We start from the raw sequence: 1,135,626 nt of genomic DNA on the forward strand, positions 1-1,135,626 counted from the left end.
GCACCCCAGACTCCTGGCTGATGAAATGGATTTCGAGTCAGTGTGAATAGCTTGCTTGCCCAGCAGCTGTGTTCTTGAAAAGTTTCTTGTAAATCAAATCCTTTTAAAATGCATGAAACTTTCTGTTTAAAAGGAACCCTGTGATTAATCCTTTTGTAAGGCAAAAGAATCTTTCTGTAATATAAAAACACCACACCACCTGCCCCCCATCTCGCTCTTTCTCCCCCTGCCACTCTACCCTTCCTGTGGCCACCTGCCCCCACCCATTCCGTTCTGTAAGGTCAGCTTTAGGCATAAATAACATTTTTTTAAAAGATTTTATTTATTTATTTGACAGAGACAGCGAGAGAAGGAACACAAGCAGGGGGAGTGGGAGAGGGAGAAACAGGCTTCCCGCTGAGCAGGGAGCCCAATGCGGGGCTCAATCCCAGGACCCTGGGATCATGACCTGAGCCGAAGGCAGCCGCTTAATGACTGAGCCACCCAGGCGCCCCATAAATAACATTTTAAAAAGAGAACTTATGTCTTTGTGACTTGGAAGCAAACCAAAGACCCATCTTTTTAACATGTATCTTACAGGCATCCTGATAGAGAGGCCTGCAGAATATATATCACTTGTTTGCAGATACCACAATGCACAATCACCAGAAATGCTGATGAGCTTGACTATGAAAGGAACTAGCTGATGTTCTCTGCAAGAATGCCTCATCATTCCTCACTGGGGACAAAACTGAAGAAAGCATTGAGGAAGACAAGCGGAGACACAGTGAAGACGCCCTTATGTCCCCTCCTCAGCTCCCCCCATACCTGCTAGTGAAGACTGAAATATAGGATGAATCATGCAAAATACCATGCTCTGAATGTTATTGGTAACATCAGTCTACAATTTTGCCCAAGGGTGAGGCCAAAGACTAGCCTGATGTTTCTTAGTCTTTAGTTATTTGGGATTTTTACCATGTCCATGTACCACCTGCAGTATTACCTACTAGATATTTTCGTTAAATTGACTCGCTGCTTTTTACGTGGCCGCATAGGAAGCAATGAGATTCATGAACACACAGTTTTAAGATGTAGTTATATTTTTTGCACACGTTAAAATAAATGTATAATTATTTTTTAAAAAAGGTGTCCATCCAAGCTGCCACCTAAAAGTAATCCTGTGGATCACTATTGATACACAAACCATGCTTTGCCAAGACTAGACTGGGTGGCCTCACCGAGTCTGATTGAGTCATGATAGTCTCAGTTCCCTTACTGTGGTTTGCATACCTGTGCCCGCATTCGTTCAACAGGCATTACTGAGTACCTACCATACATGGGCTCTGTGTTAGGGACGGGTGACAAGAGGAAGAGCCATGTGCCTTTGGGAGCTTACAATTAGTGGAGGGAGCAGGCTGTAAAAACACAGTCCCAAGTTAGTGTGTTGTACAAAGAACTGGTGGAGCACAAATAGGAGAAATGAACTCTCCCCGAGGAGCAGAAGCCTTGAAGAGAATATTTTGGGTAAGCTTAGAACAATGGATGAGACTCCCCCTGATGGGAGAAGTGAAGGAAAAGTATTCTAGGAGAGAGAAGAGATGTGTGCAAAGGCATGTGACAGGACAGTATATGGTTAGGAGGGGTGAGTGTTCTGGGTGCAGGAGAGGCAGCAGATTCTAAGAGCAAATCATAGAGGTCTTCTGTGTAGGATATTAAGTGATAATGTCCTCAAGGCTCACCCATGTGGTAGCATGTGCCAGGATTTCCTCCCTTGTTAAGGCTGCATAATATTTTCTTGTGGGTTGTTATGAACTCAATTGTGTCTCCCCCAAATTCTTTTTTATTTTATTTTATTATGTTATGTTAGTCACCATACAATACATCATTAGTTTTTGATGTGGTGATCTATGATTCGTTGTTTTCGTATAACACCCAGTGCTCCATATAGTATGTGCCCTCCTTAATACGCATCATTGGGCTAACCCATTCCCCCACACCCCTCCCCTCTAAAACCCTGTTTGTTTCTCAGAGTCCATAGTCTCTCATGGTTCCTCTCTCCCTCCAATTTCCCCCCCTTTATTTTTCCCTTCCTTCTCCTAATGTCCTCCATGCTATTCCTTATGTTCCACAAATAAGTGAAACCATATGATAATTGACTTTCTCTGCTTGACTTATTTCACTTAGCATAATCTCCTCCAGTCCCATCCACGCTGATGCAAAAGTTGGGTATTCATCCTTTCTGATGGCTGAGTAATATTCCATTGTATAGATGGACCACATCTTCCTTATCCATTCGTCTGTTGAAGGGCATCTCTGCTCCTTCCACAGTTTGGCTATTGTGGACATTGCTGCTATGAACATTGGGGTTCATACGGCCCTTCTTTTCACTACATCTGTGTCTTTGTGGTAAATACCCGGTAGTGCAATTGCTGGGTCATAGGGTAGCTCTATTTTTACTCCTTTGAGGCACCTCCACACTGTTTTCCAAAGTGGCTGTACCAACTTGCATTCCCACCAACAGTGTAAGAGGGTTCCCCCTTTCTCCACAACCTCTCCAACATTTGTTGTTTCTTGCCCTGTCCATTTTTGCCCTTCTAACTGGTGTTAGGTGGTATCTCAATGTGGTTTTGATTTGAATTTCCCTGATGGCTAATGATGATGAACATTTTTTCATTAGTCCATTAACCATTTGTGTGTCATCTTCAGAGAAGTGTCTGTTCATGTCTTCTGCCCATTTCTTGATTGGATTCTTTGTTCTTTGGGTGTTGAGTTTGAGAAGTTCGTTATAGATCTTGGATACCAGCCCTTTATCTGTAGTGTCATTTGCAAATATCTTCTCCCATTCTGTGGGTTGCCTCTTTGTTTTGTTGACTGTTTCCTTGGCTGTGCAGAAGCTTTTTATCTTGATGAAGTCCCAAAAGTTCATTTTTGCTTTTGTTTCACTAGCTTTTTCTCCCCCAAATTCTAATGTTGAAGCTCTAACTTCCATGTGACTATATTTGGATATAGGTCTTTAAAAGAGGTAGTTAAGATTAAATGAGATCATGAGGGTGGAGCTCTGACCTGAGGGGACTGGTGTCCTTAAAAAAGAAGAAGAGAGACTAGGGAGGCACGGGCACAGAGAAAAGACATTGTGAGGACACAGCAAGCAGGCAGCCTTCTGCAAGCCAGAGAAGCCTCAGGAGAAACCAACCCTGCTGGCACCTTCATCTTCAACTTCCAGCCCCCAGAACTGTGAGAAAATAAATTTCTGTTGTTGAAGCCACTCAGTTTGTGCTATCTTGTTATGGCAGCTCAAGCAAATTAATACATATGTATGTACCACATTCTGTTTATTCATTCATTCATCAGTGGACATTTGGGGTGTTTCTACATTTTGGCTATCAGAAATAATGCTGCTGTGAACATGGGGGTACAAATATCTCTTCAAGACATTGCTTTCAATTCTATTCGATATGTAACCAAAAGTGGAATTATTGGATCATTATGATGATTCTATTTTTAACTTCTTGAGAAAACTACATACTGTTTTCCATATGGCTGAGCACTTTTTCATGGTATTGTAAATGGAATTGATTTGTTAATTTCCTTTTCTGATTGTTCATTGTTAATGTGTAGGAGCACAACTGATTTTCATGGGTTGATTTTGTATCCTACAACTTTGCTGAATTTATTTATTAGTTCTAACAAATTTTTGTGTGAAATCTTGAGAGTTTCCTACATATAATATCATGTCATCTTCAAACAGAGATAATTTTATTTCTTCCTTTCCATTTTGGATGCTTTTTATTTATTTATTTTTCTTGGCCAGTTGCTCTAGCTAGGAATTCTACTTATTCAACTTTGTTGAATAAAAGTGGTGAGAGTAGGCACCCTTGTCTTATTCCTGATCTTAAAGGAAAAGCTTTTGTTCTTTCACCATTGAGGATCATATTAGCTGATAGCTTTTCATATATATCCTTTATTGCATTGAAGTTGTTTCACTTTATTCCTAATTTGTTGAGTGTTTTTATCATTAAGGGGTGTCAAATTTTGTCACTCCTTTTTTTTTTTGCACCAATTGAAATGATCATGTGTCTTTTTCCTCTTCATTCTGTTAATGAGATATATTAAATTGATTGATTGATATTTTTGTTATTGAACCATCCTTGAATTCCAGGAATAAATCCCACTTGGTCATGGTGTATAACCATTTTAATATGGTGTTGATTTAAGCTTGCTAATATTTTGTTGAGGATGTTTGCATCAATATTCATCAAAGATATTTTTTTGTAAGCTTGTTGGGTGTTTAGGGAAGTTTTCTATTTGTTTTTGTTTGTTTGTTTTATCTTATAGTATCTTTGTCAGGCTTTGGCATCAGGGTAATGCTAGCCCCATAGAATGAATTTGAAAGCTGCCCTTCTCTTCAGTTTTTTGTAAGAGTTTGAGGAGAATTGGTGTTAATTCTTTAAATATTTGATAGAATTCTCCAGTGAAGTCATGTCATTCTGGGTTTCTTTGTTGAGAGGTCTTTGATTACTGCTTTAATCTCACCAATTATAGGTGTATGCTGATTTTCTATTTCTTTCTGATTCAGTCTTGATAGGTTATGTTTTTCCAGTAATTTATCCATTTCTTCTAGGTTATCCAATTTGCTGCATTTAATTTTTCATATTAGCCTCTTATAATTATTTTTATTTCTATGGTATCACTTGTAATGTCCTCTCTTTAATTACTGATTTTATTTATTTGAGTCTTCTCTCTCTTGTATTAGTTAAACTAGCTAAAGGTTTGTCAATTTTGTTGATCTTTTCAAAAAGATTCTTAGCTTCCTTGATTTTTTCTATTGTTTTTCTATTCTCTATTTATTCCTGTTCTAATCTTTAATATTTTCTCTCTTCCACTAGATTTGGGTTTAGTTTGTTCTTCTTTTTCTAGTTCTTTGAGGTATAGGTTAGGTTGTTGATTTGAGATCCATACCTCTTTTTTAATGTAAGCACTTACAGCTACAAACTTCCCTTTCAAAATTGCTTTCACAGAATCCATAAGTTTTGCTATATTGTGCTTTCATTTTCATTTATCTTGAGATTTTCTAATTTCTCCTGTCATTTCTTCTTTGACTTATTGGTTGTTTAAGAGTGTACTGTTTAGTTTCCACATATTTGTGGATTTTCCAGCTTTCCTTCTGCTACTGATTTCTAATTTCATTCCATTGTGATTGGAAAAGATACTCTGCATGGTTTCAGTTGTTTTAAAGAATTTAAGATACTACAATGTTAATTAAAATGTTAAGAGTTGTAGGGCACCTGGGTGGCTCAGTTTGTTAAGTGCCTGACTCTTGATTTCAGCTCAGGCCATGATCTCAGGGTCATGAGACTGAGCGCCAGGTTGGGCTCCTCGCTGGGTGTGGAGCCTGCTTGGGATTCTCTCTCTCCCTCTCCCTCTACCGCTCTCTGCCACCCCACCACCTCCCCACCCCCTGCTCACATGTGTATGAACACTCTCTCTCTAAAAAAAAAATTTTTAAGAGTTGTTTTATGTCCTAACAGATGCTTAATCTGGAGAATGTTCCACACCTACTTGAGAAGAAGTGTATTCTGCTGATTTGGGGTACAGTGTTCTGTATGTCTGGTAGGTTTAATTGGTCCATAATGTTGTTCAAGTTCTCTGTTTCCTAATTGATCTTCTGTCAGGCTGTTCTATTATTGAAAGTTTCTTACTATTACTGTAGAAATATCTATTTCTCACTTCAGTTGTGCCAAGTGTGCTTCATATCTTTAGGAGCTCTGATGTTTGGTGCATATAGGTTTATAATTGTTATATATTCCTGGTAAATTGACCATTTTTTATTATTATATAATGCCATACTTGCCTCTTGTAACAGTTTGTGACTTAAAGTCTGATATTGGGAGAACTACTCCTGCTCTCTTTTGGTTAATATTTGCAGGGAATATTTTTCTATCCTTTCACTTTCTGCTCATGTGTGTCCTTAGATCTAAAGTGAGTCTCTTATAGATGGCACTTAGTTGAAGGCTGTTTTTCTATCAATTCAGCCTGTCTATGTCTTTTGATTAGGAAATTTAATCCACATATGTTTGAAGTAATCACTGATAAAGAAGGACTTCTATTGCCATTTTAATTGTTTTCTGTATATCTTCTAGCTTTCCTGTCCTTTCTTTCCTCTCTTACTGCCTTCTTTTGTGTTTCATTGATTTTCTTGTGGTTACATGACTTGACTCCCTTCTCATTTCCTTTTGTGGATATTTTATAGGTATTTTCTTTGTGGTTACTATTGTAATTACATAAAACATCTTAAAATTATAATAATCTATTTTAAACTAATAACAGCTTAACCTCAAGGACATACAAAATCTCTGCTCTTTTGCAGCTCTACTCTTACCGCATTTCATGGTATTAATGTCACAAATTATATCTTTATATATTATGTGCCCATTGATACAGATTTACAATTATTTTTATGCTTTTTAAAAACCATATGCAATAATTAAAAGTAGACTTATGCACCCAATTAAAATGCTACAGGTTTCTCTATTTTTCTGTATATTTATCTTTACTAGAGAAATTTACAGTCTCATATAGCTTCATGTTAATGTCTAGCATCTTTTCATTTCAGCTTGAAGGATTCCTTTTAGCATTTCTTGTGGGACAGATCTAGTGGTAATGAACTTCCTCAACTTTTGCTTATCTGGAAAACTCTTAATTTCTCTTTCATTTTTGAAGGACAGTTTCTGGATATAGTATTCATGGTCGACGGTTTTTTTCTTTTTTTCTAGCACTCTGAATTTATCATCCCACTGCCTTCTGGCTTATAAAATTTCTGCTGAGAAATCCACAGATAATCTTGCAGAGGCTATCTTGTATATGATAAGTCACTTTTCTCTTGCTGATTTCAAGATTCTCTTTGTTGTTGAATTTGACAGTTCGATTATAATGTGTCTTGGTATAGGAACCTTTGGGTTTATCCTACTTAAAATTCTTTGAATCTCTTGAATTTTTATGTCCCTTTATTTCCTCAGACTTGGGGAGTTTTCAGACGTTATATCTTCAAACAAACTTTCTGCCCCTTTCTTTCTCTCTTCTTTTTCTGGGGCCCCCATATTTATCGGCTTCATTGTGTTCTATAAGTCCTCTAGGCTCTCTCCACTTTTCTTCATTCTTTTCTTCTTTTGCTCGTGACTCGATAATTTCAAGTGACCTGTCCTCAAGTTTATTGATTCTTTCTTTTGCCTGATCAAGTTTACTGTTGAACTTCTCTAGTAATTTTTTTAAATTTTTTATTGTTATGTTAATCACCATACATTACATCATTAGTTTTTGATGTAGTGTTCCATGATTCATTGTTTGGGTATAACACCCAGTGCTCCATGCAGAACGTGACCTCTTTAATACCCATCACCAGGTTAACCCATCCTCCCACCCCCCTCCCCTCTAGAACCCTCATTTTTTTTTTCAGAGTCCATCGTCTCTCACAGTTCCTCTCCCCCTCCAATTTCCCCCCCTTCATTTTTCCCCTCCAGCTATCTTCTTCTTCTTTTTTTTTTTAAACATATATTGTATTATTTGTTTCAGAGGTACAGGTCTGTGATTCAACAGTCTTGCACAATTCACAGTGCTCACCATAGCACATACCCTCCCCAATGTCTATCACCCAGCCACCCCATCCTTCCCACCCCCACCACTCCAGCAACCCTCAGTTTGTTTCCTGAGATTAAGAATTCCTCATATCAGTGAGGTCATATGATACATGTCTTTCTCTGATTGACTTATTTCACTCAGCATAACACCAGCTCCAAAAATTTTGTTTGGTTCTCTTTTATAGTTTCTATCTTTCTGTTGATATTCTCATTCTGTTCATGCATCTTTGTCCTAATTCTGTTTAGTGTTCTCTTTTATGTCATTTTCAAGAGAGTTGTTTTAATTTTTTTGTCAATGATTCAGAGATCTGTGTATTTTTAGGGCCAGTTTCTGGTGATTTATTTATTTATTTTTCCGTTGGGGTGACTATCCCTGTTTCTGTGTATGCTTTGTGATCTTTTGTTGAGATTTGAGCATTTGACTAAACAGACACTTTCTCAGTCTTTATAGACTGACTTTGTGCAAGGGAAGACCTTTACTAATCAGCCTTCCTGGAGGTTCAGGGACCTCTCAAAACTTTTCTTAGTATTCATATTCTCTGGGCTTGTGTGTGTGCTTTTATTTCAGTACAAATGACTGCTTTCAACTATCTTAATTTCTCTAAGAGGACCACCCCTGATTCTTTTCAGGAGTTTGTGTTTCTGCTTCTATTGTATTCCTCTGCCTATAATCTCTTGCTCCCCTGATGCCTGCCTGTGGAACTTCAGACTCCCTGCTGCTCTAACATGCTGCAGTGCTTGCCTCTGTTTTCAGCATGGACTCCCACCTGTTATTTAAACAATGCCACTGTTGCCATCAGTGCTCCAACTCATTCAACAGAAACCAGTCCCTCAGGCAGCCACCAGACTGAAGCCAGAATGTTGAACACAAGTTCCACTCTTTCCTTTCTCTCCCAAGGGAGGAGCCAGGACTTCGGAGGTTTTCTCCCAATTGGGATGCACCACACTGGGTGGGGAAAGGGCTAAAGTGTGCAAAATGCCACAAATTTTCCTAATATTTTCAGTAATTTTTTTCTTGGCTACATGTTCTCCTGGGTTCTTCAGCTACCCAACTGATTTTTGGAATACTCAGAATAGTATTTGGGCCAATATATAGCTGCTAATTTGGTGTCTCTGGTGTGTGTGGGAGAATGATGGCCAGAAGCTTCTTATTCTACCATCTTGCTGATGTCACCCTCATCTACTGTTTTTTGCAAAAGGTAAAAAGCCAATTCAATGGAGAATTATAGTCTTTTCATTAAATGGTCTGGGCTAATTGGATATACATATGCAACAAAATGAATCTTTACCCATCCTTCACACCATGTACACAAATTTACAGATTGAATTGTAGGCAAAATTGTTAAACCTAAAACTATAAAATTTCTAGAAGAAAGGAGAAAATCTTTGTGACCTTGGGTTAGACAAAGGTTTTATGATATGATACAAAAAGCATGATCCATAAAGAAAAATCTAATAATTTGAACTTCATCAAAATTTAAAACTTCTGCTCTTCAAAGATTATGTTAAAAAGAAAAGACATTTCAGTTGGTAGGTTTTATGTAAATTAGAATGGATAGATGAAATTGGTGTGAACTTAAGGTTTTACATATATATATATAAAAAGATATGGAAATAAATATAGATATAATGTGTAAATATAAATTCCCTAACTCATCACTGTAAAGGCCTAGGAGCAGTAACACCCTAGTATCAGTAGTCACACTAGATCTGGGTTTCTAAATACCGTTCTTCTGTAAAAGGGCCAGGGCTCCTTGAAGAAATGATTTATTTTAGGGCTGGGGTAGGACAGGTGCAATATAAATCTAGGTGTTCAAATTGATGGGGACACGCCAATGGGGCACAGAAGCCATCTCAAAGGGGCTTCCACTATTCAAATCTAAGATAATTTGTGCAACAAAATGAGTGATAGTAACAGGCTATTGTTAATTTACTAAATAAGAAATTGATTAATCCATATCAATGGACACAATAAATTGAAAGTTTGAGGAGAAATAAAATATCAACATAGTCTCAAAGCATCTCCCTCCCAAGAAAAACTTGTAAGTTACACAGGGAAGAAAAATAACTTTATAAATCCTAATAGATAGCCCTTTATTAAATGATCAAAGTTAACATCACCAGTAATGAGATGAGTCATTGTGTGCCACCTAATAAGATACAATAAGAAGCACATTTTATCACTTCTGTCATATTCCTGCCAAATATGCATAACCTGTCTAATCATGAGGAAACATCAAACAAATCCAAATCAAGGGACGTTTTACAAAATAAGTGGTCTATAATCTTCAAAAGTGTCAAAATCTTAAAAATCAAGGAAAGACAGGCACTATTACAGTGTGAAGAAGACTTAAATAGACATAACAACTAAATACATGTAATCCTGAACTGCATCTTTTTACTAAAAAGGACATTGGAACAACTGGGAAAACTTGGAGTCTGAGGATTAGATTGCAGTGATGTATCAATTTTAATTTCCAAATTTGACGGTTGTATTATGGTTTTCACAGTTACCAAAATATTCAAGGATAATGGAGCATCATATTAGCAATGCATTCTCAGATGGTTTATATTGTTTTTACAACTTCCTGTAAGGTTGAGTTTGTTTCAGAAATGAAGGCTGATTGTAACAGTTGTTCAGATAAGCCTCAATGAAAATAGGAGGATGGAGTCATCAGAACTCTTTCCAGAGAGAGGACAAGATGAGGAGGGTGAAACTGGCAAGACTGTTGAGATGAGGGGGCAGCAATAGCAGGTGGAGACTAAGATGACTGTCAGTTTGTAGGCCTGGAAGATTGAGAAGATATTGGTGCCCCATTAGAAAAAAGTAGAAATGTGTAAGTCAGGCAGAAGATTAGGGTTGAGTGAGGACAAGAATGAGTTTGCGTTTTGGATATTTTGGACATGTTTGAGTTGAAAGAGTAGTTCACAGCCTGTTCAGACTCCAGGTTCCTCTGAGGATTTGGATAAGAACAGATGCTAAACACAATATGTGTGTGTTGGAGCGGGACAGATCAATGCTGGGCTTCGCTTGTTCTGGGTTCACCTCCAATAACTGTCTGAATGTGCTGCATTCCTACATGAGTTATCCTCTTTCCCAGGACCCTGATTGTCCACACCTGTGAGGAATGAGCCTAAATATATAACTGATTATTCTTGGAAGTTTGCCAAGAGTAAAAGCTAAAGCCAGAAACTCCCCAAGCTGTCTCCAGAGCATAATGTATTTTCAGCTCACACAAACTGCTTGTTGCCAAGTGATCTGTCAATGGCCTGGATAGTTAAAGAGATGGAATGCATTTCAGTTGCACAAATGTGTCCTTTGTTAACCTTGTTATTTAGATTCCTATATAAAGGCAATTTGTGGCCCCAGTACCTTATCTTGGCATTTGAGACTCTCTCTAAATATAATTCCATAACCCCATTTCCTTTCCTTTCCTATCTAAGACCCCATTGCAGCCAGCCCTCTGTCCTTTTATTGTCAAAGCTTGTTTTGCTTTTCCCCACTTTTGAGACTTTACTCATCTTGTGGGTTGAAATTCAACTCATCGTGTCTATAGAAAGCATTGTGCTAGGCACTCTAGAGACACTGAGTTGATTAAAACATGAACTGTGTCCTCAAGGAATTTGCAGTCACAATAGAAAAATATAAGGGAGCAGAGGACCTTTATGAAGGCAGATGTGGGAGAGGAGTGGGCATGTGGACTCAAGACTGGACAGACGCTTACTTTTACAATTATGATGAGAAGACATCAAACCAACCTGTCCCCCAAATCTCCCATTTACAACTGGCTGCTCCCACTGCCTAGAGAATGTGTACTATATATACCATCCTCACCATCCCTCATTCTTCATGCCTCAACTAAAAATAAACATGTCCCTTAGAGTGGCCTTTCCTGATCCACCCCTCCCACCAATTACAGTATGATAAATGAGAAGATCTACATTCACGCTTTTCTTTCTCACCAGGGAAAATGGCCAGGTGCATTATAAAGAATTGGAAGCAAAAGATCAAAAAGTCTCAGAATCTCAAAGCTGGAATGGAGTTTAGCCAGCCCAGGCCCTTGTGTGGCAGATGAAGAAACTAAGGTCCAGACAGGGAAAATAATTTACCAAATATGACATGGCAGTTCAGATGTTTTTGGTTGCAAGAAATACAAATCTCAATCCAAACTGGCTTATGCAAAAAGAAGTTATTGGCTCATGTAATTGAATAGTTCTGTGGTATATCTAGCTTTAGATAAGACTTGATTTGGGACCCCAATGATGAGATTGGGATTGGGATCAAGGTCTCTCTCTCTCTCTCATTCCCCCTCCTCCCTCCCTCTCTGGCTTCCTATTGTGGCACCAAATCGGGCCCTAAGACACCCCAGAACTACAACTACATATTTTCCCACTGGACTCCATTTCCCCAATAATTCAACCCATGTTCCAGAAGCATTGTGCACATTGTTGGCCTTAGCTTGGCCCTCACATGATTTGGTATGTGGTGTACCTCTGAACTCATCATTGTGGCCACTACAATGGGATATACAGGCATGTTTGAGGCAAACTGGGCCTGGCCCTAGAGCTGGAGGTAGGATCAGTTCACCCAAACCTCATGGCTGAGAAATGTTGGATGCTATTATGAAGAGGAGAGAAAATGGATACTGGGGATACAGTCCATAGTTGTCCGCCATAGAAAGTTACTGGCAAAGTCAGGGCTACAAGCCAGGTCTCCAGTCTCCCAGCTCTATTTAATGGTGTCATCACATTCTGGAAAAGCCTGCTAAGGTTCTGTGGCACCAAGACATAGCCACACGGCTGATGGAGCTTTGCATTCAAACAATTCTGTACTGACTCTGGAGTGGCAATGCTAAATTCACCATTCCTCAGGCAAAGAGAGAGTAACCCCAGGACCTGAGTCCAGATGGAGATGGGGTGCAAGAAGAAGAGAGGTGATCAAAACAAGCTGCAGATCAAAATCAGGAATGAGAGGTAGAGAACCTGGTAATAACTGTCCCACATGTGCTGCCAATGGAATTGAATCAGCATAATTGATTTGATCTACACAAAGTGAGACAGGTCTCCTGGAAACCTGCCCATGAGTAGATCAGTAAGACTCAATAGGCATATCAAATGAAAATAAAGTGAGACTAAAGGTGGAGTTCTTCCAACCTGAAATACCCAGAGCAAATGGAGACTGGCTGGTTGGAAGAGAGCAGGGAGAAGGATGGCAGGTGTGATTTATTCCAAGGGACCATGGTTCAGAGCTGGCTCCACTGGCAATCTTTATTTGTGTATTTATTATATTAAAAGTGAAGTTCAGACAGAATACTTTTTATTCCCAGTAACATACAATTTAAAATGTGCTTATTTCTTGGTTTAATCACAAAAATATTGTATCTGCTAATCCTCTCGGGGATTTCCAGTCCCATAATGATAACCCCTTTTGGCACATAATACTATCACCAAATAAGCAGGAATGACTCAAGTCTTTTGATAATTTTCATCTCCATCATTCCTAAATGTTCTCTTGGAAAGAAGGGCTAGGGAGTTATAGGACAACTCTACCTTGCAAGGACCCTTTTCTGGCATATACTCAATAAGAAGGAAACCTCCAATTCTTTGGCAAGTCTCTTCCTAGTCCTGGCCCACCTTTCAAATTCAATCTCTCAGTTCTTCTGTTCAGTCTCTATTGCAACAAGCCCGGAGCAGTTTTTCTATACAATTTCTATGCTTGTCTGATGTGGTCTCATGCAGGCTATCCTTTATCTTTCCCACATCTATGGGCTAGATTCAGATGTTGGCTTCTAGTTTGTGATCTCTAGATTAAAATTCCACCTTTTTGGTGAAGCCTTCTTTGGTTCCCAACAAAAAGAGATGACCACTCTCTCCTTTAGGTACCTCATTATTTTGCTTCTCTTTCTCTTAGACCATTTGTTACATGTCCTGCCTTGAGTTATTGTGATTCATGCATCCATCTTATCTTTCATTTTGATCTCTTGATCTCTTTGATCTCTTGATCTCCAGGCAGAAATGACAGATGATTTATCCCTCTGGTCCCATGATACCTAGCCTGGATGGATTTCTTGAAGACCTTTCATAGGGCAGAAACTGTGTGTATTTTATTAACTATAGCACCTTGAACAAGTACAGTCAGATACCACAGGAAGGTAAATAAATGGGTAAATAAATGGAGAGAGACCCTGGGTTCATTCTCTGATGGCACTCCCTAAGACCTTATTTTCATTGCCCTAGCCCTGAGCCTTTCAATGTGAAGGATATTTATCATCCTCAACCCAGAAGAACCTTCACTTATTAAATTACCATGACCCTGGACAGTTACTAATCTGTGAGGCAATTTCAGGCTAACATTCTTGGTGGCACTAATCATTTGGAAAAGTTATTGTGAAGTGACATCCAGCTGGTAACATGCCCTTGAGTGGGATGTTCCCCAGAAAGTTGTCTAGATTAAAAAAAATAGACTCTGAAGCCACCAGTTATAGAATTAGATTCTGGTACAAGGGACCATTTGGGGGGTTTTGTTTTGTTTTGTTTTCACCTGTGCTCCTGCTACTAACTTACCCCAGGACTCCGGCTACCCAAACTGCCCTAATCTCCCAGGAGTAAATGGCATACAGAAGATCTGAAGACAAAAGACTCTTAGCTTCAGCAAAAACTAATCAACAACCCATATGTGTCATTAAAATTAAAGTGGAAGTCAGTGTTATGCTAACCACTAAAAATATATATTCTAGAGTTAAAGTTTAAGGTTTGGAACTAGTTCCCTTATTTGAGGGACCTTGAAAAAGTTATCCAACCTCTCTGAGCCTCAGTGAATTTATCTGTAAAGTAATGACAGCAATAGTGTCTACCACATAGAATTGTGTTAAAAATTAAGTGAGATCATGCAAGGAAAGTCATTTGCACAGTACCTGGCACACAATGGCATCAAAAATGTTAGCTATTATTTACCTGCTTTATCATCATTATTACTAAAATTCCTTGTGCTAAACTTCCTGGTTGATAGCTAAGAAGAGCTGTAGGACAGGTTCTTAACCACCATCTTTCCTGAAACTGAAACACTCATAGACCGTCAAGACCCTTCTTTTGCCTGCAGGAACGTCTGTTTTCACACATCTTTGAAAGAATGTCCCTCATCTTTTTGTCAGGTACCCCTGGATCTTTCATTCATAGATTCCAAGGACCAGAGCTAGAAACATCAGTTGGAAAAACATGCAGAGGCTTAGTTTCAGCTCAATATAACAGAAGAACTTTCTCACAAGTAAGACTGTCTAAATATGAGACAAACGGCCTCTAGAGGTAGTGAATTCCCCATCACAGGAAATATTCAGGCAAAAGCTGGGTGAACTTATTGGAAATACTGTGATATAATTCAGGTATCATATACAGAATTTAACTAGAAGACCTATGAGAACTTGATTAACCCTAGGATTCAATGCTATCTCTTTTTTCACTCTTAACACTTCCATACAGAAAAATAATTTGATAACATTGAAAAGCATCTAAAACACATTTCAACTAGGGACCTTCTCTGTGGAGCAGAGCATTTTGCAAAGCAAAGATCCCCAAGCTGTTATCTTTGGCTGATAGAAAAGAATGTCTAGTAAACACACTACTAACACCTACAAAACTCAAACTTGAGAAGTCAAAGAAAATTCTGCTTAGTAACTCTTATTTTAAAAAGGGCATTCACTGGGCGCCTGGGTGGCTCAGTTGGTTAAGTGACTGCCTTCAGCTCAGGTCATGATCCTGGAGTCCCGGGATCGAGTCCCGCATCGGGCTCCCTGCTCGGCAGGGAGTCTGCTTCTCCCTCTCCCACTCCCCGTTTGTGTTCCCTCTCTCGCTGTGTCTTTCTCTGTCAAATAAATAAATAAAATCTTTAAAAAAAAATAAAACAAATAAAATAAAAAAAGGGCATTCACTGAATTGCTTAGCTATATGCACCTTGAGTTGAATTAAATTCAGGAACAAAATGATTTTTTAAAAAAATGCTTTCCTTCTATCTTTTACTATAGCATGCCTTCTGGCTTTGAAACGTGTCTTTTATCTTCTGGGGAGGATAGAATCTCTCATCCTAATCAAAGAGTACTTATTAGATGTTGTGGTATGATAAAGAATTTGTGTGCTCTGGGTCCCAGGTTCCTGGCAGGGAGCTTCCAAAATCCTTGGAATTTCTTAAGTGACAGGAGTATCTTTGTAATGCTAATAAGGTGACTAATGGTGGGTGCTTAAAGAGCTTTAGAATGGACCTTGGTCACCATAAAGACCACCAGGTGATTAAAAGGTAGTGACATTGGGCCAGAAAAATCTCTGGGGAGAAGTTGGGGGCTGGAGATTGAATTCAATGACATGGCCAAGGATTTAATCAATCATACCTATGTAATGAAACACAATTAAAAATGCTGGGTGCCAAAGCTCAGTAGAGCTTCCTGGTTGGTGAACACATTGATGTACCAGGAGGGTGACATGGCCTCAATGGACAGGAAGAGGGCATGGAAGATCTGTATTCAGGACCCTCCCAGATCTCACCCTATATGTACCCTTTATAATAAAGTAGTAATTGTAAGTATAGCACTTTCCTGAGTTCTATGAGTCATTCTAGTGAATTATCAAAACTGAGAGGGTTGGGGAAGCCCTCAAATTTATAAGCAGTTGGCCCTTAAGCCCTTAACAGTTGGTTATAAGTACAGCCTGGGGACACTTGAAGTGTGGCTGGAACCTCAAGCTCTGCTTTCCAAATTTTGCAGTATTATTCAGATATATTCAGAATGTGCTACTTAGGGGTAGCTGGGGACCTGGATGGTGGTCCTCAACCAAAGTTCATTTCTCAAAGTTAGTCAGTATGCTGTTTAGAATCAATCCACACATTTGCAGCTTGGAGGTTGGGATCCAAAGCTCATGCACAACAACTTCATGGGATCCCTTTGTCAAGCTTCCTCCTCTCCATAGCTTCCACACTCTCTCCCAGGAGCCCCTTTCTGTCCTCTGGCTAGAAATCCAATGTTTTTTCTCCCTAAAGTGCTGTGCATTTCTCACCGTTGGGTTTGCTGCCAGGGACAAATGGTGGGAGGATAGAGAGTGAGAGAAGCAATGGGAACCTCTCCTACTCCTCAGACAACAGTTAGGGTTCAGAGAAGGATTCGTCTTCCTCAGAATTTTAGATGCCTGCTTGGCCACTGATGCCACGATTTGCCTCCACCTGATTTCACTTTCAGGACTGGGGAGAAAAAGAAAAAAAAAGGGGGGGAATTTCCCCCATTCTCTGTGTAATAAGGGTTCCTCTTCCCACCCTTCTGAGATGAAAGAGAGATCTTCTCTTAGAGTGCTTTCTATCCACATTATGTGAGCTGTTCCAGGATTCTGGTTCCTTGGAACTAATACCAGAATATACAGATGAGGGAAAAGGCAGGAAAATCACCAACACAGCAATCTTACTTCAAGTTCACATTTTTTTTCCTCAGTCAGCCTGATACCATTTACTCTTTGGAGTCCTCAGATAGCCATTCCATCTATTCTGCCTCGGGGCTTTTAGTTATGTTCAGTGGGAGAAAAATCTTAACTGGAAGTATTTTGTGTATCTCTAAATTTTTGTATAAATAGTCTCAGATTATATCATTCACTGAATCTAATATTTTATTTAATTTTATATTACCATATTATCTCATATACACGTGTGTTAACTGCTATACATATTTCCTTACTAATAAATGTTTAGCTTGTTTCTAACTTGTTACCATTATAAACAATATTGTAATGAACATTCTTAAAACATGTTTTCTTGTGTCCATTGTAAGAGTTTTTCTAGAACCTATGCCTAGAAATGTCACTGCTGAGTAAAAGGATATATCCTGTGTATTATAAAATACTCTCTAAAGTAGTTGTATCAGTAAAAACTCCTGCTGGCAATGGATAGACATTCTCTACTCTTTCCTCACACCCTTGCAAACAAATAGTGTTGTTATATTTTTAAAATATTTTCTAGCCTGATGGGTGCGAAATGGTATCTTGGGATTATTTTATCTTGTATCTCTCTTTTAAATCATTTTATAACTGCAAAAGAATATATATACACTATAAAAATAGTATAGCTAATATAGAAATGTAGAAAACTTGAGAGAAGATAGAAAAGTATAAAGAAGGTTTTTTAAAAAATCCAATACACCAAGCTAATACAAGTGATTATCTCAGAGAGGGAGGACAGATGGTTAAGACTGAGCACCATGGTCAAAGGGGATTTAGCTATATTTTTTTAAATTAAAAAAATGTATTCATGCATTTCTTATAATCAAAAATTAATTTGCTATGTGTGGTGATAGATGTTGACTAGATTTTGTGATGATCATTTAGCAATATATACAAATATCAAATCATTATGTCATATACCTGAAACTAATATAATATGTGAACTATATCTCAATTTTTAAAATTAATTTAAAAATAAATTGTGATTATTTTGTTTGGCTATCTTTCCATTTGATGTATTATTATATGTTTATATATTATTACATAGATACAAATAAACTATATTTGCAACTTAAAATTTGGGTTTTAGTAATCATGCCATAATAATTTATTTTTTAAAAACTTTGTAAATGGGGCGCCTGGGTGGCTCAGTTGGTTAAGCGACTGCCTTCGGCTCAGGTCATGATCCTGGAGTCCCGGGATCGAGTCCCACATCGGGGTCCCTGCTCAGCGGGGGGGTCTGCTTCTCCCTCTGACCCTCCCCCCTCTCATGCTCTCTGTCTCTCATTCTCTCTCTCAAATAAATAAATAAAATCTTAAAAAAAAAAGGCATTAAAAACTTTGTAAATGTTTTTAAAAATCTGCCCATAGAAGTTTTATTTTTTAAGTTGAGACATAATTGACATATAATACTGTGTAAGTTTAAGGTATGCAATGTGTTGATTTGCTACATTTATATATTGCAATATGACTGCTACCTGTGTTAACTAGCACTTCTGTCACATCACATTATCATCATTTCTTTCTTGTAGTGAGAACATTTAAGTCTACTCTTAGCAGCTTTAAAGAACACAATATACTGTGGTTAACTATAATCACAATGCTGTGCAGTAGATCTCCAGAATTTACTCATCTTCTAACCCTTTGACCAACATCTCCCCAATTCATCACCTCCATTCTTTGTTTCTATGCTCCCATGTAAGTGAAATCATACAGTATTTGTTTTTCTCTGCCTGACTTACCTCACTCAGCATAATGCCCTCAAGATCCATCTATGTTGTCCCAAATGGCAGAATTTCCTTCTTTCCTTTTTTTACGGATTTTATTTATTTATTTTTGTGAGAGAGAAAGAGAGAGAGAGCACAGGAGCAGGAGGGAGGGGCAGAGGGAGAAACAGGCTCCCCGCTAAGCAGAGAGCCCAATGCAGGACTGGATCCCAGGACCCTGGAATCGTGACCTGAGCCAAAGGCAGACACTTAACCGACTGAACCAGCCAGGTGCTCAAATTTCCTTCTTTCTCATGGTTGAATAATATTCCTCTGTGTGTGTGTGTCTGTGAGACATTTTCTTTACCTGCTTATCCATTGATGGACACTTAGGTTGTTTCCATATCTTGTCAAATGTGAATAATGCTACAATAAACATGGGAGTTCAGTTATCTCTTTGAGATAATGATTTCATTTCCTTTGGGTACATACTCAGAAGCTGGATCATATGGCAGTTCTATTTTAAATTTTTTGAGGAACCTCCATACTGTCTGCCTTAATGGCTATAGCAGTTTACATTCCCACCAACAGTGCACAAACTTTCCTTTCTCTCCACATCTTCACCAACACTTATCTCCTGTCGTTTTGGTGATAAGTATCTTAACAGGTAACAGGTGACATCTCATTGTGGTTTTGACTGACATTTTTCCTGATGATTAGTGATGTTCAACATCTTTTCATGTATCTGTATCTTCTTTGGAAATATGTCTATTCACTTTCTCTGCTCATTTTTAAATTGGTTTGGGCTTTTTATTGTTGTTGTTACATTGTACACATTCTTTATATATTTTGATATTAGCCTCTTATCCAATATATGGTTTCCAAGTATTTACTACCATTCCATAGATTGCCTTTTCATATTGTTGATTGTTTCTTTTGCTGTGTAAAACCTTTTTAGTATGATGTAGTCCCAGTTATTTATTTCTGTTTCTTTTTTCTTGTGCTTTTGGTATCATATCTAAAAAATTGTTGCCAAGACCTGATGTTTTCTTCTAGCAGTTTTATGGTTTCAGATCTTATATTTAAATCTTTAGTCCATTTTGTGTTAACTTTTGTGAGTGGTATAAGATTGGGGTCCAATTTCATTCTTCTGCATGTGGTCATCCAGTTTTCCCAACACCATTTATTGAAGAGACTATCCTTTCCCCATTGAATATTCTTTGCTCTTTGTCAAATATTTTGACCAAATATGGAAGGGTCAACTTCTGGGCTCTCTATTCTGTTCCATTAGTCTATGTGTCTATTTTTAATGCTAGCACCATACTATTTTAATTATTATAGCTTTGAAGTATAGTTTGAAATTAGGAAGTGTGATACTCATGGCTTTGTTCTTCTTTCTCAGGATTGCTTTGGCTATTCAGAGTCTTTCATGGTTCCATACAAATTGTAGAATTTTTTTCTATTTCTGTGAAAAATGTCATTGGAATTTTGATAGGGATTACAATGAATCTATAGATGGCTTTGGGCAGTATAAACATTTAAACTATATTAATTCTTCTGACCCATGCACACAGGCTATTTTTCCATTTGTTTGTGTCTTCTTCAAGTTCTTCCATCAGTCTTGTGGTTTTCATTATATAGGTCTTTTGCTTCCTTGGTTAAATTTATTCCTAAGTATTTTATTGTTTTTGTAAACTAATGGTTGCACAAAAGCCCATCTGTATAAGTGTGTTATAATTTACTAACCATTCACCACTTAAGGGCATTGGAGTTAGTTTAAGTTTTTCCCCCTTGGAGGGAAAAGTAACACTTTAAAGGACATCTTTGTCAACATTCTGGGTAATTTCCTTAAGTTAAATTCCCAGAAGAAGAATTAATGTATTGAAGCGTATAAACATTGCTAAGGCTCTTGATATATTCTGCCTGTTGTTCTCAGAAAGATTGGGTCACTTCAACCAGCAGTACATGAAAGCGGCTTACCAGGATTGGGAAGTTTTACTTTTTAACAATTCTCTAATTTTTTTTTAAGTTTCTTGTAAAGGAAATCGATAAAACAGGTCTTCAGTTTATCTAAGATATAGCTTCACTGTAGAAAGAAGGGTGTGTATGTGTGTGTGTGTGTGTGTGTGTGTGTGAGAGGGAGAGAGAGAGAGACAGACAGAGATAGAGAGACAGACACAAGAGAAATAGCTCTCTTCTCCCAGCCAAAATAATGGCAGCGGGCAAACCCTGACTGAATCAGCTCCCAGGAAGGGCATATAGAACAAAATTAACTTTCTTCTTGGTAGAAAGCTTTGTGTTTCAACTACATATTACTTCAGTTGTCATGTTACTTCTCTTAATCTAAGACCACCCTCTAAGCCCCAAATGTCATTGGTAATAGCATCTGAACAAAGTCCACTTGCCCAAACCTGCAGGAGAGTGGAAGAAACAGGAACTCCAGTCCGGTATGGCAGAACTAACCTTTACCCCAAATAACACAGAATGCTCATGTTATTTTACAGCAAGACATTTTAAATCCCTTGAGAAGTGCTTTTATCAAGTGGTTGAATTCAAAACATCATTTTATATTATATAAACAAAAAAACCCAGCTTTTTGCCCCCAAGAAACACACTCACAGTTGGTTTTGTTGTTGTTGTTGTCGTTGTTTGCACCTTGCTTTTTTCAGGTAATAATATATGTTAGCTATTACTCCATAGCAGTACAAAGAGGGAGTTCTCATTGCTTTATTTAGAAACAGATTTTTATATTGAGGTAAAACACACAACATAAAATTAACCATCTTAACCATTTTAAGTGTATAGTACAGTAATGTTAACTATATACACATGGTTGTACAACAGATCTCTAGAACTTATTTATCCTGCAAAACTGAACCTCTGTATCCACTCAACAACTCCCCCTGCCCCAGCCCCTAGCAACCACCATTCTATTTCCTTATAGGTTTTCTTTGAAACATTTGGATCATATGAAAATCAAACATACATAAGATGTAGTCACATAAAACAGTTCATAATTCCAGAAGCTAGTATAAAACACTGAACATAGACCCACTTTGCAAAGATGAAAATAATTTGTGAGTTTACTGTTGAGAATACTGTTCACAATAATACTTCCAGTTTTTCACTATGCATATTTTTAAGTTATTGGGATAATAACATTTAGACAATTTTTTATCTTCTTTTTTACTTAATTTTTAATGTAAGCATTTTACCTGCCATTCATCACTCATCATAACACTATTTTTAATAGCTGCACTAAACATTATAATTTGCTACTTGTCTTTAGTTATCTGGAGAGTTCCTATGAGGCAGGTACCAAGATCATCTCCATTTTACAGATAAGACTGTTGCACAGAGTTTGGTATCCCACATCAGCGATGAAAGAAAAAAAAATCTAGTGATTCTTGACTGCTAACTGTGATTTCCATAGAAACTGAGAGTCCAAATAATAACTGTTTTAAAACCTCAGTTACCTTGTTTTAGTTGAGCTGGTGTTCATTTCCATGGAAACAGAAGTGATAGCAGCAAAGGAGTGAGAATTGGCTTTGGTGAGCATCCGAGACAATTGCTGCCTGAGAGCAGGACTGTTGCTTCCTAAATTACACCTGCCCAGCCTGCGGCATAAGCCACACAGCTGGAGTCTGTAGATTATTGACTTTGGAAAGTAAAAAAAAAAGAGTTCTGCCATATTTGACACCCAACTCCCCAGCTGAGCCTTGCAAGTCAGTCTAAATAATTTAGACAAAATTAAATTTTTTTTAAGATTTTATTTATTTATTTGACAGAGAGAGAGCAAGAGCGAGTGCACAAGCAGGGGGAGCAGAAGGCCAAGGGAGAGGGAGAAGCAGGCTCCCTGCTGAGACCGACAAAGGGCTCAATCCCAGGACCCCAGGATCATGACCTGAACCATAGGCAGATGCGTAACTGACTGAGCCACAAAATTAGATTTGTTTTTAACCCGAAGTTTGCAGAGAGACTATGTAGTTATCATCAACATTTTTGAGATAATTGATGATATTCTACTTCATTCATAGAAAAAAGCTTATTTTACCAAAATGTGATTATGATTAAGTGACCTGTGTTCTGTGCATAGCAACAGAGGGTAAGAATTTTATAACTATGGTTTCACACCTTAAGAAATTATCACCTCTAACTTCAGGCACACATATTTTAATGTTTTACTATGAAAAATTTAAAACGTCCACTAAACTAAACAGAATAAAGCATGGAAAGGCAAATTTTATCCTACAGGCCAAATCTGGTCTGCCACCTGTTTTTGTAAAGTTTTACTGGAACACAGCCTTGTTTATTCATTTACACATTGTCTATGATTGCTTCCATGCTACAATGGCACAGCTGGGTAGTTGCAACCAGGACTATATGGCCTGAAAGCCTGAAATATTTACTATCTGGTCCTTTGAAAAAAAAACGTACAGGCCCCTGATCTAATGAACCCCATATATCCATCACTCGGCTTCAGCAATTATCAACACATGAGAGGCATACGCAAACAGGTGAGCTTTATTGTTTTAAGTCTCCCTGTGTGCCACTTAAAAAGCATTCAGTGATTTATATAACATAAATATCAAGAGTCAAAAATAATTGCAACTCCAAACACAATAACTAAATCAAGCAAATGTTTGGATAGCAACGTGGTCTTGTTGTCATTCCTCTTGCTCTTCTTGACTGGTGTCCCTCTGGACTTGGCACCGAGGAAAAGAGGGCGGGGTGGACAGAACACAGGGCTGAGAAGATGTAAAGGTGCTTCAGAAAGGTATGTGGCAGCTTAGAAGGGAAGGAAGAACTGAAAGCTGACAAGGAAATCTCCAGAGTCTTCTCCCCATCACTGCAAGCCCTAGAAGCCTGCCTGCCCAGCACACACTGCCAGCACTGATTTCAAGATTTCTTTATACCGAAACTTAGTGTAGGCATGAGACTGTGGGGTATGTGGATAGAACACATAGCCAGCGGAGGAGGGCTCTGCTCTGCTGCTAGTGTGTTGTGTAAGGTTGGGCATGTCATTCATCAGTTCTGGACAAATCAGTCTATGGGAGACTTGCTTTGCCAGAAATAAAAGGGCATCATCCCTGCTTTCAAAATTTAGAGGATCTGATGGGAAGGATATGCATAAATGTGCTTTTTAAAGCACTGTAGTTTGCCTACATGGTAGATATGAGGGATAACTTGTTGAGACCATCTAAAAGATACTCAAGAATTTGGAATGAAATAAACTAACAACGACAAGACAAAGGGAAAAAAAAAACCTTCCTTTGTTTTCCCCACTCAGAACCTACCTTTAAGGCATGTAGGCAATTTATCTAAACCCATATTTTATAGATGAGAAATATGAGGCACTGAGAAATAAATGTCATTTCTCAAGGCCACTTGAAGGCATGATCTTGTTCACAGCACAGACGGTGGGAGCTTGCCAGTCAGACCTAGATTTCTGACTCTAACACATGCCATCTCTGTCTCCTGGAACAAATTTCTTAACCCCTTTTTTACCACTTTTCTCTCCTTTGAAAAATGTGGATAATAGCTAACAGGTACTTAACAAATATTTTTTTCCCATAATGTGTATCCTAAGGGCAAAAAGCTCAACATGATTTTTGTTGATGTGTTTGGGGCTTTTTCTAGGAGAGGTGTGTAGGGGTGCTGTGAAAGCAGAGTCCAGTCCTAACTCTGCGTGACAAGTAAACATAAACCACCACTTTGAATGGCAGAGAAATATTCAGCCTTTTAGAGAATGTTCTCTGTTCTGTTCTTTTTTTTTTTTATGTTATGTTAATCACCATACATTACATCATTAGTTCTTGATGTAGTGTTCCATGATTCATTGTTGGCGTATAACACCCAGTGCTCCATGCAGAACGTGCCCTCTTTAATACCTATCATCAGGCTAACCCATCCCCCACCCCTCCCCTCTAGAACCCTCAGTTTGTTTCTCAGAGTCCGTCGTCTATCATGGTTAGTCTCCCCCTCCGATTTTCCCGCCTTCATTCTTCCCCTCCTGCTATCTTCTTTTTTTTTTTTTAACATATAATGCATTATTTGTTTCAGAGGTACAGATCTGTGATTCAACAGTCTTGCACAATTCACAGTGCTCACCATAGCACATACCCTCCCCAATGTCTATCACCCAGCCACCCCATCCCTCCCATCCCCCATCACTCCAACAACACTCAGTTTGTTTCCTGAGATTAAGAATTCCTCATCAGTGAGGTCATATGATACATGTCTTTATCTGATTGACTTATTTTGCTCAGCATAACACCCTCCAGTTCCATCCACGTCATTGCAAATGGCAAGATCTCATTCCTTTTGATAGCTGCATAATATTCCATTGTATATATATGCCACAGCTTATTTATCCATTCATCTGTCAATGGACATCTTGGCTCTTTCCACAGTTTGGCTATTGTGGACATTGCTGCTATAAACATCAGGGTGCACGTACCCCTTCAGATCACATTTGTATCTTTGGGGTAAATACCCAGTAGTGCAAATGCTGGATCATAGGGTACCTCTATTTTCAACTTTTTGAGGAACCTCCATACTGTTTTCCAGAGTGGCTGCACCTGCTTGCATTCCCACCAATAGTGTAGGAGGGTTCCCCTTTCTCCACATCCCCGCCAACATCTGTCGTTTCCTGACTTGTTAATTTGAGCCATTCTGACTGGTGTGAGGTGGTATCTCATTAAGGTTTTGATTTGGATTTCCCCGATGCTAAGCGATGTTGAGCACTTTTTCTTGTGTCTTTCGGGCATTTGGATGTCTTCTTTGGAAAAATCTGTTCACGTCTTCTGCCCATTTTTTGATTGGATCATTTGTTCTTTGGGTGGTGAGTTTGATAAGTTCTTTATAGATTTCGGATACTAGCCCTTTATCTGATATGTCATTTGCCAATATCTTCTCCCAGTCTGTTGGTTGTATTTTGGTTTTGTTGACTGTTTCCTTTGCTGTGGAAAAGGTTTTTATCTTGATGAAGTCCTGATAGTTCATTTTTGCCCTTGCTTCCCTTGCCTTTGGCAATGTTTCTAGGAAGAAGTTGCTGCGGCTGAGGTCAAAGAGGTTGCTGCCTGTGTTGTCCTTTAGGATTTTGATGGACTCCTGTCTCACATTGAGGCCTTTCAACAATTTGGAGTCGATTTTTGTGTGTGGTGTAAAGAAATGGTCCAGTTTCATTCTTCTGCATGTGGCTGTCCCATTTTCCCAACACCATTTGTTGAAGAGACTGTCTTTTTTCCATTGGACATTTTTTCCTGCTTTGTCAAAGATGAGTTGACCATAGAGTTGAGGGTCCATTTCTGGGCTCTCTATTCTGTTCCATTGATCTATGTGTCTGTTTTTGTGCCAGTACCATACTGTCTTGATGATGACAGCTTTGTAATAGAGCTGGAAGTCCGGAATTGTGATGCTGCCAGCTTTGCTTTTCTTTCTCAACATTCCTCTGGCTGTTCGGGATCTTTTCTGGTTCCATACAAATTTTAGGATTATTTGTTCCATTTCTTTGAAAAAAGTGGATGGCATTTTGATGGGGATTGCTTTGAATGTGTAGATTGCTCTAGGTAGCATTGACATCTTCACAATATTTGTTCTTCCAATCCATGAGCATGGAACGTTTTTCCATTTCTTTGTGTCTTCCTCAATTTCTTTCATGAGTATTTTATAGTTTTCTGAGTACTTTGCCTCTTAAGAAAAAGAAAGGTCTCAAATACACAACCTAACCCTACACCTAAAGGAGCTGGAGAAAGAACAGCAAATAAAGCCTAAACCCAGCAGGAGAAGAGAAATCATAAAGATCAGAGCAGAAATCAATGAAATAGAAACCAAAAGAACAGTAGAAGAGATCAATGAAGCTAGGAGCTGGTTCTTTGAAAGAATTGACAAGATTGATAAACCCCTGGCCAGACTTATCAAAAAGAAAAGAGAAATGACCCAAATCAACAAAATCATGAATGAAAGAGGAGAGATCACAACCAACACCAAAGAAATACAATTATAAGAACATATTATGAGCAACTCTATGCCAGCAAAATAGATAATCTGGAAGAAATGGATGCATTCCTAGAGATGTATCAACTACCAAAACTGAACCAGGAAGAAATGGAAAACCTGAACAGACCTATAACCACTAAGGAAATTGAAGCAGTCATCAAAAATCTCCCAACAAACAAAAGCCCAGGGCCAGATGGCTTCCCAGGGGAATTCTACCAAACATTTCAAGAAGAATTAATACCTATCCTTCTGAAACTGTTCCAAAAAATGCAAATGGAAGGAAAAATTCCAAACTAGTTTTATGAGGCCACCATTACCTTGCTCCCCAAACCAGACAAGGACCCTATCAAAATGGAGAATTACAGACCAATATCCCTGATGAACATGGATGCAAAAATTCTCACCAAAATACTAGCCAATAGGATCCAACAGTACATTAAAAGGATTATTCACCACGACCAAGTGGGATTTATCCCTGGGCTGCAAGGTTGGTTCAACATCTGCAAATCAATCAGTGTGATATACATTAATAAAAGAAAGAACAAGAACCATATGATCCTCTCAATAGATGCAGAAAAAGCTTCTGACAAAGTACAGCATCCTTACTTGATCAAAACTCTTCAGAGTGTAGGGATAGAGGAAACATACCTCAATATCCTAAAAGCCATCTATGAAAAACCTACAGCAAATATCATTCTCAATGGGGAAAAACTGAGAGCTTTCCACCTAAGGTCAGGAACACAGCAGGGATGTCCACTATCACCACTGCTGTTCAACATAGTATTGGAAGTCCTAGCCACAGCAATCATACAACAAAAAGAAATCAAAGGCATCTGAATTGGCAAAGAAGAAGTCAAAGTCTCACTCTTTGCAGATGATATGATACTTTATGTGGAAAACCCAAAAGACTCCACCCCAAAACTGCTAGAACTCATACAGGAATTCAGTCAAGTGGCAGGATAGAAAATCAATGCACAGAAATCAGGGACATTCCTATACACCAACAAGACAGAAGAAAGAGAAATTAAGGGGTCAATCTCACTTACAATTGCACCCAAAACCGTAAGATACCTAGGAATAAATCTAACCAAAGAGGCAAAGAATCTGTTCTGTTCTTTTCAAAACAGCAGCTCTAAATGATTAGACTACTTAACCTGAGCTACCAGGCTTGACTTTAGGAAACTTAATCTTCACCCAGAACTTGAGCCTGATGACTTTGGGTTGGCTGAGTAAGGTGACTTCTCCATCCAAAAGTTACCAAGACATTAGGAATTCAAGGATATTCATGCTCACAGTCTATAGAGAACTACACCTCCCCAGCCATGGTACCCTCCTTTTGGGAAGCAGATATTCTACAGGTTTTACTACAAAGACTCTCAATGCAAACAGAGGCTAAGGTAGACACCCACAGCTGCTATGGCACAAAACTAGCAGGACTGCAGCCTGGCACATAAATAGCCAAGCACACACACCATCAAAATCTTTCTCATCAGTCTTTTGAGTCACATCTCTGCATTCTGTTTGCAATGATGAGATTTTCTCCTCTTCAGCCTATTATCCTAGCATTCATCTGTCCTGTCAACACATCATAAATTGTTTATAATGCATCGCACCAGAACAGCACTGAAGTAATGAGAATAAATAGATCCTGATAGACATATTGCTACCCACCAAAACTGAACCATTAAACAGCTCATGAATATTTAGAAAGTGTTGACTTGCTTCTCACCTCATAAGGCATTTGGGAAATTTTGCCACAAATGGGAATCTGCTGTTAGAGAGCCATGGAAAAGCAATGAATAGAAAGAGTTGGGAGTGGGGCATGTTCTAAGCTCTGTCACTAACTGGGGCAACTGGCTGTGAATTTATTTAGCAAGTCCCTTAAACTCTGTGTTTTAATTAATCAGAAAAGTATCCCTAAGGTTTCTTCTAGGTTTGAAATTCTGATTCTAGGGGAAATAGAGACTTCTCCTCTGGACCTCATGTGCCACAGTGCTTGGGTCACTTGTTCTAGCCCTAGCCATACAACACTGTGATGACCAACTCAGCTGGACTCAGCCTCAGCCTCACACAGATGCAGCCACAGGCCTGCACTGCCCACCATCAGCCTCTTGTCCTGGGACTTCCCCACTTGGTACTGAGGTAAGAATACCCATGCTGAAAGTTTGAGGGCATTCAAGCCCTGTTGGTCAAACATTGGACTGATGGGAGATGGGATCTGGCAAAAATTCTCCCTTACTCAACCAGATGGATTATTTTAAGAAGCATTTTTTTATTTGGCATTGTAGAAGATGGTCCCGTGAGATAGAACAATGAGTTACATTTAGCAAGTGGTGGCCAGTTTATTAAAACACCTCATCCTGCCTTTCCCTCCTTCTCTGCCTCATCCCCTTTATTCCTCATGTCTGCTTTCTGGGATTTTACTCTCTAATAAAGAGGAAACCTGTGAGTTTGCCTCAGGCTTCGCTTAGGGGCAACTGAGCTAAGATACTGGAGCTATTCATGGATCAAATTAGACAATGTGAAATTTATGGTCCAATAGAAGCACCCAATGTTCTCTACTTGATTTGTGACTATTTTAGAAAGTAGAGTATCATTGGGCAATTGTTTTTGTTTATTTACCCAGAGAAAGAGATAAAATTCCTTTCAGAAATTTTAAGTGAAGCTAGAAAAGGTAAGACATGGATTTCACCATCACTGAGACTTCTGAGTGGGGGAAAATAGTCAATATTCTTTCTTTCACTGCTGCCTTGCTTGGCTTGAACCCAATAAAACAGTAACTCCTACCACTGGTTCCCTGAGGCTTTGCCTGTTCTCACCATCACCATTCACTGCCACCATATCTAAGGTTTTGTTGTTAGCTCTCTTCTAAAAATAATTCTGCCTGAAATTCTTATGCATTTCTGTGTGGTCTCACTAGGGTCCAGGTCATAAGGGAAAGTACGAATTCCATTAGAAAACTGGATTCTAAGATTGTACACAAAATGACTTCACTTCAGTATACTTTGGATTATTACCTTGGACCCTGAAGATGCTCTCCTAGTTTGCACAAATGCATATTTGGGTGCTTTGGTGCTATTGTTATATCTCCCCAGCATGCTTTCTCCTGTCCCAGCCCCCACCTTCTGGTTATAAACCTTGCTCCCTGCACAGGGTTGGGTATATGACTCAGACTGGGCCAGTCTTAGTGCCTTAGCCTACTCCTCAAGCCAGAAACTGGTCCAGAGACAGGTACTTGACCCAATCTAGGTCAGAGTACTTCACTGTTGTTTTTCCTTAACAGAAGTAACATGAAAGACTCCCTTTTTCTCTGGATAGGAGTTTCAGAGATATGATCCCAGAGTTTCCAGTAGCATGATCACTGCCAAATAGAGAAAACTTTTCTGATATACAAAAGAATAAAGCCAAGACAGAGAGAAAAACAAAGAAATGGATAGAGGAAGACAAAGTCTTGGTACCAAGTCTTCAGTTCCAGTCTGAGCTTCATGTATTCCTGCAGCATTTTATTCTCTGAGATGCTCCAGTATCATGTTACTAAATCTCTTCTTTGTGTAAGCTGGCTGGAATTGGGTTTCTGTCACTTGCTATCAAAAGAATCCTGGTTAATATAAATGTGTACAAAAAGCAAAGCCCTTTCTCTACTTTAATATGGCTTGCTATTCTTTTCTTCTCTGTGCCAAAAAAAAAAAATGAATTTGATGTAGAGATAGTAGGACCTTTCAGCTACCCTGTGATTAGTTAAGTTGGATTTATGGATCATCTTTGGACTCTGATCTATCATTCTTTTTTTTCATACCATATAGAAGTTTTATTTAGATGTCTACACAAACCAGAATAGCAAGCCATAGCTTAAGATGATAAAGAAAAATCAACCAAGCCAGTTTGTTCTGCTTACTAGTCCAAAATTTTGTTCATGAGTATAGCAGATGGAGGAAAAACCAAATGTTTAAATTTTATTTTTTCTGATTCAGACACATTGTCAGGTAGATAGAAAGCCCAGTCTCATTCTTTGGATGGGGGCTTTTCACTATGGACTTTCATGATTATTTATTTTCATATCTTTCAGAGACACAGATAGCTGAGTAATTATGCAGCATGGAATATCTAATTGTATTCAATAATTACATGGGAAGCTGCAGTGTGGAAAATAAAGAGTTACCAAAATAACACTTTGTTTCTGACAAAAGAGAGGAAAGTATAGTTCAGGCTCCAGCAGGAACAGCTGCCTGCCATGAGGCTAGTGCCCTTTCTGCTCATCTGGGCAGCTCTGCCACCCATGTGCACAGATGTGAAACCACTCAAGACATTCTGAGAGCTGACTCTTGTGGCTGGGACATGTCTTTCTTTGAAAAAAATTATGTGGGCTCCTTTCATACTTGAAAAAGATTGTGTTTCAAAAAATTGATTCTCAGGCATCTGTCATTCTAGCTTCTGAAATGTTTTCTTCAAAGATATAAGCACTTCAGCATGGGACCTAACAGCTACACATCCTGATGTCTTAGTTATCGAGCACTGGCAGACCTGTCAGCCATGCACTCTGGAACCCTATGTGAGCCCCTTTGCTCCAATAAACAGCAGAAAATCAAAATCCTTTGCATTTGGATAGCATTGTCTTCTTCTCAAACTTCTTCCATTTTAAATTTGGTTTATAAGGCAGGAGTTATTATCACCATTTGATGGAGAAGAAACTTGTGGACTATGAAAAGGTCCAGGATGAGTTAGGATGCATCTTAGCTCATATAGAAAATATGAACTCCCTATTACTGTACACATATATGCACACACACACATATACACACACATCAGTGGGAGGTATCAATTAGTAGTAATTATCTGCTGCCTGATTATTTTCCCCTGGAGATATGAGATCCTTCCCAGCTCTTCCTTATCTTGACCATGGTTAATCCACCACTGAATAAAAAATTTAACTATTAATCAAAGTATGAATCTGTGATCTCCTTCCTTCCTGTAATCACCAGCCAGTTTAAAGTTGACTATAAATTGTGTCAATCTTCACATCTTTGTAAGAAGAAAAAATTCATAATGCTATGCTTTACCGGTCTACTGTGAGGATTCCTAGCATTGGTGGGTTAATTCCACAAAACTTAAAATACCGGGGCACCTGGGTGGCTCAGTCAGTTAAGTGGCTGCCTTCGGCTCAGGTCATGATCCCAGTCAGTGTCTTGGGATCGAGCCCCGCACTGGGCTCCTTGCTCAGCGGGGAGCCTGCTTCTCCCTCTCCCTCTGCCTGCTTGCTGCTCCCCCTGCTTGTGCTCTCTCTCTCACTCTCTCTCTCTGTGTCAAATAAATAAATAAAAAATCTTTAAAAAAAAAAGCTTAAAATACCAACAAAGATCTTTAGAAAATTCTTCTAAAGATAGTATAGAGATAAGCAAAGAAAATATAGACAAGGCACTAGATGGTCACTGAAAAAAAAAAAACCCAAACAATTCTCTTCAATAATTATTAAAAGAATACCAGCAAAATATTACCAAAAATTTTACAAAAAAAATATTACTCAAAAATATTGCAAAGCCTCCTCTCATAAAATGAGACCTAGATTTCAAAACTCTCAAACAGGAAAGTTGGGGCACCTGGGTGGCTCGGTCGTTAAGCATCTGTCTTTGGCTCAGGTCATGATCCCAGGGTCCTGGGATCGAGCCCTGCATCGGACTCCCTGCTCAGCAGAAAGACTCCTCCTCCCTCTCCCACTCCCCTGCTTGTGTTCCCTCTCTCGCCGTGTCTCTCTCTGTCAAATAAATAAATAAAATCTTTTAAAAAAATATTTAAAGTCATTATGGTGAAATCTATCAAGGAGAAAACAAAGGCAGTGATGGCAGTGGAAGGCCAACATCCAAAATAAGGGAGGAATAGACCCCCAAGAGATCTTGATATACCTTTGTGGTTTTGCACAATATGAAATGTCATCACAAAACAAAACTACTAGAAGGCTGGTGTTCAGAGACATCCCCACTTGCTCTGATGAAGCATGGTGTCCACTAAGGGCCCATGGTGGTTCTACTACTTAATGTCAGTGGGCTAAGGAAGCTGTGACAAACTGAAACCTGAATTCATCAGACAGTGGGTCAGCAAAGAGGAGCTGTCCCTGCTGCTCAGTGTTCTATGACTTTCTAGCTTACTGGTTATTGTTCTTCTGGGTGCTTAGAGACCATTTCTGAGAGGCATTTTGTAACTCACTAGCTTCAAAAGAAAAGGAAAAGAGGCTCTGAGTAATGTTGTGAAGAAAATGGAAAAACAGTTTTCTGCTCAAAGAAGACAGTTTTAAAATGAGGGAGCAGAAAGGGAGGGAGTTGAAAAGAGAGAGAAAGAGGGAGAGGGAGAGAAACAATCTCTATTTTCTTTATGGTTAGGGTGTTGTATTGTATGTATTCAAATTGTCATTGTTGGTGTTTCAAGTCAACCCACATTGAGATAGAAGAGCCAGGACCATGCATAGATGAAGTAGGTAGATATCTACATAATGTGACTTAAGGGGTAGGCAAGCTCCAAACACTAAAATAGTTCTTCCCCAGGCTTGACAGGGCACATTAAGTAGTGATTGCTTCAGGTTCCTCTCTATTTAAATGCAAATAAGTCTGGAAAAGATAATATATTATGATAGTTATTAAGCATTAGTGTGATTAGCTTATCAGATCACTTCCCCACTAGATTCCTAAGAGATCCTGGTTCAAGATTTACCTTGACTTAGGTACTAGTTTGCAATCTTGGGTAAGTTTGCTAGCCTCAATGTGCCTCAGTTTCATCATGGTTCTAGACACCATTGTTTGCCCCATCTGCCTCTCAGGACACTTGTCAGAATTGAATGAGATAGTCACCTTGGTGGTTCAGTGGGTTAAGCGTCTGCCTTTGGCTCAGGTTATCCTGGGATCAAGTCCTCGATTGGGCTCCCTGCTCAGTGAGAAGTCTGCGTCTCTGCCTCTCTCCCTTACTCATGCTTTCTCTCTCTCTCAAAAGTAAATAAATAAAATCTTTAAAAAAAAAATTTAATGAGATAATGTATAAGTAATAAAGCAACATAGACACTAGTGCATCCTCACACCTGGAATGGGAACAGCACTGAGGGAGAAGGGCCTAAAGGCCAAGAACCACTTTACAACCTAAGGACAAGTGCTGGACACATAGATAGTTTCTTAACAGCTGTACCTTTAGTTCAAAGAAAGAGCATTGAACTTAGAATCGGAAGACCTAGATTTCAAAACTCTGAAACAGGAAAGTAGGCAAAGATTATGAGAAGGAAGTTAAGGAAAGAAAGATTCAAATGGCCCAAAATACTTTAAAAATATCTAATCTCACCAGTAATATTAGAAAGACAAATTAGAATAGCAAGATGCTATTTCCACCCATAAATTTTTAAAAATATATATTTTTAAATAGCATACTCAGAGTGTATGAGTATTGAGGAAAATGAGGTGCCAATGGTTGTACAAATTGGACTATTGGATCAAAAGATCTTAAATTGTGTGACCCAGAAATTTCAATTCCAGAAATTTTCTTGAAGAAATAAATAAGAATATACATAAACATTTAGCTACAAGAGTTCTTATTACAATATTGCTTGTAATCACAAAGATAATAGAAATTATCTAAATGTGCCAATTGGTTATAAATTATGGTACAAACCCACAATTATATACTATTCACCTATTTGAAAAGCTGTGGAAATACATTTACTAATATAGAAAAAATATCTAATAACTCTCTAAGTGAAAAATATGGTTGTGAAACAGTATACACAAGATTAGATCATGTGTCTTCTTTCCCTCTATTTATATATCTTTACCAAGGAATATTTATCAAATGTTGATGGTAGTTCTCTCTGGGTGTGGGACCATAAGTATTTTCATTTTCTTCTTTATTTACCTTTCTGAAATTTCCACAATTAACTTTTTTTACATATGTAAAAAATATTTGTTTTAAGAGATATCTGTCAAATGAAAGAAATTCCAATAAAAATAGAGCTTTTTTTTTTTTCTAAAGTAGAGCTTTTTAGATTTGAGCCAAGGATTCCCAGTCTATAAAATGTAGAAAGAGGGACCTACTTTCCTTAGAAAGTTTACAAAACTCTCAGGAAGAAAACTAAGATATGTGTGAAAAGAGTTTCAAAACCCATAAATCTCTCAGTAGCATCAAAATGGAAGATGGCAGAAACATTATTTCTTCTCAGTTGCCTGCTATAAGAAAAATGTTTCAGAACCACAAATAGTGAAACTACTCAGTTACGTTGAAAAAACTACCCATACCAAAGCAAGTAAAGGAAATTTTAAACCAGCTTTTAAGTGCAGGTGTGTGTCATTTAATGCAAGAACTTATTTCATTAAAGTGGTTGCAGAGTGATTAGTCAATCCAGTCACTAAAATAACCCCTCTCTCCATAAGCATCTGCTACTCCTACTCTGGTGTGAATAGGTAACAGCTAGCAAGAAATCCTATTATGCAGGGCTCTCTGAGAGCCTCACAAAAGAGAGGACAGGATGCTCACAAGCAATTTGTTTGCTCAACAGCAACAACAACTACCCTTCCTGCTTTTTCAGACTTTACCTCTTGGACAAAATTTAGTTCATGCTTCATGTGAACACAATGGGTTCTAGAGTACAATGCTGTTGCTGGCATTGTACACCACCACCCACTGAATAGTCCCCAAACACCTTGCAGAGAATAGCCACATGCATTTATCAGCTTTGAGATTCCAACCACAGGTCCAGGTCAGCAAGGGGTTCTAGCACCAGAGCTAAGAAAGGGTCTGCACTTTAGTAGATGAGGGAGAGGTAATCAGCTGCCTTTACAGATGTTCTCTGACTTCCAAATTCCTACTCCCCTCTCCTGTTTCTACAAAGATCTGGACTTCACCTTTGAATATATTCATTCATTTTACAGATATTTACTGAGCATTTACTATGCCAGGCAGTGTTGTGGGCATGGGAGATACCAGCAGTGATGAGGGAAGATAAAGTCCCTGCAGAGTGTTTTAATCCTAGTAGGAGTGACAGGCAGCACACAAATAAATAAGATAATGATAAATGTTATAAATAAATGAAAAGAAGATCAGGGAATAGAAAATGACTGGGAATGGGAGGCAGCTTTGGATTGGGTAATAAAGGAAGCCTTCTCAAAGGAGACTTGAAAAATGGTAAGTAGGCAGCCATGGAAAATATTCAAGGGAAAATCATTCCAGGCAGAGGGAATGGTGAGTGTCAGGCTCTGGGTTGTGAATAAGTCCAGTGTGTTCAGGGAACCAAAGAGTTTAGTAATCAAGAAGACAGAGGAATGAGATGGAGTCAGGGAGGCTGACAGAGACCAGATCATGTAGACCCTTGTAGGCCATGGTGTAGAAGTTGAATTGTATTCCATATGCAATGGGAAGCCAATTGGGAGATTTTAAGATGGGGAGTGATACTTAGGCTGTTGAGAGAACATATTTCAGTGACTTAAATGTTCATGCAAATACCCTTGATGGAGGAAGCATCTTAATTGGAATCTATTGATCATATCCCTTTTCCCATTCCCATCGCAGTCCGGGAAGGGTGAAAGCACTGGATGTCTGAGGTTCTGAATGCAGGGAGAAGTGTTTCAATAGGCAAAAACACATGTGCACCTGAGACCAAACAAAATTGCTAAGGGTAGACCTTGAAAACAGATCCTCTAGCATGGTGAGAGGAAGGAATAGTAAACTTGGGAATCAAACAGTATTAAATTTAAAATCTGGTTCTTCAGTCCTCCTACCTACTAACCTGGGACAAACTCCATCCTTAGAAAGTTGATTACAAAAGCACATAGAATAGACATCACTAGGTGTTATAAACTGAATGTTTGTGTTCCTCTCAAAATTTATATATTGAAAACCCCACCCTCAGTGAGTGCTATAAAAAGTGGGGCCTTTGGAAGGTAATCAGGATTAGATGACATCATGGGGGTGAAGCCCGCATGATGGGATTGGCGTCCTTATAAGAGTCACCAGGGAGCTTGCTTCCCCTCTCTGTTGTCCATCCCATGAGAATACTGTGAGGAGCCTGCAACCCAGAAGAGTGCTCCCACCAGAACCTGACTGTGCTGGCACCCTGATCTGGGACTTTCAGCCTCCAAAAAGATAAAAAATACATTTATGTTGTTTATAAGCCACCCAGTTTATGGATTCTGTTATAGCAGCCTAAATTGACAAACACTTGGAAATGTACTGAAATTTATCTCAGTTATCCCTGTGAATTCCTGAATTGACTACTGCACTAGAGGAGCACTCTGATTTAATTCAATATCATAACAACTGAGTGTTTACAATATGCCCAGAACTATGCTAGGTGATGAGGTTTCAAAAATGAATGAGACAGCAATAATAGCCACATGCTTCCATGCACATTATTTTTCTCAGAAAGCGATGAAATTTTGGAAGCAGGCTTTGGCAAAGAAATCTTCTTAAGCTAAAAATAACAGGGTGGATATTCCAAGAATTTTTTAAATGTCTGTGTTACTCCCTACCAGTATGAAAAGTGTACTGCTTTTTGGGATATCTTCTTGTTCTGAATTAATTAGCAAGGTGAGTTGGAATCCACATCTAATTCTTAGGGCATTTGGCAAGATGGCAGGAGTTCTGCGGTATAAATTGTTTACCACTGATGCTAATGCCTGCTCATTTGATTTAATGCGTGGTGTGGTATTCAGTTGCTCCCAGGGAGGTGGGAAGGGGGAGGATGTCTCCTAATAGTCAATCTTGTCCATAATTGCAATGTCTGCCTGCCAAATGAATTCGCAAATATTAAAAAACAATCCTATGAAACAATGAATAGAGGAATTTGGAGAAAATTTGCTACAACATGAACAGGAATGTAAATGAAGAGACAGAAGCTATATGAGAAAGGATCCTGCTCAAGTTGAGGGTCAAAAGTTCTACCAAACATTTAAAGAAGAATTAATACCTATTCTTCTGAAACTGTTCCAAAAAATACAAATGGAAGGAAAAATTCCAAACTCATTTTATGAGGCCACCATTCCCTTGATCCCAAAACCAGACAAAGACCCCATCAAAAAGGAGAATTACAGACCAATATCCCTGATGAACATGGATGCAAAAATTCTCACCAAAATACTAGCCAATAGGATCCAACAGTACATTAAAAGAAATATTCACCACGACCAAGTGGGATTTATCCCTGGGCTGCAAGGTTGGTTCAACATTTGCAAATCAATCAGTGTGATACAATACATTAAGAAAAGAAAGAACAAGAACCATATGATCCTCTCAATAGATGCAGAAAAAGCATTTGACAAAGTACAGCATCCTTTCTTGATCAAAACTCTTCAGAGTATAGGCATAGAGGGTACATACCTCAATATCCTAAAAGCCATCTATGAAAAACCTACAGCAAATATCATTCTCAATGGGGAAAAACTGAGAACTTCCCCCTAAAGTCAGGAACACGGCAGGGATGTCCACTATCAACACTGCTGTTCAACATAGGTCTAGAAGTCCTAGCCACAGCAATCAGACAACAAAAAGAAATCAAAGGCATGCGAATCAGCAAAGAAGAAGTCAAACTCTCACTCTTTGCAGATGATATGATACTTTATGTGGAAAACCCAAAAGACTCCACCCCAAAACTGCTAGAACTCATACAGGAATTCAGTCAAGTGGCAGGATAGAAAATCAATGCACAGAAATCAGTGGCATTCCTATATACCAACAACAAGACAGAAGAAAGAGAAATTAAGGAGTCGATCCCATTTACAATTGCACCCAAAACCATAAGATACCTAGGAATAAATCTAACCAAAGAGGCAAAGGATCTGCACTCAGAAAACTATAAAATACTCAAGAAAGAAATTGAGGAAGACACAAAGAAATGGAAAAATGTTCCATGCTCATGGCTTGGAAGAAGAAATATTGTGAAGAGGTCAATGCTACCTAGAGCAATCTACACATTTAATGCAATCCCTATCAAAATACCATCCACTTTTTTCAAAGAAATGGAACAAATAATCCTAAAATTTGTATGGAACCAGAGAAGACCCTGAATAACCAGAGGGATGTTGAAAAAGAAAAGCAAAGCTGGCGGCATCACAATTCTGGACTTCCAGCTCTATTACAAAGCTGTCATCATCAAGACAGTATGGTACTGGCACAAAAACAGACACATAGATCAATGGAACAGAACAGAGAGCCCAGAAAGGGACCCTCAACTCTATAGTCAGCTAATCTTCGTCAAAGCAGGAAAGAATGTCCAGTGGAAAAAAGACAGTCTCTTCAACAAATGGTGTTGGGAAAATGGGACAGCCACATGCAGAAGAATGAAACTGGACCATTTCCTAACACCACATACAAAAATAGACTCAAAATGGTTGAAAGACCTCAATGTGAGACAGGAGTCCATCAAAATCCTAAAGGACAACACAGGCAGCAACCTCTTCGACCTCAGCCACAGCAACCTCTTCCTAGAAACATTGCCAAAGGCAAGGAAAGCAAGGGGAAAAATGAAGTATTGGGACTTCATCAAGAGAAAAAGCTTTTGCACAGCAAAAGAAACAGTCAACAAAACCAAAATACAACCAACAGACTGGGAGAAGATATTTGCAAATGACATGTCAGATAAAGGGCTAGTATCCAAAATCTATAAAGAACTTATCAAACTGAATACCCAAAGAACAAATAATCCAATCAAGAAATGGGCAGAAGACATGAACAGATATTTTTCCAAAGAAGACATCCAAATGGCCAACAGACACAAGAAAAAGTGCTCAACATCACACAGCATCAGGGAAATCCAAATCAAAACCTCAATGAGATACCATCTCACATCAGTCAGAGTGGCTCAAATTAACAAGTCAGGAAATGACAGATGTTGGTGGGGATGCAGAGAAAGGGGAACCCTCCTACACTGTTGGTGGGAATGCAAGCTGGTGCAGCCACTCTGGAAACAGTATGGAGGTTCCTCAAAAAGTTGAAAATAGAGCTACCCTATGACCCAGCAATTGCACTACTGGGTATTTACCCCAAAGATACAAAAGTAGGGATCCAAAGGGGTATGTGCACCCCAATGTTTATAGCAGCAATGTCCACAATAGCCAAACTATGGAAAGAGCCAAGATGTCCATCAACAGATGAATGGTTAAAGAAGATGTATATATATACAATGGAATATTATGCAGCCATCAAAAGGAATGAGATCTTGCCATTTGCAACGACGTGGATGGAACTGGAGGGTATTATGCTGAGCAAAATAAGTCAATCAGAGAAAGACATGTATAGTATGATCTCACTAATATGAGGAATTCTTAATCTCAGGAAACAAACTGAGTGTTGTTGGAGTGGTGGGGGATGGGAGGGATGGGGTGGCTGGGTGATAGACATGGGGGAGGGTATGTGCTATGGTGAATGCTGTGAATTGTGTAGGACTGTTGAATCACAGATCTGTACCTCTGAAACAAATAATACATTATATGTTAAAAAAAAAAAAGATAGTAGGAAGGGAAAAATGAAGGGGGGGAATCGGAGGCAGAGACAAACCATGAGAGACTATGGATTCTGAGAAACAAACTGAGGGTTCTAGAGGGGAGGGTGGTGGGGGGATGGGTTAGCCTGGTGATGGTATTAAAGAGGGTACATATTGAATGGAGCACTGGGTGTGATACGCAAACAATGAATCGTGGAACACTACATGAAAAACTAATGATGTATGGTGATTAACATAATAATAAAAAAAATTTTATGGGCGCCTGGGTGGCTCAGATGGTTAAGCGTCTGCCTTTGGCTCAGGTCATGATCCCAGGGTCCTGGGATCGAGTCCCGCATCGGACTCTCTGTTCCTTGGGAGCCTGCTTCTCCCTCTGCCTCTCTCTCTCTCTGTCTCTCATGAATAAATAAATAAAAATCTTAAAAAAAATAAAAATAAAAATAATAAAAAAAATTTAAAAGAAAGAAAAAAAGAAAAAAAAAGTGAGAACCAAGTCCCAGGAAGGATTAGAGTAAAGGAAGTTATGTTAATTCTAAAGAAAAAATGAAGGGAAGGAAGGAGGGAAGGGTCTATCCTTCTAACAAGAACTCTCCCACTGACTCTACATGCCTTCCATTGCCCTGCCATAGCCATCCACAACCTCAAAGCAAGGGAAATGCATTGTTGGGATGGAACATTCAGGGGCAAACACCACAATGGTTGGATGTCTGACTAACTCCTCATTTGCTATTTCAGATAAATAGTTGGCATCCTGGTCCATGTATTAAAAATCTCAAACATACTTTGGCCCCCTTTCCAAACCACAGCCTTGTCCTCAGTGACTTTCACTGATCTGGAGTAAACAGACTCTCATTCCTCTATCTCAGCTAACTGTAACAGAAACATGTCTGGCCATAGCCATCTTTCCTTTAAAGGAATAAAATTTTTAAATTTTCCTTTAAAAGTTAGCTAATAAAGGAGACAAAAATGTTAATGTTTTGTTTGTTCCTAGTTTACCACTAAATATATTTTAATTTCAGATTTTTATATGACAAAATAAAATATGACTCAAATAAGTGACTTTATCAATCTTTACCAAAAAAAATCAATCAGTTCATAGTTGAGGGGGTGTGACCGTTTGGCAGTGGCCTTGGGCCACTAACAGAATTCCAGAAATGATAAAAGAAACTTCAAGAATCTGTGAAGTTGATCTTGGCAGCTGTGTCCAAGGAAGTATATTCCATTCTATTGAAAACATTGCGATGGAAATGTAAGCCTCGAAGATTTGCCTTAGATCATTTCTCTGGGAAACAGACTCTGAGATGGAGATTTGCATGCTGGAAATGTATTTATTAGATGGTGACTTAGGAATTGATACCTGTTTGGGAGTGCAGGAAGTGGGAATGAGTAAGGGAAGAAGCTGAATTCTGTTGTGAATACCAAAAAAAGCCCTCACCTCGCCCCATGTGGAGCTCTGGTGCTGGGAGGGCCCTTTAGTGTTGCCCAGTCTTGAGGAAAGTGGGCTGGACATTTATACCCCTTCATTGACCAGTCATTGGATGGGGGATGCCCTTAGGAAGAGGCATGAACTTGGAGGAGGGCTTACCTTGCCTGTGGGCAGTTCTCAGAGAGTGACTCAACTGAAAGCCAATGGCTGTCATACTCCCAACAGCTGGGGGATGAATGTCTCAATCCTAAAGTGCAGATCTGGGCTGTAAGCCATGGTATTCATTATATTACTGAGGGCCAGTGGCATGCCTTGTTAGTCCAGACCGGGAGTCTGTTCTCACAGATTGCCTTCAAACATTTGATTTCCATCCTGCCTTCTTTCCTTGGATGAGATTCTCTTCCAACAGTAGTCTCTGATTACTGACTCTATGTGTTATCCAAACTGCATCTCTTATACACACTTCTGTTCTCACTTTCTCAAGTTTCCTTTGTAGAGGGAAAGGGCTCATGATCCAGTGCATGTTGGCTTTCTCCTTATTCTCATTCTTCCATTTTAACAGCACTAGAAGGGGTCCTGATGTTCTTGGCACTGCACTCAGCCTGGGACTTGCAAAGATGAAAAGGACACCAAACTTCTCCTTGAGGAGTCTGTGGTCTGTTAAAAGAAACAGTGAAAAAAAAAAAGATTTCAGAACAATGTGGTAAGAGCAGTGATAAATGTCTTGAAGAAAATTGTTTCAGAAGGAATGACCAACTTCTGCTTGAAGAACATTTAGATGAAGCTTTCCTCTGGAATGGATGTTGGATATTGGCTTTGAAAAGTGAGTTGGTCTACCAGATGGGGAGATGGAGGTGGACATGCAAGGCAGGGCATGTGCAGAGGTATGAGTAGTGTCTAGAGTCATTTGGGTTAGGGTTTGGGGACCTATAAAGTTCAGCATGGCTTGGGTATAGGGTGTGGAGGGCCTATTGTGTCAAGCAATAAATTCAGATTTTATTCTGTAAGAAATGGGAAATTAATGTAATAGAGGTTTTCAAGTGGAGAATGACAAAATTAGATTTTCTTTCTTTTTTTTAAAAGATTTTATTTATTTATTTGACAGAGAGAGACACAGCAAGAGAGCGAACACAAGCAGGAGGAGTGGAAGCGGGAGAAGCAGGCTTCCCACGGAGCAGGGAGCCCAATGTGGGGCTCGATGCCAAGACCCTGGGATCAAGGTGGACACTTAATGACTGAGCCACGCAGGCGCCCCTAGATTTTTCTTATTCCTAAAATATTTAGTGGAATTGTGAAGGAAGGATATGAATGTAGGGGAACTTCCAGAAAGGAGATGAGACAAGACACCTGAAACATTTTTATTATTAAATATTCAAGATATAGAGAAAAATATAGAAAATGTAATGAACATCCTGTCCATACTAGAGTCAATAAACCTTAACCTTTGGGGATATTTGCTTCAGGTCTTCTAAAAAATAAGAAAAAACTCAGAGACACTGTTGGAGCCTCGCTCATATCTCTCTCCTCAATATAGCTCCCCCCTCTTACTCAGCATCCTCCCAGGTGAATGGCCTGTGATAGGAGACTGGTAATTCAGAGTGAAAATATAAGGGGTGGTTTAAGGCAATGGCAACTAGAAAGAAGATGAGAGAAATGGATTCAAGAAGCTTCTATATTGTATACCTGAAACTAATATAACACTGTATGTTAACTATCCTGGAATTAAAATAAAATAAAATAACTAAAAAAAGAAAAAAACCCACAAAGAAGCTTCCTGATGTATAATTGACAAAATTTGAGGTAAATAGATTAAATGAAGGGGAGGAGAGTTGTCTTAGCCCTTTCAAACTCCTAGAACAGAATACTGCAGACTAGTGGCTTATAAACAACAGAATTTCTTTCTTACAGTTCCAGAGGCTGGAAGCCCAGGACGGTTGTGCACCAGATTTGGTGTTTGGTAAGGGCCCACTTTCTGGTTCATAAGCAAAGCCTTCTCACCATGTCCTCACATGGTGGAGAGGGCTAGGGATCTTTGTGGGGTCTCTTTCATAAGGCCCTCATCCCATTCATGAGGCCTCCACCCCTATGATTTAAACACTTTCCAAAGGCCTTACCTCTTAATACCATTATCTATAGGAATTAGGATTTCAGCATATGAATTTGGGGGAGTGGGGGACACAAATATTTAGACCATGGCAAGGAGGAAAGGGTAATTTCCAAATTTTTAGCTTGGATTACAATTTAGCCTGTGATACCATTAAGGAAACATGAAAACAGATGTGACAAACGAGATTTGGAGAAAATAATAAAGAGTTCAACTTGGGGTAGTTCTGGAACTCCAAAAAGAAGTCAGGGCTGGAGAAATGTTTCTGGTGTCCACATGGAAGTGATGTTCTGAACTTTGGTCACCTGTACTCTCTGCCTTCTTGTTTCAATTTTTTTCTTTATTGCAAACAATATATAAATATAACTTCAGAGAGAATTGATTGCCAGAACTGGAATTACAGAATTAGGGAAAGGGAAAGGAGCATTTGAACATACTTATGTGCAGGAATTCCTCTTATACCTCACTCTTGCCAGAATCAGCTATTATCATTTTGACAAACATTTACTAATCTGATAGGCAAAGAATGGTTCTCTTACTGTTGTTTAAATTTGCATGTCTTTGATTATACTGGAAGTTGCACATTTTTCCATATGTTTGTTTACTGTTTTACATTTCTTATTTTGTGAATCATCTGTTCATGTCCTTTGCCCATTTATCTAGTTCAGTTTAAATGTTTTCATAATCAGTTTTAGGAGTTCTTTATATAACAAAGCTATTAACCCAATGTTGTATGGCTTGCAAATATTTTTTCGCAGTGTGATTGCCTTTTCATTTGAGTTGTGGGTTTCACTTTTGTTTTACATACATATATTTTTTCATATTTATTCCTTTGTTTAAGGTCTTTCTGCACTCAACTTCTGAGCATGGTATATAAGACCCTTAGAGGTTTGACTCCTTCCACTTCTCCCTTGGCAATTCATCCCACAAAAATACAAAGGTAGATGTCCTCAATGATCTCTCCCTGCGTAAATGCAAAAAGCTCTCTCATATGTCTAGGACTTAACACATATGCCCTCCCTTGGCAATTCATCCCACAAAAATACAAATGTAGATGTCCTCAATGACCTCTCCCTGTGTAAATGCAAAAAGCTCTCTCATACATCTAGGACTTCACACATATGCCCAGAACACCCTTCCTGCCCCCATCAACCAAGATAACTTCTGGTCCTTCAGAAGCCAGCTCCAACATCACCTCTAAAGCAGTGTCATGAGGGGGTTGGTGAATGAACTCTGGAATGAGAAGTCCTGAGTGGGATTCCTAGCTCTACAACTTCTTTACCTGTTAAGTGAGAATAAAAGTAGTGGTTCCTCAAGACATTAAATGTGGAGTTACTGTATGACCCAGAAATTCCACTCCTAGGCATAAATCCAAGAGAATTAAAAACACACTTTCAAACAAAAACTTGTACATGAACATTCATAATAGCATTATTCACAATAGCCAAAAAGTGGAAACAACTCAAATGTCCATCAACTGATGAATGGATAATCAAAATGTGGTATATCAACAAAAATGGAATATTATTCAGGCATAAAAAGAACTAAAGTACAGATATATGCTACAACATGGATGATCCTTAAAAACATTATGCTAAGTGAAAGAAGTCAGATATTAAAAGCCACATATTGTATGATTGCACTTACATGAAATGTCCAGAATAGGCAATTTCATAGAGAAAGAAAGCAGAGATTACTGTTTGCCATGGGCTGGGGGTAGGAGGAATGGGGAGTGACAGAGTTTGGTTTTGGGTGATAAAAATGTTTGGAACTTGATAGTGGTGATGGTTGCACAATATTGTGAATGTACTAGAAGCTGAATACCTTCCTTTGGAAACTTCCTTTATCTCTACCCCCACAAGATATGTGTTGGCAGTCATCCCCCAAGCATATGGACCCACTAATATTCATCTGAAGGGTCTCATGACTAAGGGTTTATTAGACAGTAATAAATGACATTTTCCCAACAATAGCTAGCCCCCTCAAGGTCCTGGAAACCTTGCTTCCAAATTCCTTAGATATTTACACTATCCCTAACCCCCTCCCAACTTGAAAATATATAATGGGCCACTCCTCATGACCCCGGTGCAGCTCTTTCTGCCCACAGGTCCTGTCCCCTTGCTTTAAAAAAGTCACCTTTTTGCACCATAAAAGTGTTTAAAATAGTGAATTTCATGTTATACAAAATTTACCTCCATTAAAAAAGAGTACCTATACATAGTGAGAATTGTGCATATCTAGAGCACAGGGTATGGTTGGTTTCTGTGCCAAGCTAACAGGGCAGTTGGCACAGGGAATGGCATGGAGTGAGTGCTACTCCCATCTCACTAAGAAGGAGCTGTGCCTCTTGAAAGATCTTTTACTCTCCTCTAACCCAGCACTTATATGTATAGCAGCAGCCCTTGTTTTAACTGTGTGTGGGCTTCTTATGAGAGAGGCTGGGTTATGGCCAGCTATATGTCCCTGGTGCCCAACATAGGGTCTGAAGTACACATTTATTATTGGGTAAGCTTAGAGAAAAACTGGGAGTGAAGCTGGGTCTAAACCCTAGGAATATATGTGTCTAGTGAGTATGAGTCCAAAGGGTCAGCTGGAATCCCAGAATTATCACTATATAATTTCACCTTTTATTACAGGAAGAAACCAAGACCTGAAAGGCTGTATAATATACTCACTCAGGCCACATGGGGGATGAAAAGAGGGGATCGATTCAAGACACTTTTCTGAGAACCCCCCCCACACACACACGCGCAAACACTCAGCACCTATAGGACCATGATTACTACAATGGATTGAATGGCGTCTCTGCAAAATTCATATGTTGAAGCCCTCACCCCTAATGTGACTGTATTTGGAGAAAGGGCCTTTAAAGAGGTCGTTAAGGTTAAACAAGATCATAGATGAGGCCCTAATCCAATATAATTCGTGTCTTTATAAGAAGAGGAAGAGACCCCAGAATGTGTGCTCACAGAGAAGGCCAAGTGAGGACATGGTGAGCAGATAGCCATCTGCAAGCCACGGAAGAGGCCTCAGGAGAAACCCACCTGCTAACACCCGATCTAGGACTGATAGCCTCCAGGACTGTGAGAAATACAATGTGTGTTGTGTAAGCCCCCCAGTCTGTGGCATTTGTTATGCCAGCCCAAGCAGGCAATATGGTCACTAAGAGCCTGCTGGATGCCTGCTCAGAAGTATGAATCTGGAACACCACATCAAAAACTAATGATGTACTGTATGGAGACTAACACAACATTTAAAAAAAAAAAAAAAAAAAGAAGTGTCCTACCCCAAGAAGGAAGAAGCCCCAATGATGGATCAAAGTGAGGGTGAATACAAAGGGAGTGGAGTCTCCAGATGTTCCTGTTCTCTTCCTTTCCTCTCACCTCCTGTCTTTGCCAACATCTGTGGCCCCTCTGGCTGCAGGAACATTTCTCTACCATTGCTTAATGAAACGAGAGCTGGCTCTGTGAAGGGCCAGGGAGAAGTAAGATGGGACATATCTGAAGGCTTGTAATTCAGAGCAGCATCCTCCTCCCACCCCTAGGGTGACCTTCCCCCTGTGAATGGTTAATTAATCCCATGAATGGTTTAAGATACAGGCACTAAATTAAACAGATCATTTTCTTTTGCGAATTCTCCTACTGTCTTAGTTACTTTTTATGCCTGAAATTAGTTTATTTTTAGTTAACACATTTTTTTAAAAACAGAATTAAATGCGAATCCTTACAGAGCTTGTCCGACTCCTGTAATGCTTAACTACATAAAAATTTCAATGTATTATTTATATCCAGATATGCTGCAGCTGAATTTTACATGTAAATGTTCAGAATTCCAAATTCCTTAACTGGAAAAAAAAAGAACGTCTTCACTGCCACTTGCTTTCTCTCATCTTTTATTAAAGAGTCTGTTAACACTTTAAAATGTGGCCCTTATACACACCAGATACTCCAAACCAAGTTAACATCTTGCTTTAATTCACAAAAGAATGAAAATCCAACATCTGAAAAATGTTCAACCTGTATGTAAACGCTCTAAGTGGAGAAAAATCAGCAAGAAATGTCCTGGGTCCTGAATAAGTACTCTCCTTGCATTCAGGGAGACAAGAAAAGCTTGGCTTCTTTAATAGCATCTATAAACTGTGAATTTGTACCCTTAAAATCAGTTATTTAAGCCCTGAGCATGTGGTGAGATGGAAAGAGAAATCAAACAGATAGACTGAGGCTCAAAATCTTCAGGCCAATTATAATCATGGAAGCAATGATGCCAATGGGAGGCTAACCTGCCTTGTAAAGAAGCACCAGGATGCTGGGAATAGCACATACCACACTGCAAGGAGAAGGCAGAGCCAGCTTTTAGCAGCCAGTGAGCAGGGCTGGGTTGTGGGGGAGGAAGTCAAGAAATACTCCGCACTCCTATCCGCCACATCCATAACCTTGTCTAGGTTCCCTCCATCATCCTGTTAATGCTCCAATTGTTATTGCGTATTGAAGAGACTGACTCTTGCTCTCACACAGAGAAGGGAGAAAGGAGGAAAGCCACACTGCTTTCGGAAAATGGGCTTGGGGAGAGAACGACTTCTCTAGCAATGCTTCTGACCAGGAGAAGGAAGACCCAATTCTAAGGCCCCTTTTTGCTCCAGCCATGTGACCTCGCGATGTCCACATGATCTCACCCATAATATGAATCTATCTTTAGAGAAAATAGGTGATTGTTTGATGTTCCTTGAAATTCTGAGTTCTAGGAGTCTATGAATTTGCATTAGGATCCTACAGCACTACAGTAGGAAGATGCCCAGGAGCTTCCTCCCTCTCCTCCTGACAGGTGAGTTGGCTGCATCTCTGGGAAGAATCATCACTGTTCTGTCAGCTATTCAGAGAACATTTCCTGGAGGCGATGGGTTGCAGGAGCAGGCAGGTAGAGAACTTTAAGTAAGAGTGAATGAAAAAGCCAAGAAGTCACAGAGAAGCCTGAAGCTCTCAGGGGTTAAAGCAGCGGGACTTTCTCCACAGAAATAGAGAGGCTAAGAGAATAGCTATAGAGGGAAGCCCCTGAAGAAGGTGCCCCAGTGCAGGGCACCCAGAGTTACATGGGTTCATACAGGGAGGTGTGTGTGTGTGTTTATGTGTGTGTGGCCAGGTTGGGTGCACAGAGGAGACACTCAGTGCAAGGATGGGAGATTATTCCCAAAGGATGGGCAAAGACTTGAATGTTTTACTACCAAAAGTCACAGGAAGAAAGGCCAAAGGGCTGGAAAGGGACCTTCCTGAATCATCAAAGCTCATGAGTGTGGGGGAATGAAAAGATCCTATAACTACAAACACTAATCTAATAATAATAACAATCATATAGTAGTTCATATTGAAGCACTTATATGAAGAAATAATACTATGTACCTTATGTTTGTTATCTCATTTGACTGTCACAAAATTTCTGAGATATAGGTATTATTATTGTTGCATATTTTCGATGAGAACCTGGGGGCATGGATGATTTAGTAACTTGCCCACAGCAACACAGTTAGGAAATTCCCAGACAGGGGTTTGATCCACAGGATCAAAGAGAACTTGAATTTTAATCCTTATAAAGATTCCTTAAGCTTATTATCATTGTTACCACCTAATACAAGTGTGTGGGTGTCTGTCTTAAGAAACCAGAAGGTGGGAGTTAAGGAGGTACTGCCTTTAGGCAGCCAGTTCTGGGGAAAGAAGTATTCCCTTCATGAGGGGCAGGAGAAATGGTTGCACTCTCTAGAAGCTGTGTTCACGGCCTCCTTTATAAGTCTTCAGGAAAATGGCAGAGAAACTGTTTACTACTGGGCTGCTATAACATACTAAGCCCCTAAATTTAGGGGTTGGATCAATCCTGGTCTGTTTTTAGCTGAATGTTTGTTTCCCCCCAAAATTCTTATGGTGAAGCCCTAACTCCCTCCCACCATGTGATGGTATTAGGAGGTGTGGTCTTTGGAGGTAATTAGGTTTAGATTAGATCATGAGAATGGAGCCCCTAGGATGGGATTAGCACCCTTAGGAGAAGAGAAAGAGACAAGAGAGCTCGCTCTCTCCACATGCACATAAAAGAAGAGATCATGTGAGCACACAACAAGTAGACAACCATCTGCAAGCCAGGAAGAGAGCTCTCACCAAGAACTGACTCAGCCAGCACCTTGACCTTGGACTTCCCAGCCTCCAGAACTGTGAGAAATAAATGTCTGCTGTTTAAGCCACCCTGTCTGTGGTATTTTGTTATGGCAGCCCAAGCTGACTAAGACAGGGTTCTTGGCTGTGAGCAACAAAAACAGAGGGAATCTGCTGAGGATTTCAGGACACTTGTGGAATCTGTGGAACAGTGGACTTGGGAAGGGCAGGAAACAAGAGGGTGACACAATGCTAGGAGATGGGCATCAAAAGCCCAGAATTTTCTCACATCTGAACAGCCTGCATGGGACACCAGTCATCCTCTCTGTGTGTCCTCCGCTCTGAGTCTAACTCCCAAGAAGCCATGTTCCATTGGCCAATCCCCAGCAAACCAGGGTGGGGAGAGAAAGGCTCTGTCCTCATTTTCTGCAATGTACGCAGGACCTGGTACAAGCCCCCTTCTAAGGCAACAAATGCTGGGGGAGAAGAAACTCCCCAGAGAAATCTGGATGCTGCTGGGCAGGGAGATGAATCTGGGCGGGAAAAGTAAGAACACGTACTTCAATGTGAAGTGTGAATGAACCTGAACTAGGAAAGTCTGTGGCGAAGGTGGGCACCATCCTCCCTGGTCCACCCCACCAGGGAAGTACTGCCCTCCCACTTCCAGATCCCAGAGCCTCTGAGTCCACAGGAAATCCCACCATCAAGGGACACCATTGTCTGTCCAGGGGGCAGAAGTCTGCAGGGAATGGAAATGAGGGCCAGGGAGACTCCAGTCTAAAAGAAGCCGCAGGCAGGTGAGAAGGCACCCCAAGGAAGGTTCACCAAGATGGAGTGAATAAACCTATTCCAGGGAAACAGGGAGGTAAAAAGAAATCACCAAATTATCCATTAAAGCAAGTCCTTTTAGCTACATCTGTCAGGGTGCCAGGAACCCAACGGCATCAATAAAGAGAAGCAAGCAGCACTCACCCCCGCCCCCGCCCCCCGAAGAGCCTCAGGAAGAGAGAATCCCATCTTTCTCTATATGCATACCTTTCTACCCTGCCTGCATAAGCCACTGATGTTTTTCTAAAGCCCATTACATTTCTGTTATCACTTCCACATGACCTCCCTTTGCATTACTTTTTTTTCTTTCTCTCCCCAAGGCTATTGAATTTAGAAGGCAGGGTGGGAAGGTTATAGGCAGAGACTAAGGATAACTGAAGGTGGATAGGGACAGAGGATATGAACAGTGGGTATGATAAAGGAACTGCAAGAATCTGGAGACCTGGCCTCTCCTCCCAGCAATGCCCCTGACCTACCTTCCCATCCTGGGCACCAGGCCGCATCAAGACTTATGTTTCCTGGAAAACAGAAAATGGTACCCCTTCTCCCAGGTAGCTGCAGCCCATGGACAGCTTGGCTATATCTGGCACAGGTTATATTTCAGCTCTATTTACCTGTCTGCTAAGTTCCTTATACAGTGAAAAACCTGCACAATTGGATGTGGCAACTCTGTTCAGTCAAATCATGCAACTTCTGTGCCTCTGTTTCCCCATATGCAAAAAGGGAAGAATACCAGCTGCCCTGTTTGAATTGTAGATATGTATTCTTTTACTTTTTCTCTGTGAAATATAACATACAAACTGAAAAATGGATGAAATAAATGTAAAATGCCCAGGGTTATTTCAGGAGAAGATGAAATAATGCCAGGCAAGAGATCTGGAGAATTAAAAGTGCTAATTTAACTGTTTATTGAGCCAGAGCCAAGGGTTTTCACACCTTCAGAGGGGGAGTCTAGGCTGAGTGTCTGCTTCCCATTCTTTATTAAGTTCTTCCTGGGCTCTCCTAGGGGACTCCTGTGACTACTGAGTTAGGCCTCAGAGGGGGCTCAGGTTTGAGGAGATCAAGACGGGTTGTCAGGGGGGATGATTGGTAGTTGAAGGGACTGGCCCCTTCCTCCTCCCAGCCTCAGTTGCTGTTTTGTGGTGCTGGGTTTGTGGGGAGATGTTGCAGGCATTGGCCAGCATCATAGCTTCCTCTCCTCCCTCCACAACCAAGTATGACTCACTGTGGGGTGGGGAGCCTAAGTCACTCGCCCACTCACACACAGCAACTCTCAGCATCACAGATAGGAACTCACAGGACAGAGTCAGATTGGCCTGACCCACTGCCTCTGAGCTGTGTGGCCTGGGACAAATCACCTTACCTCTCTGAGCTTCAGTGTCCATATTTGTAAAGCAGGAATAGTAAGACCTGTCTCATAGGCTTATGACTATTTTACATGAGATAAGCAGTAGACAGACGCCAGCCATCATTGTGATTGTACAAGACTACAACAGGCTTGCTGCTCTTCTTGACTCCATGTTGCTCATTATCCACCCTCACTGGAAGTTGTGGGGTTGTTCCAATAAAAGCTAGCTCTTCACCTTACCCCTGGGAGGAAGCCACCAAGAGAACTTCTTCCTCTAGTCACAATGGTGATATTTAACGAAAATAATCAACAGCTTGTAAGAGTAAGCAACCATATGCTGATTCTGGCCTCTTGGAAGAACCCTCTTCCTCTTCTGACACTGAATGTGGTTGGAAAGAGGCTTGTCCCTTAGGAAATGTCTCTTTTCTTTACAAGGACAGGAAACAGTTCGATAGCAATGCCTGTGTTCAGTGTTCATCCAGAATCTAGCAGAAGTCAATCCTTTCCTGGATCTCTGGGAAGAAGTACTAGGACCTTCAACCCAACTCTCCTTATGCTTGCTCTTCAAGGGCTGTGACATCACAATAACCACTTGGGTAGTTATCTGGGGATGACTGTGACTGAGTGTGCTCCACCCCAGAGAACCTGAGAATTGTCAAGAATCTCCCAGCTCCAGGCCAGTAAGGGGCTTTGAGATAATATAGATGAAGGGCTTCATGCACCTCTGGGAGGGGCTCATCCATGGATGGATCCAAAATGTTTTCTAAGTACCATGAAATTATATACAAAATTTTATCTATGTGAGATATGTAAGTCATTTTAGGAAGAGAATAGAGAGTTTTCACTCCACATCCACATCCTCCAAAGTACCAAGAATAAATGACCAAGAATCAGGAATCAAAAGTACATCCCTATAAGGACCACAAAGACAGTATAAATGTATGAAGCAGGTCAGGTGGAGATATGAAAAGGATACAGTGAGCTGGAAAGCACATTCACATTTAAAATATATATAGTAACAGCACTTTTTAGGACAAAAAGAATATCTTGGGCCAGATCTGGTCCATGGGTCCAGTGTGAAGACCCCACCAATCAACAAGAGAAAGGATTTATCTAAAGTCCCAGAGCCATCTGGAGCTACACCACACCTGGACCCTCCCACACCCAGGCGGGGGTCTTTCTACAACACTCGCTTCCACAACACCACTCTCATGTTCAAAGAAGAAGAACAACCAAAGACTGGGCTTAGATGTACACTGTCACCAAAAAAGAAGTAGGAATTAGGATGTCCAAGGAAGACTTTCATCAAAAATGAGGCCACAGCTAGCTTTTGAAGGATGGAGAAAAACTATGTTTGGCCAAGAAAATATACTGAAACAGAAACCTGCAAGGGAATTGGCTAAAAGAGCTAAGAGTAAAGGTAAAAAGTCCATCAAATGCTTTCACTGAAACCTGCTGTTGCCTAATTAGCACAGAATGTTTTTAAGGAGACAGAGGCTTTTCAGGACATTAGTGCTCTCATGGGCATTGGATAGAAAGTTTCGAGGCACATTTGGTTTGGAAAATCATTCCACCCAAAGATGCCAATGCCTGACTCACACCCTGTGCCAGACAGCAGCCCAGCCAGAGTGTTAGTCCCTATGGTCTGATTCAGGAAAATAAAGGTAGATTTTATCCATCTCACCAGCTGCTTATATCCTGCAGAGAATGAGAGGCCAGTTAAGTCCTTCCACAGGGAAATATGGCTTTTCTGTGCCCCTCCAGATGACTGGACTGGCTTGGGACAGAGGGAGGGGTGACCAAGGAACAGGAAGTAGACAGCAAAGGGAAATAATTGAAAGGATAATATTCCACTTAGCCCAGCCTTCGGGCAAGGGCAGGGATAGTGCAACTGATGCATGACTGCAAGAAGTAGATCACAGGTCACCATAAGTTTAGGACACATAAAATAAACCATCTGTAAATGATTCCACTCCTTTCCTGCAGAAGTGATGGCGCAGGGGGATAATATGAAGATATTCCATCAAACTACCCTGACCAAGTTGGAGAAAGTGATTGTGGGATCCATGCCATCCATGACTACTCTTTACACAGTGCCCACAAGTAACGTTCTCCTCTCTTCTCCCTGGTCTCTCTGGACTGAATATTCTCCTTTACCCCCTCAGGTCTCCTCTCCACACTGCCCTCTATGCTAGAGGCTGACCTGTATATGTCTCTTCAACAGGCTTCCCTGCCCTCTCAGTCGATGGGGAGCCCAGCAGATCAGCGGGAGAGGGGAAGGGAGGCCAAGGTGTTTACTCTCCCTCTCTGCACATCACCATGGTTGGTTGCCACAATTTAGTAGCATACCATTTATGTAAAAAGCTAGTACATACACACATGTACAAATGCATGGAAAATGATTTGGAAGGGTTAAAAACACGGGTTAACTATGGGGAGGTTGGTAAGATTTCATTGGAATAGGAGGTGAAAATAAACTTTTCTTCCTTAAGTATTCATGTTTGAATTTTTTTGATTAGCAGGTATTTGAGAATTCTTTCTGTAACTTAAACATTAAATAACTACAGTGGACATTTGTTGCGTTTTGGGATACCAAGGATCAGTCCTCTTTCCAATAGCCCATAACTGTTTTTTCAGGGCACTGTGATTTGGTTCAAACATTCCAACTGCATCAGGACATACCTTTCTGTACTGCAGAGTTTGGAGACATCAAATCTACTCCTCGCAGCCTAGGGTTCTAGACATGGCTTAGGTTCTATCAGATGCATTCACTTGCGACCAGTTCAGAACAGTGTTTTATGTGGAGATGGAGTTTAAAGGAACAAGGTGTTCATTTTATTGGCATGGTTACTGCAGAAGAGGTTGCAGCTTTGGTGGTAGCTTCCTGTTTGGACAGGAGCAGCAATTCTTTGGTTGGCCAGTGCTACAATTTAGTTTTCAGTTATGCCTAGAAGATCAACTTAAACTTTTGTATCATTATCTTTGTTAGGGTTCTCCAGAGAGTGTGTATATACACACACATAGAGTCAGAGACAGAGAGAGTGAGAGAGAAGGAGGGAGAAAGGGAGAGAGAGGAAAAGAGGGAAGGAGGAAGGGAAGGAGAGAGAGAGAGATTTATAATAAAGAATTGGTTGCATGATGATGAAGGCTGACAAGTCCCAAGATCTGCAGGCCAAGTTGTAAGTTGGAAACCCAGGAGAGAGAATAGTTTAGTTCAGTCCAAGTCCAGAAGCTTGAGAACCAGGAGAGCTGATCATGTGGTTCTGAAGGCCAGTAGAATTAAGACCCAGGAACAGCCAATGTTGTACTTTGAGCCCAAAGGCAGGAAAAGCCAATGTCCCAGTTCAAAAGCATTCAGGCAGGGACAATTCTCTCTTCCTTGGAGTTGGGGTAGGGAAGGGTCAGGCTTTCTGTTCTATTTGGGCCTTCAACTGATTGGATGAGGCCCACTCACATTAGGGAGGGCAATCTGCTTTAGTCTACTGATTTAAATGTTAATCTCATCCAGAAGCACCCTCACAGAAACACCCAGAATAATGTTTGGCTAATACCTGGGTACCTCATGGCACAAATTGACACATAAAATTAACCATCGGTTCATTAAGCCCTGTAAATGATTCTGTGATCTACTTATAGCACTTAATAAATGTATTTTCCTTAAACTACCTTAGTGAGACTAAGAATTTCAACCATTAGACTAAACCACAAAAGTGGTTGCTTCAAGACCAAAAAAGTCCTTAAGGAAATGAAAATAGGAAAGGAAGTAGGTAACTGATGTGGTTGGGTTTGAAGACAGAGAAGATCTGGTGACCATTAGAAGGCTATACCTGGTGGTCCTTGGCTCCACAGATAAAAGTTATGTGGTCACTTGGAATCAAGAGCCTATTGAAATCAGCACTTAGGTGGACAGAATCGCTGATGGGATACATCATCGTGCACTCACAAAGAATGCAAGGTATTTCTCACTGTATAAGAAAACTTAAAGGGAAAAATTATAGGCTCTGAGCTATACATTTTTGGCTCGAGGCATGATAAGAGAGTTTTTATAACTCCTACAAAAGAATCCTTTTTTTTAATATCCAGAGGATAGATATGAGCAAAAATGAGAAGCAAAGTCTGACCCTGTGGGCTGCTGAATTCATACTCCTTTCCAATTCTAATGGACAATTATGGCATTGAATGAAGGGAAATGGCACCTTGAGAACTGCAATATTTGGGAGGAGTTGGTTGACTTTGAATATTCTAAACTCCTAAGCCATTTGCAATATTTGGGAGGAGTTAGTTGACTTTGAATATTCTAAACCCCTAAGCCCCACTGATACCCCTTTTGCAGCAGAAACAGCCATTCTGACTCCATCTGAAGGTTGTGATGCCTCAGTTGAAGAGCCCATAATGACCTCATCTGAGGTGGTTACATTACAAGGGGATATTAATTCTCCTTATATCCCACACCCAGCACTTCCCATTGTGTTTAGGCTGAACCCCAGACCTATCAGATCAAACTCAAAGTCAAACCAAAGAGAAGGCCAAAACACTAAAAATTATTGCAGAATTAGCAAATTTATCATCAAAAACCTAGGTGAAATATACAAAATAGATTCTGAAGGTGCTAAACATGGAAGGCAGAACAAGTTTTAGTTCAGGCTGCATCTATCTATGTGGATGTTCTTACCAGAGACTCTGGATTCAGTGTGTTAGCTACAGCTAATTGTGGTTGTTGAGTGTTGATTATTTGGTTGGGTAAAACTGGATTAAATGGTGGTTGCTTTTTTTGTTGTTGTTTTTTAACGCTTTAATTATCTCACCCCACTCTCTTCTTACTTGCACAGCTTCTGAAGAGAAATTAAATGTAATTCTTATCCCTGTTTCTCAATAGGTTAAATATTTTTGTCTCCCAGCTTCTTTCAAGATTTTCTCTTTGTCTTTATTTTTCTGTAGTTTGTATATGATATGCCTGGGTGTATTTTTTTGGTATTTATCCTGCCTGAGCTTCCTGGATCTGTGGTTTGACATCTGTCATTAATTTTGGAAAATTCTCAAATATTATTGTTTCAAAAATTTCTTCTGTTCCTTTCTCTCTTTTCCTTCTAGTATTCACAATACATATATGTTATACCGTTTGTAAACGTCCCACAGTTCTTGAATAGTCTGCTCCATCTTATTTATTCTTTTTTCTCTTTACATCTCAGTTTTTGGAATGTCTATTGACATATCTTTATTTTTTTCTAATTTTTATTTAAATTCAACTTAGGTAATATATACTGTATTATTAGTTTTAGGAGTAGGATTTAGTGATTCATCAGTTGCATATAACACCCAGTGCTCATTACATCAAGTGCCCTCCTTAGTGCCCATCACCCAGTTACCCCTTCCCAGCACCCACTTCCCCCCCAGCAACCTTCAGTTTGTTTCCTACAGTTAAGAGTCTCTTATGGTTTGCCTCCCTCTCTGTTTTCATCTTATTTTATTTTTCCTTCCCTTCTCCTGTGTTCATCTGTTTTGTTTTTTAAATTCCACATATAAGTGAAATCATATGGTATTTGCTATTGACATATCTTTAATTTGTCCTCCCTTCTGCCTGATTTGGATTTATTTTTCTATTTTCTTTTCTAGGCTCTTAAAGTGGGAGCTTAGATTATTGGTTAGAGATTTTTCCTCTTTTCTAATGTATACATACTGTGCTATAAATTTCCATTTCTGCACTTCTTTAGCTGTGTTACACAAATTTTGATATATTTTCATTTTCATTTAGTTCAATGTATTTTTTGATCTGCTTAAGCACTTCCTTCTAACAATAACCAATTGATGGTTTGGCAAATTGATTGTTTAGAAGTACATTGTTTAGTTGCCAAATGTCTGGAGATTTTCCTGTTTTTTTTTTTTTTTCTTTTTATTGATTTCTAGTTTGGTTCTTTTGTGGTTGTACACACACTCTGTATGACTTCAATTTTTAAAAATTTTGTTGGAGTTTGTTTTATGGCTCAGGTCTGATCTATCTTGGTATATATTCCACAGGCACTTGAAAAGAATGTGAATTCTGATGTTGTGGGTAGAACCTTCTATAAATATCTATTTGTTCCTGGTAGTTGATGATGCTGTTCAGTTCTTCTATATGCTGACATATTTTCTGTCTAGTTGTTCTAGCACTTCTTGAGAAAAGTGTATTAAATCTCTAACTATAATTGTGAATTTCTCCTTTCAGTTCTATCAGTTTTTGCTTCACATACTTTGAAACTCTGTTGTTTGGTTCATACACAATTAGGATTGCTATGTTCTCTTGGTAAATTGACCCTTTTATCATTATATAATGTCCCTCTTTGTCTCTGGTAATTTTCTTTGCCCTGAAGTCTACTTTATCTGATATTAATATAGCTACTTCAGCTTTCTTTTGATTAATTTTTACATAATATATCTTTATCTTTTTTCTTTCAACCTATCTGTATCATTTTATTAAAGTGAGTTTCTAAAGGGAACCCTCAAGCACTGTTGTTTAGAATGTAAATTGGTGCAGCCACTATGGAAACAGTATGGAAGTTCCTCAAAAAGTTATATTAAAAATAGAACTATCAGGGGTGTCTGGGGGGCTCAGTCATTAAGTGTCTGCCTTCGGCTCAGGTCATGATCCCCGGGTCCTGGGATCAAGCTCCACATCAGGCTCCCTGCTCAGCAGGAAGCCTGCTTCTCCCTCTCCCACTCCCTCTGCTTGTGTTCCCTCTCTTGCTGTGTCTCTCTCTGGCAAAATAAATAAATAAATAAAATCTTTAAAAAAAGATAGAACTCTCATATGATCCAGCAATTCCACTTCTAGTATATATCTGAAGGAAACAAAAACATTAACTTGTAAAGTTATCTGCACCACCTTGTTCATTGCAGCATCATTTACATTAGCCAAGATATAGAAAAAACCTAAGTAACCATCGATAGGCAAATAGACAAAGAAAATGTGGTCTATACCCATAAATGTATATTATTCAGCCACAAAAAAACAAGGGAATTCTGCTATTTGCAACAACATAGGTGGACCTTGAGGGCCTTATGCTAAGTCAAACAAAGACAAATACCATATGATTTTACTTATATGTGGCATCTAAAAAAAAAAAAAAGCCTGAATGCAACAGAAAACAGATTAGTGGTTAACAGAAGTGGTGAAGAGTAGAGAGAATGAACTGTATGAAAGTGGTCAAAAGGGGCGCCTGGGTGGCTCAGTTGGTTAGGCAACTGCCTTCAGCTCAGGTCATGATCCTGGAGTCCCAGGATCGAGTCCAGTATTGGGCTCCCTGCTCAGCGAGGAGCCTAATTCTCCCTCTGACCCTCCCCCCCTCATGTACTCTCTCTCATTCTCGCTCTCTCAAATAAATAAATAAATCTTAAAAAAAAAAAAAGAGTGGTCAAAAGGTACAAACTTCCAGCTCTAAAATAAATAAGTCCTGGGATGTAATGTACAGCATAGTGACTATAGTTTACAGTGGTATATGTTATATTTGAAAGTTGCTAGGAGAATAAATCCTAACAGTTCTCATCACAAGGAGAAACATTTTTTGCAACTACATGAAGTGATGAATATTAACTTATTGCATGATCATTTTGCAGTGTATGTACATGTCAAGTCACTGTGCTACTCCCCTTAAACTTATACAATGTTGTATGTCAATCATATCTCAATAAAACTGGGGAAAATTTTTAAAAAGAAGAGTTTCTAGTAAACATCATATAGTTAGGTCATGTTTTTTATCCAGTCTGCCAATCTCTTTTAATTGGATTATTCAGAGTATTTATATTTAATTAATTATGTAATTATGGATGTGTTAGGATTTAAGTTTATTTTTTGCTTTGGTTTGTTTTCTGTTTGTTCTTTCCATTTTTTGTTACTCTGCTTTCTTTTCTCTGTCTTCCTGTGGGTTACTTCATTTTTTTACAATTCCACTTTGATCTATTGAGATTTAAGTTTAAAAGTGTATTAAATTCTTAGTGTAGCTTTTTTAGTGATTGCTCTAGATATTACATTTTATATACATAATTTGTTGCAGTCTACTGGTGTCATAATTTTACCAGTTTGAATGACATATAGAAACCTCACCTCCTTTTACTTCCTTTAAGCCTCCCCATTTGTAACATAATTGTCTTAAATATTTGTCCTATGTACATTTATATCCACACCAGAGAGTGTTATAATTTTGCTTCAAAAATTAAACATCATTTTGAAAACTCAAGAGGAGAGGAAATTCTGTTTTTTCTACCCATATTTTTTCCTTTCTGATGTTCCTAGATTCCTGCTTTTATGATTTCCCTTAATTTAAAGAATTTCCTTTAGTCATTCTTTTAGGGTAAATCTGCAGATAACAAATTCTCTGAGGTACTTTCTCTGAGAATATATTGATTTCCCCTTCATTCTTGAAAAGTATTTTCATGGGGTATAGGATTATGGATTCATATTTCTTTCAGCTCTTGGAAAATATTGTGCCACTTTTTTCTGACCTTCATTATTTCTTTTAGAAATCTGCTGTCATTCTAATATTTTTTTTCATTGTGGTTAAGGTGTCATATTTTTCTCTGACTTTCAAGACTTTGTCTTTGTCTTTAGTTTTCAGCTTAATTCTGGTGTGTCTTGACATAGATTTCTTTGAAATTATCCCAGTTGAAGTTTGTTCAGCTTGTTGAATCTGTAGGTTTACATCTCTTGCCAAATTTGGGGAATTTCCAGTCATTATTTCTTTAGGCACTTTTTCAGTCATGCTCTCTTTCTCCTTCCTTTAAAGACTGATGACACAAATGTTAAATCTTTTTTTACAGTCCCATAGATCCCTGAAGCTCTGTTCAATTATTTTCACTCTATTTTTTCCCAAAATAGAGAAAGATCTAAATCTGTTGTTTAGATTATGTACTTTGTATTGTTCTGTCTTCACTTATTCTTTCCTCTGTTCTCTTCATTCTGCTGTTGATCTTATCCACTGATTTTTCTTTCAATTATTGTGTTTTTCAATTTTAAAATGTGCATTTAGTTGTTTTTTATATTTTCTATTTCCTTTCTGGTGCTTTCTATTTTTTCCCTTAATATAAACATGTTCATAATTACTCACTGAAGCATTTTTATCATGGCTGCTTTCAAATCTTTGTCAGTTAATTTTAATATTTCTGTCATTTTGGTGTTGACATGTATTAATGGAATTTTCATTCAATTTGAAATCTTTCTGTTCTTCCTGGTATGATGAGTGATTTTTTAAATTGAAAATTGGACATTTTCATGTTGTGTGATGAAACAGGATACTTTACTTTAAATGTTTTTTGGTTGGCTTTTTTTGACACTGCCCTGGCTGGTGAAACAGATGCACTGCCTTGTTACTACCAGATGGGAGTAGAAGTCTAGGTTCCCCACTCAGCTTCCACTGACACCTGTGCATTGAGAGCTCCTCAGTACTGCTGAGTAGCAGTGGGAGTTCCAGCTTCCCACGTCTCCACTGACACTGTGGCGGGGGTAGCGTCATTACCACTGTGCAAGTGTGAAAGTCCTGACTCTCCACTAGTCCTGCTTTGACAGCAATGGGTACCTTATAACTTTGGGTGGAGTGGATATACAGGTGGTCTAGTGACACCACAGGGGTTAGGCATCATTAGCTGCCAGCAGGTATGAAGTCCCACATTCCTACTTGGCCTTCCCTGACACCACTTCATTGGGGATGGTGGGGGGCGGTGCCTCTCTACAGACTCATGAGAGTGGAAGTCTAAGCTCCCCACTAGGCTCCCATGGGCTTTGATGGCGTGGGTGGGGATACGAGCCATAATTTTTGCTATGGTATTTGGCTGGAGTAGAGCCACATGCTTTCTATCTTGCTAGACTGCCCCTTTCCTGGACCTTTGTTGGGACTTTTTTTTAAATCTGTACCCCTTATTATTTCCAGATTGCCAGCTTCTTCAGCTCCAAGTCTGAGACAGCTGAGGCCAAAAGAAAACTCAGGTAACTCATCATCATGTTCTTTATTAGGTACAGAGGTCTGCTTTCTTCTCTCCATATCTGAGTCTTCCATTTGTTTTATATATGATCATTGATTTAGTTGTACTTTGAAAGGAGAAAGAGTAAAGAACATCTATTCTATCTTCTCAGAAGTGAAAGAACCACTTTTGTCTGTTTTTAAAAATTGGTTTTGTCTTCTTATTGAATTGTAAGGTTCTTTATATTTTCTGGGTAAGCATCTTCTTTTCATATTTTTTTATTGCAAAGTTCTTTTCTTTCAGTCTGTGGCTTACTTCCTAAAGAGTCTTCTTAAGAGTATCTTTTGAAGACAATTTATGATTTAGAGTGCTTTTTTGTGTCATATTTAAGAAAATTTCCCAAGGATAGTGTCTAAGATTTTTTAATGTTTTCTTCTAGAACTTTTACCATTATAGGTTTTATATTTAGTCTAAACTCCATTTTGTGTTACTATCCATATTTGTGTATTTATATGTGATTTGAGGTAAAGGTCAAGGGTCTCCTCTGCCCTGTGAGGTTATCTAATTCTTCCAGCACCATTTGTGAAAAGTTGAATGGTCATATATATGTGGGTGTATTTCTGGACTCTATTCTGTTCCACTATTCTATATATCTGTCTTTAGGTCATTACCACACCATTTTGATTCCTGAAACTTTATAATAAATCTGGAAATCAGGTAATAAACTCCTCTCTTTTTGTTCTTTTTCTTCAAAATAATTTTGGTTATTTCAGGTTCTTTTCATTTCGCCGTAAAATTTTAAATAAGTTTGTCCATTTCTACAGGCAATGCCTGTAGGTTTTGATTGTGATTGAATTGAATCTAGAGATCAGATTGGGAAGAACTGATATCCTAATAAGTTGAGTCTTCCAATGTGTGAGCATGGTATATCATTCTATTAATTTCTGTCAGCAGTGTTTTGTAGTTTTTGGTGCACAGGTCTTGCACATACTTTGTCAAGTTTGTCCCTAAGATAGTTCATATATTTTACTATTGTAAGTGGTATCATTTTTTAAATTTCTAATTTGATTTTTATCATAAATATTTAGAAATACAATTGACTTTTCTAGATTGATCTTGTATTCTGCAATTTAACTAAACTCACTTATTTGTTCTAATAGATTCCACAGGATTATTTGCATAGATGATCATGCCATCTGCCAATAAAGACAGTTTACCTCTTCTTTTTCAAGCTGCATGCCTTTTATTTCTTTTTCTTGCCTTCTTGTGCTGGCTAAGACCTCAAACAAAATAGTCAATAAAATTGGTGAGATTTTAGGAAGAAAGTATTTGGTTTTTCACTATTAAATATAACATTTATTATATGGGGGTTTTTGTAGCTGCCCTTTACCAGGTTAAGAACATTCCCTTTATTACAAGTTTGCTGAGAGGCTTTTCTTTCTTTCTTTCTTTCTTTTTTTATCATAACCAGATGATGGATTCTGTCAAATGCTTTTTTACACATCTATTAAAATGTGGTTTTTTCTTTATTAGTCTGTTAATAAATCATACAATGTTTATTTTCAAATGTTCAAAGAGTTTTGCATTTCTGGCAGAGGAATATATTTACTTTTGAAAAGGATGTAGAGGTTATCTTTTGCAAGTAGTAGACTAAAATGGTTAAGGCCACACTTCAAAGGAGATCCTTTTTCCAGGAGGATGATGCTATCCAGGAGTGACAGAACAGAGCTGGCAGCAGTTAAACATTGCTGCTAGCTGAACATAGTAACAGGCAGCAGAGCCCAAGTAGTGATTAGAAATATATGAAATAGTATTTGATGGAAGACAATTGATCATTGGAATCTCTACGACCAAAACAGATGAGCAGCTCTATGGTCTTACTTGTTCAAGGCAAACAAGACTTATTTGAGTCACTATGAAAAGAATCACATTACTTAATTCCAAGGCCTGAATCAATTTATAGATCTAAAGCCCCTGGAATTAAGGGGAGACCAGGAAATACTGAGTAAGAATATTGATATAGCACAATTGTGTACGGGAAATCTCCCTCCTTGCCATAGCCAATGAAACTAGAGACCAGGGTAACTGATCATTAAAGAAATGAAAATATTGGGATCATTCAGAAATTGCTGGACTTCAGCTGCGGGCCAGTACTACTTGCTGGAGACCCAAAAGGTTTTATGATCCATTTGTCAGAGTGCAGACTTACAAAATTTTCTTCCCATCTCTGTAACTTTGGACTCTGTTAAAGTTAGAGGTTTTAGAATTTAAGAGAAAAAGTCTTTTGCCCGGAGATTGCAATAATGCTTACATTAAACTGAAATTTGAAAATTCCACATGATTATTCTGAACTGCTCATGCCACTGGAAAAACAATGAAAAGGCAGTTGTATTGGTTGGGGTCATTGATCCTAACTGTCAAGAGGAAATGGTAGTGCTCTACACAATAGGAAAAAGGAGGAAAATTTCTAAAACTAAGAGATCCTTGAAGGAAGCTCCTAAGCAATACTGACTCTGAACGGTCTCGGTGGGCATATAATCCAGGTACACAAAGAGGTTCCATGATCCTTCTTCCTGCTTCCCCAGTAGCTATCAATGGGTACATTGTACACATGGCCTAAGACTAACTTATCAAAAATTTCTATCAATCTCATTTTTTAGTGAAAAGATACTTGGATGAAATAAAGAAGTTGCTGGAGCTTAGTCATCTCCAGCTGTGCCACCCTACAAAGGAAACCACTAGCTGTCCGTTAATATCTATATGACCATCTTCCATAGTAATGGAGTTGAATATGGGATGTGGCAACCCAGCTAGGAACCATATTTCCCAGCTCCCATGGTGCCGAGTGACTAAGTTCTCATAAATAGAATGAGCAGAATAATTCCTGCCTCACATATTGAAAAAAAGTCCCTAGCCCTGAACTGTTCTCTCTCCCCTCCTGAGACCGGAATGGGAGTGAGCAGAGGGACCTTACAAGCCATATGTTGAAAACAGAAGCACTATAATAAACCTGAATCTTTGTATAGAGCACAGAACAAAGCTTCACCAACATTGTACCACACATCTTAGACTGTTAGGGGAAAAAGAAATTTATTTGTTTTTACAGCTACTGAATTACAGGGCCTCTGTTATAATCCTAATACATCTCTAATAGTCAATTAATATTGACTGATCTCAGGTCTGATGTTCAGTCTTTCTGTCAATTCTAGGATCTCTATAAATAATCTAGTAATTACAATTTTAAATATCCTCAAGAAAATAAATACCATAATTAGTCTCCAGCCATTGCATTATGTAAAAAGAAATTATTTGACAGCCCCTGAAAACAACACTCCTTTGGAGGGAATGAAAATTCTGGCAGACACCACTGGTCATTACCAGTATGTGTTCTCCTCTTTTCCCCTAATAGTTCACCCTTTTTTAGCTGATCACATAGCTGTAGAACTATAGGTACAACTATAGGACTAAGTTCTTGTCAATGACATGAAAACAGAAGTGATATGCACAGCGTTCAGACTGTGCTCTTAAAATGTGACGAAATGCTCTCTCCTTCCTCTGCCTGGAATGCAGATCTGGTGTGTGATATGCTGTGCTAGCAGATGAGGTCAACTAGTAGAGAGAGCAGAAAAATGACATAGAAACAGCCTGGGTCCCCGACCCCATAATCCCTGATACCTGGGACTGGGTCCCTAACACCTACTTTGGGAGAGAGAAAAACTTCTACCCTGTTTAAAACACTTTTATGGGGTGCCTGAGTGGCTCAGTCGGTTAAGTGTCTGCCTTCAGCTCAGGTCATGATCCCAGGGCCCTGGGATCGAGCCCCACATCGGGCTCACTGCACAGCAGAGAGCCGGCTTCTCCCTCTCCCTCTGCCTGCCATTCTGACTATCTGTGCTCTCTATCTCTCTGTCAAATAAATAAATAAAATCTTTAAAACAAACAAATAAATAAATAAATAAAATACTTTTATGTGAGAGGGAATCTTATTAGAGTGACCAAAGCAATGTCCTAATTGGTGCATAATTATGTGCTCAAAGAGAAACTGAGACAGTGAAAAGGAAACTAAACTGTGTGGATTGGAAGTCAGGAGAAGGGCTCTGGCTTCAACAGGTCTGCTAACAAGCAAGTCAGTTCCCTTCTCTGAGCCTTAACTTCACCATTTGAAAATGTGACCTCTGCCAAGATGAATAAGCTGAGAACATGCTGTGCTAAACACAACAATGAAAATGAATAGGCAAAACTGAGTCCTGCCGGAGGTGAACAAAAAACAAGTCATGCATAATATAGGGGCAACTCCATGTCCCTTTTTTTTTTTTTGCCTTGATATTATTCTCTAAGACATTTGTGTTTTTAAATAAATCTTACAGATTCAGTGCCAAAATTCCATCTGCCTTCTCCTGCTGAGAAGTCATAATGCCGTGTTTATGACACCAGGCTCTGTTTCCATGGGGACGATTGTGTCAGTGTAATTCTAGCATCATGACTTCTGGGTATGTTTGAGAAGATGGTTGAAGGCAATGAAAAATCTTCGAATATACACATTTGTTGTTATTCTGATAACTCGCAGCTACATGAATGATGATGCTGAAAATAGAGAGTAGGAACCAGACAGATGCCCACTGAAGGCTGAGATCATTTTTCTGACTGCTGAAAAGGTCGTGTAACCCCTCACCCCTTCCTTCTTGAAATTTTTGTTCTGCTAATTTTTAATTTCTTCGTTAAGTTTTTAATACAACATAGTTTGCATAAGGCAACTGTCAAGCTTTTATGTGCTCCATTTCATTGCCTGAATCTTTCAGCTGGGTGGGAACTGCATTAAACTAAACCTGAATAATGGCTTCTATTATTTAAATCTATTATTTAAATTCAATTTTGCCAAGAAGCTATCACTCCTACTCTATCTGCAAATATGGAAACTTAAATGTAGAAGTTCCTCCTGAAATTTTCCACAGGGAAAAAAAAAGTCATCCTTTTAAATACACGCCTTGAGCACATTTTGCAAACTCTGTGAGCAAACAACTTTAAGCAAACTATTTCCTTTTCATATCAAAATTGGGATTTTTAAAAATTAAAAATTTTGCTGATTATAAAAGTAATTTGTGCTTACTATAAATAAATCAAAAACGAAGAATTTAAAATGCAGTGTCTACTCAAAATTGCTATGCCCCAGAGAAACATTGCTTTGTCTTTATATTTTTTCTAGATTTTTAAATATAAAGAACCATCAATATTTACATATATTGAATCATATGACACTATTGCAGACTGTATTTTCCAAAGATGGCCACAACAATATCCCCATACTGTATGCTTTACTGCAAGTGTCCTTGCCACTCTCTCATCAAGAAATGCTATTTCTCCACCCCCTGGAATTTCAGCAGGCCTTTGGACTACTTCCATCAATTGAATAAGGCTACCATATGATACCAGTTCTGCACATAACCCTTAACTGGACTGGCAACTTCCACTTTCTACTTCTCAGAAGCTGGCCACTGTGTAAGAATTAAGACTATCCTGAGACCACCACCCTGTAAGTCCAAGAAGGCCTGGAAGATTAGATTCCATGTTGAGAAGTCAAGAAACCAAAGTTCACCAAGGCACCAGACATGTAAATTAAGAAGCTGCCTTGGGGGCCACCTGGGTGGCTCAGTTGGTTAAGCGTCTGCCTTGGGCTCAGGTCATGATCCCACGGTCCTGGGATGGAGCCCTGCTTCGGACTCCCCGCTCAGCAGGGAGTCTGCTTTTCCCTCTCCCTCTGCCCCTCCCCCCACTTGTGCTCTCTCTCTCTCTCTCTCTCTCTCTCTCTCAAATAAATAAATAAAATCTTAAAAAAAAAAAAACAAAAAAGAAAAGAAACTGTCTTGGAAGTGGAAACTTCCATCCCAGTGGACCCAGCTGAATACATGTAGCAAACCACCCAGCTGAGCCCTTCTTGATTATAGGTAAAAAATTATAAACAGAGTAAAATCATTGTTTTAAACTCTTAAGTTTCAGGGTTGTGGGTAACAAACCAATTAGATAACCAAAACATATTCTTTGAACATTCTTTATGTTAAAACAAATTAAATTCATCTTGTCCTTTTTAGCGACTCTCATAGTATTTAGTTATATGCATTTACCATATGTTAACTCATCCCTAATAAATATACTTTTAGATTGTGTTCCCTTTTATTAATCATAAATAATGCTTCAGTGAACATTTCTTTTTTTAAATGATTAAAGTACATTTATTTTTTATTTTTATTTTTTTATTTATTTATTTTTTAAGATTTTATTTATTTATTTGAGACAGAGAGAATGAAAGAGAGAGCACGAGAGGGGTGAGGGCCAGAGGGAGAAGCAGACTCCCTGCCGAGGAGGGAGCCCGATGCAGGACTCGATCCTAGGACTCCAGGATCATGACCTGAGCCAAAGGCAGTCACTTAACAAACTGAGCCACCCAGGCGCCCTTCAATGAACATTTCTTTACCAATGCACCTATCTGATTGTTTTCAAGGGTAAATTTTCATAAGTCATATTACTGGACCAAAAGATAATTCAAAAATTACATTTTGATATCCAGCCTGATGATATTTATGAAATGCACAAATTTATTCTCACACCAGGAACATATGAGAATTTCTTTTTTCCTACACTTTCATCATCACTGGGCCTTATCAATCTTTATAATCTTAACTAATCTGCTAAACTATGTGTAATTTCATTTTTATTGACCATTTTCTTGTATTTTATAAATTGCTTGTTCATAAATTTATTTCACAGGCATCTTAAAACTTAGTTTCTTTATATTGTATAAACAATAATTTCATAAATGTGTATGTAGTAGATATTTCTGCTCACTATTATTTCCATTTCTCCTCCCCTTCCAAAGGAGCGCAGGAGTAATAGATTTTCTTAGCTCCATGAATTTATGTATGGCTATGTGCCTGGATTTGGAAAAAAAAAAAATAGAAGAAGAAAGAAATGACATGCATCAAATCCAGGCAAAAACCTTTAATTACTGGTGCACAATTCTCCATGTTCTTTCTTCCCCAGCTGCAGCAATAATAAAAATACAGGTTGATAGGAAGATTCCATAAAATCTAAATGGCCTGGAGGTCTAAGCCGACCTGTTGAGAAAATTGCTCTGGAGAGTCTCCCAGACCCTCAGACTTGGTGTGAGCAAGAATTAAATGTTTTTTTATATTAATGCTCTGAGCTGTTAGTCTGTTTACCACTGAAGAATTACCTGACCTATCCTGGCTAATACAATACACATCTGATTATATACATGCTTTCCAAATGCAGACTTTGTTGTTTGGCTTACTCGCTTGTTGCTTGATCTTATACTTTACCTTCATATATATCAGCACACACAACCTGGATCACCTTAGTAAAAGGATTTAAAAATCTGGTATGTGGGGCACCTGGGTGGCTCAGTTGTTAAGCGTCTGCGTTTGGCTCAGGTCATGATCCCAGGGTCCTGGGATCGAGCCCCGCATCAGGCTCCCTGCTCCACGGGAAGCCTGCTTCTCACTCTCCCACTCCCCCTGTTTGTGTTCCCTCTCTCGCTGTGTCTCTCTCTGTCAAATAAATAAAATCTTTTAAAAAACAAATAAATAAATAAATAAAAATCTGGTATGTGTCCTTCCATACTTTTCCTTCATGCTCACAATACTATACAAATATACAAATATGCAAACATAACAATGCATGTATGTATGTAAAGTTTTAGTCTTTGTTTTACAGAAAAAGAAAGTGGTCTGTATCTTGCATTTCTTACTCAACAAAAAGTGGTAAAATAAAGTCACCTACTATAGTTCTAATACACTCATTTTACTGATTGTTCAACAGAATGTAGCACACATACAGCAGGATTTATTCAACCAGTCCCTTCTTGACCAGCATCCACTTTAATCTGGTATTGTGCCGTTAGAAACAATGCTGCAATAAACACTTTAGTGCCCATGTCCCTTAATACCTCTGCTTTTATTTCTATTAACATTCTGGGGAGAAGCCTAGTAAAGTTAAATGATATACGTGTTTTTATTTTTAATAAATGCTGCTATTTGCTTCTGCCAAAGGCTATAACACTGCACATTTCCACCAGGAATATGAGAGTATTATTGTCTTTAAATCGCCAGGAGTATTAAGTGTATAGCTTTTTCTAATGAATGTAAACTGCTATCTCATTGCTCTTTAAATTTGCATTCTCCTGGTTACCAGGGAATTTAAGCATCTTTTCATATATCTGTGACCATTTACATTTGCTCTTCTATGACTTTTCCTTAGTCAATTATTTAACAGTACTGTATTTTTCTTCTCAGTTTGGAGAAACACTTTGAATAATATGGACAGCTTACACCTTGTTTGCATTTACATTACACTATCTTTTCCTGATCTATTTATCCATTGATTTTAATTGCTTCTTTAGCCACACAAGGTTCTCTTTTATAGAATCCAAGTTTCTGTTCTTAGTTAAGAAGTTCTGTCTGGGGGTGCCTGGGTGGCTCAGTCGGTTAAAGCGACTGCCTTCCGCTCAGGTCATGATCCCAGGATCCTGGGATCGAGTCCCGCATCGGGCTCCCTGCTCGGCAAGGAGTCTGCGTCTCCCTCTGACCCTCCCCCCCTCTCATGCTCTCTGTCTCTCATTCTCTCTGTCTCAAATAAATAAATAAAATCTTTAAAAAAAAATTAAAAAAAAAAAAGAAGCTCTGTCTGATCCTTACATTGCAAGATTTTCTTTCAAGAGTTATTATTATTTTTTTTTTTTTTGGCTTTTTACACTTGAGCATTTAAATCACGAGGAACCTATTTTCCCTTTCTTGATTTTTAAAAGTTAAGGTATAATTTATATAAGATAAAATGCATTTATTTTAAGTGCATAGTTTGATGAATTCTGGTTAATTGTATGTGATAAAGTAATCATAATCAAGATACAGAACAGTTTCATCACGTTAAATGTTTCCTTAGGCCTCTTTATATTCCCCGTCAGTGGTTGTCCCAGGCAACCACTGATGTTTTCTGTTTTGTCTTTTTCTAAAATTTTGTATAAGTGGAAATCATCTGTATAGACTTCTTGTTTGACTTCTTTCACTTACCATAATGTTTTTGAGATTCAATGATGATGTTGAGTGCATTTTGTTACTTTTTATTGCAGTGCAGAATTTCATAGTACAGATAAGTCACAATTTACTTATCCACTCACCAGTTTTTGTCTAATATAGATTGTCCTGCTATAAACACTTGCATACATGTCTCTATGTATGTAAACTTTTCTTTCTCTTGGGTAAATATCTAGAAGTAGAATGTCTGGGTCATATGGTAAGTATATGTCATATAGTTAGGGATACTATCAGTATAGTATCTATACTGTTTTTCAAGGTGATTATACCATTTAGTATTTCAACTAGCAATGAATGAGACTTACAATTGTTCCATATCTTCAGCAACATTTGCTATTGTCAGTATTTTTCAATTCAGCCATTCTAGTATGCATGTCATTGTGGTTTTTAATTGACATTTTTGTGATAACTAGTGATGTGGAGAATCTTTTTATATGCTTATGACTTCATATATCTTCATTTGTAAAATATCTGTTCACATATTTGGTCCTTGTTTTAGAAATACCTTCTTGTTTATTGGGATGTTTGACTTCTTATGTATGAGTTATAAGAGTTCTTTATAGATACAAGTCTTTCTGATGCATATTTTGCAAAAAAAAATTTTCCCAGTCTTTGGCTTGCACTTTCATTTTTCTTAACTGTGCTCTTAGATCTGAATGAAGTCTATTTTATCAAATTTTCATTTGTATTTTAATGTTTTTTGTATACTGTTTAAGAAACCTTAGTGTACCCAAAGGTCACAAAGATCTCTGTTTTCTTCCAGAAGTTTTATAGATTCAGTTCTTACATTTAGGTCTGTAATCCACTGAGGATTAATTTTTTTGTTTAACGTTCGGTAAGGGTATAAGTTTATTCTTTTGTATATGAATATTCAATTATTCTAGTATGTTGTTAAAAAGACTATCCTATCTCCATTGACTTGCCTTGGTACTCAAATGACCATATAATTGTGGGTCTAGTTCTGGACTTTGTTCTGTTCCATTGGTCTATATGACTATCCCTATGCCAATCTTGATTGTTATAGATTTATAGTAAGTTTTGAAATCAGGTAGTGGTTAGTCTTCAAAATTGATTCTTCTTTTTCAAAATTGTTTTAGCTATTTTATGTCCACTGCCTTTCTACATAAACTTTTAAATCTGCTTGTCAATTTCTTTAAAAAGCCTACTGTTTTTCATCTTCTCAGATACTGGAGCATCCCAGATGTAGAGCCCAGAACAGGGAGGATGTGGCTACTAAGGGGGGCCAGAGTAGGTGGAGTAACAAGAAACTGATTTGCTTTTCTGCCTGAAACAACTAACAAACTGGACAAAATATATGAAAGAAAGCTTCTCAAGACATTGAACATCAAGTAAAGAAGGACACTGATCCCTGAAAAATGAGAAACAAATGAAATAATCGCTACAATTGCTCTAGCTATGGCCTGGAGAGAATTTCCAGGCAGCAGCAAAGGGAGGGACAACCCACATGGAGCACAACTATCTTCCTAAGTAGAAAAGGAGTGGGGAACCAGAGATGCTAAGGCAGCTAGAATTAGGAGGGCAGAGTGTTGAAGAGGAGAGAGCTACAAGGAAAGAGAACTCTAGAGACCTGTGAGAATGCCAATGTTCTTCACACATGCGTGTGAGAAAAGTACCAAAAGGATTGGGAGGGAAGGTCCTTGAGGATTGCCAAGGGCCAGAATAGTGCCTGGTCATACCATCTGGAGTGGAAAATCCTTATATTTTAGGATTGGTAGAATGCTGAAGAGTTTTGCCTCAGTAGTGGAGAAAATTTTACCCTAGGTCAAACATTGCTCTGTTCCCTCTTAACAAAACTTAAAGTCAGACCTAAACAGATCAAATTGTTTCCAAGTAACTTAATTGCATCCCAAAATGAAGCTCAAGTATATTGTATAGGAATACAATAATGTACAGCACTCAACAAGAAAAATTTCAAAGTCTGGAATACATTCAAAATTCATGAAGCATGCAAAGAAGTAGAAAAAAATGTAACCCATGAGGAGAAAAGTAAATCAATCAACTGACCAGATGATACAGTTAGGAGACAAGGACATTAAAATACTCATTATAACTGCACTCCATATGTTCAAAAAGCTAGAGGAAGATTGAACATGGTAAGTAGAGACATGAAAAGTACTTCAAAATAACACCAACACATCAAACTGGTTTTTCTTTTCAATCCTCTTTCTATTCTCCTTGGATAATATTTATTACTCTATCTTCAAACTCATCTACATTTCTCTCTGTCATATCCATTTGGATTTTAAGTCCATCTAGTAAATTTTTAACTTCAGAATTGTATTTTCCATTTTTAGAATTTCTATTTGCTTCCTTTTTACTGTTTCTTTTTCCTCTGCTGAGATTTCCTTTTATATGTTAAAATTTTCATTAAATGAAAATATGTTTTATTATACTTCATTGAGGACAGTTAAAATAGTCACTTATTACCTTGTCTGTTAGTTCCAACATCTGGTTCATCTTGAGTGTCATGCTTGATTGATTATTTTTTTCTCTTGAGAATATGTTCCATTTTTTAAATTATATAAGATAATTTGGTATTATATCCTGGACATAATGAATGTTAAGTTGTGAAAATTCTGGATTCTGTTATATTCCTCTTATAAGTGTTTTTAGCGGATAATGTTCTTGCTTAGTTCTTTTTTTTTTAATTATGTCATGTTAATCACCATACATTACATCATTAGTTTTTGATGTAGTGTTCCAAGATTCATTGTTTGTGTATAACACCCAGGGCTCATTTCAATACGTTCCCTCTTTAATACCCATCAACAGGCTAACCTACCCCCCCATATGCCCCCTCTAGAAACCTCAATTGGTTTCTCAAAGTCCATAGACTCTCATGTTTGTCTCACCCTCCAGTTTCCCCCCTTCATTTTTCCCTTCATACTATCTTCTTCTTTTTTTTTACCATATAATGTATTATTTGTTTCAGAGGTACAGGTCTGTGATTCAACAGTCTTACACAATTCACAGTGCTCACCATAGCACACACCCTCCCCAATGTCTATCACCCAGCCACCCATCCCTCCCACCCCCCACCACTCCAGCAACCCTCCGTTTCTTTCCTGAGATTAAGAATTCCTCATATCAGTGAGGTCATATGATACATGTCTTTCTCTGATTGACTTATTTTGCTCAGCATAACACCCTCCAGTTCCATCTACATCATTGCAAATGGCAAGATCTCATTCCTTTTGATGGCTGCATAAAATTCCATTGTATATATATACCACCTCTTCTTTATCCATTCATCTGTCGATGGACATCTTGGCTCTTTCCACAGTTTGGCTATTGTGGACATTGCTGCTATAAACATCAGGGTGCATGTACCACTTTGGATCCCTACATTTGTATCTTTGGGGTAAATACCCAGTAGTGCAATTGCTGGGTCATAGGGTAGCTCTATTTTAAACTTTTTGAGGAACCTCCATACTCTTTTCCAGAGTGGCTGCACCTGCTTGCATTCCCATCAACATTGTGGGAGGGTTCCCCTTTCTCCGCATCCCCGCCAACATCTGTCGTTTCCTGACTTGTTAATTTGAGCCATTCTGACTGGTGTGAGGTGATATCTCGTTGAGGTTTTAATTTGGATTTCCCTGACGCTGAGCAATGTTGAGCACTTTTCCATGGGTCTGTTGGCCATTTAGAAAAATGTCTGTTCATGTCTTCTGCCCATTTCTTGATTGGATCATTTGTTCTTTGGGTGTTGGAGTTTGATAAGTTCTTTATAGATTTTGGATACTAGCTCTTTATCTGATATGTCATTTGCAAATATCTTCTCCCATTCTGTCGGTTGTCTTTTGGTTTTGTTGACTGTTTCCTTTGCTGTGCAAAAGCTTTTTATCTTGATGAAGTCCCAATAGTTCATTTTTGCCCTTGCTTCCCTTGCCTTTGGCAATGTTTCTAGGAAGAAGTGGCTGCGGCTGAGGTCGAAGAGGTTGCTGTCTGTGTTCTCCTTTAGGACTTTGATGGACTCCTGTCTCACATTGAGGTCTTTCAACCATTTTGAGTCTATTTTTGTATGTGGTGTAAGGAAATGGTCCAGTGTCATTCTTCTGCATGTGGCTGTCCAATTTTCCCAACACCATTTGTTGAAGAGACTGTCTTTTTTCCACTGGACATTCTTTCCTGCTTTGACGAAGATTAGTTGACCATAGAGTGGAGGGTCCATTTCTGGCTCTCTATTCTGTTCCATTGATCTGTGTCTGTTCTTGTGCCATTACCAAACTGTCTTGATGATTACACCTTTGTAATACAGCTTGAAGTCTGGAATTGTGATGCCACCAGCTTTGCTTTTCTTTTTCAAGATTCCTCTGGCTATTCGGGGTCTTCTTGGTTCCATACAGATTTTAGGATTGTTTGTTCCATTTCTTTGAAAAAAGTGGATGGTATTTTGATAGGGATTGCATTGAATGTGTAGATTGCTCTAGGTAGTATTGACATCCTCACAATATTTGTTCTTCCAATCCATGAGCATGGAACGTTTTTCCATTTCTTTGTGTCTTCCTCAATTTCTTTCATGAGTATTTTATAGTTTTTTGAGCACAGATCCTTTGCCTCTTTGGTTAGATTTATTCCCAGGTATCTTATGGTTTGGGGTGCAATTCTAAATGGGATTGACTCCTTAATATCTCTTTCTTCTGTCTTGTTGTTCGTGTATAGGAATGCCACTGATTTCTGTGCATTGATTTTCTATCCTGCCACTTGACTGAATTCCTGTATGAGTTCTAGCAGTTTTGGGGTGGAGTCTTTTGGGTTTTCCACATAAAGTATCATATCATCTGCAAAGGGTGAGAGTTTGACTTCTTCTTTACCAATTTGGATGCCTTTGATTTCTTTTTGTTGTCTGATTGCTGTGGCTAGGACTTCTAATACTATGTTGAATAGCAGTGTTGATAGTGGACATCCCTGCCATGTTCCTGACTTTAGGGGGAAAGCTCTCAGTTTTTCCCCATTGAGAATGATATTCGATGTGGGTTTTTCATAGGTGGTTTTTGTGATATTGAGGTATGTACCCTCTATCCCTCTACTCTGAAGAGTTTTGATCAAGAAAGGATGCTGTACTTTGTCAAATGCTTTTTCTGCATCTATTGAGAGGATCATATGGTTCTTGTTCTTTCTTTTACTAAGGTATTGTATCACATTGATTGATATGTGGAAGTTGAACCAAACTTGCAGCCCTGGAATAAATCCCACTTGGTCGGGGTGAATAATCCTTTTAATATACTGTTGGATCCTATTGGCTAGTATTTTGGTGAGAATTTTTGCATCCATGTTCATCAGGGATATTGGTCTGCAATTCTTTTTGATGGGGTCTTTGTCTGGTTTTGGGATCAAGGTAATGGTGCTAACAGGGTAACAACATCCCAAGAAAAATATATCCTAAACAAATCAGAAGAGACCTGAAAACAGGGGGAAAGAATGGGAAAGAAAGAAAAAGATAAAAACAAACAAACAAACAAGAAATCACCAACAGAATATGATCAAATATGATCAGGCTGGTGCATAGATCAGGGCCACACACTAGATTCTGGGTGTATTTTGGTCTGTTAGAAGAAAGTGCCTCCCAAAATTTGAAAGAAAGAAACACTTATATATGTTAAAAAATGAGGGTAAATATGATGAAGGGATGGAATATGACTGTAAAGATGAAAATTATAAAAGATTTTATAAAAGGAATTGATAAGAAGTTGGTTAAAAAAAGAAAGAAGAGAATAAAAAAAAGAGAGAGAGAGAATATGATCAGACAGAAGACTAGAACAAAGCCATATACTAGAGATTTAGGGTATATTTTGATCTGTTAGAAAAAACTGTATCCCAAATTTTAAAGAGAGAACAACTTATAAATATATACCAAAAATAAGGTTAACTACTACGAAGGGATAGAATATGAGTCTAAAAAGGAAAAATAAAAAAGATTTTATAAAAAAGGGATTGATAAGATGTTGGTTGGAAAAGGGAAAAAGAAAAATTCAAAAAGAAAAAAGGAAAAGAAAAAGAAAGTTAAAAAAAAATTAACTTTGAAAGACTAAAGAATCATGGGGAAAAAAGCCATGAATTCTGTGTGCAGTATTCCCCTAGCACTGGAGTTCTGCCATTCTCATTGATGGGTTAACTTGGCCTTGGCTGGCTGTTCTCACTGATCTTCTCAGGGAGGGGCCTGTTGCCATGGTTCCAAAATGTCTTTGCCGGAGGCGGTATTGCCCCGCCCTCACCGGGTCCAGACTAAGTAATCTGCTTGGGTTTGCTCTTGGGAGTTTTTGTTCCCTGCAAGCTTTCCGTACAGCTTTGGAGGAAGAAAGTGAAATGGTGCCTCTGAACCTCCACCCTAGAGGAGCCAAGAACTCGGGGCCCCACTCCTCAGTGAGCCCCCAGAGAAAGGCAGTCAATCACTCCTGTCTCCCCAGTCTCTGGCCGCATTCTGTGCTCACCTGGCCTGTGGCCAAGCTTTTCTATCTCTGGCACATGACCCCGTGTGGAGTCTCCAAACCCAGTAGATCCCTGTGGTGCACTCCCACGCCACTCCTGGGGGAGGAAAGGGAATCTCCCCAGATCTGCCGCTTGTTGGGTCCCTGCTGGAGGAGCAGTGGCCCGACTGTGCCATGGATCACAGTTTATGGCAATGCCAAGCTGAGAATCCATGCCTTGGCTCCATCTCTGCAGCTGGCTTCCCTGCTAGGATACCTGGGAGCTCTGCCACACTCAGGCACCCCCAGTCTTTCTGTGACCCGAGGGTCCTGAGACCACACTGTCCCGCGAGGGTTCCACCCACCGCTTAGCCACTGGAGCGACGTCCCTCAGTAGAGCAGACTTCTAAAAGTTCTGATTTTGTGCTCCACTGCTCTATCACTTGCCAGAAGTGGCCGACGGATGCCCCCTCCCCCACCGTCTATCCTCCCAAATATCGCCTTGGATTCACTTCTCCCCATGTCTTACCATCCAGACAGTGGTCACTTTTCTGTTCAGAGTTGTTGCTATTCTTTTCTTTGATCTCCTGTTGAGTTCAAATGGTGTTCAAATGGTTTAATCCCTATCCAGCTGAATTCCTGAGACCAGATGAAATCCAGGTCTCCTACTCCTCTGCCATCTTCTTATAAGAACATATTATGAGCAACTATATGCCAACAAATTAGATAATCTGGAAGAAATGGATACATTCCTAGAGATGTATAAACTACCAGAACTGAACCAGGAAGAAATAGAAAACCTGAACAGACCGATAACCACTAAGGAAATTGAAGCAGCCATCAAAAATCTCCCAACAAACAAAAGCCCAGGGCCAGATGGCTTCCCAGGGGAATTCTACCAAACATTTAAAGAAGAATGAATACCTATTCTTCTGAAACTGTTCCAAAAAAATAGAAATGGAAGGAAAACTTCCAAACTCATTTTATGAGGCCACCATTCCCTTGATCCCCAAACCAAAGACCCCATCCAAAAGAAAAACTACAGACCAATATCCTTGATGAACATGGATGCAAAAATTCTCACCAAAATACTAGCCAGTAGGATCCAACAGTACATTAAAAGATTATTCACCATGACCAAGTGGGATTTATCCCTGGGCTGAAAACCTGGTTCAACATCCTCAAGTCAATCAACATGATACAATAAATTAACAAAAGAAAGAATGAGAATCATATGATCCTCTCAATAGATGCAGAAAAAGCATTTGACAAAGTACAGCATCCTTTCTTGATCAAAACTCTTCAGAGTAGAGGGATAGAGGGTACATACCTCAATATCATAAAAGCCACCTATGAAAAACCCACATCGAATATCATTCTCAATGGGGAAAAACTGAGAGCTTTCCCCCTAAAGTCAGGAACATGGCAGGGATGTCCACTATCAACACTGCTATTCAACATAGTATTAGAAGTCCTAGCCACAGCAATCAGACAACAAAAAGAAATCAAAGGCATCCAAATTGGCAAAGAAGAAGTTAAACTCTCACTCTTTGCAGATGATATGATACTTTATGTGGAAACCCCAAAAGACTCCACCCCAAAACTGCTAGAACTCATACAGGAATTCAGTCAAGTGGCAGGATAGAAAATCAATGCACAGAAATCAGTGGCATTCCTATACACCAACAAGACAGAAGAAAGAGAAATTAAGGAGTCGATCCCATTTACAATTGCACCCCAAACCATAAGATACCTGGGAATAAATCTAACCAAAGAGGCAAAGGATCTGTGCTCAGAAAACTATAAAATACTCATGAAAGAAATTGAGGAAGACACAAAGAAATGGGAAAACGTTCCATGCTCATGGATTGGAAGAACAAATATTGTGAAGAGGTCAATGCTACCTAGAGCAATTTACACATTCAATGCAATCCCTATCAAAATACCACCCACTTTTTTCAAAGAAATGGAACAAACAATCCTAAAATTTGTATGGAACCAAGAAGACCCCGAATAGCCAGAGGAATCTTGAAAAAGAAAAGCAAAGCTGGTGGCATCACAATTCCAGACTTCAAGCTGTATTACAAAGGTGTAATCATCAAGACAGTATGGAAATGGCACAAACCCAGACACATAGATCAATTGAACAGAATAGAGGGCCCAGAAATGGACCCTCCACTCTATGGTCAACTAATCTTCGTCAAAACAGGAAAGAATGTCCAGTGGAAAAAAGACAGTCTCTTCAACAAATGGTGTTGGGAAAATTGGATAGCCACATGCAGAAGAATGAAACTGGTCCATTTCCTTACACCACATACAAAAATAGACTCAAAATGGTTGAAAGACCTCAATGTGAGACAGGAGTCCATCAAAGTCCTAAAGGAGAACACAGACAGCAACCTCTTCGACCTCAGCCACAGCCACTTCTTCCTAGAAACATCGCAAAGGCAAGGGAAGCAAGGGCAAAAATGAACTATTGGGACTTCATCAAGATAAAAAGCTTTTGCACAGCAAAGGAAACAGTCAACAAAACCAAAAGACAACCGACAGAATGGGAGAAGATATTTGCAAATGACATATCAGATAAAGAGCTAGTATCCAAAATCTATAAAGAACTTATCAAAAATGATCCAATCAAGAAATGGGCAGAAGACATGAACAGACATTTTTCCAAATGGCCAAAAGACCCATGGAAAAGTGCTCAACGACGCTGAGCATCAGGGAAATCCAAATCAAAACCTCAATGAGATATCACCTCACACCAGTCAAGTTGATGGTGTGGCTAAAGAATGGCTAAAATTAACAAGTCAAGAAATGACAGATGTTGGCGGGGATGCAGAGAAAGGGGAACCCTCCTACACCGTTGGTGGGAATGCAAGCTGGTGCAACCACTCTGGAAAAGAGTATGGAGGCTCCTCAAAAAGTTTAAAATAGAGCTACCCTATGACCCAGCAACTGCACTACTGGGTATTTACCCCAAAGATACAAATATAGGGATCCGAAGGGGTACATGCACCCCAATGTTTATAGCAGCAATGACCACAATAGCCAAACTATGGAAAGAACCAAGATGTGCATTGACAGATGAATGGATAAAGAAGCTGTGGCATATATATACAATGGAATATTTTGCAGCCATCAAAAAACCCTGAAATCTTGCCATTTGCAATGACATGGATGGAACTGGAGGGTGTTTTGCGGAGCGAAATAAATCAATCAGAGAAAGACATGTATCATATCACCTCACTGATTTGAGGCATTCTTAATCTCAGGAAACAAATGGAGGGTTGCTGGTGTGGTGAGGGGTGGGAGGGATGGAGTGGCTGGGTGATAGACACTGGGGAGGATATGTGCTATTTTGAGCACTGTGAATTGTGTAAGACTGTTGAATCACAGACATGTACCTCTGAAACAAATAATACATTATATGTTAAAAAAAAAAAAAAGAATAAGATAGCAGGAAGGGAAGAATATAGGGAGGGAAATCGGAGGAGGACATGAACCATGAGAGACTGTGGACTCTGAGAAACAAACTGAGGGTTCTAGAGGGGAGGGGGGTGGGGGGATGGGTTAGCCTGGTGATAGGTATTAAAGAGGGCATGTACTACATGGAGCACTGGGTGTTATACACAAACAATGAATCATGGAACACTACATCAAAGGCTAATGATCTAATGTATGGTGATTAACATAATAATAATAAGAGAAAATGAACGGACAGTAGACAGTAACTTGAGTCCATATGTAGAAATAAAGAGCACCAATAAAGTTAACTACATAGTTAAATATAAATGGTGTTACAAAGGTATTTTTTTGTTTGTAACTCCTTTTTTCTTGTCTGATTTTAAAAAACAACTACATAAAATAAGAATTATAAATCTAGGTTGATGGGCACACAATGTAAAAAGATGTAAATTATGACAATAGCAGCACAAAGGAGTGGGGTAGAGCTTATATAGAAGCCAAGGTTTATATACTATTTAAATTAAGTTGATGTTGATCAAAGTTAGATTAGTATAATTAAGATTATAAATGGTAATTTTCAGGTAAAATACTAAGAAAATAACTCAAAAATATATAATTGGGGTGCCTGGATGAAGGAGTTGGTTAAGCACCTGACTCTTGGTTCCAGCTCAGGTCATTATTACAGGATCGTGAAATTAAGGCCCGAGTTGGGCTCTATACTGGACAGGGAGCCTTTTTGGATTCTCTCCCCTCCTCCCGGTGGCCCTCACTCTCTCTTTCTCTAAAAAAATAAATTAATAAATAAAACTTAAAAAATATTTGTATTAAAAGAAATAAGGAAAATTAAATGATAACTAAAAATCTACCTAACACAAAAGAAGGCAGTCATAGAGAAAACAAAGAACAAAATAGACATGACAAAGAGAATACAAAAAGCAAATGGTAGACATAAATCTTACCTTATCAGCAATTACATTAAATGTAAATGAATCAACCTCTCCAATTAAAGATAGAAAATGGCAGAATGGATTAAAAAATATGATCCAACTTTATGCTGCTTACAAGAGACCACTTTAGAAATAAATAGGTCAAAAGTAAAGCATGGCTAAAGAAATAAATAGGTCAAAAGTAAAGCATGGCAAAGGATAAATCTTGGAAAAAATAACAAAGAGAGTGACTATACATATACGAGACAAAATAGACTTTAAGACAAAAATTGTTACTGGGGACAAATAAGTATATTTTATCATGATAAAAAGATCAATCCACCTAGAAGTTTTAACAATTATAAACATGTAGTCAGAAAAACAAAGATGGTGGAGGAGTAGGAGACTTAGTTTTGTCTGGTCCCAGGAATTCAGCTAGAGAGCTATCAAATCATTCTGAACACCTGTGAACTCAAACAGAGATCTAGAAAAGAATTGCTGCAATTCTACAAATAGAAAACTGACCACTTTCTGCGAGAATGACAAGACAGAAAAACTCACCTCAAAAAAGAGAACAAGAGGCAGCACTGACTGTCAGGGACCTAATTAGTATGGATATAATGAAAATGTAAGAATTAGAGTTCAGAATAATGATTCTAAAGATACTAGCTGGGCTTGAAAAAAGCATAGAAGACACTAGAGAATCCCTTTATGGAGAAATAAAAGAACTAAAATCTAATCAAGTATAAATCAAAAAGGCTATTAATGAGATGCAATAAAAAAAATGGAGGCTCTAACTGGTAGGATAAATGAGGCAGAAGAGAGAATTAGTGATATAGAAGATAAAATTATGGAGAACAAAGAAACTGAGCAAAAGAGAGAGAAACAATTACTGGACCATGAGGGGAGGATTTGAAACATCAGCGATACCATAAAGAAAAACAATATTAGAGGAAATAGAGAGGGGGCAGATGGTATATTTGAGCAAATTATAGCTGAGAACTTCCCTCATCTGGGGAAGGAAACAGGCATTCAAGTCCAAGAGGCAGAGGAAAAACCCCCTCAAAAACAATAAAAAGACACAGGGTATCATATTGCATAAAAAAGCAAGACCCATCAATATGCTGTCTACAAGAAACTCATTTTAGATGCAAAGACACCTCTAGATTGAAAGTGAGGGGTGGAAAACCACTTATCATGCTAATGGACCTCAAAAGAAAGCGGTGGTAGCAATCCTTATATCAGACAAATTAGATTTTAAAATAAAGACTGTAAAAAGAAATGAGGAAGAACACTATATCATAATTAAAGTGTCTATCCAACAAGAAGATTTAACAATTGTAATTATTTATGATCCTAACATGGGAGCAGCTAGTTATATGAACAAATTAATAACAAAATTAAAGGAACACATTGATGATAACACAGTAAGAGTAGAGGACTTCAACAACCCACTCACTGCAATGGACAGATCATCTAAGCAGAAGATCAACAAGGAAACAAAGGCTTTGAATGACACACTGGACCAGATGGACCTCACAGATATATTCAGAGCATTCCATCCTAAAGCAAGAGAATACACATTCTTTGCAAGTGCACATGGAACATTCGCCAGAATAGATCATATAATAGGTCACAAATCAGGACTCAACCAAAAGATTGGGATCATTCCCTGCATATTTTTGGACCACAGTGCTTTGAAACTTGAACTCAATCACAAGAGGATATTTGGAAAGAACTCAAATACATGGAGGTTAAAGAGCATCCTACTAAAGAATGAATGGGTCAACCAGGAAATTAAAGAAGAATTAAAAAAATTCATGGAAACCAATGAAAATGAAAACACAACTGTTTAAAATCTTTGGGATGCAGCAAAGGCAGTCCTAAGAGGAAAGTATATAGCAATACAAGCCTTTTTCAAGAAACAAGAAAGGTCTCAAATACACAACCTAACCCTACACCTAAAGGAGCTGGAGAAAAAACAGCAAATAAAGCCTAAACCCAGCAGGAGAAGAGAGTTACTAAAGATCAGAGCAGAAATCAATGAAATAGAAACCAAAAGAATAGTAGAATACATCAATGAAACTAGGAGCTGGTTCTTTGAAAGAATTAATAAGATTTAGAAACCCCTGGCCAGACTTATCAAAAATAAAAGAGAAAAATCCAATTAAATAAAATCATGAATGAAAGAGGAGAGATAACAACCAACAACAATGAAATACAAACAATTATAAGAACATGTCACGAGCAACAAATCAGGCAATCTGGAAGAAATGGATGCATTCCTAGAGACATATAAACCACCAAAACTGAACCAGGAAGAAATAGAAACTGAACAGACCCATAACCAGTAAGGAAATTGAAGAGGTAATCAAAAATCTCCCAATAAACAAGAGTCCAGGGCCGGATGGTTTCTACCAAACATTTAGAGAAGAATTAATACCTATTCTTCTGAAGCTATTTCAAAAAGTAGAAATGGAAGGAAAACTTCCAAACTCTTTCTTTTTAAATTTTATTTTATTATGTTATGTTAGTCACCATACAATACATCATTGGTTTCTGATGTGGTGATCTACGATTCATTGTTTTCGTATAACACCCAGTGCTCCATGCAGTATGTGCTCTCCTTAATACCCATCACCAGGCTAACCCATCCCCCCACCTCCCTCCCCTCTAAAACCCTCAGTTTGTTTCTCAGAGTCCATAGTCTCTCATGGTTCATCTCTCCCTCCGATTGCCCCCCCTTCATTTTTCCCTTCCTTCTCCTAATGTCCTCCATGCTATTCCTTAGGTTCCACAAATAAGTGAAACCATATGATAATTGACTTTCTCTGCTTGACTTATTTCACTTAGCATAATCTCCTCCAGTCCCATCCATGTTGATGTAGAAGTTGGGTATTCATCCTTTCTGATGGCTGAGTAATATTCCATTGTATATATGGACCACATCTGCTTTATCCATTCATCTGTTGAAGGGCATCTCGGCTCTTTCCACAGTTTGGCTACTGCGGACATTGTGCTATGAACATTGGGGTGCATATGGCCCTTCTTTTCACTACATCTGTGTCTTTGGGGTAAATACCCAGTAGTGCAATTGCTGGGTCATAGGGTAGCTCTATTTTTAATTTTTTGAGGCACCTCCACACTGTTTTCCAAAGTGGCTGTACCAACTTGTATTCCCACCAACAGTGTAAGAGGGTTTCCCTTTCTCCACAACCTCTCCAACATTTGTTGTTTCTTGCCCTGTCCATTTTTGCCATTCTAACTGGTGTAAGGTTGTATCTCAGTGTGGTTTTGATTTGAATTTCCGTGATGGCTAATGATGATGAACATTTTTTCATGTGTCTGTTAGCCATTTGTATGTCATCTTCAGAGAAGTGTCTGTTCATGTCTTCTGCCCATTTTTTGACTTACTGGTCTTTTGGGTGTTGAGTTTGAGAAGTTCTTTATAGATCTTGGATACCAGCCCTTTATCTGTAGTGTCATTTGCAAATATCTTCTCCCATTCTGGGGGTTGCCTCTTTGTTTTGTTGACTGTTTCCTTGGCTGTGCAGAAGCTTTTTATCTTGATGAAGTCCCAAAAGTTCATTTTTGCTTTTGTTTCACTAGCTTTTGGAGATGTATCTTGAAAGAAGTTGCTGTGGCTGGTGTCAAAGAGGTTATTGCCTGTGTTCTCCTCTAGGATTTTGATGGATTCCTGTCTCACATTGAGTTCTTTCATCCATTTTGAGTTTATGTTTGTGTATGGTGAATGATCGAGTTTCATTCTTCTGCATGTGGCTGTCCAATTTTCCCAGCACCATTTATTGAAGAAACTGTCCTTTTTCCATTGCATATTTTTTCCTGCTTTGTCAAAGATTATTTGACCATAGGAAACTTCCAAACTCTTGATCCCAAAACCAAAGTCTCCACCAAAAAGGAGAATTACAGACCAATATCCATGATGAACATGGATGCCAAAATTCTCACCAAGATACTAGTCAATATCTTGACTAGTACATTAAAAGGATTATTCACCACAACCAAGTGGGACTTATTCCTGGGCTGCAAGGTTGGTTCAACATGTGCAAATCAATCAATGTGATACACTACATACATGAAAGAAAGGACAAGAACCATATGATCCTCTCAATAGATGCAGAAAAAGCATGTGACAAAGTACAGCATCCTTTCTTGTTTAAAACTCTTCACAGTGTAGGGATAGATATCATAGAATATCATAGAATCCATCTATGAAAAACCTACAGCAAATATCATTCTCAATGGGGAAAAACTGAGAGCTTTCCCCCTAAGGTCTGGAACACAACAGGAATGTCCACTCTCACCACTGTTGTTCAACATAGTACTAGAAGTCCTAGACTCAGCAATCAGACAACAAAAAGAAATCAAAGGCATTCAAATTGGCAAAGAACAAGTCAAATTCTCACAGGTCAAACTCTCACAAATTCTTTGTAGATGACATGATACTTTATGTGGAAACCCCAAAAGACTCCACCCCAAATCTGCTAGAAGTCAGACAGGAATTCAGTAAAGTGGCACAATATAAAGTCAATGCACAGAAATCAGTGGCATTTCTATATACTAACAATAAAACAGAAGAAAGAGAAATTAAAAAGACGATCCCATTTACAATTGCACCAAAAACCATAAGATACCTAGGAATAAACCTAACCAAAGAGGCAAAGGATCTGTACTCTGAAAACTATAGAACATTCAGGAAAGAAATTGAGGAAGACACAAAGAAATGAGAAAACATTCCATGCTTATGGATTGGAAGAATAAATATTGTTAAAATGTCTATGATACCTAGAGCAATCAATACATTCAATGCAATCCCTATCAAAATACCATCCACTTTTTTCACAGATCTGGAACAAATAATTTTAAAATTTGTATGGAACCTAAAAACGACCCTGAATAGCCAAAAGAATGTTGAAAAAGAAAAGCAAAGCTGGCGGCATCACAATTCCAGACTTCCAGCTCTATTACAAAGCTGTCATCATCAAGACAGTATGGTACTGGCACAAAAATAGACACATAGATCAATGGAACAGAATAGAGAGCCCAGAAATGGACCCTCAGCTCAATGGTCAACGAATCTTTGACAAAGCAAGAAAGAATATCCAATGGGAAAAAGACAGTCTCTTCAACAAATGGTATTAGAAAATTGGACCCAGCCTCATGCAGAAGAATGAAATTGGACCATTTCCTTACACCATCCACAAAAATAGACCCAAAATGGATGAAAGACCTAAATGTGAGACAGGAGTCCATCAAAATCCTAGAGGAGAACACAGGCAGCAACTTCTGTGACCTCAACCTCAGCAACTTCTGGCTAGACACGTCTACAGAGGCAAGGAAAGCAAAGGCAAAAATGAACTATTGGGACTTCATCAAGATAAAAACTTTTTTCACAGCAAAGGAAACAGTTGACAAAACCAAAAGACAACCAACAGAATGGGAGAAGACATTTGCAAATGACATGTCAGATAAAGGGCTAGTATCCAAAACCTATTAGGAACTTATCACACTCAAAACCCAAAGAAAAAATAATCCAGTCAAGAAATGGGCAGAAGACATGAATAGATATTTCTCCAATGAAGACATCCAAATGGCCAACCAACACATGAAAAAATAGTCAACACCACTCGACATCAGGGAAATACAAATCAAAACCTCAATGAGATACCACCTCACCCCAGTCAGAATGGCTTAAATTAACAAGTCTGGAAATGACAGGTATTTGTGAGGATGTGGAGAAAGGGGAACCCTCTTACACTGTTGATGGGAATGCAAGCTGGTACAGCCATTCTGGAAAACAATATGGAGTTTCCTCAAAAAGTTGAAAATAGAGCTACCCTATGACTCAGCAATTGCACTGCTAGGTATTTACCCCAATGATACAAATGTAGTGATCTAAAGGGGCACCTGCACCCCAATGTTTATAGCAGCCATGTCCACAACAGCCAAACTATGGAAAGAGCCCAGATGTCCATTGACAGATGAATGGATAAAGAAGATGTGGTATATAGATACACAGCAATATTACTCAGCCATCAAAAAAATGAAATCTTGCCATTTGCAATGATGTGGAAGGAACTAGAGGGTATTATGGTAAGCAAAATACATCATAGAGAGACAATTATCATATGATTTCATTCATATGTGGAATTTAAGAAAGAAAACAGAGGAGCATAGGGGAAGGGAGGGAAAAACTAAACAAGATGAAATCAGAGAGGGAGACAAACCATAAGAGACTCTTAATCATAGGAAACAAACTGAGGACTGCTGGAGGGGAGGGGGATGGGGGGATGGGGGAACTGGGGGATGGACCTTAAGGAGGGCACATGATGTAATGAGCACTGGGTGTTAATATACAACTGATGAATCACTGAACTCTACCCCCAAAATGAATAATACACTATATGTTAACTAATTGAATTTAAATTTTAAAAAAATGTATCCACCTAACTAAAAAGCTCCAAAATACAAGAAGCAAAGAATGACAGAACTGGTGGGAGATGTAGACAGTTATATAATAATAGCTGAAGGTTTCAGTACCCAACTTTCAACAAAGGATAGAAAAACTAAACAAAAGTTAAACAAAGAAATTTAAGATTTGAACAACCTTATAAACCAGTTAGCCCTAACAGATATCTATAAAGCACTCCACTCAATGATAGCAAAATACACATACTTCTCAAGGACTCAGAACATTCTCAAGTATAGAACACATATTAGTCCATAAAACAAGTCTCAGTAAATTTAAAAAGTTTGAAATCATACAAAGTATGTTCCATGATACAATAAAGTGAAATTAGAAATAAGAAACAGATGGAAATTTTTTTTTGGTCTTTGTCCTTGTTCCTTTTTTTTTTAAATTATGTTATGTTAGTCACCATACAGTACTTCATTAGCTTTTGATGTAGTGTTCCATGATTCATTATTTGCATATAACACCCAGGGCTCATTGCAATATATGCCCTCCTTAATACCCATCACTGGGCTAACCCATCCCACACACACACACCCCTCCCCTCTGCAACCCTCATTTTGAACCATGAGAGACTATGGACTCTGGGAAACAGATGGAAATTTAAGAAATTCACAAATATATCTATGTAGAAATTAAACAACACACTCTGAAATAAACAATGAGCCAAATATCACAAGAAAAATTGGCAAATACTTTGAGATGAATGAATACAAAAACACAACACAAAAAAACTTAACACATTAAAAAAGAAAAATAATCTCAAAACAATAACCTAAATTTCCACCTCAGGAGATTAGAAGAAAAAGACCAAATTAAATCCAAAGTAAGCAGAAGGGAGGAAATAATACAGATTAGAATGAAAATAAATGAAGACTAGAAAAATAGAGAACATCAATGAATTTTGAAAAGATCAACAAAATTCAAACTTTTAGCCAGCCTGGCCAAGAAAAAGATAGGTTTCAAATTACCAAAGTTAGGAATGAAAGAGAGTACATTACTCCCAACCTTACAGAAATAAAAGGATGATAATGGAATACTATGAACAACTGTACACCAACAAACTGTATAACAGGTAAAGTGGACACATTTCTAGAAAGAGACTAATTACCAAAACGGACTCAAGAAGAAATAAAAATTCTGAATAATAGAGTTTAAGTTAGTAATCAAGACACTTCCCACAAAGAAAAGCCCAGAACCAGATTACTTCACTGTTTAATTCTACTAAACATGTAAAGAAGACTTAACACGAATCCACCTTAAACTCCAAAAAATAGGACAGGAAGGAATATTGATTACTTCGATACCAAACCAGACAGATACCACATGAAAACAACATGAAAATAGATGCAAAAATCCTCAACAAAGTGCTAGCAAACAGAATCCAGCAGCATATAAAAAGGATTCTATATCATAACCAAGTAGGTTTTATCCCAGGAATCTAAGGTTGGCCCACATCTGAACAGTACTCAATATAACACACAATATCAATAGAATAATTTTTTTAAACCACACAATCATCTTAATAGATGCAGAAAACATTAGAGAAAATTCAACATTCCTTCATGATTAACTAAGAAAAGGAGGGACCCTCCTCAACCTGATAAAGAGCATCTATGAAAAACACACAGCTAACATAACACTTATGGTGAAAGAGTGAATGCTTTCCCAAAGATCAGGAAGAAAACATGGATGCTTGCTCTTAACAATTCTATTCAACATTTACTAGAGGTTCTAGCTGGAGCAACTAGTCCTGACAAAGAAAGAAAATGTATCCAAATTGGAAAGGAAGAGGTAAAACTATTTCTACACACAGATAATAAAATCCTATAGGAAACTCTAAAGAACCCATGGACACAAAAACTAGTAGAGCTAATAAATGTGTTCAGAAGGGTTGTATGATACAAAATCAATATGCAAAAACAGTTGTATTTCTGTATACCGTTGACCCTTGAACAACACAGGTTTGAACTACATGGGTTCACTTATATGCAGATTTTTAAAATAAATACAGTATAGTACTATAAATGTATTTTCTCTTCCTTATGATTTTCTTTATTTACTTAAATTCAATTAATTAATACATAGTGTATTATTAGTTTCAGAGGTAGAGTTCAGTGATTCATCAGTTGTATATAACACCCAGTGCTCATTACATCATGTGCCCTCCTTAATGTCCATCACCCAGTTACCCCATCCTCCCACCCACCCCTTCCCTCCAGCAACCCTCAGTTTGTTTCCTATGATTAAGAGTCTTAACAATGAATCATGGAACACTACATCAAAAACTATGTAATGTATGGTGATTAACATAACACAATAAAATAAAACAAAGAAAGGAAAAAAGAGTCCTTATGGTTTGTCTCCCTCTCTTGATTTCATCTTGTTTAGTTTTTCCCTCCCTTCCCCTATGCTCCTCTGTTTTCTTTCTTAAATTCCACAATGAGTGAAATCATATAATTGTCTCTCTCTGATTGACTTATTTCATTTAGCATAATACCCTCTAGTTCCCTCCACATTATTGCAAATGGCAAGATTTCATTTTTTTGATGGCTAATATTCCATTGTATCTGTATACCACATCTTCTTTATCCATTCATCTGTTGATGGACATCTTGGCTTTTTCCACAGTTTGACTATTGTAGACATTGGTGCTGTAAACACTGGGGTGTAGGTGCTCCTTTAGATCACTACATTTGTATCTTTGGGCAACAAATGGTGTTGGGAAAATTGGATAGCCACATGCAGAAGAATGAAACTGGACCATTTCCTTACACCATACACAAAAATAGACTCAAAATGGATGAAAGACCTAAATGTGAGACAGGAATCCATCAAAATTCTAGAAGAGAACACAGGCAGCAACCTCTGTGATCTCGGCCACAGCAACTTCTGGCCAGACACAACTCCAAAGGCAAGGGAAACAAAGGCAAAAAAGAGCTATTGGGAATTCATTAAGATAAAAAACGTTTGCACAGCAAAGGGAAGAGTCAACAAAACCAAAAGACAACCTACAGAATGGGAGAAGATTTTTGCAAACGTTTTATCAGATAAAGGGTTAGTATCCAAAATCTACAAAGAACTTATCAAATTCAACACCCAAAGAACAAATAATCCAGTCAAGAAATGGGCAGAAGACATGAACAGACATTTCTCCAAAGACATACAAATGGCCAACAGACACATGAAAAAGTGCTCAATATCACTAGACATCAGGAAAATACAACTCCTTATGACTTTTTAAATAACATATTCTTTTCTCAAGCTTAATTGATTGTAAGAATACAGTGTATAATACATTTAGTGCTAATTGACGTCATGACATTGGTAGTGCTTCCTGTCAACCGTAAGCTATCAGTAGTTAAATTTGGGGGAAGTCACAATTTATACATAGATTTTTGACTGTGGGTGACAAGGTTAGCATACTTAACTCCCATATTGTTCAAGGGTCAACCATACTTTCAATGAACAATCTGAATATGAAATTAAGAAAAATAATTCTATTTACAATAGCATAAAAAAGAATAAGATACTTGGAAATAACTTAACAAAAAATATGCAAGACTTGTACACTGGAAACTATACAATGTTGAAGGAAATTAGTAGCCATATTCATAATAGTCATAAAGTAGAAACTACCCCAGGGCACCTGGTTAAGCAATTGCCTTCTGCTCAGGTCATGATCTCAGGGTCCTGGGATGGAGCCCCATATTGGGCTCCCTGCTCAACAGGGAGTCTGCTTCTCCACCTCCCTCTGCCTCTCTTCCTGCTCATATGCTTTATCTCCCATCCAAGTACTAACCAGGCCCGACCCTGCATAGCTTCCAAGATCAGTAAAGCTGTTAGCAAAATAAAACAAGTAAATGAACAATGGTCTAAGTCATCAAAAACAAGGAAATTCTGAGAAACTGTCACAGCTAAGAGGAGCCTGAAGACACATGATGACTAAATATAATATGGTATTCTGGATAAGATCTAGGTGTAGCTATACTCAGATAAAATAGACTTTAAAGCAAAAACTGTAATAAAAGACAAAGAAGAACATTACATAATAATAAAGAGATCAATCCAGCAAGAAGACATAACATTTACAAATATGTAAGCACCAACATAAGAGCACCAAAATATATAAAGCAGATATTTAAAGACCTAAAGGGAGAAATTGACAGTGATACAATAATAGTAGGGGACTTTAACATCAATGGAGAGATCATCTAGACAGAAAGTCATAAGGAAATATCCACCTTAAATGACACATTAAGGGCTGCCTGGGTGGCTCTGTCAGTTAAGCATCTGCCTTGGGCTCATGATCCCAGAGTCCTGGGATCAAGCCCCACATTGGGCTCCCTGCTCAGCAGGGAGCCTGCTTCTCCCTCTCCCTCTACCCTTCCCCTTGCTTATGCTCTCTCTCTTTCAAATAAATAAATAAATAAAATCTTAAAAAAAGAGAGAGACACATTAAGCCAGATGGACATAATTGGATTATACAGAACATTCCATCCAAAAACAACAGAATACACATTCTTCTCAAGTGCATATGCAACATTCTCTAAGATAGATCACATGTTAGGCATAAAATGTCTCAATTAATTCAAGAAGATTGAAATTCTATATAAAAATTTTTTTGTCTACAATGATATGAAACTAGAGATCAATTATAAGAAGAAAACTGGAAAAACAATAAAAAAGTGAAGATTAAACAAAATATTTGGTTTTATCATTATGTAATATTCCTTTTTTATCATGTTTAGTTCTTTTGCCCTAAATCCCACTTTAACTGAGCCATTGCAGCAGCCACATGGCACACATGGTTTCTGCATGACCACAGTAAAGTGGGATCTTTGCTTTTACTTCTCACCTTCACTCCCTCTTCTCCATAGTCTATTTCATAGACACACTCACTTTAAGACTTCTAGAAATCTTTACTTCACCTGTGTCTCTGCCTCCCAACTCATAAATTTACTGAGCATTTATTAGAATTCCACCCCCCCAATACCCCTACTGTCCTCTCTTATCACACAATATCAATCCATCCATATCTATTTATAGATATTCTGTTGTTCACCTAATTTTTCTGGTTTTCCTCTATTCTTTTTCTGTGGTTAGTAATTTCCTTATTCTTTAGATGAAGCAAAAAAAGAAATATTTTTAGACCCATTTTTTAAAGCATGTACTACTTCAGAAATCACAAGGATCCTGAGTTTATGGACAATTTAAGAAATCATTAGTGAAGAGAGTGATTCAAACTGTCTCTCCATCCATTGATTTCTTCAGAAAGGTGCAAAGACCTACTTCCTGCCAGGGAAAGGTGGAAGTTTTCTCTTCTATGAAAGACTTAAAAATCACGTGTGAAGGCAGAAGCTGGAGGTGGCTGGAATTTACCTGCTTGGAATAGCCGGAAAGTATTGCAAATGTTAGTGTAACCAGCATAAATGAAAGGTCAGTTTGGCCTGTCAGAAAGGGAGTGTTTAAGCGAAATAGAGCAGAGTCCTACGCACTGGCTAAGGGAAGAGAGCCAGCCAAGCCAGCCCAGATAATAAGAGATAGGTAGTCCTTTTCCTGCTCTCATTTCAGAGACCTCACCAAGCAGGATTTAGTTGTCTGAATAGCCTTCCTTGTAGAAAGAAGACATGCCTCAGTGAAAACAAATTCTTGTTCTGGTGCCACTCAGATGTATTTTAATGCATTGTTACAAGGGTCTGATTCTAAGTAAAGGAAGGGGAGAAGAAAAAAAGAGCCAGGGAGAAGTTTCCATATCTGTCTCCATGTGAATCCACTAGGTCTTTGTAGGAATTAAACCCAACCTGAGATTATTTGGGAGAAGGTACCACTTTAAATTTTCCAGAGAGAATGGCCAGTACCTATAGATTTAATAGAGCCAAAGACAAACAGATAAGCTTGAGGACCCCTGATAAGCTTAACTGAAGATTTTACCCTGGGTCAAAAGGGATTTCAATATTTCCTTCCTACATTTTGATGTGCATTCTCTCAGCCTTGCAAGGCAACAGTCTGGGACCACTGGTCTGGGCCCAGTGACTCATTATAATTATTAGTACAATCACATTTTTTCAATCTCAAGAAAGAGCCTTAGGGTATATTTTTATTTGAATGGTAGACTCAGCACTTGGCCTTATGTATTATGAAACATCTTGATCAAAGTCAGACAGGTGAGTCCTAGGACCAGGTGGGAGTATTCATATAGTCTTATATTAGGCACTTTAGTTCCTCTATCCTCAAATCTGCTCTCACCTCGTCATTTGAATATACAACATCTGTGCGTTGTTCTCAATTGCACTCTCTGATGGGAAGCTATATGACTTGATCTCTTACACATTATAGGTGTTTCATTAGGATTATCTTTTGAAATAAGGAAAAACAGCACACTCCAGGGTGCCACATATTAAACATTTTATCTCTTCTCTTTAAAACAATCAGTTAAATGTTTTTACAGATAATCCCAGATCTCATTATAGGGGAGTAAACACACACTCTTATGAACCACTTTTCAGATTCCTCAATAACCTGGTTTATTAACATTTTTCTCTTCTCCTTCCTTTTCACATTTCACCTAGTTTCCTTACCATCTGAAAGTCAGCAGGAGCATCTCCACCTTGTGTACTTTGGACTGGGTTCCCCTGACTTCATTTCTGGAAATGATTTCTGTGGGTTATTTACTTAATGCCACCCACACTGTCACACTCATAACAAAAGTTGGCCTGTAGTGGGCTGTACGGAGTTGACATCTTTAAGTCATTTTCTTGCTTTGCAGTGTATTTTAGGGAGGGGAGAAATCAGTGAAGCTAGTAAGGGCTGCCCTTACTTCCCCCTTAAGTATTATTGTTATCATTATAGTTGAGTCTGCAATGTGACTCCTCTTTTGTAAAGGGCAAAGATGCTTCATGATTGAAGGAGTCCATAGACCTTCACGTCTGTCCCCCTGCCTCTGTCCGCCAGGACAGGCTGGGGTACCTCTAGACTTCCAGAGCATTAGTTCTCCCTCTCTGCGTGGGAGGGTTCAACTTCCTGTTCGATGGCAGTAAGTTTCCTTAGGGGAGCAGAAGAGTCTCAGGTCATCCTGCATGCTGAGCCAGTCATAATCCTTTCCTTGGGAATGTGGGTTGGGACTCATAGCAAGATCCTCAGCATGTCAACCCAGTTATTGCTGGTGGCCATGTCTTACACCAGATGAACTATAGAACTCAGAAGCAAGTCATGGTATGAGGAAGATGTGCAGAGGGGAGCCAAGATGAGGGCAAAGAGGTCTGCCTTGGTGACATCCATGTCCTTGAGTTTATTCTTTTCTGAAACGCAGCTGCATCATGGATCCATGAGCTGCCCTTATATAATAAATTCTCTCCAGTTGGCTTCTGATGCAACCAATAGGGTCCTTACTAACAAATATTTCTAAGTCTTAAGGAATTATTCCTCTTCTCCTCTTCTTTCACCTTTTCCCATTTAATTGCTTGGCTTTGCCTTTATGGATTTTGCTGAGCATGCACATGTACACTTATGTCTTGTATATAGATCTGCCAGTCCATATGGAAAAAGATACATTTATCCTAGTCATAAACAAGCACAGGGGAGAACACTTCAAAGCCTCCCTTGGTGAATCCTTTGCAGGGGCAATCCCTCTTCAGCATTCGTCTATGTGGAAATGCAGAGCTTGTGTTGTGAGATCTTTCACTTTTTTCATGAAAAATCAGAAATATGTATTTTTATGAGAAATCTCTCAGTTTTCAAATGTTTACTCAATTTGTGTTTAAACATGCAATAGATGAACCAAAAAAAAAAAACCCCACAAAATTATCTGTGGGCTCCTTGCGATCTTGACTTTAGATCCTCCTTATTCATAGTATGGTCTGAAAACTAATGGCATTGGCATCACTCAGGAACTCACTAAAAATGCAGAATCTCATTCCCACTCTAGACCTGATGAATCTGAATTTTAATCTGAATCTGAATCTCCAGGTCATTTGTCCACATATCAAAGGCTGAGACATCCTGGCTTAATTCATTTGTTCATAAACTGGGCTGCACATTGAAATTACCTGAGGAGCTTTAAATAATACTGATAACTGTTTCCCAGTCTCAGAGATTCTGTTTTAATGACTCTGGAATATAGCCTGGGAACTTTTTTCAAAGCTCCCCCAGTAATTTTACCATGTAGCAAATGTCAGGAACTGCTGGTCTACCACAGGATTCCCCCACTTCCTATTGCCTCTGAGATAACACACCCAGCATTTCACTCAGACGGTATCTGCCTTGGTTTGTGAGTTGGCAACTCCTGGCCTGCAGTCTCAAAGGCACACGACATGGGTAGAGCTAGAGAGTATAATGTTGAGTGAAATAAGTCAGTAAGAGAGAGACAGATACTATATGACTTCACTCATGTGTAGAATTTAAGAAACAAAACAAAGGAGTGAAGGGAAAGAGAGAAAGAGACAAACCAAGAAACAGACTCTTAACTATAGAGAACAGATGGTTACCAGAGGGGAGGTGGGCAGGGGGCTGGGGGGGAAATGGGTGGTTGGTATTAAGGATGAGAACAGGGTATTATATGGAAGTGCTGAATGACTATATTGTACACCTGAAACTAATATTACACTGTATCTTAACTATACTGGAATTAAAATTAAATTAAATTAAATTAAATCAAAAAGACTTTCATAGGAGTTGCAAATTGAAGGTCCACAAATATTGCCAGATCTTTTTTTTTTTCACCCAGAACAGTGTTTCAAAAACATTTTTAATTTGTTGGTACTAAATAAGAAGACAGGACCTCATTAAATGCTGTAAAGAAACATTGAGTATAAACATCTTAGAAAAATAAACTATTATAGCCAAAAGTAATCAATTACACAGTACAAAGATTCTAAACACACATTTAAGACCTGCATCTTCAATGATCTCAGGCATCTGAAAATCCCAGTCCTTTGAAAATGTGGCCAAATGAGAAGAGAGAGCAACAATAGCAAAATAACCAAGGTCAAACCCTGAGAGAATGGACACCTAAAATTAGAGTACAGGAAAAGCATCTTCTTTTAAATTCTGACACCTAATTTTGTATGCTGATTACTACTCCTACATTTCAGTAGCTAAAATAAGCTTTTTTGTTTGTATTTGTGTATGTATAAAATTCTCCCAAAGTGATAAACTGCAAACAAAAGCCAAACTGACAATTCTTTACCCTCCTTGTATCCATGCTCTTTGCAATGTGACTTGTGGCTCCTCCCCTCCAGAGTTAGAGTCTAATACCCCACCCTTTGAATCTGGGCTGGCCTAGTGAGTTCCTTTGCCCAACAGAATGGGCAGAAGTGACATTGTGCCAGTTCTGAACCTAAGCATCAAGAGACCTTACGCACAGCTTCTCTATCTTTGGACCCCTGCTACTGCAGTGTGGGCAAGCTGGATTATCTGAACCGGGAGAAGACCCAAGCCCTTCCTAAACCACCTGGTAGCCAGCTGACTCCCACCATTTGAGAAGCCCCAGCTAGTATCTGCAGTCAACTATCTGAACCATAGTTGACCAAAGGTGCCAAAGGTGCATGAGCAAGCCCAGATGAGACCAAAGGAATTATCCAACCAACCCACAGAATCATGAGTTACATAAATGATTGATCTGTTTTGGAGTGGTTTGTTGCACTGCAATATCTGACATATCTAGCCCAGGGAATTTCAACATAGATATTAAATTTCTAAAGAAATGGAGTCTATAGAAATAATTAGAAAATGGTTAAGCTAAACTAAAAAGGCTAAGGAAAGAATGACAAGGTCTTCTTGTCAACTTCGTTCCTCCATTGGGCCATATTGTAATGTTGAATTATTTAGCTAGGTCAGGCAGTTGAGCAGAAATGGAGCCAGCTGTTTGGAGGTGGTGCATATTCAGAGGATGTCCCTAGTGACCAGCATCTGATACCAATATCTATCTACTTCTTAATTCTATCACCACCACTGCTCCTTTTATATTTCCATCCCCATGTTATTGAGCATCTTATTTGGAGACTATATTTAAATGTGAACAATGGCTCATGTTCTGAATAACACGAATATACTAATTAAGACTTAGATAACTCAATGACTTAGTAAGAATTACCATCAGAACTATACCCGTTGGCAGTGCTGATCTACACATCATTGTTCTCAGGTATGTCCAGCTTGTAAAATTAGTATGATTTCCCAAATAATGGTAGCATTACATACCTTAAGGTTTTTCTACAAACTTCCTAAGAAAACTGAACTGTTTTTTTTCTTTCAGAAAAAAAAAAAGAGAAGAAAAAGAAAAACTGAACTGTTTTCTTTCTTTCAGAAAAAAACTACTTTCAATATTCTTGCTAGTTCTGAAAATCAGTTTAAAATTGGGCTCAAATGGCAAAAGAATAGAAAAAGAAAGTCAGCATTTAAAAGATACCACATGAACAACAGACTTGGTCCTTCCTCCCCTCTAACAAATTATGAGTGGTGTTCAATCATTTAACAGTAGACAGCTTTGTAGAAAAGAAAATTATTCTGCATGTAGCTCTCTGTCATACAGGATGAAAACCAGATTTCTGCAAACTCCTTGTAGCTTTCATAGCTAACTTGAATTTGTTAAGAAGGGAATAAAATCAGCCACACAATCCCAATTTAAGGCCATCCATGGCTTCTGAGGAAGGTTGGGGGCTGCTTATAATAAGAAGCCACCCAAAGATGAGCAAGATCCATATGGAGAAGCCAGGTCTACATCAATCTCACTTCTAGGTAAATAGAAGACTAAGGAAGTTGCTTTTTCTTCCCCCTCCTAATAATGAAGCCAGCAAGCTAAGTACATGATATGCATATGGATCTTTATCCTACGTATTATGAGGGATAGAGAAGCCATTTCCTATGTAGTTACTGCTGTCAAGGAGCTAATAGGCTGGCTAAGGAGACAAGATGGACATATCTGAGAACAGTAGTGTGTAGATCAATGCTGCTAGGTGGTGTGGTTCAGGAGAATGGTAACAGAGTTATCAGAGTTAGGGGACAGCAGGGCCACTGTGAACTGGGCAGGTCAGGGAAGGCCATGGGAGAAATCAGGTAGTCCTCAAAGGACCCTGTTTATTTATAACAGCATGATTGAGATATAATTAATAATAAAAATGTATATATTTAAGGTGTATAACTTGATGTTTTGATACATAATATGAATCTTGTGAAATGATCACCACAATCAAACAAAATCAACATCCATCACCAATAGTTACCATTTTCTTTTGTGTGTGTCTTCCCTCATAGCAAATATCAAGTATACAATACAGTATTGTTAACTATAGTCATCATGCAGTACATTAGATCTCCAGATCTTATTCATCTTGCATCACTGAAACTCTGTACCCATTGATCAGCCTCTCCCCATTTCTTCCTCCCCCCCAGCTCCTGGCAACCACCATTCTACTCTCAGCTTCTATGAGTCTGCCTCTTTTAGATCCCAAATATAAGTGAGATTATAAGGATTCTGTCTTTCTGTGTCTGGCTTATTTCACTTAGCATAATGTCCTCCAGGTTCATCCATCATATTCACTGATATGTGGAATGTAAGAAAAGAAATGAACAAAAAGAAGAGACCAAAAAAATCAAATTATTAAATATAGAGAACAAACTTGTGGTTTTCAGAAGGGATGGGTGAAATAGGTGAAGGGGATTAAGAGCACACTTATCATGATGAGCACTGAATAATGTATAGAATTATTGAATCATTATATTGTACACCTGAAACTAATATAACACTGTATGTTAATCATACTTGAATTTTTAAAAAAGCAAACAAACAAAAAACAGACTCTTTTTAAGATTTATACACAAACAATCACGGAACACTACATCGAAAACTAATGATATACTGTATGGTGACTAACATAATAAAATAAAATAAAAATGCAAAAGAAAAAAAGATTTAATTTATTTATATGAGAGAGAGAGAGAGAGTGCACATCAGGGGGAGGGGCAAAGGGAGAGGGAGAAACAGACTCTCTGCTGAGTGTGGAGCCTGATGCTCCATGCTGGGCTTGATCCCAGGACCTGAGCCAAAGTCAGACAAAAAAACAGACTCAACAGAAAACATCTGGTGGTTGCCAGAGCCGGTTTGGGGGGTGGGGGTGGGAGGGGGAAAGATGTGCAAAATAGATTAAGGGGATTAAGAGGTACAAACTTGCGGTTATAAATAAGTCACAGAGATTAAAAGTACAGCATAGGGAATATAGTCAATAATATTGTAATAACATTGTATGGTGACTACACATCATGGTGAGCATTGAGGTAATCTGCAGAATTGTTAAATTTTTGTGTTGTAGAATTGTAGAACTGTTGTGTTGGTAATTCTAGTTTTATTTTTTTGCAGAACCTCCATATTGTTTTCCATATGGCTGTACCAATATACATTCCCACTGACAGTGTATAAGGACTCTCTTTCTCCACATCCTCACCAATACTTGCTACCTTTTGTCTTTTTGATAAGAGGCATCCAAACCTGTGTGAAGTGATACCTCATTATGTTGAAATCTTTTCATGTATCTGTTGGCCATTTGTACACAGGACCCTGTTTATTAAATACTCCTTTAGAGGTATGTCCTCAAAATCTGCCTCTCTATTCACTCACACACACACACACACACAGTGAAAATGCTATATTTATCTCATTGAGTCATCCCTGTCTCCTGAGAGATAGCTTGTAGTAGGTCACTGTTGTCATTTCTTCACATTATTCTGAGCTGACACAATCTGGGACAGGTGAGCTCCCAGAGAAAGAAATAGTCCCAAGTGTTACCAATGAGACAAGAGCAACCCAGACAAGTGAATCAGGAATACACAACAAAAGCATCCTTGATAAGTTCCCGTGAATAGCAATTCTTAGAAAGCTTTCTATGGGATGCCATCTGGATGCATAAGTATCACCATGATAAAATAGCACTTGCTTCCAGTCTAGCCATGCACATATCTTATAATTATCTATACTCCCAAGTTTTCTGAGCCTTTATTTTTAAAATTAAGGGAAACTTTATCTTTGCACATTTGGTTTTCAATACAATTGTAGCACATTTTCCAAAATGCCAAGTAATCTAAAAGTAATTTACATCTGAGTTAGGAATATGTTAAATTTTAAGGATACTTTCCTTAACTTCCTGAATTGTGCTCTGACTAATCTAGTAGTAAAACTGGTTAAATATTCAACTAGGCACAAACTGCATGATTAGAGAGGATATCTGTGAGGGCTGGAAGGAAACCAGACTGATTTAAAATTTATCAAGAGATCATTTAATTCCATGCAATGAGCATTCCCCAACTACTAGGGAATTGGTCATCATTATTCATTAAGACATGACCCACATGCGGCTAGATTGAGGGGTGATCATTCGAGGTCTCACTACTTCTTACATACAAATGCAACCCCATAGTTTTAACAGCACAGACCAACCTACAGATGGCAATTTCACCTTGTAGGTTATTAAAATAAGCCTCTCCGAGCTTTATCTAGCAGACAACCACCTAGCCTTACTACAATCAGCCTGAAATGTGCTGCATGTTGCATCTCACTGCCTTAATTAAAGTACACCAATCATCCAATTACACTGCATGATTTCTCAAGCCTTTCTTGAAACAAGCCCCTAGAAAACCAGGAGGAAAAATCAAATTGAAGAAGGAAGCCCTGGGACTTGAATAGGCTCTAATTACAAAGGGTTCAATTTGCTCCTAGGAATATTAGGGGTAGAAGTGAAACAAGATTCTTCTCCTGCATGGTCCTCCACAAGAAGAGGATGTAGCCTGGCTCAAGAAGGTAAATGTGAAGATGCTCATGAATGCCTCATTGTGAAGTTACACCTGGTTTAATCTCCTTTCAATCCCTTATTGGAGAAGCTAAAGATGAGAGCTTTAGCTAAAGCAACTTCCAACAGATGGATGTGAGAAACAACTGGAGATCATTTGCCATGATGGTGGTCAAACAGTAATTAAATGGGAATTACCACCCAAATGCAACTTGTTTCTCACTCCTTAGGCTGACCAAGCTGGGTGGGCTCACCTTGGCTACTAAAACATAACTCTTTGAGAAGAAACAGCTTACCTCATTGACTACATTATTCACTAACAAGACCATTCTTTACATTTGAGAAAGTGACTTTCAAAAGAGATCTTTCACAGTATGTGCACATCCAAATGTCTCTTTACAAATAAAAACCAAGCATCCATATAGACACCTGTTAAGAAATGTAACCAGCATTTTCTTAATCTCTGCTCTGTGGCTGGCACAATGCTGACAAAGTGCTCAGTGCATGTGATACCTTTACTCTTAACCATACACATGGGGATCTTAAAGTTCAGAGTGGGTCAATCATTTGCTTACAGACAGGCAAGAGATAAGATGCAGAATAAGAAAATGCCATTGGACAATTTGAGAAAACAAGTCCTGGGTTCAGCTCTTCCCAGAGAACTGAGACATGGTTAGGAGCATGGATTCTGGAAGCAGACCAACTTTGGCTTGAATTCTGATTTTACCACTTTATAGCCGTATGACCTTGACAAAGCTGTTGAACCCCCACTGAGACTTGGTTTCTTCATCGGTAAGATGGAGATACTCCCCTCTGCCTTATAAAGTTGCAATGAGGAATGAATTAAGTAATAATTCGTGCAAAGTACTTAGCACATTACCTGACACACAGCATATTCAGTCAGTGTTGGCTATTATTATTTATTATATTATCTTCCTTGGTTTAATCTCCTTTCAATCCCTTATTGGAGAAGCTAAAGATGAGAGCTTTAGCTAAAGCAACTTCCAACAGATGGATGTGAGAAACAACTGGAGATCATTTGCCATGATGGTGGTCAAACAGTAATTAAATGGGAATTACCACCCAAATGCAACCAGGCAGGAGGGATTGGGTAGGAAATCTGGTCTATTGGTTTTTGGGTTTTTGTTGCTGTTGTTGTTGTTGTTGTTGTTGTTGTTTACTCAGAAGCAGCACTGTGTTCACAATAATGCTGGAGCTGGAAGCAGAGGAATGTGGAGCTGGAGGAAGTGGAAACCCTCATCACCTATGGCTTTCACTTTGATTAAGATTCCATTCTTTGTCCTGTACCCTTGTACAAGATGATCCTTGAACACAGGGTGTGCTGCAAGAGACTCAATTTGGATCCGCTGGCTCCAGGGCCAGCCATCTGCCACATCTGATTGGGGAGCAGAGATGAAATTAAATTGCGGCGGCATTACTCCCCACTCCCTAAGAAACCCACTGAAGGATGGCAGGGTGGCCGCTGTGGCCATTCATAGGGCAGACCATTCTGTGTTAATGGAGCAGAAACAAGCAGGACAGCAAAATTGGGAGAGATGCATTGTCTGTTTTCTCACGGAGAGACCTTGAGGAAAGACAACATCCCAGAGCAAAGGGAGCAAAAGGAATCAGAATCATGTTAGTATGGTGACATCTCTATCAGTTCAAGGTTTCCCAGACCAGAGGAGCACGGAAAACTAAAAAGAGTTCCAAGAACAGCTGAAAATAAGAAAAAGGACTTATGCATGAGACCACTGCCAAAAAGTAAAAGCGCCCCAATTCACCCACAATGTGGGGATGGAAGGGTCAGGCTGGGACAGAGCGTCCATCCCATAAAGCGTATCTGGGCCAGGAGCAAAGGATCCTTAGTTCTAGTCCTACTCAGAAGCATGAGGGCTGACGTGCTCTACAAGTGGCACTTCCTCCATGGTTTCTTTTGTGCACATTCTATGTTCACATACAGAAAAGACATAGGGCCTGTCTAGGTGTGAAAGCAAGACCAAAAGATGCACAGAGAAAACAGTCCAAAGGTGGTGGGAGCAACAACGGTGCCAGGCGAGCTCCCGGGGTGGCTGCCTGCTTACAGCTATGGCCCACCAGCTATTAACCAACGGCGGAGTTCTGAGATTCATTTTTAGCAACCGTCTGGGGGTGCTCCTGCTCGTTTTGCCTCTGCAATGTCATGAAGGAGATTCATTTAGAGCTTTTACAGAAAAGATGTTGTCAGTGTGCTGTTCATCACTGAAGAGGCACAGATAAGAGGACGAATAAACCAAGGCTTGGGAAATGGAGATTGGGGAGGCTTTCGTCCCCTTCCTCCATCATTTTACAAGTGAGCCAACCATGGCTTGGCAAGGCCGATTTCTGTAAGATTACACACCGAGGTGAGAGTGGAACTAGGGCTAGGGTTACATAGCTTTTGAGGAATGAAGCTCCCGTTGTTAGGAAGTTAAAACTGAAGCGTGTGTGTGGATTAGTGGGACTCTCTTTACTGAAGGCATGGAAAATGGGACTGATTTTCTTACGGTCACAACAGCTCAAGAGATTGAAGGTTCTTCTCATACTTAAGAGTCCACAAACACAGAAAAACAAAATGAAAAAACAATAATGGGACAGAGACAGCCAGGTGTGCAGAATGAGATGGACCCTGGGCAGCCGATATGGCTGTATGACCAGAAGGGAGCTGGGCGCATTGTGGGAGAATACCTGCTGGGGTTGAAATTTGACTGCAATTTGACCTCATGCAGAGAGCTAAGAACTTCCAATACAGGAGGCACCCTTCTAGGCACTGCTGAGCTTACAGAGATGTAAAAGGGGTAGGGAGGGAAATAAAATGAAGCGTTGGGACCAGATATGACAGAGTGTCACTTTCATGTATGAGCCACTGAGCTAAGTATTGTTTTTCCTATTTCACAGACAGGAGGAGCCTCAAACAGTGGCAGAGAAAGAGTCAGTGTTTGTGCATTCTCTCCCTACTTCCCTTCAGAATTTAGCTGAAAATGGATAAACACATAGAGAAACCCAGATGTGTTCATGAAATTGACATTTCAACAAATCTAAAGACTGTAACATGGAAAAAGGAGATAAAAATTCTCTGGCATCTGCACCCATGGCCATAGGCACAGGGATGGGTGTCATCCTGACAACCCCTTCGCTTTGCTTCTGGACCAATGGAATGCATGACTGTCCCCTGAGCAGAGAGCTAGCCTGTCACAGAGTACACCTTTGGGGCTTTTCCCAACACACAGTTTCAGAAGGCTGAACTTTAGTCTGTAAACAGTGGGGATTCAAGAAAGTTTTCTGAGCAAGAGGGGAACTGGTTGGATATGATGCTTGTAGGTGAGCTGGGCCTAAAGGACAAAACTCAGGCTTGCAAAGGTGGTGGGAAAAGGTACTTGGAGGAGTGGAGAAGGAGAGGTTACAGAGAGGAGATGAAAATGAAAAGAACAAGAGCAAAGGAGCAAGATGGCAGAGGAGTAGGAGACCTGGATTTCGTCTGGTTCCAGCAATTCAGCTGCATAGGGATCAAACCATTCTGAACACCTACGAACTCAACAGGAGATCAAAGAAAAGAATAGCAACAACTCTCTGAACAGAAAAGCGACCACTTTCTGGAAGGTAGGACGTAAGAGAAGTGAATCTGAGGCGATATTCGGGAGGATAGACAGCAGGGGAGGGGCCTCTGTCAGCCAGTCCCAGCAAGTGAAAGAGCCAAGGAGCACAAAATTGGAACTTTTAGAAGTCTGCTCCGCTGAGGGACGTCACTCCAGTGGCTAAGCGGGGGGTGGAACCCTCGTGGGACAGTGTGGTCTCAGGACCATTGGGGTCAGAGAAAGACCGGGAGTGCCTGAGTGCAGCAGAGCTCCCAGGTATCGGAGCGGGGAAGCCGGCTGCAGAGACAGAGCCGAGGCGCAGGCTCTCAGCTTGGGGATGTCATAAACCGTGATCAGCGGCACAGTCAGGCCACTGCTCCTCCAGCAGGGACCCAAAAAGCGGCAGATCCGGGGAGACCCCCTTCCTCCCCCGGGAGGAGCGGCGTGGGAGCGCACTGCAGGGATCTGCTGGGTTTGGAGACTCCACATGGGGTCGTGTGCCAGAGATACAAACACTTGGTCACAGGCTGGGTGAGCAGGGAGTACGGCCGGAGACTGGGGAGACAGGAGTGACTGACTGCCTTTCTCTGGGGGCTCACTGGGGAGTGGGGCCCCGAGTTCTTGGTTCCTCCGGTGCAGAGATTGGGAGGCCACCATTTTCACTCCCGTCCTCCAAAGCTGAACGGAAAGCTTGCAAGGAACAAAAGCTCCCGAGAGCAAACCCGAGCAGATTACTTAGCCTGGACGGCAAGGGCAGGGCAATTCTGCCTCCCGCAAAGACATTTGGGAACCACGGCAACAGGCCCCTCCCCCAGAAGATCAGCAAGAACAGGCAGCCAAGACCAAGTTTACCAATCAATGAGAACGGCAGAACTCCAGCACTAGGGGAATACTGCACAGAGAATTCATGGCTTTTTCCCCATGATTCTTTAGTCTTTCAAAGTTAATTTTTTAACTTTTTTTTGAAATTTTTTTTCCCTTTTTCAACCAAAATCTTATCAATCCCTTTTTAAAAAAATATTTTTATTTTTCATTTTTAGAGTCATATTCTATCCTTTCGTAGTAGTTACCCTTATTTTTGGAATATATATATAACTTGTTCTCTCTTTAAAATTTTGGGATACAGTTTCTTCTAACAGATCAAAATATACCCTAAATCTCTAGTGTATGGTTTTTTTCTAATCTCGTGCCTGATCACATTCTCTCCCCTTTTTTTTAAATCCTGTTCTTTCTTTTCTCAACCAACTTCTTATCAATTCCTTTTATAAAATCTTTTATAATTTTCATCTTTACAGTCATATTCCATCCCTTCATCGTATTTACCCTTATTTTTAGAGATATATAAGTTTTTCTTTCTTTAAAATTTTGGGAGGCACTTCCTTCTAACAGACCAAAATACACCAAAAATCTAGTGTGTGGCACTGATCTATGAACAGCCTGATCATATTTGATCATATTCTGGTTTTTTATTTGTTTTGTTTTGTTTTTGTTTGTTTGTTTTTATCTTTTTCTTTTTCTTTCTTTCTCTTTTTTCTTTCTTTCCCTTTCTTTTCCCCCAGTTTAAGGTCTCTTCTGATAAGTGTACATTTTCTGGGGACATTGTTAACCTATTAGCATTTTGTTCTCTCATTCTGCTCTGGACAAAATGACAAGATGGAAAAAAATCACCTCAACAAAAAGAACAAGAGGTAGGACCTACTGCCAGGGACCTAATCAATACGGACATTACTAAAGAGTTGGAACTAGAGTTCAGAATGATGATTTTAAAGATACTAGCTGGGCTTGAAAAAAGCTGGAAGATATTAGAGAAACCTTTTCTGGAAAAATAAAAGCACTAAAAACTAACCAAGTTGAAATCAAAAAGGCTATTAATGAGGTGCAATAAAAAATGGAGCTCTAACTGCTAGGATAAATGAGGCAGAAGAGTACATTAGTGATTTAGAAGACCAAATGATGGAGAATCAAGACGCTGAGAAAAAGAGAGATCAATAACTACTGGATCACGAGGGCAGAATTCGAGAGATAAGTGATACCATAAGGCAGAACAACATTAGAATAATTGGGATCCCAGAAGAAGAAAGAGAGAGGGGCAGAAGGTATATTGGAGCAAATTATAGCAGAGAACTTCCCTAATTTGGGGAAGGAAACAGGCATCAAAATCCAGGAGGCACAGAGAACCCCCCTCAAAATCAATAAAAATAGGTCAATACCCCAACATCTAATAGTAAAACTTCTGAGTCTCAAACACAAAGAGAAAATCCTGAAAGCAGCTCGGGAGAAGAGATATGTAACCTACAATGGTAGAAACATGAGATTGGCAACAGACCTATCTACAGACATCTGGCAGGCCAGAAAGGACTGGCATCATATATTCAGAGCACTAAATGAGAAAAATATGCAGCCAAGAATACTATATCCAGCTAGGCTCTCACTGAAAATAGAAGGAGTGATAAAAACCTTCCAGAACAAACAAAAACTAAAGGAATTTGCAAACACAAAACCAGCCCTACAAGAAATCTTGAAAGAGGTCCTCTAAGCAAAGAGAGACCCTAAAAGCAACATAGACCAGAAAGGAACACAGACAATATACAGTAACAGTAACCTTCCAGGCAATACAATGGCACTAAATTCCTATCTTTCAATAGTTACCCTGAATGTAAATGGGCTAAATGCCCCAATCAAAACACACAGGCTATCAGATTGGATTGAAAAACAAGACCCATCGATATGCTGCCTGCAAGAGACTCATTTTAGACCCAAAGACACCGCCAGATTGAAAGTGAGGGGGTGGAAAACCATTTACCATGCTAATGGACACCAAAAGAAAGCTGGGGTGGCAATCCTTATATCAGACAAATCAGATTTTAAACCAAAGACTGTAATAAGAGATGAGAATGGACACTGTATCCTACTTAAAGGGTATATCCAACAAGAAGATCTAACAATTGTTAATTTCTATGCTCCTAACATGGGACAGCCACTTATATAAGCCAATAAATAACAAAATCAAAGAAACACATTGACAACAATACAATAATAGTGGGGGACTTTAACACCCCCCTCACTGAAATGGACAGATCATCTAAGCAAAAGATCAACAAGGAAATAAAGACTTTAAATGACACTCTGGACCAAACGGACTTCACAGACATATTCAGAACATTCCATCCCAAACCAACGGAATACACATTCTTCTCTAGTGCTCATGGAACATTCTGCAGAATCGATCACATCCTAGGTCACAAATCAGGTCTCAACCAGTACCAACAGATTGGGATCATACCCAGCATATTTTCAGACCATAATGCTTTGAAACTAGAACTCAGTCACAAGAGGAAAGTTGGAAAGGACTCAAATACGTGGAGGCTAAAGAGCATCCTACCGAAGAATGAATGGGTCAACCAGGAAATTAAAGAAGAATTTAAAAAATTCATGGAAACAAATGTAAATGAAAACACAACTGTTCAAAATCTTTGGGATGCAGCAAAGGCAGTCCTAAGAGGAAAGTATATAGCAATACAAGCCTTTCTCAAGAAACAAGAAAGGTCTCAAGTACACAATCTAACCCTACACCTAGCCGGCTGCAGAGACGGAGCCGAGGCGCGGGCTCTCAGCTCGGGGATGCCATAAACCGTGATCCGCAGCACAGTCGGGCCCCTGCTCCTGCAGCAGGGACCCAACAAGCGTCAGATCCGGGGAGACTCACCTTCCTCCCCCGGGAGGAGCCAGGCGGGAGTGCACCACAGGGATCTGCTGGGTTTGGAGACTCCACCCGGGGTAGGGTGCCAGAGATAGAAACGCGTGGTCACAGGCCGGGTGAGCACAGAGTGCGGCCGGAGACTGGGGAGACGGGAGTGACTGACGGCTTTTCTCTGGGGGCTCACTGAGGAGCAGGGCCCCGAGTTCTCGGTTCCTCCGGGGTGGAGATTGGGAGGCCGCCATTTTCACTCTCTGCCTCCAAAGCTGTATGGAAAGGTCACAAGGGAAAAAAGCTCTGGAGAGCAACCTGAGCAGATTACTTAGTCCGGACCGGGCAAGGGCAGGGCACTTCTGCCTCCAGCAAAGACATTTGGGAAGCACGGCAACAGGCCCCTCCCCCAGAAGATCAGCGAGAACAGTCCGCCAAGACCAAGTTTACCGATCAATGAGAACAGCAGAACTCCAGTGCTAGAGGAATACTGCACATAGAATTCATGGCTTTTTTATCATGATTCTTTAGTCTTTCAAAGTAAAGTTGTTTTTTTTTTTAACTGTCTTTTTTTCTTTTTTCTTTTAAAAAACATTTTTATTTTTCATTTTTAGAGTCATATTCTATCCCTTCATAGTAGTTACCTGTATTTTTGGCATATATATATAAGTTGTTCTCTCTTTAAAATTTTGAGATAGTTTCTTCTAACAGATCAAAATATACACTAAATCTCCAGTATATGGTTTTTTCTACTCCCCTGCCTGATCACATTCTCTCCCTTTTTTTTCTTTTTTCTTTTTTTAAATCCTCTTCTTTCTTTTTTCAAACAACTTCTAATCAATTCCTTTTATAAAATCTTTTATAATTTTCATCTTTACAGTCATATTCCATCCCTTCATCATATCAACCCTTATTTTTGTACATATATAAGTTTTTCTTTCTTTAAAATTTTGGGAGGCACTTTCTTCTAAAAGACCAAAATACACCCAAAATCTAGTATGTGGCACTGATCTATATACCAGCCCGAGCATATTTGATCACATTCTGGTTTTTTTGTTGTTGTTGTTGTTGTTTTGTTTGTTTTTGTTTGTTTTTATGTTTTTCTTTTTCTTTTTTCTCTCTTTCCCTTTCTTTTCCCACTGCTTCAGATCTTTTCTGATTTGTTTAGAGTATATTTTCTGGGGATGTTGTTACCCTGTTAGGATTTTGTTCTCTCATTAATCTATTCTCCTCTGCACAAAATGACAAGACGGAAAAAATCACCTCAACAAAAAGAACAAGAGGTAGTACCGACTGCTAGGGACCTACTCAATACGGACATTAGTATGATGTCAGATCTAGAGTTCAGAATCAACACTTTAAAGATACTAGCTGGGCTTGAAAAAAATATGGAAGTTATTAGAGAAACCCTTTCTGGAGAAGTAAAAGAACTAAAATCCAACCAAGTAGAAATCAAAAAGGCTATTAATGAGGTGCAATCAAATGTGGGGGCGCTAACTGCTAGGATAAATGAGGCAGAAGAGAGAATTAGTGATATAGAAGACCGAATGATGGAAAATAAAGAAGTTGAGAAAAAGAGAGATCAATAACTACTGGATCACGAGGGCAGAATTCGAGAGATAAGCGATACCATAAGACAAAACAACATTAGAATAATTGGGATCCCAGAAGAAGAAGAAAGAGAGAGAGGGGCAGAAGGTATAACGGAGCAAATTATAGCAGAGAACTTCCCTAATTTGGGGAAGGAAACAGGCATCAAAATCCAGGAAAGAGAGAACCCCTCTCAAAATCAATAAAAATAGGTCAAGAACCCAACATCTAATAGTAAAACTTCTGAGTTTCAGACACAAAGAGAAAATCCTGAAAGCAGCTCGGGAGAAGAGATATGTAACCTACAAAGGTAGAAACATGAGATTGGCAACAGACCTATCCACAGAGACCGGGCAGGCCAGAAAGGACTGGCAGGATATATTCAGGGCACTAAATGAGAAAAATATGCAGCCAAGAATACTATATCCAGCTAGGCTCTCACTGAAAATAGAAGGAGAGATAAAAACCTTCCAGGACAAACAAAAACTAAAGGAATTTGCAAACACAAAACCAGCCCTACAAGAAATCTTGAAAGGGGTCCTCTAAGTAAAGAGAGACCCTAAAAGCAACATAGACCAGAAAGGAACACAGACAATATATGGTAACAGTCACCTTACAGGCAATACAATGGCACTAAATTCCCATCTTTCAATAGTTACCCTGAATGTAAATGGGCTAAATGCCCCAATCAAAAGACACAGGCTATCAGATTGGATTAAAAAACAAGACCCATCAATATGCTGTCTGCAAGAGACTCATTTTAGACCCAATGACACCCCCAGATTGAAAGTGAGGGGGTGGAAAACCATTTACCATGCTAATGGACACCAAAAGAAAGCTGGGGTGGCAATCCTTATATCAGACAAATTAGATTTTAAACCAAAGACTGTAATAAGAGATGAGGAAGGACATTATATCCTACTGAAAGGGTCTATCCAACAAGAAGATCTAGCAATTGTAAATATCTATGCCCCTAACATGGGAGCAGCCAATTATATAAGGCAACTAATAACAAAAGCAAAGAAACACATCGACAACAATACAATAATAATGGGGGACTTTAACACCCCCTTCACTGAAATGGACAGACCGTCTAAGCAAAAGATCAACAAGGAAATAAAGACTTTAAATGACACACTGGACCAAATGGACTTCACAGACATATTCAGAATATTCCATCCGAAAGCAACAGAATACACATTCTTCTCTAGTGCTCATGGAACATTCTCCAGAATAGATCACATCCTAGGTCACAAATCAGGTCTCAACTGGTACCAAAAGATGGGATCATTCCCTGTCTATTTTCAGACTACGAAGCTTTGAAACTAGAACTCAATCATTAGAGAAAAGTCAGAAAGAACTCAAATACATGGAGGCTAAAGACCATCCTACTGAAGAATGAATGGGTCAACCAGGAAATTAAAGAAGAATTTAAAAAATACATGGAAACCCATGAAAATGAAAACACAACTGTTCAAAATCTTTGGGATGCAGCAAAGGCAGTCCTAAGAGGAAAGTATATAGCAATACAAGCCTTTCTCGAGAAACAAGAAAGGTCTCAAGTACACAATCTAACCCTACACCTAAAGGAGCTGGAGAAAGAACAGCAAATAAAGCCTAAACCCAGCAGGAGAAGAGAAATAATAAAGATCAGAGCAGAAATCAATGAAATAGAAATTAAAAGAACAGTAGCACAGATCAACGAAACTAGGAGCTGGTTCTTTGAAAGAATTAACAAGATTGATAACCCCCTGGCCAGACTTATCAAAAAGAGAAGAGAAATGACCCAAATCAACAAAATCATGAATGAAAGAGGAGAAATCACAACCAACACCAAAGAAATACAAACAATTATAAGAACATATTATGAGCAACTCTAAGCCAGCAAATTAGATAACCTGGAAGAAATGGAGGCATTCCTAGAGATGTATCAACTACCAAAACTGAACCAGGAAGAAATAGAAAACCTGAACAGACCTATAACCACTAAGGAAATTGAAGCAGTCATCAAAAATCTCCCAAAAAACAAAAGCCCAGGGCCAGATGGCTTCCCAGGGGAATTCTACCAAACATTTCAAGAAGAATTAATACCTATTCTTCTGAAATTGTTCCAAAAAATAGAAATGGAAGGAAAACTTCCAAACTCATTTTATGAGGCCAGCATTACCTTGATCCCAAAACCAGACAAAGACCCCATCAAAAAGTAGAATTACAGACCAATATCCCTGATGAACATGGATGCAAAATTTCTCACCAAAATACTAGCCAATGGGATCCAACAGTACATTAAAAGGATTATTCACCACGACCAAGTGGGATTTATCCCTGGGCTTCAAGGTTGGTTTACATCTGCAAATCAATCAGTGTGATACAATACATTAATAAAAGAAGAACAAGAACCGTATGATCCTCTCAATAGATGCAGAAAAAGCATTTGACAAAGTACAGCATCCTTTCTTGATCAAAACTCTTCAGAGTATAGGCATAGAGGGCCTTAATATTGATATTAATCATATTGATATTGATATTAATGCCTCAATATCAAAAAAGCCATCTATGAAAAACCTACAGCAAATATCATTCTCAATGGGGAAAAACTGAGAACTTTCCCCCTAAGAGCAAGAGGGTGGCAGGGATGTCCACTATCACCACTGCTATTCAACATAGTATTGGAAGTCCTAGCCACAGCCATCAGACAACAAAAAGAAATGAAAGGCATCCAAATTGGCAAAGAAGAAGTCAAACTCTCACTCTTTGCAGATGATATGATACTTTATGTGGAAACCCCAAAGACTCCACCCCAAAACTGCTAGAGTTCATACAGGAATTCAGTCAAGTGGCAGGATATAAAATCAATGCACAAAAGTCAGTGGCATTCCTATACACCAACAACAAGACAGAAGAAAGAGAAATTAAGGAGTCGATCCCATTTACAATTGGACCCAAACCATAAGATACCTAGGAATAAATCTAACCAGAGACAAAGGATCTGTACTCAGAAAACTATAAAATACTCATGAAAGAAATTGAGGAAGACACAAAGAAATGGAAAAACGTTCCATGTTCATGGATTGGAAGAACAAATATTGTGAAGATGTCAATCCTACCTAGAGCAATCTACACATTCAATGCAATCCCTATCAAAATACCATCCACTTTTTTCAAAGAAATGGAACAAATAATCCTAAAATTTGTATGGAACCAGAAATGACCTCGAATAGCCAGAGGAATGTTGAAAAAGAAAAGCAAAGCTGGCGGCATCACAATTCCGGACTTCCAGCTCTATTACAAAGCTGTCATCATCAAGACAGTATGGTACTGGCACAAAAACAGACACATAAATCAATGGAACAGAATAGAGAGCCCAGAAATGGACCCTCAACTCTATGGTCAACTAATCTTTGACAAAGCAGGAAAGAATGTCCAATGGAACAAAGACAGTCTCTTCAACAAATGGTGTTGGGAAAATTGGATAGCCACATGCAGAAGAATGAAACTGGACCATTTCCATACACCACACACAAAAATAGACTCCAAATGGTTGAAAGACCTCAATGTGAGACAGGAGTCCATCCAAATCCTAAAGGAGAACACAGGCAGCAACCTCTTTGACCTCAGCCGAAGCAACTTCTTCCTAGAAACATCGCCAAAGGCAAGGGAAGCAAGGGCAAAAATGAACTATTGGGACTTCATCAAGATAAAAAGCTTTTGCACAGCAAAAGAAACAGTCAACAAAACCAAAAGACAACCGACAGAATGGGAGAAGATATTGGCAAATGACAGATCAGATAAAGGGCTAGTATCCAAAATCTATAAAAACTCATCAAATTCAACACCCAAAGAACAAAGAATCCAATGAAGAAATGGGCAGAAGACATGAACAGACATTTTCCCAAAGAATACATCCAAATGGGCAACAGACACATGAAAAAGTGCTCAACATCGCTCAGCATCAGGGAAATCCAAATCAAAACCTCAATGAGATACCACCTCACACCAGTCAGAATGGCTCAAATTAACAAGTCAGGAAACGACAGATGTTGGCGGGGATGCAGAGAAAGGGGAACCCTCCTACACTGTTGGTGGGAATGCAAGCTGGTGCAGTCACTCTGGAAAACAGTATGCAGGTTCCTCAAAAAGTTGAAAATAGAGCTACCCTATGACCCAGAAATTGCACTACTGGGTATTTACCGCAAAGATACAAATTTAGGGATCAGAAGGGGTATGTGCACTCCGCTGTTTATAGCAGCAATGTCCACCATAGCCAAACTGTGGAAAGAGCCAAAATGTCCATCAACAGATGAATGGATAAAGAAGAGGTGGTATATATATACAATGGAATATTATGCAGCCATCAAAAGGAATAAAATCTTGCCATTTGCAACGACGTGGGTGGAACTGGAGGGTGTTATGCTGAGCGAAATAAGTCAATCAGAGAAAGATATGTATCATATGCCCTCACTCCTATGAGGAATTCTTAATCTCAGGAAACAAACTGAGGGATGGGGTGCCTGCGTGGTAGACAGTGAGGAGGGTATGTGCTACGGTGAGCGCTGTGAATTGTGTAGGACTGTTGAATCACAGATCTGGACCTCTTAAATAATACATTATATGTTAAAAAAAAAAGAAGAAGAAGACAGCAGGAGGGGAAGAATGAAGGGGGGAAATCGGAAGGGGAGACGAACCATGAGAGACAATGGACTCTGAAAAACAAACTGAGGGTTCTAGAGGGGAGGGGGTGGGAGGATTGGTTAGCCTGGTGATGGGTATTAAGGAAGGCACGTTCTGCATGGAGCACTGGGTGTTATACACAAACAATGAATCATGCAACACTACATCAAAAACTAATGATGTAATGTGTGGTGATTAACATAACACAAAAAAATAAAAATGAAAGAAAATGAAAAGAGCAAATGGGTAGAAATTACCTCTAGGCCCTGCCATTAGGCAGCCAGCATGATGAATCCTTGTTGATGCAAGTATGTGGTTTGCTCCCACTATAGCCTAGAGCATGCATTTAGGAAGAATCTCCTGGAGAGGATGACTTTCTACCTAAACGGCTACTAAAGGTGGAAAATGAACCCCAGGGGGCAGCTGGATGAGAAAGTCCCTCTGGAAAGCGGGCAGTGAAGTTTCTTAAGCTCTGGTAGAGCATCTCTTGCTTTCCTTAGCTGGGAGAGGCTGTCCCCAGGGAACACCTTTTCCACCCACATCAAGCAAAGACTTCTGGGAAATGCAGACAGAGATGTTTTTTTCTGTTCTATCATCTGAGTCCCTGTCCTTTCCCCTTGTGTCCATCTTCCAATCCAGTGCTGGAGTTTACCCACCCAAGCCTCCTTGCTGGTTCCCTGAAAAATAGGCAGAATCATGTCTTGCTTCTGAGGGACGATTATGAAAGCAATTTGATGATTAACTTTTTTTAATGTGCAGATTAGATTTTAAAATTGTCAGCCCTATTACCGGGCCCTGTCCCTGGGCTTCACTCAAAGCTAACCACATGCCCTGCTCTCTCCATCTATCCCAGACATAAAAGCTGGTTAAAGATCCATTTCCTCCTCCTGCCCCCCATTATTATAACCTTAGTTCTAACTGTCAAGAGACTTTGCTAAAGAAAAGAATGCTATAATTCAGTATTAGCTTACCAGAAAACACTAGTGGGAGTTGAAATCACAAGTAGGCAGAGAATAAAGTAGGACCAAAATTCATCACAAAGTCATTTTCACCTCCCACACGCCACTCTGACCCCGACAGTACCCTTATTTGTGAAGAACGAAAAGATTTGCTCCTGCACATTATAGGAAATACATCATGATGGTTGGTTGCTGCTATTTTTTAAGTGTCAACATTTTTATTCCTCCCCTGGAAAAGAGCAATATATTTTAAAATGCTCTGATCTCTTATCTACAATCAGCAGAAAAAAATTATAATTTAGTTCACTTTGAGGAAATGATGTTTGAACTGGATTCCAAAAGCAGACTATGTGGCTAATTGGCAATTCTCTGCCTCTAAGAACCATGACAAATGTCACAGAAGGGCCTTGTCTGGCACTTCAACAAGAGGTCCCTGGAAGCCCTTAGGTGCCTGCCCATCTCCTCATAGGGAGGCATGAGGAAAGCAGCTTTTGGAGGGGGCTGGCTGGCTTCAGGCACCCAGTAGTTTGGTGACAGCAGTTTCGAAGGTAGAATGTTAACTCTGCAAATGTGGCCCAGTATCTTAATTAAGGCCAGAGCCTCCTCATTAAAAAGAAATAGCACTTGAGTTCAGGAATCCAATATAAGTTGCCACAACAAATCGGAAAGGATGGAGGGCACTGATTAAATGTACAGCTAAAGACACATACGATTTTTAGTTGCCTTTTCTTAAAGCTAGTCTCAACTTAAAGGCCAGGTGGCTAACCACGGCCAAGGGGGTGGTTTGGTGAGAGCTAGTATTTCTGGCCCTTGGCATAGACACAGCACAAATATCAACCGGCCTTGGCCTTACTGGGGGCTATCCCTGTGCTTCTAACCCAGCAATGAGCCCCCAGATTCTTCTTCACTCCAAGACATTCATGTCACCCCCAACATTCGCTGCTTAAAACCTCCAATGTCTTCCCACTGCACTTAGACCAAAAACTGAACCCCTAGCCAAGGCCTGCAGGTTCCCACCCAATTCAGCTCCAGCCCCGCCTCAAACTCACATCTACTCATTCCCCTTTGTTCATTCTAGTCCAGCAACCCTGGACTTCTTTCTGTTCTATGCATGCAACTAACTTATTCCTGCCCCAGGACATTGGCATTCGCAGTTCCCTCCTCCTGAATTGCTCTTTTCTCTAATCTCCGCCTGGCTGGTTCCTTCCCATCATTCAGTTCAAATGTTACCTGCTCACAGAAGCCTTTCTGATGTTCCCTAAAATATCTTTGCTCCCTCCATAGCTCTCTAATCATTGTCCTGGTTTTGTTTCTTTTTATCATCAATCTCTGACATTACTATATTTCTTGCTTATTGTTCTGTTTCTCCACACTAGCACAGAAGCTCCTTGAGGAAGAGACCTCACTTGTCTTGTTTGCCACTAGATCCCTAGTGCCTATAATGTGCTCAATCAACATTTTTGGATGAATGAGTGGATGAATTTGTTAGGAGACTCACAATAATTAAAAATCTAGAAATAAATCTTTAAAGATCTCAGCAACCGGGCAAGTACATGTGGAAATATGCCAACCTAGCAATGCTTTACAGAGAATTCTGCACACGTCTTGATCAGAGTCACCACTGTGGCCCCCACCACCCATGTGCTCCTGGCTGGCATCTGATAGAAGGCAGAAGTAATTTGCAGAAAGTTACTTTATAGGAAAAACCAGAGGTTCTAGTTTTCACCCCCCAGAACCATTACATTCATTGGTGGGTATTTTTTACCCAGAAATGCATCCTGCAGTCAGCCCCATTAATATCTTACGTAAACAAGCCACAAGGGGCTTCAGTTGGATAGTCTTTAAAATAATGTCTCAAGCAGTCTGTGCACAGGCAGTAACTTCAAAGTTAGAGTAATGCACTGCTTGGGAAAGAGCCTGGGATGAGAAGAAAAATTGCAGTTGGAGTCTCCTTCTGAAGTACACTTACCTACTTACTCTTCTTACACATCTATTTAGATGTTGTCCCAGGCTGCCACACGCACACCCAGGGAATCCAAATAAGGCAGTTTTTTCAGTTATGCTGCAAACTGTGAGCATGCTCACTGGAGCGTATTTTGCTTCATCTTGAGTCAGTGATCCAGAACGGACAGTAAAAGGAGATGGAACCAAATGGGGTCAGACTCACTGTTTGTGTTTGGTTCCCTTTAGAGTAATTCAAAAATAAATAAAGGTTAATATTTTGTAGGAAGAAGGGTGGATGGTCAATCTGAATTCTCTCTGATGGCTCCCTCCATGACTAACTGATTTCTATCGGTTATAGGATTTCCTCAGTGGGGACGTGAATGTGGGTGGTACCTCCGTGGAGCCATACCAAACAACAAAGAAACTATTCAGGAGACGTAAAACAATAATGATAATGACAGTAATAACTCAGCTGTATTTCCCTAGGAATTGTAGGTAAGAACACTGTGCGGAGGACTGAGACCCTTGCCATCATTCGGCTGTATCTGCAGGAAGAGAGCTGGCCTGGTGCTGCCAGAGGCAGGCTTTCAAGAGGGGGAAAGGCAGAAACTTCAGGTTCTGATGGGCTTCGAACTTCTAAGCTCAGGGTCACTACTTCCCCTTGTGGCGTGACAGAGGTCTGAGGGAATTTACATAAAAAGGATTAAAATAATCAGGCTGGAATAGATCAAAGCCAACCTCTCTTTCCCAAATCTAAGAACAAAACTTTTAGCAGTCCAGACCAACTCAGGAGAGCAGCCCTGTTATGTACTCACACTCTTCACCACCGTTCAGCCAATATTTGGGCACACACCACGTGCAAGGCACCCCTTTATGTGCCAGCTTCTCAATGATAAACAAGAGAGACAAGTTCCCTGTTTCCTCTAGAGCTTCCATTCTCATATGAGGCTTTTTTTTTTAATAAGACAGCTTTATTGAGATATAATTCATATACTGTACAATTCTCCCATTTCAGGTGTACAATTTAATGGCTTTTCATATATTCATAGAGTTGTTCAACCATCACCACAATTGATTTTTTTTTTTAAGGTAGTGTAACGTTTTAAGGAACTAATCCCTTCATCAATTACTGGGTTCCAATTGTGATCATTATTTCTACCTCTTTGAAAGAATGAAGCATGAAATATTAGGAGCTTTCTGGTCTTGGGGCTCCAAGAAGGCTTCCTGCAAAGTGACAACTGAATTGCAGGTTGATGGATGACTATGAGAGGGCCTGGCTAAAGGAGCGAAGTGAGGAGGCAGCAGAGAAAACAGGAGCAAAGGCTTTGTGGTGAATCTGAGAAATGGAGAAAAGAATTTTGAATTTTATCTTAGAAAAATTGGTTTTCTATTTTTTAAGCTTCAAGTCTCCCTGCTCTCCCCCTCAACACCCAAGCCCCCTATGAGATTTTCATTTCATAAGTACATCGCCTGCTGATGGCTGGAGAGTGGTTGGGAGGGAGGCAAGAGAGAATGCAGGAAGGCTAGTTAGGAGTCCACCTCAGAAACTCAGCTATGAGATGATGGTGGCCTAACCCAATGGAAACAAGAGTAGTGAATTAACTCAAGGTCTGTCAGGACCTGAATTGAAAGACCTTAGTAACTGACCAACTGTGGGAGTAATGAATCCCAAATATGATGCCTCTATGTCTGGGTATATAGATTATGGAAGGATAACTGGATTGAAGAAAAACAGGATTTTAGGAGTTGGGAGAGAGATCATTATAGGTTCGATATTGGATATACTGACAATGAAGTGTCCATAGACTGAACTGTCAAGTAGGTAGTTGAATACAGGTCTGATGTCATAGGTGAGATCTGGGTTAAAGATACAGACACAGAAGTATAGTAGACTGTTGACCACTGACGTCCTGCAAGCTGGTTAGACCACCCAGGGAGAGACAATGGACTAGAGAAGGGGTTCTTGGGTGAAGTCAAGGGGAAATGCCAACATTTTAGTTGTAGATAGAAGAGGATAAGCTGGTTAAAGCAGCTGAGAGCTTCCAGGGAAGAGGAGGTAAACCAGGAGAATGTAGTGACCTGGAAACCAAGGGAAGATGGTGATTTAAGGCAGGAGAGGTTGTTTAACACTGTTAAAGAGATGAAACCTAAAGAAAATGTCCTTTGGACTTGGTGACATGAAAATTATTGGTGACCTTAGTGAGAGTCACTTTCTGAGACAGACAGGAAAGTGAAAAAATAGAACATCTGCAGACTGTTTTGAGAAATTTGTCTGTGGTTGGGAGAAGAGGAGAAAGGTGGTGTGGATGAAAGACCATGTGGAGTGAGGAAGGAAGGTTGTTTTAAGATGGGGGAGAGGTAAGCAAATGTTAATGCTAATAAGAAGGATTCAGTGATGAGTAGAACAAGGAGGAGAGGGCTGATGGGTAAAGTGCCTGAGAAGCCCAGAGGGGGTGAGATCCCAGGACAGCTGCATGGGTTGGCCCTAGTTGGAAGAGAAACCTGCTTCTGTCCTGAGGACCCTGTAGCAAACCCTGGTTTCAGCGATGGCCAGGGATGGAGTCATGTCACACTGGCAGCAAGAACAATATTCTTTTTTTTTAAGATTTTATTTATTTATTGGACAGAGAGACACAGCAAGAGAGGGAACACAAACAGCAGGCAGAGGGAGAGGGAGAAACAGGCTTCCCGCTGAGCAGGGAGCCCAATGGGGGGGCTCGATCCCAGCACCCTGGGATCATGACCTGAGCCGAAGGCAGACGCTTAACGACTGAGCCACCCAGGCGCCCCAAGAACGATATTCCAAAAAAGCCTCATTGGGTATCAATTGTTCTTCACTATGCACTGGGTGTGGGATGAGAGTTTGTCACCTTGCCTGCCACCCCCTTCCCTGCTGACAAACACACACACACACACACATACACACACGCACGCATGTGCACTCATTAAACATGTGTTTTGGAAACAGGAACCTCATAGGAGTCCCTACTCCTACTTCCTGTCCAAAGAGACCTCAGTACATACTTCGCACATCAAAACACCCTTTTTCCATTCCTCCTCCTCTCAGAGTTCAGACTGTCCCCCCTCCACCTTCTCAGGATGGTAACAAATGGCCAAGTCTCATGGACAGACCCGCTAAGACATAATCAGCAGCAAAAGGAAGGTCAGGAGCATAATATCACTCCGAGAGGTGGTGGTTGGGTCACTGCAAGACATCATTTTCCCAAAGGCAACAAGATAGGCACTAAATGGACCAGTGACAATAGCTGCTGCCTGACTCTTTGTGCCCCCCTCCCCACGTCTATCAAATCCGCGAAGCCTCAGGCCTGAACTAGGGGAGAGGCAACTCCTCTCTGTCTCTCGTCACAGAGTTCAGGTGGGACGGCCTTTGGCGCAGCTCCAGCGTGGTTGCGTCAGGGGGAGGACGGGGCTGTATGCTGTGCTGTCACTTTCGGAGGAGGGAAACCACCCCAGAGCGGAGACCCAGTGATTGTGAGGGCCTTGAACAGGTGGCTAATACTGTCATGAATCATTAATGGTGGAAGGATTTGGCAAAGACTCACATGGACCCCTGGCCTGCCTGGGAGCTTGGCTCAAAGGCCTATGTGGTCACTATTGTAGAACTGAAGAGGCATATTGAAGTCAGTCTCCCACAATAATACAATGCCTCCACAGAGTTGAGACTTCACTTTATAAATTTTGTAATGGAATAACTTCTATGCAGATCTGTTGTTTTATACCAAGCAACCTTCAATAATGATGTGCTATATATTACAGTGTTATTTTTTCGGGGGCACTTTCTCATTTATCACCTCACTTTTCCTTCACAATGGCCCTCTGAGGTTTCCCTCATGCATCTGATGAAGAGAGGGGAACCAAGAGAGTCCCATGGATAAGCATGTGTTTCCTCCATTTAATAGTAAGACAAGGTAAATAAAACTTAAAAAAAATAGTAAGTAAAGGTGACCAAGGGCAAGTGTTTTCTCCAGCTACTACTATGTATTGCTGTCTTAGGTCTCTTCTTAGTTAAAGAACCTAAGGAAAATATCACTGGCATAATGTATTTTAAACAAACAGTTGCCAACTAAACTCCTGTCAAGGATATGGGGCACTGGGCCAAAAATAGAAGGAATTGTGTTGGGATCATCCTCCATTCCACATCAGAGAAAATTAATAGCACTGCCCTTGATGCGTTTGAGAGAACCACTTAACCAACTGCTGACTCTGCTAGATCTAGTTATTTACTTCCCTGCTCAATAGAAGTTGAAAAATCACTTGTATTATTAATTTGTGTAAAATCCCCCAGTTTCAGAATGTGACTCCAAAGCTATTTTTACAAAGCAAAGTTGGAATTCTCAGCTTTTTGCTTTCAGATGACTATAGTCATTCATCAGCAGTTCTCATAAACATGGAGCTTATAATTTTTATTACCTTTCCTTTTCTAGATGAGATAAACATGTACAGGTTAACTGAATTTCTCTCTCACTGCACAATCATATATAAAACTACCAAAATAGCCCTTGGTCCCTATTTTCAGACAACCAGACAGTAACATTCCCCTTTGGAAAAAAATCCCATTAATAATAGATTTTTATTATCCACTCTCTTTTCTGTCAGTCAGCAAGCATTTACTCAGCTTCTGCTACATATTTAGCACTGAGGTTGGTAATGGGTGGAGACACCCAATTTGTTTAGGCTTTATTGAGTGCTAGGCCACAGAAAGCTTATATTTCACCTAAAGAAAGCATTGGCCTCATGAAATAACAAATGCACCAGTGGAGAGTCTCTATTCTATAATGTGTGGACTCCGTGGCATCCTTGGGCATGCTGAGACAGAGACTATTAGGAGGAGGAGGAGGGGTCATGAGGATGGAAGAAGTGAATAAGAGAGAAGGACAGGAATACACTTCAGACAAGGAGACCATATTTGTGTCTGTTTTGAAGACCATAAGTAGCCTGGACTGACTCAGAAAGTCCAACAAGAGGGCATCGTTGAAGGTTTATTTACAAGACGAACAAAGTGTTTACATTCAGTTTTGCAATGGCTAGGAGAGAACAGTAATTAGACTTGAGACCTCAAACTGGGTGAGTGGAGGATATAGTCAATTTAGCAGTGGTGTAGTTCCAGGGAAAGAAAGTGATTCCCACATCTCTTGCCAGTGGAGGAACCCAGGAGGAACAAAAGAACCCCAAAGGACATTTGGAGTATGAGAGCGCTCATCAGGAGTCTCAGCTCCAGGTGGAGCCTCCGCAGGATGGGGGGAGGGGCACAGGTAGGAAGACTTCCCTCTCTTCACCTCCTGCTCACGGCATAAAAAGCCATAGTTTAAATCAAAGCTGGGGTTGGGTTTTGAGACCATGGATCTTAAAATGTGTTAAGTTTTGGATAGGAAGAGATGTTTACAAGCCTTACTGTCCCTGTCAATCAAATGTACCACTCTCATGGGAATTCTGGCTCAGGGAAGTATCTGCCCAAGAGATGAGCCGCGGTGTCCAGGGTTCTAAGGAGAGCTATCCTTAACTGGGCCAGGGGACTCCATTAATGTGAGGAGGAAGGATGCAACAGAGCAGGAGCCAAATCAGCAGAAATGGAAGAAAGTTTCCTTTTTTGTGTGTTTACAACAAGGATGATCCTCCCTCCACTGAGGACACTATTTCATACTTGCTTTTTCTTAGCCATTATTGTCATTAAAAAAGATAGATGTTTAAAAATAAAATAAACCAAAATCACCTGTTCAAGAAGGTGAGGCAAATAAGCATAATGAGATAAGAGCCCAAATCTGAAAATCATGCAGATCTTGATTCTAACCCTTGCTCTGCCATTGACTTTGCACAGACTGTTTAACCTCTGAGCTCAGTTTCCTCATCTGTGAAATGGGAGTAATAACAGTGCCTTACTCACAGAATCAGTGTTGGGGTTAAATGAGACAAACCATGCAAAGAGGGTTTGACGGAAAATGGTAGGACAGATAAGTGGGAATTTCCAGTGGGCAAATAGAGATATAATATGTATATAAGATAGAGAGTTCTGAGGATTGAGGTGGTATTTAAGGCAAGAGAATGGGGGTGCTCTTTGAAAAACAGCACCTAGCAACACAAGGAGTGAACGTTTAAAGGAAAGGGGATGCACACAGTTACATAAATGGATGATGATTAGATAAAATGGTAGAGTTGAAGGGACTTTGCAAAAATCTAGCCCAACTCAGTCAGTCATTTTAAGGAGAGCATCAGTGATTTGTCAAGCAGTCCACAAAATTCAGAAAATGGGAGACTTGTGGCAGGAGACCAAGTTCTCAGATTCCCAGTTTTTGTCCTTTCTCACAGTTCTAAGCTTGAGACCAGGAAATGGTTGTGTGCAAGGTGAATGCTAATTAATGCTGACCACTAGGATGACACTGGCAATTGTAAGCATCTAAATTGGGGTAAAATAAACATGATTCAAGGAATTTTCACTACTACACTATTCTTTGTCCTCCAACATAGGTCAATAAGGACACCAACAAAAGCAAAACCAGAAAAAAAGGTTTTAAATGAAATAGTCCTTTAAATGAGGGCAGAATAATAATTTCAAAAGCTGGAAAGTAATTTTCCTTTTTCCTTTTTTTTTTTTTTTTTTTTGCGGTATAAGAAAGTAGAAAAAAATCAGATTCAAACACTTCATTTCTGGTGGATTCATCCCGCTCCTTTTCAGCCCAGACCGGCACGTGAAGTGGACCAGAAGGAAAATTTGATTGCGCCACCAAACTTCTAGGTCGTGCTTCTGTAATTTGCAATATCTCCATCAAAAAACAATCGAATCTGAAGAGCTAGGAACGCGTGCTGCATGAAATATTTCTGATTACAGCACCCACTCTCAGGCTCAGAAAACAAACACTTCTCTAAATGATCCAAACCCCTTATGAGTTTATTGTCTTTAATGGTGCCGTGGCCAGTATTTGAACCAAAATTGCCATTTAAACCTGCCCCCGTAGTTCACTGGACTGAGCGCACGAGATGGGAGAATTAATTACCCACCTCGTGCCGTATTTCTCTACCAAACATGGGAACATGGCAGGGTGGGCACTTGATGGTGATTGACTGATAGTATTCAGTTTCTTCGTTCTCATTTTATACCGGGCTCAAAAAGGAAGTGAAATACACACGTGCTGTGAACTTTTGTACTTATTTAGTACCCTTCAATGCTTTCAGCAAGATGGAACTAGGACCTGCCTTTTCTATCAGAGGGATATGCTTTAGCTGATCTTTTTGCGAGGAAAGAGGATTAAGCCAAATTCCAGAGTAAATGGGTTTCTCTCAAGAGCTGCAGGGCTTGGAGCACTTCAGGGAAACTGCTCCCTTCAGTCCCCACATCACAGAGGAACTGATGCTGTCCTAAGATGGGCAGGGGCTAGGGGACAAAAATAGATGAGCTTGGGTCTTAATAAAGCATCTTTGAACCAGTCATGCTACAAATTTGAGAGTTTTCTAATGTTCATTTGTATCTTTAAACATTTTTTTAATTCCTCTGCATTTGAGAAATAATTATCTGAGTTCTAATTTTGTGATCTGGAATCTGACTGTTCAGTCACTTATTATTTGAGGGACTTTGGATAAGAGGCTTAAACTCTGCTCTTCGGTTTCCTCATTTGTAAAATGAAGATACTAATAGCTTCTACTTCACAATATACATATAGCACTATATGCCATATATACATAGAGCACTTTAATATAAAGAACTAAGCCCAATGCCTAGTATATTAAGTGCTCAGTAAATGCAAACTATTATTAGCCCCTGTACTTACTTGATCAGGCTAACTGGTGGTATAGCGATCTAATGTTTTCTTTAAAAAAACAAACCAACCAACCCAGCTCTTGGATTTATTCTTTTTCTGTTTTTGAATTAGTTTCACTTGATCATTTTCTTTCTTATGCTTTCCTTAATTTGTTGTAATTTTAAACTTTCTTGCAATGAGTATTTAATATCCATTCGATCTTGTTTGGTACTACGTTTAGAACTATAATTTTTGTCTGAATATGGTCATAGCCATCCTTTTGATCATAGTTTAGGTATTCTGAAATTTCAGTTTTGGTTTCAATATAGAATTTCAAAATTTACAAGAGGTTGGCTTTTTTTCTTTTCTATTTTGGTTATTAAACTGTGGCCTTTTTTGTCCCTTTACTGGACATAAGAGAATGCAGTCTTCACTTTTATTGGGCATGGAGCTCAATGTGGGGCCCGAACTCACAACCCTGAGATCAAAGCCTGAGCCAAGATCAAGAGTCGGACGCTAACCGACTGAGCCACGAGGGCACCCCTCTACTATTTCTAATTTTGAAATGCATGGAGATTTTCTTTGGCACCCGAAATAAGGTCAGCTTCAAAATGTTTCAGGGGAACTAGAAGGTGTAATATCAGTAGTTTGGATATAGAATTAAATATTTATATATTAGTGATTATATTATTCCCATGCTATCATTATTTGTTTGCAGATTTCATTTGTCATAGGTAAGTTGCTGATTATGTTTTGTTTCTCCTTGCATTTTCAGACACTTGCTTTATGTATCTTGCTGCTGACTAGAGTGAACTGCTCACACACACACTCAGTTTCACACTTTATATCTGGTTAAACAATTCTTTACATGACATTCTTTCTGTCTAAATAACTGGTATAGTTTCTGTGTCCTGACAGAACACTGGCTCAGTGGTTAATGACAGGGGATACAGCAAGCAGAGTGGAGCGTGGAGGTGGTATAGACTGCCAGACCATCAGTCAGGAACTGACACTGAGGCAGTTTGGCCGTCGTCCACAAATAGCTACCATGTTCACTTCGCTCATTGTCATCCCAGCCCACAGGAATGGGGGGAGTGCACGGGGCGGGCAAGCAGGGAGATTTAGGGACTAGGCCTACAAGTGGCATTCACTATTTCTGCTCACATCCCATTGGAGAACATTGCACTGAGGTCACAAACCCATGCTCTGTGAGAGATAATAGAATGTGTGGTACATCTGAGCAGCCGTATATGCCCCGCTGTAATTCCCCTACTATGGAAGTGGAGAATGGGTTTTGATGGACGTCTAGCAATTTCTGCGATGATGATGTTTTCTTTTGTATATAGATTTAGGCCATTTGTATTCTAGTTACAGATTTAATGCTTTTTTACTTTAATTAAATGTTGTCTGACAGTGAAGTGGAGAGCTGCCGTTATAAGGCATCTGGGGACTGTCATTTTGTTTTCTGTCTTGTGCTATATGATCAGTTTTCCACCCCTCCTACCTGGCACCTTGTGGTAATTTAAAATTACTTGTATTTCAAACGGTAAACTTAAAAAAAACTTTATTTCTTTATTTATTAACTTTTAAAAATGAAGTGAATAATACTCCTTGCTGTGGAAAACAAGGAAATTAGCTCATTTATACCTCTTTCTCAGCCCCTACTGAGTTTTGTGAGCCACCTCTTGGCTTTTTGTCCCAGCCCATTAATTACATCATTTTAAATTGCTAAGTTTTTCTTTCAAGTCACCTTTACATTCTTTTCTGTAACTGTAAATTGCATTGTTGTTACTATTAATATTTTAATGGATTAATCATTTATGAGTAGTTCTTATGTATTTATTATGTTTTTTCCAATACTGCACTGTTCACATTGATTCTCTCGGTTGACTGGATTTAGTCAAGTATTATTTTCAAGAAAGATTCACCGTGTTATGATTCCTGAGTTACTGTGTACTGAAGAATTCTTTGCCCTTACAACTGGTTGGGAAAAAACGTCTTAGGTCACACTTATTGTGTGACATTGAACTGGTGTGGAGAAGTTGAGCCCTAGAAGATGATGGGTTTTTTGGGCTTAACTTCTCCAAGATGTTTCAGTGTTGCTCATTTTATATCAAATCTTTCTGGAACATGATGTGTTGTCTTTACCTGCAGATTTAGTCCTTCCTTATTTAGGGAAAGCTTTATATCTTTGAGTTCTTTTTCTTCTGTGCCAACATAGCCTTCTCTACCTATAGATACCAATTTTCTTTATGTTGGATCAACCTTGTCCACTCCCATCTCTATCCTTTTCCATTAGCATTTACTTTGATTATCTCTCTTATGAAATACCACCGTATCAGAGACCTTTCCATAACCATAGGAACCAATGATGTTTGTCACTTTTCTCTCCCCCTCCTCATTTTTCTTCATAGCATTTATTACTATGTGTCACCGGCGTTCCCAACATCAACTAGAACATAAGCTCCATGAGAGGAAATTTGTCTTTTTTTTTCCATTACCATGCCACAACAGCATCCAGCATATAGTTGATACTCAGTATTTGACTGAATTATCTCAAGCTTTCCCTGTCAGCAATTCAGTTTTCAGCTATGTATATTTTGTTCTTTGCTGTTTCTAATTTATGAAACTTGTTGCCTCAACTCTATTTTTCTTTCTTATTGTATTGTCTTATTTTGTCTTTGCTTTCTTCTTTCATCAATTCCTTTTCTCTTTATTTTAGAGTATAGGGCATTTGTTGTGGAGGATATATATTCAGAATGAGTTCTATATCTATTCCTTTTTTCCTATAGTATTTTTACATAGTTTACAGGCAGCTTCTTTCCATCTTTCTCATGATTGTCACAGCAACTTTGTGGGTACCCAGACACAGTGAGGGTGGTCTTCTGAACCTCTTCCCAGTCTGAACTCTTCTATTCTCTCCTAGCTGTTTCCAGCTGAGTCCCTCCTTCTCAGGCAATAATAGGTGCCAAAGTTTACCCTGTTTGGAGGAACAGTCTCATACTGTAAGGCACTGTCCTTGGAAACAGGATGCCCTTGATTAGACAGAGTGAATTCAGATCTCATAGTAGTAAAATAAAACTTCAGAAAAAAAAAGGTAGTCATCAAATGCAATCACTACTGCCCACAAGGCCCCTCTTAGGCGACAGGACACAGATCTGCAGTGCCTGTTCTCAGACTATCTATCATTGTAGAAAATTGGTTCTAGGGGATTGTGGTCACCCTTGCTCCTCACCTACCTCCCTCCCAGATGAAAAATCAAAACGACCACTCCCGATAGCGATTTCCTTCCTTGGGGAGCACGACTGTGGCAGTCATGTAGTTCATGCACTGCACAAAGGTGCCTAGTTAAGAGGGCAACAGGGGGCTGAAATCCAGTTTACACTTGGCTCTCTGAGCCACATGTCCTGGTATGGAGTTGTATCTGTTCAGTGAAAGGACCTTTTTCTTTGCACAACAGTGCCTAACCCTGTGCCCACGGGGCTGAGTGTGCCCAGAAAGAGTGCCTTTTTCTAACTCACACAGATGTCATGTGGGCTGACAACGGCCCTGCTGGAGAATAATGCCAATGGTGGTGTATGTTGTGGGGGAAGGACTTCTACCCTGGAAGGACACTGTCTGTCTTTTTCCCCTAGATGCTGACTCAACCCTCATCTGACTCCCTAAAAATCCATTAGGTTTTTCATAATTTACCTACTGACCTTGTCCTCACCTTGTCCAGCTTCTGGGAGACCCGAGTATAGGAGCCAAATACAGATCCCAATGAGTCTTTTGTCTTCCTGCTGCTTTACAGAGTTTATGGTAGGAGGTTGTACTGCTTCCTTTATTTGAATGCTGCTGGTTTTGTTTTGCTGATCCTTCCTCATTTTTCATTCATGTTTTTAGTTTCTGAAATACAGTAGTTTTAGGATCTGGCTGCCTACTACCATGCTACTTCCAGCTTCTCCTTGATTTAAACGTGGTCTCTCTGTGCTGCTATAACTGTGTGGTCATACTGTGTTGACTTCTCTGCTTTTATATGCCGTCTATTTAATATGCATGCTCATGAAGGGCGACAAGCACGTCTGAACCTACTCTTCAGAGTTCTGGCGAAAAGCTAAATTTATTCAGGTGTCCTATAAATGTTACTTGGTGTCCATAAGGCACCGCAAGTTTATCACATATTGAAGATGCCATCAAGATGATCCCACACTCTGATTTATTTTTAAATTGAAATATGACTTTTTCAGACTTAAATAAAACGGAAAGAAATCTGGAAAACACCATGTTTCTTAAAATGATAGCTCTGGAAATGTAGTTGAATTTGATATTCAGTCAGGAGTTTCCAACAGACGTTGCTTGTACAATAAACTTACACAGTGAATCTGCCATTGTGATAGAGGAAGCTTTAAATCAGATTTAAATCTTGTCATGCCTGGATAAATGTGCTAATATTTTCAGTCAGTCTCTAGTACAGCTGTTAAAACATTTTGGCTCTGTAGGCCAAATGGGACTTCTAAAATTCATATGAGTTCTGTGTTCTAATTCTTATTATGTTTTGCTTTTCTAGTTAGAAAACAGACACTGGTTTCTGTAGAGGTGTACATCAAGGTTTACTGATTCCAACATATCTTTCAGTACAATAAATTTTGAATTTCATCAAAACACAAAGTTGGTACATATGTCACAGATCCTGAATGCCTTCAGCAGCATGGGAAAACCAGAATCCTGCATATGCAGCATTTAAGTAGGAAACTAAAACTCATTCAGGAAATATATATTTGCATTTGATGTTTGATTTCAATAAAGTCAGTGACAGGTTTCTGGCAACTCTGCTTAGCTTATCAGACTTTTAAAAAATTCTTAAAAATACAATACAGTTTACTTTCCTTAGATTTCAGCAAATATTAAATATTCCAAGGTTTTTTTTCTCTTTATTTCCAGTTTCTCCAGCTATGAAGCATCAGTCCTCAATTCTCCATGGGCTTCAAGTTTAAGTTTTTATGCTTGTTTTAGAAACTAGGTTCATGACTATGTTTTCACAAACTCTCTTAATTTATCAAGTAATTATCTTCTTTGTCATATCCCTCTCCTTAAGATGTCCTATAAGATCAGATTTTACCTTATTCTTCTCAATTTTGCCAACCAGTGCATATATGATTTCTTATGCAAGATCCAGGCAGTACACCTCAAAGTTATGAGAAATGTGCCTGACTTGCAGATTTTTCCATATGCTCACACATCCATTTACTTGATATCAGTTTGACTTGTTACTGAAGCCACTTGTTCTATGTTTCTTAGTTCCTTTCAAGATTCTACAAATGGGCTGCATCTTTATATAACAAGTTTGAATTCTCAGGTGATACTCCATAATAAGACTGGTCAGAAAAATGATTCTCTTTTGGTCCATGGCTCAAACTAACAGGCTGTACTGTAACATTCAGTAAGAACTCATAAAACTTTAAATGTTTAATCTATTTTCTATTTTTATTAAAGTTTGCTTAAGTAAGTCTGGTAGCAAAACATGTGTAATGGTAGATACCATAGATTCTCTTCCACTCTATCTCCAGATCAATTATGCTGAAAATATTCACGAGTAATAGACTTAATATTATGAACAAGAGAATACAAAAATGTGTCCAGATATATTCATTAATTCAGAAATGAAATTTAATGATTTTCAATTTTGTTTTTACTAGTACAAACTAGGTTAACAGTCCATACTTCTGAACAATCTTACACATGCCATATTTTTAGTAAGAGCTCAAAGAAAATGTCTGATTAGGTGTAGATTACACTGTATTTTAGCCCACCCCTAAAGTCAGCACAAATACAAAATCACAGTCATGTTTACAAGGTAAAGATCGTACAACAGCTCTGTATACTAAAATATAATCAACAAAGCAGTTTCTGAGAAACAAAACATAGGCTGGCAGATTTGCTTTTATGATTTTAATATTTTTTTCTAATATGACAATGCCACTAAGTTAAGTTCACCATTCTTTCATTATCTTTTCATTTCTTGAATGCATTTCTACCTAGCAAATTCATTTTAATGGCAGTAAGTTGGGAATTTAATCCAAAGAGCAAAGATTCATTTTGATGAGTTATGTGATCACAAAACATGCAGTGGTGAACTTTCAATTCATTAACTATTTCTATTGTTCATTAAAGATTATTATTGTAGTTGGCATAATAATCATGAGATCTTTTTTTCCCACTTAGTTAAAGCATTTCATACCATTAGATTGACTATGGCGTGCAAGAGGTCCAGTAACTGCCAAGGGTATGGCAACCACCTCACCAACAAAATCAGTCCATACATTAAATGGCGGCCTGAACTAAGCTTCAACACAAAACTTAACACACTTCTAGAAAATGTGTCTCAGCAGAGCCTCTTACACCTTCCTCACTAGCTAACCAGACATGGGTCATCGTTGCTTGGTTTGACTTCTTCTAGCAGCAAATTCATCACAACCTTTGTCAAATAGCTGCATGTTCCTCTTTTTCCCAGTGGGGGAGTGTTGTAAAAGGAAGTCATGTCATCCTACAAAGGAAAACAGTAAGCAAGTCGCTTGATTTTTGTTTGTAAAGAGTTGACAGGTAAAATCAGTGTCAGCCTAGGGGGAAAAATAAATTCACAGAAATATTTCCTCATGGAAAACAGAACCTTCTTGAGGTTTTCTTTCATTTTCCTAAGGCATCTTCTCAGCATATAAAACAAAGACAAACACTTTTAATATTCTCCCCTCTTTGCTGATAATTTTTATTTACTTAGGGAACCTTTTTACAGATGAGCATAAAATATTAAACAGAGAGCCTGGAAGGGACTATATTAGGTAGTACACACAGCACCAATGTAGCCTGTTACGCATTCTCATCTTCCCCAGAATTTAATTTTATAGCCTTCAGGAATCTATGGCTCCTCTCTGGTAAAACACATTTTAACTGCTAACTATATAAAGGGAATTTATGTCTTCCCAGTTTTCTTTTTAGTCAGAGCTTCATAGCTGAACTGACTAGTAATTAACTAAAAAGTACCACTAATTTCTCGAATAACTCAGACTTCTTCCTGCCCCACAAATACTCCATTTTGCACTCTATAAATCTGTTTTGTAAGTTAAATGATAAGAGATTAGGGATATTTTGAAGAGTTGAGACAATGAAAAAATTCTACAAAAAGCTCTTTTGTCTACTTACTTGTTTTTCAACTTCCTTTAGTCGACTCTCATCTTTTTGAAATTCATGAAATGCTTCTTTCACCAGTTTGTCTAGATCTACTTTGTCTTGAAATTCTAGCTCAGGATTTCTTTCCAGTACAATGGATACAACCATTAGTAACTAGAAGAGACAGATGTTGAAAGCCAATTATATGAACCATAAAAGCAACACAGTCTGGACATGTTTTCATTCTTTACTCAGACTGACGGATGACCCTTGAATTCCACAGTGTGTTCTGTACAATGATTGACTTTAGAATCGTTGTGAGTGGACTCTTTTTTTTTTTTAAAGATTTTATTTATTTATTTATTTGAGAGGGAGAGAATGAGAGAGAGCACATGAGAGGGGTTAGGGTCAGAGGGAGAAACAGACTCCCTGCCGAGCAGGGAGCCCGATGCGGGACTCGATCCAGGGGCTCCAGGATCATGACCTGAGCCGAAGGCAGTCGCTTAACCAACTGAGCCACCCAGGCGCCCTGGACTCTTTCTAAAAATCTTGCAAATTAGTAGCGTAAGTTCTGTTTGGAAACTGCACATTTTTTTTCATTGTGTATATCTTTGTAGCTGTGAAGAAATGTTTTTAGGTCACGTAAATGAAATAAGAAAAATGATTTTCCCAGTCCTGTCTACAGTACATAGTGCTCTATTTTCCCAAAATGTCTGAACTTTCTGGCCTTTGGGCATTAATCCTTGTTGGCAAGACACCAAAACCAGTGTCCAGTGGAGCTGGCCAGCAACAAAGCCAAAGAAGGCAGGTGAGGTCAGTGGAGACTCTGGATCTAGGCTCATGATCAAATGACTTGGAGCCCAGGACCCCAAAATGAGTATAATTCTGTGACATCATAGTGTTTCTCAGGGCATGGCTATGTTTTAAAAGATATACCTAACTCTGACCTCTTTATGGTCTGAGTACTAATTGGTCTGCCTATCTTAGTTTAATGCATCATCCCATTGTCTGACTATCTCATACATTCATCCTAAGTAGTAACCTCCATTTTAGATGACATACTGCTAGACACAAAGATTGTGTCTGAGTATACAATGCTTGGTAAAGACTTTCCAATGATGATTATGGCTCCTACTCTGTACATGGAACAGGAAAAAAGACTTCATAATTCCCAGTTTGGGAATCTTCCTGACTGTACTTTCTCTAAATGCCTCCAAAACAGAACCTGAAAGAACCAACGGAAACACTTTCAGAAAAAATCCAGGTGTCACAATGTGGGAGACCTTGGAGAGGGCTTTAGCCAGGAGAATATGAAGTTTTGCTCCTGTTCTAAAGAAAAATTTCTTCTGCAAAGGGACCCTCGTTTGGTCAACAAGAAGGACCTCCATGTCCATTGTAGGTCCCAGATGCTGGGCACTAGACATTGAATGGCTAACAGCATAAGAAAGGCATTCACCCTTCCAATAACCCCGTCTCTTTCTGACCCCAGGCTGCCTCATTCCCATGTGCTATGAAACTGATTGGCTGATAATATCTCTAAATCCTGGCACATCTGAAGTAAGATTGAATCTCACTCAACTCTGACTGGATTTCAGGTGCCAGATCCAGCAGTTACTGAGAGCTTCTGCCTCACCCAAACATACTACCCACCCACAAGAAACACAGAGTCTGACGGAGACATTCCCAGAGAAAGAGACAAAGTGAAGATGCGCTATATGTTAAATCCATTCATTATGAGGATTCTCTCCATATTTGGTATAATGTTTTAAAATGGCAAAAGAGCACATGTATACACCATGCATGTGTGTGTGTGTATTTTAGCATTTAACTTTATATAAAATGATACAGCACAAAATTACATGTCTTCTCTGTTCACAGAGAGATGTTTGGAAAGATGTCTCTCAAAATATCAACACTGATGATCTATTGCTAGTGGGTGTGGAGAAATTTTTTTGCTTTCTTTTCTATAATTTTCTGAACTATTAAAACTTTCTACAATAGTCATGTGCTATTTCTGTAAACAGAAAAAAAACTGAAATTAAAGAAAATAGGAAAAGGCCACTTCCTGTGTTTTTTAGTGGTGCATGACTGAAAAAGCTGGGCAGTCTTTCCACACTGAAGGATTTAAGATGTTTAAATTGTTCATGTACCTTGACCTTGGGTCAAGGATAGCTATATTGTCTAAGACTCAACTAGAGGAGATCCGGGTTACGTAAGGAGTGGAATTCCTGGTCTCTCTTGAGCAGTTTCCTTTATGTTAGTTTTCAGGGAGCAGATAGAAAGCACTTCTTCAGCAATCTGCATTTCTAAATACAAACCTCCACAACAATCTGTCTGTACTTTGGCTGGTCAATATTTCCCAACATGTCTTCAACAAGGAGAGAGAAATTCATCTCATACATGGTCATATCTGACAGGGTTGGTTGCTGAAAAAAATAAGTCAATATTAACATGCTGCATTGTTATACTGTGGTTCCCATTTAATAGAGGACTTTCATTTTCTAATCAATAACCTTTTTCAGGTTCTATAAAACCTTAGGGAGCATTTTCAGGTATATGACTGGATTTTATATATGTCAAACTACTGAAGCCAACCAGCTGACTGTTGTGATAAGTTAAACCTCCTATTTTTAGTAGTTATCTTTACTATACAAATGGTTAAGGGAAAGGGACCATATTGGAAATCCACTTCAACACACAAAAGGAACAGCGATAAATTGAGACAACAAATAGAGTACATATTGCTTTCAGAATTAACACAAGAAGTTATGCTTGCTGTCAGACTTTAGCATGTAAGTCACTTGATATTGAATTTACATCATTTCTGTGGCAGGTCCTTTCTGAGCTGGCAGCATAAAAATGCATACAAATAAGCAAAAACAACATTGCATGTAGAAATGGCAAGACAACACAGAAAAAAAAGCAAAACAAAAAGAATTTACTCTACCCTTTCTACTTCAGTTAAAACAAGAATATTGCATAGTCTTCCATTCACTTTTCACAAACCAAATGAAAGCAGCAAATAAACTCAAATCCAAATGCAGACCCACATCTGGGCATGGTGGCTAACCCTCAAGGATTGAAGAGAAGAAGACTCTAAATGTTAGGTCTGTATGGTGGAAAGCAGATGGAGTCACCAGACTTATTACCAGAGATGCAGAAATGATGAGTCATATTTATTTGCTTCCACCTCAATGATGATTTACAGTGAACTTAATCATAGCCTCAGAACAATGTGTATCTACTTACTATTCCAAATGGGACCCAGCAGGAATGTCCCCTTGAAATCAAGGGACAGCAAACTTGTTTGACCTGGTATAATAACGCATCGACTCTATAATTCGATATGGTCCATCTATTGTATTCTATATTCAATACAATCTAACATATTATTAATGCTTACAGGTAGTACCTAGTTTGGGGAAAGTGAAGCCCAGTTGCTAAACACAATAATTATAATTCTTTCAGATGTCTAGCAATGGGATTAGTAGGGTTACAGAAGGAAAGAAAAACCTTGTCATGGTTTCATATCAATTTCCTTTTCATATATCTCATTTGAAAAGCCAATCTGGCTACTGTGCAACCGTGATAAACCTAGAGAAGAGACATCAAGCCTGCTTCATTTCCCACTCTCTGGAAGAACTTAGGGTTGGCAGTAGAGCAGAGAAGTTAAGACAAAAGGCTTAGAAGTTGAATTACCAGGGATGGGGTAGGGCATAGGTGTCACACTCGGGGTCAACTACTTCCTAGATGTAGGACTTTGGGGAAAAAAAACTTAGCTGTGCCTCAGTTTCCTCATCTGTCAAGTGGGAATAATAAAGTACCTACCTCAAAAGAACATTGTGAGGATTAAAGGAGCACTTAGAAAAGTGCCTGGAACGTAAGAAGACTTAACATGCATCTGCTGTTATTTTTGTTAGCAAAGAGAGGATACAAAATGTAAGTGGCCTGGGCTTTCAGACAATTAAATGAAAATCTGGTAGCTATTAGTGGGGCCTGGGAAAGCAGCAGACAAAATGTTGCCATAGTCCACTGTAGAGCAGACATGAGGCCTAGCAGAAGCAGAGCAGGAATAATGGAGGCCTCCTCTGCTCAAAAGAGACAGTGCTGCCCCATATTATGGTCACAGAGCATCTGGGAGAGGGATGGAGCACCTATGTTGACAACCAAATACAACCACTAAACAGTTTGTGAATAGTATAAAGAATACTTTTAACAGTTCTTATTCACTTTTAAAAATAAGTAATAGATTCACATAGTTCAAATTTGAATGGTTAAAAAAGGTTTTCAGTGAAAAGCCTACCTTGTGCCCTCAAACCATAGTTCTTTTCCCCAAGGCAAAAAAAAGAATGCTACCAGTGTCTTGTGGTTTGTTCTAGAAATACTGTGTACATATAAACAAAATGAGTGTGGGCATGGGTATTTAAGAATACTATATTTGAATAAGGACCCTCATCAAAAATAATTTGGTTGACATTTCAACACTAAAAACAAATATGGTACTCCATTTCCAAAAGGCCTAGTTATTCTTGTTTGTGTATAAGCAGAATGAGTTAGAGGTCAGTATTAAATAAAATAACCAAATCAAAGAAGAGCCAGTTTATATAACTTGGGAAACTATCTGAAGGAGGGAGCACTAATTCATTTGGATCAAAGCTAAGTCATATCTTGAGTAAATTAAGGGATTATCTATGATCTAAAAAGTTACTATAATTTTCACATTTACCAAAATTCAGTCATTTCCTTATCCATAGCATTATTAAGTCACCTTGCTTCTTAGGTCTGATTTGGTTCTGTCTTTTGAATGTATGTTTTATTATTTGTGAGGTTCCCTAGCATTGGCCCACTATCACTTGGTGGTAAAGGAATACCAGCTTTCATAGTAATGCCAACATAAGAAAGCTAAACTTCACTAATAAATAAACAAAAGAAGGACAGCTGCTTGGCAAAAGGTTTGGCCATATGTTTCCTTTAAACACAGAGCTTCCCTGAAACATTTGAAATATAGTAATATAAAAAAAACTTATTAAATACAGCTTTTAAGCAAAATATCCTTTTGGTAAAGCAAGGCTTTTGTATAGAGGGGCACTAAAATAAAAAATTAAAGTAACTCAGGTTGGGGAAAAAAATTTCCAATCCAATTGATTAGGTATTTTATTTTCTAATAGTTCCTCCCTTCAGGTATCTGGATACCCTCCCTTCAAATACTCTTAGAAAATGGAATAAGCAGAAAGGTTATTGGCAATGCAGAGGGGGAAAGAATTCCCTACTCCTTTAGATTCCCTTAAATGACATAAATACAGTGGGGCTGTACCTGTGGCAAATGCTTCCCAGCTACAATGATACCATTGGGCGTGCGCTCCAGGATCTGCCATACTCGGTCATAGAACCCAGCAGGAGTTCTATTCAAAGACCCGTCAATCTGACGCCTGTTCAGCCAACATCTGTAGACCAAAAGAAAATGCCTCAGAGTTGAAATGCAAGCTTGTTCTCATAGAGAGCAGGGCTTTCAATATAGATTAATTGTTCCAATAGGGTGAAAATAAAAGCCAAAATCCATCAATGATGCATATCTACCATGTGTTACAGAGGTTACTAAATATTTCCATAGTGAAAACAGAGTTTGCAGGAAAGGAGAACATCCCCAAGATTTTAAAAAATTTAATAGGCAAAACGATATTCTCTAGTAAGTTATGTGATCAAACGACTTCCTAATATGCAAAGAAGCTCCATTTAAAAACACAGAAGCAGCCAATTTCAAAATAACTTCAAGTGGTCCTTACATACAATAAAATGTAAACTTCATGGAAGTATGGACATCGTATGGCTTGATCACTCCTATACACTCTCCCAGAAAGATGCTTAATAAACATTTGGTAAGTAATGAAGGCTCAAAAAAGTATTATGTACCTAATGAAATTATCTTGTTTTAAAGTTTTAAACTTTAAACCTTAGATTTATTTTTCTATTTAAATATGGCAAAGTACCAGTGCTGAAAAATCAGCTACATGATTTTACATGTTATAATAATCATACCAAAGTGATAAGACGAAATTCTAGATCTCTTATTTCCATGGATTAAGTGTTACATCTTAAAGATATAACACTCCTTCACAAACTGCTAAAGATGCAGAATTTGCATGATTTGAAAAGAATACACAAATGACACAGCAGTATATTCTTCCAAAAGCTGCAGATAGGAACAAATATACATTTTTTATACTTGGTATTAAAACAAGCATTGAATGAAATGTGCCATCAACCACAAGGGAAGCATGTGACCAACAATATTTCTAGGTAGGAACATAGCTATGCAGGAGACAGTATAATGAAAAAGACATTTTTGTTCTGATAAAAGAGGACCAATGATGTTTTAAAACTGCATCACTTTTGGATGCAGGGTTGTTTTTTTTTTTTTTTGGTAGACCCAATCTTGTGTGGCTGGGTTCAGTGCTACGCCAAAGAGAAGAAGCCCAAAGGGGCAGGGGTTTCTTGGTGATGTTTTACTTTGGATATTGAAGGTGCAAAACTGAATACCCAATACTCTACATTTGATTTTTTTCCTATTCCCTTTGTTTGGCAATAAGAAAAAAAAAATGTTTTCCGAGTTCTATAAAGTCATGGTTAGTATTATAAAAAAGAGAAGTTTGCTTAGAACAACAAAAAAAGTAGAAATGTGTGAATACTCACAATGGAGATAATTATTTTTGAGGACCTCTCTTTATATTTTGAAAAATTTTAGACTTAGAAGTCAAAAAAGTAATTCACACTCGAACATACATACATACATACATAACAACACTCAAAACCAGGAAATGAATGCTGACACAATACTATTAGTTATGGACCTTATTCAAATTATGCCATTTTACCACTAATGTCCTTGTTTTGGTTGTGGGTCCAATCCAGGACCCCACACTGCATCTGGTTTCCAAATCTCCTTAGGTAGACTCTTCCAATCTATGACAGTTCCTCAATCTTCTTTCATCTCTCATGAATTTAACATTTTAGAAATGTCAGTTATTTTGTAGAATGCACCTCAACTTGGGTTTATCTGATGTTTTGTCATTATTAGACTTAGTATGCATTTTTGGCAAGAATACCCAAAAGTGATTATGCCTTTTTGGTATATCATATTAGGGAGGTACATGATACTGATGTGTCTTATTCCTGGGATGCTAACCTTGATCATTTGATTGAGGTAGAGTCTACTGGGTTCCTTCATTGTAAAGTTACTATTTTTCCTTTTGCAATTAAAAAGTATCTTGAGTGGAAATACTTTTAAATTATACAAATTTTTCATTTCTCATCATACTTCCACCCACTAAATTTAGCATCCATGATGGTTCTTGCCTGCAACAATTGTTACTATTGTATTTGTCTAATGGTAATTTTCTCTTTCCATCATTCCATCTACACTTATTAATTGGAATTAATAGTGTCTGTTTCCCTACAGCCCCAGCAAGTTTGTCATACTAACTTTTGCCAGTCTGTCTGATAGATGAGAAATGGTATCCCAACATGTTTTAATTTACATTTCTCTAATTATGAGTTAGTTTAAACATCTTTACAGGGTGCCTGATGGTTAAGCAGCTGACTCTTGGTCTCAGCTTATGGGGTCATGAGTTCAAGCCCCACTTTGGGCTCCATGCTGGGCATTGGGCTCCATCCTGGGCATGGAGTCTACTTAAAAAAAATAAAATAAAAAAAACCTCTTAAATATCTTTTCAAATATCTAAGGTCCATTTTTTTATGTTTTAAATGAATTGATTAATCATATTTTCCCCCATTTTTCTCTTGGGTTTTTGGTTCTTTATCCCTGAGTTTTTAAGAATTCTTGGATATTAGCCCTTTGTAGTCTATGCTTGTTCCAGTTTCTCAGCTGTCTTCTGAGATTGTCTATTTTTTGCCATGCAAAATGATGTTTTAAATTTTTATATAGTCTTATTAATCTTTTAATACCCCTAGAGTTAAGCCCTAGATGGAAAGTCGTTCTCATACCAAGGTTAAAGCGGTATGTCTTCTTTTAGCTCTGGTGTGGTTTCATTTTTTACATTTAGATAGCAAATCTATTTGGAGTTCATTCTTGTGTACAGTATAAAGTATGGATTTAACTTTATCTTATCCTAAATGGTTATCCAGTTGTCCCATCACTATTTATTTAAAAAATAATGTCCATCCTTGACCCAGTGATATGAAATGTTACCTCTATCACACATTAAATTTCCATATGAGCTTAAGGCCTATTTCTGGACTTTCCATTCTGTTCAGCCGGCCTATTTATGTGTTCATGTACCAGCATCACACTTTTATCATAGAGGTTCTATAGTACATTTCACTGTCTGTTAGGGCGAGTCCTTCTTTTATGTTGTTCTGGTTGTTCTTGCATGTTTCCTTCTCCATATGAAGTTTAGTATTAACTTATCTACCTCCATAAATAGCTTGTTGGATTTTTTTTGCAATTGCATTACATTTATAACTGATACCTTTATAATGTTGAGTGTTCCTCTTTAAGAACAAAGATGTCTTCCCATTTGCTCAGATTTACTTTTTTTGTATTATTTTATGTTACTCACCATACCTTACATCATTAGTTTTTTTTTTTTTTTTAAAGATTTTATTTATTTATTTGACAGAGAGAGAGACAGCGAGAGCGGGAACACAAGCAGGGGGAGTGGGAGAGGGAGAAGCAGGCTTCCCGCGGAGCAAGGAGCCCGATGCAGGGCTCGATCCCAGGACCCTGGGATCGTGACCTGAGCCGAAGGCAGACGCTTAACGACTGAGCCACCCAGGTGCCCCACATCATTAGTTTTTGATGTAGTGTTCCATGATTCATTCTTTGCGTATAACACCCAGTGCTCCATTCAGTACGTGCCCTTTTTAATACCCATCACGAGGCTAAACCATCCCCCCAACTCCTCCCCATCTAGAACCCTCAGTTTGTTTCTCAGAGTCCATAGTCTCTCATGGTTTGTCTCCCCTCTGTTTCCCCCCCTTCATTTTTGCCTTCCTGCTATCTTCTTCTTTTTTAAAAAAATATAATGTATTATTTGTTTCAGAGGTACAGGTCTGTGATTCAACAGTCTTACACATTTCACAGCGCTCACCATAGCACATACCCTCCCCAATGTCTATCACCCAGGCACCCCACATCCCTCCCACACCCCATCACTCCAAAAACACTCAGTTTCTTTCCTGAGAATAAGAATTCCTCATATCAGTGAGGTCATATGATACATGTGTTTCTCTGATTGACTTATTTCACTCAGCATAATAGCCTCCAGTTCCATCCACATCGTTGCAAATGGCAAGATTTCATTCCTTTTGATGGCTGCAAAATATTTCATTGTATAAATATACATCACATCTTCTTTATCCATTCATCTGTCGATGGACATCTTGGCTCTTTCCATAGTTTGGCTATTGTGGACATTGCTGCTATAAACATCGGGGTGCACGTACCCTTTCAGATGCCTACATTTGTATCTTTGGGGTAAATACCCAGTAGTGCAATTGCTGGGTCATAGGGGAGCTCTATTTTCAACTTTAAGGAACCTCCATACTGTTTTCCAGAGTGGCTGCACCAGCTTGCATTCCCAACAACAGTGTGGGAGAGTTCCCCTTTCTCCGCATCCCTGCCAACATCTGTCATTTCCTGACTTGTTAATTTTAGCCATTCTGACTGGTGTGAGGTGATATCTCATTGAGGTTTTGATTTGGATTTCCCTGATGCCGAGTGATGTTGAGCACTTTTTCATGTGTCTGTTGGCCATTTGGATGTCTTCTTTGGAAAAATGTCTGTTCATGTCTTCTGCCCATTTCTTGATTGGATCATTTGTTCTTTGGGTGTTGAATTTAAGAAGTTCTTTATAGATTTTGGATACTAGCTCTTTATCTGATATATCATTTGCAAATATCTTCTTTCATTCTGTTGGTTGTCTTTTGGTTTTATTGACTGTTTCCTTTGCTGTGCAAAAGGTTTTTATCTTGATGAGGTCCCAAAAGTTCATTTTTGCCCTTGCTTCCCTTGCCTTTGGCGATGTTTCTAGGAAGAAGTTGCTGCGGCTGAGGTCGAAGAGGTTGCTGCATGTGTTGTCCTTTAGGATTCTGATGGACTCCTATTTCACATTGAGGTCTTTCAGCCATTTTGAGTCTATTTTTGTGTGTGGTGTAAGAAAATGGTCCAGTTTCATTCTTCTGCATGTGTCTATCCAATTTTCCCAACACCATTTGTTGAAGAGACTGTCTTTTTCCATTGGACATTCTTTCCTGCTTTGTTGAAGATTAGTTGACCATAGAGTTGAGGGTCCATTTCTGGGCTCTCTATTCTGTTCCACTGATCTATGTGTCTGTTTTTGTGCCAGTACCATACTGTCTAGATGATGACAGCTTTGTAATAGAGCTGGAAGTCCGGAATTGTGATGCCATCAGCTTTCCTTTTCTTTTTCAACATTCCTCTGGCTATTCGGGGTCTTTTCTGGTTCCATACAAATTTAAGGATTATTTGTTCCATTTCTTTGAAAAAAGTGGATGGTATTTTGACAGGGATTGCATTAAATGTGTAGATTGCTCTAGCTTGCATTGACATCTTCACAATATTTGTTCTTCCAATCCATGAGCATGGAACGTTTTCCCATTTCTTTGTGTCTTCCTCAATGTATACTTTTTTGAGTACAGATTCTTTGCCCCTTTGGTTAGATTTATTCCTAGGTATCTTATGGTTTTGGGTGCAATTGGAAATGGGATCAACTCCTTAATTTCTCTTTCTTCTGTCTTGTTGTTGGTGTATAGGAATGCCACCGATTTCTGTGCATTGATTTTATATCCTGTCACTTGACTGAATTCCTGTATGAGTTCTAGAAGTTTTGGGGTGGAGTCTTTTGGGTTTTCCACGTAAAGTATCATATCATTTGCAAACAGTGAGAGTTTGACTTCTTCTTTGCCAATTCAGATGCCTTTGATTTCTTTTTGTTGTCTGATTGCTGTGGCTAGGACTTCTAATGCTATGTTGAATAGCAGTGTTGATAGTGGACATCCCTGCCATGTTCCTGACCTTAGTGGGAAAGCTCTGTTTTTCCCCATTGAGAATGATATTTGCTGTGGGTTTTTCATAGATGGCTTTTATGAAATTGAGGCATGTACCCTCTATTCTTATACCTTGAAGAGTTTTGATCAAGAAAGGATGCTGTACTTTGTCAAATGCTTTTCCTGCATCTATTGAGAGGATCATATGATTCTTGTTCTTTCTTTTGTTAATGTATTGTATCACATTGATTGATTTGCGGATGTTGAACCAACTTGCAGGCCAGGGATAAATCCCACTTGGTCGTGGTGAATAATCCTTTTAATGTACTGTTGAATCCTATTGGCTAGTATTTTGGTGAGAATTTTTGCATCCATGCTCCTCATGGATATTGGTCTGTAATTTTCCTTTTTGATGGGGTCTTTGTCTGGTTTTGGGATCAAGAGAATGGTGGCCTCATAAAACCAGTTTGGAAGTTTTCCTTCCATTTCTATTTTTTGGAACAGTTCCAGAAGAATAGGTATTAATTCTTCTTTAAATGTTTGGTAGAATTCCCCTGGAAAGCCATCTGGCCCTGGGCTTTTGTTTTTTGGAAGATTTTTGATGACTGCTTCAATTTCCTTAGTGGTTATAGGTTTGTTCAGGTTTTCTATTTCTTCCTGGTTCAGTTTTGGTAGTTGATACATCTCTAGGAATGCATCCATTTCTTCCAGATTATCGAATTTGCTGGCATATGGTTGCTCCTCATATGTTCTTAAAATTGTTTGTATTTCTTTGGTGTTGGCTGTGATTTCATGGTTTTATTTATTTGGGTCATTTTTCTTTTTGATAAGTCTGGCCAGGGGTTTATCAATCTTGTTAATTCTTTCAAAGAACCAGCTCCTAGTTTTGTTGATCTGTTCTACTATTCTTTTGGTTTCTATTTCATTGATTTCTGCTCTGATCTTTATTATTTCTCTTTTCATGCTGGGTTTAGACTTTATTTGCTATTCTTTCTCCAGCTCCTTTAGGTGTAGGGTTAGGTTGTGTATTTGAGACCTTTCTTGTTTCTTGAGAAAGGCTCGTATTGCTATATACTTTCCTCTTTGGACTGTCTTTGCTGCATCCCAAAGATTTTGAACAGTTGTGTTTTCATTTTCATTTGTTTCCATGAATTTTTAAATTCTTCTTCAATTTCCTGGTTGACCCATTCATTCTTTAGTAGTATGCTCTTTAGCCTCCATGTATTTGAGTTCTTTCCAACTTTCCTCTTGTGATTGAGTTCTAGTTTCAAAGCATTGTGGTCTGAAAATAGGCAGGGAATGATCCCAATCTTTTGGCACTGGTTGATACCTGATTTGTGACCTAGGATGTGATCTATTCTGGAGAATGTTCCATGGGCACTAGAGAAGAATGTGTATTCTGTTGTTTGGGATGGAATGGTCTGAATATATATGTGAAGTCCCTTTGGTCCAGTGTGTCATTTAAAGTCTTTATTTCCTTGTTGATCTTTTGCATAGATGATCTGTCCATTTCAGTGAAGGGGGTGTTCAAGTCCCCCACTATTATTGTATTGTTGTCAATATGTTTCTTGGCTTTTGTTATTAATTGGCATATATAATTGGCTGCTCCCATGTTAGGGGCATAGATATTTACAATTGTTAGATCTTCTTGTTGGATATACCCTTTAAGTAGGATATAGTGTCCTTCCTCATCTCTTATTATAGTCTTTGTTTTCAAATCTAATTTGTCTGATATAAGGATTGCCACCCCAGCTTTCTTTTGGTGTCCATTAGCATGGTAAATGGTTTTCCACCCCCTCACTTTCAATCTGGGGTTGTCTTTCAGTCTAAAATGAGTCTCTTGCAGACAGCATATTGATGGGTCTTGTTTTTTTATTCAGTCTGATATGCTGTGTGTCTTTTGATTGGGGCATTTAGCCCATTTACATTCAGGGTAACTACTGAAAGATAGGAATTTAATGCCATTGTATTGCCTGTTAGGTGACTGCTACTGTATATTGTCTGTGTTCCTTTCCGGTCTATGTTACTTTTAGGCTCTCTCTTCACTTAGAGGACCCCTTTCAATATTTCTTGTAGGGCTGGTTTCATGCTTGCAAATTCCTTTAGTTTTTGTTTGTCTTGGAAGCTTTTTATCACCCCATTGATCGCCAGTGTGGATTCGGCTGATCTGGCTGATTAGGCAGGTGTCCCCTTCCTCCCTCACCACTCCATTTGCATCCCTCCTGAAGCTGTGCGCTTGGTCAAACAGGACGAACTTCCCCGATTGAGGAGGACCGTTCTTCAATCAAGGATATAAGAGTAGCTGCACTCCCCTGCTAGAACCTTCAAACAAGCTCTCCTTCTATTTTCAATGAGAGCCTAGCTCGATATAGTATTCTTGGCTGCATATTTTTCTCATTTAGTGCTCTGAATATATCATGCCAGTCCTTTCTGGCCTGCCAGGTCTCTGTGGATAGGTCTGTTGCCAATCTCATGTTTCTACCATTGTAGGTTACAGATCTCTTCTCCCGAGCTGCTTTCAGGATTTTCTCTTTGTCTCTGAGACTTGTAAGTTTTACTATTAGATGTCAGGGTGTTGACCTATTTTTATCGATTTTATCGGGGTTCTCTGTGCCTCCTGGATTTTGATGCCTGTGTCCTTCCCCAAATTAGGGAAGTTTTCTGCTCTAATTTGCTCCAATATACCTTCTGCCCCTCTCTCTCTTTCTTCTTCTTCTGGGATCCCACCTATTCTAATATTGTTTTGTCTTATGGTATCACTTATCTCTCGAATTCTGCCCTTGTGATCCAGTAGCTGTTTATCTCTCTTTTTCTCTGCTTCTTGATTTTCCATCATTTGGTCTTCTAAATAACTAATGCTCTCTTCTGCCTCATTTATCCTAGCAGTTAGAGCCTCCATTTTTGATTGCACCTCATTAATAGCCATTTTGATTTCGACTTGGTTAGATTTTAGTTCTTTTATTTCTTCAGAAAGAGTTTCTCTAATATCTTCCATGCTTTTTTCAAGCCCAGCTAGTATCTTTAAAATCATCGTTCTGAACTCTAGTTCCGACATCGTACTAATGTCCGTATTGAGTAGGTCCTTGGCAGTCAGTTGATGTGATTTTTTCCGTCTTGTCATTTTGTCCAGAGGAGAATAGATGAATGAGAGAACAAAATGCTAACAGGGTAACAACAACCCCAGAAAAATATACACTAAACAAATCAGAAGAGACCTGAAACTGGGGGAAAAGAATGGGAAAGAAAGAAAAAAGAAAAATATGAAAAACAAACAAAGAAAAAACTGGAATATGATCAAATATGATCAGGCTGGTGCATAGATCAGTGCCACACACTAGATATTGGTTGCATTTTGGTCTGTTAGAAGAAAGTGCCTCGGGCGCCTGGGTGGCTCAGTTGGTTAAGTGACTGCCTTTGGCTCAGGTCATGATCCTGGAGTCCCTGGATCGAGTCCCGCATCGGGCTCCCTGCTCAGCAGGGAGTCTGCTTCTCCCTCTGACCCTCCCCCCTCTCATGTGCTCTTTCTCTCTCATTCTCTCTCTCAAACAAATAAAATCTTTAAAAAAAAAAAAAGAAGAAGAAGAAAGTGTCTCCCAAAATTTTAAAGAAAGAAAAGCTTATATATGTACAAAAATGAGGGTAAATATGATGAAGGGATGGAATATGACTGTAAAGATGAAAATATAAAAGATTTTATAAAAAGAATTGATAAGAAGTTGGTTGAAAAAAGAAAGACGATGATTAAAAAAAAAAAAGGAGATAGAATGTGATCAGGCAGTAGACTAGAACAAAGCCATACACTAGAGATTTAGGGTGTATTTTGATCTGTTAGAAGAAACTGTATCCCAAAATTTTAAAGAGAGAACAACTTATATATATATATATATATATATATATATATATATATATATATATATATATATATATATATACATATATATATATATACCAAAAAAAAGGGTAACTACTATGAAGGGATAGAATATGACTCTAAAAATGAAAAATATTTTTTAAAAAAGGATTGAGAAGATGTTGGTTGAAAAAGGGAAAAAGAAAAATTCAAAAGAAAAAAAGAAAATTAAAAAAATTAACTTTGAAAGACTAAAGAATCATGGGAAAAAAGCCATGAATTCTATGTGCCGTATTTGGAGTTCTGCCATTCTCATTGATCGGTATACTTGGTCTTGGCTGGCTGTTCTCACTGATCTTCTGGGGGAGGGGCCTGTTGCCATGGTTTCCAAATGTCTTTGCTGGAGGCAGAATTGCCCCACCCTTGGTGGTCCGGGCTAAGGAATCTGCTAGGGTTTGCTCTCTGGAGCTTTTGTTCCCTGCAAGCTCTCCATACAGCTTTGGAGGACAAGAGTGAAAATGGCAGCCTCCCAATCTCCACCCCAGAGGAGGCGAGAGCTCGGGGTCCTACTCCTCAGTGAGACCCCAGAGAAAAGCAGTCAATCACTCCCGTCTCCCCAGTCTCCAGCCGTTCCAGATTTAAAGTGCTCACCCGGCCTGTGACCGAGCGTTTCTATCTCTTGCGCAGGACCCCGTGTGGAGTCTCCAAACCCAGCAGATCCCTGTAGAGTCTCCAAACCCAGCAGATCCCTGTGGTGCACTCCCGCGCCACTCCTTCCAGGGGAGTCTCCCCGGATCTGCCACTTGTTGGGTCCCTGCTGGAGGAGCAGGGGCCCAACTGTGCCGCGGATCACGGTTTATGGCAACCCCGAGCTGAGAGCTTGCGCCTCAGCTCCGTCTCTGCAGCCGGCTTCCCCACTCCAATACCTGGGAGCTCTGCCACACTCAGGCACCCCTGGTCTTTCTGTGACCCGAGGGTCCTGAGACCACACTGTCCCAGAGAGGGTTCCACCTCCCACTTAGCCACTGGAGTGACGTCCCTCAGCAGAGCCGACTTCTAAAATTTCTGATTTTGTGCTCTGCTGCTCTATCACTTGCCAATAGCGGCCGACAGAGACTCCCTCCCCCACCATGTATCTTCCCGAATATCACCTTGGATTCACTTCTCCGCACATCCTACCTCCCAGAAAGTGGTTTCTTTTCTGTTCAGAGTTGCTGCTATTGTTTTCTTCAATCTTCTGTTGAGTTCGTAGGTGTTCAGAATGGTTTAATCCCTATCCAGCTGAATTCCTGGCACCAGATGAAATTTAGGTCTCCTACTTCTCCGCCATCTTGCTCCTCCCCCCTCAGATTTACTTTTGTAGAAGACTTCTTTTCTAGGTATATAACTATACCACCTTAGAAAATACCAGGCAGGACGCCTGGGTGTCTCAGTTGGTTAAGGGACTACCTTGGGCTCAGGTCATGATCCTGGAGTACTGGGATCGAGTCCCACATCAGGCTCCCGGCTCAGCCCGGAGCCTGCTTCTCCCTCTGACCCTCTCCCCTCTCATGCTGTTTCTCTCTCTCTAATAAATAAATAAATAAATAAATAAATAAAATCTTTTTTAAAAAAAAGAAAATATCAGGCATACAAATAGTGCTAATAAATGCTTGCCTAAATAATTATATTAAAACTTTCTGTAATAAAATATTCTTCAATTTGATGCATTCCACAAGTATTTGTTTTGTTCTTATTCTAAGCTTAGCACAAGTTAAGTCTATGAAATGGTTTAGCCCTGTATAAGTTCATAGTCTACTTAGGGAGACAGAGTTGCAGGCAACTTAATCACATAATGTTACCAAACTCTTATCTTTATGCCAAAATGTTGGGAGGAGATGGTAAGTGCTACAAAGATTCAAAAAAGGGAACTGACCAACACGGTATGAAGTTTTACATTCTGTACAAAATAATAAAAATTAAGAAACACTGATAAAGTACACCTGAAAACAGTATAAAATAAAATCAACACAAAACCACAAATGAAGATAGACATTTTGATTAGCATCTTTGTGTACGCTGTCTACCGTAGGGTGACCTCTGATACTTTGCTGCATTTAATTTCTTATTACTATCTTATTAATTTCATATATATCAAAGTAGGATGTCACTATAAATCCAGAGTGTTCTATAAGTAACAGTGGGTCCTCATTACCCTCCATTCTGTTGAGGCTGGAGAATATCCAACAGAAGCTGTTTAATTTCACTCGGTGACAGCTGATACAAGTCTCTGGCTGGCTTGTCTCCACTACGGATCTGTAATTCATATTTCATAGCATGGATGATCCACCTGAAAGAAAACAGGAGAAGCATGAATCAGTAACTCTTGAAATAAAATCACCTTGTGCTTCTCACAACAATGCCCTTAACAGCACTGACCCATTGAAAGGGGAATATGAAGAAAAAACCATCTGAATTTTCTGAACCACTGATATAATTACTTCCATCAAGAATACATGACATGATCGATTCTTAAAAAAGAGGCCTGCTCTTGCACATGCGGCAAGGTAGTAAACACGAAAATAGGTAAGGACTTAGGTTCTTCTTAAATGAGATTCTACCAACTTGGTATGAAAGTATACTGTGTACAATAGCTGCTACGCTATTATTTTCATAATACTAGATATATGCAAAAAACAAGTAGGATAAAAACAATTCATTGGAATTGGAAATGGGCTGATATATGCTATTACATAAATGTTCCTTTCCCAGGAAGGACAAGCACTTACACCTATTTCCTTTACTTTGCAGGCATCCCCTTGTCATTGGAGGGGACAGAGAAGTATCTGCCTTTGAGGTACAAGGACACAGTTAGTCATAATCATATGAGTATATTAGAGAATGTACTTTAACCAATAGATTTCAAAAGAATCTCCTTTACAGATATTTAAATGCTGTTCATGTACCTATTCTTAAAGAATCTATTCTTTAATAGATAAATGCTGTTCATAAAATAATTACTTTTACTGCAGAAGAAGCTTTAATATAATTACTTAGGCAACTGGAGTACTACTTGTGTGCCTTGTATTTTCCAAGGTAAAATATTTGATTATTTCATATGTAAATTATTTCACTTTTTAATTTAAGAAGTTTTTAATAAGTATTTTTACACTTTCATCTCATTTCTTTCATTTACTGTATTCTGAGGAAAGAACTTAGATAAACTAGTTATGCAAACCAAGGAAAACAATGGAAATAATACCGTGCCTTAGGGGACCAGAACTCTATACACCATTAGGAAGAGCTAGGGAATTAGCTTTACACAGCAGATTCCCAAACTTTATCCTTAAATCCTTCGGTGAACACTGAATAAAAAACAGACAATGCAGCTCAGCACCTAGAAAGAATGTGCCTTCACTCACCCATGATACTTTGTCTCCCAAAGGGAAGCTGTGTAGCCAATCCACTGGGAGAAACATCTAGTTACAGCAGTGAAGATTTAAAGTGCCTAAGTTACTGCACTCAAATATGTCATTATCTTTGTCCTGATACACTTTGAAAGACAAGCTACAAGGCTATTGCAGGTATAGAGGATGAAAAAGTTGGGTGGAAATAATCAAAAGATTAAAGTCCTTCTTTCTGCCAAGGCTGCTTTGCAAAACAACACTGATGCATCCTCACGGGATACCTTTAATGTCTCTCAGAGGAAAAGAATAAGAAAAGCGTGAAGCCTTCCCAGCTGAGCCCAGGTGATATAACCCTGGCGTATGTCCCTGCCTGCTGGGCCAGCCCACACGCCACAAGGCAAATGTCCCTGTTCTATGACTGCTCCATTCTCACTGCCATCTGCTAAAGCAACTCTCAGTTCTTTTTCCTATCCTCTGCCGTATTCTTTGTTGTTGTCATTTCTGGCAGTTAGGAATTTAACTAGTCTACCAGTTAATTGCACTGAGATGCATGAAAGATAAACAAGGACAGAATATAATAATTTATTATTATTACTACTATTACTGTTGATAGTACATAATAAATATTTAATAGTTGCTCACTAGTAAGAACAATAAAGATGACAAAAAAGCATTTACAAACAACAAAATAAACAAAATGTTATATCAGCTTAAAAGCCACAAGGATATAGTTACTTCGGATGCTTTGATGTTAAAGTTGCTTATGAAATTAGCTGTTAAAATAATATTTCAGTTATAATAAACTGCTCCATGGACCTCTCTTTAAATTAAAAAAAAAACGTTTTTAATTTTACAGGTTATAATTGTCCTCTATTATTTTCTTTCTTTATTTAACATTTAACATTTACATTTGAGGCAACTTAGTATAAAAGAAAGAACATCAAATTAAAAATCTAAAGACCTGCCTTTTGGTCTCAACAAGTCAATGGCATGAAAAGAAAAGTAGGGGTTAGGGGCCCTATTCTGGACATAACAAATGCCACATGTGGGCCTTGTTTGGGATCCTATTTTTTTTTTTTTTTAAGTTCTTTTGGGGACAACCACAGAAATCTGAATAAGAACTGGGTATTAGGTGATATTAAGGAATTACTGCTAATTTTGTTGGGTGTGGTAATGGTATTGTGATTATTAAGAAAATGTCCTTTTTAAGATATATATACTTATTAAAATATTGAGGAGTAAAAGTAAAAATATCTGGAATTTGCTGTATAATCTACAGCCAAAAAGAAAAAAGAAAGATGAAGCAAATATAGCAAATGTAAATTGCTAACAATTGCCTATACCCATTTTAATAATGGGCACATGGGTATTTACCAAATTATTCTATTATTAAACATTTAAATTTTTTATGATGAAAAGCAAAAACAATAAAGATAGGCTTAAATATCAATTCTGTCACCAACTGTGTCCCATTGGCAAATTATTTTTCAAATGGGAATATCACTATTACTTGTTCAGCTCATTTTATGGAATTATTTTGAGGAACAAATAAGACAATGTATGTTAAAAAGCTTTTGAAATTACAGAGTCATAAAAAATGTTAGCAAACTCCTTTTTCAAAATTTTTATTGTTATGTTAATCACCATACATTACATCATTAGTTTTTGATGTAGTGTTCCATGATTCATTGTTTGTGCATAACACCCAGTGCTCCATGCAGAACGTGCCCTCTTTAATACCCATCACCAGGCTAACCCATCCTCCCACCCCCCTCCCCTCTAGAACCCTCAGTTTGTTTTTCAGAGTCCATCGTCTCTCATGGTTCGTCTCCCCCTCCGATTTCCTCCCCTTCATTCTTCCCCTCCTGCTATCTTCTTTTTTTTTTTTCTTAACATGTATTGCATTATTTGTTCCAGAGGTACAGATTTGTGATTCAAAGTCTTGCGCAATTCACAGCGCTCATCATAGCACATACCCTCCCCAGTGTCTATCACCCAGCCACCCCATCCCTCCCACCCCACCCCCAACTCCAGCAACCCTCAGTTTGTTTCCTGAGATTAAGAATTCCTCATATCAGTGAGGTCATATGATACATGTCTTTCTCTGATTGACTTATTTGTTAGCAAACTCCTTTTATTCGACCTCTGAGATTCAGGTCGGAGAAAGGTAATACAATTTTTACACTGAAGTCTTGGAGTTACTTAAGCAAGGGCCAAATCCACTTCAGGAGGTGTCCCCTTCTAAAATAAATAACTTTAAAATTTAAAAAAAAACTAACTTTCTAAAGTCCTCCAAAACTTGAGTTATTAAAACTGAACATTATTTATCACATTTACCTTTTAAAATCTTTAGTAACATAAATAAAGATAGTTGGAGATCTAAAAATTTCCCTCAGGTTTTTTCCTTCTGTTCACAAAATCTCAGTAGTTCTGTGAGCCAAATTATAGAAAACATTGTACTCAACAGTCACCAAAGAAAGAAGGTGACTGTTTTTCACACATTCTAGCACAAATGAATATAACTTATCTGCCAGATTATTAAAATACATTTATTCATTCAAAAATGTTGGCCAAACTAATCTTTTTAGCTCGGAATTCTTCAAAGGACTAAAAAACCAGCAAAAGTCTTAGACATAAAATACTATACAGCAGTCAGAGACAGAGAATGTAAATTACCAAGTGAGAAACACAGTTAAAAAATTCAAAGACATTTAATCCATTTTTAGAACTACTAATATAAAAGGGCATTAATTTCTTTGCATGAGAATATCTCACTTCCTACCCTCATTCCCGCTGACAAAGTCATCAAATCTTATTTGAAAATTTCGATGTAAAAGCAGTTAATGCAAAATGGGGAAAGAAAAAGCAAGCAAGCAAAAAAGGTCAAAAGAATGAAGGTTATCCTTGGACCACATCCGTATAGATTCAGTCTGTCTAAAGAACCAGGGACATGCTCTACTTGCCAATAAGCAAATGAGAAAGTGGCAGATACACACGACTGACCAGATCAACCTTCATGTGTATCAAGGTTTGACTTGAGGACAATGAAGTCCTCAGCACTGCTGGGAAAGTATGAAAAGGTGGGGTAGTATTCCTATATAGTCCTAGGGATAACCTTATCCTTCAACTCTCTTGTTGTGAGGTTAGTAAACATATTGTGTATGTATTGGTATTTTTCTTTCCAACATGCCCCAATCAAGGAGTGAAATATACAATAAAGTACATGGAAATCTGACATCACTGGTAAACCAGGACAGCTGACACTTTCTGAAAACATGCCTCTGATTCATAGCAACTTTAAAAATAGTTATTTTGAGCCAATTTGAAGATACTAAGAAGTGTTTGCCAAGTTTGCTGTTAAACAAGTGAATGTATAACTCTCTGCAAGCATTTACTAAGCCATATAAGAGGAGATGGGAAAATTGGGCAGGAAGGGACTTTTTTGCTTGATTCGTATTAATACAGAGAGGGTGATAATTTGATAAGGCAAACCGAGCTTCCTGTCTGGTAACTGGAGAACAATGACTCACTCACTCTACCCCTGAAATAATCAGAATAGAGGTAGGAGAGCTCCATCATCTCACTTCCTCACCTCATATCAAATGTCAAAAACAAAGACCTTTGAATGAGTACCAAGCCATGCTAATGAACTCAGACCTCTAATTACCTCCTCCTTTCTTTTACTGCACAAGCAATGTTATAGTCTAGTACCTATGACACCAATGGCCTTCTCTAAGCATCAGATGTGTGATCCACAGACCCAGTTGTGGGCATCAGAAGACAAGACATGTCCGAAGCATAATTGCTTACAGAGGATGTCCTGGCAGTATGAAAAGCAGAGATAAAAAAGGCCTGATAACATATATCCTCAGGGGTGGTCTCCCACTAAAGCGTGACTGACAGACCTAGAGCAGAAAGCAGTTGATTGGAGGTCTTTACAGTAATGGGCCTGTCAGGAACTTGATCTATTTCAACATGAAAGCTGGAGCACAAATCAATAATGAGATAGCAAATCAAATCATTATCAGACTAGAATACCATTCCTGTGAGCAGGTTAATTTTGTTCACAGGAGTGCCTGATAGCAGTAATGTTGAGAAACTGCACTGGCAGAATTAACCTTGGAAAAAAGAGAAAAGAAACATGGTAGCATTGATTTAAAGCAACTGAGGCAGCGGTGATGTAAATAAATAAATTTTAAAAACCCAAAAACCTCAGAGACAAAGGTTAAAACAGAGAGATAAAAGCACACATAGTGCGGAGGAACTCTGGGTAAAGGTACCATGACTAAAACAAACATTCTTATTTCTTATGTCCATTCAGCCTAGTGAATGTTGGCATTTCAGGAGGAATATGGTATTAAAAGCTGACTGAACTATCCATCTCTTTATTCACAATCAACAAGAGAAACAATAGGAAAAAGTTAGATATGAATGAGTCTGAAATGCTTTAATTAACCTTTAAAGAAGTAAAAAAATAATGTTTTCTATAACACCCCCCCCTTTCTTTTAAAATCATGCTGCAATCACTGTAATACACAAAGGGGTGATTTAGAGGGGAAACAAGTTCAACAGTGTATAAGAAATTTGACATTCAAGGACCCTATAAATGAATACTTTGCTCATCATTAAATTAAAACCTTCTAGGGACTAACTTAAGGTAAATTCTTTTTTTTTTTTTTTTTTTTTTAATTTTTTTATTCTTATGTTAATCCCCTTACATTACAACATTAGTTTTAGATGAAGTGTTCCATGATTCATTGTTTGTGCACAACACCCAGTGCTCCATGCAGAATGTGCCCTCCTAAATACCCACCACCAGGCTAACCCATCCTCCCACCCCCCTCCCCTCTAGAACCCTGTTTGTTTTTCAGAGTCCATCGTCTCTCATGGTTCGTCTACCCCTCCGATTTCCCCCGCTTCATTCTTCCCCTCCTGCTACCTTCTTCTTCTTCTTCTTCTTTTTTTTTTTTCTTAACATATATTGCATTATTTGTTTCAGAGGTACAGATCTGAGATTCAACAGTCTTGCACAATTCACAGCGCTTACCAGAGCACATACACTCCCCAGTGTCTATCACCCAGTCACCCCATCCCTCCCACCCCACCCCCCACTCCAACAACACTCAGTTTGTTTCCTGCGATTAAGAATTCCTCATATCAGTGAGATCATATGATACATGTCTTTCTCTGTTTGACTTATTTCACTCAACATAATACCCTCCAGTTCCATCCACGTTGTTGCAAATGGCAATATCTCATTCCTTTTGATGGCTGCATAATATTCCATTGTATATATATACCACATCTTCTTTATCCATTCATCTGTCGATGGACATCTTGGCTCTTTCCACAGTTTGGCTATTGTGGACATTGCTGCTATAAACATCGGGGTGCACGTACCCCTTCGGATCCCTACTTTTGTATCTTTGGGGTAAATACCCAGTAGTGCAATTGCTGGATCATATGGTAGCTCTATTTTCAACTTTTTGAGGAACCTCCATACAGTTTTCCAGAGTGGCTGCACCAGTTTGCATTCCCACCAACAGTGTAGGAGGGTTCCCCTTTCTCCGCATCCCCGCCAACATCTGTCGTTTCCTGACTTGTTAATTTTAGCCATTCTGACTGGTGTGAGGTGATACCTCATTGAGGTTTTGATTTGGATTTCCCTGATGCCGAGCGATATTGAGCACTTTTTCATGTGTCTGTTGGCCATTTGGATGTCTTCTTTGGAAAAATGTCTGTTCATGTCTTCTGCCCATTTCTTAATTGGATTCTTTGTTCTTTGGGTGTTGAGTTTGATGAGTTCTTTATAGATTTTGGATACTAGCCCTTTATGTGATATGTCATTTGCAAATATCTTCTCCCATTCTGTCGGCTGTCTTTTGGTTTTCTTAACTGTTTCCTTTGCTTTGCAAAAGCTTTTTATCTTGATGAAGTCCCAATAGTTCATTTTTGCCCTTGCTTCCCTTGCCTTTGGCGATGTTTCTAGGAAGAAGTTGCTTCGGCTGAGGTCAAAGAGGTTGCTGCCTGTGTTCTCCTTTAGGATTTGGATGGACTCCTGTCTCACATTGAGGTCTTTCAGCCATTTGGAGTCTATTTTTGTGTGTGGTGTAAGGAAGTGGTCCAGTTTCATTCTTCTGCATGTGGCTATCCAATTTTCCCAACACCATTTGTTGAAGAGACTGTCTTTGTTCCATTGGACATTCTTTCCTGCTTTGTCGAAGATTAGTTGACCATAGAGTTGAGGGTCCATTTCTGGGCTCTCTATTCTGTTCCATTGATCTATGTGTCTGTTTTTGTGCCAGTACCATGCTGTCTTGATGATGACAGCTTTGTAATAGAGCTGGAAGTCCGGAATTGTGATGCCACCGGCTTTGCTTTTCTTTTTCAATATTCCTCTGGCTATGCGGGGTCTTTTCTGGTTCCATACAAATTTTAGGATGATTTGTTCCATTTCTTTGAAAAAAGTGGATGGTATTTTGATGGGGATTGCATTGAATGTGTAGATTGCTCTAGGTAGCATTGACATCTTCACAATATTTGTTCTTCCAATCCATGAGCATGGAACGTTTTTCCATTTCTTTGTGTCTTCCTCAATTTCTTTCATGAGTATTTTATAGTTTTCTGAGTAAAGATCCTTTGTCTCTTTGGTTAGATTTATTCCTAGGTATCTTATGGTTTTGGGTGCAATTGTAAATGGGATCGACTCCTTAATTTCTCTTTCTTCTGTCTTGTTGTTGGTGTATAGGAATGCCACTGACTTCTGTGCATTGATTTTATATCCTGCCACTTTACTGAATTCCTGTATGAGTTCTAGCAGTTTTGGGGTGGAGTCTTTTGGGTTTTCCACATAAAGTATCATATCATCTGCAAAGAGTGAGAGTTTGACTTCTTCTTTGCCAATTTGGATGCCTTTGATTTCTTTTTGTTGTCTGATTGCTGTGGCTAGGACTTCCAATACTATGTTGAATAGCAGTGGTGAGAGTGGACATCCCTGCCGCGTTCCTGACCTTAGGGGGAAAGCTCTCAGTTTTTCCCCATTGAGAATAATATTTGCTGTAGGTTTTTCATAGATGGCTTTTATGATATTGAGGTATGTACCCTCTATCCCTATACTCTGAAGAGTTTTGATCAAGAAAGGATGCTGTACTTTGTCAAAAGCTTTTTCTGCATCTATTGAGAGGATCATATGATTCTTGTTCTTTCCTTTGTTAATGTACTGTATCACATTGATTGATTTGCGGATGTTGAACCAACCTTGCAGCCCAGGGATAAATCCCACTTGGTCATGGTGAATAATCCTTTTAATGTACTGTTGGATCCTATTGGCTAGTATTTTGGTGAGAATTTTTGCATCCATGTTCATCAGGGATATTGGTCTGTAATTCTCCTTTTTGATGGGGTCTTTGTCTGGTTTGGGGATCAAGGTAATGCTGGCCTCATAAAATGAGTTTGGAAGTTTTCCTTCCGTTTCGATTTTTTGGAACAGTTTCAGAAGAATAGGTATTAATTCTTCTTGAAATGTTTGGTAGAATTCCCCTGGGAAGCCATCTGGCCCTGGGCTTTTGTTTTTTGGGAGATTTTTGATGACTGCTTCAATTTCCTTAGTGGTTATAGGTCTGTTCAGGTTTTCTATTTCATCCTGGTTCAGTTTTGGTAGTTGATACATCTCTAGGAATGCATCCATCTCTTCCAGGTTATCTAATTTGCTGGCATAGGGTTGCTCATAATATGTTCTTATAATTGTTTGTATTTCTTTGGTGTTGGTTGTGATCTCTCCTCTTTCATTCATGATTTTGTTGATTTGGGTCATTTCTCTTCTCTTTTTGATAAGTCTGGCCAGGGGTTTATCAATCTTGTTAAGGTAAATTCTTGTAAAGAAACATATAAGTACGTTTCTGCAGCTGGCAGTAAACTAACATGCAAGGAAACCTTTCACTTAGGGAGCTGAGATCTGAGTAAAATTGATTAAGGATAAAGTGCAATAAAAATATATTAAAAAGATACAAAAATATCTTTTTCCTTTACAGAGACATGATAATTGTACTTCTCTAGTGTTGCCTGATATCCCTAGACTAGAACCAAGGTTCCGAAACCTTTCTGTTAATGTGGTCGAAGAGCACTATGGGCACAGGAATAAGGGGATTTTGGAGGGTTTGCCAAGTATTTCATGAGGGATGATCAAGTGATGGAGGGGTGAGACCATGTTACATGGCAGCAGAGCATCCAAAAGGGATTTTGAGTTAAGGTTTTGCATGAAATGCTTGGGGATCACTGCATTGGGTTCTCAAGGAGAAACAACCATGGCAAAAAGGGATACCTCTAGGTATCCCTCATATCTTATGGGAGCAGAAGGTCTTTGCAAGCCTAGGACTGGAAGATGAGAGAGAGAGAGAGAGAGAGAGAATGTGTGATGGATGGGAGAGGTTCCTCCTTCTTGGGATTTCTGGCATGTATAAAGATACATACTCCAAAAGCCACATGATAGAGGACCTCAAATTACTGAATGTCACGGCAATACTGTTGAAGCTTTACGAAACATCTTCACATTCCTTACCCAGGATCCTCACAATCCAATGAGGAAGACCAAGCAAGGATAGCTTCCCTATTTTATAGACAAGAGAGCTGGAATAGGGGCTGGGGAAACATGAACACTGGAGAAATTCACTCTAGGTTCAAATCCTGATTTGTGGTCTTCGACCTTGGGCAAGTTACTTTGCTAAATTTTCACAGTATTTTATACATTTCTTGCAGTGTACAAGGAGCTAATTTAGAATCAGTTCCAAATCATCTCCATTGGTTTGGTCTCATGATGAATAGAGGGGCAAAATCTCACTTCTTATGTTAACTTCTAACTCTTCAGGCTCCTTGGTGTGCCTTGCACTGTATAGTGCTAAACACTACTAATGCCAGATTAAAGGGGTGATAAACAAAAGATGAAAACCATCTGGAGCCAATGCACATCATAGTTGTTACATGAATACTTGAATACAAAATGGGTCATAAGTTGAAATCATGTAGAAGAGACCTTAAAGGTCATAAGGATTTAGGAAAACAGCAATGTCTGTTCCCCTGAGAAAACAGCAACAGTTTACATAAGTGAAAACATACATAAAGTGCTTAGGATCAAAGAACAAGAACTTTGAAGTCAGGCAGAATCTGGGTTTGGATCCCACTTTGACATACTGGTTTGACTAAGACAGGTCATCTAAGCTTTCTGAATCTTGATTAGTTGATTTTAAAATGGGGGACTAGTGCCTACCTCAAAGTTGTTGAATCGATTAAGTCAGATAATATATGTGAAGTATTTTAGCATACTGCATAGTATATAGTAGGCATTCAATAAATCATATTTGTGGTTATGTTGGAAGAGGAGGAGGAAATAGTGTATCATAGTGAACTTCTGAGTGCAATAACCATGTTATTCATATGCATATCCCCTTAGATCCTTATTGGGAATGCTGTTTAGAGAGGTACCATGATAAGGCAACTTGTACCATACTGATGTGATTAACTGTACCACTCCATTAATAAATGAAGGGAGAAGAGTGCTATATCCTTCTACCATCTACATGTATAAGTGGATTTTCATATAAACAAGACATTGTTTAACTTGGTAATTTCCTGAAGGACATGACTTGTCCAAATGAACTGCATTTATCAAAAGTAAAAGAGTCCTTAATCATAGGAAACAAACTGAGGGTTGCTGGAGGGGAGGGGTGTGGGGGGCATGGGATAACTGGATGATGGACATTGAGGAGGGCACGTGATGTAATGAGCACTGGGTGTTACATGCAACTGATGAATCACTAAACTCTACCTCTGAAACTAATAATACACTATATGTTAATTAATTGGATTTAAATTAAAAATAGAAAAAAAATTAAAGAAAGGAAGTAATTTTAAAAAAAGTAAAAGAGTCCTTTATTTCTTTATCTAATGAGCACAGAGACATGCTATCATTTGTTTTTCCTAGATTCCCCATCACTGGCTCAAGCAAGCTATCTGAACCTGCTTATAACCTATATATTAAACAATCTGATTGTCAAATTATATTGAACATCTCTTGTGAGCAAGACCCTGACACAGACAGGAAGATAAGATGTAGTCCCTATCCTTAGCAGAAGTAAATTTCTCAAATAAATTATACCTTATTAAAAAAACAGACTTCTCTCCAACTGAAAATGTACCAGTATTTAGAGCTAAATCTGTGAGCCCCACGTGAGAGGAAAATACACACTAATATACACATTAATGAGTTGGGCTGGGACACTGTTAATACTCACAATGGAAATATAATGCCACGATTAATTCCAGGATTAGTTTCAGGACAATGAATAATTAAAATTTCATGGCAAATCTTCATTAGGAGGTTTTCTGCTATCGTTAAATACTAAGTTACATGTTGCTGTCCTGACATTTTTATTCTGGGTGGCACAGTTTAAGGAAAAAAAAGTACATTATTTCTCATGGAAGGCACTGAACATATAGAGTAGCAGATACACAAATAGGAAGAAAAGTATTTTTAGAATAAATTAAACATATTCCATTTCCATGAAGAGAAATTTCAGGTCAGATTTGAATTCAAAAAAGAAAATTCCATGGACTTTTGGAAGAACATAAATTAGCCTAAAATGCTGAATAAGCAGTAAAGGAAAAACTACTACAGGCTGAAAAACATAGCATTGGAAGTAAAACTGTGGGAAACTGTTAACTTTTACTCTAAGACTTTGTTTAAACCTCTGCAAGATGACTATCACTTAAAGAGGCTCTCTGAATGGAACATTTATTACAAAGAATGTGCTTTGGAAGAGTTATAACCTTTGCTTCTCAGTCAGGTTCAGAGAAATACCTGAGCCTGGGACAATAGAGTACTTTCAATACCCAGTGTGGATACAGAGAATCACATTTCCTTTCATTTACAGACAACTTACATGAAAGACCCATTTCTGTATCCTTATATGTAGTCAAGGGGTTGGAGTTAAAAATATTAGAGCAAGCAGACTGAACAAATCAGGGTATGATTCAAAGTTCTTATAATTGATTTGGAATACCTCTAAATCTTCGAAAGGAACAATTTTAAGGGGTAAAAATTAAGGTCAAGTTCTATGCTGAGTGAATTCAATTCTTGATCAAAAGAAAGGGGAGAAAAAGTGAGAAATTCACCTGAAATATATTAGAATTGAAATCAGGCCAACAGTTTAAAAACAATAACTTCACATGCAAAACTTTAAATAAAACTGAAAAATATAACTTATAAGTAGAAATCTCCTAGAGAAAATAACTAACACCAATTTTATGTTTATTTTTCAGATATTTTCCCATACATACATTATATATATATGTATAGTATTATTATTGTTCTCTTATTAAAAAATAGAACAATACATTTGCAACTTAGTTATTTTTTCACTTAATTTATCTTGGATATTTATAAATGTCAGTATAGACTTTCTCTTGTTATGTAACGGCTGAACAGCATTTTACTGTCTGGCTATAATAATTTATTTAAACTATTATGTCCTGCTGATGGATATCTAGGTTGTTCCCAAGGTTTCATTATTTCAAACACTGCTGAAATGAAGACTGCTATAAAACATGTCTAAATTCCTAGAATGAGAATTGTTGAATCAAGAGGTATGCAGATACTGCCAAATAAGCAACTAGTTTTTTTACATGTAATTTTTTCAAGGAAAAACTGGGCAGTCGTTTTTCATAAAGTGCTTCATACTCATGCACAAAATTAAAACTAAGAAATGAGAGGGAAATCAATCCAACACAAAGAAGAAAGGAAAAAAATAACAAAAAGAAAGCATGGTAAAGAGAAAACAAAATGATAGGAATGAATAAGTCAAAATAGAAAAGAAATGGCACAAATACAAAATACATATTTCTATGAAAAGATAATCTCAAAAATAAATACAGCATAGATGCTGAATATAAAAGATATACCTATACTAAATGAAAAAAGAACATTAAAGGTAAAGAGAGAGAAGACAGTATATTAAGCTAATAATGACAGAAGAAAGCAGGCATGGGAATAATATCAGACAGAAAATGATTTGGTATATTTTATGTATTGTAATAGTATCATGGTTATGTTTTTAAAAAGTCTTTGTCTCTTAGAGATACACACTCAAGTATTTACAGATGAGATATGATGGATTTGCTTTAAACCTGGAAGGGGTTTGGGTGGGGTAAGTAATTGGGAGGGTAGGAGTGAAATAAAATTGGCCATAGGATGATATTGTTGAAGCTGAGTGAAAGTATGGGCACAGAGGCTTTATTATACTAGTTGCTATAATTTTGTAGATGTTTGAAATTAAAAAAATACTTTTAAATGAATTCAAGTAGAAAATAAATGGCACAAAAGAAGATATATTGTTAAAATTATAAAGTAACATGGACAAAAAAACTTTAAAATATACAAAACAAAACTGGAAAAAAAATGCGAGGAGACAAATCCATAATTAAAATGAGAAATTTTTAAGACTTTTTACCAAAAACTGAGGATCAAGTAGAACAGAAATAGTAAAGATACTAATGATCCAATTATATCACCAGCATGCTATACACTTATTCATACTCACACACTCACATATATTTGTGCCTGACAGTCTCACTATTCTTTTTAAACACTAGAGGAACAGCCCCCTCCGCAAATTGGCCATATATTAGATTACTCTATATACTTCAGTATTGTTTGATTCTTATAGATAGGTATTCATGTATGTGATAATCAAAAAAACATTAAAGAAAAGAAATATTTATACTTTGGTTGTGGCAGGTTTTTAAAACACATTCTCTCATTCCATCTCACATAAAACAATGAGCCTGGTATGAAGGTGAGGCTGGAGAGGCTCAGTCATTTATCCCAGGTCACTAAAGTGGTAAGTGGCAGCCAGGACTTACACTCAGTTCTGCTGAATGCCAGAGCCTAGTCAGGCTGCCTGACCATGCTGCCTCACAAAATTCTCGATTAAGAAGATTCAAGATCACCAGACCCTTACTTTTAATTTCTCCTTCAAACAGAACACTTAAGATTTTAATGATTAAAAATCAGATTCTGGTAGAAAATGGATGCAGTAGAATATTCTGAAAAAGACAAAAATTTTTACTTCAGTGTGTCTTCCTGATACCCAGTTTTACTGAAAATCATTCTTCTCTTAAGGCTTATCCATTTTATTTACAGGAATTTTTACAAGTACTAATGCTTAGTGGTATTTTTTTGTTTTTTGTTTTTTAAAAACATGATGCATTTGTTTAAATCCTTGGAGTTCGATTTCATCAGAGAACAGTGTTACTTCATTATGTCTAACATGGAAATTTAAAAAACAGGAAGATTCTTTCAGGCCACAGGTATTTATTTCTTCACACCACCAGATGTTGCCTCTATTACTCTGGGTAAAGATGTGCTTTCCTAGATACCCACCAGGCCTGGGGCAGGCCATGTCTGTTGGAGGACAACTCTTTATGCAAATGCAAAGCACTTTACTCACCCAATTCGTATTTTCAGCATGCCACTGAATAACTCAGGGTTATTGGAGATGATCCAGCCAATATGGATGACCAGTTCTTGCTGAATGACCGCCTCCCTCTCATCATGGGTATTACACTTGTAATAGATGATGTTCTTAATCACTCTTGGAGACAAAGGATTAGAGATAACCTCTTCTTCATGCCCAAAGGCACCCAGAGTTACCTATAAGTGGCAGAATTTTATTGCAAAAATTTCCTAGCAACTAAAAGATAAGAGAAAATATTCAAGGCTCAGGATGACTGGCAGGTTGAAATTACTCTACGAGAGCTAGGGAATTAGGTAGAATAACTGTTCCTGCTATTTATTTAAAATGGCTTTCAAAGCATGACTCCCACTAGGGTTCATGATGGTTCACAGTCTGGTCTAAAATATAAGGGCAGGTAAGGGCCCCAGTTAGGGAAGTGAAGGTGAGTGGATAAAAGTAGGGAAGGAATATAAATAACTATTAAGAGAAAATTATTCTGAATGACTTTAGTACTAGAAACTCTCCAGAGAAACCAAAATACATTGGATAGTTTTACTTTACTGCACAGTCTACACAATTTAGTATTTGAGAGTATATTTTTCACTTCTTTTATAGTTTCTCATGTGGAACTTTTGTTCTTTAACAACACTATAACCTTTTCAAAGGCAGATGCGAGGTTATATAGTTCTAGTGTAGCCCCCACTTATCTCAGCATAGGGCTAGGCACCTAGTGAGTATTAAGATACTTGTTGATCTATCTCGCACCTGTGGAGGGGGATAAACGAGGCTGCCCACAAGCCTAGGAAATGAGAAAGCACAGAGGGAAATGACAACAAAAACTCAAAGCAGAGAGTGCTGCTGAAACTGGTAAAGAGGAATACTCTGCATCTCTCTCCTCTGTCCTTGGCATCCTGCCTCCCAGAGAAGTCTGCACCCCCTCTTTCCTCCTGATTACCCCCTCCCTCTCTCTTCTATGGACAAGTGCACAATTATAAGAGGCAGGAAAATGAAGAGCATATCAAAGAGCCCTTGTGTTTTCTGAGATGAGGGGAGAGAGCAGAACATGAGGCCTTTTGCCCCAACTTTGTGATGAAGTGAAAACTGAGAACTGCTGGTTTATTATATCACAAGTGGTACCAACCAGGTAGTCCAAGTACGATTACTTTTATTAAAATGTCAGTGTGTAAAGAAGAAAACAAACAGAAGGCACATCACTGCCTCTGGAAGTGATGATGACTAAACCACTATTTCATTCCAGAGAGCTTGAGGTGATCTGAAAGTACTTTGTAGAAATAGTATTAACTTCAGTTCTCAGGGCAGCATTTCATAAATGAGTGAAAAAACTTTTAATGTTCCATCCTCATTTCTTTTTTGTAAAGGGGTAAGATGCAGTCTGTGAAGGGACTTCATGCACCTGAAATGGAGCTGTCAGCCTCCCAGGCTTACTCAGCTCTGTAAATGTTTCCCTGGGAGATGTGCTGGTCTGGCAGGCAATGATCCAGCCACAGCCTCAGGGCAGGCTCCAAGGCCTCTAGGATATGGGGAGCAGAGTCTCAGGATCACAGGTTGCAAGTCCCCTCCATATAATGCACAGAATGGACATGACTAACCTTAACCCACCCCTCTCCAAGTGTCAGGTACCATGACCTCAAAGATCTCTAAAATCTCATATACTCCTATGTAGTAGAATTAACTATATTTTCAGATATACTACAGGGGCCTAAAATCCAAGGAAAGATAGCTTCCCAAAGCCCATTTACTTTCTCCTAGAGGTGACTCGGTCCAGGGCAACAATACGAGACTGTGGCTGGAGGTAAGGACTGTGGTGAGGAAGGGCAATGGATAAGGTACTTCCTGTACCTTGGTCTATGTAGCTGATGAATGAGGATGACAATTCTACCTCTTAATGTGGAGAAAACAGAGAAAATAACATATGTGAAAAGTGATTTAACTTTTTCTCAGGAGTTTTTAATACATTTTTTTCATTGTTAATAAATACTACAAGATAAAATAACTTACTATCCTAACATTTCAAGCTGGATGTCAAGAGATGAAATTACAATTTTAATGAATTAAGAGCCCTGAAATATGATCAATGGGCTGATTCTATTAAGGAGGGTTAAAGTATTTCATATTATTAAAGCTTATTATATCCTTAGGTCAACTGTCAGGAAAGCATGATAAAGCACACATATTCCCAAAGAAGAGAAAGAAAGCAAACAGGTTTTCATTCCAACCAGATGATGATTCAGCCAGGTAATTAGAGCTTATGGAAAACAAAACAAAAAATGAGCAGCCACATCCCACTCTGCATACCCACATGCACAGGCTCAATTCAAGCTACATTCATCAAGTGCCTACTCCAAGTCAGACCCCATGCTGAGACAGGTGCTGGACAAGACCTGGGCCCTGACTTCCAGGGGTTCACAGCCTATCCTGGGGTAGAGAGACACACTTTGAAATGAATTGGGATCCAGGGCAGATCGTGAGAAGTGTCACAGGCCTGTTATGAGAACCCAGTGGAGAGAGGGACCATTGCTAACTGGAGACAGCTGTGAGGAGGAACTAACAAGAGCTGGTCCTTGTGGGAGGGGAGGAGCTACAGGGAGAGGTGGCCTAAAGGGTTAAAGATCTGGGGAGTCAAAGCATTTCTAAGGGTGAGAAGAATTTCATGTTGAGTAGAAGGAAAAATGTGCCCTTCACTATTCACCTATCTTTGCCCTGCCTATCCTAAACCTGTCTGGAGTACTTTAGTTGGTATTATTCCATTTTCTGGGTCAGCATCTTCACTGATCTCAACACAGGAGTTGAAAATCAGAGCTCTAAGGTACAGCAGGAAAAAGGGGTGGTCTACTTAGTAACTGTGCATCTTTAAGACTAGGTTTTGCTTCTGTAGGAGCCTTCTGTAGAAATGCCTGAGCCATTGTTAATATGGTTGAGAGGCCTAGGACACTGAGGCTTGCCAGATTTAAAAGCAAGAGTCCGATCCAGAAGCTTTTGTGATGTGACTGAGTGAGAGTCTGAAAATCGGATACTTACCTGTTTGCCCTGCACTAAAACATTAGTAATGGATGGGGCCAGGCTGTCCACTAGTTTACTTAAAAGACTTGCTGCACAGCGCACAACCGACCTGGGGACAAAGAAGAGAGCACGCCAGAGGTTGACAAATCTAAAAGATGATGAATGAATGGGGCCCCTGATGGGGAGATTGAAAAATGTGCACAATTAGGTCCTTACGTAATAATTTGGAGGAAATACTGAGCCTAAGACACTGGACCTCATATCTGAAGTCTCCCAGACTGTAGGACCATCCAGAATTAGGGAGGGATCCCTAATCCTCACCTCTGCTACCAGCATTATTCATGCCATTGTCAATTTAAAAAGAAAGAAAAAGGAGCCTAACCATCCCTTTGATGGGGAGTAGAGTAGGAGGAGGAATTGAGTATTCTGATTTTGCATTAAAAAATTCATTATTAAGTCTGTCACTGGTAAATGTCATCTATTCCTATAACCACTTTGAATCATGTTTCTTTTGGTGCCTAGATAACCAAATTCCTAGATTTGGGGACTCGCTTAGTACTCAATTTTAGGAAGTGATATAATGAAATACCAGCATTTTTTTTTTTCTTGATAGAGCCAGAATGTTGGAGGAAGGAATTCACACTGCTATTTTTACATTTCTGAAAGAGTCTCAGATTCTAGAGGGAACAGATTTTTTTAAAGCATGGCACATGCAATACATAAGACATTTTTTTCCCTCAAAAGTAAAATTCATGTGGAACTTTTAGAGGAAGAAAATAAAATGAAAATGTAGGTTTCAAATTGTTTTCCTCGGGTGCCTGGGTGGCTCAGTCGTTAAGCATCTGCCTTCGGCTCAGGTCATGATCCCAGGGTCCTGGAATCGAGTCCCACATCGGGCTCCCTGCTCGGCAGGAAGCCTGCTTCTCCCTCTCCCACTCCCCCTGCTTGTGTTCCTGCTCTCGCTATCTCTCTCTCTGTCAAAAAAAAAAAAAAAAAAAATCTTTAAAACTGTTTTCCTCTATTTCAGTATATCCATGGAAGCTGACTTATAAAAAGTATCTATATTCCGGGGCACCTGGGTGGCTCAGTCATTAAGCGTCTGCCTTCGGCTCAGGTCATGATTCCAGAGTCCTGGGATCGAGCCCTGCATCGGGCTCCCTGCTCCGCGGGAAGCCTGCTTCTCCCTCTCCCACTCCCTCTGCTTGTGTTCCCTCTCTCGCTGTGTCTCTCTCTGTCAAATAAATAAATAAAATCTTTAAAAAAAAAAAGTATCTATATTCCTTAATCCTAACATAGATGGACTAGTAGAAAATTAAGTCAATAACTGGTAAAGTTAGTGAAACAAACACTTCCTACTTTTAGAGAAGCTTTCACCCACACACTTTAAGACAAAAAGACATACTTAACCCTCAGAATACAAATAAGCCCACACGTTTCAAGCAGCTTGAATTTTTCCACATTCTGTGTATGTTACCTGTTTCCCATGTACCAGAAAAGTAGTAATGTGTGGGGCTATAGAGGAAGAAAATTTCTGGGCAAAGGCAGCCCCGTAGCGTACCGCCAACCTGAGTGTGTCAGTGGAAAGCCATAAAAGGGAAAATACAGTAAATAAACTTCCAAGAGTTTATACTTTTAAAACATAAGAGTCAGCACTCTAAATATCTACTAGTTAATGCTTTATCTAAAATCCAACTATAATAACATAAAGCAAAAACAGGTTCACTTAGCAAAAAACTAGACTATAGACCACATTTGAAACATACTGGCTGAAAAGCAACATCTATTGCCTTGCATGCCTTACTGTGCTGAGAATTTACAGTGCAAATTTGAGATTTAGCCAGAGGATTATTATATTACTTCTTCTGGGTTGGAATGATATATTTACTATAAATCACAGAGTTGAAATACCGCTAAGAGATTGTCTTGTCAAATCCCTTTATTTTAGAGATTAGAAACCTGAGGCTCATTGAGGTTAAGAGCGCTGGATATATATTTTTTTTTCCAAAATGAGATAATAATGGGTCATTTAAAAAATACTTGTATTCTTACTTTCAAAATGTTAGATTCTGCTAGTAAAATGGCTAGAACTGCTTCAAAGTACAGAGGGCTATGCATTTAGGCATATCTACCCCATTGTGAACTGAAACAATTTTATCTCAACTTGCCCTATTTTTTTTTCAACCCCTGAGAGACTACTTCTGCAGAATATATTAGTTATTTTACATGAAGCAACTACAATCACTGGGATTCATTCAACTTAAGTGGTGAGAGAACTGCCTTCTATTATTTTTGCTTATGATTAAATGAACCATTGGTCTCTTTTCATGGCCTTCTATAATAACAGAACAGATTTCCTGAATACAAAGTAGAACCTAAAGCACCTTGCTGGGATGGAGGAGGTGCAGTGTAGGAAAGAGTCATTAGCATATCATTCCAGTGAATACTCTCTCCAGGTTCTATTCCTATGGAGGTCCTTATTCCCAGACATTACTTTTAGTATCTTGGGAGAGCCACAATATAATGGAATGTAGAAAGATCCTTAGAAAGTAGACAGAATCATGGCCGTAACCTTGGAGTTTAAAAGTAAAAATTAGGATAAATAACCGTCTTTACGATTGGCCATTATCTTTATGCCTTTAAATATGACAACACAAAAAATAAAACACAGTGACAAAGACACTAATACGAACCAAAGCTTTTTGCTGCCAGCTCTTCTATAGACTCTCTCAATGTGATCAGAAACGGTACCTAGACATTGGATAATAGAGTCTTTGTTGAAAAAAAAACCCTTTTAATTAAATGAATAACAATTATTCTCTTTTAAAAAACCACTCTTGAATTTCATTTTGTTCCACTAGAGTTAATACACCCACACCCATTAGTCTTCTGAACTCCCTGACATATTTAAACATGTAACCCAATATATAGTGTGAATGTCCCAGCCATAATTACTATTTAGTTTGAGTATATGATTTTGGTGAGTACTTTATTTCTTGAAATTTATTGTTTTCCTAATTAACATACAATCTAAGTTTTTAACAAATAATATTAATTAGCACAGAAAATAAACAGAATACAGCAAATTGAGCAAGTACTGCAGATTCTGAATATATATGATTATTCATTTATTTGTCCCATGAAAGTTTATGGAGACTCTATTATGTGCATGATCATTCCAATACATAATAGTCCTCAAAAGACACCACTGGGCTTCATTCTTTGGCCACAATTTACATGTGGTCTGACTTTGTGACTAGCTTGTCAATAAATTAATGATGGTGACAGGACAGAGTAGCAAAAAGGAAACATGGGGAGAGAACAATTCATTTTACCATGAATTTATTTTTATAGCTTTATAACAAATTGGATAAAATTACATTCAGATTCTGTAGATGCTTATGATTTTCATTGTATCATAAGATTTTACAGATTTAAAAACTTAGTCTTTTAAATAAGCAAAAGATGAGTATTATTCCTATTTATAAAAATAGTTGAAAAAATAATTCTCTCAGCATTTTCATTATAAACTATTTTATATAAACTTTGTTTTATTTTAAAGCACTACTAAAATAACCATTCTGCATTCTAGGTTCCTATTAAAACGTTTGCTTTTTAAAAATCCTATTGTTTTAGTTAAAGTATAAATTTCAATGAATGTCCTCAATATAATTGGGATTCTGCTTATAGTTTCAAGATTAGAATTAGAAATTAGAAACAAGTTAATTAGAAACATGAGGGATTCTGTTTGAAATTTGCTTAAAGTTTTTCTGCCTTTAATCAGTTAAGAAAATTAAGACTATTCAGCTGACGTATATAATATTTCAAGAAGTTTATCTCTTAGCTACAATAATGTAAAAACTAAGTAGACCTTATTTGAATAAACAATTATGTTTAGTTCACTACTAAAACTATAAATCTTATTAATTACATTGCTGTTTAGAATCCTGACTCAATCTCTAATCCTAAACAAATCAACATGCCCCTCTAACAGAGGACTTTCAGATGAGCCAAAAACTTTGAGTATCTTGAAATATATTCTATATTATTCTATATAATAAAACACTAGAAGCAGGCCATGATGGAGAATTCAAGGATTAATTAGAGTGCCTCAACATACAAGTGTGGATTTCAAGGGTAATTGGGTTGCATCCTTAATGCAGAGAAGACATGATTAGAAATGATTTATTTTTGTTAACAATGTTTAGAGCACAATTCTATTAAATGCCATGTTCCACTGGCTGCTGCAGACCATGAGGGAGCTAATTTTTATAGCTATCATGATTCAATACTGTTCTTAAAAACATTCAGGAAATAAAACTGGAAAAAGAAACTGTCAATAAAGAACTATTAAAGAGTCATCAGAGGTTAACAGTCACAGGCAGAATCAAGGCTCTAAGACCATTCAGACAATCAGAGAAACAATCAAGCATTACTGCATGAAAGTAATTTAGGAGTTCATACATCAGTCTATTCCACTCTAGGGGGTATGAGTAAACATTTTCCATTTAAAGGTTAAAAAAAGGTTTAATGGAGGATAAAATAACTTATTTTAGTATACATTCATTATGTATATTTGCTATATGTTCAAGAATAGAGAGGTCTCACTATTTAAAAATGTTATCTTAGACATGTATACTTACCTTCCCTGGTGATGAAGTTGGGGCCTTCTCTTTTGAGCAGTATACCCAGCAGGATGGCTTGGCTAGCCAGACAACTGCAGTCCTAAAAATACAAATCACAGTGAGTAACTGGAATAAAATGGGTACAAAAGTTATCATAGGGAGTAACTAATCAGGCAACCACATGATGCAGAGAGGAAATCTGCTACATAATTAAAGAAAAATAAAATGTTACTGATATACTACCAAGCATTAGATGACATTAAACAACTCCTTATCTTAGGTATCCTGGAGACAGAGAGTAGACAGGTTGGCTTCCTGATACAGTATTTAATAATTGAATCTTCCAGGAAATAAGATAACCAATGGATAGAAAATATATTGTCTACAAGCATTAATACTTGATTAATATTTGATTCTGCCACTCTGAGAACACCCCTTTTGACTTTGCTTATTCATAAATGAAAAACCATGTTGCTATCAACCTGTTATGAGGAGATAGATAAAAGGAGGGGACATGTGTAGAGTGCTTTTTATACATTATGGCACCGTGCTTTGTGCTTTATGCTTACCATATCATACTCATGTTTATGGAGATCTATAGATAATGTCAATCAATAACAAGGACAGAAGATGTCTGGTAGGATATATATTCAACCTACATGCTCAAAATTGTGATACGGCCCAACAAGATGTCATTGTTTTAGTTCTATCATTACAGTTTCATTTCCTTGGATAAGTACTATACCCCACTCTCACCCCACCTCTTTTAAAATGCAAATAATCTTAAGGAAGGTAAAGTATTAGGTTGTTAACATAATATTCATATGAATGTGGTCATAGGATTGCTTTCCTCAGTGACTGGAGAGACTTAAAGCAAGCATTAAGACCTAAACACAGGGATAAGACAGAAGATCCAAGTTGGGAAAAGGATGGGAGAGTACTAAATGAGAAGTCCAGAGATCCCAAAGGCAACTATTCCTGACATAACTTCTTAAATGGCTCATATAATTCCTTCATACCCAAGGCAACCCAAATCATCCACACTTCTTAAGCATCTTTAAGACATCCACGCTAATGTTAGACCATGAGAACAACCTCTCATTGGTGCCTCTACCATGGAGAGGCCGTCTACCTCTTCCTCCAGGCACTTCCATCTACCTTCTCTGAGAGGACAAAAGAAATATGGCTTGGCCCTGAAAATTCCTGCTCTGCCAACCTCACTCAGAGCCATGTGGGAATTACATCTTCCTCACATTCAGTTTTTGAAGAATTTCGTGGGTGGACTTGTTCTTCCATTCAGTAATGGCGATATCTGGTTGCTGTTTTAGTTCAGGAGCACTGGAGGTACTGCTTTGTCGTTTGACTTTTGAATGTTTTGGAAGTTCTAGTTCCTCAAAACTCTTAAATTCTGGAAGCCTAGAAATTAAAAGAAAAAGTTTCAGATTTCCTGCATTTCTAATTCTAGTTTCCTGCTTTTCCAATACTAACCCAAAGGGACTTACTCTTCTGTGTCACTGATTCGTAGGAAGTCAAGTTGTTCTACTACAGCTCCAGATATTAGTGTCTGAAATGTGAGAAAAAATTCACAACTCTTAAATTCATGAAGCCATACCCTTATGATCTGTGTATATATGTTTCTGTAAGTATGTAATACTCAAAAACAGTTTACTTTAAAAAGTACACACAATTCACAATTTTTTTTTTTTAAGATTTTATTTATTTATTTGAGAGAGAGAGAATGAGAGAGAGAGCACGAGAGGGAGAGGGTCAGAGAGAGAAGCAGACTCCCTGCTGAACAGGCAGCCTGATGTGGGACTCGATCCTGGGACTCCAGGATCATGACCTGAGCCGAAGGCAGTCGCTTAACCAACTGAGCCACCCAGGCACCCCACACAATTCTTAATTTCTTAAATGAGCATTCTAAAATCAGGTTTGCATATACAACAAAACCCTCTTAAAAAGAACATATAAATCATGCTACAAGTTCATGGGTCATAATAAATAGGAAAGTCAACATGAGATGAACTGTATTTTCTCTCTGTTCTGAGAATTGTGGGCATTTATTTTTAAGCTAGAATTAAAATTCAGTACCTATTAACATGTTAAAAATAGTTTGAAATTAAAAAACAAGGAATACTAAAACTGTCTTGAGAAAAGATGATGTGAAATTGCACGTTGGATTCTGTTACCATGATCTATTTCAGGGCTATCCAGTTATGGGATACTCTGCCAAGTCTCTGTTTTTCAGGGTCAGGAAGTTGTTGATTACTGAGGCCAGTCCTTCTCTACATTCTGGCAACCCATATCTGGTCATTTTATTTTTCATTAGTTCCTGATTATAGGTTAGCACACTAAATAAGGCCAAACTCAAACACAGTTTTTATTTGTCAGTGGTTCACAGTGAAGAGCATAAATGAATGATAACCCACAATGGTTTTTTAGCAATATGTGTCACTTCTAATTATCTGATGAACTGTCAGATAAAACTGAGAAATGTACTGCATAAAAAAACCCATAAATTATTATTTTAAAAATAAGGCAATTCTTCAATCAAAACTGTCTTACATGTATTACTTTCTCAATTTTCTCACTGTTTTTTTCAAATAGGAAGCAACATGACACAGGAAATGTTGCACTTGTTGGCTAACCACCCAGAGTTGTGCTGCCTTCTCCTCTAGTAGAAACTCATAAACAAAGTAGATCATCAACAAATACCTACTACAAATGTCAGGAGAGACATATTACCAGCAATCATACTAAAGCGTCCTTTCAGAGTTTGAGTGAGGAAGGCCAAACATGCAACCAATCTGCACATTTTCATGTGGCAGCAACAGTCAAGGTCTGAGAGCAGTCTGTGCCTAGGTAGAGAGCAGTGTTGAGCATAATAAAAGTCCGCTGAGTGGTATTTCCTAAGATTCAGGCTGAGATCTACACATCTTGCTCTCTGGTTGATTTGTTAGACAAATATTCATTGAACACCTACCATATTCCAGGCACTCTGCTAGGTATTAAGGATATAGCAAGAATAAAATACACAAAATCCTTGCCCTCTTGAAATTGACCTTAGCTGTGTGTAGGAAGAAGACAATATAAACAAACAAAAAACTAAGTATGTTATGTCAGATGATGTTAAGTACAGAGTAGAAATAAGAAAGGTAGGGGATGAGAAGTGTTGGGGCAGGAGAGTAGGAGGAGGCAGGTTTGCCATTTTATACAGGCAATCAGAAAAGACTTTTCTCATACAGTGACATGTAAGCGGAGGCTGAAGGAAGGACTGTAGTCAACAATATGGATCTTAAGGAAGAATGTGCGGGGCTGAGGGAACAGCAAGTGCAAAGTTCCTGAAGCAGAAGCATACCTGGTGTGTTTCAGGAGCAGTAAGGAGAAGAGTGTGGTTGGAATAAAGTAGACAGGACAGAGTGGTAGGAGATGAAGTCAGAAAAAAAAAGTCCAGATCATGGACAGTGTAAAGACCACTGGAAGGACTTTGGCTTGTTTTCATTTTGTATGAGTGAGAAAGTCAGTAAAGGCTTATGATATGTGACATAATCTAACTGCCTTATGACCAGGTAGAGTACGAAGATGCTAACTGTCTTATGGCCAGTAGGAATTTTGGAGACTGCTGTAAAAACCTAGGCGAGGCATGATGGTAACCTGAGCTGTGATGTTAGTGTTAGATGATGGGAAGTGGTTAGATTCTGGATATAATCTGAGGGTAGAGAAAACCAGAATTGATAATGGATTGTAATAATGTGGGATATGAAAGAAAGAGAAGAGTCAAGAATTATTTGATGCCCAAATCTAATAGCTAATACTGAAAACATAAGAAAAATAATTTTGATTTAATATTTTCTATTATTAGCCTACCCACTCCATATACTGATTAAGCCCATATGGTAAATGTTAATAGGCAAATGCTAAATTCCATTAATAGTCTCTAGAGCTTTTGATAAAAAAAAATTCAGTTGGTTAAGAGAGGCTCCTAAATTAGTTTTATAAAAAATATTACACTTATGATTAATTTACTAGCCATTAATACTTTACTTCTCATGGTAATTAAATGACTTAACATTGTTATATATATGTCAGATGAAATATAATATTGGTATCCTGCTCTGTGATACTTAATTATATCCCACCAAGTTCCTTTCCAGCTGAACATCCTACCTGAGACTGCACTCCATCCTATCATTCTGCATTGCTCCCTGGCTTTGTTTTTGGTTTGGTTCCCCCACTAGAATAAGTCCCATGAGATCAGGGACCTTGTATATTTTTTTCACCACTTTATCTCCAGTGCCTAGAGAGGGAGCTCAATCAACATATGTTGAATCAATGAACCAATATTCATACCTTTCCTAAGAGAGTATAGTAGTGAGCAGAGCACTCTGGGAATTCAGAGATGACTCAAGCTTGGCCTGAAAAAGTTTTCAATCCACAGAGAGAAGCAGACACAAGAAACTAGCTACACTTAAATTAAGAACTATAGCAAAAGTTCAAGCAAAATGCCACAGAAACACATTGGAATGAGAAATTAATTCCAAACTTTGAGACTTCACTAAAGAGGTGACATTGACCTAAATTATAAATTATTTAGAAGGGAAAAAAAAGAGAGAAAGGCAACTCTAGAATAGAATAACAGCATGAGCAGGAAAAAAATTCCAATTACATTCAGGGATTTTGAAAGTATTCAGTATACTTGGGGAGTGGAAAGCAGGGCTGGGAATGAGCTGCATGGAAAGATCCTGGGTGATGAGGAAGGAAGGGAAGTTGAGGCCCAGTGATGAGAAAGACTGTGGAACATGGGCTAAAGAAATTTGAAAGGGCTTGAAATAAAAAGAGAAGCATATAGGTGTCATTTTCATTTACTATATTAAAGAGAAGACAAAGGCTAGGGTGGGGTGATGTGGGGTTGTTGTTTAATAAGTGTAGTTTTGCAAGATGAAAAGAAGCTTATTCTCTGGTGAAAGACTCTGTACTCAAGGGAGGGTATAGGGCACAGCAGAGAGCAGGAGACACAGTGGGACCCCCTGGCTCCTTCCCCAACCCTGTACTCAGGATATGAAAGCAAAACGTATGTTCTTCAGGCAGGAGGTTAGATGTTTATTTTGGAAAATGAAGGGCCTAGGAGAAAAAAACTCCAGATATTGCACCTGGGATTTCCCCCAACAGAAAGAGCCCTTGCTACCAGATTACCTGATAAATGACATCATCATGACAAGAATCCTTGTTACCAAACACAGAGCTTCCAATAAACTTATTCTTTCATTCTTAAAAGTGAATGGATAGCTAAAGATTACCACACATCTGACAAATGCCTCCAACATGAAAGACTGAGCACAAAAAACAGAAAAGAAACCTGAAAGAGATCAGGCAAGAAGAAAATTTCAAAAACTCTCAAGTAAATAATCTTAGAAAGATAAAAAATAATATCCAGAAGATAAGAACATGATACTATGAAAAGGGAGAATTAAAAACATGATAGCCAAAATATAAAACTTAACAGAGAAGCTGCATGATAAATATGAAAGAAATTTTTCCAGAAAGCATGACAAAAAGACAATAGAATAGCAACAGAAAGTGACAGAAAATAAGGGGGAAAAGATAAAAAATTTAGATAAAAAACAATCAAGTATACAAAACACAAGCACTAGTGGAATGAGTATGTAAACATGCCATTTGTAACATTTACCTACCTAGCTCCCTCTATAAATTTTCCTATTTCTTACTCAATATTGAGAAACTGCTACATGAAAGACTCTATGAGATAATCAAAATTTTTTGTAGAAAATAAGGCACTCAAGTCCATGACAGACTACAGTCTGAGCAGTTCATGTTAAAGGTCATAAAAGGATGTTCCAGAAGAGTGGTGTTATATTTGGTCTAGGTGATTTTGCAGAACTGGCCCTAAAGTTTGGTAAGATTTTAAAGTGCAGACATCTTGAAAGAATGAAGGATATTCCAGATAGAGGAAATGGCATGAGCAGAGGGGCACAAAGTCAGAATACAGTAATTAACTTGTATTGGCTGAAGCACAAAGAGTGTTTAGTAGAAGATAACTGTGGGTGGGGAGGCTGTTCTGGCTAATACGGAACCACAAGGGGCTTCTGTCATTTAGGAGTTATGAAGATAATGTTGTGAGGTCCTGAATCAAACAACGATCATCTCCAGATTGGATGTTACTGTGAAGCAGGGAAAAGAACACTGGACCAGGGAGTTAGGTATCTCGGACCAGGGAGTTAGGCAGGTCACTTCACCACTCTGGACCCCAGCTTCCTCAACTGCAAAACAGAGGTTGGAGATGAGGTATTAAAGTCTAAAATTCTGGTTGGGAAACCACTGCAATTGTCCAAGCACAAGACTGAAGGGAAAAAAATAAACAGGATGGTTACAACAGGAATAGGAAGGCAAGGAATAAACTCTTAAGACAAAAACCTTAAACAGAACATATATTAAGAAATACAGCTGTGTATCATATATATCTGTGTATTAATTATCCTGAAACAGAAACACACTGAAATTCAAAATATTACCTGTAGACGATCAACATGAACTTTGACTCCTCCAACTATTCCCTTTTTAAAGGATGCTAACATATCTAATATGGGGTTGAATCGGCTACCTCTAAAAAATATAAACAAACAAAAGGTGCATTATTAATAACAGAATGAGAAATAAAAAGTTTAATACTAAATATCCTTCACATATGCAAGTCTCTCTGCCACATGCTGACAGAGACATAAAAAAAGTAGGAGGCCCTGCTTCTAAAGGGTTCATAATGTTAAAGGGGGTGAGATGGGTGCACCTCACTTCTTTTATCAACCTACCGTATATTGTCTTCCCGGATGAGAACAAGGAAAAGTGGACGTCCATGCATTTTCCAGTATTGCTTAATGAACTGTAGTGCATTCTATCAAAACATAAGAATGAGGCAGAATGAAATGGCACTGTATCTGAGCCAATCAGGATGTTTAACCATTTGTGGCAAAGAGCCAACAAAACTCTGATATATGAAGATAATTCACAGTCAAACCCTGGATAATATAAACTACAGGGGTAGAAATATTCTGATACAAACATATATACAAGTATGAATATATACAAAGTTAAGTTTAAAACTTTATTGATTTCAAACTTTGTTCTTAAAAGTAATCAGATTACATATATTTTAAGCCTGCTTCTTTTCTGGTGGCCTAATGAATATAGTTTAAGAATGGTCCCTGGAGGAAAAAAGAGAGAGAGAGAGAGAGAGAGACAAACCAAGAAATATTAACTATAGAGAACAAACTGATGGTTACCAGAGGGGTGGTGGGTAGGAGGATGAAATGGGTGATGGGGATTAAGGCGTGCACTTGTCGCAATGAGCACCAGGTGATGTATGGAATTGTTGAATCACTATATTCTACAACTGAAACTAATATAACACTATGTTAACTAACTAGAATTAAAATAAATACTTAAAGAAGAAAAAAAAATGGTGCCAGGGAGGAAAAATCAATCCAGGGTTGTCATCCAGAAGATTAATCCTCATCCCACATTACTGTGCATTTATTACAGCAGGTAGAAGAAACTAGACTGAATCTATACAGACCATCAGAAATGTGGAGAGAGTTCTTTTTTGACTCAGTTTCTACTCTTGTCATCATCATTGTCATCATATCAAAGACTTACATAACACTTCACCATATGTCAAGTACTATTCTGTGTGTTTTATATACATTAACTCATTTAATTCTCAGAATATCCCTATTATTATTCAGTTATACAGATGAGAAAAGAGAGACACAGAGAACTTAAGTAACTTGCCCAAGATCACACAGCTGGTAAATAGACAGTAGAGCCAAGATCTTAACAAATGTAATCTGGCTCCAGACTTCATGCTCTAAACCATGACTCTAAGCTTCTCTTCTCTGCAAATGGAAAAGGGAGTGGAGGAGATTTTAACTGACTAGATGTTATGAGTTAGTTGAAGTTTTACTTGACATTCTTCATAAATAAAATTATTTTGCTAATTCAACTTTTTTTCAAAAAGAGATAAACTACTGCTGTCATATGAACATGGTTTCCAAATGGTTTCCCCTCTGCTTTATAAACTGTATCTTTTCATTCCATTTGTAGAATGGTCTATCAAGCAAAGTCATACAACTTTACGTAAGACATACTCCATCTATTATTCTAATACTGCAAGCAATTTAACTTTCTCCAAAGCCATGCAGATGTTGTTTTACTTTCATATTTTACACCGTGTTAACACAGTGTCACAGACACCCATGAGCACTCAATTTAATAACATATGATAAAATCAGTAGAAACCCAGTCATCCAATTTCAATAAAAAGGGGTTCTGAAGCTACCTTTATGTCATCTATCAGCAGTAAAACATCTTGAGACATGTAGAAATCACTTAGGTCGAAGATGATAGGGTAACAAACCACAGTCTTTCCTAGAATGCGATAAATCTGTAAGAGATAATTTAAAAAGTACAAAACAGGACCAAAGGCAAATGTACAGTAGCATAAGTCTTAATAAAAATTAAAACTGATTAAGAAATTTCAATGTTTCATGATTGGATCAATAAGATCAGTATACTAAAGAGTAGTCTACCTCTACTGTGATAGAAAAAGCCTCTGAATAAATACTGTCATAATCAGGTACCTTACAATGTTCAGAAATAACATAGGAGTGCGATGCTTATTCTTTGCTAGAAGACTTCTGTGATATCACACAAAACAAACAGTAAGATTTACTTGTAGAAAATGATAATTCAGATAACCAGCCCAAGTATATAATAAAATGTGAGAATGGATGCAAAGCAGGTCAAACATCATTTCATTCTGTGGTATTATAATCTGAACACTGCTCCACAAGGAAATTTTATGAGCACCTTTGATGTACCGAGGCAGCCAATGGGCCTATCTGGCCGTCCGGAGAGTCCTAATTTTTCATTGATTCCCAGGTGGAAATAAGCCTGTAAGACATAAATTTATAAATCAGTCAGGCAAGAAGAATCCATGCTTTCCTTTTTGGCCCCTTTATACCCCCTGACTAAAGCCCTGCTAATTTCTGATCTTTCCAGAGGAAAAGTGGCCAGGGAAACCTTACTCAATAGACCTGCTAGGAAAACAAGCTAGCCAATGATGTCAACTTAGATTTGGGGGCACTGAGAGATTTGAGAGCAAATCTTTGCAGATCTACTTAGCAACATCCTAAAATCTGACATTGTTCTTGTGCTGTCAAATGTACAACTTGCATGGCTCTGTCCAATTCATAAAAGAACACAAAGAGACAAATGCTTCCTGTGTGATTAAAAAAAAAAACAAAACTGGCTAAAGTTTTAATTCAGGGCCTCACATCTCCTACTAGATTCCCACCTTCAAGTATTTCCCATCAAAATGGAAATGTCTTTATTGATTTTTCTGATTATATGAATTTTCTGAAAAATTTAAGCCATGTGCTCGAAGTGAATGGTCCTGTTTACTCTCACAATTCCATAGGTAACAACTCTTGCACTTTGGTATATGTTGAAGGAAGTATAATTTATTGTGTGAGCCCTAAAAAACACCTGATGTATAGGGTTACAGATTTTTAAAAGTATATAGATGAATATATACTCATATTACATACATATATCAATATGTGCATATATTTACATAAACGGGTTCATAAACTATATATATGTATCTGTTTGGTGTCCTACTTGTTAAAACTTAGTATTGTGGTGTTCCATTTCAAGATGGTAGACTGAGTCTATGCATGTACTCTACATTTCAGTGTTGAAATGACTGAAGAAATATAAAGACCTCTAAAAATATCTGTAGCACTAACTACTGGAAAACAGAAAAAGGTGCCACAGTGGAACAGAAACTTCTAGAATTTCTACAAAGTAAAAACGGATGGATTTGGAATGAATTAGAAGGTAATCAGTGCCAAAGCTGAGCACTTCACCCAATAAGACACCTTCTTACCCTATTTAATACCCATCCCTTGATGTAGGTAGTTCCCAACTTTTTGTTATTTCAAAAGCAATTCAATAAACATCTCTGGACACTGTACTATTATTTCTGCAGAATAATTTCTTAGACTTGCTGGATCAAAGAGAATATGTTTTCTTTGAAACATACTGCCAGGTTGGTCACCTTGTAGAAACAGTGGACCAATTTATATTAGCATTAACAGTGCATAGGCCTTTTTTGTTACTCTCTTGGGTCAAAATGACAGTTCATCTTAGTTTTAAACTACTGTATTCAAATATTTTATGGTTGAACATTTTCCCATATATTTAATGGCTACTGGTATGTTCTATAAATTTTTCCATTTGTTCCCTTTTCTTTTTTTAAATTTTATTATGTTATGTTAATCACCATACATTACATCATTAGTTTTTGATGTAGTATTCCATGATTCATTGTTTGCATATAACACCCAGTGCTCCATTCAATATGTGCCCTCTTTAATACCCATCACCAGGCTAACCCATCCCCCCACCCCCCTCCCCTCTAGAACCCTCAGTTTGTTTCTCAGAGTCCATAGACTTTCAGGGTTCGTCTCCCCCTCTGATTTCCCTTTCTACTATCTTCCTTTTTCTTTTTTAACATATAATGTTTTATTTGTTTCAGAGGTACAGGTCTGTGATTCATCAGTCTTACACAACTCACAGTGCTCACCATAGCACATACCCTCCCCAATGTCTATCACCCAGCCACCCCATCCCTCCTACCCCCCAACCACTCCAGCAACCCTGTTTGTTTCCTGAAATTAAGAATTCCTCATATCAGTGAGATCATATGATACATGTCTTTCTCTGATTGACTTACCTCACTTGTTCCCTTTTCTATTGGGTATTTCTCATTCTTTTTGATTTGTAAGTTATCTTGGTATGTTAAGAATATTACCCTTTGTATAAATATTTTACCCAGTTTGCTCATCTTCAATGTTGTTACGAACTGCGAGAATGACTGCATAGTAGGTCAAACATCATTTCAGCATGCGTTATTTCAATCTAAACATTTTCCTACTAGGAAATTTCACAAGCACCTCTGATGTGCCAGGTTGTTTATCCCATCTTCAGCTGTATTTAGTTAAATTTGTCAATCATTTCCTTAAAGGCTTTTTTAGCACTGGCATTATTCTAAGAATGGACTTTCACTCCAAACAGTTGTAAACTGCTCTTCTATTTTTTCTTCTAGTGATTTTGTTTATATCATTTAAAAAAAATTTTGAATCTTTAATTGGTCTGGAATTTATTTTTCTATTTGATGAGAGGTAGACATCTAACCTGTTTTCCTCTGAACTGACTTCAATGATCAACCTCATTGTACACAAAATTAATGTCATCACCAGAGGTCTCTGGTCATTCCGCTACAGAGTACATGCCCATGTCAGAGTTAGCTCTGTGTCTCTTTCTCCTTCTGCATTGCTAGGTTCCTAGAGAATAGCATCCCTTCAGTTGGTTGGCACTGTGCCTGACACAGAGCTGGTGCTCAGGAAATACCTGATAGATGAATGAGGGAGCAACTGAATGTCCTCCTGAGCTACCCGGCTGTGAATACTGACTCTGTAATAATGACTCTCATATTAGACATAGTTAACTGGCCAGAAAAAGTACCCTATAAGCATTAGGATATATAACTGCACTGAAACTATAGCACACTACACTAGATGGAGCCCCCTTTCTCTCAAATATTTTCAAATTTTCAGAATTAAATGTATGTCTAAACTATTTTAGATTTCTTCTTTTGGACAAGTGATCAATTAACCATGTACAAGTTAAAATGTACCGATTTAGATCTCCTTTAAATATTACTCTATTACAGTGAAAGGATTTTCCTTAATTTTCTGAACCAAGGTACAGCAGGTCTATGACAATTATGTAGACAGATCTGGAATGCTCCCCACATTCCAGGGTGTGGATAATACTGTCCCCACATTGTACACATGCACACCATTTAATCCACTGAAATAGTATATAGTAATGGCTAAACAACAGAACTTCATTCTAGATCACACTATATTCATCTCCCCCATGAAGCAAATCATACCACAGTCACCACATCATGAAACACTAATTACACACAGTATAAGGCCTGCTCTCAGCTGTCTGCTCTCATAGACTGTTAAGCGAGCTGAAGGAGGGTACAGCTCCTCAGAACAGAAAGATTAGCCACTGGCATAAGAATATGTGTATTAACTAAGATTTGAGGGAACACTTTCACTTTTAAAAGGTGGGCTTATCACTGTGTAATATATGGAACTGTTGAATCACTGTATTATAAACCTGAAACTATGTTAACTACATAGGAATTATTGTTTTTTAAAGATGGGCTTATAAGAAGCAATATACTAGGAAGTATATCTTAGAGGATGAATCCCCACAAGCAGCTAGCTTGGAACACAGAGGCTGTAACAACAGAGAATCTTCTATCTTGACACATGTTTAGGGAAGTTGGACTCTTGGCTCCAAATCTCGTTTTACCCATACCACATACCCATTTGTTCACACCATTTGTTCACAACATCTTTAAAACAACAAAACATAAAATAAGTCAGGTCCTGTTAGAAGTCTTCACCTTACTCTTTCAATTTATTTTATTTTTTATTTTTTTTGAGAGAGAGTACATGTGCATATGCACTAGTTGAGGGGAGGGGCAGAGGGAGAGGGAGAGAGAAAGAGACATTTTTTTTTTTAGATTTTATTTATTTATTTGACAGGGAGAGAGACAGCGAGAGAGGGAGTACAAGCAGGGGGAGTGGGAGAGGGAGAAGCAGGCTTTCCTGCTGAGCAGGGAGTACAATCCCAGGACCCCGGGATCATGACCTGAGCCGAAGGCAGACACTTAATGACTGAGCCATCCAGGCGCCCCGAGAGAGAGAGATTCTTAAGCAGGCTCCACAGTGTAAAGCCTGACTCGAGGCTCGATCCATGACCCTGAGATCATGACCTGAGCTGAAACCAAGAGTCTGACGCTTAACTGACTGAGCCACCCAGGTGCCCCAAGTCTTCACCTTAGTCTTAATGGAATGCTTCCTACCACCTCCACAGCACCTTGTATAAACATCTATTATAGCACTAATCAAGGTGGATTGTAATTAACTATTTTTCCTTTCATACCAGTAGACTCAGAGTTCACTGAGAACAGGGACAGAGCACAAAGCCATTTTATCTGAGTGCCCCACACAAAATTCTGCACATAGCAGGTGTTCACTAATGAATGAATGAATAAAATGCCAGAAGCCATGCTTATCTTTTAAATCTTGACTGCATGTTGTCTAGTAGAGTACAGATTCACCTACCATAAAAAAGTTGCAATATAAATTAGGCCTGAAAAAAATGGAGTCAGGTTTATTTGCTTTGAGCACATGTTTATCAAAGAACAATAATCTTTGTTACTATTCTCTGGAGCTTTCAGTGAGGGACCATAAAAAGTGTATCAGCAAATATAGCCAGTAATGATAGAATGTTAGAGCCTTAGATTTTCTCCACTTCATGCTGCCTCCTCTCCTTGCCTCATGAATCCTCAGTTCTCTCTCCTCTTCTACCACAAAACCCATTTACATCTTTGCATGATTTCAAAGTGTTACCTACTCTAGGGATCCTTGCATTTTCAGCCTTATCTCTTTAATCAGAGGGGAAAAGAGCTCTAAATTTGTTATAGGAGGTTTAAGAGCTTTCAAAGTGCTGGTACTCTGGGTGATCTGACACCCAGGTTCTGGTTTTGTTGACAATGGATAGGGTCCAGTCTGATCAGCAGTGACACTCTGAGGCCCTGCCTTCTCCCATGCAATGTGCACCTCACTTCTCTAAGCTTTAATTCCTTGTTGTACCATCAAGGTTTTGACCACAAAAGTTTGTATCAACCTAACTGAGCTAATCTTGATTATTTGAGAGAGAAAATTCTAATCACTTACATCAAACACTTCAGAGTTTGTTCCTGTACTGTTTTTAACAATTACTAAGTAGAAGTGGTGGTTTATAAATAACTGGTGGAATCGGGCTCCCTGCACAGCGGGGAGTCTGCTTCTCCCTCTCTCTCTATCCCTCCCCCCTGCTTATGCTCTCTCTCTCTCTCTCTCACTCTTGCTCTCTCAAATAAATAAATAAAAATCTTTAAAAATAAATAAATAAATAAATAACTGTGGAAGTCAACAATTTTCTGTCCCTAATGGGCAGGAATATTCCTAAATAGGCATTTCTGAATCCATCTGCAGAGCAGTACATGCAAAAGGCCCCCAAAGTCACCTTTTAATCCAATCTAAATAGGTATGTAACCACACCAAAAATAAACTCAGATGAGACCAAGCAAACCAAAAGGGTGGGAATTACTTCAGACTCTAAACAGTAAGGCAAAAAAAAAAAAAAAAGGGAAGTAGTTATTACCAGTAAATATTTAGATGAGAAATTTCCTTTAATAGTTAATTAAGGGAAAATGATCAAATCCAATGTAAAGGTTAATTTTACACACAAGGTATGAAAATTCAGGTTAATTTGTTATTTAAGTGCTAGTCTAGGTCAGTAATAGACTTCAGAAGTAAGAATCAATAAGACCTATGAATATAATGTATACACACACAATGCAGGGTTTTTTTTAGTAACAACGTCTGATAAGGTAGGTTTCTCAACTTAATTAGAAAGACTTTTGGATTGATGACACTATCTCAGAATCAGACTTTTTAACTATGCTACCTAGTCGACTGTAAACTAAGTCTAATCATCATCATGCTCTAGCACCTCCACAAAGTCGACAGTAAAGAAGTAGAATCACTTACTTTCACCAGCTCCTGCTGAGCCCAAATCTGAATGGGTTCCACCTGTTGAGGAGTTTGAGTCTGAATACCATACGTGTTGAGGAAAACTTGAAGGCTAAAGAATACAGGGAAAAAGCAAGAGATATTTTTAGGCAACGCATGTAGAATGTGGAGAATGGTGGAGGAGGAGGAGGAGGGGAGGAAGGAGACTACGCTAGCTTGGAGAACATTTTAATTTATCAACGTGAGGAATATGCCATCTGTGCTGGGATCTAGAGGCCCTCTGGGGTTCTTCACAAGGCATCAGGTGGGAGCTCTGGGGGCCGGCAGAAAGAGTAAGCACTGATTTGGGGAATTCCCAGTATTCGTTGCACTAACTTCTCAAAACTACACCCCAGGCAACACTGGCACAGGTCACACAGTCTTTAATATTCACATCAACTGAAACAAAATTATTTTTAAACATGAAAAGAATGTTTTTCTGGCACTTAAAGTAACATTAATGACATCCTTGAAACCCCGTCAAGGGGTCTGTGAAATTAATCTCTACCACCATACTCAATATTGCAACATAAAGCAGTAAGCCCCCCTCCTTTCCTCCCGAAGGAACACGCCACCCGTCTGGATTTCATACCGTTGGCTTTCTGCTATGAGTGCTACATGAACTACCAAATCATTTTCCAGTGGGCCCTGTAATACAGAATAAGGGGTGGGAGGGGGGAGAAACATTTTAAAAGATCTGGTCATCATCAGCTACAATGAGAATCAAGGACAATATTAACCATCTCTAAGTAGTTCATTAAAATGATGGACACCTACTGGCTCCATGCAGTCACCTCTCTCTCCTTGCTCTCCACTGCCTACTAATCAATTTGATGGTGTAGACAAAGTAATGGAACACCAAGGAATGGAAAACCATAAATCTCACCCCTACCAGAGGGGCTAGCCTGTCAGGCCTATTTTGCATGATGCATAAGAGTAGTGTGGGGACTGAGAGTCATTTTCCACCATTTAACTCTGAAGGGAAGAGAAGGAACTAAAAATAAAAACCCAACTTCTGTATTCTCTGTAAAAAAATGATTGTGAGTTAAAATTGTTCATTTGACATCTTAACACATATAAGGCTATTCCTTTCTTCTTAGCCAATTTTCCTTTGGCATCATTTATATCAAAATAGCTTTATTCTAACATATAGTTCCTATAGTAGAGAATGAACTACCCAGTTGACTATGTAATTAACACTGTGTTCATTAAATACAAGCTGTTGGGCTTGATAGTTCTAATCAAAGATACTGTTGGATATTTGCTACTCTTTTCATGTATGTGTGGAAAAGATTCACTATAGCATATATTACACATTGTTAAAATGAACCCAATTTTGAGCCTGTATTAACAGAGACCATTAAGAAGTATCAATAAATTACAGTATTAGGAAGCTCTAAAAATACTGATCAAATGTAATTTCTTTATAGTAATGAATCCAACATTCCCAATAGTATGCTGTAAATATCTGATTTACCATCAGTCAGTTCCCCTCTATGGTATTCAATACGTCACTAGAATTTATGTATGATGGAAAGCAAGAAACACCAGAATACATATATCAGCAGTAAATACCATACAATCAAAAGGATGGTTCCCAGAATCATTGTGAAAATGCCATTTCAGGCAGACTTCCATGTGATTTAAATGAATATATAAGAGAAAATATGATATAACAACCCAACAAAAATAAATACACATTAAAAATGCCATAAATTCTATTTTTATTTGATAAAGACCTTAAAAGTTAATGTTACTCAGAAGGATGAGAAAAAATTAATTATTCACAGTCTCATCAAGATTTCTAACACCAAATGAATACATTAAGCCTATTTCTCTCAGATGAAATCTAATATTTACTTCATCAAAAGAAGTAAGCTTAGAGTGGGCAAATTATCCACAATCTTCAGTACAATTATGGATTCTTAAATAAAAAGCAAATGAATACATATACAAGAATGTAGATAACATTTCAATAACAATAAATAAGGCAGCTTACAGATCCTAATTGGCAAATTGGTATCTTTTTTTTGAATCACAGACCTTTTATGATAATGTCTTTACTTGTATGACAGAGTACTCAGATCTGAAATGCCCACTACACATATTGAATCATACTAAGTATTTGGTTAGGAGACTACTAGATGGCTAAAGAATTCTTTCATTGTAAAACCTCAGCATTTCGGAAAGTTACAATTCACAAAACTTCTATGATGATCTTAGGCCTTCACCATAGCCCATAGGGGACACTGCACCCTATTTATACCCCAGAAAGAATTCGGCATGGGTAGTCCCACCTCGGTTGCTCCCTTCCTCTCACTGCCAAAGTTGGAACCATCTTTTCTCTGTTTTCACCATTTTCTTCAAAGCACCAACATTTTGTCTAAACCCATGAAGTCTCTCTGAAAACGTCCTAACAGTAATTAATATTTTCTATTTCTGGATGGTATTTCCCTTAATATTACTATAATATTTTCTCCTTTTAGGTTCATAAGTACACACACACACACACACACGTGTATATATGCATATACATACTCAAGGCCTGTATGGTATGGTGCTCTCCATTTCACATGTATTTATGTACTCATTCATTTGATCAATAGTTAGGGATTCTAATATACAAGCCCTATGCTAGACCCTGATGTTACAAGATAAATACAACCCAGTGTCCCTCCATGAGGAGTTCAGAGTGTCCTGGGACAGACGGACAACAGACAAGCTTTAAATATGTGTTTATTATCATGTGAAAGTATTTCACTGATACCTTTCTTTGGTAGTATAGACCTAATTTTTTTAAAAAAAGGGCTGCAGGACATTACATTACATGGACATACCATACTTTATTTAAGGAATGTTTATTTTGATGGGCATTTAGGTGGTTTCCAATTCTGCAGAGAATATAATAATTGTCCTTATCTCAGAGAATTGCTAAGGATTTAGGGAGTAACAAAGTGCTAGGCACAGTTTTGACACCTAACAAAAATAAAGGCACTAAAACTTACTGCAGTTGTATTTACTATTTTCACATCTATCCTAGGACAGCTGCTCCTCTCTTCCTTGTTGAGATTTGCTTTAATACCTAAGTTGCCCTAAATCTCATTGGTTTCCACCATTCTAAGACATGAGGACCATCCATTACCCCATTTTTGTATGGCTAGTTCTTCTCCAAAGAATTCCAAACATCTTTTAAAAGAAATCTTCAGGTGACTTAACCACTTTCCAATTTTCTCTCCTTTTATTTCTCAAACACAGACTATAGCTATCTTCTTACCTTTTACCTTTCTTGCCTCTATAATTCTACATTCCGCCATCTAACCTACTTTGCCTTTAGAGATGGAAATCCTCACACTTCAGTCCTTGGTCTTCTCATTCCACTTCTTTCTCTTTCTTTGTCTCTCTCACCAAACTCAATCACTCTGGTAGCTTTAATTATCACCTCTAAGCAGATCATATTTATGTTTCTAGTCTTGAACTTTCTCTTGAGTTCTAGTGCCCATATTTTTAACTGCTTTCTGGACATTTTCTCTTGGCTATTTCCAAAGTTAAAAGTTCCTGAACTCAACACCTCACCAATCCTACCTCCACCCCAAACAGGCTCACTCCAGCTCAGAATGTCAGAATCATCTTTGACTCCTGTTTTTTACCCTCCATATACAATTTGTCATCAAAATCCTGTTAATATTTAACTCATAAACTATGAATCTTCTTTTCTTGAATCTTCTTTTCATTTCTGTAGCAATATTCAGGATAGGAAAGTACCAACCATAGCAACAAACACTTCACATAACACTCAACATTCTATGTGCAAGGCACTGTTCTAACAAACCATTAATTTATAATAACAAACTATTATTTCCATTTTCCAGATAACAAAACTGATGCAAAGAAAGCTTAAGTAACTTACCAAGGATAGAGAGCTAGCTAATAGCAGAGCTAGAATTCAGACACAGGCAATTTGACTACAGCATCTTTGCTCATACTCACTCAGTTATTCTGCCTCTCAGAGAATGGAAAGGGGGCAGATGTTAAAATTGAAAGGTCCACACACAAGTCCCATCTTATCACTTGACCTGCATGATCCAGGTCATCTAATAGATGCCTTAAATTTGTCATGGACAAGACTGAACCACTGAATTCCATCCTTAAAACCACTCATCATCAAAGTATTTCTTACCTCTTTAAGACCTGATCTAGCCAAAAACGTGTAAATCATTCTTGACTCTTTTTTCCTTCAAACCTCCTAATCAATAACAACAACAACAAGAAGATAAGTTATTAAGCACCATGTAACCACAGGAAATTAGTTACTCATCAAAACACCCATACTTGGTAGGGAACTATTATTCTCATTTACTGATGAGACAACTGAGGCATGGAGTTGTTAAAAAAAAATTTAGCTAACATCACACAGATAATAAGTGGCAAAGGGGAAATCCAAATCTGGGTGGTCTCATCTATCTCTTAAACATTACAGAATCTGGAGGTGGGAGGAACAAGATGACAGAGGAGTAGGAGACCTAAATTTCATCTGGTCCCAGGAATTCAGCTAGATAGGTGTCAAACCATTCTGAACACCTACAAACTCAACAAGAGATCAAAGAAAAGAATAGCAGCAACTCTCTGAACAGAAAAGCGACCACTTTCTGGAAGGTAGGATGTGTGGAGAAGTGAATCCAAGGCGATACTCGGGAAGATAGACGGTGGGGGAGGGGGCCTCCGACCACCACTTCTGGCAAGTGATAGAGCTGCGGAGCACAAATCGGAACTTTTAGAAGTCGGCTCCGCTGAGGGACGTTGCTCCAGTGGCTACGCGGGAGGTGGAACCCTCGCTGGGACAGTGTGGTCTCAGGACCCTCGGGGTCACAGAAAGACCAGGGTTGCCTGAGTGCGGCAGAGCTCCCAGGTATCAAAGTGGGGAAGCCGGGTGCAGAGACGGAGCCGAGGGGCAGGCTCTCAGCTCGGAGTTGCCATAAACCATGATCCACAGCACATTCAGGCCACTGCTCCTCCAGCAGGGACCCAACAAGCGGCATATCTGGGGAGATTCCCCTTCCTCCCCCAGGGAGGAGAGGTGCCGGAGCGCACCACAGGGATCTGCTGGGTTTGGAGAGTCCACACAGAGTCGGGTGCCAGACATAGAAACGCTCGGTCACAGGCTGGGTGAGCACAGAGTGCGACTGAAGACAGAGGACACAGGAGTGATTGACTGCTTTTCTCTGGGGGCTCACAGAGGAGTGGGGCCCCGAGCTCTCGCCTCCTCTGGAGTGGAGATTGGGAGGCCGACATTTTCACTCTCATCTTCCAAAGCTGTACAGAAAGCTTGCAGGGAACAAAAGCTCCCGAGAGCAAAATCGAGCAGATTACTTAGCCCCGCCCCCAGCAAGGTCAGGGCAATTCCACCTCCAGCAAAGACATTTGGGAACCACGGCAACAGGTCCCACTCCAGGTTGATCAGCAAGAACAGCCAGCCAAGACCAAGTTTACCGATCAATGAGAATGGCAGAACCCCAGCACTAGGGTAATACTGCACATAGAATTCATGGCTTTTTTACCATGATTCTTTAGTCTTTCAAAGTTAATTTTTTAAATTTTTTTTGTCTTTTACTTTTTTTTTTGAATTTTTCTTTTTCCCTTTTTCAACCAACAGCTTATCAATCCCGTTTTTAAAAAATATTTTTTATTTTTCATTTTTAGAGTCATATTTTATCCCTTCAGAGTAGTTAACCTTATTTTTGGTATATATATATAAAGTTGTTCTCTCTTTAAAATTTTGGGATACAGTTTCTTCTAACAGATCAAAATATATCCTAAATCTCTAGTGTATGGCTTTGTTCTAGTCTCCTGCCTGATCACATTCTATCCACCCCCTTCTTTTTAATCCTCTTCTTTCTTTTTTCAACCAACTTCTTATCAATTCCTTTTATAAAATCTTTTATAATTTTCATCTTTACAGTCATATTCCATCCCTTCATCGTATTTACCCTTATTTTTGTACATATATAAGCTTTTCTTTCTTTAAAATTTTGGGAGGCACTTTCTTCTAACAGACCAAAATACGACCAAAATCTAGTGTGTGGTGGCACTGATCTATGCACCAGCCTGATCATATTTGATCATATTCTGTTTTTTTGTTTGTTTGTTTTTCATATTTTTCTTTTTCATTTTTTTTTCTTTTTTCTTTCTTTCCCTTTCTTTTCTCCCAGTTTCAGGTCTCTTCTGATTTGTTTAGTGTATATTTTTCTGGGGCCATTGTTACCCTGTTAGCATTTTGTTCTCTCATTCATCTATTCTCCTCTGGACAAAATGACAAGATGGAAAAAATCACCTCAACAAAAAGAACAAGAGGCAGTATTGACTGCCAGGGACCTAATCAATACGGACATTAGTTGGATGTTGGAACTAGAGTTCAGAATGATGATTTTAAAGATACTAGCTGGGCTTGAAAAAAGCATGGAAGATATTACAGAAACCCTTTCTGGAGAAATAAAAGAATTAAAAACTAACCAAGTCAAAATCAAAAAGGCTATTAATGAGGTGCAATCAAAAATGGAGGCTTTAACTGCTAGGATAAATGAGGCAGAAAAGAGCATTAGTGATACAGAAGACCAAATGATGGAGAATCAAGAAGCTGAGAAAAAGAGAGATAAACAACTACTGGATCACGAGGGCAGAATTCGAGAGCTAAGCAATACCATAAGACGAAACAACATTAGAATAATTGGGATCCCAGAAGAAGAAAGAGAGAGAGGGGCAGAAGGTATATAGAACCAAATTATAGCAGAGAACTTCCCTAATTTGAGGAAGGAAACAGGCATCAAAAACCAGGAGGCACAGAGAACCCCCACAAAATCAATAAAAATAGGTCAACACCCTGACATCTAATAGTAAAACTTATGAGTCTCAGAGACAAAGAGAAAATCCTGAAAGCAGCTCGGGAGAAGAGATATGTAACCTACAATGGTAGAAACATTAGATTGGCAACAGACCTATCCACAGAGACCTGGCAGGCCAGAAAGGACTGGCAGGATATATTCAGAGCACTAAATGAGAAAAACATGCAGCCAAGAATACTATATCCAGCTAGGCTGTCATTGAAAATAGAAGGAGAGATAAAAAGCTTCCAGGACAAACAAAAACTAAAGGAATTTGCAAACATGAAACCAACCCTACAAGAAATATTAAAAGGGATCCTCTAAGCAAAGAGAGAGCTTAAAAGTAACATAGACCAAACAAACTGAATGTTGTTGGAGTGGGGGGTGGGGTGGGAGGGATGGGGTGACTGGATGACACTGGGGAGGGTATGTGCTCTGGTAAGCGCTGTGAATTGTGCAAGACTGTTGAATCTCAGATCTGTACCTCTGAAACAAATAATGCAATATATGTTGAGAAAAAAAAAAAAGAAGAAGAAGAAGGTAGCAAGAGGGGAAGAATGAAGCGGGGGAAATCGGAGGGGTAGACGAACCATGAGAGACGATGGACTCTGAAAAACAAACAGGGTTCTAGAGGGGAGGGAGGTGGGAGGATGGGTTAGCCTGGTGGTGGGTACTGAGGAGGGCACATTCTGCATGGAGCACTGGGTGTTATGCACAAACAATGAATCATAGAACACTTCATCTAAAAGTAATGATGTAATGTATGGGGATTAACATAAGAATAAAAAAAATATTTAATTAAAAAAAAAAAGTAACATAGACCAGAAAGGAACAGAGACAATATACAGTAACAGTCATCTTACAGGCAATACAATGGCACTAAATTCCTATCTTTCAATAGTTACCCTGAATGTAAATGGGCTAAATGCCCCAATCAAAAGACACAGGCTATCAGATTGGATAAAAAAAAAAGACCCATCCATATGCTGCCTGCAAGAGACTCATTTTAGACCAAAAGACACCCCCAGATTGAAAGTGAGGGGGTGGAAAACCATTTACCATGCTCATGGACACCAAAAGAAAGCTGGGGTGGCAATCCTTATATCAGACAAATTAGATTTTAAACCAAAGACTATAATAAAATGAGAAGGACACTATATCCTACTTAATGGGTCTACCCAACAAGAAGATCTAACAATTGTAAATATCTATGCCCCTAAGTTGGGAGCAGCCAATTATATAAGCCAATTAATAACAAATGCAAAGAAACACATCGACAACAATACAATAATAGTGGCGGACTTTAACACCCCCTTCACTGAAATGGACAGATCATCTAAGCAAAATATCACCAAGGAAATAAACACTTTAAATGACATACTGGACCAAATGGACTTCACATATATATTCAGAACATTCCATCCCAAAGCAACAGAATACACATTCTTCTCTAGTGCTCATGGAACATTCTCTAGAATAGATCACATCCTAGGTCACAAATCAGGTCTCAACCAGTACCAAATGACTGGGTCATTCCCTGCATATTTTCAGACCACAATGCTTTGAAACTAGAACTCAATCAGAGGAAAGTCGGAAAGAACTCAAATACATGGAGGCTAAAGAGCATTAAAGAATGAATGGGTCAACCAGGAAATTGAAGAAGAATTAAAAAAAATAACGGAAACAAATGAAAATGAAAACACAACTGTTAAAAAATCTTTGGGATGCAGCAAAGGTGGTCCTAAGAGGAAAGTATATAGCAATACAAGCCTTTCTCAAGAAACAAGAAAGGTCTCAAATACACAACCTAAGCCTACCCCTAAAGGAACTGGAGAAAGAACAGCAAATAAAGCCTAAATCCAGCAGGAGAAGAGAAATAATAAAGATCAGAGCAAAAATCAATGAAATAGAAACCAAAAGAACAGTAGAACAGATCAACAAAACTAGGAGCTGGTTCTTTGAAAGAATTAACAAGATTGATAAACCCCTGGCCGGACTTATCAAAAAGAAAAGAGAAATGACCAAAAAAAATAAAATCATGAATGAAAGAGGAGAGATCACAACCAACACCAAAGAAATACTAACAATTATAAGAACATATTATGAAAGGATTATTCACCACAACCAAGTGGGATTTATCCCTGGGCTACAAGGTTGGTTCAACATCCACAAATCAATCAACGTGATACAATACATTAATAAAAGAAAGAACAAGAACCATATGATCCTCTCAATAGATGCAGAAAAAGCATTTGACAAAGTACAGCATCCTTTCTTGATCAAAACTCTTCAGAGTATGGGGATAGAGGGTGCATACCTCAATATCATAAAAGCCATCTATTAAAAGCCCACAGTGAATATCATTCTCAATGAGGAAAAACTGAGAGCTTTCCCCAAAGGTCAGGAACACAGCAGGGATGTCCACTATCACCACTGCTATTCAACATAGTATTAGAAGTCCTAGCCACAGCAATCAGACAACAAAAAGAAATCAAATGCATCCAAATCGGCAAAGAAGAAGTCAAACTCTCACTCTTTGCAGATGATATGATACTTTATGTGGAAAACCCAAAAGACTCCACCCCAAAACTGCTAGAACTCATACAGGAATTCAGTCAAGTGGCAGGATATAAAATCAATGCACAGAAGTCAGTGGCATTCTTATACAACAACAATAAGACAGAAGAAAGAGAAATTAAGGAGTCAATCCCACTTACAATCGCACCCAAAACCATAAGATACCTAGGAATAAATCTAACCAAAGAGGCAAAGGATCTGTACTCAGAAAACTATAAAATACTCATGAAAGAAATTGAGGAAGACACAAAGAAATGGAGAAACATTCCATGTTCATGGATTGGAAGAACAAATATTGTGAAGATGTCAATGCTACCTAGAGCAATCTACACATTCAATGCAATCCCTATCAAAATACCATCCACTTTTTTCAAAGAAATGGAACAAATCATCCTAAAATTTGTATGGAACCAGAAAAGATCCCGAATAGCCAAAGGAATGTTGAAAAAGAAAAGCAAAGCTGGCGACATCACAATTCTGGACTTCCAGCTCTATTACAAAGCTGTCATCATCAAGACAGTATGGCACTGGCACAAAAACAGACACATAGATCAATGGAACAGAATAGAGAGCCCAGAAATGGACCCTCAACTCTATGGTCAACTAATCTTCAACAAAGCAGGAAAGAATGTCCAATGGAAAAAAGTCTCTTCAACAAATGGTGTTGGGAAAATTGGATAGACACATGCAGAAGAATGAAACTGGACCATTTTCTTACACCACACACAAAAATAGACTCCAAATGGTTGAAAGACCTCAATGTGAGACAGGAGTCCATCAAAATTCTAAAGGACAACACAGGCAGCAACCTCTTCGACCTCAGTCGCAGCAACTTCTTCCTAGAAACATCACCAAAGTCAAGGGAAGCAAGGGCAAAAATGAACTATTGGGACTTCATCAAGATAAAAAGCTTTTGCACAGCAAAAGAAACAGTCAACAAAACCAAAAGACAACCGACGGAATGGGAGAAGATATTTGCAAATGATGTATCAGATAAAGGGCTAGTATCCAAAATCCATAAAGAACTTATCAAACTCAACACCCGAAGAACAAAGAATCCAATCAAGAAATGGGCAGAAGACATGAACAGACATTTTTCCAAAGAAGACATCCAAATGGCCAACAGACACATGAAAAAGTGCTCAACATCGCTCGGCATCAGGGAAATCCAAATCAAAACCTCAATGAGATACCACCTCACACCAGTCAGAATGGCTCAAATTAACAAGTCAGGAAACGACAGATGTTGGCAGGGATGCAGAGAAAGGGGGACCCTCCTACACTGTTGGTAGGAATGCAAGCTGGTGCGGCCACTCTGGAAAACAGTATGGAGGTTCCTCAAAAAGTTGAAAATAGAGCTCCCCTATGACCCAGCAATTGCACTACTGGGTATTTACCCCAAAGATACAAATGTAGGCATCCGAAAGGGTCCACAATAGCCAAACTATGGAAGGAGCCAAGATGTCCATCGACAGATGAATGGATAAAGAAGATGTGGTATATATATATACAATGGAATATTATGCAGCTATCAAAAGGAATGAAATCCTGCCATTTGGAACGACGTGTATGGAACTGGAGGGTATTATGCTCAGCAAAATAAGTCAATCAGAGAAAGACATGTATCATATGATCTCACTGATATGAGGAATTCTTGATCTCAGGAAACAAACTGAGGGTTGCTGGAGTGGTGGGAGGTGGGAGGGATGGGGTGGCTGGGTGACAGACACTGGGGAGGGTATGTGCTATGCTGAGCGCTGTGAATTGTGTAAGACTGCTGAATCATAGACCTGTACCCCTGAAAGAAAGAATGCATTACATGTTAAAAAAAAAAAAAAAAGAAGAAGAAGAAGATAGCAGGAGGGGAAAAATGAAGGGGGAGAAATCGGAGGGGGAGACAAACCATGAAAGACTATGGACTCTGAGAAACAAACTGAGGGTTCTAGAGGGGCGGGGTTGGGGGCATGGATTAGCCTGGTGATGGGTATTAAAGAGGGCACGTTCTGAATGGAGCATTGGGTGTTATACACAAACAATGAATCATGGACATTATATCAAAAACTAATGAGGTAATGTATGGTGACTAACATAACATAATAAAATAAAATAGCCAGAAAAAATGATATATAAAATAGGGGAGAATTTCCCTAAAATGAAAAAAAAAAAAAAAGGCAAAAAACAGAAAATGAAATTCCATTTCACCAGAAAACAGGTGTGTGTTGTACTCGTCTTGTCCAGCTGTGGCAAAGATGGAGATGAACAAGCTTTGGCCCCCTGCCCTTGGAGAAACAGGAAATCTGGGATGGAGCAGAGATACAGAGAAGGATGGAGATAGAGCCCTTGCACTATGAGCTCAGAAGGCTAAGTCCTTTGCCTGATGTCACACTGACAGAAATTGAGAATCAGATTGTTTGACAGGAAATCCAGAGATATCTAGACTTGCGTACCCTGGAATTATACTCTTGATCAAATTCCTTCCAAAAATTACACACATGTACACATACATGTGAACAACATGTATCAGGACAAGATCATAAACACAGTAATGTGAAATCCTTGCAATAATTTCAACTAATGATTTTCATTCTCATAATATTTTGGAGGGATAATTGGCATCACAGAACTCTTTCAGATGCCTAGGTTTTCAAGGCTGAAATTGAAGTTCAGAACAGTAAGGCTTGCTGAAGTCACAAAGCTACTTAATGGCACAGAGCAAACTAGACCTAGTTTACTGTCTGGCAGAAAATGCTTTTTATGTTGATTTTATGCAGTTCCTAAAACGTTAGTTATGAATGAACTACGTGTATTAATTATATTAGAGAACCTCATATCCTTCAAAAAATGTTAATGCCATGTAAAAATCCAGCCTCACTGTATCATTAATTGGAATTATAAATCTGGCTTTTATTATTAAAAAAAAAAACCATTATAGTGTCTGCCTCTCTAATATGCTGCTAATTCACCAGTTATATTGGTTCTACCTCTAAAGCATGTCTCAAACACACCACTTCTGTCCACCTTCAGTGCTGCGACCACCCTACTCAAAGTTGTCCACTTGGTCAATTAACTGTTGTAACTACCTCAGTCTTACCCCACCATTCACAGCTGTCCATTCTGCAAACAGCAATGAGGATGTTTTTTCAAAAAGTGTAAATCATACCATCTCACCACCACCTTATTCCATCCTATTCCCATGCATACATACAGAGACAGACTTTATAACTCTCCAGTCATTTCCTGTTGCCCACAGAATAAGAACCAAACTACTTACCATGGCCTACCATGGCTTGCATGATCTAGCTCTAGCCTACCTCTTCTTTCTCATTCTCCCTCCTTTCCTTCATCATGTTTTAGCCACAATGGGTTCTGTCTGTCCCTTGAACAAGCCAGCTGTGTTCCTATCACAGGGCCTTTGCATTTGTTGAACTTCTGTTTGGAATGTTTTTCCTTTCCAATTGTTTTGTGAATGTCTTCTCATTATGCAGGTCTCAACAATTACCCTTTCCTCAGAAAGGTCTTCTCTCTCTACCACAGCCAGCCCCTCTCTATCATTTTACCTTATTTTGTCTACTTCACAGTACTTATCAGCTCCAGAAATTATATTGCATTATTTACTTAAATGTTCAATGTTATTCATTCCCACCAGAAAGTAACTCCCAGAAGACAGGAACCTTGATCTATCTTGTCCATTGCTATGTCCCCATTGCCTAGAAGAGCACCTGAGCATATAGGTGGTGCCTATCATTTGATGAATGATTGCTCAAGCAAGTTTCTCAATTCTGTGTTTATGTGTAAAATGGGAATAATGATATGTAGGCTGCCTACCACGGAGGGGTAGAATCAAACAAAAGAGGGCATGTAATATATTCACAAACTGATCTGCTAAACACATGATAGTTATACTATTTGTTCTGTCATTCTCTCTGTCAGTTTTCCTTGCTAACCCTCTGTTTCTTCATTGGTAAACTGGAATAATAAAAGTATCTACTTCATAGGATTATGAGGATAATACAGAGCACATATAAGCATTTAACACAGTGTCTGACATATCCTCTTAAGTGTTCAAAACACATTAGCCTTCTCATCAGCTCTAGAAATACAACCACAATTCTGAATTATTGTAATACACTTCTTCAACTTTCTGCTTCATACTTGCCTCTGCCCATCTTCTGTATTTTATGGTCAGGTGAATTTTCTTATGAATTTCTTATGATTTACACAAAGGAAGTGGTCAAAAATACTTGTTGAATGAATGAAGAAAAGGGAGGAAAGATGGGTGAGTAAACATATGTTTGTGTAATGTTTGGGATGTAACTTCTATGCCCTAAAACAAGGGCTTCCCAAATAAAGGCCCAACTTCCAGAAGACCTTTACAATGTCACTGCTACCTGTGGTTCCCCTATTTATCTCCCATCTGTTTGCCTAAGAGCACTCCACTAAAAACAGTTCACTCTTGTCCATATCAAGTTTCTGTCTACTGTTCTTCTATCCTCCTACATTTGAACTGCTCCTTTGTTCCTGTCTATCTAGATCCTGACCCACTTTTTCAACACAGTCTCCATAAACTCACCAAACATCAGGGTATCCATATATCTTCTGTCTCCTGTCAGCAAGAGCAGGTAATGTCTGTATGAGTTACTTGACAATACTCATATTGTCTCATTTTGCTTGCTTATGAGCGGTCTGTATAACTACAGAGTGAACCCCTTGAGGGGCCCCAATGCTCACTTTTCTTACCTAGCTTATATACAGCACCTTATATTAAAAGAAAGACAGTTGGTGCTCATATGGTGGTCTGAAAGAAGAATCTTGCTTTTTAAAGTATTGTTGTTTATATTTATTAACAATACACAAATCAACCCTTGAATATACACAATGAATGTTTGCGAATATAAACAGGATATTTTTAACAAAGGAAAATAATCATAACTTAGTGTACACATTTTTACATAAACTATCAAGGAAATGTACACAGGTCATTTTAATCACATGACTGAGGACAAACAACCTGTGGTTAAAATATTCTGATTTAAAACTTTCACTTTACAAATGAATCAAGTCAGATTTTAAAAAAATTTTTACTATGATAAAAACCACATAACACAAAATTTAGCATTTTCACCATGTTTAAGTGTACAGTAGAAGAGGAATTTTTACAGCATAACTTGCCCTAAGATAGGCACTACCTGTATTAACACTGTAACTCATCTTGCTAAAAATTTAAAACTATGGTAATTAAAACACTGCATGTACATCTGTCTAGATTCTAATTTTTAAATTACTCAAATCAGGTCAAAGCAGCAAAGCTAGGAGATTTGCAGATGGGAGCTATAAATAAAACAGTGTGATACAACTTTCAAAGGGTATACAGAGAAACTTTAATGTGAATATGCCCTAATGGTTTCCTTCCCCTTGTTTTTTTTTTGTTTGTTTTAATTTAATTTTTTCAATAGGTAATTAATTCATATGGTTCAAAATTTCCATTAAAGTTTTCAGTGAAGTGTCTCTCCTTCCTACCTGTGGCCCCTGCATCCACCCAGTTCCCCAATGTCTACCAACCAGGTAATTGCTAGAATTATTTATGCCCCTTTCCAGAGTTTCCTTTTACCTAGAAAAGCAAACATGAATTTACATTCTTATTTTCTCATACTTTTAGATGAAAGACAGCATACTATCAGCTATTTTTCCACTAAGTTATTACATATCATGATGCAATTTTCATATATTAGTATACAGAACACAACCTCGTTTTTTTGTTATAACTCCTTGGTATTCCCTTTTATAAATGTACCTTCTTATTAATGTCATCTTTACACATCTTTTATTATTTGAGGCTAGTCAACCTTTTGCATCAAATCTCTGGACAGGGTTATGGTTATATAGTGGAATCATTAAACATCAGGTTTTAATTTTGCTTCTAAGAGTGGAACAGGCACTTAACCTAAATCATTCAGAGGCATTCCTATCATTGGATTATTTGGGTCACTAGAAGACTGTTATCAGAAAAGAACAGTAGGACTGGATTTTGGGAGGGGGGCAGCAAGAAGAGTTTGAATATTTTCTAGGAGAAGGCCCAGAAAGATGCACAGATGTCCTTTTATAGGCATACTTCATTTTATTGCTCTTCACTTTACTGCATTTCACAGATGATTAAGTTTTTCACAAATTGAAGGTTTGTGGTAACTCTGCATCGAGCAAGTCTATCGGCATCATTTTAACAGCATTTGCTTACTTCATGTCTCTGTGTCACATTTTGGTAATTCTCACAGTATTTTAAACTTTTTCATTATTATTATAGTTGTTATGGTGATCTCCGATCAGTGATCCTTGATGTTATGATTATAATTGCTTTAGGGTGCCACCAAACATACCCATAAAAGACAGCAAACTTAATTGATAAATGTTGTGTTTGTTCTCATTGTTCCACTGACTGGCCCATCTCTCTCCCTCTCCTCTGGCTTCCCTATTCTCCAAGACACAACAACGTTGAAATTCAGCCAATTAATAACCCTACAATGGCCTCTAAGTGTGCCAGTGAAAACAAGTCTCACATTGCTCATTTTAAATCAAAAGCTATAAATGATTAAGTTGTGTGAGGAAGGCATATCAAAAACTGAGACAGGCTGAGAGTTGGGCCTCTTGCACCAGCTTGTCAATTTGTGAAAGCAAAGGAAAAGTTCTTGAAGGAAATAAAAAGTGCTACGCCAATGAACACGCAAATGACCTGAAAGTGAAACCAGCCTTATTGCTGATATGCAGAAAGTTTTAGGGGTCTAGATAGATCAAACCAGTCACAGAATTCCCTAAGCCAAAACCTAATTCAGAGCAAGGCCCTAACTCTCATCAATTCTATGAAGGCAGAGAGAGGCGAAGAAGCTGCAGAAGAAGTTTGAAGCTAGCAGAGGTTGGTTCATGAGGTTTAAGGAAAGAAGCCATCTTCATTACGTCAAAGTGCAAAGTGAAAAGCAAGTGCTGATGTAGAAACTGCAGTGAGTTTTCTGGAAGATCTAGCTAAGATAATTAATAAACGTGGCTACAACAAACAACAGATTTTCAATGTAGATGAAACAGCCTTCCATTGGAAGATGATGCCATCTAGGACTTTCAAAGCTAGAGAGGAGAAATCATTGTGTAGCTTCAAAGTTCCAAAGGACAGGCTGACTCTCTTGTTACAAGCTAATGCAACTGGTGACTTTAAATTGAAGCCAATGTTCTACCATTCTGAAAATCTTAGGGTCCTTAAGAATTATGCTAAATCTATTCTGCCTGTGCTCTATAAATGGAACAACAAAAGCAGGATGACAGCCCATCTGTTTACAACATAGTTTACTGAATATTTTAAGCCCACTTAAGATCTACTTTCTGTTGAGATCTACTGCACAGAAAAAAAGATTCCTTTCAAAACATAACTGCTCATTGACTGTACACCTGGTCATCCAAGAGCTCTGATGGACATGTATAATGAGGTTAATGTTTTCATGTCTGCTAACACAACATCCATTCTGCAGCCCACAGATCAAAGAGTAATTCCAACTTTCAAGTCTTATTTAAGAAATACATTTCTTAAGGCTATAGATGCCATAAATAGGGATTCCTCTGATTGGTCTGGACAAAGTAAATTGAAAACCTTCTCGAAAAGATTTACCATAGTAGATGCCATCAAGAACATTCATGATTCATGGGAAGAGGTCAAAATAACAACATCAAAAGGAGTTTGGAAGAAGCTGATTCCAACCCTCATAGATAACTTAGAGGGATTCAAGACTTCAGTGGAGGAAGTATCTGCAGATGTGGTGGAAACAGCAAGAGAACTAGAATTAGAAGTGAAGCTTAGTTGCTGCAATCTCATGACAATATTTTAATGGATGAGGACTTGCTTCTTATGGATGAACAAAGAAAGTGGTTTTTTGAAATGAAATCTACTCCTAGTAAAGATGCTGTGCAGACTGTTGAAATGACAACAAAGGATTTAGAATATTACATAAACTTAACTGAGAAAGCACCACCAGGGTTTGAGAGGATTGACCCCAATTCTGAAAGAAGTTCTACTATGGGTAAAATGCTACCAAACAGCATTACACATTACAGAGAAATCATTTATGAAAGAGCCACTCAATGTGGCAAACCTCATTGCTGTCTTAGTTTAAGAAATAGCCACAGTCACCCCAATCTTCAGCAACCACTACCCTGATCAGGCAGCAGCCATCAAGATCTAGGCAAGACCTTCCATCAATAAAAAGATTATGACTCGCTAAAAGCTCAGATGCTGGTTATCATTTTTTTTAAGCAATAAAATATTTTTTAATTAAGGCATGTTCACTGTTGTTTTAGACATAATGCTATTACACAATTAACAGACTGCAGTATAGTATAAACATAACTTATATATGCACTGGGAAACCAAAACTTCATTTGACTTGCTTTATTTGAGATATTTGGTTTACTGCAGTGATCTGAAGCCAAATCCACAATAACTCCAAGGTATGCCTGCACAACTTATTAATGGAAATACAGGAGAGTTTATTAGTAAGATTTATATTATTATTTTATTGATTATATTTGTTTTGCAGTCCAGTTTAGAATGTCAAAAATCAAAATATCTTAATAGCCTGCTGTCAAGATGTATTATTTAAGCTCTATGTTATATAGTGTCAATGAATTCCCATATTTAAAGATCAGGAAACCGGGGCGCCTGGGTGGCTCAGTTGGTTAAGCGACTGCCTTCGGCTCAGGTCATGATCCTGGAGTCCCGGGATCGAGTCCCGCATCGGGCTCCCTGCTCGGCAGGGAGTCTGCTTCGTCCTCTGACCCTATCCCCTCTCATGTGCTCTCTGTCTCTCTCATTCTCTCTGTCTCAAATAAATAAATAAAATCTTTAAAAAATAAAAAAATAAAAAAATAAAGATCAGGAAACCAATATGGAAAAAGGTGAAATAATTTGTCAAAGGTCATATGTCTAGCCAGTGATAGAGCTTAAACCTGACTGCAGGTATGTCTAAGTCCAGAGTCACAAAGTCAATATGGCACATGTCATAACATGTATTTCACAGATTATATGCTGACTGCTGTTGTGGATTCTATTAGTCAGGGTTCTCCAGAGAAGCAGAACTGATAGGGTGTGTTTGTGTGATTACAGGGCATAAAAAGATTTACTATAAAGAACTGGTTCAGGCAATTACAGTGTCTGGTAAGTTCCCAGATCCACAGGTTGAATCAGCAGGTGGAAGACTGAGGAGAGTTGATAGTATAGTTCATCTGAAGGCCAGGAGGCTCAATACCCATTTCAAATCCAGAAGTAGGAAAATAGCTGATGTCCCAGTTTAAGGTCATCAGGCAGGGAAAATCCTCTCTTCCTCAGGAAAGAGTGAGCCCCTCTGTTCTATTCAAGCTTTCATGGATGAAGCCCACCCACATTAGGGAAGGCAATCCGACTTGCTCAGTCTACTGATTTAAATGTTAGTCTTCTCCCCAAATACCCTCACCCACATCCAGAATGTTTGATCAAATATTTGGCACCGTGTGTCCCAGTCAAGTTGACACAAAATTAAAATCATGGGGGGGCAGAGTGGCAAGCAAAAGCCTTGTGACCTATCAACAGTCCACTCTTCATCCACTTGAGATCAGGTTTTAAGAAAATTCAACTCTCAGTTTGTCTACAAAATACCTATTTTCTTATCTGCTTTTAAATAGAATATAATTCCTAGGTTCTTGGCAATTAAATTTAAAAATTACCTCTTCTAATAAATAATGTATACAAGTATGTAGAATTCATAATTCTTCCTTTTGGAACATTGTATTGAACACTAGTCTCAGTAGCTTTATTTTTAAAATGCCCAATGCTGCATAAAATAATCTATTGTGGCTGGCTTGAATGGGTCTTTTACTGAAAGAAGGGCAAGGGAGGAGGGAAAGAAGGAAAGAAAAAAGAAGCCAATAAACGGGTCACACCTCATCCAAGGCTGGTCTTGCCTCAAGGGTAGTACATTTGAAACATTCTATGACTCCGCTTTTGGGGCCTTACAGAAACTCATTTATGCTCATTAGCCTTCATCAGTAGGTCCTGCCAACAGCCAGCATTTTTTCATTACACTCATTTTTCAGCAAAACCTCATTAGCTGAAGAAACCAAGCAGATGCTTTATATATCTCAATTCCAACTGGAGACACTGCACCCGCAGTATTTTTCCTGTAGGAGCCAAGTAACAGGATACAGCAGTTTAAACACAGGCACATCCTGACTGGAACACATTGGCATCTTGTTCTGACATTTCCAACCAAGCCAAAGCAGCAACATGGAGAAAATCAATAGGGAAGCAGAGAAAAGGTAAGTAGAAATACCTGAGGAATAATAACATCAAGCATGGTTAAAGAGCTAAACTCAGCTCTAAGAGGAGAGCTGGTCAGGGAGAAAATGGCCCTGTAGGATCCCTGTATTTATAAGCCACATTAATGATAATATAAGCTTTCTACTTAAGAGGAAAACAAATGAATTTTAAAAAGTATTCCCAGACCTCAGACACATAGGTACAAATGCCGGAATGAATAAATCAGGCAATGTCTTTTGACAGCAGGCCTTTCCATGACTGCAATTATCCTGGAAGAGAATACTGATCATCACTTTGTCACAATGAATTGATTTGTAAAACTGTATCCCCTCCTTTCTAAGCACTTGCTGTAACTGGATGTTTCTATATTTTTATCTTAAAGAAATGAAAGTGCCAAAGATCTTGCTACTTCTTGGAAACAACGCTAAAATGACTATATGTGCCCAGGTGGAGAAAGCCTGACTCGTGGTGTTCATACAGCTTTAATCACAACCAGAGGGAAGAACAAATTATGGGAAACTTATAGAAACACATCAGGAATGACTGGTAAAATGAGGTGAGACAGGGAAGGCAGAGGCAGAAGAGGGAAGCACAGTTTCCAAAACTCTAGTCATTTCCCTCTCAGGGTTTTTGTCATCTCAAAGGGCTTCAGGTCCTGGATTACCACCAATGAAAGGCCTCTAAATGGTAGATGAAAGGAAACTGCCTCTTTAGAATCATAGGGGAAAAGGAAGCAAGCATAGTAAGCCAACTTGCTTTGGCTCTTCCCTTTTGGGTGCTTGTACTGAGTAGATCAGTTCCCTGATGTCTGAGCTGAAAATGTCAGAGATGGAAGGGGCCATTTTTATCACCTGGGACTTGGGGAGAAGGGTAATGAAAAAGGTGTGAGAGTGTCTATGAGAGAGACTGGCTGGCAGGACTCCACTTAAGCCAGAGCAGCACAACTTTGTTGTTTTTGTTGTTGCTGTTTTGGTTTTTTATTTTAATTCCAGCATAGTTAACATAAGGCAGCACAACTTTGAACTACTATAGATGCTGAGATTCTGCCTAAGGTATTGTGTGAAAAATAGGTTTTCTTGATAAAAATCAGTAATCCACTTGATGGGTAAGAAGACTAAGGCCCAGCCAGAGGAAATGATCCAGGTCCTGTGGCAGCAGAATCCAGGCCCCTGGACTGATTTGGTCCAGAGTTCTCTCTAATATGCCAGACTGCTTCATCTTATTGGCTATATAGTCAACGTGTCAGTACACCAGAGAAATGTTAAGCATGGGACTCTACTTATGAGTGGAAATGGACAGGCCACATATGCAGTCATTCCAATGTGAAAGCCACCTAAGGAGGGTGGTCTTGAAGGGAGAGGAGTATAAAAACCTGTGCTACTTTCTCTTTCAGCATTTTATGCTCATCCCAAGGACAAGAAGCTTGGACGGGTAAGACAGTGCAAGGGAAAAGCTGTGGCAAGATTTATAGCTGCTGGGTTAGATATCAAACAGCTACAGAGGTATCCAGCAAGCTCTAGAATCCAGCAAGCCTTTAACCATATATAGCTGTCTTCACTGGTTGAGGCCAAACTGTGTCTAGTGTGAATTCTCAGAAAGGACCTGACTGCAGAGGAGACACAAAACCATCACTCTTAGCAGAGTAAACCTAAATGTCTTCCATACCCTTGATAGTACAATTCAACGGTGTTGTGTACTAGAAATGCTCCCACCTTAGAGGGTTTGCTCATTCATTCATTTGTCCAGACATCATGGCAGGCACTAAGAATAGCAGAAAGACAGATGAAACATTATCCCTATTCTTCACGAACTCCCCATATAATGGAGAAGACCAACTATATATGTAGTTCAGGAGGATACTAAATACAACGCTCTTAATGGTTGCTCTGAGGGCAAAAGAGGAAGCATCTAATTTAGACTCAGAGAAAAGGAGAACTTTATAGAAAAGGTATCTAAGCTGTTTGTTCTTAAAGGATAAAAACTTGCCATTAATGAATTTATTTAGTAAATATCTTCTGTTACGTGTCAGACAAATAAGATAAAATGCTCCTCTCATGAAACTTACATTTCAGGGTGGGGAGAGAAAGATAATTAAAAAATAAAATGTATAGGTAACTAAATAATAAAAAAGCAATAATAAATAACAGGATAAATGTAAAGGGTAATATAACAGAGTGACTGAAGATACAGGTTATTTTAGATTGAGAGTCGGAAAATAATTCTTTTTGGGGGTGTCATTAAATTTGAGACTGAATTCAAAAATAAATGAGCACTTCAGGCAGAAGGAATAGCATGTGCAAAGGCCCTGAGATGGAAACCCTTGAAGGATTCAAGGAACTGAGGAGAGTGTCTGGAACGTAACAGGCAAGCAAAAGAACGATATGAGATGAGGGTGGAATTAAGGCCTGGCAGGGCTTACGAAGCCAACAAGGCATTTGGTTTTCAACCAGGTGAAATGAAAAGCTACTAAAAGGGTTTCAAACAAGAAAAAGACAATGTAATTTACATTTCTTAGAACAATAGTAATAAATACATATATTGAACATGCTATATAGGTGAGGCCTCACCCAAGCATTTTATGTATATTAACTTATATTATGATGGCTACTATATAGACATGGTTGCAGAGGGCAGAGAAGACACAAGGACGTTACCTGGAGGCTGCAATTGAGAGACGATGGCTTATAGCAGTGGGAATGAAGGAGCAAGTGGAAAGATTTCAAGAATATCTAGGAAATAGAATTGGCAAGACTGGATTTGGAAGGGGAGGAGTAGTGACATAAGAAGAGAGAAATCAAAGATTACTTATATACTTTTACAGAGTTTAAAAGGAAGAGGGAATGTTCAATGGTACGAATATCTTGGAGGCAAAACAGACTTAAATCTGAAAAGAGATCATTGGATATATCATGTGGTTTGCATGTGGTTTTAGTGGAGTGGTGGTAGAAGCAGCCAAACTGTGTACAGTAAGCAGTGACTGGGAGTTGAGGAAATGGGAGATGGCGGCAAGTACTTTTCCATAATGTCTGAAAGGGAAGGAGACAATGGAAGTGAAAAGAGGCCCTTAAGAGAGGGGCACAGTTGAGGAAATACTTTTCTCACATTTCTTTTTTTCTTTGTCAGGAGACGAACATGTTTATAGATTCAGGAGAGGAAATAAGTAGAGAAAAAAGGTTGAAATATAGAAGAAATAGTGGATAACAATATAGAACATGGGAAAGGTTGGGGGGAAAAGTTGAACAGGTTAATGCCTACCACGGGGGTTTTTCTTAGACTTCTGGGATTCAGAAGAAAAGACTAATTCATAATTAGAAGCAAGGATGTCAGCATGTACTAGAATCCATTAGTTTGGCTTTAATCTTTATGTGTCTGGACCCTTCTGAGTACTTAAAACTCTATCTCCCACTTTTAACAATTTTGACCTAGTACAAAATGGAAGGCTCATGCTCTGCTACGGACGATTATTCATTCTTCATTGGCACATTTAACTCATATATTCTTGGGCTGACTTTATTAGTTTCTTCAGTCTCTAATTAATATGATTACAAGAGTCATAATCAGTGTCCAATTATCTGACCATGCCACAGGGTCCCTTAAAATTCATCTTCATAGGGGCACCTGGATGGCTCAGTCGGTTAAGTGTCTGCCTTTGGCTCAGGTCATGATCTTAGGGTCCTGGGATCAAGCCCCACATAGGGCTCCCTGCTTGGCAGGAGTCTGCTTCTCCCTCTCCTGCTACCCCTGCACGCCTCATGCGTGTTCATGCTCTCTCTCTCAAATAAATAAATAAAATCTTAAGATAAATAAAGATTAGTGAAAATAATAAGATGGTCACAAAAATAATAGAACAATAAAATATAAAGACTTTCTCATGAATGTTCATGAGATTTATGAAAATTATTAAATTATATGAAAATTATATGCATTATAGGAATATGGCCTTGAAAGTAATTTTCAAAAGAGACATTTCTTAGGCCTTATATTCTGACATTTCTAATTCAATATTATTATTATTATTTTTTAAGATTTTATTTATTTATTTGACAGAGACACAGCGAGAGAGAGAGTACAAGCAGGGGGATGGTAGAGGGAGAAGCAGGCTTCCCATGGAGCAGGGAGCCCGATGGGGGGCTCGATCCCAGGACCCTGGGATCATGACCCAAGCTGAAGGCAGACGCTTAACGACTGAGCCACCCAGGCGCCCCATTCAATATTATTCTTAAGAAGTATGGTATACAACAAGATAATGCAATCTGAAAAAAGGCAATGGATAATTAAGTTGTAACTATTCCAAATCAAAATTATCAATATATGGCTAATTTTTGAAATGGAACTATATTCCAAATTTAAAAAAAGAACCTGTCCAAATTAAAACACTGGTTTGCATGTGTATAGGGACAGTCTTAATCAGAGACATACACAGAGATAAAAGGAATCTAACACGTCAAATATTCAAATTAAGTTTTTCTAAGTTGAATATAATTTAAAAAATATATTCAAATGGCTCCTTAACTTAATGAGGCCAAAGCTTCCTTTACATCCTTCCCAATTCTTCACAAATTCAAATCTTATCTTCTGGAAACTAGCCCAACTATAATGTTTAATCAATAGAAATTATAAAAGTTTATCCAAGAAGTATTTTAATATATGATGATCAACAAGGTCAAACTCTTTGACTACTCAAAAAACAAAAATAAATGAAAAATGTTCCAACTTAGGAGAAAGCAAAGGAATGGCAGAAACTACATAGTGGTTTTGCATTCCTACTGGTAAGTAATTGGTGGATAAATGAGTATTTGTTGGCCTAGCTGTATGCTAGCTGTTGGTGTGGGAGATGCAATAATGTAAGTCATGCTGCTTCCAACTAATCTAGCTAAGTCATCATTAAGGAATGATGGGAATACAAAAAACGGCATTAATAATAAAAGCCCTATTGACAATGGTTCTTTGCTTGACCAAACTTTAGTCAGGCTCCTGAAACTTCTCTTAGGCTCATCTGTGTGTTTCTTTGTAAAATTCAGTTTTAGCAAGAACACTGCTAATGATACCTGATCATCCTTGATATCTGATCAGGCTCCTCATCTTCTACCATCCCTCAGCTTGTGATAGCTGATAACACTGGCTTATCTTCAACAAAGAACCCTGTTAGGTTGGTTTAGCCATAATCCCCCTTCCTTGTGACATTTCCTCTTAGTAATTTCCCATCCACTGACTCCCACCCTGATCCTTAGCTATAAATTCCCACCTGCCCAAGCTGTATTTAGAATTGAGCCAAGTCTCTCTTCTATTGTAAAATCCCATTGCAATGGTCCCTATACCTCCTGTGATGGTCCTGAATAAAATCTGCCTTATCATCTTTAATAAGTGTCACTGAAGTAGTTTTATTCTTTATTATCATGCAGTAAATGTGCACTTTTCACCACACTGTACACCCCATGTATTCCACCATATAACCATGTACACCATCATGTAACCATGGTATACATGGCTCACCTGGCCACACTTCAGTACCCCTGGGTTCCAGCTTTGGATTTGTACCTGTGTGACCTTAGACATGTCACTTATCTTTGAATTGCTTCCTGCTCTACAAAAGGAGGGAGTTAAAGAAGACACTCTTGATAATCTTAATATTCTCTCTTAATATTCTACCACGTATGTGAAGTACAGGAAATAAATATAAGTATAAATATGATACATAAAATCATAAATTTTGACCTTTATCAGGGTAACAAGAAGAAATCAACTCCTCTCTGTTACAGTTATGGGTAGTTTTATAGCTTATACAGACACATTCAATTAATAAATAAACCATTCCCAAATCTGGGCGAAGGTCTAAAACAATATGTTTGGATCAAGTATGTCTTAGGGAAGGAAAAAATTGGGGGACATGATTTTCATTTTTATGATTTTTATTTAAATGTAAAGTTAAATTGTTTTATCTTATAATCTCTTGCCTTATTTTCATTAGCTAATGAACACTACGGAATATAAAATATTTCATGTAGTAACAGAAAAGCATTAAGTAGAGACCTTTTAATGAATAGCAATTTAGCCATACCAATAGTCTTAAAAATGCTATAATGCTGTATTAAACATCAAATCTATTTTTCTAAAGATTTTATTTATTTATTTGAGAGAAAGAGAGCAAGCACAAGTGGGGTGAGGTGGGGGGGTTGGGCAGAGGGAAGAGGAGCAGCAGATTCCCCACTGAGCAGGGAGCCCAATGTGGGGCTCGATCCCAGGACCCCGGGATCGTGACCTGAGCCGAAGGTAGATGCTTAACCGACTGAGCCACCCAGGTGCCCCTAAACATCAAATCTTAATCAACTCTTATTAGAATAAACTTCTAGAATATAAATTATTAGGTGTTTGGTAAAGGAAATCTTGATAGAGCCAAATGAAAAAACACTGTGTAGACATTTAAGATAATATTTTATAGAAACAGTGTAAAAAATAACTGATAGTATAAATAAGTGTTAGTGACTGCACAACTGAATATCCAACAAGGCTGCAAACACACAATAAGGGAGCCTATGAATAGTAAGAGGCCAGAGTGTTGAAACTATGTTTTCCTCTAGACTTTATAGGACTTTTCTCATTCTATTCAAAGATAAAGTAATATTGCTTATAAAATAAACTATTTGGAATAAAATATATTTTTATTTTATTGCTATTTTGCAGTAATATTTATTTAACTCATAATGTGTCAGATGTTTTGTTACAAGCTTTACATGTGTTATCATTTTATCATATATGACCACTGCAAGTTAGAAATGATTATCACCATTTAATAGATGAGGAAAGTGAGGCTTAGAGAGATTAATTAAATTGTCCAAGGTTACCCAGTTAATCAGTAGATGAGACTGGTTTTATAGCTGGGCCTGTATGATATAAAGCCACTATACTATGTCATCTTCTTAAAAATAAAAACTTATCACATATATATGTGGTATTCTTTAATCTTCCGGAAAATAATTTGTGCAAAAATTTTATACACCTGTATTTTCAGAAAACAAAATATGAGCCCCCCTTTTCTTCATTAATTTGAAAAATGAGAGACCAGCAAGTGTACATGTTTGTAAATGAGATCTGTATAAATATGTACATGATTTAGGGGGGGCGGAGCAAGATGGCGGAGGAGTAGGAAACCTGGATTTCGTCTCCTCTCAGGAATTCAGCTGGATAGGGATCAAACCATTCTGAACACCTACAAACTCAACAGGAGATCGAAGAAAAGAAGAGCAACAACTCTCTCATCAGAAAAGCGACCACTTTCTGGAAGGTAGGACGTGCGGAGAAGTGAATCCGAGGCGATATTCGGGAGGATAGATGGCAGGGGAGGGGCCTCCGTCGGCCGCTTCTGGCAAGTGATAGAGCCACGGAGCACAAAACCGGAACTTTTAAAAGTCTGCTCCGCCGAGGGACGTCACTCTGGTGGCTAAGCGGGGGATGGAACCATCCGGGACAGTGTGGTCTCAGGACCCTCGGGGTCACAGAAAGACCGGGGGTGCCTGAGTGTGGCAGAGCTCCCAGGCAACGGAGCAGGGAAGCTGGCTGCAGAGGCGGAGCCCAGGCGCGGGCTCTCAGCTCAGGGTGGCCATAAACCGTGATCCGCGACACAGTCGGGCCCCTGCTCCTCCAGCAGGGACCCAACAAGCGGCAGATCCGGGGAGACTCACCTTCCTCCCCCGGGAGGAGCCACACGGGAGTGCACCGCAGGGATCTGCTGGGTTTGGAGACTCCACCCGGGGTTGGGTGCCAGAGATAGAAACGCGCGGTCACAGGCCGGGTGAGCACGGAGTGCAACCGGAGACGGGGGAGACGGGAGTGACTGACGGCTTTTCTCTGGGGGCTCACTGAGGAGCGGGGCCCCGAGTTCTCGGCTCCTCCGGAGCGGAAATTGGGAGGCCGCCATTTTCACTCTCCGCCTCCAAAGCTGTATGGAAAGCTCACAGGGAACAAAAGCCCCGGAGAGCAAACCCGAGCAGATTACTTAGCCGGGAGGGGGCAAGGGCGGGGCAATTCCGCCTCCGGCAGAGACATTTGGAAACCACGGCAACAGGCCCCTCCCCAGAAGATCAGCGAAAACAGCCAGCCAAGACCAAGTTTACCGATCAATGAGAACGGCAGAACTCCAGCGCTAGGGGAATACTGCACATAGAATTCATGGCTTTTTTACCATGATTCTTTAGTCTTTCAAAGTTAATTTTTTTTTAACTGTCTTTTTTCTTTTTTTTTTCTTTTTGAATTTTTCTTTTTCCCTTTTTCAACCAACATCTTATCAATCCCTTTTTAAAAAAAAAAAAACATTTTTATTTTTCATTTTTAGAGTCATATTCTATCCCTTCATAGTAGTTACCCGTATTTTTGGCTTATATATATAAGTTGTTCTCTCTTTAAAATTTTGAGATAGTTTCTTCTAACAGATTAAAATATACCCTAAATCTCTAGTATATGGTGTTTTCTATTCCCCTGCCTGATCACATCCTCTTTTTTTTTCTTTTATCTTTTTTTAAATCCTCTTCTTTCTTTTTTCAAACACATCCTATCAACTCCTTTTATAAAATTTTTTATAATTTCTATCTTTACGTCATATTCCATCCCTTCTTCATATCAACCCTTATTTTTGTACATATATAAGTCTTTCTTTCTTTAAAATTTTGGGAGGCACTTTCTTCTAAAAGACCAAAATACACCCCAAATCTAGTGTGTGGCACTGATATATATAACAGCCTGATCATATTTGATCACATTCTGTTCTTTTTGTTGTTGTTGTTGTTTTGTTTGTTTTTGTTTTTATCTTTATCTTTTTCTTTTTCTTTTTTTTCTTTCTCTTTTTTCTCTCTTTCCCTTTCTTTTCCCACTGCTTCAGGTCTTTTCTGATTTGTTTAGAGTATAGTTTCTGGGGACGTTGTTACTCTGCTAGCATTTTGTTCTCTCATTCATCTATTCTCCTCTGCACAAAATGACAAGACGGAAAAAATCACCTCAACAAAAAGAACAAGAGGTAGTACCGACTGCCAGGGACCTACTCAATACGGACATTAGTACGATGTCAGATCTAGAGTTCAGAATCATCACTTTAAAGATACTACCTGGGCTTGAAAAAAATATGGAAGTTATCAGAGAAACGCTTTCTGGAGAAGTAAAAGAACTAAAATCCAACCAAGTAGAAATCAAAAAGGCTATTAATGAGGTGCAATCAAATATGGGGGCGCTAACTGCTAGAATAAATGAGGCAGAAGAGAGAATCAGTAATATAGAAGATGAAATGATGGAAAGTAAAGAAGCTGAGAAAAAGAGAGATAAACAACTACTGGATCACGAGGGCAGAATTCGAGAGATAAGCCATACCATAAGATGAAACAACATTAGAATAATTGGGATCCCAGAAGAAGAAGAAAGAGAGAGAGGGGCAGAAGGTATAATGGAGCAAATTATAGCAGAGAACTTCCCTAATTTGGGGAAGGAAACAGGCATGAAAATCCAGGAAGCACAGAGAACCCCTCTCAAAATCAATAAAAATAGGTCAACTCCCCGACATCTAATAGTAAAACTTATGAGTCTCATAGACAAAGAGAAAATCCTGAAAGCAGCTCGGGAGAAGAGATATGTAACCTACAAGGGTAGAAACATTAGACTGGCAACAGACCTATCCAAAGACACCTGGCAGGCCAGAAAGGGCTGGCAGGATATATTCAGAGTACTAAATGAGAAAAATATGCAGCCAAGAATACTCTATCCAGCTTGGCTGTCATTGAAAATTGAAGGAGAGATAAAAAGCTTCCAGGACAAACAAAAACTAAAGGAATCTGCAAACACAAAACAAGCCCTACAGGAAATCTTGAAAGGTGTCCTCTAAGCAAAGAGAGAGCCTAAAAGCAACATAGACCAGAAAGGAACACAGACAATATACGGTAATAGTCACCTTACAGGCAATACAATGGCACTAAATTCCTATCTTTCAATAGTTACCCTGAATGTAAAGGGGCTAAATGCCCCAATCAAAAGACACAGGGTATCAGACTGGATTAAAAAACAAGACCCATCAATATGCTGTCTGCAAGAGACTCACTTTAGACCCAAAGACACCCCCAGATTGAAAGTGAGGGGGTGGAAAACCATTTACCATGCTCTTGGACACCAAAAGAAAGCTGGGGTGGCAAGCCTTATATCAGACAAATTAGATTTTAAACCAAAGACTGTAATAAGAGATGAGGAAGGACATTATATCCTACTTAAAGGATCTATCCAACAAGAAGATCTAACAATTGTAAATATCTATGCCCCAAACATGGGAGCAGCCAATTTTATAAGGCAATTAATAACAAAAGCAAAGAAACACATCGACAACAATACAATAATAGTAGGAGACTTTAACATCCCCCTCACTGAAATGGACAGATCGTCTAAGCAAAAGATCAACAAGGAAATAAAGACTTTAAATGACACACTGGACCAAATGGACTTCACAGACATATTCAGAACATTCCACCCCAAAGCAACGGAATACACATTCTTCTCTAGTGCCCATGGAACATTCTCCACAATAGATCACATCCTAGGTCATAAATCAGGTCTCAACTGGTACCAAAAGATTGGGATCATTCCCTGCCTATTTTCAGACCACAATGCTTTGAAACTAGAACTCAATCACAAGAGGAAAGTCGGAAAGAACTCAAATACATGGAGGCTAAAGACCATCCTACTGAAGAATGAATGGGTCAACCAGGAAATTAAAGAAGAATTAAAAAAATTCATGGAAACCAATGAAAATGAAAACACAACTATTCAAAATCTTTGGGATGCAGCAAAGGCAGTCCTAAGAGGAAAGTATATAGCAATACAAGCCTTTCTCAAGAAACAAGAAAGGTCTCAAATACACAACCTAACCCTACACTTAAAGGAGCTGGAGAAAGAATGGCAAAGAAAGCCTAAACCCAGCAGGAGAAGAGAAATAATAAAGATCAGAGCAGAAATCAATGAAATAGAAACTAAAAGAACAGTAGAACAGATCAACGAAACTAGGAGCTCATTCTTTGAAAGAATTAACAAGACTGATAAACCCCTGGCCAGACTTATCAAAAAGAGAAGAGAAATGACCCAAATCAACAAAATCATGAATGAAAGAGGAGAGATCACAACCAACACCAAAGAAATACAAACAATTATAAGAACATATTATGAGCAACTCTATGCCAGCAAATTAGATAACCTGGAAGAAATGGAGGCATTCCTAGAGATGTATCAACTACCAAAACTGAACCGGGATGAAATAGAAAACCTGAACAGACCTATAACCACTAAGGAAATTGAAGCAGTCATCAAAAATCTTCCAAAAAACAAAAGCCCAGGGCCAGATGGCTTCTCAGGGGAATTCTACCAAACATTTCAAGAAGAATTAATACCTATTCTTCTGAAACTGTTCCAAAAAATAGAAATGGAAGGAAAACTTCCAAACTCATTTTATGAGGCCAGCATTACCTTGATCCCAAAACCAGACAAAGACCCCATCAAAAAGGAGAATTACAGACCAATATCCCTGATGAACATGGATGCAAAAATTCTCACCAAAATACTAGCCAATAGGATCCAACAGTACATTAAAAGGATTATTCACCATGACCAAGTGGGATTTATCCCTGGGCTACAAGGTTGGTTCCACATCCGCAAATCAATCAACGTGATACAATACATTAACAAAAGAAAGAACAAGAATCATATGATCCTCTCAATAGATGCAGAAAAAGCTTTTGACAAAGTACAGCATCCTTTCTTGATCAAAACTCTTCAGAGTATAGGGATAGAGGGTACATACCTCAATATCATAAAAGCCATCTATGAAAAACCTACAGCGAATATCATTCTCAATGGGGAAAAACTGAGAGCTTTCCCCCTAAGGTCAGGAACGTGGCAGGGATGTCCACTATCACCACTGCTATTCAACATAGTATTGGAAGTCCTAGCCACAGCAATCAGACAACAAAAAGAAATCAAAGGCATCCAAATTGGCAAAGAAGAAGTCAAACTCTCACTCTTTGCAGATGATATGATACTTTATGTGGAAAACCCCAAAGACTCCACCCCAAAACTGCTAGAACTCATACAGGAATTCAGTAAAGTGGCAGGATATAAAATCAATGCACAGAAGTCAGTGGCATTCCTATACACCAACAACAAGACAGAAGAAAGAGAAATTAAGGAGTCGATCCCATTTACAATTGCACCCAAAACCATAAGATACCTAGGAATAAATCTAACCAAAGAGACAAAGGATCTGTACTCAGAAAACTATAAAATACTCATGAAAGAAATTGAGGAAGACACAAAGAAATGGAAAAACGTTCCATGCTCATGGATTGGAAGAACAAATATTGTGAAGATGTCAATGCTACCTAGAGCAATCTACACATTTAATGCAATCCCTATCAAAATACCATCCACTTTTTTCAAAGAAATGGAACAAATCATCCTAAAATTTGTATGGAACCAGAAAAGACCCCGCATAGCCAGAGGAATGTTGATAAAGAAAAGCAAAGCCGGCGGCATCACAATTCCGGACTTCCAGCTCTATTACAAAGCTGTCATCATCAAGACAGCATGGTACTGGCACAAAAACAGACAAACAGATCAGTGGAACAGAATAGAGAGCCCAGAAATGGACCCTCAACTCTATGGTCAACTAATCTTCGACAAAGCAGGAAAGAATGTCCAATGGAACAAAGACAGTCTCTTCAACAAATGGTGTTGGGAAAATTGGATAGCCACATGCAGAAGAATGAAACTGGACAATTTCCTTACACCACACACAAAAATAGATTCCAAATGGTTGAAAGACCTCAATGTGAGACAGAAGTCCATCAAAATCCTAAAGGAGAACACAGGCAGCAACCTCTTTGACCTCAGCCGAAGCAACTTCTTCCTAGAAACATCGCCAAAGGCAAGGGAAGCAAGGGCAAAAATGAACTATTGGGACTTCATCAAGATAAAAAGCTTTTGTAAAGCAAAGGAAACAGTCAACAAAACCAAAAGACAACCGACGGAATAGAAGAAGATATTTGCAAATGACATATCAGATAAAGGGCTAATATCCAAAATCTATAAAGAACTCATCAAACTCAACACCCAAAGAACAAAGAATCCAATCAAGAAATGGGCAGAAGACATGAACAGACATTTTTCCAAAGAAGACATCCAAATGGCCAACAGACACATGAAAAAGTGCTCAATATTGCTCGGCATCAGGGAAATCCAAATCAAAACCTCAATGAGATACCACCTCACACCAGTCAGAATGGCTAAAATTAACAAGTCAGGAAACGACAGATGTTGGCGGGGATGCGGAGAAAGGGGAACCCTCCTACACTGTTGGTGGGAATGCAAGCTGGTGCAGCCACTCTGGAAAACTGTATGGAGGTTCCTCAAAAAGTTGAAAATAGAGCTCCCCTATGACCCAGCAATTGCACTACTGGGTATTTACCCCAAAGATACAAAAGTAGGGATCCGAAGGGGTACGTGCACCCCGATGTTTATAGCAGCAATGTCCACAATAGCCAAACTGTGGAAAGAGCCAAGATGTCCATCGACAGATGAATGGATAAAGAAGAGGTTGTATATATATACAATGGAATATTATGCAGCCATCAAAAGGAATGAGATCTTGCCATTTGCAACGACGTGGATGGAACTGGAGGATATTATGTTGAGTGAAATAAGTCAAACAGAGAAAGACATGTATCATATGATCTCACTGATATGAGGAATTCTTAGTCGCAGGAAACAAACTGAGGGTTGTTGGCGTGGGGGGTGGGGTGGGAGGGATGGGGTGACTGGGTGATAGACACTGGGGAGGGTATGTGCTCTGGTAAGCGCTGTGAATCGTGCAAGACTGTTGAATCTCAGATCTGTACCTCTGAAACAAATGATGCAATATATGTTAAGAAAAAAAGAAGAAGAAGAAGGTAGCGGGAGGGGAAGAATGAAGCGGGGGAAATCGGAGGGGTGGACGAATCATGAGAGACGATGGACTCTGAAAAACAAACTGAGGGTTCTAGAGGGGAGGGGGGTGGGAGGATGGGTTAGCCTGGTGGTGGGTATTGAGGAGGGCACATTCTGCATGGAGCACTGGGTGTTATGCACAAACAATGAATCATGGAACACTTCATCTAAAACTAATGATGGGGATTAACATAAGAATAAAAAAAATATGTACATGATTTAGTAAGTAAGTACTGACTTTCATCCTAAATTTAGAATTTCTGCAGCTTGGAAAATAAGCTCTTATTATGACTAAAAAGCATTCCTTTCATATTGGCCTTTTCTCCAAAGACTGTCAAAGTAGATCAATCCATTTTAATTGGCATATTAAATGTGCTAGTCTACTTCTCAGATTCAAAGCTTGGGTGTCACTGAAAATGATAAATGTGAAACTGAATTCTCTCAAGGGTGCTTCAACACACATGATCTGCTCCATCATGATAATTATTCCATAAATGTAAAATACTGCTTCAAGGGGCTGACCAAAAATACTCATATTTTATTCACTAGTACGATGGCAAAAATACCTGGAACTCTCCAAAGACCTCATGAGAGAACATCACTCCTTGGGGAGGTAGGGACTCCTAAAGCCCAGTCCTCTGGTTTAGAAGAGAGCATCTCCTTGTAAAATGGCTCTTTTTAAATAAGAGGGGTTATAATAGGACTAAAAGGCAAGGTTTTCTTCAAGACCAAAAGATACTTAAAAAACTCTTAGTAGATTCAAAATAAGAAAAAATGGGGGGATAGGAAAGTCACAGGTAAGTTCATAAATTTATTTATATTTTTTAAAAATTATGATTTTTTTTTTTCTCAGAGTAAAATGCCAGGAATATAAGTAGGCCCAGGGGTTTGGACCAGAGCAAGGGCATAAGTTGAGACCTGCAGTAGGTTCATTAAAATAATACTAGAACATAATATTCCTGTACACCTTTATTTTGGACCAAAAGCCTTGCTTTTTTACTCGGATCTATTTTTCCTCTTACATTTCAGCCATAGCTAAAAGAAGTCTTCATCTTGTTGATGAAATATTTCATTATATCTCATTTCTATTATTGGAACTTTAATTTTAATAAGTTCAGTGGGTTAATTAGAATGATGATATTAACTGTGTTTAAGCTTTGTTTTTTTTTTTTTTTTACTTCCAATTTAACATTTTTCACAGTTCTGGATATTTTTGATCAAGGCATTTAATTTTCATTGCCCGTGGTATAACTACTAGTTGATAGGAAACTTCCATTTCCCTTAAAGACTACAGATAGTATTACCCGAATAGAACCTCTGTGTAGCTGTGGCATATGCAGGCTAGGTTTTCAGAAGCATTTTTGATACCTTGACTACTTTATTCTGTTTTATTATGATATTCAAAAGAACTTCTGTTGAGTACTCAAATTTATTCCCATGCTTGTAGATAAATTTGGCTTTTTGGTCCCACACAAGCACTTTCTTTCCTTGCCAAGCTAATGAAGTGGAGATTTTTTAATCCTTTAAGTAGAAATTATGACTCAAACTGACTAAACTATTTGGGAGCATTAGAATGAACTGAACCAAATAAAACAGCCTCATGCAAAATTTCCTTAAATCACCTAAGATTAATAAACCTTTAAAAACTGTGAACAGATTTGAAACAAGAATAGAAAAGGGAAGCAGGTATAAGTCCATATTGTAGTAGTTCTGTATAATGAATCTACTAAATTAGGAGAGGCTTATAACCTTTCTTGGATTGGAGCAAACTCAGTTCCTCAATAGATGGTCTTCCACCATTTAATCACTCTTTAGCTCCCTACAATCTGGCTTCTGGGCACACTATCCACTAAAATCACTCAAAGGTTACCAATAACCTAAGATCATGGAAGCCAGTAACAGAAGTGCTAGAAGAAGATTTACGAATCAAACCCAGCCAAATAATTTTATAGATTAGAGAACTACACCCCAGATACATTAGGAGACTTTCCCCTGATTACACTGCAGGTAAACCATGCAAGGTCTAAAGACTAACACCTGGATTTCTGCCAGTGCTGTGCTGTTGTTCCCAGCCAACTAGGTAGTTTGCCTTCTTGAACCATTGTCTCAAAGTCAAGACCCTCCACACTTTCTCACCCACCGATGCTGTTTTACCTTCTTGCTAGATTCCTTTGTTCTGCCCTTTTTTTTGAACATCCCTTTATTCCAACATCTGCACTCCCCATACCCTGGCAAAGAACTAAGCCTCAGGCTTGGCCTTCCAAGAATTGTCTGCTCTCATGGTTTCAGTTTCCACCATGAACCATGGTTTTTGGTTTGTTTTTTTTTTTTTATTCATGAGAGACAGAGAGAGAGAGAAAGAGAGAGGCAGAGGGAGAAGCAGGCTCCCAAGGAGCAGGGATCCTGATGCAGGACTCGATCCCAGGACCCCGGGATCATGACCCCAGCTGAAGGCAGACGCCCAACCATCTGAGCCACCCAGGCGCCCCACCCTGAACCATGTTAATAGCAACAGAACCTTGTATCTTTTCTTTTAATTAACTACTGGGCACCTTGATTAACTACCATGTCTGCATTGGAACTATCAAAATGCAAATAAAACAGCTAACATTTGTGGAGTGTTTAACCAGGAACTGTTCTAAGCTCTTTACCTGTATTAACTCTTTTAATCCCTAAAATAACGTTATGAGGTACTATTCTGATTTTTACATGTAAGGAAGCTAAGGTACACAGAGGTTAATCAACTTGCCCAAGCTTGGCTTCAAACCCACTGATTGTGTTTCCAAAAGCTGTGCTCTTAATTGTTTTGCTAGGCAGAATGTCCAGCAATAAGAAATCTCCTATTTATACACTTGAATATTAAGATAACATTTTCATATCACAGTACTTTTTTCTGTGACTCTTCCATTCATATTGGAATGGCTTATTTATGTAAAAATTCTGTTGCATTCAACATCTATTTCAAGAAACAAGCTCAATTTTTCTCAAATTGGCTTAAAAATAAAGAAAAGGAAAAAAAAAAAACACCAATTCCTGGCTGGTCTTATTCTATTACCTGTTAAATATGTTAGTTTCAGATAGAATCCTGCAAATCCTGCCAAAAGAAATGAAGTGTGTTTTCCTATTTAACCAGAAATCTTCTGTATTCTGTTTAGTATAACACACATTTCAAAATAACATCCATTTGCTATACAACTGCAGAAACCCACCCCCTAGTTGCTCTGAATGGATGTCCTCTACAGATTTACCTTATTCCCAGTGGGGGGTAGGGTAGGGTAGAATACAGTGAGTCAGTGAAATGCACATGGTCAGCTGCTTAGTTTGTGAGGTAATGAGGCCTCTTCCAAATATGAAGGAGCAGCACAGGCTGGAAACAAACACCATCTTCAAGTAACCATTATCTCACATTAAAATAGCCGAGGTGCTGTAGTGTGAACAATGAAAATTTCATTCACAGATAATCAGTAACACCAGAATTACCTAAGCAACAGAAAATGATGGACCCCCAATGTGAAACAAATTAGGGAGAAAGGAGAGGGGACTAACCTGGTTACTCAAGGAAAGATCTTGCTAGCCTCCTGACAGTACTTTCCTTTGGATAAGGAAGAGGGAAATCCCTAGTAAAATTACTAATGATTAGACTTGTGAACTTGGTCTCATACTAATGCTAACAGGGAAGAAGAAATTAACAATTAGGTCCCCTTCATATGATAAATGTTATATATAATGTATACCAGTTTACATTTTGTACTAATGTGACATCTTTGCACTTGATTTTCAGATCATTTCCACAGGCCTCTCAGTGTTCTAAAGGCACAGATGTAACTATTTTTCTGTGATGTGATACTGAGGCAGGATGCTGAGGAAACAAGCTACTTCCTCTGTTAACTCCTTCACACCATTATGAAAATCACTGCTTCCAAATGCTTGACATCTCTTCCTCCTTTCCATCTTCAGTTAACACCTTCATATTGGTTCTGCTACTTGACAAAAGTGTGACCTTGGAAAAATACTAAACCTCTCTGAGACTTACACTATCTACCCGTAAAATTGGTATAATACTTATTTCAGAAAACTGTTGGAATCACACATAATATATATAAAATAATTTGAACAGTGCCTATAAACAGGAGCACAATGAATAGTGGTTATTTTCATCTCTCTCACTTCCTTTCTCTTGCCCTAGAAGACAAAGAAAAATACGATGCATCCTCTGTGCTGAGGACCACTGCCGGAGAGACAAGCTTGTAAACTAACAGCTACAGTAGTGTGGCAAGTGCTGTAACATCATGCATGAACAGGACTATAGGGAAGCAGGCTTAATGGCATAGTTTCCAATCTCACAAGACTTGCTTTCAGGGAGTAATTGATGGGATGACTGGATAATATGGTCTTCTGTACAATTTATCTTTTCCAAATCAAATGTGACATAGGAAAGCAGGGAAAAGTGAAGCAGACACTGTTACCTTATTTACAAGAATAAAGGGCAGACTAACAGTTTGGGGTAAATTATTTTCTTTCAAATGTTTCTTTGTCAGGCAATTTGAATAATTTTCACATTTAATTTACTTGGTTTGCATCTACCTGTGGCCATCAAAACTGCTTAACGTACACCTACTCTGCTCAAATCCCAGTGTTAGGGTCATCAACCAAGATCTGAAGAAGCAAAGAGTGTAGATGGAGAAAAAGATACTTAACAACAACAATGAGATAAGACTCAAGCATAGGAAGTGAGGCCTAGGCTTCTGGTTCTAGACAGCAAAGTGAGTGTATACCTCAATTCTCATTTCTCTTTAGCCCTACAGAAATGACCACATAGATATTTAGAATAAACATAAAGACTAAAGCCATAGCAATGAATAGAAAGAGAGCCATCAAAAAAGATACGTCAGTACATTTCTAGTATAAAAGATGGCAAATGTAAGTGCATTAATGAATAAAGCAGAGCAGCAAAAGCCTATATAACCCAAACTACACCAACATACCAGAGTATCACCAAAATGCTGCCACGGGTGGAGGAGTTGACCCACCAAAAAGAGGGGCTCCACAGGGGCACTAGGTTTGCAGGTACAATGGAGGACAGATAGGAGAAGCTGGGCATGACACAGAACCAATTAAAGGCCAGAGGAGCCAGCTCCATGCCCCACATAGGGAACCACAGTCATCAATAAAACAGGGTTCTCTCTTAATATATTGAACAAATTGGCTGTGCAATAGCTTCCTCAAAGTAAAGCCCTTCACATTTTGGCATTTGGCAAAGGTGGTGAGGGTCTAGTTTGCTTCCCACCAAAACCCTGAGAAACAAAGCTCCCGATCACATCTTCCTCACCTCTTGTTGAGGTGGTGGGTGGAGGAGACTACTTAATATACTGAGGATAACCAGACTGTCTATCACATTAATACACAATTAGATAAATGAGGAATTACCAGGTATGTGACAAAATAACCAGCAGGATGGAGAGAGAAACACCACATTAATGAAACACAAAAATTACCTTGGACATTATGCTTAATGAAAGAAGCCAGACACAGAAAAACAAATATTGCATGTTTTCACTTATTTGAGGTACCAAAAATAAATAAATTCATAGAGACAGAAAGTAGAATAGAGGTTACGAGGGGCTGAAGGGAGAGGAGAAGGGGGACTCATTGTTTAACGGGTACAGAGTTTTGTTGGGGATGATGAAAAAGTTTTGAGTACAGACAGCACTGATGGTTACACAACACTGTAAATGTATTTAATGCCACCAAACTGTACACTTATGAATGGTAAAACAAGAAATATTAGGTAATGTATATTGCACCACAGTAATACAAAAATCACTTTGGAAATTCAACAAATGGTGCTATGACAATTAAATATCTACATGCAAAGAATGAAACTGGATGCCTACCTCTCACCATATACAAAATTAACTTAAAATGGATCAGAGACCTAAATGTAAGGATTAAACCTATAAAATTCTTAGAAGAAAACATAGGCATAAATCTTCATGACCCTGAATTAGGCAATGGTTTCTTACCTATGATACCAAAAACACAAGAAATCAAAGAAAAAACAGAAAAATTAGACTTCATCAAAATGAAAAATTTCTGTGCTTCAAACAACACAATCAAGAAACTAGACTGGTAGTCCACTGAAGAGGAGAAAATATTTGCAAATCATATAAGGGACTCATATCTAGGATATATATATAGAACACTCACAACACAATAATACAAAGACAAGAAACCCAATTTAAAAATGACCATGGTATCGTAAGAGGCATCTCTCCAAAGAATATATATATATATATATATATATATATATATATATATACACAAACTGCCCGTAAACACATGAAAAGATGCTCAACAACACTAGTAACTAGGGAAATGCAAATCAAAACCACAATAATATACTATTTCTCACCCATTAAAATGGCTATGATCAAAAAGGCAGACAATAACAAACGTTGACAAGAATGTAGAAAAACTGGAACCCTCATATATTGCTGGTAGAATTGCAAATAGTGCAGTCACTCTGGAAAACAGCCCAGCAGTTCTTCCAAATGTTAAACATAGAGTTAGCATATGACTTAGCAATTCCACTATATCCAAGAAAAATAAAAACGTGTCACACAAAACTTGTACCAATTTCACAGCACCATTATTCATAATAGCCAAAAAGTGGAAAAAATCCAAATGTCCACCACCAGATGAATGCATAAATAAGATGTGGTATATACATACAATGGAATAAAAAGGAATGAAGTACAGACATATGCAACCACACTGAAGGACTTTGAAAACATTATGTGATGTGAAAAAAGCCAGTCACAAAATACCACATATTACATATGAAACCACTTATATGATATCTCCAGAATAGAGAAAATCCATACAGACAGAAAGGAGACTGGTAGTTGCCTAAGGCTGGGGTAGGGAGAGAGAGAAAAGTAGAGAAAAGTGAAGAGTGACTGTTAAAACCCCCAGAGTTTCTCTTGGGGTGATGAAAATGTTCTAAAATTAATTGTGATGAATATACTAAGAACTGCTGAACTATGCACTTTAAATTAGTGAATTGGATAGGATTAATTATATCTCAATAAAGCTTTAATTAAGGAGAAAAAGACAATTCAAGGAACAGAAGAAATCTTAACTCTAATTTCTACTCATAGAAAGACTTACGAAGATAAACTATCTATTAAAAGAAACGGAGGTGGGAACATGATGGCCTAGACTCAGTTTTCCCTACTGCTCTTAATACAATTATTCACCCTGAAAATAATTCAATGGATAATGATGACTCTGGGAGGTGGAAAGAAGAAGGCAGGTTGGACTGGCTAAGAATGTCAGGACTTGAGGCAATGTGGTCAGATTCCTGAGATCCACATGTGCACAGAGTACCAGAGATGCCTGTGGCCTAAAACAAGCAGAGCTTCACAGTAGTGACAAGCCTACCCAACCCCGGTTCCACACCTGGGGAACCAGTGAGTGGGGTGCTCCACCCCCATCAGCTGAGCTCGGTGCCTCCTAGCCTTCCACTCAGTGGAGACACTGGCCACACAGAAATGGCGTATTACCTATAAAACACAAATCCGAACTGACAAAGGATTCATCATCTGAAACCAGGAGGCCAGAAAAAGTAACACAATAATTCTCAGTGCTAAAAGAAAACAACTGTCAATCAAAAAATTCTGTGACTAACAGAAGTATCCTTTACAAATGAAAGGAAAATAAAGACATTATCAGACAAAGGAAAACTAAAACTTATGTTCTAGCAGACCTACTCACAAATAATGTCTTTAAAAAGCTATTAAACAGAAAGAAATTGATAACAGAAAAGGCTGGGATGTTCAGAAAGGAACGAACAAGGGAATGGTAAAAGTTGAGATAAGCACAACAGACTTCTACCTCATGAATTTCTTCAATCAAATTTTATGGCTGAAGCAAAACTTTTCACACAATCTGATGTGCTACTCAATAAACGCAGAGGAAATACTTTAAGAAATATATTTAAAAGGTAAAAAAGGAAAGAAAACTAAATAGAAGTAAGGTTTCTACACTTCATTCAAAGAAAAATACGGATACCAGTAGGATTTTTGATAACTATGTATATGGTAATTCCTGGAGAAGCCACTAAGAAAATTTTAAAAAATTGAAATACTAAAAAACATTTTAATTAAATCAAAATGGAATTCTAAAAAAGTTCAAATAACCCACAAGATGTCCTTCAACAGGTGAATGGTTAAACAATGGTATGGTCATACTGGGAAAAACTACTCAGCAATACACAGGAGCAAACTTGATATATGCAGTAACTTGGATCTATCTCTTTGGAATTAGGCTGAGTGAAGAAAGCCAATCTAAAAAGTTATATACCATATAGTTCCAATTTGTGAAATGACAAAATTATAAAATGGAAAACAGATTACTGGTTGCCTGGGGTTAAGGAGACCAGTGAGGTAGTGGGTATGCCTATAAAAGGGTAACACAAGGAACTCTTAGGATGATATGTTGATGGTACATTTTAGTATCTTGACTGTGGTGGCAGTTACACAAAGCTACACATGTAATCAAAATGGATAGAACTATGCACACACAAACACAAATGAGTGCATGTATAACTGATAAAATGTGAACAAGCTCATGAATTGTATCAATGGCAGTTTTCTGTTTTTCAATTACATAAGATGTTAACATTGTGGAATGCTAGTAAAGGGTTAAAAGGCCCTCTCTGGGTATTTCTTTGCAGTTTCTTGTGGATCTATACTTATTTCAAAATTAAAGTTAAAAAATTTTTGGAGTGCCTGGGTGGTTCAGTTGGGTAAGCATCTGACTTCAGCTCAGGTCATGATCCCAGGGTCCTGGGATCGAGCCCCACATTGGGCTCCCTGCTCAGCCAGGAACCTGCTTCTCTCTCTCTCCCTCTGCCTGCCATTCCCCCAGCTTGTGCACTCTCTCTCCCTCTCTATCTCTGACAAATAAATAAATAAAATCTTTTTAAAAAAAGTTAAAAAAATGTTATTGACACCTCAAAATTTTTTGATTCTCTAAATTTGTTAATAATGTGATAATAATTTTGAACAAAAAAACCAGGAAGCTATGAAAGGAATAATCAGATAACAAAATGAGCTATTAGAAATCAAAAACCATAAGGGGAAGGAGCAAGATGGCAGAGGAGTAGGAGACCTAAACTTCGTCTGGTCCCAGGAATTCAGCTAGATAGGGATCAAACCATTCTGAATACCTATGAACTCAACAGGCGATCAAAGAAAGGAATAGCAGCAACTCTCTGAACAGAAAAGCGACCACTTTCTGGAAGGAAGGACGTGCGGAGAAGTGAATCCTAGGCGATATTTGTGAAGATAGATGGCGGGGGAGGGGGGTTCCATCAGCCGATACTGGCAAGTGATAGAGCAGTGGAGCACAAAATCGGAACTTTTACAAGTCGGCTCTGCTGAGGGACGTTGCTTCCGTGGCTAAGCGGGGGGGTGGAACCCTCGTGGGGCAGTGTGGTCTCAGGACCCTCAGGGTCATGGAAAGACCAGGGGTGCCTGAGTGTGGCAGAGCTCCCAGGTATCCGAGCAGGGAAGCCGGCTGCAGAGACAGAGGAGCCGAGGCCCGGGCTCTCAGCTCGGGGTTGCCATAAACTGTGGTCCACGGCAGAGTCAGGCCACTGCTCTTCCAGCAGGGAACCAACAAGAAGCAAATCCGGGGAGACTCCCCTTCCTCCCCTAGGAGGAGCGGCGCGGGAGCTCACCGCAGTAATCTGCTGGTTTGGAGACTCCAAACGGGGTCATGTGCGAGAGATAGAAATGCTCGGTCACAGTCCAGGTGAGCATGAAGTGCACCGGAGACCGGGGAGACAGGAGTGATTGACAGCTTTTTCTGGGGGCTCACTGAGGAGTGGGGCCCTGAGTTCTCGGCTCCTCTGGGTGGGAGATTGGGAGGCTGCCATTTTCACTCTCATCCTCCGAAACTGTACAGAAAGCTTGCAGGGAATAAAAGCTCCCAAGAACAAACCCGAGCAGATTACTTAGCCTGGCTCCAGGCAAGGGCGGGGCAATTCCGCCTCCGGCAAAGACATTTGAGAACCACGGCAACAGGCCCCTCCCATAGAAGATCAGTAAGAACAGCCAGCCAAGACCAAGTTTACCAATAAATGAGAATAGCAGAACTCCAGCGCTAGGGGAATACAGTACATAGAATTCATGGCTTTTTTACCATGATTCTTTAGTCTTTCAAAGTTAATTTTTTCAATTTTCTTTTTATTTATTTTTGTTTTTTGAATTTTTCTTTTTCCGTTTTTCAACCAACAACTTATCAATCCCTTTTTTAAAAAATCTTTTTTATTTTTCATTTTAGGGGTCATTATTCTATCCCTTCAGAGTAGTTAACCTTATTTTCGGTATATATATATATAAATTGTTCTCTCTTTAAAATTTTGGGATACAGTTTCTTCTAACAGACAAAAATATACCCTAAATCTCTAGTGTATGGCTTTGTTCTAGTCTCCTGCCTGATCACATTCAATCCCTTTTTTTTTTTTAAATCCTCTTCTTTCTTTTTTCCACCAACTTCTTATCAATCCCTTCTATAAAATCTTTTATACTTTCAGCTTTACAGTCATATTCCATCCCTCAACGTATTTACCCTAATTTTTGTACTTACATATAAGCTTTTCTTTCTTTAAAATTTTGGGAGGCACTTTCTTCTAACAGACCAAAATATGCCCCAAATGTAGTCTGTGGCACTGATCTATGCACCAGCCTGATCATATTTGATCATATTCTGTTTTTTTGTTTGTTTGTTTCTTATCTTTTTCTTTTTCCTTTCTTTCCCATCCCCCCCCCCCCCCCCAGTTTCAGGTCTCTTCTGATTCGTTTAGTGTATATTTTTCTGGGGCCATTGTTACCCTGTTAGCATTTTGTTCTCCCATTCATTTATTCTCCTCTGGACAAAATGACAAGATAGAAAAAAATCACCTCAAAAAAAAAGAAAGAGGCAGTACCAACTGCCAAGGACCTAATCAATACGGACATGAGTAAGATGTCGGAACTAGAGTTCAGAATGATGATTTTAAAGATACTAGCTGGGCTTGAAAAAAGAATGGAAAATATTAGAGAAACTCTTTCTGGAGAAATAAAAGAACTAAAATCTAACCAAGTCAAAATCAAAAAGGCTATTAAGGAGGGGCATCAAAAAAGGAGGCTCTAACTACTAGGATAAATGAGGCAGAAAAGAGATTAGTGATATAGAAGACCAAATGATGGAAAATCAAGAAGCTGAGAAAAAGAGAGATAAACAGCTACTGGATCACGAGGGCAGAATTCGAGAGATAAGTGATACCATAAGATGAAACAATATTAGAATAATTGGGATCCCAGCAGAAGAAGAAAGAGAGGGGGGGTTAGAAGGTATATAGAAGCAAATTATAGCAGAGAACTTCCCTAATTTGGGGAAGGACACAGGCATCAAAATCCAGGAGGCACAGAGAACCCCGATAAAATCAATAAAAATAGGTCAACACCCTGACATCTAATAGTAAAACTTACGAGTCTCAGAGACAAAGAGAAAATCCTGAAGGCAGCTAGGGAGAAGAGATCTGTAACCTACAATGGTAGAAACATTAGATTGGCAACAGACCTATGCATAGAGACCTGGCAGGCCAGAAAAGACTGGCATGATATATTCAGAGCACTAAATGAGAAAAATATGCAGCCAAGAATACTATATCCAGCTAGGCTCTCACTGAAAATAGAAGGAGAGATAAAAAGCTTCCAGGACAAACAAAAACTAAAGGAATTTGCAAACATGAAACCAGCCCTACAAGAAATATTGAAAGGGGTCCTCTAAGCAAAGAGAGACCCTAAAAGCAACAAAGACCAGAAAGGAACACAGACAATATACAGTAACAGTCACCTTCCAGGCAATACAATGGCACTAAATTCCTATCTTTCAATAGTTACCCTGAATGTAAATGGGCTAAATGCCCCAATCAAAAGACACAGGCTATGAGATTGGATTAAAAAACAAGACCCATCAATATGCTGTCTGCAAGAGACTCATTTTAGACCGAAAGACACCCCCAGATTGAAAGTGAGGGGGTGGAAAATCATTTACCATGCTAATGGACACCAAAAGAAAACTGGGGCGGCAATCCTTATATCAGAAAATTAGAGGGGTGCCTGGGTGGCTCAGTTGGTTAAGCGACTGCCTTCAGCTCAGGTCATGATCCTGGAGTCCCTGGATGGAGTCCCGCATCAGGCTCCCTGCTCGGCAGGGAGTCTGCTTCTCCCTCTGACACTCCCCCCTCTCATGTGCTCTCTCTCATTCTCTCTCTCTCAAATAAATAAATAAAATCTTTAAAAAAAAAAAAAAGAAAAGAAAATTAGATTTTAAACCAAAGACTATAATAAGAGATGAGGAAGGACACTATATCCTACTTAAAGGGTGTATCCAACAAGAAGATCTAACAGTTGTAAATATCTATGCCCCTAACATGGGAACAGCCACTTATATAAGCCAATTAATAACAAAAGCCAAGAAACACATCGACAACAATAATAGTGGGGGACTTTAACACCCCCCTCACTGAAATGGACAGATCGTCTAAGCAAAAGATCAACGAGGAAATAAAGACTTTAAATGACACACTGGACCAAATGGACTTCACAGATATATTCAGAACATTCCATCACAAAGCAACAGAATACATATTCTTCACTGGTACCTATGGAACATTCTCCAGAATAGATCACATCCTAGGTCATAAATCAGGTCTCAACTGGTACCAAAAGATTGGGATCATTCCCTCCGTATTTTCAGACCACAATGCTTTGAAACTAGAACTCAATCACAAGAGGAAAGTTGGAAAGAACTCAAATACATGGAGGCTAAAGAGCATCCTACTAAAGAATGAATGGGTCAACCGGGAAATTAAAGAAGAATTTAAAAAATTCATGGAAACCAATGAAAATGAAAACACAACTGTTCAAAATCTTTGGGATGCAGCAAAGGCAGTCCTAAGAGGAAAGTATATAGCAATACAAGCCTTTCTCAAGAAACAAGAAAGGTCTCAAATACACAACCTAACCCTACACCTAAAGGAGCTGGAGAAAGAACAGCAAATAAAGCCTAAACCCACCAGGAGAAGAGAAATAATAAAGATCAGAGCAGAAACCAATGAAATAGAAACCAAAGAAAAGTAGAACAGATCAACGAAACTAGGAGCTGGTTCTTTGAAAGAATTAACAAGATTATAAACCCCTCCCAGACTTATCAAAAAGAAAAGAGAAATGATCCAAACAAATAAAATCATAAATGAAAGAGGAGAGATCACAACCAACACCAAAGACATACAAACAATTATAAGAACATATTATGAGCAACTCTATGCCAGCAAATTAGATAACCTGGAAGAAATGGAGGCATTCCTAGAGATGTATCAACTACCAAAACTGAACCAGGAAGAAATTGACCTGAACAGACCTATAACCACTAAGGAAATTGAAGCAGTCATCAAAAATCTCCCAACAAACAAAAGCCCAGGGTCAGATGGCTTCTCAGGGGAATTCTACCAAACATTGAAAGAAGAATGAATACCTGTTCTTCTGAAACTGTTCCAAAAAATAGAAATGGAAGGAAAACTTCCAAACTCGTTTTATGAGGCCACTATTACCTTGATCTCCAAACCAGACAAAGACCCCATCCAAAAGGAGAATTACAGACCAATATCCTTGATGAACATGGATGCAAAAATTCTCACCAAAATACTAGCCAATAGGACTATTGGACATTAAAAGGATTATTCACCACGACCAAGTGGGATTTATCTCTGGGCTGCAAGGTTGGTTCAACATCCACAAATCAATCAATGTGATATAATATATTAATAAAAGAAGAACAAGAACCATATGATCCTCTCAATAGATGTAGAAAAAGCATTTGATACAGTACAGCATCCTTTCTTGATCAAAACTCTTCAGAGTATAGGGATAGAGGGTACATACCTCAATATCCTAAAAGCCATCTATGAAAAACCCACAGCAAATATCATTCTCAATGGGGAAAAACTGAGAGCTTTCCCCCGAAGGTCAGGAACACAGCAGGGATGTCCACTATCAGCACTGCTATTCAACATAGTATTAGAAGTCCTAGCCACAGCAATCAGACAACAAAAAGAAATCAAAGGCATCCAAATTGGCAAAGAAATCAAGCTCTCACTCTTTGCAGATGATATGATACTTTATGTGGAAAACCCAAAAGACTCTACCCCCAAACTGCTAGAGTTCATACAGGAGTTCAGTAAAGTGGCAGGATATAAAATCAATGCACAGAAGTCAGTGGCATTCCCATACACCAACAAGACAGAAGAAAGAGAAATTAAGGAGTCGATCCCATTTACAATTGCACCCAAAACCATCAGATACCTAGGAATAAATCTAACCAAAGAGGCAAAGGATCTGTACTCAGAAAACTATAAAATACTCATGAAAGAAATTGAGGAAGACACAAAGAAATGGAAAAACGTTCCATGCTCATGGATTGGAAGAACAAATATTGTGAAGATGTCAATGCTACCTAGAGCAATCTACACATTTAATGCAATCCCTATCAAAATACCATCCACTTTTTTCAAAGAAATGGAATAAATAATCCTAAAATTTGTATGGAACCAGAAAAGACCCCGCATAGCCAGAGGAATGTTGAAAAAGAAAAGCAAATCTGGTGGTATCACAATTCCGGACATCAAGCTCTATTACAAAGCTGTAATTATCAAGACAGTATGGTACTGGCACAAAAACAGACACTTAGATCAGTGGAACAGAAGAGAGAGCCCAGAAATGGACCCTCAACTCTATGGTCAACTAATCTTCAACAAAGCAGGAAAGAATGTCCAATGGAAAAAGACAGTCTCTTCAACAACTGGTGTTGGGAAAATTGGACAGCCACATGCAGAAGAATGAAACTGGTCCATTTCCTTACACCACACACAAAATGGTTGAAAGATCTCAATGTGAGACAGAAGTCCAACAAAATCCTAAAGGGGAACACAGGCAGCAACCTCTTTGACATCATCCGTAGCAACTTCTTCCCAGAAACATCGCCAAAGGCAAGGGAAGCGAGGGCAAAAATGAACTACTGGGACTTCATCAAGATAAAAAGCTTTTGCACAGCAAAAGAAACAGTCAACAAAACCAAAAGACAACTGACAGAATGGGAGAAGATTTTTGCAAATGATGTATCAGATAAAGAGCTAGTATCCAAAATCTATAAAGAACATATCAAACTCAACACCCAAAGAACAAATGATCCAATCGAGAAATGGGCAGAAGACATGAACAGACATTTTTCCAAAGAAGACACCCAAATGGCCAACAGACACATGAAAAAGTGCTCAACATCGCTCGGCATCAGGGAAATCCAAATCAAAACCTCAATGAGATATCACCTCACACCAATCAGAATGGCTCAAATTAACAAGTCAGGAAATGACAGATGTTGGCAGGGATGCAGAGAAAGGGAACCCTCCTACACTGTTGGTGGGAATGCAAGCTGGTGCAGCCACTCTGGAAAACAGTATGGAGATTCCTCAGAAAGTTGAAAATAGAGCTGCCCTACGACCCAGCCTTTGCACTACTGGGTATTTACCCCAAAGATACAAATGTAGGCATCTGAAGGGGTACGTGCACCCCGATGTTTATAGCAGCAATATCCACAATAGCCAAACCTTGGAAAGAGCCAAGATGTCCATCAACAGATGAATGGAGAAAGAAGATTTGGTATATATATACAATGGTATATTATGCAGCTATCAAAAGGAATGAAATCTTGCCATTTGCAACAACATGGATGGAACTGGAGGGTATTATGCTGAGCGAAATAAGTCAATCAGAGAAACACATGTATCATATGCCCTCACTGATAGGAGGAATTCTTAATCTCAGGAAAGAAACTGAGGGTTGCTGGAGTGGTGGTGGGTGGGAGGGATGGGGTGACTGGGTGATAGACATTGGGGAGGGTATGTGCTATGGTGAGCACTGTGAATTGTGTAAGACTGTTGAATCACAGACCTGTACCTCTGAAACAAATAATACATTATATGTTTAAAAAAAAAAAAAGAAGAAGATAGCAGGAAGGGAAAAATGAAGGGGGGGGAATCGGAGGGGGAGACGAACCATGAAAAACTATGGACTCTGAGAAACAAACAGAGCTCTAGAGGGGGATTGGTCAGCCTGGTGATGGGTATTAAAGAGGGCAGGTACTGAATTAAGCACTGGGTGCTATATGCGAACAATGAATCATGGAACACTACATCAAAAAGTAATGATGTAATGTGTGTAATATTAACATAACATAATAAAATTAAAAAATAAATTAAAAAAATTAAAAGTACGACTTTGAAAAAAAATTCAACAGAAGGGCTGGAACAAAAAATTGAGGAAGAGTCTCTGAATATAGAGAAAAAAAAATCCAAAAACCAAACCAAACAAACAAAAAAGCCAAAGAAACAGAAACCATTTGAAAAAAAAGAAGGGAAGAGATTCAGGGGATCATTCCTATAGGACTAGGATCTGACTAATAAAGGAACCCTAACAGAAAGAATAGAAAAAATAAAGTAATAATTTAAGAAAATTTCCCACAGCTGAAGAGAGTCACAAACTGAAAAGGCCCAAGTGTCAAGCAGAGCAAATACAAATAAGACCTACAAAAAATAGAAATTTTGGGACACCAAAAATAAAGACATTCTTCCCAAAAGGATATGACCCCCAAAATGTGGTTTTATTACAATGTGTAGAGTAACAAAGGTGATAAATAAAAGAATTAAAAATAACTACTAAATATTAGATTAAGATGGAAGGGAGGTTGAGGTATACCCTTTACAAACGAAGAAACAACAGAAACTGTGCAAAGGTAAAATATCAAGCAAAAAGAGTTAATCTACATTACTCAGAAATTTGGAGACAGAGGTGAAAACAGGTATGGTTTTTTTAAAAACAGACTTTTCTGGAGATAGGAAAATGGTGAAATGGCCAATACTCCCAATGTAATGTAATGCAATTGCACTCAGCTGCATTATTTCACTTTTTATATATGCATTTATATAATTTTTATATGTATTCAAAAAAAGAGGCACTGTCTGGGGCTTAGATTTTAAGGATTCTGGCTGAAAAGAGGCCAGGGTTTCAGGATGAAGCTTGCACTAAGTGTGGAGGCCCAGAAGTGGGTGAGGGCAAGGTGTTTTATTAGATCAGCAAGTCTGCTGAGACTGTAGTACAGGAGGCTTGGGAGAAATTTGGAGAAACTGCAAGATACAGATGAAAAACAAGAAACTGAGGTGCTGAGTAGGACCTTAAATGTCAGAATATGGAGTTTAGAATCTAACCTGAAGAGAGTAGGGAGTCATGGAAGGTTTTTTGTTTCTGTTTTTTAAGATTTATTTATTTATTTATTTTGAGAGAGAGAGAGACAGTGCGCGCACAAGCAGGAGGGGCAGGGAGAGGGATACCCAATCTCAAGCAGACTCCACACAGAGTGCACAGCCCAACTCAGGGCTGGATCTCACAACCCTGAGATCACAACCTGAGCCAAAACCAAAAGTCAGATGCTTAACCGACTACACCACCCAGGTGTCCCATCATGGAAGGTTTTAAGCAAGAAATTCCACTAATGGACCCAGGCTTTAAAAGATCATGTATTCTCAAGCACTGAGAATAAACAGAGGGACTGGAGTCAGAGAGAGATTATTAAAACCATGCCATTGAGTAGTAATGAAGTCTAAGTGGTACATGGCAGTGGGGCTGAATATGAAGAGACAAATATGAATGCTACTGTGAAGGCAGAGCCAATATGAGAACCATCTGGACAGAAGAGCTACTGGCATGAGAAGGGACCACTGAAGGTAATGTCCTTACCCAAGAGAAGGACTATGGAAAGAAAGACCGATTTGAAGAGAGAAGATAACACATTTGCTATTAGAAATGTGTTTTTGCTCATCAGGGAAATGCAAATCAAAACTACAATGAGTTATCACTTCACACCTGTCAGAATGGATAAAATCAAAAACATAAGTAACAACAGGTGTTAGTGAGGATGTGGAGAGAAAGGAACACCTGTGCACTGTTGGTGGGAATGCAAACTGGTGTAGCCACTCTGGAAAACAGTGTGGAGCTTCCTTAAAAAGTTAAAAATAGAACTACCTTATGATTCAGCAATCGCACTACTGGGTATTTACCCAAAGAATACAAAAACACTAATTCAAAGGGATACATGTACCCCTCTGTGTATAGCACCATTATTTACAGTAGCCAAATATATGGAAGTAGCCCATGCGTCCATTGACTGATAAATGGAAAAAGAAGATGCGGTATATATACACAATGAAATATTATTCAGCCATAAAAAAGAATGAAATCTTGTCATTTGCAATGACATGAATGGAACTAGGCAATATAATGCTAAGCGAAGTAAGTCAGAGAAAGACAAACACCATATGATTTCACCCATATGTGGAATTTAAGAAACAAAACATACAAGCAAAAGAAAAAAAATGAGAGAGAAAAAGAGAGAGTCAAATCAAGAAACAGACTTTTATTTTTGTTTATTTTTTTTTAATTTCTTTTTTAAGATTTTATTTATTTATTTGGCAGAGAGAGACACAGCGAGAGAGGGAACACAAGCAGGGGGAGTGGAAGAGGGAGAAGCAGGCTTCCCTCCGAGCAGGGAGCCCAATGCGGGGCTCAATCCCAGGACCCTGGGATCATGACCTGAGCCGAAGGCAGACGCTTAACGAATGAGCCACCCAGGCGCCCCAAGAAACAGACTTTTAATTATAGGGAACAATCTGATGTTACCAGAGTGGACGGTGGGGAATGGGTTAAATTGGTGATGGAAATTAAGGAGGGGACTTGCTGTGATGAGCACCAGGTGATGTGTAGAAATGTTGAATTACTATATTGTACACCTGAAACTAATATAACACTGTATATTAACTAGAATTAAAATAAAAATTTTTTTAAAATTTTGTAATTCATAAAAAAGGAATGTGTTTTATTTTTTAAACATTATTGAAATATGACTGACATACAAAAGCTGTACATATTTAATTTCTACAACTAGATGAGTTGGAGATAAGTATATGTCCAGAAATGTTGGATTTTAAATACTAGATCTGTGGAGAGATGATCACCAAGTAGTTGGAAATTCAAGTTTAAATATTAGGAAAGAGATTAGGATTAGAGATATAAATTCAGAGACATTTGCATGAGAAGTCCACTATTTCCCATGACATACCTTCCTCCCACACATACCTTCAAGCACACTCAAACACTCAACTTAAACATTGACTACCCTCTATATAACAGGTGTTATACTATCACAAGTACTGAAGCTATAAACATAAATGAAACATGTTCTCTGATTTCTGGAAACTTACATTCTAAGATCTCGAAAAGGTCGGTTTTGGGGGTTTTTTTTGGGGGGGTCAAAATCTCACAATACTATAAAGTATATCTGCTGTCATTTACAATACTTTTCTTTCTACTCCTCTAAACTTACTTATAAAAGGGGATTTGTTTTAATCTTTAAGTAACATCAAAAGAAAAGAGCAATTTCTGACTAGTGAGAGAGTAGTGAGGAAGGTCATCCCAGATGATACCACACTTTTCCAACCCCAGTCTTAAACCCAGGTATAAAAAACTTCCCTTTATGTGAAATTAATTTGCTATGGGTATTGTTAAGAAAATCAACAGCTCTCAATTTAGTCCTCAATGTTTTAGGTTTGTAATTTGCCATTAGCCCTATCTATGCATACTTGAAGGAGTGGACAATTCTATAGTTGTGGCACACTCCTTGCTTTCTGGATTCTGGAAACTTCCTTCTGCCATAAACTTTCTGTGAAGGAATGCATTGATTCATCAGATCTGGGCTGTTCAAACTCTGAACATTCCCAAGAAAGGAATATTTGCCGGATGGGCTCTTGGCTGGATTCTTGGAATGATCTGTCAGATAAGAGTGTTTTTGCATGTTTAATTAAGGCCATGGGCCATACTGTACCAGTGTGTCCAGATGGTTTATGCTAACAATGTGATTTATAGTGAACATCTGTTTTTGTTTTTGTTTTTTTTTCCCTCTAGGGAGCTAGAGCTTGAATAACCAAGGTCAATCATGCAGGTGCTACATGCCTACATGATTGACCCTCAATAAAAACCCTAGACATTCAAGCTTGAGCAAGTATTGGTTGGCAACACTTTGCATGTGTTTTCATACATCGTTGCTGGGTAATTGTGTCTCACATGACTCCACTGGGAATGGACACTGGGAAGCTTGTGCCTGGTTTCCTCAAGACTTGCCCTGAGTGCCTTTGCTGATTTTATCTTGCATCCTTTCACTGTAATAAATCATAACTGTAAGTATCAGAGCTTCTAAATCCTGTGAGTTCATCTAGTGAATCACTGAGGCAAAGGATAAATGGGGACCTCTGACACATCTTTCTTCGAAGTCAGGGACTTTTCTTGTTTCCAGAAATTGTCCGAACTTTACTACTCTTCTCATTTTTCCCACCATTTGGTAGGGTTTAAAACACCTGGCCAATCCCCCCAGATAACTTAATTGCAAAGTCTGACCTGATCAATACTGACCAAGAGAGGGGCTCCTGGGTGGCTTAGTAGGTTAAGCATCTGCCTTTGGCTCAGGTCAGGATCCCAGGGTCCTGGGATCGAGCCCCACATTGGGCTCCCTGCTCAGTGGGAAGCCTGCTTCTCCCCTCTCCCCCTGCTGATGCTCTCTCTCTCTCTCTCAAATAAATAAAATCTTTAAAAGATAATAATAATAATGACCAAGAGGTCTCTGATACCAACATTTCAAGCAGAGGGCTATGTCTACTTCTCTATTTCATCAGTCAATGCCACCCAGTCCCAGCAACAGACAAGGTCATGTCTGGTCTTGGCTATTGCTTAAATGGCCAAGAAAGTGGCAAAGGCACCTCACCATTTTATATATCACTAAAATCAAGCTGCCAACAGGTGGGGTATGATGGCTCCCAGCAATTTTCTGCTGTCAATCCTCCCATTATCTCCTTCTCAGAAACTGTACACAACTCTGCACAGATGTAATCCCCACGAAGCTGCAAGAGAGAAGCCCTTGTCCTTACCCTACAGTAAGTCTCTTATGTAGGATGTGGCTCCACCTGGGAGGCATGGCATAGATAATTTAGTAGCAACATTAGAAAATGATTTCAATATAAAAAATACACCTAGAGTGAATTCTCCATCAAATTCACTCTCACTCACTTGTACTCTAATAAGCTTTCTTGAATGGGAGAGAAAGAGTTGGAAGTATACTCTATGTCAAAAATTACATAGAACTCACAGCTTTCCTTATATGCATCAAGCATGAAATAACTGTTTAAATTGTAGATTTTGTTAGTTATGTGCTTTGATGCTCTCTGGCTCCTATCCCCACAACTCAAATCTGTAGCCTATTACTTTATTTTCTAAGAAAAGGCTTTGCAATTTCATTACCCTACAGAAGTGGGTAACACGTGTGAAATGCTATGTAAATGACACACACTAGTCTTAAAATGGCTCAGAGTCACAGCACTGGGTAATAGGAAGTTAAATGTATTCCCTATTTTACCATTTCTTCAAGTGAAATTGCATATCTCAAATTTGTACAGAATGTATCCTTGTACTACACTGACATGAGTGGTAACTAAGATAAAGACCAAATCCTCACCTTATACAGGAGTCAAACAGGCCAGTGAAAAATTCTAACACATATTAACATAGGGATTTTATGTTCTTCAGAAAATCTTAACATTTATTTACAAGTCTCGCAAATAGCTTCTCATCTATAAACCACTCAGAGTAATTACATGTTTTGTTGAAGACCAGCAAAAGAAACAGAGACAGTGTGACAGAATCCAATGGACCTGGATAGCTCTCCCTTTCTCTCATTAAAACAAGTATTTATTTGTGTGTGTGTGTGTATGTCTCTGTGTGTGTGTGTATTATATGTATATGCATGTTTTTTAAAAATATAAGGAGCATTTTGGGTTTTTTGTTTCGTTTTGGTTTTTTTTTGAAGTAGGCTCCATGCCCAGCATGGAGCCCAATGCAGGGCTCAAACTCACAACCATGAGATCAAGGCCTGAGCTGAGATCAAGAGTTGGAAACTTAACCAACTGAGCCACCCAGGTGCCTCAAAAGAAGCATTTTGATTTTATAAGCCTATCTTCTGAAAGTGCTGTTATTCTTATTAAATAAATGTTAACTGTTTGGAATCCCGGGCACACACTCAGGTTCATTCCCTTTCTCCTCAGGCAGTTTCCATAATCCACAACATTTTCATTTTAACAGTCCTCATTACTGGTATCATTTAATACTTGAGGGTTTGCTCAAATCAACATCAATCTTGCTGATCCTGCAAACACTTATTCTGTTGACACAACACAGTCTGAATCCATAGCTACTAAATGTAAAAAATTTTAAATTATTCCTTCACCCAACATGTCACCAAGTACTAAGAACACTCTGTCAGTCACTCAGTCCTGTCACAGAGACACAGAAATGGAGAGCCATTAAGCATAGGGCTTTTCATGGGACCCCACTTCTACCTCATATATCCCCTTGCCCACACATACATACTATATCCTCCTGAAGGCATTTAACACCTTAAACTCAACCACTGTTAAGATGAAAACGTTTGCCTGGAAGACATCCTGTTGGATACAACTGACTCATACTTCTTCATTAACAAATAATCTTTTACCACAAGTACCTTAACTAACCAAAAAAGAGAAAAGCCTTGCCCTCAGAAAAAGCAATAAAAACCCATTCAGAATAAAATTTCTTTTTAATTAATCTTTAAATGTCCCTAGATGAGTCTAAATTAAGAAAAAATAATCTCCTTACTTGATTGGAAAACCTCATGCTCACGTTACGCTGATTCTGTAGTGGCACATAGCGCTGCACAGGATCAATGTCTTTAGGACTGATTAATTCATCAGCTGAAAAAAAAAAGAAAGGAAATGACATTATCAAAAATGCATCTGTACAACACTATAAACCAACTAGACCTAATAGCAATAGAATACTTCATCCAACAAGAGCACAATATATATCCTCCCCAATGCACATAGAATATCTTCCATATACTAGAACATAGAATAATCCTCAATAAATTTAAAGAATTAAAATTATACAAAGTATGATTCTGACCACAATAGAATGAAATTAGAAATCAATCAATAGGAAGAAATTTTAGAATTTCTTCTAAATATATATACATATACATATAAACATATATAATTTCTTCTAGAATATAAATAACACACTCCTAAATAACCAATGGGTCAAAGAAGAAAACAAATGGGAAATTAGAAAATAGTTTCTAATACATGTTCTGATGAGATGACTGAAAATGAAGACACATATACCAAAACTTATGGATATAGCTAAATCAATGCTCAGTGGAAAATATGGAGCTGTAAATGCCTATACTAAACAGAAGAAAAACTTTAAATCAGTAACCTATTTTTCCATCTTAAGACAGCAGATGAAAAGAGAAAACTAAATCAAGAGCAAGCAGAAGGAAAGAAATAGTAAAGATTAGAGTGGAAGTTAATGAAATAGAATATAGAAAAGCAATAGGGAATATAAATGAAACCAGAAGTAGATTCTTGAAAAGCTCAAAAGTGGACAAAACTTTAGCTAGACTGACCAAGAAAAAAAGAAGACTCAAATTACTAAATCAGGAATGGAAGTTACGAACATTATCACTGACCTTCAGGATTATATGATAATACTATGAACAAAATGTACACCAATAATTTAGATAACCTAGATGGATACGAACAAATTCCTAGAAATATACACATTACCAAAACTAATTCAAGAAGGAATAGAAAATATAAAGATTTATTTTTATTTATTTATTATTATTTTTTAATTTTATTGTTATGTTAATCACCATGCATTACATCATTAGTTTTTGATGTAGTGTTCCATGATTCATTGTTTGTGTATAACACCCAGTGCTCCATTCAATACGTGCCCTCTTTAATACCCATCACCAGGCTAACCCATCAAATTTTATTTATTTGAGTGAGAGAGAGAGAGCACACAGAGTGAGAGCGAGAGGGAGAAGCAGACTCCCCACTTAGTAGAGAGCCTGACACAGGGCTCAATTCCAGGACCCTGAAATCAATAACCCTGAGCCACCTAGGTGCCCCTATAAACACATTTATAACAAGTGACTGAAACCTTCTGGAAAAAACAAACAAAAAAATAAAAACCCAGGACATCATGGCTTCATTAGTGAATTCTATCAGTTAAAAGAAGTAAACCAATCTTTCACACACTTTTCCAAAATAGTAGGGGAAATGCTTTCCAACTCATTCAAAGAGGCCAAAACTACAAAATCAAAACATAAATAACAAAGAAAAGATGAGATAAATTGAACTTTGTCAACTTATAACCTTGTGGACCTCAAAGGACATGATGAAAAAAGTGAAATAACCCACAGAATGGGAGAAAATATCTGCAAATCATATATCTTTAAGGGACTTCTGTCTTGAATATATATAAAAAATCTTATGACTCAATAAAAAAAGACAACACAATTTAAAAATGGCCACAGTACTTGAATAGATACTTCTCCAAAAAAGATACACAAATTACCAATAAGCACATGAAAAGATGCTCAACAACATTAAGTCATTTGGGATATGCTTATCAAAATCATAATGAGATACCACTTCATATCCATTAGGATGCTATTATCAAAAAGCAGATAAGAACAATGGTTGGAGAGGATGCAGAGAAACTGGAATCCTCATACATTGTTAGATGGAATGCGTTACGGTACAGTTACTTTGAAAAACAGTCTGGAATTTCTCAAAATGTTAAACACAGAGTTACCATACAACTCAGCAATTCTACCCCTAGGTATATACCCAAGAGAAATGAAAACATGTCAAACAGTAACTTGTACATGAAAGTTCACAGCAGCATTATTCATAAAAGCAAAAAAATGTAAACAACCCAAATGTCCATCACCAGATGAATGGATAAATCAAATGTGGTATGTACATACAATGGAATGTTATTTGACCATAAAAGGAATTAAGTGCTGATAAGTCAATGAACCTTGAAAACAGGCTAAGTGAAAAAACCCAGTCACAAAGGCCAGACATTATATGATTCAAGGTATATGAAATGTCCAGAATAGGCAAATCTACAGGGATAGAAAGTAGATTAGTGAGTGTCCAGTGTTGGGGGAAAAGGTGAATGGGGAGTAACTGGGTATGAGGTTTTTTGAAGGGTGATGAAAATATTCTAAAATTGTGGTGATGGTTGTACAACTCTCTGTGAATAAACTAAAAACCACTGAATTTAAACTTCGAATAGGTTAAGAGATAGTATGTAAATTATACCTCAATAAAGGTGTTCTAAAAATAATGTATTTGCATTCTCTCAAGAAAGGAAATCAGTTCATGAAGGGGAGACAAAGTGTTTCCTGATACTAAATTCTAGAAGATTTCTGAGGGCATTTTTCCTGGGGCACTAACCAGCATGAAAGCAATGGCTTCAACTGCTATTGTATTGTTGTGCTGGAAGCCCTTTCACCTGGTATTTCCTTGTGGCAACTATGGATAAAATCCAAGGACGTAACAATGAAGGCAGTTTAGAGTGTTTGGAAGGAGAGGGTAAGGAGAAGGTCTGCTGTCTTCTGCTGTTAACACCCCTCAGAGAGATTCAGAACCTAAGGCTCAATGGAGCAGGGATTCTCCATGGACGTGGAGAGGACTATGCTAGGAAGGTGTGGTGGGAAGACACTGAAATGTAATTCTGCATAACCTCGTTGGAGTGCGAGATGGCAGTATCTATGCAAATTTACAGCAGGCATACTCTGTCCCAGCAACTGCACATCTATAAGGTTATCCTAGTTATACTCAGACATGTAAAGGTAATTGAATAATAACATTAAAAAAAAAAAAAAGAATTTAACTTCTCCCAAAGTGAATCAGCACAATTTTTGCTGCACTTAAGCTATGAAAATGTCTTCATTTCATATTTGATCTTCAGTTCTTTACTGATTACATAAAAATGACACCATGCTGAGTTTCCTATAAATTCACCTGTGTATAAAATTTAGTTTAAAAAAAAAATACACCTCATTTTCCATAGCTTTTTAGGTACTTTTAGTCAGTGAATAATTCTGAAAAACAGAGCAGAGAGTCAACCACAGAAACGCTTGTAAATTTCTTCGCAGCTGGGGTTATGCTTCTCATTATACAGGTATTTCTATTCCGGTTTAACTTGAGGGCACATGAGCAAGGCTATCCACTAGACAAAATCACCAAAGGTGTTTTTCATAACTCTTGAAAGATGTTTTTAATAATAATAAAAGTGATATTACTGATAGCATGACAAGAAAGAGGAGGAACAGCACGGCCACAGCTGCCTCTGCCACAGGAAGCACAGCAACGCTCACACGGTGCTGACTATGTTCCTCGCCTCATTTGAGCATTTCATGTAAACTAATTCATTAATCTTCACCACAACCTCGTCATTTTACAGATGACAAAATGGAGGCGTGGAGGGGCTGAGCCACTTGCACACAGCAGGTAAATGACAGAGTTTAGATTCAAGCACAGTCAGTCTCTCTCTCGAGTCTGTGCTCATAGCCCAGACTAATCTTACCCTTTAAGAACACTGACACTGTACACAACACGGATGGAAAAGATACCAAGAGGAGAAAACATTAAACAAATAATTTAGACCTTGACAGGTTATATTTTTCCTATTCAAATCACAGAACATTCTTCTCCTCTGAAAAAAGTATACTTTTGCAAAATTTAAACCAAACCAATATAGGCTTAATTATGGCAAATACCGCCATATAATTTCTATTTATTAATATCAGTTGAGCTCATGATGCAGGGTTGATTAGTACAGTGATATTCTAAATAGCACCAAATTATTCCCTATCTCATTTGTCTGATCACTGAGATGTGAAAAAATCTCCACTACCAACAAGCATTTTACATAATTAATGTTTCACTGTCTTTCTACAGAAATGAAATTCTATCTTTATTATTTTGTTATTTATAAATGATGACAGAAAAATTAAGAAATCTTATATCCTTGGAAAGAATAAATGCTAATCTATTAAAATTGATATGGATCAGTTAACCAAGTCTCTTGAAAACGCTTATTTCTTTGCATTTCCTTCTCATTTCTCTATTTGTACTGCATCTATATATCTAGTTTGACATTCCAACTTATACCACGTGCTCATCTATAACCCCACAGGCTGTATGGCTATTCCCCATTTTCTAGCACAGCATCTGCCATATAGTAGGTATTGTAAATTTTTAAGAGACTTATTAAACAAAATAATAAGCTGGTGGGTTAGCAAATTTGGAAACATCAATTGCTGTAATCATTGCTTTAATTTTCATAATGGTAAAAGTGACTAATGTCTCAAAAGATCAGGTTAATGGACATTTTTTTTTTTACTTCATTGATTTTTAACATTCAGGAGGCAAAACAGAGTTCCTCACTGTGCCGATTCCCTGGCACTGGCTTTCTAGTGAAGAGTGAAAGCCTGAAAGAACTTGTGCCCGACCAACTACAGAATATGTAAAATGAAAATAAGGGAACAAGGATAAAAGAGCAATGGCTTTCTACATTTCACAGTATGGTACCAAACCTCACAGATAATCAAGCATTTCTATAAATAGGCACAGCTGTCCTTAAAGACAACAGATTAGGTTCATTAATATTTGTATGTTTTGGTGTATAGAAATTTTATGAAAAATACACCGGGTTTACTTCGGTCATTATTGAGGGTAAAAAGAAAACATCAAGAAGAATTTTTGTTTCTTTAATAAAATGACAATTCAAAGGAAATTTAACAGAGCAAGTATTTTTTACCATGACACCAAAATTATAGAGGACACACTAAATAGGCTCAGCAGATAATTTATAGGGTAAAATTATGTGCTTCAAAGCCTGATTCTCAGCTGCCGTGACACATATTAGTAACACATGTATTAAGAAATAAGCTACAGAGAAAAAGAAAATGTAGATCCTCAACCTCATACACTATACCAAAAAAAAAATTCAAATTTATAAATGTTTTTAACTCAATTGACTAACAGGGATGGATTTCTTAAAATTAAATGTTAAATTCCATGGCCAGAATTAAATTGAAAAATAATGATAGATCTAATTATATAAAGATTTTAAATTTTGTTCATCAAAAAGCAATGCAAAAAAGTTCAGAGGCAAACAAACTAGGAAAATACCAAAGAGGTTTAGTACACCTAATATATAAAACATTCATGCAGACTGGTAAGAAAACCCATAAAAATCAAGGTTAAATGGGCAAAGCAAACCAGACAATTCATAGAGGACAAAAAAATGACTAAGAAATATATTTTTAACAATAAGCATGTAAATGAAAACAGGATACAAATTAATATCTTATTAAGTTAGCATGGTTTTTATCTTTAATGAGCATACTTAATGCCACAAAGGTTAGAGGTGATACAATCACCCTGCAGACTCCTGAATAAGTCAGTAAAGTGTCAGTCGTGGGCTATGTGACCTTGGGTGAGTTGCTAAACTCTTCTGAGCCTCAGTTATGACATATGGTATCCATCTCATAAAGAAGCTAGGAGAGTTACCTAGTATAATACTTACAAAGGACAGAGCACAGAATCGGATACATTTTAAGGCAGGTATTATTAGTATTTCTGGGAAACAGTCTGGCAGTATATATGCAGTCTTCTCAGACTAGGCATCACTGCTTTTATAGTCAATTTTACTAATATATTTAAGCATGGGATCATAAATTTTTATACAAGTTTTCTAGCCCTAGTAGAAATTCAACTAAAAAGTTTAGTTTTAAGAAAGCCAGAAATTTATATAATAAGCTAAAGGAGGAAAATGTTCTTAGGTGAAGATTTTAAAGGCATAATGTGTTACATACACTCTCAAGATGTTTATAATGCCGGCTGCACAGAAATCCCACTTTAGGGCACTAGCAGTCACACAGATACCATGAAAAAGATAACAAAAGTGCTTAGAAATCGATGTCTTTCTGCTTGAAGTTTCCTGAAGTGTAACAGCTGGGAAATCTCTCAGCAACCACAATGTAGAAATATATCTGTATAATCTTATCTGTTCGTTTTATCTTTAACTGATCAGTACCAAAACCATGTGCTATACGGAGGAAGGAGTCAACTGCATTTGAAGTCAAGAGACCAATGAAAATCAAGACCAGTTTCTTATGTCCTCATGCACACTAGGGGGCACTTGATCACTAACTTTAGCTTTAAAAAGCATTAGATTTCCAGGTTTAATCAGTAGCTTTTATATCTGATGTCAACTGGGCAAAAAATACCGTGATTGAAATCAAATGCAAATGGACTCACCTTAGTTACAAACATTGGAATAAGCAAGTAGTGTATCAGAATAACTAGGCTGCCCTCAGAGAGACAGATAAATTTCCTACGTTGTCACATTCTTGCTGTAAGAGCTACTCAATATCAGTGCCTAGCATACAGTAGGCCTCTACAAATAGCTGCTAAATCACGGAGAAGATGAATGGTTAAGTAGCAACTAGGGAAGCATTTTACTCTTGTGATGTTTTGTGGCTATGGGGGTACCTACAAGGAGGGCGCATGAGCACCCTGATTTGCCTGGTTAATAAGAACTATGAAATACATTTTAACAAATTCTCTCCTAAATGGCGGCTGAGAGAGGGAGGGAGGGTAGAAGGAAGTACAGGAAATAGAACCATTTAAGTATGTATCTGTCCTACAGTAAATGCTTATGTATATTTTTTCATCAGTTAATTCTTATAAAAATAAAGAAACTGATGATATGAAAGTTAAGAAAATTCTTCAAGTCATGTAAGTGGTAAATTGTAGAAACTGCATTGAAATCCTGAACTGTCTAGTTCCTTAAGTTTATGAATCCAAAACTGTTCATCTTTCCATCACAGTCCAAGAAAAAGATGAAGAAAAGAAAAAAAGGAAGAGAAACTAGCAGAGAAGGAAGTGAAGGAAAAAGATGATTATATCAGAGAAATAATCTACATCAAATGGTTGATTACAAGTGTGCTAGGTGTTAACAATCATTTAAAATATAGTTTCTACTGGAAAATAAATTGGATTCCAAATAATGACTTACCAAAGAACATTAGACACCCAAGAAATTAAGTTGGGACCTTTATATGTATATAACATTTTGAATATTTTAAAGTACCTCTATATCTATTTTATCACTTTAAAAGTCCTTTATTAACACTCCTAGGAAATTCAATAACACCCACCTCAAAAAGAAAAAAAGAATCCTTTGTGAAATTCAAGAAAATTTTCATTCACCTGAATATTCTGGGAGTTTGTGTGTGTTGGAGAGAAAGTTGTAGTTAATTAAAATTGCTCAATATTTTCAGGGCACCTGGGTGGTGCAGTTGGTTGAGCATCCATCTCTTGATTTCAGCTCAGGTCATGATCTCATGGGTCATGAGATCGAGGCCCACATCAGGCTGTGCACTCAGCGGGGAGTCTGCTTGAAGATTCTCTCCCTCTGCCCCCCACTCTTGCATTTTCTGCTTCTAAAATAAATTAAATCTTTAAAAAAATTGCTCAATATTTTCAAGTTTAATCAGAGAACATGCCTTGTTTTAACTCTTGTTATTTATTATTAGTGTTTTCAAAGTATCCATCCTAAAAAAAATTCTTCCATCCACCTATTTTAAGTTATAGAGTATATAATGCTCTAATCTTTAATGATTTGGCATCTTATAGTGGTGCCTAAATGAAGGTCATGATCATGAATGTCTATGTCTGATGTATACAGGATAAGGAAAGTTAACTGCATATATGTTGAAAAGAAAAGCTAAAGTCTAGAAGTCAGATATTTTTTAAAGCTAAACAACTGGTATGTTAGTTTCTCTTTTTAAAAACATTGAATAAGAATATATATTAAAATTAAGTAATGGCTTTGGGGAAGTTTTAGAGTAAGTTATCATTAACTTTGTTATATTTCTCATTTTCTTAACCGCAAAAAAATTCAATCCAAAGGTCATGATTTTCAAGTGACTTTTTATGTGATAAATACTTTTAATGTTATTTTTGCAAAACACTTAAAAAGGTACTTCCCAAAGATACAAATGTAGTGATCTGAAGGGACACCTGCACCCCAATGTTTATAGTAACAGTGTCCACAATAGCCAAACTATGGAAAGAGCCCAGATGTCCATTGACAGATGAATGGATAAAGAAGATGTGGTTTATATACACAATGGAATATTATGCATCCACAAACACCCCCCCCAAAATCTTGCTATTTGCAACAACATGGATGGAACCAGAGGGTATTATGCTAAGCGAAATAAGTCAATCAGAGAAAGACATGTATCATATGATCTCACTGATACGTGGAATTTAAGAAACAAAACAGAGGATCATAGGGGAAGAGAGGAAAAAATAGAACAAGATGAAACCAGAGAGGGAGAGAAACCATAAGAAACGCTTAATCACAGGAAACAAACTGAGGGTTGCTGAAGGGAGGGGGCTGGAGGGATACGGTAATTGGGTGATGGACATTAAGGAGGGCATGTGATATAATGAACACTGGGTATTATGTAAGGCTGATGAATCACAGGCCTGTACCTCTGATACCAACAATACATTATATGTTAATTAACTGAATTTAAATTAAAAAATGTTTTAAAAAAAGGTACACTGTGTTCTACAGACTGATCATCTCTTACATGGACAGTTTCTAAATTTCCAAATTCCAATAACGATTAAAGGTATAGCTAATGATCATTTTATTCTAAGACAAGTCAAATGTTATACCTTAAAATATGTCTTACCTGGTTTAAAATAAACATGTTTATAATTTATTGACCTATTTTATAGCAACCACTGATTTTCTTAAAATCTAAATTTTCTAAAGAAAAAAATACTGTAATAATTAACCATTTTCTAAGAATACACTGGGTAGTTCAGGTCTTAGGCCAAGAAACAGCATATTGAGTCTTTTTCCTCTAACAATGGGATGAAAGTCACATAATTTTGTTGGATAATTATTCATTAGGGTATATATATATAAAAGCAAAATATTGTTATTAGATTTCACTGGATACAAACTGGCCTGAATTAGTAAAAGTCACATATTATAGAATAATTTCAAAGATTTACTGTTCTATTATTTTCAGATAACTCCAATTAACTGCCCACAAAATGCTGTCAAGCAGATATCCAACCAAGCCTCCTTTAATGAATAAATAAGACTTTGTTAGTAAATAAGGTGCCTGGAATCTCAATTAACATCCACAGAAATGTGATGTTCTTGGGGGCAAGTAAACAACACTTAAGAGCAACTAAATGATTTAGTCTTCCGAGATCTTACTCATCTTAACCAAGTGAGTTTGTTAACCAAATGACACACAGCTAGGTCACAGTGCTAATGAATATGTAGCATCTCTTTTTTCAGCAGGAGAGAAAGTATGTGGTTTCATAGTTTGCAACACACATTTTGTATGTTCTTAACTGCCTTTGTAGGAGCTCAGCAGGGAAAAGAGAAATTGACTCTTTCTTTGAAGTGTTTCTTCTTCTTTTTGGTCATGAAACAGATGAGAAGGTATGGCCTGGACTATTTCTGTTCACACTTGTCTTAACATAAGGAAATGCTATCTACACTCAAAATCTGTCTACATTCAATACATTTAGAGTAAAGAAGGTCCAATGCTTTTTTACTGATTGATACTATTTTCAATTTCTTCCTTTTTAAAAGCCCAAGTTGCTTATGCATAGTACAGTCAATTCTGCATTCCCAATTCATTAGCCTTCTCAATTTTAAGAGACTTTGCTAAATAGCACTCTTTCTAGCACTCAATCACAGACTAGATATAGAGCAAAAAGAAGGATGATACAGGTTTAGATCTCAAATTCAATATCCCAAGTTCCAGTTTTCAACCTCAGAATCAGAAAAATTTCATCATGCTCAATTGTAATTTCCAAGTTGCAGTATATAGGAATTTATGATTCTGATGTTAAAATTCTTGTCCTCAGATCAGTTAACTACTCCTTTACTACAACATGTTTTATTCAGCTGTGAGTATCACCAGAAGGCTTCTTTGTATTCATGCTAGTGAGATGGAAATAACTTTCTAACCAGAGATAACCTTGCCAACTTGGCTTGATTCTAAGAAAACTACTTCATGTATGTATTTTTTTTTCTTTTGGAAAATCTAAAAGCAAAACCTGTATAAATAATATCAACTCCTTATCAAAAAGCTGTCCCCTTAAAAGAAGAAAATTTTTCTACAGGTTCTTAAATTAGCATTAAGTATATTTGGAGACCCAGAAAATGCAGTTAGGAAACAAGCAAATTGAAAACAGCATTAACTTAATTTTCTCTTCTTTGGTTAGCTTCTGTGTGCTCTTAAATGTCATTTGTGTAAAGCTTGAATTGGAAACCTGAAATATTCTTCCCTAATGGAATGTAAAAAAAAGAAACCAGAGATGATTACTCTTACAACACAAATTTAGCATTTATGCAGTAATACTGGGAACAACAAAGACAATAACACTACTTCACAAAGTAAGCAGTTCTTCTACTGCAGGTACAGGTATTTACAATCAGCCTGTTTCATAATTTGTTTGCCATTAAGGAATTCTGACTCTAATATGATAGCCTTTTTGATGGGAACGCTAGTAATATTTGAAATTTTAGCAAGCAATGATGCAGAAAGATGCATAATAATGCTTTTGTGTGTGTGTGTTCATTAAATTAGCTTTCATTTCATTGTGTCCACAGAGTACTCATAGTCAGCACAAGTTTTAGAATAAACTGGAAAATCTTCAAAAAATTGTGAATAATGCTCCCATTAAGCCTCTAAGCTAACTGAGTAAATTGCCAATGTATATTTATGGGAAAGAAGAGAACTCTGAGATAACCAATTCCTTTTGGCAAGTGGTTTACTAAAGCTATGACCAAGCATAAAATCAGAATTTTTTATGTTACATAAAAGTAACTCAAAGTTCCCACAGTGTCCTGCTAGAAACCTATCCACCAAGCTGAATGAAGCCCCTAAATGATCATAATGGTACCCACACCTACTTGACATTCTTCCCAGAAACCGTCCATCATTATTCAGTGAAACAGACACATTAATATACCTTTACATACTAAGAAACTCCCCCAAGACCTCTTAACAGTATGAAACACCACCCAAATCCAAGAAAGATGTCAGCAAAAATATACTTACTTCTAACAGCTTGATACCAAGGGGAAAAATGTTCCCAACCTTCTCCACTTACCCAGGAGTTTTGCAATGATATAAAGGGCTTGTCCCCAAAGAAAGAGTTTTCCATCACGGCCACAGTTGCTAGGAAATCGCTTTTGACTACCAGGGTTTCTTTTCTCATATTCTACAAAATCAGCTGGCACATAATAGTACTTTGGTATGACAGGATAACCTATGGAATTTAAAAATAAATATTTGAAATATAAAAATCAGTGTCCTCCCCAAATTTTCCCTTCAAGAAACTGCAACGTTTGAGAGCAGAGAGAGATAGGTTGTAAAGGAAGTAACAGATTTGACAGGCTACAGGATACTGGATATATTGGCTTTCAGAAACTGCCAGTGAAAAACATGAAAAAAGCTCCTGGATTTTAAAACACTAATTTGACAGCATATGTTATCCTTTAGCCAATAATGTGTTCATAATCTCCTTTAACAACATTTAGTTTTAACAACTTTAAATGAATCAATAAAAATACAGTATGCAAACATTTAGAGCCATAGAAGTTTTCTTTAATAGGATTAGTCCACAGAAGCATTACAAATGAGACACTGTGTAATCTCAAATAAAGAATTATAACCCTGAGCCATTGCTTAAAGCAAAGAAATCCCCATTTCAAACATTAAATCCACTATCTACCATTCAATATCACTGAAGAGAAAGAAAAAATCCATCCTCCCCTGTGACCAACTTGTTTAAAAACATTTCTTGAAGGGCACGGGGTGTTATATAATAAGTGATGAATAACTAAATTCTACTCCTGAAACCAATACTACCCTATATGTTAACTAACTTGAATATAAATAAAATCCTGGAAATAAATAAATTCCTTGATAGAAACTAAAATTTATTATTTAAAGCCTAAAATCTTTCTGGGTGACATGAAAGAAAAAAGAAAAAAAACTCTTGTAGAATGCTACAGAAGACTTTTTGCACTATCAGCCCATAGTAAACTTATTTTTCCTAATAAAATTACACAGATTTCCCAAAAATTTGCTTCCTTTATACATCAATCAATGGTGATATTTGGTTTATTTATTTATTTTAAATTCAATTATTTATTTATTTTAAATTCAATCACCCAACATATAGTACATCATTAGTTTTTGATATAATGTTCAATGATTCATTAGTTGCATATAACACCCAGTGCTCATCACATGACGTGCCCTCCTTAATGCCCATCACTCAGTCACCCCATCCCCCCACCCACCTCCCTTTCTGCAACCCTCAGCTTGTTTCCCGGAGTCAAGAGTCTCATACGGTTTGTCTCCATCTCAGATTTCTTCCCATTCAGTTTTCCCTTTCTTCCCCTATGGTCCTCTGCACTATTCCTTATGTTCCACATATGAGTGAAACCATATGATAATTGCCTTTCTCTGATTGACTTCTTTCACTTAGCATAATCCCTTCCAGTTCCATTCATGTCGATATAAATGGTAGGTATTCATCCTTTCTGATGGCTGAGCAATATTCCATTGTATATATGAACCACATCTTCTTTATCCATTCATCTGCTGAAGGATGTCTGGGCTCTTTCCACAGTTTGGCTATTACAGACATTGCTGCTATGAACACTGGGGAGCATGTGCCCATTCTTTTCACTACATCTGTATCTTTGGAGTAAATACCTAGTAGTGCAATTGCTAGGTCATAGGGTAGCTCTATTTTTAACGTCTTGAGGAACCTCCAAACTGTTTTCCAGAGTGGCTGTACCAGCTTGCATTCCCACCAACACTGTAAGAGGGTTCCTCTTTCTCCACAACCTCACCAACATTTGTTGTTCCCTGTTTTGTTAATTTTAGCCATTCTGACTGGTGTGAGGTGGTATCTCATTGTGGTTTTGATTTGTATTTCCCTGATGGCAACTGATGTGGAGCATTTTTTCATGTGTCTTTTCTTTTTTTTTAATTATTTTTTTAAAAGATTTTATTTATTTATTTGAGAGAGAGAATGAGATAGAGAGAGCATGAGAGGGGGGGAGAAGCAAACTCTCTGCTGAGCAGAGAGCCCGATGTGGGACTCGATCCCGGGACTCCAGGATCATGACCTGAGCCGAAGGCAGTCACCTAACCAACTGAGCCACCCAGGCGTCCCTTTTCATGTGTCTTTTAGCCATTTGTATGTCTTCTTTGGAGAAGTATCTGTTCATGTCTTTGGCCCATTTCTTCGCTGGATTATTTGTTTTTTGGGTGTTGAGTTTGAGAAGTTCATTATAGATCTTGGATACCAGCCCTTTATCTGTAATGTCATTTGCAAATATCTTCTCCCATTCCATAGGTTTCCTTTTACTTTTGTTGATTGTTTCCTTTGCTGTGAAGAAGCTTTCTATCTTGATGAAGTCCCAATAGTTCATTTTTGCTTTTGTTTCCCTTGCCTTTAGAGACCTGTCTTGAAAGAAGTTGCTGTGTCCAAGGTCGAAGAGGTTGCTGCCTGTGTTCTCCTCTAGGATTTTGATGGATTCCTGTCTCACATTGAGGTCTTTCATCAATTTTGAGTTTATCTTTGTGTATGGTGTGAGAGAGTGGTCCACCTTCATTGCTCTGCATGTGGCTGTCTAATTTTCCTAGCAACATTCATTGAAGAGACTGTCTTTTTTACATTGGATATTCTTTCCTGCTTTGTCAAAGATTAGTTGACCATTAGTTGAGGGTCCATTTCTGGGGTCTATATTCTGTTCCATTGACTTATGTGTCTGTTTTTGTGCCAAAACCATGCTGTCTTGATGATCACAGCTTTATAATATAGCTTGAAGTCTGGCATTGTGATGCCTCCAGCTTTGGTTTTTTGTTTGTTTTTTAAATTTTTCAACATTCCCCTGGCAATTTGGGGTCTTTTCTGGTTCCACAGAAATTTTAGAATTGTTTGTTCCAACTCTGTGAAAAATATCAATGGTATTTTGATAGGGATTGCATTGAAATTGTAGATTGCTCTGGGCAAAATACACATTTTAACAATGTTTATTCTTCCAATCCATGAGCATGGAATGTTTTTCCATATCTCTGTGTCTTCTTCAACTTCTTAAGTGTTCTGTAGTTTCTAGTGCACAGATCTTTTACCTCTTTGGTTAGGTTTATTCCTAGGTATCTTATCGTTTTTGGTGCAATTGTAAATGGGATTTATGCCTTAATTTCTCCTTCTTCAGTCACAGGTTAGTGTATAGAAATGCAACTGATTTCTGTGCAGTGATTTTGTATCCTGCCACGTTGCTGAACTGCTGTATGAGTTCTTGTCACTTGGGGGTGGAGTATTTTGGATTTTCCACAAAAAGTATCATGTCATCTGTGAAGAGTAAGAGTTTGACTTCTTTGTTGCCAATCTGAATGCCTTTTATTTCTTTTTGTTCTCTGATTGCTGAGGCTAGGACTTCTAGTACTATGTTGAAAAATAGTGGTGAGAGTGGTCATCCCTGTCCTGTTCCTGACCTTATGGAAAAGCTCTCAGTTTTTCCCCATTGAGAATGATATTCACTGTGGGCTTTTCATAGATGGGTTTTATGATATTGAGGTATGTTCCCTCTAACCCACCACTGTGAAGAGTTTTAATCAAGAAAGGATGCTGTATTTTGTCAAATGCTTTTTCTGCATCAATTGAGAGGATCATATGGTTCTTGTCTCTTCTTTTGTTAATGTGATCTATCACGGTGATTGATCTGCATATTTTGAACCACCTTGCATCCCAGGAATAAATCCCACCTGGTCGTGGGGAATAATCCTTTTAATGTACTGTTGGGTCCTATTGGCTAGGATCTTGGGTGAGTATTTTGGCATCCATGTTCATCATGGATATTGGTCTGGATTCTCCTTTTTGATGGGTCTTTGCCCAGTTTTGGGATCACGGTAATGCTGCCGCATAGAATGAGTTTGGAAGTCTTCCTTCCACTTCTGTTTTTTTGAAAAAGTTTCAACAGAACAGGTATTATTTCTTCTTTAAATGTTTGGTAAAATTCCCCTGGGAAGCCATCTGGCCCTGGAGTCTTGTTTTTGGGGAGGTTTATAATTACTGCTTCAATTTCCTTGCTGGTTATTGGTCTGTTCAGATTGTCTATTTCTTCCTGTTTCAGTCTTGGTACTTTATAAGTTTCTAGGAATGCACTCATTTCTTCCAGATTACCTAATTTGTTGGCAGATAGCTGCTGGTAATAAGTTCTAATAATCATCTCCATTTCCTTGATATTAGTCTGGATCTCTCCCCTTTCATTCATGTTTTTATTAATTTGGGTCCTTTCTCTTTTCTTTTGGATAAGTCTGGCCAGAGGTTTATCAGTCTTATTAACTTTTTCAAAGAACAAGCTTCTAGTTTCACTGATCTGTTCTACTGTTCTTCTGGTTTCTATTTCATTGATTTCTGCTCTAATCTTTATTATTTCTCTGCTCCTGCTTGGTTTAGGCTTTATTTGCTGTTCTTCCTTCAGGTCCTTTATGTGTAAGGTTAGCTTGTGCATTTGGTATTTTTCTAATTTTTTGAGAGAGGCTTGGATGGCTATGTACCTCCCTCTAAGGACCGTTTTTGCAGTATCCCATAGGTTTTGAACAGATGTGTTTTCATATTCATTGGTTTGCATGAATTGTTTAAGTTCTTCTTTAATTTGCTGGTTGACCCATTCATTCTTTAGCAGGATGTTCTTTAACCTCCAACTGTTTGAGTTCCTTCCATCTTTATTCTTGTGGTTGAGCTCTAGTTTCAAAGCATTTTGGTCTGAAAATATACAGGGAATAATCTCAATCTTTTGGTATCAGCTGAGACCTGATTTGTGACGCAGTATGTGATCTATTCTGGAGAAAGTTCCAATGCGCACATGAGAAGAATAAGTATTCTGTTGTTTTAGGATGGAATGTTCTGTACATATCTATGAAGTCCATCTGGTCCAATGTGTCATTCAAAATTCTTGTTTCTTTGTTGATCTTCTGCTTAGATGATCTGTCCATTGTTGTGAGTGGAGTGTTGAAATCTCCTACTATTAATGTATTATTATCGATATGTTTCTTTTGGTTATTAATTGGCTTATATAATTGGCTGCTCCCATGTTGGGGACATAGATATTTACAACTGTTAGATCTTCTTGTTGGACAGTCCCTTTAAGTATGATATAGTGTCCCTCTACATCTCTTATTACGGTCTTTGGTTTAAAATCTAATTTGTCTGATATGAGGATTGCTACCCCAGCTTTCTTTTGAGGTCTGTTGGCATGGTAAATGGTTCTCCATCCCCTCACTTTCAATCTGGAGGTGTCTTTAGGTTCAAAATGAGTCTCTTGTAGACAGCATATGGATGAATCCTGCTTTTTTATCCAATCTGAAACCCTGCGTCTTTTGATGGGAGCATTCAGCCCATTTACATTCAGAGTAACTACTGAAAGATATGAATTTAGTGCCATTGTATTGCCTGTAAAGTCCCTGTTTCTGTAGATTGTCTCTGTTACTTTCTGGTCTATGTTATTCTTGGGGTCTCCTTTCCCTTACAGTATCCCCCTTAATATTTCTTGCAGGCCTGGCTTGGTGGTCACATATTCTGTCTGTCTGTCCTGGAAACTCTTTCTCTCTCCTTCCATTCTAAATGATAGCCTTTCTGGATAAAGTATTCTTGCCTGCATGTTCTTCTTATTTAGTACCCTGAATATATCTTGCTAGCCCTTTCTGGCCTGCCAGGTTTCTGTGGATAGGTCTGATATTAATCTCCTCTCCCCAGCTGCTCTCAGGATAACTTCTTTGGCTCGATGATTTGCAAGCTTCACTATTACATGTTGGGGTGTTGATATGGTTTTTTTTTATTTTGGGAGGGGTCCTCTCTGCCTCTTGGACATGAATGCTTGTTTCCTTCCCCAGATTAGGGAAGTTCTCAGCCATGATTTGCTCAAATCTACTTTCTAGCCCTCTCTCTTTCCATCCCATCTTGGATCCTGATGATTCTGATATTGGTTCTTTTCAAGGCATCATTAAATTCTCTAAGCCTTTCTTCATGGGCTATGAGTTGTTTCCCTGTCTTTTCCTCAACTTCCTTGCTTTCCATCAACCTGTCCTCTAGATCACTTATTCTCTCTTCTGCCTCACTGACCCTAGCTGTTAGAGCATCCAATTTAGATTGCATCTCATTCATAGCATTTTTACGTTCAGCCTGATTAGATATCATTTCCGCCCTTACAGAGTCTGTATTGTCATGTATGCTTTTTTTCAAGCCTAGCTATTAACTTTATAATTGCTATCCTGAATTCTATCTCTGACATCTTGCTTATATCCATATAGATTAGCTCTGTGGCAGAGAATATTGCCTCTGGTTCCTTCCTTTGTTGTTGAGTTCCTACTTCTAGTCATTCTGCCCAAGGAAAGATGGATCAGCGAATGAACAAAGTCCAAAATATCAACCATGATCCAAGCAAAATGCACCATAGAAAAAATCTGAAGTGGTCTGCAGCCACCATAGAAAAGCGAACAAAGCTGAAATGAACAAAACAATAAAAACTGGGGGAGGGGGGAGGGGTTGGGAGTATAATCTCTCAGGGTGGACAAAGCAGGGTGATCTATTTGTTCCTGACTGAATTTAGGTCTGTGTGTTAGAATACACTACATCCCCAAAATGCAAAGAAAACAATGTTTATATATAAAATAAAATTTAATAGAATGAAAAAAGGACTAGAATGAGGCATAAATCTGTAAAATGTAGATGTGAAAAAAAAGGTTAAAAAGTGACTTGAAACATAAATTGGTAAAATAAGGATGTAGTTGCAACAGGAAAAAGGTAAAAAAAAAATGAAAATTTTAGATTGAAGGAAAAACGAGTCGTGAGGAAACACCTGGAGCTCAATATATTATTTTCCCCTGGTACTGAAGTTTTACAGTCTGTGGGGTCTATTAGCTTGTCATTTACCTGTTCTTCCAGTCTGTCTTCTGGGTGAGGGGCCTCCTGTTCTGCTTCTCAGGTTTCTTTGCCTAGTCAGACCTTGTCAGGGGGATGGGCTCAAGGTGAGCTTGTCCTCTGTGTGGCTTTTGTTCCCCAGTGGCTTTCCTCACCTCTTCAGAGGGTCAGAGCAAAAATGGCCTTGACTGGATCCCTGGCCCAGAGCCAAAAGATCACGGACCCCTTCTTCAATAAACTCTCTGGGTCTCCACTTCTGTGTGCACCAAGCTCCTCAGAAACCCAAGGGTCACAGGGACTGCAATTCTCCCGGGGGAATTCCCAGAGACCCGCGAGCATCTCTGCATTTTGTGTCTTCGGGACTGGGAGCATTTGTGGGCTCATGCGCATGCACTCTGCCCCACCACTCCTAGGTTCCATCTGGGTGCCGCCCTATTGTCCTTCCCAGAGTTGCTGCCACCCTGAGAGCTGTTGCCCGGTAATGGGCCCAGCCATTTGGACCTTCCCAGGGGTTGGTAACTGACCCATATGTCCCAGTATTTTTCTGGGTGCTCAGGCAAAGAGCAGTCTCCCTACCAGCCTGGCTTGCAGTTTATGGGGACCTGAGCTGAGAGTCCCTCCTGGGCTCACTGACCATAACCAGTTTCCCCGCTCCACTGCTTGGGCACTCTATTGATTCAGGCACCCTGGTTCTTTCTGTGTCTCCTGGGATCCTGGGACCATAGTGACCCACCTAGAATTCTGCCTTTTCCATTCCCTGAGCCCCTTTCAGAAAGGCAATCAATAGTGATATTTGTATCTAAAACCAGTAAAAAGGTCTATGATACACAAAGAATAGTTTGAACATCACTCTCTGAACATGATAAAGACTAAACTGTGGTACACTAAATTACCCTACAATGCATCAACATTCTATACTAACCGTATACTAACAGATCTGATTCAAGGGGTCGGATTTCAAATATTATATTCATTACAGCATGCATTACATTATTTCTCACATTGGACAAATTATTACTTGGAGTATAAAGATATAAATAACTGGTTTCAAAAATTAATATTTATTTGAAATTCAATGTTTATCCACAAATATTTCACTACTTTAACATTACAAGTATTTTAAAGGGTGAGCACATATTGTGAAGTTTTTATTTGAAGATACTTGTGGAAAACCATAAAGAATATCACAAACTTTACCTGAGGGAGAAATGTGGCCCAGTGCTGTAATTGCAAGTTTGTGCACTGGGTCCACAGAACCACCCATTTGTTACCCACACATCATGATTTTTCACTTTCAGATAAATGTTTTCAAAGCTGTTTACTCAAGAGAATATGTTCTTATTTTATTAATACTTCAAATCCCCAAAGTATCTGGAGCTTCTTCTTTGGAATTCTTTGAGAATTAGTTTTTTAGTCATACTGAAAAATCAGTTACATTCTTTTATGGGCCCTGCTGGTGTTTAACCAAAACCAATAAACTACTCATCAAAGTCTTTTAGCCATTTCTAAAATATTAATCCCATCCTCAAAGGATGATACATTAGCACAAGGCAGACATTCAAAATAATATGCAAAAGGTCCAAGAAGCAACTTCAAAGAAGAGGTCAATATGATCCTGGCAATAGTAGTACCTTTAGGCTACGGCAGAACCTCTTAAGGTAGCCCTCTGGAGGGGGCAGCATTCACCCGAACATAACATTTCTGATGATCTGGAGAAAAATCAGTCACTCTATGTTATTGTCACACTACACAGAGTGAGGGAGTTTCATAGTAGGTAGCAGAACAAGTACCTTTGCCCACCTGGCAAACTATTTTGCAATTACTACAACCATAACCACCTAAATTTATTCTTCATCCTTGTCTTGCCCAATGAACTCCTTTATAAAAACACACTTATAATAACAAATTAATAGATTACTCTTTATAATACATTGAAGGATCCATTCATTTTTTACAATTTAATATAAATTGTTATATTTAAAATGGAATCATTTATACATTTCAAAGGTACATTAAGGAAATACTAGGAAGAATTTCTTGAAAAACAATCCAACTATACCTTCTGTGGTCTGATGAAGTACTGGAGTCAGAAGATCCTGATACTCCTTTACTTGTTTGGGATTGCCTCTAAAAACTCCTAAAATTTAAAATATAAAATCCAATAGCATCTGAGCTCAATAAGTACCACAGAAATTTTGCCTTAGAAAACTCTACTAGCCCATGGGGCACTAGCCCAAACCTCTACTAGAACGGTTAAGTCGGTTAAGCGTTTGACTCTTGATTTAAGCTCAGGTCATGATCTCAGGGTTGTGAGATGGAGCCTCATGTGGGGCTCCATGCTAGGCATGGAGCCTGCTTAAGATCTCCCTTCTTCTCCCTCTGCCCTTCTCCCTCCACTCTCTCCCTCTCTCTAAAAAAAAAAAGTAAAAAAAAAAAGGGGAAAAATCTACTAGCCCAGTTATGATTATTTTGGTAATTTTGTAGGTAAATGATAAAAATAAAATTGGAAAAAGGTAATGCAAATATGTATGATATTATTCCATGAAACTGATTTTAGAAGATCATGTTAGCATTTAGAACAGAATATTGAATTTTAATTAAAATTTCTCTATTCTTAAGTATAAATATTATAGATATTCACAATGTCAAAGATTATAATATCTATTACTATTCATAAAAAATTTCTCTTTGCAAGTATGAAAATATATTTGTATCATTTCTTAAATACTTCAAAGTATTTTTTAATTCTTTAAATGATTTAATATTCCCTCAGGAAGCAGAAAAGCAACATATAAAAATGCAGAGCAGTTAACATCACTGAAGTATAGTCTATTTTGCTAGCTGAAAGGGTCATATTTCATCTGCTTTTCTTTAAACCACTTATATCCTATAGCTTAAATTTTAGGAGAAAAGCTCACTTACCATCAATCATCATGTAAAGGAAAAATATGGGAAATTCACATTCAATGCCATCAAACAGCTAAAACACAAAATAAAATATTAAAAATTTCACTGAAGTCAGTTAGAACAATTATATTAGTTAGAACAATTATATTAATTAGAAATATATTAATCGATTATATATAGAATGACCCTTAGAACAAAGTTAAGATATACATAGAAGTATACAGATTATACTATATAGTATAATCAATTAACATACTATATAATTAATATACTATAATCAATTATAGTATATAGGATATACATAGAAGTATACAGTAATAACAAAATTGGACTGATATAAGTAGTTTCATTGTTCTTTTAAAAAAATTCTTAGAACTCTTATTACTCAAAACTTATAATTTAATCCATCACACAGTAATCATTCATTCAACAAATATTTACTAAGTACTTAGTAATACCTGGCACCAACTAGACAAAGGGCTATGAAGACAAAAAAATAGAGAACCTGCCCTCAAGAGCTCCTAGCCTAGTGGGGAATCAGGCATGTAAATAAACAACTATAGTATCATATGAGATGTTTATACATGGTACATCAGGAACACAGGAAATGAAATACCTGAGTCTGCCCAGGGGTTGGGAAGGGATAATAGGAAAGGAGATGCTTCAGTTAAGGCTTGATGGATTCCTCTGGAGAGATGAGCTAAGGGAACTCCATGTAGAGAAAACAATAGTACAAACTACAGATGCATGGGAGGACAAGCTTACTAAAGAAACTACCAGCAATTCAGTATTTTTGGAACAAACAAGCAAGAATTGAGAAAGTTAATGCCCAAGAGGTGGGCCGGGCCAGGCCAGCCAGTTCAGGAAGGGCCTGGGAAGGTCATGCTAAAAGATTGAGACTTTGATCTGGAAGTGACAGGGAACCACTGATGAATACTGAGCAGAATCAGATTTACTCACTAGTTGGACAGATGGCAGTACTGAAGAGAGTTTTAGAGCAAGAAATAAGGAGACCAGCTGGAATGCTACTTGGAAGCAATCCAAAGAGAAAATATGATAGTCTAAACTGAGGTTTCTCAATTTCAGCACTATTGACATTTTGGGCCAAATAATTCTTTGTTGTACAGGCTGTTCTATGCAATGCAGAATGTTTACTAGCATCTCTGGCCTCTATCTTCCAGATGCCAGTAGCATCCACTAAGTTGTGACAATGAAAAATGTCTGCTGATATTGTCAAATGTCTCCCGGGGCACAAATCCTTTGCTAATGAATCAATAGCCCAAACCAAGGAGTTAATAGGAAGGGACAGACATTAAGATTTAAAGGAGGTTGAATCTGCTAGGCCTGGGGAGTGAAAAAGAGAGCTGAATGAGACAGAAAAGCTTAGAATGACTCTCAGGTTTGGGGCTTAGGCAAAAGAATGGGAATTGATCAGAAGCAGACTGAAGGACATCCAAGTAAGGATGTCCAAAAGGCAGCTGGATACATGGTAGGGCACCCAGGGGTAGAAGGAGATCTGGGGTTAAAAGTGATAGCTGAAGCTATGATTGCATGGATAGCATGAAAAAAGAATAGGACTAAGGATGAAACTCAGGAGAAGAGCAATGTTTAGAGGGTGGCAGAAGAAGAACCTGAAAAGACAATGACAGAAGAGAATTAGGAAGAGAATGGGATCACAGAAAATGGAGAATGTTCCAAGAAAGAAGACTCAGTTAAAACATTCAAATGCCAAGGAGAGGTTCAGTGAAACAAGATCGGAAAATCATCCACTACCAAGTGACCTAAACCGACTGGAGCCAATGCAGCTACTGGAAAGTGTTGAAGAAGAGCTGGGTATAACACGAAGGAGTGAGTAGGAGGCAGACAAGGAGACACACCAAGAACAGACTATGCTTTTCAGAAGTGTGGCTACAAAGAGAGAGAGGACTGGAGGCAGAGAGGAGTAAAGGTTTTTGTTTTAAATGAACATTATTGTGCTTGTGCTGAGGAAAAAAAGCTGATTGGAGTTGGGGGAGAGCAAGACAGAAGGAAGGGAGAAGTGAGGAAAATGAGGAGGAAAAAAAGAAAGAGAGACAGACATCCTTCTATTAGAGAAGAAAACAAATGATAGAGTAAGAAACCCAAAGAAGTAAAAGAGAACAGGATGGGGTGTACATATGGAGGGTTAGCCCTAGGATGAAGAACAGACAACACCTTCTGTGAGACAAAGAGAGATGAAGGTAGGGATGGATGAAGGATAGGGGTCATGGAGGAGGTCAAATAGAAATAAAAGGCAATGACCTAAGAAGTAAAGTCTGGGAACCTGAATACAAAAAAAACTGGATATAGGAAAAAGCTGGAAAAGCTTGTAAGGGGAGTTCCTGGCAGAGTCACACAGCAGTGCTGACAAGCGGTAAAATCAACAGTGTGGACTGCATCAAGACGGGTGTTCTGAATCTGGGCTGGCACCTGCCTAGAGCTGTGGCTTTCTGTGCTGGGGCTTAGCAGTTGGTACACGGACAGAGCACCTTTACTGGACTGATCCAAAGATGAAAATTTGCAGGGTGGTAGTTATAGCAGGTCTGAGTCAAAAGTAAGTGCTGTATGTCAGCTCAGGAAATGTATTAAATAGAGAAGAAATACCTGAAGGTGTTCAAGAAATAAATGGATCTTCTGACCCAACCTAATAGACCGCTATAAAGTTTCAAATATGTACACAATAACATGGCTCCAAATGCTTCCAGAGGACAGTCAGTTGTGAAATTAAATAAAATGACAAATAGCTTATCTAGTTGTCCAGCAAAACTACACGTGTATTAAATATTAAAAGAGCAGAATTTAACTGCCTAACAAATTATAAGGTACAATGTTGCCGAAACATTTTTTATAGAGAGATTCATTGGCCCTTACCTATCTTCAAAGTTAAGACCATGCTTACAAAACTAATTTTCAATCTACACCACTAAAGGAAAATCTTCAGCAATGTGGATAGACGTTTACCCTTTTTTTGAGTGTTACAGTTTTCTGAGCAGCTTAAAAATAGCTAGAATAAACCTAGATAAAGTGGTATGTATGTGAATTTGAAATAAATGTTTTAAAACTAAATATTTAGAGGACTATATTTCAAAGGGAAATATCTAAGTGAAACAGAAAAAAAGAACATTTGCTTAAAAGATTGAAAGTTGAATCACAAATAGATATTTTCTATTATATAAGGCAAAAGGTATGGAGCAGGTAGGCAAAGTACTGAAAGTGCAGTTGAAAAATTATTCATCCAATGAATCACTGTGGCCCAATATGAGCAAATGGGCCTCACTGCTAGTCAGGCTGACACTTATTGAGTGCTTACTCGGTGTCAAGAACTATCTGAAGCACTTTTAGAGATATGTTAACTCATTTAATCCTCATACGAACCTCAGTAACAGGACAAATAATAATAGGTACGATTATTATTTTACCAATGAAAAATATTAAACACACAGAGGTTTATTAACTTGCTCAAGGCCAAATAGCTAGTAAGTGGCAGAGCCAGGGTTCAAACCCAAGACATCTGTTTCCTGAATCAGTGCTTTTGACTCTGTTATGATATGGAATATTTTTTGATACCTTAATTTCAGCTGGTTTGTAGTAGCGTCTGTTGGGATCTTCCAATGATGTTCTATATCCATCTCTCAAGAAACGCTTAAATCCATATTTTCCTTTTAATTTTCTAACCACTTTATCAAGTGTCTGGCTAAACAAAACTTCATCATCCAGGGCAAAGGCAGGATAACTGATGCAGGGTAGTAGGGCAGCATCTGTGTTCTAGGTGCAATTAGAAAAAGAAGGGAATGTAAATGCCTGCAGTGATATGATCAACACACCCCAAGGAGAATCAGGGAGATGAAAAGTCAATAAGGTTATCTAACTGACAGTGAGACTGCTGTGCCCCAGGGGACAGATAGACATTTATATGACATGGTTTGGTGAACCTTACAGAGGAGATAAAACTTTATCCATTAATAAGGAGTATTTTCAAGATTCAACACTGGACTCAAATTCAAAGATATTAATTAAGGCAGTGTGCAAAAATTTAACACCAGTAATTACTAATTATAACAGTCTGCCATAACATTGGTTTATAATGGTGAAAAACAGAAAACAATCTGAATGTCAACAATTAGCTGAGTAAATTAGCAGCCATTAAACTTTATATTGTAGAAATGTTTATACATATGGAAATATGTCCAGTCATGGAACTAGGTTATTAAGGATTATAAACAATATTCTTCCAGTCTTGTAAAATAAAAAGATTACATATGTACATAAAAATGTGTGGAAACATAAAGCCAAATGATGTCACCCTAAAACTATAATTGAGTGGTGAAATAATTAGTGGATATTGTTATTATTTGCTTATTTGTGGGTTCTATTTATCATAATCTTGTATTATTTCTATAAAATTGTACTTTTTAAATAATTATTTTATTTGGGGTGTTTTCTAAGAATAGAGCCACAAATAACCCCTAGAAAAATCTGTAATCAGGTATTACATGCATATAAAAGTTTAAAGGTGAATCACATGAGAGAAAAGAAACAAAGCAAGTAACTTTATTCAAAAGAAAGATAAATCATAAGAAACATTTTTCTAATACCCTATGACCAAAAAATTCATTTTGGTATAATGTTGCTACTCTCTACCCCTTCCTCAAAAAATAGGTCTAGTTTTCTATAGTTCTACAAAAGGCCCAAGGACAAAGTAGCTGTCCACAGCTCTGCTCACTTCCTGAACCAAACCTCTACAGGACAGTGGAGTGACGGGCATCATTTATTTCTCTCTCCTCTTCTGGCAACCTCTAACATTTGAAGCACTATTTTGGGGAAGCAATCATAAATGGTAGTTCATATTAGTTTATTATAAAAATATCTCACATGAGATCTTGATTCTCTGGGTAACAGTGAACACAAAGTTTGCCTATTGCGATTGTGAGCATCGAGATCCACAAATATAACCGACCAAGAACAGCCCTGGAATGAGAGAGAAAAAAACATTTCCTAAATCAAGAAAAAAGAACCTGTAGAATACTGGACATAAAGAAATTTCACAAACATATTAATATTGGTTGCATTTGAGAGTGGCGTTACAGAAGATTTTAATTTTCTCTTTTTTCAGTATTCCTCAAATTTCTTGTAATAACATTAATATAATCATAAAACATAAATGTTATTTTTACATTTTCCCTATTTCTCCTTAGTCTTATTATAATTCAAAATGTAGTGATTACAAGATAACTAATCAATTAAGGATATTTGTCTTAATAAAGATAAAAATAGTTTATCTAGCATTTTTGGCAAGGAATGAAGCAAGAATTAATTAGGATGCGCAAAATCTGAATTATACAGTCTTAAAAAGAACACTGATTATATGATCAATCTATAAAAATTTAGATACAATCTAGAATTAAAGCTGTAAAAACTATTTGATTAAAATATGAAGATAGGAGCATCTCTAATAATAATAATTCACATAATGCTAGCTAATATTCATGATGTTAAGCACTGTTCTTTATGCTTCACATGGATTATCTCACTTAATCCCCAATATGTAGATATTATTATCCCCATTTTAATGAAGAACATGCTAACTCCTAGTTTAACAGAGCAAGGGTTCAAAAATCAGGTCTTTGACATAGAAGTTCATGTCTTAACCACTGAGTTATACAATTTCCCACATTAAAAAATATCTTTCACTAAGAACCAAAAACTTAAAAAGATAACAAAAAAAATGGCAATTGGTCTGATAACCAAGTTTTAAAAAGTTTACTATTTAGCCATTAATACTTTCCATATTCAAGAGCATAGTCATAAGTAAACATGGCTTTGCTCTTTTCCTGGGGAGCTAAATATTTTGAAAACCCAGGAAATTAAATTGGAATACAAAGTAACTTCCATAATAAGAGAATACTCAGAAAAATACATGGAGAAAGGAAGAAGAGAACTCTTATAACTTTCACGTTACTTTAATATTATCCTCTAAATCTCATCCAAATTTAAACCAACTTCGAAGATGTATTCACCCTGAAACTAAAATACCTAGAATCAATCAATCACTTAGACTGACAGCCCAAATCTAGGACTACTAGGCCCTACATCCAAATATCAGATTCACTATATGTATATTTTTCCTGTTAACCTGTTCATACATGAATATTAGCTCATAAAATAGAATAATTTTTCATTCATGGTATCATTTCTTAAATCTCTCTTAACTCTGATAATTAATAAATGAATAACGAATGAGTGAAGCTGACTCTCAACAATGAGATTAATGCTTAACTGTCCTTCCTACAATTTGAAAGTCTCAACTACTCATCTCTACCCACAAAACTGAGCCCAACAAAAGTTTGTTGCAGTAGCTATCACTGTCAGAGTCAAGTGCTCTCTCCTTTGAGGAAAATAAAAAAGATAGGACTTGATCTCCTCTCTCAAGGAACAGACCCTGGTGATATATAGTCCCTAAACAAGATGAATAAAGCAAAACAAAAAGATTGCACATGGCAATACACAATTATGTTCCAAATGACTGGCCTAGATGAAAGAATACTAATGATAATAAACCTCTTAAATTAATAGGAGGAAAATAATAGGGAACTTGGGGGACTTTCTGGAGAAGGTAAACTAGAATTATGAATTTGGGTGGATCGGGGAGCAAGTAGGGTGGTTAGAACAAAGCAGCAGAGAAATAAATGGGTATGAGATGTTGGGAATCTGTGAGTATAGAAAATAGGACTTATGGTTTATCCTTAGGCTGATAATTAATAAAGTTAGTTGCATGCCAAATCAGTCTGCCTTGAATTGAATTTTTAAAAGATACAATCTAAGTAGGTAAACTTATAAATAATGAAGTAAAATGGCAAATTTGGCAATTCCTGACATTATTTGATTAATATAAACAGCTTCTATTTTCTGGCCAAAATCAGTGGCTTATTTAAACCTAAATTCAAAGTATTTGTTAAGGTCTCTTTCTCTGCCAGGCTCTAAGAAGTATGCACAAAAGGAAAAATAATCTCATAATGTTACCATACTTTAACACTGAGATCAAAGGTTAGTTAACTGTATTGTTTGGCTAACCTCTTAAACAATATACCATGCTTTAGGTATACAACACAGGTTTACAGGAGAATAAAATGCATCCAAAGCCACTATTCCTTATCAGAATCAACTTTTGCTAAAAGCCATCAAGGAAAACCTACATATGGAGTTAATTATCACCTTCCTTAAATTATCAGACACATTAATTTTAGGACTGTAAATTTCAAAGGAAGCTACATATGTCTCCATTGCTTTGAACACTTTTCATAATATGAGTAATCTCTCCAGTCATCACCTTTAGATTCTGGCCTCAGCTCATCTGTTAGTATCTTAATTTCTCCAATTAAAGACACATTATATGAAAGGACGTTTTATATATACATATGTCATTGTAAAATATCTGATTAGCTTTGGATATTTTATTTTAATCTTCCATTTTCTAAAATCATCACAAATCTGCCATAATATCCCAACTCCAGCAAAAGAACATATTTTAAGACTGGTAGTTCAAACTTTAATCCCCAAATTGAGTTTCTGCAATTGTGTCCTAGTAAATACACTAGAATTTGATTCAACCTGACTACTGTCATGGGGACTTGAGTTTCAGTGGTGGGTAAGAGCTGCACTGAACCATCTACTCCAGGCTCCATGACCACAACAAACATTTCTGAGATGGTACCAAGGTGATATCTATGACTATAAGATACTGCTGATTTCTTTAGTCTCAATTCAAAGTGAAATTATTTGAATTTCAGAAAGACTGTCTGGGTCTTTCTTTTCCCGATTAATCACTTCTCTGAACCTGAGCTAATGGGCTTGCTACCCTCATCCAGCATCAAACAATCAAACAATGAAACTGGTCAGTATATCTACTATACATGAAATCTTTTCTATTCTTCCTAAAACAAAACCAACACCAGGCTGATGACACCACATTCTTCCCTAGTTCAGCATCAGGCTGTCTCTTAGCTTTGTGGCAGATCCTGGAAAGTGAATTCTTACAGAAATGATATTTGTTGATGAGCCTTACCCCATGCACCATGGCTATGGGTGCATAATGGCCCACTTTTACACACTGACCAAACAGTAGCCTCTAGTAGCCCCTCCCACAAGCCAGGCTTCTTTTCTCTACAGAAGGTCCTACTCACATAATGGAATTTTCAAACTACAGAAAGAGATGAACCTGAGTGTTAATTCTCAGGGTTTCAGAAGAGGAGAGCTGAGACTCAGAGCCAGGAATCACAAAACTGTTGCTAACAATGTCAATGGCATTTGCTGAGTGTAAATTATGATTTATTTAAATATTACTTCTAATAATATTTCTTTACATATATATATTTCTTTATACATAATATATATTTATACAGAATATATATTGAAACCATGATGAAATATATAATTCTCACATTGAGGATTATATGAGTTATGTTTCTAAATGCTAAAATTAGCCTTTATTATAAACTTATCAGTAAAGAAATTAGGCCATTTTATCATATTTTCTTCTTAGATATTCTCTCAGAAAGGAAAATAAGTTTTGGAAATAGTTTCAGAGTAAATATTTATTTTATTTTTTTAAAGATTTTATTTATTTGTCAGAGAGAGAGAGAGCACAAGCAGGGGGAGCGGCAGGCAGAGGTAGCAGGCTCCCTGCTGAGCAAGGACCCCGATGCAGGACTCTATCCCAGGACCCTGGGATCATGACCTGAGCCCAAGGCAGACGCTTAACCCACTGAGCCACCCAGGCATCCTTTTTTTTTTTAAGATTTTATTCATAGAGTAAATATTTAAATAATGGGTTTTTTTCTTGAATAATAAAGCAAGTCTAATATTTAAAAAAAGAAGGGAAGTAGAAACACACGATAGTAATAATGAAAACGAAAAGCTTTTCCACCCAATAATCCCCATAAAAATAAAAATTAACATTCATCTTATACACTGAAGTACACAAAGGGCAAAAGGCAAGCCTTTCACATTTTTCATATATGGATACCTCCTTCAAAAGTTCAGTATTTAAGAAAATAGTGCGGTCAAAGGTACAAACTCTCAGTTATAAAATAAATCTTGGTGATGTAATGTACAGCATGGTGACTATAGTTAATAATATTGTATTTGTATATTTGAGTGTTGCTAAGGGAATAGATCTTAAAAGTTCCCATCATAAGAAAAAAAATTCTAACTATGTATGTTGATGGATGTTAACTAGACTTAATGTGGTGATCATTTTGCAATATATACAAATATCCAGTCATTGTCATACACCTGAAATTAATTTTATATATCAATTCTATCTCAATGAAAATTTTAATTTAACTCAAAAAAAGAAACGCCTTAAGAGTTTTCCAAGGAAAAGCACAGCTGCAAAGGTGGAAAGCATTCAAGATCGAAGATTTCCTGTACTGATAGCTGATGTTCTAGATTCATTACCAAGTGGCTTTGGTTTAATTCCTGGTTTTGCCTCTGTTTCATGACCTGCAAAAAGCCATCTCAACTCTCTGACCACTCATTTTGAGAGACAGGCCCTTCCAGCTCCAAAGATCTATTACTCTCTGAGTTGCCACCAACAGGAGAAGCATTTTTTGAAAGCTCTAAATTAATTTAAAGACACATGAGCAGGTCTTCCAAAACACTGTGTCAATAGTTGTTAGAAATAACTGAGAATACCCATGTGACCTGAAATCCCTCAAGTCTTGAAGAGATTTCTTTGGGTTTTCATTTGAATAAAAACATTTGTTATATTAGGTCTTTTTCTAGCTACTGACTTTTCTAGCTACTGACTTCATGTTCTTAAAAGAGCTGCGGTCTCTTAAGTACATGAAGCAATATTATAAGATGATTAAACACTAAAAAGATCACATGCACTTTTAAATGTGCTGTTTAGCAGGTATCTTTTTAATTTAACTGCTGTAGTGATGGGAATTTGCAAAACTAGGATTCCCTCTGATATTACCCAAGAAAAATGGAAGACAAAGAGGGGTTCTACTCGTAATAGGTAACATCTGTGTGGCTACAGGAATAAAACATTATTTGTCTAAATTTCTACCTGAAATAATCAAGGAATAGTTAAGTCAGTGAACATTTGGTATATAGCTCTGCTGGAAACAGACACAAGTTAAACAAGGTCAAGAATGAACTCTGCTTTGGGAGAGTTCTGGGTGGCTGGGTGGCTCAGTCAGTTAAGCATCTGCCTTCGGCTCAGGTCATAATTCCAGGATCCTGGGATCAAGACCTGCATCGGGCTCCTTGCTCCGTGAGGAGCCTGCTTCTCTCTCTGCCGCTCCCCCTGCTTGTGTGCGCTTTCTCTCATTCTCTCTGACAAATAAATAAATAAAATTTTAAAAAAATATATGAACTCTGCTTAGAGCAGTTGTTCTCATCCTTGGCTGCAAATTAGAATTCCTGGGCAGTACAGGAAAACTTCAACACCAAGGCCTCCCCCAGACCAATTCAATCAGAATCTTTAGGACTAGAGCCCATGCATCAGTATTGTTTTTTAAGTTCCTCAAATAATTCCAATGCACAGCCAAGATTGAGAAATTATGGCTGGGTAACAATACCGGCAATATACTTATAACTCAAAATCAGAATGCATAAAAAATCAATTCAGGGGCGCCTGGGTGGCTCAGTTGTTAAGCGTCTGCCTTCGGCTCAGGTCATGATCCCAGGGTCCTGGGATCAAGCCCCACATCGGGCTCCCTGCTCGGCGGGAAGCCTGCTTCTCCCTCTCCCACTCCCCCTGCTTGTGTTCCCTCTCTCGCTGTGTCTCTCTCTCTGTCAAATAAATAAAATCTTAAAAAAAAAAAAACTTAAAAAAAAATCAATTCAGTGCTTTTAGAGTTATGGCTAAGAGCTCTATGAGAGCTTTCTGGGAAAAGCAGGCTGAAGGTAGAGCCCTGAGAGATAAGGAGTTGGGAAAGGTGCCATTATGTGTGTGGGTATCTAGATAGGTGGAGGGGGTATATACCAGATACATAAGCTACATGTGCTAAGATTCCAGTACATCAAAGGAGATGGCACAGCTGCAAAAAAGAGCTGACCACTACTTCACTAAACACACAACTCCACTCAGCTACTATCTGGTAGGCCATGGAGAACAGAAGAGCAAGACCTGCATCTTTCCAGACTGTTGCTGTAACATTACTGGTTTAGTCCATGACTCTTCTCCATCTCTTTGAGATACTCTCTAGAGATTTTCCAGTCCAATCTCTTCATTTCCTTTCTTTAGGATTACCAGTAATTCATTAATGGTAACAAGAGATAACACTTACTGAGGGTTTAATCTTTGCCAAGCACTGTGCTAACTGTTTTTTAATTGTATGAAAACCTTCTCTGTTAGGTCCTAGTATCATTACCTCTACCTTTTCAGATGAGGAAGCTGAGACACAGGTAAATAGCCAAAGTTACAGAACTCACTAGTGGGAGTACGGAGCATACAGTGATTCTGTTTCCTGACTCCCAAAACAATATCATTCCTTTATGCCATATTACCCTCCCTTCCTTCCTTCCTATCTATCAATCCCTACTTATCTATCTCTCCCTCTATTTTATTATATATATATATATATATATATATATACACACACACATATATATATTCTCTACATATTTATATTTACACACACACATTCATAAATATATACACATTTATTGAGTGAGGAAGGGGTAAAAGGAAACGAAAAGCATTGAAAGATACATGTGGAATTTCCCTGAGTATGTTGACTCTTCCTGGGAGAGGGAAATGTTGATACAAGCCAAGGAATCAGTGCCAGAGGAAGGAAGACTCTCCAGGAGAGGTCTAATATTAATATTCATGATTTTCAATTGGCTCAAAAACCCCTAAGTCCCCACAAGCTCTGATCCCTCCATTTCTCCAGCCAGAGGTCTTGAGAGAAGAATAAGAGTATGGGAGTGGGTGATTTAGAGTCACCTCTTGGGAACCAGAATGAGGTGCTGCTCCCCTCTTCCCGATCTCTTCATGTCTATGCTTATTCTTCATTCTTCATGTCCTGGATATAATCAGAAGCCATCCTCCAGAGGAAATTGGAGTGAGAGGAAAGGACAGTTTGTATATGTAGGGAGGGGAAGAGAGGCAGTTTGCTACTATACTCCAACTTGAACTTTCTTAAATTCAAGACTTCAGGTGCATAGTATTATAACTGCCATAATAGAAACCATGCCACATTTTGCAGATCTGCGTAAGTTCTTAAAATTTATCTTCACTGACTTAGCATTTTAACAGCTTAGGGTTATTTACAAGTATCAGTTGGAAACTTCCTTTACCCTCCCATCTTAGAAATCCACAAAAATTGCTACAGAAAATTAGCCTACTCTTTGATTCAGAAAAGTAACCTGTATTCCTACATATTATTGCCTTCCATTGACAACCCAGTCCATGGTCACTTGATTAGGTGCAGAAACTCGTTAAACATCTTATGAAAATTTAAGGCAACCCTCAGGGTTTCCTTTTTATCTCAAAGAAAAAGAGATTTAGACATAAAATTACAGGTAGCTGAGGGTTAAGCTAGGATCAAAGTTTCTAATTCTTTGGCTGCACATATTACACAAATTCCCCTCTGCATGAGATACACATTGATATACATTAAATTGAAATCAACATGGGAACTGACACAGAAAATATATGGTTTGTAATGTCAGGAATATTTAAAAATGTGAAAACAGAGTGCTTGGCTGGCTCAGTTGGTAAAGCATGCAATTCTTGATCTTGGGGTTGTTAGTTCAAGCCCCATGATGGGCATAGAGTTTACTTTATATATATATATTTATATATATATATATAAAGTAATATAAATATATATATATATATATTTTTTTTTTTTAAGATTTTATTTATTTATTTGAGAGAGAGTGAGAACAGAAACACAAGCAGGGGGAGTGGGAGAGGGAGAAGAAGGCCTCCCGCTGAGCAGGGAGCCCGATGCGGGGCTGGATCCCAGGACCCCGGGATCATGAACTGAGCCAAAGGCAGATGCCCAATGACTGAGCCACCCAGGCACCCCTAGAGTTTACTTAAAAAAAAAAAGAGGGAGAGAGAAATAAAAATGTGAAAGTTCAACAAGAGACTTGAGGGAAAAGCTACTGAACAAAGAAAATGAGAATTCTTTATCAAAAGCTATTTTTAAATTAAGCAATGCTTTTTTAGTTAGAAAAATATAATTTAACTGGCAAATTTACTCAAAGGAAAGGTTGGTCAACTATGAGCTGCTACATAAATTTCAGACATTCTTTGATCATAAGGAATGACTTCATAAATGAATGGCCAAATTAATTAATCATGCAATTCAACAAAATAATCAGTTCGTTGTTGATATTCCTGTTGTGTTTTTTTTTTTACCTGGTTGCCAAAGAGGTTGAATCCATTAATTGCTTCTAGAGCTGCTTTTGCTAAGCCAACAGAGCTAAAAGAGAAAAGGAAATACTTTAGAATTCTGATGTCTGGCTACAAAATAAGAACCATTATCTAATGAATATTCACAAGCAAGTTTTTTTATTAACACTTATAACAACTTCCATGAGAAAAATAATGTGTAAGAGACTTTAATCTGACATTTCACTATTTTAATTTTTCTTTTTTATGGTTAGTGATCTTTTGGGAAAAATATTTCTAAGTTCACCTTGATCTAGACAAATGGTCATACTATTGATGGGAGTAATTTTAATCCCAGTATCATTTATATTCAGTAACTCAAGGCAAAAAAAAAAAGATGAACTTTAGAGGAAGGTGTTATTATGATGACATGTACTCAGTAATAACCAGGTTGGGCATCTTTACTTCAGATCAATTTAACAGAGCTTTCCTGACATTCTTAGCTTAGGGTCCAATGAAATAGGCATTATTTTATACTCAAAGAACAACTGATCACCACACCTCTCATTTTTTGCCATATGCTTCTCTTTGTATAAAATGTGTACTCCTTTGGCCGCTCAAATGCCATATACAATAGTGCTGAAAAATGGGAAGATCTCAATTTCATTAAAAATGTGACACTGTTGGGACACTGGGTGCCTCAGTCGGTTAAGTGTCTGCCTTCGGCTCAGGTCATGATCCCAGGGTCCTGGGATCAAGTCCCGCATCGGAACCCTTGCTCAGCAGGGAGCCTGCTTCTCCCTCTGCCTGCCACTCCCCATGCTTGTGCTTCTCTCTCTCTCTCTCTCTGACAAATAAATAAAATCTTTAAAATAAAATAAAATCTGAAAAAAAGTGTGACACTGTCATCTTATAAATGTCAACCTTTAAATATAACCTTTAAATATTTTAGATCAAATATCTAGTTTATTATACTTATCACAATCTTTTTGTTTTTACTTAAAGCAACTGCATGTGCCATTAATATCTTTTGAAAATCATGGTCTATCATCATTTCTTTAAAGAATCAAGCATTTCTTTAAAGCAGTCATTACAAAAGTGTGGTCCCCAGAGCAGCAGCATTCCCTGGGAACTTACTAGAAATGCCAGTTCTCACTCCTCTCTGGGAGTGGGATCCGACAATCAGTGTTAAAAGCCCTCTAGGTGCTTGAATGTGCTTTAAATTTGAGAACCACTGTTCTGAGTTATTCATGTCATCGTAAGCACTACTTTTATTACAGAAGAGGGAAACTTATTCTGAAAGAATGGAAAAAGGTGGGAAATTTATTTTGAAATACATGGATGGAAAGGTGGAATAGACATAACTTTCCCAAATGCCTCTCACTAAATATAACTAAAAACCTTGGACACTATGTAAGCAACATAAAAAGGCTCAGAAAATGGAAATAAGGCAGACTGGCTAAGAACCTCAAGATTCTAGGAACAACACCGTGGTAAACACTCTGAGTTTCCTTTTTGCCTCATATATAACAGACTTAAAGATAAAGAAGCCAACAACTAGGAATGCCAGTAGGTGCATACACAAAAAGCCCCAACAAAAGCCTGCTCTTTCTAGCCAAAGGACCAGGAAAAGGGCAGCCTAGCAAAACAGAAAATTTTTAGACAAAAACCATTCAGAAAAAAACTGTGGCCTTAGCCCCACGTAGTCTTATAAAGGCTGAGTGGAAAACCTAGACTTTTACATTCCAGAGTCTATAATGAGGGACCATACCCATTCACCAATCCTCCCGGCTATGACGGTGTCACAAAAGTCCAAGGAGGAAGCCAAGACCTTTCATTCCCAATGGGTGGTAAGAAGTCTCCCCTCCTCATACTGTGAAGATCACACGGAGAGCCTAGATTTCCACTCCTACCCATCAGTATTGAAATGAACCTCCTTGTCCTGCTGGGATGGCATCAGGGGAGGTCCAATGGACAGTCAGGACTTTCACTAATGCCCAGCTGTAAGGAGACTACACCCTTTCCCTACCATGTAAGTGGAGGCCAACTGGGAATAAGTAATGAAGCATTCCTATCCTTTCCAGCTAGGGAGGTTATCAGTGGAGGCCTACCGGGGAAATATACATCCCACCCAGACCCAGAAGTAACAAAGAAACTCCATCTTGGGTGTCAACAAAAAACCCGGCAATACATTCTCACCTGGCAATAACAGTGATGCTCCCGTCCCCTGCCCCTACCAGAGTGGTATCAATAAAATACAGTTAAAGTAAAAAGTTAAAAAAAAAGATTCAGGGCCTTATAATATAATACCTAAATGTCCATGTCTCAATAAAAAAAATCACTCATCATATCTAAAAACAGAAAGATCTCCAGCTGAATGAAAAAGACAATCAATAAATCCTAACACTGAAATGAAAAAGATGTTAGAATTATGGGACAAAATTTTAAAGCAGCCATGATAAAAATGCTTCATTGAGCAATTATGAATATGAGTGAAACATATGAAAAGATAGAAAGCCTCAGCTAAGAAATGGATAGTCTCAGCAAAACTGTTAGAATTGAAAAATACAATAATCAAAGAAAAAAGCTCCATAGACAGGATTGATGGCAGAATGGAAAAGACAGAAGAAAAAATAACTATATTACAAGATAAAATAATAAAAATTATCCAATCTGAGCAAAAGAGAGAAAACAGACTGTTAAAAAAAAAATGAAGAGAGCCTCAGGGGCCTGTGGGACATCTAACATTCATGTCACTGGACTCCATGAAGGAGAGGAGAAAGAGGGCAGGGCTAAAAAAAAGTACTTGAAATAATGGTAGAGAACTTCCCAATTAGCAAAAGACAAAAGCTACAGATTCAAGCAGCTAACGCAAACAGAATAAAATAAAAATATCCATGCTAGGACACATCATAAGTTTTGAAAACTAATACAAATTAAAAATCTTAAAAAAGAGGCACCTGGTTGGCTCAGGGGGTGGAGTGAGCTCAGGGTCATGATTTTAAGCCCCAGGTTGGATGTGGAGATTAGTTAAAAATAAAAAATCTTGTAAAAAAAAATCTTGAAAGTAGTCAGAAAAAAACACCTGACCTATAGAAGGAAAAACAAATGAATAAGAGTGACTTATAAGAAACCATGAAGGCTAAAAAGATGTGGCATGAAAGTTTTCAAGCACTAAAAGAAAAGAACTGTCAACCCAGAATTTTACATGTGTAAACACATTCTTTTATCTATCATCTATCAATTTACCTATCTAGCTGAGCAAGACATTCTCAGATAAAAGAAAAATAAGAGATCTGTCACCAGCAGATCTACTCTAAAAGTGTGACTAAAATAAGTTCTCAAAACAGAAAGGAAATGATAGGACGAAAGAGGGAAAGAAAACAACAACCTTGGAACAATCAAAAAGGAAGAAAGAATATGGTAAGCAAAAATATGGATAAATATAACAGGTTTTTCTTCTCCTCTTACATTTTATAAATTATGTGTAATAGTTACAGCAAAAGTTGTAAAACTGGTTCTAAATGTATGGGGAAGAAATATTTAAGATAATTCTATTATAGATGGGCAAGGGTAATTCTCTACTTCCCTCCAACTGGTACAATGATGACATCAATAAGCTGACCTGTTGTGTATAAATAATGTAATATCTACAGCAACCACTAAAAAACTACACAAAAAGATACATTCAAATCCAATATACATATATCAAAATGGAACTCTAAAAAATGTTCAAGAACCCACAGGAAGGTAGAAAAAGAAAAAGAGAGAAATGAAAAACAGAGAGAATATACACAAAACAAATAAAATGGCAGACTTAACCCCAAACATATCAGTAGGATCTAACTATATCAATTAAAAGAAAAACTGGCAGAGTTGATTTAAAAATATGACCCGGGGTGCCTGAGTGGCTCAGCTGGTTAAGCATCTGCCTTCAGTTCAGGCCCCTGGGACTGAACCCCCACATCGGGCTCCCTGCTCAGCAGGAAGTCTGCTTCTCCCTCTCTTTCTGTCCCTCCCCCTACTTGTGCTTGCTTGTGCTCTCTCTCAAATAAAAAAATAAAATCTTAAAAAAGATCAAAAAACAAAAATAACCAGGACCCAATTATATATCATCCAATAAGAAGCTCAATTCAAATGTAACAATATAAGCAGACTGAAAGTAAAAGGATAAAAAAAGAAATATCATGCAAACATTAATTTCAAAAAGCAAGAGTGACTATTTAATAAAGATAAAGTAGACAGCAGAGCAATGAAAATTACTGGAGACTGAGAGTGATATTATATAATGATTAAATGGTCAATTCACCAAGAAGATAGAGCAATCTTTTTTTTTTAATTTTTTATTGTTATGTTAATCCCCATACATTACGTCATTAGTTTTAGATGTAGTGTTCCATGATTCATTGTTTGTGCATAACACCCAGTGCTCCATGCAGAACGTGCCCTCCTCAATACCCATCACCAGGCTAACCCATCCTCCCACCCCCATCCCCTCTAGAACCCTCAGTTTGTTTTTCAGAGTCCATCGTCTCTCATGGTTCGTCTCCTCCTCCGATTTCCCCCCCTTCATTCTTCCCCTCCTGCTACCTTCTTCTTTTTTTTTTCTTAACATATATTGCATTATTTGTTTCAGAGGTTTTTTAAAATATTTATTTATTTATTTATTTGACAGAGAGAGACACGGTGAGAGAGGGAACACAAGCAGGGAGAGTGGGAGAGGGAGAAACAGGCTTCCCGCTGAACACGGAGCCCCATGTCGGGCTCGATCCCAGGACCCTGGGATCATGACCTGAGCCGAAGGCAGACGCTTAACGACTGAGCCACCAAGGCGCCCCAAGACATTGCATTCTTAAATGTACATGCACCAAATAAAAGAGCTGCACAATATGTGAAGCAAAATTGATAGAACTAAAAGGACAAACAGACAAAACCACAATTATAGTTGGAGACTCAATATTCCTTTCTCAACAATTAGTAGAAAGACTAGGCATAAAATTTGAAAGGATATAGAAGAACCATTAGCCAGCAGAATCTAATCAATATTTTTATAACATTCCTGCTGTGGACCAAATTATGTCCCCCAAATACACATACACTGAAGCCCCAACCTCCAGTTTTATATATTTGAATATGAGGCCTTTAGAAGGTAATCTGGTTTAGATTAGATCATCAGAGTGTGGCCTTCATGATGGCATTAGTATCCCTATAAGAAGAGATATCAGAGATCTTCCTTTCTCTCTCCCTCTTGCCCATGAGAGGACATAGTAAGAAGGTAACTATCTGTAAACCAGAAAGACAGTCCTCACTAGAGAATCAAATTAGGTGGCACTTTGGTCTTGCTCTTGGACTTTCTAGTCTCCAGAACTATAATAAATAAATTCCTATTCTTTAAGCTACCGATAGCTCAAGCTGACTAATAAAAATCTACATAATACGAATTGAGTACAACTTTTTTTCAAGTGCCAATCAACATACACTAAGATCATATCTTAGCCATAAATAAGACCTCAAAAATATAAAAGAACTGAAATCATAACATGTTCTCTGACTAAAATGGCATCAAACTAGGATCAACAACAGAAAGACAACAAGAAAATCTACCAACACTTGTAACAAAACAATACATGCCCATCTACAAAATCCACATGGGTCAAAGAGGAAGTATCAGGTGAAAATAAAAAAATATACTTAACATAAAAAGGAAAATATAACATCAAAGCTTGTGTAGCACAGCTAAAGCAATGCTGAGAGAGAAATTTATAACACTAAATGCATATCCTAGAAAAAAGAAAAAAAGCCTCAAATCAATTATCTAAGCTCCAACATAAAGAACCTGGAAAAAGAGCAAAATAAACTCAAAGCAAACAGAAAAATATAGATAGATAAGAGCAGAAATCAATGACATTAAAAACAGAAAATAACAATTGCTGGGTCGTATAGTAGCTCTATTTTTACACTACTGGGTATTTACCCCAAAGATACAAATGTAGGGATCCAAAGGGGTACGTGCACCCCGATGTTTATAGCAGCAATGTCCACAATAGCCAAACTGTGGAAAGAGCCAAGATGTCCATCAACAGATGAATGGATAAAGAAGATGTGGTATATATATACAATGGAATATTATGCAGCCATCAAAAGGAATGAGATCTTGCCATTTGCAACGATGTGGATGGAACTGGAGGGTATTACGCTGAGTGAAATAAGTCAATCAAAGAAAGACATGTATCATATGCCCTCACTGATAGGAGGAATTCTTAATCTCAGGAGACAAACTGAGGATCACTGGAGTGGTGGGGGGTGGGAGGGATGGGGTGGCTGGATGATAGACACTGGGGAGGGTACGTGCTATGGTGAGCGCTGTGAATTGTGTAAGACTGTTGTATCACAGACCTGTACCTCTGAAACAAATAATACATTATATGTTAAAAAAAAAAAAGAAGAAGATAGCAGGAAGGGAAAAATGAAGGGGGGGGGGAATCGGAGGAGGAGACGAACCATGAGAGACTATGGAATCTGAGAAACAAACTGAGGGTTCCAGAGGGGAGGGGGGTGGGAGGATGGGTTAGCCTGGTGATGGGTATTAAAGAGGGCAAGTACTTTATGGAGCACTGGGTGTTATACGCAAACAATGAATCATGGAACACTACATCAAAAACTAATGATGTAATGTATGGTGATTAACATAATAAAAAAATTTTTTTAAATTAAAAAAATAAAAACAGAAAATAACAGAAAATCAATGAAACAACTGATCTTTGAAAAGCTAATGAAAAGTTGATAAACCACTAGCAGGGCTGTCAAAGAAATAAAACAAAAGACAGTAATGACCAATATTAGGAATAAAAAAGGAAATATCATTACTGACATAGTAGACATCAAAAGGGTAATAAGAAAACACTACAAATAATTCTACATACATAAATTTGACAACTTAGAAAAAAATGAATCAATTCCTAGAAAAGCACTAACTACCACTACTTACCCAATATAAAATAAATCATTTGAATAGCCCTATAACTTTTAAGGATATTTAATCCATAACTTTAAAATGGCCAAAAATAAATAAATAAATCTCCAAGCCTAGATGATTTGATTAGAGAATTTTATCAAACATTTAAAAAAAGTTAACACCAATTCTACATAAACTCTTCCAATAAACAGGAGAGAAAGTACTTTGGGTTTTATTTCATGAAGTTAGCATTACCTTGATACCAAAACCAGACAAAGACAATACACAAAAAACAACTATACACCAATATCCCTCATCCATATATATATTAAATCCTTTTCAAAAAATTACCAAATAGAATTTAGCGACATATAAAATGAATTATCACCATAACTGACCAAGTAGAGTTGATTCCAGGGATACAGGGCAGGTTCAGTAATCAAAAATCAATATAATCCACCATAATATTAACAGGCTAAAGAAGAAAAATCACAAGCACATCAAGTCTGTGTAGTATTGGTGGAGGGATAAACACACAGAACCCAGAAACAGACTGATACAAATATGCCCACTTTATTTTTAACAAGAGCACAAAGGCATTTCAATGGAGGAATGATAGTTTTTTTAACAAATGCAAATGATGCTGGAACAACTGGACATTCTTAGGTAAAAAAGAAAAAAGGAATAAGAACTTCAACCTTACTCTCATCAAACGTTATACAAGATTAATGCAAAATGAATCATAAAATTAAATATAAAACATAAAAGTATACAACTTTTGGAAAACAAGTTGTTGAAGAAAATCTTAAGGATCCAGGGTTAGGCAAAAAGTTATCTGACTTTATACCAAAGGTACAACCCATAAAAGGAAAAACTGATAAACTGAATTTCACCAAAATTAAAATTTTTTTGCTCTGTGACAGATTCTGTTAAGAGGATACAAAGACAAGCTATAGACAGGGACAATATATTTGCAAAACACGTATCTGACAAAGGACTGGTATTTAGTATTAACAACTATCAAGAAATCAACAATAAAAAAAAAAAAAACCCAAGTAAAAATGAGCCAAAAACATGAAGAGTCACTTCACTGAAGAGAATTTACAGATAGCAAATAAGCAGATGAAAAGTTCCAACATCATTCATTATCCACTAGGAAATGCAAATTAAAACCACAATGAGATACCACTATAAACCAATCAGAGTACCTAAAATAAAAAATAATGGTAACACCAAATGCTGGCAAAGATGCAAACTGTATTGCTCATACATTGCTGGTAGGAAAGTAAAATGATTCAGGACTCTGGCAAACAGTCTTGCAGTTTTTTTGAAATCTAAACAGCAACTACCTGCCAACTGTACTACTGGGCATTCATTTTGTTCACACAAAACCCTGTAGAGACCCTTTTTGTTGTTGTTGGTTGCATGTGCTTTAGATGTTACATCTAAAGTGTGATCTTGTCTAATCCAAGGTCACAATGATTTGCAACTATGTTTTCTTCTAAGAGTTTTTTAGTTTTAAGCTCTTACATACAAGTCTTTGATCCATTTCCAATTAGTTTTTATATATGGTGTGAAGTAGGGATCCAAATTCATTCTTTTGCATGTAGATATCCAGTTGCCCCAGCACCATTTGTTGAAAAAAACTATCCTTTTTCTATTGAACCGTCTTTACACCTTCATCAAAATCAACTACCATAAATGTATGGACTTATTTCTGGATTGTCAATTCTATTCTACTGATCTCTATATCTGTTCTTAAGCCAATATCACACTATTTAATTATTGTAGCATATTATTCTACATATAATACGCATAGTACTGTAGTAAATTTTGAAAATGGAAAGTGTGAACCCAACTTTATTCTTTCTCTGGGCTGTTTTGGCTATTCTGAGTCCCTTGCATTTCCATATGAATTTTATGATCAGCTTGTCAAATTCTGCAAAAAGACAGTTGGACTTTTCATATAGATTACACTGATCACAGGAAATCTTCACATTTTTGTATGTCTTCACTAGAATCTATGCTGACCATTTTACCCTGGTTTTCAAGAACAATTGAGCCAATAATCTGGGTTTAATATATTGTCCTACTTACTCAAATCTGCAGCCTAGCATTTCACCACCAGCAAAGTAAGTACTTAATGCTTCCATATTTTAAACAAATTCTGTAATATTTCACATGGTAGTGCTAGAGTACTCAAGACAAGGACAGTGGTCTCTTTTCATATCCAAGGACATTTTAGAGAAATGACAAGGCCTGGAACCTAAAGGAATAATGTCCAAGTGAGGAATATGTGGTGGTTTAATGCACAAACACCTACATGCATCTAACCTTACTAAATACCAGAAAACTTCCCTTTATAGTGAGGTATATGTGTTATTAAGATTGTTTGCAGAGGGTGCCTGGGTGGCTCAGTTGGTTGAGCGACTGCCTTCGGCTCAGGTCATGATCCTGGAGTCCCTGGATCGAGTCCCGCATCGGGCTCCCTGCTCGGCGGGGAGTCTGCTTCTCCCTCTGACCCTCCTCCCTCTCATGTACTCTCTCTCTCATTCTCGCTCTCTCAAAAATAGAATAAATCTTAAAAAAAAAAAAAAAGATTGTTTGCAGAATTTTGAGAATGGAGAGAAAATAACCTAATCAAAAGGCAAATACAAAAGAAAGTCTATACTAAAGGAAATACATAATGTAGCCAGCCCAAGGTTCTGTCTTCAACAATGGTACATAAAAACAGTTAAAGAGATGAATTTGGAAATTATCTTAATAAACCATTACAAAAGAAACATTGTGCCTAGAATACAGTAAATGTTCAATTCTTTCCATTTTAACCTGCTTTCCCAATGCAATTGATTAAATAATTGGACTTACTTGAAATTCACAAATATGTTAATTTACTATCCACTGGTTATTTGAATCTCTGGCAACAGCAAGCTATTTAGAAACTCAAACATATTCCTAATGTGATTTATATTTTATTGGCAAATGGAATATATTATGTTGTAAGCATTAAAAATATTTTACTGGCACAAGACACTCTCAGAAAATTAAGTTAGTCTATGATTAGCCAATGAATAAATTAATATTAGGGGAATACTACCAATAGAATATACACCAATTTGATTCTTGCAAGGTGTTACCTCAACATTCATTTAAAAGGGCTAAAAGCAACATTTCTTGGGATATAGCTTGTAGTAATGTGATTTGTTACATAAATCAAGCTAGAAAAAAGGATGGGTTTGGACTAAGTGATTTATAACCCACCATGGAATCCAAAAAATGAGGTTGTAATGGATGTTCATGAATTGTTTAGTAGGGTAAAAATTCATAAAATGAAGCACAATGGATGAATAGTTGCTTCTATCATAACTCAGTGACTGGAAGATCCAAAATGACTTAAAAAGACGAAGTAACTTTAAATAACAAGAACTATATTGAAAAAAATGGACACTAAAAGCTTCTCAAACTAAGTGGTGTTATGATGGTTACTTAGCTGATATTTTAATGATGGCTTTCTTTATTGGAAAAGCCAAGAGAATAGAACATAAAACCATAAAAAAAAAAACCTTGAAAAAAAATCACATTTAAATTTTTTGCTTCTTTGGTCTTCTTTATATTGCAAATACAAGACTTAACAAAGTAAAAAAAGGAAATAATGCTGTTAAATGTAAAGTTCTTTTTAGGAATCAATGTTTCAAAAACTTATCTTTCCATTTGGGCATATATCTACATTACTAAGTTATTAAATACTAAAGTATTCCTTTATACTTCCCAATAACCAAAACAATTCAAGGTTAGGTTTGAGATTAAAGAGTTTTGGTTTAAAGAGTTCAAAGGTAGCCCTGAGGAGTAGGAATATCCTTATATAAATGAAGAGGGGGAAACATTAAGATTAAAATACCTAAATTAAACTTGGAGAGGTTGAGAAGACTACTTGGATATTTAACTTTGGGGGTTAAGAATTAGTGCTACAATAGATATGTACCAAAATTATATATGGAGGAAAATGCAATTAAATCAAATAAGAGGATTTTTAAATGTATAGGAACTTGCCAAAAGGCTTAGAGACTGAACAGGAGAAAAGAGAATTATACAGTTCCAGATACCCTAGCAGAAACTGAAACGAACATGTTGCTTGAGGAAAATAGGGTCAACAGAAAAACCAGGAGAACTGGGAATGGTTACTTAGGAAACATTTTAAAAGAGAATCATTGTAGGCTTAGAGCAATAGACCCCTTTACTAAAGCCCTGAAAAAGGTGAGGTTGCTGCTAGAATGGGGTTCAGATAAAAGTAATGAGATCACTTTTTACAAAAAACTTCTGGAGTTTATCTAAGAAATACTAAAGAATTAAAGAATTTGAACTAGGGCGCCTGGGTGGCTCAGTTGGTTAAGCGACTGCCTTCAGCTCAGGTCATGATCCTGGAGTCCCGGGATCGAGTCCCGCGTCAGGCTCCCTGCTCGGCAGGGAGTCTGCCTCTCCCTCTGACCCTCCCCCCTCTCATGTGCTCTCTCTCATTCTCTCTCTTTCAAATAAATAAATAAAAATCTTAAAAAAAAAAAAAAAGAATTTGAACTAAAAGAGATACCAGCAAACCTGGGGCTGAAAAGGGCAGATCGGCAAGGGACTGACTAAAACATTAAGCTGAATCAAACTTTAATGATTACTTAAAGATATCCTTAAAACTTACCAAAATTTCACCAAGATTGTACACCCTGCTGTTATTTCAAATTTAAGGAAACTTTTTAAAACTTTAAAGTACAACATGATATAGTTGAAACAACTTTCCATTTGGAGGCCAACCCCCTGGAATCCAGTTCTAGCTCTACTACCTAGTGATTTGTAATATTTAGGGTGTGTGTTGGGGGGAGAATCACAAAACCTTTTAAACTTTAACTTTCTCCTGTATAAAAGGCAGTAATATGTTCCCCGTGTGGCCTAAATAAAAACTATTCTATAACTGTACAGAGCCACAGATTACAATTATTAAAGTACAGCTGAGCTTGGATGCTGAAGAGGGAGCCTCTGACCTCAAATACTACATGCATGCATATTGGGGGCCCAGAGGCAGAAGTCTTCTTTGATCAAGGCACAGCTTAGAAGGGATGTGTGCAGAGTGGCAAGGAAAGGAAGAAACATTTATCAAGCCAGCACTCTGGCCAAGGCCTTAGTGAGCACCAAGGAACCAGTCAGATTGTGCTCTTTTTCTGACTCCTGCTAAAGAGACTCTATAGCACAGAGATAAAGAGAGGCAAAGTAAGTTAGAAGACAAAGGGCAGTATGAATACTTACAGGAGGAATTATTGTATACTATTTCAGGATGTCTGAAATTATGGGAACAGCTTAAGGATATAACAAGCATATTGTAGTAGTAAAGATCACATCCAACTAGGAACAGATAGTTCTGGGATAGAAAAAGAGTCCCTGATTAGTAGCAGCTCTACATTCTACCACCCATGTGTAAGTGCAGGCTGCCAGCCTCCTACCACCATCGCCATCACAAAGCCAATGAGTGCCATGAGGCTCAGTTCTCCTGCAGTTTCAAAACAGACACTTTGGGCACCAGATGTGACACATCCAAAATATGCTTGTGGAGATATGAGTTCAGAAATTTTTGGGGAAAAAAATGCTTAAAGTTCTCTTGGGGAATTGTAAAGTTCCCATAGAAAATTAGGAGATCAATGTTAAATGTGTAAAACCCACCATCCAAATCTAAATGGCAAACTTCATTTCCCATCCATTTGAATAAAACGGACCTGCCACAAATTAAGATTGATTTTGCATGCAAAAGATAGCAAAGAACATCACATAATGATCTTCTGAGTCTTGAAATAAAATCCTTAATGATTCAGTTTAAAAGGCTGGCACCTCGGTTACATGAAAACATGCTGGAGCCTCTGTATTTTTTCACGGGGAACATTCCAATATCCTCACTTTCTCGGGTTAATGGTAACGTTTACCCAAGGTTCTTCCTGAGTTTACTACAGTTTTTGTAAACAGAAAAACCTTTACTCCAAATATTTTATACTGAAAATGTCAATGGGCTCACATTGGAATATACTAAATGGTTATTAAAAAGCAGAGAAGGGGGTTGATAAATCATAAATACTGAAAAGGTACGTTTTTAAAAATCACCTTTTCTAATTAGATCCACTTTCTTATACTTTGACTGATAATCTGGAGTGTTAAGAACTTAATTTGAATGATAGCTGAAATATAACTTCCTATTTATTTTCCTATTTTTAGTATTTGCCAGAATTTAATGCCTTAATTGAACTTTCCCACAAATCATTTCTCTACTCCACTGACTTCTTCCCTGATTGCTACTATTCTGCTCTATATTTCAAAATGCCTCATATAAATCATAAAACTTATAGAAAAATGTGTATAAATTAGCTTCCTAAAGTTAATAGAAAAATCCTCTTTGTTTCAGTATTTGCTATTAACATACTCTGAAATGTATAAGTACACCTGCATTCTAGTGCTTACTTCTAATCAGGTATTCAAATGATTTGTATATATTAACTTCATCATTACAACAACTTTATAAAGTAGAAACTATTATTGTCTTCATTTTGTAGATGAGGAAACTGAGGCATGGGGATATTATACAGCTAGTGATCTGGAGCTAGATTTTAGTTTATTAAGTATCTTATATCAGCTTAATTTTTTGTGTATGATTAGTCCTTCTATTCAAAAACAGTATATCCTCTAAACCAGTGTTTCCTAAACTGTTTCTGTAGTTCATTTAAGTCCCAATGATCTAAACCAACCTATAGTTGATAATCTTTAAATCTTAAATCTTTTAATGTCAAATGGGTAAGACTAATTGAAATATACTTTTTTTTAATTCAAGTATAATTAACATATAGTGTTATATTACTTTCAGGTGTACAATACAATGACTCAACAATTCTATATATTACTCAGTGCTTGTCAAGACATGTGTATTCTTGGGGCACCGGGGTGGCTCAGTCAGTTAAGAGTCTTGACTCTTGATTTCCGCTCAGGTAGTGACATCAGAGTTGTGAGATCAAGCCCGCACTGGGCTCCATGCTGAGCATGAAGTCTCCTTAATATTCTCTCTCTCCCTCTCCTTCCTCCCCTCCCCACTCCCTCTCTAAAAAAAAAAAGAAAGAAACAGAGAGACAGAGAGAAAGAAAGAAAAAGAAAGAAAAAAAAGAAGAAAGAAAGAAAGAAAGAAAGAAAGAAAGAAAGAAAGAAAGAAAGAAAGAAAGAAAGAAAGAAAGAAAGAAAGAAAGAAAGAAAGAAAGAAAAGGAAAGGAAAGAAAGGAAAATTAACAGATATGTGAATTCTTAATCCTCTTTATTTGACCCATCCCCTAACCACCTCTCCTCTAGCACTCCAAGTTTGTTCTCTGTATTTAAGAGTTTTGTTTTTTTGTCTCTTTTTATCTTTGTTTTCTTTTGTTTTGTAAATTCCACATACGAATGATATCATACAGTATTTGTCTTTCACTGACTGACTTTATTTGAATTAGCATTATACGTTCTAGGTCCATCCATGTTGTTGCAGATGGCATCTCATTCTTTTTTATGACTAATATTCCATTTTATATATATATATATATGTGTATATATATATATATATATGTATATATATATCTCACATCTCCATTCATTCATTCATCTATCAATGGGACACATGGTTTGCTTCATATCTTAGCTGTTGTACATAATCAAGCAGTAAACATAGGAGTGTACATATCTTTTCAACTTAGTGTTTTTGTTTTCTTTGGGTAAATACCCAAGAGCGGAATTACTGGATCATGTGGTAATTCTATTTTTTTTTATTTTTTTATTATTATGTTAATCCCCATACACTACATCATTAGTTTTACATATAGTGTTCCATGATTCATTGTTTGTGCGTAACACCCAGTGCTCCATGCAGAACGTGCCCTCCTCAATACCCATCACCAGGCTAACCCACTCTCCCACCTCCCTCCCCCCTAAAACCCTCAGTTTGTTTTTCAGAGTCCATCGTCTCTCATGATTCGTCTCCTCCTCCGATTTCCCCCCTCATTCTTCCCCTCCTGCTAACTTCTTTTTTTTTTTCTTAACATATATTGCATTATTTGTTTCAGAGGTACAGATCTGAGATTCAAGTCTTGAACAATTCACACCGCTTACCAGAGCACATACCCTCCCCAGTATCTATCACCCAGTCACCCCATCCCTCTCACCCCACCCCCCACTCCAGCAACCCTCAGTTTCTTTCCTGAGATTAAGAACTCCTCATATCAGTGAGGTCATATGATACATGTTTTTCTCTGTTAGACTTATTTCGCTCAGCATAATACCCTCCAGTTCCATCCACATCATTGAAAATGGCAAGATCTCATTCCTTTTGATGGCTGCATAATATTCCATTGTATATATATACCACATCGACTTTATCCATTCGTCTGTCGATGGATATCTTGGCTCTTTCCACAGTTTGGCTATTGTGGACATTGCTGCTATAAACATCGGGGTGCACAAACCCCTTCGGATCCCTACATTTGTATCTTTGGGGTAAATACCCAGTAGTGCAATTGCTGGATCATAGGGTAGCTCTATTTTCAACTTATTGAGGAACCTCCATACTGTTTTCTAGAGTGGCTGCACCAGTTTGCATTCCCACCAAGAGTGTAGGAGGGTTCCCCTTTAGCCGCATCCCCGACAACATCTGTCATTTCCTGACTTGTTAATTTTAGCCATTCTGACTGGTGTGAGGTGGTATCTCATTGAGGTTTTGATTTGGATTTCCCTGATGCCAAATGATATTGAACACTTTTTCATGTGTCTCTTGGCCATTTGGATGTCTTCTTTGGAAAAATGTCTGTTCATGTCTTCTGCCCATTTCTTGATTGGATTCTTTGTTCTTTGGGTGTTGAGTTTGATGAGTTCTTTATAGATTTTGGATACTAGCCCTTTATCTGGTATGTCATTTGCAAATATCTTCTCCCATTCTGTTGGTTGTCTTTTGGTTTTGTTGACTGTTTCTTTTGCTGTGCAAAAGCTTTTTATCTTGATGAAGTCCCAATAGTTCATTTTTGCCCTTGCTTCCCTTGCCTTTGGCAATGTTTCTAGGAAGAAGTTGCTGAGGCTGAGGTCGCAGAGGTTGCTGCCTGTGTTCTCCTTTAGGATTTCGATGGACTCCTGTCTCACATTGAGTTCTTTCAACCATTTTGAGTCTATTTTTGTGTGTGGTCTAAGGAAATGGACCAGTTTCATTCTTCTGCATGTGGCTATCCAATTTTCCCAACACCATTTGTTGGAGAGACTGTCTTTTTTCCATTGGACATTCTTTCCTGCTTTGTCAAAGATCAGTTGACCATAGAGTTGAGGGTCCATTTCTGGGCTCTCTATTCTGTTCCAATGATCGATATGCCTGTTTTTGTGCCAGTACCATACTGTCTTGAAGATGACAGCTTTGTAATAGAGCTGGAAGTCCGGAATTGTGATGCCGCCAGCTTTGCTTTTCTTTTTCAACATTCCTCTGGCTATTCGGGATCTTTCCTAGTTCCATACAAATTATAGGATGATTTGTTCCATTTCTTTGAAAAAAGTGGATGGTATTTTGATGGGGATTGCATTGAATGTGTAGATTGCTCTAGGTAGCATTGACATCTTCACAATATTTGTTCTTCCAATCCATGAACATGGAACGTTTTTCCATTCCTTTGTGTCTTCCTCAATTTCTTTCATGAGTATTTTACAGTTTTCTAAGTACAGATCCTTTGCCTCTTTGTTAGATTTATTCCTAGGTATCTTATGGTTTGGGTGCAATTGTAAATGGGATCAACTCCTTAATTTCTCTTTCTTCTGTCTTGCTGTTGGTGTATAGGAATGCCACTGATCTCTGTGCATTGATTTTATATCCTGCCACTTGACTGAATTCCTGTATGAGTTCTAGCAGTTTTGGGGTGGAGTCTTTGGGGTTTTCCACATAGAGTATCATATCATCTGCAAACAGTGAGAGTTTGACTTCTTCTTTGCCGATTTGGATGCCTTTTCTTTTTGTTGTCTGATTACTGTGGCTAAGACTTCCAATACTATGTTGAATAGCAGTGGTGATAGTGGACATCCCTGCCTCATTCCTGACCTTAGGGGGAAAGCTCTCAGTTTTTCCCCATTGACAATGATATTTGCTGTAGGTTTTTCATAGATGGCTTTTATGATATTGAGGTATGTACCCTCTATGCCTATACTCTGAAGAGTTTTGATCAAGAAAGGATGCTGTACTTTGTCAAAAGCTTTTTCTGCATCTGTTGAGAGGATCATATGATTCTTGTTCTTTCTTTTGTTAATGTACTGTATCATGTTGATTGATTTGGGGATGTTGAACCAACCTTGTAGCCCAGGGATAAATCCCACTTGCTCGTGGTGAGTAATCCTTTTAATGTACTGTTGGATCCTATTGGCTACTATTTTGGTGAGAATTTTTGCATCCATGTTCATCAGGGATATTGGTCTGTAATTCTCCTTTTGGATGGGGTCTTTGTCTGGTTTGGGGATCAAGGTAATGCTGGCCTCATAAAATGAGTTTGGAAGTTTTCCTTCCATTTCTATTTTTTGGAAAAGTTTCAGAAGAATAGGTATTAATTCTTCTTTAAATGTTTGGTAGAATTCCCCTGGGAAGCCATGTGACCCTGGGCTTTTGTTTTTGGGGAGATTTTTGATGACTGCTTCAATTTCCTTAGTGGTTATAGGTCTGTTCAGGTTTTCTTTTTCTTCCTGGTGCAGTTTTGGTAGTTGATACATCTCTAGGAATGCATCCATTTCTTCCAGGTTATTTAATTTGCTGGCATAGAGTTGCTCATATGTTCTTATAATTGTTTGTATTTCTTTGGTGTTGGTTGTGATCTCTCCTCTTTCATTTATGATTTTGTTGATTTGGGTCATTTCTCTTTTCTTTTTGATAAGTCTGGCCAGTAGGTTATCAATCTTGTTAATTCTTTCAAAGAACCAGCTCCTAGTTTCGTTGATTTGTTCTACTGTTCTTTTAGTTTCTATCTCATTGATTTCTGCTCTGATATTTATTATTTCTCTTCTCCTGCTGGGTTTAGGCTTTATTTTCTGTTCTTTCTCCATCTCCTTTAGGTGTAGGGTTAGGTTGTGCATTTGAGACCTTTCTTGTTTCTTGAGAAAGGCTTGTATTGCTATATACTTTCCTCTTAGGACTGCCTTTGCTGCATCCCAAAGATTTTGAACAGTTGTGTTTTCATTTTCATTGGTTTCCATGAATTTTTTTAATTCTTCTTTAATTTCCTGGTTGACCCATTCATTCTTCAGTAGGATGCTCTTTAGCCTCCATGTATTTGAGTTCTTTCCGACTTTCCTCTTGTGATTGAGTTCTAGTTTCAAAGCATTGTGGGCTGAAAATAGACAGGGAATGATCCCAATCCTTTGGTACCGGTTGAGACCTGATTTGTGACCTAGGATGTGATCAATTCTGGAGAATGTTCCATGGGCACTAGAGAAGAATGTGTATTCCGTTGCTTTGGGATGGAATGTTCTGAATAGGTCTGTGAAGTCCATTTGGTCCAGTGTGTCATTTAAAGTCTTTATTTCCTTGTTAATCTTTTCTCTAGACGATCTGTCCATTTCAGTGAGGGGGGTGTTAAAGTCCCCCACTATTATTGTATTGTTGTCGATGTGTTTCTTTGCTTTTCTTATTAATTGCCTTATATAATTGGCTTCTCCCATGTTAGGGGCATAGATCTTTACAATTGTTAGATCTTCTTGTTGGATAGACCCTTTAAGTAGGATATAATGTCCTTCCTCATCTCTTATTACAGTCTTCGGTTTAAAATCTAATTTGTCTGATATAAGGATTGCCACCGCAGCTTTCTTTTGGTGTCCATTAGCATGGTAAATGGTTTTCCACCCCCTCACTTTCAATCTGGGCGTGTCTTTGGGTCTAAAATGAGTCTCTTGCAGACAGCATATCGATGGGTCTTGTTTTTTAATCCAGTCTGATAGCCTGTGTCTTTTGATTGGGGCATTTAGCCCATTTACATTCAGGGTAACTATTGTAAGATAGGAATTTAGTGCCATTGTATTGCCTGGAAGGTGACTGTTAATGTATATCGTCTGTGTTCCTCTCTGGTCTATGTTGCTTTTACGCTCTCTCTTTGCTTAGAGGACCCCTTTGAAGATTTCCTGTAGGGCTGGTTTCGTGTTTGCAAATTCCTTTAGTTTTTGTTTGTCCTGGAAGCTTTTTATCTCTCCTTCCATTTTCAATGACAGCCTAGCTGGATATAGTATTCTTGGCTGCATATTTTTCTCATTTAGTGCTCTGAATATATCCTGCCAGTCCTTTCTGGCCTGCCAGGTCTCTGTGGATAGGTCTGTTGCCAATCTAATGTTTCTACCATTGTAGGTTACATATCTCTTCCCCCGAGCTGCTTTCAGGATTTTCTCTTTGTCTCTGAGACTCGAAAGTTTTACTATTAGATGTCGGGGTGTTGACCTATTTTTATTGATTTTGAGAGGGGTTCTCTGTGCTTCCTGGATTTTCATGCCTGTTTCCTTTCCCAAATTAGGGAAGTTCACTGGTATAATTTGCTCCTATATACCTTCTGCCCCTCTCTCTCTTTCTTCTTCTTCTGGGATCCCAATTATTCTAATGTTGTTTCATCTTATGGTATCGCTTATCTCTCGAATTCTGCCCTCGTGATCCAGTAGTTGTTTATCTCTCTTTTTCTCAGTTTCTTTATTTTCCATCATTTGGTCTTCTATATCACTGATTCTCTCCTCTGCCTCATTTATCCTAGCATTTAGCGCCCCCATATTTGATTGCACCTCATTAATAGCCTTTTTGATTTTGACTTGGTTAGATTTTAATTCTTTTACTTCTCCAGAAAGCATTTCTCTAATAACTTCCATATTTTTTTCAAGCCCAGCTAGTATCTTTAAAGTGATGATTCTGAACTCTAGATCTGACATCGTACTAATGTCCGTATTGAGTAGGTCTCTGGCAGTCGGCACTACCTCTTGTTCTTTTGTTGAGGTGATTTTTTCCGTCTTGTCATTTTGTCCAGAGGAGAATAGATTAATGAGAGAACAAAATGCTAGCAGGGTAACAATGTTCCAAGAAAATATACTCTAAACAAATCAGAAAAGACCTGAAGCAGTGGGAAAAGAAAGGGAAAGAGAGAAAAAAGAAAAAGATAAAGATAAAAACAGAACAAAACAAAACAATACAAAAACAGAATGTGATCAAATATGCTCAGGCTGGTATATAGATCAGTGCCACAAACTAGATTTGGGGTGTATTTTGGTCTGTTAGAAGAAACTGTCTCCCAAAGTTTTAAAGAAAGAAAAACTTATATATGTACAAAAATAAGGGTTTATACGATGAAGGGATGGAATATGATTGTAAAGATAGAAATTATAAAAAATTTTATAAAAGGAATTGATAAGAAGTTGTTTGAAAAAAGAAAGAAGAGGATTTAAAAAAAAAGGGGGGGGAAGGGAGAGAATGTGATCAGGCAGGGGAGTAGAAAAAAACCATACACTAGAGATTTAGGGTATATTTTGATCTGTTAGAAGAAATTATCTCAAAATTTTAGGGAGAACAACTTATTTATATATGCCAAAAATATAGGTAACTACTACGAAGAGATAGAATATGACTCTAAAAATGAAAAATAAAAATGTTTTTTAAAAAAGGGATTGACAAGATGTTGGTTGAAAAAGGGAAAAAGAACAATTCAAAAAAAAAAAAAAGAAAAAAGACAGTTAAAAAAGAAAACATTAACTTTGAAAGACAAAAGAATCATGGTAAAAAAGCCATGAATTCTATGTGCAGTATTCCCCTAGCGCTGGAGTTCTGCCGTTCTCATTGATCGGTAAACTTGGTCTTGGCTGGCTGTTCTCGCTGATCTTCTGGGGGAGGGGCCTGTTGCCGAGGTTCCCAAATGTCTTTGCCGGAGGCGGAATTGCCCCGCCCCTGCCTGGTCCGGGCTAAGTAATCTACTTGGGTTTGCTCTCCGGGGCTTTTGTTCCCTGCAAGCTTTCCGTACAGCTTTGGAGGACGAGAGTGAAAGGGCAGCCTCCCAATCTCCAACCCGGAGGAGCCGAGAACTCGGGCCCCACTCCTCAGTGAGCCCCCAGAGAAAAGCAGTCAATCACTCCCGTCTCCCCGGTCTCTGGCCACAATCCGTGCTCATCCGGCCTGTGACCGCGGGTTTCTATCTCTGGCACCCGACCCCGTGTGGAGTCTCCAAACCCAGCAGATCCCTGCGGTGCGCTCCCGCATCTCTCCTCCTGGGGGAGGAAGGGGAGTCTCCCCGGATCTGCTGCTCGTTGGGTCCCTGCTGGAGGAGCAGTGGCCCGACTGTGCCGCTGATCACTGTTTATGACAACCCCAAGCTGAGAGCCCACGCCTCAGCTTTGTCTCTGCAGCCGGCTTCCCCGCTCCGATACCTGGGAGCTCTGCCGCACTCAGGCACCCCCGGTGTTTCTGCGACCCCGAGGGTCCTGAGACCACACTGTCCCACGAGGGTTCCACTCCCACTTAGCCACAGGAGCGACGTCCCTCAGTGGAGCCAACTTCTAAAAGTTCTGATTTTGTGCTCCACGGCTCTATCACTTGCCAGTATCGGCTGATGTAGCCCCCCTCCCCCGCCATCTATCCTCCCGAATATCGCCTCGGATTCACTTCTCCGCACGTCCTACCTTCCAGAAAGTGGTTGCTTTTCTGTTCAGAGAGTTGTTGCTATTCTTTTCCTCGATCTCTGTTGAGTTTGTAGGTGTTCAGAATGGTTTGATCCCTAACCAGCTGAATTCCTGAGAGGAGACGAAATCCAGGTCTCCTACTCCTCCGCCATCTTGCTCCGCCCTGGTAATTCTATTTTCAATGTTTTGAGGAACCTGTATACTATTCTCTACAGTGGCTACACCAATTTGCATTCCCACCAACAGCATACAAGGGTTCCTTTTTCTCCACATCTTCAATGACCCTTATTTCTTGTGTTTATGATTTTAACCATTCTGACAGGTGCAGAATGATATCTCATTGTGCTTTTAGTTTGCATTTCCCTGAGGATTAGTGATGTTCACTATCTTTTCATGTGTCTGCTGGTCTCTATAGGTCTTCTTTGGAAAAATGTCCACTCTGGTCCTCTGCCCATTTTTTAATCAAATTCTTTGTTTATTTGATATTGAACTGTATAAATTATTTATATATTTTGGATATTAACCCCTCATCATATATGCCATTTGCAGTATCTTCTCCCATTCAGTAGGTTGCCTTTTTGTTGATGGTTTCCTTCACTGTGAAAAAGCTTTTTATTTTGGTATAGTCCCAATAATTTAATTTTGTTTTTGGTTTCCTTACCTGAAGAGAAAAATATTTCTGTGACTAATGTCAAAATAATTACTAAGTTTTCTTCTAGGAATTTCATGGTTTCAGGACTCACACTCAGGTCTTTAATCCATTTTGAGTTTATTTTTGTGTACGGTATAAGAAACTTGTCCAGTTTCATTCTTTTGCACATAGCTGTCCAGTTTTCCCAATACCATTTGTTGAAGAAACTATCTTTTCTCCATTGTATATTTTTGCCTCCTTTGTTGCAGGTTAATTGACCATATAAGTGTGGGTTTATTTCTCATTTCTCTATTCTGTTCCATTGATCTACATCTATTTTTGCCAGTACTATACTGTTTTGATTACTATAGCTTTGTAATATATCTTGAAATATGCAATTGTGATACCACTAGCTTTGTTCATCTTTCTCAAGATTGCTTTGGCTATTGGGGTCTTTTGTGGTTCCATACAAATGTTAGGATTAATGTTCCAGTTCTGTGAAAAATGTCATTGGAATTTTGATAGGGATTGCATTAATAAATCTGTAGATTGCTTTGGGTAGTATGAACAATATAACAATACTGGTTCTTCCAATCCATGAGCATGGAATATCTTTCCATTTGTTTGGGCCATTTTCAGTTTCTTTCATCAGTGTTTTACAGTTTTTGGAATATAGGTCTTTAGTTCCTTGGTTAGGTTTATTCCTAGGTATTTTATTTTTGGTGCAATTGAGCTAAACTTTTCAGTTAAAAGATAACCTCCCAGCATAAAATTTGGTGCAGTCAGTCACTAAAGCTATTTCGCTAACCTTAAGGAGTAAAGGAAACTCATACACCACTAACATCAGTCATAAGCTATTGTTATTTATCAAGCCCACTAAACCAGAATGCAAGATGTTGATCACACCTCCTACAGAAAACAATAAATGTTAAGTTTTGTATAAAGGTTGTGAGTATCTGGTTAGGATTTAAAAAAATCAGCTCTACAACATGGAAGGGAATTTTTACGTGCAATGAATATACATTTGGTATTTGGCAATTTTAATGTATTTGATCTTTCAAATGGTGTCATTTCAAAAAGGAAAAAGAGAAAGAGCTGGTTTAGCAGAAAGGCCAAGCCTTGGACTGGAGGCCGATATGCATGTACTGACACCATGGGAGGTTAGGAAAGATACCCTGTTTTTTCTTCCATCTGTTTTTGGGTACTGAGAACAGACTCTTGCTTTAATTTTAAGTGAATTTCATCTGCCTCATATATAGGAAAAAAAAAGAGATGAAAATTAACATAGAAACCACAGTTGCAATCTAATACTTTGATTTTTATTCAAATTCCACACATTTAAATTAAAAAAAAAAAAAAACGCTCAAAAATCAGCAAATTACCTTGAATGTAGCTCTGTGCTTCCATTATTATATTTGCTTCCTCTTTCCCAGACACCAAAGTCTGGTACGCGGTAAACTCTTTCTACACAAAATACAAGGTTTTGAATAAAAGAGACCTAAAAGAAAAGAAATGAAACATAAGGACACATGCAGTAACAGGATCTTTATATACTGGTAAGAGCAATTAGATTATCATTTGAAATCCAATTACACACTTGCTACCAACACTTTCTTAACGTGTTCAAATTCTTGATTTTTTATATTACTATGCATACTCTGTTATACCTGGTTTTTCTAATATAAAGCCAAAAGTGAGAACCTAATATACAGTACAGAAATAAAATTTAAATCCTGTCAATGCTTCAACTATAATTTTTCAGCAATGTATCTATTACTGTTCATGGAGACTGGATATCTTGACAATTAAGAAAAACATAAAGCATTGTTTTATAATAGATAATATTTGTTATCTAAAATGTTCATATGAAGTGTTAAATAAGTCTAAAACTTTGGAGATAAAAAGGTATTTCCCAGTTCTGAAAAGAGTCAGTCCATTAACTGACTTAAGATTAATCTGGAGTCTTGAGTCTATTAATCCTGGAATCTAATATTCTTCTGGTCTTTTCTACAGCTGTAGATACCCATTCTTATAAACTCAAAGTTATGATTGGAGATGAGCTCCAACCAACAGGCCAAGAGTCACAGTTTCCTTGTAAAGTTTTCAGACAACTGATGAAATTTAAACTCTCAAAAGTAACTACAGAAAGCAAAGATTATGGTCAGTTCTAATTAAAAAAAAAAAAAACTGTTCATTTTATTAAAGACAATATCTTAACTGGGCTGCTGGTCTTAATTACAAGGTTTTAAATTAAGTCCCCATGTTTCGTTCAATATTGCAAACTGAGTATGTGCACTTGCCTATCCATCCTTCATCTCGAGATCCCTTCTGAAGTGACAATATGTATCTCCCACCTCCCCCCATACACATAATTAATATAATGTATATACTTTTAAGAATGACAAAAAAATAGGTGGGGGGTGTGCTAAATGGGTGATGGGCATTAAAGACGGCACTTGTTGGGATGAGCATTGGGTATTATATATAAGTAATGAATCACTAAATTCTATTCCTGAAACCAATACTACACCATATGTTAACTAACTTGAATTTAAATTAAAAAAACCTCTTTACACAATTATAATTATTGTATTTGAAAAAATAAAATCATTAATGAAGTATACACAAAATTAAAAAAAAAGAATGACACATTAATAATACTAAAAAACCAAGGTAATATCTCACCAGTACACCAGAAACTCTGCCAAATTATAATAGAAGAAAGCAATAGAAAAGAATTCTTTGAGAAATCAGAACAGAGGAAACCACAGCCTCTTAAAATGACTCTTCTTTATTCTCTAGGATCTCTGGAAAGTTTCTAAGCCCAGAGTCAACAAATACATTGCTTAAGAGTTGATCTATAGAGCAGTCTACCCAGATTCTCTCACAAAAGATGAATGGCTAGTACACTGGAATCCCTGACATTTCCACTCTGCATCTGAACAGAGATGTTTGCCCTTAGGGCCAAAAACAGCTGACAAATTTCAGTGAAGAAAAAAGCAATTAGAGTGTTGGAGCCTCACAGAATTAGAACAGAGCATAAGATGATTCTAGATTTCCACAAAACACATATGTATCCCGTAACTTCCCTATCCAAGAATGAAGCATTACATAACTACAGTAAACTTATTTTTTTACTTTGAATATTAGTGAGGCTCTCCCCAGCTTTCCCAGTTTCTTGCTAACTTACCTATATACCCTAAGGAAAACCTGCCTATAGAAAAATCCTGGTCCATTTTCACAAAACCTGGTATCTTTAGCTCGTCTATGGTCTTTAGAGTTATTTAGATTCTATAATACATACATAAAATACTTTATACATTGTCAAGTCTTCAAGTTTAAAGATTTGAAAACATCTAAATCCTCCTTCCTTTCATAACAAACTTCTCAAGTATATAATCCATATTCCTGTTCCTTCCTTCTCTTAGGAGGACTTTAGGACAGGGCTAGGCCCAAGTAAGGCAGTCTGTTCAGAATGCCTACATGGTATAATAAGTGGCTAGAAAGGCATTTCTGGCTAATAAGCCCTGTGAGGAAAACTAAAATACCATTTACATTCTAGTTCCACAAGTAAGGAGTCTGCAAATTGCCATTCCACACCATCCTAACAAGTAAAAAGCTGAACAGACTGAAAAATTGACAATTCTTCTTACATCCATAAGGCGGGTGGGCGGGGGGTGGGGGGGTGGTTAGACAGAGCATACTGCTGCCCTAAGACTGGAGAGACCTACAGGTGAATACAGACAGCCATGGCTTCCTGGAGCAGAGACTCATGAGGCAGAAGTCACCTTGGGAACCAGTGCCAGGGTAGTTAAAACCTGAAGTTTAGTAATTGAACTGCTAGAGGCTCAGTTAAAAACTGGAGTAAAAACTAAGAGTTAACATCTCCAGGAGGACCAAGTCATAAGGAGTTCAGGTTGAGATTTACCTGCAAAATATTGAGATTTACCTGCAAAAACTCCACCAGGTTCCCATAGAAAATGAGGAAAATCCCCTATGTCTTCCAGCAGGGGGAGGGGAAAAGAAATCATTTTGAAATACAAGTATCCACGCTTTCTAAAAGTTCTTGCTACACTAGTTCACTTTTACAAAAGACCTACATTACCACCTGTTTTCATTAACTGAAAGAAATCCAGAGGATTTTCACTTTTACATTAAAAAAAAAAAGCCGTTACTGTACAAATGCAGGACTTTTGTAAAAAAAAAAAAAGTAAATGTGTAAACCTTCACTTTACACATTAAGGCTTACAAAAGGTTCCATAGGAACACTCTACTTTCAGACTGTGGGGGAAATCTCTACATGGAAACACTGTGTGGAAAATGGTGAACCAGACCTTGATCTATTGGTCAGTAGAACCTAACTGACCTGGGGAAGGGGAAATACCCAACTCCAGCCAGCTCTACTCTTCCAGATGAGGAAGAGAAATATGCAACTTGAGCCTACTAGAGCTATTTTATCTTGCCTAAGGGGAGAGGGGAAAAAAATGAGATACACTTGTGAAGTTCATAGTCCAGAGGCACAGGCTAACTAAAAGACTAGACCTAATCATCAGATTACAAAATCCTTTGCATCCCTTCCCCTCATATCTCACCACATTACCAAGGGCCTATTTACAACAGTTCCTTTATACTACATCATGTCCAGCTATCAAGAAAAAATTACAGAGCATATCAAAAAGAAAAAAAAAAACTCACACAATTTGAAGAGACAAAGTAAACATCAGAACTATATGTGACAGGGATGTTGGAACTATCAGACTAAATTTAAAATAACTATGACTAATATGATACAGAAACTGCTGAATGAAGTAATAGTAAGCAAGAACACAGGGGCAATGTAATCAGAGATGGAAATCCAAAGAACTCCTCAAAAATGCTAGATATAAAAAAATACTATAAAAGAAATTAAAAATGTCTTTGATAAACTTATCAGAGATTCAACACAACTGAGGAAAAAATCTTGGCTAGAGGCTATATAAACAGAATCCTTGAAAACTGAAAAGCAGAACAAAACTGAAAAACACAGAACAGAATATTCAAGGGCTGTGAGACAACTAAAAAAGGTGTAATATATGTAATAGGCATACCAGGATGAGAAGAAAGAAAGAAAAAAAGGAACAGAAGAAATATTTCAAACAATAACAACTGAGAATTCCCCCAAATTAAGTCAGATACCAAACCACACATATAGGAAGCTCAGATAAAACTAAGTAGGATAAATGTCCCCAAAAACTACACCTCAGAATTTCATTTTCAAATAACCAAAAATCTAAGATAAAGAAAAAATCCAGAAAAAAGAAAAAACAATTACCTTACCTACAGCAGAACAAGGCTAAAAATTACATTCAACCTCTTCTCAGAACCATCTAAGTGAGACTGGAATGAAATACTGAAAGTGCTGAGAGAAAAAAAAAAAAAAAAACTAAAAAACTATCAACCTAGAATCCTGTACCCTGCAAAATTATCTTTCAAGAGTGAAGGAGAAATAAAAACTTTTTCAAATACATTGAGGAAATTTGTTGCCAGTAGGCCTGTCTTGCAAGAAATGTTAAGTTCTTTAGAGAGAAGAAAAATAATAAACTCAGATCTGAATAAGTGAAGGTGAAATAAATTTTTTTATTACTCTTAATGGATTTAACGGATAACAGTTTGTTCAAAATAATAAATAGTAACAATGTAATTGATTTTTTTTTTTTTTAAGACTTTATTTATTTGACAGAGAGAAAGACAGCGAGAGAGGGAACACAAGCAGGGGGCATGGGAGAGGGAGAAACAGATTCTCTGCGGAGCAGGGAGCCCAATGTGGGGCTCGATCCCAGGACCCTGGGATCATGACCTGAGCTGAAGGCAGATGCTTAACAACTGCGCCACCCAGGCACCCTGATTATGTATGTTTATATCAACATGTATCCTTATATATAAGTTAATGACAGCAAAGATATAAGGAAGGAATTAGGGTTATTTTGTTATTATAAAACACCACACATGAAGTGGTATAGTGTTATCTGAAAGTGGACTTGGATTAGTTGTAAATGTATATTGCAAACTCCAGGGCAACAAGTTAAAAAAAGTAAAAAGAGGTCTAACTGATATGCTAAGAAAGGAGAGAAAATAGAATCATATAAAAAACTCAAATTTAAACCACAAAGGCAAAAAAGAGTGGAATACAAAAATGGAGAAACAGGATAACAAATAGAAAACAGTAACAAGTACGGTAGAGAGTAATCCAACTATATCAACAATTACTTTGAATGTCAATGGTTTAAATGAACCAATTAAAAGACAGAGACTGTAAGAGTGGATCAAAAACATGACCTAAATATATGCTGCTATAAGAAACTAACTTTAAATATGAAGATACAAATTGATTACAAGTAAATGAATGGAGGAAAATATACCATGCTAACACTAACCAGAGGAAAGCTGGAGTAGCTATTTAATTTCAGATAGAGCAGACTTTAAGTAAAGTTACCAAAGATAAAGAAAGGAATGACATAATTATAAAGGAGTTAATTCTCCAAAAACACAAAACAATCCTTAACATGTATGCAACTAACAGAGCATCAAACTATGTTAAGCAAATACTAGCAGAACTGGAAAGAGAACTAGATGAATTTGCTATCAAGGTTGGAGACTTTAACACCCCTCTATCAGAACTAGGTAGATCCAACAGCCAGAAAATCAGTAAGGACAGCTGAACTCAACAACACCATCAATCAACTGGATACAATTGACATCTATAGACTATTCCACCCAACAACATGAAAATACACATTCTTCTCAAGTTTACATGGAATATTCACCAAGAAAGAACATATTCTGAGCCAAAAAATACACTTTAATAAATGTAAAAGAATATATATCATACAATGTCTTTTCTCAGACCACAACAAAATTAAACTAGGAGCCAGGAACAAAAAGATAATAGAAAATCCCCCAAATATGTGGAGATTAAACAACATACTGCTAAAAAACACAAGCCAAACAAAAAAATCTCAGAGAAATTTAAAAATATTTTGAGATAAATGCACTTTTCAAAATTTGTAGGATGCAGTGAAAGCAATGTGTACAGGGAAATTTATACCACTGAATACATATTTTAAAAAGAGAGATCTGAAATCAATAATCTAAGATTCTACCTTAGGAAACTTTGTAGTTAATAAATATGTTAAGGGAGAGGCTTTAAGACTACATAAATTGTTTCTCTTCATATTTATATCCAACAATTTTAGCATTTATCAGTAAATCTTGTTTACAATAATTATTACTATAGTTCTTGCCTAAAGGTTATTTTCTATTTCCCTATTTACTTTTATTTATTAATTGGAATTCTAACATAACAAATGTTTTATGTGACACTGTTGCAATGAACATCTTAGTATGTTTCTAGGAGCTTCTCAGCCATTTTGCAACATGGTACACATAGAGTAATATTTATACAACACACTGAAATTACTGGACAAGACTCCTGGCAGCCAGAAGTTAATTGTCCTGGGAGGTGACACAAATACCTTTAGAATGAAGGACTCAGTTCCTCAGCCTGTCTGTGGTATCCTAGCAGGAAAGCTCTGATCTAGGGTATATATCTGAAAGTTGAATTGCTAAATTGTAGACTAAGTGCACTTTTAACTTCACTAGATGTTGTCCAGATGTCCTTCATAGTTTAAAAAAACTGGTGACCAAGTTCTGGCCAATAAAATTAGGCTGACATCACTGGGTAAGGCTTCTAGAAACTGTTTTTAAAGACCCTCCTTCTTTCCCAATTCTTACTTGCTGGTGTCGACATGATACCTAGAAGAACAGCACCTTTACTACAATTATTTGGATAAATGTCCCATGTTTAAAGATGGCAGAATAGGAGAAAAGTAAGTCTATATCCTTGATGACATTGATCAGCTACTGTTAAAGCCCAGGACTTCCAACCTCCAAAAATGCTGGTGCATGAAATAAAACTTGTATCTGTTGAAACCACTCTTAGTTGGATTTTCTATTACTTGTTGCCAAATGTAACTTAAATTATATATTATTCATGACTCATTTCACATTTTCATTTCTCCACCTTTCCTCTTTCTCTGCTCTCCCCCTGCCAGCTGGAGTTGGTTTGCAATTTAGGATCTTAAAACGTCTCTGCCGACTCAATCAAAAGTAGTATATTTGTCATTCTCTATCAGACCATGCCATTTGAATTTGCTACATTGAATCTTATCTTTTTTTCTATTTTAGTAAGCTTTTGCCGATTTTCCCAACTAAAATGTAATTTCTACAAGGCAGGGAGGTGCTTTGTCTGTCTTCATCATTCTGTATCCCTAGTGCCTAGAAGAGTAATTTCTACATAACAACTCAACCAATTTGTTGAAGGAATGGTTAAATGACCTACAAACATTTTTAAAAGAATTTGATTTTTCATACAACCTCTGTCAAGTTTTATAAAATTATAGCAACCTCATAAAACTTATTGGGGAGCTTTTCCTGTTTTATCAGGAATTACCTCTTCCTTTAAGCTTTGGTAAGATTTGCCTATAAAACTAGCTGGAACAGTTCTTTTTTCTGGAGAAGTTGAGGGGCAGGGGAAAGATTTCTCACCAATAATTTACTTTTGTCAAAGACTATAGATCATGCATTTCTGAGAGGGTGAAAACTGGTTCTTGGAAGCAAAAGAAAAAATCTTAGATATTACAATAGAATGTGGCCATGGAATGTTCAACTCTAACTTGACAAAATCTTATTCCCTAATTTCTCACATTACAGAAAACTTACATAGTTTCCCCCCCTCTTGAGGGCAACAACAAAAATAATAAAAAGGTTAAGACCATAATATAGGTCTATTTTATTTTTCTATTTCTTAAGTTAGTATTAGTAACTATATTAGTTTGCTAGAGCTGCCATAGCAACATACCCAAGACTGGTCTTTATTTTCTCATAGTTATGAAGACCATATACCAAGATAAGGGTGTCAGCAGGTTTGGTTTCTTCTAAGGCCTTTCTCTTTGACTTACAGGTGGGCCACACTCTTGCTACTTTGTCCTCACATGGTTGTCCCTCTGATCACATATGCCCCTGGTGTCTCTTTGTATGTTCCAATATCTTCATCTTATAAGTACACCAAACAGATTGTATTAAGGCTCACCATATGGGCATGATTTAAACTTTCCTCTTTAAAGGATTTATCTCCAAATACATCTGCAACAATCCTACCTCCAAATAAGACCACATTTTGAGGTACAGGGCCTTTGGGTTTTAACATAGAAATTTGTAGAAAGTGGAAGGCGGGGGCACAAATCAGCTTATAACAGTAACTTATAGTTTTCCCAGAACCCATTCTATTTGGGATCATTTGGATATTTATTGTCAAATAATTTCTTATTTGTAGTTATATTCTCCTTTTCATTCCTAATATTATTCATCTGTTTAAGTATTCCTTTTCTACTGGGCAAATGTTGTTGAAGTTGGTTTAAATTATTAACCTTTAAAAAAATATAATTCTTGGTTTTGTTGACAATCTGTATTCTAACTTCACATTTTACATAATTATTTATATTTTTATCTTTATTACTTTCTTCCTTCTACTTGCTTTGTGTTTATTATTTTTTCTAAATTTAAAAACAGAACACTTGGAGGGGCGGAGCAAGATGGCGGAGGAGTAGGAGACCTGGATTTCGTCTCCTCTCAGGAATTCAGCTGGATAGGGATCAAACCATTCTGAACACCTACAAACTCAACAGGAGATCGAAGAAAAGAAGAGCAACAACTCTCTCATCAGAAAAGCGACCACTATCTGGAAGGTAGGACGTGCGGAGAAGTGAATCCGAGGCGACATTCGGGAGGATAGACGGAGGGGAAGGGGCCTCCGTAGGCCGCTTCCGGCAAGTGATAGAGCCACGGAGCACAAAATCGGAACTTTTAAAAGTCTGCTCCGCCGAGGGACGTCACTCTGGTGGCTAAGTGGGGGGTGGAACCCTCTGGGACAGTGTGGTCTCAGGACCCTCGGGGTCGCAGAAAGACCGGGGGTGCCTGAGTGTGGCAGAGCTCCCAGGTAACGGAGCAGGGAAGCCGGCTGCAGAGGCGGAGCCCAGGTGCGGGCTCTCAGCTCGGGGTTGCCATAAACCGAGATCCGCGGCACAGTCGGGCCCCTGCTCCTCCAGCAGGGACCCAATAAGCGGCAGATCCGGGGAGACTCACCTTCCTCCCCCAGGAGAAGCCGCGCAGGAGCGCACCGCAGGGATCTGCTGGGTTTGGAGACTCCACCCGGTGTCGGGTGCCAGAGATAGAGGCGCGCAGTCCCAGGCTGGGTGAGCACGGAGTGCGGCCAGAGACCAGGGAGACGGGAGTGACTGACGGCTTTTCTCTGGGGGCGCACTGAGGAGCGGGCCCCGAGTTCTCGGATCCTCCAGGGCGGAGATTGGGAGGCCGCCATTTTCACTCTCCGCCTCCAAAGCTATACGGAAAGCTCGCAGGGAACAAAAGCCCGGAGAGAAAACCAGAGCAGATTACTTACCCGGGAGGGGGCAAGGGTGGGGCACTTCCGCCTCCGGCAGAGACATTTGGAAACCACGGCAACAGGCCCCTCCCCAGAAGATCAGCTAGAACAGCCAGCAAAGACTAAGTTTACCGATCAATGAGAATGGCAGAACTCCAGCGCTAGGGGACTACTGCACATAGAATTCACGGCTTTTTTACCAAGATTCTTTAGTCTTTTAAAGTTAATTTTTTTTAACTGTCTTTTTTGTCTTTTTATTTCTTTTTGAATTTTTCTTTTTCCCTTTTTCAACCAACATCTTATCAATCCTTTTAAAAAAAAAATTTTTATTTTTCATTTTTAGAGTCATATTCTATCCCTTCATAGTAGTTGCCCGTATTTTTGGATTATATATATAAGTTGTTCTCTCTTTAAAATTTTGAGATAGTTTCGTCTAACAGATTAAAATATACCCTAAATCTCTAGTATATGGTGTTTTCTATGCCCCTGCCTGATCACAACCTCTCCCTTTTTTTTCTTTTTCTTTTTTCTTTTTTTAAATCCTCTTCTTTCTTTTTTCCAACAACTTCTTATCAATTCCTTTTATAAAATTTTTTATAATTTCCATTTTTACAGTCATATTCCATCCCTTCTTCATATCAACCCTTATTTTTGTACATATATAAGTTTTTCTTTCTTTAAAATTTTGGGAGGCACTTTCTTCTAAAAGACCAAAATTCACCCCAAATCTAGTGTGTGGCACTGATCTATATACCATATAGATCATATTTGACCACATTCTGGTTTTTCTTTTCTTGTTGTTGTTTTGTTTTGTTTGTTTTTGTTTTTATCTTTATCTTTTTCTTTTTTTTCTTTTTCTTTTTTCTCTCTTTCCCTTTCTTATCCCACTGCTTCAGGTCTTTTCTGATTTGTTTAGAGTATATTTTCTGGGAACGTGGTTACTCTGCTAGCATTTTGTTCTCTCATTAATCTATTCTCCTTTGCACAAAATGACGAGATGGAAAAAATCACCTCAACAAAAAGAACAAGAGGTAGTACCGAATGCCAGGGACCTACTCAATACGGACATTAGTACGATGTCAGATCTAGAGTTCAGAATCATCACTTTAAAGATACTAGCTGGGCTTGAAAAAAATATGGAAGTTATTAGAAAAACCCTTTCTGGAGAAGTAAAAGAGCTAAAATCCAACCAAGTAGAAATCAAAAAGGCTATTAAAGAGGTGCAATAAAAAATGGGGGCACTAACTGCTAGAATAAATGAGGCAGAAGAGTGAATCAGTAATATAGAAGATGAAATGATGGAAAATAAAGAAGGTGAGAAAAAGAGAGATAAACAACTACTGGATCACGAGGGCAGAATTCGAGAGATAAGCGATACCATAAGACGAAACAACATTAGAATAATTGGGATCCCAGAAGAAGAAGAAAGAGAGAGAGGGGCAGACGATATAATGGAGCAAATTATAGCAGAGAACTTCCCTAATTTGGGGAAAGAAACAGGCATGAAAATCCAGGAAGCACAGAGAACCCCTCTCAAAATCAATAAAAATAGGTCAACTCCCCGACATCTAATAGTAAAACTTATGAGTCTCAGAGACAAAGAGAAAATCCTGAAAGCAGCTCGGGAGAAGAGATATGTAACCTACAAGGGTAGAAACATTAGATTGGCAACAGACCTATCCACAGAGACCTGGCAGGCCAGAAAGGACTGGCAGAATATATTCAGAGCACTAAATGAGAAAAATAGGCAGCCAAGAATACTCTATCCAGCTAGGCTATCATTGAAAATTGAAGGAGAGATAAAAAGCTTCCAGGACAAACAAAAACTAAAGGAATTTGCAAAAATAAAACCAGCCCTACAGGAAATCTTGAAAGGGGTCCTCTAAGCAAAGAGAGAGCCTAAAAGCAACATAGACCAGAAAGGAACACAGACAACAGAGGGGAACTGTCACCTTACAGGCAATACAATGGCACTAAATTCCTATCTTTCAATAGTTACCCTGAATGTAAATGGGCTAAATGCCCCAATCAAAAGACACAGGCTAACAGACTGGATTAAAAAACAAGACCCATCGATATGCTGTCTGCAAGAGACTCATTTTAGAACCAAAGACACCCCCAGATTGAAAGTGAGGGGATGGAAAACCATTTACCATGCTAATGGACACCAAAAGAAAGCTGGGGTGGCAATCCTTATATCAGACAAATTAGATTTTAAACCAAAGACTGTAATAAGAGATGAGGAAGGACACTATATCCTACTTAAAGGATTTATCCAACAAGAAGATCTAACAATTGTAAATATCTATGCCCCTAACATGGGAGCAGCCAATTATATAAGGCAATTAATAACAAAAGCAAAGAAACACATCGACAACAATACAATAATAGTGGGGGACTTTAACATCCCCCTCACTGAAATGGAGAGATCATCTAAGCAAAAGATCAACAAGGAAATAAAGACTTTAAATGACACACTGGACCAAATGGACTTCACAGACATATTCAGAACATTCCACCCCAAAGCAACGGAATACACATTCTTCTCTAGTGCCCATGGAACATTCTCCACAATAGATCACATCCTAGGTCATAAATCAGGTCTCAACCGGTACCAAAAGATTGGGATCATTCTCTGCCTATTTTCAGACCACAATGCTTTGAAACTAGAAGTCAATCACAAGAGGAGTGTCGGAAAGAACTCAAATACATGGAGGCTAAAGAGCATCCTACTGAAGAATGAATGGGTCAACCAGGAAATTAAAGAAGAATTAAAAAATACATGGAAACCAATGAAAATGAAAACACAACTATTCAAAATCTTTGGGATGCAGCAAAGGCAGTCCTAAGAGGAAAGTATATAGCAATACAAGCCTTTCTCAAGAAACAAGAAAGGTCTCAAGTACACAACCTAACCCTACACCTAAAGGAGCTGGAGAAAGAACAGCAAATAAAGCCTAAACCCACCAGGAGAAGAGAAATCATAAAGATCAGAGCAGAAATCAATGAAATACAAACTAAAAGAACAGTAGAACAGATCAACGAAACTAGGAGCTGGTTCTTTGAAAGAATTAACAAGATTGATAAACCCCTGGCCAGACTTATCAAAAAGAAGAGAAATGACCCAAATCAACAAAATCATGAATGAAAGAGGAGAGATCACAACCAACACCAAAGAAATACAAACAATTATAAGAACATATTATGAGCAACTCTATGCCAGCAAAATAGATAACCTGGAAGAGATGGATGCATTCCTAAAGATGTATCAACTACCAAAACTGAACCAGGAAGAAATAGAAAACCTGAACAGACCTAAAACCACTAAGGAAATTGAAGTAGTCATCAAAAATCTCCCAAAAAACAAAAGCCCAGGGCCAGATGGTTTCCCAGGGGAATTCTACCAAACATTTCAAGAAGAATAAATACCTATTCTTCTGAAACTGTTCCAAAAAATAGAAACGGAAGGAAAACTTCCAAACTCATTTTATGAGGCCAGCATTACCTTGATCCCCAAACCAGACAAAGACCCCATCCAAAAGGAGAATTACAGACCAATATCCCTGATGAACATGGATGCAAAAATTCTCACCAAAATACTAGCCAACAGGATCCAACAGTACATTAAAATGAATTATTCACCATGACCAAGTGGGATTTATCCCTAGGCTGCAAGGTTGGTTCAACATCCGCAAATCAATCAATGTGATACAATACATTAACAAAAGAAAAAACAAGAATCATATGATCCTCCAATAGATGCAGAAAAAGCTTTTGACAAAGTACAGCATCCTTTCTTGATCAAAACTCTTCAGAGTATAGGGATCGAGGGTACATACCTCAATATCATAAAAGCTATCTATGAAAAACCTACAGCAAATATTATTTTCAATGGGGAAAAACTGAGAGCTTTCCCCCTAAGGTCAGGAACGCGGCAGGGATGTCCACTATCACCACTGCTATTCAACATAGTATTGGAAGTCCTAGCCACAGCAATGAGACAACAAAAAGAAATCAAAGGCATCCAAATTGGCAAAGAAGAAGTCAAACTCTCACTCTTTGCACATGATATGATACTTTATGTGGAAAACCAAAAAGACTCCACCCCAAAATTGCTAGAACTCATACAGGAATTCAGTAAAGTGGCAGGATATAAAATCAATGCACAGAAGTCAGTGGCATTCCTATACACCAACAACAAGACAGAAGAAAGAGAAATTAAGGAGTTGATCGCATTTACAATTGCACCCAAAACCATAAGATACCTAGGTATAAATCTAACCAAAGAGACAAAGGATCTGTACTCAGAAAACTATAAAATACTCATGAAAGAAATTGAGGAAGACACAAAGAAATGGAAAAACGTTCCATGCTCATGGATTGGAAGAACAAATATTGTGAAGATGTCAATGCTACCTAGAGCAATCTACACATTCAATGCACTCCCCATCAAAATACCATCCACTTTTTTCAAAGAAATGGAACAAATCATCCTAAAATTTGTATGGAACCAGAAAAGACCCCGCATAGCCAGAGGAATATTGTAAAAGAAAAGCAAAGCCAGCGGCATCACAATTCCGGACTTCCAGCTCTATTACAAAGCTGTCATCATCAAGACAGCATGGTACTGGCACAAAAACAGACACATAGATCAATGGAACAGAATAGAGAGCCCAGAAATGGACCCTCAACGCTATGGTCAACTAATCTTCGACAAAGCAGGAAAGAATGTCCAATGGAACAAAGACAGTCTCTTCAACAAATGGTGTTGGGAAAATGGGACAGCCACATGCAGAAGAATGAAACTGGACCATTTCCTTACACCACACACAAAAATAGACTCCAAGTGGTTGAAAGACCTCAGTGTGAGACAGGAGTCCATCAAAATCCTAAAGGAGAACACAGGCAGCAACCTCTTTGACCTCAGCCGAAGCAACTTCTTCCTAGAAACATCACCAAAGGCAAGGGAAGCAAGGGCAAAAATGAACTATTGGGACTTCATCAAGATAAAAAGCTTTTGCAAAGCAAAGGAAACAGTCAACAAAACCAAAAGACAACCAACAGAATGGGAGAAGATATTTGCAAATGACATATCAGATCAAGGGCTAGTATCCAAAATCTATAAAGAACTCATCAAACTCAACACCCAAAGATCAAAGAATCCAATCAAGAAATGGGCAGAAGACATGAACAGACATTTTTCCAAAGAAGACATCCAAATGGCCAACAGACACATGAAAAAGTGCTCAATATCGCTCAGCATCAGGGAAATCCAAATCAAAACCTCAATGAGATACCACCTCACACCAGTCAGAATGGCTAAAATTAACAAGTCAGGAAACGACAGATGTTGGCGGGGATGCGGAGAAAGGGGAACCCTCCTACACTGTTGGTGGGAATGCAAGCTGGTGCAGCCACTCTGGAAAACTGTATGGAGGTTCCTCAAAAAGTTGAAAATAGAGCTACCCTATGATCCAGCAATTGCACTACTGGGTATTTACCCCAAAGATACAAAAGTAGGGATCCGAAGGGGTACGTGCACCCCGATGTTTATAGCAGCAATGTCCACAATAGCCAAACTGTGGAAAGAGCCAAGATGTCCATCGACAGATGAATGGATAAAGAAGAGGTTGTATATATATACAATGGAATATTATGCAGCCATCAAAAGGAATGAGATCTTGCCATTTGCAACGACGTGGATGGAACTGGAGGGTATTATGTTGAGTGAAATAAGTCAAACAGAGAAAGACATGTATCATATGATCTCACTGATAGGAGGAATTCTTAATCGCAGGAAACAAACTGAGTGTTGTTGGAGTGGGGTTGGGGGGGAGGGATGGGGTGACTGGGTGATAGACACTGGGAAGGGTATGTGCTCTGGTAAGCGCTGTGAATTGTGCAAGACTGTTGAATCTCAGCTCTGTACCTCTGAAACAAATAATGTAATATATGTTAAGAAAAAAAAAAAAAGAAGAAGAAGGTAGCGGGAGGGGAAGAATGAAGCGGGGGAAATCGGAGGGGTAGACGAACCATGAGAGACGATAGACTCTGAAAAACAAACTGAGGGTTCTAGAGGGGAGGGGGGTGGGAGGATGGGTTAGCCTGGTGGTGGGTATTGAGGAGGGCACATTCTGCATGGAGCACTGGGTGTTGTGCACAAACAATGAATCATGGAACACTTCATCTAAAACTAATGATGTAATGTATGGGGATTAACATAAGAATTAAAAAAAAACCTAAATAAATAAATAAATAAAAATAAAAAAATAAAAGTTACTTCATTCCAAATTTCCAGGTATAAAATAAGTCATGGGAATGTAATGTACACATGGTGACTATACTTAATATTATATTTCATATTTAAATGTTACTAAAAGAATAGATCTTAAAAGTTCTCATCACAAAAAATTTTTTTGTAACTATATATGGTGATGAATGTTAACTAGACTTGTTGTGGTGATCATTCTATAATATACGCAAATATTGAATCATTACGTTGTATACCTGAATCTAATATGTTGTATGTCAATTATAACTGAATTAAAAAGAAGTTACTTTAAAAAAAAATAAAAATAAATAAATAAAATAAATAAATAAAAACAGAACACTTAACTTCCTAGTTTTTCATCATAACTCTTTCTTAAAGCTAAAAATTGCCTACTAATAACACTTCACAGCTACATTTCACAAGTAGTGGTGTGTATTGTTTCACTGCCATTCCATGTTATTTCTCAATTTCCATTTTCATTACTTCTTCAAAATCATAAAACAGAAGTGTATATTTTTAGTTTCCAAAAACAGGATATTTAGTGGGCACCTTTTACCCACTGACTTCCAAATTTAATGTAGTCAGAGAAAATATCTACTTGTTCTGTTATTCATTTAGTCTTTGTAGAATTTTGTTGAGACTAATTGTGCCATTCAAATAATCTACATCATAACTTTCATTTTTTGTCTCCTTTATTTGTCATTTTATAAGGGAAATGTGTTAAAAACCTCCTACCTATTCCATTAAATTTTTGTTTTATGTATTTTGAGGATATACTGTAAGGTCTGTACAGTACTATTTCATCTTCCCAGTGAAATGTTCCTTTAATTATTAAATAATGTTCCTTTTTATACATTTATGTTAAATACATGGGGTTAAAAAAAGACTACTGTAGGGACGCCTGGGTGGCTCAGTTGGTTAAGCGACTGCCTTCGGCTCAGATCATGATCCTGGAGTTCCAGGATCGAGTCCCGCATCGGGCTCCCTGCTCGGCGGGGAGTCTGCTTCTCCCTCTGACCCTCCCCCCTCTCATGTTCTCTCTCTATCTCATTCTCTCTCAAATAAATAAATAAAATCTTAAAAAAAAAAAAAAAGACTATTGTAAAAAGAAAACCCCCAAATACAATGGCATTTTAAGCTATAATTGATTTCTTGTACAATATAGTTTGTCTATGGGTGATATAGTCTTGTTTACTTGTTTGTTTTAATGCGATCTTATCTCAGTTTTGAGGCTCTGGATGGAGACTGGTTAATTCCTCTTCCTGTATTGGGATTAAGTACTGATTAAGTTCATATCCCAGCCACTTCCTTTACTGGGTTCTCACTGTGCATTATGCACTTAACCTAATTACTTCAGGGCTAGATACAATAAAAACATAGAGACCCTGGGGCCCATAGGAGTACTCAAATTAGCCAGTACACATGGAGACTACAAAACCTACTTAACTCCACCCTCCTCGTTATACATAAGCTGTCCCCTATAGTTGCAGCTTGTAACCCTGTCCTCACCTACAACCCCCAGTGTGGCCCTACATAGGGGCTTTCTCTCTCATTTAGAGCTATAAACAAAAGAGTTGTCCATTTCATCCATCTGAGTGTCACTATGTTGTTTCAAGCCATCAAAACAATTTTTTTTTCCTTCAAAAAAAACCTTAAACCTTCTAAAACACAGATTGGCATGGCAGCTTAGTTCCACAATGTCATTTAGAGACCCAGGCTTCCTCTATCACTTGTTCCCTAATTCCCCAGGGGTTTTCTAGGTGGGGGAAGGGGGCAGCGGGAGGGGAGAATTTATTTTTATCTACTCTCTGCAAGACTCATGTTGGCATCAATTCAGATGATCAGTCACCACTTCTTCAAATATTGCCTTTCCTCAATTCTTTTTACTCTTTATTATTATGAAGCATATATGGGACCTTCTCATTCTATCCTCATTACTCTTAAACCTGCTTTCATATTTTCTTTTTGCATCTCTGTTCTCCCAAAACTATTTTCCAGTTCATAAATCCCTTCTTCAACAATGTCCAATCTACTCTTTACCACTAATCTTTTAGTTGTTCCATAATCTTTATTTCTAATAATCACTTTTGGTTCTTTTTCATACATTCTCTTATATTCTTTATCTCTATAATATTAATATTTAACAATTTAAACATTTTTATTTTAGAGTCTCTTTCAAACAGTTCTATTATTTAAAATTCTTGGAGTACAAGCTTTCCTATCTGCTGTACTTGGTTGTTTTGAATAATTTCCTCATGTAATTTGTAATCATTTGTAATTATTATTTGTATTATTTAACTCATTTCAATAAAGGTTTTCATTTCTGGATATGTACCTAAAAAGCATTTTATCTTTGTTTCAGACCATATATCAGCATATGGCACAGGCTTAAAGTTTCAATTAGGGTCCTAGACAACAATAGCTTCCTATTCTCTAGGCCAGTGGCCTGAGGTTTTTTTGTTCTCCCTCCAGAGAAGACAGTTCTTTATAAGTTCATGCATAGAATTCACATGTAACATCTCATCCTGAATGAGCCCAAGGCAACATCTCTTGTTCCAATGTGATCTTTTAAAAACTCAAACTCTTGGCCCATAAAATCTGTGGTACAGGGACTGCAAAACTGGACTCAATCCTCCACCCTTCTCTTCATCTAGACCCTTTGAAATATGATTTTATAGTTCCTTCTAACAAGAGGTCAGAAACAGGATTTGCTTCAGCCAGCAGAATGTGGCAGAAGTGAGGGTGTGCCAACTCTGAGCCTAGGCCTCAAGAGGCCTTACATGCATCTGTTCTCTCAGATCCCTAAATTTCCCTTGAGAATAATCCCAGCTCCTTTCTTGAGGATAATAGACCACATAGAGCAGAGATGGTTTATATCAGTCAATACCATCTTTAATTGGCTGTCAACCTATCAACTAACCGTAACATGCATGAGTGAGCTCAGCTGTTCTTGGCTGACCAAGCAGAATTGGCTAATCAGCAGAACTGACCAGCTCTTCTATAGACCAGTAGGGAACAAAAGTTGTAAATAAGACACGAAATCTGGGGGTACTTTGTTAAGAAACTGTAATAGCTAAGTGATACAATATATCTGAATCTATGAGATCCCTGAGCTTAACCATATCACCAGATCAAATGCTAATCTGCTAATTTTCTCATCATTTCTGGCATCTAGGAATTTCCTTTTCTTTCATTTCTGCTTGATTACTCAGCTGTTGTTGTTTTTTAAATAAATTTCGTTATAGTTTACCTAATAATATGTATTTTTGGAATTAAATCAGCTTATTCAGTTGTATTATCACACTTACAGAAACATGACCAAATATCTCTCGTGACAAGTACCCAACTACCAGTCAGGCATCATGGGATATTAAATAACAATAAAGGAATTTCGGAACTGGAAAACAATATCCTCAAAGAGTATTATTCACAGATCAAATATTTAAATCCTAACTTTAGCACCTCATCTTATCATCAGTGACTTCATTACCATGGCAGTTGAGAACCCACAACTAATAGTAACAAAATCAAAATGCACTAATGTTGCAAAGAAAGGGCTAAGAAACAATTAAAAATAGGTAAGTCACTAAAAAGATTTTTCTGTCACACTATGGGATATTAATGACTCTTTTTATTCTTGACAAAAAATATAGCAAGATTATATATCCTAAATGCTACTTAATTACATGGAAAGAGAATTGTTTAAAATTTCAGTAACTTGCAGAAGTTCTTGCCTTCTTACAGTAATTTGGAATAATTCTGAAAGTTCAATTTTATGCTGTAATTCAAGAATGATTATTCCAAATTTGCTTTGTAGCTAAACATGATGTATTTTAGTTTGACCAATGAAAATGAATTCTACTTCACAAGAAGTCATTTCATTGTCCAAATAGAAATATTTGTTACAAAAGATATTTTCTCAGGAAACAAGAAATTCCTTTGTACCACGTAACAGACTAAAAATTTTTAGACAATTCAGCCATTCACTAAACTAAAATATTAGCATTTCCTGATAAAATAGAAAAAAAGACTCTGACTATATGTATATTTAACTTGTATATAACACTAAAGATTATAACTCTTTATTAAGCATAAACATATTTGAAAAATAAATGCATTATTATGAACAATTACTAACATTATTTTCCTATAACATGTAATATAGAAAAGTGAATCCATATTAAACAATGACCATTTTATATAGTTTAGATAATTTATATATATTTCTGCAATAACAGAAGTGTCTATTCCAGCTTACTATGGCTCATGAAATTATTGGTATTTTTTAATCTATCAGTTTTATTTCGGTAATAACTAACATTTGGAAATACATCTTTTGGCAACACTATTCTTTAATTAGGTAAAGAAATCTATACCAACATACTGTAGGCCTAATTTTTTTTTAATTCCCCAAATTATAACATTATCCTGCAATGGTAAGCTATTGTAATAATAATTAAAAATCCATTTTAATCCTATTGAATATTAAATTTCCCCATCTCCCTTATCTCCTATCTACACACACACTGAAAGAAACAAACAAAATTCAGTTCTTAAATTTCTAAGCATGTATAGGGAAACAGGAATAAATTTTTACGTTTGGGAAATATTTTTAATTGGTTGGCAAAAATAGAACAAAACTGCTATTTTTAAATATTTGGAGACTAGATTGGAAAAGAGCTCAAGAGATCACCTATACCAACAATATCTTTCTAGATGCGTGCCTTCTAGCATCTATTCTAAAATATTTACAATGATGTAAGCACTAAAAGGCCCTATTTTTCTAACAGTAACAAACCTGAATCCTCTCCGTGTCTGTAAATTCCACATAGATTATAGCACCCCAACCTAGATGCAATATTGGAAAAGAGACTGATGATAATTTGAGTTTAATTCTTTCTATAACACATCATAACCAAGATATCTCTTAAATAACACTAACACAGTCTGAATTATGTTTAAAGTATCACAAGGGAAGGACAAATTACCATTTGAGGTATGAGGAAAGGTTTCAGAACGTGAACATTTCAAGAGAGCATGGGATGGAGGGTATGGGGACAGAGAATCGTAGCAATGGTTAGACAATGAATCTGATGACAGGACTGATGCTCTAAAGAACAATCTATTTGCAACAAGGTAACATTTTATCTACTAAAAAAGCAGATTAATATTGTGTCCATATATACTGGCATGTACATGATTGGCTTATGTGACACTGAATCTCTTATGAGACACTACCAGCAAAATAAAAAAAATGAGGTAAAATAAGCTTTCTTTCATCAGGAAAAGCTGGGTTTTGGGGTGGGGGAAAGGAGATGGGAGAATATCTAAGGGAAAATAATTTCCTGATTCTGGTACAAAATCATTTTATCAAGATCTCTTGAGTTCTTTTCCAATCTACTCTCCAAATATTTAAAAATAGCAGTTTTGTTCTATTCAATATACTGTAAATGACAGGCAAAAATAGGAAACAACCATATGCAGTAACTGAGGTAGCCATTAGCCACGTGTCTACTGAGTATTGCCATGTATCTAGTCCAACTTAAAATGGACTTTCAGTGTAAAATACATACCAATTTTGAAGACTTAGGAAAAATGTAAAAACATCTCCTTAATAATCATTTATATTTATTACATGTTGAAATAAAGGTATCATATGTACATTGCATTAAATAAAATTATAAAAACTAATTTCATCTGCTGTTTTTAATGCAGCTGCCGTAAATTTTCAATTACAGAAGTGGCTCACTTTATATTTCTATTGAAGAAACCAACTGTAGAGGATGGAAAAAAATACATGCTTCCCCAACCTGCATTCTTAGCAGGAAGTGCCCTATATAAGGCATAAGCAGGAGTTTGCTGAGGACTTTTGGGAAACCTTTTGAGGTTTCTGATTAAAAAAAAAAAAAAAGCCTACTTCTGAGGAAAAGCAGCTAACACACCCCTTTTATCAACCTTCCCCCTTCTTCCCATGATGCCAGTAGTTAGAGCAGCCATTTTGAGATAAGGAGAAACTGACAGACCAAGCAAGCAGCTACCTTCCAGGCATTATATTATATGAGAAAAACTAAGCACCTTAACATTTAAGCCACTGTCTAACTCCCAAAAGATATAGGATGAATTAGTCTAACATTTCAAAATGAATTATAATTTTACAAAGGTGAGGATGAAAGATAAATTTCAATTATTATTAAGACAAGCTTTATTAAATACAACAAACCTAAATTTATCCAATGAGAGCCTATATCCAACAAAAATTACAAAAGCATTTTTTTATGTTCAATTAGCCAACATATAGTACATCATTAGTTTTTGATATAATGTTCAATGATTCATTAGTTGCATATAACACCCAGTGCTCATCACCACATGTGCCCTCCTTAATACCCATCACCTGATTACCTCATCCCTCGATGCCCCTCCCTTCTGTAACTCTCAGTTTGGTTCCCAGAGTCCAGAGTCACTCATGGTTTGTCTCCCTCTCTGATTTCTTCCCATTCAGATTTCCTGTCCCTCCCCTATGGTCCTCCAAGCTATTCCTTATGTTCTACATATGAGTGAAACCATATGATAATTGTCTTTCTCTGATTCACTTATTTCAATTAGCATAATCCTCTGCAGTTACATTTATGTTGATGCAACTGGTGGGTATTCATTCTTTCTGATGGCAATTAATATTCCATTGTATATATGAACCACGTCTTCTTTATCCATTCATCTGCTGAAGGATGTCTGGGCTCTTTCCACAGTTTGGCTATTACAGACATTGCTGCTATGAACACTGGGGTGTGCATGTGCCCATTCTTTTCACTACATCTGTATCTGTGGGGTAAATACCTAATAGTGTAATTGCTGGGTCATAGGGTAGCTCTATTTTAAATGTCTTGAGGAACCTCCATACTGTTTTCTAGAGTGGCTGTACCAGCTTGCATTCCAACCAACAGTATAAGAGGGTTCCCCCTTCTCCACATCCTCACCAACATTTGTTGTTCCCTGTTGTCTTAATGTTAGCCATTCTCAGTGGTGTGAGGTGGTATCTCATTGTGGTTTTGATTTGTATTTCCTTGATGGCAAGTGATGTGGAGCATTTTTTCATGTGTCTTTCAGCCATTTGTAGGTCTTCTTTGGAGAAGTATCTATTCACGTCTTTGGCCCATTTCTTCGCTGAATTATTTGTTTTTTGGGTGTTGAGTTTGAGAAGTTCATTATAGATCTTAGATACCAGCCCTTTATCTGTAATGTCATTTGCAAATGTCTTCTCCCATTCTGTAGGTTAACTTTTACTTTTGTTGATTGTTTTCTTTGCTGTGAAGAAGCTTTCTATCTTGATGAAGTCCCAATAGTTCATTTTTGCTGTTGTTTCCCTTGCCTTTAGAGACGTGTGTTACAAAAGGTGCTGTGGCCAATGCTGAAGAGGTTACTTACAGCCTATGTTCTCCTCTAGGATTTTGATGGATTCCTGTCTCACACAGAGGTCTTTCATCCATTTTGAGTTTATCTTTGTGTATGATGTGAGAGAATGGTTCACTTTCATTCTTCTGCATGTGGCTGTCTAATTTTCCTAGCACCATTTATTGAAGAGACTGTCTTTTTTATATTGGATATTCTTTCCTGCTTTGTCAAAGATTAGTTGACCATTAGCTGAGGGTCCATTTCTGGGGCCTATATTCTGTTCCATTGATCTATGTATCTGTTTTTGTGCCAATGACATGCTGTCTTGGTGATCACAGCTTTGTAATATAACTTGAAATCAGGCAACGTGATGCCTCCAGCTTTGGTTTTCTTTTTCAACATTCCCCCGGAGATTCAGGGTCTTTTGTGGTTCCATACAAATTTTAGGATTGTTAATTCCACCTCTGTGAAAAATGTTAATGGTATTTTGATAGGGATGAAACTGAGTATGTAGATGACCCTGGGCAGCACAGACATTTTAACAATGCTTATTCTTCCAATCCATAAGCATGGAATGTTTTTCCATCTCTGTGTGTCTTCCTCAATTTCTTTCGTAAGTGTTCTGTAGTTTCTACTGCACAGATCTTTTAGCTCTTTGGTTAGGTTTATTCCTAGGTATCTTATGGCTTCTGGTGCAATTGTAAATGGAATCCATGCCTTAATTTCACTTTCTTCAGTCACACTGTTAGGGTATAGAAATGCAACCAATTTCTATGCAGTGATTTTGTATACTGCCACATTGCTGAATTGCTGTATCAGTTCTAGCAGTTTTTGGGTGGAGTCTTTTGGATCGTCCACATAAAGTATTATGTCATCAGGGAAGACAGAGAGTTTGACTACTTCTTTGCCAATTTGAATGCCTTTTATTTCTTTTTGTTTTCTGATTACTGAGGCTAGGACTTCTAGTACAATGTTGAACAACAGTGGTCAGAGTGGGCATCCCTGTCCTGTTCCTGACCTTGAGAATGATACTTGCTGTGGGCTTTTCATAGATGGGTTTTATGATATTGAGGTATGTTCCCTCTAACCCTCCACTGTGAAGAGTTTTAATCAAGAAAGGATGCTGTGGGCGCCTGGGTGGCTCAGTTGGTTAAGCGACTGCCTTCGGCTCAGGTCATGATCCTGGAGTCCCTGGATCGATTCCCACATCGGGCTCCCTGCTCAGCAGGGAGTCCGCTTCTCCCTCTGACCCTCCCCCCTCTCATGTGCTCTCTCTCTCATTCTCTCTCAAATAAATAAATAAAATCTTAAAAAAAAAAAAAGGATGCTGTATTTTGTCAAATGCTTTTTCTGCATCAATTGAGAGGATCATATGGTTCTTGTCTCTTCTTTTGTTAATGTGATCTATCACGGTGATTGATCTGCATATTTTGAACCACCTTGCATCCCAGGAATAAATCCCACCTGGTCGTGGGGAATAATCCTTTTAATGTACTGTTGGGTCCTATTGGCTAGGATCTTGGGTGAGTATTTTGGCATCCATGTTCATCACGGATATTGGTCTGGATTCTCCTTTTTGATGGGTCTTTGCCCAGTTTTGGGATCACGGTAATGCTGCCGCATAGAATGAGTTTGGAAGTCTTCCTTCCACTTCTGTTTTTTTGAAAAAGTTTCAACAGAACAGGTATTATTTCTTCTTTAAATGTTTGGTAAAATTCCCCTGGGAAGCCATCTGGCCCTGGAGTCTTGTTTTTGGGGAGGTTTATAATTACTGCTTCAATTTCCTTGCTGGTTATTGGTCTGTTCACATTGTCTATTTCTTCCTGTTTCAGTCTTGGTACTTTATAAGTTTCTAGGAATGCATTCATTTCTTCCAGATTACCTAATTTGTCGGCATATAGCTGCTGGTAATAAGTTCTAATTATCGTCTCCATTTCCTTGATATTAGTCTGGATCTCTCCCCTTTCATTCATGTTTTTATTAATTTGGGTCCTTTCTCTTTTCTTTTGGATAAGTCTGGCCAGAGGTTTATCAGTCTTATTAACTTTTTCAAAGAACAAGCTTCTAGTTTCACTGATCTGTTCTTCTGGTTTGTATTTCATTAATTTCTGCTCTAATCTTTATTATTTCTCTGCTCCTGCTTGGTTTAGGCTTTATTTGCTGTTCTTCCTTCAGGTCCTTTATGTGTAAGGTTAGCTTGTGCATTTGGTATTTTTCTAATTTTTTGAGAGAGGCTTGGATGGCTATGTACCTCCCTCTAAGGACCGTTTTTGCATTATCCCATAGGTTTTGAACAGATGTGTTTTCATATTCATTGGTTTGCATGAATTGTTTAAGTTCTTCTTTAATTTGCTGGTTGACCCATTCATTCTTTAGCAGGATGTTCTTTAACCTCCAACTGTTTGAGTTCCTTCCATATTTCTTCTTGTGGTTGAGTTCCAGTTTCAAAGCATTTTGGTCTGAAAATGCACAGGGAATAATCTCAATCTTTTGGTATAGGTTGAGACCTGATTTGTGACCCAGTATGTGATCTACCCCAGAGAAAATTCCATGTCCACTTGAGAAGAATGAATATTTTGTTGTTTTAGGACGGAATGTTCTGTACATATCTATGAAGTCAATCTGGTCCAATGTGTCACTCAAAGCTCTTATTTCTTTGTTGATCTTCCGCTTAGATGATATGTCCATAGCTGTGAGTGGAGTGTTGAAGTTAATGTATTATTACCAATATTCTTTATTTTGGTTGTTAATTGCTTTATATAATTGGCTGCTCCCATGTTGGGGATATAGGTATTTACAACTGTTAGATCTTCTTGTTGGATAGTCACTTTAAGTATGATAGAGTGTCCCTCTACATCTCTTACTACAGTCTTTGGTTTAAAATCTAATTTGTCTATATGAGGATGGCTGCCCTAGCTTTCTTTTGAGGTCCGTTATCATAGTAGTTGATTCTCCATCCCCTCACTTTCAATCTGGAGATATCTTTGGGTTCAAAATGAGTGTCTTGTAGAACGCATATGGATGGGTCCTTCTTTTTTATCCAATCTAAGACCTTGTGTCTTTTGAAGGGAGCATTCAGCCCATTTACTCTCAGAGTAACTCTTGAAAGATATAAATTCAGTGCCATTGTATTGCCTGTAAAGTCCCTGTTTCTGTAGAATGTCTGTTACTTTCTGGTCTATATTACTCCTGGGGTCTCCTTTCGCTTACAGTATCCCCCTTAATACTTCTTGCAAGGCTGGCTTGATGGTCACATGGTCTTTCAGTTTCTGTCGGTCATGGAAGCTCTTTATCTCTCCATTGGTTCTGAATCCAGCCTTTCTGGATAAAGTATTCTTGGCTGCATGTTGTTCTCATTTGGTACCCTGAATATATCTTGCCAACTGTTTCTCACTAGCCATGTTTCTGATGTTATTCTGATGTTCCTCCCTCCATATGTAAGGAACCTCCTCTCCCTAGCCACTCTTAGGATAGTTTCTTTGGCTGTAAGACTGCAAGCTTCACTATTACATGTCGGGGTGTTGATCTATTTTTATTGATTTTGATTTTGGGAGGGGTCCTCTCTGCCTCTTGGACATGAATGCTTGTTTCCTTCCCCAGATTAGGGAAGTCTCAGCTATGATTTGCTCAAATATACTGTCAAGCCCTCTCTCTCTCCACCCCCTCAGGGTTCCTAATAATTCTGACATTGGAAAGTTTCATGGCATCATTAATCTCTCCAAGTCTTTTTTCATGGGCTACTAGGTGCCTATCTGTTGTTTCCTCAACTTCCTTCCTATTAGTTTATCTTCTCGGTCACTTATTCTCTTCTGCCTCATTTAACCTGGCTGTTAGAGTATCCAGTTTATTTTTTTTTAAGATTTTAATTATTTATGTGTCAGAAAGAGAGACTGAGAGAGAGCATACAAGCGGGGGATGGCAAGCAGAGGGAGAAGCAGGCTTCCCACTGAGAAAGAAATCCAATGTGGGACTCGATCCCAGGACCCTGGGCTCATGACCTGAGCTGAAGGCAGATGCTTAACCGACTGACCCACACAGGCATCCCTAGAGTATCCAGTTTAGACTACATCTCATTCATAACATTGTTAAGTTCTGCCTGATTAGATCTCATTTCTACCCTTGGAGATTCTATGTTGTCACTAATGCTTTCTTCAAGCCTAGCTTTTGACTTTGTGATTGCTATCCTGAATTTTATCTCTGACATCTTGCTTATATCTATATCCATTAGTTCTGTGGCAGAGGACATTGTCTCTGGTTCTTTTATTTGTTGGGAGTTCCTCCTCCTAGTCATTCTGTTGTGGGATGGTTGAGCAAATGAACAGAGTCCCAAATATCAACCACGACCCAAACAAAATGCACCTTTGAAAAAATCTGAAGTGGTCGGAAGCTACCACAGATATGCAAACAAAGCTGAGATGATCGAAAACAATAAAAAAAGGGGTGGGGACTATAATCTCTCAGGGTGGACAAAGCAGGGTAATCTGCCTGTTCTTGATTGATTTTTGGTCTTGTGTTAAAAGACACTATATCCTAAAATAGCAATGAAATCAGAAGATATATATATGTATATATATGTGTGTGTATATATATATATATAAGACATATATACATATACATATGTCAAGATAAAATCAAATAGAGTTAAAAATGGTCAAGTATGGGCCATAAATCTATAAAATGTAGATGTGGAAAAAATAAAAGCTGAAAAGCAACTTAAAACCTAAGTTGGAAAATAAGAATCTATTTGAAATGGTAACAGGGTTAAAAAAAAAAAAAAAAAAGAAGAAGAAGAAGAAAAAGAAAAAAAAGAAACAAACAAAAAAAATGTAATATTTTAGCCTGAAGTGTGAGTCATGAGGGAACACCTGGAGCTCCCTATATTTTATTCCCCTGGTGCTGGAGTTTTACAATCCTGTGGAAAATAAGCTTGTCATTCACCTGTTCTTCTAGTCTGTCTTCTAGGGAAGGGGTCTGCTGCTCAGCTTCTCAGCCCTCTTTGCCTGGGTAGAGTTGCCTCACTCCTTGTCAGGGGGATGGGTTTAACGTGAGCTGGTCATCTGTGTTGCTTTTGTTCTCTGGCAGCTTTCCGCACCTCTTTAGAGGGTCAGAGCAAATATGGCCAAGAGGGAATCTCTGGCCTAGAGCCACAAGGTTGCAGTCCCCTTTCTTCAATAAACCCTCCAGGTCAAACGATCTCCACTTCTGTGTGCACCAAACTCCACAGAGTCGAGTTATTTGTGCCCTCTGCAACTCTCCCCGGGGAGTTCTGGGAAACCCCGAGCATCTCTGTACTTTTTGCCTTTGCAATTGCTAGCGGCTGTGGGCTTACGCATGCACCCTCTTCCATAGCTCCCAGGTTATGGCTGGGTACTGCCCCACTGTCTTTTCGGGGGCTACACTGCCATGAGAGCTGTTGCCCTGTTGTGGGCACAAGCTGTTTTGTATCTCCCCTGGGATGTTAAACAGCCTGCACCTTCTAGTCCTTTTCAGGGTTCTCAGGCAGAGAGCGTTCTCCCTACTGCCCACCTTGCAGTTGATGTTGATGGGAGCAGAGAATCCCTTCTGGGCTCGCTGACACTAACCAGTCTCCCTGCTCCACTGCTTGGGCACTCTAATGGTTCAGGCTCCCCTGTTCTTTCTGAGTCTCCTGGGATGCTGAGACCACAATGATCCACCTAGAATTCTGCCCCATTCATCCCCTATGCCCTTTTCAGAAAAGGATGTCGCTCACTGGAGCAGATTTCTAAGGGTCCTGATTTTGTGTTCTGGTGTTATATCACTTTTCTGTGGCCAGCTTATGGAGGCTCCCATCCCCCTCCATTTATCTTCCAATACTTCCCAGGAAGATTCAAGGTTCCACACATCCTACACCTTGCAAAAAGTAGTCATTTTTATGCTTGTAGAGATCCAGATAAATCTTCTTATATCTCAGGTTGAATTTGTGTGTATTCAGAATGGTTTGATAGATATCCAGCTAAATTCAAGGGACCAGATGAAACGAGGTCCCCTACTCTGCCACCATCTTGCCCTTACAAAGGCATTTCTGTATAATTATTTGAGAGCTACACTTTAGTTTTCTAAAAATTCAAAGATACTAGTTTGGACATAAGTAAAACTTCTGCCTAATTGTGAAATCAGTGAAGTGACAAAAAAATCTCAAGGTAATAGATAAATTCTATCAACTCCTCAAATATACTGCACACACACAAAAAAATCATTTATAACAGTACTACTGTTATAAAAGAAACATAATATCCAAGCAAACAACAGGTGCCACAACAGTTGTCAAAAAACACAACAGGGGGCGCCTGGGTGGCTCAGTTGGTTAAGCGACTGCCTTCGGCTCAGGTCATGATCCTGGAGTCCCAGGTTCAAGTCCTGCATTGGGCTCCCTGCTCAGCAGGGAGTCTGCTTCTCCCTCTGACCCTCCCCCCTCTCATGTGCTCTCTCTCCCTCATTCTCTCTCTCTCAAATAAATAAAATCTTTAAAAGAAAACACAACAGGTGTTCACTATACATTTGAGAATGAGTGGACAGCAGGCACTTAGTTGCATACTTCTGACAGAGGGTACAGAATCTCATGCAGGCATTAAATGCACCGTTATACAGATGTTTCAATGGGACAAAATAGTTGCAGAATATTGAAGGGTTTTTTTAAATACACTTAATAATACATTAGGACTCCTGGGTTAATTGATCTTATAGAATGACTAACCTGAAGGATAAAAGGCTGTTGGGGTAGAAAAAGGTATAAATAAAAAGCTACATTAAAAATAAATTATATAAGAAATTCAACTCACAGAATGGAGGAGTAAAGAACTCAGAAAATCTCGTCATCCATAAAAGCAGTAAGAATACTGACAAAAATCATCAAAATCAATTTTTTCAGGACTCTAGAAATTAAACAAGAGTTTGCAACAATGCAAAGAACATTTAATCAAGAAAAAAGGACTGAAATCTCAGTTGAGTGAGCTTTGGAATGTATTAAATTATCCTAATCCTACTGCATCTCCCCAATCTTGTAGCCTAGGCCACACAATCACAGCAATCATGGAAACTAGCAGACTAACACCCACCAGAAAGGACAGAACAAGTTTAGAACTCCCACAAATCACCATCTCAGTGAAATGTCACTATTTGAATTGTCTGGCAGGTTCTTAAAAACTGGCACTCACAGAGCTTATGTTTAAATGACCCGACTCAGAGCTTCCATATATGCACAGCATTTTCCCTAGGTATATAACAAAAACAATCAATGGCAACTATTGAGCACTGCAGCTGCCTGAAACAATTTTTTTTTTAAATAGAAAATGAGTATACATAGGAGGATTTGAAAATCTCCAAAATATTCCTGGAAAGACAGGAGGCAATGCACATTTGTCGGTCAATGCCTATAATGAAAAAAGACCTGAGATATAATTAATATCACACCTCTGGGTGAAATTGAGGCTCTGCAAAAGGAGAAAATGAAGACTAAAAGACATATACTATCTGTGAAAATTTTCATGCTTTGCCCTAAAACATACAGAGAGGACTTTGTGAAAGGCATATAGACTTATTGGTTCAAAGACTTTAAGTATATTCTAATCATTAACCGAACCCTTAATTAAGTGAGCAAAAATATCAGTGGCCACATATGATAAAGAATATAAAGTTCACAGAAATGTTTTGGGAAAAACAATAAACAATCAAGTAACACAAGCACAACATCAACAACTTCACACCTTAGAGGAGGGGGACTGGATTACCAGGGTTGATACATTATATTATTTAAAATGTTCAGTTTAGGGCGCCTGGGTGACTCAGTCGGTTAAGCGACTGCCTTCGGCTCAGGTCATGATCCTGGAGTCCCGGGATCGAGTCCCACATGGGGCTCCCTGCTCAGCAGGGAGTCTGCTCCTCCCTCTCATGCTCTCTGTCTCTCATTCTCTCTCTCGCAAATAAATAAAATCTTAAAAAAAAAAAATTTTAAATGTTCAGTTTAATAACAACAATACATGAACCATATAAAGAAATAAAAAATTATGGCCCTTATACCTGATTAAAAGAAATTGATAAGAAGTGTATAAACCCAGACATTGGACTTACTAGAAAAAGATTTATTTTTAATTTAATTTTATATTTTTTTAATTTAAATTCAATTAATTAGCATATAATGTATTATTGGTTTCAGAGGTAGAGTTCAGTGATTCATCAGTCTTATATAATATTCAGTGCTCATTACATCACCCAGGTATCCCATCCCCTCCTCTCCCTCCCTTCTAGCAACCCTCAGTTTATGTTTAAGTCTCTTATGGTTTGTCTCTCTCCCTGATTTCATCTTGTTTTATTTTTTCTTCTCTTCCCCTATGATCCTCTATTTTGTTTGTTAAATTCCACATATGAGTGAGATCATATGATAATTGTCTTTCTCTTATTGACTTATTTCGCTTAGCATAATACCCTCTAGTTCCATCCATGTTGTTGAAAATGGCAAGATTTCATTTTTGATGGCTGAATAGTATTCCATTGTGTGTATACATATATGTATGTATGTGTATATATATATACACATACATATATCTATGTATATATATATATATATATATATATATATATATACACACATCACATCTTCTCTATCCATTCATCATCTATAGCAGCAATGTCAACAATAGCCAAACTATGGAAAGAGCCCAGATGTCAATCGACAGATGAATGGATACAGACAAAAGCTTTAAGTCAACTATCTTAAGTATGCTCAAAGAGCTGAAGGAAAGCATGTACAAAGAATTAAAGATGATTTGGTAAGAACAGTATCTCACAAATAGAGTCAATAAAGAGACAGAAATTATTAACAGGAATCAAAATTAAAATTTGAGTTGAAAAGGACAAAAATGAAAAAAAAAGACAAAAATGAGAATAACGGTATTCAATAATTTTACTACAATCACTCCAAGTTGTTTTCTGCAATCATGGAATGAAATTATAAATCAATAACAGAGGGAAAATTGGTACATTCACAAATATGTGAAAATGAAACAATACACTACTAAATAACTAATAAACCAAAGAAGAAATCACAAGGGAAGTTAGAAAATACACCAAGATGAATGGATACAAAACAATAACATCAAAAATAAGGCGATGCAGCAGAGCAGGCTATAGAGGGAAATTTATACCTAAAAATGCCTATATTTGAAAAGCAGAACAATCTCAAATCAATAATCTAATCTTATAGAAAAATAAGAGCAAGTAAGCCCATATAAAACAAACAGAAGTAAATAATTAAAACTGGAGGAGAAATAAATAAAATAGAGAATAGAAAAACAGTAGAGAAAATCAACAAAACCAAAAGATGATTCTTTGAAAATACCAATAAAACTGATAAACTTTTGGCTATACTGATGAAGAAAAAGAGGAGAGAGGATTCAAAATACTAAAATAAAGAATGAAAGAAGGAATATATCAAAACCAACTCAAGAAAAAACAGAAAATCTGAACAGACACATAATAAGTAAAGAGACTGAAATCATAATAAAAATATCTTCCCGAAAAGAAAGCCCAGACCCATCTAGCTTCACTGGTGAATTCTATCAAATGTTTAAAAAAGAATTACTACCAACCTTTCATAAACTCTTCTAGAAAACAAAAGAGGAAACACTTCCTAACCCATTTTATGAGGCCATTATTTTACTAATACCAAACCCAGACAGAGATATCACAAGAAAAAAGCAAATACAAAACAAACCAACAACAAAGAACACACCAATATTCATTAAGAGCACAGATGTAAAAAATACTCAATAAAAATACTAGAAAATGGAATACAACAACATATAGAAAGGATTATACACCATGATCAAGTAGTTTTTATCCCAATTGTAGGTTGGTTTGAAATGAAAGAATCAATCACTGCAATATGCTGTATCAATAGAATAAAACACAAACATCACATGATCATCTCTACAGAGGCACAAATGGCATTTGAAAAAAATCCAACCTTTTCATGAAGCACCCAAGAAACTAGGAAGAGGAAAAAACTTCCTCAACCTGATAATCTACAAAAAAAATCCACAGGTAACATCATATGTAATGTTGAACAATTGAAAGGTTTCCCCTTAAAATCAGAAATAAAACAGACGTACACTCTTGTCACTTATATTCAACATTGTATTTAAGGGTCTTGCCAAAGAAATTAGGTAGGTTAAAGACTGAAAAGACATTTGTATTGGAAAGTAAGACGTAAACAATCACTATTTGCAAATGACATGGCATTCTATATAGAAAATCCTTAGGGAGTCAATATACATTCTTTTCAAGCACACATGGAACATTCTCCAGACTACACCACATATTAAATAGCCAAATAGGCCTCAACAAACACAAAAAGAATGAAATCATAGCATCCACCTTTTCTGTTCATAATGCTACTAGAAATCAACCATAAGGAAAAAATCTGGAAAGACCACAAACACATGGAAGTTAAACAACATGCTATTAAACCATGAATGGGTCAACCAGAAAGGCAAAGAATAAATAAAAAAAAATACACGGAAAAAATAAAAATGAAAACGTAACAGTCCGAAGTCTTCGGGATACAGCAAAAGCAGTTTTAAGAAGGAAGTATATAGCAATACAGGCCTACCTCAAGAAAGAAGAAAAATCTCAAATAAACAACCTAAATATACACCTAAGGGAGACCAAAAAAGAATGACAAATGAAGCCTATATCCAGCAGGAGGAAAGAAATAATAAAGATTAGAGCAGAAATAAATGATATAGAAACTAAAAGAACAGGTCAATGAAACAAGGAGCTGGTTCTTAGAAAAAAATTAATACCATTAATAAACTTCTTAGCCGGATTTATCATAAAAACTATTAAAACAAACACAAGCTTAGCAAGGTTGCAGGATAAAAGATTAATATACAAAAATCAACTGTATTTCTATATACGTGGAATAAACAGTCTGAAAATGAAATTAAGAAATTCCATTTACAATATCATACAAAAGAAAACATTCAGGAATAAATTTTAAAAAGAATGAAAGCCATATACTAAAAACCAGAAAACCTCATTGGGAGAAATTAAGGAAGACTTATGACATCTAAAGCACAAGTGACAAGAGGAAAACTAGATACACGGGACTTCATCAAAATTTTTAAAAACTTTATGCTTCAAAGGACACTATAAAGAAAATGAAAAGATAACCCACAGAACAGAAGAAATGTTGCAAATTATATTATCTGATAAGGGTCTAGTATCCAGGATATATTTTAAAAATTCTTAACAGTCAACAATTAAGCAACTCAATTAAAAATGGGTAAATGATACGAATAGATATTTCCCCACAAAGATATGCAAATGATCAATAATCATATAGAGATGCTGAACATCAGCAGTAATAAAGGAAATGCAAATTAAAACCACAATGAGATATCACTTTACACCCAACAGAGCGGCTGTAATAAAAACAAACAAACAAAAAACAAGAACAAATATGGACCCTCTTATATTCCTGAAGGGAATATAAAGTGATCCAATCGCTTTGGAAAGCAGTTTGACAATTCCTCATAAAGTTAAACATTAAGTTCACTTATATGATCTAGCAATTATATTTCTAGATATATATCTAAGAATACACAAACACTGGCACATGAATACTCATAGCAGCATTATACATAATAGTCAAAAAGTAGAAATCACCCAAATTTCTAGCAACTAATGAGTGGATAAACAAAATGTGGAATATACAAACAATGCAATATATTTTGACATTAAAATAAATGAAGTACTGGTACACACTGTAACAAGGATATATCATGAAAATAGGCTAGATGAAAAAGCCATACACAAAAATTCGGATGTTATATGATTACCTTAATATCAAATCCAAATGAACAAATTCATACAGAGAAAAAGATCAGTGGTTATCAGGGGGAAGGGATAGAGAGACATGGAGAATGACTGTTAACCTATCATTTTTCTGTTTAGGATGATGATAATGTTCTAAAAGTGATAGTTTCACAACTTCGTGAATATAGTAAAACCAAAAAATTGTTCAAACAATCAATTATGAAGCATAAAAGACATGCAAGAAAACAAGACCAAATTACGAAACTGATGAAAGAAAATAGATCATAATAACAAAACCATAAGTAATCCCTACATTGCAGTTATCAAATATGGAAGTTAATACAACAATAATAAGTTCAAAAAAGAAATTTTAAAAGTGAGAATTTCAGTAGAAGACATCAATCTAAAAAAATCAAATGTAAATTCTAGAATTAAAAAGTATGATACCTAAAATTAAAAATTCAATTAATAGGTTTTAATTACCAATTAGATATATTAGAACATATAAACAATGAATGTGAAGATAAACCAGCAAAGAAATCCTGAATCAAAGTAGAAAGAGTAAAAAGGATAGGGAGAAAGATAGAAAAAAAGAGATGAAAAGATATGGGACAAGATGAAAAGATATGGGAAAAGGTGTAACATGTATTTGCTGTTTCAAAAAAGCAAAATAGAAAAAAAATGGAGCACAAGCAATATCTTAGTATATACTAGCCGAGAATTTTCCAAATCTTATGAGACATTAAGTTTAGAAGTGAAAACTTCTACAAGTAACAAGAAGGATTATAAATACAAAGAACAGCACAAATAGCACATTTAGACATGGAAATCATTTTAAATGATTATTTTAAAAGGAAAAACATTTGAAAGCTGCCCAAGAAGAAAGTGTTTTCCTAAAAGGAACAACAGAATTGCAGTTGATTCATACAAAAAACAATGGAAGCCAGAAGATAATGACATATTTGAAGTATTCAAAGAAAAGAACTATCAACCTAAAATACACTTTATTTTTTTATTATGGTGAGTTAGCCACTGTATACTACATCACTGTTTTTGATATAGTGTTCAATGATTCATTAGTTACATATAAGACCCAGTGCTCATCATAACACATACCCTCCTTAATACCCATCAACCCATCCCCCACCCACCCCCCTTCTGAAACCCTCAGTTTGTTTCCGGGGGTCCATAGTCTCTCATGGTCTGTCTCCCTCTCTGATTTCTCCCCCTTCAGTTTCCCCTCCCTTTCCCTATGCTCCATGCAATTGCTTATGTTCCACATATGAGTGAAACCATATGATATTGTGTTGTCTCTAAATGACTTATTTTACTTAGCACAATCCCCTCCAGTTCCATCCATGTCAATGCAAATGGTGGGTATTCATCCTTTCTGATGACCCAGCAATTGCACTACTAGGTATTTACCCCAAAGATACAGATGTAGTGAAAAGAAGGGGCGCCTGCACGCCAATGTTCATAGTAGCGATGTCCACAATAGCCAAACTGTGAAAGGAGCCAAGATGCCCTTCAACAGATGAATGGATGAAGAAGATGTGGTTCATAAAATACACGTTAAAAATTAAATAAAAACAAGACATTTCAGAAAAACAATTAGTCACGGGCGCCTGGGTGGCTCAGTTGGTTAAGCGACTGCCTTCGGCTCAGGTCATGATCCTGGAGTCCCGGGATCGAGTCCCGCATCGGGCTCCCTGCTCAGCAGGGAGTCTGCTTCTCCCCCTGACCCTCCTCCCTCTCATGCTCTCTGTCTCTCATTCTCTCTGTCTCAAATAAATAAATAAAATCTTTAAAAACAAAAACAAAAACAAAAAAAAAACAATTAGTCAGGAATGGCTAATAATCCCAGACAGAACATCCCAAGAAAGAAAGATGATCATCATAATGGTACACTTGAAGATTATATGTATATGCATGGATATAGAGATCTATATTGTTGTATTCAGCAACAGTATTAATGTTTTGTGCAGCTTAAAATATATGTAGAATTGGGGCACCTGGATGGCTCAGTCGGTTAAGTGTCTGACTCTTGATTTTGGCTCAGGTCATGATCCCACGGTCATGAGACGGAGCCCTCCATTGAGATGTGTGCTGGGCGAAGAGCCTGCTTAAGATTCTCTCTCTCCCTCTCCCTCTGCCCATCCCTGCCCGCTCTCTCCCTCTTAAAAAAACAATGCTAAAAAACAAATGCAGAATTAAAGTAAATGTCAACAATAGTATGTGAAGCTAAAATGTGCAAAGGGTCTTAAATCGTCTAGAAAACAGTCAAAATGCAAATACTGAGTAGAACCTAGTAAGTTGAGAATACTATGATTTCTATAATTACCACTAAAAGAATAATAAAATGAAGCCTAATGAACTTATAGAAGGAGGGATGCTTCAGTAACAATAAATCCAAAAGAATATAAGAAAGGAGAAAAAAAATACAAATAATAGATGGACCAACAACAAATAGAAATATGAAAGACTGAAACCAAGATACATAAAAATTTACATTAAACTGTAAATGAGGGGCTCCTGGGTGGCTCAGTCATTAAGCATCTGCCTTCGGCTCAGGTCGTGATCCCAGGGTCCTGGGATCGAGCCCCACATTGGGCTCCCTGCTCAGCAGGAAGCCTGCTTCTCCTTCTCCCACTCCCCCTGCTTGTGTTCCCTCTCTCCCTGTGTCTCTCTCTGTCAAATAAATAAATAAAATCTTTAAAAAAAAAAAATTGTAAATGAACTAAGTACCCAATTAAAAGGAAAAGACTGCAGATTAGATTTTTAAAAGAGCAATAATTATATGATACAAACGATACACTATACAAATACTAATCAAAAGAAACTCCTCTAGTGGCCCCAGGGTGGCTCAGTGGTTGAGCTTCTGCCTTGGGCTCAAGTCATGATCCCAGGATCCTGGGATCGAGCCCCACATCGGGCTCCCTGCTCAGCAGGAAGCCTATTTCTCCCTATCCAACTCCACCTCCTTGTGTTCCCTCTCTCGCTGTGTCTCTCTCTGTCAAATAAATGAAATCTTTTTTTAAAAAAAGAATAAGAAAAAAGAAACTGCTCTAGTTAGGGGCACCTGGATCGCTCAGTCAGTTAAGCTTCTGCCTTCGGCTCAGGTCAGAATCTCAGGGTCCTGGGATCAAGCCCTGCATTGAGCTCCTTGCTCAGCGGGGAGCCTGCTTCTCCTTCTCCCTCTGCTTGTGCTCTCTCTGTCAAATAAACAGTGGGGAGTCTCTTTCTCCCTCTCCTCCTCCCCCCTAACCCCTACTGCTCATGTTCTCGTTCTCTCTCTCTCTAAAATGAATAAAAAAAAAAAAACTGCTCTAGTTAGAAAAGGAGATTGTAAGAAAGGAATTTTATGAGTTGAAATGAGACACTGGGAACTCAAAAAAGTTTAACAAATTTAAATCATATGCATGTAGTTTTATATACACATACATATATATACACACATACATACATGAATCAGAAAGTGACAGAATTAAATGGAGAAAAAAATTCCATCATACTTGGATACAAAATGAACATAACAGACAGAAAACTGCACAACACATAAAAGATATGAATAGCCTGATTAACTCAGTGTACTTAGTTAACATAAACAGCACTGAAGACAATAGCATTTTTCCATGATCCTGTAAAATATTAACCAATAATGATGATATGATCGGTCATAAGCAAATCTCAACCATTTTCTTAATTTTATTTTTTATTAACATATAATGTAATATTTGTTTCACGGGTATAGGTCTGTAATTCAATAGTCTTAAACAATTCACCACGCTAACCATAGAACATACCCTCCCTGATGTCCATCACCCAGCCACCCCATCCCGCCCATCCCCCAACACTCCAGCAACCCTCAGTTTGCTTCCTGAGATTAAGAGTCTGTTATGGTTTGTCTCCCTCTCTGGTTTCATCTTGTTTCATTTTCCCTGCCTTCCCGTGTGATCCTCTGTCGTGTATCTCAAATTCGTCTTATCAGTGATATTATATAATACTTTTCTTTCTCTCATTGACTTATTTTGCTTAGCATAATACACTCTAGTTCCATCCACGTCATTGCAAATGACAAGATTTCTTTTTTTTTTTTGATGGCTACATAATCTTCCATTGTATATATATACCCCATCTTCTTTATCCATTCATCTGTTGGACATCTAGGCTCCTTCCACAGTTTGGCTATTGGGGACATTGCTGCTGTAAACATTGCAGTGCACATGCCTGTTCAGATCACTATATTTGTATCTTTGGGGTAAACACCCAGTAGTGCAATTGCTGGGTCGCAGGGTAGCTCTATTTTCAACTTTTTGAGGAACCTCCATATAGTTTTCCTGAGTGGCTGCATCAGCTTGCATTCCCACCAACAGTGTAGGAGGGTTCCCCTTTCTCCGCATCCCCACCAACATCTGTCATTTCCTGACTTGTTAATTTGAGCCATTCTGACTGGTGTGAGGTGGTATCTCATTGAGGTTTTGATTTGGATTTCCCTGATGCCGAATGATGTTAAGCACTTATTCATGTGTCTGTTGGCCATTTGGATGTCTCTTTTGCAGAAATGTCTGTTCATGTCTTCTGCCCATTTCTGGATTGGATTATTTGAGTTTGAAAAGTTCTTTACAGATTTTGGATAACAGTCCTTTATCTGATATCTCATTTCCAAATATCTTCTCCCATCCTGTCAGTTGTCTTTTGGTTTTGTTGACTGTTTCCTTTACTGTGCAGAAGCTTTTTATCCTGACGAGGCCCCAGTAATTCATTTTTCCATTTGTTTCCCTTGCCTTTGGGGACGTGTCTAGCACGAAGTTGGTATGGCCTAGGTCAAAGAGGTTGCTGCCTGTGTTCTCCTCTAGGATTTTGATGGACTCCTGTCTCACATTTGGGTATTTCATCCATTTTGAGTTTATATTCATGTATGGTGTAAGAAACTGGTCCAGTTTCATTCTTCTGCATGTGGCTGTCCAATTTTCCCAACCCCATCTGTTGAAGACACTGTCTTTTTTCCATTAGACATTCTTTCCTGCTTTGTTGAAGATTAGTTAACCATAGAGTGGAGGGTCCATTTCTGGACTCTTTATCCTGTTCCATTGATCTATGTGTCTGTTTTTGTGCCAGTACCGTACTATCTTGATGATTATAACTTTGTAATAGTGCCTGAAGTCCAGAATGTAATGCCACCAGCTTTGCTTTTCAACATTCCTCTGGCTATTTGGAGTCTTTTCTGGTTCCATACAAATTTTAGGATGATTTGTTCCATTTCTTTGAAAAAAGTGGATGGTATTTTGATAGGGATTGCATTAAATGTGTAGATTGCTCTAGGTAGCATTGACCTCTTCACAATATTTCTTCTTCCAATCCATGAGCATGGAACCTTTCTCCAATACTTTGCATCTTCCTCAGTTTTCTTCATGAGTATTCCATAGTTTTCTTAGTACAGATCCTTTGCCTCTTTGATGAGATTTATTCCTAGGTATCTTATGGTTTTGGGTGCAATTGTAAATGGGGTCGACTCCTAATTTCTCTTTCTTCTGTCTTGTTGTTGCTATATAGAAATGCCAATGATTTCTGTGCATTGATTTTATATCCTGCCACTTTAATGAATTCCTGTATGAATTCTAGCTGTTTTGGGGTACAGCATTTGGATTTTTCACATAAAGTATGATATCATCTGCAAACAGTGAGCGTTTGACTTCTGTGCCAATTTGGATGCCTTTTATTTTTGTAGTCTAATTGCTAAGGCTAGGACTTCTAATACTATGTTGAATAGCAGTGGTGATAGTGGACATCCCTGCTGCGTTCCTGATGTAGGGGAAAAGCTCTCAGTTTTTGCCCTTGAGTATGATATTTGCTGTGGGTTTTCATAGATGGCTTTTATGATATTGAGGTATGTGCCCTCTAGCCATATACTCTGAAGAGTTTTGATCAAGAAAGGATGCTGTACTTTGTCAAATGCTTTTTCTGCATCTATTGAGAGGATCATATGATTCTTGTTCTTTCTTTCATTAATATATTGTATCACATTGATTGATTTGTGGATGTTGAACCAACCTTGCAGCCCAGGAATAAATCCAACTTGGTTGTGGTGAATAATCCTTTTAATGTACTGTTGGATCCTGTTGGCTAGTATTTTGGTGAGAATTTTTGCATCCATGTTCATCAGGGATATTTGTCTGTAATTCCCCTTTTTGATGGGGTCTTTGTCTGGTTTTGGGATCAAGGGAATGCTGGCCTCATAAAATGAGTTTGGAAGTTTTCCTTCCATTTCTATTTTTTGGAAGTTTCAGAAGAATAGGTATTAATTCTTCTTTAATGTGTGGTAGAATTCCCCTGGGAAGCCATCTGGCCCTCGGCTCTTGTTTGTTGGGAGACTTTTGATTACTGCTTCAATTTCCTTGTTATGGGTCTGGTCATGTTTCCTATTTCTTCTTGGTTCAGTTCTGGTGGCTTATAAATCTCTAGGAATGCACCCATTTCTTCCAGATTATCTAATTTGCTGGCATATAGTTGCTCATAATGCATTATTATAATTGTTTGTATTTCCTTGGTGTTGGTTGTGATCTCTCCTCTTTCATTCATGATTTTGTTGATTTGGGTCATTTCTCTTTTCTTTTTGATAAGTCTGGCCAGGGGTTTATCAATCTTGTTAATTCTTTCAAAGAACCGGCTCCTAGTTTCATTGATCTGTTCTACCGTTCTTTTAGTTTCTATTTCATTGATTTCTGCTCTGATCTTTATGATTTCTCTTCTCCTGCTGGGTTTAGGCTTTATTCGCGATTCTTTCTCCAGCTCCTTTAGGTGTAGGGTTAGGTTGTGTATTTGAGACCTTTCTTGTTTCTTGAGAAAGGCTTGTATTGCTATATAGTTTCCTCCTATGACTGCCTTTGCTGCATCCCAAAGATTTTAAACACTTGTGTTTTCATTTTCATTTGTTTCTATGAATTTTTTTAATTCTTCTTTAATTTCCTGGCTGACCCATTCATTCTTTAGTAGGATGCTCTTTAGTCTCCGTGTATTTGAGTTCTTTCCAACTTTCGTCTTGGGATTGCATTCTAGTTTCAAAGCCCTGTGGTCCGAAAATATGTAGGGAATGATCCCAATCTTTTGGTACCAGTAGAGACCTGATTTGTGACCCAAGAAGTGATCTATTCTGCAGTCATGGGCACTAGAAAAGAATGTGTATTCTGTTGCTTTGAAATGAAATGTTCTGAATGTATCTGTGAAATCCATCTGGTCCAATGTGTCATTTAAAGCCTTTATTTCCTTGTTGGTCTTTTGCTTGGATGAGCTGTCCATTTAGTGCGGCAGGTGTTAAAGTTCCCTAATATTTTTCTAGTATTGTCGATGAGTTTCTTTGATTTTGTTATTAATTGCCTTATATAATTGGCTGCTCCCACGTTAGGGCCATAGGTATTTAAAATTCTTAGATCTTCTTGTTGAATAGACCCTTTAAGTAGGATATAGTGTCCTTCCTCATCTCTTATTAGAGTCTTTGGTTTAAAATCTAATTTGTCTTATATATGGATTGCCACCCCAGCTTTCTTTTGGTGTCCATTAGCATGGTACATGGTTGTCCACCCCCTTACTTTCAATCTGGAGGTGTGTTTGGATCTAAAATGAGTCTCTTGCAGACAGCATATCGATGGGTCCTGTTTCTTTATCCAATCTGATAGCCTGTGTCTTTTGATTGGGGCATTTAGTCCATTTACATTCAGAGTAACTACTAAAAGATATGAATTTGGTGCCATTATATTGCCTGTAAGGTGACTGTTACTGTATATTGTCTCTGTTCCTTTCTGGTCTATGTTACTTTTAGGCTCTCTCTTTGCTTAGAGGACCCCTTTCAAGATTTCTTGTAGGGCTAGTTTGGTGTTCACAAATTCTTTTAGTTTTTGTTTGTCCTGGAGGCTTTTTATCTCTCCTTCTATTTTCAATGACAGCATAGCTGGATAAAGTATTCTTGGCTGCCTGTTTTTCTCATTTAGTGCTCTGAATGTATCATGCCACTCCTTTCTGGCCTACCAGGTCTCTGTGGAGAAGTCTGCTGCCAACTTAATGTTTCTACTATTGTAGATTACAGACCTCTTCTCCAGAGGAGCTTTCAAGATTTTCTCTTTGTCTCGGAGTCTTATAAGTTTTACTATTAGATGTCGGGGTGTTGACCTATTTTTATTGATTTTGAAGGGAGTTCTCTGTGCCTCCTGGATTTTGATGCCTGTTTCCTTCCCCAAATTAGGGAAGTTTTCTGCTATAATTTGCTCCAATATTCCTTCTGCCCTTCACTGTCTTTCTTCTTCTGGGATCCCAATTATTCTAATATTGTTTCATCTTATGGTATCACTTATCTCTCAAATTCTACCCTCCTGATACAGTAGTTGTTTATCTTTTCCTCAGCTTCTTTATTTTCCATCATTTGGTCTTCTATATCACTGATTCTCTCTTCTGCCTCATTTATTCTAGCAGTTAGAGCCTCCATTTTTTATTGCACCTCATTAATAGCCTTTTTGATTTCCACTTGGCTAGATTTTAGTTCTTTTATTTCTCCAGAGAGGGATTCTCTAGTATCTTCCATGCTTATTTCAAACCCAGGCAGTATATTTATAATTTTCATTCTGAACTCTAGTTCAACATCTTAGTAATGTCCATATTGATTAAGTCCCTGGCAGTTGGTACTGCCTCTTGTTCTTTTCTTTGAGGTGAGTTTTTACAGTTTGTCATTTTGTCTAGAGAGCAACAGATGAATGAGAGAACAAAATGCTAAAAGGGTTACAACAAGCCCAGAAAAATATACACTAACCAAATCAGAAGAGACCTTCCAGAAAATGGTCACTTTTTTGTTCATAGAATTGCTCCTATACTTTTCATTGATTTCCTCTTGAGTTAGTAGGTGCTCAGAATGGTTTAATAACTATCTACCTGAATTCCTGGGACCAGAAGAAATTTAGGTCTCCTACTGCCCCGCCATCTCACTACTCACCAAATTTCACAGATTTTAAAGGACTAAAACTGTGTAGGATATGTTCTCTGACCACTGCAGATTCAAACTAAAAGTCATATTATAAAGATAGAAAATCCCCAAAAATTTAAAAATTAAGAAACACATTTTTAAACAACTCACTGGTAAAAGAAAATATCATAATGGTGATTGCAAAATAATTTTACTGAATGATAATAAAATTATAACATAAACTTTTAGAATAAGCTAAGCAGGGAATATTTAAAGCCCTAAATGAATACATTAGGCAGAAGAAAACCCAAAAAATCAATGATCTAATCTTCCATATAAAGAAAAACCCTAAAAAAGGGTAAGTTAAACATAAAGAAAGTAGAAGAAGGGAAATAAAGGTATCAGTAAAAATGAACGGAACAAAAAGCAGTAGAGATGGATAAAGAAGATGTGGTATATATATATACAATGGAATATTATGCAGCCATCAAAAGGAATGAGATCTTGCCATTTGCGATGACGTGGATGGAACTGGAAGGTATTATCCTGAGCGAAATAAGTCAAACAGAGAAAGACATGTATCATATGACCTCACTGATATGAGGAATTCTTAATCTCAGGAAACAAACTAAGGGTTGTTGGAGAGGGGGGTGGGGTGGGAGGGATGGGGTGACTGGGTGATAGACACTGTAGAGGGTATGTGCTCTGATAAGCGTTGTGAATTGTGCAAGACTGCTGAATCTCAGATCTGTATCTCTGAAACAAATAATGCAATATATGTTAATAAAAAAAAAAGAAGAAGAAGAATGTACTAGGCGGGGAAGAATGAAAGGGGGGAAATCGGAGGGGTAGACGAACCATGAGACGATGGACTCTGAAAAACAAACTGAGGGTTCTAGAGGGGAGGGGGGTGGGAGGATGGGTTAGCCTGCTGATGGGTATTGAGGAGGGCACATTCTGCATGGAGCACTGGGTGTTATGCACAAACAATGAATCATGGAACACTAGATCTAAAACTAATGATGTAATGTATGGGGATTAACATAACAATAAAAAAATTTTTTTAAAAAGCAGTAGAGAAACTCAAAAACGCTGAAAACAATTTTTTTAAAAGTCTAATAAAACTGAAAAACTATAAGCAAGACCAATCAGAAAAGAGAGCTGTCACAAATTATCAAATTGAGGAATTGAAAATACTACATCATTAGAGAACCAACAGTTGTTAAAATGATGAAAGGATATTATGAAAAAACTTATGCCAATATATTTGAGGATTTAGATTGAAAGAAAATTTTCTTATAAAATACAATTCACTGCAACTAAAAAAACCCCACAATAATGGGTCAGTAGTAAGTGGGAGTTGAGATTAGTAAAATGAGTACTTTATTATACTTGGATCTTTTTATTCCTTCAAATGGCATATGAATTAAGAACTGTGATTTAATATTTAAGTTTTCTTAAATTATATGCTTAATAAAGGTCAAAGAAACAAAGTAAGAAAAAGTTATACTTGATGATTTTAATAATAGGCTTTTAAAATTTTATTTAATTTAAATTCAATTAATTAACATAGTATATTATTAGTTCCAGAGGTACAGTTCAGGGATTCATCAGCTGTACGTAATATCCAGTGTTCATCACATCAGGTGCCCTCCTTAATGCCCATCACTCAGTTACCACATCCCCCCACGCCCCTTCCCTCCAGCAATCCTGTTTGTTACCTAGAGTTAAGAGTCTCTTTTGGTTTCTCTCCCTATCTGATTATGTCTTGTTTCATTTTTCCCTCCCTTTCTCTATGCTCCTCTGTTTTGTTTCTTAAATTCCACATATGAGTGAAATCATATAACTCTCTTTCTCTGATTGACTTATGTGTAATTAAGTAAACTGTCATCACTAAAATTTGGTTAACAACACCTATGAAGATCATAAGATGCCAAGACACCTCAGAAAAAGAGTACCAAAGAAGAAATAAAAGCACCTGGTGAACTATGCTGCATCATAGCAAACATGACATAGTTATATTTTCTCATTTGACATTCACAACTAAAGAATATTGTAGTACTCACAAATCTCTAATATTTCTCACACATAAGGGGCTATTAGGTTCAATTTTCACATATAATTTTCCCACTTGGGTTGGAATAAACAAAAAAAAATTATAATATATACTCTGATTTGTTAGGAACTATTATGCTTGCTCATTCGTCTAATACCAAGAGTACTAAATATTCTAACATCTGAAATAGTTTTTTTATCATTTATACATAAGCTATAAATTCTTGTAATTAAGATGAATAATACATGATGAAATATTCTTTCTAAATACGCACGACGAAGGAATAATTTATTAAGCCACAGTTGTGGTTTACTGTGCCTAAACTGTTAATGCAAACAATATTTTTGCCAAAACAGATGTTGGGCTGAACACCTGATTTCCTGAGAGTTAGAAATTTGGTACCTGTTAGGAAGAGGGTATCTACGTGACCAGACCCCAATAAATACCTTAGGCAATAACTCCCTAACGAGCTTGCATGGTAGAGATAAAGTTTCACACATGTTGTCACAATTGGAGGAATTAAGCATGTTCTGTATGACTACATCAGGAAAGGACTATTGGCGGCTTGCACCTGGTTTTTTCTAGGCTTTGCTTCAGGTGGCTTTTACTTTGGCTGAGTTTGCTTTCTATTCTTTCACTGCAATAAATCTTATCCACAACATGCCAGATCCTGTGAGTTCTCCCAGAGAATCATCAAACCTAGGGGTGGCCTTTGGGACCCCTAAAACAGGACTACTCACTTATTTTTAAGTCACATTGAAGTAAAATTTCACAAGAGGGCTAAGAATCTACAATCCAATTCAACTGACTTGGTTCAAAGAAGCCATGCATTGACTCTTTCTAAGCAACATCTCAGATTATTATAATCCTTCGAGACATAAAAGCATTCCCAAATCCTTAAAACTGTAATTTTTATTACTTGTTTTTTGGCATGAATTTTAAGAGTTAGAAACACAAGGCCAACTTCAATCATGTAAAGTCATATGATGTAAATTAAAAAGAATGGTTTTTGGAATTTTTTCTCATTTAAAGTTACAAGCCCATGTGTCTATCTCGCCCCTTCTGCCTTTTGAACCTTTAATCTCCTTGGCTCCTTTTCATATTCAGCTGACATTCCTGCTTTCCATTTCATCATGGTAATAGTAGCAATCAAAAGAGAACTTCCACATCTACCAATCTCTATATTTACCACCATTCCAAGTATTGTCCCCAATTAATGCTTATTTATACTTAAATTTTAAGATTGTAAGAGTATCTGAGGTTAGTTTTTTCTAAAATGATATGACACTATGACTTATGACCCATCATTAAATAACACCAAAATTATTCTTGTAACAGCACAACACTAGAGAAGGAACATTAGAAACCATACAGGTAGTTTCTCTACCTCAATGTATAAAGACGTGCAATTAACAGATTTTAATACCTTAATTAAAAATAAAAACAAAACAAAAATGTAGGAAGGGAAGACAAAATTTCAACTTTGTATATCTTCACTTTCAAAGTACTCTTTAAAACTTACAATTTTGGGATTAGCAAAGTCTAAAAAATCTCTTCTTTATTAAAGAATTACATCTTTTCAGAGAAAAGATGGCAGAGGAGTAGGGGACCATATTCCAACTGGTCCCTGGAATTGAGCTGGATATCTACCAGACCACTCTGAGCACCCAAAAAATCAGCCTGAGATGTAAGAAAATAGATCTGGATCTCTACAAACAGAATATCGCGGGCGGTTCATTTCGAGGTACGAAGCAGGGAACCATGATTCTGCGGGCAGAAATCAGAGGATAAATGGCAGCGGGAGGGAGCCTGGCCATTGGGATCCTACACCGCCAGTGAGCGACAGCCTCGTGCACTGGGGACAGGGCACAGACTCGCAGACCGGTAGCGGCGGGGAAAGGATTTTAAGGTAGCCCCTGGGATGGAAACCGGAGCGGCGGGGTCGCACATGCAAACTGAGAACATGCAACCAAAAATACTTTATCCGACAAGGCTGTCATTCAGAATGGATGGAGAGATGCAGAGCTTCCAAGACCGGCAGAAACTGAAAGAATATGTGCCCACTAAGCCGGCCCTACAGGAAATATTAAGGGGGGTTCTATAAAAGGAGAAAGACACCAAGAGTGATATACAACAGACATTTACAATCTATAGAAACAAGGACTTCACAGGCAAAATGATGACAATAAATTCGTATCTTTCAATAATCACTCTCAACGTAAATGGCCTAAATGCTCCCATAAATTGGCACAGGGTTGCAGACTGGATAAAAAGACAGGACCCATCCATATGCTGTATACAAGAGACTCATTCTGAACCTAAAGATACATCCAGACTGAAAGTGAAGGGATGGAGATCCAACTTCCATGCCAGCGGACCTCAAAAGAAAGCTGGGGTAGCAATTCTTATATCAGACAAATTAGATTTTAAACTAAAGTCTGTAATTAGAGACACAGAAGGACACTATATCATTCTTAATGGGTCTATCCAACAAGAAGATCTAACAATTGTAAATATCTATGCCCCCAACATAGGAGCAGCCATCTACATAAGCCAACTGTTAACCAAAATAAAGAGTCATATTGATAATAATGCGTTAATTGTAGGAGACCTCAATACTCCACTCTCAGCAACGGACAGATCATCTAAGCAGAAAATCAACAAAGAAACAAGAGCTCTGAATGACACACTGGACCAGATGGACCTCATAGATATACACAGAACATTCCACCCTAAAACAACAGAATACTCATTCTTCTCGAGCATACATGGAACTTTCTCCAGAATAGACCACATACTGGGTCACAAATCAGGTCTCAACAGATACCAAAAGACAGAGATTATTCCCTGCATAGTCTCAGAACACAATGCTTTAAAACTGGAACTCAATCACAAGAAAAAAATTGGCAGAAATTCAAACACTTGGAAGCTAAAGACCACTCCGCTCAAGAATGTTTGGGTCAACGAGGAAATCAAAGAACTTAAACAATTCATGGAAATCAATGAGAATGAAAACACATCAGTCCAAAACCTATGGGACACGGCAAAGGCAGTCCTAAGTGGGAAACACATAGCCATCCAAGCCTCCCTCAAAAAAATAGAAAAGTCCTGAATTCACCAACTAACTCTACACCTTAAAGAACTAGAGAAAAAGCAAGAAACAATGCCTAAGCCACGCATTAGAAGAGAAATAATTAAGATTAGAGCAGAGATCAATGAATTAGAAACCAGAAACACAGTAGATCAGATCAATGAAACTAGAAGTTGGTTCTTTGAAAGAATTAATAAGATTGATAAACCACTGTCCAGACTTATCCAAAAGAAAAGAGAAAGGACCCAAATTAATAAAATTATGAATGAACAGGGAGAGATCACGACTAACACCAAGGAAATAGAAACAATTATTAGAAATTATTACCAACAACTATATGCCAACAAACTGAGCAATCTGGATAAAATGGAGGCCTTCCTGGAAACCTATAAGCTGCCAAGACTGAAACAGGAAGAAATTCACAACCTGAATAGGCCAATAACCAGTAACGAGATTGAAGCAGTGATAAAAACCTCCCAAAAAACAAGAGTCCAGGACCTGATGGATTCCCTGGGGAATTCTACCAAACATTCAAAGAAGAAATAATACCTATTCTACTGAAGCTGTTTCAAAAAATAGAAACAGAAGGAAAACTTCCAAACTCATTCTATGAGGCCAGCATGACCTTAATCCCCAAACCATGCAAAGACCCCATCAAAAAGGAGAATTTCAGGCTGATATTCCTGATGAATATGGATTCCAAAATCCTCAACAAAATCCTAAGTAAGAGGATCCAACAATACACTGAAAGGATCATCCACCACAACCAAGTGGGATTTATCCCCGGGATGCAAGGGTGGTTCAACATTCGCAAATCAATCAATGTGATTGAACACATTAATAAGAGGAGGGAGAAGAACCATATGGTCCTCTCAATTGATGCAGAAAAAGTATTTGACAAAATACAACATCCTTTCCTGATTAAAACTTCAGAGTATAGGGATAGAGGGAACATTCCTCAAGTTCATAAAATCCATCTATGAAAAACCCACAGCAAACATCATTCTCAATGGGGAAAAGCTGAGAGTCTTTCCCTTAAGATCGGGAACACATCATGGATGCCCACTCTCACCACTATTGTTCAACATAGTACTAGAAGTCCTAGCAACAGCAATCAGATAACAAAAAGAAATAAAGGGTATTCAAATTGGCAAAGAAGAAGTCAAACTCTCTTTTCGCAAATGACATGATACTTTAGGTGGAAAATCCAAAAGACTCCACCCCCAAATGACTGGAACTCATACAGCAATTCAGTAATGTGGCAGGATACAAAATCAATGCACAGAAATCAGTTGCTTTCATATACACTAACAACGCAACTGTAGAAAGAGAAATTAGAGAAATGATTCCATTTACAGTAGCACCAAAAACCATAAGATACCTCAGAATAAACCTAACGAAAGAGGTAAAGGATCTATACTCTAGGAACTACAGAACACTCATGAAAGAAATGGAAGAAGACACAAAAAGATGGAAAAATATTCCATGCTCATGGATTGGAAGAATAAACATTGTTAAAATGTCTATGCTACCCAGAGCAAGCTATACCTTCAATGCCATCCTGATCAAAATTCCAATGACATTTTTCAAAGTGCTGGAACAAGCAATCCTAAAATTTGTATGGAATCAGAAAAGACCCCGAATCACCAAGGAAATGATGAAAGAGAAAAACAAAACTGGGGGCATCAGGTTGCCCAATTTCAAGCTATATTACACAGCTGTGATCATCCAGACAGCATGGTACTGGCACAAAAACAGACATATAGACCAATGGAACAGAATAGAGAACCCAGATATGGACCCTCAACTCTACGGTCAAATAATCTTCGACAAAGCAGGAAAAAACATGCAATGGAAAAAAGACAGTCTCTTCAATAAATGGTGCTGGGAAAATTGGACAGCCACATGCACAAGAATGAAACTCGACCATTCTCTAACACCATTCACAAAGATAAACTCAAAGTGGATGAAAGTCCCCAATGTGAGACAGGAATCCATCAAAATCCTAGAGGAGAACATAGGCAGTAACCTCTTTGACATCGGCCACAGCCACTTCTTTCAAGATACATCTCCAAAAGCTAGTGAAACAAAAGCAAAAATGAACTTTTGGGATTTCATCAAGATAAAAAGCTTCTGCACAGCAAAAGAAACAGTCAACAAAACAAAGAGGCAACCCACAGAATGGGAGAAGATATTTGCAAATAACACTACAGATAAAGGGCTGGTATCCAAGATCTATAAAGAACTTCTCAAACTCAACACCCAAAAAACAAATAATCCAGTCAAAAAATGGGCAGAAGATATGAAAAGACACTTCTCTGAAGATGACATACAAATGGATAACAGACACATGAAAAAATGTTCATCATCATTAGCCATCACGGAAATTCAAATCAAATCCACACTGAGATACCACCTTACACCAGTTAGAATGGCAAAAATGGACAGGGAATGAACAAACGTTGGAGAGGTTGTGGAGAAAGGGGAACCCTCTTACACTGTTGGTGGGAATGCAAGTTGCTTCAGCCACTTTGGAAAACAGTGTGGAGGTGCCTCAAAAATTTTAAAATAGAGCTACCCTATGACCCAGCAACTGCACTACTAGGTATTTACCCCAAAGACACAGATGTAGTGAAAAGAAGGGCCATATGCACCCCAATGTTCATAGCAGCAAGGTCCGCAATAGCCAAACTGTGGAAAGAGCCGTGATGTCCTTCAACAGATGAATGGATAAATAAGATGTGGTCCATATATACAATGGAATATTACTCAGCCATCAGAAAGGATGAATACCCAAGTTTTACATCAACATGGATGGGACTGGAGGAGATTATGCTAAGTGAAATAAGTCAAGCAGAGAAAGTCAATTATCATATGGTTTCACTTATTTGTGGAACATAAGGAATAGCATGAAGGACACTAGGAGAAGGAAGGGAAAATGAGGGAGGGGGGAATTGGAGGGAGAAATGAACCATGAGAGACTATGGATTCTGAGAAACAAACAGGGTTTTAGAGAGGAGGTGGGAGGGGGAATTGGTTAGCCCGGTGATGGGTATTAAAGAGGGCATGTACTGCATGGAGCAATGGGTTGTATACAAAAACAATGGAACGTGGATCACCACATCAAGGACTGATGATGTATTGTATGGTGACTAGTGTAACATAATAAAATTAAAAAAAAAAAAAAAAGACCATTGTCTAAGTGAGAGAGGGAAAAAAAAAATGTAAGAAGCAGTGAGATAAGGGTGTATAGACCTGCTCCAGTCATTGTGGGAAAGTTATCTTCTTTAGTTGTCATATGCTTCATTCCTGGAAATCCTCACTTTTGGGTCACCGGTTGGTGTGTAGGTCCAATAAAGTCTTGGTGTTTTCTTTAGATGTGATACATGCATCCAAGAGCCCATGGATGGAATCTGGTAGCACAAAATTGGTTAACTGTATCTGATAGAGGTCTTTCTAATGGTGTTGAAAAGAGTTTTTCTTGAGGTATTTTTTTCTATTAGATGAAGTCCCAGGTTGCAAATTGTGATGTATAAGGTTTTTTTTTCTTTTTTAATTTTATTTTATTTGTTGGTCACCCTGCAGTACATCATTGGTTTTTGATGTGGTGTTCCATGATTCATTGTTTGCATATAGCTTTTTTATCTCACAACAGCATGCTGTGAAATTTGTTCTACCAAAGCATGGTTATTTTTAATAAAAGTAATTAGGCCTTTACAATATTAAAGTGTATCTAATATTAACAAAAAAAGAAAAAGAAAAAGAATTACGTCTTTTCATATGATTTTACATATATATTAAAATTTATTAAGATTTATTAAAAAATAAACCAAAGTGTGACAATATAATATGTATATTACACGTGTGTGTTGTGTGTGTGAGCTCTGTATGCTTTAATCCTAAAAAGATAAGGATTTGGGTAATTTAAAAATTTAACAGTACAGAGAGAAAGAAATGAGTGGTATTCCCACTTACTTCCCAGGTCTTTGGTTTGCCCTGAGATGTGATGTGGTTGGGAATAAAGAAAAGAGACAGGACTATGATCTTGCCATTCAGGGTGTAAGGTATAATTAAAAAACGAAATTGTCCCAAGTCATATCAGCTGTCAAAGGATTCATTTCTCTGAAATACCTAGATAAAAGGAATTTCACTCCCTGAAAGATTCTATGCAGGCCCAATTACTGCTTCTCCATATAATTCCTGACACAGTATATAAAAAAAAATCAAAGAAAAAGATAGTGAGCCCCAATAATACATTTTATTATTCTAGGATTTTAGGTGTACATTTAAAGGCCTATTGATATTAGCTACATAAAAATTTTATATCTACCAAATAAAAACTGTAAAGGTTAGAAAAAAAATCAACAAGAAAAAAAAAAAGAAAATAAAGCTTAAGAAGAAAATACCAAACTTGCTTAAATATATTCAAATCATACAAAAAAAAATAGAAAGGTTAAAGCAGTATCACATTTTTGAAAACTGTCAGTTGACATCTGAAGATTTAAAATGAACTATAGTAGATATTCAGAAAGCAAAAACCAAAATGTTAAAAATTAAAAATGAAAATAAAATACCAAACAAAACAATGCTACCACTAACCAAGGCAATTTCACCACCATCAGTAACAGTAATGGGAAGTCACTTGCAACTGTCAATGTTAGCTGTTGCTTAATATAATGGTTATCACACTATGTTGTGCTGGATACTTCTCCCAGTGCTTTGGAGTTTCTAAGAGAAGCAAAATGGGCTGGTTCTGAGAGTCTTCCCCTCCTTAGTCAGAGTTAAGTTTCTTCCATTTGTTTTATGCTTTAGGATGCTGCTTAAATTGGTCTGAAATAGGAGTCTTCCACACCCTCCCCTACCCAAAATCTTTGAATACCACAACTTCACAATATTATAAAAACAGAACTATTTGGATGAAATAAAAACATGTAATTCTTTGATGAATCAAACAGAAGAAACCATAGTGCGTATTATTAATTTGTTCTTTACTGTTTATCTGCACATCTAAATAGACTTTACATGGGCGCCTGGGTGGCTCAGTCAGCTAAGCGCCTGCCTTCAGTTCAGGGCATGATCCCAGGGTCCTGGGATTGAGTCCCGCATCGGGCTCCCTGCTCAGCGGGGAGTCTGCTTCTCCTTCTCCCTCTGCCCCTCCCCCTACTTGTGCGCTCTCTCTCTCTCAAATAAATAAATAAAATCTTAAATATAAATAAATAGACTTCACTTACTATTGAAAAAGCACAACTGGAAGGATGTAAAAGACTGTAAACTACTAAAGGACAGACTATATGTACCAGTATCACAGCACCCTCACTACAGTCCAATGATGATCAGGTGTCAATTACATGATACATTTGTTCTCCCTGCATGGATCACAGGAGAGAAATAATAACAAGCATATATAGCATACCTACTCTTTGATGGAGTCTCATTGGATGTACCATTTCAATCATAAAAACTTTTTGTTCTTACTGTGGCATATTTGGAAATGTGTCAGCATGTGTGCCTATGCGTCTGTTCAAGCATTAGTGCCTATGAAAGGAATGCTTCTCATCTTTGGGATATAAATTCTTTTCAGATTTCCTAATAAGAACATTGTATTTATGTTTTAAAAACATCAAGAGCCTTATTGAGGTCCCACAATAAAAATAATATGATAAAAGCATTCTTACTTTTAAAAGGATGGGTTATAAAAAAGCAATGATATACAAAAAAGACATAACTCCAAGAAAATCTGCAAATGCTATTTTACTTTCATTGTTACTAAAATTTTCTGAAAGTTATCAAGTTTTTATTTCATTCAGATCACCTGAAGCAGAGCTCTCATAGGTGTAAAGCTTTACAACCAATATAAAAATATTCCATTCATTTTTAAAGTGCTTTGTACTTTAATATAAAGCACACTTTGCACTTTAATATAAAGACTCTTGCTCCAACATCCAAAATCCAGTATCTGATTATATGAATAAGCCATTTTCATAAAACTAAAACTAAGTTTTAAAAAGTAAAGGAAAAAAAATATTCTCAGAGATGAAATTTAGTACTAGAAAATTTGGGCGATTCATACCTCATCAGTGTTATAGATAATCTGGAGTCCTGAAGAAATCATTTCCACAAGGTAAAGGAGATAGAGTGATACTGCATTTATCTAAAAACAAACAACATTAAAAGGTTAAAGGAAATAACAAATAAGAGCTAAAATTATAAGTCATTTGCTCTAACAGTGGCAAATAAAAACTATTGCCTTTCCTATTGTGAAATAAAGGGGCTGAGTATTTGGCTCATCATAAAATCCCAGCTTTGAATATAAAACTCTAAAATCCTCAAACTCACTGTAGTGGTTAATACCTGATTAGGGAAATGGCTGCAAATAGAACTGTCAGCAACTGTTTCTATAACATTTGTTTTCTATGATTTATTTTCAAATTCTGGATCTAAAGTACTCTACTTTGAAGTAGTTTTGCCCCACAGGCAGCTATATAATGTCAATTCAACTCAAATGTATGTAAATGAAAAAGTTATTTGGCAAGTAAGACATTAGATTAGGACTTTGCTAGAACACCATAAACAATAGGCAGTGCGTCTTGAAAACGGTATTATTCTCAGAGAATGCAAAATTTATGTAAGCAACTGCAGGGACATATTAATTTTAATCAATGGTATAGCATATAAGATATATTTATGAACAAATGAGTTTTATAAGCAAATGAGTCATTTTTTTCTTTTAGTTTGTCTATTAAAGATCGACATTATATGATATAAACAAAAAAAAAAAATGAAGACAATAATGTCCACTTTAACAAAAAAAGATTCTCACAGAAGCCTAAATGGGATGTATAAATTGTGTTAAGTAAATAAGTAGTGAAAGATAAATACTACAACCTAGACAAACCTTGAATATGCTAAATGACTAAAGCCAGTCACAAAAAACCATATATTGTATGATTCCATGTATATGAAATTTACAGAATAGGAATATTCATAAGGATGGCAAGGAGACTGGTGATCGCATAGGGCAGGGGGCTTTCAAGGAGATGGGAATGACTATTAATGAAGACAGATTTCTTTTTTTTTTTAAGATTTTATTTATTTGACACAGAGAGAGAGACAGCGAGAGACGGAACACAAGCAGGGGAAGTGGAAGAGGGAAAAGCAGGCTTCCTGCTGAGCAGGGAGCCTGATGCAGGGCTCGATCCCAAGACGCTGGGTTCATGACCCAAGCCCAAGGCAGATGCTTAACCGACTGAGCTACCCAGGCACCCCTGAGCACAGATTTCTTTATGGGGTAATGAAAATGTTCTGAAATTAACTATGATAGTGGTTGCACAACTCTGTGAATATAATAAAAACCACTGAATTATGCACTTTCAATAGGGGAACTGTATGTTTTGTTAATTACAGCTCAATAAAGCTGTTACACAAAAAATAAATACACAGGAAGCAGGTTAAAATTTTTCATTTAGGTAGGAAAATGATAATTTAAGATCAACTAGGAAGCACAATGTAATTTTTTCCTGGTGTAATTCTAACCCAGAAGATTATTACCCTCTAATAGCCTTGGTGGCTCATGTCTTTCCTGACTCTCTTCCAATCCTTACTGAGTAACTGACAAAAAGTGGGGGGCAGAAAATTATTTGTGTCCCAAGAGGACTTGGACAAAGTGTCCCTGTGCTACCAGGTGTGTTGGATATTTTGCCTAATCATCTTTGCCTTAGATATCTTTGCCACAAGCACTTAACCACAAACATTTTCAGTGTGTACATTTTCTCCACATCACCAACTGGCCATAAGGCAATTTTGTCATAAATGATTAAAAAAAAAAAAAAAAACTGGCTGACAGTTTGATTTGACAGTTTGGATTCATTTCTCCATTAATGTGAAACTCCCACTTTTATATTATGTAAATCTTATATTTTTATAAGTATCTTTTCATAATTCATACTTTCTATATTATATTAAATCTTAGCCCTCATAATGGTCTATACAATGATGCAGATGTTTGAACCCACATTTCCCACAGAACTATGGAGTGTCTATGAACAGATATGTGACAATATGCCAAGAACAAACAAACAAACAACAGTGTAGATGGCATGCACAACGCAATGCAAAGTTCAGTTACAAATATGCATCCTAGTATTTGGAAAGTGATACCCCTCTTAATGAAGGAAGAAATATTAGTGAAAAAAGAAAAAGCATAATGTCAAATGACGAGACAAATCAACAAGCAAAAAAGAAAAATGTATTACTCTGAACCAAAGACTTTGAAAACAAATGGTTAGGTAAAAACCAAAAAATAAAATCAGTTACTTGCACAATATTGCCATGAATTTACACACACTTTAAATGTATTTAGTGTTCTGTATTTCACAATAAAGTCTTTTTAATTTTGTCATTCATTTTTCATGTTATAATTTATCCTTTTTAATGTCCCTCTTTTATTTTTTGTGATTTTATCTTTCAAAGCAAAACTGCCTTACAGCCAATTAGTTATGCGGTGAAAATACATGCAGTGAAAATTCTTGCAGCAAAGATGCGTACTGCAAAACTACCTAACACCGCCGCCAGGGCCTGGCAGTGCTGGTGGCTCTCTCAGGAAGCAGAGCTGTCTTGGATGCCTCCTGACTTCTCAGCATTCAAAGTCCAGGGGGTGTCAGGGTCTTGTCAAGGTCCAAGTGAGCCAGACACAAAGATACAGGATTCTGATTTTAGGTTTTTTTAGACTGACATAAACTTTTGAGTGACCCTTCTCAGAACATGGTAGAGAAGAGCTTCAAACCATTGCTAGGCTCACCCAAATATTTTCTTACAGCAGTGACACTGGCCTGTCAGAAATGACTTCAAAGAAATGTCACTGCTATGGACAGCCATTTATAGCTACACCTCCAAGAGCCCTCTGCTCTGACTTGAGGGATGCTTCTGTGAGAAAGTATCATTAAGTGGCAAATTGTACAGAAACAGCCAAATAACAGCTCGACCAGCATTTATTTAAAACCTACTATGAGGCAGGCACTAAGCTGAAATTCCAGGATACAAAAATTTAAATAAGCTGTTATCTTCTGAAACCCTATTTCAAACAGTAAACATATTTGTCAAAGCAAAAGGTACATAAAACCTAATTATGTTATAATTATAAGGAGAAGGGTGAGCAACTACATATTCATATATACTAATTCTCCAAGGAACTGGCTACAAATAAGTGTAAGAGTTTCTGCTGCATAGAAATGGGGATGCTGTACTTTCTATGACTGGAGGAGTCATCCTAAAGTAAGACATTTCAGGTCTCTAGAGAGAGAGGGACTATAAAAAGGACATACTCTTATTTTAGTAAAGAATATATGAATAATAAGTATTCTGTCCTAAAGATAGCAGAACCAAATGATGAGCAGGAAGAAAACTCATTAAATAGCATATATAATATCTGTATCCTAAAAACAAGGCAACAGGATGTCCAGCTAAAAGCCATACACGATGTAAGAGAAAAAGAAGTGAAAACAAAACACAAAATCCTACAGTCATTCTTAACCCAGGTATAAAATTTAATATAATATATAGACTCCAGAAATGCCTTTTGGAATTACATTTTAATGGTATGTTTATAGCTTTGTTGAAGGTTGATATATCAAAACTGAACTGTCATGTAACAAAAATTTCTGATTTGCAGCTATATCACTGCCAACTGTCTTTTATTCCGTAGTTCCTAAGTGTTGAAATTCTTCTAAATTTGATAGTAAGTACAAGCTTCTTTGAGATAGGAATGATATTATAAACCATCCAGTTGCTCTTTTCTGCTTGCAGATCAAGACCTCTCAGTCTGATTTGATGCTCAATCACAAGAACTAACTCAGCCCTGGTGGCTACCATTTCACTTCCTCATTTTAGGGTTGGTTTTCTACTTCTGTTTTGAACAATTTATGAAATCTACTTTATAAAACTTTTAAATAGCCCCAAGTCTTCTATGATACAGAGTATGCACAGAGAAGAAGAAAACTTATAGTATTCTCCTTTTACCTGAAGATGACCATATTCCTCATAGGAGAGAACCTCATCTCCCGTGTGCACATTGAAAACAGAGTGAAGACAGGTTGCTGGGCGTGGGTCCTGCTTAAACTGCTGGACCTAGAATCAAACACAGAATTCAAATAGTACTCCTAACTCACATTACCATCCAACATTAGAGATTATAAATTATTTTTCTGAAAATTTTAATGAGGAAAGTTCTAGCATCAAGGCAAAGTACAGAGCAAAGCAGATATGTTACTTTTTCTAAAGAAACAAAACACCGACAAAACTCATATGACTACTAACTTAATACTTAACATGACTGTTGAATATTTAATTGATGTTTCAAAAATAGCAAATCAAGTATAACAGGGAGCTTGTGAATATGGTAGTAACAGCTTTTGCAATTGTTTTATATTCATTTTATTTTAGTGTCAACTAATAGTTTACTCTGTGGAACAGGATTTCAGGGATTACATCCCACTGTACTGCCATTTGGAAATGCTTCCATTGACTCTCAGTGAAAAAGACCTCATTCTAATTCAGTTAAGTGTTCAAAACTTCAAATGCTATTTCTTTCTCTAAGGATCACAAATTGTAACCTATGTTCCTATCAACGGGTCTTTCATTTCCTTTGCCACATATATTCTCCTTACCAAGGCACAAATTCCAAGAAAACATAGGACATACTTGTACTTATTAACTGCATATAAAGTTTAACCATTTTAGAATACTAAGTAAATACTAAATGATCTAACAAGGTCCAAGGACCAAAAAAAAAAAAATCCATCTCCTTTTTCAGGGCCTGTTCAATTCAATTTGGTGAATATTTACTGATACCAATCATATGTCAAGTAGTGTACTAGCCCCTGGAAGTATGAGATGAATAAAAACAGAAAGTGAATAAAATAACACATAGCTATATGTAAATGGACTAATTCCTTTCTTCCTTTGAAAATATATAAGTGATGATAATATCTGCGACATTATGATCTTGCATTGTTTCACTTGGCTAATGAAGCACATAGAACCATATTCTTTTCCCCACCTTCAAATTTCTTCTCATCCTTAAAATTCTATCTCCCAAAAACATCTTCTTTTATAAAGTCCTTTCTGAACTATGCCTTAAATTCCTTCCTCTGGAGTCCCCATCAGGGTGCTTATCCTTCAATAACTTCTTTTCTTATTAGTTGTCTGTGTCTCTCACTATCTTAGAAACTTCTAGAAGTTACACTATCCCAATATGGTAGCCACTAACTACAGACAACTAACTAAATTACAATTAAACAAAGTTCAGAAATTGACTATATATCAAATACTCAGTAGCCATATGTGACTAGTGGATTCTGCATTGTTCAACACATTAATGCAGAACATTTCCATCATCACAAAAAGTTCATTGGACAGTGCTATGCTAGAGGGCTAATACATCTTTGCACCCCACCCCACCCCCAAGGGGCCTGCAAATACCCCACAAACAAATACATAGCCCTTCCTATCATTCAAGTCAACAAAATGAAAGCTAGGCCCTACCAGTAGATAATCAGAAATAAGAGGATAAGGATCAAGGTAGGGATGTACATCTTCTATGTATACAGTGACCAAGCCATCGAGTATTAACTCAGAGAAGGTGAGGTTATTCCTTCTCAATATCTGAAACTGCAGCCATAGTCTTAGACGACACAACTAGAAATCAATGTGGTCACTCCTTTCACACTATTATCTCAAGGTGTTGTCTGGGCTCTGAGACAAAAATATGGTTAAGTTAAAATACATTCTGCCTAGGGGCGGAGCAAGATGGCAGAGGAGTAGGAGACCTGGATTTCGTCTCCTCTCAGGAATTCAGCTGGATAGGGATCAAACCATTCTGAACACCTACAAACCCAACAGAAGATCAAAGAAAGGAATAGCAACAACTCTCTGAACAGAAAAGCGACCACTTTCTGGAAGGTAGGACATGCGGAGAAGTGAATCCGAGGCAACATTCGGGAGGATAGACGGCAGGGGAGGGGCCTCCATCCGCCGCTTCTGGCAAGTGATAGAACCGCAGAGCACAAAATGGGAACTTCTAAAAGTCTGCTCCGCCGAGGGACGTCACTCTGATGGCTAAGCGGGGGGTGGAACCCTCCGGGACAGTGTGGTCTCAGGACCCTCGGGGTCACAGAAAGACCGGAGGTGCCTGAGTGTGGCAGAGCTCCCAGGTAACGAAGCAGGGAAGCCGGCTGCAAAGGCGGAGCCCGGGCGCGGGCTCTCAGCTCGGGGTTGCCATAAACCGTGATCCGCGGCAAAGTCGGGCCCCTGCTCCTCCAGCAGGGACCCAACAAGCGGCAGATCCGGGGAGACTCACCTTCCTCCCCGGGGAGGAGCCATGCAGGAGTGCAACACAAGGATCTGCTGGGTTTGGAGACTCCACCCGGGGTCGGGTACCAGAGATAGAAATACGCGGTCACAGGCCGGGTGAGCACGGAGTGCAGCCAGAGACCGCGGAGACGGGAGTGACTGATGGCTTTTCTCTGGGGGCTCACTGAGGAGCGGGGCCCCGAGTTCTCGGCTCCTCCGGGGTGGAGATTGGGAGGCCGCCATTTTCACTCTCTGCCTCCAAAGGTGTACAGGAAGCTCGCAGGGAACAAAAGCCCCAGAGAGCAAACACGAGCAGATTACTTAGCCAGGAGGGGGCAAGGGCGGGGCAATTCCGCCTCCGGCAGAGACATTTGGAAACCACGGCAACAGGCCCCACCCCAGAAGATCAGCGAGAACAACCAGCCAAGACCAAGTTTACCGATCAATGAGAACGGCAGAACTCCAGCGCTAGGGGAATACTGCACATAGAATTCATAGCTTTTTTACCATGATTCTTTAGTCTTTCAAAGTTAATTTTTTTTAACAGTCTTTTTTCTTTGTGAATTTTTTTTTCCCTTTTTCAACCAACATCTTATCTATCCCATTTTTAAAAAAAAAAACATTTTTATTTTTCATTTTTAGAGTCATATTCTATCCCTTCATAGTTGTTACCCGTATTTTTGGCTTATATATATAAGTTCTTCTCTCTTTAAAATTTTGAGATAGTTTCTTCTAACAGATTAAATTATACCCTAAATCTCTAGTATATGGTGTTTTCTATTCCCCTGCCTGACCACATCCTCTCCCTTTTTTTTTCTTTTTTCTTTTTTTAAATCCACTTCTTTCTTTTTTCAAACAACTTCTTATCAATTCCTTTTATAAAATTTTTTATAATTTCCATCTTTACATTCATATTCCATCCATTCATAATATCAACCCTTATTTTTGTACATATATAAGTTTTACTTTCTTTAAAATTTTGGGAGGCACTTTCTCCTAAAAGACCAAAATACACCCCAAATCTAGTGTGTGGCACTAATCTATATACCAGCCTGATCATATTTGATCACATTCTGGTTTTTTGTTGTTGTTGTTTTGTTTTGTTTTGTTTTTGTTTTTATCTTTATCTTTTTCTTTTTTCTCACTTTTCCTTTCGTTTCCCAATGCTTCAGGTCTTTTCTGATTTGTTTAGAGTATATTTTCTGGGGACGTTGTTACTCTGCTAGCATTTTGTTCTCTCATTAATCTATCCTCCTCTGCACAAAATGACAAGATGGAAAAAATCACCTCAACAAAAAGAACAAGAGGTAGTACCGACTGCCAGGGACCTACTCAATATGGACATTAGTACGATGTCAGATCTAGAGTTCAGAATCATCACTTTCAAGATACTAGCTGGGCTTAAAAAAAATATGGAAGTTATTAGAGAAACCCTTTCTGGAGAAGTAAAAGACCTAAAATCCAACCAAGTAGAAATCAAAAAGGCTATTAATGAGGTGCAATCAAAAATGGGGGCGCTAACTGCTAGAATAAATGAGGCAGAAGAGAGAATCAGTAATATAGAAGATGAAATGATGGAAAATAAAGAAGCTGAGAAAAAGAGAGATAAACAACTACTGGATCACGAGGGCAGAATTCGAGATATAAGTGATACCATAAGATGAAACAACATTAGAATAATTGGGATCCCAGAAGAAGAAGAAAGAGAGAGAGGGTAAGAAGGTATAATGGAGCAAATTATAGCAGAGAACTTCCCTAATATGGGGAAGGAAACAGGCATAAAAATCCAGGAAGCACAGAGAACCCCTCTCAAAATCAATAAAAATAGGGCAACACCCCGACATCTAATAGTAAAATTTACGAGTCTCATAGACAAAGAGAAAATCCTGAAAGCAGCTCGGGGGAAGAGATATGTAACCTACAAGGGTAGAAACATTAGATTGGCAACAGACCTATCCACAGAGACCTGGCAGGCCAGAAAGGACTGGCAGGATATATTCAGAGCACTAAATGAGAAAAATAGGCAGCCAAGAATACTATATCCAGCTAGGCTGTCATTGAAAATGGAAGGAGAGATAAAAAGCTTCCAGGACAAACAAAAACTAAAGGAATTTGCAAACACAAAACCAGCCCTACAGGAAATCTTGAAAGGGGTCCTCTAAGCAAAGAGAGAGCCTAAAAGCAACATAGACCAGAAAGGAACACAGACAATATATGGTAACAGTCACCTTCCAGGCAATACAATGGCACTAAATACCTATCTTTCAATAGTTACCCTGAATGTAAATGGGCTAAATGCCCCAATCAAAAGACACAGGCTATCAGACTGGATTAAAAAACAAGACCCATCGATATGCTGTCTGCAAGAGACTCATTTTAGAACCAAAGACACCGCCAGATTGAAAGTGAGGGGGTGGAAAACCATTTACCATGCTAATGGACACCAAAAGAAAGCTGGGGTGGCAATCCTTATATCAGACAAATTAGATTTTAAACCAAAGACTGTAATAAGAGATGAGGAAGGACATGATATCCTACTTAAAGGATCTATCCAACAAGAAGATCTAACAATTGTAAATATCTATGCCCCTAACATGGGAGCAGCCAATTATATAAGGCAATTAATAACAAAAGCAAAGAAACACATCGACAACAATACAATAATAGTGGGGGACTTTAACACCACCCTCACTGAAATGTACAGATCGTCTAAGGAAAAGATCAACAAGGAAATAAAGACTTTAAATGACACACTGGACCAAATGGACTTCACAGACATATTCAGAACATTCCACACCAAAGCAACGGAATACACATTCTTCTCTAGTGCCCATGGAACATTCTCCAGAATAGATCACATCCTACGTCATACATCAGGTCTCAACCGGCACCCAAAGATTGGGATCATTCCCTGCCTATTTTCAAACCACAGTGCTTTGAAACTAGAAGTCAATCACAAGAGCAAAGTCGGAAGAACTCAAATACATGGAGGCTAAAGAGCATCCTACTGAAGAATGAAAGGGTCAACCAGGAAATTAAAGAAGAATTAAAAAAATACATGGAAGCCAATGAAAATGAAAACACAACTATTCAAAATCTTTGGGATGCAGCAAAGGCAGTCCTAAGAGGAAGGTATATAGCAATACAAGCCTTCCTCAAGAAACAAGAAAGGTCTCAAGTACACAACCTAACTCTACACCTAAAGGAGCTGGAGAAAGAACAGCAAAGAAAGCCTAAACCCAGCAGGAGAAGAGAAATAATAAAGATCAGAGCAGAAATCAATGAAATAGAAACTAAAAGAACACTAGAACAGATGAACGAAACTAGGAGCTGGTTCTTTGAAAGAATTAACAAGATTGATAAACCCCTGGCCAGACTTATCAAAAAGAGAAGAGAAATGACCCAAATCAACAAAATCATGAATGAAAGAGGAGAGATCACAACCAACACCAAAGAAATACAAACAATTATAAGAACATATTGGGAGCAACTCTATGCCAGCAAATAAGATAACCTGGAAGAAATGGAGGCATTTCTAGAGATGTATCAACTACCAAAACTGAACCAGGAAGAAATAGAAAACCTGAACAGACCTATAACAACTAAGGAAATTGAAGCAGTCATTAAAATCTCCCAAAAAACAAAAGCCCAGGGCCAGATGGCTTCCCAGGGGAATTCTACCAAACATTTCAAGAAGAATAAATACCTATTCTTCTGAAATTGTTCCAAAAAATAGAAACGGAAGGAAAACTTCCAAACTCATTTTATGAGGCCAGCATTACCTTGATCCCAAAACCAGACAAAGACCCCATCCAAAAGGAGAATTACAGACCAATATCCCTGATGAACATGGATGCAAAAATTCTCACCAAAATACTAGCCAACAGGATCCAACAATACATTAAAAGGATTATTCACCATGACCAAGTGGGATTTATCCCTGGGCTGCAAGGTTGGTTCAACATCCGCAAATCAATCAATGTGATACAATACATTAACAAAAGAAAAAACAAGAATCATATGATCCTCTCAACAGATGCAGAAAAAGCTTTTGACAAAGTACAGCATCCTTTCTTGATCAAAACTCTTCAGAGTATAGGGATCGAGGGTACATACCTCAATATCATAAAAGCCATCTATGAAAAACCTACAGCAAATATCATTCTCAATGGGGAACAACTGAGAGCTTTCCCCCTAAGGTCAGGAACGCGGCAGGGATGTCCACTATCACCACTGCTATTCAACATAGTATTGGAAATCCTAGCCACAGCAATCAGACAACAAAAAGAAATCAAAGGCATCCAAATTGGCAAAGAAGAAGTCAAACTCTCACTCTTTGCAGATGATATGATACCTTATGTGGAAAACCCAAAAGACTCCACCCCAAAACTGCTAGAACTCATACAGGAATTCAGTCAAGTGGCAGGATATAAAATCCATGCACAGAAGTCAGTGGCATTCCTATACACCAACAACAAGACAGAAGAAAGAGAAATTAAGGAGTCGATCCCATTTACAATTGCATCCAAAGACATAAGATACCTAGGAATAAATCTAACCAAAGAGACAAAGGATCTGTACTCAGAAAACTATAAAATACTCATGAAAGAAATTGAGGAAGACACAAAGAAATGGAAAAACGTTCCATGCTCATGGATTGGAAGAACAAATATTGTGAAGATGTCAATGCTACCTAGAGCAATCTACACATTCAATGCAATCCCCATCAAAATACCATCCACTTTTTTCAAAGAAATGGAACAAATCATCCTAAAATTTGTATGGAACCAGAAAAGACCCCGCATAGCCAGAAGAATTTGAAAAAGAAAAGCAAAGCTGGCGGCATCACAATTCCGGACTTCCAGCTCTATTACAAAGCTGTCATCATCAAGACAGTATGGTACTGGCACAAAAACAGACACATAGATCAATGGAACAGAATAGAGAGCCCAGAAATGGACCCTCAACTCTATGGTCAACTCATCTTTGACAAAGCAGGAAAGAATGTCCAATGGAACAAAGACAGTCTCTTCAACAAATGGTGTTGGGAAATTTGGATAGCCACATGGAGAAGAATGAAACTGGGCCATTTCCTTACACCACACACAAAAATGGACTCCAAATGGTTGAAAGACCTCAATGTGAGAGAGGAGTCCATCCAAATCCTAAAGGAGAACACAGGCAGCAACCTCTGCGACCTCAGCCGAAGCAACTTCTTCCTAGAAACATCGCCAAAGGCAAGGGAAGCAAGGGCAAAAATGAACTATTGGGACTTCATCAAGATAAAAAGCTTTTGCAAAGCAAAGGAAACAGTCAACAAAACCAAAAGACAACCAACAGAATGGGAGAAGATATTTGCAAATGACATATCAGATAAAGGGCTAGTATCCAAAATCTATAAAGAACTTATTGAACTCAACACCCGAAGAACAAAGAATCCAATCAAGAAATGGGCAGAAGACATGAACAGACATTTCTGCAAAGAAGACATCCAAATGGCCAACAGACACATGAAAAAGTGCTCAATATCGCTCGGCATCAGGGAAATCCAAATCAAAACCTCAATGAGATACCACCTCACACCAGTCAGAATGGCTCAAATTAACAAGTCAGGAAACGACAGATGTTGGCGGGGATGCGGAGAAAGGGGAACCCTCCTACACTGTTGGTGGGAATGCAAGCTGGTGCAGCCACTCTGGAAAACTGTATGGAGGTTCCTCAAAAAGTTGAAAATAGAGCTACCCTATGATCCAGCAATTGCACTACTGGGTATTTACCCCAAAGATACAAAAGTAGGGATCCGAAGGGGTACGTGTACCCCGATGTTTAGAGCAGCAATGTCCACAATAGCCAAACTGTGGAAAGAGCCAAGATGTCCATCGACAGATGAATGGATAAAGAAGAGGTGGGGGCACCTGGGTGGCTCAGTTGGTTAAGCGACTGCCTTCGGCTCAGGTCATGATCCTGGAGTCCCGGGATCGAGTCCCGCATCGGGCTCCCTGCTCGGCGGGGAGTCTGCTTCTCCCTCTGACCCTCCTCCCTCTCATGCTCTCTGTCTCTCATTGTCTCTCTCCCAAATAAATAAAATCTTAAAAAAAAAAAAAAAAAAAAAAAAAAAAAAAAAAAAAAAAAAAAAGAAGAGGTGGTATATATATACAATGGAATATTATGCAGCCATCAAAAGGAATGAGATCTTGCCATTTGCAACGACGTGGATGGAACTGGAGGGTATTATGTTGAGTGAAATAAGTCAAACAGAGAAAGACATGTATCATATGCCCTCACTGATAGGAGGAATTCTTAATTCTAGGAAACAAACTGAGGGTTGCTGGAGTGGGGGTGGGGTGGGAGGGATGGGGTGACTGGGTGATAGACACTGGGGAGGGTATGTGCTCTGGTAAGCGCTGTGAATTGTGCAAGACTGTTGAATCTCAGATCTGTACCTCTGAAACAAATAATGCAATATATGTTAAGAAAAAAAAAAAGAAGAAGAAGGTAGCGGGAGGGGAAGAATGAAGCGGGGGAAATCGGAGGGGTAGACGAACCATGAGAGATGATGGACTCTGAAAAACAAACAGGGTTCTGGAGGGGAGGGAGGTGGGAGGGTGGGTTAGCCTGGTGGTGGGTATTGAGGAGGGCACATTCTGCATGGAGCACTGGGTGTTATGCACAAACAATGAATCATGGAACACTTCATCTAAAACTAATGATGTAATGTATGGGGATTAACATAAGAATAAAAAAAAATACATTCTGCCTATTTGATAAAGATCTAAAGGGATAAGGTTTTATCAGTTTAATAAAGTTATTGCTACAGTTGACAATGCAGTGTTTGTCATTTGTCTTCAAGACACACAAGTACCCAGCATGAGAATTTATATTCAATCATGCCAGGGGAAAAGCAACTATTAAATGATTGAAGATACTCAAATGGGAAATTATGTAACTATGCTTTGAGTCTTATAGCTGTTCACAGACAAATAATATAAAATTTCAGAAAAAAATAAGACCCAAACTATAGAAGTTTTAAAAATTAATGGGGCATATTATATGTGAATTATAGAGAACCACTACTCTTGAAATCAGTCAAATATAAGGGGACATCAATCAGTATTTTATATGTCTGGCATCTGGCAAATAAAAATAAAGAAGGATTAAAGCAAAATTTTCTAGACCAAAAAAAAAAAAAATCTAGGTTAATGTTTTCTCTGCTTGCATTTTATTTAGATTTTTTCCTGGAAACTTAAATTATTATGAATAAACAGCTTATCATTTAGGAAAAGGTGAGAATTTTATCATCCATTCTTAATTTATAACCCAACATAACATTTAGGTATGAAAAATCATCTCATAAGGGAATGCTGGAAGAATAAATTTTATAAAATTTTAATGATTTATCATGAACTAGAAACTACTCAGTAACATTTTAGATGAATAAATCTTTTATGTAGATAGCTAGGGACAGCAACATTCATAGTCCATTATAAAGGAAATCTGTGCCTTCCAAACTACTAAATGCACATTAAATTTATTTTAAAAAATTCTGAATGCTTCTCCTTAGGGAGTATTAGAAAATAGAGTAAATGAGAGAATAGGTATATGAACATTTAGAGGTAAAAAAAAAACAAAAAACACCCTAATATGAATAAGTGGCAAGACAAAAATCGAAATCAGATTGCTGTACATTCTGCTAATCAAGGATAACTCTATCCAATCAAATGTATAATGAATTAAAATATCTCTTTTATAAAGTATTTTCAAAAAAATATGTCAAGAAGCATGTCATGATTTTACTTTAGAAGACAAAGAAGATGAACCTTAGGGTCAAACAGCAAATGATTACTACAAATATGCTTCACTTTAGTTTTAAGAAAAGGGCAAAAGATATATATTTCATATTTTAAAATACGGTAACATTCCCTACTGCTGTAGAATCATGAAGGAAATTGTTAGCATCAACGAGGTGAAGGTTTGGTAGGAGGCAGTGAGCTGGATGTGTGTGGTTAAATCTAATCTCAGAGTCCTTCCCTCAAAGTCATATGTGAATTATAATATCCTCCATTCCTACTCTAGAAAGTTATGGGGACCAAGAAAGATTACAGGGGTGCCTGGGTGGCTCAGTCAGTTAAGTGTCCTACTCTTGATTTCAGCTCAGGTCATGATCTCAGGGTTGTGAGATCAAACTCCGTGTCAGGCTCCAAGCTAGGCAGCCCTGCTTAAGATTCTCTCTCTTCTCCCTCCCTCTGAACTCCCCACCAAATCACATACATGTGCATGCACTCTTTCTAACAACAACAACAACAAAAAAGATCACAATAAAAACTGCTTTAAAATCTGTAAAACCCTATAATTTGTGGTATGCATAAATAGCTAATCCTAATATAATCCATACCTCCTTACAACTCACTTATTTTAATTGTCTAGCCTCATAACTACATAAAGGAAAGAAATGCTAATCCTTTATAATTTAAGAAATTCAAGATATCTTAAGTCCCATTCAAGATGTATTCAAAGAAAACATAATTGTGAAGATTGGCCAGAGAAAGACAAATACCATATGATCTCACTCATACGTGGAATTTAAGAAAAAAAAAAAAAAAAAAAAAGATGAGCATATGGAAAGGGGAAAAAGAAAAAAAGGAGAAAGGGAAACAAGCCATAAGTGACTCTTCATGACAAAGAACAAACTGAGGGTTTATGGAGGGAGGTGGGGGATGGGCTAGATGGGTGATGGGTATTAAGGAGGGCACATGTTGTGATGAGCACTGGGTGTTGTATGTAAGTGAGAATCACTGAATTCTACTCCAGAATCCAATATGGCACTGTATGTTAACTAACAAAATTTAAATTAAAAAAAAAAATTGTTAAGACTGGTTAGTAAGGTTGAGTGATTATTTAGAAAGGGATACTAACAATTGGTTAAATAAGCCACAAGGAACTTTTTGTATCATCATTTCCTTCCTTTTAATAAACAATTTTACTAATTTAAGTCTGTCAGCTTATTTAGTAAACATGAATTCATGGCTCTCACAATGCTTCCTTAAGAGAAAAGTTAATTGACAGACATTAGGCGTTCATGAAATAATAAATGTGAAATAAACAGTAAACTTCTCACAGTAAAATTCTCAGGAAAAAAAAATTTAATCACAATTACTTCAAATACATGACATACTAGTTTAATTCAAGTATACCAAAATGATATTATTTCAACAAATGAAAAACCTATAGAATAATAATAAAATTATAAAATAACCTTTATAATTTACAAATAATGATTTGCAAAGTCAAATCTCAGCAGGCATCTATAAGTTTGTTACATTTCTGGTGAACAAATCTACTTTTTCTGTCAAGTAACCCTTTCTTGTTGCCATATTCTAAGGGCAAAATATAATTTTTTTTTTTAGCTTTGACTTCAGATACCGATCTTAAGAAGAAAATGTATGATCACAAAAATTTAATGTAATAATCACAAGATAAAAACATACAAAATATTAAGTGATCAAAACTGCATGCATAATTACTGATTTGCATGTTTGCTCATGAATCATCAAACATGGGGGTGCTCTTGGGGATCTATGATACATTCACTGATGTATATGGACACAATATATTAGGACCTGGGGACACAGGGATGTAGGTAAGTTGGAGAAATATCACATTATATTTGCATAGAGTTTTACAGTTTTCATTATGTATATTATTTTAATAAAATACATAATAATTGCTGATTATTATGTATATTATTTTAATTTCCACAATAACCCTGTAAAATATGCTATTTTCTAAGCCAATAATTCCTGTCCTTTCTACATGTAAATGATGAAGTATTTTTAAGCTGAAGTTCAGGGACGCCTGGGTGGCTCAGTTAGTTAAGCAGCTGCCTTTGGCTCAGGTCATGATCCCAGGGTCTGGGGATCCAGTCCTTTATCTGGCTCCTTGCTCGGTGGGGAGCCTGCTTCTCCCTCTGCCTGCCATTCCCCCTGCTTGTGAGCAAGCATGCTTGCTCTCTCTGACAAATAAATAAAATCTAAAAGATAAATAAAAAATAAATAAAAATAAACTGAAGTTCACTTAAGTCAGGGCAATCACATGTGCAAAAGGAATTTTGATAAGGATTTTTCTTTTTTTTTTTTTTTTAAAGATTTTATTTATTTATTTGACAGAGAGAGAGAGACAGCTAGAGAGGGAACACAAGCAGGGGGAGTGGGAGAGGGAGAAGCAGGCTTCCCGCCGAGCAGGGAGCCCGATGCGGGGCTTGATCCCGGGACTCCAGGATCATGACCTGAGCTGAAGGCAGTCGCTTAACCAACTGAGCCACCCAGGCGCCCCTGATAAGGATTTTCTTAAACAATATAATATTCATTAGAATTAGGGATATTGTAAGGTTCCTAAGAAACTGAGTCTTTATCAAGCAAACACCAGATGCAAAATTTAAGCCTAAATAACAATTCTCAATCACCTCTCGCTTAAGGTGTTTCTTCAATTTCAGTATTTCAAACCCTGACCTGGTAAGGTAGAGGCTGTTTTAACCTATCTAGACAGCCCTAGGATGTGGCTTTACCTTTTGAAAGTACATTCTTCTTCAGAAGATGCTATTGCTATAATGGTTAAATTAATCCTTCAGAATGATGTGAGAATTCCAGTCCACACTACAGTGTTTTACCTTATCGGCCTGACGCATATAGCAGTAGAGAATTCCTCTCATACATTTTATAGCGGAGTGCTCCAGCTCATGGGTCCTTCCCTTGTCATCATCAATGCGCCTGGGTGAGAGAGATAACTCATGAAACAAATTGGAAATGCATTTGAAAAGGAAGCAGAGCTTTTGGTAATTAAGTATTTAACTATCTGACTAATCCTATGTTCTGGCAACATCTACTAATTCTGTAACAGTGAAACTCCATTTTCCCAGCAGATGCAGAAATGCTGCAATAAAAAAAAAAATCCTATGATGAAACTTGTGTTGCTTTCTCCTTCTTTTAAGGAAGTAAGCCAATTGCTTCAGAAATAGCATACAATATTTCTACATTGACTTGGCTGAAACTTAAAGGATATCCTATATTGGAAAAATCTACCAAAAGATTTTTTAATTTGCTGTTACAGAGTAGAGGCAATTTTTAGTATCAATCCCTTTAGGTTATGCAATGCCCACTTGGATTCGAGGCAACACAGATTAAGGTAGGCATATGCCTTCTTTGCTCTACCATGTGATTAATAATGTCAGGGTGGGCACTTTAGTTAAGGATGTCTTCAAATAAACACACATCCAGTATGACACATGATGTATTTGGGCACAGTTTTATACTCTTGGGTCTTAGTTTAAAATCAATCAAAGAGGCGCCTGGGTGGCTCAGATGGTTAAGCGTCTGGCTTCGGCTCAGGTCATGATCCCGGGGTCCTGGGATCGAGTCCCGCATCGGGCTCCCTGCTGGGCGGGGAGCCTGCTTCTCTCTCTGCCTCTGCCTCTCTCTCTCTCTGACTCTCATGAATAAATTAATTAATTAATTAATTAAAAATAAAATAAAATAAAATCAATCAAAGATTGTTTATATTGTTTGCTTTTAAAAAGAAAAAAACAGCTAAAATCTAACTATTAAGCGAGGTTTAGATGTTCTTCTGTCCTTAAGTTCATTTTTCACCACGGATCAAAAAGTAATGAGATTAACCCACTACTGCAATTGAAAGTAACTTATTCATTGTTTCACTAAATCTTAATGGAAATATCTGGCAATCATCCACACTTGATAAAAAGCATCACCTGTCTCCTTAAAAAGTATACTATAATTAACTCCTCTTCCAACTGCAGACCAGTACTAGAAGGAATAATGATCATTTTAACATAGCACTGTCAATGTCAGACAAAAGCAAGTTGTCATTAGAACATTATTCCTCCCTTCATATGCAGGCACTACACTACAACTACCAATATTGTGCTCTATGCTGTATTTTTCTGTCTGATGAGCTGCACAAGTGTTTTAATAGAGGCAAATTATGACATAGGTAACAGTGGACCAGGCATTGATACATGAAGGAAACAGCACACTTTGGGTAGAATGAGCTCAATGAAATCTGATTCCAAATCCTACCTCATCTAAAAACAAAAACAAAAACAATCAAATTTTTCCAAAACTGTCTTTAAAATAATTCTGTGCCCTAATTTCAACAAGCATTTAACCAAACAACAATATTCCAGAATAAATCACCCACTATAAAGAGTTCTTCTATTGTATGAAGTTCTCCTATTTCTCCGTTCTTCTACAAATAAAATAGAAACCAGAAGAATATTTCTCTTCTGAGAAAGTAAAAGAGTTGCATGTGAGTAAAAACATTTAGGCCACCAATCTATATATATTACCTTTTCAAAGATGTAAAGTGAATCTGATGACCCAAAATAATTCCTCTATTCTCCACCAGGATCTGGCAATATTCTACTCTCTTTTAACAATCTCTGTGGATGTCAATGCAAGTTTTAATATGATCTGAAGAATACTTTTAACTTTAAAAAAATGAATAAATGAAAGAACTTTAAATTTAATCTGTGAATTTATTGATCACAAGTTATGTGTGAGTGTTGATCAGATATTTCTACAATATGAAGTCTTGCTATTATATCTAAACTACAATTTTATACTTATAAATACAAACCAGTGAAGAAACCAGACACTTGAATCCTATCATTAGTGCATTATTTCCCTATAAACAAGTTTAAATGAAAATAAAATCAATATTGTATGGTAGAAATAGTCATGAGACCTGATTGTTTACCAAAACTAGCTAGGGCCACCTATTATACTCAACTCCTAAAACAGCTGTAAATCTGACACTAGAAGGAAATAGGCTGATTTCCTACTCTCTCTCCCTTGGACACTGCTACAAAGATATCTCCTCAATGTCTGCTGTTCATTCTCATTTTTCCAAGATATATATATATGTATATATATATGTATTTAGACAGTCGACACAAACTCTTTCAAGTCAATACTCTTTTCAAAAAATCACTTACTCTGCTCAAATATAAAAAGTAAAGAAAACTAAATTCCATATTTGAACCCTAATTTAAAGTCATATTTTTTCTAGAAATTATATTAGAAACAAAAAATAAAAAAAACACTACATAATATCTTTTAATATAGCATAAAGTATAAAATTGAAATTCATTTAACAGATTTTGTATAACTGAATATGTTCAGAAGCAGTTTTAAACTGAACTATGTAAACAAAAATATAAATATATATAATGAAACTAATTATAACAATAAAATATAAATATGTATAATTATATTAATTACAATAAATATACAGTTATATAATTTAATATAGTTATAATTTTAAATAGTGGTACATTGGGAACTGCAACATGATATATAAATATTTTATTATTTTTTTAATTAATAAATTAATTTTGAGAGACAGCAAGAGCATGAGCGGGAGGGGCAAAAGGAGAGGGAGAGAGAATCCCAAGCAGACTCGACACCGAGTGCAGAGCCGGATACAGGGCTCAATCCCAGGACCCTGTGATTACGACCAAAGCCAAAACCAAGAGTCAGGCGCTTAACCGACTGCACCACCCAGGCGCCCCTATAAATGACATTTTAAAAAGTCAAACACATTAGTCAGTTTTTCTTTCCTCCTTGAAAATAAAACAAAATTATAAAGTAGAACTGAAATATTATATCCAAAAAACTATTTCAGGGTCCTGGGATCGAGCCCCGCATCGGGCTCCCTGCTCAGCCAGGAGCCTCCTTCTCCCTCTCCCCCTGCTTGTGTTCCCTCTCTCACTGTGTTTCTGTCAAATAGATAAATAAAATCTTTAAAAAAAAAAAAACTATTTCAAAGCATATTTTTGCAAAGAAATAACCTCATTGTCTCTAATACTAAAATATTGACTATCTAATTAATTAAATAACACCAAATTATACTCTTACATATGTATAAAGTATAAATGTGCATAAAATCTTTTTGAGCCCTCAGTACACACATACACAAATCCAAAAGTGAGGTTTCATGAAATTGTTAATAAGACTGAAACCAATGCAATGAGAAAAATCAAATTACCCACAATTTCTAAAAATTAATAACTTTATACTATTCATTCATTAACAAAAAGAGATACATGTAAGTTTCTGAAGATAAAACATTGACAGCTTAATTTTTCAGGAATTCTCCCTAATGTAACCTGTATGACTTCATTGCCATTAACAAGTAGAATTAGAAACAAAACTTCTATTAATTTTACATGGAAATTCTCTAAACAAATCCTCACGACTTAATATTGCAAAAGTAAGAAGGGCTTTAATAATTCCATGATAAATATGTGTGCATTTCTCCAAAAGAGAAACAATTCACTTGCTGGTAATTCAAAAAATGTAATGCTTTATATGCATAAGAAGATAAATTATCCAGGGAGTTAGTACATACACAGTATGCCTACAAAGAAAGGACCTGAAATTCTCTATCAAATGTTTGAAGCTTTCTAGGAAAAGGCCTATCTACTTATATTTTTTAAAGCAAAATTCCCCCAAAATTTTATTTAGAAAAATTTCAGGTCTATAGAAAAACTAAAAGGATGTTACAATGAATAAACATTTTAACCTTCATCTAGATTCCCCAGTTACTAAAATTAGCTTACATTCTCCATAATTTATTTTCTGTACTTTTTGAAAGGAAACTACAAAAATCATCACCGTTATACATTTCAAAAATATGTCTTAAAAACACGGACATTCCCCTATACAACAATGTTATTACACCCAAAGAATTTAATATTGATACTAAATAATCTAATATATACACTATAACAAATTTATCCAATTATACTCAAAATATACCTTTTAGGATTTATTTTTAATGTATGATCCAATCAAGGGTTGGATTTGAGTATCGTTTATTTTTTGTTGACTAACTTAATATTTTATTTCTTTTTTCTTTTTTTAAATGAAGTATAACTAACATACAGTGTTACATTAGTTTCAGGTGTACAATATAATGATTCAACAACAAATGTTACTCAGTGATCATCAAGTACTCTTGGTCTCCTTTATCTATTCCACCCATCTGACAACCACAAGTTTGTTATCTGCATTTAAAAGTATGTCTCTTCTGGGGCGCCTGGGAGGCTCAGTTGGTTAAGCAACTGCCTTCGGCTCAGGACAAGCTGGGATAAAGCTCCATATCAGGCTCCTTGCTCAGCGGGGAGCCTGCTTCCCCTTCTCCCTCTACCTGCTACTTTGCCTCTGTTTGCCTCTTTCTTTGTTCATTTGTTTTGTTTCTTAAATACCACATGAGCAAAAGTCATATGGAATTTGTCTTTCTCTGACTTATTTTACTTTGCATTATACTCTCTATATCCCTCCATGTTGTTGTAAATAGCAAAATTTCATTCTTTTTTACGGCTGAGTAATATTCCAGTGTGTGAGTGTGTGTGTGTGTCTCTCACACACATATACATCTTTATCCATTCCTCAATCAGTAGACACTTGGAACATTTCTAGGTACGGAAACAATGGTATTGTATCTATGGCGTGGCCAGTGTTACAGTAAACACTGGAGTGCATCTATCTTGCTGAATTAGTGTAGTCATTTTCTTTGGCTAAATACCAAGTAGAGGAATTACTGAATGATATGGTAATTCTATTTCACATTTTTGAGGAACCTCCATAATGTTTTTCACAGTGGCTGCACCAATTTGCATTCCCACCAACAGTACAAGGGTTCTTTTGTCTCCACATCCTAACACTTATACTTTCTTGTTTTTTATTTTAGCCATTTTGGAGGTGTAAAGTGATATCTCATTGTGGTTTTAATTTGCATTTCCCTGATGATTAGTGATGATGACCTTCTTTTCATGTGTCTGTTGGCCATGCGTATGTCTTCATTGAAAAAGTCCATTCTGGACTTGTGCCTAGTTTTAAATTTAACTATTTGGTTTTTTGTGTTTAATTGTGTACATTCTTCATGTATTTTAGATATTAACCCCTTCTCAAATTAAATATATCACCTGCAAAAATGTTTTCCCATTCATACGTTGCCTTTTTGCTTTGTTGCTGGTTTCCTTTCCTACGCATATGCTTTTTATTTTCGTGTAGTCCTAATAGTTTAATTTTGTTTTTGGTTCCCTTGATTGACGAGACTTACCTAGAAAAATATTGCTATGGCCATATTTTAAAACCTTGTTGCCTACATTTTCTTCTAGAAGTTTTATGGTTTCAGGTCTCACATTTAGGTCTTTAATTCATTTTCAGTTTATTTTTGTGTATGGTGTAAGAAACTGGTCCAGTTTTCATTCTTTTGCATGTAGCTGTCCAGTTTTCCCAGCACCATTTACTGAAGAGACTGCCTTCTTCTGATTATACATTATTGTCTCCTTTGTTGCAGATTAACTGACCATACAGATGTGGGTTTATTTCTGGCCTTTCAATTCTGTTCCATTGATCTATGTGACTACTGTTGTGACAGTACCATACTGTTTTCATTACTTCAGCTTTGTACTGTATCTTGAACTCCGCTATTGTGATACTGCCAACTTGTTCTTCCTTCTCAACATTGCTTTGGCTATTTGGGGTCTTTTGTGGTTCCAAACAAGTTTTAGGATTATCTGTTCTAGTTCTGTGAAAAATGTTGTTGGTAATCTAATAGGAATTTCATCAAATCTGTGGATGCTCTGGATAGTATGAACATTTTAACAATATCGGTTCTCCTAATCCATGAGCATGGAATATTTTTCTATTTGTTTGTGTCATCTTCACTTTTGTTCAGCAGTGTTACAGTTTTTGAAATACAGGTCATTTATCTCCTTGGTTAGGTTTACTCCTAGGAATTTTATTCTTCCTTGTGCAAATATAATTGAGATAGTTTCCTTAATTTTTCTTGCTGTACTTCATTATTAGAGTATAGACAGTCAATAGATTTTTATATATTAATTGTGTATTCTCAGATTTTACTGAGTTCATTTATCACTTCTAGGGGTTGTTTGGTAAAGCTTTAATAGTTCTTGTTTGCTATATATAGCATTTCATCAACAAACACTTAAAGTTTTACTTCTTCCTTTCCAATTTGGATACCTTTTAATTCAATTTTTTGACTAATTGCTATGGCTAAGACTTCCATTACTACATTAATTGAACTGGTGAGAATGGACATCTTTGTCTTGTTCCTGATCTAAGAGAAAAAGCTCTACTCTTTTAAAGAATGAATGGGACATCCAACAAACAAAATAAAAAATAACATGCAACAAATGAAACTGAAAAAAAAAAACATGGGGTGTCTGGGTGGCTCAGTTAAGTGTCTGCCTCTTGGATTTGGCTAAGGTCATGATGTCAGGGTTGTGAGATCCAGTCCTCTGCAGTCAGTGTGGAGTCTGAGATTCTCTCTCCCTCTCCCTCTGCCCCTCCTATTCATGCTCTTTCTCTCTCTCGAATAAATAAATAAATCTTAAAAAAAAATGAAAACACAAAGGTAGAAAATTTGGGGCATAGAGCAAAACCTGTTCTAAGAGGGGCAATGATAGCAATGTAGGCCTACCTCGAGAAAAATTTCACCATCTATGAAAACCCCACAGCTAACATCATTCTCAATGGGAAAAAACTGAGAGCTCTCCCCCTAAGGACGGAACACGGCAGGGATGTCCACTATCACTACTGCTATTCAACATAGTATTACAAGTCCTAGCCACAGCAATCAGACAACAAAAAGAAATCAAAGGCATCCAAATCAGCAAAGAAGAAGTCAAACTCTCACTCCTTGCAGGTGATATGATACTTTATGTGGAAAACCCAAAAGACTCCACCCCAAAACTGCTAGAACTCATACAGGAATTCAGTAAAGTGACAGGATATAAAACCAATGCACAGAAATAAGTGGCATTCCTATATACCAACCACAAGACAGAAGAAAGAGAAATTAAGGAGTCAATCCCATTTATAATCATACCCAAAACCATAAGATACCTAGGAATAAATCTAACCAAAGAGGCAAAGAATCTACTCAGAAAACTATAAAATACTCATGAAAGAAATTGAGGAAGACACAAAGAAATGGAAAAATGTTCCATGCTCATGGATTGGAAGAACAAATATTGTTAAGATGTCAATGCTACCTAGAGCACTCTACACATTTAAAGCAATCCCTATCGATCCGAAGGGGTACGTGCACCCCGATGTTTATAGTGGCAATGTCCACAATAGCCAAACTGTGGAAAGAGCCAAGATGTCCATCGACAGATGAATGCATAAAGAAGATGTAGTATATATATATACAATGGAATATTATGTAGCCATCAAAAGGAATGAGATCTTGCCATTTGCAACAACGTGGATGGAACTGGAGGGTGTTATGCTGAGCGAAGTAAGTCAATCAGAGAGAGAAATGTATCATATGATCTCACTGATATGAGGAATTCCTAATCATAGGAAACAAACTGAGGGTTGCTGGAGTGGGGGGGGTGGGAGAGATGGGGTGGCTGGGTGATAGGCACTGGGGAGGGTATGTGCTATGGTGAGTGCTGTGAATTGTGCAAGACTGTTGAATCACAGATCTGCACATCTGAAAGAAATAATGCAATGTATGTTAAGAAAAAAAAAAGAAGATAGCAGGAGGGGAAGAACAAAGGGGGTAAATCGGAGGGGAAGATGAACCATGAGTGACGATGGACTCTGAAAAACAAACTGAGGGTTCTAGAGGGGATGGGGGTGGGGGGATGGGTTAGCATGGTGATGGGTATTAAAGAGGGCATGTACTGAATAGAACACTGGGTGTTACAAGCAAACGATGAATCATGGAACACTACATCAAAAACAAGTGATGTAATGTATGGTGATTAACATAACATAATAAAAAAATAAAAGAAAAATTTCAAATAAACAACCTAATCTTACAACTAAAGGAGCTAGAAAACATAGAACAAAGAAAGCCAGTAGAAGAAATAGTAAAGACTAGAATAGAAATAAATGAAAGAGACTAAAAAAAAAAAAAAACCCAATAGATTAATGAAACCAGGAGATGGCTCTTTGTAAATCTCAAGAAAGTAGGTAAATCTTTAGTGAGACTCAAAAAAAAAAAAAAAAAACCACAGATTTTAAGAGAATATTATAAAAACTATACGCCAACAAATTGGACAACCTAGAAGAAATGGATAAATTCTTAGAAACACAAAACATAAAAAAACTGAAGCAGGAAGAAGTAGAAAATTTGAACAGACCAATTACTAGCAATGGAACTGAGTAATCAAAAAAATCCCAACAATAAAGTCCAGGACCAGATGGCTTTCAAAGATGAATTCTACCAGACATTTAAAGAACAGTTAATACTTATTCTTCTCAAACTATTCCAAAAAACAGAAATGAAGGAAAGCTTCCAAATTCATTCTATGAGGCCAGCAGTACCCTAATACCAAACCCAGATAAAACACTAAAAGGAATAAAATTACAGGCCAATATCTCTGATGAACACAGTTGCAAGAATCCTCAAGAAAATATTAGCAAACTGAATCCAACTATACATTCAACAACAAAAAAGAAACATTCACGATGATCAAGTGGGATATATTCCAGGGAGGCAAGAGTGGTTCAATATTTCCAAATCAATTAATGTGATATATCTCATTAACAAGAGAATGGATAAAAACTATATGATCATCTCAATAGATGCAGAAAAAGCATCTGAAGAAGAATATCAATTCATGATAAAAGCTGTCAACAAAGTAGTTTTAGAGGGAACATACATCAATATAATGTTTTATTTTTGTAGTATTGGTTGTTACTTCTTCATTTCCGATTTTGAGTCCCCTGTCAGCCAGCAAAAGTTCTGTTGAAAAATCAGCTGATAGCCTTATGAGGTTTCCCTTATTTGTAATTGTTTTATTTTCTCTTGCTGCCTTTGAAATTCTCAGTCACTACTTTTTGCCATTTTATTTATGTGTCTTGGTGTGGACCTCTTCAGGTTAGTTTCACTTGGGGTTCTCTGTGATTCCCAAATCTGGATGTGTTTTCTTCCCCAGATTTGGGAAGTTTTTCAGTTTATTTCTTCAAATAAATTTTCTGCCCCTTTTCTCTCTCTTCTCCTCCTAGGATCCCTATAATGTGACCATATCACATGTGATCATGTTGCTGAAATCCCTTAACTTACTATCATTTTTTTATTACACTTTTTTTCTTTTTGCTGTTCAGCCAAGTTGCTTTCCTTTACCCTGTCTTCCAGGTTGCTGATGCATTCTTCTTCCTCCTCTAATCTATGGATTCCCTTCACTGTATTTTTTATTTCAATTATTGACTTCTTCATTTCTGACTGGTTCTTTTTTATATTTTCTTTTTGATGAAGGCCTCACTGAAAGCCTCCACTCTTTTCTCAAGTCCAGGAAGTATCTTTATGACCATTACTTTGAATTCTTTATCAGACATATTGCTTATTTCCATTTCTTAGGTCTATTGTTGTGGTTGTTTTCCTATTCTTTCATTTGGGTTATATTTCTCTATCTCCTCATTTTGTCTAACTCTGTTTGTATCCATGTATTAGAAAAGTCAGCTACATCTCCTGCTCCTGAAAATAGTGGCCTTATGAAGAAAAGGTCCTGCAATGCCCTACAGCACAATGCCCCCTATTCACCAAAATCAGGTGATTTATTTAGAGGTGTCTCGTAAGTGGGTTGCATGTGCCCTACTATTATGGCTGAGCTGTATTTGTCTTCAGTACTATTGGTTGCAATGACCCACTTTGCCTTTCTGGATGCACCAAGTAGGGTTTTGCCTCTGTACTGTTAAAGGCCCAGTGTGCAGCTGCATTGGAGTTCTACTGGAATAGTGTCATCTATCAGACCAGATACCTGCCCTCAGCCCACCTGCTGGGGCTGGTCACACTGACCTGCAGGTTGGTCTTCCTTCCTTGTCCCCTGACAGGTTTTCATTAGTGATTGAGGCTGGCAGTCAAGCCAGATGCCTGCGCCCAGTCTGTCTGCCAAGGCTGCAGTCTCATGATTGGCAAGGCACTGTCTCTGTGCTGCTAGCTGCAGCGACTGTGGACTCACTAGGGTATGTGGTTATCTTCCCCGCTCTCCAGGGCAGGAGTCACTGTAAAATAGTGCCAGTCCCTGCAAGAAGTACTTGTAGGGTATGTTGGAGCAGGAGGTGTTTTGGAGACATGCTTGCCAAATGGAGCTGGTTGGATGGGACAGATCCCCAGGAGAACACAAGGGCAAGGCAGGGCACTTGGTGCTAGCAAGGTAAGTGGAGAGTGTTTGTGCTGGTTCTCCATGTGTCCCACTTCCTAGGTTGTGTAGGGGGAAAGAAATAGCACCTGCCACCTATTTTGTTCCTGGAGAAGTCTCTTAAAGATCCATGCCCCTCCAGCACCTGTTCTGACATTAATAAATAAATCTCTTTATGAACACCCCACAGGCTTTTCAAACAATTCCTTCTATACTGTATTTCGAACATGTTACTTATGCTGAATCTTTAAAGGCAGGAACTTGGTTTCCTTTCACCCTCCAGCTCTTCCAGAGCAAAACCTACTAATTTTTAAAGAGAAAATTAAACCCTGCTGATTGTAAAAATGGCATAAGTTAAGTTCCACTGGTTTTTAAAGCCCAATGATATGAGACTCATCTTCCCACTGTGGGTGTCCTGTGCCTAGGGTGCCTGGTGTGGAGTCTGATCCTCTCACTTCTTTGTGTTCATGGTGTCCCTCTCCTATGTAGTTCGTCTCACAGGGTTTTGGCTCCCAATCATGTTTCTACCCTTTCCACTCTTATCGATGTGGCCTCCTCTCCACAATTAACTGTGTAAAGTCTGTTCTGTCAGTCATCAGGTCATTTTCACTGTTAATTTCATTGAGGTGGCTATTATCTTGGAGAGTCTGTGAGACATAGTGACTTCAGGATCATTCACTCTACCAACTTCCTGGTTGTCATATTTCTTTAGTCTTTCTTACTCTACTTATATTCATACTTATTTTTTTTTTTTCTGAAAAAGTCTTCATTTTGTCTTCACTTTTTTATTACTATGTTATGTTAGTCACCATACACTAAATCATTAGTTTTTGATGTAGTGATCCATGATTCATTATTTTCGTATAACACCCAGTGCTCCATGCAGTACATGCCCTCCTTAAAACCCATCACTGGGCTAACTCATACCCCCCACCCCACCCCCCTCTAAAACCATCAGTTCATTTCTCAGAGTCCATAGTCTCTCATAGTTCATCTCCCCCTCCGATGTTCCCCCACTTCATTTTTCACTTCCTTCTCCTAAACTCCTCCATGCTATTCCTTATGTTCCACAAATAAGTGAAACCATATGATAATTCACTTTCTCTGCTTAACTTACTTCATTTAGCATAATCCCTTCCAGTTCCATCCATGTTGATGCAAACATTGGGTATTCACCCTTTCTGATGGCTGAGTAAGATTCCATTGTATATATGAAGCACATCTTCTTTAACCATTCATCTGTTAAAGGGCATCTCAGCTCTTTCCACAGTTTAGCTATTGTGGACATTGCTGCTATGAACATTGGGGTGCATGTGGCCCTTCTTTTCACTACATCTGTGTCTTTGGGGTAAATACCCAGTAGTGCAATTGATGGGTGATAGGGTAACTCAATTTTTAATTTTTTGAAGAACTTCCACACTGTTTTCCAAAGTGGCTGTAGCAACTTGCATTCCCACCAACAGTGCAAGAGGGTTCCCCTTTCTCCACAACCTCTCCAACATTTGTCGTTTCTTGCCTTGTCAATTTTTGCCATTCTAACTGGTGTAAGATGGTATCTCAATATGGATTTGATTTGAATTTCCCTGATGGTGAATGATGATGAACATTTTTTCATGTGTCTGTTAGCCACTGGTATGTCTTCTTTGGAGAAGTGACTGGTCATGTCTTCTGCCCATTTTTAAACTTGATTATTTGTTTTTCGGGTGTTGATCTTTACAGATCTTGAAATCAGCCCTTTGTAGTGTCTTTGGCAAATATCTTCTCCCATTTCGTGGGTTGCCTCTTTGTTTTGTTCATTGTTTCCTTTGCTGTGCAGAAGCTTTTTATCTTGATGAAGTCCTAATAGTTCATTTTTGCTTTTGTGTCCCTTGCCTTTGGAGATGTGTCTTGAAAGAAGTTGCTGTGGCCGATGTTGAAGAGGTTCCTACCTATGTTTTCCTCTAGGATTTTGATGGGTTCCTGCCTCACATTGAGGTCTTTCATCCATTTTTAGTTTATCTTTGTGTATGGTGTAAGAGAATGGTCGAGTTTCATTCTTCTGTATATAGCTGTCCAATTTTCCCAGCGTCATTGATTAAAGAGGCTCTCTTTTTTCCATTGCATATTTTTTCCTTCTTTGTCGAAGATTATTTAACAAGAGTTGAAGGTCCATATCTGGGCTCTCTATTCTGTTCCATTGGTCTATGTGTCTGTTTTTGTGCCAGTACCATGCTGTCTGGATGATCACAGCTTTGTAATATAGCTTAAAATCAGGCAATGTGATGTCCCCAGCGTTGTTTTTCAACATTTCCTTGGTGATTCGGGGTCTTTTCTGGTTCCATACAAATTTTAGGATTGTTTATTCCAGCACTTTGAAAAATGCCATTGGTATTTTGAATGAGATGGCACTGAAGGTATAGATTGCTCTGGGCAGCATAAACATTTTAACAATGTTTATTATTCCGATCCATGAGCATACAATATTTTTCCATCTTTTTGAATATTCTTCAATTTCTTTCATAAGTGTTCTGTAGTTAGTAGAGTATAGATCCTTTACCTCTTTGGTTAGACTTATTCCAAGATATCTTACGGGTTTTGGTGCTATTGTAAATAGAACTGATTTCCTAATTTCTTTTCCTGCAGTAACATTGTTGGTGTATAAGAAAGCAACTGATTTCTGTGTATTGATTCTGCATCCTGCCACATTACTGAATTGCTGTATGGGTTCTAGTAATTTGGGGGTGGAGTCTTTTGGGTTTTCCACATAAAGTATCATGTCATCTGTGAAGAGAGAGAGTTTGACTTCTTCTTTGCCAATATGAATACCTTTTATTTCTTTTTATTGTCTAGTTGATGTTGCTAGGACTTCTAGTACTATGTTGAAAAACAGTGGTGAGAGTGGGCATCCTTGACGTGTTCCTAATCTTAAGGGAAAGACTCTCAATGTTTCATCATTGAAAATGATATTTGCTGTGGGCTTTTCATAGATGGCTTTTATGATATTGAGTTATGTTCCCTCTATCCCTACACTCCGAAGAGTTTTAATAAGGAAAGGATGCTGTATTCTGTCAAATGCTTCTTCTGCATCGAGAGGACCATATGGTTCTTCTCTCTCCTTATTAAAGTGTTCTAGCACATCGACTGATTTGCAAATGTTGAACCACCCTTGCATCCCAGGGATAAATTCCACCTGGTTGTGGTGGATAATCCTTTTAATGTACTGCTGGCTCCTATTAGATTTGATCTTGCTGAGAATTTTGGCATCCATATTCATCAAGGATATGAGTCTGAAATTCTCCTTTTTGAAGGGGTCTTTGCCTGGTTTGGGGATCAAGGTAATGCTGGCCTCATAGAATGAGTCTGGGCTTTTTCCTTCTGTTTCTATTTTTTGAAATAACTTCAGGAGAATAGGTATTATTTCTTCTTTGAATGTTGTTAGAATTACCAGGGAATCCACCAGGTCCTGGACTCTTGTTTTTTGGTAGGTTTTTGATCACTGCTTCAATCTTGTTACTGGTTACTGGTCTATTCAGGTTGTCAATTTCTTCCTGTTTCAGTCTTGGTAGTTTACAGGTTTCTAGGAAGGCACCCATTTCTTTCAGGTTGCTTAATTTATGAGCATATAGTTGTTGATAATAATTTCTAATAATTATTTCTATTTCCTTGGTGTTAGTTGTAATCTCTCCCATTTCATTCATAATTTTATTAATTTGGGTCCTTTCTCTTTTCTTTTGGATAAGTCTGGCCAATGGTTTATCAATCTTACTAATTCTTTCAAAAAACAACTTCTAGTTTCATTGATGTGTTCTATTCTATTTGTGGTTTCTAATTCATTGATCTCTGCTCTAATCTTGATTATTTCCCTTCTCATGGATGAGTTAGGCTTAATTTGTTGTTCATTCCCCATTCTTTAAGACGTAAAGATAGTTTGTGTATTCGGTATTTTTCTATTTTTTTCAGTGAGGCTTGGATGTCTATGTATTTCCCCCTTAGGACCGCCTTTGCCATATCCCATAGGTTTTGGACCGATGTGTTTTCGTTCTCATTGGTTTCCACGAATTGTTTAAGTTCTTCTTTGATTTCCTAGTTGATCCAAACATTCTTGAGCAGGATGATCTTTAGCTTCCAAGTATCTGAATGTCTTCCTATCTTTTTCTTGTGATTGAGTTCCAGTTTCAAAGCATTGTGGTCTAAGAATATGCAGGGAATAATCTCAATCTTTTGATATCAGCTGAGGCCTGAATTGTGACCCAGTATTGGTCTGTTCTGGAGAAAGTTCCATATATGCTCGAGAAGAATGAGTATTCTGTTGTTTTAGGGTGGATTGTTCTATATATTTATCTATGAGGTCCATCTGGTCCAATGTGTCATTCAAAGCTCTTATTTCTTTGTTGATTTTCTGCTTAGATGATCTGTCTGTTGCTGAGAGTAGAGTATTGAGGTCTCATACAATTAACGTATTATTATCAATATGACTCTCTATTTTGGTTAACAGTTGGCTTATGTAGATGGCTGCTCCCATGTTGGGGGCATAGATATTTACAATTGTTAGATCTTCTTGTTGGATAGACCCATTAAGAATGATATAGTGTCCTTCTGTGTCTCTAATTACAGACTTTAGTTTAAAATCTAATTTGTCTGATATAAGAATTGCTACCCCAGCTTTCTTTTGAGGTCCGCTGGCATAGAAGATGGATCTCCATCCCTTCACTTTCAGTCTGGATGTATCTTTAGGTTCAAAATGAGTCTCTTGTAGACAGCATATGGATGAGTCCTGTCTTTTTATCCAATCTGCAACCTTGTGCCGTTTTATGTGAGCATTTAGGCCATTTGCATTGAGAGCGATTATTGAAAGATATGATTTTATTGTCATAATGTTGCCTGTGAAATCCTTGCTTCTACAGATCGTCTCTGTAAATTTCTGTTCTATATCACTCTTGGGGTGTTTCCCCTTTTATAGAGCCCCCCCTTAATATTTCTTGGAGGGCTGGCTCAGTGGCCACATATTCTTTCAGTTTCTGCCAGTCCTGGAAGCTCTGTATCTCTCCATCCATTCTGAATGACAGCCTTGCCAGATAAAGTATTATTGGCTGCATGTTCTTCTCATTTAGTACCCTGAATATGTCTTGCCAGCCCTTTCTGGCTTGCCAGGTCTCTGTGGACTGGTCTGACATTATTCTGATGTTCCTTCCACTACATAAGGAATCTCTTCCCCCTAACTGCCCTTAAGATGGTTTCCTTGGTTCTGAAATTTGTGAGTTTTACTACTACACACTGGGGCATTGGTCTGTTTTCCTTGATCTTGAGAGGGGTCCTCTCTGCCTCTAGGACATGAATGCTTGTTTCATTCCCCAGATTAGGGAAGTTCTCAGCTACGATTTGCTCAAATATATCTTCTAGTCCTCTCTCTCTCCCCACCCCCTCAAGGATCCTAATAATTCTGACACTGGAACATTTCATGCTGTCATTTATTTCCCTAATTCTCTTTTCAGCTGTTTGTTCCAGGCCTCCTCCTGTTCCTTCTTTTCTATCAGTTTGTCTTCTAGATCACTAATTCATTCTTCTGCCTCGTTTACCCTAGCTCTTAGAGTATCTAGATTAGATTGGATCTCATTGTTAGGATTTTTAAGTTCTGCCTGATTAGCTTTCATTTCTGCCCTTAGAGAATCTATTTTGCCACTAATGGTTTTCTCCATCCTAGCTCTTGTCTTTATAACTGTTACCCTGGAGTCTATTTACAACATCTTGCTTATATACATATCCATTAGTTCTGTGTCAGAGGTCACAGTCTCTGAATCTTTCCTATGTTGGGGGTTCCCCCTCTTAGTCATTCTGTTGAGGGTGGCTGAGGGAATGTAGAGTCCAAATTACTGACCACAACCCAAGCAAGATGCACCTGTTTTATAGGGACCTTAGGGTTCTCGGCCTCTTGTTCTTCCAGCCTGTCTTCTGGCGGAGGGGCCTGCTGCACTGTTACTCAGAAAGCCCTGCTTGGGGAGAGTTGCCCTGAGGGATGGGCTCAGTGAGAACTGGTTTTGGGGAGCTTTTGTTCTCTTGGGGCTTTCCCCGGCGGCTTTCCGCATCTCTTCCAAGTGTCAGAGCAGAAGTGATTGTATCCAAACCTCTCTCTCAGAACAGAGAGATCACAGTCTGCTCTCCACTGAGCTCTCCAGGCCACACTGTCTCCGTTTCTGTCTGTGCAGCTAAAACCGCAGCCTACTGGGTTGTGCGCCCCACAGCAGTGCTTCCGGTGCCAGGTCTAGGCACGTCTCTGCCCTTTGTGCTATAAAACTGCAAGCCACCCCCACTTCACATGCACACCCCGCGGCTCCAGGTTTGAGTCTGGGGGACTGCCCTAAAGTCCTTTCCCTGCCGCTACTGGTCTGCGAGTCTGTGCCTGGTCCCCAGCACGGGACGCTTTGCGCTCCCACAGAGCAGGATCCCAGAGGTTCCCTCCCCCTTCCATTTATCTTCCTAAATCTGCCCACAGAATCATGGCTCCCCGCTCCATACCTTGAGACCAACCGCCAGAGATATTCTGTTTGTAGAGATCCAGATATATCATCTTACATCTCAGGCTGATTTCGTGGGTGTTCAGAGTGGTCTGGCAGATATCCAGCTTAGTTCAGGGGACCGGTTGAAATAGGGTCCCCTACTCCTCCGCCATCTCATATTTATTTTCTAATCTACTCTGATAGCTACATTTTTAGAGTCCAGGCAAGTTGTCTTGTAAGTAGCAACAATTTGGCATTATCTGATTGTTTATTCACAGGTAGATCTGTTTTATCATTATGGTAAGAAGTCAACATGCATGATGTGCACTTACCACTATATCACAGTGAAGCACCTACTACTAGCTTGACCACTTGGTTAAGGTACTACTGCTGTCCTCTATACTTTTTTTTTTTTTTTGTCTTAAGACCAGTAGTAGTTTGACACTCATTGAAGCTTTACTGTGCTCACATAGAATATGTAAAGAAATGCTTGTAGATAAGCAAACGACTGTGTTAAAGGTGATTACTTCATATTATCTCAGTATTTGATTTCCTTTTACAAATGCAACACATCAATAATTTAAGACAGAGGAATCATGTTCATGTGAAAGATACAATTTTCAAATCAGAAGTATATGCATATGTCTCACCTTCAGAAAATTAATATTCAGAAACCTAATCTTATTTTTTTTTGTTTAAAGATTTTATTTATTTATTTCACAGAGAGAGACACAGTGAGAGAGGGAACACAAGCAAGGGGGAGTGGGAGAGGGAGAAGCAGGCTTCCCACAGAGGAGAGAGCCCGATATGGGACTCGATCCCAGGACCCTGGGACCATGACCTGAGCCGAAGGCAGTTGCTTAACAACTGAGCCACCCAGGCGCCCCAAGAAACCTAATCTTAATAACAGTTAAAATGTATTACCACAGACTATGAGTCAGGACACACGTTGAATGTTTTCCATATATAACAAAATAAAGTAAGAAGATATTTTGTATTCTGAAGGGATTTTCTTTTTTTTTACTTTATAAAATAATTATTTGATTTACACCCTGATTTAACAAGTGATACCTCAGTGAAATTGTAGGGGCTAAAACACTAAACTGGGGTAGGGTAGAATGGGCCCTAGCCCTGCTCTATCATTAACTAGTTGTGTAACTTTGGATATATCTGTTAACTACCTGGGCCCCAGTTTTATCATCTGCAAAATTCAATTAGCCTTCAAGTCCCTCTGACTGAAAGCAACCAACTCAAGGAGAATGGGGAGATCATTCTGCCAAAGATGAATGATGATTTAAATACCTAGAGATGAAAAAATTTTGGTGACAAAGTCATAAAATGTTAGAACTAGTCTTGTGTAAACCCTTAGGAAAATTTAAATGTTTAGAGGCCTAAAAAGAGATGTGAGCAGCTACAGATCACATTGTGAATCAGCAGCAGAGCCAAAAGAGAGCCGCCCAATTTGTCTTGGGCTAACAAAACCCTATTACCCAGACTGAAAGGTACTAGAAGAGCACACACCAGCTTACCTGTATGCAAGAGCCAAAGCCCAGGCCCCAGCAGCGCAGTACAGACTGTCCTGGATTTTTGCCTTCTGATCATCACCACATGTTTTAGTGGGAAAGAGACCTGTGGTTGGACTTTGATACAGTAGCAATGTTGATTTGACTGGAATGGAACATAAGAAAAAGAATGAATTGTACAGCCATCCATTTTCCTTGGGCTGAAGATCTTAATCTTTAGTTTCTTCATCCTACTTCTGACAATTCTATTGTTCCTAAATTTACCTATAATATGCAACTTTTTAGCAGGCAAAAACTGCTTCATGTAATTCACTCCAGTTTAAGTGGGAATCCACCCTGAAGGAAGGGTATTTCCACTTTTGAGGAAAGGACCAAGCTAACTAGCAATTAAAAACCTTTTAGCATATCCTACCTAACAGTAGTATTGTAAGGCAACATTAAGTACAGAAAAAAAAAAAAAAAAAAAGACCAATAAAAAGACGCATATTTTCAACAAGTTCAATAGGGAAACAAAGCAAATATACACCAAAGAGTGGCATTAGTCGCTAAATCCAAGGCCAACTCAACTGCTAAATAAACCTGAATCTTGTTTTCCACTGATGACTAACTTGTGTCTTATCTTCAGAGGAATGTATTCATTTTACTTTACATATTATATTATACAGGGTAGAGATATGTTTAACATTTCAAAATCAAACCCATCCTTATATGACATGAAAATAAGTACATAAATATTTGGAGAACATTTTACTTAAATAGAAGAAGTCTGAAATTAATGCTTTATTACCTTTTATAAAAGAGTCTTAAAATATAAAAATACACCCACCAAAATTACATTTCTTAAAAGCTATTTTATTCCTACCTATAAATGTTTTTCCACAAAATATATTAAATTACTCTCATCTAGATTGACATATGACACCCTCTTTTAGTTTTATAAGGACCTAAAACACTCTGCTCCTTCAAAGAGATTAAAGAATTAAATTTGTTTTTTCTCAGACAAAACTAATGTTATCATTACCATTTTTTTCTGAATACCAGGGCCTTTATCCTTTTTCCCCGAGTAAAGAATTGGTCCTTATAGTCTGAAGTAAGCGACTGACATTTCTTCAAAAAGGTATTTAAATTTCTTTACCTAGTTATGGCCACAATGATAATAAAAGGGACACATAAGAATATATTCCAGAATTGTGACCAAAATAAGATGAATTAAGGTTTTACATGAGGTTAACACAAACAACAAAAAAATCCTTATCTTAGAGGAGAAATAAATAAATTAAATTTTATATTATTTGCCATAAAAGACCATATAAATGGCACAAGAAGCAAACTGGCAAAAATTAATAGGCTTTTCTAACTTACAGTCTGATGAACAAAGAGGAGTCCTGTGTATACATATCTCAAGTCAATTACTCACATTATAAAACAAAATCTGCTGCTCTTGGCAAAACAAACAATAACAAATAAAATAGTGACCTGTTATTAGTAAGAGTAACTTGAGATTATCTTTTGTATCTCAGTGAATTAGAAATAGATTTAAAGGCTTAAAAAGTGGACAGGGAGAGAAACAACAAATGTTGGAGAGGTTGTGGAGAAAGGGGAACCCTCTTACACTGTTGGTGGGAATGCAAGTTGGTACAGCCACTTTGGAAAACAGTGTGGAGGTGCCTCAAAAATTTTAAAAGAGAGCTACCCTATGACCCAGCAATTGCACTTCTGGGTATTTACCCCAAAGACACAGATGTAGTGAAAAGAAGGGCCATATGCACCCCAATGTTCATAGCAGCAATGTCTACAATAGCCAAACTGTGGAAAGAGCCGAGATGCCCTTCCACAGATGAATGGATAAAGAAGATGTGGTCCATATATACAATGGAATATTACTCAGCCATCAGAAAGGATGAATACCCAACTTTTACAACAACATGGATGGGACTGGAGGAGATTATGCTAAGTGAAATAAGTCAAGCAGAGAAAGTCAATTATCATATGGTTTCACTTACTTGTGGAATGTAAGGAATAGCATGGAGGACATTAGGAGAAAGAAGGGAAAAATGGGGGGGGGAATTGGAGGGAGAGATGAACCATGAGAGACTATGGACCTGAGAAACAAACAGGGTTTTAGAGGGGAGGGGGGAGGGTTTTAGAGGGGAGGGGGGATTGGTTAGCTCGGTGATGGGTATCAAGGAGGGCACGTACTGCATGGAGCACTGGGTATTATATGAAAACAACGAATCGTGGATCACCACATCAAAAACTAATGATGCATTGTATGGTGACTAACATAACGTAATAAAATTAAAAATAAAAAATAAAAAAAATACAAAATAAAGGCTTAGGACTACTTGGGAACCATGTACAGGTAAATGAGTGAGGAATACTACAAAATCTTTATTAAGTAGTAATCGAGAAATAGCCTCTAGTTCTCAAATCTGGCAATGTTTAGGAGGGCTAAAAGGACACAGAGGAAATTGGTGACGGTTTTAGTATATGTGCCGCCGAAGCGAGCACTTGGTGACGGTTTTAAAATTAATCAAGGGACAGATGACTTGCTGGAATTCTTTTATCCCAGTATCAATATGTAATTGGAATATATAGCTACCTCAGCAATGAAACTACCCCAACATCCAAATGAAAGAATATCATCATGCACATAATATACGCAATATAAGGCAGAATAAATACTAATGATAACTACCTAAGGACATGTTTTCCTCAAGTTTTGCTTACCAATTCTGTAATAATGATCCAGTTTATCCCACAGTGTTTCATTATCAGGTCTCGGAAGATTAATGCTTTTAAGAGGTTCATAAACTGAGCCTAAAAGAAAAATGAAAACTCATCAAATTCAATCATTTTCCCTGAAAAAAACAAAGAAAACTTCTAAATAAATGAAAAAGCACTACTTAGCAATCTAACTTTCATTTTTATATGTGAACTACCACATTGTATTCCTGGTCAAATTTTTGGGAGGGAAAGAGAGAGAAGAAAGTGCCCTTGTAACAAGTATAGAAGGGTCTTAAATGTTATGGGAACCCCTACCCTCACCCCTGACATATACACATACACACACACACACACACACACACACACATATATATACTGGTCCCAACAACTCAAATACCAGTAATACTTATGTGCTAGTCACAAGTTCAGTCATTTCAGCTCCTTTTGAGAAATATCTACTTAAATGCCCTGAAATCCAAACCTTATTCTTTATGCTCATGATCAGGCAATTTTCTGTCAAATGATCATATCCCAAAAACCTCAAGGAAAAAAGATAATGCTGACATGTTCCAAAGTCATCCACTCCATGAATATTCAGACAGTTTTCATACTGAAATTCTGAAGCCTCCATTTTCTCCTAGGTAGATAAAACTCATGCCTTATTATCTGACTAAAGCAGAAACCATTTCTACTTCTCAGCCATGAAAACTACTACAAGGTATTAGCAGAGCATACTGCTCAAAAGCTACAGAATACACAATAATTATGATAATTTTCCACAAAATGGATACAGAAAATTGTTCACTTGACTAGTGCACATTTTCAACTACTGACTGAAAGGAAGACATCTGGACCTTCAGCCATCAGACTAAGTACTGGCTCTCATTCTTGTTAAAAGCATTCAGAAATTATAAAATCTCAAGGTCACAACAAATCCACCTCTGGATTCAGGTAATATACGTCATATAGTCTAACAACACAGCACAAGAGTGGCCCTAAAATTTACCTGGGGTTGGGAGGGGAATGTGTTGGCATGCATTAAGAATCTTTTTCTAAAAAAATTAAAGCACTTATGTTCATAAAAGTGCTATGTCCAGTATGCTAGTATAAAGCCAAGGTATTTGGAATCCCTTTATGTTTAGAGAGATAATAAACATTATGAAGGAAGAAAGGAAAGCATCTATACATTAAGGCAATAATCTCATTATCTTCTGTTGAAAAGAGAGATGATTTATGCATCAAAACAGGAATATGAAATGACTGGAGTGAAGAGATTTTCTAAAAAAGAGTCTTCATAATGATACCAAGCAGAATGGTCCCAAAGGGTAGAATGGGGAGGCCTACCAATCTAGACAGGAAAGCATCAGGAGTTCTGCACAAGAGGCAAGGGCCCGGCCCGGCCAGCCCTCTGCCTCCCTGCATTCAATAGCTCTGGGTAGGTATAAGTATATGGGCAACCCGGCAGTTTGGAAAAAGTAATATGGCCACTACTTACACGTTAGGTGCTAAGCTCTGGGAATCGACAACCTCTCTGTGAAGCTCATTCAATAATTAATAAAATAAAATCACGTACAAATCATCACAACTTTAAATTGTGAATACATATATACAAAAATAAAAGGAGACACCTTTGCTGAGGTGGAAGGACTGTAGATGAATGAGATTTCTATTTTTATTTAGAATTCTATTATTGGAAAAGCTAATATTTTGCTTTATATAAGAAAAAGTCACCAGAAGTTGCATATACTTTCATTAGTTAAAACAATACATGTGCATATGGATACAAATTGAAATAGAATATATAAGACTGAAATCCACCTGTATATCTACCATAATAATTGTAAGCAAGTTTATTTTGAAAGATTGTTTTAATGACATTGTATCATGGGTTTTAGGGTAAAAAAAAAGTGCTATTACATCTAAGGTGCCTCTCACCTCCCAAAAAAAGACTAAAATGATTCTGTTATCTAATGTTTCTCAATGAAATCACCAGTGGACATTGGTAAAAGCTACAATAAATAAACAAAAGGAAAACCAGACTTTTCAGGAAAATAAAACCTATGCAGTAAGAGCTAAAAGAGATGTTCAAAGCATAGCAGAAAAGTATTAAAGTAAAATCACCTAACTCACTAAGAATCAATATTTTCTTATACTTTCTCATATCTTCAAAGAAAGCCCATGGTGAATTAAGAACAGCTTGCCTAGATAAATGTTAACATTTTAGTAATCACCATTGTATTGCTTCTGAAGTAACTGCATAAAATTAAACAAGTATGTTCCACACAATTTATGGCAAACAGTACCACAAATCTGGAGTCAAAGGAAAAGTAATCAATGGTAACATTTTAACCAAGAATTAGACACCTGAAAAGCTTCAATACAAATAAAAATGTGGAGGAGAAAGCAATCAATAGAGCATGAATTCCCAAAGACAATGAAAAATATGTAAAATTAGAGAAAACGCTAATAAAAGTTTAGAGTTCAAAATGAAATGAAGTTTTTAAATGTGAATTCTTCCTTTTCCTGTTTCTCCCAGTCAAATTACTCCTATATTCAAACATCACAAAGTAAAATAAAAATTATCTTTTTCCATTTGTAAAGATGAGTTTAAACATGTTGATCTGATTTTTCCCTGTCAATTCTCTTGCTATTAGAAAAATACAGCCAACCTACTCTTCATTTCAGAACACATTATTGTCAAAGACATTCACTGACAAAGAACAATACAAGAAGAGGCAGAAGTTGTTCCTTGAAGAGTAATATTTAGCTTTATCATGAAAGAGAAAAGGGTCATTATTTAGGAGATTAAACAAGGAGTTTCCTAAGAAATTTCCATGAGATGAAAACAAAACTAAGAGCATAACAAAGGTACAAACTTGATGAATTTGGCACTATAAAATACCGACAAAATTCTGAGTGTTATGGGGAGGCTCTTAAGCAATCACAAAATAGTACTGGTAATTCAAATAGCAACCACTAAAAGAATAAAAATGAGGACTCAAAAGGGAAGTCAAGGTGGAAAACAGATCAGCAAACCAAAACCGTATCAATAGTCTATTATTTGGGCACACAATTTTTCATTATATGATTGAAAGCCCTTTAATAGGGTATATACAAAAATGTTATTAATCAAGACTTTCATGAACCCTTAAGTAGCTTTATCATTTTTTCATGTATGGTGATAGACTAAAATACCATTATTTATTCATTCAGTTAATACATACAGTGTATGCATGAAACTCTGGACTATACATCTAGTAGGCTACCAGGACTCACAGATTAGTAGGAAAGGTAAGATAAGGTTTTGAATAAGAGTAACTCCAGTTAGAGTGGTGAGTTTCTTAAAAGACAAAGGATAGGAAAATTCAGTCCCCCGAGGGGCTGAGAGAAACAGAAACTCCTGCATTGCAATCTCTGAAAATAACAGCAATTTCAAATAATGAACTGCCATCTGAATAGGAAGATAACAACTGAAATCTAGGAGAACATGAAGTCATACACATATATACGTTACCTACAGACATATTATCAGAGCTCAAAAGCTTATACATGTGTCTTATGAAACAAGATACTACATACCAAGGTTTTTTTTGCAGTGATATACATGAAAAGGTTTAGTTGAAGAAGGTATATAGATAACAGGGTAGATTTTATTGAACACTGATCCAAGTATGCCCTTTCATGAGATAGGGAATTTTATTACAAATCTAAATCCTTAGAAAGGCCTACAGGATTCTGATCTTCTCCCTCAATTAAAATAATTTCTTTTAAGATTAAAAAAAATACAACATTCCATCAGCCTAAAACAGGCATTGCTAACATTTTGGTACATTCCTTTCAAGCATTTCTTTAAGCAATATTTATAAACATTAATAAAATTTACCAGACGTGGAGTCATAACATACATGCTGTTTTTATCATCCTTTTTTCCCTTATCTCACTTCTTGCCCTCTTCTGTCCTCATTCCCAGGTAACCACACTTTTTCCATATCTATATAACGAAACATATATGCATAAATGAGGGAAGAGTCTTTCATTGCTTTTTTTATAAAAATGGAGTCATGAAATAGACCATTTTTTGCTTCTTGTTCATCTCATTTGACAACACACATGGAAATCAAAAAAGGCAATGGTTCTTTGACTGCTATATATTCCTGGGTTTTAATACAGCACAACTTATTCAATTATTCCTCTATCAGTGAGTATATAATTTGTTTTCTATTTTTGCCATCATAAACAATCTGCAAAACATCCTTATACATAGATACAGCAATAGTGTGCTAGAACCAACTAATACTGGTTGGAGAGAGTCAAGTGTTAAATTTTCAGGAATTCTGGGAGCTGGTTATGAAACACATAAGTGAAAATTAAATTATAAAAACAACTGGATAATTATCAAAAACAAAGGTAATAAATATTCAAAACTCATCACTTCCTAATTATATAGGCTCTTGAATTGGCTTATATCTATAGATCTGTACATTGGAAATACCATGCAACAGCATGTTACAACATGTCTCTTTCTAACTCCGCATTCAGTGATATCATGTAGATTTGAGCAGTTGTGACAAAAACTAAATGGTCTGCAAAAGTCTAAAATTTTTACCATTTGGCCCTTTATAGAAGAAGTTTGCCTGCATCTAATCTAAATTCCCAGTAGTATTAAGTTCAGCAATAAATGTACTTTTTACTAAATAATAGCAAACTGCATTTTTTAAAAGGCTAAAACAATTCATATTCCTCCTAGATATAAGTGCGCCATTCTTTTAAAAGTTTTTCCAGGGGCACCTGGGAGGCTCAGTCGATGGAGTGTCTGACTCTTGATTTTGGCTTAGGCCATGGTCTCAAGAGTCATGAGATCGAGGCCTGTGTTGGGCTCTGTGCTGAGCATGGAACCTGTTTAGGATTCTTTCTCTCCCTCTCCCTCGGCCCCTCTGCTTGTGCTCTCTCTCACAGAAAAAAAAAAAAAAAGATTTTCCAATCTAATAGTATCTCACTTTTGTTTTTCATTTCTCATACAATTCATGAGTCTGAAAATCTTTGCAAACTGGCCATTTGGATTTGCTCTTCTGCGAATTGCCTACATCCTATTGCCATTTGCTATTGTTTGTTAGTGTTTTTGTCATCAACTTCTAAAAGCTATTTGTGTATTTTGTTTGCTATTTAATATTTCATTTCAAGTATTTTCTCCTGAGTTTTCATTAGTATACCAACACTATAATATAAAAACTTTCAAGAGTCAAATATATCTCTTTCCAAACTTGGTTTTAGTTTTTCTTTCTTTTTAAAAAGGTTTTTGACAAAATGAGCAAAGGGAAAAAAGAGAGAGAGGCAAACCAAGAAACAGACTCTTAACTATAGAGAACAAACTGATGGTTGCCAGAAGGGAGGGGGTGGGGGATGGGTGAAATAGATGATGGAGATTGAGTGCACTTGTAATGAGCTCCGGGTATTGTATGGAAGTGTTGAATCACTATACTGTACACCTGAAATTAATGTTACACTGTATGTTAACTAACTAGAATTAAAATAAAAACTTAAAAATAATAAAATAAAAAGGGTTTGACACTCCTAGGTTACATACAGAGTCACCTCAATTTTCTGCTAAGCTTTTTATGCTGTAAAAAAAATTTCGTATTTACGTATTCGATCAATTGGGAATTTGTTTTCTAAACTGCTTTTTTTTTTTTAATTTATTTTAGAGAGGGAGCACCAGCAGGGGGAGGGGCAGAGGAAGAGAGGGAGGGAGAGAAGCAGACTCCTCGCTGAAAGCAGAGCCCTACATGGGGCTCGATCTCACAACCCCAAGATCATGACCTGAGCTGAAATCAAGAGTCAGACGCTTATCAACTGAGCCACCCAGGTGCTCCTAAACTGCTTTTAAAGTAAATAGGGAGGTCCAGACTTTTAAAAAGATCAAATTGGTTCAATTTCTTTTTTTAGGTTACAGAATACTGATTAGAAAGATCCATTTATCCAAAATTATAAGGAGAGACCATCCCAAGTTATAGGATTCAAATAGAACATTTCCTCTTGAAATAATATAACTTAATTTTCAAAAGCTATATAAAAACTCTATTGTCTAATAATGTAGCATTTGGCCAACTTATTTTCTCACAGATACAACAATTTTATGCAAGATTTCAAACCTATCTGGAATATATGATGTTTACAATAGCTTAAACAATAGCTTTATGTGTAGTCACATTAATGTCTCTAAAAATATCACTGCATCAGGCAATATATATTGATTTTTTTCAAAAAGTATTTTATGTAGCACTCAATACTGAATATTGACACAAAATTAAAACATAAACAGCATACTTTCATTTTTCTATGGGTCTTGGGTTCTAGCAGAAAATACACAAAATTTTCAAAAGTAAAACCTTAGCCCAAGGAAAGATCAGTATCTTCCATCTGCATTTTATTAATGAATGTCCTACTTTGGAAATAGAGCAAGTTTAAGTTCACTAATTCTAATGACTGCAACTTTAGAATCCTCTCCTGCATTAGCTCAGGGTAAGCAGCTAATGGTATAGATAGAGGACGTGTTAAGAGTTGCAAATTTTCAGTCAGGAACAAGTCTCTGAAAGCCTAAGGAGTAGTTTTTTTTCTTTGTTTTTTTGTTTTTTGTTTGTTTTAAGATTTTATTTATTTCTTTGACAGAGAGACACACAGCGAGAAAGGGAACACAAGCAGGGTGAGTGGGAGAGGGAGAAGCAGGCTTCCCGCCAAGCAGGGAGCCCGATGTGGGGCTCGATCCCAGAACCCTGGGATCATGACCTGAGCCGAAGGCAGACGCCCAACGACTGAGCCACCCAGGCGCCCCAGCCTAAGGAGTAGTTTATGAAGGCTCCAAGGTACAGAGGCTATTAAACTAATAAGAAAGTATGTACAAAGAAGCAGTAAATAACCAAAATCCCAAGAGCTAACATGTTCCACAAGATAATTAAGAACTAAGCAGAATGTGAAGACCTTGTATTGTAGAGGGTCAAATAGTCCCATAGGTTCATAAGATTTGTATATTCATTATACTCACATATGCATGTAGAAAAGATGAGGACAGGAAGGGCTAGAGCAAGTAGGCATGGGAGAGCAAACAGACAGCCTTGTATAGGAACATACAAAATATATGCAAACCTTTGGAGTTTATCAGTGAATTACTGATAAAAATCTGTGGTTTATCAGTAAATTACTAAAACATTAATTTGGGGGCTCCTAAGAGAGCAAGAGTTCTCAGAGTACAATAATCTGTATGTTTATCTTATTTATAAATCCATATTTGATACATTTTCAAGCAACTTTGAAATTTAAGTTACATCTTTAACTTCAGATGATATTTTCTTCATCTTAAAATTCCCTTTTACTCCTCACTGATAAAAACAAGAAATCTACTACTATAGAAGGGACAAGTTATTCCAATACATGCTCACTCTATATCCCTGATGCCAGTACTAAGAGGTTCTCAATAAATATTTATTGAATTGAACTGGATGAATCACATGATTAGAGGCCTTCTTGAATTCCCATAGTTATTGTTCCATATTCTGCATTCTTATAACACTTTGTAAGTACCTTAATTATAGCTCTTCCTTGTCATGATACGTTTTATTTTCACTATTCAATTAATGTGTTATATTACACTGGAAGATGATCAATGATAGGGGCCATACCTAGTAGTAGTAGTTGGCAGTAACATTTGGTAGGAAGGAAGGAAAAGGAGAAAAGCTGACAAAAATACGTCTCAGAAAACTTTTGATGACCACTTTTACAATTTTTTTCTCACAAGCTACCCTATCTCCTGTTACTGCCCCATCCACATCATCTGATTTAATGATTAAGTCCCACTTCTTCAGACTTCCATAATTAGACAAATTGAAAAACTTCTCTTACTAACTTTAGAATGTACACGTTAACTTTTACAGTTAAAAGATTTGAATACACTATATATGACTCCACAATTCAAGCACCTTCAAGATCACCAATACCTCCTTGCAAAACAAAAAAACAAAACTTAAACCATGATTTTCTTTACTGTTCAGTTCCATCACGCACAGAAATTTAAAATATTAAGGAATAAATGTACCCCCAAATAGGGGAATGAATAAATTATGACACCTCCATTCAATGAAGTACCTTGGAACAGTTTAAAAGAATGAGAAGATCTCTTAAAATATCATGAAAAACCAAAAAAATAGTGTGAAAAGTAACATCATATAATAAGATTTACAGTATGATACCACATGTTGCAAAACTAAGCAAAAATAACTGTACAGAGGGAGAGAGGCAAGATGGCAGAGGAGCAGGGGACTCGATTTCAACAGGTCCCCTGAATTTAGCTGGATATCTACCAAACCATTCTGAAAACCCATGAAATCAGCCTCAGATGTAAGAATATATATCTGGATCTCTACAGGCAGAAAAGCACTGCCTGTTGCAAGGTAGGAAGGGCAGAGTCGTGAATCTGCGGGGAGATATCCGAAGATAAACAGAAGGGGGAGGGAGCCTCCATAAGCTGGCTCCTGGAAAGTGATATATCACGGGAGTGCAAAAGCATCCTGAACCAGAGACCAGGCAAAAACTCCCAGGGTGGTAGCAGCCGGAAAAGGGCTTTAGAGCAGTGCCGAGACAGGATCCAGGAGCTGCAGGTGCCCCCACAAGCTGCGGCCAGTTTTAGAAGCACAAAGGGCAGGGACACGCCCGGGCCCCTGGGACAATCTCTGAAAGTGTCAGTGTGGGTGTGCACCACAGGGGGCTGGGGTTTTCAGCAGTGCATACAGTGCATACAGAAACGGAGACCGTCTGTCCTGGAGGTTTTAGTGAAGAGAGCAGACTACAATTTCTCTGCTCTGGGCCAGAGGTTTGAGTGGGCCATTTTTGCTCTGACCCTCGGAAGAGACACTGAATGCCCCAAGAGAACAAAAGCCCAAAAGACCAGGATCCACTGAGCCCGTCCCGCCTACCGGGGGCAAGGCAACTCTGCCCAAGCACTGTTTCCTGAGAAAAAATGCGGCAAACCCCTCCCCCAAACAAAAGACTGGAAGAAAAATAGGACAAAAACTCTATGGAACCCATAAGACTATAAAATCCAAACACCAGGCGAAAATAGTATATTGAGCTCCAGGAGTCGCTTCACAGCTTGGTTTATTTTTCAGATACAACTCTCTTTTTCTTTTTGTTCTTTCTCTTATGCTTCTTCTCGGTTTTTTCTTTTTACCTTTTTCTCATTTAAACTAGATGTTTAATATATCAACTTATGTTTCATAGTAGCTTTTTAATTTGTACTTTTTCAGCCCACATTTTTTTAAAGATACAAGCTTCATTGTAGTCCTTCTTCCCCTATTCAATATTACCTTTATATATATACAAATTCTACCTTCCCTGTAATTTTGGAAAGTACTGTCCTCTAACAAACAGACCAAAATACACCCAGGAACAACTGAAACACTTTACTTCGTCTGCACTGAGAGATTATACCCCTCCTCCCCCTCATGCCCCTTTTAAATTTTTAAATTTAATTTTATTTAATTCTTTAATTTTATAAATTTTATTCCTGGGATTCATTTAGGCTTTTTCAGTGGGCTTCCGACCACTCTGGATTTTTCTAGGGTGCATCTTGCTTGGGTCGTGGTTGATATTTTGGACTCCATACATTCCCTCAACCATTCCTCAACAGAATGATTAGAAGGAAGAACCTCCAACAAAGAAAAGAACCAGAGACAACAGCCTCTGTGACAGATCTAATGGATATGGATATAAGCTACATGTCAGAGATAGACATCAGGGTAGCAATTATGAAGGCAATAGTTAGGCTTGACAAAAGCATTAGCGACATAGAATCTATAAGAACAGAAATGAGATCTAATCAGGCTGAACTTAAAAATGCTATGAATGAGATGCAGTCTAAACTGGATATTCTAACAGCCAGGGTAAATGAGGCAAGAGAACAAATTAGTGATCTAGAAGATAAACTGATAGAAAGGAAGGAAGCCCAGGAGGACAGGGATAGGCAGTTAGAAGCCCAAGAGAACAGACTTAGATCAGGGACACCATGAAACGTTCCAATATCAGAATTATTGGGAACACTGACAGGGTGGAGAGAAAAGAGGACTAGAAGGTATATTCAGGCAAATTATAGCTGAGAAATTCCCTAGTCTGGGTAAGGACACAAACATTCATGTCCAAGAAGCAGAAAGGATACCTCCCAAGATCGAAAAAATAGACGAACACCCTGGCATCTCAGAGCCAAGGAAGCTGCCCTGAGAGCAGCTAGGAGGAAGAGATTTCTTATGTATGGAGGGAGGAACATCACAATGATGTCAGACCAGTCAAAAGAGACATGGCAAGCCAGAAAGGGCTGAAAAGATACATTCAAGGTACTAAATGAGAAGAACATGCAGCCAAGAATACTTTATCCAGCAAGGCTATCATTCAGAATGAATGGAGAGACAAAAAGCTTCCAAGACTAGCAAAAACTAAAAGAATATGTGACCACCAACCCAACCCTGCAAGAAATATTAAAGGGGGTTCTGTAAGCAAAGAGAGATGCCAAGACAAAGATAGACGTGAAAGTAACAGACAATCTACAGAAACAGGGACTTTAGAGGCAACACAATGGCACTAAATTCCTATCTTTCAAGAGTTACTCTCAACATGAATGGCCTAAATGATCCCATGAAATGGCACAGGGTTTCAGACTTGATTAAAAAGACAGGACACATCCATATGCTGTCTACAAGAGACACTTTTGTCTACAGCTCCAGATTGAAAGTGAAGGGATGGGGATCCACTTATCACGCCAACGTACCTCAAAAGAAAGCTGGGGTAGCAATCCTCATATCAGACAAATTAGATTTTTTTTTCTTTTTTTTTTCAAGATTTTATTTATTTATTTGACAGAGACATAGACAGAAGAGCACAAGCAGAGAGAGTGGCAGAGGGAGAGGGAGAAGCAGGCTCTGCACTGAGCAGGGAACCCAATGCGGGACTGGATCCCAGGACCCTGAGATCATGACCTGAGCTGAAGGCAGGCGCTTAACCATCTGAGCCACCCAGGTGCCCCAGACAAATTAGATTTTAAACCAAACACCGTAGTAAGAGATGTAGAGGGACACTATATCATACTTATAAGGTCTATCCAACAAGAAGATCTAACAATTGTAAATATCTATATCCCCAATATGGGAGCAGCCAATTATATAAAAAAATTAATAACCAAAATAAAGAAACATATTGATAATAATACATTAATAGGGGGCGGAGCAAGATGGCGGAGGAGTAGGAGACCTGGATTTTGTCTCCTCTCAGGAATTCAGCTGGATAGGGATCAAACCATTCTGAACACCTACAAACTCAACAGGAGATTGAAGAAAAGAAGAGCAACAATTCTCTCATCACAAAAGTGACCACTTTCTGGAAGGTACGACGTGCGAAGAAGTGAATCCGAGGCGATATTCGGGAGGATAGATGGCGGGGTAAGGGCCTCAGTCGGCAGCTTCTGGCAAGTGATAGAACCATGGTGCACAAAATCAGAACTTTTAAAAGTCTGCTACGCTGAGGGACGTCACTCTGGTGGCTAAGCGGGGGGTGGAACCCTCCGGAACAGTGTGGTCTCAGGACCCTCGGGGTCACAGAAAGACTGGGGGTGCCTGAGTGTGGCAGAGCTCCCAGGGATCGGAGCCGGGAAACCGGCTGCAGAGACGGAGCCGAGGCGCGGGCTCTCAGCTCGGGATTGCCATAAACCGTGATCCGCGGCACAGTCGGGCCCCTGCTCCTCCAGCAGGGACCCAACAAGCGGCAGATCCAGGGAGACTTACCTTCCACCCAAGGGAGGAGCTGCGCGGGAGCGCACCGCAGGGATCTGCTGGGTTTGGAGACTCCACCCAGGGTCGGGTGCCAGAGATAGAAACGCGCGGTCACAGGCCGGGTGAGCACGGAGTGCAGCCGGAGACCGGGGAGATGGGAGTGACTGACGGCTTTTATCTGGGGGCTCACTGAGGAGCGGGGCCCCGAGTTCTCGGCTCCTCCGGGGCGGAGATTAGGAGGCCGCCATTTTCACTCTCTGCCTCCAAAGCTGTACGGAAAGCTCGCAGGGAACAAAAGCCCCGGAGAGCAAACCCGAGTAGATTACTTAGCCGGGAGGGGGCAAGGGCGGGCCAATTCCGCCTCCGGCAGAGACATTTGGAAACCACGGCAACAGGTCCCTCCCCAGAAGATCAGCAAGAACAGTCAGCCAAAACCAAGTTTACCGATCAAGGAGAACGGCAGAACTCCACCACTAGGGGACTACTGCACATAGAATTCACGGCTTTTTTACCATGATTCTTTAGTCTTTCAAAGTTAATTTTTTTTTAACTGTCTTTTTGTCTTTTTTTTTCTTTTTCAATTTTCTTTTTCCCTTTTTCAAACATCATCTTATCAATCCCTTTTTTTAAAAAAAAACATTTTTATTTTTCATTTTTAGAGTCATATTCTATCCCTTCATAGTAGTTACCCATATTTTTGGCTTATATATATAAGTTGTTCTCTCTTTAAAATTTTGAGATAGTTTCTTCTAACAGATTAAAATGTACCCTGAATCTCTAGTATATGGTGTTTTCTATTCCCATGCCTGATCACATCCTCTCCCTTTTTTTTTCTTTTTCTTTTTTCTTTTTTTAAATCCTCTTCTTTCTTTTTTCAAACAACTTCTTATCAATTGCTTTTATAAAATTTTTTATAATTTCCATTTTTACAGTCATATTCCATCACTTCATCATATCAATCCTTATATTTGTACATATATAAGTTTTTCTTTCTTTAAAATTTTGGGAGGCACTTTCTTCTAAAAGACCAAAATACACCCCAAATCTAGTGTGTTTGCACTGATCTATATGCCATATAGATCATATGGGATCACATTCTAGTTTTTTTTGTTGTTGTTTTGTTTTGTTTTGTTTGTTTTTGTTTTTATCTTTATCTTTTTCTTTTTCTTTTTTTTTCTTTTTCTTTTTTCTCTCTTTCCCTTTCTTATCCCACTGCTTCAGGTCTTTTCTGATTTGTTTAGAGTATATTTTCTGGGGACGTGGTTACTCTGCTAGCATTTTGTTCTCTCATTAATCTATTCTCCTCTGCACAAAATGACAAGATGGAAAAAATCACCTCAACAAAAAGAACAAGAGGTAGTACCGACTGACAGGGTCCTACTCAATACGGACATTAGTACGATGTCAGATCTAGAGTTCAGAATCATCACTTTCAAGATACTAGCTGGGCTTGAAAAAAATATGGAAGTTATTAGAGAAACCCTTTCTGGAGAAGTAAAAGACCTAAAATCCAACCAAGTAGAAATCAAAAAGGCTATTAATGAGGTGCAATCAAAAATGGGGGCGCTAACTGCTAGAATAAATGAGGCAGAAGAGAGAATCAGTAATATAGAAGATGAAATAATGGAAAATAAAGAAGCTGAGAAAAAGAGAGATAAACAACTACTGGATCACGAGGGCAGAATTCGAGAGATAAGCGATACCATAAGACGAAACAACATTAGAATAATTGGGATCCCAGATGAAGAAGAAAGAGAGAGAGGGGCAGAAGGTATAATGGAGGAAATTATAGCAGAGAACTTCCCTAATTTGGGGAAAGAAACAGGCATGAAAATCCAGGAAGCACAGAGAACCCCTCTCAAAATCAATAAAAATAGGTCAACTCCCCGACGTCTAATAATAAAACTTACGAGTCTCATAGACAAAGAGAAAATCCTGAAAGCAGCTCGGGAGAAGAGATATGTAACCTACAAGGGTAGAAACATTAGATGGGCAACAGACCTATCCACAGAGACCTGGCAGGCCAGAAAGGACTGGCAGGATACATTCAGAGCACTAAATGAGAAAAATAGGCAGCCAAGAATGCTCTATCCACTTAGGCTGTCATTGAAAATGGAAGGAGAGATAAAAAGCTTCCAGGACAAACAAAAACTAAATGAATTTGCAAACACAAAACCAGCCCTACAGGAAATCTTGAAAGGGGTCCTCTAAGCAAAGAGAGAGCCTAAAAGCAACATAGACCAGAAAGGAACGCAGACAATATACGGTAACAGTCACCTTACAAGCAATACAATGGCACTAAATTCCTATCTTTCAATAGTTACCCTGAATGTAAATGGGCTAAATGCCCCAATCAAAAGACACAGGCTAACAGACTGGATTAAAAAACAAGACCCATCGATATGCTGTCTGCAAGAGACTCATTTTAGAACCAAAGACACCCCCAGATTGAAAGTGAGGGGGTGGAAAACCATTTACCATGCTAATGGACACCAAAAGAAAGCTGGGGTGGCAATCCTTATATCAGACAAATTAGATTTTAAACCAAAGACTGTAATAAGAGATGAGGAAGGACACTATATCATACTTAAAGGATCTATCCAACAAGAAGATCTAACAATTGTAAATATCTATGCCCCTAACATGGGAGCAGCCAATTATATAAGGCAATTAATAACAAAAGCAAAGAAACACATCGACAACAATACAATAATAGTGGGGGACTTTAACATCCCCCTCACTGAAATGGAGAGATCATCTAAGCAAAAGATCAACAAGGAAATAAAGACTTTAAATGACACACTGGACCAAATGGACTTCACAGACATATTCAGAACATTCCACCCCAAAGCAACGGAATACACATTCTTCTCTAGTGCCCATGGAACATTCTCCACAATAGATCACATCCTAGGTCATAAAACAGGTCTCAACCGGTACCAAAAGATTGGGATCATGCCCTGCCTATTTTCAGACCACAATGCTTTGAAACTAGAACTCAATCACAAGAGGAAAGTTGGAAAGAACTCAAATACACGGAGGCTAAAGAGCATCCTACTGAAGAATGAATGGGTCAACCAGGAAATTAAAGAAGAATTAAAAAATACATGGAAACCAATGAAAATGAAAACACAACTATTCAAAATCTTTGGGATGCAGCAAAGGCAGTCCTAAGAGGAAAGTATATAGCAATACAAGCCTTTCTCAAGAAACAAGAAAGGTCTCAAGTACAAAACCTAACCCTACACCTAAAGGAGCTGGAGAAAGAACAGCAAATAAAGCCTAAACCCACCAGGAGAAGAGAAATCATAAAGATCAGAGCAGAAATCAATGAAATAGAAACTAAAAGAACAGTAGAACAGATCAACGAAACTAGGAGCTGGTTCTTTGAAAGAATTAACAAGATTGATAAACCCCTGGCCAGACTTATCAAAAAGAAGAGAAATGACCCAAATCAACAAAATCATGAATGAAAGAGGAGAGATCACAACCAACACCAAAGAAATACAAACAATTATAAGAACATATTATGAGCAACTCTATGCCAGCAAAATAGATAACCTGGAAGAGATGGATGCATTCCTAGAGATGTATCAACTACCAAAACTGAACCAGGAAGATATAGAAAACCTGAACAGACCTATAACCACTAAGGAAATTGAAGCAGTCATCAAAAATCTTCCAAAACACAAAAGCCCAGGGCCAGATGGCTTCCCAGGGGAATTCTACCAAACATTTAAAGAAGAATGAATACCTATTCTTCTGAAACTGTTCCAAAAAATAGAAACGGAAGAAAAACTTCCAAACTCATTTTATGAGGCCAGCATTACCTTGATCCCAAAACCAGACAAAGACCCCATCCAAAAGGAGAATTACAGACCAATATCCCTGATGAACATGGATGCAAAAATTCTCACCAAAATACTAGCCAATAGGATCCAACAGTACATTAAAAGGATTATTCACCATGACCAAGTGGGATTTATCCCCGGGCTGCAAGGTTGGTTCAACATCCACAAATGAATCAATGTGATACAATACATTAACAAAAGAAAGAACAAGAATCATATGATCCTCTCAATAGATACAGAAAAAGCTTCTGACAAAGTACAGCATCCTTTCTTGATCAAAACTCTTCAGAGTATAGGGATAGAGGGTACATACCTCAATATCATAAAAGCCACCTATGAAAAACGTACAGCAAATATCATTCTCAATGGGGAAAAACTGAGAGCTTTCCCCCTAGGTCAGGAACACGGCAGGGATGTCCACTATCACCACTGCTATTCAACATAGTATTGGAAGTCCTAGCGACAGCAATCAGACAGCAAAAAGAAATCAAACGCATCCAAATCGGCAAAGAAGAAGTCAAACTCTCACTCTTTGCAGATGATATGATACTTTATGTGGAAAGCCCAAAAGACTGCACCCCAAAACTGCTATAACTCATACAGGAATTCAGTCAAGTGGCAGGATATAAAATCAATGCACAGAAGTCAGTGGCATTCCTATACACCAACAACAAGACAGAAGAAAGAGAAATTAAGGAGTCGATCCCATTTACAATTGCATCCAAAACCATAAGATACCTAGGAATAAATCTAACCAAAGAGGCAAAGGATCTGTACTCAGAAAACTATAAAATACTCATGAAAGAAATTGAGGAAGACACAAAGAAATGGAAAAACGTTCCATGCTCATGGATTGGAAGAACAAATATTGTGAAGATGTCAATGCTACCTAGAGCAATCTACACATTCAATGCAATCCCCATCAAAATACCATCCACTTTTTTCAAAGAAATGGAACAAATCATCCTAAAATTTGTATGGAACCAGAAAAGACCCCGCATAGCCAGAGGAATGTTGAAAAAGAAAAGCAAAGCTGGCGGCATCACATTTCCGGACTTCCAGCTCTGTTACAAAGCTGTCATCATCAAGACAGCATGGTACTGGCACAAAAACAGACACATAGATCAATGGAACAGAATAGAGAGCCCAGAAATGGACCCTCAACTCTATGGTCAACTAATCTTCGACAAAGGAGGAAAGAATGTCCAATGGAACAAAGACAGTCTCTTCAACAAATGGTGTTGGGAAAATTGGATAGCCACATGCAGAAGAATGAAACTGGACCATTTCCTTACACCACACACAAAAATAGACTCCAAGTGGTTGAAAGACCTCAATGTGAGACAGGAGTCCATCAAAATCCTAAAGGAGAACACAGGCAGCAACCTCTTTGACCTCAGCCGAAGCAACTTCTTCCTAGAAACATCGCCAAAGGCAAGGGAAGCAAGGGCAAAAATGAACTATTGGGACTTCATCAAGATAAAAAGCTTTTGCAAAGCAAAGGAAACAGTCAACAAAACCAAAAGACAACCAACAGAATGGGAGAAGATATTTGCAAATGACATATCAGATAAAGGGCTAGTATCCAAAATCTATAAAGAACTCATCAAACTCAACACCCAAAGAACAAATGATCCAAACAAGAAATGGGCAGAAGACATGAACAGACATTTTTCCAAAGAAGACATCCAAATGGCCAAAAGACACATGAAAAAGTGCTCAATATCACTCAGCATCAGGGAAATCCAAATCAAAACCTCAATGAGATACCACCTCACACCAGTCAGAATGGCTCAAATTAACAAGTCAGGAAATGACAGATGTTGGCGGGGATGCGGAGAAAGGGGAACCCTCCTACACTGTTGGTGGGAATGCAAGCTGGTGCAGCCACTCTGGAAAACTGTATGGAGGTTCCTCAAAAAGTTGAAAATAGAGCTACCCTATGATCCAGCAATTGCACTACTGGGTATTTACCCCAAAGATACAAAAGTAGGGATCCGAAGGGGTACGTGTACCCCGATGTTTATAGCAGCAATGTGCACAATAGCCAAACTGTGGAAAGAGCCAAGATGTCCATCGACAGATGAATGGATAAAGAAGAGGTGCTATATATATACAATGGAATATTATGCAGCCATCAAAAGGAATGAGATCTTGCCATTTGCAATGACGTGGGATGGAACTGGAGGGTATTATTTTGAGTGAAATAAGTCAAACAGAGAAAGACATGTATCATATGATCTCACTGATATGAGGAATTCTTAATCGCAGGAAACAAACTGAGTGTTGTTGGAGTGGGGGGTGAGGTGGGAGGGATGGGGTGACTGGGTGATAGACACTGGGGAGGGTATGTGCTCTGGTAAGCGCTTTGAATTGTGCAAGACTGTTGAATCTCAGATCTGTACCTCTGAAACAAATAATGCAATATATGTTAAGAAAAAAAAAAGAAGAAGAAGAAGGTAGCGGGAGGGGAAGAATGAAGCGGGGGAAATCAGAGGGGTAGACGAACCATGAGAGACGATGGACTCTGAAAAACAAACTGAGGGTTCTAGAGGGGAGGGGGGTGGGAGGATGGGCTAGCCTGGTGGTGGGTATTGAGGAGGGCACATTCTGCATGGAGCACTGGGTGTTATGCACAAACAATGAATCATGGAACACTTCATCTAGAACTAATGATGTAATGCATGGGGATTAACATAAGAATAAAAAAAAGATACTAAAAAAAAATAATAATACATTAATAGAAGGACAGATCATCTAAGCAGAAGATCAACAAAGAAACAAGAGCTTTGAATGACACACTGGACCAGATGGACTTCATAGATATGTACAGAACATTCCACCCTAAAACAACAGAATACTCATTCTTCTCGAGTGCACATGGAACTTTCTCCCGAACAGACCACATACTGAGTCAGAAATCAGGTCTCAACCCATACCAAAAGACTGAGACCATTCGCTGCATGTTACAGGCCACAATGCTTTGAAACTGAAACTCAACCACAAGAAGAAATTTGGAAGGAATTCAAACACTAGGGAGTTAAAGACAATCCTGCTAAAAAGAATGATTGGGTCAACCAGGAAATTAAAGAAGAACTTAAACAATTCATGGAAACTAATGAGAATGAAAACACATCAGCCCAAAACCTATGGAATACTGCAAAGGTGGTCCTAGGGGGGAAATACATAGCCATCCAAGCCTCTCTCAAAAAAGTACAAAAATCCCAAATGCACAAGCTAACCTTACACCTAAAGGAGCTGGAGAAAGAACAGCAAGTAAAACCTAAACCAAGCAGGAGAAGAGAAATAATAAAGATTAGAGCAGAGATCAATGAAATAGAAACCGGGAAAACAGAGATAAACAAAACTAGAAGCTGGTTCTTTGAAAGAATTACTAAGATCAATAAACCTCTGGCCAGACTTATCCAAAAGAAAAGGGATAGGACCCAAATCAATATAATCATGAATAAAAGGGAAGAGATCACACCACCAAGGAAATAGAAAAAATTATTAGAAATTATTATCAGCAACTGCATGACAACAAATTAAGCAACCTGGAAAAAATGGATGCCTTCCTGGAAATTTATAAACTACTCAGACTGAAACAGGAAGAAATAGACAATCTAAACAGACCAATAACCAGTAACGAAATTGAAGCAGTAATTGAAAACCTCCCAAAAAACAAGAGTCCAGGGCCAGATGGCTTCCAGGGGAATTCTACCAAACAGTTTTTTTTTAAAGATTTTATTTATTTATTTGACAGAGAGATAGAGAGCATAAGTAGGCAGAGTGGCAGGCAGAGGGAGAGGGAGAAGCAGGCTCTCCTCAGAGCAGGGAGCCCGGCGTAGGGCTCAATCCCAGGACCCTGGGATCATGACCTGAGCTGAAGGCAGCCACTTAACGAACTGAGCAACCCAGGTGCCCCTGTACCAAACATTGAAAGAAGAAATAGTATCTATTCTATTGAATCTGTCTCAAAAAACAGAAACAAAATCATTCTGATTTAAAATTCATTTTCATTCAAAATCATTCCAAAATCATTCTATGAGGCCAGCATTATCTTGATCCCAACACCAGGTAAAGACCCCATCAAAAAGGAGAATTACAAACCAGTATTCCTGATGAATATGGATGCCAAAATACTCCACAAGATCCCAGCCAATAGGATCCAACAATACATTAAAAGGATTATCCATCACAACCAGGTGGGATTTCTTCCTGGGATGTGAGGGTGGTTCAACATTCACAAATCAATCAACATGATAGAGCACATTAATAAAAGAAAGACAAGAACCATTTGATCCTCTCAATTGATGGAGAAAAAGCATTTGACAAAATACAGCATCCTTTCTTGATTAAAAGTCTTCACAGTGTAGGGATAGAGGGTACATACCTCAATATCATAAAAGCCATCTACGAAAAGCCCACAGTGAATATCATTCTCAATGGAGAAAAGCTGAGAGCTTTTCCCTTAAGGTCAGGAACATGACAAGGATGCCCACTCTCACCACTATTGTTCAATAGTAGTAGAAGTCCTAGCCTCAGCAATCAGACAACAAAAAGAAATAAAAGGCATTCAAATTGGCAACGAAGTCAAACTCTCTCTGCTCACAGAAGACATGATACTTAATGTGGAAAAACCAAAAGACTCCACCCCCAAATTACTAGAACTCATACAGCAATTCAGCAACGTGGCAGGATACAAAATCACTGCATAGAAATCAGTTGCATTGCATCTCTATACACTAACAATGTAACAGTAGAAAGAGAAATTAAGGAATAAATCCCATTTACAATAGCACCAGACACTGTAAGATACCTAGGAATAAACCTAACCAAAGAGGAAAAGGATCTATACTCTAGAAACTACAGAACACTTATGAAAGAAATTGAAGAAGACACAAGAGATGGAAAAACGTTCCGTGCTCATGGATTGGAGAAATAAACATTGTTAAAATGTCTATGCTGCCCAGAGCAATCTAGACTTTCAAGGCCATCTCTATTAAGATACCACTGGGATTTTTCAAAGAGCTGGAACAAACAATCCTAAAATTTGTAAGGAACCATAAAAGACCCTGAATCACCAAGGGAATGTTGAAAAAGAAAATCAAAGCTGGGGGCATCACATTGCCTGACTTCAAGCTATATTACAAATCTGAAATCACCAAGACAGCATGGTATTGGCACAAAAACAGATACATAGATTAATGGAACAAAATAGAGAGCCCATATATGGACCTTCAACTCTATGGTCAACTAATCTTTGACATATCAGGAAAAAATACCCAATGGAAAAAAGACAAGTCTTATCAATAAATGGTGCTGGCAAAATTAGACAGCTACATACAGAAGAATGAAACTCGACCATTCTCTTACACCATACAGAAAGATAAAAAACTCAAAATGGATGGAAGAACTCAATGTGAGACAGGAATCCAACAAAATCCTAGAGGAGAACACAGGCAGTAGTAACCTCTTCAACATCGGCCACAGCAAATTCTTTCATGACTTGTCTCCAAAGGCAGGGGAAACAAAAGCAAAAATGAACTTTGGGGTCTTCATCTGGATAAAGAGCTTCTGCACAGCAAAGGAAATAGTCAACTAAACTAAGAGGCAACCCACAGAATGGAAGAAGATATTTGCAAATGACATTAGAGATAAAGGGCTGGTATCCAAAATCTATAATGAACTTATCAAACTCAACACCCAAAAATAAATAAATAAATAAGTCAAAAAAATGGGCAGAAGACATGAACAGACATTTCTCCAAAGAAGATATACGAATGGGTAACAGACACATGAAAAAATGCTCCACATCACTTGTCATCAGTGAAGTACAAACCAAAACTACAATGAGATACCACCTTACACCAGTTAGAATGGCAAAAATTAACAAGGCAGGAAACAACAAATGTTGGCGAGGATGTGGAGAAAGGGGAAGAGGATTAAAAGGATTACCCATCATAACCAGGTGGGATTTCTTCCTGGGATGTGAGGGTGGTTCAACATTCACAAATCAATCCTCTTCCACTGTTGGTGGGAATGCATGTTGGTATAGCCACTTTGGAAAACAGTGTGGAGGTTCCTCAAGAAGTTAAAAAGAGCTACCCTATGACCCAGCAACTGCACTACTGGGTATTTACCCCAAAGATACAGATGTAGTGAAAAGAAGGGGCACCCCAATGTTCATAGCAGCAATGTCCACAATAGCAAAACTATGGAAGGAGCCAAGATGCCCTTCAACAGATGAATGGATAAAGAACATCTGGTTCATATATACAAGGGAGTATTTACTCAGCCATCAAAAAGGATGAATACCCACCATTTGCATCGACATGGACAGAACTGGAGGGGATTGTGCTAAGTGAAATAAGTCAAGCAGAGAAAGACAATTATCATATGGTTTCACTAATATGTGGAATATAAGGAATAGAATGGAGGACAATAGGGGAAGGGATGGAAAACTGAAGGGAACTAATCAGAGAGGGAGACAAACCATGAAAGACTATGGACTCCAGGAAACAAACTAAAGTTTTCAGAAGGGGGTGGGGGACGGGGTAGCTGGGTGATGGGTATTGGGGGAGGGGGGCGCATGTTGTGATGAGCACTGGGTGTTATTCCCAACTGATGCATCATTGAACACTAATTCAAAAACTAATGATATACTATATGTTGGTTAACTGAACATAATAAAAAAAAACCTATATGTGATGTTTACAAATGTATAAACAACATAGATAACTAAGAACTTTAAAATGCCTGAAAAGGATACACACCAAACTGCTAAAAATGTTACTACTCAGGAGGGGATGGTGATTTTTATTCTCTTTATTTCTGATTGTCTAAATATTATATAAGATGGTATACATTTAGGGGCGCCTGGGTGGCTCAGTTGGTTAAGCATCTAACTCTTAATTTCAGCTCAGGTCATGGTCTCAGGGTCATGAAATCCAGCCCCAAATTGGGCTCTGCACTGAGCATGGAGCCTGCTTAAGATTCTCTCTCTCCTTCTGTGCCCCACCCCCGCTCACACTCTCAAAAAACAAAAAGATGGTATTCATTTACTCCTTACATAACTTCTAAAAATGATAAATGGAAATTTTGAATGCCTACTACCGTGCATTGTACAAGACACTTTATGTATACTATCCCATTTCATCATCTGATAAAACCCTCAGGTTGGCATTAAAGTGAGGCACAAAGAAGTCATTAAATGCCAGGCTGAATTTGAACACAGGGCTCTTCGAAGATAAATTGTATATGTGGTCTTTTCCCTATACTATGAAACCTCAAAATTATGAGGTGGCTCTAAATTAATAAATGTGTATATATGCATATATGTATATTTTTAACTCAAAATTTATTTTCACAGTTCACCTGAACCCTAAACTTTTTAAGTCGGCATGTTTCTCATGGCAAGTTAAGAAACATATTTTAAATGTAAAATATGAAATGTCAAATATGAAATACTTTAAAAGATGAAGTAAAATTTGCCTGTTCAACTAATCCAAATAAGATGTGAAAAGGTCATTCCACTATTCCTATTTTATTTTTAATAAAAAGGTATTAAGTTCTTCCAGTGACCTTTATAAAAGGAGGACAGCCTATAAAATCTATTTAAAGATATTAAATCCAGTTGATGTTTCATGTGTTGACCTTATGAATACCAATCACTCAATTACCTATTTCATTTTCCTTTCTTACTTATAGTCTAGTAGAATACCTTGTCATAATGTACCATGAATTTGTATGATTTCTGTGAGGTCAGAGCTATATTCCAACAATTCTAATCTTTCTAAAAAGTTTTTGGAACTCCTCTCTATGGAAAAAAAAAAATGCATTCAGAAGTGGCACAAGTTGTTAAATTTTCTTGAGAGTAGTTATTTCATTCACTGTTATAACCCCAGTGCCAACAGTGCTTGGCATACAGTAAGCACTCAATAAATATTTATTGAACAAATGAAATCAGTATCTTCTGATATCTAAAATTTGCCAAAATTTACTCATAATCAGCTGCAATGATTGAAATGATTCATCAGGGCAGATAAAGTTAAGTTAGACCAATTAATCAATAACCTAAGCTGTGACCATAAAGTGATTCAACTTGTTCTACTCTACTCTTATATTCTGTTCTGTTCTCCTGTTGCTCATAAAGGAGGATCTGAATAAAATCATAGAAAGATATGATTAAAAAATTATTTGATCACTAAAATAAAGGCATATAGCCTTACAAGTGGGTCACTTTATAAAAGATAATGCTAATCTGGACATATAAGATTTCTCCAGCGAAACCCAGAGTCATTATTTCATATTTACACTACAAGTAAAAATTTTAAATGCCAAACTTCTAAGACTTAAATGAGAGTTTTAGTTCAATATTAATTGAATTACACCAAGGGGGGAAAAAGAACTTCAATATACACCATTCCCAGTCTTTATAAGAAATATTTAACTACATTATGTCTTCTGCTATTATAACGATAAAAACATATGATACAACGCATTATGCTATGTCACAAGTTATTATATACAAGTCTGAAAGACTTTCAAGCCATCCAGCACTTTGAAAAGTGGAACTGAACCATTTCCCTTTATCATTTACATTTTGATGAAGCCTGGTCTGTATTTCCACCCTTGGTAACGTTCAGAAATGCATTTAATATGAATGTCACTACTACTAATTAAAAATTGCCCTGATAACACTTTATACAATAGGTATGAAAAGGAAGACTTAAATGTTAAAAAAAAAAAAAAAACACTATAAACTATGAATCAGCAAAGTAAGCTTATCATGGTAACAAAAAATATTCACAACCAGAATAAAACCTAGAAATACTACTAAAAAATATAAAGTTTGTAGATAATGAAAGCTGTTAATTCTCTCATCAAAATGCAGTAAAGTTTAGATCAGTAAGTAAAACAGGGCAGAGATGGCACTGCCATTTCCTATGCTATCCCCACAGATTTTGGTGATTTGTTCCAAGGCTGTCCTAAGGGTCTGTGTCAATGAATTGCCTTCTGTTAACATCCACCCGTGATAAAATCAGTAACTGACCAAACTTTCTTGTATGGAATCCAAGCCACATCTTTTAAAAGTCAACTTTTACTCTTTAGAGAATAAAGATAAACCCCAAAGCTCAATAAAGGAAAAGAGACGTCTGTCTGCTCTCCACCTCCCCTCCTCCTCAATCCCCGAAGTGTAATGAAAACTCCTGAACTGAGAATGTCTTGATATCTAAGAGGATGTGAAAAGAACATGGGTTTTGAAAACAGACAGACCTGGGCTACAATCACAGCTGTATCACTTTGCAACTTTCAGGACTTAAGACTCTCTCTGAGCTAGGTCTTCTCATCTGTGAAGTGGGAAGAATTACATAACCTCCCACAGTTATTGTGAGACTTAAAGGAAATATTTTGAATAAAGCAACTAATCCATTGTATATTAAATACCAATTGTCTTCCCTTTCCCATCCTTAAACTTTTGAATTTCCTCCAGCACTTAGCTTAGGATTGGTGACAAAAGAAGAAATCAAAAAATGCTTGATTAACTGGCTTTCTCAGGTGATTTTAAATCAGCAATTTACATAATAGCTTTTAAGAAACCACAAAAAGATAACTGAGTGGAATTTGAAAAGTAAAAGTAATATTAAAGTACTCTTAGGTTGCTATACATAGTTTAGTCCCTATGTGCAGGTGCTATAGGAAACCAAGATTTATCAACTTCTCTAACCAGAAGAAAAAGCATTACTTAGGGTGGAAGGGGGAGAAATGCTCCACTGAAACATGACCCTCAGCTACATATGAGTGATGCTAACAGGTCTGCAATAAAATTCTACAACCAAAATGAGTAATTATTTCTGAAACATGACTTTCAGAGCTAATCTTTTTTTTGTTATGTTATGTTAATCACCAGCCATTATGTCATTAGTTTTTGATATAGTGTTCCATAATTCATTGTTTGCACATAACACCTAGTGCTCCATTCACTACGTGCCCTCTTTAATACCCATCACCAGGCTAACCCATCCCCCCACCCCCCTCCCCTCTAGAACCTAGTTTGTTTCTCAGAGTCCAAAGTCTCTCATGGTTTGTCTCCCCCTCCGATTTCCCCCCCTTCATTTTTCCCTTCCTCCTATCTTCTTTTTTTTTTTTAACATATAATGTATTATTTGTTTCAGAGGTACAGGTCTGTGATTCATCACTCTTACACAATTCACAGTTCTCACCATAGCAATATCCTCCCGAATGTCTATCACCCAGCCACCCCATCCCTCCCACCCCCCACCACTCCAGTAACCCTCAGTTTGTTTCCTGAGATTAAGAATTCCTCATATCAGTGAGATCATATGATACATGTCTTTCTCTGATTGACTTATTTTGCTTAGCATAATACCCTCTAGTTCCATCCACATCGCTGCAAATGGCAAGATCACATTCCTTTTGATGGCTACATAATATTCCATTGTATAAATATACCACACCTTCTTTATCCATTCATCTGTCAATGGACATCTTGGCTCTTTCCACAGTTTGGCTATTGTGGACATTGCTGCTATAAACAGCAGAGTGCACGTACCCCTTCGGATCCCTACATTTGTATCTTTGGGGTAAATACCCAGTAGTGCAATTGCTGGATCCTATGGTAGCTCTGTTTTCAACTTTTTGAGGAACCTCCATACTGTTTTCCAGAGTGGCTGCACCAGCTTGCATTCCACCAACAGTGTAGGAGGGTTCCCCTTTCTCCGCATCCCTGCCAACATCTGTCGTTTCCTGACTTGTTAATTTGAGCTATTCTGACTGGTGTGAGGTGGTATCTCATTGAGGTTTTGATTTGGATTTCCCTGATGCTGAGCGATGTTGAACACTTTTTCATGTGTCTGTTGGCCATTTGGATATCTTCTTTGGAAAAATGTTTGTTCATGTCTTCTGCCCATTTCTTAATTGGATCATTTGTTCTTTGGGTGTTGAGTTTAAGAAGTTCTATACAGATTTTGGATACTAGCCCTTTATCTGATATGTCATTTGCAAATATCTTCTCCCATTCTGTCAGTTGTCTTTTGGGTTTTTTGACTGTTTCTTTTGCTGTGCAAAAGCTTTTTATCTTGATGAAGTCCCAATAGTTCATTTTTGCCCTTGCTTCCCTTGCCTTTGGCGATGTTTCCAGGAAGAAGTTGCTGCAGCTGAGGTCGAAGAGGTTGCTGCCTGTGTTCTCCTTTAGGATTTTGATGGACTCCTGTCTCACACTGAGGTCTTTCCACTATTTGGAGTCTATTTTTGTGTGTAGTGTAAGGAAATGGTCCAGTTTCATTCTTCTGCATGTGGCTGTCCAATTTTCCCAACACCATTTGTTGAAGAGACTGTCTTTGTTCCATTGGACATTCTTTCCTGCTTCGTCGAAGATTAGTTGACCATAGCGTTGAGGGTCCATTTCTGGGCTCTCTATTCCGTTCCATTGATCGATGTGTCTCTTTTTGTGCCAGTACCATACTGTCTTGATGATGACAGCTTTGTAATAGAGCTGGAAGTCCGGAATTGTGATGTCCCCAGCTTTGCTTTTCTTTTTCAACATTCCTTTGGCTATTCAGGGTCTTTTCTGGTTCCATACAAATTTTAGGATTATTTGTTCCATTTCTTTGAAAAAAAGTGGATGGTATTTTGATGGGGATTGCATTGAATGTGTAGATTGCTCTAGGTAGCATTGACATCTTCACAATATTTGTTCTTCCAATCCATGGGCATGGAACGTTTTTCCATTTCTTTGTGTCTTCCTCAATTTCTTTCATGAGTATTTTATAGTTTTCTGAGTACAGATCCTTTGCCTCTTTGGTTAGATTTATTCCTAGGTATCTTATGGTTTTGGGTACAATTGTAAATGGGATCGACTCCTTAATTTCTCTTTCTTCTGTCTTGTTGTTGGTGTATAGGAATGCCACTGATTTCTGTGCATTGATTTTATATCCTGCCACCTGTATGAGTTCTAGCAGTTTTGGGGTGGAGTCTTTTGGGTTTTCCACATAAAGTATCATATCACCTGCAAAGAGTGAGAGTTTGACTTCTTCTTTGCTGATTTGGATGCCTTTGATTTCTTTTTGTTGTCTGATTGCTGTGGCTAGGACTTCTAATACTATGTTGAATAGTAGTGGTGATAGTGGACATCCCTGCCGCGTTCCCGACCTTAGGGGGAAAGCTCTCAGTTTTTCCCCATTGAGAATGATATTCGCTGTGGGTTTTTCATAGATGGCTTTTATGATATTGAGGTATGTACCCTCTATCTCTATATAAATCACTACCAACCCCCAGGTCTAATCAGGGCCAATTGTCAAACACCACAGAAAAGCATGCTCTCTGTGGGTAGACAAAGCAAACTTAAGACCCTTGGGAGCAAAATCAAATCTCATTAGGAAGTGTAGGATGAGTGGGGTACCTGGATGTCTCAGTAGGTTAAGCTCAAGTCATGCGATCTAGCCGCCAATTGGGCCCGGAGCTCAGAGAGTCTGCTTAAGGACTTCTCTCCCTCTCCCTTACCCCTCCCTCCTGCTTGTGCTCTCTCTCTCTCAAATAAATCTTAAAAAAAAAAAAAAGATGAGTATTAGGCTGCCACACACATGCAATAATGAAGGTATTAAAATGTAAATTAATCTACTTCCTAATACATATGCTTAACATTATAGGACTGGAATACCAGAATAGGCATTCTTTAAGTTCTAAGTGTATTCATTAAGCAATACATTTTTCGTTAAATGAAATCTTGCCATTTGCAACAACGTGGATGGAACTAGAGGGTATTATGCTAAGCAAAGTAAGTCAGTCAGAGAAAGACATGTATCATATGATCTCACTGATATGAGGAATTCTTAATCTCAGGAAACAAACAGGTTTGCTGGAGTGATGAGGGGTGTGAGGGATGGGTTGGCTGGGTGATAGACACTGGGGAGGATATGTGCTTTGGTGAGCGCTGTGGATTGTGTAAGACTGATGAGTCACAGATCTGTACCTCTGAAACAAATAATATATGTTAAAAAAAAAAAAAGAAGAAGATAGTAGGAAGGGAAAAATGAAGGGGGGGAAATTGGAGGGGGAGGCGAACCATGAGAGACTATGGACTCTGAGAAACAAACTGAGGTTTCTAGAGGGGAGGGGGTGGGGGAATGGGTTCGCCTGGTGATGGGTATTAAAGAGGGCATGTATTGAATGGAGCACTGGGTGTTATACGCAAACAATGAATCATGGAATACTACATCAAAAACTAATGAAGTAATGTCTGGTGATTAACATAACATAATAAAATAAAATTTAAAAAAAAAAGCAATACACTTTTCAAACCATCTACTTTGGCTTAAAATTTTTCATGTCTATTCTAAGTGTAGCTTAACTTTACCATATGTTTTATGGACTGTTCGTTTTTTATGCGATACAAAACTGAAAGAATGTAACTGGGTGAACACTAAGCCTATTAAAATTTTGCTATCCTTTAATTTGCATTATAATTTAGTTACAAGAATTTTATTGTAGCAAAAAGTTGCAATGAAAACTGGAGTCATGACAATGGATATTTAAGGTATTCAGCTTACACTATTGCAAATGAAACTAAATTACTACTGTAACATGAAACCATATGGAAATCAGCCTTGAACTTGAGGGTTTTTGTAGTTAATTTGAAGACTGCTTGCTGTTTCCTCTCCTCTTCAAACAAAATTATAGTCTATTATTTGAAGCACCTACCCTCGTTTTTATGTTCATTCTATAAGACTATTGAATGTTATCTTACAAGGATGCCTAGAAAAAAAATCTAAAGTCAGTGTCAACTGACATCATTCTGCTTTAAACAATAAGCTGCTTGAAATATGAAAAAGGCCAAATCCTCCCCACTCCCCACCCCTCCCTACAAATGACCACCACCATCAGGGGCCTCTGCAAAGATTTTAAAACAATCAGCACTTCAGTTTCTCAAAGAAATACTTGGGGAAAATAAACCGGACTGTAGGGAAAACAAATCAGCCTAACTTCCAGTGCTGACCAATTATGCCTCTCATTTCCATTCAGTTGGCTACCGAACTCTCTAAAAATGGAGAGGGTCATTGCATCCTGAACAGAGCTGCCTACTGAAATGGAGACTACACGATCCTCAGGACACAGAAGGGATCATGAAATATAATCATTGAAATCATGTATGGTAAAGAGACTAGAAGGAAAATTGAATAATACCCAGTCATTTTCAATAACATCTGTTGGAAAATTTAACTTATGTTATTAATGTACACCAATAGCCTCAAAATGGGAGCCCTGAACTGGCAATTCAAATGCCCCAGCTCCGCTGAGTAAAAGGATTTGGTCCAGGTAAATCCAGGCAAAAGCCAGAGCCTGGAGCAGACTACAAAACTGATAAAGGCAAAGAGCCATACTAGTGAAAGGAGGCTGCAGAAACAAGCCATGGTCAAACATAGGAACTATGGAGTTGTCCCTAATGGGAATCAGGGATGTTGATAATGACATATTTATCCAAAGAGTAAGTTCAAGATTGGGAACATAAGGATGCTTAATTCAGAGCCCAAAATCTAGAATCTACAATGCAAGGCAGAGAAGAAATGAAGATGATACAAAAAACTGCTGCTCAACAAGCATGGTACTTAGTAGACTTTTGCTCTTCAAATGGTAATCCAACCACCAGCAGCAGGACTTCACCTGGGAGCTTGCTAGAATTGCAGACTTTCAGGCCCCATCTCAGACCTGCTGCATGAAAGTGTCCAATTTTAAGGAGATCCAAGACGCTACAGAGGTAGTAACTCCATCTTGCAAAAAAACAAGATGGGGAGGAAAAGAGAGGGAAGAAAAGGGGATCAAGATCAACTAGCAGCTTTGTTGTCTTAGGAAAATCCAATTCTACAACCCCTAGAAGGTCAGACTATGAACCAATTAAAACAGCTTAATATCAAGAGTAACATCTTGCTCACTGAGGTTTGCTTCAAGACCTTGAGTCACTGTAATAACCGATCCAAAGCTATCATGTCATCAACTCTGCCCAATCCCAACCAGTTCCCCCTCTTATAAGATCTGCCTTAAAATCACCCAGCCTGGGTTCTGAAACCCTATAAATATTCTCCCTTAACTACCCTGAAGTCAATGGGCAAGAGACTTAATATTTTGAAGCAGAAAGGATGGGAATAAGCATATGGTCTAAGTCCCTCATTTTATGGGAAAAATTCACAATTTGCTCAAGAATGAAGAGCTAGTTAAGAGGAGAACACCAGAAACAAGATCTTCTGACTTCCTCTTCAGGGGTCTGATTTTTTTCTAATTTACATTAATAATTTTTGCCTCTATGTCCTGGAGAAGGACACTGCTTAATGTTAATATAATTTACCAGGATACCCAAACATCATGCTTCATGTGAGCTGTCAATAGGCAACATGCCAGACTGAATATAAACACATGAATCCACTTTCAACCCAAAGAGATCAAAAAGGTAAAGAATAATATAATCTCATTATTACTAGCATCATAAAAAAAACAGTTAATATTATTAGGGTGTTTGTCATGTGCAATGTGCTGTGTTAAGAGCTTTATATACATGGTTTATTCATCCTCGCAACCCTATTATGGAGGTAGTAGTATTATTTCCATTTTACAGATTCAAAATTACTGAGGTTAAGTGACTTTTCAGAAGTCACATTGCTAGCAAGTGGAAGAGCCAGGACTTAAACACTGAAGTATGCTTTGGTTTTTTGTTTGCTTGTTTGTTTCAGGTAAAACAAAACAAAGATGAGTATTTACTTATTATTTAGGGTCTTCTCTTGAAAATTTCATTTCTAATTATGAAAATAACATAGATTCACAGCAACATATAACCTGCTTCCAAATAACATTTGAATCAGAAATATTGCTTTAACATTTTTACACCAAAGCACTAAGTTGTTTTCCAAGGAATTCTAGTGTTGATCACTACACTTTGTCCATGTTAGCCATGTAAATTATCTGTTTCAGACATGATACCTGACACACTTGTCCTTTACCTAGATTTCATTTCCCTTTACTTCTGTTAGTTCAAGACATCTGCAGTGGACAAGAATAAAAAGGGCTCTCTTCTATAAGTTACATATATAATAACCGATAGACTTGATTTGAAGAGGTCCACCATGAAAAGAGAGATTTTTCTCTACTGTATTATTAGAAATGTATTTTATATCATTTTTTATTCTGAAAAATTTTGTACTTACTCTAGATGGCAACATTTAGGAAGCTAATTTCTTCCCACTTCATTTAAAAGGGTATCATTTAAAAAAAATAAAAGGGTATCATTTCATTGTCTTTCATTTCCATATTCCTGAAACTTAAATGCCAAGTTCAAATTTTTCAGTATCTTATATAAAGTCTATACTGTAATAGACAAGGCCAATTAAATCGCATTGACCTTCTCTATATGTGAAAAAAAATAAACATGCTACTGATGACTGACATTTTGATAACAACATAGATGAAAAATCTATATGATTTCTTACATCATCCCTTCAGGGGAAGCAAAATTCAGTACATAGAGATTGCTCAAGGTTTTTAAGCAAAAGACAAAGGCAGTTAGAGCCACGAAGGACTGGCCCTGGAGATGCTGTCCACAAGTGAAGAGAAAAATCAAAGAGTGCCCAACTCATGAAGTTACTACACTCTAAGGTCACTATTTTGCTTCACTTACTGGATTTCTTTTTCAAATTTGAACTTTGAACCTTTTTGGATTTCTCCAGTAAGGAAAATCTATTTAGTATGAAAATGTATTATTCATCAAAACAGCTAGAAAATCAATTCATCAAAATTTATTTACCAAACATAAAGGTGAAATGATTAGACAACATAGAGTGCTGACAAGTTCATTCTGTATCAAAACTGAACTAATTCTTTCTAGTATGATTCATCCAACCTTAATTCCCAGCACCAAGCCTATAAGACTTTAACCAATTCTGTCCAACCTAAAGGAATTCATAACCTATAAAGGAGATGGATATATAATTATGGCAATTCAGGGATATCAGAGCTAAATGAAGCATGTATAAGGGGCCAAAGAACAAGTAGAGCAATTCAACGAAAACTGGGATTCAGAGGAAGGGGGCAGGCAGAAAATATGTAAAGATAAGAAATCACTGGAACCAAATAAAAGATGACAGGAGTACACCAAATTTTCAGAGAAAGGCTATTTAAAACAGAAGGAACCTCACTATAAAGGTGCAGAAGCAAGAAAGAAAGTGCCCCATCTGGGAACGGCAGATTAGTAGCACTATAGAAGAGAATGCAAGAGGGAGGGGAGACTGGAAAGGTAACTAGAAATCTAACAGTGGAGGATGCTAAACAACAGGTCCTAGGTTTGCATTTTATCTTTTGGATAATGGAGAGCTGCTGGGGAGGTTTAGGCAAGAGCATCATATGATCAAACCTTTAAAAAGATAACTGTTGGCACTGTGAAGGACTGCATAAGTAGTGCCCTTGACACAAGAGTCCATTGGTTAAAAGTCTATTTTAACCAATGTTTTGGTTAAAGCATTCATTCTAGAGCCTTGAATTAAAATAGTAACAGGAGGGAAGCAAAGGGGAGGAAAAATTCAAGAAATATTTAATGAATAGAATAAATAAGACTGTGGAAAGGCTTAAATTTGATACAGGTGTTAGGTAAAATATTAATACTGTATAGTGTAATACAAAGGAGAAAGAGTCCAGTGATAATTCCTAATCCCTAAATGGTTTTTATTCATTCAAATTATAATTAACTTTACATTCTGCTAGGATTTTTTTATCCTTGTAGTTATTGTGCAAATGATAATTATCAAAGCTACAAGCCTATTGAGAATTGGAATTAAGTGGGTATAACAAATTAATTGAGCTTCATTATGTATTTCTATGAAAACAAGATAACATAACCAAACACAAGGATCTCTGAACTGACAAAAACAATGACAAAAACTAATAGAGAGATTCCACATTTGGAGGGGGGCGGCCACTAAAAGACAGCAGCATAGGAAGATCCTGAACTCACCTCCAATCATGGACACACCAAATCTACAACTGCATATGGAATAATTTCTCTGAAAACTAGCTGAACAGTTCCTCAAAAACAAAGGATAAGAGGTGCACATCAAGGTAGGTAGGTGAGGCAGAGACACGGTCTCACCAAAAACCTCATCCCCAGTGCAGTGACCTGAAATCAGAAGGGATCTCAAAAACACAGAGCTTCACTACTCAGTGAAGCATTTGTGTTCCACATCAGGACCTCAGCCTTTAGGACCTGCATCAGAGACATAAGCCCTCCAAAGGTCTGGCTTTGAAAAACCAATAGAGTTTATGTCCAGGGGACTCAAAGGGCTGCAGGGAAATAAGATTCCAGTCATACAAGGGTCTCTCAGACTCACTCACCCTATGACTCAGCACGAAACCAAGTTTGAAAAGTGCCTACACTATGTGTGGAGATTCATTTGCTAATCTTAGCTCTGACAAAGGAGTGGGGCCTGTTGGGGCTCTTTCTGGGGACAGAGGCGATGGTGGGGGCCCTTTTAGCACTCCCACTTTACCTTGCTAGTGCCAGTGCTAGCCCATTCTTAAGTTCTCCCTCTATCTTGCTAGAGCTGGAGGACATATACAGTAACAGAACTCTCCCACTGTCGCAATTAAGTTGGCAGGCATGCCCCTCCCACTGAAGCCTACAATGCCCTTTCTAAAGTGAGCAGGTATACCATGGCCCTGTATTCTCACACTGCCTTGACAGAGCTGGCAGGAATGTGCTGATGGCCCTACGTCTCCTGCTTCCTGGCTACAACTCGTAGGAGCACCTGGCCCTGCACTCTCCTTCTGTCTCTCTACAGTCGGAAGGTGCACTGCAGCCCGGGACTATTCTGCTACCTTGCCAAAGCCAGCAAGCACACACAGTCCACACGGGATGGCCCTAGATTGCTTGGCTTTGGAAGCCAGGGAGGCTTTTGTTTCTGGGCTCAATGGGACTAAAACAATTGGAAGGATAATTCTTATCAGCCTACCACCCAAAGGGCACTGCACAGACAGCTGACTGAAACACATCCCAAGTGTTTCTGTGAAAATGGCCTATTTACTGGTCTTGGAGCTTAAGCATGAGGGACAAGTGTCAGGTTTCCCACACATATAGAGATTATGGAGGTGATCCCAGGAAGCATAGACTGGGGAAAACTATCTTTACTTACTCCCTTAGCTTCACTACAGCTCACTGACACCTACCAGAAGGGAGCTCATACGTGTGTCTGGGGTCCCAATTTTTACAGCTGTTGCCCAGGGACACCTCCAGATGCCCAAGACACGATGCTAGCAAGCTTTTTAACTGTAGTTCTACAAGACTGTATATATTTTCATACTTTAAAGGTTACTGCCTGAGGGTCTGGCACTCATTCAGCCTGAACCTAAATGCTGACTGGGATCCCTCCCTTTGGAATACTGATAGGTCTTGACATATCCTCAACAACTGGAACCTATGAAAAATAAATCAGACTGCTTAGACAATCACAAAGGTTTGAAAGACAACCAAGAGCTAGGGCAAAGTTGAACCATAAGGTTCATCTCCTAGTCCAAGACTGGAACCTAATACATAAAAACAAACACAGAGAGTAAATAAAATGAGAAAATAAAGGAATATGTTCCAAACAAAACAAGATGAAACCTCAGAAAAAAACCTTAATGAAACAAAGATAAGTAATTTATCTCATAAAATAATGATCATAAAGCTGAACTTAAGAGAAGAATGAATGTATATAGAGAGAACTTCAACAGATAGGAAATATAAAAAAGTACCAAACAAAAAGAATGAAAGAAAGAAAACAAAAAGTACCAAAAAGAAATCACAAAGCCGAAGAATATAATAAATGAATTAAAAATACACTAGAGGGATTCAAGCTTAAAAGCAGACTAGACGAAGTAGAAAAAAAGGATCAGTGAGCTAGAAGATAGGCAGTGGAATTCACCCAAACAAAACAGAAAAAAATATTATTTTAAAAAGTACAAATAATTTAAGGGACCTATGGGACAACATCAAGTGGAATAATATCCATATGATAGGAGTCCCAGGAAGAGAAGAGGGAAAGGGACTGAAAATTTACTTGAAGAATAATGGCAGAAAACCTACCTAACCTGGGGAAGTAAACAGACATCAAGATCCAGGAAGCCTAGAGAGCTGTAATTAAGATGAACCCAAAGAGAGCCACACCAAGACACATAATTGAAATGTCAAAAGTCAAAGATAGAGAATCTTAGGGGTGCCTGGCTGACTCAGTCAATAAAGCACTCAACTCTTGATCTCAGGGTTGCTAAGTCTGAGGCCCACAGTGGGTGTAGAGATTACTTAAAATAAAATCTTTAAACAAGCAAACAAACAAAAAGATAGAGACTCTTAAAAGCAGCAAGAGAAAAATAACTTCTTACATACAACACTACCCACATAAAGCTGTCAACAGTAACTTTGTAGGCCAGAAGCGAATGACTGAATAGAAAAAACTTGCAATGAAAAATACTCTACCTGGCAAGCTTAGCATTCAGAATTAAAAGAGTGATAAAGAGAGTTTTCCAGACAAGCAAAAACTAAAGCAGTTGATCACCACTAAACTGGCCTTACAAGGTAAGAGCAGAAACCATGAGAGACTTTGGACTCCTCTGAAACCCTCAGTTTTCAGGGTTTCAGAGGAGAGAGGGGTGGGAGGATGGGGTAGCCGGGTGATGGATATTAAGGAGGGCACATGTCGTGATGAGCACTGGGTGTTATATGCAACTAATGAATCGTTGAACACTACATCAAAAACTAATGATGTATACTATATGTTGGCTAACTGAACATAACAAAAAAAAATTTTTTTTAATTAAAAAAATGATGTAAAAAGACAATACAAAATATCAATGAAACTAACAGTGGTTTCTTTGAAAAAATAAACAAAATTAACAAACCTTTAGCTAGACACAATGGAAAAAAGAGGGCTCAAATAAAATCAGAAATGAAAGGGAAGTCACAACTGGTATCAGAGAAAGACAAAAGGATCGTAAAAGACTACTATGACCAGTTACATGCCAACAAATTAGACAACCTAGAAGAAATGGATAAATTCTTTGAAACACAATTTTCCAAGATGGAATCTTGAAGAAACAGAAAATCTGAATACAATGATTCCTAGTATGGAGATTGAATCAGTAATCAAAAACCTCCCAACAAGCAGAAGTCCAGGACCAGATGGCTTCATAGGTAAATTCTCCCAAACATTTAAAGAAGAGTTAATACCTCTTTTTCTTAAACTATTCCAAAAATTGAAGATGAAGGAAAGCTTTGAAATTCATTCTATGAAGTCAGCATTACTCTGACACCAAAACCAGACAGACACTATTAAAAAAGAAAACTACAGGCCAATATGAACATAGATACAAAAATCCTCAACAAAATATTAACAAAGCACATTCAACAACACATTTTTAAAAAGTCATTTACCACAATCAAATGGGTGCCAGAGTAGTTTGATATTGATAAACCAATGTGATATACATCACATTAACAAGAGGAAGGATAAACATCATATGATCAGTAGATGCAGAAAAACCATTTTATAAATTCAACACCCACTTATGATAAAAACCCTTAACAAAATGGGTATAGAGGGAATGTACCTCAACATAATAAAGACGCATATGACAAGCCCAGAGTCAACATCATATTCAATTGTGAAAAGCTAAAACCTTTTCCTGTAAGATCAGGAAGAAAATAAGGATACCTAGTCTTGGCATTTTAATTCAACATAGTATTGGAAGTCTTAACCAGAGCAATTAGGCAAGGAAGAGAAATAAGAGGAATCCAAACTGGAAAAGAAGTAAAACTGTAACTATTTGTGGATGATATGATTTTATGTATAGAAAACCCTAAAGACAGCACCAAAAAAATATTAGAAACTAAAAAAACAAATTCAGTAAAGTTGCAGGGTACAAAATCCATATACTCAAATCAGTTGTGTTTTTATACACTAACAATGAGCTAGAAAGAAAAATTAAGAAAATGCCATTTATAATTGCATCAAAAAAAATAAAATGCCTACAAATAATTTAACTGAGGAGGTAAAAGATCTGAACACTGAAAACTACAGACATTAATGAAAGAAACTGAAGAAGACACAAATAAGTGGAAAGATATTATGAACTCATGAGAAGAATTAATATTTTAAAATATCCATATTACCTAAAGTAATCTCAGATTCAACATAATCCCTATCAAAATTCCAAAGACATTTTTCACAAAAAAAAAAAAAAATCCTAAAATTGGTATGGAATCACAAAAAACCATAAATAGACAAAGCAATCTTGAGAAAGAAGAGTGAAGCTAGAGGCATCATGATTTCTGATTTAAACTATATTACAAAGTTATACTACTCAACACAGTATCATATTGTCATAAGAACAGAAACACAGATCAATGTAACAGAACAGGGAGTCCAGAAATAAGCCCATACATATAACAGTCAATTAATTTATGACAAGAGAGCCAAACATATACAATGAGGAAAGGGCAGTCTCTTCAATAAAGGGTGTTGGGACAACTGGACAACCACATGTTAAAAAAAAAAAAAAGAAGGAAACTGGACTACTGTTTTACAACACGTACAAAAATTAACTCAAAATGGATTAAGGACTTGAATATAAGACCTGAAAACATGAAACTCCTAAAAGAAAACATAGGCAATAAGCCTGACATCAATCATAGTGACGATATTTTGAATCTGACTCCAAAATCAAGAGCAACAAAAGCAAAAATAAATAAGTGGAACTACAACAAGCTAAAAAGCTTTTGCACAGCAAAGGAAATCAGTAAAATGAAAAGGAAATCCACTGAATGAAAGAAAATATTTGCAAATAATATCCAATAAGGGGTTAATATCCAGAATACATAAAGAACTCCTACAACTCAACACCAAAGAAACAACAAATCCAATTTAAAAATGGGCAGAGGATCTGGATAGACATTTTTCCAAAGAAGACATCCAGATGGCCAACAGACACATGAAAAGATGCTCAATATCACTAATCATCAGGGAAATGCAAATAAAAACTACAATGAGATATCGCCTCACATCTATTAAAATACCTATTATCAAAAAGACAAGAAATAACAAGTGTTAGCGAGGATGTTGTGAAGAGGGAACACTCATGCACTGTTGGTGGGAATTATATTGGTTCAAGCACTATAGTAAACAGTATGGAGATTCCTCAAAAATAGAAAATAGAACTACCATAAGATCCACCATTCCACTTCTGGATATTAATCCAAACAAAACAAAAACATTAATTTAAAAAGATATATGTGCCCCTATATACATTGCAGCACTATGTATAAGAACTAAGATATGGAAACAATCTAAATGCCCATCGTGGATGAATGCATAAAGAAATAATGGGGGGCGCCTGGGTGGCTCAGTCGTTAAGCGTTTGCCTTCGGCTCAGGTCATGATCCCGGAGTCCTGGGATCGAGCCCCGCATCGGGCTCCCTGCTCGGCGGGAAGCCTGCTTCTCCCTCTCCCACTCCCCCTGCTTGTGTTCCCTCTCTCGCTGTCTCTCTCTGTCAAATAAATAAATAAAATCTTAAAAAAAAAAAAAAAAGAAAGAATGGTATACACACACACAGACACACACACAATGGAGTTGTATTATTCAAAGGAGTTGTATTTGTATGGAATTGTTTATTAACATAAAGACGGCTGGGGCGCCTGGGTGGCTCAGTTGTTAAGCGTCTGCCTTCGGCTCAGGTCACAATCCCAAGGTCCTTGGATCGAGCCCTGCACTGGGCTCCCTGCTTGGCGGGAAGCCTGCTTCTCCCTCTCCCACTCCCCCTGCTTGTGTTCCCTCTCTCACTGTCTCTCTCTCTGTCAAATAAATAAATAAAATCTTAAAAAAAAAACAAAACAAAAACATAAAGACGGATGAAAAGAATCATCATAAAAAAGGATGAAATCGCCATTTACAACAATATGGATGGACCTTGAGGGTATTATGCTAAGTGAAATAAGTCAGACAAAGACAAATACTGTATGATTTCACTTACACATGGAATCTAAAAAACAAAACGCAAAAAAGTCATAGATACAGAGAACAGATCTGTGGTTGCCAGAGGGGAGGGGGGTTGTGGGGATGAGCAAAATGGGTGAAGGGATCAAGAGGTAAAAATGTCCTATTACAAAAAAGTCATGGGGATGTATTGCACAGCATGGTGACTACAGTCAATATCGTATTGTGTATTCAAGAGTTGCTAAGAGAATAAATCTTAGAAGTTCCCATAATAAAAAAAAAATTTTTTTGTAACTTTCTATGGTAATGGATGATAACTTATTGTGGGAATAATTTGACAGTGTATACAAATATTGAATCATTATGTTGTACATCTGAAAATAAGATGTTATGTATCAATAATACCACAATAAAATAAATATTAATAAAAAAAGATTCCACAAAGCAAAGATAATCACTCAGATATATGTAAATTAAGAAAACAAGCTCTTATTACGAAGAATTTTAAATATGAAAAATATTTAACATGAAAACTTCATTGTCATCAGTAGACCATTTAAAAGATGCTTAACACAAACAAAAGCTAAAGGTCTAAAACCAACTAGCTTATATGAGCCATATTTATAAGGGGCTCAGTTTGAACAGAAAAATTCCCATCTAAGCAGAAATGTATCAGTTGAAATGATTAATACTCTCTACAAAAGCACAGCATAATACCAAATAAAATTATGTTTAAAGAACCTTTTAAAATAATTATTTCTAAATAAGTTGCATTTTAAAATGTATTTAGAAGTATGAAAGTTTGGGGCGCCTGGGTGGCTCAGTTGGTTAAGCGACTGCCTTCGGCTCAGGTCGTGATCCTGGAGTCCTGGGATCGAGTCCCGCATCAGGCTCCCTGCTCGGCAGGGGGTCTGCTTCTCCCTCTGACCCTCCCCCTCTCATGCTCTCTCATTCTCACTCTCAAATAAATAAATAAAATCTTTAAAAAAAAAAAAAAAGAAGTATGAAAGTTTGAAACGTCACCCAGTGGGGCATGGCTTTATTTCCTATACTCCATCATGAACAAAGCCTCATTGATGTTTACTATATTTTCTCTAAAGCTCCAGATTTCTTACTACGAATTTCCAGATGAAGTCACCTAACCAAATCTATAGCACCAAACTGGTCAAAACCTAAGAGTGGTAGGGCACCTGGGTGGCTCAGTTGGTTAGGCCTCTGACTCTTGATTTAGGCTCAGGTCATGCTCTCTGGGTCTTGAGATGGAGCCCTCTGTCAGGTTCCGTACTCAGCATGGAGTCTGCTGTCTCCCTTTCCCTCTGCCCCTCCCCCCTACTCTCTCTCTCTCTAAATAAATAAATAAAATTTTTTTGGGAGGGGACAAAAAACAAAAAACAGAAACTAACAGTGCTGCCTACTTTGAAATCACTCGGCCATAGGATGTTCTGTTTTTCAAAACTTATTAAATATATATTGTTTTTATTTAAGGAGAGAGGACATAGTAAGATTAAGATAGCAAGGTCTATGGTCAAATTATACACACACATACTCTCTCATTCACACACAAGAGTTACTTGAGACATGCCAAAATTTCCACATCACAATATATCATCAGTTAATGCTTATATCAAAATATTTAAAATGACAGGTCACAGTAGGTTTAGAGGTTTATTCCCTCACCCTTAATTTCTGAAGAATTAAATCTGCACAACTGCCATTGGTTACAGATTCAATTTCATGAAAGAAATATGTTTAGAAGACAGAAAGAAAAAAAAATGAGACTGAAATCATTGTAAATCAGAAACTATTAAAAGTTCAGATGCAAATTACATACACAAACAAATAAACTGTCCTATAAGCTGAAAACTTCATGGAAAAAACAGTTCATTGATTAAAGCCACAGCAAGCCAAGGTCATGTTTATGACAAACTTAATTTTTTCTAACTATAAGCAACCATCAGATATTTATGACCAAGCTTACAAATTAATGTAGCCACATAAAGAAAAAGATTTTAAACACAGAAAATTCTCCACTGGTTCAACAGCGAAAGGAAGATAGAAATATAATAGAAAATACAAGTTAAGCACCTGATGATATGAATGTTTTCAAAATACACCAGGAATGAACACATATATGATAAAATACTGCCCAAAGCTCAACTGTCCAATCCTGAACCCTGTGCCTATTCTTGTCAGAATACCTTCACAGCTTTAGCAATAAGACTCAGTCTGTCATCCAAATAATATCATGGCTGTTCATCTCCATGACTAGGATCTATATGTTTGCAAAAAATTCAATTCTGAGCTATACGATTTGAATCTTAAATGACCAAAAAGGAAGGCCATGGAAATGGTGTGAGGTTACTGATTTGTTACTGCTTTATTAGCAAAAACAACAATAAGCTTTAAAATTTTTTATGTAAAACTTTATATTATATACATGTTATATAAAATTCATAATAAGATTATAAACCATTTTATATTATATACATGCTATATAAAATTTTATATAACAAGTTGAAAACTAATGATGTATATTTTGAAAGACAACCAAGAACACATGAGACATATATCAGAACCTACCAAATTGGCCAATTGCAATTATACACTTAATTATGCACTGTGGTTTTTGGAAGTCACTGTTCATCTATAAAAAGCAAAAGCAACTTCCTCAAGAAATTCGTGAAATACAAACTGAAAGAGAAGAAAGCTATGAAATCAAGAAATTAAAAATGAGGAATAATTGTCTTTAAAGGACTAAGGTGTAGTCATATCATTATTGGTAAAAAGTAACTGATAAAATCTGTAAGGAAAAGAAGGAACAAAATAGAAAACAGGAACAAGTTTTTCATTTTTTAAAAACCACTTCTAAGCAAGGCAGCCAAAGCCTAATGTGACAAAAATGAGAACAAGTGTGAATTTATTAAAAACACATCACAGTTTTCAGATCATTATTCAACCTGCCACTTAGCTAATAACAAATTGTAAAGACCATTTTCATCCTGGACAAATTTCAGGGTGCAAGATCCTCTCTAAATAGCAAAAAAAAAAAAAGGAATAAAGGCAATTTTTCTACTTTTGAAAAGGTTTTGGTCTCATTTGCTTTTGACCAGTATCTTGGTATCATTTCTATAGTAAATTACAATAAAGGAAAAATGTTCTGGGAAAAAAAAAAAAAAACACATCACTGAAAACTACAATGAACCATCAAAAAGCACTTACTAATTTTTCAAGACCTAGTATATAACATGCAGTTACAATTTTCTGTTATTTGTTTTCTACTTAGGGATTTGAAAATAAACTCCCTTCAAAATCATAAAAGACATTTTCTAACTATATGCTTACCAGTAAAAATAAAATATTTATATCTGCCATGAACCCAACATCTCTTAACAGGTAAATCAAATCTCCATATGTATCTTCTAGCCTGAACCAAGAAAAGATACAGCAGAACTTTGCACAATTTTGCAGGTTATTCTTCAGAAATAGAATGGCCAATCTGTCATTTTAAAATATGGACAAAAATTATGACATAAGATATATATTTGTAAGAATTTACTACACACACACAGGAAATCTGTTGAATTGGGCCTCCTTCTAAAAGTCAGTCTGTTGAGTCAAAAATTATATAATAAATGGCAAATGGATTCCAATGCATAAACAAAGTGATCACATTTTCTGAATCTAGACTGATGACAAGAGTCAATATCTGCACTTTCACAGACATTCATCACCCAACATGGACTGAGTGACCCACGCCTGGCACTGTGCTCTGTGTTAAGTGTCAGAGACAGACATATAATACATGGCTTCTGCCATCAGCTGCTCCCTACCTTACCCCACTCTCCAATTTATTTTTCACTTCGTAGCCAGAGGATCTTCATAAAACCTTACTCAGTCTTATCACTGCATTACTGCAAATTTTCAATGGCTTTCTTTCTCACAGTAAAATCCAAGTATCTTCAAGGTTTCCAATGCCCTGCCCAACCCAGCCATCTTCTCTCTCCTATTTCTGTCATTCACAGTGCTTTGTCCTTTGGCCTTCTCAGTGCTCCTCAAATGTCCAGCTATCTATCCCCAAGATCCTAGCCTAGAATCCTCTTCACCCTAACTTCTCATTTGACTTCTACTTCCTCCTTCAGCTCAAATGTCACTTCCAGAGAAGAATTCACTAAAGTCCCACACTAATGCTGCAGGAGACCTAGAGCTAATGAGTGGTGTTAAGCAAGGGAGTAACAGATCAGTTCCTTATTTTAGAAAAATCATCCAGACAGGAACTTGTAGAATGGACTTGCTAGAGGTGGTATAATGGCAGATGATGGCCATAGGCAGCAAAGTTAAGTAGGAAACAACTAGAAGAGTCTGAGAGAGACAGAGATTCTATATCTACAAGAGCACTAAAGTCATCTTTAGCTCTGCATAAAGTTCCATTGGGCTATGAGCTCTCTAAAACCAGTATTATATATTACAAACTTCCTGTGACATTAGAGAGACCCTATAAACGTTAATTTGAAATGAGAGAAGAGCAGTGAACATAACCAAGATGCAAGTAATAATCACTGCCATTCATTTATCCAACACTCAGGCACTATGCATAATGAAGGGGAAGGCAGCAGTGGTTAGGAGCAGTGGTTCTGCCAGAGTCTGCATCCTAACTGCATGACTTTATATGAGTTTACTTCTCTGTGTTTTGTTTTGTTTTGTTTTTTCAAGAGAGAAGTAATAGTACCTATGGCAAAAGATTGTTGTGAGATTTAAATGAAAAGCACTGAAAATAACACTGCTTGTCACATATTACTCAATAAACATTAGCTACTAAAATAGTCCCTGCTGTCACCATAAACACTATAGTCTTTATTGTTATTATTAGTACCACTACTACAACCACCAAGTACTTCATAGACATTATTTCACCTTCGCAAAAGAACTTATGAAGGATATACTATTATCTCTACTATCCAATGAGGGAAAGTAGATACAAAAACAATTCACGCAGTTTATAAATATCATACTGGGATCTGAGCCAGTAGCATGAGTCTAAAGTCTATATACTAAGCACATGATGACACTGTCTCTAAAAAGGGCAGGAGGGACTCAGGTGTGATAAGTAATACAATTTTCTAAGCAATATGATTTACTGATCATTTATTATGCTCCAGTATTTCTTCTAGGCTCTAGGCATGCAGGAGAGGATAAAACAGGTGAAATCTCTTCTCTCATATGAGACAGGCAAGATAAGAGAAAAATATCAAATAGTGAGAAGTATACTATAGAGAATTAGAATTAAGAGTGATGTGTCTGGGGGCCACTTAGATTGGACAGGAAGAAAAGGTCTTTCTAAGGAGACTTAAGCTTAAGATGAGAACCTAAAAGACAACCAAAAGGGACAAGCACAAGCTACCAAACAGCAGGACAGAGAACTTTCCAGGCAGAGGAAATCGCTATCACAGAGAGCCTAAGTGAAATAAAATTGTGTCTTAAGCGACCAAATCAAACCGGCGTGGCGGAAGAGCAACGGCTGAGGAATGGAGAGCTCCTTGAGAAGATCACAGACAGGCAACAGCCAGGGGCCTTGGGTCACCCAAGGGAAGGGACTGCGGATTTTATGCTTCAAGATAATAAATTATCACAGGAAAGTGACAGGATCGGACTTACGTGTTTAAAAAAAATCTTCTCACTGCTTGGGAAAGAACAGATTGTAGTAAGGCAAGAACATGAATTCTTTCCAGGCTATCTCAGTAGTTTAGACCAGAGATGAAAGTGGCTAAAACTAGGGAGGCAGGAGTACAGCTGGAGAAAAATAGACAGATTTTAGTATACATTTTTGGAGATGGAGTAGAAAGGATTTACAAATGAACTGAATAAAAAGGATGAAGGAAAAAGGAATAACCTCTGTATTTTTAGCACGAATAGCTGGCAGAATAATGGTTTAGTTTACTGAGATGAAGAAGATGAAGGGAGGCCCATGTTTGAGATAGGAATAGGAGTTAGAAATAAGAGTTTGGTTTTGGCCAGGTTTCATTTGAGATGCCCATCATATACCCATTTGGAAACGTTCAAGTAGGCACCTGGATCAGAATCAGGAATTCTGGAAGTTCCTCTTATCCTTTATTTTGCCTCACAGAAGACTGGAGATAAAGAAAACATCAAGAGGAAAACAGATTTTAGGATACACAATGTGAGTATTCTGTAACAATCTGAAACAGTGAAACAAGACATTGTACTCTTCATGAAACTATTTCACTTATAGAATCTAAAGCACCATTTCTGCTGAGGATAATGATACAGAAAGAAAGTAAGCTTTAAGGTCAATGAGATTCATGCCAGGCGAGTTAAGCCACATCATATGGCTTCTATTTCTTAAATCTTATAAGATTACAGGGCAGGACCTACTAAGAAGAGGTCAGAGCTCCCAGCAGGATACAATTTACAAGTGTTTCAGAAAATTCCATCCTACTTGAAGGGAACCTGTTGCATACCCAATATAAGACAAAAATAAACTCTAACTATACATAAAATAATGACTGCTCTCCCTGCTGTCTGACAGGAGTTCCCAAGGAAACTGTCATAAAGAATTTCTTTAGACTTGTGCTTATTGACAAAAATGAAATGGACTTGGACTCAAATGAGAATAGATTCTGGGTAACCTGATTGAAACTAATTGTAGTTTACTATGACAAGTTTTCTTAATCAAATGGCCACCTAGAGGATAGATATCAAAATAAGAGAGATAAACAACCTTATCTGTTTTTGTATAAGTCCTACTCTTAAATACCTATCAGCAATATTATAAAAGACCGTATTAGGAAAGATAAGAACTCAAATTTATTAGGCAGCTACTAAATATCAAGTGTTTTGCATATAATATCTTATTTAATCCTCATAATAATCCTTCCAGGTAGGTTTTATTACCCTTATTTTTATAGAGAAGGAAGCCAGTTCTCAAGAATGTAAAGTAACTTGCTCAAGATCAAACAGATAGTAAACAACAAAGCCAGGATGAGATTCAGGTTTAACTGAACACAAAATGTGTACTCTTTCCTTAGGCTTTTAAAAGAGGCCATAACCCACAGTGGTCCACGAACCCAGGCATATGGTATCTTTAAGCCACAAGAAACTTTTTGATTAATTGACTGTTACATTAGGCTGAAAACAAGGCTATCATATCATGCCAAAAAAAAGAGAACATCAGACATGTAAAATAAAGAGTTGAGTTATGCCCAGAATATATAATAAAACTTTACCATGTACTGATATGCCCATCAAATCAAATTAATAAAAGGAAATTAATCAAAGACCTAAAAAGAAATCAGGAAAAAATTCAAGTCTTATGCTGATAAACTCACTTAGATGCTGATAAACTTAGGGAGCCAAGATAGAGATAGGATACTTCATTTTAAGAAGGAGTAACTTTTAAAATTATTATCTAAGAATAAAAGTAAAAACACCAAGACATTTCTTAGCTCATTACAAAATGCTGTAACAATTACTACTAATAATTCAACTGCAAAACCAATGTGACTGCTATTGCTGACTAGCTCTGTTAACCTAACATTGTATAGCTAGTAGTCACATGAAAAATGGAGGCAATCTGAGGTACTGGATGCTACACTCCTTTCCTAATGTGGTAACTTATTTTGCTGGTGAAATATGCCTATAAATTTATCGTCTTGTACATTTTACTCCAAGGTCCTTTAAAGAAAAACCTGGACCTTCAGCTATCTCTTTGGATTTAAGCAGTCGAAAAAAAAGAAATTATATTCAACCACAGCACATACGGACACATTAGCAGTCAGAGCACAACAAAGCATGCACACACAATAAATTCAGTAAAAAGCAGAAACAAAGACAAAAGAGTAGAAATAAATTCAGGAGGAATAAAGAGGGTTACAAAATATAAAACAATCTAGGTACACTGGAAGTTAATTTTCCAAAATCAAGGTACTAGCTTTCATTTTTGGTAACATGGGGTAGTGTTTAGCCAAAAGCACCAGGGAAAAGCTCAGCTGTCAACCAAGGACATGCTTCAAAATAACAGTTGAATGAAACTATTCCTTTTAAGATTCATTCATTTATTTATTTGAGAGAGAGAGAGAGAGAGAGAGAAAGCAAGCACATGAGCAGGGGGAGGGATAGAGGGAAAGAGAGAAAGAATCCTCAAGCAGACTCCCTGCTGAGTGCAGAGCCTGACACAGGGCTTGATCCCAGGACTCAAAGATCAGGACCTGAGCCGAAATCAAGATCCGGCCACTCAACTGACTGAGCCACCCAGGAGCCCCTGAAATTGTTCCTTAAAACACTCTCCTACAATGATAATGTCCAAGGAACAAAAATAGGAGAAAACAAATCATTTCCAATGCAGTATTTCTCAATTAGTAAATAAACTATAAATGCAAACCACTCTGAGTATTTATTTTAATAGATAAAAGATTTAAGGAGTTTTGGGAGTCATTATTAACTTTTGGTTAGAGGAACTCCCAAAAAAGTGTAAATGTTGAAAGTAATTCACAAGGCATCAGTTCTTTAAGATGGCTTAAAATTGAAGTTTGGTATATTTCTATTTTGTTTCTAGGTGCATTCTATTTCGATTTAATTATATGGTACTAGAAATGCTTCTTGTATATGCCTTCAAACATTCTATGTAATGTTAAAGCACAGTTCTTATGTTTTGAAATTTTCAGGACTATTGATGCATAAAAGCATATCTTTAGTATTCTCTTTCCTTATAACTGCTGAATGACTTTGCTAGTGCCAGAAACCCACCAAGCCCTTATTAGGAAAGCCAAGACAGAAAACAGAGCCTGGTGCTTAAAATACAGAAAACACAGTCCAAAGATATATGTCTTCTTGTTCTCTTAGTTCAAAGATTAAACCAGAAATCAACTGTCAATGTTATATATTATATACTATTTTGTTATTTAGCAGATGACAACTGGAAACAAGAATCACTTTCATTCCTTAATATGAGCATTCTTTTCTGTCTGTGATTTTTTCTTAAGCTCCTTCCTATTTCAAGATTTTCCTCCTCAATCTTGCCAAAACAGGAATTAAAATCTAAATGGAAATAAATGGGGAACCACTGTCAGCATTTGGGCTGCCTCACCTCACATTTACCTGTTAATGAGTCCTGTGGTTGAATATTCTACTTAAGGCATATTTGAGACAAAAAGCAGCCTCTTGCCAACAGACTTCTCCCCAGAGTGTTCACACAATGAACAGATTTTAAATGCCTAAGGTGGGTCACTACATACCAAAAAAAGCCCTAAAGACTTTAGTCTTCATTTTAGCTCTGTGGCCGCTAAACAAAGACCTTTTCTTCTGTAAAGGAAAACTAGATACAGCCAAAGACCTGAATTCCTAATGAGAATACAAACGTGGTCTCTCTTGGATGCAGGAACTTCCTTGCAAATGTTTTCCAAATCCTGGGGACTCATCAGGGGAGCAATCAGCTTTCATCCAGCTTGCAAAGGGTCTCACCAACATGACAGTCTAAGAGCCACTGTGCCAATGTCTCCTCCAGCTCTTATACCAGGATGCCATGGGGTGGAAGGCAAAGCACATAGCCTTGAAACATAATAGTCTTGGACCTAGGGCAAGTTGCTTTACCTTTGTGAGCTTTTGTTTCCTGTCTGTGAAATTGTATTTAAAAATACCTACTTCACAGGGGCGCCTGGGTGGCTCAGTCAGTTAAGCATCAGATTCTTGATTTCGGCTCAGGTCATGATCTCAGGGTTGTGAGATCAAGCCTGGCATCCGGCTCCGCACTGGGCATGGAGGCTGCTTAAGATTCTCTCTCCCCCACTCCCTCTGTCCCTCCCTCCACCTCTCTCTAAAGAAGAGGGAAAAAAAAAAAAAACCTGAGGGGGCACCTGGGTGGCTCAGTCATTAAGCGGCTGCCTTGGGCTCAGGTCATGATCCCAGAGTCCTGGGATCAAGTCCCACATCAGGCTCCTTGCTCAGCGGGAAGCCTGCTTCTTCCTCTCCCACTCCCCCTGCTTGTGTTCCTGCTCTTTCTGTCTCTGTCTCTGTCAAATAAATAAATAAAATCTTTAAAAAAAAAAAAAAAACCTGAGGAAATAATTTTAACACTAACCAAAATTTTCTAATTTATAAAAGTTATTTCCATTATGCAAGAAGATGATAATCACTTAAGAAACTTTTTAGGTATGGTACTGGCACAAAAACAGACACATAGATCAATGGAACAGAATAGAGAGCCCAGAAAGGGACCCTCAACTCTATGGGCAACTCATCTTTGACAAAGCAGGAAAGAATGTCCAATGAAACAAAGACAGTCTCTTCAACAAATGGTGTTGGGAAAATTGGATAGCCACATGCAGAAGAATGAAACTGGACCATTTCCTTACACCACACACAAAAATAGACTCCAAATGGTTGAAAGACCTCAATGTGAGACAGGAGTCCATCAAAATCCTAAAGGAGAACACAGGCAGCAACCTCTTCGACCTCTGCCGCAGCAACTTCTTCCTAGAAACATCGCCAAAGGCAAGGGAAGCAAGGGCAAAAATGAACTATTGGGACTTCATCAAGATAAAAACCTTTTGCAAAGCAAAGGAAACGGTCAACAAAACCAAAAGACAACTGACAGAATGGGAGAAGATATTTGCAAATGACATATCAGATAAAGGGCTAGTATTCAAAATCTATAAAGAACTTATCAAACTCAACACCCGAAGAACAAAGAATCCAATCAAGAAATGGGCAAAAGACATGAACAGACATTTCTGCAAAGAAGACATCCAAATGGCCAACAGACACATGAAAAAGTGCTCAATATCGCTCGGCATCAGGGAAATCCAAATCAAAACCTCAATGAGATACCACCTCACACCAGTCAGAATGGCTCAAATTAACAAGTCAGGAAACGACAGATGTTGGCGGGGATGCGGAGAAAGGGGAACCCTCCTACACTGTTGGTGGGAATGCAAGCTGGTGCAGCCACTCTGGAAAACTGTATGGAGGTTCCTCAAAAAGTTGAAAATAGAGCTACCCTATGATCCAGCAATTGCACTACTGGGTATTTACCCCAAAGATACACATGTAGGGATCCGAAGGGGTACATGCACCCCGATGTTTATAGCAGCAATGTCCACAATAGCCAAACTGTGGAAAGAGCCAAGATGTCCATCGACAGATGAATGGATAAAGAAGAGGTGGTATATATATATACAATGGAATATTATGCAGCCATCAAAAGGAATGAGATCTTGCCATTTGCAACGACGTGGATGGAACTGGAGGGTATTATGCTGAGCGAAATAAGTCAAACAGAAAGACATGTATCCTATGACCTCACTGATATGAGGAATTCTTAATCTCAGGAAACAAACTGAGGGTTGCTGGAGTGGGGGGTGGGGTGGGAGGGATGGGGTGACTGGTGATAGACACTGGGGAGGGTATATGCTCTCGTAAGTGCTGTGAATTGTGCAAGACTGTTGAATCTCAGATCTGTACCTCTGAAACAAATAATGCAATATATGTTAAGGAAAAAAAAAAAGAAGAAGATAGCAGGAGGGGAAGAATGAAGGGAGGGAATCAGAGGGGTAGACGAACCATGAGAGACAATGGACTCTGAAAAACAAACTGAGGGTTCTAGAGGGGAGGGGGGTGGGAGGATGGGTTAGCCTGGTGATGGGTATTGAGGAGGGCACGTTCGGCATGGAGCACTGGGTGTTATGCACAAACAATGAATCATGGAACACTACATCTAAAACTAATGATGTAATGTATGGGGATTAACATAACAATAAAAAAATTTTAAAAATATATATATATTCATCAAGTCATCGAGAGCAAATACTAGCCGTGTGAATTGTGAATGGCCCCATCAGTTAATATATTTTGCAAAGAAAAAAAAAAAAGAGAAAAGAAGCTTTTTAGGAGCTCCACAACTGGGGACGCTTGCAGTTCTCGGCACCAGGCCCAGCTTCCTTCAAAATGTCTACTGTTCACAAAATTCTCTGCAAGCTCAGCTTGGGCGGTGATCACTCCACGCCCCCAAGTGCATATGGGTCAGTCAAAGCATACACCAATTTTGATGCTGAGCGTGATGCTCTGAACATTGAAACGCCATCAAGACCAAAGGTGTGGATGAAGTCACCATTGTCAACATTTTGACCAACTGCAGCAATGAACAGAGACAGGATATTGCCTTCGCCTACCAGAGAAGGACCAAAAAGGAACTTGCATCAGCACTCAAGTCAGCCTTGTCCGGCCACTTGGAGACCATGATTAATCATGAAGGGCAAGGGGACTCGTGATAAAGTCCTGATTAGAATCATGGTCTCTCGCAGTGAACTGGACATGTTGAAAATTAGGTCTGAATTCAAGAGAAAGTACGGTAAGTCCCTGTACTACTACATCCAGCAAGACACGAAGGGTGACTACCAGAAAGCGCTGCTGTACCTGTGTGGTGGGGATGATTGAGGCCCACGACGGATGAACACCCAGGAGTGGTGCTCCTTTGTTTCCAGCTAACAGTTCTAGAAAATAGCTTGTGACTAACAGTCTCCCTGTGCCTGTCCCCGTGAGGATAGCATTAGCATCACCCCCTCCCCATCCTTATGTCAGTTGCCTAAGCATTGCCTGCCTCTCATGTCTAGTCTCTCCTTTTAGCCAAAGAAATGAACATTCCAAGGAGTTGGAAGTGAAATCTATGATGTGAAACAATTTGCCTCTTGTGTACTGTGTCATAAACAGATGAATAAACTGAATTTTTAATTAAAAAAAAAAAAAGCTTTTTAGGCACCTATTTTACAATTGAGGCTCCCAGGCACTGAGGCTCCCAGGCCCTGGTCACATAGAGCTGGTGTAAAGACAGGGTCTCCTCTCCACACTTCTAATGCCCTATACAACACCACTATAGGCCACATTCAACATACAGTACAAACTTGAGCCTAACAACAACAGAAATGATGCCAGGCTTGGGCCCACCAAAGAGGAAATAAAACCAAAATGATATCATATGGTTGACATCAACATTCAGAAACAAAGGTACTTAAAATTATCAAGTGACCCTTTCGGGGTCTACACACTTACCAGACCTTAAGAAAGCTGGAGGAGAAGAGACGATGGCATCAGGTGAGCTGGCCATTTCAAATTGTTGACTCTAATCATAAGCATCGCAGGCTAAACTACAGCAATTTTCAAAACTGTTTAGTGAAGGTTAGAAGCAATCAGCGTTAAATTAATTGAAAGCAGTGTCAGCAGTTATTAACATAATGCAGTGTGCAACAAAGGCAATAATTGAGGTTCATTATAATTTTATTTTCTTTTTAATGACTTGAAAATTTGATTTTCTTTGCTTTGATAAATTATATTTGCTTATGTGGATGAGGCAGGAAATATATAATATCCACTTATTAAACATTACATAAGTGTAGCATCCTCTATCCAGCAGTGAAGTGCTTATGCTACTATGTAACAATGCTCAGAACTTTGCAGTGCCATCTATCTCAGAGTCAGGTTAGCCCAAGTTTCAAACTAAGCTCAGTTTATATATTCTTTTAAAAGTAACAAACAGAATCAGGTTGATTGTTTTTAAAGACATAGGAAGTAAATGATTTATTCAATAAACTTTATAGTCAACACCTTACAGAGTTAGAACCTGAAACCTCAACTAATTTGGAGGAATGACTTCAAATGGTATCTCTTTTACAACCATGATATAAACATACACTAACATCGAACATTTATACTATGCACTTAACTACTTTGCACATGAAACTGGACTTAAGTGACTGCATTCAACAAAAGTTAAATAAAATCTGACTTTTTTTTCCTCAAGAAAGAGAAGGTAGGTTTTCAGAGCTTACTGTTATGACATGCAATTCAGAGAAAATAAAGCCTGGAGAAGAAAATAAACCCTATATGCTTAAGAGAAAAGAGAAATGCTGTAAAATAGATGTTGAAGGCAGAGCTCAGTTCCCTGTAAGAAAACTCAGGTTACTCTCTTTGACCAGATATTATCAATCCAATTAACCCTTTTTATAGCCCAGGTAGACACATTGTTAACGGTCAATCAATATTTCAATATGACACAAAAATTTTAAGAAGCGTGAAACAGAAATATATGTGACTATTCCAAGTAAGTACACTGACTTTGAAATGTACTAGGGACTACTTGTTAAAAAATTCTCTCAGACTTTCATGGTAGTTCTGCAATAACCTAAATAAATGGTGCAGAACTTTTTAAATAAGGTTTAAAAACAATGAAATTGGCAACAAAGATTGAATGAATTTCTCGTGTATGATTCATGAAATTAGATACTTTTCTTTAAATTAAAAAAAAAAGGCAAACTACACAACAGACAACTAAGAACTTCATAAATTGGAAAAAACCCAAACATAATGGGGTATATTAGCTGAGAAAAAAAAAAAAAACTCTCAATATCAGTGCAAATGCAGAACTGGTTTTCTGAGGACTATGCCTTTCCTTATTTAACATTAGCATCTCTCAACAATATAGTAATGACAATCCTTTAAAAGGAAAGATTCTTAATTGAACACTTGTCATTCCACCCATCTTTTCCGTTTATAGGCACACTTTGAGCTCAAGATTATATCCAGCCAGCCAGAAATAAGGGAAGTTTCAATCCTATCTAGAGGAGTGATCAGCCACAAGTGCTAACTTCAAAGTCGTGACTTTGCAATTTGAACAAGTCAGTTCAGGACACTTCCAACTGTTGTAACTGCCTGCGCAGCAGCGTCTTCTGACCTCAGCAGCTTTGGATTTGGGAGGCACAACCGGGAACTATGAGTCCTGGGGCCACTTGCCCAGGGAAAGGGCCTGCTTCCTTCTGAGCCCTAAGCATGCTCAACGTGACCCCCTTCACAGCCTAAGGCCCTGTCCCCCCCAACCGATTTGTGCCACATAAATAACTCGCAGAACTTGTGAAGAACGTAGAAGGGAGATACGAAATAAGGCAACACTTTTCTGCTGCCAGTTTTCTAGAACCAGATCATACTCACATCTAAGAATGAAGCTATCTGATTTTTGAGGGAGGACGCACTCTCCCAGGAACCTGGCTGCCGCCTGATTTCTAAAGAGTAAGACTCCAGGCTTAGTAGATACCACCACCTACTTTCCGAGGGGGAACACAGACGAAACAGCGTTGGGGAAAAACACATGTAGTAAAGTTCGGGCCACCACCACTTGGCGCGGGTGGGGGTAGACATGAGGAGGAAGGCCAGGGACCGCAGTCTGCTTTCTAAGGGGACACACGCGGGCACAGGTTCAACTCCAGGACCCCCAACAGCCTCCCGCCCAAGACGCTTGAAGGGGAGCACCACCCGGGTGCGGGGGAAGAAGGTGGCGTTCCAGCCAGCCAAACCTGAGCGCTTGATCCGGGCTCTTCGCTCCAACACCTTCCAGTTCACTTCAGCCATGAGCCCCGCCGCCCCCACAACCGCGCCCGGGCCGCCGCCTTGGCCACCGCCCCCGGGGCCGCCTGTCAGCTCCGCCCGGCCGGCCCCGCCCCCCCCCCCCCCCCCCCGCGCGACACTGTCGAGAGGCGCTCCGGCCGGAAGTGAGCGCAAGGGAGATTTTCAACCTAGCTTCGCGGCCTCCCAAACGTCAGAGGTGTAGCTCTAGGGGAGAGTGAGAGGGGAACCGGTGGCGGCTCGTACGAGTGTCGGGGCTGTGCGGTTTCTCTCTCGGCCGGCGGCACGGTGCTTTCCGGCTGCCGTCAAGCGCGGCACTGGGCCGGCGGGCGGGGACCGAGGGGCTGCCATGGCGGCGGCGGGCCGGCTGCCGAGCTTCTGGGCGCTGCTGGCGCCGCTGCTTGGGGGGCTCGCGCTGCTGGGAGTCGGGCCGGTCCCGGCGCGGGCGCTGCACAACGTCACGGCCGAGCTCTTTGGGGCCGAGGCCTGGGGCACCCTGGCGGCCTTCGGAGACCTCAACTCCGACAAGCAGACGGACCTCTTCGTGCTGCGGGAAAGTCAGTGCTTGTCCGGCCCTCCCTCTGTCCGCTGTCCCTGTGCCCCTCCCGGTGTTCCCACACCCCCTAGCCCGGATGGCCGGTCCTCCTGCATTTCCCAGCCCTTCTTTCCCAACCCTGTCTCTCCTTTTATTTCCAGCATCCTTTGCAGCTTGCCTGTTTTCTCCATCTTTTCCAGCCCCGGGTGCTGGCCCGGCCACCCCACAGTTTGATCTACCCACAAGAGCCCTAGAAACACCCCAGGGTTTTTTGTTGTTCCTGAGATGCCTGCGGCCTTCACCCCAGTACCCTCTCTTCCCTGTAGAATCACCTGCTTTCCCAAGTCCTTCCTGATTCCCAGGAGTCTTTGTAGCTTGCCTCTGCCTTCCCTCCCAAAGCCCCTTCATTCCTTTCTGCTTTACTTCCTTCAATCTTCCTTCCCCTTTAATGAATTGGAAAACATGTAACTTGACGGTTTCTTCTCCTACCTCCTCATTTGCCTTATTCGCCAGCCCCTCCCTTTTTCAGGGTCCCAGCTTTCTTTGAAGCTACTGTGCCCCCACTCCAGTGCCCTAAACACTTCACAGCTCACACAAGCATTTTGCGGGGACCATTGATAAACCCAGTGTCTCCTTGGGAAAAGATTGTCAAACTGCAGATTTTTCTCCCTCCTGAGCTATCTAGTCTTACGTGCACCTGACCTTTTCCTCAGTTTGGTCACCACCCTAATCTTCCAAATCTCTGCTTTCCTTGTCAACTTGAGGTTTTAGGAGTTCTTTGCTTTAACCATCACTGAAGAAACTTTATTGTAAATCTTGATGTTGACATTGGGTATTAAATTTTTGTATGACTATTAGGAAAAATAGTGAATATACCAAAGTTTAAAAATTATTTACTTTTTTAAAAAATAAATAAATTTGAGTAGGGTCTTAGCCTTTTGAAGTACACACAAAACTGGGTAGATCAAGGCCACCAAGGACAGAGGTGAAGCAGGTTTATACAGAGCTTAACTAACAGGATCTTGGTCCAGGTTTCTTGTGGCTCTTACCAGTGTACCAGAGCCTCTTGTGGATTCTGGATAGTTTTCCTATTTTTGTATGACTACGTATTTATTGCAAGAAGGGTACATACTGCCAAACCTGTACCTACTCCATCCAAACTAGATACAGAGACTCTCCTCTTAACTTTAAAGATGGCTTGGGTTTAATTAAACAGTTTCAAAAGTCTGTTCCAGTGAGTTCTCATGAATGCATCCACTGAGTTCCGGTGCATCACTTGGGTGATAGTTCCATAGAAGCCACAAGAGGAGGGCCTTGGAGGACTCAACTTTTTCTTAAATATGTAATCATGTCCTTGTTACTAGTCAGATACCTACAGTAGGAGTTCCTGTTTCCTGGTGCAATGCATCTGTGTGATAAACTAAACAGCTTTATAAGAGGTCATGTTGGTAGGTCTGGGGAGACAGGCTTGACATATACTATAGTTAAAAGGCATGTTCTTTATATGGTTCTTTTAAGTCACCAGATCTGATTCCTGGCAAAAGCCATTGGCCTCGGTTTGTTTTGACAACTGTGTTTTCCCTGTTCATCCTTCCTGTTTCTGTGCCACTTTTTTTAACACTGAATTTGTGATATTCTGTTAGGTATTCCCATTCCATCAGACAAGTAGGACTCACCTTGAAAGGGCAGAGGAACTGGAGTAAAATAAGGTTTTTTGTTAATAACAGAACCCAGAAAGCTTTTTGTAACCACTAATTGGAGGTATTACCTGGAAATATTTCTCTAATAACGTATATTCACTTCTTTTAGGAAATGATTTAATCGTCTTTTTGGCAGACCAGAACGCACCCTATTTTAAACCCAAAGTAAAAGTGTCCTTGAAGTAAGTACAAATGTATCCGTTCCTGTAAAAACAATCATTATTGTAATGATTGATATGCAATAGCTAGTTGGATTGTCTTTGAAATCAATTTTACTCAATTGTGTTGACAGAAAACCACTGGTTATGAGGTGTGAGTAGCAAGTAATTTGTTAGGAAAAATAGTGAATATACCAAAGTTTAAAAATTATTTACTTTTTTAAAAAATAAATAAATTTGAGTAAATCAGGTCTGTTCCTGCATAAACACCCTTCATTCTCTTGCAATCTAATACCCCTTCTTGAATGTGTTGGAGATTATCCCTCATCCTGAGTGTGCACATGGGAGCAGCTCATTCACAGGCTTATCAGGTCAACTATGTGTTGAGAGCGGGAGGGGGAAATTTGCACTGGGAAAAGGTCAGTGACCTCTGTTCTAATTTCTTTTTGTCTGACTAGTAGGTGGTGGGTTTTTTAAGGTTTATTTTGAAGAAATTTAAATCAAGCTGAATTTTGTAAATGTTCAAATAATAGTTCTTATTTTTATTTTATGTGACTGGCATTGCCTGAAACTCAGTGATCATCATCAATAGTGAGCCAGCACAGTTTTGAAACATCAAGAAGCAAGGATTGATTGATGACTGGTTCAAGGAAGAAAACATGAGTTAGTGCAGACTAAAGTGGAAACTTGTAGAAAGTTACAGGATTTCAGTGACCTTCAGTATAATTTAGGTGAGGGTTTTCAAGTTTGGGGACACAATGTTAGCAAGAGATGGCAGTACGCATGTTGTGAAGAGGAGGTGGAAAGATTTACCTAACAGAAGTGGACGGTATACTTTGGAGAGGTACGGACCAAGAAGATGAGATCAGGGCAGACTAGGAACCTTTATAAATATCACAAAGAGTTTGAACTCAATCCCATGAAAAGTGGGGAATCATTATAGGTTCTTGTTTAAAGGAGCAATGAAGAAAATGGTATTTTAAGTTGATTTAATTGTTAACCATGTACAGGATGAATTGGTTTGTAGAAAGATAAGAGATTACTAAGGAAACAGTTTAAAAAAATATGTAAGTCCCTTTGTGGGCTAATGACTGCTCGGACTGTACAATATTTAAACTCAGACATATGTTTAAAAAAAAATGGCCTTGAGTTAGAACATTGAGAGGAAAGTTTTAAATGGACAAACAGGAACTATCCCTCTTGAGAAATTTTCCTAGTACTGGCTGTCAGCATGCTTGGAGTGGGCAGGGAACAGAAGTTGATAAATATTATATACAGGAAATGACCTCCTTAGAAGTGATTTTTCTTGGAAAGAAATGTTTGAACTACAAAGGACTAGGGTTCCACCAAGTTTAAAAAAAAAAATCCCAATTCGTTTAATTTTCTTTGATGAATGCAGTGTTGTTTTATATACTATTGAAATTTAGAAACTTGTTTTTATTTTGTTTAGAATATTTTTCAAAGAAAAAACAACTCTCCTTCACTCTTTTCTTCCCCTATTCCCCTGTTCTTCTCTCAGATGGAACCACTTATAAAACCTTCAGGTATTTTTTCTGAGGTTTATTTCCATATTTTAAAATAAGCATTTACACTGTAATTTCTTGAGTAATTATCTTCTTCTCTTGGATTTTTGTTAGCATAGATGAGGGTTTGCCATCTTTAAATTAGCCCCATCATCTCAATATCATTATATCATATTTTTAGCTAAATCAGTAAACATCATTTACATTTTGACCATGTAGATTGTATGCACTTCAGAACTGACCAGTACACAGTGATTTCATTTCTGTAGAGTTTTTCCTCCTGGAGTAAAGATTGATTTTTAAAAAATCAATTGCATAGTTTTCTATGTACCTATCCTTAATTTCTTGGTAGATGTTCCATCATATTGGCCGAATACCTATTGTTCATTTTTGTTTTCCCCTTTGAGTCATCTACACTTCTACCCAATCTGGATTCATTCTTTAAGCCTCCTGCAAGGTTAGTATTTGGGGATTTTCCCTTTGTCATTCTTTGTTGGATCCCCCTTTCTTGGATCCTGTGCCATTTTATTCTTAGCGTCTTCATTAACTTCACTGGAGTGCATCCTTCAGGAAATTCCTAAGAAAGAGTGTATGCGTTCTCCTTCCATGTCCCCAGTTTTTTTTTTATTTTTAATACTTTGGTTGGCCTATAGTCTTCTAGCTTTGTGGGGTGCTATTTTAAAATCCAGTGCTTTTTTTTTCCCCCAGTCCTTCTAATGTGACTTATTTTATTTTTCCTTTTGGAAGCTTTTAGGGTCTCTTCTTTATCCCTTTTGCACTGATATTTCATGATGATGTGTCTTGATATAGATTATTTTTCATTTATTACACTGGGTATTAAGTGGGCCCCTTCAAACTGGAGGCTTCTATCCTTGGGGGCTTTTTGAAATGTTCTTATTTCTTTAGTAATTTTTTTATTCTATTTCAGGAATTCTTATCAGTTTGGTTTTGCACCACCTTTATTCTTTTATTTTATTTGTGTTTTTGTCATTTCATTTTGTTTTCCTTTCCAGGAGGTTTTCTCATTTTTATTTGAAGCCTGCTATTGAATTTTTGGTTAGTGGTAATATTTTTTATCTCCAAGAAGTTTTCTTTGTTCTCTTATTATTCTTTCCTCTTAACATGCTGTTCCTTTTTTGTTTTATAGACATACTTCCTTCTCTTATGTCTTCAAGTGTAGATTTGAGGTTTTGTTATTCCCCTTACTATCTCTCTTTTCTTCAGATTCCTTATTGCTATTTGTTTTGGCTCTCTTTAATATTCAGTTTTCTTCAAAAAGCAGGTGTATCATATTTAATAGTATGGCAATAAAGAGCTGATTGGAAACTCTTTGCATGGTAGGACTTGTCTCCTGTCTCTTGCCCTGTGGCAAGACTGACATCCAAGGAATAGGGTAGAGCTGGGGGCAAGGGTCAAATTGTTCTTTCTGTAGACTTACCATTAACTCCCTGTTTTTAGCTTAAGTCCCAAACCTTACCCTCTGCTGTAACTTAAATCTGTAATGCCTGGTTAATAAACTGCTTGGTTCTTGTCTTGCTGAGAAAGAGAGACAATGGACCATCACTCACAATACAGACTTTCAGATAAACCTGTTTTCAGCCTTCTGTATCACCCTTATCTTTCACAATTTCTGATGACTGCAAATTCTGAGCCTCTCAGGTATTCTTCTGGGCAAAAGCTTTCCTTCTTAAGCCTTTTTCTTCAAACATTTTAGCTTATAATTTCCTTGTCCTCATAAGTCAGTTAGCATTCCCTGCATTCCCTATCTCCCTTTATGATCTCTTTGTTTTTGAGGGTTATATTTTTTTTACTTCATTCTGTATCATTTTAGTGGGTTCTTTGAAAGAAGAAAAGATAAACACATATGTCAATCTCGTATCTTTAAACCTTCTATTTCCTATTTTTACAGCCATAAAGAAGCTGGGCATTTGTGGCTATATAACCTAATCAGGTTATAGACAGGTATTACTGCCAAATAAGTTCAATATGTGTTCCTGGGTATGCATCTGTAGGCACATGCACATGAAGAGACCTCCACAGTTAGATACAGTTTGCTACATAGTAGCATGGGTGGTTGCGATATCATTTTTAAAGACCAGGTATTTTCATGGAAAAGTTAAAGTATTGTTGGGATTACTTGAGGAAACTAGTATTACCAAAACGATTTTATCATAATGAAGATCAGTTTTAGAGGCTGACAGAATTTGAATTTCAGCTATTCCACTTAGCTATTAGCTAATTAGCTAGTTAGTTGTTGGCTTTCAGCTTTAGCTTTTTAATTGCTTCAAACCTCCATTTCCTGGTCAGTTCAATGGGAATGATAATTCAGGTGATGAAAATTAAATTATCAGCTAATAGCTATTAAGCATTGATGAAATGTATAGGACAGAATAGGTAGATGCATTATGATGAAACTATTGTTTTTCTTCAGTCCGCTTAACCTTGCTTAACTTTTCAGTATTTTTCTCATTTTCACCTTAAATAAAACCTGTTATATATATTTTTAGATTCTTGATGCCATTTACAAAATAGTTATCTCTAGTCTATTGGAAAACTTGCTGTCTTGCTATTTGCTCTAAGTGGAATTAAATAAAGATTGAACTTAAGGCCTATTTTTTGGTTGGGTCATTCAAACATTAAGACAAGACATGTTTTAAGTTTTCAAAGTTAATATAAATAATTTCAGAATTATTTCATTATTAAAATATAAAATTAAGTATGTGTGTTTTGATAGCATATTGCCAAGTTGGATAAAAAGAACTTATTTACCATTGTGAATCTTGAATATTTTTCAGAAATAAAATGATTACTTAATCTTCACATCTGCATTAAACCCAAAATTAAGTATTTTACAAATTTAACCTTTTAACTGATAAAATGGCAGTGATACCCCTTGTTGCCTTAACAATTGATTATGAGCCTCCATTTCTTATAAACCAGCCAATGCATTGGTGTCCTTGACAAAAGAACTAAGTAAAAGGACTATATTGGCTAGTGTAAGAATATAAAACTGTTCTTTCTTTTGAAATATTTCAGATTTTTGTCTCTACAATCATCCTGAATTATTTTGTAGATCAAAGAGGCCTAAATACATGAAGGATGATAAGAAATTAAAGAAGAGAATGAAATGAGAATCAGTTCTATGATTTTAAATTTTGCATTGAAAATATCTGTGTGTAGTACAAACATAGAGATGTCCTTTTCTATTATAGCTTGACTAGATACCTTAAAATGTGTGTTTCTTTTAGGAATCACAGTGCATTGATAACAAGTGTAGTCCCAGGGGATTATGATGGAGATTCACAAATGGATGTCCTTCTTACATATCTTCCCAAAAATCATGCCAGCAGTGAATTGGGAGCTGTTATCTTCTGGGGACAAAATCAAACATTAGGTGAATTTGTTTTTTAAGAGTTTTTAATATTTATCATTGGATATTAAAGGAAGACTATGCCTGTTATTCCTAGGTAAATATAACAAAATTATTGTTCTGAAATCAGTTCAGTAATGAATTTCTTAAGACTCAGTAATGGCCTGTAAAAACATTTTTAAAAGTCATATTTCTGATTTTTCTTTTTCAACCCAGGGCTAGTCTGAGGTCAGTTCCAGAGAACAGATTCCACTCTTGCTAGCTTTAGGAAGAGAGAGATTTATTAAAGGGTTTTATGGCCTACATAATTACTGGGAGAGCTGGAGAACAGACTCTAGGTTGAACTTTCAGGAACAATCCTCAAAGCCATCAAGCATGGCTTTTTACCGTCAGAACACTGCCAGTTGCACCACAGCTGCTAGAATGACACTGTCTGCCGTGACCCTCAGCAGCCAGGGGGATGCCCTGCACCCTGCCTCTTGAGGCTTTAGTGACCAGACACTGAAGTAGAACTCCTGCCTCCCAGAACTCAGAGTGTATCTGGTTGGCAAGGCTTACATTTTATTCAGAATCTCAGATGCAGGGATAGGTGAGAAATGCTATTGTGGGTTTCTAGTCTCCCCACTATAGGAAAACACAAAAGGGTTGGAGTGGAGGCTGAGAGTCAGTCTACCATATCCACCCGAAAACCTTCAAGACTTACCTGAAAAGCCAATTAATTATACCCAAACAGATAACTGTTCATGGACCAGATTTCAAGGCAGGGTAGAAGGGCTGCAGTTGTGTTTTCTGTAACATTTGAGAACATAAGCAGTAGTCTCAGTACTTCAAATTCATTCAGTCAGTAAATATCTAAAGAAATAGTACCATGTGAAAAGCATTTCATGTATGTAAGCATGGACATTTTAGAGTCAAGTACTTTTGTGCATGTTGTCAACTGCTCTAGTGCTAAATTGTATTTACAGAAGACTCACCTAAGAGATTTTTAGATTGAAGCCTCTAAAGAAAGTTATTGTAATGGTGCTCTTAACTATAGAATGAACCCCAGTATTTTGTCCTTACAAACTTGATGTCCATTAAGTTATAGTGTCTTGTTAATAGTAGTAGTTGGAATTAATTATAGATGAATCTTGAAAAGAATAAAGGTATTTTACCCCAAGTGTAGATATCGAAAATAATATAAAGTGCCTGCTGATTTATATATTTTCTCTCTATACAGATCCTAACAATATGACTATACTCAATAGGACTTTTCAAGATGAACCACTAATTTTGGAGTAAGTATGTGCTTGCTTCCCTTTGAATGATTTTAAACTAACAAACATAAAATTTCTCATATAAGAGACTACTTTGCAAAGTAGCATTGACACTAAATTCATTCTCCCTTTGAAACTGATAGAGGCTTATACTCTTGACTATATGACATTTACTTGCCATGATGGAGGAAAGAGAAAAATGAAATTCAATATTTTGGAAAGAGGAAGAAATTTGTGTTCTTGTTTCAGTAGCTTTCAATGTGTCCATTATGGATCTATGTTGATTGTAGCCATGTCATTACTCAAAATAATTAAGGTAACTGTTTTAGGGTAATACTGTTAGTGCTTGATTGACAGAATGCTATGGGCTCTTCTCCAGAGATTTAGAAAAATGTCTGTATTAAGGAGAAACTTACCTTTTTTTAAAGCTCTTCTTTAGTGTTATCATTTATTTCTCAAAATACACTCATGTACTAGGATAAGTGTCATCCAAATTCCTGTCAGGACATTTGGTAATGATACAGAGATCATTGGGGGAGCTAAAGCTATGTACAGCCACTTTCTTATTTCCACTGCTGCCTTTCGTACAGTTATTAAAATAATAGTCCTGTATCAATACGCCAGTGGCCCTTAGAAGTCTCAACTATAAATTCATGGATTAATCTTCTTAAAGGCCCTCAGCTTGATTGCTTTCATAGTTGTGTATTTTTTCATTGTTGTTGCAATATATAATGGCCAGTATGAATTTTTACACCAGCTGGGGATTACTTTTGTGGGTTATTTCTCCTAAACCCACCTAACTACATCGGTTGGGTCTCAAATAAGTGCTGTCTTCTTACCACTCAGGAATAGATGAGGTTATGCAGAAACTAAAGATGACCCTAACATTTCACAACAAAAGTTCATCTCTTGCTTACGCTGCCTGTCTAGTGTGGGTCAGTGATAGGCTCAGCTCTGTGCCATCACTCAGTCAGGTGTCAGAGGCCCCATTATCTGTGGAGCTGGACCACCTGAAACCCATGTTCCTCTCCTTGCCACTGCCAAGCTTAAAGCAGGCTGGAGGGTCCAGTAATAAATAATAAACCCTTTTGCCTGGAAGTAACACATGTCTAACACTCTGCTAACATTTTATTGACTACAGCAGAAACTGGTGAGCATTGTGATGTTGACCACACCTCCCAAAGGTTATTTTCCTTTTAAAGCTAGAACATGAGAATTTTACAAAATAGCTGCTTAATGTTTTTAATGTTTTCTTTTCAGCTTCAATGGTGATTTAATTCCTGATGTATTTGGTATTACAAATGAATCCAGCCAGTCACAGATACTATTGGGAGGGTGAGTAAATATGATTATAACCATGTCATTAATTGTACTTATTGCTGCTACAGGATCTGTGTGTCTATGTGAACTGATTGCTTTAACCATTAGGAGAAAACTCAGCTCATTGGAAATCCTTGCTCTTAAAGATTTTTAAAAGGGCATTTGGTTGACATATAAGCTTTCTCAAACAGTTTAGGATTTGATCTGCAACTGCTCTCTAGGTAGAGCCAGCTTAATCCATTTATCCCTGTGGAAATTAGAGATATAAACTTTGCAGATCCCCATTTGAATATTGGTTCTTTAGATGTTTTTAGGAAAAATTTAATTTAAATAGGATAGCCGCAGTCTTAATTGAATTCTCCACCTTAGTCATGGTAGCTCTGAGACTCTTACTGATAAGCCTGTTCCTTCTCCCTTTTGTTTGTTCAATGAGCAATCAATAATTGCCTGAGAATGTAAACACTCCTTCTCTGGGCTCTGGAAACTTTTCTGTGTGTACTTTATCCTTGACCAATATGTGTCCTAGGATTCTCTTACTACCCATGCATGCCACTCTTTTGAAAAACTATATCGCTCGGCATCAGGGAAATCCAAATCAAAACCTCAATGAGATACCACCTCACACCAGTCAGAATGGCTCAAATTAACAAGTCAGGAAATGACAGATGTTGGTGGGAACGCAAGCTGGTGCAGCCACTCTGGAAAACAGTATGGTGGTTCCTCAAAAAGTTGAAAACAGAGCTACTATACGATCCAGCAATTGCACTACTGGGTATTTACCCCAAAGATACACATGTAGGGATCCGAAGGGGTACGTGCACCCTGATGTTTATAGCAGCAATGTCCACAATAGCCAAACTGTGGAAAGAGCCAAGATGTCCATCGACAGATGAATGGATAAAGAAGAAGTGGTATATATATACAATGGAATATTATGCAGCCATCAAAAGGAATGAAATCTTGCCATTTGCAACGATGTGTTTGGAACTGGAGGGGTTATGCTGAGCGAAATAAGTCATTCAGAGAAAGACATGTATCCTATGACCTCACTGATATGAGGAATTCTTAATCTCAGGAAACAAACTGAGGGTTGCTGGAGTGGTGGGGGGTGGGAGGGATGGGATGACTCGGTGATAGACATTGGGGAGGGTATGTGCTATGGTGAGCGCTGTGAATTGTGTAAGACTGATGAATCACAAACCTGTACCTCTGAAACAATATGTTATATGTTAAAAAAAAAAAAAAAGATAGCAGGAAGGGAAAAATGAAGGGGGGAAAATTGGAGGGGGAGATGAACCATGAGAGACAATGGACTCTGAGAAACAAACTGAGGGTTCTAGAGGGGAGGGGGTGGAGGGATGGGTTAGCCTGGTGATGGGTATTAAAGAGGGCACGTACTGAATGGAGCACTGGGTGTTATATGCAAACAATCATGGAACATACATCAAAAACTAATGATGTAATGTATGGTGATTAACATAACATAATAAAAAAAAAACTATTTGGAATCTTGCAATTCAAAGATAAAATTCCTCTAGACTTAAATAGAACTGGCCTCCTAACATTTAAAGCAAGATACTTTTCATGAGATGCCTTCAGCTTGGTTAATTTTTTATTTGTCTGATAGGGCAGGAATTTAGTTCAGGAGTACAGAACGTGGGGCACCTGGATGGCTCAATCGGTTAAGTGTCTGACTCCTGATTTCAGCTCAGGTCATCATCTCATGAGTAGTAGGATGGAGACCTGCATCAGGCTCCACTGCAAGTCCTGCTTGTTTGCCTTGGGCTGGGACTATTCAGGAAACTCTTTTCATTTCCTCTCTTTAATGGCATACATGTGGGAGGCGACTGGCTGACTCATTTGGAAGAGCATGCAACTCTTGATCTTGGGGTCATGAGTTCCAGCCCCCAGGTTAGGTGTAGAGAAAACTTGGGGCACCTGGTGGCTCAGTTGGTTGAGCATCTGACTTGTGGTTTTGGCTCAAGTCATGATCTCAGGGTCATGGGGTCTGGCTGCATGCTCAGCAGGGAGTCTGCGTGAGATTCTCTCTCTGCCTCTCCCTCTGCCCTTCTGCCCGCCACGCTCATCTGTGCATGCACTCTCTCAAATAAATATATAAATCTTTAAAAAAATAAAAAATAGGGGCGCCTGGGTGGCTCAGTTGGTTAAGCGACTGCCTTCGGCTCAGGTCATGATCCTGGAGTCCCGGGATCGAGTCCCACATCGGGCTCCCTGCTCGGCAGGGAGCCTGCATCTGCCTCTGACCCTCCCCCCTTTCATGTGCTCTCTCTCTCTCATTCTCTCTGTCTCAAATAAATAAAAAAATAAATAAATAAAATAAAATAAATTAAAAAAATAAATAAAAAATAAATAAAAACTTAGAAATAAATAAATAGATAAATAAAGGCATACATTGTGATTGAGAACGTGATGGTGACTCCTGGCCTGCTTTATTTCACAGTAACCTCCATTTTAGTCAAAGAAATACTTCAAATACCTTTAATATGTAATTTGACCTTTAGAAATTAAAACTTTTGAAACAGCTATTGTTAATTCAGAAAGTAAAATTTCTAATATCTTTATGGGTTTTCTACTTAATCTATATGAAAACTATTTAGAATATCATGTGATAGTGTCATAGCTTATTTACTTGTTCTGAATTCTGCATTAGATTTTTTTCTCTGATGCTTACTGAAAAATGATAGCTTTAAAAACTTACTATGCCTAGAGACATATTCACTTTTATTTTTTAGACGTTATACTCTGGTATATTTCGGTATACGTGAGTAATATTCTGGTATTTTATTCTCATTTAAACTTTCATTTACAGATTAAACAATAATAGCTAGCTGTATTATAAATAACAAGTTTGCCTACAAGATTTATTCTGATGCTAGTTTAAAGAATGAAATTACATAAATTGGCAGAAAAGAATTCCTGTCGTTAGCATGGTTGGGATAACTGTAACCTAGCAATATCATGATTCCAGACAAAAGAAAGCTGAATATGGGAGCAAGCATTAATGTGTTACTAAAATAAGAAAAATGTATTTAGGCCATATCACTTTTACAAGTTACAGACATATGTACTGGTACATAAGTAAAAAAGTCATCAGCATTGACATTTTGGACTATTGTGACCTTGACTGGCAGCCCAATCTTTTTTTTTTTTTTTTAAAGATTTTATTTATTTATTCATGAGAGACAGAGAGAGAGAGAGAGAGGCAGAGGGAGAAGCAGGCTCCCAAGGAGCAGAGAGCCCGATGCGGGACTCGATCCCAGGACCCTGGGATCATGACCTGAGCCGAAGGCAGACGCTTAACCATCTGAGCCACCCAGGCACCCGACTGGCAGCCCAATCTTATCAAGAAACCTAACCTACCGGGGCGCCTGGGTGGCTCAGTCGTTAAGCATCTGCCTTCTGCTCAGGTCATGATCTCAGGGTCCTGGGATCGAGCCCCACATCGGGCTCCCTGCTCCACAGGAAGCCTGCTTCTCCCTCTCCCACTCCCCCTGCTTGTGTTCCCTCTCTCGCTGTGTCTCTCTCTGTCAAATAAATAAATAAAATATTTTAAAAAAAAAGAAACCTAACCTACCTTTTGCAACTTAAATGTTGTGCTTTATGGGTATGGCAGACCCAAGATTATCTTAAATTTAATTAAATTTTGCCAGAACCTTAATTTTATGGGAAATTTACAATGATCTTTAAATAGAGTACTAAATGCTCCCATAAGATTGCGTTGAAAAGCCCACAGCTGTAACCCGGTCCAATGCAGGCATGGAAATAGGAGATTGCCCACAAGTAAAACTAGCATGACTGATTTGGCTGGAGTAAATGTACACATTGTCAGTCTAAGGAGGCAATGATAATAAGCAGAAGGATCCTTTTTAATTGGTACAGTGGGGGCTATCTAACAAGGACAGGAAGGGTACTAAATCTACTTAGGTGCCAGAGATAATTGAACTATGTTAAATGGTCAAAGGTGAGGCTTCAGTTTGTGTCTCAACCTCACTTTATAATGACTTGAAATAATGTAATCATGTGCCACGTTACTTAGAAATAACACCTAGCCATTAAATGGCAGAGCAGCTTTCGCAGTGATGTGAGGTTATAATTAATGAGTATTTTCTATAAAAGAGAATTTGAAACTGATGTTGCGTAAGCATTCAGAATATTTAGTATTGATGTGAAAACATTTGTACCTGTAATTTTAATCAAAGCCAAATATAATATTGGTCTGTTCAAATTTCTGTGACTCATCTACTGAGTTCAAACATATTTCTGGTTTAGGCCCAAGTTGTATACTTGGGAATATTAATGTAGGTATGTGACAGATAACTACTTTGACATATACTCCATTTACTTCACAAGTGATTGCATAAAAATTTTGAATGGATATTAATGGCACTGAAAGCAGCCATTTTTAACTGTTAGTTATATGGATGGATATTTTTCTCTGCTGCCAGAAAAAAACTGTATCTTCTATTTATTTATTATTTATCTATTTATCTATTTATTTTGATTTCTGCTATTGACTATAGCTATAATTACAGTGGAACAGAAAATTATATTATTTCAAAATGTAGAACCAAAAGTTTTTTTGTTTTTTTTCTTTTTTTTATTATTATGTTCAATTAGCCAGCATATAGTACATCATTAGTTTTTGATGTAGCGTTCAACAATTCATTAGTTGCGTATAATACCCAGTGTTCATCACCACATGTGCCCTTCTTAATACCCATCACCCGGTTACCCCCCACACACCCCTTCCTTCTGTAACCCTCAGTTTGGTTCCCAGAGTCCAGAGTCTCTCAGGGTTTGTCTCCCTCTCTGATTTCTTCCTATTCAGTTTTCCCTCCCTTCCCCTGTGGTCCTCTGCGCTATTCCTTACGTTCCACATACGAGTGAAATCATATCATAATTGTCTTTCTCTGCTTGACTTATTTCACTTAGTGTCTTCTATTTAAATATAGTTAGCTACTCAATCCAAGAGGCATAAATCCCTATTTTTCCATGTAATCTTCTCTTTTCTCACTTTATACCAATGACTAATATATTTAATCACCTTTCATTTTTACTGCTGATTTTGTTGGTTTGCTGATGCATTACAGAAAATATTGCAAATATTTGTCTTAATGAAATAATGATATGATATTGTGTCACTTAAATCTATTATTTAGAAAAGATATGAAAATTATAAATTTATAACACAAAAGGAACCAAATAATCATCAAGGCAGCTTTTAACTGTGTAATCAACATTAGTATTCATAATCTTAGTATTCATAATCTTAACAAAAAAGGTGGCTTGAGATGATTCATATTTTCTGATATGAAAATACTAGAATTCCCCTAGTAGCCTTCTCCCCTTTCCCCTTGTACACCATTTGTATTTGGAACATTGTTCTTTAAAGGAATGTATTAGAACTTGAGAAATTAGTTTTTTATTAATATTTCCATAGAAACAGTATAACTGTTTTCTCACTTTTCTATATTCCTAAAGAAATTTTCCTGTTGGAGATAAATTATTTTATTTTCCCATTGTTTCTCATCTAAACCTTTTTCTTTTCAAAATTAAGCCACAGAAATAGTGAAAAGCTTTAGCAGATGACAAAATTGAATATGATGTAATTATTTCAAATGGCATGTCACTTAAGGATCTCTAATTTTATTTCCTGGAGTTCCACCGGGAAATTTTGAGGGGTCAGATGACCCACAATTCCCTGGTTATTGATTATACTGCTTTGTTGTAGGTATTGGTTAGCAGTATTGTATGTAAGTGAATTATTGTTTGTAAGTGAATGATTTAAGATGTTATTCTTAAAATTTAGTCACTTTGCCTTTAGTTAAATCTTACAATTTTTAGATATGTATTCTGTGTAATAATCATTTGGAAAAGTATCACCTTTTTTGAGAAACACAAAGTTTTATAGTTTCTGTGCAAAGAAATTTGATAGTAACATTTCATCATGAATATTGATAATATTTTAAAATGTCTTGGATTCAACCTATTAGCATATGTCAAGTTTTTGTTTCCTTCTTTGAGGGCAAACTATTTTTTTTATTTCATTACTATTTGCATATATATAGAAAAAAGTCATTTTAAAAGAAGCATAGAATACACTGAACTGTACACTTAAAAATAATGGAGATGGGGGCGCCTGGGTGGCTCAGTGGGTTAAGCGTCTGCCTTCAGCTCAGGTCATGATGCCAGGGTCCTGGGATCTAGTCCCGCATCAGGCTCCCTGCTCAGTCAGCTTCTCCCTCTGCCCGCCCCCCCACCCTGGCTAGTGCAAGCTCTCTCTCTGTCTCTCACAAAAATAAATAAATAAAATCTTAAAAAAAAAAATGATGGAGATGGTAAATTTGATGTTATCTATAATTTGCTACATTAAAAAAATTGGAAAAAGAAAAGCATAGAGAAGCTGTGTATACAGCAGACTTTGAGCAAGATTAGTATATATTATTTCAGTTTAGGGTAAAATAACTCAAAATAGTTTATAATTTATAATTTCTGAAAATACATGTTAAATCTCTTTCATTAGATTTCTTTTACATTTTTTTAAAAATGTATTTGCTATTGAAAATGTCCTACAAGTACTTGATATTTACCAGTCTGGAGGCCTAGGCTCTAAGCTCCGGTTCCTGAATTCCACAATGGTCCTGAGTCAGACAGTTCAGCTGTGAGGGCCTTTGCTTCTCCTCAGACTGCCTACCCTTCTGTTGTACCTGCCCGGTCTAGGAACTAGATCACGTCTCCTAGGTGTAATAGTACAATAAACACCCAATGGAGGTAGGAATACTGGGACAAAGTAAGGATATGGCTGAAAGAAATCTCCACATTTTCTCCTATGAACTTAAGATGTTATTTCTGTGAGGTTAAGATTTATCTGGTCCATCTCACACCTTTGAGTTCTCATAGAGGCCCAAAGTGAGTGAATGATCCATCAAGTTACCAGGGTAACTTTGTTCTCCAGTGACGCTTTTTTAATTCTCCCCTAGATCCTGCTCCTCACTGTGTCCCTCCAGAAGAGGCATACCATAGGGTTGCACAGCTGATCTGTCTTCTGTGAGGCTTGGGGTTGGATGGGGAGGGAAGAGAAGAAAGAAAACCTTAAACAAGACTGTTTGGTTTTTTAAATATTTACTGAGTGACTCTGGGGGCTTGGCACATTACATCACTTGTCTCATATTTTTTCTCACAGCAGATAGCTTATGTGGCTAAAGAGGCTCTCTGTAGGAGGTTGCTTAAAGAGGCTAATTCAGAGGTGAAGTGACTACTACAAGTTCAGAATTTATAAATAAATGGTAGATCTGGGATTTGAATCCTGGTCTTCCCAATTCTAAAGCCTATATTCTTTTTTTTAAAAATATTTTATTTATTTATTTGACAGCACAAGCAGGGGGAGCAACAGGGAGAGGGAGAAGCAGGCTCCCCACTGAGCAAAGAGCCTGACGTGGGGCTTGATCCCAGGGCCCTGGGATTATGACCTGAGCCAAAGGCAGATGCTCAACCGACTGAGCCACCCAGGCACCCCAAAAGAAATTTCTCTTAATACTTGAATATATAGGGGCAATCCCAGGGTCCTGGGATCAAGCCCCACATTGGGCTCCCTGCTCAGCGGGGAGCTTGCTTCTTCCTCTCCTCCCTGCTTGTGCTCTCTCTCACTATCTCTGTCTCTATCTCTGTCTCTCTCTCTCCCTCTCTCAAATAAATAAATACCTGAATATGTAAACAAAACCAACTTAAATACCAATTTTAATTTATATATTAATTTGTAGACATACATTTCTTTGGAGACATATGATAGCGTGACCACTACAACCAGTAAACAAATTTCAGGTATAAAAACATTGTATATTATGATAAAGTTCTGTTAAGAGAAATGGAATATAAGTACAAGGTCGGTGAATAAGGGAAAGATGTATAATTAAAGAAGACCTCATTCATGCGTATCTTTCTTTAAGTCTACTATAGTTAACATACAGTGTTTTATTAGTTTCAGGTGTACAATATAATCATTTGACAATTCTATACCTTACTCAGTGCTCATCAAGATAAGTGTAATCCCCTTCACCTATTTTACCCATCCCCCATCCACCTCCCCTCTGGTAACCATCAGTTCTCCATACTTAAGAGTCTGGTTTTTTTGGCTTATCCCTTTTTCTTTCCTTTATTCTTTGATTTCTTTCTTAAATTCCACATATGAATAAAATCATGGTATGTGTCTTTCTCTAATTGACTTATTTTGCTTAACATTATACTCTCTAGATTCATCCATGTTGATGCAATAGACAAGATTACATTCTTTTCTAAGGCTTTTCTAAGGCTGAATAATATCCAGTGTGTGTGTATACACACATGTATATATGTATTTACCATATCTTCTTTCTCCATTCATTTATCCATGGACACTTGGGCTGCTTCCATAATTTGGCTATTGTAAATAATTCTGCAATAAATATAGGGGTGCCTATATCTTTTCAAATTAGTGTTTTCATATTCTTTGGGTAAATACCCATTAATGCAATTATGGGTAGTTATAATTTAATTTTTGAGGAACCTCCATACTGTTTTCCACAGTGGCTGCATCTGTTGCATTCTCACCAAGAGTATACATTCTCGCCAACACTTGTTTCTTGTGTTGTTTTTGCCATTTTGACAGGTGTGAGCTAATAGCTCATTGTATTTTTGATTTGCATTTCCCTGATCATGAGTGATGTTGAACATCTTTTCATGTGTCTGTTGACCATCTGGATGTCTTTGGAGAAATGACTATTCATGTCTTCTGCCCATTTTTATTTTTATTTTTATTTTTTTTATTCTTCAAGAAAAAGTTTAATGCTAGCATCTCTATTCTTTTTTTTTTTTTTTTAATTTGTCTTCTGCCCATTTTTAACCGGATTATTTTTTCTTTTTTGGCATTGAGTTGTATAAGTTGTTGATATACTTTTAGTTACTAACCCTTTATCAGATATGACATTTGCAGATATCTTCTCCCATTTAGTAGGTTGTCTTTTAGTTTTGTTGATTGTTTCCTTTGCTTTGCAATAACTTTTTATTTTGATGTAGTTCCAAGAATTTATTTTTACTTTTGTTTTCCTTGCCTCAGGAGACATATCTTGAGAAATATTCCTGTAGCCAATGTCAGAGAAAATACTGCCTGTGCTCTATTCTAGGATTTTTATGGTTTCAGGTCTCACATTTAGGTCCTTAATCCATTTGAGGTTATTTTTGTGTGTGATGTAAGTGGCACAGTTTCATTTTTTTGCATGTAGCCATCTAGTTTTCCCAAAACCATTTGTTGAAGAGACTATCTTTTTCCATTGGATATTATTTCCTGCTTTGTCGAGGATTAATTGATCATTTAATCATGGGTTTCTTTCTCGGCTTTCTGTTCTGTTCTGTTGATCTGTGTGTCTCTTTTTGTGCCAGTATCATACTGTTTTGATTACTGCAACTTTCTGGTATAACTTGAAATCTGGAATTGTGATGCTTCCAGCTTTGTTTTTCTTTTTCAAGATTGCTTTGGCTATTTGTGATCTTTTTTGGTTCCATACAATTTTAAGATTGTTCTAATTCTGTGAAAAATGCTGTTGGCATTTTGGTAGGGATTGCATTAAATGTGTAGATTGCTTTGGGTATTATAGACATTATAACAATATTGGTCCTTCCCATCCATGAACATGGACTATCTTCCCATTTGTTTGTGTTAATTTTATAGTCTTTCACCTAGTTTTATAGTCTTTCACCTCATTGGTTGAGTTTATTCCTAGGTATTTTATTATTTTTGGATTGTTTTCCTAATTTCTCTTTCTGCTACTTCATTATTAGTGGATAGAAATGCAACAGATTTCTGAACATTGATTTTGTATCCTGCAACCTTACTGAATTGATTTGTCAGTTTTAGTAGTTTTTGCGGGAGTCTAGGGTTTTCTATATATAGTATCATGTCATCTGCAAGTAGTGAGAGTTTTACCTCTTTCCTACCAATTTGGGTGCCTTTTATTCCTATATGCGGTCTGATTGCTGTGGCTAAGGCATCTAGTACTATGTTGAATAAAAGTGGTGAGAGTAGACATCCTTGTCTTGCTCCTGGCCACAGGGGGAATGCTGTCGGGTTGTTGTTGTTGTTGTTGTTGTTTTTTACCATTGAGTATGATGTTAGCTGTGGGTTTTCATATATGGCCTTTATTATGTTAAGCTATGTTCCCTCGAAACCTCCTTTGTTGAGGGATTTTATCATGAATGAATGTTGTAACTTGTCAAATGCTTTTTCTTCATCTGTTGAAATGATCATGTGGCTTTTATCCTTTCTCTTCTTTTTTTGTTTTAAGATTTTATTTATTTATTTATTTATTTATTTATTTGAGAGAGAGACAGAGAGCATAAGTGGGGGCGGGGGGGTGGAGCAAAGGGAGAAGGAGAGGACAGACTCCCTGCTGAGTGCAGAGCCAACTCAGGGCTCAATCCCAGGACCCTGGGATCATGACCTGAGCTGAAGTCAGATGCTTAATTGACTGAGCCACCCAGGCACCCCTGTCCTTACTTTTATTAATGCTATTTATCGCCTTGCAAATATTGAAACACTCTTGCATCCAGGAAATCACAGTTGATCATGGTGAATGATTTTTTTTGATATGTTCTTTGATTCAGTTTGCTAATATTTTGTTGAGGAATTTTGCATGTATATTCATTAGAGATATTGGCCTATAGTTCTTTTTTTTAAATTTTTATTTAAATTCCAGTTAGCTTACATACAGTGTAATATTAGTTTTAAGTATGCAATATAGTGATTCAACACTTAACATATATCACCCAGTGCTCATCACAACTGCACTCCTTATTCCCCATCACCTATTTAACCCATCGCCTCACCCACCTACCTTCTGGTAATCATCACTTTGTTCTCTCTACTTAGGAGTCTATTTCTTGGGTGCCTGGATGGCTCAGTCAGTTAAGCAGCTGCCTTCGGCTCAGGCCATGATTCCAGTGTCCTGGGATCAAGCCCCACATTGGGCTCCTTGCTCAGTGGGGAGACAGTTTCTCCCTCTGCCTGCCACTCCCCCTGCTTGTGCTTGTCCTCTCCCTCTCTCTCTCTGTCAAATAAATAAATAAGATACATATTTTTAAAAAGTCTATTTCTTGCTTTGCCTCTCTTTTTTCCCCTTTGCTCATTTGTTTTGTTTCTTAAATGCTACATATGAGTGAAATCATATGGTATTTGTCTTTTCTCTGACTGACTTGTTTCGCTTAGCATAATACCTTCTAGGTCCATCCATGTTGTTGCACATGGCAAGATTTCATTCTTTTTTATAGATGAGTGATAGTCCATTGCATGTATGTATATGTGTGTGTGTGTGTATATATATGTATATATACACCCCACATATTCCTTATCCATTAATCAGTCAGTAGACATTTGGGCTGTTTCCATAATTTGCTATTGTAGATAATGCTGCTGTAAACATCGGGGTGCATGCATCCCTTTGAATTAATATTTTTGTGTACTTTGGGTAAATGCCTAGTAGTGCAATTACTGGGTCATAGAGTACTTCTATTTTTAACTTACTGAGGAACTTCCATAGTGTTTTCCACAAAGACTGCACCAGTTTGCACTCCCACAACCAGTGCAAGAGGGTTCCTCTTCCCCCACATCCTCACCAACACCTGTTGTTTTTTGTGTTGTTGACTTTCACCATTCTGACAGGTGTGAGGTGATACCTAATTGTAGCTTTGATTTGTATTTCCCTGATGATCACTGATGTGGAGCACCTTTTCATGTAGCCTGTTGGTCATATGTGTATTCATGTCTTCTGCCTGTTTTTAATTGGATTATTAATTTGGGGGATGTTGAGGTGTATATGTTCTTTATATATCTTGGATACTAATCCTTTATCAGAGTTGTCATTAGCAAATATCTTCTCCCATTCAGTAGGCTTTCAGTTTTGTTGATTGTTTCCTTTGCTGTGCAGAAGCTTTTTATTTTGATATAGTCCCAATAGTTTATTTTTGCTTTTGTTTCCCTTGCCTCAAGAGACACATCAAGAAAAATGTTGCTACAGCCAATGTCAGAGAAATTACTTCCTGTGCTCTCTTCTAGGATTTTTATGGTTTCAGGTCTCATATTTAGGTCCTTAATCCAGTTTGAGTTTCTTTTTGTGTATGGTTTAAGAAAGTGATACAGTTTCATCCTTTGGCATGTCATTGTTCAGTTTTCCCAACATCATTTGTTGGAACCGTCTTTTCCCCATTGTATATTGTTTCCTGTTTTGTCGAAGATTAACTGACCATATAGTTGTGTGTTCATTTCTGTGTTTTCTGTTCTGTTCTCTTGATCTTTGTGTCTGTTTTTGTGCCAGTACTGTACTGTTCTGATTACTATAGCTTTGTAGTATAACTTGACATCCAGAATTGTGATGCCTCCAGCTTTGCTTTTCTTTTTCAAGGTTGCTTTGGCTGATTCATGATCTTTTGTGGTTCTATACAAATTTTAGGATTGTTTGTTCTAGCTCTGTGAAAAATGTTATGTTGGTATTTTGATAGGGATTGCATTAAATGTGCAGATTGCTTTGGGTAGTATAGACATTTTAACAGTATTTGTGTTTCTGATTCATGAGCATAGAATGTCTTTCCATTTCTTTGTGTTACTTTCAATTTCTTTCATGAATGCTTTATAGTTTTCAGAGTACAGGTCTTTCACTTCTTTGGTACATTAATTTTGTATCTGGAACTTTACTGACATCTTTTATCAGTTCTAGCCATTTTTCAGGTTTTATATACATATATAGTCTCATGTGATCCACAAATAGTGGAAGTTTTACTTCTTCCTTGCTGATTTGTATGCCTTTTATTTGATTGTTGTGTCTAGGATTTCCAGCACCAAGTTGAATAAAAGTAGTGAGAGTGGGCATCCCTGTCTTGTTCCTGACTGTAGAGGAAAAGCTCTCAGTTTTTCCCTATTTAAGATGATATTAGCTGTGGTTTTTTTCATATATAGCCCTTATTATGTTGACGTATGTTCCCTTTAAACCTACCTTGTCCAGAGTTGTTATCACGAATAAATGTTGTACTTTGTCAATTGCTTTTTCAAATCTATTGAAATGATCATGATTCTTATCTTTTCTTTTGTTAATGTAATATATCACATTGGTTGTTTTGTGGATATTGAACCACACTTGCAACCCAGGAATAAATCCCACTTGATCATAGTGAATGTTTTTTTTTAAGGTATTGTTGGACTCAGTTTGCTTGTATTTTATTGAGCATTTTGGCATCTATGTTCATCAAGAATATTGGCCTGTAGTTATCTTTATTAGTGGTATCGTTATGGGTTTGGTATCAGGGTAATGCTGGCCTCATAGAATGAATTTTGACATTTTCCTTCCTATTTATTTTTTTAATAGTTTGAGAAGAATAGGTATTACCTCTTATTTAAGTGTCTGGTAGACTTCATCTGTGAAGCCATCTGGTTTGTTGGAGTTTTTTGAGTACTGATTCAATTTCATTGCTTGTTATCTGTTCACATTTTCTATTTCTTCCTCATTCAGTTTTAAGAGGTTGTAGGTTTCTAGAAATGTATTCATTTCTTCTAGAATGTCCAATTTTTTGGTATGTAATTTTTTGTAATATTCTCTTACAGTCGGTTGTATTTCTTTTGGGTCGGTTATTATTTCTCCTCTTTTATTTCTGATTTTGTTTGAGTCCTCTCTCTCTCTCTCCCCCCTCCCTCCCTTCTTCTCTCCCTCTCTTTTTCTTGATGACTCTGGCTAAAGGTTTGTCAATTTTATTATCTTTAGAAAGAACCAGCTTCCTGGTTTCATTGATATGTTCTGTTGGCTTTTTAGTTTTATTTTGTTTATTTCTGATCTAATCTTTATTATATTCTCTCTTCTACTGGTTTTGGGTTTTGTCTGTTCTATTTCTAGCTCCTTTAGGTATAAGGTTAGGTTGTATATTTGAGATTTTTCTTGCTCTTGAGGTAGGGCCATATTGCTATAAACTTTACTCTTAGAAAATCTTTGCTGTGTCCTGAAGATTTTGGAACATTATGTTTTCATTTTCATTTGTCTACATGTATTTTTTTAGTGGGGGAGGGACAGAGGGAGAGGAGAGAGAAAATCTTAAGCAGGCTCCATGGAGCCTGACACTGGGCTCAATCTCACAACCCTCAGATCATGACCTGAGCTGAAATCGGGAGTTGGACATTTAACTGACTGAGCCACCAAGGCACCCTGTCTCCATGTAGTTTTTGCTTTTCTCTTTTATTTTTTGGTTGACCCATTCATTGTTAATAGCATGTTATTTAACCTTCATGCATTTGTGCTCTTTCTGTATTTTTTCTTGTGGTTGATTTCTAATTTCATAGTGTTGTGGTCAGGAAAGATGCATGTTATGACTTCAATCTTTTTCAATTTGTTGAAACTTGTTTTGTGACCTAATGTGTGATTTATTCTGGAGATTGATCCATGTGCACTTGAAAACAATATGTATTCTGCTGTTTTAGGATGGAATGTTCTGAATACATCTAGTAAATCCATGTGGTTCCATGTGTCATTCAAAGCCACTGTTTCCTTGTTGATTTTCTCTTTGGATGATCTGTCCATTGATGTAAGTGGGGTGTTAAAGTCCCATACTATTATTATATTACTACCAATTAGTCCCTTTATGTTTGTTATTAACTTATTTTATGTACTTGGGTACCCCCATGTTGGGTACATAAATATTTACAATAATTATATTACCTTGTTGGATTGTTTCCTTTATGATTATATGGTGTCCTTCTTTGTTTCTTGTTACAGTCTTTGTTTTAAAGTCTATTTTGTTCACTATAAGTATTGCTCCCCTGGCTTTTTTACTTCTATATGCTTCATAAATGCTTCTCCATCTCTTCACTTTCAGTCTTCATGAGTCTTTAGGTCTTAAATGAGTCTCTAGGTCTTAAATGAGTCTCTTGTAGGCACCATAATGGTGGGTCTTATATTTTATCTATTCTGTCACCCTATATCTTTTGATTGGAGCATTTAGTCCACTTATAGCCAAAGTAATTATTGATAGCTAGGTACTTAGTTGCCATTTTATTACTTGTTTTGTCGGGTTTGGCCAGCAACCCTGAGACAGCGAATGAAAAGATTACTCCCAGCACCTTAGTAAGGGAAAGGGGAGGCCTGGGGGCCAGACGCTCTAATGGTGAAAGGCCTTGAGCCAAGCTCTCTCTCTCTCCTTTTATTGTGAGTTTAATTAATACCCCACGTGCAGGACAAGGAGTTCGTGAAGTACATGACCACTACAGGTGCCTGTATTTAAGCATTTACTCCCTGGATGAAACCCTTGAGCCGCAGTAAGAATCCTGGGCATGTTCAGCCAAGAAACTTAAGAGGCAGCCCAGCGTTCAGGGCACTCCCTCCTTTGCATTTCAATTAGTCTCATCCAGGGAGGCATATACAAGTCAGGTTTTATCTATCCAGGCACTGTGAATCCCCACATTGTTTTATGGTTGTTTGTTGTTCTTCTTTTCTTCTCTTCTCTCATGGTTAGTTGGCATTCTTTAGTGGTATACTTACATTCCTTTCCCTCTATTTTTTATATATCCATTACTGGTTTTTGATTTATGTTACCATTTGTTTTGTCTGTAACATCTTCTGCATATAATAGTCTATATTAGGTTGATGATCGCCTAAGTTTGAACCCATTCTTTGCTCCTCTCCCCCACCTCCCCACATTTTAGATATACAGTATCATACTTTACATGCTTTTATTTTGTGAGTCCCTTGACTGATTTTTACAATATACTTATTTTTCTGCTCTTGTGCTTCCTACTTTTCTTATTTATTACTTATGTTCTGTCCTTTCCACACAAAGAGTTCCCTTTAAGATTTCTTATGGGGCTGGTCTAGTGGTCATGAATTCCTTTAACTTTTATTTGTCTGGGAAACTCTTTATCTCTCCTTCTATTCTGAATGATAGCCTTGCTGCATAGAGTATTCTTGGCTGAAGATTTTTCCATTCAGCTCTTTGGATATATCATGCCACACCCTCTGGCCTCCAAAGTTTCTGTTGAAAACCAGCTGATAGCCTTATGGGGTTTCTTTTGTTTGTAACTGTTCTCTTTTCTCATTCTGCTTTTAAAATTCTCCCTCTATCACTACTTTTTGGCATTTTAATATTATGTATCTTGGTGTGGAGCTCCTTGGGTTGGTTTTGTTGGGAGATCTCTGAACCTCCTGAGTCTGGATGTATTTCCTTCCCCACATTCGGGAAGTTTACAGCTATTATTTATTCAAATGAAACATTTGCCCCTTTTTCTCTCTCTTCTCCTTCTGGGATCACTATTATGAGAATGTTAGTACATTTGATGGTGTCACTGAGCTCCCTAAGTCTATTCTGATTTTGTATTATTTTTTTCTCTCTCTCCTATTCAGTTTGATTCCTTTCCATTACTTGGTCCTCCAAGTTGCTGATCCATTCTTCTGCTTCCTTTAGTCTACTATTGATTCCTTCTAATGTATATTTAATTTCAGTTATTGATTCTTCATCTCTAATTGGTTCTTGTTTATAATTTCTGTCTCTTTGTTAAGGGTCTCACCAAAGTCCTCAACTCTTTTCTCCAAGTCAGTGAGTATCTTTGTGATCATTAGTTTAAATTCACTATCAGACATATTACTTATCTCTGTTTTGTTTTTATCTCTTGCTGTGATTTGTCCTGTTATTTCCTTCAGGACATAGTCCTCTGTCTCCTCATTTTGTCTAACTCTGTGGTCTGTTTCTATGTGTTAAAAAAGTTAGCTACATCTCCTGCTCTTGAAAGTTATGGCCTTATGAAGAAAAGGTCATTTAGTCCCCTGCATTGCAGTATCCCCTGTTGACCAGAACCTGGCACTTCAGGAGTGTCTCCTATGTGTGTTGCCTGAACCCTACTTTTCTGGTTGAGCTGCTTTTGCCTTCAGTCCAGTCATCTGCAATGGTTCTCTTTGCCTGTGGTGGGCAGTATTTGGTCCCTGGCTAATGGGCCAGTCTGAGACCACCTTGGGCTTGAGTTGAGTCAAACCAGCCATTTGTCAGAGTTGCAGTAGCACCAAACTGCAGAGTACCTTCCCTGTGTCATCCCCTGAGAAGCTTTAATTGGTGGGTGGGATCTGCGGTCAGACCAGCTGTCTGCCCCTAGTCCACTGCTGGGTCCATAGTCTGACTAGTGTGTGTGGTTATCTTTCCCTCTGTCTGAGGCAGGAGTTACTTTGGAGTTGTTCTGGGCCTTGTTGGGGCTGCTTTCATAGTGCCAGGCTTTTGGCACTGTTTTGGATGTGCTGTAGCCAAGAGCATATTTGAGGGTGTGATCCACATAGTTTGTCAGATTGGATCTGTGGTTTTTGCAGGGTCTTTTGCAAGAGGGAAACTACAATCACCAGTACTAAGGCGAGCTGGTTTGGAGGGAGTGGATCCACAAAGTATGTGGGGGTGGGTGCACAGTGTTAGCAAGGTTTGCACAGGTCCTCTGGTGGGAGAGTTCTGCCAGGGCAGGACTTGCAGTATAAGCAAGTTAGGTTGGGAGTGTTGGCACTGCACTGGTTCCTGCAGATGGACATGTATTTATGCTGGGAGGCAGGGGAGGGAAATACCACCTGCCAATCTCTTTGTTCCTAGAGAAGTCTCCCATAGAAGCCTGTCCCTCTAGCACACACTCTGAGATTTGTATACACAAATTCCCCTCCACTATAACCCTGGCACTTTTCAAACTGCTGCTTCTGTCCTCTATCTCCTCAAGCTGTTTATTGTACTGCCTCTTTAAGGGCAGTGACTCCATTTTCTCTCGCCTTATGGCTCCCCAGGAGTGGAGCCCAATGATTTGTAAAGTTTCAAATTTTAAGTCCTGCTGGTTGTAAGAACTCATGAAATTTGGCTCTTCTGATTTTCAAAGCCAAAATGGTTAGGGGGATTTGTCTTCCCTGTGAGATTTCCCTATTGTGAGTCTGTTTCTCTCCCTATAGTATCCCTCCCTCCTGTGAACACTCCTGCAGGTCTGTTTAGCTTCCCACCTTTTGGATCCCCACTTTGTCTCTACCCTTGCTACCCTCTTAGATGTGGCCTCTTCTCTATATTTAGTTCTGTAGTTTATTCTATCAATCTTTGGGTCATTTTCTGGGTTATTTACACTGATATGAGTGTTAATCTAGTTGTATATGTAAGATGAGGTGAGCTTAGGGTCCTCCTACTCCCCCCATGTTTTCCACCAATCTTGTTCATGCAGTTTTTGTGTGTGTGGATAATGGTGGGTAAAAATTTAGTACGGTATTTATATTCCACTGGATACACTTTTTAAAGAACAAATTATTTTAAAATCTCAATAATTCTAATAGATTTGAAAATTATATATTTTATAGTGGTTTAAACTGATGAAAATACTTAGATTACTTTTTTAGAAGTGAACTTAAATGTGTTAAGGGATACAAAGTTTTCAAAAATTCCTTTAGGGCCTGTCTGAGCAAAAATGCTTGAAGACCAGTGGACTAAAGAACTAGAGAGCTTGGAAAAGCATGCTAGACCCATATCCTGGTAATTGCTTATATCTGGATACCTAAAATAATGATAATTCATTATAAGACTGATCATTGAAAAGTGGGTGGATTAGCAGTCATTTCAAAGAGCAATTACCATAGGCAACCAAAAGCTACAGTTGACATTAATTACATTTAAATTCATCCTTTGATAAATGCTGTTCTTTGTGATTAAGGTTAATGGTGCCCACAAATTAGAACACCTTGACATAATTATGTTTCCTGTAGGACAGGGTGGTGGGTAGCTAATAATTGGAATTTTCTGCAGAGGTCAAGAAATGTCAACAAATAGACTCAACATGGCTCAGAACTGCCCATTTTTTCATCTCTGCTGTTTCTTCCTTTGAATTCAGAACAATTTGTGACCTTGGCCTTCAAATGGAGTTGAGCATGTATATGAGAAGATTATAGTTTATAGGAATATACTTGCTTATAAAGATGGTGTCTGTTGCTTCTTATTGAAAAACTGATGTGTACAAAGAACAACAGTAAAGGTAGAGGAGAAATAAGTTTTATTTTCAACTTTAAATTTTTAAACAATTGAATTTTGATATACAACTATATGTACATTTAATTTTCAACCATCTTAAAATGCATCACAAAAAGAAATAATAGCTCTTCCCTTCTCCCCCCACTATAAAGTATAAGGATCAGTTGACTGCTTTTTGAAAGACATTACTGTAAATTAACAGAGTGTAGGCAACAAGTGTAAAACTTAAAATACTGTGAAGACCTTGAATATTGATTTGAAATATTCTGGAAAGGAAGATTATAATTAATATTTTGTTAGGAGTTGCAAATTCAAATGTCTAAAGGGACCCAGAAGGAAACCAAAGAGTGAAGCACTTTGGAAAGGTGGGGACTTTGGCTGCCTATAGGGACTATAACTCTGTCTGAAAAGAGCCAGTTGGTTAACAGACCTGGTATTTCAATTTCAATTTCAATCTGGAAATCAGATTTTTATGTGAAATCTGATTTTTTATTTAAGTTTTACCAAGGAATTAAAAGTATTTAAAACAGTGTATGAGCCAAATAAAACACATCTTCGTGCTGAATTTGGCCCATAGTCTGCCACTTTATCATTTTTGCTTTATTGCTCTTCTAAATTCTTTATTTGAAATGTACATTTTTGTCAAGTAGTTTCTAGGAGTTTTTTGAAGTTTTCCAGAATTCAACTATAACTTATTTCAGAGCAAACTTATAAAAAATTTCTTTAGGGAATGAGATCAATAATTTCTCAGGTAGTAATTAAAGGCAACCACATGATTAACCTCACTGAGCTCAATTCTGTAGAAGCTTTTATTTTTTAATTCACTTTTGGCCTATAATTACAAATTTCTTGGGAACATTAGGAAATGCTTCTGAAATGACTTTGGGTTAAACTTGTCGTATAATCTCTCTAGCCTACGTCTGATTATTTTGTTAGTAATTAAAAATACTTTAATGCTCAAAATTTAAAGAACCTGTGAATAAATGGTCTATCTTAAAAAGAAGTGAACTGGCCTCACTAAATTGGACTTGATTGAAATTATTTTAGGCATTTCTAACCTTGTGTAGTATGAAAGAAAAACATGATATGAATGCTTTGCATTGAATTACCTTACACCGAATGCTGAATCCAGTTTCTCACTTTAGTATTTTATTGCATTTTATTTTATTAATACCTTATATTATGGGATTTTGGTTAAAATAATGAAACAGGATTATATGAACATTGCTTAGTTTTGTTTTTACTGTCTCGTTGAGGCAACAGATGAGGCCTACTATGTGCTAAAAAGTGTGTATAAGGATATTGGGAAGAAGTTAACTGTTTGTACAGCATGGACCCTTTGTGTAGGGAAAATTTTCTCCTAATTAATGCTTATTCTTTTTCCCAGACTCCACCTGCCAAATTAGTCAACTGTTTCTCTCTGCTGTCCCAACACATTAAAACCAAGTTCAAATCTTGTTTGCTACCCAGTCACTTAGATGATATATTGATAATTAAGTTGTACTTATTAATTAGCCTTAAATTTCTCTTTGGAGATGACATATCTACGCTTCCATATTTCACTGGAACCTAGTATTGTGAAAAAAATAGCATGTTCTCACTAGAGGTAGAGAATAGGAAATGCTACTTGATACTATGATGCAGTCCAGCAAGTATTTTCTGATTAGACCATGATTCATTTCAGTGACTGTTTGGGAGCCATGTCCTGGTTAGGTGATGTAGATAGAAATATCTATGAATCAGGGTATCCAGAGGAGCTTACATCTTTTTTTTTTTTTTTTTTTGAGAGTGCCCAAACATGGGAGTGGCACATGAAAAGGGGGAGAGAGAATCCCATGACCCTGAGATCATGACCAGAGCCAAAATCAAGAGTCGAATGCTTAACCTTTTGAGTCCCCCATGGGTCCCTCAGAGGAGCTTACATCTTAAAAAGTGCTATTAGTAGAGAAAAGTGTACTCAGATACCAGTAAGAAAAGCAAAGTAGGGCCTTGATAAATGAGAATGACTTTGAAAATGGAATGTGTTCTATTGATAAGGAATTGAGAAATTGTTTTACTTAAATTTGCTCTTTCTTCTATAGTTATAATAGTCTACCAGTGTGACCTTCCTGGTTTTGACAATTGTACTGTGGCTATATTAGATGTTGACATTAGGGGAAACTGAATGAGGGATATATGAAAACTTTACATGATTGTTTTTTATAATGAAATAAAATTTACATTACATAGAACTAGCCATGTGAAGTGTACCATTCAATGATATTTAGTATATTCACAATGTTTTACAACTGTCACCTACTTCCAATAGCTTTTCATCATTTCTAAAGGGAACCCTGTACCGATTAAACAATCATAATTTTCCCTTTGGCACCTGCTAATCGGCTTTCTCTCTTTATGGATTTGCCTATTATTGGTATTTCATCTAAATGAAATCATATAGGATGTGACCTTTTTTGTCTGGCCTCTTTCACATAGTGTAATGTTTTAAGGGTTCATCCATGTTGTACCATGTATCAGTACTTCAGGGGATTTTTGGTTTTGGCTGTAAAATATTTTTATTGTATGAATGGCATTTTGTTTATCCATTCATCCATTGGTGAACATTTGGGTTATTTCCAGTTTTTGGCTATTGTGAATAGTGCTAAGAGTATTCGTATACAAGTATTTGTTTAAATACCTGTTTTCAGTTGTTTGGGGTATATACCTAAGTATAGAAATGCAGGGTCATGTGGTAATTCTTTGTTCAACTTTTTGAAGAACTGCCAAACTATTTTCCACAACCAACACACCATTTTATACTCCCAGAAGCAGTGTACAAAACTTCTTCACTTCCTCCCCAACACTTAAAATTTTTTGGCTTTTGATTATTGCCATCCTAGTGGTTGTGAAGTGGTTTCTCATTATGGTCTTCTTTTATAATTCCTTAATGACTAACAATGTTGAGCATCTTTTGATGTGCTAGAGCCATTTGTGTATGTTCTTAGGAGAAATATCTAGTCCTTTGCCCATTTTTTTTTTTAAGATTTTATTTATTTATTTGACAGAGAGAGGGAGAGCAGGAACATAAGCAGGGGGAGAGGAAGAGGGAGAAGCAGGTTTCTCGCTGAGCAGGGAGCCAGATGTGGGGCTCGATCCCTGGACCCTGGGACCATGACCTGAACCGAAGGCAGACGCTTAATGACTGAGCCACCCAAGCGCCCCCTTTGCCCATTTTTTAATTAGGTTATTTTTATTGTTGAATTGTAAAGGTTTTGTACATAGCTACTAGACCTTTATCAGAGATAAGATATTTGCAAGTATTTTTTCCCATTCTATGGAATTGTCTTTTCAATTCCTTGATAGTATCCTGTGATGTACAAAAGTTTTTCATTTGATGAATCTAATTCATCTGTTTCTTCTTTTGCTGAATATTCTGTTGGTGTTATATCTAAAAATCCATTTCCAAATCCAAGGTCATGAAGATTTTCCCATATGTTTTCATTCAAGAGTTTTATAGTTTTAGCCCCTTGATCCATTTTTAGTTAATTTTTGATATATGGTTTGAGATAAGATTCCAAATTTATTCTTTTCTTTAGCTCAAGGTGTTGGAATTAATATTCATAAGAGATAATCATATCATTCTTCATTGTCTTGGAAAAAACATCTATGATAATATTAAATCATTTTGTTTTATACTTAAAAAAAGAATCGAAGAAAAATATAAGAGCTAAAGCTATAAAATTCTCAGGAGAAAGCATATGGGTAAATCTATATAAACTTGGATTCTGAAATGGATTCTTAGATATGACTGCATAAGAACAAACAACAAAAAAAATAAATGAAAAGGATTCATGAAAATTAAAAACTTCTGTACATCACAGGACACTGTCAAGAAAGTGAAAAGCCAATGTGCAGAACTTTTACAACTTTTACAACTCAAAAATAAAACATTATATTTAATAATCTAACTTAAAGGTAGACTAAGGATTTGAGTGGACATTTCTCCAAAGATATACAAATGGCCAATAAATACTTAACACATACTCAACATCATTAGCCATTGGGAAAATACAAGTCAAAACCATAAGACACACACCCTTTAGGATAACTATAATAAAACAAAGGGACAATAAATAGTAAGTGTTGACAAAGAAATGGAGATGTTGGAACCCTCTGACATTGCTAGTTAAGAACATAATATGGTGAAGCCACTTTAGAATATAGTTTGACAGTTCCTCAGAAAGATAAATACACAGTTACCATGTGACCCACCAATTCTGAGATATATACCCAAAAGAACTGAAAACATATGTCCACATAAAAGCTTATACATGAATATTCAAAGCACCATTATTTATAATAGCCAAGAGTGGAAACAAGCCAAATGTCCATCAACAGATAAATGAATAAACAAAAGGTATAGCCACACAGTGAAATATTACTCAGCCATTAAAAGGACTGAAGTACTGACACATGCTACAACACGGATGAACCTGAAATTCTAAGTGAAAAAACACAGACATAAAAGGACATATATTGTGTGATTCCATTTATATGAATAGGGAAATCCATAGTGATAGAAAGCAAATTAGTAGTTGCCAAGGGCTAGAGGGAAGGGAGAAGTAAATAATGGATACAGGGTTTCTTTTTAAAGTAAAGAAATCTTTTCCATCGATAATGCTGATGGTTGCAAACTGTGACTGTGCTAAAAAGCATTAAATTGTCTACTCTAAAAGAGTGAATTTTATGATATGAGAAGTATCTCAACAAAAATCAATAAATTTTAAAAATATCTTGCAGGCAGAGATTTTTCTGTTTTAAAACTGCTTATTTGATATTTGCCTTAGAAATTTTTTTTTTTTTTTAGGAATTTATCATGGCATCCTGCATTGACCACGAAAAATAAAATGCGAATTCCACATTCGCACGCGTTTATTGATCTGACTACAGATTTTACAGCAGGTAAGTTGCACAAAAATGTAAAATATTTCTTTTGAACTGCCAAAGAATTACAAGATTTTATTTATTCTTTTCTTAGTAATCATTTCCTATTGAATTGAATGTTAAAACCAAAATGTTAAAAGATTATAAGGAAATCAGTGATCTTAGATACACATTAAAAGTACTGGCTATAGGGGCTCCTCAGTGGCTCAGCCAGTTAAGTTGTCTGCCTTAGGCTCAGGTCATGATCCCAGAGTCCTGGAATTGAGCCCCAAGTCTGGCTCCCTGGGAGCCTTCTTCTCCCTCTGGCCCTCCCCCTATTCTCTCTCTCTCTCTCTCTCTCTCTCTCTCAAATAAAATCTTTAAAAAAAAAATAAAGTACTGTATATAATAAATAAACCTTTAGTTGCTTTTGTTGTTTGTTAACCACATCAAAATTTGGATTCTCCACTTACGGATTGATGATAATTTAGACACCAGTTGCCTGATGTTTCTTTCCCTTTCCATTTAAAAATTATTGACTAATAAATACTATAAATTTAATTGTAAGAAAAATATTTAGCTTATAATTTAAAATTTTCAAAGGCTTTTTACAACTTTTTACTATGGAAAATTCTAAACATAGAAAAGTAGAATAGTATCTCATATATGATACACTATTCTACTTGTTTTTTAAGATTTTTTATTTTATTTATTTGAGAGAGAGAGCATGAAACAGGGGAGGGTCAGAGGGAGGAGCAGACTCCCTGCCGAGCAGGGAGCCCGATATGGGACTCGATCCCAGGACTCCAGGATCATGACCTGAGCCAAAGGCAGTCACCTACCCGATTGAGCCACCCAGGTGCCCCTATACTACTCTACTTTTAATTATCACTTAGCTTCAACAATTATCAATATGTGGCCTATCTTATTTCGTTGGTAAAACCATCGACAAGCCCGTCCTGCCCCAGACAATTTGAAATCCAAAACATTGTATCATTTCATTTATAAATATTTTTAATCTGTATCTCTAAATGATAAGGACTTTTTTATTTTTAACATCTGAAAGATCGTTTTCATATCTAAAAAAAATTTAGCAATAGTTTCTTAATATCATCAAATATTTATTCAATATTGAAAATGCCCCAATTATCTCCTAAATGTTTTTATCAAATCAAGAGCTAAACAAGGTATACATACATATATTTAAAAAACATTATCTGGGGGCACCTGGGTGGCTCAGTCAGTTAGGCTTCTGCCTTCTGCTCGGGTCATGAGCAGGAGGGACCTGCCAGGGTCCCAGGATCGAGCCCCACATCTGGCTCCCTGCTCAGCAGAGAGCTTGCTTCTCCCTCTCCCTCCGCCCCTCCCCTCCCCTGCTCCTGCGCACACTCACATGCTCTGTCTCAAATAAGTAAAAATCTTTTAAATAAATAAAATAATAAAAGAAAAAAAAAAACATTATCTGTATTATAGAATGTCTCAAACTCTGAATTTTGCCATTTCTACCACCATAGTGTTAGCATGTGACTCGGTCCCCTGTATTTTTTCTAAACCAGTAGTTAAATTTGAAGCCTTGATCAGAATCAGACTTTCTGTTGGTCAAAAATTCTTCCTAGATATTGCAGTTTGTTTCAGGTCATTAGGAGACATGTGATTTAAATTCTGTCTCTTTTGTGATGTTAAGATTGATCAGTAGTTTCAGTTTCCCTCAGCGTGGACCATTCATTATAATGCTATCCTAATGGTTTTAGCTGCTATTGATATTTATAGTCATGGCCATTATTTCAACAGGAGTTACAAAATTGTGGCACCCTACATCTATCATTCATCTGTATATATTATTATCTGGAATTTTCTATATAATAAAAAAGACAACTTCAGTCACCTGAAGTACAGCTCAGACAGGCAGGTCAAGTGCTGGATTTTTGTTCTTCCTCCCTATTTTCTTATCCAATTATTTTTTTTTCATTTTTTTTTTATTGTTATGATAATCCCCAAACATTACATCATTAGTTTCAGATGTAGTATTCCATGATTCATTCTTTGTGCATAACCAGTGCTCCATGCCAAATGTGCCCTCCTCAATACCCATCATCAGGCTAACCCATCCTCCCACTGCCCTCCCCTCTAGAACCCTCAGTTTGTTTTTCAGAGTCCATCATCTCTCATGGTTCGTCTACCCCTCTAATTTCCCCCCATTCATTGTTCCCCTCCTGCTATCTTCTTCTTCTTTTTCTTTTACTTAATATATATTGCATTATTTGTTTCAAAGGTACATATCTGAGATTCAACAGTCTTGCACAATTCACAGCGCTTACCAGAACACATACCCTCCCCAGTGTCTCTCACCCAGTCACCCCATCCCTCCCACCCCACCCCCCACTCCAGCAACCCTCAGTTTCTTTCCTGAGATTAAGAATTCCTCCTATCCGTGAGGTCATATGATACATGTCTTTCTCTGTTTGACTTATTTCGTTCAGCATAATACCCTCCAGTTCCATCCACGTCGTTGCAAATGGCAAGATCTCATTCCTTTTGATGGCTGCATAATATTCCATTGTGTATATATATACCACATCTTCTTTATCCATTCATCTGTCGATGCACATCTTGGCTCCTTCCATAGTTTGGCTATTGTGGACATTACTGCTATAAACATCGGGGTGCACGTACCCTTTCAGATCCCTACTTTTGTATCTTTGGGGTAAATACCCAGTAGTGCAATGGCTGGATCATACGGTAGCTCTATTTTCAACTTTTTGAGGAACCTCCATACTGTTTTCCAGAGTGGCTGCACCAGCTTGCATTCCCACCAACAGTGTAGGAGGTTCCCCTTTCTCCGCATCCCCGCCAACATCTGTCATTTCCTGACTTGTTAATTTCAGCCATTCTGACTGGTGTGAGGTGGTATCTCACTGAGGTTTTGATTTGAATTTCCCTGATACCGAGTGACGTTGAGCTCTTTTTCATGTGTCTGTTGGCCATTTGGATGTCTTCTTTGGAAAAATGTCTGTTCATGTCTTCTGCCCATTTCTTGATTGGATTCTTTGTTCTTTGGGTGTTGAGTTTGATAAGTTCTTTATACATATTGCATACTAACCCTTTATCTGATATATCATTTGCAAATATCTTCTCCCATTCTGTCGGTTGTCTTTTGGTTTTGTTGACTGTTTCCTTTGCTTTGCAAAAGCTTTTTATCTTGATGAAGTCCCAATAGTTCATTTTTGCCCTTGCTTCCCTTGCCTTTGGCGATGTTTCTAGGAAGAAGTTGCTGCGGCTGAGGTCGAAAAGGTTGCTGCCTGTGTTCTCCATTAGGATTTTGATGGACTCCTGTCTCACATTGAGGTCTTTCAACCATTTGGAGTCTATTTTTGTGTGTGGTGTAAGGAAATGGTCCAGTTTCATTCTTCTCCATGTGGCTATCCAAATTTCCCAACACCATTTGTTGAAGAGACTGTCTTTGTTCCATTGGACATTCTTTCCTGCTTTGTCAAAGATGAGTTGCCCATAGAGTTGAGGGTCCATTTCTGGGGTCTCTATTCTGTTCCATTGATCTATGTGTCTGTTTTTGTGCCAGTACCATACTGTATGGATGATGACAGTTTTGTAATAGAGCTGGAAGTCCGGAACTGTGATGCCACCAGCTTTGCTTTTCTTTTTCAACATTCCTCTGGCTATTCGGGGTCTTTTCTGATTCAATACAAATTTTAGGATTATTTGTTCCATTTCTTTGAAAAAAAGTGGATGGTATTTTGATGGGGATTGCATTGAATGTGTAGATTACTCTAGGTAGCATTGACATCTTCACAATATTTGTTCTTCCAATCCATGGGCATGGAACGTTTTTCCATTTCTTTGTGTCTTCCTCAATTTCTTTCATGAATATTTTATAGTTTTCTTAGTACAGATCCTTTGCCTCTTTCGTTAGATTTATGCCTAGGTATCTTATGGTTTTGGGTGTAATTGTAAATGGGATCGACTCCTTAATGTCTCTTTCTTCTGTCTTGTTGTTGGTGTATAAAAATGCCACTGACTTCTGTGCATTGATTTTATATCCAGCAACTTTACTGAATTCCTGTATGAGTTCTAGCACCTGTGGGGTGGAGTCTTTTGGGTTTTCCACATAAAGTATCATATCATCTGCAAAGAGTGAGAGATTGACTTCTTCCTTGCCGATTTGGATGCCTTTGATTTCTTTTTGTTGTCTGATTGCTGTGGCTAGGACTTCCAATACTATGTTGAATAGCAGTGGTGATAGTGGACATCCCTGCCGCGTTCCTGACCTTAGGGGGAAACCTCTGAGTTTTTCCCCATTGGGAATGATATTTGCTGTAGGTTTTTCATACATGGCTTTTATGATATTGAGGTATGTACCCTCTATGCCTATACTCTGAAGAGTTTTGATCAAGAAAGGATACTATACTTTGTCAAATACTTCTTCTGCATCTGTTGAGAGGATCATATGATTCTTGTTCTTTCTTTTGTTAATGTATTGTATCACGTTGATTGATTTGCGGATATTGAACCAACCTTGCAGCCCAGGGATAAATCCCACTTGGTCATGGTGAATAATCCTTTTAATGTACTGTTGGATCCTATTGGCTAGTATTTTGGTGAGAATTTTTGCATCCATGTTTATCAGGGATATTGGTCTGTAGTTCTCCTTTTGGATGGGGTCTTTGGTTTGGGGATCAAGGTAATGGTGGCCTCATAAAATGAGTTTAGAAGTTTTCCTTCCATTTCTGTATTTTGGAACACTTTCAGAAGAATAGGTATTCATTCTTTTAGAAATGTTTGGTAGAATTCCCTTAGGAAGCCATCTGGCCCTAGGCTTTTGTTTGTTGAGAGATTTTTGATGATTGCTTCAATTTCCTTAGTGGTTATAGGTCTGTTCAGGTTTTCTATTTCTTCCTGGTTCAGTTTTGGTAGTCGATACATCTCTAGGAATGCATCCATTTCTTCCAGGTTATCTAATTTGCTGACATAGGTTTGCTCATAATATGTTCTTATAATTGTTTGTATTTCTTTGGTATTGGTTGTTAACTCTCCTCTTTCATTCATGATTTTGTTGCTTTGGGTCATTTCTCTTTTCTTTTTGATAAGTCTGGCCAGGGATTTATCAGTCGTGTTAATTCTTTCAAAGAACCAGCTCCTAGTTTCGTTCATCTGTTCTACTGTTCTTTTAGTTTCTATTTCATTGATTTCTGCTCTGATCTTTATTATTTCTCTTCTCCTGCTGGGTTTAGGCTTTATTTGCTGTTCTTTCTCCAGCTCCTTTAGGTGTAGGGTTAGGTTGTGCATTTGAGACCTTTCTTGTTTCTTGAGAAAGGCTTGTATTGCTATATACTTTCCTCTTAGGACTGCCTTTGCTGCATCCCAAAGATTTTGAATAGTTGTGTTTTCATTTTCATTGGTTTCCATGTATTTTTTTAATTCTTCTTTAATTTCCTGGTTGACGCATTCATTCTTCAGTAGGATGCTCTTTAGCCCCCATGTATTTGACTTCTTTCCGACTTTCCTCTTGTGATTGAGTTCTACTTTCAAAGCATTATGGTCTGAAAATAGGCAGGGAATGATCCCAATCTTTTGGTACCGGTCGAGACCTGATTTGTGACCTAGGATGTGATCGATTCTGGAGAATGTTCCATGGGCACGAGAGAAGAATGTGTATTCTGTTGCTTTTGGATGGAATGTTCTCAATATGTCTGTGAAGTATATTTGGTCCAGTGTGTCATTTAAAGTCTTTATTTACTCTTTGATCTTTTGCTTAGACGATCTGTCCATTTCAGTGTGGGGGGTGTTAAAGTCCCCCACTATTATTGTATTGTTGTCAATGTGTTTCTCTGCTTTTGTTATTAATTGCCTTATATAATTGGATTCTCCCATGTTAGGGGCATAGGTATTTACAATTGTTAGATCTTCCTGTTGGATAGACCCTTTAAGTAGGATATAGTGTCCTTCCTCATCTCTTATTACAGTCTTTGGTTTAAAATCTAATTTGTCTGATATAAGGATTGCCACCCCAGCTTTCTTTTGCTGTCCATTAGCATGGTAAATGGTTTTCCACCCCCTCACTTTCAATCTGGGCGTGTCTTTGGGTCTAAGATGAGTCTCTTACAGACAGCATATCGATGGATCTTGTTTTTTAATCCAGTCTGTTAGCCTGTGTCTTTTGATTGGGGCATTTAGCCCATTTACATTCAGGGTAACTATAGAAAGATAGGAATTTAGTGCCATTGTATTGCCTGGAAGGTGACTGTTACTGTATATTGTCTGTGTTCCTCTCTGGTTTATGTTGCTTTTACGCTCTCTCTTTGCTTAGAGGACCCCTTTCAAGTTTTCCTGCAGGGCTAGTTTCATATTTGCAAATTCCTTTAGTTTTTGTTTGTCCTGGAAGCTTTTTATCTCTCCTTCTATTTTCAATGACAGCCTAGCTGGATAGAGTATTCTTGGCTGCATATTTTTCTCATTTAGTGCTCTAAGTGTATCATGCCAGTCCTTGCTGGCCTGCCAGGTCTCTGTGGATAGGTCTGTTGCCAATCTAATGTTTCTACCGTTGTAGGTTACATATCTTTTCTCCCGAGTTGCTTTCAGGATTTTCTCTTTGTCTCTGAGACTCGTAATTTTTACTATTAGATGTCGGGGTGTTGACCTATTTTTATTGATTTTGAGAGGGGTTCTCTGTGCTTCCTGGATTTTGATGCCTGTTTCCTTCCCCAAATTAGGGAAGTTCTCTGCTCTAATTTGCTTCAATATAACTTCTGCCCCTCTCTCTCTTTCTTCTTCTGGGATCCCAATTATTCTAATGTTGTTTTGTCTTATGGTATCGCTTATCTCTCAAATTCTGCCCTCGTGACCCAGTAGTTGTTTATCTCTCTTTTTCTCAGCTTCTTTATTTTCCATCATTTGGTCTTCTATATCACTGATTCTCTCTTCTGCCTCATTTATCCTAGCAGTTAGTGCCTACATATTTGATTGCACCTCATTAATAGCCTTTTTGATTTCTACTTAGTTAGATTTTAGTTCTTTTACTTCTCCAGAAAGGGTTTCTCTAATAACTTCCATGCTTTTTTCAAGCCCAGCTAGTATCTTTGAAGTGATGATTCTGAACTCTAGATCTGACATCGTACTAATGTCCGTATTGAGTAGGTCCCTGGCAGTCGGTACTACCTCTTGTTCTTTTTGTTGAGGTGATTTTTTCCGTCTTGTCATTTTGTGCAGAAGAGAATAGATGAATGAGAAAACAAAATGCTAGCAGAGTAACAACGTCCCCAGAAAATATACTCTAAACAAATCAGAAAAGACCTGAAGCAGTGGGAAAAGAAAGGGAAAGAGAGAAAAAAGAAAAAGAAAAAAAAAAGGAAAAGAAAAGATAAAGATAAAAACAAACAAAAACAGAACAAAACAAAAAAAACCAGAATGTGATCAAATATGATCAGGCTGGTATATAGATCAGTGCCACACACTAGATTTTGGGTGTATTTGGTGTGTTAGAAGAAAGTGCCTCTCAAAATTTTAAAGAAAGAAAAACTTATATATGTGCCAAAATAAGGGTTGATATGATGAAGGGATGGAATATGACTGTAAAGATGGAAATTATAAAAAATTTTATGAAGGAATTGGTAAGAAGTAGTTTGAAAAAAGAAAGAAGAGGATTTAAAAAAAGGAGAAAAAAAAGGGAGAGAATGTGATCAGGCACTGGAGTAGAAAAAAAACATACAATAGAGATTTAGGTTATATTTTGATCTGTTAGAAGAAACTATCTCAAAATTTTAAAGAGAGAACAACATATGCCAAAAATATGGGTAACTACTATGAAGGGATAGAATATGACTCTAAAAATGAAAAATAAAAACGTTTTTTTAAAAAAGGGATTTATAAGATGTTGGTTGAAAAAGGGAAAGAGAAAAATTCAAAAAAAAAAAAATACAGTTAAAAAAAAATTAACTTTGAAAGACTAAAGAATCATGGTAAAAAAGCCCTGAATTCTATGTGCAGTATTCCCTTAGTGCTGGAGTTCTGCTGTTCTCGTTTTCGGTAAACTTGGTCTTGGCTGGCTGTTCTCACTGATCTTCTGGGGGAGGGGCCTGTTGCCGTGGTTCCCAAATATCATTGCCAGAGGCGGAATTGCCCCACCCTTGCCGGTCCAGGCCAAGTAATCTGCTTGGGTTTGCTTTCCAGAGCTTTTGTTCCCTTCAAGCTTTCCGTACAGCTTTGGAGGCCAAGAGTGAAAATGGGGCCTCCCACTCTCTGCCTTGGAGGAGCCGAGAACTCAGGCCCTGCTCCTCAGTGAGCCCCCAGAGAAAAGCCGTCAGTCACTCCCGTCTCCCCTGTCTCCGGCCACACTCCGTGCTCACCCGGCCTGTGACCACGCGTTTCTATCTCTGGCACCTGACCCCGTGTGGGGTCTCCAAACCCAGCAGATTCCTGCGGTGCACTCCTGTGCCTCTCTCTTCCCGGGGGAGGAATGTGAGTCTCCCCGGATCTGCCGCTTGTTGGGTGCCCGCTGGAGGAGCAGTGGCCCGACTGTGCCGCGGTTCACGGTTTATGGCAACCTGGAGCTGATAGCCCACGCCTGAGCTCTGTCTCTGCAGCCGGCTTCCCCACTCCCAATACCTGGGAGCTCTGCTGCACTCAGGCACCCCTGGTCTTTCTGTGACCCCGAGGGTCCTGAGACCAAACTGTCCCATGAGGGTTCCACCCCCCGCTTAGCCACCGGAGTAACGTCCCTCAGCAGAGCTGACATCTAAAAGTTCCCATTTTGTGCTCCATGGCTCTATCACTTGCCAGATGCAGCCGTCGGAGGCCCCTCCCCCGCCGTCTATCCTCCCGAATATCGCCTCGGATTCACTTCTCCGCACGTCCTACCTTCCAGAAAGTGGTCGCTTTTCTGTTCAGAGAGTTGCTGCTCTTCTTTTCTTTGATCTCCTCTTGAGTTCGTAGGTGGTCAGATTCGTTAGATCCCTATCCGGCTGAATTCCTGAGAGGAGACGAAATCCAGGTCTCTACTCCTCTGCCATCTTGCTCTGCCCCCAATTATTTTTAATGTGGTCAAATACTTCTAAAATTTGCCATCTTAACCATTTTTAAGTGTACACTTAAATGTATTAAATACACTCATAATGTTGACCTACCATGTAGCTCTTCATTTTATAAAACTGAAACTGTACATCCATTAAACAATAACTCCTCATTCCCTCTCCCCAGTCTCTAGCAACCCCTATTCTGTGTTCTGGCTCTGATTTTGACTACTCTTGAGTACTTCATATAAGTGAAATCAACACAGTATTTGTTATTTTGTGACTGACTTATATCGCTTAGCATAATGTCCTCAGAGTTCATCCATGTTATAACATCTGTCACAATTCCCTTCCTCTTTGAAACTGAATAATACTTCATTGTGTATATCCCACATTTTGTTTATTCATTCATCTATTCATGGATCCTGCTCAAGGATTCTCTCTCTCCACCCCCCAAGTAAATCTTTAAAAAAAAATAATGTTGAACATCTTTTCATGTTTTTTGGCCATTTGCATATCTCCTTGATAAGAATGTTTAATAAAGTTCTATGCCCATTTTTTAATTGGATTCTTTTTGGTGGTGTTGAGGATTCTCTCTCTCCACCCCCCAAGTAAATCTTAAAAAAAAAATAATGTTGAACATCTTTTCATGTTTTTTGGCCATTTGCATATCTCCTTGATAAGAATGTTTAATAAAGTTCTATGCCCATTTTTTAATTGGATTCTTTTTGTTGGTGTTGAGTTTGAGTTATTCTCTATTCAGAATATTACTTCCTCATCAGTTACATGATTTGCAAATATTTTCTCTCATTTTGGGGTTGCTTTTTTACTCTGTTGATAGTGTTTTTGGATGCAGCAATGTTTTTTCTTAATCTTTAGGTCCATTTTGTCTGTTGTTTCTTTGTTGCTTGTGCCTTTGGTGTGTATCCAAGAAATCATTGCCAAGTCCAGTGTGATGATGCTTTTGCCCTGTATTTTCTCCTAAGAGTTTTATACTTTTGTCCCTTACATTTAGGGCTTTGATCTATTTTGTGTTAACTTTTGTATACAGTGTTAGATAAGAGTCCAGCCTCCTTCTTTTGCATGAATACCCGGTTTTCCCAGCACCATTCATTGAAAAGACTTGTCATTTCCCCACTAAATGGTCTTGGCACTCTTGTCAAAAGTCATTTGACAATATATATAGGAGGATTTATTTCTGGGCTCTTTATCTGTTCTACTGATCTATGCATTTGTCTTTATGCTAATACCACACTATTTTGATTATTGTAACTGTTCAGTAAATTTTGAAATCAGAAACTTCTTTTTCAAAATTGTTTTGGCTGTTTGGGGTACTTTGAGATTCCATATGAATTTTAGGATGGATTTTTATGTTTCTGCAAAAAATGCCCTTGGGATTTTGATTAGGATTGTTCTGAAGCTATAGATCACTTTGGGTAATATTGACATCTTAACAATATTATCTTCCAATTGATGAACATGGGATATGTTTCCATTTATTTATGTCTTTTAATGATTTCTTTCAGCAGTGTTTTTTAGTTTTCACTTTACAAGTCTTTCACCTCCTTGGTTAATTCCTAAGTATTTTATTCTTTTGATTCTATTGTTCATGAAGTTGTTTTCTTAATTTCCTTTTTAGATTTTTCATTGTCAGTGTATAGAAATGCAGTCAATTTCTGTGTGTTAATTTTGCATCCTGCTATTTTGCTGAATTCATTTATTAGTTCTGACACTTTTTTGTGGAATCTTTAGGGTTTTCTACAAATAAACTCATATTGTCTATAAGCAGAGATCATTTAACTTCTTCTTTTCTGATTGTTTACCTTCTATTTCTTTCTCCTCTTCATCCCATTTTTACCAGTAAAGAAATTCTCTTTGAGTAATCTTTCTAAAGTTAACATAAAATACATGGGGAAATATTTAAATTGTCATTGTTAGTATTCTGTTTTTCAAAACATTATTTCTGCCTTTAAAATCATTTCAGCAGGGCGCCTGGGTGGCTCAGTTGGTTAGACTGCCTTCGGCTCAGGTCATGATCCTGGAGTCCTGGGATCGAGTCCCACATCGGGCTCCCTTCTCGGCAGGGAGTCTGCTTTGTCCTCTGACCCTATCCCCTCTCATGTGTTCTCTCTCTCTCATTCTCTCTCTCTCAAATAAATAAATAAAAAATCTTTAAAAAATAAAAAAATAAAAAAATAAAATCATTTCAGCAAAGTTATTGAATACCCGCTCCATGCAAAGCCCTCTACTCTTTGTTATGTGAAATACAGGATGACAAATGCTTGCAGTCCTCAAAGAACATTTAGTTTCCTGTGAGTCTTATGAGTCTACCCAAGTTATGTAGCAGAATAAAATAATTACATATTATTCTATGTATGTAAATATATAAGTATATATAAAGTAATTACAAACTGCTGTATAATAACCAGAGTAGGAAGAGACAGACAGCCTCACTGTTCTTGGGACTAGAGTCCTACACAGTTGAGCTAAGAATTTGTCCAATGAAAAGTGAGTTATATGCTTCTCATTATCCATCATAAGCTCTATGCTCATTCTTTAAAAATATAAAGCTTTTCTAAACAATTAGTTCTAGAAGAAATTCTTGTTATAACTGGGACTTCCTATGGGAGACAAGATATGTAATGTAGTAATTGAGTTGCCCGTGACAAATATTTTTTAAACATTTTTATTAGATTATTTTTTTAATTACCAAAACTGTGGCTTTTAATGACTTTTATCCATTGTATGGTTGTAATATAGTTTATTTAATCCTTTTTTTTGACAATAGTTTCTAGTTTTTATTTTGTTTTTTATTCGAAGTAGAGCTCTGGTGTCTTATTCTGTGTACATCTCTCAAAAGTTCCTCAAGGAGAGGTCCTGGAAGTAAAATAACCTGACTAAACAATTATAAAGATTTTTAAGGTGAAACATTGCCACATTGCCCTCCAGAAAGCTATGAGAGTGCTTATTTCTCCCACCTTTGCCAAAACATGGGTATTACTTTTTAAAAATTCACTACTACTATTTTGATAGGTGAAAAAAATATTTCATTATAACTTTAACATCCATTTCTTAAATTAGTATTGAGATAGAATTTTTCTTTTTCATGTGTGAGTTTCATATGTGTATTGCCTTATGTATTGCTGACAGTTTCCTGTTATTTAAGTCTGTCTTTTGGAAAGTGAAAACTAAAAATGACATGAAACTAAATAAAAATTAAAACTAAACATGAGGGGCGCCTGGTGACTCAGTCAGTTAGGTGTCTGCCTTCGGCTCAGGTCATGATCTTAGAGTCCCGAGATAGAGCCCAGCATCAGGCTTCCTGCTCAGTGAAGTCGGCTTCACCCTCTGGCCCTCCCCCACTCATGCTCTCTCTCTATCTCTCTCAAATAAATAAAATCTATAAAAAAAAAACTAAAACTAAACATGAAAACTTGGGGCACCTGGGTGGCCCAGTCAGTTAAGCATCTGAGTCTTGATTTCTGTTCAGTTCATGATCTCAGGGTCATGAGATCAAGCCCCACATCAGACTCTATACTTGGCGTGGAGCCTGCTTAAGACTCTCTCTCTCTCCCTCTTCCCCCACCCCCACTCACACTCTCTCTCTCTCTCTCTAAAAGAAAAAAAAACACTAAACATGAAAACTAAAAACATAACATTAAAACCCAACGTAATGAAAGCAGTTCTATAGGGAAGACAACTTAGTAGAACCCATGATCTGGCCTAGACCAAGGACCAGTCCTTGGAATGTTAAAAGAGGTGAAATGGTCCACCTGTCCCAAGTCATTCACCTGTAAATATCTTCTTTCTCAACTGGACTTTTGACACATTATCAGTTCTGTTTTATAAAAAGGACCTGGATTCTGGTATTTATTTTTATTTTTGAACACAGGTATCTTTTCCTTAGTTACCAAATGGGGTAAATAGATGATAAGATGGTTTTTCTTCTATAGCAATAAAGGAATGTAACAGATTCTACTCTTGGTGATGTGCAGTCATATCTACTACAGGGGTGGACTAAGATACTAAGATTATTTTCTTAAGGTGGATTATTGAAGAAAATGAGATGATCAGAATAATGTGTTAAGAAATAGAGAATATTTGGGGGTAGTAAAGAACCGGAAAATTTGAAGACTACTTAGAAAATGGTGATATACGTGAGTCCGTTGCCAGTAGTTGTAGAAGTCCCTTGATTGATAGAATAACAGTTTTAAGCCAAAGTAGAGACTTTAGGGAGAAGATTTGATATAGGAGAAATTGAGTTTAGAAAAAAGGTATTTGAGGCTCGGGGGGGGGCGGGTAGGGGGTGACCTACATGCAAGCAATCATTGTCAATTTTACCCTAGAACTTGAGAACAGAGTTCAAGGTCCTAACCTTAATTTGGGTCTTCTACATTGTCAAGGCTGTAGAAATGGCTGAGCTCTGAAAAAGTGAGTTTGGAGTGGTAAGAACAGAGGTCTATAAATTCAGTATTTTTTGCTTGATCAGTTACTCATGTGTATATTTATATATTTTTAAAATTCTTAAAAAGTAACATGATTATGGTAAGACACAGTTCCAAAGTATACAAAGAAAGGCAACCACTATTTTCAGTTTCCTCTCTGCCCTTCCTAAAATGTTCTGCACAGATACACACTTTCCCTTTTTACCCAAATAGAAGTAAATTTTGTATATAATTGTGAATCTATCTTAATTCAGATATATTAGCATATCAGCACATATAGCTCTGCTGGGTTTTTTAAATGAATTACTGGGTCTTCCATTATATAGAGATACTATAATTTGACTAAATATCCATCTCTTGATGGACATTTGTATGCTTCTCCTTTTTCTTTGCAACAGTACTCCATTATTGTAGTATATTTTATTTATTTTTTTAAATTTTTTATTGTTATGTTAATCCCCATACATTACATCATTAGTTTTAGATGTAGTGTTCCATGATTCATTCTTTGTGCATAACACCCAGTGCTCCATGCTGAACGTACCCTCCTCAATACCCATCACCAGGCTAACCCATCCTCCCACCCCCCTGCCCTCTAGAACACTCAGTTTGTTTTTCAGAGTCCATCGTCTCTCATGGTTCGTCTACCCCTCTGATTTCCCCCCTTCATTCTTCCCCTCCTGCTATCTTCTTTTTTTTTTTCTTAACGTATATTACATTATTAGTTTAAGACGTACATGTCTGAGATTCAACAGTCTTCCACAATTCACTGCGCTTACGAGAGCACATACCCTCCCCAGTGTCTATCACCCAGTCACCCCATCCCTCCCACCCCACCCCCACTACAGCAACCCTCAGTTTGTTTCCTGAGATTAAGAATTCCTCCTATCAGTGAGGTCATATGATACATGTCTTTCTATGTTTGACTTCTTTCGCTCACCATAATACCCTCCAGTTCCATCCACGTTGTTGCAAATAGCAAGATCTCATTCCTTTTGATGGCTGCATAATATTCTATTGTATATATATACCACATCTTCTTTATCCATTCATCTGTTGATGGACATCTTGGCTCTTTCCACAGTTTGGCTATTGTGGTGGACATTGCTGCTATAAACATCGGGGTGCACGTACCCTTTTAGATCCCTACTTTTGTATCTTTGGGGTAAATACCCAGTACTGCAATTGCTGGATCAAAGGGTAGCTCTATTTTCAACTTTTTGAGGAACCTCCGTACTGTTTTCCAGAGTGGCTGCACCAGCTTGCATTCCCACCAACAGTGTAGGAGGGTTCCCCTTTCTCCACATCCCCAACAACATCTATCGTTTCCTGACTTGTTAATTTTAGCCATTCTGACTGCTGTGAGGTGGTATCTCATTGAGGTTTTGATTTGGATTTGCCTGATGCCGAGCGATGTGGAGGACTTTTTCATGTGTCTCTTGGCCATTTGGATGTCTTCTTTGGAAAAATGTCTGTTCATGTCTTCCACCCATTTCTTCATTGGATCATTTGTTCTTTGGGTGTTGAGTTTGATAAGTTCTTTATAGATTTTGGATACGAGCCCTTTATCTGATATGTCATTTGCAAATATCTTCTCCCATTCTGTTGGTTGTCTTTTGGTTTTGTTAACTGTTTCCTTTGCTTGGCAAAAGCTTTTTGTCTTGATAAAGTCCCAAGAGTTCATTTTTGCCCTTGCTTCCCTTGCGTTTGGCGATGTTTCTAGGAAGAAGTTGCTGTGGCTGAGGTCGAAGAGGTTGCTGCCTGTGTTCTCCTTTAGGATTTTGATGGACTCCTGTCTCACACTGAGGTCTTTCAACCATTTGGAGTCTATTTTTGTGTGCGGTGTAAGGAAATGGTCCAGTTTCATTCTTCTGCATGTGGCTATCCAATTTTCCCAACACCATTTGTTGAAGAGACTGTCTTTTTTCCATTGGACATTCTTTCCTGCTTTGTCAAAGATGAGTTGCCCATAGAGTTGAGGGTCCATTTCTGGGGTCTCTATTCTGTTCCATTGATCTATGTGTCTGTTTTTGTGCCAGTACCATACTGTCTTGATGATGACAGTTTTATAATAGAGCTAGAAGTCCAGAACTGTGATGCCACCGGCTTTGCTTTTCTTTTTCATCATTCCTCTGGCTATGTGGGGTCTTTTCTGGTTCCATACAAATTTTAGGATTATTTGTTCCATTTCTTTGAAAAAAGTGGATGGTATTTTGATGGGGATTGCATTGAATGTGTAGATTGCTCTAGGTAGGATTGACATCTTCACAATATTTGTTCTTCCAATCCATGAGCATGGAACGTTTTTCCATTTCTTTGTGTCTTCCTCAATTTCTTTCATGAGTATTTTATAGTTTTCTGAGTACAGATCCTTTCCTCTTTTGTTAGATTTATGCCTAGGTATCTTATTGTTTTGGGTGCAATTGTAAATGGGATCGACTCCTTAATTTCTCTTTCTTCTGTTTTGTTGTTGGTGTATAGGAATGCCACTGACTTCTGTGCATTGATTTTATATCCTGTCACTTTACTGACTTCTTCTTTACCGATTTGGATGCCTTTGATTTCTTTTTGTTGTCTGATTGCTGTCCTAGGACTTCTAATACTATGTTGAACAGCAGTGGTGATAGTGGACATCCCTGCCGTATTCCTGACCTTAGGCGGAAAGCTCTCAGTTTTTCCCCATTGAGAATGATATTTGCTGTAGGTTTTTCATAGATGGCTTTTATGATATTGAGGTATGTACCCTCGATCCCTATACTCTGAAGAGTTTTGATCAAGAAAGGATGCTGTACTTTGTCAAAAGCTTTTTCTGCATCTATTCAGAGGATCATATGATTCTTGTTCTTTCTTTTGTTAATGTATTGTATCACGTTGATTGATTTGCGGATGTTGAACCAACCTTGCAGCCCAGGGATAAATCCCACTTGGTCATGGTGAATAATCCTTTTAATGTACTGTTGGATCCTATTGGCTAGTATTTTGGTGAGAATTTTTGCATCCATGTTCATCAGGGATATTGGTCTGTATTTCTCCTTTTGGATGGGGTCTTTGTCTGGTTTTGGGATCAAGGTAATGCTGGCCTCATAAAATGAGTTTGGAAGTTTTCCTTCCATTTCTATTTTTTGGAACAGTTTCAGAAGAATAGGTATTCATTCTTCTTGAAATGTTTGGTAGAATTCCCCTAAGAAGCCATCTGGCCCTGGGCTTTTGTGTTTTGGAAGATTTTTGATGACTGCTTCAATTTCCTTAGTGGTTATGGGTCTGTTCAGGTTTTCTATTTCTTCCTGGTTCAGTTTTGGTAGTTGATACATCTCTAGGAATGCATCCATTTCTTCCAGGTTAGCGAATTTGCTGGCATATAGTTGCTCATAATATGTTCTTATGATTGTTTCTATTTCTTTGGTGTTGGCTGTGATCTCTCCTCTTTCATTTATGATTTTGTTGCTTTGGGTCATTTCTCTTTTCTTTTTGATAAGTCTGGCCAGGGATTTATCAATCTTGTTAATTCTTTCAAAGAACCACCTCCTAGTTTCGTTGATGTGTTCTACTGTTCTTTTAGTTTCTATTTCATTGATTTCTGCTCTGATCTTTATTATCTCTCTTCTCCTGCTGGGTTTAGGCTTTATTCACGGATCTTTCTCCAGCTCCTTTAGGTGTAGGGTTAGGTTGTGTACTTGAGACCTTTCCTGTTTTTTGAGAAAGGCTTGTATTGCTATATACTTTCCTCTTAGGACTGCCTTTGCTGCATCCCAAAGATTTTGAATAGTTGTGTTTTCATTTTCATGGGTTTCCATGAATTTTTTTAATTCTTCTTTAATTTCCTGGTTGACCCATTCATTCTTTAGTAGGATGCTCTTTAGCCTCCATGTATTTGAGTTCTTTCCGACTTTCCTCTTGTGATTGAGTTCTAGTTTCAAAGCATTGTGGTCCGAAAATACGCAGGGAATGATCCCAATCTTTTGGTACCAGTTGAGACCTGATTTGTGACCTAGGATGTGATCGATTCTGGAGAATGTTCCATGGGCACTAGAGAAAAATGTGTATTCTGTTGCTTTTGGATGGAATGTTCTGAATATGTCTGTGAAGTTCATTTGGTCCAGTGTGTCATTTAAGGTCTTTATTTCCTTGTTGATCTTTTGCTTAGACGATCTGTCCATTTCAGTGAGGGGGGTGTTAAAGTCCCCCACTATTATTGTATTGTTGTCGATGTGTTTCTTTGTTTTGTTATTAATTGCCTTATATAATTGACTGCTCCCATGTTAGGGGCGTAGATATTTACAATTGCTAGATCTTCTTGTTGGATAGACCCTTTAAGTAGGATATAGTGTCCTTCCTCATCTCTTATTACAGTTTTTGGTTTAAAATCTAATTTGTCTGATATAAGGATTGCCACCTCAGCTTTCTTTTGGTGTCCATTAGCATGGTAAATGGTTTTCCACCCCCTCACTTTCAATCTGGGCGTGTCTTTGGGTCTAAGATGAGTCTCTTACAGACAGCATATCGATGGGTCTTGTTTTTTAATCCAATCTGATAGCCTGTGTCTTTTGATTGGGGCATTTAGCCCATTTACATTCAGGGTAACTATTGAAAGATAGGAATTTAGTGCCATTGTATTGCCTGGAAGGTGACGGTTACTGTATATCATCTGTGTTCCTTTCTGGTCTGTGTTGCTTTTAGGCTCTCTCTTTGCTTAGAGGACCCCTTTCAAGATTTCCTGTAGGGCTGGTTTTGTGTTTGCAAATTCCTTTAGTTTTTGTTTGTCCTGGAAGCTTTTTATCTCGCCTTCTATTTTCAACGACAGCCTAGCTGGATAGAGTATTCTTGGCTGCATATTTTTCTCATTTAGTGCTCTAAATGTATCTTGCCAGTCCTTGCTGGCCTGCCAGGTCTCTGTGGATAGGTCTGTTGCCAATCTAATGTTTCTACCGTTGTAGGTTACATATCTTTTCTCCCGAGCTGCTTTCAGGATTTTCTCTTTGTCTCTGAGACTCGTAATTTTTACTATTAGATGTCGGGGTGTTGACCTATTTTTATTGATTTTGAGAGGGGTTCTCTGTGCTTCCTGGATTTTGATGCCTGTTTCCTTCCCCAAATTAGGGAAGTTCTCTGCTATAATTTGCTCCAATATACCTTCTGACCCTCTCTCTCTTCTTCTTCTGGGATCCCAATTATTCTAATGTTGTTTCGTCTTATGGTATCGCTTATCTCTCGAATTCTGCCCTCATGATCCGGTAGTTGTTTATCTCTTTTTTTCTCAACATCTTTATTTTCCATCATTTGGTCTTATATATCACTGATTCCCTCTTCTGCCTCATTTATCCTAGCAGTTAGTGCCTGCATATTTGATTGCACCTCATTAATAGCCTTTTTGATTTCTACTTAGTTAGATTTTAGTTCTTTTACTTCTCCAGAAAGGGTTTCTCTAATAACTTCCATGCTTTTTTCAAGCCCAGCTAGTATCTTTGAAGTGATGATTCTGAACTCTAGATCCGACATCGTACTAATGTCCGTATTGAGTAGGTCCCTGGCAGTCGGTACTACCTCTTGTTCTTTTTTTTGAGGTGATTTTTTCCGTCTTGTCATTTTGTCCAGAGGAGAATAGATTAATGAGAGAACAAAATGCTAGTAGGGTAACAATGTTCCCAGAAAATATACTCTAAACAAATCAGAAAAGACCTGAAGCAGTGGGAAAAGAAAGGGAAAGAGAGAAAAAAGCAAAAGAAAAAAAAAGAGAAAGGTAAAGATAAAAACAAACAAAAACAGAACAACAACAACAACAACAAACCAGAATGTAATCAAATATGATCAGGCTGGTATATAGATCAGTGCCACAGACTAGATTTTGGGTGTATTTTGTTCTGTTAGAAGAAAGTGCCTCCCAAAATTTTAAAGAAAGAAAAACTTATATATGTACAAAAATAAGGGTTGATATGATGAAGGGATGGAATATGACTGTAAAGATGGAAATTATAAAAAAATTTATAAAAGGAATTGATAAGAACTTGTTTAAAAAAGAAAGAAGAGGATTTAAAAAAAGAAGAAAAAAAAGGGAGAGAATGTGATCAGGCACTGGAGTAGAAAAAAAACATACACTAGAGATTTAGGGTATATTTTGATCTGTTAGAAGAAACTATCTCAAAATTTTAAAGAGAGAACAACTTATATATACATGCCAAAAATATCGGTAACTACTATGAAGGATAGAATATGACTCTCAAAATGAAAAATAAATATGAAAAATAAAAAAAAATTTTTTTTAAAAAAAGGGATTGTTAAGATGTTTGAAAAGGGGAAAAAGAAAAATTTAAAAAAAAAAAGTTAAAAAAAATTAACTTTGAAAGACTAAAGAATCATGGTAAAAAAGCCATGAATTCTATGTGCATTATTCCCCTAGCTCTGGAGTTCTGCCGTTCTCATTGATCGGTAAACTTGGTCTTGGCTGGCTGTTCTTACTGATCTTCTGGGGGAGGTTCCTGTTGCCATGGTTTCCAAAAGTCTTTTCCGGAGGCGGAATTGCCCCGCCCTTGCCCCCTTCCGGGCTAAGTAATCTGCTCGGGTTTTCTCTTCAGAGCTTTTGTTCCCTGCAAGCTTTCCGTACAGCTTTGGATGCAGAGAGTGAAAATGGCGACCTCCCAATCTCCGCCTCGGAGGACCCGAGAACTCGGGCCCTGCTCCTCAGTGAGCCCCCAGAGAAAAGCCATCAGTCACTCCCGTCTTCCCGGTCTCCGGCCACACTCCGTGCTCACCCGGCCTGTGACCGAGTGTTTCTATCTCTGGCACCCGACCCCGTGTGGAGTCTCCAAACCCAGCAGATCCCTGCGGTGCACTCCCGCACCTCTCCTCCCAGGGGAGGAAGGTGAGTCTCCCCAGATCTGCCGCTTGTTGGGTCCCTGCTGGAAGAGCAGGGGACCTACTGTGCCGCGGATCCCGGTTTATGGCAACCCCGAGCTGAGAGCCCGCGCCTGGGCTCCATCTCTGCAGCCGGCTTCCCTGCTCCAATACCTGTGAGCTCTGCCGCACTCAGGCACCCCCGGTCTTTCTGTGACCCCGAGGGTCCTGAGACCACACTGTCCCACGAGGGTTCCATCCCCCGCTTAGCCACCAGAGTGACGTCCCTCAGCGGAGCCTACTTCTAAAAGTTCCGATTTTGTGCTCCGCGGCTCTATCACTTGCCAGAAGTGGCCGACGGAGGCCCCTCCCCCGCCGTCTATCCTCCCCAATATCGCCTCAGATTCACTTCTCCGCACGTCCTACCTTCCAGAAAATGGTCGCTTTTCTGTTCAGAGAGTTGCTGCTCTTCTTTTCTACGATCTCCTGTTGAGTTAGTAGGTGTTCGGAATGGTTTGATCCCTATCCAGCTGAATTCCTGAGAGGAGATGAAATCCAGGTCTCCTACTCCTCCGCCATCGTGCTCTGCCTGTCAACAGTACTCCATTAAACATTTTTGTTCATACATCTCTGTATTCGTGTGCAAACATGGGAATATCATATATTCCCATCACTTTAATTAAGGTTGTGCATGTGATTTTCTTTCCCTTAAATATATTTTATCTTAGAATATTTTAAATATACAGAAGAGAACAAAGGATAAGCTAGAATAAACACAGAAAACTTTTATTTTTAATTCTCATAAATATTGCAGTTTCCCTTCAGAGGCTGTACTGATTTGCAATTCCACAAAAAGTATATGAAAATGCTCATTCAAGCCAACATTGTATATTTTCTATCTTTTATTTTCTAAAGTGTATATGTATTAATTATGGATTATTTCAGGCATACAGAAAAAGTAGATATAACATTTGTTATTTTAAATGTTCACATTTTTTGCTAATCTAACAGATATAAAATTAGACCTTGTTTTGATCTGCATTTCTTGAAATGTTATTAATGTTAAATAGCTTTTCATATAATTATTAGCCATTTGCAATTCTTTTTCTTGGAATTGTCTGTTTATATACTTTGCCCTTTTTTCTGTTCGAGTTTTTTATTTTAAAATTTATAAAAGTTCTTTTTTCTGATATCGTTTTTTTCATTCTTTATTTAAATTCAATTTAGTTAATATATATTGTATTATTAGTTACTGAGGTAGAATTTAGTGATTCATCGGTTGCCTATAACACCCTCCTTAATGCCCATCACCCAGTTACCTCTTCCGCCCACCCACCCCCCCCTCCAGCAACCCTCAGTTTGTTTTCTAGAGTTCAGCATCTTATGGTTTGCCTCCCTCTCTATTTTCATCTTACTGTATTTTTCCTTCCCTTCCCCTGTGTTCATCTGTTTTGTTTCTTAAATTCCACATATGAATGAAATCATATGGTATTTGTTTTCTCTGACTGACTTTTTTCACTTAGCATAATACCCTCTAGTTCATCCACATAAAAGATCTTTTACCTTAAGGAAATTATTTTTACTTTGTGCTACATGGTATACATATCTCCAGCTTGTTGTTATAGAAATTTTACTTTGTATTTAGCATTTTTTGGGTGTACAGAATTGTTAAATGTTTACTAATCACATTTTTCTTTCATGGTTTTTAAGTTTTGTGTCATGCTTGAAAAATTCCATTTGTGGGGTGCCTGGGTGGCTCAGTCGTTAAGCGTCTGCCTTTGGCTCAGGTCATGAGCCCAGGGTCCTGGGATTGAGTCCCACATTGGGCTCCCTGCTCCGCGGGAAGCCTGCCTCTCCCTCTCCCACTCCCCCTGCTTGTGTTCCCTCTCTCGCTGTCTTTCTATGTTAAATAAATAAATAAAACCTTAAAAAAAATGAAAAAAAAAGAAAATGTCATTTATATATAAAATTTTTTAAAACAAGATTTTAAAACATTTTTGGTGCTTTTAATATTTGATTGAGTTGCATTTTCTTGTTGATATTTTTGTTATATTTTTAGATTCACATCTTTCTGTATTGATGGCCCCTGAGGATTCCTTCTTCAGCAGCATAGGCTTCCTTCTATTTCTTGCCTTGCTACTAAGGAATTAATTCCTATACTTAACTGTTTATCTATGTTCTCCCTTATAGAGTGTGTGGGTCATCTTTTCCTTCCTATAGATTTGCAAATAAAGCAACAGTCCCAATCATTAGTCATTTAAACAGGTAATTTATTATTTTTGAATAAAAGACGACTCACTTTAAAAGGAGTATCGTATATAGTGCCATTAAAATTATAACAGATTACAACATAGGTATACACGGGAAGCAGCCTATTTGTTTTCTAAAATCAAGGCCCTGTGCCTTGGGCACATATGGGAGAAAGGAAATTTAAACTTCTCAATTAAAATTATCTTGGTCTCTTTACAGTTTAATTTGTTGGTTAAATTTTCAGTTTTTCTAGATCTTACCTCATTTTTCCTTCTAGCATGAATGGCAACTGGGTGAGCCTAAGGATAGGCTCATAAGTCTTCAAAGAATTTGAAGGAGAGATCTTTTTTTTTTTTCAAGATTTTATTTATTTATTTGACTGAGAGAGCACAAGCAGGGGGAAGAGTAGAGGGAGAGGGAGAGGCAGGCGTCCCAGCAAGCAGGGAGCCCGATGCGGGGCTCGATCCCAGGACCCCCGGGATCACGACCTGAGCCGATGGCAGATGCCCAACCATCTGAGCCACCCAGGCGCCCCTGGAAGGAGAGATCTTTGTATCTGCTCTGAGGTCTTTATGCCACCACGTTGATAGTCCTTATACACTAGGTATCCTGCTGGCATTTGCTGCTGAAGTAGGCAGCTGGGGACCTCCTTCCTGTTCTTTTCCCACTCAGAGCCTCATAGTCTGCCCTGACTAACTTAATTCTACCTTGAATCTCACTATTTTAATGGATTCCTTTGAAGCTCCACCTCTTCCATTCAGCCCTCTGAGTTTGATTGTCCATCAGCTCTCCTCTACCATGGGATTTACTTGACTTGTACCATACTAGCCAGTGCAAGGTCCATTGGCCCTCAGCTTGGCTACCTTTTATGATCTTAAGTCTCTTCTATACAAATGAAAGTCAAGGGAGGTTTGGGAATGCTAGGTTAGATCTTCTGCACTGTCTTTTATGTCACTAAGGATAACCCCTGTACATAGCTGTCATTTCACAAGCCAGGATCCTCCCTGAGTTCCAGCAGGAAGCAGTGTGAGGTCTGTATTCAGCTTTCCCTTCAGCTTCATCACTTTCTGTATTATCAGTGTTTTCCGCCTTCAGGTTGAACCTCCACACTGAGCCCAGGAAAGGTGGTCAAGGAAACTGACCTCAAATCTCTCTTTTTCCAATCTCTGACTCCTCCTCTTTGCCCCCAGCCTTCTTATTGCCTCCTAGTAGCTCACATTCAGACTTGAGTTCTTTCTTCCTGTGATTTAAGTAAAATTTGTTCAGATCCCCAGGTTTTGCTTTTAATATATAAATAGAATCATGGGGATTTAGGAATCTTTTTGTATTCTCAACAGAGCCCTGACTTTCAGTACTTTTTCTGTCCGGAGACTTAGAAACTGCTGTTGTGGAGGTCAAAAGCTAAATAACTGACTCTTTTTTGTGGTTCTGCTGTGGTAACCCTAATCTTCCCCTAGATCAATAGTTCTCAAAGTGTGGTCTGGGTATCCTTGAGGATGCCAAAGTCCCTTTTGTGGGGGGGAGGTTCCATGAGGTCAAAGTAATTTTTATAAAAACCATAAGACATTATTTGCCTTTTTCACCCTCATTCTCTTACATTCTTTTCACTGTCATTCTCTTTGCTCTCATTCTCTCATTACGACACAGTGGAGTTTCCCAGAAACTTTAAACATGTAATGCGTTCATTGCTCTGACATCTTGTGTGTGTGCTTATGTATTCTTGTGTTTTTAAAATGTCTGCTTTAATGATGTATGGCCAAATACCCAAGTTCAATAAATGCTTGTTGAATAAATCTCCAACATAAATTTGGCAGAGTCTGCCCTGGACTCTTGACCATATAAAACATGCTCTTCACATAACATTACTAACTTTAGTAATCATTGTTTAAATGCTAATTATTTTAATTAAGACCTTGCTATTCTAAAAAAAGTATCTAATTTTTAATTTGATGGATTATATCAGTATTATATCTATTATATGATATATATAGCTCACATAAACCAAAGCTCTCTGGGGTCCTCAGTAAGAGCAGAAAGAGATCCTGAGACCAAAAACCTGCTACCCTAGGCAAATGGATATCTCTGACTGACTGGGGTCACTATACAAAGTAATGAAAAGAGTCCTGTAATACACTTGATACATACATACATTTATCAACCAAAGATAAGATCTTGGCTGTGTAAGTCAGATAGATTCTAACAATCTCTCTAAGCAACCCCCACCACCACCACCTTGTTCCTGCCAAATAATTGCCATGGTTCTGTCATCTAGCCCTGAAAGGCAACCAAATGAAGGAACTAGGAGGCTGATATGTTGGTGAGGTGATATAAATTATATAACTTTTGGCCCCAGGGACTCTACTATCTTTATTAGCTTATTTGTCTGCTTATTACAAAACTGGAAAGATATCCCTTTACATGGCCATTAGCCATGTGTTTACTTTTAGAACTTGAAAGTTCACACTTAGAACGCTTCCCTACTCATTTCCTTGAGCAGGGTGGATGGGGCCTGCTAGGCATTTAGAGGGGCAAGTGTTGTGTCATTGGGAAGGCAAGGGAAACATGACCTGAAAATTTCTTTTTTTTCCCCCTATTTTATTGAGATCTATTGACATGTAGCACTCTATAAGTTTAGGGTGTACAGTGTAATGATTTGACTTACATTTATTGTGAAATGACTACCACAATAAGTTTAGTTAGCAGCTATCATCTAATACAGATATAAGAAACAAGCAAATAAAAAAAGCACACGTGCAAAATCTTTTTCCTTCTCATGAGCTCTTACGATTTACTCTAACAGCTTTCCTATATATCATACAGCAGTGTTAGCTATAGTCATCATGTTGTACATCCTAGTATTTATTTATAACTGGAAGTTTGTACCTTTTGACTACCTTACTCTAATTCTCCCTCCCCCTACTACCCTCCTCTGGTAACCACAAATCTGATCTCTCTTTCTGAGTTTGGTTTATTTTCTTGTTATTGTTGTTTTAGATCCCACACGTAAATGAGATTTATCTTAACTCTGTCTGACCTGTTTCACTTGGCATTGTGCCCTCAAGGTCCATCCATATTGTTGCAAATGGCAGGATTTCTTCATTTTTTATGGCTGAATAATATTCCATTTTGTGTGTGTGTATACACACATATATATACACATATATATGTATATATATACACACACACATACGCCCCCACCTTCTTTATCATTTCATCCATTGATGGACACTTAAGTTGTTTCCATTTATTGCTATTGTAAATAATGCTGCAGTGAACATGGAGATACAGATATTTCTTCAGCACAGGTTTTTCATTTCCTTCAGATGTATTCCCAGAAGTGGACTTGGTGGATCATATAGTAGCACTAGTTTTAATTTTTTGAAGAATCTTCATACCATTTTCCATAGTGGCTGTAACAATTTACAGTCCCACCAACAGTACACAAGGATTCTCTTTTCTCCACATCCATTCTAGCATTTATCTCTTGTCTTATTTTTTTTTTTTAAGATTTTTTATTTATTTATTTGAGACAGAGAGAATGAGAGACAGAGAGCATGAGAGGGAGGAGGGTCAGAGGGAGAAGCAGACTCCCTGCCGAGCAGGGAGCCCGATGCGGGATTCGATCCCGGGACTCCAGGATCATGACCTGAGCCGAAGGCAGTCGCTTAACCAACTGAGCCACCCAGGCGCCCCATCTCTTGTCTTTTTGATGATAGCCATTCTAATAGGCATGAGGTAATAACTCATGGTGTTGATTTGCATTTCAACATGACCTGAAAATTTCTTTGCTATCACAAATACTTTTCCTCTCATTCATCAGTCTCAATAATTACTGATTTTTTCTCTGTGAGGCATTATGCTAGAAACCAAGGGTTTAAAGATGAAAAACAAGATCACTAGACTCAAATGCTATAATAGCATGAACCTCAAGGATACTTTATAGCAAGATATTCCTTTATTCATGTTGGATTCGGAAGTTTAAATTTGATTTTTAAATACACTGATTTACATCTTAAATGTTTTTAAATGCAGCAGAATTTCAGACCCAGGTGCATGTCATTGCTGAAGAGCATTTGTTTGTTGTGCATCTGGTGGAGCTACACAAGATTCTTTGTGTCTTTCTTTCCTTGCACAACCTTTGTGATCTCATGGTTTTAAACATTATCTACATGCTAATGACTCTCAAGTTTATGTATCTCCTGGCTGGATCTCCCTCTAAGTTCCAAAATCACATATCCAACCGCCTGCCAGCCATCTCCACATCTATATCTCTGTCTGATAACACATTTCAAACAATGTTTCCCATGCTGTATCCCTGATCTTTCCCTTCAGCCCTTCTCAACCCAAAATCTTCCATCTCACTTAATGGTAGCCCCATCTTTCCAGTTACTCTGTCAAAATGTTAGGAGTCATCCTTGCTACCTCTTTCTGTCACATCCCACATCAGATCTGTTAGGAAATACTATTCATTCTGCTTTTAGAATATATCCACAACCTGACCACTTCTTTTTTTTTTCTCTCTCTCTTTTTTTTTTATTATGTTATATTAATCACCATACATTACATCATTAGTTTTTGATGTAGTGTTCCATGATTCATTGTTTGCATATAACACCCAGTGCTCAATGCAGTATGTGCCCTATTTAATACACATCACCAGGCTAATCCATGCCATCACCCCCCTCCCCTGTAGAACCCTCAGTTTGTTCTCAGAGTCCGTAGTCTCTCATGGTTTGTCTCACCCTCCAATTTCCCCCGCTTCATTTTTCCCTTCCTGCTGTCTTCTTTTTTTTTGTTTTTTTAACATATAATGTATTATTTGTTTCAGAGGTACAGGTCTGTGATTCAACAGTCTTACACAATTCACAGCACTCACCATAGCTCATTACCCTCCCCAATGTCCATCACCCAGCCACCCCATCCCTCCCACCACTCCAGCAACCCTCAGTTCATTTCCTGAGTGAGAATTCCTCATATCAGTGAGGTCATATGATACATGTCTTTCTCTGATTGACTTATTTTGCTCAGCATACCACCCTCCAGTTCCATCCGTGTCGTTGCAAATGGCAAGATCTCATTCCTTTTGATGGCTACATAATATTCCATTGTATATATATACCACATCTTGACATCCTGGCTCTTCCCATAGTTTGGCTATTGTGGACATTGCTGCTGTAAACATCGGGGTGCACATACCCCTTCGGATCACTACGATTGTATTTTTGGGGTAAATACCCAGTAGTGCAATTCCTGGGTCGTAGGGCAGCTCTATTTTCAACTTTTTGAGGAACCTCCATACTGTTTTCCAGAGCGGCTGCACCAGCTTGCATTCCCACCAACATTTGTCGTTTCCTGACTTGTTAATTTTAGCCATTCTGACTGGTGTGAGGTAGTATCTCATTGAGGTTTTGATTTGGATTTCCCTGATGCTGAGTGATGTTGAGCACTTTTTCATGTGTCTGTTGGCCATTTGGATGTCTTCTTTGGAAAACTGTCTGTTCATGTCTTCTGCCCATTTCTTTTTTTTTTTTAATTTTTTATTGTTATGTTAATCCCCATACATTACATCATTTGTTTTAGATGTAGTGTTCCATGATTCATTGTTTGTGCATAACACCCAGTGCTCCATGCAGAACGTGCCGTCCTCAATACCCATCACCAGGCTAACCCATCCTCCCACCCCCCTCCCCTCTAGAACCCTCAGTTTGTTTTTCAGAGTCCATCGTCTCTCATGGTTCGTCTACCCCTCCAATCTCCCCCCTTCATTCTTCCCCTCCTGCTACCTTCTTTTTTTTTTCTTAACATATATTGCATTATTTGTTTCAAAGGTACAGATCTGAGATTCAACAGTCTTGCACAATTCACAGCGCTTACAAGAGTACATACCCTCCTCAGTGTCTATCACCCAGTCACCCCATCCCTCCCACCCCACCCCCCCACTCCAGCAACCCTCAGTTTGTTTCCTGAGATTAAGAATTCCTCCTATCAGTGAGGTCATATGATACATGTCTTTCTCTGTTTGACTTATTTCGCTCAGCATAATACCCTCCAGTTCCATCCACGTTGTTGCAAATGGCAAGATCTCATTCCATCTGATGGCTGCATAATATTGCATTGTATGTATATATACCACATCTTCTTTATCCATTCATCTGTCGATGCACATCTTGGCTCTTTCCACAGTTTGGCTATTGTGGACATTGCTGCTATAAACATCAGGGTGCACGTACCCCTTCGGATCCCTACATTTGTATTTTTGGGGTAAATACCCAGTAGTGCAATTGCTGGATCATAGGGTAGCTCTATTTTCAACTTTTTGAGGAACCTCCGTACTGTTTTCCAGAGTGGCTGCACCAGCTTGCATTCCCACCAACAGTGTAGGAGGGTTCCCCTCTCTCCGCATCCCCATCAACATCTGTCATTTCCTGACTTGTTGATTTTAGCCATTCTGACTGGTGTGAGGTGGTATCTCATTGAGGTTTTGATGTGGATTTCCCTGATGCCGAACGATGTTGAGCACTTTTTCATGTGTCTGTTGGCCATTTGGATGTCTTCTTTGGAAAAATGTCTGTTCATGTCTTCTGCCCATTTCTTGAATGGATCATTTGTTCTTTGGGTGTTGAGTTTGATAAGTTCTTTATAGATTTTGGATACTAGCCCTTTATCTGGTATGTCATTTGCAAATATCTTCTCCCAATCTGTTGGTTGTCTTTTGGTTTTGTTGACTGTTTCTTCTGCTGTGCAAAAGCTTTTTGTCTTGATGAAGTCCCAAGAGTTCATTTTTGCCCTTGCTTCCCTTGCCTTTGGCAATGTTTCTAGGAAGAAGTTGCTGTGGCTGAGGTCGAAGAGGTTGCTGCCTGTGTTCTCCTTTAGGATTTTGATGGACTCCTCTCTCACATTGAGGTCTTTCATCCGTTTTGAGTCTATTTTTGTGTGTGGTGTAAGGAAATGGTCCAGTTTCATTTTTCTGCATGTGGCTGTCCAATTTTCCCAACACCATTTGTTGAAGAGACTTTTTTCCATTGGACATTCTTCCTTGCCACAACCTGACCACTTCTCACCACCTTCACTGTAGACACGATCCTGTTTCAAGACAACATCATTTTTCATCTGAGTTATTCCAATGACTCTTCTCCTGCTTCTGCTTTTGTCTTTGTCCCCCTGTTGTCTGTTTGTTGTAATCCTTTAAAAATATACCTCAGGTCATGTCACTCTTCCCAAGGTTTCCCAGTGGCTTCTTCATTAGATTTAGAGGTCCAGCCAAGTCTGTAAAATGGCCAACTGGGCCCCACATAATTTTACCCACTATCACGTCTCTGAGGTTCTATTTTCTTTTCCCTTTGATGCCTTATACTAGCCACACTAACTTCCTTGATGTTCCTTAAACACTACAAAGCAAGGTCCAATTGCAGGGCTTGGGTCAAGTAGCTATTTTCTCTGCCAGGAACATTATTCTTCCAGATACCTGTATCACCTCCTTCAGGTTATTTCTCCAAATGTACTTCATTTCCTTCACATCTTCATTCAGATGTCATCTTATTTGTCATTGAGTCCTGCTGAATTCCGAATTGTAACTCACAAGGACTCCCCTTTGCCTTTGTTCTGCTTTAGTTTTTCTCCAAATCCCTTTCCCTTGCTAAAATATTATATACTTATTTTTTATTATGTCTTCTCTTACTACAATATAAACTCCATGAGGGCGGGGATTATTTTTTGTTTTGTTCACTGTAATTTCTCCAGTGCCTAGAACAGTGCCTAGCACCAAATAGGGACTTAAGGACATCTGTTGAATAAGTAGTCACAAGTTTGGCAGCTGAACAGAACCTTAAGACAGCTAGCATATTTTTAAGTACTCAAACTGTCCGTAATTGGTAGACCTCTTTCAGCTAAATATTTAACAGCTAACAAAGGAAGCTCTTGATGAAAATGGTATTTGTTTGCAGAAGTTCAAACATATATTATTAAATGCGTTCTCTCCACAAGGGTTTCTCAGAACTGTATACAGAGCTTAGGAACTTTGGCTACAGAAGTTTTATCTAAGCAGATGTAGAAAATAATGGAGACATTTTTCAAGAATTCTGTCCATTTTTTAAAAAATACAAATTAAACCATTTCAACCCTTAAGATATCATAAGGCTATCCTATAAGTCCCTTCTAAATGCATTCAGTTTGAACTGATTCAAATTCAGTTCTAAATAATAGTTGATCTTTATCAGCAAAGATGAAGAGACCTGTTTACTAAAAATTACAGTTGTTTCTGATGTTATCATTATCGTCTCTGATAAGGATAGGGCACCAGGGAGACAAAGTAATAGGAAATGTTTTTTTGTGAGCATCCTGTAACTTCCCTGGTACTCTTTTTTTTTAAGATTTTATTTATTTATTGGAGAGAGAGAGAAAGAGAGCACGAGAGGGGGGAGGGTCAGAAGGAGAAGCAGACTCCCCGCGGAGCAGGGAGCCCGATGCAGGATGCGATCCCAGGACTGCAGGATCATGACCTGAGGCGCCCACTTCTCTGGTACTTACACAGTTCATTCTTAAACACTTCTGAGAGAGACTTTACAGAGATATTAGTCTGTTATAGCACTATTATACTTGTTTATTTCATAACTATTAGTACCTATTATTGGTAGGTGGGCTTAATTTAGGGATGTCTATCCCTTCCTCACCCCTTCCCCAAAAAAGTCTATTAAGTTATTGAATCTACCGTAATTTTCTTAGCTTTTATCTGAAATAGAGTCAGGAATCAATAATAAGAATCACTACCATTTATTGAGCACTTATGTGAGCCTGGCCCTGTTGAAAGCAGTTTAAGTATTATTTATTTATTTAGTAAGTATTCACTTATTTGATCCTCACAACAGCCTGATGGAACAAATTCTATTATTAAACTCATTACTATATTGTAGAAAATATTCACTATATTGTGAAACCAACAGAGAGGTTAAGTAACTTCCCCAGAGTCACACCATGACTGAGAAAGAGACTCTTTGCCTCTAAACTTTCAGTTTATTATATACATTTATATAACTGTATAGAGTTGTTAACATTGTTGTGGTCCTAAATCCCTTTGAGAATCTAGGGAAAGTTATAGCACCTCCCCGAAGAAAAATGCCCATAAAAATAAAATGTTTTGTTCATGAACACCCTGAAACCTATCTATAAACTCCCTAGATGGTCCCCTGGTTAAGAATGAAATAATACAGCTCATTTTAAATATTCAAACATTACAGACCTATGATGCAAAAAACAAAAGTCCCACATTACCAGAAACCCTAGATATTAACATTGTTATTGCTTTGGTCTCTGTTCACCAGATTGTTTTTCTAAGCATATTCTATGCACAAAAGAAACCATATGTGATTTGTTTTGTGTTTTGTTTTTTTAATGATGTAAGAACTATATTGAAACATAAAACCTCTATTCATCAGAAAATATCATTAAAATAAAATAGAAAGACAAGCCACAGATTGGGAGAAGATACTTGCAACATACGTAACCAAGCATGAATTGAGTTCCAAATTAAAGAATTAATATAAGTCAAGGAAAAAGCCTACTAGAAAAATAGGCAAAAAATATGGACAGGCATATCACAAAAGATCAAATAGAAAAGGCCAATTAACATACATGTTCAGCATCTATAGAAATCAGAGAAATTAAGTGAAAACCACAAGATGACATTTTACATTCATCTGATATGCAAAAATTATTGAGACTTCTCTGATTACACAGTGAAAAAAATTATTATACACATTAACGTGAATGAATCTCAGAAACAATCTTGAGCAAAAATAAAAAGTCTCAGAAGAGATTTTAGGCAGAGTTCAAAACTAGGCAAAACTAAATAATACACATTGCATATGTATGGGTGTGTATAATAAAACTATAAAGAAGAGTGGAGAAATAATCAGAAAGTAACCTTGTGGAGGAGGAGGAAGAAAAGAGTCAGCAGAGATTCACTGGATTTGAGTCGCAAAGGGGTGACCTGTTTGTTAAGGGAGCAGACTATACTTCAGTGTTTATTATTCTTTATATCTTTGATAGATTTTGTTTTTATGAGTTATTTCACAATTTTAAACATGATTGCCAAAAATGAGGCAATATACCATTTTGACATTTCCTTTTTTCACTTAATTTCTTAGAAACCTATCTCAGTATTTTAGATCTACTTCATCTACATCATAGCTGAATTATTTTTACGTGAATATGTGTCTCTTTTAACATAGTAAGTCTTGCCACTAAACACAGATTGGGAAGTACCCCAGTAATAAATGCTGCTTATTACCACATTCTGGTTTGTGAAGAGATTCTCTGTGTTCATGTGGATTTTGCGTATTGTCTATAAGATACCACTACCATCAGTGGATTTAAGGTTTTTACTTTGTTGATTTAAAATTTAAATTTTGTTAGTTTAAAGTTTATTTAAACTTTAAGTAAACACATGCTGTAATGCCAGTGTACTGTTATATGTAGCACTAAATCTGCTTTTGGCTTACTTAACACTTCTACATTTAGCACTGACTTCTGGTTCTTCTTTTCTCAGCTTTTTATTCTGAAAATTTTCAAGCACTCACACATATTTGAAAGACTATTAGAATTAGAGTACACTTAACCTACATTGAACAATTTTTAACATTTTGCTGTATTTTCACATATATACACGTATGCATACATATGTACGTGAAGAGTTTTCCTGAACTATTTGAAAGTGAGTTGATGTACTCCTATACAACTATAATACTGTTATTACATCTAAGAAAATTAGTAGTTATCCCATAATATCATTTAATAATCCATTCGTATTCACATTTTACAATTGTTCCAAATATCCCCTTCATAACTACCTTTCTTTCCTTTTTAGGTCCCAGTCAAAACTCATCTATGTAGTCATTTCTCTCTAATCTGTTTTCAACTAGCTGTCACCTTGCCTTTTTTTTTTTTTAATAATATTAACTTTTTAAAGAGTCCAAGCCACTTGTATTATAGAATGCCCCACATTCTGTATTTATCTGGTTGTTTCCCATGGTGTTTAACTTTCGAACACCAACTTCTTACAGTGCAAAAATGGAAGGTACTCCAGTAACCTCAGTGTTGTTGGCTCAGTGTGTTTTGACAAAGATGAACCTTTTCTTTTCTTTTCATTATGAAGAAGAGAAAGGAACAAATGCTATAAATAGCACAAATGTGATCTTTTAAAAAAAAAAAAAGGATCAAATATAATGAGTGCTTATTATATTAGTTGCATTTCCACAGAGGAAGCAGTGTGTTGGCCATAAGCAGTTTATAGAGTCTCTTTGTGATTTAAAAAAAATTTTTTTTTAAATTTTATATTAGTACAGTATTTTATTTATTGTATAGCAATAGTGACATGGAATTTCTTCCTTTGATTCAGATGGTTTTTGGTATTCATTGAATGAAGTATGATTCATTCACAACTATATTTCAGTATGTGAGATATGTTGTACATGTTCTTTGATTGTATGCAAAGGTATTTGATACTAATGTATTACGGTTCTAAAATTAAAAACATAATCTCCTTATATGCATGATCAATTTGGTCATTTAAAGCACTAACCAAGGGGCGCCTGGGTGGCTCAGTCGTTAAGCGTCTGCCTTCGGCTCAGGTCATGATCTCAGGGTCCTGGGATCGAGCCCCGCATCGGGCTCCCTGCTCCACGGGGAGCCTGCTTCTCTCTCTCCCACTCCCCCTGCTTGTGTTCCCTCTGTCGCTGTGTCTCTCTCTGTCAAATAAATAAAATCTTTAATAAATAAATAAATAAAGCACTAACCAATAAATTTGGCCTATAAAAACTGTTAAGATTAGACAACACAGTTGAAGTCAGTTGGCCATTTGGTACCAAATGGAAATATACTCCAGACATTTATAATCATAGATGGTTAAGTGAACATTATTTAACACCATGCACACTGGCTCTGGGTGGTCAGAGTCAAGGTTCTGTAGGGAACCGTGGCTGTGGCACCCAACAAGGTTGGTCTCTGGGTTCTTTCCCCTCACAGTTTGGATTTTGATCAAGTCTTTTTTGTTTTTTGAGATTGCCTCCTCATTTGTAAAAATAGGGATGGTATCACATACCTGATGCAGTGTCTTTAGAGTGTTTCTGACTGAGAGTAATAGTAAGAAAATATTTTACATCATGACCTGTACACACGTGGTTATACCATGTATGTTTATAGGTCTATACCTATACGTGTATAAACATTTCTACGTAACAAGGCTTACCCATACTGTGTATGGTACACTTATTTTAAAATGTTGATTTCGTGACCCAGTAAAAGGTGATGGCTCTTGGTTGAAAACACTATATAAAGATTCAGATTAGTTTTAGATTCTACTACCGAAATGATTGTACTACTTTGGTCATTCAATTAGCAAACATTTATTGAGCAGCTGTCATGTACCTGTGTGAACAGAACTGGTAGTCCCTAGCCTTTTGTTGTTTGTAGCCCCTTGGGAAAGAGAAAATACATAAGAAAATGTGTCATTGTGAACTGTCAGCTGTAAACCACAAAGAAACACGTGGGCAAGTGAAAGAATACGAGAAAGGACCTGCTTTATATTGGGCATGGGAGGCTGCAGAGTGACAGTATGGCTCAAATTGGGGGGAAAGGACAAAGGAAACTTTAGCAAGAATGAGGGAAAGCTTCAGTGGGGCTTTTGAAACTTGTCTTGAAAATTGTTCTTTCAATCGGGTCTCCTGAGATCACTGATTTTTTGTAAATGATCCTATTGTAATTAACCACATAAATAATGCATTGCACAAAACACTTTCCCAAATCATTTTAATCTTTAACTGTCTGTGTTAGTAATCATCCCCACGGGCCAACACCTCCATCTCATTTCAGGCACCAGTCCCCTGGTCATACGTAGTGCTTGTCTCCCATGACTCCCACCACAATCCCATCTTTTTGGTTCTGATTTAACCTCTAGGCAGCATCTGAAACAATTTTTCTGTCCTCATAGCACTTGCTTTCTTTGCCCACTTTTTTTTTCTTTTTAGAACCCTCCATGGGCTCCCTTTATCTCTCTGACTCATAGATATGGGTAAAGCTCAGGATTTTGTCTCAGCCCTCTTCCCTTTTTACAATAAACGCTCTTCCTGGCACTGTATTGATTAGTTTGTTCACTTCCAGGGCTAGATTAGTTGTGCCACCAACTCCCCAATTTATATCTCCTATCCAGATCTCTCTTACAGATTTTACCACTCCTGCAATCCATAGGCATTTCAAACTCAACATGACCCAAACAGAACATGTTATCTTACTCTCCAAACCTCAGTCTGCTTTGCTTTCTGTCTTGGTGGCAACATCATCTCCCCGGCTGTCAAGCCATTTACAAGAGTCATTCCTATTCCCTTTCTCACTCCTCATATCCAATCAGTTACCACATCTTCATGATTTTGCCTCCTAACCTTTGGAAACCACTATTTCAACTACCCAGGTTTAGACCATATATCTTACTGTACCTTAACAGTCTCCTGACTGGTCTCATAGCCACCAGTGTCCTTTTCTTTAAGTCCAGCATCCAGATGACATCCTAAAGGCTAAATAGAGATTTGATCTTATCACACCCTTATTAAAATCTCTTAGTGGCACCTCATAACCAACAGAAAGAATTTCATGCTCCTTATCACAGCATCCAAGGCCCTTCCTAGTCTAGTCCTTGCCCTGTCTCATCTCCATGTTAGCTTTCTCTAAACCCCATCTCTTTGTACTCCTCCACGTGGAACTTATGTGCTATTTCTTCTGCCCAAGATACTCTGAACTCTCCTACCCCCTTTCAACTGGCTGACTTTTACATATCCTTTAGCTCTCAACTGAGGTTTCTCTTTTTTCCCTGGGAAACTTTCTCTGACCCCCAATGTAACTGCTTGTTTACTTGTCTTTTTCCACTAGGAGATTGTCAGCTCTTAAACAGAGTTGTCTGTCTGCTCTGTTCATCATTTTAGCTCCAGCTCCTGACACAGTGCTGGTGCCTAGCAATACCTATTTGAATGATGAAGGAAAGAATGAAAGTGAGAAAAAGCCAGTTGCAAAGGAGGACAGTGTACCATTGTGGTTAAGAATACAGGCTCTGAAGTCCAGTGGGTCTGGGTTTTCATCCTGCCTCTACCACTGATCAGCTGAACAATTTATTTCACCTAGGCTTCAAACTCCCCATCTGTACAAATGAGGATGTTAATAGTTCCTACATTGCAGGGTAAAAGATAAAATTAGAGAATATAAGTGGAGTATCTAGCACAATGCCTATAGCATAACAAGTATACAATAAGGTTAGCTGTTCTTTCGTTGCATTCTAATACATGAAAAGATTGAACTAAAAAACCATCTGATTATCACTGTAATGTTTTTATCAATAAAAGCACACATACCTAGAGGACTACATGACCCCATTGACAGAGATTGCTTAATTAATATCAAGAGACATGAGACATACTATTATATGTGGTCTTCAAGTCCTAAAAATATTAGAAAAAAGTAACTGACTTCCCAGTTGGATAAAAATACATTATAATAGGAGATAAAACAAAATCTTTACTTGTTATAGGGAAATGTGAGCATAATTATAGCATATTAAAAATGTCCTTTATAACAGTATGCTGCATGAAACAGAAGGGAAACTTTATCATATCTAATAAATGGAAAGAATGTGAGGTTTCTGAACTTTTTCTAATGGAAACTACTGTCTACTAAGGTATGTCTCTTAAAGTGTTTTTTTTCTTAAAGAAGAAAAGTAAGTTGTGGCTCTCTGTTAAAATCCACTTACTAGTATTCTATTTACTTTTTATTTCATGTTCACTGAATTTATTATCTATTATTTAATGATACAAAATAATTTACTTGCACCTTTGTAACGTCTTACACTCTCTGCCATCTGTCAGAGTAGCCCTAGCCCTCAAAATGTCATCTGTGCAAAAAGGGAAACACTTATGTGGGCTGATTAAAAGTACAGGGAAAGCATCTCTCTTCCTGATGTGGAAAGTTCTTTCCATTGTGGGTTTTATCTAGTCTGATCCACACATGTGGTTTGAAGAATTGTGCTTCTGTCTCTGATTAATGTTCACTAAAACATTGTCTGGTGAACAAGCTTTCCCTAAGTATGGAAGGAGCACCACTGAAATCATATTAGCTCTTTAATGTCACTAAGGCTCCATTTGGTACCCTGGAGAGGGAGTAAGTAACACTTTGGCATTATGGTTATCATTCTGAAAAGAATGCCTGCCTGCGGATTAAATTCTTTACCTGTCAGGAAGGATCTGATTTATTTGGGGGCATTACTGCCTTGGTGACCTTGTTTGGTATCTAGCTTATTTTCAGGGAGAGGAATAGAAAAAGCAACCTGAATCAAGGTAGTATTTTCTTTTTGGAAACAGATTGCCTTGGTTATATTCAGCCTTTTATAAATTACCATCATTATAAAAAGTAACTGTTAACTGAAGTAAGCAAAACAAACTTAAAGAACAGCTAAAAAGTGGTACAAATTTGGAAGCTTGAGTTAAAGATTTTTTTCTTGAAGAGGAGTTAAAATGAAGAAGTCTAGTGACCCATGTTTTAGCTTTCATGAATATTTCCAAAATTGAGCAGTACACTTTGCAGTTGATATTTTTTTTGACTTTTTTTTATTCTTATGTTAATCCCCATACATTACATCATTAGTTTTAGATGTAGTGTTCCATGATTCATTATTTGTGCATAACACCCAGTGCTCCATGCAGAATGTGCCCTCCTCAATACCCATCACCAGGCTAACCCATCCTCCCACCCCCCTCCCCTCTAGAACCCTCAGTTTGTTTTTCAGAGTCCATCGTCTCTCATGGTTCATCTACCCCTCCGATTCCCCCCCTTCATTCTTCCCCTCCCGCTACCTTCTTCTTCTTCTTTTTTTTTTTTCTTAACATATATTGCAAACAGAGAAAGACATGTATCATATAACCTCACTGATATGAGGAATTCTTAATCGCAGGAAACAAACTGAGGGTTGCTGGAGTGGGGGGTGGGGTGGGAGGGATGGGGTGACTGGGTGATAGACACTGGGGAGGGTATGTGCTCTGGTAAGCGCTGTGAATTGTGCAAGACTGTTGAATCTCAGATCTGTACCTCTGTAGTTGATTTTTTAAGATGTATTTACATACTTCTTTTTTTTTTTTTTTTAAGATTTTATTTATTTATTTGACAGAGAGAGCACAAGTAGGCAGAACTGCAGGCAGAGGGAAAGGGAGAAGGAGGCTCCCTGCTGATCAGAGAGCCTAATGCAGGGCTCAATCCCAAGACCCTGGGATCATGACCTGAGCGGAAGGCAAACGCCCAACCAACTGAGCCACCCAGGCACCGCAAGAAGTATTTTCATACTTCTTCTACTAATTCAGGCCTTTTTTTTTCTTTTTCTGCATCATGCTTGCCATTCTTTGTTCCTCAGCACCTTTAAATAAACAGTGGAAATAAGAAGAGAGAAAATAAAGGTTTTTCATGTTTTCTCTATTTTTAGTTATTGAAGGGGGTTTGTGGCAGTGTTTTTAAAAGCAGTGTAGCTTAAAGTCTGAACTTCAGCCTAGCCTACTGTGTGTGCCTGGTCAACTGTGGGACACCATGTCTCTCCTCCAAGGCCTACTGTTCTGTAAAGGAGAAGAGACCTCAGTGAAGTGTTAAAGAATGATTAAAGGCATGCTTTAAAGTGCTTGTAAACAGGGCCCCTGGGTGGCTCAGCAGGTTAAGCGTCCAACTCTTATTCTCAGCTCAGTTCTTGATCTCAGGGTCCTGAGTTCAAACCCCGCATTGGTCTCTGCGGGGCATGGAGTCTACTTAAAAAAAAAAAAAAAAAAGTGCTTGTAAACTGAAAAGACAGATTACTGATAAGGCTCCAATCATATGTAACACCTCCCATATCAGTGATGGTGTAATTTTTTTTTTCTCAGAGGCCTGCAGTAGCTCCTCTTTGTCCTCTAAATTACACGCTGGTTCCTTAGCCTGCATATGTGTGCCCTAGCCTCCTTTCCCAGCTTTAATTCCAGAATTCCCCTGCTGGTATCCTACACTTCAGCTGCTCAAACTGAGCATGCACTAGTTTTCCTCATTGCTATGCCTTTGCATATGCTCTTTCCCCTATCTCATGGTTTCTCAGCCATGGCATTATTGACATATTGAGCTGAATAATTCTTTGTTGTGAGGAGCTGTCATTGCATTATAGGAGGTTTAGCAGTATTCTTGGCCTCTACCCTCTAAATACCTCTAAGTAACCAAAAATGTATCTAGACATCACCATATGATCCCTGGGAAGCAAATTACACTCACAGATTATTTCTGCCCTAAGTTTCTGCACATCTACTCGTTTGAGGCTTCTGCCACCTAGCTATACCAGCCATCTTCCATTTGTCATTACTAACACCTACCAGTTGGTCAGTTTCCTGGACATATAATGCCTCCCAAACAGTTGTCTAACTGCTGCCATCATTTTAGATGATTTCATTGTCCACAGAGATGACCCCAACCGAGCATCATAACCTTCCCACCTCAGCTACTTCAGTTAACTCCCTGTACCTTGTAGGTACCAGAAAATATACCATCCCAAAAATAACTAATCAGATGTCCCACTCTCCTACTACTACCTCCTTTCTAGGCTACGTGCCTTAAGTGCCTTCCCTGCAAAATTTCTTGGACCTTACTGAGACCTCCAGTCCACTGACTGACCCTACTGCTTTATGTCCACCCATCCCCCTCTCACCTTCACTCCCTCCCTGGCCATGGTACATCATTAAAAACAGTCTCTTGTGCTCATTCCCTCGTTCTCTAACACTCTGAAACTCTAATCTTAGCTAAACCCAGTTCTTCCTCCAAGAAAAACATTAAAATCATTGAGTTGGGAGTCTGTTCCTGATCTCAGTCTTATGTTCTAAAGTCAAGGCCTCATTTTCTTCTCACATATTTCCTGAACTTTTTCTTCACTTTGTCACAGTTTCAAATTGAGGTCTTTTCTCATCCTGATATGTGTCAGGTGGTCTCTCCTATTCCTTTCCCCTTCCTCCTCCTTCCCTCTAACTACCCTTGGAGAAGAAAGCCATGCACACATTTCAACAACTACTAACAGCTGTACCTGTTCCATTTTGGCATTTAGCAATGTATTTGCTCTGAGTGGCTTCAGAGACAAATGTAGACCTCACCCATATACTTAAGAAAATCAAAAGGGATAGTTGAATGTTTTCTGACACTCTCAAGCAGACTAAAGTAACAAAATATCCTTTGGATAACTGAGTAGATATAAATTGGGTCAGCAGATATCTAAAACATTAGTCAATCTTTTACCAGGAGACCGATATGACATTTAGTAGCAGATTATGTTGCATGGTTTGATATTTCTTCACACCTGCTTTCTGAATATAGATGTGTTCTTAATCTGATAGCCAGGATCACATACTGCTGACGATAGTCACAAGGCAATAATATTGTATTTTCTACATAAATGGAAGGAAGTTTTTGAAACTCAGCTTTTTTGACAACATTATGAATTTGGGTATTTTTATTACTAATACAACTTTAGAAACTTCACTTTAAAGCAGTATTTGATACTCTTAGGTACTCAGCTCTTACTGACTATACAATAATGAAAATAAAGTTACATGTTTTGCTTGTATTATACATGTGTTCCATGTATTCAGCTACCCTAAACAGTGGTTCTTAATCACCTGAAGATTTCCTTCAGTCTTTGTCAGTAATAAACAGAATCGTACTGACATTTTAAATCTAACTAGTTAACTTTTCATAGGTTTAGATTGTAATAAAGACTTTTAAAACACATTTGTTTACTTGGGCACGTTGCCAGAATTAGCATGTGTAACATGCTGTGTCTTTTAATCTGAATGACAGTTTATGACATCTCCAAGCCTCACATGTTATGCCAAAAAACTTAAATGATTGCTATACCTCATCATATTTTTCATAATAACCTGTGTAGTAAATATATATTAAGCATCTTAAATTGTTTGAATTATTATGTAGTCATATTCAACATGAACTAAGTCAGTTTCTGTCCATTATAGCTAGTTTACTATGAACTTAAAGCCTATTAACATTAAATGCCCTGGACCTTGAAACTCTTACATTGGTACAGGTAAGAAGATTATAAAATTCAAAAAAAATTATAAAATTAACATTCAGATTAAGTCATGTAAACATATTTTGACCAAGATGAATTCATTTATTTTAGTAGAAATAATCTCTAATCATAATAGACTCTTCATATTGTATATTGACATGCAAAACATAAATGCCTGAAAATAAATATTTAGAGGCACCATGCCTACGTTCCCCCCAAAACAAAGAGATCCAGTTTTCCAATGATGTTTTTTGGAAGGCTAGCTGAAATTATAGAGTAATGAGAAGCTGTAATTTTTATTGACTGAAGAATCCATTGCACTCTTTTTTTTTAATTTTATTTTATTTTATTATGTTAAGTTAGTCACCATACAATACATCATTAGTTTTTGATGTAGTGTTCCATGATTGATTGTTTTCATATAACACCCAGTGCTCCATGCAACAGGTGCCCTCCTTAATACCCATCACTGGGCTAACCCATCCCCCCAGCCCCCTCCCCTCTAAAACTCTCAGTTTGTTTCTCAGAGTCCATAGTCTGCCATGGTTCATCTCACCCTCCAATTTACCCCTCTTCATTTTTCCCTTCCTTCTCCTAATGTCCTCCATGCTATTCTTTATGTTCCACAAATGAGTGAAACCATACGATAATTTACTTTCTCTGCTTGACTCATATCACTTAGCATAATCTCCTCCAGTCCCAACCACATTGATGTTAAACTTGAGTATTCATCCTTTCTGATGGCTGAGTAATATTCCATTGTATATATGGACCATATCTTCTTTATCCATTCATCTGTTGAAGGGCATCTTGGCTCTTTCCACAATTTGGCTATTGCAGACATTGCTGCTGTGAATTGGGGTGCATATGGCCCTTCTTTTCATTACATCTGTGTCTTTGAGGTAAATACCGAGTAATACAATTGCTGGGTCATAGGGTAGCTCTATTTTTAATTTTTTGAGGCACCTCCACACTGTTTTCCAAAGTGGCTGTACCAACTTGCATTCCCACCAACAGTGTAAGAGGGTTCCCCTTTCTCCACAACCTCTCCAACATTTGTTGTTTCTTGCCTTGTCAATTTTGCCATTCTAACTGGTGTAAGGTGGTATCTCAATGTGGATTTGATTTGAATTTCCCTGATGGCTAAAAGCAATGAGATATTGCCATTTGCAATGACGTAGATGGAACTGGAGGGTGTTATACTGACGAAATAAGTCAATCAGAGAAAGACATGTATCATATGACCTCACTGATACGAGGAATTCTTAATCTCAGGAAAGAAACTGAGGGTTGTTGGAGTGGGGATTGGGGTGGGAGGGATGAGGTGGCTGGGTGATAGATACTGGGGAGGGTATGTGCTATGGTGAGCTCTGTGAATTTTGCAAGACTGTTGAATCACAGATCTGTACCTCTGAAACAAATAATACGTTATATGTTAAGAAAAAAAAAAAGAAGTTAGCAGGAGGGGAAGAATGAAGGGGGGGAATCGGAGGGGGAGACGAACCATGAGAGACGATGGACTCTGAAAAAAACAAACTGAGGGTTCTAGAGGGGAATGGGGTGGGAGGATGGGTTAGCCTGGTAATGGGTATTAAAGAGGGCACATTCTGCATGGAGCACTGGTGTTATGCACAAACAATGAATCATGGAACACTACATCAAAAACTAATGGTGTAACATATGGTGATTAACATAACAATAAAAAATTTAAAAAAAATAAAAATGAATTTCCCTGATGGCTAATCATGATGAACCTTTTTTCATGTGTCTGTTAGCCATTGGTATGTCTTCTCTGGAGAAGTGTCTGTTCATGTCTTCTGCCCATTTTTTAACTTGATTATTTGTCTTTCGGGTGTTGAGTTTGAGAAGTTCTTTACAGATCTTGATATCAGCCCTTTGTCTCTAGTGTCATTAGCAAATGTCTTCTCCCATTCTGTGGGTTGCCTCTTTCTTTTGTTCATTGGTTCCTTTCCTGTGCAAAAGCTTTTTATCTTGATGAAGTCCCAAAAGTTCATTTTTGCCTTTGTTTCCCTTGCCTTTGGAGATCTATCTTGAAAAAAGTAGCTGTGGCCAATGTCAAAAAGGTTATTGCATATGTTCTCCTGTAAGATTTTGATGGATTCCTGTCTCACATTGAGGTCTTTCATCCATTTTGAGTTTATCTTTGTGTATGGTGTTAGAGAATGGTCGAGTTTCATTCTTCTGTATTTAGCTGTCCAAGTTTCCCAGCACCATTTATTGAAGACTGTTTTTTTCCATTGCATATTTTTACCTGCTTTGTTGAAGATTAGTTGACCATACAGTTTTGAGGGTCCATATCTGGGCTCTCTATTCTGTTCCATTGGTCTGTGTCTATTTTATGCCAGTACAATGCTGTCTTGGTGATCACTGCTTTGTACTATACCTTAAAATCAGGCACCGTGTTGCCCCCCAGCTTTGTTTTTCTTTTTCAACATTTGCTTGGCGATTCAGGGTCTTTTCTGATTCCATACAAATTTTAGGATTGTCTGTTCCAGCACTTTGAAAAATGTCGTTGGAATTTTGATCAGGCTGGCATTGAAGGTATAGATTGCTCTGGGCAACATAGACATTTTAACAATGTTTATTCTTACAGTTCATGAGCATAGAATGTCTTTCCATCTTTTTGTGTCTTCTTCAATTTCTTTCATGAGTGTTCTGTAGTTCCTAGAGTATAGATCCTTTACCTCTTTCGTTACGTTTATTCCAAGGTATCTTATGGTTTTTGGTGCTATTGTAAATGGAATTATTTCTCTAATTTCTCTTTCTACAGTTGCATTGTGAGTGTATAAGAAAGCAGCTGATTTCTGTGCATTGATTTTTGTATCCTGCCACATTACTGAATTGCTGGATGAGTTCTAGTAATTTGGGAGTGGAGTCTTTTGGATTTTCCACATAAAGTATCATGTCATCTGCAAAGAGAAAGAGATTGACTTCTTCTTTGACAATTTGAATGCCTTTCATTTCTTTTTGTTGACTGATTGCTGTTGCTAGGACTTTAGTACTATGTTGAGCAATAGTGGTGAGAGTGGGCGTCCTTGACATATTCCTGATCTTAAGGGAAAGGCTCTCATCTTTTCCCCATTGAGGATGATATTCGCTGTGGGTTTTTCATAGATGGATTTTCTGAAATTGAGGAATGTTCCCTCTATTCCTATACTTTGAAGAGTTTTAATCAGGAAAGGATACTGTATTTTGTCAAATGCTTTTTCTGCATCAATTGAGAGGACCATATGATTCTTCTCTCTCCTCTTTTTTTTTTTTTTAAAGATTTTATTTGCCACAGAAAGCAAGAGAGGGAATATAAGCAGGGGGAGTGGGAGAGGGAGAAGCAGGCTTCCCACGGAGCAGGGAGCCTGACGTGGGGCTCGATCCCAGGACCCTGGGATCATGACCTGAGCCGAAGGCAGATGCTTAACAACTGAGCCACCCAGGTGCCCCCTCTCTCCTCTTATTAATGTGTTCTATCACATTGATTTGCGAATGTTGAACTACCCTTACATCCCGGGGATAAATCCCATTTGGTCGTTGTGGATGATTTGATTTGAATATCTCTGATGGCTAATGATGATGAACATTTTTTCATGTGTCTGTTAGCCATGGGAATGTCTCCTTTGGAGACGTGTCTGTTCATGTCTTTTAATATATTGTTGGATCCTCTTAGCTAGTATTTTGGAATCCATATTCATCAGGGATATCCGTCTGAAATTCTCCTTTTTGATGGGGTCTTTGCCTGGTTTGGGGACTAAGGTAATTCTGGCCTCTTAGAATGAGTCTGGAAGCTTTCCTTCTGTTTCTATTGTTTGAAATAGCTTCGGGAGAATAGGTATTATTTCTTCTTTGAAAGTTTGGTAGAATTCCCCAGGGAATCCATCAGGCCCTGGACTCTTGTTTCTGGGAGGTTTCTTGTTTCTGGTTCAATCTTCTTGCTGGTTATTGGCCTATTCAGGTTGTCAATTTCTTCCCTTTTCAGTCTTGGTAGTTTATAGGTTTCCAGGAAGGCATGCATTTCTTCCAGGTTGCTTAATTTATTGGCATATAGTTGTTGATAATAATTTCTAATAATTGTTTCTATTTCGTTGGTGTTAGTCATGATCTCTCCCCTTTCATTCATACTTTTATTAATTTTCTTTTGGATAAGACTGGCCAGTGGTTTATCTTATTAATTCTTTTTTTTTATTATTATTAATTCTTTCAAAAACCACCTTCTAGTTTCGTTGATCTGATCTACTGTGTTTCTGGTTTCTAATTCATTGATCTCTGCTCTAATCTTAATTATTTATCTTCTAATGCATGGCTCAGGCATCGTTTCTTGCTTTTTCTCTAGTTCTTTAAGGTATAAAGTTAATTGGTGAATTTGGGATTTTTCCATTTTTTTTAGTGAGGTTTGGATGGCTATGTATTTCCCCCTTAGGACTGCCTGTGCAGTATCCCATAGGTTTTGCACTGATAAGTTTTTATTCTCATTGGTTTCCATGAATTGTTTAAGTTCTTCTTTGATTTCCTGGTTGACCCATTCTTGAGCAGAGTGGGCTTTAGCTTCCAAGTGTTTGAGTTTCTTCCAAATTTTTTCTTGTGTTTGAGATCCAGTTTTAAAGTGTATGGTCTGAGAATATGCAGGGAATAATGTCAATCTTTTGCTATCAGTTGAGACCTGATTTCTGACCCAGTATGTTGGAGAAAGTTCCATGTGCGCTCAAGAAGAATGAGTATTCTGTTGTTTTAGGGTAGATTGTTCTGTATATATCTGTGAGGTCCATCTGGTCCAGTGTGTCATTCAAAGCTCTTGTTTCTTTGTTCATTTTCTGCTTAGATGATCTGTCCATTGAAGAGAGTGGAGTATTGAGGTCTCCTACAATTAACATTATTATCAGTATGACTCTTTATTTTGGTTAAGAGTTGGCTTACGTAGATGGCTGCTCCCATGTTGTGGGCGTAGATATTTACAACTGTTAGATCTTCTTGTTGGATAGAACCCTTAAGAAAGATATAATGTCCTTCTGTGTCTCTAATTACAATCTTTAGCATAAAATCCAATTTTTCTGATATGAGAATTACTACCCCAGCTTTCTTTTGAGTTCCGTTGTCATGGAAGATGGATCTCCATCCCTTCACTTTCAATCTGGATGTATCTTTAGGTTCAGAATGAGTCTCTTGTACACAGCATATGGATGGGTCCTGTCTTTTTATCCAGTCTGCAACCCTTTGCTGTTTTATGGGAGCATTTAGGCCATTCACATTGAGAGTGATTATTGAAAGATACGAATTTATTGTCATCATTTTGCCTGTGAAGTCCTTGTTTCTACAGATTGTAAATGTCTGTTGTATATCACTCTTGGGGTCTTTCTCCTTTTATAGAACTCCCCTTAATATTTCCTGCACGGCCAGCTTAGTGGTCACATATTCTTTCAGTTTCTGCCGGTCTTGGAAATTCTGCATATCTCCATCCATTCTGAATGACAATCTTGCCGGATAAAGTATTGTTGGCTGCATGTTCTTCTCATTTAGTATCCTGAATATGTCTTGCCAGGCCTTTCTGGCTTGCCAGGTCTCTATGGATAAGTCTGATGTTATTCTGATGTTCCTCCCTCTGTGCATAAGGAATCTTTCCCCCAACCGCCCTTAAGATGGTTTCCTAGGTTCTAAGATTTGCAAGTTTTACTATTACATGCCAGGGCGTTCGCCTGTTTTCCTTGATCTTGGGAGGTGTCCTCTCTGCCTCTAGGACACGAATATTTGTTTCATCCCCCAGATTAGGGAAGTTCTCAGCTACGATATGCTCCAATATATCTTCTACTCCTCTCTCTCCACCCCTTCAGGGATCCCAGTAATTCTGACATTGGAACGTTTCGTGGTGTCACTTATTTCTCTAATTCTGTTTTCATGGATTTTGAGCTGTTTCTCCCTGGCCTCCTCTTTTTCCTTCTTTTCAATCAGTTGGTCTTCTAGATCTCTAATTCGTTCTTCTGCCTCACTCACCCTAGCTCTTAGATTATCTAGATTAGATTGGATCTCATTAATAGCATTTTTAAGTTCTTCCTGTTCAGTTTTCATTTTTGCCCTTAGAGACTCTATGTTGCCATTAATCGATTTCTCCATTCTAGGTCTCATCTTTATAACGGTTACTCTGAAGTCCATTTCCGACATCTTGGTTATATCTGTACCCATTTGTAAATCTCTGGGAGAAGTCACAGTCTCTGAGTCTTTCCTATTTTGGGGGATCCTCCTCCTAGTTATTCTGTTGAGGGGTGGTTGAGGGAATGTACAGAGTCCAAATTATTGACCACAACCCAAGCAAGATGCACCTGTTTTATAAGGACCTTAGGATTCTTGGCCTCTTGTTCTCCCAGCTTGTCTTCTGGGGGAGGGGCCTGCTGCACTGTTACTCAGGCAACCCTGTTTGGACAGAGTTGCCCTGCCCCCTATGGGGATAATTGGCTCAGTGAAAACCGGTTTTCAGGGGCTTTTGTTCTCTGGCAGCTTTCTCTGGCGGCATTCTGTGTCACTTCCTAGAGTCAGAGCAGAAGAGACCATTTCCAACCCTCTGCCTCAGAGCAGAGAGATTGCAGTCCGTTCTTCAGTGAGCTCTCCAGGCCACACCATCTCCATTTCTGTCTGTGTTGCTATTAATGCTGCAGTTGATAGCAGCACTATAGCATCCTGGGTTGTGTGCCCGTCAGCAGTGCTCCCAGTCCTCGCCTCCAGGTCAGGGCACATCTCTGCCCTTTTTGTTTCTAAAACCACCAACCACCCCCAGTTCGCACATGTGGCCCCACAACTCCAGGTTTCAGTTCAGGGTGCTGCCCTAAGGTCCTTTCCCACCGCTACCGGTCTGCAAGTCTGTGCCCAGTTGCCAACACGGGAGGCTTTCGCTTACTAGCGGTGCAGGAACCCCATGGCTCCCTCCCCCTTCTGTTTATCTTCCAATATCTGCCCATGGAATCACAGTTCCCCGCTTCATACCTCAGAACCAGCTGCCTGCAATATTCTGTTTGTAGAGATCCAGATATATATTCTTACATCTCAGGCTAATTTCGTCGGTGTTCAGAGTGGTCTGGTAGATATCCAGCTCAATTCAGGGGACCAGTTGGAATAGGGTCCCCTACTCCACCGCCATCTTTTCCTCCATCTTTTTTTTTTTTTTTTAAGATTTTATTTGTTTCACAGACAGTGAGAGAGGAAACACAAACAGTGGTAGTGGGAGACGGAGAAGTAGGCTCCCTGCTTCTGTGGGGCTCAATCCCAGGACCCTGAGATCATGACCTGAGTCGAAGGGAGATGCTTAACAAATGAACCATCCAGGCATCCCTCCATTGCACTCTTTTTAGCACCAAGGATCTCAGGTATCAGTCTTGCCAGGGGGGTGCTTTGAGAATATTTGAGAATGCTTCCAGTATCCGTATTTAGAAATGCAAAGTAACTAAAATATGTGGTAAAATGAGCTAAAAGTATATAGGATGACTTTTTACAAAGTAAGAGACCATCTTTTTTTTTTTTTTTTTTTGAAAGAACCTTCATTACACTACTTCTGACAAATAATACGACATTAGCCCTTCCATCCTAGGAAAACACATAGTGCCTGGGACATGGCATCCTGTCACCATTTTCAAAGATATTGTTATGTGTCGTTCCCTTCCCCCCCCCCCCCGTGGACTTTACCTAAGGTAAAATAAAATTTTTATTTCTGAAATAAACTTTAGAATTAGTATATGTCAGTGACTCATGACAGATTTAAAACAAAGCTATTGGGAGGGCAGAGCAAACGGAGATGGAGGTACTTTTTACTCCTGAGAGTTGCAACCTATCAGCTGAATAAAAAATATATAGTATTTACAATCAATTTAAAAATGGTGATCAGTGGATGCCTGGGTGGCTCAGTCGGTTAAGCATCTGCCTTCAGCTCAGGTCATGATCTTGGGGTCCTTGAATCGAGCCCCACATTGAGCCCGCATCGGGCTCCCTGCCCACCAGAGAGCCTGCTTCTCACTCTCCCTCTGCCTGCCACTCTGCCTACTTGTGCTCTCTATCTCACTGTCAAATAAATAAAATCTTTAAAAATAATAATAAAATAAAATAAAAATGGTGATCAGTATGGAGCCCCTGGGTGGCTCAGTTGTTCAACTGGCCAGCTCTTGATTTGGCTCAGGTCATGATCTCAGGGTCGTGGGATTGAGAACCCCATTGGGCTCTGTGCTCAGTGGGGAGTAGGCTTCAGGATTCTCTCTCCCTCGCCCTATGCCTTTCCCCCAGCTCGCACACACTCTCTCTAAAATAAATCAATCTCTAAAAAAAAAAAAAGTATCAGTATGCCAAACACACACACACTTTTTTTCTTCAAAATATAGCTGTGAAATAGCTCAGTTAGATCTAACTTTTAAGTGTTTCTGTCCTCTTAAACCAAAGTTAATTTGTGATCATTAAAAATATAATGCAGATAAAATAAATGATAGGTTCTTTTATAAAAACATTTAGCATATGAACTACTAAACATGAAATGAGTTCTTAAAGCTTGCTGCTAGTGTTGAAATTCTTTCCTATTGCTCAAACAAGCATTTCTAGTATGAGTACTAGAATAAATAGTGATTCCAGCATACATACCAAACTATATAAAATGTTTCATATCCCAAAGAATGAATCCCAATCCATTTTGGTAATTGAGAATTCTGTTTACCTAAAGAGACTTAAATTAAAAGCTATATATATTAAATGACACTGAACTGTTAATGTGTTATGGTTGCCCATGGTTTTATTAATCCCCAAAACATAAGAGAGCCAAATGTTTCGTAGAGTTTGTTATAATTCTATGGTCTTGTATTTAATAACTAACTTTATATTAATTGTGACATAAACTCACGCTTTTGTAAGACTTTTAGACGTTTGTATTTTATTTATACATATAAAATTTACCACCTACTTTTTAATTATACTTCCTTTTTTTAAATTTTTATTATAATCTTAATCACCATATATTACACCAATACTTTTGATACACTGTTCAAAGATTCATTGTTTGTACACAACACCCAGTGCTCCATGCAGAACATGCCCTCTTCAATACCCATCACCAGGCTAACCTATCCTGCCAACCCCCTCCCCTCCAGAACACTCAGTTTGTTTTTCAGAGTCCATCGTCTCTCATGGTTCGTGTCCCCCTCCACTTTCCCCCCCTTCATTCCTCCCCTCCTGCTATCTTCTTTTTTTTTTTTCTTAACATATATTGCATTATTTCTTTCAGAAATACACGTCTGTGATTCAACAGTCCTGCACAATTCACAGCGGTCACCATACCACATACCCTCTCCAATGTCTATTACCCAGCCGCCCCATTGCTCCCACCCCACCCCCCTCTCCAGCAACCCTCAGTTTCTTTCCTGAGATTAAGAATTCCACATATCAGTGAGGTCATACGATACATGTCTTTCTCTGATTGACTTATTTCGCTCAGCATAACACCCTCCAGTTCCATCCACGTCGTTGCAAATGGCAAGATCTCATTCCTTTTGATGGCTGCATAATATTCCATTGTACATATACACCACCTCTTCTTTATCCATTCATCTGTCGATGGACATCTTGGCTCTTTCCACAGTTTGGCTATTGTGGACATTGCTGCTATAAACATCGGGGTGCACGTACCCCTTCGGTTCCCTACATTTTTATCTTTGGAGTAAATACCCAGTAGTGCAATTGCTGGATCGTATGATAGCTCTATTTTCAATTTTTAGACGAACCTGCATACTGTTTTCCAGAGTGGTTGCACCAACTTGCCTTCCCACCAACAGTGTAGGACGGTTCCCCTTTCTCTGCATCCCTGCCAACATCTGTCGTTTTCTGACTTGATTTTAGCCATTCTGACTGCTGTGACGTGGTATCATATTGAGGTTTTGATTTGGATTGCCCTGATGCCAAGCGATATTGAGCACTTTTTCATGAGTCTGTTGGCCATTTGGTTGTCTTCTTTGGAAAAATGTCTTTTCATATGTTCGGCCCATTTCTTGATTGGATTCTTTGTTCTTTTGGTGTTGAGTTTGATAAGTTCTTTATAGATTTTGGATACTAGTCCTTTATCTGATATGTCATTTGCAAATATCTTCTCCCATTCTTTCGGTTATCTTTTGGTTTTGTTGACTGTTTCTTTTGCTGTGCAAAAGCTTTTTCTCTTGATGAAGTCCCAATAGTTCATTTTTGCCCTTGCTTCCCTTGACTTTGGCGATGTTTCTAGGAAGAAGTTGCTGCGGCTGAGGTCAAAGAGGTTGCTGCCTGTGTTCTCCTTTAGGATTTTGATGGACTTCTATCTCACATTTAGGTCTTTCAAACATTTGGAGTCTGTTTTTGTGTGTGGTGTAGGGAAATGGTCCAGTTTCATTCTTCTGCATGTGGCTATCCCATTTTCCCAACACCATTTGTTGAAGAGACTGTCTTTTTCCATTGGACATTCTTTCCTGCTTTGTCAAAGATGAGTTACCCATAGAGTTGAGGGTCCATTTCTGGGCTCTCTATTCTGTTCCATTGATCTATGTGTCTGTTTTTGTGCCAGTACCATACTGTATGGATGATGACAGCTTTGTAATAGAGCTGGAAGTCCGGAATTGTGATGCCACCAGCTTTGCTTTTCTCTTTCAACATTCCTCTGTCTGTTCGGGGTCTTTTCTGGTTCCATACAAATTTTAGGATTATTTGTTCCATTTCTTTGAAAAAAGTGGAAGGTATTTTGATGGGGATTGCATTGAATGTGTAGATTGCTCTAGGTAGCAATGACATCTTCACAATATTTGCTCTTCCAATCCATGAGCATGGAATTTCTTTGTGTCTTCCTCAATTTCTTTCATGAGTGTTTTATAGTTTTCTGAGTGCAGATTCTTTGCCTCTTTGGTTAGATTTATTCCTAGGTATCTTATGGTTTTGGGTGCAATTGTAAATGCTATCGAATCCTTAATTTCTCTTTCTTCTGTCTTGTTGGTGTATAGGAATGCCACTGATTTCTGTGCATTAGTTTTATATCCTGTCACGTTACTGAATTCCTGTATGAGTTCTAGCACTTTTGGAGTGGAGTCTTCTGGGTTTTCCACATAAAGTATCATATCATCTGCAAAGAGTGAGAGTTTGACTTCCTCTTTGCCGATTTGGATGCCTTTGATTTCTTTTTGTTGTCTGAGTGCTGTGGCTAGGACTTCTAATACTATGTTGAATAGCAGTGGTGATAGTGGACATCCCTGCCGTGTTCCTGACCTTCAGGGGTAGCTCTCAGTTTTTCCCCATTGAGAATGATATTCGCTGTACGTTTTTCATAGATGGCTTTTAGGATATTGAGGTATGTACCCTCTATGCCTATACTCTGAAGAGTTTTGATCAAGAAAGGATGCTGTACTTTGTCAGATGCTTTTTCTGCATCTATTGACAGGATCATATGATTCTTGTTCTTTTTTTTGTTAATGTATTGTATCACACTAATTGATTTGTAGATGTTGAACCAACCTTGCAGCCCAGAGATAAATCCCACTTGGTCGTGGTGAATAATCCTTTTGGTGTACTATTGCATCCTATTGGCTAGTATTTTCGTGAGAATTTTTGCATCCATGTTCATCAGGGATATTCGTTTGTAATTCTCCTTTTTGATGAGGTCTTTGTCTGGTTTTGGGATCAAAGTAATGGTGGCCTCATAAAAGTAGTTTGGAAGTATTCCTTCCATTTCTATTTTTTGGAACAGTTTCAGAAGAATAGGTATTCATTCTTCTTTAAATGTTTGGTAGAATTCCCCTCGGAAGCCATCTGGCCCTAGGCTTTTGTTTGTTGGGAGATTTTTGATCACTGCTTCAATTTCCTTAGTGGTTATAGGTCTGTTCAGGTTTTCTATATCTTCCTGGTTCAGTTTTGGTAGTTGATACATCTCTAGGAATGCATCCATTTCTTCCAGGTTATCTAATTTGCTGGCATAGAGTTGCTCATAATATTTCTTATAATTGTATTTCTTTGGTGTTGGTTGTGATCTCTCCTCTTTCATTCATGATTTTGTTGATTTGGGTCATTTCTCTTTTCTTTTTGATAAGTCTGGCCAGGGGTTTATCAATCTTGTTAATTCTTTCAAAGAACCAGCACCTAGTTTCATTGATCTGTTCTACTGTTCTTTAGTTTCTATTTCATTGATTTCTGCTCTGATTTTCATTATTTCTCTTCTCCTGCTGGGTTTAGGCTTTATTCACGGTTCTTTCTCCAGCTCCTTTAGGTGTAGTGTTAGGTTCTGTATTTGAGACCTTTCTTGTTTCTTGAGAAAGGCTTGTATTGCTATATACTTTCCTCTTAGGCCTGCCTTTGCTGCCTCCCAAAGATTCTGAACAGTTGTGTTTCATTTTCATCAGTTTCCATGAATTTTTTTAATTCTTCTTTAATTTCAAGTTGACCCATTCATTCTTTAGTAGGATGCTCTTTAGCCTCCATGTGTTTGAGTTCTTTCCGACTTTCCTCTTGTGATTGAGTTCTAGTTTCAAAGCATTATGGTCTGAAAATAGGCAGGGAATGATCCCAATCTTTTGGTACCGGTTGAGACCTGATTTGTGACCTAGGATGTGATCTATTCTGGAGAATGTTCCATGGGCAGTAGAGAAGAATGTGTATTCTGTTGCTTTGGGATGGAATATTCTGAATATCACTGTGAAGCCCATTTGGTCTAGTGTGTCATTTAAAGTCTTTATTTCCTTGTTGATCTTTTGCTTAGATGATCTGTCCATTTCAGTGAGGGGGTGTCAAAGTCCCCCACTATTATTGTGTTGTTGTTAATGTGTTTCTTTGCTTTTGTTATTAATTGCCTTATATAATTGGCCGCTCCCATGTTAGGGGCATAGATATTTACAATTGTTAGATCTTCTTGTTGGATAGACCCTTTAAGTAGGATACAGTGTCCTTCCTCATCTCTTATTACAGTCTTTGGTTTAAAATCTAATTTGTCTGATATAAGGATTGCCACCCCAGCTTTCCCTTGGTGTCCATTAGCATGGTAAATGGTTTTCCACCCCCTCACTTTCAATCTGGGCGTGTCTTTGGGTCTAAAATGAGTCTCTTGCAGACAGCATATCGATGGGTCTTGTTTTTTAATCCAGTCTTTTAGCCTGTGTCTTTTGATTGGGGCGTTTAGCCCATTTACATTCAGGGTAACTATTGTAAGATAGGAATTTAGTGCCATTGTATTGCCTGGAAGGTGACTGTTACTGTATATCATCTGTGTTCCTCTCTGGTATATGTTGCTTTTAGGCTCTCTCTTTGCTTCGAGGACCCCTTTCAAGATTTCTTGTAGGGCTGGTTTCATGTTTGCAAATTCCTTTAGTTTTTGTTTGTCCTGGAAGCTTTTTATCTCTCCTTCTATTTTCTTTCTTTTTTTTTTTTTTTTTTCCTCCTTCTAATTTCAATGACAGCCTAGCTAGATATAGTATTCTTTGCTGCATATTTTTCTCATTTAGTGCTCTGAATATATCCTACCAGTCCTTTCTGGCCTGCCAGGTCTCTGTGGATAGGTCTGTTGCCAATCTAATGTTTCTATCATTATACGTTATATATCTCTTCTCCCGAGCTACTTTCAGGATTTTCTCTTTGTCTCTGAGACTCGTAAGTTTTACTATTAGATGTCGGGGTGTTGACCTATTTTTATTGATTTTGAGAGGGGTTCTCTGTGCCTCCTGGATTTTGATGCCTGTTTCCTTCCCCAAATTAGGGAAGTTCTCTGCTCTAATTTGCTCCAATATACCTTCTGGCCCTCTCTGTCTGTCTTCTTCTTCTGGGATCGCAGTTATTCTAATGTTGTTTCATCTTATGGTATCGTTTAGCTCTCGAATTCTGCCCTCGTGATCCAGTAGTTGTTAATCTCTTTCTCAGCTTCTTTATTTTCCATCATTTGGTCTTCTGTATCACTGATTCTCTCCTCTGCCTCATTTATCCTGGCAGTTAGTGCCCCCATTTTTTATTACACCTCATTACTAGCCTTTTTAATTTTGACTTGGTTAGATTTTAGTTCTTTTATTTCTCCAGAAAGGGTTTCTCTAATAACATCCATGCTTTTTTCAAGCCCAGCTAGTATCTTTAAAGTTATGATTCTGAACTCTGGATCCATCATCGTACTAATGTCTGTATTGAGTAGGTCCATGACAGTCGGTATTACCTCGTGTTCTTTTTGTTGAGGTAATTTTTTCCATCTTGTTACTTTGTCCAGAGGAGAATAGGTGAATGAGAGAACAAAATGCTAACAGGGTAACAACGTCCCCAGAAAATATACTCTAAACAAATCACAGAAGACCTAAGCCAGGGGAAAAGAAAGCGAAAGAAAGAAAAAAGAAAAAGATAAAAATAAACAAAAACAGAACAAAACAAAACAAAAAAAGAATATGATCAAATATGATCAGGCTGGTGCATATATCAGTGCCACACACTAGATTCTGGGTGTATTTTGGTCTGTTAGAAGAAAGTGCCTCCCAAAATTTTAAAGAAAGAGAAACTTATGTACAAAAATAAGGGTTGATAGATGAAGGGATGGAATATGACTGTAAAGATGAAAATTATAAAAAAAAATTATAAAAGGAATTGATAAGAATTTGTTTGAAAAAAGAAAGAAGAGGATTTAAAAAAAATGGGAGAGAATGTGATCAGGCAGAAGACTAGAACAAAGCCATACACTAGAGATTTAGGGTATATTTTGATCAGTTAGAAGAAACTATCTCAAAATTTTAAAGAGAGAACAACTTATATATATTTGCCAAAAATAAGGGTAACTACTATGAAGAGATAGAATATGATACTAAAAATGAAAACTAAAAATGTTTTTTAAAAAAAGGATTGATAAGATTTTGGTTGAAAAAGGGAAAAAGAAAAATTGAAAAAATGAAAAAGACAGTTAAAAAAAAATTAACTTTGAAAGACTAAAGAATCATGGTAAAGAAGCCATGGATTCTGTGTTCATTATTCCCCTAGTGCTGGAGTTCTGCCGTTCTCATTGATTGGTAAACTTGGTCTTGGGTGGCTGTTCTCGCTAATCTTCTGGGGGAGGGACCTGTTGCTGTGGTTCCCAAATGTCTTTGCTGAAGGCAGAATTGTCCGGCCCTTGCCGTCAGGGCTAAGTAATCTGTTCGGGTTTGCTCTCGGGAGCTTTTGTTCCCTGCAAGCTTTCTGTTTGGCTTTGGACGCGGAGAGTGAAAATGGCGGCCTCCCAATCTCCACCCCGGAGGAGCCGAGAACTTGGGGCCCCGCTCCTCAGTGAGCCCCCAGAGAAAAGCAGTCCATCACTCCCGTCTGCCCGGTCTCCGGCCGCACTCCGTGCTCACTCGGCCTTTGAGGAAGCGTTTATATCTCTTGCGCACAACCCCATGTGGAGTCTCCAAACCCAGCAGATCCCTGCGGAGCGCTTCCGTGCCGCTCCTCCCGGGGGAGGAAGGGGAGTCTCCCCGGATCTGCCGCTTGTTGGGTCCCTGCTGGAGGAGCAGCGGCCCAACTGTGCCGCGGATCACGGTTTATGGCAACTTCAAGCTGAGAGCCCGCGCCTCAGCTCCGTCTCTGCAGCCGGCTTCCCTGCTTCGTTACCTGGGAGCTCTGCCGCACTCAGGCACCCCCGGTCTTTCTGTGACCCTGAGGGTCCTGAGACCACACTGTCCCACGAGGGTTCCACCCCCTGCTTAGCCACTGAAGCGATGTCCCTCAGCAGAGCCAACTTCTAAATGTTCCGATTTTATGCTCTATCACTTGCCAGAAGCGGTCGACGGAGGCCCCCTCCCCCGCCGTCTATCCTCCCGAATATCGCCTTGGATTCACTTCTTTGCACGTCCTACTTTCCAGAAAGTGGTCACTTTTCTGTTCAGAGTGTTGTTGCTATTTTTTTCTTCGATCTCCTGCTGAGTTTGTAGGTGTTCAGAATGGTTTGATCCCTATCCAGCTGAATTCCTGAGGCCAGACAAAATCCAGTTCTCCTACTCCTCCACCATCTTGCTCCGCCTAATTATACTTCTTGATAATAAATTGATAATTTATTTATAATAAATCCATTCATAATCCAGACCTATCATCACTACAGTCCTCCTATAACTCTTATCATCTTGTAAAATAGAAACTCTAACCACTAACTTATTCTCCTCTTCCCCAAGCCCCTGGCAACTACATAAGGTATTCTCCTTAGGTGTCTATGATTTTGACTACTGTAAGTCCCTCATGTAACTGGAGTCTTAAAGTATTTGGCTTTTTGTGACTGGCTTATTTTAAATACTGTTATATTCTTAAGATTCATCCATGTTATAGCACATGTTAAAAATCCCATTCTTTTTCAGGCTACATAATAGCCCATTGCATGTATATGCCACATTTATCTCTTGATTGATGATGCTTAGGTTGCTTCCATGTTTTCGGTATGATGAAAAATGCTATTATGAACATGGGTGTAGAAACATCTCTTGGAATCCTTGTTTTTAATTCTTTTAGGTATATACCTAGGAGTGGAATTGCTGGATTCTGTGGTAATTCTATTTTTAATTTTTTGATGACCTGCCCTCACACCACCTTTACCATTTTACATTCCCACCAACAGTGTACAAGGGTTCCAGTTTCTCCACATGCTTGCTGACATCTGTTTTGTTTTTCTCCACAGTAGCCATCCTAATGTGTATAAAGATATTTTGTTATAGTTTTGATTTATATTTCTCTAATGTTTACTGATGTTAAGCATCTTTTTATGTACTTATTGGTCATTGCATATTTTCTTTGGAGAATTGTCTATTCAAATCTCTTGCCCTTGTTTAATCAGGTTTTTTTTCTTGTTGCTGTTAAGTTTTAGTTTTTTATGTGTTTCAGATATTTCTCCCTCATCGATACCCTGATTTGCCAACATTTTCTCCAATTCTGTGGGGTGCCTTTATACTCTGTTGATACTGTGTGATGCAAATTCTTTTTTAAATTTCTGTGAAGTCCGATATGTCTGTTGTTTTATTGTTCTTGTTGTTGTAACATTATTTTCTTCCAATCCAGGAACATGATGTGTGTTTCCATTTGTTCATCGTAATAATTTTTTATCAGGATTGTTTTATGGTTTTCATTGCACAGGTCTTTTACCTCCTTGGTTAACTCCTGAGTATTATATTCTTTTGATTCAATTTAAATGAAACTGTTTTCTTAATTGCATTTTGGGATTGTTCCTTTTTAGTGTATGGTAACGCAACCAACTTTTGCGTGTTAATTTTGTATCCTGCTACTTTGCTAATTTATTCTAACTTTTTTTTGGAATATTTAGGGTTTTGTACAAATAAGATCATATAATCTGTAAAAAGAGATAATTTCACTTCTTCCTTCCAATTTGAATGCCTTTTATTTCTTTTTCTTGCCTAATTGTTCTGGCTAGAACTTCTAGTACTTTGTTAAAAAGAAGTGGTGATAGTGATCATCCTTACTTTTTTCTTCATCTTAGAGAAAAAGCTTTCAGTCTTTCACCATTGAATATGATATTAACTGTGGCATTTTCATATTAGGTTTTATTTATGTTGAAATAGTTTCCTTCTATTTCTAGTTAAGTGTTTTTATCATGAAATGGTGTTGAATTTTGTCAAATGCTTTTTCTCCATCATTTGAGAAGACCATGTGTGTTTTTCCTTCATTCTGTTAATATGACATGTGGAACCATCCTTGTGTTCTAAAAATAAATCCCACTTGATCATGGTGTACAGTCTCTTTAGTATGCTGCTGAATTTGATTTTCTGAATTTTCTTGAGGACTTTTCTGTCAGTTTTCATGAAGGATATTGGCTTGCAGTTTGGTTTTTTTTCCTGGCAATCTCTTCGTCCAGCTTTGGTACCAGGGTAATGCTGACCTCAGAATGAGTTAGAAAATGTTCCCTCCTCTTCAGTTTTTGGAAACATTTGAGAAGGATTGGTATTAGTCCTTCTTTAAATGTTTAATAGAATTCACTAGTGGAGCCATCTCATCAGGGATTTTCTTTGTTGGGAGATTTTTGAATATTGATTTCAATTTATTATTAGTTATAGGTCTGTGCGGATTTTCTATTTCTTCATGACTTAGGTTCATACTGCTCTCTTATAATTCTTTACTTTCATAGACATGGTAGTAATATTCTCATGATCATTTCTGATTTTAGTAATTTGTGCCTTCTCTCTTTTTTCTTGAAGTCCATCTAGATAAAGGTTTGTCAATTTTGTCCATCTTTTCCATGAACCAACTTTTGGATTCATTGATGTTTTCTCTAATTTTTGTTCCCTATTTTGTTTATCTCTACTCTGATCTATAGTATTTCCTTTCTTCTATTCGCTTTGGATTTAGTTTGTTTTTCTAGTGCTATAAGTTGTAAAGTTAGGTTATTGAGATTGTTTCTGTTTTTTAACATATTTATAGCTATAAATTTCTCCTGTAGCACTGCTTTCACTGTGTCCTATAAGTTTTATAATGTGCTTTTGTTTTCTTCTTCACAAATTTCCCTTTTGATTTCTCTTTTGATCAATTTTTTAATACAGTGTGTTTTAATTTCTACAAATATGTGAATTTTCTAATTTTAATTTTATTTTGATTTCTAATTTCATGCCCTTGTATTCAGAGAAGATACTTTGTATTATACCTGTCTTTTTAAATCTTAAAAGAGTTAATTTGCAGCATAACCTATAGTCTACTAAAAATGTCCCATTTGTACATAAGAAGAATATGCTGTTGTTGTTAGTAACATGTTCTGTACATGTGTTAGATCTAGTTGGTTTATTTTGTTGTTCAAGACATTTATTTCATTATCTTCTGTCTGGATGTCCTGTCCATTATTATAATGAGATATTGAAGTCTCCAACTATTATGGTAGAACTGGCTATTTCTCCCTTCAGTTCTGTCAGGTTTTACTTCTTATTTTGGAATATGAAATACTTCATATATATGGTAAATACCCCAAAAACACAGATGTATTGTAAAGAAGTGTCATATGCACCCCAATATTCATAGAAGCAATATCCACAATATCCAAACTTTGGGAAGAGCCAAGATGCCCTTCAACAGATGAATGGATAAAGAAGATGTGGTCCACATATACAATGGAATATTACTCAGCCATCAGAAAGGATGAATACCCAACTTTTACATCAACATGGATGGGACTGGAGGAGATTATGCTAAGTGAAATAAGTCAAGCAGAGAAAGTCAATTATCATATGGTTTCACTTATTTGTGGAACATAAGGAATAGCATGGAGGACATTAGGAGAATTAAAGGAAAAATGAAAGGGGGGAAATCAGAGGGAGAGACAAACCATGAGAGACTATGGACTCTGAGAAACAAACTGAAGGTTTTGGAGGGGAGGTGGTGGGGGGATGGGTTAGCCCAGTGTTGGGTATTTTGGAGGGCATACACTGCATGAAGCACTGAGTGTTATACAAAAACAATGAATGATGGAACACTACATCAAAAACTAATGATGTATTGTATGGTGACTAACATAACATAATAAAATAAAATTTAAAAAAAAAAAAGAGGGCACCTGGGTGGCCCAGTCGTTAAGCTGGTTTCGGCTCAGGTCATGATCCCAGGGTCCTGGGATCGAGCCCCACATCGGGCTCACTGCTCCTCTCTCTCCCATACCCCTGCTTGTGTTCCCTCTCTCGCTGTGTCTCTCTTTGTCAAATAAATAAATAAAATCTTTAAAAAATAAAGAAATACTTCATATTTTATTTCACATTTTGCTGGTCCATTATAAGGTGTGTAAATGTTACTGTTATATCTTCTTGCTGTATTGTACATTTTAAGAATAGATAATGTTCATGTTTATTTTTTTATTTTATTTTATTATGTTAGTCACCATACAATGCATCATTAGTTTTTGATGTAGTGATCCATGATTCATTGTTTTAGTATAGCCATGTTTATTTTTTGAAACTTTTTTTGATGTAAAGTCTATTTTGTCTAATATTAGTATAACCACTCCTGCTCAGTTTTGGTTATTATTTGCATTGAATATGTTTTTCCATCCTTTTACTTTCAGTTCTTTTGTGACTTTGGCTCTAACGTGAGTCTCTTGTACAGCATATCATTGTGCCATATTTTTATTCATTCTATGAATCTCTGCCTTTTGATTGGAAAGTTAATCTATTGACATTTAAAGTAATTACTGATAAAAAAGGACTTAGTTCCACCATTTTACTGTTTGTTTTTTTATATGAGTTACAGCTTTTTTTGCCTCTGATTTCCTAAATTGCTCTCTTCTTTTGTGTTCAGTTGATATTCTGTTGTGGAATATTTAAATTCATTTCTCTTTGTTTACAGTTTGTATCTGTTTCGTTGTGGTTACCATGGTGATTACATTTAACATCCTAAAGTTATAATCCTCTAATTTGAATTTATATCAGTTTAACTTCAAAAACATAGAAAAACTCTGCTCCTTTACTGCTCTTTTCTTACCCCTTTAAGTTGTTGATCTCACAAAATTGCATCTTTATTTATTATGTGACCAAAAATATAAATTAATAGTTCTTGTAAATGCATTAGTCTCTTAAATTATATAGAAAATAAAATATGTTGTTATAAACCAAAGTTACGATGGTACTGGCTCTTAGAAAGATGACTTTTTTAACAATGTAGTATTCTTTTATAACATGTAAAAAAAAAGTGGAGTTACAAACCATTGTTTAAAGCACTAGCTTATTAAAAAATAAAAATGTTAAAAAATTAAACACTAGCTTGCATATAATTGCTTCTGTATTTGTATTTACTAATATCTTTATTTCAGTATATGGCTTCAGGTCACTGTCTAGTGTCCTCTCATTCCCCCCTGAAAGACTCCCTGAAACAGTTTTTTCAGAGTAGGTCTAATGTTCGTGAACTTCTTAGCTTTTATTTATCTGCATGTCTTAGTCCTCCCTCACTGTTGGACAGTTTTGCTGGATATAGGATTCTTGGTTGACATTTTTTTTCTTCTAGCATTTTGAATTTATCGGGTGTGCTGCCCTTTTGGCCTCCAGTGTTTCTGATTAAAATATTTTAATATTATTTAGGATCCTCTGTATGTGATTAATTGCTGTCAAGATTCTCTCTTTAACTCTGTCTTAAGAGTTTTGATTATAATGTCTTGGTGTGGCTCCTTTTGAATTCATCTTTTTGGGAGTTCATTGAACTTGGATATTTATATTCATGTATTTCATCAAATTAAGGAAGTTTTTGGCCATTAGTTCTTCAGATTTTCTCTCTGCCCCTTTTCCTTCTCTTTGTGAGACTTCCAGTGTCCCACAGGCCCCTTAGGGACTATGCCCTTTTCTTTGGTCTCTTATCTCTCTGTTCCAGACTCAGTAGTTTCCAGTGTCCTTTCAAGTTCACTGCTTTATTTTTTCCTCAGTCTGCTAAAATCTGCCTTTAATTTCCTCTGGTGGATGTTTCATTCATTTACTATACTTTTTCACTCTAAAATTTTATTGTGGTTTCTTTTTAGGTTTTCTGTCTCTTTATTAATATTTCCATTTTGTTCAAACATTGTTTTATTGACTTTCTGCACATCTTCCTATAGTTCCTTGATCATCTTTAAGATGATTATTTTAAAGTCTTTGTCTACTAGATCTACCACCAGGTCTTTTTCAGGGACAGTTTCTGTTGATTTTATTTTCCTTTGAATGGGCTGTACTTTACTTTTTCTTTGTATGCATTGTGATTTCTTAGTGAACACTGGACATTGGAATCTAATAATGTTTTAACTCTTGAAATTAGATTCTCTCCCTTCCCCAGAGCTTACTGGTTGTTGTTGTTTATTGGTTTTGACTGTTGTAGGCTCTCTCAGTGCCAAGAGTCAACATGAGGTATAAACTTAAGGTCTTCTCCAGTCTTTTATGGGCCTGTGCCTTTTCGTGAGCATGTGTGGTCATTCTAATTTTTCACATATATTCAGTTGCTCTTTAATGTCCGGTTCCTAGATTGGGAAAAAGAGAAAAATGGGGGTCGGGAGACCAGCCCTCTAAGTCCCTTGGAAGTTATTTCAGCTGGAAGTGGGGGGTGCAACAATGGAGAGGTGCAAGAACAATGGCTGCCATCCTGTTTGCCTGTACCTCAGAAGCAGCAGTCAGTGATCAGAGAACAGATCCTCAGTATTTGGAGGACAAGGTCCCAGCTTCTTCACACTGTGCTGATACTGCTTCAGGAACAGGTGCACACTGCCTTCCATGGCACTGGGGATGAGGGGTGGATGGCTGATACTAGGAGCTAGGAGCTGAAATAGACCAAAATTAACTGTAGTTTACCATCCATGCCTTCCTCTGGAAATTGTAAGGCCTTTCATAGACTATAGAATTCCAAAATATTTACATGAGGCAGATTCTGCCAGTGCAGTTGTTGTCTTGGTGGGAAGACAGATTCTTGGTGCTTCCTACTCCACCGTCTTCCCAGAATCCTCTCGTCTATAGTCACTTTTTTTTTTAATATAGACTTTCATTTTTATCTTTTTTTAATTTTATTTTATTATGTTATGTTAATCACCATAGTCACTCTTAACTGTGAATACACTTGAAAAGATCAATCCTATAAGCACTATAATAAATAAAACTTGCCTGTTTCCTCTTAGCCTCTCATTCTTGCAGGATCTCTCCAGTCTACCAAGGACCTTCTCTTGAGCTCTCAGAACATTTTGACATCAGCACAGCCCTTTGTATAGCGTATTGTGTGTGCTACATATTATTACACTACTAATTATCTAATTATGCTAGAGGAATAAAGGCTCAGGCAACCTCAAGTATGATGTAGTCAGAAAAGGAGCAGGTACATTAGATAGATGTGTCCTTGGCTATTGTTAGAGATCCAGGGAACTCTAGGGACCAGGTGACCTTCCATATTACTTCCTGAGCATCTCAGCTCCAGTTGTCCTAAAATGACAGTGCCACTACTTTTATAGCTCTGCTTCTCTCTATGTATTGTTTATTTTCCCTCCACTGGTCAGCTGATGTTGTTCCTCAGAGGCTATGGCTTTGGATGAGTGCACAGTCACCCTGGATGACAGTAGTTTTAGTAGGGCTCTTTTTGTCTCTTTCCCTGATCACACTCAACTGTTAGGCTAACTACCAGCTGATCGCTCTGTTATTTTCAACGATACCTTGGGCATAAATTGCTCCATAGTCTGATATAATTAAGTTGGACTCCTTTGCAGGTTAGTTTTTTAGGTCAGTGTTTTAGGTTATTTAGACCCCAGGCAGGTTCTTATTTCTTCTTTCCTTAGTTCTCTCTGCTAAGCTATCCAGTCTGTGGTTTAGGATATTTCTTTCATGAAGCTAACAGCCTCCTCTAATTGCTTTTCTTTCATTGGTTTTGAGTTTGCCCTTAGGCTTGAACTTCCAACTTTCTGTTTCAAATAGAGTCAGTTCATTAGACAAGAGCTTGGGAGCTCTCTGTGTAGAGCCTCCCTCTCCTCCTGGGTAAAATCATTGATCCATGGCTCCAAACCTCGGAGCCAGGACAGTGATGTACTTCTTTGCGGGACACACCTGCTTTAGGAGAGCACGGGTTGAGGATGGTAGCTTCTGATCTTCTTGGCTTACCTCTCTAGCATGAACCAACAGCCTACAAATGAGCTAGGATGCTGATGATCAGAACACCACTATTTTAAATGTGTTGTGTCTAAGGAAGATCCTCCATCCTATGAGTGGGGGCTGAATTGAAGAAGAGAATCCCTGATATCTCAGCTATACTCGCTTGAAATTTAGCCTCTGCAACACATTGCTGGGGGAGATGAAAAATGCTGGCACCTGCCTCTCCCAAGAACATGCCATAACCCTTAGTTACTCTAGAAGAATAGATTGCTATAGAGGAATATAGTTTGATTGGTAGCTGCGGAGAAAGGAACCCTCTGTTTTCGCTGTACCTGCCTAAAGCAGAGTTTCAATCACACTGAGCTGGGAGGAAAACAGAGAGAGCTGGTTGTGGTTCTTATGCCACAGATTCTCACTGTTCTTACTGAGTTGGGGTTTTTTTGTTTTTTTGTTTTTTTGTTTTTTGTTTTTTTGAAGGGATGTTTCTCCATCTGCTATAGGCATTTACAACAATGTCCAGAGACTTAAAGTGGGGTTTTTTTAGATGATTTTTCCCAGTTATGCTTGTTTCCCTGGGGAGCAGGTCTGTGGCACTAACTCTTCATGCTGCCATCCAAAGATGGAACTTTCACATTTAGTAGGCATTTGCCAACCTAAAAGGAGCCCATGCTAATGCCAAATTGTGATTTTTATTTAAGTCTATGGGCTTGAATTTAGTTGTTCACATTTTCTGGTGGGGTTTTTTCAGGATGAAGTTTTATAATGGATGCTATATGGGATTATTCTGGCATGTTAGAGATTGTTCTGTAAGTAAATATGACAGATTTACAAAACATCATTAGAACTTCCCCATCTGGTTTAACAAGCCTTTCCTTTTTTTATTTTTGGCACAGTGTTTTAATTGGGTTTTCAGATTCAAATGATGAAGTTCTGATTCTCATGTTAGGCCCTTTGACATTAAAAAAGAAAGGTTAAATCTCTTCTCATTGATGTGAGCACTCTTAACATGACCTATAAATAACATTCTGCTATTATAACAGGCAGAGAAGACAGATTAAAAGAAGGCTAATTAGAGGTTTAATAGACACTATAAGGTTTACTATTTGCATTACAGCTGTCCACTTCCAATATCATTAAAGATGTACTTTTGGAGTTAACACTAAGTTTTTAAAATTATTTCATGTAGCTATTTGAAAGGAAGCTTTAATGCATTTAATATGCATTTAATTTTTACATTTAATCATACTGTACTTGTTTCTGCTTCATGAGAAATAATTTGTAATGTCACATCTGAGGTATGGGGACTTTAATCAATTCCTTATTCTTGAGGAAATTATTTCCTTCTACAGAATTTTCTTTAACTTCAGATTTTGTATAGCTGGAATGGGTATATGAGCAGTTTTTATAATTGTCAAGTGTACTTGGTGTGTACATTACACCAGTAAGATAAGCTTTGCCTAATACTTGTTTCTGAATGAAGGAGAGGCCATGAGTGTGTCTCATTATTTTAATCAGTTGCTTTAACCTGAAGTTTCTTAATGATTTCATTGTTTGGTTTTAACTTACTCTGTATATGTGGAGTTTTATATGCTATAAAATATCATGTGTTGATAGTATTAGCAAGCCACTGATAAGAGTATTAAATAACTTCTGAAAGTAATTACCTGTTAAGATTCTGACCACACAAACATCACCTTCTTGTGAGGCCCTCCTCAAATTCATCTAAGCAATATCTCTGTCAACTCATTTCCCATCACACACGGTCATAATTCTAGCAGAGCCATTGCCACATGGTATTTGTCCATTTTCACATCTGTCTCCCTCACAAAGTTCCTCAAAGGAAAGGAGCATGCCTCATTTGTGTTTATCTAATACCTAATTGAGTGCCAAGCACATAGGAGGTGCTCAAAAGATGTTGAACGAGTGGGTGGATATGATATGGAAGAAATCTTAAAGATCATTTAGTTTAACCACATCATTTTATAGGCAAAGAAATGAAGCCCAGAGAGTTTAATGCTTTGCTTTACTTTTTCCAACTTATTGGAATTTATTACACTTGAAGCATTTTATCACTACATTGCTCTAGATTTAGCAAAAATATTCCGTTCCAGGATGTTCCAGAAATGTGAGGCATAGAAACCATATAGACGGATTCTCTCATTAAGGCCACTGTTATCCTAGTGTATAGAAGTTACTCTCTGGTGCTTAGAAGGAGACTGACACCAGGTAAGAAGAAAAGCAGCACACAAATCAAGAGTTCCGAAACAGGACGGGGCATAACTGCCTACTGTTAGAAGTCTGCTTTTGAGTGACTATGAGTTTAAATCATTTTTAAAAACTTGTTTTGTATGCTAAACTGCCCTGCCCGTGGATTTACAGGAGGAATAATCTGCTAAACTTTTCTGACCATATATATTGCGTTTGCAGTTCAGTCTGACCTCGCCATTGTCAGAGAGACCAACAGCTGCTACTCATAAATTTTAGAGCATTCATCATCTTGATTGAATCATGCCACTTGAGAAATAAATTACTTTCAGGTTGAATTTTATTTTAAATGTCTAGCCACTATTTTTGTGAGTAAAACTGAGGTTTCTTCTCTAACCCAAACCCCCTGAGTAGGATCCCATCATGTAGTGAAAATTAAGAATTCTATTCAAAATGAAACAACTCAGGAGACAGAAATGCATAAAATATACAGTTAAGGTATGCCTCTCCCAATTGCTCAACAGCTGCCTACACAGCACTAACATGGCATGTTGGATTTTTGAATTCTTATTTCCTCTGGATAAAAAGATTGTTAACAGTCCTTTAACATCCTTAACAGTCCTTAACAGTCCTTTAACATCAGTGGAGAGTGACACACAATCTTTTTTTATTTCTGCTTCTACACATAAGTCTACACATAAGGTTGCTCTTTTTTTTTTTAAGTTTTTATTTAAATTCCACTTAGTTAATGGGATGCCTGGGTGGCTCAGTTGGTTAAGCATTTGCCTTCAGCTCAGGTCCTGGGATCGAGTCCCGCATGAGGCTCCTTGCTCAGTGAGGAGCCTGCTTCTGCCTCTGCCTCTGCTGCTCCCCCTGCTTGTTCCCCCTCTCTTTCTCTCTCTCTCTTTGACAAATAAATAAATAAAATCTTTAAAATAAATAAAATTCCACTTAGTTAACATACAGTGTAATATTGGTTTCAGGAGTAGAATTTAGTGATTCGTCACTTACATACAGTACCCATTGCTCATCTCAAAAAGTGCCCTCCTTAATACGAATCACCCATTTAACCCATTCCCCACCCACACCCCTCCAGTAACCCTCAGTTTGTTCTCTTTAGTTAAAAGTCTGTTTCTTGGTTTGCCTCTCTTTTTTCCCCCCGTTGTTCATCTGTTTTGTTTCTTAAATCCACATATGCGTGAAATCATATGGTATGCTTAGCACAGTACACTCCACATCATTGCAAATGGCAAGATTTCATTCTTTTTTATGACTGAATAATATTCCATTGTATATATATACCACAACTTCATTATCCATTCATCAGTCGATGGACATCTAGGCTCTCTCCATAGTTTGGCTATTGTTGATAATGCTGCCATAAACATCAGGGTGCATGTGCCCCTTCAAATCAGTATGTTTGTATCCTTTGAGTAAATACCTAGTAGTGCAATTGCTAGTTTGTAGGGTAGTTCTATTTTTAACTTTTTGAGGAACCTCCATACTGTTTTCCAGAGTGGCTACACCAGTTTGCATTCCCACCAACAGTGTAAGAGGGTTCCCCTTTCTCCACATCCTTGCCAACATCTGTTGTTTCCTGGACACACAATCTTTTTATCCAGAGGAAATAAGAATTCAAAAATCCAACATGCCATGTTAGTGCAGTGTAGGCAGCTGTTGAGCAATTGGCAAGTATGACATCTTTATAAATTTGTAAGTAAGACATAAGTGGAAATAGTAATAAAGGATCAGAATTTTGGAATGAAAGGGACTAATGGAAGTAGGTAGCCTTATTGTATAAACCAAATGGATGCAGGCTGACTTGACTGCCCTGGGAAAAAAAACATCAGAGCAAATACAGTTCTAAAATCTGTTATAAAACCTTCATTCAAGTAAATTTACTTTGGAAAATATGAAAATCTTAGTGGTGATTAATGCCAAGTTCCTGTTCTCCAGTTCTTTCCATCGTTAAGTGTTATCATCTCTAATGAATTCTTTACCTTCTGGAACATAGAGGACTCTTCTAGAAGATGAAGGGTCTTCTCATATTGGAATTTTAAATCATAATGTTTGTTCACCCATCAAAACATTACAAGATTGAAAACACTAAAACTGCAAATTCCCCCAGGTTCCTTAAGACTCTGACCTCTTAGGAGTAGAGGAAATTATGTGACTTCAATTGAAAGATATATATAAAACACTAGAATTCAAAATATTGCTGAGACTTTGAAGATCATTAACTTATAATTACCTTGATTACATTTCTCTTAAAAATTCAACATACAAGTTCTGAAAAATAAATTTCCCATAGTAAAAATGTCAGTGAAATACATCCATTCTTCATTTGTTAATAGTCCTCTTCAAATGGAAATTATAATCCCCTTAAACATTCAATTTTAGGATCTTACTAGGCCTCCCTCATCATTTGCTGCCAGCAGCGTATTACTTAAAGTTTATTGTTTTCACCTGAGATTCTTGTGTTCCTACACAATCTGAAATAAATAAATCCAATCTTTTTTTTCACTTACAACGAAAGAACTTCTGATAATGATTTGACTGATGAGGGAAGGTGGATATGGGAGTTATTTCTTGTTTACCCAGGATTTAGGGCTTTCAGTCTTATAACGTGTGCCTGTGTTCCAGAATATGTCTCTCTGTATCTTGTGTACACTCTCTTAAGTTTGAGGTAGTCCGAGCTCTCTGCCAAGTATAGTGAATCTTCATTTGGGGCCCAGTGCTTCAGAATGAGAAAAAGAAAGGGAAGGGAAGTCTAGATAGAAGGGTATGAACTTAAAAAACGAAATATTTGAGGGGCACCTGGGTGGCTCAGGCCGTTGAGCGTCCGACTCTTGATTTCAGCTCAGGGCATGATCTCAGGGTCGTGGGATAGAGCCCTGCATTGGGCTCCGCATCCAGCGTGGAGTCTGCTTGTCCCTCTCCCTCTGCTCCTCCCCCTGCTCATGTTCTCTTTCTCGGTCTATTAAATAAATAAATAAAAATCTTTAAAAAATGAAATTGAAAAATGATTCCTAGAAATTTATACGTGTTCCTTAAACATTGTTTTGTGAATGGAGACCCATTTAAACAGGTTCCTCATTTCTTATTAAATTTAGTGCATCTGTACAGAATATGATTTGGGAGTATTATTTGACATAGGAATATAGGAAGTAGGGTTGGTTCTCTGCCCACAGATATGTAAGCAAAACAATAGCCTATCAGAGGTTTCAATCTAGTACCTGTGGCTAAAACTGGAGCCTGCAGAAATGTTTTTGGTGTTTTGCCCTTACTGCTTAATATATTTTGAATTAGATTTCAATATTTTTAAAATATAATTTTTCGTATTTAAAAACTATTTCCATAACAATAATTGCCTGGAGCTAATTAGCTGATGTCTTCTTTGGTCAGTGATAGGTTCTTGTTGCTTCATCCAGGTCACTACTCCCCACCATCTCATCCATCCTGAGATCCATGGTCAGTTTTTGTGCTCTGTGACTTTTTATTGTTTGATCATCTTGATTGTACCAGGACCCATTAACTTATTTATGTCGGAGCCTCATGCCTTACAGCATGTGAGTTGATGACCTCTGAACTCTGAGTACTGCTGGGAAAGGGAAGACCCCATTTTCTTCACAACTTCAGCTGTCATGTGGACTTCAGTGTGCTTTTCTATGAGCAAGTGGAAGCAGGGAAAAGATATTTTTATTCTACACACTTATGCTCATCTTTGCTAATATAACCAGACCTAAGAAAGACTGGACAGTACTATAGAACAGATGTAAACATGAGCTTAGCATGTCCTCCGGGCTCAAGATTAAAACAGCACAAACTGTGAGACTGCTTTGAACCATTCTTTGTGGAAATACCTGAAGCTTCCAGAAAATACTAAAAATGTCTTATAAACTGTATTTTTCCAAATGAACCATGATATTTACTCCCTTGGAAATATAGTGACTTTCGGGCGCCTGGGTGGCTCAGTTGGTTGGGCGACTGCCTTCGGCTCAGGTCATGATCCTGGAGTCCCGGGATCGAGTCCCGCATCGGGCTCCCTGCTCGGCAGGGAGTCTGCTTCTCCCTCTGACCCTCCCCCGTCTCATGCTCTCTCTCTCTCATTCTCTCTGTCTCAAATTAAAAAAAAAAAAAAAATCTTTAAGAAATATAGTGACTTTCATCATTCAAGAATTTCTTCATGCAGGAATTCTAAATGACATTATGAATACTTTTTAAAAACTTCCATCAGAATTTTTTTTTTTCAAACATCAAGACTTCACACTGAAAGGATACAGTGCTGGAAATTACAGTTTTTAACCTCTTCCTTCCTGCACAGCATATCGAAAGGGTGTTAGGTGCCCATTACCATCTAACTTTAAACTTTGATCACAATCATAAAGCTTTGTTTGGATTTTTCCTAACATGGTTTAGTTTGCATAGTCAAACTTCCAATTTTAGTTTTTAGGACTCCTAAGTGGGCTTCCTTTTGATGCCAACTTTAACCAGAAGGTTTTTCATTTGAAGGGAAGGCTGTGCAGCATTTGGTAGTGTTTAAAAATGCAGTAGCTTAATCCTTTCAAGTTATGAATGGAGATAATGGAAGCAATACCATTTAATGTTTTTGTATACACTTTCTCAACTATGTGTCTGTATTTTCTGGGAAGAAAGTGCATGTGCATTGAATAGTTTCACTATTTTACTTGTTACAAGACTCTAATGAAAAAGGATTTAATTGAGTTTGGGGTTTATATCCTAAATTTTTCACTAACTCATGATATGATCTTTTGTTAAGGATTATTTCTTCAGGTGAATACCAGTGATCTCAGCTATCATCATACTGTTTCTATTAGCATTTTAAAAATTTAGTTTTCAGGACAGGAAGAATAAACCCATATTCAGAGTATGGTCTACTCCTGTAAAGTGAACTGCTGCCTCTTCTAGGATGGAAGGGATCCAATGTAATCACCTTGCCAACCCCAGCTCTTTATTCTACCCCACCCCACATCTCATTCTCCCTGCCCCACCCCTTACCCCTATCTTGTTCAAGCACTCTCAGAATATAGTCTCATGCATACTCTCCTGGCTCCTGCCACTACATGTTAGCTAGGTCCTGGACTTAATTCAGGCTATAGTTCCTTTTTCCCTTATGTGTACATCACATTCCTGGCCAGGTTATTTTGTAACTTAACCCCACTTTGTGACCTAGTGGCCAGGAGAGAAGATGAGACAAACTGTAGGAAATCTGGAGCATGTTGCCCAATGGTAGCAGAATCTTCTCCATCATCTTTAAACAAGAGAGAACACTAGCCTTTAGGAAAACATCATTTTCAAACAGGAGTGAATATCAGCCTTTAACAGTGGAGAGTGGGCCACTTATGCAAGCTTTGATGGCTCAGGTGAATCTGAGGGTGAAAGACTTTCAGGTTCATCACCCAGATGTTCCTAATTCATGAGTCAAGTATCATTCTTTCCCAGTTAACATAGCAGACCGGCTTAGGCTGAGAATTTAACCTTCTTGGGAGATCTTCTATTCTTATTATTAAATCCTGGTCTTAGTCTTCAGCTCATTTTTGCCCTCCTACTGCAGGAGATGAGAACCTCTTTAGATGCTACCCAAGAGGCCCTCTGACTTTCACAAATGGCTTTTACTTTCTCATCAGTTGTGCTTAGCATTTGTGTCTCTCCGCTGTTGCTTCAAGTAAGCTTAGCAATAGCCATCTAATTCCATTGTGCTTACAGTTAGTGTTTATCTCATATTTCTCAAAAAGCCTGAAATACCACACCCACTAGTGCATTCCCTTCCACCAAAATAGCATCCCAATAATACCAGTAAAATATAGTATAGCTATCTGTGCACTGCTTAACCCCACTGAAAGAATCCTTATTAGCAGCCACTTTTGAGGTGATCCAACTCCAAAATCTTAGTATTTGCTTTCTCAGTCACTTTTGGTATCAACGGTTGTAGATGGCATTTCCTGGGAAACAGACTCTGAAATGGAAACTAGTGTGCAAGAATTTTAATTTTAGGGAGTGCTCTTGTAGTCAGTACTGCTGGAGGAAATGGGAAGGAAGCAGATTGGACTATGATTTAGTGTCAAATAAAAGCCTTACCAGACCTTTGGCTTCTGAATGTGCTGTGGCCCTGCAGAGTTGTCCTGAGTGATGGTGGTGGGCTGTAGCCTTTATTTCTCTGAACTGACCAGTTATTGAATGCAGGCTAGTGCAGAAAGGGATGAACCTTTGGCAGGGCAGCTCTTCTCACCCAAAGCTGTTTCAGAAAGGACAACTGCATAGGGCTGTCTGCCATCTGCATTTCCAGCAAGCTGAAGGAGTAAGTCTTTCATGCAGAGGAGGTCTGGGTGGCATGTCACAGCATCTGTTACAGTTTCATTGGGTACATTTCCTTTCATTATATTGTGTGAATTACTCTTACCCATGTAGGAGGGTGAGAACTTGGTTGCTTTATTGACTAAATTTTTTTTTTCTAGCTGTTATTTCATTCTTATTTCATTCAAAGTCAGAGGCATGATTTCATCTTGAATTGTTATTAATTGTCTCTATTTCTCCACATAATGAATCATTTATTTTTTCTACAACCTTTTTACATAATTGAATTGTGAAATGAATTTTTTAAATCTGTTATACAGGGTACTTCCAATCCCTCATCTTACTTTACTGTATTTCAGAATCTTAATAAATAGCTCGTGAAGCTATGAAAATAGAGTCCGCAAACACTGTGGTTATAGTTGTTAAATTTTCTATGAATGGAAGAGCAGAAAGCTCATAATTTATCACCCTTTATGCAAACGTATTGAGACTAGTGCAATGCCAACAGAAAAAAACACTTCGTGTTGTTTTTCCAGGAGTGGTGATAGATTGTTGGTAACCACCCTCCCCTCCCTTCTAACTATCCCTGCTTGGTCATCCGTGGTAACAAAATAGCTCTTCCAATCCTACAAAGCTAGCTGGCTTATCAGGGCAACGAGCCTGTGATCCCTTGTCAGAAAGATGCCTCCTCATTTATTCTCAAATGCGTTCAGAATTTCAACACTGTAATGTTTTCAGTTTGAACAAGTTCACCTGTGTTATATAATAATAGTGTAATTGTCCGTCTTTCAGATACCTCAGAGCTTGCACTGACATGGCTCTAAGTGATTCTTAGAAATCTCTGTGGCTGTTAATCCCTAATCACTTTTTTATGCTGATTACCCACATTTTCAGATAAAAACTAACAGCTTTTGAACATTCCTAAGACAGGAGTCACTATAATCAGTCATACTTATTGTTAATGAAATACTCTAACATAAAACCCTTCTTTTCCCAAGACACTTTTTAAAGATGTAATGGAGTAACTATCTGTAGACAGTCCAAGCAAAATTGTAAGAACCACCATATATATATTACATAACTAAATACCATATATATACACATACACTCTTATATATGTCTGTAGACGTGTATATGTGTATATATGTGGTATGTGTGTTTATGGTATCATTTAGTTGTAAAACAGTCATTCAAGCACATTATTTCCAAGTGCATAGAAACCACAGAGATACAAAAACCAATTAGGAATGACTCCTCCCCTCAAGAAGCTCAGAAAAGACAGATATGAAACTGGAATATCATAGGATCTGTAATAACCATGTCAATTGAGATATCATAGTGGAATAACAATGGAGGGAAAGCTATGCCTAGGGAGAGGAAGGGCCTCAGGAACGGTGGGGATGTCACACAGCTGTAACATAAAAGGGTACTACAGAGAGTCAGTTTCTTATGAGAGAGTAGCCAGAAATGAGCATGGAAACTTAGCTAAATAGGCTTCTTCACATGGGGAGAAGAGATCCTAGAAGAGAAGGAATGAGATCAAATTTGCATTTTTATTTTTTCATCATGCTGAGGGCAGTGTGGAGGGTACATGGGAGAAGGAGAGGATGTTGGCTGTAGGTACATCATCTCACAAATCTCAGGTATTGTTTGGGAGTTTTCCTAGATGAGTATGGAAGTAGACATTTCATTGGGAGTGTGTGTTTGACAGAGTAAAGAAATTACCTTCATAAAAGACTACATTTGTATATCCACAGGCAAAGCATCCTTAGTGTGGTAAAAATAAATGCAGAGATTTGATATATTGGCAGAAAGAATAGTTCCACTTACTTGGAATCAGGAGTTTGAGTACAACTAATTATAACAATGAAGAAATTACTTAGCTTTCTGGGGATTTCTGTGAAAATTATTATAATTATTACATAAATTAGCTTCATTAAACTCATATGAAAGCTCTACAAAAAACACATTAAAATGTGAAGGATAGTTTTCTTAAACATATTTAATGGGGCAAAAAAAACCTTTTCTTTAAAATAGTCATGGTCTACATATCACTCAATAATTTCCATTTTTTAAAGCACAAAAGAATAATGTTATTTTAATATTCTTATGAATCAGCTCATCATTTTGAAATTTTATGTATTTGCTAAGTAAAATTGCCATTATTCAAACATAATAAATACTGCTACTAGAATAGATTTGCAGTTCATCTGGCCTTTGTATTAATAGGATGTTAGATTTGACTGTCAACCTATTACTTTTCAACAAATTATATTAAAAATTATGTACTTTCCAATAAAACAAATTTTGTTTAGTTGAACTATATGAAGATAATTCTACTATTCAAAATTTGTAATACAGTTTATTGATCATTTAACATGAGTACTAAAGATTTTGGATGCTATGATACTGTAATTTAAAATAATGCTTAAGCCCAACTATGATATATAGGGAAGCGTAGCTTTTAGGTGAGAAAGCACAATGTGATTCTGATTTGAATATTTTGTTTAACATATAGTCTGCCTTAAAATACAAATGTGTAAGATAAAAAGGTTAGTACACATAACTGCTCTTAAAAATAAAGAATGCTTTTGAGGGAGTAATACCAAATGCTCCCTTTAAATTCATTTTCCTTAATTGTACTAGTACAGGATCATCTGCTTTCTTTTCTTTGACAGGATCAAGCTCCTTAAAATATAATTTAAAATATGTTTAAGAACAACTCTATTAATAACTGTTTTTACATATTGCCTTTCTTCCTGTTTTAAATGTATACATCAGTAACAAAACTTACAATTCTATTATTTTCCTTCTAGATTTATTCCTCACGACATTGTCTGCCTCTAGTACCTTCCAGTTTGAGATATGGGAAAATGTGGTAAGAAATCTTTTCTTTGAAGCATTTTTAAATGATGGCTTTCAGTAAAAGCACACAATTTTAGAATATAAAACGAAAGTAATCACTTGGTCGGTTGGTTTCAACAATAAATAAAACAACTTTAAGAGCCTTTGGTTGCATTTGCTGCATTCAAACTGCTGAATATTGCTAAAGGAAATGATTCATTCAGCATCAATTCCTCTGCAGGTTTTTAGGCATGACTGCCAATTAAACCAATCAGTCTGCCCTAATGCAAATGTTAACAGGGCCCCTGCTAGGCTGTCAGCTGTTGAGAGAGGTTACTGTCATTTAATTTGTCAGCATGATGGTTTATTGAAGAAAACCTTTTTTAAAAGACTAATTTTTCCTCCTTGCCTTCAGGCTTATATAAAAAATCAAGAACAACACACACTAAACTTACTGCCAACTTGACCAGGATTAAGGAGTCTTTCCCAATATATGTATTTTTTTAATTGCAAGGTGAAGAGTCCCAAACTGATGTCATGATTTATTTTATTTTCCTTTTAGCTTGATGTAGACTATATGAAATATTAATTAATGAAGAATAGAACACTCCAGATCTTAAAGTTAAATTTCAGGCTACATAATAGAAGACAGAATTTGAGGACAGGCCAAATTGGCCAACTGACTGACATCCATCAAGTAATGGTCAAGTTTTAAACCTCACTTTCCTCATATGCAAAACAGGAATAAGAGTGCTTCATATAATGTTTGTGAAGATTAAATGAAATAATGTGTGTAAATGTCAGGCACACAGTAGACACTTAACAAATTTTAATTTTAGATCTCTTGATTTCCCATCTATTTACTAATGATTGTATTTTATTCAATCCAAATTGAACCCATATATAGGTTTTTATTAAAATACAGATGAAAAATAAGCAGATCCCAAAAAATGTACCGTACAGTTTGTGGAAGGAAATTCGTTATTAGCCATCTCGTAAAGCATAGTCAGTGATGTTGGTCATGACTCAAATTTTTTCATAGAAGAAAACTCGGATGAGTGGAAAAGCTATGTGTAGACAAGATCAGGGCTTCTAAATGCGACTTCTACAGTAAGCAATTTTATCCTTTTTTTTTTTTAACATGAGAAAAGGGAGAAGGACAATGAAACCAGAAAGATTTAGTTTTGTTTACTTTTTAAAAAATGCAATTATATTTGTTTTACTGATGATAGAAATATGATTGTTATATACTCAATAATTACTGTAAATTAAATTTCCCCCTGCTGGGGACATTTGTTTTTAGGTGGCCTTGGAAACAATACCTAAAGTGAATCCTGAGGTATCAGAAATGAGAAAATCAATCATTTTGATTAATCTGTATCCATCTGGAGGATAAAAAACCTCATTACACATAAATATAAGGTGTATATAAAATTATTAAGTACTTTTAAGTGTCTGATGTCCTCTCAGCCTAGGCTGATTTTCTTTTTCCCTAGGTTAGATTTTTTTTTTAAGTATAATTAACATGCAGTGTTATATTAGTTTCAGGTGTACAATGTCATGAATCAGCAGCTCTATACACTTCTAAGTACTCATCAGTATAACTGTACTCTTAATACCCTTTATCTGTTTCACCCATCCCTTCACCCACCTCCCCTCTGGCAAATACTATTTTCGTCTCTGTATATAAGAGGCTGTTTTTTCTTTCTTTTTTTTTTTTTTAAAGATTTTATTTATTTATTTGACAGAGAGAGAGACACAGTGAGAGAGGGAACACAAGCCGGGGGAGTGGGAGAGGGAGAAGCAGGCTTCCTGCGGAGCAGGGAGCCCAATGTGGGGCTCGATCCCAGGACCCTGGGATCATGACCTGAGCTGAAGGCAGACGCTTAACGACTGAGCCACCCAGGCACCAAGAGGCTGTTTTTTCATTTGTCTCTTTTCTTTGTGTGTTTGTTCATTTTGTTCTTAAATTCCACATATGAGTAAAATCATACAAAGGTTGTCTTTCTCTGACTTAACTTCACTTAGCCTTATACCCTCTAGAGTCATCCATGTCATTGCAAATTGCAAGATCTCATTCATTTTTATGGCTGAGTAATATTCCATTGTGTATATATACCACAGCTTCTTTATCTCTCTATGAATGGACACTTGGGTTGCTTCCATATCTTGGCTATTGTAAATAATGCTGCAATAAACATAGAGGTGTTTATATCTTCTCAAATTAGTGTTTTTGTTCTCTTTGGGTTGATACCCAGTAATGGAATCATTGGATCATATGGTAATTCTATTTTTAATATTTTGAGGAACTTACATGCTGTTTTCCACAGAGGCCCCACCAATTTGCATTACAATCAACACAGAAGGTTCCTTTTTTCCGCATCCTTGCCAACAGTTGTTACACTTGTTATTTCTTATGTTTTTGATTTTAGCCATTCTGACAGGTATAGAGTGGTATATAACAGTGGTTTTAATTTCCATGATGATTAGTTATGTTGAACATCTTTCTAAGTGTCTGTTGGCCATCTATGTCTTCTTTGGAAAAATGTCCATTCAGGCCCTCTGCCCATTTTTTAATCAAATTATTTGGGTTTTTGGTGTTGAGTTATATTAGTTATGTATATATTTTGGATATTAACCGCTTATTGGATATCATTTGCAAATACCTTCTCCCATTCAGTGGGTTGCCTTTTGTTTTGGTGATGGTTTCCTTTACTGTTCAAAGCTTTTTATTTTGGTAGTCTCAATAGTTTAATTTTGCTTTTGTCTCTCTTGTCTCTCTCTTGCTTTTTCTCTAGACACATCTAGAAAAATGTTGCTACAGTCAATGTCAAAGCAATTACTGCCTATTTTCTTTTCAGGAGTTTTATGGTTTCATGTCTCACATTTAGGTCCTCATAATCTATTTTGAGTTTATTTTTCTGTATGGTGTAAGAAGGTGGTTCAGTTTCACTCTTTTTGCATGTAGCTGTGCAGTTTATGGAGTACCATTTGTTGAGGAGACTTTTTCCCATTGTATATTCTTGCCTACTTTTTCACAGATTAATTGACCATATAAGTGTGGGTCTATTTCTGGACTGCATTCTGTTCCAAAGATCCATGTGCCTATTTTTGAACCATTATCATGCTGTTTTGATTACTACAGCTTTGTACTGTATCTTGAAATCTGCAATTATGATACCTCCAGCTTGCTTCTTCTTTCTCAAGATTGCTTTGGCTATTTGGGATCTTTTGTGGTGCCATACAAATTTTAGGATTGTTTGTTCTAGTCCTGTGAAAAATGTTTGTATTTTGATAGGAATTGCATTACATCTGTTAGATTTCTTTGGGTAGTATGGACATGATGACAGTATTGGTTCTTCCAATCCATGAGCAAGGAGTATCTTTCCATTTGTTTGTGTCATCATCAGTTTTTTTCATCAGTGTTTTATAGTTTTCAGAGTGTGGGTCACTCACCTCCTTGGTTAAGTATATGCCTAGGTATTTTACTATTTTTGGTGCAGTTGTAATTGGGATTGTTTTCTTAACTTCTCCTGCTGCTACTTCATTATTAGAGTATAGAAGTACAACAGATTTCTGTATATTAATTTTGTATCCTGTGACTTTACTGAATTCATTTATCAGTCCTAGTAGTTTTTTGGTACATTTTTAGTTTTATATAGAGAGAGTGTTACGGCATCTGCAAATAGTGAAAGTTTTACTTCTTCCTTACCAATGGATACCTTATTCTTTTTCTTGTCATACTGCTGTGGCTAAGATTTCCAGTACTATGTTGAATAAAAGTGGTGAGTGGACATTCTTGTCTTGTTCCTGAACTTAGAGAAAAAGCTCAGTGTTTCACCATTGCATATGATATTAGCCATGGGTTTTTCATATATGGCCCTTCTTATGTTGATGTATGTTCCTTCTAAAACTACTGTGTTGAGAGTTTTTATCATGAATAGATATTGTACATTCTCAAATGCTCTTTCTGCATTTGCTGATATGACTACTAGGTTTTTATCCTTTCTCTTGTTAATGTGATAATATCACAATGATTGATTTGCATGTATTGAACCACCTGCGCATCCCTGGAATAAATCCCCTTAATCAAGGTGAATGATTTTTTTTATGTATTGTTGGATTCAGGTTGCTAATATTTTGTTGAAGGTTTTTGCATCTGTGTTCATCAGAGTTATTGTCCTATAATTTTCATTTTTTGTAGTGTCTGTCTGATTTTGTTATTAGTAATACTGGCCTCATAGAATGAATTGAGTGGCTTTCCTTCCTCTTTTTTTTTTTTTTAAAGTTTGAGAAGAATAGGTATTAACTCTTCTTTTAATGTTTGGTAGAATTTACCTATGAGGTCATCTGGTCCTGGACTTTTGTTTGTGGGAGTTTTTTGAATACTGACTAAATTTCACTACTAGTAATCAGTCTGGTCAATTTTTCTATTCCTGATTCAATTTTGGGATATTACAGGTTTCTAGGAATTTATCCATTTCTTCTATGTTGTCCAATTTGTTGGCATATAATTTTTCATAATGTTTTCTTATAACCCTTTGTATTTCTGTGCTATTATTTCTCCTCTTTCATTTCTGATTTTATTTGAGTTCTATTTCTCTCTTTCTTTGGGGGCGTTGCTTTTTGGATGAGTCTGGCTAAGGGTTTTTCAATTTTTGTTGATCGTTTTAATAAACCAGCTTCTGAGTCATTGATCTGTTCTATTGTGGGTTTTGGTTTTTTTTTTTAATTCTCTATTTCACTTATTTCTGTTCTAATCTTTGTTATTTCTTTCCTTTACTGGTTTTGGGCTTTAGTTGTTCTTTTTTCTAGCTCCTTGATGTGTAAGGTTAGGTTGTTTATTTGAGATTTTTCTTGTTCCTTAAGGATTCTGTTGTTATAAACTTCCCTCTTGAGACAAACCATAAGAGACTCTTAATCTCAGGAAATAAACTGAGGGTTGTTGGAGTGGAAAGGTGTGGGAGGGATGGGGTGGCTGGGTGATGGACATTGGGGAGGGTTATGTGTTTTGGTGAGCGCTGTGTATTGTGTAAGCCTGATGAATCACAGACCTGTACCTGCGAAACAAGTAATACATTATATGTTAATAATAAAAATTAAATAATAAGTTACATTAAATTAAAAAATACCCTCTTAAAACCACTTTTGCAACTTCCCAAAGATTTTGGATCATTGTGTTTTTATGTTCATTTGTCTGCATGTATTTTTTTATTTTCTCTTTGATTTCTTCCTTGACCCATTCATTGTTCAGTAGCATGTTATATAGCCTCCATGTATTTGTGTCCTTTTCAGATTCTTTCTTGTGACTTATTTCTAGTTTCATATTGTTGTGGTCAGAAGAGATACATGATATGATTTCAGTCTATTTGAATTTATTGAGACTTGTTTCATGGCCCAGTGCATGATCTAATCTAGAGAATGTTCCATGTGCCCTTGAAAAGAATGAGTATTCCACTGCTTTTGGGTGAAATGTTCTGAATATATCTGTTAAATCTATCTAGTCCAATATATCATTCAAAGCTGTTGTTTCTTTGTTGGTTTTCTATCTGGGTGATCTATCCATTGATGTAAGTAGGGTGTTAAAGTTCCCTATTATTGTATTCCTGTTGATTTTTCCTTTATGTCTGTCAGTAGTTGCTTTATGTATTTAGGTGCTAGAATGTTGGGTGCATAAATATTTACAATTGTTATATCCTCTTTGGATTGTTTCCTTTATCATTACATAGTGTCCTTCTTTGTTTCTTGTTTTTTGGTTTTTTTTCACTTGCATTTACATGGTAAATGTTTTTCTATCCCTTCTCTTTCTGTCTACATGTGGATTTAGGTCTGAAATGATTATCCTATAGGCAACATATAGATATATCTTGCCTTTCTATCCATTCTGTCACCCTATGTCTTTTAGTTGGAGTATATAGTCAGCCCATTTACATTCAGTGTAATTATTGATAGGCACATACTTACTGCCATTTTGTTACTTGTTTTACAGTTGTTTTTGTTTTTCTTCTCTGTTCCTTTCTTTTATTGTCATCCCATGTGGTTTGATGGGGTTTTTTAGTGATATGCTTAGATTACTTCCTCTTTATTTTTTCTGTATCTATTAAAAATTTTTGATTATGTGATTACCATTAGGTTCATATATAACATCTTATGCATACAATAATCTGTATTAAGTTAATGGTCACTTAAGTTTGAACCCATTCTAAAAACACTAAATTTTTAGTGTTCCCCACCCCACGTTTTCTATATATGATGTCATACATTACATCCTTTTATTTTATTAATCCCTTGACTGGTTTTTATAGATATACTTGATTTTACTGCTTTTTTCCTTTAACCTTTGTACTGGTGTTATAAGTGATTAATCTAATGCTTTTATTTTGTTTGTATTTACCTGTGAAATCTTTGCTCTCATAATTTGCTTACTCCTAATTGTGGCATTTTCTCTCCACTCATAAAACTCCCTTTTAACGTTTCTTAGAAGGCTGGGTTAGTGGTGATGAAAACTCCTTTAACTTTTGTTTGTCTAGGAAACTTTTTATCTCTCTTTGTCTTCTGAATGATAACCTTGTTGGGTAGAATATTCTTCATTGCAGGTTTTTCCTTTTCAGTACTCTGAATATATCATTCCACTCCCTTCTGACCTATGAACTTTCTGCTGACAAATCAGCTGATAGCCTTATGTGGTTTTCCCTGAATGTAACTGGCTTGGGTTTTTTTTCTTTGTTTTTTCTCTTGCTGCTTTTAAAATTCTCTCTTTATCAGTCCTTTTTGCCATTTTGATTATGTGTATTGGTGTGGACTTCCTTGGGTTGATTTTGTTTGGGGGGTCTCTGTGTCTCCTGGATCTGGATGTCTGTTTTCTTCCCTGAATTAGGGATGTTTTCAGCTGTTATTCCTTTAAATAAATTTTCTGCCCCTTGGTCTCTTCTCCTTCTGGGATCCCTATAATGTAAATGTTATTACACTTGATGATGTCACTGAGTTCCCTAAGTCTATTCCAATTTTTTATTATTCTTTTTTTTATTTGCTGTTCAACTTGGTTGCTTCCCATTACTCTGTCTTCCAGGTTGCTAATCCATTCTTCTCCCTCTTCTAATCTTCTGTTGATTCCCTCTAGTACATTTTTAATTTGTTATTGAGTTCTTCCTCTCTAATTGGTTTCATTTTATATTTTAATCTCTTGTCTCACTGAGATTCTATACTCTTTTCTCAAGCCCTGTAAGTATGATCATTACTTTGAATTCTTTATGTATACTGTTTATCTTCATTTCATTTAGCTCTTTTGCTGTGGTTTTGTTTTGTTCTTTCATTTGAAAAATAGTACTCTGTTTCCCCAGTTTGTCTAACTCTCTGTTGTTATATATTAGGGAAGTTGGGTATGTCTCCTGATCTTGAAAGTAGTGGCAGCCTGCTGAATTAAACCTAGTAAAGCAATGTAGTAGGAGAAAAATCATCAAGAAGAGACTAGATTTTGATTTGGTCTTTTTTATTATTATTGTCTTTAAAGAAAGTTAATAAGTTGGCTATTGGACAGTAGAGACTAAGGGTTGTTCTTCCTGTAAAACAGCTGGATCAGTAAGGTACCCATGTTAACAATTAATAAGTCACTGGTACAAATTAAGAGAAATGTAGACTAATATTAATTAGTTCAGATAAAGTATAGGTTTTGTAAAATGGAGGATTATTTTCAGTTAGAGATTGGGCAAACAATTTGTAGTATTCACTAAGAGAAAAAAAACAAACCTTGAAATTATATTAGGTAGTAGAACTAGAGCTTCAGCAAATCTTGTTAGAATGTCAGTTGTGGGGCCACCTGGGTGGCTCAGTCATTAAGCGTCTGCCTTCGGCTCAGGTCATGATCTCAGGGTCCTGGGATCAAGCCCCGCATCTGGCTCCCTGCTCCATGGGAAGCCTGCTTCTCCCTCTCCCACTCCCCCTGCTGTGTTCCCTCTCTTGCTGTGTCTCTGTCTGTCAAATAAATAAATAAAATCTTTAAAAAAAAAAAAAAAGAATGTCAGTTGTGCACACAGTCCCATGTAGGTGCTCCAGGAGGCACAAAAGTTAAAGGAGCTTATAGGCCAAAAGGGCTAAGATGTGAGTGTAGGCAACTCTGGATGGTTTGATGAGACATACAAACCTCATGCTACAAGTAGCTCAGAGGCAGAGCAGTTGCTTCCATTTGGTCCCCCCATGATCATCAGGGAAGACTTCAAGAAAGATGTGGTATTTGAAATGACCAGTACAGATGAGTGGGATATTAGTAGTTGGAAATGACAAAAAAGAAAGAGATGGACAAGGAAGTACAAAGGAAACTCAGGACATGTTCAGAGAATAGAACTTGGCTGGTTTGGGGCAGAGCATGAAAAGATACTAAAAGGTAAAATTAGAAGAGTTGGTTCAGGTAAGATCAACAGAAGCCTTGACTTCTAAAGTAATTTGATCTTTTAAATATTTATTGAGAAGCTTTTAAATGTTTTAGAACTGAAGGTGAGATGAAAAGAGCTTTCATTATTGTAGTTATCTTGCTACTCCATATCAGATAAGCTTGCATGGAAAATCTGGAGGCGGGGAGATAACTGAGGTGGAATTTACTATAACCTGAGAAAGAGGTGAATGATTAAAGGACTAAAGTACTGGGAATGGCCTAGAAGGGATAAATATAAGAGAGAAAGACCATTAATGCAAGGTTAATTTGTGTTTTCTATTAGTGACTGGTAAAAGAAAAGACAAATGAAATATCTAATTTGAGGCAGGAAAAAAATTATTTCAGATAAGACATATCAAGGAGGTGGCTAGAAATATAAGGCTAGAACTCAAAGAAGAGACTAGGTAAGTGTCAAAAAGGGGAACAGCTAGGACAAGAATGACAAAGTCATTGGGCTTTACCCATCACACTTTATGTCAGAAATTTTCCATCTTGGCATTATTACCTTTTGGGACCAGATTGTAGAGTTCTGTCCTGTGCACTGTAGATTGTTTAATAGTATCTCTGACTTCTACTCGCTTAGATGCTAGTAGCTGACCCCAGTTATGACAATCATAAAAATCTCCAGACATTGTCCAAGGTCCCCTGGAGAACAAAATCACCCCCAGTTGAGAATCATTGGTTTATAAGAATAAAGATGTAGACACAAAATAGTCATCAGATATTGCTTCTTGATCATTTTTTCAAACATTGTAAGTATAACAGTTTTAACATTAAATATTAAAACATGTGGGCTGGGGACAGTTGGTTAAGCACCTGCCTCTTGATTTCCACTCAGGTCATGGTCTCAGGGCCATGAGATCGAGCCCTGCATCAGTCTCCACACTGGGCATGGAGCCTACCTAAGATTCTCTCTCCCTCTGCCCCTCTCCTCCTTCTGCCCCTCTCTCCCTGCCCCTCCCTCTCTCTCTCTCTTTAAAACCAACAACAACAACAACAAAAACCCATGCAGACCAAAGCATAGTCATCTACAAAAAGATACTTGTTAAAACATTGCACTTATGGTTGGCATTAAAGCAGAAAATGGCAGGTAGTTTCCTCTATCAATGTCAATAGGTTAGCTGTTTCAATGGTAGGTGGTAGTTTTGGTAGCAGAAATAGTGGTATTCCTACTAGTGTTCCTACTAGTGATAATAGTTAATGTTAACTAAACGCATACTATGTGCATATATTCTACTAAGCACTTTATATGGATTATCTCACTCATCCTCACAAAAATGTTGTAAAAATACATTTTCAAGATAAGTAAACAGATACTTAGAACAACTTATTCAGGGGGCGCTTGGGTGGCTCAGTGGTTAAGCATCTGCCTTTGGCTCAGGTCACAATCCCAGGGTCCTGGGATCAAGCCCCGCATCAGGCTCCCTGCTCGGAGGGAAGCCTGCTTCTCCCTCTCCCACTCCCCCCTGCTTGTGTTCCTGCTGTCATTGTCTCTCTATCAAATAAATAAATAAAATCTTAAAAAAAAAAAAAAACTAATTCAGATCTGAATGCTAGCAAACAGTGGAGCTAGAGATAGAACTAGGAAATCTGTCTCTAAAATTTCTACCCTTAAGTCATTCATTTGGTGAAAGGCAAAAGACATAACTGCAGCAGAACCCCTAGTGACTTAGCCCAACTTTGGATTGTAGGGATACAGTGAAGGCCAGTAAGAACAGCATAGTAAAGAATGGGAGAGAATGCAGTGTGTTAGTGTCAAATAGCAGCCTATGAAAAAAGTACTTGCAGCTCATAAGCACAGGACTGCCATTATAAAAATACCATGTACTTGCCTGATAACTTCACATTTTGCAGAATACTTTCTAATCTATCACTGCATTGATCCTCTCCAGAACCTTCAAGTAGACAGTACATTTATCCCCTACTAAACAATTAAGAACTGAGGCCCAGAGCAGTAAGTGGCTGTTCCAAAGCGATACAACTTGCCAATGAAAGCAGGACTAGAACCCCTGTCATCTAACTCCATGTCTAGTGCCCTTTCTACCAGACTATACCAAGAATATATTCTCTATCTCCAGCGGTTGGAAGGAAGTACTGCTTTTCTTCTATTGAGGTTCAGGGCCATGTGGCATTTTAGACATGGAAGGCCATCACCTGGGAAGTACTCAGTGTTCCTTGATAGAGATACATCGTGAGGTTATATCCAGAAATATTTCTAAGTATATTTACTAAGTTTAACAGAATTTCACTGGGGTAATTTGTTCACTTGAATTAGTATAATGGGTTGATATTCCACTTTATGTTACATGAAGTTGATATATTTTAAGAGATTTTTCCATTCATTCTAGAACCATTATGTCCCCTATGTATCCAATGCTATGATCTTTCTAAAATGCAAAAACACTTGACACTTCAGCCAGAACTTTGGCTCCTTTGATATATCTGTAATGTAATTTCAGATATCAGTAAGACTAGAGGGGATTCATAAGGTTTAAGACACTACATAAATAAGATTTCTATAGAAAGAGCATTCAAAAAATATATCAGATACTTTAGTAATTATAGGGGAAATATATTTCTGCATGCAGATAATGGAGTGTTAAAATGTTTGGAAAATTGCCTGTCACAAGACAAATCTTACCCACTTACTCATGTTCCTCAAGCATTTGGTCTTCATGTTTTCAATGCAGCAGTGCCATTCTCTGCAAATACCAGAAGGAATTTCTTAAGAAATTAACTTGCAAATCTGCGGTATCCTTAGGGGAAAAAATTAATTTTTTAAAGTATTTTTCAACATAGAAATATCTATGTAAAGCATGTAGTAATCAGAGTCAGTATGTCAAATAGTGAAGAGATATCAGTGATAAGAAGAGAGCTCTGAATAGAACTAAGTGCTTCAAATCCCAAATTCAGTGTTTTGGCTGATTTTTCTGGTGTTGTCATCTAAAATTATAGAAAGGAAAGAATAATTTAAAGAAATGCATATTTTTATAACTAAGATGTGTTAACTCTCCATTTTTGAAAGGGTAACTGAAACAAATGATCTTTAATGGGTTTTCTTTCTTGTTTAGCTTAGCTACCCCTGGTTAGTATCTGCCAGTTAACTTAATCCTTTGCTCCCTTTTTTCAATGATACATAAACTTGAATTGCTAAGGAATTAGCTCTATAAGGATCAGTGGAATTCTCATCTCATTAGAATCTTAATTTTTTCCTAATTGTGTCCAACAGAAATCTTCTTCCTTTGAAATCTCTATAACATAGTGTCTTTGCTACTTACTTGTACCATTTATATATATTACCTTCAGAAATTCTATTTTCCTGACATATCTTATCTCCCAGCTGGACCATAAGCTCCCTCGAGGTAGGAACAATTTTTTTTTTTACTTCTTTATATTACCAAATATAAAGAATATACCAAATATACTATTTCCATGGTACTTGAAAGTAGAAGACACTCATTATGTCTGAAATTATAAAGAAGATTTAGTAAAGGATATAAAACTAGAAGGGACAGCAAGAAAAGCACTCCAGGCAATCTTTATCAACTCATAGTAGTTTCTTTTTTTTTTTTATGATAAAGGTATTATAGGAAAGTGGAATGATTTTTGTGCAGCACAACAAAAGCCTTAAATTATTTATTTCCCTGCTTCAGTTTAAATGCTTTCTTTCACACTTGACGAATGAATTGATAGTCTAACCCAAAATTTTCTGCCATTAACAGGATGGAAATTTTTCTCTCAATACTGTATTTGAAAAACCTCCAAACATGATGGTGGTCGGACAGTCCGCATTTGCAGACTTTGGTAAGATTCTTTTCATTTTTCAAATTCTACCCCTCTCTCTAACCTAGTCATATTAATTTCCCATCCCTGATATAACTTTATTGCCTTCAGAACTATTAAAGATTTAAAAGATGGCTTTTCTAGTATTATACATGGTAGATAGTCAATTCCTTAATACAAGGAGCAATTTATGACATTTATGTTTAAAGTATAATTTGAACTTAAGGGACTCCTGTTTGCAGGAGTAACATGCAAAACAAGGAGGTCTGTTGAGGCTTTTCTAGAGAATACCAAATAGTAATTATTGTGAAAAAATCTTCATATATATCTAGATTATGGAACCAAAAAAAAAAAAAATTTGGAGTTAACCTGACCTCTTGAAACTTGGATAATAAAAACCATTTTTATTTACATCTTAATTCCAAAGAAGAATAACATCTATTAGGAATTTGTCACATGAGAACACATGAATCTCTGTTTTCCATGAGATTCTACACCATAAATCAAGTTCACACTGGTTAGGAACTTCTAAAACATGTATGGCTCTTTCACCATTTGTCAATTATTATTAAAAAGGATTTTGGTATTAGATGGGAAACTAGTCTAAATGACCACCATCTAAGAGTTTGAAGCTCACTCCCCTCCTACTTTTCCTTCATTCTGCCAATAAACACCTCAGCCTGTTCCTCAGAATCCAGATGACATGTCACCATGTCCAGAGGCCTCAGTTTTCTCATTCATAAAATGACAGCGACGATCATATCCACCTCACAAGACTACAGTGAATAACACAATGTGAGTAAAGCACAGTGTCAGGCAAACAGTAAGATCACAAGAAAATACTGTATAATATGAGTCTTTTCATCAGACTTACCTGGTTTTATTGTTGTTACTGCTCTTTGCTCAATTGACTAAATCAATTAATCGATCAATGTCATAGAGATAAATCCTAAGGCAGCTAAAGCAGGTTTAATAGTGTTATTTGATGGAAACATCCACATACATCTATATATTGTAGTGTATTTTAGTTTAATTATGTTGAATATTACTTTGATTTTGAGCAGATTTCTGGTGCCTGATTTATAGTCTTTAGTAAGCAAATAGTCAAGTTACAGAATATATGAAATTATTTTTTTTAATTTGCTGACTGACTTGATTAGCTGGATTAATGACAAATACTTTTCCAAGTCTCTCTCTAGAAAAAAAAGTATATATGCATCATGTAATTTTCAGAGGGCACATAATACCTCCCTTAATCTCTGGCTAAGAATCTCCAAATTGTCGGGGGGGAGGGGAGGTGTGAAAAGTCCAAATTGAAATTACTTGTTTTATAATTGTGTGTTTTGTATGATAAAGTGCCTTGTTTTAACAAAATTATTAGTAGCTTTACTTAAATTTTTTTTTTAATTCTTCTAACCATAAACTTAGACATTTACATGTTGGTATTTTTTAAATGTGCAAAATATAGGATACAGTCCATTAAGAAACATAACTATATATCCCCCCTATTTTTAATGACTTTAGGTAATGTATCAGTAAACACTTTTAATATATCAGTAAGCTTTAAGTAAATATCCCACAATGTCTTTTTAAAAGTCCATGTATTTTTAGTTGGGTATTATCAAAAAACAAGACTGCTAATGAGTCCAAAAAAGCAGATGACATCGAATAAGGTTACAAATGTTAATATATACAAAATATACATTTTCTATACATTTGCATACATCTGTGAATTTCATCCTGCCCTCCATCCTCAACTCCCCCTGAAATGCGCGTGCATGCGCACACACACTCTCGCTCTCTCTCACTCTCTCTTAGAACCAAGTCAAGAGAAGAGACTGACAGCCAGGAAGTCAGCATGATTTCAGAAATTCACCATTTACCAAATGGGTAACAATTGGTTAAAAAAAGCACTGGCTTGAATAAGTAATCGAGCTTACAGGAAGAATCCTATACCAGAAAGGAGGGTTTAAGTGCCTCCCAACTCACTTAAGTTGTTTAGGAACAGAAGTTGTTTTACAGCTATGATGAAATTTTTAGCTGCTAACATAAAATATTTTATTCAAGATTTTTAAAACTCTACTTTAAATTTAGGCTATTCTGATCTAGCCAAAGGGAGGTGGGTAGGGTGGTTTGACACACAAATCAGGAGCCTTTACCAAAAAAAACCCAGAATAATTACTCAAGCTAAATATAATGTTATTTATTTCCTTAATAAAACAAAGAAATACTATTCCAGAAATCAGCTAAATAAAACTCCATGGAATATTATATAGCCAGTGAAAATGATGGCTATGAAGATTCTGTTAGAAGAAAGGAGCAGAACAATATGTTACACAATGTAATCATCTTAAAAAAAAAACAGATTAGAAAAAAATATATCAAACTGATAGTAATGGCTATGTGAAAGCAGGTTAATAGGTTATCTTACTCCCTGTTTTTCAGATCTTCTGTTATGTGGTTAGATTAATATATTAATTTAATTATTAAAAAGTAAATTATGGAAGAGTAATAGTCAGCAAGGGCAAGAAAGAAACCAAAGTATGCACCTAAAGTGTCATTAGATTTTTTTGGCATAGTACTTCTAAGTTCATATATAATTGATCCTATCCTCTGAGTTGGATGAACTTCTTCAGAGTACTTTAACAAGAACTTTAATTTTAATAAGATCTTTAACTCCTACAAATAAAATGCAAAAGTTAGACCTCTTATGTTTCAAATATTGTACTGAATGCCATGTAATAAAGCACAGATTTTAATGTAAAGTCCTTGCCTTTAAGAAATGTATTGTATAATTGGGAAAACAAAAGACAGATTTGTAAAAAACACAAGAATAGAGTAACAACTGCCACAATATATGAGAAACTAGACTATATTTCACTGTTAATTACAGAATTAATGCCACAGACAAGATGCAAAGTATTGTGGCAAATTGAATCACTTTAGGCTGAGAAAGGATAGGAAGACTCATGGAAGAGGTGAGATTTTGGACTGGACTTTGAAACAACTCTGAAGTTTGGCTAAAAATATATAGAGTTATAAAAACACGGTGTGGGGGTGCCTGGGTGGCTCAGCCGTTAAGCGTCTGCCTTCGGCTCAGGTCATGATCTCAGGGTCCTGGGATCGAGCCCCGCATCGGGCTCCCTGCTCGGCAGGGAGTCTGCCGCTCCTGCTCCCTCTGCTACTCTCTCTCTCTGTCAAGTAAATAAATAAAATATTAAAAAAAAAAAAAAAAAAAAAACACGGTGTGGTTAGTGACTAATGAGTAAACCACTTAGGCTTGAATAGATTTTCTGTAAAAAATGTAAAAACATATAAAAATGGACTGAGAACACATTGAATTGCCAAATGATAGCAGATGAACAAATCTTAATTTTATTCTGTGAAAGCAGTGGGAAGTAGTAGAACAATTTTGAACATCTTTTTGTTATTACCTTTTTAAATTAACTTCAGAAAGTAAAAATCTTCTGGTCTGGTGGGATATGCAGAAGGTATTGCTTCTTGGGACATGGAAAAGGATTCAGGGGAAAATCATTAGAATCTCTGATATGCCTGAGATTTTTATATCAAAAGAGAGGCAGATTTAAAGTCTTAAGATACTGGATTTCTAGGGATAGAAACCAGTCAGAAGACAGGTCAGGTCTGAAATAGTAAGAGCATGCACTAACTACATCAATAAATGGGAGGGACAAGTGTGAGAAACATTGCAAAGAAAGAATCAGTAAATTTAGTGATTGGTTTGACACTAGAGAGTTTAAAAAAAAAAAAAAGCCTCTGAATGACTAAAAGAATTATTTTCTTTACCGTCCTTCATAGAGATAGGTAATTAGAAGAGAAAGCTGGTTTGAATACTTTAGAGATACTTTAGAGTCAACATGTTAATTATACTAGTAAGATAACAGAGCTGGAACATATAGGTAACCTAGGTTCAGGAATAAAGCAAAGCAAATTTAAAAGTCCTCCAAGAGATAAGAAGTCAAGACCCAAATGAGCCCTCTAAGGAAGAGAGTATAAATAACTTGACAGAGAAAGAAAGAATAAAAGGTGGTGGAAAACCACTGACGATATTATGACAAGAAAAGGCCTTTGCATTTACAGGTTACAAGGGCACAAGTGACCCAAAAGGCATTGTTTGTAGAATTCTTTAGCAGTCTCTGAGCCTTAGAAATCAGCTCATAAATAGTGGCCGCTACTGGTTAGTGTCAGATGAGGTACTTGGGAGATCTGCAACCCATAGATGCCTCTAATAGTTAAGCAGTCATCTTCTAGAAAACATATTTTGTGTCTTATCATACTGTATAACTCTTTTAAACTATATGTTAGAGTTTGGTCAGAATATCATATTCTAGGGTCAGAATATCCTGGGTGGCTCAGTCAGTTAAGCGGCTGCCTTCAGCTCAGGTCATGATCCCAGGATCCTGGGATCGAGCCCCGAGTGGGCTCCCTGCTCAGCGGGGAGCCTGCTTCTCCCTCTCCCTCTGCCTGCCGCTCTGCCTACTTTGTGCTCTCTCTCTCTTTGTCAAATAAATAAATAAAATCTTAAAAAAAAAAAAAACGTATTCTAGAATTTCTACAGACAAGGTGGTATCTCTTTATTAAATTACATAGGACAAAAAAAGTCAAGAAAAATAAGCTACGTTTTTTTCCTATCAAATAGAATTTTAACCAGATTTAGAGAAAACGTTAATTTTGTATGCAATGCCAGATATAGGAGAAATCAATAAAAAGCTACAAAACTAAAGGGATAATTGAAAGCTTAATAGAATGTTAGCATTTTCTATAAATTGAATCATTTTAAATCTCATAATACCTAATAAATTTGTATATCCAAATCTGATGCTAACTCATGTATATCAGATCATCATAAGAAGATCACACTTTATTCTTCAAGTGAAGGGAGAAGACCTAGCATGTTGGTGAAGCCTGGGAATTGTCAATCAGGTCATCTAAATAATTTTATAAGGTATAAAGGGGCTGAGGGGTGCCTGGGTGGCTCAGTCGTTAAGCGTCTGCCTTTGGCTCAGGCCATGATCCCAGGGTTCTGGGATCGAGCCCCGCATTGGGATCCCTGCTCAGTGGGAAGCCTGCTTCTCCCTCTCCCACTCCCCCTGCTTGTGTTCCTTCTCTCGCCGTCTCTCTGTCAAATAAATAAAATCTTTAAAAAAAAAAAAAAAAGAAAGGGGCTGATGAAAATACAAAACTTTGTCATCCTTGAATGTTACTAACATAGATGGTGTCACTGATGGTTGAGACCCAGTCTTATTAAATTGAGTATCCCCATTGCCTAGCCCAGTAAATAAACAATGATGTTTATTAAAGTGAAGGGGGAAAAGAGGGAAACCCCAAAATCAAATTATTTTATGAAGGCTATATGCTGCTTGGTAGAAACTCAGGTTTTAATTCCAAACTAACCATGGTAGAGCTGAAATGCTTAGTTCAAAATAACATGGCATTTATACTTGTTTTACAGTTAGGTATATTCAATAACAATCCGTCAAATGAAAATTGTTTCTTATTAGTGCTTGATCTGGTAATAAAAGTAAATCAGATGAGCCATGTATGGAAATTTAAATGTCATATTTAGCCTGAATGCTAATAGAGAATTGAATGTTCATATTCTCTTTTACAAAAGAATTTTGAAAATCAAATGCTTTCAAATAGAGGACAATTATATTATAAAAGAGATCGTATAGGGGAAAGTCCTGGGTGTTATGTTTTCTGGGCATGGTCTCATTATGAGTCATTTAAGTCAGTCTTTTATTCCAAAGACTTAATAGTGGAGTCTATTGTTTGTTTCTTATACTTGGAAATTGGCTGCTCTTTGTTAAGTAGCTTTGTTTTTTCATCAAAAAGTAACATGGAATTCCAAGTGAATTCAGAGAAATGTTTGAGGTTTCAGATACTCTCTCTTAAATGTACTACCATAGCACCTTCATCACCAGTCAAAATGTATTAAGTAGATACAAATACAGAATACTTTAATATATGGAGTATGGACAAATTAGATGTAATTCCTGAATTCAAGGAATTTGAAATATAATACTTATATCCTCCTTTGAATTTTATGATACAGACATAGCAGTTCATTCAAATAGTTTATTCTTTAAAATTGTATAGTGATCAGTTGTTTTCCCATTCAGTTCTCTTCCTGTTTTATACTGAAAGATGTACAAGATATTACTTTATTCAAAAAATATTTTTTGAGTGCCTACTATTTGGATTGCTCTATTCTAGCTGCTCGGCATATACCATAAGTGAAGCATACAAGAACCCTGCTCTCATGAAGTTAAAATTCAATCAAGGGGGAAAAGACAAGAAGAATTAAATTAGTAAGGTATTTTTAGAAAGTGGTAAGAGCTTTGAGGAAATAAAGTACTGTAATAGGAAGTAAGAAGGGCTGTTTCCCATAACTGATTGGAAGTCATATTTGACCCAAGACTTGAGTGAAGTCACAGGAGGTCTTGGGAGAGTGTTCCATGTTAGAGATAACACCGGAGTGAATGTTGAAGGAACAAAAAGAAGACCGACACTTGGCCAGGTCTTTGGGGCCTTGTGGACCTAGGTAAAGAGTTTGGATTTTATTGTAGATGTAATTGGAAGCTTCAAGGAGACTCGTTAAGAGGAACTAACCAGGCAAAGAATATGAGGACTTAGATCAGGGCAATCATTAGGAGATAAGAGAAGCAGTCATATTTAGATGTTGGAGACTAAGTTGACAGGACTTGCTGATGGATTGGATGTTGGAGGGAAGAGAAGAAGAAGAAAGGGTGACTTCTAGGTTTTGGGCTTGAATAACTGGATGGTGAAACCATTCACTAAGGTAGAAAAGGAGTAGGAAGAGTAAATTTGGAGTTTGTTAATTAATAGTTCTGTTTTGGACACGTTAAGCTTGAGATGTCTGTCAGACACTAAAACAAGATACAAATGGGAGATACAAACTCTAGAGAGACACAGAGTTGGGTATCAGTATATCCTTGTTTAAAATGCCTTTTAGAAGATGGATGATGGGTAAATGAAGGAGTACCTGCCCAAAGTATCCCACCTTTCTTCCTAGTAGTGTAAATGTAACTGTATTCCAGCCATACTGGCCTCTTTGTGTTCTTGGAACAGGCCAGGCACAGTTTCTCCTGAGGGCTTCTGCCTTTGCTCATTCTTCTCTGTAGAATGCTCTTCCTCCTGATATTTTTCATGGGTCACTCCCTGATAACCTTCTAGTCTTGCTGAAATATCTCCCTATCCAGAGACCTTCCCTGATCACTCTATGTAAATTCTGCCCCTCCAGCCCAGCACACCTGTCTCCTTTCCTTCTTTATTTTTCTCCATGGCATTTATCACTATCTGACATAGTGTGCGTTTTACTCATGTACTGTCACTAGAATATACTCCATTGGTGTGTTTTGTTCACTGTTATATTTCATGCCTGGAGCAGTGCCAGTTACACTGTAAATACTCAATGAATAATTTTGAATGAATAATTCAATTAAATGAAAATATATTCTAGTTTATTTAAGTAATTGCTTTTTAAGAATTGAGCCCAAATTTAGGACCTGTCTTAAGTATCTTTAACTATAATCCTACTAAACCACAACGTCTAAGTGTCATTTATATGATGAGAACTAATCTAACATTAGTTTTGCTCATTTTGATTAAAGTTAAGTGCTTCAACTAAAAAGTGTTCTAAATCTAAAATAGATGGGTGCTGATTTCAGGAGACATCCTGGGTCCTTATAAATTTTTATTCTTAGTCCTCATATTTCTGTTTTTCTAATTCCTGAATTCTGACAACATGTGTTATCTATAGTATTTATTATTTAACATTGAAACAAACTACAGTATTTGCATAGCTTCTCAATATTTTCTGGGTCTTTCTAGTGCCAATTTATTCTGACATGATCAAAATAAAAGCAACCAGTTTAAACAGTTGCCTCTCTAACCTGCTGAACCTTTGTTTCCCCTCTCTTGACCTGCCCCTATCCTACTAAAGACTACCGTTAAAAAATTTTTGGTAAAATTGAAATAATTTATATGTTTACACATTGCCATGCGGAACATAAAGTGATTAGATGTTCTTAGAATATTTTAAGTCCAGTTTGTTCCATTCCATGTCACTGTGGCGCTTGCCCTGCAGTGGTTGCCATAGCAAAAGTGATTACTCTCTGAGTTCCTACTTTCTAGCAAAGACTGAGGCATCTATCTTGGTAAGTCACGGATGCCAGATGTGATTCTGATAAAATATTTTGAATGCTTTTTGATTGGAAATGGTAATTTATATACAAATTATAAAATTGCTGCTTCAGAGTCCTGATTTTATACATACTCAGCATTTAAAGCAGCATTAAAGCTGTATTCATTTCTTTTAAGACACACAAGTATGAGGAAAAACTAGGACCCGAAATCCCTGAAGCCTTTATGTACAGGTTTGTATATATATTAGATTCTTGCCTTTCTAGGTCAGAGGTTTTTTTAGTAAAGCTGTACCTCTGATGACATTCTGTATTCTCAAAACTACACTGTTATTTTTTTTTAATATGTAAGGTATTAGAATATATAATTGAACCATTGGATACTAAATTTAAAGTACTTAAAAATTCTGTAGGATGATTGTTTTTACATTATTACATTGCTATTTTGTGATTTAACAGGTGATATTTTTACTACTTTAGCTAATATAACCCACAATTTAATTGGGGCACTTGTCTCTCTAAACCTGCCGCAATTGGTAGAACGGATCTGTGATATGTGGAGCAACCCATATAACTGCCCTGTGATGTTCACCAGGCATTTCTCTCTTCCTTATTTGATTGCCACAGGACTAGGAAAGTGATTATTCCAGGATCTTGCCTGTTCTTAGGCCTTCTAGATACATACAGCCTAGGAGAGGAAAATCAGTAAATGTATTCCTCTTTGGTATATTACACTGGAGTGGAATTCCCTGCTATCAGTCAGAGCAATAAAGAAGGCTGAGAATAAATTATGAAGGTCCCAGTGCCACCCCTCTTTTAAATGTCCTATTCCATTTTCAGACAACTTAGGCTTTCATTTTAACCCCATTTTCTTCCATCTGCAATACTGCCTTTTCATTCTGTGTAAATGCCCCATCCACTGATAAGCAAAAGCAAAGATGTACTTCTTGGATATAGGTAGGTACACAGACAGCTCTTCTGTGCTTAATTAACCCTCACTCACTAAAGAGTTGACTTATGGATTGGACAGATGGATACGTAGTTAGGTAGATGGTGGATGGGTAGTGAATGGATGGATGAAAGTGCCGTTTGCTACTTATCCTTTGTCCAGAGCACTCCATTCCCATAGCAGCTCACAAAACAATCCCATTTTCCTGTTCTGTTCCACGATAACAAGTCAGTTCTTTTTATTCCCTATTACACACAGAGATGAATGGACATTATCTGTACTCAACCTGCCCCTGCCTATCATCATATTACCTCACATAACTAATGTATTCTTAATTTAATCATAAGAAAGTTTCAAGTTTTTGTTACTCAGCAACATTTAAGGATTTAAGAGTTTAGTATTTTCCAAATGTTTGTTTACTTCTTTTTCATAATACTTAACATTACTTATTATTTGGCAGGAACTCTTTTACATTTATCTCAGTCCTCCCAAATCTCCCTGAGGTGAGCAGTATTGTTTATCCTCATTATACAGATGTAGTAACAGGGGTTCAGAGCAGTTAAGAAACTTGCCCGAGGGCACAGAGATAGTAAGTGGCAGAGCTGGGACATGCTCCTTGGCTCTCTCTCACTAACTGTTGTTTTTGTTTTTGTTTTTAAGGCGGGGGAGGGCAAAGGGAGAAGGAGGGAGAGAATTTTTTTTTTTTAAAGATTTTATTTATTTATTTCACAAAGAGAGACACAGCAAGAGAGGGAACACAAGCAGGGGGAGTGGGAAAGGGAGAAAGCAGGCTTCCCGCAGAGCAGGGAGCCCATGCGGGGCTCAATCCCAGGACCCTGGGATCATGACCTGAGCCGAAGGCAGACGCTCAACGACTGAGCCACCCAGGTGCCCATTAGAGAGAATCTTAAGTAGGTTCCACGCCCAGCGCAGCAGAGCCCAATGCAGGGCTCTACCCAGGGTTCCATCTCATTACCCTGAGATCATGACACTTAACCGATTGAGCCACCCAGGCACCCCTCACAAGCTGTGTTCTTAAGCACTATATGCCACTTCTTCTGAATTACTTATTAAAATATGTGACCATACTTGTTGATGGCCACCAACTATGACCTCCTAGTATGCACTGTTTCAGTTTTATAAAACTGTGCAATATGTTAATGGTGAATCTTTTCCTTATCTGACCACTTTGCCAAGTAATTATCCATCTCAAAAATACGATGAAGTATATCAGGGATTCTACACTATATAATGCTTATTATGGATTCCAGAAAAAACATAAGAATTGGTGATTTTGATTTAAAAACTCACTATACATTAGTATCTCTTGAATTAACACAGCTTTTCAGATATCTCTATCAAGTATAATAAATTTCTACTTATTAGTGTAAATCCATTTCACCATTAATTTTCTGAGTACTTGTGGGAGGTCATTTCCTAGAAATAAGCTCCTTGCTCTCCCTTTAATTTTGATTGTTCCCCTTACTACAGTTGTTTTTGGTTCTCAGCCACATACCCATATTATTTAGTCAGTGTTTGAAACTGTGACTCACTTCTAAATTGTGACTCATCCTTTGAGAACAAGATTTCTCTAAATTTATTCAAATGCATTCTTTCTTATATAAATTATTTATGTTTTCTCCTAGTTCATATTTTTTAAATCAAGAATTTTTTGCTTCATATTATTCAAGTGATTTTTCTGTTTTTCTCCTTTGATTTAGTAGTCTTCATTTGAAACATTTGCTTATATCTGTCATGTATTAAGAATGTCCATTAAGTCTATATTTCATATAATCTTTTCAAAATAAGCTGCCATTTTAAAAAATTTAATTCATTATTATTTATTTATTTTAATTAATTATTTTTACAGTTGCAGGTCTCCATTAGAGGGAGTATGCTGCTTTTGTTTTTATTGACGCATAATTGACATACAATGTTATATTAGCTTCAGGTAGATGACATAGATTGAAAAATTCTATACTTCATTGAACATTCACCATAAGTGTAGTCACCATCTGTCATTGTACATTATTATAATATTATTGAATATATTCCCTGTGCTGTACTTTTCATCTCTATTTACATTATAACTGGGAATTTGTACCCCTTAATCGCCCTTTATCTTTTTCACTGTCCTCCCACTCACCTCCCCTCTAGCAACCAATTTATTCTCTCCCCCCCTCTTCTCTCTGTTTCTCTGTCTCTGTCTCTCTCTGTCTCTGTCTCTCTCTCTCTCTCTCTCTATATATATATATTTTTTTTTTTTTAAAGAGTCAGACACTTAACCTACTGAGCCACCCGGGTGCCCCTCTTCTATATATTAAAGAGTCCAAGTTTTTCTGTTGGTTTGTTCATTTAGATTCCACATATAAGTGAAATCCTACAGTATTTGTCTTTCTCTATCTGACTTACTTCACTCAGCATAATACCACCCTCTAGGTCCATCTATACACAAATGGCAAGATCTCATTCTTTTTTATGGATGAATAATATTGCTTTGTGTGTGTATGTACACCAGATCTCTTCATCTATTCATCTATCATGGACACCTGGGTTGCTTCCCTATCTTAACTATTATAATAATGCTGTAATAAACATAGGAGTGTATATATTTTTTTGTTTTCTTTGGGTAAATAATCAGTAGTGGAATTAATGGATCATATAGTATTTCTATTTTAAATTTTTTTGAGGAACCCCCATACTGTTTTCCACATGGTTGCACCAATTTGCATTACCACCAATAGTACAAAGGTTCCTTTTTCTCCACATCCTTGCCAACACTTGCTATTTCTTGGTGGTTTTTTTTTTATTCTTATGTTAATCCCCATACATTACATCATTAGTTTTAGATGTAGTGTTCCATGATTCATTGTTTGTGCATAACACCCTGTGCTCCATGCAGAATGTGCCCTCCTCAATACCCACCACCAGGCTAACTCATCCTCCCACCTCCCTCCCCTCTAGAACCCTGTTTGTTTTTCAGAGTCCATCATCCATCATGGTTCGTTCACCCCTCCGATTTCCCCCGCTTCATTCTTCCCCTCCTGCTACCTTCTTCTTCTTCTTTTTTTTTTTCCTTAACATATATTGCATTATTTGTTTCAGAGCTATTTCTTGTTTTTTTAATACTAGCCTTTCTGACTGGTGTAAGGTGATACCTCTTTGTTGTTTTGATTTGCCTGATAGTAATGTTGAGCATCTTTTCATGTGTCTGTTAGCCATCTGGATATCTTCTTTGTAAAAATGTCCATTCAGGTCCTCTGCCCATTTTTAATTGGATTATTTATTTATATGGTGTTGAGTTGTATAAGTTATTTAGATATTTTGGATACTAATCCCTTATCAGATTTATCATTTGCAAATATCTTCTCTCATTCAGTTGGTTGCGCTTTTGTTTTATTGATGGTTTCCATTGTTTTGCAAAACCTTTTTATTTTGGTATAGTCTCAATAGTTTATGTTTGCCTTTGTTCCCCTACCTGCGGAGACGTATCCATAAATAGGTAGCTAAGGCCAATGTCCCAGAGATTACTGTCTGTTTTTTATTAGGAGATTTATGGTTTCACGTCTCACATTTAGGTCTTTAATCCATTTTGAGTTTATTCTTTTTGTATGTATATGTTGCAAGAAAGTGTTCCAGGTTCATTTACTTGTATGTAGCTATCAGATTTTCCCAATACCATTTATTGAAAAGACTGTCTTTTTTCCATTATATATTCTTGCCTCCTTTGTCATAGATTAATTGACCACGTAGGTGTGGGTTTATTTCTGGACTCTCTAACCTGTTCCATTGATTTGTGTCTATTTTTGTGCCAGTACCATACTATTTTGATTACTATAGGGTTTTTTTTTTAAGATTTAATTTATTTATTTGACAGAGAGAGACACAGCGAGAGAGGGAACACAAGCAGGGGGAGTGGGAGAGGGAGAAGCAGGCTTCCCGCTGAGCAGGGAGCCCAATATGGGGCTCGATCCTAGGACGCTGGGATCATGACCCGAGCCGAAGGCAGACGCTTAATGACTGAGCCACCCAGGCGCCCCTGATTACTATAGTTTTCTAGTATATCCTGAAATCTGAGATTGTGATACCTCCAGCTTTGTTGTTCTTTCTCAAGATTGATTTGGCTGTTTGGCTTTTGTGATTCCATACAAATTTTAGGATTGTACCTTCTAGTTCTGTGAAAAATGTTGTTCGTATTTTGATAGGGATTGCATTGAATCTGTAAGTTGCTTTGGGTAGTGTTGCAATTTTAATGATACTTATTTTTCCAACCCATGAGTTGGAATATCTTTCCATTTGTTTCTGTTGTCTACAATTTCTTTCATCAGTGTCTTAGTTTTCACAGTATAGGTCGTTCACTTCCTTGGTTAACTTTGTTCCTAGGTATTTTATTCTTTCAGTGCATTTGTAAATGGGATTTCTTTCTTTTTTTTTTTTTTTTAAAGATTTCATTTATTTATTTGAAAGAGAGAGACACAGAGAGAGAGGGAACACAAGCAGGGGGAGAGGGAGAGGGAGAAGCAGGCTCCCCGCGGAGCAGGGAGCCCAATGCGGGGCTCGATCCCAGGACCCTGGGATCACGACCCCAGCCGAAGGCAGACGCTTAACCAACTGAGCCACCCAGGCGCCCTGGGATTGATTTCTTAATAACTGCTTTTGCTACTTCATTATTACTGTATAGATATGTAACACATTTCTGTATTTTAGTTTTTATTCCACAACTTTGCTGAATTGATTTATCATTTCTAATAGGTTTTTCATGGCGTTTTTAGGGTTTTCCATACATAGAATAATGTCATTTGCAAATAGTGACAGTTTTCCTTCTTCCTTACCAATTTGGATGCCTTTTATATCTTGTCTGATTGTTGCAGCTAGGATTTCCAGTATTATGTTGAGTAAAAATGGTGAGAATGCACATCCTTGTCTTATTCCTGATCTTAAAGGAAAAGCTTTCAGTTTTTCACCCTTGAGTATGAAGTTAGCTGTGGGATTTTCATATATGGCCTTTACTGTGTTGAGGAATGTTCCCTCTACACCCACTTTGTTGAGAGTGTTTATCATTAATGTATTTTATATTTTGTCACATGCATTTTATGCATCTATTGAGTTAATCATGTGGCTTTTATTTTTGCTCTTGTTAATGTAATATATCACATTGATTGATTTGCAAATATTGAACCACCCTTTATCCCTGGAATAAATCCAACTTGATTTTGGTGAATGATTTTCTTTTAATGTATTGCTGAATTCAGTTGCTAATATTTTGTTGAGGATTTTTGTATCTATGTTCATCAGAGATACTGGCCTATACTTTTCTTCCTTTCTAGTGTCTTTGTCTGGTTTTGGTATCAGGGTAATGCTGGACTCACAAGTTTTCCTTCCTTTTCTATTTTTTGGAGTAGTTTGAGAAAAAGAGGTATAATTTTTCTTTAAATGTTTGGTATAATTCACCTGGACTTTCGTGTGTTGGGAGTTTTGTGATTAGTGATTCAATTTCATTACTAGTAATCCGTCTGTTAAATTTTTTGTTTCTTCTTGGTTGTCCAACTTGTTGGCATATAATTTTTCATGGTATTATTTTATAATTCTTTGTATTTCTGTAGTGTCGGGGGTTTTTTTTCTTCTTAATTTCTTATTTTATTTATTTGAGTCCTCTTTTTTTCTTGATGAGTCTGACTAAGGTTTATCGATTTTTTTTCTTTTCAAAGAGCCATCTCGGTTTCATTTTCTCTTGCTTTTTTAGTCTCTATTTCATTTATTTCTGCTCTAATCTTTATTATTTCCTTCCTTCTACTAGCTATAGCTTCATTTGTTCTTTTTCTAGCTCCTTTAGGTATAAGGTTAGATAGTTTACTTGAGATTTTTCTTGTTTCTTGAGGTAAACCTCTATTGGCTATAAACATCCCTCTTACAACTACTTTTGCGGAGTCCAAAAGACTTTGGACCATTGTATTTTTATTTTCATTTGTCTCCCAGGTATTTTTTTATTTCCTCTTTGATTTCATCTTTGACCCATTCATTGTTTAATAACATGTTATTTAGCTTCCATGTGTTCGTATTTTTTTCTACATTTTTTTCTTGTGATTGATTTCTAGTTTCATACTGTCATGGTCAGAAAAGATGCTCGATATGATTTAATTCTTAAATTTATTGAGACTTGTTTTGTGGTCTAACATGATCTATCTTGGAGAATGTTCCATGTGCACTTTAAAACAATGTGTATTATGCTGGTTTTGAATGGAGTTTTCTATTTATATACCTGTTAGGTCCATCTAGCCTAATGTGTCATTTAAAGCCACTGTTTCCTTGATTTTCTGTCTGGATGATCTATGCATTGATGTAAATGGGATGTTAAAATCCCCTGTTATTACTGCATTACTGTCAGTTTCTCCCTTAAGCTCGGTAGTATTTGCTTTATGTGTTTAGGTGCTCCAGTTTGGGGTACATAATCCTTATAATGTTCTATCCTCTTGTTGGATTGTTCCCTTTATCATTATGTAGTGCCCTTTGTCTCTTGCTACTGTCTTTGTTTTAAAGTCTATTTTGTCTGCTATAATATTGATTCTCTGGCTTTATTATTTTTTTTTCTTATTCCATTTGTGTGGAATATCTTTTTCTATCCCTTCACTTTCAGTTTCTATGTGTCTTTAGGACTGAAATGAGTCTATTTAAGCAATATAAGCTGCAAGTTTTAAAACAGTGGTATATTTTATGATAAATGGCAGCAGCAGAGAATAGGAATGTAATAGATTGTATGTAAGACACTTTTTGAAATCAAGCACAAACCTATTAAAAGTGACTAAAGACTTATAAAGTATAATATGTATTTTATCTTAAATCTATTACAAATCAGTTACAGCAGTATTATTTTGCTATTAAAGATTTGTCTTAGGCTTTAGATTCACATAGATCTAGATTCAAATTTCAGTTCTGGGAAGTTATTCAAACTCTTTATAACAAACAATTTCCTCATTATAATATGGGATTATAACTAAATTTGTGAGAAACATAAAATAAAATGAAATTTTAGTTGCTTTAGTGCCTTGTGCATGATTCATACTGAATACATGTGAGCTGCAATAATAATGATATTTTAGACCATTTATTTACAGTTTAATATCCTCTTTATTCAATATGTCCTCCAAAAGATACAAGAGAGGAGTTCCTAGTACAAAATCATTCTTTAAAACCTTTCTCTTTTCTCCTCTGCGGCTCCCAGAATATCTACCTAAGGTTTTACTTCCTATTCACTGCCCCATATTTCTCAAACCACCAAAGTACATTGATCTTACTTCCTTCATACTTCTTTAAACTGGATACACTTTTTTAACTTATCTCTCACCTAGCTTATTGAAAGATTACTGATCTTCCAACTCTATTCTTGTGCCTCTCCAAACCATTCTCCACCCTGTAGTGCTACTTCTACACAAAATAAATCTGAAATCCTTATATAAATAAAATAGATAAATTATTTATTTATTAGAGAGAGAGAGCACACACAAGCAGGGAGTGAGGGGTCAGAGGAAGAGGGAGAAAGAGAATCTCAAACACGCTCGACGCTGCGCATGGAGCCTGACACAGGGCTCGATCTCACAACCCTGAGATCATGACCTGAGCCAAAATCAAAGTTCAGATGCTTAACTGATCCACCCAGGTGCCCCAAAATAAATAAATTTTATAACATAGAATAAATAAAACTAAAATCCTTAAAAAGCTCCCTGTGCCCTTAGGGTAAGGTCCACTGTTCACTGTGGCACACCAGACTCTTTTAGGTCTTGTTTCTCTTTACTTAACTACAGGAAGACTTTACAGACATGCTGATATATGTATAGTTCCCTGAATATATCATACTCCTTTTCCTATTTAATTTCCAAGCCTTTGTATATAGGCTTTCTTTTGCCTGGAATCCCCTTCCTCCTCTTTCATCCTCCTAATCCCTACTCACCTTTCAGGTCTTAATAGTTATTCTCAACACACTAATCACCATACCTGACACATAATAGGCTCTCTGAAAGTGTTTGTTGGATGGAAAAATAAGGTGCTTACTTATACTTGATTGATGAGGTGATTATATCAGATGGAGTTTCAAGTTAGAGTGACTTGCCAATTCCAGGTTGCTCCTGCTGTACCTTCTCTGTTTTAGCACCTGCTCTACTCTTGGAATTATTTATTTACTTGTGTTTCCCCTACTTACCTAGGAATATTTTTGGAGACAGAGAATAACTTTTCATATTTATATTTCACTGTCTAGAATAGTGGTTGCCACACAATAAACACTTAGTAAATGTTTAATGAATAATTCCTTTGAGAGTAGTCTGCTTAAATAAATTCTTTTACATTTTTAAAAATTTGATTACAGTTTAACTGCATGCCATGAAAGTCTTCCATTTTAATTATAAGTGTAGAGTTCAGTGAGTTTTAGTAAAGTGTGATACAGTTGTGCAAGCATGACCACAATCCCAATATTGGGATACTTCCTTTAACCCACAGAGTTTCCTCATGCCTATACGTAGTCTGCACTCATACCCCCATCCCCAGACAACCACTAATCTACTTTTGTTTTAATTGGTGGTTGAATATGACTTACAAATTTTGTTTTTCTGTCTGCTGCATTTTCATATTGGTGATGGTTTCCTTTGCTATATAGAAGCTTCTTAATTTGATGTAGTCCCACTTGCTTATTTCTGCTTTTGTTGTCTATTATTATTATTATTGATTGTTGGTATGTAGAAACACAACCAGTTTTTCTGAGTTGTTCTTGTGCCCTTCCGCTTCCCTAAATTTATTCATTGTTATATCCAGTAGCTTTCTTGTGGATCCTTTGGGGTTTTCTCCATATAGTTTCATAACTGGAAATAGAGATAGTTTTATTTCTTCCTTTTGAATTTGAATACCATTAATTTCTTTTCTTATCTAATTGCTCTGCCTAAAAGTTCCAGTACAATGTTGAATAGCAGTGGTGAAAGTGGTCATCCTTGTCTTGTTCCTGAACTTAGGGGAAAAGTTTTCACCATTGAGTATGATGTTAGCTCTGGGTTTTCTTAAATGCCCTTTATCAAGTTAAGAAAGTTCCCTTCAATTTATAGATTTTTGAGAAATTTTATCAAGAGTGTTGGATTTTATAAGATGCCTTTTCTATGTCACATGAGATGATCGTGTTGGTCTTCATTCTTTGTTTTATCACTATGCTGTATTACCTTAATTGATTTTCTTATATTTTGTCACCCTTTCATTCCTGGCATAAATCCCATTTACTCATGGTGTATAATCATTTTAATATGTTGTTGGATTATGTTTCTTGGTAGTTTGTTGAGGACTTTTGACAGTAATCATAAGGAATATTGATCTGTAACGTTCCTTTGATGTCTTTATCTGACTTTGGTATCAGGGTAATTCTGGTCTCATACAATTCTGGTCTCCCTCTTTTATTGTTTTGGAGGGTTTGAGAACTTGGTGTTAATTCTGTAAATATTAATAAAATTCACCAGAGAAGCCATCTGCTTTAACTTTTCTATACTTGGAAAGTTTTTGATTAATGATTCAATCTCTACTTATTATAGGTTTGACGAGATTTTCTATTTGTTCTTGAGTCAGTTTAGGTAATTTGTGTGTTTCTCAGAATTTGTTCATTTCATCTAGATTATCAGATTTTGTTCAAACTATTTTCTTACACTGCTTTCTATTTCTCTGAAGGCAGAAGCCATGTACTCACTTTCATATCTGATTTTAGTGATTTGCATCTTCTCTTTTTTTCGCTTCAGTGTCACTAAAGTTTTCTCAATTCTTTTGATCCTTTCGAAAAGCAACTTTTAGGGCGCCTGGGTGGCTCAGTCGTTGAGCATCTGCCTTCGGCTCGGGTCATGGTCCCAGGGTCCTGGGATCGAGCCCCGCATTGGGCTCCTTGCTCTGCGGGAGGCCTGCTTCTCCCTCTCCCACTCCCCCCCCCAGCTTGTGTTCCCTCTCTCGCTGTCTCTCTCTGTCAAATAAATAAATAGATAAATCCAAAAAGCAACTTTTAGTTTCATTGATTTTTATTTTCTATCCTCTATTTTCTTTCTCTCTTTATTATTTTCTTTCTTTTTCTTGTTTGGGGGTAGTTTGCTTTTTTTTCTTATTCCTCGAAGTATATACTTAAGCTATTGAATTGAGATCTTTATTCGTTTTTAAGGTAGATATATTTACAGATATAAATTACCCCTGAACACTGCCTTCACTGTATCCCATAGTTTGGTTATGTTGTGTTTTCATTTTCATTCATGTCTTAAGTATTTTCTAATTTCCCTAGTGATTCCCTTTGACCCATTGGTTGTTTAAAAATATGTTGTTTAATTTTCACATATTTGTGCATATTTCTGTTTTCCGTCTGCTGTTGATTTCTGCCTTCATTCCTTTGTGGTCAGAGAGGATACTCTATATGATTTGTCTTTTCAAATTTATTGAGCTTTGTTTTGTGGCCTAACACATGGTCTGTCCTGGAGAATGTTCCATATGCACTTGCGAATATATACTCTTCAGTTGTTGGTTACATTTCTCTTAGGTCTAGTTGGTTTTTTACTGTTGATTAACTCCCCCTTTTCATTTTTAATCTTCTGTCTAGATGTTCTGTTCATTGCAGAAAATAGAGTATTGAAGTTTCCAACTATTGTAGAATTATCTTTCTTTTTTCAGTTCTTTCAATGATTGTTCCATATATTTTGGGGCTCTGTAGTTTGGTGGATATATGTTTACATTTATCATATCTTTTTGGTGTACTAACCTTTTTGTCAATATATAATGTCTTCTTGGGGGTGCCTGGGTGGCTCAGTCAGTTAAGAATCCAACTCTTGGATTTCACCTGAGGTCATGATCTCAGGGTGGAGCTGAGTGTGGAGCCTGCTTAAGATTCTCTCTCTCCTTCTCCCTCTGTCCCTCCTTGCTCACTCACTCTCTCACTCTCTCTCATCATATATATATATATATATATGATGTCTTCATTTGTCTCTTTCAACCATTTTTTATCTAAAGGCTATTTACTCTGATACTAATATATCTTCCCCAGCTTACTTTGGTTACTCTTTGCATGGAATATCTTTCTCAACCCTTTCACTTTCAACTTCTTTGTGTTGAAAGTGAAATGTATATTGTCTCTTATATAGCATATAGTTAGATGATGGTTTTTTGTTATTGTTTCTTGTTGTTTGTTTTGTTTTTTTAATCCATTTGGTCAGTCTCTGCCTTTTGATTGGAAGTTTATTCCATGTACATTCAAAGTCATTACTCATAAAGGACTTATACCATTATGCTTTTTGTTTTGTATATATCATTTAGCTTTTTTGTTCTCTTTTCTTTTTTGTTTCGTTGTAGTGAACTGTTTTTGATTCCCTTATTTCCTTCTATCTAGATTCTGTAGATTTTTGTGTGTTTATGTTACCGTGGTGATTACATTTAAGAACTGAAAGTTATAGTATCTAATTTGAATTGAAATCAGTCTAACATTATAGTATACAAAAACTCTACCCCTATACAGCTCTGTTCCTCCCTTTATTTTGCTGTCCCAAATTACATAGTTGTATAATTATTTTAATGTATTTGTCCTTTAAATCATGTAGGAAATAAAAACTGGAGTTACCAAAAAAATTCACTAATACTGGCCTTTGTCCAGGTATTTATCTTTACCAAAAATCTTTTTTCTTCATACACCTTCAAGTTACTGTCTAATGTTCTTTCATTTCTCTCATACGGCAGGTCTAATGTAATCAAACTCACTCAGCTTTTATTTATCTGGGAGTATCTTAAATTCCCCTCGCTTTTGAAGGATAGTTTTACCAAATATAGAATTCATGGGTGACAGATTTTTTTTTCTAGTGTTTTTATTTTCCTTTTCCTTTTTTTTTTTTTTTAAGAGAGTGAGCGTGAGCGGTGGTGGGTGGAGGAGCAGAGGGAGAGGGAGAGAGAGAATCTTAAGCAGGCTCCACGCTCAGTGTGGAGCCTGACATGGGGCTCTATCTCATGACCCTAAAATCATGACCTGAGCCAAAATCAAGAGTTGGATGCTTAACTGACTGAGCCACCCAGGTGCCTCTATAGTGTTTTAAATATGTTATCCCACTACCCTCTGGCCTCCATGGTTTCTGATGAGAAATTGTTAATTTTAGTAAGTCTCCCTTATTCATAATGAGTTGCTTTTCTCTTCCTGCTTTTAAGATTTTCCCTTTATCATTGGCTTTTGACAATTTTATTATAATGTATCTTGGTTTGGGTCTTCTTGAGACTATTGTAGTTGGAATTTGTTAAGCTTCAGGTTCATGTCTGCTCTTCCCCATCTCTCTCTTCTGATACTTCCGTAATACTGATGTTGATCCAGTGATGGTATCCCACTTGTCCCTTTGAATCTGTTGATTTTCTTCATCGTTTATTTTTCTGTTTTTCAGACTCTGATGTCAGTTTTCCTGTCTTGTAGTTGACTATTCCTTCTTCCTAATCACATCTGATGTTGAGCTCCTCTAGTGAACTTTTCATTTCAATCATTGTACTTTTCAGTACTAAAATACCTATTTGGTTCCTTTCTATACTCTTTTTATTGATATCCTCAACTTATTTTTACATCATTTTTCTAATTTCTTTTACTTCTCTCTTTTTTTATTTATTTTTTATTTTTTTTGTTTTTGGTTTTGTTTTTTAGACCTTTGAGCATATTTAAGACATTTATTTTTTTAAAGATTTTATTTATTTATTGACAGCAAGAGAGGAAACACAAGCGGGGGAGCAGGAGAGGGAGAAGCAGGTTTCCCACGGAGCAGGGAGCCCGATGAGGGGCTCGATCCCAGGATCCTGGGATCATGACCTGAGCAGGAGGCAGATGCTTAACGACTGAGCCACCCAGTCACCCCTGAAACATTTATTTTAAAGTGTTTGTCTACTGAGTCTGTCTGGGCTTTCTTCAGAATGATTGCTGTCCAATACTTTTATTTCTTGGAATGGGCTGTCCTTTCCTCTTTCTTTGTATGCTCTGTGATTTTTTTGTTGTAAACTGGATATTTGAATATTATAATGTGGTAACTCTGGAAATCAGATTCTTACCCTTTCCCAGAGTTCTAGTCTGAAGCACTCCATTTATTTAGGTATTTTCCAAACTTTTCACAAATACTCTTTCCTTCTCTTGTATACTCACTGAAGTCCCTATATCTTCAGCTCATGTTCTTCTTTTTTTTTTTTTTTAAGATTTTATTTATTTATTTGAGAGAGAGAATGAGAGACAGAGAGCACGAGAGGGAAGAGGGTCAGAGGGAGAAGCAGACCCCCCGCTGAGCATGGAGCCCAATGTGGGACTCGATCCCGGGACTCCAGGATCACAACCTGAGCCGAAGGCAGTCGCTTAACCAACTGAGCCACCCAGGCGCCCCAGCTTATGTTCATCTAATGTTTGACAGAGAAGTCCTTGAATGCCAGGAGTTTAAAAAAATAAAATAAAAAAATAAAAACAACAGAGTCTTTGCATACAGACCTTATGCTGGGTCATTCCTTCAAAATTTAACCAGGCTTCTATGGAGCAACCCAAGGTAAAAACTTTCAATTATTTCAGATCTTTCTAAGGTATGTGGCTTTCTAAATCAATCACCTTTCCCATCCCTAACTCAGATACTTTTAAATTTCACAAAGAATATGCTATGACTTAGGCAGCCATTTATGTCTTGCCCCACACGTCTGTGGGGCTTGCACTGTTTTTGAGCAGTGCCCACTGTTTTCTGGCCTGAGTTTCATGTTAAACAAAAAAAAACACAAGCACCCTGCATCCATCTCTCAGGGTAGCCCTAGACAGATTAAAATAGACATATATGGGCGCCTGGGTGGCTCAGTCGTTAAGCGTCTGCCTTCAGCTCAGGTCATAATCACAGGGTCCTGGGATCGAGTCCCACATCGGGCTCCCTGCTCGGCGGGAAGCCTGCTTCTCCCTCTCCCACTCCCCCTGCTTCTGTTCCTGCTCTCACTGTCTCTCTCTGTCAAATAAATAAAATCTTTAAAAAAAAAATTTTTTTTTAATTAAAAAAAATAAAATAGACATATACAATAATTTGCAAATCAGATCTGTTCTTGACACTGGATTCAGGGTCTCACACTGGGAATACAAAACATCACTATTTCAGCACTGCTGTCACACTGAGAGTGGTGGGGCAGGGCAAGTAGAAATGCCACAGATTTTTCCTGCCATTTTCAACTTGCCTTTTTTTTTTTTTAATTTTTTTATTGTTGTTAATCCCCGTACATTACATCATTTGTTTTAGATGTAGTGTTCCATGAATCATTTTTTGTGCATAACACCCAGTGCTCCATGCAGATGTGCCCTCCTCAATACCCATCACCAGGCTAACCCATCCTCCCACCCCCCTGCCCTCTAGAACCCTCAGTTTGTTTTTCAGAGTCCATCGTCTCTCATGGTTCGTCTCCCCTCCAATTTCCCCCCCTTCATTCTTCCCCTCCTGCTATCATCCTCTTTTTTTTTTTTCCTCAACATAATTTGCTTCAGCGGTACAGTTCTGTGATTCAACAGTCTTGCACAGTTCACAGTGCTCACCATAGCACATTATTTCTCTTTTCCTGCTGGTTTAGGCTTTATTTGCTATTCTTTCTCCAGCTCCTTTAGGTGTAGGGTTAGGTTGTATACTTGAGACCTTTCTTGTTTCTTGAGAAAGGCTTGTATTACTATATACTTTCCTCTTAGGACTGCTTTTGCTGCATCCGAAAGATTTTGAACAGTTGTGGTTTCATTTTCATTGGTTTCCATGAATTTTTTTAATTCTTCTTTAATTTCCTGGTTGACCCATTCATTCTTTAATAGGATGCTCTTTAGCCTCCATGTATTTGGGTTCTTTCCGACTTTCCTCTTGTGATTGAGTTCTGGTTTCAAAGCATTCTGGTCTGAAAATAGGCAGGGAATGATCCCAATCTTTTGGTACCGGTTGAGATCTGATGTATAACCGAGGATGTGATCTATTGTGGAGAATGTTCCATGGGCACTAGAGAAGAATGTGTATTCCGTTGCTTTGGGATGGAATGTTCTGAATATGTCTGTGAAGTCCATTTCATCCTGTGTGTCACTTAAAGTCTTTATTTCCTTGTTGATCTTTTGCTTAGATGATCTGTCCATTTCCGTGAGTGGGGTGTTAACGTCCCCCACTGTTATTGTATTGTTGTCAATGTTGTTCTTTGCTTTTGTTATTAATTGCCTTATATAATTGGCTGCTCCCATGTTAGGGGCATAGATATTTACAATTGTTAGATCTTCTTGTTGGATAGACCCTTTAAGTAGAATATAGTGTCCTTCCTCATCTCTTATTACAGTCTTTGGTTTAAAATCTAATTTGTCTGATATAAGGATTGCCACCCCAGCTTTCTTTTGGTGTCCATTAGCATGGTAAATGGTTTTCCACCCCCTCACGTTCAATCTAGGGGTGTCTTTGGGTCTAAGATGAGTCTCTTGCAGACAGCATATCGATGGGTCTTGTTTTTTAATCCAATCTGTTAGCCTGTGTCTTTTGATTGGGGCATTTAGCCCATTTACATTCAGGGTAACTATTGAAAGACATGAATTTAGTGCCATTGTATTGCCTATAAGGTGACTGTTACTGTATATTGTCTGTGTTCCTTTCTGATCTATGTTCGTTTTAGGCTCTCTCTTTGCTTAGAGGACCCCTTTCAAGATTTCTTGTAGGGCTGGTTTCGTGTTTGCAAATTCCTTTAGTTTTTGTTTGTCCTGGAAGCTTTTTATCTTTCCTTCTATTTTCAGTGACAGGCTAGCTGGATATAGTATTCTTGGCTGCATATTTTTCTCATTTAGTGCTCTGAATATATCATGCCAGTCCTTTCTGGCCTGCCAGGTCTCTGTGGATAGGTCTGTTGCCAATGTAATGTTTCTACCATTGTAGTTTACAGATCTCTTCTCCCGAGCTGCTTTCAGGATTTTCTCTTTGTCTATGAGACTTGTAAGTTTTACTATTAGATGTCGGGGTGTTGACCTATTTTTATTGATTTTGAGAGGGGTTCTCTGTGCCTCCTGGATTTTGATGCCTGTTTCCTTCCCCAAATTAGGGAAGTTCTCTGCTATAATTTGCTCCAATATACCTTCTGCCCCTCTCTCTTTCTTCTTCTTCTGGGATCCCAATTATTCTAATGTTGTTTCGTCTTATGGTATCGCTTAGCTCTCGAATTCTGCCCTCGTGATCCAGTCGTTGTTTATCTCTCTTTTTCTCAGCTTCTTTATTTTCCATCATTTGGTCTTCTGTATCACTGATTCTTCTGCCTCATTTATCCCAACTGTTAGCACCCCCATTTTTAATTGCACCTCATTAATAGCCTTTTTGATTTCGACTTGGTTAGATTTTAGTTCTTTTATTTCTCCAGAAAGCGTTTCTCTAATAACTTCCATGCTTTTTCAAGCCCAGCTAGTATCTTTAAAGTGATGATTTTGAACTCTAGATCCGACATCGTACTAATGTCCATATTGAGTAGGTCCCTGGCAGTCGGTACTATCTCTTGTTCTTTTTGTTGAGGTGATTTTTTCTGTCTTGTCATTTTGTCCAGAGGAGAATAGATGAATGAGAGAACAAAATGCTAACAGGGTAACAACATCCCCAGAAAATATACTCTAAACCAATCAGAAAAGACCTGAAGCCGGGGGAAAACAAAAGGGAAAGAAAGAAGAACGAAAAAGAATAATAAAACCAGAATATGATCAAATATGATCAGGCTGGTACATAGATCAGTGCCACACACTAGATTTTGGGCGTATTTTGGTCTGTTAGAAGATAGTGCCACCCAAAATTTTAAAGAAAGTAAAATTTATTTATGTACAAAAATAAGGGTTGAGGGCGCCTGGGTGGCTCAGATGGTTAAGCGTCTGCCTTCAGCTCAGGTCATGATCCCAGCATCCTGGGATCGAGTCCCGCATCGGGCTCCCTGCTCAGCAGGAGCCTGCTTCTCCCTCTGCCTCTCTCTCTCTCTCTCTGTCTCTCATGAATAAATAAATAAAATCTTTTTAAAAAAAAATAAGGGTTGATATGATGAAGGGATGGAATATGACTTTAAAGTTGAAATTATATAAATATTTTATAAAAGGAATTGATCAGAAGTTGTTTGAAAAAAGAAAGGATTTAAAAAAAAAGAAAGAAAAACGGAGAGAATGTGATCAGGCAGAAGACTAGAACAAAGCCATACACTAGAGATTTAGCATATATTTTGATCTGTTAGAAGAAAGTATCTCAAAATTTTAAAGAGAGAAGTACTTACATATATATGCCAAAAATAAGGGTAACTACTATGAAAGGATAGAATATGACTCTAAAAATGAAAAATAAAATGTTTTTTTAAAAAGGGATTGATAAGATGTTGGTTGAAAAAGGGAAGAAGAAAAATTAAAAAAAAAAAAAAAGACAGTTAAAAAAATTAACCTTGAAAGACTAAAGAATCATGGTAAAGAATCCATGGATTCTATGTGCATTATTCCCATAGCGCTGGAGTTCTGCCGTTCTCATTGATCGGTAGACTTGGTCTTGGCTGGCTGTTCTCGCTTATCTTCTTGGGGAGGGGCCTGTTGCCGTGGTTCCCAAATGTCTTTGCTGGAGGCAGAATTGCCCCACCCTTGCTGGTCCGAGCTAAGTAATCTGCTCGGGTTTGCTCTCGGGAGCTTTTGTTCCCTGCAACCTTTCCGTACTGCTTTGGAGGCCGAGAGTGAAAATGGCGGCCTCCCAATCTCCGCCCTGGAGGAGCCGAGAACTTGGGGCCCCGCTCCTCAATGCGCCCCCAGAGAAAAGCAGTCAGTCACTCCGGTCTCCCCAGTCTCCAGCCACACTCTATGCTCACCCAGCCTGTGACCCACCGTTTCTATCTCTGGCACCTGACTCGGTGTGGAGTCTCCAAACCCAGCAGATCCCTGTGGTGCCCACTTCCGCGTCGCTGCTCCCCAGGAAGGAAGGTGAGTCCCTCTGGATCTGCCGCTTGTTGGGTCCCTGCTTCCAGAAAGTGGTCGCTTTTCTGTTCAGAGTGTTGTTACTATTCTTTTCTTCAATCTCCTGTTGAGTTTGTAGGTGTTCAGAATGTTTTGATCCCTATCCACCTGAATTCCTGAGACCAGACGAAATCCAGGTCTCCTACTTCTCCACCATCTTGCTCCGCCCCCCTCAACTTGCCTTTTTTTAAAATCAGAGTTTGCAAGGCATTTCAGTGTCCTAGTCAGTTAAGCATCCAACTCTTTAATTTGGCTTGGGTCATGATCTCAGGGTCATGAGATTGGACCCCAGGCCTGACTCCTGCTTAAGATTCTCTCTCCCTCTCCCTTCCCCCCTGCCCTCCCTCTATCTCTCTAAAATAAATAAATAAACAAACAAACAATCAAATCAGTTTGCTTGGTTGCTGTCAGCCTTTGTTTCAGAGTTCTGACAAAGTTGTTTCTGTAAGTTTCTGCTTGTGGTTATTTTGTTTCTTTGGTTGGTTAGTTGGTTGGTTAGAGTTTCTTATTTGATTTTAAGTGTATCTGTGAGGGCACAAAAGCCTGGAGGTGCCTACCCTGCCATTTTGCTGATGTCATTTGATCTACTTTGTCTTGATAGTTTTGCCTATTTTAGAAGTTGTATATAAATGGAATCATACATATTTCCGGCTTTTTACAGTTAGCATCATGTTTCCAAAGTTCATTCATGTTGTAGTATATATCAATAACTTGATCCTTTTTATCGCTTAGTGGAATTCCATTGCCTGAGTACACCATACTTTGTCACCAGTTGTCGAGCATTTTAGAATGTTTTCAGTTTGGAGCTATTATGAATAATACTGCTATGAAAATTTTATTAAAAGACTGTATAGACATATGGCTTCATTTTTCCATAGTTATTAACTGAGAGTAAAATTACTAGGTCTGTATGGTAAGTATATGCATAACTTTTATGAAGTTGCCTAACTATTCTCCGAAGTGGTTATATCTTATTAAATTATTACCAACAGTGTATGGGGGTGGTTCCAATTTCTCCACATCCTTGTCAACATTTAGTATTGTGATTGTTTTTTGTTATAATCATTCTTTTGAGTGTATAATAGTATCTCATTTTGCCTTTTATTTACTTTTCCCATATGACTAATGATGCTGAGCATTTTTATGTGTGTTTATTTGCCATTTGTATATTTTCTCTAATGAAATACCTATTCCAGTTCTTTGTCCATTTTTTTAAAAATCGGTTGTCTGGGGAAAAAAAAGTTAGTTGTCTGGGGGCACCTGGGTGGCTCAGTCAGTCATTAAGCGTCTGCCTTCGGCTCAGGTCATGATCCCGGGGTCCTGGGATCGATCCCCGCATCGGGCTCCCTGCTCCGCGGGAAGCCTGCTTCTCCCTCTCCCACTCCCCCTGGTTGTGTTCCCTCTCTCGCTGTGTCTTTCTCTGTCAAATAAATAAATAAAATCTTTTTTTTAAAAAAGTGGTTTTATTAAGTTGTAGGACTTCTTTGAATATTATTAACACAAGTCTTGTTTCTGATACAAGATTTAAAAATCTTTTCTCTCAATCTGTGGCCTGTCTTTTCATTTTCCTAATAGAGTCTTTTGAAGAGCACAAGTTTTAAAATTTTCTGAAGTCCAGTTTATCAGATTTTGCTTTCATTCATCGTGCTTTTAGTGTCATATCTAAGAAATCTTTGCCTAAGCCAAGGACAGAATGATTTTCTCCTGTGTTTTCTTCTATAAGTTTTCTAATTTTACCTGTTACGTATAGGTCTATGATTCATTTCAAGTTAATTTTAAATAAGTTCCTGAGTGTTATATGTAATCAACATGTATTTTTTTTCATCTCAGAACAGTGGATTATTTAGAATATTTCTAATCATATTTGTGTGTAAAGAGAGTAGTATCATAGTATCATAAAATACAACCTGTTTGAGAGATTATACTCATATTGACTGATGATTATTGCTATAGATCAGGGTGAGGAGGAAGCTGCAGAAGTTCTTGGTTGTCAGAGTTGAAATTACATTGACCCAAGTCTCAGCATTGTAATCTAACTGACATTTCTTAACCCACATATAGATATATAATTTGCCTGGAAATATGGTTTCAAGAAATGAATCATATGCTTTGAAAAAATCTCTGAAATTACGTGGTCTGAGATATTTTTTTATGTTCATTGCCCCTAGATTCAAGTGTTTATTTAATATAGCATGAAATATATTTCCTGTAACCATAAATCCTCATACAGGGAAATAACATCATTTAACAAGAAACTAAGAAAAAATACACTCCTGTGTTAAGGAGAGGGTCTTTGGATGGGAGTAACATTAGCGGATTTCTTTGTCTTAGTAAAATTAGTAATTAACCAAATTAAAGAGAACACAATTGAAATCCTCTTCACATTCTAACACTGTTCTTTTACAATACCTACTAGTGGGCCAGTATAAGAGTATGGTGAATGCTATGTCTTAAATGCTACTGGAAATATCTAATAAGATACTGCTTAATCTACAGTGAAGGCATGCAGATGTGGGTTTCACAACTGGTGACTTTTAAAATCTCAATTTCAGCCATTGGGATTTTCAAGGTTTAATATTGCTTAATAAAATACCCAGTCAATCATGAAGAATACATCTGTTTTCTTGTTCCAGGAGCAAAGTAAAGAGGGCCAATCCCTTAAAGCAATAAGGAGCTCTCATGTCCATTCAGCATGTTTTGTGGATTAGAAAATTGATTATATGAACTAAAGTAACTTGCCTATGGTTCTGAAGTCAGACAGTTTTTAGTATGAATCTCTCCTCCTCCCCTAACTATATAAACCTTATGAAAGTTACTTGACCACTTTATATTGAGGTTAATATATACAGTGTTAATATGCTTTGAAGTGAAATATTTTAGAACACATGTTCATATTTCTTACACCAGTACTGAACAACTCAGAATAAGGTAAAGTCGTATTCGAGAATGTATTCTTCATTACTGTCCACTCCCTTAAAATCCAGAGAAAAACCATATTCCCCAGCTATTTGCCAGGTCTCTAATTATGATTGAACCTTTGGAAAATGTCAGTTTCAATAAGGGAAGGAGACAGTCGTGGATAATAAACGTAGACTTAATTTCAAAACAGGTTTACCTGTTACTTACTAGCTTTTTGCCTGGGTGACTAATCTCACCAAAGATCATTGTCCTCAACTGTAAAATGAAAATAACTTTTTTTTTATTTTTTATTTTTTTTCAGAATTAAACATGATAGTACATATAAAAGAACCTCTACTAGGACTTAGCAGATGTTAAGGGATTATCTGTTCTCTTCCCACATCCACTCCAGGGCATACCCTTCCTTTGTATCAGAGTGGGAAAAAAGTTGAGAACTGCAGGTTTAGGCTTGATGTTTTTATTTTTTTCAATGTTTATGAACATAATTGAAGTAATTGTAAACGTGATAATAAATGATGTTTTAGTTGTTTCACAGATGACTAACCCTTTCCAATCACTCTGGTACCTTTAAATAAATGGTGTACTTATGGAGAAGGTAGTTGGAAAGATGACGTCAATATTCTGATGTTGTACAGTGACTAATGCCTACCAAATTGAATAATTAGCTGGTTCTGACTATTTCCAAAGAGAGCCTGCATGGTTGAAGAAACATGTGACTGGAGTCAGGTCTTGGTACTTCCTCTCCATGTACTACTGGAAAAACAATTTAATCTTTCTGAGTCTTAATTTTCCCATCTGTAAATGATAGAGATAAAGGACATAATTTCTATGGCCCTTTGTATTTGTAACATTATATATAATTTTAAATCGGTGAGAAATTAATCTAGTCAAGCTGATTGTTATATTCTGTTGACTGATTATTTAAAATAAAGGGATTAATAATTAGGAAAATATGTGAATTAAATACCAGTGTTATGAGGGCTCTTTATACCTCTTATTAGGTAGAATATTTTACTTTTAATTAATGCCCAGGACATAAATAGAGAATAATTGTAGAAAATTGTAGGATTCTTCGTTCAGTTCATTCACTTTGCTTATGAACTTGGCGACTTCATAAAGTTTGATTTCCTATTTCTCCTTTGAAAAGGATGGATAATAAAGATTTTAATTTCGAAAATGAGTATCTTGTGAGAGTAATGATATTATCACTATTACCAGTGTTTATTTCATCTGTCCCCATCCTCCTGACAAGAAGTTCACAGCCAACCAGTGAAACAAAATTCAGCCAGAACCAGAACAAGCCAGCACTCTTTGAGACATTCCATATAGAAGAATCTTTTATTAATATGATAAGGTAGGAAAATTAACTTCTTCAAGATAGGGAGCCAAGACATGAAAGCTTGATGTCCTAATAACCTCTTCAGTATTAATAAAATGCATATTTCGTTGTTTAATAGCTGTCCTAAATAAATTGTGGTACTCAATGGAAATTATAACTATTCCATGGTTGTGAAGGGAATTAAACATGTTTATCTTCTGAGAAAAGTGCTCTTGGTTTATGTAAAAGCAATAGTCTTTGACATTTTTAGTGTCATCTTTTTACCCTTTGAGTGTTCATCATACGAACAATAACTATCATTTATTAAGCTTCTGTGTGCCAAACATAGAAAATGTTTGTTAGGGGCATAGATACTTTCAATTGCTGGATCTTCTTGTTGGATATAGTGTCCTTCCTAATCTCTTTATTACAGTCTTTGTTTTAAAATCTAATTTGTCTGATATAAGGATTGCCACCCCAGCTTTCTTTTGACGTCCATTCGCATGGTAAATGGTTTTCCAACCCCTCATTTAAATCTGGAGGTGTCTTTGGGTCTAAAATGAGTCTCTTGCAGACAGCATATCAATGGGTCATGTTTTTTTTTATCCAATCTGGTATGCTGTGTCTTTTGATTGGGGCATTTAGTCCATTTACATTCAGGGTAACTACTGAAAGGTATGAATTTAGTGCCATTGTATTGCATGTAAGGTGACTGTTACTGTATATTGTCTCTGTTCCTTTTTGGTCTATGTTACTTATAGGCCCTCTCTTTGCTTAGAGGACCCCTTTCAGTATTTCCTGTAGGGCTGGTTTGGTGTTCGCAAATTTTTTTAGTTTTTGTTTGTCCTGGAAGCTTTTTATGTATGTTTTATGTATTCTGGTTCTGCCTGTTACTAACTGACTCTTTATGAGCAAGTTACTTAATCTTGATACCTTTGTTTCTTCCTCTGTTAAATGGAGGTAGCAATTTAGGATAATAACACAATAAGATTTGTTATGAACATTAAAGGAAATACTATATGTATAAAATTTATAACTCTTTTGAACATTGTAAACACTCAATGAGTGCTTACTAATGTCATGATTATCATCATTTAATATTTACAAGGAAATGTTCAGGTAATGTGCATTTTACAGATAAAGAAACTAAGGCTGGGCGCCTGGGTGGCTCAGTTGGTTAAGCGACTGCCTTCGGCTCAGGTCATGATCCTGGAGTCCCAGGATCGAGTCCCGCATCAGGCTCCCTGCTGTCAGCAGGGAGTCTGCTTCTCCCTCTGACCCTCCCCCCTCATGCTCTCTCTATCTCATTCTCTCTCTCAAATAAATAAATAAATAAATCTTTAAAAAAAAAAAAAAGAAACTAAGGCTAAGAAATGGTAAGTAAATTGCCCACAGTTGCACAGCTGCCAAGTGATACCTAAGTTTTGAACCCAGGTCCTTGTAACACCTGAGCCTATGCTACTAAACTATACTGCGGCCTTAGTGAACGTGGACTGTGGATGGCACTTTTTTTAAAGATTCTATTTATTTATTTGACAGAGAGAGAACAAGCAGGGAGAGCAGCAGGCAGAGGGAGAGGGAGAAGCAGGCTCCCTGCCTCAGGATGTGGGGCTCGATCCCAGGACCCTGGGATCATGACCTGAACCAAAGACAGAGGCTTAACTGACTGAGCAACCCAGGTGCCCCATGCATGGCATTTTATTTCAATTTTTTTTCTGTAAAATAACACCATGTAGAAAGCATCTTTCTTTTTTTTTAGGTATATTTAAATTCATTTTAGTTAACATATAGTGTATTATTACTTTCAACACTAGAATTTAGTGATTCACCAGTAGCATATAACATCCAGTGCTCATTACATCAAGGGTCCCTCCTTAATGCCCATCACCCAATTACTCCATCTCCCCACCCACCTCCCCTCTAGCAACCCTGTTTATTCCCTGTATTTAAGAGTCTTATGGTTTGCCTCCCTCTGTCTTTATCTTATTTTTCTTTCCCTTCCCCTGTGTTCATCTGTTTTATTTCTTAAATTCCACATGAGTGAACTCATATGGAATTTGTCATTCTCTGACTGACTTATTTCACTTAGCATAATACACTCTAGTTTCATTCACATCCTTGCAAATAGCAAGATTTCATTCTTTTTGATGGCTAAGTAATATTCGATTGTATATCTCTATCACACCTTCTCCATTCATTGCACCATGGACATCTGGGCTCTTTGCATATTTTGGCTATTGTGGACAATAGATAGGTATTGATTCCTCTTTAAATGTTCGGTAGAATTTCCCTGAGAAGCCGTCTTGCCCTGGACTCTTGTTTGTTGGGAGATTTTTGATTACTTATTAAATTTCTTTGCTGGTTATGGGTCTGTTCAGGTTTTCTATTTCTTCTGGTTTCAGTTTTGGTAGTTTATATGTTTCTAGGAATTTATCCATTTCCTCCAGATTGTCCAATTTGTTGGCATATAATTGCTAATAATATTCTCTTATAATTATATTTCTATGGTGTTGGTTGTGATCTCACCTGTTTTATTAGTGATGGTAAGTCTGGCTAGAGGTTTATCAATCTTTTTTATTCTTTCAGTATACCAGCTCCTAGTTTCATTGATCTCTTCTCCTGGGGTTTTTTTATTTCTATACCATTGATTTCTGCTCTAATCTTTATTATTTCCCTTCTACTGGTTTAGGCTTCATTGGCTGTTCTTTTTCCAGCTCCTCTTGGTGTAAGGTTAGGTTGTATATTTGAGACATTTCTTGCTTCTTGAGAAAGGCCTGTATTGCTATATACTTCCCTGTTAGGACTGCCTTTGTTGCATCCCAAAGATTTTGAAATGTCATGTTTTCATTTTCATTTGCTTCCGTATATTTTTTAACTCCTTAATCCTAATTTTCCTGATTGATGCATTCAATCTTTAGCAGGATGTTGTTTAACCTCCATTTATTTGTGGTCTTTCCAAATTTTTTCTTGTGGTTGTCTTAAAGTTTCATAACATTTTGGTCTGAAAATATGCATGGTGTGATCTCAGTCTTTTTGTACCAGTTGAGTCCTGATTTGTGACCCAGTATGTGATTTACTCTGGAGAATATTCCATGTGCATTCAAAAAAAAAAGTGTATTCTGCTGCTTTAGGATGGAATGCTCTGAATATATCTGTTAAGTCCATCTTCTGCTTACATGATCTGTCCTTTGCTGTGACTGGGGTGATCACGTACCCTACTATTATTGTATCGTTATCAATGAGTAGGTTTAAGTTATTAATTGATGTATATGTTTGGCTGCTCCCAAGTTAGAAGCATAAATATTTACAAGTGTTAGAACTTTTTGATGGATAGACCCCGTTATCATGATATAGTGTCCTTTATCTCTTATAGTCTTCAGTTTAAAATCTAGTTTATCTCATATAAATATGGCTACTCCACATTTCTTTTGATGTCCATTAGCATGAAAAATCGTTCTCCACCCCTTCTCTTTCAATCTGGAGATGTCTTTGGGTCTAAAATGAGTCTCTTGTAAGCAGCATATAGATGTGTCTTGTTTGTTAATCCATTCTAATACCCTCCGTCTTTTGACTGGAGCATAGAGTCCATTTACATTCAGAGTAATATTTTTTGCAGAGCTGGTTTACTGTTCATGAACTCCTTTAGTTTTTACTTGTCTTGGAAACTCTTTATCTCTCCTTCTATTCTGAATGACAGCCTTGCTGGATAGAGTGTTCATGGCTGCATATTTTTCCCATTTAGTCTGTTGAACATATCATGACATTTTCTTCTAGCCTGCCGAGTTTCTATGGACAGGTCTGCTGCTAAAATTATGTGTCCACCCTTGTAGGTTGTATGGACAGCCCTTTTATCCCTAGCTGCCTTCAGAATTCTCTCTTTATATGTCTATCTTGCAGATTTCACTATGATATGCCATTGTGTTGACCTGTTTTTGTTGATTTGGAGAGGAGTTCTTTCTGCCTCTTGCATTGGTATGCCCATATCCTTCCCCAGATTAGGGAAGTTTTCAGCTATAATTTGTTCAAATAAACCTTCTGCCCTTTTTTCTTCCTCTTCTCCTTCTAGGACGCCTATGATACAAATATTATTTCACTTTATGGAATTGCTGAGTTCCCTGACTCTATATTCGTGATCTAATAGTTTTGTTTCCCTCTCTCTTCTTTTCAGCTTCATGATTTTCCATGATTTTAACTTCTATATCACCTATTCTCTCCTCTGCTACTTCAGTCCTCATTGTGATTATATCCAGTCAGTTTTGCATCTCAGTTATAGCATTTTTATTTCACCCTGTCTAGTTTTTAGGTCTTTTATATTTGCAGCAAGAATTTCTCTGGTGTCTTCTACGCTTTTTTCAAGTCCAGCTACTATTCTTATGACCATTGTCCTAAATTCTTGTTCAGATATATTGTTTATATCTGTTTTGCACAAGTCCCTGAATTTGATACACTCCTCACCTTTCTTTTGGGGAGAATTCCTCTGTCTTGTTATTTGGGCTAAGTTTCTGTCTATTGCGTGTATGGAAGCTTGTTATGTGTCCTGCACCTCAGAGTACTGCTATATTTAAAAGAAGTTATATACTGTCCAGGGCCTAGACTTTCAGGAAATGTTTCTGATGCTGTGCTGTTTGCACTGTGCTGTTGTTTTGGCTGCTCTTTCCCACAGGTCAGTCGTCTGCTGAGTTCCTCGCTTGCAGTGGGGAGTATTTGGACCGTTATGTATGTGTTCTTTAATCTGTTTGTTAGAATAAGCCCGGGGTTGGGGGGGAGCCTGATCCACAATAAAGACTAAAGGAAAAGGAATGAACAACAAAAAAAATAAAAGGCAAAAACTATAAGCCTGATTCCAAAAAAAAAAAGAAAAAGAAAAAGAAAAACAGAAGCTCTACTCACATAAGAGAATAAGGAAAACTCAGAAAAGAAAGTAGAATGGGTCATGACTTTTATAAAATTCTTAATAAGGAAAAATAACCACTAAGACATAGTCATCAAAGAATCAGTATATTCAGCAAAACAGAAAACATCAGCAGATAAGTATACTGGAGACATTAAAGCCTAATAGATATTTAGATATTGAAATGACAAGAAAAAATATTTTATCGTCAGTAAAAACAAATAATAGAATTGACAAGAGAAATCTTTCATTATGAAAGTCTTATTTCATGAGTATCTACTTACAAAGCCTAAACATATATTAAAGCAAATTTGGCTCACTTTGTATATTTTTGGTCCTATCTCATGCTTTCCACCATTACCATATCTGACAGTAACTAGCAGCATCTTAAAGAATTACAATTTTTCTGTTTTGATCATATTCATATTCTTTGACAATATGTGTTTCTTACTGGTGAAATTGTTAAGGCCCTGGCACTTTGGAGACTCGACTTTAATCACATAACTGTATTAATACTATGTGTATGTGAACACAATTAAAAATCAAGCTGTATGTGAAAGGGAGGAGCAAGATGACGGAGGAGTAGAAGACTTAAATTTCGTCTGGTCCCAGGAATTCAGCTAGATAGTTATCAAACCATTCTGAACACCTACAAACTCAACAGGAGATCAAAGAAAAGATTAGCAGCAATTCTATGAACAGAAAAGCTACCACTTTCTGGAAGGTAGGATGTGCGGAGAAGTGAATCCAAGGCGATATTCGGGAAGATAGACAGCGGAGGAGGGGGCCTCCGTCGGCCTCTTCTGGCAAGTGATAGAGCCACGGAGCACAAAATTGGAACTTTTAGAAGTCAACTCTGCTGAGGGATGTCGCTCCAGTGGCTAAGCAGGGGTTGGAACCATCGCTGGGACAGTGTGGTCTCAGCACCCTCAGGGTCCCAGGAAGACCAGGGGTGCCTGATTGCCGCAGAGCTCCCAGGTAACCTACAATGGTAGAAATATTAGATTGACAGGAGACATATCCACAGAGACCTGGCAGGCCAGAAAGGACTGGCATGATATATTCAGGGCACTAAATGAGAAAAATATGCAGCAAAGAATACTATATCCAGCTAGGCTGTCATTGAAAATAGAAGGGGAGATAAAAAGCTTCCAGGACAAACAAAAACTAAAAAAATTTGCGAACACCAAACCAGCCCTACAGGAAATACTGAAAGGGATCCTCTAAGCAAAGAGAGAGCCTATAAGTAACATAGACCAAAAAGGAACAGAGACAATATACAGTAACAGTCACCTTACATGCAATACAATGGCACTAAATTCATACCTTTCAGTAGTTACCCTGAATGTAAATGGACTAAATGTCCCAATCAAAAGACACAGCGTATCAGATTGGATAAAAAAAAAACATGACCCATTGATATGCTGTCTGCAAGAGACTCATTTTAGACCCAAAGACACCTCCAGATTTAAATGAGGGGTTGGAAAACCATTTACCATGCGAATGGACGTCAAAAGAAAGCTGGGGTGGCAATCCTTATATCAGACAAATTCGATTTTAAAACAAAGACTATAATAAGAGATTAGGAAGGACACTATATCCAACAAGAAGATCCAGCAATTGAAAGTATCTATGCCCCTAACATGGGAGCAGCAACTTATATAAGTCAATAAAAAACAAAATCAAAGAAACACATTGACAACAATACAATAATAGTAGGGGACATTAACACCCCTCTCACTGAAATGGACAGATCATCTAAGCAAAAGATCAACAAGGAAATAAAGGCTTTAAATGACACACTGGACCAGAAGGACTTCACAGATATATTCAGAACATTCCATCCCAAAGCAACAGAGTACACATTCTTCTCTAGTGCCCATGGAACATTCTCCAGAATAGATCACATTCTGGGTCACAAATCAGGTCTCAACCGGTACCAAAAGATTGGGATCATTCCCTGCGTATTTTCGGACCACAGTGCTTTGAAACTAGAACTCAATCACAAGAGGAAAATCAGAAAGAACTCAAATACATGGAAGCTAAAGAGCATCCTACTAAAGAATGAATGGGTCAACCAGGAAATTAAAGAAGAATTTAAAAAATTCATGGAAACAAGTGAAAATGAAAACACAACAGTTCAAAATCTTTGGGATGCAGCAAAGACAGTCCTAAGAGGAAAATATATAGCAATACAAGCCTTTCTCAAGAAACAAGAAAGGTCTCAAATACACAACCTAACCCTACACCTGAACGAGCTGGAGAAAGAACAACAAATAAAGCCTAAACCCAGCAGGAAAGAGAAATAATAAAGATCATAGCTGAAACCAATGAAATAGAAACCAAAAGAACAGTAGAACAGATCATCGAAACTAGGAGCTGGTTCTTTGAAAGAATAAGTAAGATTGATAAAAACCCTGGCCATACATATCAAAAAGAAAAGAGAAAGGACCCAAATAAATAAAATCAATGACTGAAAGAGGAGAGATCACAACCAACACCAAAGAAATACAAATAATTATAAGAACATATTATGAGCAACTACATGCCAGCAAATTAGACAATCTAGAAGAAATGGATGCATTCCTAGAGACATAGAAACTACCAAAACTGAACCAGAAAGAAATAGAAAACCTGAACAGACCCATAACCAGTAAGGAAATTGAAGCAGTAATCAAAAATCTCCCAACAAACAAGAACTCAGGGCCAGATGGCTTCCCAGTGGAATTCTAATTCTTTAAAGAATGAATACCTATTCCTCTGAAACTGTTCCAAAAAATAGAAATGGAAGGAAAATTTCCAAACTCATTTTATGAGGCCAGAATTACATTGATCCAAAACCAGACAAAGACCCCATCAAAAAAGGAGAATTACACTCATGAAAGAAATGGAAGAAGGCACAAAAAGATGGAAAAATATTCCTTGCTTATGGATCGGAAGAATAAACATTGTTAAAATGTCTATGCTACCCAGAGCAATCTATACCTTCAATGCCATCCCATTCAAAATTCCAATGACATTTTTCAAAGTGCTGGAACAAACAATCCTAAAATTTATATAGAATCAGAAAAGACCCCAAATCGCCAAGGAAATGTTGAAAAAGAAAAACAAAGCTGGGGGCATCACGTTGCCCAATTTCAAGCTATATTACAAAGCTGTGATCACCAAGACAGCATGGTACTGGCACAAAAACAGACATATAGACCAATGGAACAGAATAGAGAACCCAGATATGGACCCTCAACTCTATGGTCAAACAATCTTTGACAAAGCAGGAAAAAACATGCAATGGAAAAAAGACAGTCTCTTCAATAAATGGTGCTGGGAAAATTGGACAGCCACATGCAGAAGAATGAAACTCGACCATTCTCTAACACCATTCACAAAGATAAACTCAACATGGATGAAAGACCTCAATGTGAGACAGGAATCCATCAAAATCCTAGAGGAGAACATAGGCAGTAACCTCTTAGACATCGCCCACAGCTTCTTTCAGATACATCTCCAAAAGCTAGGGAAACAAAAGCAAAAATGAACTTTTGGGACTTCATCAAGATAAAAAGCTTCTGCACAGCCAAGGAAACAGTCAACAAAACAAAGAGGCAACCCACAGAATGGGAGAAGATACTTGCAAATGACACTACAGATAAGGGGCTGATATCAAGATCTGTAAAGAATTCTCAAACTCACCACCCAAAAAACAAATAATCAAGTCAAAAAGTGGGCAGAAGATATGAAAAGACACTTCTCTGAAGAAGACATACAAATGGCTAACAGACATATAAAAAAATGTTCATCATCATTAGCCATCAGGGAAATTCAAATCAAAACCACACTGAGATACCACCTTACACCAGTTAGAATGGCAAAAATGGACAGGGAAAGAAACAACAAATGTTGGAGAGGTTGTGGAGAAAGGGGAACCCTCATACACTGTTGGTGGGAATGCAAGTTGATACAGTCACTTTGGAAAACAGTGTGGAGGTGCCTCAAAAATTTTAAAATAGAGCTACCCTGTGACCCAGCAATTGCACTCCTGGGTGTTTACCCCAAAGACACAGATGTAGTGAAAAGAAGGGCCATATGCACCCCAATATTCATAGCAGCAAGGTCCACAATAGCCAAACTGTGGAAAGAGCCGAGATGCCCTTCAACAGATGAATGGATAAAGAAGATGTGGTCCATATATACAATGGAATATTACTCAGCCATCAGAAAGGATGAATACCCAATTTTTACATTAACATTGATGGGACTGGAGGAGATTATGCTAAGTGAAATAAGTCAAGCAGAGAAAGTCAATTATCATATGGTTTCACTTATTTGTGGAACATAAGGAATAGCATGGAGGACATTAGGAGAAGGAAGGGAAAAATGGGGGGGGGAATTGGAGGGAGAGATGAACCATGAGAGACTATGGACTCTGAGAAACAAACAGGGTTTTAGAGGGGAGGGGTGAGGGGGGATTGGTTAGCCTGGTGATGGGTATTAAGGAGGGCACGTACTGCATGGAGCACTGGGTGTTATACGAAAACAACGAATCGTGGATCACCACATCAAAAACCAATGATGTACTGTATGGTGACTAACATAGCATAATAAAATTTAAAAAAAAAAAGTAGATTGAGTACAAAAGCAGCATGAAAATCCAGCTTTTTTCTGTTAAGCCACATAATGCCACTCTTCTTGTAAAACGTTTTGTTTTGGAAAATAGTCATTCTTCATGAAAATGTTACATGTGCTTATATGTAGATTTATGGTTGTTATTTTAATAATAATATAACTTTTATGCCTAGGGAAGAAAATAGTTTCAGAAAAATAAATTTCACATGAATCAAAGGCCCAAGACTAGGAAATAGTATTCTTTTAAACAAATTCCTAAGAAATAATGTGACCTTGAGTAGACTATGAAGAAGTCATGCTGATGGAGGGACCTGTCTGTGAACTTGGACACATTCCTTAAAGAAGTCACAGGAATTAATAACTTTGTATTTAAAATTTCCTTTGGGCATGAAGTTGGACTATCAGACAGCTTTTATATTACTTCTCTTAAATATCAGAAAACAGCATGTAGAAAGGGCACAAGGAAGACATTCTCTGATAAAGTTCTCCATTTCTATGACCATATCTATAAAATATTGTTGCTAACTTATACTAAAAGGCATGATTATGAGTTATCACATGAGTTTGTTGTGTGTTTATTAGATGGTTATTTGCCAGCATTAAATATCAGCTAAGTCATAGTTGAAATACTTGTAGGAAATAGGAAGCTACTTGGAATAAAGGAACTAGGAGAAAATAAAAGTGTAAATTAGAATCTAATCTGAGTATTTTGCCATTGGGTAAAAATGAAGGGTAGAGACTTAGTAATGGTCTTCTAATTGGTCCCCCTTTAATTTGCAATAAAATGGTTTGGCTTTTAATGAGGTCTATGATATTCCTAGAGTCCACTTACAAATCACATTTTGCATTTAATTCATTCTTACTTGGCTAGCTCTTTTTTTATTTATCTTTAACCATAATATATGTTTATGCCCTTGAAAAGCCTTTTCCTTTCCAAGTATTCCTGCCTGGAGTTGCATCTATCTCTCTTCTTTCTCAGTAGTCCAAATCTATATATACTGTCAAATCACAGATGTTCTCCATACTTTCCATTATTAATTCAACTATGTTATTTAATGTTTTACTCCTCTGTGTAAGGGTTTCTTGTCACAAATGATATTAATCATAAAGCTCATAAGTAATTAAACCATGAAATTAAATGAAAGAAATTTATTTTTCACTAGGCTGCACCATTTATTTTTCCTTGCTGGGGTCAGCTTCCATTGGCTAGATTTTCAGCCCACTCAGCCTAAAATTATTTTTTTCCTTTTTGAATATATTACTGAAGACTTGATAGGCTTGTTAAAATTCTGTATTTTCTTAATATGTAAGCCTAAACGTGGAAGAATATTACTCTATTGCTGCTAATCCTTATTATCTCCTTCAAACTGAAGGCACTTGCCTCAGACACACATTATATGTTAAAACATAGCAAATAAATCCGTGAATAAAGCAACACAAAATTTAAAATCTAAATGACTATTCCACTGTGCATGTCACTGTAGAGATTTATAGGACATCAAAATCTGTAAACCCCATCAGGTAAGGGGCAGTAGGAAGGAGAGACCATTAGAGGAATTGATTCCAGGTTCTTCAGTAACCTCACTTCTGAAGGTCTTTGCAAAACATTGTGCAGCTTTTTTTTTAAGATTTTATTTATTTGATGGGGTGCCTGGGTAGCTCAGTCGTTAAGCGTCTGCTTTGGCTCAGGTCATGATCCCAGGGTCCTGGGATCGAGCCCCACATCAGGCTCCCTGCTTCGTGGGAAGTCTGCTTCTGCCTCTCGCACTCCCCATGCTTGTGTTCCTGCTCTCTCTGTGTCTCTCTCTGTCAAATAAATAAAATCTTTAAAAAAAAAAAAGATTTTATTTATTTGAGAGAGAGCATGAGTGTGGGGGGTGGGGACAGAGGGACAAAGCAGACTCCACATTGAGCACAGAGCCTGATGCAGGGCTCAATCCCAAGACCCTGAGATCATGACCTGAACCAAAATCAGATGCTTAACCAACTGAGCAACCCAAGCGCCCTCATTGTGTAGCTTTTTAAAAAACCAGTCAGCTGAAAATGACATCTGTATTCTCTTCATTTGCCTTTTTATTGATAAAAATTGTTGTTGCTTTTTAAAAGCCAGGGTGCTGAGAGCTTTAGAACTCTTGAAGTTCAAACTATTTAAAAGATACTTAAGAGCATGTGTAAAGATAAACTATATGTAAAGACACATTTAAAATAAGCCATATAATAATGAGTTACTGTTGCCATGCTTGTTTTTCTCTTGTAGCAGCAATGATAACTATGTAAATAAGTCAAAAGCCACGTTGTTTAAGAATTGATGATCTTAATATTAAAGCCTGAAATGGGTTTTTTTTTCCAACACTGGATAAATATTTACAGAAAAGTGAGCAATTTAAAACAAGACACAATCCAGGTAATAGATGGCAAGGGCCAGAGTAATTATTTTAATTGAATCACATTTATTACAAAGTCATATGTCAATTTCTTCCATTTACCCAGATTGATGCAGACTTTGAACAAATAAAAAATGTAATCTGCCATACAAGAACACTTTATTTTGTAACTGTTAATGGACTCTTGAAGTTTCTTTTGGCAGATGGAGATGGACACATGGATCACTTACTGCCAGGCTGTGAAGATAAAAACTGCCAGAAAAGCATCATTTACTTAGCAAAATCTGGAACGAAACAGGTATATCAGCTTGTTTTTTAATGTCAGTAGTTACCTTCTTGAAGAAAATCATCAGAGATTAGAAAAAGTATCTGAAGAATCAGAACACAGAGAAACCCTATATAAATTATTGACATCCTCATTTTAATTTAATGAAATGCATTTAAATCTTTTTGTGTTTGTTTATTGAGGGGGAAGACACTGTTATAATCATTTCTGGTGAAGAAGACCTATTCTTGGTCCTGTAATTAAATGATCCATTAGCATTTTATAGCCTAGGATTATTGTAAAAGGCACTGTAACTATGATAAAAGGTTATGGAGAAGGATATCACATCTATTGTCAAGGCTAATCTTGTCTTTATTTGTGCTATCTAGATCTGTTTCATTCTCTCAAGCTGACTTTTTACCTGTAGCTTGTAGGTAAACAGTTTAGAATCCAATAGTCTTAGCAGATTAATGTGGCAATGATATGTTGTAACATTGAGAATTTTTCCATACTGATAGCACTAGACAGAGAAAGCCAGTATTATAGTACTAGAATTAATCAGTTTTGTTTTCTGTCTTAGGGTAAGAAATGATAGAATAACATACTGACTTCTACTGCCTTTGTAGGAAACTACATTTTATACTAAGACACTAAAGAAAAATCTTCATACAATCAACAGTCTAAAAACATTTAACTTCTGTACCTATAAATTATATTATCTTAAGCTTTTTTAAGTTTTGAATCACTGAAAACATGAGGTCAAGTAATACCTAATCATTGTTTCATAGGTATAAGTAAACATAGTAATTATAACCTGGCTTCAAGAAACAGACTACAGTAAGAGTATTTCAAATTATATAGTCATCTCTCTCTGGGAAGATAAATGTCACAGTTCTTTGGTGACTGTTAAGGATGTCATATTAATAAAATATCTTTTTAGACCTTAATACATTTACCTTAATAAGAATACTTTATCCTCATTAATAAATGGTCAACCTTTTCAGAAATTTGTGATAACTTAGCATTTTGTGAAATTTCCCATCTTCTTCCAAAACAAAACCAACAGGTTTTTTTCAAAGTCAAGTAAATCATTAAAACATTTTGATGATATTTTTTTTGCTTTTAAGAAAGATTGAAAAATTATGGGCGCCTGGGTGGCTCAGTTGGTTAAGCGACTGCCTTCGGCTCAGGTCATGATCCTGGAGTCCTGGGATCGAGTCCCACATCGGGCTCCCTGCTCAGCGGGGGGTCTGCTTCCCCCTCTGCCCTCTTCCCTCTCGTGCTCTCTCTCTCTCTCAAATAAATAAATAAAATCTTTAAAAAATAATAAAAAAAGAAAGATTGAAAAATTAATCAAGATTTAACAAGTATTTTTTTAAAAACAGCTTCTTTTCTATAAATATGTCTTTATCATTATTTTTTTCTCTTTTTCCTTGGCAAGTTATGCTTTCTTTGGAAAACCTAGAAAATGTGTAGGGTACCCTATGTACTAAACCCTTTGCAAGAAGCCATTTTTAATATCGTTTGACTTGGAGCCATATAAAGAGTCACCTGCTTAAAAGAAACATATGTAGTCATGTTTAGCCTGCTGTCATTTCAAGCCAGCTGCGCCTGTTTAAACATCTCTAGGGTGTGTGCCAGTATCCATACTTTTAACTAATCATGGGCATATTTATAATTTGACCTGAGCCAAAGGCAGATGCCCAACAACTGAGCCACCCAGGCACCCTGGGCATATTTGTAATTTTAATGGTATGATCTCCACTCTTCAGATTTTTAGTTTGCATTAGATTATTAGAAGTAGATTAGGGCATCTCAAAAGAGAAAGGCATTTCCAAAAGCTCTTTTTGAAATCAACTTATTCTCTCCGTTCTCTTCATTATAATCAACATAAAAATAAAGAACTTACTAAAAGTAGATTCCAGCTGTTTTTGTGACAAAGCTCCCCCTGGACAGGCAGAGCTTCTCTTCAGAGCTGGTGTTGTCAGGAAAGCCTCAGAACTCTTGGCTCTGAAGATGGTGACTAAAGTCATCATTATGTATAAAAGGCAAAGCAGGGGAACAATGGAGGTTCTCTCCTCTTCTAACTTTCTTCCTAAGCTGATCCTCCTGAAAGGACATCAATATTAGATGATATTACAGTTTGCTCTAATTTTAAAAAATACTCATTTGTGGGGTGCCTAGGTGGCTCAGTCAGTTAAGCATCCAACTCTTGGTTTCTGCTCAGTTCATGATCTCAGGATCTTGAGATAGAGCCCCCTGTTGGGCTCCATGTTCAGTGGGAGTCTGATTGAGATTCTCTCTCTCCTTCTCCCTCTGCCCCTCCCCCTCATTCTCTCTCTCTCCCTCCCTCCCTCTCTAAAATAAGTAAATAAATCTTTAAAAAATATTACCTTGAAATTACATTTCCACTCAACACAGCTTTAAAATGGGGAGATTCAACTATAGGAATCAATATCAATTCAAACCTAAGATTCTGTGATTTTGTGAGAAACCTTCAAAGGCCAGTTCAAGGAAGAATGACTAGTGATGAAATTTAAATGGAAGTTTATTTTTTCTAGAGTATCAGTTATCTGTTCTTCAAAGTGAATCATAATACCCTTAGATGTAGAGATAAAGAAGTTTAAGTAAGATGATGCTTGTGAGGACTTTTAATAAATCATTTGTTTTACAAATGGTGAATTTTTTTTTTCTAAAGTAACTGTAAAATCTAATCTTCTTCCTCTTATTCCATAGTGGGTTCCAGTCCTACAGGAGTTCGGCAACAAGGGCACACTGTGGGGCTTTGTGCCATTTGTGCATGAACAACGACCAACTGAAATACCACTTCCAATTACCCTTCATATTGGAGACTACAACATGGATGGCTATCCAGATGCTCTCGCCATACTGAAGAATACATCTGGAAGGTATGGAAATTAAGTCAAGTGAGAAATATTTGTAAAAATATCTTTGATTTGATACTTTGTTAACTGAATAGCACCTAAATATGGTAGAGTACCTTAAATAAAGGAACATGTTGAGCTTAGTTCCTATTTCTTTACATTGTACCTGAACTTCCAGTGGCTTAGAATACCTGTTCTTTTCCACAGATTTAATTTCTATAGAACAGAAACAAACATCTAATCTAAAATATAACATTCAACAAGACTTTATTGTTAAAAGGCCAAAATTGTTTTCTTTTAATGAGTGTAATTTAATACTCAATTCAATTCAATAAATACTAACCGAGCCTTTTTTTCTGTGCAATTGCACGTGATCCCTACAAACAGGAAGCTTCCATTCTGGAGATAGAGACAGGCTTGAAACCAAATAACTGCAATACAATGTATTACATTCAATAATAGAGGCATATACAGAGTACAGAGTGATTGTACTCTTTATTTTTTGTGGGTTTTTTCCCTGGAAATAGTTGAAATTTTGTTTTCCTTCTTGGTTTAATTTCTGTACGTGAGTATAGTTGATGCACAATTTTACATTAATTTCAGGTGTACAACCTAGTGATTTGACAAGTTTATACATTATGCTGTGCTTACCACAAGTGCAGCTACCATCTGTTACCGTACAATGCTATTACAATACCATTGACCAATATTCCTCATGCAGTGCCTTTTATTTCTGTGACTTATTCTTTCCATAATGGGAAGCCTTATCTCCCACTCCCTTTCATTTGTAAGGACAAAATTTTTAAAAAACAAATGACCCAGTTACATTTTTTTTATTCTTATGTTACTCCCCATACATTACATCATTAGTTTTAGATGAAGTGTTCCATGATTCATTGTTTGTGCATAACACCCAGTGCTCCATGCAGAATGTGCCCTCCTCAATACCCACCACCAGGCTAACCCATCCTCCCACCTCCCTCCCCTCTAGAACCCTGTTTGTTTTTCAGAGTCCATCGTCTCTCATGGTTCATTTACCCCTCCGATTTCCCCCCTTCATTCTTCTCCTCCTGCTACCTTCTTCTTCTTCTTTTTTTTTCTTAACATATATTGCATTATTTGTTTCAGAGGTACAGATCTGAGATTCAACAGTCTTGCACAATTCACAGCGCTTCCCAGAGCACATACCCTCCCCAGTGTCTATCACCCAGTCACCCTATCCCTCCTACCCCACTCCCCACTCCAACAACACTCAGTTTGTTTCCTGCGATTAAGAATTCCTCATATCACTGAGATCATATGATACATGTCTTTCTCTGACTTATTTCACTCAACATAATACCCTCCAGTTCTATCCACGTCGTTGCAAATGGCAAGATCTCATTCCTTTTGATGGCTGCATAATATTCCATTGTATATATATACCACATCTTCTTTATCCATTCATCTGTCGATGGACATCTTGGCTCTTTCCACAGTTTGGCTATTGTGGACATTGCTGCTATAAACATCGGGGTGCACGTAGCCCTTCGGATCCCTACTTTTGTATCTTTGGGGTAAACACCCAGTAGTGCAATGGCTGGATCATATGGTAGCTCTATTTTCAACTTTTTGAGGAACCTCCATACAGTTTTCCAGAGTGGCTGCACCAGCTTGCATTCCCACCAACAGTGTAGGAGGGTTCCCCTTTCTCCGCATCCCCGCCAACATCTGTCATTTCCTGACTTGTTAATTTAAGCCATTCTGACTGGTGTGAGGTGGTATCTCATTGAGGTTTTGATTTCGATTTCCCTGATGCTGAGCGATATTGAGCACTTTTTCATGTGTCTGTTGGCCATTTGGATGTCTTCTTTGGAAAAATGTCTGTTCACGTCTTCTGCCCATTTCTTGATTGGATTCTTTGTTCTGTGGGTGTTGAGTTTGATAAGTTATTTATAGATTTTGGATACTAGCCCTTTATCTGATATGTCATTTGCAAATATCTTCTCCCATTCTGTCGGTTGTCTTTTGGTTTTGTTGACTGTTTCCTTTGCTTTGCAAAAGCTTTTTATCTTGATGAAGTCCCAATAGTTCATTTTTGCCCTTGTTTCCCTTGCCTTTGGCGATGTTTCTAGGAAGAAGTTGCTTGGGCTGAGGTCAAAGAGGTTGCTGCCTGTGTTCTCCTTTAGGATTTGGATGGACTCCTGTCTCACATTGAGGTCTTTCAACCATTTGGAGTCTATTTTTGTGTGTGGTATAAGGAAATGGTCCAGTTTCACTCTTCTGCATGTGGCTATCCAATTTTCCCAACACCATTTGTTGAAGAGACTGTCTTTTTTCCAATGGACATTCTTTCCTGCTTTGTCGAAGATTAGTTGACCATAGAGTTGAGGGTCCATTTCTGGGGTCTCTATTCTGTTCCATTGATCTGTGTGTCTGTTTTTGTGCCAGTACCATGCTGTCTTGATGATGACAGCTTTGTAATAGAGCTGGAAGTCCGGAATTGTGATGCCGCCGGCTTTGCTTTTCTTTTTCAACATTCCTCTGGCTATGCGGGGTCTTTTCTGGTTCCATACAAATTGTAGGATTATTTGTTCCATTTCTTTGAAAAAAGTGGATGGTATTTTGATGGGGATTGCATTGAATGTGTAGATTGCTCTAGGTAGCATTGACATCTTCACAATATTTGTTCTTCCAATCCATGAGCATGGAACGTTTTTCCATTTCTTTGTGTCTTCCTCAATTTCTTTCATGAGTATTTTATAGTTTTCTGAGTACAGATCCTTTGTCTCTTTGGTTAGATTTATTCCTAGGTATCTTATGGTTTTGAGTGCAATTGTAAATGGTATCGACTCCTTAATTTCTCTTTCTTCTGTTTTGTTGTTGGCGTATAGGAATGCCACTGACTTCTGTACATTGATTTTATATCCTGCCACTTTACTGAATTCCTGTATGAGTTCTAGCAGTTTTGGGGTGGAGTCTTTTGGGTTTTCCACATAAAGTATCATCTCATCTGCAGAGAGAGTTTGGCTTCTTCTTTGCCAATTTGGATGCCTTTGATTTCTTTTTGTTGTCTGATTGCTGTGGCTAGGACTTCTAATACTATGTTGAATAGCAGTGGTGATAGTGGACATCCCTGCCGCATTCCTGACCTTAGGGGGAAAGCTCTCAGTTTTTCCCCATTGAGAATGATATTCGCTGTAGGTTTTTCATAGATGGCTTTTAGGATATTGAGGTATGTAACCTCTATCCCTATACTCTGAAGAGTTTTGATCAAGAAAGGATGCTGTACTTTGTCAAAAGCTTTTTCTACATCTATTCAGAGGATCATATGATTCTTGTTCTTTCTTTTGTTAATGTATTGTATCACGTTGATTGATTTGCGGATGTTGAACCAACCTTGCAGCCCAGGAATAAATCCCACTTGGTCATGGTGAATAATCCTTTAAATGTACTGTTGGATCCTATTGGCTAGTATTTTGGTGAGAATTTTGCATCCATGTTCATCAGGGATATTGGTCTGTAATTCTCCTTTTGGATGGGGTCTTTGTCTGGTTTTGGGATCAAGGTAATGCTGGCCTCATAAAATGAGTTTGGAAGTTTTCCTTCCGTTTCTATTTTTTGGAACAGTTTCAGAAAAATAGGTATTAATTCTTCTTGAAATGTTTGGTAGAATTCCCCTGGGAAGCCATCTGGCCCTGGGCTTTTGTTTTTTGGGAGATTTCTGATGACTGCTTCAATTTCCTTAGTGGTTATAGGTCTGTTCGGGTTTTCTATTTCATCCTGGTTCAGTTTTGGTAGTTGATACATCCCTAGGAATGCATCCATCTCTTCCAGGTTATCTAATTTGCTGGCCTAGAGTTGCTCATAATATGTTCTTATAATTGTTTGTATTTCTTTGGTGTTGGTTGTGATCTCTCCTCTTTCATTCATGATTCTGTTGATTTGGGTCATTTCTCTTCTCTCTTTGATAAGTCTGGCCAGGGGTTTATCAATCTTGTTAATTCTTTCAAAGAACCAGCTCCTAGTTTCGTTGATCTGTTCTACTGTTCTTTTAGTTTCTATTTCATTGATTTCTGCTCTGATCTTTATGATTTCTCTTCTCCTGCTGGGTTTAGGCTTTATTTCTGTTCTTTCTCCAGCTCGTTCAGGTGTAGGGTTAGGTTGTGTACTTGAGACCTTTCTTGTTTCTTGAGAAAGGCTTGTATTGCTATATACTTTCCTCTTAGGACTGCCTTTTCTGCATCCCAAAGATTTTGAACAGTTGTGTTTTCATTTTCATTGGTTTCCATGTATTTTTTTAAATCTTCTTTAATTTCCTGGTTGACCCATTCATTCTTCAATAGGATGCTCTTTAGCCTCCATGTATTTGAGTTCTTTCCAACTTTCCTCTTGTGATTGAGTTCTAGTTTCAAACTATTGTGGTCTGAAAATAGGCAGGGAATGATCCCAATCTTTTGGTACCGGTTTAGACCTGATGTATAACCTAGGATGTGATCTATTGTGGAGAATGTTCCATGGGCACTAGAGAAGAATGTGTATTCCATTGCTTTGGGGTAGAATATTCTGAATATGTCTGTGAAGTCCATTTGGTCCAGTGTGTCATTTAAAGTCTTTATTTCCTTGTTGATCTTTTGCTTAGACGATCTGTCCATTTCAGTGAGGGGGTTGTTAAAGTCCCCCACTATTATTGTATTGTTGTCGATGTGTTTCTTTGCTTTTGTTATTAATTGCCGTATATAATTGGCTGCTCCCATGTTAGGGGCATAGATATTTACAATTGTTAGATCTTCTTGTTGGATAGACCCTTTAAGTAGGATATACTGTCCTTCCTCATCTCTTATTATAGTCTTTGTTTTCAAATCTAATTTGTCTGATATAAGGATTGCCACCCCAGCTTTCTTTTGGTGTCCATTAGCATGGTAAATGGTTTTCCACCCCCTCACTTTCAATCTGGGGGTGTCTTTGGTTCTAAAATGAGTCTCTTTCAGACAGCATATCGATGGGTCTTGTTTTTTAATCCAATCTGATAGCCTGTGTCTTTTGATTGGGGCATTTAGCCCATTTACATTCAGGGTAACTATTGAAAGATGGGAATTTAGTGCCATTGTATTGCCTGGAAGGTGACTGTTACCGTATATTGTCTGTGTTCCTTTCTGGTCTATGTTGCTTTTAGGCTCTCTCTTTGCTTAGAGGACCCCTTTCAAGATTTCCTGTAGGGCTGGTTTTGTGTTTGCAAATTCCTTTAGTTTTTGTTTGTCCTGGAAGCTTTTTATCTCTCCTTCCATTTTCAATGACAGCCTAGCTGGATATAGTATTCTTGGCTGCCTATTTTTCTCATTTAGTGCTCTGAATATATCCTGCCAGTCCTTTCTGGCCTGCCAGGTCTCTGTGGATAGGTCTGTTGCCAATCTAATGTTTCTACCCTTGTAGGTTACATATCTCTTCTCCCGAGCTGCTTTCAGGATTTTCTCTTTGTCTCTGAGACTTGTAAGTTTTACTATTAGATGTCGGGGTGTTGACCTATTTTTATTGATTTTGAGAGGGGTTCTCTGTGCCTCCTGGATTTTGATTTGATTAGAGAAACCCTTTCTGGAGAAGTAAAAACCCTTTCTGTTTCCTTCCCCAAATTAGGGAAGTTCTCTGCTATACTTTGTTCCATTATACCTTCTGCCCCTCTCTCTCTTTCTTCTTCTTCTGGGATCCCAATTATTCTAATGTTGTTTCGTCTTATGGTATCGCTTATCTCTCGAATTCTGCCCTCGTGATCCAGTAGTTGTTTATCTCTTTTTCTCAGCTTCTTTATTTTCCATCATTTCATCTTCTATATTACTGATTCTCTCTTCTGCCTCATTTATTCTAGCACTTAGCGCTCCCATTTTTGATTGCACCTCATTAATAGCCTTTTTGATTTCTACTTGGTTGGATTTTAGCTCTTTTACTTCTCCAGAAAGGGTTTCTCTAATTACTTCCATATTTTTTTCAAGCCCAGTTATATCTTTAAAGTGATGATTCTGAACTCTAGATCTGACATCGTACTAATGTCTGTATTGAGTAGGTCCCTGGCAGTCGGTACTACCTCTTGTTCTTTTTGTTGAGGTGATTTTTTCCGTCTTGTCATTTTGTGCAGAGGAAAATAAATGAATGAGAGAACAAAATGCTAGCAGAGTAACCACGTCCCCAGAAAATATACTCTAAACAAATCAGAAAAGACCTGAAGCAGTGGGATAAGAAAGGGAAAGAGAGAAAAAAGAAAAAGAAAAAAAAAGAAAAAGTTAAAGATAAAAACAAAGACAAACAAAACAAAACAACAACAACAACAAAAAAAAAAAAACAGAATGTGATCCAATATGATCAGGCTGGTATATAGATCAGTGCCACACACTAGATTTGGGGTGTATTTTGGTCTTTTAGAAGAAAGTGCCTCCCAAAATTTTAAAGAAATAAAAACTTATATATGTACAAAAATAAGGGTTGATATGATGAAGGGATGGAATATGACTGTAAAAATGGAAATTATAAAAAATTTTATAAAAGGAATTGATAAGAAGTTGTTTGAAAAAAGAAAGGAGAGGATTTAAAAAAAGAAAAAAGAAAAAGAAAAAAAAAAGGGAGAGGATGTGATCAGGCAGGGGAATAGAAAACACCATATACTAGAGATTCAGGGTATATTTTAATCTGTTAGAAGAAACTATCTCAAAATTTTAAAGAGAGAACAACTTATATATATAAGCCAAAAATATGGGTAACTACTATGAAGGCATGGAATATGACTCTAAAAATGAAAAATAAAAAAAATTTTTTTTAAAAAGGGATTGATAAGATGTTGGTTGAAAAAGGGAAAAAGAAAAATTCAAAAAGAAATAAAAAGACAAAAAGACAGTTAAAAAAAATTAACTTTAAAAGACTAAAGAATCATGGTAAAAACGCCGTGAATTCTATGTGCAGGATTCCCTTAGTGCTGGAGTTCTGCTGTTCTCGTTTTCGGTAAACTTGGTCTTGGCTGGCTGTTCTCGCTGATCTTCTGGGGAGGGGCCTGTTGCCGTGGTTTCCAAATGTCTCTGCCGGAGGCGGAATTGCCCCGCCCTTGCCCCCTCCCGGCTAAGTAATCTGCTTGGGTTTGCTCTCTGGGGCTTTTGTTCCCTGCGAGCTTTCCCTACGGCTTTGGAGGCGGAGAGTAAAATGGCAGCCTCCCAATCTCCGCCCCGGAGGAGCCGAGAACTCGGGGCCCCGCTCCTCAGTGAGCCCCCAGATAAAAGCCGTCAGTCACTCCCGTCTCCCTGGTCTCCGGCTGCACTCCGTGCTCACCCGGCCCGCGACCGCGCGCCTCTATCTCTGGCACCCGACCCCGGGTGGAGTCTCCAAACCCAGCAGATCCCTGCGGTGCACCTCCGTGCAGCTCCTTCCCGGGGAGGAAGGTGAGTCTCCCCGGATCTGCCGCTTGTCGTGTCCCTGCTGGAGGAGCAGGGGCCCGACTGTGCCGCGGATCACGGTTTATGGCCACCCCGAGCTGAGAGCCCGCGCCTGGGCTCCGCTTCTGCAGCCGGCTTCCCTGCTCCGTTACCTGGGAGCTCTGCCGCACTCAGGCACCCCCGGTCTTTCTGTGACCCCGAGGGTCCTGAGACCACACTGTCCCGGAGGGTTCCACCCCCCGCTTAGCCACCAGAGTGACGTCCCTCAGCGGAGCAGACTTTTAAAAGTTCCGATTTTGTGCTCCGTGGTTCTATCACTTGCCAGAAGCGGTGGACGGAGGCCCCTCCCCTGCCGTCTATCCTCCCGAATATCGCCTCGGATTCACTTCTCCACACGTCCTACCTTCCAGAAAGTGGTCGCTTTTCTGATGAGAGAGTTGTTGCTCTTCTTTTCTTCAATCTCCTGTTGAGTTTGTAGGTGTTCAGAATGCTTTGATCCCTATCCAGCTGAATTCCTGAGAGGAGACGAAATCCAGGTCTCCTACTCCTCCGCCATCTTGCTCCACCCCCGACCCAGTTACATTTTGAGACTGAAAACCATCATGGTTAAGAGCTGAGCCTAGGCTTCAATCTCAGTCCAGCCACTTAACCACCCGTGTGACCCTAGGAAAACTACCTAAACTCATCTGTAAGACAAGAGTAATAATTCTATCTGTCTCGGGGCGCTTGGGTGGCTCAGTTGATTAAGCAACTGCTTTTGGCACAGATCGTGATCCCGGGGTCCTGGGATTGAGCCCCGCATCAGGGTCCCTGCTCGGCTGGAAGCCTGTTTCTCCCTCTCCACTCCCCCTACTTGTGTTCCCCCTCATGCTGTCTCTCTCTCTCTCTCTCTCTCTCTGTCAATTAAATAAATAAAATCTTTAAAAAACAATAATAATAATTCTGTCTCTAGCAGTTGTAGTGAAGATTAAACGAGGTAAAAATAAGTGAAGCAATTAGTAATTACCTAGCACATACAGACGTTCAGTGAATATTGCCTTACTGTTGCTTATTTATAATTGCATTGAAAATTCAAACATGATTATTGACATTATTTGTATACATAAAATGTATATTTATTACTTTATCAGTGATTCTGAGAGCTGTAGCTCCTTTTTTCTCCTTAAGTAGAGGTACCAGTAGATAAACCAATATAGTTAAATTTCTAATTAGCCTGAGTCTTTGCAGAATCCATGAATATGACTCTTCCTAAATTTTAATACAGTATTGTTTTCTTCCTATCACAATTAATTACATTTCTTGGTCCTTATTCTTTATTATCTCCTGTATCATTATCTATCCACAATTTTTCCTTTGGGCATTAATTCACTCTGGAATTAGTGATAATTCAGCTTCACGTTTCCTACCAGGCTCATGATGCAAAACAACTTCCCTGGGGAAAAAAATCAGATTTATTGTTGCTTTGAACACCAAACAATGTCATCTAGCAATCTGATATTTAGAGAAACATATATTATTAGAGAGTGTCCCTAAATATTTGTAGAAAATTATGGACAGTCTGTACTTAAACTTTTCTAAGGCTTTGATTTGAAGTTACAGTTGCTCCAAGTTATGTATATGGAGTTTTCCAGGGACATGATCATCATGCTTCATAATTATGTGTGTGAAGCAATTTTAGTGTAAAATGAAATCTCTGAACTGAATGTGATTATTATTCCTTTTAAAGGTATAGTGGCACATAAAAACAAAGAAATGTAAAATTGCTTTATTCTGGACATTAATCCTATTCAAAAGAATAAGAAATTGTATCCCAGATTCACTTAAGTCTATGATTACTCATCCTTAGAAGAATATCCAAACAATTCATGTTTTGGTCATAAGGGTTTTGTTGTTTTTTTTTTTAAACTAGTGAGTTATCTTTTTGTTGTTGTTGTTTTTAAATTTTAAGTGGTATAGTTGACATACGGTGTTCTATTAGTTTCATGTGTAGGATATAGAGATTCAGTAAATCCATGCATCACCTGGTGCTCATCACAAGCGCCCTCCTTAATCCCTATCACCTATTTCACCCTCCCTGACCCACCTCCCCTCTAACCATCAGTTTGTTCTCTGTAATTAAGAGTTTATTTCTTGGCTTCTCTCTCTCTATTTTCTTGGCTCACTTGTTTTGTTTCTTAAATGCCACATATGAGTGAAATCATATGGTATTTGTCTTTCTCTGACTGACTTACATTACTTAGCATTATACTCTCTAGCTCCATCCATGCCATTGCAAATGGCAAGATTTCATTCTTTATTATGGCTTAATAATATTCCATTGAGTATATACTCTCATGAAGTTTTTATCAATATTTTCTCTTTTAAACCATCAAATATTAACTGAAGTTCCTTTACTATTCAGAAATAATGATGGTATCAACAGCTAATTCAGCAGGGAACAGTAACTCTACAGAAAACATAAGGTAAGAGGCAGTCAGTCATAGGCACTTGATGCTTTTATAAAAGCAACTGTTTAAAACCTGGGATTTCTTTTTGGGATAGATGAGAATTGAAAGGTAGATTTTAGTGCATCTCATTGTTCATTAAATCACTAAATCAAAAAGAGCCCTGTACTTGAAAGGGAGATGTGTGTCTAGGAGAATTCAGCATAATATATTCCTTGAAACATAGAAGAAGGAAAAAAAGACATAGTGTGCATGATAATCCTTTCCTGCATGCATTCCCTGTTGTCCAAAAAGCATTTTGTAATTTTTAACTGATTTCAGAATTGCTGTATTGCTGAGGATTAGTGCAGGGTTGATGTTTCTAATTTGAAGGGTTATTACCTGGAGAAGAGTAGTGTCTCCTTTTTTTCTGCAGGTTTTGAAAATGAGGTAGAGATTATACGTAAGAGAATAAAATCCATAACATGTAGCTCAAGAAATTCTGAAACCATGGTTTGTTAACTTGTTTTGTGTTTTTGTTTTCAAAAGAGAGTAATTTAGATTGGTTTGTTCCTTATCTCATATTAAAGGCCTAATTTATATAAGTTAACCTTTAAAATCATGGTACATCAAAAATCTATTAGTGACATTTTATAGAGGCAGCCTGGTCTGAGATCAGTTATTTTACATATATGCCACCACCGACTGAAAACCTTATTTTTTTCCTTGACTATCCCATTGTTACTCAGTTGCCCTTAGTTTACTTTCAAATTCTATGCATAGTCATGTCTTAATTCTCTGAATTTTCATTTTATTGAGAGAAGAAAGGAAAACTTAAAATGACATTGTTGTGCTGTCTCCAGAGACAGAGGCCCAGGTGGGCACTATTTTTGCACTCTCTCTCTGCCTTACTAGTGCACTTGCCTAGCCCTGTATACTAAACCCTGGGTTATGCATGTCCCACCCCAAAACAGTCCACAGGCCCAGCCTGCTAAGTCTGGCAGGCAGGCATGCCCCAGCCCAGCAGTCCCTCAGCTCCACCCTACTAAACCCAACTGGTCCTCTTCCACAGCCTACCCCACTAAATCTGACTAGTAGGTGTGCCCTGGCCTAACTTACCCATGGGGCCACAACACCAAAGTTGGCATGTAGGCTTGTCTCAGTCTACACTTTCACACAGTCCCACCAAAGCCAGGGGATGTGCATAGTCCAAATAGGTGATGCCCCTTGAACACCTAGCTCTGGTGGCCAGGGAGGCTTGCTTTTCTGGGCCTCATGGGACTAAAACAATGGGAGAGACAGTTTTTGGCAGGCTACCACCCCCAAGGCACTACACAGATGGCAGACTGAAACTCACTATTAGTCTTCCTATGATTACTTCTTCAAGACTAGAAGTAGCCATTTTTCCTAATACATAGAAACAAATACAGGGAATCCAGCAAATGAGGAAACAGAAGAATATGTTCCAAATGGAAAAACAAGATAAAATCCCAGAGGAGGGGGGGAAATACAGAAAAAATAAAATGGAAATAAGTAATTTACCTGATATAAAATTCAAGATAATGGTTACAAAGATTTTCACCAATCTCAGGAGAAGAATGGATGAAAACAAAGAGATAGAAAATACGAGTAAGTACCAAACAGAAGTCAAAGAACTGAAGAATATAACATTGAACTGAGAAATACACTAGAGGGCTTCAACAACAGAGAGGATGGGACAGAAGAAAGGATCAGTGACCTGAAAGACAGGGCAGCGGCACTCGCCCAAACAGACCAGCAAAAAATGGGGGAGGCTAGGAGTGAAGATAGCTTAAGGGACCTGTGGAACACCATCAGGTATGCTAACGTTTGCATTATAAGGGTCTCAGGAAAAGAAAGAGAGAAAGGGATAAAAACTTATTTGAAGAAATAATGGCTGGAAACTACCTTAACATGGGGAGGGAAAACAGACTTCCAAATGCAAAAAGCCCAGAGAGTTCCAAATAAGATGATCACAAAGAGACCCACTCCAAGACACATTACAATTAAAATGTCAAAAGTTAAAGAGAGAATCTTAAAAGCAACAAGAGAAAAACATTATTACAGGGGAACCTCCGTAAGACTGAGCAGATTTTTCAGCAGAAACTTTGCAGGCCAGAAGGAGTGGCATGATATATTCAAAGTGCTGAAGGCAAAAAAAACTTCCAACCAAGGATACTCTATCTGGCAAAGTTATCATTCAAATAGAAGGAGGAATAAAGAGTTTTCCAGACAAGCAAAAACTAAAGGAGTTAACCACCATTAAATTGGCCTTACCGGAAATGTTAAAGGGACTTCTTTAAGCTTAAAAGGGGGGGGGGGGGGGCACTGATTAGTAACAAGAAAACATATGAAAGTAAAGATCCCACTAAAAAGATAAATGTATAGTAAAGATAGTGAACTAATCAGTGTTCAAGCTAACATGAAGATAACAAGACAAAAGTAGTAAAAATATCTATAACAGTTAAAGGATACACAAAAACATGTAAAATGTAACATCAGAAACATAGAACATGGGATGTGTTGAGTAGAAAATGTATTTGAGAATTCAAATTTAACTTGCTGTCAACTGAAAATAGACTGGTATATATACAGGCTGATATACGTCAGCCACATGTTAACCAAAAAGCAAAACCTGGAGTACATACACAAGATAATGAGAAAAGAATCTAAACAATACTACAGGTCATCAAAACAATAGGAGAGGGCAAGAGAAGAAGAAAAGTACAGAGAGGAACTACAAAACAGCTGGAAAACAGTTAACAAAATGGCAATAAGTACATATCTACTTATAATTACTTTAAACATAAATGGGGTAAATTCTCCAATCAAGACATAGAATGACTGAATGAATAAATAAATAAATAAATAAATAACTTCATATGCCGTGTGCGAGAGACTCACCTCAGGTGTAAGGATACACATAGACTGAAAGTAAAGGGAAGGGAAAAGATGTCTCATGCAAATGGAAACCAGGGGTAGCTACACATATATAACTAAATATGTAAAGTAAATATTAAAGGACTTAAAGGGAGAAACCAGCAGCAATACAATTATAGCAGGGTTAATTAATATCCCAGTAACATCAATGCATAGATCAACCAGACAGAAAATCAATAAGAAAATATCAGCCTTAAGAGGTCCTTCTAAAAGAGAAGTTCCTAGCTAGACAGGATTACCTCAAAAAAAAAAAAAAAGGAAAATCTCAAATCAACAATCTAACTTTATACATAAAGGAACTAGAAAAGGAAGAATAACAAAGCCCAACGTTAGTAGAAAGAAGGAAATAGTAAAGAACAGAGCAGAAGTAAATATAACAGAAACTAAAAAGACAATAGAAAGGATTAATGAAACTAAGAACTGATTCTTTGAAAAGATAACCAAAATTGATAAACCTCAGCCAGATTCACTGAGAGAGAGAGAGGAGAGGGCTCACATATTTATTTATGTGTAGGTATAGCCCCCTTCATGTTTCTAATGTTATTTGCCTTCTTTATTTCATTCATCAGACTTGATAAAGTCTTGTCTATTTTATTATTTCATTCATTCTATGTTTGTTTTTATTTATTTATTTGACAGAGAGAGAGATAGCGAGAGCAGGAACACAAGCAGGGGGAGTGGGAGAGGGAGAAGAAGGCTTCCCGCCGAGCAGGGAGCCTGATGTGGGACTCGATCCCAGGACCCTGGGATCATGACCTGAGCCAAAGGCAGACGCTTAACGACTGAGCCACCCAGGCGCCCTCATTCTATGTTTTTATTATAGTTGTAGTTGTCCAAAGAATCACTTTTATTTTCAATAAGATGAAATTTTTCCATAAATATTTTGTTTTTATATTTAATTTGTCTGTTTTGCTTTCTCAACTCACTACCTTCATTACAGAAATGAATAGGAGAAAATTGGAGGTTTAATTAATATAGACTACTAGTCACCACTATGAAAACAACTCATAAGATATGATTGACAATGGATCAGAAGCATCATTTTTATAAGTATTTTATATGTACAGGGCAGCACACATCATTAATTACAAAGAGTAGTGAATAATATATGAATGTATATGCTTGTCTTTCCAGAGAGACTATATGATAAATTTCATTACTTATATAGTTTTGCTACCAAAATAAATACAATAAGCATTTCCTATATAATCAATGACTACATTGCCAATTTTTGCATAAAACTATACATTATAGAGTAAATTAAGCCTTTTAGTTGTTGAATCAGCATATATAGTTCACTTTTATAAATGGTGGGGGGGTGCTGGGAATAATATAAGTATATTTATTTATAAAAATCCATTTTATTTCATTTAAATCAGCTTCCTTACTGGAATAGTAGCCACAGTTTCATGACCTCTAAGGAACAGTAAAAATCTCCTTCAAAAAAGCAGTAACATGGAAGATTTTGAACTCCTATTTTTGTAATTCCTACCAGCTATATGAATTAGACTAATGGTAGTAGAAACTGGCACTATGGAATCCATTTCTCAGGATGACAGAATGGAAAAAGACTCTCCTATTAGTCCATGAATAAGGCAAGACTTAGATTCAGATGTCTCTTAGGTATGTACTTGCAGTCAAATGTATTAATAAAAGCAGAAATACGGGACGCCTGGGTGGCTTAGTCATTAAGCGTCTGCCTTCAGCTCAGGTCATGATCCCAGAGTCCTGGGATTGAGTCCCGCATCGGGCTCCCTGCTCAGCGGGGAGTCTGCTTCTCCCTCTCCCACTCCCCCTGCTTGTGTTCCCTTTCTCGCTGTGTCTCTGTCAAATAAATAAATAAAATCTTTAAAAAAAATTTTAAAAACAAAAGAAATAAAATATATACTTCTTCCACTACATTATATATCACATAAGTTTAAAAGACAAGTTTATTTCTAAATGCAGCTTAGAAGAGAAGGACCAGACCATGGACTTTGAATTCCAGTTTAAATGCTAGTGGTGTCACTTAGGAGTTCTGTTTCCTTCAGCAAGGTATTTATCCTATCTATATATAACCAAATCTGTAAGATAAGTATTGTTATACCTCCCCTACAAAATTCTTGTGAGGATTTCATGAAATACCATTCCTTCCCCACTTCCCTCTCAAGCTAACCTTATTAAGAGGCCTGTATTTAAACTAGACTGTCAACAACATGAATGTTGACTTCAGTTCCAAAAGACCTGTAACAGCTAGGTAGCCTCTGACCTATAAGCCCCACAGATTATTGTTAAGGAAAGAACTGATGGCTAATTTTGAAGCACAACTTCTAAACCCCATTATGTTTATGTGTTAGAAATTTCAAATATATAAGTTAAAACATATCAATCTAAGCATATAATGTAATTTTTTTTTTCAAATCTAAATGGTTTAGTCAGATTGGAATCCAAAAGACAGCATATTTACTCAGAAAACAATAGTCTCAAAATTATCTCTCACAGGTGGAATACTTTAAAAGTAGAATGGTTTGACAGTTTCCAAAGGAAAATGAGTTATACTTAAAGGGAGAATTAAAAAGTATTAGCAAGGGCACCTGGGTGGCTCAGTTGTTAAGCATCTGCCTTCGGCTCAGGTCATGATCCCAGGGTCCTGGGATCGAGTCCCACATCGGGCTCCCTGCTCAGCGGGAAGCCTGCTTCTCCCTCTCCCACTCCCCCTGCTTGTGTTCCTGCTCTCGTTATCTCTCTCTCTCTGTCAAATAAATAAATAAAATCTTTAAAAAAAAAAAAAGTATTAGCAAAAAATTTTCTTGTATTGACTTCAAGAGGTAACTTAAAATTTCCAAGTCTTTCCAGATCCTCTATATGCAAGCTTTTTTCCCTAAGACTGATAGATTAAATGCTACAATGTGTCACTGTTTTCAGTGTTGTTACACATGAATTAAAGAAACAAAAAACCAAACCAAAAAAAAAAAAAAAAAAGGTCTGAGGTAGCAAGATCTATCTTTTTATGTAAATCTGTCACCCTTTCTCACTTTCTTCATGAGCAAAGGGAAAGGGACAGTCATAAGGAATATATAATGAAAATATACATTAGCATTGTTACCCATCGTCTTCGTATCTTTGTCATTAAATTAAATCTAGATAGAATTTTTAAGAGCTGGGGCTGTTTTGTTTTGTTTTGTTTTACAGAGGAGAGGCTTGATTCAGACTGTTTTCTTCATCCCCAATATCCACAATATGTAAACATATCAAATGTAGACCAGGCTGCAAAGCAGCAGAGCACATGGGATGAGAATTAGATTTGAAAAAAAAGACTTATTTTAGAATCCTGACTTTGGGTCATTGTTTCCTCATCTGTGAAATGAAGCAAATACTTATGCTACGTTACAGAGAAGTTGTCAAAACAATATATATGCAAGAGGAAACTACAAAATGTTTTTATTAAGTTAAGCCTTTATTTTAATCTTTAATTTGTTGGTAACAGTTTTTTACTACTCAAAGCAAGTATTTACAGTGTTTAAATTTACAACATTTAGAAATTGCAGTATTGAGATTTGGGGTATAGTATAATCTCCATTAATTATACATTATATTAGGTGTTAACATTGCTAAAAATAATAATAATAAAACCAAAAAAGATAGATCATAGCTAAAGAAGAGGTATATTCCTTGATAATACTTCTATTAATTGAAATATTTGGGAAAGATGCTATGACTTTTTAAAAGACAAAATTCAGATTTCTCTACTCTTATAAATTTCACTAAAGCATTTATAGGTTTGCCTTTACTGTAACACTGTAATATATTAATATTTATTTTACTGTAATATATTAATATTTTAATCGATTATTTTTCAGTGAAAATCTATACCAAAAATCACCTTTGACTCTTTGTTGATAAAGGAAGGAGGATTGTCTAAGGAGCATTGTTTTGTTTTGTTTTGTTATGCATTTTTTTTCCCATTGTCTTTTAGGAATTCTCTCTAGTCAAGAGTTTTATTTACCTTTATAAAGGCATATAAAGTACTGTTTTCCTATAGTTTCTAAAAATTAAAAAAAAGATTTTATGGCCTTTTAGGATTGAAGGAAATTTAAAATCATTTTGTCCATTTCCCTCATTTATTAATTGATAAGGGATCAGAGCAGTTACATGACTTAGCTAAGATCACTCAGTTAGTAGTGGAAATGAGTAGATTACTTAATTAGTTCTGGATTCAGTGTATTAACTTTCCATTTGATTGTGCTGAGTATTTATTCATTCAACAATTTTCCTACACTTGGAAGGGAGCGTTTATGCTAGGATCTGATGATATAGAACTTAGTAAGACATATACATATCTTTATGGTGTTTCAATCTGACTAACTGCACAATTCTTTTAAAAAGTTAAGTGCTGTGGGGGCGCCTGGGTGGCTCAGTTGGTTAAGCAACTGCCTTCGGCTCAGGTCATGATCCTGGAGTCCCGGGATCGAGTCCCGCATCAGGCTCCCTGCTCGGCGGGGAGTCTGCTTCTCCCTCTCCTGCTGTCTGTCTCTCATTCTCTCTCTCTCAAATAAATAAATAAATAAAATAAAATCTTTAAAAAAAAAAAAGTTAAGTGCTGTGATTGAATAGTGTCAGAAATAATGAAAATGTACAGCAGGGCCATTTCTTCTATTCCAGAAGGATTCAAGTGAGAAGACTTTCCTAAGGAAGTGATGTCAGGAGTTGAAGTTGTTATGTATGTATGACACTATATAAGACAGAAAGAAGTTAAGTTGAGACATTAACCCTATCTGTGAGTTCTAACAGAAGTTAATGCTTACTTTTTATCTTAACAACAAACTGTGAATCTTATACAAATGGCCAAAAACACTTGAAAAGATGCTCAACATCATTTGTCACTAGTGAAATATAAATCAAAGCCATAATGAGATAGCACTTCATACCCACTAACACAGCTAAAATCAAAACTCAGTAACAGATGTGGCAAGGATGTAGATAAATTGAGACTCTCATACACTACTGACAGGAATGTGAAATGATGCAGCTGATTTGGAAAACACTAGCAATTGCTCAAAAATTGAACATACAGTTACCATGGAATCCAGCAATCCTACTCCTGGACATATATGCAACAGAGTTGAAAACATGTTTAAGCAAAATGTACATATGAACATTCAGAAGCATTATTCATAAGAACCAAAAGTAGAAACAACCCAAATGTCCCATCATCAGATGAATGGATAAATATATAGTGAAATATTACTCATTTAAAAGCAGGAAAGAAGTACTGATACCTACTACTATGTGGATGAATCTTAAAAACATTATGCTAAGTTAATGAAGCCAAACACAAAGGCCACATATATATATGTCTCAGTTTATTTAAAATTTTCAGAATAGACAAATCTGTAATACAGAAAAAAGATTAGCGGTTATCAGGAGATGGGGGCAGAGAGGAATTGGGGCTGACTGCTAATAGGTATGGCGTTTCTTTCTGGGGTGATGGATATATTCTGGAATTCAATAGTGGTGATGATTGCACACCAGAGTGAATATACTTAAAACCATTTAATTATATACTTTAAAATGGTGAATTTTATAATATATGCATTATATTCGTGGATTGTGCCATGTACATGAAATTTTTTCAAAGATATGTATCCAAAAATGTACATTTATTTCTCTTGTGGCTCTCTAAGGAACACAGAGAATAATTCTAATTAGAGTGGCCATGGGGAGAGTGGGCATAGTTAATCTGCCTCCTTATGAAATGATCTGACAGGTCGTTGAAGAATATAATGAAATAGGTATTCAGATTTTATTCATTTGAAGAAAAAAATATTATGAAAACATTTATCATCAGTTTAGATGATGGCTACATAGTACATTGCAACTGAAAAAGATACCAGAGAAATTAAAATTTAGTTTCTTCTATCAGCATTGAAACATTTGTGTGAGGAAAGAATATTGTTTTCTAAAGCTACTATGTAATGAACACAGCATCTGCTTAAGTAAGTTGCATATATTGTGACTAGAGAAATGTGGCAAATCTTATAGGTACTCTGTTTTTTGCTAGGATTTTAGGATACTTCTGTACTACTTCATCATTTTTTTAATAAATGTATAATTGTTTCCTACCCTTATTAATACACATACCATAAAATTCACCCTTTTCAAGTATATAGTTTAATGGCTTTTGATAAACCATAGAGTTGTGTATCCATCACCACAGTCAACTTTAGAACATTTTTATTCCCCCCCACAGAGAAACCACAATACCTCTAAGCCATTACCACTCCCCAAGCCCCCAACCCAAGGGAACAATAGACAACCACTAATCTATTCTCTGTCTCTATAGATTTGCCTATTCTCGGCATTTGATATAAATGGATTCATACAATATATGTTTCTTTCTTGCTTCTTTCACTTACCATAGTGTTTTCAATGTTGTAGCATGTATCAGTACTTCCTTCTTTTTATTGCCAAATAATCTTCCACAGTATAGAGATAGACCACATTTTATTTATCCAAGCTTCAAGTGGTGGCTGACACAATATTGTAGAAGGATACCAAGAATGACATTGTATTGTGTATTAGTGTCTGACCGCAAACATAGTATCTTATAAAAACACATTTATTGTTACAGTTCTGGAGGTCAGAAATCTATTCACTGGGCTAACATCATAGTGTTAGCAATGCTGGTTCTCTCTGGAGGCTGTAGGGAAGAATCTGTTCCTTGCCTTCTCCAAATTCTCAAGGTTGCCAACATTCCTTGGTTCATGGCCCCTTCCTCCATTGTCAGAGCCAACAAAGGAGTATCTTTGTATTAGTCAGGGTTCTCCAGACAAATGGAACCAATAGGATATATATAAAATAGCTGGTTTGAGAGAGATTAATTATAAGTAATTGGCTCACGTGATAATGGAGGCTAACACATACTAAGATCGGCAGTTAGCAAGCTCAAGACCCAGAGAGCCTTATGTAGTTTCAGGCCTAGTCTGAAGGCCTGAGTACTAGGAAACTCAGTGTAAGTTCCAGTTCTGGCATGCTCAACTCTTGATCTCAGGGTTGTGAGTTCAAGCCCCACGTTGGGTATGGAGATTATTTAAAAGTAAAATATTAAAAAAAAAAAAAATTCCACATACTCAAGACCCAAGAAGAGCCAATGTTTCAATCCAAATACAGGGGCCAGAAATACCAGTGTTTTAGCTCAGGAGGACTTAGCCTTTTTTATTCAGGTCTTCAATTGATAGGATGAGGCCCACATACATTAGAGAGGGCAATCTACTTTATGTATTTTACCCATTTGAATGTTAATCTCATCTAAAAACTTTCTCACTAAATAAATAAATAAATAAATAAATAAATAAATAAATAAAAACATTCTCACAGACACACCCAGAATAATGTTTAACCAAATATCTGGGCACCCTGTAGCCAGTCAAGCTGACATCTAAGATTTAACTATCACAGTCTTCTCTCCTTCCTGACCTGTGCTTCTATTTTTATATCTTCTCCCCCACACTCCCATCCAACTTCTTCCCTTTTATAAGGAATGTTGTGGTCTTCTTTCGGTCGTTATCTATCCTACCACAATATGCTCTCTGGCTTCCCAAATAGTCCCCCTCACCCTGCACGCAAAATACATTCACTCCATCTCAACATCCCCTAAAGTCTCAATCCATTACAGCATCAACTCAAGTTCAGAATGTCATCTAAGTCTCGTCAGCTCAAAAGTCCCAAATCTCACTATGTAAATTAGGCACGTATAAGGCTGTCACTATAATTGATCCTTAAGGCAAAATTGCTCTCCCATCTCTGAACCTGCGAAACTAGAAAACAAATTATTTATTCCCAAAATACAATGGTAGGACAGTCATGGGATAATAATTTTAGGCATTCCCTTGCAAAAGAGGAGAAAAGGAGTGATTGGTCTCAAGCAGTTAGAAAATCCAATCCAGCATACTACTTTAGGTTTCGGGACCTGGGACTAATCGTCTGTGGCCCTCAGCTCCATCCACTGGGCTCATAGCTCATCCTTGGAGTCATCCCTTTTTTTCACAGAGGGTACCCACATGTTTGCAGCTGAGTCCATCAATCAGTTTCTTCCCTGTAGAATTTTGAGAATCTAACAGCCTTCTTTCATTTCATCCTCTCACCTTTCCTTTTCACCTACGCTGGCAGTGTTTCTGTTGGTATAACATTCTCAATAACCTTATGGGTCTCCTGCATGTGTCTAAGGGATTCTCTCCATTAGACAAAAGGCTTCTCCACAAATCTTTCTTGGACAAGCCCATCCCCATTTTTGGCTTCTGAGATGGCTAACGAGACAAGTCACACACCTAATCTCTTCAGAGAGCCCCATTTGTGACTGAATACTTTGATCTTTTGATCCTTCCAAGACACTAACAAAATATTGTTTGGGCACTATTTTTTTATTTTTTTTGTTGTTCTTCAGGCACATTTTTGACATTCTCTCCAGAGCATCCTTTACTGACAGTGAATCTTAATTTATGTGTCTTTTGCAACCTGCCTAGGCTGAAAATTTCCCAAATCATCAAGTTCTGCCCTCACTTTATCTCTTTCCTCTCACATTTTACTATAAGCAATAAAACTGAGTTTTACCTTCAAAACTTTTTTTCAGAATATCCTCAGTTAAATGTCAGCATTCATCAGTTGCTATTCTGTTTTCCATATAATAGTAGTAGGACACAACTCAGCTAAGCTTCCCTCCATTTTCCAATAATATGTTCCTTACTTCTTTCTGAGTCCTTACCAACAGAGCTTTTAATGTCCATATTCCTACCATTAATCTGTTCATGATGATTTAGGTATTCTCAAAAAAGATACAGATTTTCTTGATTATGTTTCTCATATCATTCTTGCCTTCACAATCAAGGCTTTTTTTTGAGAGAGAGAGAGAGAAAGAGAGTGCAGGCACTCACACACAGGTGGGGGCAGGGACAGAGGGAGAGGGAGAATCTCAAGCAGGCTCCACACTGGGTGCGGAGCCTAATGCAGGGCTCAGTCTCACAACCCTGAGATCATGACATGAGCTGAAATCAAGAGTCAGACACTTAACAGAGTGAGCCACCCAGGTGCCCCACCATCAGTCTTTAACATCCATATTTTTACAAACAGCAGTCTGTTCAAGGCAATGTAGGCTTTTTTTTATCATGTTCCAGCCTCTACCAGTGACCCAATTTTAAAGCCACTTTCACATTTTTAGATATTTGTTACAGCACCACCCTACTTCTGGTATCAAAATACGTATTAGTTTCTTATTGCTACTAATTTCCCAACAAATTGCCACAAACTTAGTAGCCTAAAATAACACAAATTTAGGGCGCCTGGGTGGCTCAGATGGTTAAGCGTCTGCCTTCGGCTCAGGTCATGATCTCAGGGTCCTGGGATCGAGTCCCACATCGGGCTCCCTGCTCCTTGGGAGCCTGCTTCTCCCTCTGCCTCTCTCTCTCTCTGTCTCTCATGAATAAATAAATAAAATCTTTAAAAAAAAAAAAATAACACAAATTTATTCTCCAACAATTCTGGAAATCAGAATTTCTATATGAGTCTTTTAAAGCTAAAACCAAGTGTTACAAGGTCTGGTTTCTTCTGGAGGCTCAAGTAGAGAATTCATTCTTCGATGCACTTTTCTCATTCTGCCAAGGCCTACATCAGCAGTTCTGCTGGTCCCACATCACATCACCTTCTTCCTCTCTGCTTCTGACCTCCCATGGCCTTCTAGCTCTAACTCTGATTTCCTTCCTCTCTCTCATGAGGACCCTTGTGATTACATTGGTCCCACCCAGATCACAGGATAATCTCCACATCTCAAGATCTTTAACTTGATCGCATCTGAAAGTTCTTTTTGCCATACAAGCTAACATATTCAGAAATCCTGGGGATTACAATGTGGGCATTTTGGGGTGGCCAATATTCTTTCTGCCACAAGTTGTATATGATACATTTTTCTCATGGTAATTGTTAATTTTACTGAGAACTGATGATGTGTCCTAAGTGCTTTGATAAGAGGTTTAAATATGGTATTTCATTTAATCCTCACTACTATCCCAGTAAGCTAATTATTGTTACCTCGTTTTATGGATGGGCAAACTGAGGTTGCCATAAAATGAACTGAACACAAATGACAGCATATATGAGATGGTGGATGGTATTTAAAATACTAAATTTTGGGGGCACCTGGGTGGCACAGTTAGGTGGGCATCGGACTCTTGGTTTTGGCTCAGGTCATGATCTCAGGGTCACGAGATTGAGATCTTGCCTTGGGGCTCCACACTCAGTGCAGAGTTTTCTTAAGATTCCCTCTGCCCCTCCCCCACCATGCTCTTGCTCTCTCTTTAAAATAAATAAATCTTTTAAAAAATCAAATAAAATACTAAAATTTCAAAACCGAGTGGAATAGCCAAAACAATCTTGAAAAAGAACAGAGTTGGAGATCTCAGACATCCTGATTTCAAAACTTACAAACTATAGTAATCAGAATTTACGAACTATAGAATAGAACGTCTAGAAATAAACCTTCACATATATGGTCAAACGATTTTTAACAATGCCAAGACCATTTAAGGGAAAAGACAGGGTTTTATTTAATACATAGTGTTGGGAAAACAATATCCACATGCAAAAAAAAAGGGGGGAGAAAGAAATTGGCCCCTTATACTGTATTCAAAAACAAACTCAAAATTAATCAAAACCTAAAGATAGGAGCTAAAACTATAAAACACCTAAATGAAAACATAGAAGAAAATCTTCACAACTTTCAATTTGGCAATGGCTCATTGGATATGACACCAAAAGCACAGTCAACAAAAGCAAAAACAGACTAATGGAACTGCATCGGAATTACAAGTTTTTATGTGTTAAATGACACTATCAGCAGAGTGAAAAGGGCTACCCATAGAATGTGAGAAAATATTTATAACTCATAAATAAGAGGTTAGTACTGTAATATATAAAGAACTCCCACCAAATCGTCAACACAACAACAAAAACATAAAACAGACAAAGGACTTGGATAAACATTTCTCCAAAGAAAATATACAGATGGCCAATAAGCACATGAAAAGATGTCTGACATCATGAAACACTAGGGAAATGCGAATCAAAACCATAAGATATCACTTCACACAAGTTAGGATGACTGTTACTTTGTAAGAAAAGAACAAATTTTGGTGAGGAAGTGGAGAAATTAGAACACTTGTACATTTCTGGTGAGAATGTAAATTGCCGCAGCTGCTATGGAAAATGATATGGTAGTTCCTCAGAAAATTAAAAATAGAATTACCACATGATCGAGCAATTCTTCTGGGTATATATCCAAAAGAATTGGATTCCAGTAAATATTTGTATGCCACGTTCACAACAGCATTATGTACAATAGCCACGAAGAAAGAAACCCATGTGACCATCAACAGATGAATGGATAACAAAATGTAGTGGATAACAATGGAATATTGTCAGCCTTAAAAAGGAAGGAAATTCTGACACGTTACAATTTGCATGAACCCTGAAGACATTATGCTAAGTGAAACACCAGTCACAAAAGGACAAATATTAGAGTAGTCAGATTCATGGAGACAGAAAGTAGAATGGTGATTACCAGGAGCTGAAGGGAGAAGGGAGTGAGGAAATAGTATTTAATGCGTACAGAGTTTCAGTTTTTGAAGATGGAAAAACGTCTAGAGATGGATACTGGTGATGATTGCACAACAGTATGGATGTGCATAATGCAACTGAACTGTATACTTTAAAATTGTTAAAATGATAAATTATATTTTCCCTCAACGTATAGGAGAATATTAAGAGTTTATCTGCATCTGCAGAAATGGAGGCATTATAATGTTATCGAGGAGAGAAAAAAAACAACTCACTTTCCTTACCATAATAACCTCAAAACACCTAAAATATTCTTTTAGTCAACTAAACTGATACGTTTTCGTTTTCTTTTAATCTTTGTGTCACTTTAGTTTGTGAAGGTATCTTTTTTCTTATGCAAATTATACTTGTTCATGTTTTCATTCATCTAGAAAAGAAATAGTGCTGGGCATTTTTTTTCAGATGTTAGAGAAAGAACAAGGAAAGACAAAACCCTTGTTTCCCATTGAGTTTTACGTTCTAGTGGTTGGGGCTGAGGCCAGGATGTCTATTTTAACTCATATTTGTCAATTTAAGATTAAGCTAGACTAACAACATAATAAAATAATTTTGGAAGAAAAAACATGTAAGATTAAGCTAAAATTATGAGAAGGAGATAGTTATATGAGAACTAGTGCATCATAAAACTTGATCAATAATTTACACATTGAACAAATTTTATTGAGGGTGTACCATGTTCCTGGCCCTCTTCTATACTTGAAAAATAGCATGAGATGAATAGAGTCCCTAATTTCCTATGGTTGACATTGTAATGGAAAGAACAGATTACAAACAAATATATGTAAATATAAAATGTAAAAAATAAATGCCAAGGAAAACAAAATGAAGCAAGGTAATATATGACAGAGTGGGCGTAGATAGTGAAGAGATGGTAGATAATTCTGGACATAGAAATGAGGTGAGGTGCTTTTGTGGCAGTGACTTTTGAGCAGAAATCCGAATTCAGTGAGCAAGAAGCCATGGGACTATCTACTTAACATTCTAAACAGAGGGAAAAGGTCTTGAAATATCATGTTAGAATATTCCAGGAAAATGAGTATGACTAGAGTGAGTGATCCAGAAAATAGTAGGAAATGAGGCTAGAGAAGTAGCAAGGGGCCAGATGATTTACAGCTTTATGGGCACCAGTCAGACTTTGGATTTTACTTGAAGTATCACAGAAACACTTTAGGGATTTGAACAGATTCCGGATTTAAATTTTAAAAGAATCATTTCTAATTATTCTTGCTGCTGTTTGGAGAATGGGTTTAGGGTGAGACTGAGCAAGATGTGAATGAGGGAGACCAATTAGGAGGCTGCTACATAACTGTAGGCAAGAGATAATGGTGACTTAAGTTGATAGCAGTGAAGGTGTGGGAAAGTGGTAAGTTTTGCTAATATATTTGGAGGTAGAACCAACACTTTTCTTATGAATTAGATGTAGAGTTTAAGAGAATGAGAGGAGTCAAAGATGACTCCAAGCTTTTTGCCCTGACTAGTTGGGTGGATGGTGCCAAGTCCTGAGATGAGGAACACTAAGGGAGAAGCAGTTTGGGCACTGGAGAAAGGATTATGTAGATCTGTTTTAGATGTATTTTGGTTGGGATGTTCATTAGCCACCCCAGAAGAGTTGTATAGATAGCTAGATATGTAAACATGAAGCTCAGGAGAGAGAAAATCAGGCTGAAGTAAAAAAAAAAAAAAGAGGGGGAATCAGCCTATATATAATATTTAAAACTTTTAAGATTGAATGAGATAATTTAGATAATTAGTATAGACAGAGAAGCAGTCTCATAACTGAGCTACAGGGTCCTCTAACATTTATGAGTTAGGAATAAGAAGTAACTAGCAAATGAGACTGAGGAGGTGTGGCCAGTGAGGAAAACCATCGTAGTGTGGCTTGCAGAGAGTTTCAAGGAGTAGGAAGTAATCAGCTATGTTAAATGTTGCTGAGTATTGTTCAGTTCTTTTATATCTTGCTTTGTGTTTAATGGTTCTACTGATTAAGAGAGCAGTACTGAATGTAGAAAAAAAAAACGCTTATGGAACTAATGAGCTTTGGAAGGTTGCAGGATATGAGATCAATGTATTAAGAAAGGTATATTATAAGCTGGCAACTAACAGTTGGAAATAGCAATGAACAGCACAATGCAATTTAAAATAGAAAAACGAGATACTTAAGTGTGAAAAGCTTTAAAGTATCCGTATGCCAGTAACTCCAAAATACTGATGAAAGAAATCAAAAAAGACTGAATTAAGAGACATGACACTGTTGAATTTGGAAAACTTAACATAGCAAAGATACTGTTGCTCCCCATCTTCCCATAGATTTAATGTCATCCTATCAAGCTCCAATAGGATGTTTTAGACAAACTGATTCTATAATTTATGAGGAAAGACAAAAAAACTAGTTAAATCAGTTTTGAAAAAGAATAAAATTGTTGGAATCACACTACCTGAGTAGAAGATTTTATTATATAGTAACGGTAGTGTTGGCAAAGCAATAGATAGATCATAGATCACATAGATCAACAAAACAGATAATAAAGTCAGACAAGTACAACTAACTGATTTTTGACAAAAAAGTGCAGTAGCATTTCGTAGTGAAATGATAGTCTTTTCAACAAATGGTATTGGAACAATTGGACATCCATAGGCAAAAATGAAGTCACCTTGACCTAAAACTTCACACATTACATAAAAATTAAAGCAAAGGGACCCTAAATTCAAGTGTAAAATGTAAAAGTACAAAACTTTTAGAAGAAAACAGAGAAAACTTTTGTGACCTAGGGTTAAATGAAGAGCTCTTAGGCATGACATCAAAAAACAGTCAATAAAAGAACAAAACTGATAAGTTGATCTTTATCAAAATTCAAAACTTTTGCTTCTACAAAAGAAAAAAAAAGTTAAGGAAATTTTTTTTAAGCCACAGGCCAGGAGAAAATATTTGCATATCATACTCAAAAAGGACTTCTGTCCATAATATTATAAAGAACTCTAAACTGAACAGTAAGAAAACAGTAAGATTCAGAATGTATGTAGCCTGGTTCCTAAGATTTTGTGAAGCTTAAACCTGGAATAAAATTTCAAGGCTTTCATAAGTACTCACCAGTTCTTAAGTTATCCTCTTATCATAGACTGTAATGGTTGTGTTGTCAGTGAGTATTTGGTGTGATGTTGATTTCTGTTAGCTGATAATCATCACTGTTTCTACTCTAGTTGCTAGGTTATTTTCCCCTCACATATTGTACTGCTCTTCCTTCCTCCAAGTTGCCACTACCAGTTTTTTTTTCCCTGCAGTAGCAGCATCAGGGATTCCAAAATATCAACTTTCACAATTGTTTTCCATGCAGAAATATTTTTTATCTAAGCCTGAGTGTAACAAGTCTGTAAAAGAATAGCAGCCAAATATCTGTTCAGGCAGGGATAGAAAGAAGTCCACTTGCCTTCTCTTCTCTTAGTCTCTCTCCCATTCCACCTGGGCTCTTCTGTGCACTTGTGCATAATACTCTTCCATTTGAAATAAGGAATGAGGCAGCCCTACTTGCCTGATCTGTTTCTGAATCAGAATGACTAAACCAGTCCTTATGTCTGGTAAGAAACATTTGTAAATGACTCCTTCCATCTTGCAAATCTCTGCTACTCTAGGAAATCCTAACTTTTTTTCCCATTTGCTTCACATCATTCAAATACACTTGAGACCTCTGTGAATCCTGTATTATGTACTGACACTTATACACAGAATCTCCATTTGTAATCTCTAAATATTGTTTGCTTTAAGCAAACCTAGAGACAGTACTCAAGACCCAGGAATGAATGGATATAAACTTTAGCTCTCTTTTAGATAGTAGGAGTATCAGGAAACAAGGAGAAGAAGGTATTTGAATAAATATGTGACATAAAGTTGAAACAGATTTCTTCTGCTTTAGTTATTATATATAATTTTGTGATAAAGTTTAAAGGTGACCCTTTTGCCTAAGATACTCTTATTGCTTATGGGCAATTCTGAACTTGAACTGGAAACATAAGCTCCCTCCCAAATCTAAGAGCTCAAATAAATATGCTTGCACATCATACACAGTCATCTTCTTACAGAATAAGAAATGGAAATAGCATACTCTTTAAAACCCAGTTTTGTTATTGTAGTGTGTAATTTATGAGTGTGTACTAATTCTTCCAAATCCACTGTGTATTTTTTTTTTCCACTGTGTATTTTACATTATAGAATTTAGTCTAGGGGTGCCTGGGTGGCTCAGTCGGTTAGGCATCTGCCTTTGGCTCGGGTCATGGTCCCAGGGTCCTGGGATCAAGCCCTGCATCAGGCTCCCTACTCAGCGGGGAGCCTGATTCTCCCTCTCCCACTGCCCCTCCACCCCACTCATGCTCTCTCTCTTGCTCACTCTCTCTGTCTCAAATAAATAAATAAAATCTAAGAAAAAAAAAAGAATTTACCCACAATTCAGTTGCTCAGTAGCCATCTGTGCCTACAGGCTGCCATATGAGATAGCAAAGTTTTGAACTAAGTCATCAAGTCATCTCATTCTTAACAGCCTGAAAATTCAAATTTGTAGTTACAAGTACAATTTCATTTGTTATTACCATTTAAAATTGCAGATTAAAATGGCCATATCTAATTTCCTTTTTAAGTTTCCAGGTGTTGTGCTCATTGCAAATACATTTTTATATTTACTTTTTATAACTGAGAAATAAAAATGCATGGATTATATTTCTAATAAATAAGCAAACTGGTTTTAATATAATTTTGTGTCCCTCATGACCTATGTGGTACAATTAAATATATAATCCAAAATGGTTTTATATATTATTGTGTGTAAGCTACCACAATATTAATGATAACCACTAGCACTTAGTAGACTCTTCTTATGTGACAAAAAATTACAGGGAATAGGGGTAATTATATCCAGTTTAATATTAGAAATGTTTATGTAGAATAAATACAGGTTATTTTATATGCAGTCTAAGCTTACTTGATCTTACTCTGTAATACTGGTATATCCTGTGGCCATAAAGGTATTTTCCTATACTTTATCATAATACTTTAACATTTTTCGTTTTCACATATAGGCTTTTAATCTACCAAAAATATATTTTTGTGTATTGCGTGCATTAAAGGGATCTAATTATATTCTTCTCCTCTTGGATAGCTAATTGTCCCCATATTTTTTTTTCTTTTTTTTAAAGATTTTATTTATTTATTCATGAGAGATAGAGAGAGAGAGGCAGAGGCAGAGGGAGAAGCAGGCTCCCCGCGGAACAAGGAGCCCGATGCGGGACTTGATCCCAGGACCCTGGGATCATGACCTGAGCTGAAGGCAGACGCTTAACCGACTGAGCCACCCAGGCGTCCCTGTCCCCATATTTATTGAGCAGTCTTTTTTGCCCCACTGATTTTGATGCCATTTTTGTTGTATATCAAGTTTCTCTAAGTACATGGTTCTATTTCTGTGCCTTCTATTCTGGTGCCTTATCTTGTTTGTCAGTCTCTGTATGGATTCCACATTGTGTCAATTATTGTAGTTCTAAAATAAGTTTTGAGGGGCACCTGGGTGGCTCCATTGGTTAAGTGTCCAACTTTTGGTTTTGGCTCAGGTCATGGTCTTGGGGTTGAGGGATCAAGCCCTATGTCGGGTTCCACACTCAGCATGGAGTCTGCTTGAGATTCTCTCTCCCTCTCCCTTTGCCCCTCCCCCTACTCGTGCATGCCGTCTCTCTAAAATAAATAAATAAAATCTTTAAAAAAACATAAAATAAGTTTTGATATGTGATAGAGAAAATCTTCCTGTGCAATTTTTTCCTTCAGAATTACCTTGATTGGGATGCCTTGGTGGCTCAGTCAGTTAAACGTCTGCCTTCAGCTCAGGTCATGATCCCAGGGTCCTGGGATCAAGTCCCACATCGGGCTCCTTGTTCAGCAGGGAGTCTGCTTCTCCCTCTGCGTGCTCTGCCTGCCACTCCCCATGCTTGTGCTCTCTCTCTTTCTCTGACAAATAAATTTTTTTTTAAATCTTTAAAACCAAAAGAAAGAATTACCTTGATCATTCTTGTCCTTTTGTTTACCCCACATAAATTTTAAAATTAATTTTTCTTATTTGACCAAAAAAACCTTATGTTGGGCCTTTGATTGATTTGATTACATTGTATTTACTGATCAATTTGTGAGGAATTGGCATATTTGTGATTTCAAATCTTTCAGTTCATAACACTAATTCATATTTTCTTTAAATATTCTGTAGTAATGTTATGAAATTATCTTCATGAAACTGCTACACATCTTTCATTAAAGTGCCCCTTGATAGCTTAGAGATTTTGTTATTACTGTGAATGAGATTTTCCTGTTAATTTTCTAATGAATATTATTGATATGTGAGAAGACTGTTGATTTTGGTATATGGATCTTATTATTCACCAATCTTTATTCCTATATTCTAATAGCTTATATATTCTGTTGGATTTCCCATGTATATAGACATTTCATTTGAAAATAAGGATAGTTAGTTCTCTTGCTATAGAATTGTTATAACTCTTATTTCTTTTTCTGGCCTTACTGCATTGGCCAGGACTTTCATTACAGTGTTGAGTAGTAATGGTGTTTTCTGGCACCATTTATTTGTTCATGACCATACATTAGGTTTTTATTCAAAAGAGTAGTTTATTTTTTAATATTTTACTGGCATGATTTCTGTTACATATTAAAAAATAAATGTAAACATAGTATAGTATTTTTTATTTTATACATTCTTCAAATTATAGAAATTTAGAAAGTACAAATAAAAAAATAAAACCGCCCATAATCATATCATCCACAGATGATCACTATTTGCATTTTGGTATATGGCAGAATCATAATTTAGGCTTTGAAATCAGTCTGAAAGTGGAAAAATTACTCTTAAAAATTCATTAAATAGCCTGTAAATATTTATGTATTTGTATATTTATATATGGATTTGTGTAATCCTCCCTACACATAAACTGTAAAATGAGATAGAAAATACATATGAAAATATATTTCTCTAGACATTTTACTATATTTCTGGAATTACTGAACAAAAGATTATATATTATTCCCTCAGTCTGCCAAGCCTTACACATATAGTAGAATTCAGGACATTAAACATATATGGATCAACTCCAATATGTACATGATTTTCACTTTACTGATTTGAGCATCTATGCTTGTGTAAGTTACAACTCCGTCATATAAAATGTACCATATTTTATAAATACCTGTTATAGTATATTTACTTGCTAGCATTTTGGTTTAGCCTCATGATTGGCATTTCAAAATGGTGCCCTTTGTAATACAAAAACAGCTAAGTTGAAGAAATTTAATAGCAGAGGAGAGGCCTGGGATTCTCACATTCCAAAAAAATACATTATTCAGTCTTAGTCCTTTCAGGAGGTAGACAACTAATGTCAACTAAACAGAGGAGAATGACACTAATACATGCACAGGTAAGTGTGGGAAATTTATCAAAAGATTTTAGGAACATGAATCCAAGTAAGGGAAACTGCTAAAATAACAGAAATCTGGTATATAAAATCCATGTTAACAAGCTTTTAAAATGCTTTTTAAAATGTTCAGAGGTCTTAGAAACTCCCCTCCTTTCTGATAAGTGAACATCAGAAACCAAGTAGATCACCAAAGTGAGAATGGTACATAATTGTCATTTTTCATATGCGGTAGAGTTTGAAATAGAGTTCTAAAGAGCAAAGGAGAAATCATGGAATGACGGAATTCAGGCTCCTATTGCATCATAACTAGGTATTTAAACACACTTCCTCAGGTTTTTTCCCATAGAACATACAGTGAACTCATGGTCTCTCCCACAGCAATTCCAGATTCTACATCTCCAACAATTTGTTATTTGTTAGCATGAGTATCCTAACATGGGAGTCATAGTTTATTTAGTGATATTTTCTATAAATTTTCATTATCATAGGTATGTCATTACTTGGCAGTTTTAAAGCCATCATTATCCCAAGAACAGAGAATTTTATCTTACCTTTGAGTAAGGGTAAAAAGTAATTTAGGATGATGAGCTTCAATCTTAAATTGGGTCACTTAGGGTCACTCAAGGCCAAGACCTGACTAGGAAAAAGTTGTCGGTTTTATAGAAGCACTAATTGTGTTACATTTGCTTTTTCTTTCAAAGTTTTAGTTAATTAAATGTTTTGTCCTCTGCTTAATAAAGGGTTTAATAGGTGATTATGTATACATTCCTCTTTAATCTTATTTTAATGCATTCTCATTGATGGGACAATGCCCTTTTTTAAAGATACGTAATTATCTTAACTCAGCATGTTATCAAGCTTTCCCAAGAAGATAAAATTGAATTTAAATGTGGTTAGTTCTTTTGTCTCACAGGTAATCAAGTACATTGGATTTCTTACTTTTCATGAACTAATGGATATATCATAGAAGTTGGTTTTAGAACATAGTGTAAAAAGAAAATATGGCTGGTGATAGAACAGTTTGTTTTCGTTGATTGAATTTCATTGGTATCCACAAATATAAATGTATATGACTGGTATTTATCTAAAAATAATAGATACAGATGAGTCAGTTGTCCAGAGAAGTCACCTTGATAGAACAGACATTTCTTTAGTAAAGTTTAAAACACTTCCGAAATTCTTCTGTAAGAATTGCATGTCTGGGGAGTGACGGCTAATGCGTATGGGATTTCTTATGAGGGTGATGAAAATAATCTGGAATTTGATAGTGGCAATGGTTGTGTAACCTTGTGAATATGCCAAAAACTGCTAAATTGAACACTTTAAAATGGTGAACTTTATGGTGTATGAATTATATCTCAATAAAAATAAGTCCATTAAAGAGTCAGGTTTACATAAGTCTCATTGCTTCATATATACTTTGACTTTGTACATGTATTATACTAACCAACCTATTTACTGACCTTAACGATAACACTTAAGTTCACATTTACTGCTCACATTGAAGATTTACCATCACTGAGGATGACAAAAGACTCAACAGTTTCTGAAGGCATCCACAAAGAGGAATCAGAAAAACACTGTAAGCAAGGACATTGAAATAAGTATAAAGCATCACAAGGAGCTTACCTGGAGGATACAAGATTTGTGTATGTTCTGAGGTTATTCTTTTATAAAAATGAGTCCTATTAACTTGTCACATTCAGTCTTTTCTTGTACAACAGTCCGGGCTATTCTGGGCCTTCTGAGGTATCTCACCAGGCAGCCCAGAGAAATGTTTGTTCTCAGATTCCAAGTGTTATGGGGGGTAAAGTCCCTATCAAGCAGACTATATCTCCACCATTTTCCTTTGCTTCTAACTTATTGGTCACTTCTAAAATAGAGGACCTTAGGAGAAACAGCATTTAACAATAAATTAATCTTTTAGTGTTTATTTTTATTACAAAAGCATTACTTGTTAACTTTTACTTAAATATTTAGAGTGCCTATTGTATTGAAGCCAACTTTGGATGCTAAAGATATAGTGTGAATAAGAGAGAGAAATTTGGGAAAAGTAGGCAATAAACAAGCAAATCAAAAATAGGAAAAATAGGGCGCCTGGGTGGCTCAATTGGTTAAGCGACTGCCTTCGGCTCAGGTCATGATCCTGGGGTCACAGGATTGAGTCCCGCGTCGGGCTCCCTGCTCGGCGGGGAGTCTGCTTCTCCCTCTGACCCTCCCCCCTCTCATGCTCTCTCTCTCTCTCTCATTCTCTCTCTCAAATAAATAAATAAAATCTTTAAAAAAAATAGGAAAAATATAAGGTAGTTCTAAGATTATGCAATGAGTTAAAATAGGTGATGTGAAAGAGTGACTGGTTACTATAGGAAAACACTGTTTTCTGCTTACTACAGAAATATACGTTTGTATCAAAAGAAATAAAGTAAAACATACCTAAAACCCTGCCTACCAAGAGACAACCACCATTAATCTTGGATATACACCTTCCAAAACCTGCTCTAAGCCTCTGTGTGCTTACGAGTGTGTGTAAGAGTATGTACATGACGTTTTGTTTGTATTACAAAACAAGATCATATAATTAATACTGTCTTGTGACATGCTTTTCTCACTGTACATATTTTGAACAATTTTATCTCAATAATTATTACTTTTATTACTTTAATAATTGTAAAATATTCCATTAGGTTAATTTAACCAACCTTCAGTTACTGAATGCTTACAGCATAACTTAAAAAAAATCACATAAGATTTCATATTTAGCTTAAGTTCACATATTCAAAAAAATCATTTCTGATGTCGAATGACAGGTTTCTCTCCATCACTGAATTGTTGGTTTTGTTTTTTGTTTTACTCTCTTATCTGCCCCCAAGGACATTCCACAAGGTAGAATCTTCCAATTATTGATACTTCCTACATTTCTCTCCTGGGCTATTTCACTCATATTTATAGCACAAGTCATCTTAACTTCTAGGTGAATAACTCCCAGATCAGTATCTCACACGTGGTCTTCTCTGTCATGTAACTATCCAACCATAATCGTACCTCCTCCCCTTCTCTTTATAGCCAACCCTTTCTCATAATTCCCTGTTTACTGCAAAGTATTATCATGGCCCCAATCATTTTAGCCTAGAAAAGTTAAATTGCCTTTGTCCCCCACCAGGCAGGTACAGTCTGCTTTCACAGTGTGATTTCAGGTTTCCTTTCTTTTCATCATCACTACCACCTCCCTAGATCAAGTCACTGCCTCCTTACTCTGAATTACTGTAACAATTTCCTCATTGATTCCTCTGTCCCTGTGTGATACCCTCTCTACTTCAAGTCAACCTAAGTACCCCCTCTCCTTTGCCTTCAAAATCTTCTCATTCCACCCTCTTCTATTTAAATAGGTATAAGTCTCTCCAAACTTAGAAAAAAAAAATTGTGACTCTGGACAGTCTCTACTTTATCACCTCAGATTCACCCTTAACCTGTCATACTAGCCCACTCCACTCCTCTAAACCTTTCATTTAGCCCCAGTAACTTCTAAATGACAAATCCAGTGGATACTTCACAGTTTTTATGTCACCAGATTCTTGCCTACATTTGGTTGTTGATGATTGACTCTTAAAACTCTGTTGGTTCTCTATACCCTCTCTAACTGTTCCTATATCATCTCTTCTGAGAACTCCTTTTCATCTTGGCCACCTTAAATATTGGTGTTTCTTAGGGTTCCATTCTCAGCCCTTTGTTCTCCTCTGCATGTTCATCATCTACTTTGGCTATTTTAATTGCCACTTATAAGCTTAGGACTTTAAAATCCCTTTATCTCAACCTTATACTTGTGTATATTAGAGCCTGATGGATCTTCCCCTTCTAGGCAAGGAGTGATACACCAGCCACGGGCTCAGATGTTTTAGGCCCCCTCATCTCAGTTGATTTCCACAGCAATTCTGACTTTAGCATTCCTACACATGTGCACTTTGAGGCCCAGAGAGGTTAATAATTTATGCAATGTCACACAGCAGAAGGGCCAGAGGTAATTTTTGAACCAGGCTCCTGGCTTTAGAGCTGGCTTTTGCAGGCTTCTTTCTTATGAGCATCCAGTTAATGGTTGCCTAGCAGTGTTGACATTGAATTGAATCCTCACACACCAGAGAGGGAGATGAAATCATTAAGTTTTTGGATGGGGAAAATGATTTCCAGGAATCGGAGCAACTTTCCCACAATCACAGCCCCTATGTGGGCAGAACTGGGATCAGAGCCAGGACCCCAGATTCACGGTATGTGGGGCTCTTTCTAGACACATGATGGTACACAATTAGAACATTCTTTTCTTTTTTGATGGTGGGGGGCTGGGGGGGATTGGCATTGCAGGGGGAAAAAAAGAAAGGCTTTCCTCAAATAAAACCTTTCTCCAAAGTCCAAAATCTAGGCTATAATTAGATGAATAAATGTTTAGGAATAACAATAAAGGAAGTAAAAATTTTTTTAAAATGTACTACCTGAATGCTCTACCTATGGCACCCCAAACCTGAAAGTATCTTCTCTCCCCTAAACCTGTTCTTAGTGTACTGTTATCTCAAGTGGTGGCTCACTCAGTTTCTCAAGTCGGAAATGCAGAGGTCATCCTTCATTTCCCTCTTTCCTCATTTTCCCTCTCCCTTTCCCCTTATCCAACTCATCTGCATCCTACAGTATTAACAACTAAACCAGAACTGTATAATTTCCTAACCAATCTTTGTTCCTTTTGCATGTGTACTTTATAAGTTGTGCTATGTCCATGAATTTCTCACTCTTGGAGTCTGAGTATCCTGTTTGTATCATTGCCCAACTAACAGATAAAATGACCATTATATTTGATTTTTCATAATAGAAAACACAAATATCATAATACCTAGAAAGGAGATATAGTGGCTACCAAATTGACCAGTATACAGGACGTCTTTGGATAAAGATATATTAAAACATAACAAAATCTTTTCTAACCATTTATTTAACAGGAACATTTAGCAGTCAGTCTTACATCCTCTTAAGTTTTACCTTTCACTTGGCCTTGCTCTACAAAACATGCTTACTTCCTCCTCTCATTCAAGAAACATTTACTATCTACCCACTGAATCTTATATCCTAGATGCTGTTTGGTGAATAAATGTACTGCTTTTACCCAAAGCTCAAGTGAACTTTATTCTGGATATCAAATTTATCAACTCTTTTGAACATCTCCAGTTGTCAGTCTATACTACAGAAACTTCAGTAATTTTTAGTATTTCAAAGTGAAGCTTTACCTTGTTATATTAGCTGAGGATTCTGCATTTACCAATAACTGGCAGCATGGCTTCAGAGCAGCAATTTAAAAATTAAAAAATTGTTTTATCTTTAGAGAATTCCTAATGGATGTATTTGGTTCTCTTCTTAATTTGTTTTTCTTCTGTGTGTAGAGCTGCCTTTCTTAAGGTTTATGCAGAAAGATAGACATATCCTCAAATTGAAGCTCTTTTCCTTCCATATGAGCCTAGACTGATAATGAAATTAGGGAATCAAGAGGAAGAGAGTTAAGGACAATCTAGAAGAGCAGAACTCACTGGAGATAGAAATGACTAAAGTGGACACACAAGCTCTAAGAGCAGCCAGGGAGAAAATCAAACTTAAGTTAAATGATCCATCAGCTACCTTTCTTAATGAGAAATAAGACAGACACACACAGCATATTAACAACCTAGAATAAACCTAGCTTTGTCAAGTAGTAATGTATCAAGAAACAACACCAATTTTGTAGACTTGAAAGAGAAATTAAAATCAGCCTCAAAAGGCTGCATGCTAGATGTATAAATACCAGCCTATTCAGAGGCATTTGATATGTGAATTTTACATGTTATATCTTTTAAACAATTCCCATGGGTTTTTTAATGGGTTAAAATTTTCTGCAATTCTGTTTTTTATTAACAGCTTTATTGAGATAGAATTCACACATCATACAATTCACCCATTCACTGTATACTCTTCAGTGGCTTTTAGTATATTCACCAAGTTGTGCATCCATCACCACAGTCAATGTCAGATCATTTTTCATTACCCTGAAAAGAAATCCCTGGAGACCTTCATCATCAGTCTCCAATCTTACCAGCCCTAGGAAACCGCTAGTCTGTCTCTCTAGTTTTGCCTATTCTAGACATTTCATGTAAATGCAATCAAACAATACATGATATTCTGTGACTGGCTTGTTTGACTTAGCATAATGTTTTCAAGGTTCATCCAGTTGATAGCATGTACCAGTACTTCATTTCTTTTTGTCTTTGAATAAATTCCATTGTATGGATATACCACATTTTATTCATTCATCGTGTGAATGAACATGATATGTGTGTTGTTTCTACTTTGGGGGCTATTACGAATACTACTACTATGAACATTCATATACAGGTTTTTGTGGAGATATGTTTCATTTCTCTGAGATATACCTAGGAGTGGAATGTACTTCAGAATGGAGTTCTATGTCTGACCCTTTGGGGAACTATCAGACTGTTTTCCAGAGCAGCTGTACCATTTTACTTTCCCACCAGCTGTGTATGAGTGTTCCAGTTTTCCCACATCCTTACCAGCATTTGTCTTTTTTATTGTAGCCATCCTAATGAATATGAAATGTTATCTCATTGTGTTTTGCAGTTTCCTAAGGACTAATGATTTTGAGCTTCTTTTCATGTGCTTATTGGCCATTGTGTGTGTATCTTCAATAATTGTTCATTTAGATCCTTTGCCACATTTAAAATTGAGTTATTTGCTTTTGTATTATTGAGGTACAAGAATTCTTTATATAATCTACATACAAGTCCCTCAACAGATATATGATATGCAATTTTTCTCTCATGCTGAGTCATCTTTTCACTTTCTTTTTCACTTTCTTGATGGTGTCATTTGAAGCACAAATGGTTTTCATTTTGATGATGTCAAATTTAGTTTTCCTTTTGTTGCTTGTGTTTTTGCTTTTTCTCATGAAGGAGTAACATCTATTTTAAAAAGCTTTATTGAGGTTTAATTGACACAAAGTGCACATCTTTAAAGTGTGTGCGTTGATAAGTTTTGACATGTACCACCTATACAAATACCACTACAATCAAGATAAAGAGCATGTACAGAACTCGCAGAAGTTTCTTTTTAATCCTTGGTAGTCTACCCTTCCAGTCCTTCCACCCCTTTCACCTTTCCCTGATCCCACAGGCAACCACCAGTTTTCCTTTTGTCTCTGTAGATTAGATTGCATTTTCTACTACTTTATATCAATGACATCATGGATTATATGCTCTTTATGTCTGGGCTTTCACTCAGCATTATAATATTGAGATTCATCCATACTGTTACATGTATCATTGCTGCTATGGCTGAGGAGTATTCCAATGTACAGATATAATTTGCTTATTATATCCATTTACATGTTGCTGGACATTGGGTTTTTATCAGATCTGGTTATTACGAATAATCTGCTATGATCACTCTTGTAAAAGTCATTGTGTAGACAGGAGCTTTTATTTGTCTTGGGCAAATAAAGGAATGGAATATCTGGTCCTCGGGAAGGTGTGTGTTTAACTTTTTAAGAATGCCCAACAGTTCCAGTTGGTTCGCATTTTCAACATTGGTATGGTCAGTCTTTTTAACTTCAGTTATTTTATTTGTAGTGTAGCTCTGTGTAGCGTTAATTTCAATTCCTCTAATAACTGATGATTTTTTAATATCTTTTCATGTAATTATTTGTTTTTCATAGATCTTTCATGAAGTGTCTGTTCAAATCTTTTGCCCATATTTTCTCTGGGATATTTGTTTTCTTAATTGAAAGTTCTTTATATACAAATCCTTTACTATTATTATTTGCAAATATTTTTTTCATCTCTGGCTTATCTCTTTGTACTCTGAATGGTGTGTCTTTTAAAGGGCAAGAAGTGCTTAATTTTTAAAAAGTCCATTTATCAATTTTTCTTTTATGGATTGTGATTTTTAGTGTTATATCTAAGAAATCTTTACCTAACTCAGTCACAATGAGTTATGCCCTCCCTTAGAATTTTTTTTTAAGTCCTACATTTTACATGTAGGTCTATGATCCATTTTGAGTTAATATTTCTATATGGTACAAGATATGGATCCAAGCTTATGTTTTTGTAAACTGTTCCAGAACCATTTATTGAAAAGAATTTCTTTAAAAAAAAAAAAAAGAAGAAGAAGAAGAAGAAGAAAGAATTCTTTTTCTACTCAGTTACTTTTGAACTTTGAAGAAAATCGATTGGCCATATGTATGTCAGTGGGTATATTTCTTCACTCTCTTCTGTTCCAATGATCTGTTGTTCATCTTTGCAGCAATACCACAATGGTTTGACTGTCATTTATTTATAATGAGTAGTAAATTCAGATAGTCTAAATCCTCCAACATATTCTTTTTCTTTTTTTTTTTTTGGAAAAGATTTTATTTATTTGAGAGAGAATGGGAGAGAGAGAGCCCAAGAGGGGGGAGGGTCAGAGAGAGAAGCAGACTCCCTGCTGAGCAGGGAGCCCGATGTGGGACTCGATCCCGGGACTCCAGGATCATGACCTGAGTTGAAGGCAGTCTCTTAACCAACTGAGCCACCCAGGCACCCTCAACATTATTCTTTTTCAAAGTTATTTTGACTATTTTAGATCTTTGGTGTTTCCTATCAATTTTAGGCTATTTTCAGTTTTTGCCAAAAAAAAAAATTGTTTAAAATCCGCAGAAATTTGGATTGATACTGCAGTATCCCTCTCCCCTTTATCCATGGGGAATATGTGCCAAGACCCCTGATGGATACCTGAAACTGCTGATGGTACTGAACCATATATATTGTTTTCCCTGTACATACATAACTATGATAAAATTTAATATCTAAATTAAGCATAGTAGATTAACATTAATAACTAATAATAAAATAGAATTATAATATACTATAATAAAAGTTATATGAATGTGGCCTCTCAAAATAATTTATTGTACTGTACTCACCCTTCTTGTGATCATGTAAGATGACAAAATCCCTACATGATAAGTTGAAGTGAAGTGAATGATGCAGACATTGTGATGTAGTGTTAGGCTACACTTGAGCTTTTAATATATGTCAAAAGTAGGATCATCTCCTCCTGGACCACAGGTGACTGGGAGTAACCAAAACTACTAAAAGTGAAACCATGGATAAGGGGCAACTTCTGTACATTGACTCTGTAAATCAGTGTGGGGATAGTTAACATCCTAACAATATTGAGTCTTTGAACCCATGAACTCTGTGTCTGTGTGTTTGTGTGTCTGTTTATTTTTTCACCACGTGTTACAACTTTCATTATACTTTTGTCAGATAGCTAAGTATTTCATTTTGTGATTTATCACTGGTACTTTTTTATTTCAATTTTTTTTAAGGAATGAAGTATTTATTTATTTTTAAAGATTTTATTTATTTATTTGACAGAGAGAGAGCACAAGCAGGCAGAGGCAGAGGGAGAAGCAGGATCCCCACTGAGCAGGGAGCCCAACTTAGGGCTCCATCCCAGGACCCCAGGATCATGACCTGAGCTGAAGGCAGCCATTTAACCAACTGAGCCACCCAGGCACCCCTCAATTTCTGATTGTTGTTTGCAAATATATAGAAATACAGTTGACTTTTGTATATTAATCTTGTGTTCTGCTACCTAGCTCAACTGATTAGTTCTACTTGTTTTTTTTCTAGATATTATAGGGTTTTCTAAATAGGTGGCCTTATAATTTATGAATAAAGACGGTTTTACTTTTTTCTAATCTGGATACCTTGATTGTTTTTCTTCTCATTTGCAATGGCTAGAACCTATAGTACAATGTTGAATGGAAGTGGTGAAAGCATACATCCTTGCCTTGTAGAAACAAGGATCTTAGAAGAACAACATTCAGTCTTTCATCATTAGTATGATGTTTGTTGTAGGTTTTCTGTAGGTGCCCTATATCATGTTGAGAAAGTTCCTTCTATTCCTAGTTTGCTGAGAGTTTAGATCCAAATTGGATTTTGTCAAATAATTTTTCTTTCTTGATTGAGATGATTGTATGGTTTTCCTGTTTTTATTAATCTACTGAATCACACTGATTTATTTTAAAATATTAAAGCAACTTTGCATTCCTGCAGTAAACCCTAGTTGGTCATAATTTTTATCTTTTTTAGGTACCCACAGTCTTCACTTTGCAAGGTGCTTTGGTCACTGAAACATGTCCATATCAGAGCCAGTCCTCTCTGTGCATGGTTCTCTGGCAAATCATGAAGCAGAGACATGGTTCCAAAATGCACAAGTTTCAGTGAACACTGTACTGTGCAAAGCAAAATCCGAAAGTACTGTTAGATTCAATTTACTAGAATTTTGTTAAAATACTTCCATCTGTGTTCATGAGGAATATTAGTCTGTAGTTTTCTTGTGATGTCTAATTTTCATGTATAATTCAGTGTCAGAGAATGAGTCGGGAAGTGTGTCTCCCTCATCTCTTTTCTGAGGAGTTTGTGTAGAATTGGTATTATTTCTTCTCTAAATATTTAGTAGAATAATAAGTGAAGCCATCTGGGCCTGAATTTTTTCAGACTTTTTTAGAAGATATAAAACTATAATTTCAATTTCTTTATCCATTTCATCTTCAGTGTGCTTTGGTAACTTGTGAGTTCCAAGAAATTTGTTCATTTCATCTAATTTGTCAATTACATTGGTACAAAGTTTCTTGTGACATTCCTTTATTATCTTTTAATACCAGTAAACTCTGTAGTTGTGTAACCTCTCTCATTCACCATAATTGTACTTTGTGTCTTCCCCCATTTTAGTTGAAGGTTTATCAGTTTTAAAATTTTCTTCAGAAAGAACCATATTTTGGTTTCATTGATTTTCTCTGTTGTTTTTGTTTTCTATTTCATTACTTTGCTCTGTGTTGTTATTCCCTTTCTTCTGCTTATTTCACATTTCATTTGCTCTTCTATTTCTAGTTTCTTAGGAAAGAAACTGAGGTCATTGTTTTGAGACTTTTCTTCTTTTCTAATAAAGTACTTAGTGCTATAAATTTGCCTCTAAAAACTATTTTAGTGACATACCACAAATGCTTGATATGTGTGTCTTCATTTTCATCAAGGTCAAAGTAGTTTGTAATTTCCTTTTTGATTCCTTCTTTTACTTACTCATAGGTTTTTAGTAGTAGTGTTTCATTTAATATCCAGTTATTTGGAGATTTTTTGCATGTTTTTATTAATTTCTTTTCTTCAGCTTTATGAGATATAACTTACATATAACATTCTGTAAATTTAAGGTGTATAGTGTGATGATAAACATCATCATGCATGTATATTGCAAAATGTTTACTCCATTAAGGTTAGTTAACATCCTTCTTCTCATGTAATTACCATTTTCTTGTTCATGTTGTTATAGTGAGAACATTAAAACTTTATTCTCATAACAACTTTCCGTATACAATATGGTATTGTTAACTGTAGTCACCATGCTGTACATTAGATCCCCTGAATTTAATTATCTTATAACTGAAAATTCCACCCCTGGCAACCACCATGCTACTCTCTAAATTCACTGTTTTTAGATTCTACATATAAGCTCAAATAGGATTTGTCTTTCTGTGTCTGCCTTATTTCATTTAGCATAATCTCCTCTGGGTTCATCCTTGTTGTTTCAAATGTCTCTTTCTTTTTTAAGGCTGAATAATATTCCAGTGGACAGACACACACACACACACACATGCATGCCACATTTTCTCTATCCATTCAACTGATGGACATTTAGATTGTATCCATATTTTGGCTATTGTAAATATTACTGCAGTGAACACAGAACTTCAAATATCTCTTTGAGATTCTGATTTTAGTTCCTTCAATATCTACTCAAAAAGTGGGATTGCTGTATCATGTGATGATTCTGCGTTTAATTTTTCTGAGGAGCCTCCATACTGCTTGCTATAGTTGCTGCCCCGATTTACACTCCCGCCAGCAGTGTTGCCTTTTCCCCTTCCTGCCTTTTTTTGAATTAGGTGAGCATTTTTTATGATTCCATTTTGTCTTTTTTGTTTATTAACTATAAATCTTAACATTTTAGTGGATGCATCTTTAAATTATCCCAGTCTGTCTTCAAACAATATCGCACCACTTCACTTCCAGTTGGAGAACCGTACAACAGCACATTTTCATTTCCCCCCTCCTGGCCTTGGTGCTGCCATTTCACGCATGTTATATCTCCTTATGTCATTCACATCACACTGTGTTTAAGTATCAGTTATCTTTAAAGAGGCTTCAATAATAAGAAAAAATATTTTTTATCTTCCCACATATTTAACATGTTCACTGCTCTTCGTTCCTTTGTGTAAATGTAGTATTCATCTGGTTTCATTTTCCATCTGCATGATGGACTCACTTCAACATTTCTTACAGTGCCATGAATAAAAATATTGACATAAATGACTATGTAATGTTATAAACTTTTCAGTGAAGAACACCATAAATTTTTAAAACAAAATAAAAGGCTGGGGCAGAAAGTTTGCAATATATCAGTAGTAGCATCACATATAATAATAATAATAATAATCACAGCAAATATTGAATGTATGCCTCGGGCACTTTACTGAACTCTTTATCATGTACTTTCTCATTTAATCCTTACAACAGCCATTTGAATTAATATACTATTTTTGCCCTTATGTTACAAATAATGATATCAGAATAACAGGTAAGGTGTTAATACCCCCTAACAATAAGAGATGTCCTAAAAATCAGTAATTTAAAATAGATACTTAAGTGCCAATTCCAAGAAGAAACACAAATAGCTGATAAATATAAATATAATACTCAGGGACGCCTGGGTGGCTCAGTCAGTTAAGTGTCTCATTCTTGGCTTCCGTTCAGGTCATAATCTCATGGTCCTGAGATCAAGCCCCACATCAGGGCTCTACACTCAGCTCAGAGTCTGCTTGGGATTCTTTCCCTCTTCCTCTCCCCCCACCACCCCTCTACCTTCTCACACACACTCTTTCTCTCTAATAAATAAATAAAATCTTTTTTAAAAAAGTTTTTTTTTAACTAATAGCTGCTCTTATAATCAGGAGAATGAGATTTTTAAGCTACCCAATTGGCAAACATAAGAAGCAATAATACTAATATTGGCAAGAGATGGAGGATATACTCATACACTACTAGAAATACAAATTGGTACCTTTTTTAGAGGACCATTTAGCTTTACCTTTGGACATTTAAAATATGCATATTCTTTGACCTGATGACTATTATTTGGAAATCTTTGTACAAATTCCCAAGGGAAAATAACATTTATATGTTTGTGAATGTGTGGTACGCTGTAATGGAGAACAGTTGAAGACTGCCTATCAAAAGCAGGGTGTTAAAACTGGTGATGGCTTAGCCATATTGTGGAGTATCCGTTGAAAAGAATGCGCATGTGGAGAAACAGGCAGTTTGATGGGCTGCTGGTGGGAGATATAATCTAGTACAACTTCTCTGAGGGGACTTTTCAAAGTAGATATCAGAAGTCCTCATTCAGACGATATCCCTTTGCCCTGTGTATGCTATATTATTGAATGTAAAGAAATAAGTTGTAGAAAAATCTGTGTAGTAGAACCCAAATGGGTTTTTTTAAGGATATATATACTTATATATTTGTATGTTCCCAGAAGAAGGTTTGGAGAGATGTATACCTAATTATTAACAATGGTTGTCCCTGGAAAGGATGAATTTCATTTTTTTAAATCTCTATTACTTGAATTTTACAATAACTTTGTAAGTTTTGAAAAAAACAGTTTTAAAAAAGATAAACTGGTTGTAACTGCCAATAACACATCAAGAGACCCAAAAGAAGCAAGATCATTTCTCCTCATGGATTTCCAACCCAAATGGATCAAGGTTCTTCCTTCCTGTGGTTAAATGGAATTTCATTTATAAAAGTGAGATGTTGGGCTATGCGTGTAGGGTTTAGTAAAACTTAACTGAAAATTTACAGACCCCAAGTTCCATAGTGCAAAACCAATATAGTGAGCAATGAGACAAGAGCCATGGTTCCTGGCATTTATAATCTTTACAAACTCGTATGAAAAATTAAAATGACATTCTTAATTGTAAAACTGCAGTTAGAGTTTCTGTTGTAGGTTGTGTTATGTGTTTGAAATTGCAGCCATAGTTCTAATAATGAAATTCATGCACTTTGAGAAGGGAAGTTAGTGGCGCACAGTCACTGAAAAGGTTGGCGAGTATAATACATTGATTACAGAAGATGTAGAAAGGCTTCCTTTATCACATGTTCTCATGTTTTAATATAATCTCCTAATAACAAAATAGAATATTCTTCATTTCTGTGAAATATCTAGTAAAATTCTTTAGCTAAAAAGGTAGGATGGTTAAATTACCTGGAAATTATGTTAGGTCTTGAGCAAAGTCACCTTAGCATTTTTAATTGTTTTTAATTGTTATAATCTGGGAGGGTTTTTTTTTTCTTTGTTAATGAATTGTTCTTAGGAACTATTTGTGTTGGAATTTTTATTGAGAAAAATAATTTGAAGTCAATCACATATTTGGTACATAATGCAAATTGAAAATTTTATACATTAGGTTCCCTTACTATATTATAAACACTAAGAAATTTTCCTTATAATAGAGCTTTTTTTCTTTCACAAATTGTCCAGACCCAAAGTAATATTTACATATGAAATACGAAAAATTTTCAAAAGAAATGTCTTTTTAGCTTTATTTAAAATAATTATTAGATGGGGCGCCTGGGTGGCTCAGGTGTTAAGCGTCTGCCTTCGGCTCAGGTCATAATCCCCAGGGTCCTGGGATTGAGCCCCACATTCAGCTCCCTGCTCAGCGGGAAGTCAGCTTCTCCCTCTCCCACCCTCCCTGCTTGTGTTCCCTCTCTCGCTGTCTCTCTGTCTGTCAAAAAATAAATTTTAAAAAAATCTTTATTAAATTAATTAATTAATTAGTTAATTAATTATTAGAGGGGCATCTGAGTGGCTCAGTCATTTAAGTGTCTGACTCTTAATTTCGGCTCAGATCATGATCTCAGGGTCGTGAGATCGAGCCCCACGTCAGGCTCCGTGGTAGGTGTGGAGCCTGCTTAAGTTTCTCTCTCTCCCTCTGCCCCTCCGCTCCCCCACTCGCCCTCTCTCAAAAATAATAATAATTATTATTATTATTAAATAAAATTGAGCAGTAGTAAAATTTAAGACCTTTAATCTATTATTTTTTTGTATAAGTAGAGGGAACTAAAGGACTGTATACATTGGGAAATGCCCATAATAGGAACCATTACATAAATCACACTACAAAAGTTACTCCTGTTTCTAGAGGAAATATTTTTGCATGGCATAGTGTTGCACTATAGAAATAAGAATGATGATAATATAAACACTTTTATTGAGCTCCAACTGGATCTAACTGGATGACAGGAATCGTTCTAATACTTCACATTCAGTATTTCTTACTTTTTTAAAGATTTTATTTATTTATTTGACAGAAAGAGACACAGCGAGAGAGGGAAACACAGCAGGGAGAGTGGGAGAGGGAGAAGCAGGCTTCCTGCAGAGCAGGGAGCCCGATGCGGGGCTCGATCCCAGGACCCTGGGATCATGATGTGAGCCGAAGGCAGACGCTTAACGACTGAGCCACCCACGCGCCCCCAGTATTTCATTTTTACAACAATCCTATGAGTACTCTAATTACTCGGTTTACAAATAAGGATATGAGTCTTCATTAATTTAGTCAAGATCACATAGCTACTAAATGACAGTCAGGATTTGAATCCAGGTAATCTGGCTCCAGAATCTAAGCTCATAACCACTCTGCCTATAGAGTAGCATATAAGAGGGAGGACTTCATATCTATGGAAAGTACAGTGCTTTGTCTAAGAGAAGCTCAGCAATATCCTCCCTACTCCCTGTCTGGAAGTTGAAATTGTGTTATAGATTCACTGCTTTGGGTTTTCAAGACTTGGGGATATCAGGTGGTTCCGTTTAAAATGCATATACTTGGGGTGCCTGAGTGGCTCAGTCGGTTAAGCGGCTACCTTTGACTCAGGTCATAATCCCGGGGTCCTGGGATCGAGCCCCGCGTCGGGCTCCTTGCTCAGCGGAGAGCCTGCTTCTCCCTCTCCCTCTGCCTGCCTGCCGCTCCCCTTGCTTGTGCTCTCTCTCACTATCTCTCTCTGTGTGTCAAATAAATAAATAAAATCTTTATTAAAAAAATAATAAAATAAAATGCATATACTCATCTGAGGGGCTATACACATCAGAAGGGATAATGACAGTGTCCAGGAACTCAGTAATGGAACCACAGGGTCAGTGACTGAATTAGCAATGGTGGAAGAAGGGATGCACCTGTAAACTCCAGTAAGAGGAAGGAGAGAGACAGCAACCAGGTAGCCTCAGAGAATTTTTGCCGAAGGCTCACATAGGATAGCCAACAATTTAATTTTTTTATGACACAGTACAACTATCAGTAAAATGTGGGGGGGTTTTCATGTCATTTCACTATATACTATTTATTAGCTCTTTGATTCCAGGAAATACAGCACAACTGATGCTACACAGTACTGATGCGTCCTGTTAACTAAATACCTTTCCTTTATCTTACAGCAATCAGCAGGCCTTTTTACTGGAGAATGTTCCTTGTAATAATGCAAGCTGTGAGGGGGCACATCGTATGTTTAAAGTCTACTGGGAGCTGATGGACCTAAATCAAATCAGAGATGCCATGGTTGCCACCTTCTTTGACATTTATGAAGATGTGAGTTCAGAGCTCTCCTCTGTGTGTGGAGTCTAATTGCCATCCACTTCATCTCACTTTCACGTCACCCTATTTGACCAGAAAATGTAGATGAGATAAAGAAAGCAAATGAGCTAATTAAAGAAAGCCCCTTTTAATGTTAAATGGCACAGGGAACAAATTTATTGACACTACTAGCTGATGAGTACAGTGAAATATGAAAACGCCTTTATGTCATTTTGTGCTATTTAGATTAAACCACTAGAGAATCATGCTCTGAGGCTGGCAAATGTGCATGTGCACCAATAGACAAAAGCACAACCAACAGAGGACAGACTCTTGAACCTGTACAAGGTCATAGAAGAGTAAAGGCAGCACCCCCTTTTAACTTTGTGAACTGGAAGGAGCATCTCTTGCCACAGATGGTTGTGACTCTGTCTTCAGTTGCCAGGTGACAATGAAAGGCCCTCAGGGCCCTGGTTGCCTCCATGCTAATGTGAAAAGCCAGTTTACCACTCAGAAAAATAATAAATTCTGATAAAAATGTGTTAAATCCTAGAGTTAATATATCACAGTACATCCTTGTAAAATAACTTGATTATTTTTTAAAAAATTCAATGTCCATCGGGACATTTATGTCTCCTCCTAACATAATTTTTAGTTTTGGTTTGGTTTGGTTGTAACATTTTTAGTTTGGTTTGGTTTGGTTATAACAGGCTGATTCTCAATTATATGAATTGTCCAGGTTCTTGTTTTCTTCTTTCTGCTACCAAATGTCATGTTATTTCACTTTTTATTAACAGTTGACAAGCATAAAAGTAATTAACAGAAATATCGTAAGGGGGAAAATCAAGAGAATTTATTGCAAATAATTTTTTTTAGAGAGAGGAAGGGGGGAGGGGCGCATAAAAGTAATTGGCAAAAATATTATAAGGGGGAAAAGCAACAGAATTGACTACAAATAATTTTTTTTAGCGAGAAGAAGGGGGAGGGGGCAATGGGAGAGGGAGAGAGAATCCTAAGCAAGGCTCCATGCCCAGCACAGAGCCCGACACAGGGCTTGATCTCACAACCCTGAGATCATGATCTGAGCCTAAATCAAGAGTCAGACACTTAACTGCCTGAGTCACCCAGGCACCCCTACAAAGAAGTTTTTAATTTCTGTACATAAAAAAAAACATCAAATGAAATTTCAAATTGTTTTTAAATCTGGGAAATAAATTTACTATGAAAGAGTCAAATAGTATCTTTAATATAAAAAGGGTTTATACAAACTGATATAAGTCACCAAAAACTACCACTGGAAAAACAGAACATAGTCAATTTACAGAAAAATCACATGTGGCTAATATATGAAAAAATATGGCAAAAGATCAGTATCATTAAGAATCAGTGGAATGGACTGCACTTGTGGTGAGCATAGCATAAGATATACAGTTGAGTCACTACGTTGTACCCCTCAAACTAATGTAATATTGTATGTCAAGTATAATCAAAACGATTTTAATAAATAAATAAATAAAATAATCAGTAAAGTGGAAATTTAAATGAGTATACCTTTTCCCCCAATAAAATCAGCAAGACTTCCCTCTTTTTAGGGAGAAATAATGTTAATATGCCATGGTCACCAGGACAGATAAAAAAGTGTTCTCTTCCTCTGACGGTTGAAAACACTTTAGCAGTCCATTTCATAGGCCTTTAAAAAGGAGCATGCAGGAGCTCCTGGGTGGCTCAGTCGGTTAGGCATCTGACTCTTGATTTCTGCTCAGGTCATGCATCTCAGGGTCGTGGGAATCCACGCTCAGCAGGGAATCTGCTTGAGTTTCTCCCTCTCCCTTTGCCCTTCCCCCTGCTTGCACACACTCTTTCTAAAATAAATAATAAATCTTTTATAATAAAAATACAGGCAAATATGACTGGAAGGATATATACAAAAATGTTAACAGTTATCTCCAGGGATTAAAATTACAGATTTTTTTCATTTTGTTTATTGTTTATTATTCTAAGATTTGGGGGGGGGTTAAGTTTTTATGTAAATTCCAGTTAGTTAACATACAGTGTAATATTAGTTTCAGGTATACAATATAGTAATTCAGTAATTCTTTACAACACCCAGTACTCATGACAAGTGCACTCCTTAATCCCCATCACCATTTCCCCCACCCCCCAGCTACCTCTGCTGTGGTAACCATCAGTTTGTTCTCTAGAGAGAAGAGTCTGTTTCTTGGTTTGCCTCTCTCTCTCTCTCTCTTAAGGTTTTATATTTTTTAGTAGCATTTTTATTTTAAAAATCAAGGTGAATAAGGTTTATATTTACATGATAAACATGCATATATTTTCATTAGTTTTTCAGTTGCTGGTTTGTTCTTACAACTTTTGTATATGTTTTTTCCAGGGAATCTTGGACATTGTGGTACTAAGTAAAGGATATACAAAGAATGATTTTGCCATCCATACACTAAAAAATAACTTTGAAGCAGATGCTTATTTTGTTAAAGTGATTGGTGAGTAAATATTTGTTTTATATGTTTTATTATTAATTATTAACAGTTAATTTTGTATTCTCTCTGTCAATGAAAATTTTCCTAAGACTAAGGACACACTCCTACATAGGAAATCAATTTTGTTACAACACTATCATCCTATACACAGACCCTGTTCAAATTTTTCAACTGTCCCAACAATGATTTTTTCTGTTTCGGGGTTCTATCCAGGAATTCCTAATGCATTTAATTGTCACATCTTTGCAGACTTCTTCAATCTGGAACAATTCCTTTTCAGGTCCTTATCAATTTTAAAGAATATGGGCTTTATTCTGTAGCGTAACCCTGTCTCCTCTTTTTCCACTCAGGTCATACATTCTTTGCAAAAACTCCACTGCATGGAATTGCAGAACCAATGCTGTGTACTTCTCAGTGCGTTTTATCAGGAAGCAACTGTCTTGCGACTATGTCTCACCACCATAATGTTAATCTTGATCTTCTGGTCATCTTATTGACCACCAGATCTCTCCACCTTAAGTTCACTATCTCCCTCTTTGTGATTGCCTTCTCTGAGATAGTTGTCAAAGAGTGATTCTCTATTTCCAACATTCCTTCTTCATTTATTAGTTGGCATTCTACTATAAGGAAAATCTTCTGCTTCTCTCCCATGTATTTATGTATTCATTTATCATATATATTATATATATGTATTCATATTACATGTACATAAAATCATTTAATGTTCAAAGTGTTCCCAATAGAAGCAGTAGAAGCTCCTTCAGGCTGGCTCCTATATCTTTTTGACATGTTCTCTGGGATAGAAAGATATTCCAGACTGATCTTATACCTCCCTTGCCCTAAGTCTAGAATCTGACCTCTCTCCAAGGAGCTTTTGAAGGAAATTTAAAAACCAACTTCTAAGTTCTCAGTGTGCTAATTGTTACTGAGTTCACTTCTTCTAGCTTCTCTCTATGGACAAAGCTAGGAAATACAGATACAGCTTCACATACACAACACACAAATATACCCATCTATAACTGTATGTATGTATATACGTATACATACATTTACTTACTATAAAACCGTGAATTTATGCCATTACTTCCATTTCTAATCTAACACATCATTTCAAGGGTTCTTTCTAATCATTTCTGTCTATAGGTATCTTCTCTAGCAATAAGAAACTCAGCTTCCACTTTCCTTAGTATATTTACTTCAATTTGCTCATTGTTACCTATTCCCAATCAAGCTAACCATCTCCTCCACCTGACACCCATGTTCACCACAGAGATCCTATGTAAATTTTTGTTAAGTGTATGACTAAATATTTTATTTTCTTTGAAGTGATTACATACACTGTATTTTTAAGTTTGGTTTCCACATGTTTGTTTTTAGTAAATAGAAATACAGTTGATTTTTGTGTGTTAATCTTGTATACTGCAACCTTGCTCAACTTACTTATTGATTCTAGGACGTCTTTTTAAGATTTGATAGGATTTTCTACATAGACAATTATGTTATCTGGAAAGAGACAGTTTTATTTCTTCTTTCCAGTCTATACCTTTTTTTTTTCTTGTTCTGGCTAAAATTTCTATTACTATGTTGAATAAGATTGGTGCCAGTGGACATCCTTGTCTTGTTTCTGATCTTGGGGGAAAGCATTCCATCTTTGACCATTAAGTATGATATGATTAGCTGTAGGTTTTTGTAGATGCTCTGTATTGTATTAAATAAGTTTACCCTATTTCTACTTTGCCGAGAGTTTTATCATGAATTGCTGTTGGAAGTTAACTGTGTTTTTGTTACTATTATTATAGTTGACACCAAGACAGCCATCAAGACAGTTCATTTGTTAATGAAGTGACACATGTATTTATAAATGACAGAAAATGTAATTTTCCTTTCTAACCAGCATATTCATTCTAATTTGAGTGAACTAAGAGTGACTCCCATCTTCATTACTACTGCAATCTCAGAATACTGAGATTATGAGTCTATCCATTTCTACACTTTTTATCTATATGATTGTAGGCACTCCTTTGCCATTTTGAAGGAGGTATTATTTGGCTATTTTAGAGCTAAAAAAAATTAAACTTTGCTGTATATTTGGCTTGCTATTAATGTATCTACTTTATTTTTTTTTTTTAGATTTTATTTATTTATTTGACAGAGACATAGCGAGAGAGGGAACACAAGCAGGGGGAGTGGGAGAGGGAGAAGCAGGCTTCCCGCTGAGCAGGGAGCCTGATGTGGGGTTCAATCCCAGGACATATCTACTTTAAAGTGTATTTTTTTCTCAGCAGTTTTCCTTCAACTTTAATCCTCTTTTTATCTGAAAGACAAGGAATCCTTAAAACTTTTGCTAACCCTAAATGTATGTGTAATTAGAATAACCTGGTTCAATTCATTGAATTGAAACAAGCACTGTTGAAGTAAGAGTTTGGAATTTGATCCCCTACAGAAAAATAACTAAGCCTAGTACAGCCATTGACTAACGTAAACCCTAGTTGCCAAGGGGAGAGTCAACCAAAGCATACATCTCAAAATATCTGTTCTATGCCCTAGGATCATTAGAATCAGCCTTTGAAAATGACAGCACACTCCTAGTCCCCGTTTATTTTAATAGAACACATGATATCCTCTCTTCCTAACTCCATCCATTCCAGGACAGTCTTAGACTTATTTACTGTGGTCACTTGCATAGCATCTTTCTCTCATAGTATACTGTGATATTCTAAACAACTTGAGAGTAGTGTCCGTGTCTTATTTGTCTTTGATTCCCCAGTGCTGAACACAGGGCCTGGCATATAGGAGGCATTCAGGAAATTTATGTTAAACATATGGCCAGGTACTTTTCAAGGCATGGATTGGCTATCTTACCCTAATTTAAAAGTATTCCGTCTAGTACCCAGGCAACAGTTGATGCCTCACACCCCATGTTCTGTCTCTAGGAAACATTCTACCAAAATTTGAAACTCTTAATTCAAGGACATATTCCCACCTTTAGCTGTTTTCTGATGTTAGAGCTATAGCTAGTCGGTAGTTCATTTCTTGAAAAGAGAAGATTGAGCCTTAGTGAGTGAGTTACCTGCCCTAGCTTAAGTTCTCAAGTCTACCTATCTTTAGAATTCTCTGTGACTAGAAAATAACTTACTTGGGATGCCTGGGAGGCTCAGTTAGTTAAGCATCTGCCTTTGGCTCAAGTCATGATCCTGGGGTCCTAGGATTGAGCTCCGTGTCCAGCTCAGGGAGCCTGCTTCTCCCTCTCCCTCTGCCCCTCCTTGCCTGCTCGTGCGCTCCCTCTCTCTCTCTCTCTTTGTCTTTATTTCTCTCTCTCACTCAAATAAATAAATAAAATCTTTTTTAAAAAATAACTTACTTAATTTCCCAGGCTTATAAACCAAAAATGTACAGAAAAAATACCATGCAGTAAGAGAGGGGCTCTCTCTCATGACCTTAATGGGATGCTGTGAAAATAACCTTTTGTTCCAACCTAGAATAAATGTTATTTGTTTCAAAAACTTATACTGAAACTCAGTAATTCTCTTTCAAAGTATTTTTTCTATTTAATGAGATAGTTATAGGATTTGTGTCCTTGATTTGAGTTTTGCCAGTGTACTTCAAAGAAACCATTTTCTCATGTTTAAAGCTTTCAAAAAAAAAAACAGATTTATTGCTTAGTTCATCTGAATTTGAAGTGTTTATGTGTATGGCTGTATGGATTGAAAATTAATGCTTCCTAGAGTAGATGTTACTCATTGAGTAGTAAGGAAAAATTCCAGTGAAATAGATACTAATTTGTATATGGTTAGGACAAATCAAGATCACCCTGCACTCAACAGGTTCTTTTATTCTTAAAACTGCTTTCATATTTAAAATTATTTGTTTTGTGCTCTTGAAAAAGTATGATTGAAGTTTCGTACTATACTCACGAATTTGTTTGTTAGCACGAGGGCATGTGATGCTGTTACCTCCCATGTGTGCACTTGTAGACTGTCCTAGAGCAGAGTTCATCCGTCCTGTGAAATAGAAGTAAGTCAGAGCATAAAAGATTTTCCTACAGTGATATGGGATTCAGATCCCCAGTTGTAATAACCACAACAACGACAACAATAATAATGCTAAAGAGAGAAGGCAATTTCTTGGTATGAAGCAGAAGCCGGTCTCACACTTTTTTTATATTGATCACTGGGAAATTGTCCATGTGAAAAATGCATACATATAATTTAGGATATTCATTCCTTCCTTGGTATTTGTTTATTTACATTTTTAAAAATTACAGAAAGATCAGACAATCTTAGAGATGGGAAAGGCCTCAAAAGGCATCTTGCCCAAGTGCACCCTAATGCAACATCTCAGTCAGCTTCTGCTTGAATGCCTTGCAGTAAAACTCACCTCCTCATAAAACAGCACACACTTCTTTTATGAGTCAGTTTAGTTGTTAGAATATTTATCTTGTATGAAGTCAAAACATGCATATTCAGTTCTATCCATTGATACTAATATCTGGTATATAGCAGGCCCTTGATAAATATCTGTTGAATAATAAAACAATTAGTCCTACTAAAATTATTGCAGTTTTTGTCCTTAGAGTAGACCACAAATTATAACTATAGTAACAGAATACATGAATACATAATGATCCTGCTCAGGAAAAAGTAAATTTATTTAAAGAATTAAATAATCAGACAACAGACTACATGAAAATGAAATGACATGTTTGAGGTGTTATCACCATACATTACATCATTAGTTTTTGATGTAGTGTTCCATGATTCATTGTTTGTGCATAACACCCAGTGCTCCATGCAGAACATGCCCTCTTTAATACCCATCACCAGGCTAACCCATCCCCCGACCCCTCTCCCCTCTAGAATCCTGTTTGTTTCTCAGAGTCCATAGTCTCTCATGGTTCATCTCCCCCTCTGATTTCCCCCCCTTCATTCTTCCCCTCCTGCTATCTTCTTCTTTGTTTTACATATAATGTATTATTTGTTTCAGAGGTACAGATCTGTGATTCAACAGTCTTGCACAATTCACAGCACTCACCATAGCACATACCCTCCGCATTGTCTATCACCCAGCCACCCCATCCCTCCCACCCCACCCCCCACTACTCCAGCAACTTGAGGTGTTTCTTTAAAGTAACCCAGGGAAGTAGGAAGTGGAATGTAGATGTAACAAGATTGGCCATGTTTTGTTGACAGCTGAAACTGTGTGAAGTGTGAGTGGGGTCCTTTCTATATTTCTAATTTTGTATAATTTGAAAATTTCCATGTAAAAAGTTTAAAAACCTGTGAGTCTCTTGAGAATATGTAGCCTGTGACTTCTTAGCCTAAGTCAGGATGGGGACCACTGGGTAGCACTAGCATCTAATTAACAGTATCTGGGAGAAGGTTTTCTCCACACATCTCCACATTCAGACCCAGAGATAGCCAATTGGGTGCAGGAGGTTTTAGTTTTAGGAAACAAGATAACTTTACATTGAAGATATTAACATAAATATTAATAACATACTTTATAGAAAGGTCATGGGAAATGAGATGCCAATTTGAAGCAATCACATGGGAAAAATAACCTAGTTGGGTTTTTTTTGTTTTTTTTTTTTAAGATTTTATTTATTTATTTGAGATAGATAGAATGAGAGACAGAGAGCATGAGAGGGAGGAGGGTCAGAGGGAGAAGCAGACTCCCTGCCGAGCAGGGAGCCCGATGCGGAACTCGATCCCGGGACTCCAGGATCATGACCTGAGCCGAAGGCAGTCGCTTAACCAACTGAGCCGCCCAGGCGCCCAACCTAGTTGTTTTGAAATGGCCTTCCTCTCTCTCCTTTGATTATTAGTTGTTTGCCTTAAGTCAGACAGTCACCAGTATGTAATTGTTCTTTCAAAGCCATCTACAATGTCCAGAGTGGATTTTGCTTTAAAATTATTCTGTTACTCTAATGCTCAAACCAGCCTGTGCTAAATGTCACTGTTTTTCAGTTAAGGAAACTGAGAAAATTTGTGACAGAAAACTATCCTTCTGGGGCGCCTGGGTGGCTCAGTCAGTTGAACGTCTGCTTTCAGCTCAGATCACAATCTCAGGGTCCTGGGATCAAGCCCTGCATAGGGCTCCCTGCTCAGCGGGAAGCCTGCTTCTCCCTCTCCCTCTGCCCCTCCCCACTGCTCCTGCTTGCTCTCGTGCGCACTCTCTGTGTCTCTCAAATAAATAAATAAAATCTTTAAAAAAAAAAAAAAAAACTATCCCTCTGCCTATTCCCACTGGTACCTTGTGACACTACAGATCCACAGAACACATTCCCAGCACTTCTGTGAAGATGGGGGACCCTGTGTATTACAGAATTGTGGGGTTCCCTAGCTCCCTTGAATCAGAACTGATTCCTAGCTCTGTTTTTACCTCTTATTCCTGTCAGCTGCACTGGAAGGTTCCGCATTCTAATTCAATTCTACCAGGACTTAATGCCATTTTCTAACAAATAAATGAACCTGTGTTTTTCTAGCACTTTTTAAATTGTAATAGTATGTTCACCTTTTACTTCCCAAGTAAGACGAGATATTTAGAAAGGTTTTATTTCCCTGCCTGTTTGAAGATTCTCTTGACATAATGTGGAAGTTTATTTATGGATGATTAATTTTGTTTTACCTTTTCTGCCTTCTATTTTACAAATTCTTTCTTAACAGGGCGCCTGGGTGGCTCAGTTGGTTAAGCGACTGCCTTCGGCTCAGGTCATGATCCTGGAGTCCCTGGATCGAGTCCCGCATCGGGCTCCCTGCTTGTCAGGGAGCCTGCTTTTCCCTCTGACCCTACCCCCTCTCTGTGCTCTCTCTCTCTCTCTCTCTCATTCTCTCTGGCTCAAATAAATAAATAAAATCTTTAAAAAAATAAAAAATGGGGCGCCTGGGTGGCTCAGTTGGTTAAGCAACTGCCTTCGGCTCAGGTCATGATCCTGGAGTCCCGGGATCGAGTCCCACATCGGGCTCCCTGCTCGGCGGGGAGCCTGCTTCTCCCTCTGACCCTCCCCCCCTCATGCTCTCTCTCTCATTCTCTCTCTCTCTCAATAACAAATAAATAAAAATCTTTAACAAATTCTTTCTTAACAGTTCAAACCATGTTATCAATGATTATTTAAATTTAACAAGTTTTGGGTGCCTGGGTGGCTCAGTCAGTTAAGCATCTGCCTTTGGCTCAGGTCATGATCTCAGGGTCCTGGGATCAAGCCCTGCATCCCATTGGGCTCCCTGCTCAGTAGGGAGTCTGCTTCTCCCTCTCCCTCTGCCCCTTCCCCCACTCCTGCTCTCGCATGCTCTCTCTCTCTCTCTCAAATAAATGAAATCTTAAAAAGAATAAGCATAATAAGTTTTACCAGCTTTATTGCCATTAGTTTGCCTATATGCCACCTCTTTCCCTTTTTTTTTTTCTGATTTCTATCTCTTTTGGTAGAATACTTCCTCACATGATTTTCAGAAAGGTTTACATAGGTTAATATATTTTCTGAGTACTAGCATGTCTTAAAATATTTTTCTCTTGCTCTTCCATATCAACATTAATTTTGTTTGTATAGAATTTTATAAATATTGCTCTGTTTACTTCTTACAGTTCTATACTACTGTTAGTACAGAATTTTATAAATACTGCTCTGTTAACTTCTTGCAAACAGTATGGTAATCTTTGAAATTCTCTCCTTTTCCTTCATGTTCTCTTGTTTAGGTAGGGACCATTTATATGATAGCTCACTTTGGTTTTCCTTCTTTTTTTTTTTTTTAGATTTTTTTTTTTTTAATTTATTAGAGAGAGAGGGAGAGAAACAGCATGAGAGGGGAGAGGGTCAGAGGGAGAAGCAGACTCCCCGCTGAGCCGGGAGCCCGATGTGGGACTCGATCCCAGGACTCTGGGACCATGACCTGAGCCGAAGGCAGTCGCTCAACCAACTGAGCCACCCAGACGCCCGGTTTTCCTTCTTTTAAGCTGTTGTCTATGCTTATATTTCTAAAAAGAATTAGTGTTGGTAGGTAATATGGTGGGAAAAGCACATGTGTCACATACAATTCTGCCTAGCAGACAATTGCTGCAACTCCCTTTCTCCCCTCCCCATGCAGGAGCTCCTTGGGGCTCAAAAGCTGGGAGCTGACTCAGATAACACTGCACCAGTGATGCCTCAGTGATGAACTGCATCCACTTCTATGAGAATCACTAGCAAGGGACACTGCAGGAGTCTCTGACTTACTCCTCTGGCCTCAACCTGGGGGGATCATCAGACTCTAAGTCTGAACAGAGTTGTGCTTTCCAATGGGAAGAAGATTGGGGAGTTACAGGGAGGCACGGTTTATTAAACAGTCTCACTGCTTTGCTGGCCTTTTTGTGTTATTTCACCATGTGGATTCAGAGGGTTGGTTTTTTGGCAACACTCTAAAATTGTTTAGAACACTGTCTAGAAGTACCAGCAAATCCCCCACTTTACTTAGCTAGCAGGACCCTCAGAGTGACAAATACATCTGTTCCCTATGTGATCCTTGGCTCAGTTCCAGGAGTCCTTCATCTCCTCCCTGCTTCCCTGGCCCCATCATGGTTTGACCTCCTTCTCAGCTGTTGCCCTGAGATTCAAGGTTTCTCACTGGTCTGCTAGGGAGTCCATCCACTATTGACCCGTTGATTCTCTGACCTGGTCAGCATTAATTGGCTATTTTCTCAATACTATTTACCTATTTAATACCCTTTAGAAATTCCTCAGAATAGCTACCATTGATCACACACTTTTATTTTCAGACTTTTTTAATCATTATGGTGATATTTAGGGATTAAGGAAGGTAAATATATGTTTTCCATTTTAAATTATTTGCTAAAAGTTTTTAAAACATATTTACCTAGTAGAATCAAATATGTTTTTAGGGTAAGACCTCTCCCAAATTTAGAATAAATTTTAACAACTTTATATGTGTACAAGAATATACGTATGTATATAAAAAGTTATATGTGTATAAAACATATGCCTACCACATTTAATATCGGTTTGCACAAGTAGAGAACAGGATCAAAATTACTTGAAAGTTGATTTATTTTTTACTTTATAATTCTGTAAGTTCTTTTCAATGAGTATATGATTTTTTAATTAAAATAATGAAACAGGTAATCAACTGTCAAAAAGGTTTCCACGTGTCTAAATTAATGTCTGAATGACAGGAATAGCTGGGACAGTGGCTTTTATTTCCCATATGATATTTGATTATGATATTTGCCTCATAGTCACATGTTTTAAACAAAAACAAAAATATTTTCAGAGAATGAGGGCGCCTGGGTGGCTCAGTTGGTTAAGCGACTGCCTTCGGCTCAGGTCATGATCCTGGAGTCCCGGGATCGAGTCCCGCACCGGGCTCCCTGCTCAGCGGGGAGTCTGCTTCTCCCTCTGACCCTCCCCCCTCTCATGCTCTCTCTCTCTCATTCTCTCTCTCAAATAAATAAATAAAATCTTTAAAATATATATATTTTTTTTCAGAGAATGAATATGAGGAGTCACCTATAATCCAGGCAAGGACTTTTCATTTTATTTTTTCTTCTGCCAAGATTTTATTTAAATTCAAGTTAGTTAATGTACTGTTAATTTCAGGAGTAGAATTTAGTGATTCATCATTTACGTACAACACCCATTGCTCATCGCAACAACTGCATTCCTTAATGCCCATCACCCATTTTAGCCCATTCCCCATCCACCTCCCTCCATTGACCCTCAGTTTCTTCTCTAGAGTTAAGAGTCTCTTATGGTTTGCCTCCCTCTCTGTCTTTAACTTATTTTATTCTTCCTTCCCTTCCACTATGTTCATCTGTTTATTTCTTAAATTCCACATATAAGTAAAATCATACGGTATATTTCTTTCTCTGACTGACTCATTTCGCTTAGCATAATACAATCTAGCTCTATCCACACCCTTGCAAATGGCAAGATTTCATTCTTTTTGATGGCTGAGTAATATCCTATTGTATACATATACCACACCTTCTTTATCCGTTCATCAGTCAGTGGACATTTGGGCTCTTTTCCATAATTTGGCTATTGTTGGTAGCACTGCTACCAACACTGGGGTGCATGCACCCCTTCAAATCACTATGTTTGTATCATTTGGATAAATACTTAGTAGTGCAGTTGCTGGGTCATAGGGTAGGGTAGCTCTATTTTTAACTTTCTGAGGAACCTCCATACTCTTCTCCAGAGTTTGCATTCCCACCAACAGTGTAAGAGGGATCCCCTTTCTCCGCATCCTCGCCAAATTCTGTTGTTTCCTGAATTTTTAATTTTAGCCTTTCTGACAGATATGAGAATGGTGTCTCATTGTGGTTTTGATTTGTATTTCCCTGATAATGAGTGATGTTGAGCATTTTATCCTGTGTCTGTTACCCATGTGTATGTCTTCTTTGAAGAAATGTCTGTTCATGTCTTCTGCCCATTTCTTAACTAGATTAATATTTTTGGGATGTTGAGTTTGATAAATTCTTTATCTGATATGTCATTTGCATATATCTTCTCCCACTCAATACATTGCCTTTCAGTTTTGTTGATTTTATCCTTTGCTGTGCAGAAGCTTTTTATCTTGATGAAGTCCCAATACTTCACTATTGTTTTTGTTTCTCTTGCCCCCCTGAGACATGTCTAGTAAGAAGTTGCCGTAGCCAAGGTCAAAGAGGTTACTGCCTCTGTTCTCCTCAGATTTTGATGGATTCCTGTCTCACATTTAGGTTGTTCATCCATTTTGAATTTATTTTTGTGTATGGTGTAAGAAACTGGTTCAGTTTCATTCTTTTGCATGTCACTGTCCAATTTTCCCAACATCCGTTATTGAAAAAACTGTCTTTTTTCCATTGGATATTCTTTCCTGCTTTGTCAAAAAGTAGTTGACCATATAGTTGTGGGTCCATTTCTGGGTTCTCTATTCAGTTCCATTGAGCTCTGAGTCTGTTTTTATGCCAGTACCATACTGTCTTGGTGATTACAGCTTTATAATTCAGCTTGAAACCCGGAATTGTGATACCTCCAGGTTTGGTTTTCTTTTCCAATATTGCTTTGGATATCCGGGGTCTTTTCTATTCCATACACATTTTAGATTTGTTTTTTCTATCTCTGTGAAAAATGCTGCTGTTATTTTGATAGGGTTTCCATTGAATGTGTAGATTGTTTCGGGTAGCATAGACATTTTAACAATATTTGCTCTTCCAATCTATGAGCATGGAATGTTTTTCCATTTCTTTGGTTCTTCTTCATTTCTTTCATAAGTGTTCTATACTTTTCAGATCTTCTACCTCTTTGGCTAGGTTTATTCCTAGGTAGCTTATGGTTTTTAGTGCAATTGTATCATTTAGTGGAATGGGATTGATTCCTTGATTTCTCTTTCTGCTACTTCATTATTGGTGTATAGAAATGCAACAGACTTATGTATGTTGATTTTATATCCTGAGACTTTGCTGAATTCATGTATCAGTTCTAGCAACTTTTTGGTGGCATCTTTCAGGTTTTCTACATAGAGTATCGTGTCATCTGCAAAGAATGAAAGTTTGACTTCTTCCTTGCCAATTTTGATGCCTTTTACTTCTTTTTGTTGTCTGATTGCTGAGGCTTGGCCTTCCAGTACTATATTGAACAAAAGTGCTGAGAGTGGACATACCTATTGTGTTCCTGACCTTAGGGAAAAAGCTCTCAGTTTTTCCCCATTGAGGATGGTATTAGCTTTGGGTCTTTCATACATGGCCTTTATGATGTTTTCGTATGTTCCCTCTATCCCCACATTGTGGAGGGTTTTTATCAAGAAAGGATGCTGTATTTTGTCAAATGCTTTTTCTGCATCTATTGAGAGGATCATGTGGTTCTTATCCTTTCTTTTATTAATGTGGTGTATCGCGTTTTTTGATTTGCTGATATTGAACCACCCCTGCAGCCCAGGAATAAATCCCACTTGGTAGTAATGAATAATCCTTTTAATATTTTATTGGATTTGATTGGCTTGTGTCTTGTTGAGAATTTTTGCATCTATGTTCATCAGGTATATTGGTCTGTAATTCTCCTTTTCGGTGTGGTCTTTATCTGGTTTGGGGATCAAGGTAATGTTGGCCTCATAGAATGAGTTTGGAAGTTTTCCTTCCATTTCTTTTTTAGAACAGTTTCAGAAGAATAGGTATTAATTCTTCTTTAAATGTTTGGTAGAATTCCCCTGAGAAGCCATCTTGCCCTGGACTCTTGTTTGTTCGGAGATTTTTGATTATTGATTCAATTTCTTTGCTGGTTATGGATCTGTTCAGGCTTTCTGTTTCTTCCTGTTTCAGTTTTGGTAGTTTATAGGTTTCTAGGAATTTATCCATTTCTTCCAGATTGCCCAATTTTTTGCCATATAATGGCTTATAGTGTTCTCTTATTATTGTATTTCTGTAGTATTGGTTGTGATCTCACCTGTTTTATTAGTGATTGGTAAGTCTGGCTAGAAGTTTATCAATCTTTTTAATTCTTTCAGTATACCAGCTCCTAGTTTCATTGATCTGTTCTGGGTTTTTTTTTTTATTTCTATACCATTGATTTCTGCCCTAATCTTTATTATTTCCCTTCTTCTACTTGTTTTAGGCTTTCTTGGCTGTTCTTTTTCCACCTTCTTTAGGTATAAGGTTAGGTTGAATATTTGAGATTTTTCTTGCTTCTTGAGGAAGGCCTGTATTGCAATATACTTGCCTCTTGGGACCACCTTTGCTGCATCCCAAAGGTTTTGGACTACTGTGTTTTCACTTTCATTTGCTTCCATGTATTTTTTTATTTCTTCCTTAATTTTCTGGTTGACCCATTCAGTCTTTAGTAGGATGTTGTTTAACCTCCATGTATTTGTGGTCTTTCTAAATTTTTTTCTTGTGGCTGACTTTCAAGTTTCATAGCATTGTGGTTTGAAAATATGCATGGTATGATCTTGATCTTTTTGTACTGGTTAAGGCCTGATTTGTGACCTATTATGTGATCTGTTCTAGAGAGTGTTCCATGTGCACTCAAAAAGAATGTGTATTCTGCTTTAGGATGAAATGCTCTGAATAGATCGGTTAAGTCCATCTGGTCCAGTGTATCATTAAAAGCCATTGGTTCCTTGTTGATTTTCTGCTTAGATGATATATCCATTGCTTTGAATGGGCTGTTAACATCCCCTACTATTATTGTATTGTTCCCAATGAGTTTCTTTCATTTTGTTATTAATTGATTTGTATATTTGGCTGCTCCCAAGTTTGGGAATATAAATACTTACAATTCTTAGATCTTCTGTGCTCCTGGGTGGCTCAGTCGTTAAGCATCTGCCTTCAGCTCAGGTCATGATCCCAGGGTCCTGGGATCGAGTCCCACATTGGGCTCTGTGCTCGGCAGGAAGCCTGCTTCTCCCTCTCCCACTCCCCTGCTTGTGTTCCTGCTCTCTCTGTCAAATAAATAAATAAAATCTTAAAAAAAAAAAAATTCTTAGATCTTCTTTTTGGATACACCTCTTTATTATGATATAGTGCCTTTCTTCATCTCTTATTACAGTCTTTGGTTTAAAATCTACTTTGTCTGGGGCACCTGGGTGGCTCAGTCGTTAAGCGTCTGCTTTCGGCTCAGGTCATGGTCCCAGGGTCCTGGGATCGAGCCCCACATCGGGCTCCCTGCTCAGCGGGAAGCCTGCTTCTCTCTCTCCCACTCCCCCTGATTGTGTTCCCTCTCTTGCTGTGTCTCTGTCAAATAAATAAATAAAATCTTTTTTAAAAAAAAAAATAAATAAATAAAATAAAATAAAATCTACTTTGTTTGATAGAAGGATGGCTCTTCTAGGTTTCTTTTGAAGTCTGTTAGCATGGTCCTCCAGTCCTCACTTTCAATCTGGGGATGTCTTTTGGTCTAAAATGAGTCTCTTATAAGCAGCATATCAATGGGTCTTGTTTTTGTTGTTGTTGTTGTTGTTTTTTAATCCATTCTGATACCCTATGTTCTTTGATTGGAGCATTGAGTCCATTTACATTCAGAGTGATTATTTATAGATATGAATTTAGTGCCATTGTATTACCTGTAGAGTCACTGTTCCTGTAAATTGTCTCTGTTCCTTTCTAATCTTTGTTGCTTTTGGTCTCCCTTTACCACTCAAAGTGTCCACTTTAATATTTCTTGCAGAACTGCTTTAGTGTTTGTGAACTCCTTTAGTTTTTGCTTGTCTTGGAAACACTTTATTTCTCCTTCTATTCTGAATGACAGCCTTGGCTACATATTTTTCCATTCAGCATGTTGAATATATCATGCCACTTTCTTTTGGCCTGCCAAGTTTCTTTGGGTAGGTCTGCTGCTAAACTTGTGTCTACCCTTATTGGTTAAGGACCTTTTGTGCCTAGCTACTTTCAGAATTCTCTTTTGTTAGTATTTTGCAAGTTTCCCTGTGATGTGTCTTTTTGTTGGCCTGTTTTTGTTCATTTTGAGGGGAGTTCTCTGTGCTTCTTGGATTTGAATGCCTATTTCCTTCCCCAAATTAGGGAAGTTCTCAGCTGTAATTTGTTCAAATAAACCTTCTGCCCCTTTTTCTTGCTCTTCTTCTTGTGGGACTCCTATGATACAGATATCATTGCACTTTATGGAATCGCTGAGTTCCGTAAGTCTATATTCATGATCTAATAGTTTTCCTTCCCTCTTCTTTTCTGGTTCATTATTTTCCATAATTTTATCCTCATGTCACCCATTCATTCCTCTGCTTCTTCCATCCTGTTGTGATTACATCCCGTTGGTTTTGCCTCTCACCTATAACATTTTTTATTTCAGCCTGACTAGTTTTTAGGTCTTTTATCTCTGAAGCAAGGGTTTCTCTGATGCCCTATGCTTTTTTCAAAGCCCAGCCAGTAATCTTATGACTATTGTTCTAAATTCTTACTCAGATATATTGCTTATATCTGTTTTGAGCAAGTCTGTGTCTGATTTCTTCTTGATCTTTCTTTTGGGGAGAATTCCTTTGTCTTGTCATTTTGGCTAAGTTTCTGTCTTTTGAATATTATGAAAGCTTGTTATGTTTCCTGCTCCTGAGTGTAATGCTATATTAAAAAGAGGTCATACACTGTCCAGGGCCTGGCTCTTCAGGAAGTGTTTCTGGTATGCTGTGTGCACTCTGCTGTTGTGTTTTCGCTGCTCTTTCCCACAGGTCAGTCCTCTGCAGGGTTCCTCCTTGCTTGCATTGGGGAGTGTTTGGGCCTTTAACTAGGTGTGCTTTGTTTTATTTGTTAAGATAAGTCTGATTAAAAAACAAACAAACCTGATCCAAGAAAAAGAGAAAAGGAAAAGGAACCAAAAAAGCAAACAGACAGAAAATTATAAGCCTGATTGCAAAAAGAAAGAAAGAAAGAAAGAAAACAAAAAGAAGCCTGATCTAAAAAATGAGAAATTATAAGCCTGATTCCAAGAAAAAAGAAAGAAAAAAAGGGGGAAGGGAGGGAAGCCTGGTCCTATTTCCACCAGAACTGAAGCTGACCTTTAGGAGCACTCTTTGGTCAGTAGACTTGGTATATGTAGGGGGCCTGTGTTGGTCCTGTGGAGGAGAGGCCCACTGCACTGGCTGACAGTCAGACCTGCCCTAATAATGATGCTCCTGCAAGGCACAGGGCACCTGGTTTGGCTTGAGTGGCTCCAGCTCCCACTGGGGGCTCTTTATTGTTCACTGAAGTCCCACCTTGTAATGGGCAGGGTGGGGCGGGGGGGGATGGAAGATGGCATCATCCAGCCCTCTTCTCCCCAGGGAGGGGAACTCTCAGCTGCCACTGCTCAGGAAGCCCTCACAGAATCGAACAGTCTCCCCTCCTGTGGCCCAAGCCTCTGTCAGATCTCCGCCCTTGATCTGTCTGTGCCAGGGTATAAGCACACCCAGCAACATAGTTCTCCTCTGTTTTATCTCTGGCACATGGCTGGGATTCAAAATGCCAAGTCTTAACGGATCTGGTAAGGCATGGTCCTGCTTCCTTCCCCAGGAGGAAAGCCTCACAACACTGGACTTTTCATTTTAAATGCTACTAAAACCATTATACAGTATTGACCTTTATAGCTTTGATTTTATTCTACTCATCCTTCTCCCAGCCTGCACAGTGGTTTAGTGTTCCAGTATTTATGCATGATTATTGCTATTTTTTGGTTTTGACATGTGTGTGAAGTAGCTAATGTAAACTGAATCACAAAGCTATACTTTAAAATATCTTTAAGGATACATGAGCTATAATGTATAATGTGTTTTAACATGAAATCTTAAGGGGCACCTGGGTGGCTCAGTTGGTTAAGCATCTGCCTTTGGCTCAGGGCACTATCCCAGGGTCCTGGGATCAAGCCCCGCATCAGGCTCCTTGCTCCACAAAGAGCCCACTTCTCCCTTTCCCAGACTCTCAGTCTCAAGGTTGTGAGTTCAAGCCCCACCTTGGGTGTAGAGATTACTTAAAAATAAAAAATCTTAAAAAAAAAAAAAAGGATCCTATGCATTGTCATTTTAAAGAAAACTTAGGAATTGTACATTCCATTAGTCATGTTTAAACTAATTTAATCTACTAGTAACCAGTACTTCAAATAGCTCATTAAGTATTTTAATTACAGGTTTTCATTTAATTCAGTGAATGGACTATTTTCTATATTCCATTAATCTTTTTTATAACAACTATAGTTTTAAAAGTCTAAGGGTATTAAAAATTACTTTTTAAAATAGTTTATTTAAAAGGCTATTATAAAATGTTACAATAAATCTATATGGGATTTTGCAATATGGTTACAAATACATACTAATAATTTATAAAAGTTTATGAAATGGATAAAATTCTTAAACTTCTAAAAATTAGACTGGTTCAGCCAAGATCAGCTAGTTAGTAGGAAACCATTCACTGACACTTGAAATGAGAAACAGAGATACTTCCAGAAGCTCCCAGTGGTGAAAAACACAAATAGTGGAAGGCTGGAATTGTATACCAGTATCTACCCTGTGAAATTTCATTTTCCATTTGGGCTCTTTATTTTAGCACACCTTCCCAGTTGTTGTTGCAGTTGCGTAAGAAAAATGTTTTACTTAAAACCATATAGTTTTATATAAAAAAATGTAACTGTCTCACTTCTAGGAAGTGAGCTTTTGCTGTAATTAATAATAAATTCTGCCTTGGAGCACTTAGGAGTGGGTTTTTGGTTTGTTTGGTGTTTTTTTTTTTTCTGACTAAAGCACAAAGGATGGAATTTTTATTCTGATGTCACTGAGGATATTACGTTCTTGCACTGAATTAATAGACTACTGGTACTTTTTACTTGTTCTTAAGCTTGACGTTACGGAGTCTTAAAATTGTAATTTCAGGGTGACATTTGGAAAAACACCATCAGCATCTACCCTTTTACTTTTTTGATTATGCAAGAGAATTTTAAAGCATTATTCCTTTTTTTTTAGTAGTAAAGTTTTGGTTTAGCACTTGTTTTGCTTTCTGATTACAAAATAAGGCAGTTATAAAACATCTGGAAAATCTGGAAGAGTATTTTTAAAAGCTATGCCCTTTGCCACTTATTAGATATAAATACTATAAGCACTGAGCATTCTCTGCTAGCTTCTGGTGGTTCCCAAAGTTTCAGGCAAACCAAAAGAAGCTGTGGCAGTGAAAACTGATACTTCTAAATACTGGAATTCAGAATTACAGAAACCACAATTCATTTAAAAACAAACAAATAACAGTAGCCAATATTTATTTTTTATCATGTACCAGGCCCCCTGCCAAATGTTTTACATGAATTGTCTCATATAATAATACCTATATATGATGACTTTCAGTGGAAACACATTAGAATGTATAACTTTTTAAAATAGTACGATCTTGCATATTACAGAAAGAGAAAGCAGAAAACTAGCTTACAAAATAAGTTATACTCCTGGTTCTGCTCTGCATTTCTGACATATGTGAACAAACATAAACAGAGCACTCTTTAAAACCAGACTGCTTCCTTCTGTGCTGGGGCAGAATGTTAAGCACCTGAAACTATCTACTAGCAAGACAGAAACCAGTTTGGAATCACAGGATATGGGAGTTTTTATAAGCCTTAAAAATTATTTTATCCAATCGTATTATTTTAAAGATTTTTCTAAAACTGTAAAACAGAGAAGTGAAGTGATTTGCCCATGCCCACACTTTGCACTGGCTCACACACTTGACGAAATTTCCTGTACTGTATAAATAGGATGCTTGAAAGGAGCTGATCTTACAGATTTTAGCCAGTGTTGGTATCAAATAGTTGCTTTGGATTTATTCTTGATGAACATTCATGACCTGTAAACTTGGTATAATTAATCTGATATGAACAGAAACTAACAAAAAAAAAACCTTATTAATAACAAGATAAAATACTAACATATATATAAAATTTTATGCTATATTGTGTTTCTCAGCATTTAATTCAGTTCTTCCTTTCTTTTTGAAGTTGTATATAATTTTAATAAGCTATGATTTAAACTGTACTGATGAGCCTGTCATATTAATATACAGAAAATATAGTAGAGAAATAAAAATAAAAATTTTCCTAATATAGCCTGTACATTTGAAGAAACCTAATGCTTTCCAGACTTTTTTTTTTAACTTTATTAACCCAAGAGAGGAAGAAGATAGAAGTGTGTATGTGAGTAGTTGTGTCCCTTTTTACTGATTGGAAACATAAAGGGAAAACAGAGGGATTTAGTGATAAAGCCAAAGCTAAAAGTAAAATTCCACTCTTCTATATATTCTTTGAGAAAGCAATCTAATTACTGAAAGTAGCTAAAGACATTGTTTTTCTGCCTCATGTCAAATATACAGAGCTAGTAGAGCCCAGAAATCATACAGTCTGAGTCTTCCCTGCCTGCTGCAGTTACTAGATCCATGTCACTGGGAAAAAAGTCAGGTTGTTCTGTAGATGAAATAATAATTTCAGGCTAAGAACAGGTTAACCTTTATAATAGTATTTAGGAGTTCTGAATTCCTAATTAAACAATATTATCAACCAGAATATTAATTAGGCTCAAGGATTATTACCATTCCTTCTTGCAACTGTGCTTGCAGAAAACAAGGAAATGCATATTCTATTTGTATTATGTAGACATCTCCTTTTATAAGACATATGTATGTATAATATATATAACATATATGTATATAGGTATGATATATTTAAATAATCTCTTGATCCTATTGCTATAATATGAAACTTCAAATTTGAGAGAGGAAATCTTATAAAAAACAGAAATAGATATAGGAACCCAATTTTTAGCTTCCTATATACAAAATGAAACAGACTATTATATAATTTTGAATAAATACTCTCAGCTATGCTAAACAAGACACAATTTATCTTGTACAGAAAATAAAATAATCCACTGCTTCATCGATTTTTCCATCTCCCATAAAAGTAGGATAATGTGTTTTTTAAATGAGTTAGTGTCTAGTGGCCACGTGTTTTTCATAAGAGCTCCATTTGTTTTGTAACCTTGAGTGATATACTGGCCCAAGCTTCAGTTTCCTTTTCTGAGAAAAAAAAGATTGTGGGAATCAGCTAAATGTATCTCACAATCTTTCTGTGAGGATTAAGGAAGAGCATATATGAAAGCAAATTCCTGTTCAGAGTTTGGCAGTTACCAGATCAGTGAATGTTTACTAAAAAGATGCTTGAGGGGTGCCTGGGTGGCTCAGTCCGTTAAGCCTTTGGCTCAGATCGTGATCCCAGGGTCCTGGGATCGAGCCCCACATCGGGCTCCCTGCTCGGCGGAGAGCCTGCTTCTCCCTCTACCTCTGTCTGCTGCTCTGCCTACTTGTGCTCTCTCTCTGTCTCTGTTAAATAAATAAATAAATAAATAAATAAATAAATAAATAAATAAATAAATAAATAATATTTTAAAAAAAGATTCTTGATAACCTTTCTTAAGGATAATTTCAGTATACTCACCAAAAGCTTTAAGATTGATCCCAGAAATAATTCTAATTCTGTAGTTATTCCAAGAAAATTATCAGAGATGTGCCAAAGATTTGTGTATAATATACCATTTCTGTAAAGATGATCTTCCCAATGGTATTTTTAAGAGGACAAAAAGTTGGATTATAGAGTGGAGGAGAACCTAAATGTCCTAATAAGAATGGGTGTGTATTTTTTATATATATACTTCTTTATTATCTCGCATGTGCGCACGTGCGAGAGAAAGAGAGAACAACAGAGGTGGAGGGGCAGGGGAGAAACATACTTCCCACCGAGCACGGAGCCCGATGCGGGGCTCAGTCCCAGGACCCTGGGATCATGACCTGAGCCAAAGGCAGATACTTAACCAACTGAGCTACCCAGGTGCCCCAAGAATTGGTATGTATTTTTATGCATATATCTATCTATCCATACATACAGTGGAATACCATGTAGTTATGTGATAGAAGCATATTTAATAATGTAGGAAAAGATTGTATTATGTTAACCAAAAAGAAGATTACAAAATTACGTGTAGCATGATTTCACATATGTAAATTTTTTTTTGTAAAGATTTTATTTATTTATTTGAGAGAGAGAATGAGATAGAGCGAGAGAGCATGAGAAGGGGGAGGGTCAGAGGGAGAAGCAGACTCCCCGCCGAGCAGGGAGTCCGATGCGGGACTCGATCCCTGGACTCCAGGATCAGGACCTGAGCCGAAGGCAGTGGCTTAACCAACTGAGCCACCCAGGCGCCCTCACATATGTAAATTTTTTAAGTATGCATATTAGTCTACTCAGGCTGCCATAACAAAGTACTGTACACAGGCTGGGCAGCCTAAACAAGAGAAATTTGGTTCTCATAGTCTGGAGATTGGGAATTCCAAGATCAAGGTGCCAGCAAAGTAGGTTTCATTCTGAGGCCTCTTGGCTTATAGGTGGCCTCCATCTCCTTGGGTGCTCACATGACCTCCACTTTGTGCATGCAGTGAGTGAGAGAGAGAGAGAGAGAGCAAGAGAGCAAGCTCTCTCATGTCTCTTCTTATAAGGACACTAATCCTATCAGATCAATACTCCACCCTTAAAAACTCATTTAACCTTAATTTTTCCTTAGAGGCCCCATCTCCAAGTATGACAGCACCAGAGGTTAGAACTCAATCTATGAACTTTGGGGGGACACATTCAGTATGACAGTGTGCTATCTTACAACAAACTGGTAAGAATATCTGGATGGTTGGATCACAAGTGATTTTTATTTTCTTCTCTACATTTTTGAATTTTTTCTATAATATCCTCAAAATATTCAGAGAAGTATGTAGACACAGTAGATGATTATAGTGGTTGCTTTGGGCTGAGGGTGGGAATAAGAGGACTAGGGCATGATAGCTAAGGGTACAGGGTTTCTTTTTAGAAGTGATGAAAGGTGATTATGGTGATTATGGTGATGGTTGCACAACTCTGGGAATACACTAAAAACCACTGAATAGGACACTGTAAATGGGTGAATCTATCTCAAAATGTGAATTATATCTGAAAGCTGTTACAAAATATGTGTGTGCACGTGTGTGTGTGTGTGTGTGTGTGAAGGTGGTTTTGGAAACTACTATTTACATTGCTAACAGGAATCTGTCTACTTGCAAGAGGAAGATGTATGCATGTAATATAATATAGCTAAAGAACAGTGAAAAGTGCTTTATACTTGAATTATATGTGCTATAAGATTATTGAGATCAAAGAAGGCTTCTGTGAAAATGATAGGTGAGAACCTAGTTCCAGAAAGATGGAACAACCAAAATGGGTAGTAGCACAACATTCCAGGTGGAAGGCCATGATCACAGGAATAGAGAACGAGCAGATAGTAAGAAGTAGAAATTAATTCACCTTCAGGGAGAATATTGATGGTATCCATTGATGAATGGGCATTTATGGCAAAGAGAAGATTGTCAGTGATCCAATAATTGCAGAAACTTACTGTATTAGTTGGGGTTCTCCAGAGAAACAAAACCAATTATATAGAGGGGGGGGGAAGGGACAGGGAGGGAGGGAGAGAGAGTTTGTCAGGCAGGAAAACCTGATATTCTAATATATAGGCCATCTGGCCAGAGAATTCTTACTTAGGAGAGGGTCAGACTTTTGTTCTATTCAGGCCTTCAATTGATTGGATGGGGCCCATCAACATTATGAAGAGCAATCTCTTTTACTCATTTTACCAATTAAATATTAATCTCATCCAAAACTGCTTACACAGAAATATCTAGAATAATTTTTTGGCCAATTATCTGGGCACCCCATGGTCCAGTCAAGTTGACACATAAAATGATCACACTTACTCCTTACATTTTTCATCAAATTGATCCTTTGTTCACATAACTGTGTGAATTAAGAATATAAATTTTGCAGGGGCGCCTGGGTGGCTCAGATGGTTGGGCGTCTGCCTTCGGCTCAGGTCATGATCTCAGGGTCCTGGGATCGAGTCCCGCATCGGGCTCCCTGCTTCTTGGGAGCCTGCTTCTCCCTCTGCCTCTCTCTCTCTCTCTCTCTGTCTCTCATGAATAAATAAATAAAATTTAAAAAAAAGAATATAAATTTTGCAGCAATGTTCAGAGGGGGAAAAAAAAATGGATGTACATAATGAAAAGGTCAGATCCAGGGTGACCACCTTGGCATGTAGGTGTGAGGTGATAAGAATGGTTATAGTGATGGGTGTATAGAGGAAAAAAGGTAAAAGTCTACAGCTTGGTGAAATTTTACAAAGGTATACCTCCTTATAGCTCACACCCAGACCAAGATAAAATATTTGCAGTACCCCAGAAGGCCCCCCAACCCAGTCAATACTCCCTGAAAAAGTATATCCATTGTTCTGATCTCTGTCACCACAGATTCATTTTCCCTATTTTGAATGTCATATAACAGCAAGCATACAGTATTATACTCTTTGCCTCTGGTTTCTTTACCTTAGCATTATGTCTGTGAGATGCATCCAACACATACGTTTGTAAATAGAATCTTACTAAACATTTTTGCCTGCGTCTTGTTTTTTTTACCTTAGCAAGAGAGCATAAACACTCTTTCAAGTCAGCAGTTACAGGTCTCTTTCATTCTTCTTTGGGGGTGTGGGGGAGTGAAGGAAGAGCTTATTTAATTTAGTTTCAGAGGTAGAATTTAGTGATTCATCAGTTGCATATAATACCCAGTGCTCATCACATCATGTGCCCTCCTTAATGCCCATCACCCAGTTCCCCCAACCCCCCTCTTCTCCAGCAACCCTCAGATTGTTTCCTAGAGTTAAGAGTCTTTAATGGTCTGTCTCCCTGTCTGATTTGTCTTTTTTTATTTTTCCTTCCCTTCCCCTATGTTCATCTGTTTTGTCTCTTAAATTCCATATATGAGTGAAATCATATGGTATTTGTCTTTCTCTGACTGAGTTATTTCGCATAGCATAATACCCTTTAGTTCCATCCATGTCATTGCAAATGGCAAGATGTCATTTTTTTAATCCAAAAGATACAAGTATAGTGATTCGAAGGAACACATGCACACCAATGTTTATAGCAGCAATGTCCACAATAGCCAGAATATAGAAAGAGCCCAGATGTCCTTTATTCTTTTAATAGCTCCGTGTCATTCCATAACACTGTACATGTTCCACAATTTACCTAGTATTTTGTCTCAGTAGATACATAGGTGGTTTCCAATATTTCACAGACATGAAATCAGTGAGTTGAGGGGCTGTGTTTTTAATGTTAATTAATAATACCAAATTACCATTCCCAAAAGATACAGGCATTTACATTCCCACCAGCATATGACACTGTCCAATTCAGTACCTATTCATCTGAGAGCTCTAAATTTTTATTTCATTAATAAATTTGGTCTTTAAGATAAGTAATACATGCCAATTATGAAAAAAATACAAGAGTAAATAGTAAAAAGTCAGTCTCCCTTTCACCCATCTCCCACTGGTCCAATTCCTTTTCCCAAAGACAACTTTTTTGTGTTTCTCCAAAATATTTTATGTATATACAAGCATATATGTGTATATACTTTTATTTTACATAAATGATTGTTCTAGGCTTTCTTCACTTAACAACATATCTTGGAGATTATACCACGGCAGTATAATCTAGAACTGCCTCAATATTTTAACTACTGAATAGTACCACGTAGTATGGATACAACATAATTTAATGAGTTCTTTTAAAAAGATATCAAGGCTAAAAAAAAAAAAAAGATATCAAGGCTATTCAATCCCTTGTTGTTGTTATTATAAATAATGCCACAGAGAATATCCTGTAGGATAAATTTCTAAAAATGGCATTATTAAAAAATAACATGTGAATGTTTTAAATAAACAATTATTGAAATAGACATACAGAAAAGTATACCTAAGTACACAAGCCTGTAAATTTTCACAAAATAAAATGTACCCATGTAATTACACCCAGATCAAGAAACACATATAACCAGCAACCAGAAGCTTCCTCATGTTCCCCTGTTAGTTACTAACACTTTACCTAAAAGTAACCACTGTTTTAATTTCCAATACCACCGATTAATTCTGCCTGGTTTTGAACTTTATAGTATACATTTTTTTATTTTAACAGATGTCGCTTCATAGAAATTGTATCAATTTACCCTTTTATCTACAGTATATAAGAATGCGTATTTCCTGGGCGCCTGGGTGGCTCAGTCAGTTAAGCGACTGCCTTCGGCTCAGGTCATGATCCTGGAGTCCCGGGATCGAGTCCCGCATCGGGCTCCCTGCTCTGTGGGGAGTCTGCTTCTCCCTCTGACCCTCCTCCCTCTCGTGCTCTCTGTCTCTCATTCTCTCTCGCAAATAAATTTAAAAAAAAATCTAAAAAAAAAAAAAAAAGAATGCGTATTTCCTAACACCTTCACCAGCCAATGGTGAAGCCAATTGTTCTTGATTTTGCCAATCACGTAAGTGAAAGGTATTTTCGCTTTTATTTTGCATTTTTCTTATGCTGAGTAAAGTTCAGCATCTTTTCATATGTCTAAGAGTCATGTGTATTTTTATTTCTACAAACGTTTAGTCCTTGTCTTTTTTCATTGTCTCATTTATAAATGCACTGTAGTATATATTAGGGAAGTTAATCCTTGGTTTTATGTGCTACAAATATTTTTCCTAGTTTGTCATTTATCTTTGATTTTATTGTTTTTCCTACAGACATTTTTCTTGGTCTTCTCTTTTTTGCCTGTTAGGTATAAAATTGATTTTTTTTTCCCTGACTGGTGAGGCTGAATGTTTTTGTTTATGTCTTTAATTATTTGCATTTTCTCTTCTGGATATTGCTTCTTGATATCCTTTGTTTTCTATTGGATTATCATCTTTGAATGCATACCTAGAAGCTCTTTGTATATGAGCAATAGTATGGCTTTGTAATGTTTGTTTAAAAGGAAGTTTACCCCCTTGTCATTAGTTTTGTAAATTTTTATGTCTTTTTTGTATTGTAACAGCTTTGAGATATAATTCACATACCATACTATTCACCCACTTCAGTGGCTTTGAGCATATTCACAGAATTGTGCAACCATCACCACAATCCATTTTTTTTTTTAAAGACTTAATTTATTTATTTGAGACAGAGAGAATGAGAGAGAGAGAGCACATGAGAGGGGGGAGGGTCAGAGGGAGAAGCAGGCTCCCTGCCGAACAGGGAGCCCGATGCGGAACTCGATCCAGGGACTCCAGGATCATGACCTGAGCCGAAAGCAGTCGCCTAACCAACTGAACCACCCAGGCGCCCCCACAATCCATTTTAGAAATGCTTATTACCACAAAAGAAACCCCCATACCCTTTAGTAATCACCTTCAATCTCCTATTCTCACCCCAACCCACCCCAGCCCTAGGCCCACTACTCTCTGTGTCCATAGATTTGGCTGTCCCAGACATTTCCTATATATGGAATCATATAAAGTATGGTCTTTTGTGACTGACTTCTTTCACTTACCATGTTTTCAAGATCATCCATGTAGTATTGCCAAATAATATTCCATTATATGAATATACCACATCTTGTTTATCCATTCATCAGTTGATGAATTTTGGCTATTATGAATAATACTGCTGTGAACATTAATGTACAAGCTTTCATGTGGACATATATTTTAATTTCTCTATTTTAATATCTCTTGAGATATACCTAGGAATGGAATTGCTGGGTTAAATGGGAACTCTTATGTTTACCCTTTTAAGGAATTGCCAGATTGTTTTCCAAAGCAGCTAGACCATTTTACATCCCCACCAGAAACATGTGAGGGATCCCATTTCTCTACATCCTCACCAACATTGGTTATTATCTGACTTTTTGATTATACCCATCCTAATGGGTGTGAAATGGTGTCTTCGGAGTTTATTTCATTTTGTTTTGTTTTTTTACCATCTTAAGCAGTTTTTTGTTGTGGTTAAAAAAAAAACACATAACATAAAGCTTACCTCTTGGGGCGCCTGGGTGGCTCAGTCGTTAATCATCTGCCTTCGGCTCAGGTCATGATCCCAGGGTCCTGGGATCAAGCCCCACATCAGGTTCTCTGCTCAGCGGGAAGCCTGCTTCTCCCTCTCCCACTCTCCCTGCTTGTGTTCCCTCTCTTGCTGTCTCTCTCTCTGTGTCAAAATAAATAAATAAAATCTTTTTAAAAAATAAATAAATAAAACTTACCATCTTAACCATTTTTAAATGTGCAGTCAGTAATGTTACGTATATTCACACTGTTGTGAAACAGACCTCCAGAACTTTTTCATCTTGCAAATCTGAAACTCTATACCCATTTAACAACCACCTCTCTTCTCCTCACCCTTAACCCCTGGGAACCACCATTCTACTTTTTGTTTGTATGAATGTGACTACTTTAGATACCTTATATAAATGGAATCATACAGTATTTGTCTTTTTGTGACTGGCTTGTTTCACTTAGCATAATGTCCTCAAGTTTCATCCATGTTGTTACATGTGACAGGATTTCTTTTTAAAGCCAAATAATGTTCTATTGTATATATATACCACATTTTATTTATTTCCACTCATTCTTCAGACATTTATTTGGGTTACTTCCACCTCTTGGATGTTGCAAATGTGCATTGCGTTGTGATTTTGGTTTCCATTTCCCTGATTGCTAATGATGCTGAACATCTTTTCATGAGGTTTGTATATCTCTATATCTTCTTTGGAGAAATGCCTATTCAGATCCTTTGCCCATTGTTTAATTGGGTTGTCTTTCTATTATTAAAATATAATAGTTCCTTATATTATTTGTGTCCTTGCCAAATGTAATTTTTTGTGTTGAATTAAAGTCTAACTTTATTTTCCTCCAAGTAGCCAATTATCCAGTACCATTTATTGAATAATCCATCTTTTTCCTCCTTCAACAAGTACTTATTGAGCAAATACATTGGGTTAGAACCTGAGAAAATAATAAAATGATGCAGAGCTTACATACTAGTACAAAGATAGACTTGTGAGAAAATAATTATTCAGCAAGATATTGTTTAAATTAAGTTTATGAAAATATTTTGTGACAAGAAAAAATGAAGTACCAATATCTGCCTGGAGTTCAGGGAAGAGAAACAAAGGAGAGGGAGAAATTAGGTCATGGAAAGCTGGGAGAATAAAAGAGTGAGAACCAGGTACTGTGCTGGGTAAGAAACTTAAACACTGAAAACTGTTTTGCAAATGTAAAACATTTATTTCAATGTTTCCTCAGATTGTAGTTCGTGTAATTGTACTATAGCAAATGAGCAGGTATCTTCCTTTGTGATGAAGTATATCATGCTCATTTTTTTGGTGTCTTTGTATATACTTTATATATACTTTATAAACTTTGTCTATACTTTATATGCCCAGCCTAAGTATTTCTGTTATAATGATTGTCATTTCACATTCATAGAATATAAATAAATGTAAGATACCTTTTTCCTATGGATATGTTTGAATTAAAAAATATTTATAATTATTATTGAGATAATTCATGCTTACTGAGCACAAATGTCAGCCATCTCTCTTTAATGCATAACATATAGAATACTTAATGGCATATAATGTCCTCTTCCTTCAAAGATGGCACTTCACATGAAGGGATGGTAATAAAATTATATTTCAAAACTGTTACTTATACAAAGAATATTCAGACATTCTAACCTTTCCTTTTTTGGTGATTATAGGATAAACGTGTCATTAAATTATTTTTGTATACTTGTTATAAACCCATCAATTCTTTTATAGTTGTGTTCTCCATAATAGTTATCAAGGGTGCCCAAAATCTTTGACCCAGAAACTTTGACTAGATAAGTGGAAAAAGTCTAATTTGAGATACAGAATGCTAAATGTGTTTTTCTCAGTATACATTTTAATTGGTTTGCATTTGGCACTTCTCTGTCAGAATCTAAGTCATCCTTGGAATTTAGCTAACCACTTGGAAAATAGAACTAACGGTAGGTATGGTATGATGTGACTCTAATTAATTATCTCACCTATATATTTCACAAAACAGCATCTTAACTGCTTAATAAATGCTTTTAAAATATTGGTATAAAGTGAACAACAGAAACTTGATTTACTCATATCTAAAGGAATTGAATTGGTTTCTGCTTGTGATTATGACTCAGTAGAGCATATTAATAGATTATGGGGGGGAAATTAGAGTTCACTTTAAATATAAGCTTAGGCTATAACAGTAATAATGGCCTTTTCTTATTTTTCCACAGTTCTCAGTGGTCTCTGTTCTAATGACTGTCCTCGTAAGATAACAGTAAGTAAACTTAATTCTCAGTTGTAAAATTTTCTGTGAAAATTCCCTGCATAGTATATATACACAAAATAGTTATAGGTTACACTCAAATTGTTATTATTTAGAAGTGACTAAAGTATCCTTCAGTGCTCAAAAGAACTTTACTTTTTACAAGGAATAAGATACCTTGTCTAAAAAACTCTCACCTCAAGGTTCACCTCCTTTATGAAGCCTTTTCTGATACCTTGGAAAAATAAGCACCCCTCCCATTATTTCTGGGCATACTACTGCCATTTTGGCATATATAATACTTGAACTCACTTCTGTTTGTATTAAATGCCTCTCTACCCTAGACTGGAATCCCTTGAGGTCAAGAAAGCTCTCATCTTTGTATACATGGTACATAGCACAGGGTCAAGCATATAGTAGACAATGAATTTTTTTTTTGTATAGTCTTAATATTGACTTACTGTCTAATGGAATGTTTCAGTGAAATAACGAAGTGTAAAAATAATTAGGCTTTGTTTTTGAAATTGCCAGTACATGTAAATCGTAATAAGAATATTACATTATATTTTGAGTGTGTGTGTGTGTGTGTGTGCACGCTCCCGCATGTGTTGGTATATCCCTGCTTGGGTCCTCATAGTAACCATTGTTTCATAAGGAATTACTTCCATGTAAAGATGAGGAAACTGAGGCTCAGAAAAATTAAATTGCCCAAAGTCATAGAGCTATTAAGGAGTGGAACTAGAACACAAAGCTAGATGTTCTGATAATAGCATCATACTTTTACTACCCCAGTTAAGCACTACATGACCAACATTGTGTGTATGGTTGGGAAATTACATATTTAAGACACATGGAAACAGACCCTGACCCAGATTTGCATGCAGAGACTTAATTTAGACTCAACTCAGGAGCAACAGCTATGAAGTAGTAAGGAAAGGAAGATTAGCAGAAGAAGTTGGTCTGTGACGCGTGGGGAGCTGTGAAGCTAGGATGGCCCTTCAGAGATGGCCCAAATAGAGGCAGAGGAGCCAGGCCTTTGTATTCCTCTATCAGTCAGACACTGCGTGCATGCAGTCCCCAGGAAAGGATTATAATTGGTAGGAGCCAGCTCCCTTTGGCCGAAAACAGTTTCCAGGTGGGAACCCAGCTGTGAACTCTCATCAGCCAACACTTGGAGCAGCTCAGGAAATAACTGCCTCAGTCCTGAAGAGAAAATCTAGACAATGCATCACCATATCCATTATGAATGTATGTAAGTGCCTGGTCAAATCCATCTGCTTTCATATCATTATAAAAAGGTAGATATATAGTGGGGGAGACTATGGGGAGGGGAATGCAGAAGATATAGGGGAAATCTCTGTACTTGCCCCTTAATTTTGCTGTGAATCTAAAACTGCTCTAAAAAATAAAGTCTGTTTTTTAAAATTTTTTAAAGTGTAGATGTAATTAATCAGAGGCTAAAATTAATTTGGTTATTTAGGTATTGTCTACCCAGTCTGTGAAATGTTCAGACCTTTTGTTCCTCTTCCTTTCTGTCATTGACCATATTCATTACATGATCAAACAAAGAACTTTAAAACATTGAAATGGAACCAACTCATTTTACCCACAAGTTCTGGCAGAAAAGGTGATAGGAAAGGTTGCATGATAAGGCAGGTTATACTTCTAAGATCAATAATGCTTCCATTCTCTTTATCTTAAAATAAAAGGAATTTTAATTGTAGGGAGAACAGAATCATTTAGAAAGCCATGTAAGTAAAATTCAGCATGCAGAGCTGTTCTTACAGTGATTACACTAACAGTCCAGCGCCTTTGGGCTTTTTTGCAGGTGACACATCTGCCTCCCATTCGTCCGTTTATTACTTTCTTTGAAGTTCAGATCCTGTTGAACTGCCTTCACATAGATCATTTTCCTTCCCCACTGATATCATAGATCACAGTTTCATGACAACCGAAAAGAAACAAATACACACTATACTTCCCCAGTTTTCCATATATCAAATGTGTGCCCACTTGTAAAATTATTATTATTTTATGAAAAAGTGGGCCTTCTTCATATTGACATTAGATCCACTTGATCATGGCAGAAAGTATTATTTTAGGTATGACCCTGTGTGAGACTAAGAGGGTAAATGCATCTAATGTGATATTCTTTACCACTTGAGTTGATTTATGAGTTGAATAGCTCTTCTGCTGCCAGTATGCTCCCACCTGATACATGTATCCTATCTGATACATGGAGAGAGGAAAGAATTATTCAAGTCAGAAACCAGTCCCACCCAAATTCCTTCATCTCCATTTTGAAAATCTCAGGCCACACTGTGGACCTTATCTACCAGAACTATTTTACTTTTGAAATTATAATGCCGTCCATTCAGCTATCTGACCACAACCTATATTCCCAGCCCTCTCCCGTTACTATACCTGTACATCTTTAAAGACCATTAGTCTCTTGACCTCTTGCCTTTACCTTCCTCCTTTAGCTGCCATACAGAGCCTCACTCCTGCCATTGCTTTTAACTCCCATAAAGCACTCTCCTTCCACTATGCCTGCCTAGCAGAATTACAGCCCTGGGTTAGTCCAGCTATCTACCTTGTTCAGTACTAGATCTAGGCTCCTGGGCACTTCTGAAGGAAAAAAATAAACAGCTTCGCATATTGGTACCACAACTGGTTCATGGTCTTCAACCTGAAATAAGCATTCTTTTTTTTTTTAAATATGAATACTGCGGTGGGGGGGGGGTTCTTTAAGATTTTTATTTATTTGTTTGACAGAGACATAGCAAGAGAGGGAACACAAGCAGGGGGAGTGGGAGAGGGAGAAGCAGGCCTCCCGCAGAGCAGGGAGCCAGATGTGGGGCGCTATCCCACGACCCCAGGACCATGACCTAAGCCAAAGGTAGATGCTTAACGACTGAGCCACCCAGGCGCCCCTGAAATAAGCATTCTTAATTGTATCAGTCTTATATAGATTCCTAGTCCTCTTTCCTCCCATTCTTTTTCTCTGATTACTTTCAGGATTTTCTCTTTGTCTTTGGTTTTCTGCTGATTGAATATGATATGCATAGGTATAGATTTTTAGGTATTTTTCTTGTTTTCATTAGTTTTTCTCTGTGTGTTTCAGTTTTGGAAGTTTCTGTTGATCTTCAAGCTCACTGATTCTTTGTTCATCTGTGTCTGGGCATTCCTCATTCCTATTATAGTATTTTATTTGTATCATTTCTATTTGATTCTTAAGAGTTTCCATCTCGGGACGCCTGGGTGGCTCAGTTGGTTAAGCCTCTGCCTTCGGCTCAGGTCATGATCTCAGGGTCCTGGGATCAAGTCCCGCAGCGGGCTCCCTGCTCAGGAGGGAGCCTGCTTCTCCCTCTGCCTGCTGCTCCCCCCTGCTTGTGATCTCTCTCTCTCTCTCTGATAAATAAATAAATAAAATCTTAAAAAAAAAAAAAAAGAGTTTCCATCTCTCTGCTTATATTAATCTATTTTTGCATGTTGTCTACTTCTTCCAGGAGAGCTCTTAACATATTAATCATAGTTATTTTAAATTTCTGGTCTGATAATTCCAACATTCCTGCCATAACTGAATCTGGTACCTATGCTTGCTTTCTCTATTCAAACTTTGTTTTCTGCCTTTTAGCATGCCTTGAAATCTTCTGTTGAAAACCAGAACTGACGCAGATGGGCCTTTATTAATGAGGTTTTATGTCTATCTGGCGAGGATAACTCTAACAACTGTATTTTCTGTTTGTGGTAGCTGTGCTCTCAGAGGCAGCATTTTTCTAAATTGGCTTTTTGTCTCCCCTGTTGTCTTTGTGTTTCCCTACAAACTTATACTTAAACAGAGTCTGAGGCTTGCAATGCTTTTAGCTGTAATCCCATTATTAGACAGGAGCCCATTGATGTGGTGATAAGGAACAGGGGTAGAATATGCAACTTATAGGGCGCCTTGGTGGCTCAGTTGGTTAAGCGACTGCCTTCGGCTCAGGTCATGATCCTGGAGTCCCGGGATCGAGTCCCGCATCGGCTCCCTGCTCAGCAGGGGGTCTCCTCCCTCTGCCCTCTTCCCTCTCGTGCTCTCTGTCTCTCATTCTCTCTCTCTCAAATAAATAAATAAAATCTTTAAAAAAAAAAAAAAAAAGAATATGCAACTTATAGTCCTGTGATTGGGTCTTGGACTTTTAGTGAGCCTGTGTCCCTGGGATGTGACGTTCTCAAGTGCTTCTTAGCTTCCCCTCCCCCTAAGACAGGACAGGAAGGTGAGAGGGGGCTAAAGTTAGGCATTTCCTTTCCCCCCATGTTGGAAAGGTTTTGGTAGAACCCAAGTCACTTAAGCTTTGGTAAAGTTTTGGTAATAGTTTTCTCCTGAGGGCAAGGTGTTAAGAATAAAGAGATCTGGGCATATTTCAGAATGCTTACTTCCCCTTCGTATGCTAGAAGCATGAGAGTTGTTTTGTTTTCCAGTCTTCCCCCAAGAATCTGGTGGAATTCTGGAGGTAAAACTTTTATGTGGACCTCCTCTAAGACTGCTTCCTTCCCTCCCCCAGAGTTTTGAATTCTCAAGCTAGTTCATATTGAGCTTCCAGCAATTTCTCAATTACAGTTTAAGTATCCTAGCATACTGGCTCCAGTTTCAGTCTCCTGCTTCTAGGCCTCCGCTCCCAGTAAGCTGTGATTGATTCTCTGTATCCACCCCTCTCCCGTTTTCAGGGTAGCAGTTTGCCCTGTGACCTCAGTTCTCTGAATCTAAGGAGAGTTGCTTTTTACTTTCTTCAGCTTTTTTTGTTGCTTTTGTGAGGACAGGAGTCATGACTTCAAGCTCCTTACATGTCAGACCAGAAACTCCTTGCATTTTTACCAGTATTGCTTTATTTTTTTTTTTTTTTTTTTTAGATTTTATTTATTTGACAGAGAGAGAGCATGAGGGGGAGTGGCAGGCAGAGGAAGAGGGAGAAGCAGGCTCCCTGCCAAGCAGGGAGCCCAATGCAGGGCTCGATCCCAAGACCCTAGGATCATGACCTAAGCCAAAGGCAGACACTTAACGACTGAGCCACCCAGGCGCGCCCAGTATTGCTTTATTTTTATTTCTTACAGCTTTATTGCAGTATAATTTGACATGCAATAAACTGTACATAATGATCATATTCAGTTTGATGTTATGTATATATTGTACATATATATACACTACATATATTTAAATGGATATATATAAAAAATACCAATATAATGAAATATATATCATAACAAAAATTTTTGTGCCCCTTATCCCTCTTTCTCACCTTCCCTGACCCTCATTCCCTATCCCACTTTTTCTCAGTCACCACTGATAGGTTCTCTGTTGCTTAATTTTAAAAGTTGTTCTTGTCCATGTTACTTCACAGCTTTTATCAATATATCTTCCTTTGTGTCATTTATTGCTCTTTACCTTGACTTTTTTTACTTTTGTTTGAAAAATTTTAAACATCTACAAAAGTATAGATTAATAAAATTCCTTGTGCCCATACTACCACCCAGTTTCAGCACTGTCATCATACATACTCACCTACTAATTCCATTCACAGCCTCCCTTAGGTTATTTTAAGGCAAATCCATCATATCCTGTATTCTGTAAATTCTGCCATGTGTATCTCTAAGATAAGGACTTTACATATTAGACCAGAAACTCCCATTTTTCATAAGAACTATTTTGTATCCTTTCCAGTCTCCTCTTACATCCATCCCCAACTTCCAGTTCTCAGTAATTGACCTTGCTTCCTACTTCAAAGGAAAAATAAGAATATAAAATCAGAATCTCTTCAACTATCTTAAGTAACTTTGGGAAAGTTATTTAACTCTTGTTAAGCCTCATTCTCCACATCTATATAATGGGGGAACTAATTATACCCATTTATGTTAGCTTACTATTGCCGTTGTAACAAATTATCATAAACTTAGTGGCTTAAAACACAACACAAATATATTCTTTTACGCTTCCAGAGGTCAAGTGCCCAAATACGCTTCACTGAGCAGGACTCCCTTTGGAGGCTTTAGGGAGAATCCATTCCCCTGCCTTTCACTTCTCAAGGCCACCTACATTCCTTGGCTCATGGCCCTTCTATCCATCTCCAAATCCAGCCATGTAGTATCTTCAGATCACTGACCCTAACCCATCCTGCCTTCCTCATTCACTTTTAAGGACCCTAAATGATTACATTGGGCCCACCTTAATAATCAAAGATAATCTCTCCATCTCAAGATCCTTGATCATGTGTGCTAGCCTCAGCAGCAGATACACTAAAGTTGGAACGATACAGAGAAGATTAGCATGGCTCCTGCGCAAGGGTGACATGCAAATTCGTGAAGTGTTCCACGTCCGTAAGAGAAGAAAAAAAGTCCTTAATCACATCTGCAGATTCCCTTTTGCAACGTAAGTTTATCAGCAGGTTCTGGGAATTAGGATGAAAACATCTTGAGGGGACCATTATTCTGCCTGCCACACTCCCTCCTAAGGTTTTTATTAGGAGAATTAATGTAGGCAAATCATAATAGAGACCTAATACACAATAAGTACTCAAAAAGTGTGTCTGCTATTATTTGTCAATGGTAAATGGTTATTTCTGTGCCTCTATAATATCCCTGTTTTAGTAAGGATAGTGAGTTCCAAATATTTGAGAAATGCTGGTGTTCTCTTTGCCTTCAAAACTAGTGGTCTACTTGAATTTTTGACTTTTTCTTATCATGTAAGTATGTATCATAAGTTTATGAAATATGGAGATGAAAGATATCAATATTTTTAGTGAAAGCTGACATAAACATCTGCGAATCAAAGAATATTTATATTCCTATTTCCTGATTTTTCTCTTTAAATACCAAACTAACTTTTCGAATCTTTTATCTTCAGTATAACATACTCTATGTTAGTGGAGATTATGTAGCTTCTTTCTCTGTCACCCGCTAATTCTTTTACCCAAAGCCTGGTGGTGACTTTTCCCACTTTATAGATTATGAGTCTATAAGCAGGCATATGAATACTCTTCCATTGAACAAAGGGTTTGGAAATAGTCCTTTAATCCTCTATATACAAAAAGAATCTATGCATATTCCTTTTAAGTGCTCCATGAGGGCAGAGGAAGGATCTATTTTGCCTGCCAGTATGTCCTAGAACATTAGCACAGGGCCTTGTACTTAACAATGTTAGTTGTCCTCTATGGCACTAAATGTAATCCCTTTATCCACACACCCATCCCTTTGTTATTTCTTTTTACTAATCAATGTATCATTTATGCTGTGGGTCTCACATCCTTCTCAGGGACCTCATTCCACTGTTTATTCACCCTGGCCTGTGTATTCAACCTCTGCCTCTCTGTTGTTGCCTTCCCTTCAGCATTTAAGGAGTGCCCAAATCTCTTTTATCCATAAGAGCATCTATGCATACCTTCTAAAACCCCACATCCTCTCCAGCTACTACTTAATCTGTTTTCTCTTCCCAGCCAAACTTAAGTTGCCCACCATTGGGTCTCTCTAATTACTTATTTCTATATCCTTAGCCCACTGTTGTAATCTTGCATTTGACCTGCATTTGATTCTCCTGACACTCCCCTTTCCTTGGCTTCCTTTACATTCACCCCTCCTAGCTCCGCTTCCACCTCTCTGGCCATTCTCCCAGTTCCTTTATGGACATTTCCTCTGCCCACCTTTTAAATATTGGTGCTTCTCAGGCTTTCATTCTAAGTTCTCTTCTTTTTTTTTTTTATTTATTTATTTTAAGGATTTTATTTATATATTTGACACAGAGAGAGCACAAGCAGGGGGAGCATCAGGCAGAGGGAGAGGGAGAAGCAGGCTCCCCACTAAGCAAGGAGCCTGACACGGGGCTCAATCCCAGGACCCTGGGATCATGACCTGAGCCGAAGGCAGATGCTTAACCGACTGAGCCACCCAGGCGCCCTCTAAGTTCTCTTCTCACTCTACGTTATATTCTTTAAGTTTTCTCAACCTCTTCCCTGCTTGGTGTTTTTTGTTTTGTTTTGGGTTTTTTTTTGCCATTTGGATACTGATTACTTCCAGCCATCCCTCCTGAGTATGTCTGAGTGTCTTACAAAAACTCAGTCCACTTCCCATGTTCCCTATCTTGGTTACTTTTTCCTTTCCCTTACCCCCCAGATCTACTAGATTATTGTTCTCAACCCTTAACTCTCCCTTCTATCTATCCCACCATCTTTTAGTCCAGGCCACCATCCTTTCTTGCCTGACAGAGTTATCCGAGCCATCCTTCAAAAAGGTACCACAGTGGTCTTTCTGAAATATAAGCCTTCAGCAGCTTTTCTTTGTCCTTGGGAAGTGGCCCATACCTAATTTGTTGAGACAGAGATTTTCTTTACTTCTCCAGCCTTACCCCTTGTCATTCCTCTTCACACCCACTCCCAACTGTGTACTGCTGTGTTCTGCCATGCTGTCTCATCTCCAGCCTCTTGCATGTTGTTTCTCTACCCCGAATCCTCCTCTTCTCTACCTTCTAGATTCCTTCATGTGACCTTCAGGTCAGCTTTCAGACAGTATTTCCTCTGATTCCTGGGCTCCCCAATGACACAGGATTGGACACACCTATTGTTTCTTAGCGTGGTCCTGCTACTTACCAGTTCTATTCTGTAAGTTGGTGAATTATCTGTGTTCGGTTCTTGAAAAAGAGAGACTGGGTCTTGTTTATTATTCTGTCCTAACTCCCTAACACAGTGGCCTGACACATAGTAGCACAATAAATATTTATGTATGAATAAATGAGCTTTTCCTAAAATTTGGTTTGCTTTTTTTAATAGGTCTTCATTGATAAATTTACCATACCACCTCTTAACCACAATCACATATTCATTGTTAAGTCTGAACATTTGGAGAATAAATTACAAGCTATTCACAAGAGAAATGCATTCTGCAAAGGCCTGATATAAAGGGAAAACATCCCTTATTTATGTTCTCAGAGATACCTCATTATGAGACACAGATGTTCCAGTTGTTACTACAAACAGTTTGATAATATATGTAGCAGAACAAGATGTCTTTAACATTTTTTTCATCTTTTCAATCAGAAATATTCTCAGGCTTTTATTTGTTCTGTGTAGGAATAGTTTAAGAAAGTATAAGCCACGTATGTTTCTCTTTTGCCTTTATTTTGATTAAGCGAATTATCTGAATTGATACTGTTTTACCTCCCCATCTTAAAAGACACCAGCCTTTGCTACAACAAATATTTAGTGATCACAACAGATTTATTTGATATTTTTTTAAATATCATTCTACCTTTAATTCTAAGTATTTGCCTTTATCTTATTACACCTGACAGTGGTAATATCATGTTTCCTGTACCAAGGATAGAAAAAAAATGACATAAACATTTCCTGCATTTAATGTCTTTTTATAGTCCTTTACAAAGGGAAAATACCTTGCAGCTTTAACAGGAAAATAACCAAAATTTAAGAAAATAATTTCTGGAATTTAATGTCTTAAAGAAATGAGTAAGAAACAATACAAAAAATTCAATATTGAACTAAATTGGGCAATACAATTAACACTAATGAAGATATCCATGTTTATAAATATCTGTGTTTATAAAAATATCCATGTTTATACAAAATATAAACAAGGTAAACAAAAAATTGCCTTTAAGAAAAATAAAGACCATACTGTAAGTCAGCTATTTTTCTAATACTTTAGAATCATAAATTTTAGTGCATAATTAAGCCTAATACTGATTTTCATCTAACATAATACGTCTTACAAGTTCTTCCAGTTTTGCCATCCAGAGCCAATGACGAATGTACTTGGTCTCCATTGTAGAAACCAAAACCTTGAAACAAATCCTTAGATAATCAGGTACTTCACACCGACATAAAAACCCCAAGATTTGTCTAGGCTACTGAAAAAGATAATCTATGAAGAAAAAAGATGTATTCTAACCCTGATTTTTATAAGTCAACAGGCATACAGAGGACAGTTAGTTTAAAAGAATCTGTATAATACAACACCCAAACTGCATTGCATCAATATGACACATTCTAGAACAAGAAAAATGACCCAAATATAGTCCTTGATTACTGGGAGTATGGAAAAATTGAAAGATCACTATTATTTCTTAATTTAACTTCTCTGAATTCTTTCAAACAAATATCATACATGACATTTAAAAGGAAAGATAGGACAATGTGAGAGATTTGTACTAAGATTTTCACACAAAGTGAACTTACTAGATGGGGTACAGGACTCAGCATTCCATAGGAATAGCTAATGTCTTAATTTTTTCCTACCAAAATTTATTAAATCAATTTATGAAATGTTTTCCACAAAAATGTTTCTGCCTTAAAAATAAAAACGAAAACTGAGACTGATGTAAAAGTGAATGCAAGAGAATAAATTCTCTTGTATGAACTGAGACCCCAAAATACACAGAACATAAAATCACATATCTCAGATATCTCTGCTGAAAATATAAAGTTTGGTCACCCAAGCTTATGACACAGTCCCTCCCTCCCCCCAACTCCTCAAAACATGGGACACCACCCTTTCAAACAAGTGAAACCATCAATGCCTCGTGGTGTACCTTATGTTTGGGGCTGGGCTGGCAGCCTCTGAGTGTAACTGTCCTCCATTAGGGCTTATTCATGCTTCCTATCCAAGTTTCTAGAGCCTTCACTTTCAAAACAGTACTCAGAAACCATGGTTTGTGACCAAAACTGCATGTACCACACCCTGAGGTGAAATTTCCAGGCCACATTAAAACATGGTTGTGCACAATTTCCAGATTTTTTTTTTTTTTTTTTTAGTGAGGAAGTGGGAAGAGAGGCAGAAGGAAAGGGAGAGAGAGAGAACCTTAAGCAGGTTCCACACCCAGCACAGAGCCCGATGCAGGGCGCAATCTCACAACCCTGAGATCATGACCTAAGCCAAAATCAACAATCAGAAGTTTAACTAACTAAGCCACCCATGCACCCCAATTTCCAGAAATTTCTTTGGATAGTTGATCTGCCTGTGTGTGGATGTGGCATAATGCCTTCAATCTTATAATTACAGGCTCTCTAAAACCCTCACATTCCAGTATAAAAAAGGAGAAGGTTCAGAATCACTGGGAACTGGGTCATAATCATGAGGCACTTATAAACATCATTCCACACACAAAAAATTGCCAAACTGGAAGGAAGGACAGGTGTAAGACATAGAGGACAAATGATTCTTTATGACTGAGGAGGTCATTCATGTATTCAATAAATATTTATTCACTTTTTGCTATGTTCTAGGTGCTAGATGAGACAAAAATCAGTGCCTTTATGGAGATCACAGTCTATATCCAGCAAAGCATGCTAGTAGAAGGAAACATTTGAGTTGGGAGGGGCCTTTATATTGCACAACTCCAGAGGCTATCATTCACATCACAGTCTATGTCAGTGGCAACCCCTGGAGTGGTAAAATGGACGACCTGTAGAATCTTCCATGGTGACTGTGACTTGAGTCTTGAAGGACTAGGATTTTAAGTAGGTACAGAAGCAGAAGGAGGGCAGTCCAGTTAGAGGAAAATAGTATGTGCAAAGGTACCAACCGTCATTTATTTAGTGCCTGCTGTTGACATGAACTCTAGGCCCTGAGGCTACTAAGAGGTAAGTTCTTGTGACCTGCATTATAAAACCACATCCCTCCTTCATGATCCAGGTTCTGCTATAAAACATGGGCAGGTAGCAGTGAACAAATCAGAAATTGTGTCCAACTTCATGGAATTCACAATCCCAGGACATATGAAGAATTACAAGAATGATGAGCACTTCAAAGTAAAGTACCCAGTGTTCAGAGCCCTTATAACTAGAAGAACATACCTAGTTTAGGTAGTTAAAAATGGGGGATGGGAGAGGGGCAGATGGGGTAAAAGCATGAGAGAGGAGAATGGATTTGGATTATTTAGGAAATCAAATGTCCATAGCAAAAACAAATCAGGAGTGTCCTTGAAGAAAGTAGGCAACTCGAAAAAAAGACATTTAATACACTGTATTCTTGCTAATCCTGGATATTAGGTCTCCATGGGAATGTGTAGTGGGGAACGTTGACCTTCAGTATGCATTCTGTAGGGGAAAAAAATTGAAAGAGAAAACAGTTCATTTTATAAAAAATCTAGTATGCATTTCATTTCATTGAGGAAGAACTCTTTGCACTTAGACAACTAAGATTATTGTACCACTTAACCACAGGTTACATCCTCAAAAGTGTGTCTCAAAAATTCAAATGAAACACAAAGACCCACAAAAGTGTATCTCGAAAATTCAAATGAAATTCAAAGACCCACAAAAGCATCACCAGATCCATTCCTACACCCTGACTCAGCCTGCTTCCACCACTTAAAAACCACGGGAAAAAAACACAAAAACCTAGGCTTTTTTCTGTTCAACTCAGGAACTTAGATGTCTCACTGTAAAAAGGAAGAAACTCATGAAATGGTGAAGAACTCCATAATTATTCACTTAATATAGGAAGTTAAAAGAGATTGCTTACTTTATATATTGTTAAAAATATTCCCATGTAGGGCGCCTGGGTGGCTCAGTCATTAAGATTCTGCCTTTGGCTCAGGTCATGATCTCAGGGTCCTGGGATAGAGCCCCGCATCGGGCTCCCTGCTCAGCGGGAAGCCTGCTCCTGCTTCTCCCTCTCCCACTCCCCCTGCTTGTGTTCCCTCTCTTGCTGTGTCTCTCTCTGACAAATAAATAAAATCTTGAAAAAAAAAAGTATTCCCATGTATAGTAAGTACCTTTTACTTATCCCATGTATACAGAAAACATTCTAAACATTAGAATTTCATAAAAATTATGTTCAACATAATTGAAAAGTTTGCAGACTCCTGGGGTAGAATAACAACAATAGAAAGTAAAAGATACTTCCATCTTTCTCTGATTTGCTAAGTGTTCTGACCACCTAAACTTTTTAAGCTAGCACCCTAAATATCCATTTAATCAAATATTTGCCTTTTTGGAGATGTTCCCTTCAAGTAATCTTAAACGTCTTTTGTAACACAGCATAAACTACAGGATTCTTTCATCTGAAATACTCTGTATTTATTGCTCAAGGTAAAAGTGCTCCCCTCTCCATGATTATTCTCTTTCTCTGAATTTAAATCACTTGCAAAATAAAATTTGCTTGCAAATTTAATAAAGGTTATTTAATGCTGAAATAATCCATATTTGCTGATGTATTACACTTGCTTCTGTGTTTGTCAAGGGAATTCTACTCCCACACATATTCCAACAAGATCCTACACTTATTATATACCTATCTGATAGACAGCCTTAAGTTTGCCCTTAAGAGGAAAAGGTCAGGGGCACCTGGGTGGCTCAGATGGTTAAGCATCTGCCTTCGGCTCAGGTCATGATCCCAGCATCCTGGGATCGAGCCCCGCATCGGGCTCCCTGCTCAGTGGGGAGCCTGCTTCTCCCTCTCCCTCTGTCTCTCTCCCTGCTCATGCTCTCTCTCTCTCTCTCTCTCTCTCTCTGTATCTCTGTGTCTCAAATGAATAAATAAAATCTTTAAAAAAAAAAGTTGAGGGCGCCTGGGTTGCTCAGTTGGTTAAGCGACTGCCTTCGGCTCAGGTCATGATCCTGGAGTCCCTGGATCGAGTCCCGCATCGGGCTCCCTGCTCGGCAGGGAGTCTGCTTCTCCCTCTGACCCTCCCCCCTCTCATGTACTCGCTCTCTCTCATTCTCTCTCTCTCAAATAAATAAATAAAATCTTTTAAAAAAAATAAAAATTAAAAAAAATTTAAAAATTAAAAAAAATTTTAAAAAGTTTAAAAAAAATAAAAATAAAAAAAATTTTTAAAAAGGGGAAAAGGTCATGCTATTTTATTTTATAGTTACAGATGAAAAATAAGTATGCTAATATCATAATAGTATACGCCATGTGAAAGCACTTACACAATAAATATTTTCAGATCATACTTTTTAGAGCTAAATAATTTAAAGTAAATCTAAACACTGCAGATTATATCACACAATTCAGAAAGCTTAATGATTCCCAACTTGAATCTTCAACTGCCTTTCAAGTCTGTGAACCCTCATTTTCCTCCTTTGCAAAATTTGTATTGGTTAAGAAAGGTGCATTGCTACTAAAAAAAAAAAAAAAAACCAAAACAAGAAAATTTTCTGCACCACTACAAGCAGTTGAAAGGAGTGTTTCTTAACATTGTTTTTTCTGCATCCAACTGAATCAATGGTTTTATTCTCTTGTATTCAATCAAATCCAATCATTAGACAAAGGTTTAGGTTACACTAAATACTCTGACAAGCTACCAATTTTTATTGGTAGTGTACAAAATGTACACTATGTGTGCAAATGTGTACAAAAAGGTGTACAAAATGTAGTCCCAGTAGATCAGGGGGTCTTAATGAGGGGTCCCCAAACTCCTGGCATCAGCATCTTTCCAATTTTAAGAAATGCACATTCCCAGGCCTCACCCAGACATATGACATAAGAACATCTGGGGTGTAGCCAGTGAATCTGTATTTTAACAGTCACTGCAGGTGATTCCAATGCTTTCTAAAGTTTGAGAACCACAGCACTGGACTTTTAGAAAGGGATTTACTATAGGCCAACTTTGTCTTACACAGTAATTATGTACACTCAGAAGTAGAATTTCATTTCAAACATACATTCTTGGGGCGCCTGGGTGGCTCAGTCGTTAAGCGTCTGCCTTCAGCTCAGGTCATGATCTCAGGGTCCTGGGATCGAGCCCCGCATCGGGCTCCCTGCTCTGCGAGAAGCCTGCTTCTCCTTCTCCCACTCCCCCTGCTTGTGTTCTCTCTCTCACTGTGTCTCTCTCTGTCAAATAAATAAAATCTTTAAAAAAAAAAAAAAAACATACATTCTTGCAAATGAATTATTCATGTAGCTTTAGAATCCTATAATACAGTAAAGAACTTGATAAATATTTCTGGCTTTAATCAAAATAATTTTGCTCACCAATATGGTCAGGTTCTGATGAAGGCTCTCTTCTTGGCTTGCCAGGGGTCACCTTCTTGCTTGGTCTTATATGGCTTTTCCTAGGTTCAAGCACATGGAGACAGAGCAAGAACAAGCTCTTTGGTGTCTCGAGGGTTCCACCTTTCATGACCTGTCTAACCTAATTACCTTCCAAATATAATCACATTAGGGGTTGAGGCTTCAACATAGAAACTTTGGGTGGAGACATTCAGTCCATAGCACAACAAAAATCTATTGCAGGGGATGTGTGAGAAAGAAATTAACATGAAACTCACATTTGTGTTATCATCATTGCTGATTAATATTCCCATAGTTTGGACTCCTGGCAGATCAGGTTTTCAGGTTTCACATAAAGAATTTAAGATGTGCGGGCGCCTGGGTGGCTCAGTTGGTTAAGCGACTGCCTTCGGCTCAGGTCATGATCTCGGGGTCCTGGGATCGAGCCCCACATCGGGCTCCCTGCTCGGCGGGAGGCCTGCTTCTCCCTCTCCCACTCCCCCTGCTTGTGTTCCTGCTCTCGCTGTCTCTGTCTCTGTCAAATAAATAAAATCTTTAAAAAAAAAAAAAAATTTAAGATGTGGGGGCACCTGGGTGGCTCAATCATTAAGTGTTTGCCTTAGGCTCAGGTCATGATCCCAGGGTTCTGGGATCGAGCCCCGCATCGGGCTCCCTGCTCAGCGGGAAGTCTGGTCTCCCTCTCCCACTGTCCCTGCTTGTGTTCCCTCTCTCACTGTGTCTCTCTCTGTCAAATAAATAAATAAATAACTTAAAAAAAAAAAAAGGAATTTAAGATGTGTGCATAAATTCTTTTGTGAACTAGTGGCATTATTTCAGAAATTCTTAATCCTTTTAAATTGAAAATTCCATTATAATACAAATAAGCACTCCCCAAAATTGAGATTTTCTTTGGACCAGCATTAATATAACCCAGTATGTAAAAGATATAGCAATACTCCTAGCACCTCTACTGTATTAGAAGAGACACAAGGTAAAAGTTACTCCAGATGTCTTGGCAGTCAGTGTAAGCATGATCATTTTTAGTACATTTTGTACTGAACATTCATACAAATGCTAAATGGCACTATCGTAGGGGAAAAAAAAAAAAAAAAAAAACTCTGAAACGTGTAACATGGAGTAAGACACCAAAAAGACTTATAGGCAGAGGTTATCAGTCATATCATTTCAACTGAGGAAGGCAAAGTAGGATTTTAATTACTCATTATTTATATAGTATAAGGCAGTGGTTCTCAAACTTCTTGGTCTGAGGACCCCGAAGAGTTTTTCTTTGAGTTATTATCAATATTACTCTATTTGAAATTAAAACAAATACTTGTTAATGTTTTTAATTAATTCCTTTAAAAATGAAAATAAACCCATTATATGTTAATATACCTATATTTTATGAGAAAATGTATTTTCCAAATTAAAAAATTAGTGAAGAGTGGCATTGCTTTACATTTTTTTTCAAATCTCTAATATCTGGGATAATAGAAGACAGAAGATTCTTCTGTCCCTTTTTGCATTCAGTTTTTTATTGCTTGGTTGAAATACATGAAAAAAGTTTAACCTCTCACAAATGTGTAGTAGAAAACAGGAATGTTTCATTTTGTATTCTATACATTAATGAAACTGGTATATTAATAATTATAATAGTATCCAACCATTATTGTTGAATTATTTCTTTCTCCCCTCAATTCTTCATATATTTTGGAACTCTCTTCTTAGGTGCATTTATAATTCTTATGTTTTCTTGATGGATTGACCCTTTTATCATTATAAAATGTCCTTTTTGTCTCTAGTAACAATTTTTGTCTTAAAGAGTATATAACAATTTTTGTCCAATATTAGTATGGCCACTCCAGCTGTCATTTGGTTGCTATTTTAATGGTATATCTTTTCCATGCTTTTACTTTCAACCTATTTGTTGTCTTTGAATTTAAAGCATGTCTTTTGTAGACAGCATATAGTAAAATCATATTGTTCTATGCATTCTGCTAATTTCTGCTATGTGATAGCACTGTTTTAATCCATTTACATTTAATATAATTATTGATAAGGGAGGATTTCTGTCTGCTATTTTTTTCTCTGTCTTATGTCTTTTTTCTTTCCTCTGTTCCACCATTATTGCTTTCTTTTGTGTTACATGTTTTCTAGGATAGGATCTTAATTCCCTTCTTTCTTATGCTCTATGTTTTTTTAAGATTTTTTTTATTTATTTGACAGAGATAGCAAAAGAGGGAACACAAGCAGGGGGAGTGAGAGAGGAAGAAGCAGGCTTCCTGCTGAGCAGGGAGCCCGATGCAGGGCTCCATCCCAGGACCCGGGGCTCACGACCGAGGACGAAGGCAGATGCTTAACGACTGAGCCACCCGGGCACCCCTCTTTTTTTTTTTTAACTTTTTTTATTATTATGTTAACCACCATACATTACATCATTAGTTTTTGATGTAGTGTTCCATGATTCATTCTTTATGCATAACACCCAGTGCTCCATGCAGAACATGCCCTCTTTAATACCCATCACCAGGCTGACCCATCCTACCACACCCCTCCCCTCTAGAACCCTCAGTTTGTTTTTCAGAGTCCATCGTCTCTCATGGTTCGTCTCCCCCTCCGATTTCCCCCCTTCATTCTTTCCCTCCTGCTATCTTCTTCTTTTTTTTTCTTAACATGTATTGCATTATTTGTTTCAGAGGTACAGATCTGTGATTCAACAGTCTTGCACAATTAACAGTGCTCACCATAGCACATACCCTCCCCAGTGTCTATCACCCAGCCACCCATCCCTCCCACCCCACCCCTGACGCCAGCAACCCTCAGTTTGTTTCCTGAGATTAAGAATTCCTCATATCAGTGAGGTAATGTGATACATGTCTTTCTCTGATTGACTTATTTCGCTCAGCATAACACCCTCCAGTTCCATCCACGTCGTTGCAAATGACAAGATCTCATTCCTTTTGATGGCTGCATAATGTTCCATTGTATATATATACCACATCTTCTTTAGCCATTTATCTGACGATGGACATCTTGGCTCTTTCCACAGTTTGGCTATTGTGGACATTGCTGCTATAAACAGCGGAGTGCACGTACCCCTTCAGATCCCTACATTTGTACCTTTGGGGTAAATACCCAGTAGCACAATTGCTGGGTCATATGATAGCTCTATTTTCACCTTTTTGATGAACCTCCATACTGTTTTCCAGAGTGGCTGCACCAGCTTGCATTCCCACCAACAGTGTAGGAGGGTTCCCCTTTTGCTGCATCCCCGCCAACATCTGTCGTTTCCTGACTTGTTAATTTGAGCCATTCTGACTGGTGTGACTGACTGTCCAATTTTCCCAACACCATTTGTTGAAGAGACTGTCTTTTTTCCATTGGACATTCTTTCCTGCTTTGTCAAAGATTAGTTGACCATAGAGTTGAGGGTCCATTTCTGGGCTCTCTATTCTGTTCCATTGATCGATGTGTCTGTTTTTGTGCCAGTACCATACTGCCTTGATGTGACAGCTTTGTAATAGAGTTGGAAGTCCGGAATTGTGATGCCACCAGCTTTGCTTTTCTTTTTCAACATTCCTCTGGCTATTCGGGGTCTTTTCTGGTTCCTTACAAATTTTAGGATGATTTGTTCCGTTTCTTTGAAAAAAGTGGATGGTATTTTGATGGGGATTGCATTGAATGTGTAGATTGCTCTAGGTAGCATTGACATCTTCACAATATTTGTTCTTCCAATCCATGAGCTTGGAACGTTTTTCCATTTCTTTGTGTCTTCCTCAATTTATTTCATGAGTATTTTATACTTTTCTGAGTACAGATCCTTTGCCTCTTTGGTTAGATTTATTCCTAGGTATCTTATGGTTTTGGGTGTAATTGTAAATGGGATCGACTCCTTAATTTCTCTTTCTTCTGTCTTGTTGTTGGTGTATAGGAATGCCACTGACTTCTGTGCATTGGTTTTATATCCTGCCACTTTACTGAATTCCTGTATGAGTTCTAGCAGTTTTGGAGTGGAGTCTTTTGGGTTTTCCACATAAAGTATCATCTCATCTGCAAAGAGTGAGAGTTTGACTTCTTTGCCGATTTGGATGCCTTTGATTTCTTTTTGTTGTCTGATTGCTGTGGATAGGATTTCCAATACTATGTTGAATAGCAGTGGTGATAGTGGACATCCCTGCCATGTTCCTGACCTTAGGGGGAAAGCTCTCAGTTTTTCCCCATTGAAAATGATATTTGCTGTAGGTTTTTCATAGATGGCTTTTATGATATTGAGGTATGTACCCTCTATCCCTATACTCTGAAGAGTTTTGATCAAGAAAGGATGCTGTACTTGTCAAATGCTTTTTCTGCATCTATTGAGAGGATCATATGACTCGTGTTCTTTCTTTTGTTAATGTAGTGTATCACGTTGATTGATTTGCGGATATTGAAACAACCTTGCAGCCCAGGCATAAATCCCACTTGGTCGTGGTGAATAATCCTTTTAATGTACTGTTGGATCCTATTGGCTAGTATTTTGGTGAGAATTTTTGCATCCATGTTCATCAGGGATATTGGTCTGTAATTCTCCTTTTTGATGGGGTCTTTGTCTGGTTTTGGGTTCGAGGGAATGGTGGTCTGATAAAACGAGTTTGGAAGTTTTCCTTCCATTTCTATTTTTTGGAACAGTTTCAGAAGAAAAGGTATTAATTCTTCTTTAAATGTTTGGTAGAATTCCCCTGGGAAGCCATCTGACCCTGGGCTTTTGTTTTTTGGGAGATTTTTGATGACTGCTTCAATTTCCTTAGTGGTTATAGGTCTGTTCAGGTTTTCTGTTTCTTCCTGGTTCAGTTTTGGTAGTTGATACATCTCTAGGAATGCATCCATTTCTTCCAGGTTATCGAATTTGCTGGCATAGAGTTGCTCATAATATGTTCTTATAATTATTTGTATTTCTTTGGTGTTGGTTGTGATCTCTCCTCTTTCATTCATGATTTTGTTGATTTGGGTCATTTCTCTTCTCTCTTTGATAAGTCTGGCCAGGGGTTTATCAATCTTGTTAATTCTTTCAAAGAACCAGCTCCTAGTTTCGTTGATCTGTTCTACTGTTCTTTTGGTTTCTGTTTCATTTATTTCTACTCTGATCTTTATTATTTCTCTTCTCCTGCTGGGTTTAGGCTTTCTTTGCTGTTCTTTCTCCAGCTCCTTTAGGTGTAGGGTTAGGTTGTATACTTGAGACCTTTCTTGTTTCTTGAGAAAGGCTTGTATTGCTATATACTTTCCTCTTAGGACTGCCTTTGCTGCCTCCCAAAGATTTTGAACTGTTGTGTTTTCATTTTCATTGGTTTCCATGAATTTTTTTAATTATTTAATTTCCTGGTTGACCCATTCATTCTTCAGTAGGATGCTCTTTAGCCTCCATGTATTTGAGTTCTTTCCAACTTTCCTCTTGTGATTGAGTTCTAGTTTCAAAGCACTGTAGTCTGAAAATAGGCAGGGAATGATCCCAATCTTTTGGTACTGGTTGAGACCTGATTTGTGACCTAGGATGTGATCGATTCTGGAAAATGTTCCATGGGCACTAGAGAAGAATGTGTATTCCGTTGCTTTTTGTTGGAATGTTCTGAATATGTCTGTGAAGTCCATTTGGTCCAGTGTGTCATTTAAAGTCTTTATTTCCTTGTTGATCTTTTGCTTAGACGATCTGTCCATTTCAGTGAGGGGGGTGTTAAAGTCCACCACTATTATTGTATTGTTGTCGATGTGTTTCTTTGCTTTTGTTATTAATTGACTTATATAATTGGGTGCTCCCATGTTAGGGGCATAGATCTTTACAATTGTTAGATCTTCTTGTTGGATAGACCCTTTAAGTAGGATATAGTGTCCTTCCTCATCTCTTATTACAGTCTTTGGTTTAAAATCTAATTTGTCTGATATAAGGATTGCCACCCCAGCTTTCTTTTGGTGTCCATTAGCATGGTAAATGGTTTTCCACCCCCTCACTTTGAATCTGGGGATGTCCTTGGGTCTAAAATGAGTCTTTTGCAGACAGCATATCGATGGGTCTTGTTTTTTAATACAGTCTGATAGCCTATGTCTTTTGATTGGGGCATTTAGCCCATTTACATTCAGGGTAACTATTGAAAGATAGGAATTTAGTGCCATTGTATTGCCTGGAAGGTGACTGTTACTGTATATTGTCTGTGTTCCTTTCTGGTCTATGTTACTTTTAGGCTCTCTCTTCACTTAGAGGACCCCTTTCAATATTTCTTGTAGGGCTGGTTTTGTGTTTGCAAATTTCTTTAGTTTTTGTTTGTCCTGGAAGCTTCTTATCTCTCCTTCTATTTTCAATGACAGCCTAGCTGGATATAATATTCTTGGCTGCATATTTTTCTCATTTAGTACTCTGAATATATCATGCCAGTCCTTTCTGGCCTGCCAGGTCTCTGTGGATAGGTCTGTTGCCAATCTAATGTTTCTACCATTGTAGGTTACAGATCTCTTCTCCTGAGCTGCTTTCAGAATTTTCTCTTTGTCTTTGATACTCTTAAGTTTTACTATTAGATGTCAGGGTGTTGACCTATGTTTATTGATTTTGAGAGGGGTTGTCTGTGCTTCCTCGATTTTGATGCCTGTTTCCTTCCCCAAATTAGGGAAGTTCTCTGCTATAATTTGCTCCAATATACCTTCTGCCTTTCTCTCTCTTTCTTCTTCTTCTGGGATCCCAATTATTCTAATGTTGTTTCATCTTATGGTATTGCTTATCTCTCGAATTCTGCCCTCCTGATCCAGTAGTTGTTTATCTCTCTTTTTCTGAGCTTCTGTATTTTCCATCATTTGGTCTTCTATATCACTGATTCTCTCTTCTGCCTCATTTATCCTAGCAGTTAGCGCCCCTATTTTTTATTGCGCCTCATTAATAGCCTTTTTGATTTCGACTTGGTTAGATTTTAGTTCTTTTTTTTTTTAATATTTTATTTATTTTAGAGAGAGAGAGCACATGAGAGGGGGGAGGGTCAGAGGAAGAAGCAGACCCCCTGCTGAGCAAGGAGCCCGATATGGGACTCGATCCTGGGACTCCAGGATCATGACCTGAGCCGAAGGCAGTCGCTTAACCAACTGAGCCACCCAGGCGCCCTAGATTTTAGTTCTTTTATTTCTCCAGAAAGGGTTCCTCTAATAACTTCCATGCTTTTTTCAAGCCCAGCTAGTATCTTTAAAGTCATGATTCTGAACTCTAGATCCGACATCGTACTATTGTCCGTATTGAGTAGGTCCCTGGCAGTCAGTACTACCTCTTGTTCTTTTTGTTGAGGTGATTTTTTCCGTCTTGTCATTTTGTCCAGAGGAGAATAGATGAATGAGAGAACAAAATGCTAACAGGATAACAACGTCCCCAGAAGATATACTCTAAACAAATCAGAAAAGACCTGAAGCCGGGGGATAAGAAAGGGAAAGAAAGAATAAAGGAAAAGAAAAGAAAAGGAAAAAGATAAAGACAAACAAAAACAGAACAAAACAAAAAAAAAAAAACAGAATATGATCAAATATCATCAGGCTGGTGCATAGATCAGTGCCACACACTAGATTTTGGGTGTATTTTGGTCTGTTAGAAGAAAGTGCCTCCCAAAATTTTAAAGAAAGAAAAACTTATGTATGTACAAAAATAAGGGTTGATATGATGAAGGGATGGAATATGACTGTAAAGATGAAAATTATAAAAAATTTTATAAAAGGAAGTGATAAGAAGCTGTTTGAAAAAAGAAAGAAGAGGATTTAAGAAAAAAAGGGAGAGAATGTTATCAGGCAGGAGAGAAGAACAAAACCATACACTTGAGATTTATGATATATTTTGATCTGTTAGAAGAAACTATCTCAAAATTTTAAGGAGAGAACAACTTATATGTATATATGCCAAAAATAACGGTAACTACTATGAAGGGATAGAATATGACTCTAAAGATGAAAAATAAAAATGTTTTTTAAAAAAGGGATTGATAAGATGTTGGTTGAAAAAGGAAAAAAGAAAAATTCACACACAAAAAAAAACGTTTAAAAAATTAACTTTGAGGGGCGCCTGGGTGGCTCAGTTGGTTAAGCGACTGTCTTCGGCTCAGGTCATGATCCTGGAGTCCCTGGATCGAGTCCCACATCGGGCTTCCTGCTCGGCAGGGAGTCTGCTTCTCCCTCTGACCTTCCCCTCTCTCATGTGCTCTCTCTCATTCTCTCTCTCTCAAATAAATAAATAAAATCTTTAAAAAAAAATTAACTTTGAAAGACTAAAGAATCATGGTAAAAAAAGCCATGGATTCTATGTGCATTATTCCCCTAGCACTGGAGTTCTGCCATTCTCATTGATCGGTAAACTTGGTCTTGGCTGGCTGTTCTCGCGGATCTTCTGGGGGAGGGGACTGTTGCCATGGTTCCCAAATGTCTTTGCCGGAGGCAGAATTGCCCCGCCCTTGCCGGTCCAGGCTAAGTAATCTGTTCGGGGTTGCTCTCCAGGGCTTTTGTTCCCTGCAAGCTCTCCATATAGCTTTGGAGGCCGAGAGTGAAAATGGCGGCCTCCCAGTCTCCATCCCAGAGGAGCCGAGAACTCAGGGCCCCACTCCTCAGTGAGCCCCCAGAGAAAAGCAGTCAATCACCCGTCTCCCCAGTCTCCGGCTGCATTCCGTGCTCACCCGGCCTGTGACCGAGTGTTTCTATCTCTGGCACCCGACTCGGTGTGGAGTCTCCAAACCCAGCAGATCCCTGTGGTGCACTCCCGCGCCACTCCTCCTGGGGGAAGAAGGGGAGTCTCCCCGGATCTGCCGCTTGTTGGGTCCCTGCTGGAGGAGCAGGGGCCCGACTGTGCCGCGGATCACAGTTTATGACAACCCCGAGCTGAGAGCCCAAGCCTCGGCTCCGTCTCTGCAGCCGGCTTCCCTGCTCTGATATCTGGGAGCTCTGCTGCACTCAGACACCCCCGGTCTTTCTGTGACCCCGAGGGTCCTGAGACCACACTGTCCCAGCAAGGGTTTCACCCCCCTCTTAGCCACTGGAGCAACGTCTCTCAGCGGAGCAGACTTCTAAAAGTTCCGATTTTGTGCTCCGTGGCTCTATCACTTGCCAGAAGTGGCCAACGGAGGCCCCCTCCCCCGCTGTCTATCCTCCTGATATCCGCCTCAGATTTACTTCTCCCCACATCTTACCTTCCAGAAAGTGGTCACTTTTCTGTTCAGAGAGTTGTTGCTATTCTTTCCTTCGATCTCCTGTTGAGTTTGTAGGTGTTCAAAATGGTTTGATCCCTATCCAGCTGAATTCCTGAGACCAGACGAAATCAAGGTCTCCTACTCCTCTGCCATCTTACTCTGCCCCCACCCCACCCAGGGGCCCCTCTTATACTCTGTTTTTTCAAGTTATTTTCTTAGTGGTTTCTCTCAGAATTAGTTTCTATCTTAGAAACAGTCTAGTTCAATACCACCCTAATGTCAGTAGCATAAAAAAAAACTATACTCCCATATACATCAGTTTACACCCTCCTCTTTTGCACTTCTGTTGTCATACAAATTACATCTTCATTTATTATGTTCCTGACAACATGGTTTTTTAATTATTGTTTTATGCATGTTTTAGATTAGATAGGGAAAAAAGCTACCAAAGAAATATATATTTATGCCGTTGTGTTTATTTACTTATAGTTACCTTTACTAGTACTTTTTGTTTGTGTGGATTTGAGTTACTGTCTAGTGGACTTTCAGTTTAGCCAGAAGAACTCCCTTTAGTATTTCCCGCTAGGTGTGTTAATGACCAATTCTCTCAGTTTTTACTTCACAGTGTGTTAATTTCCCTTTCATTCTTGAAGGATATGTTTTGCTGGGGCCCCTTTCATTCTTGGCTGGCAGTGCTTTTCTTTCACATTTTGAATATATCATCCTCCTGCCTTCTGGCCTCCTGATTTCTGATGAGAAATCAGCTGTTATCTTATCTAGAATCCCTTGTATATAATGAGTTCTCTCTTGCTGCATTTAAAATTTTTTGACTTTCAGCAGTGTGACTATGATGTGTTTTGTGAGGTTTGACTATGATGTATCCTGGTGTAGATCTCTTCAAGTTCATCCTATTTGGAGTTTGTTGAGCTTTTGGATGTGCAGTTAATTTGTTTAATTCAGGCAGTTTCAACCATTATTGCTTCACATTCTTTTTGCCAGTTTCTCTCTCTCCTCTCCTCTGGGACTCCTATTATTCTTGGTGTTCTTGGGTGCTTCATATGTCACTGAGGCTCTGTTCTTTTTTTTTTTTTTTTAATGTTCCTTCTTCATCTTTCTTTTCCTCAAACTGGATAATCTGAATTGACATACCTTCAGTTTTGTTGATTCTTTCTTCTGCCAATTTAAATCTGTTGTTGAGCCTCTCTAGTGAATTTTTCATTTCAGTTACTGTACTCTAGAATTTGGGGGTTTTTTTAAAGATTTTATTTATTTGACAGAGAGAGACACAGCAAAAGAGGGAACACAAGCAGGGTGAGTGGGAGAGGGAGAAGAAGGCTTCCCATGGAGGAAGGAGCCCAATGCAGGGCTCGAAACAGGACCTGGGGATCATGACCTGAGCCGAAGGCAGATGCTTAATGACTGAGCCACCCAGGCACCCCTAGAATTTGTTTTTTCTGTGTGTGATTTCTATCTCTTTATTGATACTCTATTTTGGTGAAACACTGTTTTCATAATTCCCTTCGAATCTTTAGACATGATTTCCTTTAGTTCTTTGAACACATTTATAATAGCTGATTTAGAATCTCTGCCTAGTAAGTCAAATATCTAGGCTTCCTTGGGGACAGTTTCTATTGACTCCTTTTTTTCCCTATGTATGAACCAAACTTTCCTGTTTGTGTCATAATTTTTTGTTAAAAACCAGACATTTTATAATAATAACATGTTAATCCTGGAAATTTCTCCCCTGGGTTTGTTGTTGTTGCTGCTATTTTTTTCAGTAATTTTCCTGGACTAATACTTTAAAATCTCCATTCTCTATTGTGTGTAGCCATCGAAGTCCCTACTCAAGTTAGCCTAATGGTCAGATGTGATTGGATAGATGTTTCCTTAATGAGACATGAGATGAGAAATTATGGCCTTTTCGGGTCTTTTGGCTGGAAACAGTGTTGCACATGTGTGTGGCCTTCCAGATCTCCAGTAATGTGTCAGAGTTTTTCAAAGCCCATCTTTGAACATCTCGTTCATATTTTTCCTTTTAAGATTTGTTCAACCTCTCATTAGCCCAAACTGATAACAAATAAACAATTGCTAGTGATTGTTTTTAACAAATGTTCCAGTTTGATAAGGCTGTCCACACAGAACAAGCTCTCAATCTTGCCAAATAAAGATAAATACTGAGACTAGAGCTTGTCAGGAAGCTGCCAGACACATCAAATAGTGACAGTTCTCTGGGGATGGGGCTTTGGGGCTCCCAGCCTGTTCTGCCAGACCATCCATTAGCTGCTAGGCTTTTCATTTTCACAGCTGACTTAGTTGCAGAGCTGTTGGTTTTCAAGGCTACTTCAGAGCTAGAGTAAAGGTTATAGGAGTAAGGCAAATTAAAAGGCAGCAAAGTGTATTATTCTTACTGATATTCAGTTCTTTTCTTGAAGAGATATTCCTCAGATTCTTGCAAACCTTCTCTTGATTTCCAGAGTCCTGAAAAAGTTTCTTTGACAATTTTTTTTGCCAGTGTTCTCATTGCTTTTATGAAGATTTTTGAGGTCCTACTGTCCCATTCCCAAAATGATTCTCCCCTACTCTATTACTTTAAAATCCATTGATGTAGCTTTACTTTGAATGTTCTTTTGCCCATGCATGGTTTAGTAACATCATGCTTTGGATTATTTGGAAAATATTGGTGTACCGAGTTATGCAGATCTTCCCAATATTAACATATTTCATTATATAATTTTTTTAAATCACACTTGTTAATATCACTGCTGATCTCATCAGAAAAGGTTTTAAGTTTTTAATATGTCAGACTCACAGTGGTGAATACAAGTCTTCTAAAATTTCAATTTTCCTTTAGAAGCTCAAATTTTATCATTAGCCACAAATACTGCCAGTCATTTTCCTAAAAGTGACAGACTCACTTTGTTATTTTCAAGAAAATGTTGGCTAAGTTGAAATACCCAAGTCTGAATAACCATAGTTTAGTGTCACTGCTGATTATCCACACTTTTTATAGTGGGGTTTTGGGACCTCCAAGGGTCCTTGCACCACAGATTGAGAACTACTGTGTGGAGGAATCGAATCTGGATTTCTAGACCTTGTCTTTAAATATCAAAGTGACTGGCCCATGGTGAGAAGTGAACTGCAGCTTTAAGACTCATAATAAAGACATGCTGAGAACTGATTTTTTTAAATGAATATAGGGCAAGAGAGAAAAACTTGCCTAAGTAAATCTGTAAAATAAGATGCCGTGGATAATAGTATGAAATTCTTTGAGTGTGAAATACAAAAATTAGTCAAGAATACATTTGGGAAAGTTCACTGAAAATACTGCTTATAGTTCAAGATACCAATCTTCCAGTACATAGACTAGACTATGGGTAATAAGGTAAATTTGAGGTTGTAACACAGTGTTATATGTAGCTTCATAAATATTATTTCAAACCTCACTGGAATGAGACAAGTTTAAAGTATGAAAGGGCATACCCTAGTCCAAAGAAACAAACCTAGGAGAGATGAAATAATTTATGTTAAGAAGTATATACACATTAGCAATGTTTGTTGCTAAGTGTGTGAAGCAACATTCAGCTGGTAGAGTATAAACTGGTCTTACTTTAGTAAAAAAAAAAAAAAAAATTGGTGCTACTTGTGATGAGCACCTGGTGTTGTATGGAAGCGTAGAATCACTACATTGTACACCTCAAACTAATATTATACACTGTATGTTAACAAACAGGAATTTAAATTAAAAATTTTAAAAATAATAATAATGAAATAGCTAGGTACCAACCTGGGGGGGGGGGAAGAAAAAAAAAAACAGACAGAACAATTGAATATCTTTTTAAAGAGTATTTAGAGGGGCACCTGGGTGGCTTAGATGGTTAAACGTCTGCCTTCAGAGCCCCACATCGGGCTCCTGGCTCAACGGGGAGCCTGCTTCTCCCTCTCTCTCTGCCTCTCCCCCTGCTCATGCTCTCTCTATATATATATCTCTGTGTCTCAGATGAATAAATAAAATCTTTAAAAATAATAATAAAAATAAATAAAGAGTATTTAGAGGCTCAAATCCCCTGCTTGCCTTAGCTTGGTAGATGACTTCCATGTCTATTCTCACCCTGGGGTTTTATTCCCTGGAAAGGTTGCTGAACTGCAGAATGCCAGGGACATAGCCTAACCCAAATCCTAACCCTACCCCTAACCCTACCACTTAACCCCTAACCCCTAAACCTATCCCTTTGTGAAGGTCTCTGAACTGCAAGATAGCAGGCACATACCCTAACCCTGGCTCTAATTCTAACCCTATATTTGGTTGGGGGCGGGGGGGGGGGGGAGTCAGTATGGTGTGTGTATGTGTGTGTGTGTGTATAGACATATATATGCATTAGAATATTACTCAGTCAAAAAATGAAATCTTGCCATTTGCAATGACATGGATGGAGCTAGAGAGTATTATGGTAAGCAAAATAAGTCAGTCAGAAAAAGACAAATACCATATGATTTCACTCATATGTGGAATTTAAGAAACAAAACAAACAAGCAGAAAGAAAAAAAGGGGGGGTGGGGAGAGAGAGAAATCAAGAAATAGACTCTTAACTCTAGAGAACAAACTGATGGTTACCAGAGGGGAGGTGGGTGGGGGGTGGTTGAAATAGGTGATAGGGATTAAGGAGTATACTTCTTGTGATGATCACTGGGTGATGTATGGAAGTGTTGAATCATTATATTGTATGCTGAAAATTAATACTACCCTGTATGTTAACTCATTGGAACTTAAATAAAAACTTTTAAAAAATTGACACTACCTAGTACACTTGAAGATACATATATATATATCCTTTGACTTTACAATTCTACCTCTGGGTACCTGACTCCTGATAAATGTTAGCACTTGTGCATCAGGTGACATACATAAGAATTCCATGTTTATCATGGCAAAAGAAAAATGGAAACAAGTGTCAATCAACAATAAAATGACAAATATTTATGCTATAATCATACAATGGCATTCTCTATTAGCAATGAAAATGAACTATACAGCTACATGCTTAAGCATGGATGTGTCTCAAAAAATCTATTTTAAAAAGCGAGTCACAGGGCGCCTGGGTGGCTCAGATGGTTGAGTGTCTGCCTTCGGCTCAGGTCATGATCTCAGGGTCCTGGGATCGAGTCCCACATCGGGCTCCCGGCTCGGCGGGGAGCCTGCTTCTCCCTCTGACCCTCTCCCCTCTCATGCTGTTTCTCTCTCACTCACTCTCTAAAAAAATAAATAAAATCTTTAAAAAATAAAAAATAAATAAAATAAAATAAAAAGCGAGTCACAGAAAGATACATACAGTATGGTTCCATTTACATAAAAATTAAAATAGGCATAATCAAATATATTTTAACATATTTGTATAAATGATAAAACTGTAAAGGAAAAAGATTAATTGTATGAAGAATATAATTCCATCATGTAACATCTATGCAACTATCTGTGGTTTGCTTTTAAACTGTTCCTATCTAAAGAACAATGCTCTCTCTTGCCCATCTGCAAAACAGGGATATAGATAAGGAATCTTGGTAATTCTTCCACTGAAGTAGTATGCTATATAAAGTGTAATATTCTTTTTTCTACATAAAAATACTTCATTGATAAGGTTGTTTTTATTATAAATAAATTTGTGTGATATTCTTCATGAATCTTTATTCAGTTATATCTTGAGTAATTCCATTCTTAGAACAACCTGTTTTCTCATGGTCACTAAAAGCCCATAGACTTCTAATGTTCTTAAAATATCAATCAGGTAATTGTCATATCAACAAAATTAATTTAACTTATTGCTTGTCATCCTGGAGGAAAATCATTTCTAGCACATAATTAGACTATCTACATGTCTTTGTTAACTTTTCCCTACTTTATTGGGAAGAACAGTAGAATTTTTAATTCTATAAAGTGTTCAAAGAATTTCTTGATCATTTTGTCACCTCTTCTTAAGATACCCATTGCAGACATTGGTTTCTTTATAACCCTATTTAATTAGCCTTGATATCTAAAGAGAATAAATCACTGTATCAATGTGTGAGGAATGTTCCAGAAATAAGGAACAATATACAAATTGGAGACAAACCTCACAATTGTAACTAGGCTCTGCCAATTATTTTTTCCTTAACTGGAAAATAATGTCTTCTCTAAGTCTAGTACAAGAGAGTAAATGTGGTGGAATGACTCATTGATATTTTTCATTCTATTATAATTATTATGGGTGGATTTTATTCATTTTGATATTTATTGGGAAAATGTAAACTATGTCCAATCCATCCCAGAAGGGAAAAGCAATGCTAGATTCTACAGAAATGTCATAATAAAATTCTCATAGCTCTATTCTGGGTAGAACCAAAAGTAGTAAAGAAAATTTTGCTTAAAGTATTCACATTTATATAATAAAGAAGAGATAATAGATCTTAGAATATATAATAAAATTAATGAACTATGTAAATGCAACTAACAAATAATTTAAAATGTTTATCATTTAAAGCTAATTGTACACATTTAAAGTGTTTCTACTAGCAGAGGTTTTCTTTTAAATAGTTAACAGGTTATCTATTTATGGAAATGTTCTCTAAGTAACTGCCATCTGTTAATAATTATATATATAAGAACATTACTTTATTTGTAATAGGTTTTCCTGAAACTTCAAATGATTCACTTACTTTCTGAGGCTTTACTATTCCTTTTTTATTGCAGCCCTTTGGAGTAAATCAGCCTGGACCTTATATCATGTATACAACTGTAGATGCAAATGGATATCTGAAAAATGGTTCAGGTAAGACTAGATACAATGCCTATAATGCACAAAAACACCTTTAATCAATCTATTGGCAAGGTAAGCTGAATGGCAAAAATTATCATGTTCTCACATGCTTTATAAAATCTTTTTTATAAAGATTTTCTGTTTTTATAAAGTTTTTCTGTTATAGTCCCTGCACATCGGTAGATTACAAAAAGGTCCTCATGATAAATATATTAACACTCATTCCTCATATATCCCTATTGTGATGGAGCCAAATCATTATCCTTATTTTTCAGTTGAAGTGACAGAGAGATTGGGAGAAATTACTGGAGTTATCTTGAGCAAAGTGCGAAGTGGTAAATTAGTTAACAAAGCTATTCTTAGAAGAAGTAAAAATTAGGAATCCAATCTACAACCTAGACTAATTCTAGTTTTCTCATATGTGGAATAGAAGCTAGAATGTTACATAGAGGTTTTTTAATAAGTGATTATAAAGAAAAACTTCTGGTTATATATTTGAATAAATAATAAAGGGAAATGCAACCACAACAAAAAGGAAGTAAGACTAAACAAAGGATGTCTGCTTTTGACAGATGGCTAGCTGACTGAGATGAGGTCCAAATCACAGTAAATACAACTGTTCTAATTTAAACTCTCTTAAGTAAAAAAAAAAGGAACCCTAACATATTAATAGGCTTCTTTGAGACTTCTAGAGTCCTAACCATGAAGAAATATAAACAGAGTTACTGTTACTCCTCTACTTTTATGCACCAAGAGAACAAAAGAAAGAAACAATTCATTATATGGCCATTCTCATTTTATATAATGGCCTAACATAAACATACCAGAGTATATTTCCTTTTTCGCTAATTGTACACATTCAAGACTCTCAACCATAATACTGCTTCAGCACAGAAACATTCCATAAAACAAAAGCTGTTTAATTAAATTCAAGAAGAAATTGACAAACACAACTAAAATTAAACACTTTAATACACCATTATTGGGACGCCTGGCTGGCTCAGTGGTTAAGCATCTGCCTTCACCTCAGGTCATGATCCCAGGGTCCTGGGATCAAGCCCCACATCCAGCTCTCTGCTCAGCAGGGAGCCTGCTTCTCCCACTCTCCCTGCTGTGTTCCCTCTCTTGCTTGTGCCTCTCTCTGTCAAATAAATAAATAAAATATTTTTAAAAAATAATAATATATCATTGTTAGTCAAGGAAACTTAAATAAGATAATTTGAACAAATTACTTATTTATGTTTTAATTCAGGTACATATCAAACTGTACAAAAAAGTTTCTGGGACCAGCTGGCTTTATCTTTTATCAGTTAATTATTTTTGAGTTTCAGATGCAGATAATTTCAGTGCTAAGTAAGGTGTTCCAGAACACAAGAAAAAAAGATGAAGTTACTTATTTAATGAAGTAAGCATAACTTAGGCAAGGCCAGCATACCTAAAACCAAAAACTTAGCTCAGTGGTCAATTATTAATGAAAAATGCTATCTAAAATACAAACAATTTTAATTCATCTGTATTTTGAAAGAATTGCTTACTTAACACCATCAAGTAGGTAGTTATCTCCAAATGCACTAATGGCTCAAAGTGGGGGAAATCTCTTCATTATCATAACAATAGATCAAAAAATTTTAAAGACCCATCTTCCTCTTTTCTTTTTTTTCATGCAATGATATATTGTGTAAATTTTTCCATGTGTGTTTATATAGGTAATTTATTTGGGGATCGTTTTGTATATTGATACAATAACTACTCTAGACATGCCACTGTTATTTTTCTTTTTTTCAGTATAATATAACAATATAACAGTAAAGATCTTTATACATATATTTTTGTGCAGTTAAATGAATAATTCCTACTCCATAGGAAAAAAGCTAGAAGGATATTCATCAAATTAACATTTATCTTGGAGAAGCAAGATATTAAGAGATTCGCTTCCTACTAGGTACATTAACTACTTACTACTTTTAGTCCTTTTAAATTTAATTTTTAAAAAAGATAAATTTTACAACAAATGAAAGGCTATTAAAATATTATTCTTCGGGCGCCTGGGTGGCTCAGTTGGTTAAGCGACTGCCTTCGGCTCAGGTCATGATCCTGGAGTCCCGGGATCGAGTCCCGCATCAGGCTCCCTGCTCGACGGGGAGTCTGCTTCTCCCTCTGACCCTCCTCCCTCTCATGCTCTCTGTCTTTCATTCTCTCTCTCTCTCTCTCTCAAATAAATAAATAAAATCTTTAAAAAAAAAATATTATTCTTCAAGTTAGATGTGAAAATGTTTTTTAACTCTGTGAATGTTGATTCATTCAAAAATATATATTTAATGAATCTCTACTACAAACAAGCATTGACACCTAGTAGAATATCTTACTAGGTGCTAACAACTCATTCAGTAATACTCAGTATACCCATTGCTGTTTTTAAGTGAATGGAAGAATATTTCCTTAGCATAATTTCTTTTAGTCTGTCCCAAAACAATGATGGAACACTGGGTCTATTCTTACTAAAGTAAATATTTAAGAGTAATTAATTTTTTCCCTGAATTGTGGAAGGAATTTGTGGGCATAAAAGAAAAGGAGAAAATATCTACAGAAAAGATAAATGCAGTTGAATGCATAAATCAAATGAGTACGTAAATTTTCATGGCAAAAAATCATAAAACTAAAAGGTATTAGTAATCTTGGAAAATCTAAATGTCCAATAGAGAAATAATTAATAACCTATGCTATTTTATAATAATAATTTCCAGCCTCTGACATATTTTTAAATATTTTTTTATTAAACAAACAGATATTTATGGTATAACGTTTGGGAGGGAGGCACATCTGCATATGTAATCCAAATTGTATGTGTCTGTTTATAAGTGTACCTATGTGTAGGAAAAATATAAAAACAAAAATGACATATAGAAATGTTACTGTGATTATCTCTTGATTGTGGGATTTTCCTCTCTATATTTTTTCATTTTTTATTTTACTACACTGATCATATATTGCCTTTAAGAAATTAAGTAATAAATAATAATAAATATTTTAAATATTTCAAGCATGTGCTACATTTCTTGCATAAATATATGTTCTAAACAGGGAAGTAGCACTTAATTCAATTGATTGAAGAAGTGCTCTTATGAAACCCCCCTCCAAATCTCAAAGGATGAAAATTCCTAGTTTAAATGCTAAGCATGTTGAAGTCTACAGAAATATTGCTTGCTTAAACCATACATACCTTCCAACCCATCTAGCCCCACTAGAGGACTTTATACTCTAGAAAGAGAATGACCACATATATGTACTTCAGAAGCTACAACCCTGGTTTTCTTATAAAGTAGCTAAGGGTCAGTACTTATTAGTGGGTCATGAAATTAATTTGGTGTGGCTTATGACAAGTACTTTTTATTTAATAGAATGAAAGAGAACAATAGAAAATATCAGAGTATACCACAGATAGTAATGTTAAGTATTGTTTCATGAAACTTTTATGTGTTTACATGTGTGTGTTCATACTGCATGATAACATAAAATGTAGTTTTTATTGTGGGCTGTGGTAAAAAAGTATGAAAGCCACAGCCAGAGACAATAATGTGCCTTAGTATTATTCAAAAAAAGGCCTGCCCTAATCATACTTTTGCTGCCAGGGATCTTAGCATTCTTAACCAAATACTCCGTGATCTTTCTCCACTACCTAGCACTCTCTGAAAAGCCAAATGTTGTTAAGAAAGTTACATTACAGAGTACTCATTCATTTTTTTTTTTTTTGCATTTTTTAATTTTATGATGTTATGTTAATCACCATACATCATTAGTTTTTGATGTAGTGTTCCATGATTCATTGTTCGCATATAACACCCAGTGCTCCATTCCATACGTGCCCTCTTTAATACCCATCACCAGGCTAACCCATCCCCCCACCCCCCTCCCCTCTAGAACCCTCAGTTTGTTTCTCAGAGTCCGTAGTCTCTCATGGTTCGTCTCCCCCTCCAATTTCCCCCCCTTCATTTTTCCCTTCCTACTACCTTCTTCTTTTTTTTAACATATAATGTATTATTTGTTTCAGAGGTACAGGTCTGTGATTCAACAGTCTTACACAGTTCACAGCACTCACCATAGCACATACCCTCCCCAATGTCTTATCACCCAGCCGCCCCATCCCTCCCACCTCCCACCACTCCAGCAACCCTCAGTTTGTTTCCTGAGATTAAGAATTCCTCATATCAGTGAGATCATATGATACATGTCTTTCTCTGATTGACTGATTTCGCTCAGCATAATACCCTCCAGTTCCATCCACGTCATTGCAAATGGCAAGATCTCATTCCTTTTGATGGTGGCATAATATTCCATTGTATATATATACCACATCTTCTTTATCCATTCATCTGTTGATGGACATCTTGGCTCTTTCTGTAGTTTGGCTGTTGTGGACATTGCTGCTATAAACATCGGGGTGCACATAACCCTTCAGATCCCTATATTTCTATCTTTGGGGTAAATACCCAGTAGTGCAATTGCTGGGTCGTATGGTAGCTCTATTATCAATTTTTTGAGGAACCTCCACACTGTATTCCAGAGTGGCTGCACCAGCTTGCATTTCCACCTACAGTGTAGGGATCCCTGCCAACATCTGTCGTTTCCTGACTTGTTAATTTTAGCCATTCTGACTGGTGTGAGGTGGTATCTCATTGAGGTTTTGATTTGGATTTCCCTGATGCCGAGCGATGTTGAGCACTTTTTCATGTGTCTGTTGGCCCTTTGGATGTCTTCTTTGGAAAAATCTATTCATGTCTTCTGCCCATTTCTTGATTGGATTCTTTGTTCTTGGGGTGTTGAGTTTGATAAGTTCTTTATAGATTTTGGATACTAGCCTTTTATCTGATATGTCATTTGCAAATATTCTGTTGGTTGTCTCTTGGTTTTGTTGACTGTTTCCTTTGCTGTGCAAAGGATTTTTATCTTGATGAAGTCCCAATAGTTCATTTTTGCCCTTGCCTTTGGCGATGTGTCTAGGAAGAGGTTGCTGCAGCTGAGGTCGAAGAGGTTCCTGCCTGTGTTCTTCTCAAGGATTTTGATGGATTCTTGTCTCACATTTAGGTCCTTCATCCATTTTGAGTCTATTTTTGTGTGTGCTATAACGAAATGGTCCAGTTTCATTCTTCTGCATGTGGCTGTCCAATCTTCCCAGCACCATTTGTTGAAGAAACTGTCTTTTTTCCATTGGACATTCTTTCCTGCTTTGTCAAAGATTAGTTGACCATAGAGTTGAGGGTCCATTTCTGGGCTCTCTATTCTGTTCCATTGATCTATGTGTTCATTCATTTTCTAAATAACCAATAGTTTCTGTAACAGATCACAAAAATTAAATTAAACTACATTTATCATTACAATTTTAGGAGCTAAACTCCTCTGGTTTGGGATCTAGGATTTTGTTTACTAGTCTTGGAAATTAACCAGAGATCTGCAATGGTGATCCAAATTCCCTCAACAAAATTTGATGAAAACTTAGTAGATTGAGCATGGTAGTAAAATTGTATAAACTAGTAAGTTGTTGGTCATTTGTGAATAATAACATTATTAGACATAAGATTTTTTTTACCTCTTAAATTACTTATTAGTCCTGCTATTTATATCTAAAGGGAAATAATTTCCCCTTTAGTCCTCTGTGGTTACTATTTGTTAACATGTCTGAAAAAAACATAAGTAACCCTTACCTTCTATGCACACTTCATCATCATCATATGCCTCAAATATAAGAGCAGTTAAAATGTATGTCATACTGACAGCACAGCATCTCAGAGGGCAAAGAAGCATTTGTAGTAACAAAATTCATATTGATGAATTCATATTCACATTAGATTATTATTCATATTCACATTATGTTATTGATGAAGATGATTTATTATAACACATAAGCACATTGCCTTTCTATAATGTTAATTTATAACCTTTCAGATTTCTCCATTTGAGCCAATAATTGTCACATCTTCCAGTATCAAAAACATTTTATCCTTTATGTTCATTTCTTACATACATATTTTCTGAAATTATCTTCAAAGTATAGTCATGTTCCATTTATCCACATGTAATTATCCATAAAAGAATATTTTTAGTCCCAAATCATTTTATTCTAACCACTAATCACATTTTAAATTGTCAAACTTATAGTTCAGCCAAAAATTTCAGTTTAAGCAATACTTAACTAATCAGGTATACTTTGTGTCAAAATACATAATTCATAACAGAAAATGTAAAGTGTTGTTACGCCCTCCTGGAAATCCATGACATTCTTCTCTGAACGAATTCTTGCAAGAGGAGTCATTCCCTTACCTTAATCAACTAAAGATCTGATAGAAATAGCCAAGCTGACAGAGATAAGGATGGGGACTTGGCTAGTGATGCTGATTTTCTTTCACCAGAATGAAAGAGAGAAAGGAAGGAGGGGTGGGAAGATGTGGAATATCTGTAAGCAATAACTGATATACCCTCTTGATATTATTATAAAAATTGAGTGACTGAATGATGAAATACAGAAAGTCTGTGAAATTGTAAGAAAGTTTGCAAATTATTCAGCTGTTCAGCTATTAGAAATCCCATCTGTGAAGGGGGGTGGAAGGATGGGTTAGCCTGGTGATGGGTATTAAAGAGGGCATGTTCTCCATGGAGCACTGGGTGTTATACGCAAACAATGAATCATGGAACACTACATCAAAAACTAATGATGTAATGTATGGTGATTAACATAACATAATAATAAAAAAAGAAAAAAAAAAGAAATCCCATCTGGGCAAATGCAAATGAATCAAAGTCATATTCTAGAAGAATCAAAAGAAAGAAACCCATAAATTGTAGTGTCAACAAAAACAAAAGATTTGCCTCCTGAAATTCTATCTACAAACTGATTTCTAGTACAGTATTACAGTCAATACAGATCCTAATACCAAAGGAAAAACCACTACCTAACAGCTTTGGAAATAGAAAGTGGGAGAAAGAATATAATTTGTCTATTCTGTGGTCTTTGCTAGCAAATGTTTTGCCTTCCCACAAGTTGTTGGAAATAATCCAACAAACTATGTGGACGTATATTTGGTACAAAGGAATTTGATTAAAATCTCATTCATTACTCAGTAATACCTTTGATGTATTCCTTCTCATTGCCTTAGTCTTACTTAAAGACTTAACTATTTTCAATATCCATGTTTTCCTCCAACTTCAGTTATGCACAGTACAAACCATGGAAAGCTACTATGTGCTGCAATAAAGGTTGAAATTCACAAATATATTATGTATACAATGGCTGTAATATAGGAAACAGTACACCTTGAACAAACTCATGAAATAAAGTTCTTGATGATTTTCTTATGCATGCTTAAAATAAAGCATTGCCAATGCAAGGAATTATTTACTATAAGTTGAGTCTAAAATTGAAATAGAAAACTATTTGAAAACACTAGATTCTGCATCTCCTTAATTAATTTTTCACCACTCCTTATTTTAAACTCATAAGCAATACAGTATCAGGTAAAATCAACTAAGTAAATTTAAAGAAGATATGAACTGATTTAATTATAAATATAGCAATTTACTCAAGTATTTGCTTCTTTAGGCTAGCTCTACCTGACACAAATTCTAAATTGTTACTCTCTCATGTGCTTTTTCTGTTATTAGTCTGGACATTCTAGACCATGAAAACAACAGGAGAATTAGAGGCCACAAAAAACAAATACATGATACAGACCAGTAATTAGATTGTGCCTACTCAACATAATACCTCATAGCTCCCCGTACTATTCCCACAAAGACCTAAGTCATGGATCAATATTTTCTCATCTTTCCATAATCTCTGATATTACTCATTGCAAATTTAGATAACGCTTGTCTAAACAGTTTGTTCTCAATAACATTAGAGATTAGCTTCTATAGAATATTGAAATATCTTAGAAATCTTGTAAAAACTCATCTTTCTAAAGCACAAGTCTTCTTATATCCCTAAATAACTTTCGACTGCCTGAGAATCAAGGACTTCCATAACTAAACCTTAAATTACCTACCAGCCTTATCTTTCCCTATCTCCTTTATGCATCCTACACATATCCAGCTTGGTGTTCAGTATATCTAGCTTTTTCCAGTTCTAAGAACAATGCCTTTGTTCACTCTTTCAATCTTTTCCTCTTCCCCATATTTTAGACACTGTCCCATCAGTCTTTCACTAACATTCCTTCCAAAACTGGAGATAAACTGTCTTCCCACCAAATGTCAGTAGAACTTTATGGGGTACCTTTCTTATGACACCTATCACACTCTACCTTGTATCAGTAGTTATATCTCTTATCTCCCATGAGATAGTAGACTCATTGAGGACTGGTTCTATACCTAATTTTGTCTCTATGTACTTTGTGCATTCTAGGACGCCCAAGTGTTGGTTGAAATGATTACAAAAGATCAGTATAAGGACTTCTATTTCTTTAAAAAAAAAAAAAATATTTGAGACCAAAAACTTGAACAGAAAGCTTAACCAAAATAGATCATAGTGACAGTTCATAACTGGTTGTAAGCAGATTTCTTAATCTAATATAAAGTAGTATAAACTTCATAAAAACTGAATTAAAATTAATAGATCTGTGGATGTTTATTATTATAAAGCCCCTACTTTGTGCTGGGCACTATTGCAGACTCACTGCATGTTATCTCATTGAAGTTCACAGTACCTTTGCCTGGCAGCCCTCATTGTGTACCTGTGGATACTGGGGCTCTGAGAGCTCAAGTAATTTAGCTGTGTCAGTCAGCTGTTATCTGTAGACCTGGACTTAAACTCAACACTCTCTAACTACAAAACCTACACATTCTTTTTTTTTTTTTTTTTAGTTTATTTATTTATCTGTACACCCAACATGGGGCTCCAACTCAAAACCCTGAGACTGAGAGCCATGTGCTATTCCTGCTAAGTCAGCCAGGTGCCCCAAAACCTATACATTCTTAATACTGTTACAGTATTTTTAAATGTCATCTTGAAAGAGCTTAAGGTATCCTAAAAAGAGGAAATTATCCCTAACAGTCTTTGTTTCATTTCTCTTTAAACCACGGTAACTGTGTAAAGTGAAATGATGACTAAATTCAACAAACATGAACCGTTGTTTTATGATTTTTCTGTTTCTTTTTTATTGCTTTAGGCTTAAGACTTTTGTACTTCATGATTTTTTTTGGTAACGATTTCAGAAACAGCATTTAGATAATGGGTACATCCCTTGGCTTTCTGGGAGTTTGCTGATTCTACTTTCTTTAGTAGTTAGTGACAGAAAAAGAGTCTACTGACCCAGTGATTCTAACATACTGCTTGATGTTTGTTCCTGAGGGACATCATCATTATCTTTTATGTCCTTAGGATTTGACGGTACTCCTAAGTAATAATAGCCAACAGTGATTAGTACTTACTCTGACCAGGCACTGTGCAGAGTATTGTACATGGATGTCCTCATTTATAATATTAGGTGTAAAATTTCCTATCAGGGGTGCCTGGGTGGCTCAGTCGTTAAGCGCCTGCCTTCATCTCAGGTCATGATTCCGGGGTCCTGGGATCGAGCCCCGCATCGGGCTCCCTGCTCTGTAGGAAGCCTGTTTCTCCCTCTGCCACTCCCCCTGCTTGTGTTCCCTCTCTCGCTGTGTCTCTCTCTTCAAATAAATAAATAAAATCTTTTAAAAAAAAAATTTCCTATCAGCTGTATATATTGCATAAAGTTTTTGAAATTTAAGTACATGAGAATTTAAAAAGCACTCTAGTATAATAATAGTACATATATTGATGCATAAAGAAGAAGAAAATTTCTCAGTAAAACAAGAAAAAGTTATGATCCTGGCATTCTGCTCTTCCATTTCTTTCTTCCTTAATTTAATGAACATAGATTTCCATTTTCCTAATACATTCTGAAAAATATAATAGATATACCCTAAAACTTCTAGGCTTTCTAACATTCTTCATTTAAGACCAAAGAAATTACATTTTCAACAGTTAAGACTACAATTAAATTCAGGTATTTTAATTAAAGAATTAAAGTAATTAAAACGTATGAACAGATTGTTTTATTAAATGTATCATTTTGACTATATTGCTTTTGGTATCTTTAAACCTTGTCCATGTAAGCAGAAATACTTTTAAAAGTTTTTCAGGGGGCGCCTGGGTGGCTCGGTCATTAAGCCTCTGCCTTTGGCTCAGGTCATGGTCCCAGGGTCCTGGGATCACACCCCGCATTGGGCTCCCTGCTCTGTAGGAAGCCTGCTTCTCCCTCTCCCACTTCCCCTGCTTGTGTTCCCTCTCACTGTCTCTCTCTCTGTCAAATAAATAAATAAAATCTTTAAAAAAATAAAAAAAAATTTTTAAAGTTTTTCAGTAATACATAGTATGGGCAGTTTTATTGTACAAAACAGAAATAACAGTTTAGTTATATTCAAAGTTTAGAAACATAAAAACATAGAAAACATAGAAACTCATAGGCTCAATACTAAGAACAAAAGAGTGTGCCCTACCAAATGTTTTTATGTGACTATTATTATCCCTTTATGTTAAAGTAGGTAATAGGAAGTACTTATTCTTTAATCAGTAAATATTTTAGAATTTCTTTTAGCGGTATCTGAATAATTTAATAGATGAGATAGAATGGTGTTCATTATTAAAAGTTTAATTATCTTTTTCACCTAGGAAAATATCACTTAATACACTCAAGTACTTTAAGGAAGGAGACACTAGTGGTCTGAAGGACTTCTTAGAATTGAAAACAGAAATAAAATAATTCTATAACATTGGCAGACTCAGACTTAGTTCTCAAATTCAAGAACTAAATATTAAGAACAAAAAGGATACAGATTCAAGCCTTATAAAGATTTTTTTTTAATTTCTGCTATTGCTTCATAAGTTAATTGATATTCTTTAATGTTCTTCTAGCATTAATTCTTCTCACACTCTACCCTGTGAATGAGTAGTTATTTCAAAGACTGCTATGCAGTTGTAACTATTAAATGTAATATAGTCGAAAGCACTTAGATACAGGTATTGCCTCAGGCAGATATCTTAAATCATGTGGCAGTGCTCAACAACAGAAACAAAAACAATTCAAAATGGACTACAACTTGGATAGATAATTCTCCAACAAAGATACACCAGTGATTAATAATACATGAAAAGGGGGGCATCTGGGTAGCTCAATAGGGTAGGAAGGGCATTGATGTGGTCAGGAGGTGAATGGAAGTGCAAGACTGTCTGTGGGAGGAAGGGACATAGTGGGCTCAGAGAAGGGAAAGAAACAGATCTTCAACCAAGCACCCCAGGCATGGGGAACCCACATGAGAAAGACTAATCCCCATAACATATGGCTTTGAAAACCAGAGGAGCATAATTTCACAAATTCTTGTAGTCAGCGGGGCTTAACATCTAGAAATTTAAAAATCAGCCAGTTCAGCTCTGGGAGAGCCAGAAGGGCAATGGGAAATTGAGTCTCCCTTGAGGAGCGAGCACAAACAGTCCAAGGAGATAATAGCATAGAAGCAAGTTTGGAAAATACCAAGGGTATAAAACAGGGAGATTTGTTTACTAATCTCAGAACTTGAGCTGGAGGGGCAGGTCATGATCTCAGGGTCATGGGATCAAGCCCCACGTGGGGCTATGCGCTCAGAACAGAGTCTGCTTGAGATACTTTCCCTCTGCCCCTCCCCCTGCTCACACTCTAAATCAATCAATCAATCAGTCAATCTTAAGGTGACTCCTACCCCTGGAAGGAAAGATAACCACAGACACAAGTCCAACTGTGGCCCCAGCAGTGGGCTGGGAGCAGACAGCTGGTCTGACTACAGGCCCTGCCCACCACCCAAAGCTTCTCAGGGGACAACACATGGAAAGCTCTGGGTTGTTTTCTGCTACTACATCTCTGCCAGACACCTGCTATGACTCAGCTCAAGCCCAAGGCAACCCCAAACTGGCCCACTAACAACACAGGGATCAAAACCTGCCCACAGGCAAAAAAAGAAAAAAGCCACTGAAGACGACTGAACTGAAGGCAAACGCATCTCAGCCACAACAGTAGGGAGCATACAACACACACAGGAGACACCCCTGAAGTGCCAAGTTCTAGTGAACAAGGGACATTGCAATGCAGGGCATTACAGGATCTCTTCTACATAAGGCCACTACTTTCAAGAGTAGGAGACGTAGCTGACATGTAGACACAGAGAGTTAGACAAAAGACAGAAGAATTTATCCCAGATGAAAAAACAAGACAAAAATCACAGCAAGAGACCTGAACAAAATGGAGATAAGTTATATGCCTGATAGATAATTTAAAGTAATATCATAAAGATACTCACTGAACTTGAGAAAAGAGTGGGGGACCTCAGTGAGACCCTTAACAAAGAGATTTTAAAAAACATGAAAAAGAATCAATCATAGATGAAGAACTCAGTAACTGAAATGAAAAATACACTATATGGAATGAAAGAGAAGAAGAAAGGATCGGCGACCTAGAGGGCAGAGTAATGGAGAGCAAGCAAGCTGAACAGAAGAGAGAAAAAGTAATAATAATAAATGAAAATAAACTTAGGGAACTCCAAGACATCACCAAGAGTAATAACATTCGCAAAAGGAGAAGAGAAAGGAAAGGGGGCAGAAAATGTATCTGAAGAAATAATAGCTGAAAACTTCCTGAATCTGAATGCACAACCACAAGACAGAGTGCCCCCAACAAAATCAACCCAAGGAGGTCCACACTAAGACATATAGTAGTTAAAATGGCAAAGAGTAGTGATAGAGAATTTTAAAAGTACAAAGGGGAAAGAAAACAGTTACATATAAGACAAACCACATAAGTCTATCAGCTGATTTTACAGCAGAAACTTTGCAGGCCAGAAGGGAGTAGCATGATATATTAAAAGTACTGAGAGAAAAATCCAGCAAGGGTTTCCCAGACAAACAAAAGTTAAAGAAATTAATAACCACTAAACACAGCTCTACAAAAAATGTTAAAGGGTACTCTTTGGGAAGGAAAGACCATAAGTAGGAGTAAGAAAAGTAAAGTAAAGGGAGCACAAAAACAGTAAAATTAACTATATCTATAAAAATCAGTCAAAGGATTTACAAAATAAAAGGATGTAAAATTATGCCACCATATACCTAAAACTTGGGGAGGAGAGGAGTAGAGAATAGATTCAAACTTAAGTGACCACTAACTTAATATAGCCTGCTACATACGTAAGATGTTATATACAAACCTAATGGTAACCACAAATCAAAAACCAGGGATATGCAAAAAAATAAAGAGGAAGGAATCCAAATATATCACTAAAGAAAGCCAACAAGCCATGAGAGAAGAGAGCAAGAGAAAAAAAGAACAGAGAAGAAGTACTAGAACAACCATTAAACAAATAACAAAATAGCAATAAGTCCATACTTTTCAATAATTAGTTTGAATGTAAATGGACTAATGCTCCAAAAGACATAGGGTGACAGAATGAATAAAAAGGCAAGACCCACCTATAGGCTGCCTACAAGAGACTCAATACAGACCCAAAGACATGTGAAGATTGAAAGTGAAGGAATGGAAAAGCATTTATCATGCAAATGAAAATGAAAAGAAAGCCAGGGTAGCAATACTTCCGTCAGACAAAATAGATTCAGAAAGATCAAAGTCATACCATGCATCTTTCTAACCATGGCACTATGAAACTAGAAATCAACCATAAGAAAAAAAATTGAAAGAACACAAATCCATGGAGGTTAAATAATATGCTACTAAATGATGAATGTGTCAACCAAGAAATAAAAGAGGAAGTCAAAATACATGGAGAGAAATGAAAATGAAAACACAATGGTCCAGGGCGCCAGGGTGCTTCTGGGGGCATCTACGTGGCTGTCGTTAAGCATCTGCCTTCGGCTCAGGTCATGATCCCAGGGTCCTGGGATCAAGCCCCACATCGGGCTCCCTGCTTGGCGGGAAGCCTGCCTCTCCCTCTCCCTCTCTCACTCCCCCTGCTTGTGTTCCCACTCTCGCTGTGTCTCTGTCAAATAAATAAATAAAATCTTTAAAAAAAAAAAAAGCACAATGGTCCAATCTTTGGATGTAGCGAAAGCTGTTCTAAGAGGGAAGTTTATAGCAATACAGTCCTACCTCAAGAAACAAGAAAAATCTTAAATAAACCTAATGTTAACAAAGGAGCTGGAAAAAGAAGACAAATAAAATCCAAAATTAGTAGAAGGAAGGAAATAATAGATATTAGAGCAGAAATAAGCAAAATGGAAACTAAAAACAAAATAGAACATATCAATGAAAACCAGGAACTGGTACTTCAAAAAGATCAACAAAATGATAAACATTTAGCCATACTCATCAAAGAAAGAGAGGGAGAGGACTCAAACAAAATCAGAAATTAAAAAGGAGAAATAATAACCAATACCACAGAAATACAAAGGATCATAATAGAATATTATGAAAAATTATGTAACAAACTGGACAACCTAGAAGAAATGGATAAATTCCTAGAATCATATAACCTCCCAAATCTGAAGCAGGAAGAAATAGAAAATTTGAACAGAACAATTACCAGCAATGAAATTTAATCAATATTCAGAACTACCAACAAACAGAAGTCCACAAACAGAAAGCTTCACAGGTGAATTCTACCAAACATTTAAAGAAGAGTTAATCCCTGTTCTCAATCTATTCTGAAAAACAGAAGAGGAAGGAAAGCTTCCATATTCATTCTATGAGGCCAGGATTACCCTGACACCAAAACCAGATAAAGGCACTACAAAAAAAAAAAAGAGAGAGAGAGATCTACAGTCTAATATCTTTAATAAGCATAGATGCAAAATCCTCAACAAAAGGAGTGCCTGGGTGGCTCAGTCAGTTAAGCGTCTGCCTTTGGCTCAGGTCATGATCCTGGGCTCCTGTGATCAAGCCCCACATCAGGCTCCCTGCTCCACAGGGGGGCCTGCTTCTCCCTCTCCCTCTGCCACTCCCCCCTGGCTTATGCTCAGTCTCTGTCTCTGTCTCTCTCTCTGTCAAATAAATAAGTAAATAAATAAATAATATATATTTTTTAAAAAATTTTTTTTAAATCCTCAACAAAGAATTAGTGAGCTGAGCCCAACAATACGTTAAAAAAATCATAAACCACCATAAAGTGGGATTTATTCCTGTGGTGCAAGAATGGTTTAATATTCACAAATCAATCAATGTGTCACATCACATCATCAAGAGAAAGGATAAAAACCATATGGTCATTTCAGTAGATGCAGAAAAAGCATTTGACAAAGTACAACATCCATTCATGATAAAGACCCTCAACAAAGTAGGGTTAGAGGGAACATACCTCAACATAATAAAGGCCATATATGAACAACCTACAGTAAACATCTACTCAATGGGGGAAAAACATAACCTTTTCCCCTAAGATCAGGAACAAGAAAAGGATGTGCACTCTCCCCACTTTTATTCAACATAGTACGGGAAATTCTAGCCACAGCAATAAGACAAGAAAAAGAAAGAAAAGGCATCCAATTTAGTAAGGAAGAAGTGAAACTTTCACTATTTGCAGATGACTTGATACTATATATATATATATATATATATATATATATATATAGAAAACCCTAAAGACTCCACCAAAAAACTACTAAAATTGATAAATCAATTCAATAAGGTCACACAATACAAAATCAGTGTACAGAAATCTGTTGCAGGGGCACCTGGGTGGCTCAGTTGGTTAAGCGACTGCCTTCAGCTCAGGTCATGATCCTGGAGTCCCGGGATCGAGTCCCGCATCGGGCTCCCTGCTCAGCGGGGGGTCTGCTTCTCCCTCTGACCCTCTTCCCTCTTGTGCTGTCTCTCATTCTCTCTCTCAAATAAATAAATAAAATCTTTAAAAAAAAAAAAAATCTGTTGCATTTCCATGCACTAATAATGAAAAAGCAGAGAAATTAAGAATACAATCCCATTTACAGTTTCAGCAAAAAATAATAAAATAATTAGGAATAAACTTAATTAAGGAGAAGAAAGACCTGTACTCTGAAAACTATAAAACACTAGTGAAAGAAATTGAATATGACACAAACTAGTGGAAAGGTAATCCATGCTCATGGATTGGAAGAACCTATATTGTTAAAATGTCCATACTATCCAATGCATTCCATGGATTTAATGCAGCACCTATCAAAAATACCAACAGCGTTTTTCACAGAACTAGAACAAACAATCCTAAAATTTGTATGGAATCACAAAAGTCTCCAAATAGCCAAAGCAATCTTAAAAAGGGAGAATAAAACTGGAGGTATCACAATTCCAGATTTTGAGATACACTACTTACTACAAAGCTATAGTGATCAAAATAGTATGGTACTAGCACAAAAATAGACATATAAATCAATGGAAGAAAATAGCCCAGAAAGAAACCCATAATTATATGGTCAATTAATCTTCTACAAAGAAGGCAGGAATATGTAATCGGGAAAAGACAGTCTCTTCAACAAATGGTATTGAGAAAACTGGACAGCAACATGCAAAAGAATGAACTGGACCTCTTTCTTACACCATACACAAAAATAAACTCAAATTGGATTAAGGACCTAAATATGAGGCCTGAAACCAAAAAAATCCTAGACGACAGCAAAGGCAGTAATTTCTGATATTGGCCATAGCAACATTTTTCCTGGTATGTTTCTTGAGGCAAGGGAAACAAAAGCAAAAATAAACTATTAGGACTATATCAAAATAAAAAGCCGCACAGCAAAGGAAACAATCATCTGTGATGTGCATTTTACCACAATTAAAAATAAATGTTAAAAACCCTAAGAAAACATTTGAGGATGTTTCCAAAAAAACTCCGTTGTCACATTTAAAAATGTAATTTTGTTTAACACATAAATCATTAGCTTTTTCATTCCCAGTAAAATCTTATCATGACTTTGACAGCTCAGCTGTTACAGCTAAATCCTGTCAACCACACCGATACCAACCCTGCCAAAGATTCACCCATACCAACCAGCTGCCATCACAAAAATTTCACAACTACTAATTTATGGTCTCATAGACTGAAAGTCTGGGTGGGAGTCATTAGTTCCCTTAGCCACTCCAGTAGGCACTTTAAAACTGTTACTTTACAAATTCAGTCTTTTCTAAGGTACATATCATCACCCTAAACTGTTACTACAGATAGTCAACAAATTGAATAACTTAGATAATAGAAATATTTTGTACTTTGTTAGCTTCTAGTTTGTTCACATTTGTTTATACCTCTATTACAGCTTTTTTGTTTAATTGTTTCTTTACTTTTTTGACTGTTCTTAAAGGAGGTATGCACACACTCATTGCTTGTGTCAACGTATAAACGTACAGTAAAATTTAATGATAACTGACAGGGAGAGAAACAACAGAATGCCTGGCCCCCAGTCCTTTCACTGTCTTGCAGTAAGACAAACCTGAATCAACTGTAATGGGATGCACCATGGAGAATGCTCCAATAGAAGATAAAATGTCCAGAAAATGTATTTTATACAGATATTAAAAGAAAATGAGGAATATCTAGATGAAAAGAGAATTTCCTGGTGAAAGAAAATGACCTTGTTAGAAAGGAAGAGCATCTGGGAACTAAGCTTTAATTATTAGCATTAGCTTGTTCTTTTATTGATCAAACTCAGACCTGCTGAGCCAGCTCCTTGCTAGGTTGTCAAAAGGTAGGAGAAAATGAAACCAGGACCATCCAGATTGCTTCTCCTATCTTCCCCTTAAATTATAAGCTCCTCAATTTTCAAATCTTTTCCTAATTTATCTTTCTGTTTGCAGTGCCAAATTTGTCTGGCAAATAACATTATTATTTAGATAAGTATATAGAAAGGGGGAATCCTAACTAAATATTCATGAATTATATAATATTTTTGAATTTTATAATCTATGTCCGGATTTCTCAAATTAGCACTATTGACACTGTGGGCCACATAATTTTTTGTTGTGAGTGTTGTTCTGTTTGTTATAGGATGCTTAGCAGCCTCTCTGGCCTCTACCCATTAGGTGCCACTAACACCCTCTAGGCATGGACAATCAAAAATGTCTCCAAAGAAGAGCAAAGTGAGAGGAATCACACTTTTCAATTTAAAGCTGTATTATAAAGTTATAATAATCCAAATAGTATGGAATTGATTTAAAAAACAGACACATAGACCAGTGGAACAGAATGGAAAGCCCAGAAATAAAGCCCCACAAATAAGGTCAACTAATATTTGACAAGGGAGCCAAGGAAACTCAGTGGAAAGAAAAACAATCTTTTTAATAAATGATGTTGGGAACATTGGTTATTCACATGTAAAAGAATGGAACTACACTCCTATCGTACATCACTCACCAAAATTAACTAAAATGGACTAAAAAATATAAGACTGGAAGCCATAAAACTAGAAGAAAACAGGAAAAAACCTTTGTCATGGGTCTTGGAAATGATTTTTTGGGTATGACACCTAAAGCACAAGCAACAAAATTAAAATTAAACAAAATGAAAGTAGGACTACATCAAACTAAAAAGCTTCTGCACATCAAAAGAAGTGATCAACAAAATGAAAAGAATGGGAATGGGAAAAAAATATTTTCAAACCATGATCTGCTAAGGAGTTAATATCCAAAGTATATAAGGAATTCATACAACTCAATAGCAAAATAATAAGTAATCCAATTTAAATATGGACAATGAACCTGAATAGACATTTTTCCAAAAAACTATACTAATGGCCAAAAGGTACATGAAAAGGTGCTCAACATAACTAATCACCAGGATTAGTTTGCACCAGGAAATGCAAATCAAAAACACAATGAGATATCACCTCATGCATGTTAGAATGGCCATCATCGACAATGGACTCTGAAAAACAAACAGGGTTTTAGAGGGGAGGGGGGTGGGAGGATGGGTTAGCCTGGTGGTGGGTATTGAGGAGGGCACATTCTGCATGGAGCACTGGGTGTTGTGCACAAACAATGAATCATGGAACACTTTATCTAAAACTAATGTTGTAATGTATGGGGATTAACATAAGAATAAAAAAAAATATTATGGGGAAAAAAAAAAAAGAATGGCCATCATCAAAATTATAAGAGATAACAAATGTTGGTAAGGATATAGAGAAAAGGGAGCCCTTTTGCCCTGTTGGTAGTACTGTAAATGGGTATAACCACTATGGAAAACAGTGTGGAGCCTCCTCAAAAAAATTAAAAATAGAACTACTGTATGATCCAGCAATTCCACTTCTGGGAATATGTCTGAGGGAAACTAAAACACTATGTCAAAAAGATATTTGCCCCCTATGTTTATAAAAGCATTATTTACAGTAGCCAAGACATGGGAACAACCTAAGTGTCCATCAACAGAGAATGGATAAAAAAAGTTGTGGTATGTGTGTATGTATACATACACACTCACACACAATTGAATATTATTCAGCCATAAAAAAAGAAGGAAATCCTGTCATTTGTGACAACACAGATGGACCTTGAGGGCATTATGCTAAGTGAAGTAAGACAGATAGACAAATACTGTATGATCTCACTTATAGGTGGAATATTAAAAAACAACAACAACAACAGCAACAAAAACCTCATAGGAAAAGAGATCAGATTTATAGTTACCAGGCTTGGGGGGAGGGAGAATTGAAGGAATGTGGTCAAAAGGTACAAACTTTCAGTCATAAATAAGTGCTAGGGATGTAATATACAACATGATGACTAAAATTAACACTGCTGTATGGTATATTTGAAAATTGTTAAGAGATAGATCCTAAGAGTTCACATCGCAAGAAAAAAACTTTTTCTTATCTTTTTGTATCTATTTGAGATGATGGATATTAACTGAACTTACTGTGGTAATCATTTCACAATTTAAGTCAAATTATTATGCTATACACCTTATGCAGTACTCTGTATCGATTATATCTCAATAAAACTGGGGGAAAATGTCTCCAGACATGATTTCTCTCTACCTAGTATCCAGGGTTTTTAGTTATATTTAGCAGGAAGAATTGGAAAATATGAATCTATGTAGTATCTTCCCAGAAGGAAAAGTTCAGCCTGAGTGATTTTGATCCAGAAAAAGGAATGGGAAAAACTTTCTGGCCTGTAAGTTTTGTACTTTAAGTTTGTGCCATTTTCTGTTGCCACCATTGAGGTTTAGTTTCTCAAATAAGAGAATGGCAGTGATAGATATAGGGGGTGGGAGCAGGGTGGGTGGTGTACAATAGCCTCAAATTTGTGTGTCTTAACCTTACTTTGATGACACAGCAGACTTGGTTTCTACAGTTACCTTTCACTTTTTAAGCTTTTGGAATAAAAATACAGTCATCTAATAAAACTTAATTTATGCAGTGCTACCAAGCAATTTGTTTACTGATTCATTTGTCTCATTCATGTATGTGAGAGGGGAAATATGGTAATATATAAGAATAATGTATCATGGAGCCAAAAATGAAGGAATTTCCAATTAATGAGCTATGGTACTCGGACGTTACAGTATTTGATAGTTTCATCTGAAATCCACCAATTGTGTGGTGGACTGTTTGGGGTTGCAATTAATTAGTCTCGTTTTATTAGGAGCAGTACTTAAAAATGCATCTGGTTTATTTTCTAGGATGTACTTTCAAAGTAGAATGTTTTAACATCATCATTCTTATATAATTATTTTAACTCAGTAGAGTAGAAAAGATTAATATGAGCATAGTACAATTTCTAGGTAATTACCTAGGATGAAAAACAAGTACCTATATGTGTGTACCTCTATCCATTGATACTTATGACAATTAATATAGTGTATTATTAACAATAGAAATTATTTTAGCAGTTAAAATGGAAAAATGCAATGTCTATGTGGAAAAAACCTAGGAAAAGATATGTACTATTTTATTGTTAAACATGTTTCAGGCATAAAAGTATTTTCTTACTCTGTTCACATTAACTGGAGTTATCTCATTAGTCCTATGTTTTAAGTTGAAATAAAATGGCTTTGACTGTAAGGCAGATTACTAATATGTAAATCGCACCTCTATTTCTCTTGGTTTTTAGGATAATGATTGCAACTGTGCTGTAGTTTACATAGTAGATCAGAACTATACCATAAAATCCATCAATCTTATCTACAGAAAAAGTACGACATTCTTAAAATCCAACAGTGCCCAATAAGAAAAACGTCAGCACCAAAAAGCTGTACACATTAAAAGGATCACTTTGAGAAAAATAAAATAATTTTACTTAGTTCTGTATTTTTTGATTTACTGAATCTACACTTACATATGATTAAGTTGCCACAAGACTAAAGAAGTTTAAAAGTAGGATCATGACATGAACACATAACACATTATTATTGATAGATATGTATTTATTGCCATTTTATTATTTGTTTTGTTGTTATTTCTGGAGATTTTCTCTGATCATTTCTTGTCACCTTTGGTCTCTCCTTTGCATTCAAAGAGTCCCCTTTAATATTTCTTTTCAGGGCTGGTTTAGTGGTCATGAACTCCTTTAGTTTTTCTTTGTCTGAGAAACTATCTATCTTACTATTCTGAATGATAGCCTTGCTGGATAGAATTATTCTTGGCTGCAGATTTTTCCCGTTTAGCACTTTGTATATATCATGGCATTCCCTTCTGGCTTGCCAGGTTTCTTTTTTTTTTTTTTTTTAATTTATTCTTTTTTATTATGTTATGTTAATCACCATACATTACATCATTAGTTTTTGATGTAGTGTTCCATGATTCATTGTTTGTGCATAACACCCAGTGCTCCATGCAGTACATGCCCTCTTTAATACCCATCACCAGGCTAACCCATCCCCCTACCCCCCTCCCCTCTAGAAACCTCAGTTTGTTTCTCAGAGTCCATAGTCTCTCATGGTTTGTCTCCCCTTTCAATTCCCCCCCCTTCATTTTTCCCTTCCTGCTATCTTCTTTTTTTTTTTTTTAAACATATAATGTATTATTTGTTTCAGAGGTACAGGTCTGTGATTCAACAGTCTTACACAATTCACAGTGCTCTATTGAGTAATCTCCAGCTAGCCTTATGGTTTTCCTTGGAAGTTAAGGACTTCTTTTGTCTTGCTGCTTTTAAGATTTTTTTATCACCATATTTTGCAAATTGAATTACAATATGTCTTGGTGTTGGCCTGCTTTTGTTGATTTTGATAGGAGTTCTCTGCCTCCTGGATCTGGATATCTGTTTCTTTCCCCAATTTAGGAAAGTTTAATGCTATTATTTCTTTTTTTTTTAAGATTTTTTTTTTAAGAGTTTATTTATTTGACAGAGAGAGATGCAGTGAGAGAGGGAACAGAAGCGGGGGAGTGGGAAAGGGAGAAGAAGGCTTCCTGCCGAGCAGGGAGCCCGATGTAGGGCTCAATCCCAGGACCCCGGGATCATGACCTGAGCCAAAGGCAGACACTTAACAACTGAGCCACCCAGGCGCCCCTGCTATTACTACTTGAAATAAATTTTCTTCCCCCTTTTCTGTCTCTTCTTCTTCTGGGACTCCTATAAAACGTATATTATTATGTTTGATGGAGACATTGAATTCCCGAAGTCTATCCTCATGTTGCATAATTCTTTCTTTTGTTCAGCATAATTATTTTACATTTTTTTGTCTTTTAGGTCACTTATTCATTCCTCTGCTTCTTCTAGCCTACCGTTTATTGGGTCAAGCCTGTTTCCAATCTCATTTATTGCATTCTTCAGCTCTGATTCCTTTTTAACTCTTTTAGCTCTGTGGTAAGGGTCTCACTGATGCCTTCTTTTCTCAAGCCCAATGAATATCCTTACGATTGTTGCTTTAAATTCTCCATCAGACATGTTATTTATATCTGTTTCACTTAGATCTCTGGCTGTGAGCTTATCTTGTTCTTTCACTTGGGATGAATTCATCTGTCTTGGCATTTGGTCAAAGTCTCTGAATTCTCTATGTTAGAAAAGCCAATTATGTCTCCTGCTCCTGAAAGTAACGGCCTTATTAAGAAGAGGTCATACAGGGCGCCTGGGTGGCTCAGTCGGTTAAGCGACTGCCTTCGGCTCAGGTCATGATCCTGGAGTCCCTGGATCGAGTCCCGCATTGGGCTCCCTGCTCGGCAGGGAGTCTGCTTCTCCCTCTGACCCTCCTCCCTCTCATGCTCTCTCTATCTCATTCTCTCTGTCTCAAATAAATAAATAAAATCTTAAAAAAAAAAAAAAAAAAAAAAGAAGAGGTCATACAGTGCCCAGGGCCTGATGCTTCAAGGAGTGTCTCTGGCATGTGCTGCATGAGCTCTGCTATTGTGTTTTGGTTGCTCTCTCCTTCAAATCAGTTGTCTTCAGAGGCTCTCCTTGCCTGCAGTGGGCTGTGTTTGGTCCCTGGCCTGAATGTGGTGAGTTTTAACTAGATGTGCTCTGGTTTGCTTGTGAAATGAGACCTGACCCCAACTCCACCAGAACTAGGCTCTACCTACCTCTCTGGTCAGGAGATGTGGTGTGGACAGGGGTTTGTGCTGGTCTTCTGGGGGAAGGGGCCCACTGCACTGGGCCTGAGGCAAGCTTGACTAAGAAGAGCAGTCCTGCCAGAGCACAAGTGGTACTTGGTCGAAGCAAGTTAGGCAGCCACTGCCAGTGCAGGTGGCTCTGGGTATATGCTGACAGTGGAGTAGAAAATGGTAACAGCCAGGTCCTTTGTTCCTGGAGAGGCATCTCCCTATGTGTCCCAGGTGTTCCCCAGATCACTGTTTCCATGCTGTCTGCCCCCGGCTGTTTGCCTGCCCTCTCTCAAGGAGTAGGCTCTATCCCAGACAAGCCCACTGACATTTTTTAAAAACTCCAAGTTTTAAGCCCCATTGATTGCAAGAACTCATTAAATTCAGCCCCTTTCACTTTCCAAGCCAATGGCTTTGTGGAAACGTTCTCCTTGTGCATTCCCCTGTGTGCTCCTCTCTCTCTTGCCCACAACTCCCGCCCCTCCACAGCACCCATGATTCATTTCTCCCTTACACCATGTCTCCACACTTTCTACCTTCTTTGATATGGCCTCTTTTCTCCCTTTAGTTGTGGAGTTTGTTCTGTCAGTCTTCAGATTGATTTCTCAGTTCTGTGTATATTTTTAATTACTAACATTGCATTCAAAGCATTTTGCCAAGCCCCCTGATGAAGATACAAAGATAAACAACAGAAGGGCTAGTGACCATTGTCAGAAAAGATAATAATGATCAGTTATAAGACAAATTAAAATATATTGAGCACCCCTAGGGCACCTGGCTGACTCAGTTGGTGGAGCATGCAACTCTTGATCTTGGGGTTGTGGGTTTGAGCCCCACTTTGGGTGTAGAGATTACTTAAAAATAAAAAATATATCAAACACCCCTGTGAAATAAATTTAGAGGGTTTTTTTCTGACTTATAGCTTCACTGATAAAGTATTTCACAGGTTCTCAACTTACTCCACCCTGCTAGGTTTGGCTCTGGATTCATGTTGTCTTACCATCAGTAAACTGAGACTAAGGATTTGATACAAAGATAAATTCAGCAATAATATTTCTAGCTTTAAGTAGTATGCAAAATGGAAATCTATTCCTAAATGTAAATTCTTTTCCTTCTCATAAAATGTTATTAATTTCAGAAAAAATTACATATTTATTTTGAAAATGAGTCTTTGGGTCCCACTATCCAGTATCTTGTACAGATGTCATTAAAAATAGAGAGAGAGGTGCATGGGTGGCTCAGTTGTTAAGCATCTGCCTTCGGCTCAGGTCATGATCCCAGGGTCCTGGGATTGAGACCCACATTGGGCTCTCTGCTCAGCGGGAAGCCTGCTTCTCCCTCTCCCACTGCCCCTGCTTGTGTTCACTCTCTCAGTGTCTCTCTGTGTGTCAAATAAATAAATAAAATCTTTAAAAAAAAATAGAGAGTGAGAAAAATAGTCTCCCTATTGCAGTGGTTCCAAACTTCATTTCTTTTAAAAATCTCAGTGTCCATCACTACTATCTCATAGAGCATTTAAAGCATATTACAGGGGAAATGAGCAAGGAATTTAATAAACTAGTGGCATATTCAATAGATCTGTTTTATTTTTAATGTATATATTGCATTTTTCTAATTTGTATTTGGTTTTGATTAGAGCAGTGGTTCTCAAACTGTACCATACATCAAACTACCTAGAGAACTAATTAAGGGGTGCCTGGGTGGCTCAGTGTGTTAAGCATCCAACTCTTTATTTTGCCTCAGGTCATGATCTCAGGGTCCTGAGATCAAGCCCCACATCAGGCTCCACGCACTGGTCATAGAGCATGCTTAAGATTCTCTCTCTCCTTCTCCCTCTGCCCCTCCCTTCCACTCATGCACACACACACGTTCTCTAAAAAATAAATAAGTAAATAAAGAAATGAATCACAAATTGCTGAGCTCCACCACCAAAGTTTCAACTCAGTAGGTCTGATACAGGATATAACAGGTTCCTAAGGGTCATTAATCCAGTATCCAAGGACTACATCTTGAGAACAATCAATAAGATATTTTATAATTCAGAATATATCCAAAAATTGATGTGTAGGTATTGTATTTTCTCTTTTTCTCTGGTATGATGTTTAATAGGTATTTAGGGACCTAAATGACCTATAATACCTCATTTCAGCTTCTTCATATCCCCACAATTGTAGTTTTTTTTATTTCAAGTGTAATGACATTTAAGGAGACAACATAGGAAATAAATTTATGTTGTTGTTACTAACAATTGTCATCAACACTCTTGTATGTGTTCAAGGCATTATCATTTTCCTAGAAATAAACCATCCTAGATTACTTGTTTCTAATTTGTAATCTCTATTGTGTAGAAATGTGCAAGTGAATAATTAGCGTGGCCCCTCTGAGGTTGAAATACCACTTAAATATCTTGTGTGGAAAATGTGAAACTTTTAAGTAATTCAATGTGGCATTCTAATACACTGATAAATTTGAAAACTAATATTTTAGCTGAAAGTTATTCATCCTATAACTATTTCAAGTAAATGTATAGAAAACGTGAGACAGTTTTGCGGTTAATGGCTGAATAATTTTGCTGTTTTCTTTGTAAGACTTGATTCATGTGACAGAACCAATATTTTATGTTTTCTTAAAGTTAAATCAGTAACAACAGTCTGATTCTACTACCTAGCAAAATGTAATCTCAGAGCCTTCCAAGAAAAAAATTATACTACAGAGCTTATCACATCTTGACTTTCCCTACCTCAAAACAGAAAATCAGTGGAGCAAATATACTGCAGTAAAATCAGAGAAAATAATTTTGTCAAGTATTTATTAAAACTGAGCCCCCTTCTTCATGGGTTTCCAAGAATTCCACTAGGTTCTCATGATGAAGGGCCAAAAATGACCCCTCATGACAAGAGCATTCTCCATAACAAAAGCCTACTCTCCAAGAAAAAAGACTTCATGAGGGAATGGCATTTACCTGACACCAGTCCCTGTAACCTTCCTGTATCACACTAAAGACCTCAGGTTCTGTAACATCCCGTATCATATATATCACACCTAGCACCTAGTGAAAAATTACATGGCAAGAAAATACAGTCTGAGGGTGCCTGGATGGCTCAGTCGGTTAAGTGTCTGCCTTCGGCTCAGGTCACGATCTCAGGGTCCTGGGATCTAGCCCCACATTGGGCTCCCTGCACAGCAGGGAGCTTGCTTCCCCCTCCCCCTCTGCCCTCCCCCCCCCCCCCCCCCCGCTCATCCTCTCTCTCTCTCCTCTCTCTCGGTCTCTCTCAAATAAATCTAAAAAAAAAAGAAAGAAAAGAAAATACAGTCTGAGTAGCCAAAGCAAACATCATAACCAGACCCAGATATGTCACAGGTTTTGATGGACTTATCAGAATGGACATGGACAAGGAAAGACTTAGTGAGCCTGAAGACATGTCAGTAGTAATTCCCCAAACTGAAATGGAAAGACAAAAAAAAAAAAAAAAATAGAGAAGAAAAACACAACAGAGCATCCCAGAACTGTGGATAATTTCAAAGTGTGAAATATATATACAATTGGAAGATCAGAAGAACAGAACAGAAGAAATATTTGAAGTAGTAATGGCCAAGAATTTTCCAAAATTATTGACATACACCAAACCACAGGTCCAGGAAGCTTAGAGAACACAATGCAGGATAAATACCAAATCTATGCCTAAGCATATCATAATCAAATTGCAGAAATTCAAAGAAAAAGAGAAGATCTTGAAATAAGCCAGAGGAAATCTTACCTCCCCTATAGCAGAATAAGGATAAGAATTACAGACAACTTCTTTTCAGAAAGCAATGCAAGCAAGAAGAGAGTGAAATATTTAAGGTGTTGAAGTGTTGAAAGAAAAAACTACCAACCTAGAATTCTGTATCCAGCAAAACTATCTTTTAAACATGAAGGAGAAATAAAGACTTTATCAAACAAAAACTGAGGGAATTCATCACCAGCAGCTCTGTCCCACAAGATATGTTAAAAAAAATTTTTTTTCAAGGAGAAGAAATATGATAGGTCATAAACTCCTATCTACATGAGAAAGGAATAACATCAGAGAAGGAATAAATGAAGATAAGATGTATTTTTCATAATTGATCTAAAAAATAACTATTTAAAGTAATAATAGTGGAGTGCCTCAGTGGGTCAGTCAGTTGAGTGCCTTGGGCTCAGGTCATGATCCCAGAGTCCTGGGATTGAGCCCCTCATTGGGCTCCCTGCTCAGCGGGGAGTCTGCTTCTCCCTCTGCCCCTCACCCTGGTTTTCCTCGCTCTCACTCCTCTCTCTCAAATAAATAAATAAAATCTTAAAAAATAATAATAAAGTAATAATAGTAACACTGTGCTGGGTGATTACAGCATGTAGATAACTGCTATCAATGACAGCAATACCATAAGGGATGGGTGGGAGGAATTGGTAATACTCTGTTATTTAAATTGGCCCTTTCCTGAAATTGAGGAAGACACAAAGAAATGGAAAAACGTTCCATGCTTATGGATTGGAAGAACAAATATTGTGAAGATGTCAATGCTACCTAGAGCAATCTACACATTCAATGCAATCCCCATCAAAATACCATCCACTCTTTTCAAAGAAATGGAACAAATAATCCTAAAATTTGTAAGGAAGCAGAAAAGACCTCGAATAGCCAGAGGAATGTTGAAAAAGAAAAGCAAAGCCAGCGGCATCACAATTCCGGACTTCCAGCTCTATTACAAAGCTGTCATCATCAAGACAGTATGGTACTGGCACAAAAAGAGACACATCAATCAATGGAACAGAATAGAGAGCCCAGAAATGGACCCTCAACTCTATGGTCAACTACTCTTTGACAAAGCAGGAAAGAATGTCCAATGGAAAAAAGACAGTCTCTTCAACAAATGGTGTTGGGAAAATTGGACAGCCACATGCAGAAGAATGAAACTGGACCATTTCCTTACACCACACACAAAAGTAGACTCAAAATGGTTGAAAGACCTCAATGTGAGACAGGAGTCCATCCAAATCCTAAAGGAGAACACAGGCAGCAACCTCTTTGACCTCAGCCGAAGCAACTTCTTCCTAGAAACATCGCCAGAGGCAAGGGAAGCAAGGGCAAAAATGAACTACTGGGACTTCATTAAGATAAAAAGCTTTTGCATAGCAAAAGAAAGAGTCAACAAAACCAAAAGACAACTGACAAAATGGGAGAAGATATTTGCAAATGACATATCAGATAAAAGGCTAGTATCCAAAATCTATAAAGAACTTATCACACGCAACACCCAAAGAACAAAGAATCCAATCAAGAAATGGGCAGAAGACATGAACAGACATTTTTCCAAAGAAGACATCCAAATGGCCAACAGATACATGAAAAAGTGCTCAACATCACTCGGCATCAGGGAAATCCACATCAAAACCTTAATGAGATACCACCTCACACCAGTCAGATTAGCTAAAATTAACAAGTCAGGAAACGACAGATGTTGGCGGGGATGGGGAGAAAGGGCAACCCTCCTACACTGTTGGTGGGAGTGCAAGCTGGTGCAACCACTCTGGAAAACAGTATGGAGGTTCCTCAAAAAGTTGAAAATAGAGCTACCATACGACCCAGCAATTGCACTACTGGGTATTTACCCCAAAGATACAAATGTAGGGATCCGAAGGGGTACATGCACCCCGATGTTTACAGCAGCAATGTCCACCATAGCCAAACTGTGGAAAGAGCCAAGATGTCCATCAACAGATGAATGGGTAAAGAAGAGGTGGTATATATATACAATGGAACATTATGCAGCCATCAAAAGGAATGAGATCTTGCCATTTGCAACGACGTGGATGGAACTGGAGGGTGTTATGCTGAGCGAAATAAGTCATGAGAGAAAGACATGTATCATATGACTTCACTGATATGAGGAATTCTTAATCTCAGGAAACAAACAGGGTTGCTGGAGTGGGGAGTGGGGTGGAAGGGATGGGGTGGCTGGGTGATAGACATGGGGAGGGTATGTGCTATGGTGAGTGCTGTGAATTGTGCAAGACTGTTGAATCACAGATCTGTACCTCTGAAACAAATAATGCAATATATGTTAAGAAAAAAAAAAAAGAAGATAGCAGGAGGGGAAGAATGAAGGGGGGGAAATCGGAGAGGGAGATGAACCATGAGAGACGATGGACTCTGAAAAACAAACTGAGGGTTCCAGAGGGGAGGGGTTGGGAGGATGGGTTAGCCTGGTGATGGGTATTAAAGAGGGCACATTCTGCATGGAGCACTGGGCGTTATGCACAAACAACGAATCATGGAACACTACATCAAAAACTAATGATGTAACGTATGGTGATTAACATAACAATAAAAATTTAAAAAAATAAATTGGCCCTTTCCTGGAAATGACAATCAGGAGCCCTTCCTTATCACTGACTTTGTGTGATAACCTCTTTCAGCAAAACAACAGTAGGCTATAAAATTTAAATATACTGTATCTTTAAAGATGAGTGACTTTGTAACACCCTCCCCCCAAATTTACAGAGAGTTAAAGAAGACATGATGTTAAAAAAAAAAAGGGGGGTAAGAACAGTAAGAATAAATCAGAAAGACATTTAGAAACACTAAACTATAAAATAAGTATGAGCAAGAAAAAAAGCAAGAGAACAGAAATTGTTAAGAGAGTGACTGAAAATTGACAAGTGAAAAGGTCAAGAGCTGACAATGATTTCTAATGTGAGTGTTGTCTCAGGGTTGGGGCTGTGCATGTAGACAGTAAGCTCCACAGTGATGGTGATTTGCTCTGTGAAGATTTATTTTATTATTATTATTCAAAAAAATGTTTATTGAACATCTAAGTACTAGCTATAACCCTAGGCACTTTAAGAAGTATAAAATAGGGGCACCTAGCTGGCTCAGTCAGTAGAGCATGTGACTCTTGATCTCAGGGCTATAAGTTCAAGCCCCACACTAGGTGTAGAGATTACTTTAAAAAAACAAAACCACTGGGGCACCTGGGTGGCTCAGTCGTTAAGCATCTGCCTTCGCCTCAGGTCATGATCCCAGGGTCCTGGGATCAAGCCCCTCATTGGGCTCCCTGCTCAGCGGGAAGCCTGCTTCTCCCTCTCCCACCCCTGCTGCTTGTGTTCCTTCTCTTGCTGTGTCTCTCTCTGTCAAATAAATAAAAATAAAATCTTAAAAAAAAATCATTTAAAATAAAGTATAAAATACATTCATTATCCTCAAAAAATCTACAGTTTATTTGGAGAGATAAAAAGAAAAAAATAACATGATTTTTTTTAGTTTCTATTTAAATTCCAGTTAACATACAGTGTAATATTAGTTTCAGGTATACAATTTAGTGATTCAGCACTTAAATACAACACCCAGTGCTCATCACATAAGTGCTATACTTAATCCCCATCACCCGTTCAACCCATCCCCCAACCCACCTTCCCTCTGCTAACCATCAGTTTGTTCTCTATAGTTAAGAGTCTGTTTCTTGGTTTGCCTCTCTTTGTTTCCCTTATGATCATTTGTTCTGTTTCTTAAATTTCACATATGAGTGAAATCATATGGTGTTTGCCTTTTTCTCACTGATGTATTTTGCTTAGCATAACACTCTCTTAGTTCCATCCCTGTCATTGCAAATGGCAAGAGATTTCATTCTTTTTTATGGCTGAATAACATACCACATCTTCTTTATCCATTCATCAGTCAATGGACATTGGGGGCTCTTTCCATAATTTGGCTATTGTTGGTAATGCTGCTCTAACATGATAAGCCATTAATGAAGGATTTATCAGAAGAATAATAACTTTTTGGAAGATAATGATACCACTATCCACTGGCCCCTTCTTTTATGAGATTTAGGTATCTAGAGTGGAGTCCTACGAAAGACTAGGATTCCATACATCACTTATAAGACTTCCTAGAAATCTGATGCCCTTGCCTGGATAACTGAGCAGGACAGTTTGCCAAGTGGTATGAATGTGCAAAAATATTAAGATGCAGTTGCTGCCATGAGGAACTTTATATGAAATAATAAAGTTAAACATTTGTATTTTTAAGTACTTCATAAATAGTAATTACAAAGCAATAAGTAAGTGTCAGATTAGTGGCAACAGTAAGTGGTATAGGAGTTCAAAGAAAGAAGAGACTCTTGTGGACTGATTGACAGGTAACACTTCGTGAAGGAAGTGTTCATTTGAAGGATCAGTACAATATGTATCAGAAAAAATGAACAAGAAGAAAGGTAGAGGTTGCATTATCAAAATCAAAATATGAGAAATGTGACTTTATTAGGAGTAACACAGAAAGGAAATATATGACAATCAATAAAATCTTGTTCTGGTTTTTGAAATCTATACTACACACAAAAGCTATTATATCTTTGAATATTTTCTTTTTACTTTCTTAAGTACATTGAGGAAAGTCTCTACTATCCCAGACAGATGTTCCAATTGATTTCATTTAGTTGCTCTACTTTCTTTGCATAACTTGGTAAATGGCCTGGAATTTAGGATAGTTATTGTTCTTTACACAAAATATTTGTTATTTCTGGGCGCCTGGGTGGCTCATTCATTAAGCGTCTGCCTTCGGCTCAGGTCATGATCCCAGGGTCCTGGAATCAAGCCCTGCATCGGGCTCCCTGCTCAGCAGGGAGTCTGCTTCTCCCTCTCCCACTCCCCCTGCTTGTGTTCCCTCCCTCTCTTGCTGTCTCTCTGTCAAATAAATAAATAAAATCTTTAAAAAATATATTTGTTATTTCTAAGTTTAATTTAGAGAATTTACTAACCATTATAATACATGTTACTTAAGTATGCATAGTCACAATAAGTAGTAATTGAGAATATGAGTTCTACTTAATTTACTTCCATATTTTATATTTTTTAAAAATCAATAAACAACCTTAAAATAGGCCTGATTGCCCAGTTCTTGAAATAAATTTTAAAATAAAATAGAAAAAGAAAGAATGAATGATGAACAAATGAATGAAAAATCTCTTAAGTTCAGTGTTTGGGACTTTCAGTTTCCAGCTCAACAGAATAAAGGGCTTGGAAACTCCTATCCTCACCCCCAAAAAAGGTGAACAAAATGAAAATCAACAACCCCTCTTAGACCCATCAGAGAATTGAGGACACAAGGCAAACCACTGCAAAGGAGGCAAATACATAGAATCACAGCTTAACAGCAGAAGTCACGGTGGGGCCAGCAAGAACTCTTTAAGGGTAATTGTCTAATTGCTGGAGACTGAGTTTGAGACTAGTTTAAGAGATCTAAAAACTCCCAGAGGCCCAGACTTAGGGGACCCTGCACTTTCACTAGTTCCTCATCTAGGAGCCACACCAGGTCCTCAGAGTCAAGATCTAAAAAAATTCCTCTTGTGCTTCCGTTGGAGGAAGGGAAAACTAAACATTTTTAAAGACGCCCAGAGCTACTGTTCACCTTAACAAAGACCTGATCTCAAGAGAAATTATTTTACAAAAGCCTAATCAACATAGGTTTTTAGAACTTAGCTGATTTGAGGGAAGTAAAATACCCAACTCTGGCCCCATCTAGTTGTCCTGTTTCACCATCAGGAATGGATGAGGACTGAAGAAAAGGAACCTGAAAAGCACATTAAGGTCACAGCCCATAGACTCACTAAAAAAGTAAGACCTAACTGTAGAACTATAGAACACTTAACCCTTCCCCAAACATCTTACCACTACATTAATCAGTCCCCTGTATAACAACAGGGGATTACAAGTGAGCAAGGATCAAGCCCTTTTAAAAAGGAGTCTCTAAGGAGGTAAGAGACAAAAACAAGGACACTAGAGGAACTTTTAGTCTGACACCCACAGCTACAGCAACGAATAAATGCAGCCATGACCAGCTTTCAACAAAAAATTATAAGGCATGCTAAAAAGCAAAAAACAAAAAGGGGGGAGGGGAGCAATTTGAATAGACAAAGCAAGCATCAGAATCAGTTATGACAGGGAATTTGGAATTGTAAGACGGAATTTTAAATAACCATGATTTATATCCTAAGGGCTCAAACAGAAAAAAAGAAATGCTAGAAACAAAAAGCACCATAATAGAAATGAAGAATGCCTTTGATGGGCTCAGCAGCAGCTTGGACATGGCTGAGGAGAGAATCAATAAGCTTGAAAATGTCAATAGAAACTATCCAAACTAAAAATCAAAGAGAAAAAGAAAAAATATAGTTTAGCTCAATGACCACTGAGGTGTAAACTGCTACACCAAAGGCCTATATTATCAATACCTGATAATATAGTCCCTTCCCCTGTTGACTCTGCTTAACCAAGGGGACATCAGCAAACATGACACAAGTAGAACCTTGATAAGATCTTACACCTGATACTTGCCCTCTTGGGACTACATGTAAAGAAGCCCAGTCTAGTCTCCTTGAGAATGAAAGCCTAAAAGGAGAGAGAGAGGCCTGTTCAGTATCCCAGCTGACCTTCCAGCTGAATGCAGTCACAAGAGTGAGCCCAGTCAAAACCAGCAGAAACTGCTCAGCCAACCTACACAATCATGAGAAATAAAATAGTTATAGCTGTAAGCCACTAAACTTTGATTTGGTTCATTATAGAACAATAAATAATTGCTAAAAAGAAGTGTATTCTGCTTTGCTTAAGAGCCAAATGTGAGAGAGTTTACAGAGATGGACCTGTCAACTTTAATAATAAGGTGTGTTTGGAAAGTGCAGACTTTAGTAGACAGGAAAGGGAAAGAAATATACCGAAGCAGAAGGTGAAAGCTTTAAGAGTTTAAGAGAATATGCTCCCTGACAGTCACAACTTTAATCATGTTCTCCAGGAAGAAGGTGCAGGTGAAAAGAAATGACTTTGGTAAAGGAAAAATTATAAAGTATTTTTGTGTTTTATATGTATTATAGCCAAGTAATTGTCTCCAAGTCTCTCTAGTTGACTAACATGTGATAACTACTTAGTCTAATGAACATTTTTAAATCACATATTTTAGTGAAAAACCTAACTTGCAATTTGGGGCTTAAAAAAAACCTCTCACCTTTGGTTTAAGTAGCTATGTATCTTTTATCCCTATTTTAAAACTAAGCAGTTTTACTCCCATATGCTTTTTGTCGCTATAAAAAAGCACAGTTTTGACTAAAATGCCATGGCTAAATGGTTTGCCTCTCAGAGAGAGAGAGGTCTCCAACATGAAAAGTAAAGTGCACTAAAGCATAAATCAAGCTTTCCCATTTAGCTCGTTTATATCATATTGTCCACTTCGGAAACCAGAGTTTATCTTTCTAATCCAGAGAACAACAGCTGAAACATAATTGTACACAACCTCAGAAAAGTTTACCTCCCTAATGCAACTCTGTAAAGAAGCACTGGCCATTAAATTAGACATTCACAGTCAGTAACACCCAATGCAATTTGGCTTTATGAGAGTTGTGGATTTATTTTATTGTTTCCCTTCAGATTATTTTTCACACGCATTGGCAGTGGTTTTTATCATACCTTCATTAGATGCTTTGACCATTAAGCTGTAGAAAAACAGTTATCAAAGGGGCACCTGGGTAGTTCAGTTGGTTATGTGTCTGACCCTTGATTTCAGCTCAGATCATGACCTCACAGTCGTGAGATCAAGCCCCCTGTCAGGCTTCACGCTTAGCATGGAGTCTGCTTGAGATTCTCGCTCTCCCTCTCCCTCTGCCCCTCCTGCTACTCAGGCTTGCTCGGTCTCCCTCTCAAAATAAATAAATAAAATCTTTAAAAAAAAAAAAAAAGAAAGAAAGAAAAACAGTTATCAAAATCAAACTACTCAGTTCCAAAAATAGTTAAACATAGAGTTAACCATATGAATCATTAATTCCACTCCTAGGGATAATATTCCCAAGAGAATTGAAAATATATGACACACAAAAACTTGTATATAAATATTCATAGCAGCATTATTCATAATAGCCAAAAAGTATAAATGAACCAAATGCCCATTAACTAATAAATGGATAAACAAAATGTCACATATCAATATAGTGGAACATTATCTAGCCATAAAAACATGAAACATACTATAACATGGATGAACCTTGTAAAATATTCTAGGTGAAAGAATTCAGTCACAAAACACTGCATATTATACAATTCCATTTATATAAAATGTCTAGAATAGGCAAATCCATTACCAGAGCCTGGGGGAAGGAAGAAATGGGAAATGACTGCTAATAGTTACAGGGTTCCTTTTTTGGGTTGATGAAAATGTTTTGGAATTAGTGGTGACACTTATACAACCTTGTGACTACATTGAAAACCATCAAATTGTACACTTTAAAGTGGTAGACGTTGTGGTGTGTGAATTATATATCAATTTAACAAAAAAGAAATGTAAAACTATATTCTAAATTTATAACTGGGAAACAGGTTGACAGATGAAGTTTGAACCAGTTTCAAACTTCCTGATTTATTACAAAAGAGAAATTAGAAAAACTTCCATGAAAAATTGGTGTTACACTATTTTTCAGGAATATGAAGTTGAAATTCAACCTAAGAAAAAACCAGAAAATATGAGGAATGATTATATAATAATCAAAATAACACCTAACATTTGTATAGTGCTTTGCAGTTTTCACAGCACTTTCATATACCATTAAAAATTAAGTACATGTCATAATTGCCTCACCAAATCCATGCAATAAGTGGTATTGTAATTCTATTTTTAAGGATGAGGAAACATTCAAGTGCTGTTTTTCTGTTATATCTTTAAGCATTTCCAGGTCAGGGTTTGTCTCTTTTTCATCTCTGTGTAAAAGGCATATATAGTATGCATTCAGTATATGTTTAGGTGAATAAATTAAGGCTTAGGAAAGTCAAGGGACTTTCTAAAAATCAAAGCAGTGTTAAAATACTGTCTTTGGCATTCAAATCCTGTGTGCTTTCCATAATACATCACAAGTCTCCTGTGTTCAGGAATACATTTGTTCGAGGTCTAGTCTAAGTTGATGTCAGGTTATTATTAAAATGGATGCCTTCAACAGTAATCATTGATATGGCATATTATATAAGACCTCAGGAAACTAAAGTTAAACAATTATACAAATTAGACTTTGTTACTTACTGCCTAATCTTCTGATTAGTACAACGGATATTTACTAAGTGCCCGTTAGGTGTCAGCCACCATGCTATACCCTAGAAAGAGGGCATAAAAAGGAATGTATCACTAGACTGGAAGCACCTAAGCACCTCTTTCCATTGAGCTATTTTCAGTCTAGTAGGAGGTTCTCCCACCTATTTCATCACTTTATCCTTGTCAGTTATCTAGAAGCTGAGTTCAGATATGATTCAAAATACTCCAAAGAAATAACAGTGAAATGTTAATGGATTCCTTCACTCTCCATTATAAGTCACCCATCAACTACCAGGAAAAGAGGCTAACAATTGTTTTAAGAAGTTTTCCATAAATAGCTATACTCCTAAATTCTGAAATCAAGGAATTTAGCCTTTGAACATGTAACCTCACAAATGCCCCATATACTGTTCACTTAGGATAATGCGGGATCTTTCTTCAGGATCCACATTCCAGAGCACCTAGTAACAACACATACTTTTAAAAGGTATTAACAACTTTCTCTGCTTGGATTTATGCCTTCCTATGAAGACAGGCTATTTCTTGTTCTTGAGCTGATTACTAAGTAGGACTTTTAACATGAGTATTCTGTGTGTGACATTAAATTAACACATGTCTTAGATTTGTAATTTAATCACAGATTGATTAAGATACTCCTCCAGTCAACAGAGTGCCTGTTATAGAGCAGGTGCATCACATCTATAGAATAAACAAACTTATTAATTACAAACTTAGTGATTAGTGAGAATCCACTTACACTGGAAACTAGATTTTCCCAAAGTCCAAGTAAAATGATGTGCTTTAGTCATATAAGCCAGTAGGAGATTTTATCATCAAGAAAAGAACTACTGCTTCATTTCTTTTTTCTATGTGGGTAGCCATCATTTCATTAAAATCAAGTGAATTTTAAAACAAAAATAAGTTAAGAAGCTCCAATTTGGTAAAATTTTTAAATGTCATGTGACTATAGGCTAAAAAGTATCCAAATTTTAAAATGAAATATCAATACTTTTATTATTCTCTGACAAAATTTCTTTCCAAAATTTCTTCTCACCTTCCAAATCTATTGTGTCTTCCTTTTTTACCACTTTGAATTCTGGTGTCAGATTATAATATGGTATTAAGAAATAGAGATAAGTGTAGCCTGTTGACAACAAGTAACCTTTTTATTATTAACTGTGTTCTATATTTAGGAATTAGCTGTCTCCCCCATAACTGGCTAAACACTTCAGCAATGAATTTAAATGTTAAAAATCATTACTGTTTTGACTTAACTATAGAGGACAAACTGGTGGTTATCAGAAGGGTGATGGGTAAGGGGATGAGTGAAATAGGTGATGGGAATTAAGAGTACAGTTATCATGAGCACAGGATGTTATATGGAAGGGTTGAATCATTATAGAATAACACCTGAAACTAATATAACATTGTAAGTTAATTATACTGGAATTCTTTTAAAAAGAACAAAAGATTCAAATAAGTATTTAAAAAATCATCACTTTTAGTCTATTGTGTCACTTGCTTTCTTTGGCTATTCGTAGTTGATAATTTCTTTAAAAAGTGGTGTATATTATCAGAAATCATCCTACTAAAATAGTTTGGATATTCTGTATTATCCAGAATATTCAGGGCATTGGGGTTTTAGATCAAATCAAATATTTTGCTAAGAAGCCACTAATGCCACCTTAGATTCTTTCATTGGTTTACACACAGAATTAGAATACATATATGAAGCATCTGTCATACACATTTCCTATAAACTTTGCACATAAGTTGTTTGAAACTTGGAACACTTTTTTTCAATTATTTTAAAATATCAGGGAAAGGATTAGAATATCAGAATACACCATAAACATCAGTTTAACTTCTAGACTTTCTGGCTAGGATATCTGATTGGTAAATATTTACAATGAAACTTATCATATGCGATAACACAAATTATTACCTCAGGTTGGCATTTAGGGACTGTGATAATTGGTCTAGGAAGATTTTATTAGCTACATCAGAAACTTACTCTGTTAGCAATTAAAACACACCAGCAGCAAAGGAAAGCAAGTGATAATGTATTTTTAAATTTTTAATTTTATCATTTATCAAAACCCTTTTAATCCATTGATTTTTATAGAATCCTAATCATTCTTGCCAACTTTGTTTTGAAAAAAAAAAAAAAATCAGTACCTGGAACAGTCTTTCTCCATCCTTTTGCCCTGCCAGGAAGAGAGATGGTGTACCAGTCACCCAATGAACAAAGAACACATTGATTAAAGGAACATCTCTCACTTACAGTAGAAAGACTAAAGGCAGACATGACAAAATATCAGAAGCATGGTTCTCTTAGGCAGCTAGAAAATTGGAAATAGGCCATTAAAGAGTACAGGCCAATGAGTAAGAGGAAACATTGTTGGCCAAATCATTTATATCAGAGTCCCCATATAATGAAATACAGTTAATATTAAATCTATTTAGGAACATATTTTTCTTTCAAACTCTTAGCTTCATTTTTCTTAACCTCTACCATTCATGTTATTATCCAACTTACCATTCTCAAAATCACAAGTTTTCCCCACCAAGAAACATTCTTCCCTACCTGATATTCTCATATTGTTTCCGTATAGAAAAATAGAATTTAACATGCACACCACATGGAACAAAAACATGATGATATTTCTTTTAGCATCCCCCTACAGGCAGTGAAAATAGTCCTAAAATTTTCACTCTGCCCTTTTAACTATCTTGAATGAGCCAGAGAACCTGAGCTTATTAGTGTAGATCAAGGGCTAGTCCGTATCCAGAGTACAGTCTTTTTCATAATCGAATCCTGCGTGGATATAATTGGATTAAATTCTTCCTCAGCAAGTTGGTGCCTGTTGTAGAAGATCAGCAAAATACACCAGCCTCATCTTCCAGAACTGCTTAAATAGCCCAGGCTTTAGGTATAGAAGAGAACATCACAAAGCCCAAATGCCACAGCCTAGATTTACAAAAATTAGGAAAGGCCATGTTAACCGGAATGACTACATATAAAATATTAGAGATTCCCAGATCATATCCTAGGACACCACAAATACTATACAGATCCAAGCAGTAAAAGGTCATGGAGTGCCTAGGTGGCTCATTCGCCTGGTTAAGCATCTGCCTTCGGCTCAGGTCATGATCTCAGGGTCCTGGGATCCAGCCCCTTGTTGGGCTCCCCGCTCAGCAGGGAGCCTGCTTTTCCCTCTCCCTCTGCCCCTCCCCCTGCTCAGGCTTGCTCTCTCTCTCTAATAAAATATTTTTTAAAAAAACAGTAAAAGATCAAATGTCATTGGATGGGGTTATTCAATGTCATTAGAAGTCCTTTTTATAGAACAGTAAGACAAACATCACACTTCTTTTTCAAATGAAAATAAGATCACAGGTGATGATGAAGGGTGTGGGATTTGGAATTAGGCTGCCAAAATTAAAGCGCCAGCTCCACCATTTAGCAGCTGTATGTTTTTAGTCAAATTGCTTAACCTCTTGATTTCCCCATAATCAAGTGGAGATAATAGTACCTACCCACATGCAATTATTGTTAACAACTGCAATAAGATGCAAAAAAGACTTGCCATAGTTTTTGGCATATCATATGCCTTTAATAGCTGTTAATTCTTATTGCTTACAGAGGGTATTTTCTTTAATTTTTATACTTTGTCCTCTGTTAGTGTTCTTCATCTCCATTTTAATTGATGTCAAATGTACTCTTGTTGCAGAGCTGTCCATTTTAAAATAATGAATACTTCTCAGAACAATTTTCTCTCCCAAGAAGAGGCATGTTTTTCTCTAAAGTTGCATAAAATATTGGTTGTTTGAATGTGTTCTTTTATCTCATTTTTATAGAGATGCTATTTTTCCTCAAGCCAGGGCAGTACCAGAGGAGTTACAGACATTACTGTTAGATGCAAATTCCCAGTGGCTTAAACCCTTGCAGGGAAATAGAATTCAATGTCCTTTTGACTCAGAATAACACACACACACATATTCACACACCAAGAAAGATAAAATTTCAAGGTTTTTCCCCCCCCCTTTGGCTAGTGATTTTTCCCTTCGTTCTTCCACCTCTTATGTCAGCATATATACATTATTTAAGTTTCATTTTTGACAAATGGACCTCAGAGCTACAGTTATGATAAAGTTCATATCTGGTATTCTTGAACAATGAAGTTGGCTTCAAAATCTTACCTCAAAACAGAGTGCATGGAAATTATTAAAGTGGCATTTATCTCCTGTCCTGCCTTCTTAATTAATGTAGACTGTTAAATTACAGCATAATCTATTTTACAATGGCATTAAACAGTCAGAATTATATGTCAGTGTAACATTCTCCTGGAGAATAAGAATGAATCAACTTTAAAAAGTGTTACTTTTTTAATTACATAAATGTGTATTTGAACTGTTTTATAAAGTCAGATTATGATACAGTCATAGAAGAACATATAGGCATTTGAATCTAGTGATTAGGCTATCACAAATGCCTTTTATGTATTTATCTTTAGGTAGACAGTCTGTATTGGTATCTATGTGGTATAAACTGATATAGTATTTTTAAGTGGGGAATATGTTACAAGACTCAGGTCTGATGTATTTGGAGAGTAAAATTTCTTTATTCATTCATTTGTTGAGAAAATATGTACTGAGTGCCTAATATGTGCCAGGCCTGTTCTAAGCTCTTATAATATAGAAGTAAACAAAACAGACCTAAATCTTAGCCCTGATAGAGATTACATTCTAGTAGGGGGAAAGAGGCAATAAACATAATAAGTAAATTATGTAATACTATTTAGTTGTCAGGAAGTGATAAGAGCTGTGGGGCAGGGGAGGATAAAGCCAGGTATAAAATTGATAGTCATCAATTTTCTGTAGAGTGTTCAAAGCAGGCTTTCTCTGAGAAAGTGCCATTTGAACAAAGATTGAAGGAGGTAAGAGAGTTGAACATACAGTTATCTTTTGAAGAATATTCTTGGCAAAGGAAAAAACCAGTGCCAAGGCTGGAAAGTATAAGCATCCGTGTAATTTTCAAGGAACAGTGAAGAGCCAGTGTCTTAGAGCAGAAGGAAGGGAGATTAAGGATTAAAAGATGAAATTGAGTTAAATGAGGGGTGGGGAATGTAAACTAGGCAGGATAAATTTTTATTCTGAGTGAAGCAATAGACAAGAGGAAGAACAATAGTTAAAGCAGGGAAACCAAATAGGAACCCATTAAAATAATTCAGCTAGAGATGATGGTGGCTTGGATCAAGATGATAGCAATAGGGGCGCCTGGGTGGCTCAGTTGGTTAAGCGGCTGCCTTCGGCTCAGGTCATGATTCTGGAGTCCCGGGATCAAGTCCCGCATCGGGCTCCCTGCTCAGCAGGGAGTCTGCCTCTCCCTCTGACCCTCATGATCTATCTCATTCTCTCTCTCAAATAAATAAATAAAATCTTTAAAAAAAAAAAAAAGATGATAGCAATAAAGGTAGAAATGTGTTTGGATTGTGTACATATATTTGATTTCTTGGCAGACTGTGTATAGGGTACAAAGGGGGAAAAAGTACTATAACTACAGGCTTACTGACCCTAGCAAATAGAAATATGGAGTTGCGTAACTGAGATGAGTTCTGCTTCTGGATATATCCCCCAAAAGAATTGAAAGCAGAGTCTCAAAGTGGTATCTGTACATCCATGTTCATAGTAACATTACTCATAAAAGCCAAATGGTGGAATCAACCCATATGTCTATAATGGATGAATGGTTAAACAAATCAAAGTATATACATATACAAGGAATATTATTCAGACATTAAAGGAGTGAACTACTGATAATTGCTATAATTTATATAAACCTTGAAAACATTATACTAGGTGAAAAAATCCAAACACAAATGATCACGTTTGTATGATTCTTTTTAATATCATACATGTAGAATAGATAAATCCATAGAGACTGAGAGCAGATTAGAGGTTACCAGGGAATGGGGAGTTATTACTTAATGGGTATGGGTATATTTATGGGGTGATGAAATGTTTAGAAACTAGAGAGAGCTGGTGGTTGCACAACATTCTGAATACACTAAAGGCCACCTAATTTTTATACTTTAAAATGGTTAATTATACATTATGTGAATTTCACCCCTAAAAAACAATAAGAAAATGGAATGTCATAGGTGCTTTCATTGTAAACTAGTAGAAATGTAAAGTAGTACACCTCCAGGTGTCTTAGCACAATTTGTTGAAGAGACTATTTTTTTTTTGTCTTTTTTTAATTTAAATTCAATTAATTAACATATAATGTATTATTGGTTTCAGAGGTAGAGGTCAGTGATTCATCAGTCTTACATAATACTCTGTACTCATTACACCACTGCCCTCCTTAATGCCCATCACCCAGTTACCCTATCTCCCAACCCCCCTCCCCTCCAGCAACCCTCAGTTTGTTTACTATGATGAAGAGTCTCTTATGGTTTGGAAGAGACTATTCTTTTATCCAGTGATTGTCCTTCTTCATGACCCAGTATTCCATATCTAGGAATGTAAAAAACTAATCTTGATGCAGACAAGTATGATGTGCAGAGATGTTCACTAAAGCATTATTTATAATGGTGAAAGATTAATCACTTCTTGGCCTTTTGGCTAAGATCAAGTTTAGTATCTGTTCTTATCAGTTTAATGTAACAGTGAAAAATAAGGAGAAATCCATCATCTCCAACAATAGATTTTTTCAATGATGATATAAGAGGATTAATGTAGGCAATAAAATTGTTTTTGATAATGTCTGTAGATTTTAGAAAAATAATTTTTAAAGGCATATATAATAAATGTCTTTTAACTGTTAGTTTGGTTTTCTCAGTGGGATTTCAGTGTTGCAATAATATTTCTCTCTGCTTTCCTATTTTTAAAGAATTTTAATAACATGATAAAATACTCATAAAATAATACTGAGTGAAAAGCAATAAAACTAAACTATGCTAATGTGTTTGTGCGTGCACATGTCTAGGGAAAAAATTACATGATTAAAAGTATGCTAAAATATAATAATTATGTCTTCATTTTGAGATTTTAGATACTTTTATTTTCATTATTCTTTGTAAGTTTTTAAGTTTTCTTATTAAACATACTATTTTAATTTGAAATCTATGCTCTAAGGTCTTACTAGAGTATTAATGATAAAAGTTCTTATTTTGGTTCTTTACAGTAAGGTAATTATAGGAAAATAATTTATATGTCTAGTTTGATCTCTTAAGTCAGTCTTTACTGGTAGTGTAATGAAATCAGTATATATTTGATTTTTACTTCAACTATGTAATAATAAATTTTATGATAACATATAGCTAACATGTATTACTTATTGTGCAGGACAAGATACTCAAGTTTAAGCATTATCATTCAATCAGCATTATCACTCAGTTCTACTAATTTGCAATTCATTATATTGCTTTACAATTTTGCATACATTGTTTAACTTTTTTTAAATGCCTATCCCTAAGTTCACTGTTTCTTTCCATTATACATATCTATTTCTAACATAAGAACTATATTAAAAAATCATGTATACTTTCAAATGATTTCATATTTCTGGGTAATGTTTAGTGATGTTAGCAGAGTCCCACTGAATATTAAAATATTTAGGTATTAATTAGCCTTATCCTTTTTTTTATGTTCAGTTAGCCACCGTATAGTACATAATTAGTCCTTGATGCAGTGTTCAGTGATTCATTAGTTAAGTATAACCCCCAGTGCTCATCACAGCACGTGCCCTCCTCAGTACCCATCACCCTGTGACCCCCTCCCCCTAAGCCCCTCCCCTCTGAAACCCCCAGATTGTTTCTCAGGGTCCATAGTTTCTCATGGTTCATCTCCCTCTCTGATTTCTCCCCCTTTGGATTTCCCTCCCTTCCCCTATGGTCCTCCGTGCAATTGCTTATGTTCCACATAAGAGTGAAACCATATGATAATCCTTTAAATGTTCAGTTTAACTATGTAGGAAATATATACTCTCCAAGGGAGAGACTGACTTTTGGAATGCCAGTGTGAGGACTGCATGAACCTGCTCTCCGCAAAAAGGAAAAAAATACGGGTCAAACAACTAATATCAACCATTTCAGAACTCTAGAAATTAACCAAAGCCACAGAATGGACTATGTTGTCTATCCCAGAGGAACTGCTAATCCTCAATAAGACTGCAGGTTCTGTGGCAGTCTAATTTGGGCTTTTCCCACCCAAGCTCCCTTCTCTACTGAGTGGTATGGCAATGCAGCAGCCGTGAAAGCCAGTAGCTCACAGTCAGTAGACAGGACTGACTGAATTAAAATTCCCATCCCCAGAGCACTGTCAATATTTTATCTAAACTAGCAACTCCCTGGAAAATCCCCATTCTCAGGAGGTTGGGGCTATTTGATTTGACTCGGAGTTCAGCCCAGCAGTAAAACATAGAATTTTAAAAAAAAGTCCCTATTCCCCCGGGCATTACCAAAAACAAAAATCATCTGCTAGCAAAATGTGAGCTACCTAAGCCTATGATTTCAGGTGTAGTGAAACAAGAGGCTGGTCAAAGTATAAGAAGTCCTGAGAAACTAGGTAACCATGGGCAACTTTGCAAAACTCCAATATATTCATGGGGATCTAGAAGGCTATGAACATGCCTAGAAAGGAAACTACTTCATTCAAATACTCAGCTTGAGTATACTACCTTAAGGCCCTGCTCAAGCAAGAAATGAAAGCTAAAGCTATCCTATAAACTGCTTGAAGTTTGAAGGCATGCTTCCACACACAAATCCTCCAGCAAAGTGTGGAAGACATACAGACAAGATATTTAAGGAAATCTTGTGTACCAGTCATTGGTTATACCAACCCAAGTATGCCCCCTAGGAAGCCAGGCTGAAGACAAAAACTTTAAAAATAAGAAAATAAAATAACTTTGTGGCAGGGAGTGCAGAATCTATAGAATTCATCCAGGGAAAGTCACTAAACAAATGAACAACAACAACAACAAAGAAAAACCAACAAATCCTTAAAGGGAGATGGTTGATAACATAGTTGTTATATTATCTAAGAAGTCCACTTTCTTTTTTTTTTTTTAAAGATTTTATTTATTTATTTGACAGAGAGAGATACAGCGAGAGAGGGAACACAAGCGGGGGGAGAGGGAGAGGGAGAAGCAGGCCTCCCGCCGAGCAGGGAGCCCGATGCGGGACTCGATCCCAGGACCCCGGGATCGTGACCTGAGCCGAAGGCAGACGCTTAACGACTGAGCCACCCAGGCGCCCCCAGAAGTCCACTTTCAACGACAAATTATAAGACATGCAAAGAAACAGGAAAGTATGCCACAAACACATTTGAAAAAAATAAAAGCAAACAAAAGAAAAATGTGCCCAAAGATATTGGACTTAGTTGACGAAAAACTATAAATCAGCTATTATAAATATGTTCAAAGAACTAAAAGAAACCAGGATTGAAGAATTAGGGGGTAAGTATGACAACTATGTCTCACTAAATAGAAAATGGAAATAAGGAGATAAAGATCATTTTCAAAAATCAAATAGAAATTCTGGAGGTGGAAAATACAGTAACTGAAGTGAAAAATTCAGTAGAGGGTTCAATAACAGATTTGAGTTGACAAAGGAATAAGCAAGCTTGAATACAGATCAAACTGGAATACAAAACTCTGCATACAGAGAGTATACAGCCTGGGTTACAGGAAAAAACTTGAGAGGGGTGCCTGCATGGCTCAGTCGGTTAAGTGTCTGACTCTTGATTTCGGCTCAGGTCATGATCTCAGGGTTGTGATTGAGCCCTGTGTTGGGCTCTGTGCCCAGCAGAGAGTCTTCTTGAGATTCTCTTTCTCCGTCTGCCTCAGCCCCTCCCTCCTCCCTCCTCCTCTCTGTGTCTCTCTCAAATAATAAATAAATAAATCTTTAAAAAAAAAAAAAAAAAAACCTATGGACCCTCCATCAAGCATACCAACATATGAATAAGGGGATTCTTAGAAGGAAAAGAGAAAAAGGGGCAAAATAAATATCTGAAGCAATAATGGCTAAAACCACCCAAATTTGTTCAAAACATTAATCTGCACATCTAAAAAGCTCAACCAGTTCCAGGGAGAATAAATTCAAAGAGATCCACATATAGTCAAACTGTCAAAAAAACAAAGACAGAAAGAGACTATTGATAGCAGCAAGAGAAATGCTACTTACCATGTCCAAGAGAGCCTCAGTAAGGTTCACAGCTGACTTCTCACCAAAAACCATAGAAGCCAGAGGGGGATGATATATTCAAAGTACTGTAAGAGGGGCGGGAATCTGTCAATCAGGAATTCTATATGTGGCAAATGTATCCTTCAAAAATGAAGGAGTTTAGACATTCCTAGATAAATAAAACAGACAACTCATCTCTAGTACACCAACCCTACAAGAAATGCTAAACTGAGAGGACAACTGGACAGTAACTCAAATCCACACAATTAAGTAAAAAACACTAGAGATAAACATAAAATATGGTAATGTCTCATTTCCTATCTGATCTAAAAGACAACTGTATAAAATGATCATTACAAACCTGTGTTGATGGGTTGATAATGTATAAAAATATAATTTGTATAATAAGAGCACAAAGGAAAGGGGAGGACAATAGCTATATTAGAACAAAGTTGTTATATGCACTAGGAATTAAATTTTTTTAGTTAATATGCTAATTGTAATCCCCATGGCAACCACAAAGACAATAATTCAAAAAATAGAAAAAAACAACTAGGGAATTAAAATGGTACACTAGAAAACATTTAACAAAGCAGCAATGGAGGAATAGAATTAAAAAGACATAAGACCTGTACAAAACCAGTAGTAAACGGGAGACATAAATCCTACCTTACCAGTAATTGCAGTAAATGTAATTGGAATAAACACTCCTATCAAAAGGCAGAGTTTGGTAGAATGGATAATTATATATGACCCAATTATGTGCCATCTACAAGAGACACTTTACATTCAAAGATACAAAAAAGTTGAGGGGCACCTGGCTGGCTCAGTCAATGGAGCATGTGACTCAGGATTGTAAATTCAAGCCCCACATCGGGTATAGAGATTACTTAAAAAAAATAACATCTTTAAAAAATGATATAAATAAGTTGAAAGTAAAAAGATGGGGAAAATTATGCCACGCAAAGAGTAACCAAGGGTGCCTGGGTGGCTCAGTTGCTTAGGCGACTGCCTTCGGCTCAGGTCATGATCCTGGAGTCCCGGGATCGAGTCCCACATCGGGCTCCCTGCTCAGCTGGGAGTCTGCTTCTCCCTCTGACCCTCCCCCATCTCGTGCTCTCTCTCTCATTTTCTCTCTCTCTCTCTCTCAAATAAATAAATAAAATCTTTAAAAAAAGAGTAACCAAAAGAAAACTGGGGTGGCCATTCTAATATCAGACAAACTAGACTTTAAGAAAAAAAAATTGTTACTAGAGACAAAGAAGGACATTTTATACTGATAATAAAAAGGGCAATCCATAAGGAAGCTATAATAACTATAAAGACATTGGCACCTAACAACAGAGCACCCTAAATACATGAAGAATTGAGGAGAGAAATCAATAATTCAAAATAAATTATTGGAGACTTTCAGTAATGGATCAAATGAGGCATAAGATCTATAAGAAAAGAGAAAATAACACTAAACCAACAAAACCTAAGAGATATGTATAGAACACTCCATCCAACAGCAGCAGAATATGCATTCTTCTCAAGCACAACTGGAAAGTTCTACAAAGTTGACCATATGCTAGATCAAAACAAGCCTCAATAAATTTAAAAGGATTGAAATCATGCCAAGTATGTTCCCCAACTACAATGGGATGATATTAGAAGTCATTAATATTTGAAAATTCACAAATATGTGGAAATTAAACATCACACTCCTAAAAAACCAATGGGCTTCAAATCACAAGGAAAACTAGAAAATACTTTAGGTGCGTGAAAACAAAAACACAACATGCCACAAGGTATGGAATGCATCTAAAGTGGTTCTTAGAGGAAAATTTAGTGCTTTAAGTGCCTATATTAAGGAATAGGAACAATCTATAATTGATAACCACTTTAAGAAACTAACCAACTAAACTAGCAAACTAAACCCAAAGCAAGCAGAAGGTAAGAAATAATGAGATAAAATAAGTAGGGAAGAAAAGCATAAAACAAATTCAACCAAAAGATTTTTTTAAGATTAACAAAATTTATAAACCTTTAGACCTTTAACTAGACTAAAAGACTCAAATTACTAAAATCCAAAATGAGGGAGGATACTACTACCACCCTTCACAGAAATACAAAGGTAGCTACACAAATATATAGCCAATAACATTTGAAAAGCAGCTCAGCTTTATGTTTTATGTTTGATATTTTTTTATCTCATTTTATTCTGAAGCTAGATTATCTATAAGGTCTTTTTAGGATAAAATATGGAAGAAAACCATATGAGGCAAAACCATTTTAGGCAAATTCTTAGACATGACACCAAAAGCATGATCCATCAAAGAAAATATTGAAAAATAGAATTTCACCAATATTAAAAACATTTCATTTGTATGAGAGAGATACTATTGAGAGAATGAAAGATAAACTACAGACTGGGAGAAAATATTTGGAAATTATATATCTGGAACATGATTTGGGTTCAGAATGTGTAAAGAATTCTCAAAGCTCAACAATAAGAAAATAATCCAATTTAAAAATAGGGAAAAGACTGGAAGCAATACTTAACCAAAAATATATATATATATAGCTGTTCTGGAAAATTATTTGCCATTTTCTTGTAGGATTAAACATACATTTACAGTCTGTCCCACAAATACCATTCCTGGGCATTTATCCTAGACAACTGAAAATTTATAATAAATAGAAGGGCTGTAAACATCTGTGTATAGGTTTTTATGTGAACATATAAATAGCAATGGAGAAGGGACTGACTTAAATCTGCATAACAAATCTTACTGAATAACTCTCATTTACCATACTTTTTATATGAACATATAAAAACCTATACACAGATGTTTACAGCCCTTCTATTTATTATAGGCCCAAACTAGAAACAACCAAGATGTCCTTCAACAGGTGAATGGATAAACAAATGGTGGAACATTCACACAATGAAATATTATTCCTAATGAACAGGCATGAAACCTCAATACACAATACTTAGATGTATTTCAGAGGCATTATGCCGAGTAAAAAAAAGTCAATATCAAAAGTTACATATAGTTTGATTCCATTTATATGACATTCTCAAAAAGACAAACTACAGTCCTGGGAGAGGTTCTGACATACATAAGGAGAGCATGATGAAATTTTTACAGATACAGAACTGTTTTATACCTTTATGGTGGTTTAGAAGAGGAAAAGAAATCTTTTTCTCTACCTTTCTTTGGTCCTCCAGGTGGGGCCCTATAAATTAGACTGGCCAAAGACAGATTAACAAATATATTAACATGTACATAGTACATGTACACTTGGGAACATCCAGTGATGAGTAACCCAAAGGGATGGTTAGAATTTGGACTTAAATACCATTTTAGGCTAAACAGTGGACAGGGGATTTAGGGTTTCTGGGCAAAGGAAACAAGTTATGGGAAGGTGGTCTAGGAAAAGTATGGTAAATGAGAGTTGTTCAGTAAGATTTGTTATGCAGATTTGTCAGTGCCTTCTCCATTGCTAAGAGTTCTCCTTTGTTAAGTCTTCCATTGATGAGAGTTAAAAGTCCTCCTCTTGCTGCTATGGGAGAGAGAGACTTTTTTTTTTTTTAAGATTTTATTTATTTATTTTGAGAGAGAGAGAATGAGAGAGAACACATGAGAGGGGATAGGGTCAGAGGGCAAAGCAGACTCCCTGCTGAGCAGGGAGCCTGATGCGGGACTCGATCCAGGGACTCCAGGATCATGACCTGAGCCGAAGGCAGTCGCTTAACCAACTGAGCCACCCAGGCGCCCTGAGAGAGACATTTTTACAAAGGAAAACTTCCTGCATAAATGTAAATTTCCTTTATAAAAGGAAAAGTAGTGCCCTGTTTTTAGAGTTTTTCCTGTACCTACTGGTTCTCAATGGCCATTAGCTCAAAATAATCCATATGCCAAAGAGCCATATTTTGGGATGGCATATTCTGGTACCCTTCAGGAATGATGGTTCTATAAATCCATACTTGTGTTAAAATTCAGATAATTGTATACTCCAAAAAGTGTATTTTTATTTTAATTTGAGCCATAAAAATGTCTAAATATGAAAAAAAAAAAAGAAAGGAAGAAAGAGAAAAGCAGCTCAGCATCATTAGTCATTAGGGAAATGCAAAAAAAGCCACAATGAGATATCACGTCACAACCACCGGAATGGCTATGATCAAAAAGACAGATAAAGTGTTAGCAAGGATGTGGAAAACTTGGAACCTTCATACATATTGGTGGGAATAGAGAATGGTGCAGCCATTTCGGAAAACAGAAGTTGACACAGATACTTGTATGTGAATGTGCACAGCAGCATTATTCATAAAAACACCACACATTGAGGGCTCCTGGGTGGCTCAGGCATTAAGCATCTGCCTTCAGCTCAGGTCATGCCAGGGTCCTGGGATCGAGTCCCACATCGGGTTCCCTGCTCTGCGGGAAGCCTGCTTCTCCCTCTCTCACTCCCCCTGCTTGTGTTCCTGCTCTCGCTATGTCTCTCTCTGTCAAATAAATAAATAAAATCTTTGGAAAAAAAAAAAAAACACCACACATTGATTGTATCTATATGAATCTCCAGAAGAGGCAAATCTGTAGAGAAAGTAAGATTAGTGGTTACCCATAACTAAGAGAGTAGGGGTTAGAAATAGGGAGTAACTGCTAATGGGAATGCAGTTTCTTTGTTGCGTGATGAAAATATTCTAAAATTTGACTGTAGTTATGGCTCAACAACTTTTTTAATATACTCAAAACCACCAGTTATACATTTTATTTTTTTTTAATATTTATTTATTTGACAGAGAGAGACATAGCGAGAAAGGAACACAAGCAGGGGGAGTGGGAGAGGGAGAATCAGGCTTCCCACCGAGCAGGGAGCCCGATGCGGGGCTAGTTCCCAGGACCCTGTGATCATGACCTGAGCCAAAGGCAGATGCTTAATGACTGATCCACCCAGGCGCCCCTAGTTGTACATTTTAAACGGGTGATGTTTATGGTGTGTGAATTATATCTCAATAAAGCTACTTTCTTTGAAAAGTGAATCATTAATGGTAATGAACCAGACATTTCATTTCACATTTTTATCCTTAAAGAATTAAGTTTTGGCACCTAAATTGTTAATATTTTATCATTTTAATATTTGATGAGAGCAGTGTTTACAAAGATGCCTTTTTTTTTTTTAATAAATTTAGCTGGACAACTCAGCCAATCCGCACATTTAGCCCTCCAACTACCATACAATGTACTTGGTTTAGGTCGAAGTGCAAATTTTCTTGATCATCTGTATGTTGGCATTCCCCGTCCATCTGGAGAGAAGGTGAGTAAAAATTTATTTTGTTTACAATTAATCTGTGTCTTAATATATACTTTTCAAATATTTAAATTCAACAATTTGAATTCAAATAAATCTTTTTTAATCTCTTTAAAGAGAATATAGAAAGAGAGAAATAGGTAGTGACTTATCTAAGCTTATCTTACATGGAGCACATTGTAATTTAAAGATATGGTTTTCTACCACCTCTCATAAACCTCATGACCTCCTGTCCCTCTTTCCTGCTTTTTCTCTTCATCTTCACTATCTAACGTAAAATATTTTGTTTCTTGTCATACTCCACCTCTACTTGAATTTTAGCTTCGAGCAGCACTTGTACATAGCACTGTGAACAGTACCTGCTACACTGTTCAGTAAATATTTGTTAAATTAATGAATCCATGAGACAGAAATATAATCCTTCCCTCAAAAGATCAAAAAAATTTTTGCTAATAGTGCACAGGAGCCCCATTTGGGGCTTAATATATATAAATTTAGCTTAATCCATACCTAGGATTTCAATTAATCAAGGAGCACTTAAGCTTTTTCCTTATTTATTTAGAATAATAATTCTGTTTTTAAAGTAATGTTAAATGTTCTTAAATTCTTTTTCCAGTCTGTACGAAAACAAGAGTGGACTGCAATCATTCCAAATTCCCAGCTAATTGTCATTCCATATCCTCACAATGTTCCTCGAAGGTAATGTCCTTGCTTGAACTGATTTTGGTAAAAATACTGTCAACTCAGAATCCTAGGTACAGTTACATCTTTTAAAAACTCTCTGTTCCTGCTGTGTTCCCAGGAGTGCCATCATTTAATTTGCTTACAGCAAACCTTAAATGACTAAACATTCCTACACAAAAGGTCCCTGACTTTTTTTATGAAGAACAAATTAAACCTTATTAGAAAAACAGCAGGTTAACTAATTAGGGATTTATACATATTCTGCTTCAATAAACTGATCTTCAGTTTACTGGCTATAAATTCTAAAATTTCAGAATGCTGAATTTTTTAGTAAGCATTGATCTTTTTAATAAATGCTTGGGAAGTGGTATGTATCCCACAGTGGTTAGGCACAAGTTTTAGAGTCAAAGAGACCTTGGCTAGAAACTAAGATCTACTGCTGAGGGTCCATTTCTGCACCTGTAAAGTGGGAGATGGAATACCTACCTTAAAAGGATGTAGATGAAATATGCATAAGACAATGCCCAGCATCAAGTAAGTTTTCAGTGAAAGGTGTCTTTTTTTTTCCTTATTAGAATATATTCCTTTTATAGGAATAGCATTTAAATCTAACTCCTTATCTTTGTTCATTTTTCTTTAATTACTAGAGTGATTCCACTGTTTTTAAAAAGTAGGTGATAAAGGTATTCACTAACACTTAAATTTCACTGGGAAGAATATAACTTGTTCTTAAGGCTAGTCTGATATCAAAATGAAAAAATAACCAAAAAGAAAGGGTGTAATGTACCTATAAATATGTAACCAGCGAGGTCCTGGTTTGTTATGTTTCTTCTCAAAATGGAGGCTGTATTGTTCTTTATTAAATTTTTAGATGGAATATATTCAGTGGTTTGCTAGAACCAGTTCATGCCACCTGATGAGCTGATTGTATGCATCTTTTTCCCACTCTGTTCAGTGGGAATCGGCTATGAGGGGAGTATTTACAACATGAAAATTGGCAACTGCCAATCAGGGCTTTTTCCCCACCCCAGAGAGCCAGTTTAACAGCATACCACAGGATATATCTTATGGTGGATTTAAGGGCTTAAGAAAACAACTTTATTACAACATTATGCTTGAAATAAGATAACATCAGTAGAGGGGCACCTGGTGGCTCAGAGCACACGACTCTTGATTTTGGGATTGTGGGTTCGGGCCCCATGTTGGGTATAGAGATTATTTAAAAATAAAATCTTAAAAAAAAAAGATACCACTAGGGGTGCCTGGGTGGCTCAGTCATTAAGCGCCTGCCTTCAGCTCGGGTCATGGTCCCAGGGTCCTGGGATCGAGCCCCACATTGGGCTCCCTGCTCAGCGGGAGGCCTGCTTCTCCCTCTCCCACTCCCCCTGTTTGTGTTACCACTCTCACTGTGTCTCTCTCTGTCAAATAAATAAAATCTTTAAAAAAAAAAAAAAAGATATCACTGGAAACAATAATAGTCTGAGTTCAGATATTTTTTAATGAATCTTTATGTTTGTTATTTTTCTGTACATGAAATTTATAACAAATCTAGAAAATCTGTACCATGAGTAGGAAAATGTATAAATTATGATACTTCTAGGTGTAATATCATGACATAGAACAGTCTCTTAAAATAGAGTGGTAAGCAAAAGACAATAAAAGAAAAGTTCATTTTGAGTATGTCTAGTAAGCAACCATTTGTGATTTGAAAAAGATATCTGTGTATATATGTCTATATATGTATAAAATACATATCTCTGGAAAGATATGCAAGAAACTGCTTAAGAATGACTGCTTCCAAGTAAGAAATTAAGGACTGGCCTTTTGTCCAATTTTTTTCTTACCAAGATTCCTATTTTCATGGTTTTTTAAAGTCTATTTAAGAAGAACTATCAAAACAATCTCATGAAAGAACTTTTTTTTTAAGTATGAGGTAAGGTACTGAGAATAGCTAACCTCAACTAACAGTATTCGTTTTTCTACTTTTGAGTTTCTAGAAAATTCTTTTATAGTTTTCTTTTATAATCTCAACATTTTTCATGTTTCTCTTGCTCTTTCTGAAGAACTGTTCTTTTCAAATTTATGTACATAATAAAAACTGAATTGATTTTAGTTTGAGGTGTATTTTGAGATTTATTGACTAGAGGCTAACTTACAGATCAATAAATTTTAATTATCCCAAAATAAGTCAGTCGCTACTTGCTATTCATCAGAATGATCTTACTTTTATTAAACTTTTAAAATGAAAATAGGCTGAATGGATTAAAAAATAAGAGCTATCTATATGCTGCCTACAAGAGACTCACCTCTTGTGATGTAAAGACTTAAGAGACTAAAAGTGAATGGAAGGGAAAAGATGTTTCATGCAAATGGAAACCAAAAGAAGCTGGGTGGTTATACTTACATCAGACAAAAAAATTTAAAACAAAGACTATGATAAAAGACAAAGAAGGGCATTACATAATAATACAGGCGTCAATCCAACAAGAGGATATAACAATTGTAAATATTTATGCACCCAACACAGGAGCACCTAAATATATAAAGCAACTATTAACAGACCTAAAAGGAGAAATTGACAGTAATACAATAATAGTAGGTGATTTTAAAATGAAAATATATCTATTACCTATTTTCAGAGAGAACAAAATTATTTGTATATAACCACCTACAATGTTGATGATATTAGACCCCAGTTTTAAGCTTTTCGGGGTTTGCAAGTGCTGTATTATGTGGACTGTTTTTAGAAGAAAGAGCTAGTTCTATTTATGCTAAAGTCTGTATATTGCCATTAACAGTAAGGGACTAAAAGTGATTTTGTAAGAAGTCTCAACATGATTGTAGTAATGTAAACCCTCCAACATGACACAGAAATGATAGAAGTATTTTTACACAAGCCATCTATCTACACCCACTGAGATCCATGGCTGTTTTAGTTGGCCATAGTACATACGTGAACAGGGGTCAAAAAATAAGGTGATATGAGATCTTACCAAAATCATGTAACTATGTATATAGCCTTAGAGTCAAGGTTTCAAATTCAGCAAGTAAATCAAGATGTAAAAACAATGTCTAAGATTGTCCTGAGTATCCTTAACAGGTTTATTTAAGAATAATTCTCACAGGATCAAAGAAAAATAATGAAGCATCTCATTAAAAATTCTATTCTATTTCAGTTCTCTGAGTAAAATCTGAACTCTGCAGGATCATCAATATTCTTAGCACTATCTAAATTTAATTGCTGTTGTTTTATTTATAGTGAATGGATAGATGGGAAAATGAATTAATGGATGAATCAACTGACTCATTAATTAATAGCTATTTGCTTTTCGGTCTCAGTAGAATTGTGTTGTTTTTCAGTTAAAATGTGTAATTTTAATGATTCTGTTTTATCTGCAGCTGGAGTGCCAAACTGTATCTTACACCAAGTAACATTGTTCTACTTACTGCTATAGCTCTCATCGGTGTCTGTGTTTTCATCTTGGCAATAATAGGCATTTTACATTGGCAGGAAAAGGTTTGTTCATTTATGAAATTTGTTAATTTGTAATAGTAATATATTGCTCTTTAAAAACACTGTATTTTAAACTTTTTTCAACTGATTAAGATTTTGTGATTTTTCACATTCTATCTGTAATGTCCTCTTACTGATTATAATTTCTTTCATCTCTTCAAGTTACTAATGTCTCTTAGAAATTTATATAAATCACAGGAAATTATTTTAAAACTTCAGTGCTGTACCATAGTAATAAAATGATCACCCAGAAATTTCCAGGTATATCAAAAAACTTAATTAGAAATAATTTCATAAAGCCCTGAAAAATAATAATCTTTTTTTTAACAAGCCTGTGTTTATTATCTACTGATAAAGCCATGAACACTTTTTTCCAGGAATAACAGCTATGTCTATATAAAGAATTAGAGCACAGAGAGGTTAAATGATTTTCTCAAGGTTTGGGTGGGAAGTAACAACTAAAATGATAAACATCTTTTCCATCTATAAAGTATTCTTTGCACTAAACATTTTTCTGTTCTTTAGTATAACCCCTAAATAATAATTAAAAACAACACTCCAGGTGTAGATTTTTTATACAGTGTTTATGAGAAGGAGAAAGGGGGCTATGATATAAATTTACTAGCAGTTTAGATACAAATTGAAAAAGCTAATTTCTATGAAAATGTGAATATGAATTAAGTACATGAATTAATATTAATATATATTAAAGTATATAACTAGTAGGTTCCAACAGTGTTCCCCAAAAAGGGCTTCTTCGTGTCATAAAAGTGTTTTCTTTTTTTGCAGCTACTCTCTTTGGATTGTCATGCCCATCATAATCATTTTTTGTTAACTAAATTTACCATGTATTTTAGCTGTTTTAACTTAGGAAAAAGAGAAGATCTTAATTGTTCTGATAAGTGTTCATAGGTTTGTCTCTTCCTAAAAAATTACTCCTTTATACATCAAAAATGATAACAGAAACTTACATATTCAGTTAATTTTAAGATTGCAACTTAAGACATAAAATAAAGGGTGATCCTACATACTTTTGTCCAGAAGTGTCAGAACATAATCTGAAGTATTACATAGCTCTAGACCTATAAAGGAAAGGAAAGTAACTTCATTAATTTCTCAGATCATCTGATTACAGTATAAACATGTGGACTTACCAAACAGAGAAAGACATGTATCATATGATCTCACTGATATGAGGAATTCTTAATCGCAGGAAACAAACTGAGGGTTGCTGGAGTGGGGGGTGGGGTGGGAGGGATGGGGTGACTGGGTGATAGAAACTGGGGAGGGTATGTGCTCTGGTAAGCGCTGTGAATTGTGCAAGACTGTTGAATCTCAGATCTGTACCTCTGAAACAAATAATGCAATATATGTTAAGAAAAAAAAAAAGAAGAAGAAGAAGGTAGCAGGAGGGGAAGAACGAAGGGGGGGAAATCGAGGGGTAGACGAACCATGACAGACTATGGACTCTGAAAAACAAACTGAGGGTTCTAGAGGGGAGGCGGGTGGGAGGATGGGTTAGCCTGGTGGTGGGTATTGAGGAGGGCACATTCTGCATGGAGCACTGGGTGTTATGCACAAACAATGAATCATGGAACACTACATCTAAAACTAATGATGTAATGTAGGGGATTAACATAAGAATAAAAAAAAACATTGTGGACTTAAAATAATAATGATGCAATGGCTAAAAATTGAAATTTTAAATACAGTTGTGGATTTGACCATGTATACTCTCCTGTGATGCTGTGGTTCATCACCTACCTCTTTGACCACTTCTCTTTCACCTAGCTGGGTGCTCCTTTCTACCATTTCCTAACCACAGTGTCTGCCCTAGGCTGTCTTCTTTCTACACTGCTCCTGCCAGTTTTATCCAAAAGCATAGCTTCAAGCTATTACCTCAAATATCCCTAACACTCATCTGTCCCTAAAGTTCTCTTAGCCCATTTCCAGCTGTCTCCATGACATCTCTACCTAGATCACTGACAAGCACCTTAAAACTAATATTTTAAAGCTTTGTCTCTCTTCTTTACACTTACCTATAAAATTTGACCTGTTGCCCTACTGATTCTGCTTCCATAACAATCTGTGCAGCTGACTCCACTTCTGCATTTCTACTCCCAGAGCTTTAGGTTCAGCTCCTTGTCCTGTCCAGTCCTGCCTGGTCTCTCTGAATCCATTCTCTCCCTTCTCGCTTTTCGCTCCATTGACCACACTGCTGCCATATAACTCATCATCAAGTTTAGCCTTAATCATGTCACTCCGCTGCTCAAAAATCCCTGCCTAAAATGTGTCAACTCCTTAGCCTAACCTTCATAGAACTTCCATGTGACTCCACCATATACCTTTCCAACCTTGTTTTTCACCAGCTGCTTTCACATATTCCCTGCTCCTGCCCAACTTCCCATGATTGCACCTGCTCTACCCCCAGCTTGGAATGAATGCCTCTCCCCTTTCATTTCCGTAAATACTATCTTTTCAAAGCTTTCCCTTTCCTCACTCCAACCTAGAAGTAATCTCTCTCCCAGAATATTAGTGACAGTTTTCACTTTTTTTCCTGAAATACAGTTATTCAGTATGTTTTGCTTTTTTCTTTAAGTTCCTTGAGAACAAGATACAAAACTGAGGATTTTTTTTTTAATCCCTCAAAATACCAAGCACAGTACTTAGGTTAAGGCCAAAATAATTAATGTACTTTACTTAGATTCGTTTATTAACATTAGTATTACGAATGGGAAACATGTAATGGTTCCATCCTTGTAGAATCTAATGTTTACCACTACTTTCAAATAAATAATAAGTGATAACAAAATAAATATTTAAGGAACATTTCTTATTGGTTTTTAAATTCAATTAGTGGGTTATTAATTATAAAATAGCTACTATAAACTACAAAAATTTCATAAGATAATTACATAATAAAATCACATCTTTTATCTACTATTTGCTTAAAGATTTGTTTTTTTAATGAACTATTTTATATTTCAGAAATGAGTCTTTTCTTGGCACTTTCCTGTCATTTATAAACTAATCTAAAATTCTTTTTCAGAAAGCAGATGATAGAGAAAAACGACAAGAAGCCCATCGGTTTCATTTTGATGCTATGTGACTTGCCTTTAATATTACATAATGGAACAGCTATTCACTTGATTAACTGAAATACTAAATTTGGCTGATAGAAGAAAATAAGGGACTTTGAATATTATTTATAAATGATGTATCCTTTGGTAATTATTGAAAAGTATTCAAATAAATATGGTCTGAATGTGTCACAAGGTCTTTTTCTAAAGCACTTTGTATACAATAATTTGGGCTATTTAAATGTGCTGTACATTTTTGTTACTTTGTGGAATGTGTTGCATGTACTCAGGTGTTTATGTATTTATAATCTTACTAGAATAATGATGATGGAAAAAGACATATATAAATAAAAATAAATGAACAGGGATTTTTGTGTTCCACTTGAATTGGTCTTGCTTCTTATTCTAACAATACAAATTATACCTTTGTGAATGTATCACAGATAAAGTTATTTCACCTTCGTCACAGCAGGTGACTGTACACGGGATAGTGCTTGGATACTCTCTGGCTTTGGAATTGCAGTCCAGCGGGCTTGCCTTAAATTCCTGGTTCCACCACTTACAAGCTGTTTGAATTTGGCTAGTTGTTAACTTCTGTGAGCCTAAGTTTTCTTGTTTACAAATGGGGCGAGTAATACTACTCACTTGGGTTTGTAAACATCAGATGGGGTGATGTATGTGGAGTGCTTAGCTTGGTGCCTAGCACAGAGTTAGTTAACTGCTCAGTAAGTGGTAGTTGTCGTGATTACTATTTTTAGTTTTGTTTTTTTTTTACAGACTTCTACAACTAATTATCAAAATATATAGACTCAATAGAATGTTATTTTCAGGCATGAGGAAATCATAATCTTTGGAAAACCTAAATTCTCAGTGGTTGGCATCTTACATGACAACTTATTACTTGCTCATATTAACTAAAAATTATAGTACCCTCCAAGAATTAATATGCACTAAAAATTTTCATTTCAACACTGATCTTTATCATGTGATAATGAAGAACATTTGATTTCTTGAAAGGAAACTGCTGTAGATAGCATCTAAGAATGCAAATCTTCAACCACATTTTTACTCTCAAAAGCAGAGTCTGTAATTTACATTCAGACTTCAAGGCAAATTTTTGTGAACTTCACCTCACCAGAAAGTTACTTTAAGACTTAAATCTAAGACTGGGAAAAGTTTATACATCAATGTTAATAATTTTCTAATATGCAATGGACATGTGATGGCTGTAAAACACAAAAACTTACCTAAAAACAATTAATTTTGTTCTTCATGTTACTTTTTTCTTTACAGTTCATTGAGAATGGCATGTGTTTAAGTGGTTTACTTTGTGTATCTAAGCATGTTAATATGTCTCCTTAATAAATACTGTGTATTGAAACAAAGTATTTTGGTGAGTTTGTAAATATTTTTTAAGTATAAAGTCCAAATCACTTATCCTCACCATGAGACAGAGGTAAAATGACTCACCCATTGCCTCCTTGTGAGTTCATGCAAGATAGGAATCCCCTGACTATAGTACTACGTTAAGTTACTAAATAGTTATCAACAGCAACACTGCCAGGCACACACTGTCCTAAAGACTGTTAGGCTGAGTATCTCTCAACTGATACAGCATGAGTTTTTTTTGTTTTTGTTTTTTAATTATTATGTTATGTTAATCACCATACATTACATCATTAGTTTTTGATGTAGTGTTCCATGATTCATTGTTTGCGTATAACACCCAGTGCTCCATGCAGAACGTGCCCTCCTTAATACCCATCACCAGGCTAACCCATCCTCCCACCCCCAACCCCTCTAGAACCCTCAGTTTGTTTTTCAGAGTCCATCGTCTCTCATGGTTCATCTCCCCCTCGGATTTCCACCCCTTCATTCTTCCCCTACTGCTATCTTCTTTTTTTTAACATATAATGTATTATTTGTTTCAGAGGTACAGATCTGTGATTCAACAGTCTTGCACAATTCACAGCGCTCACCATAGCACGTACCCTCCCCAATGTCTATCACCCAGCCACCCCATCCCTCCCACCCCCCACCACTCCAGTGATCCTCAGTTTGTTTCCTGAGATTAAGAATTCCTCATACCGGTGAGGTCGTATGATACATGTCTTTCTCTGATTGACCTATTTCGCTCAGCATAACACTCTCCAGTTCCATCCACGTCGTTGCAAATGGCAAGATTTCATTCCTTTTGATGGTTGCATAATATTCCATTGTATATATATACCACATCTTCTTTATCCATTCATCTGTCGATGGACATTTTGGCTCTTTCCACAGTTTGGCTATTGTGGACATTGCTGCTATAAACATCACGTACAACAAAGGGGTGCACGTACCCCTTTGGATCCCTACATTTGTATCTTTGGGGTAAATACCCAGTAGTGCAATTGATACAGCATGAGTTTTAAAACTCACTTGGAGTCAGGATCTAAGGGAAGAGTATGTTATAAGCCCATAAAACGTTAAAGAGAAAAAAAGAAAAGAGGAAGGAATACTTCACAACTCCTTTAATAAGGTCAATATTTCCCTAATACCAAAACTCAGCACAAGAAAATAAAACTAGAGACCAATAATATCCCTCATCCCTATCAAAATCACAAAACATTAACAAATTGTATCCAGAAATATATAAACAGATAACATGTAGTGACCAAGTGGGTTTCATCCAGAATGCAAAACTAATTTCACTATTTGAAGGGGAAAAAGCAGTATAACTCACCATATTAGTAAATCAGAAAAACCATCTTTTATCTTCTCAACAGACACAGAAAGAAAACTTAAGAAATCTAACATCCATTCCTGATCTAAAAAAAAAAAATCTGGGCCTCCTGGGTGTCTCAGTCATTAAGCTTCTGCCTTCGGCTCAGGTCATGATCCCGGGATCCTGGGATCGAGTCCTGCATTGGGCTCCCAGCTCCGTGGGAAGCCTGCTTCTCCCTCTGCCTCTGCTGCTCCCCCTGCTTGTGCTCTCTCTCTCTCTGTCAAATAAATAAGATCTTTTTTAAAAAAAAATCAAAAAAACTATGACCAGAACTTCCTTAACCGTAAAGGGCACTTTTTAAAAAAAATCTGCAGCTAACAACATACTTAATGGTGAAAGACTGAATGCTTTCTCCCAATGATTAGGTACAAGACAAGGATGTCCTCCTCTCCCACTGATACTTTTCCACAAAGTACTAGAAATCTTAACTAAAGTAATAATCCAAGAAAAGGAAATAAAAGGCATAGAGATTGGAAAGGAAGAAATAAAACTACCCCTATTAATAGACGACATGACTGTCTAGAAAATTCCCAGGAATCTATAGACACACACATACACACACACACACACACACAGAATACCTCCTAGAACTAAGTGGATTTATCAAGTTTAGCAGGACACAAGGTCAACACAATCATTTATCTATAAACATAATGAGCAATTGGAAATTGAAATTTTTTTAAATACTATTTAAAATGGATACAATAATGAATTTTTTTATTCAAAGATTTTATTTATTTATTTGATAGAGAGACAGCAAGAGAGGGAACACAAGTAGGGGGAGTGGGAAAGGGAGAAGCAGGTTTCCCGTGGAGCAGGGAGCCCAATGCAGGGCTCGATCCCAGGACCCTGAGATCATGACCTGAGCCGAAGGCAGATGCTTAACGACTGAGCCACCCAGGCACCCCAATAATGAATTTTTTTAAAGATTCATTTATTTAAGAGAGGGAGAGAGAGAGAGAGTGCTCATATGAGCAGGGGGAGGGGCAGAGGGAAGAGGGAAACTAGCAGACTCCCTGCTGAGCAGAGAACCCAGTGCAAGGCTCAATCCCAGGACCCTGAGATCATGACCTGAGCCAAAATCAAGAGTTGGACACTTAACTGGCTGAGCCACCCAGGCGCCCCTGAAATTCTTATGTAGAACTATAATGAAGCATGCATGGGATTGGTATGCAGAAAACTACAAAATAACAATGAAAGAAATAAGGAAGACTTGAATGTAAAGACACTGTGTTCATGGACTGGAAGATTCAACCTAGTAAAGATGTCAACACTCCACAAAGTGATCTATAGATTTAATACCATCCCTATCAAAATCACAGCAGTATTTTTTGTAGATATAGACAAGATGATTGTAAAATTTATATAAAAGAGGGAAGGAACTAGAACAGCTTCAAATAATTTTGAAAAAGAAGGCAAAGCTGGAGGAATCAAACTACCTGATTTTAAGACCTCCAGTCTTTTTTTTTTTAAAGATTTTATTTATTTATTTGAGAGAGTGAGAATGAGAGAGAGAGAGAGAGGGAGCACATGAGAGGGGGGAGGGTCAGAGGGAGAAGCAGACTCCCTGCTGAGCAGGGAGCCCGATGTGGGACTCGATCCCGGGACTCCAGGATCATGACCTGAGCCGAAGGCAGTCGCTTAACCAACTGAGCCACCCAGGCGCCCAAGACCTCCAGTAAGTCTTATAATAAAGTTATAGTAACCAAGATAGTGTGGTATTGACAAAAAGATAGACACATAGAGCAATGGCAATGGAACAAAATAGAGGGTCGAGAAAGAAACCTACCCAAATATAGCTATTTGATCTTTGACAAAAGTTAAAAGTGATTCAGTGGAAGGCAATCTTTTCAACAGATAGTTTTAGAACAATTGGCCAAAAATAGGCAAAGAAAAAGGAGCTTGACCTAAACCTCACCCCTTCTATGATAAATTAACTCAAAAAAGGATCATAAACTGAGGCACCTGGGTGGCTTAGTTGGTTAAGCATCCAACTCTTGGTTTCAGCTCAGGTCATGATCTCAGGGTGGTGAAAGGGTGGAGTCTGCGTAAGATTCTCTCTCTCCTTCTCCCTCTGCCCCTCCCCCCATGCTCTTTCGTTCTCTCTCAATAAATAAATAAATAAATAAATAAATAAATAAATAAATAAATCTTTTTTTTAATGGATCATAAACAAATATAAAAAATAAAACTATAACTTTTAGAAGAAAACATAGAGGCATATCTTCATGAACTTCATGAATATCTTCGTGAGTTAGGCAAAAAGTTCTTAGAAATGACACCAAAAGTATGATCCATAAAAGAAAATATTGATAAATTTGACTTCTAAATTAAAGACATCTTCTTTGCCAAAACCACTTTCAAGACTATGAATAGACAAGCTGCATATGGGAAGAAAATATTTGCAAATCACATATCCAACAATGGGCTTGTATCCAGAATGTATAAAGAACCCTTAAAAGCCAACAATACATAAACAACCCAGTTTAACAGTGAGCAAGTACTTGGACACGTCACTAAAAAAGACAGACCAACAGCAACTGATGAAAAGATACCCCACACCATTAGCTGTTAGGTAAATGAGTATTAACATCATGAAAACATACCATTACACACCTATTATAACAGCTAAAACAAAAAATAGTGACAACTCTAAGTGCTGACATGGATGAGAAACAACTAGAGCAGCTGGGATTCTCATATTCCTGGTAGGAATGCAGAGTGGGAAGACCACTCTGGAGAACAATTTGGTGATTTCTAAAGTCAACTGCATTTTTATATAAGAGCAAATCAGATACAAAATAGATTTTAAAACAGGTAACATTTATAAATTCATCAAAGCCAACTACCCATGAATAACACAAGATGTATCACATCTCTGTGGGGTCAATTATAAAACTTTCTTCAGAAACAATAAGAAGTCTTAAATAAAGATACATCTATACCATGTTTATGGACAGGATGACAAAGCATTGTAAAGATGTCAAATCATCCCCAACTCCACTCAATATCCCAACAGATTTTTGTTGTTGCTGCTGCTGCTAAACTTAAAAGCTGTTTCTAAGATGCATACGGAAATACAAAGGGCCAAGAATAGCCAAGACTATCTTGAGAAAGAACAAGAACTTGCCTTGTCAGATATCAAAACTTAATATAAGGTTATAATGATTAATACAGTGTAGTATTAGTGAAGAGAAAGATGGATTCCAGACCTAAATGTGAAATGCAAATTTATAAGCTTTTAGTATTTAATATACATAAATAACTTCATGATCCTGGGATAGGGATGTGTTTCTTATTCAAATCACTAAAAAACACTGTAAGGGATATTTTTTATGTATAGGAGCATTATTAAAATTAGTATCTTCTTCTGTTCATCACAGACACTATTAAATGGGTAAAGACAAGTCATAAAATGAAAAAAAATATTTCAACACATATAACTGATTAGTTATACAAAATAGAGAAATTCTATAAAATTATTTAAAAAGACAGTCCAGTAAAAAATTGGGCAAAAGTTTTGAATAGGTCATTCACTAAAAAAGGAAATCCAAGTAGCCAATAAACATATAAAAAGGTGTTCAAATTTGGGAAATGCAAATTAAGCAAACAATCAGAAACAGATTCATAAATACAGAGAAGAACAAATTAGTGGTTGCCAGAAAGGATGGGCAAAATAGGTAAAGGGGATTAAGAGGTACAAAATTCCAGTTTCACAATAAATATGTCACGAGATGAAAAGAACAGCAGAGGGAATAAGTAAGATTGTAAGAACTTCATGTGGTGACAGATGGTAACTACACTTACCGTAGTAAACATTTTGTGATGTGTACAATTATCAAATCACTATGTTGTACACCCTAAACTAATATAATATTGTATGTCAACTATACTTCATTTTAAAAAAGAGAAAAGTAGTTATGTTCCATGAGGAAAAAAAAAAAAGAAAACAAAAGGAAGGAAATGATAAAAGAATAGTGATAAACTCTAGGGAATTGGGAGAAGATTATAATCAGGCACAAGCACTTGGGGAGCTTCAGGGTATACGTGAAGTTTTATTTCTTGATCTGGGTGGTGTTTACATGGCACTTTGCTTTATAATTAAACTGTACATACGTGTTTGTTTTAGACACTTTTCTGACTATATTTCACAATTTTTATAAAATCTTACAAAAGTTTTCCAAAGATCCTTTTGTAAATCACATATCTAGAAATATGTTTCATTACAAATCCTATATATTTTTACAGCATAAAAAATAGTCTGAGATTTGTTTGTGTTTTTTTTTAATATTTTATTTATTTATTTTGACAGAGAGAGAGACAGCAAGAGAGGGAACACAAGCAGGGGGAGTGGGAGAGGGAGAAGCAGGCTTCCCACTGAGCAAGGGAGCCCGATGCGGGGCTTGATCCCAGGACTCTGGGATCATGACCTGGGCTGAAGGCAGATGCTTAACGACTGAGCCACCCAGGCACCCCAGTTTGAGATTTGTTGCTAATAATTGCAATAATTTAGATACAACTTCCTTACAAAAATGAAAATTGAAAAACACCAATATATAGTTGAATATATATGCATTCTAATCACACTAACATTAATAGCATAGGATATCAAGCAGCACAAATATTCAGTCCATCAAGCCGTTAAGTTGAACATTTAAGAAAGTTCTTTTATCTAGCAAACATTACCAAATAACTATATGAAGAGTTTTATAGTTTAATATTATGGTTTCATGTTGTACAAATAAAATAGCATTCATTTCAGCTTGCAGTAAACAGGCTTAAGCATAAAGTAAACAGAGATTTCAAAATGGGATTTTGGCTTTTAAGAAAATGATACCAAGGGCTTCTGGGTGGCTCAGTGGGTTAAGTGCTGATTCTTGATTTTGGCTCAGGTCATCATTTCAGAGTCATGAGATCAAGCTCCGAGTTGGGCTCCACGCTGGGTGTGGAGCCTGATTAAGACTCTCTCCCTCTACCTCTACCTCTCCCCACCTCAAAAAAAAAGAAAGAAAGAAAAAGAAAATGATACCATATAAGTTAGTAATGTTATTCTAAGAAATATCATTAGGACCTTTCTTAGTTTTTCACAATCAAAGAAAGTACCTGGATGATCAGAAATTTTCCTGATAAAGTTGAAATACTTTAGTACCGGTGGTAGGCAGTATTTCTTAAAAACTTTCTTGCCTTGGAATTACACTAAGCAGAAATTTAGAAACAAGTGTAGGTGACAGTGTTACTGAAAGAACTGATTTCGACTCCCTGGAAGCAGCTCTTCTTCAAAATCATTAACACAGGAATAATTTTGGTTCATGAGTGTGTGAGTACAGGGGCTGAATTTTGTCCCCCACCCTCTAAATTCATATATTGAAGCTCTAACCCTCAATGTGACTGTATGTGAAGACTGGGCTTTTGAGGATGTAATTAAGGTCAAATGAGGTCATAAGGGTGGGACCTTAATGCAATCTGAGTGGTGTCCTTCTAACGGGAACAGACATGAAGTTTGCAGTGCACAGAGGATGGGCCATGTGAAGACACAGCAAGAAGTCTGCAGTCTACAGGCCAGGAAAAGAAGTCTCACCAGAAGCCAATCCTATGTACGCCTTAATCTTGGACTTCTAGCCTCCAAAACTATGAGAAAATATGTTCCTATTGTTTAAGGCCCCCAGTCTGTGGTATTTTGTTATGGCAGCCCAAGCAGATGAATACGAGTTAAAATTTTTTTGTTTCCTCTTTTCTTTCCCTAAAAAACTCTACAGTTGTATAATAATGAAATCTATATGATACCGCTTTTCATTACATTTTGCCATCATCATTGCCGTATCCACACACTGTAAGAAAAGCGGTGTGAGACCCCTATGTTACTTCAGTACAAAATAGATTTTCCATACATTAGCTTGTTATGTGTAAATTCCTCTGTCTTCCTTAATCATAGCTCTGTATGAATCTGCTCAGGCTTCCACAACAAAATGTCATAGACTGGGGGGCTTAAGCAACATTTATTTTCTCACAGCTCTGGAGGCTGGAAGTCCCATATCAAGGCTCCAGCCAATCTGGCTTCTGGTGAGAACTCTTCCTGGCTTGCTGATTGCTACCTTCATTATGTCCTCCCAGGGCATTTCCTCTGTACTGGAAGGTCAAGGAGAGGGTCGCTCTCTCTGGTGTTTCTTTTTTTTTTTTTTAAAGATTTTATTTATTTATTTGACAGAGAGAGACACAGCGAGAGAGGGAACACAAGCGGAGGGGTGAGAGAGGGAGAAGCAGGCTCCCCGCAGAGCAGGGAGCCTGATGCGGGACTCGATCCCAGGACCCTGGGATCATGACCTGAGCCAAAGGCAGTCGCTCAACCGACTGAGCCACCCAGGTGCCCATCTGGTGTTTCTTCTTATAAAAACACCAATCCCATCAGATCAGGGCCCCACCCTCATTTGACCTTAGAAGTCCCATCTCCAAATACAGTCCCAGATGTTAGGTACTCCAACTTATGAATTCTAAGGGAAACAAATATTCAGTCCTTTATAAAAATCTCTACACATAACAACCTGGCTTCCTAGGCTATCATTTAATAAAATGTTAGAGCTCCCTACCTCTAGTGGAAAAGAGAGACAACAAAAAGCTGTTCAGTATATAAACATTGAGATAAAATGCTGTATTTTTTTAAATGATTCATTCTCATAGTAAGTCAACGCTACATACCATTCAAGTGCTACAGGGAATTTGGTAGGAGAAAAGCAAATTTAAACTATAGGAATGATTCTGTGAGGAGTTGGGAGAGGCTATAACTACGCCTTGAAGGACCAGGTGGAATGCAACAAAAACAGAGTCCCCAGTCACCTGAGAACTGGCAGGTAACCTGGGAACAGACTTGAGTGCTACAGGGTGGTCTTGCGGGGAAATAATAATTCAAATACAGAACTCTCCAACTGAGAGATATGCAAAGTGCTTTCCTTTTGATTGCATTAACATATGGCCACACAGTAGTCCCGGCTATGATCTGTGCTTTATCACATTCCTTGAGAAATCTTCTACAGACAATTATACTAACACAGCCAAAAGATAGGTGTCTTAAGAGGGAGCCAAAATTGAGCATTCCCCATCTATTCCTTGGGAATCTACATCCCAGCCAATATCCTAGAGGAAAAAAAACCTTTTTAGGTTTCATCAAAATAGTCCGACCAGTAAGGGCTCCTAGGCCAAATGACAGTCCTGTGTATATACTTTTTAAATTACTACAGTTGCTCTAATCCCCTCCCTCCTTTCACTATATCCTCAGCTGAACTGACAGATTAGTTTCTCCAGAGCTCCATCACTCCACTATTAAAAACTATGCCTCTGGCTTCCTGAATCAAGCACAAACCCTTCTGCCTAGCATTTAAGTAGGCGTCTCCACCATCAAAGCCCACCATATTCTATCTTCACTACCAGACACAAAACTTGCCCCAAATGCAACACTAAGCCTTGCTCCTTGCCTGACTTGAAAGCTCTTCTGCCTTCTGTCCTCTCCATTTGCCATCCATAGCCTTCCCATTCTTTGTGGGTCACCTCCTCCATGAAGCATTCTCTAACGACATCACAGGCACTGATTCTTCCTTCAGTCAACAACTATGCATTAAGAACCGCTTCTGTTCTGGAAGTTGAGAGGGCTCCTTCCTCCTAATTCTTTTTGTCCACATTGTCTGTGACTTACATTTAATACTCTTACTACTGTCCTTGTCTTCCAATATGTCACTTTATATTTGTGGAAAAGGATCTCAAATGTTTTATTTACTAGGTGGTTCTTGTGTGCAATCTCACAAGTGATTGTGATTTGTAGGTGATTTGTCTTGGGAACCAACACATACACATCTTTTATACCGCCCACAGCACATGATAAAGGGCTAAATATGTTGCTATTAATTGGTGTTAAATACGTTTTCACTTGCAAACTTCCTGAATACTTTTGTGCCTTTCATAGAGGGACAGAAGGAAAGAGAGAAGAGGTTGACATCCCTGGAAGTTTTTTCAGTTGTCTAATATTGTCCTGAACTATAATTTGTTAACAAGTATTTCTGGAGTTCCTATTATGTGTCAGATACAGATACACAAATATTCGATTATGGTAGAGCCTTAATCACAGCCTTAATTCCCTGGCATATTGTTTTCTGCACATAGTTAACACTCGATAAGTATGTGTTGAGTGACTCTATGAATGTAGCCTCCTGCTCACAAGCAGCTCATATTTTAGCAGTGTAGGGGTAAATGGGACATCGGTGATTAAACAAGTAGATGAGCTAGATAGCGTGATGACTACTATGGAGAAAATAAAACAGGATAATTAATATTATGCAGTTTGCCAATTTGGGTCTGTTTTTTTGGCTTTTTGTTTTTTATCAACAGAGTCAAGCGACCCCATCAGCACGGCTTGGTGGACAAGAGGGCACTCTCTGGAGGCAGATTTCCCGGGGTTCACAACCCTGCCTTCCTCCCTCGCTCTGTGGCTGTGGACAAACTACTTAACCTTTCTGGCCTCGTTATGCCCATCCTGTAACAGTACCTACGGCATGAGGTGGGTTTGAGGACTAAAAAGAGTATGATAGGCAAAGTGTTTGGTACTGTGCCCGGCAACCCTTTAGGAAATGTTAGGAGCATCACGGCCGTCGGGTTAACTCACCTGGCGCCAAGGGGAGGGGAGAACCCCGGGCGCCCTCCGTCCCTGAGCTCCCTGCCCAGATCCTCGCCCCTGCCCGAGGCAGGTTATCAAGCAGAGGCAAGCCGGGCGGAGTTCTGACCTTGAACCGAGGTCCTAAGAGGCCGAAGGGTCGGTGCCCCCGGTCTTTCTGCGAAGACGTGCGGAGAAGGGCCGGCGGGCCAAGGCGGCGGGGTTCGGGGTGGGCGGCGGGGCCCCCAGCCCCTCCCCCCGGGCCGGAGGCCTCGAGGGCTCGCACCAGCTCACCCCGGACGCCCCGCAGCGGCGGGGGAGGGGCCGGACTCGCCCTCAGCGCGCGCCTCTCGCAGCGGCGGTTCGCCGCCCAAGGGGTAGAGACCGCGGCGCCCCGCACCTCGTCGCCCCGCCCTCAGGCCAACGGTCGCGGGCGCACAGCCCTCCCGGGGCACGCGGCCGCGGGCGGGCGCGCCCGGCGATTGGCCGGGAGGGTGCGAGGGGCCCGCGGGCGGGGGCGGGGGCGGGGGCGGGGGGCGGGCACATGCGCGCAGGCGGCGCGGCCGGCACGCGGCGCTCGCGCTCCCTGCTTAAATGAGCCTGGGCGGCCCGCGCCCGCCACTTCAGAGGGGCTCGCGCCGCGGCCGCAGGAGGAGCGGCCCGTGCGGGTGTCGTCCCTCGCGCCAGCGCGCCTCGGCTCCGGGGCGGTCGATGGGACGGAGCGCCGCGGAGCAGGAGGCGGCGCCCGTCGGGGGGCTCGGGCAGCGCGGGAGCCCGCCGGGGGGCTCTGGCATGGCGGGCTGCAGGACCTGAGCCCTGCCCCGCGGGGAGGCAGCCTGGTGGCCGGCGATGGGGACCGAGCGGGACTGCCGCCGCGCCGGGCCGTGAGCGCCGCGCCGCCGCCGCCGCCGCCGCCGCCGCCTCGCCGCCGCCTCGGCCCCTCGCGAAGCGCCGGGCCGCTGGGGAACATGGCCCTGGAGCAGCTCTGCGCGGTCCTCAAAGGTAAGCGCCGGGGGCCGCGGACGGCGCCCCCTGCGGGCCGAGGCCGGCGTCTTCGCGTCCCTCCCCGGCGCCGGGCGCCCGGCGCGCCTCTTTGTCTGGTCCGCGCGCACCGCGGAGCTCTGGCGCCCACCCTGATTGACTTGCTCTCCAGGCGCCTCTCCCCCAGCCCTCTGCGTGTCTGGCAGGCTCCGGGGGGCACTGGTGGGAACGCGCGGTAGAACGGGAAGCAGCGGCCGGGCGGAGCCCTCCGAGCCGTGTCCTCGCGCCTCTTACAACCGCGCATCGCTTCGCAAAGTTGTGGGGTTCGTGTAAGTGGGGCTCAGGCCGGTCTTTTTCAGCATTTCATGACAGAAAGTCATTCCACGCGAACAATAAGAGCCCCAGCCGAGGCGTCGCGGAGCAGCTCTGGAAAAGCCCCGCGCTGGCGGGTGGCGGAACGGCCTGCGGGCCGGACCGGGTCCCACCTGCTGCGGCCGCGGAGGCTGCGGCACCACTGCGGGCGCCGCGACCCGGCCCGGCCCGGCCCGGAGCCCGCTGCTCGCGGCCGCGCCCCGGCGCTTCCCGGGACCTCGGAATACCGTGCCGCTGGTGTGTGGTTCATTCTGATTTGTTGTACCGGGAATTGAAACGGTGGGCTTGCCAAGTGCACAAAGCTCCCAAACAGGCTCTAGCTGCTTTGCATTTTCCTGGAGGTGTTATTTTAGACTGAAATTTATATGCATAGATAATTAAGGTTGTGATACAAAGTTGCTTCCGAAACTCGGACTGAATAAATCCTTTTTTCAGTCGTCAGAGGAAAGGAAACACCACCACCAAAAAAAGGGCTTCCCTTTTCCCCTACTGATTTAAATTGAAAACTGAATAGCTGTACGTTGTTAATGCTATGAAATACTCTCTTTTTTATATTGGGTAAGGAGTTAAGGTATTAGCAGTGTCACATATAGCTCATTGTATCCTGGTATTTGTACAGTGACAAATGTTGGGTGTTTTTTTCCCATTCCATATTAACACTTTTTTATAATTTGTTTATTAGAAAATTCAGTATAATTTTGCTTTTAATTTTAACTGGACAGTTGCCTGCCTTCCAGATTTTCCTAAATTCACCATTGAGATTTCAGCAGTTTAATTTCAAATGTTTACCTGACGGTATACTTACAGGTACAGTTGGTACTAAGGTAACTTAGGACTTTCTACCTAATGAATATTTCATATCACCCCATGAATTCTTAGTGATTCCTTCATTAAATTAAAATTTAAAACTCTGATGTTAATTTCGTATAGTTTTCCTATCTGTAAATCCTAATTTATGTAGCCATTCCTTGGAAATTAAGACTGTTTTAGTCTTCCAAAATAAATCATAATATGCACAGTAGGTTTTCTGATAGTGCTCATTATCCAAATTTGCTTCATTGTCCTGATTGCTTTATGGTTATCAACATCATGACAGTCCGTTTGGGTAGCCCCCTAAGGAGAAATCAGTTAGCCCTGTTACACAGCTTTACCCGCGGAACTTCAGGGAACTGAGCTGGATAGGACAGAATTGCTGGTCCTCCTGAATCCTGAAGGGATTTGCAGCTTTTCTGCCTTTGCCTTTGTCGTTGGTACATACTGCCCTCTCTGGCCACTGTGGTGAAGGATTTAGCTGTTGCACCTTTCAGGAAAGGGTTCTGTGGTGAAGGCAGAGCCAACAGTGGAAACAATGTAGTATCTGGCTTTTCTTTTTAGTGTACACTAAAACCTACACTTGTTTTTCCTGCTAGCGTATTTTCAAAGCTCAAACTAAGTTGTTGTAGGCTTGCTAGAGATGAAACAAGCTATTTTTAAGCCTTCTAAAGTTTGTGTGTGTGCTTGTAAATATGGGGAATTGGTCTGGAAAGATTCAAGAAATTAACAAAAGTTGATTCTGAGAAGGGAATCTGGGAGATAGAGATCAGAGTGAGGTCCGGGAAGACTTCTATTTCACTGCACCCCCATTTGTAGCCCTTGATTTTTTTAACCAAATGTGTGTGTTACCTATACAGAAATTGTTTGGTGTTTTTTTTTTTTATTTTAAAATATTACCTTTTGGAAAAATACTGGATTTTCCTAGTGCTCGCATTCATTGTGTGCATCAAGGCATGAAAAAGCAGCCCTTAAGTATCCTGTAAGGTGAATTGCTTCAATACTGAAGAGGTTCTTATCAGAAGCAGTTATTTAATATTTGCATAATTATAGATATTGCCTACCAAAAGCCTTGTTTGCAGTATTATGGTCAGTTTCTACTAAAACAAATCATCCATAATGAGTGTGTGAGATCTTAAGTAGAAGGTAATTTTCTTTAAGATGCCATTGATTCTTTTTGTTTTACTCTCAGCAGTGAGAACAAAAGGATAACTCTACTAGGCTTTTTAAACCTTTTCATGTGTTGTTAAAACTGAATAATTCACTTTTAACTGTTTATGATCCCTCTGGGTCTTACAAAATTTGATTTAACTTTCTGTCAAAGTTAAGTAAGCATCATAGTCACATGAAAATATTGCATTAGTATTATAAACCCATTTTTTTACTGTTTTATTCAGTCATCACACTTTGGGAGAATCTTATTAGACTCAGTTATATTTAAACTGTATAAACTGCTGTAAAATTTGTTGTGTAACAGCATAAATATCCCTCGGCACTATATTTTTAAAATCTTACCTGAGACTGACAAAAATTAACTCCTGTCTATCATTCTCATGCCTCATCCAAAAATTAGTAAACTATACAAAAATATGTGTGGTACTGGAAAGCTGTCCCTTTAATAGTGAAGTTTTAAAGCACAGTCTTGTTAAAAATTAACTTTTTTACTTTTTCCCCCAGGAATAGGAGAAATGTTTTAAGGCTGAAAATTGAAGTCTGACTAAACACTGGTTTTATTGTAGTAAATCCTCAAACTAGAATCCAGTTTATCTGTTTTAAAACCAAATTCACCTGTAGAAAAAAGATGCAGCCTTATAATACACACATATGTGCATTATAAAACAAGTTCAAATCACTTTCAGGCCTTTTTGGAATAAGCTAGAAAAAAGATAAACTATAAATAAAGTTCATATCCAAAGTTTTAAACTCTCAAATTCTGTTTTTGGTTACACCCATTCAGCAGTCTCCTATCGTTTTGTTTTTGGTTTTTTTTTTCCAGTCTCATTTTTAAATTTATGCTCCTTGCAGAGTGATTCTTGATGTTTGAAAATGTGTCCCTGAATCACTATGAAATCCCAGTTATTATGGTTTTTGAGTTGGAAAGGGGAACCCTAAGGTCCATTGGTTTGCAAACTTTCCTTAACAGGAGAACTTCCTCAAAAGGAACCCTTCTGAGGGGATACTTAAAAACTAAACAAAGGTAATCGATAAGAGCAAGGTTACTGTGATTGGTGAGGGACTTCACCCTCTCAAAGACTCATCATAGTGGTCCCCCAAAACTGATACTTTTTAACATGTTTGTTATATCACTCACAAAATTGCGGTGTAGTAATCTGAAAGTTCAATTCTTCTTAGGCAAAATGACATTAAAACATGTTGGTTTAAATATGCCTGGACTCATATGTTGGAAATTACAGCACTAGTGGGTGAGAAGATAACACTCTTTAAAATGTGACCTGGTCACATTAAAATTTGTTGCTGTGAATGTCTAAAGAAGACTCCTATAAAATGAGAACATACAAAACTGCCCTCTTAGGAGCACTTGGCCAGCAAGGAGGTTGTCACATCCTGCAGGGAAGAAAGCACTTCTGCTATAGTTACTCATTCTTGAAGTGGTTGGCAGTGTGATTAGCATGTGTAGGTTGGAGCGATCCCAAAGTTTGCCAAGTCCATCTTCTTTCTTAGCTAATAAGTAAAATTGAGTTTGATTAAATTTGGGTACTCTGTTCTGTGGAACATGGTTAATCAAAAACAAGTTACTATTACCTCAAGTACTACTGGACTCTCATCGAACTCCATCCTGCTTTCATTATTGAAGGTAGTAAAGAGCAAGGAGACGAGTTAGGCCTTTGTTACATCTGGCATCTCGTGATAGATTCTACAAACCTTTCATTTACCGCTTTGGTGCTTAAAACAGGAGGGCTTATTGGAAAGAGGCACCTTTAATTACTAACAGAGGTAAATTGAGCCAGCTTGAGAAAAGTAATAAGCTTAGTGGCTGGGTATCTGAAAAGAAAAGAAAAAAAATCAGTTCTTTTCCTGTCCCTTGATTTATGCTTGATAAAAGAAGCTGGGTCATCTGTGTGACTACTGTTAACCAAGATGTGTGCTTCTCATTTGTTGATGCAGGACTCCGCACTATGTTATAGTTACAAAAAGGACGTAATCAGGATCATGCTTAGTCATTTCAGGTATTCATCTAATTTTTATTGAATGCTGTCGTGGGCTAGGCAATCTTTTAGTCACTAGGGATGCATCCATGAATCAGACAAGGCTTCTCTTTCTAGTAGGAACTGACAAATAATAAGCAAAATATCAAGTGATATAAATAATAATTAAAATATTTATACAATAAAACAGGATGAAGGAGAAAATGTAGAGCTTCTTTAGAAGTCAGAAAGTCTTCACAAGACCTGAATGACAGGAAGGAACCAGCCATGCAGAGGGTTTCTAGGCAAAAAGGAATAAGCTAGTCCCTAAGGCAAGAAGTAGCTCGGTATATTGAAGTAATGGGAAGAAGGCCTGTATAGCGATAAGTAGCAATCGGGAGGTCAGGGAAGTGGTTAGATGCTAAATCACATAGGACCTCTGAAGTCAGAGTAGGGGGTATGGATTTACACTCAATGTAATGGGACTGTATTGGAAGATTTTATGAAAGGCTGTGATATGATCTGGTTTATGTCTTGAAGGGATCACTGGCTGCTGTAGACTGTAGGGGATATGGCAGAAATAGCCAGTTGTCTCCCAATATCCATTTTATACTTTAGTAATTCTCTGAATTTTAATTAAGCCCGTAACCACCCAACAGAAAGACTAGATTTTACAGCTTTCCTTAGGGTTAGGTGTGGTCATGTGACTAAGTGAGTCTGGCCAATTAGATGTGTGTGCAACTTTGGGAAAGTGATGGTGTTTTTTTGTTCAGTTAAAATTTTTATTTTGAGATCATTGTAGATTCTAGGTAAATGCTTTTAAAAGAAGGAGGAATGTCCTATATTATTTCTTCATTCTTGCTGGCTCTTAACACAGGCATGGTAGCTGAAATGAAGATAGAATGGCTGGCACTCCAGCATCCATGTTGGACCATAAGATGGACTTGGAAGGAAAGTCATATACAATTGAACAATGAGATAGAAGGAGCTTAGGTCCCTTGTAATATAGCCTTCACTCTAGCCCTTAACTACTTACTCCACAGTTTGTATACTTGCCAGAAATTTATTCTATCTTGTGTAAACTGGTTGTGTAAAAAAATAAGTAAAAGAAACAAAACCAGAGATAGAGAACTGTTAATAGAGAAGTGAAAAATCTGAATGCTGTCAAATAAAATTAATTTTGAAAGTTCCTGGAAAAAGCAGGTTTTAAACAGTGCAGAGGGAATTTGTGGAAGCAAAGGGAGATACATGGCAAGTGCAGATGTTCAGAAACAAATATTTATAGAAAAAGTATGGGAATAGGTACCAGAGCATTCACCAATATTTCCAAAACCAACTCGTCAACTCCTTTTTTGCTGGCCCTCTACCCTGCCTCATCCATCTTGGCCCAGCCTTGCCCCTGCCATCACCAATGGAGAAAACGGGCACCCTCTTTCCATTTCTTGCAGTATACTATCATCCTCTTATTGCAGTGGTTGGCCTGCAAAGCATGGTCCCAGGACCAGCAGCTTTAGCATCACTGGGGAACTTATTAAAATTGCAAGTTCTCAAGCCCCACCCCAGACCTACTAGGTCAAAATCTCTGGAAGTAACCCCTGCCCGCCAAAATCTGTGTTTTAATAAGCTCTCCGAGTGATTGTGGTGCACACTACTGTCCCAGTGGTTGATTCCGTTCTCCCACCTAGAAGTAGACTTGCTGGGTGGGATTTGTGCATTTTTAAACCCTGATATAGATTACCAGACTAACCTCCAAAAAGTTATGCCAGTTTGCAATCCAGTGACAGTGTATGTCAGTTTCCTATATCCTGACCAACAGTAGAATCTGCATTTTTTTAATTTTAGGCTAAATTTTTGTATTGTTTTGGGTTTGGGCACATTTTTCTGGTGGCATAATCTTTTTTTCTCAGTTATTTGTAGTTTTTATTTGTTTGTCTTTAGTAAGTGAAGGTGTTCTCCACCCAAAAGAGTACCTACATAATTCACTTTTTTGTTTGTTCAATCTGGTATTTATTTTTCTATTTAGCTTGAAGGTAGGGATCTCCTTTTTTTCCCAAATAATTATCGAGTTATCCCAGAATCATTTATTAAACCTATCCTTTCACTGAGAGTTTCAGATACCATACATAAAATAAATTCTGGACTATCTATGTCTATTTCTTGAGCTTTTTCTTTTCTTCAATCTTCTTATCTTTAAGCTCCTTGAGAATAAGGACCAAGGCTGCTTGGTTCATTGCTGTAGCCTCAAGGACTGACCCCACTGCCTGTAATACAGTGGGGGCTAGATATGTTTGTTGACAGATCACCTATTTCTTTCTATACCATTGCTACATTTTGAATTACTGTAGCTTTACAATAAGTATGTATTGTTTTTATGTATTTTATGTCTTTTTATTTTTTAATTTCCCTTGGCCAATATAAAAAAGTCTTCAAGGGGCGCCTGGGTGGCTCAGTCATTAAGCGTCTGCCTTCGGCTCAGGTCATGATCCTGGGGTCCTGGGATCGAGCCCCACATCAGGCTCCCTGCTGCACGGGAAGCCTGTTTCTTCCTCTCCCACTCCCCCTGCTTGTGTCCCTGCTCTTGCTATCTCTCTCTCTTTGTCAAATAAATAAATAAAATCCTCTTTAAAAAAAATAAAAATAAATTTAAAAAATTAAAAAGTCTTGAAGATGAGCATCAGCAACATTTTTAGTCCCCCAAAAAACTAAGATTTTGATTAAAATATAATTAAATATATGACTTATTGGGAAGAATTGTTACCTGTATGTTGTTTTATTATCCAAAACATATTGTTTCTCCATTGTCTTAAATTTATTGTTTAATTTATTTTAGTCTTACTCTTTTCTCTTAATAGGTATAATAGTTTTCCAAGTAATTATCTTGGGACTTCTAGGTTTTAAGTAACATTATCTATAAATAATAATTTTGTCTCCTTTCCAGTATTTATTGCATTGGCCAGAATTTCCACTATTAACAGTAGAAAGAAGAAATTTGATCTTGATTTTTACAGTGGAAGGTAAGGCCTTTAAACTAGAAGACCTGGGGAGAAGACTCTTCATAGAGCTAATATGACAGTGATTCAGGGTAAAAGGAGTAGCATTGAGGACTTGTATATAGCACCTTGAACAGCATCTGTCTTTATCATGTAAATCTTCATTTAAAAAAAAATTTCTTTAAGAGAGGGCAGGGGGTGTAGGGGGGGACAGAGGGAGTGGGAGAGAGAGAATCCAGCATGGAGCCCAACAGGGCTCCACACGGGCTCATGGCCAGGCTCAATCTCATGACCCTGAGATCATGACCTGAGCCAAAATCAAGAGTCATCGCTTACAACTGAGCCACCCAGGTTGTACACACATTATTATGAGGCCTCAGCTAAACTCCAGAACCAGATATATGGGCATAAATGGTGGGCACTCCTTTTTTAAGCATCAAATCACAAGCAGTTCTCTATATAACTAAACGGTATGGTTAAGGAGTTTAGAATTTTTGTTTTGGCATGGATTTCTACCTTAAAGAATTAGTGCCTTCTTGGGTACATTATCTTTGAATTCAAAATGTGTGGTATTTCTGGATTTGACAAATTATTGATCCTTTTGGTAAGAGGAGGAAGGGAATAGTGGCACGTGGTTGGAATCAAAGACAGAACAAAGCACCACAGCAGTGCTTCATGCACTAAATAATTCCAGTGTTTGGCATTAATGGAGTTTGTTTTAATATCTGAGCCTGGTTATAACAAGCAGTTTGCAAAGATCCTATTATACAACTAGAAGGAAGCTATGTGTATTATGATATAGAATTTAGAATGATTAATAGTCACAAATATATCACTGAATATTTCTATCCATGATTGTTGTGCAGATTCACCCTATTCTTTATATAAAATTTTTATATTCAGTAGCACAGCTCATTTGATTTGTGAATAGTTTTTTTAAATTTGGGGGAAAAGAAAATTGTGAGCAACCCTCTAAATAAAGTAGAAAAGAATAATAGGTTGATTTTTAAAATGATCTACCATAGTTGCACACTCTGTGTAAATTCTTAGGCCAGATATTTTATATAGACAAATTTTATTGATCATTATGTAATTTTACTGGCACTGTTCATCCTTTTGCTATAGTTTTACTGTTTTTCTCCTGGTTTCAGTTTGTTGGTTTGTTACTTGCCCTGTCTGCCTGGCTTTGTGTTACTTACATACTGTGAATTATAAATGTGAAAACTAGTAAATTGTTTTGCCTGTAATTCAGGAGGAAAGGTATACTGAGCACAAAATTTTGATCAGTTGTATATCATCTGAGTGATATGCCTTGGAAATAGTGTCCTCTAACAAGATAAATTGATACGAATGGATGTGTTACTTGCTGAATTGTCAGATACCTAATATTACTCTAGGTTTTTCTTTTTGATCATAAATATTGTTTTGTTTTTTAAAAAAACAAAACATGTTTCACTTCTCCATTCCTCAAACTCTGATCCAGTGCAAAGTTGTGAAGGGTTTGAAGGGGGAATTGTTCCTGTATAACGTGAGGTCTTCAACACTACTAGCAACCAGGGAAAGGGAAGGGGAAGTGAAAGGTGTTGAGAGAAGACAGAGGAGACAAAGCTCAGCAAGGATACAGGAAGCTAAAGATGAAGATGTCGGTGACTAGATTGTAAAATGTAAACAACTGAATGGCAAGAATTATCTTTTTACATTGGTGACTTGGAGAGTAAATACTCAGTATATGCTATTGCTTAAACAATGGTATGATTGTCTACCAGTCACTTAACTAGCAACCTCTTCAATGCCCACATTTCTCTCACTGCTTTCATCCTATAAATCACCATTTGCAGTTAACTCTACATCTGAATCATGTTATAAATCTCTCCTTTCCCTTTCCAGTACCACTGCTTTGCTTCCTGAATGGCTTTCTCTCTTCTCTTTGAAAGTTTAGACTCCATGAAACCATCAGGATTATTGATCTAAAACACAGATGTGATAATATCATTCTCTAATTTAAAAACCCAAAATGAGGGGTGCCTGGGTGGCTCAGTTGGTTAGGCGTCCAACTCTTGGTTTCAGCTCAGGTCATGATCTCAGGGTTGTTTAAAAGCGTGGAGCCTTCTTAAGAGTCTCTCTTTCCCTCTCCCTCTGCCCCTCCCCCCCCATAATATAGATAGATAAAATTTTAAACAATAATAACTGAAAATGATATCTCATTATAGTCAAAAGTCCAAACTTTAGCATGACAGTCAAGACTTTTTACAATCAGACCTCATTCTGTTTCTCACCTGATACACCACTATTCCCCTCCTTGTACTGACCCTACTGTGGTACTCAGAGTTTGCTAACCCTCCGCAGATTGTGCTCCTCCATATTTTTGTCTAAGCTGTTTCTTTCTCAGTATCCTGTGTAGAAGTCCCATAACATTCAAATAGAATATACCTTCTCTTCTGCAATTTTCCTCACTCTATTCCTCTTAACCCCCAGCAGAATGAAAGGTTCCTGTCTGCTTCCGTTATGCTTTCTGTATAACTCCTATTAAACTTCTGTTCACCTTGTATTGTAAATTCTTTTTGACAGTAGATTGACTCCTTAAGGATGGTAGTTTGCTATCATTTATTTAGCAGAATGCCTAGCATATAACAAGTACTGTGTGCATCATCATCTCATTTAATCTTCTCAACAGCCTTATGAGGTTGGTGCTACTGAGACAACATCCTCATTTTACAGTTAAGTAAACTGAGAGGTAAAAAGGCCTCACGGCTGGTACACAGCAAAACTCGAACTCCAGCCTGGATCCACCTAACTCGTGAAGTCCATACTCTTAACTGTTTTGCTGTATTCCCCCCCACCCAACATCTGTGTTTCCTTGGTGCCTGCTATCCTTTGGTACAGTAGGTACTCTGTCAGTGCTTACTGACTGAATGAATAATAAAAACTCCAGTTCACACTGTGATTTCCATTGAAAGGGAGAGTGAAAGATGTCTGTACCATTCATAAAAATGTTTAAAAGAATCATCAAAATACATACATACACAAAACAATTCAGTCTGTTATTGGCTGGGTCTAGAAATGTTCAACTTGGGGGGAAAAAAGCTTCATTTCTAAATATGCTGGCTTTTGTAACTGTCCACGCAGGACCGCAGGTACCGCACAGCTATAAAACGAGTTGATTTCTGGGAGACTGCTGCCCCCTTACTTCTGTCTTTGTTGTAAATGCTCTCACAAGTCAGATAAGCTAAGTGAACTTCTACTGGCATAATACATTATAGAGCTAGCCATATAATGCATGTAAACTCTTGGAGTTGGAGTACAGTAAATATAGCATAATTGAGGTCAACAAAGTTTGTTGCGTGTTTTTAATCTATCATAAATTGAAAAATGCTTTAAATGCCATATACTGTTAGTGCTTGTATGAATGAGTACAGTATCAATTGTGTTTTTTCTTGGGTTGTCTTAAGTGTCAAATAGTAAATTAGAACATGACATTCAACCCTTAAAAATCTTGAGAGTGAATGTTAGTAAGAAATAGCAGCCTTAATTAATCTTTTTTATCATCTGATTTTCCTTATAGATTTAGTAAAATGTAATATAGATTCAGTTTTTTAACTTTTCTTTTCTATTATTTCTCTAGTGTTGTTAATAACAATACTTGTAGTCGAAGGGATTGCTGTGGCCCAAAAGACCCAAGGTAAAGTACTTAAAGTGATCACTTATCACATACTCAGGACAGTGAGTGGGATGGCTTATTGGAAAGGATTGCAACTTTTGAATACTATTTCCGTAATCCCTCTGGGGCGATCCAGTGACCTAAGGCATTCTGTCAACCTATCAGTCTCAATTTTACTGAGTTCAGCTGCAGTTAACTAGAGTAAATTGTCAAAGTCTTGCCCTGATAAATTTTTTAAATGGGCATCACTAGTAGCTCCTAGCACTCTGTGGATTATGTCCAAAAATTAAATGAGATTCATGCTTTATCACTCAGCAGAAATAAAAATCCCTTTTTTCAATGTAGACAAATAAAATATTTCCGTCAGTATCTTATTCAAAGCCCTGTGGACCTGTTCTGATTGTCCTTGTTTATGAAAGAAGATAAGCTAATGTGCTTTTCGAACCAGATTTTCATGTCAGAGTTTAGAACATTTACTGATTTACTTTTTATTTTCATCTAAGTTATACATACACATGACAAAAATCAAAGCATTCTAAAAAGTTAATTATGAAAAAGTAGTTTTCCATCCTCTGCTACTCTACTTCCTTCTCCATAGAGATAACCAGAATTTTAGCTGAATCTTTTGGTATTTCCCTGCGTATTTCTAAATAATGTTATACTGTTACTTCTTAATATTTCAGTTTTACATATTAGACAATGATTTCCCACCATGGAAGATGAAAATTTAGCTCTTCCATGCTACTTTCTGCCCCTGACTCTATACCAGTGTTCTCTTACTTTCCTTCTGTACCACCTGTTTGGCGTAGTTCTGTCATATGTAATTCTGGTCACATCTGTTCTCAGAATTTAAGTCACTCACAGAGCTTTTTCCGTATGAAAATTTTGTCCTTCAGTTTAGGAAATTTTTATTTCCCTTTTTCCTTGTTTAAGTTTTTAAATTCCCTTTTCTCTATTTTTTTCTGTTTTATCCTTTAAAAACTTCTGTTTGGTTATGGGATATATTTGTGGTGGTTGTTTTTCTATTTTCCATCTGTCTTTCTACTCTGCTTTCTTCTCAGTCTCTATTGAGACTTCCCCAACTCTACCGTCTAAACCAGGAATGGGAAAATTTTTTCTGTAAAGGGCCAGACAGTACATGGTTAAGATTTTGCGGGCCTGACAGTCTCGGGAGCAATGACTCACTTTTGCTGTTGTACCGTGAGAGCAGCTGTGGGCCACAGGCACAAGAATGGACGTGGACTTGTTCCATTGTCAACTTCCGTTACAGTAAGAGGCCACAGGTCGGATTTGGCCAGAGCTACACTTTGCGGTCTTCTGCTTTAAAATTTCTACTAATTTTTCATTTCTTCTGTTTTTAGAAAATTTTTGTTTTCTGAATATTCTTAAAGTATCCTTGTTCGTGTTTTATAGATACACTCTTTTTCTCTAAGGGGATTAAATGACAGTTTTGTTTTAATTTTTTGGTTTTTTTTTTTTTAATCTTTGTTTCCTCAGATTTGCTTTCTTCTTGTTTTTTATTCATTGTTCATATTAGAGGCTTTCCTCAAATATCTGGTGCTCCTTGACTGTCTACTGTTACTTATGAGTGGAGCACTGAAATCTGATGATTAGCTGTCTGCAGGTGTGGAAGGACTTGTTTCCTGTGACCCAGCACTGGGGAATTCCTGAGTCTGCACTGCTGGCACTCTCTGGACTGTTGAGAGCCCCCAGACAGGAAGCTTTACATGTCCTGCTTAGACGTTCTGCATCTTACCTAGAGGCTTTTAAAGGAGTTGAGTGGGGGGAAGAGGCCAGGAATGCCATTCACTGTGTTCCCATTCCCTAGTCTCCTTGTTACGGGTTGGTCACCCTCAGCTGTGCCCGGTGTCTCCTAGTCCAGGAACCTTGCTTTATCTTCTGCAAAGGAATCACCTCATTTTCCGATGTGGTGACAGCAGCAGCTACCTAGATTTGTAGAGCAGGGGAGGGTATTAGAAATCAGATTGATTCTAAAAAAAAAAAAAAGTAAAAAGAAATCAGATTGATTCTAAATAACTCTTACCCAGGCCTCATGTTTTTAGAAAGGACAATTTCACCACCACCTGTCATGCCCTCTCCTGCTCACCAAGTACTGCTAGTTGTTGTGATTGCATCTACCTCTTTGTGCCTCTTTAGGGGTTTATTTTTGCCCTTAAAAAATCCAGAACTGTTGGAGGAGTTTAAGGAGAGAGAACTAAATGCATGTGTTCAATCTACAGTCTTTAACTAAAATCCTTTGTAATCTTTGGATCATATTTGGCTTTTGTGTTAAACTAAATATAGAGGTACCATACCAGAGATAAACCCCTGGGATCCTTTTATTTTTATGTCAGAACTGAATTTTATAGAGTTGCACTGACTTATCAGATTCTCCCACATGGTTTTGCCCTTGTAAAATCTAAGCATTTTATTTCCCTGCTCGCCTACAGGGCAAACTTGTCCTCTAGCAGCAAGTTCTTCCTACCAGCACAGCATACAATTTTACCTTTCTCTCACTTCTGCTGTATTCAGTTTGTTGCACTAAACTTGGCCGTGGTTCTTGCAAAATTATATACACTATCTGTGTGACCTAGAGTGGGCAATTGTTTGGCTAAATTATGGGGAAGAGAGAAGAATGCTGTTCTCTTCTGCTGTAATTCATGTTTTAAATGCCATTTTTCCCTAAGATGGACAAAATGTTGGAATCAAGCATATTCCTGCAACCCAGTGTGGCATTTGGGTTCGAACCAGCAATGGAGGTCATTTTGCTTCACCAAATTATCCTGACTCCTATCCACCAAACAAGGAGTGTATCTACATTTTGGAAGGTATTTGACCAATTTCTGTCTTTTAATGGATGAATTTTAACTTTATTATAAAACTAAGTACATTGGTAAGATGCCCAGTTTAAGCCAGTTTGAACAAAATTTAAACATGTATTTGAATTAAACTCTAGTAATTATACTGAATATTGAACACATTAACAAAATAATAGTTGAAATTTTCTAGGAATTTTGAATCTCCTAAAATATAATTCAACCAGATGCATCAGTATAGATGAGAAATTTCTCTAATAAGAAACTTGAAAGAAACAAACAAACTCAAACTTATGGCATCTCTTATCATGCTTTATGCAGATTTATGTCCATAGTTACATTAGTTCTTGTCATTTCTTCTGTTTTTCTATTCATTGTATCTCATGAACTAAGCATTAGCTTTTGTAGTCTAATTTTAATTAAGTACATTTAACTAATTTAATAAACAGCATATTCCAAAGGGAAAGATCACTGTAGTTCTGCAGAGCAACATTGTTATTAGTGATATATAACATTAATTCTGAAGTTTATATGTAATAGTCCTCATGATTCTCATCTGTGAAACAGTAACAGAGCAGTTGTTTTACTTTCCCTACTTGTGTCAGGACATTTATGCTTTTCTTTGTGTTGCCCTCATTTACTTGCTTTTATTTTCTAGCTGCTCCACGTCAAAGAATAGAGCTGACCTTTGATGAACATTATTATATAGAACCATCATTTGAATGTCGGTTTGACCACTTGGAGGTTCGAGATGGGCCATTTGGTTTCTCTCCACTTATAGATCGTTACTGTGGTGTGAAAAGTCCTCCACTCATTAGATCAACAGGGAGATTCATGTGGATTAAGTTTAGTTCTGATGAAGAACTTGAAGGACTTGGATTTCGAGCAAAATACTCATTTATTCCAGGTAATGAAGTTGTCTTTTTTTCACTGGATCTCACTCTGGTTTTAGAATCTTATGTCTAGAAAAGAGAATTTAGTCAAATTAATCAAATCAACGTTTCAAAGAAATTAGCAAGGCCAAAGGGAAATCACTTCGTGAATAAATAAAACCAAAAATTGGAAATAGAACGGTATCACTTGAATTTTGAAGCATTTCATAGATGGCATCCCATTTTTCTTAGATTTCTTTATGTTTTATAATGTATAGCAGGGCTTAAAAACATCAAGATAAATATATTTTAAAAGATAATTCAGCAAATTGTCTTATTTTCATAATCCTTACCAAAAATTATTTTGGCAGGTTTTTTCCATTGGAATGCTTGAATTACCACTCATTTGAATAAGTAAGCTATAGAAAATATTGAGCAATAGAAAAAGTACTGCTCTGCACTTGGAGGCAAAAGACCTGGGTTCGAATCCGTTCTCTGTTACCTGATAGCTATAAGACTATTCATCACAATTGCACCTGAGGGTTGCTATTGGTAAAATGGGAATACCTGATGTATTACTTTCCTAAGGCTGCCTTAATGAACCAAAAATTTAGCAGCTGAAAACAATAGAAATTTATTCTCTCAGAGTTCTGGAGGGCAGAAAACCCAACAGGGCCACATTTCTTCTGGGAACTCTAGGGGAGAATCCATTGCTCACCTCTTCTAACTCCTGGGGGCTTCCCCAGAATTCCTGGATTTGTGGCCACATCACTCCAGTCCCTGCCTCCGTCTTCACATTCCCCTGTCAGAATCCTTAACCAATCCCATCTTTTGTAATGTAATTGTCACTCTTTTTTTTTTTTTTTTTTAAACCACATAAAGTAATACAGGTTCTGAGATTTGGATTAGGGTCTCCATTCAGCCCACTCTGTCTTACCCTGCCCTGTATCTGTGAACACTTTGAGACCTGCAATACTCTCTGGTGTAAAACGGAGAGTGCATATCCCTAATGTTATTGCTCCTGTCGTCAAACAACTTGTGGACTAACAAGATGAAAAAATAACTTAGTGTACCAATTATGTCATTTCTTTGCTTTTATTTGTTTTCATGTAAGAAATTTATTAATTAAAAAAAATCCAAATGAAAAGAAAATATCCATCATCTTACCATCCTATATATAAAAAACCACTGTTAACAATTTGGTGTGTATCCCTTCAGATGTTTTTCTGTATCTTTTGATTTTGTTTTACATAACTGATGGTATACATCTATATTACCTGCTTTTTTGCCTGAACAACATAATCAACTTTTTTTTCTTGTCAGTAAACATGGGAATTTTTTTTTCTTCTTCTTTTTTTTTTTTTAACAAACATGGGAATTTTTAAGTGTTGTTTCAGTATTTATGTTCTCAATGCCAAAAGGATAACATTTCAGAAAGTAAAGTTTATCTAATAGACTTTATTTTTTAGAACAGTTTTAGGTACCCAGCAAAACTAAGCAGAAAGTACAGAGTTACCATATATCTCCAGCCCTGCACTAACACAGCTGCCTTCCAAAATCATTTGGTACATTTGTTACAGTTGATGAACCCACACTGACACATCATCCCCCAAAATCCATAGTTTACATAGGGTTCAATGTTGGTGTTGTGTGTTCTCTGTGTTTGGACAATTGTGGGATGACTTGTCCACCATTACAATATCATATCAAGTATTTCCACTACCCTAAAAATCCTCTGGACTCTGCCTCCTCATCCCTAACTCTTGGCAAGCAAGATCTTGCTGTCTCTGTAGTTTTGCCCTTTCCAGAACATCATATTGTTGAAATCATACAATATGTAGCCTTTCCAGACGGGCTTCTTTGACATAGTAATATGTACTTAAGTTTCCTCTGTGTTTTTTCATTGTTTGACAGCTCATTTCTTTTTAATATTGAATAACATTTCATTGTATGTACAATAGTATATCCATTCTATTGAAGGGTATCTTGGTTGCTCCCAAGTTTTAGCAATTACAGATAAACTTGCTATAATCATCCATATGTAGGTTTTTTCGTGGACAACTTTTTCACTCATTTGCATAAATACCAAGGAGCACAATTGCTGAATCATAGTAAAATTTGTTTTTAATTTTTGCTTAAGTGGATAGTGGTTGTATATATATATGTCATATATATTTTTTATTACAATAAAAATAAATTTTTAAAAATTAGAGTTACCAAAAAACTTAATTTGAAAGTTCAGATAGGACCTGTATACACCAAATTGCCAGAATGAAAAAATTGCTAATTTAAAATATCTCAGAATCTTTAAATAGCCTGCAAAACCTATTTCAATACACAGTTTATTGTATTTAACTGGATGTTCAATTCTTGTTAAAATTGTTTTTAATTCCAGATACTTTCTGCATAGTTATCATATTAAAAAAAGTAGGGGGGAATTTTTTAGCTTAATTAAGAATACATCACAGAGACTTGCCTCTTTTAACTTAATAAACTAAATCCAACCTTGCCGAAAGGGGACAACATTTCAGCTCTTTTGTAGAGAAATGTCAAAGACATATTTAATTAAACAGCAGTGGAGTAAAGTCATAGGAGCTACCTGCCAATGAATCAGAATTCCTTCGTGTGTAGACTATAGTTCTAGAATGTTGTCATTGCATTAAAATTTCCAGAATTGTCGCAGTTACTTCCAGGAAGTAGCAATCCATTAAGAGTCCTCTATTTTCAACAGATAGCACCAGAAATTTAGAGAATTTAATTTAAAATATACTAATTTCTTGGGGCTCCTGGGTGGCTCAGTCAGTTAAGTGTCCGACTCTTTGATTCCTGCTCAGGTCATGATCTAGATTGTGAGATCCAGCCCCACATGGGTCTCCACGCTCAGCATGGAGTCGGCTTCAGGTTCTCTCTCCCTCTGTTCCCTCCACCTGCCTGCCTCAGGCACACATGTGTGCACTCACTCTCTCTCTCTAAAATAAATAAATAACTAAAATCTTTAAAATATACTATCTTCTCATTATTAGTAGTAGTCTTCTTCTAGATTTACTGATCCCTAGACAAAATTTATTTTATAAGTATGACTTGAAATAACTAGACACAGCCATAATTAGCCAATTATGCATTACCTATTTATTTTGATTTTCTTTTTTTAGTGGTAAAACTGTGGAATCCTCACCCACATTATAAGAGCAGTATGGTAGGGTAAGAAAAATTGTCTGGAGAATTGCAGTCTGGTCCTGGCTTTGCCATTGTAAATATGGCCTAAGAAAATCATAACGTCTCTCATTCAGTTTCCTCATCTTCAAGGCGGAATATTACATAGTTTTCCTGATATTGCTCTAATTAGCATGATACTAAGCATAATGTATGTAGAAACTCTGAAGTACTATAAAATGCAAATGTAAGTTAATATAGTCTAGAAATCATAAGTGTTTTATTATAATCTGTCTATATTTTAACCATAATCTGTATAAAATTGCTCTCATGATAAACTAATAGAAAAAGAGCTACTTTTCTTCAAGTAAGAATCTTTATTAAAAAGCCTGATTTTTAATACTTAAAAAAAAGTATTCAATTAAGAGCATTGTTTTTGATGTCTTTTTTTCTTTCAGATAGTCAAACTAGTTTACAAAGATCTGATTCATATATAAGGGTCTTTAACATCTTTTTGACACTAAAGTATCATTATTTCAGTTAATTGATTTAGTTCATAAAAATCAAATACCTGACCAATTTACTGAAATCAGTTATTTTGATATGAACTATTAGTTCTTGGTCTTCTATGAACTACTTCACCGGACAGAATATCCTGTATATCACCTGGTCATTTTTTCCCTGCCACTTTGAAAACACCACTTACTAGCTACTACTTTGTGTGTGTGTGTGGTGAATTACAAATAACATAAAATTCACCATTTTAATCCTTTTTAAGTGTACGAGTGCATGTTAAGTACATTTACAATGTTGTGTAATCGTCACCACCATCCATTTCTAGAACTTTTTTGTTAACACAAGCTGAAACCCTGTGTCCATTAAATACTAACTGCCCATTCCCCCTTTCCTCCAGCTTCTGATACCTACTGTCTGTATGAATTTGACTAATCTAGGAAGCTCAATAAATGGAATCATACAGTGTTAGTATTTGTCCTTTAGTGTCTGGTTTATTTCACTTAGTGTAATGTTTCAGGGTTTATCCATGTTGTGTAGCATATATCAGAATTTTATTTCTTTGTTAGGCTGAATAATATTCCACTGTGTTGTGTATACTACGTTATGTTTATTCATCCATCCATTAATGGACTAGCTATTGCTATTGACAGAGGGTTTCAAGTTTTCAGGTGGCATAAATAAGTTATTCATGATGGGATCAGTAGTATAAACATTACCGTTTTAAAAAACATTGTTCCTATAAATAAGCACCTAAACATGCCCGGGGGGGGAAAAAAACAGTGCTCTGTAGTCTACACCAATGAAAGCTTTCTCTTCCTTTGCTATTAAATGAAGGATTAGACATAACTTAAGACATGAAACCTTAATATAACTCTAAACTATCTCAATGCCAATTACTTTCTTCTTTTTTCTATTACAGATCCAGACTTTACTTACCTAGGAGGTATTTTAAATCCCATCCCAGGTTTAGTATATCACCTCTTTTTCCTCATAGCATTTTGATCAATCTTATTTTCCTTTGAACATCATTCATCTATTCTTTCTAGATTGCCAGTTTGAGCTCTCGGGAGCTGATGGAATAGTGCGTTCTAGTCAGGTAGAACAAGAAGAAAAAACAAAACCTGGCCAAGCAGTTGATTGCATATGGACAATTAAGGCTACTCCAAAAGCCAAGGTATTATCATTTTTGAGTCACTTTAGAGAAGAACATAATTGATTAGCAGAATGTATTGTTTTGATTGATGCAGATACTTGCTGTTATATAAACTGATATTGCAACTTTTTAAAAATTAATTTTATTTCAGTCAGGTTTGGCCATCTAAGATCTCAGCATTGTTATAGTTAAGTAACTGCAACATAGTTTCAGGAATATCACAGAAATATTTAGATTCTTAAAATCTGTGTATTCCTAAATTGAGGGTGCAAGTACTGATCCATATGATTATCGATTCATAAAAAACTCTGAGGAGGAAAAATAGACCACAAGAGGTTGAAGTGTCTTGTCAGAGTTCTCAGAGTTGGTCATGGCACTGTCAAAACCAAAACACAAATAGAGCGAGTCTTGCTTCTGTGTTCATTCCATGCCGTCCTCCGCTAATGATGTAAAGCTTTTATTGGAAAGTACTGCAGGGAAGGATGTTTTTAAATAACTCTGACAGATTGAGATTGGTTGCTGACTACTTTTGCTTTTTGCTTTTAATTTATACTTCTAGGAATATTCACAGTGAAAATTATATTTAATGTGGATATATGTGAAAAGAGAAAGTGAGGATAAGAGAACAAACCATTAAAGAATTATGAAAATCAAATTTAGAATTATGGTAATAAGATAGATTAGATAATGTGAAAACCTGACTGTTACAAAACACCTGGAAACATTGGGTAATATATAACATTTACCCTTTTAAAAGTATAGGTAAGATTTCTAAAAAAAAAAAAAAAGAAGAAGAAGGTAATTCTTATGGACTAGAAATGAAGAGAGAGAACTATAAACCAGAGCAATAAACTGAAAACTGAAATTGTGATGGTATAAATGCCTCTTGCTTATTTCAGTACCCTCCAACTGCTCACCGGTAGACCTGCCAGGAGCTTGGTGTTACTAACCACAGTGAGACAGAAAAGGCCTGGGGTTTGTGTGACCTTTGTGAGATCCCTCACATAAAACTGGAACCCTTAAAGGGAAATATAATCGATATGAAATGGTAGATTAGAAACCTCTTCCACTAACACAGGTTGACAATGAAGAAGCTTATCTTTCTGGGCTCAGTCTTAGGATAAGGCTGGGGTCTCCCCTAAAACTTTTACCTAGAAACCTGTTCTTATTAGAGTTTGGGATGTATGTAATTTACATTCCATGCCCAATCCAGGAACCACTTAGTCTAAAAGTTTACAAAATGATCCTGGCCTCAAAAATCTTTTTAGACATCTGGCAAAAATCAATACAGAATAACCACAGAGGGATACCTGGGTGGCTCAGTTGGTTAAGCGTCTGCCTTCAGCTCAGGTCATGATCCCAGGGTCCTGGGATCGAGTCCTGAATCGGGCTCATAGCTCAGTGGGGGAGCCTGCTTCTCACTCTCCCTCTGCCACTCCCCCTGCTTGTGCTCTGTCGCTCCCTATCACAAATAAATAAATCTTCAGAATAACCAGAGAGGCTATAGGATTGCCATCAGTAAAACACTGCTGAAGGTAAGCTCACAATCCAAAATTAGAAAACATAAGCAAACAACCCATCATGAGTGAATTAGCAAACATAACAGCAAGAAGTTTCTTAGATGCCTAAGAAGTGTTTTAATTATCTTACGAGAAAGAATCAAAAAGACGAGAAAGAAAGAATGGGTACACTTTAAAAATAACCAAGTAGAACTTCCTTAAATAAAAGGTATAGTTATTAAAGGATAGATCTGAGAAAATCACCCAGAATGTAGCTCTGGGGGTCAGGGAGGGGTAGTGGCAGTTTAGCAAGAAAATGTTCAGGCTGACAAAAAACATTGACACGAAGTGATTCCCAAAGCAAGAAAAAAGTTTATATTGACACCTCGCTACATTGGCCACGACAGACAATGAGAAAATCTTTAAAACACCTAGAGAAAAAAGAGAGCTATGAGAATCATTAATAGCAAAATAGAAGCTAGAAGACAATAGAGCAGTAATGTCTTCAAAGTGCTAAGAAAAAAAATAACTGCCAATCTAAAATTCAGTACTCAACTATCATTTTAGAATGTGGGCAAAATTAAGATATTTCTGGGCAAAAATAATAAATGGACCAAATGCTACAATTAAAATCCAAGTATATTCTGTTTTAGGATAACTATGGGAAATTTTAAAAATAAAACAGGAAAGAAATAATAGACAAATATCAAAAGAGATCTGATACAGCAATTAAAATAGAAATCAAGAATGTCTAGGGCACCTGGGTGGCTCAGTGGTTAAGCGTCTGCCTTCGGCTCAGGTCATGATCCCAGGGTCCTGGGATAGAGCCCCATGTTGTGCTCCCTGCTCAGCGGGAAGGCTGCTTCTCCCTTGCCCTCTGCCTGCTGCTCCCCCAGCTTGTGCTCTCTATCCCTCTGTCAAATAAATAAAATATTTTTTTTTAAAAAAGTCACCAATTCACAAGGAAGATACAGTTTTCAATTTTACGTATTAATATGGCCTCAATATACAAAATATGAATTGACAGTTGCTGAGGAAAATTGACAGATCCACAATTATAGTGGGTAATTAATTTCACCTCTCAATCAGGCATACAGAAAAAGTAGTAAGGATCAGATTTAAACAACACAGCATGCCTGATGAGACATGGTATCTTACTCCTAACATCCAGAAAATATGCATGCATTCTCTACAAGCATGCATGAAACATTTATAAAATCTGATCCATATGCTAGACTAAAAACAGAAGTCTAAAATATATAACAGTGCTTGGTATTATGCAGAGCATCCTCTGACAGAAATACAATTAAATCAGGAACCAGCAACCAAAAGATAACCCATATGTTTGGTAATTTAATAATATACCACTTAGTAATTAATAGGTCACAGAAGACATCAAGATGGAAATTTAAACACACTTAAAACTGAATAAAATTGAAAATACATATCAAAATGTGTGGGATGCAGCTAAAAGTATGATAAGGGAGTTTTCATAAATGCTTCTTTTAGAAGAAGAAAAAGATTTAAATTTAATGAGAAGTTTCAACTCAAGAAGTTAAAAGAATGACCAAAGAAGTCCAAAGAAAGGGTAATAATGAAAGCAGAAATAAATGATATTTTAAAAAAGAATCAACAAAGCCAAAAGCTGGCCCTCTGTAAAAGATAACTATAGGTATACCTCTGCCAAGATTTATTTAGCCAAAGAGACCTAAATAATATTTAGAAATGGAAAAGGTCATGGGGGCGCCTCGGTGGTTCAGTTGGTTAAGTGGCTGCCTTCAGCTCACGTTACGATCTCAGGGTCCTGGGATCGAGCCCCACGTTGGGCTCTCTGCTCAGTGGGGAATCTGCTTCTCACTCTCCCTCTGCCCCCTCCCCCTGCTCATGCTCTCTTTCTCTCTCTCTCTCTCTCTCTGTCTCTCTCATCTTTAAAAAAAAAAAAAAATGGAAAAGGTCATGAATCAACTATAGTAGAGATTTAAAAACTCTTCTAAGACAAACTATGAAGAAAACCTGAACAAAAGAGAAAAAAAGAAACCTGAGGGTTTCTTCAATAAATAAATGACAAAGGGAAAAAAGCAGCAGTGAATCATATATTAAAAGAAATGTGAAGTCAAATGAACATGCGGATTCAAAGTATAAACGTAGGAAACAGTACAAGACAGAAGTCTGAACACTGGTATTTGATAAGAAATTATTTGTTGGTTTGGTAATAGAACTGATCATATTTTAAGTGGTCTTTGGCAATACACATAGAACTGTTGACATGTAAATTCTCTCTGGGATTTGTCTCAGTATGTGGGATGTATATGGTTCAAGACTGGCTGAGTTAATAACTGGTAAAGCTAGGGGATGAGGACAAGGGTTTATGATACTGTTTTGTCTGCATTTGCACATTTGAAATATTCCATAATCAAACTGTTTTAGACTATAAGAGAATACTAAGAGTAGTTCTTTGCTGATATATTTATAAACAGTCTAAACAGACAATTTCCTGAAATATGTATGTGTATACATACATATTTACATACATGTATATAAAATTTACAAAAACTAAATCAGAGAAATAGAAAACCTGAATAAATCTTACCAATTAACAAAATTGATTTTGTACCTAAAATATGTAAACAGAAAAGTTGGTCAGATTGGATTTTTACCAGGTACTCAAGGAACATGTTATATAAATGGTTTCAGAAAATTGAAGGAAAAAAGAACACTTCCCAGCCTATTCTATCAGAACTAAACAGCATGGAGAGTTATAAACCAGGATTATTTGTAAAATGGTGGGGTGTGGGGGGCAGACCCAAAAAACTAAGCAATAACAAACTAAACCTAGTAAAGTTTTTTTTAGAAATCATGACCTAGAAATTCTTAGTTTAAGATAAGAAAATTGAATAATGTAGTTTCCCATATTAACAGATTAAAGGAGAAATCCTGATATAGCATTAGATGCAGAAAAAATACTACATGAAACTTAAAAACTACTGATAAAAATCTCTCAGTAATTCCAACATAGGAGAATGCATTTCAATCACGATGAAGAGTATCTACTAAAACCCTAAATCAAACGTTGTAATTAATGGTGAAACCTTAAAAGCATTTCCTTTAAGCTCAAGACAAGTCAAAGATGTCTGTTGTCAGTGTTTTATTTGGTGGTGTTCTGAAATCCTGGTCAGTGCAACAAAATGAGAGAAAGAAAAAAAGTTCATCAATTGTAAAAATCAGTTGCTTTTCTTTATACTACAGCCAGAAGCAGTTGGAAAATAAAACTTTTTAAAGCACTATTTACAGGGCGCCTGGGTGGCTCAGTTGGTGAAGGAACTGCCTTCAGCTCAGGTCATGATCCCAGAGTCCCAGGATCGAGTCCTGCATCGGGCTCCCCGCTTAGCAGGGAGTCTGCTTCACCCTCTGACCTCTCCCCTCTCATGCTCCTTCTCACTCTCTCTCTCTAAAATAAATTAATAAAAATCTTTAATAAAAAGATTTTTAAAAAGGCACTATTTACAATAAGAACAAATCAGAAGGTACCAAGAAGCAAATTTTAAAATTATATTGAAATGCATAAAAGAAAGCCATAAAGAAATAGGGAGAGAGAGAGAGAGATCATTTTCATGGATGGGAAGATTCAATATGACAAAAATGTTCATTGTTCTCTAATTTAACAATTTAAAGTAATTCCAGTCCAAATCTCAGGAGGACTTTCTAGGGAAGATGGCAAGCTAATTCCACAATTCACATAGAAGAGGAAAGTGTTCAGAAGAACCATAACAATTTTGAGTGAAAACATGTGGGGCTACTTCCCCTTCAAGATAAAGTTGTAGTAGTTGGATAGAATGCAATAAAATTGAGTAAAATATCTAAAGGTAAAACTACACATGTCTGGTGGTTGCCAGAGGGGAGGTGGGTAAGGGGATAGGTGAAATAGATAAAGGGAATTAAGACTAATGGACTTCGAGTTATAAATAAGTCACAGGCATGAAAAGTACAGCATAGGGAATATAGTCAATAATACTGTGATAATGTTGTTTGGTGACTACACTTACCATGGGAGAGCACTGAGGAATGTAGAGAATTGTTGACTCACTGTGTTGTACTCCTGAAACTAATAGAACACTATATGTGAACTATATTTCAATTTTTTTAAGTAAAAAATAAAAATTACACATGTATGGAAACTTGGTATATAACAAATGTACAGGTACACCTTGGAAATACTACCAGTTCAGTTCCAGACCACAATAAAGTGAATATTGCAATAAGGTGAGTCAAATGAATTTTTTCGTTCCCCAGTGCATATAAAAGTTACGTTTACACTGTACTGTAGTCTATTAAGTGTGCAATAGTACTGTGTCTAAAACAATGTACATACCTTAATTCAAAAATGCTTTATTGCTCAAAATTGCTCACCAGCATCTAAGCTTTCAGCAAGTCATGTAATCTTTTTGCTGCCTCGATGTGGATGGCTGCTGACTGATCAGGGCGGTGGCTCCTGAAGGCTGGGGTGGCTGTGACAGTTTCTTAAAATAAGACAATAATCAAGTTTGCCGCATCAGTTGACTCTTCTTTCACAGATGATTTCTCTGCAGCAGGAGATGCTGTTTGGTAGCATTTTACCCGCAGTAGAGCTTCTTTTAAAATGGAGTCAATCCTCTCAAACCCTGCTGCCGCTGTTTTATCAACTAAGTTCATGTAATATTCTGAATCTTCTGTTGTCATTTCAACAGTCTTCACAGCATCTTCACCAGGAGTACCTTCCATCTGAAAAAATCACTTTCTTTGCTCATCCATGAGAAACTCCTCATCTGTTAACGTTTTATAACGTTTTATCATGAGATTGTTGCAATTCAAATATAATTTCAAAGTTTGGAAATATTGTGAGAATTACCAAATGTGACCCAGAGACACAAAATGAGTAAATGCTGTTGGGAAAAATGCCACTAATAGGCTTGCTTGACACAGGGTTGCCACAGACTTTGAATAGGTAAAAAATGCAGTATCTGAGAAGCAAAAAAAAACAAGGTATGCCTATATTTTTATGGAAAGGCTGCTGAGAACAATGGACTGGAACACCATCTGCATACTCAAACACTAGTAACTTCTTTTGTATATATATTTATAGGTGGATTTTTCTGAAACATCACCCATTAACTAGTTTATCCCATTTTGAGTATTCACCTGTTAGGGGTGGTCTTTAACATTTTTTCCTTTAAATTTCTAAAATAATCTGTTTACCCATCTAGTTTAACACAGTTTTTAAAATTTGATCCAATTCCCATGTCAACTGTGTATAATTTGAGCTTTTTTAATTTTAAAGATTTAGTTATTAAAAGTTACATTCTCTTGGGGTGCCTGGGTGGCTCAGTAGGTTAAGCGTGTGCCTTTGGCTCAGGTCATGATCCCAGGGTCCTGGGATTGAGCCCCATGTCAGTCTCTCTGCCCAGTGGGGAGCCTGCTTCTCCCTTTCCCTCTGCCCCACCCCCTACTTGCGCTCTCTCTCGCGCTCTCTCTCTGTCAAATAAATAAATCTTTTAAAAAGATAAAAGTTATACTTTCCAATATTTAATATTTGAAATAACATTTCTAAAAATTTATGAATATAGAATTCTCCATGAAATATTTCAAAGAGCAAGATGTAAGAAATACTATTTAATTTCTTAAACACTTAAATATTGTCAATGAAAAAGTAAAAACTATGTAGTATTACAGGTATAGAGGGAATCTATATTTCCATTATCTTTCCTACATCCCCTATTGTGAGTTTGAGTTTTATAATTCTTATTAGTTTTATATCTTCATATTTATGTACTATAAAAATATATACTATTTTAATTTTTGTATCAATTGTAGACATCCATTCTCCTTTTAGACATTTAATTTGCCTTCACTTTTTTTTTTTTTAAGATTTGTTTATTTATTTGAGGTGGGGAGGGGCAGAGGGAGAGAACCTCAGGCAGACTGCCCACTGAGTGTGGAGCCCACAACCCTGAGATCATGACCAGAGCCGGAATCAAGAGTCGGTTACTCAACCGACTGAGCCACCCTGGCGCCCCTTCTTCCACTTTTTTTTTTTCTTTAAGATTTTATTTATTTGACAGAGACACAGCAAGAGAGGGAACACAAGCAGGGGGAGTGGGAGAGGGAGAAGCAGGCTCCCCACCAAGCAGGGAGCCTGATGCGGGGCTCGATCCCAGGACCCTGGGATCATGACGTGAGCCGAAGGCAGACGCTTAATGACTGAGCCACCCAGGTGCCTTCTTCCACATTTTAATATATTAAATAATGCTGCTGTAACCATGTTTGTATTTTCATTATGCCCATATATGATGATTTCGTTATATATCTAGAAGTGCAGTTTTTGTGTTGTAGGATGTGACCATTTTCAGCTTTACCAGAACATGCCAAAAGGCTTTCCAAAGTGTTTGTGGCAGTTTATCCTTTTAAAAGCAAGTTAAGAGCATTTTCATTCCTCAGTCTCTGCTGACACTTGGTGGTGTCAGGACACTCAGTCATGTCAAGTAACCTACAGTACAATTTTTTGACAGGCACAGTCATGTGACAGCCACCATAATCAAGAACAGTTCCCTCAGCCCAAGGAAATTATCTCATGCTATTCCTTTGCGGTCGAAACCAGTCTTCAGTCTTTTTTTTTTTTTTTCTTAGATTTTTATTTATTTGTCAGAGAGAGAAGGGGGAGAGAGCACACAGGGGAGCGGCCGACAGAGGGAGAAGCAGGCTTCCCACGGAGCAGGGAGCTGGATGCAGGGCTTGATCCTGGGACCCTGGGATTGTGACCTGAGCCGAAGGCAGACGCTTAACCGACTGAGCCACCCAGGCGCCCCTCTTCAAGATCCCTGGCAACTAATGATCTTTTGTTGTTCTATAGTTTTACTATTTCCAAAACTTCATATAAATAGAATCACACAGTTTGTGAATCTGAATTCTTTCATTTAGTACGATGCATTTGAGATTCTTGTTATTGCATGTACCAATTAGTTTATCCCTTTTATTGCTGAACAGATTTTATTATGTGGATATAGTGTGGTTTACTCTTAACAGCTCAAGAACATTTGGACTGTTTCCATTTTTTGGTTATTATTGATAAAACTGCTATAAACATTTCTGTACAGGTTGTTTTGTGTAAACATGTTTTTCATTTTTCTGGATATCCATCCCTGAGACTGCTGATTCACATGGTAGCTTTGTAAGAAACCACCAAGCTATTTTCCCAAGTGGTTATATTTTTTGCATTTCCGCAAGGAGTGTTATCAGAATTGAAATTGCTCTGCATAGTTCTCAGCACTTGGTATTATCAGGTTTTAACTTGCAGTTTTGTAATATCTAAATCTTTGGGGAAGTGTCTGCTCTGCCCATTTTAAGATTGGGTAGTTTTCTTACCGTTCAGTTTTGAGTTCTGGATTAAAGAAGTCTTTAGGCAAGTTATTTACAAACATTTTCTCCCAGTTGGTGGCTTTTCTTTTCATTCAACAGTGTCTTTCACAGAGAAAAAGATTAATTTTAATGAAGTCAGATTACAAGGTTTTTTTTAATGAATTTTCCTTTGATGTATCTAAGAGCTCTCTGCCTGAGCCAGAGTCCTAAGGATTTGTTCCTGTGTTGCCTTCTGAAACTTTTATAATTTTATACTTATGTTTATGACCCATTTTGAGTTAATTTTTGTATAAGGTACTAGGTATAGCTCAAGGTTCCTCCTTCCCTCCCTCCCTCCCTCCCTCCTTCCCTCCCTCCCTTCCTTCCTTCCTTCCTTCCTCTGGATGACTGATTTTTCCAGCACCATTTGTTGAAGACCATCCTTTCTCCATTGAATTGCCTTTGTATCTCTGTTAAAAATAATAATAATAGCTTTATTTGTAAGAATCTGTTTCTGGGTTCTATTCTGTTTCTTGGATATCTATGTGTCTCCTTTTGTCAGTACCACAGTGTCTTGATTATTGGAGCTTTAAAGTCTACACTTCTGCACTCTGTAACTTCCAGTATGGTGGTGATTAAGAGTTACCTTGTTACTGATTTTGAGGGGGAAAGCATTCAGGTTTTCACCATTAAGTATGGTGTCAGCTCTGGGTTTTTATAGATGCCCTTTACCAGGTTACAGAAGTTCTCTATTTTTCTGAGATTTTCATCATATAGATGTTGATTGTTTTAGCAAATTGATCATGTAACTTCTCTTTTTTAGTCTATTTATAATGGTGACTTACATTGATTCTTCAAAACTTCAACCAGCCTTGCATTCCTAGGATAAACCATATTTGGTTGTGATTATATGAAAGTATTACACTTTTTATATGTTGCTGAATTAGATTGGCTGATATTTTGTTGAGGATTTTTGCATCTATTTTCTGGCTGATGATTCTGATACTATTTACAACTTGTGGGGTTTTCCCCTATACCACCAAGCAGTTCTCAGACACCAGCTGAGTGTCCTATGATTCAGCTCAGTTCTGACACAGTCTACCTGGGGATGGCATCAGATTCTAAGAATTGGGGGCTTAGTCCCACAAGTCTGGCCTCCACGTCAGATGCCAGTCTCATGTCCAGGTTGTCACCTGTGCTTCTGACCAACTGGCTATAAGTCAGGTTTCTATGAGCCCCTCCTTGAGTTTGATTAATTTGCTAGAGAGGTTTAGAGAACTCAGGAAACCAGTTTACTTACTTAACTTACCAGTTAATTACAGAGCATATTTTATAAAGGGTAAGATTCAACAGCCAGATGAAAAGACACAGGTGAGGTCGTGAACAAAGGAGCTTCTGTCCCTATGGAGTATGGGGCCTGGCATGATGGCATATGGAAACATTCTGGTTCACCAACTTGGAAGCTCTTCAAACTGTATTCTTTTGAGTTTTTATGGAGGCCTTATTATGTAGGCATGGTTGATTAAATCATTGGCCGTTGGTGCTTGCTTTAACCTTCAGCCCTGCCGCTCTCCCCTCTCCAGAAATCGGGGTGGAACTGAAAGTTTAAACCCTCCACTCATAGTTGTTTCCCCTAGTAACCAGCCCCATCTTTAGAGGGTTTCCAAAAGATACCTCATTAACATAAACTCAGTTGTCATTGAAAGGGACTTGTTATGATTAACAGGATACCCATTTCAACTTTATGGCTGGAACATTTTCAGGAACTGAGGACAAGAGACCAAATATAACAAAAGATGTTCCCATTGCTCTTACCGATCAGGAAATTCCAAGGGTTTTGGGAGCTCTGAGACAGAAACAGAGACAAAGACCAAATATATATATTTTTATTATAAATCACAGTATCACAGGAGGAATATTGATCAGTATTTTCCCTGTGTCTTTGGTGGTGTCAGGGTAATGCTGGTTTTGTGAGTTTAGAAGTGTACCATCTTAGGGTGCCTAGGTGGCTCGGTCGGTTGGGCGTCTGCCTCCGGCTCAGGTCATAATCCAGGGGTCCTGGGATCAAGCCCCGCATCAGGCTCCCTGCTCAGCGGGGAGTCTGCTTCTCCCTCTCCCTCTGCCCCTGCCTCTGCTCTCTTTGTCTCTGTCAAATAAATAAAATCTTTAAAAAAAAAAAAAAGTGTACCATCTTCCTGGAAGAGGTTGTGAAGAATTGGCATAATTTTTTCCTTACATGTTTGGTATAATTTGCCCGTGAATTCATCTAGGCCTGGATATTTTTTTGTAAGGTTTTTAATTATGAATTCATTATTTTTGATAAATATATAGCCATTCAGTTTACATATTTCTTGTTAGAAGTGTTTGGACAGTTTGTTCCTTTTAAGGAATTTGTCCATTTCATCTGAGTCATCTTATTTGGGATCATAAAGCTGTTTGCTGTAATTTTTTTTTATTCTTCTTGTTTACACCCAATGTGGGGTTCGAACTTACAACCCCAAGATCAAGAGTTGTATGCCCCACTGACTAAGCCAACCCAGAGCCCCTTTTTTTAGTGATATCGTCTTTTTTATTCTTTTTTTTTTTTTTTTAAGATTTTATTTATTTGACAGAGACAGCTAGAGAGGGAACACAGGCAGGGGTAGTGGGAGAGGGAGAAGCAGGCTCCCAGCCAAGCAAGGAGCCCGATGTGGGCCTCTATCCCAGGACCCCAAGATCATGACCTGAGCCGAAGGCAGACCTTAATGACTGAGCCACCCAGGCACCCCTTCTTTTTTCATTCTTGATGGTTTATATTTATCCAGATATTTACTATTTCTGTTTCCTTCATGAAGTTCCAAGATTCATCCTAGTATCCTTTCTCTTTTATCTAAAGAACTTCCTTTGGCATTTCTTTTATAGCAGGTCTGTATGCAACAAATTCTCTTAAGTCTCTTAAGTCTTCACCAGGGTGTGTACTTATTTTGGCCTCATTCCTGAAAGAATATGTTTGCTGGATATAAAATTCTGATGTTCACAAGTTCTCTTTTTCAGCACTTAAAAATTTTGATGCACTGTCTTTGGCATTGATGTTTTTTGTTTTTTTTTTAAGATTTTATTTTATTTGAAACAGAGAGAGAGCACAAGAGGGGGTAAGGTGAGAAGGAGAAGCAGACTCCCTGCCGAGCAGGGAGCCCAATGCAGGACTCGATCCCAGGACTCCGGGATCATGACCTGAGCTGAAGGCAGTCGCTTAACCAACTGAGCCACCCAGGCGCCCTGGCATTGATGATTTCTGAAGAGCAATCCACAGTCACTCAAATCATTTGCTTCTACAAAATGTATCCTTTTTCTCTGTCAGATCTCAAGACTTTAAATATCTGATTTCAAGTAGTTTGATTTTGATATGTATAGGCCTTCTTTTTTGTTTGCTTTTAGCCTGTTTGGTGTTTTCTGAGCTTTTTGAATCTGTAAATTTTTGTCTTTCACCAAACTTGGGATGTTTTTAGCAATTACTTCTTCAAATAGTTTTTTTCTGTAACTACCTCTTCTCCTTCTGAGACTTACGTGACATGAATGTTCAGCCTTTTGAAATTGTCCCACAGGTCCCTGAGGCTGTATTTATTTGTCCTCAATCCTTTTTTCTCAGTATCTCATATTAGATAGTTTCCCCTGAGTCATCTTCCAGTTTGCTGACTTTCCTCTGTCATCCCCATTCTCGTCTTGGACCCATATAGTGAATTTTTAATTTCAAATATTTCTCATTTTCAGTTCTAAAGTTTCCATTTGGTTCTTTTTCATAATTTCTATTTCTCTGCTGTGACCTTGCCTTTACCTCACAGAGCATATTTATATCGTCACTTTAAAGTCTTTGACAGGGCACCTGGGTGGCTCAGGTGGTTAAGCATCTGCCTTCGGGTGAGGTCATGATCCCAGGATCCTGGGATCAAGTCCCACATCGGGCTCCTGGCTCGGCGGGGAGCCTGCTTCTCCTTCTCCCTCTGCCTCTCTCCCTGCTTATGCTCTCTTTCTCTCTATCTCTGTCTCAAATGAATAAATAAAATCTTAAATAAAGTCTTTGACAATTCTGGGGTGCCTGGGTGACTCAGTCAGTTAAGCGTCCGACTCTTGATTTCGGCTCAGGCCATAATCTCAGGGCTGTGAGATTGAGCCCTGTGTTTCGCTCCACACTGGGCATGGAGCCTGCTTAAGAGTCTCTCTCTCTCATGTGTACACTCTCTCTCTCTCTTAGAAAAAAAAATCTTTAAAGTCTTTGACAAGTCCAATATCTGGGTCCTGTTAGGACTGGGATCTCTTGACTCTTTTTTCATTTCAGAACTAATCCCATTTCCTGGTTCTTTGTATGTGAGCAATTTTTTATTATGTCCTGGACAGTTTGAATATAACACTGTGAGACTCTGGGTCCTATTAAAAATACCTGGAAAATGTTGAGTTTTGTTAGTCATTTTATTTTTGTCAGACAATCTACCCAATTAGATTCAGATTGCATGTACCTTTGTCACTTTATGCGGGTGGTGGTTCCAGTGTTTATTGAGTCTTCATGGTCTTTGCTATGCTGTATAGGCTTGCCCAGGGCATGCCCCATTCAGGGACTTGGACAGTGACTTGTACTATAATTTCATTCTCAACACCTTTGTCATGTTTCTTTAGTTCTGTTTCATGAATACACAGCTTAGTGGTAAGCCAGAATTAGTGCTTTTTCTTTAGCTCCCTCTTCTCCAAGACTTCCTTCACATTCTCCAGATAACATGGTTTCCTTTTCCCATTTCCTCTGGTGGCCAGAAAGGTAACTTTTCTTCAGTTTCTGCCTCCTAACTTGTGAGTTTTGAGTGACTAAGCGAGAGAGGGGAAAAAAATAATGGGGATTCCCTCCATACTCTCCCGACATCATATCCTCTTCTCAGTTCTGCTAGTTAAAGAGATGGGCTTTCTCTTGGGGTTTTAGTTGCTGCTGCATGCAGATCCATGACTGGTGCTGACCTTGGGCAGACTATGAAGTTTGCTGCATCGATTGACTCTTCTTTCACAAATAATTTCTTGTTGCATGTGATGCTGTTGGTAGCATTTACCCGCAGAACTTTTATTTTTTAATTTAACCAAATGGGAAAACAAACCAAAAATCCCTGCCTCACCATAGTCTTCAGTAGGGAAGGGCCCCTTTCTCAGTCTTCTGGCTGGAGCTCTTTCTCTGAGTTCCCTGAGTTCCTGTCTGTTTTTGCTGTGAGCTCCATGAATATCAGCCCAGAATACAAGGAAAAAACTGAACCTCACCTTATGGGTCTTTCAAGTTTGACTTCCCACACCTACCTATTACTTTCCAGAATCCTCATGTAGTTGCTTTTCATATTTTATCATCCGTTTTTAGTTGTAATAGAAATAAGCCATACTGTGTATGGCTTATCATCATGGCTGCTTCTCGAAGTCAAATTTATTTTATATAATAAAATTGATTATGGTTTATACTTTGTGTCTTCTGTGTTTTTAATAAACTTTCTTAACCAAAGGTCATAGAGCTACCCTTGTATATTTTTATCTGTGTGTGTTAGTTTTTACATTTAAGAATTGATTTTATGTCCACCATAAGACAGAGATCTAATGTCAGGAGCCCTTTGCAGTTCCAGTTATCATGTGTCTACTTTTGATCTAGAATGCTATACAGGCATACCTCCTTTTATTGTGCTTCACAAATGCTGCGTGTGTTACAAGTTAAAGATTCAAGACTTCAGTGGAGGAAGTATCTGCAGATGTGGAAATAGCAAGAGAACTAGAATTAGAAGTAGAACCTGGAGATGTGACTGAATCACTGCAATCTCATGATCAAACTTGAACTGATGAGTATTTGCTCCTATTTTTTTATTTGGGGTTAGGATGAATTTATTTTTTAATTTAAATTCAATTAATATATATTATTAGTTTCAGAGGTAGGGGTCAGTGATTCATCAGTCTACTATAATGCCCAGTGTTCATTACATCGTGTGAGAGTTGCACCTTTTGATGAGCCAAGGAAGTGGTTTCTTCAGATGGAAGGTACTCCTGGTGAAGATGCTATGAAGATTGTTGGAATGACAACAGAGGATTCAGTCTATCACATGAACTTAGTTGATAAAGCAGAAGCAGGGTTTAAGAGGATTTACTCCATTTTTTCTATATATATGTGTATGTGTATATATACATACACACACATACATAATGGAATATTATGCAGCCATCAAAAAATGAAATCTTGCCATTTGCAACAACATGGAGGGTATTATGCTAAGCAAAATAAGTCAGAGAAAGACAATTATATCTCACTGATGTTTGGAATTTAAAAACAAGGCCTAAGTTCATAGGGGAAGAGAAAAAAATAAGATGAAATCAGAGAGGGAGACAAACCATAAGAGACTCTTAATCTGGGCGCCTGGGTGGCTCAGTTGGTTAAGCAACTGCCTTCGGCTCAGGTCATGATCCTGGAGTCCTGGGATCAAGTCCCACATCGGGCTCCCTGCTCAGCAGGGAGTCTGCTTCTCCCTCTGACCCTCCCCCCTCTCATGCTCTATCTCATTCTCTCTCTCAAATAAATAAAATCTTTAAAAAAAAAAAAGACTCTTAATCTTAGGAAACAAATGGTGGCTGAGGGGAGGGGAATAGGGTGATGGGGTAACTGGGTTATGGACATTAAGGAGGGCATGTGATGTAATGAACACTGGGTATTCTATAAGATTGATGAATCACAGATCTGTACCTCTGAAACCAATAATACATTATATGTTAATTGAATTTAAATTAAAAAATAAAAGTTCTGCGGGTAAATGCTACCAACAGCATCACATGCAACAACAAATTATTTGTGAAAGAAGAGTCAATCGATGCAGCAAACTTCATAGTCTTTATCTGAAGAAATTGTCACAGCGAACCCAGCCTTCAGCAGCCACCACCCTAATCAGTCAGCTGCCATCCACATTGAGGCAAGACCCTCCACCAGTAGAAAGATGATGATTTGCTGAAAGCTTAGATGCTGGTTAGCTTTTTTTTTTTTTTTTTTTTTTTAGCATTGAGGATATTTGAATTAAGGAATGTGTATTTTATAGACAATGCAACAGACTACAGGACACGCTAACTTTCATATGCACTGGGAAAGCAAAAAATTCATTTGACTCACTTTACTGCTTCTTTATTACAACAAAGGCTAGAGGAAGCAGCTTAGTGAGAGAGTTGTATTAGACTTGCTAATTCCCTACCCACCAGTTCTACCTCCCAACTAAGTCCAGCCCGAGGAAAGCTTGCATCTGCAGAGGAAACCAACTTAGGTCACTGCTTCCTACTCACCAGTCCAGGGAAAGAAGGGAAAAAGAGACCAGACTCCCCACCATCAAGGTAACTCACTCCACCTCCCTGGAGAAGGTGTAGGAGTGGGGTAAGAGACCAGGAGCCTTTAGCAGATCTGTTGTCATGCAGTTTGGATGAAAGAAGAGTAGTTTGTAGCTCACCCCCCACACACTGATTTCAATTTGTCAGTTTTGTTGTTAGAAATATTTAAGATTTTTCTGCTTGCTTATTTGAGAGAGAGCACCAGCAGGGGGAGGGGCAGAGGGAGAGTAAGAAGCAGACTCCCCCTTGAGCAGGGAGCTGGACTTGCAGGTGCAGGGCTGGGTCCTAGGACCCTGAGATCATGACCCGAGCCAAAGTCAGATGCTTAACCGACAGAGCTACCCAGGTGCCCCTTGTTAGAAGTAATTTCTGAAAATTAGTTGAACTAAACTATTTCAATATGTAGCCGCATTCACAAGAGAAAAGAATGTCATTGTCCTATGACTTAAAACTTTTGACTTCATCTTTAAAGAGCATTTACTATGGCCTTGGATAGTACCATGTTTCTTTGGATTAAAAAAGAGTAAATACTTCAGACTTCTTGTTTTTCTTATACTTAGATCTACCAAGTTCATGGTTTTATAAACTTAGTCATATATTCATTACTTGCTATGAGCAAGAATTACACTAGATATAATTAGCACATGATTCTCTCATTGGAAGGCCCCACAGTATAATAGAGAAACAGACAATTACAGTATTTGTGATACTTGCTCACTACCACAAAACCATGGGCAGAATGTTTTGGTTATGTAAACAATGGAGAAATTAATGAGAACTAATGATACATGTAAGGAAACATTGTTTCTTTGTAATACATTTGTGAAGATTTTGTGAAGTTTTGAAATGGTAATCCTATTTAATGACTGATTTTCTACCACTCTCATTAAGTAAGTAACAAATTGGTCATCTCGAATAAGCCAAAGTTACTTGGTCAAAATTTATCCCTTTCAGGTATGTTTTTTAGTTGTTTGCTCTTAGTTTTATGCCATCAAGGTATTTTAGTGGGAAAAGATACCTGACATTACATTTTTGTTATAAGAAGTCTTTTAAATTAAAAGGTGGGGGGTGCCTGGCTGGCTCAGTCAGTATAGCCATGTGACTCTTGATCTTCGGGTTGTGAGTGCAAGCCCATGTTTGGTGTAGAGATTACTTAAAAACATCTAGAGGAGTCAAAGTCCTAGAAAGTAGAATAGTGGTTGCCAGAGTTGGGGGAGAGGGGAAAATGGGGAATTATTGTTTCATGGGTATAGTTTCTGTACAAGATAAAAAAGTTTGGAGACTGAATATCCAACAATGTAACATTATTGACCTGTACATTTAAAGATGGTTAAGATTGGGAGGTGGCGGGGTGGGGGGGGGGGTTGAAACAGGTGGTGGGATTAAAGAGTATACTTATGAACACTAAGTAATTAATGTATAGAATTGTTGAGTCACTATATAGTACACCTGAAACTAATATAGCACTGTATGTTAACTATACCAGAATTAAAATAAAAAACTTAATAAAATTTAATAATTTTTAAATAAAAATTAAAATGGTTAAGATTATAAAAAATAAAATCTTTAGGGTGCCTGGGTGGCTCAGTTGGTTAAGCAACTGCCTTCGGCTCAGGTCATGATCCTGGAGTCCCAGAATCGAGTCCCGCATCAGGCTCCCTGCTCGGCAGGGAGCCTCCTTCTCCCTCTGACCTTCCCCCCTCTCATGTGCTCTCTGTCTCTCTCATTCTCTCTGTCTCAGATAAATAAATAAAATCTTTAAAAAAAAAATAAAATAAAATCTTTAAATAGAGAGATGGAGGTGGCATCACACTGCTACCTCAGAAATAGAAACTAGAATGAATACTCATATGTCTTTAATGACAAAGGAAATCTTTATTCTCTACTCACTAAAATTCTAACTGTAGAGTCACTCAGTAGCAACTAGAGCAAAAAGTGAAGTGTCTGTGCATGCATGCAGAAAAGGGATCCCAGGGAGTGGAAAGAACACAAATGTTAGAGTCAGGCCAGCCTAGGTCACATCCTCAACCTGAGTAACCTTGGACAAGTTCTTAACCACCTGAGCCTTAATTTTCTCCCTGCCTGTAAGGAATAATAGCTATTTCATTAAGTTCTTTTAGAGAGATGCACAATGTCTTCCTTTTTTTTTATGATTTTATTTATTCATTTTGATAGAGAGACAGCGAGAGAGGGAACACAAGCAGGGGAAGTGAGAGAGGGAGAAGCAGGCTTCCTGCCAAGCAGAGAGTCCAACTCAGGGCTCAATCCCAGGATCCTGGGATCATGACCTGAGCCTAAGGCAGATGCCTAACAACTGAGCCACCCAGGTGCCCTGCACAAAGTCTTTCTAAGCCCACAACCTGAACATTAATGCCCCCAGTCTTTCTAAGCCTACAATCTAAAGGAATTCTTCAAACAAAAGTAGGCCGAGCATATTTTACGAACTTAGTGCCAGGTAGCAGGCTGCCTACAAAATTTCAAGAAAGAGGATGCTAAATAAAATAGATACCAATAGTGCTTATTTTGATACTGCAGTTTATATCTTCCTGACTGAAAACGTAGAAATGGTTATTTATGGGGGGAAACCTTAAAGCCACTTAAATGTGCAGTATAGAATAGGGGGTAAATAAGTGACAGGACATCATGGGAACATTTATGGTTTTGAAAAGTATAGATAAGGTAAAACTGGTTTGGGGGCACCTGGGTGGCTCAGTCATTAAGAGTCTGCCTTCAGCTTGGGTCATGGTCCTAGGGTCCTGGGATCGAGCCCCGCATCGGGCTCCCTGCTCGGCGGGAAGCCTGCTTCTCCCTCTCCCATTCCCCCTGCTTGTATTCCCTCTCGCTGTGTCTCTGTCAAATAAATAAATAAAATATTTAAAAATAAAATATCTTGTAAAAAAGAAAATAAAAATGGTTTTGATGTGTTGTAGGATATATGTATCTTACAGTTAAGGTTTTTAAAATGAAGAAAAACTGAAAAAAATCCAACAACTGCTATGAGTGATTCTTTCATTTTCCAATTTGTCAGTACTATGAGGTTGCTTTCATAATAAGAAGACTATGTAAGAGAGCCAATGAACCTCATGGAGCAAAAAGTTTCTTCATAGACAAAACACAAACTTAGGTTCCTTAATGCTTGTTTCCATTAAGACAACCAAAGGAGGAGACCGTCAGTCTTGGTTCTTTTAACTCCTTAAGCACCAGCCTTTTAGCTGTTGTGTTCCTGTCAGCTGTCATAATTTAGTCGACCATGTCGACTGGAGAGAACTATAACACTCAAATTTATCTTTTCTAAAGCAGTGTTTTTCTTTGTTTTAATGTTACAGATTTATTTGAGGTTCCTAGATTATCAAATGGAGCACTCAAATGAATGCAAGAGAAACTTCGTTGCAGTTTATGATGGAAGCAGTTCTATTGAAAATCTGAAGGCCAAGTTTTGCAGCACTGTGGCCAATGATGTGATGCTGAAAACAGGAGTTGGAGTGATCCGAATGTGGGCAGATGAAGGTAGTCGGCTAAGCAGATTCAGAATGCTCTTTACTTCCTTTGTGGAGCGTAAGTAAATCCTATAGCATTGAGATCTTTTACATAATTTTCATTCATTCAGAATTCAATTATTGAGCATTTCCTTTTGACAAAGACTGCAAGTCAAAGAGAATGCAGAAATAACTAAGTCTTAGTCCCTATTCTCAAGGAATTAACTGTCCTGGCTGAAAAACCATGTTAATACATAAATTGCAACACTGCCTTATTATAAAAGTGTAACGTGATAGGGAACACAGAAAGTGGAGACTCAAGATTTTCAAAATTAAAAATAATTATCAGTAGTATTAATTCAGCTTGGTATATAATTATGAATCTACCAAACCATGTTCATCAAAATTTAGATAGGCTGTGTTTTCTTTTTTCTAACTTCTAATTTTTAAATAATTTTAAGCTTATCTAAAGTTATAAAAATAGCACAGAGTTTTCATTTGTCCTTCACTCAGATTCCCCTAATAATGTGGTAAAACTGAAAATTAACACTGATACACTATTATCAACCATTATATATAGACCTTATCCACATGTCACTAGTTTTCCTATTAATGTCCTTTTCTGATGCTGGATCCCACGTTGCGCTTACTTGACATCTGTCCTTTAGTCTCCTCAATCTGTGACAGTTCCTTAGTCTTCAATGACCTTAATATATGTGAAGAGCAATGGCCATTTATTTAGTAGAATGTCAATTTGAGTTTGTCTGATGTTTTCTCATGGATTCTTTTGAGGTTATGTATTTCTGTCAGTGTCACAGAAATGACGCTACACGTTTCTCAGTGCATCATACCAGTGAGGTAGGCGTACATCATGTGGATCTGTCTCATGTTAACTTTGCTCACTTCCTTAAGGTGCTCTCTGTCAGGTTTCTCCACTATAAAGTTACTGATGTTTTCATTTCTAGTTAATAATTCTCCTTGAGACTATGCAAATATCCCTTTGCTCACTAATTTTAGCGTCTGTTAATGGTTTCTGCCTGTAATAGGTATTATTATAGGGTGCCTGGGTGGCTCAGTTGGTTAAGCGACTGCCTTCGGCTCAGGTCATGATCCTGGAGTCCCTGGATTGAGTCCCGCATCGGGCTCCCTGCTCGGCAGGGAGTCTGCTTCTCCCTCTGACCCTCCCAACCCTCCCCCCTCTCATGTGCTCTCTCTCTCAGTCTCTCTCTCTCAAATAAATAAATAAAATCTTTAAAAAAAATAAAAAAAAAATAGGTATTATTATAGTGTTTACCTAATGGTAGTTTTCTGTTTCCATTATTCCTTCTACACTTATTAGTTGTAATTCTGTGAGGAAGAGTTATTTTCCCCCTCATTTATCTATTCAGTGATTTATTTCAGTATGAGTTTATGGATTTTTATTTTATGCCATTATTATATATAGTTATATATAACATAATTATTATAATACTAACATTATTTTGTTACTCAGAGCCCCAGCTTTGGCCACTGGGAGCCTTTTCAAGTTGTCTCTTTTTTTTTTTTTTTAAGATTTTATTTATTTATTTGAGACAGAGAGAATGAGAGAGACAGAGAGCACATGAGAGGGGGGAGGGTCAGAGGGAGAAGCAGGCTCCCTGCCGAGCAGGGAGCCCGATGCGGGACTCGATCCAGGGACTCCAGGACCATGACCTGAGCCAAAGGCAGTCGCTTAACCAACTGAGCCACCCAGGCGCCCTCAAGTTGTCTCTTTTAACTTTTGATGTGTCCTTCCCTTTTTTTTTTTTAATCACTTTATTTTCTGTCACCACAAGATGGCCCAGGTTCAGCTGTGTTTTCCCTGGCCCAGCCGTAAAACCAACCATATTTCCAAGAAGCCCTTTTCTTCTCGTACAAAAGACACTGCTAAAAGCACTTCTGGGGTTCTTATAGGAATCGTAATGAATCCATGGACTGCTTTAGAGTAGTAGTGTCATCTTAATCAGTCTTAAGTCTTCCAGCCCACGGACCCAGGGTGTCTTCCCACTTATTTGTTGTCTTTCATTTTTTTCAAGAGTGTTTTGTACTCTTTAGTATACAACTCTACAAGTACACATTGTTAGTGTGTAGAAATGTACCTGATGTTGTATTCTGTGTTTGTATCCTGCAGCTTGCTGAATTAGTTTATTAGCTGTGTGTGTGTGCGATCTTGTTAGGGTTTTCTACATATAAGATCATGTTGTTTGTAAACAGGTAATTTTCCAATATTGGGTGCTATTTTATTTTTTTATTTCCTTTTCTCACCTAACTGCTCTTGCTAGAACTTCTAGTACTATATTGAATAGAAGCTATAGGAGACACCCTTGTCTTGTTTCTGATCTTAGGAGCAAAGCTTTCAGCCTTCCACCGTTGAGTAGGTGTTAGCTGAGTAGGGTTTTCATATATGGGCTTTATCATGTTGAGGAAATTTTCTTCTGGTCCTAGTTTACATATTGCGTGTTTTCATCATTAAAGGATGTTGAATTTTGTCAAATGCTTTTTCTGATTCAATTGAGATGATTATGTCATTTTTTTCCTCTTCATTTTGTTAATGTGTTGTATTACAGTCACTGATTTTTTTTAAAGATTTTATTTATTTGACAGAGACATAGCAAGAGAGGGAACACAAGCAGGGGGAGTGGGAGAGGGAGAGGGAAAAGCAGGCTTCCCACCATGCAGGGAGCCCGACGTAGGACTCCATCCCAGGACCCCAAGATCATGACCTGAGCCGAAGGCAGACGCTTAACGACTGAGCCACCCAGGCACCCCTCATTCATTTTTATATGTAGAACCATTTTTATGGTCCAGGAATAAGTCCCACTTGATCATGGTGTATAATCCTTTTAATATGTTGCTGAATTCAATGCTAGTATTTTGTTGAGGATTTTTGCATCAATATGTATAAGGGGTATTTGTCTTTAGTTTTATTTTCTTGTAGCATCTTTGTCTGACTTTGATATCAGGGTTATGCTGGTCCATAGAATGAAAAAGAAGTGGGGCACCTGGGTGGCTCAGTCGTTGAGCGTCTGCCTTCGGCTCAGGTCATGGTCCCAGGGTCCTGGGATCAAGCCCCGCATCAGGCTCCGCGGGAAACCTGCTTCTCCCTCTCCCACTCCCCCTGCTAGTGTTCCCTCTCTCGCTGTGTCTCTCTCTGTCAAATAAATAAAATCTTTAAAAAGAAAAAAGAAAAAGAAGTGACCCTTTCTCTCCAACTTTTTGGAAGAGTTTGAGAATTGATGTTCTGTAAACAGTTGGTAGAATTCCCCAGTGAAGCCATCCAGTCCAGGGCTTTTCTTTTTTGGAAGATAGTTTGATTTTACTGATTCAGTATCCTTGCTAGTTAGAGATCTATTTGAATTTTCTATTTAGTTTTATTCAGTTTTGGCAGAATATGTGTTTCTAGGAATTTGTCTATTTCATCTAGATTAGCAGTTTGTTGGTGTAGAATTGTTTTTAGGATTCTCTTTTAATCCCTTTTAGCTGTAACATCTAAACTGTCTCCACTTGAATTTCTGATTTTAGTAATTTGAATCTTCTCATGTTTCTCTTTTTTCCTTGGTCATTGTAACTAAAAGTTTGCCAATTTTATGGAGCTCTTCAAAGAATGATTTTTTTTCTTTTCTTTAATTTTTCCATCCTCTATTTATCTCTCTTTTCTATAATTTCAGTGTTTCTGACAAAGGCATAGAATTCCAAGTTTAGTTTGTCCTTTTTTTCTCATTCTTTAAGGTTAAGTTACTGATTTGAGATCTTTCTCCTTTTTTTAATATAGGCATTTTTAGCTATAAATTTCCTTCTTTGCACTGCTTTCACTGCTTCTCATCAAGTTTCGCTGTGTTGTTTTCATTTTCATCTATCTCAAGATATTCTCTAATTTCCCTTGTGATTTCTTCTTTGACCAGTTGGTGGGTTAAGAGTGTGTAGTTTAATTTCCACATATTTATGAATTTTCCAGTTTTCATTCTGTTATTGATTTCTAGTTTTATTTCAGTGTGATTGGAAAAGATATTTTGTGTGATGTCAGTCTTTTAAGATTTTTGTGTGTATGTGGTGTAATATATGGTCCATCCTGGAAAAAGTTCCATATATGCTTGAGAAAATTGTGTATTTTGCTGTTGTTGGGTAGAACTTTCTGTATATCTATTAGATCCAGCTGGTTTATAGTGTTATTCTTTTATTTGCTTATTAATCATCTGTATAGTTATTTTACCCATTATTGAAAGCAGGATAGTGAAGTCTCCAGCCATTGTAGAACATCCAATTCTGCCTTGAATTCTGAAAATGTTTGCTTCTTATATTTTAGGACTCTGATTTTTGGTTTATATTTTTTTATAATTGTATCTTTTTGATGAATCCCTTTTACCAATATACAGTGTTCCTCTTTGTCACTTGCAACAGTTTTGATTTAAAGTCTATTTTTGTTGATATTTGTATGGCCACCCCAGCTGTCTTTTGGTAACTATTTGCATGGAATATCTTTCTGATTTTTTCACTTTCAACCAATTTATATCGTTAGATCTAAAGTGAGTCTTTTTTTTTTTTTAAGATTTTATTTATTTATTTAACTGACACAGAGACATCTAGAGAAAGAACACAAGCAGGGGGAGTGGGAGAGGGAGAAACAGGCTTCCCGCCAAGCAGGGAGCCCGATGCGGCGCTCGATCCCAGGACCCTGAGATCATGACCTGAGCTGAAGGCAGCCGCTTAACCAACTGAGCCACCCAGGTGCCCCTAAAGTGAATCTTTTTAGAACAGTATATAGTTGGATCTTTGGGATTTTTTTTTTTTTAATTATTATCTATTCTGCCAATCTCTGCTTTTTGAATGGAGGGTTTAACTCATTTACATTTATAGTAATTACTAAGAAGAAAGGACTTCTGCCCTTTTATTGTTTGTTTTCTAAATGTCTTAAAACTTCCTGTCCCTCATTTTCTTCATTACAACCTTCTTTTGTGGTTAATTGATTTTTTGTGGCAACACATTTGAATTTCCTTTTGTGTATATTCTTTAGATATTCTTTGTGGTTATAGTGGGGTTTTGTCTTTTTATGAGTTGGTTACATCTTTAAAAGTCATCTTTACTATTTTGTGAGCACGTGAGAACCTTTTCATATTAAAGAATGGGGTAGTTCAGGGCGCCTGGGTGGCTCAGATGGTTAAGCGTCTGCCTTCGGCTCAGGTCATGATCTCAGGGTCCTGGGATCGAGTCCCACATTGGGCTTCCTGCTCCTTGGGAGCCTGCTTCTCCCTCTGCCTCTCTCTCTCTCTCTCTGTCTCTCATGAATAAATAAATAAAATCTTTAAAAAAAAAAAAAAGAATGGAGTAGTTCATATATAGATACTGACCCAGCTTAAAAGTGGAAAAACTCTAAGGACAGATTTTAGGATTCTTCCCTTAAACTCCTGATAATTCACATGAACAAATCCCAGGAAAAATTGGTTCTATTGCCTTTCTATCTTCTGTAAAAGTCCAAGTGATTTGTCAGTACTTCCTAATAATTATTTTGTTGATTTTGCTTATAAGTACAAATCATATTACATTAGCTTTGATTTTTTTAAAAAACTGCTTTCAAAAATACCATCATGTTTTTGGCTTGGTTTTGAGTGGCTTGGTTTAACTTTAGTCTACATTTGGATAGTGCTGATTAGTCTCTCTGACTAGTCCCTTTCCTCACAATCACCTCTGTATGAAGAAAATTACCTTTTAAAGACTCATCCAAACTGCCCCAATATAGTTGACTGTGTATGTTCACATCACATATATTTTAAAAATAAGTGGTAGATCTTCTGTATTGTCCTCATAAGAGAAGGAAATATTTTCACTTTTATATCCTGACTGATGAATACAATAAAATGGTAAACTATATGATTTTTGCAAATCAAAATTTGTAAATATAAAGGTAAGATACTATCAGATATTTTTCTTGAGAAATTTAGGAATTAGTAATTTTTCCCTTCACTTATAATTTCAAGGTATTATCATTATTATTCCATGGATTCTATGTTGGGATCATGATCGTATATGACCTATACAAGCTTTATTATAGCTGAACTCTTCTATCTATAATTTTAAAAGACTTGATGAATTGACAGATGGCTACTTGGGTTATGAAGCTGATTTAGCCAATCAGCCTTCCTCCCTGCCTTCCATTCATTTATTCAGCATTTATCATACGAGATACTGTGTTTTGCTATGAAGATACAAAAGTGGATGAAACAGTCCCTTCTCTAAAGGATCTTATTATAGTCCTTTAGGTGAGGTAACATACATGCAAATGAGGCAGTTGCAGGAATGACTGTGACAAAGACTGTTTGAGGCGGAAAACGAAGTGCTCCCTGATTAAATATCCAGGGTGCTTCCAGCAGGCGGCATCAGCTGTGGAGCAAGTAGTCCTTGAAGGGAGGGCCTGTGAGTTTATCCTTGAGGACAGTTAGATTTTAGAAGGTAGAAATGTTGAATAACTGAGGTTGTTCCAAACAGAGGCTACAGAATGAACAAAATGCATAGAGCCCAGGCTTATTTGGATCACAAGAAGTAGTAAAAGAAAGAAGAGAGAAAAATGCGTCAAGAAAAGGAGATTAAAGCTAGAGTTAGAAGGTCTTTAAAGGCTAAAATTAGAGTTCATATCATAGGCATTGAGGAGTTTTGAAGAGTCTCGTACTACAAAATGACATAATCAGAGCCGTGCTTCAGTTGGAGTGGAGAGGCTGTGTAGGAGGGAGGCTAACTTCCATAGTAGGGGGCTAGACCAAGATGGTCTGAACCAGAACAGCAACAGAGGGAGAGTCGTGGAAGTGCAATCAACAAGATTTGGTGACTGACTAGACCAAAAAGTAACAGAATGAGTCAAAGATACCTACAGTTTGGGTCTGACTGACTTGGAAATGAAAATTGGAGAGATAAGAGGAATAAGTATTGAGTTATTTTGGATTTAGTGATTTTCTCAAGTAGCTGGAAATGCCAAGAGCTCAGCAGTGATATTTACCGGGAGTAAACTGTTGCTGCTTCTTGTTGCCCTATGGATGCATATAAGCTGTTTCCAAAAAAATTTTTATCAACTTTTCACACTTGGAAAAAAAACAGCTGTGTAAAGGCTATTTCAAATAACTACAAAGCAGTGCTTGATACAAAGATAGAGTTTCAGTTAGCAAGAAAGCCTTTCAGCAGTTTTCCTCTCTCCTCAGTTTGTTTATTCCCAACGTCTTGTACCTGTGCTTTCCATAGTGCCTAGCAGCCCCATGTGGCTGTTTAATACTCATAATGTGGCCCATCTAAATTGAAATGTGCTATAATTATAAAAATATATCCTGGATTTCAAAGACTTGGTATAAAATAATGTAAAATATTTCATGAATAATATTTTATATGTGTTAAATGAGGATGCTTTGGGTATTGTTTCAGGGCTCCCCAACACCACCCACATGGTAGGTGATTTGCTAGAAGGACTCACAGGACTCCATGTATTTGAATACTTATGGCTGAGAATTCTGACGGTGAAAGGATATGGGATCAACAAAGGAGAATTACTTTCTGAGTCCTCTCAGAGAAATCCTCTAACAGGCTTTCTTAACGCTCACTCCCTCTCATGAAGGGCACACGGAGCATGTACATTTCCCCAGCAACAAACAATGCAGTAACATGGACGATGTTTCTGTCCAGAGAAACCCATTAGAGCTCAGCACCTAAGGTTTTTATTGGGAACTGGTCTCATGGGCACTTTCTGCCTTGCCTGCACCAAAATTGTGGACTCACAGAAGGAAAGAAAGTATTTGGCATAAATGACGTTCATACAAACCCTAGGCACCATGAACCTTATCAGTCAGGGAATGGAGGAAAGTCCAAGTTCCCAGTTGCCAAAAAAGGGCCAGCCTTGCACACAGACCCTTCTAAAGGCAGCCTCTTCCTGCTGTAGTAACTCTTGTCTGCACAGATATATTGGCTTAAATAAGCTAGTAGTAAAATTAATTCCACCTCTTTCTTTTTAAAGATCTTTATAATGTAGCTACTTGGTCACATTTTGGCTCATGTTATATTTATTTTGGGCAGCACTGATATAAATCTTAAATGCAAAATTCTTCTCTAATGTGTTTTAGTTAAGGTATTTCTCTATATACATTAATGATTTCTCCAACAGTACAAATCGTATAAGTGAACAGATGAAAAGCCTCCCTCAAGCAATGTCTTCACCAGAATCACTAAATATAAGACTTAGCTCCATATCCTAAATTTAGCTTTATTATCCATAAAGAACGAGAAAACTATCCCTCCAAAAAAAAAAAAAGTCATATGTATGTGATCAAATAAAGGATTTTGTAAGTTTTTATAAAACAAAAGTCCCAGTTTGGAAATCTTTTAATAAGCACATTAGCTCCAAACAGTACATTTTTATATGCTAATTAATTCAAACTGTTAAACTCTTTTCTCTAAGCTATTAATGATGTGTAATTGTTATGAAACCATTCATGAAAACAATCAGTATTTTAGAAAAGGTTTATGTGGATAAACTAATTCTGCATGAGATATTCACTTCATACCTACCCATTATAGATTACAGATATGACTAAAATAACTTGGCTGAAATGAATGATACAGAATAGCACTTCCCCAGCACTGAATACTAATATATATCTCACTCTTTGAGACAGGATATGGTTTTAGGAAAATAATTTCTAGGACTACAACTGTGAAAGCAGCAGAAGTTATTTTTGTTAGAATAAATCCATAATGTGATTCTCAGTGACATACTGCCTGTGGGGCTCCTGCAGGCCTGGTTGAAGGACAGACCATTTCTCAGCATCATTGCCACATCGCATGAGAAGAGGGGGAGAATTGAAATCCTAACCCTTCTTCTTTCTCACTCCATGACCCAGCAGTGAGTAAAGGGGGAAAGTAGAAAGTCCTCAGGCTATAAGTAGAAAACAGTTTATAACTCGCACTATTTTTGCTATTCTCTTTGTCCCTTATAAATTCCAATAATTCAGCCATTTTTTATAGTTTTGAATTGAAGCATGTCATTAGCATCCCATGTCAGTAACTCAGTAACTGATAACTTCAGTTCTCTTTATGAACAGCTATGTTTGTCCACTGAAAATGCACAGAGCTTAATACATCTGTAGTTATGAATATAATACATTTCTACAAAACAATATCTGATGATGTCAGCACTGCTTTCTAATTGCTTTAAATAATGTGGGGAGCAGTTGTAAAGAATTCTGTAATAAAAACTGAGGGTGGGGCGCCTGAGTGGCTCAGTCGGTTAAGCGGCTGCCTTTGGCTCAGGTCATGATCCCAGGGTCCTGGGATCGAGCCCCCACATCGGGCTCCCTGCTCGGCGGAGAGCCTGCTTCTCCCTCTCCCTCTGTCTGCCACTCTGCCTACTTGTGCTCTCTATCTCTGTTAAATAAATAAATAAAAATCTTTAAAAAAAAAAAAAAACTGAGGGTGTTTTCTACTCACTGTTCAATCAGTGAGAAACACCGATTAGAAAATCTTTTTCTACCCTTTTGAGGATTATAAAGAGACATCAAAATGTTCTGTGTCACACAGTGTTCTGTGGATAAACTTTAAGAGCTAATGATAGTTTGACTCAAAATCAGAATACCTAGAAACCACAGTGCTGCTTATAACCTCACTCAGCCCTTCTTGAAAATAGCTTCTGTTCTCTCTCTCCTCATTTGTAAACTGGATAATACTGATAAAATTAGAGGTCAGTAGGTAATATGATATAGTATGTAACAGAATTGTGGTATGACATAGAAACAAAATGGAAAACTCAGTTTTTAGAAGTATTCAAAAATGCTGTGTGTTCTCTAGGCCATTTGTTACGTTAAAGTGCACACCTGGGTGTAATACAATTTTATGATCTATATGACACAGCTGAGGTAGGGACACTAGCTAATTTTGTACTGAAATAAAATAACACCATACATTTTCATTGGCTTTTCTCTTCCTAACCTAATGGTTTGTTTATGTAACTAATACCTTTTGTCCTTATGGTAAGCTTTGAAACCATCAAGCATTTCTTAAGAATCATGAAATACTTAATGGTTAAATGATACCACATGGATTCAGTCTCTGAGTAAATTACTTACTGGATATATACATGATTCTTCTGAGAATAGAAATAACAACATGATTGAGACCACTAATTTCATAGTCTTGTTGATTTTATTTTATTTTTTTGTTTTGTTTTCAAGAATTTATTAGAAAACACAAATGGTGGGGAGGGACAGAGGGAGAGGGAAAAGCAGACTCCCATTAAGCAGAGAGCCCAACACGGGGCTCGATCCCAGGACCCTGGGATCATGACTGAGCTAAAGGTAGACACTTAACCAACTGAGCAAGTCTCATTGATTTTAGAACCAGAAGTCTGAAATACCCTATAGTCCATCCCATTCTTTTAAAAAGAGGAAGCAGACACCCAGGGAGTTAGTTAAAATCTTAAAGTAGACAGGTTAACTAATAACAGAAACAATTTTTATTAATTACTAGTCCATTGTTATTTCTACTCTCTGTTTCATAGCACTATTTCCCAAGTTACAGTTCTTAGCTATTTTATTTTAGATTCTTGAGTCATGAGAGCCACCTACAGGTTATTATACTTGAAAAGGAGTGGGTAAGTCCTCAGCAAATAAGCCTAAAAGTTTTGTGCAAAGATTATTTAATCGTGGGGCACCTGGGTGGCTCAGTCATTAAGCATCTGCCTTCAGCTCAGGTCATGATCCCGGGATCCTAGGATGGAGCCCTGCATCAGGCTCCCTCCTTCTCCCTCTCCCACTCCCCCTGCTTGTGTTCCTGCTCTCGCTATATCTCTGTCTGTCAAATAAATAAATAAAATATTTTTTAAAAAGAAAAAAGATTATTTAATCGTATATAGATAAAACTCATGCTTAAACTCAATTTAGTTTATAGTGCGGAAGGAGAAGGGTTTACACAAATCCTAGCTCATAGTGATTAACCATAGATTATTAGCCTGCTGAACTAGAACTTGGGTGACTGTTACCATTTGGGGATTCTGCCTTAAACAGAGATTATATTTGTTCTCTACGAGCAAAGCAATTTTGGATGTTACTTTTTGTTTTAATTGAAGAATAATTGACATTCACTCAATATGGTACTAGTTTCAGTGATTTGATATTTACATACATTACAAAATGATCACAATAAGTCTAGGTTCCATCTGTCACTATACAAAGTTGTTTACAGTATTACCGACTATAGGGGTGCCTGGGTGGCTCAGTCAGTTGAGCGTCTGCCTTCGGCTCGGGTCATGATCTCAGGGTCCTGGGATCGAGCCCTGCATCGGGCTCCCTGCTCAGCGGGAGGCCTGCTTCTCCCTCTGCCTGCCACTCCCCCTGCTTGTGTTCCCTCTCTCGCTGTGTCTCTGTCAAATAAATAAAATCTTAAAAAAAAAAAAAAAATTACCAACTATATTCCCTATACTTTACATTACATCCCTGTGACTTATGTATTTTATAACCAGAAGACTGTTCCTCTTAATCCCCTTCCCCTACTTTGTCCTGTGTCTGCACCCCCCCTTCCCTCTGGCAACCATCAGTTTTTTCTCTGTATCTGTGAGTATTCCTGTTTTGTTTGTGCATTTGTTTTGCTTTTTTAGAATCCACATGTAAGTGAAATCTATGTATTTGTCTTTCTCTAACTTATTTCATTTAACATGATACCCTTTAGGTCTATCCATGTTGTCACAAATGGCAAGATTTTACTCCTTTTTATGGCTCAGTAATACTCCATTCTATGTATGTATCACATCTCCATTCATCCATTTATGGACACTGAGGTTGCTGCCGTATCTTGGCTATTGTAAATAATGCTGCAATGAACCTACAGGGATGTCTGTATCTTTGGAATTAGTGTTTTGATTTTCTTCGGATAAATATCCAAGAGTGGAAATGCTGGATTATATGGTAATTCTATTTTTAATTTTTTGAGGATCCTCCATACTGTTTTCAACAGTAGCTGCACCAGTTTGCATTCCCACCAACAGTGCACAAAGGGTCCCTTTTTTCCACATCTCCACTGACACTTATTTCTTGTCCTTTTGATAATAGCCATTCTGACAGGTGTGAGGTATTCTCTCATTGTGGTTTTGATTTGCATTTCCCTGATGATCAGTGATGTTGTGGATGTTTTCTGTTGACCTACATTATAAGTCTAGTAAATATTTAATAAATATCACATTATGTTTTAGGATTTCTGGGGTCCCAATAAATACCTATTTTTACAGCCCATCTTCAGAGCTAAATTGAGAAATAGACAAAGGGGGTCAGGCAGGTAGATACCAAACTGTTTGTGTTTACCAAACTGTTGGTTTTATTACTGATGATGCAGTTGGACAATGTGTTTAAGTATTCCAAAGCTTCCTGTGATTGTAACCTAAAGAGAGAGCTTTCTCAAGAGGAAAAGAAATACTAAATTAATTGTTTTGATAAGGTTCATTGTATATTTATTTTTTAAAAAGATAATATTTAGGGGAGAAAATCCAGTTATTATTAGTCCTGTAAAATTTTACATATTTCTTTTCATCTTGAAAAGAAACTTAAAAAGAAAATATAAAAAATAATTGAGGTCTGTCAATATGCTGAGACACATATCTTAAATGTAGAATTTTTTTAGACAGGAAATACATTTTTCTTGATTATATTTTTGGAAGTCACAATGATTAGTTGATTTTTAGGGGCTTCTGTCAGTGTGAGAGACACGCCATTGTGTTTCTTGACTTTGAGATTCTTGTGTGTGTGTGTGTCTTTACACTGAAATACACATTATTACAATGTTGGTACTTTTGTCTCCAATCTAGGATGTTATTTCTTTTTTTTTTTTTTTTTTTTTTTTTTTTTTAAAGATTTTATTTATTTATTTGACAGAGAGAGACACAGCGAGAGAGGGAACACAAGCAGGGGGAGTGGGAGAGGGAGAAGCAGGCTCCCCGCAGAGCAGGGAGCCCGATGCGGGACTCGATCCCAGGACCCCGGGACCATGACCTGAGCCGAAGGCAGTCGCTTAACCAACTGAGCCACCCAGGCGCCCTAGGATGTTATTTCTTAACAGAAGTAAACACACTGAGTCATAATCTAGTGTAGCAAATGTTTACATATACAAGGAGAAGTGTCACATAGAAGCACCATCCAGAGTACGATGGGAACACAGGAGTCACACTAGCTATCTAGGAGAATTGAGGCAGTCTTCCCAGAGAGGGCAGCATTTTGGATGATCTTGAAAGATGAGTAGGTGGTCATCAGGAAGGGAAAGGAGGAGACATCTCAGGCTGAAAGAATGATTTATACAAAATATGACATTACACGGTGTATATTCCATGTATCTTTATCATTTAAAAAATTTTAATTTTGAAATTCCAAGGAGTGATTTTTTTTCTGGTAAAATCTACATGACATAAAATTTGCCATTTTAACCATTTTTAAGTGCATAGTTCAGTGGCATTAAGTACATTCATCATCACCACTATCTATCTCCAGAACTTTTTAAGATTTGATTTATTTATTTGAGAGAGAGCAAGAGTGAGAGAGATCACAGAAGGAGAGAGAGAAGCGGGCTCCCTGCTGAGCAGAGAGCCCTGACCCTAGGATCATGACCTGAGCCAAAGGCAAACGCCTAACTGATTGAGCCACCCAGGTGCCCCAATCTCCAGAACTTTTTTATCATCCCCAGCTGAAACTCTGTCCCATTAAACACCCCATTCCGCTCTCCCACCAGGTCCTGGTAGCTGATGTTCTCTTTTTCTCTCAATGAATTGACTGCTCCAGGTACCTCGTATACCTGGAATCATACAATACTTGTTCTTTTGTGTCTGGCTTCTTTCAAGCATATTGTCTTCAAGATTTATCCATGTTGGGCGCCTGGGTGGCTCAGTTGGTTAAGCGACTGCCTTCGGCTCAGGTCATGATCCTGGAGTCCCTGGATCGAGTCCCGTATCGGGCTCCCTGCTCGGCAGGGAGCGTGCTTCTCCCTCTGACCCTCCCCCCCTCATGTGCTCTCTCTCTCTCATTCTCTCTGTCTCAAATAAATAAATAAATAAAATCTTTAAAAAAAAAAAAAAAGATTCATCCATGTTGTAGCATTTGTCAGAATTTCCTTCTGAATTTTAACCCTGAATAATATCCCATTAGATATGTATATACCACATTGCAGTCCTCCATTCATCCATCAACAAACATTTATTTAGGTTTTTTCTCCCTTTTGGTGGAATAATGCTGCTGTGTGCTTTGTGAATAAAGCTGCCATGATCATTGGTATGCTCTGTTCGAGTCCCTGCTTTCAGTGGTTTGGGGTATGCACCTGGACGTATGCACCTGCTGGAGCAGATGATAATCAGTGTGGATTTTTTTTTTTTTTAAAGATTTTATTTATTTATTTGAGACAGAGAGAATGAGAGACAGAGAGCACATGAGGGGGGGGGGGGTCAGAGGGAGAAGCAGGCTCCCCGCCGAGCAGGGAGCCTGATGCGGGACTCGATCCCGGGACTCCAGGATCATGACCTGAGCCGAAGGCAGTCGCTTAACCAACTGAGCCACCCAGGCGCCCATCAGTGTGGATTTTTGAGGAGACTCCATCCTGTTTACCACAGCAGCTGTACCATTTTACATTCCCCCAGCAATGCACCAAGGGTTCCAGTGTCTCCACATCCTCACCAATATTTTCTTGTAACATTTTGAAAAAATTTACCAGGCTCTGTACTAGTTCTGTAAGCACCATAGTAAATGTATTCCTATTCTCATTACACTAAACATGACATTTGGCACCCAGCGGAAGTGAAGAGTTTTTACCTGAGACCATGTCAGAGAGTATTGGCCCTTATCTTATTGCTTCTATAGCGCAGAGTGTATTCATAGAACAAGTTGAAGTGTAAATAAACCAGGATGAGTTCTTAGCAACAAACTGTTCTTCTTTCCTGCAGCTCCCTGCACAGGTAGCACTTTCTTCTGCCACAGCAACATGTGCATCAACAATTCTTTAGTCTGTAACGGTGTTCAGAACTGTGCATACCCTTGGGACGAAAATCACTGTAAAGGTGAGTGCGCTGGCAAAGCCCAACCTTTTTGAGAGAAAAATGGCCGTTGCCCTAAAGAAAGACTTAAAATGTCCTTTTCTGTAACTGTGTTTAGCGTAGCTGCTTTGGCTGAAATGGAAACATAGAATATAAATGTTCTTTTAAATGGATCATACAACTCTCATATGTGATAAAAGCAAAGAAAAATACTTATTCTCAATGAAAGCATTCTTTTTTTTCTTACAAACTATGCTTTTTAAGTTGTTCAAAAGTCCACCATAATATTTCCTGCATTATTTTCTTAGTCATTTGTATTGTAAGGATACCTTATTCTCGGAATAATTTAGAAAGTAACCTAGAGTAGTAGTATTTTAAAAATTATATAGAAATACTATTTAATAAATATTGATGGATTCAATCTTAAAAAGCAGCAAAAGCAGACTAGTAAGAACTGCTTTTTTTCATTTTATAAAATTTCCTATGCTGTATGTCTAAGGTAAACATGACTTATGGTAATAGTGGAATATCTACAGACATTATCAAATCACTGTCTCAGTCTTAAAGTTTACCTGCCTTCTATTCTCCAAGAGTTCAGTAAATATCTTACTATGAGAAGTTAGTGTGATCTGATACAGCTGTCTTAAGTACTTGACATGAAGTATCTTCAGATAATCATTCAAACGGTAGATCGTGATGTTATACCTCAGTGGGTTAGCCTGATCACTTTTGTCCTCTCTTGCTGATGGCCATCAGTAGAAATACTGTGGATATACTTAAACGTGGCAGTTGGTCAAACATACCACAGAGCAAAAAGCTAACTTGATAGAACAAGAGTATTTCTTTTGGCATTTTCTCTATATTCATGTTTTTATTTTTTTATTTTATTTTTTTTAAAGATTTTATTTATTTGAAAGAGAGAATACAAGTGAGGGGAGGGGCAGAGGGAGAGGAAGAAGCAGGCTCCCCACTGAGCAGGGAGCCCGATGCAGGGCTCGATCCCAGGACCCCGGGATCATGACCTGAGCCAAAGGCAGATGCTTAACCAACTGAGCCACCCAGGCGCCGCTAGATTCATGTTTTTAATTTGATTTGCAAATTGTATGCCTTCATGTACCTTCTGAGTAAAGAACCAAGTCCTTTTTCTTTTATGTAATCTATCTGACTATATTGTGATTGGTTAGTTTAACCAGAAATCATAATGGGATTATTTTTTTAAAAAAACCTAATTTTAGGGTGCCTGGGTGGCTCAGTTGGTTGAGCGACTGCCTTCGGCTCAGGTCATGATCCTGGAGTCCCAGGATCGAGTCCCGCATCGGGCTCCCTGCTCTGCAGGGAGTCTGCTCCTCCCTCTGACCCTCCCCCCTCTCATGTGCTCTCTCTTTCATTCTCTCTCAAATAAATAAATAAAATCTTTAAAAAATAAAAAATAAAAACCTAATTTTAAATGGTATCATCTATAGTGTATTTGACCCATGTGTTCTGCTTTACCTAAAAATAACCTTACCAGTTTGTGACAGGACTCATTAATGAATTTTGAAAGCCTTGTTGTTTCTCTTTCTACAGAAAAGAAAAAAGCAGGACTATTTGAACAAGTCACTAAAACCCATGGAACAATTATTGGCATCACATCAGGGATTGTCTTGGTCCTTCTCATTATTTCTATTTTAGTACAAGTGAAACAGCCTCGAAAAAAGGTCATGGCTTGCAAAACTGCGTTTAATAAAACTGGATTTCAGGAAGTGTTTGATCCTCCTCATTATGAACTGTTTTCCCTACGGGACAAAGAGATTTCTGCAGACCTAGCTGACTTGTCAGAAGAACTGGACAACTACCAGAAGATGCGGCACTCCTCCACTGCCTCCCGGTGCATTCATGACCATCACTGTGGGTCGCAAGCACCCAGTGTCAAACAGAGCAGGACCAACCTGAGTTCCATGGAACTGCCTTTCCGAAATGATTTTGCACAACCACAGCCAATGAAAACATTTAACAGCACTTTCAAAAAGAGTAGCTACACTTTCAAACAGGCACATGAGTGCCCTGAACAGGCCCTAGAAGACAGAGTAATGGAGGAGATTCCTTGTGAAATTTATGTCAGAGGGCGAGAAGATTCTGCACAAGCGTCCATATCCATCGATTTTTAACCTTCTACTAAGGGGACATTAATTATTAAGTGTGTGTGTATGCCGCCTACAGAGCACCCATGCTCTTCAGCAGCCAGCCCTTTTCTCCTATCAAAACTAGCAAGACCTTCGTTCCCACCAACCTACTGTAGCAGTGAAGCTTTTCTTGTCTCAGGCAGTCTATGTGTTAAACCAACCAAGGGACCTCCTCCGGTCCATGAACAAAATAACAGTCACTATTGCTTGGTGTCACACACACAAAGTACCAGCGAAATAGCATTTGAAGAGGGGGGTGGTGGTGCTGAGCCAGGCTCAGGCTGCCTGTTAGGCTTAGCAACAGGAATACTGCTCTGGATTGATACAGCTTGTCAACATTTTGATCCCACAATAAGTTTAAAAATAAGATTTGTCTCTACATTCCTTTTGGGTTTTTTTCCCTCTAAATTTAATTTGTTTTATAAGTCCGTGATTTTACCATTTTGGTTTCTTACATAAACATAAATGGTCAACGTACCACACATACTTCAATACAGGCATTTGTTCTAGAATTTGTCAAAATATAACTCGTTACTGTGCTAAGTGCCAGTGAAGACCCAGAGTTCTGTTTCACCCATCTGTTTCTTCTTGACTAATTTCTATACTGCTGCCTTTTAATTACTGAATCCTTAGTCCTTATTTTTTGTGAATAGTAGATGATATGATTTATCATCTTTAAGTCCTATTTTGTCTTATACTAGAAGATTTCATAATCCTAGGATGTACGCACCCTTGCCAGTTATGACTAAAAACTTGAAAGAGATTAAAACTTCTGGAAATCCTTTCAAATTTCCCAAATTTGGTCACATGCGGTGGTGGCCCATTCATTCCTGTGTGCAGTCATTTCATTCATCTTGGGGGAGGCTGGTAATTATGTTTCTTTGCAGCATTTCTCATCACCAGATTTGTGTTTCCTGTTGTTTTTATAAGATGATTTTGCTCCCTTTGTATTGGTTTATGTTATGGCATATGGTAGCCAAGGTTGTATGAGCGTTAAAGGAAAATTCCTAAGAAACTGTAAGAGCCCTCAAATTGCTTCTTACTTGGGACAATACATTTTTCTAGTTCTTACCAAGAATAACAACTTCCACTTTTTTTTAAACTGCACTTTTGACCTTATGTTTTTTTTTATGGTATATAAACAATAATTTATAAACATGATATAAAAACTCATTGTGTTTTTTTAGACTTTTGATATTATTTGATACTGTACAAACTTTATTAAATCAAGATTAAAGACCTACATGAGCGATTTCTTTCAGTGTTCATATTAGTGGCTTTATGTACAAATATGCTGTGATGGAACGACACGTTATAACTTACTGTAAAGACCTTAGTAATGTGTACGTAAGCATTTGTTTCCTTTTGTTATTGCATTTAGTTTATGATGAAATTTTCACTGTGTGTTATTTATTGTTCTAAATCACTACACAAATCTTACATTAAAATTAAATGCATTGTTACATGATTCTTCAATCATGTTATTGCCCTGAGATTTTGGATCTTAGGTATATATGGAAAGGAATCCATTTATCAAATTATAACTAACACAGACATGCCATTTTAAAGAGAGAAATTCTCATTTTGATATTTTTTGTAGCAAATTCTCAATGAAATGAGAAATTAAAGGTTCACTGAATTTCATTGGTTTTTTAAGATATCACATGTATGGGTTTTCTCAGATTAGTGAAAACTGGGACCTTTAAATATGATACATATAAAATACCCCTTCAAAATGTTTCTTATAGCACATTTTTTTATTTTTTAAAAGTATATAATATCCAGGAGATAGGAAAACCTATAGATAGTATATTCATGATTTAGCATTTTTTAAAGTCAGCATAATTTCCTGTTTTAAAGATAAAATTTGGGAAAGTAGAAAGACTTAATGAATGTAGTATTCATTGAACTAATGAGCCAGAGCCAGATTAGATAGAAATCCTTTTAGTAGCTACGTTGAATAGGCATTCTAGTAGTTAGTAGCCAGCCAACATTTGAACAGCATAGTAAATATTTAATATAACTGTGATCTCATTCTTCATGATCATGAAGGAAAACTAGCAATTTTCTATGTAAAACTATATCCATTATAAAAACAGCTGTTAAGTCCATCATTAACACCTACATTATAGTAGAAACTAATACAGTATGCTTAACTACATTAATTCTAGTCACTTGTAACTATATTTTTGAAAGTTGTATCCTACTTTCTTTTAAAAGGACATGAAGAGGCCTACAAAATAGAGCCTTTAAAGAAGACATTTAACATTAAAACAGCACAGAACTACATAGCTTCAGGCAACCCCACTTAGCAAGTAAAGCTTGGACAACAATTTTGGTTCTAAACTTTCTGGCTGCTGAAACAAATGAAATAGTTTTTGTTTTTCACAGTAGAGAACCCAAACTGCAGAGGCTAGTTTTCTCTTCAACTAAAGAAAGAGGATCTGTATATAGAACAACATTTCCTCAGAACTTAAATAAGATGCAAAATGCAGAGAGAAGTCAGAATGGTAAATCTTTATCTAGTGAAGGCACATCTTAATACAGTCGGATCATCGGTTTTTCATCAGTCTGTCTGCAGGGGTAGAACTGAAGAGCCAGATGATCGGTATTAGCTAAGCCAGCCTTAAACTGCCCTATCTTGTATGCCTTCATCGAAGTATAGATGGCTATTAGGCCTTGTTTAAACATTTTTTAGTCAAACATTTATTTGGCAGTACACTATAGGAAAAGAAGAGAATGGAACTATTTTTTAGGCATTATTACCAGCGTAACACTAATTGCTGTATTATATAGTCTTCATCTTTGAGGTTAGTAAGAAAACTTCACAAATTGTTTACTGAAGTAAAAGCCATAAATTTTAGTAATGAAAGATGAACTTTAGCCATCTTGTGGAAGTTATTACACCCTTCACAGAAAAGACAGAAGCCAGTTGTTAAAATACAGTGGAAAATGCAAAGCTGGAGGGGAAAGTATCTTCAATTCAGGAGCGGCACTTAAGGACACCTCTACAATGTTGTTACCTTTCACCTGAGAACCTGAGTTTAGCACAAGATATCAACACTCAAGTGCCCGCAAATTGCAGGAAATCTATGAATCCTAACATCTAAAGTACTTACGGATAAAGTGTGATGTATCTTTTGTGGAGGGAAATGTTCAACCTAAAGGTTTAACAAAAAGCAAAAGATTTTCAACCTTTCACATCACAAAAGAGATTAAAAAGGCTCCTTTGACTTGTTAACAGCTTTTGTGTCTGTCCTTGTCATGTTTCATGTAATTACTAAGCATTAAAAGAACCTCCTAAATGCTTCTAAATATTTTTATAGTTCTGTTTTCTGATAAGCAGGATGCTTTCTGGTTTCAGGAGTGTGTCAGGTGATGAGACAGGACAGGGAAAAAGCCTAGTTGTGATTCCAGGAGTGATTCTCAAAGGGGATTTATGCCCTCTTACAAAATGGTGTCTGCTAAATTGTTCATGAAGGGACCTTGAGTTTTGGGTTTTTTGTTTTTTTTTAAGATGATCTGTTCAACTTCATTAATGAGAATTCTGAGGTCCAGAGAAGAGGAGTACCCACATCTCAGAACTAGTCCCATGCTCTTGCCTTGCCTTTGCTGTTTTTCCCCTGCTTTAGCTAGCTGGAAGTTTTAAAGGTCAAGCAGTTCTAAACGGCAGCCCAGATGTTCCATGTAAGCTTGTCAGTCATTCTGATTTAAAATGTATTTTATTCTATAATAATTTTTTTCAAAGCATTTTACTTTTTTTTTAAAATCGATGTAACACTATTCTATAATTTTGTTGCCATGACTTCTTGGCATCTGCAAACTGCAAGACAATTACTGTGAATTCTTAATAAACAATGTTAACAATTTACAGGTTTGGCATCAGATAAAAAGAGCTTCAGTGTTTTGCATTTGTGATCTTTCTTAAATCTAAAGGAAACAGTGTATACTCTAGAAATTAAAGATTTGTGTGCTGTATCTCTTGAGTTTGGAGAATGATTTGAGTTCTGAGCCATGATGACAAGTTGACCTCAGATATCTTTTTTAGGTCCCTGCAAAATCAGTTTTCCATGTTTTATATACCTCAACAAATTAAAATTCTGAATTTGCTTTTTTTTCGTCACTTTTTCATATATGTCTGTGATTTTTAGTCACTTTTTCGTATATTTCTGTGATTGGTTTAATGACTACAAAAGCCCAAGAAGCTAATGACTGGGGTACATATTTAGTAAGTACTTTTTTTTTTTCAAGATTTTATTTATTTGACAGAGACACAGCGAGAGAGGGAAAACAAGCAGGGGAAGTGGGAGAGGGAGAAGCAGGCTTCCCGCCGAGCAGGGAGCCCAATGCAGGACTCAATCCAGGACCCTGGGGATCATGACCTGAGCCGAAGGCAAGTGCATAACCGACTGAGCCACCCAAGCACCCCTAGTATGTACTGTCTTGAGTAAAATTTTTTTTAAGATTTTATTTATTTCAGAGAGGGGAGGAGCTGGGTGAAAGGGAAAGGGAGAATCTCAAGCAAACTCTGTGTCGAGTATGGGGCCCAATGCAGGACTCAGTCTCACAACCCTGAGATCATGACCTAACCCGAAACCTAGAGTCGGATGGACACTTAACCAACTGAGTCACCCAGATGCTCCTTGAGTAAATGTTTTTTTAAAAAATGTTTTTTTAAAGCACTGAATTTTTAGAGATGAATATCCAGACCATGTAAGAATTCTTGTATGTCTAATCCAGGATTTGACACTTCACAGAAAAGAATATGACCCTTGAACTGGAAATAGAACTTGTGTTTTGATTTCCTTGCTTGTCTCAATTTCCAGAGTCTCTAGAAGTGGCAAAGGATCCTTATTTCCTTGCAGGGTGAAGTTGGCATTTCCTACCCAACAGCTTCCAAAAAAAAAATAATCTTAGTTATGATAAAAAGTAAAAGCATCCTCAGGCTATTAACACCATTTAAGTTTTCAAATTAATCTTCAATTGAAGTTAAAAAAAATTTAAAGTGAATTTAGTGTTAGATTGCCTACAGATGCACTGTGCTACTTCCAGTCACTGACGTGGCAGTGAGGACTTTCAGAGTGGGTTGTCAGACGCTGTCCTTTTGAGGTGCAGAGTGCATCAGTCATGGCCACAGCCTAGCAAGGATGGATGAGTAGATTTCACAAAAGGTGCACACTGAGGAGAAAGCAAAGGAAAGCAAAAACTCTGAGCTTTACAATCATACAGACACAGATCAAGGAGCAAAGAAAGACGAAAGAAAAAGGTAGTTACCACTGGCCTGTCCCTGCAAATAGTTACAGAGCAATTTTACTTTGTGTTATTTAAGATCAAGAAACAGCTTTTATCCAAAAATGCTCTCACCTGCCAAGCTTTCTCATACTCGGTAACATCTGGTGCCAGCAGGCCACTGAGCCGGTACATACTTTATGGAAACATTATGAGTAACTGCTGATTGCTAGAAGGAATTCTCATCAGAAATCTAGGTATTGAACCTGCTTTTCAAATGTTCTATTCTTCCACTGATGACTTTGTCCTGTTGTATTAAGCAATGACTCAGAGAAGTAGTCACAACTTTTGAACCAAAAAATAGTTGCATGAATTGTAGGTAAGTTCTTTCCAGACCCTTAGAAGACGTTTCACTCTGAAAATGTGCACAAGTAACAATAGTGAACTTGCTGCAACTTCCTCTGTTTTACATTCATAGCCAAAAGCAATCTTACTTCCTCTGTCATTTATTTTTAATATAAAAAATGAATAAAGCTTGTGGTAGGAGGCTTCTAGGATGGCTCCCAGTGATCCCTGACTCCTGGTGTTCATAAGCTTCTATCATTCCCTGACGGGTGTGAGCTGGATCTGGGACCTGCTTCCAATGAATGTGTCAAAAGTGCCACGTCACTTCTGAGATTAGGTGACAGGCTGGCTTCTGTCTTGCTCACCCACTAGTAGTTGGGTGATTTCCTGCTCAGATGGAAGCCAATTGCCATGTGCTGAGGTGCTCTATGGAGAGGCCCATGTGACAAGAGATGGGGATTTCGAGCCAACAGTTAACATGGCACAGAGGCCCTCAATCCAATCACCTTCGAAGAACTGAATCCTCCCAGCAACATGCCTGGAAGAGGATCCTCCCCACCCTGGAGCCTTGAGAAGACCACAGAAAACACCTTGACTGACTCTTGTGAAAGACCTTGAATACCACCAAGACCACTGATGCAGAAATCCAAGTTATGTGCTGTTTCAAGCTGCTGAATTTGGGGATAATTTGTTACATAGCCACTGATAAATAATACAAAGCTAGAAAAGGACAATGGCATAACCCAACTCGACCTCTGAGGGAAAAGTAGTTGATGAAATTTAACATGATGTTTTTTTGGTTTTTTGGGGTTTTTAAATTTTTTATTTTTATTTATTTATTTTTTATTTGACAGAGAGAGAGACACAGCGTGAGAGGGAACACAAGCAGGGGGAGTGGGAGAGGGAGAAGCAGACTCCCTGCGGAGCAGGGGGCCTGATGCGGGGCTCGATCCCAGGACTCCGGGATCATGACCTGAGCCGAAGGCAGACGCTTAAAGACTGAGCCACCCAGGAGATGCTTTATACATCAATTGTCCTAAGTTTCACCTTTTCATGTAATGATACTGAGAAATCCTAGTCTCAAATCCTAGTCTTTCATGTCCAGATCCTCCCTACTCCCAAAATGAGAAATGTGGCCAAAACATTTCTATACAAAGACTTTCCTGTTGTGATAAAAAAGAGATTTCCTGGAAGAATGATCTTTTTTTTTTTTTTGCTTTACTTTGCTTTATTTTGGTCAAAATGATTGAAAGACCAACCCTGGAGAGTTTTCCTTTCTGAAATTGTTTTCAGTAGCTGGCTGACAGCCACAGATACCTGCTCTAAAGATAAAATTGTATCTTTAATTGTATCTGTGTGTAAATTTTTCCTTTGAATCTGAAGCCAGCTATTACTGACATTGTTTTTCCCCGTGGGTATAATTGTGTCCTAAGTCTTTTTCTAATATGAATCCATGAAACCTTAGCCTCTATAAATAGGATAGGACCTGTTCCTTGTACTCTGATCTCTGCAAAAGAGGCATCAAATGAAACTTGGTCTTCCCCATCCTGCCATTTTTAATTGCCAGATGGTCGTCAGGGACTATGCTGCTTAAAGCTTTTCATTTTCTGTAGGATTAGAAGTGCCTGCCTTTCTACTAGGGGCCTCATGTCTCTTGTTTTATTACCCACCAATGCCCTCAGATTTTTTAAGGAAATACTAAAACACAAAACCAGGTTCTGTAAAGAAACTCCCAAGTCTGTCAGTGAAAAGGAAGGAACTTCCCTGACCAGTATGGGTAGTAGTAGGCTAAGATGTATACAGAGAAACTGCCTTTATCAAAAGCCATGTCTTAAAGGATGTGTTATAGAATGCTTCTATTTTAGGCTGACATTCTCACCTCGGCAGCCTGGAAAAACAGCTTGCTTCTCTTCCCCTCATCAGGTAGGCAAAAAAGTGATTGCACACTGTTTTTAATTGCAGGTTTACATAAACCCACAATTCAAGAGCATTGATTTGTTGGACTGTAATCTACACTTTAACACACTGAGCTGCATTTAGGCAGCATGCCAGATGTGTAAAGTCAGAATTTAATGACAGCATTTCAGTAGCAGCCCCAGAATTTAGTACAGTACCACTGTCGAATACTAATGTGCCACTAACAAGAAAACAAGAGAACAACTTCTTTTTTAAAAAAAGATTTTATTTATTTATTTGACAGAGAGAGACACAGCAAGAGAGGGAACACAAGCAGGGGGAGTGGGGAGAGGGAGAAGAAGGCTTCCCGCTGAGCAGGGAGCCCAATGAGGGGCTCGATCCCATGACCCCGGGATCATGACCTGAGCCGAAGGAAGCCGCTTAACAACTGAGCCTCCAGGCACCCCAAGAACAAACAACTTCTTTCTCAGTTACCTTTTTTGTCCCTTTCTTGATGATGGAGAAAATGAAAGCAATTAACTATTTCATAGAAACCTCATCTCATAACTTCTAGTCAAAAACAACCCATAGTAGTTGTTGCTGTGCCATGGCACTTTATCAATCAACAAAAGGTAAATTAATTTTTAATGCTGCTTATTTACAAAGTTCATGTTTTTCCTGAAGACTTTATCATTTTTAGTTTCTGAAAATAATTATGTACATTAAAAGTATTGTGACTGGGGGCGCCTGGGTGGCTCAGTCATTAAGCGTCTGCCTTCGGCTCAGGTCATGATCCCAGGGTCCTGGGATCGAGCCCCACGTGGGCTCCCTGCTCCACGGGAAGCCTGCTTCTCCCTCTCCCACTCCCCCTGCTTGTGTTCCCTCTCTCGCTGTGTCTCTCTCTGTCAAATAAATAAAATCTTAAAAAAAAAAAAGTATTGTGAATGAAGTCACCATCTGATATCATTTCTGCTTCTCATGATTTTTAAAACGGAGTTTCATTTCCTTTAAAATAGAAGGGAGAGGGGGAAAATTTCTTATTCTAAAAGAATGGTATTTCTCAAACTTGGCACCATTACATTTGGGGCCAAATAGTTCTTTGTTATGAAGGGGAATGTTCTGTGCACTGTGGGATGTCTACTGCATTCTTGGCCTCTACCCACTAGGTCCCAGTAGCGCTGCCCCCCATTTGTGACAACCAAAAATGTCTCCAGATATGGCCACGTGTACCCTGGGGGGGCGAGGGGCCAGACTTGGTTGAGAATCCCTGCTGTAGAGAGATTAAAGGGTTTAACAAAACGAGAAGCTGTTGATTTCTATTTTAAAGAAATACTTCAGACTTCTGGAAAGGTATAAAGAATAGTGAACACCCACATACACAGACTCCTAGTTAACACCACTCAGTTTCATTTCTCTCCTTCTAGCCCCAACCCTCAGAGCTCCCAAATTTGGTTTTTATCATTCCTGTGTCTATATTGGTTAGAAGTTATAGGGGCACCTGGGTGGCTCAGTCAGTTAAGTGTCTGCCTTCTGCTCAGATCATGATCCCAGGGTCCTGGGATCAAGCCCCACATCAGGCTCTCTGCTTAGTGGGGAGCCTGCTACTCCCTCTCTCTGCTGCTCCCCCTGCTTGAACTCTATCTGTCAAATGAATGAATAAAATCTTTTAAAAAGTTACATATCTACTTCTTACTTTTGTGGCTGACCTTCATGTTTTCTCATGTATGCATCAAGTCTAAAATTAATATATCTATTTTCTCCCTGAACAGAACATGAATCATATAATACCTATTTCCAGTCACCCCCTTCCACCTTACATGTTATTTTAGTTCTAACTTGTTGTTTATATATCCACCCAATGGTCAATATTTTTGTTTTCATAGTGAATATTTAGACTTCTCTGTTTTTCAGTTTGCTCTTCATATGTTCTTGCATCCCAGACCTTACATCTGGCTCACTTTCCTTCTGCCTTCTTTAGAAGCTTTTTATGGACACTCTGCCTAGTGATCTATCCAATTCTTGCTTTTCTGAAACTTTATTTCTTCCTCATTATTGCATGATAGTTTATCTGGGTATAAAAGTCACATTGCCGGGCGCCTAGGTGGCTCAGTTGGTTAAGCGACTGCCTTCGGCTCAGGTCATGATCCTGGAGTCCTGGGATCGAGTCCCGCATCAGGCTCCCTGCTTGGCAGAAGCAGACTCCCTCTGACCCTCCTCCCTCTCATGCTCTCTGTCTCTCATTCTCTCTGTCTCAAATAAATAAATAAAATCTTAAAAAAAAAAAAAAGTCACATTGCCAGTTATTTTCCCTCAGTGTTTATTTCAAAATGATCTGGCTTCTCTTATAAATCTAAATTCCTTTATTTATAACCTCTTTTCCCTTTTAATGATTATACAATATTCTTTACTATTGTGCCATTTCACTATAATATGTCTACATATGGATTTATTTTATATTATTCCTGTGGTTCCATATGCTTCCATTGTTGAAAATTCTATCTTTCATGTCTCTTAATCTCTCAGTATTTCCATCTCTTCATATTTTTCATGTGCTACATATTCTCTTTAGCTGTATCTAACTTCTATTTAACTCATGGTAGTTGATTTTCTTGGATTCCAATGAGTACTTATTTTGAACGACTATATTGGCTATTTCTAGAAATTTAGTTCTTTTCCAAATCTATCTGCTCTTCTTTATATGGTATCTCTTTCTTTTCTTGTGTTTTTATTCTCTTTTCTCTTTTAAACAATTTTATATACATATTTTATATTCTGTATTCCATAATTTCACTACCAAAATTCCTTGAGAGTTGTAGTTCTTTCTGTTGACTTACACACCTGGTAGTTGGTTTTTGTGGGTGGCTTATCTGCTAACTTTCTTTTTATTGTGAATGCATCTGTGGAAAGGCTTTATATCTCTGGGAATCTGAAGAAGCCTGGTATGAGTATATTCCCTCCCCAAAGGATTTGTATTTGCTTCTGTGAGATGCCTCCAGAGTACTTTCAACCCAGGATAACTTTAATTTCTCATATTGGGATTTTCAAAAACCATAGATATGATTAAATTCTTTATTAACTCTATTGAAGTATAATTGACATTCAATAAAATGCATGTAATTTAAGGATCTAATTGTATGAGTTTTGATAATTATATGCACCTACCTAGGCACCATACCAATCAAGATATAAAATCTTCTCATCACCCCAAAAGATTCCCTTGAGCACCTAACCCCCTAGCCCCTAGCACCACTGATTTGCTTTCTGTCACCATAGTATAGATTCATATTTCCAAGAGTTTTATATAGATGCAATTGTATGTCATGTACTCTTTTGTGTCTGGCTTTTTCATTCAAGATAATGTTCCCATTAATTTATATTATTGCATGTATCAAGAGTGTATAACTTTTGATTGCTGAGTAGTATTCCATAGTTGAGTATACCCCAATTTATTTATTCTTTTGTTGAACATATGGATTGTTTTCAATTTTTGGCTACTATGAAGAATGCATCTGTGTACATTCATCTACAAGTTTTTCTGTGGACATCTATATATATTTATATCTCATATCAATATCAAAGAGTAGGATTGCTAGATCATGTATAAGTACATGTTGAACATTTTAAGAAATTTCCAAATTAGGGGCACCTGGGTGGCTCAGTCGTTATGTGTCTGCCTTTGGCTCAGGTCATAATCCCAGGGTCCTGGGATCGAGCCCCACGTGGGGCTCCTTGCTCCACAGGAGGCCTGCTTCTCCCTCTCCCACTCCCCCTGCTTGTGTTCCCTCTCCCATTGTGTCTCTCTCTCTAAAATAAATAAATAAAATATTAAAAAAAAAAAAAGAGGGGCACCTGGGTGGCTTAGTCATTAAGCGTCTGCCTTCGGCTCAGGTCATGATCCCAGGGTCCTGGGATTGAGCCCCGGGTCGTGCTCCCCGCTCAGCGGGAAGCCTACTTCTCCATCTCCCACTCCCTCTGCTTGTGTTCCCTGTCTCTCTGACAAATAAATAAAATCTTAAAAAATAATAATAATAAAAATAAATAAAAATAAATAAATAAATAAATAAATAAATAAATAAATAAATAAATAAATAAAAAGAAATTCCCAAATTGTTTTCCCAAAGTTGTTGTACAACCTCACCAGTAATGTCTGGAGAATTCCAACTACTCTACTGCATATGGACATTTAGTATGATTAGCCTTTTTAATTTTAACCATGCCAATGAGTATGACACCACATTGTTTTAATTTATATTTCCCCAATGACTAGTGATGTTGTGCTTCTTTATGTGTGCTTATATATCTCCTTTGGTCAGGTTTTTACACAAATATTTGCCAAATTTAGATTGAGTTGTGTTCTTATTAGGTGCAATAATACATATATACTGAATACAAGTCCTATATCAGATATATGCATTGTGAAATTTTCCTGATTTTTTTTCTCCTTTCTTTAAACATTTAAGTATAATCATTCTGTGTTCAGTGATTCATTATTTAAATTTCCAATTGTTTGTTGCTGATAAATAGAAATGCAGTTGATTTTAATATACTGACTTGATACACAAGCTTGCTAAACTCACTTATTCTAGTAGCATTTTATAGATTCCTTTAGATTTTCTATATATGCAAACACAACATCTGTGAGTAAAAGCAGTTTTACATTATGTATGCATTTTATCTCTTTTTCTTGCCTTTTACACTGGCTAGGACTCTCAGCAAGATTTTGAATAGAAACAGTAAGAGGGGATATCCTTTTATTGTTCTTGATCTTGGAGGGAAAACATTCAGTCTTTCACCATTTAGTATTTTTAAGATATACATTTTCCATGATACTTTTCATCAAGTTGAGGAAGTCCTTTCTATTCCTAGTTTACTAAGAGATTTTATTACATAGAGGCGTTGAATTTTATCCAGTGCTTTCTTGGCATCTATTGAGATGATCATATGGTTTTCCTCTTTTTTTATACAGTAAATTACATTGATTGATTTTTCAAATGTTAAACCAACCTTGCATTCCTGGGATAAATTCACTTTCCATAGTGTATTATACTTTGTATATACTGCTAGATTTAATTTCTAATATTTTGTTAAGGGTTTTTTGCATCTATGTTGATAAGGAATATTGGATTATAAGGTTTCTTGTGATGTTTTTAATTTTGGTGTAAGGGCAATGCTAGCCTAATGAAATGAGTTGGGAAATATTTTACTTCTTTCTGCATTTTCTGATTTTGCATAGAATTGGTATTATTTCATCCTTAAATGTTTGATAAAATTCACCAGTGAAGCCATGACTAAACCTGTCTAAAGACTTTTAATGGGAAATTCATTTTAAAAATTGATATAGAGCCATTTCGTTTTTCTGTTTTTTCATGGGTTTGTTCTGGAATTCAAAGAATTTGGGCATTTCATTTAGGTTATTGATTTTATTGGCATAAAATTAGTCATAATATCCCTTTTTTATCCTTTAGGTTTCTGTAGACCTCTTGTGATGTCTCCTTTTTTGTTCTTAGTGTAATGTGCTGCCAAAAGCAAGCACTCCTCCTTTGTTCTTTTTTTTTTTTTAATATCAGTATAGTTAACATACAGTGTTATATGTTTCAGGTGTACAATATAGTGGTTCAATAATTCCATACATCACCCAGTGCTCATGACAAGTGCTCTCCTTAATTCCCATCACCTATTTCACCCATCCCCCCCCGCCCATCTCCCCTCTGGTAACCATCAGTTTGCTTTCTATAGTTAAAAGTCTGTTTCTCAGTTTGTTTCTCCCTCTTTATTTTCCTTTGTTCATTTGTTTTGTTTCTCAAATGCCACATATGACTCAAATTGTATGGTATTTGTCTTTCACTGACTTATTTTGCTTTGCATTATACTCTCTTGCTACATTCATGTCCTTGCAAATGGCAAGACTTCATTCTTTTTAATGGCTGAATAATATTCTGTTTTGAATATATATACCACATCTTCTTTATCCATTTATCTATCGATGGACACTGGGTTGCTTCCATAATTTGGCTATTGTAAATGTTCCTGCTATAAATATAGGGGTGCATGTATCCCTTTGAATTAGTGTTTTTGTATTTTGGGGTAGGTACACACCAGTGCAATTACTGGATCATAGGGTAGTTCTGTTTTTAATTTTTTGAGGGAACTCCACACTGTTTTCCACAGTGGCTGCACCAGTTTGCATTCCCACCAATAGTGCAAGAGGGTTCCTTTTTCTCCACATCCTTGTCAACACTTGTTGCTTCTTGTGTTTTTTATTTTAACCATTCTGAAAGATGTGAGGTGATATCTCATTGTAGTTTTGATTTGCATTTCCCTGATGATGAGTGATGTCGAGCATTCTTTTCATCTGTCTGTTGGCCATCTGTCTTCTTTGGAGAAATGTCTGTTCATGTCTTCTGCCCATTTTTAAATTGGATATTTGTTTTTTGAGTGTTGAGCTGTATTAGTTCTTTATATATTTTGGATACTAACCCTTTATCAGGCATGTCATTTGCAAATATCTTCTCCTATTCAGTATGTTGCCTTTTAATTTTGCTGATTCCTCCTTTGTTCTTGATATTAAAAATTTGTATCTTCTCTCTCCTTTTTTCTTTATCAGTCCAGCTAGATTGCAACTTTATTGATTTTTACCAAGGTCCAGCCTTTGATTTAATTGATTTTCTCTATTGTTTATTTTCTATTTATTGATTTCTACTCCTACAGTTTTGCTTTCTTCTTTCTTGACTTCAGTTTGTTATTGTTCTAGCTTCTTAAGGTGGAAGCTTTGATCATTGGCTTTAGACTTTTCTGTTATTAGCAATGTTTCCATTGCTGATTTCTAGTTTAATTCTTGTGTGATTAAAAAACACACCTTGTATGATCTCTGTCATTTTAACTTATTAAAATTCATTTTATGGACCAGCATATGGTCTCTCTTGGTAAACATTTCATTTGAAACTTAAAAGAATGTATGCTCTGGGGCGCCTGGGTGGCTCAGTCATTAAGCGTCTGCCTTCGGCTCAGGTCATGATCCCAGGGTCCTGGGTTCAAGCCCCGCATCGGGGTCCCTGCTCAGCGGGAAACCTGCTTCTCCCTCTCCCATTCCCCCTGCTTGTGTTCCCTCTCTCACTGTGTCTCTGTCAAATGAATAAATAAAATCTTTAAAAAAAAAAAAAAAGAATGTATACTCTATAGTTATTGGGTGTAGTGTTCTATAAATATCATTTAGTACTGTTGGTTGATAGTCTTCATTGCATTATTTAAGTCTTCTATATATCTATTGCTTTTTAAAAAAGATTTATTTATTTATTTATTTGAGAGAGAGAGAGAGAGTGGGAGGTGGGGCAGAGGAAGAGAGAGAGAATCTGGAACAAACGCCCTGATGAGCATGGAGTCTAATGCCAGGCTCAACCTCACGACCCTGAGATCATGAGCTGAGCCAAAAGTTGGTCGCTTAACCACCTGAGCCACCCAGGCTCCCCTATATCTATTGTTTTTTAATCAACTAAGGGAAGTGTTTTGAAATCTTTAACTATAACTTTACATGTCCCCTTTTTGCTTTCACTTCTGTCAGTTTCTATTTCACATATTTTGAAGTTCTGTTATATGCATAACTCATATAAGATTATCTTCTTGTTGAATTGATCCCTTTATCATTATGAAATTATCCACTTTATCCTTGACAATGTAATGATTATAGACCTACACACTGAAACCCTGACAATGCAGACCATTTACATTTAATGTAATTATTGATATGGTTAGGTTTTACCATCTTGCTATGCATTTTCTATGTGTCCTATCTGTCTCATCTGCTCTTTATTCTTTTTTCTTTTCCTTCCTTCTTTTGTATTAGACTGTTTTTCTTTTTCATTTTTCCATTTTATTTTCACTTAAAGGCTTATTAGCTATTACAGCTTTGCTTCTTTTTTAAGTGGTTGCTCTATGGTTTTCAATACGCATTTTTAACTTAGACCTTCAAATAATTTTATTTCCCTTCGTATGTAATATATGAACTTTATACCAGTCATTCCTTTTCTTCCTTCCATCTTTTCCACTATAGTTTTTATACATATTACTTCTTCTAAAAGCCCACAGTACATTGTTACTACTTTTGCTTTAAGTATTCAGTTATCTTTTTTTAAATGTTAATGACAGGAGATCTCTTACATTTACCCACATATTTACTATTTCCTGCACTCTTTCTTTGTGAAGATTCAAGTATCTATTTGATATCATTTTCTTTCTGCCTGAAGAACTTCCTGTACAATTTGTAGTATAGGTCTCGTGGGGTTTGCCTGAAAAAGTATTTTTGGAAAATATGTTTGCTGGTTATATAATTCTAAGGTGACAGATTTTTCTTGTCTTTCAGCATTTTAAAGATAGATTATTATTGTCTTCTGGCTTGCATCATTTCTGGCAGGAAGTCTATGGCCATTTGTTCTTTCTATATATAATGAGCCTCTTTTTCTGACTGCTTTTAAGATTTTCTCTTTATCACTTTATCACTGCATCCTGGTGGAGTCCACAACTTCTGCTGACCCCTTAGGGTTCTAGAGAGGCCCAGTAGAGCATTGGTTGGAAGTCTTGATCCTTTTTTGTTCAGATATGACTGGTTGACTGGTTTGCAATGAAGTTATCACAGTAGCGTTTATATTTGCAGCTGCCAACAAATCAAGCCAAAAAGTCACTTGCAGATTTATATGTGTCTTCGTGAATATTCAAAAAATTCTCTTCCCAATGTTAAGGAAAAACAAAGCCTGCCAAGGTTAAAGCAGTAAAAACAAATTTTACTCATGAACTATTGCAATCAAGGAAAAGAGACTTCAGTATTGAACTGGGCTCAGCTCCAAATACAGCATGGACAAGTGAATATTTATAGCCAAGGAGCAGGGTGGGGGTCAGTGGATAGAAAATTACTAAAAGAAACATCCAACGTAAGGAGAGATTCTAGTAAACACACTTGAACAGGAAGGCAGACCAAGGTGATCAGACATCACCTGTGAGTGATGTAGGGGGGTGAGGTAGTTGATCAGAGATTGAGGGTGATCAGATGTCAAGTGTGGGGGGATTCTCTCTAAGCTGGCATCACACAATTATTGATACCACTGGGTGAGGCAGTCCAAATGAGGACAATCACTAAGGTTAAGGCCTAGCAACCTTAGAGGAACCCAACTACAGGTTAGTTGAGAAGGGAGACTTTGTCACCAAGAGCAGCAGAACCTACCTCTTCTCAAATGCAATGAAGCATTCCCCAAGATAGGCCACAAGTTAGCCATAAAACAATTCTTAACAAATATAAGACTGAAATCATAAATCTTTTTCAACCACAATAGAATGAAACTAAAATGAATAGCAGCAGGAAAACTGGAAAATCCATAGAAATGTGGAAATTAAACAACACACAAACAACTATGGGTCAAAGAAGAACTCACAAAGGAAATTACAAAATAGCTTGAGACAAATGAAAATGAAAACGCAACCCACAAAAACTTATGGAATGCAGGAAAAGCAGTGCAAAGAGAAAAGTTTATAGCCATAAACGCTTACATTAAGAAAGAAGATCTCAGATCAAGTACCTAACTTCACATCTCAAGGAACTAGAAAAAGAACAAACTAAACCCAAAGTTAGCAGAAGAAAGGAAAGAATAAAGATTAGAGCAGAGATAAATGAAATAGAGAGTAGAAAAACATCCTTTTTATTTCTTCTTACGAATTTTATGAAACTGAAAACCCTAAATTGGTCACAGCTCTCTCAGCATTTCTATCCCAGAAAGTACAACACCACAAAGCATATTCCTTCCAGTCCTATATCCTTACCCCCATGATGGAAACTAGACATACCCCAGAACCCATTAAACTAGCCTTGAACCCTATCCCTTGCTTTTTCTATGATATTCTTTTTTTTTTTAAGATTTTATTTATTTATTTGAGAGTGAGGGAATGAGAGAGAGCACATGAGAGGGGTTAGGGTCAGAGGGAGAAGCAGACTCCCTGCCGAGCAGGAAGCCCGATGCAGGACTCGATCCAGGGACTCCAGGATCATGACCTGAGCCGAAGGCAGTCGCTTAACCAACTGAGCCACCCAGGCGCCCCTTTCTATGATGTTCTTAGAGGAAATCTAAGGCTACACTGTTCTTGTCCCCCAAGTAATGTATCAAGGGCTCAAAGAAACAAAAAAGCACATGTTAGAAACAACAAATGCTGGATTTATTGGCGCTGAAAGGAATCAAGCCAGAAGGCTTTCTGAAGTGTTCTGAGCAGTTTCCTGAAGGAGGAGAGGGACAACCTGATGAGAAGGTGGGCAGACTTCCCAGACAATGGGAAGACAGTCTCAGATTGCAGAGGAATCCTCAAACTGGCAATAAACAGGGAGCCTCTTATGTCCCTGACTACATGGGACCAACCCTGTTCCCTGCACCTCCACCAGACAGGGAGGACTGCACAAGCCTCCCCTGGGATGTCCCATTCACCCAGGCATGTTTAAAAAAAAAAAAAAAAAGCCTGTGATGATAAAACAAGTAGGATATGGATGCCACATTATTAATTCTGATTGCTCAGAATATGCCTATATACTTTCATACGCAACCAGACTCCAGGATCGCACTCCATTACACCTTTTCATAGTGCTGAACCTGAGATGAAAGGGAATAGAACAAGCTTCAGGGAAATCAGAAGAGATGAAAGGATCACAGTTTCTTCAAATAACTCCTAAGACTTGAGAGACTCAAATTCTGCTTGATGAAATGAATGCTGCAGAACATATCAGCAATCAATAAGACAGAGTACAACTCCAGAGAGCCTTCAGTAAGTAATAAACAAGCCCTAGTCCCAAAAGATTGGGGTTTTCTTGATCTTGGCCAGTGTGCTGGGAGTGCTACCCACTTGGGGAGAATGTTCCTTCTCATCAGAGACAGAGTGGACAAAATTACAAATGATTACACACTGCTTTCCCACCTTTACAAAGTATTTGTATTAGTCAAGACTCTTTGACTTAGAAATAACAACAGCCTAATACAATTCAGTTAAGGGGAAAGAAAAAAAAAACGGAAATTTACACGGCTCACATGGCTGGGAAGAATCCTGAGAAAACGCACATAAATCAGAAGTTCTGCAAGAACCAGGGATTCGGGACTGGACCCAGGACTTGACACTTGCAGGTTCATCTGTATGTGTGTCTTCCTCTCTTGGTACCAATCTCATTCTCTCTCCCTTCAAGTAGGCTTCCTCCACATGGCAAGTACGTATTTACATCCTTCCAGCACTTTGATTCCAAAGACAAAGTCCCAAGAAGAATCCAATGGGCCCAGCTGAGATCACTTGCCAATTACTGAACCACGTTCTGAAGGCAGCAGGTTGGACTACTCTGTTTGAGTAGGCCTGGATCACTTGCCTACCCTGTGGATTAGGAGAGGTAGGACCAGAAAATGTGGCCCTGCCCCCTTCAGAGCACTTGGAGTGGAAGACTTTTCTGAAGGAAAAGGGGATAAGAGGGGGGAGAGCAGTCATTGCTGAGCTGCTGTGGGCCAACATAATGCTCAGTTGGCTTTTCCATGCACCTTGCCTTTATCCCGCCCACACTTCTGCTCAGATAGCTCCATTATAATCTCCTGGATGCTAGTTTTGCTTTTAAGGCATGGAGTGGCTTAAATAAAAATTATTCCCCAAGACAAATGGATGGTACCCCAAGGCCAGGATTGAGATGAGAAGTTGCCTAAGGAATTCAGGGAAATAATTGGGCCAGGCGGCATGGACAGGGCATAAAATGTTAATAAAATTAAAGGTTTGTTGAGCACTTACCAAGCTTTATTAAGTACTTACTATATAACAAACATCACTCTGCCTTTTCTCCAGAACAGGTGAAGTTTAGGGAGGCTAATCGATGTTGAAAGGTCACATAGCTCCTAGCTACCTCCAGAGCCCATTCGCTCAACCAGGTTGCTGCATTGCCTCCCCAGCTAAACTAGATGTCAAAAGACTTGGGTCTAAAATATAAACGGGTGGGTGTATTGGGGTGGGTACTCTCCACTTTCACATACTTTCTAGATTTTCTTTCATGAACATATGTTACTTCTATAATTAAAAACAAAAATGTCCAGGAAACAGAGAAGCCTAGGCTATGGTTGCGAATATACCCTTAAGTCACTCACCAGCACTGGCAACATGTCTTTCCCCCACTGGGCCTCCGACTTCCAGGTCACATCGATGGTTGCTGACAACTCAGATCGTCTGGGAATTTGTCTGACCTCCCCTCCCAGATCTGGGAGGGGATCAGTTTCTGGAACTGAAGGTTGGAAGGCTGGACTCATGGATGAAAAGGGGGTAGGGGGCAATCAGCTTGGGGTAGCCCAGGAAGCCAAAAAGTTTCCGGTATACAGTCCAACGCCTGGGGAAAGGACAGCAACCCATGGGAAGGACGAGTTGACAATAGATCAAGCAAGACAACACAGTCAGTGCCGGAGAGACTCCGAGCGAGTCAGCACAGAGGCTGAGAGTGTGAACACCTACACCCCTTTCATTTGGGGATCCCCTTCCCACTGCATGCAGACTTGATGTGACTGTCAAGGAGCCTGTCTCTCCTGCACCGAGTGTTAGAAGGACTGAGGACAGATGAAGCAAATTCTTCCTTATGAGGACCCCTCACTGTTTTTGATATCACATTCTCAGAGCTGTGCTGGTTCCCGTCACTCCCAAAGACTGCTCCTTCCACTTCTCCTCCAGTCAAGTGTTTGTGTAATTTAGCCAAAGTTAGTTTCTCTTGCTTGTGACCAGAGAGCCCTAATGTATACAGCTGTCTCTCTGGATAATATAACCTTGCTCTGTCAATTTTAGGGTCAATAATCATTTACTGAGTCCCGCTAAGTGCCAAGATCTGTGCTGAGCACTTCTGCACATATCAAGAGAGAAAATCCATCGGTGCAGAATCAGTCCCTTGGGACCCAGTGTTGAATAACTTCTGGGTGTCCGATGGGATGCTTGACAACAGGAGGGCTAATACCTGATCCAGCTGGAGTCCCTGACGAAGCCGCTATGGTCAGATCCCAGCATCCCGCCTGCGCCACAGCTGAAGGCCCAAACCAAAGTTTTCTGGCACCACCTCCCGTCCCGTACCTGACTGTGGCTTCCCGTACCTCATCTTCTCTCCGGCTTTCATCTCATACCTGTGCTTCAGGCCGCTGCTCTTCCCTCTCCAACTGTGCCTTGAATTTTCTTTCTGCTTCATTCAACAAATATTGAGTTATCAACTGCCAGGCATAAAGGATCCCATTCTGAGTTAGACAGATGTTGCCCTGTCCTCATGACCGTAGAAGCCCTTAAAGAAGGCTGACATTAAACAAGCCATTTTTTAAAATGTGACGAGTGATGCAGAGGCTTTAGAAGGACCAGCAGGAGCACAGGACCCGGTCCTAAATTCTAGAGCTTGGGAAAGGCGTCCAGGAGCAGAAGTGAGTTTGGACATATGACAACTTCAAAGCAGAACATTTTGAGTTTGCAGGACCTGGGAGGCAGCCAGATGACTGCTGTGCACTTTGGGTTGTGTGGGCTTCTCCCACCCAGACCCAGCCCCCTGCCCAGGATCCCAGCACACAGACCTCAGCAAGTTCACCTTGAACGTGAAACAGACACATACAAGTTTGTCGTCTAGGATGTCCCAAGCCAGCTGAAGAGACGAGAGTGGCCTCTGCAGAACACAAGAAGCTTATCAAAGGCCAATAACAGCTTGCTCTGCTTGGTGGGGCCTCACAGGGCACAGTGGCAGAGAGAGGTCAGCTCGGTTGTCAAGGAAGGCTTCATCCAGCACCTTGCAGATAATAAAGGAGTGGTAAATATTTGCTGATTGTCTGATGATTGCTCCCAGGGCTGGGCCACAAAATCAGACGGTATCTTAACTGAGGCAGGCAGCACTGGGCCACAAAAAGGGGTGAGAGGCCGGGAGTGAGGGCAGAAGTGGAGGGGAAACCCTGGCATGGGAAATCTGCTTGAACGTTCACCCGCCTCCATCCCTTCCCCGGCCTGGTTTCACTCTCAGGCAGCCTATTTGCTCCTGCTTCTTTCCACCCCTCCTCCCTCAGGACACACCCTTTTCTCCTGACAATGCTGACCTCCGTCCTCCGGGCTCCCTAAGCCTACCCTGAGTCCTTCCCTCGTGGCTGGTGCGGCCTCCAGGCTCACCTGAGCCCACCAGGTGGGCCTTGGGCCACAACCAGGGGGGCTAAGGGAGTGCTAACTCTCACTGGAGTGTTCAAATATAATCTTCCCTTTAGACTCTGACCTCTGAGAAAACTTGTCCAGACCGAAAGCAACATGGTGAGGGGGGAAAGGTTTATTTTTTTAATTATTTATTTATTTATTTGAGAGAGAGAGCGCGCACGCGCACGCACTTGCGCGCACAAGTTGGGGGGCAGGGAGAGGGAGAAGCAGGCTCCCCACCGAGCAGGGAGCCGGATGCAGGACTCCATCCCAGGACCCAGGGGTCATGACCTGAGCCGAAGGCAGATGCTTAACGACTGAGCCACACAGGCGCCCCCCACAAAGGTTTATTTTTAAAAGGTTACAAAAATATCAGAACTGATAGGGGCACCTGGGTGGCGCAGTCGGGTAAGTGTCTGAGTCTTGATTTCAGCTCAGGTCATGATCTCAGGGACTTGAGATCAAGCTCCTCTCCAAGCCCCAGCGTGGACTTAAGATTCTCTCCTTTTGCCCCTCTCCCCTCCCCCTGCTCCCCGCTTGCAAAGTGCTCGCTCTCTATCTCTCTCTCTCAAAAAAAAAATCAGAACCGATAGTTGCACGACACTCAGCAGGGGTAAAAAAAAAAGTCAATTTTAGATGTAACTCAAAGAATACTTACAAGTTTTCTCCACAACAACACACAGCTGGAAAACAAAATAGCATGTGGCTAGTGGCCCTAGATAGAGCTCTGGGCGCCCTGAAGCAGCAAGCAGCCCCCACACACCCCACCGGCGGGCCAGCCTCATCTGTCACCATAATCTACTCGATGATTTCATTTTCTCAAGCCAGTGTCATGTCAACCTGAGGCTGGCACCGCCAGTGAGGAAGTGACATTCCTGGGATTTTGATCTCACTTGCTGAAGGGTAGGGAGTGAAGGAGTGGGCCCTCTTTTCCAGACCGCTCTCCTCCGGGGTCACAGGGAGGCCCGTCCTTTCCTCCACTGTTGGCCTTGATGAATTATTCTAATAACCTTTCATTACCTGTGAATTTCAGAAAACGAGAAAAATGTTGGCAAGCGAAATGAAAAGAACACATTTTCAAGCACTTGGAGATTGCTACTGTGGCTACTTAGTGTACATCCTTTCCGATCCGTTCCGAGCGTAGATGTGTATGGATGCTGTTTTTACCAAGATGAAGTCATACTACAGCTATTGATTTTTTCTCTCAACTCCTATTTAGAAAAATTTCAAACCTACAGTAAGTTGAAGAACTAGTATATTGACCATCTGTAAACATTTCACCTAGATTCATGAATTGGTACCATTTTGCCACATTTGTTTTGTCCCTGTCTCTCTCTGTCCCCAGTATACATGGGTTTCTATATAGATAGGTATGTATCTATATCCAGATGTAGAGATCTCTGTGTCTATACGCAGATATCCAGATATCTATATAGAGAGTTCTGTATAGATAATATAGCAACACAGATATATAGATATATATTAACCATTGGAGAGTAGGTTGACCTTTCCCCACTAAATATTTTAACCTGTTTCCTAAGAACAAGGACCTATGCTACCATCAAACAATTGCCATATTCAACAATGTTAACATGGAAACCATACTATTTTTTTTAAAGATTTTTAAGATTTTTTTATTTATTCGTTCGAGACACACGGAGAGAGAGAGAGAGAATGAGCAGGGGGAGAAGCAGAGGGAGAGGGAGAAGCAGACTCCCCGCGGAGCAGGGAGCCCGATGCGGGGCTCGATCCCAAGACCTTGGGATCATGACCTGAGCCGAAGGCAGACACTTAACCATCTGAGCCATCCAGGCGCTCCAGTTTTTTTTTTTTTTTTTAAAGATTTATTTATTATTTGAAAGAGAGAGAGAGAATGAGCAGGAGGGGCAAAGGGAGAGGGCGAAAGAATCTCAAGCAGACTCCACGTTGAGCACGGAGCCCTACATGGGCCTCTAATCCCACGACTGTGAGATCATGACCTGAGCAGAAACAAAGAGTTGGACGTTTAACTGACTGTGCCACCCAGGCGTCCCCAGAAACAATACTATTAACTAACACACAGCCCCCAGTTAAAATTCCCCAATTGCCTAACGCTGTCCTTTATAGTTGGTGTTGCAGGTTGGGTTCTTTGGATGCACACGTTGAGATGGAGTTTGGGGTGCAAGATGTTTGTCAGGGATCTACGCCTGTGCAAGGAAGCGGGATTGGGTAGAGGAAAAAGGACCTGACAAAGCCCCAGAGTGGAGACGCTCTGGACTGAGAATTGCCCATGGGAAGGTCCTGTGTGGAGCCAGATGGGCTTTCTGGTCCCTCATGGTTCCGTCACTCCATGGAACCACCCTGGGAAGGGTGTGATCTGGGCCAGAGTAGCCCTCCTTTAAAATCTGGGTCATTGGTTGGACTGAGTTGTGCATCTGCTTTAAATTATGACATTTCCCCTGTCTTTTGTCCTTGACGATGTTAACATTTTGAATGGCCCAGTCAGTCGTCTTATGGAATGTCTTTCAATTCGGATTTATCTGATCCAGTTTCCTAACCTATTTTGCACAGCTAACAGTCTCCCTTTCATTTTAGTAAATGTTCATATCATGTGATAACACAACCATCAGAGGCTCCCAACTGATTACAGCCACTTCATCGGACCAGTGTCCGATCCAGGACCACAGATCGCAACTGGTAGTTATGCTCCTCGGGTCCCTTGTAATCTAGCACAGTATTCCTTTCATGTGCTTGAACTTGGTGGAGAGACTGGACCAGCTGTTCTCCAGGGTACCCTGTCCTCTCACTTCTCTGCTTGCCTTTGTGAGGTGTCAGTTAGCTGGGTCTACCACTGGAGGAATTTGAGTTAAACAAATGGGGCTCTGACAGGTCTTAGGTGATGCTGCACACTTTGTGAGACACACATGGTCTGATCATTGTACACAGTAGGCCTTGAAACATGGGTTTTTACTGGGTTTCAAATGCCCACTGCCCCCTCTCTATTCACAGCTCACTATCCCCCTTAGCTGTTTAATAGAAGAGAACGTGTCCAGGGTCACCGGGGTGGCTCAGTCGGTTAAGCGTCTGACTCTTGATTTTGGCTCAGGTCATGATCTCAGGATGGTGAGAACTGAGTCCCGCCTGTGTTGGGCTCCACGCAGGGCGTGCTGTGGAGCTGCTTAAGATTTTTCTCTCCCTCTCCTTCTGCCCCTCCCCCACCAAAAAAAGCAAGGGACTGTGTCCATTCAAGACCCTGGCATCAGACGTGGGGAAGAGGGGTAGGGGACAGTGAGGAAAGAAGCTGGGGGCAGATCTGTGCTCTTATCCTGACTCTATCCTCGATTTCCTGTATGACTTTAGGTAAGCCTCGTGACCTCTCGTCTCATACCAAAACCACAAATACAATGTGCCCTGCCCTGCCTAGACGGGTGGCGGTGACAGGCTCTCATGGAGTGTAGACACAGGAACACGTAAGGTGTGAGGGACTGGACAGGAGGGCAGGACAGGGACCAGATAATCCCCAGGAGGTGATCACTGGAGCTGGGTCAGTCACCAGTCACGGGGCAGCACTGACCTGCAGCAGCCAGGCCAGAGGGAATATAAGCCACACATACACCCTCGTAGTGCGGCCCCGTGCTCAGCTCTTCTACCTGCCCAGGCCCCAGAGGACTTGAGATTGCCACTCCAGAGGCAGGTCCTGTCCCTTCGAACTCTTGCGTCCCAGGCCAGCCGGAGCGATGGCACGACGGTGTGAAGTGAGACAGACGCTGGTGGCCACCAGCAGGCTGCCACTCAGCCCCAGCGCCTTCCCGCTGTCCTGCCACTGCCTGGGATCCCGCTGCAGGAGATTCGCCCTTGAGGGCAAACGCAAACTCCCTTGGGGAAGGAGGGGGTACATTACTTCACTAACAGCCTGGTACAAATTGATTAATCAAATATCAGAAGAGAGAAAGGAAGGAAATTGGCATCTGCTAAGAGTTCGCCGTATACTAAGCGCTGGATATACTCTCCCAGTTGGCTTCCCCAACACCACCGTCAGATAGAGGTTATCCCCATTGTACAGACTGGAAAATCAAAATAAATTAGCTTCCCCTGAACTGGATGGAAAATAAAGCACCAGCTGGCTTTTAAACCCAGAGCCGAATGCAAAGCTGTGCTCTTTCCTATACCCACACCCTGAGTACTCATTCTGTGCTGAGCAGAGGACTTGACTCAGCCTCTGTCCTCACCCAGCTCCCAGCCTGGCAAAGAGGAATTTTAGCAAGTGCACAAGGCAGGAACTCTTGCCCCTTTTCCCTCACCTGAAACTCAGGTGGAGATTTGTCAAAAAGTGGCAGCTACCATTGGCAGGACAAGGGATGATTTCAGGCGAAATGCAACATGAACTATTTTGTTGCAGTAGTTATATATTTAATATAAAAATATAGCTAGTTCATCAAATACATGGTTTCACAGACATTGTTTCAGATGAGATCACAATAGTTGGCTATGTGAGGGCTGAGTAAAGGCCAGGAGACTAGAGAGGAAATTGCTTTGTGGAACCCAGATGTGCCCCTGTGGCCCTTCTGGGCATGAGCCCAGGGGTAGAGCATCCCCACTCAGTCTTCTCTGGGCACCTGCTGAAAACAAGACCTCTTGTTCAAGTCCACCTCTGGCTTGTTCCTGGCCACACCTGGTCACCCAGGCCCATTTCCCAGCCCATGTCTCAGGTCAGCTGATGCGGCTCAAGGAGAGTGGCTAGGTCTCTCAGGCACCCCGTCTGACATAGCACAGAGGCCAAGGGGGACCGAGGGGGCAGAAAGGACCCACTTCTACCCTGTACACTGCCCAGAAGGAGTCCACAGGAGCCCCCACTCCCGGTTCCAGAACCCCTCCAGCAAACACACACATACACACACACACACACACCAGCCCATCATCATCTCCTCAGCGGCCCCAATACAATTAAGAAAGCATTCCAGGAATTAGATACTCATTGGAAAAGAAAATAGCTATAAATGATTAAGAGCAATTTTCTTGACAAGAGTGCATTAGGAGGCAGAGATTGCAGTTAATTAAAAGAAGAAAGTGGGGCCTTCTCTGGGCTAGGACATCACTACCCAAGTCAACCCCAATGCCCCATAAAGTAAGACTCCCAAGCCCTCTGCAGGCACCTCCCTTCTGGAGTGTCACACTTCCTGAGGAATGGGCCAGGGTTAAGGAGGGGGGAGAAGGAACAATAGGACAGTCAGAAGGACAGAGAAGCAAAGAGGGATGGCCCTTACCCAGTCAAATCAGAGAGGCCAAGCCATCAGAACAAGAAGAGCTGATGTTTCTTTTTTTTTTTTTTTTTAAAGATTTTATTTATTTATTTGACAGAGAGAGACATAGTGAGAGCAGGAACACAAGCAGGGGGAGTGGGAGAGGGAGAAGCAGGCTTCCCGCTGAGCAGGGAGCCCGATGTGGGACTTGATCCCAGGACCCTGGGATCATGACCTGAGCCAAAGGCAGACGCTTAACGACTGAGCCACCCAGGCGCCCAAGAGCTGATGTTTCTTGAGTCCTATGTGGCTCAGTCGTTAAGCATCTGCCTTCAGCTCAGGTCATGGTCCCAGGGTCCTGGGATCGAGCCCCACTTCAGGCTCTCTGCTAGGAGGGAAGCCTGTTTCTCCCTTTCCCACCCCCCACCCCCGCTTGTGTTCCCTCTCTCGCTGTGTTTCTCTCTCGCTCTGTCAAAATAAATAGATAAAATCTTTTAAAAAAATAAAAGAAAAGAAGAAATGCCTGACCTGAGGGGTTCTGGAGGAAGTCAGGGCCACACTGGGGATGGGGGCTGCCTCAGGCAAACATCTTCCAATGCAGAAGTCATTGGCATTGCCCTGTGCCCAGCACGACCCCTTCTGATAACCAGGCCTGCCACATCACACTGGCCAGCAGGGAAGAAAGGCGCTGGTCAGACCACACAGACCTCTGTCTGACAGTTATAATTCTCACTGATGACTAATCAGTGAATGTATGATTCTAACTCAGTCTCCCAGGACACTGGGGTGTGGGTTAGCTTCCCTGCGTCCTGTGTGCTTGGAGGGGCTGACCAGGTGCAGACTCTCAGCTCAGGGAACTGGGGTTGGACTGGGACTGGTGAATCCACCAAGGGAAGAACCACCCCTCAGTGCATGCTGTGCACTAGAAACTTCTACCTGAAATAGCTGCTTGATGTTGGCTGGATGTGTGGACAGATGGACAGACAGGTGAAGAGAAGAGTCGCTGCAGGACTAAGCCTAATCTCCTGGCCTCAAGAGCTGAACCTTGCCCACCATACCAGGTTGGACCACCTCTTTGGCTGGATATCTGTTCTTTCCTCTCCCCTCTGTGCCTGATCCAAGTCCTTGCTGACCACTGGGGCTGGTGTCCAGCAGCAGGAATGGGTCCCGTGAACTTTGCACAGTGCGAGAGGGCCCTGTCTTCCCCACTGGGGGACCCTGACCTCAGCCTGTCCAGCTCCAGAAAATAGGAAGGATTGGGTTGGGGGGACACATGCCTCAGGACAGTGACTGACTGAAGCCACATTCCACAAGCAATCCTCTTCTGGCGCCGTCTGTGCCTTCTGACACCAGAAAATGGGAGTTTTTGAGAATTTGTTTATTGTTTTAGTAAATAGCATAAAGAAGTTTCCACCAAGCTCTGAACATTGGCTGGTCAGTCAGGATGGGCATGAAGCCACTCCTGACCAGGGCTGTTCTTAATGTGTGCCCTACGACCCTCACCTAGAGCAATGGTACCACAGGACCAGACACAGAGGGTCAAACTTCGCAAACCACATCCACCTCCAGGTCCCATCCTAGTGTCCCGACCCTTCCCATTGCCCCCTCACTGTTCCTAGGTTACTCCGCACCGGGGGGCAGTGATGGGAGGAACTGGGCCTTTGGAGTCATAGACCATGGCTCAACTCCATCCAGGGCTGCTGGGCCGGGTTGTGTGCCTTGTACCCCAAAACACCTGGCAGGTGGGGTTCTGTTTCCAGCTGTGTGTCTCCAGGCCAGAGTTCACCCAAAGGTTCTGTATGGGCAAGTAGGAGACCCAGTCAAGGCCCTGCTGTTCCTCAGCTGTGTGAGCTCGGAAAAGTCATGGCAACTTCTCAGAGCCTTGGTTTTCTCGCCTGTAAAATGAGGGTAATAGTGACATTTGTTCTGCCCACCTGGCAGGTGTGGGTCAGCGACACATGGGACTGGACAGTGCTTCGTGAACTACAGAGACTTTGGCCCATCCAAGGAGGCGCTCCCCCAAGGCCCTCTGTGGCTACATCCCGACCGCCAGGCATGCCAGCACCCTGGCCAGCTCCTCTCCTGGGACCTGGCAGGGCTTCGGGACCTCTCAATCCTTTTATTTCTCCTTCAAGACCTCTTCTCAGGTTGCTGTTAAATGTTTTGTTTTGTTTTTTTTATTTATTGATTTTTTTAAAGGTTTTTATTTATTTGACAGAGAGAAAGACAGCCAGAGAGGGAACACAAGCAGGGGGAGTGGGAGAGGGAGAAGCAGGCTTCCCGCGGAGCAGGGAGCCTGATGCGGGGCTCAATCCCAGGACCCTGGGATCATGACCCGATCCGAAGGCAGACGCATAATGACTGAGCCACTCAGGCGCCCCTATTGATTGATGTTTTAAAAATTATTGTAAAAAGAATCAAAAGAACTGGTTAAAAAAAATCCAAACAGCTTTCTGAGGTGGAAGACAAAAAGGAGAGGTCTCCCTCCTACACTGTTGGTGGGAATGCAAGCTGGTGCAGCCACTCTGGAAAACAGTATGGAGTTTCCTCAAAAAGTTGAAAATAGAGCTACCATATGATCCAGCAATTGCACTACTGGGTATTTACCCCAAAGATACAAAAGTAGGGATCCGAAGGGGTACGTGCACCCCGATGTTTATAGCAGCAATGTCCACAATAGCCAAACTGTGGAAAGAGCCAAGATGTCCATTGACAGATGAATGGATAAAGAAGAGGTGGTATATATATAGAATGGAATATTATGCAGCCATCAAAAGGAATGAGATCTTGCCATTTGCAACGACGTGGATGGAACTGGAGGGTATTATGTTGAGTGAAATAAGTCAAACAGAGAAAGACATGTATCATATGACCTCACTGATACGAGGAATTCTTAATCTCAGGAAACAAACTGAGGGTTGCTGGAGTGGGGTGGGAGGGATGGAGTGACTGGGTGATGGACACTGGGGAGGGTATGTGCTCTGGTAAGTGCTGTGAATTGTGCAAGACTGTTGAATCTCAGATATGTACCTTTGAAACAAATAATGCAATACATGTTACGAAAAAAAAAAGAGGATAGCAGGAGGGGAAGAATGAAGGGGGGGAAATCGGAGGGGTAGACGAACCATGAGAGACGATGGACTCTGAAAAACAAACTGAGGGTTCTAGAGGGGAGGGGTGGGGGGATGGGTTAGCCTGGTGATGGGTATTAAAGAGGGCACGTTCTGCATGGAGCACTGGGTGTTATGCACAAACGATGAATCACGGAACACTACATCAAAAACTACTGATGTAAGGTATGGTGATTAACATAACAATAAAAAATAAAAAGGAGAGGTCTCCCTTCCCCAAGCCCCTCAGCCTTATCCTCCCACAAGCCAGCTCCTGGCTTGGGCGCCCCCACCCTGTCCCACTCACAGAAGGCAGCTTGCACACACACCCCTGAGTGCACACAGCATCCCCCTCAGCATAGAACGCCGAGCCCCCTTGGTCATCTGTGGGCCCCAAGATGAGTCTGAACCCACCTGCTAGGCATCTGGGGCCGTTACCTGTGTCCTCCCACTTGGGGATCGAGGTGGGGGGCTGCTGGCTGCTGTGTCTCTAAGGGAGGGAGCTGACTGGGTGGCTTGATGGCTTTTTCTGAAATGTCAATAAATCACAAATCTCTGCCCGATTCACCAGGATAGATTCAGTCACTTCACGAACTCTAATCCTAAGAAACATAGCCCCCTAACCAGCATCATGCCCTTCCCATGGCAGTACCAAATATAAAGCCCCCGTGGGAGGCATCTGACTGAGGGGGTGGGCATGGGGGGTCGGGGTGGGGGGTGAGCGCAGTGTTCTCTGGAAATTCCTAGGAGCTAACCCACTGGTGGTGGGGACTGGCTTCTGGTCCCAGCCCTGTCCTGACTGTGACCCGAATGTGACCTTGGAGGAATCGCTTTCCCTCTTTTTACCTCAGTTTCCCCACCTTTACTAACCAACACTGACTGAATTCACTGAGCTCGGCACTTGGCTTATATTAGGACTCAAAGGCCTAATATAAGAAACTGGAGGCATGGAGGGGTCAAAAAATGTCCCTACAGATCACAAGACAGAGCCACAATTTGAACCTCAGCAGCCTAATGGCAGCCCCTGTGTGCCAACCCCCTGTGGTACATGCCTCGGGCTGCCCCCTCAGGAGGCCGGACTGGGGGGATTCTGTGGCCCAGTCGGAGCCTGGGGCCAACTTTTCACAAAGGACTTGGGAAATGGGGAGGAGAGAGATCCTGAAGAGCACCTGCTGGATTCCTGACATTCAGGGAGGCCCTGGAGCAGGGGGAGAAGTCAGGGAATCTCTCCATGCTGATTCACAGAGTGAGAGCCCCCAGAGGCATGGCCACAGGCTGGGGTCTAGAGCAAAGGCCAGGCCCTTCCCTCCAGCCCCAAGATGGCCATGGCCTCCTCTTTCTCAAAAATTCAAAGCCCCAAATGGCCAGCCCTGCCAGCCCTGTCCAGAGCACAGGGGTAGCATGATTGAGCCCTGGGCCATACTAGTGCATTGCTTGAGGGTTCAGCTGAAGACTCAGCTTCAATGCACTTCCCCTTCACTATGGTTCCCCTGCAGGGCATGGGCCCTACAGACCCCCACTGCCAGGGGACCATCAAAACTAGAGGTCTGCCCTGCTGTCCCCCATCCCAGACATGGCTGGAAAGGGGAGGCCCAGGAGCCCCTGGGCACCATGGTGAGGAGGGGACAAGACTGCAGTCTCTGCCATGCCACGCACTTCCTGGGGGACCCCAGGCAAGGTCTTAGCTTAGGACTCGTGGTTTTAAGAGACAAACCCAAATCCAGCCAGCTCAAAGAAAAGGAGTTTTACTGGGAGGACACTGAACTTCTTACCACCCATGTGCCTCAGGGACAGTTGGAAGGACTCAAATACCACAGGGTGCTGCCCACCCCTCCCCGCCCCATCCCTGCATCTGCCTTCCTGATTTCTTCCATGTGGGAAGAACGGGGCTGCCATGGTGCCAGCCTTCACCAGAGGGGGGCTTTGCCCTGCCTTTGTTCCAACCTGACAAGTCCCAGAGAGGGGCTTTGATTGGCTAAGTTCAGGCCAGCTACCCATTCCTGGCCCAATCAGGTCTGCCAAGGGCCACATGACAGAGGCAGAGCCACTGGCCCCGTGTGTCTGATCATTGCCAGAGAAGGAGACTCACTAGGGACAAAGAAGCCACTCCAGTTGGCATCTGGAGCACCTCTCTGATACGATTTCCTCACCAGTGAATGAGGCTGATGTCAGTGCCTCGTGGGTGGCTATGAGTTATTGTTGAGATAGTATGTATGTAAAGTGTTTGGTGCCTGGAAGTACTCAACAAATGTTAGCTTTATGATTGCTGCTGTTGCTGTTAATAGGGTTTGCTCTGGCCGAGGGAGACCTGAGGTTCCCACTGAGAAGGCTGTTGGTCCTGCCTGAGCTTGGTTCTCCTGAGACACCCTGGCCCTGACTTCATGCACATGGACATGCCTGAGGCAGGCAGGGAGGCCCTCCCTAGCTGCACACACCTCCCAGGCCTCAGCTGCACTGTCCATCAAACAGGACAATCATCCGGACTTGCTTTCCTCTGCTACAGTTGGTGAGGAACAAGCAGGACAACATGAGTGGAGGGGAAAATTGCAAAGTCTTATTAGCAGTTTATTATTGCTGTTATTATTTATCATCTCTAGAAAACTGCTGGGATTATGAGTCTGTGTTTTCTTCACGTTTTCTCTAATGACCATTACAATGGGGAAAGCCAAGCAGACTTAATTTGCTAATGCCAACTACTAAATTATGCAAAACCAGATCTACTAATGAATTTCTCCCCTCTGGCTGCTGATGCTGATTAGTTTTTTTCTGGTGCCTTGTTGGAAGGAGAAGGAGGGAAGGAGCCCCGGTGTGTTCATCGTTGCTCCTCCACATCCATCAGCCATCTGCCTGCACACGCCCCCGGGACAAGGGCCTCGTAAGATGTGACTCCCTATCCTGAGAGGCATCAAGGGGGCAGAATTGACTTTTTGGTGACACAAGGTAGTTTTTGTCTTTTTCAGTTTGTAGAGAACCAAATAGCTTGTCTCATCAGGAAAAAAAAGGTCACTATTGAATTAATGTGAGCCCGCAAATGACTTCTCTCTCTGCTCTATTTTTGATGACTATTTATAGATCCCAGTCCCATCATTGCAAATGAGAGACACTTTCCTCCTCCCCCATCCTCCACTGCTCCTGCCCCAGCTCCTGGAGCATGACAGTCATTGGGGAAGCTCGGATGAGGCTTTGGGTGCTGGAGCTCACATGCCCACACCCTCTCATCAGCTTCCTCCTGAGGACAGCTGCTTCTTCCCCTCCTGCCTGTGAGCTCCTCCAGGGCAGAGGCTGGGTCTGCATGCCCAGGGCAGGCCTCAAATCCATCTGTTAGTTGTAGTTCTTCATGGCAAGCTAAGAAACACCTTTGGCTTTCCAGGCCAAAGAAGGTAATTTACCTGAAAGATCCAGGCAGTTTATAGATGAAGAGAAAGGGCTAAAAGAACTTTTCCAGCTTTGGAACAGCCTGGGGACCCAGGTGACAGGAACTGTATTCTTAGGGCACAAATCTCCAGGTGTTTTTTAGGCCAGGTAGTTCAAATCCCATGGTACTCAATGTGTGACTGTGGACAAGTTTCTTAATCTCTCCGGGTTAATTTATTCTGTGAAATAGGGATCACAGAGCCTTCCTATAACCCAGATGCCAGTTGAAGCCTTGCTGTTCTCTGAAATTTAAATTAAGTTTGTGGCTGAGGGTTGCTGGAGTGGAGGGGAGGGTGGGAGGAATGAGGTGGCTGGGTGATGGACATTGGGGAGGGTATGTGCTATGGTGAGTGCTGTGAATTGTGCAAGACTGATGAATCACAGACCTGTACCCCTGAAACAAATAATACATCATATGTTAAAAAATTAAAATTAAAAAAATTAAGTTTGTGGGGGCCTCAGATCTCTTGTCAATGAGAAATTTGCCCCCACAATCTGTGACTCCTTGGGGATGGTTGCCCTCAGGGCCACCTCCTGCCCCTGCCAGTGTCTGCAGTTTGAGTGAGACTCCTGCCTCACTCCCCGGTCTGTTCTTGTATCTCTGCTGATTGCTGACCCCAACATGCAACTCAACCCCTCCCCAAACACTCCCACCAGACAATCTTTACTGAAGTAGAGGTGGGGGGAAAGGAGGTTTACACTGCCCATCACAAATACCCATATATGGGTTAAATGATTTTGTAAGGTGTGTGTGTGCACTGTGAAAGAATTTAGGACAGTGGCCAGTACAGAGTAAGTGTGTCTAAGGGTTACTGATGATTACTAAGAAATCAGCCTCCTGCCATTTTGTCTCATAGTGCCCACTGTACACTACTCTTCTTCACTCTTCTCTACACTATCCACTCCCACCCAAAATCCCCTGGTATTTCTTATATAGAGCAATGGATGATTTCTTTGCTTCATTGTCACCTTCCAAAACAGGATATTACCTTCCACCTCCAAACCACTTTATAAAAGAATCTCCTCCCACAGCCAACTACATATTCAGTCGTGAAAAGCTGAAAGCTTTTCCTCTAAGATCAAGAACAAGGCAAGTATACCCACTCTTGCCACTTTTTTTTTTTCAACATAGTATTAGAAGTCCTAGACACAGCAATTAGGCAAGAAAAAAGAAATAAAAGACATCCAAATTGAAAAGGAATAAGTAAAATTGACACTATTTATAGATGACATGATATTATATAGAGAAAACCCTAAAGACTCCACCCAAAACTGCTAGAACTAATAAATGAATTCAGTAAAGTTGTAGGATATAAAATCAATATGTAAAAATCTGTTGGTTTCTATACACTAATAACCAACTATCAGAAAGGGAAATTAAGAAAACCATCTCGGGGCGCCTGGGTGGCTCAGTCGTTAAGCCTCTGCCTTCGGCTCAGGTCATGATCCCAGGGTGCTGGGATCGAGCCCCGCATCGGGCTCCCTGCTCTGCGGGAAGCCTCCTTCTCCCTCTCCCACTCCCCCTGCTTGTGTTCCCTCTCTCACTGTGTCTCTCTCTGTCAAAATAAATAAATAAAATCTTAAAAAAAAAAAAAGAAAACCATCTCATTTCCAGTTGCATCAAAAAGGATAAAATGCCTAGGAATAAATTTAACCAAGGAGGTGAAAGACCTGTATCCTGAAAACTTTAAAACATTAATGAAAAAAATTGAAGACAACACAAATAAAGGAAAGATATACTATGCTCATGGATTGGAAGAATTAACATTGTTAAAATGTCTGTATTAACCAAAGCAAGCTACAAATTCAGTCCAATCCCCATCAAACTGCCAGTGGCATTTTTCACAGAAATAAAACAAATAACCCTAAGTTTGTATGGATCCACAAAGGGCCCCAAATAGCCAAAGAAATCTTGAGAAAGAAGAACACAGCTGTAGGTATCACACTCCCAGATTTCAAATCATAATACAAAGCAATAGTGACCAAAACAGTATGATACTGGCACAAAAAGAGATAATGGAACAGAATAGAGTCCAGAAGTGTTCCCACACTTACATGGTCAGTTAATCTATGACAAAGGAGTCAAGAATATACAATGGGGAAAAGACAGTCTCTTCAATAAATTGTGCTGGGGAAACTGGACAGCTACATGTAGAAGAATGAAACTAGACCAGTTGTTTTTTTTTTTTAAGATTTTATTTATTTATTTGACAGAGAGAGACACAGCAAGACAGGGAACACAAGCAGGGGGAGTGGGAGAGGGAGAAGCAGGCTTCTCACCAAGCAGGAAGCCCAATGCGGGGCTCGATCCCAGCACCCTGGGATCATGACCTGAGCTGAAGGCAGACGCTTAACAACTGAGCCACCCAGGCGCCCATGAAACTAGACCAGTTTCTTACACCATACACAAAAATAAACTCCAAGTGGATTAAAGACCTAATTGTGAGACCTGAAGCTATAAAACTCCTGGAAGAAAACATAGGCAGTAAGATCTTTCACACTGATCTTTAGACAACAGAAGCAAAACTAAACAAATGGGACTTCATCAAACTAAAAGCTTTTGCACAGCAAAGGAAACCATCAACAAAATGAAAAGGCAACCTACTAAATACAAGGAGATATTCATAAATGATATATCCAATAAGGGGTTAATATCTAAAATATATAAAGAACTCATACAACTCAATATAAAAAAAAATTCAATTAAAAAATGGGCAGAGAACTGAATAGACATTTTTCCAAAGAAGACACACAGATGGCTAACAGACACATGAAAAGATGCTCAACATCACTCATCATCAGGGAAATGTAAATCACAGCCACACTTGAACACTAAGAGGCCATTGTAGGTTATTAATTGGCCTAATTTCAATATTATTGTGTCTCAGGGAATAGGGAGGCCCAAGGAGTGGGAGAGAGATGGGGGAATGGCTGGTCAGTGGAAAGTCAGAACAATCACATTTATCGATGAAGTTTGCTGTCTTACATGGGTGCGTTTGGTGGTGCCCCAAAACAGTTATAATAGTAACATCAACGATCACTGATCACAGATCACGTAATAAGTATAATAATAATGAAAAGATTTGAAATATTGCAAGAACTACCAAAATGTGACACAGAAACATGAAGTGAGCAAATGCTGCTGGGAAAATGGCACCAACAGACTTGCTCGATGAAAGGTTGCCACAAATTTTCAATTTGTAAAAAACACAGTATCTGCAAAGTGCAATAAAGTGAAGCACAAAAAACAAGGTATACCTGTACAAACATCCTACAAAAGATAGTCTAGAACAAAGGAAGTCAGCGTCTTGCTCAGGAGATGTGCAGAAATTTGAGAGACCCTCTCTTTTACTCTTTGCCTCCCCAATCTTATTCTCTACTCCCCTGTACCCTCTCTCATTTTATTTTATCCCTCTTCATTGTTTCTTCTTGCTTTCTCTGTATCTCTCCTACTTTCTTTCTTTCTCTCTTGATGATTTTATCTCTGGGGCTGTGAGCAAACTTTTTTTTCATTTAAATTCAATTAGCCAAAAAATTAAACAAATATGAGCCACAAATGTGAGGAAAGAAACAAGCAAGGCTCATCCACAATCCCCCACCCAGAGATAACCACAGTGAACATTTGGGCAACACCCCCCAGTGTTTTCTCTCCACGTGTGTGGATATATATCCATGTGTTTCCCAACGAACTGGGATCCTATGTAGATGGAGCTCACACTCCCTAGATACTCTAGAGAAGGGAAGGCCTGTGGAGGGGCTGGGAAAAGAAAGACTTTCTCCCCCTTGACAAAGGGAATGAGAGCCAACCTGGGATCATTGCTGGCTCCCCAAGGCCTTGATCTTCCAGGACACCAGCCGCTCCTTCGTCCCCTTTCCTATCACATTGCTGTCAGCGGAGAGCTTAGCTGTGAGGGTCCTCAGGGACAGGGCCTGTGCGATGTGCATCCCCAGCTCGGAGTGGGCTTCCAGGAGGAGGCAAAGTCTGCAGACACAGAGAAGCCTCTGGATTATGGAGCAGAGGTCAGATTAGGGTGTGTGTGTGTGTGTGTGTGTGTGTGTGTGTGTGGTGGGGGGTGCATGTATGTAATATGTTTGTGTATGTGTGTGTGTGTGTGTGCCCACACTCACAAAGACTCTCAGGTCAGGGCACCTGGATGGCTCAGTCATTAAGCGTCTGCCTTCGGCTCAGGTCATGATCCCAGGGTCCTGGGATGGAGTCCCGCATCAGGCTCCCTGCTCAGCGGGAAGCCTGCGTCTCCTTCTCCCACTCCCCCTGCTTGTGTTCCCTCTCTCACTGTGTCTCTCTCTGTCAAATAAATAAATAAAATCTTTAAAAAAAAAAAAAAAAAAGACTCTCAGGTCTAGTCCCAGCAGCCACTGCGTGGGCACTGCCTCAGCCACACAACTGTCTTTCCTTTAACTAGAATCTGGACTGATTCCCGTTCTTGGATGTACATCAACCTTTGATCCCACCCTTGGTTGAGCTGGGAGAGCAGCCTGGCCAGATGCATTGGGAGGACCTGTGGGGTTGGTGAGAGGCATTTAGGTTGTTTATAAACTTTCATAATACAAACAGTGCATTTCCAAAGTCTTTAAAGTATAAGAAACCCAAGTAGCCAAGATCATAGAATAATGTCAGACATTCTCCCTTATCCTGCCCCACTCCAAGTCCACTGGCTGCAGGGGTGACCACTGAAAATAGTTCAGTTAGTATCCTCTCAGAGTTATTTTTTACCTAGAAATAGAAGCCTATAAGAGATTTTTTCAACACACCAGTCTGCAGTGTTCTGTAACTTCCTTCTTTAATTTGCTCACTCACCAAGGCAGCATAATATGACTAGGTGGGGTAAGGACCATCAGCCTTTCTACAAACATCCATGAATACGTACAAGAGCTAGGCACTGCTCACCATCATGACCAAGAAAAGGCAGTTTCCTGAGTCAGAGGGCCCCGGGCTCAGAGCCACCCTCACCACTCCCCCAGCTGTGAGACCTTGAAGGATCAGTCGATCTCCCTGAGAAGAGATAGAGACTGACCTCTCGCGCTGTCGTGAGGGTTAAGATTTGGCAGAGTGCCCAGCACACTGAGGGCCCCAAATTATGGAAGCCACCATGATGATCTCAAAACCAGACAAAGCCCTGAGAACAGTGGGAACAAAGCCTTTTGTGGTCCAGAGGTGGTGAGCTTCTTTACCCCATCAAGCATCAGCTTGTTTCCAGTTTTTCCTCTGTTCTTTCATTTATTCCACAAACACGATCACTTTCTCCTGTATATTTTTCAAATCACTACATTTGAAGCATTGTTTGAAAAAGAGGCCAAACTGATGGACTCAATACTGAGTCACCCTGGGCAGCACGTGGGATGCTTGCTTCCTGTCTCTAAATCAGAGAAAAATTAACCTGTCTCTGCACCTGCCCTCGGTTGCCTAGGGGACAAATAAGAAAGTTCCTATAAAAATGCTTTATAAACTCTGAAGCCCTACAGAGACCCCTGAGGGAATCTTGTGGTGTACATGCTGTGGCCCTACTAGAATGTTCCTCCCAGGATGGCAGAGACCTTGGGCTCAGGAAATGCTTGTTGAATAATAAATGAAACTTCCCTCCTGAAAATAAGAAAATGAAGGCCCTAGGTAGGGTCTCTAGAATGTTTAACAAGGGAAGAGGAGGGAAGAGGAGGGAAGAGGGAATGCTGATGACACCCAGTGTGCTCTCTTGTGTTCTCGTCTCTTTCTTTCCTTCCTTCCTTCCTTCCATCCTCCTTCCTTCCTTCCTTTCTCCTTCCTTCCTTCCTCCCTTTCTTCCTTCCTTCCCTCCCTTCCTTCCTTCCATCCTCCTTCCTTCCTTCCTTTCTTCCTTCCTTCCCTCCCTTCCTTCCTTCCATCCTCCTTCCTTCCTTCCATCCTCCTTCCTTCCTTTCTCCTTCCTTCCTTCCTCCCTTTCTTCCTTCCTTCCCTCCCTTCCTTTCTCCTTCCTTCCTTCCTCCCTTTCTTCCTTCCTTCCCTCACTTCCTTCCTTCATCCTCCTTCCTTCCTTCCTTCTTCCTTCCTTCCTTCCTTCTATCCTCCTTCCTTCCTTCCTCCTTCCTTCCTTCCTTTCTTCCTTCCTTCCTTCCTTTCTTCCTTCCTTCCTTCTTCCTTCCTCCCTTTCTTCCTTCCTTCCCTCCCTTCCTTCCTTCCATCCTCCTTCCTTCCTTCCTTCTATCCTCCTTCCTTCCTTCCTTCTATCCTCCTTCCTTCCTTCCATCCTCCTTCCTTCCTTCCTTCCATCCTCCTTCCTTCCTTCCATCCTCCTTCTTCCTTCCTTCCTTCCATCCTCCTTCCTTCCTTCCTTCCTTCCTTCCTTCCTCCTTCCTTCCTTCCTTCCTTCCTTCCATCCTCCTTCCTTCCTTCCTTCCTTCTTCCTTCCTTCCATCCTCCTTTCTTCCTTCCTTCCTTCCTTCCTTCCTCCCTTTCTTCCTTCCTTCCCTCCCTCCTTCCTTCCTTCCTTCCTTCCTTCCTTCCTTCCTTCTTCCTTCCTTCCTTCCCTCCCTCCCTCTCTTCCTTCCTTCCTTCCTTCCTCTTCTTTTATCCAACACATACTCTATCCCCTGATTTCTTAGGGAGAAGAGAGTTACAAGGACACTGACATCAGCTCATTTTTGTACCCACTTCACAGTTTACAAAGCACTGGCCCATGATCACATCTATTTTCTCACTTGACCACTGAAATTCAAATTGAATGGAGCTGTCATGTGTTTCATTGGACAGCCTAATACCCAGTTTCTGGGAGACCTCCTTTGGTCCAAGCTCTGCACTCAGACCCTCCCAGCGACCCTTCTCTGGTCTCCCTGAAAGTCTTCAGAAATGGCCCAAGCACCCACCCTGGAGAGAGCCCCATGTCAGACCATTTGGGGATGAGATGAGCGGGCAGGGTCAGCCCTGGAGACCCTCCGCTTGTTCAGTGGGAAAGAGGGGGACACATCCATCTGCAGCATCGTGACAAGGTGGGAAGTACTCCATTATACAGATGTGGAAACTGAGGTCTAAAAAGTTACACAGTCTCTCCAAAGTCACAAAGCACCATTCTCCCATTACTTCCACCATCCTGCTTTGTTCCTTCTTGTCCCCTCCCACTTCTCCTTCCCAGGTTTCACTGCTGACCAAATCTCAATATTCTGAATATTTAGGAACGCCTGGGTGGCTCAGTCAGTTAAGCATCTGCCTTCGGCTCAGGTCATGATCCCAGGGTCTTGGGACCGAGCCCCGCGTTGGGCTCCTTGCTCCGTGGGAAGCCTGCTTCTCCCTCTCCCACTCCCCCTGCTTGTGTTCCCTCTCTCGCTCTGTCTCTGTCTGTCAAATAAATAAATAAAATCTTTTAAAAAAACGCTGAATGTTGGGAAGGAAATGCTGCTAAGTGCTTCCCTTCCTAGGGGCCATTCATTCTCTTTTTCAAACAGTATTTCATCAAGAGTCTTTTGTGTGTCAAGCCCTGGGCTGGATACACTTAAATCACCTGCAGTTGTGCCCTTGGCCCAACAAGGAAGTCTTCCCCCTCCCTCCCTCCTTCCCCCATCCCTTCCTTCCTTCCTCCTTCTCCCCTCCCTTCCTTCCTCCTTCCCTCCCTCCTTCCTCCCTACCTCCCTCCCTTCCTCCTCCCTTTCCTTCCTCCTTCCTTTCCTCCCTCCCTTCCCTCCTCCTTCCCTTCCTTCCTTCCTCCCTTCTTTCTTCTCTACCTCTCTCTTTCCTCCTCCCTCTCTTCTCACATTTCTTGAGCACCCTCGGAGAGGCAGGCCTTGCACTAGTTGCTGGGGATTCTCCTCTGACCTTAGAAAGTGCCGTCCTTGCTCCCATGGGGCTTTCAGGAAGACCCTCACTGTCAGGGAAGAGGGTATGTGCCCTTGGCTTTCTCTCCTCTTTGACATAGTTTCAGAGCAAAGAAAAAGGGAAGCTCTGCCCAGCGAAGCTCAGTCGGTTTTCTTCCCCTTGGTGGAGGGAGGAAAATCATTTCATAAGCCAGCCCGCCCTCTGGTGGCCACAGTTGGGGACCAGCCGTGTTTATTTCTATTCACAAAAGCTTCTGGCAGAGACTGTGCCCTGGAATGTGGTCCGGAGGACCCAGCCCTCACTCTCCCGGACCTCCAGGTGCTCAAAGTCCCCTCCAAGACCACGTCCTCCCAGAACCGTCCACCCAGCTCACATCAAGTGTGTGTACTTGGTACTTCCCCCTTGTCACGATGCTGCAGATGGATATGTCCCCTCTCCCACTGAACTGGAGGGGGTTCTCCAGGGCTGACCCTGCCAGCTCATCTCACCCCCAAATGGTCTGGCATGGGACTCTCTCCAGGGTGGGTGCTCAGGCCATTTCTGAAAAATGGATGAATGAATTTCAGGGAGACCAGAGAAGAGGTCCCTGGGAGGGTCTGGGTTCATGGCCTGGGCCACGGGGCCTGGGGTGCTGAGGGTGATCTCCCAGAGGCTGGACATTAGGTTGCCAGATGAAAACACTGGACAGCCTAGTTCAATGTGAATGTCAGATAAACAACAAATGAAAAATTCTTTCAGTATAAGTATGTCCCAAATATTGCATGGGACCTAATTAAACTAGAAATGTGTTTGCTGTTTATCTGAAATTTGAACATAACTGATGTCCTGTATTTTAATTTGCTAAGTCTGGCAGCCCTCCTGACCCTCTAGCAAAGGCCCTAAGGAGCCCATCTGGGCAAGGCAGAGAAGCTGGGACAGGCAGAGGGGCTGGTCGAAATCCGTTTGTAGCCAGAGAATAGTGATGCAAGCTTCACATTTTTACCTGGAGTTTCCATTCTCATCATGGGGATATGAGGGGTTGAACACAAGGAGAACCTTACCTGTTCTCAAGGCTCTGGTCAAATAAGGGCGCCTGGGTGGCTTAGTCAGTCAAGGGTCAGACTCTTGGTTTTGGCTCAGGTCATGATCTCCTGGTTGTGAGATCAAGCCCCATGTTGAGCTCCATGCACAGCAAGGAGTCTGCTTCAGATTCTCTCTTCCTCTGCCTCCTGCTCACTCTCTCTCTCTCAAATAGATAAAATCTTAAAAAAAAAAAAAAAGGCTCTGGTCAAATATCCCCAGGCACCAGTCTTCCCTGGAGCCCCTCCAACCGCAAGGGATGCCCCCTCCATTGTCTTCAAACTTGTGTCTGCAGGACATAGCAGCAGACCCTTAAGGGCTGAAGTTGGGTCTCCTTCTGTGTTACCCCCAAAGGCACTTAGAAGGCGTCAGTATCTGTGTGAAATGGATTAAAGAAAGTTGTGACCCAGTGGTGCCTACCTGTGCCGCTTGCCTGCTATTTCCTGCCTACCTTATAAGGTAGTGAATTGATGTCAAGTCCCTCGAAGGAAGCCTGGCAACAAGGCTTGCGCTGGAGAAATGGTAGCTCTCACCTTTAGGATTCCTGCAGGAACACTGCCTGCTGAGAGCTTACCACCGCTGACTTTTCCCCTGGAATGGTACTGCATTCCAGTTCTTTCCCACATTCGAGGGCACCTGTAACAACCACAAAGCATTTTGGGGAGATTTCCTTCACTTCCTGAGCAAGGGCTCAGGCTGGTCTCATGAACACGATGTGATATCACGTTCCCTCAGCGAAACAATCTCTTGGCCCCATTTCCCCGTGACCATGGCCGTGTGTCATGTTTCTGGCAATATTAGATCCCATTTATAATGATTTATGGTAATTACACTGGACAAGAGTTTGATGGCCATTAGGCCTCTCCATTTGGCTGAAAAGCATTTGAAGTGTCAAGCCGCAGGAGACAATCAGCGCCAGCACCATTATGAAACATCCTTGTATTTGGAACCAATTTAGAGTGTCATTTTTGATATCACAGATTATCCATCTTCGGATGCCAAGTCCTTGGTATCTGTGTTCTCCTGCTCTGGTATCAGGAGGACAGAGAGAGGCAGCAGGTCTGCCCTGGGAACGGGCAGCCAGGCAGACACCAGCCCCCAGGAATTGCGTTCCCAGGGGATGCCGGGGGAACCTAATGCTTTCCCCCAGCATCATGTCACCTGTGGTTTACAGCAAGATACCAGGACAAATGGAAATGCCACCTAACGATCTGCCTCAATGTCCCCTCTTCCTCCCTTCCTTCCCGAGTGAACAGGACAGCAGGATTACTATTGGGCCTGCATACACCAGCCCCACATACTGGCTATGTGGGGCTGGTGTTCATGCCGGACCTGATGCTCAAGATTTGAATATCACCCCTGAGTAAAACAGGCATGAAAAGATAATAAATAAGAGTCTCTTGGGCAGTGTTTATGCCAAAATAGCTGGATAAAAAGTAAAAAATTAATGAACAGGCTAGATTTTAATTTTCCACAATAACAAAGAGAACACGTTCATCTGCATTTTTGCCACTTTCCATCTAAATGTTCTAACACAGATGCGCACTCTGGCTCTGTTTCAGATCACTTCAACTGGCCCAAACTAAACCCTGGGAGGCGGTTTCATGTCTGTACAGTCTTTGAAGCACAAGAAAAGTAGAAAGACTCTGAAACCAGGAAGACCAGAAGAGCATGCAAGATTGAGGCCCAAGCCTGTTCCCAAATTCACCACCCACCCCCCTCCCTCCCCGTGGGCTCCTGGGTACCTCATCACCTCCCTGGCCCCCAGGGGAGATTTCTCTCCCTAGAAGGGGGACCCCTGGGTGCCATGTGATTTGACCTTTGTTTTAATGAGAAAGAACAATAAGGAAGCGATTATTACCGGGCCCAGGAGCCCAGGGGCTACCTGGGCCTGGCAGGTCCAACTCATTTATCCTCCTCTTTATTTAGAAACTCAGATTGACTTTAATGGTAACAAATAAAGTGGTTTCCAGGAGCCTCTCTTGACACAAATGGAGCCTGGGCACCCTTTCTTTCTTTTTTTTTTTTTTCAAAGGTTTTATTTATTTGAGAGAGAGAATGAGAGACAGAGAGCATGAGAGGGGGAGGATCAGAGGGAGAAGCAGACTCCCCGCTGAGCAGGGAGCCCAATGTGGGACTCGATCCCGGGACTCCAGGATCATGACCTGAGCCAAAGGCAGTTGCTTAACCAACTGAGCCACCCAGGCACCCCCAGGAGCCTCTCTTGACACAAATGGAGCCTGGGCACCCTTTCTTTAAATAGACATTGAAATATGCAAGAATGCCCATGTCATCGGGACACCCACACACTAAGTTTTGAATCGTTAGCTGCTCCCGGTCATTAGATTCCGTAAAACTCCAACCATTTCAATGTCACCATTTGGGGAGAAAAATTCATTGTTTTAATATCCACTGGTGAGCTTAGGGTTTTATCTGCACAGAGAAAACCCATGAAACAGAAACTGGAGATAAGGATGGAGAACGACTTCGGTGTTTGTACGGGTGATTCTAGAACTTCCTTCTCCCCCTCTGGCCACCCCTGGCCTGGCTTGGGGAGTGTGCACAGGGGAATGACGTTGATGGTTTTAGAGGATCTGCTCTCTGCTTCTACCATGGCGGGGACGAGAAGCTACTTACAGGGGCCTTGGGAGGGTGCTGGCCCCAGCTGCCCCCTGGAGAAGGGGCAGAGACCTGGAGGGCCATCACTGCAGGTGTCCACCTGGCTGCCCTGGCCCGGAGGCTGGGGCCTGAGGAACAGGGGCTGAGGGAGCAGATTTAGTTAATTAAGTGCCCCCAGTGCTGGCCTGTGGCCTGACCTCAGCCTGTGGACTGCAGATACCAGGCATCTCCTCAGCCTCCTGCATACCCTCCCCAGGCACTTTTGTCCACACCCATAGCCAACCTTGCTTCTGAGCCTAATAGCCAAAACTCCAACTGCCTTCTTAACAGCTCCATGGGAATGAGTCAAGCTCACCACATTCAAACCAAATTCAGTTGCTTCCCTGACCTGCCCCCACCTGCTCCCCTTCTGGTGCTCCCTGTCTCAGTGAAGGACTCTCGGACCTTCCAGTGCATAAGCTGGAAACCTAGAAGTCATTTCATGTCTCCTTGGACACACCGCCTTAACCTGGGCCCCCACAAGCAGACGCCGTTGGCGTCCAGCCCATGTCCCTCAGGACTGACCACCTCTGGTCAGTGGCAATGGCACTCATCTTCCACCTGCCAGGATCTACATGAAGAAGCCAGGGAAAGCCATTTTTCCTAGGCAAGGAAGGCTGGAAGTGCAAGTGCCAGGCAGTTAGATCTTTCCAGGAACAGCTTCAAGCAATGACCAATGGCTCCCTCATCTCTCTGAGGTGTATGTTTTATACCATTTCACCAGTTTCCTGCAGGATTAAGCCCAGGAGCAGGACGGGTTTCATGGACATGCAACATGTATGGCTGCCTAGGGTGCCTGTACTTGGCTGAATACTCTGCTGCCATTGTTTTTAAATTCTTAATAATTTATGAGCAACAGGCCTCACATTTTCATGTTGCACTGGGTTGACAGGGCACCGGCTGGCTGCCCTCCTTCCTTCCCTATCTCTTCCCCACTTCTCTGTCAGTATTTCCTGACCCCCAAATACTCTACTTGAACTCAAATCCTTGTATCAGAGTTTGCTTCTGGGGGAAGCCAACACATGAGCTCCTCATTCCCATTTCTCCGGAGTCTGTCTGCTGCCCTGTGTTTACCCTCACCTTGCCACAACACTCCCCGTTGCATGGACCACTGCAGTGGCCTGCCAACCATTCTCTCCATGTACACTTTGCTCCCTCCAATTCCTTCTCCACAGTAGCCAGAGTGGGTGAGATGGTTGGTTGGTTGGTTGGTTGGTTGGTTGGTTGGTTGGTTGGTTTGAACATAAAGCTAGCTAATCATGTCACTTTCCTCTTTGAAACATATAAATGGCTAATTGTTGAAGCTGGGTGATGCACTAGGGGTCTGTTATTTTAACAGACAAAATCACTGTGGTCTGTGAGGCCCTGCGTGATCCGATGACTCTTGTTTGCTTGTTCTCTGTATATCAGCTATTCTGGCTTTTCCTTTCCTCAGATGCACTGTGTTTCTTTTTGCCCCAGGGCTTTTGCCCATGTTGTACCCTTTGCTAGGAATGCCTTTTCTCTTCATATTCCTCACTCCCCTTCAATACTTCTTTGTCTGGTTATTTAACCTCTGTTTCTCAGTTTTTCCTCATCTTTAAAATAAGAATGGTAACAGTATCTACCTCACAGGGTTTCCACATAAGATTATTAGGATAAAAGTGCCTGGCACAAAGCAAATACTCAATAAACACCAGCTATTATTAGTGTAAAAACAGTGCTGCTTTCTCTAGGATTTGAATAAAATTGACAATCCAGGAAGCCGTGTTTATTCTGTGGCTACAGACACCCCTGAGTTCCCTCAGTTTCTGTGCTCTGAAGAAGATCTTAGGTCAGCAAGGTGCTGTCAGGGGTTAGCAGCTGCAGGCCACCCTCCCCAATTACGGTGAGAATCAAGTGAACCTTGAAGATATTGAGGGCCTATAAGCATGAAGCGTGATTATCAAATGCTTGGGGGACCCAAGACAACAGCTGTCCCTCAGTGAATCAGAAGCCTCAGGGCTTATGCCAGCCTGCTCGGCTGGTTGGGTGGCCACATATTTAAGCAGGTTCACCCTGAGGTTATCAAAACTCACCAGGATGTCAAACACTTCTCTGTGATTCAGCCAGCTTCTTGACCTGCTATCTTGTCATCTAATTATGCTTTAATTGAGTATCATCATGTCCACAGAAATCCCAAAAGCCGTCATGTGCTGAAGTTAGGAAGGAGAGGGCAGCCCACAGTTACTGCTATAGACTAAATGTTGGTGTCCCCACAAAATTCATATGCTGAGATACTAAGACCCAAAGTGATGGTAGTAGGAAATGGGGCCTTTGGGAGGTGATTCGATCATGAGGGTGGAGCCCTCATAATGGGATTAGTGCCCTTGTAAAAGAGGCTCCAGAGAGCTCCCTTGCCCCTTTGGCCAATGTGAGGTTACAGCAGGTAGACTGCCACCTATGAACCAGGAAGAGGACTGCCATCAGAAACCCAATCTGCTGGGGCACCTGGGTGGCTCAGTCGTTAAGCATCTGCCTTTGGCTCGGGTCATGATCCCAGGGTCCTGGGATCGAGCGCCATCTGGGGCTCCCTGCTCGGCGGGAAGCCTGCTTCTCTCTCTCCCTCTGCCCCTGCTTGTGTTCCCTCTCTCGCTGTGTCTCTCTCTGTCAAACAAAATCTAAAAAAATAATAATAATAAAAATAAGTAAAATAAAAAATAAAAAAAGAAAAAAGAAACCCAATCTGCTGGCACCCTGACCTTGGACTTCCCAGCCCCCGGAACTGAGAAGTAAATGTTTGTTGTTTAAGTCTATGGTATTTTTGTTATAGCAGCCCAAATGGACTAAGATGGTTACCAAATACCCAATAAAGTCTAGCCTCTGTGCCAACTCTCTGAGATCTTTGGCATCTCATTGATTCACACCAAAGTTGTTCTTCTTAGAGGTTCTGATGCTTTAGAAGACTCAAAATGTGCTCAAGGTCACACAGGCAAAATTCAAAACCAGATCTGCCAAGGTCCAGTGTGTCCCAAACTCAAAATTCCTGGGTCCCATCCTCCCACCCTTAATTCAGTAAATCTAGGGACAGGCCTAAGAATTTGTATTTTAGGGCGCCTGGGTGGCTCAATTGGTTAAGCGACTGCCTTCGGCTCAGGTCATGATCCTGGAGTCCCGGGATCGAATCCTGAATCGGGCTCCCTGCTCGGCAGGGAGTCTGCTTCTCCCTCTGACCCTCCTCCTTCTCATGCTCTCTGTCTCTCATTCTCTCTGTCTCAAATAAATAAAATCTTTAAAAAAAAAAAAAGAATTTGTATTTTAAAAGTTTCCTGGGTGACTGAAGATCAGCTAGGTTTGAGAACCATTTACAAAGAGCCACTGTATTCCCCAAATCCAAACAGAATGGCCCCCAAAGCCTCAGTTTGTGACCTTGGTCCAATTTCACCACTTGCTTTTAAATAAATGAGTTAACTAGTTTATTTTAGATCATGCCAGTCTTATTTCAAATCAAGCCTTTTACCATCCCAATATAGAAAGTCCTTTATTGACTAAATCTCTGCCCCAAGAGAGCATTTATTCTGTGACTACATGCGCTTGTAGACCCCTCTAGCCCTGTGCCCTCTCTCATACCATAACCTTCTAGAAGCAGAAATTGAGCATCTCTCATCTCATCTGCAGAGACACTTAACACATGCCTCAGCCCAGCACACGTGGCTTGAGAGGAAAAGACCACCTTGTTGTCCTTCATTTTTACAGCAACAATTTTGGCTCCTGGAGATTTGTAGGCTCCTTTCTGGCAGGAAGATTAGACCAAGAGCTGCATTTAAGATATAGTTCTGTGCTCTCCACGGCATTAATAGACTGGAATCGTGCTGGCACTTTCTAGAGCAGAACCATCTCTGCCCTAAGAGCTGTGAGTCTGAACCAATTCAGGAGAGAAGTTGCTGCTTATGAAAAGGAGAGTTGCTGAGCTTATAAATGGATTTTTTATTAATTTCTTGCCCTGCTTCTGATTTCAGCACTGGAGCATGCCAGATTATGCTTCTAACAAATGCCTTTCCCAGTTCAAAACTTGGGCTTATGATAAGAACCACTTTTAATAAGTCAAGAAATCTATTTAAGTAGTGGTTTATTTTATACAGACTGTATTTATCTCTATTCAAAGAGTATAACCCTCTTGTGTTCCACCAACATCCACAGAAAGCCTTTAGGAACAATAACTTAATAGCTAAAATAAATGTTTAAATCTTCTGTTAAAAATAATAATAATATATGGGGCGCCTGGGTGGCTCAGTCGTTAAGCATCTGCCTTCAGCTCAGGTCATGATCCCAGGGTCCTGGGATAGAGCCCCTCATCGGGCTCCCTGCTTGGCGGGAAGCCTGCTTCTCCCTCTCCCACTCCCCCTGCTTGTGTTCCCTCTCTCGCTGTCTCTGTTTGTCCAATAAATAAATAAATAAATAAATAAATCTTTAAAAAAATAATAATAATATAGCTGTACATAAACATTAAAAATAGATTGCTGGCTCTCCTGATTTGTCTCTTTTCTTCAGAGTTGGCCAGAAGAGATTAAAAAATGTCCCACAGAATCAAATTTTTTAAAAAACTGGTGGGAAAGGCAGATAAAATGATTACAGCAGTGTAAATGATGCCAAACATGTTAATGAAGAACAGAACTTAGTCAATTAACTCTTGTCTATACCATGTTAAGAAACCTGTTTGATCTCTTCCCACTGAATTGTGATTTTTTTTTTTAAGATTTTACTTATTTTTTTTATTTTTGACAGAGAGAGAGAGCACAAGCAGGGGAAGGGCACAAAGAGGGAGAGAGAAGTAGGCTTCCTGCTGAGCAGAGAGCCTGATCTGGGGCTCAATCCCAGGACCCCGGATCATGGCCTGAGCCGAAGGCAGACGCCTAATGACTGAGCCACCCATGTGCCCCGAATTGCTATTTTTCTTAATAAATCGATCCAATTTGCCTGATTGGCATCGACTGTATGTGTTAGGCGAACGTGATAACCACTACACTACGGAAACCCGCTGGCATCGACTGTATGTGTATCAACTTCTATTAGTGCAAGTGACTTAACACCTGCCTGTATGGCACTAAGTGAATAATGGCTGGAGTGTGGGAGACTTGCTTGTCTGGACAACCCATCATTTGGCCCCATGGGCCAAAGTCACACCAGGTCACTAGGCCTTTCTGTTAGGGTTACTAGACAGATACTCTATGGACATGAACCAAAGGCACATTGAGGAAGGGGCACAACCAAACCTGGGATGGGGGCAGGCAGAGAGGTTACTCCAAGAGGGGACTTTGTAGCCATGTCTTGAAGGATGAATAAGAAAACAAGTAGCAGATCATATTGTCTCAGGGACCAAATTAACCAGCTGAGGCACAGTCACGTTATATGCAAAAGAGCCCGTGTAGTGTTGAGTCTTCTCTCCTTACAAAAATCCTCTCCTCTTGAGGAAGGTGTTGTAGGCACACATCCTCAACTTCCTGTCCTCAGTTTCTGAGACTGCCTTTGCTAACCCAGTGGACTGCTCCACGTAGCACAGGACTAAGTGGGCAGCTGTCTGGTCAGCTCAGCTATGTCCCTGCGCCCAGTACTCATTTTTAGTTCTCATCCTTCCTCCTATGTCAACCCACAACCACTTAATCCAGTGTCCTGTGCACACATCCAGGGGTCTGCCAAGCCCTGGGGGATAGAGTCCTATGGAGGATTCTTTCAGGTAATAGGGATTTCTGTGGTCTGAGTCTTTCTTTGTCCAGGCATCTAGAGAGGGGTGGCTTCTTTTATCAGGGCTGCCCAAAGGCATTCCCAAATCTTTCCAGATGGCGCTCTGTGTATGGTGGGCTCTTTAAGAACACTCAATTTATGAAAACTTGAGCTGACAAAAAAAAAACACCTCAAGGGTGCATCAGGTTTGTTCATCCTGCTCAGCATCCAGGGTCCTTCTTCAACCTGAAGATTTATGTATTTCATCAAGTCTATTATTTTTCCTCAGGGTCATTTCTCACATTGCTTAATTAATCTCAAGTTCTCAGGGGCACTCATTCTTTTGATGCTGTGTCTGCTGATATTCTCTAACGGTGTATCAATTCCCCATGTGAGCTCATCTTTTCCAGGTGTGTGTGTGTGTGTGTGTGCGCATGTGTGCAAACAGGCATATGTCTTGTGAGCTCTGACATGTGAAAACGACCCCCCCTCCTAGAGCAGGTCTGAGTTTGCTTCTGTGGAATACCCAAATATTTCAACTGTCTGTGATTAGTTTTTATGTTAATGTATCACTCTGTATTACAACAAACAGGAGGAATAAATTTGGGTTCCACGTGTTGAAATTTGGGGTTGAACTTCTCAAGTTGGTCTTTTTTCTTTCACCCAGAGCCCTGACAAGATAAACTCCCATGCCTGGGTAGGTGGGCAATGTTTTTGGTCCCCTGATCACAGAGGTGCAGCCATTCCAGACCCCAGGTTTATCCAGGGGTCAGGTTCAACCCCCTACCACTTGTGACTGGAGGCCTTGTCTCCCATCCCACTGTGGCAATAAAACGTTTGGGCTAATATCCAGATCCACTGTCTCCTGGGCCATTGTGGCACTGACTTGCATGAGCATCGCTCTGATATGAGTTTTCCTTCATAGTTGGCACTTGGGGAAATTATTTTGAGCTTGGCCTTGGATTTGAACTTTAAAAAAAAATATTTTAATCTACTGTTTACAGCAAAAGGGAAGTCCACATTCATTCATTATGTCATATTCTGAGACCCAAATTGGAGTTAATATTTTTAGAAGTGAGTTAAATTATGACCAAGAAAATGTTTGAGTCGGCCATATGGACCTGTGCAATTGTTACGTTGAGCTTCCTAACAGGCAAAGGGAAATGGGAGATATATAAGGTTCTTTTATTTAAAAAAAATAAGGAAATATATCAAGTATAAGAAAAACTTACCTTATTAAAATTAAACCCTGATCTTCCAATATTAGACATAAAAGGAGAATCTCTGGTGAGGAGGTATAGCCAGCTACTGTCACTCTACATATGTGTATGATGCTTACAGCTTTTACTTAATATAAAATTAATATTCATTGTAGAAAATGTGGCAACTCAAGATAACCACAAAGAAACAAAACTCCTGGTTACTTGGTTTTCAGTAAATCATAACCTTGTTTTGTGGCCTATCCGTGCATTTGCAGAACACTTGGGACTAATGAACAGAATCATAACTCTACATTGTCTCTTGAACCCTCAGGAAAAGACTAGAGCTTGCGAAGGAGGGATAGCATGGTGGACTCTGATGGCCGCTCAGCCACTTACTGTGTAGCAAGGGGCAAATTCATCACTCTGCACTTTAGTTTCTTCATCTGTAGAATTGGGATAGTAACAGTATCTACTTGAAGAGTTGCGAAGACAAAATGAGTAATAAATGTAAAGTGCCAAGCACACAGTAAGTGCAATACGAAAATTTGTTATTACCTTAGAAATCATTTTAATGTTTTAGCCCAATTCTTGAAAGATCAAAAATACACATAAGTCTCATTTGGTAACTCTCACTTATCTAGGAGAGTTCATTAACCAGGGCACTGCCCTCCTTGACCATGGCAGATAACAGGAAATTTATTGTACTTGGTGTTGTAAAGGCATATATTAGAAAGGACAGTTAGCATCAGTATGAACTCATAGGTAGCTTAATATATTCACAGATGGATAGACAGAGATGTAATTACAGATTTGGGTACATGCCTGCATTAGTACCCATCTATATTTTTCCTAGATCTGCCCACTCAAAGAGCCTCAGTAGCAATGAGCACATCCTGTGCTGAGATCTTGTTTTCTAAACACCATTCTCCAATAAAAGAAACCAGGGCTCTTTGGAGAACTGGCTGATTCTAGGTCTGGAGCAGGGAAAATACAAGGTAAGTCTGGAGCATCTTGTAGTATCAGAACATATTCAAAAAAACAGAGTGGGAACTTGTCAAAGTGACACAGAAGCCAACCCAGAAGAGCTCCCAATGGCCAATGCTAGAACAATTTGAACAACAAAAAAGAATAATATTGAATTATAACCCAAAATATACAATAAATATATGAGTCCATAGTGATATAAACAATTGAAAAAATAAATAAGTAGAGGAGAAGAGACAAATTTTCCCTGCAGAATTTATATTGATAACCATCACTCTTAGGAAGTAAGAGGATAAAATCCACCCCTCCCCCAGAATGGGCTACATTTTAATGATTTTCTTCCAAAGAAGAGAGTATGGGGGCGCAGGAGAGTAATCTTCCAATGAAGAAACCCAACAAACACTACCTGAACCAGGTAATCAAGTTTAACATCACCAATGACAAGTGATGTTGGTGGCATGTACCCTGATAGAATGTGATGAAAAGGGTACTTCACCTCTGTGATGTTCTTCCTAAAAACACATAATTCTATATCTGAGAAAAACATTAGACAAATCCAAATTGAGGGACAATCTATAAAACACAAAGTCAGGGGTGCTTGGGTGGCTCAGTCGTTAAGCGTCCAACTTCGGCTCAGGTCATGATCCCAGGGTCCTGGGATCGAGCCCCGCATTGGGCTCCCTGCTCAGCGGGAAGCCTGCTTCTCCCTCTCCCACTCCCCCTGCTTGTGTTCCTTCTCTCGCTTTGTCTCTGTCAGATGAATAAATGAAATCTTTAAAAAAAAAACAAACACATAGTCAGTAATTCTCAAAACTGTGACAGTCAGGAGAAAACAAGAAAGATCGAGAAACTGTCATAGACCAGAAGAGAGTAAGAAAACAGGACAACTAAGTGTAATGTGATATTCTGGGTGTTACTTTGGAACAGAAAAAGGACATTAGTAGAAAAATAAGTGAAATCAGAATAAATTCTGGAGTTTAGTTTATAGTAGTGTACCAAGCTGGTTTCTTAACCGTGACAGATGTACCATGGCAACATAAGATCTTAGGGGAAACTGGGGGAGGGGTTTATGGGAACTCTCTGTGCTATCTTTGCAACTTTTCTTTAAGTCTAAAACTATTCTAGAACAAACAGTTTATTAACCCCACCCTCCCTCCAAAAAAAATGTGGCCAAATATTTGTTTCCTTCTGGGTCTCTGCTCAATTAGAGACTCACCATGGTCTGTTCCTTATTTGAGCATTTGGGTCTTTAACAAACACTATGGTAGGGTTGATGAGTACTGGGTGCTCCCATTACTTGCCATTTATCAGGGTCCTTCCATTTATGCCCTTTGAGCCATTTTTCAATTCCTGTGAGCGTTTTTGTCCAAGTTATATTAAAATAATTCATAAAATAACTTTGAAACATCTATCATGTGCTTAGGTACAAATACCTTTTTCCTTCATATATATATTTTATAATTCTGATGGAAAGAACTATATCATTGTTCTCAAGTGGTTTGAAGCCATATAATCCTAATATTTGTTATGCACGATCCTATTGTCTTCTAGACTTTGGCACTTGATTTATTATTTAATTTGAAAAAAAGTAGAAAGTGGAATCCAGGGGTGCCTGGGTGGCTCAATTGTTAAGCATCTGCCTTCGGCTCAGGTCATGATCCCAGGGTCCTGGGATCAAGCCCCACATCGGGCTCCCTGCTCGGCGGGAGGCCTGCTTCTCCCTCTCCCACTTCCCCTGCTTATGTTCCCTCTCTTACTGTGTCTCTGTCAAATAAATAAATTAAATCTTTAAAAAAAAAAAGAAAGTGGAATCCATAATCCCTCATTTATCAGTTCTTGAAGAACAATAGAAATGCAAAGCAACAGTAAGTCTGAGGTCTGATGGAAAGACTAATAATAAAACAATACTACATTTGCTAATTTGCCAAGATTTGGAGTGGATTTTTTTAGTTAAATGTAAATTATAAAAACAATTTTTAAATCCCATTAATATTCTCAAATGCATGTCCTCTGTACTTAGTGGCTAGAATGCATTCAGATTTTCCAAGGGTATCTTAAGTAGCTTTTGTCATGTCCTTTTCTAAAAGATGGGCACATTTTTTTAGTGAAAATTTTTCCTCTATTCTTATCCTCTGAAGAAAGATGTCAATATTGCCACCATTTGGAAGTTTTAAAAAATTATTTATTTATTTATTTATTTATTTATTTATTTATTTATTTGAGAGAGAGAGCACAAATGGGGATTGTTTGGGGAGGGGCAGAGGGAGCAGACTCCCCACTGAGCTGAGCAGGGAGCCAAGGGGCTCACTCCCAGGACCCTGAGATCATTTAGGGATCCCAAGGCAGATGCTTAACTGACTTGGCCATCCAGGCGCCCCTGGAAGGAGTTTTAATTTCTTACTCTCTTTCTTGGATTAAAAATAATTCTTCTATTGTCTGTATTGATTTGATACATGCTACTGAAACTTGCCTATAGAGTCTCACGGTTTTGTTTTTATAACAAAAAGAGTGTTAACCAGAAAGTCTAAAATAGAAGTTGCAACCTGGTGACCCATAGGCCAAATATCCACACAGATTTGTTTTGGTAGGTCCCATATAACTTAAATTTTTTTTTTTCACATAAAAATCTAGACTTCCATATTCTTTTAAAACAGCAGTTCTGGCAACATGGGACTCACATTTCCATCTGGCTACAATTAGCCGGACCTGAAAAGAGGCTTCCTGATCTAGTTGACGTGCAGGTCCTCCAGAATGCCATAATCCAAATGGTAAGACACTGAGTTTACCCCATTCAAGTCTCTCTGCAGCTAATTGAATTTCCAAGTCCTGATTTAGAGTATCAAATATTCTTTTGGTCTAAATGATTTTCTTTGAAGTGTCATAAAGAGAAAGAGAACATAAAATAACTAAGCTATGAAGCAAAATGAACCTTGTGCAAACCTTCTGTAAAACCAGCTTAAAGTCATCACTCTACATGTTTAAGATAAGTAATAAAGAAATTAACACCATTTTGTTATAAGCGTGCTACCTTTGGAATAATACTTTTTTTTTTTAAAGATTTTATTTATTTATTTGACAGAGAGATACACAGCGAGAGAGGGAACACAGCGGGGGGGTGGGAGAGGGAGAAGCAGGCTTCCCGCTGAGCAGGGAGCCCAATGGGGGGCCTCGATCCCAGGACCCTGAGATCACGACCTGAGCCGAAGGCAGACGCTTAACGACTGAGCCACCCAGGTGTCCCTGGAATAATACTCTTGAAGCTGCCAGCCAAAATCTGGGGTTCTTGGTACTCATGGCAAGAAGTAAAGCTACTTCCTAACTAGCACCCACTTCTGCAGTTGCCATGGGATGCTATGCAGTCCTAGTGACTTCAGATTACATGCTTAGACTTCCTAAATTTGAAGGGTAATTGTGATTGGAAAACATCAATTCTCAGATGATGTAGTGTGATCAACGGTATTGGAGAGAAAGAGAAGAGTACCTTTCCTGCATCCTTCACCGCAGTGATAGCACAGTTAGAAAGATGTGAGACTGGGCACCTGGGTGGCTCAGTTGGTTAAGCGACTGCCTTCGGCTCAGGTCATGATCCCAGGGTCCTGGGATCGAGTCCCGCATCGGGCTCCCTGCTCCTTGGGAGCCTGCTTCTCCCTCTGCCTCTCTTTCTCTGTCTCTCATGAATAAATAAATAAAATCTTAAAAAAAAAAAAAAAAAAAGAAAGATGTGAGACTTTGCTGCTAAGAAGACAGAGCCAACCCGGAGCAGAGCAGCACCAACACAAGAGAGATGCATATTCTCATCCCAACTTCTCAGACCATGTTGGACATTGACTTTTTTCCTTTTTCAGAGAGGGAGGGAGGGAGGGAGGGAGGTGGGAACAGAGGGAAAGAAATCTCACAACCCTGAGATCATGACCTGAGCCGAAATCAAGAGTTGGACACTTAACCAACTGAGACACCTGGGTGCCCCTGGACATTGACTTTTTAATGTTTATGCCATGATGAACAAAACTGTACATATTTTCACATTTTCCTGAAAGCTTAATCTATGATAATACTATACAACAACAACAGCAAAAAGGAACTGATTGTTTTTGGCCTAATAGGATGTACATCCTGCTTTTTCTCTATTTATTATAATAAAATTCATTTTGTCTTAAGTATTTCTAAAATTATCTGCCACATCTTAGAGCCCTGAATCAAGAGTCATATACTATGTATCAGACTCATGATTTTTTATATCCCTCTGTCTAAAGTCAGCAGGAGTTGGTGGAGATATATCTGGAAAGTTGGTTTGAAGGCAGGAAATCACAAAGGCCAATTGTCCAGAAAGTAAAGAGGACCGGTATGACCTGGGGAGACATAGGTGGATACCACCCATACCCCCCCACCCCCGCAACTCCAGTCCCAAATTGTTCATTTCCTGATATCAAAAACTTGATCCAGGACACTTTCTGGGCCTGGCAGCTCAGCCTCCTTCCTGGGCCTTCTCAACTGTTTTCCTTAGGGTTTCTGTCCTCAGGAGTAGACAAAGAACAGATTCTCCCGCCCTCTGGTTCAGGCTTATACCGCACACTGCCCCTTTTAACCGTCTGAAGTGATATAGAAAAAAGAATGCCAAACTTGAGTAAACCAAGCCCTCTGGAGAATAATGCAGACCAAGTGGAGCATTTCTAATGGATTTTTCTTTACATGCTGTAACAGGAGGGGACTGATGTGCTGTGGCCAACTGGGGTCAGATGTAGGTGGAAAGGAAGGCCAGCTGGGCAGTGACAGAAACCGAAAAACAATGCTAACAGAGCAATAACACTGGAGCAGACTAATGACTTCTTCTACCTCTTTGCTCTTCACCCTCTCCCTATCTCCATCTATCTCAGACTAAAACAAAAGACTGAGAGCTGATAGACCGGGTGGGGGGTAGGGGAAGAGAGGTATAGGGAAGGTGATGAAGGTTTACACACAGTGGAATCTAGATAAAGGGGGCCCAATGCTGTCCAGCAGAAAGTGCAAAAAGAAACACACTAAATCCCAAAAGTCTAAGAGCAGATAGGCTTGTGACCTATTTTGTGGGAAAGTTGCAAAACCACAGAGTGGAAATGGCCACATAGGGGTCTGGTAGGATGTGGCTGTGGAGACAGTTACTTCCCAAACCCAGGCACAGCAATGGAAAGAGAGGCAGATGGCCCTGACACCATTCACTGATAGTGTGGACTGCACTATGACACCAACAGGACCAGGCAAACGGAGGGAGGGAAGGATGGCTCACGGACACCTGGTGAGCAACACACTTCAATTCCTGGTATGACAAAAGCCCCTAAGAGCCTAGACACAACCACAGGAAAGGGTAGAACTGCACGTTTCTATAACCTCAGTCAAATAGGGGTCTTGGTAAAAATTGAGTTGTAGAATAACAGAAAAGGCTGGGGTTTTTTTGTTTTTGTTTTTTTTTGTTTTTAAGATTCATTTATTTATTTGAGAGAGAGAGCACGCAAGCAGTAGGAGGGGCAGAGGGAAAGAATCTCAAGAAGACTCCCCACTGGGCATGGAGCCAGACTAGGGGTCAATCTCACAACCCTGAGATCATGACCTGAGCTGAAACCAAGAGTGGGATGCTTAACCGACTGAGCTACATAGGCACCCTGAAAAAGTTCTTTTTCTTGCACACATCAGGTGTATGCCCAGTACAAAATGTAAATTGATCTGGTTTTTGCCAAAGCCTATAGCACTGTGAAGCTGAAATCATAAAACATTCCTGGCCACACAGAGCTGTAGTCAAAGTGTCTGAAATGAATAATGCATGGTGTTGTATTGCTTATTGGGAATGAGTGGTTGATTTTATGATCTGAAATTTAAACCCTTTAATATGTGATCCTGGAGGGGGGGGATCACTTGATTTGGAAATGTAAGAAGCAAAAGTGAAGAATGAGTAAGAATACAGAAAAAGCAGAAACTGTTTCACTGAATTTTTTCTAACATGAACTTTGCTTTAGCCAAGCAAGGTAAATTAATAAACCAATCTGTTTCTGGGTACAATTTTTATTAAAATTTGGTGAAAATGGGAAACTGTATTCTATGCCCTTATTTGTATATAAAATGGGGACATATGTGCTTATCTGTGCATAGGAAATGTCTGGGATGATGCATAAGAGACTGTTATTAACAGAAATTGCCTCCTGGGTGAGAAGGCTAAGGGTCTGGAGTGAGAGAGAAATAATTCTTTACTCATGAATGTATTACTTTAAATTTTTTATTATTTTTTTAAAGATTTTATTTATTTATTTGACAGAGAGAGAGAGACAACGAGAGAGGGAACAGAGCAGGGGGAGTGGGAGAGGGAGAAGCAGGCTTCCTGCTGAGCAGGGAGCCCGATATGGGGCTCGATCCCAGGACCCCGGGATCATGACCTGAAGCGAAGGCTGACGCTTAACGATGAGCCACCCAGGCGCCCCTACTTTAATTTTTTTAAAGATTGTATTTATTTTAGAGAGAGAGTGAGCGTGCATGAGTGGGGGGAGGGGCAGAGGGAGATGGAGAGAGGGAATCTCAAGCAGACTCCACACTGAGCACGGAGCCTGATGCGGGACTTGATCCTCATGACTCTGAGATCGTGACCCGAGCCGATATCAAGAGTCAGATGCTTAACCAACTGAGCCACCCAGGTGCCCCAAATATATTATTTTAATTTTAAAAGCAATATCAACAATTAGCCAAAACAAAAAGCCAAAACCATTGGTAAGTCACAGCTATTTATTAGAGAATAGGTAAAGGAAGCTAGTGAGCAAGGAGAGTAGGGCAGAGCAAGACACCAGAATTGGGGGCATGCAGCTCCCATAGCTGCACAATTCCTGGTCCCAGGTTTCTGGTGGTGGTTCCTGGTCTGGGATCCCAGGGGTCAAACCTTTTAAGTCCTTATAATAAAACTTTATTTGAGAAAGCTCAAGGGGATCTTTGTCACCCAAAGAGTTCCTTGCCACCCAAAGAGCCCTAACTGAAATCACCAATCCCTTGGGAAGAAAGGCTGATTTGAAAACAAAATGTCTAGATCATGTACTCCCAGCTCATCTACTTTCCCTGTTAGCAATGGGAAGGAGTCTAACTCATATTTTTTACCCTCTGTCTTTCACCCTTTATGGTTAGACAACAGAGTTGCCTCTTGCCTGCCATATCTTGGTCATGGTTCTAGCGGATGGACTGACTTCTGTATCATAGACTAACTGGCTATATTCTGTCTTTATACCTATTAATATGATGATGTGTTTTATTTACTAATGTCTTTCCATTGAAAATGGACTTTGTGATCTTGGTGATCCATTTAAACCTTTCTAAAGTTAAAAGAAAGTAGAATATATATGGTAATTGAATGGGAATGACCTGCTGAAATAGCAAATATTTTCCTTCAGCGAGACTGTCAGAAGCTGCTTTCTTGAAGAAAAAAAAAAAAAAAAACTAATCAACCAAGTCCAGTAATACATTCCAACTTCAGGGCCTTTGCACCTGCTATTCCCTTTGCCTTGAAGATTTTTCCCTCAAACAGCAGCATGGTGAGTTCCCTCACCTTCCTTCTGGTCTCCGCTCAATTGTCTTCTTTATAGTGAGGTCTTCCCCAGCTACCCTATTTAAGATAGTTCTCCCACTCCCAGTCCCATGCCTTCCCAACCCTCTTTAGCCCCATTCTCTATTTTTTCCTTAGCTTTTTATTTATTTATTTGAGAGAGAGAGCACGAGCATGGTGGAGGGGCGGAGGGAGAGGGAGAAGCAGACTCCCCACTGAACAGGGAGAGGGAGCCCGATGCGGGGCTCGATCCCAGGACCCTGGGATCATGACCTGAGCCAAAGGCAGACGCCTAATGACTGAGCCATCCAGGCACCTCTTTTCCTTACCTTTTGACACTATTAAATATTCTTTGTTTTTTGTATTTTTCCCCAAGTCCTAACTGAAACACAAGCTCTGAGAGCAAGGAATTTGCCATTTTATTCATGAAAGCACAAAATGTATCTCTAGTCTCCAGTAGTGTCTAACACAGACTAAGTGCTCAACAAAAATTTGTGGAAAGACGGAATGAAATCACAATGACTGGATGTTGAAAGGACACACAGATGGGTTGTACAAAATTGCTAGAAAATCTCCATATATGCTCCCTGCTATGCATCTGAGATAAATCCTTGTGCTATATAGATGATACGAAGGCAAATCAAGTGGCTGTACATTAGGAGAGATCCTATGCTTGGCAGGCATAGATTTTACCCTCATATACACCATGTCTACAGGTCTCACTGAGATTCTGAAATAAAGGTGGTTGATATTCTTTAGAGCATGGCTGATGTAAAGATTAATATATGTAAAATTTTGTCTTCTCAGAGTGACCTGTTTAAAATACTCCACATATTTTCTGAGGTGACAAATAGTTCAAAACATTTAGGAATATTTAGGAAGAAAAATGTCTGCTAGGCAGAGTTCAGGACTTTCTGTAGAAGAATCTGAATAATAATTGCTGGGGATGGACAGTGAGGGAAAGGTTTCCATTGTCTTTCCATTATCAGCTATTGTAGGGGAGGTGGGAAATGAAAGAGGTCCAGAAAGATTTAATCTTATTTTCCTTCAAAATTGTTATCCAGTCACCAAGTTGGATTTGACAAGTAGGTTAGAAGCCATTTCATTGGCTGGTTTTAAGAGTTGGAGAGGCACTAAATAACATGAGTGGATGGAAATGGAAAAACTGGAGTTCAGGGTGAAATAAGCGAGAGGTTGTTTGTGATGGGAGCAACTGGAAGAATGAGGGCACTATACATATAAAGGTGGAAGTGCTGGGGCAATGGGGAGGTAGAGGCCTGAGTGTGTTCAGGGCCATTTTTGTGCTTTATAAACTTCTTAAAACAGCTAGAACATGAAAGCTCTTAGTCAAGAGAAATCAAACTTACTACAAAGTAAATCCTCAAATGCACAACTTATAACTGATAGGGAACATATTAATAATAAAAGGTCAATAGGAATCTAAAGGAATTTTTACTGAATTATAACATACGCAGAAAAAGCACAAGAGTAGATGCTCCTGAGCAGAGAACCCCAGTCTCATTTGTAATGTGTATATTTAACACAAAAAACTTTGTGTTTATATTATAAACAAAAAGATTTAAAAATAAACTCTTACGGGCGCACCTGGGTGGCTTAGTTAGTTAAACGTCCAACTCTTGATTTCAGCTCAGGTCATGATCTCAGGGTCAAGAGACCACCCCCCTTCTACCCCTCCTGTGTGTTTGCACTCTCTCTCTCAAAACAAAGCAAAACAAAACAAAAGCTCTTGCAGAAGATGCTTGGGAACATAATACATTGGGAAAAATACATTCACTCTGTAAACATGTATTCAGTGTCTAGGCCAGGTATTTTGTTAGGAAACAAAGACAAAAGCCACAAACTCTACTCATTAAGAGCTTAAAGCCTACTGGTTAGACATTCAAGTTGCTCATAATCCAGTGTGGTAAATGCTAGCATGCACATACTCTAAAGTTAAGAAATTGATTGGGGCATGCATTACCTTTCTTCAGGGGTTTTTATATTTTTGCTTTATACACATGTAAACAGCATTTCAATGCAAACTCAGTCTCCCCTGAACTCTTTCAATGAGGCCTTTTTGACCTCCGTACCATCTCTGCTTTGTCCAATTTAAACAAGAATCTTGATAAATCAGTTAACCAGAATCCCCCATCCTCCATATCTGATCACCCTTAATATGTAATCAGGTTCCTCATCCTCCACCATCCCCCAGATGATATCTAATCATTCTGGCCTGCCTTCAGCAAGAATCCTGTTAGGTCAGTTCAACCAGAATCTTCCCTTACCTCTTAGTAATTTTCATTCCACTGACCCCACCCTGCTCCTTGGCTATAAATTCCCACTTGTCCATGCTCTATTTAATAGAGTTGAGCCTAATCTTTCACACTGCAAAATTCAATCCCAGTGGTCCCTATACCTATCACACATGATAGTGGCCCCCCCCCCCGCCATTAAAATCTTCCTTTCCACACTTTGGCAAGCAAGAGAGATACAGTTCTTGCTTCCATGAAACTTAGAGAAAAATGGGAAGGAAGCTTTAAATTACTTTCACACTCGGAATAATGAAGGATAGTTGGAAGAAAGGCAGGCAGGGACAAGAGGCCCTGCCCTAAGAGGAAACCACCCTTAAAAAGATTCTACATGCCTTGGAAGGAGCCCTCCACCTTTTCCCACCCAATAGGTAGATGACAAAAATCTGATTGGATGACACGCTCATGGAGGGTGATTTAATCAGATTAAAACAGCCACCAACAAGCCCATAAAAACCCCTAGACTTAGAAACTGGTGGTAACCCTCTCAGGTTCCCTCCCTCTTTGGGAGCTTTGTACTATCACTCAATAAACTTTGCTTTGCTGCCCACCACTCTTTGTCTGGTCTACCTCTTCATTCTGCGAAGTGGCATGACCAAGAACCACAGGCACTGAAGGAAAAGAAATCTCTTAACAAGAACATTTACAGCACAATGTAAGAACAATGGTCTTTGGTCTGCACTAGCTACAGATAGCATTTCCCTTATCATTATAGAGCATTCTGGAACCTAACAATTATTCCTTATCTTCCATCTCCAAAGAGCAATGGAATCCTTCATATCAATGGTAAACCACATTCACTTGTCAATGTCCACCCAACTCAGGAATCCAATTGCTGGAAAACAGGCAGTGTTGAAGCTTTATGGGACATGGCGTTTGAGAAAAGAGGCCATGTCCATTCATTCGATAGTACCTGGCAAGAGTGAGTATCCAATAAATGTTAGTTGTTGTTACTGATGACCACCTCAGCAAAGGAGAGCAGCCACAACTTGTAGGGATTCCCAGAGCAATTTTTAGGAGAGTTGTCACAACTAACATTTAGAACTTCATTAATCCTGCTAAGAGAAAAAAGAACTCTTAAATTTCTTGCAGGAGTTAGGGTGTGGCACTTCACTCCAGGCCACCACCGAAATGATGGCTTTCTAGATAAGGCGGGCTATTCATTCATGGCCCTTCTTAGTCTGCTAGTCCATTAATCTGGCAGGTAAAAAGCATTTAAATGGCTTTCTTTGGTTTGCTGAAATAAAATTTCAGAATGCGTTCTTCTTTCTAAGGAGACACAGTATTTTAGCATGGTTTCTTTCAGAGGAAAAGAGGGCTTCCATTGCCAAGACCAAAATTTCTCTGGATTTCTTCTGTGTATTTTGCCAGTTTGACCAGAGTAGCTTGTTTCTTTAGTAGGGAAAATCCACTAGCCAAGTCCACGGCTAAACCACAGCTCAAGTAGTCTCCATTACCGTTGACCTAGAAACTGTAATTCAAAGCTAGTGTTCTTTCAATTTCAAAGTATCGTTCCCTGAATCATAGGAGAAAGCTAATGACTTCAAGCTCAAATGGCAAACGCTGATGCTGATGGCTTTATATAGTCCCCTGGGAGCTCTTTAATTCCACGATACTTGAAATTAATGCCTTCTGTCCTAAAGAAAACTTGAAAATTTCTTTTGATTAAAGCAACTTCCTTTAAAAATTAAACTACCAAAAATAAATTCAAAACTTGATTCAGCCTTATAGAATGCCCCTGAAGAATTGGATCTTATTTTCTAAAAGATGGGAAATAAATAACTTCTAAGGCACTTTCATCTCTGGCACATATACATATCTTAATTACCAGACAACAGTCAAGTGCCTATTAGTAAAGAATTAAATGAATCATGGTACAGCCTTCACAATGTATGTTCCTATAAAAAGTAGAAAAAAATGAAATAAATCTCTATGTACTGATAGAGGAATTTTCAGGATTCATTAGGTGATCAAAGCCAACGCAGAGCAGTGCATATAGTATTCTACTTTTCATATTAACAAAAAGATAGAATATAAATTTGGGGGGGTGCCTGGGTGGCTCAGTTGGTTAAGCGGCTGTGTTCGACTCAGGTCATGATCCCAGGGTCCTGGGATCCAGATAGCATCAGTCTCCCTGCTCTGCAGGGGGCCTGTTTCTCCCTCTCCCTCTGCCTGCTGCTCTCCCTGCTTGTGCTCTCTGTCAAATAAATAAATAAAATATTTTTAAAAAAAGAATATAAATTTGCATTTGTTTGACTTGTGTCAAGACACAGTGGAATGGTAAGTTAAGAATTATAGGCAATGTGGGGTGAGGGAAATGGGATCGAAAGGACAGGAGTGGAAGCAAGATTTCTCTTTGTTTAATTTTTATATAGTTTAGACTTTGGAATTACATAAATGTATTAATACGAAAATTTTTTAATCTTAATTTCCTTGTTAGCAAGACATCTACATTCATGGACTCATATTTCTAAGAAACATTCAAACTGAGATATATAAAAACTGAAAAATAGTTGATTCTGAAAGTCATGTAATGAAATTTTTATACGGTAGATTAAATCAAATTTTTTTTCCTTTTTCATTTGAGAAACTGGTTAATCCCTCAGATCCAGAAATTTAGAAGGAAAGTAATAGGACTCTTGATTAGGTTAGAATTGCAAAAATATCTGGTATCTTTTAATATAATTAAAGTTTTGTAATAAATCATCCTAGGGTTTATGAAGCATATCATAGCAGATCTGAAATGGTTTCAAAGCAATATTGGCTGGTACTATAAGTTTAAACTCCTGTGGATTGGTTCCAAAATTATCATAAGGTTGAAATTCTTCCTCTGGAATTCACTGTCCATCAAAATTCCTGTATGTTCATCCCCTTCTCTGAACTTACTTTTGCCTTCCTGTTCAAATAAAAACCTACAGGCTACTCAAACTGTGGCTATTTTTCCTCCCTACTCCAGGGCCCCCTTACCCACTAGTCCCTAGACTTTGAATGCCACCAGAGGATAACTGCTGCAAAAGTATTCCAGTTCTGACCTCTTCCCTTGAGTTCCAAGTGATTCAGTCTGATTCCTTAGCCTACATCTCTAGTTAAATATTAGAATTTCAAATTTAACTCTGCCAAAATAGAATACTTGATTCATATAACCACCAAATCTGCTTCTCCCCTTAAGTCTTTTTTCATCTCTGTAAATGACTCTATCACCAGCTTAGCCTCAAGTCAAAAATCTAGAAGTCATCTTGTTTCTCTTCTTTTTGATATCCACATCAAAACCATCAGCAAGTCCTATAGGGCCAGGATCCATAATCCATTGATAGTACCACATTCACACTAAAATCTCACTATGAAAATTTATCATCTTTCCCCTGCATACTCTCAAAGGCCTTGTTCCATTCTCACTAATGGTCTCCACTTTGCTAAATCCAATCCTGGTGTGGTTGAAAGATTGCTGGAGTCAGAGTATTAGAAGGAATGGAAAGATAGTCAGTGAATGGGATTAAGGACTGTTTGGCAATGACAAAATTATAAAACTATGGGAGTGAGTAGTTCCAAGGGAGTGGAGGACAAGATCATTGGATGTCAGTTCAAGAAACTGAGAGGCCAGGGTGTTGGAAGGATCGTTTACAGGTATATCTCAAGCCAAAAATTAAGACAGTAGTGGAGTTGGAGAGAGTGAGCCAAGAGCTAAAATTTTTAAGAAATAAGGGAGAGTGACTCCAGAGGTCAATAAACTGACAATGCAATATGGAGTAGTAGGTAATATGGTCTAATGACTAGATAGTAAAAGCTTTATGTTTTTAAGAATTCAGGAGGGAGAAATATCTGGAAACAGCTATGAGGATCATCCATCTTACCTCCAGGATTTACGGATAAATATATAAATCCATTCATTCCTCTTCATTTTTACTGTTACCATCCTACCTTTCTCTTTCACTCTCCTGGGTCCCTGCAATTAAGTTTCCTAATTTGTTTCCTTAATCCTTATTTACCAACATTGTATTTTGTGTATCTTTGATATTGTGATTTGTTTTACCTTGATGAAATTCACTAAGAAAGAAGGTGCCTGATAAGGAAAACTGAATCCAAGATTGACTCCCTTGATGACTAAATCAGAATTGAATGAGCTTTCTGTATTCTATTCATTCTTTGCTTTTTTTTAAACTATGACTTTTTTTTTTTTTTCTGATTAAGCAATGTTGAGATCTCTTAGCACTATATCTAGGAGAAAGATTTGACAGTTAAATGCCACTACAGATTCTGGATATTTTTCCTAATCTATATTATCAATTGTTTAATAATTGTTCTAGGGCGCCTGGGTGGCTCAGTTGGTTAAGCGACTGCCTTCGGCTCAGGTCATGATCCTGGAGTCATGATCCTGGAGTCCCTGGATCGAGTCCCGCATCGGGCTCCCTGCTCAGCGGGGAGTCTGCTTCTCCCTCTGACCCTCCTCCCTCTCATGCTCTCTGTCTCTTATTCTCTCTGTCTCAAATAAATAAATAAAATCTTTAAAAAAAAAAAAATAATTGTTCTAATGCTTAAGGCATGGAAATTTTATTAAGCAAATTCGTAACTTCAGAATATTTTACGAACTGTTCTCCACAACAAAATTATATGTTCTTCATGTGTGAAACTGACAAAGTATTAATATTCTAGAAATGTAACCTACTGGAGCAACTAAAAGTATACACAAAAATTAGACTATAAGGTTGTTCATAGAAGCACGGTTTACAATGTTTAAAAAAATGTAAACGGGGGCGCCTGAGGGGCTCAGTCATTGAGTGTCTGCCTTCAGCTCAGGTCGTGATCCCAGGGTCCTGGGATCGAGCCCTGCATCCGGCTCTCTGCTCAGCAGGAAGCCTGCTTCTCCCTCTCCCACTCCTCCTGCTTGTGTTCCCTCTCTCCCTTTCTTGCTGTCTCGCTGTCAAAATAAATAAAGTCTCTAAAAAAAAAGTGTAAACAATATAAGTGTTCAAAAATAGAATCACCTTAGACTATTTTAAAAAATACAGTGCCCTTAGGGCAGATGGGTGGCTCAGTCGGTTAAGCTTTCAATTCTTAATTTTGACTCAAGCTTCTGACTCTTGATTTTGGCTCAGGTCATGATCTCAGGGTCGTGAGATCAAGCCCTACCTTGGGCTCGCACTGGACATGGAGCCTACTTAAGATTCTCTCTCCCTACCTCTACATTCTCTACTCTCTCAAAAAAAAAAAAAGTACAACACCCTGCCCTACTTCTCAATTCAGTCAGGACTTTTGGGAGGAGAGACTTAGGCACTGCCATTTTTACAAAGCTCCTCCAGGGGTTCTAACATGCAATTATCAAGCGAACTATCTAACATGCAATTATCAAGCGAAGGTGAATTTACCCAGTCTTTTCTCTCTATACACCATCAATATATTAAAAGGGTTCCTTTTTTTTTTTAAGGGTTCCAAATTTATATCTTTTTCCTAGATCACCGCCCATTCTAACTCCATTCTTATAAACCCAACTGCTTGTTTAACATTGCTCCTTGAATGTCTAATAAGCATCTCTAATTTAACGTGAACTTTTCTTTTTATCGCACTTCCATTCCATCCAACATTTTTTTTTTAAAGATTTTATTTATCTGTTTGACAGAGAGGACACATCGAGAGAGGGAACACAAGCAGGGAGAGTGGGAGAGGGAGAAGCAGGATTACCGCGGAGCAGGGAGCCCAATGCGGGGCTTGATCCCAGGACCCTGGGATTATGACCTGAGCCGAAGGCAGACGCTTAATGACTGAGCCACCCAGGCGCCCCCCATTCCATCCAACATTTAATTCTATCAGCTCCAAGTTCAAAATATATCCAGAATCCAACCAATCCTCACCAACCCCACCTCTTCTCCCAAGTCATCTCTCAGCCTGGGTTTTACTGCAATAGCTTTTAAACACAGCTATCAGGGTGATACATTTAAAATGCAACTTAGTGGGGCACCTGGGTGGCTCAGTCGTTAAGCACCTGCCCTCGGCTCAGGTCATAATCCCAGGGTCCTGGGATCGAGCCCCACATCGGGCTCCCTGCTCTGCAGGAAGTCTGCTTCTCCCACTCCCTCCGCTTCTGTTCCCTCTCTCGCTGTGTCTCTCTCTGTCAAATAAATAAACAAAAAAATCTTAAAAAAAAAAAAATGCAACTTAGTTTAGGTCTTTCCTCAGCTCACAATCTTTTAATGGTTCCTCATTACATAATAAAAGCCAAAGTCTTTATAATGGACCTGATTGTGTCTCCCATAACTTCTGTGATTTCACTACCTCTCCTTCCACTATCTCTGTAACTTGCTGTACCCAGCCATATTGGTCTCCCTCTTCTAATAACCAGGCATGTTCTGCCTTAGGGCCTTTGAGGGCTCACTACCTGGAAAGTTTTCTCAAATATCCTCACTTCTTTTGGATTGAAATTCAAATTCATCTTATCAATTAAGTCTTCCCCAAATACCCTAAATAAAAATAGTATCCAACCCAATACTTTTTATACTCTTTAGCCCTTTTCCTTTTCTCCAGAGTATATATTACTATCTGATATACTATATACTTGTTTATTGTCTATCTTCCCCACTAGATATAAGTTCTGTGAGAGCAGGGATTTTGTTTTATTTATGACTGTATCCCTAACCCTGAATAGTGTCTGATACATAATGGGTCCATAATACATACTCAATGGTGAATGGTGGGGAAGAGCAGAGGGAGAGGGAGAAAGGAATCTTAAGCAGGCACCACACCCAGAGTGGAGCTGGATGTGGGGCTCAATCTCCCAACCCTGAGATCATACCTGAGCCAAAATCAAGTCAGGCACTTAACTGACTGAGCCACCCAGGTGCCCCTAAACATCCATTTTTAATTTACAAGCAAATTGGACCTTTACAATGTGCTAATTGACATGGAAAGGTCTGACATGACAGGGTTTGACAGGTTAGCAGTGGGGCTATACACCATATACAATCATATACACATATGTGTATATATATGTTTGTTTATGTGTATATGTATATGAATATATGTATGTATATGTGTATACACCATATACAATGAGTTGCTCCATCACTTAACAATCTAGTTTAGGAACTACAAGGAACTTAGTGATCCAAACCTCACAATTTTTCCTTCACAGAGTACCATCATCAATTCTGTAGTCCTAATATCTTCGTAACAAGAGCCATTAGCACCTTCTTTTGTATCCCCTGAAAAATATTTAAACTGGCATCGCCTGCCCTATACATTCAAAACTAATTAGATAAAAGGCTGAAAGGGGCACCTGGGTGGCTCAGTCAGTTAAGCATCCAACTCTTGGTTTCAGCTCAGGTCATGATCTCAGGGTCCTGAGATGTAGCCCTGCCACAGGCTTCCCGATCAGTACGTGCTTGAAATTCTTTCACTCTCCCTCCCCTTCTGCTCCCTGCCCCAGCCCCATTTATGCATGCGTGCACACACACGCTCAGGCTCCCTCCCTCTCTCTCAAATAAATAAATGAATGAATAAATAAATAAAATTTTCTTTAAAAGGAAGGCTGAAAACAAAACTGTCTCAACTGACTAAATTGTACATACAGGGCTGTCTATAAAGTAATGGACTGATTACATCGTTTGTATTGTGTTAGTTGTGAACAGTATAAAGGGCCTTAAAACTATTAAAGTTCATATACTTCCTCCCTAGTCCTCATCCACCTCCTCCCCACCTCATCCCCTCACAATTACATAAGTACACAAAATTTTAAAAATCTTTAAGAAGGAATTGAATAACAATATAAGCCTGGCAGAAATCTGAAATCACTCCAGCCTCAAACTTTAAATCATTTGCCTAGAGAGAACAGCCCTCAGATGACTGTGACTCAGCATTTTATGGTGCCTGAGACATGAAATGAGATAAAGGTCTTGTTCCCTTCATGGCATTAGCTAAATAAGGAGCTAAAATTAAAGAGCTACCTTAAAAACACAAAGTCAGTGGCTGAAATGTTACAGTGCTCACACTGACACAGATTTGACTCAATATGTAATGACAGGGAGGAGAGTATATGCCAGTTGAAACACACAGAACTGTTCTGAAATAACTTGTTGACCTATAAAATTAGCAAATAACAATACTGATCACAATTAACACTCAGAAATGGAGAAAATATTGTAAATAAATGAAAACAAAATTAAAATATGAACTATGGTGCTGGTTTAGAGACAGGTAAAAAATAACTTAGAGCTAAGTTATTTTTCACTAAAATACCTAAATATCTAAAAGTGAATCAAGTGAGGACTTTTTTCCTCTTGTAAAGAAAAAAAGAAAGAAAGTTGAGTAAAACTGAAACAAACAGAAAAGTCCAGCTCTTTTTGACTCTTTATGAGCAGAAAGATAAAATAAGGTAAACTACATAAAGGTTACAATAAAGACAGTTTTCAGTTCATATTCTCATGTGGAGCGGGAACTGATGAATGAAGAATAAAGCATGGTAACTGGCAAGCAGGGAGATCTGGAGAGGTGAGATCATGAAAAAGGACTGAGGGGCATTCCACATAGGCAATGGAGGAAGCTGGGGAATCCTGCTCAGGAACCCAGGTATTTAAAGGATTAAAACAATGAACAGACATATGGCAACAGCTTATAGGCAAATGGGCAAAAACAAACTGCTAATTCTTGGCTTTAGCTCCTGTTCTAAGTATGTTATTGACTCTTTTAATTCTCAAAACAAGCCAATGACATAAATACTATTAAACCTAACTTTACATGTGAGGAAATAGCCTCAGAAAAATTAAGTAACTAGCTCAAGGTCACATTGTTAATAAGTGGCAGATCCAGGCTACCAACCCACATGCTCTAACTACCACAACTTTATACTGCTTTTTATGAATGTCTCAATATGTGAAAAGGAAGTGAGGAAATTGCAATCACTGAGGCCTTTACTGCATTCAAAACCAGACCTTGTGGGGTACAGAAGAATTTCCCCTAAGTAATCTACAGCCTATAACGGAGTTTGGACTCACACCAAAATACTATTCAAATTGCACATCAGACAGGACTAGGAGAGGCACAACAAGGGTAGTGGAAACTCAAATGAGAAAAGTGGTGTTCACCAGGTTGTGGAATCAAATAAGACTTCACTGAAAGAACAGCATTTTTTATAGGATTTGAAGAAAAGGGAAGAGTTAGGTGGAAGGAGTACCATGACTTCCCATCAGTTACTCCCCAGGGTTTTCAGGATAAATTTCAAACTCCTTGGCATGGTACTCAAGGCCCTCCACAACTACGGTTGGAGGAATGCCAAGGAAGAGAGATTATTCTGCAATGATTATGCCGGAGTCTTTACTACCAGTTCGGGTTCCAAAGGATCAGAACATCTTACTTCTCTGTCTCCATAAACCGTTAGTGAGTTGGAGGCAGGCACAATGGCTTATTCTCTTGTAACCCTCCCCTCCCCCAGTCCAGGTGACTGTACATCACAGCACGTGGAGGGTGCACTGCAAACATTTTCTGAAACGAATGTCAATCAATGGGCATCAATCACCAGGTAACTCTGTGTCCGGCCAAACTGCCTTATACCCTCTAGAGCTATGGTGTTGGCTAACTTTAAAGCTGTCAAGTTAGAGACTTAAACACGTGATCCCCACACAACGGGTCGGCCTTAATTTGGACCCGGATGCCACAAACCAATTGTGAAAGGTCATGAAGGCAGCGGTGATAACCCGAACATCGACAATGAATTAGATGGACTCAATTTCATTAAATGTGATTATGCCATAAAAAGGCATATTAGGTATATACATTTATGAATAAAACGGTTTCCCTTAAAACAATGGAGATTAGGGAGTATGGGTGGGAGGAGATACACAAAATCGGTAAGATGTAGCTAACTGCTGTACTCTTCGGTGCAACATACTACTTTTGGTGACTGTTTAAAAATTTCTTAATACAAAACACACACGACAGAGACACAAAGACAGACACACACCCAGGTGCTGTTTTTCATCTTAAACCCCGAGGGAACCAGACGCAGAGGGTCCACCTGCGGCATCTCGGATTCGGAGGACGACCTCTGCGGGGCTTCCCTAAGGGGCCCGGCCTGGTTTTCTCGCCCGCCGGACTCGAAGCTGACCGAGGGGGTGGCCTCTTCATCCCCTCAGCACCCTCCATACACGCCTTTCGCAGAGAGCCGAATTCTTGGAAAGCGCGGGTCACAGTTCTCTCAGTTTCTACGCTGGACCCCGCCCCGGTGACTGGACCCTGAGGAGAAGCGAGCCTTCCGCCGGGTCCTTCACCACCACGACCCCCAACGGCCGGGGCCGAGGGCTCAGGGGCGGACACCGCGCAGCGACGTCACGGCGCGCCGTGCGCCGGGTCAAAGTTCAGCCCCGCCCCTCTTCCCCCTCGCTGTCTTCCTTGGCCTGCGCTGCCGCCGACGCCGCTGTGGGCCTGGCTTCGCTCCGTCCGCTCCGTCGCCTTCTTCCCTAAGCGCTGCCCGGCCGGCCGCCATGGCAAACGTGGCCGACACCAAGCTATACGACATCCTGGGCGTCCCGCCCGGCGCCAGCGAGAACGAGCTGAAGAAGGTAGTGGGGAGCGGGACGGCCGGGCAGGGTGTGAGGGGCGCGGGCCTGCTTGGCTGAGGCGGCCAGGCCGCGCTACGGGGCTGCCCACGAGCCGGCGCCAGACGTGGCGGGCTCAGGCTGGGGGGCGGCGGCGGCAGCGAGACCGGCCTCGGCTGACCTTGGGCCGTCGGCCCCGCCTGCCCGCAAATGCAGCAAATAAAACCCGCCTCTGCGCAAACACGACGAGAACGCTTCCTTCCTCCCTCCCCCGGCGGGCGCCGGAGGCCGGGCGCTCCCGGGAGGTTGCAGCCTGCGCGGCCCTCCCCGCGCGGAGGTCATCACCCTGGAAAAACAGGTTGGACAGAGGCGCGCAGCGCATCCCGGCCTCGGGGGAGAAGTTGTCCACGCCGCGGTCGCCGGCTTCGGAGCCGAGTCCGGGCTGGGTGTAGGGCCTGGCGGGAGGGTTGAGGCCGCCCCCGCCGGCGCCTCCGGGCGGTTGGGGATGTTTCCTGGGTGCCGCAGCCGCAGGAGCACCTCCCACTCTTCCTCCTTCGCCCACTGCCCCGTGGGTCTCTGTTTGGGTGTATTGTTCTGTGGGCAGGTAACCTAGATGTTTCTGTACTCGGTTCAGGAATAAGTCGTGGGTACCAGCCAAACACCTGAGTGTACACTAAAAATAAATATAAGGCCTTATTGCTGTCTGCAATGCTGCGAATCTTTGATCTCAGGATTTCAGAGCACTTGCGGCATTTGACTGAGCCCTACTCGGTCTTCACCGAGCTTAGAGTATCCAGATTTGTAAGCTGAGAAAAAATGAGACTGCTCCTTAGGCATTGGGACGGGTAGAGTTGAGAGTAAAATGGACTTCCTGTTACCTTACCGGAAATGCTAGTCTGTATTATATAATTCATGTGTCTGTGAATAAAGACTTAAGTGCAGTATATTCTAGCCACCTAAATGTATGCAACTTCAGGAAGACTGAAGTTACTCCAGTTAATTAATACCCTGATTAATCCGCCATATGAAAAAATAAAAGGAGCTTCTCTTGATGTTTCAATTAGAGGGAAGGCAGGAGCCATCCTGAGCAGAGGTTCTTACCTTAGCTTAATTTTTAGTTAAAATATTTCGCAGTTTTAACAAACTTAACAATCATTTCTTTAGCGTTCATTAGAGTTTTCTTGGTCTGGTTACTGGCCATCAAAGACATTTGACAATAGTGAAAATATGAAATTTTTCGATATTTTGTTTTTGGTTAGTGAGTAAACAGTATTGAGGTGGATAAATTAGTAAACAATATTGAGATATTTTCTCAGCTTACGAATCCAGTTTGTCAGTCTCAATGAATGAAAGATGTTTTTGGAAGGTTTGATTTTAAAACATTGCTTCTCAGGAAAATGGATATTTAGTACTCATAAATCTTTAAATCAGATTTTGTATGTAACCTTTTTTTTTTTAAATTTTCTTTTTTATTGAAGGCATACAGAAAGTTAGCCAAGGAATACCATCCTGATAAGAATCCAAATGCTGGTGACAAAGTAAGTTATTTGAGATTTTGCCCCATGAGGTTTCAGTTTTAAATTGCCCTGCTTGAAAAAAGTCAAGAAAAGTCCCATCTCTTACCATAGAGCCAAATTTTTACATGAAGAGTATTTTGGTTTTGTAATGGGAATGCTAACGTTCCGGGCAGTGGTAGGTGGGAGATAGGACCAGAATCAAACCAAAGGTAATTTATAGCTTTTGTTAGAATAATTGGATTCCAGATTCCTGTAGCCTTTGCCCCACTCCTCTACTTGAAAATCCAGTTGTTTTCCTTGTTACTTTTTTTTCTTTTATAGTTCAAAGAAATCAGTTTTGCATATGAAGTACTGTCAAACCCTGAGAAGCGTGAATTATATGACAGATATGGAGAACAAGGTCTTCGGGAAGGTAGCGGTGGAGGTGGTGGCATGGATGATATTTTCTCTCACATTTTTGGTGGGGGATTGTTCGGCTTCATGGGCAATCAGAGTAGAAGTCGAAATGGCAGAAGAAGAGGAGAAGACATGATGCATCCACTTAAGTGAATATCTTTTTTCTTTTTTAAAAAAATATTAAGTACTATTTTTTCAAGTAGTAATGCTTAGTAAAGATAAAGGTATCAAAAACGTCCTATTGTCAGAAAAAAAAATCTTCCATTTCCTTACTATCCTCATTGGGTGACAAAATTAAATTTGATAACCTGGGTGTTTGTATTTTGCTATAGATCTTAAAGGATGGTTGATACTTCTACAGAGGAGGCAGATGGTTTTGTTATATTGGTCTGAAGCCGCTTGTTACTACATGATTTAAAATTTCAGTTATGAAGATTATTTTCTTTTTAAGTATTTAAATTTTTCAAGTTACTTTTTATTTAAAAACTTAACACAGTGAGTGACTCTGACTAGTTTGTTTACATGTTACAGTCACTCATTACTTGATCCTCCATGTGAACTCTCCTAAATTGGTTTCCATGGAGCTTGCTGGCTTCTAGCCTGACATTAACCTGCCAACATATGAATGGTGTCTGACCTTGGTCTTAGACTGTGAACCCATGAGCTCTACAATATGAAAATAGCTATTTTACTTGGCAAATTTTGTGAGGTCTTTTATCCTCTTTTCATGAACCAATAATGGTTTTACTAGCAAATGCCATAGACTTTCAAGTGTTTATTTAAAATATTTCATATTACCTAATTTATATGTTTGAGTAGATTAGAGGAAGTGTAAACTACATTGTTTGGATCTCATTCTTAAATTTGTATTTTAAAAGACTTTATCCTCAGAAATTATCATTTGGATATTATTCCAAGAGTAATAGTTGTACAGTGTGATTAGTTCTTTTTTTCTTTGATACAAAAGTGATTTAAGAAGTAAATAAGATCAAGAAAGTACTTGCTGTGTCTTAAAAAATTAATGTTCACTTTAAAATTTTTTTCATTGTATACCGCAAATGCTATTTTCTTTTAACATTATTTAAAATTTACCTATTGTTATCAGCACCATGCTCTAACCAACTGAGCTAACCGGCCACCCTAAAATTTACCTATTGTTATAAGATTTCATTTTGGGTGTCTTTATAATATTCAGTTCCATGATTTATTCAAGCATTCACCTTTTCTAGAGGATGTTGCCAATTTTTTTCTGTAGTAAATAGCTGCTTTGAGTATCTTTATATACAGCTTTGTCTTTTCTTGGCAGAGATTCTCAGGCAGGCATCAGTGTTTTGAGGCTGATAAATACAACTAAATTGCCTTGTAAAGGATTGTGCCAGTTTAGCACCATTGGTGGAGAGTGCCAGCTTGGCCAGACCATTACCCACATTTTTCCTTCATTGGCCATGTTTGTTGAAGTGTGTGTTTTTCTGGCCTCTTAGGTAGTGGTTTTGCATACTAAGTGTAATTTAATATGTAAGGAGGAAAAGATCTACCTCTTCGCCTTCTGTAGATGATTTGGTTAAAGATTGTTATGAGTATAAAAGATGCAGCCAGTTGCTTTTGTCTGATTAAGCTGTAGCTATGTTATTATTTGAAAGTGTTGCTAATGTTTTGTCCATCAGTGTTTTATTCTTATATTGTCTAGAACGTATAAATTTAAGCTTGAAATAATGATTTGGGGAAAGTTGGAATGCCACAATATAAATAGTATAGGTGCTTTGCAAAATACTTTTAACAATTGTTCCTCTATTTTAAAGTAAATCTTCACTGCTAAAGGAGTTTTAAAAACACAGTGAGAAGGGTAAAACCACATTAAAAGCATTGCGTTCAGATCCTAAAAGAATAGTCTTTTTGAGACTTGATATACATAGGTTTTTTTGAGGTTAGTTTGGAAATGAATGGTCCTGTAATTCAAATATGCTATATAAAGGTGAATTGGGTTTTATCAGTTACGCATTTTTAATAGGCTTTTAAACTCTCCTTTTTTTTTTCTTTTTTTTTTTGATGATAGACCCCTTTGGAAATTTGGTAGAAGTTCAAATATATAATTTTGATTATAAGTCAGTGGGTCCTTAAGACCTCTTAAGCTTCTAGGCTCCCTGTTGAAAACCTTTCCCTCCTCTCTGTCACACTGCTGATAAGGTTACTTTTGTTTTTGAGACATACGCTATCTAAGTTGCATATAACTCCCATAAGTTGTAATATAACTTTGTCACCTTTCTAAAAATTGTCCTTGGGGGGAGCAAAGCCTTTAGTAGAGCATGGACTCTGGAACCAAGCTGCCTATGTGATCAAGAAAGGCAAGTTAACCCGTCTGTTCAGTTTTGTCTTGTAAAATGAGGATAATAATTGTACCTCATTCAGAGGGTTGGATTAGATGAAGGGCCTCCTGCCTGAGGCCAGAAGAAGGTTGTGATGCTTGAGTTTGTTCAATTATCAGCTCTGTCAGAAAATGTAGCATAACAAATTGTTAGCCTGATCCTATAGGTTGTGGCTTTGAGCACCATGGATACTGTCCATAATCATAAAAGTCTTCTGCTTATTTGAGCCACAAAATAAAACTTCGATCAGTTGACTTAATTAATGTAAGATGATTTTGAATTCTTTAAAAGGTTATAGTGGAATTTGCTGTATCAGCGGTCATTTATATCTTGTATTTAGGAGAACTTGGCAAAATTTGATTGGACCTAATTCTTTTCTCCCCAGGGTGTCTTTAGAAGATCTGTATAATGGCAAGACAACCAAACTACAACTTAGCAAGAATGTACTCTGTAGTGCATGCAGTGGGTAAGTGTGTGTTCAGGTTTATGAAATAAATTTCCATCTGTTCTTTCAGTGGCACTTTTAGTCTATACCAGGTAAAAATTGTTCATGATTTAAACTACCCAACACAGAACATTTTCTGATACATTTGAAAGTCAGTTTAAATACTAGTCATTGGGGGTTGAAGGTGAAGGTAAAAAGCACATTTCCTGTTTGTCATGGCCAATGGAATGGTCCGTGGGCAAAAATCTAATTTATATATTTGCTTGCTTTAGCCAAGGTGGAAAGTCTGGAGCTGTTCAGAAGTGTAGTGCTTGTCGGGGTCGAGGTGTACGCATCATGATCAGACAGCTGGCTCCAGGAATGGTACAACAGATGCAGTCTGTGTGTTCTGACTGTAATGGAGAAGGTATGCATGACAATACTTCTCTGCTTTTATGTTGAAATGGATTAGAAATGCAGGAATTGGAGAGGCTTACAATTTTTCTTTTTTAATATGTGTTTGTATTCATCTTATTAAAGAAAAGATACAGAGTTCTAAAAGAAGAATGTGAAAATAATTATTCTATTATGCATAGGCCCAATGAACACAGACAGTAAATTTGTATTATGTTCAATAAAATGTTAGTCTTTAGTTCCGAAAGGATGGGCAAAGTCCTTTGTCCCTTTATATTATTAAAGGTTATATTTGATAAAGAGGGAGACAGCAAATTGTTTAGTTATTCTGATAAGTGGAAGATTTTACTGTAAGCTTTAGCTAGCTTTTAAGGATAGGTAAGGGGAATTGAAGCTTCTCACAGAAGTAAATACTTTAGGTTTTAAATGACTTTGAAATACTTAGGCTCAGAGTGATTTCTGAAACTACTACTCACCTCTGTCCTTGTAGTGCTTTTTAGCCATAGACAATATATAACCAAATGGGCATGACTGACTTCCAGTTAAACATTTCTTAGAAAAACAAGGGCATACCCAATTTGGCCTGGGGATTTAGTTTACCAGACCCTGTTCTAGAGCAGTGCCATCTAGTAAAATTTTCCTACAATGTTGGAGATGTTCTATATATGCAATGTTGAGTATGGTCACCACTAGCCACCTGTGACTATTCAGTACATGAAATGTAGCTAGTGTGACTGAGGAACTGAATTTTTAATTTTAATTAATTTAAACTTTAAATAGTCACAGATGGCTGGTGGCTACCATATTGGACAGCACAGTTCTAGACCATCTTTTTCCAAATTACTCCAGGAAGTGGTGAAATAATGGAGAAACTGCATATTATATTCCCCTCCTGGAAAGTCTTAGTGCACTTTACCTTATTAAAGCCTCTTAACAGTTCCTGCTATCAAGAAACCAAAGTTTACTGAAATCTTTACCCATGTGCCATTCCATTATGAGGAACTGGTGTTTTGCAGAACATACTTTTTGAAAGCAGTGTTCTAGAAATAGTCCCTCAAGTCATTAATTATACATGTTACCTAAGCATTAAAGTGTGCCAGTAATCAGCCAGTAGAAATCAATGCTATTTTTTCACATGTAGAACTTCAGTTTTACTTTATTATACCACTAATTAAATGTTTCAGAAGAACACATAGAAAAGAAGCTGTGTTGTCCTAAACGTGGTATGGGGGTACTCAGTGTCAGCTAAAATTTAGCCATTTCTTAATTGGTTTTGGAAATTTCTCAGTGATAGCGTACCTAAATAAAAGGAAGATCCGTAATAGGACATCTGAGCAGGGGTTAGTCTAGGAAATAAATAAAATCTCATACCAACTATACAATGTAATAATGAGCCATAAAAGATATTTAAGTTTTTATTTGGGTTGTCTCTGTCAGCAAACTTACTTGAAACTAAGCCTGAAAACAAAAAAGGAAGTAGCACTTGTAGAAGCTTCAGCATCTGACCACCCATTTTTTTTTCCTTGAAGCTTAGGCTTTGTTTTAACTTGAGGAAATAGAGTCAGGAGCCAAGAGAGTAGTGTTTAAGATACATTACATTTCTCATACGTTTCTTTGAAATAGAGGGAACCAGGTAGCTGGGTCCTTCAGGTAACCTGTAGTAAGATGTGAGTTTCTGTTATTAAGAATGATAATTTAAACAAAACTTTAGGGGCATCTGGGTGGCTCAGATTGTTAAGCGTCTGCCTTCAGCTCAGGTCATGATCCCAGGGTCCTGGGATTGAGCCCCATGTCGGGCTCCTGGCTCGGCGGGGAGCCTGCTTCTGCCTCTCCCCCTGCTGGTGCGCGCGCTCTCTCTCTCTCTCTCTCTCTCTCTCTGTCTCAAATGAATAAATATAATCTTTTTTTTTTTTTTTTTAAAGATTTTATTTATTTGAGAGAGAGAGAATGAAAGACAGAGAGCATGAGAGGGAGGAGGGTCAGAGGGAGAAGCAGACTCCCCGCCGAGCAGGGAGCCCGATGCGGGACTCGATCCCGGGACTCCAGGATCATGACCTGAGCCAAAGGCAGTTGCTTAACCAACTGAGCCACCCAGGCGCCCTAAATATAATCTTTAAAAAAATATATAAAATAAATATAAATAAAATTTTAGATAGCAGTTAAATGCAGAACATTTATTTAATGAATAAAAACATTATTAAGACGTATCTTAAGAGTGCAATGTAGGGGGCACCTGGGTGGCTCAGTCGTTAAGCGTCTGCCTTCGGCTCAGGTCATGATCCCAGGGTCCTGGGATCGAGCCCCGCATTGGGCTCCCTGCTCGGCGAGAAGCCTGCTTCTCTCTCTCCCACTCCCCCTGCTTGTGTTCCCTCTCTCACTGTGTCTCTCTGTCAAATAAATAAATAAAATCTTTAAAAAAAAAAAAAAAAAAAGAGTGCAACATAGTACTCTTGCTGGAAGTTTTAATGTTACTCTCTTTCTAGGAGAGGTAATTAATGAAAAGGACCGCTGTAAAAAATGTGAGGGGAAGAAGGTGATTAAAGAAGTCAAGATTCTTGAAGTCCACGTAGACAAAGGCATGAAACATGGACAGAGAATTACATTCACTGGGGAAGCAGATCAGGCCCCAGGAGTGGAACCAGGAGACATTGTTCTTTTGCTACAAGAGAAGGAACATGAGGTAAATCCCTTTTTGTTTGTTTGTTTGTTTGATTTTTGTTTTATTCACAAATGGGTCTTGCGGTCAAGATACAGGTTTAGATCTTTTTGGGTTCTTTGGAACAACATTGAACATAAATGAAGTTAAGTGGTTGGGCTGAGTTTATAAGAACTGACTTGCTTAGTAGACCAACAAAGCAGGTGCTTTCAGAAGCACTGAAAAGGAGTCAGTTTTGGTTCAAGCTCAGCCATTGATTAGCACTATAACCTTAAGTAATCCTGTTGTGGTTATACCCCAGTTTCCTTGTATGAAAATAAGGGCATTGGAGCGCTTGGGGGGGCTCAGTCGTTAAGTGTCTGCCTTCCATTCAGGTCATGATCCCAGGGTCCTGGGATCGAGCCCCGCATCGGCTCCCTGCTCCGCGGGAAGGCTGCTTCTCCCTCTCCCACTTCCCCTGCTTGTGTCCCTCTCTCACTGTCTCTCTCTCTTCTAATAAATAAAATCTTAAAAAAAAAAAAGAGGGCGGGCGCCTGGGTGGCTCAGTTGGTTGAGCGACTGCCTTCGGCTCAGGTCATGATCCTGGAGTCCCTGGATCGAGTCCCGCTTCTCCCTCTGACCCTCCCCCTCTCATGTGCTCTCTCTCTCATTCTCTCTGTCTCAAATAAATAAATAAAATCTTTAAAAAAAAAAAAAAAAGGGCATTGGACCAGATTATCTAAGGCAGCTTATTTTTCATTGTGAAACTCCTTTGATAGAGGGTGAGTGGTAGATAGGGCTTCAGTCTTCAGTGCTGCTCTCTTGATTAGTTTTTACATACTGGGTTAACCATGTGAGCTTTTCTTTAAAGGTTCTGCAGTTTAAGAAAAATTATTTTGGGGGCACCTGGGTGACTCAGTTGGTTAAGCATCTGCCTTCCGCTCAGGTCATGATCTTGGGGTCCTGGGATCGAGCCCAAATCAGCCTTCCTGCTCAGTTGAGAGTCTGCTTCTCCCTCTCCCTCTGCCCCTCCCCCCACCCCTGCTTGCATGCTCTCTCAAATAAATAAAATCTTAAAAATTATTATTATTTTAGATATATATTGTATGTTATGTACAAGGCATAATTAACTGGTCCAACGATCTGGTCTAGTGTATATTATTTTGATTATACCATTGCATGTGTATTTTTTTTAAGATTTTATTTATTTGACCGAGCGGGAGAGCACAAGCAGGGGGAGCAGCAAAGGGAGAGGGAGAAGCAGGTTCCCTGCTGAGCAGGGAGCCTGATGCAGGGCTCGATCCCAGGACCCCAGGATCGTGACCTGAGCTGAAGGCAGACAGTTTACCGAATGAGCCACCCAGGTGCCCCCGCACGTGTATTTTTTAATGTGCTATAGAGTATACTGTGGGCTTTTGTTCTTGAAGACGGTATCTGGAGCTATTCAGGAAACCTCTTTAGTAATCACCCAGATTCTGATTTTTGACCCGGTTCTGGCATTGTACTTGACCACATTGACTTGAGTTTCTCTGAAGGTCCTTATATCGCAAGTCAACCACCTTTTTAGTTTGTACTGAAATTTTCTCTTTTGGTGGTGATTTCTACAAGTAAGGTAAATTTTGAAAATCACTTAAAAGAATCTAATAGAGAGTAAAGCCGTATTGAGATGTAGATTCTGGGAATTAGATTGGTTAGATTAATTCTCTCACTAGATTGTGGCTTGCTCTCCTATACTAACCTTTCTCAGGATAAATTTCTTACCTCAGCAAAGCTATAAATTACTATATATATATCTAGGCTCTTTGTGGATATTGCCAAACGTACAAATAGCAAGGGCTTCCTGCTTGCTAAAAAATAGTAATTCCTAGAATTCTGCTTTAGGGTCTTGTAGGTTGAAATATTTGTAACCCTGTAGTTGTTTTCCCCCAAAGATTTATTTATTTATTTGAGAAAGACAGAGTTGGGGGGAGGGGCAGAGGGAGAGCAAATCTCAAGCAGACTCCGCACTCAGTGCAGAGCCCAACATGGGGCTTGATCTCACAACCCTGAGATCAGGACCTGAGCCGAAAGCAAGAGTCTGGACGCTCAACTGACTGAGTCACCCAGGAGCCCCAAAAAGAGCTGTAACTCTTTTAAAAGATTCTCTGTTAACTGGCATTGTAGCCATTTCTTCATTTGTTCAATCATGCCTTTCATGCAAAACACCATGTAACAAGGCAGAAAGGCAGAAAGATAGCTAGGTAATTGAGATGTTTATAATATGCTTGGGTATAAACTGTATTGTAAGACGGTCCAGACAACATGTGGGTATTTTCATTGATCTATCATTGGAATAGTTTGGTTTTTTTTGTTTTTTTTTGTTTTTAAAGATTTTATTTATTTATTTGACAGAGACACAGCGAGAGAGGGAACACAAGCAGGGGGAGTGGGAGAGGGAGAAGCAGGCTCCCTACAGAGCAGGGAGCCCGATGCAGGACTCGATCCCAGGACCCTGGGATCATGACCTGAGCTGAAGGCAGTCGCCTAACCAACTGAGCCACCCAGGCGCCCTCATTGGAATAGTTTGAGGACAGTTACCAAATGGTGTGTGGCATGCAGCAGCAGGAGGGTAATGGAGAAGTTAAGAAGTAATGTTTATTTGGAGGAGAGTTTTTGGTATGTCACACTGGTGGTGAAACTTTTTTTTATCCTACATTCAGTCTTTAGTGTTGCTACATAATTGAGTTAGGATTTTTAAAATACAGATTACTGGATTTGGAGACAAGGATCTAAGTTCTGACTCCCTATTTAGTACTAGCTTTGGGCTCCATGGGCTTGGCTTTGCTTTCTAAATACAAAGTAGTCGTCCCTCAAGGATAATGTAGAATCAGATGAGATCTGATTCTCAGAATAAACTGCTTTTCTTTCTTGGGGCTGTGGGGAGGCGTTTGGAAGAAGGTCACCTCTTAAAATTGTTGGAAGTGGTGGAGTTGCATGGAATTTCCAACAGACAGCAGATGTAACTGTCTAAAGTAGAAAATAGGAGATGTTAGAGGTTAGAGTGGAAGTTCAGCTGGTGAGAGGTCAAAGGATGTTACTTCATGGTTTTACTATGACCAGTAAAGTAAATTGGAGCCCGAGATTTAGGCTTTTGTTTAATTAATACCACTGAAAATATTAACCTTTCTTTTTTTCAAGGATTTATTTATTTCAGAGAGGGGAGGGCGGGCGAGAGAATCTCAAGCAGATTCCCTTGTGAGCACAGAGCCAGGATGCGGGCCGATGCCATGACTCTGGGATCATGACCTGACCTTAGCCAAATCGAAACCAAGAGTCGGACGCTCAACCGACTGAGCCACCCAGGCACCCTGAAAATGTTAGCCTTCTAAGAAAATTTGGCTAGTCTCAACTAGTTCATGAAAAAGCTTGTAGTTATTTTGTTTGGGGCTTTTTTTTTTTACTCCCAAAGTTTGTGCTGAAGGAATTGTCAGGCCATGAGATTAGGGTGGGTGCTATAGCTGAAACATACAAATCTCTCTTTTTTTTTAATGTTTATTTATTTGATAGAGACACAGCGAGAGAGGGAACACAAGCAGGGAGAGTGGGAGAGGGAGAAGCAGGCTTCCCGCCGAGCAGGGAGCCCGATGCGGGGCTCGATCCCAGGACCCTGGGATCATGACCTGAGCCGAAGGCAGACACTTAACGACTGAGCCACCCATGCACCCCTCATCAGTTGCATATAGCACCCAATGCTCATTACATCAAGTGCTCTCCTTAATGCCCATCACCCATTATCCCATCTCCCCTCCAGCAATCTTTTTCCCTTTTGTTGAGTCTCTTACGGTTTGCCTCTCTCTCTATTTTTGTCTTATTTTTCCTTCCCTTCCCTTATGTTCATCTGTTTTGTTCTTTGGAGGAGAGATTATTTTGTATTGAAAAAAATCTAGGTGACCTTTCATTGCAGTTTTGTTTCATCTTAAATTTCAAAAGCGAAGTATAGATATTTGTAAATTCTAATAAGCAAAAACTATAAGTAAGGTATGTGTGAAATTGGATGTATTTTTCCTACACATTGAAAGCTCAGAAATATACTTGATGTTTATTGAATAATCTTTGCATTACCTAAGCCATAGACTAATATTGTAATTAGTCACTTGGCACTGCTGTTTGATTTATATTCATCTAAGCAAATTTTGAATTTTAGGTGAGGTAATACTTGCTTGTACATGTGTAAAGCATGATATTGAGCCCATTTAGTGGTTGAGCTTTTTATGTTGAACTTGGGCTCTCCCCTTCCCCTGTTACAGTCATGTCTGGGGAGCACTTCCAAGATGAACCTCTTCTACAGAATCCTGCTGGACTGTCTACACCCTTTTTTGCTCAGAGGCAGGGTCAGGAAATGAGCCACAGTTGCAGAATATCTCTGGTTCTGTTTTTTGGAGCCTGAGCTATGCTTTATTAGAGCCAGTTTTCTCAATTCCAGTGCTTTCCTTTCCTTTTTTTTTTTTTTTAAAGATTTTATTTAATCATTTGACAGCGCGCACCAGCAGGGGGAAGGGCAGAAGGAGAGGGAGAAGCAGACTCCCCACTGAGCAGGGAGCCCAATTCAGGGCTTGATCCCAGGACCCTGGGATCAGGACCCCAGCCGAAGGCAAATGCTTAACTAACTGAGCCACCCAGGTGCTCCTCCCAATGCTTTTCTGATAGATGTTTCTAGCATAATACATGAGAATAGCTAGGTTTCTTTATATAAATTTAGGGAATTAGGGATGACAACAGTTTGGCTTTTACAATGAATGGTAGAATTAAGGTTTTGAAATCATTTCAAGGAACACAGCACAACAGGGTATGGCTTCATAATTTTTTTTTTTTAAATGTGTTTTGTGTGCTTTATTTGTAGGTGTTCCAAAGAGATGGGAATGACTTGCACATGACATATAAGATAGGACTTGTTGAAGCTCTATGTGGATTTCAGTTCACATTTAAGCACCTTGATGGACGTCAGATTGTGGTGAAATACCCCCCCGGAAAAGTAATTGAACCAGGTAAATCTTGATTTTTGTCTAATCCAGGATTCCATGTGGTTTTGTTTTTGTTGTTGAGTTGTTTTTTTTTTTCCAGTTTGTAATTTTTTTATAGTAGGTGACTCTCAAAAGAATTATTGAGCACCTTTCTTCTTGGGTAAAATTCTAATAATTTCCTTTTTACTTACTCAAATAATAGGATGTGTCCGTGTAGTTCGAGGGGAAGGAATGCCACAGTATCGTAATCCCTTTGAAAAAGGTGATCTCTACATAAAGTTTGATGTGCAGTTTCCTGAAAACAACTGGATCAACCCAGACAAGCTTTCTGTAAGTGTTCTCTCTAAATATAAGCAACAAATTACTTAAAGTTTAACAGTGAGGTGTTTGTCACCTTTGATTTGTTTTGGGTGCTAGGATTTTTTTAACACTTGAGTGGTTGTTGGGCCGTCCTGGTGATTATTAAAAGCAAAGCTTGGTGTGCCTGGGTGGCTCAGTTACTTAAGCATCCAACTGTATTTCAAGCCCCATGTCAGGCTCCTCACCGGATGTGGAACCTGCTTCAGGTTCTCTCTCTCCCTCTCCCCCCACCCACACTCTTTGTATCTCTCTTAAAAAACAAAACAACAACAACAAAAACAAATCTTGCTGGTGTAAATATTGATGGTGCCAAGCAGGGAGTAGTAAAGAATTAAAGCAGACTGGATGTAAGTTGGTGTTGGAAGGATTGGGACTCCCTGGACACCAGATCCCTCCCCTAAAGAGGCAGCCTTTCGAAAGCTTAGCATTAGTCCTTCCATGCAGGAAGGCATGTCTTCTGTGGGTCATTAGTTTGTGATCTTCTGGCTTAAAGTGCACTAGATTTATCTATTTTAACTCTCAAAGAAGCATATACCTTGGATATACCTTAGATTGTATCCAAAGGGAAGTTGAAGATAGCTCACAAACTAACCTTTTTGTTTTGTTTTGATTTTCATAAAGGAGCTAGAAGATCTTCTGCCATCTAGACCAGAAGTTCCAAACATAATTGGAGACACAGAGGAGGTAGAGCTTCAAGAATTTGATAGCACTCGGGGCTCGGGAGGTGGTCAGAGGCGTGAAGCCTATAACGATAGCTCTGATGAAGAAAGCAGCAGCCATCATGGACCAGGAGTGCAATGTGCCCATCAGTAAACTCTGCAAACAAATTGCACAGGTGGATTTTCTTTCCACATTTGCCCGGTTTGCTTTCAGCGATCCAGCTGGAGTGTCTGGTCAATCCAGAGGAACTGATGGACATCTGTTGGTCTATGTGTAACTTTTAAAATTGGTATAGTATCTACAGAGTGTATAATTTAAACTAACCACAAAGCTTTACATCTTCATTTTGACTGTTCTGTAGCAGAATAAAGCACTTGAAAGGAAACAAGACTCCCTTTCACACATGGATTATAAGTTTCAGTCCTGGTATCTGTGCTTGATTTTTATCAGTTTTGTGTAGATTTTATGTTTCATATTTTAAATCCAAATCCCACATTGTAAAGTTTGTGTACAATTTGTCCTGAAGCTTTGTGTTTGGCTGCACCTGCATAAGCTGCTACAAATAGAATAAAGAATTTCATAGCCTGTATCTATCGTTTAGATGCATGGAAAAATGGGCTTTGCACACAATGGGTTTGGAGCTGACTGGGAACAATGGAGAAAAAAATAACATTAGCTGTGGTTGTAAAGTCCCCCCCCCCCTTTTTTTTTTACCATCTTGTGAAAGGTTTCTGAAACTCGATAATAAAAAGCAGTTGGTATAAATTATTCTTTGTGTCACATTTTTAAAAGGAAGAACATACTTTGAACTGTAAAATAGATCCTTAAGCTGGAGAATGTATCCTTCATTCTGGTTCTTAAGCAGCCCTTAAAAACCCATTGGCCTGAAGCCTATGCCTCAGGTACGTGCCCATTTTATAGTTTTAAAAGGCAAAGAGAAAGTTTGATATGTTGGTAGAAACAGGCTTTATTGGCTTCAATTGATGCTTTGTACAGTCAAGGACATCAGAGTTATGTAACTCGTAAGTTATGATCCTGAGCGTTGGGGCCAGGTTAATCTAGCCTCTGTATCTCCCACCACCACCCCGTTTTAAAAATAAGGTAACAGCAAATCAATATTAGAACCATGTCTGCAAAGAACCTGTTAAAATGCTCTGTTTTCATTAAATGTTAAGTTAAAGATTCTCTGTCTCCATTAAGTTGAATATTTGAGATTGGGGGAAGCACTGATTACTAATGTTTTATAGAAAAGTAAGACTCAGGCTGGTATGAGAAAAATCAGGTAAAACTACTATGAAGAGGATGTTGTGTCGCTCTTCTTTCCATCTTCTATTACCTTCTTTTCATTCCCAGAGTAGATCTTCTTAGAACACACTTTAATTTTAGGGAAAAGAGACATTAGTTGTACGTTTTACATCTGTAAAAGAACAAACAGGGAAAACTGAAAGCTAAAATTTAAAAATGTATTATGCCATCCCTGAGCCTAAACACAGTACTTGTAGTTTATTTCCAGGTCTACCAGAACCTGAGTGGGGGGCGGGAGGGGGGGAGTGGGAAGTGTCCTGGCATTAATCAAGGCCTGTGAGGTTAAAATTACTGCCCTGTCCTCTCTACCTCCATTGTACAAAAAATACTTTACAACCAGCCTGGGCAAGGTTCAACAGCATCCTAGTTTTGTATCCAAGGTTGCTTCCCCATAACCACTTCAAGGGTAAGAAATGCAGTGGCAATATAAAGTTTGTAGCCTTTCCAATAAAGGTTTATAAAACATTAGAGTTGTTCAGTGTAGTCTTTGTTTTAATTCTACCCAGGTGTCCTGGCCGTAGTGAGAGCCAGACGGAAGGAGAATCCAACCCCGTTAAGAACTGTGACTGCACTCGGTTGTGTTCTGCTTCGCAGAATCAGCTTGTGCAGTAGCAGCCGCACAGAGGATCTTTTTACCAACTATTGAAGTAACTCCTGTGCCATTAAACCTGCCTTTTAAAAAAAGGTGTAGAACTCCGTGGTTTCCAGTGTACTTACAGAGTTTGCCACCATCACCACTATCTAATTCCGGAACATATTCATCACCCCAGGAAAAAAAACCCAAATCCATTAGCATTCACTCCCCAGCCCCTAGTACAGGGACTACCCTAGTTTCATTTTGTATAAAATGGAGTCATAACATCATGTGGCCTTGTGTAAGCTGTTCATTTAGTATGTTTTCAAGGTTTATCCCTGTCATAGTATGGATCAGTACTTCATTTTTATTGTCAAGTAATCTGTGTAGCTAGCAATGCCCTGTGTTTGTTTACCCATCCATCAGTTGATGGTCATTTGGGGGGTTTTCCATTTGAATAATGCTATGAACGTTCATGTATAAATTTTTGTATGGACATATTTACAATTTTTTTAGATCTATACCAGGAATGGGTCACATGGTAAGTTAATCTTTTGAAAACCTGCCAAACTTTTCTAAAAAGACTGCACCATTTTATAGTCCTACCAGCAGTGTATGAGATTTCAATTTTTCCACTTGAACTGCCAACGTCTGTTAGTACCTGTCATCCGAGTGGGTAATGAAGTGGTTTTTATTTGCATTTGCCCAGTGTCTCATGATGTTGGCCACCTTTTCATGTGCTTACTGGCTGTCTGTATATCTTTGGAGAAATGTATTCAAATCCTTTGCCACCCCATACTTTATTCAGATTTTCTTATTTTTTATCTTTTTCTGTTCCAGGATATCCTATTATACTTAGTCATACCTGCAAAGGCTCCTCTTTGCTGTGACAGTCCTCAGACTTGTTTGGTTTTGATGACCTACACAATTTTGAGGAATACTGGTCAGCTATTTTGCAGAATGTCCCTTGGTTATATGTATAAAGTTTCCCACAGTACTAGTTACAGAAATGAATCAGTATATTGTTGAAAAACCTGTCTCCTCTGATCATAACACTTCTGACACTACCTGGAGTTAGTGCAGACTCCGCAGGTTAAGGGCTCAGTCCCACAAGACTGCCCCAACTTCAGGTGTCAATCACAAGTCCCAGGTTGTCACCTACACTTCTAACCAACTGCTCATCAGTGGTACCCACCACCCCCTCCTCAGGTTCGATAACTTGCTAGAATGGCTCACAGAACTCAGGAAAACACTACTTACTAGATTGCCAGTTTATTGTAAAGGATGCAACTCAGGAACACCCAAAGGGAGGAGATGCATAGAGCAAGGGATGTGGAGTTTCCATCCCTCTGAGCACATCCCTCTCCCAGCACCTTGATGTGTTCACCAATCTGAAGCTCTTCTGGACCCTGTCCTTTAGGGTTTCTGGGGAGGTTCCATTACATAGGCACAACTGATTAAATTCATCAGCCATTTGTGGGTTTTGGGGTTTTTTTGTCTCATTAAACTTTCATTTTTAATGGGTCTCAAAATTCAGTGACAGATTTTGGTCAAGTTGTTTCCATTAAAAAGTACTGATTTTAAAAACTAATAACGTAAAACTGCCACACACACACACACACACACACACACCAAATGGTTCCCAAACACACACACACACACACACCCCAAATGGTTCCCAAAACATTGTCCCTGGTTCTACAATGCATTGTTAGCATTAACCAGTCTTTTACTGTTAAACTTAAATGGTGTCATCAAAGCAGTGGACAAGAAAGCAGCTGGAGGGGCGCCTGGGTGGCTCAGTTGGTTAAGCGACTGCCTTCGGCTCAGGTCATGATCCTGGAGTCCCGGGTTCGAGTCCCACATCAGGCTCCCTGCTCGGCGGGGAGTCTGCTTCTCCCTCTGACCCTCCCCCCTCTCATGCTCTCTCTCTCTCTCATTCTCTCTCTGTCAAATAAATAAATAAAATCTTAAAAAAAAAAAAAAAGAAGAAGGCAGCTGGAGCTGACAAGGTCGCCAACTATGCCCAGAAAGCTCAGAAGGCTAAATGAGTATTATCCCCCATACCTGCCACCCCAGTCTTAATCAGCGGTAGATGAATGGTTTTAGAACTGTTTGTGTCCTTGACCGTTTGTGATTGAACTTAATCTCAGCCTCTCTTACCTTCTGGAGGTCAGGACGGTGAGGCTGGAAGTTCCAACCCTCTAATCACACGGTTGGTTCCTCTGGTAACCAGATTCCATACTTTGAGACTCATCTCATTTGCATAAAATCAGGTATGGTTGAAAGGGTCTTGTTATGAATAAAAAAGACACACCTCCCACCCCTGTGAGGAAATTCCAAGGTTTTAGGAGCTCTGTGCTGGGAACCAGGAATAAAGACCAAATGTGTATTTCTTACTCTATCACAATATCACAGTGTCATCTCCTGAAACATCGCAACACACTGCTGCATGTCAAAACTCTGTCAAGGCACATGTATAAAACTTGTTTCTAACAGGCCTACTTGCACAAGTCAGTCTAGTGTTATTTCAGTGAAACACTGAGAAAGCTTGCTCCCACCATCTGCCTACCATTTGCTTAGTTGTGGAATTCCACGATGATAAATGTATGGCGATAGTAGAATTGTAAACCCATACCCACATGAGAAACAAGTTTATCAACTAGTGTACAGTGCTAAGAATAGTTTCTTTTTTTAAGATTTCATTTATTAGAATGAGAGAGAGCACATGAGAGGGGGGAGGGTCAGAGGGAGAAGCAGACTCCCTGCCAAGCAGGGAGCCCGATGCGGGACTCCATCCTGGGACTCCAGGATCATGACCTGAGCCGAAGGCAGTCGCTTAACCAACTGAGCCACCCAGGCGCCCAAGAATAGTTTCTTTTTTTTTTTTTTTTAAGGAAATCTTTATTATTTCCATAATTTAGGATAAAGCAAACACTTCTTTGAGTCCATTATTTTAGGTGATGATTATTTCCACGAGTATCGGAGCTAAGTATCTGAGTAATTGCCTACATGCTTGTGGGAAGTTTCTGTAGCCTTTTCTTGGCAGGAATTCCAGTTTTTCTGAATTCTTCCCTTTCCTTCAGGTATTCCATTTTGCATTCTTCATAAAAGGCTGGATCATTATAATGAGCAGTTAGATATTCTTTCAATGCAGAATTTTCTTTCCAGCATTTTACTACCATAAGGATTCCAGAGTCCTTGCAACATTTGGTAAAATCTTGAACTCATTCAGAACATCTCTCTCGGGCTTTTTCTCTCATTATTTTAGGAATCAAAACATCCTTTTCGACATGTCTGAGATGCTGCCCTGCGGGGTCGAGCGCCATCTCGGCGGGCGGAGGAAAGCAGCTCCCGGCTGCTCCCGGACGGGGTGGGGCAAGAATAGTTTCTTTTAATTTTACAGATGTCATTTCCAAAGTGACAGGTTAGTAACCTCATCCTCTTCAGGGAGATTGTTAATATGTTGTAATATTATAATGTTAGATTATGTTGTTTGTTCTGCATTTCATCCTAGGAACCACCCCCACCACTTCTAAATGATGTTTTTAAATCTACATACATTGAAGGTCACTGTGCTATGAAGTTCAATGTTTTGACAAATGCATTGTGTCATGTATCTACTGTTACAGTGTCATATGGAACAGTTTCACCACACTAAAAAAGTCCTATTCAACCTCCCTCTCCCCCTCCTGAACCCATGGCAACTTCTTCTTACTGTTTCCCACTTTCCCAGAATTTCATATAATTAGAGTGGTATAGTTAGTATGTGGTCTTTTCAGACTGGTTTTCACTTAGCAATATGCATTTAAGATTCATCTATATCTTTTTGTGGCTTGATAACTCATTTCTTGTCGTCGCTGAGTAAGATTCTATTGTATGGATGTACCACAGTTTATCTTTTTTTTTTTAAGACTTTATTTATTTGAGAGAGAGAACAAGTGGAGGGGAGAGGCAGAGGGCAAGGAACAACATGGGGTGCAAAACAAAACAAAACATGCGGCGCGATCCCAGGACCCTGAAATCATGACCCGAGCTGAAGGCAGGCGCTTAACTGACTGAGCCATCCAGGTGCCCCCACAGTTTATCTTTTATCAAGATTTTTGATTTGCAAGATTTTTTTTGCCATTTCATGTGTTGTCTTCCCTTTCTTGATAGTGTCCTTTGAAGCACAAAGATTCTTAATTTTTAAGTCCAATTTATCTATTTTTTTCTTTTGTTACTTGTGCTTTTGGTGTCATATAAAGAATTTTAACTAAAATGTATAACACTGGGGATGGAACCTTCAGTGTTTATTTTGGTACAGTAGCTGCTTTTTTTGCATATAATAATCATCTGGTTCTGGGGAGTAAGAAGGACATTGTAGATCCTACCTGATAACTGATATTTTACCTGGGAAGCCCACACGAAGTTACTGTTAACAATTGTTTCAATTAGGTCTCATGTATTTTGCTGGAAGTACTAATTATACTGACTCATTTTCTTGCCTCTCTTTGCCAACCCATTTACTTATGCCACACAGAGTAAGTTAGATCCAGAAACCTAGACTTCCTTTTTTGGCTTGCTACTTTGCAAGTCTTATGTTCTTTCAGTTTCAAGTAAACACATTTTATATTAATATAAATACTGGAGTTTGATTACAAAGAGATGCATGTGATCCTAATAGTTACTCCAAAAGTCTTGTGATTAATTCATCCCCCGTTGCAAGGGATTTGGTAAGATTCTGAAACCCACATAGTCTGGTGCAGACTTCTAGAGAATGTTGTTAGTATAATTCCTGTTTGTTTTTAATTTCTGAAAGTTCAGTTAAATCTCTGGTCAAAGTGAACCAATTGCCAGGACCACCATAAGTCAGGCTAAAGAAAAGGACCTGAGGAAGCTCTTTAGCAGTGGTAGGTTGAAGACCTTCACTAGTGATGCATTTTACTCATCTATGTGTGAACAGCTAATCCCCTCTTGTGATCTACAAATTATTTTCTGTTAGGAAGGCAGCACATGATCATTAAAAAATGAGATTTGAAAAAAATGAATAATCCACTTCTCAAATCCCCTACTAATGAGACTATCAATACAAATAGATTGGTCTTTATGCTTTAAGAATTTCTTTTAATGCATACAGAACAAAACTTCCCATCTTTAGTCTTCTTCCCTGATGCACTTTTTTTTTTTTTTAAGATTTTATTTATTTATGTGACAGAGAGAGACAGCGAGAGAGTGAACACAAGCGGCGGGAGGGGGAGGGGGGTGGCAGAGGGAGAAGCCCGCTTCCCGCTGAGCAGGGAGCCTGATGCGGGGCTCGATCCCAGGACCCTGGGATCATGACCCAAGCCGAAAGCAGATGCCTAACGACTGAGCCACCCAGGTGCCCCTTCCCAGATGCATTTTTACCATTTTCTCATGTGTGTGTATGTGAAAATGGGATAAAATTTATTTAACAACTTTTCTTTGGTCTTTTTATTCCTTTGCCATATTTGCATACTGATACATAATGATCTAAGTCTTCTTTTCAAAGACCTCACAATTCTGATGTTTGGATGAACCACCACCCAATCTTCTACTGGTAATGTTGACCTTTAAAAAAGCCAGTTATTTTACCAACAAATTAAGTTTATTTGGGAAATAGCAGAAGAATTGCAATTCGGGACACACAAGCTATGGCAAACCATAGGCAAGTCTGGAGAAAAAAGACTTTATAGAGAAAAATGAGGAAGCTAAGAGGGGTTGCTTTGAAAGAAAATCTATTGGAGGAAAGCAAGAGTTCAGGGTGGTGGTAATTTCTCATTGGCTGGGTTGGGGCAGTTTCTCACTAGCTGGGCTGTTGCTGGGCAATGAGAAAATCTTCCACCCTCTTGCTGGGGTAGTAAAGTGAACTCCGTGCTGAGGAATGTGAAGTAAGCTGTGACAGGAGTTTGTGTGTGAGAGCTCCCCCTTCAGGGTTTCCTGACTCCATTCTTTTTTTTTTTTTTTTTTTTAGTTTATTTACTTATTTTTAAGTAATCTCTATACCCAGCCCCAAGATCAAGAGTCGCTCACTCTTTCGACTGAGCAAGCCAGGCGTCCTTCCCTTACTCCATTCTAAATGAGGTTTCCTGTCATTAATTTTCACAATAGATACTTAGATTGCTTCCAATTACTTCTTTTTTTTTTTTAAGATTTTATTTATTTATTTGACAGAGAGAGAGAGCGAGAGCAGGAAACAAGCAGGGGGAGTGGGAGAGGGAGAAACAGGCTTCCCTCCTAGCAGAGAGCCCGATGCGGGTCTCAATCCCAGGACCCTGGGATCGTGACCTGAGCCGAAGGCAGACGCTTAACGACTGAGCCACTCAGGTGCCCCCTTCCAATTATTTCTTATTACAGACAATCATATGGATAATAACTTCATAAATATGTCTTTGTGCATTTGTACACAAAGCACAGATTACAAAGTTAAGCTTCTAATACACAGAACACTGGCACATAGTAGAACATAAATAAATATTTATTGAATGGAAGGAGTGCCTCTTGATCTTTGAACCTAATCTAAAATCTGGAAAATAGGAAATAATGACCTATATCTCTGAAAAAGGACTCTAGAAACATAATATATCCCTGTTAGAATTGGAGGTTGGGCCAAAATGAGTTTCTCAACTCCTTCAGTACCAAAAATCTCATGCTGAAATATTTTACCTGGCAAATAAGTTTATGATTACTTATTTTTTACTTTATTAAGGCACAATTTTCAGTCCTGAAAGCTATGATGTAACTCACTGTAGAACCAAAATCCATAAAATGGGGAGCTATATTTAAAGTATACTTTAGAAGACACAAGAGTCAGTCAGGAGAATGCCTAGGAATGCCACTTCCTGAGACACCATAGGTACTCTTTCAGTGAAACACCCCCCATCCAAGGCTTATGTACTAATCTTGGTATCACTGGGAATTGGGCTTCCCTCACGGACAATTGATTTAAGCTAGACTCAAGTCTCCAAGGTTTTGGCCTTGCTTAGGCATCTAAAGGTGGATTGAGGGTTGAGCTATTTCTTTGAAGGCATAGTTGATACCTTGCCCCCGGTGCTCTCAATGACCAGGCTCTTCAAACAAGCCTGTCAATATGGATATCAGTGGCACGACAGACGTGGGACACTTCATCCCATTCTCTTTCTCATCACATTGGTCCAGGGATGTTTCTTTCTTTCTTCCTTTCTCTTTCTTTCTTTCTTTCTTTCTTTCTTTCTTTCTTTCTTTCTTTCTTTCTTTCTTTCTTTCTTTCTTTCTTTCTTTCTTTCTCTTTCTTTCTTTCTTTCTTTTCTTTCTTTCTTTCTCTTTCTTTCTTTCTTTCTTTCTTTCTTTCTTTCTTTCTTTCTTCTTTCTTTTTAAGATTTTATTTATTTGACAGAGAGAGACACAGTGAGAGAGGGAACACAAGCAGGGGGAGTGGAAGAGGGAGAAGCAGGCTTCCCACTGAGCAGGGAGCCTGATGGGGGGCTCGATCCCAGGACCCCGGGATCATGACCTGAGCCGAAGGCAGGTGCTTAACGACTGAGCCACTCAGGCGCCCCAGGAAGTCTTTCTTTTATAAACTTAAAAAAAAAAAGTATTTATTTGAGAGAGAGCACGGAAGAGCATAAGCAGGAGGAGCAACAGAGGGAGAGGAAGAAGAAGACTCCCCACTGAGCAGGGAGTCTGACACGGGGCTCAATCCCAGGACCCTGAGATTGTGACCTGAGCAGAAGGCAGACCGTTAACCGACTGAACCATCCAGGTGTCCTGGTCCAGGGATGTCTTGTAGCTAAAACTTCTTAGATTCTACATCCTCTCTGCCTTGATCCTAGACATTTGATAGTTCGGTACCCAGAAAGACAGTGTTGGATCTTCCCTGAGTATCCCAACAATCTAGAGATGTCCACTGTAGTGGCCTCATTATAGGAATTTATGCTTTGGATGCTTCCTTTCTTGCTATCATAGAGAAGAGATTCAACTATAGGTTAGGGTCTTGTCACAACTTATGTTTCAGAGATGAGGAAGTTCCAAGACTTCAAGGATGGAGAAGCAGTGCTCCACTGGCCAGCTCTGCCGTCTCCTTTAGAAACCTCTGACTCCTTATCATTAGAATAGCTTTAGTCTCAAAGAGTTTGTCCACAGAGTTTCCTTGTCCTTCCTCATATTTACGTGCAGTGGACTAATGACTACACTTGTTCAACACAAGATTCCTCAAACTATTTGATATTTGGTCCACATAAAATCCTTAGAACGCCTTTGTCAATGGTGGACATGTTTATCTGACCAAGACATTTCAAAACATGAGTGTGTAATGGTTGATTAATGTTCTGCTAACACTGATCAGTACATACTTACATCTAAAACATTTTGTGACTGCAATTAACAAAGACACACCAGTCATAAGAAACAATGAGGCCCCTCTGGAGGGGGGAGTAGTCCATAATAATCTTATATCATTGGAAGTCCAAGAGTTTTGATCCATGGACAATCATGGTTCCAGAGGACTGCCTAAGAAATTAGAGCTGGCACAAAGGAAATCAGCTTATAAAGAAGTAAGACCTCAGCACGTAGGCTCCCCAGCTTGCAGTCTACCCTTCTTTAAGGTCCTGAGTTTGAAGTCCCGATATAGTAGACCCACGGAGAGAAAGAACTTCTCTTTGTTCTATCCACATAGACTGGATCCCTAGCCCAGCTAATCAATATCCTTCTCCTGTGTTTGTTTGAAGAGGACAGAAAATGCAGACTATGTCAGGAGCATTAAAGGCTTATAATGGGCATTTTCTATAATTTGGCTACTTTCTTTCGATCTTCTCTGGGTACTTATACTCTGGTTTTCCCCTAAAACCAGTGGTCAGCAAACTACAGCCCATGAGTCATATGTAACCTACCACCTGTTTTGTAAATAAAGTTTTATTGGAATGCAGCCATACTCATTCTTTTATATATTTTATATGGTGCTTTTGTGCTACAGTAACAGGGTTGAGCAGTCACAACGGAGACCATATAGTCTCTAAAGCCTAAAATATTTACTATCTGACCCTATGCAGGAAAAGATAGCCTATTTCTGCTCCAAGAGACCACCACCTTCCTCAGTCTCAGTTCTTGTGATTAGAGCCAGTTTGGGTTGGGTTTTGTGTCACTTGGCAACCAGTTGAGTCCTACCTGACATAAGGGTGGCCCAGCACAAATCTATCTCCTGGCAGAGACTAAGACCAGGCCCATGACCAGAGCAGCAATGGTCCTTTTGTATCGTAGATGGATGGGAACTGTGTTCCTTTGACCAGAAGCTGCCACTTGTTTTCCAGCAACAGGATCAAATATTTGAAATTGGGGGTTTCCCCCCAAATCCCAGGTGTATGGTCACCATCTGGTGATGCTTCATCGACATATATATGTATGTCAGTGTATGTATATGTATATATAGGTGTATCTGTAAATATATATATACCCATGTGTGTATATATATCCAGTATAAAAGGATACACATATATACATATATATTTGGTGAGAGAGCAATAGAGCTGTGGACTAACAGGTTTAACAAGATGGAAGCTTGCTGCCTTCACATCCCAGGGTGTGGATGGTGTCACAACAGCCAACCAACATCATGGGATGATTGGTACATGCCAATGTTTTCATGTGTTACATCATATGAAACCCACACCAACCCTGTAAGGTAGAAATTATTATTGCCCCAGTTGATAGATAAAGAAACCGAATCTCAGAGATATTAAGGAATTTCATAAAGGTTACATAGCCAATAAATGATGAAGACAGGATTCTAATTCAAGTCCAAACTCCAAGGACTTGCTCTTCAACCTGATGCTACACAACCAAGTCAGCAACCCCATAAAAGTAGCAACTCTCTCTCCACACCACCAGCAAAAGTCCCTAGTGGGGCTCTTGTCGTCTTGTGTGGGTCATAATGCCATCCATAAACCCATCTCTGGGAGCAGGGTTGCTGGGCCTGGGTCCCATTCCCAACCGTGAACCTGAGACGGGGCCATGCTCCCCTAAATTCCATGACCCAGACAAGGCCAGTGCAGCATTTCCATATAGAAAGGAATGGAAGGTGATAGCATTTTTTTTTATGGGTTTGAGAAACATCGCTTGTCCACATTTGTTGGGGGTGGGTAGGGGGTCGGCGTTGCCTCTGCTCCTGGTCTTGGTGCTTCTGTCCTTTTCCAGTGTCATCTTTGACCAGCTGAGATGTCGAGAGGTCACCCCTAGAGTACCTTTTCGGACAGAGAAATGTGTATCTATCAGGGCTGGGACTTGTAAGCAGCACCTGGGCCTGAGGCACTATGAATTAGCATCTCAACAATCTCTGAGCAAAGTCAGCTGTTAAACATCTGTTCCCTTTTTAACTTTTTCTTTTTTAGATTTTATTTTTAAGCAAACTCTTCACCCAGTGTGGGGCTCAAACCTGCAAACCCAAGATCAAGAGTCGCACGCTCCAGCAACTAAGCCAGCCAGGCATCCCTCAGTTTCCTTCTGATGAAGTCTGATTGAGTCGTCAAAGCCAGTCAAAATGTCAAAATAACCACGAGGCTTATGAGAATGTACAGGAATGCACCAGAAAGAATCATCTGAAGGCTGAAACCAATGAGTAATAAGGAAGGAAACAAGTTCACATTGCACTAGATTCTGGTCACCTCCCCACCCATCACCTCCTCCCACCCCCTCAATACTCAGGATCTCCAAATTGATATAGTCATATAATTAATTGGCATATGTCCAGGGCCTCTGTTAAGAGTTACTGGGTACCAGGCATTGTTCAGGAGCTGTATGCCCAGCTGCTTGACACTTTTTTTTTTTTTTTAAGATTTTATTTATTTGTTTAACATAGAGAGAGGACAAGCACAAGCAGGGGGAGGGGCAGTGGGAGAGGGAGAAGCAGGCTCTCCACTGGGCAGAGAGCCTGACATGGGGCTCCATCCCAGGACCATGGGATCATGACCTGAGCCGAACGCTTAACCGGCTGAGCCATCCAGGCACCCCTTGACACTTTCATCTTTCAAAGCGAAATAGGAAGTTGGAGATGGGCTCAGCTGCTAAGTTTGAGGGTGAGGGTTTGCTTTAAAAAAACAAAAAACAAAAAAACCACTGCTTGTGGGGATCCTATAGGTGACCAGCTCCCCCTGGTGCTTAAACATTTTTTTCATCTGGGAATCCCTGTTGAGGCCTTTATCTTAGGGAAATGATGGCTGTGCAACAAGATTCAATACAAGAATGTCACCTGAGAGATCATTTATGATTATGAGAAATTGGAAATTACCCGAAAATGCCCCATTAAATTTTGCCACATCCATTCAGTGCGTCATATATACTTGTTAAAGCACAATGTTTTAAAAAATGTTTTATGACATGATGTTAATTATATAATAGAAAATGCATTCAATATGGTACTGTTTTAAAAATATATGCCTGCGTAAGTGTTCTGATAGGACGTACACGTTGAAAATAATGATTTTCTTTGTGTTTCACATTTATGTATGTTTAAAAACGTTTTTATTGGGGCACCTGGGTGGCTCAGTCGTTAAGTGTCTGCCTTCGGCTCAGATCATGACCCCAGGGTCCTGGGTTCGAGCCCCGCATTGGGCTCCCCACTCTGCGGGAAGCCTGCTTCTCCCTCTCCCACTCCCCCTGCTTGTGTTCCCTCTCTCGCTGTGTCTCTCTCTGTCAAATAAATAAATAAAATCTTTAAAAAAAAAAACAAAAAAAAGTTTTTATTATGAAAATATACACCCAGATAGAAATATATAATGAACTGCTCTGCACCAATTGTCCCAATTCATCCATTATCAACATTTGGCTGTCCTTGCTTCACCTATTCTTTTTTTAAAAACTGACTTCTCTTCTGAAGTATTTTAAAGCAAGTATCAGATATCACTGGATTTTATCCCTACATACTTCAACATTAATCTTTAAAAAGGACCTTTCAGGGTGCCTGGGTGGCTCAGTCGGTTAAGCATCTGACTTTGGCTCAGGTCATGATCTCGGGGTCCTGCGATCGAGCCCCATGTTGAGCCCGCAACAGGCTCCCTGCTCAGCTGGGAGTCTGCTTGTCTCTTGCCCTCTGCCCCTCCCCCCACTCTCTCTCAAATAAATAAAATCTTAAAAAAATAAAATAAAAGAGACGTTTCTTATGTGTTTACAATGCCATTATCACACCTAACAAAATGAACACCAAACCCTTTTGCATTCTGAACTACCCAGATTATATTCACATTTTCATGAGTGATTTTCTCTTCTTCTTCTTCTTTTTTTTTTAATTTTCTGAAGGATTTTTTTTAACTTGAATAGGGAGAATATCCTGTTTCTTTTTCTTTTTTTTTTTAAGATTTTATTTATTTATTTGACAGAGAGAGACACAGCGAGAGAGGGAACACAAGCAGGGGGAGTGGGAGAGGGAGAAGCAGGCTTCCTGCAGAGCAGGGAGTCCGATGCGGGGCTCAATCCCAGGACCCTGGGATCATGACCTGAGCTGAAGGCAGATGCTTAACGACTGAGCCACCCTTATTTGACAGAGAGACACAGCCAGAGACGGAACACAAGCAGGGGGAGTGGGAGAGGGAGAAGCAGGCCTCCCGCGGAGCAGGTAGCCCAATGCGGGGGCTCGATCCCAGGACCCTGGGATCATGACCTGAGCCAAAGACAGACGCTTAACAACTGAGCCACCCAGACACCCCTCTCTTCTTTTTTCTTATCTATGTCTTCTAATTTTTTATGATAAACGTAACATCTATTATATAGAAGCAACAATCTTAAAAACTGAAAAATCATTTGATTTATACATTCCTTCCCCCCCCTAGGAATACACTGATTACATTAAGCAATTAAATACTAAATCTGATGGGATACCTCAATGCTCTAATGACAAATAAGGGTTTGCAAATTTTTAGCAGTTTAATGATTCTTCAGAATTTTTAAGAATTCTTCTCAAGGATTTGCCACCTAAAGTATTCAGGACAGAACAACATTATGGGGGAAAATCCTTTGTCTTTAAGAGAGATGCAGAGACTGAGAGACAGAGACCAAGAGAGACAGTGAGAGAGAAAGTGAGACAGACTGATTTCTATGACAGACATGAGGTAGGTACAGGTTACCCCGCAGGTAACTGCTCCCTGCTCAAAACACAATCCAGTAAATTCCACTGCTGGGTGTTTACCCAGTGAAAACAGAAACACTAATTTGAAAAGCTGTATGCACCCCTATATTTACTGCAGCATTATTTACAACAGCCAAGACATGGAAGCAACCTAAGTGTCCATCCAGAAGATGTGATATATATACAATGGAGTATCACTCAGTCATAGTAAAGGATGAGATCCTGCCATTTGCTACAATATGGATGGACCTAGCAGGTATAATACTAAGTGAAATAAGTCAGACAGAGAAAGACAAATACCACATGATTTCACTCATATGTGGAACCTCAAAAACGGGACAAATGAACAAACAAACAAAAACCAGAAACAGACTCATAGATACATAGAACAAACTGGTGTTGCCAGAGGGGAGAGGGGTAAGAGAATAAATGAAATAGATGAAGGGATTAAGAAGAACAAACTTACAGTTATAAAATAAGAAAATCACAAGGATGGAAAAGTACAGCATTGGGAATATAGTCAATAATATTGTAGTAACTACGTGTTACAGATGGTAACTGGTAACTACACTGATTGGGGTGAGCACTGAGTAATGTATAGAGTTGTCGAATCACTCTTGTACACCTGAAACTGATACAATACAGTACATCAACTATACTTCAATAATAATAATAATAAAATTCCACACGACCTACCTTTAAACAGCTGGTACCAGCTCCAGCTTGGGTTCCCGCTCTGACAGAACTGGCTACAGTTGTGGACGGCTGTGGTCACACCCTTTCCTCCCGCTGGGTCTCTTTGCTAAAAATCAAGCTGAATAGCTTGAGCATCTACAATCCGTATCTAGTAACTCCTTTCCCCCTCTGTGTATACGAAGATGTGGTTTGTCTGCAAGCAATAGAAACTTAACTCCAGCTAACTTGGGCAAAAGGGAGGATTTATTGGCCCTTAAAATACAAGAAATCAGAAGTGCAGAGATGTAGCTGAGTCTTTGGGCCATGGACTCTTCTCTCTGATTCTCTGTGGACATTGGTTCTGATGAAGACCACTTTTCCTCCATGAAACAAGATCCATGTTGTCTTTGGGGCTCATGGTTTTGTTTTTGGGTTTGTTTGTTTTAATAATTATAGTTTTTGGAGAATTAGACTCTGTGTTTCGAGTTAGAGAATGGACTTCCTGACCCATCCAAAGACCAGGGTTTGCAGACTTACCTAAGAGTAAGGCAGCTCCCTTACTTGGGGGAGGGAAGAATATTCCCAGGGAAGAATATAGACAGGATGAGTCTGATTAGACAATGCTGTCCATCACTATACTACATAAGGCAATTGCAATTGCTACTTCCAGTTAATAGTGTATCTTGAATGATTTTTCATGTCGGTAGATATATACTCATCTGAATTAACTGTTACATGGTATTCCTATACTCCTTTGAAGAGATACACCAATTCCTTATTAATGGAAACTTAGGTCTTCCCACACCTTTTGCTATGACCAACAATGCTGCCTAGAACATCCCTGTACATATATCTTTTACTTGTGAGAAAATGTTCTAGGATAAATTCTTACAGGTGGAATTTTTAGATCAAGGGACATATGTATTCCCCCTGCCCCAGTTAAGCCTGTTGAGTTATAATTTACATACAGTGAAATACACACAAGTCCTAAGTGGACAGTTCTGTATGTTTTAGACACATGAATACACCAGTGTAACTCACGGCCCTATGAAGACATGGAGTAGAACTTTGTTCCAGGCTATGAGGGAGTAACAGGGACTGGATTTACCCTATTACCTTAAACAACTAAAAAAACTGGAGAAAAACCCCACGTGAAAACAATAGCTTGCAGACATTAAACAATAGGCAGCACGAGATAGTGTTCCCTGAGAGATGGGGAACGAATGAAGTGAGCTGTGGGGTGCCCCAGCTTTCTGCCTAGCGAGAGGTTTTAGGTCACAGTGCAGGGAGGGGAATCCCAAACAAAGCCTTCTTACACAAGGCTTTCACAGACAAGTGTTTTTGTTTCTCTTGGGTAAATTCCTAGCTAGGAGTGGAATTGCTGGGTCATAGAGTAGATGTATGTTTAACCTTGTAGGAAGCTACCAGTTTTCCAAAGTGATAGGATTGTTTTTCATTCCCACTATCCAGATTGGGATTGTCTCACCTCCTTGATATTTGGTAGTGTCAATCTTCTTCATTTTAGTCATTCCAGTGGTATTTTAGTACTTTTAATTTGCATTCCTTTCTTTTTTTTTTTTTTTTTAAAGATTTTATTTATTTATTTGAGAGAGAGCACATGAGAGGGGGGAGGGTCAGAGGGAGAAGCAGACTCCCTGCAGAGCAGGGAGCCCGATGCGGGACTCGATCCAGGGACTCCAGGATCATGACCTGAGCCGAAGGCAGTCGCTTAACCAACTGAGCCACCCAGGTGCCCTTGCATTCCTTTCAAGTACCAATGATGTTGAGCATTTTTTCCATGTACTCATTGGCCCTTTGTATATCTCCTTTTGTGAAGTGTCTGTTCAAGTCTTTTCCTCTGTTTTTAAATTGGGTTGTTTGTCTTGTTACTGACAATTTGAAGTTCTTTATATGTTCTTGATTCAAGTCATTTGTGAGATTTATGTTCTGAGAATGTCTTTGCTCTCTCTGTGGCTTGTCTTTTCATTTCTTAATGGTGTTCTTTTAAAAAAGCAGAAGTTCTTAATTTTGATGTGGTTCAATTTATCAATTTTTTCCTTTTATGATCTGTGCCTTTTTGTCCTAAGAAATATTTACCTACTCAAAGCGGCAAAGATATTCTTACATTTTCTTCTAGATTTATAGTTTTAGCTCACATTTTAGGTCTGTGATCCATCTCAAATTTTGCTGTGGCACCATTTGTTGAAGAAAATTTTCTTTCCCCTTGACACTTTGTATCAAGTAGTATGTTGTCAATACAAGTGTATCAAAGATATATATGTACCTATGTGTGTGTGTGTGTGGTCTTTTTTATGCTACAGTGATAAATGTATGCGTCTATTTCTGAACTCTATTCTGTTCTTTTGTCTGTCCTTTCAGTAATGCCATACTGTCTCTGTTCCTGTAATTTTAAAGTAGGCATGTACATACTTAATGTCAACAGTGTCAAACTGTCCTTCCAAAAGGTTGTACAAATTCACACCGCTACGAAGGTATCCCCACTCTTACCAGCATGGGTCATTGTTAACCTTATAAATCAGGGGTCTATGTCTTATTCACTACTATGTCCCCATCACTGAGCACTGTACCCAGCATGAATGACAAGACGCTTTAACATATCCATGAATGTTGCCAACACTTACTAAGCTGCCCTAGTAACATGATGAGACAATCAAGCGATCTAGGCAAATGTTTCTGAAAGCCCAAAAGGTCGTGTCCTCAGATTAGGGTGCAGTAAAACAACAGCAACAATAATAGCTAAATCTCACAGAGCATGTATCATGCACAGACATGTTGTCCTTGTTGTCATGGCTCAGATGCCACCCATGGGAGCTACATTCCAAGTAGCTACAGGAGAGGACAAGGAAGTAAAGGGACGAAGGGGAGGTAGCCTTCTGCTAGGGGAAGTTTCCTAGCTTCCACACTATTTATGTCCTATTACATTTGTGGCCACTTTTTATGGAATTTATGGCCACATATAGGAGCAAGGGAGGCTGAGAAATGTAGGTTTGATTTACCCTGTTCTTAACTTTTCAGGTTTGTTCTTCTGTCATGTAGAACCAAAAGAATCCTAACTTATATACTCTATCTCCTTGAGTGGGGTTTTGGTACCCAATGTGTATCCCATGATGCTGACCCAAAAGATTGCGGGCATCCTGTTTTAAAGTTTGAAGTCAGCAATGGCAAACAGCAGCTTACCTTAACCATAAAGGGATAGAGACCCACAGAGGTCCTGTGGGGGAGGGCACAGCCCCATGTAAATACCAAGGAGTCCAGTAACCTCAGTTCCTAACTGGTGCCAGTTAAGATGGGCCCGCACCAAAAACAAACGTCCAGTTACTCTAGAGTTGTCAAAGGTGATTTTTATTTTTTATTTTTTTAAGATTTTTATTTATTTGAAAGAGAGAATGAGAGAGAGAGAGCATGAGAGGGGGGAGGGTCAGAGGGAGAAGCAGACCTCCTGCCGATCAGGGAGTCCGATGTGGGATCCGATCCCAGGACTCCAGGATCATGACCTGAGCTGAAGGCAGTCGCCCAACCAACTGAGCCACCCAGGCACCCCAAAGGTGATTTTTAAATTGGACCTATCTCATAAAGACTCTAGTGTAACTGGACTCAAGGCATTTTTATTTCAGAAACTGTGACTAAAAAAAAAAATTACCACTGACAAGAAAAACAACTAACCAGTGTACTCTCCATACTCTGCCTAGCAGAATGTTCACAAGTTTTGGCAAATGGTCCTCACTGCTTCTAAATGTCATTTTCATATTGCATCTGGCATATCAAGGGCATATTTTCCCATTCAGTTTCAACATTATCAAACATGTATCCTATCAGCACTGCTCTAAACTGGAGATAATCATGGGAAGCGCTCAGTAAGAAGCTACTTGCCGGGAACTATGCTAAATCACTCACACACATACACACACACTCACACACAATTTTTTTCCCCATTTAGTGCTCATAATTTATCCTATTGCTCCATGAGTGGGTATTATTACCACCATTTTATAGTTGCTAACCGGGGCTCAGTGACCCCACAACTGGTAAGAGCTAGAGCCAAGGTATCCACCACAGTCTGCCCCATTCTGGACTCTGCCACGGGGTGAGGCCCTTGAAACTTATGACAAACACTTATGGTTGCTAGTTATGCGGCATTATTTTTAAAAACCAAGAATTTTTGGGCGCCTGGGTGGCTCAGTTGGTTAAGCAACTGCCTTCGGCTCAGGTCATGATCCTGAAATCCCAGGATCGAGTCCCGCATCGGGCTCCCTGCTCAGCGGGGAGTCTGCTTCTCCCTCTGACCCTCTTCCCTCTCATGCTCTCTGTCTCTCATTCTCTCTCTCTCAAATAAATAAATAAATAAATAAATCTTTAAAGAATCCATATTTTCCTACCTCACGCAACAGAAAGCCACTCAGGGACGGGGGGGGGGGGGTTGACACCTACAAGAAAATGGAGACTGAGAAATTGTGACTGAAGTCTGTAAGTATTGGGGGAAAATGTTATTCTAGTGCTAGGAACATAAGTTACAAAGAAGAAAGATGTAGGGACACCTGGGTGGCTCAGTTGGTTAAGCGGCTGCCTTCAGCTCAGGTCATGATCCCAGGGCCCTGGGATCGAGCCCCACATTGGGCTCCCTGCTCCGTGGGGAGCCTGCTTCTCCCTCTGCCTGCTGCTCCCCCTGCTTGTGCTTGCTCTGTCTCTCTCTCTCTCTGATAAATCTAAAAAAAAACCAACAAAAAACAAAAAACAAAGAATGAAGATGTACAATTAGTGACATCTGCTTGAGTTTAGACTGATACCTGCTTGAGTAGATGTAAACTATACGGAAAATTAAACACAGTCACCATTTTGAACATGTATTTTATTGTATAGAAATTTCCAGCAGAGCTATCATTAAGTACCTTTACCAGGAGATGCCTATGAGAATCTAAATTGGAAAACAGGGACAGGCAGGCCTGTCAGCTCTTCCTGCAAAACCACACAACACAGGGACAACAACCAGCCGGGCCTCGGGGTTCGGGGTGATGGGCCACCCAAGGTACAGTCCAGCATCCCCCATGTGTGGATCTAGATGAACAACAAAAAACTTTGCAGGTGTAGATTTAAAGCGCAACCCAAAATGACTTCCTTTGGAGGTACCCAAACAAGACACCAGAACTGAGTCTGTAAAAAATCAAATCTATCACGATCAGTGTTCCTCCCCTGAATGAAGTTAACTTCCTAAATCAGCTGACCTTATGTTTTTATTTACTTTAAAAGCAAACCAAGTGCATACAGCGTCTTTTTAAAAAGTCTTGTAAACGTTGCAAAGTTTTTAGGTGTTATTTATAATCTGAAGAGATTCATAAAAAACTACTGGACTTGTTAAGACTACAAATAGTAGCCCCCTTATCCCCCCATGAAAAAAGCAATTGTTACAAAAATATAAAAAATAGACTAGCTTCTACTATGTAACCTCTCCACCAGAAACCTCACGACTCCGGGACACATTCTGTTTTATGTACCATCCAACAAGCACAAGTGCAATTTTCTCAATTTTTAAGGAAAAGTTCCCGAACGTTCCGTTTGTTACTTGAGATTGTAGCTACTTTCTTCACAGGGGCTGTAATGCTAGGAAGTAGGGACAGTCTGTAGTCTCCTATCGCCTTCCCCTACATGGGCCCAACACAGAGATTACAGCATAGGAGGCTGCCTTCAAAGCTCACGCCTCTTCGTATTTGTCTCTCCAGCTCCTTCGATTCCAATTTGGGACTCGCTGGGTCCCCGGGCTCCTGAGCGGGCCTTGGCTTCCCCCACTGCCTACTGAGGAAGGCCACTGGTAGGAGGGGGCTCTCAGAGAAGCCTGCTCTTCCCAGAGCACCCATGTTTTGGGAGTGTCGGTCAGGCCCCCACCCAGGTTTGCTAATGCCAGGAAAGTGGCAGGCTTGGTGGAGGATACTCCCCCGGCTGGAGAGAGGACTAATATCCCAGGACAGTCTGCAGAGTCTGGGAGGGAAGCCAGCAGCAAAAGTGAAGGCGAAACACTTGGCATTAAGATACTTGGATAAACTTCGAATCCAATTACATGTACTCGTCCACAGCAGCCAAGCTACCAGGCACTTTGACTGATTATGAGCTAGGAAATGGGCTGAATTCAGTCTGAAACAACAAGACACTACAGGATGGGGCTGGTGGTGAGGGCTTGACTGTGGTCAAGTCTTTGAGGATGCCCCCTCCCTCATCTGGACATCTTCAGTGTTTCCTTATCCCTGCTGTCACCAACAGGGGGCGATGTGTGTAAAGGCTCAATGGAGCCCTTGGTAGAGACCGGTTGTTGGCGGACAGCAGGATGGATTCACACGTCGGCAGGCAGAATCCCTCCACATGATGGGGATATTGCTGGGCTGTACCCTGCGTCCCCGAAGTCCAGGGAGTCCTCTCAGACGGGGGTCCCAGCCTAAGCACGCCTAAGAGAACCCTTCACCCCCGAAGCCCTCACTACCTACTGCTCTATGTGCAGAGTCCTCTCTACCTGCTGCGTGCTCCCACGTGGAGACCTGGTTCGCACCCACTCTTCCCCTGCAGGACCCGCTGACCTTGGCTGTGGCCCCCAGTACCTGTCACAACCTAGCCTGGCATCCAGTCCCACCCCGCCTGCACCATTCTTGCCTGAGACAGGCCACCTGCCTGCAGGCCAGAATGGTGGGCCCTTTCTGAGCCTCCAGTGGACTTCCAGGCTCTCCTGTTTGAAGAACTAGATTTTCACACCACTAAGGGTTTTATTTCACAGATCATGGTGGTGAGTTTAGGATTTCCAGTCCTCGCCACGACTGTCATACATTTCCCAACACTTTCTTACTTCTTCAGATCTGAAACATCTCTCGCCCAACATACCCTGGTTGTTTTAAACCCCAAAGGACCTTTCCCAAAAGCAACAACGGATTCAGAGAACGCCGGCCACATGTGCTGAGCAAGTCCCCTCTACTTTGGTTGCCTCAAAAAGCAGGACTTCTGAGATATCCCCAATCACATTGCTCAGAAGAGAAGTGCTCCCAACATCAAGGCACAAAGAAAGAAGTCTCTTGGGGCAAAATGACAACGAAAGCGACCAGTGACCTTTGTGAGGCCTGAGGCAGAGTCGCTGGGGAAGGCAAGTTCAGTCTGGCGTGGGTGGGCATCAGGAGGAAGGCCTGACAAGCGGGTCTCCCTTTGGGTCTGAGCAGTCCTCATGCGTACTTCTCCAGGAATTTTATGTGAAAGTCCTTCACCTTCTGTAGAACCGTCTTCAGCTTCTCCACTGGAGGGAGGATGGTCATTCTGTCAGGAAAGAGGACAGCGTCAGCCTGGACACAAGTCGCTCTGGAAAAGCAGAGAGGAAGGAAAGCAGGAGCTCTCTCCTTCACCTGTGTTGTGGAGATGAGGAGCCGTGGGCAAGCAGTGGGAGGGGGAGGCTGCGAAAGCACCAGGTCCGGCGCAGAACCTGGAACTCGCTGAACCACCCCCACCCCAATTCATACATTTACTTTTTACCCAAGTAACACATGGGACCAAAAGCAGTAAGCTGGCAGCAGCATTAAGCTGACAGGTCCGCCTGTTACGGCAGAAGGCCTGCACCACATTCAGACTGGTCTGTCAAATAAATAAATAAAATCTTTAAAAAAAATCTCTTAGAGTGAGAACTTCCAGTCACAACTCTCCCTCCAAAGGCGCTCCCCAGTTGCCATGGTAACTAACTCCTTCCTCTAATACAGCCAGTATGCTCCCCCACCCGAAAGGCAGCCCTCTCGATGTAACCATTTCTTGAATGAGCCATGACTTGCCAAGATGAACCTAACTAGGGTGGAGAGGCCGAGCACACACACACACACACACACACACACACATACGATTGTCCATCCGGGGCACGACCTGAGTCAGGACTTGGCTCCAGGTGCTAACTAAGCTCATGACATTTCTTTTTTTAGCATCTGCTGCAGGAGACATCTGAGAGCACTGTGCGTGGAGAAGGTGCTGTTCTGAGCAGAACCGGCCCCGGCGGGGAAACCCTGGCTGAGCTGCTCCCGCTCGCTCAGCAACCCGGGCTGCCATCCCGGCAGGGTCGGCACACGCTGTGCAGTGCGTCCCAGAAAGTGAAACTGCTTCCATTGTTTCGGATGCAGCGTCTCTGCAGACTTCTGGATGAGCTCCTGAGCACCTGGACGCTGTATGCTACCGCATGGGATTGGAAAAGAACAGGGAAATAAAGAAAGAAAACCCCACCTGAACATTTCAGATGGTATGTGACAGATGGAGGCAGTGGAGGGGGAGACAAGAACGGTCAAGGAGATGACCTTGGGGCCCACGCAGAGTGTTCCTGACTCCCTGGACCCAGGTCTCAGCGCGGCTCTGCAGCAGGACGGGGGGGTGGTCTGCGGCAGGGGGGTGGGGCTGCACACATCTCAGTCTCTGGAGCCAGCCCGTGCTCTGTGATAAGAAGCCCCAAGTTTTCCAAGACCAAGCTGGGACCAGCCCCATGCTGCAGACAGAGGTACCTGAAGTGGTAGGTGCCTTCCCTCTGCCCAAAGCCACTGCCCGGTACGACGCAGATGCCGGTCTCCTCGAGGAGCTTCATGCAGTAGAACATGTCCGGGGCCATTTTATGGGCCTGTGGGAGCAGAGCAGAACTTAGGCTTCGTTTACGGCTTTGTACAAATACACCACCGAAAACTCAAAGGCAAGTAACCACTGGAGCAGCAGGTTCTTTCCCACGGCGGGGCCCTTCTCCCCTCCCTCCCTGCAAGGACCGAGGTGGGACAGTGCACACGGCCGAAGTGGGTGCAGGGAGCAAGGAAGCTGAGGGCTACTTCAGGATGGCCATGGGCTGCGGTACTTCGGCCTCGCCCAGGACCGGGGTCTCTGTCCTTTGTGACCCACCCCCAGGCAGCAGCACCACAGGCATCCCGTATGCCAAGCGCATAACCCTCTGACAACGAGGCCCTGAGGGCTGTGCCAGGCGGGCTTCCAGAGAACAGCTTCTCAGGGGCTCTGTTCACAGTGCTTCTCACACCTCGGTTCGTACAACCTGCAGTACCCACTGAATGGGTGCCCGGCCTCCAGCACCAGGGATTCGGCCTCAACAGGTCTGAGTGGGGGAGGGCCCAGATTCTGAATGTTTAACGGAGGTTTGGGGGGGCATGAGGACAACACTTTCAGAAATACTGTTCTGGCCCTTGATCCTCAAAGGAGGGTCTGGGGCACGGCCTGGAAACGTTGCACACACGAATCCCGGGCCCTATGCGACTTCCTGCAGCGGCAGCGGCATTTCAACAAGACCCCGGGGTGATTTCGCGTGTCCCAGACACCAGCTGGGACAAGCACTGCTCTGGGACAGTCACTGCGCAGAGCAGATGCTGTTGTGGCCTCTTCGGTTTTAAATGCATCACGTCACGCATGGGGCACCTGCCTTCTGAACACTGGCGTTCAGAGCAAAGATCGGCACTGCTCGCCCGGGGCTGGCCTCACCTCTGCCCCTTCACCACAGCATGCTGCAGGGCTGGGCTTCCGAGAGCTCACCGTCTTTCTACTGTAAGCACCATCTGGCCGAAGGGTCCGCGAAATTCCAAGCCCCCAGAGCCAGCACTTTTGCTCCCCGAGGCAAGAAACAGCCCCCAACCCAGCAATTCCAAGCGAACCCAGTGCGCCCCTGCCCAGCACCCCAGACCTGAGCTGCTTCCACGGCCTTTCTGGGGATGAAGATCTGAGGAAAGGCGTACATAGCGCCCTGCAAGGGGTTGCAATGAATTCCGGGGACTTGGTTAAACAGGTCTTCTGTCAGCTTAGCCTTTTTGGCCAGATTACCCAGGACAGACTCTTTCTCCTGAGGAGACACAGAAAACACAGGAGTCAGCTTATCTCTGGGCATCATGGAACGGCTCCAGCCACTGGAAACTGTCCCTTCAATGTGGGGGCAACGGAGCAGCCTGGTGAAAAGTGAGCTCATGTGTGCACAAACACAGCAAACCAGGGGGGGTGGGCGAAACACATCCCTCTCCAGGAACTTCTTCCCTGGGTGCTCAGCCCAGAAGGCTGCCCACGGCCCCGGCGCACGCAAGTACAGGGAGTTCTGGGCGACAGGTAGGTCCTGCATAGCTTGTCTCATGGCTTCTATTCTTGTACAGGAGGTCCTTCCTGAACACAAGAAAACCCCGTCCCAGCCCAGAAGTCTGAATGGACCCGGCCCTGGTTGGAATGCTCTAGAACATGCATCTAGGAGCTGGCCCAAACTCTTCATCTGGGGGGAGGCCACTCTCAATCCGTGTGGCGTGCATAAGGCATGTGACCCAGGCAAAGCAAATCAGTGACTGGCTCAGAGGTGAACATTTCCAGGACTTCTGCTGGAACGGGGATGAAAGCTGTGGCCTGAGGGTGAATGAAATGTGATCCACGCGTACAAGGAACTATCATTCAGCCTTTAAAAGGAGGCAAATCCTACCACATGCTAGGACTCAGGTGTACCTTGGGGGCATTATGCTGAGTGACATAAACCAGTCACACAAAGACAAATATTGTCTGGTTCCACGTAGATAAAGTACCTAGAACAGTCCTATTCATAGAGACAGAAAGTAGAAGAGAGGTTAGTAGGGGCTGGGGGACAGGGAAACAGGGAGTTAGTGTTTAATGGGGACGGAGTTTCAGTTTGGGATGAGGAAAAGGTTCTGGAGATTGATGGTGGTGATGGCTGCACAGCAGTGTGAATGGATTTGATGTACTAAACCGTTCAGTTAAAAATGGTTAAAATGGTAAATTTTACATCCTATGTATTTTACCACAATTTAAAATAATGTGGGTTGGTTAAGCAACTGCCTTCGGCTCAGATCATGATCCTGGAGTCCTGGGATCGAGTCCCGCATCGGGCTCCCTGCTTGGCAGGGAGTCTGCTTCTCCCTCTCCCACTCCCCGTTTGTGTTCCCTCTCTCGCTGTGTCTTTCTCTGTCAAATAAATAAATAAAATCTTTAAAAAATAAAATAAAATAATGTGAGCCTGGAACAACAGGGGCCTGACTTTTTGGTTATGTGACCCATATATTTTTGTTTAAACTGGTTAAAGTTGGGTTTTTGTCCCTTGCAGTTGAAAGGGACGATCACTTCGAGCCACAAGGATGGCCGGTCAATACCATGCCCATCCCTTCCTCCTTTTCGGTTTAGTAACAGAAGCCCCCCAGGTGTTCTCAGGACGCGAGGCCCTTCCCTCAGGGTGCCCGCCCACCCATGGGGCCCACGGGTGAGGAAGAGGGAGGCGTCTTCCACCTCAGAACACAGCCCAGCCACATCTTTACACCTACCCTCGTGGGGTGGTTCCAGCCAAGAGGAGCCGTGAGCACCCCCGGGAGGCCATCTGGAGGGAGGCTGGCCACGGTGACCCCGAGTCCAGCGTGAATGCTCGTGACCCCGCGGCAGCAGTGACACGAGGGGCCACAGGACACAGCGACTCACCCTGCGGAACTGCTCGAAGGATTCCTCTCCAGGTACTGGGGGGTTCACGACGATGTCCATGGCAGCCTGCCCGGACACTGGTGGGCACAGTCGCACGGACAGCAGCTTCACCAGCTGGCCTTTGATCTCAGGGTGCAGGTTGATCACCTCCATGTAGCCTCCTCTGTAGCCACACCTGCAGGGTTGAAGGGAGGAGGACCCACTGGTCACAGAGCAGCCTCAACTACATGCAGTCGGGTCAGCCAGAATGTTCTGTAAGCATCCCCACGCCCAACACGGAGCGGCCAGGTGTGACCGAGTTCTTCCCAATGCGACGTGAACACAGTGACATGGGCGAAGTCCACATCACTTCCTTACGAGGAAAAAGCATGCTCTCTCCTCCTCTCTCTTTCCCCATTTCCTGAGAAACGGAGACACCGCAGCAGCAGGCTCAGTGCTGGAGATGGATGCCCCGTGTGGACAAGGCAGAGCCCGAGTCCGCGAGTGACCTCGAGGTCAGCCTGTCCTGACCTCCCCCACCTTTGGGCTGTTATGTCACGGGCACCTTGTTTCAGCCACTGTATTTAGGGGCCTCTTTGTTAAAGCAGCTTAGCCTGAGGCCTCGCTAATACACCGGTGCCTGTTCCAAAGGCTCCAGGGCTGGGTACAGATTCCCTGGGGCCATGAGCACAGCCGGAGGACTTCTGCCAGAACTCCTGTTGCCTGAAAACAAAGTCAACCCAAAGGAGAGCAGAGCTGAGCAAGACAATGAGACCAGGCAAGAAATCAAAGACAGAGTCGTGGGGCGCCTGGGTGGCTCAGTCGTTAAGCGACTGCCTTCAGCTCAGGTCATGATCCCAGGGTCCTGGGATCAAGCCCCGCATCGGGCTTCCTGCTCCGCGGGAAGCCTGCTTCTCCCTCTCCCACTCCCCCTGCTTGTGTTCCCTCTCTCGCTGTGTCTCTCTCTGTAAAATAAATAAATAAAATCTTAAAAAAAAAAAGAGTCGCATCGACATCTTCCCAGACTTTTCACCCATATTAATTTTTTTTAAAAAGCCTCTTCGGTGTAGGTCGGTCGGTTCAAGTCGAGTTTCCATTAGTTATCACCACAAGGATCCTGACTGATACAGAGTCAAGTCACATGAAAGTAAGCTGAGATATGCAATGAGTTAAAGAAAAAAAACAACAACAACAAAACCTTCCAGAACTGACTCGGCTCCATCAGTCACACTTTCTGGAGCTGTGCCTCCTTCTCTGGGCTGTGACTGATAACGTTGGGACTAATGACTACAGAAATGCAGACTCCCTGAGGCAGGAATCTAGTCTTACCTTCCTCTGTATACCCCACACCCTCAACCTCAGAGCACCTGACACAACGAGACACTCAGTAAAATGCCACTGGTATCAGCCTGCAGACCAGCAAAGGCAAGTTCCCACATCTCATCTCTCAGCTGGATCTTCCAAGGCAAGAAGATAAATTCTGGTATCTCAGAAGGATTTCCCCTAACAGAGGCTGAAAGGAGAACTTTCTGCTTAATCCTCGGCTGATGAGCAGAAAATCAAATTGAGAAGAGCAATCTGATCTCAGGTAATCAGGATCTGAGGACTGTGGGGCATAACTCAGGATTCCAACATCCAGGAGACTATTAAAAGAATAATCAAGAACACAATGCAGAGATGGCTAGGTATGTGATAAAAACGAGCTTGAAAAATGAGTTAATAGAGAACAGACTTATTTAAGAAAAGAGCTACATAGCACATGAGTCTAGCAAAGATAAAGCGCTGCTAGGACCATAGACCAGAAAGACCCAGCATAAATTAACCCCTGCCCACATCAAATCAAGCCAGCTGGGCAGTCATTCCAAAGGCACAGCTCCCTCTACCTGGCCAAAATATTTCTCCAAGCTTCACAGTTCCATCAGCCTCCAGCTCAACAAGGGAGACCCTTCCCCCATCCTAACACCTGGCGCATGAAAGACCCCACCCAGTGTTGGGGGGATGAATGCCCTAGTCTTTCCTTCTCAGCCTCTCTTGCAGTTTCCCCCTCTTCTCCCACAGCTTCTGAGCAGTGAGGGCCTAGACCAGTCCTTAGACCTCGTGTCTACCTACACTCACTCCCTGCGGTACGTCCCGGCTCAGAGATCTAACAACTCATTCACTCCATCTCCCAAACTTCAATCAGCTGGCTCTCGGCCCTGAGCTGGGTGGGGACTCACACAACCATTTCTATCTGGACATCCAATAGGCATCTGCAAATTCAACACATCAAAAAACAATTCCCAATCTTTTCCCCAAACCTGCTTCACCCACAGCCTTCCTCATCCACTGATGGCAACTCCATCCTTCCTGTTGTTTGAATAAAAAACTTGCAAATGAAACTTGACTCCTCTCTCTCACAATCACCTTTTCCATCAAGCAACTCCTGTCCACTCCACCTTTAAATATATCAGGATCCAGGGTCTCCTCCGCATCTCTATCCTGGCCCACAGTACCTCACCTGGCTGTAACAGCCTCTTGTCTTAAGTCTCTGTTCCTGCCCCTACCATATAGTAACCAGACAGTGGTTAGTAAAACCCAGGTGAGTTTGCTCTAATCCTCCAATGGCTCCCATCCTGCTCTGAGTAAAAGTAGAAACTAACCGGGGCGCCTGGGTGGCTCAGCCGTTAAGCATCTGCCTTCGGCTCAGGTCATGGTCCCAGGGTCCTGGGATAGAGCCCCGCATCGGGCTCCCTGCTCGGCAGGAAGCCTGCTTCTCCCTCTCCCTCTCCCCCTGCTTGTGATCCCTCTCTCGCTGTGTCTCTGTCAAATAAACACATAAAATCTTCAAAAAAAAAAAAAAAAAAGAAGTAAAAACTAACCTAAGTAGCCCAGGTGATCTGGCCGCCTCTGACTTCTTTGGTCTCAACATCTGCCACGTTCCCCCTCATGCACTCGTTTCCAGCCCCGTTTCCCTGAACATTCCAGGCATGCCTCAGGGCTTTTGCACATGCTATTCCCGCTCTTAGAATGCTTCTCCCTCAGATACCTGCCTAGCTCCCTCCGTCCTCCTCGGTGACCCTGCCCCCACCACCTGGCATTCCCACTTCTTCTCTATTTTTGTCCACCGGACACATGATTTTATTCATTTGTCTACTGCCCCGCTCTCTTCACCAGAAGCTAGCTGTTAGGGCAAGAATGGCTGTGGTTTGCTCCCTGCTGTACCCTCAGTGCCGAGGTCAGTACAGGACTCACAGCAGGTCATCCGTAAGTATTAGCTGAGCGAACAGTACAGGATTGGAGCAGACTCCCTGGCCCCAGTGCTAGGGGGAGATGCACATACAGCTTGGTGCCCTGGCCTGACGGCATCTGTCCACTCAACCTGCCTTCCCTGGCCCCTCCGATTTCAGTGTTGGAGCCACAGGGATAGAGCAGGCAGAAAACACTAGTGTTAGAAGCTGTTGTGGGTCCTGCTTTCATTTGCATCGTTTACCGTGGTCAGGTTTCTTTCAAGCAGGACCTTATTTTACATGAGCCTCTGCACGAGGGCTGTCCTCACACCGCAGGGCTCCCGGGCGGGGGATATGGCCTGTCTCCTGTTTCTTGGATCAGCAGAGGCCGCAGGTAGGGGCAGCCTTCTCCGTCCAGCAGGGTGACTGGAGGCAGTGGGAGGGAGGTGGACGCCAACGTACTCGCCCATGTAGCCCTTGGAGGTAGAGTGGAAGGATGCAAGCTCCACGTTGCTGGAGTACTCGGGCCCCATCTCGTAAAGCACCTTCTTAAAGGAGTGGAATTTGCAGTCTGGAGAGTACACGTTGTCCTGGTACACCTGGGGGAGAGGACAGGACAAGCACAGTCACCCAAATTCCCCAAGAGGCCTGAGCTCATGCAGGCTGCTGCCGAGGGCGGGCATGGGTGCTCAGGCTCAGCCTGCAGTCAGGCTGTGTGCTGTGAAGCCCAACCTCTGATGCTACTTCCAGGAATGAGCCAGGCCAAAGGAACCTTCCAGAACAAGTAAGGAGGAAAGGCTTTGGGCTAGATGCCCACTTGATTTCTCCCATTCACCCACACTCACCTCCACCCAATCTCCAGACCTTTCTACCTCATCTGACCAGTGAGGACGTCAAGGACTCCTACCTGCCCAGGCAAGTTTTCTCCCTGAATGTTTACTTCCTTCCATAAGACTAATAATGAAAGCAGTCCATGTAGCTGTCCTCTGACCCCCCTACTTGAAGCGCTAAATGTGTTGCTCTCTTGGCCCTTTACATCACCTACCCCATTCGGAACCATTCTGTTTCTCTGTTCGTCTCACTGCCAGCCTTCCACAGACTGCACCCATGAGCGGCGCCCACACATGCCCTGTTCTTTCCCGTGCACACAGTCCACACTCAGCAGACAAGCACCCCACTCCACCCTTGGGGATGAACTTCCCACACTCATGTTGGGGATCAGGGAAATGGAGGCTCTCGGGGACACCGTGGGGCCACGGGAGGGTCAGCCCAGCTCCGCCTTCAACAAGCTATGCACAGCCCTCCTTCTCTTCCTCCCCCACCCTCTCCTCTTCCCAGACCTGAAGGGGAGGTCTGCACACCAGGTCACTCTGCTGCCCCATCTCTCCTTCCAAAATGAAGACTGTTAACACCTGATACTAATATAACCCTGTATATGTTAACTATATTGGAATTAAAACAATATGTATTTTTAGACCCATCTGCTAATCGTGGCAACAATGTGATGGGTAAGCCGTGTGTGTGTGTGTGCGTGTGTGTGCAGGGGTCAGGCGGTGTGGGGGGTGCTAGTGAGCAAAGAAATGAAACCAATGTGCTAGAAGCTACCACTGACCAGAAATCAGGAAGAAATGAAGAAGTGGAAAGAGAATTTGACAGGCCTTGAGCTTCTTCCTTACAAAGCAGGAAAAGAACAAGCAGCCTTGGCTCCAGAGCTGGGGTTTTAAGGAGCGGCAATCATGAAATTAAGATTTCCCTCCCCCCCCGCCCCCCCCACAGGCTGGTAGACACAGAAGCACAAAGGCACAGGAACGCAGCATTATGCCCACCCAGAGCCCACTCTCCCTTCCCCAGAATGAGTCCCTCAACGTGCCCTCAAGGAACACTGCTCTCCCCCCGGCCCCCCCCCAGGGGAGAGAGCTCACCCCTTGCCTGGGGCCTGGTCAATTTGCATACTGCAACCACTGGCCACAGTGATTGGTTCAGCAATGGGCGTGTGACCCAAGCTGCACCAATGAGGCTCGATTCTGAGACTTTTGCAGGAATCACCAGGAAGAAATGGTCTTTCTAGGCTGGGAAGACAGCAGGGCTGTGTGTGAGGCCAACGTGGAAGGACAGAGAATCTGAGCGATAGGGCTGGGGTCCCTGGACTTAGCCCCACACCTGTTACCCCTACCATCCTTTAATTTTTCTTTTAAGTTTAAAGTGGTTTGGGTTAACTTCCTGAAATTTATAACCAAGAATCCAAACCAATATAGGGATGATTTAGGTCACAGTTTCATAGGTTGTAACATCCTCATCCTTGGTTAGAATCACTCCTCCAACACCTAGAAAGTTCTCTCTGGTTACAGAAGAATCAAGTCTGGCTCCCTCCCCCTAGAAGAGAAAGCTCAGCCTCACTCCCCACGGAGGAGAGAGCTGAGCAACTCTTACCTCATCAGCCAGGAGAAAGAGCTTCTCTTCCCAGGCAAAGTGAATCACATCTTCTATGCACTTTCTGCTTTGTACCTGACCTAAAAAAATCCCCAACAAAACCAGAATGCAGCTTGTAATGCTATTTAAATTGTCCCTATGTAAGAACCCCACCCAGAATCACTCAGGTGTTCTATGTTCCCGCACGACCCTTAGGGATCACCCTCCCTAGCTGCTGTGCCTGATAAGGTGTAGTCAACCTCTAGGGAACCCCGAGTGTTGGCCCCATCTGTCTGACTCATTTAAGCCACCCGTACATGGAGGGAGAAGTGTCTCACACTCAACTTTCTTGTTACTCTTATGAGAGTGTTGTGTGTGTGTGTGTGTGTGTGTGTATAGAGGGATAGGTTTGTCTGGGCTAGAGGACAGTGTCCTAAGGAGCAGGAAAATAAAACTGAAGGGGTTAAATCAATCAGCTCTGCGTCCCCCACCCCTTACCACACACCAACAGCAGCCAACGGAGAGAATCACACTGTCTGATGGAGAGGTCGCACAGTGTCCCAGAGAGGCACTCACAAGCTCCGTGAGGCAGGGACAAGATCTGTATGGCTCATCGGCTATCCTTAAAGCCAGTACTCAGCAGGTGCTTGGCAAATATTTGCCACGTAAGCACTACATTAACAAGCCTGTGCACCTGCTCTGGTGTCTCCTGTCAGCCGCCACGTGGGAGCTACGCATCGCTGCTGATGACCGGGAGCACGCTGCAGTCCTTCCTTTCAAGGTCCCTCCCTTTGAGGACTTGATTCAACACAAGCAGTGGGAACCACCACCCCCCGTGTTACAGAAATGAGTACAAAGGGCAAAACAGTACTCTCCCGGTTTACACGAAATACCATGGGTTTGAGGTAGGGAAGGACCAAATGCTACAAGGTGGAAATGGAAACTTTCTCCCATGTTTCCTGACCCCTACTCTGGGCAGTGCCAGAGGTGCTCCCATACCCTCCAGGAAACACCACTACAGTCAGGCTTGCTGATTGCTTAAAAAAGGCAGCTTTTTTACTGTGGATATATGTGTATCTACGGATATTACCTATAACTCTGTGTGTATGTGTGTCTATCTTTGCACATTATTTATGTATACATATATATCTTGATGCAGAGCAATACGTAGAGTATATTACCTTTTTGTTAAAAATAAAAACATCTATATTTTTCTCTGTATGAGAACATCAAGAACATGTCTGGAAAAAAATTAGCTATGTCTCACAAAAGCACTGTATGATTCAACCAGGATCTCAGCCTTGAACTATCTAAGCAATGAACCAATTCCTTTACTAAAGGTCCAACTTTTCTCTTGCCAAGCAAGCGCCAAACCAGGCTTCCTATGAAGCTCAGGGTTCTGGGATTCCGGAAGGACAGCAGCCCTGGATTCTACAGGAACCAGCCACTTTCCCACAGACTGACAGGTTGTGGCTACCCAGGGGGCTGGCTGAGCCTGCCAGCAAACCCTACTGGGCTTGCCTCTGATCCCACTAACTATCCTGTTAGAATGCAATCAAAGATCTGAGCAGCAAGAATATCAAAACCATGTGCACATAATGCCAAGGGGAGTGCAAAGAGGAACTAAGTCAGGACCAGGGCCTCAGAAAGCCTGCCGCTCAGCAGAGGGAGTGGACCCAGTATATATGCAGATGATTCCACTGAGGTATGCAGCGCAAACCTGAGGACAAGGACAGAACTTGTTTCTCTCCAGCGCCTGCGAGTCACTCAGAACATGCCTCAGAGCCAGTGGATGGATAGACACAGGCGGTGGGTGGTGTCAAAGGGACCAGGACACAGCTGTGCCCAGCAGAGGGAGACATGAGACCACCTCACAGAAGGGATGACTTTGACACAGAAGGCTGGAGAGGGGTCTTCCAGGCCTCTCACCACAGGCTGGGCCAGAGGAAATTTCCCACAACCTAATGAGAAAATCTGTCACTTGAGCCTGCTCAGGGTCCTTCCCTTCTTTGAGTAACAGAGCTCAGCTGTTCTACCAGGAATTGCCTCTTTTTGCGCTCCAGCAGGGGCAAGGGACCCACACCTGGCCAGAACCTTGATTTGACTGGTGCAGGGATGCGCAGGTGACCCAACTTGGGCCAAAGAGAGTCTGGCCTGGAATTTTTTTAAAACTATGGGCAAGGCTCTCTGCTGAGGTTGCTCAGTGGGCAGGCCATGGCTGGAGCTGCTGAAGGTCACTCCAAGGACAGAGCCTTCCTGAGGACTCCACCCAAGACCTGGGAAAGGGATGGAGGTTCCTAGGACAATGATGCTGACTCAGGTGTGCCGCTTTACCCCTGCACTTTACAGTTCTAGGACCCAACCTCTTCAGGTTTGAGCTGGGTTTCTGTCTTAAAACTCAGAGTTTTAAGCTTATTATCCCAATCCATCTTGATACCTTTCAGCCAAAGTGCTCACATTGTGTGGTCCAGACAAGATACATGGCCATCACAGGTAGGTTTCTATTTTTCATCCCGCATCTTCCAAGAGCTGACTGATATTTCACACATTCAGACCTCAGAAAGCAGAACCAGCTTCTGCCACTCATATAGTTACTCTTTAAAAATTACTCATATTAATATACACTCACATGATCCCTTTACCTAAAATAGTCAAGTCTTTATGCAAATATTTCTTCCCAGACAGCCAGGCGAGAAGATATACATAAATGCCTGGCTAAGAAGTTACCAGCCCTCTAACAGAAACTAGGCATACAGAGTATTTCCCAAGATATAGGACCTGCTACTACTCCAAGCTGGGACCAGGAGCATCAGCATCACCTGGGAGCTCGTTAGAAAAACAAATTCTCAAGCCCCCCTCCCACCCCAGCCTAATTACATCAGAGTACCTTGGAGTGGGGTCCAGCAGTTTGTTTTTTAACAAGTTAAAGTCGGAGAACCAATGTCCTAGGGTGGTGGTTCTCATCCTCAACGCAGGGAATATTGATGCCTGGGCCCGATCCCCAGAGATTCTGGCATGCAGCCCTGCCTTTAGCATTTTTAAAAGCTCCCTTTGTGATTCTAATGTGCAACCGTGTTTGAGAAGCCAGCTGTAGTCATTTTCCTACCGCGTTCTGGTTAGACTGCATCCCCACCTCCAGGGAGCTGATGTACATAAATGAGTGTTACAGCCAGCCGCACCCATTTTCTGCACTCAGGAATTCAAGTGGTGCTTTCAGCTGATTGAAGCATCATTTGATGTTCCAAAGAAGCAGATTCCACAATCAACTCCAACTCGTTTTGGCCCTGACCCAATTTATCTCAACAAAGGAGGAGAGAGGAGCCCTTGTTCTCGGCATCCAAATAGCACTGGGGGCAAATGAAGCCAGTGGCCCAGAAAGATCAAAACAGGGAAGGCTGTGCATTTTTTTTTTTAAGAAAAATATGTAAAAATAGGAGTGCTTTTCAACTTCTGGAAACAGGGTTTTTCATTTGTTTGCTGTTGTTTTTAACAAGGCATTTCCTCCTCAGGTCTCAAAGTACACAAGCAACATTGTGTCAAAGAAAAACAAAAACGCACACACAAGCATTCTGATAGCTGGTTCAGCAAAACAACTAGGAGTAAAGGTAAAATGAGGCCTGTGATTCATGGGGACAGGTTGTGTGTAAATAACCTCAAGGAGATTCTTTGCAAATGCAAGAACGTAAAAAAATAACAAAACAAAAAACTGGTTTTAATAATAATACAACCCTGTCCAAAAAAAAAAAGCGCCTGCATTTGTTCACCTCCTAAGCTGGCCTGGCTGGTGGCCGATTTTATGGCTTTATGTTAGCAAATCTGGCACTGGATTGGGAAACTGGGAGCAAAGAGAACATCGCATTATTTAACTCTTTAGTGTCCAGACGTGTAGTACACCAGCTGCCCTGCCCCCACCGCCCAAGAAACTGGCGAAGAAGTGAAGCACAGACCTGTGGGGTTCCCGGGGTTGATGATACACAGCACCTTGGGGTCACAGTGGTCTTTGGCCTTCTGCAAGGCCCGCCGGAGCTCGTTCACATTTAGGGCCCAGCAGTTCTCCTCATCTAGGTAATAGTTCACCTGGATGGCATCGAGCTCGGAGATGACAGCCGAGTAGAGGGGGTACTGTGGGATGGGGATCATCACGCCGGTCCGGGACTTGCCACCCCCAGACACCAGGATCTTCAGGATTGTCTGCAACAGAGAAGTCACAGCTTCCAGGGACACCGCCAATCTCCACCCTTTGGGGGCTGCCAGGCAGACTCCCCAGGAAGCCCCAACCCCAGCCTTTTACCAGCCACCCCGCTGCCTGCCTTTGGTGCAGGCCCCTGTGAGCTGCTTGACTTCCCTGAGTCTCACGGTCCCCATCTTTAAAACGAGGTCTGCCGTGAGGAGTAAGCAAAATGAAATGCCTTAAAGTTCTTAGCACAGTAGTTAAAGGACTCAATGCTTATACAAAGAGGCCTTTTAAAGCAGTAGTCCACAAACTGGCCCTGTCTTGGCCCTTAAGCTCATTCTGTATGTCCTGGCAGGGAGGAGGGACAGGAATCTGTCTTGTTAGTAATTACCGGTGCCCACGGCTGGGCAGACCCTTGAACAAGGAAGGGATTGTTGAATCAGGATAAAATACCCATTTTCTACAACCAGGTGGCACTTGAACCCGGTTGTTTCCACCGCTGTGTGGCTGAAGGTTTGCAGGACTCCTGAGAAACCAGGACACACGAACCCCGTGGGGATACTGGGGGAGGTGGCAGTAATTGATTGCAAACCCTGTTCTGGAGAAGTTCCCGCCTTACACACAGGCTCAGTTCCTTACTGCAAGAATGCTACTGGAATCAGAAGCTCAACAACTTGATTCTTTTCACTAAATCTTGAGGACACCTCCCTCCGCTGCTCTAGGACCTCTGCCTGTACGTGGGCTTCTCTGGGAATTAAGAGAGGCCTTGACAGCAGAACACAGTGGAAGATGCGATGGTTGGAGACCTGAGCCCCAACACTAGAATCCCAAAGGTTAAGGTTTAAGGTTACTGGGCCTGTTTCGTCATGGGCTCCAGTAAAAGCTGAATGCATCGGAAAGGCTTTGGGAAAGGATTAAAGCACTCAACAAACATCAGAAACAAGAGCCTTGGAGGTCAAAAGACGAAGATAACCCCATTAAAGGAAGAGTCAGCACACACTCCCTGAGGAGGGAAAATGAATGAATTGAAGGCACTAGCCCTGATTAGGCACAGGAAGGAGCATGCTCCATGGGAATGGATGAACACAGGTCCCTCAGACCCAGGACTTCAGAGCCCTTCTGCTAAGCACACTTTGATACCAGCCCCTCTTCACCCCGTCCACAGCTGACTCCCAGCCCAAGCCACCTCTTTCCTCATCTCCTAAACGCTCGCTCACATCCATTATGCCCCTTCCCTGCCAAAGTTAAATCTTAACATAAATCCCTGATCCGTCTGTCACTCTCCCCACCTTCAAGTCCTTCAGTGGACATTGTTCTTAGGACAATGACCTAAATCCTCTGCATGGCTACTAAGGCCCCATAGGACTCAGGCCGCAGTTGCCTCCCTAGCCCACTTCTGGAAACTCTGGCCCTTGCTACATGTGCTTATTCACTCCGACTCTCCTTCTGCAAACACACAGCAGCTTTCCGGCTCACAGCCTTGCACATGTTGACCTTCTGTTCAGAACACACTGTCCCCTACCTCCCCTGTTCATGCCTACGTATCCTCCAGATCTCTGCTCAGCCATCCTTTGCGAAGAAATCTTTCTGCTCCTCACAACCACCCCCACCCCCGCTGCTCCTCCCACGGCACTCTGTCCTCTTCACCCAGAAGAGAAACAGAGTGCTTGTGGTAGGATGTTTATTTATGTGATATTAACGCTGGTCTGGTCCAGCACTAGGGTGTAAGCAGGGGCCAGGCTTGTTTGGTTCCCACGGTCTCCCCATCACCTGGTAAAGCACCTGGCAGAGGAGGATCACCAGTATGAACTAAGTGAGAGAAAGGTCAATGCCACCAGAAAGACAGGCAGCCTCGAGTGCCCATGGCTCCTCTCCAGCTGGACCCTCGGGTGTGCACTCTGGGGGGAAACCAAGGCTGCGGGAGACAGCAGGGAACCGTGGAGAGCCAGCCCCTCCTAGCAGGCCTGTCTCCCTGCTGGCAGGCTCACATCCTTGGCCCTAACGTGCAAGGCTGTTCTTCACGTGGGTAAGCACTGCCTAATAAGTCACCCTCCCACGTACAGAAATGCCGTCACTGGCTCCTGTGGTCAGATAAATGTTGTCGGGGTCTGCAGGCACACCGCCATCTCTCCTGGTGATGTAGGCAGCCACGTCTTCACGGATGCAATTGACGCCCTGGCTAGCGCTGTAAGACCCTGTAAGACAGCGAGCAAGACAAGTGACTGGAGGCAGGATGACTGGCTCTATGCGGTTGGTGACAGCCACAGAATTACCTGGGGTGCGGGGGCGTGGGGGAGGTCTTAGACAGGACCCAACTCCCACTACTCTAGGCTGCGGAATCGTGGCAAGCTGCTTAACCACCTATCCGGGCTTCATCCACCCACCGCTCATCCATCCGTCCACTCATCTGCTATCTCTCCATTCATCCACCTGCCCATCCACCCACCAATCCATTCATGCTTTCAACATTCACAGAGAAGTTAGACGTCAAGCATTATCCCAGGCCCTGGCATCCAATCAGGCAAATGTGCCCATCCTCTTTTATCCACCCTCCTGAGATTCATACACATTCTACAACGTATAATCACTACTGCTAGGCTTGCTCTGTCTTTATCACCGCTGCCTACACATGGTTCAAGAGAACCTGGAGGAACGGCAACAGCCTTCTGCAGCACTGGAAATGTTCCATGTCTTGATCCAGGTGAGGGTTACACAGGTGTGTGCATGTGCAAAAACTATTCGAGCTGTACATTAATATTTGTTCATTTTATTATAGGTTTGTTAATGCCTCAATAAAGAACTTAAGTTTTTTAATGTCACACCACTGTTTTTAGAAAGAATTTGAGAATAGGTACTTGCACATGCACAGAATCTGGTAGGAGTCCCAAACTGGTTGAACTGAACTCTCTGGAGAAGTAAAGGGGAGGCCGGGGGTCAGAGGTGGGAGGCAGACTTTTCACTCTATATCCTTTCACACCATTTGAATTTTAGACCACATTTAGAGAGAACCAGCCTATTCCTTCTAAGACTACTGCAAACCCACCACCAGGAGGTAGGATGGGGCTTCTCTGGGCGTCAGTATCAGTCAGCCCAGGCCCTGCGCCCTGGAGGCACTTCACGTGCAGCTGTACTCAAGTGGGCCAGCCAGGCTCCGCCTCAATGTCTGTGCATCACTGGACTCCCCCTTGCCCTCTGGCCAGCCGTAGGATGGGGGGAGGAGGGAGGGGAGGCTAGGCCAATTCTCTAAGGTTCCAGTGGCAAACATTAACATGTATCAAATCCAGGTGGTGGGTTCCAGGTCTTTTGTTACATTACTTGGGGTATTCTAATGCATTTGAAATATTTTATAAATTAAAACAGTGGGGAGGTACAAATGCTGGTATTAGAGAATCCTTCCTCTACGGAGTAACTGACTTGATTATTTCTGAGCTCCCAATCTCAGAAACATTTCCCTGTGCCTTCTCTCAATGCCTGCCCCTCCTCTCCATGGGGCCTGTGCATTCCCACACCAGCCAAGCCTCCCCTTTCTCCTACCTCTAGCTCATCCACTTCCTTGAGTTCCCAGGCCTTCGCCCCTTGGCAAGCTCCCCGCCCCTGCAGGCCACTGACTTTCCACCCTTTCCTTCAGCTTTTCTGTTACGCTCCAAACCACACTGGTCTTTCAAAGCTCAAATCGTCTCTCTCTAGGGGGCCTGTCATAAAGATACTGCCCCACGCCCAGCCTCTCCCCCTGACCTGCAATTTCTCCAGTTATTTATTGTATACACATGAAGCCTGCCTCCCCATGTTGACTGTAAGTTCCTTGAGGGCAGGGGCCATTACCTAGTTCTTCTGTGCATCTCGGCTAGAGCAACCTATCCTCCTGCCTGGCCCCACCCCACTACACCCCTGCTTAGGACCCACTGCCCTCAGACTGATGGCAACCTGCCTCCCATGGCCTACAAACCCACATCATCACCACTGCCAAACTTCCCAGCCCCATCACATACCGCCTCATCCAGACCTCTTCACTTTATCATACTCAGTTCTCAAACCTCAGGGCCTTTGCACACACCATTTCTTCTGTTTGGCATGCATTTGCAGGTTCTCTATTACTCACCGTCCACTTGAATTTGAATCATATTTGCTCCTTAAACCCTCCCTCTACCTTAGAATCCCTGGTTATAGCCCCATAGCTCTCTGCTTTTTCTCCAAGAACTCATGAAAACTAGAGATTATTTTTTGTGTGAGTTCTTTTTAATGTTTGTTTCTCCCAAATCTGACCGTGAACTTTGTGAGCATAGAAATTCCATCTGCCTGGTTCACTTCACCAGTGTCCCTCAGCGCCTGGAGCAGTGCTCCAGGAGGGCTAGATAAGGACCTGCACCTCCCTGGATGTCCAGATTCCACCTTAATCTTATGTAAGATCCAAGATACAACCTGAACTGAATTACTCATCAAACAGAAAATAAGGAAACTCTAGTCAGAAGTAATTTTAGGGGCGCCTGGGTGGCTCAGTTGGTTGAGCATCCAACTCTTGATTTTGGCTCAGGTCGTGATCTCAACTGAGGCCCATGTCCGTCAGCTCTGCGCTCAGCAGGGAGTCTGCATGACAGTCTCTCTCTCCCCTTGGCCCTCCCCCTACTCATGCATGCTTTCTCATATAAATAAATAAATCTTTAATAAAGGGCACAATAAAAACACATCCAGATGAGCTCTAAGACCTTGTTTACATATTTAATAATCCCGACCTGGGTCGGGGTCGCCCTGAGCATACTGACATTTTCCATTTCCCTTACTTCTATTGGCTGGTAGGCTTAGTTGACAGAGCACCACCCCCAGAATGACACTGCCCTACCCCCTGCAATGGGCAGGGACTGGTGGTGACCCCCAGGGACAGCGCTTCTCCACACCTGACAAGGGGCTTTAGCACATACGTCAACCTCCTTCAAAAGCCCAGGAGGTGAGTAGAGTACTTTCTAGTTCAAGGAGGAGAGAGGCTCAGGGAGTACCCGCCTCACCTATCTTCATAGGGTCCTCAGACAGAACTCAGTGCAGGTCCGCAAAACCCCACAGGCCAACTTTCCTCTTGCTACAACACCCCAAGAGGGGACTCACATGAACGTGGCCTCCCAAACTCTTTCCCATAGCCCTGGCTGACAAGAGTTGCAAAAACTTGATGAAATTTCCTACAGGGAACAAAGAACCCCTCCCACTTCCCCAGACATTCACATCAGGTATGCAGAAGGCCAACACTCCGTCCCCCTGCCTCTCCTTGCAGCTTCCAGGAATCAGGCCCATGGCCATGGGGTCTTTGAGAAGTGCCTTTGTCCTGTGCGCTGGGCAGAGGGCTCAGGAGGAGAGGAGACTGCAGGCTGGGCCTTTGGGCTGTCGGGTTGTTCTCTTCCAGCTTGTGGTTTCGGCCTTGCCACACAAGGCTGGCCCTCACCCTCCCCAGTCTGGCAGGCAGGAAAGCAAGGGGGAGCTGGCCCCCTCCTGAGAGGGACACCCTGAAGGACAGTGACCAGACTCGGACAGAGGGCTGGGGGAGCAACCACAGCAAGGAAGGTGGTAAGCACGGGGCTCTCACTGAAGGGAAAGAGCAGAAAAAGGAAGGGGAGGGGCTGGGGATGACAGAGAGGCCAAAGGTAGCTGATCCTCTGCTGAGCAAGCCACAAGAATCACTCTCCCACGTTCCAGAACATTCAGGAACGTGTCCTAAAGAAGCTCTAAGAACAACTATTTTTCCTGGGGCAAGGAAAGCTGGATCCCCTATGTAGGCGCGGGGCAAAGGAATGGGGCAAAAGTAAACAGAACAAAGAACAGGAGATGAGAACAAAGAACCAGAGGCCCAGAGACTAGAAATCCATCTCAGCAGCAAAGGGAGAGAGAGTATCATTTTCACATCTACGGGGGCCAAATTCCAGGGCCTCCCTCCATGGAGTGCTCCCTCCATAAGGAGGCAGATGGCTGGGCGTGGCCTTTAGAACCAAAGGCCGGGGTGGTGGGAACACAAGGAATGGGAGGGTGGACAGCACGGTCAGAAGGAAGGAAGCCACCAAACGGGGTTCTCAGGCATCTCACAGCACTCCCCTTCCCCAATAACTGCCTGCCCCTTCCTGCCTGTGGGGGTGACAGACAGGCTAGAAGGCTGGACAAAGCCGCGCACCGCCCTTCACCCGGCCTGTCACTGAGGCCCACCCCTGGCTTAAACCCTCTGCTCTGAGGGGCGCCTGGGTGACTCAGGGTAAGCATCTGACTCTTTTTCTTTTTTTTTTTTTTTTAAGATTTTATTTATTTGACAGAGAGAGAGACACAGCAAGAGAGGGAACACAAGCAGGGGGAGCGGGAGAGGGAGAAGCAGGCTTCCCGCTGAGCAGAGAACCCGATGTGGGGCTCGATCCCAGGACCCCGGGATCATGACCTGAGCCAGAGGTAGAGCCCAACCAACTGAGCCACCCAGGCGCCCCAGCATCTGACTCTTGATTTCGGCTCAGGTCATGATCTCGGGGTCCTGGGATCGAGCTCCACATTAGGCTCCACACTTAGGAGGGAGTCAGCTTGAGGATTCTCTCCCTCCCCCTGCTCTCTCTCTCTCTAAAATAAGTAAATCTTTTTAAAAAAACCAACCAACCCTCTGCTCTGACAGAAGGGTCAGTTACTCAAGCTGGCTCCCAGGTGTAAAGCCAAACTCCAGGCCAATGTAGGCTCTTGCAACTGAAGTGCCCTGGTCCTCCAAAAGGTATCATTTACCTCACTGCCCAGCTAACAGGAGCTGAACAGAGCAGACAAGAAGAGGAAGACTGTTTTTCATTACTCTGCATGTCACCATGCCATACACGTTCACACACACACTCACATGAATAACTCTCCATTCGTGGCCAGGGCCCGGGCCCACACTCAAAACACATGCCCTCGGTACCCACTTCATGCCCTCTGGGACCTGGCTAGTCGGGGGGCCTCACCCAGGCTGTTCCCGCCACAAGCCTGTAGAATCCGCCGGGCTCGTTTCTTAGCATCTTCTGGGAAGCTGGGGCTGTCCAACAGGTTTGGGTAGGTGCAGAGTGCCATCACCTGGGGGAACAGAGGCGCGGGCTGGGCTCCCAGCACCCCTCCACCCCAAAGCACCAGGAGGGGCACAAGGACCCTGAGCATTGACCCTGGGAAGATGACAACTCCGGGATGTGCTGGAGCATGCCTCTGTACGAGGGCTCCAGTCTGGGGGAGCTTGGGGGTGCACGGGGAGGAGCATGCTGGGCTCTTTGCAGCAGGAGAGATGCTGAAAGGCGGACTACATCATGACCTGGGCTTGGGACCCAAAGGGGGGCTGCCAGAAGAGGAGCCGGGGAAGAGAAGGAGCCTGCCCCTCAGTCCCTCACCCCAACTCTTCCAAAGAGGATAGCAGTTCACACACCCAAGGCCACAAGATCCAGGGGGCTCCTGAGCCGGGACCAGGGCTGAGCAAGCAAGTGAACCCCAAGTGAAAGGAACACAGACCCTTTCCTAACTCACAGACTGCGTGTCCTCCCCCACGCCCTCAACCCCCTGCCCCCTTTCTCACCATCACCCCTTTTCCCAGCCAGAACTGAAAGCCGGGTCAGCCTTCCCATCTCTATAACAGAAAATCACCCTAACCTCACAAATTAAGAGGATTAAGCAAGGAAATGTTTGCAGAAGTGCTGGTAAACCCCAGCTCACCGGGCAAGTCTAAGCTGGTAGCTTAGGAGCTGTGCCAAAGAGCACTGAGGGGAAGTGAGGGCTTGTGGCTCTGACACCAGCTGGTGCCTTCAGGTTGGAGCTGGCTTCTTGGAGTCCCGCTCTTCTTCAATGGTACAATGGGGAGTGACCCGGCCTACCCTCTGCTCTCCTTCCACAGGCACTTGTGAAGAGGAGACAAGTGTGAAGGCTGCAGGATGCCAGCACCAGGCAGAAGCTGGGTTTGCCATAGCCAGAGGCAGAATTGGACTTGGGAACGTGTCAGGCAGCCAGAGAAGGCTGAGGCAACATTCCTGTCCAGAGCCCCAGGCATGTGTGGGGAACAGCTCTGGCCTCTTGCCTCCAGAGCTGCGTGAGTCTGGGATAGCCAGGGCCCTCCAGCCTCCTGCTGCCTCCGCCTCGCTGGCAAAGCTGCTCTGTTTGGTCTGATCCATTTCCCCGTCCTGGGCCCAGGCTGGGGCCTCTTACGTTCCCGGGCAGCTGGTGCGCTCCTGAGGTCAGCAGCAGTGGCCACGGGAGGGGAGGCCCGATGGACGTTCCTCAGGTCAGTGCCAGCCTCGGTTCTTTTCCCCAGACCCCGTGCGAACGCCCTGAGCTAAGTAAGGTCCCCACACCTCTCCACCCAGAGAGTAGGGCAGGGTCCGGGAAAAGGGCCGGGGCCTTCAGGGCTCAGCTGCCCTGCTTGCCCGAGCCTACGAACCTTCACCACGTAAGCACCATATTTTGCTCCAATTCTTCTTTGCCACTGCTGGTCTCTAGCCTCTGTTCAGGGGGCTCTATGGCATTTTCCCACCCTGTTTTTTTCCCTCCAGCCCACCAATCCCCCAGTTTCAGCCCACGCAGCATCCTTGTGGCTGGTGCTCACACTGGAGCATAAAACCGCCTCCTGGAGACCCCAGGAGCAGGACGGGTCACAGCAGCAAGGCAACAAGGAGAGGAGCAGCTGACAATGGTCTGCAACCCCACACTCTCCTGCTGGGCCAGGGGTGAGCACTTCATGCTCACTGTCGCTCTGGGGCCCCCAGCTGTCCTCCAAGGCAGGCTGTGGTGATCTGCACTTGCTCAAAGCCACCCAGGTGGTAAGTGGCAGAGTCAACACTCAAACTTGGGGTGTCTCACCTGGGATCAAAGTACCTGGACCCCCACATACCACCTCCCAGCTCACTGGGCCTCTACCTCTCCAAGCTGCCTCTGATGCGCTTATCAACCAAGCTCCGAACTTGGTATCAGAGACCATGACTATGGAAGGGCATCCCTGGGAGCCTCATACACAAGAGTAACCCCAAAATGAATCTAGGCATTCCAGACAACTTTGGAAGGGGAGGAGGCTGAGGGAGAGACCCGGGGGACATCAGGCACCGGAGGGGGCTGCTACTTTAATGGCACCTCCCTGTGGGATTCTGGTGCCTACTGTGTCCTGAGGGGGCCGGATGGGGGAGGAAGCAGGGATGAGAGGAGCTGGCTGGCCCTACGAGCCTCCAGTTCCCTGCTTTCACCCAGCCGCCTCTGCTCCTGAGGGCCAGCTTACCTGTCGGAGGAAGGTTATTGGCTGCTGGCCCATGGCCTGGGCGTCCCCGATGTTGGCACGGATGACCTCAGTGAATGGTTTTTTGATACCCTGAGCAGAGAGAAGGCAACAGGTGGTTACTTGAAGACTCGTAGACCCTGGGTTCCAGAGACCAAGCAATGCCCCCACAGGATATTAATAAACACTCCTATTTTGAGCCTTACCAGGTGTCAGGCGTAGTGCCAAGCCCTTGACATGGCTTGCCCCATTTAACCTTAACCACTACCCCATGAAGAACTAGTGTTAATCTCCTTTTACAAATGAGGAAAAATGAGGCTTCAAAAGGCTAAGAAACTTGCCTGAGGTCACATAATTGATAAATACAAGGACTGGGATCTGAAGCCAGACTCCAAGACGACTCTTCTTGCCACTAGCTCAGCGCCCCCCACTTTGAGAAGGCTGACGAGCTCTCCTGGGCTACCACAGCACGCTGAGGAAGCTGCAGGTCCACGGCCGCCAGTCAACTGGGGCCTGCTGGGGATGCCTAAATAGAAGACCTTGGGGCAAAAGTGGTGGGAGGCAGGGGTCAGTAGCAGAGGCCCCCAAACGTCAGGGAGAGGCTCCCACAACTCGCCCCCAAGCACAGTTCCGCCTCAACAGCCTAAATAAATGGCAGGGGCACCACGGCCACCTGCCCCTCCAGAAGATCCCCGATCAGCGGGGACCTCTAGGCTTGTTCCCTTGCAACCTGGCTTTGCAGAATAAAGAATGTGGGCTGATTTTCACTTTAAAAAAAAAAAAAAAGGCACCAGAGATGGAAAGAGTGGCTACAGAACAAACTCGTGGCCACTGCCTAAGCAATGTGTTCAGCACCGGAAGGAGGTCACAGAGGGACTCAGACACCTGCCAACCTCAATGTCAGGGAGTGGGGGGGTGGGGGAGTGACTAAAGGACTCCCCGCTGCTACAGAGAAAACGCACTTTGGACGGAGGTTTGTGGGGATCTGGAAATGTGGGGATTCCACAGAGCTCCCTGATAAGCCCAGAATTTGCCACTAGAAGAGTATCAGCAGCAGGTTCAAGGACCTCCCAGGGTGGCTGAAGGATTCCCCGAGACAAACACTACGAAAGCACTTGACAGAGTACAAACATCATCATCTTACAAAGCCCGGCCAAGGACAAGGTCAACAGGGTCGTGGGTAGAGTTAAGAAGGCTATGGGGCAAGGAGGTGGCAGGACCGAGGGGTGGCCTGGGTGCAAGGCCTGGCCACCTTCCCATCTCCAGCTGCCCTTTCCTCAAGGGCATGCTAAATTCAAATTTTAAAAATACAATTCTAGGGGCGCCTGGGTGGCTCAGTCATTAAGCGTCTGCCTTCGGCTCAGGTCAGGATCCCAGGGTCCTGGGATCGAGCCCCACATCGGGCTCCCTGCTCAGCGGGAAGCCTGCTTCTCCCTCTCCCACTCCCCCTGCTTGTGTTCCCTCTCTCGCTGTGTCTCTCTCTGTCAAATAAATAAATAAAATCTTAAAAAAAAAAAACCAATTCTATGTGGTTTTTTAAAAATTTTTTATTTAAATTCAATTTAGTTAACATGTAGTGTATTGTTAGTTTCAAGGGTAGAATTTAGTGATTCATCAGTTGCATCTAACACCCAGTGCTCATTACATCAAGTGCCCTCCTTCATGCCCATCCCCCAGTTACCTCATCCCCCTCCAGCAACCCTCGTTTGTTTCCTAGAGTTAAGTGTCTCTTAGGGTTTGCCTCCCTGCTTTCTATGGTTTTGACCCTTGTCTTTTCTCCATTTCCCACAATGTGGGAATAAAAGCACCTTTAGAAAACTTTCCCTTTTCAAAATCAGTAATATACACCTTAAGTAAAACACAATGACCTTAAGGGACGAAAGCAGCTGGCAAAGTTTTCCTGACCCTCCCCGGCCACTCCTAAGACCCTCCCATATATCTGGCTGCTCTGGAGTGAGAAGGCATGGAGTAGGGGACAGAGCAGGCTGAGGAGGGTGTCTCAGAAATGGCCCTGGACCTTCATAAACAGGCCTTGATAAGTCTCCAGAAGCTTATGGGGGGAAGAGGCCTTTTAATTCCCTGTGTCCCTTCTGCAGAGCTCTTCAGGGGTGGTCAGTATGAAAAGAGGTCCCAGGGTGCATGGGAGAAGCAGCTTAAGTGTCCTGAGGGCCAAGGCATATGGGTGGCACCACCCTCTGCTCCAGGGCTAGGACAGGGGTGAGAGCAGGACCCTGGAGACAGACTGTGAGGCATGTGGCCCCAGGGCTCACCCCAGAGGCAGGAGGCTGGCGGTGGAGGAGGGGCCAGGCCATGGTGTGCAAAGGGGCAGGACCCACCCACCCCTTGGCCCTGGCCTGGGCTCCGGGCACAGGTCCCTCTGTCAGCCTGTGAACTGCCACAGCCCCCCAGGCCTGGCCAGCGGAATACAGGTAATTTCTACAGTATGGGCTCAGTCCATTCTTTGGTGGGGATAAAATCTGTCACAGTCGAGAGCCAGGACTGCGGGCCCTCAGCCAGCCCAGTGCAGGGAGAGAATATGCCTGGAACAGAGCCTTGGATGTTCCTTTCCCATGCCCGCCCCCTGCACTGCTCAACCGAATTCAGGGCCTGCTGACAAGAAGCCTAGGAACACTGAGCATCTCTTTTCTTGAGTCTGGGTATCCACAGACCCCAGACATTTTGCTGTGATGGATGAGCTGGGGGGCTGGGGGAGATTGGCTCCCTTGTGGGCAGCAGACCAGCCTGCCCAGCCAAAGGCCTCCATACAGAGGAGACTGTTCTGGGCAGATTCCTATCTCTAGGTACTCAAGGTCCACACGGGATGGGAAATACCAAGGAGCCAGGGACAGACTCCTGCCCAGAGTGACTCATCCAGGCCTGGTAGGCACACCCAGTGGTGACCTTGCCTCAGCCCAGCCCCCAAGAGCCTGTCGGGTCAGCAGGTAGCATCCAGTTTCCTCCCACAGTATCCTAGAGCACATCTAGATAATCCACTTGCATACATCCCGCCCAGAACTACCTCCCTCTGGGGCAGTGAGATAAGATCCTACCCAGGGGAACTCCTTCTCCACCACCCAGCTTAAATAGGGATCAGGGAATAGGCCCTCAGGTTCAAGGATGGCATATTTCAGAAGATGTTACCAAGGAGAAGGAAAAAGACTATCATTGTCCTTCCCAGTTGACAGGCCCAACTTCACTAGGAGGGTTGAGGGCCCAATGATGATTCTAACAGGCTCAAGGCAGTTTTCTTGAGTGAGGGATGGCTCCTGTCATTTCATGTGACTCGTGGGGTGAGGGGGTGGGGAAGAGTTGGTAGGGCAGTTATATCCTGGAACAGAGCCCTGGATGTTCCTTTCCCATGCCCGCCCCCTGCACTGCTCAACCAATTCAGGGCCTGCTGACAAGTCTGGGAACACTGAGGGGCACCTGGGTGGCTCAGTCGTTAAGCGTCTGCCTTCGGCTCGGGTCGTGATCTCAGGGTCCTGAGATCGAGCCCCACATCGGGCTCCCTGCTCAGCAAGAGGCCTGCTTCTCCCTCTCCCCCTGCTTATGTTCCGTCTCTCGCTATGTCTTTATCTGTCAAGTGAATAAATAAAATCTTTAAAAAAAAAAAAAAAGTCTGGGAACACTGAGCATCTCTTTTCTTGGGTCTGGGTACCCAAGGTCCCACCAAGGTCCCCATGGGATGGGAAATACCCTGAACTCTGAGGGTCTGTGGGAGGGTCACCCGTAGAAACTGAGACTTACAGGGCAGAAGCAGGAAGGAAAGCTGATGAGCTCCAAATAGGATAATTCATGATGGCAAGGCTAAGGCCCAGGCAAGACAGAGCAAACCCTGCAGAATGCATTCCCAGACCCAGAGAGGCTCAGCATGAAGGCGAGGAAAGGGCATCCTGTGGCGCTTCTCCTCAAGCAACTCTCATTAGTTTGAGAAAAGAACTCTTAAGAGTTCTAACTGGTTTCTAGCTGTTTTCAAAGCATCATTACTAACATCTCAAACTAGTCTTTAGAAGAAATAAATTGTAGGGATGGGGGGACTGGGTGATAGACACTGGGGAGGGTATGTGCTCTGGTAAGCGCTGTGAATTGTGCAAGACTGTTGAATCTCAGATCTGTACCTCTGAAACAAATAATGCAATATATGTTAAGAAAAAAAAAAAAAGAAGAAGAAGAAGAAGAAGGTAGCGGGAGGGGAAGAATAAAGCGGGGGAAATCGGAGGGGTAGACGAACCATGAGAGACGATGGACTCTGAAAAACAAACAGGGTTCTAGAGGGGAGGGGGGTGGGAGGCTGGGTTAGCCTGGTGGTGGGTATTTAGGAGGGCACATTCTGCATGGAGCACTGGGTGTTGTGCACAAACAATGAATCATGGAACACTTCATCTAAAACTAATGTTGTAATGTAAGGGGATTAACATAAGAATAAAAAAATTTAAAAAAAAATGGCAGGGTGGTGATTGGGATTAAATAGGATGCCCATTAAAAGCACCCACCAGTCCCTTGTTAATAATAAATGACCAATATCTTGTAACTATTAGAAAAAAAAAAAAAAAAGAAGAAGAAATAAATTGGCCCCATTTTGCAGATGCATAAACTGAAGGCAAGGTGCTCTAAGAGACTGCTCTGAGGCCCACAGCACGTAAAGCAAAGCCCAGGATGCAGGTCCATGGTGACCTGGGCAGGGTGGGTGGTGGAGGGTTTGTTCTATTAGAAGCCCACACTACAAATTTATTTTAAAGTAGCATCTTGGGGTGCCTGGGTGGCTCAGTTGGTTAAACGACTGCCTTCGGCTCAGGTCATGATCCTGGAGTCCCTGGATCGAGTCCCGCATCAGGCTCCCTGCTCGGCGGGGAGTCTGCTTCTCCCTCTGACCCTCCCCCTTCTCATGTGCTCTCTCTCTCATTCCCTCTCTCTAATAAATAAAATCTTTAAAAAATACATAAATAAAAATTAAAAAAGTAGCATCTAAACTCTAAAGAAAATGACCAGTGAGATTTCACCACCTGTGCTTGGAACAGCCAGGGTTGCCGATCTTAGTTCTCAGCTAACTATAACCATGTGCTATCTAGCACCTTCCATTTTTACCAGTGTAGATGCAGTACAAACTGATGTTAACAGTCATAATCAGTTTTTCCCTCTATTTATGAATGTTTTGCCCCAACTGTGTGTACTTTACAAATAGAAGTAAAGCCACTCCTCTGTCTCTACTTGTGCCAACTTCCTCCCTTCTTGCAATAAAGAAAAAAAGAAGTAGGTTGAGGAAGAACTGACAGATCTTTTCAAAACTCCTACTAATTGCGGCTTATTTTTAAGTGCTGCTCCCAGTGAACACCAGGATCTGAAAAGCTAGTACTTTCTCCCCCTTGGAGCTTGGAGCTGCTGTCAGCGAGAAACAGGGCCTCCCTGAGAGCACACAGACGGCACTGGAGGAAAATGGACCCTTTCACACCCACTTAGCCAACTACCCCTCCCTCCTTCAGGCTTTCCTGAGCATTTTCCACTCCTATCACAGAAGGAAGAAGAACGGGGCTCGCCCAGCAAGCCACCTCAAAGTCAAACACCAGAACCAAAAGGCAACACAAAGACCAGAACACCTTCAGATGGACAAGATGGTACAAAAGTCAGGGCAGGGGTTGGTGGGGGGATGAATCTCTGGGCCCACCAAGCCACCTCTCTCCTTTTATAGACTGGGGAAACCAAAGTCTAGAGAGGATATGAGATTCACCCCAAGTCACCCTACAAATCCTTACCCATCCCATCTGTACCCAATCAAACCCTTTATAACATCAGTCCAGTTGTGATCATTGCAGTTCAAAACAGAGATAGAAAAAAACGACGCTGTGCACAGCCAAGCCAAAAAAAGAAAAAAAAAAAAAAAAAAAAGACTGGGAAAATATGGCTCTCTCAGAAGGGGCACTGTGTAAGCTCGCCAAGTAGAGCGAGGCTGTCTCCCAAAATGAAAGGTTTAAGTGAGGCTATGCTGGCTTGGCTGAGCTATGTCTTCAGCACCTAGACCGGGACAAAGTGAGAATAAAACGAGAAGGGAGGAGCTTGAATGAAAGCACCAGAAAGCAGGTGCACAGAAAACTCAACTTACTCAAGAGTAAGCCATGGGAATGTGGGGCATCTGTCCCAGAAATCACAGGGTGTTTCCAGCTTAAATGACCAAGAAATCTGTCCACCTCAAACATGGAACCATACCCTGGGCTGGAAACCCTTCATGGTTCCCCACTTCACACCGAAACCCCCACTCTGCACCAGAAAAGTCCTGAGCCCGGCAGCCAGGACTCCAGCCCACCTTTTCTGTCTCATTGATCTCCCATATCCCCCTGCCATAATGCTCTTCAAATAGCACCAACCCCTGCCCCAAATGGCCAGAACTTCCCAACCTTCCATCTTTGCTCACAGCTCCCACGTGGAATTCTCTCACATTTTTCTCTGCCTGCTAAAAAATCCCACCAGTCCTTAAAGAATTGTGGGGGAGAGCCTCAGGTCCAGAGAACAGGTGGGCAGTCAGCCTCCTGAAGACAAAGACAGGACACCTTTCTGTCCTAATCATCCTCATACTTCACGGAGCCCACACCCAAGCTGCTATTTAGCAAAAGGTAGATAGAGACAATTCCTGGAGCCCTTACCAGCTCTGAAACCAGAGGAATTAGCTGTAAAGTGATAAGCCAGGAACAATTTAATCTCAGCTTTGTTTTAACAGGGAGACTGTTGTCTCAAGGACAGGAAGCTCCAGTCGTCCAGATAGCCACAAGGAGCAGAGTGGCAAAATTCATGTTTTCAGTCCCTAGCCCACCTCAGGCCAGGGAAGCACAGAAACCGAGCCAGTCTTCTGTGGGCCAAACCTTAAACTTAGCCCTGCAAGAAGTCAGAGGGAGACCCTGGACTCTGACTTGTTCAGCTCACTATTTTCAGCCTGGAGAACTGGGCATCCCACCACTGCTTCCTCCCATGCATTCAAGGGACACTAAGTGATCAACTCGCCCCAGAGTCACCCAGTCTAGAGCCTCTGAGAGCAAGATCAAGGAACCCTCTGCCACCCGCATTCTGGGCTACAACTATCTTAAGAAAGCAGCTGTTTCATCAGATATTACAAATCTGGGTGCCTGGGTGGCTCAGTTGGTTAAGCGACTGCCTTTGGCTCAGGTCATGAGCCCGGGGTCCCGGAATCGAGTCCCGCATTGGGCTCCTGGCTCAGCGGGGAGCCTGCTTCTCCCTCTGACCCCCTCCCCTCTCATGCTGTTTCTCTCTTGCTCGCTCTCTAATAAATAAATAAAATCTTTAAAAAAAAAAAAGATATTACAAATCTTAGGAGTATTTGCTTTTTTTTTTTTTTCATTGCCACTCTTGACTTGACCTCCTCAATTCCACTCAGGTTAGAACTGGTATCTTACAGAAGTAGCTCTTACACACACCCAGTCACCCTGGTTGTAGGAAGAGAGAAATCACTCCTGGGGATGCAGACACTTTTACATGCAACTACAAACTAAAGCCAAGATCCCAGCCAGCCAGTCACCAAGACAAAGAAAGCCCCACAGCCATCCTACCAAGGCCCCAAAGGCTCAAGACTTTGACTACCCACTGGGGATGAGTGTATCCCCAGAGAACAAACTGTGGTGGCCAATCAAGGTTTCAGTGAGGGGCCTAAGGGCAGGAATTGTCAGGACCCTCCTCCACACCTCCACTCTTGTCATGGAACCACTACTGTCAGAATGACCCAAAAGGTCTCAGAAAGAAAAAAGCTTTGGGAACAAACCCAAGTCTTAGAGCCTTCCTCCCTCTCCTACCTAACATGGTATCCTTCCCAACACGCCCATCCAGCACCCCCTTACACCATTCCTCCATTTTACTTTCTTCAAAGCACTTATTCACTATCTGAAATTCTCTTATTTATTTCCTGCTGGTTGTTGCCCTCCCCACATGGATCTTGGTTCCACCGCGGGTAGGACAGCCACATAACGTGCAGTGCCTGGCACTACCGGTCGCTCAATTATAATTGATGAATTCAGTTCAACAAGTGAACCGTATCTGAGGGCCTTACTTTGTGCCAGGTGCCGGGAACCAGTGGGTGAAGGGATGGGAGGAGTGCATTCTTGTTTTAGCCAACCTTGGCTGAATGAAGAAGCTGGCCACCCGGGTGGGAGGAAGCCCCAGCGGGTGGACCCCAGCCGCGGACAGCTACTGCTCTCCCTCCGCCCGACCCCCGCGCGATTCGGCGACCCTAGTCTCCCTGGGCCCTCCCGCCCGGCGGGCCCCAGCGCCCGCGCTCACCCGCTGCAGCTCGAGCTCGATCTCGCCGGCCTTGAGCACGATGGGTCCCCGCACCGCATACTCCACAGCCTTCACCTGCGGGTTCATGGACTCAAGCGTAAGGATGCGCTCGCGCCGGCTCCGCTCGGGCCGCACCTTGAGCACTGCCGAGGCCTCGGCGGCCGCGCTGCTCTGACTGCGGCCCCACGGGCCCGGGGTCCGGGGGCAGTAGCCCCGCCAGACCAGTGCCGCTGCCCGCTGCATCGCGCGCCCGCCCAGGGAAACCTTGACACTAGAAGAAAAAGAACAAACACGTCGCGCACAGTCGAAGGCGGGCACCAGTGCCCCCACCCCCAAGCCCAGCCAAGGGCCCTTTCAGCAAGCGGTGCCAGCCTGGCTCCGGGGCCGGGTGCCCATCCCCCGGCGACTCGGACCCTCCACCGCGCTACTGCAGAGCCAAAGCAATTTCTGCAAAAGCTGCGCCCAATGCACGCATGCAACGTGCCTGTCGCCGCCGCCTGGCCACCCCTCGCTGAGCCCAGCTAGCGCGCGCGCCTGAAACTGGCCCCGGGCTTCGGCACCCGCAGCCGCATTTCAGCGCCCAGCGCCCGCACCGCCCGGCCCCCTGCGCTCGCACACCCACAGCCGGCGGGTCCGCCCCGGACCTGCCCACTGGCTCCTGGGCCTTGTAGTTCCCCAGTCTTCTTCCAGAGCCGATGTAGAGAGCTGGCTGAACTACAAGTCCCATAGTGCTCCGCGCTGGCCTGATAGGGGGCCGGGCCGGAGGCGGGAACGGTCTTCAGACTCTGCCGGGGGCTGGGCGGGCTCTTTGTCCCCGCTGAGGGGCAGGAGAGTTGGGCTGGGGTAGGGCCAGGGGCTGTTCTTTCAACCTTCTACGAATTTAGAGCTATTTGCCGTGTCTCCTTGGAGCCGCATCCCTCCCTCTCACAACTCCTCCCCCCCCCTCCCCCCCCCGCACCATCCAACACCTGCGCGGAGACAGGCTGAGAGATGGTGCAGTCCTCGCCCCGGGTTTCATCATCCAGGGCCCGAAGGTGGCAGTGGCCGCTCAACGGGGGCTTGTAGGAAGTGGAGCTTAGGAGTTTCGGACTTGACTGCCACTCTTACCCTTCTGAACGTCAGTTTCCTTGTCAGCAAAGCGGAGGTCTGACTCTAGCCTCTAAGGATTGTTGTGAGAATTAAAGGACCCGCACCAGGCAGGTGCCAAGTGGTCAGGCTTTTCCTGACTTCATCTGTAGCACTTCCCTACCTTCGTTACCTCTTTATTTCCTTGCAAGCATCTGAAATTATCTTGTTTAGATAGATACCTCTTACCGGCTTATGGTCTATCTCCTGCATTCACCATGTAAGCTCCAGAAGGGCAGGTTTTCCTATTCATCCTATTCATAGCACCTGTAAGGGTTCCTGGCAGATAGGTAGGCACTAGTAAATATTTGTTGAAGAATGAATGCTCAGCTTAGGGTAGCTTTTTCTTTTTTTGGCAAAGGTATTACTAGGCAAAGGCACCTTGGCACCCCCAGAGTGAGTGCAGGGCAAGAGTTGGAATGGAAGACACCAGGTCTGAGACACCAAAATCCAGAGAGCATGTGGGAGAAGTCACTTTCCCTCTCTGGGCCTCAGATTCTCTATCGGCAAAGTAAATTGGATTAAATGACTCCTAAGGTCCCTTCCCCTCTTCGAAATTCTGCGTCTAGGTGTTTTCCTGCAGAAAAACAGCCCAAAGCTCCCTCACCCCAACAAACACACACACTCAATATTAGATTTATGGAAGTAGGGGGCAAGGGGCACTTAAACACAGCAGTGTAGGGGAAAAGGTACTAGAAGATCTGGGTTTGAACATAGATACATATAATCACCTCTTCTGACTTTGAGCATGTTACTTAGCATTTGTAAGCCTAGTTTCCCCATCTGTAAAATGGGGGAACACACTTACCTCTTGGGACTGTGAAGATAGTTCAGTGAGGTAACTCTGAAAAAGCCAAGAGTTTGGAACCTAGTGCTGTGGGTTAGTCTTACTCATCCTTGTCAAGAGAATGCCATATAGTTGGATTAAATAAATTGATTACCAATAAAGGGGTAGAAAGCAGCAGAAATGAAAATCTCTCTGAATATTCCTATGTTAGCAAACTGGCTTGCCCACCAAGGACAGTTACTTGGACTTCTGATCAATGGTTCCACCCCCAGCATCCACACGGATACTGCCTCCTTCCTGGCCTCTGTCCCAGTGGCCAGGTTTTCAGCTTCCAGGTAAGAGATTCCCCCCAGGGAGCTTGGCTTCTCTAAGGATTCCACTGCCTTCAATGTCACGTTCTCACCTGCGCTGCCCAGTTGTGGAGAAACACACCCACACACCCATCTACCTCTAAAACACATTTAACCTTGACCCGCATATGATGTAAAAACAGTCCCTCACTGTTCACCCAAGGGTCAGTGCACTTCCTGTTGTCTCCACCTCAGATCAGAAAGGGCAGGGGAGCTGGGAGGGTGGGTGGGCATAGAGAGGTGAGCACAAATCCATTTGCAAAACTGGGAAAAACAATGCCTAGCACACAGTCCATCTATGTGGGCTCACATGTCGTCATTGTAGAAAACAAATTAATATCCCAATTGTGTCCTTTGCCAACCGGTCATGACTGCACGAGAAGAAAGCCCCCTTTCTTTCCTGTGACCCACACTCTACAATTTACAGAGCACTTTCATACTTATCACTGCATTTGAACCTGATAGACATCAATGAAGTGAAAAAGCAGGCATTATCTCCATCTTGCAGATGAAGCTCAGAGAGATTAAGTGACTTATTCAGGTGGCACAGTCAAGTGCAGAGCACAAACTGTGATTTCTAACCCAGCGCTTCAGTCCATACATGCAGGGACCAGGCTTGTGCAGCTCTCTGGGTTTGGAAATTTGCACTGCCATTGCAATGCACTGAGCCCTAGAAAGGCTTTTGGGTGGTGGTTGTGATGATGGTGGTGGCAATAGAGTGAACTTTGCCTTAATTTTGCCCCTACACCCGATTGGGGTGGGGCAGGAGCAGCCTTCTAAATATTAAAGATAAAACCTGATTGAAACAGTCATGAAAGTCGTCCCTATGAGCTGAGTGAGAGCTCCAAATACACGACAAGTCCTTGACGATCCACACAGTTGGGAGAGTCATTTGTTTGCAAGACATGGTACTAGTCGTCATTCCTCAACAAGTTTTTACTGAGCACTTCCCGTGTGCCAGGTGCTCACCTGAGCTCTGGGACTATAGTGAGTCACACAGATGGTCCTTGCCTACACAGACATACAGTTTCTTAGGAAAGGCAGACACCCATTAGATAAGCACACACACAAGCGTGTGATTGCAAACTGTGATAACCGCTGGGGAGAAAAAGGACAGTTTTATGAGTACTTATAGCTCAGAAGTCTGACTGAAGGTTTCCCAGAGGAAGTAGCCTATGAGAACTGCCCAGAGAAGCCTGGCAGGATGATAAGGGGCAGCAGTACTGATGGGTGTGGTAGACACAGGGATGTGCCCTCACTCATCAAGGGAAACCTTGCCTGAAAAAAAAAAAAAGGCAGGGGAGAATTTGCCTTCAACCAAGGGGTGTGGTCCGTAGCCAGCCTCCACCTGCCAGTGCCATCAGGGTCTGCCTCACTTGCACAGAACTGCCTGGCCTGAGGTTGCCATCACACCCTAACAGGAGAACCTCGGCTCAGCGACTAGGCAAGACTCAGCAAGTGCTGGAGCGGTGTTTGCTCCAGGCTTCCCCAGGAGGTTGGCTGAGGCTTTGGCAGGTCCGCTTCACGGTTTTTCTTTCTCTGCTCAATCCTGCTGCCTCCCACTTCCTCTTACAGAAGTAGATCCCTAATATCCATCTTGCACCTCACACTCCATCTCAGTGTGAGTGATGAGGCACAAAATGTCCCAACCCAGGGACCGCCAAGGAGCTCCAAGAAGGCTAGGGTGACTGCAGGGCAGACAGTGAGGGAGAGAAGCAGGGCTGGAAGACAAGGGTCAGAGGTGAGCAGTTTAGAACAGGCAGCCTAGGTCCTAAATGTGAGAATTTCAGTTTTCATCCTAAGAACAATTAGAAGCCTCTGGAGGGCTTACGGTAGGGGAGTCACATGATCATATTCATGTTTAAAATTCTGCTGCATGGGCACCTGGGTGGCTCAGTTGGTTAAAATTCTGCTGCATGAGGATGGATTGGAGAGGGGCAATTGAGGGTGCAGGAGGATGAACTGTGGCACCAACAAAGTCCAGTGTTGGCCTGGACCAGGGTATGGTGAGAAACGGCCGGGCTCTTCTGCATCCCCAGAATCTAGTATATCACCTGTCACACAGAAGTTCTCAGTAAATTTTTGTTGAATGAATAAATGAATGAATGAAGTAGACTCTATAAGATCTGTGCTCTCGAGGTGGTTGCAGTCCAGCCGGAGAAGGGCGGTGCATAGTAAGTATGGAAAGGGTAGCCCCCGTGAGTGCAGAGTGGCCAGTTCTTAGAGTCAGTGAGGGATGTTCCCCTCAGTGGAACAGAAAGTGAGAGGACTTTCCAAGAACAACAGATGGGCATTATGGGGCTACAGGAGGGATGGAAGATCTTCCAGAATGTCAAATCATGCTCAAGCTGGGTGCTTGGGTGACTTAGAGGAAACTCTTGATCTCTTGCTCCCAAGGACACTTGGGGAGCTGGGTGAGTTAGTGCCCTCAATAAACAAATGTCTTGGCCCAGGACAATGATTCTAAAGTATTATCTAAGGAGCCCCTGAATGTTTGCCTGAAGTGCCGATTCCAGACTTATTGGTTCTAAAACTCTAGGGGTGGGTTTGCCCAGGGATTTTCCTATAATCGGGAATTTTAATTAAAAAAAATTTTTTTTTTTTTTGGAGAGAGAGAGCATGAGCAGGGGGGCGGGGCAGAGGAAGAGAGAGAATCTTAATCAGGCTCCATGCTCAGCTCAGAGCTGGACATGGGGTTCCATCTCATGACCTTGAGATTGTCACCTGAGCCGAAATCAAGAGTCCAGCGCTTAACTGACTGAGCCAGCCGGGCACCCCTCCTACAATCAGGATTTTGATGTGCACCAAATTTTGAGAACCACAGGTGCAATGCCAGGCTAGGCAGTATCATAGTGGAAAAAGCATTGATCAGAGAGTTTGAATTCTGGTTCCAAATCTGTCACTAATCTGTTGTGTGACCTTGAGCCAGCGCTATCCTCTTCTTTGGCCTTAGCCTCCTCATCTGAAAAACAACCTGCATTTCTACCTGATTTCTGGGTTACTGGCTCTAGCTTAAAGACATTCCAGCCTCCCCTTCCAGCCCAACTGACTTCTTCAGTCACAGCTGCAAAACTCTGCTCACTGAGCCTCAGTGTCCTTACTTGTCAGTGAGGTGAAGACAGTGTCTTCCTCAGAGGGTTGCTGAGAGAATGAAAATTATCTATTTAAATATATATACTTATATATTTTAATTATAAGTATATATTTATATATATTTAAATATATATACTTATATATTTTAATTATAAGTATATATTTATATACTTAACAGTTTTAAAACAAGCTCAGGCCAGTTTTATTAAAGAAAAATTTTGCATAATTTACTTTTCACCAGTCTGTTCTGGCGTGCTTCTAATGATATTAGAGTCACCTGGGTCAATGATAGCCAGAATGCATACTCTGTAGTATTTCCCACATGTTGTGCCCAATTCAGTATTATTGCCACTTTGGTGACGGACACCAGTTTTGGCCAACATGTGCAGTATTCTATTTCAGATTTCCTCAAGACCAGGCAGTTGTTGGCGAGGATGACCAGTTTTGCTTTACCATGTCTGATCATCACAGTCTGCCTGTACCCCAGCATGTACTTTTCACTTTTCTTAATGAGTTAGAGCCTAAAGTTGATCAACTCCAGTGACTTCTTCATCTTCTTTGTGGCCACCACCTTCCTGCCATAGGTGTTGGATGCCCCCCACTGAGAGCAGCCCAAGGTGGCCTGGAGCTAGAAAGACTAAAATGATTCCTCTTTCTTCTTTCTTCCCTCCCCTCCCTCTTCCTCTCTCCCTCCCTCCCCTCTCTTTTCTTTCTTTCTTTCTTCCTTCCTTTCTTTCTTTCTTTCTTTTTCTTTCTTTCTTTCTTTCTTTCTTTCTTTCTCTTTCTTTCTTTCTTTTTCTTTCTTTCTTCCTTTCTTTTCTTTCTTCCTTTCTTTCTTTTCTCTCTCTCTCTCTTTCTTTCTTTCTTTCTTTCTTTCTTTCTTTCTTTCTTTCTTTCTTTCTTTCTTTCTTTCTTTCTTTCTCTTTCTTCAGTAGGCTCTATGCCCAACATGGGACTTGAATTCACGACCCCAAGATCAAGAATTGCCTGCTCTACAGACTGAGCCAGCCAGGTGCCCCTAAAATGATATTTTTAAAGTTTCTTTTCCCTATGGATATTAGGGTAGATTAGAAAGTCTGAAAGAATAAACACTCTACTGTTAATGATAACACTCTACCACTTTGAGTGGTGGGCTTACTGGTGACTAATCTTTTTTTTTTTTTTCCTTTTTGCTTAATGTATTATCAGTGTTTTAAAAAATAATGATAAAAAATAAAAATAAGTTTAAAAAAAAACATAGAATTCCACACACGGGGTAAACTATATTCACAAAGGAATTGAAGGCAGGGACTTTAACAGTTATTTGTACACCTATGTTCATAGAAGCATTATTCACAATTGCCAAAAGGTGGAAACAATCCAACTGTCCCTTGACAGATGATTGGGTAAACAAAATGTAATGGAATGTTATTTGATCTTTAAAAGGAAGGAAATTCTGACACATGCTGCAACCTAAATGAAACATAAAGACATTATGCTAAGTAGAAAGGACAGGCACATTACGCAGGCACAAAAGAACAATTATTGTGATTCCGCTTCTATAAAGGGCACCCAGAATAGACAAATTTATAGAAACAGAAATTAGATTACCAAGCGCTGGGGGAAAGGTGGAATGGGAAGTTGTTTAATGGGTACAGAGTGTCAGTTTGAGGTGATGAAAATGTTCTGGAGATGGATGATGGTGATGGTTACAGAAGAATGTAAATGTGGGGCACCTGGGGGCTCAGCCGTTAAGTGTCTGCCTTCAGCTCAGGTCATGATCCCAGAGTCCTGGGATCGAGCCCTGCATCGGACTTGCAGTACATGTTGGGGTACAAGCAGACTGTGATGATGAGAAGCCTGCTTCTCCCTCTCCTACTCTCCCTGCTTGTGTTCCCTCTCTTGCTGTGTTTCTCTCTGTCAAATAAATAAATAAAATCTTTAAACAAAAAAAAAAGAAGAATGTAAATGTGCTCAATTCCACTGACTATACACTTAGAAATGCTCAAAATAGCAAAGTGTACATTATGTATATTTTACCATAATAAAAAATAATCACGGGCGCCTGGGTGGCTCAGATGGTTAAGCGACTGCCTTCGGCTCAGGTCATGATCCTGGAGTCCCAGGATCGAGTCCCGCATCGGGCTCCCTGCTCGGCGGGGAGTCTGCTTCTCCCTCTGACCCTCACCCCTCTCATGTGCTCTCTCTCTCTCTCTCAAATAAATAAATAAAATCTTTAAAAATAATAATAATAATCACAAGGATTTCCTGTATATTGTAAGAAAATTATAAAAGGGAAACAATGTAAATCTTAGAATGCTTATGGCCTGTTTCAAAGATGGCCACTGAGTGTTTCTGGGAGGCATTTGGCCAGGCTTCTCCATCTCTCTCTGCCACATACCAGACAGCACCCATCCTTGCCCTTCAGTGATTCCCTTTCGAAAGGAAGGCCTCATTTTTTTTAAGTCAAAGGCTTGAAATTTTAGGAGAAAATTAGGGGGTATTTTGTCGAGATCCCATCTGCTCTGAGTCAATTTGTGGCAAATTATTGCCTCCCTGACAAGCAAATATTAGTTGAGTTGAGCTAATAGCCAGAACACACGTATCAGTAAAGCTTTCAAAATGAGGAGTAAAGTGGGTTAAAGGTAAACTTGTAAAGATACAAAGCCAAGCTAGACAAGGCAACGAACATGTTCAGCATAAGTGTAATTTACAGAGATGGAGACAGAATAAAGACATTTCACAAAAGCAGTCTTTAGAGTTCAGTATTGCACTGATAACATTTCAAAGCAGAGGCAGCATGTTGTGGTCTTAGCAACCGAGTCAACGAAATCCAGGAGGTATTGGAGCATGAGCAGAGGAAAGGGTAGAGGAGCGAATGAGAAAGAGCAATTGTAGAAGCTTCAGGAGCAAATACAACCCCTTTCATTCAGAGTGTGTTTGTTGTTCCACATTCCTTGATTGCTTGCTTCCTGATCCTGCAGGGATGTGAACTCTTTGACTTTACTTCTTTAGTCAAAGACATTTGGGAAAGATTTCAGAAACAGTCCAAGGGACCAACGTAAAGAGAATCCTGAGCAGCAAATTCAGTGACTTTAGCCATTCAGTGCCTTAAAGCACAGACAAAATATTAAGCAATGGCTTGAATCAATATTTCCAGCTGGCTCCCTCTCTACCCTTTCCCAGATATTTTCTTCATGAAGCCATAGAATCTTTCACCTAGAGAGGCTTGCAAAATAGTTTCAGGACCTAGGAACTTAAGAGAAAAAATATTTATGTAAGGCCTTATGCTTTGTAGCTCTCATTTATTCTTTTAGCTTTTACTTATTTATTTTAGATTTTATTTATTTGTCAGAGAGAGAGAGCACAAGCAGGGGGAGCGGCAGGCAGAGAAACAGTCTCCCCGCTGAGCAGGGAGCCCGATGTGGGACTCAATCCCAGGACCCTGGGATCATGATCCAAACCCTGGGATCATGATCCAAGCCGGAGGCAGACGCTTAACTACTGAGCCACCCAGGCGTCCCTATTCTTTTAGCTTTTAAATTCTAGTTCTTGTTCATTCTTCAGACCCCTCTGTGTTTTAAGAAAGGAAATGTGTTTCCTACAATCTAAAATAATGATATAATGTGTGGTGATTAACATAACAATAAAAAAATTTTTAGAAAAGAAAGGAAATGTGTTTCTTCTTTTTTTTTAAAGATTTTATTTATTTGACAGAGAGAGACAGCGAGAGAGGGAACACAAGCAAGGGGAGTGGGAGAGGGAGAAGCAGGCTTCCCGTGGAGCAGGGAGCCCGACGCGGGGCTCCATCTCAGGACCCTGGGATCATAACCTGAGCCGAAGGCAGACGCTTAACCGACTGAGCCACCCAGGTGCCCCAATGTGTTTCTTATTTTATGCCTGGGGAAACAGGCATAGATATTTACCTAGAACATTATCTGTGATTTGGGTTTAGCACCAGGGTGGCCTGGTACAAAGCTTTCTTTATTAATAAAAATATTTTTTAAAATTATAGCTAATATTTATTAAGCATTTTTAATGTGTCAGGCACTGTCCTAAGTACTTTACTGCATTGTTTCATACAAGCTCAGAACAACCCTATGACATACTTATCACTGTGATTCATTACATAGATAGGAATACTGATGTTCAGAGATATTGGGCTACTTGTGAAGATCACATAGCTAATAAGTGTCAGAGCTGAATTTGAACTTAGGACCTAAAAGGTTAAAGGTTCAGTGCCACAAAACCGCCCCCACTTTGACACTAGTCACAGGTAGAGTCCCCAAGCTATCTGCACTTCTGCCCAGACAACTACAAACTCAAGGGCCCCTGACACCTTGCTCAGGCTCAGTAATTCTCTAGAATGACTCACAGAACTCAGGAAAGCACTGTCCTTATGATTACAATTTTGTTATAAAGAATACAACTCAGGGGCGCCTGGGTGGCTCAGTCGGTTAAGTGTCTGCCTTCAGCTCAGGTCATGATCCCAGGGTCCTGGGATGGAGCCCGGCATTGGGCTCCCTGCTCCATGGGGAGTCTGCTTCTCCCTTTCCCACTCCTCCTGCTAGTGTGCGCTCTCTCTGTCAAATAAAAAAAAAAAGAGAGAAAGAAAGAAAGAAAGAAAGAAAGAAAGAAAGAAAGAAAGAAAGAAAGAAAGAAAGAAAGAAAGAAAGAAAGAAAGAAAGAAAGAAAAAGAATACAACTCCGGAGCAGCTAAATGGAAGAGATGCATAGGGCAAGCTATGGGGGATGGGAGACAATGGCACAAAGTTTCCACGCCTTCTCTGGGTGAGCCATCCTCCCAGCAAATTGGTATGCTCACCAACCCATAATCTCTCCAAGCCTCCTTGTTTTTATCAAGGCTTCATTAGGTAGGCATGATTGCTTACATCATTGACCATTGAACTCAATCTCTAGACTCATTCAGTTCCCTGGAGTTTGCCAGGTGGGGCTGAAAGTTCCAACCCTCTAGGCAAGGGCATGGCTCAAGGGCTCACCTCGAGCCACCTTGTTAGTGGAAACTCAGATATGGTTAAAAGGGACTCGTTATGAATAACTAAAGACACTCCTAATACTCAGGATATTCCAAGGGTTTTTGAAGCTCTGTGCCAGAACTGAGAACGAAGATCAAATATGTTTTGTTTTATCCTTTTATTTCACTTTTTTTCATCATGATAAGTGTCTCTTTAATCCCCATAACCTATTTCACCCACACCCACCTCCCCTTTGGTAACCATCAGTTTGTTCTCTATAGTTAAGAGTCTGTTCCTTGGTTTATCTCTCCTTTTTTTTTCTTTGCTCATTTGTTTTGTTTCTTAAATTCCACACATGAGTGAAATCATGTGGTATTTGTCTTTCTCTGACTGGCTTATTTCACTTAGCATTATACTCTCTAGCTCTATCCATATCATTGTAAGTGGCAAGATTTCATCTTTTATGGCTGAATAATATTTCATTATATATATATATATACACCACATCTTCTTTATCCATTCATCTGTCAATGGACACTTGGGCTGCTTCCATAGTTTGGCTATTGTAAATAATGCTGCAATAAACATGGGGTGAGGGGCGCCTGGGTGGCTCAGTTGTTAGGCATCTGCCTTCGGCTCAGGTCATGATCCCAGGGTCCTGGGATCAAGCCCCGCATCGGGCTCCCTGCTCCGCGGGAAGCCTGCTTCTCCCTCTCCCACTCCCCCTGCTTGTGTTCCCTCTCTCGCTGTGTCTCTCTCTGTCAAATAATAAAATTAAAATAAATAAATAAATAAAATAAACATAGGAGTGCATGTATCCCTTTGAATTAGTGTTTTTGTATTTTTTTGGGTAAATACCTAGTAGTTCTATTGCTGGATTATAGGGTAGTTCTATTTTTAGCTTTTTGAGCTTTCATACTGTTTTCCAGTGGCTGCACTACTTTACATTTCCACCAACAAGGGGGCTCCTTTTTTTCTCCACATTTTCACCAACACATTGTTTCTGCGTTTTTGATTTTAGCCATTCTGACAGGTGTGAGGTGATGTCATTGTAGTTATGGTTTGCATTTCCCTGATGATGTGTGATGTTGAGCATCTTTTCATCTGTCTATTGCCTATCTATGTATCTTCTTTGGAGAAATGTCTGTTTATGTCTTCTGCCCATTTTAAATTGGATTATTTGGGGAGGGTATTGAGTTGTATCAGTTCTTTATATATTTTGGATATAACCCTTTATCAGGTATGTTATTTGCAAATATGTTCTCCCATTCTGTATGTTGCCTTTTGATTTTGTTGGTTGTTTCCTTTGCTGTGCAGAAGCTTTTTATTTTGATTTAGTCCCACTGGTTTATTTTTGCTTTTATTTCCCTTGCCTCAGGAGACATTCTAGAAAAATATTGCTATGCCCAATGTCAGAGAGATTACTGCCTGTGCTCTCTTCTAGGATTTTTATGGTTTCAGGTCTCACATTTAGGCCTTTAATATATTTTCAGTTTATTTTTGTGTATGGTGAGAGAAAGTGGTCCAGTTTCATTCTTTTGCATATGGCTGTCCAGTTTTCTCAACACCTGGGTTTTCTGTTCTATTCCATTGATCTATGTGTCTATTTTTATGCCAGCACCATACTGTTTTAATTACTACCAGTTTGTAATATAACTTGAAATCTGGAATTATGATACCTCCAGTTTTGTTTTTCTTTTTCAAGATTGCTTTGGTTATTTGATCTCTTTTGTGATTCTATACATATTTTAGGATTGTTTGTTCTAGTTCTGTGAAAAATGCTATTGGTATTTTGATAAGATTGCATTACATGTGTAGATTGGTTTGGGTAGAATAGACATTTTGACAATATTTTTTTTTTTTAAAGATTTTATTTATTTATTTGACAAAGAGCGAGAGAGGGAACACAAGCAGGGGGTGTGGGAGAGGGAGAAGCAGGCTTCCCGCTGAGCAGGGAGCCCGATGTGGGGCTCGATCCCAGGACTCTGGGACCATGACCTGAGCCGAAGGCAGACGCTTAACGACTGAGCCACCCAGGCGCCCCGACATTTTGACAGTATTTGTTCTTTTAACCCATGAGCATGGAATATCTTTCCATTTCTTGGCATCATCTTGAATTTCTTTCCTCAGTGTTTCATAATTTTCAGAGTACAGGTCTTTCACTCTTTGGTTAAATTTATTCCTAGATACTTTATTGTTTTTGGTACAATTGTAAATGGGATTGTTTTCTTAATTTCACTTTCTGCTGCTTCATTAGTAGTGTATAGGAATGCAACAGATTTCTGTACATGGATTTTTGTATCCTTCAACTTTACTGAATTCATTTATCAGTTCTTTTTTTTTTTTAAGATTTTATTTATTTATTTGACAGAGAGAGACACAGCGAGAGAGGGAACACAAGCAGGGGGAGTGGGAGAGGGAGAAGCAGGCTTCCCGCAGAGCAGGGAGCCCGATGCGGGGCTCGATCCCAGGGCCCTGGGATCATGACCTGAGCCGAAGGCAGACGCTTAACGACTGAGCCACCCAGGCGCCCCATCATTTATCAGTTCTAATAGTTTTCTGGTGGAGTCTTGGATTTTCTATATAGAGTATCATGTCATCTGCAAATAGTGAGGGTTTTACTTCTTCCTTACCAATTTGGATGTCTTTTTTTTTCATGTTTCCTAATGCTGTGGCTAGGACTTCTAGTATTGTGTTGAATAAAAGTGGTGAGAGTGGACATCTTTGTCTTGTTTCTGACCGTAGGGGAAAAGCTCTCAGTTTTTCGCCATTGAGTAGGATGCTGGCTGTGGGTTTTTCAGATAAGGCCTTTATTATGTTGAGGTATGTTCCCTCTAGACCTATTTTGCAGAGGGTTTTTATCATGAATGGATGTTGCACCAAATGTGTTCTTTATTATATCACAATAGCATATAGCTGAATCCTGTTTTTTTTTTTTTTTTTTTTTAAGATTTTATTTATTTATTTGACAGAGAGAGAGCGAGAGCAGGAACACAAGCAGGGGGAGTGGGAGAGGGAGAAGCAGGCTTCCCGCTGAGCAGGGAGCCCGATGTGGGACTCGATCCCAGGATCCTGGGATCATGACCTGAGCCGAAGGCAGACGCTTAACGACTGAGCCACCCAGGTGCCCTGTTTTTTTTTTTAAAGCCATTCTGCCAATCTATGTGTTTTTGTTTTTTTTTTTTGAATTCAAGTATAATTAACATACAGTGTTATATTAGTTTCAGGTCGGTCTATGACTTTTTTTTTTTTTTTTTTTTTTTTTTTTTAAAGATTTTATTTATTTATTTGAGAGAGAGGATGAGAGGAGAGAGAGAGCACATGAGAGGGGGGATGGTCAGAGGGAGAAGCAGACTCCCTGCCAAGCAGGGAGCCCGATGCGGGACTCGATCCAGGGACTCCAGGATCATGACCTGAGCTGAAGGCAGTCGCTTAACCAACTGAGCCACCCAGGCGCCCGGTCTATGACTTTTGATTGAGCATTTGGCCCATTTACAATGATAGTAATTACTGATAAGAAAGGACTTACTATTGGCATTTTGTTATTTGTTTTCTGTTTGCCTTATAGATTATTTTTGTCCCTCACTTCCACTATTACTGCCTTCCCTTGTGTTACGTCAATTTTTGTAGTGACATGGTTTGATTGCCTCCTTATTTACTTTTGTGTATGTTCTAGAGATAGTTTCTTTGTGGTTTCCATGGGGATTACATATAACAACCTAATGTTAAAACAGTCTATTTTAAATAATCTCTACACCCAATGTGGGGCTTGAACTCACAACCTTGAGATCAAGACTCGCACACTCTAATGACAGCCACCCAGGCACAGCATAAGAGTCTACTTTATTTTATTTTATTTTTTTTTTATTTTATTTATTTGAGAGAGAGAATGATCATGACCTAAGCCAAAGGCAGTCGCTTAATCAACTGAGCCACCCAGGTGCCCCTAACAGTCTACTTTAAATGGATACCAACTAAACTTCAATCACATACAAAAACTCTACTTCTTTAATCTTTTTTTTTTTAAAGATTTTATTTATTTGAGAGAGAGAATGAGATAGAGAGAGAGAGAGCATGAGAGGGGCAGGGTCAGAGGGAGAAGCAGACTCCCTGCTCAGCAGGGAGCCCGATGCGGGACTCGATCCCGGGACTCCAGGATCATGACCTGAGCCGAAGGCAGTCGCTTAACCAACTGAGCCACCCAGGCGCCCCAAAAACTCTACTTCTTTATAGCTCCATCTCCCCACACTTTGTTTTTATTTTAAAATTTTTATTATTTATTTATTTTAAAGATTTTATTTATTTATTTGTCAGAGAGAGAGAGACAGACAGAGAGCACAAGCAGGGGGCACAGCAGAGGGAGAGGGAGAAGCAGACGCCCCGCTGAGCAGGGAGCCCGATGCGGGGCTCGATCCCAGGACCCTGGGATCATGACCTGAGCCGAAGACAGACGGTTAACCCACTGAGCCACCCAGGCGCCCCCCCCCACTTTGTTTTTAATGTCAAAGTTACATCTTTATATAGTCTGTACCCATTAACAAGGACTTATAATTATGCACAAGGAGGAACTGGAAGTAAGTCTATACTTAGAGAACTAGCATCTTGGCCTTCCAGCTGCAAGGTGCTCGTTCTGGGCCCCCACTTTTCTTTCTTGCCTCAGACTCAGGCACTCAGCTTGCTGGATTTGAGGCTTAGTCAGACACTGTGATCACAAGTGCACAGTTCCTCACTCTCACTGCGTCGGGACACAGAGGAAAGAAGCTCTTAGCTTTTGAAAAGTTTGGGGAAATAAAGCATAGAAAAATAACATATCTGAGAAAGAGGCAAATCCTACGAAGATTTGATGATCTTGTACTAATCTAGAGCACCCAGGTCCCTACCATGGTCAGGGCCTCCCAGAGGTCAAGAAAGGCTCCAACCAATTCCATTATTTAAGGGTCACTTTAATTAAGGAGAAGAAAAAGCCAAAGCAGGGCACAATTGTGGCATCCTTTTATTCACTTATGTATTTAGTAAAATTTTTAATATTTTTATATAAAAATGTTCAAACTCACAGAAAAGTAAGACACACATATACCCACCACTACATTCAATAACTGTTAAATTTTTGCCATATTTGCTTCATTTATATATACTTTGTCAAATCAAAGATGCCATTGATTGTAAGATAGCCCATTATTTTATTTAACACTAAAAAAGAGAAAACACTGCCATTAATTATTTAAACACCACCAATTTCTCTTTTTTTTAAGATTTTACTTATTTTACTTGAGAGAGAGAGCACAAGCAGGGGGAGCAGCAGAGGGAGAGGGAAAAGCAGACTCCCCACTGAGCAGAGAGCCAGGACCCTGGGATCATGACCTGAGCTGAAGGCAGCCGCTTAACTGACTGAGCCACCCGGGCACCCCGAACGCCACCAATTTCTTTTTTTGTTTTTTTTTTTTTTTTGTTGTTGTTGTTTTTTAAGATTTTTATTTATTTATTCATGAGAAACAGAGAGAGAGAGAGGCAGAGGGAGAAGCAGGCTCCCAAGGAGCAGAGAGCCCGATGCGGGACTCAATCCCAGGACCCTGGGATCATGACCTGAGCCGAAGGCAGACGCTCAACCATCTGAGCCACCCAGGCGCCCGAACGCCACCAATTTCTAAGATACATTCCAATTTCAGGGATATTAAGATTTAAAAAAGGGTGTCTAAAGATTATGTGTTATATAACTCCATTATATGAAGTCCTACATCAAGTAAAACTAATCTGTGGTGAAGAGATCATCAGAACAGTGTTTCCCTCAGTGAGGGACTGGAGAGAGGATTGATTTGGAAGAGGCAGGAGGAAATTTTCTGGCGAAAATATTCTGTATTTTGATAGAATAGTGGCATTTATCAAAACATTTCACTGTAAGACTTAACATCTGTATATAATACATACTATTGTATGTATTATACATCAGTTAGAAATTAATGTGGCACTTGGGTGGCTCAGTCAGCTAAGCATCTGACTCTTGATTTCGCTCAGGTCATGATCTCAGGGTCGTGAGATCAAGCCCTGCTTTGGGCTCCGATCTGAGCATGGAACCTGCTTAAGATTCTCTCCCTGCATTTCCCTCTGCTCCTCCCCACCCCACCTTCTAAAAAATAAAATTTAAAAAAAGAAGAAATTAAAATAACAAATTGTGACTTGAAATTTGATTTTTTTTTGATAGAGCATTTTAAAAGTAAAAGTAAATTTCAATAAATTCTTCAGCCTGCATCTCCAAAAAATAAGAATATTCTACTATATAACTGCAATGCCATTATATCATACCTAAACATTTAATAATAGTTTCATAATATCATCTTTGGTTCATATTCAAATTTCTCTAAGTGTAATTGTCTAATATTTTATGTTTGTTGCTTTTAAACTTTTTATCAGAAAATAAAACACATATACAGAAAACTGTACGAAATGTACATAGCCACCACTTATGACAAAAGATAAAAATTCGCTGGCAACCTCTGAAGCAATCCATATGTTTCATCTCAATCACAACCAGCCCTTTTTCTTTCTTTCTTTCTTTCTTTCTTTCTTTCTTTCTTTCTTTCTTTCTTTCTTTCTTTCTTTCTTTCTTTCTTTCTTTCTTTTTTAAAGATTTTATTTATTTATTTATTTGACAGATAGATACACAGCGAGAGAGGGAACACAAGCAGGGGGAATGGGAGAGGGAGAAGCAGGCTTCCCCGCAGAGCAAGGAGCCCGATGCGGGGCTCGATCCCAGGACCCCGGGATCATGACCTGAGCCGAAGGCAGACGCTTAACCGACTGAGCCACCCAGGCGCCCCGAATTATTATTTTTTAAAAATTTATTTATTAGGGAGAGAGTGAGAGAGAGATCACGAGCAGGGGGGAAGGGTAGAGGGAGAAGCAGGCTCCCCACTGAGCCAGGGATCCCTGATGTGGGACTCGATCCCAGACTCTGCGGTCATGACCTGAGCCAAAGGCAGACCCTAATGACTGAGTCACCCAGGCACCCCACAATCAACCCTTTTTCAAAGTGACCACAATTCCGAGCAAGATTCCCTGAGTTTCAGCATGTTGGTAGCAGGTTCTTTGTTTCTGTGCCCTTTATACTCAGTTGGATACAAAATCTTTGGCTCACATTTTCTTTTCTAGATATCTTAAATATGTGACTCTATTTTCTTCCCGCATAAACAATTACTGTTGAAAGTCTAATGAAAATCTAATTTTTTTCCATTATAATTCACTTGGATTTTTGGCCTAGTTACAAAAAGGGCCAATTTTAGTCTTTTCTTTAAAGTTTAGAATATGTCTTAGTGTTTGTCTTTCTGGGTCAATATTTTCAGTTTTAAGGTGTGCCTTTTCAAAATGTAGTTTCAAATCTTTTTTTTTTTTTAAGGGGGGTGGAGGGGCAGAGGGAGAGGGAGAGAGAGAATCTTAAGCAAACACCATGACCAGCGTGGAGTCTGAGAGGGGCTCGATGTTATGACCCTGAGATATGACCTGAGCAGAAATCAAGACTTGGACACTTAACCAACTGAGCCACCCAGGTGCCTTGTTTCAAATCTTTATTTTAGGAAAGTTTTCTTGAATTATAATTTTTAGTATGTCATGTTGTCTCATTGGTTTTGTTTTCATTTGCAGTTACTCCTAATATAGCCTCTTATATCTTATTTACATGACTTCAATCACTTTCTTTCAAATTCTTCTTTCTTTATTCTGAATTTAAAAGCCTTTCTTTTTTCACCTTCTATTTCTCAAAAGACAATATCTGTAGTATATATTCACTCTTGTCTTTTTCTGGTTTAGCTTTATTTCTGAAATAAATTACTTATTCTTAATTTTCCCTAAGTTTTGTCACTTAATTGCAGTATTTTTCTAGTTCTAATTATTGTTAATCTTTGATATCTTGTATCTTTTGAGATATCTTTTAGCTAGTTTTGAAATACTAGTTTATACTTTGCATCAGTTTTGTGGAAGGAAACCTGGTCAATTAGATTTATGAATCCATGTTGCTTAAACTGCTCCAGCCTCTTCAGATCTTATCAGAGACCCCTTGTATTCATCTAATATTGGAGCAAACCGTCTGTCACTTCAGCTGCTTTGTTCGAATCAGCCCACTCCGCCTTCAGTGAATACAATTTTGCTGGCCATCAGCTGCACTGTTTCTTCCCTCTGCTTTCTCCTGTATAAATGTGAATATAATGTAGATCTCATAGTGGTGGTGCTAGTTGTCCTCACTCTCTTGTATTTTTGAATTTTGTAGGGATACCCTATCATCTGACCTTGTTGTTGATGTTGTCCATAGTTGTTTTTGGTTTTACCACCTAATTATTCTGTGTTTTGTTTTTTGTTTTTGTTTTTGGACGGGGTGAGGATTCAGGGAGATTAAAAAACTATGCTACTGCTGTCTCTTTCCAGAATTGTCATGGAGGAAAAAAGAGCCAGGAGAGCTCAGGAATCAATTTATTATATTTTCATCAAGACCATGTGTCTGAACCAAAGTTGAGTGTGAGTAGGCGAAGGTGGTTCCCAAGAAGCAAGCTATCATATTTTTGAATTCTATACCAAAGGAAATAGAAGGAAAACACAACAGATGTTCACTACAGTGTTTTATAAAACATTTCATTTGAGGGGTTCCACTATTTAAAAAAAAAAAGCATGAGAGCTCTTCCTTGGCACTGCCTGCGGAGGTGGAGGCCATCTCCTACTTGGCATCGTGGCCATCCTCAGACCTCTGGTGAAGCCCAAGATCGTTCGAAAGAGGACCAAGAAATTCATCCAGCACCAGCCAGACCCATATGTCAAAATTAAGCACAACTGGCAGAAACCCAGAGACACTGACAATATGGTGCACAGAAGAATCAAGGGCCAGATCTTGATGCCCAACATTGGTTATGGGAGCAACAAGAAAGCAAAGCACGTGCCATCCAGTGCCTTCGGGAAGTTCCCAGGACACATCAAGGAGCTTGAAGTGCAACAAATCTTACTGTGTAGAGATTGCTCACATTGACTCCTCTAAGAACCTCAAAGCCACTATGGAAAGAGCAGCCCACCTGGCCATCAGAGTCACCAAGCCCAATGCCAGGCTGCACAGTGAGGAAAGTGAATAGACAGTGAGCATATGTGTACGTCATATTTGTGTTAATAAAACCATAAAACTACCAAAAAAAAGTATGATAATGCAAATACATGACTTGCCCTTTTAACACTATTTTAAAGTTAACTTTTAATTACATGAATGATTTACAAATACATTCCTTTATAAGAGATTAAACATACATAAGGCTAAAGTCCTCTTTGACCACCTCACAACCCAAATCCACTGGCTATTTTTTGATGCCTGGCTGACTTTGCCTCATCTTCAACAGACTTCTGATCCACAACCTTCTGCCCTGCTGGGAGCATTTAAAGTCATTTTAACATTAACTAAAGTTAAATGTGATTATGAAAGTGAATCCATTAATAGCCATTTGGGGAGGATTATCTGTGCTGTTGTCCATTTGTACAAAAGTGTGAATCTTGAGAATGGTTGAGAATTTAAGAAATTTGGCTCTTTCTCTGTTCTTTAGCCTGGTGAGGGCCTTGGTTTCATCTTACCAGTAATCTTACTGTTTCACTACAGTAACTAGCGGGCTTTTTTGCTCTGCTATCGCAAGGTTTGTTGAAATCGTTTTGATTATAATACATTATGATTCAAGTTGCAAAAAAACCCTACTCATATTGGCTTTTATAAGGGATACACTGGTTCATGGAACCAAACAGTGTGGAGGTATTTGGCACTTCAAGAGTTGCTGGATTCAGGGCTCCAATCAGATCATGGCAATATGCCTTACCCAACTTCAGGGGCCCTCACTATATTGCATGGCATGAGCCCAACACTATGTACTCTTGGCAATGCCCTGGTAGTCTTGTGTTGGGGGGTTCTTCTCTTTGTTCTATATTCTCTGTTTGTTGACTCCCTCTTAGGGGCCTCCCTTCATAGCAGTAAAAGTGCTGTCGTATCTCCTCCACATCCTCCCCTCACCAGTAGCAGGAGAGAACAAGAGGACTACCTTCTCCCAGAAGCCCCAGGAAAAGTCCCATCATGATCCACTGGCTCTGACTGAATCACGGGCCCAGCCCTGAGCCAATAACTAAGGTCAGGGGAACACTGATATGCTGATTGGCTCATGCCTGGTCAAGGTTGGCAGGTTCTTCAGAACTTTGTGAGTGGCGGTGGGGGCGGGGAGTAGCTGGGACCAGGCATGGTTAACAGAGTGGGGCTGTGACAAGGGATAGCTCCATCTGGCTTAGATGGCGCCCCCTCTTACAAGGCAGCATATTATCATAGTTTAGAGTGTCGACTATGGAGCCTAATGACCTTGGTTCCAATATTGGCATAACCATTTAAGGGCCATGTGACCTTAGGGCTATGTGACCTTAGGCAAGTCACCAAACCTCTTTGGGCCAAAGCTTCCTCATCTGGAAAGTGGGGGATGATAGCAAGATCCCCCCTAAGATTGTTGTGACATAAACTTGATTATATATGCATGAAACACTTAGAACAGAGACTGGCATGGGATAAGATCTAAAGTCTTTGCCATTATTGAGAGAGATTTAATGATCCTGAGGACAAAGTAGAGGAAGTGTTCCTCATAGTAAGTATTGAATAAAGGGTAGGGTTCCTTTGACCAAAGGCTATGAGGTAAAGTGATGGGAAGTGATCCCTTTCATTAGCTCATCCATCTTGGAATGGAAAGAAGAGCTTCCAGGGTCCATGCATGTGCGTGACGGGTGTGGTTTGCACCGAGGTGATCTGGGGATGAGGGCATAGCTGTAGAATGCCGTTAAGGACAACCCGTTGTGAGATTTGATTCACAAACATTGTTCTAGAACTTTAGACTCTGATTCATGATTTTGCTGCCAGCCTGGGGAGCAGCAACCACTTCGGTTTGTGATGCAACACGCTGATTTATAAACCATTTATAGCTCTCCTCCACACTTAACACTGCCATTCCACAAATGACTCAGGTTGCAACCAGAGGGGAAACTGGGGACTGTGACTGAGCTTCCTCTATAACAGAGTGTAAATTGTCCTTTTGAATAGTGTTTTTTTCATAAATCCCAGGTCTCAAACATGGTAATTAAGAGAAGCCTGAAAAACAAAAGAGGCTTGTGTTCCTGGCCCTCTTTTCAAACCCCAAATGTTGAATTTTCTGTGCCTGTGTCTTGGCCTGCCATCTGATTCCCCCCAACAGCCTCCTCCCACCCTTTTCTTAGTAACAATCTCAGATCCTGGCAGCAAATGGCATGTGAAGCTGGGCACATTTTTATTCTACACACACAACGTTATATAAGTCTTCCGGCTTTAAAGTAATTTCTTTTGCCCTTTATCTCTTTTGTGTGCCTTTAGGAGTCTGCTTGGAATCTTAATGGGCCATTATCCTTGGCTGGCTTTGCTCTTGCTTTTAAGCAAAACATATTGATTCCAATGACTTTCATCCAGGTATTCACACATTTACTGAGGGCCTACTATGGGGCCATTGCCTTGCCGGTTGCTGATGTAATCAGAGAGCTTCTCCCTATCCTCTTAAGCTAGTTTTTAAGAAGTCCAAAAAATTCTACTTCATTTTTTTTTCCAAAAAAATTCTACTTTAGACACTGCCCCCTTTTCTTTTCTTTCTTTCATTCTTTTTTTTAGTTTTTATTTTTTTTAAGATTTTTTTTTTTTAATTTATTTATTAGAGAGAGAGTGTGAGAGAGAGCGCAAGAGGGAGGAGGGTCAGAGGGAGAAGCAGACTCCCCGCCGAGCAGGGAGCCCGATGTGGGACTCGATCCCGGGACTCCGGGATCATGACCTGAGCCGAAGGCAGTCACCTAACCAACTGAGCCACCCAGGCGCCCCTCTTTTTTTTATTATTAAAGGCATAGTTTTAGCTAAAGGCCTAATTCTTATATAGTTATCCCTATTCTAGGCAGTTAATAAATGAGACTGAGGCCATCAATTCTCCAAGGAAAATTTCAGGCTATGTTATATTTCCATGTTTCCTAACATGATTCTGAGGGCATCCTCCTCCTCTCATTCATCTTATTTTTCTCATTTTTCTAAAGTTAAGTCAACCTCATAACTTTTTAGGAAAACTGTCCTGGATCCTTCTGATTTATATATTCCTCCCCTTGGCTCCCTTGAGTCTGCCATTCTTGGAGAAAGCATTGCAGTTTGATAGTAAGCACTGATTTAACTGTCTGTCTCCCTCACTAGTGTAGAAGCCAGGCAGAGACCATGTCTGATTGGACTTACTATCCCCAGTGTCTTACAGGTAAGTATCAAGTGAACGAATGAACACATACTTACTGAGTACCTACTGTACCAGTCACTGTACTGTACTAGGCTTTTGGGACACCAAAATCTTGTTTCTTTAAAGATTATAATCTAGTGGAAGGATACACACTAGGTTAATAATTGCATGTCACTATACAATCTTGAACGACGGAAAACAACAGGATGTTAGGAGGCTGTGTGGTAGGAGGACACAGAGGCTGGATAAACAGGACTTTTGCCTGGGTGGAAGTGTAGAGGGAAAAGTGGAAGGGCTGTCTGGCAGGAGACTTGGAGGTGTACTGAATGAGTCAGTAGATATGTGAGTGAGTGGGGGAGAGGGGAAAGAGGACTAGCCTGCTTAGTTATCATGGGCATCTGTTGACATGGCTTGTCCTGTGTCCTTCTCCAGATAATAGTGCCCTGAGTTTTCTTCTTGGGAATCTAAGCCTTCTTCATTTCCATCCTGATCTATGCCTTTTTCTAGTAATGGGCATTTGACTAGTGATCATGTGATTAGTCTAGGGATGAATATGGACCTAAGTCAAGTCTGGGAGTCTCAGCAAAACTATGAAAAAAGACAAGTATTTATTTCACTTAGGAGTTTGTGTTCAAAAGAAAGGGGAAAAGATAGATGGAGACAAATAGATTCCTGATGATTTTTTTTCAGCACCTGGATCCAGCCATGCCTAAAACTCAGGTGGATATAGTTGTGTCTAAATTCACATATGTAGGGCGCCTGGATGGCTCAGTCGTTAAGCGTCTGCCTTCGGCTCAGGTCATGGTCCCAGGGTCCTGGGATCGAGCCCCACATTGGGCTCCCTGCTCTGCAGAGAGCCTGCTTCTCCCTCTCCCGCTCCCGCTCCCCCTGCTTGTGTTCCCTCTCTCGCTGTGTCTCTCTCTGTCAAATAAATAAATAAAATCTTTAAAAAATAATAATAAAATAAATTCACATATGTATAGGGGTGCCTTGGTGGCTCAGTCAGTTGAGTGTCCGACTCTTGATTTCGGTTCAGGTCATGATCTCAGGGTCATGAGATCAAGCCTTGTATTAAGGGTGCAGTGTGCCTGAGATTCCCTCTCCCTCTGCCTCTTCCCCTCTCATGGTCTCCTTTCTTTCTCTCTCAAATAAATAAATAAATAAATTCACATATGTATGGCTCTCAAAGCTATTGGCTAAACAATTCTCCCATAAGTAAAAAGGCTTATAGCCAAATGGGCTTGAGCTCATTTTCACAGGGCCTTGGTCACTTGCAACTAAAAGTGTCTTTATTAATACAATGATTTTAACTAATATTTTGCTAAAGCCAAAGGGTGGGGGCACCTAGGAGGCTCGGTTGGTTGAGCATCTGACGCTTGGTTGTGGCTCAGGTCATGATCTCAGGGTTGTGGAATCGAGCCCTGCATCAGGGTCCGTGCTCAGTGTGGAGTCTGCTTGAAATTCTCTTCCTCTCCCTCTGCCCCTTACTCCCCAGAACGTGTTCTTGTGCTCTCTTGCTTTAAAAATAAATAAACCTTAAAAAAAAAAATAATAGGGCGCCTGGGTGGCTCAGTTGGTTAAGCGACTGCCTTCGGCTCAGGTCATGATCCTGGAGTCCTGGGATCGAGTCCCGCATCGGGCTCCCTGCTCGGCGGGGAGCCTGCTTCTCCCTCTGACCCTCCCCCCTCTCATGTGCTCTCTCATTCTCTCTCTCTCAAATAAATAAATAAAATCTTTAAAAAAAATAATAATAATAAAGCCAAAGTGGGTGGGGGAGGCCAGCCGAAGCAATTGTGGAGGTCAGTTAGCCAGGAGGGGCAGCCTAAACACACTCATATATCCTGTACTGAGCCTTTATATTCTACAGCCTCGTCCGCAGAGATCCAGAGCCTTGGGTCTGCATGGGGGTTTGAGTGTCTAGTAACAGAGCACTGAGGGAGGGCTGGTAAAGGGAGAGACAAACAGAAACCTTCCCAAGCTCCGGCAGGGCAGGGAGGCTCAGGTCCCCGAGGTGCTGGAAAAGCACAAACTGCCTCGGTGTCTGTCGGAGGAAATGAGTAACAACCTTGATTGAAGAGAGAGTGCTGGCAGGCAAACTGGTTTTTGCTGGACCTGCAGAGCCAGGCAAGCTGGGAAGGTCCATGGCCTCCGTGAGCAACAGGACTGGTGGGTCACGGCTGCCATCTAGCGTCCGAAGTCACCTTTTGCAAGTTGTTTACTGGTTATTTCCAGCTGGAAGGCTTTTGAGGGCCAACTGGAAGGAGGAGGTCATTACCTCTGTCTACGTCAGGAAGAACTTCAAGATCAGATTTTCAATATTATCTCTAATTTAGCTTATTATAGATGCAGTCCCGAAGCCTAATTGATTAGCTAGGGGAAAAGCGCAATCATTCCACAATGTTAAACTTCCATCTCATTTCAAACCTCTAGGATACTATGAATTTTATAGATAGACTAGATAGACAGATGATAGATAGACAGATAGGTAACTAAAAAAATAAATCCTGTAATGGTCATATTAATGATTCAGGGTTCTGGCAACTAGGGAGAGTTTAATGAAAGGGCTACTTACAGAGGAGTGGGAGGGAGCCCAGGGAAGCAATCAAGGCCTGGGGAAGCATGCTAAAATCAGTGGCAGTAGGAAGCAGCTACAACCCATAGGCCTGATGGAGCAAAAATAGGGAGAGGACCCAGTAGGAGCTGTTCTGTGGAAGAGGCCACGTGACAGGTGCTGTGGTCCCAGCTGCTGGTTCTTGGTTGGGTTCTTGTAAAGCACGCTAAGAAGAGGATTCACGTGTGGGTCATTTATTAAGGAAGTACTCCCAGGGCAGATCGGGAGTGAAGTGGGAGAAGGAGGGTAGCGTAGGTGAGAAAGCCAGGCAAGGTGTGATCCCAGGCAAAGTCCTGTGGAGGGTTGCTTTGGCCTGATGCTGCACAGGAGCTCTGGAGGGTAGGTTATGTTTCAGAAGGTCTGCCTAGAAGCAGAGAGCCTTAGCATTGAAACTCTCGACCTGCCAGTCACCAGTCAGGTGGGAGGCAAGGAGAGGAAGCATGGGAGTAACCTAGGCCCTGGACCTTCTGAATGTTCAGAAAGGGTGAAGGGCTAACTCTGAGGCTCTGAGAACACTGCCTGAGCACAGCTGTGGGTGCTGAGTGTTAGACGAGCACACTGAAAGTTCAAAGGGATCCAAAGGGATCTTGGTGAAGCAAGGACATCTGCCTCATGTGGGGATGGGAGCCAGGGAGATAAGGAGGAAGATGGTGAGATGGTTTTGAAGTGCAATGGATTTGTTTAAGGCAGAAGATAATGCATGTGAAAGATAAAGGGGGAGCCTCAAGGCACAATCAGATCTGACATTCTCAGCCAATCCAAAGGGAGCTCTGGAGCAAATACTGACCACGAGAGGAGTCATGCGCTGGGCAGAAATATCCAGGCCCTAGTACCCCTTGCCATGTCCAGCTGTTGGCTAGTAGTTGACGAGGAAGGGCATGGATCCCGAAGGTGATACAACTGGAGGCTGTCAGCTAGTGGTGCTCCTTGCAGCTGAATAGCAACTTCTTTTTTTTTTTTTTAAAGATTTTATTTATTTGCGAGAGAGAGAATGAGCGAGAGAGAGAGAGAGAGAGAGAGAGAGAGAGCATGGGGTGGGGGGAGGGTCACAGGGAGAAGCAGACTTCCCCTGAGCAGGGAGCCCGATGCAGGACTCGATCCCAGGACTCCAGGATCATGACCTGAGCTGAAGGCAGTTGCTTAACTAACTGAGCCACCCAGGCGCCCCAGCAACTTCTTTTAGAAGGAGGATCCAAATAGAGCACCTCCATAGCGGCCACACTTAATAAATGTAGCATATTTGGTCGCCTCAGCCATCTCCCTAACACCAAGAAGGAAGAGCCTGCTTACAAAGAGTATAGGAACAAGGGTCAGAGAGAGAAACGTGGCCCTGGTGGTTCACATGAGCACATAGATCCAGCTGTGCCTGAGGCCCATCATATGTTTGCCTTTTTTTGGTTACATGAACTAATAAATACTCTTTGCTTAAGCCATTTTGAGTTTGAGCTTTCTGTTTCAGCAAAAGAAGATTCCTGATTAATACACTCCCTGAGCTTCACTTTACTTAACTGTAAAATGAGGTTCATGATACACCTTGCAGCATTTGAGAAGGAAGAGGGACAATTAATGTAAAGCATAGGCACAGAGAAGATGCCCAATAAATAGTATTTAATATTATGAGAGGAAAAAGCAAAGGTGGCAAAGCAAGGAATGGACATCTCTGGAGGCTCCTCTGTGTCCAGGGCAGGCAAGTGGGCTGAGTTCAGGGCTCAGCAAAGGCTGGTACCTGGCTTGGACTGTCCAGAGGTGTCCAGCTGTAAAGAAGGACAGGCCTCTTGAGCCACTGTGAGCCTGTGGATTTCTGCAATGAGTGCTCCCCAACCCAACATATTATTGTCCATGTAGGAGGAAAAAAAGTCTTCTTTCTGGCCAAAGATGAGGATTCTCATCCTCTTTTTCTTTGCCTGGACAGTTCTTTGAATTTATATTTGTTATTGTTGTTTGCAAACTCTTCCTTTGTGAAAGTTTATAACAAAATAAAAAGAATAAACACGACAACATTTGCAGCATTGTGATAATTCCAAAGCTTTTGGGGGAAAAAAAAAAACAAAGCAAAACAAGAAAGAACAAAGACTTCTAATTTATAACTCAAGAGCTATTTTCAGTTTTCTGAGAGAAATGGGAAATTTTATATTTTAAAAATCTGCTGAGCTTCCCACTGCTCTTCTTCTGTTCTCCCACCAAAAATGTAAAAGCTTTAAAAGACTCATTGGTAGAGACTCTGTGTTCTGAATGCTAAAGCAACGACAGGAATAGAGGTGGGGGCTGCTGCATCTCAATTCTCCTTCTCTCCCTGAGCTCATGTCCTAATTATTACAGAGAACAAAGAGTGGCTTTGAATAGCCATTCTGGTTCATCAAGTACTTAATAGCTATTATTAAAGAACCTCCTGCCTGGTCTAATTGCTTATTGTGAGACCGGAGCACCTACAGCCACTTTAGTAGCATGCATAAAAGACCTTGAGCAAAAATGGAGAGAGAATCAAAAGCCAGTGGAAAACATACTCCTCTGTCACCTGTCATGGTTCTTTCTTTCTGTCTTTAAGTCAAGAATAGACTAGATGATCTCTACTGATTTTTCTCATTTTTCTCAGGGTTGGTGGGACCCAAAAAGCCCATCTTTATGTCACTTCCCTTGTGACATAAAGAGAATGGCCTGGCAGAATTAATTATTGCTTCCTTTGGGTACCTGTGGTAGCCAGCATCCAGGATGACCTCCGTGATCCCTGCTTCCTGGGATACCTGCCCTTAATTAGTACCATCCTACCCTGAAAAAAGGCTGACCTGTGTAACCAATAGGATATTGCAGAAATGACAGAGTATAACTTCTGAAATTAGGCCATAAAAGACATTGTGGACTCCTTCTTGTTCTCTCTTGGATCACCTGCTCTGTAGAAGTCCAGCTGCCATGTCATAAGGACACTCAAGTAGTCCTATTTAAAGGCCTCCATGGTGAGGAATGGGGCCCCCCTGCCATCAGCCAGTATGATAGTTTTAAAAGGTATCCACAGATTCTTTGATACACCTCCCTTCAAGAAATGAAGCTTAATTCCTTTCTCTCTGAATGTGGACTGGACTTGTTGACTCACTTCTGTTTGTTTGTGTTTTTTTAAGATTATTTATTTATTTATTTATTTGTCAGAGAGAGAGCGCGAGCAAGCACAAGCAGGGGGAGCGGCAGACAGAAGGAGAAGCAGGCTCCCCACTGAGCAATGAGCTCAATATGGGACTCGATCCCAGGACCCTGGGATCACGACCCGAGCCGAAGGCAGATGCCCAACAACTGAGCCACCCAGGCACCCCTCATTAATCTTTTCTATTATTTTTTTGAGGCCCCCATTTCATTTTTTTCTGTACTGATCTTTATTTCCTTCCCTCTGTTAACTTTGGTCTTTATTTGTTCTTCTTTTTCTAGCTCCTTTAGATGTAAGATTAGATTGTTTATTTGAGATTTTTCTTGTTTCTTGAGGGGGGGGCCTTTATTGCTACATAATTTCTTCTTACAAGGAATTTTTTGCTGTATCCCATAGATTTTAGAGTGTTGTTTTCTCATTCCCATTTGCCTCAATATTTCCTTGTTGATTTCTTCATTGACTCATTGGTTGTTTGGAAGCATGTTGTTTAGACTCCATGTTTGTGTTTTTTCCACTTTTCTTCTTGTAGTTGATTTCTGGTTTTATACATTGTGGTTGAAAAGGATGTTTGATATGACTTTAATCTTCTTAAATTTATTGATACTTGTTTTGTTGCCTAATATGTGATTTATCTTAGAGAGTGTCCCACATGCACTTGAGAATAATGTGTACTATATTGTTCCTAGATGGAATGTTCTCTGTCTCTCTCCTTCTCTCTCTCTCTGTCTCTATCTCTCTCTATATAAATAGGTAGATACAGATATATAGATATTAAGTCCATCTGTTCTAATGTGTTGTTCAAGGTTAATGTTTCTTCATTAATCTTATGTTTGGATGATCCATCCATTGATATAAGTGGGGTTTTAAAGTTTTGACAGAGAGAAAGAGCACAAGCAGGGGGAGATGCAGAGGGAGAGGGAGAAGCAGACTCCCCCTGAGCAGGGAGCCCGATGTGGGATTTGATCCCAGGACCCCGAGATCATGATCTGAGCCGAAGGCAGATGCTTAACTGACTGAGCCACCCAGACACCCCAAACTATCCCCATTTTTGAAAGTTCTTTTTTCTTTCTGTTGTTCAGTTTGGGTGAATTGCACTACCCTTTATTCCAGATCCCTGATTTGTTCTTCTGCATCATTTAAGGTACTTTCTTATATTTTCTTTTTTTTTTTTAAGGTTTTATTTATTTATTTACTTGAGAGAGAGAGAAACAGCATGAGAATGGAGAGGGTCAGAGGGAGAAGCAGGCTCCCCGCCGAGCCGGGAGCCCGATATGGGACTTGATCCCAGGACTCCGGGATCATGACTTGAGCTGAAGGCAGTCGCCCAACCAACTGAGCCACTCAGGCGCCCCAAAGTACTTTCTTATATTTTCTATCTTTATTGAAGTTTTCACTGTGTTCATTCCTCTCTTGAGTTTGGTAAGCATTTTTTTTTTTTTAAGATTTTATTTATTTATTTGAGAGAGACAGAGATAGCGAGAGCAGGAACACAAGCCCCGGGAGTGGGAGAGGGAGAGCAGGCTTCCCGCCGAGGAGGGAACCCGATGTGGGACTCGATCCCAGGACCCTGGGATCATGACCTGAGCCGAAGGCAGACGCTTAACGACTGAGCCACCCAGGCGCCCTTGGTAAGCATTTTTATGACTATTTCTTTAAACTCTTTATCAGGTAGATTGCTTATCTTCATTTCATTTAGTTTTCTTCTAAGGTTTTGTCTGGGTCTTTCATTTAGAACATTTTCCTCTCTTTCCTCATTTTGCCTAATTTTGTGTGTTTGTTTCTGTGTATTAGGTGGTAAAGCTATGTATCCCAGTCTTGAAGAAGTGGCCTTATATTAGAGATGTTCTGTGGAGCCCAGAGGTGCCATCTCTGGCCACAAAAGCCAGGTGCTCCAGCTGTGTCCCCTTTGTGGGCTGCATGCACCCTCCTCATACGGCAGAGCCACAGTTGTTGTGGGCACACTTGTGGGGGGTATGACCCCTGTCTCAGCTGGCCATGAAGACCAGCTTTGACTGCTGCAGGTCCACTGGCGGGCAGAGTTATCATTCTGTCAGTTGTGAGGCCCAGCCAACCCCAGCAGGGTTAGGTGAGGCTTTCAGCAGGTCATGCCCCTTGGCATTAGCAATCTAGAGGGAGATTCCGAAATGGCACCCACCACTGCTGGGATCAGCACCGCAGAATGAGTTTCAAAAAAGGCTGCTGCCAGTTTCAGTCCCTGGAGAGAGACCCAACTGCCTCCTGCCTTTCCAGAAGGTTCTCTGATTCGTAAGTGGGTCTCCTTCACCTAGGATCTGTGCACTTTCCCATCTGATGCTTTTGCGCTAGTTTCTAGATCACAAGCCCTCCGAGAGTGGATTTCCCTACAGTTCTATAGTTTTCCTTGAAGTATTCCCTGCCAAAGGCAGACACTTAACGACTGAGCCACCTAGGTGCCCCAATAAATAAAATCTTTAAAAATTTTTAAAGAGAAAAGATTAATGAAACTAAGAGCTGGTTCTTTGAAAAGATAAACAAAATTGATATACCTTTCACAAGACTCATCAAAAAGAAAAGAGAAAGGGGTGGGTGCCTGGGTGGCTCAGTTGGTTGAGCATCTGACTGTTGATCTCAGCTCAGGTCATGATCTCAGGGTCCTGGGATCAAACCTTGTGTTAGGCTCTGTGCTCATCTGGAATTCTGCTTGAGGATTCTCTCCCTCCCTCTCCCTCTGCCCCTATCCCCACTCCACATTCACCCTCTCTCTCTCTAAAATAAATAAATCTCCCTCTCCCTCTCTCTCTCTCTAAAATAACCTTTAAAAAGAAAGAAGAAAAGAGAGAGCCCAAATAAATAAAATTAGAAATGAAAGAGAAGTTATAACCAATACCACAAAATACAAAGGATCATAAAAGACTACTATGAACAGTTATATGCCAACAAATTGGACAACCTAGAAAAATTGGATAAATTCCTAGAAATACACAATTTACTAAGACTGAATCAGGAAGGTAGAAAATTCAGGGACGCCTGGGTGGCTCAGTCAGTTGAGCATCTGCCTTCAGCTCAGGTCATGATCCCAGGGTCCTGGGATCGAGTCCCGTGTCAGGCTTCTTGCTCAGGGGGAAGCCGGCTTCTCCCTCTGCCTGCTGCCCCCCCACCCCGCTTGTGTTCTCTCTCTCTGACAAATAAATAAATAAATAAAATCTTTTTAAAAAAGATAGAAAATTCAGATATAATGATTACTAATAATGAAAATGAATCAGTAATCAAAAAACTCCCTGAAACAAGAGTCCAGGACCAGACTGCTTCACAAGGGAATTTTAGCAAACATTTAAAGAACAGTTTATACTTTTCTTCTCAAACTATTTCAAAAAATTGAAGAGGAAGGAATGCCTCCAATCTCATTCTATGAGGCCAGCATTACTCTGACACCTAAACCAGAAAAAAACACCAATCAATCAATAAAATTACAGGCCAATACTCCTGATGAACATACACGCAAAAATTTCTCAACAAAATACTAGCAAACAAAATGTAACAATACCTTAAAAAGATCACATACCACATACCAAATCCCAAGTGGGATTTGTTGCAGGAATGTAAGACTGGTTCAACATCGAAAACTCAATCAAGGAGATATACAACATTAATAAAACAAAGGATAAAAGTCATATGACCATCTCAACAGATGCAGAAAAAGCATTTGGCAAAATTCAACATCTATTTATGATAAAAACTCTCAAAAAAGTGAGTATAGAAGAAATGCACCTCAACATAATAAAGTCCACATATGACAAATCCACAGCTGACATCATACTCAAAAGTGAAAAGTTGAAGGTTTTTCCTCTACAATCAGGAAGAAGATTAGGATGATTGCTCTTGCCACTTTTATTCCATGTAGTATTGGAAGTCCTAGCTACAGCAATTAGATAAGAAAAAGAATAAAAGGCATCTAGAAGACCATTGGGAACCTCTGCCTGCACCATGTTGCCTGATCAGAGAGTTTGGCAGGGCCTCAGTTCTAGTGGAAGTAGTATGAGGTCTCATTTAACAAACAGACCAGAGCACACCTAGTTAAAACTCACCACATTCTAGCCAAGGACCAAACGCTGCCCACTGCAGGCAAGGACAGCCTCTGCAGACAACTGGCCTGAAGGATAGAGCAGCCAAAACACAACAGCAGAGTGCATGAAGCACACACCAGCCACACTCCCTGAAGGGCCAGGCCCTCGACACTATATGACCTCTTCTTCATAAAGCCATTACTTTTAGGAGCAGGTAATACAACAGGCTTTCTAACACAGAGAAGAAGGCAGAGACTTAGACAAAATGCCAAGACAGAGGAATTTATCTCAAATGAAAAAATAAGATAAGGCCACAGCCAGATCTGAATGAAACAGAAGTAACATGCCTGATGAAGAATTTAAAGCAATAATCATAAGGATACTCACTGGGCTTGAGAAAAGAATGGAAAACATCAGGGAGACCCTTACCACAGAGATAAAAGCGTTAAAAAAGAATCAGCCAGGGGGGTGGGGGGATGGGTTAGCCTGGTGATGGGTATTAAGGAGGGCATGTTCTGCATGGAGCACTGGGTGTTGTATGCAAACAATGAATCATGGAACACTACATCAAAAACTAATGATGTAATGTATGGTGATTAACATAACATAAAAAAAAAAATCAGCCAGAAATGAAGAAGGCAATAATTAAGATTGGAAACAGGCTTGATTCAATGAACAAAAGGCTGGAAGAAGCAGAGGAATAAATAAGTGATATAGAAGAAAAAATAATGAGAAAAAATGAAGCTGAACAAAAGAGAAAAAGAATTACAGAACACAAGAATAGACTTAGGGAACTCAGTGACTCCTTCAAATGTTGTAACATTCATGTGCCAGAATAAGAAGAGAGAGAAAAGGCAGGAGAAAATTTATTTCAGGAAATAATAGCTGAAAACTTCCCTAATTTGGGGGAAGGAAACAGACATCCAGATCAAGGAAAAACAGAGAACTTCCATCAAAATCAACAAAAGCAAGCCAACCACAAGACATATTGTTATTAAAGTTGCAAAATATAGTGATAAAGAAAAAATCTCAAAAGCAGCAAGACAAAAGAAGCCCTTAACTTACAAGAGAAAACTGATAAGGCTAGCTGGAGATTTCTCAACAGAAACTTGGCAAGCCAGAATAAGGGCGTGGCATGATATGAATGAGAAAACTCTGTAGCCAAGAATACTCTATCTAGCATGGCTATAATTCAGAATAGAAGAAGAGAAAAAGAGTTCCTCAGACAAACACTAAAGGAGTTTGTGACCACTAAACCAGCCCCACAAGAAATATTAAAGGGGACTCTGAGTGGAAAGGAGAGACCAAAAGTGATAAAGACAAGAAAGAATCAAGAGAAAATCTCCAGAAACAATGACAAAACAAGTAATAAAATGGCACTAAATACATATTTATCAGTAGTTACTTTGAATGTAAATGGACTAAACTCTCCATTCAAAAGACATACGGTGTCAGAATGGATTAAAAAAAACAAGACCCATCTATATGCTGCCTAAAAGAGACTCATTTTAGATCTAAAGACACCTGCAGATTGAAAGTGAGGAAATGGAGAAACATTAATCATGCAAATGGATGTCCAAAGAAAACCAGAGTAGCAATACTTATATTGGACAAACTGGACTTTAAAACAAAGATTGTAATGAGATGATAATAAAGGGGACAATCTGACAAGAAGATCTAATTGTAAATATTTATGCACCCAACATGGGAGCACCCAAATATATAAAACAATTATAACAAACATAAAGGAACTGATTGGTGATAATACAATAATAGAAGGGGACTTTAACACCGCACTACATCAATGGACAGATCATCCAAACAGAAAACCAACAAGAAAACAATGACTTTGAATGACACACTGGACCAGATGGACTTAACAGATATATTCAAAACATTTCATCCTAAAACAGCAGAATATACATTCTTTTCAAGTGCATATGGAACATTCTCCAGAATTGATCCCATATTAGGTCACAAATCAGGCTTCAACAAATATGAAAAGATTGAGATCATACCATGTATCTTTTCTGACCACAACTCTATGAAACTTGAAGTCAGCCACAAGGAAAAATTTAGAAAGACCACAAATACATGGAGGTTAAACAACATGCTACTAAACAATGAGTGGGTTAACCAGGAAATCAAAGAAGAAATGAAAAAAACAAACAAACAGGGAAACAAATGAAAATGAAAACACAATGGTCCAAACCTCTGGGATGCAACAAAAGCAGTTCTAAGAGGGAAGTATATAGCAATATAGGCTTATGTTAAGAAGCAAGAAAACTCTCAAATAAACAACTTAACCTTACACCTAAAGGATCTAGAAAAAGAACAACAAATGAAGCCTAAAGCCACATCATATATCATTAGGGAAATGCAAATTAAACCAATGAAATTCTACTATACATCTGTTAGAATAGCTAATTTCCACAACACTGATAACACCAAATGCTGGTGAGAATGTACAGCAACAGGAACTCTTATTCATTGCTGATGGGACTGCAAAATGGTACAGTCACTTTGGAAAGCAATTTGGCAGTTTCTTTTCTTTTTTTTTTTTAAGAGATTTTATTTATTTATTTGAGAAAGAGGGAGAGAGGGAGAGAGAGCAAGCATACAAGCGGGGGTGGGGGGCAGAGGGAGAGGGAGAAGCAGATTCCTCACTGAGCAGGGAGCCTGATGTGGGGCTTGATCCCAGGACCCTAGGATCATGACCTGAGCCAAAGGCAGGTGCTTATCTAATTGAGCCACCCAGGCACCCCAGTTTGGCAGTTTCTTACAAAACTAAACACACGATCCATTAATTGTGCCATTAACATTTATCCAAGTGACTTAAGAATTTATGTCCATACAAAAACCTGTATGTGGATGTCTATATCAGCTTAATTCATAATCGCCAAAACTTGGAAGCAGGTAAGACATCCTTCAATGGGTGAATGGTGAATAAACTGTGGTTTATTCAGATGATGGAATATTCCATCCATTCAGATGATGGAATATTATCTAGCACTAAAAAGAAATGAGCTATCAAGCCCTGAAAAGACACAGAGAAAACTTTAACACAAACTTTAATGCATATTACTTAGTGAAAGAAGCCAATCTGAGAAATCTACACACTGTATGATTACAACTACATGACCTTCTGGAAAAGGCAAAACTAAGGAGACAGTAAAAACATCAGTGGGTGCTGAGGGTTAAGGGTGAGGAGGGAAGAATGGAACATGAACGATTTTTAGGGCAGTGAAACTATGCTGTGTGATACTATAATGGTGGATATAAATCATTACATATTATTCCAATCCATAGAATGTACAATACCAGGAATGAACCATAATATAAGCTAGGAATTTTGGGTGACAATGATGTGTCAATGTGGGCTCACTGATTATAATAAATATATATATATATATATTTTTTTTTTTAAGATTTTATTTATTTGAGAGAGAGAATGAGAGAGCACATGAGAGGGGGGAGGGTCAGAGGGAGAAGCAGGCTCCCTGCCGAGCAGGGAGCCCGATGCGGGACTCGGTCCCGGGACTCCAGGATCATGACCTGAGCCGAAGGCAGTTGCTTAACCAACTGAGCCACCCAGGTGCCCCTATAATAAATATATTATTCTGTTGCCAGATTTTGACAGTGGGGAAGGCTCTGTTTATGTGCAGGCAGAATATGTGTGGGAAATCTGTGTACCTTCTGCTTAATTTTTCTGTGAACCTAAAATTGCTCTATTAAAAAAAAAGAAATTGTACTCTAAAATCCTGTAACTAAAAAATCAATGTTAGCTATAACAGAAAGTAACTCTTCCCTTCTTTCTTTCCATTCTTCTTACCTTCCCTTCTTCCTTCCATCCTTCAATCCTTCCTGCCTTCCTTTTGTCCTTTCTTCCTTTCTTTCTTCTTGAACAGTTCAGTCCAAAACCATTAGGTGAGTCCAAGCAAGCTAAGTCCGTGTGGGTTGTAGAACAGCCTGGTGAGAGGTTGTACAAACAAGGGTAGGAAGACATCCTTGCAGCATGAGGTAGAATGTCAGAGTGTGCAAATGGGGGTGGGAGCAGTTGTGCTGAAGGCCCAGTGCAAGGTGTTGAAGTCTAAGAAGAATAAAGAATGTATCCATACGTGGGGTTGGGGCAATAATAGGAAGGTCCATGGGCTATTGGGTCTCAAGCAGGATGAAGAGGGCAACTATGGTAACGCAGTGTGGAGTGCTGCAGATCCAGCTGGGTAAAGAGGGCATCCATAAGGTGAGGTGGCAGGAGCCAGCACGGGGTTCAGGTTTAAGAAGGGTAAGGAGAGCAACTGTGTGTGTTGGGGTGATAGCAGCAGCAGCTGGTATGGGGTGTTAGACCCTAAGCAGGGTGAGAAACACACATGCAATGGGGATGGAGGTAGTATGAGTCAGGGCGAGATGTCAAAGCCCAAGTAGGGTGAGAAGGTCATATGGCCAGAGGAAAACATACTGTATGATCTCACATATATGTGGAATCTTAAACAAACAAATAAACTTATAAAAACAAAGAATTAACTGGTGATTACCAATGGCGGGGGGGGTACAGGAGGAGAGAAATGAGTGAAGGAGATCAAAAGGTACAAACTTGAAGTTGTAAGATAAGTAAGTTCTGGAGATGTAATATATAGCATGTTGACTACAGTTAACAACATTGTATTGTATATTTGAAAGTTCCTAAGAAAGTAGATTTTAAAAGTTTTCATCACAAGAAAAAAATGTAAATATGTGGGGTGATAGATACTAATTAAACTTATTGTGGTAATCATTTCACAATGTATACATATAGCAAATCATTACATTGTACACCTTAAACTTATACAAGTACATTTTAATAAAACTGGAAAAAATCCACAAAAAATTTCCCCTCTTTCCTCCCCTGAGACCCTGGTAACTACTATTTGCTTTCTGTGTCTATAAATTTGGCTAATCTAGGTACCTCATACAAGTGGAATTACACAATATTTGTCCTTTTGTGTCTGTCTTATTTCACTAAGCCTGTTTTTTAAGATCCATCCTGCTGTAGCATATATCAAAATTTCATTCCTTTTTCATAAAAAAGATTCAGCCATGCTGAATAATATTCTATTATCTATATATATCACATTTTGCTTAGCCACCCTTTCATGAATGTATATTTGGATTGTTTCCACCTTTTGACTATTGTGACAAATGGTGCTATGGAAATTGGTATAAAAATATCTGTTTGACAGTACAGAGGTTCCTCAAAAAGTCAAAAATAGAACTACCTTACAATCCAGCAATTGCACTACTAGGTATTTACCCAAAGGAAAAAAATATACAGATTCAAAGGGGTGCATGCACCCCAATGTTCATAGCAGCATTATCAACAATACCAAACTATGGAAAAAGCCCAAATGTCTGTGGACCGATGAATGGATAAAGAAGATGTGGTATATATACACAATGGAATATTACTCAGCCATCAAAAAGAATAAACTCCTGGGGCGCCTGGGTGGCTCAGTCAGTTAAGCGGCTGCCTTAGGCTCGGGTTGTGATCCTGGGGTCCTGGGATCAAGCCCCACGTCCGGCTCCCTGCTTGGTGGGGAGCCTGCTTCTCCCTCTCCCTCTGCCTGCCACTCTGCCTGCTTGTGCTCTCTCTCTCTCTGTCAAATAAATAAATAAAATCTTAAAAAAAAAAAGAATAAACTCTTGTCATTTACAAGGACATGCATAGAGCTAAAGTGTATTATGCTAAGCAAAATAAGTCAGTCAGAAAAAGACAAACATCATATGAGTTCACTCATATGTGGAATTTAAGAAACAATAAGGATGAACATATGGGAAGGGGAAAAAAGAGAGAGAGGAGAAACAAACCATAAAGGACTCTTAAAGATAGAGAACAAACTGAGGGTTGATTGAAGGGGATGGGCTAGATGGGTGATGGAGGGCACTTGTCATGTTAGGCACTGGGAATTGTATGCAAGTGATGAATCACTGAATTCTACTCCTGAAACCAATATTGCAATGTATGTTAACTAACTAGAATTTGAATAAAAATTTGAAGAAAAAAAATAAAGTCACTTAGTATAAAAAGTTGGAAGAAAAAGAATAAAAATCCCCATATAAAAAAAAAAATCTGAGTCTGTTCTTCAAATTCTTTTGTGTCCATACCCAGATATGAAATTGTTGCATCAGATGGTAATGCTATGTTGAAGTTTTTAAGGAAGCTCTATACTGCTTTCCACAGCAGCTGCACCATTTTACATTCCCAGCTGCAATGCACAAGAGTTCCAAATTCTCCCATCCACACCAACACTTGCTGTTGAGTGTTTTTATCATGAAAGGGTGCTGATTTTTGTTAACATGCTTTTTCTGCCTCAATCAAAATGGTCATGTGGTTTCCCCCTTCTTTCTATTAATCTGGTACATTCCATTTTCCCAGCTTTATTGAGATATAATTGACAACTCAAATTGTATATATTTACCATGTATAATGTGTTGATTTGATATACATATACTTTGTGAAATGATTACCACACTCAGATTAATTAACATATACATCATGTTACATAGTTATATTACCTTTTGTTTTAGAGGTGAGAATGCTTACTCTCTTAGCAAATTTCAAGTATACAAGACAGTATTATTAACTATACTCATCATGATGTATGTACATCAGATACACAAAAGTTATTCATCCTACAACTGAAAGCTTGTACACTTTGACCAGCATCTTTCCACTTTCCCTATTCCCCAGCCCTGGTAACTGCCATTCTACTCTCTGTTTCTATGAGTTAGACCTTTCTATGGTTTTGTTTTGTTTTTTTAGATTCCACATATAAGTGAGATCATACAGTATTTGTGTTTACCTGTCTGGCATATTTCACCAAGCATTACGTTTTCTAGGCTCATGCATATCATCGCACATAGCAGGATTTCCTTTTTTCTCATGACTGAATAATATTCACATGAGGCTTACATAAAACATCTTATAGTTGTAACAGTGTATTCTAAGCTGGTAACTTTGATTGCATACAAAAACTACCCTTTTACTCCCTCTATTTTGTTTTTGATGTCACATCTGTTTTTTATATTTTGTATCTGTTGACAAACTATTGTAGCAAGTTATTTAATGCTTTGTCTTTTAACCTTTGCATTAGAATTAAGTGATTTATACAACACTATAGTATGAGTATTCTGTAATTTACTATATTCTTACCTTTACCAATATGTTTTATTTTTTCATATGTTTTCATGTCAGTAGTTAACATCCTTTCATTTCAGCTTGAGGAACTCCTTTATGGCAGATCTAGTGACGATTAATTTCCTCAGACTTTGTCAGGGAAATTCTTTATCTCTCCTTCACTTCTGAACAACAGCTTTCCTGAGTAAAGTATTTTGGTTTTTTTCTTGCAGCACTTTGATTTTTCATCTTACTCTGTCCTGGCCTGCAAGGTTTGTGCTGAGAATGACACCAATAGCCTTATGGAGTTTACCTTGTAAGTGAGATTTTTTTTTCTTTTAATATTTTCTCTTTGATTTGAGGCTGTTTTATTATAATATATTTGTAGAAGATATCTTTGGGTTGAATCTGTTTGGGGACTGATGAGCTTCATAAACTTGGCTGCCTATATCTCTTTCTAGATACGGGATGTTCTCAGGCGTTCTTTCTTTCTTTCTTTCTTTTTTTTTTTTTTAAGATTTTTACTTATTTATTTGTCAGAGGGAGAGTGCACAAGCAGGCGGAGCAGCAGGCAGAGGGAGAAGCAGGCTCCCCACTGAGCAGGGAGCCGGATGCGGGACTCGATTCCAGGACCCTGGGATCATGACCTGAGCCCAAGGCAGCCACTTAATTGAGCCACCCAGGCGTCCCCTCAGTCATTACTCCTTTAAATAAGTTTTCTGCCCCTTTCTTGCTCTCTTTTCCTTCTGGTATTTCCCAAAATGCAGAAATTGTTTCAGTTGATGGTATTTCATAATCCATGTAGTCTTTCTTCACTCTTTGTCATTCTTTTTGTTGTTTTTGATCTCTGAATACATAATTTTAAGTGATTTGTCTTTGAGTTGAGATTCTTTTTTTTATCAAGTCAGTTGTTGATGTTCGTTATTGCAATTTTCATTTCATTCATTGTGTTCTTCAGCTCCAGAATTTGTTTAGTTCTTTTTTTGTGATTTCTTTCTCTCTGTTAAACGTCCCATTTTGTTCACGTGTTGTTTTTCTGAATTTATTGAATTGTTTTTCTTTGTTTCTCTGTAGTTTACTGAGCTTCCTTAAAGCAACTATTTTGAATTTTGTCTTATTCAAATCATAGATCTCCATTTCTTTTGGGTTAGTTACTGAAAAATTATTGTGTTCTTTTGGTGGTTTCATATTTCCTTGATTTTTCATGTTCCTTGAAGTGTTGGAATACTGTCTTGGCATTTGAAGAAATGGTAACGTCCTCTAGTCTTTACTGTTTGGCTTTGGGAGAGAAATAATTTCTGTCAGCCTATCTAGGGATTCTGAGATTTCCTCAGACCTTTTCTATGGGTATGCCTGCTCCACACTTCTTGTCCCTTTATGTGTGTGTATGTGTGTGTGTGTGTGTGTGATTCTTAAGATTATATGCCTTCTTTTTGCAAAGCTAGACCTACTGCTAACTGACAGCTTCAGCTTTACTTTCCCCAGGATAGTGGTAAATGTTCAAGTTTGTTTGCTTTTTCACAATCTTGCAGAGTTGGGCCAGTTTTCCGTGTATGTCCATGAACCCTCTGCCAGTGCTTGCACTTGCCACTCTCACGGGCACACACAGGGAACTGACCACAAGGTGTGTGTTGGGGGGGGCAGGTTATGTGGATGAGGTGTAGGGAGCATTAGGGATGCCTGTGGCCTAGTTGGGGGAATCTGCAGGCAAGACCTCTAGAGTGGTTTGTGGTGGCCTTTGTAATGAAGTCCACAAAGCAGTTAAGTACGTTCCACGTCTCTGTGATGCACTCTAAGTCCTGCCTGCTATGCTCCTATTCCCTCCTCACCCTCAGGTGTGCAGCTTACCTCAGTATTCCAGATGGGGTAAGAAAAGGGTGGGCCTCTTTGGCAGTGTCTCACATAGCTGGGGAAGCTGGGCACTCACTCACACGCTCTCACTTTCTGCTGTGGGAGAAATTGCAGGCCAATGTGCTCCTCTTGGTACTAAGCTGTGCCACCCTGTGGGAACGGAGACAAAGACAACGTAAAACTATTCCTCTTTCTTTCTTTCTTTTTTTTTTTTTTAAGATTTTATTTATTTGCGAGACAGAGAATGAGAGACAGCATGAGAGGGAGGAGGGTCAGAGGGAGAAGCAGACCCCCTGCTGAGCAGGGAGCCCCATGTGGGACTCGATCCCTGAACTCCAGGATCATGACCTGAGCCGAAGGCAGTCGTTTAACCAACTGAGCCACCCAAGCGCCCCCTCTTACTTTCTTCAATGCAATGGATTTCTTCAAATCCAATCTTGGATTTTTTTTTCTTTCTTCAAGGATATGCTAGAACTTCTCCACTGGGGGCGCCTGGGTGGCTCAGTCATTACGTGTCTGCCTTCGGCTCAGGTCACGATCCCAGGGTCATGGGATCAAGTCCCGCATGGGGCTCCCTGCTCGGCGGGAAGCCTGCTTCTCCCTCTCCCACTCCCCCTGCTTGTGTTCCCTCTCTCGCTGTTCCCTCTCTGTCAAATAAATAAAAATAAAATCTTTAAAAAAAAAAAAAAAAAGAACTTCTCCACTGGACTGTCGGACTCCCACAACGGATACTCTCATTCGCCAGTGTTGTCAAAATCAGGGTTTTTTGAGGGGAAGATGTTAGAAAACTACTACTCCTATAGTTTATTACATTGAAAGGTTTTTGTATGTAGAACCATCCCTGCACTCTGGAAATAAATCTCACTTGGTCATGATGTATAAACTTTTTCTTTTTTTTGGAAACATGTTATCATATTAGAACAGCGTGGGTTTTTTTTTTTAAATCTATAAATCTTTTAATACGTGCTGAATTTAGTTTGCTAGTATTTGGTGGGTGATATTTGGAACTTACTATTTTAATGGAATGAAGGAATGCAACATATGGAAGAACAAAAATTTAACTTAGAAAAATTGGAGGAACAGAGATTTTACATGTTGTTATTTTCATATTTTAAAAACATCAATAAGACTTCACATTGCACACCTGTGAAAAATATAATTAAATATTTTACAAATATGATAGAACAGTTCGAATTGTACTTTCCCTCAAAAGAAGTTTGCTGAATAGGAAAATGATGATCTAGAACCCATTTCTTTTATTGAAAGATATTTAAAATTTTAATTATTACTGTATGGGATAAACTGTTGGACCTAGCCACTTATGAGGTTTGAATATGAATTTTGAAAATACATCATCAGTTCATTTTGGGTAAAGGTCAAGAATGAACCGTAAATTTAATGAAGTTGCTTTAAAATCTATTCTTCCATTTCCATTAACATACCTCCATGAGATAGTTTTCCTACCATGAGACCTTAGAACTAGTTTAGACATAAATTTTCCTGTTAAGTAGAGCTTTTATCAATCCAACCTACTTTAGATAAATGACCAAACAAGAAACAATATCATTTGTCACATTGAAAGCTTTAAATATTTATATTCAGTGTATTCATTCAAAGTGTGCTTACAGGCATTTAATAAGAGAATAGAATTTCACTCACATCTTTGCTTTATTTTTTTTTTCAAAGATTTTATTTATTCATTTGACAGAGATAGACACAGCGAGAGAGGGAACACAAGCAGGGGGAGTGGGAGAGGGAGAAGCAGGCCTCCCGCAGAGCGAGGAGCCGGATGCGGGGCTTGATCCCAGGACTCTGAGATCATGACCTGAGCCGAAGGCAGCCGTTTAACGACTGAGCCACCCAGGCGCCCCATATCTTTGCTTTAGTTACAATTGTAGAACAAAAATTTAGTGTAATATCCATTCACTGTAATAAATGCTAATTGGTAGTTTTTCTCTAAGCAAAGTGTACAATTTCTTAAATTACTTTCTCTCTGTTCTGATTGTTTATTGAAATGTAATTTTATGTCTGTTGAATTTCACATTTAAAAAGTGAAATAGCGTTTTGTACAATTTTTTCCACTTTAATCTACGTGTAATTTATTTTTAATCTTAATTTAGTTAAGTATCAGTGACCGATGGATTAAAAGAAAACTGGTCCTTCATCGTGGACTGTAAGTAGCACTGGTCTAAATACGTAGTGTGCTCTTCGAGAGCAGACTGCATTTAATTCAGATTCGCCTGATAGTGGGCCTTAGACAATTATTAATTAAATAAATGAATGAATTTTCAATACTCGACCTTAGGCCTACACCCTTAATCAGATGTCTGTTACAGTCCCTCAATGATTACAGTTGCAGACATCTTTATTCTTATTTTTTTTTTAAGATTTTATTTATTTATTTGAGAGAGAGAGAGAGAGTGCACGAGAGGGGGTAAGGTCAGAGGGAGAAGCAGACTCCCCACAGAGCAGGGAGTCCGATGCGGGCCTCGATGCCGGGACTCCAGGATCATGACCTGAGCCGAAGGCAGTCGCTGAACCAACTGAGCCACCCAGGCGCCCTACAGTTGCAGACATTTTTAAAAAGTTATTAAAGGGGCGCCTGGGTGGCTCAGTCGTTAAGCGTCTGCTTTCAGCTCAGGTCATGATCTCAGGGTCCTGGGATCGAGCCCTGCATCGGGCTCCCTGCTCAGCGGGAAGCCTGCTTCTCCCTCTCCCACTCCCCCTGCTCGTGTTCCCTCTCTCACTGTGTCTCTCTCTGTCAAATAAATAAATAAAATCTTTAAAAAAAAAAAAGTGTATTAAATACCAGGACCTGCGTAAGCTCTTCCCTTTCGCCTCTTTCACTCACGTTCTCCTTCCTCCCGGGGAGAGGGCGTGCCCAGCACCACGACCCGCCCTATCTGTGCATTCGTTGGCCAAACCCGACGCCCGTTACTGCCGAGTCCCGCCCAAGCCGCGCCCCCACGCAGTCCGCAGGGCCGAGAGAAGGCGCGGCTATAGTGCCGCTGGATGATTCAGACGGTCTCCTCTCGTGAGAATCGGGACGTGCCCGAGGACCGGCTTGGTGCGCGTGGGAGCGCGCTCCGCGTCCCCGCGGAGCTGGCGCGAGAGGCCCGTGGCCGCTGCGGGCGCACGCCCTGCCCCGCCCCCTCCCCGGCACGCAGGCTCCGCGCGAGCTCGCGCGCGCGCGCGCTCCCGTTCAAGCTTCGGTCTGGCCAGCGGCGATCGGGCGGGTGGAGGCTGGGCCGCTGAGGTACGAGGGGAGGAGCCGCCCCTGCCGCCGTCGCCGTCGCCGCCGCTGCTGCTGTAGATGAGCATGTCTGCAACTCGAGCCAAGAAAGTGAAGATGGCCACCAAATCGTGCCCCGAGTGCGACCAACAGGTGGGCGCCGGGGGCCGGCGGGCCGGGTGCGCGGGCGGGCGGCCGGGCGGCCGTCGCCGGCGGCCGTTGGCTGTGGAGAGGCCGCCTCGCCGGGTGGTCTGGCCCTTGGGCTCGGTGGCCACGGTGGGAGCCCGGTGGGAGGCCGGGCTGAGCCGAGGGGATGCCAGGGAGACTCCCGGGTCTCAGTCCGGCCGGTGCCCACCTGGCGGCGTTAGCCGGGCGACTGTGTGTGTCCTGCGGCCCGTGGCGCGGGAGGGAGGCGTGGGTTTGTCTGGAGCGGTCGGGGCGCCCTGTCCGAAGCCTCCGAGAGTCGCCCGGCCGGCTCTGGGTGACAGCGGCGGGAGTGTGGGGGCAGTGGCCTAAGTGGACGAGCACGGCCCCTTCAGCCCCCCTCTGCCCCGACGAGAATGCCCAATGTGCCCGACTCCGAGTCCAGGCTCCTGGCTCCTGGCTGCGAAAGCCGCTCCTGCCACGCAGGGCTGCTTTGTTCCCATCAGACGTATACTGTGACAAAAAGGGCCGCAGCGATTATGATATTTTCCTTTTAGATGTCAATAAATTGGTGATCTTAATATGTCTTTTAATACTTCATATAACCCAAATAATCATTACTTTGTTCTAAATTTTTGATAGAGCACTGCTGAAAAGCCCTACTTTTCTAAGCACTCCCCTCTTAAAATGGTATGTATTTGTCTAAGTTTTTAAAAAGATGAGTTTGCCATTCCTACCTGTGTGTGGTTTCTTGAATTTTTAATAACAGCTTTATAAACTAATTTCGTGAGGTCATTCAATGGCTTTGTGACCACCAGTGGTCTAGGGTTCAGCTAGCCATTCAGGCCTACCCTGCGCCCAGATACAAACACTGCATGTAATCAGAACAGCATCAGAATTGTGGTCAGTAAGGATCCTCACAGCATACTAGGGGCCTTCTCTGCCTCCCCAGATGACAGCTCAGATGTGAAAACAAAACCGTGGAGTGGTTGCAAGACTTAACCATGGCTTAGAAATTACATGTTTCTTAGCCCAGGAGTAAGGCCTTTGCTTCCAGGGTTTTGCAGGGAATGGCATGATTATATTTTTTGTACTTAGGGAAGCCTAAAACTGTGGCTTGTCACCTCATGCCTTCCAGTCCAGATGCCAATTAGGGGCCATTTTTACCATAAGCAATATTGTCTAATAATATTATTTGATTAGGCTGCCAGGGTCAGAGTGCTAGACTTAACCAAAGGTCTTTTTTTCCTCAGGAAAGACTTTTGTTAACCCTTTACTAACATGTCATAATCCCTTGAAAAAAAATTTTTTTTAAAGATTTTATTTATTTATTTGACAGAGACAGAGATAGCAAGAGCAGGAACACAGCAGGGGGAGTGGCAGAGGGGGAAGCAGCCTTCCCGCCGGACAGGGAGCCTGATGTGGGGCTTGATCCCAGGACCCCGGGATCATGACCTGAGCTGAAGGCAGACGCTTAACCGATTGAGCCACCCAGGCACCCCCCCCCCTTGAAAATTTTTTAACTGTTTCCTTGGTCTATAAAATTTGGTTGTTATTAACTAGAAAAAGTAGAATTCATTTGAAACTCCTTCAATTAAAACCATCTGTAAGACATCTTTTATGCCATAATGCAGTGTCTATCTTTTCAAAATAATTACCTCTTTTTACTTTCTCTCCCTTAGTTAAGAGAAATTTACTGCCTCCTCTAAATATTTCACTCAGCAGTGTGTGTAGTTTTCATTGTACAGATTTTGTACATATTTTGTAAATTTATCCCTATGAATTCAATTTTTTGGATGCTATTGTGAGTGGAATTGTTTTTTGTTTTATCAGTGTTCTTTTTTTAAAGATTTTTATTTATTTATTTGACAGAGAGAGACACAGCGAGAGAGGGAACACAAGCAGGGGGAGTGGGAGAGGGAGAAGCAGGCTCCCCACAGAGCAGGGAGCCCGATATGGGACTCGATCCCAGGACCCTGGGATCATGACCTGAGCTGAAGGCAGTCGCTCAACCAACTGAGCCACCCAGGCGCCCTATCAGTGTTCTTTATGTATAGAAATACAATTGATTTTTTTCATTGTGGTAAAAATAAAATTCACCATTTAAGCCATGTTAAAGGATCTATTTCAGTGGCATTAATATATTTACAGTGTTGTACAACCATCACAACTATCTAATTCCAGAACATTTTTATCACTGTGAAGTGAGACTTGTTTCCAATAAGCAGTCACTCTCAGTGCCACCCTCTTTCCAGCCCCTAGCAACTACTAATTTGCTTTCTGTCTCAGCCTTCATCGAATTGAATGGAGTTCAGGCCTTGCTCTGAATTAGGCTTTGGCTTAAGGGAATGTTGTGGCTTGTTTGATCTTTTTTTATCCAGACCACTAAAACTTTCTGCATATCAACTATAAGGCTGTTTCACTTTCTTATCACTCATGTGTTCGCTGGAGTAGCACCATTTCTTTCAAGAAATTTTCCTTTGCATTTATGTTTGGCTCAAGAGGCCTAACTTTCGGCCTTTCTTGGCTTTTGACATGCCTTTTGTACTGAGCTTAATCATTTCTAGCTTTGGATTTAAAATGAGAGACGTGTGCCTTTTCCTTTAACTTGAATACTTAAAGGCCATTGTAGGGTTATTAAGTGGCCTAATTTCAATATTGCTGTGTCTTAGGGTACAGGGAGGCCTGAGGAGAGGGAGATAGATGGGGGAATGGCCAATGGTAGAGCATTCAGAACACACGCATTTATTAAGTTTGCTGTCTTGTATGGGTGTGGTTTCATGGCACTCCAAAACAATTAAAATGGTAACATCAAAGATCACTGATCACAGATCACCATAACAAAGATAATAATGAAAAAGTTTGAAATATTTCAAAAATTAACACAATATGACAAAGACATGAAGTGAGCAAATGCTATTGGAAAAATGGTGCTGACTACTGGGTATTTACCCCAAAGACACAGATGTAGTGAAAAGAAGGGCCACATGCACCCCAATGTTCATAGCAGCGATGTCCGCAATAGCCAAACTGTGGAAAGAGCTGAGATGCCCTTCAACAGATGAATGGATAAAGAAGATGTGGTCCATATATACAATGGAATATTACTCAGCCATCAGAAAGGATGAATACCCAACTTTTACATCAACATGGATGGGACTGGAGGAGATTATGCTAAGTGAAATAAGTCAAGCAGAGAAAGTCAATTATCATATGGTTTCACTTGTTTGTGGAACATAAGGAATAGCATGGAGGACTTAGGAGAAGGAAGGGAAATATGAAGGGGGGGAATCGGAGGGGGAGACGAACCATGAGAGACTATGGACTCTGAGAAACAAACTGAAGGTTTTAGAGGGGAGGAGGTTGGGGGGATGGGTTAGCCTGGTGATGGGTATTAAGGAGGGCACGTATTATGTATTATATGGAGCACTGGGTGTTATACACAAACAATGAATCATGGAACACTACATCAAAAACTAATGATATACTGTATGGTGACTAACATAACATAATAATAAAAAAAATCGTATCATAACAACAACAACAACAAAAAGGAAAAATGGTGCTGAGAGACTTCCTCCACACAGGGTTGCCACTAACCTTCAATATGTAAAACCCAGAGTATCTGTGAAGCACAATAAAGCAAAGTAATAAAATAAGGTATGTCTGTAATTAAGTCTTCTCTCTTTTTTTTTGTCTCTAGCAAAAGGCTTGTCAATTTTTTAAAATTTTTATTTATTCATGAGAGACAGAGAGAGAGAGAGGCAGAGGGAGAAGCAGGCTCCTTGCAGAGCAGGGAGCCAGATGCGAGACTCGATCCCAGAACCCTGGGATCGTGACCTGAGCCGAAGGCAGATGCTTAACTGACTGAGCCACTCAGGCGCCCATGGCTTGTCAATTTTGTTCATCTTTTTTTTTTAATTTTTAATTTTGTTTTATTTTTATTTTTTTAAAGATTTTATTTATTTGACAGAGACACAGCGAGAGAGGGAACACAAGCAGTGGGAGTGGGAGAAGCAGACTCCCCGCTGAGCAGGGAGTCTGATGCGGGGCTCGATCCCAGGACCCTGGGACCATGACCTGAGCCGAAGGCAGACGCTTAACGACTGAGCCACCCAGGCGCCCCCTTTTAATTTTTTAAATTTTATTTATTTATTTGACAGACACAGCGAGAGAGGGAACACAAGCATGGGGAGTGGGAGAGGGAGAGGCAGGCTTCCCAGCAAGCAGGGAGCCCAATGTGGGGCTCCATCCCAGGACCCCAGGATCACAACCTGAGCCAAAGGCAGACACTTAACCGACTGAGCCACCCAGGCACCCCAATTTTGTTCAGCTTTTTTAAAGAAACCAACTTTCATTTCATTGATTTTCTTTATTGGTTCTCTTTTCTCTATTTTATCTCTAATCTTTATTTCCCTCTTTATGTTGGCGTGGGTTTAGTTTGCTCTTCTTTTTCTAGTTCTTTAAGTTATAAAGTTAGATTGTTGATTTGAGATCTTCTTTCTTAATGTAAGCTTTTACAGGTCAATAACTTTCCTCCTTAGCATTGCTTTCACTGTGTCCTATGAGTTTTGGTAGGTTGTATTTTTGTTTTCATTCCTCTCTAAGTATTTTCTAATTTTCCTTATTTCTTTTTTCTTTTTTTAAGATTTTATTTATTTATTTGACAGGAGAGAGACAGCGAGTGAGGGAATACGAGCAGGGGGAATGGAAGAGGGAGAAGCAGGCTTCCCGGTGAGCAGGGACCCCGATGCGGGGCTCAATCCCAGGACCCTGGGATCATGACCTGAGCCGAAGGTAGATGCTTAATGACTGAGCCACCCAGGCGCCCCTTATGATTTCTTTTTTAAACCATTGGTTATTTCAGAGTATGTTGTTAATTTCTAAAATTTTTTGAATTTTCTAGTTTTACTTTCTGTTGTTGGTTTCTAACTTTGTCATGTTGTGGTTGGAAAAGTTACTTTGATATCTGTCTTAAAAAATGAACTTGGGGCACCTGGGTGGCACAGTCGGTTAAGCATCCGACTCTTGGTTTTGGCTCAGGTCATGATCTCAGGGTCGTGAGATTGAGCCCCATGTTAGGCTCTGCGCTCAGCGTCAGGCTCTGTGCTCAGCATAGAGTCTGCTTAGGTTTCTCTCTCTCCCTCTTCCTCTGCCCTTTCCCCCTGCTCTCTTTCTTTCTCTCAAATAAGTAATTCTTTAAAAAAAATGAACTTTAATTCTTACCTGTGCCATATACAAATAGTATTTCAAGATAGATTATAGACCTACATGAAAAATTTTAAACTATGAAACTTCCAGAAAATACAAAAAAAATCTTTGTGAACTTAGGCAATTGTTTGGTGTTATAACACCAAAAGCATGGCCCATAAAAGAAAAAAATGATAAATTGGACCTAATCAAAATTAAAACTTCTGTTCTTTGAAAATCACTGTTTAGAAAAAGGAAAGAAGACACAAACAAATAACCTTTGCAAAGCATATATGTACTAGAGGACTTGTATCCAGAATATATAAAGGGCTCTTAAAGGTTAATAATAAGAAAACAAACAACTCAATTAAAAAATAGGCAAAAATTTGAATAGACACTTCACCAGAGTAGACTTACAGACAACACATAAGCTTATAGAAAAATGCTCAACATCATTAGTTATTAGGGATATGCATATTACCATAGTGAGACCCTACTAGAATAACTAAAGTTAAAAAGAACATACCAAATATTGATGAGGATGTAGAGGGACATTTCTTTGGGAAATAGTTTGGCAATTTTCTCAAAAAGTTAAACCTACCATATGATCCAGCCATTTCCACTTTTAGCTATTCAAGAGAAAAGAATGTGTGTGTATATATATACACGAAGACTTCTGCATGAAAGTTCATAGTAGCTTTATTTGTAATAGCTAAAACTAGAAAACAGTCAACATGTATAGATGAACTGTGGTGTATCTTCACATGGAATAATATTCAGCAATAAAAGGAAAGAACTTGTTATATGCAAAAACATGGACAAATCTCAAAATAATTATGCTAAATGAAAGAAGCTAAACAAAGAGCATGTACTTACGATTCCATTTACATAAATCTCTAGAAAATTCAAACTGATCTGTAGTGACAGAAAACTGATCAGTAGTTGCTTGGGGATATTGAGGGGGACGCTAAGGAGAGGTAGGTGGGTAATGACAAAGGTGTATGAGGAAACTTAGGGATGATGGATATATTCACTATCTTGATGTAAATCTACCTTCAAGTAACTTATTGCTTAGTTGAAGAGACCACATAAACACTTCAGAAATTTAATAAATAGTGAAATAGTAATATATTTTTTTCCTCTTTCCCCCCTCCAGGTTCCTGTTGCATGTAAATCTTGTCCCTGTGGTTATGTATTTATTAATAGGAAACTTCTAAAAGTAAAACACTCAGAGAAATCATCACCTTTTACAGGTAATTGAGAGAGTACCACCTTTCTGTTTTTTTATGGTTTCCATTATATAAAGTTAAAATTAATTTTTTGTGAGTTAAATTTTTGCTGATGAATTGTAGTACTAAAATCTATTGAAGTGTATCTTTGGTTTTTACTGGGTACAATAAGTCATTTACGTTGATCTTTATCCAATTTAAATGTTAACTCCTTTACTGATAAATTTTGTAACAAATTTTAAGGAGAAATTTTAATTAGAAAATGTTAATTGGAAGAAAGGGAACCTCGATTTTAGTATTATAATTTTTTAAGTACCAGTTATTTTTTTTGATTCACTGATTTAGACTATCTAAAAAATTGCCCACTTCAACTTTGAGTTTCTAGCTTTATTCCTATTTTTTCCTATGATAAAATCACATGTTGTAACAGTAGTCAACCCTAAATGGTAGTAGTTTTATTACAAACAATTACTGAGGGCCTAACATATGCCAGGTACTATGTATCTTGGGCATACAGCAATAAATCTACTTCCAAGACAGGTTCAGTACTGTCATAGTGGTTGAAGACATATGCATAGGAATACACATACGGGATATACAGGGAAAATAGCAGCTAGTAATAAGTGCTGGGTAGGAAATTAAAATAGGATACTGTCCTATAGGTTAACTGGAAGGCTCCTTTTGATTGAGTGGTCCAGGGAATGCGTCTTTGAGGAGGAGATATTTTATAAGTTATGAATGGATGAAGGGGCTAGACATACGAAAACCAGGGAAAGTAAATTCTAGGCACAGGGAATTTGAAGAGTACTTTTTTTAACTTGAAGAAGTATATATCTTAGCATTAAAGCTAGTATCTTATTTAAATGGGGAAATGCTACAGGCATTTCCATTCATATTAGGAACAAGGCAAGCATCCTCTCTATCTTCACTACTATTCAGCATTATGTTAGAGGTAAATTAGCCAAGGCAATTAGATAAGAGAAATCAGTAAGAGGCATAAAAATGGGTAAAGAACAGTAGAACAATATCTCTTTGCAGATCATGTATAGCTGGACTCCAGAGAATTAATAATAAAACTAACTCATACAGTAAAAGAATTGAGTGAAGTATCAGGATTTAAAATTAACATACAAAAATCAGCTTTCATATATAGAAATAGCTTATACTGAACATAATGTTAGAGAAAAGCCCATTTACAATAGCAACATGGAGGGTTAAATGTTTAGGAATAAATTTAATAAGAATGGCCTAAAACCTATACAAGGAAAATTTTAAACACTCCTAAAAGACACTAAAGCAGATGTAAGCAAATGGTAAAGCATCCCTTGTTCTTGAATAGGATGATTCAACATAAAGATGTTAATCCTCCCAAGTTAATTTGTAAAATCAATGCAATTTTAATAAAAATCCTAACAGCTTGTTTAATTGAGTCAGACAAGCTGATTTTAAGGTTCATATGGAAAAATAAACATGCAAAAATAGCCGGAAAAGTTGTCAATTGACTTTTAGTGAAGGTCTAAGGAAATTAAATGGGAAAGAATAGTCTTTTCAACAAATGGTATTGGGATACCGTGCTGGATATGCAAAAGAATGAAGTTGGGACCCTATCTCATGCCATACATAAAAATTAATTCAAAATATGGGGTGCCTGGGTGGCTCAGTTGGTTAAGCATCCAAGTCTTGATTTCGGGTCAGGTCATGATATCAGGGTTGTGGGATCAAGCCCCGTGTTGGGCTCAACATGGAGTCTGCTTCTTCCTCTTCCTCTGCTCCTCCCCTGGCTCATGCACTCCCTCTCACTCTATATCTCTAAGATAAATTTTTTAAAAATCTTAAAAAAATTAATTCAACATAGATCATAAACCTAAGTGTAAGAGCTAATAAAACTATAAAACTCCTAGAGGAAAGCGTAACAGTAAATCTTAGTTACTTTGGGTTAGGCAATGTTTTCTTAAATATGACACCCAAAGCTCAAATGACATAAATAAATAAGTAAATAAATAAATAGGGCTATATCAAAATTTAAAACTTTTTTTTTTTTTTTTGCTGCAGATGATATCAAGACAACTCACAGAATGGGAAAAATATTTGCAAATCACATATCTGATAAGGGACCTTGTATCCCTAATATATAAAGAACTCTTACTCCTCAATGATAAAAAGAGAAATAACCCAATTTAAAAATTGGGCAGAGGATTTGAGTGGAATTTGTCCAAAGAAGGTATGCAAATGACCAGTAAGTACACCAAAAGATGTTCAACGTTATTAGTCATTAGGGAAGTGCAGATCAAAATAATGAGATACTACTTCACACCACTAAGGTGCAATAATAAGAGAAAATAACAAGTATTGGTGAAGAAGTGGAAAAGTTGAAACCCTCATATGCTGCTATTAGGAGTGTAAAATGGTGCAGACACTTTCAAAACAATCTGCCAGTTCCTCAGATGATTAAATATAGAATTATAATATGATCCACAATTCTACTCTAGGTATAAATTCAAGACAGTTGAACACAGAAGTGGACACAAAAACTTACACATGAATGTTATTAGCAGCATTATTCTAATAGCTAAAAAGTGGAAACAGTCCTGATATCCATCAACTGATGATAATATTATTTGACACTAAAAAGAAAGGAAGTATTGATATATGCTACAAAATGAATGACTCTTGAAAATGTGCTATGTGCAAGAAGCCAGTCACAAAAGATCACATACTTTATGATTCCAATTATAGAAAATGTCCACATAGGCAAATTTATAGATAATAAATAGATTAATGGTTTAGGGCTTGGAAAGGGATGGGGGGAGAGTGGGAAACAGTTGTTAATGGGTACAGAGTTTCTTTTATAGAAAAATGTCCTAAAACTGGATTCACAATCCTGTGAGTGTACTAAAAACCACCAAATTGTACGTTTTAAATGGGTAAATTGTATGGGATGTGAATTATATCTCAATAAAACTGATTGTATTTTATTTATTTTTAAAGATTTATTTATTTATTTTAGAGAGAGAACATGAGCAGGAGGGACAGAGGGAGTGGGAGAGAGAATCTCAAGCATACTCCACGCTGATCATGGAGCCTGACTTGGGGTTTGATCTCAGGACCCTGAGATCATGACCTGAGCCGAAACCAAGAGTTGAATGCTTAACCAGCTGTGCCACCCGGGTGCCCCAATAAAACTGATTTTAGAAATAGCCAGGAAAATACTGAAAAAGAGAAACTATCAGGGTTGGATAGCCCTACCAGTCATTAAAATATATTATAAAGCCTCTGGGGTGCCTGGCTGGTTCAGTCGGTAGAGCATGCAACTTTTGATTTCAGGGTTGTGAGTTCAAGCCCCACATTGTATGTGGAACCTACTTAATTAAAAGAAAAAAAAAAGTATATATATATATGATAAAGCCTCTATAATTAAAACACTGTGGCATTGGCAGGGACAAATAGACCAGTGGAAAAGAATAAACAGTGCAGAATTAGACCCAAATTCATACGGAAAGTTAATATATGACAAAGGTGGTATTTCAGATCACTAGGGTAAAGTTAGACCTTTTTTTATTGTGGTAAAATATATATAAATAACATTTATCATTTTAACCATTTGTAAGTGTACAATTCAGTGGCATTAAAAACATTCACAATACTGTGTCTCCATCATTGGTATTTTACTTAAAACTTTATCATCCCCAACATAAACCCTGTACCCATTAAGCAATCTCTTCCTCCCCACCCCTGCCCTGCCCCCAAACACCTCCCCACAATCCCTGGCAATCATTCCTTCGTATCTCTGTAAATGTGCCTATCTATTCCAGGCACCTCATATATAAGTGGGACCATACAATATTTGTCCTGTGTCTGGCTTACTTTATTAAGCATAATGTTTTCAAGGTCTACTCATATTGTAGCATATATCAAAATTTCATTACTTTTTATGTCTGAATAATTACCATTTTAGGTGTATGCCACATTTTTTAATCCATTCATCTGCTAATGGGCAACAACTAGGGTTGTTGTAATGAACATTGGTGTATAGATATTTGTTCAGACCCCTGGTGTCAGTTCTTTTGGATATATACCTAGGAGCAGAATTGCTGGGTCATATGATAGTTCTGTGTTTAACCTTTTGAGGAAATGACAAACTGTTTTCCATAGTGGTTGTGCTGTTTTACATTCCCACAAGCAATGCACAGGGGTTCCAATATCTCATATTCCTACCAAAATTTGTTAGATTTTCCTTTTTTTTTTTTTTTTTTTTCAGAGAGAAAGTGTGTAAGCAGGGGTTGGAGGAGGTGGGGGAGGGCAGAGAGAGAGAATCTTAAGCAGGCTCCATGCTCAGCAAGGAGCCTGTCGCGGGGGTCCGTCTCATGACCCTGAGATCATGACCTGAGCCAAAAATCAAGAGTCAGATGCTTAACAGACTGAGCCACCCAGGTGCCCCCGATTTTTTTTTTTATTGCCACCCTCGTAGGTGTAAACTGTTATCTTACTTGACATGCATTTCCCTAAAGACTAACAGTGTTAAGCATCTTTTCATGGGCTTATTGGCCATTTGTATATCTTCTCTGGAGAAATGTCTATTCAACTCCTTTGCCCATTTTTAATTGTGTTGTTTTGGTTGTTTGTTAAGCTGTAGAAGCACTTTATATATTTTCAGTATTAATCCCTTGTCAGAAGTATGATTTGCAAGTATTTTTTTGCCATTCTGTAGGTTGTCCTTTCACTTTTTTTTTTAAAGCTTTTATTTATTTGTCAGAGAGCACAAGCAGGGGAACGGCAGGCAGAAGCAGAGGGAGAAACAGGCTCCCCACTGAGCAGAGAGCCTGACATGGGACTCGATCCCAGGACCCTGGGATAATGACCTGAGCTGAAGGCAGATGCTTAACCGGACTGAGCCACCAGGAGTCCCTTTCCTTTCACTTTCTTGATAGTGTTCTTTAATGCACAAATTTCTTAATTTTGATGAGGTCCAACTTATCTATTTTTTCTTTGATTTTTATTGTTAATTGTGTTAACATACAAAAATATGAAATTTGCCATCTTTAGCCATTTTCAAATATATAGTTCAGTAGTGTTAAGTAGTTTCACATCTTTGCTATCAATCTCCAGAACTTTTTTGTCTCCCGAAACAAACTCTATAGCCTTAAACAACTCCCATTCCTTCCTTCCCGCTGACCCCTGTTAACCTCTATTCTACATTCTGTCTCTAAGAATAGGACTATTCTAGGTATGTCATTTAAGTGGAATCATATAGTATTTGTCTTTTTGTGACCAGGTTATTTTACTTAGCATCATGTCTTCATGGTTCATGTATGTTGTAACATGTGTCAGAATTTCTTTTCAAGGCTGAATAATATTCTGTTGTATGTAATTACTATGTTTTGTTTATGCATTTATTGGTTGATGGACACTTGGGTTGTTTCTACCTTTTGGCCTCTTGTGAATAATGATGCTATGAATGTGGGTGTATAAATACCTCTTTGAGACTCTGTTTTTAGATCTTTTGGATATATTCTCAGAAGTAGAATTATTGGATCATATGGTAATTCTATTTTTAATTTTTTTGAGAAACTAACATAATTGTTTTCCATAGAGGCTTGCACCAATTGTGCCCAAGGGTTTCAATTTCTCTTTATCTTTGCTAATACTTGTTTTCTCTCGTTAGTAGCTATCCTAATGGGTGTGAGTTGATAATCTCACTGTGGTTTTGATTTGCATTTCCCTAATGATTAATGATGTTGAGCATCTTTTTAAATCCTTGTTGTCTTTGTGTATATTTTTGCTGGAGAAACAGTTATAGAAGTCCTTTGCTCATTTTAAAATCAGGCTATTTGTATTTTTTTGTTGAGTTGTAGGAGTTCTTTATATGTTCTGGATATTTATGCCTTATCAGATAATGTGATTTGCAAATATTCCGTTCTGTAGGTTGCCTTTCCTTTGCACAAAAGTTTTAAATTTTGATGTAGTCCAGTTTACCTGTTTTTTTTGTTTTTTTTTTTACTTTTGTTGTTATATTCATTAAATTGTTGCCAAATCCCAATGCCATCAAGATTTTCCTCAATGTTCTCTTTAAGACTTTTGTAATTTTAGTTTTTACAATTAGGTCTCTGATCCATTTTTTTTTTTTTTTTAAGATTTTATTGATTTATTTGACAGAGACATGCGAGAGAGGGAACACAAGCAGGGGGAGTAGAAGAGGGAGAAGCAGGCTTCCTGCAGAGCAGCGAGCCTGATGCGGGGCTTGATCCCAGGACCCTGGGACCATGACCTGAGCCGAAGGCAGACGCTTAATGAGTGAGCCACCCAGTGCCCCTCTGATCCATTTTTGAATTAATTTTTGTATATGGTATAGGTTATGGTCCAACTTCACACTGCGTGCAGATACACGGTTTTCTCAGTACCATTTGTTGAGAAACCATGCTTTCCCATAATGGTCTTGACACCCTTGTCGAAAATCAGTTGACCATATGTGTGAGGGTTTATTTCTGGGCTTTCTATTCCATTGGTCTTGTTTGTTCTTATGCCCATACCATATTGTTTTAATTATTGTGGCTTTGTAGTAAGTTTCAAAGTTAGGAAGTGTGAGTTCTCCAACTTCATTCTTTTTCAAGATTATTTTGCAAATTAAAATAATACCTATCAATGGCAAAAATTTAAAAATATGACAGTGTACTTTGTTGGTGAAGCTGTGGAGAAATGGGCACTCTCGTACATTGCTGGTGAGAATGTGAGTTGTTATAGCCCTTCCAAAGGGAAATTTGGCAATACTTAAAAATACTACATATGTATTTATTTACTTTTTGACCCAGCAAGACCATTTCTGGGACTCTACTGTTAAGATATACCTCCAACAATATAAAAATACATATATCACTACAGCAATGTAATGCAATGTAACTGGAAAATATTGGAAACAGTCTAAATGCCCATACATAGCAAAGTGATTAAAATGGTAAATCCATTCAGTGAAGTAATGGAGCTGTAAAAAAAAAAAAAAGTGGTCTGTATCAACTGATATGGAGTGTTTCTGAGATAATATACTGTTAAATGACAAAAGTAAAGCACAGGAGTAGCTATAGTATATGGTCTTTTGTGTAAGAAAGCGATATAAGACAGTACACGTGTATCTGCTTATTTTTGTAGAATCAATACTGGAAGGATACACTGGAAACTAAAGTGATTATTGGTAACCTATAGGGGGTAGGTGGGAAATGGGTGCAAAAAAGTGAGGATATTGGAACTCTGGGTATCAGGAATGAGGAAGGAATGACATTAGAGGGGATGGGGAAGAAAAGAACTTTATTCCAAGTTGTTTTGGAAAATAACATCTTGACTGTACTGTTATGGTAAAGATAAAAAGAACTGACCAGGTTATTTTGGTAAAGATATGGTAAAGATAAAAAGAACTGCACATTAATGCTGTAATACAGCATTTGTAATATAGTCAGTAAATAAAATATATTTGTCACAAGGGCATAGATTTACAGTTCTGAAACTGCCTTATGTATGTACTCAAATTGAACAAATAGGTAAATATGTTTGGACAACAAAAACTGGATTTCTAACAAATAAAGAAAGGAGAAGGCTAAAATGAACTCTGGCGGGTTGGTTTTGGAGTTTGAGATATCAGTATATGTATCGGGTTACTTTGCATATGTTTCCTAGCTGTGTCTACTGAGAGTGACTAAAAGGTATGATACCCCAGCAGTAATGAACAAACCTAGGATCCAGTTTGATTCCAGGACTGAGACAGAAAATACTAAAGGTGCCTGGAACACCTTGATGTGTGCCAGATAACAAAGTGCTTAAAAAAAAAGATTGGGGGTGGCGCCTGGGTGGTGCAGTCGGTTAAGCGTCTGCCTTCAGCTCAGGTCATGATCCCAGGGTCCTGGGATCGAGCCCCGTATCGGGCTCCCTGCTCCATGGGAAGCCTGCTTCTCCCTTTCCCACTCCCCCTGCTTGTGTTCCCTCTCTCGCTGTGGCTGTCTCTGTCAAAAAAAAAAAAAAAAAAAAAAAAAAAAATCTTAAAAAAAGATGGGGGGATAGTGTTTGAAAGAACATGGGAGCCAAACTAAAAGAGTTCTAATGGCCAAAGCTGGAGCAATTTGAGCAAAAGAAATAATGAAATCATTGGATTATAATCCATAGAATAATAAAGTAAATATCCATGAGTCCATACTGATAGAGACATAAAAAGGGGAAATGAACAGTTCTCACTTATAGTAGAATTCCAGTTAATAACTGTGGAAGGATGGATGGATTGAGGGAAGTAGAAAATAAGCATTAGCTAAACACAGTAATAATTGTTGCAGACAACATCCACCAATTGATTATAAAATTAGTGAGTGAAAATTTGAGAAGTAAAATTTTTAAAGATTAAAAGTATGTCCCCCAAGATCTTCATTAATCACAAAGGGAAATATAGTAACTTTACTGGGATGAAACCTGCCAAAATTTATCTTAATCAGTGATCAAGGTGCACATCACAATAATAAAACATATTCACATCTTGAGACCCATGATAGAGAAAGGATACATCATTTCTTTGTATTCTTGCCAGAAATGTATAACCTTAGTCCAATCATCAGAAAACATCAGCCAAACCCAAATGAGATATATTTGACAAGGTAAAGCAATCGGTACTCTGAGAGTCAAGGACATGAAAAATAGGGAAGCCCAAGGCATCGTCAGAGATTGGAGGAATCTAAGAAGATGTGACGACTAAATATAATGTGGGAGTTTTTTTCTTTGACAATGGCCTGTTCTTGCCAAATGAAATCTGTTTTCTTTGTTTTCTCTTTGAATATTAAAGGCATGTTTTAAAATATCTTATTTTGTCTTAAAATGTCTGTTTCAGATTGTTCCATTATTTGTATGTAGTTCTGAGATATGAATTCTATTCACGTGTCCCTTTACCACTGTGCTTTTTTTTTTGACTGTTTCCCACTTTTTTGCACTTGGGAAATTCTCTTTTGCTTTTGGATTTAGCTCTGTATTAAAACAAGTTTTGTTTTTCGGTTATATCTCAACTAGCATGTTGGAAGTGGAAGAGGTGACTTCTTGCATTAATTAAATCTACTATATTGATGGGAAACCTCTCCCCTATTCCTATTCCATTTACAAACAATAGGGTAATTACATTCAGTGTATTAGGGGCTAAAATAAAGCTACTCACTTTCCTACTATTTATCTTACACTTGCAGTATATGTTTTTGTTTGTTTTTTGGTAACAGTATATTATAGTTAAGGTCAGAATTTTTTTTCTGCTTTCGTAATAGAAGATTATCAACTTATTTGAAATAATTTAGAACTCCAATGATGGTAGAAAGGAATAGAAACCTTTTCCCTTTCCACTTTACTATCTTGGAAGCATAGGGGAGGAAAAAGGCAGACAAGTTACTATTGGAGGAATATATACTTATAAGGGGCTGGAATTAAATTTAGCTGCTGAAAAGAAAAACTTCCCCCTTCCTACCCCAAGGTTATCAACCCATTATGGGAGCATTTTTTTCCAAGCATTAAATTGATCTGAGATCTTAATTTGATAGTGCTGAAAAAATTGTGTGGCAGGCATTGAGTTTGTAGATTTAAAAGCACAACTCATATTTTAGTTCAAAAGTATTTCTTTTATGGTAATGCTTATAAAATCACTGGAAATTGTATTCCTGCTGTAAAGTCATCGCCTGATATAAACTGATGGCAGCAGAACACAGTGATAAAAACATGTATCCTCCAGATTAAATTGCTGATATTTGACTAGTTGAAACTTGACCATGATTGATAAAGTTGATATCAGGTCTATTTTCAGTTGTGTGTAGTATTCATAATGATACTATGGTCTTCAGTTTCCTTTGATGGTTGAATTTTTATTATTTATTTCTTCCACAGAAGTGAACAGTACCATATCTTTGAAAGATTTGAGAATACTATTTTTATATGAATTTAAACTAGGACATAGTGCAGCCACAGCAAGTAGAAACATCAATTCTGTCTTTGGAAAAGGCTCTGTTAGTGAAAGGACTATCCGGTGGTGGTTTGAAAAATTTCGTTCTGGGGATCTGAGTCTGAAAAATGAGCCTCGAGGGAGACCCAAATCTGTTTTAAATGAAGATCAGTTGAGAGCCATGGTGGAAGCTAACCCCAAAACAGCAATTCGAGGCCTTGCAGCAGACTTAGGAGTTTCTGCTACAACAATTTCTCGACACCTGGCTGCAATAGGAAAGGTGAAAAAGTTGGACAAGTGGGTAGGTAACACCAACTGATGGATAATCATAAACTGAGATATTTAGAGATGTGCTTATTCCTGAAGATTTAAAAGAGCAGAGACCTATTTTGGAGAATATCGTAAGCTTTGACAAAAAAGGAAAGTGGTCTGGACAATGGTTGGATGTTGAAGAAGTTCCCAAACGTGTTAAAACCATCATTGCAACCAAAAAGAAGGTTCTGGTAACTGTATGGTGGTCTGCAAAGAGAATATTTCATTCCTTTTAACTCAGGCAAAACAGTAGCATCTTATTGTCAAGAAGTTGAAATTATGTATCAAAAATGGATCTAAAAGCACTCTGCATTGGTTAGCAGACATGGATGGACATACACTTTTACATGACAACATTTGATCACTGAAATCCCAGACCACCATAGGGAATGACTGCATTGGGCCAAGAACTTTTGCCATATCCATCACACTCATCTGACCTTTTTTCAACAGATTAGCACTCTGTCATCATTTGGAACTCTAAGAAACAGAACATTCTCTAATAGAGAACAGTAATTGAAGGATTTGAATAAATTTTAACAATGCTGAATTTTACAAATATATAGTATTTGGAGAAATTTATCATTGGGGGAAAGCAGTTAATGCTAACAGTGCATATTTTGGTTGAATAAAACTTTTCTTTTCCTGAAAATTACAACATTTTCATTTTTATATAAAGGCAGTTTCATATGGCTCAACCTGATAACCTTCCCAGATCCTGGCAGAACATGAAGACTCTAAGATATGTAATGTACTGGAAAACTACAAGCTGCCCCTGAATTTTGGGCTTCTTCATTGGAGGAATGTGGAACAACCCAGAGTGTAGGTATGTGTGAAAGATGCTTAGGACTCAGTCATGCAAAAATCCAGGTATAGAGGGTTTTAGGGAGATGAGCAACCTCATCAAAAGCTCTCAGGCTCTCAGAAAATATTTTTTGAATAAAGAAATCATGTTTCTAACACAAAAGCCATGCACATGGTAGACATGCATGGCACAGTGGTGCTTTTGAGTGATGATACTTATTCTGTCACACAAAGCCAGTCCCTTCTTTCATGTGTTTTCCACTCTGATTCTTTATTTTAAGAAAAATGTAAGTGGCCTATCAGATCATAATTAATGGCCTCTTTATGATTGTGTAGCTAGATTGCAGTTACTCCTTCTGGCATCCAGGGATTAAGTTGGGGTAAAGATACTGGGATGGTCCTCTTCCTGCCTCTCTCCCTCCTGGTGATCTGCTGTGTCTAATCTGTGAAGGAGAATTAAGGAATCCTAAAAGCTAAGAGGTGAGAGAAGGACATCTGGAATGGATCTTACCTGGAGAGAGAGAGGGGGGAGGGGGGAAGGCGAGGAATGGAGGGAAAGCTGGAATGGAAATCCCCTAAAGTAGAATTTGACTATGAGCCAAAGATTTAAAGACCATGGGATGCATTACTGCAAATTAAAAAAAAAAAAAATGTCCCTTCCTTTGAGTAGAAGCAGCCCAGTACTATGACACAAGATTTGTAAGCAGTGTCTTTCAGTTCTAATTTACTCCCCTGGCTGGGTGCCCTGGTCTGGAGTCCCCTGCTCATTTTACTGCTCCATCCTTGGGTTGTCAAGGAATCTATTCAGTGTTTTTTTGGACTCCTGCTTACTCTCAAGAATGAAGCCTGAGATTTAGGGTATAGGATGAAGAATGAAGCCTGAGATTTAGATAGGGTAACAAGGCTAAAACCAGAAGTGTGGGAAGGACTTTATATGAAAGGCAGCAAGCACAAGGGTGAAGTCAAATGGTCACAGAGGACCAATGTGAAAGAAAGTGGTATTGTATAGTTACTTAGTCTGGGTAGTAGTTGCTTTATGGCCATCCATCCTTCCCTCAATTCTCAGACCCCTTGTCAGACTTCCCAAGCTGGATGCTGGACTTTGGTCTAAAACAGCAGATCTGTTCAGCCCAAATGAGTGGTTTCTTCCAAAAAGAACCAGTGAAATGTGATGAGACGGGAAAGGAGCAGTTACAGGATGTTGAGTTATCCCATCAATCATCCTTACCACCTCCAACAAGGGGTGTAGATTTGAGAGGCAGAAATGGACCCTGTAGTTCTTGTGAGCAAGCATATGGATTGAGTTGTGCCTGTACTACTATTAGTGTGTATTGGTTATGTGAGATAGTAAATACCCTTTTTGCTTAAGCCATTTTGGAGAGCTAGGCTTTCCATTTTGGCAAAAGAAAGATTCCTGACTGATAGATACCATCCCTGAGTCTTACTTTACTTAACTATGAAATGAAATTCATGATACTACCTTGCAGGGCTTGGGGAGGAAGAGGGACAGTTAATGTAAAGCACAGGCACAGAGTAGATGCCCAATAGATATGATTTAATACCATGAAAAGTAGGAGCAAACAAGGCAAAGTAAGGTGTGTGGGATACCTCTGGAGGCCCCTCTGTGTCCAGGGCAGGCCAGTTGAGCTACGTTCAGTGCTCAGTGAAGGCTGGTGCCTGCCTTGGACTGTCTAGAGGTTTGCAGCTGTAAAAGAGGGCTGACTTCTTCAGTCATTGTGAGCCTATGGCTTTTCTGCAGTAAGTGCTCCCTGACCCAGGGCATTATTGGCCCCATAGGAACAAAAGAAAAGCTCTCTTTCAGGACAAAGAGAGGCTTCTCTTTCTTTGTCTTTACTTTGGCTTTTTTTTTTTTTAAGATTTTATTTTTAAGTAATTTCTACACCCAGTGTGGGGTTTGAACTCACAGCCCCAAGATCAAGAGTTGCACACTTTCACGGACTGAGCCAGCCAGGCGCCCCATGGCAGTTATTTGTATCTTTTTAAAAATCATTCCTTTTTGAAAATATGGAGTATAAATATGGAGTCAACAGACTCAACATGGAATGATGACATTTTCATCATGATGATGATCATCTTTCCATTACCTTGGAAAAGTAGGAACTGTAGCTTTTTTTTTTTTAATTATAGTTCAGTTTTTATTTATTTATTTGAGAGAGAGAGAGAGAATAAGAGAGAGAGAGAGCATGGGGGGGAGGGTCAGAGGGAGAAGCAGACTCCCCGCCGAGCAGGGAGCCTGATGCGGGACTCGATCCCGGGACTCCAGGATCATGACCTGAGCCGAAGGCAGTCGCTTAACCAACTGAGCCACCCAGGCGCCCGGAACTGTAGCTTTAAATTTGTAAGTATTTAGGAGCTATATTGGATTTTCAGGAAAAATGATAAATTTTATACACACCAAGCATCTGCCAAGCATCCTAGTACTCTTATTCTCCTTTCCCAGAAAAGAAAACAAAGCTTTAAAAAGCTCCTTGGTTGAGTATCAAAAGAAAGAAAGAAAGTGGAGGTAGAGGTTGCTACATCTCATCTCCCCACCATGTCCCTGAGGTAGCTTGGGTCCTGATTACAAAAGGGAGTAAGAAGTGGCTTTGAGGGGTGCCTGGGTGGCTCAGTCAGTAAAGCATGCAACTCTTGATCTTGGAGTAATGAGTTAGAGCCCCATGTTGGGGGTAGAGTTTACTTAAAAACAAACAAAAAACAAAAGTAGCTTTGAATTTTGGTTTATTATGTACATAATAGCTGTTATTAAAGAAGCTCCTGCCTTGGTCTAATTGCTTACAGTGAGACTAGAGCACCTACAGCCACTTTTTTGTTTGTTTGTTTTTCATGGCTTATGGTATTAAAAGTACAATTGATTGCACACTGAAATATGCAGGGACCTCTGGATAAATCAACTAGTTAGCAAATTCAATATTTTCAGACAGGGCAATTTTTTTTTAATTATGTTAGTCACCATACAGTACATCATTAGTTTTTGTTGTAGTGTTCCATGATTCATTGTTTGCGTATTAATACCCAGTGCTCCGTGCAGTACGTGCCCTCCTTAATACCCATCACCGGGCTAACCCATCCCCCACCCCCTCCCCTCTAGAACCCTCAGTTTGTTTCTCAGAGTCCATAGTCTCTCATGGTTCGTCTCCCCCTCTGATTTCCCCCCCTTCATATTTCCCTTCCTTCTCCTAATGTCCTCCATGCTATTCCTTAGGTTCCACAAATAAGTGAAACCATATGATAATTGACTTTCTCTGCTTGACTTATTTCACTTAGTATAATTTCTTCCAGTCCCATCCATGTTGATGCAAATGGTGGGTATTCATCCTTTCTGATGGCTGAGTAATATTCCATTGTATATATGGACCACATCTTTATCCATTCATCTGTTGAAGGGCATCTCAGGTCTTTCCACAGTTTGGCTATTGTGGACATCGCTGCTATGAACATTGGGGTGCATGTGGCCCTTCTTTTCACTACATCTGTGTCTTTGGGGTAAATACCCAGAAGTGCAATTGCTGGGTCATAGGGTAGCTCTATTTTTAATTTTTTGAGGAACCTCCACACTGTTTTCCAAAGTGGCTGTACCAACTTGCATTCCCAACAGTGTAAGAGGGTTCCTCTTTCTCCACAACCTCTCCAACATTTGTTGTTTCTTGCCTACCTACAGCCACTTTAACAGTATGCATGAAAGATCTTGGGTGAAGTTAGAGAAAGCATCAAAAGCCAATGGAAAGTGGACTCTTCTAGGACCTGTCAGTATGTTGGACTCTCTATTCCTCTTTCTGTTGGTGCTTTGGCCACAGTAGCCTCCTTTCACTTCCTTTGACCTCAGCTAATTTGTTTGTGCTGCTACTGCTCTTCACGTCGTTACCTCTACCTGTCACACACATTTCCTCCAGGACATCTTAACCTGATTACCCCACCCCACCATCGGTCAGGTCCCCTTGTCATGGCCTTAGGACCCCAGTATGGTTCCTTCATAATTGTGATCACATGTGTTTGTGTGATAGTATGTGTTTGTCATCTTCTCTGCTAGATTATAAAATTCACAACAGCAGGGACGTTTTTGCTCACAAGATCATACCTGCATTGAGAGCACAAGGTCCAGCACATGGTAGATACCTAGTAAATGTTTGTTAAATGAATGAATAAGTGTTAGGGCCAGTCTCATCCACTTTGTAGAAAACCCTTGTTTTGGTATCAGTGTAAGTAAGGAATATGTTGATAGCAAATAATTGAAAACCTAATGAACAGTGGCTTAAATAAGTAGGTTTTGGGGGCTCCTGGGTGGCTCAGTCCTTAAGTGTCTGCCTTCGGCTCAGGTCATGATCCCAGGGTCCTGGGATCGAGCCCCACATCGGGCTCCTTGCTCCGCGGGAAGCCTGCTTCTCCCTCTCCCACTCCCCCTGCTTGTGTTCCTGCTCTTGCTGTGTCTCTGTCAGGAAAATAAATAAAATCTTAAAAAAAAAGAGAAAATTTTCAAACATACAAAATACCTGAATTTTACAGTGAACACCTGTATGCCAACCACCTAGATTATACCATTGACATTTTACTATACTTTATCACTTAGCTACTCATGTAGCTATCCTTTTTTTTTTTTTTTTAATGCATTTCAATGTAAAGTAGCAGGCATTAGCACATTTCACCCTAAATACTTCAGCATACCTGTCATTACCTGGAGTTCAATATTGTCTTAAGGTTCTTTTTTTTTTTTTTTTTAAGATTTTATTTATTTATTTGAGAGAGAGAGAATGAGAAGGAGGAAGGTCAGAGGGAGAAGCAGACTCCCTGCTGAGCAGGGAGCCCAATGCGGGACTCAATCCCGGGACTCCAGGATCATGACCTGAGCCGAAGGCAGTCGCTTAACCAACTGAGCCACCCAGGCGCCCTTGGCTTAAGGTTCTTGTTCTTGTAAATTTAAATTCGATAAAATGCCCAAATCTTAATTGTACTATTCAGTATGTTTTAATAAATGCAAACATTTATGTAACACAAACCCCTATGAAGGTACAGAAAGTTCTCTCATACCTTTTCATTTTATCCCCACTCCTACCCCTAGAGGCAAGCACTGCTCTGATTTTTTTCTACCATGGAATAGTTATGCCTGTTCTAGAACTACACATAAATACAGTATGTGCTCTTTTGTGTAAGGCTTCTTTTACTAAGCATAGTGTTTTTGAAATTAATCCATTTTGTTGCATGTATCAATATTTCATTCCTTTTAAAAGCTGATTAGTTTTCCATGAAATGAATATAACAATTTATCTATTTACCTTTGTGGGTTCTTTTTTTTTTCACAATTTGAGCCTATTATAAATAAAACATATTATTGCACAAGTCTTTCTGTGGACATTTGTTTTCATTTCTCTTGGATGAATACCTAAGATTGGAAATACCAGGTCGTAGGCTATGTGTATATTTGGTTTTCCTAGACCTTTTTCCGAAGTGATTACACCGTTTTTTACTGCCCCCCCTCCCCCAACATTTGATGTTATTCTTCTTATCTATTCTGGTGGGGGTGGAGCTGTGTCTTATTTTGAACTATTTTCCCTCTTTCACATTTTAAGGTATCTAGGGAGACAGGCCATGTCTGGGGTAGGTACTTAACAATGCAGTCAGGGACCCAGGCACTTTATAGCTTTTTGTTCATCCTTAGTGGATTGATCATAGTTCCATGCATGGCATCTGGGGTAGGCAGTCCTGCCTCTTGGTATTCCTGCCCTTGTGTAATCTACTCTCATTGATTGTGGGCTGGACTTAGTGACTAGCTTTTTTTTTTTTAAGATTTATTTATTTGAGAGTGCGTGCACGCATATGCCCCCAGGGTGGGGGCAGAGGGAGAGGGAGAGAAATCCTCAAGCAGACTCCCTGCAGAGCATGGAGCCTGGATCCAGGGATCGATCCAGAACCTTGAGGTCATGACCTGGGTCAAAATAAAAAACTGGATGCTCAACTGCCTGAGACATCCAGGCACCCCTAGCTTTTAATAGAATATAGCAGAAGTAAGGGGATGCCATTTCTCAGATTGTTATAAAAAGAATGTTGCTTTTTTCATGTGCATTCTTTCTCATTCTTTTTTCTCGGGAAAGCCAAATTGCCATATTATGAGGCAGCTCACAATTGCCATGTTGTGAAGAGACCACGTGGATGTGACGAGGGACAATGGGGCCTGCCAACAATCAAAACAGTGAGCTTAGAAAAAGATCTCCCCCTAGTTGAGCATTCAGATGAGACTGCAGAACCACACCTGGATTCCTGACCCACAGAAAACAAGATAATAAATGTTTGTTGTTTTAAACCATCAAGTTTTGGGGTAATTTGTTATATAACAATAGATAACTAACACGACACCTCATTATCGCATATCATAAGATGGCTTCTGTACCTTCAGGGTCTCATGTTCATGCTCCACACACAGTGAGAAAAAGTGTGAAAGGCAAAGGACAAAGAGGTTTTTCACATCAATCTGTTCATTTTTATCAAGAACTCAGAACCTTTAAAAAAAATCTCACTCAGCAGACTGGTTTATATCTTATTGGCCAGAGAACACCACATGATCACTCTTAGCTAGAAGGCAGCTAGAGAGAAGGGGGGACCTAGATGGAGTTTGCATCAGCCAACTCTCAGTCTCTGGCACATAAACCATTTCAGAAACCCCATAAAAATTTTAAAGACCACTTCCTTAACACTACTCCAGCCAAGTGGCCTTTTGAGGAAATTTTGAAAAAGGACCTATTCAAATGAAAATTTCAGAAAACTCCTCAGGGCCTGGATTGCAGGCTTAGATTTCTCATTTGTGCCCCACACCATTCTGGGAAAACTGCAGTGCTATCTTCCACTGTTACTTCTATGCCTCCAGTCCTTTGCAATAGAAACTTCAGAGTCATCTGGAAATATCCCTGATCACTCTCTGCCCCAGCAAAATGGCTTTTCAAGTTCTGCTAATACTACAGCCTTCATACTTTGTTAATCCCTCCCATCTCCTTCTTTGCTGACCTTTTTTTTTTTTTTTGTAAGATTTCATTATTTGAGAGAGAGCGCACATGTGGGCACAGTGTGTGGGCAGAGCAGAGGGAGAGGGAGAAGCAGCCTCCCCACTGAGCAGGAAGTCCTGGGGCTCTATCCCAGGACCCTGGGATCATGACCTGAGCCGAAGGCAGATGCTTAACGGACTGAGCCACCCTGGTGTCCCATTGCCCTCAGGATAAAGCTTTAACTTCTTCCCGTGGTAGCAAAGACCCTGCATAACAGGATATGGCCCACTTCCCCAGCCTTAACTCTTTGATCCGGACTTGGTGTTCCCACAACACCAAATTGCTGACCTCTCCTGCCTTTGCTTACACTGTCCCCATCTGCCTGGTAGGGCTTCACTTTTGATTGAGAACGCCACTTGATATCCTTAGGGATTCAGCTTTGGTGACAACTTTTCCAAAAAGTTTTCTAGGACTACTAACTCCTTCAACAGTGGGCCTGCTGGCTTCCTCAGTAGCTCAGTAGTTGTGTTCAAATCCTTTTCCCTTAATGGGGGAAAAGGACATACTAGGTTGACCTAGTAGAAAAATCAAAACAATAGGATATGGAATGAAAAATAAGTCTCCCTCCTATTCCTGTCCCCCAGTTTCTTTTCTCCAGTTTCTTAATGCATATGCAAGTATATTTTTTCATATTATTTTTGCACAATCTTAAGGTGTTTTGTGCCTTGTTTTTCCAATTAACACTGTATTTTGGAGATCATTGTATCACTTCACATAGATCTATTTCATTCTTTAAAGAGATGCAGCAATATCTTGTATGCATATCTTAATTTGCTCAAGCAATTTGTTGTCGGACATCTGGGTTATTTCTGATTCTGCTCTGACAAGTAGTGTCGCAAAGTCCAACATCTTTGCACAAATGGATTTGAGTACAGGTGGAAAATATCTTTTCCACAGTTTCTTAGGGGCAGAATTGCTAGATTATAAGGCTAGGTCAAAGGCCAAGAGGATTGTAAATTTTGATATAAAGCTCTAAATAGTCGATTTATTCTTCCCATCAACAATCCAGCTCTGCTGTATTCGAGTTAGGCCATCTACCATAGTAGTCTGGATATGTTTTGAGGGCGGGCATTTCCTAGCATTCACATTTGTCTGGCAGAATTGGCCTTCAATAAATATTTGACTTAATGTTGAATTTTATGTCTAAGTGCCAAGTCCAGGACTGGCATATTGCAGACTCAGCAGGTATCTATTACAATTCCTCAATAATTAGAGTTGCTAACATTTACTGAAGTGTATTAAATGCCAGGACCTGCGTAAGCTCTTTCCCTTTCGCCTCTTTCACTCACGTTCTCCTTCCTCCCGGGGAGAGGGCGTGCCCAGCACCACGACCCGCCCTATCTGTGCATTCGTTGGCCAAACCCGACGCCCGTTACTGCCGAGTCCCGCCCAAGCCGCGCCCCCACGCAGTCCGCAGGGCCGAGAGAAGGCGCGGCTATAGTGCCGCTGGATGATTCAGACGGTCTCCTCTCGTGAGAATCGGGACGTGCCCGAGGACCGGCTTGGTGCGCGTGGGAGCGCGCTCCGCGTCCCCGCGGAGCTGGCGCGAGAGGCCCGTGGCCGCTGCGGGCGCACGCCCTGCCCCGCCCCCTCCCCGGCACGCAGGCTCCGCGCGAGCTCGCGCGCGCGCGCGCTCCCGTTCAAGCTTCGGTCTGGCCAGCGGCGATCGGGCGGGTGGAGGCTGGGCCGCTGAGGTACGAGGGGAGGAGCCGCCCCTGCCGCCGTCGCCGTCGCCGCCGCTGCTGCTGTAGATGAGCATGTCTGCAACTCGAGCCAAGAAAGTGAAGATGGCCACCAAATCGTGCCCCGAGTGCGACCAACAGGTGGGCGCCGGGGGCCGGCGGGCCGGGTGCGCGGGCGGGCGGCCGGGCGGCCGTCGCCGGCGGCCGTTGGCTGTGGAGAGGCCGCCTCGCCGGGTGGTCTGGCCCTTGGGCTCGGTGGCCACGGTGGGAGCCCGGTGGGAGGCCGGGCTGAGCCGAGGGGATGCCAGGGAGACTCCCGGGTCTCAGTCCGGCCGGTGCCCACCTGGCGGCGTTAGCCGGGCGACTGTGTGTGTCCTGCGGCCCGTGGCGCGGGAGGGAGGCGTGGGTTTGTCTGGAGCGGTCGGGGCGCCCTGTCCGAAGCCTCCGAGAGTCGCCCGGCCGGCTCTGGGTGACAGCGGCGGGAGTGTGGGGGCAGTGGCCTAAGTGGACGAGCACGGCCCCTTCAGCCCCCCTCTGCCCCGACGAGAATGCCCAATGTGCCCGACTCCGAGTCCAGGCTCCTGGCTCCTGGCTGCGAAAGCCGCTCCTGCCACGCAGGGCTGCTTTGTTCCCATCAGACGTATACTGTGATCCCCCAAAACTGTTCCCACCTGGGGGGGACGCTTAAATGTGACAAAAGGGGCCGCAATCCAATGGTTTCACGTTTAGGCGAATTTGGACATTTTTCCTCCTAAATATATTTCTTATATTTTTGACGGAAATAATCGTGAATCTTTACATTGTTTTTTTTTTGTGGAACATTATTGAATAACGCCCCCATTGAAGCCCTTTCCTTCTGGGCGCTCCTCACCTCCCCCACTCGCCGCCGTATCCGCTGTTAAAAATTTGGCGTTTCTGCTTCATGATCTTTTTAAAAAATTTATATGTAGTTTCATGAATTTTAAATGACTTCTTTTTACACAAAATTAATAGTGTCATAGCTGTAATTTAAAAAATCTCATTTTACTGTTTCTTAGTTTTATGCATGCCTCATTCTTTACTGGAATCATGGACGTTCCTTACAATCTATTGAGTTAAAACTCTTCAATTAAAACCATTCGAAGGCCCTTTTTTCATGTCAGTGTGCAGATCTGGGTGTGATTTTTTTCTTTTCTACTGAGAGAATTTTTTCAAAATGACTACCTCTCTCCTCCCCTTTCCTTAAAAAATTTTTTTTTCTTTAAATCAGGAGTAATTTGAAATGGCTGGAGACTTTTTAAAAAATAACATGCTGATGTCAGTGCATTCTTTAAGAGCAGTCTTGTACCTTGATCAAATCTTGTAAAAGAAAATGTTACATGTTTTATTCAGTATCTTTTATGGGCCTGTGGTAGAAATGCAAGGAAGGAAGATTGTGTAAGGAGAATTGTAGTTTTATTGATATTATGAGTTTATTGAGTATGCAGTATAAAAAGAATTTAGTCATGTTTCCTGAAGTAGAGTTAAACTTCCCTTCTTAACATTTGACTGAGTTTACCGCTTAAACTAAATTTGTTAAATTCTGACAAAATTGGACTTTGTGATTTAAGTCTCTTTGTAGGAGATTATATCAATATTTAAATCATTTCCATTTGTTCCAATTAACTGCTGAAGTATAAGGTTTACATGTTATGCTGTATGCATTCCAGTTTCTGTAGGGCACAAGTTATTGCAGATCTTGACCTTGTTTTATTTGGCATAAAGTAATCTTTTGGGAAAAGTAACCTGTTTTTAATATCCTGGTTAAAGAAAAAGGGAAGGACAATAAACTTGTTAGGAGTCCCTGTAATTGTTCAACAAAATGTGATCAGCATTTTATTTGGAAACGTACATTAATCTTGTTATACACACACAACAGGTCCTCCCTTCCCCCCCAGCTGCCATAACAAAATACCATAGGTTAAGTGGCTCAAACAATAGCAGTTTATCTTCTCACAGTTCTGGAGGCTCAAAGTCTGAGATCTGGCAGAGAGAGAGAGCTTTCTGGTTCCCTTATAAGGCCACTAATCCCATCATGAGGGCCCCACCCCTGTGACTTTAAACCTCATTAACCTCCAAATACTTACAGATTGGGGGTTAGGGCTTAAACATATGAATTGGGGGGGTGTGTGTGACAGTTCAGGCCATAGCAAGCTACTACATAATTTAGAATGTTGGTTTTGTTCTTTATTGTAAATATTTAAGAGAATATAATATACATAAGGACTAATTAAAACTTTTGGTGATTCTTAAAATTGATTTATCTTTTACTAAAAGTAACTGGTTTGAAGGAAATAAAAGATTAATTTTAGTTTTCTAATTATTGGAGAGTACAAGCTTCTTATAGTTATAAATGAGAAAAAAATTATAATCCAGAAAGCCATTTTTTTTTTTAAGATTTTATTTATTTATTTGACAGAGACAGAGATAGCGAGAGCAGGAACACAAGCAGTGGGAGTGGGAGAGGGAGAGCAGGCTTCCTGCCGAGGAGGGAACCCGATGTGGGACTCGATCCCAGGACCCTGGGATCATGACCTGAGCCGAAGGCAGACGCTTAACGACTGAGCCACCCAGGCGCCCCAGAAAGCCATTTTTTAAACATCATTAGATTATTGTTATTCTGAGTTGTTTGATGAATATTAAAATATAATTTAGGTATAGTTTATAAACATAAAAGGATATGTAAAATCTTTAGTTTGAGATTGCACCACTTAAATAGATTTACATATATTCTTTGTGTGTGTAGGTTTAAAATCAGGTACAGAGATCAGCAAACAAGAAAGACCTAGATTTTCAGTTGTTTTATAACATCTCCTTTACATGTCTCCATTGAAAATACCGTTCTGAAACATCTCAACCACAATACTTTTCATTTTCGGGAGGTTTCACATCCAGTAGCTCAAATTACTGAACCATTTTGTATGTAGTAATATTCAGGATTCTTGTTAGTTGTCTGGTATCTTTTGTGTATGTTTCTGTTTCTGCCTTAATTTTTTTAAATAGAGCGGCTTTTTTTTTTCTATTTATAGGAAATTTTATGTGTTATGTAGCAAACATGTCTACTGTAGGTCACTTTGATTCTCTTAGCAGCAAGACTGTAAATGAGTTCTCTATAATGTGGTTATTTTGAACTTTTAAAAAATCAATGAAACAGTATAAGACCAGGATCTTGTTTCTTGCACTTTTTTTTACCCTTTTTTTAACTTTTTACTTGTTTTTAGCTGTTTTACTTGTAAACATAAAAACGACCTGAATGTACTTTTCAAGGGAGAAATTGATGAGCCATAAGTCATCAATAAACAAAACTTTTTTTTCCCCTATTTTAAAACCCTGAGAGTATAGCATTAGAACTTTAGTTAGTGTCATCTTTGGCATTTCAACTGAAATTTGAAGGCAATGTAGGGTTTTTTGTTTTAAAACCGAATTACACTGTAAAGAGATTAATATTACTGAAGCCCACCCTATTTAATAATTCTTTTTCTAGGATTTGGGTTGTGGTGGTGGTTAGTTGTATTTTTTTTTCACGGTTGGGGTTGGGAGAAGGAACTTTCCATTTTAAAAGGGACTTTAGGGGGGCGCCTGGGTGGCTCAGTTGGTTAAGCGACTGCCTTCGGCTCAGGTCATGATCTTGGAGTCCCAGGATCAAGTCCCGCATCGGGCTCCCTGCTCGGCAGGGAGTCTGCTTCTCCCTCTGACCCTCCTCCCTCTCATGCTCTCTGTCTCTCATTCTCTCTCTCGCAAATAAATAAATAAAATCTTTAAAAATAAATAAATAAATAAAAGGGACTTTAGGGTGACTTAGCTCAGGCACATAAATGTTTCTTGATCATAAAACACTCTCTAAGGAGTGAAAATCAGCTTATCAATTAGTGTTTGTGCATTCTTTCATCCCAAAGCCATATGTACATGTCTCAGATACCTAAGTGCAGCCCTCTGTTAATTTAGACAATGCGTTATGTATTTTTCTTGTATATAAGACAGAGACCTAAATTTAAATTTGTTCAGTTTTAGTAGCTGGAAGAAAATGCTTGTGGAATAGCAAAGGATCTTTTGAATAAGAGCATCATGTTTCTATGTTTTTTGGATAACATTAATTTAAAACAATTTATATTACAGTGAATGTCCTTGATGTGTGTAAGTATAAAGGAAATGAGTCAGTACCTTTGAGTTTAGTTTCTATGAAGATGTGAAATTTTAAAAATGACAAACATCTATTTTGGGTGCATTTTACAGTATTAAAAAATGTAACATTTCATTTTCTGTCCTGGCATGAAAGAATCTCATCACATTTTTAATAAAGCATGCTATGTGACCTATTGGAGTTTGATTATTTTTTTAAGATTCATTGTTATTTTTCTTAAATGCAAATTAGAGATCCTTTGTTCAGTGTTTTTATGCAAAGAAAAAGAATTCTGCCAAAATATTAATTAAGCTTAATTAGATCAAGTATTTATATTTCAGACTGTGAAGCATTCTTTACATACATGGATAAAAAGTTTTATTTTTCAATTTTTATTTATTTTAGAGAGAGTGCACTCAGTGGGGGGAGGGGTAGAGAGAGAGGGAGAGAGATTCTTCAAGCAGACTCCCCACTGATCATGGAGCCCTATGTAGGGCTCGATTCCAGGACCCCGAGATCATGACCTGAGCCAAAATGAAGAGTCAGCCACTTAACGGACTGAGGCACCCAGGTACCCCTGGATAAAAAGCTTTATAATTGTAACTAAGCTTTTACACAAGCAGAACAATGGGCAAATGGAATTTATCTTACAAAGTGAATTGCAATTTTCTGACCATAAAATATTCTGTGAGTACTTTTTGTTGAGATTAATTTCTGGTTTTTGGTGAACATGTCTTGATTTCAAGGATCTAATATTAAAGTTAATATGAGTGAAAAAAAGTTAATATGAGTGAAATGATTGCGAAGAAATCAAAACATTTTAAAAATGATTTTTAGGGGCGCCTGGGTGGCTCAGTCTGTTAAGCGGCTGCCTTCGGCTCAGGTCGTGATCCCAGGGTCCTGGGATCGAGCCCCACATCCGGCTCCCTGCTCAGCGGAGAGCCTGCTTCTCCCTCTCCCTCTGCCTGCCACTCTGCCTACTTGTGCTCTCTCTCTGTCAAATAAATAAATAAAATCTTTAAAAAAATGATTTTTAGTAACATTTGGCTTTTGAAAAATTACAGACTTGAAATAGAGAAAGGAGCTACTTGTAATTCACACATTTAGAAACAGAAGTTTGAAGAGCTTAAGTGTTTTATCCAATGTCCTTCCTGGAGCTGAGACTAAAAGATCCTAGATCTTGACTCCTCCTATATTCTCTTTTGTTTTGTGCTATACTTTTGCCCCACAGAGTAGTAGTTGTAAACTATTCTTTTTTTGTCAGTGGTAATTGGCATCTTGCCCTCTCCTATTAGAACCAGAGTCATTTTCAGTACTTTCCCTTTAAAAAAAATTTTTTTAAGAAAGTATAGTTGGCATACAATGTTATGTTAGTTTCAGGTGTACAACATAGTGTTTTGATAACCCTATATAGGTTATGCTATGCTCACGATAAATGGAGCTACCATCTGTCACCATATAAGGCTATTCCAGTACCACTGACTGTATTCCCTGTGCTGTACCTTTCAACCCAGTGAGTCACTCATTCTATAATTAGGAACCTATACCTCCCACTCCCCTTCATCCATTTTGCCTATTCCCCTATCCCCTACCCAACCCCCCCCAAGGGGTCATCAGTTTGTTCTCTGTATTTATGGGTCTGTTTCTGCTTTTGTTTGTTCATTAGTTTTGTTTTTTAGATTTCACTTATAAGTGAAATCATATGATATTTGTCTTTTTCTGACTTACTTCACTTAACATAATATTTTCTAGATCCATCCATGTTGTTGCAACTGGCAAAATCTCATTCTTTTTTATGTCTGAGTAATATTCTGGTGTGTGTGTGTGTGTGTGTGTATCACATCTTCATCCATTTATCTATGGATGGACACTTGGGTTGCTTCCATATTTTGGCTATTAATAAATAATGTTGCAATAAACCTGAAGTACATATATCTTTTCAAATTAGTGTTTTTGTTCTCTTTGGGAAAATAGTGGAAGTATTTTCCCCTTTTGAAATGTCTGGCACATCTACCTTTTCTCCATTTCCATTCTCACTATTCCAGTTGGGTCCTCATTCTTATGCTGGGATTACTTTAATTACTTCCCAACCACGCTCCCTTTTCCAGCTGGTGCTAATAAACTGCCATCAAACAGATATTTTAGGAAATACTACCTTTTTTCCACATATTTTCCCCTGTTCTGATTCTGTTATGGTTTTCTATTGGTTACTGCCATCAGTACATGTTTATCCTGCATTTTCTATGTACATGGTATTGTAAAGCATTCAGAGAATGTGAAGATGTGTAGGACACAATACCAGTCTCAATTTGTTGTAAGGAGGTGGGGTTTAAATAAATCTATGATTCCTACTTTGGTAATTTATCATTCAGTTCAGGAGACTACATAAACACTGATAAGTTTAGTAGAAAAATAGTAATAATACACTTTTTCTTATTTTTGTACAGGTTCCTGTTGCATGTAAATCGTGTCCTTGTGGTTATATATTTATTAGCAGAAAACTTTTAAATGCAAAACACCCAGAGAAATCACCACCTTCTACAGGTAATTGTGAGAGTTTACCACATACTTAGCTTTTTGATTTAGAAGTGTAAAATTAATTTTTGTGAATATATTATTTACATCTTGAAGTTAAAAATTAAAACCTATTGAAGTATGCCTTTGGTTTTTATTAGCTGTTGGAAATCAGCTTATGACATTAGTTTGCTCTTCATTCCATTTAAATGTTAACTCCCTTATAATGCTGATAAATCTTGTAGCAAATTTTCTATTTTTTATTATCGAAGGATGGAGAGCCATTGAAGGGTTTTAAGCAAGGGAGTGATCTGATCTGATTTCTAAAAATAAAAAAGTAATTTAATTGAGGTATAACTGACATTCAATAAATTGCACATATTTAAAGTGTACAGTTTGATACGTTTTATCCTATGATTACACTAGTCACCACAATCAAGATAATGAATAATGTTCATCATTCCCAAAAGTTTTCTAGTTCCCCTTTGTTACTCTGTCCTTGCTAACCAGATAACCACTGATGTGCTTCCTGTCATTACTTCTAGAACTTTATATATAAATAGAATAAAATATATATAAATAGAATCATACAGTGTATACTCTTTTTTTTGCCTGGCTTCTTTCATTGAGCATAATTTAAGATTCAGCCATATCATTGTGTATATCAGTAAGAATTAATTCCTTTTTACTGCTTAGTAGTGCTCTTTATATGGATAAACCACAATTTATTTACCCATTCACTGGTTAATGGACATTTGGTTTTATCCTCCTCAGTGCTAGTAAAATTTATAATGACTTAAAATATTTTTTTGGACTAGTGACTGGAAAAATATAACTTGATTTTGAGGTGAATATAATTTTTAGACATATTGGTTATTTTTTATAATTCTCTGATTTAGAATATCTAAAAAATATTTTTTTTGGAATTTTACTTGCCCATTAATGTAGACAAATTGGATTTATTCAATGGATTGAATTTTGAAATTCAAAAAGATGAAATTTTGTTGTTTATCCTTAGATAAAATCAGAATAGTGATGATCTCCAAATAAGTAGATTGATTACAAATAAATTTTGAGTGCCTGCTGTATGCTAGGCACTGTTCTAAGCCTTGGGCATAATGAATGAATCTACTGTTAAGGCAGTTCACTGCTGTTATGGAGCTTACATTCTTGTGGGCATGAGATAGACAATGAACAAATAAACAGCTTGTGATAAATGCATTGTAGGAAATTAAAATAGATTGCCGTCCTAGCATGTGTCTGGAAGGCTACTTTTGATTGGGTGATTGGAGAAGGCCTCTCTGAGAAGGACATTTAAAGTGAGGCTGAATTGAAACAAGGGGCTAGCCATGATAAGATCAAGGAGAAGAACATTCTTGACAGATGAAATAGCAAATGCAAAAATTTTAGGGCTGGAAAAAGTTTGGTATATTTTAGGAACAAAAAGGCCTATGTGGTTGCAGTGTAGACAGTAAGAGCAGGGGAGTGTGGGAGATGAGGCCACAGGGATAGAGGCCAGATTGTGTAGGGCTTTGTAAACCAGAATAAGAAGTTTTGGATTTTCTTCTTAAAATATGAGGACAAACTATTCCTAGGATGTAGGATGGAGTGAGGAAAAGGTAGCATGCTCTGATTTGTCTTTTAGAAATTCCATTTTGGCTGCTGTCTAGAGAATAGTTTGTTGGGAATACAAGATAGAAGCGGGCTATTGCAGTATGTTAACTGAGTGAGAATGCTGAGTTAGTGCTTAGGTTATAGTAGCAAGTGATTCAGGAATTATTTATATTTATGTCTGTGAGAGTTCTCTTTATCTTAGGTCTATATAGAAGTGGCAAGAAAGTTATTTAATTCCATTTCTGCCTTTGTTTGAGTTTGTTCCTTTCATCATGAGAATAAAGACTTTGCTGGATAACTATATAGGAATCAGCTTGTTAAAAATGGGTTTCTGGGTCTTATTCCCTAAGCATTTGATTCAGGTATGAGAACCCGGGAATGATCATTCAGTAGGTATCTGGGGTGGTGTGTCAACTCAGTTCCGGGTCTCCAAAATAAGTAAGACATGGTCGTGCCCTTAGCAGGACAAGTGTGTTTATTTTTTTTATTCAACAAATATTTTCAAGCGCCTTCTATATACCAGTGGTTCAGGTGAGAAATGAGGTAAAGAAGATACCCAACAAGGACAGAGAGAAGGGACAGATGCTGCAAGTATTAAGGAGTCAGAATCACTTGAACCAGAGAGAAGAATTTTACAATTACTGTCAATGACTTGGATTACTGGTTAGAAAGGGAATATAAAAAGGAAGACAAGTTTTGAGGGAAAGATGAAAAATTAAGTTTTGGGTGTGGTTATGAAATATCATCCATGTGGATTTTTTTTCCCAGTTGGACATATAGTCTGAAGCTTACGCTATAGCCTCAACTGGTGGTAAATTTTTTGAGCCATCAGTGAATAGATGGTAGTTGATCTCATAGAAATGGATGAGCTTGTGCCCAGAGGGTTGGTAGGGTAGGAAGAGGAAGTTCAGTGACTGAACTGTGGCAAACTCCAGTCTTAAAGGGTACAGGTTATTAGGGAGGGAGTTTAGGTCAACTGAGAAGATGTACATGTACATGTCAGCTATAGGAGAACAACCAATGGAGAGTGGTGTTACGTAAGTCATAGTGATGAGTAAGAAGCAGTTCATTATTATTTTACATTTGGAATTTCCTAAGGTCTGTTGTTTATTGAGAGCGGTCTTGTGACCTTGAAGTAAAGATGAGACATAAAGCCTAGAAATTCCCTGGAGGAGGAAGAGGAACCAGCAAAAGAAACAGAAAAGTTTAAAAGGATGGAGGAACATCAGGAGTAGACTGTGCCATAGAAACTAAAGGAGGAAAAGGTTTTAAGGAGAAAGGGTTAAGAGTATTCAAAACCTAGAGAACAATTTGGTATAGTCAGACATGGGGGTTGGAAACCTTGGCTTCAGATTCAGTTAGAGAGTTTGTCACTCTCTAACAAGTTAATTAACCTCTGTGAGCAGCTGCTATTGAGTATAAGATAGGCTTATAGTATAAACCTTAGAGGATTGAAGTGCAGATGAAGTGCACGTGAATGTGGCTAATGTAAACAGAGTTTAGTATGTTATAGGTACTCAAATATTCATTTCTACAATTAAATTTCTTAAAAGTAAAGATTTGCCTTGGATAGTTCGTAGTATGTGGGAGATTGAGTATATAATTTTAAAAATCTCTATAGCTTATCAAGTACTTGAACATTGTCAGTGGGATCCAGAACATTTCAGTTTTAATTAGAGAATTTATACACAGAAAATGAAAATGGATAATATATATCTGGAAAGATAATGAACTTTGTTAATAATCAGGGAAATGCAGTTTAATTAAAATACCATTCTTTTTACCCACATTCTGATAAAAATGTAAAGGATTTCCAAGAGCTTTTATGAGTATGGCAGAATCCAAAGTCTCATACTAGTGGTGAGGTTATAAATCACAGCTTTTTTGCAGAACAGTCTGACAGTAGTTGTTAAAGTTTTAAATGCACATAACCTAGAATCTAGACTTTTTATCAGTAGGTATATATCCTAAAGATACAAATGTTTTTAATACACAGTGAAATATTTATTAGGATTTATAAGCAACACTGTTTATAATAGCAGAAAATTAAGCCAAATATCATCAGTAGGGAAATGGTTAAGTAGGGTACATCTTTTAGGGAACAACAGTATGTGCTAATTAGAGAGAATGATGGAGATTTTTATGTACTGACATGGAAAAATCTGTAAAACAAAGTTAATTTAAGGAAAAGTATAAAACAATACTTACATGAATTCATTTTTGTTTTACAAAATTTTTTTCTTGTAATGAGAATTTTTAAAATTTACCCTTAGCAACTTTCAAATATGCAGTACAGTATTATTAACTATAGTCACCATGCTGTATGTTACACGATCATGACATATTAATATTATAATTAGAAGTTTGTACTTTTGGACCCCCTTCACCTCCTCCTCCCCCTCTAACTCTCACCTCTGGCAACCACCAATCAGTTCTCTGTTATTTATGAGTTCTGGTTTGTTTTTTAAGATTCCACATAGAAATGAGATCATATGGTATTTAATCTTTCTCTGACATATCACTTAGCATAATGCCCTGAAGGTCCATTCATGTTGTCAGAAATGGCAAGATTTCAGTTTTATGGCTGAATAAAACTCCACATTACCTTTATCCATTCATCCATCAGTGGACATTTAAGTTGTTTCCATATCTTGGCTATTGTAAATAATGCTGCAGTGAACATGGGGTGCATACATCTTTTCGAGCTAGTGTTTTCATTTTCTTTGGATAAATGCCCAGAATTAGAATTGCTGTATCATGTGGTCATTCTGTTTTCCATTTGCTTTTAAGACCCCACAAAATTATTTCTACATGTAATGCATAGATGGATAGATCACTAAATAATGAGGAAGGAATCAAGGAAGACTTCTACTTACGTAATTAAATATTTAAAACAAGAAAGATCCATCTGTAAAGTTCAAATTGAACTTATTTTAAAAGTGAAATCAAAGCTATAAAAGATAATTTTAAATTTCAGTGGGTTGAAATTTAGTAACTTTGTGACATGTGACATGTAGGAGGAAAATAATCTGTCAAGTCAGATTTATCTAAGCTTGAATTGCTCAAAACTCACATTTTTCAAATATATTATCTGTGTATCTTCATAACACAGTAGAAATGGGGAGGTAGGACACTAGACCTGTATAGAATTTTGTCTAGCTGAAAATACATTTAAATAAACAAAATTTATTATGGAAATCAAAGGATTTTTTTTTTAAGACTTTATTTATTTATTTATTTGAGACAGAGAGCACACGAGAGGGGGGAGGGTCAGAGGGAGAAGCAGGCTCCCTGCTGAGCAGGGAGCCCGATGCGGGATTCGATCCTGGGACTCCAGGATCATGACCTGAGCCGAAGGCAGTCACTTAACCAACTGAGCCACCCAGGCGCCCGGAAATCAAAGGATTTTTTAAAAGCTTTTTAGTTTTGATGAGGGGCAGAGATGAATGTTACAAATAAATCTGTGTTAAGAAATGCTCAGTGTTTTGTAGGAGTGCATAGAACCTCAAGGCAATTAATAATTCTTTGACAACTTCCCAAATGAGTTAGGTATGTGTTGTTTCTTTTACTCTCTTTGGGGGGCCAGTATTAAATGGAGATAAATTTTAAAAAATTAACTGTCTTGTTCTTGTAGGATTTCATTTCTAAATTGAATGATAGCCTAAGAATTTAAAAAATAGTCTTGAGATTAAGTCCTAAACTGTCAATTTGAAGCAATTTCTTTAAAAAGAGGTTGAAGAAGGGGCTCCTGGCTGGCTCAGTTGGTGGAGTACATGACTTTTGTTCTTGGGGTTGTAAGTTTGAGCCCCACATTGTGTGTAGAGATTACTTAAAAATAAAATCTTAAAAAAAATAAAATTAAAAAGGGATTAAAGGAAATATTGTATTTCGTAAAATTGAGAGTATCTGTACTGTAGACCAAACCTTGAGCACCATTCAAATACTTGATCAGTCACCAAATTCTGACAGAAACAGTTTTTGGTGAGAACAAACTGCTTTGTTCAGATGTTTAAATTTGTTTTTTCTTTTTCTTTCTTTCTTTCTTTTAAAGTATTTATCTATCTATCTATCTATTTACTAGAGAGAGTGTGGGGGGAGGAGCAAAGCAGATTCACCTGCTGAGCACGGAGCGGGCCACAGGGTTCAGTCTCATCATCCTGAGATCATGACCTGAGCCAAAATCAAGAGTTGGACGTTTAGCCAACTCAGCCACCCAGGCACCCCTAAATTTGTTTTTTCTGATGGCTATTCCAGGTGTTTTGTGACATCAAGGGTGCCGTTTTGCATTTAATAATTATGGATATACCTTTTTCCTTTAAAAATTTTAATTATAAAAAACTATAAAAAGTAAACAAATTCTAAATGACATACTAGTTCATAAAAGACTTCTCTGAAGGTAAGAAAAAGGATAAAACAGTAAGACATTGGAATAGCTTTTTAGTATTTAATTGTATGTTTCTCAGTGGGTATGAGTTTTGTTTTTTTTTTAAGATTTTATTTGTTTGACACAGAGAGAGAGATAGTGCGAGCAGGAACACAAGCAGGGGGAGTGGGAGAGGGAGAAGCAGGCTTCCTGCTGAGCAGGGAGCCCGATGTGGGGCTCCATCCCAGGACCCTGGGATCATGACCCGAGCCGAAGGCTGACGCTTAACAACTGAGCCACCCAGGCACCCCTGGGTATGAGTTTTAGATTAAGTTTAGTCAGATAAATAACAACCTCTTCATTTTTAATTAGGGGAAGGAAAAAAACAAAAAATTTAAACCTAAACTTACTTTTCAAATTATTGTCTAAGGTAAGTTAGCAGGCAAAGGCTGATAAATAAGCCAAGAAGTCTATAAATGACATACTCACTTTTCGTTAAGAGAAAAAAGTGAAATGATTATTGCCAGTTGTCAGTACTTTTTATAAACTCAGTGATTGAACATTAATTTAGTAGTAAGTGGTCCTCAATTCTGAATTACTTGACAATGAAGGTTTGGTTTTGTTATTTCAGAAAACATTGTTTCTTACCTGCTAATCACTTAAAATTGCTCTACATTCATATATGGGACATGGCTTTAGGTTTTTATTTTGCCTTTGGTGGAAGAATGCATACCTTTATTTACCTCTGCCTATACTTTTAAGTTCTTACTCATACAGTTTGTATAATGATGAGTATATTCATTTTTAAGACTTTTTTGTAGACTCTTCTGACTTCTTCTAATTAAGACTGACTGATCTTAGGTCTGCTCCATAGTTGTCATACTAAGATTTCTTTCTTTCTTTCTTTTTAAAGATTTTATTTATTTGTCAGAGAGAGAGCACAAGCAGGGGGAGTGGGAGAGGGAGAAGCAGGCTCCCTGCTGAGCAAGGAGCCCGATGCGGGACTCAATCCCAGGACCCTGGGATCATGACCTGAGCTGAAGGCAGACACTTAACTGACTGAGCCACCCAGGCGTCCCTAAGATTTCTTTCCTTTGTACTCTTAGGATAATCCCATTTTTCTTCAATATCATTTTTTTTTTAACTCATGTATTTTTATTTCTAAAATAAATTTTCCAGAAAGTTGTTTCAGACCTGGAAAAATTTTTTCATAGAAGCTATGTGGTGGTACATTTCCTGTTTTCCATTGTGTGAAAGGCCTTTACTGTGTACTCACATTTATTTTTTTATTTTTATTTATTTTATTTATTTTTTTAAATGTTTTATTTATTTATTTGTCAGAGAGCACAAGCAGAGAGAGCTGCAGGCAGAGGCAGAGGGAGAAGCAGGCTCCCCGCTGAGCAGGGAGCCCGATGCGGGGCTCGATCCCAGGACCCTGGGATCATGACCTGAGCCGAAGGCAGACGCCCAACTGACTGAGCTACCCAGGCGCCCCTAGTTTTTTATTTTTAAAGATTTATTTTTTTGTTTTTGAGTGTGTGTGTGCACACATGCAAGTGGGGGGAGGGACAGAGGTGGAGGGAGAGAAACAATCCAAAGCCAACTCCCGGCTGAGGATGGAACCCATCCTGGGGCTTGCTCTCACAACCCTGAGATCATGACCTGAGCCAAAACCAAGAGTAGGACGCTTGGCTAAGTCACCTAGGAGTCCTGTACTCACATTTAAATGTCATTCTCATTCTTCCTTTCCATCTGAGGGCTCAAATCTTCAGTTTAGAGCAATTTTTACCTATTATTTCTTTTTTCTCTTCTGTCTTTTTCTCTTCCTCTTGGTATACTGATTGCATACTTGTTGGATGATGTATCAGGATTACCATCCACAGAGACTGACACTGGATTGGACAAATAGTTTGTGGGTTTTTTTTTTTCACTATTTAGTGAAGAAAGATGAAGTTGGCAGTACAGGACTGGTGATTCAGTGGTATCATCAAGGATCTAGGTTGGTCTCTTTCTTCTGTCCTGAGATTTGGCTTTCATCCTCATTGTTACAAGGTAGCTATTGTACCTCCAGGAATCTCTTAAGCATTCCAAGAAGAAGAAGTGGGAAGGGCAAAGGGGCAAAGGGACATGCCAGCTATGCTTACCCCCTTAAAAAAAAAAAATCGTGCTGGAAACCTTACCAATTCCACTTATTTGTCATTGGCCAGAACAAAAGTCCATGGCCACTTCATCTGCAGGAGGGTCTTTGAATGTATATATTTTAGCTGGGCCCAGTTCCCTCTTGATTAGCACATCCTGTTCTTTTTTTCTTTTTTAAAGATTTATTTATTTATTTGAGAGAGCGAGAATGAGAGAGAGAGAGAGTACACGAGAGGGGGGAGGGTTTTAGAGGGAGAAGCAGGCTCCTCGCCAAGCAGGGAGCCCGATGTGGGACTCAATCCTGGGACTCCAGGATCATGACCTGAGCCGAAGGCAGTCGCTTAACCAACTGAGCCACCCAGGCGCCCCTAGAACATCCTGTTCTTAATGAAGAAGGGAGAATGAATAATGGGTAGATAATTAGTAATTACATCATGGATGAGTATTGGATTTCTTGGATCTTTCTTTCATTTCTCTTCACTTACTGTCACCTATTCTCTCTCTCTTTTTTGGGGGGGGGGGTGTTCCAGGAAATTTCATTGATTTCCTTTTCTAGAGCTATAATTCTGTCTTTCAGAGGTGTCCGTTATTTAGCTTGTCTTTTGCACTTTAATTTTGAGCAGTTCATCTTGTTTTCTAATTTCTTCTTTTTTCCATTGAATCTTTTTTCATATTTTTGTGGTATGTTACACATAACATAAAATCAGTATTTTAATCATTTTAACGGTTTTATTTATTTATTTGAGAGAAAGACTATGATCGGGGGTAGGGGCAGAGGGAGAGGGAGAAGCAGACTCCCTGCTGAGCAGGGAGCTGAATGCTGGACTTGATCCCAGGACTCTGGGATCATGCCCTGAGCCAAAGGCAGATGTTTAACTGACTGAGTCACCCAGCTGCCCTGTATTTTAATCATTTTAAATGTACACTTCGGTGGCATTAAGTACATTCATATTGTGTACTTAACGATTACCACTATTAATCTTCAGGACTGTTTTCATCTTCCCAAACTGAAATGCTATACCCATTAAACAATAACTCTCCATTCCTTTTCCCTACTGCCCCAAGGCAACCAGTATTCTTTTTTCTGTACCTGTGAATTTGACTAGTGTAGTTACTTCCTATTTGGAATCATACTGCATTTATTTTTTGTGTCTGACTTGTTTCCTTTAGCATAATGTCTTTAGACTTCATGTTGTAGCTTGTGTCAGAATTGCCTTTCTGACTTTTGATAAGAGCCATTCTAATCAGTATTTGATTTGCATTTCTCTAATGATTAGTGATGTTGAACATCTTTTCATTTGCCTGTCTTCTGTCTATTCAAGTTCTTTGCTCATTTTTGAATTGGGTTGTTATTGAGTTGTAGAAGTTCTTTTTATTCTAGATATTAATCCCTTATTTGATAAATGTTATAAATATTTTTTCCCCGTTCCATGAATTGCCTTTTTTTACTCTGTTGATACTGTCCTTTGATGCACAAAAGTTTTTAATTTCGTTGAAATCCAAGTTGTCTATTTTTCTTTTGTTGCCTGTATTTTCGTTGTCATATCCAAGAAATCATTGCCAAGTCCAGTGTTATGTGAAGCTTTTCCCTTCTTTTTTTTTTTTTTTTAAGATTTTATTTATTTATTTGAGACAGAGAGAATGAGAGAGAGAGAGAGCACATGAGAGGGGGGAGGGTCAGAGGGAGAAGCTGGCTCCCTGCCGAGCAGGGAGCCCGATGCAACTCGATCCAGGGACTCCAGGATCATGACCTGAGCCGAAAGCAGTCGCTTAACCAACTGAGCCGCCCAGGCGCCCCGAAGCTTTTCCCTTCTTTTTGTTCTAAGCATTTTATAGTTTTAGCTGTAATATTTAGGTATTCCATCCATTTTGAATTAATTTTTGCATATGGTATAAACTAAGGGTCCAGTTACATTTTTTTTGTATGTGGATATCCAGTTTTCCCAATACAACTTGTTGAAAATATTATCTTTTTCTCCTTGAATCATCTTGGCATTGTTTTTGAAAATCATTGAACTGTATATTCAGGGATTTATTTCTGGGCTCTCTATTTTCTCTTGGTCTATATATCTGTCATATGGCAGTACCACACTTTTTTGATTACTGTAGCTTTGTAGTGAGTTTTGGAATCAGGAAGTATGAGACTTCTGGCAATGTTTTTCAAGATTCTTTTGGTTATTTCACATTGCTTGAGAGTCCATATGAATTTTAGGATTGAGCTTTCTATTTTTGCAAAAGAATCTTATTCTTAATGGTATAAAGTACAATCAGATGTCTCGAAGGTATGCATTAGAATGTTTTAAGATTATCTTGTTTTTTTTTTTTTTTAAGATTTATTTATTTGAGAGAGAAAGAGAGAGACAGGGCAGGGGAGGAACAGAGGGAGGCGGACAAGCAGACTCCACACTGAGCATGGAGCCTAATGTGGGACTGGATCCCATGACCCTGAGATCATGACCCAAGCTGAAACCAAGTGTCGGACAGGACACTTAGCCGAATGAGCCACCCAGGCGCCCCTATTTCTTTCATGTTTCTTGAACTACCTTTGTTCCTCCTGTTTTTTTTGTTGTTGTTGTTCCTCCTGTTTTAACTTGTTTCTTCTCTATTACACTTTTAATTTTCCTTAAATTGCTGGTAATCCTTAATTGCCTATTGATACTCATAAATGGTTTGATTTATCAGTGTAGATAACTTGCATGACTATCCTACACTGTTTTATTTATTTTTTATTTTTTTTTAAGGTTTTATTTATTTTTTGACAGAGAGAGACAGCGAGAGAGGGAACACAAGCAGGGGGAGTGGGAGAGGGAGAAGCAGGCTTCCTGCAGAGCAGGAAGCCCGATGTGGGGCTCCATCCCAGGACCCTGGGATCATGACCCGAGCTGAAGGCAGACACTCAACGACTGAGCCACCCAGGCGCCCCATATCCTACACTGTTTTAAAGGTCTATTTTGACTGTTGTCAAAATAATTTTGTCTGGAGTATAGTGAACAGAGTGTTGCAGTATGAGAGAAGAGTGGAGAGAGAGGCAAATGTCAGGTCTTATAGACACTTGTAGGCTTTGGTAAGGAAGTTTGACTTTATTTTTAAATACAATGAAAAGCTAATGAAAGATTTTAGAAGGGGAGCTATGCAGTTTGAATTTTTTTGAATTTTTTATTTTTTTTATTTTTATTTTTTTATTTTTTAAAGATTTTATTTATTTATTTGAGAGAGAGAGAATGAGAGAGAGCAAGCACATGAGAGGGGGGAGGGTCAGAGGGAGAAGCAGACTCCCTGTCGAGCAGGGAGCCCAATGCGGGACTCGATCCAGGGACTCCAGGATCATGACCTGAGCCGAAGGCAGTCGCTTAACCAACTGAGCCACCCAGGCGCCCTTGAATTTTTTAAAGATAATTTTGGCAGCTATGTAGGAAATGCATTTGGTTTGGATGTTGCCCATCAACATAGAGTGATGAAGAAATTGTGGATATATTTTGCAAGGAGTACCTGTGGACATTTGTGATGATATAAGAAGCAGCAGGCTGAGTCCCAGATAATTACAAATTATTTGGCTTTTGCAACTGGGTAATACTATTTACTAATATAATGAAGCTTTGGAAGAGGGAAAATCAAGAGTGATTTTTTGATACATATGAAATGGTTGTAAGATACTAGAGTGAAGCTGCTGGGTAGGCAGTCTGGAACTTTGGGAAGAGGTCGGAGTTGAAAGTATAAATTTTGGAACCATCATAAATCATAGAGTATAATGTTTGGATCTATGGATTATCTCGACAGAGTGTAAGTAAGAGAAGAGGGCTCAGATGAGAGTCCTAGGGCTTTAATATTAAAGATGAGAAAGAACCTGGGGGAGAAGACACCAAAAAGAGATAGAGAGGAATGACTGGTGAGATGGGATACCTGGAAACCTGAAAATCAAGTGAAGAATAATTTAAGGAAAAGAGTAGTCATCTTTTTGAATTTTTGAGAGATGGTATTAAGATGATTAGAGAGAGGTGCTGTTAGATTTGATAACAGAGATTTTTGCCCTTCTTGATCCATTTCATTGAGTGGGCATCTGTATTGGAGTGGATTGATTAGTGAATGGGAGGTGAGAAATTGAAGGCAGAAAGTACAGATAGCCCTTTTTTGAGAAGTTTGCAGAGATGGGTGGGTAGCCGGAGGAACAAACCTAAATTCATTGTTGAACTTGAAAAGGCATACTATAAAAAGCTTTACCTATCACTATTTCTTTCAACTTTTTTTTTTTGAGAAATTCTAAGCATACACAAGAGCAGAAAGAAAATGGCCAACCTGGCCCCATTTATACCCATGTTTACTCTTTCCCTTGCATATTATTATTATTATTATTATTATTATTATTATAAGATTTTATTTATTTGACAGAGCACAAGCAGAGGAAGAGAGAGGGAGAAGCAGGCTCCCCGCTGAGCAAGGAATCCGATGCGGGACTCGATCCCAGGACTCTGGGATCATGACCCGGGCCGAAGGCAGTTGCATAACCGACTGAGCCACCCAGGTGTCCCTCTTGCATATTATTTTTAAGCAAATCTCATATAATTTGTTATAAATGTTTCATTATATGTTTCTAAAAGATAGACCTTTAAAAATATAAGCACAATTAAAATTAACAGTAATTCCTTAATATTAAATCCCCAACTGGTGTTGATGTTTTCAGGTGTCTCATAAAAACTTTTTAAAAAAGTTTTGAAAAGGGTGCCTGGGTGGCTCAGATGGTTAAGCGACTGCCTTCGGCTCAGGTCATGATCCCAGGGTCCTGGGATCGAGTCCTGCATCGGGCTCCCTGCTCAGCAGGGAGCCTGCTTTTCCCTCTGCCTCTCTCTCTCTGTCTCTCATGAATAAATAAATAAAATCTTTAAAAAAAAAAAAAGTTTTAAAAAGCAGATTATGTAAGGTCCACACATTACGTATGGGCAATGTCTTTTTTAGCTCTCTTTTATCTATTGTTTTCTTTTTTTTCCTTGCAAATTGTATGTTGAAGAAGCTATCACATGTACATCTGGATGTGCTATTTGGGTCTTCATGGTGTAGGAATGTAGGATAACACATTTCTCCAGTGACTTATTTTTCCTGTAAATTGTAATTTGGATTCAAAAGCTTGATGGGATTTGATTTTCTTGATAAGACTACCTAATAGTTAGGTATTCTGTCAGGTGATACATAAAGTCTGCTTGTCTCTGTTTTTGTAGTGTTAGCAGCTATTTATGTTCAGCACTTACATCCTTTAGTTCATTTCTTGTTGAAAATGGTGATACTTGGGGTGCCTGGGTGGCTCAGTCGGTTAAGCGTCTGCCTTTGGCTCAGGTCATGATCCAGGGGTCCTGGGATCGAGCTCCACGTTGGGCTCCCTGCTCAGTGGGGAGCCTGCTTCTCCCTCTGCCTCTACCCCTCTCCCCCACTTGTGCTCACTTGCTCTCTCAAATAAATAAATAAAATCTTTAAGAAAAATGGTGATACTTTGATTTTATCATTCTTCATTTTTTAGCCACAGTAATTCTTAAATTAGAAACGTCTCTTTATCTGTCCTTTGGTTACCCAGTGAGTGGTACAGTTTGAATAGAAAAGGCAGGATAAATGCTTTATTCTTTCTATTCTATTTAAGCTTTCAAAATAGGGAGTTGGTTCTTTAGCATCTTCCTATGGTGGCCAAGTAGTTTTTGCTTGTGTTTTTTTAGTTTAATGTCATGTACTCGTAGTGTTAAGTATATTTGATGTTCCAGTTTATTATTACAGTTACTATTTGTGTTGATGCTCGAATTGTCGTAAAGTGGCCAGGGGGAGCCTTTTCAAGTTAGCCCTTTAGTCCTTTAACAAGACCCTGGTTGTCTTTGATAACTTCCCTGCAATCTGGAATAATTAAGTGTTCTTGCATCATCTGGTATATATCTGAGATTAGAATTAACTAATTCTCTAAGGGTATAGCATTTCGAAATAACCGTTACCATTTTACTTAAAAGTTTTTTTTTTTTTTCTAATTTTACACTAGCCTATTAAGCATACTTATATTACAATCTTTTGTTACCTTCTTGGAATATGAATTTTATCTATTTTGGCCCTTTACCATTGTGGTTTTACGTATTTGGGGAATTTTCTTTGTTGCTTTTGAGTTCAGGTATGTATTAAAGCAAGTTTTTTTTTTTTTAATTTGTTGTTTGCCTTATCCAACATTTTGAATTGTTTGGAGTGAGAAGGATGGCTTCTTGGCATTAATTAAATCACCATATTGAGTAAAGTTCCCCTTTTGCTATTCCATTTAGGGATCTGCATGCTCTGAGAATGTCAGAAATGATCTCATCTGTGGCTAAGTGAAAACTACTTATTACTTCCCTAGTGTTTTTATATTTTCTGTGGATGTTTTCTGTTTGCTTTTTATTGGTAACCTTAACGTATTATGACTAAGATCAGTTTTGCTTCTGTATATTTGACATATTTCAGTCTATAATTTGAGTAGGGGGCAAAAAGGAATGGAATTTCTAATACCTTACCATTTTTAGCTTGGAAGCAGAGAGAAGGAAAAAGGCAGAAAGATTGCTGTGAAATTGTGTGAACATGTAGGGGCTGAAATTAAAGGTGCCAAATAAAAAAACTGGTCTTGTTAAAATTCCTCCTACCTCATGAGTTAATGAGGATCTGAATTCTGTTGAATTTCTTTTTTTCCTGTGTGGGTGTGAGGAACGTAGATGTCATGGTTGTAGTTTTATAAAATATGCCAGGCAGCAAAAACTCTAGTGCTATTTAGAAAGAAAAAGAAGACAATGAGAACTTGGGCAAACAGTTCTTGCTAAGCCCTAAAATATATCACTTTTATTCATCCATACAGAAAACAAGCATGAGGCCAAGAGGAGGCGAACAGAGAGAGTTAGGCGAGAGAAGATAAATTCTACAGTAAATAAGGATTTAGAAAACAGAAAGAGGTCTCGAAGTAACAGCCATTCAGATCATATCAGACGAGGAAGAGGAAGACCTAAAACTGCATCTGCCAAAAAACATGAGGAAGAAAGAGGTATGAATAAATCCAAGCAGTTTTGTTTTTCAAGTATTAAATTTTTCTAGATCTTAATTAGATAGTAGTAAAGAAAGTGTTTGGTAGGCATTGAGCTCCTGGACTTAAAATCACAACTCCTATTTTAGTTTGAAAACATTTCCTCCAGGGTAGATGCTTGTTTTTTTTTTAAATCACAGAATTTAATTCTTATTGAAAAGCTATAAAGGCTCAAATTAGGTAAAATTCACCTTGCTATAAACTGATGATAGTAGAGTTCAGAGATAATAATTTGTATATGACAACCTAGAGAAGCCTGTTAAAATGGTTGTTTTTTTGTTTGTTTTTAAAGATAAATCTGAGTTCTGTTAGACTTATTTCCAACTGTTACACTATGAGTTTTAAAATTTAATATTGAAAGTATTCTTCAGTATGAATTTTTAAATTGCTCATTATGTCCTCCCTACTTTGAGGCAGCTTTTGGATAGTTAGGTAAATTCTTGGTCCAAAATATATTCATATTTCTCCTTATAGATTTTCTCCTTTCTTCTGATAAGTAGTATGTCTGCCAATAACTTGTTTTTAACACATTAACTAAAACTTCAGCTTCTCTTTTTATACATCTTCTAAAAAACCTTTTATCTGGAAAATTTCAGAGATGACACAAGAGTAGAGAGACTAGACTAGGATAATGAACCCCTGTATGGCCATGAATGAATATCTTTTACAATTGAGACTTTCAAGCCTGTAATTAATGGAAAAAAGGGATGGTTGCTCTTTATAATTACTTAAAAACATCTATCAAAATAATTTCATCTTCAGTGAAATGCATTTATAATTTATCTTGTTGGTGAGTTATGCTTTGCTTTTTCAGGCATTCAGTTTTAGATATTCAAGCATAAGTGTAAATTTCTTTTATTTTAGGCATTGAGACTTTTTTTTAACCTGTTTACCATTTCTATCTGCTTTGTATGCTTTTATTTTAGTAAAGTTATGACTGTTAGGGAAAATAACTTCACCGGTATAGCTGTCTTTAGCTTTTTCAGAGTTAATGGTGTCTTAGTATTGTATGGCTAAAGGAATAAGGCTTATATCATATTTGACTGTATTCTTTGAAGAATACTTAGATATTCCTTAATTCCTTGGGTAATAGTACTCCATTTTCTTTTTCCTTCTCTTACGCTGCTCTTCCAGAGAGTTTGAGTTATTTTCTAAATTTGAATGTGTTTTTTAACATGGGATGATCAGAAAAATCTATGCTAAAAACTGCTTCAGCAGGGAAACTAGGCAGGAAAAAAAACCAAAAAATCCAGAGAAATACTGCTTGGCCCAGAAAACAGGACATTCTTTTCAGTTGAAGTAAAGGGAGTATAACCCAAAGAATGGAGAAGGAATGCTTCTGGTGGTGAGTGAGAGGAGATGAGCAAACAGATAATGACAGTCTTTTAGTTGGGGAAATGAAATCTAGATAGTCGTTCTAGGAATCTGTATGTGCAGGTCTGAACTTTTATTCATGTTAACTTGAGAAAAGAATTTAGCTATCATTTTTTTCCCTGATATTTTGAGCTTATTAATAGAAAAGTTTTAAGCTATTTCTAGAGTAAGATATGCTTTTGATTTATTTTTAATACAAACAGGAAGGTGCTCATAGCAATTTTTGTAGAATAAACTGGAATCTTTTCATGTAGGCCATGGGGGCGGGGTGGGGAAGAGGTCAGCAAACTTTTTCTGTAAAGAACCAGATAATAAATATTTTAGGCTTTGTGGGCCATACAGCCTTCTATTGCTGCTACTCAGCCCTGTCGTTGTAGCTGGAGAGCAGCCATAGACAATATGTAAATAAATGGGCCTGGCTGTGTTCCAGTAAGACTTTATAAAAACAGGTGGCAGGCCAGATTTGACCTTGGGCTGTATTTTACCAACCCTTGAGGCAGACCATGTTCCCGAAATATAATATGGATAAGAAATATGAACTTTTGAAATCTCTATGTATTTTAGAATAGACTTCTTTCATATGCTTCTTAGTATTAACTAGCTATTTACTGTAATTCAGTTTTTATTGATTTCTTGCTCATAGGGTACTTGAAAACTTTGAAGCAAGCTTTACCTTTTGTAAGGACAGTTTATGTATAAAAAACACATCTTTAATTGACTTTGTTTTCTATATTTTGAAAAAGAATAGGAAGAAGAAAGAATGGAAAAGGAAAGCTTGTTAGACATCTAGATAGCAAAATATTTTTATACAATCATAAAAACAAACCATTAAACTTAAAAATTTTGGTTGGTTTAAGATAAGTTTTCATTTTATATGAGGGGAGTATGATTATTTTGAATATTAGTAAGGTAGGAGTGACATTTAGATTAAAATATAATGGGCAATTCTGAATATCTTATTATTATTATTTTTTTTTTATTCATGAGAGACAGAGTGAGAGAGAAAGGCAGAGGGAGAAGCAGGCTCCCAAGGAGCAGGGAGCCCGATGCGGGACTCGATCCCAGGACCCTGAGATCATGACCTGAGCCGAAGGCAGACGCTTAACCATCTGAGCCACCCAGGCGCCCCTGAATATCTTATTAATGAACATACAAGATTTATGTAGAGTTCAAGTTCAAGTTGGTAGATTGAATAACCACACCATGCTCTCCATCATCCTTAAATCTTAGTAATATTATAGTAAAGGGATTTTTTTTTAAAAGGACCAAATTTCACAAGGACAAGGAATGGGAAAAGCAACAGAATTCTAGAAAGTGATAACTGCTTTAGTAGACCCATGAAATCTAAACTGTCAGCCCCTTTGGGAAAAACTAATAAAAAAAAATGATTTTTATTACACAGCTGCCTTAAGGTCAGGAATTTGTGCATCAGTTATGTCTGGAAGTGTAGAGGTGAAGGTGAGGCTAAAAATGAGATTGTTTGGAAGTCTGTTTCTTAATGGCCTGCTAGGGCTGTTTACCTCATTTTCCCCTCCTTCCAAATTTATCCTTTCAAAAAGAGAAAACAGTCTCTGTGATTTAATGGAACACCAGGTGTCACTGAGGGCAGGGATACTATATTGAGATCAGGAAGATTACGTGAAAATTGGAGATAGTAAATACTGAGTTCTGTGGTCAGGCTTGGATCTTCGAGGTAGGAGAATTAGCAGTATCTTCTCTAGGAAATCTGAAAAACCCAAGAGAAAGGGCCTAATATAAGGAACTTTCATTAGGGATTTCACAAATGGCCCAGTCAGATCATCCTAAATTGGTGATCACAGTCAAGCTCCACAGATAGGTATGAGCTCATCATCTTTTTGGACCCCATTCTTAAATATGAGCATATTATCAAGAATTACTCAGATATACAGAAGAAAGCATCTATATGAAAGGCTAAGACCAAACAACAGGGAAAAAACAATAACTTGGATAAAACAGGATTTTGCAGGAAAGAGAAAAACTTAAAACTATTGTTAATGTTTTTAGCAAGAGAAGATATTGTAGTCATGAAACAAGAACAAGATGATATTTAAATGGAAAAGCAGGTACAAAAAAGTACCTAGAAAATGAACTTTAAAAATACAAATCTAAAAAAATACGTGTGTATATAAAGATTGCAGAAATGAAAAACTTTTAACAGGTTTATTGACAGAATTAAAGAATTGTACCAGAATGCAGAGAAATAGAAAAAGAGATGAAAGGGGCACCTGATGGCTCAGTCGATTAAGCATCCGACTCTTGATTTCGGCTCAGGTCACGATCTCAGGGTGGTGAGATTGAGCCCCATGTCAGGCTCTGTGCTGAGCGTGGGAAGCCTGCTTAGGATTCTCTTTCTCCCTCTCTCTAGGAAAGAGAGAGAGAGAGAGAGAAAGAAAGACAGAAAAAAAAAAAATAGAATGGGAAAGATAAGAAATTTAGAGGACCAGTTTGAAGTCAACATCTATAAATAACTGATGTTCCAAAAAGGAACATAGAAGATGGAGGAGAAGGAAGTCATCGATGAAATAATTCAAGAAATTTTTCCAAACCTGAAGGACATTGAGTTTCCACATTGAAATGGTCCACCAAATTCCCAGACCAGTGGATGGTTAAAAGTAGAGATTATGCCAAAGCCTATCATCATAAATCCTATCTCTTTGGTTAAAGGGAAACTCCTTCAAGTGCTCAGGGAAAAAAGAGCAAGAAAAGAAAGTGGTATTTGGAATTAATACAGTGGACTAGTACCCAGCAAGGAACAAACTACTCATATATGAACAGACAGCATCAATGAATTTTAAAAACATGTTGAATGAAAGAAGCTAGACACAAAACAGTTCATGCTAGATGATACCATTTATATGAAGTCTAAGAACAGGCAAATGAATCTGTGGTGATATAATCAGAACAGTAGTTGCTGATGAGGTGGGGAGGAATTGACTGGAAAGGAGCATGAGGAATTTCCTGTATCTTGATTGTGGTGTGGGTTATGTAGATGTATATTTTGTCAGAACTCATCCAATTGTACTTTAAGATCTGTGTATTTCACTGTATGTAAATTTAACAATAACGTTTTAAATAGCTGTAAAAAAAAGGTATTGGCTCTTTTTAAAACAGTGGCACCATTAGTTGGAAGCCAATTTTTTGCCTTCGTACTACTCAGGAAATCTAGGAGTCTTTAGTCAACCACACTGTGAATTAGCATGAAGGTAGACTAATGATACTTTCTAACATTCAGGGTCTCAAAAAATTTGCTACCTGTACTCCCTTTCTCAGGAAGCTACTACAAGATACCTGGCATCAAAAGGAAGAAGTAAACCAAGAAAGTGTCCTGGGATCCAGGACACAGGGTCCAACTCAAGAGAAAGATGTTTATATCCAGCATGATGTTGAAGAGAGATCTTGATGATAATTGTGTATCAGGTCTAGAAATCAACCATTTCAGACTGAGCAGAAGACTTGGAGAGACTTATTCAAGAAAATAAAATTGATATAATATCTAGTATGTGTAAACATTCTAAAAGATTTGTACAACTCATTAGTAATGAAAACTAAGCTGATGGAGAAAGAATCTCAGGAAAAAAACAATGTGAAGGAAAAGTGAAATCATTTACATAGTCAGAAGAATAATGTAAACATTGAATATTGATCTCCCCTAAATTGTGATGTAATTGTAATGGGAAGATGGGATAGGAAGAGTATGGGGCTTAAGATACGGAAAACAATAAAATACTAACTTTTCATGGTGGAAGATTAATTAATAATGCCTAAAATCAAGAAGTGGACATAAAAATGTTGCTTAGAGAGGTAAAAAATGAAAAGAAACAACTGAAAAAAAGTAGTTGCACTTGGAGTATGGGAAACAGGCATGAGAGAAGGAGGACTTCCATATTTTGTAACAGGTTGAATAAAAATGATTTGACTCTATATATTTAACTTTGATTAAAAAGTCAAAACAAAAAAAGACAAAAGTATGATCGTAGAAGAGTCTGAAAAAAGAAGTTGGCAGAATACACAAAGATGTTTATTGTGATTTTAGCTGGCTCTGGGATAATATAGATGGGTTTTATTTTCTTTTTTTGTTTTTCTGTACTTTTCAATTTTTTTTTTTTAAAGATTTTATTTATTTATTTGAGAGAGAATGAGATAGAGAGAGAGAGCACATGAGAGGGGGGAGGGTCAGAGGGAGAAGCAGACTCCCTGCTGAGCAGAGAGCCCGATGCGGGACTCGATCCAGGGACTCCAGGATCATGACCTGAGCCGAAGGCAGTCGCTTAACCAACTGAGCCACTCAGGCACCCTGTACTTTTCAATTTTCTACCATGAACTTGGATTGCATTTGTAATTAGGAGAGGGAAAAATAGAATTAAATGTTGGTTATTCTTATTTTCTATAGCAGGGCTAAGGTAAAGAAGTTAATATATTCATAAAGGCACTATTGGTGTTCAGAAGGGACCATCTTTCGGGTGAGAAAATTCATTTTGATTGGATAGTAAGCTCATCCTAGTGAAGAGAAAGAAATACTTGAGATTTTTACAGAAATGATATAGATATTATAGACAGTGTGTGTGTGTGTGTGTGTGTATATATATATATATATATATATACACAGTTTCCATTTAGTTCATGGCATTTCAATAACTCCTTTGTGTCATTTTTAAAAATTTCCAGTTTAGTAGCATGATACTGTATAACATGTAATATATGTTGTTAGTATTATGTATATTTATTGTCATCTAAAGAGATACTTGAAAGCCTCAAAAGTATTTTTTGATTACCACGTTTACATTAAGCTTTCTCTTTTTCTTTTAACAGAGAAACAGGAAAAGGAAATTGACATCTATGCTAACCTCTCTGATGAAAAGGCTTTCGTGTTTTCAGTCGCCTTGGCAGAAATAAATAGAAAAATTATCAATCAAAGACTTATTCTCTGATATTTGTCTGCAAAATATGTTGATACTGTCTTCAGGATTACATCAGCAAATTCTCAAACAGTTGTGGACTCTCAGGAGCATTCTGACTGCATCAATAAGGGCCACTGATTGTTTTTTTTTCCCTGTCATTTAGCCTGTGCCACACTTTGGGAGCAAAGCTGTAGGCTTGGACTGTTCTGGGATTTCCTTGTTTACCAAGGAGTATTGTCAGTGTTTTGTGTTTGGGATGTAAGTATATTTACCAAAAACAAAAAAATAAACAAAAAACAATGGATGGCTGTTAAAGGATAAAGGAATAGAGATGGGAGTGGAAGAATGAAAACTAGGGAAATAAAATGCTTGATAGTTTTCAGGTTTGCCACCAGAGATGCAATATTTTAAGTACTTTGAGAAAGAGTGACTTTTAAAAATATTATATTTCAGATTTTCAGCATTAACAGATTGCATATATACAGTTCATTTACTTTTAATAAATTGGCAATTGATATTTTATTGAATGGGGAATTAAGAATATAAACTGTACATTTTGTCTTAAATTGATTTTTTCTTGGCCTTTATTTTTATGACTTAAGGTATGAGTTATATTTTGGGAGATACTTTCTAGACATTTGGGAAGTTTGGGTGCTATATGAAGAAAAACATTTAAGGATATATCATACTTCAGATATAGACATCTTGTTTTCTTGAATGTAATTTATTTATTGGTTAAAAATACCTTTTCTGCTCTCAAGATGGTGCCTGTTAACCTAAACATAAAATATATTTATTACATACAAAATATTTCTTAGGTAGCCTCTTTTAAGCAGTAATGTTTTATCTGAATGGATGTTCATTTATACATACAGATAATTATTTAAATTGTTACTTAATCTCTGGAAAAAAAAATAAACCTTAATATTGAAACTAATAGATTAATAGTGTGGTATAAGTTTTTGTTCTGTGAAGTTTGTGAAATACACTTAAATTCTTAATTTTTCTAGTAGTAAGTGATAACTGTTTATAGTTGATTTATACTAAATGCTTTTGCATTTTTGTTTTTCAATTTAATATTAATATTCAAACTTGACAGTAATTTCCCTTATTTCAGGTACCCCCCACCCTCACCCCAGTGGCTGAATCTGTTTGGAAGTCCAGAAGTCTTATTAGGGAAGGTACTCATCAGTTAGATTTAGCCTTAAGAGAATTTCCCTTTGAGTTTCAGTAGTTGCATTGTCAGCTTCATCCTGCCTCTCTCATCACCTCTCAAAAGAAAAAAAGATTCACATGTTGTCCTACTTTATCTAAATTGTAGCCAGCACAGGGAGCTTAAGAGGTACTCTAGGCAGGAAGTAGAATTTTTTTTCCCCACAATCCTTGTATTTACCTATAGGTACTACTACAATTATCTTGTATGCATTTTAAAGCCCTAGTAATAAAGTTTATTCCCAAGAATGCTAATGTGATTTTTATCTTTGAAATATAAGAAAACTATTTTCATTTTGACAAGAAAATATAAAAATAATATCTAAAAATGCTTTTGAGTATGTCCTCAGAAAAAGGAAGGCTTATGGAGTAGGCATCTCTATAAAGAACTATTGATGTCAGAGTCTATCCATTTAAAGCTGAAGACCCTTAGAGGAAAGTCATGTTAGAATAGTCATGGATACAATAGGGAAGGAGACTGGTGACGAGGCTGGAACTTACCGTGTAAAGAAGTAATTTATTTCAGATGCTCATGATGTTAAATCATTGGCTTATTTAAAAAGTTCTTTGGTAGAGGGGCAAATTAGGCTTTCTCCTATTTGTGATGTAACCTATTCAGGAAATTTCTCTAAAAATTGTGTTCTCTGATATTTTTATAAGCTGTCTCATAAAGCTGAATTTGTCTAAAAATGTTGTAATGGTCTTGGAACATACTACTTGTCATTCACTGGTGTTGAAGAAACTAATAAGAAAGAGGTTTCATAAGAAACCTCTTAGATGTCCTAAGAGCATAATTATAATAATTTAATTACATAATCCAAAGTTTGTTGTGCTTTAATACCTATAAATGATATGATTATTCAGAATGCCTTAAAATGATTCTATAATTAGATAAATGTGAACAAGATTAAATAAAAGGTATTTGGGAGTTGTTAGGCCGAACTATACAAATTCGTATGTTTATCTCCCCACCCAATCCCACTGTATTCCAAAATGTTTTGGGGGAGGCACTTAAGATTTTGAGATTTAATTTTGTTTTTTTAATTTATTTTATTTTATTTATTTATTCTTTTAAAGATTTTATTTATTTATTTGACAGGGAGAGACACAGCGAGAGAGGGAACATAAGCAGGGGGAGTGGGAGAGGAAGTACGCTCCCTGCGGAGCAGGGAGACCGATGTGGGGCTCGATCCAGGGACTCCAGGATCATGACCTGAGCCGAAGGCAGTCGCTTAACCAACTGAGCCACCCAGGCGCCCCCCAATTTTGTTTTTTTAAACATGAACATTTCTTAAATTATTACAGGCAGAGAAGCCTTAGGTTACTATGTTCAATGTAAGGTATTTAAAAGTAAGGAAATACTGCAAATTATTTCTTCTGTAGCAGTCAGTGTTTGAAATGACCAAACATCTTGAGACAGTTTATATTATGATGAAATAAAATTTAAAATTACAAATAACTTAAAAATTTAGCCAGAGTAAATTGACACTTCTTGAAATTTCAAAAGTATTTTAAAAAATAAAATGTGACATTTGTGGTGTTCCCTAAAAGTAACATGTGTTTTCTCTGAGATAAGAATTCAAATTGAAAAGTGTTTGACTTTCTAAACGCTGGTAATTGCATTTGATTCTCTAATTCTGACTGTAAAAATGTCTTAGTGATACATGTAATTTTTACTTTCAACCTGCATATGTTTATCCTTTAGATTTGGAGAAATTAAGCTCTTTGCATACTTTATATGAAAGTATTAATCAGGTGCCTGGGTGGCTCAGTCGGTTGAGCGTCTGCCTTCGGCTCAGGTCGTGATCCCGGAGTCTCAGGATTGAGCCCCTCGTCAGGCTCCCTGCTCAGTGGGGAGTCTGCTTCTCCCTCTGACCCTCCCCCCTCTCGTGCTTTCTCTCTCTTGATCTCTCTCTCACAAATCAATAAATAAAATCTTAAAAAAAAAGTATTAATCAAATTTGCTTCTGCATACAAAAATATGTTCTATATAGAATTTTTAAATTTTGGGGTTTTTTTTTCCATCTTTATTATTATAAGGCTTGTTTTTACATTTGGTGATATATACACACACACACACACACATTACATACACACACACGTACACACCTATTTTACTTTTTCTAGTTACTTTGTGCTGTTTTTTATTTTATTTTATTATTTTTTTTAAAGATTTTATTTATTTATTTGACAGAGACAGAATAGCGAGAGCAGGAACACAAGCAGCGGGAGCGGGAGAGGGAGAAGCAGGCTTCCCCCCCAGGAGGGAGCCCGATGTGGGACTCAATCCCAAGACCCTGGGATCATGACCTGAGCCGAAGGCAGATGCTTAACGACTGAGCCACCCAGGCGCCCTACTTTGTGCTGCTTTAATCACTTAGTTTATTAATAGTGTTCATTGCTCAAAGATTACAACTATAATAATGAGTATCCTAACATACAAAGCAAATGCTCTGGAATGAAAAGTATGAGACATATAGAGGCTCTAGGCTGGACTGGAATAATTCTTTTTACCATAGTCAAAAATTTTCCTTTTGTATTATTAAGGAATCTTTTACCCTCTTATTGTCGAGTGTCTCTCCCCTCCCCTTAATGTTTTATCAGTGTGTTTTTTATTTCTTTCCCTTATTACACTGGCAAGGACCTCAGTACAATGTTGAAAAAGAAAAGTGAGAAGAGGAAGATCCTTGCCCTGATTCCAGTTGTGGGAGAAACATACTCAGTCTTACACCATTAAGTATGATGTTAACTATAGGTTTTTGTGTTGTAGAATACCCCTTCTTTTTTTTTTTTTTTTTTAAGATTTTATTTATGGGGCGCCTGGGTGGCTCAGTCATTAAGCGTCTGCCTTCGGCTCAGGTCATGATCCCAGGGTCCTGGGATCGAGGCCCGCATCGGGCTCTCTGCTCAGTGGGAAGCCTGCTTCTCCCTCTCCCACTCCCCCTGCTTGTGTTCCCTCTCTTGCTGTGTCTCTCTCTGTCAAATAAGCGAGAGAGGGAACACAAGCAGGGGGAGTGGGAGAGGGAGAAGCACGTTTCCCACGGAGCAGGGAGCCCGATGCGGGGCTCGATCCCAGGAACCTGGGATCATGACGTGAGCCGAAGGCAGACGCTTAACGACTGAGCCACCCAGGTGCCCCTAGAATACCCCTTATTAAATGGGGGAAAATCCCTTTTCATTTGCTGAGAGTTTTTATTGTGAACATTTGTTAAATTTTGTCAGATGGTTTTTTCACGTAAATTGAAAAGATTTTTTTTTCCTTTAGAATGTTAATATGGTGGGTCACGTTGACTGATTTTTGATTATTGAAGCCAGCCTTCCATTTCTGATACAAATCTTACTTGGTTGTGTTGTTGTTGTGTTACTGTTTTTATATACTGATGAATTCAACTTGACTTAATTTATCAAGGATTTTTATGTCTATGTTCATAAGGTATATTGAACTGTAGTGTTTTTGTATTTATCTGGTTTTGTAATTAGGTGATACTGGTTTCATATAATGAGTTGGGAAGTATTCCATCTTTTTCTACTTTCTTAAAGAGATTGTCTAGACTTAATGTTATTCTTTAGATGTTTGGTAGAAGTTGGCATTGAAATTATCAGGGCCTAGACATGTATTTCAAAAGGATTTTACTAAGAATTACATTTATTTAATAGTTATTGGATAACTTCAGTTATCTATTTCTATCTGGATGAGTTTTGGTAGTTGGTCAATTTCATTGAAGTTATGGAAATTATATGTAAAATTCCTTGTGGTATTCTCTTTTTTTATGTTTTAGGGGTCAGTGATATTTCTTCCTCCATTTTTTTGTTAAGTCTTTATTAGAGAGAGAGAGAGAGAGCAGGGGGAGGGGGAGAAGCAGACTCCCTGCTGAGCAGGGAGCCTGACACGGGGCTTGATCCCAGGACGCTGAGATCATGACCTAAGTGGGAGGCAGATGCCCACCTGACTGAGCCACCCCAGGCGCCCCTCTTCCTTCATTTTTGATACTAATAATTTGGGTTTTTTTTTGTCAGTGTAAACTACAGTTTATTTAATTGTATTCTTTTTCAAAGAACCAGCTTACAGTCTGTTGCTACTTTGTTTTTTTATTTTAAGTTTCAGTAATTTATGCTTTTTATTATTTCCTCCCTTTTGCTTGCTTTGGGTTTATTTTTACCCTTTTTCTGGTTTCTTATGGTGGAGACTTAGATCATTGATCTGAGACTTTTTTTTTTTAAGATTTTATTTATTTATTTGACAGATAGCGAGAGCAGGAACACAAGTAGGGGGAATGGGAGAGGGAGAAGCAGGCTTCTTGCCAAACAGGGAGCCCAGTGTGGGACTCGATCCCAGGACCCTGGGATCATGACCTGAGCTGAAGGCAGACACTTAACGACTGAGCCACCCAGGCGCCTGATCTGAGATGTTTCTAACAGAAGCATTTAATGCTCTAAGTTTGCTTTTAAACACTGTATTTTCTTTGTCACACAAATTTTGTTGTGTTACATTTTTCTTACTCAGTTCAGAATATTATCCAATATTCCTTGATATTTCTTCAATTTCCAAACATTTGGAGGTTTTTCTAGTTATCTTTCTGTTGTTGATTTTCCGTTTAAATTCATTATCATCAGAGAACATATTTGATATGATTTCAGTTCTTTTAAAATTGTTAGAGTTTGTTAGGACCTAAGATACGGTCTGTTTTGCTAAGTGTTCCGTGTGCACTTGAAGAGTGTGGATTTTCCTAATATTGTTCAGTTCTGTATCCTTGCTGATTTTCTTTTTTTTAAAGATTTTATTTATTTATTTGAGAGAGAGAGAATGAGAAAGAGCATGAGATGGGGGAGGGTCAAAGGGAGAAGCAGACTCCCTGATGAGCAGAGAGCCCTATGCAGGACTCGATCGTGGGACTCCCAAGATCATGACCTGAGCCGAAGGCAGTCACCTAACCATCTGTGAGCCACCCAGGTGCCCTCCTTGCTGATTTTCTACCAGTGTCATTACTGAAAGAGGAGTGTTGAAATCTCCAACTATAATAATGGATCTGTTTCTCCTTTTAGTTCTGTTAGTTTTTGAAGCTCTGTTGTTTGGTACATAAATACCTAGGATTATTGTCTTTTGATTAGTGTTTGTGTGGTAAGTCTTTTCCATCATTTTATTTTTTAAAAGATTTTATTTATTTATTTATTTATTTGATTAAGAGAGACCACGAGCAGGGGGAGGGGCAGAGGAAGAGGGAGAAACACTCCTGGCTGAGCAGGGAGCCTGACGCAGGACACAGGATGGATTCTAGTACCCTGGGATCCTGACCTGAGCTGAAGGCAGCCACTTAACTGACTGAGCCACCCAGGCATCCCATCCATCATTTTACTTTTAACCTACCCTTGTCATATTTGAAGTCAGTTTCTTGTGGAGAGCATATACTGATTCATGCTTTAATTTTTCTGACAATCTCGATATTTCACTTTATTTAGACTGTATATGTTGGATTATATCTGCCATTTTATTACTTGTTTTCTGTATGATTTCTCTTTTATATTTTCCCATTTCCCTTTTCCTACTCTCTTTTGGATTTCTTGAGCATTTTTTAGTATTTTATCTATTGTGATTTTTTACTCTATCTGTATAGTTTTTTACTTTTCTTAGGTATTATCCTAAATGAACTTCTATAGTTTACTTAAAATCAGTATTTTACCAATTCAAGTGAAATATAGGTATCTTATCACCATTTATATTCCTTTATCCTTTCCTTTTTCTGTCATAGTTGTCTTATAAATTATAAAACCCACTGAACAGGGTTGTATATTTTGTTTGGAACTGTTGTACATATTTTTAAGAATTCAAAAGGAGAACAATCCATTACGTATACCTGGATATTTGTCATATTTCTCTTGCTCTTAATTTCTGATGTTCTAAGTTTCCATTGGTATATCCATTCTACCTGGAAAACTACTTTTAGCATGTCTTTTAGAGCTGATCTGATGATTAGTTCTCATAGCTTACCTTCATATGAGAATGTCTTTATTTTACTTTAATTCATGAAAGATATTTTTAGAGGATATAAAATTCTAGGTTGACAGTTCTTTTCTTACAGCACATTAAAAATCCCCCACTTCCTTCTGGCCTCCATGACTTCTGATGAGAAATATACAGCCATTCAAATTATCAGTTTGATTATGATTATGTCTGGGTGTGGCTTTCTTTGAATTTTTCCTGTTTGGGGTTTTCTGAGCTTCTTGAATGTGTAAGTACATATCTTTCAACAACTACATAAAATTTTCAGCTATTCAGATTTTTTTTGCTCTTCCACCTCCTTTCTCCTCTCTGAGACTCCAATGATGTTAGACTTTTTAGTATTGTCTCAAATCCAGGGCCTCTCCTCATTTATTTATTTATTTATTTTTTACTCCTCTGTTCAGATTGGATGGTTTTTCCTGATCTATCTCAAGTTCACTGACTTCCCTTTTATCTCCTTTCTGAATTCATCCAGTGAATTTCTTATTTTTACTTTTATACTTTTTATTTCTAAAATTGCCGTTTGGTTTTTCTTTATATTTTATATTCCTTTTCTGAAACTTTCCATTTGTTTCAAAAATGTTTACCTTAACATCTTTCTCTGGTTCTAAAATTTGTGTCATGTCATGATTGGTTTCTGTTGATTGTTGAAGTAATTTTGGATATCATCTTTGACATTTCAAATATTGTGTAGGAATCTCTGGGTAACTAAGGATAATAGCCAAGTTAGGTTCAGGCTGCACATTTTGATGTACCTCTGTGACCTGTGGTTCCAATATCCTTCAGTTCCTAAGTGATTGCAGTACTATTTAGGTCACTTCTGCATGTGTACTACTCAGTGGCAAATCAGACCTGGACAATAGTTTTACCCTGTAGCTCACTTCTCAAAACTTGTGCTATGTTATTTAGGGTCAGATCCATTTATGCACAGCTCAAGGGTAAGCCTAATAATTCAAACAACTGTGGGATCACACTTCATTTTCCTACTTTTTATAGTCTCCTTGACACTTTCTGGCTCCTTAGAGCCTCCCCTCCCAGTCTTTCATCTAAAAAGCTGAGGCTTTAGTTTCTTCCTTCTGCTCTACACTTCCTGTGACTGCATCTGTGGTGAAAAGGTATCAAGACAGAGGGAAGAAAAGCAATGGGGATTTGCCCACACTCTTGGGATCATAGCTCTTTTGGTCAAAGAGAAGGGATCTGTTCACTCTGAATCCTCTGAGATTTAAGTGCCTGACCAGATGTGGTTGCTGTGGTCTATCATTTGGGACCTGTAGTGGTGAAGAAGGGAGAAAAAAAGAAGGGGGGGGTGGGAAGAGCCATGACCCACCCTCTCTGACCTTTAGGAGCCCCCTTTCCCATTCTTCAGAAAGGGAAGGATTCTGTTGACTCCTTGGTGCATATTTCTGTGTTTCAGGCTGCCTTTGGATTCAGGCTAGGTAGTAACTAAAGAATTACAAAGTCTTTGCCTGTTCTGTGGAATTTAGAATTTGGGTCTGCTTTCCTAATTTGTCTGCTACTACCATTTATATTTCAGAGTCTTCAGGATATGCTCCATGCATTCTGTCCGGGATTTAAAGTTACATTCAGTGGGAGAGGCAAGTATGTACTTACTCTATCTGCCTCGGAATTGGAACCTCACAGTTTTTGTATGTAATTCAAATAAGATCATATGTCACTGCTTACAATATGTCTTAGAGTTCTTCCTGTGTCTCATAGAATTCTTTACTTTGGAACTTATGAAGATAATGTTTTGTTGAGTTAACCAGACTCCTCCATAAATGAGAAATGGAATTTACATATGCATGGATAAATATAACTAAAGGGTAATACAGTAGATTCAGGAACCACTTTCCAGTTTTTCTTCACCAAGGAACTAATGATAAATTTTGATTGTGGTGAAGACTTATTCTGGCCCAGTCTAGAACCTCTATTATATAACTAACTCATGCTTTTCATTTAGAGTGTTAACTTTGTATGTTAGGATACTCATTATTGTAGTTGTAATCTTTGAGCAGTGGATAGAATTATTGCCCTCCAGTGTGCTTTGCAGAATGGTTGCTATATGATGCTGCATCTCTAACCGGAGTGTTCTGTGCATCCCTTTGGTGACGGCATGTACTATGCCAGTGGCCTTTAACCTGGGAAATGAAAGCACTTTTTAAGGGGATGCACAGGTACTGATAATTTTAAAATATTTTTTGAGATAAAATACATATACCATACAATTCACCCAGTTAAAATGCACCTTTGGTATGTTATGATAAAAAATTATGGTGAAATATGCATAACAAGGGCGCCTGGGTGGCTCAGTTCGTTAAGCGACTGCTTTCGGCTCAGGTCATGATCCTGGAGTCCCTGGATCGAGTCCCGCATCGGGCTCGCTGCTCAGCAGGGAGCCTGCTTCTCCCTCTGACCCTCCCCCCCTCATGTGCTCTCTCTCTCTCTCTCATTCTCTCTGTCTCAAATAAATAAATAAAATCTTAAAAAAAAAAAAGTGAAAAAAAAAAGAAATATGCATAACAAAATTTGCCATTTTAACCATTTTTAAGTGTACAATTATATATATATATATATATAATTATGCACTACTGCATATTCATTTATCCATTCATTTGTTGATTGATCCTTGGGTTCTATCTTTTGGCCATTGTGAAAATGCCATTACAGAACATGACATACAAGTTTATGTTGGATTCCCTCTTTCAGTTCCTTTGGTTATAAACCTAGGAGTGGAATTGGATCAAATGGTAATTTTATATTTAGCTTTTTGAGGAACTGCCAAACTATTTTTTATAGTGGTAACTGGCTACCCCAGTTTCATTCCCACCAGCAATGTATATGATTGAACAATTTCTCCACATCCTTGCCAATGCTTTTGTTGTTGTTGTTGTTTTATTATTACAGCAATCCTAGTAGTGATATCTCATTGTAGTTTTGATGTGCATTTGCCTAATGACTGATGATGTTGAACATCTTCATGTGCATATTGAACATTTTATATATCTGCAGACGTGTCTATTCAACTCCTTTGCCCATTTCAAATTGGGTGGTCTTTTGTTAATAGGAGTTCTTACTTATCTGCATACCAGATAGGTGATTAACAAATATTTCCTCCCATTCTGTGGATTGTGTTTTTACTTTTTTTTTTTTTGTCTTTTTACTTTCTTGATAATGTCCTTGATGCACAGGTTTAATTTTTTCTTGAAATATAGCAAAGATACAATGTGTTAGTTTCAGATGTACAGCATACTGATTTGACAATTCTTTTTTTTTTTTTTAAGATTTATTTATTTATTTGAGAGAGAGAGAACACAAGCAGGGGCAATGGCAGAAGGAGAGGGAGAAGTAGAACCCCCACTGAGCAGCGAGCCTGATGTGGGACTCGATCCCATAACCCTGGGATTATGACCTGAGCCGAAGGCAGACGCTTAACTGACTGAGCCATGCAGGCACCCCTGATTTGACAGTTCAATACATAATTCAGTGCTCACCACAATAAGTGTAGTCACCATCTCTCACGGTACATTATTACGATATTATTGACTATGTTTCCTATTTCTTCCTGTTTCAGTTTTGATAGTTTCTAAGTTTCTAGGAATTTATCCATTCTTCCAGATTGCCTAATTTGTTGGCATATAATCACTTGTAATATGTTCTTTTTTTTAAAGATTTATTTATTTGAGAGAGAGAGAGTGCATGAGCACACAAGCAGTGGGGAGGAGCAGAGGGAGAGGGAGAAACGGGCTCCCCGCTGAGCAGGGGCTCGATCTCTGGACCCCAAGACCATGACCCAAGCTGAAGGCAGACGCTTAACAAACTGAGCCACCCAGGCTCATGATATATTCTTAAAATTGTTTGTATTTCCTTGGTGTTGGTTGTGATCTCTCCTCTTTCATCCATGATTTTATTAGTTTTGGTCCTTCTCTTTTCTTTTTGATAAGTCTGGCTACTAGGGGTTTATCAATTTTATTCATTCTTTCAAAGAACCAGCTTCTAGTTTAGTTGATCTGTTCCACTGTTCTTTTGGTTTCTATTTCATTGATTTCTGCTCTAATCCTTATTATTTCTTGTCTCCTGCTTGGTTTAGGCTTTATTTGCTGTTCTTTCTCCAGCTCCTTTAGGTGTAAGTTTAGCTTGTGTATTTGAGACTTTTCTAGTTTCTTGAGAAAAGCTTGTGTTGCTATGTACTTCCCTCTTAGGACAACCTTTGCTGCATCCCAAAGGTTTTGAACAGTTGTGTTTTCATTTTCATTTGTTTCCATGATATTTAAAATTCTTTAATTTCCTGGTTGACCCATTCATTCTTTAGTAGGATGCTCTTTAACCTCCATGTATTTGAGTTCCTTCCAAATTTCCTTTTGTGATTGAGTTCAAGTTTTAAAGCATTATGGTCTGAGAATATGCAGGGAATAATCTCAGTCTTTTGGTATCAGTTGAGACCTATTTGTGACCCAGTATGTGATCTGTTCTGGAGAATGTTCCATGTGCACTCAAGAAGATTGTATATTCTGTTACTTTAGGATGGAATGCTCTGTATATATCTGTGAAGTCCATCTGGTCCAGTGTGTCATTCAAAGTCCTTATTTCCTTGTTGATCTTCTACTTAGATGATCTCTCCATTGCTGTGAGGGGGGTGTTAAAGTCCCCTATAATCATTGTATTATTATCAATGTGTTTCTTTAATTTTGTTATTAATTGGTTTATATAATTGGCTGCTCCCAAGTTAGGTGCATAAATATTTATAATTGTTAGATCTTCTTGTTAGAGAGACCCTTTAAGTGTGATATAATGTCCCTCTTCATCTCTTACTAGTCTTTGGCTTAAAATCTAATTTGTCTGATATAAGGATTGCTACCCCAGCTTTCTTTTGATGTCCATTAGCATGGTAAATGGTTCTCTACCCCCTTACTTTCTTTTTTTTTTTTTTTTTTAAAGATTTTATTTATTTATTTGAGACAGAGAGAATGAGATACAGAGAGCGTGAGAGGGAGGAGCGTCAGAGGGAGAAGCAGACTCCCCGCCGAGCAGGGAACCCGATGCGGGACTCGATCCCAGGACTCCAGGATCATGACCTGAGCCGAAGGCAGTCGCTTAACCAACTGAGCCACCCAGGCGCCCTACCCCCTTACTTTCAATCTGGAGCTGTCTTTGGTTCTAAAATGAGTGTCTTGTAGACAGCATATTGATGGGTCTTGTTTTTTTTATCCAGTCTGATACCCTGTGTCTTTTGATTGGGGCATTTGGCCCATTTACATTCAGAGTAACTATTGAAATATATGAATTTAGTGCCATTGTATTACCTGCAAAAGTCCCTGTTTCTGTATATTGTCTCTGTACCTTTCTGGACTATGTTACTTTAGGGCTCTCTCTTCACTTACAGGATCCCCCTTAATATTTCTTACAGGGTTGGTTTAGTGATCACAAATTCTTTTAGTTTCTGTTTGTCCTGGAAGCTCTTTATCTCTCCTTCCATTCTGAATGACAGCTTGCTGGATATAGTATTCTTGGCTGCATGTTCTTCTCATTTAGTACCCTGCATATATCACGCCAACCCTTTCTGGCCTGCCAGGTCTCTGTGGATAGGTCAGCTGCCAGTCTAATGTTTCTACCCTTGTAGGTTAAGGACCTCTTGTCTTGAGCTACTTTCAGGATTTTCTTTTTATCTCTGAAATTTGCAAGCTTCACAATTATATGTTGGGATGTTGATCTGTTTTTATTGATTTTGAGAGGGGTTCTCTGAGTCTCCTGAACTTGAATGTCTGTTTCCTTCCCTAGATTAAGGAAGTTCTCATCTATGATTTACTCAAATATACCTTCTATCCCTCTCTCTCTTCTTCCTCTGGGACCCCAATTATTCTAATATTGTTTCAGTTTATGGGATGGCTGATTTCTCGAAGCATCCCCTCATGATCCATTAGTTGTTGTTCTCTCTTTTCCTCAGCTTCCTTACTTTCCATCATTTTGTCTTCTATGCCACTGACTCTCTCTTCTGCCTCATTTTACCCTAGCCATTAGCGCATCCATTTGAGACTGCATCTCAGTTAAAGCATTTTTAATTTTGGCCTAATTAGATTTTAGTTCTTTTATATCTGTACTATGGGATTAACTAGCATCTTTTATGCTTTTATCAAGCCCAGCTAGTGTCTTTATAATCATGATTCTAAATTCTAGGTCTGACATTTTACTTATATCCATATTGATTAAATCTATGGCAGAGACTATTGCCTCTGGTTCTTTCTTTTGTTGCGAATTTCTCCTTCTAGTTATTTTGTTCAGACAAGAATAGATGAATGAGAGAACAAAGTCAAAAATATCAACCACGACCCCAGTGAAGTGTACACTAGACAAATCCGAAGAGATCAGAAACCAAAAAAGGAAAAAGAAAAGAAAAAAAAAGGGGGGGGGGAAGAATATAATCTTACAGACACTAGATCCCAGAATTGTAAAGAAAGAAAAGCTTATATATATATACACAAAAATAAAATTGAATACAGTGAAAGGAAGTCAAAAATGAAGAACATACCTATAAAATGTAAATATAAAAAAGAAAATTTAAAAAAGACATAAAAAAGACTTGATAAGCTAGTTGAAAAGGAAAAAAAGAAAATTTTAAACTGAAAGACTAAAGACTCTAAAAAACCTTGAATTCTATATATTGTATAATTTTCCCCTAGTGCAGGAGTTTTTCAGTTCTGTGTGATACATAAACTTGGTGTTAGCCTGATGTTCCTGCTGGTCTTCTGGGGGAGGGGCCTGCTGCACCGATTCTCAGATGTCTTTGCCTAGGAGGAGCTGCACTGCCCTTTGCCAGGGGCCCGGGCTCAGCACGAGCTGCTTCCACTTGCTCTACGTGGCTTTTCTTCCCTGAAGGCTTTCTGTACCACTTAGGAGGATGAAAATAAAAATGGCAGTGCTCCCATCGCCAGCCCTGGAGCTGAAAGATCAAGGTCCCCTCTCTTTAGTAAACCCCCAGGGAAAAGCAGTCAGTCACTTTTGTGTGCACCAAACTCGGCAGACTCCTGCGGTGTGCACCTCTGCCAGTCCTCCTGGGGGAAGGAGCAGGGTCTCCCTGTGGTTCAGGCACTTCTTTGGTCCCTGCTTGGAGAGCGGTCGCTGGAATGTGCCGTGGTTCATGGTTTATGGCAACACCAAGCTGAGAGCCCACTCTGGGGCTGTCTGATTGTAGCTGGCTTCCCTGTTCCGATGCTTGGGAACTGTCCCACTCAGGCACCCCCATTCTTTCTGTGACCTCAGGGATCCTGAGACCACACTGTTCCACCTAGGATTCTGCCCTGTTTTGCCATCTGGGCACCTTTCAGGCAGGGACGTCCCTCACCAAGCAGACTTGTGGAAAGTTCCGATTTGGTGCTCCACTGCTATATCGCTTTCCAGTAGCCAACTTATGGAGGCTCCGCCCCCCCCGCAGTGTATCTTCCTATATATCCCCTCAGATTCACGTCTCCACACCTCCTACCTTGCAAAAAGTGGTTGCTTTTCCATTTGTAGAATTGCAGCAATTCTTTTTTCTTTTTTAGAGATTTTTTTTTTTAAAGATTTTATTTATTTGAGAGAGAGAATGAGATAGAGCGAGCATGAGAGGGGGGAGGGTCAGAGGGAGAAGCAGACCCCCCGCCGAGCAGGGAGCCTGATGCGGAACTCGATCCCGGGACTCCAGGATCATGACCTGAGCCGAAGGCAGTCGCTTAACCAACTGAGCCACCCAGGCGCCCAAATTTCAGCAATTCTTTTCTTAGATCTCCAGTTGAATTCACAGGTGTTCAGAATGATTTGATAGATATCTAGCTGAATTCAAGGGACCAGATGAAATATGAGGGTCCCCTACTCTTCCACCATCTTCCCTTCTCTGATTTTCGTATATTGAACCACCTTTGTATTCTTGAGATAAATCCCACTTGATCAGGATATATAATCCTTTTAAAGTATTGTTGAATTTGGTTTGCTAATATTTTGTTGAGTATTTTTGCCTCTGTGTTCCTCTGGGATACTGACCAGTAATTTTCTTGTAGCGTACTCTTATTTTGGTAATGCTGGTCTTGTAAAAGGACTTTGGAAGTGTTCCCTCTTCATCTTTTTGGAAGAATTTGGGAAGAATTTGTATTAATTCTTCTTTAGATATTTGGTAGAATTCATCAGTGAAGCCACCTGGTCCTGGAATTTTCTTTGTTGGGAGGTTTTTACTGACTCAGTAATCTCCTTACTAGTAAATGAACTGTTCATATTTTCTATTTCTTCATATTCAGTCTTTTTTTTTTTTTAAGATTTTATTTATTTATTTGTCAGAGAGAGAGATTGAGCGCACAAACAGGGGGAACAGCACACAGAGGGAGTAGCAGGCTTCCCACTGAGCAAGGAGCTTGATGTGGGACTCAATCCCAGGACCCTGGGATCATGACCTGAGCTGAAGGCAGCCGCTTAACCAACTGAGCCACCCAGGCATCCCTCTTCATATTCAGTCTTGGTAAGTTGTGTTTCTAGAAATTTATCCATTTCTTCCAGATTGTCCAATTTGTAGGTGTATAATTATTTATTGGAGTCTCTTCTGGTCTTTTGTATTTCTGTGAAATCAGTTGTAATGTCTCGTCTTTCATTTCTAATTTTATTTATTTGAGTCCTCTCTCTTTTCTTGGTAAGTCTATCTAAAGGTTTTTCTATTTTATGTTTTCAAAAACCAACTTAGTTTCATTGATCTTTTCTGTTGTCTTCTCTATTTCATTTATTTCCATTCTGATCTTTATTTCCTTCCTTCTAACTTTGGATTTAGTTTGTTCTTTTTTCTTTTCTAGTTCCTTCTTTTTTTTTTCTTAACATATATTGCATTGTTTCAGAGGTACAGATCTATGATTCAACAGTCTTGCACAATTCACAGCGCTCACCATAGCACATACCCTCCCCAGTGTCTATCACCCAGCCACCCCATCGCTCCCACCCCACCCCCCACTCCAGCAACCCTCAGTTTGTTTCCTGAGATTAAGAATTCCTCCTATCAGTGAGGTCATATGATACATGTCTTTCTCTGATTGACTTGTTTCGCTCAGCATAATACCCTCCAGTTCCATCCATGTCGTTGCAAATGGCAAGATCTCATTCCTTTTGATGGCTGCATAATATTCCATTGTGCGTGTGTGTGTGTGTGTGTGTGTGTGTATATACATACACCACATCTTCTTCATCCATTCATCTGTCAATGGACATCTTGGCTCTTTCCACAGTTTGGCTCTTGTGGACATTGCTGCTATAAACATCGGGGTGCACGTACCCTTTCGGATCCCTAGGTTTGTATCTTTGGGGTAAATACCCAGTAGTGCAATTGCTGGATCGTATTGTCACCATTTGCATTTTGCTTATTGTGTATTCATTAACAAAGCTATAGCTATTTTTTTTTTAATTTTTTTTTTTTTAAAGATTTTATTTATTTATTTGAGACAGAGAGAATGAGAGAGAGAGAGCACATGAGAGGGGGGAGGGTCAGAGGGAGAAGCAGACTCCCCGCTGAGCAGGGAGCCCGATGCGGGACTCGATCCCGGGACTCCAGGATCATGACCTGAGCCGAAAGCAGTCGCTTAACCAACTGAGCCACCCAGGCGCCCCAGCTATAGCTATTTTTAATACCTTTGTTTTAAAATCTTTATTGTAGAGTTAATTAGCATATCACCATATTACAGAATTGAAGTATTTTGAATCTGACTTTATGCTTATCTTTGCCCCAGTGTGTTGTATATTTTCATGTTACTAATTAGTGTCCTTTTGTTTTAGCTTGAAAAACTTCTTTCAGCATTTCTTGTCAGGCAGGTTTAGTGGTGATTGATTCTGTCTGCTTTTGTTTATTAAGGAAAGTCTTTTTGCCTTCAACTCTGAAGGACAACTTTGCTGGGTAAAGTATCCTTGGTTGGCGGTTTCTTTCTTTTAGCAGTGTGAATATATCATCTTCTTCTCCCCTGGCTTGTAAGGTGTCTGCTGAGACATCCACTGATAGCTTTATGGGGGTTCCCTTGTATGAGAGAATTTTTTTTCTCCTGCTGCTTTAAAAATTCTGGTTTTTGTAGATGAATGGATAAAGAAGATGTGATTATATATATACACATATACAATGGAATATGATGCAGCCATCAAAAAAACACGAGATCTTGCCATTTGCAATGATGTGGATGGAACTAGAGGGTATGCTGAGTGAAATAAGTCAGAGAAAGACATGTATCATATGATCTCACTGATATGAGGAATTCTTAATCTTAGGAAACAAACTGACGGTTGCTGGAGTGGTGGGGGGGTGGGAGGGATGGGCTGGCTGAGTGATAGACATTGGCGAGGGTATGTGCTATGGTGAGTGCTGTGAATTGTGTAAGACTGATGAATCACAGACCTGTACTTCTGAAACAAAGAATATGTTACATGTAAAAAAAAAAAGACAAAAAAGATAGTAGGAAGGGAAAAATGAAGGGGGGAATTGGAGGGGGAGACAAACCATGAGAGATGATGGACTCTGAGAAAGAAACTGAGTGTTCTAGAGGGGAGGGGGTGGGGAGATGGGTTAGCTTGCTGATGGGTATTAAAGAGGGCATGTACTGAATGGAGCACTGGGTGTTATACGCAAACAATGAATCATGGAATACTACATCAAAAACTAATGATGTAATGTATGGTAATTAACATAACATAATAAAAAAAATCTGTTTTTGTTTTTAGACAGTTTTATGTCTTGGAGAAGAACATTTTGGATTGACATTTTGAGGTGGCCTATTTGCTTCATGAACTTGGATGATCAAATCTCTCTTCATGTTTGGGATGTTCTCAGCCATTATTTATTGAAATAAGTTTTCTACTCCTTTCAACTTTTCTTCTCTTTCTGGGACTCCAATAATGTACATATTATTTCTTTTGATGGTGTTTTATAACTTCAAAGGCTTTCTGCATCCTTGTTCATTCTTTTTCTTTTTTATTCTGTTCGTATAATCTCAATTGATCGGTCTCCTAGATCACTGATTCTCTCCTCTGCTTGTTCAAGTCTGCTCTTGAAACTCTCCACTTTTTTTTTCACCCATGCTTTAATAAAACCTTCTATTCAATTCTTAATTGCAGCCATTGTATTCTTCAGCCATAGAATTCCCATTTGGTTCTTTTTTAGTGTTTCTATCTCTTTGTTGAATTTTATATTTTGTTCTTGTATTATTTTTCTGATTCTGTGTTCTCTTGTAGCTCTATGAGCATCTGTAGAACAATTATTTTAAATTCTTTGTTGGATCTGTTAGATCTCATCAATAAATTCAGTAAAATTTCAGGATATAAAATCAAGAGACAAAAATCAGCACCATTTCTCTACATTAATGACTAGAATAATGAATTTTCTTTTTTTAAGATTTTATTTGAGAGATGGTGAGAGCACAAGCAGGGGTGGGGGCGGGGGGAAAGGGGAGCCCAATGTGAGGCTCGATCCCAGGACCCCAAGATCATGACCTGAGCTGAAGTCAGATGCTTAACCAACTGAGCCACCCAGGTAGCCCCCCCCCCCTTTTTTTTAGTTTTTATTTAAATTCCAGTTAGCATGCAATGTAATATTAGTTTCAGGTGTATAACATAGTGATTCAACACTTCTATACAACACCCAGTGCTCAACACAGCAAGCTCACTCCTTAATCCCCATCACCTATTTTACCCATCCCCCCCCCCCCCCCCACTGACCTCCCTCTGGTAACCATCAGTTTGTTCTCAATATTTAAGAGTCTGTTTCTTGGCTTGCCTCCCTCTCTCTTTTCTTTTCCCCCTTTGTTGGTTTGTTTTGTTTCTTAAATCCCACATATGAGTGAAATCATGGTATTTGTCTTTCTCTTACTGACTTATTTCCTTAGCATACTCTCTAGCTCCATCCATATCATTGCAAATCCCAAGATTTCATTCTTTTTTCTGAGTAATATTCCATTGTATATGTATTCCACAACTTTATCCATTCATTGGTTGATGGACACTTGGGCTGTTTCCATATCTTGGCTATTGTAGATAATGCTGCTATCAACATTAGGGTACATGTATCCTTTTGAATTAGTATTTTTGTATTCTTTGGGTAAATACCTAGTAGTGCAATTGCTGGATTGTAGGGTGGTTCTATTTTTTACTTTTTGAGAAACCTCCACACTTTTCCAGGGTGGTGGCACCAGTTTGCATTCCCACCAACAGCACAAGATGGTTCCCCTTTCTCCACATCCTTGCCAGAATTTGTTGTTTCTTTCTTTTTTTAAGATTTTATTTATTTATTTGACAGAGAAAGACAACGTGAGAGAAGGAACGCAGGGGGAGTGGGAGAGGGAGAAGCAGGCTTTCTGCTGAGCGAGGACCCGATGCGGAGCTCGATCCCAGGACCCTGGGATCATGACCTGAGCTGAAGCCAGATGCTTAACGACTGAGCCACCCAGGCGCCCTGCATTTGTTGTTTCTTGAATTGTTGATTTTAGCCATTCTGACAGGTGTGAGGTGATATCTCATTATAGTTTTGATTTATATTTCCCTGATGATGAGTGATGTTGAGCATCTTTTCATGTGTCTGTTGGCCATCTGTCTGTCTTCTTTGGAGAAATGTCTATTCATGTCTTCTGCCCATTTTTTAATTGGATTATTTTTTGGGTAAGTTTGATAAGTTCTTTATATATTTTGAACACTAACCCATTATCAGATATGTCATTTGCAAATATCTTCTCCCTTTCTGTATGTTGCCTTTTAGTTTTGTTGATTGTTTCCTTTGCTGTGCAGGAACTTTTTATTTTTAAAGAGTTTATTTATTTATTTTTGAGAGAGAGAGCGTGCCTATGAGCGGGGGGAGGGACAGAGGGAGAAGCAGACTCCCCGCTGAGCAGAGAGCCTGATGCAGGACTTGATCCTAGGACTCTGGGATCATGACCTGAGCCAAAGACAAACACTCAACTGACTGAACCACCCAGGCGCACTGAAACTTTTTATTTTGATTAAGTCCCAATAGTTTATTTTTGCTTTTATTTCTCTTGCCTCAGGAGACATATCTAGAAAGAAGTTGCTATGGCCAATACCTGTATTCTCTAGGATTTTGATGGTTTCAAGTCTCACATTTAGGTCTTTAGTCCATTTTGAATTTATTTTTGTGTATGGTGTAAGGAAAGTGGTCCAGTTTCATTCTTTTGCATGTTGCTGTCCAGTTTTCCCAACACCATTTGTTGCCAGAGACTGTCTTTACTGCTTTGTCAGAACTTAATTGGCCATATAGTTGTGGGTAATGACTTTTCTGAAAAAGAAATAAAGCAATCCTATTTACAGTAGCATAAAAACAATGAAATACTTGAAGTAAATTTAACCAAGAAGGCGAAAGATCTCTACTCTGAGAACTAAAAGACATTGATGAAAGAAATCAAAGAAGACACAAATAAATGGAAAGATACCCCATGCAGAATTGAAGAATACTGTTAAAAAGTCAATGTTACCGAGAGCCATCTATAGATTCAAAGCAATCCCTGTCAGGATTCCAATGGCATTTTTTATAGAAGTAGGAAAAAACTCCTAAAATGTATATGGAACCACAAAATTCCCAAAACCAGCCAATGAAATCCTGAGGAAGAACAAAGCAGGAGGCATCACACTTCCTGATTTCAAGCTAACTCTATAAAGCTATAGTAGTCAAAATAATATAGTACTGGCATACAAACAGACTTCCATAGATTCCAGTGAACCCATAGTTAGCCCCAGCCCTTGCTACCCATCCTGACCCCCGTTACTATGAGTGTGTCTGTAAGTGACTTCTCCAACTGCATAGGCTCCCATAGCTGACCTCTGTAGTCAAGTGTGTGCACACCATTGGCTCTGATCACCACCACTACCTGCAGTGGTTTCTACCAGTCTTGGAGGTGCCACTTAAGAGCCCAACAGCCCTTGAAGCCACTGTGAACCTCCTTCAGTGCTTGCCAAAAACTACACAGTTGTCAATACTGTGGACCCCAGTGGCCTGAGCCAAAGAGACATCATACACACCTATACCTGGTGCCACCACATGCCCCTGCATTAGTGTCCTGCAGGGTCGCGAGTTTGAGCTCCATATTGGGTGTAGAGGTTACTAAAAAAAAAAATAAACTTTAAAGTAATTACTGATAGGTAAGGACTTACTATTGCCATTTTGTTCATTGTTTTCTGGTTGTTTTGTAGATTCATTGTTCCTTTTTCTTATCCTGCTCTTTTCTGTGTTTTGGTGTCTTTAGGTATCAGTATGCTTTGACTTATTTGTCATATTCTTTTGTGTAATTGCTACAGGTTTTTCCCTCAGTTACCATGAGGCTTACAGAAAACATCTTAAAATTATAACATGCTATTTTAAGCTGATAACAACTTAAACAGAATTTCTAAACTTTACACTTTTACTTCTCTTTCTCACTTTTTTTGGTTCTTGCTGTTACAATTTACATATTTTATATTATGTAACTAGTAACAGATTATTGTGGTTATGGTTGTTTTCACTATATTCATTTTTTAAAAACTTTTAAACTAGAATTATAAGTGAATTATGCACCACCATTACCAAATTAGAGTCGAGCATTAACTATATATTTACCATTACCAATGAGTTTTATGCAAACTTTTAATGTTTTTATGATGTTAATTAGCATCCTTTTACTTCCACTTAAAGAACTCTCTACTGTTTCTTGTAAGGCAAGTCTAGAGGTAATGAACTCCCTCAGCTTTTGTTAGTTCAGGGAAGTTTTTATCCCTCCTTTGTTTTTGAAGGACAGCTTCAAACAGAAGACAGAAGAATACTATACTTGATGGGTATAGTATTCTTAACTGACCATTCTTTTATTTTGAATATGTCATACCGTTCTCTCTGGTCTGAAATGTTTCTGTTGATAAATCTGCCCATAGTCTTATAGGGGTTCCCTTGTTTGTCACTTTTTCTCTTTTGTCTTGCTGCTTTTCATTTTTTCTCTGTCTTGATTTTTTACAATTTAATTATGTGTCTTAGTGTAGCCCTATTCGAGTTCAACCTATTTGGAGTTTTTTGAGCCTCACAGATCTGGATGTCAATTTTTTTCTCCAGGTTCAGGAATTTTTCAGCCATTTTTGCTTTAGATATATTTTGTTTCTTTCTTTTCTCCTTCTGGAATTCCCATAATGTGAATATTGTTTTGTTTCATTCTGTCTTATAAGTCTCATAGACTTTCTTTACTTTTTTTTTTTTCATTCTTTTTTCTTTTTATTTCTCTGATTGGATAGTTTCTAATGTCCTATCCTCCATTTCACTGATTCTTTCTTCTTCATGCTTAAGTCTGTCTTTGAAACTATTGAATTCTTTGGTTCAGTTATTGTATTTTTCAACTCTTGGATTTCTGATTTTTTAATGATTTCTATAGCATTGTTGAACTTCTTGTTTGTTCATGCATTGTTGTCCTAATTTTGTTTAGCTGTCTCTGTGCTCTTATAGTTCATTAAATTTATTTAAGAGGATTATTCTGAATTCTTTGAATTCTTCATGGGTCTCCATTTTTTTTAAAAGATCTGTTATTAGGTTCCTTTAGTGGTGTCATATTTACCTGTTTTTTGTTGTTGTTGTTTGTTTGTTTTTGTGATCCTTGATTCCTTACATTGATATCTGTACATTTGAGTATCAGGTTTCTTAACAGATTTGCTTTGGCAGAGACAGATCTTCATCAATCAGCTCAGTTTGGGTTTCTGGGTGTAATTACTGGTAATGTCCTTTAGGCAGGTGGTACCTGCTGTTGTGGTCTATTTTTGGTTCCCTTTCTGGGATTGATGAAGGGAGGGGGGGAGGGTGCCACTGGCTGAGAGCAGTTAGATAAGTTGATTTGGTTCCCTACTCAAGTGAGGCTGTAGGATGGGCTCTGTGGTTGCTTGGATCCTCTGGTCAGGCTTACCAGATGGTTGTAACTGAATGCTATATTTGGTAGTAGATTGGGCCATGAATCAGCTTCCCTGCCCTGGCAGGGCCCCAGGACATGACCCAGAACCTGTATGGCTCATTGTTTGGGATCCCAAATCATGCAAGAGTGTATACGGAATTCTATGGTCAGGTGAGGCCGCTGGTTGTACTCAGCAGATGAGGAAAGCCATGGGCTGTGTTCTCTGTTCAAGTACCACTGTAAGCAGGGATGTTGGATCAGCTACACAGCTTTCCATATGCTCTGGTTGGTTTATCTGGTCAGGCAGGCTGGGGACTGTATTCAGCATCAAGCAGTGCTATGAATTAGTTTCTCTGCCTGGATACAGTGGGAGAAGTAGCTCTAAAGCTGGTAGAGCTCTTTGTTGTCTTAACTCACACCAACCTGTGCTCCAAGATTCCTAGCCAAAGAGGTCCACTGGCTTTGCTCTGAGTGTCACTGGGTCACAGAGCTTCCAGGTGTTCTCACCAGTACTTCTGAACAGATGGGGCCAGGAGAGTAAGAGGTCTTTAATGTGAGGTTTTATATTGATCAGGTTAGGAGTTGGGCTATGTTTATTGTTCACTGTAGTTGTGGGTACCAGGGGCTTCAAACTCCTCTGTTGTCCGTGTTTTTACCTCTACCATTAATTTCCCAGAGAAGTTCTCCTTAAATAGAGCCTATACCCTGTAGTTCTTTCAGCTGTAATCCAGTGTTGGTGGCGGTAAGGTGTGGGGGACGGGAAACATTCTTTAATCTTTTGATTATATTTCAGTCTTTTAGTGGTAAGACTGTATCCCTGGGCTGTTACCTTCCCAAGTGTTTCTTGGCTTTTATTTACCCCATAACCCCCTTTAGTGAGACAGGATGGCTAGAGAGGGCAGGAGTTAGGTAAATGTCCTTCCTTCCAGGTAGATAAGGCTCTGGAAAAGACTTTCCCTGTGGAGAGCAGGTCTTTGTTATGGAGAACAATCTGGGTGTATTTCTTTTTTTTTTTTTAAGATTTTATTTATTTATTTGACAGAGAGAGACACAGCAAGAGAGGGAACACAAGCAGGGGGAGTGGGAGAGGGAGAAGCAGGCTTCCCACTGAGCAGGGAGCCCGATGTGGGGCTCGATCCTAGGACCCTGGGATCATGACCTGAGCCGAAGGCAGATGCTTAACGACTGAGCCACCCAGGCGCCCCCAATCTGGGTGTATTTCAAGATGGTTATTTTTCCTCTCCTCTTGCCGGAGCTATGATCTTTTTTCTTGGTTCTTAACCTTGAGAACCTGGTAGGATTCTTTGGAATACCCATGAAAATGTGTCCTTCTCCCTCCCCGCCAAGACTTCAGTCCCAGGAATTTCTCACTTTGACACTAGTCCATACAGCTTCCAGCATCCATCAAAATGACCACGTAAGTGTTCTGTTTATGGCTTCAGAGGTTTTTGCTCAACGTAAACAGATCATTATGTGATTTTCTGTATTTGCATATCTCTCCAGATTTTAGGGGGGCAATTTTTCCCACAACCTCAATTCTGCAACCAGCCCAAGAAAAGTCATTGATTTTTTAGTTTCTTCAGCTCTTGTAAGGATGGGAGTGATTATCTCGGAGGTCTTTATATGTCAGAAACCAGAAATCTGATTATGGACTTTAACCATATCTACAAAACACCTTCATAGCAATACCTAGATTCATGTCTGAATAACTAGGGATTGTAGCTTAGTCAAGTGGACACCTTGTCTCCCCTTGTCAGCTTGCTACCCTTATACATCTCAAGCTATACTTAATCTCAAATAAAGGCAGTAACAAAGTTGTACTTCTGCCTGACATGATACTGATGTGGAGTCTTCCAGTGCAATGGTCAAGAAAGAACTCTTGAGACGTTTACAGTGCAACTTAGTAAGTTTATTTAAGTAACACGGGGACAGGACCTCTGGGCAGAAAGAGCTGCACTGTTTGCTGTGTGAGGCTGATGGTTACATACTTAGCAATCAAAGGAAGGGGGGCATGCAGGGAGTATCAGATTATAAACGTTTTTTTGAATTTCTTTGAATTATTACTTGGAAAACTACTTTTGCAAGATTCATCTGGTGCATATTGTAGAGGCCACTTTTAGGCAGCCTTGAGCGATGGAATGTAGGAGGGCCCATAGTGACCAACTGGCTGAATACAGACAGGTCCATCAGATGACCCACCTCAAAATATCCATAGGCCCTAACTGACTAATGGGCTACTTAAAACCAGGCACAGTTACCAAAAAAGGGAAAATTCCATATGTCGTCATACTGCCTCAACTTGCCCCTTTAAAAACAGACCCCATGTACTGCCTCTTTGCAGGAGCCTCTCTCCTCTCCTTTCCTGCCCACTGCTCCCTTGTGGTGTGTTCAGTAAACTTCTATCTCCTTTGTTCTGCCTCAGGTGAATTCTTTCACCGCCTGTGCCACTGGCTTTCACCCAGTCATCACCCCAAATTTGGGGGCCCCCATCTGATCAGAACAGACACCCCATTTAGACACACACATACAATTCAGTTTGATATTAACTATTGGCGAGATATATAGGCAGTCATGATACCCTTAAAGAATGTAGCAACCGGCATGTATTTATTTGATCTTTATCAAAACTAGGCAGACTTTAGGTCAGCCTTCCAGGCTTAAGGGTAGACATCTTCCCGCTTCTGTCTCTCATCAATACAGTTGCCTTTTATACAATCAAAAACATGCTAACTCTTACTCCAGAAGAGCATGCAAGAACATTCATTTTCTCCTTTGATCCTGTAACTTAAATTCTGTGATATAAAATTAACTATTATTAATATATCTTATAGATGATAAGGGAATAAGAGAGGGAAGAAAACAGTATCTCTTAGCTTTTGGATGCTTTCCTTTATAGTAATCAAGGCAGTTCTTTATAGTAGACCAAGGCAAGTTTCAGCTTCATTTGCTGAAGTTGAAACCTTTGGATCCATGGTTCAGCTGACCAGCCATACTATTAGATCCTTTTCTAAGCCCCTCAAATTAAAACATTGAATTTGGAATCTCTGCTTAGTAGACTCATATCAATATAGTCAGCCTAATCCAACTTTATATTCTTTCTACTGTGATCCCACCACCTTAAGATCCATTCCCACACATATGACCCATATTTTACATCTCTGTTTTTTTTTAAAGATATTATTTATTTGAGAGAGAGAATGAGAGAGCACACAAGCAGGGGCAGAGGGAGAGGAAGAAGGAGAAGCAGACTCCTTGCTGAGCAGAGCCTGATGTGGGACTCGATCCCAGGACCCTGGGATCATGACCTGAGCTGAAGGCAGACGCTTAACCAACTGAGCCACCCAGGCGCCCCTACATCTCTATCAGTTGAAAAAGTCATGCAGGGCTTTTGGTGTATTAGTGCATCTTTCGGTGTGTGGGTCACACTTTGTAACTCACCCTTTGGAACCTGCTGGGACTTACATCAAGTTATAGGTCTTGAAGTAAGGAGGGGGGCAGGTACTGAGGAGAATCAGCAGTGCCTTGTAAGACAACTTCTTCAGGAAAAGAGGGGCTAACCTCAGGCAAGGGTCAAAAAGCTGATTCTGCTGGCAAAGAGGACCTCGGAGAATTGAGAGATTCAGTGTCCCCGGCTTCATGTCCCCATTGCGATTTTCAGGTTCCCATTCCTTCCCAATCAGTGCCCTCACTTTAATGGAAAACACCCTGTTTGGTCAAGAGTGCAGTTTGCTTTGTAGTTCAGACACTTGCAGGAAGAGCCACTAGGCTACAGGGGATAAGTGTTCGTCCAAGGGCAGATTTACCTTTCAGGTCAATGTGAAGCTGAAGCTGGGAATCGGAAGCCCTGACTCATCCTTTTCTTTCTCAACTTTCTCCACCACAGCTAGGACAATCAGCCAATCTCATTACACTCCTTAGTTTCACCAAAATATTCGAATGTAACAAATACATGGCCACCTAGAATCTCACTTTCTCTAGGTATTTAATTAGGAGTATCTAATGTTGATATTTTGCATATCTCTTGCCACATCATGTGACAGACTACTAGTGTCCTCTTTACTGCTAGAAATAGAGTCATTAGTGTCTTTAATAAGATTAGAGAACCAATTCCAGAAAACCCAGAATCAATTCAGAAAATTCATCCTTAAGATTCTGTTTCTCTAGAACCACTTCTGGTACCAAAGTCTGTATCAGTCAAGATTCAACCAGGGAAAGAGAACCAGAAGTAGATAATACATATATTAAGAAATGTATGAAAGGAATTGGCTTATATGATGGGGGGGGCTTACCAGGCAGGTCCAAAATCAATAGAACAGGCCATCTTCAAGGGCAGGCTAGACCTCGGGTGACAGAGCTGTCCACAAGTGGAATTTATTTGGAGAAGCAAAGTTTCTTAGTAGGTGTTCCATAGCATAGTTCCATAGTAGTTGTTCAAGAAATAACATCTGTAATTATTATATAAATGAAAGTAGAGTAGGGGCACCTGGGTGGCTCAGTCATTAGGCGTCTGCCTTCGGCTCAGGTCATGATCCCAGAGTCCTGGGATCGAGGCCCGCATCGGGCTCCCTGCTCGGTGGGAAGTCTGCTTCTCCCTCTCCCACTCCCCCTGCTTGCGTTCCCTCTCTCGCTGTGTCTCTCTCTGTCAAATAAATAGATAAAATCTTAAAAAAAAAAAAAAAAAGAGTAGAGGAACAAAAACAGACTTTTAGAGTCATGAAGTTAATCTTTTTACCAGTCTACCTTCATTATATCTGGCATCGATGTATTCCTTTTTAAGTAGGGATACAAGAGAACCCATCTAATGTATAAACTTCCCAATCTCTGCTCTTATTTTGGGGATCAAGGAAGGCTTGGGTTATAACTAGGTTATCTTTGGTTAGATCTTTGGCTTGGAGTACACTGTACCTTGCTGGGTTCCTTGACAGCCTAGTAATGTTCAGAATGGTGGAGCCTCACAAAATCAGGTACTCAATTCTTTTGTTTTGTTTTGTTTTTTTCTTTTGTTTATTCATTTAAAAATTTTTATTCTAATTCCAGTTAACATACAGTTTTACATTAGTTTCAGGTGTACAATATAGTGATTCAAGAATTCCATACATTACCCGATGCTCATCACAAGTGCCCTCCTTAATCCCCTTCACTTATTTCACCCATCCCCGCATCCATCTCCCCTCTGGCAACCACCAGTTTGTTCTCTGTAGTTAAGTGTCTGTTTCTTGGTTTGTCTCTCTCTCTTCTCATCTTTGCTCATTTGTTCTGTTTCTTAAATTCCACATATGAGTGAAATCATATGGTATTTGTCTTTCTCTGACTGACTTATTTCACTTAGCATTTTGCTTTCTAGCTCCATCCATGTCACTGCAAATGGCAAGATTTCATTCTTTTCTATGGCTGAATAATATTCCATTGTGTATACACACACACACACACACACACACACCACCTCTTCTTCATCCATTCATCTAATGATGGATGCCTGGGCTGCTTCCATATCTTGGCTGTTGTAAATAAAGCTACTATAAACATAGGGGTGCATGTGTCTCTTTGAATTAGTGTTCTTGTATGCTTTGGGTAGATACCCATAGTGTGATTGCTGGATTGTAGGATAGTTCTATTTTTAACTTATTGAAGAACCTCCACACTATTTTCCAGGGTGGCTGCACCAGTTCACATTCCTACCAACAGTGTATGAGTATTCCTTTTTCTCCACATCCTCACCAACATCTATTATTTCTTGTATTGTTGATTTTTGGCATTCTGACAGCTGTGAGGTGGTATCTCATTGTAGTTTTGATTTGCATTTCCCTGATGATGAGTGATGTTGAGCATCTTTTCATGTGTCTGTTGGCCATCTGTATGTCTTCTTTGGAGAAATGTCTATTCATGTTTTCTGCCCATTTTTTAATTGGATTATTTATTTTTTGAATGTTGAGTTGTATAAGTTCTTTATATATTTTGGATACTAACCCTTTATCAGGTATGTCATTTGCAAATATCTTCTCCCTTTCTGTATGTTGCCTTTTAGTTTGGTTGATTGTTTCCTTTGCTATACAAAAGTTTTTATTTTGATTAAGTCCCAATAGTTTATTTTTGCTTCTGTTTCTCTTGCCTCAGGAGGCATATCTGGAAAGAAGCGGCTATGTCACATGTCAAATAGGTTACTCCCTGTGTGCTCCTCTAGGATTTTTTTTTTTTTTTTTTAAGTAGGCTCTATGTCCAGCATGACGCCCAATGCGGGGCTTGAACCCATGACCCTGAAATCAAGACCTGAGCTGAGATCAAGACTTGGACACTCAACCAACTGAGTGACTCAGGCATCCTGAGAGAGAGAATTTTAAGCAGACTCCACCCATTGCAGAGCCTGATGCTGGGCTTGATCTCACCACCCTTAGATTATGACCTGAGTCAAAATCAAGAGTCAGACACTTAACCAGCTGAGCCACCCAGGCACCCCGGATTTGTGTGTTTTTCTTAATTAGTAAATAAAAATGGTTAATAGCAAAATTTACCATTTTAACCATTTTTTAAAAAGATTTTATTTATTTGACAGAGAGAGACAGCGAGAGAGGGAACACAAGCAGGGGGAGTAGGAGAAGGAGAAGTGGGCTTTCTGCCGAGCAGGGAGCCCGATGCGGAGCTTGATTCCAGGACCCTGAGATCATGACCTGAGCCGAAGGCAGATGCTTAACAACTGAGCCACCCAGGCGCCCCCATTTTAACCATTTTTAAGTGTATAATTCAGTGACACAAATTACATTCACAGTGCTGTGTAATAATCACAACTATTTCTAGAACTGTTTTATCATCCCAAATAGACTATCCATTAAATAATAATTCCCCATGCCCTCCTCCCCCTAGTTCCTAGTAACCTCTATTCTACTTTCTGTCTACATGAATTTGCCTAGTCTAGGTACCTCATATAAGTGAACTCCTACAACATTTGTCCTTTATTATCTGGCTTATTTCATTTAGCGTAATGCTTTCAAGGTTCATCCATATTGTAGCATGTATTAGAATTTCATTCCTTCTTAAGGTTGAGCAATATTCCATTTCATGTATATAATGCATTTTGTTTATTCATTCATCTATTGATGGACACTTGGGTTGTTTCTACCTTTTGGCTATTGTGAATATACTGCTATGAACATGGTACAGAAGTATCTGTCTGAGTTCCTGCTTTCAATTCTTTTGTGTACATACCTAGGAGTGGAATTGCTGGATCATATGATACTTTTATGTTTGACTTTTCGAGAAATTGCCAAACTGTTTTACATGGTGGCTGCACCATTTTACATTCCCACCAGCAATGCACAATAGTTTCAGTTTCTCCACATTCTCACCAACATTTGTTATTTTCTGGTTTGTGTGTGTGCTTTTCTCTCTCTCTTTTTTCTTTTTGTAATACCTATCCTAATGGGTGTGAAGTGGTATCCTATAGTTTTGATTTACATTCCCTTAATGACTAGTGATGTTGAGCATTTTTTCATGTGCTCACTGGCTGTTTATGTATCTTCTTTGAAGAAATATCTATTCAAATCCTTTGCCCATTTTTGAATTGGGTTGTTTGTTTTGGGGGGTGAGTTATGTTTTAATGCCCAAATCTATCTGCTTTCCAAAAGATCTGGGATTTTGGGTATTTATTTTAATATTTTATAACTGGCATTTCTAGAAAATACTCCACAGAAAAATATTTCATGTTTCTATGATAATTGTGTGACATATGTGAAAGATCTAATTTCTTTAACAGATGAAACAGACAGTAATTCCAAGTTGCTTCCCATATATGTGGGCTGTTTTCAGAGAGTGCTCCTGCTGTTTCTACATGGTAAACTTCCAGAAAAGGGTGGTTTGCTGGATAAATGGGACATGAGTTGGGGCTGAGGCTCCCCAAGGCTCCAGTGATACACTGTTATCCTTCACCTTTCTTTGGGTTGGAAAATTTTCTCTCTCAGTGAAATATAAAACATAAAACAAAAACACCTTTACTCTCTGGTGTATGGTCACTAATTAGACCTGCAAATGAAAATTTCACTTTGAAATTTCACATGTCATCATTAAGTGAATCTACTTTAGCTCCAGTAGTAGGAGCTCTGACACAAATTTGCTGTGTGCCTCTTCTGGGTTGAGGGGTACATATATTTGGTGCTAGAGATAAAGGGATAAATGTAACTTCTGCCCTTCATCAAGAAGTTCAGAGTTAAAAGTTTTAAGTGTGATTTTGAGATTATAAAAATATAAAACACATAAAAAATGTCAAGCTCATGTTTGTAACAAAAGAATCAGTTGAACACATCTGAATACAATTATTTATGTCTATGGTAGTGCCAACATGGGAGTGTGATTAAAAAGAACAATAGTGAAAACAATAGGAAAGAGCTACCATTTATGGAGTACTTACTATGTCCCAGGCACTATGCCACATATTTTCCATTTTTGCTTGTGTTTAATAATTGTAAATCAGGAAAATGAAGCTCAAAGAATTAGTTAAGAAAGTTGCTCAGGGTCAGGTACTTGGTAAATGGCAGAGTCTGGATACAAAGCTAGGCCAGTATGACTCCGCTTCCATAACAGAAGAACAACAGCTTATAAGGTGGAGGAAAACAGGGACATACATTTCAAATAGCTTAATATTACTGTGAGTGACCAGGAAAGTGACATGGATATCATCTGGAAAATAGGGGATTTAAGTAGGTAGGAAGACCTTTTTTAAAAAAGTTTTGGGAATATTACATAAAAGTGCAGAAAGCTAAGTGCTCATCTCACCTTCCTGATCAATGTATGTGTCCTCTCCAAGTGTGTTGCAGGGTTTCTTTCAGATTTTTATTTTTATGGATTTTATTTTTAAGGAATCTCTACACCCAATGTGGGAAATGAAACTACAACCCTGAGATCAAGAGTTGCATGCTCTACTGACTGAGCCAGCCAGGTACCCCTCGATGCAAATTTTGTATTGAAATATTTTGTTCATATTTTGGCTGGCTTTTATCTTGATTACTGTAGTCCCCTCATTGGCCTCACCCCCTTTTCCTGAACAAAATGCCACCTCAGAAGTCTCTTTCCCTCAGTTCTTACCATGCCCTCATCTCTCAACTCTATGGCTTGACTGCTTCCTAAAGCCTGTCTTTAATGGATTCCACTTCTTCAATTGAGGTCTGAAAGTCTCCAGTAAATCTACTTTGCCTATATAATAGTTCTTGGTTCTTGACAAATATATTTTTGTGCCTTTTTCTTATACTTCCTTATTTGCGGCTTTTTTTTTTTTTTACCCTTTTTCAATATATAGGATTTTATGGCCTTGTTTTGTAGGTTGAAGCCTAAAGACTGTCTCTAGAATCTTTCTCTTACCAGACCAATTTTCAGCTTTCTAGGATGGAAAATTCAATTGTTTTGAATTGATCAGAAATCTACTCTTGGGTTAATCAGTCATGACTAGTTGAGTGGGCACCAGAATCTTATAGTACAGACATGGCTGCTGGGAGTCTACTAATGTAGACTATGTTAGGGGCATTCCTAGAAAAGGCAGAATGTTTACTAACCAGGCACTCACCTGAGAGGTGCCTGCTACACTCTGTAAAACCAGATGTTGGAAAAAGTCATGATATCCTTATATAAAAGATGGAGAAACGAGCTAAATCCTGGGGATTTGAGTGAAATTATAAGCAATTGAACAATCAGATCCAAAGAAGGTGGACTGATGTTTGCCTGGAGGAATGTCATTAGTGATAATCTCAGGGCTCTGCTCACCTTGTCCTGATTTTAGCATTTCTCTCAATGAGTCAAGTGAGTTATCCTTAGGGTCCAAGTGTCCACGTGAACAAAGGCCATGTCCTGGCTTCCTTGGTGCTGTTAGGCTACATGGAGAAAGTAGTAGACATTTGTCATTTTTGGTCACACTCAACTACCCTTCCTGAATATACCGTCCCCCAGTCTTGATGGGACTGATGGAGGTCCAAGGGGCCCCCATCAGAGCTCCCTTGGAAATGCGTGACGCTAACATGGGGGAAATGGCTGGACGTCATTCAGCCCTCCCCTCTCACTCCCAGCCTTTTCTGTATTTCCTTCTGGGATTCCATCTGGTGAACATAGGACTTCTGGATTTTATCTGTTCTTTCACATTTTTCTCTCTTTTTATCTTATGCTCTGGAAGATCTCCTTTATTTTATCTTATGATTCTAATTTGGAGCATTTTATTTTAGCTGTTGTATTTTAAATCTTTAATCGCTTTTCTGATTTTTTTTTTCAAATCAACCTCTTGTGGTTTTATAAAATCTTTGTTATATCTCTTTGAGTCAAGTTTTCTTCTAGTCCCTGATTATGTTTCTTTCCACCAGAATTTGTCTTGGTCTTTCTCTCTCAAGCTCTGGATCTGCTAATATCTTGGTGATATTTTCCTGTCTTGTCATAGTTAAGAAAGAAGGTCCATGCAACTGGGCTCTGTCGTCTTCCCAGTGAGAAATCTGACTGGGTGCTCTGGGCATGCGCTGGAGGAGGGGAGTGGGAACTCATTTTGGGATTGAGAGCACCTGATTGTCAAAATGAGGGCTTTACTGTGGCACATCAAGTTGAGGACTAAAAACCTTAGACTCCAATATAAATTGTTTAATTTCTTTGGAGAAGAGCTGTCAGAGACTTGTGTTTTTGCTTTGGCCTGAGGGTAGATGCCAACTGCCTGTACTTGCTGGGTGTGTGTGCAAGGGACTGGGGTATGGAAGGGGGTGGTGGAGAAAAGCAGGTGGGTACAGTTGATCCACCGTCAGAGCCTGCCCGGGTCCCCTCAGGCTGACTGGCTGCCCTCCTCTGCAGCCCTCATAGCTCCGCTCTCTACAGTGTCCCTTACCTATTAACCCTCTGCCATCAACTTCCTGGCTTCCAGGTAGGCGCCCACTCTCTCATCACAATAGGACATTCCCTTACCCTGTTTTCCCTCAGGTATGGGTTTATTCCTTTGTGTACTTCTGTTCCTTTAATACAGAAGCAAGGCAGAGAGAGCATGTCTGGTTCATTAATGAACGTCAGAAAAACAACACACATTTACTGTTTGTTATCCCACAAGTAATATTTCCAGCAAAACCCCTGTATATTAATGAAATATTTCCACTAAAATAATTTCTTTTATTGTTAAAAAAGTAAACAAATAATCACAAAAACATGCTCCTTACACAAATGCAAATACAAAAGCATGCAGACTGTACAGGGAAATTGGCTTTTCCCTTCTTATTTTTCCCTAACTCAATTCTGCTCTTTGCCCGGGAATTAACTGCTATTAATAATTGGGTGTATATCCTCAACTACTAATGGATTTACATATCTCTGTCCATCTGTCTGGTTGTCAGGGTATTATCTTTTTAACTTAGATAGGATCCAGTTTTATGTGTTGTTCTGTGAATTTTAACTTGGCTGTATGTCTTTTCATGGCTGTGAATTTAAAGCTATCATTCTTTCCCCTACTGGTTGACATTTAAGTAGTTTAGGGTTTTTCTTTTTCTAAAAAGGCAAAACCTGTTACATTCCTGTTTCACACTTTCTACCCAAATTGAGAAACCCTTGTCATATTGCAAAGAATCCCGGTATATTAAACTAAAAAACCTGATTGGATGAAATATAGCAAGTTGAACATATCATAATATATGACAACATTTAGAAGGGCAGTACTGAAACTTCTTTGTTAAACTTCATGTTCTCCTATTCCAGTTAAATAATGGAACACAACCAAATCACATTTATTTTGCTCAGAGTCAAGGAGGCAAGCCAGCTTGCATGGCATCTCTCAATCATACTAACAACAAACATCCAGATTCAAATGTTCTTGTTCCCCCTCTACTGTTCTTTTCCTACTATTTCCTGACTTTTTCTTAGTTTATTCTCCATGCTCTCAACTCTTGATTTACTAGTCATTCTTTTTGCTATAGGTCTTGAAATTGGAATCAGTTTAACCTCAAGAGGACCATCACAGTGTGAATTTCCAGGTGAATCCGATTTATAACAATGTTGTAGGAATATCTATTGACAAAAATACACATTTTGGGGGCCCAGATCCCTCCTCTGGAGAAAGGTCATATTCTCCACTTTTGAAGAGCAGAACTCCTTTGCATGGCTAGTTCTGGTAGGTCTTTATATTGTTCCATGCCAAATGGTTTTGAAAGTTCTACTGTGTTTGGGTAACACTGACTTTCCTTGGCTCTGTGGCAGAATTTACTTTACTCCTCATTTTCATATTTCTTCATCTGTAGAAGCCTGGTGTTCACCAACCTCCGTCTATAAGGTTGGGTCAGAACTCCAGCTTAGACCCTGCTTTTAACAAAAAAGACAGCAGTTGCAATTCACTGAGCTCTAAACTAAACGAAAGCACCATTGTATGTATTTCACATTCACTATCTCATTTAATCCTCAAAACAGTCTTACACATTAGGTTGAGAGAGGGTAAGTTGCTTGCTGAAGTCACACAGTAAGTGGTAGAACTGGGCTTTAAACCCAGGTCTGCCTGGTGCACCAAAGCCTATGCTCTTACTCTCAAGGCTCCAACCCCCCACTTCTCTGATGAATCTTCATGAGCCCATGCAAAGGGAAACTTGAAGGCACTATGTACTAGATGAGTGACTTGTGGGCTAGATTATGGCCCCCAAAAGACATTCATACCCTAATTCCAGGAACCTATGAATGTTGCATTAGATGGCAAAAAAGAAAAAAGACTTTGCAGATATTATTAAGTGAAAGACCTTGAGATGCAAAGATTATCTTGGATTATCCAGATGGGCCCTAAATGTAATCACATATATCATCATCATAAAAGGGAGGCAGAAGGACCTCTGACACACACACAGGAACAGATAAGGCAGTGAGATCATGGAGGCAGAGACTGAGTATTGTGGCCATAAACCAAGAAATGCCAGCAACTACTGGAAGCTGGAGCCTCCAGAGGAAGCACAGCCCTACTGACACCTTGGTGATCCTGGTTTCGGACTTCTGACCTCCAGATCTGTGAAAGAATGAATTTCTGTTGTTTAAAGTCACTAAATTTGTGGTATTTTGTTATGGCAGCCATGGCAAGCTAACACAGTGATTTTGTGACCTCTCTAGGCCAGTTTCCTTATCTGCAAAATGAGGATATTAATATAATACCTAGAACTTGAAAAAACGAATGAATGTAAAATGTCTGGCAGGGTGCCTGAGCAAGGTACATGCTCAGCAGAGATTAGGTGTCATTATTACCAATGGGCTCTGATAGGAACACATATGAGGTGCTTTGGGAGCATATGGGAAGGAAGGTCAACTAACCCAGCTTCTAGTTCATATGGTGCACATACCATCCAGTAAGGTTAACAAGACATTTGAGAGGCAAAGAAGTTAAAATTAACTAAAAGTTAAAATATATGGCATTTACTGACCATAAAAACATTCTCCACCCCCAATTTCTTTTCTTTCTTTTTTTTTTTTTTAAAGATTTTATTTATTTATTTGAGACAGAGAGAATGAGAGACAGAGAGCATGAGAGGGAGGAGGGTCAGAGGGAGAAGCAGACTCCCTGCCGAGCAGGGAGCCCCATGCGGGACTCGATCCGGGGACTCCAGGATCATGACCTGAGCCGAAGGCATTCGCTTAACCAACTGAGCCACCCAGGCGCCCCACCCCCAATTTCTAGGAGTGACTGCAACCATCAGAGAGACACTTTTCAGGTAGTCACTCTTGTCCCCTGGCAGGCGCCCCAGCAACTTTCCCATTTTTCTGGATCTGATTCTGCATGGTCGTTCCAGGACACAATAATGAATGAATGAAACATAGGAATAAACGCTG

At 38.7% G+C, this 1,135,626-nt stretch overlaps 7 protein-coding genes, 1 non-coding gene and 3 pseudogenes across 20 annotated transcripts; 7 read left to right on the plus strand and 4 right to left on the minus strand.

The window, feature by feature from the left end:
* Positions 1-132,028: 132,028 nt before the first annotated feature.
* On the minus strand, positions 132,029-450,730 carry PHKB (phosphorylase kinase regulatory subunit beta). Of its 6 annotated transcripts, none has more exons than XM_064580837.1 (32): positions 450,599-450,730; positions 448,305-448,319; positions 395,576-395,665; positions 392,852-392,990; positions 374,317-374,416; positions 361,323-361,430; positions 357,379-357,459; positions 302,622-302,737; positions 278,993-279,056; positions 270,484-270,579; positions 269,179-269,376; positions 265,609-265,666; positions 264,746-264,823; positions 255,850-256,008; positions 244,412-244,506; positions 188,329-188,384; positions 187,716-187,809; positions 181,837-181,920; positions 181,307-181,411; positions 179,781-179,863; positions 179,487-179,577; positions 174,459-174,520; positions 174,210-174,372; positions 172,975-173,056; positions 171,025-171,082; positions 168,353-168,443; positions 165,308-165,510; positions 150,617-150,751; positions 138,862-138,991; positions 135,866-135,973; positions 133,581-133,721; positions 132,029-132,927 (listed from the first exon to the last, which is right to left on the minus strand). In XM_064580837.1, exons 1-32 carry the CDS (start codon positions 450,651-450,653, stop codon positions 132,793-132,795), a joined length of 3,273 nt encoding a protein of 1,090 aa, XP_064436907.1. In that variant the 5' UTR covers positions 450,654-450,730; the 3' UTR covers positions 132,029-132,792. The 6 variants fall into 6 exon arrangements, with proteins under 6 accessions (XP_064436907.1, XP_064436908.1, XP_064436909.1 ...); XM_064580838.1 differs by having other exon boundaries at positions 448,305-448,417; positions 450,599-450,714; XM_064580839.1 differs by lacking the exon at positions 450,599-450,730 and adding an exon at positions 450,237-450,255 and having other exon boundaries at positions 448,305-448,417.
* Positions 450,731-450,784: 54 nt separating this feature from the next.
* Positions 450,785-791,002, plus strand: ITFG1 (integrin alpha FG-GAP repeat containing 1). The gene is made up of 18 exons (XM_064581526.1): positions 450,785-451,204; positions 452,992-453,064; positions 457,812-457,957; positions 459,153-459,210; positions 460,450-460,524; positions 484,397-484,491; positions 560,956-561,017; positions 573,134-573,215; positions 616,645-616,739; positions 619,443-619,615; positions 668,065-668,215; positions 670,590-670,698; positions 699,334-699,377; positions 730,233-730,311; positions 782,221-782,345; positions 782,956-783,038; positions 786,423-786,540; positions 789,587-791,002. Exons 1-18 carry the CDS (start codon positions 450,997-450,999, stop codon positions 789,644-789,646), a joined length of 1,836 nt encoding a protein of 611 aa, XP_064437596.1. The 5' UTR covers positions 450,785-450,996; the 3' UTR covers positions 789,647-791,002.
* Positions 705,612-705,718, plus strand: LOC123856285 (U6 spliceosomal RNA). The gene has a single exon (XR_006793689.1). It is a non-coding gene; the product is annotated as a U6 spliceosomal RNA (small nuclear RNA).
* LOC123856265 (U2 spliceosomal RNA) lies at positions 773,459-773,579 on the plus strand (annotated as a pseudogene).
* A 10,580-nt stretch (positions 791,003-801,582) lies between the features above and the next one.
* NETO2 (neuropilin and tolloid like 2) lies at positions 801,583-862,499 on the plus strand. Of its 3 annotated transcripts, none has more exons than XM_045891164.3 (9): positions 801,583-802,021; positions 812,941-812,997; positions 815,664-815,804; positions 816,451-816,699; positions 821,253-821,297; positions 821,380-821,507; positions 841,030-841,258; positions 856,130-856,243; positions 857,786-862,499. In XM_045891164.3, the coding sequence occupies exons 1-9, from the start codon at positions 801,988-801,990 to the stop codon at positions 858,364-858,366; spliced, it is 1,578 nt and encodes a 525-aa protein (XP_045747120.1). In that variant the 5' UTR covers positions 801,583-801,987; the 3' UTR covers positions 858,367-862,499. The 3 variants fall into 3 exon arrangements, with proteins under 3 accessions (XP_045747120.1, XP_045747121.1, XP_064438005.1); XM_045891165.3 differs by having other exon boundaries at positions 821,253-821,276; XM_064581935.1 differs by lacking the exon at positions 812,941-812,997.
* A 68,846-nt stretch (positions 862,500-931,345) lies between these two features.
* DNAJA2 (DnaJ heat shock protein family (Hsp40) member A2) lies at positions 931,346-946,067 on the plus strand. Its single transcript, XM_045891166.2, has 9 exons — positions 931,346-931,554; positions 933,009-933,068; positions 933,369-933,592; positions 936,192-936,272; positions 936,524-936,657; positions 939,128-939,324; positions 944,159-944,303; positions 944,482-944,609; positions 945,261-946,067. Exons 1-9 carry the CDS (start codon positions 931,477-931,479, stop codon positions 945,450-945,452), a joined length of 1,239 nt encoding a protein of 412 aa, XP_045747122.1. The 5' UTR covers positions 931,346-931,476; the 3' UTR covers positions 945,453-946,067.
* A 4,006-nt stretch (positions 946,068-950,073) lies between these two features.
* Positions 950,074-950,574, minus strand: LOC123854978 (COX assembly mitochondrial protein homolog; annotated as a pseudogene).
* A 15,218-nt stretch (positions 950,575-965,792) lies between these two features.
* On the minus strand, positions 965,793-1,000,273 carry GPT2 (glutamic--pyruvic transaminase 2). The gene is made up of 12 exons (XM_045891167.3): positions 1,000,150-1,000,273; positions 999,666-999,936; positions 991,392-991,481; positions 989,113-989,221; positions 984,230-984,363; positions 981,942-982,185; positions 978,016-978,095; positions 976,048-976,184; positions 972,401-972,575; positions 970,629-970,784; positions 969,460-969,572; positions 965,793-968,245 (listed from the first exon to the last, which is right to left on the minus strand). The coding sequence occupies exons 2-12, from the start codon at positions 999,906-999,908 to the stop codon at positions 968,155-968,157; spliced, it is 1,572 nt and encodes a 523-aa protein (XP_045747123.1). The 5' UTR covers positions 999,909-999,936; positions 1,000,150-1,000,273; the 3' UTR covers positions 965,793-968,154.
* A 4,974-nt stretch (positions 1,000,274-1,005,247) lies between these two features.
* Positions 1,005,248-1,007,414, minus strand: LOC123856026 (large ribosomal subunit protein eL30-like; annotated as a pseudogene).
* A 36,477-nt stretch (positions 1,007,415-1,043,891) lies between these two features.
* On the plus strand, positions 1,043,892-1,068,339 carry LOC129046297 (histone-lysine N-methyltransferase SETMAR-like). Of its 4 annotated transcripts, none has more exons than XR_010408264.1 (5): positions 1,043,892-1,044,423; positions 1,045,057-1,045,104; positions 1,050,761-1,050,857; positions 1,052,886-1,053,054; positions 1,060,719-1,061,178. XR_010408264.1 is itself a non-coding variant. In XM_064581540.1 (3 exons), the coding sequence occupies exons 1-3, from the start codon at positions 1,044,352-1,044,354 to the stop codon at positions 1,061,090-1,061,092; spliced, it is 543 nt and encodes a 180-aa protein (XP_064437610.1). In that variant the 5' UTR covers positions 1,043,994-1,044,351; the 3' UTR covers positions 1,061,093-1,061,178. The 4 variants fall into 4 exon arrangements, 2 of the variants coding, with proteins under 2 accessions (XP_064437610.1, XP_064437611.1); XR_010408265.1 differs by lacking the exons at positions 1,052,886-1,053,054; positions 1,060,719-1,061,178 and adding exons at positions 1,061,765-1,061,911; positions 1,067,994-1,068,339 and having other exon boundaries at positions 1,043,904-1,044,423; XM_064581540.1 differs by lacking the exons at positions 1,045,057-1,045,104; positions 1,052,886-1,053,054 and having other exon boundaries at positions 1,043,994-1,044,423.
* Positions 1,068,340-1,070,340: 2,001 nt separating this feature from the next.
* Positions 1,070,341-1,099,681, plus strand: LOC123856027 (UPF0547 protein C16orf87). Of its 3 annotated transcripts, none has more exons than XM_064581543.1 (4): positions 1,070,341-1,070,761; positions 1,077,206-1,077,302; positions 1,092,230-1,092,412; positions 1,097,117-1,098,622. In XM_064581543.1, exons 1-4 carry the CDS (start codon positions 1,070,690-1,070,692, stop codon positions 1,097,155-1,097,157), a joined length of 393 nt encoding a protein of 130 aa, XP_064437613.1. In that variant the 5' UTR covers positions 1,070,341-1,070,689; the 3' UTR covers positions 1,097,158-1,098,622. The 3 variants fall into 3 exon arrangements, with proteins under 3 accessions (XP_064437613.1, XP_064437614.1, XP_064437612.1); XM_064581542.1 differs by lacking the exon at positions 1,097,117-1,098,622 and adding an exon at positions 1,098,656-1,099,681 and having other exon boundaries at positions 1,070,344-1,070,761; XM_064581544.1 differs by lacking the exons at positions 1,092,230-1,092,412; positions 1,097,117-1,098,622 and adding an exon at positions 1,098,656-1,099,681 and having other exon boundaries at positions 1,070,342-1,070,761.
* Positions 1,099,682-1,135,626: the final 35,945 nt, after the last annotated feature.

Source organism: Mirounga angustirostris, unplaced genomic scaffold (genome assembly GCF_029215605.1).
Source record: "Mirounga angustirostris isolate CCGP_5_RB_7025 unplaced genomic scaffold, mMirAng1.0.hap1 SCAF_16, whole genome shotgun sequence".
Classification (NCBI taxonomy): Eukaryota; Metazoa; Chordata; class Mammalia; order Carnivora; family Phocidae; genus Mirounga; species Mirounga angustirostris.

Excerpts from the sequence above, each read along its gene's own strand:
- PHKB (XM_064580837.1), bottom strand. The coding sequence starts at position 450,653 with ATGGCTGAAGTGAACTGGAAGGTGTTGGAGCGAAGAGCCCGGATCAAG. Across the intron at positions 138,992-150,616 it reads CAGCCTCAACAGAATGGAGG|ATGTTGGCTGAACAGGCGTC; the intron begins GTAATGAGGACC and ends TTTGGTCTACAG. Across the intron at positions 133,722-135,865 it reads ACAGACAGATTGTTGTGGAG|TTACTAATGGTTGTATCCAT; the intron begins GTTTGTATTTAG and ends TGTCTCTTCTAG.
- ITFG1 (XM_064581526.1), top strand. The coding sequence starts at position 450,997 with ATGGCGGCGGCGGGCCGGCTGCCGAGCTTCTGGGCGCTGCTGGCGCCG. Across the intron at positions 453,065-457,811 it reads AAAGTAAAAGTGTCCTTGAA|GAATCACAGTGCATTGATAA; the intron begins GTAAGTACAAAT and ends TGTTTCTTTTAG. Across the intron at positions 457,958-459,152 it reads GGGACAAAATCAAACATTAG|ATCCTAACAATATGACTATA; the intron begins GTGAATTTGTTT and ends CTCTCTATACAG.
- NETO2 (XM_045891164.3), top strand. The coding sequence starts at position 801,988 with ATGGCCCTGGAGCAGCTCTGCGCGGTCCTCAAAG. Across the intron at positions 802,022-812,940 it reads GCTCTGCGCGGTCCTCAAAG|TGTTGTTAATAACAATACTT; the intron begins GTAAGCGCCGGG and ends TTATTTCTCTAG. Across the intron at positions 856,244-857,785 it reads GGACGAAAATCACTGTAAAG|AAAAGAAAAAAGCAGGACTA; the intron begins GTGAGTGCGCTG and ends CTCTTTCTACAG.
- DNAJA2 (XM_045891166.2), top strand. The coding sequence starts at position 931,477 with ATGGCAAACGTGGCCGACACCAAGCTATACGACATCCTGGGCGTCCCG. Across the intron at positions 936,658-939,127 it reads TTCTGACTGTAATGGAGAAG|GAGAGGTAATTAATGAAAAG; the intron begins GTATGCATGACA and ends CTCTCTTTCTAG. Across the intron at positions 939,325-944,158 it reads TACAAGAGAAGGAACATGAG|GTGTTCCAAAGAGATGGGAA; the intron begins GTAAATCCCTTT and ends CTTTATTTGTAG.
- GPT2 (XM_045891167.3), bottom strand. The coding sequence starts at position 999,908 with ATGCAGCGGGCAGCGGCACTGGTCTGGCGGGGCTACTGCCCCCGGACC. Across the intron at positions 978,096-981,941 it reads CAACCCCGGGAACCCCACAG|GTCAGGTACAAAGCAGAAAG; the intron begins GTCTGTGCTTCA and ends GGATTTTTTTAG. Across the intron at positions 969,573-970,628 it reads AGGCCGTGGAAGCAGCTCAG|GCCCATAAAATGGCCCCGGA; the intron begins GTCTGGGGTGCT and ends CTGCTCCCACAG.
- LOC129046297 (XM_064581540.1), top strand. The coding sequence starts at position 1,044,352 with ATGAGCATGTCTGCAACTCGAGCCAAGAAAGTGAAGATGGCCACCAAA. Across the intron at positions 1,044,424-1,050,760 it reads GCCCCGAGTGCGACCAACAG|GTTCCTGTTGCATGTAAATC; the intron begins GTGGGCGCCGGG and ends TCCCCCCTCCAG. Across the intron at positions 1,050,858-1,060,718 it reads GAAATCATCACCTTTTACAG|AAGTGAACAGTACCATATCT; the intron begins GTAATTGAGAGA and ends TTTCTTCCACAG.
- LOC123856027 (XM_064581542.1), top strand. The coding sequence starts at position 1,070,690 with ATGAGCATGTCTGCAACTCGAGCCAAGAAAGTGAAGATGGCCACCAAA. Across the intron at positions 1,077,303-1,092,229 it reads GAAATCACCACCTTCTACAG|AAAACAAGCATGAGGCCAAG; the intron begins GTAATTGTGAGA and ends TCATCCATACAG. Across the intron at positions 1,092,413-1,098,655 it reads AAAACATGAGGAAGAAAGAG|AGAAACAGGAAAAGGAAATT; the intron begins GTATGAATAAAT and ends TTCTTTTAACAG.